The sequence below is a fragment of the Struthio camelus genome, chromosome 1 (assembly GCF_040807025.1).
Source record: "Struthio camelus isolate bStrCam1 chromosome 1, bStrCam1.hap1, whole genome shotgun sequence".
Taxonomy (NCBI): domain Eukaryota; kingdom Metazoa; phylum Chordata; class Aves; order Struthioniformes; family Struthionidae; genus Struthio; species Struthio camelus.
This window is the reverse complement of record NC_090942.1, coordinates 110,060,488-111,213,920: the sequence shown is the minus strand read 5'-3', so window position 1 is coordinate 111,213,920 and position 1,153,433 is coordinate 110,060,488. Positions and strand designations below refer to the sequence as shown.

Below are 1,153,433 nucleotides of genomic sequence, written 5' to 3'. Positions count from 1 at the left end.
ATTTTGTTAACCAAAGCAAATGAATAGTTTGTATTGTATTTGATCGCCTATTTGAATCCTGATTTCTGTCACTTTTTGAGCTAGATTAATCTACTCATGTAGTAAACTGTGTGTGTGTGCGCTTCCCTCTGCAAACTAGTGTGGGTTTTTCTATGCCCACATCTTAAAGTAGGACATTTTCAGAGTAGGCCAAGTAATAGACGGTAGACTTTGATAACATCATCACCAATGCTGTGTTTCATCATCTTTCTTATTTGTATTTCAGTAGCACCCAGAGATCCAATTTAAAGACAATACTATGGAAAACACTGTATGAACATAAGGCACAAGACAGACCTTGTCCAAAACGATCTTTTGATCTAAATAAAAGTAGCTATAAAACAGTGAATAGACTAGCCATAGGCCAAGCTCCATTTCTTTTTGGTCTCCATTTCTGTCCTCTGACTCATTGTCTTCTCTAGCCCATGCCTCATATCTGCTCTGACTAATTTCATTGGGGGGAGGGGGAGAGCATGAAACCATCTATGCATTGCATAAGTGATTGAACCATGGCATATTTCTCTGATTTCCTTCAAAAAAATTTTTAATATGATTACTCAAGCATGTAAAAAGGCTGATACGTAGAACATAGAGAATATAGTTTCTGATATAAAATTCAGTTGTTCAGTGATTATGGATAAAGCCTGATGGTGAAATAAAATTATTTAGATTTCTCTTGAGAAGGAGCCAGAGTAAAACAATTAGTAGCATTCCAGAGAATGCAAAATTTGGAACATGTGAAGAATGAGAATTAGTTGTTGATATTCCAGGAGCAATTGCTCCCAGGGACCTCGTAGCTCTTAAATCAGTGAGAAGACCATCTGCTCCAAAGGATTTACCAATTACTATACTCCTGCTTAAAGTAGTTTTAGGTATTCGATTATACCTCCCTCTGCCTCCTTTTCCCTGAAAAAGCTTCTCATGTGTCTATCACTCCATGAGAAATTGTTTTAATGAAGCTCCAGATGAAATGAAATGTGGCTTGCTGTAAATATAATCACCCAACTTAGTGCAGGCTCCATTTACAACAATTCCAGAATCTGTTGTATCTGAAACAAGAAATGTGTTTTAAAAAGAATCCTATTGTGAACTAAAAAAATGACCACATTCCTTTTGCTTTTGATCTGGTGCTAGTCAGTGGTGCAAGGTAAACAGGGCCAGAACTCCTTGATCAGGCATCTGGCTAGTTATTATTAAATGCACAGGAAAGTCTATGTTTTCAAGCATCTCCTATTATAATCATCTTGGAATTTTTTCAAAATATACCTTCCCTAAACAGTTTCAGCCCACACATATCAGATGCTACATTCTAGAAACTTAGGCTGTAGTCCTTGTTTCTTGTCAGTATTGAGTATGGTAGATTGTATAGTAGGGTTATAAGGGTCATCTTTACATCTTACTGTGATATCTCACGTAACTATGAATATTTGTCAATGACTAAAACACAGTCTTAACAAAAATTATCATGTAAACCATATATTATATATTCCTTGTTTCTGCATGGAATGTTTATATCAAAATCTTTGCTATAAACATTTCATGTTTAGGATATTCTGTACTTTCTCTTTCATCAGAGTGTTTGAACTTGATCATGGTTGTTTGCCTGTTTTAGCGGTACAGCCAAGTACATGTATCCTTCTAATACTACTTGGGTATTGGCTTACTGTGATAGATACCACTGTTCTGGATTCTACTAGGACATCCAGAGCCATCTGGGTTGGATGATTTCAGTCTAACCTTTTGTTTTCTACTAAGAAGCATTTTTCTATTTATTATGAAATGTGTGTTAGACAGTTTGACATTAGAATTTGGCATATGTCTTTGGGTTAGCTTGGCCAAAGTGATTTACAGCTGTTTGTTCATGACCAGCATCCATTAGTGAAAAATGCTATCCAAAAAAAAAAAAGAATCCCATGAGAAAGGAGCACACTGGGGGATTGTAAGTGGTTATCTATGCAGCCCGTGCCCCAGCCATGACTGAACGCGGGGACAATTATAAGATAGCTTTCCTCTGGCCATGCAACCATGCTGCTAGGGACCTTTTAAATTCCATTTCTATCCTTATTTTGCCTTCCTGAATCTTCAGGGAAGGATAGAATTCAGTCATCAGCACTGAGTAACTACTCTGCAGAAGAAGCAAGCAAAATTATGGACTGCAATCTGATGCTGTTGCAGTGATTAGCACCTGATCCTCACGTAGTCCTATTAAAACTTCCTAATGTAGTAAGCATGAGTAAGCATATCATTAGCTGATCCTGGCTGAGCATGAAGCCTTCAAATCTGATGGCATCTCTCATTTAGTGGAAATGAGTGTTTTGTCCTGTACATTAAAAATTAGATGAATGAGGAAGGAAAAGGGATGATAAATGGTCCTCTTGGTGTAGGCCAAAGATGATGGTTGGATCATAGTCTGTAGTAAAGCACTTTGTAGATAATACAGGAGCTATATTATTTTATAGGAACAAAGAGAGTTAAGAAAGAAAATTGATCATCTGAATAGAAACGCATCTTAACTACAAACTACTGACTTTGAGACAAACTAGGTCATGATTGCCTTCGTATTTTCCCTGTTTCACATCTACTGTCAAATTTCCGGAGATATGGGAATTGATTCAGGGTATATTCTCCTGAAATAGACTGATGTCTTGCCTACCTCACTGGTAAAGCTCCTGACATAATCTAACACTGTGTAGCAAGGCTTTTAAACTTGTTGGAATAGTTACCAAGCCTTTTAAATAAACAGGCAGAGGATGAACATCAGCATCACTGTTGGTTCTATACCAAGTCATTACTAGTCTGAGAACTTAACTAGTAATGAGCACCTGTGCCAAATTTGGTAACCTGTGAGGTTTGTGTGGTTATTTTTTAACTTGTTTGAAGGCTTTCTTAGCAAACAAATGATTTTGGTCCCAGCTCCTTTGACCCTCTTCCTTGTGCAGTTGCTCTGCCGATTAAGACCACGCTGGTTTCCAGTGTGCCTTCTGCAACTACACAGGTGTTTTGAAACACTAGTAACTGTTTTTTTCCTCCCCCTCAAAAGATATAAAATTTAAGATAGGTTTAACACAAGGTTTAGCAGAAATAATGTATGAAGCAAGAAACAAAAAAGCTAATCTGCTCCTCCCTCTTTCCCCTATTTAAATCTCTTATGTGAAACTAGCTGTGAAACTAGCTGGCTTTCCTTCTCTTCAGCTGTTTCTGTTAGTATGAAAACATATACACGCATAATTACATTGATATAGAAATATTTTAGTAAGGAAAACCTGTTTAGAAATGTAGTAAAAAGAATCACTTACATATCTATATTTTGATGTTTTAAGTCCTTATATGCATAAGAAAGTATGCCTACATTTGAAAAAGAAAATATTTTAATGTCTTTAGCCTTAGTTCAGATAAGCAGATATGTTCTTAATGGTAAATACCTTCCTAAGTTATAACCCATACGTCACATGTGTTCCACTATAGTAGGGAAAGCATGCATGTGTATTCTAAATAAAATTAACATGATTTTCTTCTTACTGTGGTCAAGGAAGTGCTATATGTAATATATATTTACACCATTTAGTTGTGACATCAGAAAATGGGTTAGTCTTTCTGTTCCTCCAACCTTCCAATATCTCTCTCTTCCCGCCTCCCTCCCCAAATACGAGAAAAAGCACTAACAATAATTCATTTTAGTGTTCATCTTAAAAAAGTAACTGACCCTTTTTGGCTTAATAAAGAAAGGTTTAATTAAAAGGAGGGGAAAAAAGTGTTGAAAATGCACAGTAAATACTTGGGTGTGTATAAGAAAATGGACAGAACAACTGGAATGGTTTCAAAAGGCTACTACAAGAATAAAGGTATCATCAAGAAATAGCAAATCATTTTGAGTACATTACGGGAAAACTTCACCTTTATCAGAAACATTAAGCATAGGCCATTTTCAAGAACTTCAACAGAACTTGTTGTTAATCTTAATTATCTGCTTTAACGTACGTGTCAGGAAAATGGATTTTTTAGAAATGTTTGCAACTGATGGTAATCACAAAACATGAATACTTTGTAGCCTTTCAGCATGCTAGGCCATTATACTTTCAGTGGAAGATTAGTCTTTATTTTTAAATAATCTCAAGAAAGCTATTATGTTATTGCTATTATGCACTGACACTTGGTAACTACATAGCACTGCAAAAGCTGCAAAGGAGTGTTGTGGTACGTAGTGGCAGAAAACACAATTTTAAACGAAATGGATGAACAGTGTGTGTGTATCCAGAGTGTCTATTGCTTTCGTATGTAATTAATAGAAAACCTCGTGCTGTGTGTTGATTTAGTGAGTTGTAATGCCTTCTAGTTGATAACTGGCTATCAAAACCCTCCCAAGAAGTCCTCCTAGGAGTAGGTGCAGTGGTAAATCTCACTTTCATCAATGAAACCTATTTAGGAGGAAAGATTTATGTTAAACTGCTGTGTGCTTGCAGCCCGGTTCAAAACTGTAATCGGGTTTTACTTGGTACCTACTTTCACATTAGAGTAGCTCTTGCTATCATAGCCCCCATCCCTACCCCCTTTTCCCTTTGCTTGTCTATTGTCTGTTTTCACACTCCTCCTTGCTTTAAAATCGTTCGCTTGCACTCATTTATCACTGGCTTGCTCTGTCCTGCCTACACTATCTCCCATTTTTGTCATGGTGCACTGGTACATTACAAATACAATTAAACCTTTTACGATATTGCAGCTTTTGGCTAATGCATCCCAGCTTCAAGGTTGAAAGACTTCTGATATTACCACAGATATCAGTTCTTTCCCATTTATCGGCAGTGTCCGGACTAATGCAGAAGTGTTGCATTAATTAAAGGAAGCATCCAGTAATGCTGCTGTTTTTGCCAGTCTGACACTGAATTGGAGCTTGATGCCTGCTCATGTTTTAAGAGCCATTCATCACACATGTCATCCCAAAGCAGCCAGCTGTCTGAGAAAAGCCTCATTTGCATTTCATCAACTACAGTCTCCCTCTTCTCTCTACCTTTTTGTATGCAGCTTTGGCTTTTTTAAAAGAGCATAGTCTTCAAAAGAAGCTTAGCTAAAATTAGTATTCAATTTAGAAAGATGATTTTCTTTAGTTCAGAGGTCTTAGCATTGATGTGAGTGGAAAAAAAGTGTCATACAAACATAGCCATGCAATCTGTCTATATAAAGAAATTAATGCATTATGGGAGAAGACAACGGTTGTTATGATGAATGGACTACACCTCTATTAGTTCTGTACATTAAGCTGTTAAAATTAATAAAACATTTCATTTATTTTGCAAGTTCCTTAAAGGACATGGGATTTTAAAATCCCAGCAGCTATGAATGATTCTGCATTATGGGTTTTGATTTCCTTTATTGTTAGACCTAAATTGTCTGTGTCAGGTTATATCGAAGCCATTTTAAGAAGCCAAAGAACATGAGAAACTGTCTCAGTGTGCTCAAATCACCTGGAGAAAAGAGGAAAAAGTAAAATTATAAGCTCACATTTTCATGCAGTGACTGATTTGATGAATTAATTTTTGCTTTTCTGCTCTGCTGACTAGAGTACTATCTGAAAGCAAACACATATCTACCATATTGCAAAATAACTGAAAAGCAAATCTATCTGAAGAAATCTATCTATCATTTATATATTAAATAAGAAATGTTGTAGATGTGGATATATGTATATGATAAGGTATCTACCTTAACTTTCGTTTTTGCACAGTGTCAGGATTGGTTTAGCAAAACGAAAGCAGACTGAATTTGGCTCCTACATCCCTTTATCTAAACAGCAATAATACAGAGAAGTTGTAGTTCAACATTATGTAGTTTCCAATTTTAAAATACAGAATATCCATATTTCCAAGCAGTATTAGAAGATATCTTCTGAACTTTTAATCATTAAATCAGCAGTAAAACCGGAACATGTATTCTCCCACAAAGTGAATGAGATGCATCTCATATAACTAGGGATTTAAGAAGTTATCTGTCACCAAAGGAGGCAAACAGGGCCCTGTATGTAGAATAGGTGTCTAAAGCTGAATCTAATCTGAGGGTTGGATGCTCCTGGGTCTGCTGGAGTACTTGGTATGCCCTCAGGTTTGCTGTCCTGATTGCAGAACACACCTCACGCTCTGTCCAAGGTACGTATCTAATTTTCAGTAGAGATTAGTTTGCAGAGGAGTGTGGACAGGCACCTGGATTTCACTCTGACTACCTCAGGAAATGGCTGGAGTATGCGTCTAGAAAGGTCCCACAATTTTAACATAAATGAAATAACTCAGATTAGATGCATAATTATTAGAGAACCCAAGTGAGATGAGCTCCACATCATGCATGCATTATATGCTAAGCTACTGGGCAAAACCCAATACTTAGCTGACTCTAGACAAATATTAGACAACAAATACCAAACTTCAGGCATGTATATGAAGTCCTATTCATTTCAACAAGGTTTAGGGAGTGAGTGTTTTGCTGCATAGCGTGTATGGTTGAACTGTTAAAAAGAAAATGGGTATTTGCATTTGCTGTACAAATGTTAACTTTTACTTATTCTGATTTTTTTCTTATTTTAGCTGCCACATTTAACATTGAATTTTAAATAAATGCATTTAATTTAAATGCTAACAAAAGTTATTTTAAGTCAATGTTCATAAGTAAAGGAGACGTGAGTATCTCAAAAGTCTAACAGTAAGTGTGGAGCAGAACCACAGTCCAGAGCAACTTTTTTGGTGGAATTCTGTGTGCTATTTGGACTCACTGCGTAGGTATAGGATACAGTGTCTTGCTTCTCTCTTCTCCACAAACTTGGCTTATTTAATTCTATCCCTGTGTTTGCCAGTGCAGCCTTGGGACTGCTTTAGCTTACTCTAATTTCCTTCAGGGAGCAAGAGGAGGGACTGGCAATAAAGTAATTTGTAGAGGATAGAAGGTGTGGAAATAGTCAATAGTCAATATCATGTGATATTTCCTCCTACTATCTCTGGAGTCAGAAGTTGTCTCTGACACTTCTCAATAAATTTATATTTAATATATAAATGCATATTCAGAGCTGGTGTCTCCCTTTTGGAGCTAGATTCGTGTTGCATTTGTGCAGACTACTGCAACAGGGACATGCTTTTGTATGTAGAAGATTTGCCTTTGTGCTTTACCAGCCATTGAAAGGGATGCCCACCTTAAAGTCAGGTGAGCTCTAGGTATCACCTCTGTTCCAAGCTATGACAGGTCATTGTGCTTAAATACATCTGAAATTCTTAACTGTAATTTCAGGAGTGATTTCAACAGGTTTGTTCATCAAAAGTGAGAAGTGAGCACAGATTGCCTTGATTTCTCTCCACATATGTTTATGTGCATATATAGATAGATTTATCTGTTCATATTTTGGAATGCACACAACCAGGAGAAACATAATTCCTGTATACATTTATCTTTGTTTCTCATCTCTTTAGAAAATAATTATTTTAGTCTATGGGAGGGACAAAAAGACCCACAGCGACAGCATTTCCTTTGATATATACAGTGGCCGCCACTGCCCAACCCATTCTTTTCTTCCGTACACACACTACAGCCTTTATTTGTGTGACACCATAGCTGCTCCTTCATTTTTCCTCACCACAGACCTGGAGAAACCTGCAGCAGCTGACTTAATTTTTTGCTAGTTAGAATTTAATACATTTCTATCGGCTCTCCCTAAAGCAGCAACTCCATAGAATCTTTATTATTTATGTGTTATTTAATCGTTCTTGGGGCGGCGTAGGGTAAAAGAACTTGAACATGTACTACAGTACTTTAATATTTCCTATAATTTTTTAAATGACTTGCTTTTAATAGTACAGAAATACATATTTTAAAATAAAATTGATTTCGATCTGCTAGGTTCGTTACACAATGGACTATCTCACCAATACCTTTGTAACAAGCATGACTATATCTTTATTGTAAATAACACAAAGGATCGTCTTTGTTATTTAATATCTGCTGCTACTTTTGAGCTTTTTCTGAAAGGTTTTGTTTTTAACCCAGATACCTCAGGTTAGTCACTCATCTATCTTCAAAATCATAAAATTTCTCTCATGCTCTGACATTACACATAGATAACTTGACTCACTTTACTCCTAGGTTAATTTCAGTTAATGTGATTACTGCTTCTATATAGGGATTATTACCAGAATCAGATCTCTTTTTAAATTCTTTAAAAGTTGCCATCTTTCTTTTGTCCAATTTATCAGATGCACAATAATTAAACCTTTTTCTCAATCTTGGAGTAAAATATATGTGTGTGTATATGTATATCCTTATCTCCATTTCCAGCTGGAAAGCAGGAATTATTTGTAAAAGTAATTAGAAAGGATTGACATCTAATCAAATTAAAATACTTGGAAGCCATATTCTGCGAACCTAATTGTCCTTTAAATAGCATCTGAATTGTTACCTGAATAGACTAATAGTTCTAAAGTGAAAGCAATGATTTTGGTCTTTTATAAAGCAATGACATATAGAACTGAGCAAATATGTGACAGCAACATCATCTCATATGAAGAGTTTCCAATCTATGCCCAGACAAAGTGTACAGGATTAGACTTTGTATGAGACAGGGTGGAGACAGCCTGCTGGAGTGAGGAATGAGAAAGGGAACTTAGGGCGCAGGGTGTGGAGAGCTGCTTTACATATAAAAACCTCGCAAAGCACAAGAGAGTGAGAAGAAAACATGGGGAAAGGGTGACTGGAGCACAAAGAGACCTGCATGTGGAGGGATAATGAAGCTACCTGGCCTCAGAGGAGAGGCAAACACAGGACTCTGGCCATGGGCGAAGAGGAGGGAAAACTGCTACAAAGCATAGGGAATGCGGAGGCATTGATGTGGGAGCAGTGATATATCAATACCACTATGGTATCATGAGTCTAAGTGCACACAAGAACCTGTACGTTGCAGTGGCCCTTTTTCCTGCCTTCACGCAGATTTTTTCCCCCCCACAGCTCTGTTTGTCACCCATCTCATTCGTTGCTAATGAGTAAGGGTAGCCTAGGTGCTTGAGCAGCTTACAGAGAAAGCATATGTGCAAAGTTTGAACTGAGGTCAGAGAAGGTACCTGAACTGAAATAAGCTGAATGAGAAAAATGCAGCTACAAGGAAACCTGCAAGAGGCTATGTGAAAACGTTCCTTGTGCACGACCCCTGAGGATCCTATTTGGTCAAAATCAGCAAGTTCTCTCTGTATTGCTTCATTTATTAGCTCATGTTGGATAGTTGTACCCTTCTACCCTGCTTCTGCCATCTTTCTCTCCTTGGGTCTCCGTTATCAAGTTCTTCTGGTTCTCCTTGGCATTTATTTTTCTCCAGCTCTTCAAGAAGGAAAAGATGATTTGAGGCAAAAATAAGTAAGGATAGCAATATACAGAAAAGGCTTCCTGATTTTGGCCGAGGGCAATTGCCTTTGCTTATAGCCCCTTGTAAGTTTTCTTTATAAAGAAACCCTTAGAGGTTTCATATTTGTGATAGCACAGTGGGAAAATAGGAAACAGACTGTTGACAAAGAGGATTGGGAAGCATTATTTCTCCTAAAGTGAACAGTTGTGAATTAAATTGCCTCAGAAGCTCCTATTTCTGCTTCCGTTTGAATCTCACTCAGAATAAATTTTATAAATTAAAACTTATATTAAACCATTATGAATTTAACTACAGCTCTGAATGATTGCCATGGAAATTTATTTTCCTCATAACAACATTTGTTTCAGTTGGAGAAACAAAAATAGAGATTGAGAAAAGCTCATTCATTTGACAAAACAAAACAGTTGCTGTGACTGTTACAGGATTGTGGTCCAGGCTGGGTAAGTGAGATAATTTGCAAAAGAAAATGCATATGCAAATTAGTTGATCAAATCCTTAAACTATTTTTTCTGGCGCGTTTAGTAAAGAAAGGAAAAAGCAAGACCAACAGTAAGAATGTATTGGAATATTCATTATTATTGTTAATGTAAGGTAATACTGACCATTGAGGAAAAAGTATTTTCAGTGCTCATGAGGCTATGGACAGCAATATTTTCGGTGACAATGCAGCAAAACTGAGATAGTATCTGATGCACTAGGAAACAGTTATTTATTCCATTTGACTTATGTTATCTACAATACAGTCATCCAGATGCCTGTTATAGGCAACACAGAGGAAAAAGGTCTTACAGGCCAACAATTCAGATTGCAGGAGAACTAAGGAAAACATTTCTTCTGGATCTTGCCTCGGTTGCAGGTTCTCAGTAGAATAGTGATGATTAGGATGATTTCCAACAATCTGATGAGTGTTAGATGTTTGTTACACTTTCACACCTTCACATATCGTTTATGTCTTAGAGCCTTTGCAGGATCTTACCCTGAAGAAAGCTTTAGGCCAGTGAAGTGCCTGTGTTCATACCATATTTCTTATCTGCAGTGAGCATATCACTACTAAGATTCTGTCAGTTTGAAATAAATGTTCATAGTAAGTATAAGAAAAGGCATATCTGGATTCCTAAAAGGTGTTAAAATCAGCTAGTGTTTGCAATATACTAATGAAATAAGATTTTTGTTTGTGTCTATACTAGATTGAAAACGTAGCAGGTATTGAAATAGCTTTGGCTTGACTCCTGCACATATTGAAGTATCTTATTGTGAAATTTAAAACAGTACTGGAGAGTGATCAATGGAGAACAATCAAAGTGCCCGTTTTGAGTAATGAACATGTCAACTTTTTGTCCAGCGCCTTTTTTTCTTCTCTAAAAGTGGAATCTGGCCAGGGAATTCCTGTCCTTTGTTTGAAGACTTAAACAGATAGCAGACAATAAATAAATAAATAAAAATCACACTGTATTAACACAAAAATGAGTAGACTTCCGTACCTCTACAAGTGAAAAAATGTAACTGTTTGTAGCATCTCCTAATGATAATCCTTCTGCTCTGCTGTTTATTCTTAACACGTAATGTACTCATCAGCTCTAGAGACAAAGCTCTTGGAGCTGGGCTTAAAATCTTTGTAAAGCATCGTGTCTGTGTGAGATTTCATAGGCAGAATAAGATAATTTTACATGCTGTAAACATGCCAAAAAAAATTAGCAATACTGACCAAAAAATTGTAACAGCACAAAGGGGTAAGGTTCAGCTCTATAGGTAAAACCCATAGAAGGGAAGTGGCCATCAAGCCAGACTTCATCACTGAACAACTCTCATTAATATTAAAAAATGTCTGATTTTTTGGAATAGTTGCAGCAAATGACTTATGAAATGAAAAATTCTTTCCTAACCCAGTGAGCTTTTCAATCGATGTTCTCCATGATGTACTATTTGCTAGCTGTCTCAATTCAGCAACCCTAAAAATATTTAGCAATATAAATGTACATTCTAATAGCTTGCCGTGATCTCTCTTTTGATATCTCGGCTTTCACGATCTGTCTTCACCCATCCACAATCTCTGGTGCCATCAGCTGAAAAGGCAGTCGCTCTCAAGGGTTCAACTGAAGGTGTCTGTAGTGCTCAGCCTCCTCCCTCCTCCCACATCTGCACTGTTCCATTCCCCATCAATCTCACCAAAATGTTTACTTTTTTTCCTTTTCATGAAAAATATAATAACTATTTCTTCCCATGCATACTTCATGCCCTGAGGGGAAGATTAAATTAAATTAAATTAAAACTTAAAAAGAGATTTGGCTTGGAATCCCAGTTAAACTACAGAGCTACAAATAGGTTTTAAGCAAGTTATTGTTCTTAGCAAGGACTTGTGGTAATGATACTTTTGCCAAACAAGCAGATTGATCGCTGCTGAGGGAAAGAAGACTTGTTTATTGACTGGCCATTATACCACTTCCTATCTAACTTTTCCACAGTGTGCCTTTTCTTAAAGGCAAAAGTACAGAGATCATTTTGGAAGTGGGGAGATACTATTACACCGGGGAAAGAGTGCATTTCACACCTTCACTATTAAGCTACTTTAGGCATATACTTTAGACACAGTTCACAGGAATCATCAGTGTTAGAAAACTAGGTTTCCTATGTATTTCCTCTGTGAGTTCCCTCTGCAGTCAATACAGAGAGGTACTTGCCTGCTGGCCACATGATGGAGATACCTGAAGCAGCCTGGTTTAAACCCCCCAGTGTCACCTGCAGCATCATAACTGCCACTGTTAAGGACCAGCAGAGAAAAGTGATGGACTCTGCATATGCTTTGAGCAGACATGGGCATTGCCATGCACATACTTTGCAATGAAACCAGCTGCTTCAAAGGGAGTCTCTCTGTCCCTAATGAAACTACTTCACATCCTGGCAGGGCTGCAAGTGCCTCAGAGCTCTGAAAGCTGTGCAGTAAGACAAGATTAGGTGTTGTGCTCTGGAGCGTTTATCATTTCTGCTGATGTTATATGTGTGTGTGTGTGTGTGTGTGTGTATAAAAATCAGCAAAAATATTATATATACACACACAAATACACGTGTATGTATATGTACATACTATACATATATACAATGTAATATATATACATATATTTATATGTGTGTGTGTGTATATATACAAGTAATATGTGTATATTGCTAAAGAATACTTAAGCTAATCCCCTTTTCATGATAGGAAACAATGTTTGCTGTCAGGAGTGGTATCACAGATACCCACACAGATATAGAAGATGATATAAATGACAGAGAAAGAAGTGCCTCAAGCCCAGGAGAGAGGGAGTTGCAGGCTCTGAAAACTCAGGCCAGAGTGCAGAGCTGACCTCCAAGAAGCGGGATAATCAGAAGGAAAGTGCCTGCTGATGTTGGACAACCGCGGTGCTATTTCCTGAGGGCACACCAGAGCAGAGGTAGGTACTTCAGACACAAATGGATATTAGCTAGTTACAGTTTTAAGTTTGTCTAGAGTTCTCTGTGTTTTTTTTTTAATTCATAGTCATTTTGTCCAGTTGGAGAAAGACTCTTTGGAGGACAGTCAAAGACAGTTAGAATAAACTTGTGGAGTACAGAGTAGTTGCCAATTTTAGATGTGTCTGATGAGTTAGCGCTTCAACAATGCAGATGAAGTCCTCCATGAATATCCTTGGCTCTGAATGATTTTTGAAGGCCACAGCCTGGGCCAACGCTCCTTGTCTCACTAGCTTCAAAGTTATTTCTGCACGAATAAAAAACAAAGCCAATAGGATTTTGCCAGAGTGCTATGTACCTGATGAATAATACAGATGTGTAGCATTTTTTCAAGTAATAAACATAATCTTTCCATACTAGCAAAACAAAATCTCCCAAAAATGAGTTTTGCAGTCCTTACACTCCAGGCCATAATAAAAGTTCAAGTTTCACTCTTTGAAATAACTATGATCCAGGTAACTCTGCAGCAACAGGGATTTTCAGAGAGCTTCCCCCAAAGCAAGCAAGAAACAGTGGTAAAAGTCTTTTTTTTAAATTAATCCTATTGCTTTAGTTATTTAGGGTATGAGTAATAAAATTTTCATTAATAGCTACTTGATCGCACCTGTACGTAAGACACATTTATGTAAGACCCACCAGTCTTGCAAAATTCATGAACACGTGTGCAGAGATGTTTGCACCTTTACAATTTGTTGGCATACAACCTAAGCAGAATCCTCAAAATCCACACTTTTTCATCAGTAAAAATATTCTGTTTGTAAGTACAACTTATAATTATATGGTCATTGCTAATATGTCTTGAATGATGCTTGACTGTGAAGTAAAGAGAAATGACGAGAGACAGCAGAGTTTCAGATTTCCTAGCCATGGGTCGATCAATTACCAACTCTTACTTAAGATCGCAGTACCTCTAGCAGCTTGCTGGCTACAACTCCTTTCAGCTTCCCTGTGCTGAAGCCAAGAGGAATCACCATGCCACCAGAGAATCTCACAGGGTGAGGAAAATCCCTATGCAATGAGCTACACTCAGTCTAAAATTATGTTGAAAGAAGCATGAGAGGTGGCACAAAATGATCTTAATGAATCTGGACCTTTGCTTTTTGTGTGACAACCATGGCTAGTAATTTTATTAGCTAATCCAAAAACAGCATTCCATAGACCAAGCCAATAGCTGGATATAGGCCTTGCAGAATCTTTTGAGATTAATAGATTCAATCTGCCAGTCTTTTTTTCCTTTATCTTGTATTTGAGCCCATGCAGCAGCTAAGACTAAATCCCTAAACCTTGGGCTGCAGGTATAACCTTGTAGAAAAACATGAAACTTAATCCTGCTTGCCTTTACCTTGTTTCAGAAGGGTGTTCTCTTAAATAGAACAGAACTGTAAGGTAAGGAAAAAAAAGGACACCAGGCATTTTTTGAAATGGTATCTTCACGTTTTTAAAAGAAATTTGAAGGATATCATGTGCCAGCACAAGAGATGTAAATCTCTCCCCCTGGCTTTAGATGACAGAACCCTGCCTGAGCAAAATGTCAGAGAGCGATACGCAGTCAGAGGTTGGATGTCTTCTGCCAACGATTTCTAGGCTTTCCCATCTCTTAGGCACAAAAGAATTGTGGCAGGACAAAGGTTAAAGCCTTTTTCATTCTTCCTCTGCAAATACTGTGGAGTGCAAGTGCCCTCTTGAAATAGTATTTCTTTATGTTATGTTTTTTCAGAAGTGCCCATTTTGTGTTTGCTGAGGTCTGGGGCTAGCACTTTTTGTACCTTTCCCTTCTTCCTCATGAACCCCTAAATCCCTGCTTCAGTCTTAGCAGTCTTGCATTAGGCTCATACATGTTACAGTAAACACATGCACTGCTTTCTCCAAAGTCTTCTAAATTCTTGCAGTCTCAGGAGAGGAACAAGAAGATGGCCTAAGGAAAGAAATCGTAAATAGATGCACACTTTGCACTTGTGACTGTACACTTTAATCTAATTGAGCATTCACTGAAAAAGAAATCTGCTTTATTACTTACCATAAATCCAAGATAATTCTATTTAATGTTCCTTTAACTGACAAAAAAGGATAAACATAACTAACAATAAACATGACATAAATAAAATCTAGTGTTCCTCTCATTCTCCACCCTCTCTCCCAGTTGGCCATTTTATCATATCACTAAATATAAAATTTAACAGTATGGGATACAAATGACCCTTTTTTATTCTTTCACATAATAATTGGCTGGTTTCCAGTAATAAAGAATAGTAAAGCTACAATTTATTCCAAATCATAAACATCTTTATTTTATATGTGCTTCTTTCTTTCTTTGTGGAGAAAAAACAATACAGTGGCCAATACAGAGCTACACCAGCAGATTGCAATAGTTATCTGAAAAGAACTAGAGCCACTTGAATTCAGTCTGGATTTAGCTGACTTGGTGCCTTACTTCTTAGCTCAAGAAAGTAGAGGAGGCACTAAAATGGTGACACAAATTGATGTTAATAAATTAGTACACTCATAAAAGGAGACTCCCAATTTTGGTGCTAACAGCACACCATTATATGCAGCATAATGTAGTTTAAAAGGCACACTGATAAGTGGCTGTATTCAAATCCATTTCTGTGCCCTTTTGTGTTCTTATCTACCCTGGTCCAGCAGACAATCCAGCTTTTCACTAACCTTTGGCACTCCACCATCAGCAGTAACCCGTGTTCTCCTTTATATCGCTGTAGCTTCTGTAATTAGCATCACCTGTGGTATGCTCCGTTTGGAGACGCAGCATCAGCAAAACGCACCTGCTTTGGTGCCTGCCTGTGGAAAAGGCTCAGCATCTTGGGGCCCGTGGGACCCCCACCTGCATGTCCCAGAGCTGTGCCAGAGCAATGGCTAAATGCCTATCATCTCCAATAAGCCTTAGCCTTAGCCTCTAATCCCTGTAATTGCTGCCTTAATAAAATGAAATAACCAAACAGTGTCCTGAACTCACATACGGTGCCAGTTCTAGCAAAGCTATATGCTTGCTGGCATTTGCCATAAATTCTTTATCTGAATCAAACAGATTACAGTGGTAACAGTTCAGTTTTACAGTCATTGGTTTTCTTGAAATGTTCATTTTTCATGTTTTATATAATCATATATATTTTTGAATTCACCTTGTGTTTTTTGAAGTGTATTTAAACTGAAATAGGAAGTATTTTTTCCCTTTTAGGAATGAATATATATTTTTCGATAGATATGAGTATATATTTTTGTATATTCACTTTGAATTATAGCTGCTTTTTAAGCGAGTAAATGGGTTTGTAATTATTTTAAGATAATTAGTGTAACAATTAATCATGAATAGCACTTTGAAAAGGACAGATTTTGCAGAGCTATAGGCAAAACACCAGAAATAGAAATACTTACAGAAATGTCATTCCAGTTATCTGAGCTGAGGGCTTCTCTGTCCTCTTTTTATACATGTGTATATTTCAGAAGATAAATTTAATTGAGAAGCTTATCAAATACATTTTCTTAAAGCAAAGGTTAGTTTAACATCAAGGCTGTTGCACTCTTTTGTGACCTTAGAGAGACAGCGCCAGGATTTCCAACATTATGGCATGCATTTTTCTCAAAATAGAGAAGTATCCCCAAAATAAAAGCTTTTTGTTGCTAGACTCATATGTTGGAATAAGTGCGATTCAAGTCTAGAAACTTCCAAGACTAAAGATAATGTTTTTGGAAGTAGAAGGAGATTTCCAGGGCTATAGAACAAACATTTTCTGTCTCACAATACAATTTATAATAAAACAAGTAATATTATTTTCTCTTTCAGAAATTCATTGAGACCTAGAGCAAAGAAATAATGTATTTTTGAGCTGTCAGATATGGTTACCATATTTTAGCATCTAATTTATTTATGTCTGGCATCTCATTTTGCTTTTGACTTCTATTATCCCAAAGACATATATGTATAGTTTCAAAATATTGCCTTTTAAAAAGAGAAAAACATTCAGTTATGTGATGAGTCAGCAGAAAACATAGGCAGACTCTTGATATCGAGTGACTGATAATGCTCCATGAATTCTAACCTTTACTTTCCTATTGGAGGAAGGGAATAAACTGTCATGTTACAAGTAGCGACATGAACTACTACCTTCCAATTGATTTTTTTCTTATTAGCAGCAAGATATGTATACTGAGGAAAAAAATATGCCAGAAGGTACTCTGAAATCTAAATCTTTATTACTAACTAAAGGAACGTGTTTCCTTACGACTCTGAGTCCTGGACATTACTCAGCTGAGAACATAATCACTAATACCAAGATTAATATGCTACCCACTAGTGCTGAGGATTAATATGGCAGGGGTTTGTTCCCCCACACTGGCACAGACTAATTCTGCCTAGCAGGAGAACAGACTTCTTTCAGCTAAGGTACTCATCAACAAGGCAATTTATATTGCCTCAGACTTGGCCACTGTCTTCTGAGTACCACAGTTGAGACTCCTAATTATTTTATAGACCTACCCAAAAAGGTGGGGAGGGAGTGACTTTGAATTATGTCACCCTGTTTTCCCATATTTTTGAAATACATGACACTTTTTGAAAAAGTGCAAGACGGATAGAAAAAAGTGCTCATCAGATGCATCTATATGGCATTGCAAGGCCAGTAGCACTGCAGTATTGCGGGGACATGTCCGTGTACCACATGCATCTCAAAAAACCCACAGATTGTGTAGCAAAGAAAGACAATGGCAAGGAAAATATGTAAATGAAAAACAATAATCTAATCCTGTTCTAAATTAGTCTAGCTGTGCTATGGTCAGTCATGCTATGTGACTTAACCCAGCTGAGGATCTTGTCCAAAATAAATGGAATTTTTGGATTTAACTGATCACAGAAATTTATTTGGAGGTCAATCCATTGCTACAATTTAATTGCTACAGTTTAGCTCCTTCTCTTTCAGGTAGGGACTCACTTGCATCACATCAGAGGTAATTACATGTGGGCAAATGCATCCATGTAGAAGCTACTGCAGGATGAGCATTGAAGTTAGATTCAGAACCCATGAAATTCAATTGCTTCCCTTTTCTTGGTTACAATTCAAGCTTGCAATTTTTGGAATGGATCCCCTGTTCTTCAGAAATAAGAGAATTAGATCTATTTACACATGCAGTGTAGGCAGTCATAATCAGCTGCAAAATGATTACTACTGCGCAAACATTATTTCAGCAGCAGAGCTCAGAGGAGATGTGTACCTGCTGAGATACCTGGATAAGGAGGATGTGTTGAAATGGGCCTGCGCAATTTTGACAAAAAGGGCAGGATACGGATTCATAAACTTGGGTGGGATTTGCTTCTCTTGTTGGTTATCAGAACATAAATTGGCTGCTTTCACACAGATCTACTTCCTCAGGCCTTAGTAAATCATGAGGTGCCTTTGGTGCCTCCTTCTTATGTGTAGGAATTGTTTAGCAGGAGAACAAGAGTAAAGGAACAAGAAAGTGTTATATAAGCTGGTGATGTGTGAAATTTACAGGGTTCCAGTGTTGTTGTTATTTTAATTATTCAAATAAGCAAGAGACATAAATTATCTTGACAGTGCCTGCTGGCCACCTGCCTAACCAAATGTTGGGGAAAATATGTATCATATGCAAGGAAGAAATATGGTTGAAAACAGTGTCTTACTCTTCTACTAAGTTTTGCCTGCTACTAATGTTCAACTAGTAATTGTAAACAAATTTCTTCCTAAACCACCGAGTGTGATTTTGAAATAGAGTCTATACTATCTAAGGATAGTTAAGGCAGTATTCTGACTATAATCTTGGCCTTATTAAAGGTGCTGGAAATTTTACTTCCCTTCCCTCACCTCTTACTGTTTTGAAGGAAGCAAACCAAAACTATTCTTAGGCTTAGCTTTAGCTGGTTCAATGAGGCTTCACTGGAAATAGTTCTATCCTTAAGAAGTAAAATAATTTCACTAATGCAACATCACACTTCAGTCAAAAATTAGCAATGGATTGAAAAAATAATGATTCTGAATTTATACCATATCTATTTCTTTTCATCACATCATTGCACAGGTTAGCTCACAATAATGAACAGCTTTGTTAATTCTATGGCCCCTGTCCTCCGTTCTCCTGAACTCTTCTCTTGTGCTCCAGTCAGCCTTTTAGTCTTACCAGTATCACTCCTCTAGTCTGTTTTCACTGATTTGGGAATGATTCCCTTCACAGGGTGCTGCTTCCCAGCATCTTATCCTCTGAGTAACTCCCTCTCCCAATTCCTAAGACTACCTGCTCATGTTGAAAAAAATGGGGCATTTTTACTGCACAGCTTAAAAACTGTGGCGTGCAGTAAAGCAATGGCACGACCTTCAGCCACAATAGGTTTCGACTGAGCCTGACACATAGTGAAGGTTTTCAGCCACGTAAACAGTTGTATGTCTTCTGAAAAGGAGGAAGTCCTACACTTTTGTTTATGATGAACACCAATAAAAGATGTTGACAGTTCTGGAATGAGAAGCAAAAAAAGGCAAGGATGGAGAAAAGGAAAGAAGATTTAAGGGGAAATGCTTTAAAGACTTAAATTTTCTCCACACTTAATAAAAAGCAAAGATCTATAGTATTAACTGAGAGCATGCATTTATTTGAAGATGCGTGGGAGCAAAAATGAGCTGAGGTGGTGTTAGAATAAGCTACTCTGAAGTAAACAGCTTTTGAATCTTTATTTTGAAATATTAAATCCCTCTCAGTTGTATTTCAAATGATTAATGAGAGAAAAAAATTGTAGTCCCTTCCTATCTCTGCCCTAGCTGAGCTACAAATTTGCTTACAACCTGATTGTTATCATAAAGTTAATAATCAGGGTGAGAGTAGAAAATAGTTGGAGCATGTGAGACTTTTATTTCTGCTAGATTCAAAATCTCACTAATGACTTCTATCAGCTCTTTTTTTGTGCCCTGTTCCTCTGCAGTAACATAAAATACAAACCACCTCTCAGACAGCATTAAGCATAATATGGGATTTGAGAGCATGTAGAGCGCTGCCCAGTGTCAAAGCTCTTTAGAAGAAAAGCTATTGGAACTAAACTCTTACATTAACTGTTAGTGGAACAAAACTTCTTATAAGACCTAGAAAAAGAGAGCAAGAACTTGGCTGATTTCTTCCTGCAGGTTTTACAAGCCGGTTGTCTGCATCCCCAAGTCGGGTCGGGGCTTCCAGACAGCGCGGTGGGCAGGAATCAGGGCTTCTGATTGAGGAGACTTCAAAAGACTCTCAGATCCCTCTTGGCTCCACAACCTATTTGATCAAAACTGTTTCATGCAAACCCGTATATAGAATACAAAATAAAAGAAAGAGACTGGCCTCCTCCAATCAACCAGTAAAGTATACATGTCTCATGATGAAAGAGTTTTAGTCTTTAACTCTATAGAAGTTAGCCCTTTCACATCACAAGGAAAGTGAGATTTTTGGCAACTTAAAAGAACCCATATGCTTTCATGTATGAAATGGAAATGCTGCATATTGTGAAAAAACAGTCAAGCAACCAATAAAATCAACCCATTATGTTCGTGAATATAGTAGATATTTTTCCTTCAGTTAGAGGAAATTTCGTTCTAACATTCAAGTGAATGTATTTTCTGTCTCATTCAGAAGCCAGTTTGTCTTATAACACATTAAAATTAAGGCTGTTTCCAGGATTATGCCAAAGTAAATATGGCAGCTCCAAGCATACCAAAGGTACCCACCCCAGTATCTTGCGTTGACAGTGGAAAACTATAACACTTTAGGAAAGAGTTTAAGAAATAGGGAAAATGTAAAGTAATGTTTCCCCAGTATAGTCTCCAAATTCTACGATCTGTAATTAATCTGTAAGTAGCCTGTGGTTTGGGATTTGCTGAACCAGAAGTTTTCAATCACATCTCTGTGTTGCACAGTGGTTCATGGACCTTTCCTTCATGATTTTATCTCATCTCTTCTTTACTCATTTATATTCTGAGCATATTAGAAAATGCTACTGCAATGAGTTTCATCATTTAATTATAAATAGTGGGTGAGTAGTACTTTCTCTTACGGAGTGCCTTCTAGATTTTGTATTATAATAGTGAACAATGGTTTCTCCTTTACTTGCTCCATGCCATTCCTGATCTTATAGACATTATTTGATTGTATTTTATTATTTTATTATATTCTTTTTTTATTATATTTATCTTATTATGTATTGCTCTTTCATTTCTCTCATTTCTAAGCTGTAGAGTCATCACTGATTTACTTTCTCCCATAGAAAAGAGAGCATGATGATCATTTCTTTTTGGCCCTTCCGTGTACCTTATCTCATACTAATACGTGAACTTTGAAATGAGGTGGCCAGGATTGCACACGGTAGTCAAGATGTGGACACAGTCATTGCTGGAAATGCAGTCCTACAGGATCTCCATCCATTGCAGAGAATTATTTCTCAAACTACTCTCCTAATTAGAGTACTGCAACTAGATAGTGGACACGGCAGGTGAGGCAGCAGTGGAGGCAACTCCTTCAAATTTTTGTTTTGAATGCTTGAATTTACAACCTTAGTAATATTCTTCTAACATAGTTTTTCCTACTTATCAGAGGTGGCCATGATGTTTATAAAAGAGACATGCCAGTTCACCGAAAGAGTAATGTAATATAAAGTTTTACAAATCTAGCTCATTTAAAAAGCAGTATGTCAGATCACTTCAACAAAACCAAATAGTCTGATTTGGAGATTAAACAAAACATGAAGTGTTTCCTTTTGTAGGTTCCAGCTGGAAAATAATTTCAATTCTGCAGCAGGTTAACTTCTCTAGCATTCTAAATATTCATGTTGAATATGAACATTTATCTTGAACATATCCAAAAGTACAAGTAAGAAGAATATTAATAAGCTTGTAGAATCCAGTGTTCAGAAGTTAGGAAACATCAGAATCAAGACTGTGCCTCTTTCACTCATCTATGTATTAGCAGTACACTAATCGTTAACTGCATGAACATATACAGTATGTCCATACGAAACTTTATTCAGTATACAGAATGAACAGTGCTCCCTTACTGAGACTATACTGTGTTTCATCCTTAACGGGCAATACATGATCCTAGACTTTACTTAACTACAATGTGTTAAAACTCTGCTCCGATAACAAAATTATTACTTCCTGATGGGCTTTCTGTTCTCACCATACTAGTGTTTCAGTGCTTTGGAGATGTTAATGTATCTTTCCTTTGAGATGACCTGAGAGATCTTGCCAGCTGGCACGCTAAGAAGAAAGCTTAAAGTGTACTTTCATTTTGGAGCTCAGCTTCATATCTGTGACTGGATTTTCAGAGTCCTTACCACTGTATTTAGATGTTAAAGCAAGAGAGATACCCATTCAGTTGCAACTGTAGGGTTCAGCCATTCTATCCATCAGCCTTCCCACCTCCAAGAGGAGATATCCATCTCATTCTGATAAACAGTTTGCCTACTGCACACAGGAGCAGCAAGAGCATCCCAGTCCTGGGCATGGTATTCCTCTCCACCTTAAATGCAAGACCCTCTTTCTCTTTCTATTTCTTGTTACAGATCTTGCAACTTTTGTGACAAATGAAAGAAAGGGCTTACAGAAAAGGTTTTGAGGCATTCTTAGAACATGTGCGGTCCTGAAGTCTGAGAGCTTCGTCCCTACTCTACAAGGCTTGACTTTTCAGATATTTTAGTTAACTGTAATCTAGTTTGCCTTTTCAAAAGTTTTTGACTCCTGTAAATTGGTATAGAATTGCACAGGAAAAGCAAAAGACAAATCCATAAATCCAGGAATCAGTGTTCCTTTCTTTCCAAATTTTATGGAACTGCCCTAGAAAGTGTAGGTGTCATCGCTGTTCAAGGAATGGTCATCATGTCTTTGAAGCGGGTAAAAAGCTCTCTCTTTTTTCTCGGCCTCATTTTAGAAAAGGTGGAGGTATTTTCAACTAGCATGGCAAAAGATTCAATTTCATTGTTTAAATCTCAGTAAAATTATATGCTACTGAAATACATTTTACAATGAAAAGTGAGTGAAAACTTTAATAGTAAGCAACACTAGCAAGCCTAACAATGACAAGTCATTAGAGCCTTATGTAATTATTCCTGGCTGGTGAACCCGTCTGCCTGTAAGAAGTAGAAAATGTTATATAGCAGCATTTAATTCAAAACGAAGAGCTTTAAAATTTGCTAGTCCCCTTAGGCATTAGAAAGTGCCCTTGAACTATTGTGATGTGATTTATGTAAATGTATTTGTTTGTGGTTATATTTCTCTGCTTATGTTCTGTGTAAATTATCTAAATTATAAGTTGTAATTAATACACTATTACTACATCACATGCTGGAAGCATATATAAGTAATGAATATATTTTGAGCCTCACAGTTTGTAATAAGCATTTCACTTAAACTTTCAGAAGTCCTCAGGGCATCACTCATCTTTGCCAAAGAATAGTACCTCTGCTTCATGTGGAGGAGTGTAATGTTTAATAGTGATACTTCCTTTCTTTACTATGTTTGCTGCTGCGTTGTGTGGTAAAAACTGTGATAACTTCAGCAGAGCAAGTGTAGATTTATTGGATTCAAGTTTTAAGACTGACTTACTGTAAGATATAAATGTTTTAATCGATTGTCACAGAATGATTTAGGCTTCAGTAGTTTTCATAAGTAAACTGTAGAGTCACCTAGCTTTCACAGAGGTTAACCGTAAACTGACCCTACTCTCCTTCAAACATTTATAATTGAATAACAAGTAGCTCATCAGAAATAAGGCTATGGCACAATTACTATAGCCTCTGCTCCTGTAAAAACACAAGTACTCAAGTGGAAAAGATTTTTCACCCTCTTTTATTTTGGGGAACCCCCTCATTATCAGGTTTCACGTTAGCGTGGCCACAGTGAGTGCAATAAAGACACGCTGCATTTTGCATAGCTCCAGGGTAAGGCTGTCTATTTTCTCACCAAAAGAGAATTCCCCAGGCTCTTCTGCTCACCACATTGTCCTGCTGGTTCGTTTGTTCTATTGTTTTTTCCTGCGGAGTGATACATTGCTGCATCTTCTCCTGCTGCAGCTAAAGTAGAGCCATCCATCATCCCAATCACTGGAACTAAGGACCTTATGGACTGGGAGTAAATTATGTAGCTTTGGGGGTAAGGGAGAAAAAGAGTGAGAGTCTTTGTTGCTTTCTTTTCTTTTTCCTGCTCCCTGAACCTGCTATTTTACATTACTGTTCCCCTTTACATAATATTTCTGCCTTGCCTGGGATCATGATAAGGTAAATGCAGCAGAAGTAGTTTTATTATTTCCAGAATGTAAATTTAATCAATACAAATGCAGTTAGCAAATCCATGGCTGACTCGACCGTTGCTTGGATCTGAATTTGAGTTTCATTTGTGGTTTTCCTTTCAACTTTAATGTAATGCAGATGCAGACTTCACTAAAATAAATGTCCAGTAAACCATAAAATAATGCTGTGTAGGTGTTGAGTCCAATTTACTGTTACAGGCTAGCTCCTCTTCCTATTCAGATAAAATAAAATCCAAGTGAGGCTCCTGGTTTTAATTTTAAGGACTACAAATTAATAAAACCTGAAACTTTGCCCTCAAACTTAAGTCATGTTTTGGCACCTAAAATAAAGTCTTCAAATCTAAAACAGAAACTAAGCCAGAGCCCAAAGTCTTAGCAGTGTATCCTGTCCAACTAGGATGACTGGAAACAAAGCGATGAGTCCTAATTTTCACTCCTCAGTACTGCTCAGCATCTCTTCCTTCTGGAGCCTTGTTGTGATATCTCTGTCCTATCACAATTCTAGCCACCTGTAGTGAGGTACGTAAGGACGATGGTCGGCTCTTTCACTAGGGTTGATCCCAGTCACCCCTGTGAGCAAACAAGGTGCTTAAGCATGTGCCTATCTTTTGCCTAGCCCAGGACCTGGCTAACTGCAAAGGCAGATCTCAAAGGTTAAAAATAAGTACATCCTGTATTTAAAGACTAGGGCCTAGTTTAGCAATAGTACCTCATTTTGCCTTGCCAGGCTTCAGGCACCTTCGCCTTGCTGTATCTCTGACAGCAAGCCTGAAACATCCTTTTTACCCTTCAAAATTTTTCAAGGCCTTAGAGGTATTTTTTTTCAATCTAAATTAAACTTCAAGCTTATATGAGTAAAATCGCTTATAACGATCCAAGAGCCAAATTACATAGAGTGCTGAAAGATTTGGGTATTAAAGTAGTGATTTTTACTTCTAGTAAGGCCATACTAGACTTGATATCCCAAGCTTTTCCTCTTGATGTTTGGGGCATATCTGAAATGACTGAACATTATCACTCTACTGTTTAATGACAGGAACTCCTCATTTTTCCATAGTCTTGTCATGGAAATTGTGTGTAAAAATAAATTTTTGCAAGCTTTGTTGTTAGTGAAACAACCAAAGAAGTTTGTATCATCCTTGGATAATAATTGGCAAGTTTTAATGGCACTTTTGAATTAGAGAAATATCCTTCCTAGTGTTTTAGACAAAGTATTTGCTAAGCATTTAGACATAGTGTTGCTATATTTGCTAAGCTTACTCTTATATCAGTTTCAAAATATCCTTCTACCACTATTTCTAAAGCCCATCAACTTTCAGCTGCCACTTTCCTGAAAGACATAGTAAGAGCTGCCCAGCTATCAGATGTGATTTAAATTTAGATCCATCTGGCCTAGGCTTAGCCAAAAATCACCACCTTTGTCCCTCAAAGCCTGTTTTACTGTGATCTGAAAGCTGAAGAACTGGGCACTGGTGGGCTACCAGAGCCTCTGTATAAGTGCTAGGTAAGATGCAATGTAATATATCCACCACTGAAAAGATGGCAAGTATATATAGGATAATAACATAAAATGATCTAGAATTTCACACAGTGGCCTTCAATGTATATTTGTTACACGTATGCATATAGTAGGCAAAATTACATGTCATCAATTCATTTATATCAGATGATTTTCAGTCAAAAATACTTATTCTAATCCTAATTATTGAGAACTTTGTTTTGGTACCATGAATTCATGAACATAGGTTCTGGACAGAAATCTCAAAAGCCATTACAACACCCCACTGAACAGTGATCAGAGTTTAAGGCTATTCTGGCCTGGATTTAGGTGGTGTAAGCTGCCATAAAACACAGTTTATCTCATTTGTCAGTTTCTCTAGTCGTCTCATTTCCCCTTCAGTTGTCCAAGGTAGATTTTTCCGTTTCCCATTCTCTTTCTTGGCACCAGAAGTGAAATTTGCTGTTTTAGAGATATCACTGTTCTTTATTTTCTTGCTTTACCTTATAAGGCTTCTTTTCTGAGAGAGTGTTTGTTTTGAATATTCAATTCTTTGCAGTATCTTGTAAATATACTTTGTACTGGAAATGGAATAATTATCTCTATTTCTGTTCCAACTCTGCTGTTCTTGGATTCATTCTGTTGCTGCGTTGACCTGACATGTTCTCAGCTAAGTAAGGCATGCTATTAGCAATTCTAATGTGCTTCATTTGAAATCCATATGCAGAAGAAAGAAAGTTGGTAAAGATATAAGGAAAAGTAAAATACTTATCCCTACAGGATAATCACTTTCAGAATAGAGGAACATCATCATATTCAGTCTTTTTATTCTGGAAATCATTATGCTTGGGAGAACAAAGAAGGAGGTTTGGAAGAAATAGATATATTTAGTATTACTTTATTTCCCCACTTATTTTTAATCATTCTCATCTCAATGTCCCAGTTTTATACCCAGCATTCAATTATTTTTCTTTCTGGACTGGATTTATGTTCTCTACGTTCCTCTGTTCTTTACCATACGTTGTCCTATGATGCTCATTTTCCCCTTAAACTCTCAGTTCCTGGATATTATTGTGTGAAACACTCAAAAATCCCCTGTTTTCTTTTTCCTTTTTTTTTTTTAATTTTTAAAGTAATTTTACAGCTCCCATGAATTTTGAAGAAAAAGCTTAAAAAATATGACGTTTTACACTCTCAGCACTAGAACTCAACATTGTGAATTTTTAAAATGATGCAATGTTCAAACCCAGAACATATTTTTGGAGGCTAATTCCTGACTTGATAACCCTTAAAATATATTTGGTATTTGTTGTCTTTGTTTGTGATGCTTTGAGTATCTTGACATTTTTAAAACACTTTACAAAAAATGCCTATGTGATGTTTTATATGCATGTGATGTTCTAATACACTTTAAAAACTACCAATAATACAATTCGTAAATACTACAAGTGCCCTGTTCTAGCCTGTAATGCTGCTTAATGAAAATCAGCTTTTATAAGATGTATTTCTTAGCAGGACAAGAGTACCCTTTTAACTAAGCTTCTTTACATCTGTAAAGAGCTTTAATAAACTTCATGAAGTAGTCTTCTTCATTTCTCTCTAAGGAACATAATAATATGCTGCTCATATACATAAATATATATATATTCTTCCTGCTATGCATATAAACCTTTACATAAGATGGATATGTGGACTTGGCTGTGTTTCATATGCTAGAAACTGATTCCAAAAAAAAAGAGGAAAGTTTCTCTCTGAAAGGGAGATAGCAGGAAGTGCATGTATACTGCCAGGATTCCTCACTCTACTCTCATCTTCATACTCTTGTATCTTAAAGATGCCCAAGGTCTACGTCTAAGTCTACGTGCTGCTAATAGGAAACACTGAGAAGGAAAGGCAGCTTTTCTACCCCTAGTTGTATCAGATGTCCTCCCAACGTGGCTATGTCTCCTCTTCTATATCGTTTAACTCCACTTGACATCTGTAAGGCAGGTCTCCTTCCACCCTGAAGTACTAAACCTTAGGAGCTCTCATCTTCATCATCATCATCCATACTATAAGCAAAGCAGTTGTTGCGCCTCTTCTGATTACAGGTATGACCGTAAGCACGAGGATTTGACTTGGTGACGGTAGAAGGTCCATCCCCCAAGGGCTGGTGTGCACTGAGGAAGGGTTTGAATGCCACCTTGTGCTGTCCTGGGAGACACCCTCCCACTGTGGTTTTTGGTCCCTGGAAAGACCAGAGCAGCTGACAAGCAAGCATTACTGATGGAAGAAACAGAGATGATATCTCCATTACAGCTCCTCTCACCCCATGCAATGCTCTGTGAAGCAACTCTACCCAGCCTGATATACTTAACCCACAGTTTTCATAATACTGTCATGCTTAGTGGCAGTGGGTTTTTTTTTTTCTGGTTTTCTTGGCCAGCATGATGCCATGTAAAAAGATAGTCTTGCCAATGTGCGGAAAAAGGGAAAAGAATTTTTTCCTCCTAATCTCCTAATCTTTTAAAGTATGCAAAATATTCTATTCTACCACAAATTTAGGAGATGAAATCTACCTCTGATACAAAATTTAGTTTTTTTACTTAAATGACATTCTGACAAGACTTCTTTGGGACAGGAGTGTTCAGGAACTGACTAAAAATCTCTTCTGTTTTCATCCCTTTTCTGAAGAAACCAGTTCATAAATCTGACATTTGAAGCCATATAAAATAGGAAAGCCTCATCTGATAAGATTCGGCTAGCAGAAAATGAGAGTGAGACTTTTTTTTTTTTAATGAGCAAGTGTTTAAGCAAATGAATATATTTGTGCTGCTGGGTAGTATTGAATGTCTATGCAGGGAGAATATGCTAGTATAATTTATCATGCCCTTTTTTCTCTAAAAACATATAGGTGTGGTTAGAGCATGCAAACCTTTCTTCTAATCTCTGCTGCTTACAGGAACCCCACTGATATAGCCCCTGGTGCCTCATAATCTTTAGTGTTTCCATCTTCACATGAGGCTCCTCTTCATGTCTCCTTCCCCCAGCAAGGTAGGAGCTTATTTTTCCATTTTAAACATGGGGAGCTAAGGTTAGATTTTAATATCTCTAATGCTCAGGAACAAGAAAGAACAGCCTGGAGGGAAGGATCTCAGGTTAGAGGATTTTAGCTTAAATACAAACAGAACAATGAATGATACAGACCTAGCAGTATGCCTTTGCTTTGCCTAGTCCACTCAAGGATTTAGAAATTCGTAAACTGCTCTTATTATATAGAGTACAATTTCAGTGCTAGTTCAAAGCTTTCAAAACTTCTCAACAGTGAAGGGGAAACTGATTTTTATTTCAGGTCAAAGACAGTCCCTTCAGGTGCTGGGGAAGGACACAGGAAAAACTGATCTAGGGTGAGGGAAGGAAGATGAAGGAAAGCGAGGGGCTCGGGGACAGTATCTTGCTGCTGCTGTGGGACAAAGGAGGCAGCCCTGAAGGCCATGATCCTGCTACTTAAATGGGCTGCCACCCTCTAAGCATGGCTTTTTCTCTTCTTCAGATGAGGCTCCCAGGGCTCTGCAGCATAGATGATGGGGCAGTGCCCATTTTGCTTTTCAGAGTAGTTTTACTGTCATAAGCATCTGCCTATTTTGTCTTTCCCAGAGCTGGCTTGAACAGTTTAAATGGGAAGTGGTTTTGTGGACACATCAGGATCGCATGGAATGATTTCCATATTTATTCACATAGCATCTCTGGGACAACTCCAGCCATTGTTTCAAGGCAAATTCATATTAGGAGATATTTAATACGTTTTAGCTCTTTTTAATGGGATTTGGCAGCTGGGCATAAGGACAAGAAATCAGAAAACATGCCATCAGCCAATTCACTGCATGCCAGCATTTGGAAATCTTGGCTCTGCAGCGTCTTTTGTTTCCCGTACCCACCTCATAGCTTTGGTGCACTGAGCACTGCCTGGCTTGGCCTCTCTCCCCCTCCAGACAGACCTGCAGCCTCTACCCCTTGCCTGTGAGCCCTTGCTTCCCAGGTAGAAGAGGCAAACTGGACTCCAGTGTCTTGGCCCTAACTGATGCCCCGGGACCGTGGGCTGTTGTGGCTGAGATCAGGCCATGCATTTCTGGGGTTAGAAGCCCACGTCTTGATGTTCTCCCAGAGAAGGTGTAAGTATATTGGCTCATGTAGTTAAATTCTGTGGTATAATTTACGGATAATAATTTCTATTTGTTTTTGGCTGGTATGATGTCCAGCGCAGTGTGGCTGTTGTTATCTGTACAAAGGCAGAGCTGAAGAGGACTTGAGAGCCAGGTACTCAGCAGGGACAAATCAACCTCGTTGTGTTTATGTCAGTGAAGTAATACTGTTTTACCATAGCTACGTTATATCCCTTTCTGAGACGTTTGCTATTGTTAGCACCCATATTGATGGTAACAATATAACTGTGCATTGTCATTGACAAAGTGTCCTGCTTGCATTTACTGAAGTCTTTCCCTTTCCCCTTCCTCACTCCCTACTCCCACTGTTTGGCTGTCCTTATTTATATAGCTCAATATTGTTATTCATCAGACGTATCTTCCCTTAAACGTTAGTTTGCTTTACCTGAGTTTTATGAGATTGACATGGAAATGCTGAATGGAATTCTGACTTGTGTCTCTGTCCAGACCTCTGCTAAACCTCCAGGGCATTGTGGATGACATGTGACAGCTTTTAAGACGAACCTTTTCTAAAGTAGGAGGTGTTTAATCCTCCTAAGGAAACCTTTCTGATGAAAATGAATCCAAAATGGTAATGTATTTCCTTAAACTGTTTGATCTAGAAGCTTTTCTGGGTACTTCTTCTCTGCAGGAAAGGTTTTGCCTCACACATGTTTAGCCTTTCATTTTCTGCTCACATTTTTCTGCATTATTGACAGTAACAGCTTTGAAAACTGTGAAGATAACTAGCTGCTTAGAGGTCTAACTGCATGCTCAGGGGCTAGAGTAGATGTCATTCAAAAGTTTGACTGTTCACTGAAAAAAAGTGTCTTTTTTTTCCTCTCTGACTTGATACTAAATAATAGAATTAATTCTGCAAAGAAGCAGTGCATGCAGGGCAGGAAGGCCTTTTAGGTGGCTGAACTGCAGGTTAGGGTATTCAATAATTTTGGCATGAGAAGGCACTAGGTGCACATACCCCCTCTGTTTGACTGTTCTGCATGTCACTTTACCATGAAAATGTATTCTCCCAAGTAATTTTTCTCTAAGTAATGAATATGCTATGCTGTAATATCCTGCACTCAAGATGAAAGGTACAGTGGGAGCCAGTGTCTTGCAATGCGAGAGACACTGAAAGGATGAATTCAGGCTCAACAGAAGCTGGAAGTTTCTACTTCTTATAAAAGTAAAATATGCCTTGCAGAGCCTGGAGGAATCTGGAGTTCCCTGCCTGCCTTGCTCTCACCCCGGTGTGAGGTGGTAGGTCCCCCTGTGCAGCCAGCTGCTCCCAGGAGACGCAGCAGGGTGCTCAGGTTCAAAGCAAGGCAGTGGTGGCACAGCACACTGCTGTGCAAAGGGCACCCATTTGAAAAGTGACAGGAGCTGTGCTGATTTCTGCTTGCTGGTGGATGAACCAGCTTCCCCAGGCTGCTCAGTTTTAGCCGGAATTGCTCAGCTATCTTTGAGGAAGAGGCTAGGAAAACCCAGTGCTATATTTCCACCTCCAGATAAAATGTTTAGTTTGAAAAGTTCAGGGGTCCCCATGTTTTGCAGCCCAAACTGCTATGTCCAGATCACCTCTCCCTCGTACACTTAGCAGAGACTTGCTGGGCTTAAGCTGGTAAAAATCTCTCAAGATTGCTTTTCCACACCGCATGCTGGAGACTCTCACAGCTCCTATATTTTCTAGGCAGAAATATATGCACACAAAGGTGTACAGTGCATGCACTACGAAGCTGATATGTTCAGGATGTGTCAGAACTTCTGCAGAAGGTGCATAGGTGACATCTGCATGTGTAGTAAGTCAGATACATTGTGGATGTACTGGATTTGCTGTGCATACACAAATTGTCCCCGCAGCGCATGTGAAAACTGGATGATCTGTCACAGATGAGTCATAGTCACTACACATGCACTGCGGCGTTGAGATCTGGATACATGTCAGCTCCCTCTGAGCTAGTGCTTCTGGGAACCACTGCTTGAAATAGATGGATGGAAAGTGCAGCCAGGGGAGTGGAGGCTCAGAGCGTGGGCAACATACAACAGAGCCATAGTAGGACCCAAAATAGAATCTCAGTTTCCTGAATTCTGGTTAAATTTCCTACCTAGTGCATTATACTGTCAGGATATTTAATTTCAGAATCTTTTGGCATGTATTCTAAAATATTCAGTTCAAAAGTAAATTAATATGTACTAGGGAAAATGCCACATGCTAAAGTTGTTATAAGAGAAATCAAGAGTCAGCAGCTCCTGTAATCTGTGTGATAGGTGGTGATTAACTGGGACAGATACCTTCATGAAGCCTGTGACGGACTTGTGTCATGCTAAGCATGAAGCGAAAATCCCCGGAGAATCAGGTATGTTTTAAAAGTGAAAAAAACCTCCCTACATCTTTTTCCTTGACTACTGCTGGAAAAGTCAATAAGGAATTACCAGTAGTCGTAATTTATGGTATCTATATTCTGTAATTGTAATACTGCCCACAGCAGACACCTGTCATTCAGACACTATAAGGATGAACGTCATTGTAGGACCTAGTTAGCTGGGACCCTCGGTATGTCTTGTGCACACTCAACCAGTTTATGGTGATACTGTGAAGATTCTGCAACTCTGTAAGTCTGTTTGGGTTTGTGGCCTCTGCTGCTTCTCATACAGACACCTGAAGCCAAGGGCTAACTGTTAGGGTAGATTGTTGTTTTGTTGTTGTAACGTTTAGCTTGTTTTAGTGTGCTAGTGCTGTTTCAAATCCACATTTGAAATTGCTTGGAGAAGGAAGCAAAATAGTCCCATCAACTTAACATATTTTAATGACAAATTTAATACTGTAATTATACCTTTATTCCTACACGGAAGCTGAGTGGAGGCATGTACAGTGAGGAGTGAGCTGTCCAGGGTCCACCAGTTTTCCAGAAGGGAGATTTTAAAATCTGTGTACCAGTAAGAACGAACAAAATTGATATATCAACTTTCGTTTAAATTAATTTGAAAATGTAAGAGTTGAGGAGATAAGGCATAGATCGAAATGGGCCCCTGACTCAGAAATGGCCAACCCATGAGAAGACAGAATACTGAAAAGGTCATCCTGAAATGGCATAGGACTATATTTCATAATATATAGGCATTGCATTTCTGAAAATGCATTTGTTTGACAAAAACTGTGACAAGAACAGAAGTTGGCACAAAATCAATATACTCGGGCAGGGACTGTAATAAATAATAAAAATGAGGAACAGCATAAATTTTAACCAGTTTTCATTACAAGTTAAAGTCAGTCTGATTTCCTATGTGATCTCTTGAAGCTGCATAATTTGCAAGGAAACATCAGGGAAGGTATATTTTTCATTGTGGATGAAAGGTGCTAAGACAAATATCAAAGAGAGTGGGGGGAGGTGGGAGGGTGTTCATCACCTTCATTTGTGCTCGGGTGTTACCGAGAGGGAAGGAAGCGGTAAGGAAGTGGCAGGTGGCAGCTGCTGGCATGCCATGCCCCATCGCAAGCATGCTCCTACGTGGGCCACAGTGCCTCAGCTGTTTAGTCAGTCCCAAGAAGTCTGCTTTATATAGTGCTGAGCAACTTTTCATCCACAAGCTATGCCATCTCACAAGCTCCAGTTTCCAGCACCTCTGTGCAAAGCCTGTTCAATGTCTTGTCCCAGACATTTTCATTGTCCAGTCAAATGTAACAATAATTACAATTAACAAATACAGACCTGTTGTGTGAATCTGCCCTGGCCCCTAAAATTTCAGCTGCACTGTTGCTGCAAAATGATAAATGCATTAGTTCCAATTTTATCAACCCAGATAGACACGAGCTGGACAACTGGCCTCCGCCTGTGGGGATAATTGCCTTGCTGAGACCTCCATGGGCAAGATGGGTGACTAAGCTTTCCGGATTTCCCTCCCTCGGGGAGGTAGGGGAAAGTCAGCTTCGTCCTACACAATATGTCTCCATTTAGATTGACAGCTTCCTGGGACTGTGGGGTTAACCTTGTTATGACAGCACAGCTGCACTTACCATTTCTTCCTATCGTGTATGAGCAGCACAGTCTCCACCAAGTAATAGCAGCTCTCGGAATCACAAATTACTGCGAGTGTTTCATCTCTCGTGTTGTTATTTATCCACAAATGACTCTGACATCAGCTTCTAATGGTGCAGACACATCCTTTCAGTTTTCCGCTGAACAAAAGGTTAACAGGGGACAGTTCATATTATAGTGGTTCTATTTTGTAATTTTATAGTGAAAAATATGAATCAGGGTCCACTTCCATATTCCTATTTGGTAAGCGCTTTGTTACTTGGACACCATATTCCATCAGCCCATCAAGGGTAATAGTGACTAGATGCATCCATGCTGCACTGTACATTGCATAAATTTGTCCCCGGAAAAATTGTATCTTTAATGCAAAGGCTATGTTGAAATTGTGTGTTTATTTGGGGTATAGTAATACAATTTTTTCATTAGCAGAGGATTTGGTTGTATTTTTTCTAGAAAGACTATAGTGTGGTAGAAAGACTGATGGCACCAATGGACAGTTTAGGTCTTATTACTGTTGAAAAATTTCAGGCAGAGGGCATGTTTAATTATCTCCTGATTTTTCAGATTCTCTTTAAGATTTTCCTTCTATCACATTACAACACATGCCAAACACAACTCTGCTGCAAGACTGCATCTCTGACCATTGATCAGTTTTCCTAAGCGTTAGCAAATCACTCTATTCTCTCTTTACCTTTTGGATAACTCCCCAGACAAATATGCTTTTTGGATAGACATCCCTCTACCTTCTGGATAACTATTACTGCCCCAGTTTCTATGCTACAGTTTCATAGTTCATCTTCTCTGCACAAAAATCCGATAATATCTGGGTGCTTCAGAACTACTTATTATTAGACAGAAATAAATTTTGTGAGTGGATATTTTTAGCGTTGACAAATACAGAGTATAGCATTAATAAATTTCTTTAGTTGCCCTCTGTGTCTCAGGAACGTGCCAAACCCAATACAGCTTTTAATTACTTCATTCTCTATTCAGTAATTTTCCTGCTGTTATTAGGGTGTGCTGCTCAGCAGTCGCTCAGAGCCAAGGAGTTCGTCAGAGATTTCCTTTGTGCAAGTGTTGGTGTTCTGCCTCTCAGGGCTCTGTAATGCAATTCTGAACATGAATTTCTCAGCTGCACAGTAACTAGTTCCAACTGGCACTTGCTAGAGCTTACGGAAGATGTGTTTCTTCATGAAAGAGGTCTTATAGCTATGGCTGGATAGAAACATTAGTATGGGTCATACTTCTTAGACGCCTGTGCAAAAAGAGATGGGAAGGTTTGGCAAAAATAGGCTGGAAAGGAGTGCAGAGGGAAAGAAAGGTGAATGGAGAAAAATCTGGAAGATCTGTTAACACACTGCAGAAAAATCTGGAAGATCTGTTAATACATTGCAAACCTACGTTTTCAATCATGTGGGGAGGAAGAGAAGCAGGGAGGAGAAGAATACCAGCATCAGGCATCCACAGGCTCTGCCCTGCATTTGAGAATCCTCTGTCTTGCACAGTCACTTTCCTTTTGCAGGTATCTATCTTTCCATCTATCTAGCTCGTGTAGAGAAGTAATAATTATGTGTATATGAAATGCAGAGGGATGTAAAATGCACCCAAATAAGGGCAAATAATGAATTAGAATATTTGTATAGAATATATCTTGGTTACATGAAATTTCAATTAATGTTCTTTTCTTTCTTTTTTTTTTTTTTTGGAAGTTGCAAATTTGTACACTTTGTTGACATGAAACGCAAACCATGTAGGAACGTAACAGCTAAGACTGATTTACAGCTATAGCCAAGCCTTGGATGCACAGTGATTGGACCAAATTCAAAGCTTTTTCCAAAGTTCAAAGTCAGAAAAATGGGGCCACCACTACATATGAAGGGGTACTGACTTACTCTGCTGACAGCTTGCTGTCACTGTTCTGGAAATCATATTGAATCCAGATTGTCACAGTCTTTGGGTCATGATGCAACATGATTTCAGCAAAGGGTTCACCAGCAGCTGTGGAATGGCCTGCATCTGTGAAGGCAGTCGCAAAGTAAGTGGCTTCCAAGTAAGCAGACGCACATTGAAAGCAGAAAAGTTGGGTTTCTTTCCTTTAGGTAACTGATACGAGTCAAAATGTAAATAAGAGAGCATAGGCATTGTGGAGAGGTCCTTTAGAAAAGCATACCATAACAGCATAATAGTCCTTCCCTAACTGATTATGCAGTCTGAATCTTTACTATAAGTACTTGACAAAAGTGTTACCCTCTAGCTCTCCCTACTGGTTTATTACTACATGATTCCTGTATTTAATGTGTTCAGTGTATCTCTGTATTAAACAATTACACTAAACAAATATCCAAGCATCTCTCCAGATTTTATAGCTATTTCATACTTTCTATGCAATGCGACAGATATGGCCATACTTTGTTTCTTTATTTTGCTAATTCTTCTTATTTTGTAATATTTCAGGAAAAAGTATGATATTTCTCCTACCATAATTTTCATTATGAAGAGTCAATGTAGAAAATGAGAATATTTCTTGTGGCTGAAATTTCCAAAAACACCTAAGTGATTTTTAAGAACTTAAGGTCATTTTTCACAAGTGAGTTAGGTTCTTAGAAGCCTGAACCTCACCGACTTTCAGGAAAACTTAGTTATCCATCAGAAAAATCTTTAGATACATTTAGTTACATACTGTTCTAATTGAAATGATTTTTGAAAGCTAATGGAAAGGCTAGTCTATGCAAATTTCTTGTTTCTACAATATCCATTTGAGGTCCTTTACTTTTTTTTACAAGGAAAAAAAACCAAACACAGATACTGTAGGTGAGTTAAAATATACGCAGGTTGCGTTTTGTTGGTCTCTTCCAGCATGATATCTGGCATATCAGAACTCAGCTAACAAAGGGAAAGATCCTCACTGATTAAAATTTTATTAAAATATGTTACTCACACACTGTAATGAACTAGTCCTTATTGGTGGCAAGAAGATGACCTGCTCAACTCATTGTGCCAAAGGAAAAATCTAGTTGTAGTGTTTAACCATATGATGAGCTAGTCTTAAGTTCAGAGAAGAGCTGGTAACATCTGAAAGTGTCATGTATCTTCTGAGACATGATATCTACAGAGAAAGTTTACAAAGAATATAGTCATACTCTGTGACTGTAAATGCCGTATTTTGCTTTATCAAGTAATTTAAGAAAACAAGTATATTGTTTTGTCATTAATTTCTGCTTGTCTTGGAAAAATCTATATAACAAAAGAAAACAAAATGCCTTTCATGAATCTATGGTCTATACCGAATATCACTGTAAGCACTGAAGTAATTTTATTATCTTTACAAAATATATGTGCTTGAATTTTGCCCAGGCTAAATGAGATAGATCTGTGTTGCTAAATTTAAAAAGCCCAGAGACCAATCCCTGTCCCTGAAGCCAAGAAGTTAATGATCGTCTAAATTCCTTAGGGGTATACCAGACTTGCCCTAGTCAGTTTGTTGACATGGGCAAATACAAATAGGGAACAAGGTTATGACTGAGCATGTGGAGATCAGGGATCCAGTGTTCAAATTCAGTTTTTAATCCTTTTTTTTTTTTTAAAGAAAGTAGATATTTGCTAAGATGTCCACATGAGGAGGCTAATCTTTTTAGGTTACCTTTTTTAGGAAGAACAAAGGATATCTACACCGTCAGATAACCCAGAGCCCTGATCCAGTCCTGGCATGTGGTTGCTCAACTATGCACAGTATCTGGTAGTTCACTCCTGAGCTGTACTTTGCAGCAGATCAGCTATCTCCTTAGGCAGTAGAAACACAGCGCTGCTCTGGGAACCAGTCCTAGAACCGCCCCTGTACCATACGGATGCAACTGCAGCAGGCTTAACTCCCTCAGCTCTCTGCACACCTCCCGTGCTATTCCTGACATCTCTATATGCCTACCTATCCCTTTATATCCCCATGCTGCACCATAAGCTAAGCTTTGTATAGTCTCAGCATCTTATTGTAGAAATATGTTGCAGCACTGCCTGCATTTTGAATTAAACCCCACAAAGAATAACGATCATATTCAGTGTGCACATGGAGACACCTTAGAAAGACCCCTCTTAGATAGAGACTGCCTTCCGTAGCTCAGGCATGGGTCTCTCAGTATCACTGGGCACGGGGATCAAGGATTTCTTGGTGGAGCAGATGCTTTCAGTGATACAAACTTACCAATAGGAGATGCCAAGCAGAAAACTGCTGGAGTCTACCTATAGCGCCTGTCCAGGTTTGGCCAAAGAATAAAAATATCTTTAAAAGCTAGAGAAAACAAAGTGAAACTTTAAAAATAAACCCAAGTGCGGAACAAAAAATGCCTTGTATTTTCAGAGAGACATACAGAACACAGCTTGTTTAATTTCTGGAAAGGCTGGTTGAGAGATGACTTTGATTATATTGATAATCTCTCCCAGTGGAAAAATGTTTAGGTACTAAATGCTCTGTAATATAATGGAGAAAAACCAGAGCCAGTATATGCAAGCTACAGCTGCATGTATTCACATGAGAAATAACACAAATTTTTTGATGCAAAGATGATTAACAGGAATAAACTACCTACATAAGCCGTAGATTTTCCATTTCTTGGTGTCTTCACGTTAGTCCCTAACAAAACAACCACCTGACTTAAAGATATCCACATCGGCAGAACACTGTTAATGTAGCTATACTGTTTCTGTGCTAGCTTGTTTCACATCTGTATTGGGCACTGTAGAAGTACTGTAAGGCTCCGGCCTATTAATACATTGCGTATGAGTTGCAATCAGACGTTTGAGAGAATCCAGCCTGAAGACAGAAGACATGACTGAGTACATAAAACGATCTGCCAAGGCAGGGAGCTGAAGTTTAAAGGGTTATAAGTTACTGCTGTTCCAAAATGGTAATATGTAGCACCGTTTAGCATCCTTATAATAACAAACGCACAGCAGAGTAAGTAGATATATAGGACTACTGCAAAAAAATCTTAACTAGCACTTGATGCTGAGCTCGAACCTTTTTTAGATATTTAAGTTTGTTCTAAACTATCTGTTCTTAAATTGGGCACATCTCATAGGATCCAGGAATAGTCCATCTGGTCTTTGCTCTTTCTTCTTCCCCCCTTTCCCTCTCCTTTTTTCCTTCCATCCTCAGAAACGCTTTCCACTCCGGCAGTCACATGGGAATAGGACATTTACTCTGAACCAATTAGGATAAAGAGACAGAAAGCAAGTGGGGCACGAAGGCTGTGACCTGGATAAGGGCCAGGCACTGTTCGTGAGTACGATTGGAGGGAAGGGTACAAGTTTTATTGTGGAGAGAAAAGAGATTGCCCTTTTGCTTCTTTTTTTCTAATTATAACCATGAGCTTTTAGATGAATGGGCAAAAAATAAAGCAGTATGTGGAGTTGCACCCCAACTGTATAGTAATATCAAGAACCACCTACAGAATTTATGGCTTATTGAACAGACCCCTAAGCCTATATACATCCCATCTGACATAGAATTATAGTGTTTAAAAACAAAACTGTACACCTGCAAGGAACTGATGAATGGAAGGACAGATCCATGGCACACTTCATCAACTGCCTGCCACTTTCAGTATAGCAACCAGTAAAATCTCACTCATTCTGACAAGAAAGAATCATTAAAAATATGTGTATCTGCTGGAGAAACTGAGCTAAAGATGGCCTACTAATGGCATCATATATCAGCATGTGACCTGGTGTGGAAAAAAAATCTCTGTGGAAAACACCCCTTTAAAAATATTTATAGGATCGAAGAGAACTTTATTATATCATCAGATGTGCCGTAAACATGCCTTTAAAGCATTTTAAACTGCCTATTTAAGGGAAATAATATTTTTAATTTTGTAATGTAAAAGCAAACACAGTTAACGGGGACTTAAATTAAAACAGTACTCTGTACAAAAAGCCATATAACAGCTGGATAATCATGTCGCTGTCAAAGTTTGTTGTCACACTTCTACGATGAATATATCCTGCTGTTTAGCTGAAACCACTTGTATGATGCTTATATGTATTCCACGTAAAGCCTGTTTAGTGACACTTTTTTTTGTTTTCTTCCACAAGCAAGATTTGGAAATATAATATCTGCTGCCTGCTGACTGATCTTTGATCCATGATCCTCAGTTGTTGAGCAGATTTCGACTGCAGCAAATTGAAATAGCATTCTGTGTGGGCTGTGACTAAACTCATTTCAGCACATTTGGAGAGTGCTAAACAAGTCAGCCTTCATTTGCCAAGTTACTGCTTGGAGTCAGGAAAAGTGAGACAATGAAGAGCAAGAACAAAATGTCCCTAAAACATGTGCATGAAACGATTTTTTTTCCCCCATGGCTTACTGACAGAAGTGATGTATCTAATATATATTATGATATGATTTATTAATACTGGTAACTTGGATAAGTTCAGACAATGTTCCGTTCACACAACGGAAAAACGACGGAACATATATATGTGGGTGTATATCTGTTCTGAGACCAGATACAAAATATACAATGCATATATTCATCCAAATCAGCTGTCTCCTGGAAGGAAAATGTGCTGTCAACCAAGGACCTTGTGCCTCCTAGACAGTCTTTTCACAGGAGGGCTGCTTCTAACACATCAGTACGAGAAAATTGGACGTGCAGGGCCCACTTTTCAAAGCTGTTCTTTTTTGTTGCTGTTGCTTCCCTTTTTCTCCTTTTCTCCCTTTTAGCACATTTATGATAGCTATGAGGGACAGTGTTGCCAGCACTCTCTATTTTACCATGAGTCTTGCAACAGTTTTGTTTCTCTTGAAGTTCTAGTGACTGGGAGGCCTATGATTATAAAAAAATTTCAGCAGCCTTGTGACTGCAAAAAGCACTTCAAAAGGAGATCCTTTTGTCTTTAAAATTGATCAGAATAAAGAAAATGTACTTCAGAGAATATGATGATTAAGTCAGGAATGTTACATCAGTCTGATGAACTTTGGAGATGAAGGGAGAGTAAAGGGTGATTTGATTCCTCATTTTAAAAACACCCATGGTTTGTAACTCAGGCAGGAAGATTAGAAGAAAGAAACTGGAAAAGATGCTAAAGAGGAGATTAGGATATGAAAGAAAGAATGGTGGAGAGGGACTGATAATGAACATAGGTATGGAAAGTGATTTTGTATTTTTCTCCTCAGTCCATTAAACTGATCATAGTTATAGACTTTAATATCCTTAAAATCAAAACAAAAAACAATAATTTCCCAAACCAAGCCTTGAAAGAGAAGAAATGGAGAAGTAGTATGAGGGAAAGGAAGAAATGATGGTTGAGAGGCTTTTTGTCAAGTATATGCTCTGCCACAGGAAAAAAAAAATCCGATTTGAAGTTGTTCTGGAAGAACTGCAAGGTGTCTTTATTTTATGCATTTTTTTTCTTTAATACTTAAGAAGAGGATAAACTGAAAAGGGAAGAATCGCCTTCTTATGCTAGTCAGTGTAGCGTTAGATGGAGGCAAACTTCTTGCTTTTACAGGCTTTGAAATACCTTTCCTTCTGGTATGAAATGTAAACCTGTAGGTATTCACCTAGAGCAAGATGTGCAACTCTTCCACCCCCCATCGATAAATTAAGACAAACAAGCTGTGCAATGAGACCACTTATTCTGCAGACCACTCATGTGGCTCAGTGGGTAGCGTGGAAGGGCAGATGTGGAGGTAGCTCTGAGAAATCTTCCATGTAAGGAAGGAGTGCTGACTTTCAGATACATAGTTACTGTTTTACAGCCGTACAAAAGTCAAGTCTGACCTACTGAATACTACAGGATGGGCAAAATAGATGAGAAAAAGAATTTTCTCACATTAATTTATCTTGTGTTCTTGATTCATTGCCTGATGCTAAGTTAGCTGAGCATATGTACCTCATAGATAAATTTCACTGATGTATAGATTTGAGAGAGCAGATCATATGTGTTATATTACAGTTGCAAGGGGGAGTAACATCTGTAGCAGACCATGGTCTAATCTATAAATACATTTATGAGTATGATTATTTTTAGTATAGCTGTCTATATTTTTAGTATAGCCCTTTTGTGCAGCTGGGCAAGTTGTACTACTTCTAGCTGGATCATGTGCAGCTATAAGCCTGGGATACGCTATTCCCCAGGTACTTGTTTTTCATATCATTTCTGAAGTTTCAGGTCTTCCTCAGATGGACAGAAGTCTAGCTTCTCTTTGAAGTTCACTGACCAGAATACTGCTCTGGTATTTGGCAGAAAAATAAAATTCAGTGTTCATGAATGAGGAGAGGAAATGCATGATTTTGGTGCTTATCTTTCATTATCCATTGTTTAAGGCACATTAATATTGGTCAGGTCATGAGAACTGGCCATGTCGTTAAGTCTTACAGATAAAAGAGACTTCTGGCCTTTTGCATATGAGGCAAGCAGCAAAGAGGTACAGCCTCACTGGCAGGCAAGTAAGTAGAATAGACCTGTGATTTTCCTCGTCTCTGTTGAATTCAGAGGAGGAGTGTGAAAAATTGATGGCACAGATAATGGCACTCCCTCTGAGGTACAAAAGGAGGTGTAACTTGGGCAGGGATAGTTCACTTTCTCACTTTTTAGCCTGGCCTCCTAAATAAAGGAGGCTGGTGTTCTCATGCTGCCTACCACCTGTGTCCCCTCTCTCGCTCTTTTCTTTTCATGTTTGAACCCACGAGTCAGTTTTAACTAAATGTGACAGAAGAATAGAGGTTTTCCAGAACCATGTGATTTCTATAAGTTTCATGACAACTGAGGACTGCTGGAGGACAGACACTCAAATTAGTACCTCTGGCTGAGGAAATGTATGAAGGACTTGCCCCTCTACCTGTAACTGGGTAAGGACAAGTAATCTGCAGCGAGCTTGGCCACATCGCATGCACTGCCAGGCTAAGGATGGGAGGAGAAGCTGTGGGGTGATACTGCTACGTGGCAGAGAGAGGGGAGGCAGGAAAAGCAATTTAGATGACATAGAATGCAAATCTAAGGGAAATCAGGCTTCATTACTTCTACTGTTAGCTGGTATTTTTGTTCAGTTTTGCTTTCCCTATATTATCCATACAGCAATGAATCTGCTACAAAAATTGTTTTTTTTAAAGAGGGTCTTAGAAGAAAGAGCAGCTCTCTCCTTCTGGAGCCTTAAATCTTTCCCCAGCTGATTCTGGAGAGGAGGTTTAATAAAGGCCATGTTCTAGGAGAAAGCCAAGGCTGGTGATCCTCTTCTTTATTAAAACTTCAGCAACCTTAAAAATATTGGTCTTAAATCAGTTGATAGCAGTAGAATACTTGGGGGGCTTTTCCCATCATACAGAATTTAGAGAAAAGCTAATTTATTTTTTCATGGAAGTTCTTGCTTAAACATTTATCCAGGCTCTGCAGCTGAAGTGTGTAAGGCAGGTGTACTGCTTTTCACACAAACCAGAAAACTATACTTTGGAACACAGAATTAACAGTGCTGTTGCAGCACCTTTGGCAAGGAACCAGGTGAGCAAGTTAAAGGGCATTTTCTGAAGCGCTTGACACTATTGGCTACCTTACTGAGGTTCCTAGGAGCTACAAATAGCAACATGCTGGAACATAAATTCCGTAAAAGGTCTGGATGATCTTTCTTTTGACATTGGTTATGAGACTTTCTTTCTACTGACATTGTTTACAAAACTTTGGGTATACAGGGGTCAAATCTTACTTGGCTGTGTAGTGATGTCTGTGATAAGATTAGGAATTTGAAGGGCGCTCTGCATTCGAATATTTGGTAAAGAGCAGAGGAAGGTGTCACTGTGAGTTAATAATTCTTTTCAACTTGCGATAAGGATTATAAGGATTATTAGAAACGGGGGGGAATATGGAAATACGGAGTCAGTTTAAATTGCACTATTGAGAGGGAAGGAAAAAGTGTTTACCACCTGTGGTTTAGGGTAGAGAAGCACACTCAGAGATAGCTGAGAGCATTAGATTAGTGACTGCAGTGATAGCTAGGGAATTTTAATTTGTATAATTTATTCAGTCATTAATAAGGAGGACTAGGGTTTTATGTAGAACTCAGTTTTATATCAGTATGTGTTACAGGCAACTCAGTGAGGAAAAACTTCAGACTGAATTTTATTAAGTAAAACGGATGTGGTAAGTACCACGATCATTAGGGACGAATTTTGGATACAAATACAGGTGTATTAACATGTAAATGGTCCAATTTAATACAATCAGAAACGAATTAAGTAAAATAGATTGGCAGTGTTTATGAGAGAAGAATTCTGGGGACAAAAAGACAGAATAATTTACAAAAAGATTTGGGAGGGTATACTGCAAAGTAAAACCTGAAATATAAATTATTTAAAGCCTCTGTGGATGAGTGATAAGTTGTTAAGTTAACTGCAAGCAACAACAGAGCAGCCGAAAATTATATGGAGTCAAAAACTTTGGCACAGATATAATGCCAGAGGAAGAAACAGAGGAAATGTGAAAAAGAGCATTTGAAGAAAGCAGAAAAATAAGTTGCTTTTGCCTGCCCTGGAGGCATGATTGAGGGGAAAACATCAGGGTGAAGGAGCCGCCCCCTGCAGGTGGAGGATGAGGCAAGGGTGAGTAAGCAAATAGCAAATGCAAGAGAAATTTAACCTTTTCCTTTTCAGGAACCTGAATTCCAGTTCTCAGTAATCCTTTTGTTTTAGTACTGCTTTTGACAAACTACCAAAGAGAATAGCAGGGTTTTTAAAGTATCATAGCTGCGTACTCATGCAGCAGCACACTACAGTGTCTGTCACAACATGGAGCCTTTTTGCATGGGGGTGCTTAGAGAATCAGAAAAGAAATCCCCCAAACAGTTACTCATGTGGTAAAGATAACTTAGTCCCCAAGAAAGGAGAGGAGAAGTCCATTTAATTATTGGTAATAACAAACACAAGAGACAAAATATTAGCGATATAAGCCAATGGAAGAGATTATATGTTTTTCCAATCCTTTTATTTTAAAAATGTGACTCAGCAGTTTTAATGTATCTAGGGAAATGTTGACTATCCATGTCAAATTACTGCAGAAATGTCAGACAAAATTTATTTAGCAGTAGAGAACTGCCCTTCTATTTAAAGAAGGACGTCTTCACATTTCAGTGGGTGTTAGTTTAGCATGCCTGAATTTTTTGCGCTATGATAGCACAAAAGATATTTAAACATTTATAAAATATGCAGTTTCTAGGATTCTGAGATGATAAATGTGTTGTCAAATTATTGCAGAGAACGCAGATACATCTCATTTCTTTGCTGCAGCTAAGTTGCTTTATTAGTGCTAGACATAAAGTGGAGCACTCTTGGCACATAATAGAAGGTATTTTAACCGTCAGATTCCTTTCTGCCTTTTTTTTCTTAATCGAAGCAGCACGCAGTATAATAAGATGCAATGTGCGGAGACAAAATTTAAAAGGTGGGTGAACTGGTGCAACTCACAATCATTTCCAAAACAGGGTAAAGAATTAATATCCGCTTTTCTTTGTAAGTAGAGGGATATTCCTGAGAGGACCACAGCGCTCTTCCACACTTTTCTCCAGCATCTATGGCCAAGGGTATGTTGCTTGGAAAGAGGACAAATCTGGACATCGTCTGTGTCTGGTCTTTGCCAGCTTCTTGAAAAGCACTTTCAGGTTGCTGGAAAAGAGGTGGTAGTTACTGCAGCGCTGCCTATGTTAGAAGGAGGTAGCATTCAATAATGTGTTTCATTGGGCTGACTGAAAACTACAAGGGTCTTTACAGGCAACAGTGAAGGAACTGCACTGAAAATCTTTTATGTAGCTACAGAAAAAAAAACCCTACAAACTTATTCATTTTTCAGGGCAATTAAAACCTTCAGCATTTATGAGATTGAATAGAATAGCATCATAAGCCTAATAATCAGCGGCTTAAGAGAGCTTTAGAAAAAGAAATCTTTTAGTGAACACAAAGGGGTTGTGAAAGGTCTTCACACTGAAAAAAGAACAATTTGAAAGGTCGAGAAAGTATTATCACTAGGTATATTTGCCTCTTCCATAATCAATAATAAATTAGAAGAGCATATTCTATTTTGGATAACTGTGCAAGCATCTTGGCAGAAATGCCTTGGTAAATTAAAGCATAGCTACCACTGATTTTCCTTTAGTCTTAGGAGAAGCAGATCAGCTGAAGCCTTATGAGAGAAGAGTAAGTAGGCTGTTTCTGTTTTGGCAGTAAGCATGGTCATATTCTGTATATACATATTAGGAAGAAAAAACTGATAGTTTGAGGAGGAAATAAGTAGGATATATAGCCAATGAATAAATTCTGCATGATTTGAAGTGAATGAAGGGAGAGTGGGAGAAAGGTCTCATCTGAAGGAGAGCAAGGCAGATTTGTTATGCAGAATTTATTATACTGAGTTTAATTCTGATAATCCAGAATAAAATGATGGAAACTCAGCTTGCTTTTTATAACGTAAGCTTTAGCTGTGCAATTGATCCTAGGACTGCCATGCTATGACCAAGAAACAAGAAAAAAAATTTACCTGTTTCTTGAGTATGCATTTTTAAGGTTCAATACACTGGTGCAGTGATAATGAGATGGTGATGTTCATGATTCTGAGAGGTGGGAAGAAGGCAAATAGAAGGATCACAACCTTTAGGACTTCAAGAAAGCGGACGCTGGCCTGTTCAGGAACCTATTTGGAAGAGCTGTAGAGGGTACAACCCTCAAGAGAAGAGGGGTCGAGGAAAGTGGGTTGACTTTCAAGGATTACTCTCTCCAGGCTCAAGAATGGTCCATTCCTCTGTGTGGGACAGAGGAAGAAAATGAGGCAGGAGGCCTACATGGATGAACAAAGCTCTTGACAAGACTCACATATAAAAACAAAATGTACAAGAGGTGGAAGCAGGGACAGGTGGCCTCGGAGGAATATAGAGAGACTGTCTGAGGGTTCAAGGATGGGGTTAGAAAAGCCAAAGCCCATCTGGAGTTGAATCTGATGAGGTAAAGGGCAACAAGAATGACTGCCACAGCTACATCAGAAGCAAAAAGGAAGACTACAGGAAATGTGGGCTCATGGTTGAAGGAGACATGGTGACAGCGGACACGGAGAAAGCTGAGGTACTCAGTGCCTTCTTTTCCCCTTGGTCTTTACTGGCAAGATTTGCCCTCAGGAATCCTAGGCCCCTGAGACCTGTGGGAAGGTCTGGAGCAATAAAGGCTTACGCTTGGTAGAGGAGGATCAAGTTAGGGAATATTTAAACAATCTGGACATACACAAGTCCCTGGGACTTGATGGGTACATGCAGAGAGCTGGCCAATGTCACTGCAAGGCCATTCTTGATTTTCTTTGAAAGATGGTGGTGATCTGGAGAAGTGTCTGAAGACTAGAAGAAAGCAAATGTCACCCTAAGCAAATCCTCTTGGAAGCCTTTTTCAAACATATTAAGGGCAGGAAGGTGCCTTGGAGTAGTTAGAATGGATTGATGAAGGGGAAATCATGCCTGACCAACCTCATAGCCTTCTACAATGAAACGACTAGCTCAGCGGACAATGAGGAGAGCAGTGGATATTGTTAATCTTGACGTTAGCAAGACTTTGTCAATGAATCCCATAACATCCTCATAGGCAAATTCATGAGGTATGGACCAGACAAATGGGCAGTGAGGTGGACTGAAGACTGGCTGAGCTGCTGGGCTCAGACAGTTGTGATCAGCAGAGCAAAGTCCAGGTGGAGGCCAGTCGTTAGAGGTGTCTTTTAGGGCTCAGTACTGGGGTCAATACTTTTTGGCTTCCTCATTAATGACCTGGAGCAGAGTGTCCTTTCTGAGTGGAACAGAAAGTGTGCAGGTGATACAAATCTGGAAGGAGTTATGTGTACACCATAGAGCAGTGCTGCCATTCAGAGGGACATCAATCAAGCTGGAGAAAGGGGCCAATAGAAACCTCATGGAGTTTAACGAAGGGAAGTGCAAAGCCTTACAGCTGGAAGGGAATAACCCCGTACACGAGTACGGGCTGGGGGCTGCTCAGCTGGAAAGCAGCTCTACAGAGAAGGACATGGGGTCCTAGTGGACAACAAGCAGGACATGAGCCAGCAGTGCCTCCTCATGGCAAAGGCAGCCAACAGTGTCCTGGGCTGCATTAGGCAGAGCATTGCCAGCAGGTTGAAGGAGGTGATCCTCCCAGCTCTGCTCAGCCCTGGTGAGGCCACATCTGACGTGCTGGGTCCAGGTCTGGGCTCTCCAGTACACGAGAGACAAGGACATGAAGGTGATTAAGGGACTGGAGCATCTCTCGTACGAGGAGAGTCTGAGAGAGCTGGGACTGTTCAGCCTGGAGAAGGGAAGGCTCAGGGGGATCTTATTAATGTCTATAAATGTCTGACAGGGGTGAGTAAAGGTGATGAAGCCAGACTATTCTCAGTGGTGCCTGGTGACAGGACAAGAGGCATTGGGCACAAATTGAAATGCAGGAACTACCATTTAAACATAAGAAAACCTTTTTTTTACTGTGAAAATGTTTGAACAGGTTACCCAGAGATGTTTTAGAGTCTCCATCCTTGGAGATATTCAAAACCCGACTGGACACAGCCCTGAACAACCTGCTGTAGGTGACCCTCCTTTGGGCAGGGGGTTGGGCTAGGGAATCTCCAGAGGTGCCTGCCAGTCTCAACTGCTTGGTGATTCTGTAACTTTTCATAGACATGCAATATCATTTTTTTTTCTATAGTTGGAAGGCTCATGAACTCTCAAAAGAAATATTTGAAAAATAGATTAATGGAAATTATTTAATATAAAATTATGAAAATTATCTTCATATAAATGAAATAATCTGTCTACAGTAAAAGGAAGCATCTCCGTTTTTAAGAGCTGGAATTATACCTAAGAATTCCTGGGTCTAAAAGTTTCTGTGCTGTCATTGCGATAAATTAAGTTTCTAATTAAACACACGCTCACATACACACTCTTCGATGGGAATGCTATGCTTGATCAATAGCCCTAGGCTACACGGTAGCAGGCAGAATTATAGCAAATGGAACTGGATGAATGGGTTTACTTAATAATGACCACAATATGATTTATTTCATTGGTGGGAAAAGGGGGAGGAAGACATCAAATTGCTAAAAATACCACTCGAGCAAATTAAGATATGATCTTACAGGAGATACGTTCCCAAGAGATCTCATGTGAGTGTAGCAGATCAGAGCTCAGATCACTCTTAAAGAAGCATAGATGATGAAAGTGTCTGATCAAATCTGCATTCAGCTAGTTTTCCATTTATAATTAAAAAGACTTTTTAATTATTTTTTAATGTAGATGCCTTAACCATGGACAATTACTGACTTAATCAGCACATTTACACAGTGTTACGATTTTAGCTGTTACAGGAGTCCTAGTACAATAAACAAAATTAACGCTGCTAATTCCACACTGAGGCAAGCCCAAGTGAAATATATCTTTGAATAGAGTTTCACACAATTTAATTTTTTGATCCCTAAACCATCATCGCCTGTTTCGTGGAATTTGTACCCAGAGTTAGGCAAACTGCCCCTTCGAGAGCTGTCAGTGTGGAACAGCGGTGTTGCCTGGCTGACAGAGTCTGCAACTGGGAGCCAAGGGCTAAACTCGCAGCTCTGTCACTTTGGTTTGTCAGCGATCCCTTCTGTCCAGCATCCTTCTGTCCTTGCCAGAAAAGAGAATAATGTCAACCACAGCTGAGAGAGAAAGAGCGAGAGAGAGAGAGACAAGGCAGTTTTCTGTAAAAGACGTTTGACTTCACTTTAAAGGAACATCTTGTTGTATATAGCTAAAAGAGGTCCAAGAAAGAGGGAGCGTGGAAAAAATCTTTTCCTACCCATTTACGTATGTAGGGGGAGAAGAAGGTACCTTCCCCGTCCCCATAAACACAAACATGAACACACACACACACACACACACACACACACAGAGGAATTTTGGTTCTGATTATTCAAACTGTTCCTTCAGTTTCTCTTTCCGCTGACTTACTTATCTGCGAAAAAGCAGAAACCGAATATAAATCAGGTTTTGACTTTTTCTATAATTGTGCTTTTCAAAGTAGATAATTAAATTTCTGCCTCTTTGAGAAAAGGTCAGCATGTTGGGGTAACAAATATTCGTATCTCTAGGGCATTTGCCCTTATTAGCCATGAATCACTGTTTCATAAGCTTGGAGCCTTGGCTAGAATCCATCTACCCTAAAATACTTTGAAATCCTATGAATTAACTGAGATGCACTTTAATAGTTCAACTTTATTACTAATTAACCTGTATATGCCCCTATTTGTTATGCTGTAATTCAGAAACTAACACTATCACTATTATCTAGACACAGATTTAACGTATGGTACTACTTCTCCATTATTTTAGGAATTTGTTGCTATGCTGATCACTTGTTTTGCACACAGGTTAAGGCTGTACTCCTGCTAAGGAGGTCGGCAAAGAAGCCTTTGAAAGGCTGGTGGTCAGCTTAATCTTCATCTGCATGTCAGCTAACTCAAATTCAGTGAACCAGATTGCATTAGGTTGATGCTGGAGCTTAGACACCAGTTAACTGACAAACTACACAGTACATTGCAGACAAGCCAATAGAAAAAACTGGAAGAGCCGACAGAGGGCATTTTTATTGCATTTGATGCCTACTTCTTGTGACCTAAATTCACAGGTAGGCTTTCTACTCAGATTTTCAACTGCTTTTCAGCTTTTTGGATACCAACAGTGATCAGAGTTGCCTTTTACCCCACCTTCAGTTTCAGAATGAAATAACCTTACCAATATCTGCGCTGTCATCACTTGAGCTAAACCCACGGAAGCCCTTCCTCAGGCTTTCTGGCGTTTGCTCTGGCGTAGCTGGAGTTGGCGCTGAGCTGGAAGCCATGTAGCTGTGCCATTACAGTGCAGTCAGCGTTGTGGCACCCTCAATGCAGGGCAGGGAGCCTGGGGATAGCGCTGTGCCCGGGGACTCTGGGGCATCCCACTGGCCCTACTTGGGACATGCTGGCGGAGGCGTAGCGCTAGGTGCCTGCATAGACATGCCCTTGCTCATCTAAATGCTCCTACCTCTCGTTAAGTATACCTATTTGTACAGTTTAGTATAGTTAAATGCCCCCTACTCAGCTTCATCTTTAACCTTAGAAGGTCACTAAGTCTCTTAGGCGCTTATGCTTCTGCTAATAAAGACCCTGAGTGTGTAAATGCCTGTCTATGTTGAGACTATTTAGCTTATTTAAATAAGCTCTATGTTGAGCTTATTTAAAGCTGGCCGAGATTAAGAAACTAGGCACTCCCCACTTTTCTCACCTCATCCTCAGAAGACACTCCTTGAATGTATCTGTGCAAAATTCAGTAGAAAAAAAAAATCCTCTTATTCTTAGCATTATTTCCCCTGAGGATTATCCATTAGTATATGCTTCCACAATTAAGAGATTTAAATCTTTCCCTTTTCCTTGGTGCTTTTGAGGAGATTTTTAATCCATCCCTCCATGTAATGCTATAACCACTGGGCCTTCTGATACTGAGCCTTCAGTCTTCATCCTTCCTATTGAAAGAGTTCCATATGGCACAGCCTAATTGCATGTCTTTGGGCCAGAGAAGAAGGCCCGCAAGCACATTTTTCATGCCTTATTTTGAGAATATTTGCCTAAGAAGTCTAGATTCCTTCTGCAATTCCAATAAAAGTTTAAGCATTTTATATTTAAGTATGCACTGTAGCAGAAAGGGGAGCGAAAAGTCTTTTTCTTTTCCAGGTGAGTAACCTAACAGCTAACCTATATATCGTCATGTTTCTGTTTGTTCATCCTCTCTTTTTGGTCTGCTGCCTATTGAGCGACAATATTAAATTTAATATTACAGTGGAACAGTCACAATAGGAGGGCATGAGAGCATCTGCTCTCACGTAAGTCTATAGCATAGTGATTCAAACCTTCACCTGGAAGGTGAGAGAAGTGGGTTCATAGCCCTTCAAAGAAAGGAATTGAAGCTGGACACATTAAGCTTACATGTGTGCGCACTATTTTATGCAGGGTTTCTTTATTAAATATGACACAGTAACACGTAGTTCATATAAAGGACTGAAAATTTTTGTAATAAAGAACAAACGAAATGTGAGCGTACTTAGTTATACATGGAAAACAGATGTTTGCAATGCATTAAATTGCAACTTCAACACAGGTATATTTTATGTCTTTTTTATTTGCCATCGATCTTCAGGCCACATAAAGCATAAGCTCTCTCATAGTAATTTAATATTTTTTCACATTCCGCCAAAGAGCTGACAAAATGTATTGAGACTCTGATAATAGCTAAGTGTGACTTTATCCGAACACTGTAAATGATCTTAATGTGTTACATTAACTCTGCCATGAGCATTGCCTAAAAGAATGTAGATCCACTCTAGGGAGCAGAGAGAATGGTGAGGTGCCTTTAGGAGAAAAGTTTATATGTGTAATTTGCTGACACAAACCTTGCATTAACTGGTACAGAGCAGACTAACACAGGAAAAGGAAAGTTGGTGGAAACCAGTGGTTACTGGAGCCTAATGTCGTGCATGGAAGTGTCGAGAACTCATTGCCTCAGAGAATGATTTGAGTAAACCTGCAATAAGAAGTTATATAGGAAAAGAACTAGCCATCTCTTCTAACAGTGGCACTAATTTTGCTATTTCAATTCAATTTCAATTTTGCTAGCTGTCCTTTAGTTGTGTCTAAGGAGGAAAGGTGAAAAGGAGTGCTTGATGTATACTCCATACCATTTACTATTTTGTATGTTTTTATTACTTCTCCTATAATTTGTCTCCACTGAAAGATTAATGCTCTCCAGTCATCTTTCCCAGGAGGAAAATAGAAATGGATTCTTCAATTTAAAGAGGCAAACAAAACCAAATATTCTCCTGTGAGGACAGCTTTGAAGGTATACGTAACTGACACTAGTAAATGGAGTTAAAGGAAATTATCAGTTGGGCCTCACTTCTATGGCTGGAAAGTCTTCACTACATACATGTGTGTATGTATGTATATGTATATAATATATGTATAGATATGTGCTTTTAAACACAGGATTTTTATTTGGAATATATCCTGAAGAGTCTTGATAATCCCATCAAACGTCTCGTATTTGAATATTGCATAGTAGAGTTGGGATGATAGAATTTTTCTAGGGGAAAAACCTGCTACACAAGTGAGTGGGGAAGGCTGGCAAAACAGTTATTTTCTTTTTAAAGATATCCGTAGAAATGCAGAATCAATGGTGCTAATTTAATATATAGCATGCTCTGATATGACTGTGTGATGCTTTCATTCAGAGGTCTAGCAGGTCACTGATACTGGTGTCACTAGCCATTTCCTGCGTGTTCACTTGCTATGATCTAGTATGGAAGAAACAAGGTGCCATTAGATATCCCTTGTGATCAGACTTTCTATTACACTGCTGAAAAAGAGGGGGAAGGATGGCATCTGCCATAATTTTCTTGGTGAATTTCAGCAAATGATGAAGAAGAAAAAGGGAATTGCTTGCCACCATTTGAAAGAGCTGTTTTCATATTTTCCCATGGGCTTCATATGTGTACTCAGAAATGCATTGTATTATAAGCTAATGATCTGTAAAAAAATAATGAATAGACATCAAGGGGCATAAATCCAAAGATTATTTCTAATATCTGAATGGTATGTCCTTATTTAATGAATGCCATGTTCTTTTGGCATTTAGGCACCAGAAACACTTCTAGAATAGTAATATTTTTACAACCTCATTTTTACATTATCTATTCTTTTAAAGATTCATATATATATCTTGGCTTGATTTTTATTGTTTCTGCTGTCCCCCAACCCTATTCCCGTGAACGTTACAGTAGCCAAATAATTTTATAAAGTGCTAGTCCTAATTTTCCATTTTGTTTGTCTTTTCCAGTATCCATGTGACTGATGCCTTGAAGAAATTATGGGATCTGGGGCATTTTTTCCAAAACCCTCTCTGGTTTTTGGATTATCCTTCAAGGCTCCATTGTACTAAAGTAACCAGTGTTTTTTAATGACTTTCTGCAGTACCTCTAGGGGACTGAAATGGCTTTTTCATGTCTGAGCATTCAAAGTATCAGAGAATGTTAATGTTTCCTTGTGCTATTGCCCTTACTGTGGGACAGGGCATCAACAATGCCTATCAAGGCAGCATTGTCTACAGCATCAGAAATGGCAGTGCAAAGACTGTCAGATTTTCATCCAATTGGCTATGGGCGCTTGTATTATCCTGGGGAGTTTACATTTTTTCAGTGTAGCCTTCCTCTTAATGGAGTGGGATAGTTTATGAACGCCTTCTCTCCATTCACTGCTGCTCAGATTTTTCGCCTTTGTCTTGCAATAGCATCTCTGTGACAGTAACAGAAACTGTTTAGGTAGGAAAAGAAGTGGAAAGTACTCATGAGTGTGTAGCTATCTCTTAGTGTGACTTATTCATAGAATGTAAAAATATTAGGCCTGCAGGTATAAGCATGCATAACTCCACTACCTTATAATAGGCTGGTAATTCCAGTGTGTTTGCATAATGTCATCATTTGCCTTGTATCTGGCACAGGGCTGAATCTGCAGAAAAGCTTAGGCACTGAAGTGTTCAGTAGCACGGCCCCAGCATTGAGTAATCTTGTTAATATAAGGGAATCCACAAGTTCTGACCTTTGTTCCTAGGTTTCCTGCAGCAGTCCTGACACATGTATGAGAAAAATCAGGCATCTAAGAACGTAATTCACATCAGACATCCAAAGAAGTTAGCAAATGCTAACTGCAGAAGGTTATATTCTATGCTTAATCCCTCTGTGGGCTTTTGGAGTTTTATTGCAAGATCAAGACTCTGCAGGATCAGGGCTCTGCATTTTGATCCATCTTCTGGAAGCAGGTGTCTAGTTCCAGTGCTTTTTGATAAAACACAGAGGGAAGAGATGGCTTTCTCTGTCAGTCTAGTAATAAAAGCATTTACTCTGGATGTATGAAATGCAGGAAGACATGCCTTCATGCCTTAGCATCATCAAATATGTCTCTGTCCTGTTTGGCTACAGAGTATTCCTTCAAGTGTATGGTACTCTGTTTTACATGGGAATATTGGTTTTGGCTGATTCCTCACCATTACACTACACTACACTTTTCTAATGATGTCTTATTGTGTGCTATGAAGATTCAATTATTTCATACACACTGAAACAATTTCAGCAGAGGATCTCCCTCACATACAATCTCCTGACCCAGTCCAGGTTAGGAAATAACTTCCCAACAGTGCTTGTGAAATCTGAGAGCCATGTTGCTTGAGGTAATGCAGCATATTTAGGAGGACTAGCTGCTGATGGTTGATGCTTCTCTGTTTTTCAGCTTTGGCTTTCAAAAAGATGAGGCACTGGTTCTCGCTTCTATGCTGAAATGATAGGCTAATATCCTATGTTTATAGCAAGCCAGGAAAGCTCTGCTATCATGCAGTCATTCACGTTCCTTCAGCTTGGATTGGCCAAGGATGAAGGACCATCTGTGGCTATGGATGAAGTCAAGGCAGCCATGGTAAGGAATACTGCTCCCAAACTTCAAACGGTGAGTGTCAGCTACTTGAATGAGGTGGCGATGTGTGGGTTACCAAGGACATAACTAAAGAACAGTAGTGATTGCTTCGGTCCTCTCTTCCTTTTGCAGTCCTGGCAGGAGAAGTGCTCGTCCCAGCAGGCCCATGGTGAGGATACTCTGGTGTATCCTGGATGGAATAACTGTAGTAACATCACACTGACACTTCTGTGCCAGAGTCCCCCTGCTTTTAAGTTGGACCTGTGGCAATGGGAAACAGAAACTCAAGCTTTTTTTTCAGTCCAATCAGATGATCCATCCATCCTGCCCTCCCTTTTTTTTTCCCCTACTTTCTCCCTTCTGTTTTCCAGACTAGAAGGGTAGAAAATTTATTCAAATGATAAGAGGGTGTTCAAAGAGCTTAACGGAGAAAATTGAATCCAACTGTCGTAGGCCATGGATAAATACTCTTACTGACATGCTGTTGGGTAAAAGGATGTGGATAAGGACACTAGATTTTGGAGATGGGTCTGATCTTGAAAGTGTGAATATGTTTACTGAATTTAGTTCTGCAGACAATGCAGGCAGAGAAATTCCATATTTATGGATTCTAGAAAGCCTTAGGTACCTAGCTGATCAGTGCTTCAAAATTCAGATGATTCATTAAGGTAAAAGTTATGATATTCTGCACATCTTAAGAGGAGAGCGCAGTATGTTCAAGCCCATTTGAAAGAGAGAGGCAATTTGAAGGGTAGTTCCAGTGTTCACTGCCACACACCTCCAAACTTCATTATGCTGGGATGTACACAGGCTAGGCAGTTTTGCTCATAGAAACTGAGGCGCCTTTGGACTTGCACTCCTTCAGGAATCGTCTGATCAGAGATTTTTCAGGATCCTAGCTTTGAACTTGGACAGTTTGCCTGGGGTTTTGCACCTGAAATACTATCGTGGAGTTAGATGTTAATTGCCAATAGTCATGATCAATTCAGTTCCACTGAATTAAGAGAGATATGTCTGTATTTAGAGAAATAATCACTTACTGCATATTAAGGGAACCAAATCAGTATTTTTAAACTGATCTGTTACACACTGAGAAAAAGATCAAGAATCAAAACCTGCTACTGCAGACCCATTCCGCTTCGGTGCCTTCCCTACACATTTTAATTAATATTCACAAACACTTAAAGAGAAATGAAAGAAAATGTGTGTTTCAAATAAACGAACGCATACAGTATGGGATTTTCCAATTGTCTGTGTTAAGAACAGATGGCTCACTGTAGTGTGTTGTTTTGTTATTTACAGAATAGCTAGCTACAGTATCTCTTCCATCTCCAGAATTTCTCTTCCAAGATTATGTATAGGCTCTGTCTTAGTTGTAATATTTTAATTCATCACCACATATTTAGTAAACTCTTTCTTTTATCACTTGATGACAGAAGGGATTTTTTTCTCTGACATTTATTGCTTTTTAAACTGTATTTCTGGTCGGATGCCAGATTTCTCCAAAAATATTGTAAATAAATGTGAATAATACAGATTTGGATTTATGAAGCACAATGGCTGGATGCTATAGTCGTGAAGAGATGCTTTATCATATTGTCCACCATTATGTGGTGAAAAACTTTAAGACATGCTCTCTTGCTTTAATTTACCACAGTCCTCCAAGGTTTTAAACCAAGTTGCTTTGAGACTTGAATACAGTTATATTAACCAATCTGATACTCAATGTGAATAAAAATGCTCTGTTTTATATATAGGGGCATTTTAACAGCAATATATTCTACACATATAAAATAAAAGCACCCTGAAAATAAAGCTCACATCTCACCTCACTTATCTGCTAATTACATATAAAATCACACAGTACAATAAAAGGTTCCTGAACGTATATCATTAAGGAACATAAAACAAAGGCCTGTTATCTTTTTGCATGCTTATCTCTGTAAGAAAGTCTCTGTTCTCCCAAACATATATATATTTGTATGTACAAATATATCTCCCTTCAAACTCTAGAAGATTAAAACACAGGTTGGGGAACATTTTTTGTATTCATTCTTTCTGAAATCAGAGGTTCTTTAAATGGAAGATCTTCATTCCTTATAGATACTGCTTCATGACACCGTGAAATCAATCCTACCACCCTTTTGGCTAAATTTGGATTTGAAATGAAAAAGTGCCTCTTCTCTAATATCCTTATTCCCTTTCAATCATTATTTCACAACCCTGGATCACTTCTTGTATGGTAGATTCACTGTGCTGCTAACAGTTTGAAAATATGGTGGCTAAGCAAAACCATCACTCCTTTGCATCACGCTCCTTACCTTTTTGCACAGTGATATTTATGTTTTACCTTGAAGTGCATGAACGAATTTTAGACCTGAAGAGAAAGCATGCATCTGGGAAAGAAAGGAATGATCAGTAGGAAATGAATTTCCCACCCCCAACACGTGTAGCATTTGACGATCACCCCTCTGTCCCTTGTACACACACTCATTATGTGGGGTCAGTTAACCTCTGAGCTTGATGTGCTGCACTTTAAGATAAATAGCGCCAGCTTGAACTGTGCTGGGTCCTGCTGTAATTAGAGTAGGAATCTCTATTTCCCCCACACCTCTGCAAGGGAAAAAAAAGAGGACTGCCTGTGCTCTCCCTTGTGGGAATTGGCAGTGTTTTCTCCTTGTACTGGCGTAGGGCTGACATCCCTTCATACGGTTCGAGGTTGTGCAGTGCATCTCAGAAGCCATATACAAACGCAAGTTTCCCAAGATTCTTATCTGCTTTCCATTCTGCGGCCCAGTTTTTTAATGATTTCCCAGAGAGCCCGAATATTGCGTAAGAATCCCAAAGACAGGAATGATCCGCTTCAGAGCGATACCATCGGGGACATTTCCCAAGTGCCTCTTTCATGGGGATGGAAAAGGAAGCAGATGTTTTCCATCAACAACTAATGTTGAAGAGCTACTATTACTCCCTCCCTAACCACAAGCTCTAGGCCGTAATCGTGCACTCCCTTCTTCTGCTTCCATAGACACAACGGCAGCATGTAATAATTCAAATTCTGTCTTGTTTACACAGCTTGCTTCAGCTGTTCAGAGAGCAAGTTGTTTGTTCGCTGAATCTGTGGACACATCAGCACTTTGCAGAAAGACTAAAAGGAGCTGCTGCTTTTTTTAACGGCAGTTGCAATTGCCTGCTGTCATCCGAGACTCATGGAAATCTGTGGCAATACGCTGAAGTAGCTGCACGCAGTACATTTCTATCACTGTAGCACAATTATTTTTTTAGAAGGAATCACAGATTTTCTCTCAAAAATTCCCTTGGGTAACCAATATAAAATAACTCTTTCTCCTCTGTTATTCATTAACATAATCAATTATGCCATTTTGGAAACCTGACTTCAAGGAATCAAGAGCAATCCTAGGAGCAGACATGCCAGTTAGGCCTGTCTCACTGGATGGGAAATGCTGCGTGGGTGCACACCTGGCTTGGGTGACAACAAGAAAAACAGATATTCTGTTTTGCAGCCTAACTGCAGCAAATATGAGCCACAATGGGAAATACTGGCCTTAAAATACAGGCCCAGGTGCAAGAATTTGCCATAGGGATTATTAAAGACCAAAAGGAGGGAAAAATAAGAAAACTCTGAAGTATTGACCCATCCTTCATCCACAAGGGGTTAGCTGAGGGACTAAACAGTTATTTTGTTACATAAACATGTCCGAGGTGTCTATTCTGTGAGAATGAGCACTTCTTTATGTTCTGTTTGGACAATGAGTGTGATATAACCACCGTTACGTATAGATTTCATCTTCTGGAGCACAGCTACAGATGTACTCAACTGAAACACAAAACTATTAACTCGTCTTGCTTTGTAACCTCTCAGAGACCTACTATTCCTCCCCACTTGTTTAAGCACCCTGAAACGTTTCATGGTAGGGAGCTTTTCCTTGTTGTAGCAAAGGGCTGCACAGTTTTACCTGTGGGCTAGGCTCTGCTAAAGGCCGACAAGCCAAAGCTGCTACTAATTCATATAGGAGTCCTTGTCTGCAGCATAAGGAGACAGCTCACAACACCCACAAGGCACTTGCATAGGGGAATGTTCTGCAGACCAGAGCTAGTCCTTCCACAGTAAGAGTCCTGAAAACATCAAAATCAGTAGGTGATTTACACTATGAAGAATGTGAAATTGAGGATTACCACAGGATTGTAAACCCTAAGGAAAATGAAGGATCTTATTCACCCCAACTGCATTAGTTTTCTTTGGATGCCAGTCCCTCAAAAATGAGGAAGGATCATTAGGTACTAGTTTTTTTGGTATAAATATAAAACTTGCATCATTGCTGCATGAAAATGTGAAGAAAAAGAATGAGATGACAGGCAAGATAGGAGGGAATTTTTATCATGGGCAAAAGGAGAAAGAATATGTAGGTGACCACTGAGGCAAAACAGCTGGGGCGAAAAAGGCTATGTTGCCAGCTTTCCACGATAGTTTTAGAGGCCATTTCTAAAAGGTAGGAGTCAGGTAGAGAAAACTTTTTTTCCTTGCCAAAACACACTATCAAGAAGTCTTAGAACATAGTAAGGACAGGTAATTGATGTCTATTTTTTTTATATACTTTTTTTTTATAGCACTATTCCCCAAAATTTAATGATCTGCTTTGCCAGAATAAAGCTATTCTTCTCCATTTCTAAGTTTCAACTTCAGACATAAGTATATTTGAAAAATATGCAATATTCTTTTTTTCTGGGGGTATCATTCAACTGAAGTGATGCTTTACAGGAATCCCTGGAAAAAGGACTGCTCATGGAGCAAGCTTCTCCCCAACTTGTGAAAGTCTGAGGACTGAATAAAATGCCAGGACTTAGGATAAATTTTCCCCCAGCATATGCTACCCAGTATTTTCCCTGCAAAAAGGTAGGCAGTGAGGCGGCAGCCTATGTGCAGAGTATCCTCAAATTACTCCAGCTGGTCAGTGAGAATTTCCTTTCATGGAAAATATATGACAAGCAACAAACAGGAGTGAAATGTTGTTTTATTATTCTGATTTTTTGCTGACAAGTGCAGATTAGCTGTATGTGCGAAAGAAACCTCAGACTCTGAAACAGGCGAGAGCTCAGGATATGATGTATAGACTTTTTTCTTGCTTCATGGGGCTGCTGGGATATGAACATGCCATTTTGGGGCAAGCTAATTGCCTGTTCAGCAACTAAAAGCAAGATACCTTTGTTCTGTGAGTTACAATTCCCTAAAGTACATTGCAGTAGCAAAGCAGTAATTACAATGCCGCATGTCTTAAAAGAGCACCATTATACATTTCATGAAGAAAAGGATAACTTAGGCATTGCTGTTCACTGGTTAAAGTAAAAGAGTTAAAACATCTTGAGCGTGATCATGTATGTTTTATGAATATAAATCAGTGTTCATACGGATTTCTTATGTTAAAACATAAGAATGTTGTTTGAAGCCTATGGTTTTCAAACTGCTACCAGACCAGGTTATAAGCTTTCTTGCGCTGTTGGCAACAGTCCAATCATTTAAAACAGATTTTTAATTTTTTTTTTTTAAGTTTCCGGCAAAGATATTGTCTCACTAGAAAGGAATGACTTCTGGATGAAGTAGCCAGTATAAATTAAAACAAGGTCCCTGGCTGAAGTGAAGCACAGTGAATGTTCAGGGAAGGATGGTGAAAAGCAGAAGTGTGAGGAGACAGAGGAAGCCAGGTAGTAAACGCAGAAGAAATTGGGTTTAATACATTTATGATGTCCAAAATAGAGTGAGTGTGGTTTGGCGATCTGTAAATTGTAAACACTTCAGAAATTAGATTAGGCCATTACTGGGGAATTATTTATAAATCAGACTTTAATTAAAAGGTCAAGGAAAGATGAATATATGCTTTAATAAATAGTTCATTATTACAGAGTCCAAACGTTAATAAGCGGCTTAGAATCACCTATTCATAGCTACAAGCGTGCTATAGTTATTTATTAACCTCTTGCACACCATTGGTAAATGGAACCTTTTCATGCAGCATGAAATTGTAGCAGGAAACTGGAAGGAAACAAGATATGAATTAGGATTTTGACAGAAATCAGTAAGGGAAGGTAACTTGCACAGCAATTAAGCCGTGCTGCATTCCGGGTTCAACACTCTCTCCTGATAACTATGCAGTTTTCTCATGTCTCCATGGCACATACTTTGTGACTTTTTCATTAAAAAAGCCAACACAAACCCAATAATCTTTGGCCACATCATAGTACATTATAGGAAGAATCACAACGAGGGAGGATAAAAGAGCAAGTTTAATAAATGCTGTAAATCATGCTGCTGCTCCTGAATGTTTGTGTTGGATTTCGTATGATGTATGAGAAGCTGACGTGTCCTGTGGGGGCTAGTTTACATTTTTTTATGAAAGGTTACTGTACTCTGGACCTACAGTTTATTTAGTTTTGCAAATATTTATTAAGGATTTGACTCATTAAATTTTTGCAACCCTTGCACTCCAAATCTGTGTGATTCACAGTATACTGAAAACAGAAATAATACCCCTAAATCACACCTGTCTGTGAAGAGAACATCTGTCAGCTCTTTCACTCCAACTCTTCACCTTACATTAGACAAGAGGGGAAAAAGAAAACAGCCAGAAAGAAAGCAGTCTGCTACGAGGAAATGAATTCACTGGGAAAATGTTGCTTTGTTAAGAAGTGCTTGGCTGAGGTGCCTAGGCAAATGCAGAACTGGAAAGGATCGACAAGTTCTTTTTTTTTAGGTCATGCAGCCCCTTATTTGGAGAAGAAATCGGTATCACTTCCCCCCCTTTTTTTTCCTCTAAGTCCTGCATTGTAGAACAGGTCATAAAAAAACAAACAAACGAACGAACAAACAAAACAAACAACAGTGAGGTGTTGTATTCAGATTATATATCCAGTATCTAGATATGTTATATCTCTGACTCGACTCATAGAATATTTTTGGAGTTGATCCACCCTCCCCTGAAATCTAGAGGTGCCGAATTCAGTAAAAGATGCCTCAGCATTTCATCCTGGACAGTGAAATCCAGAACCTTTTATCCCTTGCCTTAGCCCTAAACTGCATGGGAGGGGCTTACAAGAAAAATCAAAAGTCACTGAGGCAAACCAAAAGCTCTTTGCTACCATCAAAATTATAGGATTTTTTGCTCCCGTTGTTCCCAATGGCTTTTAATGTAGACCTTCCTAAGGTTACAAAAGGCACTTGAAGACTCCATGGCTTATGGTCAGTGCCTTGAGCGGATCCCTGCCAGTATGACATTTCTGCAAGCAGCTACAGACCTGGGCTGTCTCTTGTTTGTTTGCTTTCTGGACCTTGTCATCTTGAACTGTTTCCTGCACAGTGACAGGACTGCAAAAAATGCTGATGCAAATAGAGATAGCTGATAACCTGGTGGTAAGTGTGATATTTTGAGAGAGGAGTTTGAATCCCTGCATGCTAGACAGATCTAAATCATGGTCTTCCATCTGCTATTGCAGGCAGCTTTTGAGCAAGCATGTTTGCCATCTTGGTTTGTGATGAGCTTGACCCTGTTATGCTCTAAAAATGCTTCCCTGAGTCTAAAAAAACAAAGATTGTGGAGTTTAGGTAGTATTGTTAGGTAGTATTGTTATAGTTATGTATTGTTAATCAGTTTTGTGCTTCTTAATTCTACTTCTGAATTTGGCTGTAGCAGTCTTTCCATTCACTTTTGTGTTGCTTGATCATGTTTCTCGTTATTAACATTACAAGTCAGGGGGTCAAATAGCTGTATGATGAACAGACACACGTTAACACAACATGTTTCTCCTGAAATGTATGTTGATTTGCATCAATGTTTTTTGTCCAGAAAGCCATTTAAATTTGAGGTTTAAATGTCTGTGTGCGTGCGTGCGTGCGTGTGTGTGTGTGTGTGTGTGTGTGTGTATGCACACATATATAAATATCTTCATGATAAATGACAATGTTTTCTTATAGATTTGCACTGCTACCTCATATCCCCAGACAAAAACTGGAAAGCCATCTTTTCCTGAGCACAACCAAATCCATCCTGAAACTTTAATTAAAGAATAATTTGTCACTGACAAATTACCAGAGGGTAGATATGTCACTCACAGTGTTGTCATGTAATTTCAAAGAACACAGCTGAAATCACAGGAGACTAACAGATCTGTATATTTATTTGCATTTAACAGACAATGGGCACATAACTGATATGAAGCAATTTCTAGATGCAATTTATATATTAAAAGGTTAGATGGAAATTACTTCAAACTTGAAGAAAAAGCAGGCGGTAGAGTAAGTCTACATATTTTGAAAAGTTAGTGGAACTCCTACTAAAACGAGTAATCACTTGCTATGTTTAAAACCACCACCATCTCTTTAATTGCGTTCGGGTTCATAAAGTCTCCATACTGGATGAACTCCCCAGCAGCTTTTTATTTGGCTTTATGGAGACACCTGTATCAACTATTCTTTTACAAGAGTGTCTGAGAGAAAAAGCATCTGTGACAATGTGAGACGTAAGGGCCTTTTTTATCTTCCATTCTGCAATTCAAATAATTTAATTTTTACATGTGACAGCTGATCAACTGCATGTGCATTTACAAATTAATAGCTCTGTGTAAAGTTACTATTAACTGTTAGTACCATTAAGCTAAAAATTATTTGCATATCCTGTAACAGCAAATGCACATGCAAATATTGCACAACTATTTGTGACAATGTTTTTCACTTAGGTGATTTGTAAAAGCCCTTTATGAAAGGCTAATTGATTATAATTGTTCTATTCCTCTATGAAATTGGGATATTTTTCCATAAATTATTGCTCTAAGGTCTATATGAAGACAGATTTCAAATGGTAGGCACTGGCTACCACCAGAAGTAAAAAAGTATTTTCTATTGCCTTTACTTGTCCTGAATGGGAATAACCTTAGCATTAGCTATTCCTGCCTAAGAAAAAGCACTGAGATAGTAAAAGTTGTGAAGAGCAATAACTACCAGTTCTTTATGCCACCTCTGCAGAGCTTAGTTTTATCTCATCCAGGAGAACCTCATAAATCAGGTGGAACAAAAATTGTATCAGAATCATATGGAAATTTCATCTAATGTGAAAGTAACTTACTGGCAGGACAGAAACCTGTTATCCTTTCCTGTGTACAGTTCCCTGATTCAGTATTCAGGAAGGGTGCCCATACTCTACCTATAATCCTAATATGTTTGCTGGTCACCATTATTTCTTTTTACTTTTTTGCTGGCTTTATTGGCTTCTCTTTTTCATTGCCACCTACCAATTTTTTGCTCTTTTTTGGCCTCTGAAACATATCCATCATGCTCTGTCCTTGAAAGAATGTTAAGTCTGCAGTAAAAGCCTGGAAACTCACATCTAAAGGTCACAACTACAATTCTAGACTTAATTGCACTACATTTCCTTCAGGAACTACTTTGAAGTCTTAAGTCAAAGGAATCCATTTTGTGTCTATCTTTTCCTTGGCATGAGTGCAGTCATATCGCATTTCTCTCCATCTCTTCATGTTTTCTGTATGGACAAGATTTTGGAACAAAAGTCTAAACGATAAGAGATATAGTGAATTTAATTTGCTTAATTAATGACAGTGTTAAAAAGGTTGTTGGTTAGACAGTTATTGACTGGAACGTCCCAGTCAAGCAGTCAGCTGGTCGCCTAAACACAAGCACAGATTCTACAACTTGTGCACCCGTTTGGCCTCAAGCCCGTCAGAAGGTGGAAGTCATACCCTTTCTGTTAGGGTACCACCAGCCATATTGTACGTAAAATCTGATCAAAAGCAAAGAAAAAGTGCAATATTTGAGGTTGGGTAGAGTCCATGATTTCATTCTGAAGATCTCCTCCTTTCTTAGGTGTTCAGTTATGCTGCTTGGTACTTTCTGTATTGCTTTAACTGAATGATGGATAAGCACTCTGATTTTCTTTCCAACAAAGAGTGATTCTTTTGGTGGAGGAGAGGTGTACCGTAGACATTATTCTGGAACCATGGGTTCTTCAAATTCATATTCTTTGCATAATGGTGATGTGAGCATCCTTCCTTATAGTTCTGAATGTCCTCTACAACCCTTGGCCTTCAGTAAAGAGGCCATTTAACACCCTGGAAAAAATGCTTACCATGTCGCAGATACCTAAGAGGCTGCCACCTCAGTTTTGTGAATCCTGCTTTGACTGGAAATGGGATGCTTTATTTGCAACAGCTTACACTCTTCTCTTGTTGATTTGTTACTCTTCTTTTTTTCTTGATTATAGATTTCACTGGCTAAAGAGAAACATAAGACCTCCCCAGTAAGATTCTGTATTTTGAGAAAACAGCCATACCTAAGTAACTCTCAATAGAATTTATTTTTTTAGAAAACTTTGTATTTGTTATACCATCTTAAGTTATAAAATGTTAGTTTCAGAGTAAGATTTACTTTTTAATTAAATTATATTAATAATAGCCCATTTGTGCTACCCATGACACTATAAAAGGTGTTTGATAACAGTCTGATATTACTTCATTAATTAATTCTCTGGGAAAGAGCTTCCAAGTGATGGCATTTTTCCATGACATACTAAACCTACATAATAGACCATCATTCTAGCAGGCTGTGCAGCTATTAACAACAAGCTTTGCTATGCTCACTGACTTTCTGCTATTAAGAATTTTAATTTAACTATAAATAATATTGACAACACATACTGAGAAGGATCAGATTAGAATTCTACCCCAAAATAATTGCTTCAGATCAGTTATGAAATAGTATCTAGTACGATCGTTAAATAGGAGTTGAATTGGAAAGTTTATGGTTCCGTGATTAGAAATATCTGAAATGGCCTTAATTACATTTATTAAAGAGCATAGAAGCACCTTACATGTGAAAATCAAACAAAACAAATAGGCAGTACTACCATTTCTTCAATGTACACAAATGGCACACTATTATTTTCAGTTTATAGCTTTCTCACAGGTTACTACCAGTGACAGTATCAGATTTGGTTACTCTTTCCTAAATAAAATGGAGTGCCTAATTATGTCATTTATTTATTGGGCTCCAGATCAGAACTGCAAGCTTAAAGGTTTTCATAGTTCCGTTGTTTTGCGGCAGACTCTCAATTTTTAAGTTCACCTGTACATGCAGAGATGTTAGTGTTTATTTAAAAAGGTGGAGAGTAAAGAGGAAAAAAAGCCTGCAAGTACCATATTGATTTTAGTGGTGCACATTATAAGTCATTTATAGGTAGAATACAGATGGCCATCTTATTCCAGTTAGTTACCACTATATATAGCACAATCTTTGATGCAGATCCTGGGCTGGCCAGCTTTCTATTGTAAAGTGCACTTGAAGTTAGCAGAGTGAGCAATGTTAAGATGAGCTTATGCAGTTGCCGCCGTACAGCGTGAAAGCAACTTTCCCTTAAAAAAAGAATTTTTGACCCTTCTTTGGGGGACAAAGGTCTATATTTCACGGTATGTATAGACTGTTTCCTTTTCCTGGAGACTACTTCCAAACTGAACCACTTTAAACAAGTTATAGAAAAACATTAACTCTTGAGACAGCTTATTTCTTTCAGGTGAGCAACCCCATGTCCTCCTGATAAAGTTAACATTTTTAAGTCGTGTTTCATGTCTACCCATCAGCACGATCCTTGAAGAGTACAGGTCTTGGGGAAACGTAAGCTACTCTGTACTCACATGTCCAGATCTCTTCTGTCTACTTTCTGTAAGAACGTGACAGAATCTGTACAAAGTGTGTGGTCGGACAGCTTGAGCATCTGAGCAGAAGCTTCTGTGTGCGCATCCTGGCTATGTTTCTGTTTGCTTTTCAGCAGTTCATTTTTACACCTAAAATAGTCTGCCAGCAATTTTAAGGTCTTAACTTCAAATATTTATGGGTTGATTTTCAAACATACTGCAGACTTACTTTTGCCTCTAGCTGCTATGAGGGCTCAGAAACTTTTGAGAAATTAAACTCTAGATAGCCTAAGCTGAACAGAGAAACTTAATGCATTTTACTTTTTTTACCACAGCTGACTTGCCCAACGCTACAGAGGGAAATGATGTTAGAGGCAGTAAGTATTCAAACTTCATCTTAAGAAGGATGTCATAGTTTGAGATCCAAACATCTGGTCGTCATTAACTGTCACTGTTCGCACATGATTTTTTACTTAGACTGAACCAGAAGGTAGATGGTAATTTATAGGCCGTGGTCAATGGGAAAAAGTCTGGTAAAATGTGTAAGTGTTCATGAATGGACGTCTCTGGCAGGTTCAGCCTTGGGGTAAGGTCAGTGAGGAGACAGATAGATTTAAGAAAGGAAATCACACCCTGGTGATTTTCCTGGCTTACGACTGTTGGGCTGTATCTAATACGATTTTGCACTATAAATGTTAGGCTAGTTTGTTTTTGTTTGCTGTTATCCTTTTAAGGCTGTCTGTTCACCATTTTCTGAGGGAAAAAAATACTCATCAAATTATAGCAGTACTTCATTAAATTTCAAGGTGGCATTACAAAATGTTAGATTAAAAGCTGTCAAGCAGACAAATATCCCAGCATGAGTCTGACTACATATTTCCTGGATTTTGCCAAAGATTAAAATGTCATCACTACATGTTGGGAATGTCCTGAGTTACTATGCGGATTATGCTTTGAGCCTTGAAAAGTTTCAGCAGCTGAGGATATTTCAAGCATTCATCTCTTGTACTATCTCAAATCTTAATGAATTTGCTTCATGGATTCAGTTTGGAAGAACTTTAGGTATACTATTTTAGGCTTTAGTTCTATTTCTCCAAATATTTATAGAATTTCCCAGTCTTCAAGGAACTTTCTGAATTTGAACAAAGCTCAAGAACGTCTATGGTACTTTTGCATCCTAGGGTAGAAGGATGAAAAACAGAGACTGATCAAACAATCTTGTGGGATCAAAGAAGAAAAAAATATATTTTTTAAAGGACATTGAAAGTAGAAGAGTTTCAAAATTCTGGAAGGACTTAAGTGAGAGAAGGAAAGGAAAGGGAAGAGGAAGAAGGGGAAAGGGAAGAAGGGGAAGGGGAGACACCCCCCCAACTATTAAACTTTCAATATGAAGGAAACTCTAGACGCCTAAACAGAAGGAGTAGAAAACAAAAGGAACCTGAGATTTTATGTTGTTCAGTTCTAAGAAATATCAGTGCAAGGGGTAAAGCTGCTCCCCACAAAGCTGCTTCTCTGCCTGGCCCATCTCTCCGCTCCTGTCAAGGTTTGAACACCTGTACACTACTAGGTGGGCAGACTGGAGGGAGGCAGCATGCTCATATAGAGCTTTTTGCTTTTCTGCCTTTCCGGATGGGCAATCTGTGGCTCTCATTGGTTCAGCTGAACACTGAATAAAATCTTCAAAATTTGGGCCCGTGTCGAGTATAGATAGAAAAGACTCAAAGACTCGGATGCCACCATTTCTGATTAATGTATCTATGTCGATGTCTTTGTTCATAACCTTTGGCCTAATTTCATTAATACCTAGGCTTTTTGGAGAATGCTGCTTGTGCCTATTCGTATTCTTCACACAGACAAAACAGCCATTGAAATCAATGAGCCTAGTAATGGCTTTCCCACTCTTTCCCTGGGGATGCACTACAAAACAGTGTTGCACAGTTCCAGGTTTCTCCCTTCCCCTGCAAAGTACCCATGTGCCTGAGTTCACTGTTCAGCCACACTAGTGTATTTTTAAACTGAACTGAATTTAGCTTCAGATCTCCTTGTTTTCTTTGTTAGTCTGACAGTTGAATACAGTCTCACTAAGCTTGAGGACGTATAAGCTGTCCATCAGTCATGATAAACGAAGAAGGAAGTTTTTTTCGTTGGTAGCCAACAAAAAAAGGCTAACTCAATGAGTATCTGTGTGTGCACTGACACAGCAGAAACACAGCAGGGGCAGACAGCTACAAACAATGAGAAAATCCCTTGCAGAATGTACCTGAGAAAGGATAAAAGGATACTATGCTAACTAGGAAAAAAAAAAGAAAAATTAATAGAAATTCACCAGTTCTTAGATTCCTGTTGTGCTCGGGAAAGATTAGGAAAGGTTTTCAGAAAATGAGATTTGTTTAAAAGAAATGTGATTATAGTCATTAATGTTGCATTCTACAAGAAACAGAACTAAACAGAAAGGCATCAGACATTAATAGGCAGCTCATATGAAGAGAGCGAAAGGATCTTTGTATTACTTTTGTTTTGTTTCTGTGCTAGTGCCCACTTCAGTTACAACTGAGTCTATAGAAAAACAAAATAGGTCAAAAAAGTTGCACAACTTTTTTTTTTTGTCAAAGAAACTGATACACCTGAAGGCAAAAACTACATTAAGGAGTTCAGCTCAAGAGTTAACATCAGTAATCTTCCTTTGAGCACAAGGATTTTCTCCCAAATAGGAATGATTAAAGTGAGCTATTCAAAGAGAAAGTAAAATTTGATTTAAAAAAAATGATGATGGAAGTGCAGTTTATGTAGAGATGCACAAATAAGATCTCCAAACAACTTTGGTGACATACTGAGAAAAAATTGTATATGATTTTCAAAATCATTTTCTTCTAATCCAGATTCAGACTCACTACATGACTATCAAAGCTCTTCATGTGTCTTCAATCTATATTTTCATTCCTCAGCCTAGCATGAATTTTTACAAGATTAATCTTCAATATGAAGAACTTCTAAAAGTATTTTTTACAAGTAGCAGGGAAATATAGGTAAGCCTTGATACTCCATCAGATACTATTAAGTTTCAGCATCCTTAACACTGCTTAGCTTCAAGGTAATTGAGATCAGTTAATGTCTCGCTGGGACAAGACCCTTACTTTTTTCAAAGTCTATCATCAAAACTTCGATTTGCAGTGAGAACTCTCTGAACTGAATGGAATTCCAACTCATTTCCTGTAGGTTGCGGAACATTTTCTTTATAATTTTAAATTTAAATCTCTCTGGGACAGTCTTATGAAAATAGGGCATTTCATTGGCTGCCTAAGGATGTAACAAAGCAGCCCCCCAGCCCTTTTCTGGTCAATTATATTGATCGTGATTGTGACATTTTCGGATGTATTTCTCCATTTACTCCAATTATGCTAAGCATGATTGTTAAGCTGATTGTCTCAGACTTAGAAAGACATGCAATGAGCCAGCTCACTTGTAGTTGTGTCATAGTTAATTAATTTCTATAAATCTAAAATGACCAGGAATGCATTGTGCTTTCTGTTCTAAATTAAAATCACTTTTTCACTGCTGTGTTATTCCTAGTTTGTATTGATTTTAGGCTCAAAAAGTATTAACTTCGATTCTAATTTTTTTTTGTAACCTGTAGAGAACATGGAGGGTTCAGTAGGTCTGCTTAGAACTATCCCAAGGGGCTGGTCTGAAGCTTAGTAAAACACTCTCAGAGGCTTGATTTGGTTTAAGGTCACTGAATAACTTCCTTTTTTATCCTTAGAGTTTTATACAAATGCAAAATTTCCCAAAGTAGAGTAGTCTTCTTGCAACTGGAATTCTCTGATCTTTTTTTTTTTCCAAATACAAAAAAGCAAAAACAACAAAAAAGGAAAATAGATATGTAAAAGTCATTTTCAGGAAAAAAAAATTTAGCAAAATATTTAAATCAAATCTTACCTCTGGGCCAGTTTTTCAAAATTGACTTCCATTTGTTTTGTCCCTGCAATTAATTTCAGGCAATAAACTTGGTAGTGGAAATGGCATAAAGGAGCCATTATGGTCAGCATTTTAGTCTAAAACAGGAGTGTGCTTTTGAAGCACATTTATTGATCATCCTCATTTACTGTGGTTTGGTTCACATTATGGAACAGTTTCAGAATGTGCAAACTAGATTCCTCGTGGGCTAATCTAAACTGAACGATAGGCCCCCAGGGTACACCTAATGTGCACCAACCATTAGTACAGGATCAGAGCAGGGCTAGTCTGAAGTAAAACAGCTGAATTGCTTTGAGCATTGGCACGGTTGTGAGCACCAACTATTATGCTCTTCTCCTACTGTGCTGCACTTCTTGCTCATGCAGGTACAGCCTCCATGCCAGTTTATGAGGCAGAACTAAATATTTTCAAAATACTTAAACTTATTAAAAATAAATGCACTCACAAAACGTCAACACATCAGTGTGGCAGTGGGCTGAATATTTTGTCCAGGGTCTGTCTTGCGCCTCAAAGTATGGTGATCAGTATGGTACCTGTGATGTCTTTTTGCTGAACTACATAAAATGAGTTCAACAGTACCAATCCAAATCCTAATGAGACAGAAGCCATGTGACAAAAGAAAAAAAAAAACCACACAAGTAGGTTTGACACAGTAATTACCCCTATGATAGCTCTTTCCAGGTAAGGCAAATTGGTGATGACAACGTAGAGGAATTTGCCTCTCTAGCACTGTTTTCTGAATAAAATTTCCCACAGCTGTCACTCAGGACACTTTATGCTCACACTAAATTAGCACCATTTATTTTAACAGTCTTTTGTACAATGCTGAAAAGTGGACTATATTTTAATTCGACTTTGAGAATATTCTGTTGTGTTAAATGTTCCTATTTTTGTGTAATCTTTGGATTTCTTAACTACAAGTGTTAGACATGCAAGCTTCAGTTTGTCAGCATGATCCTGTTCTGTAGATGATAGCCTAAGAAGTACTTACTTTTGACTCATTTTGCTTTATAATTTATAAGTGAATGAAGTTTTAATTTGATCCTACTCATATATATTTCCCTGTCATACTGCTGTGTAGCCTTAAGGTCCTGTCTGCTTCATACAACTTTTACCTCATTTGGATATTTTATTTGTTTGATTAAATCAGCAAATGCCTTTTATAATGACTCTTGCTTCTGTTTCCTGCTTTGTCAATGAACTACTGTAAGGCTGAGTGATGTATAGAAGCTTGTGTAGGCAAAAAACAGGTAGCTTGAAATCATAGAGGATGCGATTTACAAAGAGGCTATGGCAACATAAAGCTGAGTATTTGAAAGGAAATTTTTGGGCAAATGTCTCTCCTTCTCAAAATGGGAACTGCAAAAGGCTGTGTGCAAAGTGGAAGGTACGAAGAGCTAGCCTCTGAGTCCATAGATTATTTTAATTCCCATCCATCATGAAGGTTTAAGTCTTCTCATGGAAAGAGGGAACGCTTAGATTTTCATTCCTTCCTCAAGGACTTAATTTATTCAACAAAAATCATAATTACTGCTTGAGACAAAGACTGTACCTCAGGTTTCCTCATTCAGTGCCCCAGTTCCTCAGCTGAAGATTCAAACCCTTTGAGAAGCTGTAAGAAGAGCTTTTGGAGAAGATATTTCAATAAGCAATGTTATGCTCACTCTTCTCCTGCTCTCACACATTGCATTTTCTGTATTTGATAGAAAACCATGAAAGGTGGTTTGGTTTCTGCTGAGAAGTCATGACAAGTTAGCCCTTTCAGAATTGCCTATAGCCTACCCGGAAGGGTGCTCTAAAAAGCATGGGCTTTGTGTGTGTAATCCACTCTCCATAGCTGGACATGGAACTGAGTCTTCCTGATTCTTTGAATTTAGAGACAGCTTGGGAAAAGGGACAACAGCAAGCAAGAGCTTACGCTATTAGGCATATCCCAGTTTAATAACCCTCGATGTGCATTTTCTTGTTTTTTTGTTTTTTGTTTTTATATATATCAGATATTTCAGGTTCACTCAGGTTTATTTTTTTTCTGCATTAACATCAGGTAGTCTTGTCCCATAAAACCAGCTGAACAATCACTATGAGACTTGCACACAATATAATGTTTATTTCTGTGCTTAATTCTGTCTGCCATCCAAATACATAGATTATGTTTATAAACTTGAAACTCCCTTGGTATCTGGAAACTTCATCGTCTTGGTGCACAGATGCAGACTACTTTGATGGATTGAGCTATCTGACCAGCCTGGATCTCATTGCAGAGCCAGAATCTAGCACGTCCACTTACGTTTCCTGAAGAGCCGAGGCTGGCTTTGTATATGGAGCATGCTCAGCATACTAATAAGTTAGTACTTGGCAGTGCATAACGGTGGCTGTACTTGCTTTTCAAACACTTTTCAGATTTGAGATGGTGGCGCTGTCACAAATCTACCTACCAGTGAAATCTAAGGCAGGGGACCCACAGGTCAAAACTAGTCCACAATCTGCTCCATCTGGTCCGCTGCCTTCTCTGAGATGAAATAGCTGCAGGGCTGGCCCTACACCTGCCCCAGCCTCCCCCGCCACCAGGCTGCTGCAACGCCCAGTTGCAAGCTCCACTACATGCTCCTCTCCCCTTGGCCCTACCTCACAGCCTACCACCAAGCACCAATCGTGGCCAGGGTCTGCTTCCTAGTGTCCCATGGCAGACACAGCCCCTCATGCATGCGGAGACAAGTCCCGCATCAGAGGTGGCTGGGGATGGGGGAAAGCAATGCCTGCTCACCCAAGGACTAGCAGAAGGGGAGTCATGGGTGAGGAGAAGGAGGGAAGGGGAGGTCCCTGCTTGAGGGCAGTTGTGTGGGCAGGGAAACATGTGGGTTTCTCTGCATGGAGGAGGGATGGGGCATCCTCGTCCTTGCAGGAAAGGAGGGGAAAGAGACGCTCATCGGGAGGTGGCACAGAGGCTGCCCTGGAGCTGGTGGTGGGAGGAAGGACTTCCATAGGCACATTTGGCACCAGCTGTAGCTGCATCCCCTTGGACTTATGAAATAACCTATGGGTTACTATAGTGTATAACTCCCACTCCCAGAAGTGCCGGAGCCCTTTATTAAATCTACCCTTAAGCACACTGGCCTCAGCTGAGCTTTGCATAGCTTTATGGGAGATGTGCTTGTAAGATTACCAAAATTTGGTAGAGGCTCAGAGGTACCATATAAACCTGAAACTACTTTAAACTTATAACTTGAAATGGCTCTTCTCAACACTTTTCTGATTAGAAAAAAAAAAAAAAAGTAAATGTATATGGAAAAATTCATTTTAGGGCTTTTGTGAGCACTCAGATTTCATTCTGTACTGCTTTATTCATCCTTTATTGAAGCTTTTCATCAAGTAGACAAATTGGATAATGTGAGGCCTCTCTTTAAAAAAGTAAAAATATCAGTGAGCCTTTGCTAGTGAGCAAAACTATTCAATCAGCTTCTGTATAGAAGCAGATTTTCAACATCAGCAACTGGACACCACCTATTAACATGACTTAGTGCAGCTGGGAAATGCTGCCAAACTTTTGTAATACAATCATGACGTGATGGGCATTGCATAAAATAAACCAGGGCTGCCACTGTAAATTCTCATTTACAACAATTCCTTTTTTTAAATGCTGATGAAGAACATCAGGCAATTCTGTGGTACATGGTAGATCTGCAAAAGCTCAAGGAGTCCCCTGGGAATAAATAAAAAAATTGCAGTAAGAGACCTCTTATCAAATTACAAGCCTGTCGTGTTTCTGTGTTGGTACTTGCTTTCCTAAAGAAATGCCAATACATTATTTTCTTTGCAGTTAAATAATCATGAATTCTCAATATTTGTGTGTCACAAATCAGGCTGCGGAAACTTATTGTAGTGCCTTGCTGACTATTCAGAAAAAAAAAAACCCTACAAAAATGACAATTCACAAAGGTCAACTGTAAATTCATCTCTACGGCCAGGGTTACTGTTAGTTGATTTCAATAAGAGAAATTTTCTATTAGTCTAATTCAGTAAGCAAGGAGGAAAAAAATCCAGAGGTGGTGTCTTTTAAATAATGCTTATCTTTTCTACAAATGCTGGGAGACTGTAGACAGTATATATAAACAGATGGCTCAGAAGGAACTCGTCTGATTATGACTTTAAATAAAGACCTGTGAATCCAACCAGGACACCAGAGAGGTTTCTTAAGACTCCTCAACTCTGAGTTCTCAAGATCTCCACAAGATATGTGACACCAAAATCTCAGGCAAGGGCTTGGCTATGTCATGCTAATGTTTAGATATATGTACTTATTTCCGACACACTAGTATAAAATGATGAAAAGTATATTGCTTCCTCACCTGTTAGCCCAGTAAAAGTTTTATTGTATTCTGTGGCCATATTTTGGAAGGCTTTGCTTAGGGCAGACCCCTGCTGTGGCAAACAAATCTTTATCTGTTACAGCTAAGTGGAGTTTTACCAGCTTTCTTCCCCGTCTCATTATTTTCTAACTCCTTGCAGACCTTTTCTTGGCTTTTTCATCATGCACTTTACCACCAGATTCCACATGCAAAGATGGATGAATTAATAAAAAAGCTCATTCAGTGCATTCTTTTCAGCTAAGTCATAACATTTTTTTCTTTTTCTTTTCTTCTTTTTTTTTTCTTTCCTAATAAATAGCACTGCTAAGGTAAAGTCTGAATCATGTAATACCGTGATTTCATCACTCATTAGTCTGACACTTAAAGCATTCCTCTTTCAAGACAGCATTATAGTTCATAGCATTGCTACACATGGAAACCTTTCACTTCTTCCTGAAGAAACTTTTTGCTGGGTTGATGCTTGGCCTGCCTTCATGTATTAAGAGGTAGAGATGCGAGGAAGCAATAGTCACACGCTGAAGCTTCATGTCTTGGAGCTTATGTTTTGCTATTAGCTACGTACACCGAGATTCTGTCGTGACAAAGGATGAGCAGGATCACTTTTGGCTTTTGTTAGGGCTTATAAATCCTTATTTGATCTGATTAATTTTAAGGGCAAAAAAATAGGGACCTCTAGAGGTCGAAAGTGGATGGTTTATTTGCTGGGCCAAATGTGTTTCTCTAGCTATAGAGCCCTTGGTAAAGAGACCACACAACTTTTAGCTGAAAAGCAAAGGTGCTGGCTCTGGAGCTCTCTCTGGTCAGTTTGTCAGTAAGGTTCTGAAGTCTTTGGGCGAGCTCACTCAAATTGAGCTGACCTGATCTCATGAGTTGTAGCCACCGAAAGGTGGGGTCCTCTTCTTCCTCCCCATGAGGCTGTGCATACTTACCATTTAACTTTTGCTGCTGTTGGACTACTGTGTGAAACACTTTAACCCACTAACCTACTGGAGAAAGGTGTGATAGTTCTATGCTGAATTAGGGAGCCAGATTGATTGAGCAAAGCTCCCACAAGTGGTAGAACAGTTGCAAGAAAGGAAGTAGAACTGCCTAGGGACAGGGATTATCTAATAGGATCATCTGATAAGAAAAGGAGAAAGTGGAGCTGAAGTAAACTCTTGGATTGCAAACAATCCAAGCAAGCTCAGAAACTTTCACAATTATTCGTGAAAGAATAGAGGTGCTACTTTCCTGCTCAATCTGCTCAGAAAAACCAAGGTAAGAAAAAAGCCACAAACAAATCTAGGATATTTTTCCAAAGGAAACCAGACATTTCCTAATTATATGTATTTACAGATGAAATAAGCTATATACTATTAAGCTGGATATTATTTAGAGAGTTCTCATGTACACTTGATGGACTTTTATTTTCTAAGAAATTGCAGTGGTCCGTCTCTTGGAAGCTGACTGGGAAATTCCAGCAAGTCGTGCTCAGGATTTTGTAAATAGATTCTGTGGGTTTTAATTGTGTGTGAAGACTCCTGAAACACATATTCTGGCACCTGTTTGAGCAGAATTAGAATAAAATATAGAAAAATGGTGGATTGCCATGGAGTTATGCACATTATCTCACCACATTCACCTAGTTATACTTATTTTTCCATTTGAAGTGTATAATTGTATGAATTTTATAAGGGTCAATTACTATGGCCATTTTTCTATTTTAATTAGCTACTGACAGGAGTTCAAATGCTTTGGTTTGCATATTTGTACTTTTTGTGAAATTTTAATTATTTTCTGCAGTCTGGCAACTTCTTACCACTCCAGCTGGAGTGCTGGTAGTTAATTTTGTTCATAGAGGATCCTAAATAGATATAGAGATGGTGAGACTCTGAAGATATAGAGATGTTGAGACTCCGAGCAGCTAATATTTAAAAAATTTTCAGGAAAAAGGGTATGTATCCAAGGCACCATCTTGTTCCAATGGTTGAATGGTCCCATGGGCCAAGGGCAGCCAGATACACCTTAGAATGTGACAGGAAATACTGATAGGAGCAGTTGAATTAACACCTTTGATGGCCTGAACTTCTAGGATTTGCAATAGTAGAGAAAAATCAACTGTCCTTCAGATACTCACAGACTGGACTTCTATAGCTGTAGCTGGAAATCTAATGCTACTAAACCTCAGAAGAAACAAACTGTAGAAACTCTTGCCATGAGCTCCATGTTTACTGACATAATCCTCTGAAATTACAACATATGGAAGTTTGATTATGAGATAAAGCCATTGTTATTCCTTGGTTAGGGTACTCTTTTATTTTTTTGCAACATTTGGCTCACAAGGTGTGTTTTTGGGCATGAAAATTGCCACTGTGTTTGTGCCCATCTAAATAACATGGGGGTTTATGTTGCATGCGTACCACAGCTCAAGAAAAGCCAAAACTGTAATTGAATACTGAAATGTGATGAAGGATTGATGATAATTAATGTGGTGATTGATTTTAGCTAATAATATTTCTGAACTGAATTATTTTATGACCTTTTTTAGCATTTGCAGTCAGCTTCATTTCTTTGATTTTCGTTACACTAAAGAAGGGTAAATCTAAAGCTTGGAATATCGACATTCAGAATATGGAAGCTGATTGAATGACTTGGAAGGGTTTTTTGTTTTTTTATTTTTTTCTTGTTCAAGATATGATGAAGGAAGTACATAGTAAAGGACTTGCTAGTGAGTTTTGACTGGAGGTGCTCAGGAGAATACCTATTGGACTCATTTTGGAGAAATTTTGGAGGCATAACCGGTGGGATTCAGGGACAGCTAGGAAATGGTTGAGTGTATTTGGAAGTCCTGACCATTAAAATCCACATCAAGAATCTACTCCTTCTTCCTATTAGCTGATGCCTTCACAGGGAGCCACGTTGCCCGCGCAGGTTCTGTGGACAGTTCCCCCTTCCCTCTGAGACTGTTTAAATATAAATCAGTTAAATCTTCCCCTTGAAGAGAAAGCAAAGTCTTTGCAAGTTCCCATGATTCCTGATCCTTGTCCCTCAACGGCCGAGAACTTCCTTTGCTGGACACCTGTAGTAAGGCTGGAAATGACAGGAAAAAAGTTATGAAGAGAGAAGAAGGACGAAGCATTTTTGCTTTAGAACAGTATATTACTTATCTAAGAAGAATTTGGACCTTCAGAACAACTTTGTCCTAGAATATTTGAAAAAGTAAACAGAACAAGGCCTCTATCTAGTCTACATATATTCTGTGGTCTGTAGGATTAATATTTTGTTATAAAAAATATATTAGTTTCATTATTTGCTAGTTATATTTGATGCAAAAGACCTATGCATTATGCAATAGTTAAAGCTATATTTGACTTAGATTCTATTGGGCAAAATGACACAGTAAGTGGATCAACTTGCAAACTGTTTTCTCCAAAGTGATGATTTGGGGAACATTCTTTACCCCAGCAATCTGTTTCTCCTTACCCTTGGCCACAGCCTACTACTTTCTTCAAAGCAATGGTCTACCCTACTTTTCTCATGCAATTTGCACCTTTGCATTTTTCATTTGCTCACAGGCTGTTTACTTGTGTAAGTAGACTTTAAATTTGAAAATGCTTCCTTACTGGGAGGGTGACTGAGCACTGGAATAGGTTGCCCAGAGAGGCTGTGGAGTCTCTATCCTTGGAGATATTCAAAACCCAACAAGACACAGTCCTGGGCAGCCTTCTTTAGGTGACCCTGCTTGAGCAGGGGAGTTGGACCAGACGATCTTCAGAAGTGCCTTCCAACTCCAACTATTCTGTGATTCTGTGAAATGCAATTTCCACAATTTCCTCCACTCTCCAATTGGAGAGTTCTCCAGTTTCCCTGCCTAGCATTTCTTGAATGGCAGTTTCAATGCACACTTAATACTTGGGTGACTTCTTCAACTCTGATGACTCTTAATAAGGCATAGGTGCAACCTTGAGAAACTTTATTTCAAACTACAGACCTGATCTGATGATGACAGAGGCAAATACAAATAGCTAGTAGAAATCAATAGGTCAAATTCTGTTTTCTCATTTAAATCTGCCAGCTCCGAATACACCCTCTGGAATCAATATATTTATTCTGAATTTACCTTGTGGAGGGAATAGTACTTGCCATACAATGAAGTTTAGGCATCACTTCATAATCACTTCAGAGCAAAAATGCCTATAGGTAGATCAACCCTCTAGTTATTTTAAAAGGGAGATGTAAGCAAATACAAATATAGATTAAGAGAGAAACAACTGCAAACCGCTAATTCTTTAGTAGTCATTTGCAAAACAGAATTTGGTGATAGTTAGGACAATTTAAGAGAAGCAGAAGTAAAGTTGGCAATTGAACAAAAGAAATATCATACTTGATAGCCCTTTCTTAGAGTATTATATGCTAAATTGTATGTGTAAAGATTTTCAAATGATACTGTTTAAAAACTCAAAGTAAATTAAGCAAAATAGAATCCTAGATCAATATAGGTTGCATTTGCAGAAGATATGATTAAACAGATTAGAAATGCAGTTAAACTATAGTTATAGAACAATCCAGAAGATAAAAAAACAGTCTTTATTAAATGGAGAAGTGCCACATGGTATAGATAAAGACTTGCAAATTAAAGTCATGTATCATAAACTAAACAGGCCTTGGATTGTCAATACTTGAGTAGAAGAGCTCTAAGGAAAGGCTTGTTGCTGCAGAAGTTGTTTGAATTACTGATCCTCTGAGCTAGTACTGGAACAATATTGCATCATTAGGTTAGGGAGGATGCCATGGTGCCATGATCTGTCATCCTTCAAGGAGACTATTGAAAATATCATTGATTTTTTTTGTTGTTTTTTTTTTCCCTCAGTAGCCAAGTGTGTTTATTCTGGTCCCCTGGATAATTTCAAATAGCTAGTTAAATTGAAGGCTGCACAGAGTGGATGATGGGGCTTGTTTTATTCTGAAATGTTTTTTTCCCATCTTGTTTCAAATTTGTCACTGCAAAGTCGGCTGAAATTAGGCAAACTAATTTTCTCAGACTGTTAAGAAACTTTTTCTAACCTTTACTGTATAAGGAAAAATAGTGATTTTTTAAAGCCACATTTAAAAGAACAGAAGAAAAAATTGGCAATATTTTCTTTGGAAAACTCCCACAATCTCAAGATTTGCAACTGCAACGTGAAATTATGTACATAGGATGGCCTTTGTTGTAGGTTTGTTTCTTGCCATCCCTGTAAAAAACTACTCAAACTTTTTACACCTTTGGGAAATCACTGCTACCACATGCTCAGTAGTGATATTTTTTAACAGCTATATATTCCCAAAGGGTGCCATCTGCACTGGCAATGCTCCAGCTAGGACTGAGAATGAGTTTTCCCACAATTGCATCTCTAAGATGCTGCAGGCCACGCCTGGTCCAGCGACTGCACTGAACACCGCACATCTGTCTGTCTAGCGCTCTCAGCAACACCCTACAAAGGAGTCCAGGGAGATGTAGTAGTAAACCTGCCGGAATCAGATATAGAGGAGATGAAATGCAGTACTCACACAAGGGGAAGGAACCCAGGGTAATGTGGAGAGAAAGATAGAGATGGTATGGTAGGCCCAAGTGGAAAGGATGGTGGTACTTGAGGGTGCAGTGGGAGAAGAGTGTGGGCCTGGGAGATTAATGACAGCAGGACACGAAATCTGAGCTACAAGGATACTGAGACTTGGTAAAGGTCTCAGAGAAAAAGTCTAGGACTGGAAGCTATAATGTTTGTATGGGAAGGGAAAGAGAGAGAGAGAGAGAAGCTGAATGAGGAAACAGAGATGGAAACGGAGTATGACTTATGAAAAAAGATTATTATGTGACCTCAAGGTCATGCTGCTTCCATGCACTGAATCAGTTCCTGCCTTTTTAATGAAGTCTAGACTGGAGGCGGAAGCCGTAAGCACCAAGTCTAATCTTAGCTGCTTTGTTTCTGAGGCTGGCACTGTAATCCCGTTGGGATATCTTCCCCATCAGTTAGACAATTTTGCTTTTCTTCTCCCAGGACCTCCTCTCAGATCTCAGCCTACCTCTTTCCCTACCTTGAATGATTCATTCTCCTGTGGAATTTTTCTCCTTTTTGTCCATAAATCTCCCAGAAGACCTGGCTCCAAGTCATCTGTTCCTTCTGTCTTACAATCTTTACATTCATTCTTTTTATCTCTGAAGACCTAACTAACACTGGCACAGGCAATACTTATATTCAAATCAGTAGTTTGCTGTCGATCAAAGAATCTAGTGCATGATAAAGAACCTATACAAAGGGGACCACTAGCAAATGTACCTAAACTCAGCAAATCTTTTTTATTATTATTTTTTATTTTTGTCTGTGGAGAAGAGAAAATATGCAAAGAGGAAGGAAAAAATTTCCTGGTAGCCTGTGGCTGGGATTACAGAAGTTAGGCAAGGTGTCCAAGTAGTAAGATATATGAATGGAAATCCTATTCCTCCTTTTTGAGTACGCTTATGAGCAAACCCACTGATATGCTTCTTTTCTCCCAGCAAGATTATTCTGTTTTTCTTCATTCAGCTATGTAAAAAGCAGGCATATATGGCGTGTGCATTTGGATGTGTTCATGAGAAGATACCCTGAAAAAAAGGCTGCTCCTACCCTATGGTGCCAGCCTCTTCCTGTTTATATTGCCTGGGATCTGAAAAAGCTTTTAACAGCAAACTTTGCAAACATTTCCATCAATTATCTGACAGTGAATATAAAATCACTTCTGATAAGTTTGCAGAAGAGATCAGGACTGATGGCATGGCAAAAAAAGGATGATCCTAGGAGCTACTTTATTTGGTAAATGGATACCCTTCAATCAAAATATGTTTCATTCAGTATCACCAAATGCCAGGTAGACTAAGAAATAAGGAATGCAAGTTAACGCTAGAGAATGGAGGAGGATGCCTTGGAAAGCAGTGACTCTGAAAAGAATTTAGGGGTCACAGTAGATATATAACTCTACAAAAGCCTTTATGTTGGTGTTGTGGGAAAAGGGTTAATGCTGTCCATGGATATATAAACACAGGAGTAGGGGGAGGTGAGCTTACCTCTGTGTGATTGTTATTGCAATACATTCTGCTGTTCTGGTCTCCATATTTTTAAAGATGTTAGTGAGAGTGCTAAAAAGAGCCATAAAAATGATTTAATGGCTGGAGACTTAATGACTTACAGTGAGAAATTTAAAGCACTCATTTTGTTAAGCTTATAAAAAGGAAGATTGAAAGGTGATTTGATAATGGTTTATAACCACATGCATAGGGAAAAAACACTAGGGAACAAAGGATTCTTTAATCTACTGGGAAAAAAAAGAAGTATAACAAGAATCAATGACTAAAAGCTAGAACTGGAAAATTGAAATACAACACACATTTTTACCTGGAAAGATAAAAATTGATAAAAATCAGCAGGGCAAGTGGTGGAGCTTCCATCTCTTGCTGTCTTCTAATCAAGACTGCAGTATCCTTCAGAAGTGGGCTTTAACTGAACAAAATATGTTTGATACAAGGGAAAATGAGAAAAAAAAATCGTATCTAGGATTATTTATGTCTAAATAGATGGCCTTTATCAACTTGTAATAAAAAAAAAATCAGCTCAGCATGGGCCATAGAGTGCTGTGTTTCTTGGTAGCTTGCTTGAGCCTTAGAAAAACAAGTCTCCAATGGCTGGAACAATACAGGGGCTATATGGATAGAATCCAAAGCAACTGCCTAGAGATATGAATTTAGCTCTGAAGGAAAATATGGAGGAGAAAGTGACCTGGACAGATAGGCTGAGACCTATTCAGCAAAGAGAGCGGGCATAAACTGAACGTTAGGAAGAGCTTGCTGTGAGATTTGTAGGACATGGCTAAAAGATTGACAGCAACCCAGGACTCGGGCTGAAGGAACCTGGCCCCAGCTGTTTAAAAGGTAAGAGTCTCTTGGGGTTTTGGAGGCTATTTGGGCTTAACATTTCCTTCTGAAGTTCATGGGATGAAAGAACACTGGGCTAAAATGTCAGGGAAAAATGTCTTAATAGAAACCTCCTACTTAATCTTTGAATATAATTCCAGAGGTTTTAGTATGAGTTTAGGTTTTGTTTGTTTACTTTTTTGATCATTCCCTTTTTCCTTCTTTCCCTACTTTTCTGGCATTTCACGCACAAGGAAACCAGCCTGGAACAGGGAATTCCAGTAGGAACAGTTCTTGTTACAACTCCTGTGCCCTGAACCATCTGCACTGATTGACCACATTTCACCTTATTGTTGAGACAGAGGAGGCCTTGGTCCTTGTTATTCTCCTTTAAGAGTAAGCAAATAATTCATAATGAATTGCTGATTTGGTTAATTTCACTCCCTCCTCCCTGTTTGTGAGTTATTTATGATTCTCATAAATACACTCTCTGAATAATTTCTATTAGCAATTCCGGTCTGCATCTCATTTCAGAGCACTTTACTGCATGTCTTCAATGTGTGACATTTGAGCTGTGCTATCTAGATTAAAGTAAGGACTTCCAGAGTACTCTTCCATCAGCAAACTGAATTCCTGAAATTTGCCCCTCTTAATGGCTCGGGATAGTCTGTCAAAGGAAAGCAGGACTCCTTCCTCTGTCACGCACACTGTGTGATCTCTAGCAGCTATCTTCACCTTTCTCTACCCTAAATATAAATTGGAGACAACATTTTCCTACTCACCTTTCAAGCATTTGTTTCTGTAGTAAAGTAATGCCCTGCTTGTAAGTAGTGTGTTAAATGAAGCTCACCCAGTCTGGAAGATGATACCGGCTCTTCCCCCCCAACCCTTTTTTTTCCTTTTGCCTTCTGAGTTCCTTCATATTCCTGATGCTGGCTTGCATCTTCAGGCCCTTTCTCACCTGGCACTCAGAGAAGTACTACCTCCTTACCCATTCCTTCCCTATAGTCTCCACTGTTTTCCCTTTTCTTCAGTAACATTAAGCATGGGCAAGGTCTGAACAACTTATGAGAAATCCTGGCTGCAACATATTCCTCCAGCATGAAAAATTTGGCTTTATGGTTTCTGAAGCTTGGGCCAGAATTCATTATGCAAGAGGCTCTGTGTTATGCATTTACAGTGACCACACTGTCACTAACCCTGTAGTGTCGGTATGCAGGGCAACTGTCAAGCTAGACAACTTGCATTGCAATAGATCCTCCCATGAATCTGCTAAATAGACAGTCACTGTATTTTTTTCCTGCTCTGCAGTCTGCAAGACAGAGATGCGCTTGGGGAAAAGCACAGTAGAGGGATTTCTTCTCATAGGCTTGTCTCTCAGATTCATTACAGTAATCACACAGTCCATTCTTGCCATAATTCATCCTTTGCAAGTGCTGTTTCCTCTTGATGGTTCTTCTCTTTTACAGGCATTGCCTTTCTTCTTACACATCACTTACTGAAGGAAAGACTTTGCCTTCTGAATTAGATTTTTCCTGGATTTCAGAGAGCTTAATCTGTCGTGAACTCTGTATTGTTAGTTTTGCTCTCACTAAACTGCTATGATGTACTGTACAAGGTAGTCTATTTCAGAAGATTTAGCATGCTTTTAGTAGTGGTGTGTTTATGAGTAAATATGCATTAGCACTGATGTTTTATATCCCTTTTCATGGTGTGCTCCACATGTGACATAGCTTGACCACGGAGGGTTAAGATGCTGCATGAACTACTTTGTGATTGTTACTGCAGCTTTTGGATATAATAACACATTCTAACGTGGAAGACGGAGGCAACCTCATGAGATGAAAGAAGGCCTGCATTGGAGACTGTCTGGAGCAGCTAAGCATAAAACTAACAATGCAGAAGGGACAAATATGGGTCAGACTCAAGGTGATACGCATACATTGTACAGAGGTGGAAAAGAAGAAGAAGAAGAAGAAAATCAATTGCTTATTCACTGGGGTTAGAGGTCTAGATAATAAGCAGGAAGAACTGGAAATTCCCCTCAGAGAGCGGAAATCTGGTGTAACTAGCTTTGTGGAAGGCCAAGGAGAAGAGTTGCCAGGTTAGAATATAAAAAAAAAAAATCCCTGGTCACAATGTTTTAAGAAGGACAAAGCAAGGAGAATAGCATTTCCTGTTAAACAGTGTTATCTCTCCTTCAGAGGTGGTACACCCATGAACGTATGTAAATAGGTGTACCACCTAGCAAGGTGAAAGGGGAGTCTGGTGGGAGTTTGCTACAGACCAAAATTAAACTAGCAAAGAGGATGAGTACTCATTCACCAACTGTCTATCCTCAACAAAAGCACATGATATTACAAATGACAGTGCAGCAGGGTGAATATGAATTAAATTTCAGATAAACTAAGATAGTTTCCTTACATAACGCTACTGCATTAAGATTAACTAACTTCTTGGCCATTATGATGATGGCGAAAGGTGAATTGATCTTTAAACTGAAATTGAGTAGTTACCCAAGCACTGCCACTCTTAGCCTGATGACATTCGCTAAGTGTGAATAGATGACTTATTTCTAGGCTGTCATACTTAACATCTGTGAACTGAATTTTCCAAACCTTAGGAAAATTATATGTAAAAATTAAGAAGAAAAAGAAAGAAAGAAATGTAAATGAAATTTGGGATTTCATTTAAGATGCTTTCCGATAGTCAGAAAGTCAACTCTGCCTCCAAGCACGTTCTGGTTAAATGAGGTGCCTTGAATGTGTACAGCAGTTAAACAGGGAAGTGGGAGAGTAATTCAGGGACAAACTTGCTGTCTGAAACAGCTAAGGATATAATTGCTCAGATTATCATGGAGCCCCCTTTCCAATAGTAACCATTAGAAATATGTGACACGATATTCACGTGCCCTCTGGAAACATGATCCAGACTTGGAGGTTTAGGGTATACATCCATTTCATTCAGTCAGATGAACACTGTTATTTTAAGGCGTTACACCATTGTTCTAGCAGGGGGCTTCCTACCCATGCTGCTATTGTCTGCTATCTGTGTCCATCACTGACACTCAAGATGCTTCATTACACAGGACACAAAGCAGGATTTTGATTTTAGTAGTTTCGGTGCAAGGAGAGGGACTTACCCTAACAGATATTGATATCAGAAAGACAATTTAATCATTCAACCATCTTCTCAAATTTATTAAAGGCAATATTTGCAGCATGACCTATTAGTAAGTTAGCAGGACCTTCTTCTTATGATAATGCTAAAGTTCAAATTCATACCATATTTGAATGGTAGTCTGTCATAATTATTCAGATAATATGTGTGTATTATTATATAATATATTATAATAATATTATTGCTGTTGTCTGTGGAGAATCTGCGTGTTATTAAATATTTTTGGGAAATGGTAGATGGCAGTTGGGCTGTTTCCAGCGAGGAGAAAAATCTACTGAAACAATTTACTGTTCTAAAGATACAGTTTGAACAAGCTTGGTAGAGATGTATGAGATTTTAGCCACTAAAACATCCACAGTCTGACAGAAGAGCTCCAAATTGTGTTCTAGAGGACTCCCTTGTTTGTTCTATCTCACTGCGGACTGCAGGAGGCAGCCTAATGAAAATCCCCTTGAACGAGATGTCTGAAACTAGTTGATTAGTTTTTTTACTAGGTGATATTTTGCTAGATTTGCTAAGTGGTTGTTATTTTCTTTTTCCTAAACCTTGGAAAAGTTGCACTAAAAATTGTTTTACACCATTACTAACGTTGTAGGATAAAACATTTAGAAGTTAGAAAATAATACTATTAAGGTTTCTGGTGAAAATCTATTTCAGGTATTCTAGCATAAATGATATGATACAGTCTCAACTGCATGATCACTTTCTTCTTCTTCCCCTACGGGATTCTTCTGTTTACTATAGTGCTTACATAACAGGCAACTATTCAATATCTCTTTATCATTATTGTCTACTATATATCTTAAGGAATTATTTAACATACATACTCTCTCAGTTTCTTTGAAATCAGAAATATTAATCACCTTGTGGATTTTTCTGAGTTAGTCATTACTATAGCACCTGGGTATTTCATAGACCATATTATAGTCCCCACTTACAGCTGGTGAAGTTCAGCATTCAGAGATAAATATTAAAAGTATTTGCTAGTTTTACATTCCCAAAATGATGAGGACCTTATTCTCTGGAGAATATTTGCATTACCTCCAAAATCAATTGCACCGTGTCCAGGTATTCTTTGGTCTTATAGGTACTCTCAGTGGCGCTTACCTACCTCTGCTCTGTCACCTTCCACTGTTAATCGCCCCATGTCTGATTTAGGTCAGTGTAATGCTACTGAGAAATAGTTACACTCTTACACTGTTCAGAAAATGAAATCATATGCAAATGAATGAGAATCAGATTGCAGTGAAACTCTTCAGACAAATTTTATTAGTATCTGGCACATCAATCAATGGCTGTGCATAAAAGATATGTATCAGACTAATCCTGCATCTTTTATAAAGCATAAAATTTACAGTACCTATAATATCCTTATGCATAAACTTAAATGTGAATTGCCAATGTTTGCAATTATCTAGAAAATGGCCTGCTCTTATAATTATTAAAGCAAACGTATAAACCCTGGGTGACAGAAAACACAATTTTCCTGCTATTAAGAGACAATTTAATGTATGAAATCACATTAGCATGCTCAGAAGATGGCTTTCAATCATTCAAATGAACACTACAAACCTGTTTCTATGGAACTTCAGAAAGAGGAGGGATGATTTTTTAGAGGGAAAGCTTTATGAGGAGATTATTTTCACACTGCAGGTAGAACAGAACATCTACCTGCTGTTCTGATAAATCGCCAACTACAAAAACTTTCTTGACATACCAAGGAGTGAAACTACTTATATTAATCCAGTACCAAATTTTCGCTTGGGATTAAGGCCAATATCCAGATCTCATGGCATGGTATTAATTAGATGTATCTCTCTCTCCCTTGAAGGGATGGGGCAGGGAGGAGAAGGAGGTGAAGGAGAGCCCCTTATAGGCGCTGGGACAGAAAGGGAGAGGACTCACATTCCTCCACCTGGGAGAGTTCAAACCAGTGATTACCAGGATGGTATCCTAACTTCCTGACCATCTGGAGCACGGAGTGCAGAGGGCCTGCCTGCAAATGTGTGGGTTTACACTCCCTAAGATTTTGATGTGGAGCTGGTCTTAGTTCTGATGCCTCTGCCACAACACCAGCCGTTTACCTCAGTCTTGCTCAGGAAATAGAAATGCCTCAACACTTCCTCCTCAAAGAGATGTTTAGAAAACTTCCCTGACCTCTTCTCTCTTTCTGTTTGCTCCCCTGCCATGCAGCTCCACAAATGATCTGGACTCTTCCAATTGCTACAGTAGCTATAGCTTCCGACATAACTCTAGTGCTGATGTCAGCTGTTTGGACAGAAATAATGCCAGCAGGAAAACTAACTTCCAATGGCACAGACTTCCTTCTGATTTTTGAGGGTTACCTGGATATTCTGTATTTTAACTAGAATGCTGCTTTTGCAGAAGTGTCACATTTTCTCGGTACAAGAGAAACAGCATCAAATTCGTATGAAGGTATTGAAAAGTCATAAGCAAAAAATTCAGAGAGCTTCTATCTTTTAAAAGTACTTTATAACATCTTTCATGTACCTAGTGGTTGTATAACTAGTTTACCTTTTTCATTATAGATTATTTAATGCCTACCACAATCAAGAGCCAGTTGTACTGTAGTTATATTTCTGACTACCTGATAAATATGAACTCCAGTTTAATTTACGAGAGGATGGGTAAGTGCAAGGCCTTGATATAGAAGATACATGAATGACCAAGGTCAAAAACCATAATAGACTTTTGTGTTTAGGGCTTGAATAATAACTCATAATCAGTAGAGATAGGAGAGAAAATGGAGGTCAAATGGTAGTGGAAAGATTGAAGCAGTAAGGGCAGATGTTATTCAAACTGACAAAGTAAATATTATTTCAGTGAACGGTATATTCAGATTTTTTTTTGGCTCATGTTTGTGATATGCAATAAAATGTTACCTGCCTGAACTAGAATTGCTCATCTGCTAAGAAAAGTGAGGGAAAATTTGCATCTAGGTACTCACACACACACACACACACACATTGGGAGGAAAATCGCACATGTGTAGACAGGCTACAAACTATATATATTCTTGCAATGAAGAATAGCATCCAAGCCCAATTTTCATTGTTGTGAAAACATGACTGTCTTTTAACTTTCATTTTCTACTAGACTTATCATCTGCATCCCTGCCTATAAAAAAAAAATAAAATTATTTCCAAATAATTAAAACCAGCCTCTGTCTTTCAGTGCTAGGGGCTTCCACAATTTCATACTCTCTGAGCTTTGATTAATACGTCTTTAGTTGAAAAAAATTTTTATTAGGAGTGAACTCAAGGGAATATCCTCCTCTGAAATTTTTTAGTGGTATGAGATGGTAGAGTTTAGAATTCAATTATGTGCATGAAAGAAGAGATGCATTTCTTGCCAAAGAAAATGACATTCAGAGTACTTTCTAGAATTCTTTTATCATTTGTTTCCTTGAACTATACATTAAGTATACAGATTGTGACGTATAGGAAACTTTTCTCAGTGAGGAGCTAGTGTCCATATCAGGACAGATGCTTATGAGCCAAGGCACAAGGCAAGATTACAGGAGACAGATAGAACCTCAAGCCAAAGTTTAATTGAAACAGGCAATGAAGAAAGGAGCAAGGTCTCAAATCAGAAGACAGAGTGAGCCTACATCATGTGACAGTTGCAGAGTGGATACTGTGGCTAAAAAAAAGCCTATTTTAATCAATCACTTTGGTAAAGAAGGCAAAAAAAAATGAGGCTCTTAAGAAATTAAGGGTTTGATCTTTTACCGTCAGATAGCAAAATGGGCAGAGATCCATGTGTTGCAAGTGAAGGGATACTACTGGGAATTGAATTACATAAGACTGAAAAATTCCTGACACAATGCACAGGTAAGTCTGAGATGTCCAGAATGTGATAGACCTTATATTTCTTTACCAAATAACAATGAGACAGAATGCTAGTTTAGATTCAGTTTTGGTAAGTGGTGAGGACATCGCAGATGATCCTCATACTGCCTATCCATGGTGTAAATACAGTCCCTGGGACATCAGGTCTGTGATTCCCTGAGAACTCATATGCTCTATAGCAGTGTTTCCCTGTTTAGCTCCACGCTGAGCAGAGCACTCTAAAACCTTGGCTGAGAGCATGCCACCACTCGGGGTTACTGTGGAGCCCACCTAGTAGGAGTTTGGTGTCTCTCTGGGTTTTAAATGAAGTGAGACTTAAACGATTTCATATTAATTAATTATTTAGTGAAAATGTTAATTTTCATGAAGCTCCTGCGTACATAGTGAGTCTCTGCTGCTGCATTCATGGGCCTGTTGAATACACTAAGAGCAGACAGTGTAGCAAAAGGAACACAGACACTGAATGACTGAAGAATAAACTGAATGAAATTCAGGGCAAATAAATGTAAAGTAATACACATGAAAAAACAAACACAGTGGTGGTTTCTGAGCTTTTAATAACACTGAGGGAGGAGGTCCATAGTCTAGGATTGGGAACGGTTCAGTGACAACATCAGTTAGATTACATACACAGAATAAATTTGTGAAAAAGAATCCTTTGCAATTGTTGCAGACAAAGACAATTCTTGAGCCACAAATTACTAAAGGCTAGGAAAGGAAGAGAAGCGCTCTAGGGTAGTGGCAGTTTATACTTGCTCTCGGTTACTGCTGAAGAGAAGATGTTGAGTTGGAAGTACCCTTGGTCTAACAAGGTACAGTTGTTCTTAAGGCATTTTTGTATCAGTATATTAGAAAAACTTTCCAGGGGAAATAAACCAGGCCAAAAGAACCAGCTTTGCTGGTGCGACAATTACAAGCAAGAGGAATGGGAGGGGAATTTCCATGGCTCAGGGAAAATAGCCCTTCTTCTGTTTAGGGCTCACCAGGGCTATCATGGCACAGCTTTGAAGCTGAGCTCAAAACACCTTAGACTGTAGCTGTTTCTAAAGTTCAGTGAAGTCATATCTGTTCATTTCAGCTTTAGACCTGAGACTTTCAGTAATTCACTAGAATGTTACCTTTCCCAATAAAGTTATGTTGCAGGGCCACAGATGGCATCTCAGTCCATGCCAGGGACAGGTTGAGAGGCAGGTCCATAGTTTACCAAAATTTCAAAGTTGCCAGTTTTAATTATGATAGTAGGTCTCAACCCTTGCAAAAGTTTGGTCATATAAAGAATCGCTGGCTATTAAGATTTACAGGATCTGGCTTCAGCAAATAAAGCCAACTCTGTCCTCTGAAGCTAGAAGGAATCATTTCAAGCTTTGAATCAAGTTTACTCACAGTTACCCAAACACTCCCCAGAATGATTTCTGTTTTCCTTCAGAGAATGATTCTAGGATAGAGTGATATATATATAGAGAGAGATTCTTTCTTTCTCATGTGCCAGCTGCAGAGGTTTCAGAGAAAATACCTTTTGCCACATAGACGAACTTCACTCCTGCGTCTTCCCCCTTCCTGAGCTCTTGTGCTTTGTGCTAGGATTTGGTCACAGTCCTTTCTCCTCCAAAGAATTTAGCTCTGTTTACAAGCACCAAAGTGCTTCCTCAGGATCAAATATGAAATCAGTAGATACAATTACACACATCCAAACACTTCCCTTCTATATTCCATTAGTGTATGATTGCTGTATAGATTGTAAATGCAGAATCTTCAGTATAACACACCTACTTCTTGAAAGAAGATGTTGTCTGTAATATATCCTACAGGAAGACAAAACATATCTGAATATTAGAGGAGCTTTTTATTCATTTTCACAATCTCTCTCATATTTACATGTTTAATATGGCTCTGATAGAAGAAGTGATGACTGTCACTTCAGGTGGACCAACAAAAAGCAAAATAGGTCTTCAGTCAGAAAAAAAACTTGGAAAGATAAAGGATTTCGGAAGTGCTGGCCAAGCTGCAGACAGATGCGCAAGTATGAAGTGCTGCAGCAAAGAAAATGGACACTAGGACACTGTCTCTTGAATGAAAAATTTATTTGTAAACCCATTAATTGTTGCTCAAAGCAGAGTGTTGGGCATGAGAAGAGTATGAATAAAAATAGAACTATCATACCCACCTGGCCACATTCCAACAATATTGGAGGATAATTACAAAAAAGGATGATAACTTCAAGGCAGAGTAGAGAACAGGCAATAGGGCTCACTGACCATCTCTGTCTCACATAGCTATATAATTGATATCCCCATATAAAGAATGAATGAGCTCAACGAAACATTTGCAAAGTGAGCCTGGTCATTTGTGCTATGTAAGAAGGCAAAACATTGCAGAATTAGTGCAATGTCAAATGTTAGTGCCTTTTATTGATACCTTCTGGTTGAGGTCTAGCACAAACATCAATTCCAAGTACATAAATTGTATGTAACAGGTTCCAGCAATTGAAAGAAAAGTCGTGCTGCCTTATGAATGGCAGTCTAGTCGCATCAATTCCTGGTCACATAATGCAGGAAAAATCCAGTGGATTACAAAACTAAGTTATAAAACAAGTAATTTCTTTACTGTGTAAGTCCCTCTGCATGAAGTTAACCAAAGATCACAATAAGGAAAGCAATCAAATATTGAATTCGGAGAAGTATGCGAGTTATTTTGCCTGCCCTCAGTGCTTTAAACAATCATATATGACCTCCATGCAATATTAATATCATAGGTTTCAGCACCTTTTTTCTGTATGCAGCATATTAGAAATCTGCCACAAATCTACCCCAAATTTATTACTGTTAATAAAACAATAAGCTTCTTTGAGCTTAATGTATGGAATGCACTATGGCCCAGCATGACTCCTAGGATCACCACACTATTAATGCTTTTGCAAATAAGGAAAAATGGAGAATTCTAAAACTTAGGCAAATAGCTTGGACAAGCACAGTGCACTGATCCGACAAGTTATGGTGGGACAATTGATCCCCAAAAGAATCAAGACATTAGACACTATTAGATCCTTAGCCCTCAAAGCTGTCCTAGAGCTTATGAAAAGCAGCTTGTATAATTAGTGAATATATACTGATTAGTAATGTACTAAAGTGTATGGAGATATTTAGGCCACCAAGAATACCAGTCAAAAATTGATGATAAAAAGTACAGAAGTGTGCAAAATTATTTCAGTATTGACTTACATGAAGAAAATTTTGATGATATCTGACATGCACAGGTAATCTGTTTCAAACATCATCATCCAACTTATCTAAACTATCTTCATTGTAATTATCGGGAGAAAACTATTGTATTATTTGTGATCTAACATACTTGAACAATAATTTTCTTTTCTAAATCACACAAGTATATATAAGACTTAAGTTATAATGCAAAAATATATTTTTTCACAAGTGGAGAATATTATCAAAAGAACATAAACATCTCTATTACTCAGTGAAAGCTATACGCAAACATATTTTACTAAGATAGATGTTTCAGAACACTGAAAAAACTTACCATCTTAGATGATGCCAGTAGCTGAAATTTTTGATCTTAGTTTATTAATTGGTGTAAAGGATTTCATAAAATAGAATAATTCAAGTTGGAAGGGATCTCAGAAGTTATTTGTTCTTACTCCTCCAGTTAAAGCAAGGTCAGCTTCAACAGCTAATTAATTATAGCCTTGGAAAGGAAAGCTCCCTAAGACAGCTCTATATTCAGTGGAAAGACAAAGAGAGTGAAAGAACAAGAGAGAGAGGATCTTTCTATGAATCAAAATGGGACCTACTTTATTTACTCTGACTCACGTATGGATGACCTTTTATAAATTAGAGATTTTCGCCCCTTAAAGACTAAAATTAGTCTTTGTGAATACGCCCTCACATTCGTAAATCTTTCAAGTAATTTGGAAAAAGAATAGTCCCCCAAAATATTCATTGTTCTTACCTTCTGTATGAAAAAGTTTTAGTTTTTCCCATTTGGAATAAAACATGTTTTTTATAACGATTACTGTCGTATGGCTAATTTCATGCAGCTAAGCTCAAAGGTAGAGGAATATGCTAACATTCAAGTAAATGCAGTGAAAAGAAGGCTATGGCCCTATTTTTGTAAGTCTGCACCTGGATAGTGGTGTCATGTACCAAGGATGACAGGCAAACACAAGGAGAGTTAGGTCAAGAAGGAAAAGCAAGCTGGTATGGATATTATAGGCTGGGATGTTGATGACAGGTATGGTTACAGCACTTCCAGTGGGATTTACGGTAGCTATAATCCAGAAGCTGTAAAATTCTTTAGGGATAGTAATGGAAATCACACAGCTCATTCCTCCCAAACAGAGAAACTCAGGAAACATAACCCTAAGAACAGATTCAATTACAACTTTTAAGCTGTCTCTTACGGCTGTGCATTTTTTTTGCATTTCTGGACGATGATATTAATGTCCTTCCCCTTGAGCCACACTTTGTAGTGCACCATTAAGCTTCCTGGATCCTATGAATCTGATACCTCCTGCCCTGGTGGAGTGCACACACACACACACAGCCTATTTTGAGACCGTTCTTACAACGTAGGCACAGATTAAAATTAAGTTTTAATACATGCATGCATTGTACCCAGATTGCAGTCAATAGATCTAATGCTATCATCAAGTACTCAAAGGGAATTTATAAATCTTTGGTGCTCAAATTAATTTCAGGCTGCACTGCACACTCTTGCATCTACCTGTCTTTTATGTATCTGGAATTTAATTGTTTTTCTCTTTGACATAATGAATGCCAGAAAGTAACCCTGAAGCACTTATTTTGCATCATAAATCACAATATTGTTGTAAAAAGGTAGTATAATTACAACAAAATACCAGTTCAAAACTGCTTAGAATTCATTTCTTGTCTTTGACAAATAGTGGAAAAAATCATTGCCTAAAGACGATGTACAACATTGATTTAGATGACTTGTTATGCACACATAGTGTGTTCTGCTAAAACAATCTTCTTTCCAAAAAAAAAAAATCCAAACTTGAGAACTGTGCAAGCTGCTGAAAAATTGATTTGTTCAGGGCAAAATGCTGCACATTTATAATTCCTTGTCTTTTCTTTAAATGCCTGTGTGTCACATCTCTTCTGCCCTCTGTGTGTTTGTGTGTGTGTGTGTGTGTGTGTGTGTGTGTGTGTGTGTGTGTGTGTGTTTGTGTGTGTGTGTGTGTGTGTGTGTGTACGTGCATGCACGCATGTATGTGTGTTGTAGTTTATTTTAAAGAATGCTTCATTTCATGAGGCAATTTTTTTATTATTCCACTTATTTTTCATGAGCTGTCTTTTCTTTTTCTTTCTTGCTTTTTATCTCTTAGTTTTGACGGAAATATGATAAGATGCCATGGTTATATGAATCACAGTGTAGCAAGTACTGCTCTGTCTGTTCGCTGTCTTATTTTCTTTTTGGTGCGGAATCTATCTTTACAATCCACTGTCTGCTTTTGCTGAAAGCAGCTTGAGCTAGATAAAGTTATACTAGAGGATGTGATGATATCGTATAATTGCTGTCCCAGACAAATAATTATTATCTGAATTGTATAATAGCCATCAGGTTGTACTAGCCTTTTATTATAAAAAGCCTAAAAGAGATGACTTTCTTATTTTAAAGGAATATGGGGGAAACAGAAGCAAATTTTTCAGTATTCAAGCTAGCTAGCTTAAAGCTAGTTCAGGGATGTCTATATGAATTGGTGTTAGTTTTGCAGTTACTTTTGCTGTTACTTTTACATCATAATGTAGGCGTATCATGTACGATGTAGGAGAGCTGTTTTACCTCCCTTCTTCTGTTTTCATCGCCTTGCCTTTCTCTTCCCTTTTTAGACCTCGTGGACAGTCCTGGAGAACTGCTCCACTAGACAAGCGCCTCCATTCAAATCCCCAGGGTTTGTGGCTCCAAGCAGCCTGGATAACCACTCTGCTTTGCACAGTCAGGACTGACATGGGGAAGGTATGCAGCAGCTCGTCAGGAGCTAGCAGAATATTCAGGACATTTAATCTGAAGATCTGCAGGTGCTACTGAAGTAGCAACTACGTGAAGAATGGAAAGTATATATGAAAAGCAGGTCCACCTGCTACTTCCCCAAAGATAGATACCCAAGGGATATACATATATTCAGATACTGAAGAATGACGTTGTTATATCCCATACTTTCTGTTTGCCTTCTTCTCCATCAAAAACTCCTCCTTAAGCTCATTCTTGAATACGATGCTTGGTTGCAAACAACTAGTTTCGTGAGCATATCAAGCAACGTACACTTTCTTTCTCCCGCACCCTCCCATACAGCGTTTCTTGGAAGATTCATTACACTCAGGAAGTAGTGCTCAGTCCCTAAAACAAAGAACAAACATAATGCTCTTTAGCATGCCAAGGTTTAACAAAAATACCCTCAACAGGGTGTTATTTAATTATAGTATTATATTTTTCATGGAGAATAACTGTAACACCACACTGAAATATATAGCTAAGAATTATGCTTATCTTTATGACTTAATCAATGAGTAGGTCTGCTTTATTAATTTACCATGGTTCTATACTTTTTCCTATTTTTTAAAAAACATAGAGTAACTATGAAGTTAATTTCAATCAGCAAAATTATCCCTTAAAATATACCACATTATTCCTTTGAAGCATTGTATATGATATTACAAAACTACTGTCCCCTAGAAATTAGAAGAAAGATATTTTGAATTTCTTCTTCTAAAATAAGAATTACACCTCTAATAAGAATTTATTAGAGCACCTGGAGCAAGAGAAAATCAGAAATATCAAAGTTTCAGCAAAACAGGTTGGTACTTGGAAGAAAGGCATCAAACCAGATTTGGTATCTTGGACTGAAGAGCTCAGGGGCCAGAGTGCTCGGCTGCAGGCACAAGAGAGAGAAAGGACTATTTTTTTTTCTTCAGGGTATTTTTGAACAGGAGAGAAAGAATGAAAAAAAAAAAAAGAGGGCAACCTTGGGCAATCACATAGAATTGGCTTATTTAATGCAGGTGAATGGGGCTCAGTTTGAAGCCGAATATCAACTGGAAGAGGGTGTGAATAGATGGAAGCAGAATTGATCAAACACCTATGGAGTTTGTTACACAAAAATCTTGCAAAGAGAGTGACTGAAAAGTCCATGAAGGCTAGGACCACCAAATTATTAAATCCAACTGGTAACATTTTCCACTCAGAGTTTCTTCAATTTTCTTTGATCTTATTCTCTCAAAGTAATCCTATCAACATTGTACTAGATTTAACACATAGATATCTAGCTTCTGTTATTATAAAACATAGAAATCATTCGTTGTCTGCATGCTCATTAGAGAAAAATTTTTCACTAAAAGTTAGCTGGTACTTTTCTTAATGACTTAGTAATAAAGCCTATTTTAAAGATTTTTTTTTTTTTACAAAAAACATTCAAAAGGCAGCAGTCAGAATACTAAACCCACAGTGGAAATGTGAAATTTTTAATAACATGTAGATGTTGAAAACACAGCTTATGGCTGTGGACCTATTACTACAAAACTCATCATTGCTGAAGTATCGTTTTGATGACATTTTGCAAAATAGCGTTTCATTAGCCGGACTTTTTGTTTCCTCTGCTTATTAGTTGTGAGGTTTGGTAGCAAATACTATAAAGTAGTTCTCCAGAAGAAAGTGTTTCATATTTTCTTATTTTTTAGTATTGAAAGAAAATATAAATGAGGCTCTTTCTCCTTAGCTATACAGCTAATATTCAAAATAACTAATGAACTGACCTTTAGGTCCTCTTGGACCGGTCCCCAGGGAACCCTCTGTCTAGTAGTGGTCAGTTCCTGGGAATAAGAGCTCCGTAACAGAATAACTTGCCTTAGATAAAGCTTCTTCTAATCTATACTCTATGGTTTATGCCTGGAAGCATAAAGTTTTTTATTCTTTCATAAAAAAGCAAATAAGAAAGCAAAGCAAATATACAATGCCATGGGATGCATCTGTTGCCACACTGAAAAACTCTATAAAATATCTAATCTTATCTCACAAAGTTCTCTGACCTCACTGTCACCATGACAACATATTTCAAATGATAAGCTGATCAGTATAAATATGTTAGTCAACTACTAATTTTGTATTTCTGTGGAAATAATTTATTGAACACAAGTTAAGTAGCAAATGGGAATTGAAAACTGATATGATAAGATAACCAAAAATAAACAGGCTCCAAACACTTTTGAACTGCAGCTAGAGTTTAGTTTCTTACTGGGATTCAAACTCTAATTTACTTCTGTAAAGGACTGAATAAGTCTTTAGACTGAATATACCAAAACCGTGGAGATAAGATTTGAAATTCATGCATATGGAATTTAACATACGGGTGCAAGCCCTATGAGATTATGTCAAAAACTTCATGCTGCTTTCAGGAAATCTTTGCCTTGTCGAATGCCATTACAGTGATTTCAGCAACAGCAACAAAGAGAATATTTATGAACTGCTGAAAATGTTTTACGATTTACCTGAACGAGGCAGAAGAATGGAGGAGAAGAGAAAGGTTCACATCAAACATATCTAAATCCTGACCTTCTGAGAATAGCCAGACACCCTGGGGTTATGCTTAAACGAAATTAAAAGGAATATACGGTATTAGGTCCCCTTTTTCTTATTGGAAGTACGTTGCAGGGCATTCTCTGACATTGTAGGCACAGTCTGTTAGCCTTGCAGCCTCGAGTAAGCTAGACAGTAACTTTTGATACGCTTCTAAGGGTATAGGATGTATGATTAGATTTACATAAGTAGCCAAGTTATGCACAGCACAGGCTGCACCTTGATATAGATTAGGTTAAGTAGTGCTAAAAGGACATAAAACAGTGGGAAAAACATCACAAGTGGCAGGCCAAGTACAGCTTTGCAGAAGCACAAGTAGTAAGATAAGCTGATCAGCAGGTAATAAAATAGGTATATTTGCATGTCTTATTTAGGTCTTATTCACATGAAGATTACCTGAACTACCAGGCTCCCAAGTTTCTGCTTATTCATTTCAGCTGGCATACCATCCCCATCCAAGAAGAAAGGAATTTTGCTTCTCCATACATTTGCATACCATAGCCAAAGAACTGCTGCCCAGTTCAGGTCATACGATTTCCTCCTAATTACAAATGGCTAAATAAAGTTTTCATTTCCCCTCACTCACCCATAAGCATTTCTGCTAGCCCAAATCCCAGATTTTACCAGATCAAATGATTCTCAAGAAAACCACTTTTGCTTTTCTTAATCAGCTGATCTCAAAACAAATTTCTCTATGCTTTTGCAGACAATTGGTTCCTACTCCGATTAAAGTGTTCAGTTTTGTTCACTGTTTTTAGTAGTGTTCAGTCAGTTCAGTTTGTCAGTCCTGCCCTCTCCTCACCCCTCCTCACACAACGAGTGTCTATAGCTGCCGTTTTCAAAGTAGTCCATCTCCAAAATCCTCATCTATGAAATCTTCATTCATATAAGTATGAAGTATCATTCTTACCCACATTGCAAAGCTATGCAGAAAGATAAAACTAGAATACCAGATGTCAAGAAGTAAGTGGAGCTGCAGCCGCCTGTGAAAATATATATACTATCAAATCACATAGCATCTAAGTAGTAGTTTAGAATCTTGAAAGCAGGGTAAAATTAATCAAACAGCCAGAAGAAACTGGCCTCAGTTGAAATATCAGACACAATAGAAGAATACTTTTCAGACTTTTACACCGAGATGATAGAATGGCTGGTGTCTTGGAGGAAATAAACCCACAGACAGCCTACTGTTTAAGAGCAAAGTATGACAAGCATGAGCAGCAGAGAAAATGTCATTAGAGTTCTATGTGGAAAAAGCTCTAAATGTGTATCAATCAAGATAATATCAGTGGGAAATGGCTTCAAACCATCAGTGGCTAAAACTGCTTGGTATACTTAGAAACATATGCTCACCTTAAAATGTAACACAAAAAAGAAAAGATTTAAATAGTCAGTTTGCACGCTTAGTGATTCCCAGAAAGCTTTTCAGCCCATCCTGTGTGAAGGATGTATGCTGGGGCATAGCTATGGCTCTCGCTGTCACAGTGTATTCTCATGGAAATTTCCAACTGAATCACTCACTGGGCATATTTACATGGTAAAAAGCTGGCAAAAAATCTCCAAAAGCCAGAGGAAGGTTATACTGCCAAAACTGTTAAGTCCCAAGTGGGTTTGCAAATAAAATTCAGTTGCTCTACTGGCCACCACTTGAATGAGTCAACAATAAACTAAGGCACTAGTTTAAAAAGGCCTTTTTACTACAGAAAAGTATCTTTCAGCTTCTGAAACAGGAATCCCCTTGAGAATAAACTGAAAGGTGAGATTTCTGAAAGGCTTTGTCCGGTTTCAGCCCAGTGCCTTTTATATGTTTAGGCATGCAGTCTACTGTTGCTGCATATCAAGTTTTCTGCTTTAGTGTGTTTTTCATCAGTTGCACAGAGCAAAAGAAACATTTCTTTGGATTTTAGAGAGCTTCCGAACGTTTTCCATATTGTGACTAACCTTCTAACATACAGGCCCATTCATGAGCCACTTTCACTCCCTCCCTCTTTAACCTCATCTCACGCCTTTTCCTTTAGTGGTTCAAATGCTTGAGGACATGAAAAGATCGCAGAAGGCAAGATTAAAATGAACTTCCTTTAGTGAAGGGCCGTAGTGGTTGCTAATTAATTTCATGCAGCAGTGAGTCTTCAGAGGCCTACTATTATTTCATAATAATCTTCATAATTTGTCCTCATCTACTTTTTTTTCGAAACAGTCTTGATGTCAGTGAAGTAGAAGAAGCACATTTATTCTAAAAAACAAATACCTCAGGTATATTTATTTAATGGGTGACATATTGTTCTTGGTGACTTCAGGAAACCAAAAAAATCTGTGGCACTGCAGTAATATTTCAAATATGCTAGGCTATGCTGTGTTTTGTCACGTTTCACCGAGTTAGTGAGGTCGTGCCTGGGTGGATGGCTCCTAGAAGGTACAAGACATGGCAGCAGACAAAGCCTACTCTGATGGGGATATACGCATGCTGCTCCCAAACCCCATTTTCTGAGAAGTTCCCAAATCTCTAGACTCCTATTAAATGTAAAGGTCCCTTTTCAGTGTTATATTTCTTTCCCATTTGAAAATGCATAATCAAATGCTTACACATAAACTTTTGTTTGCACATAGAACATTTTCCATCTCATATCAAAGCTTCCCATTTTAGAAGATCAGCCCCACTGTAGAGATTCAGTAGGTAAAATTATTCTCATTAATTCAGTTTTAAGTGAATGCGTCAGACTGGTGTTTAAGGGCACATTATGCTACTTGAGGCTTTGGCATTTTCATGAGACGTACAACTAAGTCCAGGTCATTGGGGTTTAGAAGAGATCTGCTGATACTTTTTGCAAAAAAATCAGTTGCAGTCCTCGTGATCTTAAATTCTGCCTAATATTACTTTCAATTATAATTCAGTTCTACATTTTTCTTTAATTTCTGCTTAGATGCTTTGTTGCTATTTAAATTTTCCCATTCGTGGGATATAAAATCTGACAAACAACAGCTAGAACTAACATGTCCTAAATATATAAAATGAGCCATATCCAGCATCCTTAAGAGCACGAATAAAATCTGCTACTACCAGATCGTATGGATTATAACAATATTTGAAAAAAATAAAGCATCTGCCATGAAAGGAATTTTCATGTTGATCCTTTTCCAGGCAAGAAAGGGTGGGTGGGTAGTAGCATTGAAAACAGAGGAAAAGGGGCTAGGATTTAAATAGAATAAATGATAGCGGCATACAGACAAGCTTGCTTAATTCAGTCAGCCAGCATTAGACAATTTCAAAAACTGGCAGTTGACAGTGTTTTTCTTAGCTTGTGGTATCTGAAGGACATTGATACATACATCAAACAGAATTTGAAGCACGCATAGTAGAAGTGCCAGTTGAGGCTTTATATGTAAGTTTAAGCTGGAATTCAATCCTTTTATTGTATGTGGAGCATACAGGCTCTCTCCTACGAAATTTTTACTCTTTTTGAGTGAAGAATTAATTTTCTGAGGATTTACAGGTAAATGTGTTCATTAAAAGTTGTCCCTAAAACAAAATTGTCACATACTCTACACCAAAGATTTAGGGTAATTCAAATTACATAGCAAGTTTGAAACGCTTCTGTGATTGTGTTATTAATAACGCTTAGCATTAAAAATAGTCTAATAATCAAATGCTAAATTTCTTAAAGGGATCCTATTGAAAACAAACAAAATCTCTTTCTTTTTTTTTCCCAGGGAGAATACAAACAAATCTTAACCTTTATTCTCATGTTATTTTACTTTCTTTCTGCTTTATCCATATTCTGCTATGAGCATGTATCAGTACAGATTAGCCCATACATCAACTTCCGTCTGCTTTCTGTGGCCACATTTCCTCATTTGCAGCTATTTCAACCCAAATTCTTCTATCTTCCTGAAGTTTAAATCTTATCAATAAAAAGCAAATGATTGTTATTTGCTAACTTTTTAACAGCTAGCAGCTTACCAATCAGCACAGGCTGGTACATAGCCTCTTCTCCAGAAGAAAAAATCACCAAGGCTATCTCCCAGACATCTAAGGAAACTAGGATATTGATGCCCTTCTAAAATAGCCTAGTGAAAGTAACTTGGTAGCTTCAGTTATATTACTGAGAGTGGAAGATGGCAATCGTTTTGAATGATATTTCTTCATATGCAGTCTGTAGAATAATATTTTTTTCCTGAAGAGAAAAATATTTGTTAGAGAATAACAGGAAAACACTTAATGTACCTGTTAAGGTGGCTTAGTTGTCCTGTTTTCACATATTTATGATGAAATAGCAATTTCTTCTTACATGGGAACTGCAGGCTGTCTTCCCCAGGGTGTCTTCCCCAAAGTATCTGTTAATGGGACACAGAGAGTCCTCCAAATAAAGAAAGGCTCCTTAGTTTAAGCAGCCACTTACCAAATCTGCCAACTGAACTTTCATCTGTTGCCTTTACAGGAAGACTGTGATATACCAAAAAATCATAAGCTAAACACAATTGCTTTACAGTTTATATATTTTACATTGTATATCATTTGAAATATAGTAAATGTCAAGAAAAAATTTTAAAATGTATATTAATGCCATCTGGCAAAGGGAGAGTGGTTAAAAGATGCAGCTCAATGCACTTCCAGCCAGGAAGATTTAAAAAATTTGGAATCAGACTTCTAATGACTGCTTTGAATATGAAAAATACTTCTAGCTAAGTTCCAAATTCTCCAGCTACCGTAAAAAGCGACAAGAAACCTCAGGCAAGGTTGATTTGGGAAGGTGTGACTGAGAGAAAGGGCTCGCATCTGGAAGCATATTTGGGATGTTGCATTGCTTTGAAGATAAGAAATCCCAACATAGCTGCAGGCAGTGGTGATCCCTTGGGGGGGCTTGTGCCAGAGGCATGCAGGGGGCTGCTTCCACCCGCATGTGAGGGGCTGGTGCCGCCAGGTGCCCGGCTTGTGGGATAATCCCCCTCTGCAGGCACAAGATGCTCCCACAAGGAGCGGACAATTGACAGCTGTCACCCAAGCAAACCAAACAAAATCCGACACAGAGACTAGCTGGCTCTTGTTAACATCCTTAATGAGTCTTCTGTGACTCTTTTAACCAGCTACAGGGTTTGGAGCAGGGCTGGAGAGCCACTTTTATGGGTACCTAAAACTCTCCTGCTTTCCCAAGATGCTGAATGCCACTGGCTCCCATTTTGGTCAACAAGAGCCACATGTTTCCTACATATGTCAGTTGTATGGACTAGATGAAGAAAAGAGAAGGAAAAAAAAGAGGATAATACCTCAGTCTTTCCTTTTTTAATTTTTGGTCGATTCTCTACTTGTATCAAAACATACCATTTTGCATTGCCTTCAGGATAAAAAACAATTAACGTGAAAATAAAAAAAAATTTCCTAGGAAATGAGGGGCTAATGATCTTCACTGATTTCCGAGTAACACTTAAGGTGTCAGGCTCAGTGCAAAGGCACACTTATTAGTTACTGTGCAGTAAGCTAGAGTGTGGATTCATGACGTGTTAGCTACTCCATTGAAATTTCTCCTGCGTTCTCAGTTTGCATGTATATCCTAGAGCAAAAGTGAGGAGTAAGTTATCTCATGTTCCTTGTGGATAGCATCAGGGACAGCTTTTTCAAAGTAACTGAATCTGCAAATTGTTTATCCTGTGGTGACTTTTTTATGTGGCTGCACCTATAACATAGTGTCCTTGGGAACAGATTTACTAGCTTCTCAAGCCAAGGTCACTCAAGAAAGCTGATCTAAAGAACTAAAGTTTACTTATTTCGGATTTGTTATATCGTAATAAACTTATTCCTGTAGAACTTAAAATATTCATTTAAACTTAAATTGGTGTTGATAAAATTGAGGTTCATTTAGTTTAGTTCACTTTCAAGATGCGACTAGGTTTAACACCGTATAAATGAGCCTTACCTAAAGTAAGACAAATATCAGCTGAAGTAGTAACTCTGCGAATAAACAGTTTACTACTCAGTCACTTTATTTCAAGACTTACCATTTAATCCTTATTTAATCTTAGAAGCTTTAAAGGCTTCTCCTAAAGTGGCTTTATCTACACTACACTACAACATTTATTTGATTATCAAATAACTAGAAGCAGCCAATAACGTTGGATAAAAGGCAGCAGGACAATAACCCATATGCTTCCTCCAGCTTTCAAAGGAACAATTTTACTTTAAAGGAGCCAAACTTTCATTCACCAGCATCTCAGTCAATACCTGAAAATTTGCCAGCCTTTTAATATCAGATTTGCTTTGGGCAATGCAGAAACATCTGAAGTCTGCAACAAAAACATCTGTAGTGGCCACTAGCCTTTAAGCCTGTTAGCTACCTCAAGTCACTTGCTGACCAATTAACTGAAGATAGAAAAATCTCATGAGGAAAACCTTCTCATGGCACATTTTGAAACTATGTGCTGCTAGACCTTTTCCTCTACAAGATATGTGGGTCTGAATCTCTTTGTAGTATAGAAAACCTTAAAAAGAACTATTCGGAAATGTAGTTAAATTGTTTTGTGGAGGACGGACCTCAAGACCTTAGCTGAAATTATCAGTACTGCAATGTAGGCGACTTTAATCTACCTCCAGTTGCTGCAGGGACAGAACTCAAGTTTTGAGAAACACTCAGATGTGCCCATGCACGCATACACACACATGCATATGCATGCACATGCAGACACACATATGTACAGACACACACACACACACACACACACACACACACACACACACACAGAAAGAGGACAATGCACACAGCCAGTCCAGGAAGGCAGCAGACTTTCTGGATGTACCACAGAAGAATCTAGAACAACAACAGCCAGTGGCCTAAAATTTCAGAACAGCACGAAACTGTGGTTCCTTTTGTCCCAGGGACAATAAAATTACAGAATAACAGTTAGACACTTCTCTTCCCATTTTTGTGCTATTTCTAATGACTGCCCTAAGAGATTCTTTTAATGACTTGTCTGTATGTGCCAGCCTGCACAGCTCCTTGCTCAAGTATCCTGAGGCATGGGCATGCCAAAAATCTTTATTTGCTTCCTCCATGGCTGTCGTTTCTCTTCTCAATGGGAAACTGAGTGTCATGTCAGCACCTACTGCCCAACACCCAGATCAATGGCCAGGACATGCTGCTGCCAGTGACACCAATGTGGAGGGGCTGGAGGAGCCCTCCCACCCTGCTAGGACCCTGCACCCGGCCCATGAGAGCCATGGTGCACCAGGAATGGGAAAGCTGTGGCAGAAATGGGAAAGCTGCAGCAGGAATAGGAAAGCCGTGGCAGGAACAGGAAGGCTGTGGTAGGATGCAAAGGTGCCACAGGAGGAGTTTGAGAGCTTGGGCAGATGTCACTGCCCCAGCAATCTCTCGTGGTCTTTCCTAGGATAAAGGCAGAGCACTAGAGGGAAGCAGCTCATGGGTTGAATCCATGGGATCACCTTGACCTAGAATGTCCAGATTTCACTGGGACAGCAGACAAGATTAGATACTAGAGGAAATTAATAAAATCCCCAGTTTAATTGGCTAATATCACTGATGTTAAATAGATCCTCTTAAAGAATAGTGCTACTGAATCACTAAGGTTCAAATGAAATTGAAAATGTTCTTATGAGAAACATTTTTCGCAAAGCCTGTGAAACTGTGAGGATTAGGTCGGAACATCCAACGTGATCAATATCTTGCAATTGCATTAAGGCCCCAGGCAACAGGGGCCCTTATTCCTCCCCATTTCCCATTTTCTGTCTTCTGTTTCTAGGCACCATCATAGGCAATCAGACATGAACAGAAAATGAATTTGCTACAAGCTAGTAGCATTGTAAGTGGCTTTGATGTAAGTGGAACAAGGGTCGGTAACTTCTAAGCTCCAGTTGCCTGATAAGAATATTAAGTCTACCATTTATCCCCAATGAGTGCTTGATTAGCCATAGAGCGCTCTGCTGACAGAGTTCACTAAAAATACATTATGCTAATAACACTCGAGGCCAGCAACACCGGGAAAGCCCAAGTCGTAACACAAAGAATGAGTCATTACAGTATTTACCTGGCTGATACAGTTACAATAAAAAATATGACTTCCTAGTTCTGTTTGCAAAGATACTGCTAGAAACAGAGGTGATTTCTCAGAGCACTAAAGGATTAGGAAAAAAAAAAAGACACATCAGCACAGTGAAGTTGTGGGGATTAAAATAATGCTCGGTGTTTCAGGCCGTGTAGCTGTTAGTGGGGTTAACTTGCTTATATGTGTTTATTTTTGTCTAAACTACTTTATACAACTATTTCACTAGTATCTTTCTCTGCCTGGATTAGCATCAAGCACATTTCCTTCCCACCGCGTACTTGGACCATAAGCAGAGATTTTCCTCGCATTGCCATGGCTTCTGCCTGCTCCCCAGCATGCTGCCAGTGCTGGTTTCAAGCTCTCTTCCCCGTCCCTGTACTTGTGCTGACTACTCCTAAGACACCTTCTCTCATCTAATGGAAGGATTTATGGGCTGCCTTTCTTTTTTACCATATGCTGGGAGTATTAAATATCCCAGCAAGAGCACAAACCATACTTCAATGTACTGAAGATAGATGGGTGAGAAGGTTCAATGCTACGTTAGATTAACTCCCTGGATCCAACAGCTTTTTCTGAACACTGAACCCCTCCCATCCTCTTCCCACTCTTCTCGTCCTCTGTCATGGCTGCTAATAGAGGAGGCAATGTGCAATCAGCAATCTGCCTAGGAGGTCTGGGTACCCTGAACAGAACTAAGATTCGGGCTGCAGCCAGCTGCTTGGTTGCCAGCCACTGCATGGGCAAATTACTGTACAGCACTTAAGCATAACTCATGGCAAGGACAAGCAATCATTTCACAGATGTACAACGGAGTTTTATGAAGCAGGAACAAGCATGGAAAAAAGGTACAACTAATCTGGCCATTAGACCTGGGCAAACCACTTTTTCAAAACTTTTGTTAGCCAAAAATACTTTTTAAGCCCAGCCAAACTGCAGTCAAATTTGTCAAAGTTTCAAAGAGCAAAGGTAACGCTTTAAAAGGAACTGGATTGTCTTCTCAGCTTTAAAAAGGTGTGACATTTCTATATTTTTTATAGGTGCTATAAAAGACAAAACCAAAACAATTGCTTTTGAGTGAGTAAAATATTTTTTTTTATACCTGAAACATATCTTTACTTTTAATGTTTTATTTTGCCCAGAAAATGGAGGAAAAGAAAAATAACTTGGGACTCTACTCCCAATTTTAAGAAACGTTGGTTCTGGCAGTGCACCAAAAACCACTGGTAATCACAATCAGCTATTACAAGCCACCAGACTGTTTAAATACAAAGATACAAAAAGAATCGAGCAATCATCTGATCTACTGATATCTGCTGCTGATATCTGGGGTAGTAATGTGAGAAAGATCCAAGTAATGGAGAGAAGCGAGTGACTTCCATGGCACAATTTATCTCACATTAACATAAATGCCTAGAACAGGTCAAAGAATTATACCTTAAAAATGCTCGTTTTTCTTCACTGACTACAGGGCGAAACATAGGCGACTAGTACTGAAGTAGCATTCTACCTTATTAATGTAATAAGTTGGGTAAGGTGAATTTCTGCATTTTAATAGTGTACAACAAATCAAAATTAGTGTGAAAGATCCAAGAATGTAGCACTAGAAGCTGGAAGAAGGATTGGCCAAAGGAGAGCACATGTGATGATGTCTACCATAACCTCAAAAAATACAGTAAGAATCACAGCAAAAATTAAAGGTAATCTATTCTTACCTGTGAAAAATCATATAGTTGACTACATCTCTGAAGAAAAAGAGCAGTGTTTGTATCTGCCCCACTCCATAAGAGCAGCTTACAGGTAAATAGTAAATAGTAAGTAATAGTAAATAGGCAGGTAAATAGTAAATATAATACTGAAGGAATGCACCATACTGCTGGATGAATAAACTGCTGATCACTTTGTCTGACTGCATGGAGAGCTAAAGCAAGCTGAAAGCTTTCAGTTTACAATGAACAGTGTACTTCAGTGGCAGAAAATTATATACTTACTGTTCCACTCCAACTGTGTGTGACGTATGAAGAACAATGAATTCCATCAAAAAAAAAAAAAAAGAAACCGTGTGGTAAGTAATCAAACTATTATCTTCATTAACCTTTGTATCTATTCTACTATTTTGCAAGGCAATAGGTAGCTTGGCACTGGTACATGCAGTGCCAGTGCCTTTTATTTTCTTCTTTCCTTTATTCTTTGCCATGTTTGTTGTTCCTTTTATCAATATTTCCCTTCCGCAGTTTCCCCTTTCTTGCTTTTTCCTCCTCCTTCTGGGATTCCAAATTTGCTTTCAGGATTAAACATTCATTGGTTTATAAAGTTAATCCTCCATCACTATAAACATGCCAATATAAGTTCTCTAACTAACTATATTAAAGTCTACTGTTATCACCTCCCTTTTCCCGATAAGTTTCAGTTTATTGCAAGAATATAGGACAGCACAGGATTTTTCCCTGACCTTCTCGGAGCCTGATTTTTGACTGTAGAAGGTGTCACTTAGATATACGCAAACTGCATTTGCGGCAGTGTAGTTATGAGCAGGTAAAATCCTGCCCCTACTTAACAGATTTCTAAGAAATTCCATCCCAGTAGGTGTGTAGAGACTGATAGATATTGAATATGAAGCAAATTAAAGACACTGTAGAAGCAGGCTTTATGAAAGCAAACTTACATTTTACTTTCAGCTAAACATGTACAATTACTTTCATGAAAACTGGAGAACTTCACCTCTTTTTAAAAATTATTTAAACTCTCTTGTAATCTAACTGTTTCATGGTTCTGTGCTGTGCTTTTGGCAGTAACAGTGAGCATGTTAGACTCAGAAACAGTGATTAGTATCTGTTCATATAAATGTTCTGGCCTGCTTTTTCTCATTACTCAAATTCCATACACAAGACACATTTACAAGCATAAATTGTTTTCCTACTGCGCTTCTAATTAACACTTCCATTAAGACCCAGGCAGAGGGTATGCAACATTCTGAAAGAAACTACTGTTTACAGAAACAGTGGTAAAATGTATACAAATATGTCCTGCAAAGTGCAATCAAGCCAGCTTGGGTGACGTATGGGTGTGTTTCTCTGGGTACATAGGTACAAACAGATGTGTACATTCACATGCAAGACTGATTTGTTCATTAACATGAAAAAAACTACAGGAATAGCAGTCCATTAATTTTTATAATTACCCCTTGCATACCTTTAGCGCTGCTCAATTTATTTTCTGAAGCCCTTGGTAGCTTCAAATTGGCTCCTTGAACCTGATCATACTTCAGTCACTTTCTACCAGTTTTGCATTCATTGGATTGGATGCGTTTGGATCTTTATAGTCCTACAGTTTTTAATGGCTTCTAACCCCTCTTTTTATTCTATGTGAAATCTGAATAAATCTTAAATTGAGATCAACTAGTAACAGGTTAGCTTAGCATTTTCTTTCAGTCTTGAAAGACAAAATAAACTGATCAAAAGGCTTGCTAAGCGTCATAAATAGTTCTCAATTTCTACCTGAGCTGATTTATGCCTTTGAATAAAAACACATAATCTTTTGGATATTGCGTATTTTCTTTTCAAAATCAAGTGTAGAAAAGCTCCAAAGAGCTAAAACTGAGTTTCACCTCCAGAAATCTCATTGTGAGACTCAGGGGAGTCAATCCATAAGGAAAGAGATTAAACAAATAGTCTTGTGACCCAAAGTGCAATCAGCTTTGCTCTGGGAGAGTAAGTTTGAAAGCCTGACAATTAACTGTAACTCTGGGTTGGTGGTGGGGGGATGCTGTTGTCTTTGTTTTTAATTACATTTTATTGAACAACTAAATGATAAGCATCAAAAGACAAGATTGTCTTGGATCATCAGAGATGGAGGAGTTTGTTTGTTCTGTGAATTCAAGCAAACTAAAAGTGCACTTCATGTGTTTACCTGAGTAATTAATGAAAGACCAAATTGCTTTTGAGCCAGTAGGCAGCAGTTAATTGGAGTTATGTGCATTCATTGAACTGAGTGATTTGGACCAAAAAGGATTTGGAATATAGGTGATAACCCTTTTCAGGAAAACAATGCCGCAAAGGCTGAATACTAAAAGGCAACTTCCAGATGGTGTCATTTACCTGGAGGACCTTCTGCTTTTGTTATAGTTTGAAAATGGATAAAGTAGTGGGTTAACTGAACAAAATGCTGAGGAAAAAGTCAGTTAAATAATGGAGTTAAAAAGTAGAACTCGGACATTCTGTCTATTGCTATTACTTTTAAATTAGTAAGGCTAGTGAATTGAGAGAAATTTGCCCGTTTACATTAAGGAAAATTGCGTTTGCAGGGGAAGAAAGGTTCTAATTTCTGACACTATTATCATGCCTATTTTTCCATAATATCTCACCAAGGACTGGAGGCTATATTTTGGTGCTCCTGCTCAGATGTAGTAGCATTTAATACTTTACTATTACTTGCAGATAACAGTTGAAGTTAAGGCAATTCACTTTTTTCTGCTTATAAAAGATCATAATTTTACTGGGACTTCCAACGAAGATTTGTTATAGAAGGTTTCAGAATTCTTTTTTCAAAGTCAGTAGTTATACTTCTGCCTCACTTCGGCCCTTCTTTCCTTGACTTCCTTGTCCTTCTTCAGTGAAAAATGTTGATGAGCTGTATTGGTGTTTCCACATGCTGTCAAACATAAAGCATAATAAAAGCAGTGTATAAAATCTTATTGACACCACTGACTTGGGGATCAGGCCTACATGCATCTGCACTGAACCCTACTACTGAAATGTCTGCAGCACTTTGTGGGAGGTAGTAAGATGTTTCTACAGTTTTATTTTTAATAGCGATCTGTTGGGACTAAAATTGTGCAGTGCATTAGAAAACTTCATTCAGCCTCAAGTGCTGAGGGTGTCTGTAGAGGCTGCAGTATAATCTGTGTTTAAGTTATTATGGGCGAGATTCCCAGTGGCTTCCTTTCTAATTTGATAAACTCGGAGATCCATTACATTTTAATATGCAGTTCATGAGTTAATAGAAAAAGCTAGCTGAAATTAGTAAGAAGGCACACATTTCCACATTGGACTTTAATCATTTCAGATGACTGGGTATTTACAAAGAACCAGAGCTCTATAGGTATTGCAAGTTGTGCTGACTGTGAGAAACAGCACAGGGCCAGTGGGTGCCGTTTCTTTTAGGCGGAGATCTCTGTTGAAGTCAATAAGGAGGTATGCTGAAAAACTGGCCCAATATTTTCTATTTAGTTCAGAGGCAGATTTTGCCACAGTTGCTGCTATTGAGTAGCACCTTATACTACGAATAACGATAATGAAACCCTGGGACTCCATGAGAAGTAGTTTCTCAGTGAGTGTAATGGCAGAAGAACCTGACCTTTTTTTCCAAGATAAAGTGCTAAAGAACTGGAGAATAGTACTGCATTCTTTACTTTCATTGGAGTTGGCCTTTATATATTATATTAACCACCTACATATTATATAAACAAGGTCATTTAATAGAGCTTCATGAATCACACCCAAACAAGCTATAAATATATGTGTATGTATGTGTACACACACACATATATGTATATGTGCGTTCTCCCTGCTAGGTATTTGAATTGTTGAATTCCACATGTCTTTTTTCCACTTCTAAAACTGTTGAATACAACCAAGGGAGCCCAAACAACTCTGAGCAATGCTGTTATGAGGTGGAAAGCAATTACATAGTGTTGACTGAGATTAAAATACTTCATTGACAAACATTTCAAAAAATATAAACAATGTTATTCTCTCTATCTTTGCAAGAGTAACAGCTTTCTTTCAGAGAGATGAGAAATTTTCATGGAAACGACGGGCTTACAAATGCAACGAATGGCTCTTCCACAGCCTTAACAATATTATTTATAAATAGTTTAATTTCCTTGTTTGATGGCAATTTTCATTATTTATTAGGATAATGTTGTAAAGTCACTAGTTATTCATTGCACAATTCTGTAAATTACATTAAATTACTGAAGAAATTGTCAGCAAAACAAAAGGAAAGATACAGGCTTCTGAGTAATATTTTTCATTTACAATGGAGCTGAGAAAAGATGGCTAAAAACAATAAAAATCAAAGTAAAAGCAAATAAAAACATTATAAGCTGGCTTCTTTTAGTCATCCTCATTTGTATTCATTTATACTTCCTTCATAAGAATCATCTAGCAAAGGAATTTTCGGACATTATCTGTGGTAATGGAAAGCGAGGATAATTGTTGAAACTCTTTTCTTAGTTCCCAGTTCAGAATAGCTATGTAAAATATTGACTAGTGATATTTCTTGAATTGGGAACCATTTTAGAAATCTGAATATTCACATCAGACATCTGACAGTAAGATCTTCTAGACAGACAAATGTTTTACATTTAGTAACCGGGCTGATACTCAAGTTTTATCAGCAATACTATCCCTATGAAGAGAAGGGGATTAAGTCTTCACAGGACTGTAACTGCCTAATTGTTTTTACCACTACGGTTATGTTAGTTGTAGTTTGTATGGTGTTATTATTTACAAAGCAGGTTTACAAATAACATTTGTTAAACCAAGGAATTTAGTAAAAGCAGTAAATGCACGGTGAATACTCAATATTTCAGCAGTCTAAAGAGTTAGATTTAGTTTGAATAGCCAAATGATTTTTGAAAGTCACAATATTCCCACAAACTGCATGCAAAGAGAATTAATTGAATAATTAAATATCACAAATTTTTATACAGAACTGATCTTTGGTATTATTCTGTGAATATATTATTTCCAGCATTGCACTTTTGCAGAACTTACTGAATGTGTGTGCCTGAGTTCTTGCAAGAAAATACATACACCCCAAAGCACTTTTCATGATCAGAAATTAATATAAAGTGTGATGTGTTTAATTGCCAGCTTCCTATGGACAAGAAATTTCGAACATTATTTATTTTTTCAATTAATTTCACAGAACACAATAGTTCCAGGAAAGGAAATTTTGTAATTTATGGAAACTAATTTATGTTGAAAATTATGGCAATACTTCTTTCATAATGATTTATAATTATTATATTCTTACCCCTGATTTAGCGTGGAAATGTACTTCCCACATCAGACATTGGACATATCTAGATAGACTAAAAGAGATAAATTCAAAGAAGTGGGTTCATAGTGTGATTTGTGGGACTCAAATCCTGATTCTGGAGTCCCAGGACAATCAAACTGCACATTTACTGATTCAATTGGTAATTGGGCTCACCACTAGCGTATCGAAAAGGTGAAATAAGACTCCTAACATTTAGGTAAAATCAATGCGCGAATTCAATTAGAAAATGAAACCCACAGTGAATTGCAAGTCCATTCCTTGGCTTCGAAATGAGGAAGCTCATCTAGAAAAGGTATCAGTGTAATTCTACTATTTAACAAGGGGTTTATGTTCTGGAAAGATAACGCCGTGCTACAAGCTTCCTTGCACACAGGGTAAGGACTTACCAGTCTGCGAATGGATTGGGTAAGACCTCCATCACAGTATATTTCATCCTCCCACCCCAGTCCATTAAAAACATCTAAACATACCTGGCTGCTGAAGCAGACCTGTCACAGGGCAGACAAGATGGGATCGTATGGGTAGGAAAATAGAAAGCAAGAAAGAATGCAACATATGGATGATTAATTCCAGGCACAGTATCCAGCTAGTGGGCTCATTTTCTTATATGGCGTGTATAGGCCTGTGTAGATAATTCAGATATCATAATGCCAAGTCACATAATAAATAAAAACCCAATTATACTCATCATCTCATACTTGGGCCAATGCAACACTTGGCCTCTTTCCATTCTATGGGATCATTTTTGTGTAAGACAAGCCAGAAAGTTTAGCAAAGGAGAAATTGTTCCTTGGAAAATGAGATATGTAGCGCCCCAGATGTGTGCCAAGCCGAAGGGTTCCTCTAAAGGCAGAACGATACGGGAAGTTACTCTTAACATGATTTGGGGATAAATTATGATTGTTGCTGTCTGATTTGTAATGCAGAAAGAAACAGAAGACATAAGTTTATTTCTCTTACATACACACCTACAGACCCCAGCACATAGCTTGGCTGCATACTTCCATAGCAAGTGAAGGATTCTCAATAGACTATGTCTACAAAGGGGAAACATGAAAAAGACCTTCTCAGTGCACCACATAGTACAAGGATAAACCTATTCTGTGTACTTTCTGAATATTAAAAAAAAAAAAAGTTAAATAAAGAAAAAGCAAATACAGCTGTTCATTCCCTTATCTTAAACAGCATGAGGCTTGACCCACAAGAATTGCATTGCACTGGCCAACTTGTAGTCAATTGCTGTCTAAGAGCATTTACAGCCTCGTATTTAGGTGCTAAGGATCTCTACCCATCATGAGGACTTTCCAAGAACAGTGCCCAGAAGTCACCATGCCCCAGGGACCAGCCTAATCCAGCCACTGCGAAATCCAGAAACATCTTGTTGAAGCTGTTTCTCTGCGCTCCAAATCATGAAGTATATGGGGGCAGAAGAAACAGATCGTGCAAGAATAACAACCAACCTACTGATAGTACTGTTTCCAGGAGAGCATTCAAGTCTCTGCTCAAAAAGATATGCAAGTATTTTATGAAAAGCAAAAAGGATTCAACAAGAGCAATGAAAAGAACTCTGAATCAGAATATGCTGTAATATGGTGATCAGCATACTCCATCAAGTGTAAAAAGCACGGGCTCAAGTACCTTCAGTATCATTTTACAGATGAGTTCTCCAATCACTGAACCATTGGATAAAAAGAAGAGACCACTCTCTCTCCAGCTGTGCCTTCTGCAGATTTGGAAGTGGTCTGACACAACTTCTTCCTGGATCAGCCCCTCAAGTGACCTAGACAAATAAATACCTGCATTTCAGACTCCTGAGCTAGTGAAGGATTAGTATTACCCTCTCTTTTCCTTTAATACCCATGTCATCATATCCTTGCCACATCAAAAGCTATTTCTAAATCCTGTATGTTAAGGATATCCAATTTTTCTTTTTAATTTTTGCCCATACAAATAAGTTTCCTGAAATCTAATGGAGTGGAAGGGGAGAAGTTGCTCAATCTCAGAAGCAAATTTGAAAATCATTTTGATGTGTTTTTATGACACTCTGTATTCAAAGTTGCAAGGAGCCAAATATTATAAATCCTGAAAGGATTTTGTACCATTAATATTTCCCATGTTACATAATATGTAAAATGAAATCAATGTATTCTAGGAAGGCTGTAAGCAGGAGGAAGCAGCCTGCAGCCTAAAGCTAGGAATCTACTAATTAAGATATGCAATAAAAATGTTAATCAAGTAAACTTAGAGAGGACGGGGGAAAGAGATTACATAATCCTCTTGGCACCATATAATGTCTCAGTGCTCTCACATAGGAAAATGATGAGTAGGTAAACAAGAAGAGAGAGAAAAAAACAGCTCCTTTGATTATGGGCCAAAGACGAAACAGTTCCAAATGGCTCCTCTAGCCAACATTAGCAGTTCAAGCAGGAAGATCTAAGAGCTCTCTAGCATGCCAGCCTGGGAGTAGCTTGGAGAAGCTAACGAGGCAGTCGCAGAAGCAATCTGGGAAACCAGAGTATTTAAGGAAGATTCTTATCAAGTACGGTCATAGCTATGCATTTTTTTAATTTTATTTCTTTATAAATCTATTCCACTGTTGCAAATCTATATTTGAAGCAAGCAGAATATTTACTTTTGTGTCCTGTATTATACAGATGCTTCAGCTCTAACCAGCAGGTAGGCACCTCATTCATCTTTTCGTGGATCCTTAAAGCCACGGGTTTGGGATTACGCTTGTAGCCTTGTCGCTCAGTAAACGTGATGTTCCTTGTAAACAGGCTTTGTACTAAGCTAATAGTACAGCCATCAGGACTTGTCAGGCTTTGTCCAGACTTGTTTTGGCCTGGCTGGAGCCATATTTTAGCTTGTTTAGCTGTAACAGCAATTATCTAAGGCCCAGGTAACTATTAGCTATTTTATTTCAGCTGTTACGCAACTGTGTGAGGTGATGGCAAGCACCTACTCTGTGTGGAATGAACTATTTATGACCCTAAAATAAAATGCAGCGTACAGGAGTATGGGCATGGGATGAAAGTAGAGGTCTTGAAACTACAGGCACAGGATGATACCAGAGGCCCCAGGGCTGTAAACAATTCGCCAGTGGTCAGTTAATGATCATTAAGGGAGAGCAACCTTGGGAGCTGGGTAAAAATAGTTTTAAGGCTAACAAAGAAAAGGAAGAACTAGCATCTAAAGTATGTAAGTGCACTATATACTGTAAAATAAGATGCAGAGCAGAACTATCAATCAGTGACAAAAAAGGAAGGTATAGAGCTTTTTAGAAAATGTGCAAACTGACCTCAGGGCATGCCCAAAAGCGAGGAGGGAGAAAGCGTTAACATCAACATCATAGCTCTCCCAATAAAAGGCGAGGGACACTGACCACTGGCTGTACTCAGTTCCCCCGGCCCCTAACCAAGGCCATCAGCCTTAGGAGTCAGAAGCAAAGTAGAAGGTTGAGAGTAATACCAGAGAAAGGTGGAGATACTAGACAGTTTACATGTATTCATGTTAACTGTATATAATTTGAATCAGAAGTGTTAATATAATTATAACTGGACTAATAACTATCCTTAAACTGTTGAGACTTAAATTAGAATAACAATAAATTCCTGGCTTCGTAAATGAGATGTGCTTATTTTCCCCATAAAAAGATTTTGCGTGTAGCAAACAGGTAGAGGTAAAAGCAGCTTACTCTATTATTTGGATGCAACAAACTGGTAACACTAGCCAGGTGCATTCTAATCCAATGTGTTTCTTTGGGGTTTCCAAAAGGTAAGAGGATACATCTCCACCAAGTTGTTGAGCTGTTTTAGGAGATAATGATATAAAGAGAAAGCATCTTCCCAAATTAACCAAGAATCGCCTTGTCCAGAAGCAGGATAATAAAGAGAGTGAAAGATGAGAATCTTTCTCAGTTCATAATAGACTCACAATTGCCATCGGTGGTATCTGCTGCAGCTCAAGGCTTTGTGCTGGATTGAGTACTGCTGAGAACTGCCCGTTCATCAGGAATTCATAAACATGAACCACAATTTCAGATTCTCTCTCCTAACCAGTTTGCTAGAGGTTTATTTTCCATGAGGACAGCTGGATTCTTTGCTCAGGCAGCCAGTTGAGTCTTTTGGGTTTTTTGGTCTTTTTTTTTTCCTCTCTTTTGGAGGAGTTCCCTTTTTAATACAAAAAAATACCATTACTTAACACCCAAAGCAATGATAATCATTTTGTTCTTTCAGTTAAGATTAAAAATGCTTATCAAATAGCATAAGCATACACTTCAGAGTACTTACTATTTTCAGCGTAATTTACTTTTTAATTAGAAAGCAAAACAGTTAATCACAGCAATAGGCTAATTTCTGGCCACAATGAACTCCTAGGCACTAATTTTGATAGAATTTTCTTGTTACATCACTAATACTATAGCTTTAAAATCCCTGCACTGAAATATTTTTTCATTATATTTATGCCAGATATTATTATATTGGTCCTTTGTCCAATACAATGAATATCATGAATTAGGCAGAAAAATATTGCTCCATGGCCATGGTCCTATTAGGCATAAGTAACCAGGTAAAGTTCAAACACTGCATTTATTTATTACTTAGGCAAAGATGTCTGCTGTTTTGAGAGTCTGTGTCTTACTATTCTGTATGTTAATTTCAGAGTCTGCCTTTCTAAATTATTTTGAACATATCTCTAAATTCTGTTACTTAAATTTGAAAACAGTAATAATGATTTGCAATGTGCAATTTTAGATTGCAATAGTAACACTTCTACAGTTACTAAACATAATTATTAGCATGCAAATTCTTATCTGGAATAGCTCCAACAGTATATACAGTTTAACTGTGAATAACAAACCTGTGTGGGACCTGGATACATTTTAGCTATATGAAAATGCTCATTTCGGTCAAGTGTGGCAATCTGCAGTGTCAAAACAATGAAGAAAGAAGGACAGGAATTGAATACAAATGTGTAATGCTTGTATGGAGATTACGTTCCACTAATGAAAATTTTTAAAGAAAATCAACACACTTTAAAGAAAGATATTTAAAGTGGGGAAATAAAAAGTATATATTTATTATTATATAAAGTATAAGAAAAGCAAGAAAAATATGATTTTTATATCTAAGTCAGTCACATATATATCTCCTCTAACATTAAAAATGATGTAGAATGGCTGAAAATAGGTTACTAAAATAAACAATAATAATATTTTGTAATTTTTTCATAGATATCAAAGTTAGCTATAATTACTGCTGTTTTACAAAGAAGATAACATATGGATAATCTGAATGATCTGGTACAGATTGGTGTGAGATCTGTTAGTGTTCAGTCATAGTGTCATCCTCCTCAATCAACCTGGTGTGCGAGAGCAGTCCATGAAGTATTTTTGAGCCACAGTACTATCTTAGTTTTGATTTTGGCAACCTGGCTTTGTTTTCAATGTTAACATATGAAGTATTTTGTGTATAATTGATGTTTTCTAGGCAGTCTTCAAATGGAAATGGATTTCAGTACATTATACAAGTATTTCCAAAGGTGAAATACAGTTTGGAAACAGACCGTGTATATCAAGAAACAGTCTGGAGAATAGGGCAATAAATACACAGGAAACAATGACAAACCTCTAACCCTTAGCTGTGTGGCACTACCACCCAATACAATAATTTACTATATCAATAAAGCTGGATAGAACATCAACAGAAATGCCTCCTCAAGAATATCACTGACAAAGGAAAGGTTAAAACTGCCATGAGCCTGCTTTTTTTTTCTTTGCACTCTGGAGTTTTAAAGAAAAGCTGAAATTTACTCTGCTCAATAGTCAGTGATGTATATAATTAAATAGAAAGGTTTTGGAGGATGTGATTTTTATGGTTACCATAGCAACTAGCACCTAGATGGTCCATATTCCCATCCTCTTCTACCATCAATAAGAAAAAAAAAATCTGTCTATCATGCACTTGAAAACAAATAGGTTTCTACTGCTCAGACTCCCATTGTTCTTAGCAGGCATCTATCATTACTCAGAATCAGGCCATGAGGATAATCTGCTCTGGAAATACGCCTGTAGTTTTAGCAAAGAGCAATATGCATTAACTTTTGAAACGTATTTATAGTGAGAGTAAGTGGAAAGTTTTTCCGCAGTCTCACCTTACAGCCATTTTAGCCTGAAATAAAGACAAACTAAAGCAGAAGCGCCGCATACACTATGACCAGAAAGAAATTTTTACAGGTTCACATTGCTAATAAAATCTCTCTCCTCACCTTTCTCATGGTGCGTCTGAAACTTTAGAGAACGGGACAGCAGAAGTGTGATGCAACTTTGAAGTGGAACAAAGTTATTATCTGTTGTTAAAACATGTCGTGCTTTGTGGACAGTACTGAAATCATTTATTCTGAGTTTTGAAGGCTCCTAATTGCAGATCTTTCTCATGTGACTTTTTTGAGGGACACAACTGTAAAAAATCAGTTCAGTAAAGTAAATAGCCATTTTAGTAAGTTTATTATCTCTTGCCTCAGAAGCTTCACAAGTGCTACCCATCATTTCTAATGTAATCCTTGGCTCCCAGTGAAATTTTTTCTACCATATGTATGCATATAAAAGAAAGAATTAGTATTAACATTAATGTTAAAAAGGCATGCAAATGCTCTTTTCAGTTTTCTCCTGAAATCTCTGATTTTCATTCCAGGCAAGTTTGAAAGCAATTTCTTAAAATCTCTCTCTCTCTCTCTCTCTCTCTTTTTTTTTTTTAAATAAGTAATTGCTTCTGGAATATTAGAAGTGGAAACAAATAAAAGGAAAACAATAACATGTAACACCTCTTTATCACATACTGGTTTTAGGTCTTCTGATAATTAGAATACAAAGTACCTCAAAATTTTATTATTTATTTATTAACTAAATATTTCTTGTTAGAATGACAGCTTCCCCTTTTACATTCCTTCACTCTTTTCCCAGTGGACCTTCCAATCCTTACTTCTAGACATCTTAACTTTAAATCATACTCATTTCCATTCTGTGTTCAGAATATAAATACCTAGTTCTGCCTGGCAGGCATATAAGAAACTACCTTTTCCTTCTCAGTCAGTGAAGCCTCTGATTCTGCCAGGCCATCCTTTTAGAACAACAACAGCAAAAGTCCAGCAATAGGACTAGAGAAAGGTTTTACACAGGCAGTATGCTGCAAGTATCCCTCTAGGCTTTTATGTACTTCAAATCTCCAGTGTACCTGCCAACTCATATGCAGGAGGCAGATGCCCTTCCTTCCACTTTGTTAACTACCTTGTCACAATACATCACCATTTATGTATTACTTCTTGGAGGTGTGGTTTACAAAGGTATGCTACAGTTCCTCTTATACTTGAATAGAACTGGGGAAGTACCTGCTAAAGCTGTGATGTTATTTCATTTTTATTTATTTATTATAAATTATTATATTTACTATTCATATTGCACAGAAATTATTTAGGCTTGTTCTGTGTTCACTGCAGGTAACAAGTTTGCAGAGCTAAAAACAGAAATCATTTCGCTGTCTGCAGGAGTTATGCAGTGACAACTTTGTATTTTCTCCTTGGTGACCAACCTGAAACGGTTTAGCTTAAAGGCTGGCAAGACAACCAAACTCCTAGCCCAATTAAGCAGTTTTTTGATCTCATTCAGGCATTGCCAGCAAGGACAGGCATGCTGCGCTATGTCTAAACTCATCCAGAATTTAAGTGAGACCACTGAATCATTTTCACATGCAATTGAAAAGAGTCACCATATATCCAAAGCTTGTGTTGCAATCAGTGTTCGGCATTTGATTCAAGGACCTTGCAGAGACATGTACAAAAACTATGTACATGGTACGAGACTGTTGACTCCTAAGCGGTGGGTGGTTATCCTGAGCGCTCCAATTGACATTGTTTGGCAGTGTGACGTATGAGTTCACACCCCGTGAATTGACATCAGATATCAATTTACTGACCTCAGATCCAAAACTTCATGTTGCTTACCTACTTTGTAAGGGTCCAAAGGGAGATTGAACCCATCAGTCTCACCATAAAATATGTTCTAGCTTTTTCACTGTGCCAAATAAAAATGCAAAAATGAGCAGCTCACAAGGTTAATAAGCAAAGGTGTATTTTCTGATGTACTCCATTATTTATCTTAAGTAAACTGCCTTATATGTTTAACATAAGTCAAAGATTATGGAAAGAGATAAGAAAAAAACATATTGAATTCTGTCCTTGGTTTCCATGTCGTCTTCTGATTTACACGGCTCTGACTGAAAGTGGAATTGGAATTATGCTAAGGGAGTTGAAGATATCTCACCCTCAGTAAAACATACCCTGCCCTTTTTTTTCTAAACATCAAATAGAACTGCAAAAATAAGGCTATTCAACACAGGGAGTGATAAAACACAGGCATAATTTGTAGGCAGACAAAGAAATGCCAGAATTACTGAAGCACATGCGCACTCCCTAAAATATTCATATTGTAGCCCAGCGCACTGTCAAACTCACTAGCAGAAATAAGGAAGGGGAAGTTGGGAGGGCTGATGTTCACACACCATCAGTCCAAATTTATTTAGCACAATTGTTTCCGTAATTGCAGCTCACTGGGAATGTTCAGTGTTCAATGGTCCTCAAAAATCAGACTTCCAATTGGCTGATGATGGGTTTTGTTAGATGCACACACTGAGCTGTGAAATACAGCCACACATGGCAAGGCTGGAGAATTCTTGACACTATAACAGGTTTTGGGGTGAAGAGTATCTTAACAGTATTTGATCTATTTTTCCTTATACAAACATTTGTCTCTCTTGCTGAAGTAATACATTATACATATATATATATATAAAAGCCAAAGCTACTGAAATTTGGTAGCTCATAGATGTTTTAAACTGCAGTGAGAGAAAAATTACAGTGACAATAGTAAGTATGTTTTCTGAGAAAAGTCTTAAGGAACTTGTGATTAACTATTTCCATACCATTGCCTTTGAAAAACAGTCAAGTCTGAGATGTTACAAAAGTTATGAAATTGAGGTTACCTAAAAACCTTTCCAGATGCCCTGTTTTATTAGCAGTATATACAGCCTCATCTCTCAACTCCTTATTAACACAAATGAGTTGCCACTCTTGTTGCTAAAAGCTGAAGGTAACAGCCTTGCCACTGGAGTAAGAGAGAAACACTGGGGCACCTTCTCCTCCTGGGAATATCAGATGACAGACCCTCTTGCTTTATGCTTTGGGGCGGGGTGGGGGGAGACAAGAGGAGGCCGTGGCTTGGGACTATAAAGGTGCGGGAGCACTTAGCTCTGCTCAGGACCACAAGCTATCTCCACATCTGGAGATTGCGGCAGAAGGACAAAAGGGCAAAGATATGGACTGGCCTGAAACTCCTGGATTCTTCTATATCCTGCTCCCCTGGCAAATCCGCACTTGGACATACGATAATAACGGCAAAACAAGGTGACCATAAAAGCTGTTTCACAGAGGCTTCCATTCTGCAGCAGGATAAAGGATGGCAGTCAGTAACTCTGCTGCCTCAGGAAATATTGTGCTGGGTAAAATCACATCCCTTAGGGGAAGAGAACTCTGTGCTTCAGTACTTGATCTTATTTTATAGATGAGACTGTTCTCCGTTAGGAGAGAAAATGATGGTCCATGGGTAGCAGCTATAAGAAAGAGTATGCTAAGAGTCTATGGGCTGGGACTGAGGAGTTAGGCTGACTGGGGCTAGCACCACGGTAGTGGCGAGCATACCCAGCTCTCCAGCCCAGGTCTGTTTGCTGGCCAGCGTACAGCTTTTTTCCATTTGCCTTGGTGACAATACCCAGCAGGCAGAAGAGGCTGAGGAACCTCCCCTTTGGATCAAGCAGTGGCAGCCGAGGAGGTTTAACTCTCCTGACTGGGAACCAGAGCTCTAGTGGTGCCAGAGCTGCAATGTGAGAGCGGCCTCTGAGCCCACACTGGGGGAGGAGGCAACCTCAGCACAGGCACAGGTGGGAAGTCACAGAAACCTCTGAGAAATGGCTACAAAACGCTCCCCAACAGCACAACTGCAAATTGGCTGTGAAAAACACACAGCATGGTTAGTGCTACCATTGCTATTATTCTTCGCAAAACACTGCGCCTAAGTTTTACAGTGATGTGCCAGAGGAAGAGACTGCCGAAAGCAGCCAGGCTCACATACCCTTCCTAACTAGCATTTACCGTTGCCACCATAGGGGACCGGCTGCTGCGGGAGATGGGCCTTTGCTCTCACCAGCTCGGGCATTTCTCACCTTATACCACCAATTAAATTGTGCAACACTAGTACAAAGCCATAGCAAACAGACCAGTGAATCAAATCCATTACTTACTGGTACATAAAGTTTAACCAAAGCAACTTTGTAAAGAAATAAACAGTGCAATCAAAGCTGCATCTTTCACCATCTCCTACAAGCTGCTTCAGTAATCTGCGTATTTAAACAAAGCTTCCTGGTATTTGTGCCTGAAAGTGCATACTGAGGGAAACTGAAGCCAGATGGTTAGTTGTCAAAGTGACTAAAAAATTGCTTTTAAAAAGGTAGGCTTCCAATAATTAATAGCCCAGATCTTGAGATAATGTAAATCACTGAAGTGAATTGCACAGTTCTGATTTACAGCGCCACATAATCTGATTGTGTGTGTCCAATCCTTATTTGCAAAAACATTTAGCACAGATTGTTTAGATAACTCATTTTGGGGGGAGGGAGGGAATCCAAACATCCATTTGCTGAAAGCCTTTAAGGATATGACTTATTCTCAAGCACTCTAAAATGTAGCTATACGCTAATTAAAACTTCATGCTTTTAAATAATAAAGCAGGAAAGAGATATGACTCCAGCTGGAATAAGCATCCTACTACAACGTACAGTCCAGGCAGAGTTTTAAAGGCACAAATGGCAATGAGGCATCTCCCATTGATAACTAGCGATGACAGGGCGGGTCATGCAACTCTGCACTCTCTCAGCATCTTAACGTAAAGATGTCAAAAAGCTTCTGAAGACAAAAATGACTGTCACTTTTTCTTTGCTGAGCAAAGAAAATTTCGTGGTTTAAGTTTCAGCATAATTCTTGCACTTGTAGAGTGGTGAAAAGATATTATACCTCTTCCCGCCTGGTAGGCTCTTGTATTACACCATGCGTGGCAGTAATGAAGACAGATTAATGCTATTTATTTACTGACATTGACAAGAGTAGCCTGTCTTTGTTTCTGTATTTCATCATTAAAGTCTTGTTTTTCAGCCTCAAATAGCCCCAAGGTAAAGCACTGCAATAATTAAATATATATTAAAAAAATAGACTAGATGAAATCAACAAAAGCCAGGAAATTGTGTGCAATCTGACAGTCTGTCCTTAGCTTATTGCTGAGGTAAGAAATAATAGAAGGAGAAGCGTCTGTTGATATGTAAAAATTTTCTTCCTTTGCATGAGAGTTAGGGAACCTAATAGTGTAGGTGAAGCATTAAAAAAAAAAGAAAAAGAAAAAGGAAAACAAAATAAAGTAGCAGCTGGGCAGATAACACAATGCTGGAGCAATGCTGGAGTGGCTGTCAAATTTGCATTATTCCAGGTTTTCACTACCATGCTAAACCAAGCTGCAGCTGACATGATCTAGCGTGAGTGAGGGTCCTGGGGTCTGAACTAAACGACCTCTAGGGGTCCCTTCCCACTGACATTTCCGTGATTTGATGATTCTGAGAAAATAGTTGCAGGATGGTGTCTGGATGGTAGTATGTGCTTGGGCAACTTAGCCCAGACAGGAAAGCAATAGAAGTACTGCCACTGTGCCAGCTTATGTGCAGGCTGAGACTTTTCCTTTCTGCCTCTAGTAGTATAACTCCTACTGAAACAAGCTGACAGACAAAACCTCTCCTAATTAAAATAGTTATACTCTTAAATAAGGATTTAATTACCATGACAGAGATCATTGATTTTCACACACATAAAGAAATTTATTCTGATGCTTTTATTTGCAAGACCTGGACCATAAATAAACATGAAATTCTTAGCTTACTTGTTCTAAGTTCTTGAGCTGGCTTCTTTGATCTGCTTTATTTTTTCTTTATTAAAAATTAATTAAAGAAAGCTATCAAGCTCATCCTTCTGACTGAAGTCAGCTGTCTCTGCTTGGATAAATACAGGTAGTGTTTACAGTTGTCAGCAGAGTAAAGTCTGTTTTTAAAAGGTTTAATATTTAAAAGGGTCACTGCCAAGGTGATTAGCACCAAATCCAAATGAGCTTTTAACCTATCTCCTTCACTCCATTGCTGATCTGGCTGAGACAGTTCTGTGAGCAATGCCAACCTTAGAAAAACACTCCTTGAAGCTGAACCCCAGCAAAAGGCTTCTTGAAGTCCAAGGAGATTATGCCTACTGCCGTACGCCTGTCAGCTGTCATTGTCACTTCCTTGGAGAAGTTAATCAGATTTGTTCGGCTTGACCTCAGCTTTAACTAGCTTTGACCTGTCTAAATCTCTACCTGTTACGTGTTGTCCAGCGCTGTCCCTTGACAGAGATCGTGGAGTCCCATTCAGTGCTGAAATTCGACTGTGGCTCCATCCCAAATGTGGGTGTCAAATTAGCTCCCCTCTCTTTATTAGCCTCTCATCTCCATTCTCTTGCTAGGAAGGATTTTAAGGTCTCTGCCACTTGTCCTTTTTTCTCCTCTTTTAGGGTTAATTTAGGGATAAGGGTATTCTGCTTTTGTGTTTGACATGGGTGTCAGGTATACATTCCCCCCAGATTCAGCTATGTCATCATTAGGCCTCTTTCAGTCTTGTTTTACACCCTTTATCGGTGGAAAAGCACTGCTAAAACAAATTCAATCAATATCTCTTACATATTCTATCAAAAGAGAAACGAGTCACTCAGTATATAAATAGGAAACCCGTAGTTTATAAACCCATAAATCTTGATCATTCTGGGTGAAATTTTGCATGCTTGGTTTCTGCCTCAAAAGGAATTGAATAATGAGCAAAGGCCCCTGCTTCCTGTTTTTCTTCCCCAAAATATTCCCTTGCTTTAATAAAGTACAGTAGGCTGGGAGCCAGGAGACTATAAATTGCGCTTTCATCATTTCTACTGCATTACACTGATAATTCTGTGTAATTCAGTCTGCAATCAAGTAAGGTGTTATGCATCTTTTGCACAAAAAGCAGAAAACTGTCAGTCCATCAGCTTTATCAGTGAAGTAAAGGGGGTTTTCAAAAGTTGTACAAGGGCTCTGATGCAAACTGAGATTAAAACTTTATGGAAGAAACCTGATGTTGTCCATCATACACAAAGCTTCTAGGCTGCTTGCTTTTGCAAAAATATTAAACAGAAGAAGCCAAGAAATGAAAAGAGCTTCTGCAGTCATCAGATTTTACACTCTGATTGTAGAGGATGCCATGCATACCACATTCATACCATATCAGGGACATGGTCACTTGAGCTGAGACTCCTAGGCTTTTCTAGCTCCCTTGGATACATGGCTGAAAGCCTAAAAGTAAATTTTCCAAGTCAGCCTGGGCAGTCTTATACATATAATTCCTAAAGGTTGAAATAAAAAGGTTTTTTTTTTTTTTAAAAAAAAGAGAGTGAGTTTCCATGCCACTGCACACAAGCATTACATGCTAAGGTGGAGTATTGCTTTTTCTTTTCTCTTTTCTTCTCTTCTCATTCTTTCTCTCTCTTTCTCTCTCCCCCCCCCCCCCCTTTCAAAATGTTTCACTTACTATGAAATGGAAATTCAAGATTTCAGAGAAATTTACACACCTTTGTCTTCTGCACTCTTGTGTCCCCTTTGTAAAGAAGACTGTCCCCAAAATGCTCCAAAGCTTTTGGGATTAGCTGCAGCAGTAGAGAATGCGTAACTGCAGAAGGAACAAGGATTTGAAAGGAAGAGGTGAAATCCAAAAGTGCTCATGCTATCAACAGCTGGGCAGATACAGTCACAAGGATGAGGCAGACACAACTGCCAGGGATCCCTAATTCCAGTGTAAGCTCTGATGTTATTGTTCACTTCTCAGAACTCCCAGTGGCAATACAGGCCAGATGGGGACATACTACAGTGAATCTTGTGAATGGCCACAAAGGTGATTAAGGGACTGGAGTATCTCTCATATGAGAAGAGGCTGAGGCAACTGGGACTGTTCAGCCTGGAGAAGAAGAGGCTCAGAAGGATCTTAACAATGTTGATAAATAGCTGATGGGAGGGGTTAAGAAGATGGATCCAGACTCTTCTCAGTGGTGCCCAGTGATAGGACAAGAGACAACGCGCACAAACTGAGACACAGGAAACTCCATCTGAATATAAGGAAGCACTTTTTCACTGTGAGTGTAGCTGAACACTGAAACAGGTTGGCCAGAGAGATTATGAAGTCTCCATCGCTGGAGATATTCAGAATTTGACTGGGCAGGGTCCTGGGCAACCTGCTGTAGGTGACCCTGCTCTGAGCAGGAGGTTGGACCAGATGATCTCCAGAGGCGCCTGCCAATTTCAACTACTCTGTTATTCTGTAATAGCAGGGCAGCCTTTCTTGCTTCTATTTACTGCTACTACCTTAATAAAATTGGCAGAAAAGCTTTCCAGCCTATATTCTTCCAACATCCACCACTTCAAAACAGGTACCTTTCACCTTTTCTCCTTCACTGTTAGGCTGCTCAGAAGCCTAATGGGGCACAAAGTGCGCAACCAAAGTAGATTTTTGTACTCCTTGGCAATGCAGAAAAGTATGCATCTGTGGTCCAATCCTGATTGCCTCAGCCATGAGAGTAGTTTCATTGAAGTTACTCTTAAAATATGCAGGTTTTACCCCTTGAGAAGAAAGCTGCCTTCACCTTTGGCACTGAATGCAAGAACACTCACTGTTCTGCTTCTGCTGCGATACTTAGGTCCAAGGGATAAGGAAGACAACCTGACTCTAACGTTCTCTAGTTCTGTGAGGTTAACCTTCACTTTAATCTTTCTACTTTTCATTTATTTTTGTGAGCTAGCTTTCTTGAATATATTGGGTCACAAGCTTCAGCAGCAGAAAGAGAAGGGGCAAAAACCATTGTTAGACAAGAATGCTAATTCTGAGAACAAGCATCGAAAGGTTGAGCTAGCCTGTGCCGCATTGTGAGAGTTCAGCAATGCTCCATTCATTTGTGTGACAAGCCTCTTTATGAGGAAGCTTTGTAAAAGCAATTCATTCTAAGGAAGCTTTGGATACAGTTCCATTAGAAGCAGAAAATAAAACCTGGGAGAACTGGGGAAAGCAAAAAGAGCAGGCAGCAGAATCAAGCACAAAAGCATATAAAAATCAGCTCTTTTGCAAGTTCATCTTTTCATTATGTTTGACATTCTTTGGGAGACAGAACTGCACTACGCGCTTGTGGCCTCAGGCATTAAATCTGGGAGAAGATATTTCAAGAACTGCAGAACACACACACAGCTGCATAACACACAAAAGATATAAAAAAAAAACGAACTGACAAGATTGTGATGCTAACTTGCACGAGAATTGCAGCAGCCAAGGTAGTCTATTTTGAAGTAGAAAATTCTACATAATCCTAATTATTGTACTACTCTTAGATGGTGATATGGGAGCTAATGTTCAGCTGAAAAATTAAAGTCAAATCTGTAACAAACAGGTTAGATAGATTTTCTAAAGAACGCAAGCAATACCTGAATTTTGCAAGTGGCTTTTTGAGCATCAGTAATAGTTCTAAGCAAACAGCTAAAAAAAAAAAAGAAACTTGATAAACTTGATAATTACCCTATGGGTTCTAATAACCTCTGGGGTTGTATTTGTCATTTTTAAGTCAACCACATCATCACTGAGAAATTAAAAGAAAACAAACAAACAATGTTTTGTGCTCCCTCTGCTGGTTCTGGAGCAGCAGGTAGCTGAAAAATATTAGACCCAGAGCACTGCTATTTGACAGAATTCAGTGATGCTGAAGTAGAAACAAAAAGCTTTAGCTTTAAATGCGTTTTTGGATGAAGCTGGCGCTGTTATTAAACAATCAAGCAAAAAATAGAAAAGCTCATTTTATCTCCCTTTTAAAGGAAAAATATATTTCACTATTTGAGAGTGATAGAAAAATCATTTATAGTGTTTACTGAATTTCAAGGCACCTTGTAACAATTACAAGCTGATGCTTGAGACAAAGCTCTGAGACTGAATGACTTAGAACAATATAGATATTGGCATACTTGGTCCAAGACCAAGTGAATTTCCGTTTATAAGTTTAGGCCTGAACTTGGTGCTATTAGGATTTTCAACTTCAGCCTAAGCTAATAGTTGATCAAACCCCAGCTATGCTTATTAGTTCAGCTGAGCTGAGGATTTAACTCACTACAGAGATGCCTAGAGAATGTAAATATGGAGGACTTTCTATTAAATGAGGTTAAAGACGTGAGATTAAACATAAATGAACAAACTAGAGTAGATACATATTAGACTCCAAATAGCTCCTTCAGATATATGTAGCTTCAGCATAACTTGTGATTTATTCATGAAAGGAAACTTGTACTCACTGGGTTTACAGGAAAATGTAAATGAGTTTGAGACGTGTTCATATTCCAGTGGTGCAAACAAGGTAGTGTGTTTCCTACCCTGCATCCACAGCTGCTGCATGGAGGATGGTTCCTTTCAGGTAACAACCCCTGCAATGGTACTTCAGCTGACAGTTCCTGAGAGAAGAGGAAGGCGAGAAGAGTGAGGATAGAGTCACCTTATGGTGATCTCATTACTTCTGAAAATGTGTCACCCTTATCTTCTAGTAAAACATGGTGGGAGAGCAGAAGTCCTATGTGACTTCTGGGATGGGGCAGATTTGATTTGTGCTGAGCAAATAACTGCTAAATCCTCAAAGGAACAGAAGCTGATATGCTGCACATAAAAATATACTTGTTGATATTTTAGGTCAGATTTAAGTTATTTTTTTGGTTACAGCGTTAACTCAGCAAAAAATATGCTTTATAAATGCAGATTGGAATGGGGAAAGTACACACACAAACATCACAGACACATATAAACCCAGCTTTCTGACTGGGAACTTGTGGTGCTCTAAAGCACCAAAATAACGGGCATGTTAGTGCTAGAATACATTGCTACAGTTCTAAAGAAGCTATAACACATTACTCCCTTCCCAGCACATGCATGTTTGGAAGCCCTAATTCTGCTAATCCTCAGTCTTCTATCTGCTGTGTTACTACTTCTGGTCTGGAATTGCATTGGTGTCATTCCTCCTATGTGGGCCACAGTTGCAGAGAGAAGGGCAGTTCTCATTTGGTGGTATAACTGTGAAAACAAGTCTGTCACAGAATCACAGAACGATTGAGGTTGGAAGGGACCTCTAATCCAACCACCCTGCTCTAGCAGGGTCACCTAGAGCGTGTTGCCCAGGATTGCATCCAGATGGCTTTTGAGTATCTCCAAGGACAGAGGCTCCGCAATCTCTTTGGGCAACCTGTTCCAGCGCTCTGTTACCCTCACAGCAAAGAAGTGTTTCCTTAGGTTCCTTACGTTTCCTTATGTTCCCTTATGTCTAGTTCCAAAGCAGATACAAGTTCCCTGAAGACTAGGGGACTGCACTAGCAGAGCACCTGTGTAAACAATTGGATGATTAGGCCACTATTTTGCACACCCCACACCTTCGACCTTGGAGAGCTCTTAATCTTTTACGGAACTGCTCTTAAAAGCAATTTTAGAGGGATATAAAATATCTTCCTTCAGCAAAGAACCTTACATAAGGCATAAGCGAAAAAGATGTGAGAAAATTCCACTAGCCCTTTGATTAACTCTAAGGAACAGAACTTGCTAACATAATGAAGCATGACACATCATCAGGAGACTGTGTCTATCTGGAGAAGTGTCAAATAGCACAGTTTTATGAAGCATGAATAGTTTGCATTATGGAAAGAGAAAAAAAAATTAATTTTATTTCAACCTCAGCTATCAGCTCACCACCGGCTCACCATCCCTAGGACGGAGATGTTTCCATATTCAGGATTGTATAGCTTAGAAAGTCATGTGAGTTATTATGGCATGAATAATAGCAAAAGCACCCAAATCAGTCTTTTTTCTGTGTCATAAATGGTAAATAAGTTTTATATTTAACTATATGACATTCTTCTTTTTTTTCTTAAAGAAATCCTAAGAAAAATAATTCTTCCTTTAAAATAAAAAAGAAAAAGAATAATATAAAAATTGAGCTATATGAATTATTTACTTGGTTCAATTTTTTTCTACAGAAAGATAGATTCAGGAAACATTTTCCTTGTGATTCTCTGCAAGCTGTATCCTTAACAGAATCTATGTGCTTAATTTTTTCTGAATAGGTTACACTGATAACACAGATTTGTGTACTATTTCCCTCTGTGACAATTAAAAGAATATCTATGAATCAGGTTTATAACATCCCCAAACTGGAGAGAGTGAGCAGATCTCGCAGGGTTAGGGTCTAATTTTAGAATGCACCCATTAGCCCGATAATCATTTACAGCAGCGACATTACTATGCTTTCTTATGAACTGCAGCTATGTTGCTAATATATTCTAGAATAAAAAAACTCCCTTTGTTCTGCAACTATTTTTGTAGGATTAAACCAGGAGAAAGAAGTCTCAGCTTCTGGAGGAAAAGTACTAACTCATACACAAATAAACTAAGATTCAGCTGTTTCTACCCTGCATGATGAGCAGTTTTCCCAGGGTCTGTAACTGCTGTGGACCGACTCTGCCCAAGTGACTGTGTAGGACAGTAGCAGTAATCTTCGCGACCATTTTTGGGCTATCCTTCCTTTTCTATAGCTGGCACTTTCAGTCTGCTCTGAAACCCTGCTCCGAACTTTCACTTCCTTCTACACAACATCATATATAAAGGATATGGTTCCATACTTCGTTCTCTTTCTCTGTCCCTTCTAGCTTTATCAAACATTATTATTTTTGCTAAGAAGGTTCTTTGGTGTCTTAAAGGCTCTATATTTGATCTTAAGACCATTGTTAAAAGATTTAATGAAATATTTTATTGAGAAAAACCTCTACAAAGAGGGTAACTGAGCTGCTAATATATCATTGTAAGCACAGTTGCAGTATTCATCAGGTCTAGGTAAAGATCAGGAATGATTATTTCAGAGAGGCATCTTTTCCGAAATTTTCAAGTGTCCTTGTTAAGCTTTGAATGAAATACTCTAGCTGCCAACATTTTATCACCTTAGAAACAGAAATTACACAATCAGAATAATAAACAAAGTTAAAAGGAAAAATATATTCATATGTAGAGCAGGCATCAAAACTCATTTCCAACAGGAATATCAGACTGATCTCCTTCCTTTCGTATCTAATTTACAATAACTGGAAAGAGAATGTAAAGTAAGCACCCTCCTGAAACACTGCACAAAAATTATGAGGTTGGTGATACCCGATCATTGTGCTCAGTAATTGTCTACATACTAATTCCTGCACAGCATAGTCTGCTTGAGAGGTGCTAAAGATCAACAGCTGTAAAAACAGACCCATAGCTACACTGAAGCTTCACACCTGCATGCAGAGTCCTTCACCAACTCAGTGAACTTTATCCTTTAATAATAATGCAAAGCAGCTTTTTAAGTGTCATGCTACTGTTTCCTTAGCAAACAATGAGAGTAATTGAAGCTATTATGTCTCCACCAAGCAAAGGGACACCAGTAATTAAGTAGGAAAAAATATGGCTTGGAATTTAATTGGCTGGATTTGTAATTCTTCTACTGTAGAAAATAAAATGTTACCAAATGAAAAAAAAGAGATAGTACATTTTTGTTATTGCACAGGAAATGGCTGCTCTAAACACAATTCAAAGTGAACTGTTATTAATAAATAGGTTTCTGATAAGAAAAGTTGATTTTAGCACAGCATAAAGTAAGTTGCATTGCATTTAGTAAGCATAGCTACCTACGGATCTGGAAATAACTATAGTTGGAGAAAATATGTTAATAAGTAGAATCAGAAGTCTCTAATATAAAAATGAACTGTTGTTCTCAAAGGAAACCTGAGAAATTAGCAGAGAGGTAGGGTAGAAAAAAAAGAAAAGAATTATAATTTGTCATCCTGTGATCATTTTACAGTAGAAAAATAGGTGGTACGATGACTGGAAGAGTTTTATTTGGTTTCTCCAAATCCATCAACTATTTAAATGATGCAGATAGCTTTGATAAATGATTAAAATGGAATGGAACAAACAACAATAGGAATGCATGCCAACAGTTGTCCAAAATGGAACATCTTAGCCTTTCATTTAGAAATATCCAGCAGGTTGACTGAGTAATTCCATGCTGCAGAATTGTGCCCTTGGGATGCACTCCTCCTGGCATTCTTGGATCACCTGCATTGGAAGTACTGTACCATGGGGTCTTAGCATTTGCACAGACTTCTGTAAAAAGAAAATGTCATCTTCCATCTAAAGTCTCCGTTCTGTTGTTACAAAAGATGAACTTGCATAAGCAGTGGCTGGGCTTGTGGATGCAAGATGCACACAGACTCTACATATTTCAGTGACACTGGAATCTACCTCTGGATTTTTCCATCCAAGCAAAGTGATTGTATGGTGAAGATTCAGTAGACTTCAAGCATGTGAAATATGACCTATTCTATACTAGCTGGTAAATGGGGAGCCCAGGAACAATGCTCCATGGACTTTAACCTTATATCGTTATGCACTTCTTATAAGAAATTTTTTTCGAGATACATTTGGTTGTTAATGTGTCTTCCTTTTTAAAATATTTCCCATGTCAGGATGGAAAAGATTTATACAATGATAGACCTTATGTTCTCCCTTATTGTTATTATAAGCCAGATTTTTACATCTCAGAGGAAGCGGTCTGCAAAAAGGTTTATTAGATTGGGGAATGACTAGAGATAAACTACCAGGAGAATAAATCTAACTGCACCCTACAGGATATAGAATAACAATAATACCAAAAATAAGTGTTAAAAATTGAACAGGCCAGCATAAGTTGCTGGTGGAACTTAACACTGTAGTTAGAAACACATGCAGAATGCTTTTGTTTTGTTTTCTATTGTTGTTCAGATTTCTTCTAAACAGGGGACTGGTGAAGTAAACAGCTTTCCATTTTATTTTGTAGATCATCTTGGATCATGCTTGATGGGAAACCAGTCTTATTTACCACAGAATCTGTTGTGATGAAGGCCATCAAAGCTGACATATATCATTGGAATAAATTCTTCTCTTAATGACACTGAACTAATTTTTCCACCACAGGACATATTTTACCTATTTAAGAGCAAACTCTGGTCTGCATACTCTTCAGTACATCTACATCACAACTTATTCAGGCTATGGTTACAAGTGTCTACCCTGTGCTACTTAGCACTGGAGCCAATTAGATTTCTATTAACAAAGAAAAGCAGCTTCTTTATCCAGTCAGTAGATGGTAACAACTGACAGTTTAAGAATCAGTATTTTAAGTCTGGAAATTTTAAAGATACCCTTTGTAACATTTCACTTTTCCAATTAATCCCAGCAGGAGCTGTACTCTTGCTGGGATATAAAGTTCCACATTCAAGGACACGAGCAGGCAATCCCACGAAAGAAATGAATGTTTGTTAAGTATGAGTAAATAAATAAATGAGCCAATAATAAAAAGGCAGGCCTGGGAGTTTCTCTAACTCCTTCAAAAAGCACGTAAATTCTTCCTAGGGAGAGATAAGCTGCCACACTAAAAGATGGCTTCCAAACCTGATACTTTATTGCAGAGAGAGCATGGGAACAGATCCATCTTGGTAACTAGTTACTTAATTTTTATGTTTCTTGCTGTTCATTGCAATGCAGTTACAGCATGTCATTTAAGCTACATACGCTTTGAAAAATTAAGCCTTGATACTGCATTTCAATCTTAAGAATTTATTTCTTTGCCAGATGTTAAAAGGATACAGGAAATAAACACTTGAAGGAAGCCAGAAGCTATGCGTGTCTGGTTACTTCACAGCTCTAAGATCTTCTTTATTCACATACCATAAACCTGTAAATTTCATGTTCCAAAGGTCTCAGAAATAATATCCAATGCACCTGAGTATTTTTTTTTTTAAGATTCCAGTTACTTCTGTGCAGCTGGCAGCTCTGGTTTGTTGCATTTAAGGAACAAACAAAGCAGTTTTAAATAACATAACTTTTAAGACAAATTACCCTTCTGAAACTCCAAAGAAGTAATCTCACTCAGACATGGGAAGATCTATTGTCCTCTCATCCCCAGGCACAACTTCCATTAAAGCAGATCAAGGATAGAATACACTTCCTACTATTTAGATTTTGAAAACTCTCTCAAATCAGACCTGTAAAGAATAATAAGGCCATCGTAGCGGACAAATCATTAAAAGAGGGGGCAAAACACATACATTTGACCGAGCAGGAGTAGCCATGTATTCTCTGCAGGTTGCTACACTAGCACAACTCTGTTTTACTAAATGCAGTATGTTACCCACCTTGACAACACCAAGGTAAATGATAAAACAAAAATCAGGATGTAGGGCTACAGTCTGCTTCAGAAGAACAGCAGTAGATCTCATTGTGGGATGTCAGTGGTTAACTAGAAAAGCTGTAGAAAGCCGTAAGAGACATAAAGAGCTCACGATTAACCTCCCATTCTCCTTGTAGATAACCCTGATTTAAGCCCACTAACCTGTTCATACCTGAAAATCTTTAACTGCACTAGCATAGAAATTTAGTTCAGTGATAGACTAAGCAAGAGTACTGCGCTAATGCTCTGCACATAAATTCTACTTCTTCCATTACAGAAGTCAGAAATGCTACTTTAAGTTTGTGTATACAGCAGCTTCAGAGTCCATGCCACACAGAAATGACTGCGCAGGTGGGGACCTCAACAACATATGACCCAACATTTACCTTGAGAAAACATTCAGTGGAAAGAAAGATACTGTTACTTTTCCTGCATTTCTATCTTTTTTATGTCCTCCTAAAACAGCTGGTAAAAAACAAAACAAAAATCTTTGTTTCTTTTAAGAGGTGAACAAAAGACCATTCAGTACTCTTAGCCTGTCAGATATTCTCAGCACCCTCGAGTAACTGCCCTCTCTGCACTCAGTTTATTTTGGTGCAGAGCCAGATAAAACACTTAAACTTTAAGTTCTTTTTTTTTTTCCAAATACTTTAGTATTCTTTTCCAGTTTCATATGGGAAAACACATTGGGCAGTGTTCTAGTAATACTATAGGTTCATTGTTCACAGAGGTATTGGAAAGCGTCTGTGAATAAATCAAAATAGAGATGTTTTACCAAGTCACTTAAACCTAAACACTTTTTATTACAACTTTACACTTGACATATGGAGCATTTATTTTATGTAATATCCCCTTATGTAATAGCCCTTTTATCCCTTTGTTTTGTTATAATGTTTGAGAAGATTGAGAAGACACCAATCCTTTTACAATGCCTTTTACATTTCAGTCGGCTTCTTCTCTGTTTATAGCATTTTGTGCTATATCTATCGAGTTTGATTATTATAGCCAGAAGAAAAATGATGGCCCATCCTATTAATACATCTGTCCTTTGGCTCAAGCAATTGCAATATAGACTTGCTATACCTTAACTGTTGCCAAGACTTATCTATAATAACAGCTGGTTATTTCTCAGGTGCAGCCTCTTTTATTCTTTTTTTAAAAGAAAAATGCACATAAAGTGTTATTTCTCTCTAAACAGTAAGAAAGAGGGAAAACACAGTTTCTTTCCTCACCTAGCCTGTTTCTGTAACAGCTGCTGTGTTTTAAAAGAGAATATTCTTTTCTCCATCCCAGGAACAGGACAGATTTCTCTTCCTGCTTTCTGACCCTCTACTTGTAAAACACATAATTGGGACTGTTATTCATTGCCCATCTCCTCTCTTTGCAGTCAGCATAGGGCAAATTGGCCTAAATGGCTTAAAGCACATTTACATGCCTTTTCCCCAAAAAACCTATACAATTCAAGACTTAGCTACCCTTGTTTGTTATTGCCCTCCCTGCCCCAAAAAACCTGAAGTGGGATAGAAAAAAGGGTACTATTATTGCCAAACAAAACTGGACATTTTATCCTACCAAGGACACGGACATTCAGCTGCTTACTTTTATGCCCTGGTGCATTTGGGAGCGCTCACAAGTCATGGCTGACCTGCTTAGAGCAGTAACCTCCAGCAAAAGAGCTGTACAGTCTTCCACCGCTCACATCAGACCTGAAATAGGTGGTCTACCATACCTCAAGCTTTGGTCCCAGCCTTTTATTGTGATCCAAGTTCTTGGACAGAGGCTTTTACGGTAGCAGCTACCAATACATAGGAATAATTGCAGCTATGCCAACAATCAAGGACAATCGTATCCTCATTTAGACACGATAAAGGATGCTTGCTTTGGTTTTCTTTGAGTTTGTCACAATGAAGGCTATAACGAGGACATAATATTTGTGTGAAATACATAACATACATGGTAAAAAATTACTTGTGTTGATCAAATTAAGCCTCGTTTTACTGAAAGACCTCCTATCTTTCTCCCAGATCAGCATAACAGCAGGGTCAGTATTTATCCAGTGAACTACTTACACATGAATAGCTAGGAGTGTGCCATAACTGCTCTATAGCAAGTGGACCTAATGGACTTAAAAGAGAGAGCGAGAGAGTGAGAGAGCGAGACAGCGAGATTTCCAGTTTGTAATGCCAATAGTGATTCCTTTTGTCCAGTCCCTCTCCCATTCAGCTGTTTGTGGGGGGGGGGGTAGGAGGGGGAGGCGTTATGCGTACAATTACTAGTATATTCTATAGTGAAAAGGATGTGTTATATCTTATCTGTACAGCACCAAATCATCTTCTCCATTGAATTAATTTAATCTTGCAGTAGTATGGTGCACAATAAAGTTATTTTGGTGAAACTCTCCACCCAGGATATTAAAACATGAACAATCATGCAGTTCGATAGAATTCCTTGGATAAATCACTCCTATTGCTATATCATAAAATATTCCCCTACTTTAATCAAGTGCCATTACTTCTACATTATTGATAAGTGGGCCCCTTTTACTTATTTTCTGCATTTTACTGGTCAATAAAAGAGTATCTAGATATGAAGTGTGAAATTAGAGTTGAGCTTTGTGTAAGGTTTCTATATTGCACCTTCTGTTTTGTTTATGCTTTCCTTTCCTTTATTCTCCTAATATATGCAGCAGTAACAGAAGATATAAGCAAGACATTGAAATGGAGAATGGATTGCAGAAAGTAAACTATTCTTTTCACATGTAATGAGGATTATTGGCTTTTCTTCAGTGCTGATACCTTTCCAGATAACAGTAGCAGAGTTTTTAATACCAAGCCTTATAGCTAGAAAGATACCATTTACTAATACGACTAAACTCCTTTGACTGTGAAAACTAGACTTGGGCCTCCTAAATGCTTTAAGGATTTTGAAAATCTATCTCAAATGATGTTGTGCAAAAGGAGAAAAGCTGATCAGTTGAAGTCTCCTTGCTTGAAGTTTAGTCTACTTTAGATATAATTTGCAGTTATAGGTATACTATCAAAATTTTGTATTGCAGTCACAGCTCCTTCTGACAACAATGAACTTGTATTAATACTACTTAGAGAAGTTTCTCAGAGTATGTCGCAGAACCTTCAAGAGGAAAGCTTTCACTGGTAGATACGTGTTGTAAAGAATCACACCTATAACCAGTCATACAACTAACAAAGATTTCTACCGTAGTTGAGATCTACAAGAAATCATTTTAGCCATCCTATGTAATATAGGCAATGATGTGGCAAGAATATAAAAATGCTGGTGATACCACAGTTGATGTCATTGCTTATTACCTTTGAAACAGGGGTTCTTTTGTTAATACGTCAAGATTTTGACATTCCTTTTTGTTATGGCAGTTGCCTAAACAACAGAACTGTCTACACAACTGTCTACAAAGCAAAATCATAGGATAAAGAACTGGCCTTGTGCCCCTTGTGATGCTCATGGGCCCAAGGTGGGAAACGTCTCACAGCCTCAGTAGTGGCCCCATTGCCAAGACGGGGAAGGCAACGCCTTTCACTGACCTTCATTGGCAGAAAGAAATTCTGCACAGTCTTCCCCAATACGTCTAATATCTCTGCTGCAAGGAGGATACCTAACATAAGTATCTAGAGGTTCAAAATTAATCATTTTAAATTTTCTAAGTACTGTATATATTTTCCTGTGCTTTATATAATACTGTGGAATAATGTTCAATTCAGCATACTGTGTCATTTCCTCTTACAGTTTATAGGCCCATTTTCTGACTAGAGTTCTCTGTCAGTTTTTTTTCTTTGTAGTAATATGGTCCTTCCTGATAAAGAGGGTTTTAGCCTTTTCTAAGGAGAGTGAAATGCTAGCTGCTTTCATAAATAGAAATACTTTGCTTGTTCTTTGATAGTTTTGCATTACTGTAACATTCTGGACCTTCTTTTACCACACTGTCTCCATATGAAAATATATTGTTTGACAAGCTTGATGCAGACTTTTCTTTTGCATTTGTAGAATGTGTAACTACTTTGCTAATGTATTTTAACCCGCACTCAACATTCTTTGCCATCATCCTTTGGTTTGCAAGCTTAAAAAAAAAAATCTCTTCAGATCTATCTCCCTGCTGTCGTATTTTCCTTTAGATATATTCTGAAGAAAGCTTCTCCCTCTGAACTGAAAAATGTCATAGTATGCTTTGTAGTGTCTAATTTTTCATCTTATTAATACCAATAATATATTTGAACACTGCTGTATTTTCATAAGATTCATTGGGGGGTCTATCCTTCTCCAGCACTACTCTAATGTTCAGATAATGAAGCGTGGGGGCTGAAATAGATAGCCTGCTGACCACCTGAACCCAGAAAGATTAAAATGTATGATTCAAAACTGTTCAGCAGATATGCTTCCTGCAAGAAAGATTCCTGTAGTGCTCTATCATTAACATCTAGACACTTCATACTGAAAAAGTCTAAGGAAAGTAGAAACTCTGTTGCTCCATATAGCCAAAAATACATGTTTAGACAAAATGCTAGGCAAAAGAAGAAGGGCCATTGAGTTGCATTTATATGATCAATTAGGCTATTTTAAAAAATGTCCTTTTCCTAGGACTCACTTCTGGGTGAGGAAAAAAATGAACAAATAACTGAAGCAGAACTACTCAGAATCTCCTTTATTTCTACCAAAGGAGGCAGAAAATGGCACTAATAAATATCAAACAAAGAGAACAAAAGCAACATGCTTGCATGATAATAAAGTTTTCTATGACATTTTAGCCTCCAGAAACAAGCTGTCAAGGAAAGCATATCACTAGTGAACTAGAATGCATGCAGTAGTAAGAATATCTGTAAAGAATATAAGCTATTATTAGAAATTATTTTTTAAACATACCAGTAATAGACAAGGGACTGAAGGTGATTTTCAAATATTTTTAATGATCTTTCAAATTTTCAAAACTCATTTTTATAAGAGCTATTAAGTAGCTAAAAAGCATGAAATATTCAGTAACATTCATTTTCATCCAAATTTTCTTTGATAATGAATGCCATCAAAACCTTAAATGCATAAAATTTTGTGGACTTCTGATTAAACTGAAATAACTGTAGTCAAGTAATAGAGAAGTAATACCTTGCCTTTGACATATTCTAGAGTTCTATGAGTTAAAGATTGCGTCTTAAATCATAGCTTAGGCACTTTCTACAGATGGTCGAAAGCAATCCCAGTCTGATTTGATGAAATCTTGGCTTAGTCAAGTGGCTCATTGACTTCACTGAGATCGGGGCTTCACTGACTTCTCTAAATAAAATTTACAGAAGGCTCAAAAACAGCTACAACTGTATTGCTTTAGAGGATATATTTAATTATCAAAACTCAATAACATCATAAATGTTATTGTATTTCAAACGTAGCTGTTCTTTGTTCAATTAAGTATGTTTTGTAGCTCCCTGCCTTCCCCAAATAAAGCACACACTGTGACTGCTCTTTTTCTGGCTTACTTCTTTAATGTTATGTCCAGATGTACTGCATAAACTCTCTGCTAAGGATCATTTGTTGTACCTGGAAGCCCTGAGACTTTGCTTCTGTATGGAGTACTGCTGCCAAATTAGAGTGGTCTGCACTTCAGAGGAATATAAAGAGGTAAAATTCATATTTAGTTCGACACCTTGATTGTGCCTTAAGGCTACAAATCTGAAGGTTTTTGATTAGTGAAAAGCATTGTGGTTGTGAGAATAGGTGGAATATGGTAATTCAAGATGTTCCTGAAGTGTAGTAAGGGATAAGTAGACTTCAATGACTTTGACAGGTGCTTCTAGAAGATAGCTATAACTGCTTCACTCTCAAAGGGTTTTTTGGCCATGAATGAGACTTTTGGTAATCCGTAGGCGTTGTGACAAATTGTCAGCTCTTCTGCATTACTTTTAGAGATCCCAAAGTTCAAGAACAACCCACCCTCTTCACTCCCCAGGCTATTGGGAGACTTCGTTGGCAGCTGCAAAGTTTGATGGATTGCTATTTATCTTGCTGTGAAGTGCAGTTTTCTCACATAGCAAATTGTCTTACAGGGTGTTAACATTTCCCGTTCCCACTCATCAAAACACTTACCACAAAACAGATGCACCAAAGATGAATCAAGTTGGGACTTGATAATGGAGCCTACTGTCTAAAGTACAAGAGATCCATATAGGTAATTCAAATAACATGACAGGTCAAGGGGCAGGTTTCAGCAAGCTGCTCTGAGGAGCTCAGGAGAAATAATCTGTTTACTCCCCTCAGTACTGAAGTTATACAGTATTTGAGCCCTGACCAATCAAAAGGAGAGGCTATGTCAGGAGTTATGAGTTAAGAGTAATTTTTATTACCTGCTCATGGCTCCAGGAGTTATTCCATCATATGACACCACTGCAGAATTGAAGCGCCCTAGCTGTAGGGTAGTTTTCTCTACTTCTGTGTCCTACCTCAGGACAGGAACTCTCCAGTATACACGGATCCTCTGAAGGAAGATCGTGCGAAAAGATAGTCTTGGAGGCAAGGTAGTAAGGAGATGGAATGGAAACAGCACAGAAGCTGAAACTCTGATCGCTCAGGAGCTTTAGGTTTCCAAGGCAAAAAATAAGCTTGTGAGTAGAAACAAACTCAAAAGCAGCATCCAGGTTTAGTACTATATTTAGCAATATTCTCCTCCTACCTGTAATGGTTCATCTTAGAAGAGGCAAAAGAGTTTGACTTGCCATAACAGTGTTTGCATTCTTTGAAGAATTTACCCTGCTAATCCTCATCACAGTCCAGACTGATCACTTATTGCCAGGTACAGCAATATTCTTACTGGTAGTAGAATCCTTTCAACTCTGAGTTCTCCAGGAATTTTAGAAAAAAAAGTTTTGCGTAGAAAAAAAATCATAAGTTAAAGCACTTGCTTTTCACTAATAAATTTGCTCGAACGCCTTAATTCATAGCACAATGAGCAGTCATGAGCTTTTATCATTATGACAGTAAAGAGAACTAATCTGACAGTTTTGCCATCAGTCTCCTTTGCACTTATATTATATCATAATAACTCCACTGACTTCCTGCTTTGTCCTGCTTCGTACCAGGTTTTGAACACAATCAGGTCCAAATTCTCTTATTTCAGCAATGTCCTCATTTTTCACAGAATCACAGAATGGTTGAGGTTGGAAGGGACCTCTGGAGATCATCTACTCCAACCTCCCTGCTCAAGCAGGGTCCTCTAGAGCACGTTGTCCAGGGTCACATCCAGACGGGTTTTGAATATCTCCAGCGAAGGAGACTCCACCACCTCTCTGGGCCACCTGTTCCAGTGCTCTGTCACCCTCACAGTCAAGAAGTTTTTCCTCCTGTTCAGATGGAACTGCCTGTGGTTCAGTTCGTGCCTGTTGCCTCTTGTCCTGTCACTGGGCACCACGGAGAAGAGTCTGGCCTCATCCTCTTGACACCCCCCCCTTCAGATACTTGTAGACACTGATGAGATCGCCTCTCAGTCTTCTCTTCTCCAGACTGAACAGGCCCAACTCTCGCAGCCTTTCTTCAGAGGGGAGATGCTCCAGTGCCCTCATGTTCTTGGTAGCCCTCCGCTGGACTCTCTCCAGTAGGGCCATGCCTCTCTTGTAGTGGGGAGCCCAGAACTGGACACAGTACTCCAGGTGAGGCCTCCCCAGGGCTGAGGAGAGGGGCAGGATCACCTCCCTCCACCTCCTGGCAACACGCTGCCTAATGCACCCCAGGATACCATTGGCCTTCTTGGCTACAAAGGGCACATTACTGGCTCATGCTCAACTTGTTGCCCCCCAGCACTCCCAGGGCCTTCTCTGCAGAGCTGCTTTCCAGCAGGTCAACCCCCAGCCTGTCCTGGTGCATGGGGTTCTTCCTCCCCAGGTGCAGGACCCTGCCCTTGCCTTTGTTGAATTTCAGGAGGTTCCTCTCCGCCCACCTCTCCAGGTCCCTCTGAATGGCAGCACAGCCTTCTGGTGTGTCAGCCTCTCCCCCCACTTTAGTATCATCAGCAAACTTGCTGAGGGTCCACTCTGTCCCTTCCTCCAGGTCACTGATGAATACGTTGAACAAGACTGGACCCAGGACTGACCCCTGGGGGACACCACTAGCTGCAGGCCTCCAACTTGACTCTGCGCCATTCACCACAACCCTCTGAGCTCGGCCATCCAGCCAGTTCTCAAGCCACCTCACTGTCCACTCATCTAGCCCACACTTCCTGAGCTTACCTAGGAGGATGTGATGGGAGACAGTGTCCAAAGCCTTGATGAAGTCCAGGTAGACAATGTCCACTGCTCTCCCTGCCTCTACCCAGCCAGTCATCCCATCAGAGAAGGCTCTCAGATTGGTCAAGCACGACTTCCCTTTGATGAATCCTCGCTGACTACTCCCAACCACCTTCTTGTCCTCCAGATGCTTAGTGAGGACCTCCAGGAGGAGCTGTTCCATCACCTTTCCAGGGATGGAGGGGAGGCTGACAGGCCTGGAGTTCCCTGGCTCCTCTTTCTTGCCCTTTGTGAAGACTGGGGTGACACTGGCTTTCTTCCAGTCCTCAGGCACCTCTCCTGATCTCCAGCACCTTTCAAAGAGGATGGAGAGTGGCCTAGCGATAACATCTGCCAGCTCCCTCAGCACTCGTGGGTGCATCCCATCGGGGCCCATGGATTTGTGGATGTCAAGTTTGGAGAAATGATCTCTTACCTGATCCTCCTCAACCAAGGGAGACTCTTCCTTTCTCCAGACTTCCTCTCTTGTCCCCAGGGTCTGGAAGTCCTGAGGACTGGCCTGAGCAGTGAAGACGGAGGCAAAGGCAGCATTCAGTAACCCCATCTCCTCTGTATCCTTTGTCACCAGGGCACCCGCCCCATTCAGCAGCGGGCCCACATTTTCCCTAATCTTCCTTTTGCTATTGAAGTATTTGAAGAAGCCCTTCTTGTTGTCCTTGACATCTCTTGCCAGATTTAATTCCAAATGGGCCTTAGCCTTCCTTGTCGCATCCCTGCACACTCTGACAACGTCCCTGTATTCCTCCCCAGGGGCCTGTCCCCTTTTCCACATTCTGTACACTTCCTTCTTCTGCTGGAGCTTTGCCAGGAGTTCCTTGCTCATCAGGCAGGTCTGGATGCCCACTTTGCTTGACTTCTTACTCAGAGGGATGCACCGATCTTGAGCCTGGAGGAAGTGATGCTTGAATATTAACCAGCTCTCTTGGACCCCTCTTCCTTCTAGGGCCCTACCCCATGAGATTCCCTTAAGTAGCTCCCTGAAGAGGCCAAAGTTAGCTCTCCTGAAGTCCAGCGTTGCAATCCTACTTATTGCCCTGCTTCCTCCTCGTAGGATCCTGAACTCCACCATCTCATGGTCACTGCAGCCAAGGCTGCCCCCAGCCTTCACATCTCCCACCAGACCTTCTTTGTTTGTTAGTACAAAGTCTAGCAGCACATCTCTCCTTGTTGGCATCTCCACCACCTGGATCAAGAAGTTATCCTCAGTGCTCTGCAGGAACCTCTTTGACTGTTTGTGCCTTGCTGTGCTGTCTTCCCAGCAGATGTCAGGGTGGTTGAAGTCCCCCATGAGAACCAGGGCCTGTGAGCATGAGGCTACTTCCAGCTGTCTGTAGAAGGCCTCATCGACTTCCTCTTCCAGATCAGGTGGCCTGTAGTAAACCCCCACAACAGTGTCACCCATGTTACCCTGCCCTTTAATCCTTACCCGTAGGCTCTCAACTTGCTGCTCTTCATCCACCCCGAGGCAGAGCTCCCTCACATTCTAGTTGCTCCCTCACATAAAGGGCAACTCCACCACCTCGCCTTCCTGGCCTGTCTTTCCTAAAAAGCACATAGCCATCCATGACAGCATCCCAGTCATGTGAACTATCCCACCATGTCTCTGTAACCGCAATGAGATCATGGTCCTGCGACCACACACAGATCTCTAACTCTTCCTGTTTATTCCCCATGCTGCGTGCATTGGTATGCAGGCATTTCAGAGAGCCAGTCAAGCATGCAGGCTTCCCAGGAGAGGTGCAAGAGGATCCTCCATAGCCACGTCCCATGCTGTCTCCCCTGGCTGCATGCACCCGCTGGAGGCATCCTGACTTCAGCAGTGTTTTACTGACTACCCTGTCACTATACCATTCCCCTCCCCTCATCTTTCCTAGTTTAAAGCCCTCCTTACCAGGCTGGCCAATCTGTTGGCAGACATGCACGCCCCACTTGGTAAGGTGGATCCCATCGCTCCCCATCAGCTGTTGATCTTCAAGCAGGGTTCCATGGTCATAGAAACCAAAATCCTGCTGCCAACACCAGCAGCGCAGCCAGTTGCTAACCTGGAAAACTCGTCTACTCCTCCTCCTCCCGTCCTTTGTCCTCACAGGCAAGATTGAGGAGAAAATGACCTGGCCTCCCAGATCCTTGACCACCATTCCCAGAGCTCTGAAATCCTGTCCTTTCTTGGACATTGCTGAAATTTTGAAGTAACCATAAATGGGACCTAATCCTGGTTTATATGTGATCCTTTGAAATGAAAAATTAAGCTGTATGCTATGCAAACTCCCTTGATGGTTTGCTTGGAAGGGGCACAGCTTAGGTCTGCTGTTTGCAAAATGCCCTTCTAACAGTTCAAAATCCTTTCCTTATTACCAAGCAGTCCTTTCATCAGTCTCACCATTTTCTTACTACTTCATATTCTCTCTTCTGTTCTCCCATAGAAGTCTACACATCCTTAAAAGCTCACCTGAGGGGCTGGTTAAAGGCATAAAAGATTAGGCTGTGCTCTCCATGCCTATATGTCTATGTAGTTTCACCGTTTGATGCTTAGTGCATATGCAGTAACGAAGTTAGGAGCACATACGCATACATGAGATGGGGCAGCCAATGTTATATCCAAAATATAGCCAGATAATTCACGCACAAGCCTAGAGACAGAAATTTTTTCAGAGTATGTTTTTACAGGGCTGCATACAAAGCTTGCTGATCAAAGTCATGCATGATTAGTACAAAGGATATGGTACTATTTGAATTGTAACACAGTTGGAGACTAACAATAACACAGTTAATTTCAATACAAAGTGAAAAGGCTGACTTATGAACTTTATATGCAAAAAGCTATGCTGAGACACAGCAGCATGCTGAGCATGCACAGACTCCATGCTCAGGAGAGCTCATGGATGCATTTATTTGTGCCCACTCAAGAACTCTATAAGGGGTCTCCCTGTGATCCCCTTGCGTATCCATGCGGGTGCCGTTGCAAACTGGGACTACAGTAACAGAAGACATGTGCTTTTTTTTTTTCTCCTTAAAGCAGGCAAATCTTCAGTTTGTCTTTTCTGATCAAATTATACCAGTCAGGTAGGACAACCACACCGTATGGATGAACTTAGGAGCACAACTTGTGTAGGATTCATGCTCATTGCTTACAATAATTGCAAGTCTAACATAACTTGAAAATTAGTTTCATTCTGTTGTTTTATGGGGAAAAAAGAAAACCCTCAAACAAAGCAGACCCGGTGAAATTTCTTGTCTACAGTCATTTCAGATAAATCAAATAAATTACATGACCAAAAGGTTACACAAATTATTTAAACATCTGAGTGAAATCTTAAGGGACCCATAAACATTTCTCAATGATGAAACATAACAATAAGAGTTTTCTTTGTGGAGGTTATACTGAGGTTCTCTTGGATTCTTTATATATAAACCATAAAAAGTGATTCCTGGGATATATATATCAAATGAGGTTCCCCCCACCCCTTACTTGTAGCTAATATTTCACTAAAATCTAATAGCATTACAGCTATAAACACAGCTAAACAATATCCTGTACACAGGGAGAGGTTGAACACTTATTGAAACACACATACAAGAAAAGTATCTAGTTATTTGACAAAAGAGAAGCAATGGAATATGAAGTGTATATATTATAATTTTTTTGAATCACTGACTGCCTTTTTTCTGTGTCTAAATAGCACATTGCAAAAAAGGATTCCCAAACACTAAAATACAACGAGAAACCCAATAACTGCAAATTAAGCTGTTTTTCATTTATATTTTTATTCCTGGTTTCGGAAGATCCAACTTGCCTCTTCTCACTGCTCTGTCGTTCTCTCCCCTCCGTTTCAGTTAAAACACAGCCCGAGCTGCAAGTCACCCACCAGCTGCACAAGGCAGGGGACAGAGACCCGGGCTGGAGCTGAAAGGGAGAGCGAGCCGTGGGGGATGTGGCAGGAGAGAGGCACCAGCGCAAGGCTAAAGTGCCAGCTGAGGAGGTCCCCGTCTGTCCTGGCGCCTTCCTAAACTCCCTGTCCAACACTCCCAAGCATGGCATCAGCTATAATAGCGGCTACCACTGAGGGCAGGAGGACTGTCATCAGCACAACAGAACTCATAACCAGATTTTAAACCACATTTTTCCTCCCATATTAATTAATTTTTGGGCTTCTGAAGAAAAATAACAGGAATAATGTTAAAAATGGTTTACAATACTTAAACATTGCAGTTGGATGTACAGTAGGTGTGCAGAAATACTAGTGGTATGTACAAATTATTTCTTTAAAGACTGTGATCTAACATTTTGAAGTGAGAAAGAATTAAATCGTTTACTTTCTTGCAGAACGTGCTTGTCTTGTAAGCCCTTTACACAGGGTTAGTTGTTTTGTTAGTGTTTATATGAGGTGATGAGATTGTGCCTGAAGCCACTATCAAAATACAGATCTCGAAGCTGTTATTCCAGAGCAAAAATTTGATTACACAACCCTTCCTCATGAAAACATTACTACAGATTTCAATATGTAAGTGTTGAAGTATCAAGAAGTATTTACAGGAGGGAAATATTGAGAATAAACAACAAAATATGAACAACCATAGAAAGATCTACAGTATTAACTATTCTGTTAGCGTTTTTCTTGTGGTCTTAGACATAAATTTCAAATAGAAATTGGTGCAGTTCCATTCTGTCACAAAATTATAGATTTAAAACCACTAAAATTCAAACCCTAGTAAATGAAAATATTTTTTCTTGTCATCCCTCAGGACCACAATGTTATTACATAAAGGAAACACAGGAATAAGACATATTGTCCCTACAACTAATTCTGAAAAACTATTAGTGTATTTTATAAAAATCACCTAGGGGTTGTTTTTCTCTGGATTGTGTTGTTAAATTTAGTCACTCCAAAAATATGTTCACAGTATTCCTGCTCTGAATAGACCTGCAACATTTCAGATAAAAATAAACAAAAAAAGGTTTGAATGTGAGCTATTTTCTGTCATCTTTTTGATTTTTTTTGCTACTTTCATTGCTACACCTCACACACACACACAAGAGTGTTTTCAGCAAAGTATGCTTTTATTCCTTCTTTATCTAAAGGGAAAGAAAATAAGCGATTGCTTGTAAAATGAGGCAAACTAAGTAATCTTTTGTTGAGATTTTCCTCCAAAGATACCAGTAACTGTGTTCTCACTAAATCTTTTGGTACTAGCATAGACCGAGGATATTTTATAAACTGAATGCATAGAGTTAAATCTTACAATAGTGTGCTTTTCTGACTATTTCACTGCCTATAAGATTTTAGAAGATTAACTATTAGCATCAATTAACTGACATACCGCTTTTTTAAAAAAAAAACAGCATTAATGTAGATCAGGCATACTACTTCACAGATGAATTTATATTGGACTTTTATAACATATATTCACCATCATCACATTTAAGACACACACCTTGAATTCTCATCCAAACAAGTCAGCTGCTGTGTAGATGCAACCATTTAATTTCATCAACTGATCATTCAACAGAGGAACCACAAGAAAAACACCTAGTGTTTCAAATATATAGGGCTTGTTAGCTAAAATCCAGAAATAATTAGAATTCAGGAATGGGTTCTTATCAAGATCTGGCTTAGTGGCATGCGAATGTGTCTTCTGGAGCTAATTTGTGCCCAGCTGCTCAATGCAGACATAAGCCTGTGTGTCTAGAATCTTAGCACTAATAATAGGGTGTATCTGATTTTTAAATATAAGTAAGTTCACATCTGCTTTCCCTGAAGTGACAGGGCAATTAAGTTTACATAGGTCACATTTCTACTATTCCTTATAAAGCAAAGCCATTTTGCTCATGATCCCACAGCTCTTATCATTCATTTAATTCTCATTTTTTGAACCAGTGGATTGACAGTCCTGGCACAAGACCCTGCACCCTGGAATCAAGGGGGTTTCAGCGAGAGAAAGCCTTATTCCCATGCATTCAGAAGACAGAGGGCCTGATTTGATTGTAACCTTAAAATACTATTACATATTTCCATCTGCGTCTTGAATACTGGCCATACCAGTATGTCACTGCAGGATAAGAACAACAGCAAGCTCCACTACCACCAACAACAAAGAAGACCCCACAGAGGCAGCCCTTACTTTGGTGAAGATACTCAAGAATAACTCCATCTGTTTGCTTATTGAAAGCCTTGGCTCTGGTAGTATTTTATCTCAAGTTAGGGTCCTCCTACATGTTCTGTAATAAACAGAGCTACTGGAAATGCAACCAAAGTTAACCTAAGGACTCCTGTAAGTTTCCCTGTGTTAGTATTGCCAATTTATATAAAGGATTTAGCTGTGAAATGATCAAGTCAGCTGGTCCCTAATCTTCTACAACATATATTTCTCTAGTCAGGGCAGATGCAAGTTCTGTGTGGATTTGCCCATTTTCCTTGTTTTTTTTACTTGGGAGGGAGTCACTCCATCTTTGCCTGTTTTGTCCTTGGCTTTCTGGCTACAATAGCAGTTTTCCTTTCATTCCTAATTTTGGGGAACAACATGACAATGAACTCCTCCAGTCATATTTGATCAATAAATATGGAAAGGATAATTTTTTGCTTTCTATCAAGCTGACTACTTTATAACAGTTGATGACAACCTCCAAAAAGCTCAGATCCAGCTGTCAATCTCAGAGGCTTATCCTTAGGTGTATTCATTAGTTGAAAAGCGACTTGTAAACGTTTATAAATTTCTATAGCTTTCATTACCAAATACAATGAAAGCATATGAATTCACAACTTTGTGAAACTGTTTTATCTTAATGAGTGGAATATTAATGTTTCACTCAGAAGAGAAATGTTATTTTTCAGTTACGGCAAAAGGACATTAGTAACTATTGAGAACGTGTACAATAACACGCAAGAATGAGGAAAGAAATCATATAGTGGCTTTACTGAACAGGTATCTTACTATAGTGTGAAGGAATCAGAAAAACCCACAAGAGCACACCTTTTATGGATTCTTGATGTACAGAACATGCATACCTTCCACAAGTAACAAAGTCGCCTGGAAAAATTAAATTGAAGACCACCAGTACAGTCAAAGGACACTTCTGAATAATGCTTTCTTTTTACTGTCAAAATGTTTATGATCATGTATCTTCTAAAGCTAAAAATACCCCTGTTGCCTGAAGAATGTACTTAGGGGATTGGCCAGATGAAAGTCAAACATGCAGCTCCTTTTGAAGAACTTGACCCAGCTATAGGATTTCTAGTCTCTTCAACATGATGTTATTTGTTTGCCAGATTTAACTTATGATCTAGCTTGCTGACTCCAGCTATACTGGGTCAGTTGCTTGGCATGCAGCACCTTGGTATAGGGCAGAGAGTGTTACACTAGTCTGCCAAATAAGGAAAGATTATAGCTCCACTTGTGTGAGACTAAAGTGTTCCAGGGCATAGTCACCACAAGGCAATGATACTGATTATCCCTCAGAATTAGGAACGCTCCTAGAGTGGCATAAAATTAAACTGGTTCAACACACAAATTGTCCTGTGGTTCACTTGGTTTCTTCATGAGGCAGCCCTGTGGTACATCAAAGTCTGCCTGCATATATGCTGCAAACCCTCCTATTATTTAGCTACAGGCAACTTATTTAGCTATGGGCAAATTTTGAATATAGTTTAAAGCCCAGATCTGGCATCCTTTGATATGAATAATCAGCACTGAGGCCAATAGCGATTTTGCTGGTAGGATTGAAAGAGTAGTACACAAGCTACCCAACACCTATGGCATCTGAAGCTTTACCTTTAAAAAAAAAAAAAAAAAGGTAGAAATCAGTAGTGACAAGCTCTCATAGGAAAGGAAAAAGGAAGGTGAATGCCTCTGCATGCCTGCTGCAGATGGACAGAGCTGGTGTGAACCAGCTCAGGCACGAGCACAAAATAAACCCTTTCTGAGAGCGCAAGAAGGTCACCTTACTAAGGTAAGGTCTATTTTAAGAGTTTGTCCTAAGTGGATAAACTGTTTGTGTAGGCACACCTCTAGGAGCCATACTTTTGTTTAAGCCGGTAGAATAAAAGCTTTGCTCTCCAGGGAAGGAAAACAAGCCAGCAAAGCTGCAGCACTACCTGCAACTGTGCTGCTAAGAGCATTCACTCCAATGAGCGATTCACGGCTCCCAGGCCAAGCAATGAAGAATGGTTAAACCTGCACTGGTCAGGGTATCCTCCTGCATAACAGACAGGACTCATTCACAGGATATAGCAGCAGTCCCAGGTACTTCCTCAGTGCTGTGTGGTTCCCACATGTTGGTAATACACAAGTATCACGTTCATGCAATTCTTTTCAGTACAGCATCCAAAATAACATCAGGATTGTGCTGCAGACCAGAGCAGGCTGTTCTTTTTTTTAAATGGCGTGTAACACAGGGTGCAGCTTCCATAAGAAAACATGGGATACTTGATCTGCTAGGATGGTGTTAGAGGACTGTGTAGAGAAAAGATGGTCAAACCTGGTGTAGCCTCATCCATACTACCTAGCAGAGGGGTCACGACAGAGAGAGATGACTCACCACCAGAACTACCCGAGGTTTGTCTAGGAGGAAACCAGTTAACCTGCTTCAGGAAGAGTCCTGGAGGGAACCAGCATCTGTGGGGAAGGAGAACTGGAGCTCCAGAACACAGGACTGGCCCCAGGAGCTATATTACTTTACTGTGTGTACTTAGGTGTCTGCGTAAAAGGCACCTGCTAGCACACCAGCAATCATCTCTCCTTACAGAAAGGAGGTCTCTCAGGCTGAATGAGCTGCGCGTGAGCTTGCTGCTCCCTGGGCGCACTACCCTCTGTACATGCTCACCCGAGACAGCAGGAGCCTCGGTGCCAGAACAAGCCTCTTGCTTGCTCTTCTGTCACCCCGGCTTTTCCTGGCTGAAATAGCTCTGCTGGCAGAATCCAGGGTAGAGCTACACTAAGTTTCTGGAAACAAAGGAACGGCACTTAAGGGAAGAGAATATTTGAATAAATTTGTAATACACCAAAGACTGAAAGACCGGATAAAATTTAGATCTGTAATTTTATTACATGGCTCAGGCATCCAAAACCTCCCTATTCTACTCGGGTTCCCAGTCCCGCACCTTGTCATTGTCATTACCCAGTGCCTACTGGCTAGGACTTGGGTTTTCAAATAAATAAAAGGGAGTTTAGTTTTCAGTGGGATTTAGACACCTAATTCTCCCATGATACCTTGATAATCCCAGCATACATAAGAAGTTTTTCCTCTGAGGGGAAAAAAAAAAAAAAAAAGAAAAAAGCAACCAAGGTTTCAACCACAGAACTCAGTCCACATGGACTGAGGAATTCATTACACCATGTTAGATCCTTTTCTAAGGTTAGTGACTGCATCAAAATCAAGAGCATATACACAATAAATTGATCTTATGAAAAGTAGAATCAATGTGGTGATAAAACGAAGTTGTATTAATCAAATGGACAGAAACAGACACTTAAAGAAATGTCTCCCTAGACCGAAATATGAGAACATCTTTGAGAAAAAATAATATTGCAGATGGCAAGGCTCAGGCTAAAGAAAATCTAGTTATACCAGAGGAGAAAAGCATATGTTCCAGATACATACTATAAATAGACTAGGAACTCTTATGGGATATATCTGCATACAGAAGAGCAGCAATAAGAACAGCCAGTATAAGCATGCAGGGCTTCCCCCTGCCCCGCATCAGTTTCCTGCGTTCATCTGATGGCATTACAGTTCCCTGCTCATCATATGTTCTAAAATGTAGTGTTTGATTCAAGATAAAGCTAATCTGCATCGTCATAGTGACTTAACTCACTGGTGTATTATTAGTGTGTAAGCAGGTGTACCAGCAACTGCAAATAAATGCTTGCTGATGGAATCCCAGCAGGGTTTCTGATGAGTTTTCATTTTGTTGAACCTTACCCAGGAAATTATTGTGTAAAAGCTTCGCTCTTAGTTCTGCCTGAAACATTACTTAGCTACACCTGGCCAAATTCATGGCAATTATACTAACTATTCAGAGAGGATATACTAAAAATCCCATCAGCCTTTTTAAATCATTGTCTCAAATCCTGCATAAGAACAGTGAAAAAATCCCCCTCAGATTAATATGCACAATGAGACTTCTGATCCAAATGCTCACTGTATAACCTACATAGAGAAAGATAAAATGAAGGCTTTAAGGTGGAATCTGTGTGACACATCACTGGAATATTTTAAGTTAAAGTATTTTACAGTAAAACATGTAATGCTAAGCAAAATATTTACTTTAATGAGGGTTTTGATAACATATTTGGTCATGTCATTAGAGCTGATTTTTATTTTAATTATTCAGGCTGAAAGCATCTCCAATTATTTTGCTATTTGGGGGCTTAATGGTTTATTCAAATCAATTCAGAACATCCAGGAAATGCTGCAATGGATGCTGCATGTCCCACATTCTACAGTCTCCTATGAAGGAATTATCTAGGTCAATCTTTCTTACCTACACTAAAGAGAAGGAAAAAAAAAGTTTTCAGTGAAAGCAGAGAATAGCTATTGATGCTTCTATATAGATCTATGAGAGTAACTGCCAAGAGCACATACAAAATCCACAGCTAATATTGCATAAAGATTTGCAAGTTATCTTCAAATATAACCAGGGCAATTACTTGAAAGTCAGCAGAAAAGATCAAAATTAATATTTAACTTTTCTACTCTAACAAGTAGGCATTTTCCAAAAAATAAAAAATAGAAAAATAAGTTTTCCTATTGATTTTCCTGTTGATTGTCACAAGTGTTTATGTATTCTCTTAACTGATGTGATGATAGTATACGTAAAATAGAGGAAAACCTATAAAGAAAACTGTGCACAGCTCTATAGAAGAACTGCCCAAGTATCTATAAAGAATACTGACGTGCTGATTATTTTTTAATTCCACTCAAAAAGTCTATACCCTCAGAGCAGTAAGAATTTTTGCAAACTTAAAGCCAGATCTAACCCAAAACCTGATTAGTTCCAAAAGGATATACTATAGCATAGATTTTACTCACTTGTGAAGTGAAAGTCATGAGGCACAGTTCCTGTAGCAAATGGAAAAGGATGACACAGGCATACCGTCTCTTAGCCACCTGGCTATTACAGTGTGACACCTGCACATAGCTGGAAAAAAACAGTATCCTAGCGTGATTTATAAGGGCACCATTTCAGGTTCCATTCTGTTGTATCAGATTACTCAAAGTATAAACCATTCATACAGGTGATACTAATTCTTTCAGAGAGAAGTTTTCACATAAACTTTTTTTTTCCCCTCCACAAGATCTCCCTAATTATATTTTGAAATAAACAGAAGTCCATGTTTATAACACTAGAAGTAGACCTACTGTAATGTGTTTATTTTAACTTGTCACAGGAATTCCTTGAGGAAATAATCATTAAAAATATAGTTAGGGCACAAAGATTTGGATTCTTCCACCTTCAAAGATTTTGACTGTACATGTATTATTTCCAAAAACACATTTTTCATGATCTCTTACCTGTTGTGCTTGCAAGAGCTTTATTCTCTTTCCAATTCTAAATAGCCATTTGTAAGAGCAACAGATCTTCACAATACCACCTTTGCAGAGTATCCACCTCATGGCTTAGCCTTTAGTTCTCATAGCTTTCACTATCACAGAGATACTTGTGGGCTCATCTTGACCTGCTGGCAATCCCTGATTTGGAAGGACTCCAGAGTGGGTCATGAGCCGAGAAGGAATCATGAGCCGGCGTGGAGAGTGGTAGCAGCACAGGTGCCAGCATCCTTCTAGGTGTGACTTCCAAATGCTTTTCAGCTGTGGGAGTGTTACTGGATAGCCAAAGGAAGAGAAGGAGGATAACATGTAGTCAAGGGAGGGTAACATGTAGTCACCTGACTACCCACACACAGGACCTAACTTATCTGAAAGCATCTATTTCAGATGCTTGGCCTACATGTATAAAAAATGTACAACTCACTTCAGAGATGTAACTCTCCCACTTCCTTCCTCTTTGTTGCATAGGTTATTGCTAACTTGCCATGGTTTTCAAGCACAGAGAACATGTGAGGCTAGGCTAGAGAGCACAACACATGCCTTGGAAGCTGTTATAAGGGCAGACTCAGTAATGAGCATGCATGCAATACTTTTATGGGAACTGGTTTCTTTTTTTTTTGGCATCACAGTGACACCACTCGTTAGAAGGATGTCCAGGTAGTCGTACTGATACAGCAGTGGGCTCTCATGGAAGCGGGCTATCACCAGGTAGCTGAAGAGCAGTACCTCGTCCCTGTAAAAAGTAGCTGCTTCTGTTTCCCAGCTCATGCTGACTTCAGCACTCAGCCAAACATGCTGCTTTGGGCAGAGGCAAGGATTCTGTTTCTGCAAGAACAGGCTCCTGCTGCCTTCTGGCTGCTGACTTGGCTCATTAGGAAGGTAGCTCCTGGCTCTCTGCTCCTGCTTGCTGCAAGCACAGCAGTGGTGGGAGCTGCTACCTCTCCTAGAAGCAGGATTTTTGTCTTTATGAGGAGCTGTGATTCACATATCATAAGAACTCCAAATTCAGCAGACCAAGTTCTAGAAAATCAGGAGTTCTGCCCCTTCTTCCTATTTGTCCTCAGACCTCAGGAGAAGCCTGAATCTGAGCAAAGGCATGAAGCCACAAACTCAGCAGGAGCCTAGTAAAGACTCAAACAACTTTCCTCTAGAAGAAAACAAATTTTTTTTAGTTCAGTTCAGATAAGAATAAGAAAGCAGGCATGCCAGCAATACAGTTCATTTAAGAAGAAACGTATAAGCAGCACTTTCATCAGGTCATCCTTGTTAAGATATGGTTGTTACCTTGACAAAAATTCCTTGTCTCCTTTACTGAGATCTGCATGATAAAATGCCTGGTAGAGTTATTAATTGATTCTTTATATTTCTCATCTCACTAAGGCCAGCAAGCATTCCTAACAGTTCCTAATTCTTCATCATGACATCAATTATATTCACCTCGGAGATGTCTAAATGTATTCCATGTATAATGGCAATGTTATGTAAAATGCAACATGACAGGAATACTTAGAATTGTTCAAAGCTGCACTGTAGAAACCAACCTGATTTTTGCTAGCCATCCAACGTGGGATTTGCATATTTTGATTTTCTACAGGCATACTGAGAGGCCTAACTAAGTAAGGGTTTAGACGTTGCAGGTGGACTAATGCTATATCCCTTGTGGCTCCACTATGAACAGAAAACCAAACACAAACAAAAATAATCTATGCAGAAAGAACAGACATGCTGACAAAGATTGTTTGGCATTAGAAAAGCACAGCTACAGCTGCCTACTCTTTGTTACAATGTCTACAGTAAATCTGGCATAATGCTCACAGAAGAGACAAAGAACTACCGCAGAGTACTCTTAAATAGGAGAATTAGACCCTGAAAGGTGCCAATTTAAATAGTTTAACTACAGCAAAGGAAAATTAAAAGAAATCTCTAAAATCTGGGCCTTTCAATTGCAGGAAACAGTTATTAAAAAACCTAGCTTTTCTTGGAAGAAGAGAAAAATAAGGCAGTTATATAATACAGGCAAGAAACTTGAAATATCTGCATTCATAAGAAGTAGTGTATTTTGCTTATCAATATAGCACAATATCAATAAAAGGCTATTATGTCTACTCTTCTTATGCCCAAACTGGGCAAGAAAATTGTGATAAGATCTCCAGCATGGCAAGGTGCCTTGGGTTCACGGAAGCAAATATGGCTTATTGGCTCATTGGTGACTAGTGCCTTGCTCTAGTGCCGTACAGTGAATACTTCATGGGTCTCACTCAGCTTGGGAAGGTAAGAGTGGCCACTTAACAGAAGAACAAACTGTACTAGCCGGTAAAATTAGGCAGGACAATGAATGACTGATACTCTTTTATGAATTGTAGGATTTGCAACTCAAAAGGTGTTCCCAGCTATACTGAAAATAAGTGCAGTTTATTCTTCTGCCACCTGAGGAGAGAAAATACAAGCTTCTTTTGGATTTCAATGTAATGTCCAGGGTCAAATGCCCCACGTGAAAAACTCAATGTGAAACGTAATGTGAGCACAAAATGAAGTATGTGTCACACAAGTTTCTCCAACATGTCTGAGAAAGACCTGAAGCCTTATTCCCATTCCAAATTCACCCACCTATAGATTAACTAATAGTGCTATAGGAAGATACAGAAATATCGCTCTATGGCTTTGCTTTAATGTGCATCATTTCCCACTTATCTATCGGCCATATCTTCTTTTTTTTGTCAGATGAACAGAACTATTATAAAAAGGTTCCTCAAGAGAAAGAATTGAGATATAGATTCATAAATATATGTTGCTTTAAGAGAAAATAAATTGTTCTTTTCTCCGTATCACCCACAAACCAATAAATTCTTTTTTGACATATATCAGAACAAGAAGCCTGTGGAGAACATCTGCAATTCAATACTGGCAAAATATAAGGTCAGAGCAGAAAAACTTATTTTTTTTTGCTTCTGTGCTCAAGCACAAGCAGAAGCATTAGGAACTGGCTCTAGAACCGTTCTCTGCAGAGGATCTAAATCAGATCAGAGGGCAAGTAGGAGAGATCGTGGGCTGAATAGTTGAAACAATGGCAACAAATGATCTAGTTCATATGGTATTCATCCAGTATTTTAATGTAATTCAGGAAATAAAATTCCTTGACAACTAATTGTGGTGGGTAACTTCTCTGCTTTCACATGTGATAACTGGTGGCCAAATATCTAACCAATTTTCTAATGCAGATCTGAGATCCATGGAACTACAAATTAGTAAACTTTTCAGGAATATGAGTAAAAGCATTAACAGAGAGCCTGTGGACTGCTGCACAAAAAAGAAAAGAAGAATTAACTCATCCTTTGAAGGGCAAGTCACAACTCCCAAATTGTTAGATTTTTTTAAAGGAATTAAAAGCACATCAATAAGAGAGACCTTGTTGATAATAACCTCCATGAATTTCAGAAAAGCTTTCAAACCTTTCCATAGATAAATACTTTGTTAAAAGAAAGGAAACAGAAAGTATTACTAAATGGGGAGTCTTCACAGCAACGAGAAGATCTGAAGGGGTCTATGCTGGGAATTTTGCTCTTCAGTATATTCTTAAGTAATCTGGAAAAGGATATGACAAAATCTGCAGATAAGACCAAGTTATTAAGGGTGATTATAAAGACTACAGCTGAGTGAAACACCATAAAAGTACCTCATGAGACAATGGTTAATGATAATGGCAGTTGAGATTCAAGATAGATAGCTGTAAACTGATGCACAGAAAACAATCCTAGCTTGACAGAGGAAATGAGGAACTCTAAGCCTGAGGAACTCTAAGCTGCCTATTCCCATTTGGGAATGAGACCTTGAAAGGATAGTAGTTCTAAGCTGAATGCTTAGTGGTGGGCGAAAAAAGCAAAAAGAAGAAAGATCAAAACTGTTATGTCCCTATATAAATCCATAACACACCCAGAGCTTAAAATTTCATACAGTGCTGTTCTCTGCAACTTAGAAAGTATAGCATAGAATTGGTAAGGGTTCTAGCAGGACAACCAGAATGAGAAAGACATTACATTGTTTCTATAATAAAACTTAGTGAACTATGATTCCTGAACTGGAAAAGGTTAAAAAAAAAAAAAAGGAGATACAATAGAGAACAATAAAATCATGAACAGCATAAATAGAAAGATGAAAAAAAAAGATTATCTCTTCCAGTGCAAAGCCTCAGAAGGTTAGCAGGTGTCAAGTTCAAAACAAAAACGAGTGATCCTTCCACAAATAAGCTGTGGAAATCCTTACAGCAGGATGATGCAAATCCTAGAAGTTCACATCCTTCCTGGGGGTGAAGTTCTTGGGTAGGAGAAGTTCATTCAGGCTTTAGATGGAAAGACAAAGCCTTTGGCCCAAGAAGGCCTTGAGCCAGAGATTATTGGACCCTGGGAGGAAATTCTGTATGTGTTGCCATTCTTATGCTCTTCCATATGCACCTGCGTTTCGCGACTGTCAGATGCTGCCTAGATGAAACTTCAGTATTATCCAGTATGACTATGCTCCTGTTCTAATACTTTCCAAGGCACATTACAAAATGAATCCGGAAAAGAACCATTCTTTCTAATGTCTTCATGGCACACTAATCAGGTGCTGCATAGCTCAAGAATAGTATTCCAGATAAATGAAAGTGAAAGAATGCTTTAGTTTACTGGACATATTTTCCAATCCATCCTTATTAGATACTTACTAATGTTTATTTTACTCCCTCACTCAATATTTCTCATCTTTCTGCAGGACAAAATCGGATCTGAAGGCAAAAATGCTAAGGAAATTCATGAAAATATCTTGAAGAGAAATAGCAAGGAAACATTTCAGAACAAAGAAGAATGAGGCTATTCTGAGCTAAAATGACAATGTAAAATGTAAGGACAGATGAGAAGAATTATGTAAATATATAGTAGAGATTTTTATAAATAGAAGGTGCGAGGGGTTGTTAAAAGTGTGTTTTTTCTTTCTCTAGAGGGGTGAATCTATGGTAAAGTCTTTTTATCTCATCTTACATAATAGAATACACACCGAAGCTGCATATCTTCCCTCTTTATGCAGGAAAGGACAGACAAACAAACCGTCTTCTTTCTTTTTCCCCTTCTCCTAAAAATCTCAAGCAATTCCTCCTCGCAAAGCACATCCTTCCAACACTAAATAAATCAACTCCTAAACTTGTAAAGGGCATTTTGCCAACCAAGTCATTTGATTGATTCAATATCTATTTTCAGAGAAACCAAATTTAAGCTTCACTCCAAATTTTATAGCATCCATAATTTTAACATTTGAGAACAAAGAACAACTAAATTTGGCTTAATAAAGAATAAAGCCTGACTTTATTCTTTCTTACAGATACATTGTTCTTTTTGTCAAGCGCTTTCTAAAAATAGAGGTCTATGAGATTCTCTGCATAATCACACCATTGAAACTCCTGCTGGGCAGCCGTGTAAAACAGTAGCTTAAACTACCCTATGAAGTAAGTATGGGCTCTGTACCCGTGGTATTATCTATGGTAAGTTATTAAACAAATACTACTCATAGTCATCAGAGTTTTCACTCATGACAGTAAGAACATTTAATTTTTCTTTAGTTAAAAAATTATCATTTCTGTCTTTCATAAAGACTAAAATCCTACATATTTCATTTGTAAATCTTAGGAGGCAGAATGAGAATGGAGGCACTGGAAATCTAAGGCTTTGACTGTAGCATTTTTTCAAAATATAAAACCCTTCAAGTAGGAAAAAAAAAGAAGAGAAACTTCTTACTTCTTACCTTGGCAAACTCCTTCTATAGAACTAAAAGAAGATAAGCCTGCAAGAGAAGAAGAAAATGGAAGAGGATTGTCATAGCGACCTGTTAAGAACATATTCAACACAGGAAACAATCTGATTAATCTTTTTTTTTTTAAGAATCATGACACATACTACACCATCCGGTTCAATAATAGGCCTTTTTTTGAAACGTAGTGTATTAAATTTCACTTCATTAAAATTCATTATTTATCTGCAGAGCTTTTGACTCATTCAATGCATATGCAGCTTACAGGGCTGTAAAAGAGAATAAAAATTCTTCTATTTGTTTAAATCAGCTAGACCACAATTAAACTCGCAGATTTTTGGTAAGAGATAAAGAAAAGGTCCTATTACTTTTAAAAATTAGGAATAAATTTTCTTGCACTGAAAACAAGAGTGTTAGCAAACTAAACCAGTTCACAGCTAGAGACCAAATAAAGTAATTCCAGCTATCCTTCTTTTCCATTTTTTTGCTAGCCAATCTACAATGCTGGAGAAACCTCAGCGGCTTCAGAACAATATCTTCAGCTCATGAGCCCACATTTTTATTTTAAAATTGACATCACTCCTTGACCTAGTCCTATTCAGTTTGAAATTAGGGCATGCAGTAATCAATATTGATTGCAATATTGTCAGATTTAAGAAAAAAATAGACACTTCTTTTTTCCCACTTGAAGATAGTCCAGATATAAGTAACACTTTATGAGATAAGTTTCTGAAGGACTTGATTTCAGCTACTGCATGAGTCCCTACAGGAGAATTCCAAGAAAGTCTCATCAGTAGAGATGAGTTAAAAACATTGGCTTTCATTAGCAGAGCTTTTACTGAAAACAAAAGATCAAGAGGCAGCAAACTGTTAAGAAAATGCTCCACTTTTTTTCAAGAAAAAAAATTAAATACAGTCAAAGCCTGCTTTTCTCATAAAAAGTTGAAAATTCTACAAGAAGCTGACAATGTCTTTTTCTACTGATAAATAACTTTGATGGAATTTCTGTTTCCTATTTCATTAAGTACAAGGGAATTTGCTGAAATAATAGGTCATTTGCTGTTCTTTAACTTTTCAGAACCAGACTGCATTTCCTATAAATCCTTTTCTCTGTGTAGCTGTTTTTGTTTAAATAAGTCAAGCAAAAATACTGTGTGAGCTAAATGTAAAGGACATTTATTATAAAATTGAAATGTGTAATTATTTTCTGGGAAGTTGAAGGTATTTATTTATTTCAGATCCTTCAAGAAAAAAACTATTCTTGCAGCTATTAAAAGCTGTATATTTCTGAATTCTAAACGTTTACCCTCAGGTCTTCCATCTGCAGACACAAGAAATCAAAATGCAGAAACTTATTCTGGTAAAAAAAATAGATAATAAATTTGATCTCACTCATTCATTTGCTTCAAAATATCTTAACTAAACATGAAGTCTAATTCTCCACTCCTGCCCTAGGAGTACTCATGACACTGATCAGTGTTTACTCAAGCGTTACACAGGTTGCATCTACTCTCTTTTGGGTAGGCCTTTGGGAAGCACCCTTTCTCTCCTTGGCCAGTCAGCGTAGCACCACTTGCAGCTGTACAGAATGGCAGAAGTGCCCCATGTAGCAAGACACATCCCTCGGCTCTGCCCATTGAAAACTCAGGCCTCCCCAACATACTCTGTCTCTGCCTTGCGCCCGGACATCACCACGCTCACTATAACAGCCTGGCACAGCTGCTTGCCCCCTTCACCATGGTCACTATGCAGCTGTGCTGCTCCTTTCTATCATGTCCCCTGCTGTCGTTGTCACGAGGGAAAAGTTCTGATCTCGGCCACTTGAAACTCTGGAGAAAGGCAGAGCTGTCCTAGCCGAAACAGTCTCCCCACAATGAAGGGTAGATTTAGTGGTGGGAGGCAAGCACGCACAACACTGGGAAAATCAGTAATAGGTGCATTTTTGCCTGATGACACCCTCCCACGGTTCCCTTGTGGACATCTGGTCCAGCAGCTGCAGCACAGCATTCTCAAATCCAGCATCCTGGCAACCTGGCTGCCATTTACCAGGGAAAGCTATCAGTGAGTGCTGAGTTGAGGACAACAGATCCACTATTGCTTTGTTCACACGTGAGCTTTGCAAGGCCACCCCAGATCCGCTCCAACATCCGTATACCTCCCACCAACAGCTCCTGTGACTAGAGGTATTATATATCTTCATTCTGTCTGAGTGATTTCCTGTTAACGTTATTTTAATTATAATAACACCAGTAAACTGCATTCAGGTTTCAAGCCATCATTGTCAGAGGAACATGAAAGGAATACTTTCCCTATCCTAAATAGACCTCTTCTTGTTTTGTCTCTCCCCTATCCTCTCTTCCACCCTCCTTCCACATTCATACACATCTTCCACATCCCTGATCTTGGCTGGCCACAGTAAGCAAATGAGGGTCGCTTTGTAGAACTATTTAAGGTTCAATTTTTAACCATTTATCAACTTATGACAAAAAGGTGTCAGTAAAGTATTAGTGAAGGTGGCAGGCGAAAAACAGCTCTTAAAATTGCAAAAAGGAGAGCTTTGACTTCCATGGATTTCTGACACACTCTTCCTCTCTTTTCTACAAACAGGCAAGATGCTGGTCTGAAAGTAACAAGGCAGATTTGGGAACCTTGGAAAGTCTGTGATGGGGGTGCCTGGGTGTGTACGCAGAAAGTGGAACGGCCATTTCAAGGTTAAAAAAGGTGCTTAGGAGATTGCTGAGAATTTTAACAAAAATACCAGTAACCACATTCCAGAAGAACACACAGAGTGGGAACAGGCTTCTGCCCTACAGGTTGTCCATCATGAGATGCAGACATAAAGACTTAAAGATTTATGCCTCATAATTTAAACTGTCGGATGCCTCAACCTCCTTCTGGTATTTTACATTGCTGACTTAACATAGTTCCTATTTGATATATTCATCCTTTCATCTTACAATAGTTAATTCATGAGTCAAACGCTCAGCTACTAGATTTCAATTTTACCATTTGCTGTTTCACATCCTCTGAGGATTTTGTTAAAATTCTTGATAAAAAGTTCCTCCTATTTTTCTCGTAATACTTGGCCGCATTTAATAAAGTCCCAGCAAAGTATGTATTGAAAGAATACGTTCTCAACTATTATTGCTTTGCGTTGTTCTTGCATTTCATGAAGAATAAAGTAGTTTTGTTTATTTTGTATATAAACAAACTGATTTACAATAGTTTTATGTTGGTCTTATACAAAACCAGGGACAGTTGAACTCATTAGAGGAATTAAGTGTAAAACACTTACAATGTGCAAATGTCAAAATTACAGGATGCTACTTAAAAGGGAAGGTTTAAAAAGACAAAATATCCTCCTCATTCTGGAAACTTATTTTATATGTTAATAGAACATTCTGAACACCTACTCTGGAAACTTACAGGAAATTAAACTTCTTTTTAAAAAAACTCATTTATTTATTTTTTACATTGTGATATAGTATACTTTTTCCTTTCTCTGTATTTAGCCTCTGGATTATTGTATGCAAAAACATCAGCAGAGATCACTCTGGAAGAGTACACATGAATTCCTTCCCCAAATCTCTAAATAGAGGCTAGAAAATGAACTGTGCTCGAATCCACACTGTTTTATCTTCAATACACTCGCAAATGAGAATGATCCACACAACAACGAAGCACACTTAAACAGCTTCCAAAAGGGGGTACAGAAAATTCTTTTGCCTAGCAAAGAAAGCTTTCTAATTAACTGTTACATAAAGCTCGACTGGAATAAGCATGGTTACTTTAAGGTGGTCAGTAATGACAAACTGCCTATTGCAGACATTTCAGTGACAACACTGGGACGTTTCAAATCCATAGTTTCAGCAATAAATAGATTAGATATTCATGCATTATCATGGTGAAGATCACTGGTAGAAATTAATCAGTGACCCTATGGCACTACCCATTGGTAAAATAATTTTTTAACAGAGTATGACTAGCAAAATGACCAGTTTGATGGAGAATTTGCTTTTATGACTAAGGAGTAATTTGCACATGTATGTCCTTTACATACAGTGCAGCAATCTCAAACTCGTACTTGACTTTTTGATGTGAACAGACACTCACGCTTCAAGAACTAGAAAAAAGATAGAATAAAAGGAATCAACAAACACAATAAAAGGTGTATCATCTTTCCCTATGAGATTTCAATGTATTCCAGTTAGATGTGATAGGATTTTTTTCCAGTGGTAACTCTATATTCTATTAACTCAGCTTTCTATAGTCAAATTTTTGAAAAAATAGTTTTCTGCACATGTACATTTTATTTGTCCTATCAGTGAATTTACAAGCTTCTCCAGCGGAGAGAAATAGGGTTTGAAACAAAATAGACATTGGAAAACTCTAACCACAAGCTTACTGTAACCGTCACTGGATATATGAGATAGTATGTAAGAATACATTATAAATACAAATGAACAGTGAAAAAATGGATATTGCTTAGAATGATGTAATTATCAATTATCTCGAGTAAACACTGATAAAATGGTATATGAAATCTTTCTGCAAACTGAACCAACATGCACTAAATGGAGACAATTTTAGTATTTACCTCAAAAATACATTACTACTTGGAGAAGTCAGTAGGAACAAGTAAGAGTATTACCACAGTGGCTCCACATATTGGATTAAAAACAACTAACTTTATACTGACCCTTCTAGTAAAAGAACTGGGGGACATCAGATGAACTGATGGTGGCAGGAGGTGGCAGGTTCAAAACAGTGAAAAGGAGAAGTTGGTTCATACAAAGTACAGTTAAGCTTTGGGGCATCCTGTTCCAAGATGCTGTGGGCGCTTAAAGTTTACTTGAATTCAACAGACAACTGAACAAATGGAAAGACGATGTATGTACTGAGGGCTATTAAATATAGAAAAAAATGTTTCTGGGTTTGGAAGTCTTTAAACCACAAACTGGGAAAATACGTTGAGGACATGTCGTTGAATGAAACTTCTGGAGGCTTTCTATGTATGGGTATCACAGCAAAGGAGAGGCAGGCCTATTCAAATATGTTGTCATTAGCAGGATTCTGGCTTCATTTTCTGATTTCTGTTTATTATCAGTTACCATCATGCAAAACTGTCCTGGGTGGTTTCAAGTGGTGTTTATCTTCCTAAGGTCCATGGACCAATAGCGACTTACAAAATAGTTAAATATAGTCTATGAAGTGTCTGCAAAAACAGGTGAAAAATGTACACTCACCTTCCTGCATTTACAAGGAAATGGGACAAAAAATAGAATTGAAACAGAAACTCATATAGAAACAGCCCAATTTTAACCTATTTCTTTTAAATGTGAAGAATACCACTGAAACACTTCCGAGCAGGATTATTCAAGGGCTTGAGAGGGGCATTGCTTTTTTCTAAAAGGTTAACTAAAAAGATTTAAAAGCAACAATCTACACATTGGCTGCCATGATACAACCATGCTGTGTCATATATTCTCCTCTTATTCTACACCTACACACACATACCAATTACATTTCAAGAAACCAGACCAAAACTACCTTGTTTAAACAAGGATACGGAAGACATAGTCCTATACCCGGGACAACATTACCTTAAATATTCATGTGTTTAGATTAGTACTGCAAACAAGTCTTATTTCATTAGCATATTCTGACATTTTAAAGCAGAAAGGTGCATTGCCCCCCATATTATTCTGTTCCGTACAACTGGAAATGAAGTCACATTTTCTTAGCTAAGTCAAAAACAAAAGAATAAGAGAAAACTTGCTTTGTTTGGGGGCTTTGGTTGTTCGGAAGCACTGGAAAGCTCGAATACTTGAGCAAATCAGACAGCACAATTCATGGTTCATTACGTCTCCTGTTTTTTTTTTTTTTTCTGATAGCATAGTCGTAAGTCTTTAAATCTGCAAATAGGAAAAATAAGTGGTTTTGTGACCAGTGAAACTTAAACAGCTCAGCCTCCTATGTCTTTAACATTCTGTTTCTGAATTTTCCCATTCTAGTCATTTCTTTTTCTTCAGTTGGGCATTCGCAGCTTCACTGTGTTTTTTTCTGGTGTCTAATAACATGGTTGAGCTTGATCTTTCTCAAGATGCATAGTTTCACAAAACTGTTTTGGAAAGAAACTACAGGATTTAAGGTGAAGGAAGCCAAGAGACTTCTCCCGCAATGACTCTGAAAATAACCCATAGCTGTGAGTGTATTCATTTTCATCTATGTTAGCTAATGCAAGATGATGAATCTAATTCACCAGGATTAGAAGCACAGTATCATGTCTTAAAATGAAAAACTACGGTACAGTTGTGTACATGTCAATTGGCAAATAATTCTGTTCTGAGAGTAGTAGAACTATGTCCCTGAGATTTATTATCAGATTTTGTAACTGAAACTTCCTTAATACTGTGCAGTATTTAGATATACTGCATAATTAATGGCTATATTCATTTTATCTTTCTAGTTTTTGAGTAAGTTTATTCATTGACCTGGGGATAATTATTATTGTTGCACTTAAGGAATAAACCATAATTCTACAAATCATAATTTCTCTGGGTTTGGTACAGCAGTGCTGCATTAACAGAGGACTCTTTAAAATTAGCCTTAGAACACTGGATAACAATTTTATGAATTATTACTCATGAAAAGGGAATACATCAATTAAAGATGTGTATATACATGTAATAGCATTCATATCAATAACTCGTGCATGAATTAATATCATAATGTATAGGTATTGTGTATATTGTGTTATATAAATGACTATAATGGATTTACGGTGCTTTAAATGGGTAGATGTGTGGCTGGGTGGATAGATAGGCAGATTTTACATTTAACAGGAAGATACAAATGATTCTGTGCAGGTATAAATTTCTTTTGCATTAGAATATTTGGGAACTTCATACCAAGATACTGGCTCATTTCTATCTCACATTATCTCCTATCCCACATTAATAAACTAACAAATACAAACAGAAGAGAAAAATAAGAATGAAGTGTGTGAGTCTGAAAATTCTGTGATATTTGGGCATGTTGGGAATACTGGGCACTGATTTGATTTCACAACAACACAAGACAAACTGACAGCAAAGAACTCATTTATCCTTAACACAAAGCACAGAGTAAATATTCAGCCTTGTTGTTTGAACGTTCTGTCTGGACGCACTATTCACATATTACATCTGACTACATTACTTTGAACAAGTTCAGCTAGAAACTACCAACAATCCTTTGTAATTTAAATCCCTAAATCATTTTTCTCTTTATATCTTCCAGATTTTATGATGTCTCATCTTGAACCAACTGCCTTGGGCTACTATTGCTCCAATAAAGCTTAGTCTAGAAGGCTGTCTAACCTAATGAAAAAGGTAAAAATCAGAAAGCAGAATCATGTGGACTCTGTTCTCTCAGGAACTCCTGCTTTTCCGGTATACTACTACTTATGCTCCTTATGTTCTCTGCAATATTTTGGTCTACTTTTCCTCTTACTTCTGTATTACAGAAATAACTTTTTCAAAAAGCTACAATATTAGAAATGCCTATGACTATCTCCAAGATTAAAAAGAGTGATTACTCAGAAACCATAACTTGGGCCACAGTAAAATAAATATGGATAAATGTCTTTAATTTACATTAATGCTGTTTTAATATGTCTTTGCAGGCCTCAAGTTTGTAGAGAAGAGCTCAGTAAGTAGTAATCATATGAAGAGAATCCTAAAAACACTATTTTTTTAACAAAAATGGTGTGATTTTTAAGGTGATGTCTCTTTTTAGTATTTGAGGCTATCAGCAAAGTTACCTTGTGCTGCAGGATTTCCAATACAGCCTCAAAAACAGAGGACCCACTATGTCTTTCATAGTTCCACTCTTTCATCAGAGGAATAGCAAAGCAGCAACAAATTCCCAGAGAATTTCGTTCTGCTTGTTCTAGGCAAAACAGAACATGCCAGCATGAACTCAACTAATGCCAACCTTCAGGGTCACTGCTGAGGTGGGTGTTACATGCAAATACGGAAAGCGAGAAAAGAAAAGGAAAGGAAAGAGAATATGTGGAGAACTGGCACTTTAAAGTACGGTCATTTGAAAAATCTTTATGATTGTCCTTCACTGTTGTCCTTCACTGTACCCAGCTCTAGCCCCAGCTTTTTTAGGAAGAAAATGCAATGATTTAACATTAGACACTCTGAGTGACAGAGTGATTGTGAAGTTAGTCTGACTGAAGAAAAGCAAAGGTACCTAGAGGAAAAAAAGGTACTCAGAAAAAAGACTGAGTTTCAAACGCATTCAAGTGATTTATTTTTAGAATATACTTACAGTATATACATATAGGCTGCTCATTAAAAAAAATGCATGTCCCAGGGGTCCAGGTCTCCATCTGAAATGTCAACAAATACACCTTTCCACAAATGCCACATAACAAGCCAAGAATAAATGCTCTAAGGAGCCAGTGTTTAGTGAAGTTTAAATGAGAAAAAGAAACGAAGAAGTAGGGAAGCAAAAGAAGGTTACAAAAGACTCAGGCAAATCTCCGCTCTGGCTTTAGTTTATAAATTAATATATTAAAAGTAATAGTGTTTGGCAATGAGTAAAGGAGTATCAAAGAGTTGGAAGATGTAAACTGATATGGACAATGAGAAACATCTGAGCTGTTCGAGCTGAACTAATGTAAGGTGTCCAAACTGCAAAATGAAATACTGGTTCAGGATGGAAAAGTACATATTAAGGGAACAGAACTATAACCACATTTTACAGGATTTAGTTTTAATTGGTAAAGGTCACTAAATACTAATTTTTTGATGTGCTTCTCTGCCTCTGAGCTGTTAGGGTACCTATTTCTTGGTTACAATTTGTAGACAATTCAGCCTCTGAAATTAAACAGATGGCTAAAATTATCAGAAAAAAAGACAGCCTCGGGTAAGGATAGGCTTTAACTGCCCACGAGCAATGACTATACAGTCCTGGAGAGAGAGTCCTGCATCTCCAACGTTGCTGCGAGGAAGAAAGGCTGAAACATGCTAGAAATTACAATCAGCAGGTAAGCATTAGCAATCAAACATAACTTTTGACAGTCAATTTTCAATAAAAATGCAAAATCAAATTCTAATAAGCCTAAATATAGTGCTAACATCAAAGGGTATGCACTAGAAAGTAAAAATGTGAAAACAAAAAGAACAGCATAACAAGTACAGACTGAATAATTAATGCTAAGCACAATTATAAGGTACAGCTATTTCAGGATATAATAGTAAACAGATTTATTCACCAAATACCTACTGAGTCAGCAAGAAACGATTTTATGCTATTTTTAGATGAGGTTTTGGTAAGCCACAAGAGTAATAAAGAAGAGCTGATTACAGAAAATGACCTTGAATAGAGTGATCATGAGTGGATTCAATTTAAACTAAGATTAATGTAACTATGGATTTCCATTTTGAAAAGACAGACTTTGAGACAGCGAAGTCATCTGGACTTCACTGACGAATTAGAATGTGGAAGAGGCTTGGAATTCCTTTTAGTCAAAAAGCAAAAGGAAAGTGGAATTTGTACCCTAAGGGGGGAATAAAAGCTTGTTGTTTTGACCTGTATCTATACAAAAATGTCTTTCTCTCATTTGCCCTGATTTGTTCCCCATGAACATCTAAGATGTAATTTATGTACTCCCAGAAGCATAACAGTTCTGTATTTGCAAAGCTATCTATTCATTTGCGTTAATTCTTCTCAGAATGGCAAGATTTGCTTGCAGAAGACCTGAGATCTGTACACTCTATAAATAGACTATTTTCTCTTAATATTAAGAAGCCTCATCTTGGCAGATGTGTTGATGAGGCAGGGTGCCAACTCTTGAAAATCACTTAATATTCATCATTAGGCTTATTATTGTGTCTTTGTGTACTCTCAAAGTAGTTGTGGCTGAAGATACTCTCATGTCTGGCCACAGAGAAAGATTTTTTTCCATCTGAGTACATGAGAAAGAAATGAAACGCCTGGAGATCATCTCTAGGCTACACAGACGCACCAGTGTTCCAGTTGTTACCATGAGACGTCTGGATTAACTGCCCACATACCAGAAAATCTCAAAATCCACTAGCAGGTTAAGGATGAACTGAAAACCTTGCTGTGAATAAATACATCCTGAGCAAATGGAACATCACAAATAAGCAGCAGAAGAGGATGATAAAATCTAAAGAAACACATTTACATTTATCAGTCTGGCCTGCACAGTCAAGCAATATGCTATTATTTAACTACTTGTTTTGTAAGAACCTCAAAATTTAAAAATGTCATTCGTATCTACATGACACAAATGTCTACACATACAGAAAGTGAAACTCTGCGGAAGAGGGGCTTCATTACTTATTTCACTTGGTTTCTTATGTAAGAGAATTAACTCAGCAAGAATCCAACAAGTCCAAACGGATGGGCAATTACTAGGCTGAATTAAAGCTGAACAGGAAGTACTTTACTATCATGTAACCCTCAGATACATAGGGAGAACATTAATTTCAAAACAGTAACAAAGTTATTTAATCTTTTTTCAAACAAAAATTTTTTTTGCTCTGAGGAAACACTGTTTCAAGTTATGACATTTTTGCCTTTTTCGAGGAAGGGGCAAGTGCATTCGGATAGATGTGGACAAACCATGTACCAAAAACATCATTCAAAATTGAGAGACTTGTTTTTTCACACAAAAATGTGTTAAATTTCAGTATGATTTAATTTTCAAATAAATTTTCAATTCCATACAAAATGATAAAAACACTCCAGGCTCAGGCAAGCTCCATAAAACAGAATCACTGTTCTCTGGATAGCTGAAAATTAAGATATAATCACCGTTATTGTCATTATATTGTACTGACATTGCATCAGTAAGACTGAGTGTGTCTTAAGCTAAATATATTTTAATATAGCTGATTCGTGTTACTGTTACTATGTCAGTAAGTGTGACTATGACCTAAAGTCAATATATTATATTGATAAAATATCAATGAGAATAACTTTGACTGTAACCATTCCCATCCTTGTAACTAGAAACCTATACTTGAGCTGACATGCCATCACGACTCGTTGACTTCTCCCAGGATTAAGAAAAAAAAAAAGAAAAAGAAGATAAACCAAGACAATTAAGCAAATAATAGTACCTTGAAAATTATGGCTTTGAGTACGTTAGAGGTACTACCGCATGCAAACACATGCCCTTATTTTATACAAAACTAACCCGGTCTCATCACTAGTCCTTTCCAAGAACCTACATGATACGGCTTTCATTTATTTCTTCTAGCGCTCAGCATCTACTGCTAAGCTTAAGATAGTCAATTAAAAAATAATATGAGAATCTCAGTTTCCTCAGGGTGCTATTCCAGTGTAGCCCCAGTATGACGGGATTGTCCTTGTAAGTACACACAGTCTTCCTTCCAAAGTGTTTATCCTCACTGCTATTTGCTCAAGAAGAACCTAGCAGCAAATATTCTTTTTCTTAAAATCATTGTAGCATAATTTTCACTGCACTATTCAGCTTTACCACAGATTCTCTTAACTGAATCTTCTGGATTTTGTTTTTGTTTTTGTTTTTTAGTGCTGATAAAATTTATTTTTGAATCAGTGTTCTTGTAAGTATTTTCCTGTTTTATGATGGTCTTTTGAACTTAAGGCACAGGAAAAAACGTTAATATGCCTTTTTTTGTTGGTGGTTTCTGGCGTGTTCTATAAACCTGTGTTCTTATGTCTAGAAAGGCACAAATCACCTATCTTACACTTCTTTTAGGAATAAGTATGCAACAGTTTTCCAAAACAAAATCAGTTTTGTCCCTGTTCCATCTTTTTGCATTTCTTGCATCTTATATTGATTCAGGGATTAGAGGCCTATGTTGACATAATGGCTATTACTGCAGTGCATTGAGGGGATTTACAGGTTCAGGAAGTTGTAGTAAACTGATTGCCTTAGTGGCTGATGAAAACAGGGAAAGCAACTTGGAAGAAATGAGGAAAAGGAAGAGTGTGAGGACATTAGGCAGCCCCCAGAATGAAGAAAACTAGATTGTGAGCTAATAAGGAGAGAAAGGATTTGTTTGCATGCACTGTGGTGATATCTTCTCTTATTTAATGCAAATCCACCGGAAGAGATGGCAAGGAGGACTTTGCTTTCACTTGGCTGTCAGAGGGAGAGGGACTGGTCTGGAAGATACACAAAGCAGCTGCTTATATGGTGATAGCCCACAAATCTCATTAATGGGTTTTAATGGTAATTAGCTTCTAGTGCAAAATACATTCTGTCCCTCTTGAGCGTGTTTTTGCACAGCTAGTAATCAGAAGGGGCCATAATAGTCACTTCTTCTTCCTCAGTTCTCATTGATAGGAAAGAGGGGGACAATGTGCCCTGAACGATACAAAGCTAGCCAAAAAAAAAATAAATAAATAAAGTGCTTTAAATGCATTAAGGCAGGGTTAGCTATGGCCTAGCCTCTCTGTCACAGTCTCTTCAGCGCTGTCCTGAGGGAGCTCATGGATGAATTCCGCCTGAGGAAAGCAGAATTTCTCACTGAGGCACCCCTTGGAGTTTGTGTGACTGACTCTAGAGAAAAATATGGAATCAATTCTTACTCATCACTGAGCCCAGCGGCTATGATTGCCCACACGGTGGAGGAAAACCCCTCCGGGCACTTTTCCCATCCTCCCACCCCCTCTGACATCTTGCCCCTAAGTAAAGTCTGAACAAAATTTTAAAATGATGCAGGATACCACTGCAGCTTCCATCTTCTCCCAGCATCAGTTCTTTGGGAAAGGATGTTGTGATACCTTGCTTATAAACTGTGTGATACAAAATTGAGTTCTCTGCCCTTTCTCGGCAAAAGAAAATGTAAAAACCACTTCTATAAATACTACATCTGTCTTTTAAAATGTATAGCTTTTAAGCCTATATCACACATGGTGAAAACAGATCAAGAAAACAGATTGAGGCTTTTTAAACCATCGGTTTTATCCTGCCAGCTGCACTTATTCCCACTGTCATTTACTATCAACATTTAAGTGTCCCAAAAAAAGTGTAAAGAATGAAACATATTCTTGAAAAACAGTATAAGCTGCATGCTAATAAAGCCACTCTTCCTGAGGGTCTGTCTCCTGCTATTTGTCAATACAGACATTTAAGTTCTTATAGTAAATAACGGCTGCTCCTTAGAACATATTGCAAAGCACCTAGAAGAATTAGAAGGAAAACAAGCACCAAGCATTGTTACTTTGCTATGAAAACAATAGTGACTTCCTCAGTCAGTCACCAGCTCCCCCCGATACACACTTCCTCAAAATTCTGTCTAATTAATTGTTTTATCATGCAAAATTTTGAATTCTAGAATTCAGCAACACAAATGCTATATAGTAGACAGATCATAAAAATAGAACGAATTTTTGTGAACTGTGAATAATGAAAGGAAGAATCAGATTTGTGCCGTCTTTACTAGCAGCATACACAGCAATTTTAAGAAGCTGAAGCTGACATCTGACTGACTTTATAGTAAAAATTACCCCTGGCTTCACTGACAGGTTTCACCATAATATCTGAGACTGAAACACTGACTGACTGCTGCCAAGCCAGGACTGAGCCTTGGTTTTTGTATGGCCTACTACTGTGTGTCTTTATATAGGGATTTTTGTTTGTTTGTTTTTTAAGAAATGATTCATTAGTGCAAGTATTTACATATCTACTTTACATTGTCTTAACACATAGTAACAACAATTAAAAAAGTATACAAATACTCTCTCCAGTGGCCTAAATAAGATTTGCATTTTCTTATCTCTTAGAATTGTTATTCAGTGCCATAAAAGCCATGAGAAACATGTAGGCATATGAAGGCAGGGATAGCCAAGAGGATGTGCAAATAATTTAGCTTTTATCCCAAATCTAAACAACAATATTCTAGTGTACATAGATAAGCACTGCTCCAGTTCCTTTAGTGGGTTCTGCTGCTGTCTACATAGCATGATATTTATCATTCATCAAATGACCTTCAACCATTCACTTTGCTATGCTACCAAGACCCCTTAATTGAAAAAAGGCCAAGTTTTTCAGAATTATGAAATATTTGTCTTTCCATGAAGCAGCGTTACATACAGCTACATGCGTCCGCACAGTAAAGCACGGCAACACGTTTGCCCTCAGGTACACCTACACAGCTCTCCCAGCAACTGAATTATTCATGAGTTATACAGGGACAGAATATTACCTTAAAAGTACCCACCGGAAATTTGTGTAACTATGGGGGATGAGACACATTTCTGATTGAAATAAAGCCTCCTCGGCTCCAGGTATTGCCTTCCCTTCCCCAGGAATGCCAGTGTTTGAGGACTAAAGTGTTGGAAAAGGCAAGTATTTCATCTATTGGTTCAAATTAGTAGAAGGACCTCATCCAAATGCCTTTAAACTCCTCCACAGAGGTTCTCTCCTGAACCTTTCCCTCTACCTTCCCACAGAGGCGTGAGCTGGCCAGCAGGACTGTCCCACCTCTCCCTGGGTGGAGGCGGGACATTTCTGGAACAGGAGAGCATCCCCCAGCAGAAGGCAGGCACAGAGGTCATCGGGACACTTCTACCCAAACCACCTGTGGTAGCTATGCTGCTATAAGAAGAAAAAAATAAAGCCCTGTTTGCGGGGATTGGAGAGGGCAGATGAGAAATGACCTTCAGAAGATTGTATTAAGGTGTTTTACTCAGATTAAAAAAGAAAAAAAATGGTGCACCAAACCATTTGAAACATATGAAGAAGAACAGCCTTTGCAGTTATACTAGGCAGGATAACAGTTATAAGGGCTATTAGCCTCCGTATTACAGATCAGCTGAGGAGGGCAGAAATATATTTCAGCCAAGGAGTATATCTCAGTGAGGCAGAAGGAATCATTTTAATCTTCTCTGGGCTATTCACTGGGCTGAACCAAGTGATATAAGCAATCATTCTAGAGTTTAGGGACCAGGTCTGACCTTACGGAAAAGTAGACAGAGACAATTAAAATACTAGCGCCTTGATTTCTCTGGCTGTTGCTGGAAGTAAATCAAAATTAGGGTGTATTCCCCATGCTAGAGAGGATTGCCTTGAGCAAGACAAAGGAATCACTGGCTTAATCTGGTTTAGTTACATAACAGTTTATTAGGCCTGCAATGGGAGTAAAAATATAAAAAAGTCTTTTAGAAAGGCGGCTGCACATCTTCCTTTTGATGGTAATGGCAAAGCACTAAAAGAGCCTTTCACGTGATTTTTTAAAAATTAATATTGAATGCAAACATAAGACTCAGAGAAAAGTTAAAAAAGAGACAATAAGGATACATAAAAGCATTATATTCCTCTAGTATTTATGTTTTTAATCTAAAATGGAAACATACAAACTAGAATAACTAGATTCAACATATTCAAATTGTAGGCAAATTTAGGTCAGAGTATGGGTACAGATTCTGCTTTTCAACCCTCTCCAGTAAACATGCCCCAAACTCCCAAACTATGGGGGGGAGGGGCAGGGGATGGGGCTTTAATATAGGCCAGCTAAAGTCTCCCATTGATTGTAGAAGTCTGGCTCATAATATCTGAGTTGCATGCATATATCTGTGTGCCAAATGTCTGGTTCACATAGAACTTAATCTGATGGTATAATACCTTAACAAAAATGTCAGGCAAATACAGAAATCAAAATTATGGTATTAAGAATAGATGTGAGTTATTATAGATTTGGAGAGAGATGATTTTATCCTACAGAAGTATAATGATAAGTATACCTGGTCCATCTGGGATATTTAAAAAGGTGTCTGTGTTTTTCTCTTCCCTTATACGTAGTCTTTGTGTGATAGGAACAGTTATTCTGTTTCACAATAAACATTTAATGCTTCTCTGTCCTGCAAGGTCAACTGCACTTATGAAAATCAAGCTGCTTTCTGTCTGCCTTACCTCGTCACTAAAAATTCCAGACAGAACAGAAACTCCAAAACTCATCAAAATACTATCAGTTAGACTGAAGAGAATTAGAGCTGAATGCTAATTTTTATAATTCTATTATGTATGCAGAAGATAACTATACTTGAGGTTGAAATAAGCAACTTGTCTTGAAGGACTCTTGTTTATTCACACTTTCCCAAAAGAAGAAAAACAACTGTTCCATCTAATGAAGTGAGAAGGTGAAGGTAGTTTTACTTCATAAGTGAGTTAGTTAATGAGGCAATATCCTCTTGAATCTTTGAGATAAGCTCTAGGTCAAAAGTAGACAAATTACCATGCCATTCATATTAATATATTTCAGAATCAGACACAGAAACAACCTGCACTCTGAAACCTGCCTAATCACAGACAGCTAATTTTCAAAGGAGGTTTGGCACTCATTATGGTGATGGATGACAGTACTAAAAACATCAAAACTTTTTTGAGCTCTGCCATGCTCCGTAGTCACTTCTCTTATGTACTCTATGAATTGCATTTTATGCGTTTCATAATTTATTTAGATACTCAGAGATGTAAAATGAGGTTCCCTGTTGAAGATATTTTGGCATGCTGCAACAGTGCATTTGCCTACTTGCAATGTAGATAATCCAACATGGTACAGCAAGGTATACTCGTACTAGAAAGCTGCAGCTCTGCTACTCTAAAACTATTGATATCACAATGAAAAATGCACACAGGCATTTGTGTAAATGCACACGTATGCAAAATGTTCTGTACATGACATACACGTTAGTATCTGTGGACTTTCATGCACGCATGCAGACACACAGAAATACCTCTGTTCTTGTAGCTGTGTATACAGACAGTAGCCACTGTCAGAATATGTATCAACCCGTATGCTATTGTATGTAAATTATTAAATTATCTTCTGTTCCTTGGAATGACAGTAAACACTGGAAACCTTGGCAGCTATGGGCTAACATTGCTGATGCTGTCTAGGAAAAAAAGCAAACAAAGCTGAGGGAACGGATGGGTGGAAGATGCTATTTCTCTCTGAAATTTTTTTGATTAATCATTTTAAAGAGAAAGGCCCCTATAACCATTTCATAAAGTCTTGAGTGGATTCAATTAATTAAGCTAATTTAGGCTAGAGATCTGTTATACATCTGAATAAGTCAACACAATGATCTTAATTCTAAAATGAAATGATTTTATGATCCCAAAATTCAGTGTTGCTGGAGAATGTTTTTATTTCACTTTGAAATGTAGTACTAATCAGGAATAAAAATGAAATGCATCCCTTTGACCTGTGAGGGCTGGATCTGAATGAAAAGGTGTTCAGGGCCCCATCTTAGAAGCGTTTTAAGCAACCTTGGAGATGATAAGTACACTCAGCTTTCACCGTCCACAGTGGAAACAAATGGGTTTTGCCTTCTGGGTTTGGGCTCAATTTGGTTACAGTAAAAAAGAACATAGAGGGTTCCAGCCTCGGGCACTGCAAATTAACCAAAAAGGCATACTGCTGAAGATAAGAAATGACTAGAGTGTGTAAGGCAATAGTAGGGAGGATGGGTATATTTCTTCTGCAAATCACTGCAATGCAAGCTGGCCACGTGCCTATGAGCAGCAGAAACTGGAGACCGAGCCAAGGGAAAGGAGCTCTTCCTATCTGACATGAGAACCAACAACATACTGGCAGCCTTGGTCACAGTGTCCCCTCTCCCTCTGCCAGGGAAGCCAAAAAGGCTCAGGCCATGCCCCCACTTGCAATAGGAGTGGGATCTGCAGGTATCTGGGTGCCAGCAGTAAGTGCTACCACAGCACTTGCTTCCATCTCATATTTCTTTATGACCTCAATATTATTTCTGCTCAATTTCAGTTCCTCTTATATCATCTTAATATTTTCTTCCTGCTTGTCTTTTGAAAAAGTTCTAAGGGAGAAAGGTGGCTATACGTAGCTATTTGGGGCTGTGAAAAGACACACCATGAGGGGCTGAATGAGCCAATCCTTATGGTCCTTTAAGCACTGTTATACTGGTGAAAACGCTGTTATTTTCTAAAGAATCTTCACCTGCTGCTATCTTTCTAAATATTCATGGCAAACACTTCGGGTCTCTTATACTATCTCGGCTGGCACAAGCTCAAAGGTAGGCAGAGAAATTGTAGGTGACATCCCTGTGTGGGGACTTATTGGCATATGTACTGCTAACAGTACAGAGCAAGCAGCTTCAGCACACTGTAAATTCACTCGGCACCCAAAGGCTTCTCTTAGTCAACTGCTAGTATTCCAGAGAGATTTTCCCATTAGCCAGGGACCAGCCATATGCATTGTGTCCTGGGCTCATATCCTTATGCTTGGCCATATTCTTTCATCTTGCAGGAGGCAGGGATCAAAAACTGTTACAATGAGACCATGAATTAAGGGACTCCTCATAAAGAGGAGCTCAATAAAATTTCCTTAAGCTTGATCTGCTGAATATGTGACTACTGAGTAGATATTAATCTCATTTATTTGTAATAAATTTTAATTCAGATTAAAAAAAAAAGGGGGTTGTCATCTCTCACCCAATGATGCAAAAAAATCAAGCCTTAAATAGACATAAAAACAAAAAATGAGTTACCATACTGGAAAAACATGATAGCTCCTTGTTTTCATCTTACTGCAAAATTTCTCTGTGGCTGTAGCATGGGAAAACTGCTTTGTGAAAAGTTTCTGTTCTCCATAGATAGCAAATTTTCACTTCTCTTAGGTACTTAGGAGTTTTCTATCTGTTATCTAGAAAGCTCATAACCATGCCTATCCATTACACCACTGATTCTCCTATACAGAGTCAAACTCCTTCCCCAGCAAGTCCGCTCCTACCTTACTGAGCATTTATTGACCAGTATTGAAAATTTAGCTCTTGTTTCCAGGCACATTATGACAGCAGCCTTTGGCTCACCAAACACCTTTGTGCTTTTTGCTATGTGGAGCCTTGCTCTTCAGAGGAGCTTTCTGCAAAATGCCACAAAGCCATCTCATACTTCTTCAGATGCCCTCTGAAAACATGCAGTTGTATAGCAGTTACATGCCAATGAAGAGCCTGGCTATATCTCAGCTGCTGCTATACCCGGTCGTCAACTTGTACGCTCCTGTCTGTTGACTACTGTCCAGCTATCACTCCGCCTATGGGAGGGACAGCCTTTTTACTCTGTCCTTGCACATTATCTGGCATAAGGTGGTTCTAGTTCAGAAGAAATAGCAAGAGACCGCTGCAGGGTGCAGCCTGAACAACTACAGACTCCTCTGAGCTCTTAATAATCGGGAGAACAGTCCTTCCCACAGCAAGTGGCTGTGAACCACAAGCTGGCTTCATCCCATCGAAGTCTGGGTGCTCACATCACATCAGGTGACTGAGTTAGTCACCTGCTCTCTGCTCCTCCTGCAATCAATGGAGACACATAGACAGACAATCCCAGAGACCAAGCCTGTGTTGCAACCATTCACTGGGAGGGATCCTCACACCAAAAAAATGCAGTATGTTGATGTTCTGTCCTTCCCTTGGAGCTTGACCCTAGGAAACAACGCTAAAATAAGCAGCTGATTATACATTTATGCTGGAGATCATAGTTGATCATACATGTATTTACATGCAATACTAATCATTAAGAAGAGTAAAACAAAACAAAAAACTTACTTCACTTTAAGGGCTGGGAGATTCTTGTTCCTCACTGTCTTTCTGACATTTAGAATTTTCTTAGATTTTTATCTTAAATTTTAGTGCCTCTAAAAAGGAGTACTGTATTTTGTTCCGTGTTTGTGCAGCACCTAATACTATGGAGTTTCAATTTATAATTATGACTCCTACTAGGCTGGTTGCAACCACAAATTAATATTAAAAAAAAAAGAAAAAAATTTTTTTGTTTTTCAGACATTCAGTCACAGGTATCGCTAAAAAAAATCATACTTACTTTTATGTAGTATGCATTTGCGTACTTGTAGTACTATTCATCAGTTACTGTTATAGAAAAAATATCTTTTATGTCTTCACACTGTGCTTCATTTTATATCTTTAGGCATTATAGATTCATGAGTATTATGCAAAACATTACAAGGATAATCGGCACAATGGGAGTTCAGTATTTAATGAAAGTAACTCTTGTTTTTAATTATAGCATTTAAGATCATCTTATTGTCAAGTGGAATACAGCCTTGCTGTTTTATGATTTGGCATCCATGATTCCGTTGGATTGAGGAAATATTCTACCACCCTCTACTTTTACAGTCAACATTATTTCCCACATTTCCAGATAACGGGGTACCAGTGATATGCTTTTTGCAGATGTGAAGGGAGCTTTCCAAAAACGGGACTGAATAACAAACAGATCAAAGGGATTTTATGAATGTGGTAGTTGAAAATATTTTATTATTGTAACATATTGCAAATGAATGAAGGTAGAAGTTCAGTTTCAGGTATATCACAACAAGGTATTTTTAACTCCTGGCATATAAAGTTCCCCTTTTTGCAGCTTCTTCCTCCTAAAAAGCAAATCCTATGATACTAAAACAGCTCAAATGCTAACCAATTTGGAGCAGACGCTTTGGCTGCAAGAGATTAGATTTCACGCTTTCTTATATTTTCAGTGATTTCATTTATATTATAATCAATGTTTTTCACAGGTAAAGACTGGACTACAACTTCCCATCTTCTTGCAATACAAACTACTAAACAAAAGAATAAAAATCATAATTAAGAAAATGTTCCGACTTCATGTTTACACACAGATATGCACTACACATCCGCTATAACAAAAAGGAGTTGTATCTAGACACATATACATTTCAGGATTGAAAATTGCATAATTGCTGTGTTTAACGTTTCTATCTTTTATGTATATTTTAAATCATATCTGCAATTTGCAAAGCTATTTACATGATGCCACTATTATAGACCTATAAAATCCATACTTTGAACAAGTGTTGCTTTAAAACACAATTGTAGCTAGGAGGTGTCTGAAGACAATAGTATATGTATAGGCATACATGTGATGACACTTAGAAGACCACAAAAGCTACATAAAACAGATAAGCCCACCAACTGCCAGGCCCTTTTCCCAGGATAACTGATAGGTATAGCTCTTCCATAATATCAAATGCCATCTTTGCAATGCTTGTAAAATAATACCCACTGGGTATAGCAATAAAGATCTCCACTGGTACCTCAGCACTATTTTTTTCCTGAAAGCTCTGTATTCCCTATGGATGGTTTGTTTCAGCAAGTAAGTGATAAACAATGTGCCATGTTATTTAGCTCTTCTGCATTTTTAGGTGAATTCTTTTTTTTGTGGAACAATTTTTTTTAATCAGTATAAAACCTAGTAAAACTTAAAATGTTTCATTACAAAAGGAGCAGTAACAGCGTTTATTTATTAGGTACTTGAGGCTATTTTTTAACATGAAAATATGCAGCAGATACAATAAAAAGCCAATATCATATTATTTGATCTGATGTATAGAAAAAGCTGACTCCAAGTGCAGAAATTCCTACAACATGTTGGCAAAGCTCAAGGAGATCAAATTTGCAATGAATGATGATAATTTGCACTGAAAGAAATTAGTGCCTATTTTGATTAGGAATTAGCCTTCTGTTCAAATTGCAGCAAAGTAATGTATTCATTCCTGGTTAGAGCATTAGCTGGGTTTAAAAGGTGAAAAGAAAAGCTACTGGACAAAGTAAAAATTAAAAAGCAGAAAAGATTAAAGGGTGATCTCACTAGTTCCATAACTATATTATAGAGCGCAAACAAAGAAATCACAAGTAGTGCATTACACTTACGTACACATTTATCTTGGTACTCAACCATTAGCTAGCTAGGGATTCGTATTCATCCATTTTTTGGGGTTCATTATTCATCCTCCCAGTTTTACACCTAATCACACCTAAATTGCACAGCTTTGGAGGCAGGCAGAATTGTTTCCATTTTATGACTTCCTGAAAAGAAAGCAGCTTTTGAGCAAATGCCATGTGACTTATACATTTGGCATGGTGTGCAGACAATGTAAGCTTTCCCTTACCAGCGCTAACTTAATACTGTGCAAAGCACTTTACTGACAACCTGGCACCACAGGGCAGACGCTTAACCGATGAAAATTGCCATCAGTCTTCTGACCTCAGTAGGCTGCACCAATACACAAGAGATGAGGATGTGGCATGTATTCCTCAATTGCATACAGCTACTGCAAAGCTGAGACTTTGCTTCCTTCATTTTAGCCCTGACCTTTCACGAATTATATTAAGGTAATTCATGTTTAAACCCACCCAGGCTGGCTTCAGAGCTACTGAAATCTTCAACTGCCCTGCTGCAGTTCCTAGCCAGGGTGTCACACTAGCCAGGGCAAGCACATTTTCAGGAAGAACCGGATAGAAATTCAGCTTTATATACTGAAAAAACCTGGCAGAGAACAAACGAATTCCCAGCAATCTCTGCTTGGAGAAAGTGAAAGGCAAAGCGTTGACGGTGATAAAGTGGAACCTGGAAGGGTCTGCCATTCAAGTGTGCAAGCTCTTTGAGGAGTTAATCTACAAGATAAGCTTAAAAAATGCCAGTATTTCTGTTGTGGTGCCAGCTGTCAGGGCTCTGACAGTTTACCTTGGCGCTGAAGCTTCAGAACAAAGGAACTAGGTCATGAAACAGAAAATGTAAGCATATTCCCTACGAAATTTACCTTAAAAGAACAACATTCAGGTTGCACAGTGAAGCACTGAAAAGTCAGAAAATGACAACTTTAGGACTGTGTGTTCAACTTTAACTCTTTCTTTATATATGTGCACTACTGAACTACTAATGATAAGACTGCAGAAATAATTTTATGTAAAGACCATACTTCAGTTGATGGCAAAAAGGAGTGCTTTTACTTAATTTTCAACAATTAATCAAAACAGGAGATTTAAAATATCTCACTGAATACAGTGCCTGCCCATCAGTGTCTTTAAGTTATTTATGATTAACTTGACAGTTAAAATAATTCTTTTTTAAATTGATATTAAAGCAACTAAAAATGCAAAAACCAGTATTACAAATATTCTAAAGGAATTAGGCTAATTATTTGCAAATAAATTATTCAGTACAATGATGATATCTCTCTGCAGGGAAAAGAAAAGGCATAAGACTATCTGGTGTCTACATTGATGACCAATTCCCCCCCCATCCCGACAAATATAACGTAAATTTAGACTACTGAATGAATCTGGGCTTATGCGTTAAGCACGCCTTAACCTAAATCCAGTGAAAGCAGACCATGATCAGATCTAGAATTAATCTGAGGAGGTAACCAGCCCGTTGAGCTGCACAGCAGCAGCCCGGGAGAAGCTGGTGGCCTTCCCAGCCAAGCTGGACATGGCACTGTGGTGACAAGGGATGAGCAGGGGTCTAACATTCCTCCACCTGCCTCAGGTTGCGCGAAAGGCAGCTTCACCAAAACCCATATGACCCCTTCAGCCCCCAGTATCACCAGATTCAGCAAAGGAGCCTAGCAACACATGCATTTTTTCACAGCAGAGACAAGTAGAAAAATCTATGAAGGCTTGTTTTAGAAGGGTAATGGGGGCAGGCAGGGAGGAAAAGGAGCTAGCAGTCTCTTATGGGACTGAATGACACCACCTACTTCTGCATCCTGTCCCCCAGCCCCAACAAGCCCCAGACTCCTTCCTTTCAATACCTACCTCCCATTCCAGAGCTTCATCTCTCACACTCCTGGCACCCCCCATCCCCGATCCCCGTTCAGCTCTACAGACATGCAGATACTCTACTCCAGCTTTCAGCGGCACTTCTACTTTTTGCATTTTATTCCCCTTCTGGGATAAGAAAGGGAAGATGCAGCAGGTGAGGAGAGGGGTCCTACCCATTGCTGCTCCCACGCACTGAGACGCAGCTCAGGAAAGCCAGGACACCTTGGTGGCAGCCTCCTTTTGCCCCAACAGAGAGATAGATACTGGAGCTTTTACATATCTGCTCCCTAATTTTTCAGAAATCAGAATCAGAATTTGCTCAGAGCCAAGGGGTTTTTGACAGAGGACTACTCATTTATGGAAGCCTTTTTCACCTGCCTTATTCCAGAAACTCTTAAGTGTACAGCTCCCAGCATAACCAAAGAGTTAAACTCGAGAGAGAGAAGATTCACAAATGATGATGCATTATAGGTGCATCATGATCATTTAAGGTTTACAAACGATGAGGTACAAATGATGCTACAAGAGCAGCACTGCTCCTACTTCCCTTCTGTCTTTCTGTTCCGGATGTCTCAAAGGCGGGGTAAGGAAACATACAGGCCTATCTCCACTTGTACCTAAAATTAATGAAGACAATGTGTTTGCCTTGTCTGCCTTTCTACCAGCCACAAAATGCATGTACTCCATAAAACACTTTCAAATTTTGCAAAGTTTTTTCCTCCTATTGGAGAAAATAATAGTATGCCATCGTAAATTAAACCTCAGTCTTTAATGAATGGAGTATTTCCTAAGGAGAGACAAAATCCTTTATAAGGCTAACTATTAGAGCTGGGAAAAAACACACAAGCTTTTGGAGATACATCCTTCAGGTCACATTTTCATCAGCTCATGCATTTATGAGTTGAGTCTCTCTGAAAACACCAGTAGCAGGAATGTATAGGACAATGTATAAGATACAGAGAAATAAGGCAGTTTATATCTAATACATATTTACAAAGCCATTGCTCATAAACTGCTCAGAAAATAAATGTTTCCTAAAGCCATTTTAAGCATACTGAAATATGTTCCCTGACAAACACATCCTTTACAACCTCTTCCAAGTCAGAAATGGTTTTCAGTTTAAAAACACCAGATTGCAGAATCACAGAATGATTTAGGTTGGAAGGGACCTCTGGAGATCATCTACTCCAACCTCCCTGCTCAAGCAGGGTCCTCTAGAGCACGTTGCCCAGGGTCACATCCAGACGGGTTTTGAATATCTCCAGCGAAGGAGACTCCACCACCTCTCTGGGCCACCTGTTCCAGTGCTCTGTCACCCTCACAGTCAAGAAGTTTTTCCTCCTGTTCAGATGGAACTGCCTGTGGTTCAGTTCGTGCCTGTTGCCTCTTGTCCTGTCACTGGGCACCACGGAGAAGAGTCTGGCCTCATCCTCTCGACACCCCCCCCTTCAGATACTTGTAGACACTGATGAGATCGCCTCTCAGTCTTCTCTTCTCCAGACTGAACAGGCCCAACTCTCGCAGCCTTTCTTCAGAGGGGAGATGCTCCAGTGCCCTCCTCATCTTTGTAGCCCTCCGCTGGACTCTCTCCAGTAGGGCCATGCCTCTCTTGTAGTGGGGAGCCCAGAACTGGACACAGGACTCCAGGTGAGGCCTCCCCAGGGCTGAGGAGAGGGGCAGGATCACCTCCCTCCACCTCCTGGCAACACGCTGCCTAATGCACCCCAGGATACCATTGGCCTTCTTGGCTACAAAGGGCACACCGCTGGCTCATGCTCAACTTGTTGCCCCCCAGCACTCCCAGGGCCTTCTCTGCAGAGCTGCTTTCCAGCAGGTCAACCCCCAGCCTGTCCTGGTGCATGGGGTTCTTCCTCCCCAGGTGCAGGACCCTGCCCTTGCCTTTGTTGAATTTCAGGAGGTTCCTCTCCGCCCACCTCTCCAGCCTCTCCAGGTCCCTCTGAATGGCAGCACAGCCTTCTGGTGTGTCAGCCACTCCCCCCACTTTAGTATCATCAGCAAACTTGCTGAGGGTCCACTCTGTCCCTTCCTCCAGGTCACTGATGAATACGTTGAACAAGACTGGACCCAGGACTGACCCCTGGGGGACACCAGATAAAGGCTTCCAACTAGACTCTGCGCCACTGACCACAACCCTCTGAACTCGGCCATCCAGCCAGTTCTCAATCCACCTCACTGTCCACTCATCTAGCCCACACTTCCTGAGCTTACCTAGGAGGATGTGATGGGAGACAGTGTCCAAAGCCTTGATGAAGTCCAGGTAGACAATGTCCACTGCTCTCCCTGCCTCTACCCAGCCAGTCATCCCATCAGAGAAGGCTCTCAGATTGGTCAAGCATGACTTCCCTTTGATGAATCCTCGCTGACTACTCCCAACCACCTTCTTGTCCTCCAGATGCTTAGTGAGGACCTCCAGGAGGAGCTGTTCCATCACCTTTCCAGGGATGGAGGGGAGGCTGACAGGCCTGGAGTTCCCTGGCTCCTCTTTCTTGCCCTTTTGGAAGACTGGGGTGACACTGGCTTTCTTCCAGTCCTCAGGCACCTCTCCTGATCTCCAGCACCTTTCCAAGAGGATGGAGAGTGGCCTAGCGATAACATCCGCCAGCTCCCTCAGCACTCGTGGGTGCATCCCATCGGGGCCCATGGATTTGTGGATGTCAAGTTTGGAGAAATGATCTCTTACCTGATCCTCCTCAACCAAGGGAGACTCTTCCTTTCTCCAGACTTCCTCTCTTGTCCCCAGGGTCTGGAATTGTTTTTCTAAATAGATACTGTTTTTCTAAAGCAGTAAAGAAGTGTATATCCTTTTGCATAAAGTGCTTGCTTAGTGAAGATAATCGAGGATGGAAAATACATTATTTTTCTGTTCTATGCACCATGGAAATTAAAAACAACAATTAATTGTGTCAAGGTGCAAAATTACACTGCCAGAGTAACATAAGAGGTCCACATGCAGGGACTGCATCCTTGATTGGGCCAGGATACTACAGAGGGAAAGACAGAAATCCTTCCCTAGAGCAATAATCTCCACCTTGTTCATGTTGATTTACTTCACAAACGACCTCACTAACTTATTTCACTAACCTCCATGGTAGCAGGTTTTTAAAACTAAAACCAAGATATTTATTCCCTTATATGGAAGCTCTATTATTTCATATTATTTTTAAATACTACCAGAGAATTATGAGCCATATACAGCAGCAGATTTTACACCCTGTTTTGTAATTTAAAATCAGTTACAAAAGTAACAGAAATAATTCTAAAAAAATGAAAGAAAGAGTTTTTCAACAGCATTCATAATACTACTCAGGGCTCAGGAAGTTCACTTTTCAACACCATTGCTGTCACACCACAGCACACTCAGAAAACACAACATCAAAAAGCCCTTCTTTTTTTAATTATCCTTGTACCTCTACCATCATTGAAATAACTTACCCTAAGGCAAAATGCGGAGAAACAGCAAATTCTTTCTTGAAAAGTTCATAAAACAAACATGATCCATATATCTAAGCTTCTATTCCCATTGTACCTGCAGGGAGAGAGGAATACTATTGAAATGATTAAGTTCATTTTACTGTCTAGCACCTTTGAATAGCATTGTTAGATAGGGAAAAGAATATCACTGAACTCTTGAAGTCAAGGTCTCTAATCCAATGCTAGAGGCACATGGAAGCATACCCAGATACTGTAGAAAATTAATATATTCAGATTTATATTAAACATTCCAAGTTGAAGAGGGCAGTTTCACAGCAATGCAATAGCCTAGCTTAAATGGCTTCGCTGAAACAAGTTTGCTTGTGGTTGCTGACCTTTTTTTGTTTAACTGTTATAAATACAGAGATCACTGTAATCCCTCTTGTTTTTATTCAGACACCTGTCCTGGTACATATTCATAAAGATCTTTCATACCCCATCATGTATCCTCCAGGTTGTTTTTATTAAAGGTCTTTGGGAAGATTTTCTTCTTATTCTCCTTTTTGCTTCTTCAGTGTAGTTAATTAAAATACTTCCACAGAAATGCACAACACGGATCCACTAAGTAGTGTCAGTCATTGTGCAAAAGGAGCCAGCGTGTAGAGTAACGGGTTATTGCAACCCTTCCTTTCACGGCAGCCCTTGTTCTTGATGCCTCAGCAGTTCTGTTGAATCGCAGTAATTGGTGTGTGGTTTCTAAAAGCTTTTATAATTTATGTTTAAAATGCCAGCTTCAACCACAAAGCACAGCAGTCCCATAATCTACAAAATAAAATTTGGGGCTCAATTTCCATTTACCTAAACTTCTTCAATAATACAAATGTGTCTGCTGAAGACATCTGTTACAACTCAGTAACATCTAATTTTAATGGCAAATAATAGAGTTCAACTCCATAAGATTAGAGGTTATGGACTAGGCCTTCTAGCTGCCTTGGCATTCCTGTTGAAATGTTCTGCCAGCCAACTTAATATATGCATTAAAATATCCCAATGACTTGATGTTTCCCTCCCCCTCCTAAGCCTCAAAATAAAGCCATTCTGTCTTCTCTTAATGCTTTGCTCTATTGCATTGTTGAGCCTATGGCAGTGTCTGTTTGATGAGACTGACAATAATATTATTTCTTTTCACTAAAAAATACAGGCTAAATGAAGAGAAAACCAGAGTTAATTATATGGTGGAAACATATGCTCTGTTGGAGAGGAGGTGGAGTTGCAAAAATCAGTCCTTTTCAGGCCAGCCCTGCTTGTGCTCCTGGATTTAAAATGCTGACTTTTTCAATGCAAAGCTTGAGACTCAGGTTTTCTCGGAACTCTCTACCGAACTCCAGCCAAATAGCGTTTTCTAGCATACGCTAGTCACAAAATGGTACACTACTACTGTAGAGGAGGCTTTTGGAAAATAAATACAACATCATCCCCATTCGCAATAGTCAAAGCTCTTGTGAGTTTTAAACTCTAAACCAGACTTCTGCATTCCTTTTTAATCCAAAACCCTGTTACAGGGTATTTATGGTTCTCCTGGGTAACGTATACTGTAGTGGAATAACCAGATTTTGAAATGCCTCTGGAAATCACGAGTAGGAAAAGGATACTGCCACCTCACCCGGCCTCTAACAGAAGCAACCCATCCAACAAATCACTAAATAGAACTACTCGCTAGGCCATGCATGAATAAAGCTGCAGAAAGCCATTCATCAGAGACTGAAATGCTACTGAATAAGTCTCTGTAAAGGAAACTTACAGAATCTAGGTACATTGTGCCGTCAAAATCAATCTGCCCCTTTTGAAAACAGAGTAACAGAAATATTGTAAACTTGGCAAGTAAAGTGAATGGACATACCACAGACTTGCTGCTGGTGTTGTAGAGGTCTAAATGTCCTGCTGGGATTTTTGAAAGAGAAAAAAGCATAGGCCTAGTCACAGTTTGGGCTTTTTGCCCCGCGGAGCCCTGCTGTCCCTCAGGGCATGCACCCTTACTCTGGCTGTCACCTTTCTCAGTTCAGCAGTTTGCACTGTTTCTCCCTCTTTTCCAGGGACTTGAGCTCACCAACTCCACACTTTACTGTGTAGTAGGGCTGACTTCAGTTTGTTGCCTTAACTCCATGGGCTCCTTCAAGTATACTGCTGCTCGATGTTCAGAACATAGTTTTACAGAGGAAAACACTTGGTGGACCGCATTTAGATATATTATCTACTGCTGGGGTGGTGAAGCCTTTTGCATGAAGTCCGGATAAGAACAAGCAAATTTATCATTTGTGCTATTTTGATTCAAGAATAAATGATTTCACATCCAACAGGCACTTTGCATTGCTGCAAGTCCCTTGTGTCACTGAACGAGACCCAACCTGTGTGTGCATCTTTCCTCGGGGGTAGGACTTGCCAGGCTGCACAGTCCAACCATGGGAGCTGCACTAGCAGTCCTACTGACTTCATTTGACTCATTCATGGATAACAAAATCACTAGGAACCTCGAAAAGAAACTCGTAGCACTTATAACGTGAGTATAACAGTGTTTAAGTATTCTATGCATCTAGAATAATATAGCCTTTAACTATTCTGCAAGCAAAGCACCTGCAGCAGTTGAGACATGTAGGGCCTGCCCCACAGTTTATTTAAATGAAAATAAAAATCTTACCATTTTCAAAGTTATAAAAGAGTGGGCAAGTAGAGGAGAGGGTTCTTACCGTGTCACTTTTTCAATCTAGAAATATATATGACTGTTGGAAAGGCATCTATTTTGAGAAATCTGTTGCTTCCCTCACACTCGGCATCACAGTGTTCAGTCTCTGCCAGACGTTGGCTTTCTACATAACCAAAAGTTATGTAGTTAAGGAGTTTTATTCAAGAATAAGGTTAGCTATCTTCACAGAGACTGAATACACTGCATCAATAGCTCCTTTGCCCAAGAAATGAAGGAAATAAATTTGAGTCTCTGCATCCAGTTGCCTAGATTGGAAGAATAAAGTGCTGTATTGATAGAAGGATGGGAATAAATTCACATTATATGACTTTGATACTAAGAAATAAATAAAAGAAAGAGTATTAACAATAGTATTTCACAAGTACATTAAACCTGAAGCTCTTAAAGGGCCTTAATTCACATGTTGCTTGAACACAATAGTTTTTTCTAGGACAGTAAGTAAAAAAGGTACTATTTCTAGTGCCTTTCCGTGTGCAGATGGTGCCTACAGAGTAGATTTATCAAATCGGCCATTTATATAACCCAAAGATAAAGAGATTGCAATTCAGGAATGGGGAGAGTGCCCTGGAATAACATCAAAGACCATCTACCCAGCTATCATCAGGCTTTCCTCAGCTGTCACTCAGGAGTAGCTTTTCAATATACTGTGGTCCTGATTCCTCACTTTATCACTTCTGGGGCAGTCATTTACAGCTATACAAATCAAGTAAAAATTAGGCATTAGGCAGCTTTATTTCATTTTGGTAGTGTTTTATGAACTACTCTATAATGTTTGGAAGTGAGCAAACAGCTTCTGAGGAGAAAAGAAAAAAAAAAAAGGACTAAAAACTAAAAACTTTGGACAAACCAGTTGCATCTTTTACTCAGTTGTAAGTAAGCTGATAAAAATATGATGCCCTTCTTCAGTCCTGACTTTTTGCTCCTTCTTGTTTCCTCCTCTGTGTTAGGGTGAGGGCTGGTCCCCAGGCCTCCGTAACTATATGCCCCTGCTACTGACTGGCTGTGTAACCACAGACACGAGGGAGGCAATATGGATGCATATAGCCCCGAGTAAAGAGACAGCAGTACCAGCATTTCAGGGGCTTTATGGGGACAGTTTCACACTTATAACTGAGACAATTTAGTGTTTGCATCCGTGAAAAGAAAACTTGCCCCCACCCTCCCTAGTACTGGCTCTGCCACTCACCTGACTACTAGGTAAGTTTTCACTAAGTATGTAAAATAAAATTTACTTTTTTCCCCAAGTATTTCCCTCCACTCTTTTTATGAGCTGTTACTGTTTAGTGGGAGCTTATCTGAGCACCCCACCGTGCTCAAGAAAAAGCTGAAGTGCAGGACTAGCAGAGGAGAGCTGAAGAGGAAGGAAGGGAAAGCCCTTTTTCAGAGATGGCAAGCAATTAAATGAGCCAAAGCCATTTCATGAAAACACACCCTCCAGGGAGTGGGGAAAGATCTTCAGACTTAGCTGAAGAATCAGGAGGAGGGTAGGCAAGACTTACCTGCTGTTCACTCTTACAAATGCCTGGCTAGGGAACAGAAGCGGAGAAAAATACAAGTGGGAAAAGCTCTAGTGCTCTTTAATTGTAAGGTAGAACAGCTGAAAATAGTATTTATCCAATGGCCTAAAGGACCTAATGCCCACCCCTGAGAAAGGGAGGTTGAGGGGACATTGTAATCACAATCACAGCTCATTCTCTCTTCTGTCCAGGGGTTAAACATTCATTCACTCACTCCTGTTTAGAAGATGTTGCAAAGCAACAGGCTGTCTAGAGGATTATTTTTGTTCATTGTGGCTTTTTTGAATGGATAAATATTAAGTAGTCCTACTAATTTTTATCTTCTCTTGGTGCTGTAACAAGAATCACTTTCATGTCTCTCTGTTGCGCTGGACATATCTGCAGAGCTCTTTAGAAACAGAAGATTGGTCATCACCCAGCAAATCTTTCCTCACCTCTCGCAACTCTATGATATACTGATTATTCAATTATCAGAAAGATGAAAGGTCATCTTTATAAAATAAACAGCTTATGGCTGCAGCAAATCATGGGTTTGAGATTTATTGGCAAAGGCTGTAAATTGTCAGTCATGGCATTGCACAAATAAATCAGATAGTTACTGCAAATTGATTAACTGATTCCAATTTTTTAGGAAAAAATTGTTGCTGCATCCTATTTTTCTTTCTTCTTGGACAAAATGATCACTCTGTAGTCCAAGTGAATGATTATCTGTGAGTCCAAGGCCACAGTTATTGCTTTAAGTTGCTTCACACACACACGCTTTGAGCGTTGTTCAACACAGTTTGCTTTCGCATGAGCACTGCTCCCTGTCTGAAAAGACTGAATGGTACAACAGTCACCTGAGATATTGCGAATAATATTTTAATAGCATAATCAGCATTATATTTATATATGAAACAAACCTACAATTAATATAGACTTTTTTCAAGCTTCACAATAAAAAGAGGAGATCAAGGCTAATTTCCTACACTGAAAGAGAAACAATTAAGACTCTCACTATACCTGACTTGATGTAAACATATTAATAACAGGGGATGAGAAGGGGAAAGGGAATTAATGGCATGTTTCAATAACAAAAAAAAAATTGGCTGGAATTCAGGACATTCAATGCTGAGACTGCAATGAATTTTCATTCTTAATGAAAATAATTATGTAGAAGTACATAAAATCAGGAGTTAAAAATGGACTGAGCATGTTTAACTTACTCTTATTCTCACTGTATTTGCACCATCTGCATGTCTCAAACATATTCCCCAGGGTCACAGCTAGTAGACACATTGGTTGAGCTTGCACTGTCAATTCAGATTACTCTCTGTTTCGTTTCAGAGTCTTATTCCTGTGACCATCCTTACCACATGCCTGGGGGATCCCTTCTGGAGAAAAGAGGCAGGTTGCTCTCACCAGCTAAAATCCAGGCATGGCTCCACGGTTAGATCAGTTCAGGCACTGCTCATATGGGTGACATAGATATGTCTGAATCAGGTTTTACTCCTGCTAGAGAGCTCTATCCTACAATGCTAACAAGTCTTGCATCCTCACACTTCTTCATGGCATGTCCTGCTGCAGGCAGGACCTTAAGCGTCATGTTATCAAAACACAAATGCAAAAGGCTGTCATCTCTAGTATACTGTAAAGAAATACAAATTATTAAAGTACCTTAAAACAGCTAAAACATCTCAGGACCAGAAAAGGCTACCCAGGGCCACTAGGCTTATGCCTCCAACTATTTCAGAACAGAGAGTATTGGGCAGGGGTGGGGAGGTGGAGGAGTTCATAGTTGCAAGAGCCTTCATGGCCACCTATGGGAAGACATACCAGCTCAGCTTGGTACTGAGAATTTTAGAATAACATGATTCAAAACTGAAAAACTAAAAGCATCCTACTTGAAAGCCCATCATGAAAATTAGCATGGATTATATGAAAAGTATGGAACAGCCAAGTTTTGTGCACAGATTTTATAATGTACCAGAGGGGCCTATGGGTGAGATGGTACAAAAAGCTGTGTAATAGGTATTAACCCAGGATCATCCCACTTGCTGTCCTCTGAAACTAGCAAAAGCTCCTTAAAAGAGCTCTCCATGAATGACCTGAAACAGCCAAGGCCAAGCGCAAGCAGTTTTGCGCAATAGCAGCAGATGAATAGGCTAATAGGTGGTGAGGCCCTTACATTTGTGCTATGCATGGTTAAGGGGGTTACTTTAGACTAGATTTAGCCTGGTCCAATGGGCCATATATCCCCACACCCATGATGTCCACAGTAAAAGCAGTCCCACAAATGTTGGTGTTCTCACATGCAGTCCCTATACTGGAAACCCTAGGAAGCTTTGTACAATCTTTTTGACTGTCTCATGTAGAGGACTGTAGCATGTCACTACTTCCTCCATGATTGCCTGTAGAAAGCCTCATATGCAGAAACAAGCCTTATTTCTGTTCCTGCTTATTCCTGGTGCCTTCCTCCCAGAATCCTTTCTTACTCTGATTATGTCCATTGTCAAAACGAAGGATCCGTAGGGGTAGATGAAATCCGGCTTCTGCTACTCTGGGACAATATTGCGCGTGAACAGACTGGGGTCCTTCTGGACTCCCTTTTGTATGAGAAACAACATAATGAGAATTACTTCTAACCACAGCAACTATTTTGCCAGTGGCAAACCCAAGGCCCTGGGTAAGTCAGTCAGCCACACTGGTGGGACTGCATTGATGTCTGGAGATTACCACCGCAGGATGTGAAACTTTCAGGTGTGATGGGACAGAGCTGAAGCCCTTAGCTGTGACTTGGCATTGCTAATTTTCATTCATTGGACAAAATTCTGGAAACCCAAATTTGCATTCAAGAGGGCAGCTATGGCCTTGTGACACCTTGTGACCCTGGTTCCTACCAGACAGCAGCAAACTAGTGTGCAGAGAGGTAATGGAGGTATTCAAGCTATTAAATTCATGACACGACGATGCCAAACTGGTGACAGTGCATCAGCTCTCTGCTCTGTGACGAATATCCTAATTCCAACAGAAGCCTTTTGTATTCCTTTTCACCCCATCTCCCCTCCCTCACACACCCTCTGCCAGCTTGACTACAAAACTAGTGCACTTGCCTGGGATGAAATCTGGAGCAGAGAGGGCTCCTCATGTAGGCCATGGTGGGGAGTTTGGACAAGCTAACCATGCCCCAGCATGGCGTTCTTGGCGTTGCCCAAGAAGGCCAACGGTATCCTGGGGTGCATTAGGCAGCGTGTTGCCAGGAGGTGGAGGGAGGTGATCCTGCCCCTCTCCTCAGCCCTGGGGAGGCCTCACCTGGAGTCCTGTGTCCAGTTCTGGGCTCCCCACTACAAGAGAGGCATGGCCCTACTGGAGAGAGTCCAGCGGAGGGCTACCAAGAACATGAGGGCACTGGAGCATCTCCCCTCTGAAGAAAGGCTGCGAGAGTTGGGCCTGTTCAGTCTGGAGAAGAGAAGACTGAGAGGCGATCTCATCAGTGTCTACAAGTATCTGAAGGGGGGGGTGTCGAGAGGATGAGGCCAGACTCTTCTCCGTGGTGCCCAGTGACAGGACAAGAGGCAACAGGCACGAACTGAACCACAGGCAGTTCCATCTGAACAGGAGGAAAAACTTCTTGACTGTGAGGGTGACAGAGCACTGGAACAGGTGGCCCAGAGAGGTGGTGGAGTCTCCTTCGCTGGAGATATTCAAAACCCGTCTGGATGTGACCCTGGGCAACGTGCTCTAGAGGACCCTGCTTGAGCAGGGAGGTTGGAGTAGATGATCTCCAGAGGTCCCTTCCAACCTCAACCATTCTGTGATTCTGTGAGTCTCTGGATGCTCCTTTGCAGTGCTCTTCTGCAGGGCTCAGGAACAGAAACTTGAAGCAGCACCAGAGATTGCTCTGCCTTTCTGGATGTCCCACACTGTGAGCCCAAGACCTGCAATGTGGGCACACGAAAGAGTTACTGCCTGAGAGCGGTGTTCTCACCTGACCATCCATGCAAAGTCTGTGTACTAGAGACACAGTTACCCTGTCACTTCCAAAGGGAGATTATTGTACCAGGTCTTCCACAATGAGGGCTTCATCTTGATTTTAATGTGTCACTCTCTGCTGGTCGGCATGTATGTGATTGTAGGAGTGAGTTTAGTGGCTTGCTGATATTGCCACAGGTAATGCCACCGTCGGAAAAACTTCTGGCCCCTCAGGGCACAGGCAGATGTCAGTGTCATTGGAGCACTTTTCCGGAGCTTGAAAGGACAATGAAGGGGAGTATGCTGCCATTTCTAAGGAGGGCAGGAAGAAAGGAGGCAAAATGCTCTTTAAAAAGGGGATAGAATAGAAAGGTTCAGCAACAGTAGATGACAACTGAAAGTAAGGCAGTTAAAGAAGGGAAAGGATCTTGAGCCAAGAGATGGCTGTTTATATGAAGAAGGAACAACAAAGTCAGCAGGAGTTGACTGCTGCTAATTGCCTGCAAAGGTGAAGGCACATATTCCATATGGAACTTAATACATCATAAAGGAGCTCTTCTTAGTATTGCAGGAGCTCTCATTGGATTGTAAACCTTCAAACCGCACCTACATACTTGGTATGCACAAGAGGCCTTTGTGCTAATGTGAACCAGTCACTGCTGCACCCCTCAGCAAGGGTTGGAGCATGTCTGGTGTGTCCTGGGAGGAACTTCCAGCTTAGTTTCCCTTGAAAGGAATCAAGTTTGCACACACTATGCTAATACTACGATCCAAACTGACAGCTGGATGATCTGTGATTCACTTCAGAATGGTACTAGATGTACTGCAAAGAAAATGTTAAGGCAGCCCAGCCACTTTTATAACACATACATAGTGGCTAGCAGAATTGTTTACACTATCATGAAGCAGCAGCTCTGGCAATGTAAACAGCGGACCTGATTAGCAAGTCTGATTCACGCTGATCCCTCATTAACATCTTATCCCTTTGTTTTTACAGTATCACAACGTCTTCTGAAATATCCACTTTGCCAACATGAATACAGCTGAAAAGAAGTTATTGTTAGGTTTCCTGTATGCAGGGATTCCTAGTCTCTTGATACTGGAATGGCCCTTGTAGCTATGGGTTGCCGGTCACAAAGCAGACTAGCTTGAGGATAAATGCTTATTGGCAAAGATTTAACTGGCACCTAGCAGCTCCTGAAAGAAGGAGCAGAAAGATAACTGAAATGTCACTTTTTCCCTTCTGAGTTTGCATAAAAGCACAGTTCAGGCAAACCAGAGAATCTGGGCCAGAAAGCTGAAACAGTGGATCACCTTACACTCAGAACAGCAGCGTACTGGGTATTCCATGTCACAAATTACTGCTAGGCCTCAGCTATTCACCTTTTTAGGAAGTATTGCTTTCAGAGAGGTACAATAGAGTACTTGGTTCTGGTTTCTTTGTAAATAGATCGATGAAATGCCAACTATCAGATTTGCTCATTATATAACAGCTCATGACTGTTAAGGGGTCTAGAAATACTATATACTTGTCAACACACTTAAAAACAAGAAAAGTGGTTGGATTATCCATTGAAAATAATACATTAATCTAGTTAGGAGCTGATCTCACAAACACTAATGATGCACAAGTCAGTATTTACTGATCTTAAAAGATCAATAATACCTAGTAATTCCATTTAGGAATTGTTTAAGCGATTTCTTCAGGTGGACTGGCTCATATGCATCGATATGCTAGATCCTTACCTGGCGCAAATCACTTTTATCCCATCAACTCAAAAAAACATGTCATTACTTGGAGCTAGGCTGATGACTCCATGATAGACTCCATCCTGCAAATGCTTGCAATACTAGACAATTCAGACAATACTGAATTCAGTGAAGCAAGGCTGATTATCACCAGCCTCATCCTTCCTGCAAGCATGACCGGTTATTTTTGGGTATTTTTCTAACTGTATCCTGAATATCTTTTAAAAGTTTATCAAAAGTTTCATGCTTTCTAAAATGGGCTCTAAAACATTAAAAATCTCTATAAACGTTTTAAAGATTTAACAAAGTCAAATAAAAAAAAATCTCTGCAGGTTCACCCATTCCTGCTCTGAAGTTCCCTGTGGGCACACTGCTTCATAGCAACTCTTTTCCAAATGTAACAGAATACCCTTTTAATGGCAAAAAGCTGTATTTTTATTCTTAACTCTTAGACCAATATTTGCTTTAGTTACATCATAATGAAACCATTTCTATATAAATCAGCTGGAAAAGCTCCCAGTGGAACTGTAACAAACAGAATCTGCCATCAAGCACGTTAATTTTAAAAGAACCCAGTTATTTCTTCTGCTAAATCTGGTTTGATCCTTATAATATACTTTCAAGTAGCACCAAGCAGAGCTGTTGAACTTCGCTTTTCAAATATCTTTTTTTCTTTTCTTTTTCCTGTTTTGCCCCGAGGTCTCTGAACTTTGGTGAGTACATAAAAGCCCTCAGAATCCCCACTATTTTCTTTCTCTTTTTTCTGTTATTAGCCATCTTCTGGGTTGCTACTAAAATGTCACACTGTTGCAAGCCAGCTATAGATATGCCACTGTCTCTTGACAGTCAGGCCCAAAGAGCTGAGCAAACACAATTCCTATTGGACTACATTGAGGGTGTCCAAACAGCAAAACATCTTTCAAATGCCCAGTAATGGAACAAGTAACATGTTGATACTTAAAGAGAGACTTCATTAACTTATCTCTCTGAACATTTTAACAATATGTAAGTAGTAAGCAAAAACATAATGTACTAGATTGCTTATATTGCTCAAGCAATTCAAAACCTACTTAATCTACAAATACTACTGACAAATCTATCCTGAAAGGGGCATGTCTGGATGCATATATCAGAACTTAGAAATGTGAACGTCGTCTTGTACAGTTGTGACATTGCATTTTGATCATCTCTACGAGAGATTTACATGTCCTAGTGAGAAACTCCCGAATACTCAAATACTGAGTTTGAAAGCCAGCAGCACAGAATAAAATCTTGTGGTTGTTGAAGTTAATGAACAGATTCCCATCTGGCACATTGCATAATCACAGAATCACAGAAAAATCGAGGCTGGAAGGGACCTTTGGAGATCATCTGGTCCAACCCCCCTGCTCAAAGGAGGGTGACCTAGAGCACATTGCCCAGACCCTGTCCAGCTAGCGTTTGAATATCTCCAAGGATGGGGACTCTCTGGGCAACATGTTCCAGTGCTCAACCACCGTCACAGTGAGGAAGTGTTTCCCTGTGTTCAAGTGGAATTTCTTATGTTACAGTTTGTGCCTGTTGCCTTTCATCCTGTCACTGGGCACCATTGAGAAGAGTCTGGCTCTATCCTATTTACACCCTCCTATCACGTATTTATACACATTGATGAGATTCCCCTGATCCTTCCGTTCTCTAGGCTGAACAGTCCCAGCTCTTGCAGCCGCTCCTCCTATTAGCGATGCTCCAGTCACTTAATGGGCACCTTGTGGCCCATTGCTGGACTCATTCCAGTAAACCCATATCTGTCTTGCCCTGGGGAGCCCAGAACTGGACCCAGCGCTGCAGAAGTGGCCTCACCACGGCCGAGTAGAGTGGGAGGATCACTTCCCTAGAGTCAGGGAGGGAAGGAGGAAGGGAGGTAATAATCTCTGCGGAGAAACAAATAATAACACAAGGTTACCAAAGGTACTCTTCATTTTGTTTCAAAACCATTAGATAAGGACCCAAAATAGTCATATTCCTTTGTCAAGCAAATGTATAGCCTATCATTTTAAACCAAGCTCCAGAACATACTTAATTCATTCCACCACCATCCAAAAAAGAGGCTGTCAGTTTAAAGAAAAATATTTTCCTTTCTTTTGTCCTATATGTTTTTAATACTGCCTTAAGCTGTTAACAAAGACATCATAGCCTTTCTTGTCTTCTTGGTGGCATTGCCATCCCTGAGTTAGTATGTAAATTACTGCAATCTGGTTAGCTCCTTCCATCTCTTTCCTTAACAAAAGGGGTCTGCAAGTGCTAATCAAAATGTTGCAATTTACATATTAATGAAGTTTTCATAATGGTAGTTGCTTCATATGCAATGTGCATGTTATGGAGACTTTTCACTCTTCTTTTGAACAGCCACTACATTTTGATTTCATGAAGTAGCTGAAGTGCATTTGAAAACAAACTGTAAGTGCATCTCAATATATATCTCTCTATATATCAATATATCTATATGTCTCTGTTATCACTGCAGTACACTCCAGTGTCTGAAGCTTAAAAATAGCTTCCCTTGTGCCTGCGGACTGTCGTTATTAACAAACATTCCCTTGAACGTGTTTGTTGCAATCATTCTGCAAAACGCTAAAGGCACATTTTTCTGCTGAGACAGCTGAACACAAATAAGTGGTTAATCATTTTCCAGTTTAAAAAAAAAAGAGAGAGAGAGAGAGAAAGAGGGAAAGTTCAAAAAATACCACAGACTTCTGCTATGAAACGTTGAAAGGTAAAAAAAATTGCCCTACCTGGATAAATGTGATGTCAAACAAACCGAATAATAAAGCACATTCAGAATACACTTTCCATTTTGCTATTATTTTAAAATACGGCAACCACACACAGCGTCTCAATACTAAGAGTTCAAAGGTTTTTAATTAAAAGATCTGTGATCATATCTACCTGTGAATGTAGCTAGGTAGACTTCCCTGTATTGATTTCTATTTTCAGTTGAATAGCTAAATGTAAGAAATGTTAAATCTCTTAAAATCTTGATTTAAAGATAGGAAGTGTTAGGGAATCCATCACAATACGTGGTATTTAGCTCCAGTGACAAATTGCCATCTGTGTTCAAAATGAATCTCCAATTGGCTTTTGTCTAGCTTCCATTCGTGCGGTCTTGTTTAGCCCTTTCCATTTAGATCAGTGTTCTGTATCAAATTTTTATTCCTCACTAAAACACTGAAAAGAGGTTCGTTGCCTAGTTGATGCACCAAATAGACTACATCACATCTCTCTAAACAATTTTCTTTAACCTTTCTCTTTACTCTTATTTGAACCTTTTCCAGTATTTAAATATGTGCTTCAAGAGTGGGCTCTAAACTTGAGCGTTCCAAAATCACATATTCTGGGTGATATAAACTCCTTACTCCTAATCATTTTCCCAGGTTTATGCTCTAAACAATTGCACTGGCCTTTTTGGCCATAATGGTCCACTGGGAGCTCATTTTCAGGGGGATAACTAACACACTTTCTGACTTCATAGCTCTGTGTGATGTTCTTTTTAACAATCTAGGCACTTCAAGGTAAAAGTAGCTTTATCGCTGCTCTCCTCCCCTGAATTATTTCTGCTGCTTCTTCCTATGTATGTTTTATGCCCACAGCTATTGCGGCATGACTATCTATGAGCCATGAACTGGACTGAGGAACTGATACTAATCACTGACTGATTGATTCAGATCAATTAGTCAATTCAGATAGACAGAGTTTTCTTTGCCAGGATGAGATTTAATATAGGATTACTTCCATGCTGGATGCAAAATATTTTGACTTTGGAACCTCTACAATGTATAGGTGGCAATCTTGTAAGATATTTGAATTTTGTAGCAAGAAAATTTAAATGTGTTACTCAGATTTATGACCTCATCAGAATACAGATTTACCTCTATTTTAATAAAACAGTTGCAGCATAATTGATAGATATTCAAGGTACTTAACTGTCTTCCTCTTGCTTATTTATGAGTTAGTGCTTTATCTGAGAACACCAATCCAGGAGCTTACAAATTATTTATCTCTAAATTTTCAGGAACCCAAAAAATGAGGAATTATATTTTTGTGCAGAATTTCACTGCTTTTTTCCATTTACCCGCTCAGCCTCTCTAAACAGGCTGCAATTTAGGCCCTAATCCAAAGCCAACAGATTCAACCTTAGCTAGGCTCTAATGGAAGATTTGCTTTGCATGGAATATGTTTTTTATCATTGAGAGAGACCTAGTGATGGATATACCTGAAGCTTCTTAACAAATGCTTGAAAAGCTGATTGAGGAAAGTAGGAGTTATAGAATGATATTAAGAAAAAGGATAATTTACATTAAATTTCAGGAAAACACTTGAGAATAAGATTGATTTGGCTATAAAGAATATTCCCAGAGGAGCTGATAAGTGTTTCATTGCTTGGAGTATTTAAAACCAGTGCTAGAGAATAAACATTTTTTATTTTTTTAGTGTAAAGTGCTGAAATTGAAGTAATGTTCCTTTTTTTCTGTAGCTTTTTTTTTGAAACTGACATATAATAGATATTTCTAATTTACTGAAATAGCTAGTTTTGAAAAAAATGATTTATTTCAGCAACTCTTGCAGTCATAATCTCAATAACCAGTTCCGAGTTAATCCAGAAAAGGCACAAAATAATCATTAAAAAGGTATTCTTAAGAAATTTACTCTATGTAAGTGTATGTTTACAACCAGAAAATGTAGCCCATATGAAAATGTAGAGCGCCTCTATTTAGAACAAAGTCAAGTAATGCTTTGGAGATCTTGCTTGCTCTTTGCTCCTCCTGTCCAGTTCTTCTCAGTATTTTATTCCCTGAAGGGCGAAGCAGCAAAGACTCATCTCTATAGGATACCAGTCATCATAATGGTGTTTTGTAGTGCTGTGCAGAGGAAAGATGGAAAATTTCTTGTGTAACTGTTCTCCTTGCCAAGGCATTTTATGACTCATCCAGACGGACAACCCTTTTAGTCTTATGAACATCTTATCAAAAATATCAAATGATTGAAAGCCACCTGGCACATCCCACATACTTCAGAGACTAAAAAGATGAGCTCTGAGAGTGGTTTAATTGAAGCACAGGAACTGAAAAAGACGTACTTGAACTGTTCATAAGCTACATTCAAGAAAAGAGTTGCAAGTTGGCCATCTTGAGCTAAGTGAAAGTCAGAATCTTAAGCATGAAATAAAATAACGAGTACACTCCAGCACACATATTGCATAGAGTGTCTAATAACAAATAAGGAAGCTTTGAAACTTAGTCTTTTACCATAAAAATAATTTTAAAATAATGTATAATTTCTATGAGGAGTTCTACCAAGACAGTAGAGCAGAACCCAACCTTATTTTACGGTCAAATCATTTATCTTTAATTTTACCTCTACCAAATTACTTTTATCAAAGGCTGAAGATTATGTTTTAGCAAGGATGATGCTGTATTATGTAAAGACATAAACTTCAGTGTTTTTATCAGCAGGTGAAGAAAAGGGATGGCTTTCTTTGTCATTTGGAACCTGAGATAACATAAATATTACAAAAACAAAGTAATGCTTGGGAACTGTGCTTTATACCATTGTATTGTTATAACAACTGGTACATTTTTGGTTTGTGCCCGCTAGCTCTCTTCCGAGCAATTCCTAGCTGGAGCTCAGAAATTAGGTCCTTCTGGAGCCATTACCACTGAGCAGCGTGTACGCAACCAGCCTTGGTTTGAGAAATAAGGCATGTTACAAGCAGTGATGCACATTATCCTCTGACACTTGGCCTCATTGCCCAAGAGCCTTTCTGTTCACTTTCAGTTTACTAGCACAGATGTAAGCCAACAGTTCTTTTGAAGATAAGGGGTTTGAATACACTGATTTATTTTCCTAAATCCTAGCTAACTTTTTTTCTAGGCTTCATGCACCTTCTGAGCAAATCAGGTACTTTTTCCTACCTGTGATCTAGTTTGGAACCTGGTATTTTGCTTCATTGTTTATATGTTTGGTGGCCTTTTAAAAGAATACATGCCAACTGCAATAAAGGCTTACATAAATGCTACAAAAGAAAAAATTAACCTTCTAACGTAGAGTTTTGCTCTGATTCCACAATAATGGTGGAAGTATTATTCTCAAAACTGAAAAGCTCAGTTTTGAGGCATACCAATAACCTTCCACAGTTGTTGTTTGTTCCAGAAGGGATAGCACGTATTTAAAATCCTGGAAAATAAATGACAAATTCACCATCTGCTATGAGTGACAGGGAAACCTCAAACATGACACTATATAGTTTACCTGGAAAAACAAAATCAAAGAGTGTTTCAGAGAGAGTTCTCAATCAAACAGTCTTAAAGAGAACAAATTTGTGGATACATACTGTCTCTGTTACTTCTCATCCCAGATCAAATGTCCCAACAGAATTCTTTGTACAGGTACTTAAAAAGACATTACAGATGAAATGATATCGAGCATAGCAAAACTGCCTTGCAGATTTTCTATTTTCGTACAGATCTGCAGTGCGTTCTGCCTCTCAGAAAACTCCAGCAGAGTTCCTTCTGTAACATCAGTTACCTATCAGATTTGATCTGCTTAGAACAGATTTAGCAAAGAAGTGGAAGCACAGCAGCAAAAGGTTTAAAAGCATTCCCTGGGAAATATACTCTACAGGACACTGGCATGAAATTACAGGGGAGGAAGGAAATGGGAGAGAAGTGTATTTCTAGGAAGGTGTTACAACTGTGACATGCCTGACTGAGGTATGGGAGGAAACAACAAAGATCAGCTAGCCACCTAAATAAAAAACAGCTAGCCAGCTGTTACCCAAGAAAGGCTCAAATAATTTAAGCACTTCATTTGTGAGTACTATAAAGATTAAAAGGTATTAGATAAAGAAGCGGCAGAGAGGGCAGGGAAGAGAATAATAGTGCGCTATTGTGTGCTAATGCTGGTGGGGAACCTGAATCTGTAGGTGCCTAGAGGAGCCTGGCCAGTGAAAGCAGAGGCCCTGGATAGGAGCTAAAGAATCTCTCCAAGCTTAGGAATTACAGAATATTACATTATGCATAGTTGCTTCCATAGAGAGCTGCAAGGGAAGATAGCATAAAGCTGGACCACCAGTGCTGACAAGTTTCCTTGCTATGCAAACTTTTTTCCCCACTAAAACATATCTAATGTCAAATTGATCCCTCATACTCAGAGTAGGAAGTTCAAAGTTCCAAATAAACGTACTGCTTACTTCCTTTATTTACCCTTTTTATCTTATAACGCTAAAGAAATGACTTTAAACTAGGTGCCATGACATCAGAAAGAGACCTAGATTGCTCTCAGCTTTTGCTTTGTAATGAATGGCAATACCACACTTCCATAAAATTAAGTTTGGACTCCAGCCAGAAGCCTTTTCTGCACTGTTATTTCATTTCCTTTTAGAGAAAGGTGCTTTTAGTAATAACATTCCAACTATGGCCAAGGACATGTGGAAGAAAACATGTCATTGCTTCACACTGAGAAACAAGTGATAGATGTCATTGTTCTAGAGAGACTAGGACACTGTATAGACACAGAGTTGAATGACAATGATAGGCTATTAATACAACCTCCCCTGTTAATCAGCAGAAGTATGCATGTTTTCACATGTTTAAAATTGGCATGTCTAATTTAAGAGCAACGAGGAAATGTGAAACAACTTTTCAGTGGAGAAAATGTGATACTTGGGATTTATGGTAAGAATTTAACAAAAGACAATCTACCTGGAACCCTGAATGCGCAGATTCACATTAAAGCATTTGTCAAGTCCCCGGTTTCATCTAGGAAATACAGCTCTTTGACTTAGCTCTACATTTTAAATATATGAGCAAGCAGAGAAGTGGTCTGGATCCATATGTCTAGAGACCAGTTACTGTCCAAAACAATCACTTCCTCCTCTTTTTCTAACACTTACTTCCCTATGCAAACAAAAAAGCCTATTCCAAGTCACCTCACACCAGATGTGAACAGAAATTTCTTGCTTTTCTATGGTATTTGTGTTGGGAACAATTGCCAAGATGTCCAGACTGTTGAATCACAGGGAAGTTAAGATTTAACCTTGGCAGAAGGCCATGTGATTGACATTTCCATTGCCAGAGTTTGTCCAAGCCATTTCGAGAGCCAGCTAGATTTCATTTTGCCTTATCTGTGAGTTATCATTCTTATGAGAATCATCTCGGTCTGGCGGGATCTTGATTTAAGGCTTTAAAACTCAGCCGGGCTCAAACTGATTTTGCAAGGTCACAAACACTGCAGTTTCGTTCCATAATACAGAATTAGAAGATTAAGTGCCAGTCCTTTCAAGGTCCTAGCAACAGTTAGATGTGCCTCCCAGTCTCATTCTCAATTAAGGCAATTTTTAAGGCTGTCAGCAGCTCACAGTTTTATCTCATGATTCTCCTATCCAATATTTCTTCCACGTGTGCAATACTGACAAAAATTTGCTTCCCTACTATTTGCAAGCTGTTTGGAGAGGCTCCCTTTGTGTTATACTTAGATAAATATAAATTCTGAGTTTTCTTCCAATCAACTAACACTTCCCTTTGCAAAAGATATCTGTTACTGTAACTGACTCTCTTAACCACAGGGGCGTATTAGATGCAATGCCTGCTTGCACCATGTTGACTTATGAAGGACAAGCCCTGCAAATGTATTATCATATTTGAATGAATTGCCAATTTTTTAATTAACTGACAACAATTAGTTATTACCAAATAAACTGCTGGTTTTTACTTTAAGCTGTTCCCAAATAAACAGTAAGCACTAAACCGCTTGGTAAACTACACTGTAAGTAACTGCAGGGCATAGCGTTACTGGCTTTACTATGGAAACGCTATGATTTAACTACTACTTTCAGACTTTACTTTACCACTTAATCTACCACTTTGGCTAGTCACTTTTTTATCCATTTGATTGAAAGAGAGTAACTAGCCCCAAATACTAGGCAAGTGGTCATCATATATGTGTCAGCTGACTCTGAGATGCAGAAGTCCTACTGTGCATGCAGATCAGAATTGATGTAGACTGCATACATGTGAACAATGTGATATGGTGTTCCAGCATGCACTCTTTGTAAGTGTCTGTGTTATGGCTGAGCCTGTCAAATCAATTGTACAGAGCAGGCATTGTAAGGCTGATGAGTCCTGGACACGTGAAACTCATTACAACTATGTTGCATGAGGATTTTTTTCTGTATTAGAGATCTGAGACCAAAATCTGGGAGCCTTTTACCTAATGGAGATTTTTTCATTTTGAATTTAAAATGCGAGTTAGTAAGTATTACCTGGATGTCTGACAGCAACATGCAGCTCTGCATACATAAGGTACGTTATCTGGGGAAATGCCATTTACTGGGAAGGAAAGCAAACATAGCTAGCTTTAGCTTTTGAGAACAATAGTAGCTAAGAAGTATTTTAAAGTAGCTTAGTTTATCCCCATCTCAGCCACTGCTAATTTTTATTGTTAAATGTATCTATCTTCCTCAAATTCTTCTACTAAGTAATTACTACATAGAGGATGCTCCTCAAGACCAAAAGAAAAGAAATCACATGCAAGCGTTTCATTAATAATGTAGCAATGACGTTCCCTGAAGGAACAAGGTAACTCTTCATAATCAAGCATAGCTAGAGGGTAGTTTTTGACCAAAGCAGCCAACAAGCTATACAGAATTGTATTTCCATAGCACTGCCAAATAGCACTATTACTTATTATTTGCATAGTAATAGTATCAACAACAGAAAGCTACAAATCTTTCCCAACAGAGCTTTGGTCCCAGTCCAACCTCGCACTTGAGCAAATATACAACTCCAAGTAAACCTACTGAATTCAAAACACAACTCACGTGCTTCAAGTTAAACAATGTGTTTAACAACTTTTCTGGGTCAGGACCTTAAAGCCTATGAATCTCTTCTTGGAAAACAGACTTAGCAGTGTTCAGCTATGGAATGCTTTATCTAATGAAGAATATAAAAGCTTCATTTATATTTTTCCTTCAGCCTCTTCCAGTAAGAACATTTTTCATTACATAGAAAATTACTTACTCCTGAAGAGCGCCCCACAAACATACATGTCACAGATTGTTCCTGGATCATAAATATAACCATTCACAATATAGACACCCAGGGATAGTCCTGTTATTTATTATATATCATAAAGAGCATCTTCTTCCCATCATTTTGAATTATCCTTGATGCTACCTTCAGCACGGCACTAGCTTTGTTTGAAAAGGTCATGAAATCAAATATGGTGAACTATCTGAAGTCTGGCCAGTAGCTTGTATAGAAAACAACAGCATTTCAATTTCAATATCCCTATGGAGATGCCTCAATAGACTGTTCATATTTTCCAGTGCCATTATATGCAGTTAGGAATTCAAGGACCATTAAACAATAAAACCCCTTTTTGTCACTCGTGTCTAGAATTTCCTACTGCTGTTAGTTTTTATTCTTCATCCTTTTCCTCTTATACATACAAGGATGCACTTTAGCCTACTTGTGACAGCCTTAGAAACTGAGGGAAGGAGGGAAAACCAAAGCCATTTTCACTATTGTGAATTTTCCTGAAGGTATGAGCATTGCAAACTTTTTGCCTGATAACGAAAAATAGCAATTTCACTGTTATAAAAAATGCGTCAGATGACATTTTCATTTCTCTGAACCAGCAGCATAGCAGCTCCTGATCCCAGAATGTAAACCATTCCTTAAAATTTGCCTTCTTTACAGATATGCTACTAGTAATAAATTGTGATACAATGATAAGTTTTAAGGCTTGCCAGTCACATGAAAGAAGAGGCAGGCAATGCTAACAAAATTTGAAGATGCTACTAAGTGGGGACAATCTGTTGGCACCACACAGGAATACAACTGGTTGAACATTGTAAGTGTTTTCAGACACTTCAGAGGTGTTCTGTACTTGCTTTTTGATTAGATAATTAAGTTCAAACCCCTTTTTGTTCAGTGTATGTCAGTCAATAATTCACATGACTGAAACATAACTACTTAAAGAGTTCAATAAGAGGCTGGACTGACACTAGGTATAACCTGAGAAGGTAAGGCGTAGTGGCTAACTAGGTCATGAAGCGTTTGTAAGGTAGCTATTTATCATCATTAAAAGCCCCTTTTTATCTTCAATGAGACATAAGCTAGAGAAAGCAGGTCTCAATGTGTGTAACTAGTGGGAGAAAGCAGAAATAGCACTAAGAGCATGGGACTGGGAAAGCAAGTGGAGCCATGAGCTGCTTAGGTGAGCAGCTGCTCAGTGTGGCCCTCTGCAGCAAAGCCAGCATCTAACACTCACAGATTACTCTTGCTAGTGCAATCACTGGCTGACACATAACCCAGAATTTCCAGAATTACTTCAAGATTTTGCCTGCATGTTCCTGGAATGTTACTTCCTCAGTCACATAGCCCAGCGCTGCATGCAAAACAGCCACAGTTAAAGAAAAAGGGAATACAGTATCAGGTAGAACAAACAAAGGGTAAGATATTTATATGAATAATGAATAACTTGGCGACAGACTATTATTAACTTGATTTTCCAGCCATTACAGTGAATGCTATAGATGAATCAGACTTCTAACCAAAACAATATTTGTGCAATAGTCACTAAACCCAGAGATGATTATTGCATGGGTAATTCCATAACCAAGAAGACTCCACACTTCCTGGAAGAAGAGAAATGGGTCATAAAGATGATTACCCCCAAAGTCCCAAGTTCTGAATTATTTTGCTCCTTCACAAGCAACCTTTTGCCTAATATGTTCTAGAAACTACCTGGAAAGGTGAAATCACCAGACAAAAAGTAGCACTACATTTAATGAAAACTAACCGATCTACAAGCTTCAGTCCCACCTGCAAAAGTGATGCACAATATGTCAAAGTCAGAAGACTGAAGTATCCGCTGACGGGAGGGGCTGAGTTGTGGTGATACAGAGCTCCACAAGAGCTAGCTAACCCTGCCTCTCTGCCACAGCTGAAACAGCGGAGGGTGCCATTTCAAACCTTACTTACAGGAGAATCGGATGAAATGGGTGGAATAGGCTCAGTTTCCAGATGAAAAGCATAGAAATAGCTTTGCCTCCTTCACTAAAATAATCCCTTCATGAAATTAATCTTTGTCAGTGGTGAAAGCACTAAAAATACATTAAAAAATAAAGTGATGCAGAAAATACCACACAGTAAAAAGTGGAAAAAAAAAAATCACAATTGAATTAAGCCATACCAGATTCCCATAAATTCATGTTACTTGTCTCTAAAGATTAAGTACCACAGCATGCTCCATCAATGACCCTACACATTTTTGTTAATATTTTTCCATAATTGATGTCACAGACCTATCTCAGACTAATGGCATTATGTTTGCAACTTTCTAGTGCTCTCATCAAGGAACTTGAAAAATAATTTCCCAAAGACTTCATCTACTTCTATCTTCATTTTATCGAAGTCTCAGGGCTATGTACTACTTCCATTCTGGTATTTTCTCTTTCCTTAAGATGCTAGAAATTTTCCTTTATAGTCATATCTACAACCAGGAAGACCATGGCACTAAATCATTACAGAACATAAACTTGTTCTTAACTTCAGGTAGAGGAGTGGTCTTTTCGAAACTAGTGGAAACATTTATAACTTTAATTCAGACATGTGCTTTGCAAGCCAGGGTCCAATTTTTCCCTTGGGCTTTATGACAGAGCGGATGGTGGATGGGCAGACAAATAGATGGAAGGATGGAAGGAAGGAAGGAATACTTGCTTGCTGCCTAGGTTTATAGGTTGGGTTCTGCATGGATACAAACATGTACATGGTCTGTCCACTCACATGAGTGGCTAGACCCTCTCTTCCTTAGATATCCCAAACTATTCCACATGTTACAGGTTCCTATAACATTCCTAGTCCCTCCTGCAAATGATTTCAGGTAGGTAGAAACCTGTGCCACTGCTGGCTTCCATGCAGCTGTGAGAGGAGCCTGTAGATATGGAAAATTTTGTAAAATAAGAGCCACAGAGAATTTAATCCAATTTAATTCAATTTAATTCTCATTCTCTTGCTTTTTTTGGTACCTCCCCCTGCCTAAAACAAGAATTTGGCACTCTTGCAAGAACAGGAAGGGAAAGGCAGGGAGCTATCAATCAAAAAGCCCTTTAATTCCTTCAGTGCTACCAGTTTGATTTGCACCAGGCTTAGCAAATCTCTGTCTTTGCTCCTCTATCTGTAATATGGAGCTGACTCCCTTATATCTCTTACCAGGCAGTACAGGCCCTGAATGTGTTAAATACAATGTAAGTGTTGATAATTGGCTTCATGAGGAAATATAATCTTTGCCCTGAGCAGCTTGCCGTCTCCCACCTCTTCTTGAAATCTGTAATTTTATTAGACTTTTTTTCAGTTCCCCAATCTCCCCTTTAAGTAGATCACTTTCCCATTTTATTCTTCATTTACTGTAAATACAGCACCAGAATCCTTTGTTAGCTGCAATACCCTTTACAACACAGTACTGCTAATTATGTTCTTGACTTACTTATGCTTATTTTTAGAGATTTCCCTATCCAGCCTTCACTACATTTTGTATATATTTTTAAAGAAGCCTTCTGTTTATAATTATTTTTACATTGACACTTAAACAAATTTACATCTGTTGCCTTTTTTCCCTTTAGGCTGAACCAGGATGGATTTTAATTGCATCACCAACTGTTTCTAAAGCACTTCCTAGAGTCTCCACTAGATTCCCTCTGCATAATAAAATCTTGACCAATAAAATACTAGCCAAAAGCAGTTAGACCATTTCATATTTCTTCAAAGTCAGCTTTCCTGCAGTCCAGAATGTTCACTTTGCTTCCACAAGCCCCCAAGAATATTTTGAACTAATGATATTGTAATGTCCTGGGTGCTTCTTTGCTTCAGTCCTATTAATCATACTTGGTATATTTTCTAGTATTTGGTCCAAAATAGCCTCTACCCATCTGAATGCCTCAATAAGCTGTGGAAGAAAGCAGTCCTGAAATACCTCTCAAAATGTGTTCCTCCTCTTCATTTTTGTATTGAGTTGCATCCAACTCAACATCTGAGTAATTAAAACTCTGCCAGGATCAAATATCCTGCCTTGTTATAGGATTCTCCAATGTATAAAAACATTTGCTGATTCTGTGTTATTTTATTTTAACTACCCTAGAGATGTAAACTCTCTCTGTAGCATCCTAGAATCAACTTACCGTTTTATGGCTCTAATTTCTGTACAGATTTCTGTGCCAGCCATAATATTTCTTTTCACAAATCAACATTCTGCCTAACCAGCTCTCTTACCCACTGCTTTAATTTACTTAACCCTTTGACAGATTCTGCATTTTTCATATTGTAAAAGATTTCTGTGTAAAATTATAAAAATATATGTATATTATTTATAAAACTATAAATATATAAAAAGTATGCAAAATATATAAAGATAATATATAGGCACAGAAAAATATTGGCAAGATGCATACTCACAGAAGAAAAGGATTCAAATCACTTCCCTTCAAAACCTAATTTATTAACCCTCCTACATTTTGCCTAGTATTCTTAGTGGAGTCACAGCATTTTGTAGTCACAGACTCATGATTGTCCCTTGCTGTCAGTAGAAATGCTGCTGGAAGGAATGGATAGCGGTTTACCCTTTCAAGTGGAAAACGGGCCTTGATAGATCACAGAAGCAGATCAGCGGAGATCAGAAAACAGGCTGATTAGATTTTTGATCCCAGAATAATTGAAAAAAATGGGGGTGCACCTTCCAGGGCAGAAGCAATGCACCAGCTCAGGAGAAGGGCATGAGGAGAGACAAACATCAGCAACGGGAAAAGGAGCCCAGTCACTGAAGTAAGGCAGGACCTGGGCGCCATCTCAGGGAGTAAACCTGTGTAAAGGGAGGAGGTGGAACAACAGGGGAGTTACATGGATAGACAGCATGAAAATCGAGGGTCTTTATGCAGGATTCAAAAGAAAATGAGACAAACAAATTTCAGAGGTAAAAGGGGAAAACCATGAATTCGGTGATGCCTGAGTGTATTCAGGATTTTTACCTAAATTAAATTTTTTTTTTGGCTCCACGTACCATCAACAAATAAGAAAAAATTATACTCCCTCTCATTTTTAAAGATTCAAGTCAAAATCTAAATTTCTAAAATATCTCCAGTTGCGTTATCTCCCATTTGATATTCATTCCAGGAATCACAACAAACTGCAGCAGGTTCATCCTCCTTATTTCTCTCTTGACTCACTAATTAACCTTCTCATTATCCTTCCTAACATTCGGTCTGCATGGAATAATCATTTTCCAATTAGCCTTATGCTTATCCTTAAATGCCTATCCAAAAGCAAATCAGTTCTCACTGTTCTAGTAGAACTTCCACTGTGTCCTCTTAGCTGATGCCACAGTCCCCTTCCTTTCTTCTGCTGTTTCATACATCCCCTTCCTCTGACATGTCTACAAATGCCAACAAAGCCTTCATTCACTTGGACAGTGAAATTTTTAATACCGTTCTTCTAACTAGTGTCTTCTCTACACTTAGTGATAGTGATGGATTTGGAAACAAAACTCCAGATGAGTTCTGAATTTCAGAGAGATATTATCAGATCATTCTGATAATAGGATCCTGATGTCTCAAAGAGATGGCATCACTTCAGTTTTTAAAATGCCACATTTTCTGTAGGAAAAGAAGAGCTTAGAAATACACTCTAATGCATCTCAGCATTGGGAACCCACTGCTTCAGAAATCCCATGCAGGGAAGGACGAGTATTCGGGTTACTGTTGCATTTTTTTTCTGTCATGGCTTAAATAAGAGTACAGGAAATCTGGGACTAGATTTAACACTGTGGCCCTTGAAGAAACAGCTCTTACCCAAACTGTATTCTCCTGAGTCTCGTGCCGAGCCATGCAGATTACATCTGAAGCACCTAGATCCCCTCAGCTATGGAGATGCCAGAGCAGGACCACCACAAGGGGAGCAGATCCAGCAACCTGTCCCCTTGCTTCTTTCAGCCATCATGTCATCCAGAACCCCAGTAAAACCTATTTGGTATCTCCATACTGAACCAAACTCTCTAAACATAGCCCAGGTGCCTAACAGTGCCTGGTGGCGAGCACCAGAGGCTAGCTGGATAAGCAGTCCTTTATTTCTCTGGTCCGGTGCTTGATTATCCGTGCTGTACTGCTGCTCCTCCATGACACCTTTTCACTTCACTGCTATATTAAAACTGGACTACTGATTTTACTCTCCAATATAAATGTCATCCATGAAGCTTAGTTTACTTCTTTCAGAAAATAAACAAATAAATGGCTTACTAAAACTCACCTTTAGTCCACCCAAGTTAAATGAAATAAATTGGCCAGGTGGTAAGAGAAATCTGAGGTGCTGGGGCAGAAGTGTTAGGGACTCCTTCCCTCTAGCACTGGCCGTTGCTCATGTGCTGATCATGCTGTGGTCCTGACCACGGAGTGCTCAGTCTGCAAATGCCCTGCAAAGAGCATCAATTGTCTATGTTATTCTTTTACAAATACAGGCAAATTATCCACTTCAGGTCAATGAATGCTTATAATGATGACACAGGGTTTAATATCTTTGAAACTGTCAGTTGCTTATTGACTTTAATTCAATATACACACTGGGGTAAATGATATGGGAGAATGGAATGTTTAGCTAGTCATTAAAATAGTAATGCATTTATTTAAATGTTAATATTCAGGCTACCTGACATTCTGGATTAAATATATGTTACTGTTTGTAAGTATAACCTTTTTTTCTTAAAAATAAATAACACTTATTTCATGTAATTTTCTAGAGGTTTTTGTGAACTTTAAACCAACAGTACTTCTCCCTTACACTCCCATGGATTTTTTTCCTAGTGAGAAAAGTAAAAACAGAGAAAGAAAGAATAAAAAAAAAAAGGAAGGAAAACAAAAAGAAAAAAAGTCACTCTGATTAAAAATTCATCTGCTTTTTTTTCAAAGTAAGCTTTCCCCCTTCCCCCATATTTAAAATCAAATACATCTTTTACTTTGATTTTTTTATACTCTAACAGGAGAAAAAAAGACCATTTTTAACCTTTTGACTAGGTTTATTCTGCAAAATGCAGACACTGGGAAAAAGTATTTCACATATTATGGCCTCCTTAATTGTTATAGCTGTATTGTAGCAGAGGACGAAAGGTGTATGTCTATCTTTGTTGACAGAGGAAAAGAAAGGAGTGAAAGAGGAAGAAAGCCAGCTGGATTACATAGTGGATTATACAGTGTCATCATTTGAAAGCCTTGCTATTTCAGCAAAGCTTATTTTATTTAATTCTCGATTTTCCTAGAACAGGACAACTCAGTCCAGAGAGGTGGCACAGATACAGGAGGTCTCTACTCATTTCCAGCACTCTGAGCGATGAGGCTTTGCAAAACCATTTCTGAGATGATTAATGGCAGATTTGACTCTGGGAGGTAATTATAGGTTTTGACAAGAAGTTTGAGACTTTGGGGATGAAAGTGACTGTGAAGGTTTCACTGAGGAAGCCAACCCCTGACAGGCACAACATGCTCATTACAGAAATTCTGAAAAAGCACAGAGATCTGTAAAATAAGCTTGGTACAGAAGAGAATATTTTTATTAACCCCATTGCTGCTGATGGCAGATGCATCCTCCTTTTTGTTTGGGGACTAATATAATTTGTAACCTCAGAAACTGCGATCTTTTTAAGATGCTGTGGTTCATTTGCTTGTGAACTCCCTCCCATCCTCCTTCCTTCACCCCTTTTTCCTTTTGAGAGTGGAGGGATGGAAGGAGTGGAGGGAAGGAATATCAGATAAATAGTGTCATGAAGAATAAATTATGACTGATCAGAAAATTATTCCCATAATGCAAGTAGTTATAGTTACTGCTATCATTTTTTTTCTGTTTGGGTTTCAGTGGTGTTATGAATAAAGAAAATACCAAAGCAGCATATGCACGCCTGAACCTCAGAATACTTATTCTGAGCTAAAGTCAGAGAACTGGAACAAAGCTTAATTAAAAGGGCTTCCTTCAAGGAAAAGATCCTTAAAGACAGCAGGGTCGCTGGTAGGAGATCTTAATGTCAGCAAGTGCATTAGGCTATTCAAAAGCAGCAGCTTTCACCTGTGCCAAGCTACAGTCAGGGATAACTATCATGTTACTCCAATTCAAAAATACGCTGGCCAGGCCCTTACTACAAAATCTCCTACTTTGCAGCTCCTCCTGGCATGGAGAATGAGCAGCCTGCATCACGCAGCAGAGAGCAGAGTCCAAATGTGAATTCAGAACAGAACTTTTCCCCAAAGAAATGTTTTTTCCCCTCAATAAGAGCATCGAACTAGAATCCTGCTCAAGGAAAAGGCCGTGAAAAGACACACTGTCATGTCTAAACGTATTTACGATTCATATACTCCTCTGCACACCTCGCCACTATCCAGATTCAGATCTAGTTTCAATAGTACCTTCTGGCTCCTTTGTGCCTTTTTGTCAACATAAACCAGTTGTAAACCTGCCTGCTTTGGCCAATTAATTTGTTTTGTATTTCTGGAGTGACACAAGGGGAACTCGCCCCTCCTTCCCAGTTTGATTTAATAAAGCAGGGATATATGAGGCACATAGGAATCACAAAAGTCAGAGTGGAACAAGAGGCATGGGCCAAATTTTTCAGCTGCAGTAATTCAGTGACAATCCAAGGGGAAAGCTGCAATTTATGCTAGCTGGGAGTCTATCTCTATGAGAGTCCATAAAAGCTGTTCTGTCAGAAAATAAAATGACATTATTACGCTACCTCTCACCAACATTCTCAGAAATATATCTTAACAAACCACTTGTGGGTATCTCCGAAAAAGGAGCATATGCCCACATTCATTTTTATTAGATCGCTTGTATTATTCCATATTAATTACGAACAAATGCCCCAGCACAGCGGGAGCTTATCAAGAAAGACTACGAATCTTTATGTATCAAGAGGATACACCCCCGAACAGCGTCAGCATGGGGCTGCTTTACTTCCCTTCACAGTCCTATTTTGAGGTTTGGAGTAAAATTTAAATCAGAAGTTTGGCCTGGACTTCAGTCCAGGAATAAATCTCACCTGCAAGGCATGATGAAAACCTTAACAAACAGAACCGAGGCAAGTAGCAGAGCTGCTCCCAGTGACGCATTAGGAGTTTCGCTACTCTAGAGAGAATTGCGTCCTTATTGTTAGACATATACGCCACCGTATTAAAAAAGTTATGATTTGGATGATTTCATTGTATTTAGGCACCTAACTTAAGCTATGATTCATTCCTCCTAAAGTCAGATATCTTAAACGTAGAAGTTTCTCCCTGAGTTAGCCACGTTAGCATTGCACTGCTTTAGAGTAAAATGAACCATTTTCTAGAAATGCCTTTCTTTGATGTCCTCTGCATGCATATTTCATTGATATCTTCTGCATTTCAGTCCAGTAAATCCAGTCTTTGACCTCTTAGTTTCCCATTGACTGGTGGTGAGACAGAGTGAGATGATCCAGACAGCAATTCAGAGTACTTGTGACCCGAACTGTCCTTGAATGGTTCCTGTCTCTCTCTGTCCGTACTGACTACAAAGGGCGCCAAAAGCGGTGGCTATAATGAAACAAACACTTTGAGAGTGAAACTCACCACATGAGCCTCACGCAGAATCCCGAGTAAAGTGCATGAAATTAGGTGGAATGCGTCTAGGTCTGCAAGTCTCTATCTAACAGGGATTCACATACTATACTTTTATGCTGACGTGTTCATTTAATGGTCTGGTCTTATACAATATACAAGATGAGTAAGAGTAGATGGCATGCTGTAGCACCTCAATAGTTTTGTGACTCCACCTCCAACGTTTAATGTCACCTTCACCGCACAGTGAAAGCAGCAGCTACTGGGAAGTTCATGGTCTCAGCATCACTGAGATGGATGGGTCCACTACAGATGGGTCTCCACTACAGAGAAGAATGAGAGAAAATGACGCAGAATGTGAAGCCTCAATGGTAAAGCTAGTTGAGGTGAGTGAATGGAAAAAATCTGCAAGGGAAAACGTTTGAAATCTGTGAGGAAGTTACTTAAATCTATATCTGCACTAGCTTTTCACAGATGACCAATGTATACACTGAAAGCAGCTTCAAAGTTGTATGCATGAGAATCAGCAGAAATTCACCTTTACTTCTGCGTATAACATACTCATGTAAGAACTGCTTGTTTTTCATACAGGCTGGGCATAGAAGTACCATAGGATTCAGGAGGTCAATCGTAGCTAATCAAGGATCAGGTAAAAAGCGTCCCATTTATTTCAAAAGAATTAGAGTACATGGCTCCCTTTTCAAATGAACCCTGTCAAGACATAAAATTAAAAAACTCAGAGAGACATCTGTCAAATAAAACTTTAATAACATATGAATCAGAATAAGTTGTTGCCTATTGCTTGAATATTCCAACAGTAGAAAGGAGGTTAAATTCAAATAAATTATTCATTGAGTATAGTTGCTCGTGTCTAGTATCTCTCTGTAAAATTTAAACAAAAATAAAGGTGTGCCACAGAATAAAATGAAGATTTTTAAAATTCTTCATTGAATCTACGTGATGCAATTCTCCATCTCATTCCAAAATAATTATTAAACACTTGGGAAAAAAATACTAATGCATAAAAAATATATTCAATTGGCAGACAACAAATATATTATTTATTGCTTCAAGTTATTGATGAGCTTCCATGCCACCTCGTCATTCTGTTTTGCTCTGTCACTCATGAGCTATAAGATCATCAGTAATTCATAATAAATAATGTATGCATAGTCAGTCCTTCAGGTAGCTACCCTTATTTATCTAGATATATGTACATGCATATGCACTTTTTCATCAAAAGAAATGGTCAGCATATTAAACAATGCTGATTTGCAGAGGTTTCAAATTATGGGGAAAAGAAAGAAAAAAAAAAGAAAAAGAAAGAAATTGAGGACTAAAATATTTTGGTAATGTATTTTTTCCATTCTAAGAGTGAATTGCTAGCACAATATGCAAATGTGGAAGAATATAATAGGATCAGTTCAAACCACTTTGTGTGTTAAACCTATAATATATTTTAGTTCCTCCCATATTTACCATAAATCAAAATCATAATGAAAGCCCATTTTAGCAGATTTATTTTAAGCAAAACAAAATTAATACAGAGATTAGTTTAACTATTTGTGGATAACCTCTATGCAGTGAATAGTTTTAAGTTTATGGAAAATATTTAGGAAAGGTTAAAATGGAAAATAAATTCAAAATGTGAGCTGTTTTTATAAAAATGACAATAGCACACAGTGTTGGACTGAATAGCTGCTTGGGATTATCAGTGAGAAAGGACAGATTCCAGTACAATAACATCACTTATAATAATAAGTAAATATCTAATATCTTTTTCTCCTGTAGCACAAATATTTCTAAATACTTGCACTGAAATGCTGATGCAGAGTGATCACTGACAAAAATTGCCTTTCTTTTGACCTGTATCATATTTCAAAGTTGTGTACAGTGCAGCTATTAAGTCTTTCTTCAACTAATGAAGTAAAAATTGTGTTTGTTCATGTCAGCTATATAATAGTATATAACCTGGTTAACATACTAACACGAGTAATGATTTGTACTTTAAAAAAGCACCAGGAAGGGACTTTTTCTATACACTTCATCTCTGGGGAAATGAATTGCTGGGGTCAATTGCTCTAATGTTATATGCTGCAAGTTGGATTATATATTTTTCTGTTGTTTTATTCACCTTGTTTGGTATTTTACTCTGCACAATCATCTGTTGTAAATGACTCAGGAGAAAATATAGTGAATTTGCTGCATAAACTAGATGGATCAATGAAATGTATAAACAGAATGAACACGAACCATTGGTGCATTTTGATTTAAGAGAGGTTAATGTGATTGCACGACAACACAAACAAAATATTTCCATAAGGCTACACAGTCTTAATTCTATTGTATAAGACCTTGATGATAATTTACGTAGAATATTATGAGGATACTACGCATAGGTCTTACCAAGCATACTCAAGGAAGATGGCTTCAAACTGGAATAGAAAGAAAGAGGGTTTTGTAAGAGAATATGAGGACAAAAAGTGCTTATGTGTTCAGTTTAGAGAAAACATGACTTTTCATGCAAGTAGGTATGTATATTTTGCATGCGTGGGTGTGTTACGTGAAGGGAGGGATAAATGCTCAAAAGAAAAGCCATTACACTAAAAGACAGTTTAGTCTTTGGCACAAGAGCATAGAGGAATAAAACGTGGCCAGGAATAAACTTGCTCAGAAAATGAGCAGATTTCCAGAGGAATGAGGTTTTGGAGCAAATTTCTAGAAGTACTAGACACAAGGAGCCTAACTGAACAGGGAATCTGATGAATAGATGAATAACATCAGGCAGAAGGCAATGGCGCTTGATGACCCTAAGCACCTTTCCTACGTTCTTATAGACTACAACGTGATTTTTCCCCAGTAAAGGCGAGTGCAATTGCACACAGAACTGCAAGGCAGTCTCAGCTCCTTCCCACCTGCAGGAGAGGGGGAAAAAAAGAGCCACAGATGCCCGTGGCACCTCTTTTGCCTGTGCTTCAGCACTATGATGTGGTAGATGGGTGGAGGTGCAGTAAGGCCCTCCTTATTCCCTGAACATAAGAGGAAATAGCAGATACTGTTGTCCCTGCCCAGACTTCAGCCCAAGGAGCTCACGCAACACAGGGCAGCTGCTCTTTATATGAGGCCACTTCCGCAACATGGATGCTCAGTGATGGCCCATACCGTGCCTAAAGCAAGTAGAAGGAAGAAGAAATAGTTAAAAGAAGCATCTAGTATGCAAAACAAAACAAAACAAACAAGACTCCCAACATGTGGGCTCTCAGCTGCTTTCGCAGTGCCCAGCTTACTGGGACCATATGGCTAATGTCTTGTCTTAGCAGGGCACAAAGGCCTACGCTTTGCCATTTTTCTTCCTTTTGCGTAGCACCTTTCTCTACAACAGAAAGGTAAGAGGCTGCTCACCAAGAAGTAACCTATACGTACTGCTTTCACTTATTAAAAGAACCCGAGGTGCTTACAGAAACAACGGTGACTCACGTCAACTAAAATCAATAGGTATAGTCGTTGAATGCATAGAAATAAATAAAGAGCTGGCATGCCAAAAATCATCAGTGCTACCCACTGAGTTCAAAGACGAGTGCTAGGAAAACATCCAAATTAATTTTGTGTGTGTTATTAAAGTTTTCTATCATGCAAGGCAGAAGTATCCTGAGGCCCAGTGCTGCAATGAGCTCTCCTGCAGCACGTGCATGCAGCTACGCTGCAGTCGGTGAGAATCAGAGCACGTCAGTCCTACCACATCCGACTGAGGCCTTTGCACAGCTGCTGCTTAAGGCTTGGATTCTGTTATATGCCAAAAATTAGAAACCAAGCTCTACCTTAGCACAGTGTAACAACCCAGTGCCTACATTTGGGCCCATTTGACACAGTGTGCATAAAGCAACCAATTACAGTAGGAGGCTAGTTAAGTGTCTATGATTTTTTTTTTTAAAGAATAAAATGAACGAGTTCAATTCCCCACACAATCTCATTCTCCTCCTTTTCAGATCTGACATCTGCTGTCATACCCAAAATTTTACACTAGAAAGCAGCAGCCTGGAATTTCTTAATTGCGTAGATTTCTTCATATTGCACTGAGATGGCAAGAGCCTTACCTAACCAACTGCATCTATTCGTCACCTGCCCAGCAGCATTCACAGTTTGTTTACAGTCAACTGCAAGGAGATATATAAACTTCCCCAGAAGAGGCAGATGTTGAATTTACACAGACAAGCAACAAATGAGCTCAGAATGAGAACGTATACATGAATAGCCTACAGTATGCCATTATATCATGACATAAACATATGACAACTAGCTCCAAACAATGCCTATGGCAAATGTACCCATGTGGTACTGCCATTAGAGTAATTTCTTACATGTTGCAGTTTTTTTCCTTCATCTCTCGTTCTAAGGTAATAATGAATAAAATGGCACCTATTAGAAGGAACAGACTGTAGTATACTGCATGGGTTTCAGGACAACAGTGTGATTATTCCAGGTTTCCTATAGTAAGTTAACACACCCCATTTCTTGTGGAGCAGCTTCTGGATGCCAGTAATATACATCACCAGAAATATACACAAATATAAATACACCCTATGATAAGTCATAAGAAGAGATAAAGTATAATCTCCCTATATCTAGCAGTATACCTAGACTTTAATTATAACAAACAGAATAACCTACCTAATGTATCTGTAGTGTAATACAAAGTGAAGCTTTTAGCACACATGAACAGCAGCCTTTCAGAAAATGAATGGACTCTGCATAACTGTTAGCATGGGATGGGAGCTTCATCCTGTCAAGCAGCATTTCCAGCTCTTTCGAAGCTTGAAAATCACCCCTGTGCAGAGAAACAAACTCAAAATCTCCTATGTACAAGTGAAATCCTCCCTAATTCCTCAAAATGAAGCTTATCTTGAAGGAGGCATTGCATAGATCTTGAGCTGATCCTCTGCAGGTGAAGGAGTATCTTTGAAAATGAGGAAAAGGTGGCATCAGCTGTGTCAGCTTCCGCAGTTTCCACATGTTGTTAGGGGAGATCAGTGCAACCAAATCCTTGTTCCAGTCTCTGATACATTTAACAAGTAACATTTCAGCTTTAGAAAGGCTACCTTTTGTAGCCAGTGAAACCTCCCATCTAACATACCCAAACTCAGGTGTTTACAATATGAGGATTACACTTTTTCAGCTTGAAGCTTTTCCCTGTCAGTTACTATTCATACCACTGCACTGTTGTAGTGACAATTTAGCTGAAGACTCTTGACAAAGCAACCCACCTTTACTCAGACAAAGCAACCCACCTTTATTCAGAATAAATACAAAAAACAAATTTATTTGGAAGAGAGAGCTGAGGCAGGAGTCGTGGCTCAAAAGTAGGCCAGCCAGTGCTGGTTAAAATCTAACCAGAGAGTTTTGACTGAATGAGAATTTTTTTAAGATGACTCTAAAATTTCCCATCAGGAAAAGAAGAAGGTAGCAAGAAAACGTCTAGACAGTGCTACAAAAGCATGAGTGGTAAAACCTGAAAAGGGAGAGCTGTAAATGAGACTCTAGCTGGAATGGGTTTGAATTGTAACCAAGGATATTGAATCCTAGATTTGATTCGTAATGTTTTCAGAAGACTGACACTTTGTCCTTTTTTTTTTTTTTTTTTTAACAAGGGAGAACACAGCAAGGAAATAGCTTGGAACTGACTCTATCAACTGTTTCTCTCTCTAATGGATATAATCCACAGGATACCAATTTTGGCTAACCACTTAATTCAAAAAAGTTAGTGCTTTCTTCTGTGTCAATAAAAATGTCATTGATTTTGACATTTCATGCAACTATTTACTAAAGGCAAAGGAGTTATATACCAGAAATTGTGAACCAAGAGCCTACCCCCAGACACCTTCTCTATGCTGGACAAGTCACCAGCTGGTCTCTGGTCTTCCTACTCTGATATTGTGGAAAAGTGATCATGGAAGGTGGCTGGGATGGAGCCACAGCATGTTCTGGCCAGGTTCTTATTCAGGATAATAGAAGGACTGGGACTTTGTATGAAACCCTGGCGCTTCCTGCCCACTCAGCATAGATGTTACTGTAGTTACAGACACACAGACTGTGCATTCAGTGCAAATACTACTTTTATTTATTATTATTATTTAATAATAATGTATGTAATACATACGTATTTATCTTACTGTTTGTTTGCAGGAAAGGGGTGCAGTATTGTTAAATCCCAAAACTCTTCCAGAATAAGCCATCCCAGTATGCACCAGTATCACTGCATCTGACACAAAATGCCAGAATGACAGGAGTTGCACTGAAGATACTCTGATGAAAAATAGGAATTGCACTGAGGAGAAAGGAGCCTCATTATACCCTTATGCAATTCAATGTGCGAAACAATTTTCATCTTCAAGAATAATATAATTTACATTCAACTTTGCATAGCCCAGAAGAGCTGTCCCAGTTGTCAGGCATATCCAGAGTAATTCAGGCACCTGAACACAGTGCTATTTTAGATGCCCTAGAGTACGGCCCCAAGCCTCTCCTACAGCTGTTTCTCTCTACAGATCTTCCCTAAGTCCCGCGCCACGTTTGCTGCCCTTGTGAGGCTGTCTCAGGTACCTAAGGGTCTAGACGCTTGTGTCTAGGCAGCTGAATCCCACCCATTATTTTTTCCCTGTTACGTTTTTTATGTTGAGGCTGTAAAGAAGATGATAGTCTGTTTCTCTGCCACCCTGGGATATGTTCTGTAGGAGAAGAATGGTTACTCTAGCTTAACAACCCCTCTGTGTAAAAAGCAGCATAAAGAGGTCATATCAGAGCTGAAAATTGGGCCAAAGAGAGTATATTTTCCTCTGGATGCACAGTTATAATTGCTATTATGTTTAGGGAATTGGGCTTGATCACTGAATGGAAAACACTTTGCAGTTAAGAGGGTTGAAAGCATAACTAGATTTGAATAATTGATGTTAATTTCCATTTGCAGAGTAGACTATCACAATCCTGAATCTAAATGCCATATACTATTCTAGCCCTTTCCCTCATTTTTTGTTGCCATAAATTGCAAGGTAATGCTAACTGGAGGGTCTTGTACAGAATTGCTGTATGGATCACATCCCATTATACTTCTGAGATCAGGAAGAATCCACTCTTGCATTACTCATGCCTGTGAAGCAAGTTCTTTCCTTATTTGGCTATACAATTAACTTGAATGAAACTGAATGTAATGCCTTGAAAACAATACTAAATTAAATGGTAATGCAGTAATCCATCAATTACAATGGGGCAACTAATGGCTTGAAATAGCTTTGCACAAGAGTTTCTAGCAGGATTAATAATATAATTAATGTTATGTACTCACCATTAAAGTAGGAAATAAAATATTGTTTTAGTTAATTTCTCCTTGTCATTGATGGGAAAGTGTAATTCCAAAATGAATATTCACTGCAGTTTCTTGTAATGTAGCGCCTAAGTATGCAAGTATCTATTAAAAAAAAAAAAAAAAGGATTTGCCAACTGTTACAACATAGTTGTTACTGACGTTTCTGTAAGTTTCAGAAATCGTAAACATATTTTTAATATCCTTATTTGTTCTAAAGGCAGTAATAGACACTTTAGCTTTATATAGGTTAGAGAGAGAGATCTTGGTAATACTGTGAGCTGGTAGCCTCAGTATTCCGCTGGTTCACAATTGTTTTAGAGATGCTATCATAAAAACAGAGACAAGAAAAAAGTTAGGTATAAATTATCTGGCCAGCTATAGCAAGAGGGAAAAGAGCAGTTTACGTTTGGAAAAATGATGCGAAGTTCACTCCTGCCCTCTTTGATGTTACAGAAGCAGATGATCAGCTAATGTCTAAATTTTCTATTGACAACAAAGCTCAAGAACTGCACGAATCTGTAGGCACGTGCGTATGCTTAGCGTCCCCGTGTGACATGCATGCAAAGGGGCGCACAGCAGGTGTTACTCTTTCTGATCTCTTCCACTAGACCCTGGATCTGAACTATGCTGACTGGCCTCTTGGTTTATTTAATCTACAAAAGCAATCTGTTCAGGTGCCTACAGTTGTAAAACAGCTACCAGCTCCATGTTTCAGAGCAAGAATATCTCAAATCTACTCAGTGGAGTCGAAAAACAGGGCTTTTCCATGCTGGTGGCCTGCTGAGGCAGCAGAAGAAAGGAAACCAAGGGAGAAGAGACCGGGAGAGCTCCTGCTCCCAGCATCTCTGCAAGAGGGATGTGCTCCTACATCTCCAGTGCAAGGGGGGGCAACTCAGCACAGCCAGCAGTATTTCCTCAGTCATGCTATGCTTTCTAATGGCCTAAAGTGGAGCTATGAAGAGGAACCCAAAGATCCGATTTCATGCGGCATGCAGGAACTCTACCCAAAGAAAACTGGTTAGCATATGACATAAGCTACAGACTGCAAGATTTAAAGCCACCATACAAACAGAATAAACAGAAATAGCAACAAATATGTGCATAGACACATCATCATCGTGATGGTATGTTTACAGTGGCCTTTGAAGCAGGTATAAAAAAATCTCCTTTGCAGGAGGGATCGCTCAGTGGGTCCCCAGGAGAAATGACTTGCTCCTATATGCCTTTGGGCCAATGAAGTAGAAAGCAAAGGTACTGCCCTTGTTCCTCCTTTCTACTTTCCCTCTCTCAGGTTTTGTCTTGTCCAGCGGCTGCATAGACACAGTTGTTTCTGAGCTGTGGAAAAGCAAGAAAATGGCAGTTCTGCTTATTTCCTAATGCTTTCCCCTAACTCCAGTAAAACACCCTGTAGGCAAAGTATACTCAAAGAGAGTGTTAGCACATAGTACAGAGGTCACTTACAGAGCCAAAAGCTATCTTGTATTATTTACAAGAAGTATTAGATAACATTTTGGCCACGAAGACACAAAGAAGCATCAAGAGATCATTAAAGCTTTAAAGTGCATGTAAAACAGAAGGGTGTCTTTTTAAGAGGTTATCAAAGGATCCCACATGTGTATCAGGTCGACTCTAGCTGAAGCAAAAAGACATATGCCAGTTAGCGTTAATGGAAACTGCAGAGTGAGTAGAAAGGCATTCAATTTGACTGCTTCTGAAAACTGGATAATACATGTTTCAGCAATACTGACATTTTAACTTGTGGTTTAAGGGAATCGATACATTTTCAATGAGAAGCATAGCCCATTAGATATCAGGTCGAATAATCTGCAAACATTTAACATCCACATAAGTAGATTTTTGTTGTCTGTTATTTAAGGGGGAAGAGAGGTAAGGAAAATCAGCTATCCACACTATATTGATTTTATTCTGCTAAGGAAGATGGAAGAAAACAACACAGGATACCAGAAGACCCTAGGGGGTGAGTCAGGCAAAAGGTTAAAATAACTATACGGGACAGGGTCACCACTGACCTTATGCATTCTGTGCTTTAAGTGGAAAGTGGGTAGAAAGCAATTGTAGAAAGCTGCCTTTCAGATTGACGTCATTTTGTATTTCCTTGGTGCTTGTGGAAGAACTATAAAAATGCAGAAAGTGTAAAATCAGGCTTCCATGAGATAACTTGAATAGGGTAAAATTAAGAGCATATCCTACCCAATTAAGGTTTTATTTTGTGTTACGGTTATGCCTAGGTATTTTCAGAAGACATTGAAGATCATGGATAGTTTGTGGCTATACGTCTGTGTCTCTCAAGAACAGGAAAAACCGTTGACGAGAAAGCTGCGGTTTAGGGGAAGGAGCAGAGGAAAGGGAGTATAACGAAACCAAAGGGGGGTGGGAGATGGAGGGGAAATTATACAGCAAGAGCAAGAGAAAGAGGAAGAGAGGAAAAATCATTTCGGAGCTAGGTTTTGCAGGGGGGATTGCTTAGGCGGGGTTTGCTGTTGTTCTTTGATAACTGTCTACAATTACCCAAGGTGTCTTAACATCTGGAACAGATTTGAATTATTAAGGGAGTGAATAACTAGGAAAAAAAATCTCATTAAATTATGAACGGATAGATTTTATAGCACCTCAGCAGGAAAACACTAGCTCAAAGAGAAATCTATTCAAGTGCAGAACACTCTCCCTCCCATAAACCACAGCTCCCTCCCACTATTTGGGATACCTGGATAGTGTGATCGGGAATGTGAAGCTGGGAACAATCCTGTATGATCACCCTTTACTATAATTTATTGACTGCTCTCATTGTATGTGGCCTGGTGCAGACGCTGCCCTAGGGTGTTTGCCCTCTGAAACAGACACAGATAATAGAACTCAGACACAAAATACCAGGGGAGAGTCGGAACCAGATGGAGACAATCCATTTTATATCACATGTGGCTTTGACTTCCTGTTGGGCTGATTACTTCTTGCTAGAAGAGCGCTTTACTCAAGGGTTTAATTGAAAAGTGGCCATCACTTCTACCAAGACAAAGAGCTCTCTTGCAGGAGGTGCAGAGTAAGTGCGGAAACTGTAAACTGAGATTAGGGAGCACCATTGGGAGACGCCCTATGACTAAAGATAGTTTAGCTGAGGTTCTGCATGCAGCAGAGCCACTTTATGTAGCGCTGCCCTTGAGTAATTACTATATTATGAAAAGGCTACTCTGCATCTGCCAAACATGGAAAGCAGGCCACACTGACCTGCCACCATGTTCAGAGCCAGCTTTTATTTCTGTCTGATCTTCCATTGCACGAGCTATATTTTACCCAAGAGGAAAGAATAAAGCTGAGCGATACTGGCAGGCTCTTTTGTCTACTTTGGCTATTTAGACTCCCAACTCTTCAGGGATCTGACTGTGTTTATGTATAAAGGCGGATGCCACAGTCTGACAAGCACTGAACCAGTCCAGACCATAAATTTTAGCAAACCTGCTGACACACCTTTAAAATCATCATGATAAATACCCCCAAATCAGAGTCCCTAGGTCCGACAGCTGCACAGCCCAGTGCACCAAACACCATGCAGAGACTGCTATACACGCAGACGAACTCATGGGCAATCCGTTAAGGACAGAAAGCCTCAGAGACTCACATGAGAATATTTCCCACAAAACAATCACTCACACCCCTGGTCTCAGGATGAATGTGCAAAACATTTCCAGACATGAGCTTCAAATAGAAAATTCATAAATCCACTGAATACCAAAAATCACATAACCTATAAAGGTACTGGTTTTAAAACTTTCTCCTTCCCATACTCACCTGCACTCCTATTAATCTCATCAAGTTCTGGAGGCTATGAATTATCATTCCCTTTTTTCTTCTGCCTTATCATCCCTTCCTACCAGTAACATCTCCTCTACTTCCAACAGACCTAATAATTTTGTTTCTTGGTCTGAGGCTTAGCTAAATAAACTCAATTTATATTTAGCTTTGAAGTTTTCTGTTTCTATTTCAGACCCAAAAATCTGTGCAGAAAAGGTTATTTCCTTTTTAAATTCTACTAAAAGACTTGGTAAAAGATGTTATCTCTGCCTAGAAACATATTGGATAGAAAATTAAGATGCTGAAAAGTTTCTAGAGGGAAATTTCAAATTCACCAGCATCTTCCATATTTACCTTGATGAAAAGCAAAACAAATACTATTTCAAATGTAAATATATTCTCCTGCTGAACTGAGCCCAGATATTAAGTTTTATTTTGTACATGAAAGACTCTGAGCTCCTGTACCATAAGATCCCATCCACTCAGCTTTTTTTTCCAAATTACGTCTTTTCTAGTATACAGTGGCCACCCGTCTTATGCAAGTGCATAGCACCGCATGGGATTCACATGGTCATACGTTTAGCTGTTACATTTAAAAGTGGAATTCACGAATACAGAATGTTTTTATTTGCTTCAATAATTGCAGCAAACTGGATTCCTTGAATCCTCATTCACGTTTTGTCTATTTTGCTCTGCAATTACTTTCACTAAAATGAATGGGACTACTCAAAATCTAATGCGTGTCTCAGTATGGGCAAGTATAGTGGAACCAAGCCACAACAATGGATAAAGTAAACACATTATTTTGTTGCCATCCTTCTATTCTTAAAAGCCCTATTTAAAATAGTCATCAGACAAAGATGATGATGAAAAGGCACAAAATGAGGCCATGAAAAACAACACAATTCAGATTAAGAATTCTCACATAAAATGGCCTTCAGAATTAATAAGCCATTCAAAGAAAAAGAATGCCCTCAATAAAAACAACTATTTATGTGAAATCCTCCCTTTGTACCTTCAATTTCGGCAGAGCTTTTTTCCTGAGCTGCTGTTTCGCATGTATTTATGTGCTTCAGTCCACACCCAGGAAGAAAGAAAACCTGTCTATGGCCCATACAAATTATACAAAATGAGTCAGAAATACTGTCACTGTTACAGGAGATCAAAACTTAGATAATATAAGTGCATGATGCAATTTGATTAGTTGCTGGATAATTTCTAAATTATCATAACATTTGGAAAGTATTGACTGATTTATTATGGAAGCCACTGGCAGCAACTGTGTGTATATACTTTGCATGAAGAAAGCATTCAAGTAGCTACAAACTGTAATATTAAAACTAATATTTAGATATAGAAATCATTTTAAATGCACTTTTTAGCCGTCTAATACAGATTAGTTATAAAGTCCATAAAATGGTAATGTAATATTATTGAATTGCATGCAATATTAGATGATTCACTCTTTGTTGCAGGGCAGCAAAAATTCATACTCCATGCTGCCACTTTCTTGAAAAAATTGCATGTGATATTGTAAGAATTTCTCAACAGCTCCTCTTAATTATATAATGACTGACATTGTCCACTACAAAGACTCCTGTATGGCTGGATATAAAATATCTTTTTAAATGATTTGTTAGGTTTTATGCTCCTGATGTCTATCATTTTCCTTTCTGAAAATCTATTCCACCCAAAAAAGTCTATACAGCCGTTGTGCTAACAGGACTTTGTTAAAGCTGTACTGGCTCTTATCTCAGAAGAGAGTGGTATTTTTTCAGTGCTACAGTGCTACCGTGAGTTTCCTGAAGCACTTGCTTTTTCTAAAAAAAAAGTTTTCTATTTAATTTGGATAAAGAGGCTAAATATGAAAATCTATTACAAAAAAAATGAAACATTCTCAGAAAGCAAAACACAAGATTCATTTTTTTCATCATGTTGTGCGCTGTTTAAAAGCACATGTGTGAATACCTGAAAAGCCATTTTGCAACTGAGAAAAAGGAAAGAGGAATAAGAAACCAGACTGAATCTGTGAACAAATCTGGGATTTTGTCCAAAGTACTCAAAAAATAGCAGAAGGTCAAACAACAACTTGACAAAGGAATTCGTTTAGACTGAATCAAGAAGCTATGAAGTGATAGAAGGTGCTCAGAAATCAAATAAGTCCTTATCCAAACGCTACAAGACACCCAGGGAAAAAAAAAAATCACAAACGTAGTACAAAACTGGAGTCTGCAAAAGCTTGCCTGTGCTGCTGCAAACAGAACACGCCAAGGCAATATCCCTCTCTTGCAGAGAAGAGAGAGCTGTAGCAGTTTTCAACGCTGTAAGAACTTGTAAGTGTACCAACTGCAGATTTCAAGACCATTAAGGCAGTGTATGAATGACATTTGTGATTAGAAATGAGAAAAGATAAAACTCGAAATAATCTCAAAGGAGAAAACATCCTTTTTGTAAGTTAAGAACATGGCAAGTCCTTGGTCTGCTAAAAATTGGCAAGGTGGGACACAAGTCACTGGAGATGTCACGCGTGGCATGGAAAAGCTCTTAACAAACTACAGAAGGAATTTGAGGAACTACCAGTGTTCAAGTCAATCGACAAGTTCTCTCCATTCTTGCAGCTCCAAGAAACACAAAGCAAAGGATCAACAGACTCACCACCCTCCACAGTCACTATAAGAAAATTATGAGGGAGGGGACACTGGTCTTATTTAAGGATACTAATAAAATATAGATATAAAAAATCGTTCACTTCTTGTAAATATAAATAGCCAAGGGCAGATAACTGAAACTTAGTTCTCTGCACCTCGAGCATCAGGACTGTCCTAGCTTGTGTGAGGATGCGCACTTGCAGAGCACACTGAATTCTGCTGCGGAGGGTAAGTTTGGTGAACTGTAAGGCACTGGAAATAAAGACGTTTAAAAGGAAATCTGAGGGCCAATAAGGACTGAGAGATACACAAGCACACACACACAAAGGAAGACTACAGGATTCTATATTCATTGCAAATATAAAGTGATATTTTACAGTAAAAACTGAGCCATGTAACATAGCTCTTTTGTTAGCAAAAAATTAGCAGGGTGGACTTTTTTACCTTGGTTGTAAGAAACTATATCCCTCTCTTAGACTGCTTGGATTCATTTTCTTTAGATAGTCTTACTACATGATACCTCAGTTCAAAAGCTATATTTGCTACCCACTATCCCTGAAATGGTGGGTATGACTATGCAATTTTCAGCAAATTACATGTTTTGACATAATCTATTGAAAATCTAAATAGAAAACACTGAAAAACACTTTAAAGTCAGACCTTAATCCATATTTAGCACTGCAAGATTATAGTTTGGAACCAGTGAAATATAGGTTGCAAGCTGATAACATTCGGTTTGCCTAAAATCAGAAAATAAGAACGTTTGCACTTCTGTGAAAGGGACTGGAGGCTTCCAGACAGACACGGCTAAACAAAACACTCAGCATGATCTGAAGGTGAGGAAACTTCCACCAATTCCTGAAAAAGGCACTGAATAGTCCTTCCTTTGGACAAAAGTCCTTCCTTGTGTCCTGCCACAGGAATTAGTGCCGGAGGTCCGCCGACTGCTGCTCCAGTCACATAGAGAAGCTTAGAAAAAGCACATTATCACTTGCCATAACGTCAGAGAGAGAGAAAGATTGGAGTCGATGCTCCTGCCATCCTGTCAGACACACAACAGACTGCGACTGCTCAGCCTCAGGACATGGAGACACCAGAAAAAATAGTACTGACAGAGTCCAAAGAGGAACACACATGTCTGTGAAGCAATGCATGGCACTTTGGAGACTTCACGAACATTATTTGCAGAGGGGAGGGAATGTGCCTGTGAAATTTCACCATTCCTCATGTTGTTACTAGTTAACATCACTGTCCTTGGCTGCAGAAGGAAGGTATGGGAAAATGAACCTTTAAAAAGCCTTTGCAGAGGACAGCTGAACCGCTCCAGCTGTTGTGCTGTTCAGAGTGTTACGTTACACAGTGGTGAGCAGCCAGACTCTACACAAAGCAGAAATCTGTCCCATTCCTTGGTTTTGAGGGATTATTGGCCATTCGTAATGTTAGCGAGTGGCTGGGGCAACTCCAGCGACAGCTTAGGAAATCGAGAGCATGTTGCCCCCCGCAGAGGTAGGGCTCATCTTGCTCTCCCTGCTCCCCCCAGCTGGACAGTCAGACCGGTTTGCGCTGGGTTTGCTTGCCACCCCTTCGGTCCATTAAAAAGCCATGTGGGGCGTCCAAGAAAACGGCAGGGCTGGTTCCCCTGACAAAGCAAGCGGCAGGAGCCCCTGGCCAGAATTGCCAAGGGGAATATGACAGGTGGGAATAGCCCCCCTTTTCGGCAGCAACAAGCTATTAATTTGCCTCAGCCACGCTTTGTGGAAGAGCCAGAAATCAATCTCTGCTCAGCATTAACTGCAGCAGCAGAGCATTTCTGACAGACTAAATGTGTGCTGTGAATGGAAAGGAAAGAAAGCAAGTGGTTTTGCTGTGCCATCCTCCCGTCCTCAACTTCTGGAAATTGAAAAAAATGTGTTGCCCCATCCTGCTTTGGGGAAAAGGTCTCACATTCCTCTGACCAATGCAAATCTACATACTAATATTTTTCCCAGGAATAGAAGCAGTAAATAGCAGTTATTAACCAGTTATTAAGTGTGCTTGTTGGCTGAATCACATCCATTCAGCAGTGTCCCTGCTATGTGGGAGGCAGACATACTGTAACGGGAATGAACCAAGTGCCAAGTAATACGGTATTTTTGTTACAGCTTCAGAACAGATGTCATTTTGTCATAGCTCCTGAAATAATTTTGAAGATAAGAAGATTTGAAGATTTAGTTCATGATGTTTTAAATCTAAACGCAGACTGGATTAAAGCTTTAAATTTAAACATAAGCTAGATACAGCCTTGCAACACAGGATTATATCAAACATATCCTAAAAAAACATTTAGAAAAACATACTATTTTTAATTTATGGTAGCTGTTGTACTAATGCTGCTTCAGCTATTATTTTACCTTCTGATATATTATTAACCACTCTTTTCGTAGAAAAATGATGCAGCCAGAAAACCTGACCCAAGATTGCTGTTCTGGACAAAAAAAAAAAAAAAAAAAAAAGAACTAATGAGGCTTGGTTTCCTTGGATTAAGGTCTATTGACTTTAATGTCTAGGATGATGTAAACTCCGGTGCAGGCTTTTCTCTGTGAGTGAGATTCTTAAATGAACATCTCCTGTGTGGGTTCTCTGGTGTCTAGTAGTGTATGAGCTCATGCTGTAGGATTTATTGCAGCTGAGGACGTTACAGAGTTTCTGTTTTCCTCCCAGTCATGTGTTTTCAAATAGCTTTGCAGGATTAATAGCTGTAAAAATGATGCACCCCCATTCAATTTTGATTGATTAGCTAAATTGTTTTGAATCTATTTGATGTGAGGAAAGAGACATCCACCCATATCTGAAGAGACAATTATCACTTAACCCTTGTTTGAGCAGAATCTTGCCTAAAACAGTATCCACATTGTAATATTTTTAGTGGGTTTGTGACTAAAAAGAGAAATATAGGACATTGTCTACACCGCAATTAGAGCTGCAGTAGGAATTTCTTTAGAAACTGCCAAGTTGATCTGAAACTACTCAGCTTGGGTATGGACATCAGATTAAGAAGTACGGAGTTTAGTACACAGTACAGATAGATAAACATAAGAAAGGCTAGCCCATATTGATCTCAGGTCTACCGCAGCTAACCTAGTGATGCTCCAACTAGATTAAGCCTAGATTAAAGGCTACGTACGCTTTTATATCCATGTAAACTGACGTCACATTGTTGACTTCAATGCAGGCTATACACCTGCAGCTGTATCCAGTTTTATTCCTGATGTGTATCAGCAAAAATATATTGAAGACCAACCATCTGAGGAAAAGGAAAAAGCACTCACTTCACAGAAATGAGTCCAATCCACGAAAGCTTAAGCTTTTATTTTGAAAAAACTATATTCTGTGGTTCTGCGACTAAGGAAAAGGAAAACTAAATGCTGTTACTTATTTGTTAAATTGTTGCTGTTGCAATATTTTTAAAATATTGTGTAAAGATTTTCTTTTACTGTCTAAATAACCTTCGTAAAAGCCTCTCATTCAGTCTATATATGTTACTATATAGTTTCATATAAACCATATAGTAGTAAAGTATTCTATATACTTTCATATAAATTTTACATGAAACCAGCATTTGTTTTCTACTGAGGTTTGGTCATGCCTACAGGTACTGTATCAAATTTCAGATACATCAAACCATATGACAGCTGAAAGATATGAAACCAAATCGAAGTCTTGCAAAGGTAGAAGAAGTACTCCTAAGACTTTTGACAGTGATTGAGCCTGGTCTTATGGGAGCTTTCAAGTCTTTTAGTAATATCCACTTAAAACTCTTCCTCTATGTATAGAATCACTATTGAAAAAATTACTGCAAATGCTTATAAGTATCTTTCACTTCTGATACATTTAATAAGACTTTCAAATAAAGACCTCACATAAACATGCTGCCAATGGCCTGAACTGGTAAACAGCAGTTCATAAAACCCACAGTAAATAGACTGAGCCCTCGGACTGGTGAAACGATTTTCCTGCCTCTTGTTAGGCATTTTAGCAACCTTTCCATGATCTTCTGACCACACAGTTGTTTGTTACTCATGTTTACTTCTAGAGTGGAAAGTTCATCCTTCCCACTGCTTTGTATCAGCACCTAAAGTTCATTGCTACTGAAGTTCAAACATTTTTGTGAGTAACATGCAACTACCAGTCTCTCACACGAACACAGAATAGGAAAAAATGTCAAACTAGCCAAGTCAGCCTGGCACTGTACAGGCAAAAGAATTGGCAGCAGGCATTGAATTATTTGCGGCTTCCACTAACAGAGCAGCATATACTGTATTTTACTCTATTTTATGCTAGCTACATGTATAAGAATTTTCTAAAACATCGTTTGGAAGTGTAAGCTGAGGAGGAAGAAGCAGAGAAAGACTGAGGAAAACTAGCTCTATGTACCATCAAATAATTCTCCCAGGAAAGAAAGAATTCCACCATTTAATACAGGACTGGTTTTATTTTTCAAATCTAAGTTAAGACAGGCAAAAGGGGACATTCTGTTCTGCCTCTATCTTGGTTCCCTGACTGGAGGGTACAGAGTCAATCATCTCTGCAGATATGTCCTAGTCTCTTTGAGCTTTTCACTTAACATTTAAAATAATCTGCAGTGGACTCCTGAACTCAGGTAAACCACCTGGAGTTAGCTAACTAGTCTCAGGAAGGATTCAACCCGCCTTCTTTGAAGTGTCATGCTCTCTTGCGACTTCATTGATTTATAGGGATTTAACGCCACATCATGTTTTCAGAGATAAAACTTACCTCATTGAACATGGTATTCATTCACCACTTTTTGCGGAGCCTCATGCAAAACGACCTCTCATTAGCTCTCAAAAGAAGTCATATCCATACAGAAAAGGCTGATTTGAGGCCTGATATGAAGGTAACTTCATCAAGTTCTATTTAGCTGAATGGAAAAATCACTAGCTAAAGTTAGTCCATCAGAGAACCATATAAGTCACTTTCCTTTTGAGGTACACTGAAATTTCCAAGGTTTAGGGGGGTTAGGGGTTTCTTTTTCTTTTCTTGTCTTGCCTTGTCTTTTCTTCTCGTCCTTTCCCCTTGAATATTTTGCCTTAACAACACTCCTACTCCAGGACTTTACTTGCTTTTGACTTCAACAGGAAAAGCAACACTTGCTCCAGAGTGCATGGCCACGTCTATGCATGGAAGATTCAAATATTTAGTAGTCTAGTACCCCATAGCTTGTTAGACCTCCTACATCAATGTGTTTTGGTTGTCAACGCCTTGTCTATCATTTTTTCCTACTGAAATATTAAGTGTACATTTTTTTAAGCTTGAAAGGCATTAGCTTTCTTTTGGGCCTTTGAGAGACTGGGGGATAGGAGGCCAATACAACATTCCTGTGAAATGCAAAGTGAAAGCAGTTATATTGTCCTTCAGCTCTATTAATTGATACAGGTGACTATCATCCCTCCTGGGTTCAATATACAAGTAAAGGCTTGTGTGTTGAATTTTAATTCATGTACTTGTTTCTCTCTATTGATTTCCTGCTATTGAATTTTCAGAAATACATGAAGCCTGTAGCTGTCATGTTATATTCAGTCAGATAAATGGTTAAAGAGCAAACTATGACACAGTCAAGTACCTTGCAATCCTAAGAAATGGTTGCGAAGTAAAATGGGTTTGGCCCTCTTTTGGTTCTCTCCAGTTCAGAATGACTGAAAATGGGAATTTGTTATCTTCTTAGGCTCTATTCTGCTTTAGTCAGAAAATTACTTTTCTGCTCAGAAAAACAGATAAAGTTCTGAAAATCAAAGCTCTACAAACTTGTTACACTGTACAGCATACAGGGTCACTATAAATAGTAGCTGCTTAGGATATTAAAAGTGTTTACCAGCATAAAAAGAACAAATTAGAATCTCAAGACTTAAAATAAATCAAAATGTTTGTGCCAACACCGTCACTATCCTGCTTTGCAGCTCTAGCGGGAGGAGCATTGGCTTTCTTCACTGCATGTAGCTCTCTGTATGGATACTTGTGTATGGCAGAAAGGCAGCGGTAGCATATAGTGCTCTGGCTCCCAGGTTGCTCCTACCCTGTTGCTCAACCCAAGTGCAGCCGTGTGCAGCTGGAAGGCTTTCCAGCTCCTCGGGAGGGCAGGCAAGGAGGAAGAAGGGAGAACCACCACCCACAGACACCTCGCAATAGGATGCAAGAAACACCTGAGAAAAAGTGACAGCACGTACACCTCTAGATCTTCAAAAGATAGAATGGAAACTCTTTTTGGAGACCCAGTGGTTAATTCATGAAGGTTTTTTATACCTAAGAAAATTAGAGAAAGTTTCTGGAGTTAGAACAAAGATGATCTTCTTTGCAAGAATGCAAAAGGCAAGAGGTCAGTCTTATCCAGCAGTTTTCCCTACGTAAAATACAAATGTTCTAGGTTGTACTCTAGAAAAATTTTGTTTTAGAGGGTCAAATTCCCCATTATTTTTACATGTTCTTCTTTGAAGGGAGATGTGTGGGCAGACCCACCTTGCATCCACCATTTACTTGGGGTCTTGTCATAGCACCAACTGAGCACCTGACCTCAAATGGCTGGCTTTTTGTTTATTTTGTTCTTTCTGGATTGTCACTCATTCATCTTTTGCTGGCTTCCCTTTTATTAAGAAATTATTATCTCTTTATTATTATTTTATCACCAGACAAGAGCCTTTTCTTTGGAATCATGAATTTTCTCATGGTATTACTTTAGACTCATTATCAGACTCCAGCCCTTTTTGACAGACTAATGTGGTACAAAAGTCTCGGAAACCATAAGGGCAAAATTCTCCATGACAGGAAATATCAGAGCAAGCTGCAGGCTATTCCCTCATACTTCTCACAGAGGACCGTCCTGGGAGGAAGGGGAGACCACTATCAGGGATAGGACTGATGCTATTGAGTGTAGCGCTGTTGCCTCCTCAGTGAACAGTGGCTACCAGCATAATCTGGTCGAGGAACTGGATTTAGCCATACTGATGTCCACAAGCTGCCTTGCATCAATCTTATTCCCTGGGACACTGAGCTTTTCCTTCTTTCACCGCAAGTAGCCCCACTGCCAGCATAGGGAAAGAAGTCGTCTTCTCAGAAAATGACATGGTATTTAAAAAATGAAGCTCGGTTTAAGAAACAATAGTTAAGATAAAAGGTTTCTGCGTACTTCAAAATTCAAAATTTTCCACGGTCCTTACAATAAAACCTATACATTTTCATCACTTGGCTTTGCTGATACCTACGTACACATATACACAGAGTGCATGGCTATGCAATACACAGTATAGCATACTCATTTTTCCCTCTCCTCCCTATTGTGCAGTAGCAAGTCTCATAAAAGCAAGCATAAAAATAACAATCAATTTTTTATTGTAAAATAATCCACACTATCAGATGTATCACCATCTGTGTTATTCCGTACTACTGCTCTCTGCCTGCTGCCACGAGCGCAGGCCCATTCTCGGAGAAATTACAAGAGGAGATGCTTGGCTTTATGAGAGAGCTTGAAACTGGTCCCAGAATCGACTCTGACACAAACCCCAAAGCTGGACTTATGTATGTATTCAAATGGTGTCTCCTGCTGTTATACAACCATGGGCATATCTGAAGCGAACGGTCTCCACTGTTTCCTTGTCAGTGACCAATGTGTTAATGTAACTTTCAAGGCCAGAAAATGCTTTGTGTAGCTGTGTGAGGAGAATTAAAGGTCTCAGTGACTCAAGCTTGCTTAAAACATTCACCTCTGCGGCTGTCTTTGCTGTGGTATTCCAGAAAAATTCTTAGCATAAAGCCTGCGCATGAATCAGACATCAAACCTGTAAGCCAACTTCCACAGAATTGCCAGAATCCAATTACTATTGGCTGAATCCTCCTGAGAAAAAACCTTTTTCACAATTTGTGGAACATTATATTTTCATTTTTCAGTTACTTCATTGCTTTAAAATCATGCCCTAATGAATGCTGGTCAACGTTAACATAAAAATGAACATGCTCTGTGTAGAATTATAAATACGAGAACATTAAGACCTTTTATGCTTGTAGTAGGGTCTTTGTCTTATTCCCTTTTCCCTCACAGCCTGAAGTGCTAATGGAGAATGCTTTCTGATACGAAGAAGTCTGTGGCGGTTTAATTTCCAGTGGGCTGGTACTCGTTTTCATTTTATTCTAGGCAGTTGGCATTTTGAGATTAAAAGGTTATGAAAGCCTCTACAAAACTAAAATATTGAAAGACTGAGGGATGTTTCTGTCACCATAACATTTTAACTAGTTAAAAGAAAAATAATAATGATAGTAATTAACCTCAGCAGAAAGCACAGGTTAGTTACAAATAGTTTGTCAGCCTTTGGCCTTTTTCTACATATGCATTCACAATTCAAACTGCTATCTATTGTATCACAAACAAAACCTGCCAGATGGACTAAAAATTGGAGGTAATGATTACAGATTAAACATGGACTAGGCAAGGTCCCAGTTGTCCCATTTTACCCATGAAGGGCCTGACAAAAATGTAGGAGGGGTTCCTATACAAATATTGCTTCAAAACTGTTCAATAGATTTTTCATAGCCATGACATTTTGCCATGCCTTTATCAGTAAAATCATAGTGAGGAAGCGCAAAATGGTTCAGAATGGCTTAGCAGTCAAGCTACCTCCTGTGATTCCTCCACAGGTTTCTACAGTTTTCATACTGCTTCCAAATAAACCTTTGGCCTTTTCAACATACTCCCCATCTGTGACAAACCTTATTCCCCTTCCTCTTAGCCAGATCTGAATCCCTGAACAATCTGAAGTTGGTTGATACCTGTCAGTCACCCACCAGCAGGTTTCCTAATGTAATATTTCACATTACACTGTAATAACACAAGTCAATAATATAATAATGCAATATAATATTATCTTTTTAATTGCTCTGAAAGAATTCATGAGTGAAGGCAAAAGTTTGTTCTGCTCCAAAGTTACGTCTTCCAAAGCTGATTTCTCTCTTTCACTGCCCCACCCAGATCTAACATGTGTCAACAGAATAAAGCGGTGTAGCTAGACAGACCTGTATGTTATAGTCACTCTTAAAAGATGTCACATTATAATTTTACAATCATGACATTCACTTCACTGACCTTTTTGCTTTTCAGAACAACTGAAGTTTTCATTCATTCAGGCTACTATTAAAAAACATTCATATATATGCTGGAATCATGGTAATGCATCAACATCTCCTAGAAGTATCAAAAGACGAAGAAAAAAAAATCCACAGAGCTCAATAAACCCTATAAACCATGTCTGAAATGACAAAAAATGTACCACCGCAGTAGATTGTAACCTTGAAAGAAGGATGACTCAACAACATAAATAAGCATAAAAAAGCATTCCAATTCTAAAAAATGGTTTAAATAGATGTAAAATTTCCATGATACTACTGAAACAATTATATTTGATGGTTTTGTCTTTCATATTCTTCTTTCCTTTTAATGCTATGAATGAGAAAGAAAGAAACAAAGATAAGAAAAAAGAAACCACAATGAGAATAAAAGAAAGGAAGAAGGCATAAAGCAGAAGATTAAATTGTACTCTTTTTAAATTTAGCCTTACACAAAATCTATTAAACTAAAAAAGGATGAAAAGCTTTGTTTTATTTTCTTGAAAAGAAAAATTATTTTTGGTTCAAAAAACGTTGGCTAGCTAAATGTAGTGAACGTAAAATCTTAAACCTAGTGTCTTTCACTGGTACATTAAAAGGAGGCTCTTGGCTTTAGAAGCTCAGAATACAATTCCTTTAACTCATATGTTATTGTCCTATATCTATTCCATTTTCTTTTATTTGTTTGCTTGTTTTTTTTTTTTTTTAAAAAGCTCTTCATCTATATTCCTATTGGTAGAAAAGCATATGCATACAGTTGCACTTTCACATGCTTTAATTATTTTAATTGAAGTGCTGGTGAATTTGGAATATGTTTTAAATAAATTTAGCTATAAGAAAGAAAAAAGCTAATGAGAACTTCACTAAGCATGAAAGTTAACTGTGATATGTTAATTGAGGTTGAATTTCAAACAGAATATGGACACTCGTAGAGCTTCAGTTACATAGATGGTACATTCAGTTCAGCATAATAATAGCGTTCATTCTACACACGCTGAAAATTTTATTGAACTAAACAGTCAAGAATTGTTAAGAAATACGGGCATCACACTACACGGTGTCTACCGAGTATGGGTGTTTCCCAAACACTGGTCAGACTAGCATATTGTGTCACTGAGAGAGGGTTCGTGTCCAAATTTAGAACAAATTTGTTTCAAGGTTACTTCTATCAGCAGTTATTTTTCAGGACTGGATTGACAGTTTGACTGAGTCCATAATTTTCACAGTCTGAGTTTCATGATTGTCATGGTGATGGGCACAGCATATTGGGAGAGTCCAGGATTCTCTAAATGCCCCAAACTTCATACTACGATTTGCCACCCATATTTTGATCAATCAACACAGTGTTCAGGTCATGAATCATTCTTTTCACTCACAGGCAGGAAAATATTCCTGATCAACAGTAAAAGGTTCTGATTTTGAAGTTTATGTTCTTCTCTTTGTGACACTAACATTTTTTGGTGTTTCTTCAGACATAGATACATAGCTTATTGTGTTGATAATGCAGACAAAGACAAGAAAATATTTAGATCTTGAGTGAAAATTTGTCCTCATATGCTTTTTGGGCTATAATCTCTGCTATTATTAAATCAAAGAGCTGTTTAGCACCTGCATCTCCACTGAGATAAATAAGAGAAAAGAGTGGTCCGCACCTGGCAGAGCTGGGATCTAAATGGTTTGTAAAAGCTCAGTAGCAGCTCCTCTGATTCAGAATAACTTGCACTGAATATGATTTTATGTGTAAAAAGGATTTACCAGGCTCATAATAAAGATATAACAGTGGACTATAATGAAGATTGTCACGAAAAGTAAGGAGAAAGAGCACAGCATAATGGAAAAGAAACTTAAATGCATGGAAGACTGAGGAGAGCAGAGGGAGAAAAATAAAGCTAGTTTCTTGTGAAAATCTCTCATTCCAGGGCTTCCTTCTGCCCATTACAATATATTGCTACAGAACCCCCAAACCTCCCTTCTAGAAATCATCTTTGAAAGTTGTTTCTAGAAACTTAATTATAGTTGAAAAGTCAACATTATCTGGTGAGGTTACCAACCTTACAACTGCTGTTTCATCCTTCCTTCTTACTCTGCCCAGTTATGCGTGCATCTTTATTTTTCTTCTGGCAGCGTATCTCCTCTAGTTTAAGTTCTTTTCAGTTCATGGACCAAGAAATCCTGCATCATCTTCTTAAGTGGGATGTAGTGTAATAGCTGAGACTCTCGATTTACTTTTTTGGCATGGATTTTCTCTCTTGCCTCGCAGCCCACAGGAGTAAACTGTAGTGTAAGCAGGGGGAGGATGAAAAGTCAGTGAAATAAATAGCCTACAAACAAGTGCAACTCAAAGGTGAAATGAGCCTGTGGGTAGCTGTTGCTCGATTAATGGAAGAAATAAAGTTAAAACACAGGCACCAAGACAGCTAGTTGTCAAAGTGTCAGAGCTTAGGTAAGCCAGTTTTTCCTGGACAGAATGTAAAATAACTTGTCGATATCTTTGTGAACTCTGTGCAAACAACCTGGCCAATGCAAGAAAGATTGGTTTTTTTAGGAGATTAAACCTGTGCTTCTGTGTCCTAAAGACAAAATTCGAAGAATGTCACTGGAGCTGCGGGGTAGGTAAAAGGGATGACAAACTCCAACACACCTTATTTTCAGTATTTTCCATCTGAGTTATTATTTAGCATCCTACTTTGCTTATCAGGGAGTGCTCCATTTTGGAGTGAAAACTTGCTAAGAGCCAAAGGTACAAGTAGCTGCTGAAAGCATTGTTCTTTCTTTCATCTCTGCTTTGCTTACTGAATATTAATGTGACTCTGACTTTCTATCACCAACAAAACTCCCCAGCCGTACACTGGCCACAGACTCGTTTCAGGATTTTTGCCTCATTTCTACTCTGACAGTTTCCTGGTACCTGTTTATTCAATATACTGCCTTACACTTTTTGTGGGGACAGGTTAACAGGTCCTCTTCCATTATACAGCCATAGCATGCTACTTCTCTTCCATAATTAAATACCTGCAAAAGAAGCAGACAGGCGCAGTGACGGATGTGTCAGAGCACAAAAGAGTGATGGGGTGGGCATGTCAGCAAGGCGGCTGGTAGCGGGGGGGCATCCTCCTAGGGAATAGCCTGAGCGAGGGGAGAGGCATAAGCACGGTGGTTTGGCAGAAATGACTGTGCAGTCATTATTCAGATGAGATGTCTCCAGCCAAACAGAGTGCTAGAAACTACATATCTGTGAAATAAGTATATGGTCATGGGTCATTAACTCTACAGTATCTCTGTTCTCTATTTGACAGGCGGAATAACATTTGACTGCAATTTTTAAGAATGTTTGTGGTCAGAGGAAGGTTAGATCTTGCATTTGCCAGATGATTTTTTTGTTTGTTTTCCATATGAAAAATTGTGTAAAATATTCCTGACTCAGTGACCGCTAAAGCAGAGCTCATATGTTTTCTTTATGGTCAAATGATATCATGTATGTATGCTTTTCCTGGGCTAATCTGAAAGAGAACAGGACAACAGAGCTGGTCCTTTTCCTGCAGGCTAATCAGGATATTATTGATCATGTCTTTTGCCCAAGTACTCTCTACCTCGGCCAACAAAGCTGTTCCTTGAGCTATAACAAAGCACGGAAGCTCATGCCTTTTGCGTGACTAAGGAACTTCTAGAGATAGCCCTAATCTTCCTAGGTAAAAATGCTTTTTTCTCCTTTTTTAGCTGTGTCTAAACATGGTGGAGTCTTGTCCATCATGACCTCCCTTTTAAGTACTACACAGCCAAATGTATGTTTTGGAGGATTAAAATTTTGATCCAAAGCACTTGGCAAGAGACAGAGAGATCTCTCTTAATGACTCTATGACTTCAGACCCACAGTGTGCATACCACACTGTATTATCCTAATTTATTAGCATTTGTACCCTCATGATGATTTAGACTTCATTAGTTAGTGCAAATATGGAAAAAAATTGAGCTACAGCTCAATTTGCACTAAGCTTCCAGTTCTTATGGAGACTTTTTTAGCTATTACAAAACACCCACTTCTCTTCGGGATAATGAGTCACACAAATATTTCCAACTCCCTTATCTCCCCTGTCCCTCAGAGGAAGGAAACATCTTTCAGCTCCAGATGCAGGGCAGTACTGCTAAAGAATTTCAGCATGGTAACAGCTCCCCAAAGCCTCTCATCAGTACGGCAATGAAACACAAACTTTCACATTATTATTAATCCAAAATAATAATCAGCATGACCATTTTTAATGTATCCTGCAGCACTGAACTGGAACTTTCCTCACCATCCATTCCTGTCAATCACTATGGCAAAGCTTTGCCTGAAAGCAGAACTGATTCAGCTCAGCATGGAAGCTGAAAGATTCAGCTACAAGGCATTTAGTGTTAATATGCTATCAGAAATGACATTAAGACAGTGAAAAGTTCTCACAAACAAGAGTAAATAAATTGAAAGCTGTGACAAAAATATGTTCATACACATATTTACAACTGACTGTTGTGTGATTTCTAGAAATAAAGGGAAAACTGCTTTGCCTTTAAAGGTTCACTGTTACACACTGATGTTTGTTTTAAAGCAAAGCCCTAAAACAAACAAACAAACAAAACTCCCTAAATCTTTCTGAAAGTCTTAGTTCAGCCAAGACTTGCAGCCTGCCAGATCCCCATTCACTTCATAATATGCATATTTTTTAGAACCAAATTACCAGGATAAAGGATCGGGTCTCTAAGCCTAGAGAGAGTCATAAGCAGGTCTTCAGCCCTGTTTCCTTGTTCATGTGCTCAGTGCACACCACTCTCCCTCAGCCCAAAGGGCTGAATAACTATTTCCACCCAGCGGCATTAGTTACGTCTTGTATCCTGCCCTCCGGTAGGATGAGCACAGCCCCAAGCACAGGTTTGCCCTACAAGAAAAGGTGCAGAAAAGGCAACGAGGAACTGACAGAAGGGCAATGCTCCATCCCAGTCCATCCTCACAGTGCTGTATTTGCTGCCGGGGGATTGCTGGGCCCTTGCCTTGCAGCAGAGGGGAGCTGCCACTGGGGAGCAGAGCCAGGGCCATGGAGGTGCACAAGGCACATTGCCCCGGTGGCAGCACGTCTGCACCCTTCTCCCAAACAAAGAATGTGCCTCTGCAATGCAAACGGACCTTGCTTCCTCAGGGACATTGGAGTGTCGTTTTCAGAATAAACAGCTAAGTTTCTTTTTCTTTCTCTCTTTCTTTCTCTTTCTTTTCTTTCTTTTCTTCTTTTTCTCTGTATTTTTTCTTTCTTTCTTCCTTCTGCTTCTTCTTTTTCTATTTTCTCTTCCTTTTTTCTTTTGCTTTCTTCTTTCTCACTGGGTAACTCTTTTGCACAGTTTTGTCTTTCTCCCTCTCTCTTCCTTCCCTTGCCTTGCCTTCCCTTTCTCCTTCTTTCCTTTTCTCTTTCCTTCTTTCTCTTTTCCATCTCTCTCTCTTTCTTCTTTTTCTCTCTTTCTTTTTTTTCTCTCTTTTTCATGTGAACCTCCTTTCATCAGGAAAGAAATTGCCTTAGTGTACACAAAAATATTCTTTAATGGTGCTGCTAAGATATTCAAAGACACATAGTTTGCAAGCTGGAATCTGTACCAGGTCTTCCCCTAGGAGTTCAAAGAAGGAACTGAATGCACAAAACTTTGTGGAGATCCCTCAAGTTCATTCAGTTTCCTGGAAATCAATTTACAGTGGCTTATTTAGCACTTGTGTCTAAGCTGCAGATTAGATGGAAGCCAGGATATAATTAAAAAAATGTACACAGATATCCAGTACTCCTCTTCTTGATCACCACCCTTCAGATCTATCTACCATGAGCTATTCAGCTAACAAAAGTGTGACCATTTTTATGCTCAACTTCTATTCAGAAAAAATAAAAATAAATAAAATTCTTTTCTGGATTATATTTTGTGCAATACACCAAATTTGAGCTTGAAGCAAATTTTTACAGCTGAGTTAAGAAGCTTGAAAGGCAGAATTCACAATGGAAATGATGACCAGACCATTATTCTGCTAATAATAGTCATTTCAACCATCTAAAATAATACTGTGGCATAAAATAAAACAGCAAACTGCCCCAGCAGACAGAGAGACTGAGTGAACAAAAGTCTGCACAACCATATCATCAGACTCAGTTGCACAGTCTAGGTTAAATATTTGAAACGATATGAAGGAGATTCAGCCACATGATGCCCAGTGACATTAATGGGACCTTACACAGCTAAATCCCCCCATATAGCTACCCCTAGATTTCTGAGATAATAATTAAGCTACAGGATGTGACAGTGTGTGAACTGTGTTGCACCAATTGACACCTACACTGCTAACCTCATCAACACAGCCAGGTTAAGATTAACAGTACACAAGTCTTGTGCCACTGCACCTTACTGAGATTAGAAAATATTAAAAATATTTATCTAGTTAATTAAGCGACGATATTCTGGAGCTGTTACTGTAACCAGCCCTATCCACCGCAAGCGAGTTCAGTGTCATGAATGGTGTTGATTAGTCATGGTTTATAAGGCTTTTTAGACAATCAGATCACACAGTAGCTCACACCTATTTTATAATTCTTTAAGAGAGCAGTAAATGGAATTTTCTCCAAAAATAAAGTAAATAATACCTTTTTAAAATTTATTCGATGTAGTTAGCCCTCTGCCAACTTCTCCAGCAAGAATCTCCTGAGTTTTACCAGGCATGGATCTGGCTCACATCCCATAGACTTAAAAAGATACCTTTAACTTTGATCTTACTTTGTGTTATCTTCTGTGATTTATTGAGCGATCACACTTCTGCAGAACAGCTAGACATATTGGTGTATTTTAAAACTCCCAAATCAGTTTCTTTTTAAACCACCTTTTTCAATTTTATTAAGTTCTATTTTAGCTCCGTAACAGTGAATAAGCTATATAAATCTGTCTGTGTTAACACAGAAAGGCCTTAATCCTAGCAAGTTAAGACATAAAGAGTCTTCAAGTATTCATGAAGGATGAAATAATGTTGTTTCTCTAATCGCTAAATAAAAGAGAGTCAACATGTCAAAATGTAACAGTTGAAATCATCACCAGTAATCCACAGGAGCTAAGCAGTCTACTGAGACTGCTTTGTTATCTACGCTAGCTGACTAAAAGAAGTGAAGAAGCCCACAGTATAACCGATCTAATTGTTTAAAACCATTTGGAAGGGGTATATTTTTCCTGAACTATGCAACAATGCTGTTAGCCCCAGTAGCTCAAACTCAGGGAGCTCAGGGTGCTCCTATGCTGCAGTAGTCAGACAACACATGAACAGAAGGGATGATGACCCCATGGGATTTCTAGATCGAGGAAAGCTAGATCTAGGCAAGATCAAAAAAATCAGGGAGCAAAGATTGGTAGAGAAGTTACGTGCTTGTTCTACTTGCATAACTTGATGAGCTTAATACGCAACATTTATTAATCTTGTCAGGTATATCTGACAAGATCTATATCACCTCTGACAAGATCTATATCACCAGGTATAAATCTGAAGGACTCTGAATAAACTTAGCAGCAAGAGATTACTTGTCATTTAGTTATATATCCAACTCAAACAGATTATTTTAATACTGATCTCAGTATTACTTTGTTTGCACAGGCTGAGTGTTTGCCCTCCTGTGACTGGAACTGAAGAGTATACCCTATTCCCTAACGCCAGTACTATGCTTTGTTTCTGCTTAATGAAAAACATCATGGTAAATGGTTGCTGTAAATGTAATTTGAAGTACTATTATGAAAGCTTGAGGGGAGTAGAGGAGGACTTGTGTGTGTTACTTGGATCCAAAAGGAGATCCAAGATCCAAAAGGAGATTCTGATCTGCTTAATCAGAATTACTCTTCCAGTAAATGTTACCCCAGATTTTCCATCAGGTTTTATGTCATGAACATAGGCAATTACTGAGATTGCTGTACACAACTAAGACAGTGGTAACCAGTTATCAAACTTGTAACAGTGATACAAGGATTACTGTATGGACTGAAAGAGCAAACGTGAGCTTTCTGCCTAGAGTAAAAAACATGAAAGCAATATTCACTGTGCATTAGAGAAACTTATAATGCTCAGTACTATTTAGATGACACATAAATAATAAATTGAATAAGCACAATGACATATAGTGACAGTATCAATAATAAAATGCAATCAACCTAGAAAAAGACATCAAAGCCAGAAAAAAATCAAAATAATGAAAAAAGAGAACAGCAGAATATTTGTGAAATAAAGGTGTAATAAGTATCTGGGTAGCACAGAAAACCTACTTAGTGCTGAACATTATTTTTGAAAATATTAAGAATGATTCAGGGAAGAATCTTTTTTGGAGTCAGCTGGGCTCTTGTGAGTGCAACTTCCAGCTGCAGATACTGTGTCAATGTGCTTTGCAGATATGCTGATGACAGGTTGTGACCTTTTCTGAAAAACAATTTAAATTCTCTGTTAAAGGGTGTAATGAGTGCCAGTAGTTCCGTAAATAGTACTGAACTTCTATTTTTTAGAGATTCCACACCCCATAACCAACAAGAATTCAAACAGAATGTCCATACAGTTCTTAAATGGATTAACAAATATTTTGCTTTCCTACTGTCATGATGTTCAAAATCAGCTTGTGTTAAAGTGCTGTGACTATTTATCAAGGACTTTTACTGAAAATTTACAGGAAAATCATCTATGTTTTAGTTTAGACAAAGCATTAACTTTTAGATTCAAGTAAAGGTCAACTGCTATAGTCAAATAAAGCTGTATTGAAAACATGTTCTGCTGAATAGTGAAATATTTCTTTCGGTATTCCGTGTCAACTGCCTCTTTAAATTAGCTATATTAAAACTGTAAAAAAAAAAAAAGCACCCACTAATCTTTCAACTGTCAGGTATGATAAAGTGTTAGAGAGATGTGAATTACAGGACTGAGACCGGAAAACAGCACCAAGAAGAAAATAAAACTTGAAAAGTCTGGATTATAATTAATGTTGTGATGGTTTAAAAAGTAGCAGGGCTACACTGATATGGATAACATACAGATACTCTAGAGGCTTATAGGATTTATAGAATTTTAGACTATGACGTTTAGAACAAAAGAGTACAATATTATGAAGGGCTTGGTCATAGTGAAGAATAAGGAGAGCTGTTCCTTGAAATTCCATAGCATTTGCATTGCACTAGGAGTGTAAGTATAGAGTCTGCTTTAATTTACACATACCTTTGATGACCTCTTTATGAACTGCTGTCATATAGGGACTTTGATGCTAAAGTGAGAACTTGGCCCAGGTTACTTCTGAGTGCGATTCCAATTTAACAACATTAAGACCTCATTTTCTAGATCTTAATGAAAATATACTCTAAGACAGCATTAAAAACATTTAAAGAATTATACTGTGCATCATACAGCACTATAAATTATTGATAAAAGTATATCTTATAATGGCCATGTTCACATTAACTTTTACCAATGCCATACTTAAATTTTCTAGGAATAAAGCTTTTATCTTAACATTTGGACTCTAACCAAACAGACTTTAAAAGCTAGTCATCATAGTACTTTTCATCAGAAATGTAACTACTGTACTTCTAAAGATTTGCCATTAGAACTATCTGCCTCTTTGTCATCCTTTTGCATTATATATATACATAGATTATGGTATTATGGTTCAATTCTGTTTTAAGGGTAGCTTGAAAGACGATGATACTGATCCAAGTAGGTGTTCACATCATTAGAGTTTGGAAGTTTTTAAGTAAACCTGGATATTGAATGAAAACTATGCTTAAAGGTCTCCAACCAAGATTAAGATCATATTTGCATTTTTATAAAGCCAGAAGGGTTTGGTGGAAATTCTAGACTTACTTATGCTGGCATTTTTAAACTTCAGTGTCTAGATAAATCCACAGCTAGACAGAATAGAGAATTGTTTCTCGTTTTTTTTTTTTATTCCCAATCAGAGCCAAAATTTTCAAAAATTTTCCAAGAAAATATTACAAAAGTAAGCTAATAATTTAGAGAACGTTGAAACCTTTCAAATCAACAGCGTTTACATTTTGCGATGTTAACATGTAATGACAAAACAGAACTGACAAATCAATAAATTGAGAAATTCAAAATTAGCCATTTTGCCATTTTCCAAGAGAAAATTGCCTGAGAAGAAATACAGCTCCGTGAAACTTTTAACTCTGAGCAAATTAATGTTTCTTTTGCCTTTTTTAGAATAATAATTCTTATTATTCTAAGAGGAATGATGGCTATGTGAGCAGCCCAGAAAAAAATGAGGCCTTCCTTAAAGGAACTACCTGAGATGCTCAAGCAGAAATGTTCTTCAGTGCAGGATGAAAGGCTAGCTCAATGGTTTAAAAGAAAAAAAGAAAAAAAGACTTAGTATCTTAATACTGTAATCTTTTTTTTAAGGAAAGATGGTGGCAAAGGAATTCATCTCACCTAAGTTTAGGCATCAGCACTGCAGATACCTGGATCTTCGCTAGTCATCCTGGGCTCCTTGCATAGTCCATCAGTGAAGAGAAATAGGCAGTGTTAGAGTATGATTTCTCTGATCTATTTTAGATATGTATCTGAGGATAAAGTGAATCACACCAAAAAGCAATATTTCCTCTCCCATTCTAGGAGCGGTCCTAGTTCAGGTATAGACATTCGGGCCAGATGCCTCCCACCCATGAGGTATCCATTACAGCAAAAACAAAACCCAGGGAGACATCAAGCTTCTACCTATAAAGCATTCATGTCATCCTGCTAATTAAAAGAAGAGAAAGGTATATGTCATCCACGTATCTATATGCCCAGTTTTTTTTTTGTAAGGTTGTTGCCTAAACACAGCAGCTGGAATGAATAACTCTTTTAGACAAGTTTGCCTTCTCTGTATTTTTCTTTCTCCTGAAGGACAACATAAGATGTAACTTTGTAATTTAATTAAATGTGACATATGTTGCTATAAGCTACATACTTACAAGTACAGTATTTATGCCAAGGATGAGCAATACTAAAGTAATCATGGTTTATGTTTTACACAGGGCATGTCACTCAGCAGACTAGTTTCCTGAAAAGACTGAGAGAAAGAAACGCCAGAAAAAGAAAAGGAAATTATGAGCCAGAGGGTTTAAAGCTCCCAGCTGAATAAAGTGTAACTGGAAAGTCTCTTAATGACAGAAGAGCACGATATGATAATCATCATCATAAAGCTAGAGTTTAAGGTCAGCTGCCAAACCAGGCAATGTGTTCAGGTTGCTGAGAGGCAATTACTCCAAGACTTGCTAGGAGAAGTACTTTTTCCAAAGATCTGCTGTGGAGCCTATGGCACGTAACTCCCTTTTAATGATCTAAGCAGTATACGAAAATAAACGTCAGTAGGTGGGTACAGAGGAGTAATGTTTACTGGGTGGGGTGCATGATTGCACTCATATGGTAGACTCCATCTTAAAGAACAAGCTACAGATCTCATGCTCCTGTGTATAACACCACTGGCAAAAGCCACGGGAGGGATCACGACAGGCAAAGAAATACACTAAGATATTTTTGTATCGGATACAATTTTCAAAAATATTTAAATGCAAACTACACATATTTGTTGACTGAGAATAGATATTCAGTTTAGATTGGTTGATTTAATCCTATATAAACTCTACAATGATTACAAGTATATTGACATTAAAGTATCACGTCACTGTAAGGTACTTTAATATCAGTAAAACCGTTATGTACTATTGTAAATGTCCTTCCCCTTTATGTGTGCGATTCAGCTATCTAGACAGCAACTTTGTTATACTGAAATATTTGGGAGGTTGTAATTCTGTCATTACACAGATACTTAAAATTGCACAACTGTCATGTGAAGTTGGCGGCAACCTATTTGAATGTAGCAAAGTTTGTTCCAGGGCTAAGTCCTAGGCCCCTAAATAATTTAGGCATACTTGAAAATTATTTCTTTCAGTTTTACTGTTAGGGGTTTGTGCGGAAAAGGTGCATGCTCAGGACACTGAATCACTCACACGTGCACATAGAAAGAAATGAAAGCAATATGTAACACTCTATAAAATAAATCAAACCCACAGGCTAACAAAATTGCTGGAGAAGCTGAGTTACCTCAATTAACTGCATTAAACTAACATGTGAAGGAGCCTGTTTTCTCATCCTACTCTTGAGTTCACGTATGAGAGTTAGTGCCTAGTGTCAGAGGATTAATCCAGGCACAGATGAGCCTTCCTTGGGCCTGGAGATGATCTGGTCCTCATTAGCATCCTAACTTCTGTGATCCCGTGGTAACTCAAACTTCCTCCTGGATGCCATGTCAGTACTGATCCTATGGCCCTCCTGCCCCTCTGTATTTCATGAAATGGACTTTCTGGCTACAAGGTATTTTATTTTCCCCAGCTTCTTCCATAATCTTATAGAGAGGTCCTGTTTCTGCCTTCTGGATCATTGCCCCTCTGTGTTTTGTTTTGTTTTGAGCTTTACTTTTGGAGGGTGCACCTTCTCCCTTCAAATGCTCATTTCCACTTCCTTACATTTTTTCTCTAAGCTATCTCAGACATTCAGATGGTTTCTTTCAGCTACCACCTTTCCAAACAAATTAAGATGCCTCTAGTTCAGATTCATGTTGGGGTAAAGCATTTAACGGGGGATCCATTCCCAAAAGAGGAGTTATTATTTTCTGTTTATCCATTTAATCATCTGAACAGTGCATCCAAGTTCACCACTACAGCTTATCTCTGACTATAGGTACTCTGCTTCCTTTGCCATTTCTCCTAACTGCTAAGATAACTGTTCAGTTTTCTCTTTCTAGCTTTAGATTGAAGTTTGGATGGAAAATCTTGACTTAAGTATTAACCTTAACACCCTGCTCTGGAAGTGACTGAGATAGATACTCAGTCTTTTTAGGCTGTTTCAGAAGCAGAGTTCCAGAAGCCACTGTCAGGGGAAAAGTTGCACCTTGCGCCTTCAGGAATTCCCTGATGAGCCCAGCTGTCAAGAGTTGCTGCTGAGGACTGGCATTTCACTCATACTTTAAGCCAATTACTCTGGGACCAGGTAGAAACGATTCTGGACTTATCACATGTAATCGCAACAAACAGCCCCTTTTCCATGTCTGCCATAGTTCCTGTTAATCAGGTATAACGTAGGCAAATAGCACATGTAGTATGCTGCAAATTACTCCATGCAGAGTGCTGGACTCTTCAGCTCTGTTAGAAAGACAGCAGTTATGGAAAGTGTACTAGAGGTAACTTTAAAATCGTTTTCAATTCTTAATAACTGCACTGTGAGTTCTGACAGATCTCTCATTCTTATGTAAAATTACTTACCGATAAAAAAGTTGCGCCATGATATGAATGAAAACGTCTTTTTACCACAAGCATATAGTTTACAAGGAGCATGACTGATTAGAAAGAGTAGATACATCCAATTTTCTATAAAATTCATCAGCTAAGCACCACAGCATCAGAATTCAACAAATTGTCACATTTGTGGTTTTACAGGTGCTGAGACAATGGTGTTCATATCTCCCTCTCTCTGCTGGAAATAACTTCTATGAGATCTCTGAGGTTTGCATTTGTTTCATCGGCAGCATCTCACTGCACACTCACAAAACATCTTGGGATCAACAAACACATTCATGCCTTTCTCTTCCCCATAGTTGTTTTCCATTGATGAATTTCCAGCATATAACAGGCATTCTTATTAATTCCTAAAAGCATGACCTTGCATACTGAATTATTTAATTTCATCCCATTTCTATTACTTCAGTCCTCAAGGTCCTCCTGTATACTAACAGTTGCTCACAACTTTTGTGCTCAGTGCATTTCATTAGCAGACTCCTTTCTTTGTGCCAAGTACTTAAATGAAAATATTAAATACAATTGTCCCAAAATTGATCCTTGAGGAGCTCCACTGGTAGTCTCAGAATATCATTAAGCCTTACATTTTAACACTAATTATATAATATAATATTATTTACACTATAGCAGCAACGCCAGACTCAACCTTCCTGTAGCATTACACATATGTATACATAGTAAGAGGCAATCCTTGTCCAGAGGAGCCAACAACCTAAACTAACAAGACAAATGGAGACAGGTTAGAAGCAGTGTTCAGAGTCTAGTACCAGATAACAAGCACAAGGTCATCCAAGCAACTCAACACAGCCCTGCTGGGTCCAAATCCAGTATCTTTGTTGTAAAGCCATTTTTCTGCTCTAAGTATTACTCTCTCTATCAATAGAAAGATATCGTTACGTGTACATAATTTTTGAAGTTATTGCTACAGTCATCCCTTCTCAAACAATAGGGTAGATGCTGTTCATATTTCAGAAGATGTTTTAATCGAAGACATTAAAAATTCTTAACTGAACATGACACAAAAGGATCTGCACTATCTACTACAGGCAATAGGCTGTCCCTTTGATACTTCTCCATTCAGGGGGCACTGGCAGTGCACCTTCAGTATCAGACAAATGAACTGCAGTGGGTGTTGGGGGAGAGGGGAAGTGGGGCAGTCACCTGCACCGGTTTCAACTGCGAGCACCAAGGTCAGACCACTAAGTTCTTGTCGCTGTTAACAGGAAGAGACAGGCTTCTGCAGAGGGCAGTGCACAACAGCTGCACCTTTGCATCTTGGTCTCCGAGTCACCCGCTGGACTACAGAGAGGCCAAGCGGGGCCCAGCTTCACGCCAATGTGTAGAACAGGTAAACATTTCACTTACTAGTTTTGCTGCTGATGATTTTAATCGTTTTTGCCACAGAGTCTGGGATCCTCAGATGGCTTAAACAAACAGGTGTTGCTTCCCTGTTTCGCTTATCTTGTCAGTGAACTAAAAAAGGCTTCAGACATTCCTTTAAAAAAAAAAAAAGTGTATCTTCATACATTTCCACCATTTTTCATTCTCCTGAATTTTGACAGGCCATAATCTCGATGTCATTAAGGTAGCTGTAATAATGAAGATTATCTGAGAATTCAACATTCTTTGAAATTTAGATTTCTGATATTTGGAGATTAAAAGAGTTCCTGCTATAACTTATTCAACTACAAGAAGGATGATCTAAGGTCAGTAGAAAATTTGCAATTTTAAGTAGCGTAAAGGAAATTGACAGTGCTACTTTGCTTTGCTACTAAATCAATTACAATGCCTCAAAAAGTATCTAGAGTTTTCCTGTTGATATTGTTCACAAATTGGATTGTTGTTACACAAAACTTCCCTGTACCTGTTGTATAAGGTTCCTAGCCATTTAATAGAATTTTTTTTTCAACATTACCTTCAGAATTTTTGTTTTTTTAAACTATTTTTCTCTGACAAAAAAATTAGTAACATAACAATAATTAGAATCAATGAAGAACTGTTTGTTTCTGATTGGTAAACTTTTACAGCTAACAAATATTTAAGGAAAGTATCCTTTTTTTTCCTTGCAGATTTTATTTGATTCTTTCTACAAATCAACAGCAACACTTGAATTAGTTTCTTTAAAATTTGATGAATTTATTGAATTATTCAATTTGTTAGGAACTGAATAAATGCATCACAGACAACTTATTAATAAAGCATTCACAATTAGCTGGACTAACATCTTCCACAGCTTGCCCTCAGCAAGCAGAGTAAAGGAACTGAATTTAGTACGTATGTGTTTTCCTGGCACTTGGAAGCTATACTTTCACCGTGCAGGCATGATGTCACAACGTAGTGAGAGTGTGCACGCACCCAAGAAAGTAAGCCTATAAGCAGTGAGCAGGAAAAAAAATTCACATAAAATCTATTTTTTGTTTTCCTTTTTTTATAATATAGATTTATTACACTTCGGAGGTCTGGTTAACTAACTAAAAGCTCTCCAAACGCTATTGAGAAACCATCTTGACTATGATCACAAAGCAAAATTGACAGAAGTACTGCTACTACTTATGGCTTATATAGAAAAGGTTCACATCCAGAGTGCCTGACAGACATTAAATTAATCCCACTGTATCTTAATTCTAATCGTCACAGGGAGTCAGCATGTTCTAAGCCGCGTCTGCCGCAGAAGTGAAGTGTCTGTAGCACCTATCTACGACAGGATATTCATAGTTATGCTTCAATTTGTCATTTTAGTTAGTGAGAATATTCTTTCAAGGATGTTTTGCTACATTTTAAAACCTGACTCATAAATATCCTGGTTTGCATCTTGTTGGCACAGCCTTATTAAGCTCAGTCCTATAAAAATGAATGTAGCTGAAGGTTCTCATTTGAAAGTTTTACAACGATTAACATGATGGTCAAAAATGACAATTTCCATAGGAAATATCACCAGTCATTTGTTTTTCTAAATCTTTCATACACAGTAAACTAGGAGTACAACAATATTTACTCATTCTTCTTTCAGTGAAGGCAAAACCAATTATTTTTAAAGCACATTTTCAAAAAACCCACCTTTTTTCCAATTCTGCATCTTTGTTCCAGGACACGTAACACTTCCGACAAACTCCTTTCCAAACATTTGTGCATTTAATCAGCTCTTCACAGATCAGAATGCAATGCCAGGAGGACCAAATACTTGGAAGACTGACACCCTGATTTCTTTTATGCTCTGAAAGCAATATTCTGGAAACAGCAGCTTCTTCATGCGTGCGTGTATGCGCGCACACACACAAACACACACAAACAGCATTACATCTAGCTTCATGTTACTGCCCTACATAACTACTTCTCTGAAAAATATCGGACATAGGCCAGCAAAAGGCAGAGGAGAAGAACATGTGGATGTGTACATAAAAAAGAACTGTATGAGGTGTTGTACAAGTTCAAAAGAAAAAAAAAAAGATCCTATTCCCAGAATGTTAGTAGGTTGAACTGGAAAACCCCTCCCTATTTTTATAGGCATTTATTAATGTGGAATGAAGGAAAACATCGTAAGACTTCAGAAACTGAACATCAGCACTGTGCCAGTCTCCCTTTGCGATTTTGATACATTTTTGGAATCACTCTGAGAATGTAAGTATTAGCTTGTATTCTGTGCAGTCGAAAAAAAAAATCGCACAGGAATGAGGATGCCTACATGAAAGGCTGTAACAGTGAGAACAGCTACCTAATACATAGGCAGGATAGTGTGTTTAGTAGTGCAGGCTTTGGATATTTCTCTTGCAACCATTAGGTTTTGGAATACAATGGAATCTTTGATTCCATTATAATTAACATTGCAGATATAAAGGTTTTTGGCCATTATTTTCATGCTATTTAAATGTTTTAGGAATATGCCATTAGTTACCATTTGCTGAAAGAGTTGGGGTTTTTTACTTCATTTTGCTTTTGTCCTTCTGTGCATCGAAGACCGTAAAGGCCTCTTTGCTGTTATCCCTTGCTGCTGATTTTGAATCGTACCTGTGCTTTAAGACTGATGGGAAGCCACAGAAGAAAAGTCGATACTAAGTAGATTTATTCTACATTTCCTGAGGTCGATCTTGCTAAAAATATCTTAGACCTGAAAAAAATTCAATAAGCACAATTTTTATCATCATGGATTTGATTGTCATGCTCCAAAAAATCTGAAAAGCAATTGGCTCCACTTTATGCCAGATAGAGAGACTAGAGCTGAGTAGGTTCCATCCTCATTATCTCATGTGACAAGGATGCTGAATGCCATGGTGAATTAAAAGCCCACTTTCCTCTTCTGGCAGCTGAAAATGAGCCCATCTAATGTATATTTAACAAGGAGATAGAACAAAACAAACATGCAGCAAGGATTTCACCCTTCTTCCAGTGTTTATCACACTGTGATGGCTATTGTCTTCCAGTTTATAATTCATTCCCAGGTCAGTTCAATTGAACAGGATCTTTGCCGTTAACTTCAACAATATCTGGATTCCTTAATTCCTCGTGTTCTTTTCACTTTATAAACCTTTTATTCCCCTTCTCCAGCAAGCCATCCTGCTTTAAGGGTTTCATAGAGACTGGATTCTGGTTTCACCAATTCCTTTCCCTCTTTCTGAATAGCGTGGAATTTTTTTCCCCATCCTCAATAATATGAAAGGGATCCTTATTTGTACGGTGTCACCTCAAATCTTTGTCAGTTTCTGAGATCTATGATTCACATTTCACTGTCATGGACAGTATAATAGTGCACTGGCTTTTGTGAAGATTGAACTTATAGACAAGGAAAAACTCATCATACTAAAATGAAGAAAATATAAAAAGTCAGACCTGGGTAAGCAGTTCATACTGAGGTCCACAGTTGTCACTTATTTTAAATATTCAACTTGTGATTTTAATTCTGAAGTTTTCATTTAGTTCAAAACAAAACAAAGATACTCAGGATAGGTTCACTGCGGATGATGTCCATGACAATGATAGGAGTTACCCATGCCAGGGTTGTATTTGTAAACTTCAAACACCAATAAATATATTCACCTTTCAGCTGAGACTCTAGAATAGACCCTCGGCTCCTGACCTTCACCTAAGCAAATACAAATGTGTATACACATGTAAATCTGCATTTGCAGATAGCAGTATCTTCATGTGCACACACTAAACAAATAATGCTTCTCTTATACATAAGTATGAGGATTTTCATTGGCAAACAAAGAGTTTTCAGCTGTAACCCTTTAGCATCAGCAAAAACAATGTACATTTTCTCCACTTTCAAGAATCTACTTTCATTAATTTGGAAGCTTCACTTAGTAACAAAATATTTTTCTCTTTTAATAGATGTATTGTAAAACTCATGTAAAAGAATCTCTCAGTAGCTGGGAATACAGAGGCTGGAGGTTAGATTTTGAGAAAAGCATATTACAGAACGTAAGCTATTCTAGGCAGACCCTATGTTTTTCGCAGGAAAATTCTTTCTTCCTTAAGATTATTCAGGGAAGTTAGTGCATTATGGGACACTAAAGTCGAAAATGTGCAAAGTTTTGTGTAAAGCAGCTACTTTAACAATAAATTAACTAGGTAGCTATTTTAACAAATTGTTGTTTCTGAAACATAGGAAGTAAGGTGGTAGACAATCCAAATGTATTTTCAGGAGTTAAAGAAAATTATGTTACTTAGATTTAATCTTCAGTTTCAGCTAACCTTATTCTATACAATTTTGGCAGATACAAATAATAACATTTTAAATTTGCATTACTCCAATATAAAATGACTTTTTCATTTATTCTTAAAAACAAGTACTCTTTGGAAAATAAACATGCTAAAATGTGTAGCAAGGCATTATAGTTCTGATTTTTACACACTTTCCATACTATCATATTGAAATATTATCTTACTTTGAGTAAAGTCAAATTTAATAGTTCCTAATATAGGATTTCACAGAGCACAGTATCAGAAAAATCCAACTTTTACATTCATTATATTAATTCAGCACACAAATATTAAAGGACTTTTCTAGAAGAATATTTGGTCTTTGTAGGCATTAACTTGGAGACATATAGCACAATTAAAAATTCTGCTGACTATTTGCTTCTATTGTGTTGATTTCCCAATCACTGAATAATTTTTTTTATGTAAAGTAGCAATGAAAAGATAACCTGGTCTGACTATATCTGAATGCTGAAGACCAAATCAAGTCTATACCAAAACTGGATCTACAACTTTAAGACCAAGCTGTTGCATTTTTTATCCTCACTGCAGTATTTCTGGTAAAATCATAATGTACTGAGGAACCAGCGTGGATGAAAGAATTCTATGACATACTGTCTTTTCATTTACTCATTTTAAGATATCATTCATCACGACTGGATGTAATCACAAAACAATCCAGAAATCATCAAACTAACTTATAATAACGGTTAATAAAAAAATTCATTGCTTAAGATTTCCTACTTACCATTATTTGAAGCTAGAACTTTAGCTCAGGTCTGACTCATGAAGCTAGGTAGATTTACATCGCCTCGCAATCTGATACTTGGCTTCCAGTATTTCACCATGCCAGTAAAGAATGCAGTGAGTACCAGTTATTTCAGCCATGTAGCACCAGACTCTGGACAAATATACCTTACAGACGTCTATACGCTACAGCTCCTGGTTTCGTGCCAAGCTGCAGACCTCTCAGGGAACATGCCTCAAGTTCCACCTCTTTCCCCACACACTGGTACAGCAATGGCTTGAGCCTAAACCATCAGGCCATTCCCAGCATCCGGAGAGACAATCAGCTATTGAAGCAGTCTGTGCCCATCACACAAGCCATTCCCACCTCCTCCAAAGGCAAGGTGGCAGGCCAGATGGAAGTCTCCTGTGGCACGGTCTGGTCTATGGGCCCCTGCCTGGATTATGATGACATCTATAACACATGGCAGTCTGAACTCGGGCGTTAGGATTGACAACAAAACTCCCCTTAAGCAGCATGTAAAGATAATATATTTAATTTACTCTACTATCTTAATACCTGCTTTAAAGATATAATAACAGAAGAAACTGTATTTGAGACACAGGCCTGATTAAAGCTGCCAAGGTTTTGGCAATCATCTTCCGTGGGGAGACACTCAGTGCTGTATCAAACACTCTGCAGCATCTTAGGCTCTGGCTCCAAATGTCTGTTCTAAGATCTTGGGAAACAAGTAGTATGACAGTCAAAAAGACAAGGAACAAAAATGCTCTGTTGAATAAAAGACTGTTGTTCTTGTTGCACCCTTTGCTGTCCTTTTATTTTTATTTTTTAAACTGAGATGAAGCTGGGAGGGTAAGGAAGGGCAGGAATAAAGTGTTCAGTAAGAGTAAAGGGCTACGAACACGCAGGAAAGGAAAAGGGATTGTTACGTACTCGGTCAAAAATCCACAGCAGGATTCTGCAGAAGACCCCAAAATGGTTAGAGTGGAGGAGGCAACAGTAGGTACTTAGAAACCTTGTATTTATGCAGGCTCATAAGACTCATGATCTTCCTTTCCTTAACTATTTGAATTTTATTTCCCTCTTAACAAGTGTCTCACCGAGGAGGTGAATGCTATTGTTGGTACAGATTTTCTTCATCAGCTCCCTCTGGAAATTAGCAGGCAAAGAGAAGTTTTAGTTATCACAGCTCATGAAGCATCCACAAATCAGATTTTTAAGATAAGCAAAAGAAAGATCAGAATTGGCCCTAAAAATAAATTTCAGGGAATACATGAAACTACACAAGAAAAATAATGTATTTGAGAACATTTTTAATAAATAATGTGACAAAAATTACTTTTCTGATTATTGGATCCTCAGTATGCAAAATTATGGCTAAAATATGAGGTTTCTTACATGAACATAATGAAAACATTAATCACATGGATTGTTCCTTTAGTACTGCACACCCTTTCTATGTAACTGTTCTTTAAAAATTAGCTAAATGAAAAATTTCAGTCTTCGGTAAACACCAAAACACTTTTTTTTCTTTTTTTTTTTTTCCATTGGGGCTAGTCCTGATAGCTGTCCATAAACAAACACACAATTTTCCATTAGCACCAATGACAAAGCAATTTTATAATTACAAAAAAGATCATAAAACCTACAGAGAGAGGCCATCATTTGGCAAATTCAATGCAACAAATGCCTCTGCTTCAGCTTTAATGAAAATCCAATGTTGAAAGAGGCCACAGCAAAATTGAAAATTTTCTGTAAGTCCAGGAAAAGTGAGAAGTGTTCTGATTATGGCCCACATTTAGGTTTGTTACTTTACCATCTGTCATCATTCAAATACTCCAAATACAAACATAGAGCATTAACAAAAAGATGAAAAATACCCCAAACAAATGCTTAACATTTTCAATAAGACAAAAAAGGTTAATAGTTACAATGGTTTACAAACAAAGTTTAGTGATTGTGCTTTTAAAACCAAAAAAAAAAAAAAGATAAGCAGTGCATTACAAAAAAAATAACCCCCAAGATCAAACAAAACTTCTTTAAGTGGCACTTCTTCAAGGTGAATTGAGACAAGTAGAGGTCTGAGATTTGGGCCAGTAACAGTTAATGATATTATCCAATAATTATTAAAAAAGTCCATTGATTTCCTTGCTCATTTTCATAGGCATTATTGAGGCTGAAAATTAGAACCAGTTTCAGATAAGCTTCCTCATGCCATGATTAGACAAACAGCATTTATATCGGCTTGCCTCCTGCCTATCCCAAAGGACATTTTTAATAAGAATGTACGTAATGATGAAAATGGGAAGACAAATTAAAGTACCACAGGGGATTTAAAATGAGTACATATTTACAGTAAGAGCCACCTCACCCCAGATTGATTCTAGTTGCATCTGTAAAACTGTTGCTTCTGCAAAAGGTCAGCAAGAGACTGGCAAACTGTATAGAAACTGCAAGATACCATTTGCACTAACTGCAGACTACAGGAAAATCGCTATAATAAGAGTGCTCTGTGTGATGTTCACTTTATGCAACTTTACACTCAATGCCATATGTAACATTATTGACTGGCTCATTGGTGTATGAACAGTGTACTGCCCACTGCTTTTTAGGGGTGAAATGTAGGGATTCCAGCTTTTGCAATCCCCTCCTGTTCTAATCCTGAAGCAGCAGCTGGCTTAAGCACCACGAAGAGCAGCTTACCTGCCTTCTTGGGCAGCGAAGGTGATGCACTTAGCGTTATGGAAGAGGCAAGGGCCGTTCCTAATAAGGAGGGTTTACAAAGAAATAGTAAAATAAAAACTAGCATTCTGATGGCAGAAAGAAAAAAGGAAAAATTGTACACTCTGATTGCACTGAAGATTATTTCTGGCGTCAAATATCATCAGACTTGAGGCATCTTAAGTGATATTTTTTTCTGATTAGATTTTAAAAGCCTGTTACAGTACTTCTCATGCAGTCTTCAGCTTTCTGTTTCCTGTAAAAAAATAAAAAAATCAATAGCTACATGTTAGATATTATCAAAGTTTGCTGCACATACTTTTTAGAGATTCATTAACTTTAAAGAACAATTACTTTTTCTAATAACGCTCAACACTATGGCAGCCTGCTGGGCACCCCTACCATAATGAGGATTTAAGTTAAATTAATATCAGAAGGAGCCAAAATAAGGAAAAAAAAAATCACATTTCTTTCCATATCTAATATAATCTAGAATTATAAACTTTCAAAAACAGTGAAAGAACAGTGTCAAGGTGTTCTGAGATACTCCAACTCTTTATTTTCACGTTTGAAAGTATCTCGATAACGTAAAGTACATATTTTAATATTTTATTTCTGAAAGTTCTGCTCCGTAACTTTTAGTATGAAGACAGTTATACTATATTAGACCTTACTTGGTTTTTATGTTTTTGATACATTCTTGAACTTTCTTTTCTTAGGATGGGGCATAATGACAATGGACAGATAAATTTACTAATTTTCCGAAGAGAAATATTTCCAGTTCTAAACTGTTTTTTATTGGTATCCCTCTAAGAACAGAAAATGGTCTTATTCCATTTATTTCTAGTAGTGCAACTGCAGTTACCTCCAGCTCTTCTTCTTCTTCTTCTTCTCCTTGTTCATACGCTCCCAGTACTTGCATTTCCGCAACATTCCTTCGCGCTATGTTTGCTTGATCTGCTCTCTGTCTACCTCCTGATCCTCTTGAAGACATAGAGCTGGAGGAGCTGGGATCTCTAGGATTATTTGATGTTGGAAATGTCGGTCTAGAATATGGCAGGATGTCCTCTGTATAATGAAATATATACACTGTTATTTCTCAGAGCAATACAAACTCTGAGACACTGTCATTCTAAAATTTCTGCATACTATTCATTTGTTTTATTTTTTATGGTCCTCAGAGGGTTTAAAGAGATGCCTGACAGGAATATGAAATAAGATTGTTTCCATAATAAAATTACAGAGGCTTTCTTGAGGAAATATATAATATTCACGTTGTAACATTCACCGCAGAAAACTAATTCACGAATAACGTCCACTTCATCTTAACTTATGATCTTTGCTTTATGTTCTACGGGAAAATGAAGAAAAAAAAAACCCATTGCAATATATTTTCAATATGACTGAGTAGGAAGAAATGACAATACATGCATGATATTTACTAGAATAAGGAGCTCATTGCATCTAAGTATTAGACCCCGTATTTTTTAAACTGTGTTTTAATAACGCGGACATTCAAAATTAGCAAGCATGTTTTAAAATATCAGCACCATCCTTGAAGGTAACCTTCCAGTAACTTTTATCTACAGCAAACCACTGCACTCAATAACAGTTTACTGTTTACTTATGTGCCCATTTAACCAACTTACTACCCAATCTCCCCTGCTTTGGACCACGGACACTTTAACTAAGAAAGGACCATGCATTTATACAAATTTCTGTTGAAAGCTTTAGTGAACACTAGGCAAATTACATTAATCATGTTCCACTTATCAATAATCTTACCAATAGCCATAAAAAAGAGATTACGTTGATCAGGCATGAGTCATATAATACCATGTTATCTATTCTTTATAACCAATGCATCACTACTGTAGCTTTTTCACTTTTACACAGGACCAGGTATCACTCTGGCACCTTTTGCCTTTACAAATATTAGATAAAACTGGGTCAAGCCACCAGTTCTTTGGTAGAAAAATATTTAATATCAGATATTTAATATCTGACTTATAGCATTTCAGTCAGCCACTTATAAATTAGATTGTAATTAGATAAGATTAGATATAATTAGATTATAAATCTATGGTAAGGACAAGGACAATGCTCCGTATGGCTCTTGAAGAGTACTTCTTCTCAAGCTTCTTCAAAATTAGCTTTCATACATGATAGGTGCATAAGGAACGTAAGATAAAGAGAATCTATGTTTTCCATAAGCTTTTGTTTCCATTTTGCCCTAAAGAGAATCAGCAACTTGACCTGTATCAGCACTGTGCATTTTCTCAGGTAAATGGTCACAATCCAGCAGATCCAACTTGACTCATGACAGCAGTGTGTGTGACCTGTAAGGAGATAGCCTCTTCCCTACGATCAACATTCAACACTTTATTTAACCCAGAACACGCAAAATTACCTTGAAGAAGATGAGTTTTTGCTGGTGTGCCTTCTCGTTTTGGTGCTTTATTTCCTCGCAGCTTCCCATCATTTTGCTGTTCCTGGGATTCTCTCCTCTCCCCTGAATTTGTCCGCACATCCGAATGCTGTCTCCCATCCACCCCTTCCCTCCCCTTGTAGCTCGCTCCTTTTCTTTCTGCCGATCTGTCTGTCCTCGGTTCTATAGAAGCAAGTTTTGGCAACATGACAGGCCGCACCTCCAGCTGTGATTTGGACTGGGAGGTTGGTGACTTTATAGCGGGAGGTGGCACGGGAGGGGGTGGCAAGTCTAAAAAAGTTAGAAAAAGAATAATAATTAAAATGACATCATACACTAATAACATTAGGAAATAACATTTGACTTCCATTGAGGAAAAAGGTGCTGTAATTAAGGCCTCCCTCTGCTCTTCTCTCTTCAACTTAAAAAGGATTATGTTACTGTTCCAACTGTAGATGGGTGTTTTTCCAAACCTCAAGTATGAAAAATGCAAGGTAAGGACCTCTCACTGCCTTTTCAAATCACAATGTTTTATTAAAAATCATTATAAAAAATCTGTTATAATCTTCAGGCACTTAGATATTGTCACTTCAGCTATTGTCTTTGCAGATATTTATCATCCTTGTTAAGCCCATCCAACACTAGAGCAGCTTTTGCTACAGTTGGCCAGGCTCTTCAGCATACTGAGTTCCAAAGCAAATTGGCTGGTGTGTAAGAATGTATATCAGACACACTGCTGATATGCCCAAGGCTAAACTGCATTAATTATTAGATTCTTCCTTCAAACTAGTAAGTAATCAGTTCGTCTAACACTCAAACCTGATGTCTGTGGGTACGTCATGGGTTAATAAAAACATACACAATGAAAAAAGCAGTATGCTCACAGGAAGAATAAAGAAAGAAAAAGACAAAACATTTCAGATTTTGTCTCCTTAATTTATCTTTTGCTGCTAGATTGCAACATAGTTCAAGGGGTTCTAACATTATCTATATTTTAAACTAGCGTTTTAAACACGTTCTTTACTTCGTTACATTCTTCTGTTTCTGTATTAAAACGTTTAAAACTAGAATGTGTAAACTGTTCATCAAGGTCCAAAAACACTCTATGGAATATAAAACATGAAGAAAAAAAATGTAAAAGTCCGAACAAGGAAACTACAATTCAAAACTGTTTCACAACAAAGCTACAGAAACAAACTGTTGCGTACAACAGGTTAAAAAATGTGAGACGTAGAAGACATTTCTGAGGCTATACTCTCAAGTGAGATTGGTAACAAAAAAAAAAAAAAAAGACAGCACTGTTAAAATGTAACTTCAGCATTTTGTAATAGTGTGCATTCATTCTTACTACTTTCACAAAAAAATCTTGGAGCAGCTATGTTTTTAAAATAGCTTTACTACGTGTTCAGCTAATTCACAGTCTATTCAAGAGGAGAACATTTGACCTGAAAACTAACTAAACTGGCCCAGGAATAAAGCTGGGATTCCTACACAAGGAAAAAACAAGAACCTAACAATACATAAATAGGGAGGTATGGTAGGTGTCAGAAATATTTGAGAGGTTTTCCTGTGACACAAAGCACAAATGAGATGATCTAGCTGTGCTGAAAGGAGTAGCCATGCAGAACTTGGTGCTCTGTGCAAGCTCACTAGGCACCATGCCCCATGTTAAACTGGTGACATAATTTGGAATTGGCCTTGGCCTGTTTTAAATTAGTCTAGGAACTGTGTCAGTTGTCAGCTGGCCTGGGATGAAGAGACAGAAAGATGGTTTAGAGCTTGTTTCCTAAGTTTGGAAATACTTCAGGTAATTCAGACAGGAAACATCATTCTTGTTGCATTAGCTCCACTATTATGTCTTGGTAACAAAAAAAAAAAAAACCTATTATTGTTTTAATGAAGAGTCCCTTGCCTTGAGGCAGGGATCAAATCCTTTTACAAGAAATACAGAAACTTCTGTCCTTCTGTTCCTCTTGGCTAACTACAAATTGGGGATCTGGCTGTACATCCCCTGTAAATTCCATGGGGTTTTTTGTTTTTTAAACCTTGGCAGTTTGGTGAACGTGAGTTTTAGAAAGTAGCCAGAAGTAAACAAGGGAACAATGACACATAATTTTAAGTAGGTACTTAACCCTCACCATTTTCAGATGTCCTTTAAGGAAAAGCATTGCCTTTTCCAAAACTTGAAAAGGCACAGTGTAAACCATCTGGAAGGATTAAATGAACGGGAAGCCTGCATATACTAAGTGGCTGATTCAAAACAATTCTACTCAGGCAGTGAGAACCATTAGACTAAAAGGTAAGAACAAAGGCAGAGCTGTGGGCAGTGGATCGGACTTGTTTGTCTGAGGGTATGACAAATGTAAAATAAAATCTTCTCTATAGGGTGGAGAGGCAACTTCTTATTGAATTAGTTAGGAATTATAATGGATTTTGGCAAAAAAAGCACAGAAGCAGTCATAAAGCATTCCTTCACTATCTGTAGCTCTTCGAAGGCAGTTTACTGAGGTATCCTCAGTCTAAAACAGATTACACAACCTTAACAATGAAAATCTGTAATTCCAAAATCAGAGCAGCATTCAGACTGCTCCTCTGTGCATCTAAAAAGGCCCTTTGTGGGCTCTAGCCACCTAAAGGCAAACCAAAATGCCTCACCTGTGCTGCTCAGCCCTGCAGATGCTTAAACTCAGGATGAGCCTGCAAGTTCGGACATCTGGACCACAAGGTCCTCTAACCACGTGAGCTTAAATGTCAATATCCGCTCCAAAAGAAGTTGGTCTGAAGTAACAAACACTTTTTACATACATCCAGTTGTAATTCAACAGCTAGCTGAGAAATGATGTGAACTCTGCTTAAGATCCCAGAACAGCAGCCTGTGATATGTTCCAAGAAGTCCAAGCACATCAGGTAGTACCAGCTCCAGCTCAAAGCTTATGAAACATAACCATTTTTCTTCAGACACATAGCTGGAGATGGTGATGGTTCCCACCTTTTGCAAAATGCTTTCAGCAATTACAGAAACTGCTCAAGATTCAGAAAGCCTCACCAAACTCTTTGACTTAGCCTAAGAAGATTCAAAAGATATTTTCTTTCACCAGGAAAATATACTCCTCACAACATGTCTGTTCTCAGAAAAGGACACACTGAATCAGAAATGGATGGAGATACTCAAACTCAGAATCTCTAACTCAAGAATTTGGGCTTCTGGAACCACAGCTGTTCAGGTAATATCTTATGTCTCTCATTCTCTACTGACTATTTCTATTAAGTTGTTAAGAGCACTGAATTGCCTTCTGTGGAGCCCACTGGTGTAAAGGGAGTCTAGGCACTCTACATCAGCATTTTTGGTCACCCTGGGAGCCAGTCTCCAGCAGTTTTGGTACAGCAGTGCACTGGCTGGGTACTTAAGCCAAGGGACCAGAATCTTTCCGGTATCCTATAAAATATAACTGAGAGCCAGCTATTCTATACAAGAATGCTATCCAGCTACACAGGACGAGGAATAAAGTGCTGTTAAGTCTTGACTATGTAAAGGAAAATGCATTGATATAGAAAGTTTCATAAAATGGCAATGGTACAGTAATAACTAAAGAAAAGTGATATTCTCTTTTGAGAGCTTTGACACAACCTGCAGGGAAACTATAAAAATCCTCATTATAACTCAGTACTCCTTGCTGAGAAGAATCCTTTACAGAGAAAAAAAGAAACTTTTCAGAGGTCAACACTATTACACCCCTGTGGTATTTATTTTAACAGCTCAGATGACAGAGAAAATCCAGATTCAATCTGCCTGCCTCTAGTATACACTGGCACACTTGTTATTAAAAGGAAAATGGAAGCTTCCACTGCAAGAAATAAAAAATAATTCACAGAGCAACATCAAACCAATATAAAGAACTCAGAAGTATTTGGTAAAGGTCAGCTGTGCTCACATTTCATTTATGTCTCTGTATTGCTGTTGTACTTCTTCCCATTTAACTACAATGATTAATGGATGCCATTTTATAACATAGTCTACAAGGGAAACCTTCCATATATGTCTTTTGAAAGGACAGATCATAATTTTCAATAAGATTCTGAATGAGAACATATATAGGAATCACTGGTAAACAAAACAACACCACGGAAAACAGCCTGCTAAGCTCTTTTTACACTGAAGTGGAGAAACCACAAATTAGTACAAAAAAGATGAATCGTAAGTAGTGACAAAGTAAGTAGGCCTTATTAGACATCTCTCTTTTGTAAGCTGAAGATTTCTACAGTCGTATGCTGAAGAAAACAGCAGACAGTTAGAGATTTGATACAAATAAGATAGAGAGTCAGATTTTCTCTACTGTGTATTTATGCATGCATGCATGCAAAACTCAAGATCGTTCCTGACTCAGTAAAACTTTAACATCATTTAAGACTTTCAGATGTGTAATAACCTCATCTAATATTACTTATGTACTGAAGTTATTTTCATGTTTTATCTTTCAAGAAACATAGCTCAAACTGTACACAAGAATCAGGTGAACAGATACAGAAAAAAACAATACGATGTGTGAAGGCAGTGGGTCATTTTTTTTTCTTTTTGCTCATATGCACATTTACATAACATTTTTATCAAAACAATTTGCACTCTACAAGAGCTCCCTCAGTAACAAAACCAACATCTGCATATATTTCACAACAGAATGAGAAGTAAAGACTGCAAAGAGATCAGATATCCAGATATTATTACCACTCAATAAGAAGCTTGTTTTTGGTAGCGGTAGCAAATATATTCCTAGAGATTTTTTTTTTTATCTTGTTGAAATGTGTGAAGAAGATTTTTTTCTACTGCACAGGTAGAGGGAGACAAAAGTACAAATGATGTTGGTATCCACAGTGGCTTACATTTCAGAATGGAAATTCACATAAATATTTGGCAAATATTCATTAACATCTGCCTTTTATGAGAAATGCAGCTGCCCTAATATCCTGTAGAAGTCAGTGGTAACACAGTCAAATAATTGTTGTAGACTCAACCAGATAGTTGTCAATATGTTGTTATTTTTTTCCTATTGTCACTCAGAGAGTTAAAAAAGGATCAGCGTTTGGTCTCCAGCAAATGGTGTCATCGGTATATTATCTATTGAAAGACCTACAGAATACAAACAACTACAAAGAACTTTTACCCAGTTTACCTAAATGCTTACAGTTCTGAGGGCTTGTAATTACTTATAAATAAATTCAAGACAACACAGGTCAGAAGAGGTTTCCACAGACACAATTTTAGAAAAGACAGGAAAATATTCTTCTAGAATTTGATTTCTTAAATTGAGTACGTAAGTAGGTCAGGCGAGGTTGGGAAAGAGCATACATCTGTTGTAGGTTCTCATAATGCACCATTAGTATTTAACTCTCTAAAAGGCTAGATGAAGAGCAATTAAAAATTCATACATTTTAATCCTTACCACCTACTGAGCAAAGATTTTTAGCAACAAAGACGGAGAACATTTCACTGCCTGGAAAATTGTCAAGGAACAAAACAACAGAGCTGAAATTCTGTTCCACATAGAGTACAAACTGATTTCAACTAATATTAGCAAAGAATACAGAATTTTTATCATTTGTGCAATGCAGAGTAAACCAGAGAGCACCCTTCTTTATTTAAAAAGGGATAGTGGCATGCCTTCTACTGCTACATTAGAAACCTACACACTTTTAGAAAATACCAGTCCCTTTTAACAAACCTTTCTGTATAAAGCAAATAAGGATAGAATTTTATAGGACAGACATACAATGCTGCTAAGAACATTCTTGGCATTTGCAGCCATTCACGCAAAGACTGAGGTTATGCATGTATCTTTTTTGTCAGCCAATTTTGTAAGTTCTTCATGACACAGATATTTCATAAAATTGCTAGCTAATATTTACTCAAGTAATTTGGGAAAACATTATTCTAGTAATTTCCTTTATTTGTGAAAGCAAATTCCATTAAAAAGGCTGAGAAAGGAATGAAGTAATGTATTTTCCTCTTTTTAATATTTATTTAATGGTTCTAGCCATCAATAAATGCTTAAATTCAGAATATCTGCTTTCCTCCTCTATAAAACTTGCATGCTCACTCACTATGGGGAAAAAAAGAATTTTCTTTGTATTAGGTGCTCCTTTATAAAAGAAATAAATTATTGTGTGACATCAAGACAATAGAAAAACCTAAGAAGTACCTGGGAAAGGTCAATTGTACTCAAATGTTTCATTCGTTTCTTTATATCACTTTTCTCCACTTAAGGAAAACAATTAGTAGACACCATTTTATAGCTAATTCTAAAGGGATAATCTTTAGTTGTGCCTATTAAAGTGAATGGTTGTAATTTTCCATAAGCTTCCAAATAAGGTTATATAAATAGATGGATGGGAAAAAAAAAGCCCCCTCCCCCTTTGAACTGGGTTTTATTGGTTCTGCAAAAATTAAAGCCATAATTTGCCATTCTCTGAATGACCACACTGTATTGCACGTTAATTATAACACACAGGTTAGCAGAAATTCATATTTAATTAAAAGTGTGCTGAAGTAAGCAGGTGCTACACAACACAAAACAAATATTGATCATGATTGTCAAATCTGTAGCAATATCTAACCACAATGCTCCATGATTTAACTTGATATAATTACTTTCACAAAAACCTGTCATCAAATGTAGGTCCACCTCTTATTTATTCCTGTGTTCGAGGGAAGAAAATGGCAACATAAAACTCCTGTCCAGATTTTTATTTCTGATGTCCTAGCTACTGTGTTCGTACCAGGGTTTGATGCTCAGCCAGTTATTCAGTTAAGAGCATTCTCCCCAAGATAATAAAAGCTGATAAAATGTCCATAAAGTCTTGCAAAATGCCATTACAAGGGTCTCATAAATGTAACATTTCTGGTACAGTTTTGGGATTTACACCTTGCGTTGTCCTTTCACAGAAGCAAACATGCACAAAACCACTGTAATAACCTCTCGAAATCAGATAATATTCCGACAGCTCAGTTTCACTGACAGAAGGGGCCTGGGCATAAGCCAAAAGGCCCAGGTGCACTGTGTCATGGCAGTATTTAATGCAGTCTAATATCAGATAGATGCTAGTGAGAGAAAATACTCAGAATAAAGTACAGATAATAGCATGGACAACCACTCATTGCTAAATTACTTCTGCTCATCGTGCTGTGAGCTTTGTATTAAATTTTTTTGTCAAGTGGCAGGAATCATAGGGGGAAGTAGCTCAAAACTCCCTTCTTGTAACCCTGGATAAGGATCTACAATATTAGGCTTTCATATGATAATGGCAAATGATGCCCCTCTTTGAAACATTTCTGACTGGTAATGAAAGTCCTAATCAGATTGTTGTTGCTGCGAAGCAGGAGGTGGAGAATGATGCCTTTTTTCCCCCCTCCCCCTGTTAGCAAATTCAGTAAACTTGACAAGATGGGTTAAGTCTTCGAGAATTTATCTTACATGAATTTCCAACAAAGCCCTTGGGTTGTTTTATAAAACTGGAAGGTAGTGGTTTAATAAAAGCTGCGCCACCTGAGGCATTTTCATTACAGGCTCTCTCTAGACAACATCACAATGTTTGCATTATCCTTCCATACTCCCAAGAGAATACAAGCACTACCTTTTCAGCAAGAGTTGATATTCTGTGTGAAGGCACGACAGAAGATGATTAGATTTTGCTTTTTGGTTCGCAAAGAAACTGCTTGCAACAATACTCTGGATAGGATTAAAATTCTTTGATTTATGCTGTCTTCCATTTGAATGGTAAATTGTTACTGTAAGAAAAAAACATATTCTGAAGGACTTAATATTTAGTCATTTCAGTGAAGATTTTTTAATCCTATCCACACATTATTCCTCAATGACTGTACTATTTATGCTATCTGGGCGCTTAAATAATGACAGTAATTAGCCGATTAGGATACTACAGAAAACAGGTGCAGGGCTGTAGAGTGGAAGCATCAATGCGCAGTATTAAGGAACTATGGCATTTAAAAGGATTAATCTGTTCAGTCTATTTAGCAACAGGAAACACAAATCACTGAATTTTGAAACATAATGTTATCTCTGTGGAAAAATTTCACACACACACACTGAATGCATTTTTTGAAAGGTTCACTGACGTTTTCACCCATTTCAGTGGACTCACCATCTGTGTAGACTTCTCTGCGCAGATGTCCTGGCTGGTGTTTTTGCTTTTTGGCAGGTCGGACCTTCTGTATTACAACAGCACTCATGTTGCTGTCAGTAGACACAGGGCTGGTGGGTCTAGGACAGTGTGATGCATGAAAATGTCTTCGGCCTGAAAATTGTTATAGAACAATCATTATTTTTCTCATACAAAATCAGACATTTCATTCTTTCTCTTTTTTTTTTAACATGAGAACTATCTGGATTTACGGAACTTAAAATTATACTGTTAGAACATTAATATAATTCTCATTCTTACTGTGATCAGTTTTAGCGCAAGACACGACTAAAGTGAAACATTTGCTATCCCAGTAATAGGCAGGCTGGCTTAGTTTCACAAAAATTATCCAGCTGGTTTGCAGCTACTAGCTTTTGCTCCAGGAATCCAAACTCTGTCTCCAGTCAAGCACAGATAGGCTTCCAGCCCAGCAGCCTCCCATAAACAACAAAATGTCTCACTTTCAAAATGGGTTTCATCTCCCCTAGCTTGGACAGTGTGTAGGTTCACCCACAGAGTAAGCAGAGCAGGTTACTAGCAGGGTTTAGTCTCAGATGCCCCCCGTATGGCTTTGAGTGAATTACTAAGAATGCATCTGGGATACATGACTGGTATTTTAGCACATCTTATTTGCAGACAAAAAGGGGCACATTCGTAGGATGTGCAGTCAGGTACAGGTAAGACCAATACAGAAAAATCACTCCACAGCATGAAATTGACTGTTTTAAAATTATTTACCTGTAATAGCAACAACATGCAAAAAGAAACCTTTCCTAAATATAACATATATAATTTTATACATATACACACACACACCCACACACATATATTTGTGTGTGTGTGTGTGTGTGTGTGTATAAAAACATATAAACATATAAAAAATGGGAAACGGGCAAAATCCTGGCCCCATGAGTATGAATGGGAGTTCTGCCACTTACTGCAATGGGCCAGGATTTCATCCAAAATTACTAAATTACCTCCCCTCTCATTCTTCATGATGAACAGCTGTGTTGAGATGAAACAAAGGGCTGTTAAATCAGAGAGGATATTAGAAATGAGAGAGGAATGCTGTAAATTTGTGGAGTCAGTGTGGACACGGTTAAAACTGAGTTCCTCTTGTCTAAGTTTGGTAGTTTCATAGGACTGGCAAAATATGCATGGATCTGCTTGAAGCTAGTATTTCATACGGTGGTATTCCTGTTTATTAGCTGAAATATAATAATATCCATCTGGTAATTAGCAGGCTTACTCAGGTTACTGATTACCTGTATACATTCAGTATTATTAATAACCAGTATGTTGTAAAACATTAAATATTTCAAATATAGTATTTCATATCTCTAGTGGTGATTCAGGAGAAAAAAATAAGTCAGAAATATACATATATTTCCTTGCTGCATATTCATAATCTATAATCTAACCTATCTCTAATGGCAGGCGTCAAATTAGGAAGCCAACACAAACCCAGTTCATCTCAATAATAAAGTAGTAAGAGCTTAAACAGTGTTCTCCAAAAGAAAATAATGAAATATAAAATGGAAAACAACTGTATTAACATTTTTCCCCCAAATCCTAGGGAAATACATGTCTGAAGGTTTAATATTTCCTCACACATTTCAATATGGAGGGATTAAATCCCTCATGAAGAGTGACTGAAAACACCGGGAGCATTATATTGGGAACAGGGTAGAGTTCTCTAATGCCCTTTTAAACAAAAACAGTCCCTGTTAGAAGAAATCTAATTGGAAACTTATTCACCTTTCTACAAGAATATAGGAATATTTAGTTAAAATGAGATGGCAAATTTTCTAAACTATGAACAAGTTCATTTTCCCGGGTTTGGCAATAATAAATAAAAGCAAATAATTAGGAACTACTTATGTCAAACTATGTACTACAGTAATTTACTTGAACTGTTTCACCAAAACTCCTTTTCTTACTGTTCTACCAGTTTAAATTGACTCATTTTCTGTATGGTTTGTTGCAAGAATGCTAATCTAGGATATGGACGCAAAACACAACTTTCTGCATGTGCTGAATTTCTAAATGTTGTCAGTGTGTGATTTATTATTAAATTATTAAAGGAATTTAGGAAGAAGTTGTGGATAAATACATGCCATAATGGTGATATTTTTTCTTCTCCTCTCAAATATAGGATGAACTCACCTGCTGCAGCATCCTGCATTTGACGTCTGGCTACTTTAAGGCCAGCATATTCTGCGGCTGCTGCAACAGCCTGTGCAAAATCTGCATCAGTAAAAAATGATCCATCTGAAGAACTAACACTGGACCGTCCACTTGAGATGTTGTCTTCTTCAGAGGCTGAACCCCAGCCGTTGATCATAGACCCTGTTACAGAGCTCTCCAAATCCCCCACACTTGAGGCAGGCGTCTGCTCAAGGCCACGCAAAAGGAGTCTTCTGTTCTGCATCTTGGCAACCTCTATATCTGCATCATCTTCTTCCTCCTCTGGTGCATCAGTATCCATATCAGAGACTAAGGGCCCTGAGATATATCCATAGGTATGTGGAGGAGAGATAGGCCTTGGAGGGGGTGGAGGACTCACAGGTTGACGTCTGCATAAAAATACAAGGGTAAGAAGAATAGAAGTTACATAACGTAATGAGATGAAAAAGCAAATTGTTGAAAATATTTCTTTCACTCTTCATCCAGCTTGATTTGCCACTTTAAATCACTAGAATTTATGTTCGAAAGCTTCAGGGTTTTTTTTTAGTTTTTATTTTTGCTTTAAATCAGAACTGATCAACGATGTAGTCTGAAATCTACCAAATGGGCTTGTTTTGCATAAACCTCTCCAGGTTTCTTCATACAGCTCACGTACAGCTAGGAAAGAGATGGTTACAGTTCCTGCGACTATTTAAAAAAATCATTTGCACACCCTTGAGAGTATGAGCAAAAGAAGTGTCTATATATTCCTTTAGAAGCTTGAAACTACCAACAGATACCTGTATCCAAATACATTCCTCCATCATCTCCCCTCTCATTGATTCAAAAAGATAGGAATGGAGATATTGCTGTTTAATGATTTTTGAAATTGGTCTAGGAGATAATGTAAAGAAAAATTATCATGTTAGTTCTAGGTTTTAAGGATTTTGAAATGCATAAAGATGCATTGATTAATATAATCTGAGCTTAAATAATCAGTAATGATGTCTCCAACTTAAGGAAGCAAAGTATTAGATGCCATTAGATCAATGTTCATTTACTTAATACTTCACTCAGAAGTCCTTGTAATTAACATTGTCAACAGTTTCTCTTCTGTGCCCATTCACACGGCCTTTCATTGCCATTTGTCCGAAAGGAAGAAATACTTGGTGTAGCAATGGCTGGACTGTTGACTTTGTTTACCTGGAAATTCCAGTGCAGCCTGGTTTGCAAAAATTTCCAAAGCAATTTTTCTTTCTCAAATTTTTCCCTGATTATCTCATTGACAGTATAGCAACTCTTATAAACTTTAAATCTTTGCTTTTTAGGGGGTGATTTCTCTTTAAAAAATGGAAATACTTACTGTTTTGAAAGGAAAAATGAACGACAAAAAACCTAATACTTTGTGGCCAGAGAAAACTGGAACCTCCCTGGACTGCATCATCTTACCAGTGCTTTCCGCTTGCTGTGTTAACTACCAAATGGCAATGAAGACAAGGTCCGTTAGAGATATATACTCAATAATCTTTTAATAAAAAAAAAATAGAAGCCATTGCTTCACGGGAAGTTCTGCCTGCCTTTGACTAGAGACCTTGCCCAATAAAGTTTTACTGCTTTAATTTAAAGCTCTTGTGACATCTGTCCTTGTAATATATTTGCCAGCCTTCCTGTTTTCTAGGTTTTGGTATTAGGAGACAGGCAACTGGTTACAAAACATGTTACGGTTCCTGAAATTATAGCTTGCCTGCCAACCCTTAAGGATAGGCTAATTGAGAGCAGCTGTTCATGGGCAGATAGATTTAACAATACTTCTTTCACTTTATCTGATGCAGTGGCTCTCGCTTTAATGGTGACATCGTCTCCTACCTCAGCTCTCACTCTAACATTGACATCATCTGCTATCTCACTAAATCTTTAGTTTCTCCTTTGCCTGCCCAATCTTCCAGAGCACAGACTTCTATTTCAGTTTACCATAATTTTAGCAAGCTGACTGGACAGAGAAATGTTACCATAGACAATCATCATCACAAGAATCATATTCTGGATGCCAGCTTTGGGTAGGGAATGGAGATAATATTCAGCAGAACTACAAAGATCAAATAGAGCTAATAAAAAGTATGATAGGCTAATAAAAACCAACATAATGTCACTTCAATATAGCATTAGGCACTATTTTCACTATACAACTACCGTTGACCAAGAAAATGAAAACAATACAGAGAGATGCACCACTCACAGTGTATTCTTAACTGGAAAGTATTGTCACACAGTATTCAAACAGAAACCACCTCCCAGAATGGGCTACAGCTGTTGAGCACGCTACATCCAACTCCTAAATAGCAATGCCATGGCTCACATCAACACCATTAAATGGAAAAGGTAGTCAGTCAAGCCTTGCTAATCAAATAGATAGAACTGTGTGAATCTTTTTTAATTGAAGAGCTAGATGCAGCACAGAGACAAGAAACAGCATTAGAAAGAGTAAATAAGAAAGACAAATTTAGTCACTAACAATTCTAAGACTTTCAAAAAAGCTAGACTTAACTATCACAGGCATAACAAAATAACAAATATATGTTTTTTTTTCCCATCTACTTAGTGATTAAGCCGTATGCCCTAAGAATATAAACCAGAATATCTTTCCAGACAAAACTCAGTCTTCTTCCACTATTTTTGACATGCTATGGTGACCAGCCATAACTCTGTGTTGAGAGAACTTTCTAATTTCCAGGCAGTTGCTGGCTTGTTCTGCATATTTTCATACATGTGCACCAATGCCTACTCCATCCTGTATCTGTCAGTATGCATCTCACACTTTCCAGAACATAGTATCTGAGGTCACTCATAACAGATTGTTCACTTAACATTTCTCTTTTCCATTAGTGTCCAGCAAGTCTGACCTCTAAATCACCCTTTAAAACTGGAAGTGCTTAGGATGAGCACTTCTGTGCCCCAGTACATCAGGGCCAATGAAAATTTCAGAAAATATTAGCAGCCACCCACTAAGAAAAAGATTGATTGCAAAGAATCAGGAAGATAAAGGAAGAGAAAGAGATATACAGTACAAGAAATGTTACCATAAAGAACAAAGAAATGCAAAACAAAACAGAAATAGTAGAAGAGGGGAGTAAAAGTAAAGGCAGACATAGGCCTTTTAGAAACAATCAGATAAGGTAACTACTGCATACTTAAAAGAGGAATATGCAAAAATAAACTAACTTTTCCCAAAAAATTCTGGAAAATAAATCCATAAATGTCCAGTAAACTATACTGATGAACTCAAATTATCTAAACTACACAGCAAAAGCTAAATTCACTAAATCATAATCAGCCTGCAGTTTTCTAAAAATAGAATGGCTGGAATATTACAGGTAAGTTGGTATATTTATGATATTAAAAATATGTAAAAACAACTGAAGGAAAAAAAATGAAAGGAATATATTTCTGGATGCAAAAGCAGTATTAGCTTAACAAAAAGCCAAGACAAATAAGGATCATACATAAAAAGTCTAATTCAGAATTCACTGTTTTATGGAACAGAAGCTGTGAGAGAGCATATGCAAAATAGTTTGCGCTAAAAGCAACTCAAGGAAGAAACAAAATTTTCCTGTAACAAATATCTGTCTCTATTAATGTTGGTCATTTCTGTAAATGAGGGTAGGTGGAAACGTTAAGAAAATTTGCAAGTAATAATTGACTGTATTGGGATTTATGAGAGGGGAAAAATCTATAGGTTATATAAATTATATATTTATATATATCCATACATATTGGTGACAAGTTAATTGCACAGTTACTGTGAAATAATGCATGCTATTTTATGGTAATAATGCAGTAAATCTATTGGAAACAATGGAACTGTAATTATATGGTAAGCTGTGTTAACGATACCACTTTAATATCCTGATGACTGTGAATTTAACTTGTGTCAGCATTGTACGTAGCATAAAGTGATATACTGCATTTCCTTCCATGGTATCATAATAAAGCAACTTAATTACGTATTTCTAAGGCTACAAATAGTTCTAGTGTCCCAGATTGTAAGTTAAATATTAACAAAATAAATATAACGGGGAAAATCTTGGCCTCACTGAATTCAGGAGGAATTCGCAGTGGGGCCAGGATGACCTTTGTCACATCTCACTCTCTACATTTGCATTGACACACCTCCGGTCGGGTTGGTGTTGTATGTGTCCCAGATCCTCCTGACAGTCCTGTAACATGGGCTGGAGTTCTTCCTGGGGAGAGGGGGTGAGGGTGGCAGTTGACTGGTGGCTATAGGAGACAGCGGCTGGAGAGGAAGCTGCTCCTCGAACAGGTGGAGTAGGACCTCGCTCATCTTCTTCCTCTTCCTCTAGCTCATCCTGCTGCAGATACATCCTTGCAGGTGGGACTGGACAAGGAATTTCTTGGTCATAGCTAAAATTAATTTTTTAAGAAAATAAGGACTTAAATTTTTACTGTGTTATTAGCATAGCTGATATATGTATAAACAGCCCAGAAAAAAACACCTTTGCTATTTGTGCTCTTGAAAACAGCTTAGTAAGGATGCACCGACTGCTACACCACTGTCACTAAGAAATCTCTCTAATGAGCAACAATACAGCTAGTTGAGGAGCACCAGAAAAGCACTGAAGGAAGGTCTCACCGCCAGCTTGTAGGGCAAATTACAGTTCAATTAGCTAACCACTAAAATAAGACATGGATGATGTATTCGTGTTTCTTACCTTTCATCCACTGAAAGACTGTAATCTTCACTATTGCTATGGGGAGGTGGATGTGCTGGAGGGGGTGGAAGAAGATCTGCCCAGTTCATGCCAGCTTGCTTGGGAGCCTTTGGAGTACGAGCACCCTTCTTGTGCCCTTGACTCCCTATGAATAAAAAGTAGTACATATTTTTCATTTTTGTAAATATCTCCTCACCGTTTACCCTCTGGAAAACAAAATGACCATAGTCCCTTCCAGATCTTCCTGAATTCTCTGGAAATTGATTGTTGTCTTAAGTGGGAATAAACTGGCATCCCTCCTTGTTACGTCAATTTGTAGCTGCTTCATAGAATTATTCCACATTTTTAAATTGTTGATTTTAATCAGAAACTTTACTACAGCAAGAAAAAAATGTATATGACACATAACTTGGAATATTAATAAACAGCCAAAATGCAACAAAATCATAAATGAATTTTACAAGCAATGTCATTAAGAGTGAGCTTCCTACTTCTATTAATTATATTATAGATTATCATCTAAAACAAATGAGCTGTAGACATATTTTCCAAAGTGCCTTTCTATTATTTAATTGCTGGAACCTAAAATACAATATGATACAGATATGATCTATTAAAGTTCCACTGTTGCATTAAGTTACTGAATATATGTAATTTGTACTTGTCCACTGAAACATTTTAGGCACAATGAAACTACTAGTTTTAGTCTAAATGGCAGGTGCAGTTGAAAATAATTGCTGGAAGAACTACAATAGCAAAAAAAAAGGAGAAAGAAAATCGATGAAGTATGGCACAAATGTTTTGAACTACTATTACTGGGAAATTATAGCTCATAATAGAACAATGCAGCTTTAACAATTCCAATAACTTTGAATCAGGCCAGTTATTCAGGTGCTCTTGAATTTTAACTTTGGACATGGCTACGATCAGAACTGACTCTACCGTTGCTCATTTGTATACACGTTAGCGTTTCTTTGTTACTGTTATTTCTTTAATTGTAGGTAAAGCCATTGTATTTTTGAGCATATTTTAAAGTTCTTATTTATCTCTTCAACTGAGACATAGTTTTATATTAGCATTGTTACGCCTATTCACATAACTAGAGATGTTGCAGTGAGACTTAAGAAGCTTGCTTTTCTCACTCCTGCTGTCTCAGATTTTCCATTCTCATGGAGAGCAGCTTTGCTTCTTATTGTCCCACATTAACTGCCAGATATCAATATGTTTTCGCTACGTACAGTTATTTCTCTGGTATCTTGGTATGTCAAGCAAGACCCTAACTATCCCAAGGAGACCATCATCTGCATTCTGTTCCCTAAGCACCATGATATCTACTAGGTTCAGCACAATTAATTTACTACTTTGGTCATCTTGCTTCACTCCTGCTGGAGTCCTTGGTATAGGACTATAAATTGTTAGCGTTACGAATAACTGTAACGGGTGTCAGCATGGAGAATACTACCTTCCCATTTTTAATTTGCATGGGTTCATACCCATGAGATGTTCTATGCTGAATTTCAGATCTGAATGCCATTGAGCTCAGCAAAATATCCTGATGCTGTAGACCTGGGAACAGGCAAAAGGCTGGCTCCCAGAAGAACACCCCCGAGCAGTTGGGAGAATCAGGTGCCTTACTTATCTGACCCCAGTAACTGAGAATTCAGGTCACCCAAAAGTACAGCAGGCTCATTTATATGTTTATACCTCTTCTATGCCCTAGTTATAATAGGTTAAGACGGACTGCAGGTTAGGATTAAGGCAAGAAGGCTATCAAAGGAGACAGCAGAACAAAAGCTGAAAAGAAAAGCCCTAGCGTAGATAGTCCAATAAGATTATGACTGTGATCCATAAATCCCCTTATAATCAGCTTCATGTAGGTAAACATGGGCTAAGCATTAAGCTTATGGTAAAGCCTCAGACCAAGCCTGAGACTTGAACACTTAGCTTTGAACATTTTGCACACCTCTATCAAAATTCAAAGCTAAAAGTTATTGCCAGGTGATGCCAATATAAGAAGCAATAACTTTTGAATTAAACCCTAGTCTGTGGTTTAAAAGTACTAAGTGCAATTTCAGTGTCCCGCTCAGATTCTCAGGCACAAAAAACTAAGTTTCATCTCAAGATTTTTACAAAAAGATTTTTAGATATTTTGCATAGGAGATGCCTACAGAAGAGAAAATTTGACTAATTATCTATTGTCTACATTTGAATGATGTACAAGAATAGTTTTGACATATAGCTACTGAATCTCTAAAAAAAAGGGAGACTTACATATGCACATATATATGCAAGTATACTCTTTTACCCAACAAAACGTAAGGGATTACATTAAAAAATGAAAAATTTCTTAAAGTAGTTCTGTTAGATATCTACAAATGTTCGGGTATCTTCCGCCCCTTACGTGAACAAGATTGTCTCAAGTGAGTAGAGCCAAAGATGGAAAAGAAGTCAATAAAGTACCAGGAAGGTAATATGCAAATTAAAACTCTATTTCTGTGACAGCTGAAAAGGAATTTCTAGGATTTGTCTATTTGGACATCATATCATTAAACAGCAGGGCACGAACATTTGGAAATCCATCTAACTTACTATTTGATTTCATGGCTTTCACAATCTTGATCAAGCAATTAATTAAATAATTGACATGCAGATGGTACTAAGCTATCATGACGATGTAAAAGTAATACAGACTATCTATTTGGCCAGTTTTTATGCTGTTTAACATCCCTGTGCTATATTGTTTTCAGCGGGTCCCTTCCCCTCATCGCTTTTGTAAGTCCAGTAACTAGTATTAACTATGGCTATAAATTCAGTCTGTGTCCAAACAAGAAGAAAACTGCAGTTTGGAAAATGTAGTATACACTCACCAGATGTACTACTGCCTCGATCCGAGCTGTTGTAGGATCCACCAGTATTCTGGTCATAGGACTGGTTGTATGGAATAGTTGGAGCAATGTTGTCATTTACCCGGTAATCTGCAAGTTTAATAGTATAGTTAATACTACTCTTCAGAAAAAGACAGACTTTTATATAGCTGCTTCATAACACAACGTAAGACAACAGTGAGGAAGAAATAAATTGACTTTTTGAAAGGAAAACCCTGCTATAATTATGTTTCACTTTTATCTTGTTTCTAACCACAAGTTTAGGGAGAATCATGGGAACTTAGTAGCTCCACCGCAAAAATAAACCTACGCAGAGGGTTGTTTCAATGCTCCTGCAATGATTGAATCTCAAAGGATGTATATGACCTGTGTGAACATTTTGCATGAGAATAGTACTGTCCACTTGATTGATTTTTTCATGGATTCTGCTTAATTTACACAGGCAGGGCAGCCAATTGGCTGTGGTAGCTACTTTTTGAATTTCAAAGGTGACAACACAATATGGGAGTGACAACACTACAAGGGCTGAGCGATCTGCTGGAGCAACAGCGCGGCTCCCCTGAACTCAGTTTACAACAGCAGAGGTCTTGATTCAGTGTCTACTCTCCCCAGAAAGACTTCTATTTATATTAGGTCACACAGGTTCTAGTTATACAGGGACTTTTTTTGCTAACAGCTATTACAGTAACTTGCCTTTCCAACTTCAAAGCACTTGATACGCGTTACTTTTAAATCTAGACTTGGCAACCAGATCTGCAAAACTTTATCAGAAGTAAAATACTCATCTGACAATACAGTACTTTCATGCCAAAAAGTATTTACAATTTACAGAGAACAGAAAGGAGCTGAGTTGCTCTTCATATAGCAGATAAAATTGAGACATAAACAGAACCACGGACATAAAGTAGTGACAGTGAATCACAGCATGCAACGCATCAAATGGTTATTTCTTACTACGAAAGCTATAGGTATAATTTTCAGCAAGATGATTTTGACTTAGGAAATGAGAAAACCAAGATCAGAATATTGACTCATAAAATAGCAAAACAAAACAAAAATAAACAAAACTAAGAATCCAGTCCCCATCTGCTGCAGCAATGTTTGTGATAATGTAAGCATGGGAAAAAGAGCAAAATGATAAATTCCACACCGCAGTATATTCCATAATAGTTTCTCAGCCTAGTTGCATTCCACAGACCATGGTGAAGCCCTACATACCACATATGTTTACACAGAGGATAAACAATAAATCAACACTCTGAAATATGTATATATGACTTGTCAGCAGACAATGCTTTAAGGGGGGCCTTTCCACACTACAGTATGCTAGAGAATATGCAGCTGTAACATAGTCAGTTTGAAAGATGCAGTGTCTTCCAGGGCATAAAAACCAAACATGCTGAAACAGATATGTAATACACAGTTCATAAAAGAAAACATAATTACAAGAAAAATAAAGCTTTCACCCTCCAGTAAGGAGCCACAAAAATTGAATTTTCTTTTGACATGTTTATGTCAAAGGAAGGAGTCACATTTTATATTGCCCTTTGAACTCCTCTGTGGGTAGACAGGTCCGGTAAAGAAATCAACATTCTTGTAATGAAATGTGTCTTTTTACTGGATAACTTATCACTATATGATCATCTGAGTTACAACAATCCATTCAAAAAGTTCAAAGTTAGAATGGGTCCAGTTCCTAGCGATACTGTTTTGCAAATCAGGTTATTAAAAGAGGTTGCATGGTAGCCTGGAGGACTAGCAAGAAATCACATACCTATTTCTTCCAACTCCCACACATTATATTAAAGAAACATGCCCCCAAGGCCACAAAAGTACATTCTGATATTTCACGTTAACACTGAAATCAATTTATTTTTAGCTTCTGGATCCACAGAATTCAGTCAGGGTAACAAAGGAATTTAGTTTCCAAAACTGTGTGCAGCAGAATTGCCTCTCAATATGTGAATCGGAGACTTGCTAGGAACATATCTAAAATGAATTGGATGGCTCCATTTCTGTCCCCAGTGTACAACATAATACAATTTTACAGAGTTTGATATGCAAAATTTCATTCGTTTACATGAACCTGTAGATTTAATTAGTCTCCATCCACGACTGGGAAGAGTGGGTTGACCTATTTAAAATTTAAGGTAGAATATAATGTGAATACCATGCATATGGCTTATGAAGAAAATATCCGGTCTCTGTCCTAACCAATCCCTCAACTACTATTAAGTTTAAATTAACCTCAACTCCATAGGAAATATATTTTACTTAATACTTTGTAAAGATACAGTTTGCTATTTGTTATAATGAATTCAATCTCGGAAGGTTACTGTGGTGCTAATTAACTCTCTGACACTGTTAGCTGTGAATTTCTAAATCAAAAGAGGGAGAAGTCTAAAAGCACCACAGAGGTCTGTACTTGCTAACCCTGAAAGCTTTGGACTCCCAGCACCAGAAGGTCACAACACCTCTGATGCCTAAAGAGGAGAAACAAGCTAAAAGCTCTTCACCTTTGTTTAATTTGTTTTGCTCCATAATGTTGTACTGTATGGGTGCAACCTCTTGCTTTTGCTGAACAGAGGGTTTCCAGTGTTTCTCATTCATATCCCCGCTGCCATTGTTAACATTATTGCTGATATTTGACTGGATGAGTTGAGTGGTGGCATAAGGAGTGGGTTGCCCGGGTTGGCTGACAAATCTTCCATCCTTTAGATTTGGACTATTGAAGGTTTTCATCTCATTGATTTTGTTGCTTAGGTCCACGTCACCATAAACAGTTGACTCAGGCAACATCAGGTTTGTTTGCTTGTTGTCCAGCTGATTGTTGTAATTTGCTATACAATCGGCTAACCACAGAGGAAAGAAAAAAGAAAAGGTCATTCTGTTCGCTTACACTATACTTTCAATGAAATACCCTTTAAAAATTTTCTAGCGCGTAACTGTATGACTCACTGAAACAGAGCTAATATAATTAACTATCTAAATTATGGAGCCTCATTTTCCTTTTAAGTCACTGCTCATACCGCTCAAGTATCCAGACCAAAAGTAGTGTTCAATGTTTCGGTCCACTGTAAATTCCGATCTACTGAACTGTATCTACAATGACTTACCTTTTTTTTTGCTTTATCTACATTGGCCATATAAATATTTACATTTAGACACTATTCTCAAAGCAGTATACGTATCTAATTAACAACTGTGGTTAAAATAATTTGCATTTAAAGGAAAAATAAACCAAAAGCTAACAGTAGGAATAACTAAACATGACAGTCATCTCATACCAATATAGAATGAAGAGCACTTAGACTTTTTGGAATTTGTGGTAAGAAACAGAAAATACAACAGATTTTTATAAAACAGATTAGAAAATAATTACACATTTACAGAATTAAAGAGAAACAGTACAGTGTAAAAGGTAACTCAGTACCCTGTAGCAAGACTTTATTCGACCATTGTTTTCTTGTACAATCTTATATGTTGGGTTGAAACAAAAAGACAGGAAAGCACCTTGGAATTTTTGCAATTTATTGGATACTGCAGAGTAAGTAATACCACTGTAATACCATTGCCCTGTATGCTAAATATAGACAGTGTGAATTCATTCTTCAAATAATTATTGTACCATGAGATCAGTACTCATTATAGTCATACGTTAATTAGGCGTGTACTGATACTCTGGCTGCTGCTGTGTGAACCAATGTGCCTGCCTTTCAGAATTTTCTCATCTTCTGTGTGAGAGCAATTCTACATATTTTTTTCCTCTCCATATCCAGTCCCCTGGAAGGATGCCGAATGTAGTAACACAGTCCACGGGTAGGCACTTAGAAGGTTTAGTGAAACCAGTGCTGAGTGATCATTAAACAAGAACTAGCATTCACCAGCTGATCAATGCAACAGTAATTACATAACAATCACCAGGTATATAGTTTCCCTCTGTAAAAATAGGCAGCATTCATGTTAAAGAGTCTGATTCAAATCTGAAGTCCATTACTCATGGAGGCTAGAATTAATTTACTAGAGAGGGTGCCAAGTAAAACTAAGTACACAATTCAGGATTTGACCATTATACTATATGAAATAACCACTACACATAGAGGGTGTTCCATTTCAAAATAGTCCCTAATACAGACATCTTTCCTAAGAAGTAACTCCTGAAAAAGGGCAATAAAATAACACTTGAGAAAGAAAATCACTCATCCACATTTCCAGTGATTAAGGAACAACATCAGAACATGACACATACAATTTATTCATTGCACCTCTTATGCCTCTGGCTTCTGTTTTTTGAAGGTTTTACCACTTGATATATTTTTCTTTCTTATGAGAGCCATTAGTTATTTATTGCTTCATAGTCTTCAACTTCTGGACTCCTACTTCTTAAATGTTTTAATTTCTGCTTTTTCTCTGACCTACTGAAGCCATCCTAGCCTTTCCCCCTTTTCATGCCTATTCTGTTGAACTGGGTATTTATCCAGCATTCCCATTCTTTCCTGATACCTCTTGCTTGGCTATAATACCCTTGTAGAGTCACCTACAGCATATATTTTACCTACTTCCATTTTCAGCTAGATATGATTTTTGTGTCGGGCAATATAATTGATACAGTATATGCAGTGGATACACTTTTTGCATAGACATATTAGAATTCTTCATACACAGTACCTAAACAAAACTGGTTTACCTATTTAACAGAAGATTTATTCTATCTGTTAGATTTTTTAATAGTATCTACTTTTAGAATAATCTGTTCCCATTCTGTAGAGGTGGAAGGCAGTACTATATTTAAAAGAGATAAAAAAAAAAAATTGCACTGTTACTTAAGCTATTCACAGGGTTAGAAGGGATATCCACCATTCTGCTCTGAAGCGTAAGCCAAGTCGACATAATTAAGAGTATCTGCAGACTCAAAAAATTTCCAGGACAGAGGAGACCACTGTAAGCACTGTCTGACCTCAGGGCTTTAAGCCTTATTTGAAAGGAAGGAATCTCTTAGCAGGACAACCAAACTTAACATAAAAGCTAAACTGAGAAAGAATCCGCTCTATCTCATGACAAGATGTTATAAATAGTTTACAGCCCTCAGAAACGTGCGTTCTCTTCCTTTTCTGAATTTGTTTTCATTTACTAGAACTTGGTATGTTTTTGCTTGCTACTAGAAAGTATCTCTATATCGGAAATCTTTTTACATAGGTATTTGTGGACATGTTATCCTTAGGCAGGGTAAGACACTAGTCTCTTATGTTAAAATCTCTCACCTTCCTCTGAAGCACCTGGCACTGGTCACTGTCAGACAGGATACTGTTAGATCAATTACCACCTTCACATTATGTCAGGGTTCACATTAATTTCACCAGAGGTGATGCTGTTTTGCACTTATGCAACTTCACTATGGATAATCATAATCTCTGCAAAATACTGGGAAATGCTACTACCAAAAAGCAGCCAGAGTTGCTGGTAGTGTACAAGCAATGGAGAAAAAAAAAAAAACACTCGTTTTCATTCCTCACCAGCAACACTAGCTGGGTTACACCGAAAGGATTGTCAGCTCTGTTTAAAACAAAACCTGTAACAAATAGCACTTCCAGATATGTTTCCCCTGTTGTGTTCCTGGGGAGCTCGTGAGGTTTTCTTCAAGAGCATACTGAATCCTGCCCAAGCTCCTGGGAACTAACGCTTAGCCTAACATTTCACAATTGCTTTTAGGTCATGAAGTCAACTTTCCTACCCACACACTCTAAGCTAGCCAGTTTTGTACAGAATGGAGCCCCACAGAAGATTTTAAATGTGCCCAAGTAGACTAAATGTCTTGCAACTGTCTGTAGCAATGAGTCATTTCTTCCTTCCCATCACCCCCAAAACAGAATGAAAATCTCACTAGTATCTTTTGGGGACTTCTGTTTCTCAATCCAAGCAACACAAAGATGTACAGAACGACCTAGAAATAAAAAGTTATCTACACTTTTTCACACGTTTGAACATGTTTTTCAGCATGACGTTTGGTTACATATAACATTGCAGGGGCTCATTCAGCTTTTAACAAAGCTTGTTACAACTGGCCATAAAAGGGAACAAAAGCACAACCACGACAAAGAGGAATGAAATTGTATTAAGTCTATACATATTGGAAAAAAAAAGGAAACCTATTCTCCGGTATTTTAAGAATATACTATGTAAGAAAGATTCCTTAGCAAGGTAGAAACATATCTAACCTGGTCGACTGTATGTTGTGAGGTTGCTATCGCTGTTTCCGTTGCCAGAGGTGCAGCAGTTGATGGAGCAGTCGTTGTGATTGTTCCCTGTGTTAGGCCAAGTATCCGCTAGCCATGGCTGAGTGGCTGGTTCACTGATGTTTAGGAGTCCTGGCCTTTAAAAACAAAGTTTGGTTGTTTAAAAAAATTAAGTCAAAGTATTTTCAGCTTGTAATTATATTATTCTGAAAAGGTTAGATATTACAAAATAGTATTCTATATTTTAAGGCTTGGACTGTAGGCAAATACAGTGTGATTCAACTATTTAATGGTTTCTGGTCTCTTACATAACTTATCTCTGAAATATGCATATATGTTTGTGTGCAACCTTTAACTGTTTGGAGCACTTTGTTTTTTGGGGTTTTTTTTGAGGAGGGGGAGGGAGGTTTTGTTTTTACTTTCCTGTCCTTTCTCCCTCCTTCTTAAAGAAAAGATGGCAAAAAGGGAAACTGGCAAGTTAAACAAATAAGCAAAAAAATCAAACATGGACAAGAGATGGAGATGCAGAAATGAACAGGAACAGGCAAACATCATGGCTGAACTAAGACCTAAGTTTGGATCTGAACAGTTCCAAATTTTTGGTGATTTATGAAGCCAGGCTCTAATCACCATCAGACCCTACTACTGTAAGGGATCAAAGGGAAGAGCAGATTACAGAAACCACAGTCACTTGGGAGTATTTGGATCCCACTAAACACACAGTGCATGTGACACATCTGTGTTAATGAGTAAGCCACTTCCTGAATCTTTAAGTTGGCGGAACAGCAGCAGCTCCTAAGCAAGTTTAAAGTAAGTGGGAATACTCAACACCTTTAAAAATACCCAGGTATCACCGCTACACATTGGCTGCATTTAGGATAAAGTGTGTTTCTGCCAGCAGCAGAAAAAATAGTATTCCTTGGTCTCCAAGTTACTGAATTTTTCTAGTCAGTATGCAAGGCACTGAGGAACGTGTTGTAGAATGCCTGGTGCCTGTTCACTTTGAACACTGACAATGCAACAGCACATTACAAAGTCCCACATAAGTGGCATCCTCTAACAACTTGACGATTACTTTTAATAACTAAGATACTTTTAAAGATAGATAAGTTTAGCCACAGTCATATTAAAATAATGGAACGTGTTCTCTTTCATCACTGGTTTTAACTGGCCAGTTTCCATTGTAAAGAAACTAGTCTCCATAATATTAGATGTGATGCTTTTAAAAAATAAAACATGCTAATACTCTTAAACTGCAAATTAAGAATACAAACTACACCAGCAGCTAGTTCTGGGGGGTATAGGCTGCCAATGCCACAGGATTAAGTCATAGTCTTAGAATAGCATTTAAAAATATATATACATACACACATACATACATACACATACACACACATATATATATGTATATACACACACACACACACACACACATATTTATTTCTGCATTGCCTATGTCACCTGACAATTTAGCACAGTGGCTGATGAGGCGTGACTTACTGTCAGGCTAACAAACCAGCCAATACATATGCATTAGACAAGGGTTCTTTGTACAACTGAAATAAATGCACAGTCCTGCAAGCAGTTCAGCTGATCTGAAACTTCCTGCATGTTTTTCCTACCACTGTGCTCACAAAATGAAAATATACCTCAAGGCATTTAGAGGAGACAAAGCCTTCCAGAATGTTTCAGCACTTTCAAGGCCTGCATATTGGATTTTTTGATAGAGAGCTAAAGGCCTCTCTCTCCGTTTCTCGAATTTACTTTGCGTTCCAACAAGCTGTCATGTCAGAACGTGTTGTACTATAAGTATATATAAGCGTATACATAAGTAGAAGAAATTTCTGCTGCAGGTATTTAGGCGGAACTATGTAGAAGTGAGGATTATGCTGAAATATCTCACTGTAGTATTTTTCATTCTGAATGATGCTTTAATGTGCTCAAATATCTGTACAGAGCAAAAATGATAAAACTCTCCAAAACATTACAAATATAATGTAAGGAAGTGAAAAAAATTAAGTTTGGAATTCAGAGTAAAGGCTTCATATTTGAAAATAAATTTTTAGATTACAGAAGTATTTTTCATATTCCACAAAACGTTGTGCAACATCAGATGTTCTGCAAATACTATATACTTAAGTGAACAAAAGAACCACGGATTTTAGCACCTTGAATCAATTGCACAGATAGATTGTGACACTGATCCTTAAAACTAGGACAGCAGAAAACAATGCTGCTACTCAGAGAACACAAAGCCTGTTAACTGTATATCTTGCTGAACAACTGCATCAGGGAAAGAGAGGTTTCATCTCCTTCCTCTCCCATTTTCTCACTGTCCTGGGCTGAAGGCAGCAATCTAGTGATTTACAGATTTATCCATTTAAAAATTACACGATAAGCGTTCTACAGGCTTTGCTCCATGGCTTTATGGCTATGACTCCGCAGCAGAATACGGACAGGGACATCTGCACTAGTTCTGACCATGCCAGGTGGAGTGCCACTAACAGCGCAGCCTCTTCTCTGCCCAGCATTCAAATGTACACCAAGTATATCTGATGGGAATGTTTAATTTTATGCCTAATCTTCATCACCACTAAGTTTTTGTACAGTTTTGCAAATTAGGAATCACAGAATACCACTGGTGAAATAGTAATTTATGACTCAGTTGTTCTCTGAGATTTAAAGGCTCACTTCAACATCATGCCGAACCTTTAACTCAAATGCTTACAGAAAGGCATCCTTGCAAGTGACCTACAAAAAAAGTGTGCTACTAAAGTCACACAGCTCTGACCTGCCTTTTTGCTAACACTGTTACTCTTTCTTCTGAAGAAACAATGATCTCTCTACAGGAAATGGAAATTACTGTTTTGCCCATTGCTATTCATTAGGTAATAAACTAAACACAGTAAACACGTTTTAGTTAAGCCCTCAGTCTGGAATAGACTAGGCTCTCAGAGCACAGAGCCTTTAATTAGAGACCTACCCATTTCCCTGTCAGTGTACCTTTTTCTCTTACAAGTGATGCTTTAACTATTTTGCATTCACAGATCTTTTCTTTAAAAGACACTTTATAAGTGGTTTGTGTCTTCAGCAAATTCCTCCAATAAATGCTTTTTGTTCTTTATAGTATTTGTGAACCAGCTACATTTCTTAATCTTCATAAATGCCATGACTTAATTACTTTTACTCCCTTAATCAGTTGCTAAGTCAGGTCTTTAATTTGAAGTTAAAGTGCTCCCTCTGCTGCTTGTTTTTTGAGATGCAGTTTTTACAGGTTAACAAAGCAACTCAGTTGAAAATACTATGACTCATTCCTTGGAGATCAATGCAAAGATGCAAATCATATATTCTCCTTCTAAACAGGAAAATATATGGCTAAAATGTGCATTAATATAATAAATTAAAAAATAACTTTGCAAGTGATTATTCTGCAGTCACTTATAAGGACAATTATACACTTAAAATCTTTGAATTTGTTAGCTCACAATTTACGCTTATAAAAATAAAGCATATAATTACCTGCCTCCACTGCTCACGGCATCTCCTCCTCTCTGATAGGTTACTGAAATATTAAAAGATATTAAAATATTAAAAAAGATTAAAAAAAGTATAAAGGACTCCTTAATAGCAGTATTAAGTCTGCCTGTTTTCATTTTAGCTAAGACAATAAGCACGGTTTATATTTTGAGTCCCACTCTGCAAGTGTTATTCCTTCATACGCAAGTTTATACACAATACTTGTGTTGCTTGATCACTGTTACTCTTAGCTCTATCACATTTTGATATTTCAGTTCTGTTATGAAAAACACAAACAAAAAGACATGTATCACTTAAGAAAGAAGGAAGCCATACATCAGACTGAACTTATCCCTAATGTAACTCTGCTGACCTCAGTGGAGTTACTCCGTGGAAGAATTTAGGTCCTATATATTTACTTCAAGAACAACTTGCTCTGGAGGTTTAAGCTTTGCTCTACCTTAATATTTCGGTAACATAAAGGAGGTATCGCGATTTTGTAACAGACCTGACTCTCGGTGTAAGCAATGGCTCACTACAGCTGAACCTACTGCAAAACCACATGCTTTTGCTGAATTCATGGACCTAGCACACTCCAAAAGTCCATGTAAGCTTACTATTTTATAACATTTTACAATTTGGATTTATTAATGATCCTTTTTATCTAAAAGTTTAAATATAAAAATCCTAGTAAAAAATGCCTTAAAGAAAGAATACATCCAAAACTAGTAGGAACAATTGTGCTAACATTTCATAAGCACACACATTAATAAAGCGCATGTCCATATGCATTTTTTTCTTGACATGAATTGCATCGACTTCAAAGTAAGCTTTTTAGGATGCATACATCCAAGAAGAAAATACTATAAATTCTCCAAGTTTCCATTGGATTAGGCAAAGGGTTGAGGAGATTAGCCTCCCTGCAAATGCTGATGGATTCTACATTTTCCAACTAGGAATGTGTTGAAAAAAAGCAGCCAAGTTCTGCTCTTTAGAAGAACTCCAAGCTGGGAGTCTGCAAGAGAGAGATAAATACTGGCAGCGATTACGATAACAGGATTAAAATGTAGGATGCATTGCTAGAGGTAAGTCTTTTACTACAGGTAATGCTAAAGAAGAGCCTCTGGTACCATCTGAAGTCCATGGAACTAACTACTGGGATCCTCGCTGAATGAAAAAGGATTTCTTTTCCTTTAAATGTTTTATATACTTTTATTTTTCCGTTTTCTTCTTTTGAACTCTCAGTGAGGTTTATTTTGCAGCTCTGACATCTCTTACAGAGTTCTGATAGTTTCTTCTAAAGTTAAGAATCCAATTGAGAAAATGTGCATTATCTAACCTACCAACCTCTGCACAATTTCAGTAGCATACTACAATTGCGATTGCACTAGAAGCCCTACGATAAGCCAATTAAAGTAACAGCAAAATAATAATAATTTGAATTAGTTTCCCCTGTTTATCTCAAAGGACTTTAGAAACATTAAGGGCCACTTTGACTCATGCTGAGCAGTAAGCAACTCCACTGAACATAATAGGATAACTTTTGAAACAAGATACTATTCAGTATGACTAAGAACGTGTGGGTAAGAGTAGCCCATTACGATTAGGTCTACATGGATGAATGCAGACAGACATGAGATTGCTTCATCTGCACTCCAAGCTGAAAGGATGCAACCCAACTGCTGCCTGGAGGCCCCATTAGCACAGTGCTGAGTTTGAGCTAATATCTCCTGCTAACATGAGTGGGCAGAGGAGTGTGGTCTTTTTTAACCTGCCTGGGAATATGCGACTTACAAGTCTCATAGTGAAAATAAGGCATGTAGACAAAGGAGGAAAATATGACCTGCCTGTTCATTCAGGTTTTAGCTGAAAGGAATGTGTGTAGCATAATGGTGGGTTGTGAATGTGTAGAATCGTATCCCGTGTTGAGGAGAGCAGCTGAACTCCCAGACTGTGGGACCGACTCAAGGTCAGGTCTACAGAATGGAAAGGCTCCCACTGACTTTGCTGGGCTATGGCTCAGGCTAAGTCATGGTCATATTTTATACATTTCTAAACAAAAAGAAATAGAAGATGTTTTTAACCACCCTGAATAGGAAATGCCACTTTGCTTGTGGCAACAGGATAACTGTTTTAACACTTCATAGCACAAATACAGTTTAAGGCAGCAAGCAAAGAAATCTAACCGATACAGTATTTTGCTTTGTGTGCCTTCCAAAGTAGGCAACTCCTAGGACACTGCTTCAGTGAAGACTCAGAGGAAAGAACAGAAGCAAACGTTTCACCAACTTTAATCCCAGTGGACCTCCTTTCAAGTCAGTATCTGGGCTCTGCTAAATCACTTCTCCTCCATCAGGAGTACCTTTGACATTACTAGGTGCAGATGGTCACACTACTGGATTGTAATGCAAGAATAGAGCCCAGGTTAGCTTGTATGAACTGACAGAATCATGCTACAAAATGATATGCTTGCGTTAATATACATCAAGCGGTATGTTACTAAACGGTACACACAAATGGAAGAAGGTCAGCCACAAAGCAACTACACACGACTTCTTAGAGAACACCAAAAATGATACCTGTAATTAATAAAATTGTTTTAAAAACTTCAGAACAGCTGGGCTGGTTATGTCAGAAAGAGAAACAGTACCACAAACATGCTAAAGTAACAAAGAAGGGGGGAAAAGTGCAAATATATACCTGTTGGTGTGAAGGTAAAAGACGGGACTGAAAAATCAAAACAAAATACAAACTGGTTATTAAGCTGAAGAGAGAAAGGGAAACATACCACATTAGTATAAATCTAGCAGACAGCTGAACATAAAACAAATGTAAATAACTAACCCAGTAGTTCATTCACATTAATATAGAAATAAAATTAAATTTGTGACTCAGAAAAAGCTTGTGTCCACAGGTAGCATTCTGAAGAAAAGCATGATTTTAAAGCGTTCCTGAGCGGAACTGAATGTGGTTTAGCCTCTCAGTAGCCCTCAGTTTGCTATCTTACGTTTTACTGAAAAGCCTAGTACAAAGAAAAACCTACACTGTTAATCATTTAAAAATGCAGAATGACAAATTCCTTAACAAAGCCTTATCAAGGTCCTATTGAATCTTATCTGCAGTTCACTAAGTAAATGCTCATTACGCTGAACTAATAGGCACGCTTAAGTATTCAGTAAGCAAATAATAATCATATAAAGGAACAAAGAGAACTGCTGTTTTACTCTCTCTGAATCAAGAATGGCACCAAATCGCAATGTAATGAAGGCACTACAATCTACTACAGCAATTCATTCTGTTTTCATAGAAGAGAAAATAAGAGACAGAGTTATTAATCTTTCTTTCTTAAATAATCACTAAAAAAGGTAAAAGGCATCCCTCGCTGCAACGCCTTCCTACCATGCCTTTAAGAGGAAAAGGTTAACAATGGAACAATAGCATTGCTTGACAATCTTCACTCGCACGCCTACTATAAATCCTCTTTGGATCAATAGGGCCTCTAATCCGCGTACAGAGCACCAGCATCTGCTCTTCCTACTAGCACATGCTCCCCCTCCTGTTGACAACAGCGTATAGTTCTTGTACTATAGGATGAGCAGAAAAAAAGCTAGTATTGCCCTTTTCAGTCTAATGAAAGTAAAGAGAAACGTAAGAGAAACAATACAATCTTCACTAAAAGAAGATGAAGTTTGATCAACAAGTCTGTCACAGAAAGAAAAGGCTGTGGCTAAGAGAACGATTACTTAAAGAGCTTAATGTAATTTTTACAATAACACTGATCTTTTGGGTGGTCTCCAGAGTGTCTTGTTGGTATAACTTCGGATATGCTCTAGTTTTTCCTCCCTCTTACCAAGCTAATTTATTTCCAGGAATATTATACTGAGCAAAAAAGAAAAACCTCTGAACATCTTGCCCATTTCAGGCTTCATTTGTAGCACGGCTTTTTATCTTGGGAATTCCATTGTATTTCCTTTGAGCTAGGCCTTTTCACACAGTCAGTGTAATTTAGCCGCCTTCAAAAATATAGGACCATACTAACAGCAGGCTTTCATCAAAAATAGAAGGTGCATTTAAACCAGAGCTATTCAAAAGAGAATGAACTGTCCTAAAATTAATTTGCAATCACAAGGACACAAAAAAAATCTTGAAATATCTGTCTCTCTACTCTCCTGTGAGCTAAGTACTAAACTTAGCTTAGATTTTAAGGAACTGAGGAACAGGAAGAACAGAGGTTGAGCTAAATGAAATCTTCCTAGCTACCACATGAAAGAACAACTTAATTCTCAGAGCTTCTATTAATAAACTCTCCTGAGTGTGTAAGAGCACTTGTACAATATGTATGTGAGGGGGTCATGAAATATTTCAACAGATGTCAGGTCTGAAGCTAAATATAAAAACAAAAAAGTAAATGCAAGACTGAAGAAAGTTTGCACTCATGGACCTGGCTTGATATATTGCGGAGGGAGACTACCTTGCAATTTCTATTTCACTAAAGATGCTTTTTTTCCTTGAAGAATACTTGTTAATGGAGATGCAAACCCTACTTTTCTGTATATTTTTATTAAAATATCCAGCAAATTATGCAAAAGACATTTTTACAGCCATTCAAAAACACAGCTGTTTTGAACAATACCTGATGTCATTAAAGTAATCATTTTTAAAGACATATTGTATGCTTTTTGCTCAATCACAGATACTGCTGAAAGCATAGTGATATTAGTTTTAAAGCACTGTAGAAAGGCAGTATGGCAGCATGCTATTAGTAAAACAAAACAGAGCAGGCCAGCGCAGCCGTACATCAGGGTCTGTGTTACCTAAGAAAGCCTAGAAGAACAAAATCAAAGGTGAAATTTATCCCTGATGTAGGCAGTTGCAATTCTAATAAACCACTGTGACTGAAGTCTAACATAAGCCTTGACACTTCAATAGTATGGGGGCCAGCTAAAGTTCTGCTACACCTCAAAATTATTTGTCTCCACTATGCAACTCACTTGCTGTTTTTGCCATTGCTTTTTTCCTCATAGCGACACACTACTACTGTTCAAAGGAATTTGTCTTATATTTGCCTATCTCTCAGGCCCATCACACTTGCATACTTGAAGTGACGAAAGAACATAATCTCATGACAGCTTTCAGAACATTAAGATTTGTGTGCCTTTTAAGCCGAGGTCTATCTTTTAATTGCTAAATACCCAAAACCCTCCCTTATTTCTTTAAGAGAAGGACTGTTCATCCTGATTCATTCCAGAATTATCAGTAATTGCTCTATGACTGTTTATGTGGTACTACGAAGCTTTGAGTTGCAAGGAATTGTTGCTTACTGAATTCAGCTTTAAATTCAGGGCTTAATCAAAACATTATTGAATCAGGAGAAATCAAGTTTTTATTCCAGAAGATCTTCCAGGCAGAGATCCTGGGGTTTTTTTTGCCACAGAGTACACTGTAAAGCATTGTTTGCCACAAACAATCTAATGTAAAAGATATCAATAACATGAAAACGAAGAATGCTTTAAGCTAGTCCGAGAGCTGCCATTCTACCTGAATGCAAATGCAAGAAATGATAGCCCCAGAATTCAGCCCGGAAGAAGGACCTCACAACAGCATTTATGAAAGGGTCTTAGAAAGTATTCCTGACTATTGTGCTTTCTTAGACAGCCACTTTATTGCATCTCCCCAGAATATAAGGCAATCCAGGTACACACACCAAAAGCACTACATTAACCGACACCACTGTTAGTACTCTCAGCAGCAGGCAAAAGACTGAATAAAAGGGACAATGAACTACTATCCAGTTGGTTCCTTTTCAGATGATACAGTGTCGGATAGCAAGGGCATAGTGGAAGCTGCCAGCCTTAAATCCATCTCATACATTTCTCATTTGTATGAGTATCTTCTATGAAAAGCTAATCTAGGTATTTTGCTGAAGGCTCTTACTTAAAAGCCAGGTATTACACATTATGTAAATATTCATGTTTCCCATACTGGGTTCTGATCCAAACTTCCTGACAGCTTTGAAATAATTTGGTAAATCCTGCATCAAGTCTTAGAAGAGTGAGAGACTAATGACAAAGAAAATAGCCTAGTAAACAGGCATGTAGCAGCTAATGGATTGAAACATGCAATATGGCACCTTTTCTGATACCAGCGTAAGTACTAGTGAGTCCATTTCGCTTCTTCCTGTGGCGATACAGCCAGATGCTGAAGACCATAAGGATAATCCAACAGGCTGCACCAATTCCCGCAATAAAGGCAGGCTGCTTTACTACATCAGAAATCTGCTGGGCTAAACTGACTTGATCTTCCGAAGACACAGGGTTTCCATGAGAATCTGAAAAAAAGGACACCCAAAATCTCCAATTAACTGGCATTAGTAAATGTCAGCAAAGAACACAGCAAGACAATAAAGCTGAAGTACAAAATAGATGCTTCACCTGTTTTTATAGTTTTGCGAAAGCATAAAAGCTACACAACCATACATTCTCACATAATTGAAAATCACAGAAGAAATACAAATTCAAAATACATTTATAAGGTGGATATTGAGTGAGGCATATTAATTTGGCAGTTCCCGAGAGAGGACTTGAATCTTATATTACACAGTCTAACATTCTCTTTGCAGTCTCTCACTTTGACCTTTTGCAGTCTCTCACTTTGACCTCAAGTCAAGAAGTCTGAAAATTTAAGAGTACATAAAGAAGTAAATGTACAAAATAACCAATTCTGCCCTCCTGACATGGATGAGCAAGCTAAAGGACGACTAAAAAGGAGGCATGAATTGGTAAAAACGGTCAAGTAGTCTCATTACTACCGGAAATGTAATCCTCTTTAAAAATTGCTTACACTTAAAGATCAGATCAAAATAAAGGATGTACTTTTTGCATACAATTTTGAATTTTTTATACAGAAAGCATCTGTAAGAATCAGTCTTTTGTTCTCTTTCCGTTCTACTTTTGCAGGAACCTTCTAGGAACAGTAGTGAGAATTTTCAATTACTGAACAACGCTTTCCAACCGTAATGAAGCAGCTGAAAGATAAAATACTGTCTTCTTGTTTTTTTTAACACCACAATGACTGTTCATTGCAAATTTCATTATTACACAGAGCGAGGGCAAGAATATGAAACCTTTACCCATAGCAGATATTGCTTTACACATTCCACAGCTTAGTCTTTGAAATATCCTTTTTTTGTTTTAGTGTAAATCCAACAGTTAGTTTTTTTCTACTACAGATAGTAATATCAGATTCCGGATCTGAGATGAGTATTTTAAGGAGAAAGGTGCTGTTTACTCACCACAGAATTATTCTCAAACAATTTTATTAATAAATATGTAAGATTAATATAATAAAACATGTAAGAAAAGAAAATCTGTCTACTTAAATAATACTTTTCCCTAAGAACTAACCGGTGAGCAGGTTAATTTTTTTTCATTATGGTGTGTCTTGTTGAAGCTTTACTAAGATACAAGTAACCACAATACAAAAGGGATATGGAATTGCAACAAACTGTACAAGTAAAATCAAAAGAACCTCCTCTGGAAAAGAATACCTTTATGAATGTGAAATGGTTAAATTAATATTAACTTTTTTCAAGTGCAAAATACAAGATTTCTGTTTGTGTGACAACAAGGCCACACACCTACTTTGCCAAGGAATTGCTGCCTTTGACTGTTAGTTTATTGGAAATTTTATTCCATATTTCAAATCCCTTTATCTTCCGTGATCCTAAGTGCACTGCCTAGTCCGAAAGTTCACTAGGCAAGCTCATTCTTTTCTTACTAATACACCTTTTGTGTCTGCTGGGTTTATAGACTTTATGCCTATTTGTGCAAGGTTAAGAAGGGTTGCTTCACATTTTATAGAGACAGCCAAGTGAAGTTCCACACAAGTGGCCAGATGGGCTTAAATGTATAAAGTATGCTGTGACTAATGAATTAAAACTGTTACTCTGTATCTCATCTTTTGTCTCTTTGCAGCTGAGGCCGTATTAAGATATGAAAAGTTGCATCATCACTCTGATTTCAAAACAAGCAAGCTTATATTTTCTGTATTTTTAAACCGCTATACTACCTTGTATCTTTTAATGGAACAGAAAAAAGATGCCTAGAGCACCAACAGTTGTGAATAAATTTAGAAGAAGGTTGATATTTTTTCTCTTGTCTTCCAAAAATATATACTTAAAGCAAAAAAAAAAAAAAAAGAAAAAAGAAAAAAAAAGAAAAAGAAAATTCCTAAAACAAACAACACAGGACAGAACTAGGGAAATTTCACAAACTGAAAAACTCCAGGCCAAATAAGAATGTTTTATAAACGTACGTCAACAATACAGCCATACATAAGGACAATACCTTTGTATATACAAACATTTTCCATTGCTCAACCAACATGTGTCCCAAGATTACAAAATATTGAAGAATCTCTTTGAATATTTATTGTTCTAATCTTTAAAGTAAGAGTCATTACATGGTATTTTGTTGTCCTTTGCAAGCATATGAACAGTATAATAATATATTTGTTTTTAAGGAACAAGATTTGTATCACACAGTATATGGGTAGACTGTTAGGGTCATTATATTAACTGGTATTTATTTACACACATGATAAGGAGAAAAATGCATGTGTGTTTGTGTATAGTCATATAAACAGCATCACAGAAAATAGCACAGAAGAGCCCTCAAGAGGCCATATTCGACCCACCTCCTGCTCCTCTTTTAATTTAAAAATAGAAGGTAAGCTAAATATAAAGCAAAGGGAATTAAATCTAGTGAACCTTATTGCTAAAAATTTCAATATACAGTATTTAGGAAGCCTTTTTTTGAGAAAGGCATTTTCATTCTTTGTAATAGTCCAGCAAAAGCTGTCAGGAAAAAAGCTCTTGCACTAAAAAAGTGCTTTTTCTTCATCCCAGGAAATTTCTGGAAGCTTTGACTGAGATATAAATGGTTCGTAATCAACATTCCTGTTCCTGCTTGCACTCCTCAGGGAAACATGCCAAAATAATAAGTGAACATAAACACTCTAAGGCAAAGCGCATCTTACTGCCAGAGCAGCAGCCACAACATATAATGTACTTGAAAATGCCTCAGAGTTGTTGGAGCAGGCTGATCACTACTCCCTGAAACCAGCATATTATCACACTGACTCATCCCGTTTTCTTCTACCCCAAGATAAGAGCCTTCTTTTTATCACAGATGCTGTTGCTGTGCCTACTGTTCCCAGGGTACTGGATCTGTCTGCAACCTCCAAGTTCACAATTTAATAACAATTTGTTAAAATTTATATTGAACAGAATGAAGTTTTCTAATCCAAAATATACATGTAAGTAATAATGTAAAGATCATCAAATGTTAGAGTCGTTAAACACAGTGTTAAAACACAATTAAGATTGGAATGGCAAAGACTTAAAAAAGACAAGAAATTCCAGGTTCACAGGTGTGCAAGCAACCTTAACTTTATCCTGTATGTGTATGCCCTACGGCATGCTATTTACTACGTGCTTGCCTGTCTCATTCAGTACACAGAATGTATGAACAGTAAGTAGGAAGATTTAGGTCTCATGCATTTCGCTAATTCTGGTGATTCAAAATGGGCAAAGCACTTGAAATTGCAACATACTGTCTGAGGTTTCCTTGAACATATGTGCATGATGCAATATGAAAATTATTTAGTAAAACACTACCAGCTTAAGATAGACTGTTTTTACTCCTTTCTAGTTATATATATTTCCATAACTGGAAAAATATAAGTTTTGCACTTCAGTTTTACGACATAAAATTTGTGAGGAGACAGTACCAAGCTGGTTTGGAAGGGTTTGCTGTGAGAAAAAACAATCTACTTAATTATTAAGTCATTGGCAGGCCACAAGACAAAGAAAAACATCAACAAAAAACCTTATAGCTATTGCACTGTAAAAGCAGTTGTGGGGCTGAAAGAATAATATCCCTAAAGGCAGGCACAAATCACAAGTTCACAGATCACATCTCCTAACGGAAGTGATAATAAAGACTCAATGAGACTTGTATTTTGTACATTTGAGACACCCACTAGTTGAATAATGCACTCAACATTTATAATTATTTTACAGACATCTCTTAAAAATAAATGCTTTCAATATACTCATACGAATTATTTGTTTATGAGTAATATTAACTGCAGAGCTATCATAAGCAGCTTCCCATCACTGCCAAAGGTAAAGCCAGAGATCAGCAAACATTACATTGTTCTGCTAATTCTCAACTTTCTGTACAGAGCATTTTTGTAACCAATGTCCTGAAGTTACATGACAAAAGTCATGTCAAATTTCTTACTACAATTTTATGTCCGCTGGATAGTATTATAAATGCAAAAACTTAAAATGAGCTGTGGCCATTTCTCATGAAAAGCGTATCTTTGCCTTAACATCAGAGCTCTTGCAGTCTTGTTGTTATGTCAAATATCAACTTTCGTCTTAAAAACAAACAAAAAATGGTTTTCTAGCCTTTTCAATTTCAGAGGAAGCTTGAAAAGGTGGGTCAAAACTAAAAATAAGGTTTAAAAGCCTCAAGTGCAGTTTTAAGAAAGACACACGATTTTGCAGTTGGTATAGCGAGTATATTGCTGGCCTGTCCCAGGTGGCCCTGGAAGCATGAGGTACTGAAGCTCAGTGAGCTGCTTCATGTCAGCTGAGATATGGCAAAAGAAAAAGGTTTGAGCTCGCAATTTGTACCTGTCTTGGTAACAGGTTAAGCGTGTGCACAAGGTCAGCTGCCACAACTCAGCTGATGCGTGGGGCAGCAATTGCATGTCTCAGCTCTCAGGGACTCCAGTTTCTCTTGTCCTCTCCTCTCAGGGGGTTGCAGCTTCCTCGTGTCACACACCCGCGGCTGAAACTTTGCCCAGGCGCGTCTCCCAGGCAGAAACCCCGGAGCATCCTGCACAGCGCACAAATGAGGTTGTGCTGTGCAACGGAGTATGTTACATCGGGGAAATAACCTCGCACCTTTGTGCATCTCTTCTTTGGATGCTCCATAGGCAACCCCAATCTAGCCTCACGTTTTTGTAATGAAATTACACTAGGAGGAGGTGTACCTTTGATTTCCATGAAAAGCTGTTCAAAAAAATAAGTCGAGGCCTAAATCACACAGTAGATCCCATTTGCGCACACAGAATTCTTAATTCAAAAATGGAAGTATTATACGAACTCAGGTATCAGGAAAAGACTTCCAGAAGGAAAAGTTGGGATCAGTGAAAAAAATGAAGGATCTTGAAATCAACTATGGCAAAAGCCAGCTCACCAAGCATGTAGATATGAGGAGTCAAGACTCTTTGAAATACTCTAAAAGTAGCATCCTTAGCCTTTTCCTCCCCCCTCCCTGGCCTCCCTCTCTTTTCTCTGCAACCATTTGATTTATTGCCTGTGAAAGGTGCCAACTGATGACATCAACAAACTAATTTTCTTTCTTCAGAAGAGCTACCAGGAAACGGCAGTGCCTGCTCCACTCCCATGCTGGGAGCACAGCCAAGAAGGCGACTCTGTGGGGGCTCTAAGAGAGCTGGTATCAGAGGGAAGAGTTAGGTAACGCAGAGGCATTCTTGTGCCTAGACTTTAAGCTGCTCCGGACTACTAAAGGGGCACCCTTCTTAACTTTAAGTACTAATTTCAGGTAGCCTCCTGCAGTCGCCTAAAGGAAAGTAGCACTGCCTAGAAACTCCTTTGCACTGCTCCTAACGGCATGGATCCATCCCCACGCATCTCCTGTCTCCAGGTCTTTGTCATGCAACTGAAGCAACCAAATTACAGAACTTTTACTACAGTGTATGTAACTCTGGCCACTTAATCAGAAGCAAGCAGTGACGAATATGAAACTACACCCAAATCATATGGGAATATCATCTGGGAATACGTGGCTACTAAAAAAGGAAGTTGAGGTGAAGAAAGCGCCTGGAGTGTTTTACCAGTCATCCCTATGCAGGAACTAAGAACAAACCAAGTTCTTGCTTTCAGGGAGCGCAATGTTTGTTTTAGGTTAGCCCCAGAACGTATGATCTCATTGCCCACTGCCACCGTCACTAGCTCATACAGCTTATAAAAGTATGGGGTTGATGCCTAGTTACAGATAGACATATGTGACACTTTGACCAACAGTCTCTTGGGGACCTAAACTTCAACAAACTTCAAAAAAACTTGAACATAGTGCTAAGGGATGATGCATTACTATACCAGCAAAGGGGTGGCAGAGGGCTGTGCATTAAAAGGATAAGACAGCCTTAATGGTCAGGTGTTTGCTATGTTTTTAACAATTTCAGATACTGTATTTATATATTGCATACTGCATACGCATATGCAATATTCAGTCGATGTTGAAAATTATAGTGTTAATTATTAACATAATCAGCTGTAACATTTTTGTCAGTACGTTAGGAACTGAACTCTTAGCACTGACACAAAGGTTACTAAACATCAGATTTTAATGAGCTAGTCCTTACAAAGATAGATAAACTGGAAAAGATAACCTGGAACAAAGATACTTTCAAAGGCAACATTGAACACCTGAATTATTTAGCACCAGTTTTTCAGCGTCCTGATATTTAAATATCCAGGTTTCAATGAGAATTCTTTCACTTGTACTGTACTAAAAAATGTATTAGGAGAAGATGTGCAAAGGCTAGGAATTTGACTTCTATTGGCTTTTACAAGGCTGTAGCTGTCCTAGTACATCTGAACACCCTCTGAGTTGTGCGATCACTTTATGCTTTTTAATATAATCTCAATAAAGGCCAGGAACCTAGGAGCAGGCAAAAGATCCTGCTCTGATAGAAAGTCTGATTCGCTCCTTTTTCTGCTTACCAAAAACCCAAACTGATTAAGTAGCATTATAAAATTCACCTGCAATTAGCATTTGTTTATCATCAGAGAAAAGACAAAAGTGTGGTTATCGAGTCTTTGGTTTTGAACATCAAGGTTTCACCGTTATTTTACACTTCACTGATTTAAGGTTTTCAAAATCTAAGCTGTATAGGAAGAACTTTAATTCCTGAGAATGGATGCTGGTTTAGGAAAAAACATTCAAACAAACACCAATGGGACTGTACATGTCTTACTGAAGTACCATGTAAGCCATGTATAACTTTGTCATAAAAACTATACTCATGTAAATGGGAATAAATGGGAATCATACACTTACATAAGTTAAATGTGTTGAAGATGACCTCCATTTTAATAGTCAAAGTAACGTACATGTAATTTCCCAGAGAATATATCATTTGCTCAGTCCTTTTTCCATATCTAATAATTATAGACTTTTAAATACTAAAAAATCAAATACTAGGAAGATATATTGATGACATAAAGATAGAAAGGGGCACAAAGTCCAAAGCAACATGCTGAGGTTGCTTTTGGCATTGATAACACAGACTATATATTGTAACGATAAGGTACTCTGATAAAGGCCTACTGGCAAAGCAAGGTATGACTGCACCTTAATCTTATTCTTATGCTAGCCAACAGAGAGATGTTTGGTGCAGATAAATTTAGGATATCAAGATTACTGTAAATCATCTGCATACCTCTTGTCCCTGTACTGCAACTGTTTACTAAGGTTCTCCCATAGCTGATATTTATTGTACATAATTGTAGCATACTCTTGGTTTTTTGCCTTAATAAAGAAAGATAAAATCTGATCAAGACAAATTACATCCCTAAGCTAAAGTCAGCCAAGACTTAAGTGATTCATACTCCTCTACATGTTTTATTACACCATTCTTAGTGTGAAAAATTAATTTTAAAATCAACAACCAAAAAGTATTGCTGAATTGGGAGATTAAAAAAAAATAGCAAGAGATACTATAATAACCCCATCTTTAGAATTCAGTTTTAAGACAAGTTTAAAGCCAGAAATGCCAAATCCTGCTATTCCAGAGATCAAGTAACACTATCTGTTCCACTGGTCTTGAAAAATATTTCTGGTTCCATAGAAGACAAAAGCAAAGAAATAAAAGTTAGTGAAACGAATAGGAAGGATTATCAGCAGACTTACCTAATTGGATAAACTGTGGATCACTTTTCACTCCAGGTCCTGCTCCAGTACTTGCTGCCACTTCCACGCTATATCGAATACCAGGAACTAGGGAGGGGATGACTACAGAAAAGGTGGAACCATCCACCGTCTTGTTTATATGGTATCGACTTTCATTGCCAAGGCACCAAACCTGCAGGGAAGTGAAGTGTATCGTTTATACAAATGTTCAAAATTAAACACTGAAAGGAAAACTGGATGGGAGGATGACATAATTCCTTACTGCTGGATAAAGAGACTTGGAATTTGTCACTGCTGAGATCTGCAGTCACGGATCACTGCTCTAGGCATCGTATGAATGCTAAGAAGATACTTCCCGTTCCAAAAAGCAGCTCCAACCATTAAAATTATTTGATGGGTTTGTCCTAACACATTTACAACAACCCATGACACGAGTGCTAATAAAAATAAAAGCATTAGTAACACTGAACAAATAAGGTAAGCTTCTTAGCCAAAAATCACTCACATAAACAACAGAGTAAGAGCAATCAGTTAAATGAATTTGCAATTCTCTTGTTCAAGAATAATCCATCCAGCAACGCTTTCTTCACTCGAGTGCAAGCCCAAGTCTTTCATCACATGGCTTCACAGGCGAATTGATATTACGCTGGAATCATAAAGTTATCTTTTTTTTTTTTTTTGGGAAACAGCAAGGGTCAAGTAATATGCCGTCTTCTATTGAAAGGCAAAAACATGCTGTTAGATCTCATCTTTTGGATGAGATCAGGACACATCTAAAGGCTTCAATTCACCATTTTACAGATGATCTCAGTGATACTAAATGATTGGGAGAAACAATCTGATGTAGTTTTTACTTGTACGGCAAATGCTTTTAAAAATATGGCTGAACTCCCAACTGCTATTAAAGGTGAAGTGGCAGCTAATCTAGACCTGACGAAAATTTGATGAAGCTCTGTTAATTTCTTTTTTACTCCCTTTCCACAAATGTATTATTACTCTACCATGGACATTTATCCAGAAAGTGAAATTAGTTAAATTCAGCACTTTCTCTGTGAAGAAATAACCTTTCCTGGGAACATCGGCATTTTTGAATCTGTGCTGATTGTAGCTAGGAGGAAACATTGTGACATACGGAGCTCCTAAAAGATTTACCACCCAGGTATCTGTTCTTAGTCCCTTGTGCAATTCTGCTGCTGAGGAGATTATCCGGTGAATGAGCTGTAGCTTCACTTTTCAGGCACAGAACAACTGGTAGGGCATTTTTTGTGGAGTCCTTTCGGCTTGGATACTGTAAACCTTCTTTATTTCACCTTCAGGACATTGTAAGACCCTTTTTCATTCTCTGCATGCTAAGGACTCAAAGAAGGCTAGTGGGACACTGTGACGATCTGAAATGTATTTTAAACTCCTTAGGAATTTAGCAAGTACATAACTGTTTTTGAAAAGCTGGTCAAAGCACACTGAGAGAACAGAAGAGAATCTCCATTTTATATTCTGATATTAAATACATATTGTTTCAGTCATTAGCAGTAGTAGTAGAGTTTTGATTATTGCTCTTAAATTCTAAAGGATGGTCTATGGAAAACTATTATTTATATGAGAAGTTCATAAAACTTAAGCAAAAAAAGATTTAAATATACATTTTGACTTAGGAAATTTTGACAGAACTGTTACTGCCACCTTTATAACAGCACATATGCAAACAATAAAATCAATGTATTACACAACGGCAAATATGCACGCCCTATCTGTGGTGAAAATATTTTGTTCTTAGGCACTCAAATACATGGAGAAATTCACAAACTGAGAATGTGAGATTAAACATCACATTGTTCAGTGTTTGTCGATACTACAATTGATTGTATACCTAAACAGGGAAGTGGAAATTAATTTTTAGAAAGTTATGAAATAAGGAGGAATTCTCACTATAGCAGACACATCAGTGAAGAAAAAGCTAGTATAGCAACTGACTTTCTAACTTCATGCTAGCAGATGACAGAATGATCTATACTGTGATTTGAATTTCTGTGTGGTTTTTTTTGAGCGGTACTGACACTTCTCTAATTAAGATAATATCCTTTTCTCAATTTGTTTTATCTTGAATTACGTAGATATATTCTTGCTCTGGATCTGAGTTGTTGAGAAAACAAAGAATTCCCCACACAGATGCATACTTTTTTTTAGGGCAAAAAAAAGGAGATAGAAAATGGAAAACAGAAAATTGTACAAGACTTGTATTTCTGTTTTACCCCCAGTTATTAGTTCTTAATCTCAACTCACTGCTTTTGCGTTTCTTTAATTTTTAGATAAAAATATATTAACTAGATACTGCTCATATAGCACCTACATATACATTCATTGTGTCTCTGTTCTGTCCAAGGCAAACACCACAGCGGAAAATAATGGCATGTCCACACTACACGTAGGAGTTGTGAAATGTGCCACTGTGCCATCTACTGCTACACAGGCACTACAAGATGTTTGCTCTTACACCTGAGAGCCTCTCCTCTCTAAATGCTGGGGGATGTGCTGGATACTATATCCACTCTCAGATGTGACTTTCTTGTCACTGTTGTTTCTCGCTCACAACCTTAACATTCCTCTAATGCAGTTTCTTGAAGGGAATAATTCTTTCCCTTCAGTTCCAAGGTCTGCCTTTTAATGAAATACCTTTGTGAATATATTTTTTTCCAGTTGCATTATATACCTGAAACTAAGCCACAAACTGATTTTGTAGCAGTCAATCCCTTTCTGAAAGGTGTTTTATTATTTTAAATTGACCATAAAGCTTTGTGATCTCTTCCCTTTCCTCTTTCTCGTGAGGGGAAAAAAAATTGCAGAATGACTTTTGATGGCTAGGAATAAATGTCTATATAGCAGTATTTTACCTCAAAAGAATAGCCAAGATCAGTAACGCCAATTTGCAAGAGACTGAAACAGACCATCCTGCCACTCAGTGGCTACAAAGCAGACTCGATACCCATGACGAGACATGTAAAACATCTGAAGCTTGCTCAGGAAAAGTCAACTTCATTTACTTTGCTACATAATTTATCTCAAAGCAATTTAAACAGAGAATAAATACAGTGTCTGTTGCTAAATTAACATCAAATAAAAAGTATTTTATGATATACTTCCAGTTTGTTAAAAAATATATAGCATAACGAGAGCTATGTTTGTGTAAAAGAACAGGAATATTTCTCTACGCTAAATACATTTAATTTTACATAAATACATTCTTTATTGGAAAGTTTTCCGTTTGTTTTAACTACCCCAGTTACATATAATTTACTCAGAGCTGTTAACAATTATCTGTTAATAATTACCCCTGAGCTTTTCAACTCATTAGGCCTGTTTATATTTATTACCTCAGCTGATATCTTTGAGTCACAAAATGGTTCTCAAACAGGTATATTTCTCTCTCAGCTTGCCTATGTGTTTCTCAATTTATAATGAAGGCAAGAAGGTAGTTATTTTAATTATGAACGTTGACCTTTCGCTTGGATTTATGCAGGCTCTTTTAATTGCTTTTTACCATTTGGACAGAATTACTAAATATGGGGTTTGATTCAAAGAAGCAATTTTCTGGCCCATGCGCTCTTACTTTAACCAGTAGATGGAGCCAAGCATCCACAAACTACTTATCCATCAATACTTTGCCGAAACTTGCCTGGGGATAAAAATGTATTACCTTATATTCTTGAACCATTCCATTCTGGTTATCCTCAGGGGGTGGCTGCCAGGTGACCACAATCGCAGTCCCATTCCCATCATTTTTAGTTACTGAAACACTTTGTGGTGGAGCACTAGGAGCTGTTTATTTGGAGGGAAAGAGCGAATGGTTAAATTTGTCAAGTGCAGCAGCCAGCTTTTTTAAGATGAAGCCAGTTTCTGAAGTACACGTGGTCTGTTCTGGGCTATGCAAATGCATTTTTTTACTCCCCACCCTTCATTAAAGGCAGTTCTTGCCCACGAGCTAAAGTGATGAACAAGGAAAGCAATGTGAACCTACAGCCAGGCTCCTGAGTTCTGCTGCAGCCTCTCCATGTAAGATTGGAAAAGTCACTCAGGTGTCAAGATTTGCCCAAACTCAGGTGCCCTTTACCTGAATGCCAGAGTTTCTGAGCACCGAATTCCTCATTGATCTCAAATCATCTCATCCAGGATCCAGACTTGTTTTGAAAAATACAGCCTATAAACTGACTCGAATGGAATGCTAAACCTCAGTTCCTCTACAGTGTAAGTAATAAATAATATAAGCTTAGTAAAATCAAGACAAAGTGCGTTATCATTAACATTTCTATTCTGCATTTTAAATCGTCTTTCTAAAACTAGATGCTTAAACAATGCTTAGGATGAATGCATTTAAGCACACTGCTCGAAACACCCACAGGAATAATTTAAGCCAGAGCTAAACAGTACGCCTCTTGGGAAGGGAGAGGTATCCCATCCCAACAGATGCACTGAAATCCCTACTCGGAGGCCCTGGCCATCTTGCATACCTATTATGCCTGAGCTACCAGAAGAGCTATGACAAAAGGAACAGCTTTATGAACCTTCCCTTTTTAGCACATGTATGAGATGGAAATACATAATTCAGTCCACTGTATCTGTTGCCCTCATTCATCTTTTCATTTTGAACTAGTGATTGATCCAGATATAAAAGCCTTTTAAAAATGTGGTTTCCATTCCCTCAGCTACAGTGCTTTGATGATTTCTGTGGTGTCTGCTATCTACTCAAGATAGTGATTAGTAAGTGTTTGAATCTGACAGAAGTCACTTGTGACCAGACCATGAACTCAGCAGGGAGGAGTGCACACAACATTGAAGATAAAAAGCGCATTTCCCATTGTGTGTTGGAGGGGGGTTTTGCACATCCCTCTCTCTCTCCATCTCTCATGCATCGTTCTGAATATTTACTTCTGTGTCACCAAACAATTCACATAATGATCGGTCTAACACAGTCTCTCCTCTGCTGCAGACTGCTGTTCTCCAGCAGCCCACACTTCAAACAGAGTCAAATAATGAACAGATCAGAGAAAAGCAGGCCAGGATACTACTTCAAAAAGGCAAGATGAAGACAGCCTTGCTCCTACTTGCCTTCTTCGAGGGTTTTGGCAAATTTCACTTCACTGTCTGCTCCTTGAAATTCATTGAAAAAAGGGCGGGCCTTGATTTCATAGTTTACACCTTTCTTCAGCTCTGGAATGATAACACTGTTTTTGGTTGGAGTCCTCACTTCAAAAATTAACCATTCTGATTCTCCATAGGACGCTGGCGTAGGCCTGTACAGGATTTTATATCCTTGAATGTACTGGGATTGCTGATCCACCTGGCAAAAAAGCAGAAATGCACATTAGGACGCTTTACAAATTATTTAATAAATATGAACTGTGAACGGTGTCTGTGATATTATGCACAGTCTCTGACTATTTTATTTCATTCCAGGTAAACACCACCACCGAACTAGATAAAAGCTCCTCGGATTACAGCAAGTTACAGGCCTGGTGCACAAGTGCGTTAATCTATTTGATGCTGGTAGAACGGCACCAGTTTCCGTGGAGTTATGAAGGCATTAAAGGGGGATAACAGAGTTGTATAATATGCCCTAGTGCTGAAGAAAAAACAACCTTTACATTTGCAGAGGGCCTGAGCAGAGTAGAAGGAGCTCTGCCCGGGTGCAGGCTTCTGCTCACCTCAACGTGCTCTGCAGACCAGCGGGCATGAGGGGAAAGGGAGGAGGGCGAGGGCAGGGGACCTCTACAGCTTGACAATCCAGGACAACGACGAATGCAGAGATCAGAGAAACCTGCCAGCTCTGCTGAGGTGCGGAAGCCTCCCAAAATCCATGAAATGAGCGCTGCTTCCTCCCTGCTTCCTTCTGGAGAAAGTGATTTAAAAGGGCAGCCAACTGGCACTATCTGCCTTGCACTGATTAGTTTTGCCTCAGGCAAAGGGTAGATTTATCCAGGCACTTCCTCCACCTCCACTGACTCAGCAGGAGGCTACTCTGCTGGAGAAAAGGGGCTGGTTTAAGAAGGCCTTGAGGAGGCCCATAAAAATCAATATAGCAATCGAAGAACTACTTGGAAGAGTGGGTAAAAATGATATTCAGTGGTCCTGACTGTTTTTTAGACTGAGGATATACCACTCGTAGGGAGAAAGAGACTGTAACGTAAATGAGGAGGGACTCAATAGATTTGGCTATAATTGAGAGAGAAAGTCACCTTACAGGAGTGGTCTCCTGTGAAAAATGCACTACCCTTTAACTGCTGGTTTCAGTTTCTGATGAATAAGAAAGTTCAACAGAAAGAAAGGCTTTTTAAAAAGATTGCCCCTGTTTTAAAAAATGTCATACAGTGATATAATAAAACCGCTTGCTTGCAGTTTTACTCCAAAGAGCAACATGCTTTATTTTTAACAATCATGTAAAGAATACATGTGTTAGCTAACACTGAGGTAATGCTTACTTTTGAAATTGCCGAGAAGCCACAGCCCACCCAAGAGACTGACAAAAACTGGCTGTCTGGAAAAGGTCGTTCTGTAAGTAAAGGTCAAACGAAATTGCGCTAGGAACCTCAGAGATGTTTTAACGTGATTAGCTAAAACACGAGGTTGCCTGCTGCAGGTGGCCTTACTGCAGGTGACGGTGTAATTACTGTGCAATACAACAGATATTATTATTTGTTTTCTTGCAGTAATAAGGAGTCCTGGTCATGGACCAGGACTCCATCGGGCTAGGGCTAGTAGTCTATGAGGTCAAAGCGCTTTGAAAAACAGTCTGCCATTGCCTGGCAGGGGCTACATCCTTTGCTCTCCTACACCTTCTCCTATTTACTTCTGCAGACAAGACGCTGAAAAGACCTCCAAGTTCCACTCCTTTGGGATTTATTGTCACACTAGTATAACTGTCCCCCGTTTTTCTTCATTCTGCATTCTGTTTTAAAGCTGGTCTTCTTTGAATTATATTTTCTCATCTCATCATTTAAATACTTTAGCTTTCCTGTGCTCTTCTTTTTTTCCTTCACTTCTTTTTATTCTAAAATGTCTTCCACTGTAAGCCATTTTTAATTCTTTCTTTCACTGAGGCATCAGCCTTGTAAGCTTTCTGGAATCTGTTTCACGTAGGTTCTCATTCCCCTCACTTCAGGACTCCTGCAGTATCTTTTCCTCACTCTCTCATTTCTTCTTCTTCTACATTCTCCATATGTCCAGCTTCCTGATTCCTTCTGTCATGAGTCAACCTCAACAGACCACCCCACCACTGTTTGCCATTTTCGTCTCTTCTCCCTGCACCACGTATATTCACTTTCAATGCACCTTGGGAAGAAGTGAAGGTTCAGATGAGGCTTTAGAGGTGTGGGTGTATTTCTCAGTACGTATGTAGGAGGGAGGTAACCCCTTCAAAGAGGGGATGCACTATATCCCTCCACCTAATGATTGACAGACTAGGAAGTGGCGATGTTATCTCAAAGGCGTTAGGGCACTGATACACTCCCTGCTTAAAGCAGTGCAAAAGCCTCAAGTGATATGACTTAAGAAGGCTTTGATCAGTCCTTTAGCCTCCAGGAGAGGACTCTGAAACTCTCACTATATTGTAAGCAGTACTACCTACAGAGACACAAAGTGGTGAAAAGTGGTTAGAATTTAATGATGTAGGCTAGCAAAGCCCAAGTAGTACTTAATTCCAAAGAAAAACATTTGCAAGCATACGAAGTCCACAGCTTCTTACAGCGTGACTCCATAGCAGCAAAACAGTGCAATCCAGCAATGTATATAACCATCTCCATGACACTGATTTATACTTACGGTCCAGTGAACTTCAATTGAGGAGGAAGAAAGGATTGTGGGGTTGTGTAGATGCAGTACCACATCCCCTAGTTCTCTCTGGACCTGCTTGTGATCCACACCTTGACTTGTTGGTGGAATATCTGTAATAATTTAAGATTCCATTCTCACAAATATATGTAATTGTTAAAATAAGTATGTGCAAATACAAACAAATATATCATAAAGTTTATGATGTTATCATCAGTAAAGTTTACCCTGAATACTTTCCAACTATGTAAGAAGGAACTACCTGAATCATTTTCTTGAGCAAAACACCAATGCTTGGTTAGTACCTAATCAATACACTGCAGTTCCTTTGACATAAAGGAACAGGAGACAAATGCTGGATAAAAAGAAAGAACCACTCTCAGGGATATCTAAGGTAAATGACTATAGCAGCATCTCTTTATTCCTTCCTGCAGGGAAGAGAAAACTTTTTCCTGCCCAGTTCAAATTCCAAGAGATCAGGAAACCTACAACAAAGGGCAAAAGCAGAAGCTGGGTCTACAAATAATACATTAGCTTGCTCATGAATGTATTTGTAATTGCAAAAGACGTGTAACAACAGAACAGAAGAAAAACCAGTCATGTGGCTGCTGCTTCGCTGATAGCAAATGACTTTTGTAAACAGAAGGCAGACCACAGTTGCTGTCTCACTCTCCTAACATTTGGGTTTGGCATCTTATAGCTAAAAGAATTGTTCATACACAAGAAGAAGAAAATCCCCTCAAAATATTCAATGGTTTGAGCTTGTACAATGGGAACGTATTTTCTACAGGCACAGTCCTTATGCAGAAAGCATACCTAACCGAAATGGAATGGCTGTCCTAGACATATATAAAATTTATGGGGCAATCACTAACAGGGTGTCTAAAACATACATGTACTATAGACAGCAGAGTAACATAGTTTCTATATTGATTTCATATGTTTCCCTTTGATCACCTCATTTTAAACAAATACCATGCTGACAACAGTTAAAATCACAGACTGAGAAATTCATGAAAAGTACTTGAAGTGATTTTTTTTTTAACAATCCCAGATACAGAATAATGCATTGCATGCATTTTGCTCTAGCCTACTGTTTTCCCCGTCTGACCTTCTCTAGTCATTAGGCAAGATCAGGAAATCTTCAATGCTTCTGTTCTCTGAAATATTCAGTAAGAGCATGGTAATTTCCATACCTGCCTGCTCACAAGGGCCAGAAAGAGAGTACACAGAAGCAGAGTAACTATTTATCTACAATTACAACTACTGTAATAAGTCATTGCAGGTGTGTAGACTATCTTGAAAGCTGAGGTCTGGAGAGTGCAACTGATGCTGATACAGAAAACGCACATATTAAATGAAAGTGCAAGAGTTGTAAAGCATACTTTATGACAAGGTGGTTATAATTTCACTTAACCAGCTTTTGTTCATGCCTAAATAATGATAAAAATGTTAGACTGTATTAAAAATACTGGCATGAAGACAAGTTTATTTTTCAGAAGTACAGCTCCAGTTTAAGAATAGGAAGCCCATGCCACTTTGCTCTCTTATCATACAGTCTCCTTCAAGGTATTCACAAGAAGATTTATTTAAAATTAAAGAAGCAAAGCGAGATTAGCACATAGCTAGTGGGTGACAAATCTGGCTTCTTAGAAATGTGCACAGAAAAAGAAGAAAAACCCCACCCCTGAGTCACTGCTGTACCCCCAAGTAATGTGTTCTGTCAAATGGTCCTCATATTAGTGCATTTTGCCCTCTCAGTTTGATAGTCTTAAAGACAGAAACTTCTGTTTGGAGAGTTGCCTATATTTCTAGCCATTCTTTCCACTTAGAATGTAACAGGAAAGCTAGTTGAATAAGTAGTGATATTTTCTCTACTAGCCACAAGAGATGAGTTGCTAACAATATGAGTAAAACCATTAAGAGGCTCAGCCATTTGCACATCTGTGTTATGCAATGCCTATTGTCTACCCAATATTTGCTTTTTTAGCTCTAAGTGTCCAGGACCAGCAGTGTCCTGTAACAACTTAAGCCTGTTGTTAATGGTGGTAAAGCCAACAGACCAAGGTAGGTTGCTAGTCTGGACATGTACAGTACATTTGGTACAAGAATGCAAAGTCCTGTGAACACAAGTTGAGTGGGAAATGTCTGACCCAACTTAGCTAGACCACAACTTCCACAAAACTGAAATGGTATTGGAAGAAGAGTGGAACTGCTTTAAAGAACTTCTCTCTTTATAATATTCTTACTATGGCTGAAAATTTTATCTATTGTTTGTTAGTTTCCTTCTCAGGCTTTGGGTGGCTCTTGATTCTTCAGCTCCACCAGCTGCCCAAAGGACAGCTGAACCTCTCCCTGCCATTCTAGCCCAAGCGATTCCGTGCAGGGGCAGGATATTCTGCCTCATTCAGCACTTATCAGAGTCAGGCCAGTGATCACTTCATCTGGGACCTTCAGACCTGATACTGCATCTCATCTCTAAGCATGAAACCACACTGTAAGAAAAACTGACTAGTACGTAACATTGCAGCCTACCTGCATAATAACACATGTTGACCACAGGCATGTGCTCTCCCAGGAATATAGAAATCACTGAAAGGCTATTAAATCTCTGCTTGGTAACCGACCCAGGAATTTGTGGGATCCCCACTTTCTATGTGGCCTTGACTCTACTGCCTATACATCCAGCGAAACTGCCACCGAGCAGGAGAAACGCATAATGGCAGAGGACTGCCGTCTGAAAACTATTCATTCCACGTCAGAGACAAGAAAGGCTTGAGTTCAAACCAACTTCAGAACAAATAAAAAGTCACTAACTGAAAAGCTTTGTTTTCGTTCAGGAACTTCCTTTCAAAAACAAACATGTACTTACTTACACAAACAAAGAAATAAACATATAACAGAGACGCTCTTTATTAGTGAATAGGTATAGTTCTCCAGTAAAGTACGAAAAGTAGAAAAAAAGAGAAAGATGATCTCTATTACTGTTACTTTCAAAAAGAGTATGTTCAATTTATTCTCTATTTGTTCGTAAGAATCCAAGTGTTCACACTGGAAAAATGGAGGTTGCGAAGTTACAAAGCATTATTCCCTGTCCACCGCCATAATTGTCATTTATTTTCTATACTGAACACAAATTTATTATGAATTTTACATAGCTGGATTCAGGAAGAGTGATGATAGCTTAGACTCCTTCCTCCATTATTATCCAGTATTTCCGTGGGAATGCAGAAGCTCAGATTCTGCTTGGCTACCTGTAGGAGTTGTCTGTCTTCCCTACTCTTCTGCTTTCAGTAGTAGTACTCCTGCAATACTTCTGAGATATTGCCAAAAAACTCTTCTTTTTTGGCTCATGATGCCCACTTCCTCCAAATTTTAAAATTCTCTCATTCCTCATGCAGCAGAAGCCAATTTAGACTATGTGCTGTTTCTCTCTCTGTCTCAATCTTAAGGATCATTTGATTCTCCAGATACAATGATAAAACTTCCATTGAATTCTGGCAGTTGTGTGATAACTTCAGAAATTAGAGACTACTTTTGTTGATAACAGAAGCTATCCTGGAAGGTGAAAATATCTTTTGGTAAGAAATGCAAGGATTCCTTTAGATAATGCAATAGGCTATCTAAGCCACTTGTAGAATCTCTGTTACAGGGAAATGCAAGTTTGAACCCTATGTTTTACTATTTAGTATACATTATAAGATGCATAGCAAGATAGTTGAAAGTTGAATCACTGCATCCGTTATTGCTCAGTGTATTTGTGACAGCCACAACAGGTACTTAAAGTGTTCAATATTAAAAGCTTACCTTGAGTTTTCACTGGATCAGATATTTGGCTAGGGTCACTAAGTCCATATGCGTTAGCTGCCCTCACAAGGAATAGATAAATTGCACTAGGTTTTAGACCTTTAACTGCAAAACTCTCTGTTTTCACATTTTCAGCTACAGTTTGCCAGCTGCTACCAGAGGCATGGCTAAGGATAAAACACAACAGCAGGTTAGCATGTGCTTTACTCTAGCAATACATTTTGTATATATAAACAGAAGTACAGCAAGATCACATGAGACTCTCATACCTGAAGGCCTCAATTACGTAAGAGGTTGGAGTTGCACCTGAATTCAAATTAGGTTGCCATGACAATGTTACTGTGTTTCTGCTGACATCTGTAACCTCAGGCTTCGATGGAGCGCTAGGAATCAAGTTTGGGTCAGTGGGTCTTGGTGGCTGCACTGGGACTCCAAATTCTAACAAAGGAGAGAGAAATGCAATGTATAGACAGGAAGCAGCTGTAAGCCGAATGCTGTACACATTCGCATCTGCACTGGCAATTTATGACAGTGTCAGATAACTACTGCATTTCAATTTCTGATTTTCTTTTATGTATTTTCTCCCTGCAGAGCAACCCTAATTGATTTACCTTGGACCTCTATGTAAGCACTCCATGTAGCTTCGCCGCTTGGGGTTGAAGCAATGCAGGTGTACCGACCAGTGTCGCCCAGCTGAGTGGGAAAAGAGAAGAATAAATATTTGACAACAATCAGGCACTCAGTGGGCTAGGAAAGTAATTACAGATCTGTATGTTCCCCCAAGAATATGGATAAACATATGAGAATGCAGAAACTTCAAACTAGAAACTTCTTAAAGTAAAGGGTATAATTTTACATGCTATAAAATGAAAAGGGATACATATTTTTGAGCATTCTTTAAAAAGCTGGGATTGCTGCAGATGCTAATTAAATATTTCTCATTCTCTAATGAACAAAATGAAGGACAAATCTTGCAGCATTTATTCCATGCTCTGCAGAGCTCTTTTCAAATAAATTGAGAAGGAATTCAGATGACAAGGCCCCATGCAACCCTCAGCCTTCTGCCTAAATGATGCCTAGGGATTTGTCTGGACTGCAGCACTGGAGAGAATGTCATCCTTCAAGAAAGCTTAAACATTGCACAGGGCTTTGTACATATTGGGTTCTCTCTGCTAGTATAAATTTCACTCTACAGGAGACCCAATAAAGGATCTCCATATGCTATTCTCATCCATTTCTGAATGCTGGATTATTTGTCCATATGTGACTTAATCACATTTCAAAAGAGATTTTTTTTTTTTTTTGCAAAGAAATGCTACTCTCCTGAGGTCTCAGTCTCCACAGATGAGCTAAAAGGAAGCACTCACAAATCAGAGGTTAAAATTCTACGACAGCGTAACTTGTAATCGGTAATAAGGCAACTCTAGGGAACACAGTGAAGTCACATATTTGGCCTAATTTTAAGAATTACTATGTCTCAAACCACAGAAACAATGGCAGAGAATAGCCAGTATGCCATAAATTAACATTTTAAAACATTTTACAGTTTGGTAGGCATGACCAGCAAAACCAATCAGGTATCTTGCTCCAGTTCCTTAAGGAAGCCATTTATTGACAGGTGCTAACCATTTTAAACTATGCTTAAACTGTCAAGTAAATAAGTTTAAAAATTTAAAAGTACTTCTAAAAAGCTGTGTACACTGCTCTATTACTGCAGTAGCAAAGGTATGCTGAAAAAAGGATGCTGAATGAAGGCATGTTTGAAATAATTAGACCATTTTTATCTATGAGTGCCAAAGTCCAAATAATTTAATGAGTCATCTTACTGAAATACAAGCTTTGCTTCCTCATTCATGTTTTAAGAACCAGACAATTCCCTTAATTAGTACTTCTTAGAAGCATTTTTCCTTATGAAACGTGAAATAATGCGCCTTAGGCTGAATAAGCCAAGGTGCTGGGCATATAGAATGAACTATCCGAAAGCATGAAGTATCAAACTGAAACATTTTAATGCAATTACTTAACATTTCATTAATTCTTAAAGTGGGATTTGCTATATTAAAAGTGCCCTAAGGGAAAAAACAAAGCGAAACAAACAGCAAGAAAACCCAGCACAAAAAGCAGAGCTTGTCAGTTCAAGTCACCTTGGCGTATCGGATCTGTAACGCTCCAGTCTCTAACTGCTTGATGCGTGAGTCTTGGGTGGACATCAGGGCCCCATCTTTCTTCCAGAGGATAGTGGGCGTTAAAGTGCCTGTGGCCACACAGTTCAGTACTAAAGTACCATCCACAGCCACAGTCTGATTCACAGGGCCCTGTCGAATGACAGGGGGAGGCCGGTCTGCAATCACTGCCAGGAGAAACAACAGGAAATAGAGTTCTGCAACTGGAAGCAATTTTCTAATCATCTAAGCAACAGCAGTTGCTCAAGGCTTTGAAACAAACTAAAGATAATTATACAACTAATTAAAGTTGGAGGCATGCATCATCCAGGGCAGGGTGCATTAATATGTTGCACAGCTACAGATTTTTTGAATGATACACAATACAACATTTTCAGAAGGGAAAGAAGCATTGCATATTTCATACTGGTATCTGCTAGACATTCTCTAAATTCCAGTGTCTTTATAAAGTGATAACGAAATACGTGATTTATAAAGTGATAAAGAAAGGACGTCCCAAATTCTTTGTAAAGGTACAGATTTCACTTTGTTCATCTTCTACCATGTACTACCTCTATATACCAGAGTCTGTACTTGTACCATTTAAAGACGGAGAAGAAGGAGGAAAGCAGGCAGGGGATAACTTGGCAAATAATGTACTTTTCAATTTTTCTTTTCCTGTGTACCACGAACTCATCCTTGTGCTGTTTCCTAATTGAGAGATGCCCAGCATTAGGGTAGAATAAGCACAAAGCTAACAAACAGGACCATATTAGATTTTTTCGACTAAGAAATACTTCTCCAGCAGTTTCTGACTTGCAGCTCGATGATGACTTAATCTGTCAATACAAGTTCAAAGTCACAAGAAGAATCTCACAATGTATTTACATCAGTTTTAATGCATCTTTCACACCATAAAATTAAGTGTATGTATGTGATGAGTTACTTAATAACTATGCACAGAAAGGTACAAAGCTATCTCAGTATTCGCAGAAACAGGAATGACTGTCTACATTCCTTTTTTCCCCTTATCAATGGATAATTAAGTAAAGTAAAAGCTATCTTATTGTATTTCGGTAGCTTTCTTACTGTATTTCAGTTTTCTCCTCTACCTGTATCATCCATCATGACATGGACTGATGATCTAAAAACAGTCACAACTTCAAATGACATACATTTGTTTAGCAGTGTCAACAGTTGTACTGATGCAACTTACAGTCTGGTTTGGCAGCTGAAATATAAAACTGAAGTTCCGATAATTTGTGAACATTAAGTATTTCTAGATCACTTTTTTAACAGGAGGGTGTTAGCGCTTCTTTTTTGGCTAGATTCCAAGTTTTGCAATTTCATTTGCATGCTTAAATGACACTGTGTTTTCAATTGCATAATTTATCTTTTACTTCTTGTCCTAACCTGCTGTAATGCACTGCAATGCACTGTTAGGCCACTAGTATCTTTCTCTTCAGAGACAGCCAAAATAAACCCACACATAGTCTGCATTTAACTTTGCCAAGTTTATAAAGAGCTTTGCAATGATAACAGGTTCTACATAAAGTTTGGATGTAATTTTACAAGCAATGTATTTCATTTGGGCTTTATAGTTATGCCTTATTTTACTATTAACTAATACTATTTAATGCTAAGTAAATTACAAGTTGGCATAATAATAAACAATTATGGTAGCATGTTGATATAATGTCAAATGTTAAAAAGCATGTAAAAAATAATGCACATAAGAAGTAATATGCATATGTTTCTATTCATTATCGACCACAGTTGATTTCATAGCATCTTTATTCCCCCCATCTGCCCCAAACAGCCACCTTGATGACTGATCTGTGCTCTACAGGTGAAACCCAATACCACCGAAAGCGGTGAACAAAGCTACACACAGTAATAGGGATAAAGAGTTAGACAGCAAGCACTCCGAAAGTAAACTAAATCTAATGAGGGAAACTAAAAAAGGACAGATACATTAACAGACTGGACAAAAATCCGTAATCTGAAGTGTACTTATTGAACACAAAGTGGCACTACTGCGTTCCACCGTATCCAAGATTTTAACCCCTTGACAGAGACAGCAGAAACAGAATTTTTAGATTCAAAGAAATAACGCATGCAACCTGCATTTATGCAAAGCAGATATCAAAATAGTTTTTAAATAAAAATAAAAACTTGAGAATGATAAAATAAAGGTATTTTTACCATCAGTAACTTCCAAGTAGGCTTTTGTTATGATACTTCCTGCAACATTCAAAGTCTGGCAGATATAGTACCCAACATCAGATCTCTGGACATTGGTGATAGTGAGGTCACCTGTCTGGGAAACTGAAAAACGGCTGGATGACTGAGGAGGCTGGTATGAGAAAAGCAGATTCTAGAAGATGCACAGGAGAGAAAGGAAAAAAATGGTTTAAATAAATTCAAACATCAGTAAGTTCAAATATCAATAATCTTAACTTTAATACGGCTAAACAAGTTTATCTTTTCACATTATACACATATATATTCTGCTATTGAAATATTTCTGCTATTCATATCTTAAGCATGTCCCTTCATACAGTAATGTGAATAGCTTTTTTAGGATGTTTTAGGATGAAGTAGGTGCAGATATGCACATATAATTGCATAAGTCTTTTCGGACTGCTCTAATGCCCTCTCTAGTCAATAATAGCTTTCAAACAAAGTTTAAGAGGCACTAGCAAAAGCCTGATATGTGTAGGCACCATAATGGTGCAAACAATTGTGGTGAACCTAAATAACTTGCTTCAACATCCTTTCTTCAGAACCTAATCCAGGGCATTCTATTTCTTCTATTTCAAGAACAAATGTTGGTTTACTTACTGGTATTTTAACTTTTGACTTCCTAAGAAGGGGACAGTTTTATAAAAAGAGATGCTATGTAAGTCTCTCTGATCATAGTGTTCACGTTCTATAACTAGCATTGTATTGTATAATTAGATCCTATGTCAGTTTCTGCTTAGATAGTTTTGGTATAAAGTGCATAGTTTGTTACCAAGAGCGGTTAAAAGTCAGAACTGAAACTATAATAGTACGAGTCTGTTATATCAAATACTGGTTTCAAATTTCTACCTCTGGCTGAACAATCTGTGAATGAGAATATCTGAAGTTCACAGAGCCTACTTTTTAATCTCTCTCCCTCTTGCCTAGCTACATTTTGCATTCCCAAAAACCATCATATGCAAATCCGAAAAGTATTCCTGAGTAAAATGAATAGAACAAAAAATCTTTACTTTAGTGTTGGTAAACCTGAATCATTGACCTGCTCCACCTCCCTCCTTCATCACAAATGGCCAACACTCAGCATAGCCAAAATTGAGCCAGAAAAACTATGTGCTAGACAAACCTTGGCAAAAAATAGGTCATACAGAAGTGTAAACATAATATACCAGTTTATTTATATCATTAAAGATTATTATCTGAATGTGTTTACTAGTCTAGGTGTACTTACGTATTTAGACAGAAATGCTGCAAGCAGAGTAAAGGAGTCAACCTCTAAAAGTTCTCAGTTTCTCTGGACTATTATTTTGTAACGCAAAGAACCCTATCATATGCTATTGCAACTATTCATTCCTTCAATCCCAGGAAAAACGGAATTCCATGCTCCTTATTTTTCTTCAATAAAGAATACTTTCTGTAAGATCACTCCTTCAAAGGAGGCCCTTGAAAGAAAACTGTGATTCCTTTGCTCTATTATATTCTGTTTTATCCACAATCTTTTGAGATTCTTCACAAAGAAGCTGAAATTTTCCCTCTCATTCAAATAACAAAGCTGAGAGAAAAAGTGACCTACTCAGATACGACCTGCCAGCCTGACTGAGTGGGAAAGTAAATCTCCTTAGTCCTAAAAGTGTGTCCTGTCCCTGCAATGACACAGATCAATATGGCACTGTTTAGTTTGCCTGAGACATATAAACATGGCAAACTGATAGCTCTACCATAAAGCCAGAGCCAGAGCCAAACTTTCAGAAAATCTGGGAGCATTTACAAAGATACAGCAGTTCAGACTACTTCAGCATTATTCATGTCTACCTCTCTTAAACATTTCTCCCTGTTAGCTGAAAAAGATTCATGGTATGTTTCTAGTTGGTTCATAAATTTATCTTTATGTTCATCAAACAGGAGTTTGAGCAAAGCATAGCTTTCCTTTTCAGTGAAGTTGACATCACCTACCAGGCACGTGACTTAAAAGTTGAGAAGAAATGTCCAGCATCTCCAAGTTCTGGAGCTATTTTTCAAATCTTAAAAATGATAATTAAAATCTTTTTCCCCTGTGAGACATCATCTCCTCAAGAAACTGCTAGGAAGAATGGTCAGAAAGTCTCTTTTACCTGACTTCCCTCTCTCCGCCAAAAGATGGCTGGCTGAGGGTTTCCAGTTGCTTCACACTGGAAAGTCACTGTTCTTCCCAGTGCAGCTACCTGATCACGAGGCTTTACAACAAACTGGGGAGGCTCTGAAAGAGGAAAATACAAAAAAAAAAAAATTACACTGCTGTTAGAAGACCAAAGTTTGGCTACTTGAAAGCCACAATTTGCCTACTGCCTTTAAATGGTGTAAAGCATAATAGTTGCATCTCTCTAGCATGGAGAGACAGCACAAAGAGACATCAATCTCTGACAGTCACCGCTTCATCTTCACTCAGATCATCTCTTCTGTTGCTGGACCTCCCCATTAAAATCCTGACTGTACATCACTTGCTTTTATTAGTGACCACTTATAGAGGAAAATAACTCCCACTGACTTAATGGGTCAACCTCCAGAGTAACATTCACCAATTTGAACAAATTTGTTACAATTTGGTTTTTAAAGAGGAGAATGGCTAAAAGTCACAATGGAGAAATCTTTGAGTGACAATTGGCTCACATGCCACACTTTGGCAAGGGCTATATTAAACACTGTTGAGTAACTATGAATTCAAGTTTACACGGATAGAGGTCGGCATCTTTGATTTAGGAAAGCTGAGGTGAGAAAAAGCCTTTAATTACTTGTATAAGAGACTTTTGATGTAGTCAGGGTCTCAAAAATTTTCAATTTAACTCAAAAGCCCCAGAAATACTATTGAACAAATTATATCCATTTAAAATCTTCAATTCAGTTACTGAACAGGGTTGAATTTAAAGCAACAGTGTAGCTGAATGTCTCCTTCATTTACATAGGCAAGGGCATGTTGAAACAAAATATATATGCAAATGAAGGCAAATTTGAAACATCTGCTCATCCTAATATTATAACTACTGCCAGCATTGTCCAAACTGTTTGATTTATATAGACTTCAACAACCATTTTATCCAGTAGTAAACAGAATGTCAAACAATTATGTCAGACATATTAAAAACAAAAAGTCAACCTAGCTGACAGCATTAGATATGCTGATGGGGCTGGCAGAGAAAACAAAATCTAGCTTGTTGCAGGCTGTTCACTCTCACTACTTGAAAGATGTGCATTAAATGAAAGTCCATTTATTGGGGTTTATGCATTTTCAATTCCTTTCTGATCATCTGTCCAAAACTAATTATTCTCTCCCTCTTGTCTGGGTTGAAGAATAAAGAGAGTGTTTTGAATCCGACTTTAATAACTTGAATGTTTTTTTGCTCCTTTAAAACAAATCTGTATTTGCAAGCATTTCTTTAAAAAGAGTGTAAATCACATCATTTAAAGATTCAGCTCAATGTGTTTTATAAAAATCAAATAATTGTAACTTTAACTAGACTGAATTCAGTAATACTCAAAGTCCTTTCTAGACAATCTGTTTTCATTGGTCATGTGGGCCATTATTTTTAGTTATCTGTTTCACTTGTCTGTGTCTCTGCCCCCTGTTGAGCTTTTAATAGAATATATTGTGTCTATTATCCTCTGCTTTGGGGGGAATTTGTAAAGGGTAACATGGTGTTATTTACTTTTGGATGTAAATGCTACTATTCCCTAGACTGTCCTTCCATAAGAAACTGTACGAAGCTAAGGTTAAACTGACCTACAGTAATTACTACACTTCAAAACATTTAACTATGAAACAGTTAATCAAGATCTTGAAAGAGGCTGGGGGAAGATTTTGACATGACAGCATGTTTAATTTAGGACGGAAGGTGAAAATGTTGGGTATTTGCCACAGGGTTGCAAGGTAGGACTGGGAGAATGGAGATGAGGAAGAAGTACCTCCATTACACTGTTGGAATTCTAATAGCAAGAATAAATTTAGTGCATTTAGGGCTGGGCTGGCTCTGTACTAGGCTGTGACACAATTACCACACAAAATGGCACTCAGAGTTTCTGAGCTCTGAAAACGGATACAGTTATCAAGAGATGACAAAAGTTGTGATCACCAGAGAAACAGCTGAATCCTTGTGATTCCTGCACCTGAAGAAGACTGTTCAGGAAGTACTGAACAGGAAAAATGAGGGGAAATTTAGTCGCTCGGGTAACTATAGTAGAATTTACAAATTGTAAATATGTATACACCCCTACATATAGTATCCTAAATATATATTATGTATGTTAATTATTCTAAATGTACATGTGTTTATGCATTATTCTAAATCTACTCCCATTACAGTAAAAAATAAAAATCCTATTAACTTTAATACTAGGAGAATTAAAATAGGATTAAGTAAAGCTTTGTTTTTTATTTCCACTCAGTGCTGCATGGAAGCATTTTCATCATTTTTTTCTTATTTCAGCCTTCTTTCACACCGAGGGTCACACATACATGCATGGTGTGTAATGAATGTAATGTAAAAGATGCTGGAATAATAATGCACTTAAGGAAAAACAAACAAAAAAAACCTTCTTCTATCCATGCGACCTTTATACTAAAAATGATTTTGCTTTCTAGAACACTTAACTTCAACTATATGCAGTCACTGAAGAGAAAAGATATCAGGATTCAACTCGTTACATCATTTAAAAAGAGAGAGAAAGTTAGCAACCCATTACCTTTGCTCTTTGCCATAAAGTTACCCATACTTCATGCAGAATCTATTCTGTGCGATGTATCTTGTCAATAACAAGGAAAAGATGGGAGCTGACTGGTTGAAGGACATGGAAGGGAATGGATGGGAAGGGGAGGAGAAGTTCTCGTCACAGTGATACGATGATTAGAAGATGGCCAATAAAATTTCAACTTACCAGACACAACTAAAAACAAAACAAAACAAAAAGAAAACATGGAATAAATAAAATCGAACAGACATGAAACAAACCAGAGTAAAGCAAAATTAAAAAAAAAAAATGTAACAGGACCCTTGGTAAGGACCTTAGAGAGCACATATATATTCTGATCTATGAAAAGTAGGTTAAAAATATTGAACCACATATTTTGCATATGATTTTTAAGCAGAACTCTCTTTTTGGTTTTGAAAGAAGGCTATACAGTAAATGGGTAACAGACTAAAATAATGGTCAGGCAATCTACTGCATTCTGCTCCAAGCCTTTCCAATGAACTGTTGTGTAACCTGGAATTAAATGTTTTCAGTAGTATTATCATAATTTTTTTCTATTAATTTCTCTGCACCAAGAGCTTTCCATAATAAAATTCACTTGAAACTTCCAGTAAATATGAATTTACATGATTGCTGAAATGGAACAATGACATTTACACCCTTTCCAAAGTATTCAAACATCTACGAATGGAAAACACTTTCCTGAGGCTAACAACTATTAAAGAGGAAGTTTGCTCAAAAGTTAATAATATGCGGAGGCATTTAGCCCACATACCAATCTTTCCAGTATAATGACTGCTGTATCGAGGTCCTAATGGTCAATATTAAATTCCAAATGCAAACTAAATTGCTATTAAAATTAATTTTAAAAGATTCCTAACCTTCTTCTTCCCCAAAAATCTCAGTTTCAATATAATATTTAAAGAAGAGATTTATTGCAAAACATTGTACTTCTCAAAAGAAGTAACGTAGTAAATTATCCTTCAAACATAGTTGAGACTTTTGATAACTGTTAAAATGGCATAGATCCTGGCAGGCTAATTTCACTTATAAAAGAAAAGCATTTTCAAAAGCGCTCCAACAACATATCTCTAATTTAAAGAACAGATTCAAAAGAAAGGTAAAAATCATGTATTTCTAAATACTCAGTTACTGACAAAGAAAGTCAATCAGAAAAAGGGTAGTTGGTATAAAATAATTACACTAAATGTCCGGAAATATATAATTTCTTAATGCATCTTACAAATACCAAGCCCTTCAACACTTTGGTCTTGTCCCTTTATGTTGAAATTAAAATAACTATTGTTCAGCAGCGGTACACTTTCAGAACGAGTTCGTAAGCACCTGCAATACGCCCTTCTTTGGTAAAATGCTCAGAGGAAACTAATAATATGCAGTCTGCCACAATTCATTAGTTAGGAAGAATACTGACTTACTGTTTAAATATATGAAACATACAGAAGACTCCAGGTGTACAATGTAAATGAAGCAGAAAGAGAATCAGCTATAATATTGGAATTTGGATCAAGTTCAAGCCAAGATGCTGCAACCGAATGTGCTCAAACCAGGTCATACATAGATTCACTTTTGATGTTAATGAAGACATTTTTAGGAAGCAATCCCAAACAGAGGAATTTGAATTTACAGTTTTTCAAAGTTTTGATTTTCAACTTTAAGGAAGGATTCTGAATGTATGGCAGCCTTCTTAAAGGGGTTGGGTTCAATGTTTCTCAAAGAAAACACCAGCATGTATTATTCTGCTCAGATTATCCTGGTGAATCTAGGATTTACAAAGGGAGCGGCCAAGAAATGATACACAAGAATTCTTGAGAGAAATAATACACTCCTCATCTCCAAGACTGAGCTCCTAGCTTCTCCCTTCATCCTATGGACGTATATTACACAGTAACCACTCCTTTTTAACTGAAAAGCTCTCTACTAAACTCGGAGTCCAGAATACTTGCAATTACAGTCTGATCTGTCCTGGAATTTGAAATGCTTCTCCACAAATAATGACTCATATTCTAGACAAAACAGTCTGATAGGAGAAATAGTGGGGTACCATAATGATTTGAAATTCTTACACAATGGAAGGAATTCTGAATTACCAATTTTCCATTGCTTAAAAACTGCCTAGAGGAGAAAAGTTAAGCCTTCTTGCTAGCTATGCAAATCTGCCTGCGAGTCCTCTGCTGAAAGTTCACTTGAAATTTCCAACAGATAGGAATCTGTCTTGGTTGCTCAATTTCATTTCCACAAATTAAATTAACTTGTAAGTGCTGAATTTCCACTTGTTTTGTTATTGTATGTCAAAAATAACCTTGTCAAGCAAATGCATTTTTGCCCACCTGTAAAAACATAGGGGATAATGATACAGGAAAATAAATCCCGATAGCAACAGAGCATCACGTTGGTTGAACGTTTGTGGTGAGGGCAAGGGGTGAAACTTAACAGAAAACTTTATTCAGGTCTTTCAGAGGGGCATCATGTGGTTTAAAAGAACTACAACAAGAAAGATAGACCATTTTCTTTGTTTGATTTACATGCTACTGATCCTTAAGGTTATTAAAACTGAGAAGTGAATAGTTTTTCCCCCATTTTGGCACATTTTATTTGACAGCACTTTGTTCACAATTATTAAGTAAATTAATTTCCCCTGTGTTTATCACAGCTTTTCATATGGCAATTAGGGGGAATAACCTGTTTCTAAAGATAAGAAAGTAGCATGTGAAACCACAGATAACAAAAGAATAATATCTTTGCCTTTTAAATAATTTCCTTGATGTGTGAGATTTATCAAGGAAGACACATGTCCAGTCACTGAACAAAAAACAAAAGAAAAGTGGTTTCCAGATTAGTGACATGATCTTCTAACACCTTATTGCTGACAGCAATCCTATCCACCTCACTGGGACTACTTGTCTCATTAAATCTACTCTCAGGAGCATGAATTTGCAATTTCAGGACCCAAACTACAGACCTGTATAGTTGCCAGATGTTAGTGGAGCAACTACTGTACTTAACAGATGTAGGATCACAGCTCATATGACAGTTCCGGTCAGAAGGGACCTCAGGAGGTCTCTAGACCAACCTCCTGTTCAAGTAGGGTCAGGTGCGAGGTCAGACCAGGTTGCTCAGGGCTTTGTTCGGTCAGCTCTTGAAAATCTCTGAAGACAGAGACAGCACAACCTCTCTGGGCCACCTGCTCCACTGCCTGGCTGTCCACGCAGCAAAGATATTTCTCCTTATATCCAGTCTGAATCTATTTTGCTTCAGCTTACACCAGTCGTCTCCTGTCCATGAACCACTGCGAAGAGCCTGGCTCTGTCTTTTTGACAACCTCCCCATTGGCACTGGGGGCAGCTGTTAGGTCCTCCAAAGCCATCTCTCCTCCAAGCTGAATAAGCCCCATTCCCTCAGCTTCTCTTCACAGGACATGCACATCCAAGATCTCCATGTACCATATGTAATGCCTGTACTTCTAAATAACACATTTTGCAATTCTTCCCACAAAGGTGAATGCAAATGTTGATCTACTGTTTCTCTATACTTGATCTGTTGGCTATTCTTTAGAATCAATATTATAGACTTGGGCCTATTTCTTAGGAATATTGGAGAAGTTACAGTCTTCACATACCTCATTCTTGAAAACTGTGATAGTAACTATCTACCTCCAAAAGAAACAGTAAAATGATAGAGGTTTTCAATCAATTATAATAATAAAGTGCTTTTATGATCCAGAGATTCAAGGCAGTATTTAATTACTAAGCAATATTTTGTCTTGTTTACTAAATAGTCATTAATTATTATTATGACTATTCCTATTCATTATTATCTTTCAGGCTCTCAGAACATATCTTGTTATTTAGCAGATATAAGCTGAACAAATTTGATTTAAGCTCTGTGTGTTTTATTTTTGTTTATTTGAACAAAAGCTTTATGTCTTCAAGGACTGCTTGACACACTTAGAGCAGATAGAGGCTGATATACAGGAATCAGTCTAACACCAGAGAAATCAAACAACGGCAATCTTCAGGCCAACATTTATACCACAACATCTTAGTTTTCCTATAAAACCTTGTGCTTATGATAAACACTGGATATGCCAGTCACAGTAAAATTTCATATTACTTTCAATTATTTTGTGTCACATTAATCCTAGTTCAAGTGGAACTTGATGAAAGGTTGGCTATGCCTGTAGAAACAAAAACTGGGAGGAGATGGGACGAGAGTCTGAGGCTACGTGCCCGTATGTGCTGGAAGAGACAGCAAAACTCTGGGAGCAGGCCTTTAAGATGTAGCTGGCCAGGTAGAGACTAGACAGAGAAGAAACTCTGGAGCTAGCAATAGAGAGAGCACAGAGATAGCTCTGCTGCTTGGAAGGAAACATTGCAGTTTTCCAGAATGACTGAAAGTTTTTGAACCCGCTGATATTTATAATCTCTATTTTAAAGGAGCAGCTGAACAAAGTAGAGAAAATCTGGATATTAGAATTATATGCAGAGGAAACTAGTCAAACTCCGACTGCTTACTCTTAAAAAAAAAAAAAAACCAAAAAAAAAGATCTCTATTTAGTCATGTTGTAACAATAACTCAGCAAATCCTCTTCTGGTCATAAACATGTTTCATTGCTCAGCCCGCTAAATTCTGAAATCTAATTAACTACTTTTTACTTTTAAAACCATATCTTAAATTCTGCCAGCATTAGTATCTGAAAAAGGACCACTGAAGGCCTTTCTGCAAAGTGACTACCAGTTTTTTGGGTTTTTTTTTGCTGTTCTGCAAATAGTTTAAGGCAATGTGCCGTCTTCCATTTCTCTTCCAATGATTTGTAGGCAATTTTGTTCTTATCAAAGCAATCTGAAACCCTCAGTATCCTCGAGATGCACATTTCTTTGCAGTCATCTGTAGAAAGTATCACTTTCTACAGAGAAATAAACAAAGGCCAAAATGCCTACTTCTGAGAAAATATAAATCCTGCCATTTCTATGTCTGCAGGCGACAGCCTGGGAAAATTATGGGAAATTAATACCAGGTACGTTATAGAAGAATTACAGTATCTTTTCTCACCCTCATTCTTTGGTCTGTATGTATTCTCAGCTGTCGCTTCTTAATATCTGGATACACATATACATAATTTATATTTTCCCAGATTTTCTGCTAAAATTCACATTCACATAAGACTATACTGGGATACCCTTCCTCACCATGGATGCTTAAATAGTACATAGAGCCTCAGGGCATCAAATACGATTTTCTGCATCAAACACGATTTTTTCCTTTCTGAGGAAAGGTCTAACACTCTGGTTCCAAGCATGCCACAAATATATAGTTCAGCCAAAATCTTTATATATGCTTTTTAATGTTTCAAATCAAAAGTGCTGACTTGTACTTCCAAACTCCAGCAAGGAAGTGACCATAATTAATTCTACTTACAACAACTGGGAAAACTCTATATCAGATTGCTGCTGAAATACCAGATAATCCATCTTACATTTATAGGAATAAGCGACCATGCTAGTTTCAAAATGATGAAAACCTGATGAAAAGGGAGAAGATAGAAATCTAAAACAATTGAAGAAGAGAAACAGATAAATCGTTTTCTATAATAGTACTAGAAGTAACAGGGTGAAATTCAGAAAGCAAGCAGTTGGCTGAACATCAGGAAAAAGTTCTGACAGGAAGAAACTGATACAAAGTTTCAGATTCACACACAGAAAAGCTAATTATGGAAAATCTCAGTATCAGTTGGCTGCTGGGTTCCTCAGCATACTTCACGCCAAGTTTATTTATTCATTTTTTCTTATCTTTTATCTATAACTGACCACATTCACTCCTGCATAAGGAGCGTGAGTAGTGAAGATCTGCCACGCGTTGGGCCCTAACGCAGAAGTGAGCTGGCGAGAGCCCGCGCTCTCCTGGAAAGAGCCACGGTTACGGTATTCATGGACTGTGCATTTCTCCTGCTGCATCTGAGCCAGCTGCCACGAGACAGCTGCAGTCTGGGAACCTGGGAGCCACATCATCCACAGGCTCCCTCTCACCGAGCAGGGCAAATTTATTCACTCTAATCCAGCACGCAGCATGTGACGGGCAGGCTGGATTTGGCCTGGTGGCTTGGTACCCAGAATAAAAAAAGGGCAGATGATCATCCGTACTCTGGAGAGTTAATGCAGGCTAAAAGAAAGTGCTCTGAGGAGGGAAAAGGCAAGTACTGCTCCTTAATGCTGACAGCGCAAATAAAGCCTTGAAAATGTAATTACATTTAGAGTTGGTACACACATCAGGAGAGAGACACATGTGAGGCTATGTCATTACAATATTTACTCGAAAATGTATGTCATAATATATACAATGTGGCAGTTTAACAACATTAATTCCAGAACCAATTTTAGAGATCAAATTAAATTGCCAAATGTTCAAAATCAACGATTTTCTCCATCGCAGCAAGCAGAAATGTATCTGTCCTCAGCTCTGCAGCGGGTGCAACAGACAATGGGTTTGTCCCTTTTATTATTGGTGTCAAAATGTCACTAAGCTGCTTAACTCTCTTCAGGGGCTTCAACCCCATCCTGCGCCCATAAACAGCACGAGATGTAGGCAGTAACCACACCCTTCCGCTGTGTGCTATTTTGTTTTCAGGAGCTATCAAACGGTATTTTAATTCCTGATGAATTTCTGGCCATTTTGAGATTTAATGAGGACCAAGAGGTTTTTTTTTAGCTTCTAATTTTAACTGAGGGGGCTGGGCAGTATATCTGACTATACCTCAGCTGTGTCTCAGTTGTGCAACTATTTTATATTAATGCCTGCTTCACAGCAGAGCAATGAATCTTCCTTTTAAACATTTCAATATTTAGGATGAAGAGGGCAACACAAGTGAGTGTGTGTGGGAGAACCTGCTGCAAAAATTTGTGGGAGGAGAACAGTGTGAAAAATGTACTCACAAGAGATTTTTTGACCTGCGTATGACTTGGCTGATGCTAACTACAAAATAATAAAGTTCATAATCTCTCCTTCTGCAGGAGCGAATTAGGAAGATGTTTACAGTTAAATCTAAAAGGTGGAAATAGACTTTGCAGCATGGTTTTAAAAGGCAGCACTTCTCAGGTCAATACACGTAGCACTCTCAGTTTAAAATGTTTATAAATCCTGTAGTCATTGCCTTGAGGTGACAGGGAGAAAGCTGAAATGGAGTGGCTGAGAGGAAGGGAGGGATTTAGGTTCTTTCATCTCCTTATCTCCCCTCCCCCTTCCTTGAAGGACTTAGTCCTCCTAAAGCACACCATAAACTAAAAAAGGTTTAGTGAGCTCACTTGGGACTGGTCTAACTTTATCTATTGAAAACCCGGAGTTATGCAGCAAACTCTAGAATTCTGGTTCCTAGGCTTCATTTGTCAGCGAAAAAATTGCCTTCCTCTCTGTTTAAAAAGAACCTAGGTGATTCTGGGCACTGCTGCAATCTAAGTAATTGTAACTACAAATATTTATACTACAGTATTTTAAAAGAGTGAAAAAGACAGACAACCTTGAAACAAGCTGGGCAAAAGTACAAGAGGCTTATGATAGCTGGATACTACTGGAACAATTATTAGGAGCTTCCTATTGCATTTTTTTGACTTACAGAAAAGATATGAGTGCTGAAAAGGCAATAGAGTTGATTTTTTCTCAGCTGCTTATAGCACAGTTTTCTAGTTGGAAAAAATATTTAAACTCCATAGCAACCTTTTTCTAATAAGTTAAAGATATTTGTGAAAAGCAACCAAAGCCCAATGGTAAATGGATACCAAACACACACGAAAAATGGAAGGACCATACATTTCTACAATGAAGTAACTTTTGATCATTATAAAATGTTATTTGTGACATGCAATCCTCAGTAAGGAACACTGTCGAGTGAAACAGATGAGATGCTGCTGGTGGAAGACTGGACCACAGCATAACTGAGGTGACTTCTTGCTCTGCACAGAGAAGCCCAAGTATCAATACGCTACCTTAACTGTGTCAAAAGAGAGAGCAGGAGAAATGCAAGGGCGAAGGGAGCTCCCTACATGCCCCTGAAGGCAAGGCGCAGAATTCCCTTCAACGTGTGTTTAGTGAGCCTGGGACTTCCATGAGAAGGCAGCACACAGAGGTGTGTGCCTGACCTCCACCCTGTCAGCTTTGCCGGTTTTTTTGTTATTTAGTCCTCCCATCCTTCGCCATCATCAAATGAAAAAACATCTAATCCCAAACTTTGGGAATTCATGTGTGGTCACAGGGATAAGAGGAGCAAGCAGATATCTGCTCTAGGAACTAACATGGACATACTTGTTATTTAGCATTTTAACCTGAAGAAGCAAGTCTTTTCTTACACTATAAGATCCTGACATTGAGCTCGCTAGGTGACACAGTTCGCATGTGAAGACTGCAAGGTGCTTTATTACCACTATCTGTTCTTGAGTGTTACTCAGCACCTAACAATAAAATGTTTTAGTGTTCAAACAAAAAATAATTCATAGTCACAAGCTGTACCTGAAACAGCTTATCAAAATAAAGTTTGAATGCAACATCTGTTATTAAAAGTCAGCCTTTTTTGTCAACAATTAATTCATAGAGATGATTGATTTGAACGATGCACGCAATCTAAGAAAAATAAGGGAGTGTATTTCTCTAGATTATGGCAAGTTTGCATTTTGTCAGGGTTGAGAGCAAAGGTTATTAACTTTCTTTTTACACTTTACAAGGAACATTAAGAACACTGCATAAGGATACTTCTAATTATCATATCAAACTAAAAAGATACATAACCTTCAGGGTATCTGCTATTTTTTAATGATAACGACTATATAGTCCATATGAAAATTACATGTAGCTTAGAAAGAAGGCAAAAAAAAAAGGCTTAGGTTATCATTTTAAGGATGTTTAGCATAATTTAATATAGCCTGAGTTTATTTCAAAATGAATATATAGAGCGCAGGCACTTTTTTAATGAATTAATCAACTAATGAAAGCTATTATTCCTTGCACTCTGTTTAATTTTATATATAAAAACAAAAATCCCCACTCAACAACTTGCAGTAAAATGCTACTCTGTCTATTCCAATGGTGAAATAATTGAAATGTTATCTTCAGAATAACAGCCACAAAATACAGTCTGCAACAGTGACGCCTGCTACTAAAGTATTTGATTTTTCTCTGGCCATAGGGCTAGGAAATTGCAGGCACTAGGAAAGAGTCTTCAAATTTTCTTCACTATTTTTTAATTGAGTGCTGAAGTATTTTATAAAATCTGTTTTCTTAAACTCTCACAGTGAGTGATTAAAAGGTATCATTTTTAAGAACTTTACAGCAAATAAATCCTTTTCAGCAGGAGAAAGCCTCTGGCTTTAACATATTTTTATAGCAGTATTTCTCCAAATTATTTGGACTTTTTCTGTTCTACTTATTGAGAAACATCTGTCTCACCTCCTTGTTTCAAAGTACTAAATTGCAGTAAGGGATCTCCAAACTTTTTAAGCGTTATTTCCCTGTAAGCAATTGCTGTTGTTGTCATGAGACGCTACATAAAAAATTGAAACTCCAGTTAAAGACCATAGAAGCAGCTATATATTAAAATATGTTACATGGATTTGAACTAACTATAAATCACTTTAATTTCTTTTTTATTTCACTGAAATATTTATTGATTCCTTCTTTTACCTGTATTTTAGCAACGCTTCAGGAATCTTAAGAGTTCATCACTCACATCAGTAGAACAAGCCCCTTCAGGGCACTAATCTCTTCTTCAGACAGTTTCCTCATATGCAGTTCCTCTGATTAACTTTTAAGATTTATATTCATTCACTAGAAATAGGTAGCAGTCAAACTTCTCAGATCACTGATAGAAATCTCACATGCTGTCATAGTTTACAGCAGTCATTAAGGGGAAAAGGGCTGTTTTCCTTCCAGCCACACAAATCACAAGAGGTGGCTTCCCTCATTTCTCCTGACACAAGTTTATTAATTAAGAACTCCTGAAGTTCACTAGACAATCACTAGTATTCTTCCTTTTTCTTTCAGGGGGACTGAAGACAGAATATGACCTAAAACCAATTCTTTCAAAAGCACACGTATTGACGTATAGGGACCCACGGAGACAAACTCAGATTTAAATCCGGATCCTAGTTTTAAAATTTGAGGGTTTAAATTCACCCATGATTCAGTGAGACCCTCACTCTAAAACATACCATATATCTGTATAATATAACCACCATATTTTAACCACCCTATATCTGAAAAGTATTTTTTTAATTTCATGAAAATCTACATTTTGTCCTTGTCATTTTAATGTATGTAGCTCAGATGCCAATAAAGTAATTATATTTACAGCCAACTACAATGTGTACCAGCAGTCTGATACAGTGGAAAAATGTATATAATATCTGACAGATAAAAGAGCAACCCCTATTTCTTTTCATTCATGGTGGTATTCTCATCCCTGACCAGAAGCCCAATCAGATAGATGATTTTTATAGCATGCCTTGAAGCTACTTGGTACCAAAAGGAGGTGGAAAGAGGAGGAAATTCCAGATCTTAAGCATGTGCCGCTTTTTTGCATTAAAATTCTTTGTTAGTTGACTAGTGCAGCAAAATCACACCCAGTAGTCATTTATTGAACATTGTGGTCACTTTCAGCCTTACAGATTAGGCTCTGCTAACCCTAAAGTTAATGACATCACAAGCCAAAAAACCTTTATCAAAGAGCACTGCTGTACAATATGAATTTGCCAGAGTCATTTCCAGAGGAATTCTTCTTTTTTCCTGCCAAAACAGTAACACAGAATGTCTTTAGTACCTTTGAACGGCAAATTTTACAATTCATAGTTCAGTTACTGCTGCTGCACGTTTAAGCAGGTATTGGGAGCACCTCCAGGGTCATTGTTAGAGGAAAAGAAATGGAAGAAGTTTAAGGATTGCTGTTTACTACCATCCTGTTGGGCACCGAAGGGCAGTCACCAGCAGCGGCAGTCTTTGCATTATTCTTGTGAAGTCCTAGTCAAGACCTACTTAACCTGTTTCTCTTTCAGTTCCTGCAGAGAAGTAACGACACTGTCATTGCTACAATGCTTCTTGGCCAACTGTTGAATAAGGCTTCTGCTAGAACCACAATTTCCAGTTGTATCAGAGAGGAAAACTTGCTTCAGCATAAATCATAAACCCAATAAAAACTTAGATGCTAAGCAAAGCTTAATTAAGTGCTGCAAATGGGAGCAATGCAAATGGAAGTAGGAGAAAATTTGCGAAACCTCTGGTTGTCAGACTTACTTAGAAGGACTTTCATGATTAAATGTGAAATTTACAGGTTTTAGAAGAAGCTCTGCTGCTATTTCCATTAACGGTAAAGCTAAGGCTTTTTAGAACTTGAGTTCTGAGGTATGTATCTTTGATAAAGTTTGTTTATGTCCTAGGACTATGGGCTTCAACTGAATTGTATATAGTACTAACATATTTGCAGCCCGGCTCCAAGATATAAAGCTAAGCAAAACACATATTAGAAATATCCAAGAAAACATGAAAAGCATCTTGCACATACATTAAATACATCCACAATAAATACATCCAACTTGCTTAGGGCTAGAGCAAGAGAGAGATGGAGTGGGCCACGAGGCACATTTTCTGCCATCATTTTCTTCTCCTGGAAGATATCAGCTATTTACTACAGATGATTGGTAAAATATTGCACCTCGGACTGTTTCTTAGCAGTGAAAGACTGAGACTGACTGAGATTGTTTTTAATAATTAGTCATCTCCTGAACGGAAACTCTTCCACATGTACTAGTAAAGCTTCTGGATGCCTTATGTATGTGCTACACGTTTACTACAAAATGAAAACAGTGGACTGTGACATTCTGATTTTAGCAAAATACAAGTAACAGCAGGAATACATTTTCATAATTTAATTTTCTAAGGAGAAAAGAAGATAACTTGCCAAACAGTTTCAAGGACAGAAATGCTTTTAAGTTGCAACAGTAAAAAATTAAGTGAAGGATTTAGATTTCTATGCATAAGTGGACATAAGTGAACATAATTGGAGTTGCAGCAAAAATCCTGCATCTGCACATCACACAGAGAGAGGAAACACTTATAATTCCCCAGGTCTGGAGCCTGAATAGAGGGAAATATTGCTTCCAATAATCAGCACAGAACAGAATCTGTGATGCTGGTGCCATGAGCAAAAAGAACATCAAAGTGAACTTGATATACCTGCCTATCATTTGTATTTTCTACAGTTAGCATCCAGTTATATAACTGTTGAAGAGGTGAATTATCTGAGTTGATGATTTTCTACTCCACAGATAAAGACAGAGTTTGTATGCAGAAGTGCCAACAGCTTAGATGTAGCATTGTGCAGTTTTCCTGAGATACGGAGCAGTGTTGGGCATGTCTTACGCACTCCGGTGCCTGCCAGATGGCGTAGGGTCAGTATCGAACTAATGCTAATACGACAGCTAGATCCAGGCTAACTCTCTGTGGAAACACTACGTTATCAGTTCACTATATTTCATCAACCTATTTTTGTATGTCGCGTGTCAGTCAGTATAGCAATTCTACTGTATAGACACTTACAAAGCATGACTACTCCTTTCCTAACACAGACGTACTTCTTCTGGGTTTACCATCAGTAACTCTCGAATTCTTTCTTTGGATGATAGTCTAGCATGAAACCACTCCTGTCTGCTCCGAGACATGGAAAAGAAAAGGCGGGATCTCTTTGTCCTTTGCTGAATTTAATGAAAGTACATGGTGGCAGACAAAACTCTGAGGCTGTGGTTTGTAACATAACCCTCTATTTACAAACATGTAGCAGAAATAACTCTGGCAAAACAGAACACACTCTTATTCATTAATCCCTACACCCAATCAAAAGCACAGAAAGACTTGTCGCTTCCAGTCCTTAAATCACCCTGAGAAAATACTATTCGTATTAAAAAGATGTTCCTCAATGTTTCATGTGTATCCATGAACACTGTCAGATTAACGTCATCTCAGCAGTGAAAAAGCAAGATCAAATCTATCTATCTCTGAAAATGTAGCATAGTCAATAAGCTCACCCTTTAGAAAAAGCCATGTGTGTTTTAAACAAGAAGGAAAAAATGCTCCCGCAAAAAGGAAGGAAGAGGGGGGAGGGAAGGAAAAGTGGGAAGGGGGAGAGGAAGAGGAGGAAAGGAAGAGGAGAGAAGAGAAGGAGAAGGAAAGGGAAAATGTGACAAAAATCTGAATGGAAAGCATTTTTTACTTTTTTTCCATAAGCCTAGGTATCCTGCATACTCTAATAAATGGATTTTAATCATAATTTAATACATCACAAACTACAAATTAGCCTCAGACATTAGAATTTCTCACATCAATCCATTCGACGAGGCCATTAGTACAGAAAAACGCCTCAGAAGGCAATCCACTCACACAGGGAGACAAATTATCCCGTAACAACATTCACAGAGCAAAGCTATTACAACGTAACTATCTACTGTGTAATACAAGAACTTACAAAAAAATAACAGAAAAGATAGCAGTATCAGTACAATAATGACTTCTAGTAAGGATTTTTTAATTGCATATTTACTATCTCAATATATTTCTCAATTTAAAAAAATAAAAACCAAAAAAAATACAAAAAAATGCCCAAAGGAACTAATCCACACCAGTGACTAATATCTTATATAAAAAACTGCTCTGAAATACACTAATCATGCTATTTATTTCTAATCTACGAAATACTAGAAAGAACAGCTCAATTTTAAAAAGCCTACTGTCTCCCCATATCCTTCTTTGCAATGAAATGTCAAATGTAATATTCTAAGAAGCAGAATTTTTCTCTGAATCAAGATATCACCAATTGTATAGGCAAGTGCTGAGATCCTGAGGTTTAACAAGACAGTACTAGGACTATTCCGAATTCATCTTTTGAGCATGATGCCTTCATTAGATGATCCTCCACTTAATGTAGTGAACATGTTCAAGCCCTGATAAGGTCTAACTCTACACCCTAATATAGGCCTATATTCCTAAGCCCACAACCCCTTCGATAATGAGCTGATGCAGTACATTTTTAAAGTTGAAAAATATCCGTTAGAAAACGTCATGAAATATACTGAAATAATTCCAGTCATCCCAGGCCTTGGACTAGATCTCCCCTCCTCCACATCGGTACTGATCTAGAGAACAACTCAAACACAGGACTAACTGTAAGCATCTCATGAATTAACTATGATTAAAGCATGGAGTTTTTCACATGCTGCGTAAAGCACAAACGAAACTAGGTACATGCTGAAGTGTTTTGCTGAACCAAGGCTTAGGTTATGAGCCTGTTCCTGAAAGTACTGTTGTTTGATAAAAATTCCGAAGTTCTTACTCTAGATCTCTAATATCTACGTACTTATTTTATATCCGAGTAGCACCATTAACCTAAACGGGATCACAAGACTCTATCTGCTTATTATGAGAATAAGACTATGAAGGATTAGGGCTACCGATACCTTAGTTGCAGAAATGTAACTGCTCAACTAGTCATAAAACAAGTTTCCTTAATATTAACATTTTAATTTGGGTTTCAAGATTAACAGCTGATATAAGAAGTGTTCTCCAGAACAAATCACTGGTTTTAAAATAGTCCACTCTTTTTCTTTTGAATAAGTTGTGTTTATTTTTCATGTGTTAACCTCTTATTTTAAAAGATAAGCATAAAAGCTGATTATTTTGCAAACATAAGGTATTAGTTTTGATGTATAAACAGCAAGATGACTAACAAAACAGAACATCTCAAAATGCTTGGTTTTATGAGGACTTCAACAAAAGAATTCCTTCCTATATTTTTCTAGCAGCTACAGATGCTAAGGACACCAAATGTTCCTTGTGTCAGGCACTGGAAAAAGCGGAGCAGATTAAGGACAAGACCTTTGCTGTTACAGTAAATGTGTCAAAATGGGGGCCTGTTACTAAATAAAATACTTTTAAACCAATACTTCTCCAGAACTCCATAATAACTAATTCCCACTGAGCAGAGAAAAGGACAGAAGGAACATCAGTGCTTAGCAGAAAAGCATCAGTATGACATCATTGCCTGTCTGCTAGCCAGGAAAGGAAGAGAGGGATTATCTGAATGGTGAACATCTGGATTGTGTATATAAAGGCAATGAAGAATTTTTATACATATTAGTTCCCTGAGTTCCACTGAATTTTTATCTTACAAAGAAACAGTAGTACTATAATATGCTTTTATAATGAAAAGGCAACAGAAATTCCAGTGGTCTGGGTCAGTGTATTAAAAGATATACATACACAGATTTATCATACACTACTACTTTACTACTTTAATTGACAAAAATCAGCAGATACTTGAACTTATAAGTCTTCGTTTTCAAGTTAAAGCAATGTGCTTTGGTAACATCAGTTTCTTCTTTCTGTTAGGGTTTCAGATATAAAAATTGTAACATGCTTCCAATCATACCCAAGTTCAAAATGTAATTAATTCCCCATTCCAGTATTGAAAAGAGCACTTACAGAAAAAGCTGAATTTGAAACTCTTAAGTTTCTTAACAATACTACTCAAACCAAAATTGTATTTCCACATGGTTTCTTTTACAATCCTGAACAAAGTTACTTATCGTTACAATAATGTCACTGCATAAAAAATCCATTTTTCTTTATTCTGGGTTAGAGTATTAGATAAAGAAACATTCTTACCTTGAACCGTTAGAGTTGCTGATGCTTCAGCTTTTCCAACCATATTTTCCGCAACACAAGTATATGAGCCCATATCTCCTGCCATGACTTTCCGGATTTTCAAGGTATGATCATCGCGGATTTCATATCTTTAAATATACAAAATAATAAATAATGACTACTATAGGAATAAGATAAAACTTTGTACAATTTCTGTAAAATGTAGGAATACTGTGTTTTTGCTTTAAAATATTTCCATTTATATGCTTCCTTGCAAAATAAAAATCTTTATAAAATACTACAAATTGAAAATGTAAAAATCAAAATTTCAAATCAAAAAATATGCAAATATTTGAAAATCTCATTCTGATTTCATTTGCAAAGTGTGAATCAGTTTCACTGACCTCAACAGAAGTTCACTGGTGTAATACAGACGTAAAGCTCTAACATAGAATTTTTTTATCATTATAACTCTTTTAACAGGTAAAATTAATAATATTTACTATTCTTCCTAAAATTTTCCATCCGAATCTATCAATTTGTTACACATGGTTGAAAAGAAACCATTGTTCTCAAGAAGATAACTCAAGAACTGCTTCAAGTCAAGATAAATCACAACTCGTGCAATCATTTTTTAAAGAAATGAGGTGGCCTTATACTATTTCCTCTCCTTTCATCACCTTTTTTCTCTTCTTTGTATAATACAGTCAATGTGTTTCTCTTCAAGGAAAGTAGATTTTCCTCTTAAAAATGCAATAGTTTTTATTAAAGCTATAGTCTAGATTAACAGGAAACTAGATTTGGATGACAGGTACCAACTGTTAGTGTTTCTTCTTTCAGCCCCTCAGACTCCCAACAGCTTTTTCACTGATGATTGGGAATTTAAACAAAATGAAGAAATAATCTATCACAGAAAGCACTTCTTATTAAAAAGGTGTTTTACTTTTTACTCTGAATTAGAGCAAGGACAGAGAAAAAGTAAACTGGAGACTTAATAACAAAAAACATATGCTCCACCAGCAGCTTTGTACATTAACATACTACATTTTACATCATTTGCAATTCTTATATATACTTCTTGATGTTGTAACCTAATTTATTATCTAATATACATTCTTTGAAAGTTTTAATAATTACAGTAGACTCTTTAAGTGAAGAATTAATCTATGCCAGCTATTACTGACTGAACTTAGAACTTTTTTTGTTGTAATTGTTCTGTATTTTCATGACAAATGCCTGAACACAAGCGCTTCCTAAGTATTAGTATAATTTATAACTGCAATAGCGCACCACGGAAATTAGAAATGTCTTATTAGATCAGCCCGGCCTCCTCCACTGAAGTGAAAGAGTTGCTAGCTGTCAGATGTCAAAATGCTACATTATATACTGAACTGGATCTTATCACAGAGATAGCTGCATTTACTGCACCTTGTTTTTGGCAATTCCCCATCATCTTTCCTCCATCTTACTGTCGGGACTGGGTCACCTCTTGCCTCACATTTAAACTCAGCACTGTCATCCACAGTTACAGCCAAATTACTTGGTCTCTTCACAAAAGATGGTCTTTCTAAAAGAAAAGAAAAGAAAAGAAAAGAAAAAGAGGGGATTAGAACTACAAATCCAGCAGTTCTGTGCCTGAATTGCTATTTTCCCAGACCTCCTGTTTCTAGGGCAATGAGAGCAGCAGCGTGAATGTGATGGAGGCATTTGTGCCAATGCTCCTTTAGCTCCTGACCCCAGGACAAGTGCTCTCGGCCTGGAGGCAGAAGGTCCACAGCCCTGCAGGTGGCTGGTGCTACGACCATCAGCACAGGGGCACACAGCCTCAGTGGCAGCTCAGGATCCACACATCAGCTTCCTAACTTCTCACATATCATCATATTAAATATCGCTAAAAGAAAATACAACTTGCACAGAAAATCTAAGCACATACCAATCCTCAAACAGAAGCAGACTTGCTGCAAGGCCCCGGAATAACGATTGCCCACCTGCTGTGCTGCTTCCAAAGACAGAAGGCACAAACTACACATTGTCTCACTGCATGTCTAAGCCCAGCACAGCACCTCTGTGAGAGTGCTTGCAGGTGTCAGTAGCAACTAGTGTATGAGGCAATCATCTCAAATGCTTTGTTACAACATTTTCTTTCACTAGCACACAGAGGGTAAAACAAGCCAAAAAACCCCACAATGTCGTCTTTGTAATTCTTGTTCCTGAAAATTGCTGTTATCCCTGAATCACATCGTAGGGCATGGATGACCCCAGCCCTGGCTCACCAGAGTCAGATTAATTACTGCATACTTTTTCGGAGGCTTTCTGAAACAATATAGGATCTCAGTACAGGCTATGTATTTCTGGCAAACCCACTGCCAGTTGGAAATTTCAGGGAAGGCATCAATACACTTTTCTACGTAGACATAATAACAGGGTCCATAGCTTTAAGATGCTAGGATATTAATAGAGTTTCACTCCAGACTGAAATGCAATGCAGTTTGCACATGCACAAGGAATAAAATGTTGTTAACAATTAGAGGGATACGCCAGGAAGGATCACCCATCTAGAAAGACAGCATCTGATGACAAAAGGATGTCCATGTTTTATAATCTATAAAAGAACAGGAAAGGTTTAACAAGGGAGTGCTGTACAGTTTCCTTTGCCTAAGGCAGATGATCTTGCTGCCTATAAAGCTGCAAAAGCTCTGAGGGAGTTGAGAAGACAGCTGCACGTTTTGACTTGCATATACTAAAGAGAGAAATATCATCTCCCTGGAACTGGAAGAGTCTCAAGCCATTGGCACAGTCAGGAACTGAATACCCCAAAACGTGCCATAAGTTTCTCTTAGGAGTACAAAACAACTGGACAGAAGGATAAAGAGACAATCCCATATTCTTTGTGTCTGCTGTCTGTCTCAGGTTTGACAAGGCTGGTTTGCAATATCACTTTGGCTTTGCAAACAGATTTAGAGATTCAGTACGAAAAAACCTTACTGAATGGTTCAGAAAGGACTGAAATGGAAGTGAGGACTAAACAAAGCCCTGTAAAAGAACTGCCTTCATTTCTGAGGATGTCTAGACCGACTGGACACTCACGTTAAAAGAAAATTTGCCTATGTCTGCAATGTTAGACAAGTAATGTCAGATAAAACAACAAGTTGACCTTTAAGCTGTCAGACCTAGGTTAGGTTCATCTTTAAGAAATGAGAAATAAAACATCAGCCTATAGAAATGAATCTAATTGTGAATTAAAAAACACATATATAAACATCTTAACCTCTCCTATTTTCTTGTAGGCGCAATAAGCATAAAATCCGTATCCAGGATGAAATATTCCAGATTAAACATCAGTGTAAGAATAGTTTTGAGAAGAATATTCAACTAAATTATGCAAGAGAAAAAGAACTGTTCTGGTAAGGCCAAGACTGCTATGCAACACCAAAAAAATGCAAGAGGCATATAGTTTTTAGATCATTTTCCTAAAAGAAGAGTAATAGTCCAACAAGAGTTTTCCTCAGCCCATTCATACTCCTCTTATTTAAACACATAAATGGATAAGGGAAATCAGCACCAATGCTAGCGTAAGTATTTATCTCTGTCACACAATTATTTGGTAAATAAAAGGGAAGCTTAGCAAGGATCACTTCGAAACTTTCTAATATTATGGTTTCTGGCATTTAATCCTCCTCCCCCCCCCCCCCAATCTAAAGTAGAGACATAAAAGCAAAAGTTCAACTTTCAAATAACCACAAACCATAAACAGAAGACTTATGTTGAATGATATTAATGTATGAAGTCAGCAAGCTTCTCAGTCTAAGACAGCCCTGAGTTGAAAGAATAAAGTGTATTAAAGACTGCTAGACATAGACTGATAAGACATTCAAAGCTTTACATTCCTGTTAAAAAAAAAAAAAAAACTTACTTGTTTCTCCAGGCTGAAAATCAGAAATACATTTGAAGAGAAAACCAGACGTAGAAAAAGAAGGCAAAGCAAGCCATCTCTTTGTAATGAATCCCTCTTACAAGTTTTCAGTAAGAGAATCAAAGTAATACTTTCCAACATGGATTACACAGCAATCCTTGTTATGATTCTTTGCTTAGGAGTAGAGTGTACTGATGGATAGTTAACCAGATCAATTAAACAAGAGCTTAGTGTCAGAACTATTGCCATGAAATGCCTTTAACTCTATATTTTGCTTGGAATTTCTAAATCAATTTGACAATAAATTTCTCCTCCAACTGCCTTGAAGTGTCTACAAATAAAAATAAAAACTAAAAGAAACAATATGGCAGATCACAGGAAGTCTTGCTTAGCTTCTAAGAAGTTACTGCACTATCTCGCTGGATGCTGGTAAGTTTTCAGCAACTTTAACATAACATATGTTCTCATCTTGCTAAGAAAAACGCTGATTCATATACAACTCTGATCAGGACTTCAAGTTGCCTGCACCTCGATTCTAAAAACACTGAAGACAGCTGAAAGTGCCAAAGACTGAGAAGTCAGGTCTTAGATCTGAATTAAAAAAAAAAAAAAATAGAGCAAGAGCCAGGATAACTGCCGTAGCACTGGAATCAAAACCAGAGAGCTCAAATTTCTCAGTTTGGAAAGTCCTATGATGATAAAACTTCTGTTCCTTCTGCAAACAGAATTAAGCTACCTCAAGCATTCCCTACTTTGAAGTAACACCAGATGCAATCTGAATGAAAACTATCAAAATTGTATCTACAGAGATCTGAAGATAGTCTGAGATTTTGTGCTGGAACTATAACTTCTTTTCTGCAATGGTAACAAAAAATATAATTTTCAACTATGTTATCTTGAATGAAAATCTATTTTTAAGGATCATTAGGATGATTTGAACAAGGAGACCTGTTGTATCTTCGTAGCACTCAGCCCATGCTACTATAACTTAAAAGATAATTGTTTAGAATAAAAATTTAGAGTAATTCTGTTTTTCTTCAATGAGAGGGAAATATTAAGGGCCTGCTTCATGATGTTAATTTTTCCTCTGTTATTTTTATTGTTCTGATGCAGTTAGTGAGCACTGGAATTATTTTCAGTTTGAAAGCCCAGTTGAAAGTGAGTTCTGATAGCAAGAACATTCCAAGGTGGGCTGCAAAGCCATGAATCATCACCCATTTGCTAGAACACAACTGTGACAAGAACACTTTCAATACAAACACCGAAAAGGAAGCAGAGGACAATGATCCTTAACAGAAAGTTTCCTAGGAACATGAAAGTTGGACATTTTCATTTTCACAGACATTATCTTTAGCAGACTCTTAAAAGTAGAGTTCTTACCCAAAACAGTGAGCTCCGCCACTTCACTTTCTCGCTCTCCAACCATGTTTGTTCCAACACAAACATACTTGCCAGCATCATTCTTTCTTGTGTATGTGATCATAAGCTTTCCTCCTCTGATCTAGGAAAATCAAGGTTATATTTATTAACTTGAAAAAGGCCTTTTTGTTACAGATAATGAAAAAAAACGAGTGAGCAGCGATTTTTCAAATCATTAAAAAAGAAAAAAAAAACCCAAACTTGCTACTAACTTAGTTTTCTTATGCAAAAAACTTGCTTATGAAAGTATTGGTTTTACAACTTGCTTTTAAGTTTCTCAGATTTGTACCCCTTTTACTCTTTTCTAATTTCTCTCTACCGTAATACTGGCTCTTCAACATTCTGTTTAATGCTCACTGGCCAGAAGCACTATACTTCTTTTATGAGCACTACTGTATTTTGATATAATTAGACAGAGTACTAAAAATTAGCACTGAATATAAATCCTATTTTCACATCAAGTGTTACAGTGACTTTTTCTTGATAAGAAATGTATGCATTATCCTACTGTGGGTCAAGTTTACTATTCTGAATGAATTTTGCTCTTGTTTTTGTTTTCATTTTCATTCCTAAAGGAAACAATGGAAATTTTTTACCTTTTAGCTCTTCACCTTTAAATAAACAGTTTCACAGGAAGATAAGCAGTTGGGCAGAAACAATTAAATCCTTATTGAGAAATGAATTAATAATGTTCTGCTCTCAACTCTTAATTCAGTTCTTTGGAAGATAATGGAATCCCAATAGCCCCAAAATTAGACCACATATTTCCCCTTTGTGATTCCAAATTTTATTACTTTATTTAAAAATATATGAAAAACATATGAAAAAAATTGATCTCCCTTTAAAAACATTTATTCTCTCCCTTGTTTTCCAAAATAGTTGAAAAGTTTCAAAGTCCACCAAAATGCAGTGAAATTGAATAGGCAACTGAATACATACCATGTTTACTGCAATTATGCTAAAATATTATTTAATTATATTAATTACATTTTTAAGTGAACTTAGACTTATGACTCCAATCACATATGATAACCACTGAAGTTCAAGACATGGGTGGAATGAAAAAATAAAGCTACATTAAAGCGTCTACTGTGGTCAGTGACAAGAAGGAGAACGTTCTCAATATGAGGCATTTTGCTCAGGTTGCCTGTAGCTAGAAATCTATCCCTGAAAATTTGACATCTTGAGCAGTGTTGGGGTCCTTATTATCATTGTAAGATGCATGCACACAAAGATGACAGTCAGTTATTGAGATAAATGAACATGCACTTGTAATGTAGATAGAGTTGCACACAAATCTCATTCTTTTGCCATAGAGTTGCACACAAATCTCATTCTTTTGCCTTCGGCACTCATTGTTTGAGAACAAAAAAGGTATGTCTTTTATCACCCAGAAATCTAGCAGTGCTGAAATTTCATGGGGATGTGAGGCATGAAGAATGGAAAAAAATAAAGGTGACCTGCAAATACATTTGCTACAAGCAGCTAAGTGCATTTTTAGATTGTTGATTGCCTCAAATGGTAAGCATGAGAAGAGAATGCAACATGTAACTAGAAATCTATTTCTATTTATTCTTGCTTTACACTTCCCTAAATCACAGAAAGTTATTTATTTTCAATTAATGTATGTAAAGGATTTTTAAAAACAATTTTATAAAAATTTCTATGTGCATTTTGTGGTACTTAAATAAATACATCTAGATATAGGTACAAAAATGTATACATGTGTATCAGTACTGGAGTGCACGGGATTTAACATAAAAGTATATTTGCAGGTCACAAGAGTTACTGAATTACCTGATGATTTCAAACCCATATAGCTGAAAGTTGCGATTTTCATACGCATCTTAAGAGCTTACGCCCCACTGGTGCTCAATAGCACTTGTGCCTCTTTGTGATTTTAGCACTTAAGAAAATCCCATCCAAAGCCTTTACAATGTGGCATAAATGCATATTTTGTACAAATCATAACCTCCAGGAAGAACTATTCTAGGAATGTCTTATAGACCTTATTAGATGTTAAGTGAAGTGCTGTCTTGTATCTACCTGCAATGTCAGATGCTTTATTCATCACAAGTTTAAATCTTCAAAGCTTAGACAGAGGAAAGAACTAAAGCAGAAACATCTGAAACACCTAAAAAATTACTGAAAGGTGCTCCTCTTCCAAGTTATTTAGAGATTTACATCAGGAAGGAGAGACAGTGGCAGTATTCTCATTCATGCCCTGCATAAACCTACAGAGTCTCTCTTCCTAGCCTCACGGCTGTCATGGTCTTTGAGACACAACTTTCAAAGACACAATACGGCTAGTGAAGGTAGTTACTGTTCCAAGGCGGAATTCAGAATGCATTCTGTTTTTTTTTTTCTGACGGTTTTTTATTTGTTGATTTTTTTTTTTCCTTAAAGCAGTAGAAGGCTTAGAACTTTAGCCAGCATGATGGCTATGGGGGTATAATAACATTTCAATTAAAATGTGTACGTAAAATGTGGAATTATATATATCTGCAACTGTGCATTCATAGATGGCTAAAAGAAAAAGTGTACTTCCTCTGTTGGTTCACTACCCAAGTTTTCCACTAATTTTTAACAATCATCTACCCACCATCTGAGTAAGAGTGATGAAGCCTTTCTATATATTAATAAGGTATTGCAAATCAAATCTGTAGCTATGACAAATCCATACGCAGTCTGCCATGTTTTCTCTCAACAGGAAATCCTACAGATACCTACGAACTACAGATAATTGTTTTAACTAACAGAAAGTACACAATGAAATACACACGTGCATTTTTGTAGGCATTTGTAAGAAATTAGCGCTACATTAAAACTCATTTCCTTGTCTTACTAAGCTGTAAGTTCATATCCAGGATTTAGAGCAGCAAAGAGCCAAATCACCTTTGGAGGTAGGATCTGAAATGATGCAAATTAAAACTATTTATAATGTGTGGACACTTAGCAGTCACCAGGAGTCTTAATTTGAGTGTTTTGGCTCTTCCTTTCATATTTGTGTCCCTGCCTGAACACATCAGCTGCACTTTATAGTAGCAAATGATAGTATTTCACACTGAAAAAGTGGCAGATTGTGTAATATTTCATCCCAAACTACCACAAGAGTTATTATCATATTAAACTCAAAGATAATTTTTTCCTAGTAAACAAGATACACCAAACTCTTCTATTACACCTCTGATAGATATCACATACCATGGGAAAAGAACTCTGCTTTGCTATTTGCCAAAGCTTTAAGTCTAATTCGGAAGTTGGTATCATGTTTCATTTACACAGAAACAATGTTAAGGCATTTTTTGACTTTTTATATCTCCTCCGGATTTTGTTCTGTTCCGCATCTACCAATAAACTTATGAGGGCTGTGTGAGCAGAGAATGAAAATAGTACTCAATGCTGATAAGAGAAACATTGTGACAAGCAGTTCACAGCAGCTGCTTGTAACACATAGGGATTGTTGCATATATGTCAATAGAACATAGGAAAGCATGGTGATTTATAAAGATTCCTTGAAAGCGATTTTCTATGACTTGGTTGGCCATATTTTGCTACTCACGAGCAAACTGTTCATTCAGGCAAGCCCAATTCATTTATTTCTTTCAACAACAGTAAGACGTGTTCCTACAGAAAACTTGAGGCAGTCAACTAGGCCTAGAATAGAAAATTATGACCACCACCAGGAAAAAATCATATACAAATAAAGGATCAAATTTCTCTTTCAATAAACGAAATCCATAAAAACTTACCTAGGGGTTCTACAACATACCACCCAGTGTTCATATAGCTGTACACACATATACTTATCCTAAGACCATATTTTTTATATTTGAGTGAGTGTTTGTAAATTTTTGTATGTACAAATCATATATTACAAATATTTTTAAATATGTGGATGATTCATGTACTTTTCACAGAAATGTGACATGGAATATGAAAAAGACAGAAGACATGAGAAAAATTTTTGTGAAGTCCAAATATAAATATCACTGGCATCTTCTCATTTAATTTATTTTAACTCCTAGCTTCACGGCAAAATAATTCTAAAGCATGCCTAAATCCATAAGGAAATGAAATTCAGACTGAGGAGTTAAACACTGACCCCTGTTCATGTAACCTCAGCTCTGTATATGCAATATCATAATATTCACATATATATAATATCACATATTATTTAGAAGGAAAATGTGATGGGCACGTGATATTAACCTGTCAGACACGGTCTGTACCTTAAAAGTGTACCACTTAATTATAAATGGCAATACAATGATTAAAGAACAGTGAATACAGGTAATTGTAATTAATGGTTTCATCAGGGGTAGATACAACTGAAGTGGCGTGCTTTTATTTCTTACCTGGGAAACACAGACTTTGCCCATTTCTCTCTGTGTGGCCAAAAACAGATGAGTATATCCATTTTATTACCTACCTTTGCATCATTGATTGTACGGAATGGCAGGTCAGCAATAGAAAACAAGTTTGAAGTTTTAAAGGAGTTTGGAAAAAGACAGAATAAACATATACCTAGCGTAAAATTTTATTTAAAAACATGCATATTGTTCCAAACTTTGTGAATCCCATGAAGCTTTTCCTACTCATTACAATTTATTTAAAGAGTAGACACTAGACATAAAAAAAAATGTTGGAATAACTCTTCAACAACGATTAAAATTTGTTCTTGTTCACTAACGTTGAGAAAGATGAGTCTTCTCCATTTTTGGTCCAATTTTATCAGACCTAATGAAGTTACGTGTTGCCTTCCTCAGCTCAAACACATACAAAATTCTATTTTAGAAAACTTTAAAAGATATTTTCAATTGGCCTTTCTTTACCATAAACCTGCCACGACAAAATGTAGGTCACTTCACTTCCCACTACCACGCAGATCAACAAAACAGTCTTACAATGATGACAGGCCTGAAAGTAGCGTTTATAGTGAATAGTGCCAAATGCATAGAAAGACAGTGCTACTTAAAAAGAAAAAGATTTAAGTAGATATATTAACAATAGATCCAAGCTGCTGCTTTTGGCACCCCTGTCAATCTGGCCAGGACATGTGAGACTCAGAATCAAATACAATTCTGCTCATGAGAAAGTCTTAGTGCTTCTTACGGCCTCTTCTTTAAAGACTGAATCTACAAGAAGATTGATATCAACAAGTGTGTTAAGGGTTTGCCGTGCCCTAAATTGTTTGGTGACTTCAGAGGAAGCTGAAGGTGATTTAGCACTTGGCATTATCACAAGACACCAAGTATCAGAATTATCAAGCATCTGATACTTCCTCCAATAAACAAGACAGTGGGAACAGCCAAGACGTAGGTAGCATGTCATAAATGATCTTCAGGAAAGAAAAATCCGTATCTTAGCATAGACAGTTTTCAAAAATTTAACATGATAACAATTCAAAACTTACTTTCTACAAACATTTGGCTTTTGTTAATCACAAAGGAAGATTCAATTCAAAATAGCCCATATTGGCTCACATTCTCACATAAATCAGAACTAATTTCTGAACAGACAGCTATGTTTATATGAAAATATTTGAACCAGGAAAATACTTTCCTGTATCATTTACACAGCTATAATACAAAATATTTATTATGTAGTACTTCCTTTGTTATTATAAAACAAGATTAAAATCCTCCTACAACAAAAGCTTTTCACGACTACCCCCATGTCCTTAAATCTGCCTTACTGAGATCTAGAAAAAAAAATAGTAGTGACCCCAGGCCTCAGAAACTGCTTTCCACAATAGTATTTACTGTGTTCAGAAAACTTAGTAACCTTAAAACTGATTAGCAACACATAAGCACATCTTTGGGTCAGTAAAAAATCTACGGAGCCAAGCAATCTTTCTGCAACACAGAACACACAACTGAGCATAACTGTCATTGACACCGAGGGGAATGATGTGCAGGTAACTGAGACTAAGATATTTCTGTAAGGCTGTAAATTTGGGCCATTGCACGAATCTATCCTGGACGCGCTGAGGCATACAGAGCTTTCATTGCAATCAGTGATTAAAATCAGAAATAAAAATGAACTTGAATTGAACTCAGTGTCTGGTATGTCTTCATTTCTCTCCCCTTAAGCAAGTCAGATGATTTGAAGTATCTGTTACACAGGATTTTTTTTCAAGCATCACCACCACTAAGTTATTTACACACCTCCAAGGATAAAATCCTAGACCAACTGGGGTTAATTATCCACACAAAATCTCTCAAGTTTTTATTATGTTACCTAAGGTATCATAGATGTAATAGGGAAAAATAAACCTAACAAATCACAAATTTTAAGACGTTTAAAAAAGAGTCTATCTACTAACCACGCAAGAAACAATATAGCCCAAATCTATAACAGCATTTAGCAGGCTATTTCCCACTGAGCATGTTTACATTGCAAAAGACAGATGAAAGGCGATCCTTTAGGGCTGTTCTGAAAAGTCCACGAGAAAGAAGCTAAGTGTGGTTTCAGCTCGGCTCGCCAGAGACCATATGGGCCTATTTACATGACGAGGGCCAGTGATGTAGCATGCTGAAGAGGATGCCTAAACTGTCCAGTGGGGGGAAATACTATTCCAGAGGACTCTGCTGCTGATTTCAAGGGGATCTCAGCTCCTAATTGCCATTGTAGGTACTGACCTGTGTCTTCTTCCTCTTCTAAATCTGGAGTTACGTTGAGTGGATAATGATGCAGATTTAATACAATTCAATATTATATGGCATACTTCCTAATTACAGCATTTGAAAAACATTACAGATTGAGACAGAGACAGAAATTTTTTTGAGACAGATTTTTAGCTTGGTGACTAAGCACTAAAGAACGTATTCAGATGCCCTAAATGCTACCGGTACGACATGCTGAATGCAGAGTTCCAGTTACGCTCTGACAGGTCCAAATGCCCATTTTATTATCCACATCAGTTTGGGGCAAGTCCGGAAGCTACAGTGATATAAAATTACTGCCTGTGAACAATTAGACCTAAAAGACACTAAGAAAAGAGAAGCTGTGCAGCATATGTGTCTCCAACAGCAGAATTTTAATTTTCAACTTCAAAGCTTAGAAGCATGGGTGGAAAAATCTTCACTAAGATCTCCAGTCTGACAAAAGACATTTCTCATAGCACAGATCTCTCACTACCATGCTGTCAAAACATGAGATTTTTCAAGGTCCTGATATAGGGTCTTCTAATGGGAACTGGTCTGACAGGGTTCAAGTTATCAAGAGCTTTGAGGTGGAAGTTCACAGGCCTGCAATGAGCTCCTAAAAGAAAATGAAATGCTTTTAAAATAAAAAACTCAGATTTTATAGGACTTAAAACAACAACCACCAAAAAATCTACATTTTTTCTCTTGCTATAAGTCTGTGCAGCAGGTCCCTATTTTCAGCCTTAGTTTCAGTTTGCTGACTTTGCAGCAAATAAATGTTGCTTAGTTACAGCAAATTTTGTGCAGATGCCCCTTGCCTTGAGGAAGGCGGACGATCCCTTCCAGGTGTGGCATGCCAATGCTGGTTCCTCACTGAAGGGAATAGGAATTACAGCCTCCCGGATCCTTCCTGTGACTGTCTCACTTCCAACACCCGATTGTGTGTGCAAGCCTTCCTCCCACAAGCTGGCTGCACAGCTGTGGAGGAATTCCTTCCTTCCTTCCTTCCTCTGGGGGTAAACCTGACCTCCTCATGGTACAGGCTACAATCTGAGAGCCAAACCGATCAAAGGAGCTTGTCAGAGATGGCAAAAATGTGGGGGTTTTTTCCCCCCAAACATTTCCAAACTGGTATTTTCATAGTTTTGAATTTTGAGAAAGATTTGACTTCTCATTTCACAGAATCGTTTAGGTTGGAAGGGACCTCTGGAGATCATCTAGTCCAACCTCCCTGCTCAAGCAGGGTCACCTAGAGCATATTGCCCAGGATCACGTCCAGACGGGTTTTGAATATCTCCAGGGAAGGAGACTCCACCACCTCTCTGGGCAACCTGTTCCAAGGCTCTGTCACCCTCACAGTGAAGAAGTTTTTTCTCAGGTTCAGATGGAACTTCCTGTGGTTCAATTTCTGCCCATTGCCTCTTGTCCTGTTGCTGGGCACCACGGAGAAGAGGCTGGCCTCATCCTCTTGACACCCTCCCTTCAGATACTTGTACACGTTGATGAGATCCCCTCTCAATCTTCTCTTCTCCAGGCTGAACAGGCCCAGCTCTTGCAGTCTTTCTTCATAGGAGAGATGCTCCAGCCCTCTAATCATCTTGGTAGCCCTCCGCTGGACTCTCTCCAGGAGTGCCATGTCTCTCTTGTACTGGGGAGCCCAGAACTGGACACAGTACTCCAGGTGAGGCCTCCCCAGGGCTGAATAGAGGGGCAGGATCACCTCCCTCGACCTGCTGGCAACACTCTGCCTAATGCACCCCAGGATCCCATTGGCCTTCTTGGCCACAAGGGCACACTGCTGGCTCATGTTTAACTTGTTGTCCACCAGCACTCCTAGGTCCTTCTCGGCAGAGCTACTTTCCAGCAGGTCAACCCCCAGCCTGTCCTGGGGCATGGGATTATTCCTGCCTAGGTGCAGGACCTTGCACTTGCCTTTGTTGAATTTCATGAGGTTCCTCTCCGCCCACCTCTCCAGCCTGTCCAGGTCCCTCTGAATGGCAGCACAGTCTTCTGGTGTGTTAGCCTCTCCCCCCACTTTAGTATCATCAGCAAACTTGCTGAGGGTGCACTCTGTCCCTTCCTCCAGGTCATTGATGAATATATTGAACAAGACTGGACCCAGGACTGACCCCTGGGGGACACCACTAGCCACAGGCCTCCAACTTGACTCTGCGCCATTCACCACAACCCTCTGAGCTCGGCCATCCAGCCAGTTCTCAAGCCACCTCACTGTCCACTCGTCTAGCCCACACTTCCTGAGCTTACCTAGGAGGATGTGATGGGAGACAGTGTCAAAAGCCTTGCTGAAGTCCAGAAAGACAACATCCACTGCTCTGCCCTCATCTACCCAGCCAGTCATTCCGTCATAGAAGGCTATCAGATTGGTCAAGCATGATTTCCCTTTGGTGAAGCCATGCTGACTACTCCTGATCACCTTCTTGTCCTCCAGATGCTTAGTGATGACCTTCAAGAGGAGCTGTTCCATCACCTTTCCAGGGATGGAGGTGAGGCTGACAGGCCTGTAGTTTCCTGGCTCCTCCTTCTTGCCCTTTTTGAAGACTGGCGTGACATTGGCTTTCTTCCAGTCCTCGGGCACCTCTCCTGATCTCCAGCACCTTTCAAAGAGGATGGAGAGTGGCCTAGCGATAACATCTGCCAGCTCCCTCAGCACTCGTGGATGCATCCCATCGGGGCCCATGGATTTGTGGATGTCAAGTTTGGACAAAAGATCTCTAACCTGATCCTCCTCCACCAAGGGAGAGTCTTCCTTTCTCCAGCCTTCCTCTCTTGTCTCCAAGGTCTGGAATTCCTCAGGACTGGCCTTAGCAGTGAAGACGGAAGCAAAGAAGGCATTCAATAACTCTGCCTTCTCTGTATCCTTTGTCACCAGGGCACCCGCCCCATTCAGCAGCGGGCCCACGTTTTCCCTAGTCTTCCTTTTGCTATTGAAGTATTTGAAGAACCCCTTCTTGTTGTCCTTGACATCCCTTGCCAGATTTAATTCCAGATGGGCCTTAGCCTTCCTTGTCGCATCCCTGCACGCTCTGACAACGTCCCTGTATTCCTCCCAAGTGGCCTGTCCCCTTTTCCACATTCTGTACACTTCCTTCTTCTGCTGGAGTTTTGCCAGCAGTTCCTTGCTCATCCATGCAGGTCTCCTGCCCGCTTTGCTCGACTTCTTCCTCAGAGGGATGCACTGATCCTGAGCCTGGAGGAAGTGACGCTTGAATATTAACCAGCTCTCTTGGACCCCTCTTCCTTCTAGGGCCCTACCCCAGGAGATTCCCCTAAGTAGGTCCCTGAAGAGGCCAAAGTCAGCTCTCCTGAAGTCCAGGGTTGCAATCCTACTCATTGCCCTGCTCCCTCCTCGCAGGATCCTGAACTCCACCATCTCATGGTCACTGCAGCCAAGGCTGCCCCCAACCTTCACATCTCCAACTAGACCTTCTTTGTTTGTTAGTACAAGGTCTAGTATTGCACCTCTCCTCGTTGGCGTCTCCACCACCTGGGTCAAGAAATTATCATCAATGCTTTGCAGGAACCTCTTTGACTGTTTGTGCCTAGCTGTGCTGTCTTCCCAACAGATGTCAGGGTGGCTGAAGTCTCCCATGAGAACCAGGGCCTGTGATCGTGAGGCTTCTTCCAGCTGTCTGTAGAAGGCCTCATCGATGACTTCCTCCTGATCAGGTGGCCTGTAGTAGCCCACAACAGTGGCCCACAACAGTGTCACCCATGTTAGCCTGCCCTTTAATCCTTACCCATAGGCTCTCAACTTGCTCTTAGTATTTAAAGTATTTTGTTTTGAAACTCTACAATCGATTTTACTTCAAAAGAAGTGTCAGAGCTACCAACCTAGCACTACAGACACAGAAATACTTTGCAAAATGTAACCTCGAAAAATATATTTTATAATATAAACACTAAAAATCTGCCGATTTTCTGACCCTTGCCAAGATCAAGGGACGTGGAGATTAGACCACAGTTCAAGAAAGCACATAATTGTTGGTTAAATTTCTATTATATTTAACTCTAAATAAGCCTAAGCCTAGCAGAGCTCAAACTTTTATTGTAAGACTATGTTGGACATACAGAGTTGTGAAAACTCAAAACTTTTTGCAGCATTTGTGTAATGTACTTTCCAAAAAAGGAACATACCCACTCTATTCTTCATTTTTCACAAACAGTTAAATACAAAAGTCATATATTTATCTGCCATATTTCACTCTCCCATCAGTAAGCAGTGCAACTCTGTCAGCTGCAGCACATGCAAGTCATAAATCACGGAATTCCATGTATTTTCTGTGGCCTGTACATGAGCTCTGTGTTATGGGACTGAGGCAGAAAACCGGAAGTGCAGTCAGCCACAAACAAATCTGATTATTATTGCCGTTTTTATTAAAGCAACACTGCAAAGCCACTGTGCTGGGCACTGCAGGTACACATAATGTCTACCCTGAAGATCTTAACATTTAAAATTACAAAGAATAAGGAGGAAAATGTATGTACAGAGAGATAAAGTTCAAATCCCCAAATCTCCCCAAGCTCACACAGAAGCCCAATGTCATTAATTTTCATTTTCACTTCATGCTCAACTTCAGATCCTCCAGACAGACTCAAAAGGCCGTAAGCGACCTGTAGAGATCTCAGTCACTTCCCAAATGTTCAGTCCTCTCCTGCCACCAGGGACTGCATGGTATATATCGATTTTCAACAGCAGTCGGTGAAACCAGGACCTACTTGGGAGTTTCTGCTACTGCTAAAATAAGCCAAGAGCAGTTACAACCAAGCAGAACGAAGCAGATGGTTCTCCCATACTCTGTACATACTGGTCATTACTCACTAGCACTCACACGTTTCCCATCACCGCCCTTTACCTGCAGTATCTCTGAGAGCTGTTGTTTGGGGGCTAGTGCTAGGCTTAGCCCTGAGAAATATGGGTCCGGTCTTAGTGATAACACGCTGCCTCCATCTGCTCTTCCCACTCAGCCCTTACCGTCAGTCAGTGCAGGAAAGGCCTTAAGGCTCCGTGTGTAAACGGAGGCGACTACCGCGTGAATAGCCGAGGAGCTGAGGGGACCCACGACACCTGAGGAGCGGTCGGTCCCCCTCCCCTCGCCTGCCCCCCGGCCGCGGCGTGCTCTTATCTGCTCCCAGTCGGGGGATGCCCGAGCTACTGAGGGGGGCTCTGGCGCCCCGCTGCAATAACTGCTTCCTTTGCAGCCGTTTCTTGCTAGTCCTCTCCAATGCCACGGTGTGTTTAAACTCTTGGGACAATTTCTGTTGTAGTTAAAAGGCTATGGTAAACTGCACTAACGGGGGGCGGCGGGAGAGGACTGGCTATAAGTAGGGAGATATTGTTTTGAACACTGGAAACCTCAGCTGCTCAACCTTTTTTCCATTTATATTTACAACACAAAGAGCAAGTTGGCCTAGTTCCGTATGGAAATTGGTGTTTCCTGTCTGCGGCAGTTTGCTGTTGGTAGAATGGCCTTGTAAAATGCCTGAGAAATTAAAATTGCTCAGCACTTTCATTTTCCCAGTCTCTCCTGGGGCTGTGTGCCAGCCTTTTTTTTTTTTTCTTAACATACATAAGAACTTGCATATCTTCTATGTGAGTGGTATGACACATATATAATGGACAGGAAGTGATATTTAGAGAAAATGAATTAAAACCTGATCAGACTTCAGTTCCTTTGGTATGAATTAACTTTTTTATTACATTGGCAGGAAGTTAAAAACTGCTATTGCACTTCCATAGCAAACCTTTCTCCCTATATATACAGAAACAGCCACACTAAGCCTCCAAAACAGATCAAAAAATAAAAGTAAAAGCATCCAGTCTGAATTAATTAATTACTTAACTTTTAAAAACATTAACTTTTTTAACCAGCTATTTAGCATGACAAACAGAAAAGAATATGCACCTTTCCATTTAAAGGACTCCTCTGCTTAAGATCCTGACCCAGTTTTTCCAACACAGGTGGCTGAAGTTAGGAGCCCTTGGCTGCTGGGTATAAATAAGGGGATACTCAACACTTGTGACTTTCAGACAAATGTATTGATCTGTCCAGGAGGTTGAGCTTGCAATCTCACTTTCAAAATCTTGTCCTAAATGCACGGCATACAAGGGCACTGCTTTGTAGCCGATGACAAGCACAGACTGAGTGTCATCCTGAACGAACTGCTACTGCTTACAAATAGGACAAATAAGAGCAGCCCTCAGCTGCAGTGCCCACCAAGGGCTGAACACAACTCCTGCGATGCTCTACAACTGCACTCTGCACCCCTAACACACACAAACATTTCCAGGAAAAAAATATTTACATGACTGGCATTTCTCTGTATTATTCCTACTACCGCAAATTTTTGCTTTGCTGACTTCTTCTCATGCTCATGCACCTCAAAGAAAAGTAACAAAAGTAATGCAAAAACATGCACTGCAGAGTGCCGGACAAAATTAATTCATGTCTGAACAGACATGAAAGATACGATTTAATGGACTGCCTTGTTGGCATCTATACAAACAAAAGACCTTATTGATAAGCTTCCTCGGTCTTCCTGTCCCCCTTTCCAACACCCTCAGTCCAAGTTCACCCTCTGATATGTTGGAGAACACATTTGTCCCAACACAGATCTGCTGGTTTTGCTTATTTATGTCCAGAACGGGTAAAGAAATTATATTTGCCACCCCTGCAAATGGATTTTTCCTGGAACACTACAGATGTATTTTCAAACCCTAAACGGAGAAAATATTCAGAAATGGAAGGAAAAACTTCTAAAAAAACCCTAAGTATGTTAACTTCAAAAATAATAGAGAGCCAACTGAGAAAAGACTTCATCAACTACGTTACGTGTAGCATTTCATGTTCTTCATATTGACTCTTTTTAAGACAGTCACATGACTGGGGAGTGTTTTGAAGAAAAGAAAGCCAAACTCCCCTGAAAATAGAAGACTGTCATGACAAAAAATCAGAACTTCAGAGAATGATGGATACATGAGACAAAAAATGAGTTCTGATGATTCCTTTCATTTTTCAAATGTTTGCATGTGCTATCATACAATTGACAAGAGTGATATAAAATCTTAAAAAGTTTCCTTCCTTAATGAGATTTAAAAAAAAAAAAACAGGGCACTTGCATGCTCAGTTTTGATTTAGTGATTTCAGTGGATGGCAATGAAATGCCACATTTCCTCCAGACCTAAAGTTTGAGCAAGAAATATTTGGTGGAATATAATACAAATACTTTTACTGTTTTTCAGAACAATGCTTAAACCATTCTTAAATGTCTGTATACTGAATTCTGAATACTGAAGTGTTAGGAGAATCTGAAAATTCAATTAGATTCAAACTTTTCCCCAAGACTTATAAGGACACTGTACTGTAGATATTATTAGTGACATTTTCAAACATCCATCTCAAGAGCAATCTGACATACAGGCCATTCTGTGCATATAGTATTAAAATACTGCATATACTGTAGTTAAAAAGTTGCCTGTATTAATGTCTCATAGGGTGATAGGCTCATTCTGTTTGCACAGCAAGCTAATTGCATTGCAGAACTGCTGGGAAACATACTGCAGAGAAAGCAGTATGAGCTTATGATCCTAAAGGTTACTTTCCAACAAACACTGAGAAGAGGTTCCCGCTGAAACTACAGCACGGCCTCCGGCTGAGCCTGACATAGTGGTAGCCTAAAGCAGCAGCTCGGTTTCTGGGATGCACTAGGAGGAGAAAACCAAAGCAGGAAGCGAGATTTAATGAGATGCATGCCTTCCCGAGGAGAGGAAGACCAGAAACTTCTTAAGTGGGAATTCGAATATATTACACATATGGATTCCAGCAGAAAGAACGTTTAGATGTTAAATTAGTCAGATACGCACGCAGATATTAAACTGGTTTAAAGTGTCACTTCCTTTACTATATGCTGTGATTATACGGTTAAGTAAAAAATATTTTTCCTTTTAAGAAAGCTCTTTTGTGTCATTATCATCTACTGTTCAAAAGCTTCCAAAGGGAAAAGCCTACGGTATCACAGCTACCTGGAGTTAACGCAGTTGTTACGCTGATTTTTATAAGCCTCTCGAGAATTCTGAGAGGAGGAAAATGACATGGCTCTAACTGAGAGGACTAAGGGACTTAAGGCTTGCTACCCAAAGTGTTGTGTTCAGAAAGACCAGAGAGAGGACAGATATTAATATTCCCATTAATATTTCAGCTCTCCCAACTCAACATAAAGGGAACACAGGGCAACTTGTACAGTCTACATGCTGCAGGTAATAACTGCTAGATGTAATATCTAGAGTCCTACTTTAAAGACTGCATTTTGTCGAGGGTAAGGAGAAAGAATACAAAGGTATAATACAGGAGGCTATGCATTGCTCGGAATTAAAAGCCATCTCTTCCATCAGTGGAAACAAAAATTGGATTGGCATTTGCTACTATATCTGAAAAAATAGATCGTATTTGCCTCATAAAATATTTCAACAATAGCTATTCTTAATTTGCTAATGAGAACCTGTGAAAGATATATGAAACAATGTAGGAGGGAGAATAAAATCAGTTTAATATCTATTCCTTTTATTATTTCATGAACACAAAACTAATGGCCCTAATAGTGTACCCAGGAGCAGACTGGGGTAATCAAATGGCATATTTGTTGTATCAGAGGATATACTCGACAAAAAGATGAAGTTTGCTTAGAGCACAGTTATAAGGCATGAAGTATTAAAGTAACGAATGTTAATACGCATCAGGAAAACCAGTGTCAACAGATGTCTCTTTTATAAGAGTTCCCTTAACTAGATATTAGTCCCATAGAAGAGAACAGTACTTGCAAATATAATTTTCTAGGTTGGCAGATCAAAACCCATTTTAGCCACAACAGGCAGAGTATCTAAGGTGTCATCTTGGTAGCAAAATTCCAAATACAGGAAGTGCCACTAACATGTCAGTAGCTAGAACTTATCCCACAAAGCCGATACGTAGCGATGTCCTTTGGTCTGTAACCACACACTATTTTGCACGGCACAGCTACGTAGTATTTTAAGAACAGTGCAGGTATGTAGCTGCCAATTTTCAAATGCAAAAGTAAAACGCTTCCTAAAATTTTAATTTTGGTTTACAGTTACATAATTATTTTAATAATGCAGGAAAAACAGGTATGAAACTGTAATTTTTTAAATTTCACACCCACTTTTACACAAATCAGAAAGAAACATAATTCAGTCTCCAAAATAAACAAAATATACTCCTACAAAACGACAGTAGGAGATCGAGGCTTCTGTTTTAAGTTGTTTGAAACTGTCCAGGCTGATACAGGATAAAACGGACAGGTCTCCAGAACACAGAAATGGACGTTGCCAGTTGTAACGATGCGTTGACCTTGGTGACAGTCAAAACAGAAGGGTCAAAGGTTCAGCTAGCGTCCCTGGGGATGATCCTCCAAGGTAAATTTGAGACGTACCCGCAGCGCAGCATGGTAAAGCTGACGCAGCAGTCTGAGATATGTATCTCTTGGAAAGATAAAGAGCTGTGTTCTTTCTTGAACTTTATATTCATAACAGTATAAGAAATGGCATATTTTTTGAGATGGTCAACGTATGGAGAGTGTGGTTCTCCACCTGTTGAAATCCTAAAGACAAATATTTTCATAGGTTATCTTCTATTTTCAGATCAGAAATAGTTAGTAAAGCAGGCCTGCGGGTTTATTTGCTGTGGTTATTCCAGCTGCTCCTAAACATTTTGTAAATGTTAAAAGTTGTTTTCCTATGTCCTACTTAAAATGTCCAGATTGCTGACATAAAGTTTTCTTCTCCCATTGCAAAACCTACATTTCTTAGCTTCAAGAATAAAAGCTTTAAATTAGATAATAATTTCTAAATACAATAGATGACCTGTTATAGCACCAAACCCCTTGGTTTTGGAAGATAAAGGCAGAGTTTTAGCTGTCACCTCCAGTTGGGCAATTCTTAATATTTGGGAATCAGAAATCCAAAAGATACCAGCTAAAAATATAACAAGGAAATTCTCTTAGCAAAAGACTCATTAGGAAAAAAAAAAAAAAAGAGAGGGAAAATGCAATATGTCCATCAAACTCCAGCTGGTAGAAGGAAACTATCTTAATGACAAACAAGCCAACAACAACAAACAGTGAAGCAGCAACAACAACAACAAGATGAAGAACTTCAACTCATTCAGCACTTCAAAAAGAGGCTTTTAAATTATACTATATGCTTTCATGGAAAGGGTGAAATATTAGTCCCAGTGAAGTCACTGGTAATACTCACGCTGACTTCAGTAATGCCAGAATTTCACACCGAGAGGACAGGATGTGCGTAAATTGTATTTGCATGAAATATCCTAATCATACAGTCTCTATGAGTACCAGCCTCCCATAGGAGTTATAATCATGCAAAGTACCTACTACAAAGTCATTCCTAGTTTATTAACAAACTGTTAAGATCCTGGACTTCAAGTGACAAAAATTTCAAAATCACTTCGACGCTTCAGCGTACAATTTGTGCAGGGAAGAAATGTTTTCCTTTAGAATAAAATAAAATCTCAAGATATTTACACACGGGCTAGATCCTGCAAGCATTTATACAGTCACAAACACCTGGAGCGGAGCATGGTCTGGGTACGTGAGCGAAGATATCACTCTACTGTTTTGTCTGCCAAAAAGAGCATATTCATGACACAGGAGGTAAGGGCACTTTGCATTGTTACTTTGTTGTAATAGTGTCAGAGTGCTTTACCTGTGTGAATGAATTCACTCTCACAACTCATGAAATGCCGAAAGAGAGAGATACTGAACAATTTCATGGCTTGCTTAAAAACACATACGAAGACTGCAGGAGCAGCCCAGCAATCCGCTTTGCTTAGCTTGTAGACTTTCTACCTCAAGGCAAGCTTTCCTTCACTATATAGTAATTTTCTCTGTCAGAAAATGTTCTGCAGTTTGCCTGTAAAACTCTGCTGCACCTAGTGGACAGTCTTGTGGGAAAAATAGTGTATCTTTAATTCTATTCAATGTACAGGCCTGATTGATAGAGAAAAGCACCATTCATTCCCGCAATTTGGAATATCTACCATGAACTACAAAATGACCCCAGTCAGATACTTGCAGCTTCTATGGTAACATTATACACCAAACACGCAACTTTTTTCCTTCTTGATTTGTGTCAGGTTTTAAAAAAGCTTGGAGACAAAAGCTCCAACTGAACACCAGGTTTAAAGTAGTCTTAAAAGCTAAACAACTGCAGGCAAATCAAAAGACCAAAATCTACAGATATTAAAATGGGAGGAAAAGGGAGCACAGGGAACAACGTTATTATGTCAACACATTTCTCTCTCAAAAACTCAGTATTCTGAATGGCATAATCAGTTGGAAAAGTCGTGATGCAAAAGTATCAAAAATTACAGTTAAAAGATCTTGAGCGCATTTTGTTCAAAGAATCAAGCTTCAAATTTTGTGAGGGAAGGTAAAATTACATAAGCGTACATCTCTATGGTTTGTTTCAAAATTAAGTATTTTCCACGTAGACTAGAAAGATTTCAATATCTACTTCAGGAGAGCATTTCACTTTCTCAAGTTTTATTTTCTAAAACTGCATTATTTTCCCTGGAAGTTTGTTTCTCTTTTAAACTTGTAGGGAAAAAAAAAATCTTTTACTTTTTTCCCCCTATAACTGAGTAATTTATTCTCCTTTATGCCTTCTCCTGCAGAACAAGGAGGCCGAGCAGGGGCAAGTAGATGACTGTCAACAACAGCGAAGACACAGGCAAAAGAAAATCTGTTGAATTAGAAGAAAATTAATATCATTAGATCCAAGTATAACTAACCACCCCCACTTCCACTTTAAAAAAATGGACAAACTTTATGTGTCCATGTGTCAAATAGATTATTGTTAGATAATGAATTCTGAGGATGAAAAAAAACCCCAATGAATTGCTAAATGCAGCAAAAATATTAGCAGCAAATGCCCTATAGCTAGATAAGGAATGAGAGTGGGTTTTTTGTTTTTTTGTTTTTGTTTGTAAGAGGGAAACCAGAAGAAGGCAGTCTTGGTCCTGCATAATATTACACGGGAGTCTGGAATAACACCCAGCAATGTGTATGTTAGTCCCACGCTATTGCACATGGTGAATATCTGAACTTGGCAGTAAGTAATTGTGAGTATATTATTACCTGGAGAGAGAGAAGTACTCTGTTGGGTTGAGGAAACCCAAGAACTGAAAAATTATTATTTTTGAAGTGCTGCGATTTGGACTAGACTTTTCACATAACCAGAAGCATCACAGGAAATTTAGTAAGGCAAAACTATCCAAACAAAGTGAAATAAGCAAAAATGAAGTTGACAGAACTTTCAAAAAGTAGACCAAAAAAATCAAAGCAAACCAAACAAGAAGCTCTAATCACTTACATCTGTGGAAGGCTCCAAAAATGGGCACTGTTCTTCTCCACTATTTTTATTCTACATTTTTCTTTTGATTATGAGACCATAATATTTGCAAACTCAGCACACAGATTGTTGAGGTTTTATTAAACATGCTTTTAGAGTTAGTGTCATTTTTACTTTACAAAGCTAATTCTTAAAAAAAAAAGCACGATAAACAATAAAGTCTCAGTTAGTAGTTATTTGATATTTAGATTTTAAGTGACAACATGTGGTTGCTGCTGTGTGCGAGTGACTAGGAATAACAAAAATGCCAAAAACAATCAAATTTATAATGTCCACTACAGACTTTCAAGAACAAAAACGTACATTTTTTCCCCAAAAGTAGAGGGTTTCAGTGTTTAGAAAACAGAACCAGTGAGGAGTTGGGTCGATTCACTTCACTAATACAGACTCGCCACAAATAATCCACCGATTTTTGTTGGATAGTTGCCTGTTAGAAGGTCTTTCACTCTATATCAGTGGAAATATTTTCTGTCTACAAATACAAAGGAACTGTTTATTTAAGCTTTTCTCTGGACTTGGACTTCTGCTTCAAAGGCTCGCAGGTCCAGGAACCCACACCTAAGAACATGGGAAGAACGGAAAATTTCTAGTGCTATTTAGCACATTTGATATTCGGGGATCCTCAACGCCACGTATGGCAGACTGAACTCTACCTTGACTGCGTTTTGTGTCTGTATACACTGTGCATGCTACACAGTGTCTGTCCTAAGCGCACCTGTGCTAGAACTAGAGTGTCAGTCTGTCGGGGCACGTTCATACGCTCAGCAGATCTGACATGTTGGGCACCAGATCTGCTGGGAACTGCCTATGCTTTCATGGTCTGGACAACATAAGAAATAATAAAGATGGAAGGAACGAGTTGTTCACACCGAGCACTGCATATTTAGCTCTTTCCAGAGACCAGAAAGTAGCACTATGCAAATAAAAAAGTGCTACGAGGTCTACGTAAGAGTATCTTTCTATAGCTCCAAAACACATATATTTTTTCCTGTGAGAAAATATCATCTGAAATGGTAAATTCTGGTAGTTGAACACGGGTGGACTCTAGAAAGAAAGGATTCAGGATTGCTTATTTTCCCCTTTTTTATTTACTTAATACAACTTGTAACACAAAGAAACGACTAGCATTCAGTGCAACAGCTCATTGTGCTTTGTGAAGGTATGTTTCCTGCACACTTGATACATTTTTTTTTCCAGGATGTGATTCAATGCTTTAGTTTCAGCTTAATGGGCTCTTAGAAGTTTCATTCTTCAAATACTGCTTTCCTCTCACTGCTTCTGCTCACGATTTGGAATCAGAGAAGGCATACTGCCCAGCAGTCCCTAAGAGGCTGGGAAGAACAGTCTCTCCAAAAATGGATTTTTCATTCAGAGAAGGATGTCCACATTCCACATTTAGGATTCCCATACAGATGATAAGGGGAGGGAGGAGAAGAAATAACTTTTTAAAACTGATCTGCATCTTTATTGTGCATAATGCAAGCAAAGTCTACTTTCCTGACTGCTTAAAAAAAAGTCAAGCAACAAAAATGTTTCTTTTTTATTAAGAGAATAAAATGAATGAAGAAACAATTTCCCTCGCATGTCTTTCTTTCATCTCCCTCACCCATCCCCCCCCCCCCCCCCAAAGCAACAACTAGAGTATCAGCTAAACAAAACAAAGGGCTTACTTTCTCAACATAATAAATCACCTTTGCTCCTGGCCATTCAAATCATAAAGTTCTGCATGCTCTGGATATCTCAAGTAACCTAGTCTGAGATAACAGCCACCTGTTTTTCCTTGTCTTTGATTTTTTTAAGGAGGAGAAGCTTCCCAGACTCCACTTCTATCATTTCAGATGGTCCCAGAGGTTCAAAACTCTCAATAAGCCATTTTAACAAGAAAATCCTCATAGTCTAACGTCTAGGCTGGTGGAAGTCTCAAAACTCAGGTATCTAACACATATCCTATTTGCTGCAGGCATTTATTTTCTTTTACTATCTAGGTCATCAGTTCATGACCAGGGACAAAAGAAATCCGTGGAGAGTTTTGACTCAGTCTAGGAGCTTTCAAATTCCTTTAAGTCAGCAGAGCATCTGCAAGAGAACTTCGTTCTTTTTTGCTTTATCTTTATATTTAAAAGTAGAAATCATTGTAAAATAAAGTTGAATATAGAAAAATGCATACCCATTGCACGCAAAGGAGTAACTTCTATTGCTGCTGGGTCAAACAATACAGAGAAACCATAATTATACACATCTTCATGCCTAACACATTTTAAATTGCAAGAATAAAAATAAAAGAGCTGAAGCAATGTGCACCACTGATGCAAAAGGAACATTTTTGAAAGTGACCAGAAAACAGAAGGGACAGATACTCTTAGCTGTAGGGAGAAAATGATTTCCTGACGCTGGGATCAGCAGTGACTTGGTTTAAAATGCCAGTAATGAAATGACCATAACTAGCCTTCTAATCTAACATTGAATTACGATGAATTTCTATTTCAGTAGTTTCAGTTTGTGTCCGTAAGTCTCATAACCACACACATGCCTTATTACAAGGCATATCTTTACAAACACAAGGAGGCCAGTCTGGCCCTAAAGGAAAAATTGAGTCTCTGTGAAACCCAGCAAAAGCCTAACTGCATCTGCCGCCCTCCCCAGTCTGCAGATGTTAGCTATTGGCCCATTTGCCAACCTGCAGCATTCCAATATATCCCATTCCAATATATCCACCCACCATCCTTGGAGATGTCTACTGAAAGGAGACATCCTCTGGTTATTCTCTACCTATATCCAGTTTCCCAGAGACTGGTTCATTAGCCTCCTTCTCTGTTCTCTTCTGTGTAGATTCTTCTACAACATGTTCTGTCAGTGTGTCCCAATGCAGGGCCTACCATGTCTTACACTTTATCCAACAACTTTGCATAGAAGGAGAATGAAGCTCAGGCAGCAAAAAAAAATCATTTAAACCATTTAGAGCACCTTCTGGCACTGAGTATGACTCACAAGTACTTTATACTGGCTGGTTAACTGGCACTTTCTTGCAGCAAACACATCACATCAACAAAGAAAGCAGCTTGTCCCCCAAAGAAGTGTTAGAGACAGTTGAGTGTAACACGCTATTGAGAAGAAAGGGAATGTCCACACGGGCATTTTCAGGCCATTTGCATTGGCTTGGAGCGTGAACGCTGCAAGCCAATGCAAGCTCCTTTTGCCTTTACGCTCAGCTCAGCAGAGGCTGTGTGGCCGTGCCGTATTAGTACAATACCGTGCCTGAGTGATCTAGCCTGTCTCTCAGCAGGGCTTATTAGCTCAGGCTCGGCGCCACATTAACCGCTGCCATATGGCTTCTGGTCGATTCAAAGAGCAAACTGAATGAGCTCACATCTGCCTGATAAAGTCTGCATAGCTATGCTCTTTAAAAGGGCAAACCTGCAAAGGGCTGCAAAGGGAGAATCTAGAAATAGGTTGGATTTTCAATCCACATTTACCTCAGTGCTTGTACAAACAAGAGCTGTCACTATTAACAGCTGTGCTCAAGGCTGGACCCAACTTGTGAACCTTGTAAGAGGAGAAAAGTTTTGTCTCAAAGAGCTGAGTGTGAAATAAGGTGTGAGTATGACAGCCTCTGCATGGAGTGGAGGAGGGGAAAGAGGACAACAAATATGAATAGAAAATTGCATGTTCAAAACTTTCTCTTATTCTTTCGTTAATAAGCCAGACATCCTTTAACGGTACTCAGGCTATTAGAATTAGTCAGATTTTTTCAGTCTTGCAAGAAGAGCAAGGTCTTCTGTAGAGGAGGTTAACGTTTTTAGAGCCCAGTTAAAAAAAAATAAAAAATTAAACAAACACCCACAACGCACAAAACTAATTGAACTACTAAAACAATGTGACTAATGCTAGCCATAAAGATTAACGTTCCACTGAAAAGGGCTCAGATATCACTGCAACAATATAAAAGTGACATGGCAAGTAACAGCGCAGCAGAAGATACCATTAGAACCCTTGGCCTAAAGGCTGGAGCCATGGCAATGCAGATGTGAAGAAACCAGAGTGGGTTTAGACACAGGAGGGAGGAAACAGGCATGCAGGGAGGATTGAGGAGGAAGACAAGAAATTTGACCTGAGGATAACGCAGGAGACAACAGAAGGACATGCCATGATCGGAAAGCCAACAGGGAAGACTGATCAGTAGATATATTTTGAATGATCTGTGTGTTAAAGAATCTGAAGAGTAAAGGGAATCCAGCAAGCAAGAGGGACCCTGAAATAGAGCTTTAAGTGTAAACACAGAAAAACAATGTCACATTTTGGAAAAATTCAGAGCAAGAAGCAGCAGGACTTAGAAACGTTCTCATCGTCCTCTGGGATAGCTATGGCGTTTCAAACTCTTTTTGACAATCATCTTTTACATTTTTTCCCCTTTGGGTGCAAAGTTAACACACAGCAGCTCCAATTGTGTTGCCAGAGGAAGTAATATTAATAATAGAAGAAATATAAATCATTAACAAAACCTGCTCTTGATCCTTGCGAAAGCTAGCAATGGAGGGATCAGCAAAAGGAGGAAAGAGAAAGGTAGACCAGGGAGCCAAACCTCTCAGGAAGTGAGAAAAAGAGAGACAGAATGGAGAAAAAGGACTGGGAAGAAAGGAAATTGCTGGGGGGACCAAACACATATTGGGAATCAGATGAAAAAATATACTTCTCTTTCTAACTCTCCTGAGGCATATAGGAAATTGCTGCCTGCCCTTTAATCTGCTCCAAAAAAGAAAAACCATTAAAATGAAATAAAACACTTAACTGTAGTTACTTGGCCCCCTACCTTACTGCTTTCTGTGGTGTGTACCCAGCCTGTGGTCTTGTATGCCGTTCTGCATAGGATAGACTATGCTATCCCAGGAGCAAGCATTACTTTTTCTACTAGAATATACGTTCCTTTGATATGTAACTAAAATATGTATTTTGGGGAGCTGTAGAATAAAGATTAAGAAATTAATAAAAAAAAGAAAATGCCAGGAAAAAGAAGTGAGAAATAGAGGAGAAAGAAATCAGGATAAGCATCTTGAATGAATTGACAGCTGCAGCACAACAGTACTACCGGAACACAGCTTTATGAGAGCGTGATCTGTGGCAGGAACATGGCTGTTATAAAGAGCTGAGAGCACTATTCTTGACCAAAAACAAACTCTACTCCATTAGTTTCTCCTTCCTCTTTCTTGATTCATCTCCCCTCTGCAATTTTTCCCACAGTAATTTATCTTTTGAAGGAAAGGGTCATTCAGTAGATAGGGAATTAATTTCTTCTTTTTCCACTGTTCCCCCCTAATCAAAACAATCCTTTTGTCTTTTAACTGATATGCATAGTAATTTCTTTGATTCCTTTTTTCTTTCTTGTTATGCCTGAGATGATGTTGGGATCACATATGTAGTTTTAAACTTGTCAAAGTGAAGTGAGGCTGTGAATAGCCTCTGCTGATACGAATGAACCAAGTTCTTTTTGGTAATTCATCAACAAAAAATTGGGGACAAGCAAATAAAATGTTTTCCTGTGGATGATACCTCTAAGGTGGTGCTCCTGTCACAGAGGAAGATCAGAGGCTTTATTTTTGCATATTGTTAAAAAACATTTTCATCACTCTGTTGCATAAAAATAGCACTATGCAAGACACAACTACTGCTTCATATTTTTGACGTGCTATTTAAGGGCCAGGATAAGAAACAGGAATCAGGAATTCAAGTTACAACTTACCTAAAATGAGAGTGGAAGTCATTCAGAACTGTTGATATCACAAGACAGCCACACAAAAAGGAATGAAAACCTGTATGCATTATTCATCTTGTAACTTTGATCTTAAAAGCTAAGAATCTTGAACAAGGAAAGATAAATGGCTTCTCAAGGTTTTTCTTTTAAAAATCAAATGAGGATGGTTCAGGATAAATGATAGATAAGTCTTAATATGAAAGGGGGAAAATTGCAATCGCAGTACTGCACCAAAGTTCCAATGCAAGAGCTTTGCTTTTTGTATTCAATTACAAAGGGCTTCTTTTTTTGGTACCACCATCCCTTTTCATGTATATGTAAACGATTTTACCCATTAAAAATTCATGTTCAGTATGCATAGCTCCTTTCTTCCACCACCCACACCATTACTTCATATGAACAATTAAGCTGCATCCAGAAGCACAGGCTATGGTTGGGCAAGGGGAAGGAACAGAAGCTGTGAAATTCTGACTTCTAATCCTGGCTCAGAAACGGAGTTGCTGTGGAGCTTTTGCAAGATATGTATACATTCTCCCACAGGGCAAGTATTGATAATCATAGGCGCTCTGATCTTTTTGAGTTTTAGTTTATTAAGCAAGCATTGCCCCTAAAACATGAGACAAATTGAGAGAGAGCCAAAAGCGCATGGAAGTTCCTCTGTCTAGATGAGAGATCCAGTCTCCTCTTTGAACCCTTTGAGCTCCTAAGACTCTGTAATTTTTGCCAGTTTTTGCCTGAAGATACGCCCAGAGGCGCCACCATCTCGGTAAGTTACTGATGTCAGCATCTCCTGCACAAGCATTCACAAAGAAGGAGAAGCAGCAACCAAGTTCCTTAAGGGAACTCTCACGCAGACAAACAGCACTGTCTGCATTACAGAACACAGCACAGCAGCCAGTCACATTAAAATACCACCAAAGGAAGAGTGCCTTTACCCTACAGCATGGAGCAGCACATTTTGCTTAGCTGAGCTTCCAAATTATTACCTCCACACAAGCAGTTAGCATCAATTAGATGATGGAGTGGGGCTAGACAGGTGGGAGAGAAAGGTTATGTGGATGGAGGGAAAGGTTGTGAGGCAGAGATGGACAATGAGGTAGACGTTTCATTATAGTGATGTGTGGTAGGAAAGCAGCAGGGACAACATTTGGAAAGCAGCGGGAGGTTTTGAAGTACTACAGGAAGATGGCAGAAAAGAAAACGGAGACACACTTTCTGAAGGTGTTCATGGGCTTACAAGAGACCCCTTACAAGGGGCAGCCCTGCTGCAATTGCTGTCAGGACTCGAGCAAGTCATTGCTAATGGTACCATAGCTACTGATGCTCCTGCCAACTGTATCTAGACAAAATAAGTCTGGAAAGACCTGACCCAGAGATTAGAGCAGTCAGCAGAAACTAGAAGATTGACTCCACTTCCTCCTTAACCTAAGGGAATTCAAACCCATAGCTTTTTTTTAAGTACCTTAAACATTCGGCCATATACTAATAAAACTGGGCTGCCATGCAAAGAGGACAGCCAGACTGATGGGGTTGGTAGCATGCCCATTTCAGGTGAGGATATCTAGAACCCAGGAGTCCTGGCCTAGATCCTCGCTCCAAGGAATTTATGGGACTATGAATTTGATCCGGGTAAGGCAACAATTGCAAATGCATGAACAGCACGGAGCTCTGGACCAGGACGATGAAATTCCCCACCCCAGTGCATTCCTGACTCTTTTATTCATAGTCAAGATCTTATATTGCCTTTCACCACAGTGGCTCAGCTTCAAGAGGAGAGTTGCACAGACACTCTTATAGCAGATTTTTTTCAGAAAATTGGAAAATATATTTTATTTTTAAATGAAAGAATGAGAAATTAAAGCTATTCACTGAACTGCACTGAAGCACTCAATTTCAGATACATACACATGAAAAATAGGAGGGATTCTTGATTCCAAAATGATCCCAGGAGAAAAATTAACTAGATGTGCACAGAATCTTACCAGTTCTGCTCTGGCCTCATGGTAACTTCTTTGCAGTTCAATAAAATTAGATTAAGGTAAGCATCTGCCTCACATGCAAGACACTCATTCCTGCTTCATTTGCAATAGATGGAGAGGGAATAAGCCCGTCTACAAGCATATGTTTTCATACCATGGTGCAAAGAATAGACATAAGGAAAACCACGTTTTCTTCCAATGCATTGAGAAAACTATTTACAGACAACACATTCAAGAGCAAGGAGAAAAAAATGTTTTGACACTGATTCTTCATCAGATGCACCCAGTGGAAACACAGGGAACAGCCTATACTCAGCCTGACTTGTGCTAAAACTGAGGAGTACTGGGAGAGCTACACTCAAAAGAGAACGTCTGTTTCTGTAATCCATCACAGATAGCTAGGTGCCTGTATCCCTACTTTCATTTCATATTTCTTCCATTCACTGCTGTTTATAACCTGAAAGACATAAAAACTTCTTTCTCTTCAAAGCACATTTATTTGCCCTACAAATGGACCAAAACTATGCAAAGGTTACTTTGATTTTTATTATCTCACCTACATAAACATATCAATTTCCTTAACCCTACCAGTACAAAATAATATTTGCTTTTTATTGCATTCCAGAGGAAGTTGTGCCTTAACTTGGATCTTATTTAACTGCCATTTATCTCAATCTCTTGGTTCAAACTTTGTGTCAGGAACCAAGCTACCACCTCTGTTTCTCAGGCACCCTTAACGCTCAGTCTGTGAAACCCAGTTCCGTTGACTTGAAGACTGACATTCTTATTGCCCAGGAGAAAAAAACTTTCAAATATTTACAAGAAGGTTCCTTCACGGACAAACCTTCTTTTTGCAGGAGATATAGGTATGTATCAGAAAAGAAGCATCATCCCGTATTCCAGAACAAGTACAGTCTTAATGCTTATTTGAAACCTCTTGTCAGAAGAAAAAATGCATTAATATTAAACGTTTCAGATAGCCTTTGATGCTTACAGATCTCTTAAAATGGGAATGAGTCAAAGATGAACAAGTCTTTAATAATAAAAAAAAGAGGAAATGCTTTAAAAGAGGAGCCACTATAAGTATTTCCATTGACAGTATGTCCACTGGTATTGCACATATATGACACACCAGGACATGTATTTTGCCATTTCCTTATCTGGTAATTTCATGTCCTAAAAAGAGGAAGCTAACTCTTACAAATTATACTACCTGAAATTTAGCCCTACTGATCTGAATGAGCATTTTGCCATCCGTTTCAATGGCTCTAGGCATTCACTTCAAATATATGCACAAACGAAAAACATTCTGAAAAAAAGGGTTGATTTCATGTAAAAAAGAAGTGTCTGGCACTTAAAAAATGTTCATTCTTATTTCAGTTATTGTAGTGATTTAATTCTTATGTTCCTATTGCTAAACTGAAAAGAAGATATGTAAATAGAAATGGAATAATTCTAAGTCAGTTTTCCACATTAATATTTTTTTGCCCATCTGTCCCGTAGTGCCTTGCCCATTCCAGGTTCCAGTCTCCCCTTGTCTCCCAGCCACTAGCAAGAAAATACAGATGGTTACTGCGAAGCTGCTAAGACACACATCTGAATGCATATTTATCTGCTTGGCAAGATCCTGCTACAGCTGTAAGTCAATGCAAATCTGCATTACAATGTAGCTTTAGTCTCTTGTCTGTGTGAGAAAGAGGCCGGCCATGATATTAATAGCGCTTTTTAAGACAATGCCAGGCAAACAGGACGCAAATTAATGCAGTGGAGCTAGCTATCTCAGCACTGTTAATTTACACCTCTGAACACAAACACCCATCTCCCAAACGTGAAACAAGTGTATCTCTACACCTACATCAAAACTCATTTTCATTTGTTTGTTTTTGGAAGCAGAAACTGATAACACTAAATAACTCCAGCAGATGTCGTGCTGAAAGAATACTAGGTGGGTATTTTATATAATCACCAGAAAACAAAACCAAAATGGGGGGCTTTATTCCGTCATTAGCACAGTTTTAATAAAGTACAGGTTGTGATGCCAATCGGCAATAGTTGCTTTTGTTCTGGCTATGTCTTTGTTCTGACAGCTGGGAGAGGGGCAGTTTTAACGCACAATAAAGAAAAGGTTCTGCACTAGAGAACACCTGAAATTCCTTCAAGTGAATAAGCTATAGCAGTAGAAAATGCAAGTTTAGAATGCATTTCCTGAAGAAAAAGTAGTGCTGGATTCTTCTGTTTATCAGGTCAATGGACTTGTAACATTAGAAAGGAGATCTGAAAAGGAAATTGCAAGGGTTTTTTCTGTATGCTTGGAGGTATTTTGTTAACAGCCAGCAATCAGTACAAGGTTCTATAGGATACTTAAAAGTTTAAATGTACATGTACACCACAAGTGTGGGATGCCTCAGCTTTGTCCCATTTGTAAGAAACAAATGACACAAGAGGCAATTTAAATCTCCCACAGAAGTTGTACTTTTTAAATTATGTTGCTGGGTTTTAAGTGTTCTTCCATTACAAATTTCCCCATTTCAGCGTCTGATTAAGGTATAAAGTGTATATGCCTCTGATCTTCTTTTATGCTAGTACATTACCCAAAGGATCCTATATGGCATGTACTTTCAGATGATATAGTTTCCCACCATATGGAAAGAGGTTTTGGATCACCATGTTGGCAGCATAAAAATGATTTTGGAACTCCTTATTTGCTTCCATTTCTACAAGTCATTTAGGCTCGATAGCTTATTGTTTTATATGTCAAAAACTAAAAAAAGCTGCTTCTTCCATACACTCTTGAATAACTGTGCACTTGAATAATCGTACTCAGCAAGCTACAGATACAAATGAATATGACAACGCATCTAATGAGAAAACACCTCATTTTGAGAGACTAGGATAAGCCATTTTCTCTCTAAAGAAATGCAGCTATATCCCCAAAGCCCTACTATCCTTTCTAACATTGCACAGTTTTACTGCACTGATTCTTTTCAAAGGAATTACAGAAAAATCTCACCTAGACTACTGGTGGGTTCCTCTTTCCAACTAAAGAAGGCAGATTATGTAGCCTGCAGAAATTTGTAAGTTGATAAAATGGAAGAAAATTACAAGACAGTGAATGAATCTCATTTTCAAAAAGCTTCTAATTCCTTTAAGGAAGAGAAGAATATAGGTTTTGCACAGTTCACGTTAATAAACAGAAATGCATAGCTTGCAATGAGATAGTGTAAGACTGAAGGACACGCTACTAGCCAAATGCAAATTAGGTTTGCCTCCAAGGCAAAGAAAGGACAGAGCGCAGAAAGTACAGCCTGGCTTGAGGCTTGCACGCTCAAGAAACTAATAATTTTAGATTAGCCCATTTTGCCACTAAACTTTTTTCAAACAATGCCTTTTTATACTTACTGTAATTCTCTCATCTTTGTCATCTAGAGGGGTCCCATCTTTTTTCCATGATATTGTGGGTTCCGGGTGACCTCTTGGGGGCTGACATTCCATCACAGCAGGCTCCCCCACGGCTACCATTACATCTGATGGATTTTGTCTGAAGTCATCCCGCAGAACTGAAAGAGTGAAGAAAATGAAGTCAGAAATTACCCAGCAGTACACCAACTGGACAGCAGTGTTTTGGCCTTTAACAGCTCCTTTTATCATGTTTTTACTCATATTCATGAACAATTCAATGAATTAATTTCACAATATTTCCACAGAATAACAGAGAAAACCCATTTATCCTATCATTAGTATTTAACATCCAAGATATGAGCAAAGTGACTTTAACAATGACAGAGATGGAAGGCTGACAGAGAGGAGTGTTTGCACTGAATAACTGCCTCAATACGTGTATCTGGCATAACTTCTGCCTAGAGCGTAAGTACAGGACTCCAATCACAGCTGAAGGATATGAAATGCCATCTGTAATGCGGAAAGTCACTCGAGGAGAAGCATCATGCAGATTGCTTTCTGACCCTCTTTTTCCAAGGCACAAGGTCAGCCTGCCAGCAACTCAGAGGTTTACGGTTAAGGCCACTGGCCATAGGAATTGCATTTATCCCTGTATTTAGGGCAAAGATGTCTTCTCAGCTCTGAGAAGACATTATAAGGAGGACAAACACCAGTGCAGTCTAAGCCAAACAGGTTTTTCCAATTTGTCTTTTGTGTCTTTTCCAGGAAAAAGAAAAAACCTTTCCTGATCCCTATGAGTCACCCTTTTATCAGATCCAGGACCACCTCCTTCATTAGGTTGAAGTCAATTTCATGAGCTTTTCAAAGCAGGAAATATTTTTATTGTGGTATCATTACAATATTTTTTTCTCATCATTTGGCCAAACCTAGGCTTAGGAAACTCTATTTTCATCCACTCAGTCCTTTCACGAATTTCATCAATAGCTGTGTGATTATTTTTCTTTTTTGTGGGGAGCAGAGACATCATACTGTGCTCAGCAGACCACTACACAGGGCAACAGTTTAACAGAATAATGGCATTTCTGAGTCTTGCCAAGTAAGTGGCACTAGGTTTAATGTAAAAATAAATAACTCAAATGATAGAAAATATAAAATTTTAGACCTCTCCACTGCTGTTACTTCATCTACACTGAATAAAGCATATAATTATGGACAAGTACACTACAACCAAAGAACTCTTAAGGTTTTGACAAAGCTATGGGTCATTCTTGCTACCTGCACCAATCTTGTGTCAATAGTAAATAGTGCCAAGAATATGCAGCAAAAAATACGTCCCAAGAGCCATGGATCTCAGATACATGGCCATTCATTACCGAACAGTGGTGTGGTTGTTAATGCTTTTTCAAAGCTAGGTGTGATTTATTGTTAGACATTAAGGAATGTAGGTGCACCTACAGATTGACATGTGGGGCACTCAGGCTGCTAAGACCTCTCAAAATGGTCTGAGGGCAAATAGGGCATCTGCCTTGGGACAAAGAGGGAGTATCTTCCTTGTACCTACTTTCTGCTATGCTGTATAATCTCAAATGAAAAGGGGAGTAAAAAAGGACTTTTAGTTCTTTGACCGTTTTTCTATTCTTTCTTCTCAAATATGTCTGCTTTACGTTCTACTACCCTATGATGCAGGGTTACAACCACAGGCATATGTGTCCAGCTATGTCCATTATAATATACAATAGGAAAATTTCAAGATTAAAGTATAAAAGTGTAAATTGGAATCAAAAGCAATAAATATAGAATATTTTACCACTGTTACAGAAACAGGATATAACTTCTGTAAGTACTAAAGAATATTTGAGTACCAGGGCTATTGAAGTATATTCCAGATGTTACCAAGCATCTTCTGAAAACATCAACCCCCTACCATACTGAAGCACTGACATTTCAAGTACTTTAACTTAAGCATCAGACTTTCTGAATGTGCTGGAATCAGTAGATGCTGATGCACTGAAAGAGGATAATCAGGGGTAAAACTGCTCTAACACTTTAAGGAAGAAGAAATCATAGAATAATTTAGGTTGGAAGGGACCTCTGGAGATCGTCTAGTCTATAAAAATGTTGCTGGATGAACACGGTCTCTTGCCTCAAACAGACCTTGTCTAGAAAGTTTATTTCAAAAAAAAACATTGGTGCACCTATTGTCTGGTGTAGAAAGACTTGAGAAAACATGCTCCATCTAAGAGCAAAGAATTTACCTCTATAAAGTGCAAATAACATGAGTATTTTCCTTCTACGGACTAGGGAAAGCTGAGAGTTTTCAACAATAAAACTCATCCAGGTTACATCTAGGTGATACATGTTTTCAGAAAGGAGGACCATGTCATTTGTAGTTATCCAGAAAGGCAAACCAAAAGAAAGATCAATCCCTTAGCTTCCCTTCTTTTTTCAACGAAACTGTAGTAAGTTCATCTTACTTACTCTAAGATCAGTCCCTTAGCTTCCCTTCTTTTTTCAACGAAACTGTAGTAAGTTCATCTTACTTACTCTTACAGCTTCCTTATTGCATTATCCTAACTATTGATGAAACAGAACTGAAAACACCAAAATACTCTGGTTATGGAAGCATTAAAACGGCTACTTACACACACTGACGGTTGAATGCTTATATTCAATATGGTATTAATAACAGGATGTGAATTGTTGTGTTTCTAAGTAACCCCCAAGCCATCCAGATACAATAAAATGTGTAGTATAAGGCACTGGGCTGACACTGCTTCTGTTCAAGTCAAAGAATTTTTTCTATTTACTTTTAATAGAGACTGGATCTGGCCTGGAGCCACTGGTCATATTATTACTTCTTTTTTTTTCCACTTCTCCAAACTACAGAACATAAAAGAAACAGCAACAAAAGTTGCACCAAGTTACTAAAAAAGCCCCATACATCCAGTTCCCAGTACCAATAACACATGAAAGTGTAGAAGAGTTTATTTGCTACACCAAAGTTCTATTACAACATAATAAAAGGGCTGTTTAGACCATAAGAAGCCTGGAGATTATATCACTTGGATAAAGCTAAGAGATATATAAAAAGAAGTGCCATAAAGTTTAAAAAAAATCAAGTGAAATGATCTTAACAAAGTATAAGTGCTTTTCAAGTCTGTAAGACCTCATAAATCTAAGAAGAAAACCTATCAGATAGCGCCTTGGATGGCTTTTAGCACCTTTGAAGCAACAAAGAAGTCCAGTACTTGCCTAATAAAAGCAAATTACTTGAGTAATTTCTACACTTGTTAGTCTTCCATTAGCTTTACAAGCTTAGTACCTTGTCTGTAAACCAAGACCTTTCACAAATTAACTGATTCATAATAAAATGCCTTAGGAGGACATCAAAGCTCCAGGCCATAGATACATCAAAATATGTATATTTTCCATTTTCTATGAATTATTTTGGCTCTAACATTACATAATGAAAAGCTAACAAAATGTAATCCATTAGAGATTACTCCACAGATAGTGGCTGTGTAATTATTTTTGCAGCTGTAAAGTAGATACATGCTCTGGATTTTGCCTTAGGCCCTGGAAATCTTGCATAAAGTTACAAATTTAAAATTTTCTTCACTTAATGAAAAAAGTAACTTTTCTTTTCTGTCCTTCAGAGCCAAAGTTCACTGTAAATTGAGAATATATTTTCTTTTGAAGATAGATTAGAAATATACTTTGAAATTCAGTACACTGCACTTTCAGTTACTAAAGGGTCAAATTTCACCACGTGCATCTCATTTCCAACATATGCACAGTTGGTATAAAAATGGACAAAGTAAGAAGATGTGTGGTTTCAGAAAGCCAGTGGACAATCTTCATATACATAAAAAAACACTGCATTTCTGAAACACTCTGGGCAGGTTTTCTAATATTTTACTCTAACATTTTGTAAAACACAACAAATAATGATCATAATTATTGTCATTGCACAGTTAGAACAATAATGATGTCCCTTGCACAGCTGAGCAACTCCTTCGTGATCTCGCTGTGTGAAGTTCAAACTCCTATGCTCGTGCAGAATACATTTTCATGCTATGCTTGCTAAATTAATCAAGCTCAAGAGCAACTTCGGTAAGTCTGCTTACCAAAAGTCAACTACTCACACAACCATTTAAAATCTTGTACTTTCCAATCAATGAAGCAATTACACCTCCCCCAGAATCTTTCCCAGAGCAAAAAGGAATTAGTAATTGCTTGAGGATAAATTTTTTATTGACAAGCAACAAGTAACAAGCAGAGATAGCGTTTTTGTGTAAATCCTAAACTTTGCTTTCCAATATGCAGCACCCCAGTGGGTTTTTTTTTTTCCTGCAGTTCTTCACTGGCTACCATGAAATAGAGTAGGGAGTCATTACTGGGTGAAATGACAACTACATTTAAAGATTCAGACATAAGAAGCTGTACAAAGGTGTCATCAGAAGGAATGAAAACAGCGTTCAGACAATGAAAGAAGAGCACAGCTTTTTTAAAATTTTATACAGCCAAATGTCACTACTACTAGCTAATACAGCTATGCTACTGGTAATTCGATAGTCCAAAATGATACCCTAAATCCCCAAATGGTCTTTATTCTCCTAGAGGCAGCTATTTGATTCACACGTCACCTGACACTCATGGGTAACGCAAGAGCAAGTGGTGTTTACTGGCGGGTTTACCACATGTTCAGCAGCATGTTCAAGCTTTGTCTTGTAACAGACCACAGTGAGAAGCATTACTCTTATGTTTAATACCTAACTTTGACTTAGTCGCCTCAGAAAAACAATCTGTAACTATGTGTAAAGGTAGCTGCCAGGTAGGCAGTTTTTGCACATACACATTGAAGACATTTAAGAAAGCTTACTGCTGAAGGTTATCATTGTATAACCGTGCTCTAGTTTAAAGAAAGTAAAGATAGATAAAGCAGGACACAAGAACAACATACCAGCCAGAAAGCTCTAGTCACTAAGCCAAAAGAGTGAATCTGTAAGGAATATGTTAATTACCACGATACATTGTATATAGCGGATATCATGCCTTACCAGGTGGTATCATTTCAAAAATGGAAATTAGAAAATCTCCAGAAAATTTTGATTATAGGTTTTACATTCTACTCAGACTGGTTAGACACCTCACACTAAATCAATTCAAAACAGTGCACCAAAATACACTCAGGTTCCCTAATCAACAAAGATATTACCCCCACGGTCACCTGATAATACAGAATACCTTTGGAATAGGCTGTAAGGGAAACAAGGATGTTGAGGGTGCAGTTTCATGATCAGATTAAGGTAATCTTAATCTATTCCAATTCTTCTAAAAGAGACTGTCCAGGCTTGCTTCTTCTAACCCTCTTGCACTGCCATTGACAAATCTTGCTATTTTGCAAGGCTAGTTGCTAGTCAAGTGAGCAGAGATTAGCGAGAAAAAGTATCTCACAATCAGAAAACAAAAGAGATCCCCACAATCTCCGCTCTTTCAAGATGAAGATAATTTAAAAGTTTCTTTGCTTTGTAGGACATGCCTCAATCTTCTTTTGAATTCTGACCCTATGCATCATAATATTATGTTCCTGATTGCCACGTTCTTCATTCTGATTATTTGGGAATCCTAAGGACACTTAATGTGGAGAGTTTTTCTTCAATGTAAAAAACACAAGAAATGATCATTCCTTACAGAGCTTTAAAAAAAAAAAAAAACAGATCTCAGCTAATGAGCAAGCGTTCTCATATCAAACAAAAATGTGCTAATAATAGATTATGTGCTAAGCCCATTCCTTAAAAAAACATGTAACAGACTAATTTTTTTAATATTCACCAATTCTATTATTTTAATTCCTGTAACATTATAGCAAGTGTATTAGTGCTTCCATTTCTGTTCCCAACAAAGAAATAATGACTAACAAAATACAAGGAATAAAACAACAGAAACAAATGCTTCATAGGAAAATGCTGTAAAATTTGGAAAATTTATTGGATCCAGGAAGTTAAATGAATATTCTAGGCTCAAAATCCCATGAACACATAACCAAATAGACACTAATTATTTTTAGTCAGGATTGAGCTATTACTCAACAACAAATCAGTTCCTGTAATTTAGGACCAGCAATGATCCCTTTCCCCCTTACCTACTGAACTTGTTCCACTTCTAGCTTACTGAGACACAGCAGACATTTTTGACATTGAAATATACTGTGAAACCGTTATGTCAGTTGAAATAGTGCTTCAAACCAGGTGCTGAATTTTAATTACAGCTCACTTAAGCATTAGCCAAAACTATGTTACACTGTTTAAAGATTTTTCTGGGATAAAATTTATGCAGAAGTCAGAATATAATTTTTTGAATACATGCATGTCACTAATAAGTAAGTGTTATGATCCTTAATTAAGTTCAAAAAGAACAAAAAATGCGGACATGGTCAGATTTAAGACCATGTACGTCTTGCCAAAATGTATTCTGGACTATATTAAACTCTAAGACTGTTACCTGGTTTGACCAAAAACTCGATCACTTCAAAATTAGGAATACTCTGTTCTGAAGATAACCCCCAAGAAGTTTCCATCCAGCTGTATAGAGCTAAAGGAAAAACTAGTTACCTGAAAAAACTGATTTATTTTCCTTTCTGAAGACATTAAAAATTGGGAATAATCTATTGACGATAACTACACTGCACAGTTATTAAAATGGAACAGAAGGAAGATGGCTATAAATAAAGAGAAATTTTAAGGACAATTATGATCACCTAACAAGATCACTCACATAATACAAGCGATAATTTTATGCAGTGACTGAGCCCAGCAATATACAATTGAATGTTTCAAAGAATGTCTACTCTTTTATAAAGCCTCCAACAAAACAGGGAGTCATTGCATTTTTAGCAACCTGTCTGGTGGCTCACTACTTTCATCATTTTCTTTTCGCATCTTTTCCCTCATTTGAAGCTTTTTGACCTCAGCTACTGGATCCTGTTACTCCTTTGTCAGCTGAACTAAAGAGCCTTCTAAGGCAGGCAGATACCAATCAGTTCAGTATCTAGATCTCACATCTTCTTTGAGTCTTCTCTGAACTTCAAAACTACCGAAATACCGGGTACGTGACCTGATAGTTTAACCTCTCTTACATGGTCAGCCCTTCTCAGGATTTCCCTGGTAATACAGTCTGGAAGTCACACTGAATAGGCTGCCAGATGCGCGAGACTGCTTGTTGTAAAGAGACTGACCCTAAGCGATCACCATCGCTTAACATCATCGCAGTATAGATCAACTGCAAATGTTCAGCTGTACTTTTACAGTGATAGATTCAAGGTAATGTAGTGTTGACTTCTTCTGCTTTAAACTCTGCCCTTTAGTAAGCATCACTACCTCAAAGCCTTAAGAAATCAAATTATTTTAAAAATAAGTGATATTATTTGCTTCGTATTCAAATGTATTAATATAAATTCATGTTGACAACCCTGTCCTGAATCTTTACAGCCATGATCGGAGCATCATATATATTTGTATTTCAGAATCTCCTTTCAAGCTTAAAAAAGCAAAGTTAAAATAAACCACCACAAAAAAAAATCTGTATTTTTTGTACTCTACTATGACTGAGACTAACTAATTTAGTTTAAATAGCTGGTCCAAAAAAAAATTCCTCTACTATGTCACCATGGAAGAAATAGTACGGTTAATGAATGCAGGAAGAGATTGTAAAAGTCCTTTTATTTTCTTTCTGAATTGACGTGGAACAAGCTTAAGATCTGTCTTTTATTATTATGATGTTCTTTCTCTTCCTAGCCTTTCATATAACACGCAGTGCTTGATTTTTAAACTTTAATTTACAACCTTTTTAAGATTTTATTAGACACTGTAATAGGCAACAAAGATAACTCATTTTCTTAAATACCAGTAGCTTTTGAAGTCTCTTCAATATTCTATGGTGCATTTCCACGTACTGTACTATTTAGGCTCATTTATCTATTATTTCTCTGTGCATGTGTTAGCAAAAGAATGGTTTTGGATCTTGTATTGCTACGCACTTCAGAAATGTACCTACAAAAGAATTACTGTTCAAAACAGCCTACACATGAAATAGCAACAACTCATGGCCTAACATACTGAAGTCCTTGCTCTAATTAGTTCTTAACTCTAATTAGTTCCTAGCTCTAAGTTTGTTAATACTGCATTGAAGCAAAAGAATCACAGTTGGCTGCTCTGCTTGAATCTGAGGTCAACTGTACTTCACACAGAAACCCTCTTATTGCAATCTATAATATGGACAAACCACAGTCAGCTTTTTCAGTATCTAGTAGAATCACAAGATTTACAAATCTAAGCTAGATTTTTAGAGTAATTGCAAACTTTGGGTATCTCAAAAAGCACATTAAATAGGATCAATTTGCCAAAGAATAGCTTCATTTTTTTTTAAATCAAAATCCTTTAACGTGATTCAGAAAAATTCTAAATGGAGGTATCCAAAATCACTAGCCTTTAGACGTTTACTTGTACTAATGTGTTGGCACTAAAATACAGAAGTCCAACACAGTTCAACTGGTTTTTATCCAACAAAAATATACCAAATGTGAGAAAATATTTGGTTAGTTTTCTATTTAAAAACTAACAGTTATATTTCAGCTCTCAGTGAAGTAGGAAACAGAACCTTGTAACTCAGGGCTAGATTATGCAGTACAATGATAAATCGGACAAATGGGTACTACCAGTAATTTCAATTTCTTCTGCATGCATTATTAGTGAGAAACAAGAGTATTATTTAACCTGAATGAATGCGAATGAAATGCATGAATTAAAGAGTGAATGCTACACATCGAATCCTTTAAGTACTTCTGAGAAGAGAAGTTCCAAAAACTTGTATTCCCTACCATAGGCAAACAGAGTTTCAAGCAATGGAAAACTACCTATTTTCATTCAATGTGCAGAGCCAATAAATATTTTACTGAATCTGGTACCGTATGCTTCTGTAAGAATGCTAATAGATCAAAGATGTCAAAGGTTGGTATTAAGTTGACGAAAGTACACTTTACAAAGTTATCTAACTTCGTATTAACATTATTCGTACTGCCTAGCTGATAACACTAGCAAAGAGAATTGGCAGACAAAGCAGCTAGGAAACACAGCTTTGTTACAGTGCTCATTAACAGAGATACAATCCAGAACCAGTTGAAACAGGAGTTAAATACAGGCATTAGAAGAATGAAATAGCAGCAGCCTCCTTGGCTTATGAAATTAGATCACACTTTTAAGACATTAACAAAATGTACTGCCTCAATTGCTGTAACCTTTAAGTTGTTTAAAAATGTGTTTTCTCCAAAGAGTGATGTTTTTGATAGATTGTTTTTTATACAGCACCACTAAATTGGTATATTAATGTCTACTGAAGGTTAATAGTTACCTCCTCTGGAAAAAGTGTCATTCCCTATTACATTTAGCAATACATGTTAGTGAATATAACATCTGCATGCTTCTATGCTATTAATGCTGAAAAAAATGAAGGAGTGTGGCACCTGCTGGATCACATCGCTTTTAAAAGGCGCTGATGACAAATAAAATACTAAATCAAGCAATATGCTACATTGCAAAAGCAATTAAATGTTGAGGCATTTGGCAATAAACATATTGAATGCACATACAGATGTTACAAAAAGTATGTTTATTCAGTCTTTTGTTGTTTGTAAGTGTTCTTAAGACACAATTGTTAATAGAAAGAAATATGCTTAAGAAGCAGGCTCCAAAAAAGATTTCTGTAAAAACCATTGGCTGAAAGTTCTACATGCTAATTACAGAAGATTTATAGAAACCAGTCACAATCAGTCTGACTTTATTTCATCAGTTGCTGACCTAGACTTTTAGGGGCAAGCATTTCTGGGGCAAGATAGATGTCATCCCATAACAATATCTCCATGCATGAAAAGGAAAGTGTAAATGAACCAGATGACGAATTGGGAATCAATTAAATGACCAAATCTGTGAAGCCATATAAAAAGCAATATTGGCTCCTGTGAGAAGGATAAGTGACAGGCCTAAGAGAACACACTGGAGCACTGGGAACCCTAATTAAACCCTGAAGTATCTGCGATGCCTCAGGCATGTGACTGAGAATATCACTTAGGTTGATTCAAAATTGAAAATAGGTAAGGAAAATGCACCTAATTATTAACTTGATTGACTGTGTACAAAATAGGACGCTCCCCAAGATCTTCCACATATTATGACCCAGGACAAGGCACTTGCTACCCATAACTCAGAATCGGGCTCCTGCAAGACTAAATTCATCAGTATAGATCTGAAGAAACAGTTTCCCTTCACTTTTTTTAAACAACTACAGTTACTTTCTTTCCTTTTTTTTTATTGTACCTTTCATTTTAAAGTTCTTGGGTTATCTGAATCATGTCTCACTAGAAACAATACTTTTAGTGTCACTGAACTCAGCAGATTTCAAAAAATGTGGACACAAATCAATGGGTTTTAGACAGTTCAGAGAAGAGCTGTGTCTCTGGGAGATTCACCCATCAGTCTTCTCTAGACAAAGAAGTGCCTTCATTTTCAAAACCGTGGATTTGGGTGTGTTCTAAAAACAAAGCACTTTTTTCACACATTGCAAAGTCCAGGTCCCAATGCCCAGTTTGAAGTGAACCGTTGGCTGCACTAGCCTTCCCTCAAAGCAGAAGGAAACGGAGAAGAATAATCAGTTTAAGACGTTGGAGCAAAATCTTGTCTTGGCCCTCCAAACTCAAGGATAAAGAGATAACTGGAAAGACAAAAGAGATATAGGAGACCGAAAGAGGAGAGAGAATAGGTGAGAAGACAAATCACCAAAATACTAGCTCCTTCCTTAACTACTTCACAAACCTTGTTCCAAAAGCGGGATGTTTTCCCCTTTAAAGAAAGAGAGCGTGACCCCACCCAGAAATGCCAGTGTCCTGGCTGCTTTTGTCACTTAGCATTCAAGGGAGAAAAAGAATGAAAGGAATTCGGCTACAAGGACAGAAGCAAAGACTTAGCCAATTTTTAATGAAAGCTTAAAACTCTGATAGATGGCACTGGCAAATTGAGTCCGACTGGAATTGATTGAAAAGGTGTTGCTGTCATAGCTATGTTGGCTTGAGATTTGACAAATTGACTCTCTTCCCACAGTTGCTGAGCTGGAAAATCCCCCACTGTAGGTGAGACCTGAAGGAACCTTATTTGTCTTAATTTACTATGTTAAAAGAGGAGATATAACTATCGCACAGCCTTGCCAATGAAACTATAGCAGCAGTGTTTCTGAAGGATAGGCAAGACTTAAATGGCCTGTGCTTGTACAATTGCTTTTACTCAGCCCTTCAGTCTGAGGACACCAAAAATGTATCACAGGAGACATTCTGAAAGAAGTAAATAAGCATGTGACAATCCCATGGCTAAGCATTCACATACTTAGGAATGACAAGGTTTATGCACTGTGCACAACCCTAAATCTGCAGATGCACTATCCGACTGTTTGGCTAAGCTCCTGCCTCAAGGTAGTCGTTTTAGCCATGACCCCTCCGCTTAGCATTCAAATTTTAGGGTGTTAAAACTGTACCACTACACTCAAAAGTTTTCTAAAAGGACCCTATTTCCATGAAAAAATCCCTGCTACGCTGTTAAACTGGTTGAAAAATGGGACATTTTAATATCAGAGAATATACGCTACCATTACCACAGTCAAACAGCTAAGCCACTTCTGCTTCAATATTCCGGACAACGTCTTTCCACCGTTACATCTGAGGTCAAGTCTGAAACATCGTCAGTCAGCAGGTGTAAGACGTGGACACCTCATATGGTTAAGTGGCTAATTCAGAACAATAACAGAACTGCAAAGAGAATGCAGGATTTGTTGGCACTACACGCTAATGGCAAAACCACACAGCTCAAAAATGTTGCTGCACTGTTACATTCTTCGTATGCAATTTTATTCTACTGAAGGAAACTATTAACTGCACAGCTCCAAAGTCTTCTTTCACCTCTCTGGACTGTTACACAGGAGGAGTATACTTTAGTGAGACAGTAGACTTTTAGTTCATTATACTCTGTAAATCCAGCTGCATGAATATGTAATATATCATTCTTGTGGTAACACTATCCTGTTTCTCTACCTTCTAAATCATGTAAGATGTAAATTGGCAGACTGTCACAGTAAGAAAACGCAAACTTGTTCAAAATTACATTCATGCCAAATATCATACACTCTTCAATTTACTATTTCCTGAATTTTGCTAGTTTTAGAAAACATTCTAGGAAATTGCCTCAGAGAAAAATGGCAGACGGCCTTCTATAGGGGTCAACAAAGAGCAGAATAACTGACCTAGGGACAAGCTTCATTTAATTCAATAGACCGTTCTGAGATTGATCCCCCCGCAGTGCAGACAACTGTTTGCTCTATTTTGGACATACTCTAATCATTTCTTAATGTAAAGGAACATGGCTCAATATGATATATTCAATTTTTATTGTTCAAAATTTGAAAAATTTCTAGACAGATGTAATTCTGAGGTACAACGTTAGCTCTTTGTTTAGCCTTAATTTTCTGAAGGCTTCAACTACTGAAAAATCTATTCAGCGCATTACAGGAAATGGCAAACCTAATAGCTAAAAAAATGAAAAATGGTGTTGTAAAAGAACAGACATTACCAAATTCATGTAGCCTGAATTCTGAATGGCAACTCAGAGATATATATACTATAGTAAATGGCAAAATACAATAAAACCATGCAGAAAAATACTTCTGCACTTGGGCTCTTATTCTGGCTTTAATCTCAATGAGATATTCAAAGGCAATATGTCGACTGATCAACACGTTAGTATTTAATGCACAATAACTGCTACTGAGTAAAAATCAGAGAGAGATTGCCTGAGAGCAGAGTATGCCTTATTGCTGGCAGGAGAGAGTGCATCAAGTTCGGGATTGCCCCATGTGGTAAAACAGCAGCCAGAAGTCTGAATCAGAATTAACAAAAGGAAACGGAGGGGGATGCTCAGCGTGAATACAACTGCACATAAAGACAGCAAGATTTCATTACTGAAGATTTAATTTTGATTAAATGCTTCCTTTTATATTGGGTCACTTTCATTGTTTTCAACTCTGTGTTTTCATTAATATTTTAATACATACAGAACATTAAGTTGAGTAACTTCAGTGCTGTGGCTAAAGATAACATCTTTAATAACAGTTACAAAAGAATAGAGGCAGGCATGCCTTGACGTCCAACTTAATAATGCCGTGAGGCACAACGGACTGCTATGGACTTTGTGGCCTGCAACACAAAATGCTACACCTGCACTCACCAACAAATCAAAGTGGATGATTTTAACATTTGTTTAGTCCGTTTGAATAAGAAATTAGACATGCATTCAAGACGAACCAAAACAACATAACGGAAATGGCTGCCGAAGTCTGAAAAAAGCAAAGCAGAGCCCTAGGTAGAAGTTTTGGGTTAACCTTTATTTTGTGTCCTCTAAGAAACTGCGATAGAGTGTGACTCCTTAAAAACTTCCCAGGAAACAACTGTAGTAAACAAATCATAGTATGTATTTTTAGCTACTGATTGTTAGCTTTTTTCCTTGTTTTTCCTATTTCTAACCCCTACTGAGGAAATTTAGATTTGCACAAAATTCAAGAGCTGACACCTTCTCTTGATAAAGTGTGAACTGGGATACAATTAGCAGAAGTGTTTAAGTTTGATTTCCCTTGTCATTACAAACCTGAGGTGCCCGGTGCAATGCTACAACGCCCTCTCAGCCCTGTAATTCACTTCCTATCAGTCCTAATAAGCAGCCCATATAGGTTAATTTCCTGGTAAACCACAAGAGTCTTATGTTTCCATTCAGAATTGATATGGAGGGAAAAAAAAAAAGGAAAGCGACTACAATGTGGTGTGAGACACTGAACGAGATTCTTCCATTCATGCTTACTTATGAGCTCCGAATATGATTAAATTTTCAAGTCAGTCAGTGTAGTGGACTGGTTCTTTTGGTATATTTAAGCACAAAAATACTGCAAAGCAATCTTGAAAAGCATAATGAGGCTCAATCTAGATTAGCAATAGATGCACAACAATAAAAGTCATAGATACACACATTTTTAGGATAGCTTTAACAAGCAAATACACTGGGATTGATTTTGGTAAACAGGATGATGAAGTTAGTAAATTTTTAAGATAAAAGCTATGGTTATCTTCTAATAAATCACACAGAAAACAGAGTTGAGGAAAAAAAAAAAAAACAAAAAACATTCTCTGGGTTACCAAATTCCTTACACTTGCTTTTCTGGCATACTGTGAAAATACTATTTTGCTATCATAACATTTTCTAGTAATCAAAAATTCCAGTTGCTTCAGTGATGCTTACTTCCACTGGTAGGCACACTGAAACTTACTTTTGAATGGCACTGTGGAAGCTATGTCCCTATTTCTCATTATGATTACTGCTGGCTAATAACAACATGGCTTCAGCAGTCTGCAATTAATAAGAATTCCAGCTTCTGGTTGTCAAACCTGTCTCATTTGTTTCTTCACAGAAACTGTATCAAACAGGTCAGAATTTCTGTTTACTTATTAAGTGCCTTGCCTACACAGCTATGGGGGCTGACCTCTAGTGAATATACAAGATATAATAAAAGCAATGGAGCCTTAACTTCAACTTCTTTCCCATTTGCTCCCAAAACTGAGCAAAAATAAAATGCAAAAGAAAAACCGAAGTCCCCCTATGGAAGTGCTTATATCAGTACTTTTGTTTGGATTAGGAACGTACTTCTGAAGCCTTTCTCCAGATCTTCTCAATTCACTTTGCTTTGATTCATATCAGGGAGTAGGCATGGAATGCAAAAATTTGATTTTTTTTCTTTTTCTGGATGAAGCTAGACCAGAAGACGAACACCAGTTGCCAAGGGATGTGCAGCTGACAGACCAAATTAGAGTCCAAAGTCACCCTCCATGAAACATGCACAATGTAGACACTCTCAGCCCCAGCTGTTTCACTCTATAATACACCTCAGCTGGGCTGCGCTACTTGCAACTACGCTATCAATATAGCATATCTATAGTAGAACTAATAAAGCCTGCTATCATGAAGATTTTTGTCCTATATCCCCTTTTTCATATCCATCATAACGGTGTCGGTCCTTCCTTCTCCCACTTCTTTCAGCCGCCCCTCTGTGGCCTGTCCATCACTCCCTTCAGCAACACCTCCTCTGGGACCACTACATTACTAGCGGGTCAGAGGAACCGCAGGCCTCTTGTCAATATTTATGTGCTGTTTGCCCAGCCAGGCGGCCAAACAGGACAGACAAGTTTGCAGTTCATATTACAGCTTTTCTTTCAGTGGATGTACTCATTTGATAGATTTTGGCCCAGTTTGCTCAAAACCAACTGGGAGGACAAGGGCTACCAGACAGATGACACAAGCCTTCTTTTGTCAGGAAAGACAGCTAAATACAAGAAAGCAAATAAAAAGCTTGGAAGTCCTAATGTTCCTTTACATAAGAGAATCTAAAATAAAAGGAGACATTCTCTTTGCTACAGAAAGTGCTTGTTGTTGTTTGTGTGCTTGAATGATGTTGATTGGTGTCTTTCAGTGCCTTACAATGACTAGTGATTACTCAGAATATTTTCTGAACTTTCAGGCTGAAGCCCTACCCTTACTTCATGGAGAAACGTTTCTAAGTAGATAGTCCTAATGTTTATACAGACCGTAAGGAGCATATATTTACTCAGTTTTCTTTAACATGCTTCCTTTTCCTTTCATAATGATGAGATACTTCTCTGAGAACTGAAAACTGTAGAGCGTACTATGTAGTAGAGGAAATTCAGAACATGTGGATATGTTCAAATATTTTTGCACATTTTTTTTCTGGCTTATTTGTTCTGTTCTCACTAAAAACATAGAAACCACATTATTATATATTCACAAATCAGGTGAATAAACCCACCTGGTCTAAAACTGGAATGCTTAAGAATACAATACTAAGCCAAAAAAAAAGAAGAAAGGATGTATGTAAGTGTATAAGTGCTTCTACCAATAAACAGCAGTAAGCAGGTCTATTAGCATTTATTCCATTACTTTTTGTCAACCTTTTGCTTTCACTATAACTATGAATAATACCCAGGTATCCTTTATTATTTTAAAATGCAAAACTGCATAATGGACAAAACTATATGATCTTCTTCAGAGGAAAAATTTTTAGACAGTAAAGTGGTAATTCTATAAGCATTCATCTTAAAACCAACAGCAAAAACCTAAATTCTATCAACATTCACAGAAGCAATTGGGATTTATACATACATCGTTTGGATACAGGCCATTATCAAACTATCTAGAGAGTTAATCAACAGAGGACACTTGCAGCAAAACAAGACTGATGCTACATAATCAGAAACACCAGAGCTGTAAACAATGGAAATGCACATTGTTCCCAAACAGCATAAATAATTTAAGACTTCCAGAACTGAAATTAATCTACGTAACATTTGAAGCATACACAATCACCAATTCAGAGAGAATAATGAAAGGTAAGGAAAAAACATACATACAGTAATTAAAAAGATACTCTCTAAGTGGGAATACACCTAGCTTGGCAATGTTAATAACAAGTAAAGAAATAAATATTAAGGAAATCCTATTACGTACATGTATATTTTATAGGATTTTTTTTTTTTTCCAGAGGGGAGTGGGATATTTTCACTGCTGTGATTGGATGCTGAATCTGCTAGATCCATCAACACCTATCTGATTAGCTCTTCAGCTCTTTGAAGCTTCAATGTTTGATAGCACATTATTTGCACAGAAGTTGAAACAACCTGCATTGCCAGTATTTGAGATAGGCATTCTTCTTTCAGTCCCCATTGCCGCAGAAGCCCATACCCTTTCTTCCCTGGATGAAGTCTCAACAGCTTACTTCAAAGGAAAAAGACATTCATGGTGTCTTAACCTTTACTTTGAAACTGAATCTCTATATCCAGTATCATCTAGCAAGGCTAATTGCATAGTATGCAAGGGAATTACTATTATTTCAGTATAACCCACTATAGAGAAATGATGAAAGCTGAGGCACTGTTGTAACAAGCTTTCCACAGAGAGCAATGCAAACACACTATCCAAGGTATCATCTTGCACAGGTGAAACAGGAAGCTCTCACAAATTATCTTCATAACCTTAACATTCACATTCAAGTATTAGCCTTCCTATCCTGAGAAGAAAATCTTAGGGGAAACAAGAAATAATCAGTGAATAGAAATATGAAGAAGATGTCTGATTTCACTGTTAGATGTGACTATATAGCTTTCACCATGTTAAGTCACTGTACTTGCTATTTATTTTACATTTCAAATCTCTTTACCCTCTACATATTTTACATTTTGCTGTACTGCAAGTTCAAGTTACTCTATAACTCAGTTTCAGATGAAGTAGAAAGAATATGGAAATGCAACTAAGAAATTCGTAAGAAAATTTCATTGAAAAAGAAAAAAGGTACCAATGTCATTTTCTTCATTAAACATTCATATTTAAGATTGTTTACCCACTTAGAAACCTAGGCCAAATATTCTAAACATCTTTTACAAGTTCTTGACAAAAAGGAGGTTGCTACTTGATTATCTTACATTAAATATTCATATTTCACACTGTCTATCCACCTAGAAATTTAGGGTATATGTTTCAAAAATTTAGTGACAATATTTTTGAAAGTCAAAACCTTAAGAATAAAAAAGCCTCTTCCTGTTAGATTACTTAAACTTCTAAAGATCTCTGGCTTCTAGGAAATTATTTTCCATACCACAGGAATTTGCTGTAGTAACTTATTCCTCTTCCACTGATAGATTTTCAAAGAAGTTTCTTTGTTTTTGTGGACCTCTTTTTTAGCGGTAACACATGCATATGTAGTCAAATACACTAAAACTATTGTTATACTTGGATTCTCTAAAAAAGTGGTATTTGCATATTGCAATTATATTGCTTGTGCAACAAGCCAGTGGTAAGAAACTGAGGAGAGTTCTATGTGCACAAGCAAAAGATCTGATCTAATCAGCAATTTGGCAAATTCTTATTATATGGAACAGCTCATATTGCAAGAATGAAACAAAAGGTAACTAATTTGGGGACAACTAGACATTTTAAAGAAAAAAGAGGAACTTCCTACTCTTCACCATAAAAATTCATATCTTAAATCAGTTCCATGAACATGAACTTTGCAGAGCAACAACGCGTTTAGAATATACTCCAAAGTTTTTCTGAATCAGTGAGAGACCTGACCGTTTTCACTACAAATGCTGAAAGCAAGAAAATGGACTTCAGCCTTGTTCAAATACAAACACAAAATGGTGTTCAGGTCAAAAACAGCACCCTGAATAACACGGATAACCACAATGTTCACAAAATGGGAGCTGTATTCTCATATTCCTTTCTTTCTTACAGAAGTGTAGGGAGGTATGATTACCTTAGTTACATGTAGGCCTGTTTTATGCTACCTGTAATTACACATCAGGGTCCAAGTATAATCTTATGCAGAGTGCAACAATTCAACCTCAAGTCTTAAAGGCCTGGTATGCAACAAGAAGATCCAGCTCCACGGGAGACACCAGGGGTTCAGAACAGCTTGGTCCACTTATGAAATATGTTCAAGGAATTTTTTATGATCAGCATGTTAAAAAGTTACAAATTTTTAAAATTATAACAGAATAAATGCTTTTGCACAGATACAGATATTTCCATACCGTCCAGATACTTGATCAAAATATCTTTTGTCTCTTTTGCTTCAGAAGCAATATAGCTTACTTGCAGGTATTACCTATCATACAGTAAAACATATCTAGAATTTATACATACCTTTATTTTAGGCAACACACTCAATCCATAACAAGTCATATATTTAAAGGCAGTCAAACCCTTCAGAAATGGACTGGATGTACTTAGTAACTTTAATTATTTTTCCATGTGAGTGGCTACTAGTAGCACCCATGTCAGCAAATGTTAAAAGAATCACTCAGTATTTTTAAGGACATTTTATGTCAGATGTAAAAGCTAGACCTGAAATCTCTGATTAAAATGTTTTTTGAAGAAAGAGTCATGCAAAAGAGCAAATAAAATAAGGTTATTTTTAATTGAACTCAATAATTAATGTACAGCACAAAGTAACACATTAATGTGGTAAATGGAAATATCGTATTCTGAAAGATAAATACATGAGAAAGATAGAAGGATCTGGCCCTATTTTATTATGTATTTTAATAGAGGGCAAACCTAGTTAAACAGATGGCAATCAGGATTTCTCAATGAATTCAGCATCTGTGAATACATGTTGCATAAATGCCAATTAAAACGTGTCCGAGTAAATTTAAATCCCTTGCTGATAGAATGTAAGCCAATCTAGCTGGCTTAAGATCAAGGTTAAACTTAATCGTCTGCTGAACTTGCAGCAAGTTGCTCTCAAATTGTACAGAAATTCCCAGTGAAGTAATAAAAACAGAGCTCCTATTGATTTGTATTTATTTACATTCATAACTCTTAAGCTTTGGGCTGAAACACAAAGGGAAAAGAGTACTATGTGAATTGTCTGGCAAAGCTAAACTGAAAAAATACTTCTTTGATTAAAAATGTTTCTGCAGAAATGTTCTGCAGAACTTCCCCTTGGGGTAGTTTTATGAAACAATTACTTTAAAAGTGCCTTGATAATTTTTTATTAACCACACGAGCCACTTTTTACTTTCCTTTTTTTACTCCATTAGTGACACATTACCAATATTTTACATTAGGCTGTCATCTAAATTTTTCACATAATGCAAAGTAAATGTTGAATACTTAATTCAGGCAGGATATATACTTTTAATTCAAAATGTAAAAATGTACCATGTAATAAAATTTTTACAGAAAATTTAAGGCAATGCCATTATGCAAGCCTGCAGAAAATCTGTTTCAATCTGACACTGTACTATCTTGTAATAAAAAATGCACAGAGATGCACAGAGAAAATAGTACCTTTGTTTTTTGTATTAAAAAAAAAAAGCTCTCAAAGTGTGGCATATGTTTGAAGAACTAAAATGTGAAGTCTAACAAACAGGTCTGTACCCAGGAAGTTTGAGGATTCACCCACATGAAAAAAGAGAAGGCGGTTTTGCAATGTGCTGAGCCATCCATAAAGATTCGGTGTCATTGACTGAACTGGGACAAACCTACACCAAGCAAAGGTTGGCTGCTTTGCAAAGCTAATCAGTGAAGTCCCTTTACACCATAACCCATCCACACAGTCTTTTCCCACTCCAATTATTTCCTGCTGGCAACGCGGTGAGTGGAGGGAAAAGCCATTTAGAACCTATAAAACTCATACAACACATCAGCAAATGAAATTAAATGCCTAGTATGCAAATTAATATCTAGGAAAGAAATTCTTAACTATTCATGCACATATACGTACTGGTAATAAATTAAAAGCTGGTGGTCAGGAAAACAATCTAAGTGTGATTAGGAAGAGCGCAAGGAAAACATTAGTGCAATACTTATCAGCCATAAATTGAGAGAGTTCCTTGAAAGTGGGGAAAGCAAATGGTTTATCACTGTTCTTTATATAGTAGGAATAAACTGACCCAGCAAAAAATCACACATCCCTATGCATCTTTAAAATACAGAAATCATACTGGGTTTTGAATAGCTGCTTATTACTTCATCAAAATCTGTTGCTTAAGCAATTCTGGAAGACTGGATACAGAAGACATGAAAAAGTCTTTTACAGAAGCTCAACAGAACTGCCCATAAGCAGCCTGATTTTCAGACCTATTCATCAATGACCTGTTGAAGCTTTGGTTGGGGAGTGTCATTGAAAACTAGGCCCATAAACATTTTAATAACAACAGACAATGGTATTGGGAAAGAAAACAAAAAAAAAGCCAAAAAGTCAGGGTCACCAATGGATGTGCTTCCTAAATTAAATTATTAATTTGGTAACGTCAGCAGAATTTTCAGACACGAATTTAACTGAATATGGAAGGCATGCTGTTCTCAACTGCCTTGCGACTTGTGGCTTTTTATTATAGCACAGAGTGACTGCAGTAGGAATAGTAAAATATTGAAACGTTGAGGTACTTGAAGGTCATATAGTACAACGTGACTGACTACACAATTTACAGGGAAAAGAAGCACCTGGTTGAAAATACAGTCAGAAAATTTGTCATTTGAAATATCATTGCCAAGAGAAACAAAACAAGAAACATTCTGTGTGAATTTCTGAGAAGAGGTAGCACTAAATACAGAGGGGAGGCTGGGGGAAGCAAAAGCTGAGGGGCAGAGGAGTAGGGGAGGGCCAGGGAAGAGAAAAAAAAAAAAAAGGTCTACGTGGTGTGTTCTCCTTTGGTACTTCTTTTGCTTTCCAGTTGTTATTCCTGATTGCAGCTGTGCTTGTTTTCATCTACTGGCTAATATTTGTAGCCTCCTCAGTGATTTTGGATCCTTGTACAGAAAATTTTCATGTAAGACAGGATAGGCCCATTCCCCCCACACTTTCAGTGTGCAATGGCTGAATGTCACACATGCCACTGCAGACGACAGCATTTTTGAAAGTGGTTTCAGACATTTGAATGGTGGAGGCATCCCTAGCTTTACGAATAACAAAGTCTGCAACTGATATTTCAGACATTTGATTTGGAACAGACATCTTGGAAAATGAAAGGCAGAGCAACTAATAGGACGGATCAAGCCCTCCCCAAACCTTTCCAAGTAGCAATCCGTACAATGACTGCAATGATACTTGGACTAGATTCTTTACTATAGCTTGCAATGCACAAAATTAGGCTAGTAATGCTATTCAGCAATTGCTATAATTCACTGCAGTTGCACAAAGAATAAACACTTAAAGATAAAGGTTCAATAGAGCAGCTTGCATTGTTTTCCAACGTAAATGCTGCTTTATTTATTCAAAAGAGGCGACCTTCCAGTAACCTTGTTTTGTGGCTATGAATGAATGGAAATTTGAGATTGACCTCAGTTTATAACCTCTATAAAAAGAATTACACTACAATGATCTTGCATCTTTATGTCAACATGCCAGATAAATATTTTATTCAATTGCTAACTGGATAATGCATTTTGAAAAATCCCACAATACTGAATGTATTTGGAAAATATATTGCTAAATGAAGCAAAAATGGAGCTAATTCTGTAATATTTAAATATATTTGACATTTGTGAAATATAGGACTCATTTGCCCTGGAGAGAATGCATTATGCATTAAAAAAAGTTTTAGCTTCCATTAAAAAAAACTATCTATGAATAATATATCTCTTTCTAATGTCTTCTAATGTCTTCTTCTGCACATGAAAATGTCCATTTGTACCTAGCCTAAAAGAAAGCTAAATTACAGGTAAACCATCTAATGTGTCCCTTACTACCCTCTGGCAAGCTTAGTCTAATCGGAGTTTTTCCACTAAATTACCCAGATCAACAGAAACCCTGCACAATTATACCCTGCTTTCTAAAACAGCACATGATCTTTGCTCATATGGGTAATTGCTAGGGTGGAAAATTGCAGTGAGGATGATGGTACAGATGTTCTTTTTCAGTTGACCAAACAAAGCGAAAGAAAACAAAGAATTCCTGTTCCATATTAACTGCTACTTAAAATGTGCTGTTTTATACACACACACACACACACACACACACACACACAAATAATGTGGATTTTCTGTATTTTTTTCTAATGGGAGATCTCATTTTTCTATCGAGGGTGCAAGAAAAGATTGGATTTTAAGGTAGAGAAAGTATTAATAAAGCATCAGCATGTGAAAAACTTTCAACATCTGCAAACTATAAAAATGTTCTCTATAATATTTACTAAGTTAAAGTTGTTGAAGAGTTTTGAAGGCAAGATAGACAGACTGATTAAAATCTTTTAAACTTGCATGTGAAGACAAAAGACAACCAATCTCAGCACAGACAGGATAAAAAAGTTCTGCCTGTAATCATTATTACTCTTACATCTATTGGACCTCATCAGTGACCAGCTGGAACCATTGCTTGCACTTTAAGGGGACAAAGGTAAGGCATCAAGAGCAGTGTCCTAGGTACTCATTAGCGACTCCCTCAGATCGTGCCCACAGAAGGGGCATTGCAGGACATCCATTCTCCAAATCACCCAGCCCCAACCCAGCCCCTGCCCCGGGTTTTCTCACTCAGCTGCTATGCCTTCCTCCAGATACCTTTGTCCACGAATTGTTCTCCCTTACATGTCTAGTCAGTGAGATTCTACCAAGTTATGGGGTTTTTGTTCTTATAATTACTTCACATCATACTCTAAAAAAATCATTGAGCTGTTAGCTGAGGTTTCTTAACATTTAGGTTACTCCCAAAGGGTCCTGCTTATTCTTAAATACAAAGCAAAAAAAAAAAAAAAACAGCTCCAGCTATTACTTTGAATTGATATATACTGGCATTTGTCTTCAGCTATGGCATTGAGTTCACTACAGTAAGATCAAGACTGGGAGACCTGACAGGGAAAGAGGGAGATAGAATTAAGGACAAAGGTTGGAGAGCTTAGAAGAGAAGCTCTCTAAAGGCAGAAGACCACAGAATCCTCTCGTGTAAGTGACAGCAGTGATTTCCATCAAAACTAGTAGCTTAAAATAGGGAAGAGGAAGGTGAGGAACAGAACTTGTATCTATTTGCCAGAATATACTAAGAGCAGTAATGAAAAATCAACTACCTTTACCTCTATTGAGAAATATCTAGGCTAGCTTCCATCAGGTACCCAGAAGCCAGGAGATGCAGATAGCACTATGCGCTATCTGCCTGTCAGTCCCTCATCACCATAGGCTTTTGTATACGAGAAGCAGAAGGACAGAAGTTAACAGGTGTCTTACGTGCATTCAATTTTGCGCTCGTGAGGAGTGCCAGAATCTGCACCTCAACAACAGCTGCATAACAAATCCTAGCAAGGTGGGCACAGGCCAGAGACAATTATTGCCCATCTTCCACAGTCTAAGCAACAGTGCTTTCCTGTTTTCTATCTAAAAGTAGACTTCTGTCCCTAGTTTTGGATTGCTTGGGTACATAGAATACTCATTTTCTTCTTATTCAGTATGGATATAAAAAAGATTGAGAGGCATCTTTGTCACATCTGGACAGCATGCTGGTATCACCTTATCTCTAAGGCTCCACTACATCTAATCTTAGCAGTAGAGAAGAAAGAACAACTCAAAGTCAACATGAGACTGGGGACTAGATACGGATTAGCTACCCCGAGCCTCATTACTCACAAAATTCAGATGGTGATGCTTCTAGGTTAAGGGAAGCTACTGGCAACAATCAGTTAAAGTTAGCAGCACTTTTTAAAGAAATACAGTATCCATTTGATGCTTTACAGCTGAAGATCTTGCAAGGTGTGTAGTGGCTGCACAACAGCCTGCTGGCACCCACTGTGACCTGTCCTTCCAGCACCTGGTCCTGACAGCATTACTGATCGTTTTTTACAGATGATTCCATAACTTCTGCCTAGGACCACTGCTTTGCTCTGCATTGTAAAGATCAGATATATGTCAGAAAGGGAATAAACATCAATATAGGATGTAAACTGCAACTGAAATCAATCATATTTTCTCAGATGTCTCTTTACAAGTCATGCTGCAAGTCATCTGCTCTGTGTTAAGCTAGATAGAAGAAGCAATAGAGGAAGTGCCTTGCCCATGTAAACACAAGAGAAGACAATCTTAGAGGGTAATAACTGAGTCTTAAACTCTAAGTCTATTACTGATTTTCCACTTAAATAAGAGAAATAAAAAGGACTGCTTTATATAATAGTTATAAAATTTCCTCTTGTGATTTGCTACAAGATCATAGAACAAGGCACGGAAACAAATTTTGAACAGTAAGTTACATCATTTTAAAAGCATGAAAAACTAATGACTTAAGGAAAAAGTTGCAGAACATTAAATAGAATAATTCCTTTCATTCAGAATTGTAAAATGCGTAACATTATCAGGAAATGACTGACTTCAGTCACTGGTATTTCTTCACCGAACAACTCATCCTTCAGCTGCAACTGCTGCGATAATGTGTTTGTTTTTTAATATTTATGAAAATATAAATTTAGGCTAATATGTTCATCATAGAGAACAGAATATGCAATTATTTTAAGATACTGTATGCACTGTTATGGAAGCATATTCCTGTATTATCTCCAACCATGAAGAGAGATGGAACTGTTCTTCCTGCCAACCTCAAGTTTGTGCATTCTGTTTATCCTCATTTACGAATACAGTAATCAAAAACATCTGACATACTTAACAATATAAAAATATAACTACTAAGAGTTATAGACAGGCAAAGCAAATCCACTATTTACTGCAATCAGCAATTGATAGTGTTACTTTTTCTTAAGACACTAGAGGAGGAGGTTCAGTCCGCATGTGCTCCTCTGCAGAGCGTATATCCGCAACTACAGGCCAGGATCATGCTCTCTTTGCAGTTCAGCTTTATTGATAACTGAGACAAAAATTTAACATGCATTGGGCTACATTCCTCCCTAAACCAGCCTGCCAAGGATCACTCGTAAAAGGTGGGTTCCTGAGATGCCAGCCTCCTCTCCTCCACACAAGTGCCTCTGTCTCAATGAATCAGAAGACCCATTTCACCTCCACGTAATGACCTAACGCCTGCAGACTTAGCTGATGGCTAAAAAATCTGTCATCCTCTTACACTTTCTGATACTTGCTCTAAGAGAGTGGAGGGCAGAAGGATAAAACAGAAAAATTTACTTTATCTTTATAATGAAAGTAAGTCTGAAGCATAACCTCCCCATTTCTCCCCCCGAACCCAAAAACAAGTTTGTGTTGCAGGGCTTTAGCTACTTATCTCTGGTTAAGCTAAGCATAGATTTAGCGGTTTCTTCTTCACCTGGCCTTTGCCATAGTTCTGGCTGATTTATCTGCTTCTTTTTGAGAATAGTTGAAAATAGTTTTATTCTGCAGAAACTACCAATTTCAGAAACTTTGTGAATTGTTTCTGGATTTAGCTTGAATCACTGAATAACTTCAACTTCTCCATTTTAATTTAGGGAATGTCACGTTAACTATACTTAAATCACCTCACAAATCAAAATGTGTCCCTAACAAAAAAAAAAAAAAAAAGAAGTATCAGCATCTGACACTAACAGCATATATGTACAGTGGCTCATACAAGTTGCCTCTCACCTGAGAGGTCAGCAATCAAATTCCAATGTCCATTTTGGATTCATGAAGAAACTTCTACTGCGTCTTTCAGAACAATGTCTCAAACAATAAGCTTTCAGATTTTCTAAATAATCAAAAAGAAGATTGGCAGTTCATCCTATTCTTATTTATGAGCTTTGTTCTGTACAAGAATTACTACCTGTGTAATTTAGCATGAAACAGTTTTAGGTTTTAGGCTTCAAGCCGCTCTAAGTGTTTGGTGCTGAAAATTCTCTTTTACAGTGATATTCTCAAAATTATTTCCTTTAGCAAATGTATTATCATTTAATATATTAAAGTGGTACTTGCAGGTTATATTAAAACATATTATGACATAGGCTGTATTTTTGATGTTGCATTCACAGAAAAAGCTGGATGTGTGTGCAGTGGGATTTACCAGTATTCACATGGTGCTTCAGCAACACAAAGATGGATTAATCTCTTGGCGCTTCTAAGAAATGGTAAATTCCTTGAAACTGTTTTAATGGATAAGTATTTCCCTATCAGTATCAGGATTCAATTGGTCAGGTAATTTTTTTTGTTTCATGACTAAGTTTGACTCCGTCTGTGGAAAGCTTCCAAAAAATCAGTAGTTTTAGAGATGGATCACATTGGGTTGTCCACTGAGTATAGCACTGCCCTGGGGCACCTGATTTCGCTCCTGTGCCACTGAACATTTCCGGTGTCACTTGGCCTGACCTGCTTAGGGTGGCTCTGCTTCTCACAGACTCCCAAGCTGGCTCCCACCAAACTGGTCCATCCACCCTGCACGGTGCCAGTGACGTGGGGATTACACTGCAGGTCTGAAATCAGTGCAGCCACATCATTTCAGTAGGACACCTGGGTTAACAAACCTGAGCTTGTAAGTCTGGACACAGACCCAGGCTGATTACCTCTGCAGTGCAAATATGCCTTTAGTTTCTCCAGTCCCAGTTTCTTGCCTGTGAAAAAGCACAGCTTACCACAAAATTGAAGCGCGGAAAACATTAGAAAGATGCAGGCCATACAAATACCTCAAACAGATGCAGAACATGACCTAAATCTAAACATGGATAGATGCCAAGAGGATTTAGGTCACTTTGAGCCCATCAAAAACTAAAATGGCTTTATGTTCATGAAAATCCTTCCACCCTCTCCATACCACAAAGTCCATGCACATATGTTAGCAAATTCAACTTGCTCATAGCTTTCTTTGCATAAGGTCATATTTTTGCCACTAAGAAAGACACACTGTCCTTGACCAAACTAGCAACGTCTTGACCAGAGAAGATACCAACAAGATGCGTCACTGTACTTGTTAATACTCACATTAAATTCTAGAATGAAAGCCTACTAACTGGTCATTCAATAGATTTTTAAATCATATTGAAACTGTGTGAGATTTTTCTATTGTCCATTTTTAACACAAAAAGCATTAAAATATGAATGGATCTGATAATTTCCATTCACCTGTTCTAATGAGAGCATGACATTAGTAACAGACACAGATTTCAATGAAAAGTAACATAATCAGAGCATCTTTTCAGTTGCTCTCATATTGCCAAATCCTACAGAGTAAATGGCTTTCTGATTTCTGGGGTAAAACACATGAGGACTTTACATCACTGATTTTTATAGGATAATGAGGCTGTCAGCACTTTTGAGTCCATGCTACAGGTTTATGTACGCTCTAATTAAAATTACATTTCCAAAAAACTTATTGTAGCTCTGCTGATATTGTGTGTTCTCTAATTACTGCACTACTTTAAAGTTACAATTAATTATGTTAATTTGAATTAAAGTCAGCTTTAGAATTCAGGAACAGCTGCAGGAAGTCACAGGAAAAAAAGAGCGTAGTTTAATATATTCATGGATTTGGACTACACGCAAGCATTGTGTCCTTCCATAGGCCGTACCATGTTTTCATAATGCCTAAATAATGACAATTTTGGGTGACAGGACAATAATTCATAATCTGCTCAGAAACTGCACCTTGAATGATCTGAATCAATTCAGACTGTGAATGATGACCTTGAGCAATCTTTCTTACTGCCTGCTAGCCGGTTTTCACAAGCAAAATCTCCAGACTGTGATTCAAGAGTTCCACCTCTCTACATGCTTAAAACTCAACGAACATATTTATATATACCCACACAAACATACACATACCCACGGTCATTGTTTGTCTTCCTGTTGCCTGAGCTATCTGCGCTGTCTCCCTGTTTTCTAGCCTCTCTTCTCAACCACATCGGATACTAAATTACAAAAACAAAGCCAATGAAACCCCATAAGGTTTTCCAGAAATTCTCATGCAACCTCTTTAAGAGCTAGACCTTTAAGAAAAATACTACCTATCAAGAAACTCGATCAAACTGCAGGAACTGGCAACAGTTTAGGTGCACAGAGAGGATGGGCACTGGGCAAAAGAGTGCAGGAAATTGTCCAAATAATCATTCAACCCACAACGTTTCTTTCAGGACTACTCTATCTTAAGCAGCAGTTCCAAAAGAGCAGGCAATCGATTAAAAATACTTATACTTCCCCATTTCCCAACAGTAGCTTTTTGTCCTTCCAATTTCTGCGGAGGCCTTGGGCTCATAACAGTTATCCTGGCACTAACACATGAACCTGTTTCCAGCCTTACCTGTTTCCAAGCATACTATCATTTTATTTCAAACATTTTAAGAGACTCAAGCACAGGCCAGCTCTTACGCAGTTTATGTGAAAACTTTTTTCAGCTAATGCTAGGAGAGCTGTGGCTCTGAATCTGTAACAGTGTAACAGCTCTTTGATCACAAGACATTGCTGAACTTTTTTCAAAAAAAAAGTATGGTAAGAAAATAAAAAATGTTACAGCACAGCCAATCACCAAGCTTAAATCAACACAGCAAATTCAAAATTTTGGATGAAATTTCATTCCTCATTTACTGCTTTGGATAACTATTTATGATTTTTTATTTGAATACACTGATGGATGGTACAAGATTTCCAAGCATTATTTGCTAAAAAAAAAAAAAAAAAAAAGGCTGCTCTCCTTTTGGTTTTCTTCGGATTTAGCTTGTTATGATTTTGAAAAGGTTAAAACCTGCTTCGTGAAACAAACTTGTAGCTCAAGTACAAAGGCATTCATATGTTTAATGAGTGCCATGTGCATTTAACATAGTCCATAGAGTTTTCTGTTCAAGTACTTTTCCATCGTTAATGGATCGTATACGGTTCTACAAATTAATTTGTTTTATTAATTCCAGTGTGGAAGGATCAATAAAACTTCAGATTCTAGTCTGCATTTAGGTTTGTATTACACAGCTGTGATCATGTGACTAACAGTTTTGTGAACTTACACCTAGATCAGATGAGTGAATCGTGGGTCTGTAAGAGCAGACTCTCAGGGGAAGAAGAGCCAAACCAGTAATTTATAAAACTGAAATCCATTTCAGTGACACTAAAATAATAAAAGGGTTTACAAATAGTTTCTCTCTTTGTTACACTCAGATTACTGTGTCATCTGGGTGAGACTGTAGACTTAAGAGTATATCACCCAAACAAACAAACCTATTTACTGAATCTGAACTAAGTGCTGAAGTTTACCTCTAATGATTGTTGACTGATCTTGGCAAATAAAGTGAATTAGACCACACATAGTTGAGCTCGACAAGTCATCACTAGTCAGTGTGTTCTGAGGGGATAGAATGAATAAAAGTTGCCTCTCGGCTTAATTTTTTTTTTTAAAGGAGCACCACAGTCATGTTGAGAGTAACACTATCTTGACATCCTTTCAGAGCTGTTGTTAGCACTGGGAATATCTTGTCTTTCTGAGATTCTTTTTTTTTTAAGATGTTAAAAAATGGAGCCATTCTAACAGTTTACCCAATTTTTATCTATCCAAACACTTATAATACACTCATCGCCCTAGTATTTGTAAGCCTGATACTTGAGTGTTGTCATACAAAGGATTAGTGTTCAAATCCCACGGGGCTCGGAGCGCTCCACATCAAACAGAAGATTTCATCCCCAGTTTCTGTGTCGCAGCTCTGGGGTGGCAACCAGGTCTACTCAAAGAGCACTGCACTGCGAGGCTGAAGAGCTGCCTGTTTTGACTCAGCTTTTTTCACATCCTGAACACCTCTGTGCCTCAGTTTCCAAGCAAAAGAGAAACAATGATACTTCTAAAAAGCCTTCAGTTCTATACCTGAAAAGCCAAAATACAAATTCGCTCTATTATTATTCGCTATGAAAAAAAAAAAATCACATGAAATACCAGCGAAAGGTTCAAGATATTAGCCACATCTAATTCCTTCCACCAAAAGAAAAGTTGCAATGACACACATTCTGTCACTCGCATGAAATTAAAATAGGATAAATAATCCTGACCTAATAAAAACATACGCATAAAACCCTGTGCACTTAAAAGTCATGTTGCATTTATTCATTTGAGAAGAAGAAGAAAATTTTTTCCATTTCTCTAATTTCATGGACGTTCAGTTATGACTCAGATCTTGATTTCAACTTTCATGAACAAAAGGTAGCATGTGTCCTGTGCATTCGCGCTGCTCTCTTGGCCTGATTATGATCAGAAGAACAGAAAAGCCAACCTTTTTGGATGTACTTTTCATCACAAAAAAGTACCTTTGCTAAATTACTAACCTATCGCTCCCGGGACATCTTTCTTCTAGGTATTACCGTTGCTTCATTCACAGAGGGCGGCAGGACAGGGATGGGGACAGGGCGGCAACGCCCTGCCCTGCAGCCACGGGGAGCACCCACCGCCCCAGCAGCCCCCGCTGCAACACACCAGGGAATAGAAATGCTGAGGGCCACTGCTTTAAAGGGAGTAAGGAAGGTCACCTGTGCTTTGTTGTGTCAGTAAGACTCGGAAAGAATACACACAATTCAACCTTTCCACATAAGTAAATATATAACTGCATTCCTTAAGTTCAGCTTCTGTAACTAGTCGTAAATTGATTTGTTTTTCATGGATGCTTACATTTTGTGCTACTTTTTACTTGGTTTAGGTAAAAAGTTGTATTGCTTCTGGCTTCCCACTATTTCCTCCATAGCTGAGTTGTCTTTAAAATAAGAAAATTCACACACCGGGCTACACAGAAGTGCCATAATTGCCAAATAAATCAAGCCTACCATAAAACTTAAGTGTGAAAACAAAATGAAGGCAAGATAAACTCTTCCAAAACAATCGACAAAGATTCAGTCTTATTTCTCATTTGCAGAAACTGCAACCTCCGATGACATTAGGTTTCCATCGCCCATCTCCCCATCACCAAAAAAAAAAAAAAAAAAGGAACGTTTTTACTTTTTTGGCAAGCTGCAGTATTCGTGGCAGATGATTTTGAGCATGCAACTGCATGGAACACACAGCGCTGCCGACCATATCACCGCACAGGAAGCTGGAGCTCTTCAAAGGTTATTTTAGAGACATCAAAACCATCTGCAGTCTAATACAACACTAACATCTTTTTAAAAGTATCTATGAATCCTCTCTGTCCAAAGGACACTGAGCTCATTTGCTCCCTGGAGATTTTCAGCTGTGCTGTATATTAGCTTGTGTGATCATCAAAAAGCAAACACTACATGCTCTAAATTCTTTTGCAAGTGCATTAGAAGCTATTTCTTAAGTTCTTTTTAGCTACATCTTTTGTCACCTATGTTTTTCAGATATCTAGTAACTGAGGCAAAAAAATGTTGTTTTAAAAAAAAAGAACTCAATCTCAGTGTAGTGTAGGAGGAATAAATTAGCATGCTTTTTGCATACAAGCTTCAGTTGACCTGGAAAAAGTAGAGGGAAGTGATGCTTCCTCTAATTGAAACCTAGTACACAGATAAACTTGCACACATCTAACCTTTGTTCTCTCCCTACAAAGCTGCTCAATTACACATGAAAAAATGGAGCACAATAAACACTATGGCATCCATTTGCACCACAGGAATCCAGTTTAATTATTCCCACTAGGAGATATGAAGTATTTCCTAATGCAAATACTGGACTTCCAGAACATCAGCATCGAAGATCTGCACTATATTTTCCCCCACAGGGAGGGAGAGTAAAAAGTGTTGCATTTTTCACTCAGTTTAGGCACAATTTTTTCTGCTGGTTCTACTACAGAATTACAAAGACAAATGCTAGAGCTTTCAGAGCAGATCTTATAATATGAAATACAAATTCACATAGCAAATTATTGTCAAATATAGCTATTTTTGTAAATATTGACAGAAATGTAACAGAGTAAGCTCTGCATTTATTCATGGAGTGACTACATTTTAGTAAGTAACTCTCTGTAAGCAGCAAGTGTTTTAGTGCTGTTTCAGCATTAGCTATGTGGCTATAAATTACCACCAGTTATAACCCAAACAGGTAATCAATTTGTAGAACATATAAAAATCTGGTATTCTTCATTTCAAAACAAATGGCTGGTGAGCAGCAATAATAATCTCTTTAAAGCAGGCTGACTGATTTGTTAATGATTTAATCAACAATTCAAAAGGTTTTTATGACACAAAATTCAAAACTGAAGCTTCAGCCTAAACTAAACAAATATATACTGCCAAACACTGAATCCAACCTCTAAGTAGGGGAGTTTCATCCCTACTCCTTGCCAGTACTGCTCTGCCTCTGACCTTGCCCGTGACCACCTCTCTGAGTCCCTTTCCATGCACTGTTTTTGCGGGCTTCCTTTTTTGCTTCTGATTTTTAACTTGACACGCCATTTCAAGAAAAACAATGCTGGACAAACGACATGTTTCAGGCAAATGTGGTAGATTCAGCAGTTTAACTTGTGTACAGAGACACATACGCATCTTTGCCATACATATAGCTTTAAAATTGTTACCATGTGCCAAGTAAACTTTTACAGATGTCCAGCAACAGAGTTCAAAGAAACTGCACTGTGTCTTCCTGGATATATACCAGTCAAATATATAAAAACAAAGAAATGTCAAGATATCAAATGAACTGGCCATTGGGTGCAGCTCAGATAAATGGGAGATCCAGGACTTCTGCTTTTTCTTCTAATATTCTTTCTTTATCATTACCTGAACTGTATTTACAATAAGAGTCTGCAGTTATTCTGAACTTAAATCATGATGCATTCCAGCCAAATTAAATTACTTTTTCCTTCAGTTTTCAAAAGAGTATTTCTACAAAACAGAACATGCGTGAATTCTCCTTGTGAGAAAGTTTTGTGTGCACACACATAGCCATTCTCTCACTTTCCTTCTGTAAATCCATTATACATGTTATTCTGAGACAAATATTTCTGTTGGTTTGGGGTTATATACATAAATTTAATCACAAAAAATATTTAAGCACTTTGCCTGGTAGAACCAATAATGTTCTACATAAGGTATGTCTGAAGAAGGCATCTGCTCTGCCCCAAAGAATCTGCATTTATTTTTTATCGCTTTAAAGACAAATATATTGCTAAGTCATGTAATAAATCTAAAACCTTGTAATGAAGCCGGTAACTATTTAGAAGTTTAATTCATTGCGTACCATTGACCACTCACCTGTTCTCCAGATCTGTGTTCACTAATCTATTTTCCCTAAGGCTATTTCTAACATTCCTAACATTTAAATGTTTGAACAGTTTCAATCACTTCTTAAAAAAAAAAAACAAAAAAACCTGCCCCCTACCAACAAGGAACGATTTCCTTTTCTCTCTCTCCATTGTGGAATTTCCATCTACCCCTTATCCCCAAAATATCCACCCACCACTCCAAATGACACTTCCCTAAGGCACAGGACAAGCAATATTCAGTCCTGGAACAGTGACAGGTTTAAAGTATAATATTTCACAGCCCATTAGGGCTGGAAAGAGAGTCTGTTTATCATTTAGTGAGCTACAAGTTCCCTTTCCAATAAGAGAAATCTTGCTTCTACTCTGAGTTACTCTCCATATATACATATATATACACGAGTGTGTGTGTGTGCGCGCGCGTGTGTGTATGCATGTGTGCATGTATAAATATAATGTATATATATGTATACACAGTGGCCCTCCAAATATACATCTCTTTATATACATCAATCACAGTTTAACAAAAAAGAATTTGTGGAAATTATAAGGCAATTTTTAAAGTTTCTACAATTTATTACTTACAATTTTGCCTTCTTTTCTAGTTCCACACAGGTGGATTTGTTCTATGAGGGGAAGTCAGTCAGGCAAAGAAAGAGATGAGGGATAGCATCAATACAACTGAGAAATAATTCAAGAGAGTTTTACAAAACTACCTTTTTCTTCCATGTGAGTTATGTGATATATGGAGAATTCATGGTGTTTTGGTATAACATAAAGGCTTTATTTGCCTTTGCTTAGGATGAACTGCACAAGTAACTTACAGCTCCCATACACAATACCATCAAAAGCTCATGCCAATAAAAAGTACTACGCTATTACGCTTTCTTCCTCTCTTAAATCTAAAGCTTCCTCTCATATAAAAGTTCTTCCCGCATTTGCTGCAACAAGCTCAACATGACAATGAAGCTAGGGCTCTAATCACATCCAAACAAGACATCAACATTTCATATGCAATAATCTATTCCAAATGCTAGTTATACGTGTCTTGATAATGCTGGTTTCCAGCAGGTCACAGGAGCTATATTTTCTCCTCAGTGCTCCTCCAGGAAAGCTTCCCACGTGCTGCAGTCTGTCATTCAATATGGGAATTGCACAGTTTGAGTGTTTAAACCAAGGAGAGCAAGGGTTGCCACTTTCATACCAATTCCAGGGGTAAAAAAGGTAATCTTGACACCTTCTACAGAAAATGCAACCAAAGACTCAAAAATGCAGTTACATTTTGAAATAATCCGGCTCAATTTTGCAGTGTGCTGACCATATTGCTAGACCTTCATGAACTACTCATAAAAGAAAAACTCTCAACAGAAATTTTGGATCTAGAAATAATGACAATCAAAAAAAAAAAAAGCCTACAATCCTAACCGTAACAATTTTACAGCCCTGTCTCACACACAAGCTGCTTTCCTTTGCTTTCCCAAATCTAGCGGTCATTCTCTTTCTCGTGTGGAGTAAGATTCAAGTAAAATTCACTTAATCATCTCTGCTAGAGAGATTTGGGTAACAACTAAAGGAAACGAAGAGCTATATACATCCAATGCTGAGGGTGCAGCCAGGTACCTGTCCTCAGGCTATATGCTGATAATAAAGAATATCAGAATGTACAGTAGAGCAAAGAAATGTTATATTCTCAGTATGTTCATATGTGTGAAATAATTTGCATATTACAACTTCTCAGTGTTCAGAAAACAAATAACATGGAAGCACGGTACAAACTTTGTGAACATCGACATAGGCGTGATAATCTGGATTAGTTATTTCAGCTGAAATATGTTTTCTGCTCACTCCTCTAAAGTTTGCTTAGCTCTTTTCAAAAGAAAAATGAGCCATGCAGTTTTGCTGTGCAATTTATTTTTGGTACAATAGGCAGTTTTTTTCCCCATTTCAACGAATCAGTAAAACAGTTGTTGAGACAGGGCCTCTTAAGCAGAGCACAACTGTGCGTCTGCGTATATGCACATTTGAAAGACCATTCTCAGTTTTACCACTTTTTGTTTTTTTATTTCAGATGTCATGTTAGATCTTTCTCAAATGCTAGGGACGTAATGATCTTATTTAAGAGTTTGCAAAGTACATGTTTCGTACAATGCACGAAATATAAAGCACTCCAGTTGAGATGACAATGCAAGAAGGGCTTTGACTGGTAAAAGGAACACCTCCTAGGTAAGCACTGCATATTCCACTTACTTAGCAAGGGCAGGCAGAGGCAAGCATCAAGAGAAACCAGAAAATGAAGATATGAAATGTAAATGTCAAAATTAACTCTGTCCAGGATGACTCTACGAACATTTCAATTGCATTTTCAACAACACAGTGAACTCATATTTAATGATATCACTACATCTGAAGACAGACTGGACTAATTTTGAAGGCTCATTCGCTGTCAGTGGTTATCCGGTGCATCAGGAATATAATCAGAGGCCAAGAATCAAGGAAGGAGGTTGACCTGAGAAGTTGGTCTCTAGTGTGTGTGCTTGAACAATGTTATCAATGCTCCCTATTGACAAAGATTACCAGTACCGTTTTATGTTTAAACCCTGTTCAGTGTTCAGGATTAGAACTGTGTCCTAATTACGTCTTGTTAACATACTCCTTTTGCAGATTCCACTCCAATATTGTTCTCATATGCCTATTCTTTTACTTTGCCAGAATAAATGTGACTTACTTGTATCTATAAACTTGTCTTAAAATAAGAATAACTTAAGATAATTTGACAGACACCAAGGATGTTATCTCTAAGAAAGATTTTTTCTTTCTTTCTCCGTTTTGTTTTTGTTTAAGAAATATGTAAAACTATCTGGCTGCATTTTCCCTCCAAGATGCGTTTTGGACTCTTCAGAATCAGGATGCAATTTTTAGTTTGAGGCTGATGTCAGATCAATGACAAATAATCTCCATTGCAATGTGCAAACTGATATATAATGGCACGTTACAGGGAACACGGAGCTCGAACTGATTCCAGGAATATCCCAACAGCTTTACAAAACAGTTATCCAGCATTTTGAAATCTGTAGCTTCACTGCTACTACTATGTTTTATAAAAGAAGAGTAAAAATGTTTGTCTCCAATATTTTTATTTTGTTTCATTTTTGCCTGCTCATATATATCAAAAGTATTAGGAATTTTCATACTATGCATTTCTTTGCAGCAAAACTCATGCATGGATGTTTTTATGCATCGAAATGTTAATTCAGCCCCTCTCTAAATAAGAAGTAATGACTGTATATTTTTCAGTTTAAAAAAGCAAAAGCGAAAGAAGGTCTAAAATGAAAGAAAAGTTCTGTTTTCTCAGTGAATTCCTAATAAATAAAGTAAAATACAACTGATTTTCATTTTGCAACTGCCTCAGGATCTGGTACATCCTGGATCAGCTTGCCAGCACTTGGCTTCTGTTTAGTTCACTGGAAAAAAATCTTTTTGGCTTCTGGCAAAATCCTGTTCCCTCCTGGAAGCCTGCCCAATAGTTGTGGTTCCTGATCCTTTTTTCTGCGGACAGCTCAGACATCTCTGGGCTAGCTTGCCTTCTGCAGTCCTCTAGATTTCTTTGCTGTGCTTTTTGGACCAAGTTCCAAAGAGCTTGCACTCATAAGCATTCTCACAGCTCCCGCCTTTGGCATGCTGTTCTGGCTTCTGAGCTGACTCTGGCATCGTTTTCCAATAGTTCCTTTCCAGCAATGAGTCAATCTGTGGTGCAAGTCGCAGCACAGCCGCTCTCTTCGTCTTTCTCTTATTTAGCTAGCAGTACTCCTCTTAACATCTTGTTTAAGTCTAAGCTTTAAAACGATTTGTAGGGGTCAGTAGCAGCTTTGTTCCCTTTTGTCTGGAATATATAACTCCTTAAAGGCTATTTCCTTCTCTTGAATAAAGCTTGAATATGAACAGATTCTATTCACTTTTCTAGCAAGTTTTCAGACATAGATGCCTTCTTAGATAGTGCAGGCAATACTACCAGCTGAGAAAATGGTTGTAGTTCAATAAAAAAAATATAGCACCATCTCCTATAAGACTTGGCATGGGGATTGCTTTAGATTTCATCTATTCATCTTTAATGAGAATGATCGCTTGCTGGCGCTCTCTCTCTCTCTCTTTTTTTTTAATCCAAAAGCCAGTGCAGCTACAGAGCACTGAACCAGATCTGACTCTGGATCCTAATGAGCACAGTAAAATAGCCTAGTCTCAGTCCCCATCTTCTGCCTTGCATCTGTGCAACCATAATGAAATGTAAGGAAGTTAGGAACTCCTCTATGAAACCTACACTGCCAATGATGATAAAGGAAAAATATCATTAAGTATTAAGGAGTCATCAAGGACTTGCTTCTTGTAAAGACAGGGTCTCTGACCTATAAATCCAGTAGTATTTACATACAGTAACTTTGCTTGCTGCTGTTGCAGAAAGACCTCTAAAGCAGAACCACATTTCTAAAAACAGTTCATCCTTATTATTTTGAACAAAAAGCATGCTCCCTTATCATTCTCCTGTGGCAGCAAATACCTGGTGGCTTTGGGATTTAATGGCAGGCCTCTGTGTAGCTCTTAAAGTCACTACTGAAGCCGCAAGGTAGTTAGGAACTCCAGCATGCATCTAACTGCAAAACCGTAAAGGGTCCATTCTTCTTAACACAGAGCATAGGCTGCATTGGCACATCAATTCCACTTGCTTTTTTATGCTTTTAAATAATAAAGACATTAGTACCATCAAGAAGATTTAAACAAGGACTTCTGTACAGTACCTTGCTCAGCTTTGTCCTTCTTTGTGCATTATAGCATAGCACTTCATAGTCTCTCATTCCTACCTTCACGCATTCCTTGTTAAAGTGGTGTAGCTACTTCCGAATAAAGTAGTTTTAATTAGTCAGTCTCCTCTGTTATCTTGAATTGTCATATCATAGAAAGATATATATGAGTTTAGGAGTTGAAGTGCAAATCGAAAATAGGATTCTGGCATTTGAAGGTTATTTGTCAGACTGAGGTTCATGCCATATCAGCCACTTTATATATGACTACAAGGGAAACATCTGCAAGGTCTAACAGCTGATAAGGAGTAACCTACACTGCTACTAAAAAAAAGGAAGACTATATTCTATTCAAAGGCTGCAGATAAGACTAAATGAACTGAGATTTCATAATGGAGAAGTGATGGATAACATAGACCTAATATACCCCATATAAACAAGGCACTAAAAATTTGTTAAAAAAGAGATTCTTAAGCTGAATTTTTCAGGTGTTTGCAACCCTGCATAAAATAAAAAAAAATCACAGTTTTAAATAACTCTCTCTTTCCATACCATCTTTTCCAAAGATACTATTTCTAAATTAGGATCATGTGATTCTCCTCTGTCTCTCCAACCCATGTTTTGGCAAGCATTACTAAAACACATTATTTTAACCAGGATAGAACATGCAGGCACAGAAAGAGCCTTGGGATATTTGCTTTGCTGGCCATTTTCACAGGGAAGGGACCGAGCCACATAAATTTTAACAGTACTCTTGCTGGTCAATTCAGAGAGAAGCAAAGCTGGTTGTGGCATGGAAAAGAAGGATGGAATTAGAAGTTTAAAAAAAAATCTTTTCACTGACAATAAACCAGCCTGACCTTTTGAAGGAGGCTACTCTTTCCCAATACTAAAGCTTAAATGAGCTGAAAAGGGGATCTCAGCACCACAGAATGATCTATAAATGGAGGATCGTATAGCAGAGGAAAAGAGGGATGGCAATGGTCTGAGGAATTAATCCACAAGACTGAAAGCGGTGTACTGCATTTAGCTAAGTCTCAAACCAAAGCTATTTGCATGTGCATACTGATTTAACTCCTCTGTTTAAAAAAGGCCTAACACTACAATAGGAAGATAGCTTCACATCTCTGCTGAAATGAAATCAAGTCCATCTCGTGTTAAGTAAATCTAGGACAATACATCTGGCTAAAGATAGTACTATATGCTGGTTTTAGTTTCTCAGGTATTAAGATACCTTAGTTGCAAAATGGAAAGAAATCTCAGAGCTTAACAGACCTTCCAGTCAAGATCAATTCTATCGCACCCTAACCCTTCAAAATATTTGTAGCCTTGTCAACAGTTTTTCTTTAAAAATACATTGCTGAATCCAAACTTTAATCTAAAACATTTTATTTGGCCAGGAGCTGCTACTTCTCAACCAACCGCTAAAAATGTTGTGCCAACATTTTTTTTTCTTGTCTCGTAACTCAGAGTTGTACTCTCGAAAAGATTGTTAAATATGTTACAAGATATGTCGTTCACAGCAGTGATATCACACTCGTAAGTACAGAGGCTTTCATCATACAATAACTATTAGCTGCCAGCTTTCTTTACTGTGTATGAATGAATAAAATGGGATAACCATGTGTCATATGAGCATAACTGGCTGAAGTGATCAATTTGATTGGCTTCCAGTCATGCGGTTTTCATAGCTACACAAATCACTATGTATTTGCCTAATTGCTCAGTAGGTGTTAAATAACAGAATGTGTGTTTTAGGAATGGCATTTAAAAAAACATTAAAACCATTTAAGGTCAGTAACTGCTCCAGGAAAGCCAAAGGTGAAGTATCATGCCAGGATTTCCACATTGTTTAAAAACAAAGGAAAAATCCATGCAGGCAAACGCATCTGGTGAAAAAATTATTCTGTAGAATGCATTGGAAAAGTAACTTCATTCTGTAACTACTTTCATAATTCAACTCTTATGTTACTTGTAATGCTCCCAGGTCTAGGAGGGACAAAGGGAAGTTTGCATCCAAAAAAGTAATACACATGGTTTTAATTGCTTTTTTCAGGGTCCAATGTAAAGAAAAACTATTCCAAACTCCAGCTTGCAAACTAGGTTTTCATGTGAAATTTTCCAATAAAAAAGGCAGCAACAGATGTGGCTGAGGCTATTAACTTGCTTGGGACATTTCTTTCAATCTGTCCACCTCCAGTCAACTGCCATCTACTTCTTTCTAATCAACACTGTTTTAACTTAGAGCAGTCAAAAGACTTCCTTCACAAAATCGCTTGCCACAGGCAATCAGCTGTACATACAACAATGAGCATTACTTCCCTTATGTCCTCTTTTTTTCAGAATCTATTCCTGATTTTTTCCTTTTATTCCTGATTTGATAGATTTCATAGAGAATATCAATTTATTTTAAATAAAGTAATGAAATACGGTATCAAGCTACTGCACAACAATGTTGCTGGCTGTTTTAATGCTAACCAAAGCAAAAGAACTCACAACACTGAACTTTTATACGCTACAAGCAACATTTTCCTAATTTGATTCCTTGGCCTTGGCTACAGTCATTTAGGCTGCTAGGCAGAGTAAGCCTTCACTTCCAGAAGTTATATCCAATGTCACAGTACTATTCTAATGCCCTCAGAATAAGGGCTATCTTTCCTTAAGCAAATTCATTGAGAATTTCCATAGCTGAAAAGTATCAGCTTTTACATACCCTAGGCTCTCAATTTCCCATGAATGTAAGTAAGTGTTTAATTCTGCAAAAGAGCCATTCCTCTTTTTGTGGAAAACTTCAGTGCCATAATCAAGTGACTTTAAGTAAACCAGCAGTTCAGGAATAATTTGTTTTTCTGTGTTTTCCATGTAACATTTTTCAAGGTCAGGGACAGAAGAGGAACCACCAGTGTGGAAAGAGAGGAGACAAGAGAGACAGAGAGGAGGAGGAAGTTTCCCAAACCTGCTCTAAACACTGTATGGTGTAATGCAGCATTAGCTGATACAATGTATAAATACACAGATAATTCCACCATGTGAGACTTTCACAATTCCTCCAACAGAGCGGGAGTCCAGCAAATACTAGAATTTTGTTATAAAGAGCTTCTTCTTTTCCTCAGCAAAGAACGTCTGCATTTTCTGTCTGGCATGTATGTACAGAAATTACGCTAATCTGCAAGAACAGAATTTTGATACTCAGTCACTCTCTTTTAAGACCCTTAAAATCCTGATCAAGGAAGAAACAAAGTCCCAGGAATTAAAGGATAATTAGGTTTTTGTTTGGCTTGATTTCATTCTCCGATTGTTACGTTCTTGCAGCTCAGATCATGTCTTTTACATCCTTTATTTCTATTTTTCCCATATAACATTGCATCTCTCCATGATGGGCTTCCAAAGCAATATTCCAGTTGTAATGGAGACATGAAAAAAAATCAGATAGAAATGAAAATACTGTACATGCTGATATAATATACAATTCTATAAAAATTTATAAAACTACAAAATTTAGGGGAAGTATAGGTAATAATAACTGTTGGATTACAACGAAAATTCTTCACTGAGGGCCTCTCTTCTTCTACCATTTTTTACTTCACAATGAATTTGTGTCAGGAGGAGGTGGATATCAGAAAGGGATTCATGGATAAATAAACAGCTTCCCAAAATTGACAAGGTCCCCCCTGGAAAACAATTTATAGATCAATAAGTAACAATAATGTTTTCCTACCACTCATTTTTTGCTCCCCAATGGAGGGGGAAAAAAAAAAGATTGAACGGTGAATCGTATCTGCCGTGTCTGTATTTCTCACTAGGCTCCACGCTGATGTGTCATTGTCTCTGAGAAAAGCATCATGCACACTAATTTCAAAAAAAATTATAATCTCAACTTAATGTAAGGATTGAACTACACCCAAATGTTAGAACCTCATTTTAATCCATAGCTTACCTTAATTTAATGAAATTTAGGTATCTTGCATTTTGCCTGCAAGAACATTTGCCTGCAAGTTGCCAGTGAACACAAAGATAGGGAATGCTCTGAGAAGCAGAGTGAGGCTGTCTTTTTATATATGTTCTTACCATGCCATGACACCAGGTAGGTACCACATTTGGTGAGAGAGAGAACCCCTGACTATACCGAGCATAACCTTTAGTTCAACAATACCTTTTCTGCGATGAATGTTTTCATAAAGAAATTAATCCCGTTAATAAAAAATTGAGTTTCTCAATTTGAATGAACTCAGAGACTAATGGGAAAAGGCAGTCCAAAAATGAATTTGCCAATTGTGCAGCACAGCAGGCAGAACCAATGAGATTAGTATTTCAAGACAACCTGAGAAATGTTTTTTGCTCTCCTTCTTGTCTGAAATTTGCACTCTGCTCTCTTAAGCCTTAGAATAAAAAGGAGGAGAAGAAATGAATAGACAAAATTCCAAAGGTTTTCAAACACATTTCATGTTGTCCTTTCTAGTTCTTTCATGGCCATTCACAGGGCTTAAAAAGTCTGAATCCTATCTATGATGACATCTTCAAACACCACCTGAGGAGGGGGAAAAAAAGGCTGGATGTTCTCAATAATTATGTTTGTTCTTAATAATTATGTTGTCAACTGTGTATTTTCAGGTAGAACTAATCAAATTAATATGCTTTGGCATATGTTAAGCCAATACCCAGCATAGACTTCTTTCAGGAAGCATTCCTAATAACTTTAACATACTTTTAAAAGGAAGTTCCTGGATGTAACTGGCTGATGTTTAGCTCTTTAGAGATTGCAGACACATACATCCTCTTGAGCGTTAATTTGGCTGGAAGTTTGGAAATATCAACAGTTTACGGACTAAAGAACAGTTGCCAACAACTGATCCTGGAAGAACAAGAAAAAAAATCCTGTTTATAAGAACACAGCAGCCATTGGACATTTGTCAAAGTATTACAAAGGGCTCACAAGGTCCATTAAAAATTATATAAACCTAACTTCCTCATTCTTGAGAAAAGGCATACTGCCTCTATATGTAATGACAAGGACGTACTGGACACGGATTTTTGCATCTAAAAATTCTTTCATCAAGAACAGAAAAACACGGAGCACTACCTATGTAATTCCTCTTCTCAGACTAAGGTTACAAATTACTTGATCACTGGAATTTGCTTAACAAAAGATACAATTCAAAAACTTTTGCAGTTTATCCTTGCTGTTCCTTGTACTCTCTCTGTTTCTTCCTCGTTTCTCCTCTGTAACTCCTTCTCTGCAGCAACATTCAAATCTTCATTCCTGACTGGTCTCATATCTCCATTCTGCTAAACAGATCAATAGTAGGAAAACGTCATACCGAAGCGACTTTCAGGTCTGAAAACGGAATAAGTGTATGGGCAAAGACAGCTCATACTTGTGCTTCACTGCACTTTCAGGCAACCACCAAGGCTGCCAACATAAAACTAACTACATAAAAGATGCTATTTCATACAAGCTCCATTAATGCACTATGTTATACAAACAGCTGTTGGGTTAAATGCTTACATGCTCACCTACAGGATTTCTTGGAGCAAACAGCAGCACAAGCCAGAAAAAATATGGAGTTTGAGAATAAGAAGCTTTGCAGGGTCTAACTGCAGGGAAGAGAACCAGGCTCTTCAATGTCCGGAGCAATCTCTATTGCCTGTTAGGGAAAACAAGCAAACAGCAAATCTGGCTCCCATACATGTCTACATACCTGCGTGTGCTTATGTTTAGGCAATTAAGTCTGCATTTCAGATTTTACCTGAAACATGGGTATTTTCTTTAATCGGGGATGGAAATAAGTAGCTGAAAAGAAGAAAAGAAAGTCCTACGGTATAGAAAGAGTCACCTGAGTGAAAAGATTAAGTTAAGTTAAATGACTAAGCAATAAGTCAAACATCCATATATATTCTTCTTTCAGTTCTTCCTCTTACACAAATCAAATTTCTAGACATCTAAAACATGTGTCTAACCTGAGCATGTGAGAACTCCCACTGATGCTAAAGCATTTAAAGTCCGCATCGTGCTTGAGAACTTCTCTGAACCATACTGTTAATACAAGCCATGAACTGAAGTATATCAAGCAAGAGTGCTTAGTTTTCTCTCGTTTTGAGATTGTAGTAATTTTGGCTTGATAGAAATGGCTCAAAACAATATGCAACATTAAATAGTTCAATAAGCACAAAAAATGAAAGAAATAGTTCAGATGATCACCACTGAAATAATAATGAAATTCTGGTGTTAGCATGTAGCACTGACAGAGTGGCGGAAAAGGTGACTAGTTTGCACTTCTATTGCTAAAATTTAAGATTTGGAGGGCCTGATGCTGCAACTGCCTGCATGTCGGTTCTAGGATCCACTCATTCTCCAGAAGTAAGCTTCAGGATCAGGCCATCTGTTAGGCCTGTAGGTGCTTCATTTCCCCATTTCTGGCTTTCTGCTAAAACTGATTTTTTTTTAATGCCTATTTATTCACAATTATTTTATATTTCTATGATTTAATATTGATCCATTTGGGATTAGCAGATGGGGAGTTTATTCTCATTACTAAAGCATGATTTTGTTTTTTTTTACCTTTCTAATTCATGGCCCCTATCACCCTGTGAACATCCTCATTAAAGAATGCCCTCTGTTTTTTAATTGAAAAACCATTTTTACAATTTTGTTTTTGTTGGTTTTGTTGCTTTCTGTCTATTTAGTTAACACTCTCAGGATTTTATCGTCTCTCTTTTGTTCCCTCATGCTCTTTTATATCTGAAAGACTTAGACCATACTATTTCCCTTGTGGCTCTAACAAAATACCGTGGGAAATCTTTAATTTTACAACTTTATAATTAAGATAAGTGAAGCTAAATAGAAAACTGCTCTTATAGAACTAAAGAAATTCAAAGAAAGATTTGTAATTAGTAAAGTCTCAAAAGGATTCTACATAAAAAATGTGCAAATTTGTACATCACAAAAGAGACTCTCTTTTAAGGCCAATGAGAATTAATATTTACAAATTGTTCTGAATCCTTTTCTCTAAGTATACAATAGTTCACTTGTTAACACTGACATATTTATCTGGCCTTTCCCAGTCGTAGGAAAAAATTATGTCAATTTTCCCTCAGACTGCTTTCCTATTCTGTCACACACATTATTTCATGAAACATGAATCCAAATGTTCTGTTTCTTTTCAATTTCCTTTCACCACAAATTCCAGAGCCCCCCATTCCATGGCTTTTAGTAACAATTCAGTCTTTCTAGTCTAATGGCAAAAACGGAATACTGTTGTCTTTAATCAAGCCACTTTTGACATGTCTTCAATACTGAAGATTCAATCCTTTGTTAGAACTACTTCTCTCCAGGTCACAAGTTATGCCTATGGTTCTACATTAACTATCTATTCTCATAAGATACAGCAAAGTTTGACAAGATGACTGAAAAACACAGAACACTCACATAACAGAAGAAAATAAAACCCTAATGGATATGAAGAAAGAACATTTTTTTTTACAAGTCCTAATAAGAGGACACTTCTAAGTGACTCAGGTGACTGTAGTTAATGTGAAGGCAACCCATATTACTTGGAAAAGAAAAAAACCAAAGTGACAATTTGTAAATAATTAAAGGGAAGATCTTTGTCACTTTCTTTTCCAAACTGAAAAACTATTCCTTAGCTGGTTCATACCACCTATGAACCCGAGTCTGGGTCAGAGGTGATAGCTGAACAGCTGAAGGTCCAAAGCAGCTGAGTTCAAATTAAGACTACAAAAATTATGTAATCCTGACACTTTCTACCCTAAAGAGCTCACAAATACAAGATATGTGGCAGACAGTACAAATAACGGGACACAATTTACTGATGCATTCAGTAAATCAGGGAAAAAAACATCATTAGTGAGTGGACTTTCTTCACTAGCTGCAGTTTTTGAATGGTTTATCCTGTTGACAACATAATGACAACTACAACCTTGCTGCAACAAAAGGATCCACAAATACACAGGGGAATCCCTGTAAAAGTAAAGAACGGCATATCATTTGATTGGAAGAAATAGATGTCTTTCACATAGTGCAGAAAGGCAAATCCGCATTACAGCCTTTGACATAAGGTCTGAATGGGAAAGTTTTCTATGTTATCATAGATTTACCTCATCTGAGACTGTTCTTGCTTCTGATTAACAACCATCCTTGATTAGCCCTGTCTCTTTCTCCAAAAGGAATGGAACACTCCAAAGGAATTCCATATATCACTAGAAACTACACATGTGAATTGAACTTAATAGCAACTAAGAGACATGAGAAAAACAGAATCTACATGTCACTCACATCTCTCTTTGTATGCAGGTCTCATTCCTACCTGGATCCATGGTCCAGCTGATACTACGGAGACTGATGCTCTAAGGAGCCTTTACGATTGATTTTTTGTTATTCAACCAACCATATATACAATAACGAAATAATGCCACATAAGCGGTGAGACCATGAGATGCTGGGATTAAGCATTCTGAATTTTATGTTTATAGGACAGATTTAGATCTTACTTCTCACTGAAGTCTAAAGAAGGGAAAATACTATGTGTAGACTTCGTACTCATCTACAGAGACCTGCTGCTGGCTGCAGACTCTATATATGCAATATATATGTATGCAATAATATGCATTTTAGAAATTTGTTTAGATCTTTTTTTTACTGCAGGTGGGGAATATGTTGTGAATGTATCTGCAGGTGGGGAATATATTCTATGGATAGCCTACACTACAAATTGAAAATAGCATAGGAAGTGGATCTCAGGATAACTCAACATAAAAAAAAAACAAGGACGTAAGTCTGTACCATTGGATTGTGTACAGTTTAGGATTCCATTCAAAAAACCAGATGTTTGGTTTTAAAATGTATACATCAAGCTCAAAATTGGTTACTGAAACGAACAGCAGTTCTGATTCAGATGTGTTTATAAACATAGAGGATATACTGCAAGATATACAGGCACTTAAAAATGTTATGTATATTTGTGTGTGACTATCTGTATGTAAACTGGCCTCAAGCGTTATGTTTTGGTTAATGCCTAAAAGGCAAGCTTTCAAAAATAAGGAAATTTAGAGTAACAGTGACCACAGAAATGATATAGAGCACAGGTTTACCTATGAGAAAACAATTACTTCTTGAAGATTGCAGTTTTAGCTCACACATCCTTCCTTTTGCTATACCACTGCTTTTTAAGGTGACAGATGGACACAGATGGTGGACACAGATTTGCTTCAACAGCGTCAGCACCCATGGAAGAAATAAGCAAGCCACAGATTGGGAAAACCACGAGAAAGACAGCTCTTTAGCTTTGGAAAGATTTAGCAACTCACAGAAACAGCAGAAAACAAAACCACAGGTTGTCTCTTAAACGGGTTGGGCTACGTACTGATTTGAAATTACCTAAATTGTTTTAAGTTTTATCTAACTAGGTCATCTGGAAATCTGTTCATGTCAAAGCATTCTTTCACTGGATGTCATCAAGGAAATGCTAAAAAGTGGGTTTTTTTAATTGCAGCAGCTTAGATAACACAAATATTCAGATATACTCATCCTGTCAAGGGGAAGTCAACCAAAACAGAACACAGCTAAAAAAATTTTAAGATAACTCATCATGGTGAACTGCATACCACAGAGGATCCCTAACGGCATACATGAATTTTACCTCTTAATCATTGGTGTGCATATAAACTGGATTACAAGTGGCTGAAAATTCTTGCCCTATGATGGTAATTAGTTGCTTTAGCACTGAGTTATAAAATCAGATATTTGATCCTAATGAATAAACATAGCTTTTTTATGTATTGATATTTATTTGCCTATTTAATAGATGATCTCTATATTGCTGCAGTTTGCAATAGCAAAAACTATCGGTTCCATTTTCCTCTCTGAGCCAGCACTAGTAAATGGTTCACCTTAAGATATAGCTGTTGGAACACTAAATGTTAAATTTCACCACAGAATAGAGCACCCAAAGAAGAAGAAAACAATTTTCAGAGTGTGGAACTTCATATCAAGAATGACTAGTATTGTAGAATGCCATTTGCTTTCTAAGAACATCTTCATTCACATCTCACAAGCTGAAAAAGAAAGAAAAAATGTAAATATGAAAGCATGTAGAAGCTGTCTTAGGCTGAAAAGTACTTCTGAGGTTAGATCTTTAGAAGAAAGATGGTTCTAAAGAGTGAAAGAATTAAGGCAAATAAAGTGAGGTACTGCAATCAGGTTATTGTCCTAAGGTCTAATTCTAAGAAGGCAGAAGAAAGAAACTTTTGAAGTGCCTTTCAAGAGAGTTATTAGAAAGGTGCAGCACTTGTACAAAACTCTTCAGAGAAAGCTGTAACTGAATATACCAGAATTCACTACATTCTTATAAAAGCGGAAGGAGATATTTTGGAAAGACCAAACTCCTTTTGTTCGGCTGTTAAACTGAGATTCTCCTGTTTCCAATTCCCTGACAGAAATTAAAGCTCCCAAGATCCAGGTAAATGTTAATAAAGGGTAAAGAACTGAATTCACCTGAAGGCAAACAGAAGGAAGGGAATGCCTCATAGGAAAGCTACTCCAAGAGAGCTATTCAGGCCTTAGAGAAAGAGTTTCCCAGAAGGCTGATGCCTGAAATGTAGTTAGAGCCAAGTAGGATTTTCACAACATACATCTAGGGGATGCACAAATCATTACGTCCGATCAAGCAACTGCGTTGCTATGATCTTGCCTGTATCTGAGGGCTTCAGAATAACACTGTGAAGTAGGAAAATACTGTTATGCATATCCTACAGAAGGAGAACTGAAGCACAGATGAGCCAACATCTCCAAGTTGTTGATGACTGCTGAAGTCAGGACAAGGGAGTATCAGAGAAGCCTGCTAACTTTTTCGCCCCTCTAGCTGGGGACCACAGAGGATGACTTCAGCGTTTCATAGAGAAGCCAGCCTGCGTCATAACCACTGTGCCGCTTTAATTCCTCTCTGTGTAAACAGGTACTTTGTACTATCTTAATCTGGAACTGGTCTGACAAAGAAACAGAAACTATAATCTACATGTAAAACCAGTTACTGCAAAAATGATCTGTTAGTCCATTAAAGATTTGCTTAAACAAAAATTTGGAGAAAGACGGAGCAGAGTCCTCCGTACGGGAAAATTCCAACATCGGTCGGTACTACAAAACCCGAAATGCCTGGGATTACATCTAGAGTTTTTTAGCATACTTGACTGTGACAATATTCTGTTTAACAGATTCCGTTTTTTCATCATATGTATGTACCACACATCTCTGTGCATTGTAACCTGTGTATGACTAGAGAATGTACTTGAAAATGTACACTATTTAGCCTAGCAGGTATAGACAGAGATAGTGATTTCATATTTATCTTGACATAAAATCTGACCTTTTTTATGTACACACAGCTTAACTGAAATCAGTGAAGCTCCTTCTATTTGCTTATCCTAAGTATCAGGGCCAAATTATACAGGTATGATAAACCTCTAAGTACCTCATCTCAACCATGCAACAACACTTTTATTGGACACACTGATCATTCATTTCTTTTTAAATTATTAGACTCTATTTAAATAAATTATCTCATTTTGTTTCCTTGCTTTTACTCAGATTTTGTTACTAGCAACCAAAAACTTTCTCACCGTCTCTTGGTACCAGGAACCCCAGAGCCAGTCTATAAAAATTGATACATGTCCAAAAGGCTATGTTAAGTGCTTTGACATGGCATTGAGCCAGTAATATTATTTTGCAGGAAACAGACCAAACTGGGACGTATTTTCTATTTACACTGATAAAGTCAGTCAGTTGGAATATATTAAAAAATTGCTGGCACTAAATTAAATTTTATAGTAACTGCATCACCTGACAAAGAAGTAAAAGAACTTCTCAACTTTAATGGATTCATTTGAAGACCTGTTAATTTCAGATTTTAGGTCCAAAACCATGACACATGAAACAACTTCAACTCTGCTTGAAGCTGTACAGCTCAAGATCAAGTCCATACCTTTCTGTGGTTGGAAATAAAAGTGCACTCAATTTTATATTATCTTTAATAAGCAACATATGTGATTATACTTGTTGTTAACATTACTCTGTTTATAGCAACAGTGGAAAGAAATATTTTTCAGTAATCAACCCACATTTACAGATACTAAGTTTTAATTGATATACATCGGTATTTCGAAACAAAGTTGTGAAATACGATGCACTTTATAGAAAATTTGATCTTCTGAGGAGTGAACGAGGTTCCATAAAAAAGAAGTGGAGGCCATAAGACACAATCTGGTGACTTATTTTAAGGTTTTTTTTTTGACATATGTTACCACCCAAAGATTTTAACTTTTTCTAGCTTAATTTCTAACCCTTTATATGGAAAAATGAAAAATTTAAATTAGCAGTAGAAATATGGTAGTAAAAAAAATTAAATAAATAGACAGATAGATAAAAGCTAAGGAAATGTTTTTAAATAGAAAACCCCAACAATGGCCAAACCTTGGAAACTATAACTAAGGAAAGTAAATTCAATGTCCTAGCAACAAATGCTTAGGATCTACAAATATCAATAGTGCTAACCAGTAGGACGAGCAAACAAACTTTTTATCTTTTTTTGATGGTATTAGCCCTCTTTGTTATGTTGATAATCTAGATTTGTATTTCCAGTTTTACAGCAGAATTTGTTTTTATTAAGAGCCTGTATTATATGTTTTCTCTTAAATGACTTATTGGCTCAAAATGAATGAGCAGAACTGCTCTAAGGTCCCCAGAGACCTGTTCTTAGTCCACTGCTATTTCCATTTTTTTTTTTTTAAACAATGATCTAAACATAAAATCTTTTTTGGAAGCATGCAGATGGCAGAGAGATTAGTGGGTTAGTAAATAATGAAAGAGATCAGGCTACTGCTACAGAATAATCTACCTGCTCAAGCAACCGCAAATCCACAAAATATATTTTATATTGCCAAATTCAAGATAACACATTTGGAAGTTAAAATATAGCTTAGAATGATGAAAGAATAAAATCAAAAGTTTGGAAGGTCATCATACAGCAGAACTACACTGATAAGAGATCGCAATCCCCCACGCAAGCTACTCTTGGACCTGGAAGAAGTATAGCTGCAGCAGTAGGGCGCCGCGCCAGAGCCACGGTAACCTTGGCACAATACTGCACCGAGACAATATGGTCACAAGCAAGTGAAACCAATCTAAGATTATGCTACCACTGGAACAGGGTTGCAATTCCCCCCACCTCTGGCCAGAACGCAGCTGCAGCGCTCATATTGCCTCACAGGGAGCTGGATCAGCTTGCTGATCCAAATGGCGACAAGGGTTTTCTTCCATGGTAGATTTAGTCTGATGAGGAAACCAATTCACCATGCTACAGCTTAGGCACTGCAGCCCACGCAGGGGAAGGGATGGGAATATATGGCCAGGGCTGAGAAGTAAAAACAGACTGTTTCTTTCAGCAGTAGTGCAGCTCTTGACCAACTTAAGCCAGCAAATTGCTATACCACTTCCAAAAACCCACCAAGAAAAACATGCCCTATATAAATACTGGCAGTTAACTACCAGAATATGAGTTTCTAGTGTAATACCACAGCAGAAAAGCAACACAGCAATCAGTGTATGTATACAAAGAGAAACATCCACGCAAGTGGAGTATTGGCTCCACTTTAACACAGTGGGAAAATATAGCCTACCAGTTTTGGCACCCAAAGTTCAAGCTACATGTAGGGCCATAACAAAAAAGATCCATAGCCGAAGCAGGCTAAGATGTCAGGCTCAACTCATTCAGCTAATCAAAGACCGAGAGACATTTGATCGTTGTATACTCAGACATAATGGAGATATGTAATGAAGAGCAGCAGACAACCTTACTGGCGAGGGACTAACACGATCAAGCAACTGAAAGTTGAATTTAGATTAGTTCTACCTTGAAGTGAAATATGGTTTTGTAGAAGATAAAAGTAACCTAGCACTGGAAGAGTTTATAAGGAGAGAGAGCTACCATTTCCAAGTCTTGAGAAAGTATCTATTCTTCCAGGCTAAACTCAGCACTGTAGGTAAAACCCTTTCTCTATTTGAACTCCAGTGAGTCTCGATCACTGTGTAAAACGATCAAACGCATTCTAGTTTGTTTGACTGCTTTCACCTTTTTTTGCAGGGTAGAGGGAAGAGGTTGTTCAGTTCTAGGAGACATGAAACAAAAATACAACGGAAATTCCTAATTCCTTTGAAATTTTATGTATTGCTCAGACTACTGAAGTGCTATTTTTCCTAGATACCAGCTCATGTGTGCCGTTTGCCTACAAAAAGCCGTAGTGATTATGTAGTGCAGTCAGACAGGATGCATACTGCCCGTCTTACTGACGGGAAGGGAGGGAGGAAACAAATCATCTTTCTTTTCAGCAGGTGATATGACACACCTGCTGAGATCATCTTAGCAAACTAATCATTTTGCATAGACATCAATAATTGATAGTGCTTTTGCCTCTGCTGTTCTCAGCTGTTCTAAAAAATAATTTCATTTATATAAAGTTGCCAGTCTTAGCGTGTAGATAGCTGGGTGAAATTTAACGGATGCGACATACATGGTCCCAATGAGACTAAATGGTTTATTGATTCTTCCTGGCCTTAAACATTATGAAAGCCAGAACTGAAGCGCATAGGCAGACAGATCCGAATTATGATGAATCCCCAGGTGAGAACAACAACCGGGGCTAATGACAATTTTAGGGGAAGAAAAAGCAAGGTAGTATGAAATAATTTCCACTTGAAATAATTCCTTTTGACTAAGCATGCATCTGACTGCATCACGTATGGTTTGGAGAAGTTGTTTATTGCACGTATGCTTAGGTGAGCTTAGGCAGATGTGCGTACCATCAGCTGGAATGCACAAACCACTGACTGTCCCATGCTTGGTCTAATGACACTTATCAAGGCAAAAGATCTGAGTCACAGCCAGAGGCACAGGGAACAGTAAAAGTCTTCTTACATTAAGCTGAATACATGCAAATCTGTTTTGGTTCAACATTCACAAATTAGAAAAACAAGACAACTCTTTACCTAGACATTTTTCTTGCTCCTATTTTGATAAACTTTCCAGGTTACGCATTGCTCTTACTGCATTTGTACAGTATCAAGCACAATGTCCCGGTCATACTGAAAATCCCTAGGGCCTACTGTAATATATTTAATAAGTAATAATGCAGTCTCCTGCTGTTTCCTGTGTCTCTAGCCACTATGCTGACCTTCTTCTCTTGATAAGGCACATGACAGCAGGCTCCATTTGCTTTTGGAATTAGCATTAAAATGGCAGTCCTTAGAGATTATGTTACAGCCAGAGTGATGATAACGGAGATTTTGAAATAATTTCGGAGATGGGGGGAGGAGGGGAAGAGGGAGAATTTAATTGCATATTTTAAAATACAGCATGATTTACTTTTCCTACAATAATATAAAACAAAGCTAAAACTTACCATGAGTTTTCCTTAAAAAAAAAAAAATAAAATGTAACTTTCAGAAGTTTTTGATGGGAAAAATATTTCTCTGTCATTTGTGGCCAAGTCAACCACTGGGTGCCTTTGTCTGAGCAATGCCATCAATGAGATTTAAACATCAGTTTATCCTAATGGAAATAATTATTTTTTTTTTCCCTTCTAGAGTAACTACTACAGTCATAAGAATTCTTGTAGTCCTTGACCAGATTTAAAAATGAAATATAAGCTAGACTAAGTTTGAAAATCTTGATCAATGATTCTAAGGTATGTAGAGGAAACATAATAATAAATAATAATTTCTAGATGTATCTAAAGTGATTGGTTAATGAATTTTGCATGGGTGTTGCATCTTAGACGATTCTTATCATGCTATATATCATATCAAAGTTGTTATACAGTAAATCTAAGTCATAATTCTTTCTGTTGAACTAAATTGCATTTGCATTGCCTGCCCTTTACCTGAAGCTCACTAGGAAGACACTGTCACAATAGATTTGCAAGATCATAAGAAAGTTCAAGGAGAAATAAAATTGAGAAATAGCACACAAGATCACCTTTAAAAAGCCTTTTTGTTCTATGATGATTCTTATTGTTTAAGGTTCTGAAACTGAGTTTATACTGTACGTTTATAGTATTTCTGGTGAACACAATATATTTGAATTCTTTCTGATGTATTTATGATGCATGCAAAATATATAAGGAAATACAATGATTTTGCACTACAAGCTATTAAAAATGTACAAAAAAGTACAGTTAAGTAGTTCACTTTATTAATGATTATTTTTTATGTCTTGATAATGTTTGCAGTATGTCAAAATTAAAATATTACTGCCTGGTTCAGTATCTAAAAGGAGGAACGCTTCTAGTAGAAAAAAAGTATTCTTTACTTTGGGAAACAAAAATATAAGATTCAATTGCTGGAAGTTGTAATTAAGACAAATTGAGTCTAGAAAATACAGTGAACACTTAACAGTCAAGGAATGTGGTAGATTCTCTCTCATTTTAAATCTTTTAATCAAGACAGAATGTCTGTCTTAAAGACATGTTCTAGTTAACCACAAATTGCAGGTTGGATGTAGAAATTACTGAGTGAATCTCTAAGGCCTGCGTTATGCAGGAGGTCCAGCCAGATGATCATAAGGGCCATTTCTGGTCTTAAAATCTATACATTTGTACAGAGATAAAAAGCACTTTTCAAGTAAGTAACACATAATTAGATTTCTGTGAATTTTGAAGTCAATTCATATTCTTGGCAGTCAGAAAGGAAGGATGGAGGCACATACATTGCATTCTCCTTCTAAATGAAGAGTGTAATTTACTTTTCTCACATGGCAGCACTTTTCTACATATGAGTAATACCCATGCTCTAGAAAATATGGCAATGCATTAGAATACCTCAAATATTTAGAGTATTCTTTTTAATAGGAATAAATGTTACTCACTTAACTGATTTGTCATTGTGTCATTCAGACACCATCTCAACTTACTGCTCTACAGATCTGCAGAAGAGATCAGAGGAATAGTACCACCATTAAAGATAAAGCGATTTTTATTACTTTAAATACTTAGAAGCAAGTGTGCACTTTCATTCCTATTAACATGAAATAGAATTATACTGGATCTCAATTACATGCATGTGAAAAAATACCTGTGACATGATATAAGGATTTTATAATCTCTTTCTATATAGAGCTGGGTGTACTACGCACAGAACCCACCACACAGTAACTCAAAAACCTCTCAACAAACTGATGAGAATTCAAGATGAGCAATAAAAAAACCTCATTGAAATATTTTGAGGAATAGTTCATGCAGAAGTGTGCAGACAGCCGTATTAGCTTTTCATTTCAGTAAGACATGAAATAGAACTGGCATGAAAACGCGCTACAGGCAACAAGGACGGCAAAGACTGCACAGCTTTGCTGCCCTTATTTACATCAATAGTTAAACTGAGCATTGAACTCCAGGTTTAAACCCAAAGCGCACAACTTGCATGTGTTTTTTAAACTCAGGGATGGCGCTGTGAGCCTCCCAGCCGGGGCCAGGCCAGGCCAGGCCGAGTGAGGCCGGGGAGGTGTGGGGTGAAGGGCTGCCCTGAGCTCCCCAGGGTTACCTGCCCTGCCGGTCCTCCGCCTGCTCATAGTGCACTGGCAACGGGCTGGCAGCCGGGGGCCCCTTGTCCTGCCGCAGTCATCGGAGGGATCTGGAGCCAGGACAAGTGAGATGAGCCTTGCAGGGAAAGGTGGGGTGCTTGAGATGAGCCCTGCAAACCCTGGAAGCAATTACCCTCACGAAACCTGCTCTCCCAGGTTAGCTTCCTAGGCTGCGCACAGCTGCAGGAGGAAGGCTGGGGCTCGCCTGTGCCGCAGGGGCATCGCAGTACGCCGCAGCCCTCGGCTCGGGCACAGCCAGCGCGGACAAGCCGTCACGAAAGCCTGGTCGTGCTGGGCATTTCAGCTGAGCAACAGGTCGCGCGCTGAACACTGCGCGCTGTCAGCACGTCACAGGCACGCGTCCAACGCCTCGCTCCTGCTGACATGATTACTTCTTGCCGCTCACAAGTGTTATGTTGGAAAACAGCTCTCCTCCAGACCGGCTAAGTTGGATAATCTCAACTGGATTTACCTCTGCAGTAAACAGAACATGAGCAGGAGAACGCAAGAAACTAAATAAAAGGAAAAAAAAGAAAAAAAGGAGTAGTGAAACTATCAAATAGCTTGTGCCAGACTGCACCAGTGATGTGAAAGATGCACCACTGATTGCTTAAATACTTTAAACATGAATTTAACTGCTCTCCTTCAGGGAGTAATTGGGCATTGCTGATGGGATGATCTAACAAGTTTCTCTCCTCTATGAGTCTTTGGCAGGAAAAGCACTTAATTTTAAAATACTTACTTGCCAGCACTACGACGTTAGCACCTCTGACCATTCTTACAATACCAGTGTTATTTCCCTGTTCCCACTGAACTCAAAAATAACTGAGATGGCAAAGCTGTAATTTTCATCAACAAATAAAAAAAAAGAAAACATTTTTATTGACAGAATTACTCATTAACTCCACAGCCGCCCTTATCTGCTACCGAATGAGGATCCCCGAGCTGTCTAGCTGAGCTGGCCTTAGGGAGTTGCTCTGCTATCAGCTGCAGTAGCAGAAGGCTTTGAAGTCATTCTCTTGTAACATCAAGTTAAAAGGAAAACACGGCCTCCAAAGAATTCTAATTAAAGTATTTCATTTCCAGGAACATAGTTTTATACTGACCCAATGGCTCAAGGAATATACACTTTTGTCTTTCCACTATGATAAATTAATGAAGTAGAAGACGTTTTTAAATGATGTTTCCCATGCCTATGGGATTTTTTTTAATATGTAGTAAAAAAAAAAAAAAAAAATCAAGGTCAGAAACTATCTCCAATAAAACATATTAAACTATAATGCGGATTAAAAAACAGGTCATTCATCCGCCTTACAGTTCTATTTACAGTGTGTCTATGTGGATTATTTACTAAATTGTCTATATGAACAGCTTAATGGGAATCCAAAAGAATACTACAAAATCAATAACGTGGAGAATGTAGACAGTTCAGTTTACTGACAGCTTTTGCTGCTACAACTAAATACAAAACAGCTAGGTAGGCTGTATAGTTTTATTTCTTTATGAAAGGCTACTTTACCCGTATTTTTATCGTGGCTAGAGAATGTATGTGTGACTTACACTAAAAGCTATGTAGCCTAATTTGGCAGTTTTAAAACATTTTAGCATTTTGCTTTTCTGAAGATATCCAGGAAATCCTTACATCAACAGAACATCATCAGGATATTCTTACATCAACAGAAAGGTAATCACAAAGCAATGTCTTAGTGTGGACAGGTTCTGGTGAGCAGGTAGAAAGAAAAGATCACTGAAGTAACATCGCTAACATTTAGAAAATCTCGTCCATAGACTTTAAAGAAAGTGAATCATTGTTAGATGTTTTATACTTTAGTTTTATAAATATGGTTATAATACAAGGAAGACTGAAGTAAGCCTACGCAAGAGTAATCTACATTGTTTACATTACAAGACCCTGTTCTAATTTTCTACAGGGAGCACTTAGTGTTAAATTACAAAGCAATAATTTTTTGCATAAAAATCCTACTGGGAAATGATATGACCTGAGTGTTATAGAGGCAATATGTCTAACTGATTAATTATACCAACTTAAGAATTCCAAGTTGTCTATATTTAACCAACTGGGAAATGTACATTTCATTGTATTTTTAATGCTATATTAATCTCCAATATTTCAACTTACCAAGACAGTCGAATTAAACATTTTGGAACAGCGTAGTGATACATCTTAGCTTTGTGCTAGAGACATTCCCCACTATGAGGACTTACATATGCATTAGGAATTCAGGTGAAACAGAAAGGACTGATTAATTTAAAGACAAAGGATATTTTGTTTTACTTGTCTTTGAATACCATTAAAGAAAATGATAGAAGGCAATGGAATGAGTTTAGCTATAGTTTACAATGTATAAATGCAGCGTTTTACTGATCAAATCAAGCTCTCCTTGGGAAAGCTGGACATAAATTTTGTATCTGCCACAGATGGTAGGTGGTGAATAAAGAATTCTGCCTTCCACAGCTCTTCTAGTGTTAGAACTTGCATCACCCTAGGCATAACTAGAAGTCATTTCATTTTATTTCTGCCGCTTTAGGAACAAGGTTCTCTTATTGTCCCACCAGGTAAAATGGGCTTGGGCATCAGCAAGTGTCCTTTTCTAATGATGTCATATCTGGAAGAACTATGAGACAGCACTGCAGAATCTATGGCACCTATATCGCTGAGAGGGAGCAACATGCAAAACAGGCACTGGAGGACACAAAATAGTGAGAAAAGTTTTGCACTCAAATTTTGGAATCTATATCTCTAAAGTTATTTTCCTATATACATGTTCATGCACCCAGGTGTAAATGGCCCACTAGTCATAATACTCCACCAAGTCTTACATCAGTAAGCTGTACTATTTAGAAACTATCGTGTTATTTAGAGATGTTAATATGTAGTTAGGAACCTATTAATCACAGAACATGCACTTATTCTTTGTAAAAGAATACAACAAGGAAGAAACAATACAAACAGGAAATTTCTACTGCATATACAGAAACTACAGTCCCTTTTCTCTCTCTCTCCCAAGTCCCTCCCCCATAATACTGTCTCTTAACTGAACAATTCATTAATTATGTCCACATATAATCTCTATTCTTTGTCATGTATTTAAAAGCCATGAGATTCTCTCCTGAAAATCCTTGAACATTTTAATTAATGGCTCTGGCAAGGCTTTAGCTAGAGATTGAGCTTTGGCATCACACTTCAGAAAAGATGTCAACTAACTAACTGTAGAGAAGTAGAAGACCAGCAAAGCATGCCCAGAAAGTCTAGTCATGCTTTCTATTACAAAGCATGCTTCCCCTGACTCGCATGCAAAGTATGAAAGGGAATCAAGAGCAAAATTATTGTACAATTAAAATTATGCAGCATGGTATTCTCAGGTGTCCAAATCTCTGCTTTCGATTGGCTTAATTTTAATGCTTCAAGTTTTCTGCAAGAATTTCTGTCAAGAAGACAACAGAATGATCTCCTAAGGCTTTTGAAAGCATGGATTAGAAGAATGATCTAACAAATTTCAATCCAGTTAAACCCTGGTACTATACAATGCATGAACAGAGATTTCTGTGGTATTTTCTATAACTATCCTTCTTATCTTTACTTTCAATCATAAACCGAGAAAGATATAAAACCATATTTTTGACTAACAACTCACTGATAAAAGGTAACCTCAAAGATTCAGTTAATTTCCAGAAACTGCATCCCACAGTTCCATGCAATGATACTTAAGCAATCTTGGTTTTGTCTGTCACGACAGTACGGGAAGACAGGAGGCTAATTTTTTTTTGTTTGTTTGTTTAAATTCAGTTACATTAATTTATTCTGGATGAAAGCAGTGGTACGTTAGCAAGTTAACAGATGTTAAATGCTAATTTCAAAAGTTTCACAGTAGTAAGCAAACTGGCTATACTGAAAGATTTGACATGTTTTATGTAGCAAGATATCTAACACAGCAGACTGGCAGGGATAAGAATTCCAAAGACTTTCTTAGTATTTCTAGTCAGTATCTCAAGGTGAATAAATCTTTCAATTTCAGATTTTTGTGCATGACTGTGTAATTACAAAGCCCCAAAATGTTACCGTAACGATAATGAAAAAACACAAGACTAGACAAACGTGCCTAAATGTACAGTGTTCACCTGAATGGTAGAGTCAAAGTTACCTTAAGAAGCCAACTCTTGGTAAGTATAACTCTGTACTCAGAATCTGAGGGCTATCGCAGTGAGGTCCTTCTATCCAAACAGAACGTGTTTTCATCGCGCACTTTCTTCTTTACTGCTGATGTGATAACATGGACTTCATAAAAATAACCCAACCAAACATGAGATTTGGTACACAATTCTTTCCCTAAAGAGGGATAAGACAGACATTGGCTGTCTGACTGCCTAATGCACAACTCAAAGACATTTCAATAGTGAAGGTGCTATAAAAATGTATACAAGAGAGAACTATTCAATGCTGAAGTCTTAAAATATTACCATTGCTGCAGGGGATATTTCCACCCTACAGGATGATGTCTGTAAGAACAAGTTTCTACATAGTTCCTAGCATTATACCCGCAGGATATATGAGATTTGAAAGACTGAGTGTTATGTGAGTGATGCTTTTAAACAGAAGCAGCTTTTTAGACTGATTTCCTAAAGTAATAAGGCTCATATGAATTCACTGTCTATCTGCCTGCTTGCCTGCCTCTCTCTAATAACTTTGTAACATATCGGCCAGTTTCAACCAAATTTGACGTAGGGCTAAGGTTTCCAAGACAGTCACGCTCCTACACGTTCTGTGAAAATTAGTAGCTAGAGATAAAAGAAAAAGTCTAAATCAGTGTTTCCAGGGAGAAAAATGCAATCAGAGCTTTTAGGCAGCAGTTGGCTCACAAATAAGCATATACGTGGTTAGCCACAACACTCCTGTGATTACCGAGCAACACAGACGACAGAAATTTGGTGGGGTTATATGTATACCCATGCATATGGTGACAAAGAATCAAGTACCAGCCGTCAGAATTTGTGATACTTTCCCCTTTGGCTGCCTGTGGCTTTTGCACTTTAACAGAAGGAACTTCAGGTACCAGGACAGGGAGCACTAATGTGGAAACTTAAATGTTACCGAAGCTTTCCATAGTGCTTCTGTACATCTGCCAGGGAGAGGCAGAAAACGCTGCTGACCGACTTCCCCTCCAAGCCCTTGCCCTTCTGCTGTTAAAAGCTCAGCTCTGTGCCTAGTGACTAGGCCTGTTGCTAATGGAGGGTATTACCATATAAACATAAGACATTCTTGACCTTCTAATAACATCATCAAATCAATACAGCAGTAAAAACACTTTGGTTTTAATGATATAACCATTTTGTGTTATTCATGTGCTGTAACTGATATGGAGTTTCATAGAGCAAATGAAATGAGAATGAGAAAAGGACTGGACGATAAAGAAAATTCCTGTCCCTTTCAACACAATTGTGCGTAAGGCAGCGCATGTCTGCGTAGCCCAGTTTTCCATTTCTCCTAATTAAAAGCAATAAATCTTGACAGTTTATTGCCATGGTTTATATTTTTTTTTATGTAAAGATGAATATTTGACTTATTAGTTTGACATCTTCAGCATCTATTAACAACTGGGCCTCAAAAGGGCATCTTCTGCTGCAAAGTTTAATTTCAGATCCATTCCAGAGCATACTAACAAAAGTCTTTGGACTGAGAACTCCCTTACATTTACAAAGTATCGCCACAGGACCAATAGAGGTCACAGGATAGGGATGGCAACATTTTGTCATCAAAGGACAGAATCGTGATGAAATTTCAGATTTGAGTAAAAACATTATTTGCTTTTTCTGCATATTAGGCTCTTTCTAAAAAATGATGTAGGAGATTCCCATAAACTAGCCTTCGACCAACCCGCCCTCTCATGCCCTCATACTATACAGCATAGCACACTGTAGAAACACCGGTTTGGGTCTTCAAAGCAAGAGTATACTTCCTTATTGTAGTATGGTGCCCACACTAATAATTCTTTTATTTCCATGAGAATACAGATTATACTAAGGCCATATGACACAATCATTGCTACCTGTGCCCCACCGCTTAAAACATATCAAATGCTATTCAAGATCTTTTTCTTAAACTATATTTCATTTTGACCATAATTAAACAATTAACATTAATAGTATAAAATAATAATTAAAAAGTAAAATTTGAGTGAGAGGTTGACAGAATTGCTGAACTAAAACAGTGCTTTACAGTTCACAAAAAACTGTCAGTTCAAAAGTCTCCTTCTGGTAGCATGACAACTTTTTGCGCTATATGCAACAAATCGTACCAGGAACTTGTGCTATATTTTCATAACTTGTAAAAATTATTTTTAAAATGTGCAGAATCTCTACCATAGCAATGATCTGGAAATTTATATTATTTAAAAATAGAGTAGATTAAAGTGGTAAAATTCTTTTATCTCTTAGTACCACATCCTTTGAAAATTCCTGTAGCAAGAACTTCCTTTTTTTTTTTTTTTTTTACCATTACATTGCACTGTTTGTGGAAGAAATTAAGAGAAAAACAGGAGTACAATAGCTAGCCAAAAGAAGTGAATTTGCTCAAGGTGCAAAAAAAATCTGTTTTCCACTTGAGCAATCACAGAGCTCTTTTTCTAAGTCCATTAACGGGTAAGTATTTAAGGAGATGAAGCAATTTTAGTCATATGACTCCTGTTAAAGTCAAGCAGAGTCCTGTTGCTAAAATCCCAATTACCACTTCAAGAACTTAAGTGTTGATAGAGGCTTCGACAATGCCATGTGTCTTCTGAAGGCAGTCGACAGCAAGATACTTTTTTTCTTTATGGAACAAATAACTTGGGTCCAAACGGCAGCAGAATGATGACCATAATACTTTTGATAAACCTGTTGGTGGTGGTTTTCTTAGCTACTCCAGTCAAAGCTAAGTATCTCAAGGCAAATTCTGATCAAGGATACACAAAGTAAAAGCCATGCTGACTTGATGAAAAGGCTCCCAAGTTTCTAAGCAGGAGCATTATTTTTGGTATTTGTTTATATTCCTCTTGCAAATCTGAAGTAAATGTTTTAGGAGGGGTAACCTGAAAATATGTGGAAAGCGTCCCTTGCTAAATTTAATACTGAATATTTGTGAGTTGAAAAAATAAATATGCATTTTACAATCCCACAAAGTAATTCAGTGCAAAGCGTGAAATGGGCAATATAGCTACAGTGCTTGTCTACAGATAAATTTATCAAATACTTCTACAACTGTGCAATGAAATTAGGTATTTCATCCCTTTATTTTAGTCTGCAAATGAAGAAATGAGAATGATTCCAAAGAAGAAAATTACTTTCGCACAATTTCTTCTTGCATAACAGCTATCCTTCAGCTACTGCTATAGAGTTCATTGTATAATAATGGTTTTCCATAGGATTCCCTTATTTAGGCTTTGTAGGGTGATACAGAATATTAAATGGATAAGGATAACTGAGATATCTAACAGCTATATATATAGTATATACACGTGTACACTAAAAAAATATGCATATACATGTATACACAAAGAAAGCAAAGTTAGTTTTATGTGGTTGTGTGATACCACTTACTGCTGAAATAATAAAAAAGTAGCAAAATATCATGCCTGTTCTGACAGAGACAAATTTTGCTGTTTTTCCCCTCACTCTTCAAAAAGAACAAGTGCACAAGCATACACCATGAAAAACAAACATCTATTCATTCTGTATCTGGCTCCACAGACCTGTTTGTAAACCCTTCTGTGACTTCAGACTCTCTATGACTGGATACAAGATAACACTAGCACAAAAAAAAAAAAAAAAAAAGGTGCAAAAACTATATCATGGGGAAGAAAAGATACCACAAAGGAGAATGGGAAGCTCATATCGACGCTTTGGAAGTACTGGACATATTTATATATTCTTAACTATCCTTTAACATCTATTGTTTCTATAGTCAGAGCATTTAGTGGCAAATTAAGGTGGGGTTTTCAAAAGCATGCAATGTTGCTTAAATCTGGTAATGGGGGCCAGATTCACAGATGGTGTAAATCAGCTTAATCCTATCAAATCCAGCTTTAAGAGTTTTATCACTAACTTTACTGGGTATAGATTAGGCCGCTGCTGAGTCCTTTGAAAATCCCACTCTCTAATTCTTCTGCACACAGTAAATTTAAAGTACAGTAATTAAAAAAGGAGAAAATAAAATTCGAGGCAAAATGAGGCTGCTAGCTCCAGGGGATTCAGTTTTTCCTATCAATAATCATCCCAGCTAAGGCCTGTAATCAGAGTTTACAAACACAGACAACTTATACATTATATCATTAAAAGAATCCCTGCCCTCACTTTACAGAAAGTAGTAATACACTTACTAATGCACAACCACCTACTCACTTGCAAACAAAATATTCGCAAAGTTTTGCCCAGATAATTATGATGTGTTCATCTCAAGATGCAACTGTACAACTGTAAATATTGGTTTTGTTAAATTTGCCACCAATCTTAAGAAGTAATTTCCTATGTAAATGGCACGCTAAAAGCAAAGAAAGCAGCTTTTTGCCATAAGAGCATGAGGGATTACTTACTTTGCAAGGCTATAAAATTACCGGACTGTAAATTTCAAAAATAAAGTGATCATTGCCTGTGTACTATTAATTTTTGTCTATGTAGTCCAATAACAAATTCAATGGCTTCAGCTATATCAAAGCATTTTCATTCCTTAGAAACAGTTTTGTACCACAAAGAACTAGAAAGACTGATGTAATAATATGTCAGGGAATCAACTAGGCGCATATGATCAGGATACGAATATCATATAGTTCCTATTTCATACAGTTTGGAAAAGCAAACTCCTCCACAAAGTCCCTTCCTTCCTGATGTGCAAACCCTAACTCTGGATGTGGCAATCACTTTCAACTTAAGCATCAAGGCAGATCCCACCAACAAGACTTCTTAGAGAGGGTATGTTTAGTACCATTTCATTTAGCACGCAGTGTCTCTCTGTGACGATATTTTGCTGTTACAAAGCCAAACAGGGAAAAGAAAGAAAGAGAATAAAACGCACTTCATCAGTTGTACATCAGGGAATGGTATAAATTCCTAGCTGCCTATGCAGGTCACCAGACGAAATAGTCATTTTCTTAATGATGAGGGTTGTGAGTGTGCTGAGGGCAGCACAAGAAATTGTATTCTGCCCAGAGCCCAGGAAAGAAGTGCAAGGTATTCCCTGGGCCATCTCTCTCAGGAAAAGCTTAAAACTCTAAGCATCACAAATTGATAAATTTTCTTGCAGTTAGAAGAACATTATACCCACTCCACACACCTTTCTTACAGTGCCATGACTTTTTCCCATGCCAAATGTCTTTAAACCAAGCAAAAAAGTTATGCACGTGACTTGGATTTCCATGCTATCATGACATAGAACTTGTAAGAAAATGGTTTCTAAAGTTCTTATACTCATTTGATTAACCATTGTCAAAAGCAATCAGTGGCACATCACCATGTCTCTGGCACAGAAAAATAAAATTACTTCTCAAGTGAGACCAAGAATATGAACTAACAATTTAATTCTCAGTATTCTTTGAGACAGAAATTCACAAATGGAAACAGATATTTAGAAAGACATTATCCTCTTTATCCCCTTGAGAGTTCACTCACACAACTGAAGAGTATGCATTTATAGAACGCTTTTACAGTTTTATTTTGGTAACACATTTCTAGTGGTATTCTCTATGTTAATTTTCACTTTCAAGGCCCCTTAACGTCTTAACTCTCCATCTAGCTGTCCACTGTATAATCAACATTGTCCTTCACTTCATTTTTCGCACAGACAACTAGGTCTGTGATATCTAAATAGCACCCTTCTGTAACAGTAATGTGTCCCACAAAAATTTCAAGTCACAAAGTAGTTTGACCAAAACTGTACTATTGCAATATTTATATAGAACTCAAAAAGTGCCAGGTACTAATGGGCTTCCATCACCATTTACCATTTATTTCTCTCATTATTACATTTCCTCTGGCTGTTTTTGCTTTATTCGTCTACCTTCTCATACCATAAACTCACCCTATGCACTGTATCTTATACTGTATACATGGCATACAGTTTCTGCTGCTCCCATTTTCCTTTTTTGTTTAACAACAGAAATGACTGAACAGCCACTGCTTATTGCAGTGTCAGAAAATGATAGAGGGACGAAAACCAACAAATAACAAAACCCCCAAAACAAGAACCACCTTTGACACCCAGATTCAAAATGCATTGCCTAACTTTCCAGTTAAAAGTTGCAAAGTTGAAACTTTCCACACAAAACTAGAGCAGAAGTGCTGAGCTTTTATTTGCAAGTGCACCCTTTGCATTCAGTTCCAGAAAGTAATGGATTCCTTAAAATGGTGCTGCCAGTTCTCAGGTTCTTTAGCAATATATTGCATCGTTCCTTCAGTTTCTTTCTTTTTTCTTTCTCTGGAAATAGAGAGAGTGACAAATCCAATTCCAAGGACCCAAATAAGAACTCCTGCATGGTGCATCCCTTGATAAGTACATGTGTTCTGCCAAAGTTGCTTACGAAAGGTAGGATTTCAGGAGAAGATTGTTGAAGGTTGCTCTCCATAAGAGAATGTAACTACAATAAACGTGGCATTCAAAAGGATTTACGTACAAAATCCAGGACAGAAATTAAAAAAAAAAATCCCTCTCAGGCGTTAAATCTTTAATCCTTGATTATTTGTCCAGCAAGGTGACAGATGGCAAATCTACTGCTTTTATTAAAACTCTGCCTCTGCATTGGCATCTGTTTTCCCTAGGGTAAGTAGAACTAGGGAGTTTGCCTGCCTAACCAAATCAACTAAGTCTAGATATGACTCCTTTCAGTGTTTTAATATTGCACATAACTACGTATCCTCACATTGTCTACTAGCATCATGACTGCTAGCTATATATTGGGTTGTCATGATATCCTGTTCCAGTCTTTGCATAAAGGAGAATCTAAGAAGATATTAATTTACACCTACCCACATATTTCAAGTACATGAATTACTAGCATAAATAAAGAGCAAATATTACCAATCTCTGGTATCTCAGAGAACTGCAACTGTAGTCAAGGAAACAATATCCAGGCACCAACTTCTCCTCTTAATTTTCTCTTCAGGATGAATGATCATTAGAAGGAAGTTAGTATTGACAAATTCTTTATACAGTCGTGTGTTCCTGCAAGAGTATCTGATCCCCTATCTGACCTAGACAAAGTCCTAGACAAAAAGGAAGCTGGAAGGCTATCTGCATCTATGGAAATGAATGGGGAATCTATGTGCTCGGATGTACAGAATGCTGGATTAATAACACAGCCATTCTACTTTACAAATATTCTTCTTTGCTTCAGAGATCTGGAGGTACTAGCAGTTACCTGTGATATTTAACAAGAGTTTGCCACCCAGCTCAAAGGAAACAAAATAACATTTTATTTCATGTAAACTATGTAAAATAGGCAGGGTAACAAAAGGATAACTTGCTGAGCTTTTCCTCAAAAATAGTCAATCCTTTTGCTTTTGTTTGGAGTAAACGCAAATTCCAAGTGGTGCGTGGCAGGGAAGCAGGGCAGCTCTATTTTCTCTTCTTTCAGAAAGAGAAGCAGGAACTAGTTCTGAATCCTCCCAGTAAAGGACTCGGTTCTCTCTAAAACCAAGTTAGAGTCTTCCCTTGTAAATATAAAAGTAGAATTTTGCTCTAAATAATATTTAGCAACATTCTGGATTCCTAGGAAATTTTATTTATGTTTTAATGGAAATGCTAAGCATGAGATGTTAGATTACAATCATAAAATAAAAGATAATAAGCTTTGAGATTGAGATGTTTATTATATGCATAATGCTATACATCTATATCTTGCAATGCTATACTACAACCTACTTTGCAGAAATAAACATTGGGTATTTACTGCACACTACTTCTTTGCAAAGCTACTTCTTTGCAGGGGGGAGAGGAGGCTCAGGGTTTCAATGACCATAATTCATTCAGTTTCGTGCCCCTTAACTGCTTTTTACAAACCTTTTTAGATAAACCAAATAAAGACAAACCAAAGAGAAGAAGCCATCTGTACAGTTAAATGGTCAGTCAGCCCATTTAACTTACATAAGCCACATTACTAAACAATGTAAACACCATCTCCCCAAGTGGACATCCTAGCAAAAGGAAAAAAACATGCATCTTCCATGTGGCTGAGGTTGCTGTGAAGTGGGTATGCTTTGCACTAGAGAAGAGGGCAGGCATATCACGTTTTCCCTATAGTGAACATGTGGGAAGAGAACGGACAGTCTCAGTGGTGGTTAGTTTGGTCTTTGACAGACTGAGCAAGTGAAAAAATAAGAAGCTTAACAAAACGGAAAAAGAGAGATCAGGATCTCGTCTACCACTTTTTTTTTTAGTCAATACCGATTTGAGTAAAGGGATACGCGAGAAGGAAGAAAAATGCATGGAATAATGGAAGGAAGCTCTCTGTTGTGAAGCACGCACATTTACTGCCTCCTGAACACACTCATTTTTTAATTCAGATATACTTTTTTTGCCTTATTCAGGTTTTCTGAACTTCTTAATTATGGACAATTTGCTTTCTCCTGCCACCTAGGTTATTAAGCTGGTTGATTTATTTAAAACGAGCCTTTTGGCCTTTTGAATACGAAAAGCCTATTAAACAGCATGACTCAGGCATGTGCCATAATTTTTGCAGCAACAAACAAAAGGTCAAAGGCTGAGCTTCAAACTGACAGGCTAGCTGAGCTGTAAATCAATACTAGCCTTTGTTGACCACGGTGATAGCTTTATGGATAAAGGTCAAATCATTTAGAAGGTTCAAAGAAAAGTAATGAAACCTTGTGCTTAAATCCTTCCATTTTGTTACACCCCCAAAATACACTTCTCCTATGTTAGTCTTTTACTGAATAGAAAGATGAAACTATAAACAACAAATCATTCAATTACTAATCATAAATTGAGGAGAGACAGAAATCATCATCCATAAACTCTCAAAGTTCCCCTGACACCCGAAATTAAGAGGATGCTGCCCTTCCCTGCTGGCCTAAGAGACTGAGTGCCAGCGCTGTAAAATACCACTTAATTTGGAATTCGCCATAAGATTACTAATTGGGTCAATAGCCAGAAAGTGAAAGTCGGCAGTGACAGTCTGTCACTCAAGCATGCTTTAGCTATCTGCTTAGAGAAATAGTATGCATCTGAAAGGAGCCCTTAGCAGTAGGATGCAGCTGCAATTACCCAGGAAGAAGTGATGACTGGAGCAATATTAAATGGACCTGGGTGGAAGGTCGCCGGGTCCTCACACTGCAACCCATCTGTACCCAGCTAATGTTTCCTGTAGCACTGCTTCACTGACCATCCCATCGCAAAGCAGCACTCTGAGCCAGGCCAAACAACAGGAACAAGTTCAGGGCTAAGCTAGGAGACAACATTTATGTTGAAAACAGAAGTGCCTTGATGAATCCAGAGTAGTTCTGACTATCCTTTGCAAGTCAAAAACATGTTTGTTGTCTACAGGGGAAAGTTACAGCTAATTCATGCAAATCTTCTGTTGGAATAGACACATCTCATCGGATTGTTGAAATCCATAACAATTAGATAAAATCAGACCATAAGAGTAAAGCATTTAATTTCATAACTTGCAGAGAATTAACATTGGCACTTTTCTTGGTACAAACGCTGAAACTGTTGCTTCCAGTGGCTGCTGTGTGAACGCATTCAGAAAGCAAGTGCCTTGCCTGATCATTTCTATCGACCCACTAAAGTGCTATTCGTTTCAACAGTTTCCTGCTTCTGACTTTGCATGCTGATCAGGCAGCGCTTGGATTCCTGCCTATTGACAGCTTTCCGCTTAGCAATTGATGTAAAAGGCTGTAAGCCACTTTGTCACTGCTCTGCAGGAGAGCGAGGCTTTCTCCTCTATTTCATCACCTTGACAATCACAGTTTTGGGATCCTGAAAAAAAGTCAAATTCTTTCCTCTCAGTTTTGATGAATGTCAGCAGCAGGGATTTCTCCCTCACTGGTACCACGGATTATTACTGAGGCCACTATTATTATTCTACACTTTGCCAGAGACGGTCAGAAAAGGTTAAAAAGTCTGAGGTTCTCTCTGAGGTCAGAAACATCAAAAAAGGAGTAACCTATGGAAGCACATGGGCTTACCTCACCCTCAAATTTTCTCCTCCCACTGCACTGCTATTATTTCATGCATTTCTGCCCACCCTGCCAACTTAACTTATAAACAATTTGCAGGTCCTTCAGGGACTTTTATCTTCCTTGTAGAGCAAAATACTGCCTGAAACATAGTTCAGTGTGCAATCTGATTCAGACATCACACCCTTCACGCAAACATCAAAAAGATTCAAAGAAACCTCTTAAAGTCATAGCTGCTTCTTTATGTGCAATGGGGCCTGCTGGTATCACTGCCTTTTTTTCTTATTGTTTAAAAAACAGCAATGAAATTCCTAGCCTGTCTGGAGGACAGGTCCATCAGTTCACAACTGGCATCACATATAGACTACTTAAAAATGGAAACATTAATTTAAAATGGACAGGCTTTATTTAAAGAAAAATATATATATACCTTCCTGTGGTTTTCCAAAAGCATTCCAAAGAGGTTACTTGCATTGCTTTGAAATTGGTTTGAGTTATGGGAAGGCTATTGCCCGAGACCAGCAGCTGAGACAGCAACAGAGATGAAAGTTTTTTAGCTTTCAGATTCAAGGAGGACCACAGCTGCTACAGCTGGTCCTCTCAGATCTCAACACTTACTGTAGTGATCGAGAAGGCGATAATGTGCAGTGTCTCAGTTTGAAGAATGAATTAAAAACAACAGTCCTTAAATAGACAAAAAAAAAAAAAACCCTCACCCAATTAATCAAACACTAGACTTTTAGCTCTGGAAATTGAACTGGGCTGATTTTAGAGAAACCGGGTTCTGTTACATACTGACTTGTTATCTCTACATGAAATTGCCAGTGGTATTAAGCCGACATACTTTATTTAAAAGATAGAAGCTTGTTTAGTCTAATTCCACAAATTTTAGTTTACAGTTTTCATTGATGTATGGGAGAATTTGAAATAGGAAAGCAGCATATATATGAATTAATTACAAAAGTTTCTTGTAGGATGTGAGAAAAGACAATTAACACAATTAAACGTGGATATATAATTTCAACCACATTGCGAATGTCAGATCTTTTTACAAACAAGAACTGGTTTTAAAACAAAATGGTAGAAGAGCTGCAGTCAGTGTTAAAGTATCCAACGTGAAGAGATTCATACTGTTTTAACTTAAATTATTCAGAGCCTGGAGCACAACATAACGTTATAAGCACAGAGGAAAGCATCAAACTAGAAACTCAAGTCTGAAATTTTTCAAAAAGCCCGGTTTCCCACTGAAAACAGTAAGAACTGCTGAACATAAAATAATAACGCCAACGCTACTTCAATTTAGGTGTCTAAACGTGAACTGAACAATTTTGCTAATTTGCCTTCTGCAGTGCTGTATTCGCGGCCAGCAACCAGTGCCTGCAACCAGGCCAGTGACGACTTCTTCAAAAAACGCCTTCAGAAGTATTTTGCACTGTGACTTATGTAGCTTTATAAAGGGGAATGTATCTCAAATTTGGCATGTTTTTTAAATACAAAAAGTCTCCTTTCAAAGGAGATTGGTAATTATTTTGGTAGTGGAAATACTTCTAGAAAAAGTGACAAAAGTATCTAGATAAAATTACAGAACAACTTGAGAGCTAAAGCTAAACAGCTGCATCTGAAAGATGATATAATAATACTGTATCAGACCAGTTCAGCAGCATATAAAAACTTAGCATAAGAGAATAAAGAAAAGTTTATTCCCTGCCCCCCGTTCAGTCATCTAAAGCATAGTGTACAAAGCCGATGATTTCACTGCCACCAGTCAAAGAAATAACAAAATATTCTTGTATCTTAAATTACCTCTAATGAGTTTTAAAGCATTTTATATGTTTTTATGTACTCTTCATTGGTTACGGTAAAAGGTACCCTTCAAGACTTGGATCACAAATACTTTTTCCTTATAGAGAAAAAGCTGAAAACAAATACTTGCTTGTAGCAAAGCATCTTAATTCTATTCACTTAGCTAAATCACCCAGGCAGTTGTAAGTCTACATGAACTAAAAGCTGCAAGTCGCTATGAATGAAAATGCCCAAGATCCAGAACTGTTTACTCAAAATTTGCTTTTCAACTATAATATGAGCAGTGATGTTTTACGTCACAGAATGCATAAGGGAATTTTGCAAAACTGTCCTTCTTATTTCATTGTGATTAATTAAAACTGTAAATAAACCAAACAACGCTCTCCACAATAAACCTCATTTAAGCACAACTAGGCAACAGGTTTGGTATAAGAACTATTGTTATAACATGAAGAAACTTCATATGTTCAATTACGAGCCATACACATAAATTGTAAGTTATATTGCAATTAAATAACCGAAGAAATGTCTTGTCTGAAATGAATCCATCCAGTTTTTATTTTTCAAGTATTAAACAGAAACCAAATGTTTTTCTTATTTTATTTTACTAAATTATGTACAATTTAAAAATAAATGGTGGAAGCTTTGTATCTGTAAAAAGGATCAGATAATTTTTCATTGTACATGCTCAAGAAATAAACTTCACAGGAGTTTGTACTATGAAATTATTATTTGCTTCCCAATGGCAGGTGCAAACGTTTGAAGCTTTAGTTTCTGTGCTGTGGGAAGTGATTCATTTTAATGTTGTTGTTTTTAATTACCCTATCCTTGGAGCACAGCTTTCAGACTCATTATTTCCCTGTGCAACAAGACAAACGCTCCAATTTTAAGTTGAAAGAGTGCGTCAGGAAAAATAAAGCTCAACCTTCCTGAGAAACGCAGGCGTAAGAGGAAAATGTTAATTTCTTTCAGGTATGACTCTGCACCTAATTAAGTCAATAGCTGACTATTGTGGGCTGAGAACGTCAAAACAGTCCTTTCTAAGCTAGTGACAGGCCACCATGTTTTGGACTCACTCGCTTCCTGCTTCAGAAGCTTCCTATACCAGTACGAGCGGCACTGCTGAAACTTCAGCAAAGATACACAAGTAAGTCTCCACTCAGGTGGATTCCTCACATCCAGGAGCCTGAAAAGACAGTACCACACTACCTGTTTCAGTAGTTACACAGGGCAAATGGTGCCAATATCTAAGCTGGGGTCACGAAGTGTAAGCTAGAAGCCAGAATGCAGCAGGTCCTTATGACACAGGAGCAAACACAGGCACCTGGCAGGGACAGGAAGAAAGCTCATGCTGTAATCCCCTGGACTCAGACTAGTCTTCACAAGAAAACTAGCAAAACACTATGACACAAAGGGCAAAGTGATCACAGAGCAGATCACACCCAACAGCCTCTTCTGTCTTCTTCCGTTAGAGCATTATTTTGCTCCAGTTTGGTTAGTATTCAGTTAAAACCTTAGTTTTCAGTAGTCGCCACACTTGGTTCTTTCCATTCACAGCCCTGGCCAGGCAGGGATCCCATCACACAACATTACTACGGTGCACAAATATGCATAAAAGTTTAAAAAGAGCAGTCATTTCAAATTTCATATATCGCTTTGTAAATCCAATCACAGCTGCACATCTCAGATGAGGAATAAATACCAAAACTAAGTATTTCAGTTCACAGGCCTAGACTACCAAAATGTCATGACCTCAGTAATTCCTTTGAACATTTAGCGTTAAAATGCTAGCCCTTGGATGTCCCTCAGCAGCGATGCAGGTTTGAAAAAAATTACCATTGAGACTATTCTGCCTTACCAGAATAGTCTTGAGTTGCTTGAGTTATATCATCAGGTAATTGCACTTGATTAATGAACATGAAGTGCATTACTTTCACTTAGGAATGCTTTAAGACAATTACATTGCGTTTGGGATCTAGCAGATAAAACTTCAGAAAGAATACTTAGCATTTAAAACAAAATGAAATCTCTATGGCTTTTCAATAGAAGCACTGGTATATAAAGAAAAATAGTATACTCTTAATTTTCTCAGTTCTTATTTCTATCTAATGTCATTAATCTATTCAATTGTTCTTAGACCATTATTTTTCAGTGAAAGTTTAAGTTTCCTAAATAAAGCATCTAGCCTTCCTAAACTTAAAGTAACTGTAATCAGTGAGGTTAGAGGGTACGACAGTGAATTCACTCTTGCGTGTAACAAATGTGTTAGAAAAATCACAACCTTCAGAGAATTTGGGAAAACCGTCTGTGAAACATTACGTGAAATAAAGGCAAAAGGTAGTCTAAAATGGTGCTACTTAATTTAATAAATTGTCAGCTGGCACTCACAAAATAATATCAGCTAATTTTAAGAAAAAGATTGCGTTAATTACATATTCATTGGAATGTTGGTTTGAATTGCACATCTGAGTGATGCACAACCAGCAAGAGAGATGAGTGGAGTTTAAGAACAAAAGCACAGCTCTGTGGGAACATGAAGGTTGTTCATGTTTGTGGAATGTATTTAGGCTTTTTTAGCTAAAATATATAGCTATTTCTCACTTTATTAGATAAGGCCTGTGCAAACAGACTCTCAGTCAGAAGTGGAAGACTAACTTTCAATAGCCCTATGAGTCAAAAGAGATTCAAATTCACCTCTCCTGCATCTTACAGCGGTGGTTCCCAAGCAAGCACTCTGACTAACAGGCTGCTGTATAAAACAGAACAGTGCAATGAAAATTAGCTCTTACAGCTGTTTTCTCCTTAAAGGGAAGGTCACTACAGGTAAAGCTGCCATGCTTTCTATCAAACCCACATAAATGGGGTAACCCTCGGTTTCGAACCTTTCAGGTGGCTTTGTAGCATTCAGTTTGTAAGTCTCGAAGAGCGTTAGAAGCGAACTCTCTAAAGAGATGTTCACCTTAGGTGGAATAGCATTAATTCTGAGCCTCACAATCATAAAAATGTAAATGCTTGACAAAAGCATCAGCTAGAAGCAACCTGCCACAGCTTTTTGAAGTCTGTATTTGGATTAAGATCCCAAATTCTGCTGAAATTTTGTAGATCTGGGTCTCAGCCATCACCTTTGGCAGAATGTAAGCCATTCCTTTAAAACACATATATTTCTTTCCTATTGGGAACCATAAACAAGATATTAATCAAGTGACACCTTCCTCTGTCTGCTACAGCACACGATTTGTAAGCATACTCACTATGAAGTTAAGAAAACCTTTGAGCTTTGCTATTGCTTTTACAGAATCTTGTGGGGAGCAGCAAAACTGTAAATAATCACACCAGTGCCACACTACTGCTGAGTCAAATGCTTGAAAATACATCCAAGCATCATGAAAGTCAGGAAATAGCATTATTTGTGGGGAAATATGACCCAAAAGCTGTTTTTATTGTGGGGAAATATGACCAAAAACTTGAAACTGGGGGAACAAAAAGTCATGGAGTGGGAGGTGGGGGTGAATAGCAGAGATAAAACTTTGTCTTCCTTCTCTATTTCCCAAGAATCTTCGCCATGGGAAAGCAGCTGAAAACTCTTTCTCGTCTTGCCCTCAGTGCTAAAAGAGAAGTACTGGCTAAAGACAAATTCGTGAAATTCTAAACAAGGACCTGATCAACACCAGAAGCTAAACTGAACAGTTGGTTTCACACGAATATTGGGCTCTGCACGAGGTCACTGCCTCTAGACTTTGTTCACGATGTTTTGAAGATCTATGTATAAAATTATTCTTTTTATTCAAACAAGGCAGATTCTTCTCAGATTGGGTGATCTAAATGTTTCTTTTCTAAGAGAATTCATGAAAATAACAATCTCTGTAATATACTGCTGTAAATTAAAGTTGAATACACTAATGGAGAGGTACTTGAATGAAACTCAAGGCTACAGGTGATACAGGTATTGACTTCATTGTACGATTCTTTATTTTCATACAAAATCTACTAACCCTAAAAGATTACAAAAGTAAGTGAATAGGATAAGTCAATTTTTCAAAGACATCATTACTGCTCTTCAAAGACATGCATTAGTAGCAGAAAAGTTAAAAGCTTCAAATTAGATGTCAGAAGAAAGGCAGCATTATAATAATTACACATCAGACAGACTTCTTCATTAAGTGCTTTCTTAAAAAAAAAAAAAAAGCCTATGAAAGCCTACAATTTTGAGATGTCATAAGCATGTGGAGCCTCGACTCTATTCTTACGCCTTGAATCCTGAAAATAATACCAAGAACTTTTGGACACCACACATAGAGTAACATGTTAACTAAAAAAAGTCTGAGAGTTGCACAGAACTCAGCTGAAACACCAGACAGTTTAAAATTTCATGTCTGAAAGAAAGTTATATAAAGAACTAACTACAAGATATCTTACTGGTTAACATCTGGTATCCGTAACTACTTTTTTCAAGTAAGCTCTATATCAAAAATTATAACATTAAACGAGCATACTTCTTTTATAAGTAAGCATTTCTTATAAATGTTATACAAGCTACAATTAACTCACAAATGTGATGCATTAAAATATAACACAGAGTCCAAAGCTTATTTCTCTCGTTCAAAAGGCCTTGCTGCAATCCAGTGATCCAGTTTAACTTGGTGCAAAAAGCTGGCAAATGAAACACCACTTCTGGTAGGCAGTCAAACTTGTTAATGCTTTCTATCAACCTGTAGCCAACCTTGAAGCCACTTAAGGATCTTATTTAGAACTATGCCACATTTAAGATACATGTTTTAGTATGTTCTAGGTGAAGCTGAAAAGATTATTTATGAAAACATTCTTTTCCATTCAAGATTCGTTTGGCTGACTCCATAATTTACAATTAAATCATATTAATTAACGCTCCGAATGCTCCCTTTTGTTTTTAGCTGTCATTTTTACTTTTGTTCTATAAAGAATATTTAAAAATATCACTAAGGCTGTAAATTACACAGTGACTATTTAATTATACTAGCAACAGTATATGCCATGTACGTTTTCAAAGAAAATTGATTCTATGCGAAGTGTGTTTCTAAAAGTCACCAAAATGAATGGCAATACTATGGCTCAAGTCTCTGATTTGACTTCAACCCTGAAAAATGCCAATGTTATAGAGTCTGATATCTCATTTACTTGCCTTCCTTTCAACAATCCTCAGACAGTGATTGCAGCTATTAAATGAAAGCCTGACAAGCGAGCATTTTCTATTCAGTCATTCACAGGCAAAAGTTTCTTTATCATCATCTAAATAAATAAACTGCGTGCTTTCAGTAGAGATAATGAACTCTCATTAATTTCATTCAACAATGACTTTTAATCACTTAGACCCACACTTATTTCATAACTTCCCTGCAATTAAAAAAACATTTATCACTATGTCATTATTTGTATACATTTTTAGACCTCAGTCTTGTAAGGATTTATATACTAAAAATATGCTCCTGTGTTGCTTTGCATTTCCTTCAGAAAGAAGCCATGGTTTGTACTTATTTTTAAGTTTGTAAAGTGCATGAAAAATTTTGCAGCAGAATTAAGTTATAATGGAATGCATTCCAAATTTTTACAGCAAGTTAAAGTGAATATTAAAGATTTTTCTTCTCTTCTGGGTTTCAGAGAGTAATGACATGGAGACTATGGCTGCTTTTGGCTACGTGCAGATCTGATGGTCGATAGTTTAATGCGGACTCTGAAATTTACAGGATGGCCTGCAAATTTTTGCAAGTTTAAGCATGAAAAACCGTTAAAGAATCACATACGCATTGTCAGTTTTCAGCCCGGAAAAACAGGCACGGGTTTAACAATATATCGGAGCAATGTCAGCAGCTGGCCAGCAATCCTATGGCAGCTAACTCACAGCCAGCTCTTGAAAAACAAAGGTTATCACTTTGTGATTTAAAGACAGGTCCTTTTGCCTAGACAGACCTTTCCCATCCAAATAATCTCTAGCAACAGACAATTATCTTGGATCTCATGCATCCATAAGACAAGTCTGTGTGTTGTCTTTAACAAGGAAAACACAGTAATTTATTATGCACATCTAACAGATTGTACAAGTAGTCCCAATTACTCATTAAAGCATTCCTAAAAAGACAGTATTTTTGTGTTATTAGCTTAAATGTTCAGTTTAAATACATTTTAGCATTTATACAGAACTACGCATATTTGAAAGGATGATAGCTGAACTCTGACAACACTCCTCTGAAGTACATAATTACTATTTTCTTGTTTTGCTAATAGGTAAAAAGAAACAGTAAGAAATTACTAGAAGAGGCAAAGCTACGAGTTGGGACATGCTGTACGATTTCTTCTAAACTATTCTAAATCCCAGCTGAAATTCACCTTTGTGAAATGCTATGGTGCATTTGGGTGAATTTCACCATACAGGAACAGCCACTTAAATCAAACACTCAAAAGTCAAAAGAAATATTAAGTGAATATTTCAGTAAAACAGTTTAACTGTCTCTCATAATTATCTCTTCAACTCAGCCATATAAGGTGGAGCCTGCAATGTTTACAGATGCTATACCCTTTGCTTTAGACTTGTAAAATAACCCAACCGGTACACTTCAAATTCACAAAAAAGACGTGTACATAGCATTAAGCTAAGGTATTGTTATACCTTAAAGATTTTTTGAATACCTATAAAATCCTAAAATTATCTAATTTATAATTATAGACCATTGATACAAAATCATATAGCAGAATCATATTCAGAAGAAGACATCGGGAATGATATTGTGACGGCATCAAGGGACAGAGAAGGCAAAACAGAGAATAAAAAAATTAAGAGTGTTCATAGACCGTGGAGCAAATAGGTGCAGATTTAAAGAGTGAAAATGGGGATGGAGAAGGACATGGCAAAATGCAGAGCAGAGCAGTTCAATGGAACACAAAGAGAAGGTGAGGGAAAGTAAATCTTGCTCAGAAAATGTGACGGGGACTAAGCAGAAATAGACTAAAATACAGGACATACGCTTAGAAATCAGTCAACGGGTATGGAAAAAACATGGAGATAGCATGTAATCGGGATGTCTATCTGTTTTCTCAGTGGAGAATGGACGTAGACAGTCAGTGGAAAGTAGCAGAGTTATCTGTTTGTGATAAAAGATCGATCTCTAAGTTTCTTTTTGTCTATAAGACAATCACAATATATATAAGAAGTAATGTTTTTTTTTTCCTCCTAGAGGTAATGCTTATTACAAGGCAGTGTATTAACGAGATTAATTTGTAAGATAAAACCAATCCAAACCAACCGAAATATATTTAAGAGTAACCCAAATATTCGAGTACTCTCCTATATGAGAGTAAAAGATTTTAATTTTTTAGAATTTGCAGTATGGAGCAATAGCAATTCAGATATATGACTTACATTTTTGTACGTAGAGCAGAGTGTGGTGGTACTGATTGGAAAAAGTACTACGTGAAAGACTTTAAAACATATGCCATGGCTATTGTCCAAAAGGATGCCAGCATTTCTCTCATATCTAATTAAAATATAACATTTGATTTTCTGTATCTGCTCTTGTACAAAGAATATGACTTCTGAAGCATCAAAGCACGCTGCAACTAGAAAATATATTGTAGTTCAGAACAGTAACACCTGTCAAAGAACTATCCTGCATTTTATCTTCTCATAGTTAATGTGTTGTCACTCTAACGGCAGCATACAGTGAAAGTTAATTCTTGCAAGAAATGAATAAGGCAAGAAACATTTCAGCAAAAAAATGAAGATATAATACATTAGTAAAACTAGAGGATTTTTTTACAGGCAAAGTCTCTCAAAGGTACCTTCTAATTACTAATGTTTTTGTGACAGTTCAGCTATTTCATCACAGACCAAATCAAACTGCATTTATTTCTTACGCATTAGGTGAAACCGGAAAACTGTAGTGATTGTATAGAATACAATACAGAGAAATAAAAAGATGAAGAAAGTAGGAAAGTAGTTATTCTGAAATTTGCAGTAGCACACTCTCAGGCTACCATGATTCTGTTTTAATACAAAATTGGCAGAGTTTTTAAAGATTTCTTATTTTAATATACACTAGAGAGAATACAACCTAGCTGTAAAAAGTGCTTCCCTGCTTAGGAGCATGATGTGATAGCTTAGCCCCAGAGAGAAGTCAATAGTCATAAAATGGAATTTAGCTTAGATTTTTGGCCATCTTTAACTAATTCAATCAAAATTAATTTAAATGTACAAGAAAAAGAAGAGAGGAGACTTGGCAACTCTTTAATAATTAACATAGTCAATTATTTGGGCTTTTAGTTATATAGATTTGCACTGGCAGTGTTTGAATAACAAAGAGTTAAAAGTAGTCCCCTCAAGACCATATGTAAGGATTTATATTTTCAAAAATACTGATTGACAGATTCTTTACTCTGCCTTTACTGAAAACTGAGGGAGCATGGAAAAAAACTCCACATCGCTTAGTGAGATCCCTAAAATATGAATTTTAATGTCTGATTTAAGGCATTAGATAATGTGAAGTTTTGACTGACTAGCTAGCCTTTCTCTGAGTTCCAGATACATATATCTGTTAGCTTTTCTATGGCACGTTTTTCTTTTATATGCATATATGAGAGAGAAAGAGAAAGATGGAAAGCCACAACACAGTAAACTTCCTAAGAAGGCTGGGGGAGGGCAGGGGGAAGCACACAAACATTCTGCTGGACATTAAAGATATTTTTTCCTATATGGCAATCTCAGTCATATAATTAACTTGTGGAGTTTTGCCAAGGACTTTAACGAGGCAAAAGTTTCATCCTCTGGGAGAAACTTCTGCTTGGGTTAAAAAGAAAGAGTGAACCAGAAAGTGGTCAAAAAACTGCTCAGACAATGAACCTTCAGCGACATCTCCACTGAAGGACACATCATTGTGGACTTTGCCATGACAGGTAAAAACAATTTGTACACAAAGCACTTTGCGTGCCTACAAAGTAGTAGGCTGTATCTTGAACTGCCAGGAATAATTTTCCATAAAAACATGTTTTATAAAATTGTAAGGTTTCACAGAATCTTTTATCATGGTGTAATTATAACAATCTGAAGCTACCTTTACACTGTTTAAAAAGTATAATGGAAATACTGTAAATATAAACTGGCCTGTCAGAATGAAACGGCCTTCTAAAACACCCAGGCAGGCAAGATCTAAAGTCCGTAAGGTTAAAAACTGGAATAGGCCATTTGTCCCACCATTAGAAGGTTCTGCTCATTCACAGATCAGTGACTTTACAGAAAATACTGTAAGTCAACTTACCTCTCATCACAGACGTGCAAAGAAGTTTCAGGACTAACTCTATGTTTGCCTGGAGGACTCCTCTCACACCCAGGAACTGCTTAGAAAGACTGTTGCAATATTTATATTTTTGGAGATGATGAAAGAGCAGTGAGGGATGATGGAGTATATGACTTTGGAATTTAGACTATGATTTAGTGGATTTTGCATGAACAACGCATTCTGAAATCAGCAGCTGCCACATGAATCACGGGTAATTCAGAAAATATTTCAGCGGAAAAGATACACACAGGCCCTTGTTAGCATTTTGGCAAGGCATCATGGCAGTTTTTCTGCCAGACGTGCAGAAGTCGAACTGGCACAACATCATGCTACACGCGGTACATCCTGCACGTATCTTTCAGCTGCGATTGCTCTTGTGTAACAAATGGCATCTGAGAAGCCATAAATATCAGTAAACAGTCTACTAATAGCTGGCCTTTTTTTTTGAAATGGCATTTCATACAAACAACAGGCCATTTCAACTGTTCTGAATACACAGTATTTCCTTTCGGGAAAGGGAAAAAGAGAGAAAGACAGACAGAAAGACAGACAAGATAGTTCAAAAACAGAAAGATGCCCAAATTGCTTTTTCTACAAACACCGAATATATATATAGAATTCATCTAGCATGAAATAACTTTACACAGGTAACTCATTGACTGAGTGCCACTAGAATAAAACTGTTGTTTGACTTTTTGCCACCGCTTCCAGGCAGGAAACATTAGCAATTACATATTCTCAGTAGGTTGTTAGCAAAGCCTAGGTGAGACCTGTGGGTGAATGTTGTTCCTGAAGACACTTTCATTTTTACCAGCGTTGCTGTTGCAAGCCCAGTAGCACGCACATGAGAAATCTAAATCTTCTTGCATCCAAATCACTGCTTGTGGAACACAAGCCTACCTACGACAAGGTGAAAGGATTTTTCTATAATAGAAGTATTGTCTTGCGAGCTGATGTTGGAATCGAGCAAAAAACTGTATGTTAATTACTGCTGACACTTAGATGAAATGAAGCTCATTAAATGTCACTAAATGTTTCCAAATAGAAAAAGCAAGAGGCTAAGGTACATAATAGGATTTGCAGCACAAAACGTCCCTTTCATTCACTATAACTCAGGAGCACATTTATATGAAAAGGAAAAATCCTAAACAAGCAGTGGAAGAAGTTCAGTCATCTGACTGCCCTAAAAGCTGTTAAACAAAAACTATAAAGTTAACCTATTAATCCACTAAAAGGACTACTGTAGAAATAATAATTTATGCAACCTCCCTGGTTACTCTGACGTTTCTATCTGTAGAAGTGCACCGACCCCTAACCATCTTTGACCTACTAAAGTGCTAACAGATCAAATGCTCAACAGCTTTTAATATTTTCAGTTTTAAGAGTTCTTCTAATGCCATGCTGACCCTTAAGTTCTCCAGCAATTAATATTTTGTAACATTCAGCCAAATACTATTACAGTCAGAAATTATCAATCCCTGTGTTTTATATGCAATATAATCTCTGCATACAATTCTAATGACTTTTTCCCTAAATTCTTATCATTTGGCAATATCAAGGAATTAGAGGGAATAATATCAAGCATGGTAATAATACTTAAATAATAAATCAATCTAAGTAATATGAAGACATTTTTAATCTATAACATTACATATACTTACTTCCTAAGCAATATTTCCATATATCTGACAGGTGCATTTGATATATTATATTCACAACTTTATACTGACAGGGAGCAAGAAGTGAAATGTTAAACTTGTTTTTACTGAATCTCTATCTCTGCACGTTTATCACATTGGCGTGGAAAAAAAAGCTACTCTTAACATAGCACCAGATGCAGCAACATTTTATAAAAATGAACACACTGAATTATAAATTGATCTACTCTACTGCATTAAAAAGAGAAAAGACTTAATGATGCAATCAAACAAAATCAAAGTGAAATAAATGGTAAACACGATCTCCTAATACAAAATACTAATTTCTGTAGAAAGAAACTCTTTCCTTAGATATTTGTCCTCAATTATTAAAGCAAAGGTAGCAGAATCAATCTAACAATGTATAATAATCAGTTTAAGTTTTGTAAAATATATGTATATATATTATATTATTATTATATCAATATCCAGTTCTGTCGGTTTCCTTTATACGATGACTTGGGGTTCATAAGGGCTTTATAAGGAAAGATAAAGAAAAGATTAAGATAAAAGTTGACTGGAAGCTACTAAAGTCTGACATAGAGAGAAAGACTGGCATTCCCGCGAGTAACCTTTTCTGCACAAAACCTCAGAAATCATAACCTAACCTCCCTTGGGTCACTTCTACAGCATGCAAAACTTTATTGCAAGCTTGTCTCTATCCGGCACAAAAGAAATGGATATTATTAACATTTAATATACTACCTGAATGCAAAAATAACATGCTAAATAAAACCCTTCCAAACATACAGAGTTAATAAATCCACGCTATTCAAAAGAGGGACTGAAGAGGCAAACGTAATTTGCAATGTGTGCCAGTAAGTAGCTTACCTACTCGTGAACTCAAATGTGATGATTTTGCTGGCTCTTCAAGCCAAAAATTGCTTGCACCTTAGCAGTTTGCCAGACGGAAAACAAACTCTAAAGCACCTTAAAAAGCCTAACTACTGAAGAACAAGCAAGTGCATATTTGAACAAAATAATTATACAATGTGACAAAGCTGTGGTAAACTACAAATAATTGAGCTCATTAAAATAAATTACTGCTCTTTCATTTTTACAATGGAAAATATAATACCTTTTGAACATAGTTTTATTAAAATACTTCTTTGTCCAAGTAAATTTTAATAATACAGCTTAAAATGGGAAAATTACAAATAAATTCACAACCTGATTTATCCTGATCATCTCATCTTGCTAAAATGAAACTAACTGGCCACCTTCACTCATGACATTGTATAAGAGGGAAGTTGTTTCCAAAGAAAGCCCTCAGCCTGTGATGTGCTAGTAGCTCATATTGTGAATTGAATAGAATAGGCTGGAAGCATGTACTGCACCTCCTTCATGGTAAGTGTAGAAATAGGGTTGCAGAAGAACGCAAAGGGACAGCAGAGCCTTACCCACCTCTCTCTAGTGTACAGAATAAGCACTGCCTGGAAGCCAGCAGGGGAACTTGCGTTGTGATCTTATTTCTCTGACGTATCCTCTCTCTGGCATCTGGATATTTGAGTATTTTCAAATGAATAAAGTTGCCCCAACTTAAGTTAGAGGCAGTGATAGTCTCTACTTTCTTTGAAGGCTTCACCTTCAGCATTTCTGGGGTTTATATGGAAAGAGAAACCAGCAGGAAGCACAAGTAGCCTCTAAGAGCCCTATCTGAACCACGGTTTAATATACTTAGCAATTAAATGATTATATTCACTGTCAGTATTATAAAATCAGCAATGTGAAAAGAAACCTTTAAAGGTGATCATCATTTTCACAGCTATCTATTCAACATTTTATATTTTTTTGTATTCAAAATCTGAACTTATTTTTACTTATTAGTGTTCAGTTAAACCACAAAGCTTTCGAAGGCTTCCAACTACATGTAGCCAAATGCATGGCAAGATTTTCTAAGGCAAAAGGAGAACTCCTATGGAAACCAGTAGGACAGTGAGAGAAACCTCCATTTTACAATTCAGGTTGTATACCTCCTCTTTTCCGTGGACCTCATCCCATCTCGTCTTACCTTCCTTATGTCTCCAGCCCCTCTGCTCCCGTCTTCTCCCTTTTCCCCTTTTTATGCTCAGCTGAGCTCTATGAGCTCCATAGGGACCTTATGATGTCATTGTGATGTAAGCCCTCGCTGCCCTTGTTATCTCACATGCTTGTTCTGACATACCAGGATTTATGATAACTGAGTAGCAGCCACGTCTTGACCTACAAAGCCCTGTCTGCTGGGAGTCCTTCAAATACTCTAAGGCAGCACTCCTATTATTACACTTCTAGTTTAGAAACTGCTCTTGAACACAAGAAAGTCAATGTTCAAACATTTTTGTATTCAAAATCTGAACTTATTTTTACCTGTTAATATTAAAACCACAGAAGTCTGATGGCTTCAAACCAACTGTAGCCAAATGCGTGGGAAGATTTTCTAAGGCAAAAGGAGAAATTCTGCTGAAAGCAGCAAGAGGAGAAGTGAAACTTCCATTCATCCATTTAAAAGTATTACTCCAGAAAAACCTTGAACGTGGGGCAAGATTGCTGCAGAGCTGCACACCGAGAAGCTTCTCACTCGTGAGGTGGGAGAGAGCAAAGTCTAGAATTGCTCAACATTTTGGATTTGTGGAAATACAGATGGAGGAATGAAAACTAAACACAGAAAAATAGCATACAAGGAAATCCTACGAACCATTATTAAATCTTATTAAACATTAACCAGCAAATGGCCTAGGCTCTTGTTTTATCAGCTATGTTCTTAGCAACACGCAAAGAAAGAAGAAAATAGCAATTCATCCCGTATGGTATTATTCTAGTTATTACAGACATTGAATCAGTTTTAGATTTACTGTATGGGAGGCAGTAAAAAATTCCCTTTTATAGACTGCCTTCTCAGGAGGTATGTATGTCAAGAACTACAAAGCAGATGAAGAAAGGAAAAGCATCCCAAAGGAGGAGAAAGCAAGATGGTTTTAGCAAACAAAGGACAAAGGGAAGGGTGTCAAGTGAGTTAAAAATTAAAATATATTTGTGTGAAAACTCAAGACAGTGTCTTGAGATATTATATCCTGGTAATGTTCCCATGCAGAAACAAGGCTGTTTTCTTACAGGAAAAAATTGATATTTTCCAGTTCAAAAAGGAGCTTAAACTTGTTTCTTCTAGCTCATTCAAAATGGGTAGATGGCGGGAGAAAAAAATGATGTCTCTTCAATTTTTTTATTTTAATTTTGAAAATATTTTTAGAATAGAAAGAATGTACATTTCAAATCCTGGAAAATGACTTTTCCTCTAGAGGTAATGGGCAAAACTTGGAACAGAGTAAGAAAGAAATTGAAAGATTTGGCTGTTGCTTTGCATTTCAGTCTAATAAGCAGACATCTTTTAAAATTTTTTTTCTAAAAGACAGCCTACTGAGTGCTGGCATCACAAGCGAGTGGTTGAATCTGTATTCTTAACTAGACATCCTATGCTTGAGTCCCAGAAGGCAGTAACACAGAATACAAGGGCACAATACAAAAACCTTCAGCTTTTCCTAAGTCTCTCCCAATATCAAAACAATTTTTATATCTCAGACAAAACACAGAATATTTATTGTTAGTAGTCATTTGTATTACCTCTACTCACCAAAGAATATTTACTCTCCTATCCTAACATCAGCAATGACATTTTAATAAGACACAATCACAAAAAAATTAGATGCTATAGGAAATAACATCTCCCATTCAAAATTATAAAACATCATTGGTGATATCCACACAATAATCATATTTTTTATTTACCATAATGTAGAAATCACAACATGAGTGCTTAGTGCTTACACACAAGTATTAGTTTCTTCAAAATATATCAAGATATTATTGATGCAAATATTTAACCTTTAGGTCACATACTTGGACCTTTATCTATAGCATGTGGTATTAATTCACTAATAATCACATTTGCATTAGCTGTAACTGCACTTAATAAGAGAGATAGAAAGTAAATATGACTTATATCAGTCTCCAAGTTAATGCACTTTTGAAATAGGCTTTAAAAAATTTAAGTGCAATAGAAAATAGAAAACAATAAACAACAAAATAGGAAAAAAATTAGCTGTGACTTTAAAAAAGTTGAATTTTTAGTAAATGAAAATCGTTCAATGTTATTAAATGAAAATACAAATATCTAATTCAACATTTTAGAGATATATTTCATAAAAGGCCTGTAACTAAATGGTATAGATACAGATAGCTCGATTGTCCTCCTATTTCTCCCAATTTTGCGGTGAAGACAATAGAAATATTCTGGGGTTTTTTTTTTTGTTTTTTTTTTCAGTAAAGAATAACAATTACATATGTTTCAGGATAATTAATAGGACCTGAAAAAATGATCTAAATTGTTATGTGCTTTATCTTGCGTATTATTTTCATATTTTAAAATCATACTGTATTTTTCTCTCCCACTACAAAATAAACATGAAATGCCTTCCTCTGACATTTAGCATAAGTGAAACCCCTCAGATATGAATGAGTACTGCTGAGATTTTCCTCTTCATTTCAGTAGGTGATAACAAGTCAGACAGAAAACAACTGCAGTAAGTTGTACACATGCTGGAATTGCAACCAAGCTCAGCTTTACTGTACTTCAGGGCTTGCAGGTTTTACATCATACCATCAATTTTCTATGATTATAATATCATTACCAAAATACAAAACGCAATCTTGAGATTCTTCAGAAATGAATGCTACTCAACTTAAACTTTTATACTTTGTAGTAAACTGTATTTTTATAACAAATCTAAGCAGTAAAGACATAATAATGACTTGAGGTAACTTTTTTACTCTTCAGAAGACAAGAAATCAAGGTCTCATCCAAGAGAGAAATATCTAGCAAGTACAGAAAGAACAAGCCGAGTCAAATGAAAAACTGGCAAGGGAGTTTAAAGGACATCATTCTAGCAGAAGTAAAGAACACTTATTCTCAGATCAAGAGGGTATGCATAGGTGCCTGTGCATACACATCCACAGAGAAAAAAAATCTTTTCTTCATTAAACTCATGCTTTATTCTCCAGCCACAAATAGCGCACCTTGCTAACTGAGAGAGTGACAAGCTATCACATCAAGATACAATGTCTCTAGCTGCCCAACCAAATAGGGTGCACACTCTGAATTGCCAGCAAATGGTTTCTGCAAGATGAAACTGCATCTGAAATTGCTAGTTGAAAATTCTATCTCACGCTCAGTGAGCAGACAAAAAATACTGGGCGTGATGGAAAATGAGCACATTCAGCTGTATCTTTCCTGCATTATTTTACATAAATATTGGATTTGAGGTTTTGACAGTGCTTATTTGTGCTTTTAGACAACAATGGTCATTAAGTTAGTTAAAGAAAATGCAAGAGACATGGAGATGGACAAAAACATACATTTGTTCAGATAAACCAGAATCCACTGTCTGAATATAAAGCATTAGCCAGGAGAAGGAGACATTAGATTCTCCTGAGATTATTTCCTACCATAGCATCTTCCACACTTTCAAAAATTCCTTGCCAGGTAAGGTTTTACAGTTCAATAATGAGAAATACACTATTTACTCTGCCCAAGATAAATGCCAGTCGGGTGCCAAGAGCCCTATAAACAGAGCTACAAGTACAACAAAATTCATATAGGTGTGAATGCTGATTGGCTGACTAACATGCTTTCAAAACTATGTTTATCAAGCTTAGTTAATTAGTGGCTTAACTCAGTAAAGCATTTCTGAAGTCCTACAAAATAACCACCCCTGTGCAGCAAAAGACTCCTAAGCGTCTTTAAAAATATTTGGGTCCTGACTTTGGACCCGAAAAGCTCATCTTAATTTGTAAAAGCATCTGCAAGTTACCATGATTACTCTTTCAAAAATGTGCCTATCAAAAACGCTCCCTTTACAAGAAAAGAAAAATTAAATATCAGAGTTACAAAATCAAACTAGAATGAAGCACTCAAGTTATAAATTATCCATCTTGTATACAGCAATAAACAGTCTTACAAGTCACCTTTTTTTTTTTTCTCAGTGACAACTGTGTAACTATATCATTCATAAAAGCTTGCCCTTGCAATGCTGGGACTAATCCATTTGGTGTTGGTAGAGTTAACTAATTAAAATGCATTTTAGTCTTGGTGGCTTTAAAAAGATTACAGACTTGAAAGAAAGGAAACCCTTTTCATTCCTGTTATATCAGTAAATGTAATCTGTTAGTAAGACTATAACCAAAGTAAGTTCTGTCTGTATTCGTATTTCTCTTATTCTGCAAATTCTTACTTCTTTTAATAAACAATCACATATTCTGAGAACAAAAAACAATTATGACCCACTTTATACCTCTTATAAAAACCCTGGAATTCTGTAGTGAAGACAAGATTTTTTTTCCTCTAATTCGCAACACTGTAAGAAAAAATATCATCGAAAACTTCTTTACTTAAACACTTTCTGTCTTAAGGCATCTCATCTTATTCTGGCTGAAAAATTGCTTGTATTTTCTTCCCATGCCTTGAACAACAACAACAACAAAAAAAACCAACAACTAAAAACCTAAAAAGAAAAGAATAATAAAAAAGCAATTACTAAGCAAGAGTTCAGGAATTTGCAGTCTTATCACCTGGAGGGAAAGAAGAAAGTTTGGGCTTTTTCATCTTTCCTCCTGTTTTGAATAATTGAGCTATGAAGAATGTAGCCACATGCGACTACATATATGATATTTGTACATATCTACAAGTGCACACCTAGATGCCTAGGTCCCCATTTAACTTTTCCAGGTGTTCTCCATTGGAGTAATCACTCAAAAATAATTCCCACTGATCTTAATGTACATATAACTAGCCTTAACAAAAGGCCTGTTTTATCCTTGCACTGCTGGATCACATGTTTTTTTTTTCTTTTTTTTTTTCTTTTAATCCTCACTGCATAGTAGTGAATGGCAATGAGCTATTCAACAAAACTGTTCTCTCTCCCTTTAAAAAGATACCAGTTAGGAAGCTAGATATTTCATCAGGCAGCTCCTAAACCAGACCACCCCCTTTGCTACCACATTAGATATTGCTCCTCTGGAAGTTGCTACTAAAACGCTAAAAGCCAAGTCTGCTAAAAATTGGTTCCAGCAGACAAGAATGGAAACACATGACTTATTCTTGCTGTGGTGCACACAATCGAGATTCTCCTGTTGTCTCATACGAGGCCATGCTGTGTAGCCAGACAAAATGACTTTTCTAAGAATGACCCTGTTAAGCTTTATAATCAAACTACTGACTGAAAAGCGTATTTGTTTATGGAAAAGTCTCAATATTACGTATTTTTTCGATCAGATTGAAGTATCCCGCAGACAATTTTCCTCTCTAATTCCATGTACTAAATTTTCTATTTCCAGAAGGCTTTCCAAAAGCTCCAGTTAACATGATCAAAACATAGCGCTTCATTTTTTTTGTCCTTAAGTTCTACCACTCTCACTGTTTTGTTATGTAGCTGACAAAGTCAGCTTACGGTACTGGGTTCAGCTTTGACTTTGCCTTCCTCACATGTCCAAGACAAAACCAAACAACTGAGCTGCTTTTTCAGCTTGGTTTAAGCACGTCACTATGCTACTATACAATGCAACAGTTCTGAGATGATGTTTCATTATGTTCCTTTATATCATTTCATTAACAATTTAATTCTCAATGGTTTTGTCCATCAGCTGGCCTCCTCATATCTGTGTATGTGTTTTCTTTTTTTTTTCATATTAATCCCAAGAAGCAAGCTCACAGTGCTCCAGTGCATCAGGCCAACTGTCTTTGTTCATTTAATGCCTTACTAAAACAAACAACTCTTTCGTGGCATTCACCAAAGCTACATCCCAGAAACACACTCTAATCTCATAGGAGAGAAAAAGAGCAAATATTAAAGATCAAACCTAAGTTAATTCTTTTCTATAGGTCACCCTACAACATTTGTCTATTCAGACTTTCATCTCTACAAGTCAAAGATATTCTCAGGGAGGTGTGTCTCTCTTCAGAAATGAAGAGCTATTACAAAGGAGTCTGGCTTTGCATAAGATAGTCTTCATCATCTTTTCTTTTTACGCTAATAAGTAAGGCATGATGAAAAAACGGAAGACAAAGCATTAAGATACAGGCAGGAGAACCTCAGGCCAGTGACACCGAGTATTGCACCACATCAACAGGTAAAATCTCTAGGACAAGATAAAGGAGTTGAATCAGACATGAAAAAAGAGGTTTAACGGTTTAATTTGAATTAAACAATCGGATTACAAATTCCCACTTACATTTTGGAAATAACTCAGTAGAATAGGATTGACGTTCAAGGGACAGACCTCTGAAGAGAGTTCTCTGCTCAGAGGCGTTTCCCATCACCCATCTTTGCAGCTCGAGTTTCAATTTTGACATTTCATTAATGAAGAAAAGGGCTATAGCACATACCACATTTGAGTCACTGGCACTTGTGAGAGGAAACGTGGAAATGCAAACACATGGTGAGAGCAGTAAAGAATACTGCAATAAGGCTATATTTCTCTGCCGCGAGTTGGACAGTCTCAGCACAAAGTGGTGTTATTTACTGCTACTAGTGTTGCCTGATGGGCTATCTGGATACTCAGATAAAGTAGAAACCAAGTTATCATCCCTATAATTAACCCATCGTTTTAGCTGAAGCTGTGAAAAGGGGATCTTTTAAAGTGTTTAATGCAGATAAATCTGTCTGATTAGGTAAGTTTTCCTTGGAAGACAGCAAAACAAAACCCTAGTACCAAGTCTACTCCTGTCTAAAATTTAGTCATTTTTTCTCTTCATTGCAGCAAATGGTTATCTTTTCCTTCTAGCAACAATAAGATTATTGTTACTCCTGAACCAAATTTTATGACAAACAGCTTAGGGCAAATACGAATTTAGCAGCTGGACTTCCCTCATTTCAGAAGGAACAGATTACGAATGCCTGTATTCAGAGTACATTTTTCTATTTAGCTTGTTGGGTAGTAAGTAAAAGCTTTGAAAAGACTTTGAAAAACTAGCTTAAGAGTGACATCTACTCACTTAGAAAATGCTGCATTAGGAAAGTAATCAGTATGCAACCAGTTGCAGATCTTAGAACATACATTCTAGCCATCATTTCACAATAAGTATAAAATAAATATAAAATATTATGTAGGGGCATGCATTACACTTACAGGCAAAACATTGTAACTCCTCTCAAAAGAGAATAAAGAAAAAGTCCAGTCAAGTGACTCACAGAGAAGGAACCTTTTAAACTGAACTATATAAAATGGTGATTGAAAAGAAACTAGGCCACCATACTAAAGTAAACTAATTACGCTTAATATTCAGAGATGGGTAGGGATAATCAACTCTAATTTTACTTCTATATAATAATTTTATTTGAAGCTTTAATATCTAAAATATGTTTACATTGGATTGTATTCTTCTTAGTAAGACCTCTTCCACCACAGGCTCTATTAACTTTATCTATTAACTAAATCTCTGTACAGTAGGGTATAATTGTGATATATTCATGGTAAGTAAGTTTGGTAAGTAAGTATTAATGACTATTCTGATTAATGGCTCATTTTCTTTATAATTGTGATATATTTGTGGTAAGTAAGTTTGGTAAGGAAGTATTAATGACTATTTTGATTAATGGCTCATTTTCTTTTTACAAATACACAGAAAATTAAAAACACCTGGAATCTGCAGGATGGCTTTGTACATAAGGTGTTTTTAGTACAAGTTCCATCAATTCCAAAGAATTTATATTGCACTTTATTTGACAGAGGTGACTAAACTTTCTGACTGAGGTGACCAGGTTACTCAAACAGTAATCCAGACTTCCATTAGCATGGAACAAAAGAAACGTCTGGCCCCTGAAATCTCAATTTTTTTTTCAAAAGGAGGGACACCAAGGATCGATAGGACATATATATTAGCACACAGAAAATTAAAAGCAGCAGAAGAAAAATAAGAAAAAAAGTTCAGGCTTAAGCTCTAAACGATTTTTATTTTAAGAAATCCATAAGCGACTAAATTCAGATATTTACAACAGAATTTGACTTGGAACGTTAACTATAGCTTTCACAGCCAGGGACGTTATCCATTCACCCAAAAGATAAAAGGGAAAAAAAGTATGCTTGGTACATCACAGCTGTCTTCCATTACCTGCAATTATCCATTTTCAGACCAAGCAAGGAACAAAAGATACACTAGGAACAACAGTTAACTGCGTGTTATAAGGCAGCAGCGTGCTACTCTCAAGTATGTCACGTTCATGTTGCAATAAAAAAACAACAATCATCCTACTCCCAGGATACAAGGTTTTGCTTTACACTGTGGAAGTTTTAATTAAATGTAAGTTAAAATGGGTATATTTTTAAAAGGTCTATTCTTCTGGAAATCCATTCTATAGTAAATTTTATTCAAAGATGCATACTAACAAAGCTGAAATAACTCCATATGCTTTATAGCAGCAGATGATTAGTACAGACTTTCTGGATTAGTGAGGCTAGTCCTCAATTCCAACACAAACTACATAAACTTTTCTTTTGTGGATATCTGTTTTAAAAAGTTACACTTTTGCCCCCAGTATTCCAACAGAAAACTGCTTCAAAACCTCACACTGTTATTTAACAATCCTTTGTAAAGTTCTAGCTGTATTTTATTTAAGATCTTTTTTATCCATTTCATCTTAGGTAAAAATTAGTCTTTAACGAAAGGAAAATATCTTCTCTCCCTCCCGAGTTTATATAGTACCAAATTTTTAGTTCCCATTTCACTAAGATAAGTAAAGCTCTTACAGTCTCTTCTTACAGCCCTGATTCATCATTCTCTCAGTCACTCTTGTAGCTCGCCTTAGCATAGCTTCTAGTTTCAATTCATCTCTCTTGAATATGTAAGATAAAAGCTTTTATAGTATTTCAGGTGAGGTCTCCCTTGCGCTTTCTACAATGGCATAAATGCTTCCCTATCTACTTCACAATAGATGCAACATTTTTAAGCTGAATCACACCACAGTGTTAGTCATCTTCTGATACAATCAAACATCTTCTCATTTTCAGTCATTTCCATTTCGTAAAATCGTTACTTACATTTGACATTTCTTCTATTCTGCTCAACTACAGGACCTTGTGTTCATCATCCTAGAACTGGACTACTAGCTTTAGCTAGAATTGAATCTTAAATTACGTCATCTTTTTTCACTTGGTGAAGTCCCTATACAAATATTTGTAGACTCATGTTATCACAAAAGATCAAGTAATACAATGTTTTAAAGTTTAAACTAGAAAAAAATGTCATTTAGTGACAGACTAACATGTCTTTCTCTTAAATATACTGTCATTAAAAGGGGGAAGGAGAGAAGTATGATCAAATTCTCACCTATTAAATTAAAACAAATGTCTGAAACGGAATACAAATCACTCGATACATTCCCTTTTCTCTCCACTTCTCTTCTATGCTATTCAATGGTCAACCTCTCATATCCAGTACTGAAACAAAATCCTGAAATGAAGGATTTAGAAAGTCAGGCATTGCAATGCTGGGTTAATCTCTTTTCCCTAACAGCAAAAAGCAGCAGTTTCCATCAGACGGTACTGACAGGGGAGTAACAGATTCAGAATGGGATGCAGAAGAGTCAGCTTACAGAATAAAAAGGTCTAAGTCAGTATATTTAGTACACAGTTCCCTGTCATTAGGTAACAGAAATTTTAAGAAAATGATCTGAAACCCCACCACTGAAGCAGGCACCTTGGATTCTCCCTTCGTAAGGAAGACCCTAGCCCGTACCTTACAGAGACACAAATTCATAATAATAGATCATTACCATAAACCACAGACTAATTTGAAGACAGATTGGTCTTTTGGGGCTTGCTTGGCTCTCTAGAACATAAAACTCTCATTTCAAATGCTATCACTGCTGTAGAGCACTGGAAGATTTTTATGTAACATCACCTTTTTATAAGATACAATCCCAAGACATGTGGTGCTTTTCATAAAATTCTGACTAGTTAGTGGTTTCATAGGAGTTGGCCTTTCCACTTCTTGAATTATGTCCCAACTTCTGTTGCGACTTAAATATTTTTAAAGTCAAGAATATTGGGGGGGGGGGGGGGCACGTAAGATTTCAGAAGCATTTAAGGTACACTGTTTCTTCTCCCATGTAAAGTCAATGTTAAGCTTTCCCACAAGAACGCAAGAGAGATTTCCACCAACAATATATACTTTTCAAACTCTCCTTTCTAATACAAGCTTTTTTGTAGTTTTCCTTGCTATTGTGTAAGTCTGAAAATACTCTTCTCTTCTAGCTATTTCAGTACTGAACAACAGGCAATATGATTTCCTTTTTGTTTCCCTTTGATAATTTAGCCATCTAATTTTACTTTGAAATTTTAATTTTTCCCCAACACCTTTTGGTACTAGGGAAAAAAAATACAGAACCAAGGAAAAAAGTATTTAGTTATGGTCTTTTTCCTCACTTCCTTTATCTTCAAAAACTCTTTAAACATTTAATTACTCATATAACCATTGAATTCTCATACTCAATTAAAAAAAAAAAAACTTTCTTCTTCTCATTTTCTTCAGTTTAAGAGTTCTTCTTTCTTTTCAAAGGAAAAGCTGCCTGACAAAGAAGAGGAGCGTTATTCTTATATATCTGATTTATTTTATTCACCTTTTCAAGAGAACTGAGGTAACTGTGTTACTTTCAGAAGGATTTATTGTTTCGTTTGCACTAGTATCTCCCTCTGGAGATATCAGATTTTGCTGCCTCTCTTCCTCCAAAATAGAAATAGATGGGCTAGCTAAACTGTTAGATCTTATTTCTGGATTGTCTATATTCCTTTGTCTATCAACCAAAGCTCTGTCTGCAGTAGGAGGATCTCCTTTTTTTTCCCAGGCTGCTATATAAACACTTCAATACCCCTGGGATTACTCAACAATTGCTTGAGAAGTTAATCAGTTTCAATGTTCCTTTCATGCTTATAAATCCAGTCCTGATAGTTCATTATTTAGATTAAAAATCAGACACCTAAATAGGTGGAGCCTTGCCAACAGGCTGCTGAATCAGCAAAATCTGATCTCTAAAACACTGCCAAGATCTTCCTCTTGGCCAGGGTGACTAAATCCAAAGGAATTAATTCATCTTTGTGCAATGTGCCTGGTATACAAAATAGATAGCTGTCCCCTTAATAAGTGAGTCCAAGATGGTGGAATATTCACATCATTTTTTCTGTGATAGAGATGTTGCTACTTTGTCATTTACGCTGACTGAAAACACTGTTCTGTCTTCTGAAAGTGAATTAGGAAAATCTCAGGAGTTCCATTCATCAATTCACTATATCAAAAATACATTTTTAACAAAATTGTTTTCTCTGATAAATTTTACACAGGAAGAATATTCTAGAGGGATATTGAATAGTTTTAAGTGAAAGATTGACCTACATTAAATACCTGTGTCAGGGCAAAACAATATCGCCATTCACTGTCATTCAGTATCAACATAAGGAGAACACTTGTGTTCATGTTTTAATTAAGTACTGCCTCAAATCTCTCTTTGCAATGCCATCTGATATCTGATTCATCTTTTCATTCTTTTGCCCTTCTCCCACTCTAGCATTCCTATTTCAGGCATAAATACATCAGGCCTAGCTCTGTGGGCCCACTTTACATGCAGCATGTACTGTGAAGAAGCATCATGAGATAATCACTCTTTTTCCTCAGTGAGATGGACTAAGAGAGTTACAAAGCTGGATCAACGGGCAGGACAAATAACAAAGACCCTGCTTGCAAAAGGCACTTTGTGGAGCCATAATATCATTTTTTACCTCACTAAAAGTTCATTCTGCTTCTCTCACCTTGCCAGATAACGCTGATTACAGAGTACTTCTTTCAAAAACAAATTTATTTTAAGTATGTGAAAATGTGTTCTTACTTTTGCTATTGTAACCACTGCACAGAACTCAATGAAAATAAGATTTATGCAAATGGCACTTATCTCACAAACCCCATACCTTTAGCTGGGAGAAAACTGATACGGGGGTATGATAATAGTCTTCAAATATGCAAAAGCTTGCTGCAAAGAGGAAGAGAGAAATTCTCTGTGTCCCTGGGGGACTAGACATGGAGTAATGGATTTAAATTGCTGCAAGAATAATTCAGGTTAGGGAAAGAGATCATGAAACAGTGGAATAGATTACACTAGGGAAGCAGTGGAGTCTCCAACACTGCAAGTCTTTAAAAATAGATTACACAGACATTTACCAGGGTTGATGCTGGGGACTGCTTCAAGAGATCTCTTTTATGATTCTTGTCGAACAGTTCTGGTGAAAGCCTCCCACTGGCACTTTGTGCCAGGCTTATCCTTTAACTAGTAGGAAAATATGGCACTGGTACATACTCACAATGAATGCATAACCTTCAAATAGCCTGTCCATTCTCATTTCCTTGGGAAACAAGATAATTTGAAGGACAGGTTTTGGACAAGGATTGTTGCATGCTAAGAGAAAGACTATGATAGTATGCAGTAAGGCTAACCAAAGCCAGTCAGTGCCAACAGCTTTGCAATTGCAATTTTTTTTACACTATAAAGTAGTCACCGAAGGTACCTTTTAAATATCCATGTTAAACAACATCATGTTCTACACCTATGCTTCAGTAGTATGTAAACCATCAACTCTTCCTTAGATATTCTGGGAAAAAAATGCATGAAATGATAGGCATCGTATGTTTGAGCTGGTAACACAGAAAAAAAATAGCTTTCTTCAGCTTCCTCTTTTGCTTTTTTTGTTTTTTTTTGACAGCCGTGATGCTAAATAATAAAACATCTTTATAAATCTCACATAAGAAGCTTACAGAGTCTCTACTTTAAAAACTTCACTGTTCTCAATAAGAAACTAATGTTAGCCTTTGTCTTCTCCTACTGGAGAGCAAGTAACTTGAAAACAAAAGCTAATATTCTGAAGTGGGGTAGAACACACATATCACGACTTGAAATTAAAATGTATTTTATGCAAGTCACCATCTTCTTGATGGAAACCATCAGCTACCTCTTTCTAGTAACAAATGGGATGTCCGTCTCCTCTGGATGACACAGAACGAGTCACTGAGTTCCTCCTGTGCATAAAAATTTTCAAATACAGGACAATATATGTTGGCCGTTTTTTGCTGCCTTTCTCCTAAAATACATTCCTAGAATTATAAAGAACTTAAGGGCACCCACAAAAACATCATCTGTTAATTTGGTCATTCCAATAACCTTTTAGTATTTTTTTAAAATACATTTCTTAATTGCTCCAATGGTTAAAATCCTAATTTACCCATCATTTTTCTGTCTGAGATGACATAGCCAACTTTTTCTCACTGCTAATTTCCCAGTTCAACATAGAATTTAAAAAATTTAGAATAACACTGTATTTCACATTGTGATCAGGTCCCTTCCTGGTCTTCATCTTTTTAAGTAGTTTTAGCACAGTATCTAAACTTTAACTTTAGAAAAAAATTATTTGATATATAGTTATCTACACTCCTTCTCCTGCACTCCAGTCCCCTGCACTGTCACTGTTCCTCCTGCCTCACCATTATGTTAAATGATTCTCCTCTTTTTCACTTGGAACAGTAAATCTCTTCCTGTTGTTCTTTTCCTTTAGCTGCCATCTCTGCTTCCGTCTTCACCTAAAATTTCTGCTCTCTACTGTTTAAAAACACTGGAATTTACATCATTCTCTCAGCTTATGTCAGCACTGGAGTCACAATATTTTGTTATAACTGTTATTTCTTTACATCTCCTTACTTCTATTTTTGCATTTTGGATTTTAGTCACATGTTTCTTTTCTTTCATTTGTTTTGTTTCTTTTGAGAATCTCCTCAATGCTTCAAAGATGCTCAGTAGCAGTAACGAAACTGTGTTGATCAGTGTTTTATCAAAACAATATGGAGAAATTCTATTTCATTTATGCAAAGTTCACCTTGGACAGTTTAAAAGCTGCAATTTGATTCCAATTGCACCATTGTACATGCCAGACAAAACGTGAAACTGTTACTGTGATTGGCCAGTTCAATATAAGATTTAAACAAGGCAAGGCTCAGCTTTCGTGATGGTTCATCTGTGTGTTATTTATCAGTTCCATGGACAACGCAAAAGAAAATGCAAAACTATCAGCATGACAGACATCTTTTAAAGTGAGTGTGTACTTCTCTCATATATAATATTAAGGATATTTATGTTATAGATAAAAAATTGGCTAGAAATGACTTCATAGTGCAAGTTTAACATACCTCCCACTGATATCAACATTTTATCATCAATTTGTCCACAATGTTTAATTCAGTTTATGGAAAAGTAACTTACTATATTCTTTAAATCAGACTACTTGGTACGTCTTTGTCAGTGTTCATTCTTCAAAAAAATTAAAGCACAGACCTGTATACTACTGGATATAATAGTGGAACGACTGAAATCATGCAAAGCTTACTGAATTTTACATTTGGGAATCAACTACCAAGAAGATAAAAAAAAAAAATTATTCCTTTGTCAGAAATACCACTAGTGTGGCGCAACACACGTATTTGTTGTATGCTGTAAAGTGATTCTGTAGGAATTTCATTGTCTATTTAGGTTCAATTTTACATTTGTTTCCACCCAGTGGTCTGGCCCAAACACAAGGTTAAGAAATATGCAAGCAAAACCTAAGTAGAATGCTTGAGCTTATAAAAATTCATGAATATTGTTACCACATGCTTCCTTCACACAAAAAAAGAATCTAAATACCATCTGTGCAAGATAGTCTAATTAGGAGATTAGGACCACAGAAGTTCTGTTAGCTCACATGTTCAAGCGCCTGCCCCTTGACGACTTAAGAAAAAACATAAATGAGGAAGAACAGAGAATGGACAGCAGCACCCTACTGGATCCAGCGTAGACAGGAGTTAACTAACTTCACAGAATTTAGCTGTCCAACTCCCCTTGGGAGAGCTGCATTTTTTTTGCTTGATGTATGATGCTTGGCCCAGCACACGGCTTGTGAATAAACTTGGCACCAGATGAATCACATTTTAATAAGTTCAAATGATATTCTGCAACAGACTGGTATTTAATGGTTGCCGCATACTACAGGGACCAATTTTTCAGGATTTGGCACCAACAATAGAAAACCAAATGATAAAAGTATATAAGTAGTTCTTAAACAAAATAAATGAGGTATAAACATAAGTAAAGACTCTACTGAATATATAAAAAGAGCCTGACTACACATAAAACCCCAGATCCATTTGGAATCAACTAATTTTAGAAACAGAAGTGATAAATGTACAAAGCAACCCTCTGTTAAAACAGAGTCACTAACTAACAAGCTTCACTATCAATTTAAAGCTGTTCTTGTTTGCCACATCATTTTTCTTAATCACACGATAATTTATGAATGCTAGTAACAACATGCAACCAAAACCCTTAAAGGAAAATCAGGACTTTGTATTTTGAACACTAATTCTGACAAGTTTCAATAGCTTATTTCGTATTCAACAATATGACAGAAATTTGTAGAGCTAAGCAGCAAACTCAGAAAAATGTATTCAAAACATTTTTTTTTCTTTTTGGCTCACACAACGCTCACAAGCAGATGGGTTCTATTTGTTTAACTGATTTATCAAATTCATTTTTTCATCTCGTCATTCCTGTACTGTCCGCTAACAGTTCACTTAGACTACAGAATAAGCAAAATGTGAGACTTATGTCATGAATAACTAGTCTGTTCCTTGACTGAATACATGCGCATATCTCATCTATCAGCCACTTAAAAATGTGCTTTCTGAAAACATTTTCCAAGTTGAAACACAGTCAGAATCCCTTTATGGGAGCAGTTCACTATATACTTCCATACTATCCAGATATTAAATGTAAGTGCCTATTGTTATCCAATTTTACAGCTGGGAGAACACCACACAAAAAGTCAAAGTGGCCTGCCAACACCTTGCAGGCTAACGGAGCAGGAAGGTAACCTCAGGTCTCCAGGACCCTGCACAAACATTCCTGACACTGGATTATCATGGTGCTCAGCCGTGTGCAAATACAGCTCTGACAACAGTCCCTGCCCCTAGATGTGCTTTAAAAGCCAACACAGCACAGTTTCCATTAATACACTCTAAACGGAGAGGCACATCATGTTGTATTTGCAGCATTGATTAAGATGTAAGTGTATTTTCTCCATGTATTTTTCTCCTTTTTTTAATTTGTAAGATAAGGACCTCTAGTCAAGATTAAACGTGAAAGAAAATATTACTAGAAAGGGGAACAAAATTAAGGTAAAGTGCAAGTACATTTTAAAGGCACTTTTTAGCAATAAAGATGGTCATTGCTGTCATACTATCATTACAGCCGGAGGAGGAAATGACCGTGAAGTCAGTAAGTGTTGAGATATCCAATGTGACTGTCACTGAACATAATTTTGATTTTCAGTGCTAACTCCTGTCTACAATTGTTTACAATTTATGTTGAGGACCAAAGGCTAATTACACAGAATAAAGTTTAAGTGATTTGGTAAAGTACAGCTGGCCATCCAGAAGAAAAGCACATTCCCAAGCATACTTTATTTAATTACTTATGCCAGATTGTAAAGTATCCCTGAAAAAAAAAAAAAAAATGGCTCTACTAGCCTTCCCGAAAAGGTTTGCTTTGATTAAAATTTAAGTAAGTTCATTAAAATTAAAGCTGTGATTTTAATAATGTGAATATTCAGTAACTGGCCAACCGACAACCAGTAAGCTTCTCACAGCATAATGATCTTTGGTCTTCCAGCTGGACTATAGAAATATGGGAGAAACAGAAGGTGGCAACAGTATATACATGCACCACCATGTGAATAGTTGACTCAGAGTGCTCAAATTCACAGTCCATCCACAACTGTTAAAGACTAATAATCACTTTCCAGCCCTGGACACTCCAGTGTCTTCTCAGATACCGGTTTCTGCAACAAGCTCACATTGTCAACAGATGCGAGGATGCTGCTTACTCAGCTTATGAGTGGCTGCCAGAAGAGATTTGTTGCTTCAGGCTGCAGTAAATTAATCCCAGTAGAGGCCAGTTTTCTTCGCTTCTCCAGTAGTAGGAAGGAAATTCTGAAGGCATAACTCTGAGCGAGGCTAAGAACAACGGAGCACCAGAGATGGCCTTGGAAAAGTCAGAGCTGTGCTGCAATGTTACTCACACCTTTCAAGTCCACACTACCTGTAGGGTATTCACCTCAAACTCCACATCCCCTTTTCAACATACTGCTGTTTGTTCGTCAAATGTTTGCACAGAGAAAATTGACGGTAACATTGTATACATACGTTTAAATTCAAGGACACAAAGCTTCCCACTGAGGGTAATGAAAATAAAATAAAAATAAAATAAAAATAAAATAAAAATAAAATAAAAATAAAATAAAAATAAAATAAAAATAAAATAAAAATAAAAATGCATGCTATAGAACCCCTCCCTTTTCAGAAACTGTTAGAAATACAACATTTGTTTTTTCAGCAAAAATTCTTTTAAGATAAATGATTTTGTTAGAAATTCAGCTTCGGTATGGTTGCCTTTTTAAAAAAGTTTTGATGATTCTAAAAATATAAAATTGAATAACCTAAGGTAGATCAACAATTTTGCTTCCCTTTTCAATGTCTCACCTTATAAGAAATTCTTGCTCTATATAGCAAGTCTATATAGGGACTGCCGAGCTTTCCTGACTGTTCTGAAAGTCAGCTCAATGCTACGGATCCAAAGTGGCATTAAACTGCAATCTTTCCTATATGCCTGTTGAGCCAAAGAACTACCGCAAAATGGGCATTTGCTGCACACAGTGCTAATGTAAATACCTTCTCTCTCTGTCTTTTGTCTTTTTAACATTATGTATGTTACAAATACTAACTTACCTAAACCACAACAAAAGTCTAAGAATGACTGAAAAAGCCAGCAGAGAAATACAGGTTTCTTTAATTAATACAATTTATTCATTTTAACTCTCGTTTGAGCTGGATAGTCAAAGTCAGTAACACTAGGAAGAAATACCATGAAGTCATTAGGATTTCTTTGTATCCAATTGCAAACACTCAAAAAGAACAGAATTATTAAGGAAATTGCAAACTGCTCTTTCAGATGGTAGGTACTGCATGTGAAAAGGAACTTTGCAGCAAGATTCTTCCCTACTCTGCTGAGCAGGGAAATCATCCCCTGCCAGCGGTGGTATTCGAGTGCTAGACTGAAAGCTAGGCAACATATAAAAAGACAGCCTGCCTTGCGTTCAGCATAGTAACAAAGAAATATGGAAAGTTCCATACTCAGACATGAAGTTTATTTTAAATGAAGTTTATTATAAATACATTTTATAATGTATTTTTCCAATATTTAACAGTGTAATATTGAACTTATACAATGTTTGTACAATATTTGGGTCCCATAAATTTTTCTATCTTATAAGCATTTTTTTATTTTGTCCAGTTTTAGCACGAATTTTCAGCTGTTTCATGGATATTTATCAAAATCAGAATTATTGAGTAAAACTCTCTCTCTCTGAAGGACACACTGATAGTCTGCATTTGGGGGGAAAAAGAAATCCGTAAGTTCTGTTCGCAGCTTAATTTGAAGGCAACCATTAATATTGAGTGCTGCAGGTGGAAAAAAAAAAAAAAAAGCTGTTCTTTCCAGTAAATAAAATATTGCTAGTTAAAAGACAGTGTTTCTGGACTTTATGTAAAACAAGCAAACAAACAAACTTAGCTGGCCTTAAAGTAGCAATTTACTCAAAATCAGCAGAAGACTGAAAGTTAACTCCTTACACTTCAGAGAAAAATATTCCAAAAGTGAACTGGAACCTAATCATTTCTTTTTCCTGGTTATGCCAAGCATACTTTTCAACTGGCACTTTTGACTTTGCACTCATCCTAATTAAACTGCTAATTACAATCTCCACCTCTTTAGTGCTTCCTGATTTTTACTACTGAATATTATTACGTTCTCAGAATAACAGAATTAAACATACCCTCAGGCTAGATAAAAGAACTATTTACAACTGTAATGAATCTGCTAGATTGCATTTCCTTCACAAACCTTGCTTGTTGCAGTCCCACATTCATGACTCCGTCACAGTGGGCTGAGGAGCTAGGGGCAGTGTCTGCAGCTGGTACTCAAGCCTTGTCCTTAGGGGCAGCAGGACAGCAGGAGCAAGCGAGATTGGCTTCAAAAAGTTACCAAGACAAGACCCCTCAGAAGATCCAGACAGGAGAAGAAGGCTACAGAACAGTAAATGCCCATCTTGCCCAGTATTTTGTCCCCGTTAGTGGCGAACAGCAGATTCTTAAGTAGTATGTCTCATGGAATGACTGTTTTCCTAGTATACCCTGCTCAGCTTCTCGCAGCCAGAAAGTGGATTTGAAAGAGTTTGCATCTGAACTTGCATATTTAGTAGCCATTGGCACATCTACCTTTCACAGGTACGCATTTCCTTTTTGAAATCATTAGTACTAGCACATCTTAATGAATGAAGCCATTTCATCAGGCTAGGAGGGAAAAAAAAAATAAGCTGAGATTTTCCAATTCAGTAAATTGGTAATTTTCTTCAGAGCTTCTCCAGAATAATTCCTCAATTAAGCAAAATGATGCATTATTCTCTGTTTAGTCTAAAAGAGAGAACAGATACAAAAATCAGTTTCTGACAGTTACCTCAGGTACTGTGTAATAGTTAAAAATGTTGCATTCTAATTAGAAAGAATAGCTAAAAAGGAGCAATGGAATTTTTCTGGATTGTCACATTTAGATTGTCAACACACGAGCAGAGCTTATAAAATGTATTTTCTACATCCATACTGGATCATTAAGCCTTTTCCTCCTGAAAATAACTGCGTAGTCTGGACAAATGAACAAAGTCTTCCTTTCCTACACTTTTTGGGGGTGAGGACTGAAGACTCCATCATCTCATCCGATACCCGAGCTCCTCCTTGAATACAACTTTTTGAAATGTTATCGTGGTTGTTATTCCAAGAAAAAAATATTGTATTGATTTACATGAAAGTAGTCAGTTAATAAAGCATTCCTCACAGGCCTTTGCAAAAACTATTTCATACACTAATATTTTAAATTTTATGAGGCAATCACTACAGTAAGAAAGAACAGGTAGACAACAAAGACGAGAAAGGTTCTTCACCATACTTGTATGGACGTCCTTTCCCACCTTCTTTAAAAACAAAGTTTTTTAATTTTTTAATACCCACAGACAAACAAAATAGATAAATAATCAAATGAAACTAGCTGGCCTAACAATGGCAATGATAAAATGCATCACACAGCAGAATCATTCAAGATATTCCTAGTGGTCTTTTAGAAGAAACAAAAGAATTAAATTTAACCCAAAGCTACCGTCCACCATAGCAAAGTTAAAATGGAATAACTGACAGGAATGTGAATTTTAATCAGAGATGTGTCATTTAAGCGTGTCAACACTTGTTGACTGCCTTAACTGCAAGCATGGTTGGAAGGCCTGAGTGCTGTCAATAAACCTCTGACATCTCCCGGTAGCCTAAAATGTTGACTATTTGAGCCGACAGAATTACTACAACTAAAAAACCTCTATAAAATCTCCTCAGCCCAAGAATTGATTCGGAACACTGATCATGACTATTCTGTCAACGGCAGAACCTTCTCTCCTGCTACCTTCTAGTAAGTTGCACTCATTTTCTATTTATTTTTCCATGAACAAGACTACTGTTTCTACCCTCAGCTACTTTATGATATAAATGAATACAGAGCTCTAAAACAACTGAATGTGGTACATAAGTATTTCCTTAAAACAGGTGTAACTAACTTTAAAACTTTACTTGTTAGAAATTCTGTACAAATTCTGAAGTCGCTGCCTGAAGAAGCAGTAACTAAACTGAAACAACCAAAGAAACAACTTCCTCCCCTCCAGACTTTTCCAGGTTTTGTCTTCCTAGAATCTTGCTTTTGCTTTTCAAACTCATTGCAAATAGCAGAAGGATGACAGTTCTTCAGCTGTATTCCTGGACTCGTGAAGCGTTATTTAAATTCCTTATCGACATTTTGGAAAAAAAATCTCTCTTTCAAAACCAAGTTATTACCACTTTGTTTGTGGTTCCATTCAAACAGTGGGCAATAGTATTAATTAAAACCAGTCAGCCAGATTTTTAGTGTGTGCTCTGTTTGTTGTTTTAAATTGTTGAATATCAATTACCTTATTATTTTGTGATTAGCATGAAACATATGCATCTATGTCTTGTGGCTTTTGGCAGTGATTTCAAAAAAATCAGCAACTTTGCATAGGGCTGTAAAACAGCATGTTTCCAGGCATTTTTAGCGCTGACTAGAGCCATTCTCAATCTGCTCACCAGCATGAAGTTAATTAGGAGAGGCATGAAGCTTATGGCTGGGTGCAGAAATCAGCAATGGAGCAAAATTATCCTTTTTTTGGCTTCAGCCAGTAACTGCCACTGAGTCTACATGATTTTTCTAAAATACTTTCACTGTTAAGTATCAGTTAAAGCTTTAACTTTGTATCTTATGCAGTTTTCTAAATCTTTGAATGAATGCAAATTGATGAACTTATGAAAACGGAAAGAACTAATTACATAAAGCTCAGGGAGGTAGTATAATGTATTAATTTACAGAAATTCCAGTTTCAGACACAGGATTCCTTAAACTACCGTCCATTTCTGACCAGAGTGAAACTAGCTGTTTTATTCACAGAACACCAGAACAAGCTTGTGTTGCAATATATAAACTTCTTAACAATATCCACTTAAGAGGGAATCTCCTTGAATGCTTGACAAGACTCCTGCTTGATTACAGCCCACATAGAAAAAAGAATAATACCTGGGATAAGTGGATTTCATCAAGGCTCTGCCCATTTTTCTTATGTAACAAAAATCACAGTGAAAGAGGAGGGACATAAAAAAAGAGAAGTGAACAGGAACATCCTCCTCCCAGGCCCTCTAGGAATGTATCATTCCTCTTTTGGTATTAGAGCTAGGATTTGTTAGGGGAAAGGACACGTTAAGCAAAAAAAGGTAGTCCATGAATAGATGAAATTTAAAAGCCCTAGCTTCTTCGTTTGGCAAACTAAGGATGAACTTCCTTGTCTAGGTCACATTCCTCTATAAAAGACCTCTCAGGTACATAGTAAGCTGTCACTCGCGCTATGCCCCAGGTTCATGCTGCTCATACGTTACTGTCCCAGTTTCAATCAAAAGTCTGTTTTCGAAATGACTCCCAAACACCCCCTCACTGTATTTCAGTTTGCATCATGTAGCAACCCCGCAGTGTGTGGACTGGATTCCTTTCAGGTATAACTAAGCAGAAAATAGACTCCTGGAGAGTCACAGAATCACAGAATCGTTTAGGTTGGAAGGGACCTCTGGAGATCATCTAGTCCAACCTCCCTGCTCAAGCAGGGTCACCTAGAGCATATTGCCCAGGATCACGTCCAGACGGCTTTTGAATATCTCCAGCGAAGGAGACTCCACCACCTCTCTGGGCAACCTGTTCCAATGCTCTGTCACCCTCACAGTGAAGAAGTTTTTTCTCAGGTTCAGATGGAACTTCCTGTGGTTCAGTTTCTGCCCGTTGCCTCTTGTCCTGTTGCTGGGCACCACGGAGAAGAGGCTGGCCTCATCCTCTTGACACTCCCCCTTCAGAGACTTGTACACGTTGATGAGATCCCCTCTCAATCTTCTCTTCTCCAGGCTGAACAGGCCCAGCTCTTGCAATCTTTCTTCATAGGAGAGATGCTCCAGCCCTCTAATCATCTTGGTAGCCCATCAGGTCAGAGGACCTGATGTCATTCAGGTTGAGCATCTAGGCTACAACTAGTTTACAGTAAAAGCCTTGAAACTCATAAACGGTTGATACTGGGCCCATATCACAAACTCTTTTACCCTTAGCATCCTACTCCCGCTGCACTGCATTATTTGTCATCATCAATACAACCACAGTCTTGCTGTGGTCTTTTGGCTTAGGTTGATGCAGTTCAACTAAACGAGGCTGAATATCATATACCATAAAGTTTTCAAACAACAAGGAGAAAATATTAGCCAGGAGCAAGGGGATTAGAGTATGGCAGGACGGACTAACAGTGGTTGAGATGATAATGACAGTAGGAATTTTGGGTTATTCCATGTCAGCACCTGTTGTCTTCTTCTTAAGTGATAAGTAAAGAAATATTATAAATGATCCTTTGTAACTGCTATTGTCTCTTTTGACACACACTTAAGTTCCTATTCAAAGTACTTCCATTAAGTGAACCTTTTCCTGATCCATTATCCCCTCTAAATAATTTTCTAAGAAAGCAAGGATGTCTCCAAAATATTGAAATTGAGGAAATCTGAGCTGTAATATCAAGCTTTTGAAGCAAAATCTATTTAGCATATGGCTGCTTCTTCCATCAAAGAACACCAGAGCATTTGTAAGTATAAAACACTGAGGACATACAGTTCGAAACCAGATACAAGTTGAGACAAAAGCAAAGAGTATTTCAAAACGTCATACACTATACTTCATGATACTATACTATCATCTCAAATTCACATTAGAATATAACAGGACATTAACATTTTGACAGATGTATATATAAGATCAACTTTTTATTTTGGTAGATATATATAAAATATCAACTTTTCATAATGGGCACACCAATCCAATATTAGTATTTCTGACCTTCCTAACTTTGTTTTCTAGTTTGAAGAAGATCCAAAAACACAGTCAGCATATCACAAGCAAAAAAAGCACTGAGGGAAACTCACAAAGCCCTATAAGCTAGGTAGGCTTCCAGAGGAAAAAAAAAGTCACCAACACAGCAGATGAATGCTGAGAACACTACAAAAGGCAAAAGGAGTCAGAGTTGAGAGTTACGAGCTGTATTAAAACCCATTACTTTTACTCTTGATTGATTGTGGTATGAAACACTTTTCCCTGACAAAATTTCTGTGAAATACAACTATTTCTTTCTTGTACCGAATAATCAAACAACAGATCATCGAAGACTCCTGAATCTGGGGACAAGATGAACAGAGGGAAGCAATTTTGTGGTTTTTATATCCTAATTAATTTAAGAAGAATCTAAAGAAAGGAAAAACCAATTAAAGAGCTAAAGCCCATCCCTGAAGTGATTAAAAAAAATGGGTTCTAATTAAAAGAAAACATCTTGGTATTTGTTAGTTCTTCTGGAGATAGAGACAAAAACGTTAGTATGTATTCTTCTCAAGACAACAATAAAAAATGCGATGCATCAGTCACTAAACAACAAAAAATGCCTACTATTTACATTAATAACTACCTATCGACTACTAACAACAGTATTTTTATCTGTAATTTTGGTAAGAATGCAAGAATAAACATAATTTGAATTCTTCACAAACACAGCAAAAAGCACTTTACAAGTACATATAAAGTAGAGAGAAGCAACATGCACTTCATTGATTATACAAAAGCAGTATTTCAGTGCAGTTACTGCTAATTAGCATACGATCTTTTTAGAAGGTACTTTTTCTTATTCCCTCTCCTCTCATATGACACAATTATTTCATGATGGACAAGTTAAAAAAAAGGAAGGACTTAAGCTGCTAACTGGTAAAGTAAAGGTGAAAAGTTTTATATTACTTTCTCAGTACTCTCAGTTTTCTATATTCCAATTAAACAGGCACGTACAAAGTTAGAGGATAGTTCATTTTACTAAGTAGTCACTAGCTTGTAGCAATCATTTTACACTCAGTACGGAGCTGGCATTGTACCATTTCTATATTTATAGGTATATATTCACACACACACACATATATATATAGTATGCATGTATAAATTGTATTTATAAACTGTATAAACTTTGTTAATAAACTGTGTATATACATAAATTATATAAATATATATAAAGACAATTCAAAAATATGGTAGCAGAAATCATGGAAAAGTTTAAAAAGATTGACAATACTCTTCTGTGCTGTGTTGGCTTTGCTCCACTAATTTGTTGAATCGTATAAGATTGTTCAGACCATTAATTGAGGGTAACAAACTGATGTGCCTTCCAAGAGCAAAAGAGGTAATGCTCTCAAAGGGTGGTCACAGGGATTTGTTTTAAAGAAGCAGAAGTAAACGAGCAAGCACAAGGTAGGAACAGTAATTTGTCAGGAGACAAGAGAACTCCTGAACTCCTGCATCCCCAGTCCTCACCTCTATGCCCCTTTCTGAGCCTTGAAATAAAAACTGACAAAAACCCGAAGCAAAACCAAGCATCTCGCTCTAAATTTAGCCTCCCATTTGCGCACTCAAGCTCAAGATCCGCTTTGGCAAAAAAAGTCCTTAAAGCGTGTATTAAGTGCAGTCAGCTGCTGCGGGCAGTAAGCGGCCTTGCTGCCCAGAGCATACGCGCCTGCTGGAATCTCCCGAGCCAAGACAGAGGCGGCTCAAAGGCTCTCATTACCCCAGCAGGTTCAGGCCAAATACAGCCTGCCTAAAATCCTGGTAATCAATTAGCTGAGGTCCCCACTAGCCCAGGAAGGGAATAATTTAAAGGGAAAGTGGAGGGAAGGGTGGGGGAGGGGGGGAGGAAAACGCAGCATGTAGGACAAAGCTATCTCTTATAGCACGGCAAGAGCTTTTCATGTGCATATGTGCATTGACCATTGTTCTGCTGCTGAAGAGCAGCATTAATCAATGTTTAGGGCTGCTTTAAATACAGAAGTACAGAGTTGACCATTCATTGGTGATTTATAACAGGGCCCAACGTGCAGCCAACATGAAACAAGTTGGTACTTTGGAGGCTGCCACCAAAAGACAGAAGGACAGGGATGTGACAGTGGGGGTACGAACGCGCGGTCAGACCAATTCTATTGAACTGCCTCAGGAGGGAAATGCAATGCTGGCAATCACCTCAGCAAATATCCACAGAATGCCCCGAGAGACTGAAAGCCTCATTTTGATTAGCAGAATTATGGAACTGCTGAGACTCCAGAAAATTAATGCTCACACAGTCATGAATACTTCCATTATATGTACATTAGATCCTAACAGTCATTTAGAAGTGCCTGGAACTGAGGATATAAATTAAGATATCTGCACTTCCCTCAGAAGGCCATGGAAGTTTAAAAGCTGTATGTGCCCTTGCTGCCATGTGTCCTTAAATGGAGGGAAAAAGGAAAAAAGAAAAAAAAAATAAAAAAGGAAGGACTTTTCCATGTTCCTGTGGTTCTAGAATCCTTGAAAGAGTCCCTTTAGCTTAACCCAGGGATGAAAGTCTCAAAAGTATTTTTAATTTTTAACGAAAATGGAAGTTCCATTTAAAACTTTAACCACAATATCTCCAAAGTCATCTTTCCTCTTACAGGCTTAGGTCCAGGAGTAAATATGGCAACTTAGAATCTACCCAACAAGTCCAGTCCTCTTAAATATCACTCAAGAAGAGACAAAGGCCCAAAAGCTCTGACCAAAAAAAGTCTTACTCTGCTTTATGACTAATGCTAGAAAGAACAATTACAGTTTTATTATAGGATAGCTCTTATTTAAATTTTATCTTAAGATGTATAAATTATTCTTTAAATCAAAAATACTACTATATCATACCTCACATTTACATTTCTGCATGAGAGAGCAATTGCTGTAACGTGAACAAAAAGAAGAAAAGTTGCATGGCAGATAAACCAGGAAAAATTCATAAGACAAAAAAAAAGAAACGATAAGAAATTTTTTCAGACAGAAAAAGGAAATCACTGTAATTCGAAACACGAAGGCCACAATAATAGCCAGAGGTCACAAGTGTAAAAGTGTACCCAACAAGCACATATGTTGCAAAGTGCCATCTGCGCAATGTATGTAAATGTGAATGCTTTTCAGGCTGAAAACTCAGAGGAAATATAACCACAATTCATGGACTGCCATACTGTGTTTACTATTCCTAGGAAACTTAGGTGCATGTTCTATATTCAAATGAGTAAAAGCCTTCAAGTTTGCTTGAATAATCTATTATTTTGCTTTAACGATACAATCCCTTTGATAACTCTATTTTCTATACAACTCAAAAGGTGTCACTAAGTGACAAAACACACACACACACACACAAACACACACACACACACACACACACAGATCTTCAGTGCCTTGCTTGGCTGCTGAAAGAACACTACAAAACCAGATGTGGCATTTGGCTGTAGAGTGCTAAACCTATTAATATTACATTAAACTGGACTTGCCTTTGTGTCTACTGGGTATCCTTAAAATAAAATTAAAATTTAAAAAAGTATTCTTCTTCCCAAATTCTACAACATCTGAGCCAACACTTTCATCCAAGTAAAGCTGCCTGAGTTTCAGGGTTTGGTCTTCACAATACTTTTATTTTCATAAAGCTTTATGGAAGCACTTTAGTATAAAGGCTAAACAAATATGTGTTAAAAAAAATCTTTAAATTTATCCTCAAGAAACAGATTTAAATTTTCAGAGTCTAAGAAAACATTTATAATCCACATGTTCTCATCTAAATATTGTCTTAAAAACTACAAGTATTTTACAAAATACATGCAGAGCTATTCTCTATGCCTTTTACTTCTAAGTTTCACTTGCAAAAATACTGCAAGTTTACACATAAAACACAGAATATATATTTTTTCATTGCACTGGAAGTCTATTAAGTGAGACTGGTAAAATTACAACATTCATCTGAGCATTAGGTTTCAGTGCAATGGCTGGCTTGTATAATATTGTACCTCAATTGACCTGAAGGTTTAAAATATTCCCAAGAGCAGGGAAATCACTCAGAATTACTATGACAAAAGTAATTTAAAATTTATGGCATTCTCTAAAATTACCTAAATTAAAAAAGGGCAAAGCAAAAGTGTATTCACAGAATTTGGCTATGAATAGTTATATTACACATTTATTAATAAATCTTAATATATACAGATGCATACAAATATATTTTTGACTACTTTAGCCCACTCAACCAGGGAAATATAAAACATAATATAGCAATTAAAAAAATAATAATAAACATGAGTTACAGAAACAAGGCAAATTTACCTCCCTGAGGAACAGCAAGTTTAGGTCTTATAAACATTGGAAGAAAACAGGATTGTGATCATTATATTTGCAAATGATATGGAATCAAGGAGAGTAAGAGTGCTGAAGAACAGAAGCACAGAAAGGCATCGTGTCTGAAGAAACATGAACAAAATCAGGAACGTGGGTAGAACGCTTTCTGCATTAAAGAGCAAAAATCTATTCACTTTAACAATGAACTAAAAGGAAAAAATTGAAACGAGCCTTGAAAACATTCAACATATTTACAACAGAAACTTGCATAAAAAAAAAAAAAGTAATGGTGATCCAGGAGGATTACAGGCTTCAGGTAGCCATTAGCAAAATTATAAAGTACTACAGATGAGAATTCATTAACTACTATAGTACTTAATGGGTTCAAAGAAAAATGGAAAAGGATATAAGTGCAAAATTCTCTAATATAATGTGATATACAAATTGGAATTATACGAGACAGAACGCAGATAGTATTATTCAGGCCAATTTGCAGCTGATGTGAATCAGGATAGAATTATTCACTATGGTATTTGTTTAAATACTTTTCTGAACGATAGTAACACAAATAAAAAGGGAAGAAAAACAGCAAAATTGAGGCACATCACGTATAAAGTACACATACTTTGAATTTAGCCATAAGCAATTTATTAATAACTCCAATGACAGCAGTCTCAGTAAAAAGACTAGAATAAAGAGGGCTGTAAAGAACCAAGAATCTAATATTTAGGTAGCTATGGAAAAATTTAAATACAGTATTCTTTTCAAAAGTAGATTACAGGCTAAAATAAGTCATCAGAGCTTACCCATCCGACACATAGGAATCAAAGTCCTAGTCACAGAAAATCAAGTTAAATCTGTCTAAGTTCTTCAAACAAAAAGACATTTACCTCACTCAACTGTGTAAGCTAGTCTGCTAGTCTTTACTGGTTGTGGAGCTTCCTGTGGAAATTAAGGGTTCAGGGCAGGCACCCCAAGCCTAAAGCCTTGGGAGCATATGTTGTTTACCCATTTACCATGCAAAGAGCCTAGATTCTAGTCACTAGGCACCATTTAGGTGGCTGCAGTTTAGACGATACATAACTCCTACTAAACCTACAGAGGTTTAGTGTGTTTTTTTTTTTTCCCCAATTAAATCATTAATATTTTCAGGTAAATTAATTTATCTAACCAATAGGCCATAACCTAGAATGCAGCAGGTAAACATTGTCTACCCAGGCAAGTACTGCCTATGCTTGTTTGCCCATAGAAGTAAACCCAAAACTTAAGGGACCGCAATTACAATTGAAGAGGTAGCACAGTCTTAGGTGATCTTTGGCCTCCGCTGAGCCTATTAAGAAAATCACCTCTTATAATGACAGTTTTGTAATACAAATTAGGAAGTGTCCTAAATCAAAGAACTTTAGTCACACAAGCAGGAAGGTTTGGGCATTATCACTGTGCCTACAATTCAAAAAGCTAACCCAGAAGTTAAAGGTCTAAGATCCTCTAAGCAGTATTTTACATAGAGGGAACAATTTCGATTTTGGTACATACTGCCTCTGAAAAGCACTTTTCTAAACCTGAGAGGTACAACGTACTAATGGCATCGCTTACATGTTCCACTGGAACAGATATATCATGTCAGCGAGAAAAGAAAACAAGAGAGTGGTTGACCCAATACTAAGAACCTTTTTCAAAAGAAAATAGTTAAAATATAATCTGTCACCTGGAGAGGTCACATATTGTAATGTTACTTATTTTTATCCCATCTAGAGCTAAATGTAAATCAATGTTTTAGAGCTATTTGGTAGGTGATAAAATACGTGTTAATAAAACTCTGAAACGTCCTTCCTTTGAGAAGTGTTTAAGAAGTAATTTAAATTAAAATGCCAATATGTTATGAGTCAAACAGTATCTTTCCATCTCCAGCTGTCTCTTAATTACACAATTCTCTCCTCAGAATATTTCTCTGGAATAACTTTATTGCAGTGCCTAAAGAACCTTCTTAGATATGACATTTTCTAAGTATTTTTTTTTTAACATGAAATTGAACTTTTTACCTTAATACTTGAGATCAATAATTTATTTATTACTGTTTCAAAGAAAAAAATCTCAGTATAAATTAGCTATAATTCCTAAATAGGATTAAGTTTACATTTCAATTTAAACGCCTTTAATTTCATTCTATCTCTTGATACTACAAACCCCATTCATTCAGAGAGTTATCTGGTTAACAGGGTTGATGCCCCAGAGAAATCTTTGAAAATATATGATCTGTAGCTACTGAATGATACAAAAAGACCTCTTCCAAACCTTATAAATCTCCAGGCACGCTTTGCTTTAAAAACGAATTTGAACCAGCATACAACTAAGACCATACTTGACAAGATGCTTCATAGCTCAACTAATGTTCTCAAAAAATATTTTAATTGAAGGAATTTGTCTTAATCGCAATTAATCAAATCAATGGCCTTCTCAATATTATCCAAATTTTATTAAAGCTACATGAACCTAGATGTAGAATATTTCTATTCAAGTTAATGAGAACTCAAGAGAATAAATTTACATACAAAGAAAAATATAATTAACTTCTTGAGACAAAGGAAGAAACCTCCACAAAGTACGTACACATTAGCTCAAGTGTGAGTGCTCACATTTTTAGAGATTATACAGCAAGGATAAATGTTGGAGGATTGAGAATTTTAGTATGTAAGTGATGACAAATATACTATTACCTCAGTGGAGCACAAGTCTAGGCTCAAAAGCATGCCATAAAACCTTTACAGTCAAACATGATGCTTTTGTGTTTACGCCACTATATAACGCATTGATTAATTTTAAGCTAATTTATTTTGCCCAAAGATAAATGAAAAAAAACTTTCTTCTTGTTTTAAGGGCTTCATTTGGTGCCGTAAAGCCTGGTTTAGCTGAATTTCAGATCAAATAGGACATTCCCACTGAATGGAACTGAAACAGGAATGATATAGTGGGGAGGTTCCCAAACTATATAGTCCATCAGGCGAAGCTTGCAGCTGGGCCACTGCATGTTTAATCACGTTTTTAATTAAAAGCTTAAATGATAAGTGTGCCCAATGGTCCTTCTGAAATTATGATGGTTCATTATTGGCTGTCATTCTCAATGTTTAATTTATTGATACTGAGGTTAAAGGTGACACAAAAAAGCCAGTCAACATAACCTTCTCTAAAGTAACTTGCAACTGCATAGCCTTTTCTAATCATATAATCATTGTCTCAGGTATTTATATGGCTACAAGTATATGCTGTTCTTTCCAGTGCTATGAAGCCTTACTCTGAAATGGGGAGGGAGACAACAACTTTTAATCAAATACTGATCTTGCTTATCTTAGTACTTTGGGCTGATGTAAATTTGTAGAAGAAATACAACATTCGGAGAGAAAACACATTTATCTGTCAGTTTCTTCAAGTTATTCAGGATTACCGAATATTTATATAAGACCTGATGAGATACTTCAGCAAGCAGAAGGCAGGTGAGGCATTCAAATAGGCATGAAATTCTTTTTTCACATGCTGTAATGGTTCATCACATGACTGTCAACTCAGTGTCAAAAACACAGCTACTCAGAGCACATATACCTTGTACATATAGTTATGTTTCTATCTCACTGACGGACAAAGAAATCTGCCATTTCAAATTTTTTCTACAGTGGGAATCTGATTACCATGCTCAAACTTCAAAGAGTTGTGATACAGATTCTAAATTTCAGAATCGTTATTATTTCTTGAATCAATGTCAGTAGTATACAGTAGTTTTGACTTAGTCTTTATTACCATATCTGTCATTGGAGAACCATCACCAAAAGCATTCACCACAGAAATAAACACTTCAGTCACAGAAAAGTTGGATGATTTCCCTGATACTGCTCAGAGAAGAGTAATAGGAAAACTAGAACCCGGCCTATAAATCAAGGCTACTGTAACATTTCTATGTATGAGAAACACGGAAATAAATTAAGTAATAAAAAATAATCTTTTAAAAACAGAACAAAAGTAGCTACTGGCCTTTCCTCATATCCTGCCAGTGCAAAGAACTCCCGCTTATAAGAAAAACAGTCAATGTTGAAAGCAAGCAGAAAGACCTGTGGGAATTTGAAAGCATAAGGCTATTATTTCTGTGCTTTCATAGACAGAAATGTGATCAGAGCTCCAGGAAAACACAGAAACCAGAAGACATGGCAATTTAAATTTTAACCACAGGAACTCTAAAAGTGTAGCTATGCATAACTGTGGCTATTGAAATTATATCAGTATTACCACACAAGCCTTCATGTAACAGTTCAATTAATATTTAATTTTACTCCAAGCAAGGTCTGTAGGACAAGCTAAGACTTTTCCAATATGAACAAAATAAATTCAGATATGTACCCGGAAAAATCAATTTAATTACCAAGTGATTACCGAATTTTAGAACAAAAATATTTTGACAGATATGTATTTGAATTCAGGCTCAGTTCTGGAACTACCAATGTAGAATTTCAGGGAGGGGGAAGGTTGCTTGCAGAACATCTTTAAGGAAACTGAAAGTTTAATAAATCAGTTCAACATCACATGTTGACACACTTAACTGGCTTGCATATTTTAATGGGTGCCAGTAAATATACAGAACTAAGCCAGGCTGACATAAGAAGTTTGAAACCAGTACAAAGGTTCACTTGGAACAAACTTATTTAGCTAAGCCAGCTTCAAAACCTACTTACACAAGTAATCCAAGTGTAGCATATGCGTATGTCTGTGTGGATAAGACTCCCCACTCCCCACTGGCATGCGTCCTAGCTGTGCCAGGAGTCTAGCTAGGGTGCACCTTTTACAAAAGTGAGTGAGTTTTTTCCCCTGAGTGCTTCAGATGAAATTAAACAGAAAGACAAAATGTAAATATGTGCAGTCCTTGTTCCTCTAATTTGCTGATGGAAGGCTTCAAAAATGAGGCCAATGAACAGCAATTTCAAGCTTATCTTCAGAACCTTTAAGTCATTACAGGAACTAAAATCTAATGAGTTTCTGTAACAAGCCGTTGGCAATGTATCATTCTTAAAATATAAGTTCCACTGTCAAAATTAAAAAAGTGCTGTTAGCAATTAGGCTTCTGCATCTCCTGGATGCTGCTGTTCTGCTTTATTGAATATTCCCTCAACAATCCATTTATCTGTAAGTACTTATCACTGTTTCCTTGGCTTTACATATAATCTTTTTTGGACTGGGAATTAGGACAAAATTTCTTCCTCTTATCAACTTTTTTTTTTTTTTAAATTACAAAAAGGTTGAGAGAAGAAGAAACTAATTACTCAGATTTTCTTGTTTTAGATAGAAGGTTCCAGAGTTTGCGGATGTGACTTGCAAGGCTAATCAAAACCAAAATCGAGGATTGATTGGTCAAAGGAGAATATCTAGTCACAAAATGAAGCAACAAAGAGAACAACTGTTTAATTATCATTCAGCTTTCACATTTGCAAAGAATTTTTTAATTAAGCAAGCCTATGAAAAATGATTTTTAAATTAATATATAAAGATTAATTCAAAACAACTGTTATCTGAAAACTGATAAGAAATAGGTTTGCATTGCCTATGTAATCCAACAAAAAAAGATTAAAACAAAAACAAATGAGAAGTCTTCAAAAATATGCACTTTCTTGCCTTACATCTTCTCTTTCTCTGGTAATATTCTTCCTGCCGACTATTGTTACATAACTAAGTGGAAATTGCTCAATATATAAATCAATATTTAATATACTGTAATTTTACATAGATACCTTGGGTTTATTCCAGTTAGCAAAACCTAATATGCAGCGTGTATTGGAGCAAATCTCCAGGACCTAGAAGTCATTGCCTCTGCAGGTGTGAGAATAGAAACTCAAAAATTCATTCGTACAATAGGTCATTTTCAGAGTTGCATTATGACATGATGGCCATGAAAAGCGACCATCACCACAGTGAGTCACAGAAAGTTAATCTGTCAGTGAAATTTCATTAAAGTATATTACTCCAGTGCCATACATTATATGACTATAAAATAAGTCCAGAGTCTTGTCAAACACAGTACTTCACCAATGAAGAAATTTTGGAAAAAAAAAAAAACATAGGAAAAACTAAAATACTTATGTTGAAGCTGTGCTGTTTGAAAAGACATTTTCAAAACTGTGAAACAATAAAAGCTATGAACTGATCAAAATATTGCAGGGAAGTCAAGAGTTGTGATTTTAAACCAATAATATTTACTGTAAAGAAAAAAGCCATTTCCAATGAACAGAAAGTTGCTGTTGTTGTTTTAAAGTGTTTGTGCAGTGGGGACTACTGTAGAGCTGACAGTGGGGGAAAAAAAACTTTCTAAGGTAGAGGAAAATAATCTTCTCTCGTAGAAGTGATTTAAATTTGTAAAATGTTAGGCGTGACAGACATGAATTGGCTCCTGTTTTCTGTTATACAGAAGATACATTAGCTATCATTTCTTGACACCCTCACCTTTGGTAAATTAGACCCCATCAAGCATCTACTCTAATAACTTCTGTGATCACCCAATTTTTACTTAACAATTACCATTTTCCTGCTTGTTTTCTTTCTCTCATTAAGTCAATTTTTCCCTTTTGTGCCTCCTTCCTCCCCAAATTGGTTTAATGAAACTAAACAAAAACATGCATTGCTTGATGGTCATGTCCAAGGGAAGGTGAATACGCTGTTCAGTTTCTGCAGTCATGATTTAAAGTAGACCTCAGCATAATTTGCCTTTTTTTTCCTAGACACACTATAGTCCAGCCTTTACAGACTAAATAATTTTCCTGTTAATGAAAGGGAGTAACTACAGTCTTTCATTTAAAGGTCTTCTGTGATATTTTCACCAAGCTCGAAACGAAAAAGTAAGTCTGGCATTCAGAAAAAAATATAAAACATCAAAAGTCAGCAGCAGCAATTAAACACACGAATAACTGTATCATGCTGTAACTATTAAATTGGTCCAAAGGAAACATATTCATTGACAAGAATTTTTAAATCTTGTTAAGTTAAACTTCATTAGTTTTTTAGATCTAGTTAAGAGTGCATGTAGGAACAGAACATACTTAGAATTAAGCAGCCCTATTTCAGATCAAAAAAAGGACTTTAGAGCCGTTTCTAGTCAGAGAATGACATTATTTATACTACTGTCTCCACAGAGGATAAATCCATTACTTGTTTGAAAAGGTTAGGCAATAAAGAGAGATTTATAAAACTAGTACAAATAATTAGTTTTATTTGCCTTATCCTCTGTTTTCTTTAGTACACATTGGATAACCTTAAACCTCCACCCAGTCGGGAGAAATATACTTTTACTACCATTTTACATTACTGTTTTTTTAAGAGATCTGCATAATTGTAATTAGCTTTGTGCTAAATCAAAGCCATAACTTGAGCTAGGTCTATCTGGACATAAAACATTTCCTCATACTGTCTTAAAATTCAAATTATGAAAGGCTAATTTTTCACAAAATCAGTTCTCATATTCTAGTTACCTACAGATAATAATCATTACAAGTACGCAGAAGACAAAAGATGGGAAGAAATTTATAAACACTGATGTCAAGAATTTATTTGAGAGACAGAAAATACACTAAAGGAAAAAAATAAGAAGATAAGCAAAAGTTAGCCTTAATTATCTCTGCAATTTATAGAGTGAAATTAGGTTTATTTATTATCATTTATTTTATAATTCTGGTCTTGATTAATACCAACATTTAGTTGCTATCTCTATCAGTCACTTTGTATCTTGCAAATATTGTTTGATTACTCCTTAAAAACAGAACAAGTAAAAACCCAAGCAAAAAACCCAAACATTCTTTTATTATTAGTTACCAAGATGTAGCCCTTCTGAAATATTTCCTATTCTACTTAAAAAGCATACTTTATTTTTTAATGTTAAGCCACTGTTTCACATTTTGATAAGCTATGACAGTCATTGAGATAATTTCAATAATAACATTTTCAAATCAAGTTGTTCAAGGTTTTATTGCATTTCATATAATGCAATCAATAATAATTGCTAACAATCATGATCTATTTTCAAAAGCAGGTCAGAGTTGCTGATGAAAATGACTGGGTGAATAAAATCACTGAAAATAATCTTTAGCTAAATATTGAGAAAAGTTTACTCTGATTTCTTATACACCTGCTTAGATAAAAGTTTTGTTTACCCACAATACAGGCACAACAATGCCAGTAAAGTACCATGATCTCTTTCACTGTGTAACTAAAAATGAAATTGTTCTAAACCATGGCTGTAAAGGATGGATCTGTCAGCAAAATGGTTCAGTGCTAGTCTTTTATGCTCCAATTTACCAGTTTGATCCTGTTAAGCAAAACACTTGGATACACACTTAGTAGTAAGCTTTACATACTTAAAACTCTTTGATTTCAAAGTGACATACACATGTGCTTAAATATTTTCCTAAATTATTGCTTAAATATTTGGCATTTCTTTGAAGACAGCTTGCCAATTAATGCAAATTACTGTAGCACTTAATATAACTTCAGCACCTGGGCACCAGAAATTAGGGCATATTCACTTAGTCATTTCACAGAGGCCACTGAGCAATAAATTAGGCCTAATGGCCAGAATGAAGCCTCTTACCTAAAATGGACAAATTGAATAGAACAAAAGAATATTAAACTTGCCTATAAATAAATGCAGATTTAAGTAAGCTTTACTATAAATTGAAACTAGACAGTGAGTATTCAGTCAAAAGAAATCTGTAACATCACAGAAGGAGTTATAGGGAGAGGGCTCATCTTACTCTTCTCTACTAAAACAATAACTAAATAGCCAATTAGACTCTATTACCTTAAAAACTAGTTTTCATCATATACAAGTCCAAACACTACCTGCAAATTGAGAATTTACTTTAAGTGTTATTTATTTCCTTGTGGTCCCTTTGATCAGAGCTTTGTAGGCCACGTGTTAACTCCAGCAAAATTAAGCATGGCTCAGTGTATCAGATAATATTTTTAAGGTTGCGTTTTCAATAATTAGGCTGACACTTTTATCCTGCCTCCCAACACAAACTCCATCACAAAAAAAAAAACTACACATTTTCCAGGAAGGATGAATTAATATGCGGTTATTAATTATTAGATTTATGGGTACTCTACTGGTAATATTCCCAAACTTAGCTTCCTTGGCTAACTACAGCAGCACTAACATAAGCTACAAGTACAAGCTCATGCCCAGCCACGTGCAGTGAACGCACAGGAAAAATGAAGATAAATTTGGAAACCACTGTTCTGCTATAATAATCACATAGTATAGGTACATTTAGCTTTTTGATTGAACAGATTCAACAGAGCAAACTAGTTTGAACAGGGACTCATTCAAACACTGCTAATTTCCTGCAATCAAAACTTCTTGTATAGTCCTTACCTACTGACACGTATCAACAAGCAGGACTGGCATGCGCATGAGCCCACAGACTAGAACAGATCTCTTCTGTACAATTACAGATCTAGGACTGATACAGATCCACTTCCCTCCTCCCTTCCAGTGTCCCGACTCTTCCTATAATCTGGAATCTTAAAGAGTCTGGATCTGTAGGGGGTAAGAGCATGAGTGAGTAATACAGTGCTGTTGTGAGAATATACAGATGAGACCATAGACTGGAAGATACAGTAAGGCAAATCCTTCTGTGTACTGTCCATCAGTAAGGCTTCAGCTACAATACTACATCCAGTTTTGGTTATCGCTCTCCAAGAAAAAAAAATAAAGTTAAATATAAAAAATAGTCCACAATATTTGCACAGGATATTAGAAATGTGGAGCTAATTGCTCAAAATAATGTGAAGGGCCAAAATGCAAATGCACTCAAAAGATGGACAAATTGTAGGCACAAGTTTCTGCTCACTACCAGAAGCTGGGAAAGTGTTCCAAGCATCCTGTGGTTTCTTACACTTTCCCTCCAAACATTTAATAGAGGCTGGTTGGACTTTTAGCCTGAGTCATCAGGGCCCTTTCACATTCAGTGGGTTATCATAAAAGGTGTGGTAAAGGAGAAGCAGAGGAAGTTAAAAAAAGAAAAATATGTTCTCTCGACAAGTACTCATTTCATATTCTGTCCTCTTTATTATCAATATACCCATGGTAAGAAATACCTCCAGTCCTAGTCTAACCTGAACTATCCCAGCTTTCACACACACACAGTGATAACCTTCCAACCTGATCTACTTTCCAATGATACTATCCCAGAGCTCTTAAGCATTAATTCCTATCAGTCCTACCATTTGTCCGAGTTATCGAAGTCTCTTCTCACTCATTCAGCTGTTAAACTCTCAAAAATTTCTACAAAGGCTCTAAACTTCACTAAAGTAATATCTAGTCATCCAGTCTGAGCAAAAGCTCTGAAACTGTAACCATGGACAACATATTACTTGGTGTTGCCAATATGTTACACATGGGACCAAATTCTGGTATTACATTTTACTTAACTCTGTAGTGTAGATGAAAATATGCAATACCGTCTCTAGATGTACGCTTATTTTTCCTCAAATATAAATTAAGGAAATTGTTATTTCTTAATTTTGACGTTGTTGACAAGAACTTATGGTAAAGGATACTTTGTGATAGATTACTGAGCAAAAAATCAATTTTATTTCTTTTCTAATCTCATTTTAATTATCTTTTTAAGCCCACAGCTAATGAAAGCCTGCTCTAAATGCTATTTTATTCTATTGTGCTTTCCCTCAGTTATACTGAGGTTCTCATATTGACTATTATACATCTGCAAATCAGCTAGGCTGGCTGTCTTTCCCAGTATCTACTGGCCAGAAGGCATAGACCAAAAGCTAATGAGCTGCTAAACATTGCTGCCATTGAAGAGAGATGTACTGTGAATTTGCAATTTTGCAAAACACCATCCACATAACTGATGATTCCTGTCAGTAGCTGCAGTGTCAAATTGCGATTGACTCTAAGACAACAATTAAAATGGAATACATTAAATAACCGGTTATTGATAGGAGAATCATAAAGCTTGTCACTGGCTGTGGCTTCATTTCCCCAACACAGACACTTCATGACAGTCTTAATGATTTGTCAGGTATCATAGATCATGAATCCACACATAAAACTTATTTGGAATAGTTTATAGCTTTGCTCTACTTCAGCAAATCACAAATATTTTTTATTCTGAAATATAAACCTCTTTGGTCAGGATGCCCAGACAGAAGAAATGTTAAATGATTCAGAAGAAAAGTATTACAATGCAATTATTTCGCTCAATATTGCACTCATGCAAAACTAAAGATGTGAGCCCAAAAGGATAGTTTTTTGTTTTTTTTTTTTTTTTTAAGTATTCGTTCCAAAATGGATTTCTTTGCCCTAAGCTTTACACCTCACTTCCCATTCCACCACATAAGAGAAAAAAACAGCTCAGAATGGGATTCATGCAAAAGGGTTTTTGGGGAACTGTACCCTTGGACTTCAAATTTAAAATCTGCTTATGAATTTTTAAGCATTGAGGCCCCTTTGTGAATCTGGACTACCTATTTGCTAAAACTTTCAGGGACGAAGAATTTTGCTGAAAATAGTAAATGTTGAACAGTGAGTAGGTGAAACCTCATCCTTTTAGAGGGTTATGCGTATGATACGCCACTGAATTCATAACTATAATCTTCTAGATTTGGGTGATGAAGATTTCTCTTCAAAAAAAGAAAATGGGGATTCTTCCCAAATATAGCAACATTTGGAAACGTAGCTTCTTCACAATCAGTAATTCAGCGGTCAAAGTTCTTGCCCATGCATCATCACATCCTCAGGGACCATCTCCCTAGCCATCTGGACAGTTTTCAGGTGGGTAGAAGTGGGTTCAGTGATGAGTTATCTTGTATATTTATTATAAAATCCAGTTAACTCTTAACTGGTGACCAACTGAAAAAGACATCTCAGAGTTACTTTGTTCCCTTTCACTGCATCTGCTTTTATCACCTTTGAACTCTCCTCCACTTTCCTGACTATATCATTCCTAGGATAAAATTGTTTATATTTTAGGTTTGTGAAATTAAACTTAGCTATTTCTGTGACTCCTTGAACACATGTGACTGTCATTCTTGTTACAGTCATGTTCCTTTGTGAATAATAATGGAGGAAATTTTCACTGACTGTGCTTTAAGTGGATACATATTTGTGCATACTGACCAATTGAAATACATGAATTCAAATGAAAATAGCAGTGACCTTGCACATGCACGAGATCTCCTTTTAACTAAAATATAATATTCATACTGTTCTGCAAAGCCAAAATATTCTTTTAACTAATATTCTTTAACCAATTTAAAGAATGAATTATTCCTCAAGTTTGCATTTCCAGCAGCGCATGTTAAGCAGTCCTATAAGCAAAATTGCAATGAGAAAAAACTGGAACTACTTTAATCTTGTCATATCAGACTATAGATTTCAATGTTCTACTCTAGTTACAACCTTCCATCTCTGTGAATTCTGAGGCACAGTCAATTGTTGTATAATGAAAATAAAGCTACATTAGTCCAAGGCTGAGACTCCTCTGGAACAACCTCAAGCAAGGCTGCTAATCTAAAGGACAAATGAAAGCAAAAGCAAGGTAGCATTAAAATTGGACACATTTTAAATCAGAGGTAGAAAATAAGCAATACACCAGAAACTCTAGAAATTTTAGATTTTGGTTGTCTTGTTATATTCCTTATAATGGAATGGATAGGACTGGAGGCCTTAAAATTGTATCATTTTTATTACTAGTCCGCTGTGATTCATCAGATAAATTCCAACCTTGATTTTTGCAACTAGCAAAGCATAAAGGACTAAATCTATCAACTACTGCTTTCACTTTATTCTCTCTTTTAAGGCCAAACCCCAGCTTTCAAGCAGCACTGAACATTATTAGCATCTAAGTGCAGTGGCTCATGAAATACTGGATGTTAAAATCAATCAGAATTTATCTCGGGAACCTAGACACAAAAGGAGATGTTTCTAATATTACTTTTAAAAATAAAGAAGGATAAGAATTTTTGTCATAATAGCTCATCCTATATGGGAGAAAAACACATGTACAGAACAGTACAGATATTTTCACACCTAGGAAAAAAGCTGCTAAATGTGGATCTGGGAGCAATAATGAAGCAGGAAAAAAAAAAAAAAAAAAAGGCAGTAACTGCCCTGAAAGTTCTCCAAGGAAACATATGATTAACAAGCTGGAACCAATTAAAGTAAAGCAAAATCCATTAGACCAGAAGATTCTCAAAGTCCTGCTCATGCCTCTGTGGGTAGCTAGGTGCTGCCTAACAAAGCATCTGAAGCACAATATAGGACAATCAGAATTAAAAAGTCATTTTTACACTGTGAACATTAGAGAAGGGATTGTGTAGCATTATTTATTTTCGAAAGCTTTAATAGAAAGCTTTCAATACAATGTATCACTAAAATATATTTACTCATCAAGCTGAAAATATTTCTTCTACCATTGAATCTACTTGGGTTCCAAACAATTTGTCATTTGAAAAATAACGATACCATAAAACAACCCACAATCATATCGTAACTATTTATGCAGGTATGTTTTAATTTAAGCATGTTTAAAAAACAAAAATCTCTCTTGTGTGATATGAAACAAGGCTATATTTCTATTTATTTAATCAAATCAAAATTATTGTTTTTATTACAGGCAGATTCATGTTAAAGATGAAAAAATCCTTCTTTGATAATATTTTTCAAAGTTTTACTTGAAAAATTTGGAATTCATTCCTGAACTTGAAAATTATGTTGACATTTTCTATTTCAGTTTAACCTGAAACCCATTTAGGAGAAAATCATATGCACAATGGTTTTCTAGAATGAAGGTTAGTTTCAGTAGGTTTTTTTTACACTTAGGTTTCTTCTAACCCTAATTTAAAAGAAAATACCTTCCCAATTGGCAATTAACCAGGGAAAATGTTGGCAAAACTGTTAATTTTGCTGAGTGATTTAATTTTATCTCTTCCATTACAGACTCCCTAGGTAATCATTTTATTCCAAGTGAGGCCATTAAAGCACATATTTCAATTCTTTTATAAGATATTACATTTGGCTGTTATTGAGGACTTCCAAAGCTGATGCCACATTCTTGATTAATATGAAAGTTTCTAGTTCTCAAGTCAATTCATCAGAATTTCTGAAGAATTTCTGCTTTTACCCTTCTAATCTTTATTAGAAATTTCAGTCTTGACAAGCACTATGCTTTGACTGACTGTGCTATAATTTCACAAAGTTCATGCTCCTGTTCTGTACAGAAGTCTATTTTAGGTTCAGATCTAGTTTTTGATATTCATTTATTACACTTTATATTCATTTGTTTTTGTTACTAAGGAAAAAAAAAAATTCCAAGCATAAACATGGCCTTCTTAAAATGACTTTTAATAGGTGAAGATTCTCAGCTGTCCCCAACCACGGAATGTAATCTTGAGGACGTGGTAGAACTTAGGATGAATTTGTGCATAAAATCTCAGAACATTGGCCAACCTTTGGCTCTGCGGTCCTTGCAGCCCTCTCACCCCAATCTGTCTTGTCCTTCAATAGATTCTCCTGTAGTTGATTTTACTGATATGGCTTTAACTACCACTTCTCTGATGATAATTCCTAAAAAGTGCTCCCCATTCCTGACCCGTCTACATTATGTCCTACAATACTGGTAACCCTTGAAGTAGCGCGAACATTATGGACCTGAGTTTGGGACGGCAGTGCAGGCACTGTATTTATAGCCAAGTCACTTCAGCCACTACTGGCACTGCTTTCCATTGCAAAGTATACGATAAATGCGATATATATTTTGCAGGGTTTCTCTCAACTTTCACAGAAGGGTACTGCGCTGGCCAGTTTCAGAAAAAGACCACTAGGCTGGATAATTTGTCTGCTCTAAATAAGAAATTCAAGTAAAGCAAACACCTACTAAAAATTTTGTTGCACTACTGCTTCTCTGTAATCTCCCTCTAAACTGAGGTAATGGAGCTGACGCAATTACAGCTGTCGGCTAGTTGTTCTGACAGGCCTTTCAGCTCTGGTCTGCGCTCCTTCCCACATCGTCAGGTGGGATGGAGTATTCTGACTGCTGATTAATCTTATCAATTAACGCAACGTAGTTACATTAGGAGACAGGTAAATTTGGCTCCTATTTGTCAGGGCAAAGCAGCAGGATACTCAATCCCTCAGAAACATTCAATATTTCTTTTCTTAGATTTAAGTATCTAGATCCCAGACAGCCTAGGCAATCAATAAGAAAAAAAAAAGTCAACTGTGAGTAATACAGTAGCTGCTCTTAATTTCTCCTTAAAAGGAAAAAAAGAAACTAACCCATCATAGCCAGTCTGAGAACCAAGTTAACATGTTAAAATCGAAAAGTTACACACACATAAATATCCAGCTACATGGCTGAATATAAGTAAAGTTTAAAAATACTTTTATTTCCTTTTGTGCATGAACTTTGATAGTCCTAAATTAAATGGATGGAGAGAATTCTCCACCTTCCCTTAATCTCGAATTTCATCAGGCATTAAAAAAAGAAAATCCTAAATAATCAATAATCTGTAAGATTTTATCTAATATCTGCTGCTAAATATCATCACACTAATTAATGTAATGAAGTCATTAAGACAAGATGCATGCAGTCTTATATTACCAGAAACACTCTAAGCATAAATCACCTTGCTTATGGACAAGCAGTCTGATACTTTCCCCTCTGGACATTGCACAGGAATAGAAAAAAGGGTTAAAATAAACTTTGCATTGTCCTAACAAGCAAGATATCAGCTGGTAGGTGAGACCATATAGAAAAGCACCACTGAAGCCCAAGGAAAATACCAGCTGTCTCCACTCAGGGAAGACAGATTACCACCTGTCCAGTTATCTTCCATACACAATACAAGGCACGTTGGTCATTTTAACAGGGATAACTGTACCCATATGCTGTTTAATTTTGTGCTGCACTCTGCCTACTTGTAAATATTCGTGATGGATCATTGTAAATCGTAGATTAGCTCAGTGGTGATGTTTAGCTAGAGGCTAAGCTTCACGCTTACTTTAGCTCCCTGAAGCCTTAATCTACAGTATGTTATGCCAGCACCGCTACTTTAGGCAAACAACGGAAAGCAAACAGGCACATGCATGCACACACTAAAAGGGAGAAAAAGCATTTAAGATTTTAAGGAAGAATTGTTTTATGTCACCATCTGGCAAAGGAACACATATAAGCTTTGCTTTATATATTGTGCAAAGTCCTGCTGACATTTTAGCAATACTGGTGTTCAAGACCATGCCTACTGCTGTAGCTTTAAAAATAAACAGATACAAAAAAAAAAAAATCTTTCTGCATCCTATACAGCCAGCAAAAAAACCATTCTGTTGAGGTAAGTTTCACAATGTTAGCAGAGTACATCGTTTATGATGCAAATATGTGATAAGCACAGTTTTTAAAAAAAAAAACCAACAGCATGTAATTAGAAATTCAGCAACAACTTTCTGTTGGTTTAGACACAGTGATTCTTACAAGTTAATTGAGGTTTTTTTTATGTTTGGAATGTGGCTCTAAATATCTAGCTTTATAATAGAGTCTGACATTTATTAAGAAATATGCAAAATAATTATTTACAGTGTAACTCTGCCATCTTCACAACCACAGCTTAGCCAAGAAAGCAGACTTGAGCTGAATCTTGGCAGCCTGGAAGACGTGCAAATTTTATTAGAATATGTTTGCTCTTCACATTATTTTTTTCTGTCATTCTGTGTGTTGAAGATCAAAAAAAGAAAAAAAGGCACTTGAGCATCGTTGGCGTGGAATACAGCTGTCTGTTGTCTGTCAGCCAGATGTTAGTGGCTAAAAGCTGCCTCATTTGCAGGGAATATCAAGGATGTCTGAATAGAAGGCAGAAATACATAAATGAGGAGTGGAATGAAGGATCCCGAATTTTGAGTTCTTCTGAAACTTCACTTATTTGGGGTAACGCCTAGCCTTACTCAATCCCATCAAATACTTTGTCCTACCAGCTGTTCAAATATTCGTTTGAATAAACATTTTGAAAAATGTTGAAATAATTATTTTATAAGAAACTGCTGCATTATGGCCAGAACTGCTTGTTATTGCAAGGCTCCGAGACAATGTACTGTGGTTTTGACCCACAATCAAGTATTCACATACGTTGCTTTTAGTTTAAGGAACAATGAAAGAATCAGAGAACCAGAGCCTTGAAAGATTCATGCTGTAAGAAAGGACTGGACATTTTCTGTGAACGCTCTGGTCACTCACTCACACAACTCCTTCTATTAGTTCAGGTGTGAATTTTGTGACAGCTGAGCAGAAACATAATACAGCATCCATCCCTAAATGTAGGCTAAAATAATGACATAAATCACAAATTTACCACCTAGCCTTTTCCATATTTCAGTATTTTGAAAACTGCAAACAACAACATGTCAGCATATCTTTACTCTTAATATGTATTAACTCTTTCATTCTCTGCAGTCACTTGGCCTTAAGTTGCCAAGCTGGCAGATGAAAAAGAAAAAAAAAAACCCATACCACCCAAAAAACTAAATCCATAAACAACAGGATTTTCAACATGTGACATCATATTTCTTATTAGGAAACCCAAGAACCTATAAATTTTGTCTACATGGTAGAAATCAAAATCCTCATAAAATTAAACCGAGGAAACTCTTCATTGTTTACAAAGTTCAGGGAATGTAGTTTAACATGCAAGAGATGCACAATTTATTGACTAATCACCTCAAAATTATCTAGTCATTTAATTAGCTGCTGTTTTATTGAAATGGCTAAAATTTCTTCTAAGAAATTAGCTTAGCTTGACTTAGCTAAGGCAAGTCAAAGCTTTTCTTGTATTGATCTGCACAGTAACAGTGATTCGCATGTTGCTTTTAAGTCTCAAATGCTCAGAAGATTCTTTAAATATAAATGAACTATACCTTCTAAAAATTATTTCCTTTTTTTTTGTAAAGGAAACAGATTTCTCAAACTAGGTTTTAGATCTATAACAAAACTTGTAACCTGTTGAAATACAAGTACAATTTCTGTATATAATCTTCAGATTAATTTTTTACTCATATTTTATTTTCATGTAGAATTATGCAATCTAATTCTGACATGTTTGCTTTGAATATATTCAACCTCACATGCAAGGGATCACATGCATATAAGCTAATTATATAGCCAGCACTGCTCTGAGTCTGACTAGCTGTGTAGCTAACTTGGCCCCCAGCGGTACAACGGGGTTGACACAACTTTAACTCTCGCAAAGACTTGGAGTATACACGTGAATTTAACACCTCTACATTCTTGCATTCCTCTATTTCTGTTAAAAAATAAAACAAAACCCTAAATTTTATGCAATTTTTTAAAAATCCTGGATTCCAACAGGGAGCAGCTCCATGAATAAACTGATATAAAATTATAACTATAAATAGAAAAAATAAAAGCATTCCCTATCAATATAGCCTAATATAGAACAAGAAGACTCTACATAAATTAATCATGAGATTAGTTTGCAAATTGACATTAAAGTCAGTAATTTTTTAATTTCACTCAATCATAGACATGCCATCTATCAGTGGAAATAGCTGAGATATACGAAAGTAGTTCAGGTCAAGAGAGATTCTGGATGTCAGTCAAGATTACCAACTAATACTACAACAGCAAAACATAAACTTTTTTTTTTTTTTTAAATGGTCACATATAATTTGTCCTGTCTGTTTCAAAAAATATACCATTTATCTTGACAGCCATTTGCAGTAATGAGTTGAGTTTCATCAACTGGATGAAGTATTTTTAAAATTATTTTTCTTTTCCCTCATTTTAAATACCTGTAGTTAATGTTTGGTTTTGTCTACTTCAGGAGCTATCTAACAAGATTTCAGGCTGTTGCGTGTTTCAGGCTTTTGACAGAAAAAAAATCAACAGACGTTCCTCTTTGTCTAGTTTTGCTCTGTGCAATTCTTCACCCTCTTGGCATCTCCACCCTTAAATAAGAGTGAGCTAAGATCTAACTGCCAGTATCAGGCCTAGCAAAGATACTGTAAATGGAACACTGTAAACTTTTCTAGGTTGTTTTTCTTCCAGACATTCTAAAAGAAAAGTGTCTAACTTAGTCAATAAAATATAGCTTTGAGTTTTTTTAACAGGAGTGTTTTAATTTACCAATGCATCTTGCTAAATCTTTTCAAAATCTTACATAAAAGGTAAGCGCTGATAGGTTTCTCTGGGTAACAGAATCATACTTAAAGCCTGTAAATTAGCCAATTAATTTAAACATTAGAATAATTTATTTTCCATTAGCCTCATCAGAACAAACTTTTTACATTTCCTAGGGCCTTTTATCTAATCCTCCTGAGGAAAATATAGAAAATTAAAAGAAGGAAATTGGTGAAAGAAGTAAAACCATTGTGAACCCAAACCGTCTACCTTCTCCAGTTCATTTCATGTAATTCCTGGTATTTCATGCAGTTTGTCACCCTGTCCATGCCCCCAGCCACCTGTTTCAGAGTTAACACTTGGAAGTCAAAGATTCAACTGTGTTGCAACCTCAAAAGGTCAGCTTTTGCAACTCCAACCCCGTTGAACCACAACGGCCCATTAACCAGTACTTACAATACTTAACTGCACTCAGCAATCACAAAGAACACAGATAACAAAAGTAAGTAGGACTTTTTATAGCATTTTTTTCCAAAATCAAGGAATACATCGTGGTCTTTTACACATGTGAATTCTTTTCAAGAATAAAAAGATTAGGTGACCTTTAAAAGTGTTATATTATTTGATAAGTCTCATATGCAGTAAGAGCTTATCCTTTAAAAACGGGCTAATATCTTACCTAAAACCCTGCAGTAGGATGATATTTTGTTGTATTAAGCTCCCAATAAAGTAAACACAAATTTATTGGGTTAGATACTACATTAAATGTGTAAGTTTTCTTAACACAGTCAGTTCAAACAAACTTTCTTCCTGGCAAATCTCCTTATAAATAAGCAAATTATTTTTAGTTTAGAAACTCTGACAGAATAAAGCTTCCATGCTGTTAGAAAGGCATTGCTTAAATTTGACTAGGCCTTTCATTCAAGTAACTGGACACAGCTGCATAAACCAGGTAAGAAACAGAGATTCCTACCAAATGTGTCTTTACTTAAGCTAACAGATCAGGTGAAAATAAGAAAGCAGCCAGAATTTTAAAAGTTCAGTTGATCATTAGGTTAAAGAAAGTCAAATAAAGAGAAAAAAAAAAGGCACAAATATGCTACATGAATATGGAAGTAAGGAAAAGATTACAGCATCTTTCATATCTTTACCAAATACATAATTATACCCTGGCATCAACATGACATAGCCATGCATGCCATCCTGGGGAGAGATTACCACCCTCAAACGCTTCTTCTCCCTCTCTTCCCAAAAGCTATCGCCACTTTAGATCTGCTAGCCAAAATACAGGCTAAGTAACAGCAGTAAGTATAGCTGTTACCTAACTTAGTTCCATCAGAATAATTCTGTATAGTTTAAATAGCGTAGTTTTGGGGGAGTGTTTCTCAACATAGATCATTTTGGCAGAAGGGTTAGACCGCAGTTACACATGCAGTTACGCTGCATTTCTGAAGGAGGCTGCAATAGCTGTAGGGGAGGGCAGAAACAAACAGCTGGGGCTGAAACCTCTCAGCTTGGATTAACTGTTGCTAGAAGAGCACATCTGACCTAATTTGACAGAGAAACAGTTAGCTTAACACTCAGACAGCTCCCAGCCTCTTTGGGGTCGTGTTTATGGAGGAAAGGGGAGAGATTCTCTCTCCATCCCTGCTTTCTGAACCACACAGCGACATCATCAGTTGTCCACCCACGAGAAGAGTGTCACGGACTTCAGCAGCTGGGATCTGGAGAATTGCATTCCACAGTACTGGAACGTATTTCCCCAAGCATCCATAACAGCCTGCGCTTGCTGGCTCTTCCGGGTTCCCAATTGTAAACCATCTCTTTTCAGAAGACTTTATTCAAAGAAGGAGTAAGCATTTGAAAGGAATTTTTTGTCGTGTTGGTTTTTCCCAATTGTACATAATACACCAAATATCTAATTATCTATTACATTGTGCAACTATTTTGTGGATTACACTGTTCTGGGATTCCTGCGCTGTTGAGACTGAGAGGTAGCAAACCAGAGCTGTAGGACGCTAGAGCCACTCCTCTGTTAAAGGTAGGTTCTCTCAGCAGCGTTAACCCAGTGAAGAAAGAGTCAAGTTGAGCTGTCGCAGATATAATCGATCAGATTATTCAGGTTATTGGAAACAAACTCATTCATATAAACGTCTAGGTTGTCATCTTCTCATTTGTAAAAGCGTTGGCTAGATGTTCTTAGTAAAGCAGCAAACTACATGGCCACATGGCTCTATTTCTCCTGTGAAACTATGCGAACACTTGCTTATCCACGTGTGCACAAAAGCAGTTGTGGTGTAACATCTGCAACAGTGGAGTGGTTTAGTCTGCATCTGTCCTGGTTTGGGAGTCAGACTCCCAAACCAAGCTGTAAACAGCTCTGGAGCATAACTGTGACTCAGTTTCCACTGTTAGCTCAGGCGTAAAGACCGCTCGCGGCAAACTAGCGGGAAGCAGTTTAAGGTTAACTATCCAGGTACCTAACGCCTAAGGTAACTATCCGATGGAGATAAGTCCAAAGAGACTCAGTGCCTGGAACTTGCTCCCTCAGTGTGGGGGGAAAGCCTACAGCAGAGCTTTGGAGGGGTCCTGTCGGCCCTACGCTTCCTATGCATTTACTCTTAGGCGGGGGTATAAGCACTTTTGCTCCTCTGAACTCTGGATTTGATTCTGAGGTTAGTACAGAAAAGAGGGTGAAAATAAAGCAAGTTTTCTTACTGCCTTCCTGATTTGGTCAGTATCTACACCTATAAATTCTGATTTGTGGTCTGATTTTAGAAGAGTATTACGTAATGTTAATATAATACTATTCTAAAAGAAAAAAAAAAAAGACAATATACATTGGAAGAAAGTTAGCCACAATGTTTTATATTTTCCACTGAAGAATTTCCTTACTAAGGAAAGAATAAGAATAACAGTTATTTCAGAAATCATTATATGAAAATAATGAAGTACATAAAAATAAGCCAACAACCTTGTAAGTACCACCTGCACTGAGATGTCATGACACAGATAAAGCAGACTTTTTTTCCTCTGATATTTTTTTAAACTCCCAGAAATAAGACTACAAAATTGGCTGAAGTTTTTAGCCAGACTTCATTGGAAAATGACTTAAGGATGTTTACTGGAAAAAATAACACATCATTTTGATTTGCGGTCCTTTAATTAAGAACTTTCCATGCTGCTTGGATTTGCATAGGCAGAACAGAAATATGTTTATAAATGGTTTGTACTTTGCTCTGGTTTATTTCTTTGAAACACTCATAACCCCTTGCTTGGGAATAGTATATTTACAAAGACTTTTACTCAATTAAAAGAAACAATAAAGTAAGCTCACAGTGCATTTACTGGATTCTTCATTCTCTTCCACACAACTGTATTCATAAAGAATCCACTAATAAAAGCCTGACAGAGCACAACTTTAAAAACACCTGCACTGGATGGACATGGATTTTTCTCAGTGCATCATCTCTTGCATTCTCTGCCATGTAGTAAAGTGCTGAGTAAGCACTTTATGAACAGTTAAAAGCAATTGTATAAACAATTAAAAGAGATGCTGTATATTTCCACTCTACAGCAACCTAAAATCTATTACTTTCCCTTATAAACTCAGATACGGTTAGCCTGGCATTGACGCGGTTTTGAACTCCTTGCGTGTCACAGAAAGATGACGACCCCTCCCCACACCCCCGTTTTGAGCAGAGGGGTTAGACTAGACAATCTCCAGATCTCCCTTCCAGTCTCCATGATTCTAATTGTATTTTAGATATAAGACAGTTTGCTAAATTTACATCTTTAAATTGTATTATAAAAGTATTTCTAAATTTCTAGATTTAAACTTTAGCAGTTCAACTACTAACCCTACGAAATGAAACCTGCAGCAGCAGAACTTTATACACACTAAATAACAGAATATCCATCAATATTCAGAAAAGGAATAAACGTGTAAGGCCAATTCACACAGAAGGTAACAATTCACCTTCCTTCTCTAGCACATTGTACAACTAACTTCTGTAAAAGCCTCAGTGAGGCCACTTGCTTATTTCAGGTATATTAAAAAAAACCCTCCGAAATACTATTTCCTCTTTAAGTACCATTTATGATGCACTTCATTATCATTTTAAGTTCTGTGTGTGTGTGTTTTTTTTTTAAAGGCCTAACATGTTCCTGACTGTATAAACAAACTGATATATTTCCAAGGAATATATTTGAATTCTCACACTCAGGAATGACATAAGCAAGGCAGACCACCTTTCACCAGAGACCCTGTTTTCCTCCTTACGATGACAGACATCTCAAAAACAATGAAAAATTTAGACCTTGGGTTTCTGTTTCCTTAAAGTCCATCTCTAACAAAAACAAAAAGGGAAATGAATGGTTGCAAATGAAGAGAAAAGAGAAACATCAGCAACGTTTTTCATGTTTCTATACTTCAAGCCCTACTCATACGCATAAGCCCTAATTACAGTGTGTTCAAGAAATCAACATGAAACTTTACTAGATCTTTAAATTTTAGGTACCTAACATCTCTTATCATCATAAATTCTCTTGTAAGAAATCTTGTATATTTTAATGCCATTCAGTGGCTTCCAGGTGAGGAAATAAGGCAATGAAGGCAATGTTTCTCTCTGCAGTCCAAAAGACTTACTCCTTTACCTTCCAAACTGCAAGCATCCAGATCATATGAAAGCAAAAATATTAAAATACTCCATTTCTAGAAATTCACTACATTAACATTCTATTGACAGAGGGAATAACTCACAGTGTTACAATTCGGACCTGAATCTTACAGAGCTTTAACATATAAGGAATATTATAATATTTGCAAATAGAGATTTTTTTTAAAAAAAATTATGAATCAAACAAAGCTTTAGTCTTTTTTCCTACAGAAAATGTTGGGAATAAGCTTGAAAAAAATTATTCTCAGGAAAATAGTGCATTACTTCATTTTTAACTAATTTCTGTAGCTTTGCAAGTTGACCAGAGTGGCTGTACTTTTGCAGATGAAGAACAAATTGTTCACATTATTTTTTACAATCTCTCCCTCCAAATATTTCCAAATAAAATTTGATCCTCATTTCAACCTCATTTTCTGTATTACTGCTTCACAGTTATTGGAACTACAAAACAACTTTTGAGCTAACAGGCACCATTAAAGAGTAAGTGATAGAGGAAAGTGTTCAGAACATGAATGTTAACTGAAACTACAGCAAGATTATCTAAAGTTGTTTTTGAACTTTGAGTTACCCGGGTTTCTGCACAGTTCATCTAAAACTGGAACCACACCACTCTGGAAATTCTTTCCTACATTCTACAGTTGTTACCAATTCCAGTCTGAAAAATTTAGTAAATCTCTAAATAACACAAACTTATACATATGACTCTCAAAGATTTTTCATTGTGTAATTCTGAATCTTAGTCCTTATTTTTACCAAATTTTAAGATTTTATTTGGAATGAAATCGGAAAAGCCACTGCAAATATTTTACTTAAATCCTGAAAACTAAGCAACAATATGATGTTAGCATATACCCTGCAAATCCAAGAGAAGCTGCTCTACTAGAATGACTGATCTGTCTCAAAATACTTGCAATAATACTTGCAGAATTCCGATACAAATATACTTCTGTGTGACCAATAAGAGCTGTTTAGATAAATATTCTACTGAGAAAGAGACCAGGATAGAGAAGTTAATTCAATTTACTTTGTGGCCCTGAACAACTAAGTCTGGAATACACTGTGGTTTCCTGGCCTTAGTACTCTCTGACAGGAGTCCTTTAAAAGCCTGCTTATTTTTTAAAGCTAGATCCCCTCTCATAGTACTATTATAAAACCTAAAGATACAATAAAGACTTCACTGATATAGATCGATCTAAAGAATTATTTTTTCTTACTTTTTAAATACATAATATACTCTACTGTATACTTCATATTATAAAGCCTAAAGATAGAATAAAACTTCATTGATATTGATGGATCTAAAGAATTAAAAGTTGTCTTACTTTTTAAATTGATAATACACTCTATATTTCATATTGTTTTTAAATACTAATGAGTTCGTAACTTTTTAGACAGCAGAGACAAGTTAGAGGTGTTTTGTGGTATTATTATTATTTTTATTTATTTATTTATTTTTACAGAAAGAACCTTAACGGAAGGTCTCTGAGGTTTTTTAAATGCCATAACTTCTACTATATGTTCATACATGCAAGTGTTTGGCATACTGAATCTTAAGCCTGTACATACACATGTATGTCTTCTAAAATGAAGAACATGTCAGAGATATTCAATAGCTAGTGCAAAATTATATTGGAGATATGAACTTATTTATACTGATTCACGTTTGTGCCAGCTCTTCACAACTCAAAGGCTAGACAAGCACTGACCACTTTGACAATACAGAATGATACTAGCCCGAAGGATGTTTTTCCTAACAATCTAAAATAAAAGATTCCGTCATTTCTTAGCTTGTTCAAAACTCAATGATGTTATCAAAAAATTGCATTGAACTTGACAAAGTCAACTAAGCCAACAAAATAATCTAGCAATGCACTGCTAGCAGTTGCAATCTGTTGATTAATGAAACAGTTTGTCATTATGCCACATGATAGATATGGTTATGGCCCACCCAGCGTAACAAACAACCCACAGATTTGATCCAGTACCACTGTAGTAGTTAATATTATCCAAATGTTGTATTCTATGAAAAAACTTGCCGCAGTTTGATGGAACTTTGGTGTGGACACAGCACTCAGTTTTAGCTTGTGTATTTTGACTATCTTTAGAGATATTCCAGATTAAACTAAACTGACAGTCTGTACCCTTTCTACCAGTCTACTTATATAGACTAAGTTTAGTTTAGTTTAGTTAATGCAGATAAACCCTAGTTTGGGAAAAAAAATCTGTAAAGAAAGAAGAACAGCAAGTAAAAGTGGCTTCAGGGACACACAAATTTCTTGAGATAACTAGGCCTTCAGAGGATGAATGAAAAATAGAAAGTATTTTAATAGCTCTTTTACTTGAAGCATGCCCAAGGCTGAAGGAAAAGCTGTACAAGAATTCCCTGGAAGAAAGACAAATGTTCTCCTCATCATTAAGATAAATGACAATCTTTCACATTGGTATTTCCCATCCTTAACTAAAGAGGGAAAAAATGAGTGTATTTCCGTTCCTGCCTACCAGAAAGTAAACAAATAATTGAAAAGTTACTGGATTTCCCAATTAAAAATAACTTTCTGCCTAATCACTAACAGAGGAGTCTTGACAGCATCACTAAAATACTGCACACAAATCATTTTTGTCCTCAATTATCTCCTCTTCCCACTTCATTTTGAACTCAAATTAAGACATGTCAAACAACAAAATTCCCTAGTTCCTTAACATTTTCATAACTTGATACGGTTAAATGATAGCCAAAGGAGACTCTTTATATGACACTTCCTCCAAAATCCTTCTGTGCATAATAAACACATCTGCGAACTGTAGGAAGACAGATTCTGTTCCACAAATGAAAAAGTCTAGGTGCCTACAAAAGATTCCTCCCCCCCCCCCCCCCCCCAAAAAAAAATTTTCCTAGGACACACACAGAGACACTGACTGAGATGTAAACAGCTAGAGAGACAATGAAGTGATGATTCACTGATAGGTACAGAACTGAATATTTCCAAAAGATTCCATAAAACCTAGAAAAGGGAACAGAAGTTTCAAAAAGATGTCCCATTCAAAGGACAACAAAAATTCCTAATTGGAAAAAAAAAAAAGAAAAAGAATCCCAAAGTCTAAAAGTAAACAAAGTCTATTTAACCTTCAAGCAATGAAAAACCCCTATGTTCTCCACATGGTACCATTACAAGAAGATAGTCATCTATTTTGACCATCTCAACAATTATCATCAAAATAAGATGCTGAATATTCATAAAACAGTTCATTATGTTGCCAGAAGGAATCATCCTACCTTTCATTTTCTTTTTACCATAAAGAAACAATTGCCTCCCATCGGTATGAAGCCTAGTTCTCCCCACTGAACAAAATGCAGCATGTGCCAGCATCAACTTTATTTCTTTCCATAAAAAGGGTGAGGACCTTTGGGTAGCATTTTCTAAATTATTTTGGATAAAATCATCATACCTAAATGCTAGTCCTCTTTCCTCCTAATTAGCCCTAGTATAGCACCACTCCCTTTCTGACCCTTGCTGTAGATACTCTCTACCTTTCCAAGCACATCCTGAACCTCCTCAAGAAGGTAAATACAGCTGCAAAACTGGCCATAACCTTTTATGGTAGCAATACTCCCTTTATAGATGATAAAGTAAATCTAAGATGAAGAAATTTAAAATGTGCAGACTCATGAAAGATCCTTACTGCATGAAATAATTTAAAATATATTGTGTATTATATTTTTGTAGGCGGGCTTTCTCCATGTATTAAATTAATAAGAGTTTAAATAAGATGCCTGAAGAAATTTTTCCAGAATTTTTATTTCGAGATATAAATGAAACCCATATACTACACGCATATACATTTAATTAAACAAATATGTTTTTAAACAAGAGAGAATACATTTAGAAAATCAGTATAAGAGATGTAGGACTCGTTAAGTTACAATGTGTATTACTTAAAAATTGCATCTATGTGAACACTGACATGCCTTAAGGTTCCACTCACTTGTTCTGTTTCTGCCTGCAATAAAAAAGTAACATAACTGTATTTCTGAAGTTTGACACTCCTCTACATTTATAAATTGACCTGAAGAACCTATCTGTGATTTACTCGCACTACAAATACACATTTCAAATGTGCTTTCTACTCATCAGTCCGAAGAGTTTCCAATGTATCTACAGTAGGAACAATCAGATAAAAATAAGCATCAGGCATTAAACACTAAGCCATATGTCTCAACAAATCATCTTAACCAAAGTAATAGTGTTCAAGGGAAGTAATTTTCATCTCTCTAAATCATTGGAAGAGAAGGACAAAACCTTAAATAATTAAGCACAGGAATAAAGAGATCACTACTCTTAATTTATCTTCCCATGCTTCAAGTCTCCTCCACAATATAGCACTGAACTTACGATCAACAACATTCGCCAGCAGGAGCAATTCTCTGCTTTCACATAGGAAGTAGTCACTGAATTTCAGAAAGGCCTTCAACACAGTTCAAAAAAAAAATCTTCGGAAATAATGGATGAGCAAAATTTTACCTAGTTTTGATAGATCTATAAATAATAGCTTTCCTGGTTTGTTGTTGGTAAATGATCCTATTTCTGGTCCAGGACTGCACCTGCCTTTCCAAGAGAGCTCTCAGAGAGGGGCTCCCTTGCTGGACCTTCCTCTGAGGAGCCCCGTGTATAAGGCTCATTTGTAGCCGTGCAAGAGTATCCCAGGCCTGCAACTCCACTGTAGGAAGGAGACAAAGCATCACTCATAAAGAAGAGCTAAGACTTCAGATACAAGAAGTAATATTATCAGAATAGAAAATAAATACCATTATATAGAGTCAGAGAAAAGAAACCCATGAGAAACAGGGCATAAGGGGCGGAAAGGCAGGAGGCACTGAGCCCTGAGGGCTTGGAAGCTTCTGCTGCTGGGCAAAAAGAGCTTAATTCTCCTACAAAAGTCCAGCTGGCACATCTGATGCAGCTGAGTGCCCACAGGCAGAGGTGGCTGAGGAAGAAAAGATTTCTGTTTAATATGCATGCATCAAAGCACAAGAGCTTTTAAGTGAAATCTGCTATGTAAGACTGTGGTGTGTAACCAACTACTTTTGACCGTTTCCTGCTCTTTTGGTGGTCTACGGATTCACAGCATGCCATTGAAATGAGTTACAGGCAAAGTGACAGTAACTGAAGTCTGGTGAATAGTTAATGTTGTCCAACGTAACCACAGATCAATTTGCACTTTCTACTCTCCTCTTAATCTGCCAGTACAAAGACACTGCACAGAACCTTGTCCAGTCTCACATATCACCAGTTTACTTCCAGTGTAGGAATATTTCACGTAAATGGAAAAAAAAAAAAAAAAATCAGCTAAAAATGCTCATCTCCTCATTTGATTGAAAAGTGACCGAAGGAATCTACATTTCTTAGGGAAGAAAAGTATATTAAAAACTATTACTGGTTTCTGACAAGTTGCACACCTGAAGTTTCAGCAACAATTTTCTTCTGCCCCTTCCCCTACTTCTATTGGATTCACTAATTTGTGCACTACGTGAATAAATATGTATTTCCTCAAAACTGAAATGTTACTTAGGAAGCAAAATCAGCGTGAACAGCAAATTGCATTCTCACTTTCTCCTCCTGTGACATGCTTTACTGAGCTCTTAATTGAAGAATAAATGACAGCAATAAAACAAACTCTGGTGACGATTTAAGCCCCCAGAGTACTATGAAAGTTAAAGTGCAGCAAAATTAGCAAGATATTTTACCTACTGATTTACTTCGTAGGCCCAAAACTGTTTAGACATTCTTCAGTGCTGTAACTGTGGCTAACACACACACATATATACATACACACCTTGCTTCTGAGAGATAACAAACTAGTTTTAAAAAAATGCATCTTACATTGTAGCTTTACACTGGTACTTTCATGTAAACACTACTAATCAGAAAATCTTTATACTATAAGTAACTTGCAATATTTGATCAGGTTACCTCTTTACATTTGCTTTGATAAAACTGTATTAGGTTTAGCTGAAGTCTCTCATCTATATCGAGTTTTTCAGAGTTGGAATCATTTGTGCAATTGTTTTCAGAACCCACTCTGACTCTTTAACGTCTTTTTCTGTGTGTGTAGTCTCCATGTTCCCACAACGGTCTCACTGACAATCCACCTTTACTTCACCTCCCTACTCCTATTTCCCACTGTAGCATGTAAAAACCTTGTTTGACTGATTGTCTAACATGATTCCACATCCTTTTCAGCATCATTCCCTTACAGAATATGTTCCCATTACGCTAAACTTTCAACATACATCTTTTGGCTTTAGCCATATGATGTTGCATTTGAGTGCTATAAAATACACTTACAGAGCCATTCAGTTCAAATATGCAACACAGACTTACTCTCACCACTACTTATCTGTCAACCTTTGTGTTGTTACCTACACATCTGGACAGTTGACAACAATGATTATCAAGTAAATCCAGTTTGAGCTACGTCCTTCTACTTTAGTAGCTATTTTTACATACTTTTTTTTTTTTTTTTAAATGTGTTAAGAAGCAAATGGCCACTGCTTGATTCTACGAGCTACAGTGAGAGAATCTGAAGAAAAGTGAACCGGTTGTTCGCCATTAGTTTATGTTGGTCTGTGGACGAGCTTTCCTCATGCTCATCTAATCTCCTATGTTAAAAACTGGCTTAAATCAGATTTCTTTTTTGCCATAACTGAAGTCAGGAAAAAAATTAAACTCTTTTCTTCCCAGTAACAAAATATTTCATTGACGACAGCGCACCGCAGAAGAAAATCGAAGGGCTGTGACTCCTAATTACTTCTCCCATTTTCTTTCTTCCTAACTTTTAAGCTCAGCATCTCTTCTGTGAGATGGAGCAGAAATATGCGTGAGTTGTGATTCTCCCTCTAGAACAGGGAAAACTAATTGGCAGCCTGAAGACTGAATCCAGCTCTGCAAGACAGTCGTACTTGGCTCCAACAGTGACCTGGAGCAAGACTGAACAATGTGCTTAGCCCACAGGAGAGCAGGAAAGAAAGAAAAAGGAACAAGGAGGAGGAGGGTGGCGGCAAAGAAAAAAAGAGAGCATGTGATAACTGACTGTCTAAAAGTGGAAGCCCAACAGTTTCAGCACTTCCCCACCTTTCCCAGTTGGCTAGCTGGAACAGCAGCTAGCATGGGGCTGAGCTGAGCTGAGGGCAGGAGGGGTCCATAATTCTAGGGTCTCCCCCAAACTGGACTAAACTACAGAAAGGACAGTTTTCTGCTACAGGGAGTTAGAGAACTATCCCAGGCTCTAAAAATCAACATGCCTTTGAAAATGAGCTTTTAAGAGGTCGCTTTGTTAGCTCGAGTAGATAATATGTGTAGACACTCATGAACCCATACGAAACGGCGGAGAAAAAGACAGCATTATTCCTGCATGGGACCTACAGTCTTTCCTAGTGGACTTCACACTCCTGGAGAATAGAGTTACTTGGGGTACTCTGGGCACAAAGGCCCCTTCTTCAGATCCTCTGTATGTTAAATTTAGCAAGGGGGCTGCATTTGACCTAATAGGCTTTCCTTGAACGTGGCTAAAATTAAAAACAGTGATGCTCACCTGGTTCTGCAGGGGTAGCCTTGAGTTCAGCAGGAACACGCTAAAACGATGAAACGATGATTTAAAAAAAAAAAAAAAAAAAAAAAAAAAAAAAGAGCTAACTTTGTGGTCAAGTGTCCCTGTACCAGGCTGTCTAGTGCATCCTATGGCAGCTATATACTATCAAGGTTTACCTTTTGTAGCCTCCTCTCTCTAGACAATGAGGGGTTAAGCATACAATCATCTTGATATATTCATCTAAACGATGAGCAGCTGGCGGAGGAGGAGATAAAGGAGAGGGAGAAAAAAAAAGTTGCTCATAACCAGAGGCAATCCAGGGTCTAGAGAAACAAATCCATACAAGGAAAACCTAAAATTACACATTCAAGCACTAAATTTATACCCCAGCACCACCCAAAAGGGATAATTTTGGAACATTTCAAAGGATTTTGAAAGTTATTTGCAATTAGTGCTAAAAATAGCTATGAAACATTTCAAATGGTCCTTAAAGCATAGTGATGAAGAGCAACCTTGTGAGTAACAAACGTTAACTGTCAGTGAGCTCCGAGGTCTTGCCATGGCCCTGACAAACGTCTCTGTGTCCCTCCCAGCGCAATATTTAATTTCTTTCTGCTTCAGTTTTGCTGTCTACAGAATTGCAATACTTACAACTCCTTCTTACCCAAGTGCAAGTACATTTAAACACTTGTAAAATGCCTTAGTAATCTTGAATTGAAATAAACATACACAGAAAACAGAAACAAACGGACATTTCAGGGTATCTTTTAAAAGAAAATATCATAAAGAAACACTAAGAAAGTGGAACTTTTTTCTGTATAGGGAGAATACTTACTAAAATTAGCTGGCTTTTTTTTTTTTTTAAGAAAATATGGTGATTATTTTTTTTTGTTTAAAAAATAGAGGCTCTGAGTTGGTATTTCAAATGGTGCAATTTGCAATGCACACCATTCCACCTTTAGTAGTGAAAAAATACACGTATTGAGGATAATATTTTACAACACATGTTACTATCTAATTCTATCATGGCAGTTTAGATAGTCTATTGTCTGCTTCTTTAATTATTATTTATCTACTTAATATATATCTAACAACTAAATTTGCCAGCGCATTGAGTTCTCTTGCCAAAATTTGTGCTTGGTGCCTACTTATCAAAGGACAGTCCACCGTATTTCCACTGTATTTTAATTTAATGGTTACTCAGAAAGGGGTACATAGACAAGTTTTCATATATTTTGAAGAAAATTCAATCTGTTAATTAACAATGAAGTTATTGGAAAGAGCAGTCCAAAAGACACAGTTTTATAAAATATCTTAGAAAAGTCACATTATCAGTGGAGCCTTTCCTCTTTTAAAACTTTGCCACAGACGATACCAAAGAACTCATTCCACTAATAAAACTGGAGCCAAACAAATTATCTTCAGATAAAGATGTCTATGAGAGAGACTCACTAGTGTCTGATGAAAAATTTAAGAGCAGCATGGTATTCAAGGAATCTGCTTAATTATTGCCATCTTGCTCTTGTGGCATTTTTGGTCTACATACTCTGTAAACTTTAGGGAGAAAAGATTGTTCATTTTTAACATCAGAGACAAATGTCCAAGGTTTAGAAAGTTTCTATACATTCCATCTGTAGGATAATCATCGAGAAAAGATAAGCTATTGAGCTAAATAACAGACTTTTCACACTTTCTTTCACAGTTTCTTCCAGTAAAGCATTCGCTATTAGGAACTGAAGAACAAAAGTAACCAAGAATGCTTTTGCATCTGGAAATGATTATAGAAACTAAAATGGTAACTGTGTATAAAATAGCACATTCACATATCTGTAGAACTTGACTTTATTGAGAAATATGGGTTAGAAAAAGTATTTAACACTTTTGCCATTGCTTTTTTTTGTTAAACGGAATATTCTTAAGCTGTAAATTAATAAAATAGTTCACTTCCCACATTTTTCAGCTTATTATGAACTTTTAAACTCGAAGTATATATATATGTAAAATATTAAATTTCAGTCAAGACAGATCTAGCGTACAGCTCCCCACCAATCAGTTTCGATAGAAGCACAAAGCAGCTCAGTTTAGAGAGTCCACATGTGTTTAATCTTTGATAAATTGAACAAAACTAAGAGCCTCCAGACGTATTTCTTTTAATCACAGGAAAGATATCTTTTCAGTTGCTTTGTTAGTAAGAGAGAGTCAGCAGATGTGTGTCTGGTCTGAAGGGAATTTCTCTTTCTCAGGAGAAAACAGTTTAAATAGGAGAAGAACAGCCATATGCTGACTATGCACTGCTTAACAGATGACGTAGAGAAGCATCTACTACCACAGGGAGAGGAACAGGGCAGTTTTCAAATTAAATTCCTTTCAAATTCAAAGCAATCAGCTGAAATTAATTTACATACAGGATCCAAGCTGGATCAACAGTTCTCATCAAAACAGTTTGCAGACAAAAAAAAATGTAAATCTATCTGTGCTAGAAGTGTACAGATAACAGTGTACTTAAAACACTAAGAAGTGTTTTAACATGATGATAGAAAAATAAATTTATTTACAATTTTAAATACAGCAAATATCACCACACCCAGGGAATGGTGATTTAAAATAATAAAATATCTCACCCATATAAGCTATTTGCTAAAATGCTTTATGTTCATAAACAAAAGGATATTGGCACAATGCAAATTTGTCCCTAAATTTAGCTCACAAGCAGGTGCTCCAGTACTTCTGGGAAATGTGTTTTAGAATGCAGGATTAAGAAAAGAGCATAAGAACAACCAATGCATGCAGATTGTTACTCAGCATTCTACTGCTCCAACTTTGCATTATTCTTTTGCCTATACTCCATTTTTTTCCCCTATATTTTCATAACGGAAATGTAAACACTAGTTAAAGAAGATGTATTATCTCTCTCATTTCATCTAGCTCTACCAAGACTTCTTTCGGTGGGGGCATTAAAAAAAAAAAAAGTTTCAGATTCTAAAGCAGAAATCGAAAACAAAAGAAAAACTAGACTTAGTTGAAAAATGCATATAAAAATTCCTTTAGATTAGGAGAGAGCTCACTAACCAGAAGCAAGAGAAGACAGACTTTCTGCTCCTCTCTATCCGTTCTAATAACTCCCTCTGGCCTCTGCTCCAGGCTCCATTTTTCCCAGCCTGCTGGGGCAGACAGGTTTGAGGCCTACCAAGCAGCACGTTGCCCACCACGGCGGGAAGGCAAGGAGTGCAACTGCATCAGACACTTAAAGACTGTGGCAGTAAGACCTCTGTTTCCTTCTTCATGCCATTCCTGCCATTATCGATATTTCTAGCCCATGTTAACACAGTCTGAGTTGTTTTCCACAGGCTTCTGCACAGCAACAGCAGAAATAATAAGCGTCTGGGTAGCAATTCACTGTGTTAGTCTGATTCAGGAAAAAGACTTAAATCTTGCTCACGTTTGGAAGGCTAGATCCCTCTAAATCTCAGTAATTTTAATCTAATTAATTTGTTGCAGAAACTAATGACTGATGAGTCTACATCTACAAGGCATAGCTTCCACCTCGTTTTAAGAGCTGACCTTTCACTTTTGATTTGAGATTTCAAATAGTCTTTTTATCCAGCAGTTTTTACCCACAGAAAAACTGCTACCACATGCTTTCATTTATGAATGTGCTCAGATGCATTTCAATTCCTTGCAAGACTACAAAACATACAACTTATCTGATCACCCATCCTAACATGCTCACCGTAAAAATCTTAAGTTATTCATCAGCTTAAGAATAGTCACAGTATCGTAACCTAGCAAGAGCTTTCTAGACTAGGGGTAAGTTAAATTCTTCTGTTTAACATAATTCCTAACAAGACACAAAGACATAAGATGAGGTTTCATGGATCAGATGAAGGGTTCATTTGCCCTATTATTTTGCCTCAACTTTGGCAGAAGTAGATAACAGCAGACAGTACATTGAACGGGATGAGCACAGAGTAGTACAAGTATACAGTAATACAAAGAAGTCCTGTATAACTTAAATGTAGTCAATGTATTCTGACTGACAATCTTAGCTACATGCACTTCCATGGGATTTTTTTAATACGATTTTATGTAATTATTTCTTGAATCTACTGAAACATTTGGGCCACGTTATATGGCCCTGGATTCTACAGGTCAATAACACACTTCATTTTTGCTTGAACTTTTGCCTGCTAATTTTATTAAATACAGTTACTGCCTGTTACACGCAATAGTGGATTCTCCTGTGCATCTTCCAAATGCCATATATATAATTACAAATAAGGCACTACACAGACTAAAACCTATTACATCCATCTTGAATTGATACACTGCTCCTATTCCAATAAATCAAAGTAAGACTATTCAAACAGTATTTACTTAGAAATATGTAGGAGGAAAAAGAGCTACAATATTCAGTCCTGCGTCTCAGACTGGGCAACTTACTTTATTTTTGCTATTAAGAAGATACAGGTGACAAACATGCCCAGTAACCTATCCCATTTTCATCTGCCCTGTTCTCCACGTAATTTCTATTATCCCAACAAATTCAATTTTAACTCATACTAGTAAAGAACTAAGTGCACGGACATCATCTAAGCCAACCATATCTTCTAGCCTGAATACTGCCTGCATTTTTGTCAGGAATAGTGGGAATTTTATCCATTTTAATCTCCTCAGTGACAAATCAGTATGTGCATCTAATTCCTGGAATGAATAGGAATCTTTCATTTACATGCTCTGTTTTCAAAGAGCATGAAAAAGTTTTCATTTCTTGCATCTGTATCATTGCTATCCACTAATGATACCACTAACCTGTGAACTGTCATAGCTATGGAATTAGTTATATTGTTCAAACCTTACACTGATACACAGCCCCCAAAAAACATCCTCTTACTCTATTGCCAAAATACATTGAATCTTAGCATTTCAAATCTAACAAGACAGATATAATACAGGCTTCGACTCATCTCCATGGACCAACAAAAATCATAAAACACTGATTTTAAGTATGCAGACTATATAACCTTCAGATGTTTAAAAATTTCTCTTATGTATTCCCAAATATATAAACGTTGCATTTTGGATAATACAAACAGAGATTTTCCCTTAAGAATAGATTTACACATAACTTCTAACTGATGTTCCATCATACCAATCAATTTTTTTTTAATCTGTACACCAATTTATCCCTCAGTGCAAATATTAACTTTGTAATGTTCTGCACAGCATGAGCATCCAATGACTCTGATAAAGCATCTCCCTTATTGAAATCATTCATTTCATGATTACGGGCAAGACTAACTCAATCAAACCGTCACTAAAAAACAATAAAAAGAATAAAAAGAACATAACTGTTGGTTCTGTTCTCCCCCACACACTCTCCAAGTGTGGACCTTGGGCTGAAGAAACCTAGTCTCTAAACAAAATGTGAAAACAAAAAGGTCAAAAACACTCCAAACCTCTCGGGATATCTTAAACCTATACTGAACTGCACATTTGAAACAAAAATCATCCACTCAACTTCTATGCAAGGCTTTGCCTCATAAATGTTTGCCGTGCACGGGCTTTCACTATATTTGACTGCAAAGCAACGAGCACAGCACTGGCGTAGGGCAGCTCTCCCTAGCAGGGCCCAGATAACTCTGGGGAGGAGCCTGTGGCAGAGCACTCTGAAACCTATCAGACTGGGGGAGACTCTCCTCCCAAGAACACTACACTGGGTTTTGCCTGTGGCTTGTTCAGTGCTATTGAAAAAAGTTCACAAATCAACTCTAGAATCTACGGTGGAAGAAGAAACAAAAAGTGACTGGTGCTTGGCTTGGCAGGAGTACATATTCCTCCAGAGAAGTCCCCAAGGGACTAGCTAAATCTAAGCTACCTTCACTGTGGGACTGTTTGCTTCAGATCCTATGGAATGGAATTGACCTCGAACAATCTTCATGGAGGCAACACCTTTAAAGCCAGAAGGAGTCTTAATTTATGTGCACTTCATCCACAGAAATTATTTCTTTCCTCACTAGAACGCAATTATAATTTTAAATTTTTTTTTAACATTCCTAAAAGAATTGTAGCTTTAGTCACTATTTAGTCACATATTTATAACAAAATACAATTTCTTCTCCTACGTTTATCATGCACTAAATAGAAGCTGTAATATGCACCAGAGGAAGTATCTTTTGGCTAGCTGCAAGAGGATGCAGCAGAGACAAAATGACCATAAGCTAAAACTCAGTTTGTAACTATTCTAGTGAGTCTGCGGTACAGATCATGGATCTGACAGCAACATTCCTTCATCAAGTTAAAGGGAGGCCCTATCCTCTTCAGGATGAGAGAAAAGACTTTGCATAGATCATTCTAAAGATAGCAGCAAATACCATAAGAAATGCTGAAATGTAGTCCACACAAGTTTCAGCTTTTTTCTTCCTCAATTTGGCAAGCTATGAATTGTAAAACAGCATGCAAAGGAAGCAAGTCATTAAAATCACTTTAGCATAACTTCTAAGAACAAAACTCTTAAAAAAAAATTGTTATTAAGAAATGTGAAAATACAGTACTCTAGGTAGCTGTTGGAAGCGCAGAAAGTATACCAGTATTACCCATATGCATCAATGTTAAGCCAAGTCACTTATATAGAAGTCAACTATAGCAGCAAATAAGCAGTGCTGTTTTTCTAAGGTTCATCTAACACTAAAATGATACTGTCTAGCAGGACAAAAGCTTTGCTTATTGCCGGCAATATATTCAGTTCCTCTGTTCAAGGAGGAAAAGAATTGATGGCTTGGTTAAAAATGAGGCATAATTTTCTGAGGCCATGGGTGTCTCAAATCATGGAAATTCCAAAATGTTTCCAAAACATTTTCGTCATTGTCCTGCAACTGAAAAGGGAATAACCCATTTTTCTGTTTGACTCTGTTCAAAATGGCAGTGGCTGCACATTAGGGATCATTTAAAACATAAAACATTTACAAAAAGTAAATGGTCTGAATTTTGACAGTGTTGTACCACTTGCAGCTGTTCATGCTAATATTTACTCAGAGAGATCCTATCTTGTCTAAAATTAATGGAGAATAAGAATGAATTTTCCAGCTAATTGAACAGCTCATATTCTGCATAACATAGGAAAATGAACTACAGATACGTCATCGCTGATCTTTAAGATTCTGTAGCAACCTTTTCTTCATCTGCCAAAAGAATTGCAGAACAACAGGGGATATTTCATTTTATCAACATTAATTAATGGCAATGCTGATGAAACCATCCTCTCCACAGGGATGGTTATCTCTATTCCTTGAGATTCAAAGGAACTTGAAGTGTTTTTCATGATAAGGTGGCATCTGCATTGACTGTATGCTATTTTTATTCCTTTTAAATCATATTAAAAGCTTTTGATAATGCATTTTTAAAACTATAACAATGAATCTAATACATACTGAAGATTATTTTACAATGAAGACTAAGCTACACAAAAGAATCGTGACAAATTATCTGGTCATAAATACATCTCTTTAAAAATTCGTTATTACATGGCTTGAGAGGAAAAAATAAAATAGGTAAGGGTATAATTTACCAGGAAACATCAGTTTCATATCTTGATTTAATCTAATAAAATCATCTTAAATTGATTCAGACACCTTCTCTGAAACTTGACATAGGCCATATGTGGATTGCTTGCATGAGAATCAGTTCTATTCACAGACAACCTGAACCACAGAGTTTCAATACATTGCCTTCTCATGCCAGGACTCATCCACTTAAAAGTGGTTAAAAACTTTACTGTCCATCCATTAAAGGAAATCACCCTAGCAATTCTTGTTCTCATTTGGAATTTGCTGAAATATTTTTTCCATTTGCACCATGCTATGAGTTCAAACAAACACTTTAAATGTGTCACTATTTTATTTTTAAACCATGTTACATTACAGCCATGAAGGCTCATGGAAGGTCAATTTTTCTAACCCTGAACTAGGATTATCATTGTAATAATAATATGATTACATCTAAGTACCATAATAGCCATAATAATTAAGCATTTCCCTTTGCCGTATTATCAGATTTCTGTGCATACACATTTCCTTACTGCCTTTCTTTTTTTGTTTCACATTAGAAATTTAAAGGAGCTGTACACATTAAAACCATAAAATAGGAACATAAGACCATTATTTTGTTAGAGAGGTTGAATCAGACAAAAAAGTTTCTTGTCTTTCACCTACATTTTACAAGCAAAAGTAAATACAGCTGGGTAAGCATTTTGTAAATATGGGAGGTTTGTAATCATCTACTATTTTCATTAGACCTGAATATGTGACAACACCATTTTTCTTTGATAATAAAATAGAAATATTAAAATCCAATTTTTGGGTTTTTTTTTTTTATTTAAGGTAGAGTAAAATACGCATGCAAGACCGAGGACAGCAGCTCTTTAAAACCTCTTCCCTTCCAGAAATTTTTAACATAGCAAAGAATGAGGTTCAATTCTCAAACTTTGAGGGATGCAATATCATTGCATCTTATCTGTGCATCTACTGTACTACACAGTACAGAGACAGACAGAGAAAGAAACAGACACAAATACACACACACTAGTGTCTCACAATATGGCATTAAGTTTCAAATAATTTATTTTCTCATTTCTCCACATTTTTTTTCATTCATCCTTGGGTCTTATTTGGCCAACTGGGTTTCACAGCAGTGACATTTAAGCAGGAGCTCCTAGTGGTGCTAATAAATGCCTTTGGTTCTGCAGTTGTCAGGAGGTTTGTAAAGGAAGCAGTATAACTCCAGAGAAAAAACAAGGCTCTATTTTTAAGAATTAGGCAGGTGCCTTAAAGGGCTACCTTGACATTCAAACTCTCAATGTTCTTCACCTGTCTATAATGGCAGGGGAAACTGATACACCTAAACTTCTACAAAGTAGCTAGAATAACTGCTTTTACTTTCCCAATATACATATAACTACATTACAAAAAGTAGCATAGTTACAAGCAACTTTGATAGCATAGTTGCAGAGAAATTTCTCCTAAACGATGTTACATTGTTTTTCAAAACATGCTTCAGCGGTCATTTTTAGTAAGCCAGGCTTTCAATTGTTGTTACAGCTGCATATTAAAAGTTAGTTTCAAGGTAAACCTACCATTGATAAATGTTTTAATAAGCATTACCATCAACACTACTATGAAACATTTATTGACTCAAGCAACTTCTGTTAATACCATTACTTGTGGGTATAGCTTCACCATTTTTTTTTAAATGTATTTTTTCCTTTGAAACTTCAGGAGGAAAGCAAGCAAACAACTAAACCTTTCTATTTAAATGTCTGCCTTTCATTTGAAAGGAAGATGAAAATTTCAGCAGCATGCTTTGAGAAGTTAGCAGTGATACAGCAGTGACAAATATTTGCTTTTTAATTTAGGATGAAAGATTAGATAAACATTTTTGAAGGTTCAATTTGATGAATCACTGTCCTACAGAACGATATGTTACATACTACACTACAGCACAGCAGCACTGTAAAAAAGAACAAAAGAGCTTAACAAGATTCTCCTAAAAGCGAGAGTGGCCTTCATTGTAAAATAAAAAACGAACAAGCACTAACCATCAGTGAAAGGTAACAGCTCAGGAAAGAAAATCTGCAATTTATTCATTAATTTCAGCTTGGTTTAAGCAACGATGGTACACAATGGCATTCAGGAGGGCATGTTCACTAATTTAACATAACGCAGTACATTCAGAACATATCATGACTCTTTGAAAAAAACATCCAAAGAAATATGCCTTCTCATTGTGAGAAGGATATTAATGCTGTAGAACCACTGAAGAGATGGAGCTGTTAATCCCATGCTATGAAAGTTTTCCAATGTCACTGCATAGTAAGTCTGCATACTAGCAAAAACCGGGACTCACATGGGAACTCAGGTAGAAAGTACTTGGAGTACTGTTCATTGTAAATTAGAAACAAATGTATCAGTAAACTTTTATACCCAACAGCTTGCTTAGTGCAAGATCTTAAGTATCCTGTTATTTGAGGATAGAGGTAACGTACATATGTACTTACTTCACAAATATTTTGCAAAACCAAGCCTCTTGAAAAGCAATCCACACATCAATGGAAAATAAAGCTGTTCTTACAAAAGTTACCCTAGAACTTTCATAGCAAAACTGAAAGCTATCCTCTCAGAGAAACAGAATCTGAAATAAAGATTCACGAAGTCAGTGACCAGTACACATGACCAATTTCATTTTCACTTGATTTTTCTTTAGATCCTCAAAATCCTTTGAGTGGAGAAAGAATGATGAATACAAGCCTGTAACTATTCTTGCCACTCTTGATTACTAATAAATTCTACATAATGCTACATAACAGATACCTGCAAGATCAAGAGATATCACTTTCCTCAAAAGAGTACTTGTGGGAAAATATAAGAAGAAAATTTAAATGGTGAAGCAATCTATGACATGGCAGTAACTGAATTTGATCTTGATCAGGTGCATCTGTTCATCAGACAATCTTCAGCAACTCAGGCACATGAAGCAGCTGCAGTCACTTTCCAGTCTGCTAATGGGTAACACCTCTGCTTTTCCAAAACTGCTTTTACTTCTCCCCTGTGAAAAATGACTTTTGTTTCCCAGTTGTTTATGTGATAGCCAGAACTCTGTCTCAGGCACTTACTCAGAGAAGCACGAATAGTTCCGGTTTCGGCTCCCACCTGTAAAAGCTGACATTTACAGCAAGAATTACCCAGTTTCGTTTTGACAGGGACATGCCCTTTATCAAGTTCTTTAGGACCTTTCACCACCGGAGAATGTGTCACTCGTAGGTAGTAATCTGAAACCAGTTACATTCCTCAAAAACAAAATACGGAGCTAACTTAAGTAGGTCTCCAATGATCAAAAGGTTGAGTTCAGGAAGTCAAGAAGAGGGAGGCAAACAGACTTGCAGTGCTATAAGGCAGTGAAGGATGATTAGAGTCTTATCTGATGATCCCATCACGCACTGGTTTTGGACTACCATATTGAGGTTTCATTCTACTGCAAATTAAATTTGAAGATTCGTCGTGAGATTCCATTTCAGAAATTCAGTGGGAATAACATTTCAAATAAAGATGAAACCAGCTGGACAAAAAGAAAAAAAAAATGCCCCAAATTAAGCAGGAGTTGCATCTCTTTATTTAATTGTCTGGTAATTCAGCTTTCTGCTGGGTTCTTATTTATGCAAATTTATATCCTTCCCATTTACAAGGATCTTACAGATCTCAATTATACAGAAAATGTCATGCAATATTAAATTATCCAGCTACATTTCACAAGGCTGTGTAGCTCAGTATAGTTTTACTAGTCTCTAAAGTGTCTGAGAGATTTTAATTCTTGAAATATCAAGTGGCTAGCTATTTGATTAGGGAAAGTTACAAACCCAGTAACACAATTAAACAGAATGTAGTCCGTGTGTGTCCAACTAATGCTCTGGCAGATCTGAGAGAGATACCACTGTGCCAGCCAGAAGGATCATCTTGCCTTTTTGGGTAAGGGGGAGGGAGGGGGATGGGGCATGGTTTCAAGGAAATAACCATGGAAACTGCAGGAAATACATCTGGAAAAATATTTATGAGGAGAAAAAAAAAGCATCATGGAGAGGATATAACAAATCCACAGTATCCAAAGTGGGCACACGAGATCTTCCCACTTTTTGGAACAGATAAAAGAGGCAGATACTGGGTAAGAAAAAAGTATCTCTAATTCAGTTTGCTGAAAATAAATGGCATTTTGATCTTGATCTTGTTCCATGTTATTCAGCGAGGACTACACTATCATGATAGAGATACACATCAACGGAAGAAAACGCAGCTGGACTGGATTAGATGACATGCACACCATAGCCCTTCCACCAAAGAAAGGGCAATGAATAGAAAAAGAGGAAGCAGAAGGAACATTTTTTTCCTCCCATTGTGTTCTACAACTACTGAGGATTGTAGTACTCCCCAGTTACAGACATCACATCTAAAGCTGGTTCTAAAGCTCTTAAAATACACACATATTTTACAAGGCAAAAAACACCTTTTAATATTTTTGCACTTTGGACATTTTCATACATTTCTGAAATTTTTCTTCATTCCTGTTTGCAGCTGGAAAATCTATGCACAGTATACTTAAAAGAATATGTTCAGCTTATTATAAATTCAAAGTATTTTGGTTTTGTGGTTAAACTTAACAGCATCAAAGGATAATCGAAGGAGTACTCTAAATTATCTTTTTTATTTCCTGAGTGGATATCAAATAAAAGGCAATTTTAGTGGGTAAATGTACAAAAATTCAACTTGAACATTGGATTTCTATAATAGCAATTGCATATGACAACACTGTGGCATTCAAAAAAGAATGGGCTGAGAAGCCAATCAAAATGGTTTGTTGATTTGTTGTAAATCACTAGGAACATAGCGACAGCTTATAAAGATGATAGTATGTTCCACAGACTTTGAATTTAATGTAAATTCATTCCACTAGCCTTCAATTATTTCCTTGTTCCTCATCTCTTCTCTGCTATTTAAAATATTTTGGTGCTTTTGCACTGCCACATCATTACCTTTTCTATTAAAATTCTTTGACTATAATCTGCTGGGATACAATTAAAACTGTATAATATTATACTTACAGACCTAGAAACCTCATTTCCAAACACAGACAATGATTCTTTTCCCCTACAACAACGTAGGCGTTTATTTTTAAAAAGCTTGCAAATCTTGACTGCATTTCAAACTCCTGAGACTACCCTTCAATATGAGAGTAATTTTGAACTGGACTAGCAGTTTACTGCTAAACTATTGTCAAGTGGCAGAGACACTCAAAAAACCTTCTGATGATACTAGTATTTCACATACACATCCAGATCCTGCCAGTAAGGCTCTTACTGTAATCGCATCAAGTTGACTTAAAACAGGGGTCACAAACAGATTTAGAAACTAACAGATAAATTGACACTGGCAATGCTGTACCAGCAGCTGTGGTCCACCTCACGTTTCTGGGTTTTCACAAAAAACCGTGGAGGATACAGAAACACTACATGCATTTCAAAGGTGACTTTGAGGTACCTCACAAACCAAGAACATGAAATAAGCATGGACAGAACTTTAAAACTCATTTTAAGGATGGATGACGAGGGCTAAAAGGAAATAACAGCAGTAAGGTTAAAATCAGATTCTCTTCGCCATCAAGGTCCACTCAAAATCACATCTATAGGACAAGGTATACACAACATTTATGACTAACTGATCAACAAACGTCCTCAAAAAATTTGGATTAAACAGGGTATGTATTTGCTGGATAAGTATATTTTCAATTAGTCATGCACTGATTATTTTTATCAATAAAAAACAAGAAAACTATGTGGCCACTGGTCTTAATGGTGTGTATTTACTATGCTACATGCAATGTTTGAGATCTTTCTGGTATGTGCATTAAGAACGCACTCGGGATCTTCTGTAAACGTAAGTAAGGCCAGGCAAAGGGCTCAAGTAAACGTACAGCTTTCCAGGCTGTTTCCTTGGCCTCTCGTGAGAGTTATGAAAATCCAGCCCCTTGGACAAATTTTTTTCTAAAGTTAGATGAAATAAATTTCACTACTGGTGTCTAACATTACTTGTCTAAAGTTAGGAGTCTAGTCAGAGCTAGCTGCCAATACGCATTGTTTAGTCATTGCGGAGAGACTAGTATTTTCAAAGGACAATTCATCCAGTTCTGAGTGAGCTCTTCAAGAGAGCACCAGATGAATTACTATAGAGCAGAGAGGGAATCTATAAAATTAACTTAAAATAGACACCTAACTTTTGGATAGGAAGAATTCCTCTCATATTTAACTACTGAAAACTGATTTTTCTTAACCTAGTCATAGCCTATGAATGCTCCAAACCCTCTCATGTACACTTTTTCCCTCTAAAATGAGTAAAGTTTAAAGAGTACACAGGAAGAGATAAGCATAACAAAGCGACGTGACAACATACTTGACTGTTCCTTCCTTTGGCCACATACTTCCAACTAGACAGATAATTTGTAGGCCACTTCTTTCAGAGTAAAAAAAGGCCATTTTGTGTTTGTACACCCGCCATTATTTTTTCTAGTACTTACTCATGCTGCAACAATTCCAAATCTACCCTGGCAGATCAAATCCTAGCTTTCCTGCCTCCTGCTATGCATTGCTTTTTGCATGGATATTTGGCGAGGACAAAACATCAGTAAATTTAAGTATACAATATCTAACAAACACAAAGTAATCATAACTGCATGGAATCATAAAAGATGTATGTGAGAAAGCACAGAAACAACTTCTATTTTCCTATTTTCTTTACTGCTTCCTTATTAGTAGATAAGTAATGAATCTATGTATATAGTTCATTCACTGCTTCTAACTCAGTATCTCATATAAGAGGCAGTCCACGCTTTATTTTTAATCTTCAAATAACATCAAGGCAAGGTTGCTACTAAAGAGTGAAAAAAAGCCCTGTACTTACTTGCAACTTCCAGCGATGCATTATGACTTACAGCTTCTCCAAGGTAATTCCTTGCCACACAGACATAGACCCCTTCATCTGGCCTACTCTTCCGCCCATGCACTATGCGTAAGAAAAATAAAGATCCGCTGGGCAGCAACATCCGGTGGGAGCGTGGATCATCTTTGTCCGTTTCTACTCTTTCACCCCCTTTATACCATTCAATCGTAGGGGTCGGCCTTCCTTCAGCTTTACAGTTTAAAGTTGCTGGCTCTCCTTTTGAAACAATTAAGTCAGAAGGGTGCTCGACGATTCGAGGTGGGAAATCTTCTTGCCGAAGGCGGGAGCCTACAATATAAAAATGCAGTTTTATTAGAAACAATGTAGCCACGTACAGCCATAAAGTTTTGTAACATAACAGCTTAACCTATCCTACATTCCATATTTTAATAAGAACGGCTATTAGCATCTTTTTAAAGTAAAAAAGTCCCAAAACATCTTTATGTATTTCATTGCGTGCAAGGTTCTCCCAAGTCACTGTGTGCAAGGTTCTCCCTACTGAATAAATTCAAAAGCATTTCTCAAAAGGTAACCTGTACTAGTGAACTAAATCGCCATGTTCCTAAACCGCATCAGTTTTTATACTGATTTATTCACATACATGACCATATACATACATGTATTCTGCATATGCAGAATTATGAAAAAATTCTACAGATATCATGCCATATTTGGCAAAACTACTAAGTATCTAATGTACAAAGTCATGGCTAACTTTATCTGACCTTTTGGCAAGTCCATTAATTCATGCAATGCTTATTTCACATCTACTGTCAACTCCCTTTACTGACTTGTTAAGCAGTATTAAAGAGGTCGAAATACATGGAATGCTGGAGTGCTTCTTACAGCTGTTGTGTCGGGAAAGCTACAGTAAATTCTTACATTATAAAATTTGTACTCTCTCCTGCTATTTTTTATCCAACCTGGATTTGTGATGCAACCTGAGAGGAAAGTACGAGGGACAAAAGAAAAGTTACAGGCAACCAAGCTGCTCATCTAGAAAAGCATTCAAATTTAACCTAATTCAAACTGTAAGCTGCTGATGGCAGGGAAAAACTCTAATGATAGCCTGGACAGCTGCATAGCACAGAAGAATATGGCAACAAACTGGGTGCCCAAGAATTCTGAATTACACGTAAGCAACTACTGAGGCTTTTAAGCTTTTAAATCATTTTGAAACATTTAAATCGTTCCATTTACTATTTTCCTTATTTCTCTCTTTCTTGAAATACAATTTTACCATGGAGAAACTTAGTCTCTTGGGTCAATAATTCCTGATTATTAAAATTAAATGCCAAAATTTTTTATTATTATTAATAATATGGTTTTTGAACAGCTGTGAAGCAGTATGAAGAAATATGAGATCTATTCACTACAGGTTGGAAGCCCATAAATTGGTACAGAAAAAGGGAGGAGACAAGGAGAAGAGGGTCCCAGAGAGAGTTCTGTTTTCAATATATATGCTGAAAACATTGTGAAATGTAGAACTTATGTGTAAAGTTTATTTCGCGTTTCCTTCACCTCAAGATAATCAGTGCAAATTAAACTTCACACTAATCAACTAGCATTAACTGCACAATCCCAGATCTCCAGTAGTATGGCTTGACTACATTAAAATACGTTGGTATTCTTTATGCAGTACAGCAAGATAGCTTGATATGAATGTTAGTGTTTATTAAGTACATAACAACTCAGCCAGCAACAAAGCTTACTCTTCAGTCCTCTGAGACAATGTAAGTACTACTGTATTTAGGACTGCATTCCTAAACAATAGGAAATATTTTATCACTTGCCTATCTAATTTGTTGATTTCTGCTTGGATACCCACAACATTGCAAGACTCCGTAGTAACTAAAGCAAACAAGTAGTTATATTTCACATTCTCTTTTACCTACAACAACTACCTGAGACATGAAAATTAAAGTACGGGCAAGTAGAACAGAAACCAGGAAACTCCCAAATACTTTTGCTAGCTACACATCATTACACAGCTCTGGACAAGACTCTGTAGGGGAGATGCTCAGCTGCACCTCCTAGGAGCAGGGGACAGACCAAATCATGGGAGAGGAGAGCTTGGAGTACAAGGAAATTGGGCTAACCAGCTTTGGTATTTTTGCAGCAGCTGCAGAAGCCTCCACCACACTTCTGGTCACCCTGAGAACACATTTCAGTCATTACAAACTCTGCAGTTGTGTTTACTCATCCTGAGCTTTAAATGAGTGTTGTGAAAAACCCTTCATACAATAACTTTTTCTTCAAAATTGGAATGAACAATTTCGGATCTCTTTTTCAAGCAAGAAATGCCTCAACAAGAAGAAAAATCTAATTTTGTTTGCAAAATAAGAATACTACTACTTATTTATAGTGCACCCCACAAGGAAAGGCATAGAAATAAAGGATTAGAATGATAAAAACCATTATTATGCATCATTCCGGAGAAATAAAAATTTGACAAGTAAAATGCTTAAAGATAGTTAAGAATTCTTTTAAAAGTCCAAGTCTGCATCTGTGTTAGGTCTAGTACATGTTCATGGATTATGCTAACTAAAATAAGTAAGCAAAAAAAAAAAAAGAAATATAAATGAAAACAAATGAAATATTTTCAGATATATTATATGTTCATTTTCTTTTCTGACATTCAAGTCACTGTACACTAACTTCAAGTACTGTACAAAGTGAGAATTTAAATGATGAACTGTGAGCTTTCTTGAAAACTGAGACTCCAAATTCTTGAGGGAGAAAAAGTCCGTGTACAAGGTGAAGTTCTCAGGAAACTTCAGGAATGCTCATATACTTTTTAAATTTCTTTGGCGGGTAACATTGGATGAATTAAAATGTCAGAACTGTCCATTAACAGATTTTTATCCTAGCATTTTATAAAGTAACCTTTCTCTAGAAAATTTCATTAAATTGCTTGAAGCCGAAGGGGACAAAAGTTATATGAGTAGTTGACTGGCACCCAGAAGCATTAACAGCAAATTTAGAGACAACTGCCTGCAGGGATATAATGGCCTTGACAACTGAGTTATAATCTTTCTCCATATCTACATCTTATTTTTTTTTAAATTTCTTTCCTTTTAGCCTAGTTATTTAAGTCCATTTATGTTTTATTGAGAAGAAGCAGCTTCAATTATCAACACAAAACTTATACTGGGCACCAATCCTGTAATTTTCTTGTCAAAAAATCCATCCCACAGGGGATATTTGATTTAAAAAAAAAAAAAAAAAAAAAAAAAGCAGCAAAGCACCTATTATGCACTGGATCTGCCATTAAATACACAACTGAGCTACATTTTTCCCCTCACAAAAGATGACAGCACTTACCTTATAGGAACTAACCAACTTGTGTTCCCTGCTTTTACTATAATTCAAGTCTTTCATAAGAAATCAACAGGATGCCACCAATTAAAGTATGCTATACTAATTATTTCATGCTGCTCCTTAAAAGAACAATTATACAAAATGATGTTTCCCGTTTCTTGGATGGTGCCATAGCTATTTTTACAAGAATTCTAACACTGAAAGGAACAGAAGCGAAGATTCAAAGAAAGCTCCTACTTTTAGATGAAGGACAAATTTTTAAATGCAAGAATTGCCTTATTCTCTCCTTAAAGCTTCATGTTGGTATGATAAACAAATATAAAGTACTGAAAAACAGAACAGCAGGGAATATATGCTTAAATGGGAGAACAGCTGGTATCAGGGCTACGAACACTATGCTATTCTCTAATCCTCTAACAACAACAAAAAACATGAGGTAGCTTGAGGCAGTTATAAGTTGAGACCATATTTTGATAAAATGTTGACACTTCAGCTGAGACGGTAAGAAAAACCTGTGGTTTCCCAAGATCTGTATGAGGTAAATAATGATTCACCCTATATCCAATAAAAATTCTGCATGATATACTAAGTCACCAGCCAAGTGGGGAAAAAAAATTAAAAAAAAAAAAAATAAAAGTGTTGGCCCCATTTATTTCTATTTCATAAATACAGCATTTAACGTAGTTAATGCTGATTTTGAGAGCTCAAGATCTCAGTCCCTTTCTTTTATTAGAACTCTTTATGTTGTAACATAAGATCTGAATAACTAGCTTGCTTTCAAAGATATTAGTAAAATGCTAATAAAAAAACAGTTGCAAATAGCAAAGCTAGGGATCCTTGCAAACAGTTACATCATAAGAACATAAGGCTCTTCCCAGTTTCCCAGTACTTCAGTTACGTACCACCATCTCTTTCAGAAACTTTTCAAGAAGTGGTGGGGTATTTTTGTGGCTTTGTTGGATACTGGAATGATGTTCCATTACCTTGTCGCTGCAGTGGCTAGATATCCTTTCCAAATTCTCAGGGTAAACATATACATGAGTAGTAAATACCGAACCACAAGCAATAAATACCTAATCCTGCTTTTGTGTCATGGCCTTTAAGCTTAGCTGCAGGTATCCACAAAACATTTCTCCCCATTACGAAAATAACCCTGAAGCATTTAATGCTCCTAAGACACCATGAATTATCATTACATTTCTGTCCTGGCTATTATACTATCAAAAGATGTCAAAAATCAATAATTTACTGTATACTTAAGGCTAAAAAAAATCTGAAGAGTAACCACAAACAGCCAGGAGTTTTAAGCTACGTTCATCTCTTTCCCCAAAGCAAAAGATTAAGTGGGAGCTGTACTGAAAATGCCTCAAATTCAGACTGATCCTGTGCCTGGCAGTTGTACTAAGAAAAGATATAACCCAAATATTTGTAGCAATAGAAATTCAGTTTACACAATATTCTAATAATGTGTTAGTCAACTGAATAGGAGTTAAAGTACTACAGCAATAGGGTAAATAAATAGGGGAAAGAAAAATGAAAACCATTAATACATTATGTCGGTTTGCATGACTTTCTTCTGTTCCATGTTGTGTATTCTGCAGTAGTTTTGGACATATCTGATTTGGTGAAAGAAAGGTGCAAGTTTTTAGGCAAAAAAAAGCCTTCTGAAAAGAGGTATGGCATCTTACAGCTACCTAAATGCTCTGCCTGGTGTCAATGAAAGAAAAAAAAAGAAAGCAAGCAAGCAGGTACTGTACTGCAGGGATGCTAACACTGAGTCCTTGCTTTAATAAAGAAAGATGTATTTCCCAGGATAGGCTAAAACAGACTAGCTCTCTGAAATGATCACATTTAAAGAAGCTGAAAGTGGCAACCTTAAGAGTCATGCTTCAGTGTCTTAATCCCAAATTAAATACCACTCTATAAAATTGGTTCTGAACAGACTATTTAATTTCAAGAGATGTATCTTTACAGTGAATCCTTGTTACGCTAACATGTGCTACTGTCCAGCAGTTAGTGTGAGTCAGCCATGACCTGGTTATTCATTAAACACAGTTGGAATATAAATTTAAAATAATAAAAATTATATTGGGCTACATAAGAGGCTGACACATGCATAAAACTTCAAGCAGTAGGTGGTGATCTCAGCATAAGAAAGTGTTTCACTATTTTTCTTTGCTCCCCTTCTGCTCTCTCTTGCAAGTTATCTATCTCATCTGACTTCAGTGGATGCTGGAGTAGTCTGAGATAGCAGTATCTACAGCAGTGACTTTTGAAACCAAACCTCATTCAATAAAAATTACAATAGTCGACACCAAACTGGTAAATTGGCAATAGTATTTTCTCTGAAAGCAAAGATCTATGAAATTACATGAGTATTTTTCGACCGCACTATATTACAAAATCAAATACCAAGTTAATAAGGCCTACTTTACTAATTACTTTGCCTTTGAAATGGCTGGGGTAATGCTGCAGGATGTTCCCTGCATTGGAAAGATATCGAGAATAAGAGTACTCCAGCTAGAGTGACAATGACTCAGGGGAACCCAAGGTAAGCTCTTTTGTCTTTGGGGATTTGGATGCGACGCCTTGGGAACGCCAAACTGCTTGGAGACGACCACAGTAAAGAGGCAGCAGGGGCAGGAAGGCAAGAGGGGCACTGAGAAGACTGTGGCATTGCTAGAGCTGACAGGAGTCTGGAACAGCAGTCAAGAGCTGAAAAGGGTTGCTTTGGGGAGGGGGCCGACAACGACGCAAAGGATTATGGAAAGACTGTAAGTATCAGGTATACTGAAGTAGAGAGTGATCAGAAGACCACTAGGGAAACTTGGCTTACATTAAAGTGATGGAATCTGAGGATAATCGGGGTAATTTGGTAGATAAATTGAAAAGACATTGGAAATGAACACAGGTTGAACAGAGAAGCTGGGACATCATAGGAAGATATGGGACAACTCAGAGCAATCACTGCTGCAGTCACGGGCAAAGAGACGTTGGAAAAAAGCAATGAAAGTGCAACAAAACCAAAGGAGAACCCTTGGCTGCAATGAAGGAACCAAATGAACTGCTAACTTAGTGAAAATGCCTAGGACTTCAAATTATATAGCTACTGAAATACCTCTGCGTTGTTAGTTCAGATGTCAGAAGAGCTGATGAAGAAAACCAACTTCGACTTGAGGTTTGCTTGGAGTCAGTGTCTGTGGCCTGCTTATAGCACACTAGGCTATTTTACTCCAAAGTTTTATCTATTTGAACAAATAAATAAAATTTAAAATATCCTATTGATTATCATATTTCTCATTCGGAAACAAACACAACTACAGATAACTGCCTTTTGCGTTATTCTTTTTTCAAATCATTTACTCATGAAAACAAACGCGTACAAACACATCCTATTTCTATTATTTCAGATGGGTTGCCTACACACTATTTCAAGGCTTTAGAAGCTTCAAACCCATCTCCTACCATGCTTACAAATACTATCTTCTAATTCTTTTCCAGTTCCAGATTTAGTGAGAGATTGATTCTGATAGTGATGACCTGCACGTTCAAATGTCTATGAGCTGCTGAGAGAAGGGAAAAGGGATCTTCGCACCCTCAGGACTACAAGAAAGCCAAAGAGACAGCAATTTTTAAAAGGGCTAAGGGTTTTCTCTACTCAGCTCTATCAGGCAACAATCTTCAACTCTGAGACAAGAGAAGCATCGTATTATAACATTATTACTATTATAACAGCATAATTAATGGCATTTCTAAGTCTCTACCTGTGCCGGCTTTGATGCATCTCATACAACTGGTATTGCCATTTATTTCGCGTTTTCAAAATAAAAAGAAATTTGAGGAGTCAAAATATTTATCAGAACTCCTATTCTTTAAGACAATTATTAATTTGTTTATCTGTGAGGGTGAATGAAATATCAGAATTGCCCTCATGAACCCACATTTTTGCTATTAACAAGAAGGTTATGTCAGCTACAGAATAAGTTTAAATACTCATAGTACTTGTCATTCACAAAGAGTTAACAATGCAATAAAAAGAAGCACTACTAAGTTTTTTTTTTTTTTTTTTTACTTTTATCCTTAATATTTTAATGTGTTAAAAGTTTGGATTAAAACTAATTTCTTTCATTCCATTTAAACTAATTTGACTTTTTGTATAAGTTGTATAAGTTAACAATTACAAAAAAGTCAGATATTATTACTCACAGGTTGATATTGCAGTAACACACTTTTGCCATGTTTTAGTGGCAAATGTAAGAATGGTAATTCAAATCGAAAGGAAAAATTATTTTCAATAAATTAATTAAAATGACATAAGATGCATATATATCTATATCAATTAAAAAATCTTTATTTTTATGTACAAGTGGAATAATCACTTTCCACATCAAACTAAATAACTACATATTTAAGAATGGTCTGTTTGTATCCTCTTTCCTAAATGTATTTTTATTCAAATAAGAAGCTAAGTAAATTAGCATAAAGCATGAAAGATAACATGCTCTTAGTGGAAAGCAATAAATTTCTCTTTTCGAGCGGAGGGGAAAAAGGATCTACAATCCCTCAGGTTTAGAAATGAAACATCTGTTGAACTCATAAGAATACTGCCATTCAAGTCAGAATATACTGCTGGACAATGACATTTCAAAGAGAGATGATTCTGTTTATACTAATACAGAACTTTCAGAAAACTTCCAGAATACTTTAACTTCCCCTATACATGTGAGTTAATCACATACCCTCAAAATATCGTTTAGGTTGCTTACATGTTAAAAAGCCACAAGTTATTTGGCATAACAACGAACGTGATACCACTACACGATGACTGAAGATCTCAATCTTTCTATTGCTATTTTTCATTATTTTAAAGCTATGTCAAAACAGCAAACATGAACTTTCATCATAAATGAAATTCCATCCATCATTGCCATCGTCACTTTCTAAGTGACTACGTGACTATCTTTTCCCATTGACCACAAGGAGTCTGAATTTCTCATTTCTCAGTAAGCCAGAAAATCCAGGGTTTTTTAAAAGCTTCTTTACTTCCAAAATTCAAATTGAAAATCAGAATTCTTATCCATTCTTTTTACAGTTGTTTCTACTTCCTTCTTAGCGTAATGTATAACTTTACAACTCTAGCACTGCATCCTACTGCAGATGATCAATATTACATGAAGAAAGTCATATTCTAAGACTTCCTGAAACATACAGTAGCATGGGCACAGAAGTGTCAATGAGTTTTCTATACTGATGGATGAAGAACTAATGCTACCAATAATATCTCTGTCTCGAGTTCCCATTCCAGAGTGAGGCTGCTGAAAACCTAGCGCAAAATGACCACCAATTTCAATCGTCACCTCTGTCACTGCCATACCCTCCCCAACTGGGTTTCAGTTCTGGTTATAGCAAAAAACAGTACAACATAAACAACTTGAAAATAACCACACTGAATACTTCAGCATCTTTCAATGGCTACCCCAAAGCTGCCTAAAAACAGGGCATGGAGAAATTCCATTAGTCAGCTTTGCATATTTATTCTCGCATAACCCTTAAAGTCATTTTGATCACCTCAACCTTAGCATCCAGAGTTCTCATACTTCAATCTCTGAATCATCTTATGAATAAAACTCTCCGGAAGAGACCAAGCAACCAAGCCACAGAGGAAATTGCTCAACTCTGGATGGTCCTTCTCTACCAATGCACACTGCAAAATTTTTCAATTAGCCAAAGACTGAACTAAGATCTGCATAGAAGAAAAAGTGGTACACTGTAAATAAGACCTATGCTGAAGTGATCATGGTAGAAAACATGACCCTTTTACCTTGGGAGGAGGAGAAACACACACACACAGGTGTTACCCTAGCTGGGAAGGGGAGGGACCCCAGCTAACACGCCGAACCTTACCAGTGTGAAGGAGGAAGGGACAGGCGAGATCACAGCATCTCCAACGAAAGACCCCCTTCCCTCCCCCAGCCAGCAATTTCCTATTCTGTACTGGTGCAATTGGAACTAAAAAAAGGACAAAAGGACTTTCATTTTTATTTTACAATCCTTAAAATGCACTTAAATCTGGTGATATAATTCAGTACCAAAGCAGATGTAACTTTTTTTAGGAGCACTCTCAGGTTTTGACCCAATCACATACTGAGATTTTTCCAAATATCTTGCATGATTGCTGAAGTCCCCTCTCTATTTTCCATCATAGCTGCATAGCTTCTTTACAGAATCAGATTCTGCAGTACATTCACAGCTAGATATACATAAAATGCAGCTAGAAATTTGACTTTTTTGGGTCTTGCTTTATTCATAGATTCTGTTGTAGTATAAAGAAAGAAACCTCAAAAGGAAATAGCATTGGATCAAATCTAAGTTTCAAAGCACTCTCTGTAGTGACAGTAACTTCAGTCTTCAAGTATGCAAATGATATTTAACATCTGTCTGTACAAAATTAAGAGGAGAAAAACAAAATGAAAAGCACATCAACAAGTGAAGTTCCTACTCATAAGAGAGACTGTAAAAAGAAATGTTTCCAGACTGGTTTCCTGCATATTCATAGTGTATTTTTCAGAAAATCTGTAGCTAATAGTCTAAGTGTTCAGCAGTCTGAAGTCTATTTAAAGATTTAACACAAAGCTTTTGAGATGTCCTATATGACAGGCACACTCAAGGAAGATATTTAAATAGCACTGGTTTTAGGTGAGTTATTAACTTCTTCAAGAAAAAGTACTGAACCACAATTTCAAGGATAACTGTCTAGAGTCATTTATACTTTCAGAAAACAAAATATTTGAAATGGCCTTTTAAAGGATTAGTAACAAATCCCTAGAGGAATGCAGCCCACCTCAGTCAATTCTCAACCTTAAAAGCAAATTCTGACATATCCAGAACGTTAATGAAGGCAATGTTTATAGCTTACATAGCATGTTAAATGTGAGAATTTTACAGATAAATAAAACGCCATTGACTCTGCCTACTAAAGCTTATAATGGAATGAAAAAAGATAATAAAAGGGTGGTAGGTTATGGTTGTTGAGGAAGAGTTAGGAACATTATTAAAAGTACAAGGTAAAAAATATATATAATTATGTGACTAAAAGCAAAAACTCTGGAATGTGCTTTTATGCTGAATATTTTTTATAACTGTTCAATCATTATTCCTTTAATAGTATTCCCTTTCTTCCTCTTTATTGTTTAACAATCAGCTTATGAGCTGCTATTATAAACGGTTCCGGTGAAGGGATTAGAGTACTGATGGAGAAACAGAGATGAAGCTTAGGCATCCAAAACAGCAAAAGGAATGAGACAGGAGAGGTATGTAATCATGAGGCTTTGAAACAAAAGTAGCAGAGATGAATGTAAGCAGCAAACGAGGGCAGAGAAATAGAGCTCAGAAGAGTTCTGCAGCGCTGCACAACAGAGGTACTAGAAGCTCAAACATTCGCATCATTTTGTGATTAAAACAGAGCTATATAATTTGAGAAGATTATAATGCATAATGCAACAACACCATGGGCAGGCCAGAGGTTTGTATGGTTTACGTATATAAATGCGAATTTGGAAGCAGCCTCAAAGTGATTATGGAGAATAGCTGTTTGGGGCGGAGTGGGGGAGGGAGATCATATTATTATTATTTCTAATAGCATCTACTATGTCACAGGGGGGTTCAAATGGTAAAGAAAAATAGGTTATGTCAGGAATTAATAAACTGCAGAGGAGCTTGTGTACCCCAAAAAACAGTCTGTGTTTTTGCAACTATATCAATTGATCTAAAAAAGGAGATTACTTCTCTTCACAAGCCTTGTTTCACAATGTAATGACAGACAAGTATAGAGAGGCAAGCAGAAAAAAAGCAGCAGCCACCTACAAAAATAGGCACCTAGATTTCAAGAATCTCCTGCTAAACTAAGTATGCTGCTTTGGCAAGGAAAAGCTATTTTCTCCAGTGTCTGTAAGACTCTAAAATAGAATTGTATTATTAGAGTTTTCCTTCCTAAAAATTAAACTGCATTTTACAAGGATGTAGAAATGCTTAGAGGAAAAAAAAAAAAAAGCTACCTATAACAAATTCAGATTTCATCTCAAGTACAAATATCTCATCATCTACTACTTGAGATTCCAGTAATACTTCACATCCTATACTGTCCTGAGGCCAAATTTGCGTGTTCCCCTCAAGTTTATTACAAAGTAGACTCGTTTTAACTACCCTCCTGCCATGACTAGACCATGCAGAACTAGCCCAGTCCCTCCAGAAAGATAGAAGTAGACTGGAATCTTTACTGCCAATACATGGCATTAATCTCACTAGAAACTTACGCTTTTGAAGTAGCTACATCCATCTCTGCAACGGTAGGCTATCAGCTATGGCTTGAGCGGCAGATACAATCTACTATAGGCTTTGTCTGTCTTCCTCCTTGCAAAGGACTATCCAACATTTTAAGCAGACTTTTTTTTGCAATAGGGTTTTCAAGGCTAAACTACTTTTCTGCATAAGGAACATAAGCAAGGCATATTTTCTAAACTCTAAAAGGCAATCAATACATGGACTTCTTCCACTTCATGTAAACAGCTATTTGAAACAAAACCCTTCAGCCTAAAGTAAGCTTTCCTGAATAGGCTGAAAGCCTTCAGTGGGACTAATTAGATAGAACCACTAGGCCTTGAGGCTCACAGCTGCTCACTGGGGCCCTGTGCAAATGCTGAGAATTAAATGCATGGTTAGGGGGTTTAAATTGATTAACGGCTATCAGTTGTCCCTTCTCTACAGGTAGACCCCTAATCTCATTCTTTCCACTTATCTAATATACCATTATATGACTAATAGTAAGCTTTATAGCACACATCAATTTGAAGGCATTTTCTAAATGACAATTTATCTGTCCTTATTTCAAATTCTTATTTTTAATGAACAGGAAATTCTACTTCAGTGTTGTGATCAAAGGCAAAAACCAAGTAGTGCTAAAAATCTATTAAAATGAACGGATCTTCTGTTGAGAGATGGCAGTGCAAATTGTCAGCTCTCTATGCTTTATGTAAGAATTCTACTCTTAATTTGTTCTATAATTTTGTGGTTGCTGCAAGTATTTATAAGCTGACATATCTGCATTAGGACCACCATACTGTCATAGCTACAGGACCTTATACAGAGAAGTGGATTATAAATAGTTCAGTTTCGCAGGACAGATTTAATGCTTTATCTGATTGTCCATAAGGACAGTAGCAAACAGCTAATTTTCAAGATTGTTAGGGAGGAATCACTGGAGAAAGACTGGGAGGTCTCTAGTTGTATCAGCTGCTTAAATCTTTTAACATAACATATCATCGTCACTGGAAAACACTACCATTAAAAAGGCAAATGAGTTCATTCATCAACTTTAAGAATAATAATCTAACGATAAATAATTGAAAAAGAGACTGGGACCTAAGATTTAGAAGCAGAAGAGAAGAAAAAGGTCTCTAAAATACTTCACCCAAGATCTCATGACTTCTTAGTCAGGGGCAGGGGGATGGGGCATGGGTTTTCATGGAGAGTTCAGAGCTCTCAGCAAATACAGCATATCACTAAACCATATATTCTTCTTTCAGCCTTAACAGTGGTGTGTAGAAGCCACTTAAGATTCTCTCTGGATTTACCCTTAAGGGAAACCACTATATGTTCACAGCAAACGCTTGGCCAACGCAGTAAAAGCCAGATTTTCTATTAGGTACACATGACCTCTACCGAGTGCAGAGGAAAGATGAAATGATTCAGAAGAGAATGTTAAAAAAATGCTATGTTGAGCAGAAAATGACCTAGAATTAGCTGCTTGGTGTGGGACTGCCTAAACCAAGCCAAAGCCAAATCCCTCCTTTCTTCATGCCATTACTAGAGTGGTACCTCCTTCCACCTGGAACGAACAGTCCGCAGACTTGTGCTCAAGCCAGATGTCTTCAAGATGCTTGTGTCCTTTCTTTCAAAAGGACATACAGGAATATTTTTTCTGATAAAAGGCTGATGAAGGTGATAAGGGGCCCCATGTGTAACAATAACTAGAGAAGTAAGAAAGGATAGGACACCTGGGATCAAGTCTCTGCTCCAAGCACTGTTTCTCACTTACATGAGGCAGTTAAAACCCCAGTATTCCAATTTTAGAAGAAAGTTATTGTGACATTGTTTGTGAAACCCAGCCTGGTAGGCCTGAGATAGACTATTACTGTGCTAGTGGACTGAATCCCTTAATGGACACAGGAAGAATTTCCCTATGATTCAGAAATTGATGAAGGAGGCTTCAGAATGGCAATTTCAGATATAGTTCCTCTTTTAGGTATCTAAGTGCCTTTGGGATCTTGTTCTTAACCTGTGTGCTTATTTCAACTTGTAAAAGACAAGCGGATATTCATCCACTTATTTATACATGGGAAGTGCTAGCAGACTCCTCTATGTACACATGTGTAGCACTATCTAAATAGTGATATAAATAGTGGAGAAGAGAACCACCTCTTCCATGAAGACCCTGAGAGCAGAATCTTAGGTGCTAAATCTAATCAAAATGATCAAAACACCTTTTTTTCCTATCTCAAATGGAGGTTTTGAGGCACGAAAGATCCTGAGAAGCACTTTTTAAAATAACGAGAAATCTCAAGTCCTAGCTGTAAACACTTAAGCTGACAACATAGATTCACAGAGCCGTAAACATGATTTTTTTTGTTTTTACTATTGCCATTAACTTATCAGTAAAAATCAAACAACATAGCTTTAATCTGGGCAATTAAACAACTGTTCTTATAAGCCAGCATTACAATTTCACAATTGCTTCATTAGTTAGCTTTATTTCCTGTGCAAAAAAAAAAAAAAAAAAAGTACTTAAACAGGCTTTCCTAAAATAATATGATCCCATACTACTTTTAAAAACAAGAGTGAGATGTTCAGTTTTGCTATTTGATTAAAAAAGAAACCCTGATGAGTTAGCAACAATGTTTTACCAGTCTACTCAAAACAGATTTCTATGTAAAAGCACTGAAGAACCCGAACCAAAAGTTGAAAATTTCTTATATTCAAGTTAGGATACATAGCTATAAGAATGGAAATAAAATCTCTGCTTCTTTCCCATTTAAAGAACATTTTTCATCTAGCTGCTCTATTTGTTCTTAATTGACCATACAACATTATCAGCAAGATATCAAAGCTTGATGTTTGTACACGTAATTCTCTTGAAAGTTTCCTGTTAACAGATTAAGAAAGGCCTGAGGGATTGGGTTAGAGTCTAGCTACTGAAGCTCTGACACTGTGTCAATTACATCAGTGGAGACCAACTTTTGTGCAAATGCCTAGCTACTAAGAACCTACATGTTGAAGAAGTTGTTACTTGGGGATAAATTGATATCATAAAATAAAATCTTGCAGGTGACTAAGGAGATCCTAAGTTATTCAGGTACTTAGGAAAAACGTGTTTCATGTATTATACTGCCTCTTCTACAGGTCTCGAAATGCACATAACGGTAAAAATGCAGCAGATTCAACATGTCTGTTCTTAACAACTACTTTTTTCACTGTCTGAGCCTTTGTAATCACATTAAAAATACAATTTTCTGGAAGTAATGTTAAAGGTGCTCACAGACCAATTCTGAAATTGTCAATTTATGATTTTAGGCTAGAAAAAGGCTCTAAGGAATACTAAGTCCCAGTGAATTTCAATGTGATTTGAGTGCCGATTCTTTAAAGCCGATTTGAAAGCTGACAAATTTAAATACAATTGAGAAGAATATGGAGGCTTCTTGTTTGTTTGTTTTTACTTTAGATCCCCGACTGCAAAACTTCGCTCCTATCACAACATGCTTACGTACATGACAAATTAAACAGGTCAGCTCAGCAAGCATTTACCAACATTCATACAGGTTTCACTGGTGAATTCTTAGAAAGTATATCATGAACACTAAGCAATAAAAAGAAACAATTAAACAGAAAGCTGTACAAGGAATATACTTTACGCATACTTAATTATATACCGTATTTCAATTACAGAAGAAGAGGACACATTATAGTTTCACGTGTCACGTGAATTTTCATGCTGATATGATCCTTCGAATAGCCTAATAGTGTCAATCTTTTTACAAGGCTAGCTAAAAGAAACCACAATACGAAGTATATAGTTTTCTATTCTTTTTTTAATTGGAAGAATTCTTTTTCCTTGAGCTTTATCGAATACCAGCCTGTAACTCTTTGAAACTACACTTTTTTTTAAATATGCAAAAAAACCACTAAAAGTATAGAATTGTACTTTTTTTAGCATCATTAAATTTTCTTCCTTAATTAAATTATTTTCTTCCATAACAAGCCACAGGAACCTGATGGGCTAACATAGACTATGTTCTCTTTTACATCCCCACACACATAATTCTGAAACAAAACAGAAATTTAACCTCTATTCTTAAGTAAAACAAAAGACCTCTAAAATGTGCTTCATCCTTATTTAAGTAAATATCCTCACTCATTAACTGCAAAAGCAATACTCATATAAACAAGCAGGATCAAGCCAAAGTAGCGATCACCTCTGATGTTGAAAAAAGCCTTTCTTCATATACTTCAGCAGGAAAAATCCCCATTTTCCTGTTAATGCTGTCTGTCATAAAGCCCAGAATGAATTAATGAAAAATCTTTACTTTTATGTTAAAAGCTCTCACAATGACAAGAATACATTAACAGAAGAGAGAGTAAAAAGATAAATAATGCTAAGGAAGCCATCTCTGCAAAACACTGCTGTGAATGCAAGTGCCTAGAGCCTTGCATGGTTAGCAGTATTGCTCATTATAGTCCCCTCTCCCTCTCTCTTTCCCTGGAACAATTTACCTGCTCTCCTTCACTAACGTACGATCATCTTTTTTTTTTTCCCCCTTCTTAAAGGACTTCCTTCCTTTATGAATATCTATCACTCTACCAGTATGTTGGCTCTACACTGAAACTGAGCACTAGTTAATAACTATTGGTCAAAAAAACTGCAGGGGTAGACAAAGTTGTAGTGGTAGACAGTGCACTGCTTCCAAAATAAATACAGAGTACACTATTAGAGATAATTACACAAAGGCACCGAGGTTCAAATACTGGAGAAAGGAATCTAATCCTAGGGATTATGTGCTTTCATTGACATGCAAAGAAGAAAAGGCAAATTCTAGCATCAGAAGATAGGAACCATTAAAACATTTAAAGTAAATTTACCTCCCTTTCAAACTGAATGGTTTGCAAAGAAACTTTCTTAAGAAATACCACAGACAACATGACCATACACGTTAAACAGAAACTGTTTTAAATCAAATGTTAATTTATGTAGCTTATCAATTCTATAAACCATTAAATACTGACTATACCATAACATGACCGAGTTAAAAGAGTAAAGTAGCTTGCCCATTTCCTGCAAGCAAAAATGCTTTTAAGTTAAGCTTTCAAAAAAATATGATAGGATGGAATTACGGTTTTACAAAATATGGTACCATTCTGAAGACACAAGAAGATGTCTCTATACTGCCAGAAAGAACAGAAATATAACCACATCGGGAAATCCTTAAAAACACAGGGGCAGACAGGCAGACCCACAAGAAAAAACACTGTTTGTAACTGGTCCTTCTATATATAAGGTCAGCAAACTGTTACATACAGATGACAGATACTTTTGGTTCTGTGTGTGAAGAAAGTATGTTGAATACATGATTCACAAAGCAGAAAGAGGTGAAGGTAAGAAGTATGAAAGGAAAATGTGGCTGAACTTGACAGATTACTGTACAAACTTTATAAAATCTATATATTATTGATACAAGTCTGTTTAAAGTAGTTATATTTTCAACAGTAAATTTTGAAGTTCAAAGCTGTTCATCTACACTGCATTCAATGTAATATAGCATGAGACTGAGGTTAATGTAGTTTATTATATACTTCTCATTTAATTTCTTAAATTGGCATACGTTCCTTTACTCCTTTTTGGTTTCGATTTGAGGTTGTGGGGTTTTTTTTTTTTTTTTTTTAATATCTTTGATCCAGCTACTGTTGGATCACTTTTGCTTGTGATCAGGTCTCAATGGAAGCAATGACTGACTACCACAAAACCATTTTGGAAAAGCAGGAATAGTCCTGAAACAACTTCTAAACGAATGAATATGAGAATAATAATAAAAAAACCCCACCCTTCTATATATTAAAATCACATTTTTCCTCACAACATATCAGCTCTTTTATCTTAGATATTTGTAAGCTATATGAGAAGCGGATTTCTTCTCATTACACGCAATCTGTATGTTTTAAGAAATGCAAATTTTATCTTCTCCCCAGAAATGCTGCCAAATAACTGCTGTAGGAAGGTCTGTCCAGGTCTGCAGAACTAAAAAGTGACTGAGGGCATGATCCATATGTTTTTCACATCAGGTATCAAAAAAAGAGTCAGTGCTTCCATTGTTCATATAAACATACAGAAAAGAAGAAAGACTAAATTATGAGGATGTATACCATGTCTTGATATTACTCACATCACTGTGAGCAACAGTTCATTTTAGTGCCATAACTAAGCAAATTTAGCAGAGTATGGCTACTTTCCTCCCGCCCTTCAAATCAAGCAGGAAGAAGAAATCCCAAGAACCCTTACAGAAATCAGCCAGTCATACAATTCCCTGGGACAGCAGAGTAAGAATCTAGGGATATTTGAGTCTCAATTTGAGGAAGAGCAACACAGGAAACCTAGAAAGGATATATAATTTGGCTCTTTCTCAGTGGGCTCTGAAGAAATTCAAGGAACACATATAGTACATATTTTTAACATTTACACAATTCACTGCAAATGACATTCATGGGTAGAAGGTACTTGTTGAGTAGAGCTCAGCATACTACTAAGTAATATTTTGCTAAACTTTGATTTCATGTTCAAAGTATAGTATTGCAGAAAGTATAAGACAATGGAATTAGATGTCTAAATACCACTAAATTACATGCAAGGTTTTTTTTTTTTCCTCATCACCTCTCATTCGATAAAACAGGAAACATAAGTCATATATGAATATTTATATTATTATTTAAATGCATCCTATAATGCTGTAGTAAATACTTTTAAACATAAATGGCCCAAGTGAAAAACAAATACGGAAATATCATGCTTATGTAATTATATTTATGGAAATATTTCATTGATAACCCAGTAGCTTTTAGATAACAGCTTACTTAAATCTTTCAATTATATTTTAAATCTATAGTGTTAAAAGGTTGTTTTATTATGTCTAAGAGAGGTGTTTTTGTTCAAACAGTGAGGCAAATGCATACAATTTTTTCCCTATCTCAGATGGCTTGGTTTAAATGTGAAAATCACTACAGCATTAGTACATCTTTAGAACTTAAAGACTCAAAGTTGCTTAATATTAACTGAAATCAAACATAAAAATAGTTAGAAAAGAAACATACACCAGCTGAACAGAGAATCTTTTTCATCATAAACAACTGATTTCGTAAAAGAACAAGTCAACCCTGCTTTTCAAAGTCTCTAAAACTTGTAATGTCAGTGGCAACTCACTGACATTGCTCACAGCTGGCCCAGTCTGAATCATTATGTTGGTTCGAACCCCTCCCCCTCTCCTTTTTTAAATGAAATTCCTCAGATTAACTCATTGTAAAACTGTTCTCTGCTCTCTTGACTAGACCTCCATTTACAAACTACAGATTTTGCTTTGAGTTGGTAGGTCTTTCAGCAATCACTTGGAAGTTGGACTTACTAATTTTACTTGATGGAGATTGCTGAAAGGTTCAGTGAGACACAAGCCAAAGCTTCACTAGTCTTCAGAATGTCTTTTTTATATGTACATACTTTTAATACATATCATTGTCCCTCCAAGTTACCTGCTGCAACAAAATTTGCCTAGAGCATCATGCCACTTCTTTCAACCAACCATGAATGGCCAGACTGTGCAGCATTACTTACTACTGTAACACTGCGTCTCAATCTAGGCATTTTTTCCCCTCTCTCCCAGACATTCTAGTATCACTTGACTAGAACTATTTTTAAAGAAACTATATATTCTAAGTATTAAATACAATTTGACTTCACTTAATAGGTAGTTCTCTCACCAAATAGAAGCACTTTAGAAGACACGCTATTAAATCTGGTTAACGCACTACCATTTCTAAAAATATACCTGTATACCTCAAACAAGAGAATCATCTGTAAAATGAGCTCCTGATGTTTTATTTCTGTCTAGACTGCCCTAAGGTTTCTACACTGCAATACAACATGCCAACATGCCATGCACTCCTGCAGAACCAGCACAGCACATGTAGCTATCATCACACTACACAACTTACTGGACATGCAAAGGAAAGTGGCAGGGGAAGGAGGGAGTTGTAGGAAATTCCAGTACGAATCACCACTGAGGATCCTTGTGAGTGGAAGGGGGGAAGGGAGAAAGGGAAGGAAAGAGAAACACAGAGAAGTAATTCCTCCTACAAAGGATGCTTTTCTATTGAAAAATCAAAGCAGACTTTTTAGAACGGCTGTGGATTCCTTAGACAGATGGTGTCAATAGACCAGTCTATTAGTCAGTTTGACAGCAGAAGAATGAAGATGGGGTTTGTAAAATGCCACCAAACTCAAAATAAACACAAGAAAAATACATTAGGAAGTTAATTCTACTTTCTGACACATGACACTTTCCCACCAATCTTGTAAAACTATTGTTAATGTCAAGGAGAGTTTACAGTTTCCTCTATAGACTGCAGTAGAAAGGGACTTAAACCAAAAGAAAAATCCCACCAGGGACAGCTGGGCTTAACAGGTGAAAAGATCACATCTAATGGTTTTCCTATCAAAGTCCTTCCGCTTGTTTGCTTTTGCCTTCTTGTAGGAACTGACACCGTGTACTGCTGTTTTTTCATTGACATACCATTTAAGATGAAGTCACAACTGATTACAAAAAGTCTCTGCTTTCTAGCCGCATGATGTCAAATCAACTCTTAATTTTTAAATAACTCAATTTTTAATACATCTTTTTTAATACCTTAAATTTCCTTTCCAGAATTTTTTGATGCTAATGGATATAAACGAAGCCTTCTTAAATGAAAACATATGAATTTTAGAATCCTTTATATCCCTGAAACCAACTTGATTAGCTTCTACTGAGAGGAAGCCTTGCAGAACAAACCAGACTTTGGAATTCAAATACCACTACACATTGTATTTTCACAGGCACATTTATTTTCATAGGATTTAATTAGATTAAAATTTGATAGAACAGTTAAATACACTATGAGCCGAGCAAAGTCAACTTCATATTTATACAGAACTGTGAAAGAGTTATGCAATGACATGCACTCAGCTACATTCAACAGGTATATGTAAAATAATTCTATTCTATTAAAATAATGGTATATGTAAAATAATTCTATTCTATTAAAAATTCAATTTTTATATATATGAAAAAACAAATGATTTCTAGGACTATTCCTTCTTCACTCATTGTTGGTTCACTTAAGGCAATATGCTGCAGCAATAACAAACAGCACTTTTGCTAGCAAGGAGCTCAAAAATTCACTTTTAAATTTCAGAAATATTTACAATGTTTCGAGAAAGTCAGGGTATATCCACCCACTCTACTTTATTCCTCTAATAAGAAATTTAACTGAAAGAAGCAATAGGTGAATCCTTTTGTTTTAATGTGGAGGTAGGTGCTTAATACAAAACACCTACCCTGGGTGAAGATGAATATGTAGTTCTAATCATCTTGGTCATTACTCATGTGAAAAGGAAAGCATAATGCAATCAAAGAAAAGGTTGGTCTTATCACAGGAAATGCATGCAGTCGGAAAAACTGTTGGAAAATAGTCACAATCTAAGAGTAGAAGAATCATAATTTAAATGCCCACAACAAAGCATTCCATCTGTCTCGCACAAAATCTGTCATACAGTTGATGTTTTAATTATAAAAGATTCACTGGATAAAAGGATGCTTGCCATGGCATGGTGAATGTATCTTAAAGAACTTTTTCCCTTTCTTTATTACTGTGTAAGAAGTGAAAGCGTTTCTGAAATACTAAGCAGCATGCATCTGAAGACAGGCTCCTGGAATCAAGTATATGGTCATGTTCAGATCAAGGAAGCCAGTGAGACTGCCTGCTTATAAAATTTAAGTCTAATCAGAAAATATATTTGGAGGACAGACAATACATACAATATTGGTGATGTAATCTTTAAGCTCTAGAAGTCATTTTCACAGCTAACAGTAGAAACAAAGCTCAACATCTGTCTTTCCTTGAAGCTGGATCCTAAACCAGAGGCTGCAAACCACTAGCAGCCTATGTGGTGTCCTAAGAGGATCACAGCTTAATACAACCAAACTGTGTGGATTATGTGGAACCATTATCACCTTTACAGTATTTTCAATTACTGTTCATTTGAATAAGGTATATACACATAACGTATGAGAATTTTTTAGGTTTTATATAGTATCTTAATTCCCAAAAGGTGGAAACCACTTATCATACTCTATTCAAGATTAGTACTATAAAACAGTTTGTAAAATAGTACACTGTAACTTTCACTGTTCATCTTACGATAATACTTTTGGACCTTTTTTGGAGCCAACTACCTTTTCCTTGAAAAGGTTAAGATATGCAGTGAGGGATGAGGAGGGTAGTGGTCTTCCTAAAGGAACTGTAACATCACCACAATGATGTTCCAGCTAGTTTCTCAAGCAGCTGTAGAAGGAACCAAAAAAACATTCTCATAAATGTAGGTGTGAGAGACAATGAATTGCTTGCCATTTTATATATATATATATATATATATAAAAGGCATTTCAATCTACCAGAAGTAAGATATTTAATAAACAACCTTTCATTCCTCAAAGTTTCACATAGAACTACAATAGCAAGCCATTTAAATACACATAGGGGAGATTATATGTATTTTTCTAATTAAATGTAAGCTTCCTTATTTTAGTAACATTCTAGGACACTTCATTTTTTGTTTAAGGATGGATATTTTCTTAGAGAAAAACATCCCCCCTCCTCCTCTATTTCTCTGGCATGCCTAAACTTGTATTTATAATGATGGAAATAAGCAGTAGTAGAGGATTTAAGGCCTGTCTAAAATGAGTTGTTAAAACTGCTGTCCACGCATGCGATGAATGAATGAGCTGCAAAAACAAAATAAAAAAAGCCAATGATGCTCTAATATCAGCACGTTATATGAGAATGAATCTACTTCAAACTCAGTAAGTAGGAATACTAAAGATTAAAAAAATGCAAGTTAATCCTTTCACCTATGTCAGCAAAGGAATTTGGACTATGACAAAGATTTTGGAGGGAAGAGATAGACGCTTTTGCCTCTTACTTAGGATAGTGAATTGTCTTCAAGTTTGGCATTTAATGATCTAATAAATAATAAACCAGTGCTCCACAGTAAAATTATGGGCAGAGTCACACCAATGTAGTAAACAAAATTAATACAGAATGTTACTTAAAATAAAAAATTATATAGTACATTCTGCTAATTAAATGCATTACATCTGTTTACATTCAGTATACACTATGATAATTCGGTAGGAGTTCCTCTTCACACAAGCCTTTGGAGAAAAGGTAATACAAAAAGTTATCCAAGACCCAATCATGACTGTCTATATTCAAATATCAACATTAATGATTAAAAGGAATTCAGTACAGAGAAAGCTAAAAACAGTTAAAGATTTAAAATCAACAATCAGCCAATAATTGACTATTCTTGTACTTGCTCACAAATACTAAAAAAATTCAGCAATTTACCTTGAATTTTGTTGGAACTGAAAACTCTTAGTACACTAGATTTTTCATGTTACCTCTCCCCAAATCCAGTTCTCTCTCAATTCTGATATTTACTGAAATATGACAGAGCCCAAACTATTTCTATATTTTCTGCCATATGGAGTCTCTGACTCAATTGTTCTAGCAAGTATTTAATGACTTTTTTGCATAATTTTATTTATCACTTTTACTGACTTAACTTTGAAGTCTATTCCTACGACAAATCGCTTTCATTTCCTAGAAAGCAAGGAAGGAGAAACAGCTTATTCTAGAAAAACAGTATAATTCTGTTTACAAGGTTTATTCTTTAAGATTGCTTAAAATGAAAAATTAAGATAAAAATATAATGAAAGTTGTTCAGATTTTATCAACGTAGTCAGAAAATTTTCATCCAGTGAGAACAAAAATATTAAATACAGTCTAGAGCATTCTTCTTTTCCTGCTGCTCCTGAAATTCAAAAAGAATGCATGATTTCTTCAAATTATCTTGCGAAAATACCCACTATTCCAAACTTCACAAAAATGTGATATTAAAATATGTTAATATTAAATATATAACTTCTAAGCAGGAGGGACACTTTCTGAGCTATTTTTTCCCGAAATATTGAAGTCGAAACATGAATTGATGCATAAGAAACCAAACAGTGATTTCTGTCATTAGTCATAGTTCTCCCCATTGTAAATCTAACAGCAAGCTGGTATTTCTACGACAGACAGGCAAATTCAACTCATATTACCAAGTACACTTTGCCATAACTGAACCTTACCACGAGAAGGAAACCTGCAACATTTTAGCAACTGAATGTTATTAGATTAGTGAAGCAAATATCCAATACAGCTCAATACTCCGTGACGGTAGCTAAACGCACTGAAGATAGATCAAGAATTCAAAACAACTGTTTTCCACTCAAGAGTCACTGATTCAAATGTACATACATGCACAAACCAATGAACAAAACCATAGCTTCGTGTTAAAGCACATATACAACATGAATTCCTAACAGGATATTCCTACAACTGTAGGATTACATGCACTTTCTTATGAAGGCAAGAAAACAACAGCAGATACATTTTGAAAGTTTTCCTTCATTTGTTGAACGTAGTCTTATCCCAAGACAAGACGAAAAAAAATTTCTCAAAGAGGAAAATTTTAAGTGATTTCAAAATCAACTCTGTAGCTAATTAGAAGTATCCTATTGTTTAGATTCTCTACCAATTTTCTTCATGCTAGAGGCGTTTCTTTAGACAATATATACAGGTTGAGTAGCATCTACTTTTTATTGACTGTATATAATTAAAGTTGGCCAAAGCATGAAAAGCCTAAAGCACAGAGGCATTAATTAGTCCAACTGGTGAATAGTTGCCCAGACTGCTATTGTTTCCAGTGGCTGGGTACTGTGATCTATCTATCCTCTGCCACGGCTTTCATCGCTTCCTAATTAGTATTTTCTTAATCCCCTTCAGAAAACCTGAAGCTAAACTGTGCAGTTCCATAAGCAGCTGGTCACTTACACCAGGCAAACCAAATCAGCCCATAAAAGCATCTGTAATCAGTCAAGGTGAAAAAAAGGTAAGAAAAATTCTACTTTTTAAAATCTTTCTGGATTTCAGCTAAATAAAACATATAGAATCCTCACATTACAGCCCTGACAAGCTAACAAAAGGTGGTGAAAGTAATGAACCGAATAACTGCTGAAATTTAAAGTTTGTAGAAGAAAGTGTTTAAAGATTTTGATTCCCTAGTCAGCTTCCAATTCAGAAAGAAAGTACAATTTACTTCACATATTTTTCCTGATAATTTTTGCTTATTTAATATTTTAAGTTTGTATGTTTGCAAGCCAGACTTATTGATTTCAAGAACTGAGGCATATCCAGGAAAATTTAGATATTGTATAGATAATCTTGTGTGTGTGCACGCATGCGCAGAAACTTTTACTGAGTCATAGGGCGGTTGAGGCCAAAAGGCACCTCTGGAAAACATGTGGTCCAACACCTCTGCTCAAGCAGGGTCACCTGGAGTATGCTGTCCAGGACCGTGTCCAGACTTTCTGACACTCTTCACAACAAAATTGTCAAAATATTATTTCCTTTAGTTGAATTCAACCTCCAGATACAAACCCCTACTATTCTCATTTGGTCTGTAATTACTGTGGTACACTGGTATGATACATAGAAAGCTTAAGGTTCAGGAGGACAGTGTGTCTCACAGCTGTCCCCAAATTTGTTTTTAGCCCTCAAGGACACCAAATCATTTCACTAGGTATAAATATTAGCATAATTACAATACCAAAACTGACAGTATTTAAACTAAGTTATCAAATTAGAAGCCTTCTCAATAAGCTTTTGATCCTACTTTATCTCCAAGTGCATTGTTTCACATTAAAAAAAAAAAATTGGTTTGTAACTTAAAGAGTAAAATAATAATTTCCTATACTTCAATATGTGTAAAGACATATACTTTTGCTTAATAGTTACCAGGGAACCATGTGCATTCCAAAACATATGAGATATTATACAAAATCTGACTTTAAAAATACTTGGAGACATAACTTAACATGTTCAAAGAAAAATTAACTCAAATTGTTATTAAAAGAAAAATAAATCCCTACAAGCAGGGCAGGGCAGGGCAGATGTCTGGATACACTGCTAAAAAATGCAAGTGAAGCACTAAGTGACAGAGCAAGCAGACAAGCAAAGAGTCAAGTCAAGAAATTTTCTATCGTACTCTCCTGTGACACTATCGATGCTAAGGAATTTCAAATCAGGAAGGAAGGAACTGCTAGGGAAGTCTTGCATATCAGGTTATTTTCTGAATAACTAGCAGAGATCACAGGGTGCTGCAAATCTATAGCTCTCTAGCCCTCCGTTCCCATCACCCTTACTATCATGTTTGCTATTTTAAATCTTGGTTCCCAAGCTACTGACATACAAGTGCCTTCAAATCCTACCCACCTGGAGAACCTGAACCTAGAAAATGATTTCTTTGTCAGCAGGTACACAGCTCAACGTAGACCTTCAAACTATTGCTGCTCTGCTATTGACATACATGATAACCCAATTCCCATTCTGTGAAGGTGGTACCTAAGAGGTCCGTGTATAGGCATGCACAGAGATAAATGCGATAAATGCCTGACCTACCCTTCTTTGAAATCCTTCAGAATTTAAGGATTAAGAGAAACAAAGATTAGCTTGCCCTACACACAAAGCCACATGTGATCTTTAGTTTTCTTCTACATACAAAGCACATTACCATTCCAGTTAAAAAAAAGAAAAAAGAAAAAAGGAGGAATCTTTCTTTATATTTGCCTGTCTTTCTTTACATCCTTAGAAGTTTTATACGGAGAGGTGAAACATCTGATGATTCAGAGATCCTCTTGCAAGTCCCAGCTATAAACACTACCTAGTTTTACACACAATCAACCAAGATGCAACCACACCCTCAGCTTAAGATTATCAACTACTCACAAAAAACACAATGTGATCATACTTGATATTATTTGGAAACATCCTGACTACATTCCAGGTTGAACACTTAATTTGAAATGAGTGTGGTGGGGAAAAGGAACAAAGCTCCAAATAATCTCGGTGTGAGATAAGGGGTAGCACTCTGCATACAGTAATTCCTTGGCTTACTGCACTTGTTCTTTCCAAAATAAAATCACTGGCTTATGAATGTTTAAAAATAAAATATTACCTTGTTCCCAGAGCCATTTGATCCCAAAAATAGGAAATACAAACTAAACAGTAAACATTTTACATGGCTGCACCTTGTAGAAAAGCAGAGCAATGGGTATGCACAGCACGTCATGCAAAAAGCTTCAACACATCTGCTTACAGGAGGAACCAAAGCACTGGGCAAGAAAAAGTAGCAATTCAAACTTGCAGTGAAAAAAAAGTACTTGCAGGAATGAAGAAAGTTTTTACGATAACATTAAATCTGGGCAACCAAATCATCCTACCAGTTGAGAGCATCTTCTCTTCAAGTCTCTGGTTAGTGCTCGAATCTTAAGGACAAAAAACACAATCGGCTTCCCCCCCCCCCCTCCTCGTTTACTGCACACTCTTCCAATAGATGATGTATAGTATGCTTTAATTGTTTTTTCTTACCTGGAAGTCCCTTTTAAGCAACGCACAGGTCAGCAGTAAAACTCTCCTCTCTGAGACTGCTAACTCAATAGCCTTCATGATTTTATTGTCAGCATTAGTTGGTAACATTAAATTAGGAACCTCTGATGTTACTCTGGCATAGTTTTTGAAGTCACCAGCTTTGTCATCTAGCTTGGTAAAAGAGACAGCAATTTTCAGTTGACCCATAAGGCTACTATTTTTTAAACCACAACAAATTGTAAGTGTTGCCACTTATGCAGTCCTTGGTACTACATAGTCATGTCCATAGGGACTAGGCTGATCAAAGCCTGTCTTTGATGAGGTAGTCCTGAATGGGCAGAACATACATCATCATGAATATCATCAAGGACATAACTAACATACTCTGTACCTTGTCTTCCTTAAGAGGATCTTGTAAATACCAAATATTACACAGCAAAGCTAAGGAAAAAGTCGTATCAGTTCTTTCAGGGGAACACATGGTACATATTTCATTTTCACTAGACTTATCAAAACGCCTGGGATATGTGTAAATGGGATGGGGTGAGAGGAGAGTTAGTCTCCATTAAAAGGATTCCATGGTCTCCACGGACTAGAAGCTGCTAATTATGTCGGTCATGCTGAACAATGAGTGATAGTTTTGGGATCTCAACTATTGTTAAACTGAGCTGAGATTAGCCACTCATTTCACTAGTAAGAGAGGATCTGAAATGAAAAGCTAAAATACTTGTTATCCCTTTATTTTCCAAGCAGCAACAGTTAAGGAACAAACTTTTTAAAAATTAACAAACCTTTCACTTGTGAGTAAAATTTCACTTGCAATAATCACAGTCAGGATGTAGGAATGTTTACTTCTTCCACAGAAGAGGAAGAAGAGACAAATACAGAACACCAAACTGATATGAACTTTTCTTGTGGGATAAGTGTTTGCTTTTGAATTTGCCAGCTGCTCATCTATTTGCACAGATTCTCAAGTGAAGTAAATCAACACTGGTTCAGTGACTTGAGCAGAACTACACCCATTTACAACATTTAAACTGACCTATATCAAAGTGGCATTTCACACCAAGGAAAATCTGCATAAAGAACACTGGAGACACTAACTGCCATGTGTTTCTTCTGCATACTTGCTTATTACGCTGAATATCTATCTTCCTCTTCTCTGAGGGCCTGTATTCTCTGCAGGCGGCAACAACGAAAAGGTGACTACTTAGACAACCAGAAAATTTTAACTTCAGATCTAACTGGACACCCCATCCCTGTTCACGGCTTTCAGATGACTAGACAAGGCATGTGAAGGCCTGAACAATTGCCCTTGAAACTTCTCATAGGGAGTGGTGTCTGCGGCTGACAGACTTTAAGTTACAGAACTCCATTTCCATTGAATTATTATGGATTTTGCCAGCCATCCTTCTTTTAACTGTTAGAGGCGTGTTCTGTCTGGAGCTAGTGGTTCCTTCTGACTGCCAATGCACCATAATGAAAGGAGGCCTGACACAAAAAGAGTTGGAAAAGAGGCAGGGATAAAAGGAGAAAATCTGTGTAATTCAGAAGGGAAGACTGTTAGGATATCTCCACACCTTTGAATTTGTTTTCTACCAAGCATAAATGTAGGTCTGAATACATAATCCAAACCACTAATGAAAGTAGAAAACCACTAGGACTAAACGAAGATTAACACACTTAGGAGAAACATAGCGCTATTCAATAGGGCAAGAAGAGTAAGCTCATGAGCTCAGCAGCAAAAGAATAATATTTAATAGACAAAACTAGAAAAAACGTTCTCTAAAAAACAAGTCTCATTTTAAACTGGAAGTAAAAAATGAATAACTGTCTAGAAAAACATTTGCTGTTTCCACCTGTAGATTATACGGGTGAAAATGACAGAAATGACATTGTACAAAGTCTGACACCATGGAATCGTTCTGTATCTACAGGCATCCACAAGCAAACAAGAAATAAAAGCTTGTACTTCTGATCTTTCTTTCTTTTGCGTCTCTCTTCACATTTCCCTGTTAACTGAGGACATTGTGGCTACACTCCAGTTTTGATAGCAAGTAAGCATACTTTTTAAAATTAGCTTAACCTTGTTAAATCAATTCTTATACTTGCCAGGGCATGACATTGTTTACACAAGACTAAGTGCAAAACCCTGACCTCTGTATTTGCATCATGACCTTAGAGAATGGAGCCCACTCACCCAACCCCAGTCCTTACAACTTTAATTATGTCCAACAAGGCTGCTGTGCTTCAATAGTATCATTTACCAAGACTAAAAATTGTTTATTTTTATTTGCTTAAAATCATTCCTATTTTGTTTTATTCCATTTATATGCCCTGGCATTTGTAATCAGAATTGCTATTAGACTGGGTCACTTCAGACGCAGCCGAACACTCTTTCCTGCTTCTTACATTAGTATATGGTCCTACAAAAATACATATGGAATAGATCACAGAAATTAAACTTCCACATCGTTTGGCTCTTTAAGAAATTTTTATGGGGAGGGGGGGAAGGGGAGGGAAGGGGAAGCAGACTATTGAACAGGGTTCTACCTGTCTCATTACTCCCAATTTCAACATGGTTAATCAGGCTGGTATCTTAGATAGAAAGCCTACAATTTCTTTTAAACTTCCCTGTCACTCAAACACCCATACACCCATACATGCTTAAACCCATTCCCTTCCCATACAACATTTTCCCATATATATAAGTTCAACATCAAGTCAGAAAATTGAGTGAAGAGTCAAATTACCAATGCAGTTTTAGAACTGTCTAGAAGGAAAGCTTAAACACATTGAGGGAGTTTTATTGGGCCTTTATCTCCATAGGTTCTTCAAATTATTTAATGGCATACGAGGAAATCTAAAATGCCTTCAAGTCTAAAAGTTAAGCTATAATAGACACCACTTAGTTTAAAGCCATTATCATTTCACTTCACATTTAGAAGATGAACAGTCTAAATCAAAGTTGTATTAGACTTATTTAATGGAATTTCTACACTGAAATAAGAAGTATGTAGTTGGAACTTTCTGGCAAACTGCACAATTGTCACATTTTCTTTTCTGTACCACATTATGCTCACTAGACATATAACGGGTAAAAAACAAGAGTTTCTTTGTTTGCATATATTAACGTAAAGCTGTAAAACTCATTCAGCCACACTTTCACCTTTAAACCTTAACCTGACTTGTAACAACATTTGTAGCCTCTAAAATTACACTGCATGCACCCAGACGGAGTTAATCACCCTTCACTTTTGATACGTAGAATAATGATCTACCACTTAAGCTTGAGCCTTTAAAAGCCTAAAGAAAAACATGTGCATATCTGTGTCTTAAATCAGTAGTGAAACAGCAAAACTCTACCCAGCATTACTATTTAGAAAACCAGGTCTATATGAAACAGAAACATAATTTTATTTATTAAACCTCCCTCACAACCCTGGCTAAACGCCACAGGAAAAAAAAAAAAAAAAAAGGATGTTATACAACATAACAAAATTCAAACCCCAAAAAACTCTGAAAAAGTCATTAGACAAGCAAATAAACAAAAATAAACAAGCAGATAAAAATGAGAAGCTAATATAAAAACAGTACGTGTGGTAAGGAAGCAGAGGAATGAAAAAGCACTGCAGGAAAGACACCCAAAGCAACAACACAACATGCAATAAAACCACCCTTGCAATGAACGACAAAAAAGGGTCCTAAATTGCCGAGTTTGATTAAAATCTTGAAATTTTCTTCACTTGTTGAAGTTTAAAGTGAAATTATTAATCTTTTCTCCTTTATTAAACATTTCTATGCAATTTTTATGTAATACTATTCTCCCAAGTGGCAAAGTGACATATAGCTTGAGCCTTTGAAATACAAGTAAAAAAAGAAACCAATAGTGAAGCTTCTATTGACTTCAAGCAGCTGAGAATTCATCTAGATTTTTTGTTTTTTCTTCAGTCCACAAAAGGAGTAAATTGCTCTTTCTCTTTCATTTATGGTAATACAAACAGTGAGCTATTTTTATTTTGTCTTTATTACAGTTTTTCTTTAAAAAGGAATCCTTATTTTAAAACAAGTTTTAACAAGTACGTTACATTCTGCACACATAATGTGCTGGGTGGAGTAAGAGCCCTCAGAAGCACAGTGCACAGAGCCAATAAAGAACTTGTCGTCAACACCCTCTGATTTCAGGACTACTAGAACAAAAACAAACACCATGTTTAGTTCATTGCAAAGAAAAGGATTCATTAAATTCATGTGGCTTCTTATTTCGCTAGCATCAAGTGCATAAAAAAAAAAAGTTTTATGAGATTCAAAATCATCATCTGCAAGCCTAAAGAAAGTGTGATGAAATGATCAAGTTAAATGACTAACTTGGTTTAATTCTAATTATTGCTGGTCTGTAGTTCAGCATGACTTTTTACCTGTGGGGTTGTTGCTTTCCTTCCTGCGATAAGGTAACAGGCAAATAAAATGTAAATGTCTTTCTATAAATGTATGTAAAATAAAATGTAAATTTATGTCAAAGACAAAAAAAAAAATCAATCTTGATGAGATGATAATCTGAGCGTAGACATTAAGCTAGTCTTTTCAGAGTAATAACAATTGACTTCATTCACATCTAAATACTGATTTTCCCAAATTCATAGCTATCAGTCAAAATTAAAAGTCTGCACTATCAATAATCCTTATAGTTAGGAAGGAAAAAAAAAAAAGCTGCTTGTATAAATAGCATTCACTACTACTGGTCACATCGTTAAGGCACTGGGTCAATCTAAGCCTGTCAAACACGCTAACTTGGTTCTCCCAACAAATTTGCAGGGAAAACAGTCCCCATCTGATATGGAGTGTGTGCGTGTGCACGAGAGAGAGCGAGTGAGCGAGAGAGAGGAGAGGCCGGAATTAAATGTTCCCATTTCACATTATGCTAATAGATTCTAAATAAATGTGTAGATAGGAAAAAGCAATCATTTAGCTTTAAAAAAAATCTTATCAGTTTGGTTTCTCCTTGGGAGGGATGGAGAGGGAAAAAAGAAAGAAAAAAAAAACAAACAGAATTTGAAAGACAACCAAGACAGACATCAAATAAATGGGACAACTGGCAATCCAGAAGCCAACAAACGTTGTGAGCAGAGATTTTTCAGCAGTACAACTAGGGAACCTCAGCCCCTAGCTGGTAGAGACTAAAGTTGAATATTATTTTAGTATTTGTGGAAAAATGCCGCAAAGGGATAATGGCTTACTCGAGAAGGGCCCAGCTCACTTGTCTTTTCTGTCACTGTGTACTTGCTGCATAAAGCCCACTCATTTTAGGCACTAATATCATAAGTCATGCCCTCGTTTCTTTGTACAGTTCTAAAAAACTAACACTCAAACACACGCTACACTGTTTTCTCTATTTCCTCCACTAAAAAATGGGAAGTAAACAGAAGTGTATTTATTTCGGTGCTATAATCCTCCTATGGAATAAAAGCCATATGAGCAGTTGGAATATTATTCCTGATATGATACCAAGCTACATTACTGTTCAGCTCAGTAAACTGGCAGAATCAAACCGTAATGGAGAAAAGTTAAATTAAGTACGCTGTATGTCTCTAATCTTGTTTCACTTTACCTTTTTAAATATTTTGCTCTCCCTACATGTAATAGATACTCACACTCACAATTAAGTTACAAAATTGAAATAATTATTTTCTGAAGTTTTTTTAAAAAACGAAGTATTCACGAGAAAAAAAAAAAAAAAACATTCTGTATGTTATTTCTCATTTCAAGGTTCCAATTACTGCATACACATTTCAGAAGTCACAAAATGTTACTGAGATTGTTAAAAAAACACCCCTAGTTTCTAAACGTAACAGTAGTGTCTAGATTTCTCCTTATATCAAAATACAGGGAAGACTTTCCTCCTCCTTCTATATTCAAGAGGTAAACAGAAGTAATGGTTCTTCCTTTCTTTTCGTCTAGTTTTAAATTATTGCCTTTAATTTTTAAAGGTTATATAACCTAAGCAATCAGTCTCATTAATCACTATTGAATGACTTAAATCAGCCATTCAGTTCCAGATGCCCCTCAGTGTCAGTGATATGCTAATTCCTTCCAAGCTTTACCTTCTTTTGCAGTTGAAGCCACAATTTTCCACACTGGTGGAGCCAGGATTTCATTCCTTGCACATGGCCTCCTGCCAATTGCTTTTATGCCTGTGCATTAGTATAGTGCAATTTCCATTTTACGGTTGCATAAGATATGCTACAGCTAAACAAATTTGTTATGCTATTCCATCACCCGATATGTCCTCTCACTACTACGTTCTGGTGCTGCAGTTCCCATAGTCCCAAACCCTATCTTCTCCAGTGGCAATGCCTACTTGGGGTAGTAAAAGGTAAGATAAGCTATTATTCACCTAACCTTGTTTTCATCTCCCCTTGTTTCCTCACAGCGATTTCATTTCTTTCACTTTATCACTTCCTACATTAAACACTGTCCTAGTGAGGAATTTGCCAACTGCTGTACCTAGGCCATCAGCTATATTCAAAAAGAGAGAGTGGCACTGACAGAGTTGTTTTATGAGTGGGAGGTGAGGGGGAAACGATGAGAATATGTTCAAATTTGCAAATCCCAGCTCTGAGCCTGCCTAGCATTCAACAGCTCTCCCAGCTTTAAAGCTAGAGCAAGTGCTGAGGCTAATACCAGCTGCCAGGAGGTTCTCGTAGAAGAAGCAGCAGTGACACTGCTGAGCATGTTATCTAAAAATCCATATTTTATGACCCATTTACAGCATTAATTAAATATAGCCTATTTTGGATTTTGGGGCTGCTATACTTATCTCGGGCTTACATGTTTGGGCTTATGTGGACAAGGTAAGATGTCTAGCAGGAAAAGTACTACTACTGACCAATGATAGTATAATGCATTATGACAAGCCAAGAAGACGCTAAAAAATAAATACTTGAATGACTTCGCACTATACGTAGAGCCATAGATGTGTATGCAAATTCATCAGATGTAGACAGATCTTTCAGCTAATTAACTCTTATGGAAATGTTCACCACAATCTCATTTTTGGATGTTCTGAGAGAACTCACAATGATCCATAAACACTCATAACTGAGGTTAAAGTCAAACACTTTACATAAAATCAGAAACTCTTGATTCTAATATTTAGATTAAACTAAGTGACTCAATTTGGGTGTAGGTTCCCAAGTTCAACCATTCAAAAATGGCCTGGATTACAAAAATCTGAGTTCTAGCATTTACTGAAAATCAAGTCCCTCTTTAAAGCACATCCATCTGGTCACTGACCAAAACCCATTTCTTTCTGCTTCTACTTACTTTCAAAAGAAAGAACCTTTCACCCTGTACACATCTTTAGACCTAGGGTACACAGATACACTAACTTCTAAGATAAGACACTTGATATTTATGATGCTACCGTAGAAGGTAATCGCAAAATTAAAATCTTCTGTATATGAATTTGAAAGAGTGAACTGCTTTCTATGTCTAATCTTCAATGTAAAGGCAGTTAAGTAATTAGATAAAAAGCAATATAACTAACCAAGAATGCAAAAAAAAAAAAAAAACTTGCCTGGGGATATGCAAATTTCAGAATGCATAAAAATGCTAACCAAGCAAGTTTTAATGCAATGCTACCATGCTCGCTCATGACACAGTTTAACAATACTTAAAAAAAAAAAAAAAAAAATCACAGTTCTGATTTATATATAAGACAGAGGAACAGAAAACAAAGACTACAGAATTGAATTATACCAAAAACAAGTATGTTTATTATGCAGTTCACTCAGACAGCTGTTAAGGAGGACTGTTCAGATTTCATTGGTTGGAAACCTACCCAAAGTATACTCTGCACTTCATGTCTGAGAAGACATGTCATTCCAAAATTGAGCTTATTCGACTACCGATTCACTATGCAGGACAAAGAACATAAAATATTAAGACTTTAAATCCACAGGTTAGTACCAATCAAGGTTTTTCAATTTTACAAATCTTTACTCTACAGTAAGGGGTGTTCACATTAATAATTTACTATATTAGTGCATGACTTAAGGTAATATAACAAAATATTGAACAAATACTTGCTAACAGAAAAGGTTAGCAAGTAACAAATACTTGCTAACTGAACAATTTTGAAGAAATGTATGGTCAGATATGCAAAGAAAGTATGTATTTGAGGAAGGCATGTACTTGGCTGCAGCAGTCCAGAAAACAATAATATTTTCAGATAAAAAAGTATAATTTTAATAATATTATATACCTAGTTATTTTGGTCTATACTATTTATTTAAATTATAGTGATTTACTTAAATGTAATTAAATATAACCAATGTTACACAGAAAGTCCTATGCCCCTCTGGAGGTTTGAAATCTGGCAGCAGAAAATGAGAGGTGAATGGGAGTACATTTGGCATTTACCTCTACCATCAGTCAGCAAATCAATACAGGAACTCTCCCATTATTCAGATACAGAATCCTGTGGTTTACATAATTTATTTGAAAAATCAAGCAAGAGAGAAATCTCACCAATATATTTAGTATTTTAAGAAAGTATATGCGCCAATAAAAGCATTCCATTTACGTCAGAATTCTGAGAAGCCAAATACATAAGACAACTTTATTTTAAAAACCTGATGTTTTTTGATGCACTGTGTGGCATTTACGTACAAAAAGTAATAGAATAAATACTCAATGTGTTAGAGATGAAGCTGAAGACAGAGAAAGATGCTATTACTATTATCAAAATCCATATATTGAACATTTATGTCAGAAAATGAAGTACATGCCCAAGTCATACCCTCAGGTGCTATGCTCCTCCTGTAGCAATTAGTTGACAACATTTCATTAAAAGCTAGGTAGACAAGTCACCAAGTTCTTTGTAGTGCTTCAGACAGTGGTGACGACAGTAACCGCAAATAAGTTTGAGGACCTAAAATACAGCCTTCACAGAGGTATAAAACTGCTTTTAAAATTTGTCTTTTAAAACAAGCTTATCCTTTGTTTAGATCTACAAGTGTATTCTCTGCTGATTAGTGGTAAATCCTCCTTTCTAAGTTTCCAAGTTTCTGTTTCTGGAAATGGCATTAACAGTATTTCCCACTGAGAAAGCGAAGCCAAAAGGTTTTCTGTTCACCTTGTCAGCAGAGTATGTTCAACTCCTTTAGGGTAAGGAGAGCTGAAAAATGTGCAGTCCAGAAGACTGTCCTGTCTTCCCACTAACAACCTTTGCAAGGGAGAGATGACTTCTCTGTTCATGGGTGTTGGTGAGACAGAACATTCTGCCTCTTTCCCTCACCTGAGGCTGCTCAGCCTATGGCCTAGGCTATAAAGTAGAAAACTGGCCTGCTGCAATTGCCAAATACCTATTATTTCCAATGTATCTAGCTTGTCATAACCAATTATGCAGAGACATATATATGTGCACGCTTCAGTCTAGTTCATTTTCACTGTTCTGAAACTTATGACAATCTCTGGGCAAAACAGGCAACAAAAAACTCCACAACTCTGAGTCAGAGACCTACAACAGTTCTCAGTATTTCAGAACACTTAACTTCATTAGTTGCTTATATATGCCTCCACTTTCCTAATAAAATTAGTTTCCTCATCGTATTTTCAATAGACATGGAAAGAGTTAGAATATACTTTCTTTACCTTCCACTCATTGTTTTGTCACAGTGTAGGACGTTTCCCCTCCTATTTATATCTGAAGTGGATATTGACAGTACCGACTGAGAATAAATACATGCCTACCTCTTCCTCTGGCTAACTTTATGTTGCTGTTTTAACACATAAATTAAAATATACACATTCCTGATCTGAAAAGTCTATCCTCTCACCTCTTAATAAGTCTTCTAGAACCAAATGTTATATTTTTGGTGAGTAAATACATGGCATTGCTAATGATTCCCAAATCTTAAGGCTAACTGAGTATCTGAGGTTAACTCTCAGAGAAGTTCTGGCAGCCAGATTAAATTCACCACCTCGTATTTCAAGGAAGCTTACAGTCATTTTCAGGAAAAGGTAACTTACAGAACCTGTCTTAATTCTGTCAACGTCTTGATTATTAACTTAGATTCTTAAAAAAGAAAAGAAGAAACAAATATGGTACATCTGGCTAAAAACTGCATTTCAGTATCAGCCTGCTGATACTTTCTGTACCTGTTCAGATTTCCCACAGTACCAAGTCTCTACAGCAAGAGTTCAACATAGCAGGCTGCCATCTGTGGCCCATGCCTCTACTTCAAAATATTTGGCCTTGTAAGACATTTCCTTCCTTCGTGGAAAATGCCCCTCTACTTATGCCAATTAAGTGTGGATTTAAAGCTGATGCAGCAAGCAGCCAAGAGGCATCAACGTACACGTGATACATGGTATTACACTTGAATATTCAAATACCAGTATTAAATTCTATGTAAGTTATCCTAAAGAAGCTAGAACGGAAGGTATGACCTAGTAAGTTATCTGTCCCTTAACAGCACCTCTTTACCTTTCAAGATCCTGAAGAAGCTCACCTCTTGGTCAAGATTCTAGTCACTAACATGAGAATATTCTTATTTAGCCTGTTCACACAGTTTATTGGACTTAAAATACACCTCAGTCACAACTTCAGTTATTTCACTGTTTACTTTACAATTTTATGAAGAGGTACTCAGGTGAAAAGTTAAGGAAGGTTATCACCACCAAACGAGGCTATATAGCAGAATACACAAATAAAATGTGTCAGCATATAAAATTTTTAAGTGCCCTTTAGTATGCTTGGAAAGAGCAAGGTTCCTACTAACTTCCTGACCGCAAAATAACCTCAAAATATTCACAGCTATTAACAAAAAAAAAGCCTCATTCCTAGCCATTCAAGTACACAAAAAATTCTCATCAATAGTAACTTACATGAACGCACACTGACAATGTTGATTTTCACTATGAAATAGAAATATTTTGAAAAAGGACCTAAAATAGCTACTGCAACAACAAGTCAGGTGACTGTTATTCACAGAATGCATTTAATGATGACAAAAATAATAAACTGCAGAAGCTGAGCAAGTGATTGGACCTGCTAGCTCCAGCATATTTTTACATGAATTAGGCAAAACTATCCTCTAATGAAACCTAATATCATGTTTGTTTTGGATCGCAGAACAAAAGTTATTTCAGTTATTTAGGCAAATAAGGCACCAAACTAAAAACAATGCTGGATTTGTGAGAGAGGGGATGCGTTCTTATATTCTTAAGTACAGCATCAGATTTCCCTGCGTTGAGCACCTAAAAAGAATTCTATTTTCCCTATCTCTAACATAAGATTGAATTGTGAAAATCAGATTGGCTTTGATCCCCCATATGACCTCTTTGGCAACCACTTCCAAAATGTTCTATTTTAAAACACCATTTGGTATGGATACTACACCTGAATATTAGACATTAAACAAGGTTGTTACCTAGTTGTGACTAGTTTCTGTCAATATTCATAATACCCTCTACTAAATGGGCAGTAGTTTTAAGTGCATCCTTCACATGAATTTATGTTTTCTAATAAAATCTTATGGACGGTACACAGTAGCCATCCAAAGTTCAGAACCCTGAACTTTGCAGATGATCCCTTCACAGAGATAAAAACTAACAGAGCTTCTAATGAAAATACTAGATAACTTCAGGGGCAACGGTGAGGAATTACACAATACAGAAGTAAGGAAGTCTTCAGCAAACAACAGTGACTGCAGGAAGTAAAAAATTCTGTCTGAATGTTCTTTTATTTTAAATAGGTATCTAAATTCATTTCAAAGCTGTATCAAAAATTATCTCTTTCTTGCTAATTGAAAGGTAACAAAAAATACACTCATGCAAGCTGGGGAAAAAAGAGGGGAGGGGGCTGATCTCCACAGACAGCATCAGTACTCACACGGATAAGTGGTATCCAGTCAAACATCTGGATACTTGTACAGTATTCCATCATCAATAAGGAATTATGAACTTAATAGCACATGGTTGTTTCTTCTAAGTTTCAATACAAGCGTGGCCAGCTTCTTCAATCGTAAGCAACTATCTTTCTTAAACATTCTTCCAGTAAAATTACTTAGGACACAATGCATATGGGGTAGGTGCTTTTCATATTTTCTTAGATAACTTATTTACTTTACAAAGATGCACTTAAGACATTAAAAATATTGCACAGCAATTCAAAGTATTATGAAAGCTCTTCTTTATTTTATTATCATCGGACAGAGAACACAGAAAAGGAACAGAAGCACGTCCTGAAGTACTACTACGGGATTTCATGAAACCTCAGTTTCTTCCTAACTGCATAAGGGAAACTTTCTTCTCTAAGTACAAACCAATGAAACAAAACAAGCAAAAAAGTATATCAAAGAAATTGCTGATGTATTTAATCCAATAGGTAGGTTAACCAGGTGGAATGGACTCGGGGACTCTCAGTGGACATACCCTAAAGTATTAATCCCTAGAAGATGACTTTCCTATAACAAAATATAATAGCCAATTTTGCCCTCCACTGGCTAGAACTATCACTGGAAACCACGCCTGCATAGATTCTGTCATTCAAAGTTGCCTATTTCATACAACATAAAACTCCCTCTTTATCAAATTTACCAATCCAATTTGAAGTTACAAGGATGTATTATCATGAACTGGAAACAAGAGAAAACACGTTGACCACGTGGGAATCAATTAAAAAGTTATGCAATGAAACACCCGGTAGAAATACAAAGATTTCTGGTGTGGGACCAGAAAAATCAACAAGTTATATACTTAGCCTTGGAGATTGCGAGAGCACTGACATGTACATTAAAAACAAACAAAGAAAAACTCAGAGCTTAGAGCTTTTTTACCGGGAATGGGAGCTTCAATCTTCCACATAGCTACAAATTTTTATTTTCCAACCATATCAATTTGATGCTGCTGTTCTTTCTTGGGGGAGAAATGAGAACTCTAGGAAAGACAGCCTCTTAATGGAGGAAAAAGGGTAGAGTGCAGGCAAATACTCAAAAACACATGGATACCAGAGAAGAGGCACCCCGTAAAGCAATTTTTCCTCTTTATCTTTATGCAAAGAAGTATTGAGATGACAAGGGAGGAAAGCTGCTATATTCCAACATTCAATATGATTCAAAATTTAAATTTATTCAACATCTATTAGCCATAGGCTTAGATGAAAGAAGGTACTTCAGAGAACAGCACAGAGGTAATGCCAGGGTAAAAATTAGGGTTTTTAAATTCTAAGTGGTTTACCAATTACTGTTTTCACAAACACTAACTAATTTACCTTTTGATTATCATTAAAAATTTTCCTCCTCCCCATCCCCTAGTTCCTTCCCATCTCTCAATAGAAGTTTCTAATATCTTTAATTTAGAGTGTGGCCACAGAAACCATGGATTCAGTATTTGGCATAAGCAAGGGAAGTGAAAACCTTCAGTGGACAAGAGGAGAAAGGGCTAACCAACTGCAAGCAGATTTGTTGACAGTGACAGAGAAATTATTTCAGTGTGGAAACCGCTTTAGATGATTCCTGTCTTTCCTTCTGCTCTAAAGCCATTTGTCCTCATACTTCATCATGTCTAAGGTTTTTGGCCTCTCCACTGTGCCAGACACGAGATCAACTATTTGATCACATTCTCACTGAAGGACAAAGAAACCTCTCTGGCAAGGGAGATAGGGAAGCAAACACCAGAGATGAACCTTGTTCCATCTTTGATACTTGCCTTGTGAGCAAAGCCAAATTAACAACTTCCATTAAAAAATCATGTCTTTTTTTTTTTGGCCCAACACCTCAGCTGGAGCCAACATTATTAGCGAGAATGTTTTCATTCTGGGGGAGGGGACATGACTTAGGTCCATCTTCTGCTATTGCTCCCACAAACAGCAAAAGATGGAGTAAGTCTGGAGTGTTTATGTGAGAAATGTATTAGAGAATAAAAAATAATTATGAAAATGTTGCTTAACTTGAATTAAAGATCTCCCACTACAGACCCGAGTAATAGAGTACATTGTGTATGAAGTCAGCTTTTCTATGGTCAGGAAGACTGGTGGACAAGATTTACAAAGAGCAAGTTGTTGAAAAGCCTTTCCTATCACCCCATTCCAATTGTTTCTTCCGCTAGATAAAGAAGGCAATACTGAAGAAAGCAAACTAGACATGCCATGACTGACACTGTTAAAAGGTTAAGAGTGAACAAGGTTACAGTTACTCTTTTTTAAAAGCAAATGCAAAACTTTCCACGTTTGAAGCCACAGAAGTAAACCTAACAGCAAAAATGTAATAGTTAAATTTATGATCTAATCTAGAAACAGACGTAAGTTATTGCATTCAGTGACATAATTAAGACTTAAAGCTTCAGGCAGTGTACTTAACTTAGTCTTTCAAAAACTTCATTCATTCATTCACTGACCAGGTGTCTCATACTACCATAAGTTTAATTACTCATAGGGGTCCTTAGAAATCTTATAAAAATCAATTAAGGTAGAAGCTAGTGCCCAAACTAAACTATAAGACAAAGTTTTACCGGATTCTCTGCATTTAAACGTACACTTTCATAGCATACTTCAATGGATGATTAAAGGAGTTACTGAGAAGGGGAAGGAATACGGCCAACAGATAAATCTGGACTCCTAAAAATAATAGGAAGCTTATGCAGGGGGAAAAGAAAAAAAAAAACAGCCAAAACACCAAATACCATCACCACCACTCCATTTCAAATTAAATATACACATACACAAAGTCCCAAACCATAGGACAAGCACCAAGCACAGAGATGAGCACGGCACTGCAAAGCCCAGGCAAGCATACCCATTTTTAAGTCGTTATGCACAGTACTTTATCCCATTCCTCGACACCACAATTTGATAGGGTACTTAAACACGGGAGAATTTGCAGGCTAACAAAAATCTGCTATCAACAGTACCCTATTAGTACGCCCCTATCTTTAATCTACAGGCATGATAAGATGCCCCAACACACAAAACCCAGCTCAAACAGTGACTAATGACCATTAATCCCCCTGTCTCTTCAGGGATCTCGCCTTCTTCCATTTATCACGCTGACACTTCACTTTACGCACGTGGATAAACTTTAACCGAGAAGCTGCATCGAATACACCCTCCAAGCCACCCGCGGCAGCCAACGAGAGCTGCGGCCGAGGGCGGCCCGCGGCGGTTGGCGGCGGGCCCCCCGCCCGCCCGCTTCCCCGGGGGCTCTGCCCGCAGCGCAGGGCCGCGCCGCCCTCGGGCCACCGCCGCAGCCGGCCGGGCCCCGCGACATTTCAGCCTTTCTGCCGCCCGCCTCGACGGCTCCGACACGTGCGCGGCGGGAGCAGGGCGCGGAGCAGAGCACGGCTCCAGCCGTCGACACGCCCAGTCCCTGCGCGCAGCGCAGCGCAGCGCAGCGCCCCGCCGCGGCCGCCTGGTGCCCCCCCCCCCGCCCGCCATGTAACGGCCGCGGCGCGGCGGGAGCGCGGAGCTCCGCACCCGCGCGTGCCCCCGGCGGCCGTTACCCCGGGCGGCGAGGGGGGAGGGGGAACGAGGCGCGAGCCGTTAACGGTTCACTGGGGGGAGGGGGGGAGGGAGTCAGCGAGGCGGTGTAATACCTGTGTCCCCCCCCCGCCGCTTGCTTGTTATCGGCACCGACCTCCAGCCGAGTGGAACAAACGGCTCGCAGCCGAGGGGAAGGAAGGAGTTACTTCCTGCGGCCCCTTCGCCATCACTCCGCATGACGAGCCCCGCTGGCACCGGGCAAGCCCGCCGCCCCCGCCGGCCGGGCCGGGGGAAGGAGGCGGCGGCCGCCCGCCCGCAGCCGCCGGGCTGCTCCCCGGCCGCGGCCCCCGCCCGCCTGCCCGTGCCTGCGCCCGGGCACACGGCCCGCAACCCGCTGCGGGTCGCAGTCCAACTTCATTTGGGAGGGAGGGAGGGAGGGAGAGGAGAGGGCAGCGCAGCGCGTCTTCCCCACGCGGCCCAGAGCCGGGCGGCGGGAGCGCTGCCACCGCCAGGATCCCCGCACGCACGGCATTTGTTTACGGGTGGTGGTTACCTGAGCTGAGGCATATTAATCCAAAGAGGTAAAAGTGAGCAAACTCCGCGATCATTGTCCTCAGGTGGCGCCTGCAGGCAGTCTCATGCCAGGAGAGAGGGGGGAGAAATAAAAGCGAGAAGCCCCCAACTGTAATTCCACAGCAGCTTAATATAAGCAAGGTTTCTTAATCCTCCAGGACTTCAGCGGTGAGCGCTCTCCGGAGAGGTTGTGGTCAGATCCAAGGGACCGCGGGTGCACGGCGACACTGCGCTCGCCTCTCTCCGCCCGGATTTTCCGAAAAGGCGCTCTGACACTTCCCAGGACCATCCAAAGCAATAGGAGAAAACAAAAGATCCTCAATTTCCCGGGGCTGAGATCCACTGCCTCCCGCTCACAAGTTGCTCCTCCAGCCTGAGACTTTTGTTTTCAGTACCCAGGGACGAGCAAGTAACAAAACAGAACAAAGAATATTAAATACCGGCGTCTATGTACCAGCTACTGCTGCGCTCCGCGAAGTAGAGAGAGGAAGGGGGGGGGGGAGAGAGAAAAAAAAAAAAAAAGAAAGAAAAGTGCTTTCTGCCAAGTGAGACACAAAGTCACTGGGCATCCGAGGCAGCAGAAGGGGCGGCGGCGGCGCCGGGCGAGAGGCTCGTTCCGGTGGCTGTGGGAGACCGCGGGGAGCAGCGAGGTGGTGGCGGCGCGGCGGCGGCGGCGGCGGCAGCTCTCGCTCCCATCACGGGGGGAAGGAAGGAGGCAGGAGCGTCGGCAGCCGCGGCAGGGCAGAGCCGAGCCGCAGTCACGCAGGGCGGCAGGCAGGGCAGCCCCGGCGGCAACTCCTCGCCCTGCCCAGCATCGCCGCCGCCGCCGCCCCCCTGCACGCGGGAATCCCAAACTCGCCCCCACCCCGCACGTCCCTCCCCCCCCCCCCCGGCACCGGAGGAGGACACAAAAGAGGGGCAAAGCAAGCAAGCAAGAAAGCAAAACTTCCAAGGGCCAACGCCCCCACCCACCCACCCCTCCGTGCAGCAGCAGCAGCAGGAGGAGGAGCAGCAGCGGCGGCGGCGGCTCCTCTCCTTCCCCCTCGGCAGGGGCAGGGGTGCACGAGCCGGGCGGGGCCCAGCCCGCCGCGCACTGAAGTTTCTGGTGTCACGCAGCGCCGCTCGTGGGGTCCCCCCCCCCCACCTCCTCCTCCTCCTCGCTGCTGCTGCAGGTCCGATGCCGCCTCGGGACACCGCAAGGGCGCCGCACCTACACGGCCCCCGCGCGCCCGCGGCTCCTCCCGCGGCCGCAGCCACGCGGGGGGGCCGCGCTGCTCCGCGCCGCTCCGCGCCACGCCGCGGTGTGGGGGGGGGGGGCAGCAGTCACCGAAAAACTACACCACCACCGCCGCCACCCAAAACGCCAACCATCCAACCAAAAAAAAAACCCCAAACCTGCTCCACCAGGTCTCCAGAACCCCACAGCCCACAATGGAAAATGATACTAAGCTTGCTGAGGCCTCCTTCACGGTGACCGGGCGCTTGGTTCATGCTCATGGGCAGTTCTGCAATGCACCCTCTTACCAACCCGGCATTACCGGGGTGACCAGACACGCCACGGTGCAGACAGCCTTAGCCCTGCTTCCCTGTCACAGTGCACCTCGTTATTTTCCTTTCCTCTGCTATAATTATCAATTGCACTAGAAAGCAGCACAGTAAATAAAGGGTTTTGCAGGCAGTTACAAAGTAGTCTGGTATTCCTGGTGGAGCAATGAGGCTGTGGTTTGCTGGAAGATCCCTAGTGACTAATGTTACATGTTACAGGCAGAGGCCCAATCTACAGGAATAAGCTGTGTTAAATATGTGCTTCTGCAGCTGGGGGCATGGATAAATACTAGGCAGAGGTGCATAAGTGGCTTTAACAGTCAACTTCACGTAGTCACGGCAGCTTCATCTCAGGCCAAAAGAGGTAATGTAGTGGTGGGAAAGAAGACGTAACGCTCTAGGCAAAAAGGGGAAACGAACCGGGGAGAAATTTAATTTCTAAGAAGCATATTAAATAAATGAACCCCATTCACAAATGAGCCTTTTCTTGCACTGGGGCAAATACTCGAAAGAACCTTACTTCACTTCCTGGCATAGGAGCTGTATGCACCCTCCATTGCCATCAGCCAAACAGGTTTATATGTTCTCAGTCTCCATCAGTCAAATCACACTCTTGCAGGCATACCAAAATCCACTGTGCCTCACTTTGCCTCCCTCAGTGTGGCGTAGGGCAAACTTAGGCTAAAAATCCAACAGCAGAAAGGTCCTGTGAATTGCATCCAGTCTATTTTAGTCCTCCTGTATGTAAGATGTGTAAAGCTAATTTTCAACAACGTAAAGCAAAACAGTCTCACATTCAAAAAGGAAGTTCCTGATTTGCAAGTGTATACATCAGCAGGAGCCAAACTTGAAAGATTTTCCACTAAAACTGATGAGAATAAATCAAGCATTAAAACAATCAAAAGTTAGAAAAATAATATGGCGTTTCGCACCGATCAGACATTCATTTTCAAAGTGGAAAAGGAATTAGTGTCCTATTTTGAACACATTTAGAAAACAATCCTAACTATGGAATCAATAATAGGCATTTCCACAGTTAATAAATCTACATATGGCCAGAGCTGTTAAAGCTGTACCTAGCCAACAACAATTTCTCTTTCTGTTCAAACAGTGATCTCATGCCATCGTTCGGCACTTAATGAAAGAAAACTGTATTAGCACCTCCAGAATTAAAACACACAGCTAAGCCAGTGAAAGGGTCCTTGATACTCCTTGAACCTTAGCGAGAAGTATGAAATTTCAATAAATTAGTTAAAAATTTTAAATAAACGGAGTCACATGTAGGGCAGAAAATGAGGTCAAGAGTTCATGTAATGCAGCTCAGTATTCTGAGATACTGTCAAGTGTATACAGATCATCACCAGCAAGTATTTTTTAATCCTATTATTAAAAATATCTGAACACTGGGATTTCATATCCTCTTTAGGTAACCTGTTCCAGTTACTATATAGTTAGATTTTCATAATGCCTAGACTAAATAGTCTTCAGGAAGAAAACAAAACACACCACCACTACAGATAAAATTTTCAAGGCATGGTTTTTAATTCCTTCTGTAGTATTAATACTTGACAGACTCACTTACATTGTGCTGGAGTACATATTTTAGTTGATTGCTTTTGTTAAAAAGGCAAGCCCACTAATCTACAAATAAGGTCACTGTATTGGATATAAATGGGTTTACGTGTTGCATGAATGTACATATATGTATTTTACATATGCGCATATGTGCGTGTGTTTACTTGTAAAATGTCATTTTTATGTATCCCTGTTTTTTTAATGAAACTATCAATACCCCATGTAATCTTAAATTGCAAAAATATCATTTTAAATCTATTTCTATGATGTATGTATTATTTATCAACATAAATTAATTCGTTTACTTTGTAACTGTCAACAAGTATATGCAAAATAGAAAGAAGGTAAATAAAGGATTTGCCTAATTCCCAGAGTGTTTTCTTTACTCAAGATAAATCTGTTTCCCATACTTCAGTGGAATAGTAAGTTTCTAGATTCATGCAGTCTTTTGCTTAGGTCACTTTAAAAAAAAGTGCCAGTAAAAACTTTATGTTGTGTTGAAGTCTTATGCGTGCTGGATGTTAGTTTTCTCATTTCACATTTCAGATACAAATATATTCTATATTCAGCAAAGGATTAAGGGTCTGAAACTTGAATTTAATTACCATATGATCATGAGGTGAGTGTAAGCAAAGCACGGTAAAGCCTTTGTGCCTCAGTTACCCCATCTTTAACAGGAATCTAAGACTGTTCCTATGACTAAAGATATCTTTATTCTTTGAGAAGTATGGATACATTCTACATTCTACCTCTAGTAAAAGTACTCTAAAACTTCAAAGATTTATTCAATGTGTACTATCGTAAATACTTCATAGCATACCATTTAGCATACCGTCACTGTTTTCCTACTCCTAAAAAATTACTAGGAGTGGATATATACAGCTCAAATTATCTTTTTAATTCATTTAAATTGTAATAATATATAACAGCTGCACAGCCGAGTGGTTCTCTGCAAATTGTAGAGCCTATAGAAATTCATCAGAATATCTTATAAGTAATTGACATCATTGTTAATTCCGCAGATGTTCTTACAAAATGTGTGCTATTCAAGTATCCTTATTCTCCTTGATACTAAATATATATACATTTCAGATAACACTTCTAGGATAAGATATATGGCTTTATCTTCTTCAGGTTTTGGGGACTCTTTTTTCACAAGCATTAAAATGCAGATCTGCTTGCTGTGTTAGTTCTGTAATATGCAAAACATGAATGCAATAAAAACAATCAGACAAGTTAAAGTAAATTTGATGACATCTGAAAACGAGAAGACAAAAACGTCATAATGCTATATTCCATTCCAAATCATATCAATGGATAAATCTGACACCAAAAAGCATAGGAAAAATTACCCCATTTCCACTGACATAAAGTCATGTTTTTCAGGTGAATTTTAAAACCACAGGCCAATTCTGAGTCTTTAGAAAATACAATAATGCATGCATCTGACTGTACAATAACATATATCTATTGCATTCAGCCAAGTGAAATACTGGTTCTACCTGCCAGCATTTATCTTTCTGTATAAGTTTCATACAGTACTGGATGCACAACAGTTGAAAGACTGAATTTTTGATTTGGTATTTCTTTTCTTCTACCTCCTACCCAATTTTTCAGACTTATATAAACATGTAATTTGTGAGAGAATAAGACTACTCACATGTGTGAACTCAGGCATGCTGCCTGTGTTTGAGAAACTGGGCTCTGGTTGGGAAACCTCCAAGAAAAGAAGGTTCTACAGAAATGCTACTTGTCATTCAGCAGATGGCACTCTTCCCTCAAAGTGACTGTAAGCAGTGCTGCCTGTGATACCTGTGAGAATGTGCTTTTAGAGATGATTTATTTATTTCACATTACCTGAAAGAACCTGAATTTTTGTAACTACTAAAGATCCCAGGGTACTTTTCTCCAAAGGCACCTGATGCCTTGGATGTGTTATGGAGGGCAACCGTACTCTCAATACACAAACCTTCAAATGACTTTTTACTTCCTGGTCTTAACACTGCTGTGTAGCCTTCCAGTTATCTCCGTGAAGTGGCTGCCAAAAAAACATATGTGTGTGCCTGTGTATATTGTATGATCACACATACACACACACGTATGCATACCACCCTTATGCGCACAGTATTTATAATTCTGAGCATTGTGAGGCTGGCAACAAGCATGACTCAGTCAGTAATGTTATCTTATACAGTACCATTAAGCTTCCACTGACATTAGTGCGAACTAGTTCAGACAAGAGTACATTGTTATTGTTACCAATCAGACTATTATAAATATGTCTGGATAAATTATTCCAACCAGAACTATTTTCACAGCTTTTTGTCAAGATTTGCATGACATCTGTTCCAGGCTTGAGGTGCTTTCACATAGTCAACCATGTAGATTCAAGTATCCCACAAAATGAGCTAAGGCACTTGCTAGTAATTAATACAATTCCATGTACCCTGTCCTTTGGGGTTTTTTTTTTTTTTCAGTTAACCTCTTAATCATTTTCATGTAAACCACTGCTAATATATCACTATAGTATAAAATAAGTTTAAAATATGGTATTCAGTTGTGTTACCCTCAGAATGCAATATTCACTAAAAAAGGGAGCCACCCTGAAAGTTTCCCAGATTTCCTCCCTTTGTTCTATCAGAGATAACTAAGTTTCCAGAACTGTTTCTTCCCAGGCTGTTTAGGACACCAGAGAAGCAATCACACTTGGATTATTTAGTAAGCTATCTTAAAAAAAAAACTGCTGAAAATCTTTCTTCTGTAGTCTAACCATTAATACCCTGAAATGAAAAGGAAAAATACAAGGAATTATGTCTCTCCCTTTATATATCTGTCTCTAAGTGCATTACGGGTCTAACTCGGGTTAGGAGTCCTACCTAAAGCCAATAAACATTATCCATGAATGTAGAACAATCTGTAATTTCCATAGTTTTTCATAGGTTTCAGTAAGAAGAAAAAAAAGGTATTTTTCTACATTAGAACTAAGCAGTCAGTGAAATTGTTTGAAGCAGCAGCCTGAATCACAGAATGGTTGAGATTGGAAGGGACATTTAAAGACATCTAATCCACCCTGCCTGCTCAAGCAGGGTCACCTGCAGCAGGTTGCCCAGGACCCTGTCCAGACGGCTTTTGAATATGTACACGGATGGAGACTCCACAGCCTCCCTGGGCAACCTGTTCCAGGGCTCAGTCACCCTCCCAGGAAAGAAGTTTTTGCTTAGACTTAGATGGAACTTCCTGTTTTTCCAGTTTGTGCCCGTTGCCTCTTGTCCTGTCACTGGGCACCACGGAGAAGAGTCTGGTCCCATCTTCTTGACACCCTCCCTTCAGATACTTATATGCACTGACAAGATCCCCCCTCAATCTTCTCTTTTCCAGGCTGAAGAGTTCCAGCTCCCTCAGCCTCTCTTCATAAGAGAGACGCTCCAGTCCCTTCATCATCTTAGTAGCCCTCTGCTGAACTTGCTCCAATAGCTTCATGTTCGTCTTGCCCTGGGGAGCCCAGAACTGGACACAACACTCCAGGTGAGGCCTCCCCGGGGCTGAGGAGAGGGGCAGGATCACCTCCCTCCACCTGCTGGCAACACTCTGCCTCATGCAGCCCAGGATACCGTTGGCCTCCTTGGCCACGAGGGCACATTGCCTGCTTCTGTACAGTGTAGCTGCATAACAAAAGTAAATGGATTTTAAAAGTATGAAAGCCTACAGTTTCAGGCTGTCAATTATTATCAATCTGGATAATTACTAAGAGTAAATGAAAAAAAAAAAGTTCTTTCCATGTCTATGTAAGTCATTTTCTGTCTCTTTTTCAACCTAGATTATTAACTGTGTAAACACACTATTCAAAGAAATCTTTTTTCTTGTGTTTGATTGTTTGGTCCTCAAAATGATTTGCTTTTTATTTACTCTAATTTTAGGATGTAACTCTTGTTTTCTTGATGTTACACTTAATTACATCACTAACGAAGTCAGACTTCCGATATCTTTTCACTACCTTCTTGTACAACATTTAGAATAGTATGCATAGTCATTGCAGAGTAAGGAATAGTAGCAATCAGATGTTAGATTTTATTTGTTATGTTGAATTAGTAGATAGAGACCCTAAACAAGATCAAGCCTCATTATTCAAGGTGTAAAAAAACAATGTGACAAAAGATCTGTTCTTCAAAGGATTTATAAAACGTTGTTATCAGCATAAAGGCACACAAGAAAAATTCACCACTGGCATAGAATTCCATTGATGCTTATGCTGTAATACTCCTTTGTATTAGGGGCAAATGTAGCTTTTCACTTCTGTTTCAAAGACACTATAGCACATCCCTACTGAGGAGGAAAAAAAATCACTGAAGCTATATTCCTTCTGTTCCTCCAGTAAAAAATGCTAGGGGCATATTTTCTATTCAGTCTACTCAGCAGACCAGCTCAAATGCCTTTTAAAAATTATTACTATTATAGGAAATACTGTGTAAAACTTCTGCTCAGTGGTTTTATTCTTGTTAATGACAAAATGCTAATCTACTTAATATGTAATTTATATACAAACAACATGGTATTTGTTGCAAAACCAGTGTTATCTCTGATATTGTTAAACAAAGAGAGACCTGTCCCTGAAATCTCAGTATTTGATTTAAATGTGTAACAAACGAGCCATTCAGGACTCACTAGCTCCTTGCTCCTATTCAGAGCATAGGGAAGAGTATGAGGGTGTCACCTAGTGGATTGTTCAGACTGTATATCAGAAAAGCAAGCTAAGAAGTATCAAAACATCCAAATTGCATTAAATGAACTAACAGAATGAAAGGGAAAGAATTCTTTTTTCTTTATTTAATTACTCCAGGAATTGTGAAGGCTTCAACAGAGCATTATTGTTCTCTAATATCTGCCTGTGGCTTCCCATTCATGTCACAGACTCTATCGGCACTGAAAAGGGTGGTTAGAAAGATGCATCCAAATTTTTGGAAAGCAAATTACCTATATTCCTGCCTCAGAGGAAAGGTCTAATGTTACCAAAGACAATCATTTCAAATAAGTTGCACAAAATTTTTGTCTGAGATTATAAATAAGTGTAATAAATGATATACAGCGCCTGTAGGTTCCATCAATTGTATTTTAAAAGCAGGAAATATTCCATGGTTTTCAACAGGCCATCAAAAAAAGGTTTTTTACATGTATCAGTTGTAGATTGCTGCATGCATTTATAATTCGTGAGTAGTTAAGGTTAACCTTAGCAATCTGGAAATGAAAAGGATTACATAAACTATCCATCTTATTTCTTTGATTGAATTACTGCACATATTTAAAGCAGACGCCACTTAAGAGCTGAATACCTGCAGCGAATTAACTCAGTCAAATGCAAAGCAGATACCCAAGCCAGCTCACCCAGTACAATTTAAATTGCATGCTGAAATTTAAAATAATCAGCATACAATTTATAATTGTATGATGAAAGCCTATCTGATCCCATATATTTAACCTCCTTTAATTAAAAAAAATGCTTACTATACTTTTACCCTTGAGTGGAGGAAGGGAAAAAGTAAGGATGGAACTAGAAATGACAGAGACATCCTGCCTTAGTGCCTAGGGCATATTTTATTACACCCTCTGAAATGCTTTCGTGTATGCTGTGTGACCAGCATGGGAAGAGGAGAAACAGTCTTTGGCCCATAATGGTATGCTTATTTGTTGGTGTCAGAAGTATGTACAACTTGTCAGTAGACACAGTGTGCTGCTGGAAGCGGCAGCAAAAAAACTTAAATGCTAGCAGTATGTTTTGCTGGCCTAGCTGTTGGTACCCTGCTTGAAGTAGTAAGATGTCTCTTTTCACAAATAAATGGAACTGCCTTCCTCCGTGTATAAGGATTAGCTCAGTTTTGGCCTTTTCTGCCCATATAGAATACATACAGACAATCTAAAATTCTTTGCAAAAACCCCTTGGCGATATATTGGAGAAAAGATAGAAAGACGCCATCAATCAAAACTATCCTTCGAGAGAACTGTGAAAATATATGTTATTTAATGACCAAACTAAAAATGCATATGTTTAAAATGCTTGGGTAAAACCCAAACGACTCCTATGTTGTGAGGTAGGAAAAAAAAAAAAGAAGGAACAAAAAATATTTAACTATCCTCCCCCAAAAGAAGAGTACATTTTTTTCTGTTGATCAGAAGCATCTTATTGTGCAAGATGTAATTCTTTCCTGGTCTTTAGAAGCATTTATTTCTGCTTTGGGACATGGAGTTATTTTCCTTTACTCTTTTTTTATTTTTTTGCTCTCCAAACAGTTAGTCTCTATGTTCTAATGGATTTTGGTGAGAAGTACCCAGGTAATATATATTATCAAGTTCAGTAGTAGACACTGATAACATGTATCAAATCTGCAGGCCAAGTAAGAATTGCCGCTGAGGGACAGGATGCTGTCGATGAATCTTATATACTCATTCATACAGCAGGCTATTTTCTTTTAAGGTAGATCCTTCCCATTTTGTGCAGCAAGCAGCAGAACCAGACTCCCCTAGTGCATACATCTCCCTTCTCCAGAAGGTTAAGCTGCCTTCAGAATAGAAAAAAAACAAGAAACAACCTACAGGGAAGGCCTTGGGCCCCAGCTAAATATTTCATTAAAAAGAAAACTTAGTCTTGCATGCGTTCTCTTTAAAACCTTCCAGAGGACAAATCTGTCAGGGTACGTCTACGTAGTTAGGAGCATCCAGTAACACAACTATTCCTCCCGCTCTCTGAGATGACCTGACATGGGCCAGCTCCAGTCCAGAAGCTGAGTAAATATGCTAGCATAGTGCCAAGCCTGAGCTAACACAGGTTGTGTCTCAACAGGCCTCATTAGCTCAGGCTCATTACTGTAATAACCTGGCTACAGGGCTGCTGCATTGCAGCTGGCTCTATGCGCCTGGCTTGCAGTGTGCAAGGAGTAGGCACAGAAGTATCTCCTCCTGACCGTGTAGACATGCCGTCAGCCTGTTCCTCCTCTTCTTCCCGGAGATTTTGTCATTTAACTTGAAAGCCAGCAGCTGCTTCTCTCAAATTATTGTACTGGCATAAATGAAGAACATTTTTGAAAAACGGTATGTTTGTGAAAGACTGTGGAAGGCTAACTGCCTGTGGCAGGTCAGAGGATCATTTCTGTTATACCTTGATGGAGTTTTCCCTAGTAGAACGCATAACCTTAAGCAAGGATCACATAGATATAAAACTTCCAGTTTCCTCTCCTCTCACTTCTTACCAACATATAAGATGCAGGAGTAAAATACACAGTGAGCACTGCAGCAGGGGTGAAAAAAATGCAGCAATCTGCTTTCAAATAAAAAGTGGAAAAACTCACCCTTCTCTTTTATAGAAGTGGACAGGTTTTGTATTTCCCAAGTTGTAACTGAGTAGACACATTTTTTCTGCACTTACCCTCAACTATACTGCTGGATAAACATCCTACTTTTAGCTCAAGGGCACAGTCAGAGCTGCACAGACTCATAGCTAACGTCAAAGAATGCAACAAGAACAGAAAAATAACTCTTTGACTTTTAATGCTGTAAGGGGACAGCACCAGAGTGGCAGTTCAGATAGTAATATCAGACTAAAATAAATACTCAGACCAAAGAACGTCTCAGGCAAAATTCTCATAGATCACAACAGGGGAGGATACTGTCTGTGATCTACCCCTTCCACTTACTATCCCCACGGCTGTAATTCTTAGGTGAGGAAGTAGAAGAGCAATAGCAAGACACAAACATCATGTACCAAAAACCTAATTCTAAGCCTACACCTACACACACACATAGCATTATTCCCAAACACTCTGTGCTATTTATTTAATACGCTATTTTTGCTTTTAGCTTTAACTTACATCTTCAAACTTTGCTTACGAGTGATGGAGATGGAAACTTTTACTTTTGTATATTCAGAATCGATATTTTCACACAGAGACAGCAATCTCAGGCCGGAGGGTTCTGCCTTGTGACAGCACTGCAAGAGTTTGCAATACTGAAACTTTGCATATTGCTATGAGAATGTTGCATTACTGAGGGTCCTCTTCTTAACTGGTAAGTGAAACTATTCACCCGAGTGGGTTTACCAGGTTACGTTCAAATATACTCATTTAGTTCTCTTTACTAGCAACTCCATTTCTAATTGTAAAATCTTACATGTTCTTCCCAACTTTTAAGAAAACAGACATGCTTACTTTTTTTGTCACATTTTGGTGTGTAACACTACTAGTATTGCAACATTTGCTGTTTGATTTAAAGAGGCAAATAAGGTTTCAATAACTTATTTTTTATTTTTCTAATGGAGAAATCCTATCAGTTCAATAAGATAATTTTGGAGTCTCCTTGTCTTTCAATAAAGGCCTCATCAAACCCCCAACAAACTTTGTTCTTAAATTGGTTTGTTTTCAAAAAGTAATGGTGTTTTTAGTGAACTATGTTGTAATGCCCTCTGCTGGTATTAAGTTGGTAAAATCTCTTCAGATCTGTTCAGATTCCTTTAAGAGGTGTAAGAATGGTTCAAATACTGAGGCATCAAACCACCACCAACTACTACTAGTATCCTAAGCTGGTGAGAATCTGTAAGAGACTTTTAAGTAAAAACAACTAACTTCATTTTAAACAATATCAAATTTGATATAAACTTCTTGCAAAGTTTTCAAGACCTTTCAACGTTTCTCAGACAAAAATTTTTGCCAACTTCCCAAATTCTATGAAAAAAATCCTAGGCTAAAGAAAGAAAGTAAGAATATCAACTGATATATCCATTACTTCAAAAAAAGTCCTTCTGCATCAGCAAAACAAGACTATGAATGGTTAGGTTAGATTTCAGTACTTCAAGTGGAATTTCAAAGCTCTGAGAAGGTTTACATTTTACCCAGCCAATGCATGACAATAACCACTTACAATAGACAGTATCTATTGCGCTTGTCTGAAGCCACTGTTAAAGCAATGAACTGAAGGTAGGCACTAGGGCTTTTTTGATACTCTTGATCAATATTTTGAATAGCTTTTAAGAAAATGGGAATGATAAATCAGACAAGTGTATATCTATTACAGAATCCAGCTTCGACATATGGCATGAGTACATAAAAAAAAGAAATTTTGAAAATCAGCCTAATTTTTTTACTTCCCAACTTTCTGCTGTCTACTGAAAGCTCAGTGAGATGAAACCCATTCCCAGGCAGTTAATTAATACTTTCTATGAGTAAATTTAAAACGTATAAAGATCTTCTCTGCAGCAAGATTAATCAAGTAACAGTTTTTAAAGTGCCATCTCATTTGGAGTATATATTTTACAGCTGCTCTATAAAAAATGCCGTAAGTATATAGTGAACTGACAAAATTAGAGTCTGGAATGTTCTTGTCATTTTTGTCTTTCAGTTATCTCTGAGTACAGAGTGAAAATTATAAACCTGGCCCAAATTTGGCATCTTGGAAACCTGAGTGAGAGTTTCAAAAGTGTTTTGCAGAGGGGGATGTTCAACTGTCACTGAAAGAAATCCCATTAGTGTTCCTGAAAATCCCACCCTTAAACCTTTATTAAGAATCCCTTGAAAGAGATTTTTGCTCCAAGCCATAAATCTTCCCATCAGATATGCAGGACAGATCACCAATTAACACTAGACATGAAGGATTTTCTTGATTACAATATGGACACACTTTTCTCTGGAGAGCTGCTTTGTTCAAAACCAGCTTCTTGACACCTCACAGTATTTTTCATAGTCAAAGTGGATGACTTTAGCACTTCAGAAATATGGGTTTGATGTTCTAAACTGTTTTCATGAGACAAATTGTTATACAATAGATGGCATCTTAGTGTTCTGACACAAGGTCATTTCATATGGCAAAAACATTCTGCTCCTTCTGTGACACAATGAAATTGGATCCAAATGAGAAATATATGTAGATGTGGTAATAAACATGTTACAAGGCACACATTAGCACTTAAGACTATTGTGTAGATTTAAGCTAATCCTTAGAGGGTTTTAGTTCCTTGGATCTGCCATGTCCTAAGCCAGTAGTAGCTTGGGGTGACAACCCACCGCCTGAGAGCAGGTGTGGGAGACAGCCTGTCACTTTTCAGCTACGGATGAAAAGCTGGAGTCCATCTGTTTTCCTCTCTAACATTTTACTGATTTGCCACATCTCTGATTATCCCTGTCATTCAAGCCGTACCTAAAAGATGAAGACACCAGTGGAGACAGATTTTAAATAGCACAATGTAGTTTTCTCCAAACTCTACTTTGTTCTGATAAGGACTATATTTGCTTTTGTTTGGTTTGGTTCAGTTGGTTTTTAAATGTGAGCTATTAGTTACAGGAAAGAGTTTGATCAGTGATCAGAGCTCCTATCAGTGAAATAATGTGATGCATGGCCCTGGTGAAATTTACTTTATTGCTTTGCTGAGAGACATTGCCCAATACAGTCTACCAAAGCAGCATTCCTGAGTTGTCTCTTATCTCTTCCCTACAAAACAATGTATTACAGGTAATGTTAGTCCCAATGGTATATTGCTCATACTTACTAAAAAGGCTATTATAGCATCTAGCGGCTAAAATAGGACATCTTCAACAAATACCATATTCTTTTATTACCCACTGGATTCAGAATAACCTATTGATTTGACACTGATTACTTACTTGACTAGTGGAGAGATGGAAACAAAAACACAGTGCAAAACCCATTTTACCGAGAGGAGAGGATTTATTTCCAGCATCTTGTTGCACAAATGTGTGTAGATTGTTGCAGCTCTCTAACAACGTAACTCTGAAGCGTAGCAGTCATGTAATATTCTTGCCCAAATGTCCCCGTACTTGCTATGCTCATTTACATGGCATGAACAGTTCCGAGGACAGAGATGGCCATATCCTATTAGAAGACGAATTCAGTGTTTTCCTTTTTCTTGACAGAATGGCAGTCTTCCCTGATTCTCACAACTAAGCATATATTAACAGGAACAGATAGAAAGGAAACTGTTTGAAGGGGCTTTGTCTCTTCAATGCTATACTAATGCACAGGTGAGAATCATTTAAATCTGACTGAGGTTCCATAACCATAAAGTCTGATCTAAACCCATATAAAAACAGCAATAAGGTATTTATGTGCTAAGGTATTTATGTGCTATCTATTCATTCTTCAAACATTTGCAGTCTGAAACACTGTCATGTGCAAGTAAGAGCCCAACAACTCAACCCCAGGAGGTTTAGGGTCATGACCTCTGAAGTACTATGAAGTATTATTTCTGTCATATCCTGAAAAAACTAAAGAACATTGTAGTATTTCCACCCACAGAGGAAAACACAAACAAACAAAAACCAAAAACAGATATATAGCTTTTGGAGTTCATTTATGCCAAACTGTGGACAAGTTCAGTAAAACATTTGAACTAGATCTCAACTCTGAAATCAAATACCAGCTTCTGGAGCTGACAGTTGCAAATGAATTATTGTTATTACAAACAAACTATATGGCAATATACCCTATCAGGTCCTCTTACTTTATTTAGCAATAAAGTATTTGACAGCAACATGGTACCAAATAATCAAGGGAAGAGGTGGAGTCTTCATTTCTTCATCCCGGTAAATCAAGATCGGACGCTTTTCTGGAAGCCTTAAGCAAACACAAGTGTGTTGTATGGAGCCCAATACACGGTTTAAATGGGTGAAATTTAAACAGCTTTGTATAAGGTTATACTTGTTGATCTAATGGTCTTTTCTGATCTCAAATGCTACAAATCACACAGCTGACACTAAGCAGTATTTTATCTTGGGGATGATCATCAGTATTTAAAAGACTTTTATACATCACATATAATTTAAAAGATTTTCTTTGTGTCTGCATTTATAACCATGCCACAGCTTGCAAGGGATTCTTTTTTATTCTATTGGCAAAAATAAACACAGATCCAAAACATGATAATCCATATTTACAAAATGGGAAAGAGTTGCTGTTTTCACACCTCTTAACTTGTGGTTTATAGACTACAACAAAAGTAGATTATGCTCATGTTCCTAATTATAACGGTTACGTAAATTTTCATATCTTTCAAAACAGTAATGTCTTCAACTGATTACAAGTAAGATTGGAAAACAAATCCTTTAATGAAATATCTACCACAATTGTACTAAATGCAATTGCACATTGCTCAGCAAGGCTGCCAATAAAGTGAAATGAATACAACTCATGAAATGTTTCCATGAACTAAGTAATTAAAGGTTTTCTAGTATGCAGCTTCATGGAGTACAAAGAATAAATCACATAAAATAAAGGCAAGACACTAACAACCCAATTTCATGCAGAATTCCAACTCCCGAAAGGTTTCAAGCCTCAGGCACTTAGAATTTACTGTTCTTATTCAAAGAAATGATTTGCAGACCTAAATGAATATTTTAGAGTTTTTTCTTTGAGTCAAATGATCCATCTGTTTACTAAAACAATTCACTGCAAAGCCAAAGAGGTCATTTCAGGGTAAAACCTCCATCTTAGCAAAGGGTAACCCAAACAGGGTGTCAAGTTGAACTATTTGAAGTATAAAGTGACAACAGATAATGTCTGATGATGTTCAGATTTTATGATCTTTGTGCTACAGTATTTTTAAGACCAGGATAAAAGAATCTTTTTCTTGGAAAGTATAACATATTAACAAATGTTTATATCTCTACATTGTTATCCTAGCTTTATGCTGTCAAATTGTACTGATAACAAACATTGTATGCAAAAATGTATATACTAACCAACTTACTAAACCACGTATAGTCACATCATCAGACAAAGAAGATGTTTACCAGTAGGTTGTGAGCTGATAAGTTAAATCAAGTTAATAGGCATAGCCCAGAGAATATTTTTCATCTTCTCCCATTTTAGAATGACAGATTCAGCTTATTGCAAATTGCTAATTTGCAGTAAGGTTGGAATGCATTCATGTGTGACTTGGTGGCAGGGAGAAAGAGCGAAACCAGGACAGCGTATGTTCTTATAGTATCAGCACATCAGTTAGGAAAATGCTTGTCTGAAAACAAACTACCTCACATAACCTAAATTTAATATTAATAGAACTTTCAGCGATGTTAGTTACAATACTGCTTCTACTAAAATCAAGGAAGAACTCCATTTAAAAGGATTGTGTTCTAGAAAGTAGAACATAGTTTTGCTTCCTAAAGCGGAAACATAATACAGAAGTTGTCATTATTCTTCTAATGCTATCACTGCACCCAAGAATTAGCAGAATGTATAGAAATATAGAATAGTCCTGTTCTCAGTGAGGTGATCCCCTTCTCTTTTTCTGTTCAATGCATTGGTAACTGGCAGGTGGAAATGCTTTACTAATCACCCTGCAGATAGCACTTTCTCATGGTGGAAACTAACTTAAGCAAAAAAAATCTGTAGAGTATTGAACATACTCTGCCAACACACAAACTTACCAGGTGGGTAAAAGTGCAGCGCTGGGTCCCAACCAGAGTTGAATATGGAACTGATATATTTGTAACATCACCTACTACACAGATCTGTGGAGCCCAAGGCTCAAAAGAGACCCTGTTCTGTTGAACCCAGATTTCCTTCCCTTGAATGTAAGAACAGAGGTAATCTCTATCAGAAAATTTCCAGATCATTTGTTTTATTCATATTTTTCAAAAGCTTTTCTTAAAGCTGAAGTGGAAATCTATTCTCTTCTGCACTAGCAACTTCCATGCACCTTCTTTGCAATACTATCTCACAGAACTCCAGGTGTCTAAAAGTCGGGTCTGTCCCTATTTCATCTACAGTTAGTACAGAAAAATGGGCAGCTCCAGAAGTGATTTAATGCATGCACTTAAACATCCTGGAACTGGAGGATCATCTTCTAGAACTGCCTGTTTCTGTCCACTGCCTTCATCCATGATTAGTCTAGACTTGGCCTATCAACTTTCTATAGAGCTGACATTAGGCAAGATAAAGCCAATCTTGATAGGTCATCCTAGAGCCCCATTTGTGTGAAGGACCTCGTTCTGCTTGGCAAAGCCATTAACGTAAAGAAGGCATCTTTGATATCCAGCTTTAGATACTTAACAGAGGTCTTCGAGTTAGGAGTCTCAGCTGTAGGCAAAGTCAGTGAAGAAGTGAAACTCCTAACTAAGAGCTCTGAATGATCTGGTCAAATCATCAATCGTCTGCTGGAACCATCATCTGAATCATCATCTGAATCAAACAGTTTGCTTGACTATTTTCACAGAAAATTCTAAATCAGCTTGTTGCATATATAAATTAATATAAAACTGAAGTGGCTATGAGAATAGGATAGAACAACTACTGTGCACTTTCTGGTTACATTGTTACATTTCTTCCACTACTATCCAGAACAAGTTAACAAACACGACTCAATATTTCCCTGGCCATCCAGCAGTTTTGCAGTACAAGAGGAAACTGCTCAAGCCATGGTAATGGACTTCTACTGAGTCTCGTGTGTACATAATGTTTGTGCTTCTCTCTTTGTCAGCTTTGTCTTTTACCCTTTCTTGTATGTGTCAGAAAGAAATCATAAAGAACTCTCTGTGCAATTAAGATCTTGTCCTAATGCCCATATTACAGTTCTTGACTCCCTCCTAATTTGCCTTTGAAGAAAATGTTTAATTAAACTTGCTTGAAAGAGGCTGGCTCCTGGATGCTGAATATCAAAATAACCTATCAACATAAAATATCTTTTCATGTTTTTCAATGAACCCGCATCACTTCTTGCCTTAAAGAAATTACATTATTAAGATGCAAAACTTGACAAAATTTAAGATTTTCTAGATGATTACTTAAAAGACATTATAGTGAACATACCTAAAATATTAGCATCAAAATAAAGCTTTATTCTCCAAATATGTTACATATAGACATTAAGCAGGTGGCGAAGAGAATAAATTAGACCATTCTCAATGGAAGCTAAAAGAGTTTCCCCTGTTCTGTGACACTATGAGAACCAGTATTTACAAACGTTCTGTAGAGTACTTATGAAGTGCAATAATCAAGATGATTAATGACAAAAAATGTTTCCTCCTGCCTTACTCTGTTTTCACATCTCTTTTGAGGGGTGACATCCAGGCAAGTGTTTAACCCTTGCCATTTGTTTTCAAAGCTGTGGATAAATTCTTCCAAAGTACTTTAGACAAAGTTCTTCAGGCAAAAATCTTGTTATGAAAATATATGTGTTGCTATCCTTCCATTTCTTCTTTTAATCCATCCTTTTTGTACACCTCCTTTATACTACTTTTCAGATCATAAGACACACAGGCTAGAGGTAAAATACTGATATTACATCAACTATAGATGTAATCTTGTAAGAAAACAGATGGCATCTTTAAAATGATTTAAAGAGCACAGGTGCTTTGTATTAATCAACTTATATTTTGCTTTGAGTATAACTGTGTCAATTGACATGCTTATCTGTTCATGTTCTCTTCAGATAAATTACTCTTAATCATGTTTGAGGACATGTTTAAGAGTTTTTAGACTAGTTATAGATACTATACCATTTCAGAACTATAATAAATATAACACTCTAACAGCTATAGTGCATCTGGATAACATTTGATCTGATTCATAATCATTGCCACCTACTGTGCTACAGTAACGAAGCATAAAGGCACGTTGTATTAGTCTGTACAAGCTACACTCAAGTTGTATAATGAATATTTTTGAGGTGGCTATCTCACCCTCACCTGCTTGACTATCGCTATATATTTATAGCTTATGATTATTAAGAATTTATTGCAAGATTGGAACCCATGCAACATATTCAAACTTACTCCACTTTCCTACGGGACTTTGCTGTTAGCAGAAGAACCAAAGGTATTGTTTTCATTTTTCACTGGGAAAGATTAGTCTCCTAGTTTTAAACTGGGGGAGGAGAACAGGAACCAAATTGATTCAGATAACAAAATCAAACCTTTTTTTGACTCAAAAACAGAGATTCAGAAGAGGTGCACTTACAATGAAGCAAGCCTGTTATTTTGCCATATTATCCACAAAATGTAATTGCAGAATAAAAAGTCTGATAATCTGGTTAAGTCTATTAAAAAGCTTTGTCATTAGCAAAGGACTCTTTGAAGGAGATGGAGTGTGGCTTGGCTGACATTGCAAGGCGTAGCCATGCAAAGTACTCACTGATAGAAGGGAGTAGAACTGGGCAAAGGGAATCGGAAAACTTGGCCATGAATTTCCCATAATGATATTATGTTACCAGAAGGAGATAAGGACAAAAGTGTGGGAGGGGAAATGAAGGAAGCAATACAGAAGACAGATCAAATGTAATATATTGAAGGCAACAAGGGAACAGGCAGATGCAGAAGCTGAGAAAAAGTGACAGCAATGCTCTAATGAGAAGAGGAAAGCTATAACAAGTCTTAGTAGCATAGCAACAATCCTGAGAAACCTAGTGACATTTGGGAACTTAAACAAGGCCTCATATCTAGTCTGGATGCTATCAAGGTAAATGAAAATCTTTAGTAAGAGCACCACTTCAGTTCTCATTCCAGTGTTATGACAGTTATTTGCTGCTTGTCAAACTGCTGCACTGCTGAGAGTAGAACTGGGTTATGCATTAAGTATCTGATTAAAAAAAAAAATCCTCTGAATATACAGGACTTCGTATCCCTTTCTGAAGGATACCTCACTCCTCATTTTCTCTGACAGGAGTCAAAATGTTCAGTGCTTGACAGGGACTGGGCCTTAAGAATCATCTCCAGTCATCACTGTCTTTATATTTTCCCCTCTGCTGCCTATCCTGCAAAATGTGATTTCCCAAACCCAGGGCCAGCCACCACTATTCTTCAGTCATATTCTTCCTAGAGACTCACAAGTGTCACATCAACTCATTCAGCACCTCATTACAAAACAGTGGGTGAAACACGGGGGGGGGGGGAAGAAAGCTAACACAAAAGAAAAATGTAAATAGCATCACTTACTGGTTACCAGGTGCATTTTATCTTATCTCTCTCTGTGTCCCAGGCTGTAAATTCCTTAGGGGAAAGGGGCTGCCTTAACAAGTGCTTCGTAGAGTGTTTATCACAGCATTATGCATGTGTTCCAGCGCAGCGACAAATATGCCACATAGCTACGCTTCAGCTATTGTATGTTAGGTTATGCAATGCTATTTCTGGATGAATATATGCCACATGATTTGTATTGTGCAACAGCAAAACAAAAATCAACATATTAGGACTTCATTGTCAGCTTTCTAGGACAAAAAGGCATAAATTAGTGTCAAAATTGACTTCTAGATTGGTCAGACTGCAACATGAGAAGATGCATGAGCAAAATGAGTATTTAATGTGTTCACACCCAATTTCTTTATGCTGAGATTTGCTGCTTTGTTGAATTTCAAAGCACTGCTCAGATTACTTGGCACACAGAACTGTCTTTGTCCCAAATTGCAAAACAGATCTCTAAAAACTGTCCTAAAGTCATGAATTGCCCTAGATTCCTCTGTTCTAAGCACTACTACAGACACCAGGCACTCAAAGCATTTGTACTTTTACAATTCCTATATGGCTGTATTCCTGCATATTCTCTTCACTAGAATTGTGCTGATTCCAGTTAATGTCAATTCAGTCTAGTCTCAAATTCCTGACACATTGGCCCTTTCTAACCTAACCCTTTCAAAGCCTCCCCCTTGAAGCACAGGGATGTGGGTGAGCACTTTGTTTGCACTAACTCTAACATAATTTTGCATTTTTCCCCCCATCTAACAAGAGATGATATTGGGACAGTGATCAGTAATTTTTCTCTCTTCTGTTACACCGGTTTTCTACACTTTCTGTTCACCTTCCACAGTTACGACGGTAATACTTCTCATTTACACAATACTTAGCTGCAGTTTCCTGATTTGCTTTTCCAACCATTTCAGTGAGGCAGGTAGGTTGTATAACTAGAGAGATTTTTGCAAAGTGGCTAAATACTTTGGGTCAGACAACAAAAAGAGGATCATTTCACAGCTGGGATTAGACCCAAGAGATCACAGTTTGCAGCTCTAAACTCTGATCAAACCTTATAACATCATCTACATATACAAAGTTGAACTGTAATTTGCATACAGGCCGAGCAGTCCACTTACAAAGCTACATGGTTACGGCATTTATTTTATTCCTTCCGATAAACCAAGTCGTGTTTGTGTTAGGACCACGTGACAACAGTTCGTACGGCTTATATTCCAACAATAATGAGAGCAGTATTTCACATTGGGGCTAACAAGACACAAGAGAGCTGTTGAACAACGCTAGGCCTCTCATTTCTCGCGTATACACACTGCGGTCATCACAGAATTAATAGGCGCTAATACTAGAAACAGAGCTAAAACCAAAGGACTTTTTTTTCAACAAGCAAACAAGCAGCTTCACTCTAATTTCTAGTAAAAGAAACGGGTTCGTATTTGCATAATGTCTTTTCCACACGGAATGGAGTTATCCTCATTTGTTATTTAAATAATAAATGTTATTTGTGCCACCATTTTGTGGTTGGTCCTAGAAAGAAGCACACACTCTTTTCCTAGTGACAGAAAACATCAATATCCTTTAAACTGAAGTAGTAAAAACCAGCAGGGAACTGGGAGCGTTACAGCCACATACATTTCGCTTCCTAAACCACGGGTTTTAGTGAATTAGTTCTTCTAAAGCTCCTTTAAATGAAAAGTGCCACCACTAAGCAGAACCACGAAGTACTGCTGCTAGCCAGAAAGAGGAGATGAGAAATCACCCGTTGCTCAAATGAGCTCCTTTGACAGCAACTACGGGCTAGCGAGAAATAGCGCGTATGCACCAAATGACTTATTCGGTGATAGCTTGGAAGGCGATATTTTCTTAGATGCTGTGTATGGAAGAAGTGAGCAGCTGTAAGGAGGGAGCTCTACAGACGAGATGACATCTCATCTGCAGGGGGAAACCCAGTCAGTGAGCTAGTGTGGGGCAAAACAGACTCTCCAGTCAGATTTTCTCTGGTAATTGCTGAGGGGAGGTAAGGACTCACTAGACTGTACATTTTGCTGTACATCCCCAGCACGGGCAGGGGGCAGGGAGGGATATGGCAAAGGCAATGCTTATTTAATGAGGATCCAGTTCCATAGATAATATTTTCAGCCTGAATTCCAAGTCTCAAAGCACGTGACTGAAATATAGGCATTTACTACAAGATGAAACATTACATCTAACCTATAATCACTGGAAGTTTTCTTTTCTTTTTAGTGCTGTATTCAATATTGAAACAAAGGCTTTTTTTCTCTTTAAAATGAAAGAAGAGTGAAGACATCATGCTGAGGAAATTATGCAAATTAAACAGCGTCCGTACAAACCAATTAGTTTCAAGATCAGAGGTGGCATATTTTCTAACTAGTACCAGTTTAAGCTTTTATTTATGACCCTATAAATAAATATTCCCTCACAGGGGCATGTACAAAAGAAGACAGAGTATCTGCAGAGGAGGACCAGGCTAATTTTCCGTGACACTAATACATTAAATTAATAAACAATAACCCCGCAAAGAAGAGCCTGTTTAGAAATTACTGACCTCCTAATACTGTCCTGTAGCCGTGAGTTTATGCAGGATTTAAAGACTACAAATTTGCTAAAACCAGATGCATAGTGGCTAGCTGCCTGGGAAGCCTTATAAGAGGCCCTTTGATTCAGAAAATCCTGGTGGGAGCATTCATTTGGTGGTTTGCCTAGTGTCCACAATACCACCACCTGCCTTAAACTGGCTGCTTTGAGCCACCTCCTCGCGAGAGCAGACAGGCAGCTAGCGCTCTCCAGCGCATTGCACGCTGCTAATAGCGATATACTGTTTTTTCCCAAATACCACAGCATCTATTCATTTGAGAATCTGTGGTGAGCTGGAGCGGAGCCAGAGAGGAGTTGCTCTGCTCTGACCGCTCCTGGCAGAAATCTCCATCAGCAAACCCGCTGTCCCAAGCAGCATTGCCTGGAGGTGTATGGGAATTGTGCTCAGGGCTTCATAAGGGACCTCGCAACTACGTAGATTTTCCCATTCAAGAAGAGAATAAAAAGGAGCTTATGAAACCTGAAGCATCTAGTTGATGACAAACACTTCTCTAATTTTGACTTTGCTATTGAAGTACATAAAAAGTGCTATGACAAGCATTAACAATGGAAAATCTGAATGCCTCACTTGATTTCTATCCTTATCTTATCAAAGCACTTTTTTGTTTATTTTCTCTTTCGACTGATTTTTCTTCATTCATCTGAAATGTTTTGATTTTGATAAATTACCATTTCAGAGGAAACATTGTTTTGCTAAACATTAGCTCCCATTTCACACGTTCATTTTCCTGCATAGCTAGACTGTGATCATGACATACCTTGTTTGATGCAAAAGAAGTCAAAACCCGAAGGGTGCAGAAGAATAGTCCCTTCAGTTCACTAGGGTTTCAATTTCCTAATTTTTTCCCATGATAACACTTTCAGGTTACATGGAACACTTAGTATAACTTTTTAAAAAGAAAATAATATTAATGCTCATCTTTCCAGAAGTGCTGGTGAAATAGAATATTCCTCTTTTAGTTTTAGGAAAATTCTTCCTAGTAAGTGCAGCAACTGCTGAGCGTGTCCAAATTGGTCCTAGCAGCCATAAAGAATCCTGTTTCAAACACAGACCCATCTGCTTTGTAACATCCTCCAACTTTTACATCTCTCTAAAATGGAATTTCTAGATTACAACAGGACAAACAGATTTGGAAGGAGACTAGGCTTCCTCCTGGTTCAGTGCCATGCTACTGCACAAAACATAGCACATTAACCTGTGCAGGAATTTCATCTTATGGGTGAATTTGTTCCAACTGTTCTTATCGGAAGGCTATTTCAGAATTTCACTCCTCTGATACAAAGACACATTTTTCTAAATCATAATCTAAGTTTATTTATAGCCACTTTTTGCTTTTTTAGTTTTGTGCCAATATCATCTTTATGTTCGATTAGTCCTCTTTCCTTATTGAATAATTACTAATGAATGCTTTTGGGACCATACCTTCTCCCTCAACTTTGTTTTCGCATTACTGTTTACCAGTCGTCATTCTGTGATTTATGTGTACACTCAGGTGTTTTTCCTTTATCTTTTCCCCATCATGAATTCTCAAGTTTGTAGTAGATAATCTAAGTCTCCAAGCGTATGACCTTGTTCTTCATATAGTGCGTGCAATCTCATTTATGTTTCTCTAGTCCCTACAGTCAATACAGCTTTTCCTAAGTGATATTCTAATCTTCTTCTGTACATCTTGCTCTCATACAAGGATGGATAAGAAAAAAAGGAAAGTAGGACAGAGCAAAGAGAAATATTTGAAAGACTGCTGTAACTTTTCTTCAGCCTCAGTATCTCTAAAAATAAGTCTCCCTTCAGCAGCACCCTTTGATTTGCTCTCTCAGTTCACTGATCTTATACTAATTTCAATCTTCTACAACATGCACTTCAATAATTTGCTTATGTGGAATAGAAAAAATATTTACTTGAGTCCAGGTATCAAGTAAACTGCTTTCCCTCATCAAGGGGAATCAGTTGTCAAAGAAAATTATGAGAGCTCATCAATTGTCTTCTGAAGTCATGAAATATAGAAAATCTCATTCCCATTTCCTTTTTTTTCCCTCCCTTTCTCGGTCATAAATATGAACTTCAATTAACGCTACTGTGATCAGTGTTTTCCACAGTAAAAATCAACACGACAGTCAGCATGCGGTCTTCTTTCCATCCACCATGCTCTAAGCACAAACCACGCAAAAGCACATTTTTTCTTGAGTTTAGACCTAGTGCTACCAAGTGTGGCATGACAAATGTGGATAACGGAAGAGCAGGACACTCTTCCACCTGGGGACTGTAACGCTAACTTCCTAGAACAACTCCTACCCAACCCTTCCACTAGCACCGGTGTCCCTGCTCTCCTAGGACCATGTTTCAACTGTCTTCTACCTCCCGAAGAGGGAACTCCAATTGCATGGCCATTCCTCCCTGTTCCATCAGCACTTCTACAACACACCTCTACCGCACAAAAACCAGGCTCCACACCTTCCTGCCATACTCTGCCTTGGCTCCTCTTTCCGTAGCCTCAGCTATGACTGGTGCTCCTCAGACTGGCTGAGAGGCAAACAGTAAAGTAGTTGTGGGAATGGGAAGCTCTTCCCTCTCACCAGAAGTTTCTTTCTTTCTAAACATGCTTTTGCCCAGAACGAGCCTCTTCCATTTTCCAGACACCAATCCTAACGTCTGACAGTCTGGGGAAAAGAAAATCTGGCAAGCCTATTGGAATATAAATATATTGGAATATAAATATAAATATACTGGAATACAAAACAAGATCAAAATGAAATATAAAATTCAGCTGACGCATTCTTTCCAAATTTGGTATTTCCTGTGAAGGCTGCTTCTCGCATACTAAGTCCTCTCAAAGTCTCTAGTAAAACACAGCATATCAGAAGGAATGGGTCTTAGGATCAGATGGGAGATTACATCATTTTACTACTGTTTCTTCATATGAATTAAAAATCTTTTTGAAAAACTTTAGGACAAAATGTGAATTTTTCAAAAGCAGATGGAAATAAATAGGCTAGACAATGAATCTATTTCATGTCTGCTCTCCCTAAAACAGTAGCACTTTAATAAACACTTCAGCCTTGGATCTGGAGTTTGCGCTAAGATTTGTGGCAAATTTTGTTATATATTTTTTTCCATCATAGAGTAAGCAACTTGTTCTAGAGGGAGGGAATCCTGAAATCTGAATTGCTGACCACAGAAATCAAATTAATTTTTCATTTTCCCATAAGGTGTATATATATGAAATCTGTGGTCAGGTACATACTTGCACTGATCTTTTCAATTAGTTTGTTTTGAATACCTCAAAAAACCTAGATTTATTCCAAGGCAACTTGTGTTCTTTGTGACGGTAGTTTCTGTAGCACAGCGCAATAGATAACAACTCTAAAAAAGCCTGATCCTTTGGGAACAAATAATCCATGTTTGCTTTGCCTGCCTGAATTTGTGTTCTTGTGAAAGATGAGACTCCAAGAAAAATCCAAAGCGACTTCCCCCCCTCAAGCTAAAAAACTGCCCCTGGCGTCTGCTTAAGGGCTGATATAATAGGCCCATCATTTGGGGGGCATCACGTCCTTTAAGAAAGTTCCCACACTCAGATGCCTGTCAATGGTGGTGCCAGTGAACCGTTACGCAAAGTCCCCCAAACACTTTGTAAACTAGAATCTGGGCGGACAATAGTAAAGTTCAGTGCGAGAAAGAGATAGTGTACTGAATGCACAATACCCAGCTTTGTCTGCGGGGGCTTCTGTTGAGGGAGAAGGCTACTTAATCTCCCCATTTGCCCTGGGGACTCTAACTGTTTTAATGTGTCCTTTTTGAGAGCCTGTGAACTGTGGAATATAGGCTGGTAACAACTTTCTTTAGGTCTGCCTCAGCCGAACCAAAAGCTGCCAACACAGAATACCAGCACAGTGGTGCTAATGAGCACAAAGAAGACCTTTAACTGTTTTTACAGCTACCGTGGCTAGGGTTTCATGTCATTCCTTGATGAAGGAACTAATTCTTTAGCTTGTTTTATATGAGCCTCGCTTCTATCACACTGCAGAGGATGGCCTCTTTACCCATTTTTTTTGGAATAATAATAAAGCCTGATGCATCTTTAATGAACTGTGGGACTTCCTGGATTTTTTCCTCCCCTTTTTACTACAAAGTGCACTATACAGTGCAGATTCACAGTGCGTACGTTCTGAATGACACAAAAAATTATTAAATGATATGCTACTGATTTATCTAAGGGTGAGCAGCAAAAGCGTATGAAAATTGTTGACATTTATTTTAATACTTGAGGATAAATTCCTGGAGTCAGTGAAATTCCTGAAGTGGCAGTACAATGAACTGATAATCTTTACTTCAAGACTGTTCTAGTTTTTGTATTTTTGGAAAGGAATACGTGTAATCTGGGCTTTTGGCTGTTTTTTATATATCAGGCATGAAACTGTGTTATGTGTGAAAAATACACAATGGCAAAAATTATGCTATATACTCAAATAGATGCACAGCGCAAACACAAAGACATAGCCCCTACAACTATAGAACAACATTTGAGACACCTTTCAGAGGAATAAACGACTTGAAGCAGTTAAAGCCGCATGTGTGAATGGATGAACTCAAGGGCTTTCCACTGTCCAATCAAAAACATTTTATTTATTACCTAAGGATATGCGGACATAAAAATTGTAAATCATTTTTTTGTTTAAGATTTGTCATAGTTTGTCTCTGCATCAATCTAATGACTGTACATGTCAGGGTGCTTATGACAGGCTATACAAACATTTGTATGTGAGTGTATCTCCTTCTCTCTAGGTACCTAGATACCATATAAAATCTGCATGTGCATATATCCATATAGGTATCTGAATATCCTTTTGTTTTCTTTGTTATTCCCCTTCACTTTTCTTTTTCCTTCTACTTCACTCTGAAGTTTTCCACTAAAAATGAAAGGATACAATGCAATTGAGGTTGAAGTCTTAATGAGATATGCAGGGCAAAGAGCATATTCAAAAGCTGCATTTAGTTGCTTTTTGCTGCAGTAGCATAGGACAAGCAGTACAGTTGTTTTTATAAATACATATTACTACTTCCTATCAAATAATAAATGAACCATAAGTAACAGACACCAGCCCATAATGCGGCTGCATGTTTCAAAGCACACTAATATGCGGTTGTCTCTTTGTGAATGAATGTGCTTTATGGTCTCATGAGAAATCAGATATTTACTCATATAATCAAATTAAAAACAGGCTGATCAGATTAAATCCATGAGAAATATACATGGTCGCTAATCTGGAAGCATTAAATTAACTCTACTTTTACTACTTTGGGGCTTTCTCTAGCTAGAATCTTTTGTGCACCATTAACTTTTTATGTAGAAAGCTCTGCTATGAAGCCAGCCTGCTTTAATATATACTGATGCCTCCTGAGACCGGCGAGCCAAGTGAGGGTTCATGCTGAAATACTAGATTTACACTTATACATCATGAGCCAGATTCATGACCCATTTTAGTAAACTATTGCTCACATTGCACATGATACGAAGAGACAGTCAATAAAGTCAAAAAAAAACATGGTTTAAGGAGAGAAGAAAAAGGATTGGGAATAAATAGCTGTAGTAAGTTTCATTCTAAGCTTTACTGGAATCACAGGAGATGGAGTTAGGTATTTGGCAAAAGGATACACTATGCCTGGCATTTTACAGGCAATTGAGTTTTGCTTGGCAACTAGCATTCACTGAGAACCAAAAGTTTGTGCAAAACCATAAACTCACTCCTACTCTAGAAAAACAAACAAAGAATTGTACCCTAGAATTGCTAGGGAATTAAACCATATTCTTCACTGTTAGGGGTCAATATTCACAGATTTCTCTGCATGACCAAGTAAATGGAATAGATTTTCCCTGGGATTTGTGTCATCAATTCAAACCCAAGCCAATTGCTCTCACTTACTTTTTCCCTATGGCATTTTAAGCCAAATTGGTCCTTATGGAATGTAACTGACATTCAAGGATGACTCTAAAATGTATAGAAAAGATAGCAACGCTCTTAGTGATGCCAGCATGTAATTAACCGCCCCCTCAAACAGAACAGAACTGAACAGAACAGAACAAAACAAAGCAGACATCTGGAGCCTGCTAGTTTTTGGAGAAAAGAGGAAACATACATGACCTGATGCCATAAAATACTAATGAAAAATATGAAATCTGGCCTAAAATTTTGCAGGTAAGTGTAGGTTAGCAACCTGCAAAAGCTGCAGGATAAACCTAGACAATGGGAGGAAACACCTATCCTTTAGCCATCATGAATTCTGTAATGGGATGATAAGAAGCCCTAAGAAACTCCAAACCCAGTCAGGTTTGCTTTAAGTGCTCTTATGGCACCTGGCTGGTTTATATCTGGAGCAAACAAATACCAAAAGATGTGATCAGTGTAGAAATCCTCAAACAGCATGAAGTTTCTAAAGTCAGGCTTATGTCACTTGTACTTACAGGCCCTGATACAGCGCAGCAGAAGTAAGTATTTGGTGAAAGGAGAAAGAACGTGGCTGGTGCGAGGTCATGTTCATTGGCTGCCATAACACTCCCCCGGAGACATTACAACTTGGCATAAATTAGAGTAATCTTGGGATTCTTCTAGGTTGTGCTGGAATATAGACGCAGCCCCACTACACAAGGGAATAGATAGATTTTGTGCCACATGGATCATTGGTCAGAAAGCTGGTGGCCCGATATAGAGTGTAATGTTTGCTTACCTCATGGAGGAAAGACCATTTGTGTAGGAAAGGGTAAGGGAAAAACCTATTTTCCTGATTTGAAAAGGAAAAAAATTAATCTTTTTTTTTTAGCAGTATAGTTCTGATCTAATAAAAGAAAGCTGGGTGGCTACCTGAGATTGGTTTTGGATTCTCATGAATCAAGCAAGAAAGGGAAGAGGCGGAGAAAGGGAGATTAATTATATGAAGTCCACATCCACATTTTGCTCTCTGAAGCTGAAATCAGAACAGAAGAGGTTCCATAGCTTGGCTGGGTGCGGAGCTAATGTCTATGGATCACCGTGGATACAGGGAGTCCCTAACTGACTACAAATTACAGATCCCTGCACTAATGCGAATACAGCTACATTCACACATCTGCGTTTTATTAGGTCAACATTAGTTGCCAAAATAAGTCATTTCCACTAATAAATAAACAATATCCTTAGGACTAGTCAGAAGGAAACCTGATTTTATTGACGTAGGCAACCTCGTTTCTATTGAAAACGCAAAGGCCCTGTACTTGACACACATTATTTTTGTGTACAGAGCATGAGTTACTTGATAGTGGAGTAATACAATTTCCAGAAATTATCTTGTATAGCTGCAACAGAATCCCACCAAGTTGATCCTAATGAACAACAGCCTCCCATGTAAGTTAGAACTTGTCTATATGAGGAAATGAATGCACTGTGAGCTAGCATGTGAATTAAAAGTATACTTGCTACTCAGCACTAATTCCATGTATGGATGTGCTAAGATCTAGACCCATACACCTAATTTGAGGCATATAATTGGAGAATCTAAGTTAGGAGTGTACACATCCTACAGATTTTCTATTGTCAGTGAAGAAACTACCTGAAATTTCACTTATATTGTAGAAGAATCTCTCCTTAGCTATCACTTGTATAGGGTAATAAACAGAGTGCCTCAAATTAATTGCCAAAAATTTGGTGAGATGCATCTTGGTGTAAGTATGCTTTCAAATTGTGAGCCGAATGTTAATACATGCAAGGATGCATCTTGCATAGATGTTGGCCTGGCTCTGTAATGCTTCCCTTTGTCCCCAGATCAGCAGTGAATAAGGATTTGGTACTATGACTGCTTATATTGTACCAGCTGTGTAGTTAAAAAGAAGAGGTCTATCTTTAGAGCTATCAAATCGATACTTTTTTACAAGCTTTAAAAGTTTACAGTTTTCTAACGGAAAGGAAGGAGTACAAATAATGAAAATATAATGCTGAGGCACTTTTCCTGTCCCACTGCAAAGGATATAAGTATGTTCTGTCTGATATCCTTCAGCTTTAACGCTTCCTGCTTCACTCAGTGAAATTTAAACAAAATCACGTTTGCAAACACTTAAATGAAAAAGTACAGAGTTTTGTCATTTCCCTCCTTATGTAGCACTAATTAACAAAGCCTCTTTGTGAAAGCAAAAAGCTTTCCTTTTTTAGAGCTGGCATGCTCCTCCTGACTGATCCCAACTGTGGTGGCACAATCCAGTATTTCTGAACAATGATGAGAACAGAAATAGATGGAACTCAATGGAAGCACGAATAATGGCAACCAGAAACAGAGTGGTGACATAATCTGTCTTTCAAAATGCCTTGAGACCTATTCAAGAAAACATCACATGTATGTTGCAATCTCCTATGATAGGTATCACCAAATAACTTTTAAGATAGATTTATCCACTCTGATTAGCTACTGAAACGTTTTTTAAAGGAAGCTTACAAACTTATGTTATATATGGCTTCAACTCCCACATCCTAATGATTATCAGCTGGTTAGTTTCTTTCTCATGCTTGAAAAAGTGGAGATTTCACAGCATTTTGGCAGCAATGGTTTTTGAAAACACATGCAGGTAGGATACACCATGTGAAGAACACTTTGAACAAACACATTCACAGCGGCAAAACAGATGTAACACTCTATAAACATAGCGATGCAGCAATATCCAGAGAAATAATGGGAAAAAACCTCAATGTGGTGTGAGGCTGTTAGAATTCAAAGCTGAAAGAGGTGGACATATTCATATTCAATACAACAAGCCCTATTTCCAGCTTACGCTTTGTTTTGTTTCCAAAGCTGCATGCATGTTTTTCAATACTATATTAGGATATCAGAAAGAGGCATAAATTTAAACAAAGAATATATTTTTCCATTTTTTTAAAAATCAAAAACCTTACAATTCATTAATAGCAAAACAATCTAACACAGTGAAGATGCTAAATATTCATACATACACTAAATTTACAGTCCTCAGAGGGATATGACCTGTTACAATTTGCTTATTATTATAGCTTTTGGGGGAACAAGAGATGCATGGGAGTTACAGCCGTGCCATGATTTATCACAGTCTTCATTTGTTTGTGACTTTCTGAAAGAGTCTTTTTTTGGGCTGAGACCTCTATAATTGGTCTCAGCACAATGGAGCTCCTCCTCACTCATCCCTCTTCTCTTCCCATCCCCCTGCATTCAATCTGTTCAACATTTCTAGGTTAGTGGTAAGTGGAAAAAATGGCACTTATTAGAGACTCTTTTTTAGCTTCACCATGACTCAAAAGCTGTCTACAAAGAAGCTAAGAGAATTTTTATTTGGCATAGTGAACAGCACAAGTTACCCAGTTTAAAGGTGCAGTCAAAGTGCTGCTTTTGAAGGTGGCTGGCAAAATGCCCTAGGCAGCATTTTAGTTATCTTTGCCACAGGCAGGTAAAATTCCTCTGATTGCTTCCTGCTAGCTGACATAGCACCATACCCACAACTCTCTAGAACATTTCCCATTGCAAATGCCAAAAAGTGGTTACCGAAAGCACACGGAAGTCAATACAGCAGCAAGAATAAACAGAGCCCAGTGGTAGGAGAGGTCATTTTGGGGCTACTGCAGAGTTTTATCATCTCTTTAAGTAAAGACCTCTCCTTGCCTTTTCAGATAGCTCTGTGCATGATTTTCATCTCCATTTCCTTCACATGCAAGAATGAGCCCTGCAGTTTACCTTTTTTCCTCTCTTTTCCCTCTTTCCATCTTTTCTCTCTGATCTCATTCTTTTCCCTTTTCCCCAACCTTTTGAGGTATTTGCTGGTTGCAGGTTAGCCTTTTTAGCTTGCAAAACCATTGCATTTGTTTTTGTTCTGCTGCTAGTGCCAGTTCATTAGGGGTTACAGGCAGCTAGTAGTAGTAACACACCCTCGGAGAATTGTGAGGCTCCATTGTATTGTCAAAAAAGGCAATTGTGAAAGAGAGCTCAAAACGCTGCCAAAGCTGGAGCTACAGGCCAACCATGCAGCTCTAGCATAGGATGTGTATCAGAGGTCAGCGAAATCTGTCTTTTAGAAGTCTGTGTCCGTATCTACCAGTAACTTTTTTTGTACCTGTAAACATTTCCTAACCTTCGTCTACAAAAAATGGAAATTATTTGGAGCAGTTTCTCAGTATATTCACAGCGTTTATGGCAAAAAGATGCAGCTCTTTGTTGCGACCTGTAGATACAATTTCATTGCCTCTAATTAATCACTGTAATTTCTGATGTGAGTTCGAACATTCAGAGTTGCCCCTCATTTTCTTTCTCCTGAGTTTTGAGAAGTCATCTGCACAAAGACGGGCACTGGCTTCTGCTTGCGTGCCCGTTTCACATCAGTGGGACATCCCTGATTTCACTATGTTACTCCTCAGCTAGATGAGGTCAAGGAGAGAAATAATCACAAACCACCAGTGTGGTGTTGCTTGCACTTGATTAAATATACTGACACTACCATTAATCAAAGTTATGTTTTAATGGCACATGCAGTGTGAAATATATGATTAATGCTATTGGTATCAGAAGAACAACCTTCTGTTATCTTGCAACTACTTTGTCTTCTTTAAAATGATTGGCAATTTGCATTTGAGCGTACACATGAGTGAATGGCCGCACATGTGCATTTTTTCCTGGCACTTAGGTATTTATCCACAGCATATGTAATGCAAATTTGCTTTTCTGTGTATAAGGATGCCATATGTCATAGGTGCACAAGTAATTTTATTATTTACACGTGTGAATTACCAGTGCATACTTTCAGAGCAGTTTGTCGTACTGTTAGCTGCCACCCGAGGAAAGACCGGGGCAGCTGAATAGCCACACTCTGCTGCAGGAACTGGAAGACAGGCTGCAATCAGAGAGCTCCACTTGTCTGAACGCACAAAACATGGGTGTGAGGGAAAGAGCATGTTTGGCGTGACAATGATTTATGGGGTGCAGCATACTGCTGCTGCATACCAAACACAGCACACAGGCTGGTGGGGAGATTAGGCGGGGTGAGGCCACACTTTATTTCCTGCCCCCTTGAGAGCCTGTTCAGCCCACAAGGATAAGGCATAAAGAAGGCTCTGTAAACACCTGTTTCTCTATTTTTCCTTCTTCCCCCTGCACTGCTGTCATCTCCAGGCAGAGTCTAGGCCATAGATAAAATCAATTTATTTAAAAAATTAAAATTCCAACATAATGTTTCCCATTGCAATACGTAAGGAATGGCTTTAGCAAACAAATTACATTCCTAGCTATTCTCTGATGGGCCTTTGAGTTTTAAGGCTTTGTAATTCCAATCTTTTCTCTGTGTATACCACATACGCTACTTTCCCCTAAAGGACCTGACAGAATTTGTCTTGATTACTGAAAACAGATGCTCGTAGCATACGCATCACGTATTATAGCTATGTTGCACGAAAAATTGTGCAGAGAAACGCATTTCACTGCCTGCAGACGCATAGGTCTCCGCTAGAGGGAGAGCAGTAGAAAGCAGAAAAAACACTCTGTATCCAAAAAGGACGTCAACAGCATGATCCTATTTCTCCTTAAATGGGTGTTTTTATGTACCTCCCTATTTAAGCATTCTTAAATAACTAGAATCCACCTATATCTGATTTTCAAGCTGTCTTCACATCTACGCAAACAAAATTCCTAGCATTTATTAAATAATAATGGATTTCAGTTATTTCAATGCTACCTTCCATATGGAATAAGAAATTAGATTACCTCTAATCTGGAATTGGTGAATGTATTAAAATCTTATGTTTACCTTCTTATTTTGTAATTTTAGTTTATACATATCTTCTAATTGAAAAATTTACATAAATATTTAAGAAATGCAGCAATTGGATCACAGTGACATTTTGCTTTTGTCTGACTTCTCTAACTTTTATTGCATATACTAGAATTTGATAGCTCAGGAAATATTTAAACATATATAAAATGCTCTGTATTTATACATTTTAGTGGGTCCAGATTATTTCACTCAAGAAAAGAAATAGATAATTCTCTGAAGGAGAAGAGAGTAGTTCAATCATTTTAGTATTTAGAACATAAAATCAGCAGTAAGAATTTCAAATTATAAATGTCTTTCTAAGTTAGTATTTCACAAATAATAAAAAGAAAGCCACACAGTGTAGACACAGTGTGAGAAACCAGAGAATGCCATGCCATGTCATGTCTGAGAATTTATGACTTTCACTGATTGGTACCATTCAGTTATAACCATATTGTTGGTACACTGCCTTTTAAGAGCAGAATGTTTCCTTAGACTTTGCATGTCTTTACATGTTTTTCTAATACTCATACAAGACTAACCCTTACTCCAAACAGCAGTGGTGCTGGACTCCCTATAATGACTCACGGGGTTAAAGGGTGTTATCATAACTCTGGTTACTCTATGTTCGGGAACTGCAAACTGAGAGAAAATACTAACAGTATAGAACTGGTATATCTAGCCAGCCTAGACAAAATGGGCAAGAATACTGAATATATACCACACAGTCTATACCTATATACAGACAAATGCACAGATGCTTTTTATTGTTGAGACACACATATGAGTCAAATGGATTCCATGCTGACATGAATGTAGCATATAAGATTTTCTACAACTCTGTGGATGTTTCTTTTGCAAATGCCCCACATGGGTCATCACAAAAGCACTTCACTCAGCGATAGCCTACAAAACACTATGAGTTCTTTCTATATCATAGGTGTTACAAATATTATTTTAAAAACATGAAGGGACTTTTTAAAAGTTAATTTTCCATAACCTTTTGCTGGTTACATCTGAATAATTTAAGTAATAGTTTGAATCTTGCCCAACCTGGACCCAGAGCAGCTATAATTTTAAGATAAATTCCATTACTGGAAAAAGGAAGAAGTCTCTCTTGGTCATTTTCAAGCTAGTCACTTTGCTCACAAACAGCAAATAATTTCTAACATGTAATAAGTTTCTCTATTATATCCAACAATCTAACTAGTCCAGGCTCTGGCCTTTGGGATTGGTCAGTAACAAAGACCTACAAATAAAACAAAATAATAACTTTGTGTTAGGCAAATCTACTTGTTACGCTAAACCTAATCTGAAACTATAATTAAAGTTTGGATTAGACTTCAAATACAAGGTTTACTATTTATTCCAGAATTTGTTGGCATTACCTATCACAACTTGGGATACCTGTATGACTTCAAGACTATATGTCTATTTTTGAGTCTTCACATCCACTGTGAATAAGGATGAATGAGAAATAAAACTTTTTTTTGAATATTCTATTTCCTGTTATTAAATATCACAGAAGAAAATACAGACATATATTCCAGTTTAGGAGCCACAGTCTAATATTTTCAAGCAATTGTTGTTTCTGTGATTCTCTAAAGATATTTCTCTGTGTATCTTTATATCTTATTTTGGACTGTTCTGTGGTTTTTGTTTTTCCTAAATTTTCTGCTATTTGAAACAAGCAACTGTTATATAGTCTCAGATTTGTTTAATCTCTGTTTCATCCAACCTGGGATGTTTGAAATTATGTAATGTTTTTCACTATCAAATTCTGATATCTTTATAATAATGTCCATTTGATTCGAAATATGTTGCAATATGTATTTTATCCCACAAATCGAATTAATTCTTCTATCTAGCAGTTCTCTGCAGTGTTACTCGACATCCTGTAACTGTTCTGTTCCTCACACTTTTACAAGTTCCAGTAAAGATTATGGCTACACTTTCCCAAACTGTGGACTAATCCTCTCCGAACATCTCCAAATCCTTTTTAGCCTCCTTCCAAGATGCATACCACCTGCATTATTGAGAAAAAGACGGTACTTTATGTAGAGATGTAAACCCCAAATTTGGCAGGCATACTGCCTCAAAATATTGCCAATCAGGTAATTAATGGCACCTTGTTTCCATGGAGATACCAGCACGAAGGACAATGCACTTTATTGTAATTTCTTCATAAGGGCATAGTGTCCAAGTTACCTAGAGAAAACCCACAATATACATTGAAGTATATTAGAATTTTGTCACCACGGATAACATATTACGGAAGGCAAATAGGTAAAGTTTTGCTGAACAAGGCCATGTAGTGGTAGTATCAACTGAGTTCACTTACTGGTAAACAAATGCATTTTTCAAAAGCTGCCCCCTCTGTTTAGATATCTTTCCTTGTCTCCATCAAATAGTAACATAAGTTGGGCTAGCAATAGATTTGGTTAATATTTATACTCCTTGCATATGAGAAAGTCGGTATTCAAGTGGTATAAACAGACTCTTGTTAATCAACAGATTTCTAAAAGTAAAAGCTCTTATTTCTTCTTAGCTCCTATTTCAAAATATCTATTTTGAAATTAATATCTTTTGATTTGTAGTTGTGAATTCTATTTCATTATTTAAGAATTGGAAGCTTCTTAGAATTTCCCTTAAAATTTGGAAATGTAAAACATGCTGTGAATCAAAAGAAAAAATATTTTCTAATTACAAATTGTTATAGTATTTAAAATTCCATTTTCTAATGAAAGGGTTATCAGGGTATGAAAGATAAGCTTTAAAAAATACAAAAATGTCAAGGAGATAAATTAAATCATTAATCCATCTAAAGGGTGACAGCTGTAGCCTAGAAAATTTAGCATGCATATATACAATGCAGATTCATTTTTGCATCTATTTACATTCATATGTATTTACATTTACATTCATATAGATGATTCCTCAAGCATTTTCATTCTGCCAAGTAGGCTGGGAAAGAAAGGACGAAAATAACCAAAGTATAGCTGAAAACAGGTATATTTTTTCCGCTATCTGGCTGTGATGTTGCACAGACTTTTTCTGCCTTGGGGGAACTGCTGTCTTTAGAATCACGAAATGGACATGTTTTCCACTCAGTTGAGTCCTGAACATATTTATGCATAAATATGATGTGGTGAAAAGTTACTTTACACTCAAATAGGTGTCTCACTATTCCGGATTATCGCATGCAGTTATATGTTGTAGCTTTACATGTTCCAGAGTGCAAAAAACTTATAAAATAGGTCATTACAAGATAAAGGATAGAGTAAAGAGATCCAATAATTTACTTTAAGAGGGGTAGTTAGTTTGCCTTACATAGTAGTTTTCACCTAGCTTGTGCTAGGGGCTTATTCAAGCATCCTCTTTCAGCTGAAACAGTGTCAGCCAAAGAGGATTTATTCACTTGTCACTGCCTGCCACCTCCCTGCTGGAAGTTTGCCCTCTCCACAGGTGCCCTCTAACCTGTTTCAGGGAAAATGAATTATGTGAGCTTAAACAGTGACTAGTGTGTCTCTATTGCTCTGATTGACATAGGAGCATTCCTGCGAGCAGCCAAGCCTGCTGCTTGCCAGGGACCACCATACCCTCCTGCAATGTGAAGCGGTGATCTGAGAGGGAAGACCAAAGGTGTTGACTTCTTCAGCAAGCACAGCCCCAAGAAGATGTACGAACAAGTCCTACTAATTCAGTTACACTCGGTTCTCCCCCCCCCAGCAGACTATGAAGATTTAGGAAGACCTACCTCGGCAAATAGCTCTTCCCCTTTAGCAGTGGCCAACGTAGGCAGATGCTATCCTGGGAAAAAATGGGCTCAGAGCTGTGCCATGCTCCCCTGGAGCCAGGGCCATGCTCTCTTGCTAGTGGTACATTGCTTCATGAACAGGGCTGTGCCACGTCTGTCCTCAGACAAACATCCTGACACAGCCCAAGTCAGTTAGACTTAACAAGAGCACTGCAACGCTAACTGGATTTTAAGCCCGAGGACCATGAAGTCATCTAATTTACTTCGGACATGACGGTGGCCATATCGTTTTAAGCCAACTTGTGCTTAGATAAATTGCATCGTTGCATCAACTGCACTGCCACGACCTCTTGTTTCAGGAGTCTGAAGACATTGAGAGACGAGGACTTCAGTGCTTCCTGGGGCAGTGTGCTAAAACGTGCACCTTCTGTCTCAGCCAAATGGCTAATTTTAAATGCCATTTAGCAGCTCTTCTTTCTAGAGCAAGGGCCATTTAGTAGTGCATATTTTTACTTGTTTGGATGCCATTATGCTGTGATCAAATTTCTCCCCGATCTCATTTTTAGAAATTAAGCTAAATTAACTGAGATTATTATTAGTCTTTCAATGAGAGGCACAAAGCAGCTTGTTTGGCAATTCTATGCACCCATTTTTCCAATACTGTCCAATACACCGAGTAGTAAAAAAGCTAAAATATAGGACTCCCTCTGTGCTGTAGTTTTACATATAAAATCCTGATCTACGGAAAATACGTCACAGCCAGAGGGAAAGGCCATATACAAGGACAGTTTATTAGGCCTATCTATTTCAGATTCTGAAATAAGCTTTTAACTTGAAGACTTGTTTTCTATCCCTTTACCTTCCAGAGCTGTGGTATGATTGTGAGACCAGGTCATATATAAACTACAGAGAAAAACATTTTATGGACATATAATTATAATGTTAATATGAAATTATAATAATCAAGTGTATGGGGTTGATCATTCTGCAGTTTGAACTTTCCCTGCACAGAAGGGCCATTCAGAGGAAAGACAGGAAGCCCAGACTCATTGAAATCAATGGAAAAATCCTGTTGACTTCAGTGGAGCGAATGCTTAACATTTCTAATTTTCCAGAAAGGGGCTAAGAATAAAATAAGTATCATTTTTGTGTTCTCCAAGGTTCATTTTTTTCTTTTTATGCTACGTAAGTATGTAAGAATGCTCACATATTTGTCAAAAATATGGCAGACATCATTGAATAGGGATGAATGAAACTCACCATGCACATACAAAACCCTATCATCTAATCTGCAAAATGTTAGTATACAGTCGGAATTGACAAGCATTAGTAACGTAGGATCCTATTTTTGCCACAGAGGTGCTAGATAGGCTGCAGCACTGGGAATCTTGTGTAGTTCATCCCATTATTACCTGCACTATTATTTACGGCACAATTAATTCAGCATAGCATTTTTCTTCTTAATTCTTCTAAACAGCGACTATGATTTCTAAAACAAATTAGCTGAGGTATAAAGACTTTTCATAATTAAATTGTTACCATTTGATTCTGAACAAAGCTCTAGATGTACAACCGAATTTTTATCCAGTCAGCCAGTTGGCCTTTTAAGCCAACAAGACTTTTAAGCTACAGCGCTGAATCATTTGGCAAAAGACCAAAAAAGACAGCACTTTTTCAGATTGCTCTCTACTTAGGTGTTGCCGAAACTCATTATATTGCTGTTAAAAAACATCATGCTGATTAGTGCTTCCAAAGAAGATTGTATTTCTACAGGTGATAAGTTCTACTTCGTAGTCTTTCTCAAAAATTAACACTTGCAGTGTTAATATTATCTCACATAGGATCTGAAACACATAAAGGAGCTGATAAAGTCTGTCAAAAACATAACTAACATAATTTAAGTGGTAATCAGTGTTGGTATAAGTTCAAGTAAGCATAACCCAATCAGCACCAAGCTAGGTGTTTTTCACATAATTTTCTAGTTTTCCAAAAGATTTTAGGTCTGAGAGAAAAATCACTGATCAGTGGATTTTCAATCAAGCCCAGAAATCTCTTTCCAAATGAGCATGATACTTTTGCATGTAAACCGATCCATTTTATTTGTATGATTAAAATTGTACATATGAATTAGTCTTTTGATAAATTGGGTCTTCAGAGGTCTGAAAAGACTCATCAAATTTTCAGAATTTAGTGCAAAATCCACTTACCTAAACATAAATTAAGATTGTTCACACATTCATAGCTACGCACCTATAATATTTGCAATTAGAATATGCCTATGTTTTTTATGGACTTATTAGGGTAGAATCTGCCCATCACCCTCCCAAATTACAGAGCATCTGCCTCTTGACTAAAGGCTTAATAAGCTATTATGTTGAGAAGTGTCAGCTGAATAAAATTAAAATACAGTATTTCAACACTAATTTATACGTTGTAGCTGTAAGTTATTCTCATGACTAGAGTTAAGTGAATCTTGTCAGAAAGCAGGTGTAGATTTCAGGGCTAGATTATGTCTTTTGGGTCAAACCTAAGTATATGTCAGTGCACATATTGCTATGACAGACAGAGCATCAGGAAGGAATTATGATGAAGAATCAAATAATTTTAGAAACAGAAAGAGAAATAGAAAAACTCATGAAACCATTCCCTAACTGAGGTTTACCACCTGAAAGCACTTTACGTGAAATAGGCAACGTTCTGAAACATGGACTCATCTTTTCAAAATTGACCTTCTTTTGTTTACCTTTAATTAAAAAAACACATAAGAGTGCATCACTCTCATGGACCTACTGAAGCTGTTTCTGAATGCATGTTTCACAGTATGAGACAGAAGAGAAGAACTGGGCAGTTTGTCAGTAGTCCGACATTGTCCAAGGTTCCTTGCATGACTTTCGAAGCTTGAAAAGGACATTATAAACGGTGCCTATGTTGTCACAGGCATTTTATGAAGTAGACAAAGTTATGGATCTTGCCCTACAGAATTTCTAATCTTATTCTTAAAAATGAGACAAATAAGCATGAACAGCAGTTGAGGAAGAGGAGAAAAAAGGAAGAGGAAATGAAGATTACAAAGGGAATTACCATGTGGTGTCTCTGCAACAGTACATTTCCAGCTATCTGAACCATTTTGTTGTCATTTATGAACATCGCTAATGCAGGTCTATGCTTAGATTTTTTTTGAGAGGGTTTTTAATAAGGGCGAAAATTTGTATGTTCATCACAAGAAGCAGGTAAACTGAAACAATTTAGCAGAGATTGCCCATACTGAAGTAATCTCATCTTTTTTCTTCTGCTACAATTAGGTGGATCTTGCATTTTGACAGAATCTCCCTGCCATTTGTATATGAACTGAGAAGTCAGAACATATACAGAGACAAACAAAAACCATACCAAAACATGTGCTAAAGAAAGTCCTGCAAATGCAGACTATGGAATCTTGTACAGTTGTACTGAAGTAGAAACAAGTCTGTCATTTGAGTTGTTTTTATGTGAAGAGCTGGTTCTTATACATAGATATCATCCATGGGAGTGGCCTTCAGTAAGCAGAATTGAGCCTCCAGTTGCTGAAAAATTGAAAAAATAAAGCAAAGCATAAAAAGAAAGCAAGTCTTTGCATTTGCCTGTGCATGTATTTCTTCATGTTCCTGCAACCTGCCATTGCACTTGAATTCCAACTCGTGTTTCAGGATCCCTGATCCTGACAATATGCAAAAGTGAAAAAGTAATTTCAGATAACAGCCATCTTTAAGAAATGTAGTATACATTCAACCTCAGGTTTTTGTGATTACTTTAATTAGTCTGCAGTTCTCCTGCAGAAGACCTTAGTTACTACTCATCACTTAGGTAAACAGCTTAAGTCAAACCAAGGAATGCAATAAAGTATTCCTCTTTATGATTTTTATTGGTCAATTTGTATAATTCTTAGAATCATTCTTCGCTTAGAATTATTTATTGACTTATAGGCTTGTAACAAATTGCTACCGATAATAGAATAGCTGCACGGTAATGTGCCGTCCTGACTAAAAGTAAGGGCAACTTTAGCCACTTAATTTTATTCCAAGTATTTGTACTGGATATGCAGTTAATGTAACATGCTTTTATCTTTCTATTGTATTAGTGTAATTCTAAGATTCATCCTCTTAATAAATAAATCTATGAAAACAAATGTCCTTTCCTGTACGTAGTTACACTGCACGCTCAAACCTGATTTCCTCCTAATTTTCTCATTCCAGAACAGATAAAAGTAAAAATACTTATACCAGAGTATCACTGAAAATTAGCTTAAACACAGTCCAAATACATTTTTAGGCTACAATTTTCATACGTTTTCAATAAGAAATCAAAGATTTCTTTTGGAGATGGATACTTTCAATTAAAAATAGCTCAAAACCCAATCTTGTTTGAGATAATATTGCAATAAAATTTCATCTGGACAGAGAAATGGCATAGCTAGACTCATCAGAAATGGGTATGTATAAATGAAAGCAGAATATGTCCATGTCTGATTTTTGAGCAACTAAAGTTTAACAATTTTTTTCAGAAATATCAGCCTATCTACTACATTCTACAGCAAGCTCATTTACACTGAAATGCTCAGCTTAATATAGCTAGAACAATTTATTGCACACATTTAATGAATGGCTTTTGGGAAACTACTTTTTATTAACTATTATAAGCCAAAATTAGGATCATAATCTCAGTATGGGGGTTCAGATCTCATTTCCCAATAACATAGTGTGCAACTATATAAATTCATCAGAAACATTAAATGTCATAGACTGCCCTAAGGATTTTGCTTCTGGGACCTGTCCAAATGTGGATGCAGCCACTTTTCCTGGCCTATTTTGGCCAGCTGTTTTCACAGAGCTTCAAATGAAGATAAAAGAAAACTCAGAGGAACAGATGACCTCATGAGATTTCCACTCCTTAGGGTAGAAGTCTACTAAGAGCAGTTCATGATACTTCCCAGCTGTCAAAGTCATAATGAAATCCTTGCATTGACTAATTTAATATAATATAAACACCTACCTTCAGACACCATTGGCTTGGCCAGCATCAAGTTTATATTTAAAGATCTTCCAAAAAAATAAAATATGAGTTTATTTTCCACAAATCTAAGTGTGCAATGATTCTACAAAATATATGCTTTACAGAAAATGTTTCACATTTCTTTCCAGAATGCATCTGTTTTAATTAACTGAATGTGATAATGGAACTGTGTCAGTTTTCATGTTTCTTACATTCAAACCAAATATTTTAGTTCCCAAGGATAGGAGCTGCTGTGTGGGATATTTCTGTAGCAGGTGGCAGCCTGCTTTCTTTCAACGCACGCCACACATGCATTCATTAAAAAAAGAAGAGAAAGCATTGAATAATTTCCAGTTTGGCACGATTATGTGATATGTGGCCTTGTGTGTATGGAAACTCTCACCTATTGGCACTTGTAATTTTAGTATCATGTAATTACATTGATTTTTTTGTCAAGTCAGTTTTAAACTACGTCTTTGAGGTAAAAGGCCAGTCTATTAATCCACTATGCTATTTATTATTTAAATACTAATCAAGAGGTCAATTAATGTTTTCATTGCTTTTGTAAATGAGTAATGGAGTACTGCTCAGAGCTCTTGGGAGAGTCTACTGTCAAATAGGAGTCTGATTTCACTCCTTCTTTTCAAATGGCTTTAAATGTATTTATTATGCAGCTCTTACCTCCTAGGCATTTTGTAGTTCACGTGAGCGGGGCAAGCATTTCACTTGAATCCACATACTGCCCATCCAAAAGTCTGAGCTTCTCAAATATGCTAGGATTCTAGTTCTGCTCTTCAAGTATACATCTATTTTGCAGTGGAAGGGCTTGGCAAATACACAGCTGATTTGACTGTAATAATGAAAGTCTCTCCATGTGCCTGAGATGAACTGGGACGTTTCTATTTGACTTCATATTATCTGCAGTATTGAAAGGAAGGGGAATCAATTTGGTAGGGAATAATTAGCCACTTTACTAAAATTGATTCTGTTGTATGAAAAAAAATAGAGTCTGATATATATGTTCCTGAGTCTATTAAACATCTATATAAGCTCTATTTTCCTCACTTATTGTGGCTAACGTTTTATAATGCATTTTATGTTACAGCCAGATTTTGAGTTGCTTTATGCCATGGGAGTCAAACTTAAACAGCTATTTCATCCTCTAATGAAGCTCCAAACTGCTACAAAGCGATCATGGTGTATCATATTGGTATCCTTTGCCTCACCGTTATCTGTGTTTCATTATTAACTCAAAAATTCTCCTGGCCTGAAAGCATGCTGGCTATCTCAGCTGGGAGCAGAGATGCCAGATGGCAGCACAGGAAAGGGCTGGTTCAAGATCTTCATCCCAGTATAATTTTGCTCACTCTCTCTCTTGCAACTGTTAGTTTTCACTGTATTATTTCCTTTACTCTTGTACAAAGTGCAAAGATGAGATAGATAGCAAGGTATGCATTGTCTAGGAACATCTTAAATTTATCATACATGTTTTTGACAAGAACATAGATAGCTGTTTTAAGAAGTCATATCTAATTTCCTATTGCTTCTGCATTTGGGAACATGGTTGTTTCACCTGCTAACACCCAATCTCCTTACTGTCGCTTGTTACTCTTGCTTGTGCAATGACAGAGCAGAAGAGCTATAGACATGGCCTAGAACCTCTTATGTGGTTCAGACGAATTCTTCAAATTAGGTCTGTAGCATTACATGGACTAAGTGGGCAGTATAGTATGGATTTTTTTTATCTAAATGAATCATAATGAATAATAGCAAGCAAAATAGCTTTCACTGTGGCATTTTAGTGATCAAAAACAATTTTAAAAAGTGTCAGAATACTTTGGGGAAGCTGTCACTATTGTACTGCTGAATAACATGAATAGAAGTACCCATGGGCAACTGAGAGGCTGTGAAGAATTTTAAGAATTTCAGATCCTCAGAATATAAGCTTTATCTTGAGAGAGAAGAGAGTTAAAACCAAGTATGAACACTAAAAAAGATGGCAAAAGCCAAAGAAACTAAAGAGCAGGGACCATGATTGAGCTCTGCATTTATATGGAAAGAAGACAGAAAATGTCCTTCACGTACTTTGCATAAAACAAACCCTTTTCCTAAAGTCAAGTTCATCTGCCTCTTCTTTCACCTTGCTCTTCTGCTCCTCACCTCTGATGTATAAAGTGGAAAGCAAGGTGCTGAAATGCAAATAGGACTGCGAATGAGGAATGATCATGTCATGTATGGGCATGCGATGCTGGTACCTTCAAAAAGGCTCTGAAAGCAAATCTACCACAGAAGTCCAGCACTCCTGCTACTCATCAAGATATACATGCATCCAAAATTATCAGTTCAGTTGTCTATCCCTTAGCAGAGGTAATTAATTGACAATTCTCAACTTCTATTTGAAAAAGGATGCTTAATAATAGGATTTTTTGTCTTCATATAAGGGGTGCTCTTTCTTCACTGTGCAAGTGACTTTTTGCATCAGAATGTTCTCTGGAACTGAAGCTTTGAGGACTAGGTCCTGCTGTAGGGACCCATTTCCTTTATTGGCCCCTATTGTCCCTTTTCAGACTAAGGCAAAAAAAAATGACAATTTTTTACTATTAATATTATTTTCATAGCTTTTCAAACTTCTTATTAAAATTAAAATTCCTTTTTACAGGAGAAGGAAATCATGTATTTAGTTTATATTATAGTAACAACCAAAAGCTCACACTAAGCCAACTGCAATATGATGCTGTTAAAAGGACAATTTCTGCTCCAAAGGCCTCACAATTTTATATTACTCTTAACAGTTCTATTTCCAGGCACGTTGAATGCCTAGCTAAGATGCAATCTGAAGAATGAGATTCAGAATATGAGTACTGCTAATCACCAGCTGTTAACAACTCTAAAGAAGCATGTGGTACCAATACTTCAATGCCAAGAGAGAGAAGGGCTTTCTACATGATGAGAGGCTATTCACAGTGCTGCACTGGTTCCCTAAATCAGTGTATTGTTGTTGGCACCCAGACTGGAGGGACAAAGATCTGATCAGTTGTGTGCAGGCACTAAGCCATCTCAACAGATGGTTTCTGTTGTGGGTAGAGCATGTGTGTTGTATGCAATATGTTAGGGTAATGATTCCCTCTCAGGACAAGTGAAGTGTCTGCTTACCTTGATTTTCCACACTTTGCCATTCCTGATTAAGTTCTGAACTCCATGCATTTCAGAAACCTATTCATACAGAGGGTTTCAGTATTCCTGGACTTATCACAGGGCTTCAGTGGTAAGCAGGCTAACAATAATGACAATCATGTCACCACCTTTCATCCTTCCGCTAGAAGAATCCAGTGGAATGAGCCAAAATTTTCTTGGTAGGCAAGCCAAGGTTTACAAATATGTCAACAAGGTGAGGAAACTCTGAGATAGCCCATGAGCCTGAATGAAAAGCACATGTGTGGACAACTGATTCTCTAGTGCGTTTGAGTGAGAGAGCTTTCTACTTTACTACTGCTGTACTGTGGCAAGGCCGTTTTATTTACTGGGGATACGTCAAGTAGATATGCTTATTACACAGCAAGAAACAGCCCTTTATTGAGAGCATTTCTCAGATGACAGCAAATCAACTCTTTTATTAATATGAGGCCAATTCTTGACATTTTTTCTCTCTACCTGCTTTGCAAGATGAATTCCACAGAGTAACATAATGCTCCTGAAAATAATTTTTTAAGTCCTTAAAACTAAGAATGGCAAAGTTATGCTCCTTAGAATGACGACAATTTTAGCTTTCCCTCAAACTATGCAGTGTCATCAGGGATGAATAATACACGGGTAGTACAGCACCTGGTGTGAAAATAAATGGTTTCCTGAGCGAGCAAATCAAGGAAGCCTGGTTTCCTAAGGATTTGTTTCCTGCCTCCTCTCCCAGCACTCACATTGCTACAATCCTGTGTTCTTCCTTCTCATGTTCGCTATGTTGTGCGCAGTGCAAGGCAGTCATCAGTTCTCCCCCAGTCTCCCTTGCACACACAAGGTCCCAGCTCCCTCCCACGTCTTCTACTTATCTTTTTGGAGATGTCGGCTGGGCAGGAGCCTGCCCATCCTATAGCTAGTCAAGAGCTAAGCATGTGTTGATATGCCAACTGGTCTAAACAGAATAGGCGTGTGATGATCTCTCCCTGCCTTTTGGAGAACTAATGGGTTCTTTCTCTTCTACTTAGTTTATATAAAGCTTGTATGTATCTTCAGACTTTTATCTCTATATCAAATTTAGTTAACATGCAAATATTAATAGGAGGGCTATGAGCACGAACAGTTTTGTTCCTGTAGAAGTGCAGATGAATAAAGACTGCTTTTGCCCTTAAAACTAAAATCATTCATACTGTGTTTGTAAGGTTTCAACATATCATCCAATCTTTGAAGCAAGTACTGAATTCACTTTTTTTCTTTGCTACATAACATGCCGTGTTAACATTTTATTGACTCTAGAATGTCTGATTATTATGGTTTATGTTCCATATAAAAGAACCTTCTGGCCCTCTTCCCTTGCTCTTCAACAGAGATTTAATAGTAAAGGCTGAAGTGCATAACTATGTTAGGGAGGCCTCATAATTTTCAGTACATCATGCATTTATTCGGTTTGCAGTACTTACTGTGCTTTGTACAAGAACTGTTTGTAATTTTCAAAATATAATGTACCTTCAACAAATATAATCCTTTCATTTTGATAATATTTATTCTCCAATATACAATATTTGCAACATTCATTCATTTAAAATAGGATTTTCCTTCATGAGAGACTGACTCCCTTCTACTCAGTTGGAATTATGTATATCATTAATTCAAGAAAAAATGGAAACAACTATGATGAATTCAATCATGAAACACAACCTTCTTATGAACCCCCGTAGTTGATTGCTTGTGGAGCTCTTATTTAATTAGAATCCAAGATACTGTACTGTAGAGACAGAATGAAAAGCTTCTTACTGTATACCCTGCCATGGAACTTGATTTCGTTAAAATGTATAATGTCATTTCATTGCTGGTAGCCTGTTGAAGTCAATAAGGAGAAAAGATGTTTTCTAATGTTTGTTTCACTGGAGAAACTTATTCTTGGTTTGTATTGATTCCTTCTGATTTATGGTAGCAATATCATGAAATTTTCTGGTCTCTGAGTTCCAGACAAAGGTTATTTGGGACATTTGGTATATTTGTCTTATGAATTTATGTGATTATCTATGAAAAGCATATCTCATATTTTTAATATAGATAGCTAGGCCCTTTCCGTCCCTATAACAGTTTCAGTACTGAACTAGAATGTAAATCCATTCATCCTGATATATGACGAAACAATATTTGTTTCATCATTGATTTCTGTTTATGTTTGCAGCTGATCAATGGAGAGGTATTTCTGTAATGCAATCATCTGTAAAATTCACCATGTTTTAACCACAACTCCACTCATTTAGTGCTTTGGACCAATAATGTGTGTACCTGTCTTGTAATAAAGAGGATGTGTGAGTAATAGCTACTCTAAAATATTTTATAAAGTATTTATCTTATACGTAAATTATTTATCTCTTTTAATTTTCCTTCCATATTTTTATTCTTTTCCATAACAAAAACATGTATTTTAGGAGTGACACATCTTATTTAATCTAATATAATAATGTTACAGAGTTTACTATATCAGTTAAGCAGATTGCTAGGCATTCAAAATTTTCACACCTCTCTACTATTAGAGGTTGCTAGAGGTGTAGATAACTATTGCTGCTAGCTGCAGAGTGAATGAGATGTTCGTTTTTTGAATCAGACAAGTGGTTAGTCTCATATTAATGCATGTATTTCAGCAGAGTTCCCAGTAGTTTAAATCCAAATAGACCTATTTCCACTATTTCCCCTACAGAACATATTTGAAGAAGAGGGGTGGAATCAGGTAGAAGTCAGATCTACATAACTACAGATCTTCACAACTACATGAAATTCTAGTCATGGATCCACAGAAATCTTTACAAGGCTTAATCCTTGCTCTGAGCAGTACTGACTGAAAAATTCATAATCAAAAGCAATACCTCCTGAATTGCTGGACACAGTGAACTGAACCACAACTTCATAAATAATTGTGAATTGTTTTGTAACTCTTTAGGTCAAAATCATCAACTGAAATGGGACTATGACATTTAGTAATAGTGTGTGTAATGTATTAGTATGGAATAATTCAAGAGTGCACTTGGCAAAAATCAACTGGCTTGATCCAACTAAATTTACCAGCACTAAAGGGGGCCTTTAAAGAGATTTGGATTCTGTGTAATTAACTTTCACCACAATAATGCTTCATTTATTGGCATTTCAAAAATACCATAATCTTTTTCCCAAACATGCTAAAAATTACATCTCAGTCTACAGTGTTCTAGGTTGTCAAGTGCTTGAAATAGAAAAGAAAGCCTCAGTAATTTTCTTGAAAAATCTCTGCCTTCTTATTTTTAAGTGGTAGCTAATTACACAATCCCTTTCAATACTCCACTCACTTGAATACAATGAAAATCTCTAAGGAGATTTTTAAGAAAACGAATGATATGGAGCTACTACACAAAATTCAGAATATCCTGAATGGGTTTTTTGAAAGACCTTTTTGATATATATCAGGTGCTACAGTAAAATCTCTTCAGCGAATTAGAATTTTCCATCATATCACACTGAGAGCTATACAATATGGAACAAAAAGGTACTGTGCTTGATCTAGTAGTTAAGAGGTATTTATACCTATAAATCAGAAATGGACTGCATACAACATCGGTATCAGGTACCTTTGGGAAACATAAAGCTGTGAAATGTAGATAGAGTCTAGCGCTACAGTTAATTTTTACTATTTTAGTGGTATGTTTCCAGGCTTTCATTAGATGATCATTCTTTTAAGGCAAGTTAATTGTTTCAAATCCCTTCTGTTTCTGCCTATACATAAAAAGGACACATTGCAAATAAAAACAAGTTTAGAATGACACAAAGACTGTGCAGGAAACTACTGGTTACTGCTTGCATTCTCTGGTGTTTTTATAAGCTTCTTATTTGAATACTGTGGATTTAACTGTTTGTTGTTTCCAGCATTTCTTTTTGAGCCACATGAGGTTGAATTAAAGGACACTGAAAGTTAGTACTTATATTGAACATAGATCCTTTAAAAAGAAAGAATATAGAGAGGAAATGGGTTAAGATCATTCTTTGATTATACAGGTATTGAAGGCATGCTGACCTAAGGTTTTTTTGCATCCTTAGGTTTTGCATAGTGCAGAAGGGCCCACTTTAGCGAGGCTATTTTAAAGATCATTAACAGTAACAGTGCCACATTATGATCTCAAATATATACATTCACACAAACACACACACACACATATATGTATATATACACACGTTACATATAAACGTTTTATATATTAATATTTTATTTACTAAATAATATCAACTTGATACATGCTTAATGTTATTCTATGTATATTTTGATATTTTGATATGTAGCACTGTTTAGTCCTTTCAAGTAACATCTTCGATGCTATAAAATGTATAAAATATCATCATGTTATTATCCAGATAATATATTTCAGTCTTTACTCAGACTATTTGCTGAATGATATTAATCAAGGAATTCATTATTCAAAAAGAAAATAAGTTTTTTTTAGTGAGTCAATTGTTTAGCAGCTAGTATTAATACGATATAGCAACAGACTCCATTTTAAAGAAAAAGCATCAGCTGAGGAGAACTTTTTTCATTAATGTCCCAGGAAAATAGTGTTTGCTGTGCTAATGGCAGCATGTTTCAGAGAAATCTAGTTTCCTTGCCAGAATGAAGAAGAAAATATGTAAGGAAAATAAAATAGAGGAAAGCCTCTACTGCAAGATGTATGACAAAAACATTAGAATAAGTTTTCATTTCCCAGAAGTCATTTTTTTCTTCTTCTCTGAAAACTATTTAAATGAGGTCTCATTAGTATCAGTGGTTGGTGCTCAAGATGTGCTGGGTTTGCTAACCTTTTGATCAAATCCCTAGACTGTGACCTAGTTCTTCTGTGCTGACCGTCTAAAGTACGTTCCGACGCATACTGTTGTAAAGGTAGTCCCAGAACCAGGATAATTAGGGAGCCTAGAGCTATTTAGACCTTGCAAACGCAAGCAGCCATGAATATGGAATCTCACATGACTAGGTGTGACTTTCTCAGCTGGAATCAGCCATCATCACTTCATCACTGGGACCCTAATGTCTTCTAAGACTGCTTCTCTATATAACCCACCTGCAGGTTTGCTTAAACAACAATGAATTTTACTGAAAAAAGAAATAATCTGTCAAGAGAAGAATAAGAGCAGGGTTGGATGTTGATAGTAATGTTGCAAAGGAAGGACACAAGAAGCTGTACTTGTTAGTGATTTTTCACAAGTAATTGTTATTTAGTTAACACTGTTGGGAATATAAGATGCTTGTAAGCTAGCTACTATTAAAAATATTTGAGTTCTGGTAGGTTTTCTGTATATTGCAAAGGAGTAGGCATTTCTGACTAAATAAAAGGAAAGCTTCCTTGAGTTTTGTTTTGAGCTGTGTGCCCTGAACCTTACAAATCACGTAAGCCAAACTGTGGCTTGACCATCAGTTCGACTGATAGGGCAGTGTGCCCTGAACACTGACCTAAGAGCCCAGGAGATGGGTGTTGCCTCAGTGGCAGCTCATGTCTAGGAGCTCTTACTTCAGATAAGTCCAGCTATGTCCCTTTCCTATGCTGCAGTGTGTTCTAACTTTTGTATGTCCCCCTCGATTATCTCTGCTACCAACAGAGCTGCTTCTGAATGTGTGCTGGGTGACTACAGCCTGGAAGACTCTGGAACGGAAAAGAGAGGAAGAAGGGATGAGAGCTGGCAGAGACTTTAGGGGAAGACCAGGAGCAGTGGGTGCCAAACAGCCCAGAGGCAGGAAAAGCAGAGGATGGGCCTGCCCTGTGCTGTATCTGCCCTTCTCCTTCCTTACACTAAAGAGATCCTTGTGGGAGAGCACAAACCCATGCACAGGACTTCTCCTGCTGCAGCATCTTTTGGGCTCTACCCCAACATGTTATTTCTAAGCTTAGAGGCTCTGCTGTGGTGGTGCCTAGGTACAATCTGGTGCTTGAAGAGGAGAAGGAAACAAGGATAGTGCTTTATCAGATCCTCACTCCTTCTTACCTCTTGTAGGTAGAGGTAAGCTACAGAGCTTGTAGCTAGAGTAGGCTCTACTCTCATGGGGACAGGTAGAGAAGACCTTTCCAAAGCCTACACATGGAAGGGGGCCATAGGAGAATATGAACATTGATTATGCCCCTTTATGCCTCATAGTGAAAGATGAGGGTAGGTAGCCTACTGGTTATGTAATTTTTTAATTAAGAATTTGTCAGGATTATTTTTAAAGAAACAGATCTATATCTGTAAATCAGAAGACTGCCTACAATAGGTCATGACCCTCAGAAGCATAAAGCCAACTTTCTAACTGATCTTCTATTTGGATTCAAAAGTACAGGAAACAAACTGCTCCAGATTTTCTCCTTTTCATTCCAGGGCTCTCATTTACCGTCTTTCTTGCCTGTTGGTACTGGCACTGAGAAGCCAGGCTGGCTGACCTGGCAGGAAATACAGACTAAATCTTTTATAAGGAGCCCTCTTGCAAGGAAAAGGCAGGCTAAACATTTAGGTGCTCATAACTCTCCACTATTGTCCCATTACAGTAGAAGATAACAAGTGGTCAGTGGCTCGCTGGGTAAGAACAGCACCGGTATCTGCAGTGCTTTTCCTGCTCACTCCTGTGGGACAATTACCTAAAAATACCCTGCTTGGCCATACAGGTTTTTTTGCAGGACAGACTCATTATAATCCAACTTCCAGATCTGACTGCGTACCCTGTGTACATATGTTGGAACAGAGCTGTTTCAGAAGAACCCAGAATTGATTTTTATTCAATGGATCTCTATTTGGGAGAGAGTGAACAAACCCCATTAATTCTAAGATACTGAAAAGCAGATTAAAAGGAGTGTTTATTTATTTATTTATTTAGTAAGACTTTCTCATAAGAGAAGTACTTTAAATTTTACTTCAAGCATACTGACAAATGACAGGTTTAAAATCCATTTTTTCCATTATTTGAGTGTTCTAATGCAGTGCTCTTTATCCCTACTGGAAAAGACAAACAAATAAGCAAACAAAAAATAAAATTAAGAAATGCTCCATAATATCTTGGCAGAAAAAAACCCCAGGGGGAACTATGTTTCAAAACCAGCTAGAGGACTTAGAATCTGTGTTTTTTGAGTTGGACTTGCACCCTTAACTCACTTTTTAATCATTTTTTGAAATCTTCCCATGAATACTATTTATTGGATTCGTTGCTTGCTGAAATAAATTGACTGTAGTTAGATGGGCACTGGTTCAGTCTCGCTAAGAACAGATGTGTAATGGCTAGAGGGAAATTAATATAGTAGGCAGCAAAAGATTGCATTGAATCATAATTTCTCACTATACTGAATTCAAGCTGTGTCTTGATGGATGTACTACACCTTCTAACACCAGGCTGGTCTGCCAGCGCCACTGTAGAGCTTATCAAAGGACACAGTTTTAGGAATGCTAACCCAGCCATTTCAACCTGCAACACTTTGATACACGTCTGACTAAATACAGCCATGCGTCTTTTGATCAGGCCGCCAAAATAAATGTATCATGACTCTTTCTCCTTATCTCAGTTCAGCTTCTGAACTGCAAGTTTTAAGAGCGCTTGCAGCTACAAAAAGGACCTTAACCTTAATACAAGGACATTTTCCAATAAGATAAGTGGAAAATTCATAGAGAAGATACATGGATATTACAAGAGAATTAATGATTCAGATTTTAAAAGTGTAGCTGAAACCATTCTTCAGAGATCTTTTATACAAATATTAAGGAAAAGATTGCACCATGCATTCTTTCCAGGTATTATATCTACACATTCATGTGGATTAAAAAGAAAAAAAACCACTTATCCCCTCTCTTATCTACTCTGTTCTGTTCTCCTCTGAATCTCTGCTCTCTTGATAATATTTGCAGCTGTCTTAGTTTGGATCAGTGTTCGGCATCTTGGCAAGCACAAAAATATAGAAACAAGCTAGTCTAGTGTGTACGTGTGTGCCTACCCACATAAGCTTAGAATTAATTTACATTAAATTTATATCTAAATTAATTAGATTATGAAGCTCTTAAATAACACATTCACAAGTCAAAAGCACATTCCTCTGGAGAATAATGGGGTTCCATTGCAATGCTTTTGTTTTTTTGGTTTTTTTTGTTTTTTTGAAAGATGAAACCACTGCATTCTGGAAATTAAGGGCATCTAGTAATCTTGCTGTTCTAAAAACATCTTATTATGTTTTTCAAGGAGCGTTTCTGGCCAAGAAGAAAGTTAGCTTGAGATTAGTTAAGATCAGCAAAGCTTTGTTTGTTTTAAGCCTTTATGCTGGAAACTTGAGCAAACTTCTAGCCCAATATTGTCTGCTCTTGACATACTAAAAAATGGCTCATTATGCTGATGTATTGAAGTGAAACTTGCATTGTGACTGCCCAGATGTTAGAAACGCGTTAAGGATAATCCTGCTTGTAAAGAAGAATGCACACCCGTATTCCAACAAACGTTTCCTCTGCAAGTTCTTCACTGCATGATAAAACCTTCCCTTTGGGATGATTATGGCATTCACCTGGCTTGTATGCCCTTAGGATGTCTTGAATTTTGAAGAATTTTTATCAGGGCTGTCTAGAATCAAAGCACTGCGATTACAGACAATTTTATTTTTTCCTCCACACACGTTCCTGCAAAGGACCTGAGATGTAAAAAGCAATTCAAACGGTGAATGCGATATCTGTACCAACTACATCTTAAAACGATTTTTCATCAGTGAAGGTGTGCTTCATTTCTCATTGCATACCATCTGATTGAGTATGTTATAAATATAACTTTATTGATAAATAATTCTTAATAAACCCAGAGAAATCATTAAATTAGTATTTATGCATATCTGAACTTCAAACAATAATATAAATGGTAAATGTGGCATAAAAATCCAGTTATACCATGGGTGCTATTGTACGCTGAACAACTGAAAACTGCATTGACAATGATTTCTGTGTGTACTGTGCACAACGGTCACATTATTCCCACAAGTGCCTATAGTGTCTTTTCCTAAGATTTTGTTTCTCTTTTATACAGCTGATAATGGCCTAGAAGGTGTTTCTATACTGAAACAATTACAATTTTGGAGGAAGAAACCCAACCACTTTCAACCTTCTGTGGTGCACTTACTGTTCATGGCACATTAAAAAAAGGTCCCTCAACTCTATATAATATCTGAATGTTGCATGGTAGTTTTTTACAGAGAAATCAGCATCTTTCTCCCCCACTAGATTTTTATGTGGAATTCGCCATTTGCAGTTTTATTAGAAATCTGGAATACTAAGTTCATAATCCCTTGATTACTAAGTTCATCACCCTTTCACCTTCCTTTTCGTCATGCTTCCTGTCAAAGTTTACCATTTCCTTTAATCTGAAGAGCGCGTGATTATCCATTTGTTTTTCACGTAAAAACTAAGAGAAGTGATACACATATAAAAAGACAAATGGGCTAATTAAACATCAGAGTATAAGGAAAAATTCCTCCTGAAAATGAAGTAAGGGATACTTTGCTATCCAAAAATTTAAATCTACTGAAAATAAATTGAATTTCCTTAGATAACTATAGGGATATTTATTCCTAACAGAAAGAGAAAAGACTTTTGCCTAACTTTGCAGCAATCCAGAAACAAGACCAGAAACATGTTATATCAAAAATTAGAGAGAAAAAAAATACAGAAAATAGTTGTGAAAACAGCACAGAACGATTTGGAGTAGGTCAGTTATTCCATCCTAAGTTTAGCCAAACTGTAACCCTTCTTCTTCTATTGAGTATTCAGAAATGCCTCATGAAATTAGGAAAATATAATAAAACAGGAAGCTGAAGCTGCTGGAGTTTATTACCTTACAAGAACCATCTGATGGGAATAAAAGGTGTCTAAAAATAGGCAGAAATTCTAGACAAAAAGCTAGCTAAGATATGGAGGAGATTATTTCACCAAATTCATAGTATGAAAAGAAACAGAGAGTCCTATTTTGGACTCTATCCAAAATAATTTTGGATTTTCCTGCAGTAAAGAAATAAATAGTATACTAGTTTTTTGAGTAATTTTCACTGCCTTTTAGGAAGTATCAGACAGAGACCTCATAAATAACATATTGTCCACTAAATTGCAAATTTAGTACCACAGAAAAAAGAAATCTGCTTTCACATACAAAGGTCACCAAAAAAATCAACAGAGTTCCTTCTAAAAAGGTCTCTAAGATGTTTTAACACTTGCAGGTGATGCTTCAACTTGTTATTGCTTATGGACAAATAATGTACAAGATCACACGCACACAAAGTACTGGAATAAATAAATAAAAGTTTGGTAATCCTTTTAAAAAATCTGATCTAATAGAAACAAGTTATGTTTTTCTGGATCTTCTGATAGAAACTGATTTTTATTCTTTTACTCAGTGCTGACCTGTGAAGCTATGATTCTGAGACAAGACATGCAATTCTTGACAGTGATAAAAGGAGAGACCAGTTTTGATGGGAAATCTTAATTTGATATATTCTTTGTTTTCTAGGCTTCCATGTTTTAGGTTCAATACTGTCTCCCACAATATTCCTCTATCCAACCTAGGACATTACAATCTGGATAACTGAACAAACAGATGGGCAAAAAACTGGATGAATGATCAGGCTCAGGAGATAGTGGCTAATGGTTTGTAGTCTACCTGGAGGCTAGGAACAAATAGAGTACTACAGGGGTCAACACTGGGACCTGTCCTGCTTAACATTTTTATCAACGACCTGGAGAGGTGACAGAGTGCATGCTAAGTAAGTTTTCAGACAAAACCAAACTAGAGGAACCAGTCCATGTGCTCAAGGGCCACCTGGAGGGTCCTAGACGGGCTGGAGGAACAGGCCAGCAGGAACCTTATGAAATTCAAATAGGGCAAATGCAAAGCCCCGCTACTGGGGAGAAAGAGCAACACAGCAGGCTGGGAACTGACTGGGTGGGGAGCAGCTCTGCTGGAAAGGTCTGGCAGGTCTGTGCTGACAGGAAGCTGAGCATGAGCCAGTAGTCTGCCCTGGCAGCAAAGAGGACCAACAGAGGCCTGGGCCATATCAACAGGGGCGCAGCCAGTAGATCGAGGGAAGGGATTATCCCCGTCTATTCAGCACTCCTCTGGAATATTGCATCCAGTTTCACAGACTCACATAATCACAGACTGGCCAAGGTTGGAAGAGACTCTGGAGATCATCTAGTCCAACCTCCCTGCTCAAGCAGGGTCCTCTAGAGCACGTTGCCCAGGGTCACATCCAGATGGGTTTTGAATATCTCCAGCAAAGAAGACTCCACTACCTCTCTGGGCAGCCTGTGGCAGTGCTCTGTCACCCTCACAGTCAAGAAGTTTTTCCTCAGGTTCAGATGGAACTGCCTGTGTTTCAGTTTGTGCCCGTTGCCTCTTGTCGTCACTGGGCACCATGGAGAAGAGTCTGGCCCCATCCTCTCGACACCCCCCCCCTTCAGATACTTGTACACATTGATGAGATCGCCTCTCAGTCTTCTCTTCTCCAGGCTGAACAGGCCCAGCTCTCGCAGCCTTTCTTCAGAGGAGAGATGCTCCAGTGCCCTCCTCATCTTCGTAGCCCTCCGCTGGACTCTCTCCAGTAGGGCCATGCCTCTCTTGTAGTGGGGAGCCCAGAACTGTACACAGTACTCCAGGAGAGGCCTCACCAGGGCTGAGTAGAGGGAGAGGATCACCTCCCTCGTCCTGCTGGCAATACTCTGCCTAATGCACCCCAGGATACCATTGGCCCTCTTGGCTACAAAGGGCACACTGCTGGCTCAGGGACAACTTGCTGTCCCTCAGGACTCCCAGGTCCTTCTCTGCAGAGCTACTTTCCAGCAGGTCAGTCCCCAGCCTGTGCTGGTGCCTGGGGTTATTCCTCCCCAGGTGCAGGACCCTGCACTTGCCAAACTTGCCAATTTGAGCCTCACAATACAATAAAGACATTGATAAATTGGTGCAAGTTCAGCAAAGGGCCACAAGGAGGGCCAGGGCTGGAACACTGTGGTGGAGTGTGTTCTCTCCTCTTCCCTCCTCTCGGGATAGGTAACTGCCATGTTAGCATCTTTGTCACTGCAAAAGCCTGTGAAAGTTTCACAGACATTCAGCTGAAGCCTTCCCTGGAGATAATGACTGGACTGGCTGGAGCCACAGCACTAAGACCGCGTGGAGCTGAAACCCTACCTGCCCATCAACATCGAGGGTCCTGGAACAGCCCGGAAGAGGCCAGAAACTTCCTGGCCTTTACCACATAAGGGGTGTATGACCCCAGTCCCACGCATGCTCTCTTGCTCTATTTAAGGAGGCTCTGCCAGAACTTCTTTGGCACGATGGTGAAGTCCAGGGAATGGAGCATGAGTGAAGGTGAGGACCTGATTTGCAGCTGGCATGAGATCCCCGACTGGACTCCTCGCTGACAGGGATGCCTGCTCAGGGTTAGGTGAGAGGCCAGGCGACCTGGTCTCACCCAGGTGAGTGGGGTGCTTGGGCACACTCCGTCCCACAAACATCACTGCTGGTGTAGTGGAGATGTGGGTTTCCTGTCCTTCCTGTCCCCTTCCCCCCTTATCTTTCACTCAAGCTTCTATCTCTTCTCTTTAATTTAGTGTTCTCTTCCTGGGAAATAAGGATTTGCACAGAGTTGTCTTGGTGGGTTACTCTGGGATTTGTATTTTGTGTATATTTAGGACATAAGGTTGTTGAATTATAGTTGTTGTAACTGTTTACTTGTTAAAATATTACATGGCTATAATCTTGTTATAATGTATATTAGCCTTTCGCAACTACTAGAGTCTGCTCAGTAAGCACCCAAACGAACCTAATCCGTGAGGGGGATCAAAAGGATTAGGTCCATTTTGGTTGTCTTGTTGTATAATAATAAATTTGTTTTGTTTAATACAATGGCAAGGTTTCTGTTCTGTGGCCGCCACTCCTCTGCTGCGAGAAGCACTTGCCTGGTGAGGGGAGGCTGAGGGACTGGACCTTGTTCCATCTGAAGAAGACATGGCCTCAGGGGACCTATCAGATCCCGAGCCTATAGGAAGGTCTTTGAAGGGATGGAGTCAGCCTCTTCACAGCAGTGCATGGCAGGAGCACAGGAGACAACAGGCAGAAACTGAAACAAGAGAGGTTCAGACTGGATATAAGGAGGAACTTCCTCCTGATAAGGACAAAAAGGCAGTGAAATAAGTTGCCCAGGGAGGTTGTGTGGCCTTCATCCTTGGAGAGTTTAAAAACCGAACTGGATAAACCTCTGAGCAACCTGATCTGACCTCAGAGCTAACCATGCTTTGAGTAGAGGGTTGGACTGGAGACCTCCTGATGTCCCTTCCAACCTGAATAATCCTGTATGCCTATAATCTTATATAATAGTTAATACGAAAAAAAAAATTACCAAGAACAATGCTAATATCTGAATTCTGAGAAACAACTTTTCAACATTTTTCTCTCCTCTAATACTCAAGATAGGCCATTTTAGGCATAATAAATAAAGGTTATCTTTTTACACATGACATTTCACTTCTGGGCACTTAATGAGACCATGTGTGTGTTTCTAACTTCCTATTCCTTAACATAAAACAAATCGCATAGGTAAAACAAATGACTAACTGATGTAACATACCCTGGTGAGGATAAGGAGTGATCTTCTTACCCTTCTCATCTTGTGATAATTCATACTCATTTGACCTACTGCCATAAATTTGCACTTCTAAACATCTTCATAATTTTTGTACACTTAGTTCACTGAACTGAAGGCTGTATGGGAGGCTAATTTGCTCTGCCTTTAGTCTAGAGGCAGATGCTATGAGGCCCTTAACAGAAAGCTTCTCGTCAGCTTCAGGGGCTTCCACCCTGCTACGTTCCAAATGGAAAAGAGAAAGTATAAAATTCTGAGAACTCCTTTTGTTTTTTTTGTTTTTTTTTTTTTTAATGATTAATTAGAAATACAAGAACACAAGACTAAAATGCTTATCCTAGGGATTCAAGTCTAGCTGCCATATAGAGTGCCTATCATAAATTTAGATCTCTTTTGTAAAGGAGATCTTTAAAACTCCTATTTGAAAATAGTTCTAGAATCTCACTTTTCTGCTGTTGCAAAACATCCTATATTTCTATCTTAAACTAATTAGGGCCCAATTTATGCTTTTATCTTTATTTGTCAAGTAAGTAGCCACATATGGGTAAAAGCTTAGAATCATCTTGTATGATGATATGAGCATGCACTTTCAATATTTCTTGAACATAGGCTATTTACCAATACAGGGATTTCATCGAGATGTACAGCCAGCATGTCCTTTAGCTAAAATATTTTTTCTTTCTATGTATCCTCTAAAAACATGAGGCTAGCAACAAATGTCAATCAAATCCCTTTCCATTGAGGTATCTGTCAAAATAAGTTTTCTATCCCCTGATCATTTTAATAGTCTTTTCCTGCATCCTCTCTATTTCAAATTCTTTTTCCTTAGGTATGATTGTTCAGAACAATTCCTAGTATCTCAGCTACATAGGAACATATACTACCTAGTTAGTCAAATTTTTCACACAGTGTATTGCTATCATAATTTTCTTTGTCATTTTAAATTGGTTTGATGGCTACCAGAAAACTCAGTAACTGATCGAGAAACATGGGACTCTGACATTTCTTCCTGTTCTAATCAAAGGTCTGCCTTGAAGTATAGCACAATAACTGGAAGATAATATTTTCTAGAAACTTTTAATGAAAACCAGCAGTGCAAGATTTACGTAAGTGGAAGTATCTATGCTCCAATATTGCTACTGTATGTTTTTGTTAAATGATTATTGTCTGAATATTGCTATTGTTAACAAGCAATTCTATTGATTCCTTTAGTGCTTTATTTACATCTATATTTTAATGCATATTAAAAAAAAAATTCCTCAGTATTTGTGTCATAGGAAGAATGCTTGCAAAGAGGAGCACAAAACTGAAAACACCTTTCTGGCAGATGTAAACGGACATCATGGGCAGAGAGATTGCTGATAAACAAGAGCAGGAGATTTTTTTTTTTTTTTAATAAGCATAACAGTATCCACCTGTTCCTAGATTCAGAATGCAGATGTACTCTAAGAGGTAACTTTGTAAAACTGGTATCACAAGGCTTCTCTTTTCACTCTCCCAGTGATTTCCGGGGACGTTTGCTCAGTTGCCAAGTCTTAAAAAAAAAAGAAAGACTGTGGAAAAAGTCCTAACTGCCAGCTTTACAAATGTATGCTGAAATGTAAAAGCCAAGCAGAAGTCTTCTGTGTATTACTTCTAGTGATAAGGATTCCGGAACTGCAGTGAAACTAAAAACATTGTTGCTGTCTAAGCCAGCAATTCATTCAGCTCTGTCTGTTACATGTATATTGGTTCTGCAGTACCAACAAGTATTAGCTTTTCTCTTTAGGTTGCTGGATGTGACAAACTCAGTGCAATTTCAGATATGCTGATGGCTTACTTGGAGTACCTTTAAGGAAACAATGTATGGAAACAGCTTGTGTGGAGACATTGTCACCTACTTCCTCCACATCTGAACTTCTCTGTCTTCTGCAGCCCCCATTCCGCTCTGCCCATAGAAATATCCAAATTCTGCAACTTCTTCCTTCACTCATCACTTTGCATTTCATTAGCCATCATACTCTACTTTTGCTTCACGCATTTTTCCCTTTACAAGTTTCATGATCACTCATTCTTTACAACTAATCTTTCTATCCTTAACCTAAAGATAATAATAATTTAGTATGAATGTCCAATAGAGCGGCAATTATTTCTTTGTAGCATAATCTTGTTTTCCTACCACAAATCATAATTTTTTCTCCTCTTACCTCTAATCTTCTTTTCAGCCACAAAATCTGTACGTGCATTTACTATCTCTACTGATGTGCTACCAAAGAAAAGATAGAAAAGTATTCTCTTTCTCATAGGATAAGTACTACTGCTAATTTCCACGTTTGGTGTCAAAGAAGCTTTAGAAATGTTTTATTAAATTTTTTTTTAGGAATGCCATTTTTCAAAATAAGTAGATCCTATATATATAAGACAACCAACACAAAATTACTGGAGAAGAAGAAGAAATATCTCCAAAATGACCAGGCAATTCAGAGAGCTTTCCCGTCACTTCCTGAAATGCTCGCCAAGAACATCTATCCTGTTTGACATGGGGCAAGTGGTGGTACACTAAGAACAATTCCCTTGATCACATGATAACATAGTGGTAAACAGGAAAGGAAATGTGTGAAGAAAAACGGGGTCCCATGAGATACAAAAGAGCAGTGGCAAAATGTGATCTCAATCAACAACAACAAAGCAAAGGCTGGCTTTAGGTCACAGGTGGAAACTACAGTGTTTTTGGTTTTTTTTTTGTTTTTGTTTTTTTTGCATTTTGGAAGTCTTTTGAGAAAGCTATGAATAAAAATGTTTATTTGGACAGATTCCTTTAAAATCAATGCATCTACTTAATGAGGAGTGGTGATCCTTGTCTGCAAATATTTGACCATATAGTGTTAATTTTACAAGTCATCATTCTGGTCTCAGTAACACAAGCAATACCCTGTGATCTGTTAAATGATCCCCGATATTTATGTCACAGTTGATTTAACAGGAAATGTGCTACTTCCTGGAATATAATGCATAAGCACACTTCAATAACAGAGTACAATGCAATCTTAGAGACTGCTTTGCAGCCATTGATTATGTGGAAAATACCTGAGGCTCACACTCTATGCTAACTGCCCTCACACTATTTTGGGGATGAAAAAAAAAAAAAAAAGCCCAAAAGCTAATAGTGAGCAGTTACTTTATTAATCAGGTTGACAAACCATATGTCAAATTTAATGTGGAAGTACTAATTACCTTATTCTTTTCTTGAAAATCATTTCTTACAAAAGCATTAGTAAGCTATTAAACTGAAAAATAAATTTATCAGCTTTAGTCAAAACTTTTTTATCCTAAGCTCTTCTTCAGATTTCCACACTCCGGCTGCAGGGTTGTGAGTTTGTAAGCTTCTCCAGCACTATGGGACATCATTCAACACATCATCTGCTCCTTTTGGCCACTAACCATAAGCATTTCTTTCTGAAATCCTGACATTACCTAAGGCCCTCCTCCTATGAGCCTCTTTCAAAATTCTCCGTTCTCCTTCCTATATGAAGTTCCTCCAGTGTCTTACTTGGATGATTTTCCATGTATTGCATCTAATATCGGGAATCCTTCTAGATGTTTTTCCTTGCTTCCCCCTTTTTTTTTTTTTTTTTAACTTTTGTCTCTGTACTTCATCTCCAGGATTTTACTGAAAAAATGAGGAGTTCTTTCCACTCTAAACATAACAACTGACCAAACAGTAGTCGTAGTCTGTGTGACATCTCCTCAGCTTAAACTTGACAGAGAACTAAGTGTTACTTCTGTCTTCCAGTCTCTCTGGCTTTCCTATGTCATGGGTAATGATTTCGTTATACTCCCAGGTGCATAGTCCTATCACCTGGTTCTCCTTTCAAAACCTAGATATGAACTGATGGAGTGGGTGGAATTAACTGCAACCAGCTTTAGACATCTACATCACTGCTAGTCACCTAATGTTCCCTTAAAATCGGTTAAAAGGCATATTTATAGAGCATTTCAGAAAACTATTTTAGATTTCTTCTTCAGCATAAATTAAATACAACACAATGTATCCAAATTATATGCTATCATCCTATCGAATGCCACTGTGATCTGGCCTATTCTTTACGAACAATTAAAATAGTCATCTACATTTTTAGTACTACTGCTCTTAACTATGCAATTTTCCATTCTGGCCTTGATAAAGTAGCATTGGCCTTTTGTGAAGATGCAGACAAGGTAATCTTCCTGGCTCATTTATTTAAACTTGCATAGATGCATCTAAACTTTTTTGTTTTTTAACCTCAAATCCTTTGCTGGATTAATCCAGACATGTCTAGTATCTTTTATATGATATCCAGGTGGTCACACAAGCTTTGAAATGTTTTTTATTCTTAGTATTGCTCTCGTATCAAACATGTGGGAGAAAAACTTCCTATAAGCTGCTGCAGCCTAACATCAGAGTGTCATATAAAATGATCATCAGTGACTGAACAGGTCTAGTTACACCTTTTTCTTTTTTTTTTCTTCACTCCCTATTTCTTTATATTATAAATACTTTTCAACAGAGTTTATAACATATGCATATATAGCCCCTTCATTTGGATGTATAGTTAATAACTAATTATAAATGACTTTCTAATAAAAAATTGATGTTATATAAAAATGTAACAATCTACTAGATACAAGGTTACCATATTGGACTGGGATACAACAAATCTAGAGTTTGCTCCTGCAACATACTAAGAATCACTAAAAATCAGATGCAAACTCATCCTTTCCCCATAATAACTGCCCTGAAATTTATAAATGACTTCCATCTTTATTTGAAACAACTTAGATTAGCAGCTCCTCTCTTTCCCATTAAATTGATGTGTTTCCTATTTATCATGTGATTACTTTTCAAGAAAAGTATTCAAATACACAGTAGAAGCAATAGTATCTAATGAGATAGATAAAGAATTCCTGATTTAAAGTGCATTTTAACAGAACATACTCAAAAACGTTGTAAGAATCATGTACATCCGCTTAACAAAAATATGAAACAGCTCTCAATATTGATTGTGAAAAACATGTATGGAAAGAAGAATGTGTAGAAAAAAATGTTTTTGAGATTACTTGACCCTGAAACTTCCCAAACAAGCAAGTGGTTTGCTTATCTACCTCACAGCTAAACTTGTATGGAACTGGAAGGAAGATATGTCCCACAAAGGAATCCTTTTCATATGCATATAAAAATATTATCCTACTGTTTGTTTACAGTCATTAGCTTCTGCTAGGTTTGTGTGCATTCAGATGCACCTGAAGATGAATAAGGAATTAAAAAGCAAACTGGTGCCTTTTTTCCCAATGGATCGAGATATCCTGGACTTTCTCTGAATGGTTTTTGAAATGAGTCAGAGAGTTTTCACTACAAACAAGATGCTGGAATGATTTTCCTTTGGGAGAATGACATTCTATAGGTAAAAGAGAATAAAAAAATGACTTAATAATACTTCTGTAAAATCAGGAACCCTGTTTTACTACATAGATGGCATCCAGAAATTAGAGATGAATGACTTTACCTATAAAATTTTATTACAGCTAATGTTATTTTTATAAATCCCTACTGATTGCTATAGAAACATGTGGGACTAATTTTAATAAATAAGCCATGGCTTTTCCATACAAGCCAACGTATACACAGAGAGTGCTACTGATCATTGTCACACATAGGAGGAAAAACAATGAATCATTAAATCTTCAGACATGAATAACTTGGTCATCCCTTCATCTACTGCTTATGCAAACAGAGGCACAAAAAGTCCAACCAAACAAAATTCACTACCCTCTCTGTTTTCATCTTTGTTCAACTTTTATCTGCTTCTCACTTGATCCTAAACTCTTTATTTTCATGGAAAATACCTAGTAAAATACAGCTGCTCATTTGTGGAAAATACCTAGTAAAACACAGCTTCTTGGCTAACACCCTGACACTCCAGAGATCTAGTAGACCAACACTTGATTTTGTCAGTCCTTCTGACCGACCTTCCTCAGTCTTTTGGAGCCCAGCTGAATACCTGCAGGTCTCCCCAGAAGCCTGTGCTCTGACGTTGAGCTTTGCTGCGGGTACTAGCACCTGCGAAGGCTTCCTATGAAAGGATGCGGCAGAGTCAGCACTCTCCGCCGGAAATCGTCTCACATCTGTGTGCTCAGAGGGTAGCTACGCAGAGGTAGTCTTAAGCACTGCCCTAAATGTCTTACAGACTATCCTATGTGGTGGGACCCGGTGCTCAGCCCTGCATCCAGCCCTCACCCCATGCCCTGGACCTGCTCTCTTGGGGTGGGAGGTCCCGCGTCAAAGAACCAGGCAGGCGTCGAACCTCACTCCGAGAAACTTAGAAAAGACAATGGTAACTTTCCTTTACATCTTACCCCTTCTTGTCTTGTATTGCACACATGGGTGTATTTAGGCCCATGTCTGCCACCACGTCTCTCCTCTCTTGGAGAGGGGCCATCTCTCTTGCAGGCCAGGGAGTGAGACAAGAAAGCTGGAGCGTAACTATCTGTTCTCCTCTACACAAAATTAAGGGACTTTATTAAGATGCTGACTCATGGTCTCAAAATAAGTTACTGGCTGTTTAAACACAGAACCTAGGAATTACCATACCCAGTCCTGTCTCCTGAAAAAAAATCTAACTCATAGTAAGTTAAAAAAGCATTATTTTAGCTATATTAATTTTCAGTTTCTGACTATGATGGCCCCATCTACTTCAGTGAGGGTAGATGTTCTGAACTCAGTGAGAGAGGGCAAATTTAGAAGAAAGAGAAAATAGCAGGAATATTTAGAGTGTAGAAAATTCCTACTACTCCACATGTACCAGGGTTCATGCTATATTTTCTAAAAACACATCTATTTCCTTGACTCAGGGGAAATTTGTGGTTATTTGTATTCCTTTGCTTTTTTAACCTTTTTTTAGTAAAAAGTATTTCAAACTGGAAAAAATATGATTTTATATGGTTAGTCTTAAAGCTAATATTATGTGTCAAGGCTTGAAACCGCATGCAGAGATGATTGCAAGGGGTAGGTGATGAAAGCTGTAATCATTGTAAGTGGTGTATAACAGACCAGAAGTTTTATGAATGGATAAGAAATTTCTCTCTCTCTCTCTCTTATATCTGCCCATTCTCTTCTTCTATCCTGTAACACTGTCTTATTTACGAACACCTGATTCAGATACTTTAGTTAGTAACTTGACTACATGGAAATTTTAGTGTGACCGGTAGCAGCCCTAGTAACGCATTGCTAAAATAGTTAGAGAATATCTTTCAGTTAAATATCTAACTCATCCTCCCGTTTTCATTCTCTTCTTTCCCTTTCCAAAAGTTGCTGCTAGCAGAAGAATTAATGCTTACTTTCCCAACCTAAAAGTTATTTAGATAACTAGGCTAGTCAGTTAGTCTAGACTCTGCTCTTGTTCTGGACCAGGAGTATTTCATGAAAACTCTAGATTCAGGGATGCTGCAGCTGAGCCTGAGGTGTGGTCCGTGGTGCGTGTCCTGGAGTCAGGTAGCATTTCAGTATATGTAAGAGTTGCCGAATTGGGTCCTTCAGTGATCACTGCTGCAACACACTGAATGATGTCGCTTATCTGTGGCTTTCCTTATTTGGCCTAGAGACACATTTCTCTAATTTATGCAAAACAGAAGTAAATGAAACAGATTCTTCTGCAATCACATCTTAGTTTCATTTGGATTTTTTTTTTTTTTTCCTGCTGCAGTATATTTTGGTTCTGGCTACAACAGCAACTAAAAAACCTGAAATGAACATATGGGAAAACCCCTGCCTTTGGTCAGCAGAAAAATTGTTCTGAGATGATGTATTGCCTCATGCAGTAACAGATACAGTTTGAAGGAAAACAATATATACATTGCTTTAACAATAGAAAAGGAATTCAAGCATTTGAATAACTGAAATGTGCTGAAACACACACTAAAGACAGTCATCTTGGTTAGTTAAAAAGCACAACAGTGTTTCCAAACTCTACTAACAATGTTGAAGTTCTAGGGTGATGGTGAAGACAGCCAGCTAGCAGAGATGGTTAAAAATCGTGTACAGGTGGTAATGGCAGATGTAGGTGGAAACTGTCAGCAGTACACAGCCAGGAAAATTTTGGAAAGATGCACTCTACCTGTGTAGCCCAGCGAATTGTCACCATTATCAGAGGTGGGGAGTGGTGTCCCGCTGTCGTTCCCCCTCTCTGCGTCGTCGGAGTCTGTCGGAAACAACACCAGAGCTGCTGATGGGGTCACAGGAGTAACAGCAGTTGCCATTACGATCAAAACATGTCGAGACACAATTAAATCCACGTATGACAGCAAGAGCCACAGTGCCAGCGCGCGGCATACTTCGTCCTTCCCCCGCCTGTGCGGCAGCGCCCGGCGAGACGCCGCCGGGAGCATCGCCCAGGGTCCCTACGCGCTGCCCGGCGTCTCCGCGTGCCCACCCCAACTCTGCCCCGGCACCTTCCCTGTCACTTGGCAGCCGGCGGCAGCGAGTGGGGGCCACCCTGCCGAGCAGCCAGCGCAGGCTGCGGTGAGCATATGGGGCCGGGCAGGCAGGGGAGCTGAATGCTAGCATTGCTAATTTTCCACCTTATTGTTAATCAAAGCTATTGACTGTGATCACTCCCCATCACCGCTTCATCTCCTGGCAATTACGGACTCGGGGGACTTCACCTCTTTGTGGCGCGGAGGAGGGGGGAGCCGGGCGAGGGGGAGGGCTGCCCTACCTCTGCTGGGAGATGGGGCAGGAGAGAGGGTACAGCCCCGCTGCCACAAGGCAACAGTTTAGCACCATCAGCAACAAGATGCATTTTCTGAACCAAAAGGTGCTGGCAAAGAAACACTCAATTTTAATATCACATTAAAAAAGACGGGGGTAGGGGAGAGGCAGCTGGTCAGCTAAACACCGGGACAAACACGTGCTGTAAAGCTACAAGATAGATTGCTAATCAAAACATCACAAAGCACCGTGAAGATAACTCGTAATAATGAACTAAATAATTCAAAGGAAAAAAATAAAATAAAAATCCCAGTGGTTCTGAAAACAAAATGGCACAGCCCAGAGGAATTTGTTGCCGACATCATGAGATCTCTTTTTACCCTCATCTCTGTGGCTTACTGTAAAACTGGAAATTAAATTTAAATTCTGTTTTTAATTTACTCTTGATAACGTGATGGCAAACGGACAATGGTTAAAAGGAAACATTCAAATTTTGATTTAAAAAAACTGCGAAGAGTATATCTGCTTGCAAGAATATCAATAACACGACAATAGATATTTCTAGCTGCTTGTACCATTTTTCTAACTAAGAATACTTGTTGACAGGTATCCGGTAATTTATTAATTGTTTTAAAGACCCTGACTGAGAAAGGTATTTTTTACTCACTTCCATAATGATTGAAAATGACTGTTTCTTTTTAATAAAATGTACATGCTACTGAAATCATTCTGAAATTTCACAAAACTCCTCAAATAACTTTGAATGAAATTAAATTAGAAAATACATTAGTGGATTTTTCCTGGATGCTTAATTTTACTACCTCAGTCAATCTAGTTTTTTAAAAATATGATGCCAAACAATCATTTCTTCCATTTCTTTAAAAATGATCTTAGAAAAATAGCATCCTCACAAATTTATACCTCTTTAAGGAATTACTTTAACAAAAAAGCAACCCTGAAGACTAATCTAGACAAGGGGACTCACTAGAAAAAATATTTCTTAAAAAAAAAGTCAATTGAAAGAATTGATTGCACCCCTTCCAAATTTCTGTTGTGCAAATTAAAAACAAAAAAACACCCCCACCCTCAAGATAGTGTCCCTGGCAGGTGAAAAAAGTGAAATACGTTCATTTACTGGTCCATTCATCTTTGCTGGCTCTCTAATGGCCAATGTCACGTACATTTCGAAAATCTGCTCTGGAAATGGCTGCAGAGCGAGTGGCTCCACATTTGGCTTCTCCAGATTATTCACTTATTTGCATTCGAGGGTTGATTGGGTCAGAGTTCTAAATTATAGCGGTAAAGGACAGAAGGATGGGACTTTTCATTAAATTCAGGGGCAGAGCCTCTGCCTACCTTCTTTCTGGCAAATGTTTATGACCAACAGAAAAAAGCGCAGACTGAAATTTCAAACGAACCCGCTGATCATCATTTCGAGAGATTAATTGCCTTCTAGGAGACTTACCCACGCACTACTCAAAAATGATTAAGAACAAGGACGATGTAGGGGAAACTACTCAAGTGTTCCACGTGCCAGTTACATATCTGCAAAATATTATAATATAATGGATATTTACCTTTTTACCCAAGATAGTCCCTGGGACACGGCATTCTCAGCAATAGGCCAACCCTTCTAACAGCAGACATCTTGCACAAAAACACCAATGCTGATGCTCTTCAGTGAGGCTCCCTTTGATTTTTAAACAAGGGCAGCCTTCGTTCCAGGAATTCCGTGCACTGACTACAGCCAACAAGACAGGAGAGTAACGGCTTTAAAAATTAGGCTGCAACTAGTGGCAGCCATTCAGCCACAGAAATCTTGGCTTCACGTTGGTGGAAATGAGGCGATCTGCTTCTTTTTAACAGCACTGGTATTTACATGGTATTCGTAAACGACAACACACTTACCACTTACAATCCAAAAGCACACAGACATCATTCACTCTCACGCTCTCTGAGAAATGCTAGTTTCTCACTGGTCATAAAGAACGTGACATTCAAATGAAATTGTGGCGTTATGGTTGATCTTTGTTTGGAAATTACTTTCACTAGTATCAATCAATGAAGCTCCGTTCTCATTACGGTTAAATTTTACCTATTTCACAGAAAGATAGTTCTGTGCTCAGGTCCTACATTTAGGGCTTTGGCCCTCTGCACTGGGCTTAATTTCAGCTGTGTCACAAGATGAAGCTTTGCCTTTCTGAGAGTCCCTGATAAAACTTAAAAACAGCAAGTACTATTGACCTGAATGGCACATCTCACCATTAGACTGGTCAACGCTAAGGCGTTATGTTGAATGTGTGGTAAAGAGCCTAAATGGCAAGATGCAATGCACTTCTCAGTACTTTCTTGCTACAGGAGCAGGCAGTTTTTCATTTGGTTTTGCTAAAAACAATGAATAATTTTAGATTGTTACACTTTTTGAACCGGTTGCCATGCACCAAAATCAAAAAAATTAATTATATGACCTGGAACAATTTATCTGATATATAAAAAATTTACTGCTCAGTCTGAGCCTAAGCAATGCCTGAATTCAGTGGCTCATCCCTCAGGTAAGCATCCAAACCCTCTACAACAGGGCACTCTCACACTTTCTTAATGAACATCTAATTCACAATAACATAACGTGGTAGAGGATTCAGAGAACAGACCAAGAGAATCATCCCTCAAAACAGCTCTGCGGTCAAGGCACTCTCCAGAAAAGTTACGCTTCTTGGTTGAAGTCCTGTATCAGAAAGAGAAGGAATTTGCGCCAGGGTCTCTGATATCCTAAGAGACTAAATAAGGCTAAATAAGACTTATACTTTGTTTAAAAAATGCTTAAGCAGTAACTGATTGATTCATTTTAGGTCAAAAATATTTCATGCAACTATTTCATGATTTTTATTTTAAAATACGTAAAACTTCAAGAAGAAGGAAAAAGGAAAGATACAAGTTTGTCCCAGAAGGGTTTACTTTGGAAGAGGAAGATGTGAACGGAAGCCTTGAACACCAAAGAGAAAAAAAGGGGGGAGGAAAGTCCTCAAATCCCAGTCATCTGTTGCCGCTACACTTCTCTTTTACAGGAGCATTTGAGATAGGCCTCTTTCCCTTCGCAACATAAGGAAAAAAAAACTCATTCCCCCTCTCCTCAGACGTTTCCAGTCAAATGAGGGAGACTCACAGACAACAGAAGAACCACCGCTTATTAAGTAAGGCAAAGTACCTTACTGCTTTATAAAAAACAAACAAACAAACTCACTCATATATTTCACTTAACAGGAGTGGCTAAGTTTACCAGCAGCACTGAGTGGCCTAGATTTTTGGTGGAACAGTTTCTGGCTTAGGCAGTGCAGCTCAAGCACAGGCAGCACACCCAGAAGAGCACGACAACTGGGTTTTATCACAGAGTTCTGAACACCTTTAGGCTGTCCTGTTGCACTGGCATAACCTCAAAGATTTAGGTGAATGTGGGGAACCTTTTCCGCTGAAATTTCCATTAAAATCTGTAAATTCTCACACTTTATTGGGCTAGAGCAAGAGCCATTAAGCACCTTCTATTATGCTTCTGTTTACATATCTTTAAAATATGGCATTCTAAAAATAAGGACTAGAGAACTGTGGAATAAAAATACTTATCATTTAATATGAAACTTAATTTCACGATAATATCTATTTTGCAGGAACTCTAAACAAATAACACATGTTGTGGAGAAAATCTTGGCTCTTTGAAGCTGAACTGCATTTGGTTAATATAAAGAGTAAGACTACAGTTTCACTCAGTCTGCTTTCAGACACTACACAGTTGTCTAAAAAACTGATTCAAGAAGTCTAAAATACGATCAGAAGACACAAATACTAAATATTTAGTACTGATACTCACCACTTCAGCTCCCACAATATCTCGAACTGAACATTCACATTTATTTTGACAACTAGGTACATCCAAACACTTGGCGCAATCCTAACCTCGAAAAGTATACTAAACATTCTTTTAACTATGGTTCAATTATTCATACTGAGATGGCTATTGATATTTTTGAGGTACTTTCACACATAACAGATGGCAATGCCATCAGTTACTGCTTGTTTTGTACCACAGAGGTATGCCTGTATGACACATCTTACTGAAGATGTGTCCTTAGAAGTGCCCAAATGATTCAGTATTGATGCTCCAGCCCATCCTCCTGGAGGACATACATAAAAACTAAAAAGACCTAAAAAGGAACAACTTCTTACTACCGTAGGAATCTCATGTATCTGAGATTTTACAGGGATTATAGTTTATCAGAAATCAAAGTCATCTGCTGAAAAATATCTGACTCCAAAAATAACTGTTGCTTTATTTAATTTCAAAATATAAAACGTATAATATGTAACCTTATTATTTCTTTGAAGCACCTTGTTATTTTTTAATCAAAATTTCATTATCATCATCAGCTCGAGGGTATAAAGTTTGGAGGAAACAGCATGAACAGCATTTTGAAGATGACCATTAATAAAAGATTAGGCAAAGCAAATGAATATAAACTACTGTCAATATTAGAACTGTGTTCTACAAATTGGATCAATTCCCATTGATTCCTTTCTAGGGATCTAGAGGAATTCAGGAAGAGACATCACAAAAACAAAACAACTTTGATTACATCAAACCACAGGCTAAACTGAGGAAGTAAATTAGTAGCCTGTTCTTTTCCTGATGTACACTGTTAAGGTTGTGGCACCAAAGAAAAAGTTCCCTCAAAACCCAGACTCAACTGCTATTAGAAGAGCAGTCAATTTTGTCCTATATTCATTATAGACACTACCCAAGACGACACGATTTATTAGATTTGCAATGCCAACGTTATGTGGAGTATTTTGATTTATTCTAGGTTTTCACTGGAGTTATAGTAGAAATACACTATTATATGTCTTAAGGGATATTTGATATAATTCTATTCCTTCATTTCATTATTTATACGGATGAGACATTTTATACTATCAGAGTATAGTTAAGTAAAGACAGTATATAAGCAAGAACTATTGTTTAAGTTGAACCATGTATCTAAAACCTACGGGAACTAACTTTTCTAGATAGATGCACTATGTAAGATCATATGCTTATTTAGAAACACACACAGATAAACTTCCAAGAATGAAGACCTTTTCTCTGGATCTGGACCAGAAGGGAAAAAACTTCAAGCTATGTGCAGAGCTGGGAATAATTAAGCCATCTTTAGGCCATCACAGCTTCATAAACGCTCACAGATCTGTTTCAGAAACCTGTGTTGCACACAGTTGGTTGGATAAGGACAGTGAGGATATTGTCCAGATTAATGTTTCATATTAGCCAAAAGAAAATATGTTATTATTTTTAAGAAGACTTAATACAACAACTTTCCAGACAGGTCAGATCTGCATATTCAGCCAGATCTGCAGCTTGTTTACATTGGATAGTATTATGGATATTTGAGATTTACAGCAGCTGAGGATCTCCACAGGTAATTAAAAAGTTCTTCATTAAAAGTTTACACTGGTCAGCTGGCTCAGCTAACTGATAAAGTTAAGAAAGGTTTAAAATAAGGAGAAAAGGAAACAATTTGTTCGCACATAATGACTCTAATCTGAGGATTTCGCACAGGTGAATTATCAAAAAATCTGTAAGGATGCATTTTATTAACAGCTATTACAAGGACTGCCAACTCAATACATATTTCTAAAAAGAAAATATACACTTATGCATATAAGAACGGGTACAAAAATGTTCTTCATTATGCACAAGAGACAGTTTTCTGGCGAGAACAGATTTACTCAGTGACGTAAAAAACTTAGGAAGAGTTTATTCTAAAACACGGCACAATAGAGCTTATTTAACAGATTGAGTACCTTCACAGGTTGTCTTCAAAGAACTCTGTGCATGACTGAAATATTGACAAAAGCTCGGGATGCTATTTAAACACTTTCATTTTCAGTATGCATTCAGTATCAGCCTTTAACTCAGTGAAGAGTAAACGAGGACTTCTAATATTCAAAAGCTTGCTGCCAGCAAACTATTTTATGCATCTTTAAAAAAAAATGATGGAAATAGAGAGTAAATGTAGGTGTTAGCAACTTCAACAAAGGCCTAACAAGTACATTTTACAGAGTAGGATAACTACATTTTGTTAAAAAAAAATCCTGCATCACTTCTCTCCTTTGATCTTCCCCACCCCTTGACTTCTCGTAGCTGTTCTGTACACTCCTCTGGCACTCCTGCATCTCCTAATGCTCTGCATCTGCTACCATTGCTTTCCCTTCCAGCCACAACTGAAGGTAACAGCCACTCAGGCTAATTAAGTGGTGCTTGAAGTGAGTTAACAGGTGGTGGCCCCAGCTGCTTTAGTTGTATGGGTAGATAGAGAACCATCACTAGCCTCTATAAGGCATGATGATTAATTAGGACAAGAAGCCATGTGCTCGGGAGGAACAACCAGAATTATAACAGAATTGTTTTCTCCAAGACAACAAGCAAGCTTTTTCCAGAAGATACAGAAATAAATGATACATTTTGAAGTGTTCACCAGTCATCTTGACCTGCCTCAATACAGCATGCACATGAAAGATATGTAGCATAGGTTTCTTAAAGTAACTTGTTTTAATATCAATGTTTTGTATGTTCTTTTTATTGTAAACTCTCAATCTGACCTTAGTGTAGGAATTATAGAGGCTCCCATATTTTGCTTTCTTCCACGTGAACCTATATATTCTTGCAGTAAGCTCTGCTTACCGTGGGAACTACTATCATGACTTTTAAATAATACCAATTAGCACCGTGTACAGTTGAGGAACAAGTAATACAAGCTTCCTAGACTATCTTTCAATTCCAATCACTCACTGGACTTTTCCTTGCAATATTTGCCTAAGCACTATGCTGAAGTTCACTGAGACTACGCCCAGGTCTGCAGTCGTTAACCCAAGGATCTCCCACTTCTACTACTTTAGTCATGCAAGGTTGTTTCAAGGTTGATTTATGCAGCTGCTTTATGAGCAGGCACCCCCAGAACTGGGTTCATTTTATTTGAATCAAGATTGCAAAGCAGGTCTACCTCTGTGAACTGGAACTAAACCACCAAGAAACCCACAATGCTTAATTATCCCTAGTTTTATGCAGATAAGTGATATACTTAAGAAAGCTTATGAATTTCCCTTGCTAATCACAGACAAACAATGAAAATAGAGGAACTAGTTCAACACTCCAACTGCCTTGCAATCACATGATTTGAAAATAAAATTGCTGTAAAAATGAATATTGAATGAGATACATACAATTCAAGAGCTGAGAAAGCCCTTTCTCATGCCCTTGTTTTTTGTATACCCAAAGTCATCATCTGAGTTGTCAAATATATATCTGAAACATGTCTATCTATCTCATTTATATTTTACTAGGCTATCTGCAGAAATCAGCATGGAAAATAATGTTAAATCAAGGTAGGCCAGTGCTTGTTTTTGGAAAGAATAGGCATACTTATACTAATACACTGTCCTGAAAGAGAATACTTTGGCACACTAGGTAACCCTATTAAATCTGATATATAAGCTAGAAAGTTTCTTTAATACCACAAGAATCCCAGGCCCTTCAGTCAGGACACATTTCTTGCTGCATTCCAGGCTGTCCTGATTTTGTTTTGCCTTTTTTTTTTTGTTAGTTTTAACAGGAGAGCATTTTGAGCCATGTAGCTTTTATCTCCGGCATCAGTGCTGACACATGTTCTCTACCTCCCAACAGTGACCTCCACCACAGTGTGATTACTGATACCTATAGCACGTGGATTTCTCATAGGAAATGTGTCCTGTTGTTGCTCTTCCATGCTCTCCCTTCCTTTTTGGCTTATACAGTCCCAGCCCCTTGGCTTTGATGCAGAAGCCAGCATATATGACAGGCTATGAAGGGCCTCTTCCTCCTTCATTTAAAGCCACTCGCGTTCCATTTTAGTCTCTATTTTGCACAAAGCAGAGAGGCCTGAAAATGCTCTATCTTAATAGGATGATCTGATGATTAAAAAAAAAACTGTCATAGCTTACAATTAGAATCTCTGTGGCCTAACCAGGGGCCTAAAAGAAAAGGAGCACACAGTGATGATTTTGAAGTGAACATTGCAAACTAAAAGGCAAATTACTATGCAAACAAATTCACATTGACTTTGTAAAAAAGACATCGAGTTAAAAAACCTACTATATGAATCAGTACAGCTCTGCAAGAGTAAATTTATAGCAAGCTACACATGTCATCAGATCACAAGGACATACCCAGGCAAAGTAGTAGTATATTGAGTCTGTCCAGTACTCTCTGTCTTATTAACTTTACAAGAGAGTGAATTACTCGTAAATATCAAATAATTCTCACAGTACAAGTCTTTTTTTTTTTTTTTTAATCCAAAGATAAAAAAGATGTTTCACTCATACGAAATAGAGGCAAGCACTTCTAGGAAATTTTTGTCTTTTGTTATTAGATCACAAGGGTTCTTTCTGCAAAGCTCTTCCAAAGAGCTACTGCTTTTATGCAGTGCAACAGAACGTGAACTACAAAGAAGGATTTTTAAGTTCATTCCCTGGAGAGAAGAGAACCCATACAACAGGTGTTCCTCCTTTCTTTATTTACCTGAACTGACTATTCACTAGTAAAAGTCATATCCTTAAGAAAACAAATGATTGAGCTTGCAAGCATTTGTCTGGAAAATTTGATATTACACTGAAGTCCTTTCTTGTTAAAGCAGCAAAATGCTCCCATTGACTGTATTCAGAGTTCTGTTAGCACAGCTGTGAATACTTCAGGGAAATGGGAGAAAGAGCCACAAATAAAGAATTAGCAATTATTATCTAGGTCATAATGAAACATACACATATGTCCCAATCAACTTAAAAATCCTGAGTTTAAACTGGAAAAGATTCATAAGATGGTAGGAAGTTAATTTAGTATTTTATAGTAGTTCTTTTAGCATCTTCCAGCTGGGAATCTCATTTCTCAGTGTGATTAATGTGAGCCTCAACAGAAAGCACAGGGTCAAAAATTACTCCAAGTTTATGAACTCATACTGCAGATGAAATAGAACTACAATGAAATGAAATACCCGAGGAAGATAACAATCAATAACTCTTCTATCTTGTCAGAATTCAGCTCTGCAAAATTAATACCAGATAAGAAATCATACAACACAGCAAGGGGTACTCGGGATTTACAAGGATCTACAGATACCTCTAGATATTGTCAATTTGTAATATTGTGTACTTTGAGCATAGGAATTGCTAGCTAGAGGCAGTAATTTTGAAACAAAATAGGACCTTCAATAGATCCATGGGAACTCCTGAAATAATTAGAGCTTTAACTGAAAGCACAGAGCCCAAAGCAATAAAGTATGAACACTGAAAAATAGTATGTTTTAAAGTGCACAAATATGATGAGAATGATGCCAGTGTAAATAACAAAAGCAGTCACATCAAAATTTTAATGGATAAGAGTCTCAAGATAATAAAGACGAACAAGAAAATATCAAATCACATATCTGTGTTCAAAAACCAACCGGACCTTTCAGATAAAGTGGCCAATAACACATAACACTATTTTTCTCTAATAAGAAACTTTGCATGTTGGTAGATACAGAACGATACCTATAGAGCAAATATCAGAGAACAGTTATGGTACCCTTAAAAAACACAACCAGAAAGCCCGTGGTGCTAGAGATGAGGAAATTAGGCTTCAAACGGTAAAGGACCCATTTATCATCATAGCACTGAATTGAAAATGGCAGCACAGATGACTAAGAATATGTTGTGTCAGACTGACTTGCATGAAGTTTTCAAAGTATATCATTGCTAGCTATGTCACAGCTTTAATATCTCTGAACTAAAGTATAAAGCTGCATAGGTAATAAGAACGACAGCTTAAATAAAGAAAAATTTCTTTAGCAAACCTCCACTGTCTGTTTGTCCTAACTTCATTTAATGTGTTGGTGCAGCTGCTTTGAACAGGAAACAAAAAATACTACTGAAGTAACATTATACATATCATATGTTTCTAATGCGATTGGTTCCATATTGTTGGGGCCCTCAAGTGCCTCTAGCAAAGTTCATGACGAAATTTTAATGCGTCAAACTAGATAAAAGTCAAAAGTAGATGCCTTATGCCTACAGGCTAGGATGACTGCTGTCTGGCACTGGCACTCCAACACAGAATATGACGTCCTGGCTTCAGTTTGAGAACTAGGTCCTCCCCTGGGCTACAAGTAAGCAGATGTGGCCTTAAATGTTCATATCTGGTAGGTTTCAGGTGGTCACCATCAGTCTTTAAGCTGCCACGAGCTCTCATGCCCTCAGGTTCTCCCTCCTGCTTTGAATGGTTGAGAATTCAACCCTGTGCTATTTAAATACTGTTGTCTACCTTCCAACACACAGAATAAAGTTTCTTATAAGGTTATGCATCATTGGGCAGTTTATCTGAAAGATCTGGTGGGTTTTGCAACATGGAAGTAGGAATGAAGGGATTGGTTTTGGCAGCTCTCACAGTCATCTGCTGACCGCTTCCTGGGTGCTATGCATGGGCTACTGGGTCTAAAAGTGTAACAGTTTGGTCAACTCTCTGTCCTTTGACAACATTTTTACTACCTAGTCACTGGGTAACCTATAATTAGATTAGATCTCACGTTGAAAACTTCAGTTCATCGGAGTGAACTTTCAATAGTTACCTTTAAAACTAAATATATGGAACAGAATATAATGTATAGTAGGCCACATCAGAAGATGAAGTCATGAATAAATACGGAAGGAAATGCAGAGCCAGGCCTTTACACTTAAGTTGCCGATTGCAAGCAATTGGTAGATCACAAGCCAGTGACGTCTCATTAACTTCTAAAGTTAAAAGTCAATGTGCAGTGTCTCAAGTTAACAGGCTTCTTAGTTTGGAATTTTATCATATTATGATATTAAATATTTCTAGATGTGTCTGAAATGTAACAACATTTAAGAGTTTTACAAACTTCAAGTTTATTTTATTGAATTTGCTAGGAGTATAGGTATGAAAGATTATTGAAAAAGGAGATTTAAGAAAACAAAACAGAAACACAAGAATCTAAAGAAAGAAATTATTTTTAGGATATTAAAGGCAATTAATCATCTTTCCTTTTCCTTTTTAGCAGGACACACTACAGAAAATTCCTAGAGAAACACTGTAATTTCAGAAGGTGCTACATATGAAAAAACTAGACTAATACATGCGACCAAATAACAAAACCAGCTAGAGACTGATCTGACATGCAACACTAGTTAGAAACTAAAACAACACAGAGTAGACTGGTATTGCTTTATTATCCAAATTTAATATCTCACAAAAATGATGAGGAAATTTAAACTTTAAAACAAAAGAAACAGCGCTGAGTTTACCACATCATTCCCATTACTCAAGTTTTATAATTTATCTAACTCTACTGAAACTTGTGTTGCTGTTCTTCTATGACTGGAGAGAGTCAGAAGAGATAACAATATAATCTTGGATGTATAACACCAGAGATAACAGGAACATTTGTCAGTGGAAACAGTGTATTTTTTGTGATCACTCTAAAGACTAACAAAAATCCCAGATGTGTTCCCTGTAATTTTTATTTTGCTAAACGGCTATGACAAATAGATATATTTTTGAAAATGCTTTTAGTCTCAGAAAAGAATGCACTGTCACATACAACACAAAGGAAATTAAAGGTAAACTGGGCAAAATATTGAGATGAACAAAATTTGCCTGTCACCACTGATTTAATGTTGACTAGTTTTCTGTTGATTGACACTCATGCCTAAGAACGCTCCTGGGTAAGCTCCTGAAGCTTTTCTCATCAGTTTTCATGGAACTTGAACAAAATCATATTTAGCTAGATTCAGACTAAGTGTGTCTCAGGGTCCTGGTCTCCCAGTCATCCAAACCAAACTCCTAGACAAAACCGTCCCTGGGGTCCTTTCAGCCACCAGCTATGGGTATGTTTCTCAAGAAAATCAAAAGACTGAAGAGAAGCTGATGTGTGGCTAGATCTTGTCCTAATATGGAGAGAAAATGTAACTACATCTCAGGTCCATGAATTCAGACACAGCTTTGAGACTCATTCAATCTTTATTTAACATTTTTTGGTAAGATTAGCAAGTGAGTTCAGAAGATATTAGAGGAGGATACCCAACAGATGCAGATGATGTGATGAAAGAAATATTGTTCCGTAGAAAATCAGATTAACCTAAAACACTTCCAAGCCCTCCTCCATCCCAAATCAGCTGAATTTATCAACACTATTTAAAATTTCAGCCATGGAATTACATTCCTAAATCTGAATGACCGACATAATTTGAACAATTATAAAGATTCTTAAATTTAAAAAAGGCAAAGGGCAAGAAGTAAAAAATTTCACTTGATGAAAAATGCTATGGGCATATGGGGGTTTTTCTGACAGTGTAGTATCAAAGAAAATTTATTTGAATTTAAGCTGACCCCTCATTTATCATATCCAATGGGTGAGTCAGTTAATGACTATATTGATTCTCTTTTGTGTTCATTTTTATATACATCATTCAACCAAGGTGCAAGTTACCATAAGACAATAATTCCAGAGTAAAAAATTTCAATGATAAATATTTGAAGTTTCAATTAAAATGATTATTATACAGTAGATTTGACAAACTGAAGTTACAGGGCATACTAGTATAATTACAGTGGGAAATATCACACCATATGGACTAAAGAATTTCTGGAAATGCTGTATTGATAGTAACTGAAATAGACTTCAACAGAATTAAAACCATCTGAGGATCTGATCCATTTTAAGTATATCTATTACTTCTACTCTACATCTAAGAGTACTGAATTGCTTGGAAAGGTTTAATTATTCAGAGATTAATGATGAATAGATATCAGACACTAAGGCTACTCCATCCTACCACTATCTGAAGATGAGGAGAGAGAAAAGATAGGAATAATAATTTCTATGCATATCTGATTTCACAGAAACTTCATGGAATTTGGCCTTTTACTCTTACTGAATTGCAGAGAGTACAACATATGCCTCCAAACCTAATATTTGTCCCTTCTGGAAAAAAGGCTGGTCAATGACAGAAAAGGAAATGATCTTTCTTCCACAGGGAGAAAGGATGCTCTGCGCTTTGCACAACTGCCTTCAGTCTGTGAAGAGACATGTAGAGCAAAGTGGACTAGTACATGATTATAAAGGCACTATAAAGTATCTAACACTAAACTATCAACACAATAGGTCTTTCACAAATAGCGGCAGCAGTGTCAGTTTTCTCTTTGACTTTCTTTTTATAAAATGTAACTGCTATATTACCTTCCTTGTACAATTAGTTTTGGTTTTCCAACTTAACAGTGCCACCCGACAATCCATCCTTGATTCCCAGAGCAATTCAATCAGTTACTATTTCATTATTCACAGGTTTAGACAGTTTAATCATGGTAAGGCTCTTTTTAGGGATTCTCTCCACTTATAAACCTCTTACTCAATAGTAAATTTTTTCTCCTGGCATTTTTTCAAAAGCAAACTATCTAGTTTAGTTAGCAGAAAATAAAACAAAGCTGAAGATGCATTTTTGTGAAAACTATGTTCACTATAAGCTTCTGTTAGATGCAGAAAGGACAGCATAGAAGGGAAGCTGCGAGGTGACAAACAAACTATGATTTCTTTAAGCTCTTTAGAGAAAAAAGAAGAGGGGGAGAGGGAGAGGGAGAGGGAGAGGGAGAGGGAGAGGGAGAGGGAGAGAGCAAGCGAGCGAGCACATTTGCTTTGGTATGTGGCTCCTTTTAAGGAAACAATTGATTTCTTTTGTATTTTTATTACCAGATAAACTGAAAACAGATATCTGAGGAAAACAGAACCAGATTTCCCATTACAAGGATACTCAGTAAAATCCGGCTGGTTTCTCCTGTAGTGTTTGACCACAGGGAAAAACTGGGCTTGACACCAGCCCCCTGACCTGACTTGTGCAGCTGGAGCCGAGAGCCCCACAGAGGCCAGAGCTGCCATGTACCAGCGCCTTGGGGGAGAGCTCCGCAGTGGCCAGCACTGGGCTGAGTTACAGCTGTTGCTGCAAGGGCAGAGATGAAACTATAATTTGCGTGTGTGAGAGTGTGCGCATGTGCATGTGCATAGAAAAAAAACAGGGTATTTGAGGGGAGGAAGACGCCATAATTTCACTTTCATCCTTCTAATATCATCAGAACTCTCTTTGGGGAGATGAGAGATGACACTTGAAAGTCTTAATTCCCCCATCGTTATGCTTTGCAGGCATGAACTGAGAAAGAAAACAATACTGAACAAACACTGAAAACATAGTATAAAGTATTGGCTAAATCCCAATGAAGGTAATGCAGCCAGGTATATATTCCTTCAACAAACACTTTGGAGGTTATTTTAGCCAACAGCGTTATGACAAAAGGCAGTTATAGCACGACCTCCCCACCCTCAAAACAACAAAAATCCTTATAAATAAGAAGACTCTTAAAGAGTCTTGAAACTTAGGAAACTGTAGTTTCCTACATACTGTGGATGAAACATAATATGGATGAAACTGTAGTTTCATCCATATTAAGATCATAATATGGATGAGGAGATCTTAATATGGATGAGGAGAGGTACTCCTCGTGAGCTGAGGAGGTACTATTAGCTTCTCTATTTTAAAGATGGAGGTCTGAAATACTGTTGTGATTAGATTTCTTCTTTGAAGAGAGTTATTCCTATTCAGACTTTCAACATCCAGACTTCTAACACCACAGCAAAAGCTTGTAATACCAGAATTAATATAACGACCATCATTAGGGAAAGGAGGGCATCAGTGATGTTCCACTACCCTGCTGATCTCCGGGTTTTAGAGCCCTTAGTCTGCTTGCTGTCTGATAGCACAAGGTTGACTAGTTTCAACATTTAAGCCTAACTGGCCCTGGGGACAGGAAAAGCGCTTCTGACCCAAGTGGGGCCAGAAGCTTTACATCACCTCTCGCCTTCATGAACATTACTTGACCAATAAATAATTAATTGATTAACCCACAAAAGAGCATTTCTCTTTCTTAGGAAAGAATTAATAGATATGAAATACTTTTGTTGCTCTCACTAACAGAATTTAACCAATGTAACAGTTAATCTGTAATACTCTGAATAAGACTCATATGTAATGTCTTTTTTGCAAATGCATTTAAATGATGTTATATTCAATCCTATAGAATATGGATTCATGTTTGTATGGCTAATATGAAATCAAGCATAAAATCCACACTTTGATTGCTCTCTTCTTCTATCTTCTATTTTTCTTTCTTTCTTCTCCCCAAGCCATCTTCCCACAAAGCAAAAATTTAAGTCCTACTGCCATTTGTAAGTAAGCATGTGGAAGAAAATTGATTGCTGAGGCACAGTTCTGCATGTGCTGCAAAAAATAAGGTCATGCTGACAAAGGTTCATTTTGTATGAAGGAAACAGTTTGTGACTGATTGCTTTGGGAGGAAAACAAAGGAAAAGTTATTTTACAGAATGCTTTGGCTCTTGGAATCAAGATAGCTGAAAGGAAAGGAAGTCTTAAGGACAGATAGACATTTTGAAGGAAAGATTGCTAACCTGGAAACCATCTCAACTGGTAACTTCTGAAATTAACTCTCTTCCTCTGTCACTTTCTTGCTGGGTGACCACAATGAAATCAACAGTACTTGAATCCAGATGTGTATTCAGATGCCAGACAGCTTTGTGGATCTACGCCTGAGCCTTCCTTTATCCAGTTTATAAAACAGGAATAAAAGACTCTTAAACTATAAAATATAAATGTCCAATTCAACTTGAAATATGTATTAATGGCTTTGTTATTAATATAAACTACAACATCAAAAATGTTTCTGAAACAACCTCAAAGCATCTTTTGACAAGGGCATAAATGATGGGCATAAATTTACCTAAGACATCTCTTAACCACTTAGTCTACTTAACCCACTGAAAGTTTAACAATTGTGTAGGTACAACTCTTACCATACTAATCCTCCACTTTGAAGAGAACGTCGTATTTGCATTGTAATTACATCTTTAGAAACATCAACTGCTGCGCTCTGTAAATGCTATAATTCTCTTACGCCTAAATTCACCACCACTCTTGAAAGTAGGCAATTTGGTGAGAGTGTATAGGTACTTAGCTTGGGTAAATGCATGCAAAAGTATAATTTACCTCACATTACATTCTTCATGTTTTAGACCTGATGATGGAGATGTTCTTCTACATGAAGAGAAATATTAATATATAACTATTAATAATGTTCTAACTGCAAGTCTCTTCAGTGGTCATGTGCCTACTTATTCTTACAAACTCAGTTTTCTTTGTATGAGACTCCTAAATTACAAAATCTACTATGCCTACCAACATGAATAGCACAATTTAATGGTTTAGTTTTTTGGCATTACCATAAACTAGTGTCAGAACTGTTTCTGGCACTTCTGCGGAACTGCACATTATATACTAGCGACACCCTTGAGTAACATTTGAACATGACATTTTGCAATACTATTCCATGCAATCCTGAAATAATTTACTCTTTCCCATAGTCTCACTGAATGCAAACCCTACTTTCTCAAAAATCTATTCAGCAGCTACCTAAGATTGTTGACTCAGGTTCTGCTAGAATTTGTATTATGAAATGGACTGCAAAATGGGTTCATTTATTTGTTCTCCAACTACTGCACAGAAGAACGCACTGTTACCAAGCTGACTTCCATGTGTATCCTAGGTGAAGGAGTCACAACAGGTTCCTATTTTCTAGTTGAAAGAGTTTGTAAGCTTTTAAATATATCAACAAGACTAACTTAGAAAGAGCGTACAATGATGTGGTCTAAATATCTTTTCTTCATGAAGCTGGGCTTGCTGCACTTCTCCCAAGCTACTCTCCAGACAGTGTCCATATAAAACATCTTGGTATCAACAAACACCACAATGGGGTTTGCACATATCATTACTGCATGACGAAATCATCTCTCAGACATATTTTCAAAGTTATTAATAATATGTTGGCACTTCTGCATGTCCTTTTTCTTTTAAATCTGCTAAGAGGGGAATTAAGTTATTTTTGAGTCCAGAAGACAGAGAAAAATAATTAGGTTAAAAAACTCCAGCTATGGTCTGAAATGGCCTTTCCAGGCATTAAACTGCACATTATTAAGGCCTAGTGTCATGGGACCTTCCATGGCTTGAGGCAAATGCTCTCCCAAGCGAAGCTGAGGAGCCATCCTTTCTCATAGTTTAAAGCTCCTGTTTCTAACCCTCATGGTTTGTTAGCCAGGTGACCTTCAACCTTTGATCCTGGAACGACTATTAGCAGTGACTCCGGGAGATTTGCCTTAATGGCATGGCTGTAGGGGACCTTTCCCAGGTGTATTATAAATGCAGCTAATCACACACTGTTCTACAATTGATCAATGGGATATTATGATGCACTCAGAATGTGTGTATATAAATATATATTATATATATGTATATAAACAAAAATGGACATTTAGCAGAGATAAGTCAAGGTGCATCCTTTAGGCTCCTATGACCTGTTTTTGTATATATATTGTCCACTTACCCCGATCCAAAATAGGATTTTATAGTAATTTCAAGCACTAACTTAGTGCCATGACTGGGGAGGGTTCTTTGAGCAAGACTATGCTAATCAATGACACTAACTTCTAGAGAATCAGCCCTGCATTTCAGCAACTTTTTGGCCATTTGGGGCTTAATCCTAACTCTTTAAACTATGTACAAACATTTCAAAGCTCAGGGCAGTTTTGGCTACACGTCAGGTAGCCAAATTCAACACCTGCCATGGTTGGGGCACTACTATAAAACCAAAAATAAATAACATTTCAGAGCTAGGAATCGTTTAGAAGAATTGCCAGTGAGATAGAAAAGTATTTTCTCCCTCTTTATCTCTGTTTCTCTCACCACTTGCATTTTTACTTTCTCTTCAGGATTCTCTGTTGTGTTGCTCATTGATGTTCTCTCTGAAATATTTCCTTCAGGTTAAAAGGTAATAAGGAAGCTTTCTGTAGTGAGAACATTGTATTGCTAGTTAATTTCTGCTCTTTGATACAGTTGTGAAATGATAGCATACGTGGTATACTAATGTTGTATCTAGCTATAATACCTGTAAACACTCCTTAAATCATTCTTTTTTCCCTTTAAATAATAATTACAATGAAAGCATACACCTAAGATAGAAAGAATAGGGGACTGGGCAATGGGCCAGAGAAGATGCCAGGAGAATGTGGTCCTTAAAGCAAGCAGGACAGAGCCACCTTGTTTTACTGAGATTAGGAAGCTGGAATATACATGGTTCATGTAAACAAACAAAACATTTTTCAGAACAGTTGACCTTTCCTTACAAAGACATGAGAAATTATTTACCTTAGTGACAATTATAACTTAAAATGGCTCAATTCACATAACTCTAACATGAACCGAAAGCCTCATCTTGCAAAGACTTTTGTACTTTCTTGTACATGCTGTGAGAAGTCCCACTGACCTCCTGGCCCTTAAGGTTAAGTGGGCAATGGTGTCTTCGCCTCTTAATAGTTCAGTTGACTTGTGGTTTAGCAAATCAAGAACTGACAAACTTAAAACTAAGCGTTTTTATTCTGGGGCCAATACTTATATGGACTCAAAGGAAGAGAAGGACAGAGAACAAGACCAAATGACAAGGATAGAAGAGGAAAGAAGAAGGTTTTGTTAAGAAATGAGCTCTAGCTGCTGCTGACATATAGAACCTTTTCTCAATAAAGTTCATGAGGATATTCAGGATATGGATTCAGTATGCATGTGTGACTGTTGAATAGTCCATGAATTAAGAGCCATAGAAACAATTAACTTCCCTCCTGAGCTTTTAAATTCTAATGACTATCAAGTCTGGAAGTTTCTCCTTTTTTTCTACAATAGAGTTTATGGGTTGTATAATATACATTTAAAGACTCTAGACAGTTCCCTTGCCTATTTTGATTGTAAGGTACCCTCTGGTGATATTACTACATAATCAATCATAAAGAGAGGCAAAAAATAATCTTTTAGACTATGTGAACTCTTTATACAAAGATCTTTCCTAAATTTAGGTAGCTGAAAAATATTTAGTTTTTATAATAAATATATTCATTAGTAGTGAGGGAAAGATATAAACCTTAAACAAGCATAAAACTTGCCTCCAACTTTCTACTTGTCTCATTCCAGTTTCCATTTTAAGACAGTAAAACAGATAAAACCTCTCTCTAAATTTCTCCATCATCATTACTAATGGAGCTGCATCATTAACAGCACCACCACAACTTAAAGCATCAAGACAGTGAATGCACTCCTGTGTTATGAGGTTCCCAAATACTTGGCAATATGTATAAAATGTTCAGCAGAACATTAAACATATATTTAGACTTCTTCCTTAATAGCAGTTAAGCATACATTCCATTTAAGCATGTTTCAGCTAAAAGAGGACTTAAATACGTGGTTAATAGCATAGGTATCTGCCTTGCCGAACAAGGATAAAAGTGCTATGAACTGAATATTGGTTTTTCATTCGAATTTTCCTGTGTCTTTTTAAGATGGGCTTTGAAAGCAGTCTGTAAATATGTTCATTTATTATTGCTTATTCAGTAATAGACTTGTGCTAAGGAGCCCTATAATATTACAGTGCAGATTCCTCATATTATAAAAAAAAATCAAAATACCTATTACATGTAATGTCTTCCCTATGAAATGATATGCCAACTTCCATAATCATTTGCTATTCTCGCTTTAGAAAAATTTGATATCTTTTAAACCTCCTAATTACAATAACAAATAAAAAGTCATTTTTAGTAATAAGGAAGGAAACTGGCATAGAACCATAATAAAGAAAAGCCAGCTGAGGAGCCTGCTACAAAACAATACTATGTATAATTGGTGTTTAATTATGCAGAATTAACAAATGGCAGCAGCACTGGTTGTATTACTTGACCAGGGCTCTTTGCCAAGTCAACAAGCTGGTTTTAATGTAGGAAGTAACCCATTCAGTTATCTGGCGCCTTTGAGCAAGGCCCTGACTGCTGTGTTCTCCATCTGTGTTGCCAAAAACATTTAGCAGAAGAAAGAAATCTGTTGATTTGCTAAAGCAAGATAAATTTCTGTCATTGATATGGGTGAATGCACCAATAAGATCATAAAAAAGTTTTCTAATCATTTTATTCATCTGGTGCCAAAGATTCAGTAACACCATGAAAGCTCAAAACACTAATTAGTGTGAATTTGCAGGGCTGATATGTTATACAATAGAAAATCGAACATGTTTATTTGAATATATTCCCTTCACTAAACCCTGCCCTCTCCAAACACACATATTTGAATGTATTTAAAAACATGTTCAAATATTTATGTTCTCTGGAACCTCATTACCTAATTTCTCCTCCAGTAATTGATTAACTTGCATCTTCAGTGAACACAACGTGTAGCAAGGATGAATCGTCCATCTCCCCAGTAGTGACTTGCACAGGTTTGCCCTCTATTTCACAGTGCCCTAGCGGATGAGGAGATCCTGGAGCGTGTATTAGCTGAGGTACCCAAACCCACAGCTAACCATGGTGACAACACTGAGCACTGCCCTTTCCATTAACTCCCCCTGTTCCCCGTCACTGCAGATTGTCGGAGTCAGAAGTGGGGCCATCAGCTTGACGTGATGTTCTGTTTCAGCTTTTTGGGTTGGAAAATGCGGAATTCAAATTCAATTTCAAAAAACCCTTTTTGCATTAGATAAAATAACGGGGACTTTGTGGGGAAGGAGAAGGCAACCAAAACTCTTGAAGGCCCCTAAAAGCTTGTGGCAGTCTACCCCTTCTCCTTCTGAATTTCTCTTCTATGTATATGTTTCTTTGAGGGTTTTCACCATAAGAATGATAACAGTAACAGACATTGTCAAATCAATGAGAGCCTTCAGAATATACAGAATATATAGATATTTTATATAGTTCTTTGCAGGAAGGCAGAAGACCTATTGAAAGCCATAGAGAGAGAGGCTGGAGCTAACTTTAGGCTTTGATAGAACTGGGAATACATATTGAAAGTAAACAAATGGGCAAATCTCTGTTAACTGACTTTCTCTAGAAATTTGCATAGATTCGTTTCAATTTAATAACTGGAGATGCTGACTAGCTTTCACTTCAGTCAAGTCAGGATTTAGATTAGGCAAGAGGCAGTGAGCTAGTCCCATCAGAATTCCTGAGAGAATGGCTATTTTTACACAATCTTTCTCAAGAAAAGTGTCAGGAGAAGCCGGTTGTAGCTGAAGAGAAACTAAGAATACACAGATTGCTTTATCCGCTTTCAGAGCTTCCTTAAAAGACAGGGCACATTCAGATCAAGTTCACCAACCTGTAAAGCACAGAGTGTGACACAGAATTAAATACGGGACTTCTCTGGATTCTATAAATTGTCCCTTCTTCAGAATAATGGGTTTTAGAATTCAAATGCTCATTTTAGCCCATCTTTACTGGAAAAGAACAGCAGTCTTTTCATTCCTTTTTGCTATACTTTTTCAATGACATTCAGCATTGTACAAACTGATTCTAAAATCCATAGTATGTTATGTTTGGAAATAGGAAGGAAAATAAAAAAGCCTCTCTGTGTATGTGTGTATCAGTATGCAACTTTACAAAGTTGAGCTATTTCCAACGTAAACACAAGTAAATCTGGACATCCTCATATATTCTATATTTTATAGGCCCAGTAAAACTTGATCAAAATCCACTTATACTTGTTGGTTGTGTGACTTAACCTTTAGGGTAGATTAATTAGATTAACAGACCGCATACTGTAGATTCCAGTACTTCCTCAATGCCTATTAAATTACACAGCAGGAATTATGTTTTAGAGTCCTACTTCCTTAAATCAAATTCCAGCCCTGTCACCTTGCTTTCATTTATTAGCCTGCAAAGCTCTTGTTCCTTTCGTAATAAAAACCGAACCGCCACTAAATTCCATCTTTCGTACTTGAACTTATTTGCGATTACTGTGCGTAGGATCAGGTAACAACAAAACTGGAATCTAAACCGGGAAAACACAGTTCATAATAGGTGTGCTACTAAAGGAATGAAAAAGGGCCACATAATGCATAAAAAAGCAGGGGGGAGCAGAGTATTCTGACTTTAGAAAGGTCAGCTGGTGGCAGTGCTTCGTGGGAATGACAACGACAGGAGCACAGTAACACGTGGAGAGCACACGCTCCCATGGCAGAGGGGTGTACGCAAGCCGGAAGATGGGTGCCGTTTGCAAGGCACCACCTTCAGCCCGCCCCATCATGACGAATAGCACAAATATGCAGAATGGCTTCTGCTTATGGCACTGAGTTGGGTAAACAGGCCTAAAGAAATACCTCTGGGGCTTCCCCAGCATGTTCACTTTTTTTCCTCAAAATGTCATTCACATAGATGGTGAAGGTTTTGAACATTTGCCCTGGGAGCCTGGACACGTCCATTAACATGAGCAGAATGCCCAGTATTTCCCTGAAAGCATCAGAGAAACCATGTGCGCACAACACAATGCAACTAGTAAGCTGAAGGAGAGAGACAAGTTTTGGGGCATAAACACCGTTGCATCTAGCTACTAAGTCTTCCCAAGATACTACAAACAGTATAACGACTGAAAACATGAGCAAATATGGCAAGCTGAAAAGACTAAGGAGATGCGAGTTCTCTGTTCTGAAAAGGCTGTAAGTAACACATGGTGCCAGGGAAAGGCCTGTGTGGTGTTCTTCACTGATGCACCAAAGGCAAAAGGAGACGGAACCTAAAATCTGTGACACAAGAACGTGACTGCAGCTAAATAACCTACGGCACTGTTGCTGAGGCACACTTTTCCACTCCAATGCCGGCACGTTAACTGCAGTTAAAATTGCTAGAAATATTGAAAGAGTGAGCACAGAGAAGCCAATGACAATATATTTTTTTAAAAGCACCAGGATGTCTAGACTAGTTTTGAGTAGTGCTACACAATCTGGTGCTAAACACACCAACGTGGCCAGCTTTGGTCTCCACTAGCACTGCAGGCACTGCAAACAGCATTTGGAGTTGTGCCATTCAGCTAGCTGTAGGAAAGGCTCGTCATCATTGAGACTTCAGTCTCATTCCTCTCTCTCCGCAAGTCATTTCTGGCCTGTGATATTACTTATTTCTACACTACATGCCTAGATTGCTCCTTGCATTTAACTGCTGACATGGCTCTTTCTTAGCTTTTAGGATGGAGATACTGCTGTAAGTACATGCTCACAACTCCCATTACAGTTTGTATATGCTGCTTTAGTAGCTAGGGCAATACATGGTGATAGTGACAGGCTAATTATCCTTGAGGATAGCAACCTACCCATAACTGTATTTCTCCAAAGCTCCATGATTAAAACCATATGGTTTAAGTAAATAACAAAGCAATCTTGGAAAAAAAAACTTGATGAATAAAGACAAAAGAATTCCCCACCTTTATTTATGATGTGCTAAAAGCCACCTATTTATATACATATTTAAGACAGAAATTTCATTTTAATCCTAGTGGGCAGGCAGACTCTCTAAGCAGTCTGAGACAAAGCAAGCTGGGAACAATGGCTGAAATAGCAAATCACAACAACGCATGGTGGATTAGGTAGCAGGAACCAGGAGTGGAGCCAGATAAGGCAATTAGGTGAAGGTGATGTTTGTCAAGACCTGAGTCTTTATGCAATATGTGCTAAAGGGACTTCTACGGAGCCTACAGAGGAATGCAAAGCTGCCCTAATGCTCAGATCTTCTTCAGAACATGAAGCAAGTGCCACATCTGTTGCAAAGTAGGACAGCTTGCAAAGATTTCTTACTGCAATCGTGGCAGTGAGTTGATTTTTTTTTTTTTTTAGTATTGCACGACTTTTATGCCCTGCTGATGCTAACATCTCCTGGCGTTGCGCAGTGGGATGAGGAATAGTGTGCATATTTACACTATCCATTTTTGGCGTCTTCATTTGGGTGCTGCCTACGCCTGAGGATCTTTCCATGGTGGCAAGCTCCTCCACAGTGATTTAAAGCACCTAAACTACATCTACTGGCTGCAAAAGTCGGTCCTCACTCTTAAAGTATAGACATGGATCTATCAAGCTAGAGATAAGCATTTAAAATTGTATGCCTAAAATACGTGATCTGATACCGCACTGCAAATAATGTTAAAGAGTTTCTGCCCCAAATTGCTAATAACACTAAATGAGAAAAGGAGGAAAAAGGACAGAGGCTTAGTTTACTATAAGTATACAAACTGCAGTTAAAATCAGAGGCAAACTGTACTCAAGATTTCAAGGCCTGCTCCCTGTTCAGTGGACTTCATTTGCACAGTCACAGAGCTATGCATAACCACATTTAGAAGATAAACAAAAATTCTTCCATTAAAGAAAAGCTTATCATAAATGTTAGGAAAAAAAGTAAAAATGTCCCTCTCTCTTCCTTGAATCCTGAAAAAATAAAATTCTTTTGAGCCCTTATCTTCTCCCTTAAGATAAAAATTTGCATTCTGAACTCTATTTTTCTCTCATTTGATTACCATGCTCAATCTGGGGGAAAAAAGCACACGGTGAACGATACATTCTTTGAACTGAAAAAAGGAAAAATTCTTAGTGTCACAGATGGCTGTCAGAATGAAATGAAGCTTGTGTCTGCTGAGGGAATCAGACATTAGTGTGAAATCTGAATAGAAAGGAACATAGCAGAAGGCAACATTTCAAAAGAAGTTTAGTCCCAACTGGCATTGTGAGGGTTAATTTACTGCCAGGAACTGCTGGGCTTTTCATTCTCAGTAGATGCATAATAGACAGATCCCAAAAGTACCCATCATAATCACAGATGCTGGGGATTAATGCTAAAATGAAAGCTTCATGAATATTAAAAATATCAAAACTGCTAATGATGTAGCACCGTTTGGAATAACATCCAATCTGAAAATCTAAGAGTGTGCCATGCAGACATAGTAAGACACTGTCTTTTTTAAAACTGATTAAACCTACTCAATTTGTAACAGAAAGAGGCTTATGCATATTAGGAGCTGAATTGACTGCCAAACTTTACAAATTGCACAGGCTAATTACCATAATTAAGCCTTGGATTGAAGAAGAAAATTCCATTTATCTCCAAATGAGTCAGTGGAACTTCAACAAAGAAAGCAAAGTACATCAGATGTTTTGGCCTTTTTTTTTTTTTTTGTCCCTAAGTCGTGTTTCAAAAGCAGTGGTGAAAAAACAATCAGAGTGACAGCACAGAAATAGTTTTGCTTGAAAATCAGAAAAAATGCCTAATTTAAGGCTCTGGTTTTGGAATCTATTGCAAATCCACCCTTACAATCCAGTACAGCCATATATAAACATTGCCTTTTTCAAATATAAAATCTGATTTAGGAGAGAGGGGAAGACTGCATAGCCATGCGTATTTTATAACCTGAACTCTCACGTAATTCCTTTAACTACGCTCCACCAGTTTCCTGGGAGAGGCCGCTGACAAGGGCTTCTTCATCCACCGCGACTCTCCTGCTGCTGGTTGCCACCTCATATCAGTGCAGAGAAGTTATCTTGAAGGCGGAGACAACAATTACCACATTTTAAGATAAAGACTACATATTACTTTATGACTTTGAGCTGGATACAAAGACTTCCTTCCACTAACCTCACTGGGATTTGGATCATGTCCTTAGGGAATACTTTGTCTACTAGCAATAAAAGCACAGCTATGAAAACACTATTATGGGATTCTGAAAAATCTCTTACTGTATTTTCTTTCCTGTCCATGTTTGGGAAGCTAACATAACGTGAATGTCTTCTGTAACCTTACCTAGGCTTTTAAGCTACGTATTTATGAGACATAGATCTGTACAAACATCATACATACGAGAATGACGAGATATCAGGGAAGTAGGAGACTGCACACAGAAGGACAAATGGAATCGATTAAAAATGGACCTGTTTCTTTTTTCAGGTATTTGAAGCATTTTCTTCTTGCCCTGTGTAACTCCATACAAAAGGTTGTTTTCTTTGCATGCATCCTCCCATGCATAATGTGATTCTGACTTTTTGCCCATCAGTTACTTCAGTTTTGTTTGCAAATATGTATTTATCTAACTTTTACTCCTAGCATGATGTTGGTGCCTATACATTGTCAGGTCTCTTTCCTGCATGTCTTGAACAAAATGGTCCTGAAAACATAGATATACAATTACATTTTTAGAAAATAAAGAAAGCTCAAAACATACAGAAAAACAAAGGAAATTAAATTGAGCTCTATTTTATTCACTGTAGAACTCAAGCCAGTTATAACAGAACTTCTGTTAGGGGCATGCTGTAAATTCTCATAAAAATAAATGTGAATTAAAAGCCTTCGTAAGCACAAGACAGAAAAATAGGCAAAAATAGAAAGATCTTCCTGTTTAAACATTATTTTATTCAGCTACAACATTTGGAGAACCATGGGAGCCACCAGGACAGAACTCTGCAAAGAGAAAACAGGAACATTTTCAATATGCAGGTGAGTAGAAGTAGGATGTGGTACGCAAAAGAAGAGGGAGAAGAATATGCTGATATTTTTCCGTCAGCATCAATGCTCTTAGGAAACATTTGAATTGTCTGGAGCACTTCTTCATTAAAGATTCCCTGTTATTATAGAAGAACATATCCTATATGTGCATTTTTAGTGTAAGAGATATGAAACTACTAGTTAATTCTAATCCAGTATTTGCATCCAACAAGCATGATTCATGCTTTTAATTTGGTATCACTCATCTCATTTACCCAAATCATACATATCTGCATCTATGAAGTTCTAATGCCATATAGTGACAAGGAGATGTAAAGTATCACTGCATTTACTCCTGAAGACATCTACAGAAATTACAACATAAAAAGATCAGACCACAGGTACTTCTACACAAATCTTCAATTTTTAGATGTCATTCCTGCTACTATATGACTGCTAATACAACCAGCCTAAAGACTGCCATCAAGCTGAAAATCTAAGACTGCAAACTAACCTTCCTGTCAGAAAACACTACTCTGTATTCTGAATAATCAGAAAGTATTCACTTCACACGCTCAAAATTAAGCTTATGTTATTTTGTGTGGGGACAGAATGAAGAAATATGCGTTGTGGAGACCCTGTGGTCATGCTATATTTATAGGACTGGGATATATAAGTGATTATGTTAGAGATGTATGCATTTGAATAATTTTGTCTGTTATTAATTCTGTATATGGAAATATATCAGTCTCCCTTCAAAAACTGGAAATAAGTCCATCAGACACAGTAGAGATACAAGCAGCAAAGGAAGAGGAGAATCTCAGATTTACGTCACTTTCACTCTTCCATAGGCTCATCATTAAAAAAGGCAAACATTTGCATTATTAACAAATATAATAAAGAAGATTCTCTTCTTTTTAGCTCTTTTTTAAGGCTCTTTTCTTGTCCTTCTGTGGAGCTATTCTGGAAACACTTGCAGCTGTTACCAGTAGAAATAGGCAATAGAATGAGCTGCATTATAAACCATCCTAATGCGATTATGTCAGATTCTTTTTATATCACTCTCTTATCAGAGACAACATTTTCTCTTTTTTTCTCAGCAGTTCTGTGACCAACGGAAAGCTCTGTGGCCAGAAAGTACACAGGCAGCTTGTGGCAGGCAAACCACTGAAATGTCAAAGCACTGCTTTTAAGTGTTCAACTGTCATGACAGTTTTATCCACAGTGGATTAAAGAGGTAAGTGACATCTAAAGACAAAAAAATGTATGTGTTATTTCATTATCCCTCCAGTAAGAGACTGGTTGACTGGACTCAAAATAGCCATTCACAGCTCAACACCTTGAGTGAAAAATGCCAGCACTTAAGATGAACATGCTTCACTTGATCTTTGGTTTGATGTACCATGTCCTGAGTATTTGTGCTAGAATGAACTTCATATATATAACATGCAAAGAAAATAACAACCTATGCACTTTCTCAGAAGATTTCTACTGACTTTAAGGACAATGGAAAAATCTTTCTATTCATAGGCTTGTAAGGAAGGTCTTTAAACATATATTACTTGATGTTTGCAACCCTTCCAGCAAGAAAACCCACAAGCTAAAACAGGGAAAGGAGGATTGTTTGAGGTGCCCGTGCAGTTGGAGACATCCTGCTGCTGGTAATTCTTATTATTATCTCCTAGATAAGAACAGGACAGATGAGTTCTAAATATGTAAGTTTTGAATTTTTTGCTTTGTGGTCTCCGTGCACGTTCAGTTCATGATTTAGGACTTCAAGCAGTTTGTTCCCTATTGTTTGCCTGTTTGTTTTAGGTTTCATGCTTAAAAAAACTAGCAAAACCACTTTAAATACCTCAGTCCAATCTAAAATCTTGGGGAAGAGGGAGAGGAAAGAAAAGCTACAGTTCTATTGTTTACTACATGCAGAAAACAAATGTCACCAAAATATTTAAAATTAGTAAGAAGTGCTAGGGCTGTGTATATTGATACTATAAAATAATTTAATCCTATATCTGTTCCTTATTTTGCATTTCTAGAAAGAAAATAATGGTTTTCTATTTGCAGAAATCTATATGTAAACATTTTTTTAGAGTAAAAGGTACAAGAAAAGCTAGAGTTCTAAACCATTCATGTTGCACCAGCTTAACGAAACTTTGAGGAACGTTAGAAATCATTATGCTATTACTCTAGAATAATTTTTATTACAGTTTCTACAATATGTCTGGTACAGCTAAAATCACTCAGTATTTTATTAAGCTTTATTTACCTGTACTCCTGCTCTAAGACAGTGTAATAAAATCTTCCAGCCTTACCCTGGTGTTAAGAATACAGAAGCTGAAAAAGTAACTCCCAAACTTTAAGGGCTATAAGAGAGGCCTTCCTTAAAAATTCCTATTCTTGAGCTGGTGTAGAAGGGACTCTCTAATTATATCGGCTGGTGCTGATGAGGCTCTAGAAGTCTTCTGAGAAGCATCCTACGGAATCTCACACTTGCACATTAATCTGTTAACATAGTAGGGCACAGAAAGACAGATTTTTAGAAGCTTTCTTCTTTTTAAAGTATCTCCAGACACAGAACAGAAGAAAAATGTGTCAAACTCATTCTAGCCTTCTTAAGCCTGTAGTTAGGAAATGTGTAGGCATGATCTAAAAGATATCTGCAATGACCTACAGAGAGGAGAAATTTTGAAAATACCTCCAGGCCGACTTGCAGTTTAGAGAAGAACATTTCTTTATATTCAACTATGGGCTATAAAATATGCCGAAATTTAATTTATCCTAAATCTTGAAATATGGACAAAACTGTGGCAGGATACAAAAATCTCAAAGAATTAAGGAATATATTGCCTATCACCTGTAGGTTACTGGTTCAAATTCTGTCAGATGAATAGTGACAGAAAGTCAATACAAGCCAATTGCTGCTTCATGAACTACATGTGAATCAGACAAGTAGTCCAAGAGCAGATCCCAGTACAGTATAATTCCTGACAAGGAACAGCTGGTGGCTATAGCCAAAAAGTCATACTGAGCTTTCAGAGCAAACTCTTCGGTACTACTAATAAAGGTGCAAACCCATATTATGAAAGTATGCATTTAAAGCACTGGCTGGGCATCATTTGTACTGTGGATTAAAAAGATCCTTTGTCTTTGCATGTTCTTAATGTGGCATGAGCATATACTCCAAATCAATGTCACTATGCATCATACTCCAAAACTCTGGACAAACATCTCTGCAGAGATCACTTCTGCTGCCCAGGGACATACATTCATTTCATAAAAATATGCACTTTAATATATGGTGTTCTCTGATGTGTATTCTTGCAAAGCTGCAAGTGAAGACGATCAGAAAGACTATATCGGGATTAGATGACTGCATATCATAGCATTTCTTAATTAATATAAAGATACAATTACATGATAAGGTGTTTTAATACCTTTTTTAGAAAAAAGAGAGAAGAAAAGGTTGCTAGTGGATATTCTGATTCTTTTTTTAAGAACAACTGTTTGTTACCTGGCGGCATTTTTCCTATTTTCATTTTAGATTTGTCATTCTAGCATACATTGCCTGTATATTTCAATAAATGGTAATGTACAACTTACTTTAATTCCCAGGAACCCCAAAGCACAACTTTTCAGTGCCAGTGTAGCCAGAGCAGCAGGGATTACGGCCAGGAAACAAATTCACTGCTGCAAATCATGTTGCTTTCTAAATTCAATTTCTCACACTGGTTAGAGTTTTTGAGAAAACAGAAAAGTGAGCTCTTTACCACCTACACTGTAAATAATCTGAAGGATCCTGCTAATATCATCCCACAGCACAGTTAAAAAGTTAAATCTATTCCAAAAACATGTAATTTAAGTTCTGATAACTTAAATAATTTAAGTAGCTATGAAATAAAATTGACAGGTTACAGAACAAAAAAAAATTCAAAAAATAAAGTGATATTATCAATGTGTTTAGGCATACTGTATGTATCATAGTCCTCTTCATGTCATATTTACATGTTTAAAAGTTCTCACATTTTTGTAGATGGCCATCTACTCTAAAGCATCTATCATATCACGGCTAATATAATACAACTTTTCAGAACCTTTATTTAAGGCAATAACCTTCATTCTGTGCATTTTAAAGGAAACTTAGTTATTCACCCAGTGAAAAAATTTGAATTTTTTCTTTCACATTGTCATTCAATTCATTTTCAGTAGATCTAGCTTCTTCTAGTTAAATTAACTAGCTGTTCTGCAGTCTTTGCTTGAAGACTAAATCTAAAAACAAATCTATGCTTTACTTTTTGTCACATATAACAGATTCCACCCTGTCTAAGCTGCAGTTTTACGTACAGACTTTTCCATAGGCTGCTTAGTCTTTCCTTATAGTAATCCATCTCATTGGTAGCATAAGAATAATGCTTTCTAAGAGCTGAGGCATATTTGAAATGCATTTAAAATAATAACACAAGATACTTGAAACATGCAAGAAATCCTCCCAAAACCACCACTGCACCAAACGCTTTTTTTGTGGAAAAGAACAACATAATTTGTAATACCCCTGTGAATTCAAAGTGCACATACTCAGGAAAATATCTTTTCAAACCACTCAAAATGGTGCACATGTATATAAAAGCTAGCCTCCTCTCCAATATCAGTCAATAATATTAAACATCTGCTGTTACAGCCTATTGGATGAATACAGCTCCTTTTGACACACAAATACTGGAACAAATCATCAAATTAGAAAGTGAGTTAATCGAGGAAGGGATGAAAGAGAAGGCAAGAATAAAAAAAATACAATGTCTGATCATGTGGAAGCAAATGATAAATCATGGAGCAGAACGCTATTTCCTGGTATCTTTTTATAATGTGGCTAGAGACTGATGAAATACAGGACCAGCCCCAGTAAATCTGAGAACTGGTTCTATCAAGCCCAGATTTCTGTCCATGCTGGATTTTCATAGGGCTAACAGATTCCTAACTTTCTGGACAGTGTGAACGATGGAAGAAAATAATTTATAACCCATGTATGTTTAGAGCAATGAATTAGTTTATTTTTAAGGAGAAAAGAATAACAAAAAAAAACAAGTTATATAGAAATGAAATTTACTCCAAGTTTGAGACATATGCAGAACATCTCAGTAACTGTTGCTAACTGCCACGACTACAACAGCCCCAAACAACATACTTGCAGTGGAAATCACTGCCACATGTTAAATGTATTTAGTATGTGGTGCAGAAGGGCAAGATTAGTACAAAAATTTCAAATATGTGCAGGGAAGGAGATAACCCCCAAAGAATTCCAGTTGCACACAATAAAGGTGAAACTGCTCTGCTCAGGTTTCTCCGCACTAACTGTAGCTACGTCTGCGTTGCTATTCCCATCACCAGTTTCACATGCAGCTGCACCGAGACCTAAATGCGAGGGGAATCAGAGTATCCATCTGTGTTCAGCATAATATCGCCACAGGCACCGGAGTGGCAAACATGCAAATGGGCTGATTAATCAGGAGGTAATTACGCTTGGGTTACTCTTTCTGCTGCAAGAATGCTTTGATAGCAAGACTAGGTATTATGTATGGGAGCAGCTCATAGGAGAAAATGTTACAACACCCTGTGAGACAGTTTAAAGTCTTTTACAAGCACATCTCCTGTAATATTCAGATGATTGCTTCACTTATGAGAATAGGTTTGTATGTCATTTAACTAAGTGATTCTTGACAGAGAGAATCAAGTATATAAAGTAATGATTTCCAGGATAAAACATTTACATGGCACTTTCCAACTGAAGGAGTTCCCCAGCACTGGATACAATCTATTTACTAATTTCCTTCAAGAACTACTTTTTCAGATAAACTAATTTTCACATTGTTCCATCTCTTGGGACTGTGCTGCTGCAAAATGAAGCAGGAATCAGTAAAGGAAGGTAATCTTAAAAAAAATAGGTTGAGCACCTTCATTGACTATACAAAAATTATTGGTTGTGAATTCAGGCGGGGTGGGAGAAAAAGCAAAAAATCTGTAGCAGTCACACTGCAAAGGAACAAACCTCTTGTACTCAAGAGTGCAAGCGTAAGGCAGTAGTGAATTCATATTTCCAACTTCAAGAGGTTCTTCTAGAGGATGTGCAATCACAGGAATTGAGCAAAGCTATCCCAGTCTGCATTTCATAGGTCAGCAGGTTCAGGTTTACTGATTTTCACACCTTCTCAGCAGCTCCCTGTCAAAGCCCCTGCTCTGCAAGCAGTAGGAATTGCTGGAACTGGCGGCTGTATCTTATTCCACAACTGTACTGCATATTCTCAAACTGCATGTTCTTAGATTACTCTCAGTGTCCAGAATACAGCAGACATTTTTATATTCATTTCTGCAGTCAATCTAATTCTCTATATGCTTACATGTGCATATTTCTTACTTTCATACTTCTGTACGATCCAGTCATTAATTCCCAGAAGCAACAGAACAACATGCCTACCTGCGCTAATTCTTGATACAAGGACTTCAATGTTCAGCCTACCGATAATAATAAATCTCTATGTACTCAAGGTTGTGTTATCTCCATCAACTAAGGTTACTTTCCCTGCTGAGATGATTTAGTATACCTCACCGAGAGGGCAGTATGCCCAAGTAGGAAGCAGACTTTCACAGATGTCAAATACAATAGTCTGTTCATAGGTGAGAGTTACATGACGATTAGGATCACAATAGCGGAGGTTCGTGTTTCTGCAGGGAGCACTAAATGCCCTGGGATCCATTATTTATACTAAAAGTATTTACGCATGCCAGCTTTGGCCCTCTGAAGGGCCTAGCTCGGTACAACAGACTGAGCTGAGATGCAGGGACATGCCCATGTTGTTCTCCTTCCTCACTACCATGGCTCCCACAACTCTCCATGCGCTCAGCAGTTGTCGAAAATAAGATTTGCACCTAATATTGAATCCTGTGGTTAATTGCAGATGAGATGTGGACGCCTAGAATGCTCTCCTCTCCCATAGAAAACTCACATCTGAACCGAGATGTCTATGAAATGTGTTTAGGAAGTTATGTGTGATTACTGCACTCCAGTACTACTCATACAAATAAATCCACTGTGCTGTTTTGTAGAGTGGATGCTGGCTCCAAAAATCAGCTAGTTTTGAACCTAGTATTCATCTTGGATTGGGCTTATTTTAAAAAATGAGCTGAAATACAGCAGCAGCGACTGGTCATGATTGGCTGCCTTGAGGGCAGTTTCCAGGCAGCTACCCGGCTTTGGAGATGCTCAGTGTCTGGAAGAGCCGACTGTAGATCTGCCCCTGCTCTTCCTGTAGGAAGGCTGATGATCCTCTGGATCCTTGCCTCATAAATGAGGTCTTTCCTATTCAGAAATTCTTCAGTCATTTCACCTGAGCTCCTAAACCTTAGCTTGTTTCCCACAGCATCTTACATCAGTTTGAGAGCTGATGCAGCACTGAAATCCTCTGTCAAATATGGAGCCTTTTTGCTACAGAAGAGACTTCCACTGCTCACAGTTGCTGTTACGAATCTCTACCACCTTCATCTCCCTTGGCACAATACTAACATCTCTCTGTTTCAACTAGCAGAAAAATAAGAGTAGCAAACAAAGCTAAGCATATTTCTTTCAAAATATCATTCAGTATTGTCTATAGTTTCAGCTGAGAAATTCTAAGGTCATTGAACAGTCCTATAATTCACTGGAATTCCACAATTCCCTAACAAGCTGAACCAACCTAAAAAAAAAATAAAAAAAATGTAAGTCGCTTCTGTATGTAAAACAAGCTGCACTGGACAACTCCTTTAATATCCCTGCTGAATAGACATGCCAAACTGTGTTAGAGAAAGTCAAACAACTTAATTTTGTGGAATGAAATAAACCAATAGACTTGAAGTCATGGGAGGGGTTTTTTTGTACTTCTTATGTGGTAAGATGGGACCTTGAATTGAATGTGCCAAAGCTTTAAGGTGAATCTGCCTGAAGCTTTCTTTCACGTTGAGTACCCAAAGTGAACCCTAAGATCAAAAAGTTAGGTTTCACTTAAATAAAACCTTCAATACTGAACTTCTAAAAGAGAAAATACTCCATGCACAGAAAAATCAGAAAAGTAACGTAAAAATTTACGCACAATTCCCACTGCCCGCTTGGTCTTTGTGTATTTGCCTTGGCCTTGCTTTCACTCACGTAGGAACTTTTTGAGGGAAGCAATTCTGCCTGATCCACTGTAATCCCTGGGAATTTCCTTCTATCCCCATGATTGGTAGTAACTGATTTTTTTTTAATATGCGCTCCGTGACTGATCCTTTTTTCCCTGCCACTCACCCTCATTTGACAAACCTTGTTTTTTCTTAAAAGAATGTAACAACATGTGGACTAAAGCAACTAAAATATATATTATTCATCATATCCAGATTCCTGAAATAATAAATATTCACCGTGAAAATACTTTTATAGTTTGAAATCTTAGCAGAGGTTTCACATTAGGTGTGTTAAAAAGCACTAGAAAACAAGATACCAAAAGAATGAAAGACATTTGAAGATAGACAAGTGATCACGCTTAGTAAGACTTCAGAAGCGCAAGTTTTGCCATGAGTGGATTATGGATAACACATATTTGCAGTATAATTTACCTTGCACACTTATTTTGTACTGTAATTTCTTGATTTAGTTTTATAGAACACAAGAACTGCACAATATTCAAAATCTAAAAAACAGATCACTGTATTAGAGCTTTAGAGAGGTGAAGCCAGGATTTTGGGTTTTTTCATTGACAAAAGTCAGTGGGACATTTAAAAGAGATTTAGCTCTATATGTGCGCCAAGGTTCAGAGAAGAATGGGCTCTTATCTTTTCAAAGTGCCAAGTTAGCCAAATGGATGAAAGGCATTACAGTCGCAAGGCATTCCAGATACATAAAATAGAAAATAGATATAGATAAACCTTTCTCTTTACTGCATGTATAAATCATGCTACTTTTAAAGTATGATTACATGTATTCTTCTTCATCCAGTTTCCTTTAGATTAATTCTGAATATAATTCTTAGTACATACCAAACTTAGCTTTTCAGCACTCCTAAAGAATAAGAATGATGTGATTAAAATGACTATAAAATAATATAGTTAAATCTTTTTATGCCACCTTCAGAAGCTTCACTAAAGCATTTTGAAAGCACCCAAGCCATGAGCGTGTTGCTGAAAAACATACCAGAGTATATTATTTTGTTTGGCCATTAAAGAAAACCTGTAAATGAATATTTTTTTTCTGTTTTGAGCTCAACAAATGTAGCTTTCATCACATATATGTGCAGCTGATGAAAATACAAAGCTGATTTAAAATATGAAGCACTTGGGAATGGCTGTTCATGTTTTTCCTTTAAGAGGGCAGTTAGAACAAATTCTGGGTAGAGTTTTAATGAAGACAGTAAAATTTGTGAATTAGTAACCTAAACAGAGAAAGAGTGGCCAGACTGGAAAAAGTTGTAAAGAAAGTTGTAATGAGCAGACTCTAGGAACAACTGGATTCTATAGTAATTGCTACTATTCACTCTTAACAGATATGGATATGGACCTGAAACCATATCAGCATAATAGCCAAGGGAAGGCTGTTCTCAAGTGATTTTATTAGCATTATAAGCAGCTTCTGGTACCATGACCAAACAGTGCTGTTGCTTTTCCTGCACATTTTAGCAGACCAGACAGGCTGCTCTTTCAGGTTATTCGTGTCAGAGGTCCCAACGGAAAATTTGACATTTATTCACCTTCTTACATGGATTAGAGTTTAGCTTCGCCCAGGGTAACCTGTTATGTGCTGTTTACAATGTGCAAATATGCTGGTGGAAATACGTGAACCATGTTGGTCTGTATGATTTGCAGCTCATGTAGCATCTGATGCTCGGCTGTGTCATTCGTTCAGCTTCAGTCAACCCAGCTGAACTTCACCCACGCAGCATTTACTGGCTACGCAGCAGACTGCATACAAAATATCTAATATGATATATCAGTGATTGTGGGTTTGTTTTCTCTCTTATAACTACATTTTAATAATGAAAAACTGGAAGAAAATTCTTAGGTCATCCAGTACAGTCCTTTGGTATTACAGGCAACAACATCTTGTAATCCCTTATGTAAACTGATCAAGCTTCCTCAAATCCATAATATTTTTACGACCTTCAGAGATGATGGCAAGGCATAATTATTTTGTTATGCTCTGGATGAACTCTTCCTAGCTTATGTTTTGCTGTGTCCCAGCAACAAGTACGATAGAATTTGAGAAAATAACATATATTACTGAAATGTCCCATGTATTATAAAAGAGCTGTCTCAATGAGCTAGCTAAACAGTTGTGTGTGACAGAAAAATCGAATATTGTGCTATTCTAAAATTTCATTTAGATTATACAAAAAACACACTCGTATTCACAAAATCTGAAATATTAATTTATTTGATGCTAAACAACTGTGCCATACCAAGCTGTAGTTACCACTGCAGCTAGGGATGGTACTGATCATCCAAGTTTAATTCAAAGCATTTGTAAAGCTGAACCTGATCAAAGAATATAAGCTTTGCCACAAATCCAGCTTAATTTGATTTTATCCAATTTGTGGAATCATCCCTACTGCAACCAGAAGAAAAGTATGAACAACACATTGCATAACAGAGCAATTCAACATCAGAAAAAAAGCCTAACGAAACAGTATGACTTACATCTGGATAATCCATCCCTACATGTCGAATTTAAACTAGAGCATATTGATGCCATCTTTCTAGCCAAATCTATAAATCTGTTTAAGACCTGGGAATAGGAGTGGCAGAAGATATTTCTGATCTGAGGCTAAATAAGAGCATTAAAAAAAGACAACTGGAATAAGTTGTATACTTTTTTTTCATGGAGCATGAAAATTATTGGCAGCAGCACACAAGACATTCTTTAAATACAGAATGTTGAACAGAGCATTTGGTTATATTTTCAGATTACATTTTGTGTTGCTCAGAAAGCTGTCTTAAGGAAAGCAAACACTTGCTGTACTTGCATTTGCAGAACAACAGCTTTATTTGTGGCCTCATGAAATACCTCATATCTTGCTGATGACAGACAAGTGCCTGTGCTTCTTGTTCAAAGGCAAGCTGGAAATTAGGATTTTAGACCAGAAAACAAGCAGTAAAATAGTCAGCGTTCAAATTATGACTGCAGCAAGCACATTCTCAGTTTTCAATAAGTAGGATCTGCTAAGGTTTTCTTTGTTGTAAACTAATTATGTATATATATATTGTAGCCTTCTCCAAACAGGCTGACTTGGAAGAATGAAACGAGCTCAGACCTAGCACCAGTTTGCTGAGGGAAGGGGAGCGTAAGCTGTGACATCTGTGCTGGGCTCAGTTAGCAAACCTAACTTCAGAAACAAGCTCAGCGCATCAAGCTCAACTTTTTGCAAAGATTTGGATCCTCTTTGGCCTGGTGGCTGTTACTCTCAGTCTCTGGACTTGGCAAAATTTGGCAGCAGTATTTACAGTATCTCTGCCTGTGCTCAGGTTTTCACTGTCCTTCATCTAGGACCATCACTTCCATATCTGGCAAGTGAGGGTAAGATGATACTGTAATGTTTGCAGCTATCTTTTCCTCAGACCCCTAATATCCAAAAGCAATATTAAGAGTGCAAAGGAACATGCTGAATGCAAATTCCATTCAGATCGCTGTTACCAAGTACGCCACAGACGGACTAAATAGTTATGCTGCAATAGTCCTATTTCTATACTTTTAAAGTTGCAAAGTCCACTTCAAAAAAAAAAATCATTTGAAAACAAGGACCAACAGTCAAAAATCAAGCCACTGCAGCCCTTGAAATACCAGCTCAAACTTTTCTTGAGAAACATAGATATCTCACCCAGAAATCAGGCTGTATTTGTTTTGCAATTTGAGTGAGTCAGACACATAAATATTTAAGTTTTAATTCAATTGCCTCTCCTGCGGTCGATGAGTCACTACTACTCTGATATCTGAGGAGTCTCACTAGGGGAGGTCCTGCAAATGTGTTATGACTCCCAAGAGGGTTCCAGCCGGAAAGTCTGAGCACTGCACGTTTAAAATGTATAAACTTATTTTGCTTTCATACACTCAAAATATATGTAACGAACTAGAATATGTTTGCTTCCTGGACAGCAAACAATCTTGCAGCCAGAAAAAATGTTTACTTTGTAAACAGTATTTTCTTTTCCGAATACTGCTACAGTAATACATTCCATGATGAAAAACAGTTTAGGTCATAAAAGACCTAAAATAAAAAGAATCTGTAACACTTTTGCCTCTCTACAGTCCTGAAACTAACTTATAAGAAGTTGCAGTCACTCCAACATGCTAAAATTACAGAGAACATACTTTATACAAATGGATGATGCAAGAAAATTTCAAAGCCTTTGATCAAACAGTGTGTTATGAATTTTTCCATACATAACCTTAATGAATAAAAAGCTACAAAAAGAGTCTAATTAAAATAAAATAAAATTTACACTTTCCATTGGCAGACACACTGCAAATTAAGAGGGGAAGACAGTTGTGAGTGGAACATAAAAATAATTGATGTGATGGTGTAAGGGAGGCACTCCCTTTCCTATGTGACAGTCTATAATATTCCTATTACCATCCTCAGTCATCTTTCCACTGCTTAGTGTGAAATGTGCCACTTCTGACAGTTCTGATTTTGATTCATGGTGGGTAAAACACGGCGTCAGTACCGAAGAGGCAGGTGGACACTAAACTCAGCCCTGCTCTGAATTCATGAGAAGTGTGTTTCACCCATGGAGCTACAGCTGAGAGAAGGAGAAGAATAACCCCACTGGAGCTCTGCAGGTCCAAACCAGTGACCGCGGCAAAGCAAAAGCCATCTCACAGCCTTCCTGGCCTGGGGAGCCTCACAGCCCCTGGGAAGCTCCTGCCCTGGCTGTAAAGCAGGCCAGCTACTTTGCAGACGAAAAGTAAACCTGCTGCAGATGTCCTGACACACAGTGAAATCCCTCGGTCTCCAGCTACAAGTTATGGAGCTTGTGCAAATGAGTTCCCCATTGTCCACGTTCAGCAACTTCCAGTCCTCAGAAAGGATATCTCTGCACCTCTCAGGGGGATGGAGCCCAAAGCAGTACAACTTTGCTGCGCAGCTGTTAGTGAGGAAATATTAGGTGTGACCACAATATTGTTACTTCTTCCCCCCAGTAACCACCTGCACTTATACCCTCAGGCCATATTGAGTACTTGCATGTGAAATACAAGGGGCATACATATGCACTATGGACTTTCCTGCAAAACAGAGACTAAAACTCTTTCGTTTTAGTTCCACTAACTTTTTGAAGCTAGTATTGCTATTTACATGAAGTCCAGGCTTCCGTGGGTTGGTTGGTAGCTCTTATGGCAGCTCAGAGTTGTGCCATTAGATTGTGACACCCATTAAGAAAAACAACACTTCACTTGATGATCAGTGAAACAGGACAGATAACACAGAATGAGCACCAAATGAAATCTAATTTTTATAGCATGCTAAGGCCCCTTAATATATGTTGCAAGCCTTACTCATACTTTTTTTTCCCTGTTGCCAGCCTGTATTAATGAGGTGGTAGATAGGGAGGGAAATGACATAGTGCGTACATATCGTTTTGTAGAATGAGGACTCCAAAAAGAACTCAGAATGAAACATCCCCCCCACACACTGAAGTGTTTAAACCCATCAGCTCTCTTCTCTATCGGTTGCTTTACTGGCTTCTCTTTTTCCACTTTGTTATGAAGCATATAAGTTTTCTGGATGCTACACTTGTCCTACGTGGCATTTTCTTCTTATCTGTTACATCCACTTTCAATCCATTTCATGTTTCTGAGATGCTTATATGGGGCCACTTTTCTGCAGGTACCCTGAACACAAGGATTTTTACATAGATGGATATATCCCATGGGCAATTTCACTGGACACAGAACAACGACATGCCACTGGCGCCTGAAATTTAGCAGCTAACTGTGGGTGCTGTAGGGCTGCTTTTTATCACTGGGATCAAATTTACAAGAAAATCACCACAGAATTCCTCTAATGTTGGCTATAGTTTTCAGTTCTGGAAAGTGTCAGAGGGATGCAAGGCGATGTATCCCTTCCCATGCACAGGGATTTGTCTGCCAGAGTTGCAGCTATTACAGATGACAGTTTGCAAACAATTCGTGTGAAATCAAGATGATGCCACTGAACTACAAAACATTTTTCTTTGCATGTCACAAAAGTAAAATAAAATTGAATTTCAAAGGAAATAATCAGTTTAACTTTTTTGCTTTTCTGTTACTAACTTCATTTTTAGGTGTCCATGGTGACTGGTGACTCCGCAGCTTAAAGAAATGAATTGAAATCATGGCATCACTTGGGACCTATACAGTCGCAGGTAACTGCTTATTCACAATATCCATGCAAAACGAAATACTTTGATTTCAGAAAGCCATATAGTGGTCTGCTATTTCCTCTAAATAACATGCTTTTATTCACCAAAATTACAGGTCTAGAGTATCATCACAGGTAAATTAGCATTACTGCATTAGTAATTGCAGGTATTGTCCAGTTTACAATAGCAAAATTCCTAGTTTATTAACTATATATTCATATTAAAATACTAAAAAGAAAGTATAGAGTATGACTTACTACCACTGTAGCAAGACTAGAAATTTTAAATGCAGCAATTTGGCAAGATTTGACATACAGTAGTTAAATTTTCCCAAAGGGGGAGCCAAAATCTGGCCAGATCTGTCATGCTTTGGTAAGTGTGCCAGATATGACACAGAATAGATGTGATTAATTATCTGAAGAATTATATGTACACGTATTTTCATGAAATATTCACAATCTCCCTGTACAAATTATTCCAACAACAGCTGTCCTGCTGAGCAGTCTGAGAGGAGGGAACATAGAAATCTCACAGAGGCCATGAGGTTCCACCGAGAACCATAAAAAAACCTTAATAGCATTTATTTCTCATTCCAGATAAGTTATTTTTAAACCACTTCCTTTTCCAGTTTCTCCTTACTTTGTCCATGGCATAAAACTATAGAAAAAGATTCAAGCTTTACAAAAGCAAATGGCCAGTGGCTTGAATACTGAACAACAAAACTTACACTTCGGAAATAACAATTAGGTATCTGAGAAAAGGTATGAACGCTAAAACTGTTAAGTAACAATGTCTGTTTGAAAGATTTATTAAGAATTCTTAATTCTAACTGGCAGGACTCATCTAAGATCCTTCTAATCGTTCCTTACCCACTACAAACACAGAACAAATACCATTTTTTAAATTCTTGTTATTTCCTGACAAGTAGTGGCTTATCAAAATGAACTGCAGGAACTGCTACCAAACAACTGTTGTAGTAAATCATATAAATTACGAGAAAAATGAAATAATTTTGAAAATCATGTTTTAAGTACCTTGAGCACCAAAATATAACACACTGTACCTTCAGATGATAATTTCAAACTAAGCTTGAATTACAGGAAAGCAGTATTTTAGATATATTAGAGTATGCCCTACTATTTCTGACACTATAGAGCATTTCCGGATTTTCTGGAACACTGATTTGTGTGCCTTGGGGAAGACACAAAACAATCGCTTTATGGTTAATCATGGAAGTCTTTAGAAGGCCTTGCTAGGGAAACTGCTACTGCCATCTGCGGTCAAAATGTATAGGCATAACTAACATGGAGCACAAGATAGTCTTCCCTTATAAACTTAGACCTGCTGGAGTAATTCCTGCGAACAGCCACCTGCTCCTGTAAGCCACTTGTTCCATTTGTAAAATGGATTTTAGCTTCTAATGAACTTCTGAATGAGAAATTTGCTAACTAGCCAACCATTCACGCATCCATTCTATCGTGCAAATTACACATGTTTCTATACTTCATAATAATAAGTGATAGCTGTCTGATGCCATACCTGTTAGATGGTATTACATGTTAGAAATGAAAATTTGTAAAGAATGTTTTCCCCCCAAAAAGTGCACTTAAGCCAACAGAAAGAAAGAAGAACAGCAGATGATTACAGGATTAATAACACATAAGTTAAATTTGCAACTGAAAAACTGTTTCCCTTCTAGTACTATTTATCTTAGTAGAATAAACTCCTCAACTTCTGCTTACCATAGGCTTCTGTAAGTCACACTGGATTTAATGTTTTTCTGCTGCTGACCTTCTTGTAGAAGGTTAGTGACGACAAACGCAACCAAACAAAAAAAGTCCTTTTCAAAGTCAAAGAAGCTTTTCTGAATCAGCTGGAAAGTAGAATTTAGCCAATTCAAATGTTCAAACTGCAAGACAGAAGTATGCGGGACAAGAGTACTATAAGATAGCTTTTCTAATTGTTCACAATTTTTCAAACTACATGTTATACAGTCACCCATATCCAACATACATGGTCCTCTCATGGCCTCTGAAGCGTGAAAATATCCAGCAGTCACAACGGTTTCTTGCTATCTACTAGACTGATCTACACCTCCAAGAAAAAGCTTAGCATTTTTCCCCAGGGAGTGACACAATCAACCTCCTTTGCACACCACCAGTTGTTTCCTCTTGACACTGTGACACGACGGTGCAGCTGGGCTCCGACTGCTTGCGCAGTGAACTTCGCAGCTCGGCCTCCCAGCGCCGTGCTCCATGTGCGCATACTTCAAAGCGGAGACTCAAAGCACTTTTGAAAGAGGTTAACTGCAGAAGCTACACCCTGAATGTTGTCCCCTTCGCTAAACGCAATGAAGAAGTCAGATGATTACAAATGAAAATAAGCTGGTTAGATGGGAATTTTCTGACCACATGCTACAATTAGACATCATGTGGTACACCTCTGCATTTTGTCAGGGGTCACCTCTGCAGTTTGTCCCTTTGTAGAGAGGACAAACTTGCAGGACAAGGTGTAGTCCATACCATGGCAATCCTTGTCTGCTGTGGGCTCCTTCTAGGATCATGGTGTAAAAGTGAACTCTAGGACTTCCTGCTACTCCCTTGTGCACCACAGGAGTGGCACGAGCTCTCAGCAGGGTGCATGTGCCAGCAGCGCTCTGGCACCAGCGCCTGAAGACAGATCTTGTTTTTATTTGTCACAGCAAAGAAAAGTGATGACATGATCTCCAAAACCAGTAAAATAGAATCTTAACCCTGTCCCAACTGTAAATGCAAAGCTGTTTTCCTCACATCATCTAGCCTCTCAAAGATAAGAATTTCCTTTTTCTTATAATTCCCACACATATATACACATTTAGAACTCCTACAATGCCCTTCTATTAACACTCTCTGTAAAATCTCTGGTCATCTTGCAGTATGTACACAGGCGTCAATTCCAAACAAAAGGAAAGCAAGACAGTAAAAATTTCTTCATGAGCAATGCTTCAGATATTTTATGTGCATATGGTATCGTTTTCTAAGTGGCAAAATGAGAAAAGAAAAAGAGAAAAGGAAAAGAGGAGAAAAGTAAAAAATAACTTCACAGATTTTCTTAAGCAAAATACATTGTTAATAAATCAAAGCTAAGAATTCAATAGTACATCTCTGAAAATGTGATCTGATGAAATGAGTCGATTTGATGCTAAAAATATATCACATGTTTGATGTCCATGATGCGGAATAGGCATTTTCAACCCTGCTGACTGTAGCCTTTCTGTCACCTAATCAGGAAAAGAACATCAAAAAACCTTTTTCCGTTTTTGTTATATTTATTGTGTGCTCTCACTAAGGAGGTGAACATTCAGTCCCAGCTGGCTACCAAATCTCATTCATCAGATTATTTTTTAAGTAGTAACAATGTTACTTTTTTATTAAACAGTAGACAGTTTATGTCTTGAGTATTAACTTTTTAAACCCTAAAATGTTGTTCTTGTTTCAGTGCCTAGATGTCTCAGCTTACTTCTAGACACTAGCTTCAATAACTGAACAAGAAAGGGAAGTGAGTTGGCAGATCGTATTTAGCCGACTTAAGAAACGCCTTCTACAAAGGTCTTGCTGTTTTGAATCTACTTGTAGTAGAAAGCGTTATATCCCTATTGTAAGAAGACATAGGATCACACAGTTCTGGGGTCCAGTTCATTTGCTGTTGTAACAAACATCAAACGCTGTCTTCAGTGCAGTGGCATGTCTGGGAGAAACAGCCATGGCTATAGCGCCTGGCTGCCGTTAGCAGAGCATTTGCTGCACTGCTTTTTACTGGAGTTGAGTAGTTATAAATGCCAAGACTGTAAGGAGGCTTTTAAAGCTTTTCTATTTTCTCTCTCCATGTCTCTGTTTTTCTCTGTTCAAATACTCTGCAAATGAAGAAAACAGATTATTAGGTCACCTAATTAGCTATATGAGTGGTTTTGGACACTGCCTGTACTTTTAAATTTAGGACATCATCCAAGTGAACTGATACCTTCCTACACACATCCTGTGACTACTAATTTTCCATTTAAAGTTATTAGGAATTTTTTTTTTTTTTCAGTAGGAACAGCAAGTATTTGAATGATGCATGATGCAGTTCATTCAGGAAAACCTGCATCACTGTTGTGCAGGATGTCACACTGACCTCCCAAGAAAACAAGTTTGCATTTTATGGAGACCCATCCATAGCCCTGCTCAGCAGGCATGAGATACAAAGCGAGATGGCAGGAAGGTGAGGTTTGGGAAACACTGGCAACAGGCTTCTAATTTGTTTTGTCACTCCAATAAGAGCTATGACCACAGGAAGGGAGGAGACCTGCAGATTTGCCAGAATTAGTTTGGATAAAAGTCAATAAGCACTTCCAGCATCTTTAGGATGAAAGTAGAAAAAGTGCTGTGTCTTCTCCTCTCCGTTTTAATAAGCAGCACCACTCTACACTTCTTTTCATGTGGCATGAACTGCCAACCCTGTTCTAATATACTTTAGCCTGTCACAAAACGCAAACCTAAAGTTTCCAAATTATTTTGTTAATAATTATTTTTTCATTAAGCACTTTTATACTGCTGGGATAAATTAGGGATGGAATGTGGAAAGAATCAGCTACCCTGAAAAAAAATGCTAAGGCCTTTTTTTAAGCCCAGGGCATCTACTCTTAAGTCAAAACAGGCTATGCTTCCACAATGTTCTTAGTTTTTAGATGTAGGGTGCTAACGAATGTTACTTTGCGGTGAATATCTGAACTAGATCCCACACAGAATTTGGTAATTTACCTTGGTTTCTATGTAAGAACAAAAGAGAGATGGAGTAATGCACCAGTCCTCACAGAGATGCAACTGCTGCCTGACAGTCTTGTAACCACCTAGAGCTAAGTTTGCAAAATTCTTTACTAACGTTAATCAATTCTCGCAAGCAGAAAAGAGAGAGAACAGCATGATTAAGGTCTCAGCCTGATAAAATTAAGAGTCAGGACATAGACTTTCCATTTGACCTTGAACAAATGATTTTGCTTCTGAATCAGATCTCACAGTGGAAGTATTGACACATTCTCCATCATCAGTAAGACACGTGAGCTTGTCAGATACTTGAGGAAGAGAAAGCACATAAGTGCAGAGGTGCAACTGTTTTCTGAGAAAGATGACTTGAAATGTATTCCCACTTTACACACTGAGGGTTTACTTTTAGATAAATACACACACACACCTGTTTCTAAAGTATTTTCACAATAATTTATAAAGCATTTTCCTCAGGTCTATGTGTTTGGCTTCTGTTTGAGAACAATGGAAGCAAAATATTTCCACCAATACATGCAATCATTTCCTCTGTATTCTCTCTGACATGTATTGTTGCAAGTGAAAGTATGGATTCATTCTATCCTGTATCTTTTTCTTTCTACCTTGCTTTCTTCTGAGAGGTTGCATTAACTGTCACTTATATACACAATTCTAGTTATGCTTTGTTTATGACTTTTCAGCAGCTCTGTAATCCTCGCGGATGAAAATATTTTCCATTTGCCACAGTGACACGTGCTGTGGAGAGAAAATACGAACAGCTGCAGGCTTCCCTAATAATGGTATCAGATAACACATTGTTCAAGATTTCAGTTTATCATTTTTCCTTAAAGGAAAAGGCAGGTCCTCCGTTCACATATCTCAAGTGAGACTCCATAAGGACCGTGACACTCCAGATCAGAAGTAAGCACTTCAAAATGAAAAGTCTCTACAATGTCTTGCTCAGGGACTTTCAACAATACAGAACCAACTTATTTTAACCATCCCCTTCTCACCCAAATTTGCTGGCTTTAAATTAGCCATATGTGCTGTGTGTGAGTATTCAGAGTTCAGCCCTTTGCAACTAAACAAACCCTTCGGAAGAAAAGCAGTCTGCAGGTCAATGAAACTGAGGTGCTGAGTTGCCATTCCCTTACTGGGGAACTTACAATATTTGTCAGTGATATATTAGGTCCATAAAAAATAAAATATCATTATTTAGGATGTTTACTTTAGCTTCGCTCTGAGAGGCATTTGTGACCTTACAGAAGTACTTCACTAGAGGTCATAATTTATTCTAAATTCCAGATACAGAAAACAAAGAGCTCTATTCATAACAACTAAGACAGCAAAGTATTCACAAGAGAAATGAGCAAGAATTTCAAAACATAGGACTGTGATTCAATAGAGGTCCCAATCCAGGAAAGCACCCCTGGAAAGCTAACTCCTAAGCACATGCTTATTTTCATTTTAAGTAGCAGTGAATTCAACAAAACTTCATAAATACTTTTAAATGCTTTCTTGACTTGTAGCCTGGGATCCCTCTCTTCCACTTACATAAAAATTCCTTGATTATGGATAGGACAGACCTTACAGAGAGCAAAAAGACCCACTGTAGCTGTGGTGGTGACTAACATCATCAGGCACAATTTCTTCATGGTCCAGACTCGCATTTGTTCTTATCAAATGGCCAGAAGCTCACAGCTCCAAAAGGGAAGAAGCTCAAAGAGAGGTAAGCTGAGCCACTGAATCAAAAATAAATGAGCAAGCCAAAAGAGGGAACTTTGTATTCCCAGGATATGTTGTAGATAGCCTGCAATACCTTGTGATCTCAATGAGTAAATCGTTTTTTACTGAATACTTCATCTTCTATCTTCTCAGCAATCAAGCTACTGAAAAAGCTGAATGCAAAGAACGTAAATATTGCTGCAAGGACAGTGCTCTGTTCTGTCATGAAGGATACATGAGCGTGTTCTGAGGAATACATATGTATCACTTACAGTAAAAATATTAGCTAATCTCGACAATGTTTATGTATTTCAAGCTACAAACTAATACTCTCCTATATAACATAGAGACGGATGGAACAATTGCAAAAGGCCAGGAACAGTAGAAACTATACTGATCTTTCGACTACATTCAAGTCCATTTACAGAAGCTGTGAAAAATGGGTCACTGGGTGGAGAGGTCCTGAAGATCATCATGTCAGTGAGTATCCAGTCTAAAAAGACTCCCATACAGGATCTTCCCTGACACTCACCTGGAGTAAATCACAGAATCACAGAATGGTTGAGGTTGGAAGGGACCTCTGGAGATCATCTAGTGCAACCTCCCTGCTCAAGCAGGGTCCTCTAGAGCATATTTCCCAGGATCACATCCAGGCGGGTTTTGAATATCTCCAGCAAAGGAGACTCCACCACCTCCCTGGGCAACCTGTTCCAGTGCTCTGTCACCCTCACAGGAAAGAAGTTTTTCCTCAGGTTCAGATGGAACTGCCTGTGTTTCAGTTTGTGCCCGTTGCCTCTTGTCCTGTCGCTGGGCACTACAGAAAAGAGACTGGCCTCGTCCTCTCGACACGTCCCTTTCAGATACTTGTAGACATTGATGAGATCCCCTCTCAGTCTGATTGAGCTTCATTAGCTTCCTCTTATTTAAAATAGTGAAAACTATTAGGGCTGTATTGTCTTGTCCAAAATGAGCTTTCCGTGAAAAAATGAAACTGCAAATTTTAAGTTTTCTTCTTGAAGATATGAAGGAATAGTGGAAGCTTTTACTGACAAATTAAGCCAAGTTAACTTTGAAATGAATAAACTTTGTCATTGGAATATTACCATGGAAGATTGTCAGCTAATGACATTATTAGTAGATGTCAGTGATTTTCAAGTGGAATTCTCTGGCCTCTTCTTAAGGTGCTTTATTTTCCATCCCTTCCATTTCTTTTACATATTTATATTGTGAAAGCTTTGCATAGGAATGGTTGCTACATGTATAGCCTGTACCACAGGGCCTACTAAGGCCTGGAGATCTTGCAGTATTATAGTAATAATTAGTGAGCCATAATGTCAGGGAACAATGATATACTGAAAAATATCTTTGGGACCTCAATCTGATTTCCCAGTCTGTTGATGTGGAGGTTGAAAAACATTACCAAGACAGAGAAAATACTTTTTACTTTTTACAGAGATGGTGAGATAACCACCGTGCAATTACCTACGCAAGAGACATTTCCAAATATAAATGTAAATGGTGTGTAGTCTTAAAAATAATAAAGAACATTATTTTAACAATATGACCTATTCCCCATTCCAGACTGAAGAACAAAGCTGACTCTATTTAAATGAGGTTAATTTTGTTTCAAGGCAAGGAAAGATCTTCTCTAACTGCAGGCTTAAAAGGGAAAACAAGCCTTCTATTCTCCTACAGATTTGATGTTTACGTTATATTATTATATTATATTGTATTATTTGAAGTCATTATAGCAGATCTCCTGACCCACTGGATCGTTGTGTATGATAATAGTCTCTGAAAAGACGTGGATCCTGTAAAGCAGGAAAGATCTCAGTTTCTAGAAAGAATGCTAACAGGAAATTGAAAAATGTATTTTTCTTGCTTTGAAGGGAGAGAGGAAAAATTTTTGCAACAGTAGCCAGGATGTAGCCAAGAACATACTCCGCCTTGTACATTCTTCATCTAATACAGAGTTGTGGTGGTGTTGTTTTTACAGGCACAAGTCCATTTGCCATTCATTGTTTTGGGACTCTTAATGGTTCACTTACTTACCAATTGGCTTACTCACCAATGAGGAAACTCTGACATCATTTATAAACATTTAAAATCTATACATTTTAATTTTCTCAGAAATTATCTCAGGAAGTGTATTTCTTTATAAGCCCCACCTTCTGATATAGTACTTGTATACAATGGATTTTGAAAAGACTGTGGTTTTGTTTAGTAGCAATGTTTAACAATGTTTTGCAATTGTGTGTGTCAACTAACTTTAAGTTCTTCAGGAAAAAGTACATATAGCACATATGCTGCACATATGCTGTGGAGCATGCTTGGAGTGCAGTATGCTAGAATATAAGTAATAAGCAATATTAATACATTTGCAATAGAGTACTTGCATTACAATTCCATTTGAATCTTTCTGAACAATCACTACAACAATGAACTTCTCCAAAATGAATCCTATGACTCAACCGGACCTGATCTTTACGCTACACCACCACCACTGGTGATGATCAATATTTACTCAGATTGGGCTTGTCTTTAGACCTTCTGTATCTGAAGGAAGAAACAAATCCTACAAAGGATTTGCTGCCATTCACTACAAACTGCTTTTCCATTGTCTGGAAATTTCCTGGAGAAGAGAGGCATTCAGTAACCTAAGGAACTACTTCTCACCTTTTAAAACACAGAAAAAATTCAAAACAATCCTTATTAGCGATGCCATTCTGATAGATGTTTGTAAGAAAATATCAAACCCAAGCAGAAAATTGCACTGGAAAAGTAGACTCCTATGCATATAGCCCTCCTGTGCCTGGGGGCTGACAAGGATGTAGATCAGTCGAACAAAATTTCACTCTACACCCAAAGTGTATAAAGAATTTGAAAAGTCAGAACTCCTAACTTGCATTTATTTCTCTGCCCTGTAAGGTATGATGCATCAGAGCACATGATACTAATTTTAACAATGAATCAAATTTTGCTCTCATGTTGAGGAAGACACAAAGGTTTCAATTTCTCCTCAACTGATGTGCAGACCTTCTGAATGTAAATTCAGATTTCCAGATATCACTGTATCTATTATACATGCTAACAGGATTAGCTAGCATTAGACTGGCACGCACAAGAAGCGTGATATGCAGTACGACCTGAGGAATTCTCTTGGGAGGCAAAAGGTCTAAGCTGAGGCATGCATGATTTCAAAGCAATTCTTGGTACAATTAACTGCTTGACCTGCAAGATGAACAAGCATATCATTTAATTAATTGCCCAGCTCTTTTCAGCAGCGCAGCTCATTTTTCTCATAAGTGTATGATAGTATACTGCCACTGTTTTTTATGGAGATGATCAAAGAAATTATACGTGAAATGGATGAATCAGGACTGCATTTCATGATGCCAGTAATCTCTACTATCAACTTTCTGATATGATTTTTAAGTATATACATATGTATGCATATGTGTATGTATACATGCATATATATTATATATATATTACTTAATATCACTGTAAAGATGAAACAGTTGTAATCCTACTAACAATAGTTCTAGTTCTTATGGAGATTATCTTTTGCATTTTTTTTTGTCTCCTGGATAATATGGTTAGAAAAATTAACACAAAATAAAGAGATTTTAAACTTATTAATAGAGCAAGATGTGAAATATCCAATTAACCATAATATAAAAATACTTCCCATTACTTCTGGGTTAAATCAAATATTGTCTGTCTGTATAGTCTAAAACACGCAAGTCAGAGCAAGAACCAATTTTCCTTCCCACTGTACAAGCAGATAGATAGATTTTTTTCCTTTTCTTTCTATAGATATACACACAAATGCTTAACTATTCTTTGAGGTTGGCATCTGTTTGGAAGTACAAACATGCCTTCTTCAGATTAGTGAGGAAAACACATTTGAACATCTATTCCTTAATGTGCAGTGTACTCAGGGAAGAACAAACGCCATGGTAGTTGTAAATGCTGCATAGTAACTTTTAAAAATAATGGCCATGGCACATAATAAAAACCTGTTTTCCCCATGTTTTGATGTTTCAATTGCTTATGCAAAATGACAGAGTTTCTTGTCCATAACTGTTCCCTCATGGAATGTGTTCACAAACAGAAGATCTGCTATACTGAGCTTTCATGATTTTTGTATTGGCAGCTAGACTGATGTACACTTTACCTGTGTATTGTAGATTTCCCTAAGGATTTAAGGAGATTCATCCTGAAAATCTGATTTTTCTTATATGGTCAACTTTATGTATAGTCAGGAAGATCTATGGAAATGGTTCTGTGCTATTAAAAAGCTAAAATGTGTATTGAAATTTTATCTTAGGGTCTTTATAATTATGTCAAAAGTTCTAGCCATCCATATAGTATACATATTACCTATATGCCAGAATTCATACTCATTTTGTGCGATTTTCAGTTAACTTGATCCACTTCATTGAATACAGAGAATGGATTCACCAATGACTATTTTTTCATCTTTAGGTTTCTTTTCTTTTTGATTATACTGTTGTATTGTTGTTCTTTCCTCCCTCTCCCCATCAGCAAACTTACAAAATTATTAGTAATAATACCAGCTATGTGAAGCCCAATATAAAATAACTGAAATAGTATTTAAAGAACAAAGAAACCTAGTGTCTTTACATGATTGAGCTAAACAAACCAAAAAGTATGGCTACTTGACGTTCTCTTCCCTGATTCTCCCAAAAGGAAAAGCCAAGACCAATCTGTTTTTTGTTCGACTTTAGAACAGGCTACACTTTTTCTAGGGTGCCTTAATTTTAATTTACCACATCTTTATATAATTTGGATGCTAACTGATGAAACAGTTTTCTTTTCTTTGTAAAAATATGCCTATTTATAAAACCTCTGTACCCTGTCTTTGAAATTGTTGCTAGCAGGTACAGATGCCAATGTTTGACATATATTGTTCACTACCAAATCTGTACATTTACTTCATATATGTACAGATGATATATGAATTTTATTATTTAGAAATTCTGTGTGCACCTGAAATACCATACGACTATTCCTGCAGGCCTTTTACCTTCCTAAGGCAGATAATCATAATATCAGCTGCAAAATTCACAGCAAAGTTGATCACAGTCCCCATTCCAAGTATCCTTAAAATACAGTCCAAGAAAAGCCACAGGTCTTTGAATGATGCATTCCATGTTGAAACAAGTAGAAAAGTATTTGCTTCTTTCAAAGGAAAGAAAATAATGGAAAAATGTTTCATCTGCCACACACTAGCTGTCTTTTGATGTAAAAATACCATTTTCACATTACTTTTAGAAAGAAAAATGATTGGTACATTAGTTGGTTCAGGCAGAAAAATTCCCAAAACTTATCTGTTTGCTATGTTATGTTCACTACATTTTCATGGGGTTGGTAATAAACATTCATACTCTCATCTCTGAAAAATCTGGAGGAAAGCAAACATGACCTTTTACGCAATTTTTTATGACTTAAATTTTTCTTTGGAAGTACGATCATTTCCTCCAGATGTTGCTCCCACGAACAACTTATCTGTCCAGACCCCAGATCTTGTATGGCCATGAACATTATAGTATTTCGGTTGCAAATATAGTAAAATATTAATATCCTTTGAGATAAGAACTATCTTGTCAGCCCTAATGTCTTTATAGTTAATAGGTGCTCAGAGATTGTTTGACTCCCCTAACACCACAGGGATGACTTTTGCAACAAAACTTGAACCTACACATTGATAATCACTTCTGAGCTACAGGAAGTAAAACTGAAACGATACACGTCTCATACTTCTTACTGCCCGCTATTATACAAGCTACAATCACAATCTTGTTTAACTTAAGTAGCAGCTACTGTTGACAACTTTCTAGCAGCTACTTTATTACTGCATAATAACGGCATCTTACCAACATCAATGAGTTTAATTTCAGTAAAGATATTAAAATAATTTTACAATCACTGTCAAGTCCACATCGTTCTTACTGGTGTCACCCAAATAAAACCTTTAAGTGAACAGTAATACTACCAAACTGCTTTCATCACATACAGACTGTGAAGGAAGCATGAGTACATTCGCCACAGAAAAACACCAACAGCATTGGAGGATTACAGCAGATTGGGTAGGGTTAGATTGGGTAACTTAGTGCTGATTTCTATTATCAAAATGGTCTCCCAGCTATAGTCTGTGCTACAGCAGAATTCTTCTGCGGAAAAATGTGCCTCTCCCTTTCCAGTGCTCCTAGTGGCTGTTCTTTGTAAACATTAACACCAGGATTTACATCAAAATGAAATGAAACCCTAATGGATCTGCAGCATAAAGGAATCAGTTCACCTGGGTATATATTTATTTCACAGGGGAAAAGATTCCTGAAAGGGCACCAAAACTTACACAAGCAGAAAGGGCAAAATGATATAATTAAGAAAAAAGTCAGCGGTGGTGGTGGGGGCAGTGGTGATGACTGAAAAACATACCAAGTCTTTGCTTTTAGGGTAAATTTTCTTGAGAAGTTTGAGTCTAAAGACAATACTGATGCTTTCAACAGATACTAGGTTGGGAACCAAAGTGGAGAGAAGGAAGGGTTGGATTACGCCTGTGGTGGTCTACTCTGCCCTTAGATAGACCCCCAGCTGCTTGTAAAATTGCATCCTCAATCCTCACAGAAAAATGATGAGTACAATTTTGAAAAGGTACGAAGGAACGTAAATCTTGTGAATCTGTGTGTGCAGCTCCCAGGCAGAACTGTTCATCTTTTGTCACCTTAATTCGATACACAATACTTGGGGAGAGCTAGGGTCCTCACAATAAAATTTACAACAACAGGTAGGATGAACAGAGTGTATTTTATCTAAGTAACTGGAAATGCTGAAGAAGGTGTCTCCATCACTGGAGATATTCAAAACCTGACAGGATATGGCTGTGGTCAATTTGCTCTAGGTGACCCTGCCTTGAGCAGGGGGTTGGACCAGAGGTGCCTTCCAGCCTCAAATATTTAGCAACTGTCTGTTAAATTCATGCCATTGAGAGGTCTTTGGAAGGCTGTACAGTGGTTGGAGACCCACATCCCACAACGAAAGGAATTTGCTTTTTCCTCTCATTTACACCTTTAAAAATTTCTTCTGCCTCACATAAGGTAAATGCTTTAAAAAATGTTCTCTGGAATTATACATTCTGTTTTCTGACAGTAAATGTATCACTGCATTTTAGTATTAACATTTTGACCTTACATTTTTTGGATACAACTACATCATATAAATGATAGATTCAGAATCAAAATCCACATCTATGCAAATAAAGTAATCCCAGTCTTTTGTCATTAAGACTTGTTTGTTATGCATTCTTTCTCAGAAAGGTGCTATAACTTAATGTTTTCACGAGCTTTTCATGAAAGAAATTTCATGAAATTCCTAATTTCAAAATATGTTCTTTTATATTCAGTCCTTCTTCTGGCAGTCATTTAAACTACCCTTTTTTCTTTTTCTTTTGACTTACAGAGCTATAAGTCACTGTTTAAAAAACCTCAACAAATGAGATTGACTGCCCTGAAAGCCATCAATCATATTGGCTAGTACTAAGAAAGGCCAATGCCATATTAATTGCATGCAAAATTACTGGGATTTTGCGGATGATTTTCTCTAGCAAAATCCCTCCCTGTGCTTTCTGCGTGTTGAATTATCAAGTATTCTTACTATAAAAATAGCTCAGGAAATCACTTAATATTATCAAAACATAGGAAAATCAGTAGGAGACGAAGAAGTTTTTCTTTCAAAACCTGGGTTGCCTCAAATGATGGTCAACGCACCCCTCGGAGGGTTTGAGGGCTGTGCTGTTCAAACACATGCATGTTCAAACATCATAACAGCTGCTGCAGTTCTCAGATATAGGAGTCTCTGAAAGTCTTAGCCAACTGTCAGTGTTACTAATGCAAGAACTAGTAGTATAACACACCTAAGCAAGGACAATACATTCAAATTCACTTAACCAAAAGCCACCATCGATATACTTTTAAATTCTAAAATGTGCACTCTGGTAATCAGGTGATTCCTTTTGCAGAAATTGTAGCATAACTCCTTTAAAAGAGTATTAATATTGTACGCACAGCTGTATTCATTTTAGTTTGATAAGTCTTTGTTCTTAGTTTCAACCCTCTACTTTTTCACTTTATAACTTGGGGGGATAATCTCATATTGATGAGTTCAATGTTTCTTAGGTAACTCACTGTGCAGGAAAAGATGATCATCCCCTGAGCAAGGTCTGACACCTTTCTCCCTCTCCCCCCCCTCCCTTTTTTTTTTTGAAATTGTAAGAAGGGTAGATGAAAGCATACTTTTTGAATTTTATATTGTATGTAAAATAATCATACCTCTTTCCCATTTGATCTATATAATCTCTATCTATCATCAGTCACATAAGCTTCAAAAACAACATGAGCAGATCACATGAAAGCATTCTATAGGGGCAGATGTGGAGATTAACAATTATGAGAAGGATATATTTTCACCAGCCTTCCTGACAGATCATAATATCTTTTAAGACAATTTTTTAATCCTATAAGTAACAGACTGATGACCGAAAACATTCTCCAAGTGTAGTATTATGTATGACATCTACATACGTTTGGGGAGTTGAAATCCAAAAACATACAAAAACAAGTGGGAATTCTGAACGGTTTGGGCTTTTGTTTGTTTTAAAATCAGCCTGTCAGCACTTCATGGTCCATTAAGAGAGTCATCTTGCATTCTCCTTCAAATACTATTCCTTCTGGGAGACTTTTCTCAAGAATATGAAAGGCCATATTGTGGGTTACACTCTATCTACTTTGCATACCTGCATTGGCATAGAAAAACTATAAAATCCACGGCAATGGCAGGCAAGACAATTTGGCTGACCTAGGGGCCTACAGAATGGGGTGGTCCCCATGTCCCTTCCCCATCCCCTCATTCTGCTTCCTTTCTCTTTCGCTCCCAGATGCATGCTCCTGCCCCTCTCCTGCACTGCCTGTGGCAACAGTCTGGATTATCAGTGACCTGATGTGGCTCACTAAGATAGCAGAAATCTACTTTTCTATTCCTTATTACTTATCTGTCCCCTCCTGAGCTGCTTTGGTTTCCCAAGGGGTCAACAAAGCACCAGGACAACACACAGTGCAGAGGCAGGGGACAATGGGACCATCGCTTTGGGTGACAGTGAATCAACTGATCAGCTGGGTCCTTGTTGTCCAGTTACATCCTAATTTAACCAAATATCTGAGAATTCCCTCAGTAAATGGAGTATGCTGGTAATAGGAACTTGCGTACTGCTCTGCAATCAAGAACATGCGGCTGGGTGTAGTCAGAGCATTACTGTGCTCTGAAGATGCTTTATTTTTCACTTATTCTCAGAAAAAGTAACTGAGAACAGCATACAAAACTTCAAAATTTAGTCTGAAACTAGGCCTTGACACCTAGGGAGCAAGGGATGATAGAGCTGCTTCTTTCTGTAGCCTCTTAGCTCAGCTTGTCTGAATCCAAAGGTGTGGAATTATGCATCCAGATGTGGCACTGATTATATCAATAAAAGGTGCATTCATTAACCAGACTTGGGAGCTTGTTGGGGACGGGGAAAGGAAAGGAATCAGAATTCTCAATGGTGAGGGAGGGAGTGAGGCAGGATAAATGTCTGGAAAAATTCGGTCTTTGAAAGATGGAGCCAAAATGGTGGTCTGTTCAAAAATTCAATTAGGGAAAAACAAGAATACATCCAGGAGGCCTTAAATCTTGGGACCATATTTGTTACAAATTGAGTAAGAAGCAGGTCTCATGAGAAGTTCCACATAATTTGAACATTTCTCCTCTACAAAGTTACATGAATTGTGAAGTTTACTGCAGTACTGGCTCTCCCAGGGAACAGAGTGGGAACAGCTGGATGCACAGATAATATCAGAGTATTGATTTCCTGGTTTAAACAAACCCGCTACCCTACAACAGCTTTTGTGCAGCAGTTGCACAAGTAGGAACTCTCCCTGGTCACTAAGTTTAAACTGCAGTTTGTCAAGCAGCAGCAGCACCTCTCCACCCAGCTCCTCCCAGCGCCGTGCATCCTTGGTTGGGCCAGGGCAGCAGTGCCTGAGACCAGTGCTGGAAAATGGGCCCACTATAAAATAACCTGTTTGGGGTTTTTGTACCTGTCTTTTTTCTGCTTTTGCTTTTTTTTTTTTTGGATCAATTTTCTTAATAAATTACTTGATCCAAACAAACACATTAGCTATCTTTTAATACAGTTGAACTAAGCCAGATTTTCTGAAATGAATAAAAAGCAGCTCGTTCAATCTTATCCTGCTCCCAACCTCCTCTCTCAGCCAATTTAGAGAAAAATCCAACAATTGACTTTCATTATAGCATTACTAACTACATGTGCCCTACACCAAGGGCTCAGATAAGCAAGCCAAATTTTAATTAAGGATATGATTAAGGGTCTTCTTTAACTTATTACACGTGTATTTTAGACACAGCACTGTCTACATAAGACTGACGCATTTCCAGCAAGACTGGACACTCCTTGAAAATACTGACACCTTCAGTGAAGTCTGGGAAATTAAATGAATACAGTACACTACACAGAGCCTTTTTCTGCTTTAATCCATAAATGCCTGAAATAGATTAAGCACAGATTCAGAACAACAAAGCCTACAGTTTTTAGATAACTGAAAGATAAAAAGCTGATGAGAAAACAGGATAAAGGCCAAAGCTCAAATCAAAGCAAAAATGAATGGAGGAAGGTGTTGGGCAATCACAGTGGTTAAAAAGATGCTAGGCCCTTTGAATGTCAGACTAAATACAATTTAGCAGAATATTCAATACAAACATGCACTTTTGAATTAAAGTTAAAAAACTGAGCAGTAAAGACATGCTCATATCAAGGTGCATGCTTAATTATTTACCAGGCAAATCTCTAGAAAGTGAAACTGAGTTACAGAAATCAAAGCATTTACCCTGAGCATTTGAGAACCTGAGTAAGGAAAGACAGATTAACTTGCAGAAATGCAGTGAAATACTCCTTTCAAGCCATTTTTCATTGAAAAAATAATTTAGTTAAAATTTATTTTTTTCTCTGATACTACTCATCCACTTTCTGTCAGAAATTTAGGGCATTTATTCCTCCTCAAAAGAACTACACTTTCCAGGAGAAAAAAATACATCTTGAAGGCAAGCTCGTAACTTTTAAGCCAAAATCCCATCTTTTTCTCTTTTTAAGAATTTTGATTTCTTGATGAAAAATTTTCATACAGGCATAGGCAATATGCAAACCAGTTTTAAAAGGAACACTTTGGGTCAGAAGAGTATCATGCTCTTGAAAAAGTTAGACATAACTTTAACTTTGTGAAAGAATACCTTATTTTTACCATGATCAGTTTAGCTATAAATTGGGTCAAGTACCTCAGAACAAGGGTCAGCTCAACAAAGTGTTGCATCTAAGTGGAGTAAACAAAACATATGTGGATAAAGCATGCTTTGTTAAGCTAAAACACTGCTGCAAGGTCTCAGATCCTTCTCATTAAATTATTATTCATATTATTTCCTTTCATAAAATTAAGAAAAATCCCACAATAGCCACTGAGGCGCTAAACGTCTGAGCCCTCTTCATGTGAGCAGCTTTACTGCAGCCATGCGTGCAACAACCCAGTGTGCTGGATCAGACCTGCTCTACCCTCAGCCTCTGTTGCCGTAAGTGTGCCTGTCACTCTTCAGCATCCAGGCTGAAGGGGCACCTTCTGCTACAGACGTTGTGCTATTGCATGTCAGGAAAGGGAAGAAATTAAGGTCTGCCGCAGGATCCAGCTCAGAGCAGGCAGGGGAGCTGAATCTGGTGGGTTACCTGTGCAAGAGTGCTCGAGTAAAGGAGACAACTCTTTCTACCACCTCTGCTGTGATGGAATTCAGAGAAAAATGCACTGGGTAACTTACTGAAGTTTTCCTCTTTTAGGATAACACCCTGAAGCTTGCCTTTGCAATAGCGAGAAACTTGAGCCTGCTGAAGGGCAGAGCTGGTTACAGCTAAATGGAATCCACATGCTTATACAACATGAAAAGGCAGAATAATGGAGAGAAGTTCCTGCATGTCACAACTGTAGAGTTTCCAGCCCAACTTCCTTCCATTTTCCTTACTGGCTGTCTCATTCTCATTCACATCACAACTCCACAAAAAATAAATAAAACCAGCTGGGTTTCTTTTTGTAGTATTATATCCAGGAAAGTATAGCTAAGCCCAGTGTATGAGTTACACAAATTTAGATCAGCTCAGGATGAGGTCCATAAAACTTCTGAAGTAACTCACCAGTATCATAAAAGCTCAAAATCACTGGACAAGCCAAAAGGTCTAAAAACACTGGGAAGCAGTTGAAGCAGGCAAAATTATAAGCAATTGAAAACAGACTTAGTAATAGAAAGTGTTAAGAAACTTTAGCTATAAGCATTGCTGCCAAATCTAACTATAAATCAGACAAGTAAAATGGGAGGCGAACCTTCAGCAGTCTGTTCAGAGCTTTTTAGAATAAAAGCTTGTCTGTTTATATACTTTTGTACAGTATTAGAACAGCATGGCAACTAGAATGGAAATACTACATTTTGTGTTCACTAAGAACAGGTTAAAAAAGGGATCTTCAGTAGCTACAGAAAAAGTACAAAATCACGTAACTGAAGGTTTTCTTTTAATTTTTCAATGTCCTCTAAGGTTTTGTAAAAGTATCAACATTTAAAACAAATTGCATTTCCCAACTAGCTCTGTTGAAAATGTCAGCAGCATAGTGCACACCTGGATCAGAGAGAATAAACATAATTCTTAATGAATTTAACCTCATTTATCAGCTGAACTACCTCAACAACAGGGAAAAATTGTATTGAGCACTTTCTGAATATCATGGCATTAAGATGGTGGTGAATGAGTGAGACCCCTCTTAATTTGGGATCCATAGCTAACCTTCTTCAGCCCTGTTTCAGAAGGTCCTTCCTTCCATCTGAAACCCCCAGACAAGACAATGTTGCTTGCTTCTTTTACAGTGTTTTCCATCTGGGATACATTTCACTCATCCCAGAAATATTCCACACCTTGCAGATGAGGAACAGAAGCGCTTTACCTTGGTCCTATAGCGACTCAAGAACAGACAAAATAATCCAAGCAAAGGAGCTAGAAAGTCCTTGTGCTCTCCACCGAGCTCTGGAATGCCTTACATTGAAGCTCCCCATATATCGGGTCTGGGTGCCTCCACCTCTGCTCCATTCCCAAAGCATCATGGCCTTTCCACTGTTGCCCTTTTATCTTTCCTACTGTCGCAACTGGCTCTATGGGAACATTTTTGACTTTGGATAACGCTGCTACTTTCCCAGGACCAGATAACCTCACAAGCAGCCTGACACCACAGCACTGACAGAATTTTTCTCTTACACACGCACAAGTCTTTGGCTTCTCCAACAAGCCAGAAGCAGGCAAAGAAAACCAGTGACGGGGAGAGCAAGAGGGAGTGGGGGGGAGAATGAAAAAGGAGGGCAAGAGACTTGCAGTTCATTTTTAAGTATGGTGATCCACTGACGACAAACGATCTGCTAAAACTCTCATTCACAGAAATAAGAACTACTTCTAAAATGCAAATTTTCCTGGATCAGGACTTGTGCTACTAAGACCTCTTTTGGAAATATATAAGGAAAGGAGTGGTATAAAAATATATACAGTTAAGTTGCTATTAATTGTTTTACTCATTATCATCGACAAACTTACACTAATATTTATTCTGTCCTAGATAGCTTGCTAATACCACGCAGTGTTAATTTTTGAATAATTCCAGATCACCTAAGCATTGCACATGTAAAAGCTAAAAGTATAACTGTTACTGATCTCGATAGGAGAAGAAATAAGCCAACTAACCAGCTCTATATTTTTCACAATCTTGCCTTATTTCTTCTCAGTCATATCTCTAGTTCACCTGAACAGCTAAATAAAAAGTAAAATTCATATGGTCTGCCAATTGAGTTCAGCTGCCACATCTGACAGACCTGTGACTCTTATACACAGTTTTAAGGATCCAGTATTTTACTTCTTGCTTTAAAATCCACTAGGAAAACACAACTGGAATTACAAAACTGTTGTTTACTGTAGAACAGAGCCAGGAAAATAAATAGGACAATGGATCAATGCTTATTAGACATGTTTGAGTTTCTGTTGGATGTATTTCAGTATCACTTCAAGAATACATTTACCAATACCTATAAACACCAATTGAGGGTTTGCTCAACTAAGACAACCCCCAGAATTCTTTCACACAAAACATATTATTATAGGGAAAAGTTTCACTTAATTTAATCACTTGTTGAGTCTGAGTTTTGTTTTTCTTCTTAAGCACTGAGGAAATTGAAATCTAAGAATTTTAGGAAAATGTAGACCTGAAAAGCCTAAAATAAATGAATCTCATTCATTTTGAAATAACTGAGCTGTCGACATTGCAATATAGAGCCCTTTTACCCAAGAGACTAGTTAAAAGAGTAAATCGGAAAATAAAGATATAGTGCTAGTCCTAAATTTGAATATATAAGTATATATTAGAACATATGGAGTTATCTACAATAGGTATGGTTAGTAATGAAATGCAAGGTTAAATTACAATATGAACAAGAGAAATATGGCAGGAACTGCCTGTGGTCTTTTGATAAAACTAATTCTGTATCCAGAAATTGTTTAAAAGCAGTTTCTATTTTATAAATGTATAAAATAGGAAAATAAGGTGTGAAAAGCTTGTTTAAAAAGTTATTTAAGGATGGCTAGCCATTCTTGAGCTGTTTTTTTGGACCATAGAATGCCTGGCTTCTCACAGGCCTAGCTAACATTAACCAGAAATACAACTATTTGGTTTTGAATAATAAAGACTGTTGACTTCCATTTCTAGATTTTTCCTTATATAAACCTTTAGTTTGCTGTAAAAATCCCAGTCTGATTCTTTACATGTGAATCTACATCTACTTTAAAGAGATGATCACAGCTTTACAGGTATTCTTGCAAAAATTTTCAGGAATCAGTCTGGACCACAACTTTCCAAGCCTTGATTCAATACAAAAAGACTTGACGCGCTTTGTGAAGTCAGGTCTTTGCTAGCAAGAAAATACAGAGTAAAAGTGTTAGGAATGTGTATTTTCTGCCAATGATAAAAATAAAGCAGTTGGGGTGAGGCACACAACAATGAAATGACTTACTGTATTGTTTTTCTTTATCTTTAATTTTGAGCGTTGGAATCTCTCTAAATCAACAGGAAAGGAGAACCACTGGACCAGCACATATTTAAACAATTGGCTGGATCAAGGTCAGCGTGCTCAACATTTTCCAAGAGTGAAAGGAATTCATATATTAAACAAAGTGTCTATTTTCTTTCTTAAATTATTACTCTTCAAAAGTTTCTTCTGAAAATCTACAGCCACAGTGGTGGAAGTACACAAGGTAAGGGAAGGCTGACCAAGAATAAATATAAAATAGCATGATCATTTACCTTTTATTATAGATTTGAGGGACAGTTGCTTCTTAACTACCCATTAGTGATTTACATTTTTGTTAGGTAACTGCACCATTGCTTTAAAGGCTCCCATGATGGCCCCATGTCATCCATATTCGGCCCATGTGCCACTGTGCATGAGGCCAGCTCCGGCACCGAAGCAGGCAGTGTTCCCGCAATAAAAAGCCGAGCTCGTATGGCAGAGCGGTGATGGCGAATGTCTGGCACTGCGCTCCCATCCTGCCCCAGTGCAAGGAGCCGGGCGAGCATTGTGCCACCCTGAATAAACTGGGCACGATGAGGAGTGCAGTCCAGAAAAAACCAAGTGCCTTTGTAAGGGACAGCTCATGGCTAGCTAATTAATTTTCCCTGTCAGACCTGAAATAACTCTCTTTAGGGGCAACTAGGCTTCTGTCCAGCACTACACACCACATGCCATAGTATTCTGTTATCCTGAATAACGAGACAGCACATCAACGACATTATCCTCCACTCTCTTCTAAAGTTTAGGAAATATTCTTTTTTCTATTTTTTTTTGGTTTTTTGTTTTTTTTTAAGTGGAGAGTTTTCTATCATTCAAGGTAATGGGAAGGACGAATAGAAAAATGTGGTCTGAAAACTATCCACCTATCTTTTTTTGTGTCACTAACCAGCTGCTTACTCTTCTCCATGCTGTATTATCAAATGTGTTTTTGACTTGGTCAAATATTCCCCATCTATGCTAGCATGATTAGGCTAATGGAATCATATTATATTTACTATTTACAGAGTACATGGGAATGACTTTGCAAAAGTTCAGGTTGATCAAAGCTCAAAAGATGACTTTATTTTTGGCACTTGCCATGTTTGCAGAAGAAACAATATCTAAGGAAGGGCAGTTAATGAAAGGAGTCTGTTTAATCGGCATAAAATAAACAGTTACAAGCAGGTTGCACAGGGAAAAGCTATAAAGAAACAAGTAACTCACTATGCTATTGTTTTCTTTTCAAGCTCTGCTCACAACAGAAGCTTTTCAACAACTGTACTTAAATGCTTCAGTTTCAACACTGAATTCCACAAGGAAGGAAAAAAAGCTTTCAATCCTTTGTCCTACCGTGCTCACAAGCCACCCTGGATCTTGTGTAAGCCTTGTGAAACACTCCTCAAATAAAAGGTGAAAGCACAAACTAGGTTAAAAACCAAAAACAAAAAACAAAAAAAATTGTACATCAGATGCAAGTAAAAACAGTAGTGGAGCTTAAGGACTGCATTTTAACTGGAAAAATAAGCGTCACTGAATAAATAAGCGTCTCTTAAAACATATATGTAGACTCAAGAGTACATGCTGAATTTGAGAATGCACTGCCCTGCTGGAAATCTTTACACGATGAGATTCTTTATTCAAGTGGGATTTACAAAATGAAACCCTGGATTTTCTTCCAATAGTAAACATTTATGATGCTGTTTTGATCTTAAGCTCCGAGTAGAATCAGATGCTAATAATGCCTATACTCCCTTTGGAATAATAAAATAAAAAGAAAGAAAATATACTTTATCTTTCAGTGGCATTTCATTCTAAAAGAGATTCAAAATTTGAAGTCACCAGAACTAGAGAATTTCAAAATGCCAGTTTTGAACAAAACTCTCTTTGGCAAATTGATTTTTTAAGATAACATGGCTTCAAACACTTCTCTTAGGAAATGAGATGAAGTTACAGTTCTACTACTGGAAGAAAGGAGTGCTATATAGAAACCACTCTCTTCACCTGCTGCCTTCTCTTCAAAGTTGTCACACAGAAGAGTCACTGCTTTGAATGGAAAGAGAAGCTGGAGTGTGAAACTGAGTTACAGATGTGGTGTATGTGAGTTTGTTCTCCTAGTGCTATAAACTAGATAGATAGTAATCTTTTGCACTATAAAAGCATCTCATTTGTGATTTGGAACAACAGTTTTATGCTGGAAGCCATATCCTTATGTACTGTATATATTTATTTTTTCAACTGTAGTTGCAGATTTTATGTGAAGGGAAACTGATTTAACTGGCAACATTTCAAACAGGTACGTATAAAAGTATTAAAAGGTTTTCTTTAAAAACTGCCCAGCAAAGAGATTAGAGTAAAAAGCAGGGGCAAGGATGAGGAGGGCACTTGTCTTTAAAATAAATGAATAAAAGGAGCCATAAAGCATAACAACGAAAAATTGCACAGACAAAAAAAAAGAATAAGCTTTTCAGGTCATGGTATCTCACAATACAGGAACAAGAGAACATTCAAAGTGCTTAAAAAGTCGCAAGCTGAGAACAGCTGAAAGAGCAAAACTTATTCACCAGGCAAACAGAGCATGGAATTCACTGCCAGAAGGCGCAGCGGAGACTTTGCTTTTAGGAGAATCAGAGAGGATTTTTTTTCTTTTAATTGTTGGTGATGATGGTCATCCCTGTTGCTGATGTTGTCAAGACACTTTCTCTGAGGCCCAGGTTGCAATTGCTTATACTTTTCATTTTTCAGGCAAAAGACCTTCATTCTGCAGCAATATCCAGTAATGGAAGCTTTGCAGTTTCATAATTGCCTCAGAGAGTGTCAGCGTGATTTCTGCACCAGGGAGTTTGAGATTTCTGGACTTTTGTTTTTAATTTCTTTCCTTAAAAACTAAAAAGCAACTGTCCTTGAAGTAACACAGATGAAACACTGATTACTGGTGGCATTCTATGCTCTCAGGAAAAACCAGGAAAATACAGGAAGGAAGCTTCCACCAGCTTACTTTTCACAAAAATTAAAAGCTGTGTGCTGAATGATTCTAGAAATGTTTTCGCATAACTTTTATTCCAAAATAGATGTTTTGAAAATAGGAATTAAACTTGAAATTTTCCACAGAATTTTCTCCCTCCAGATGTGATGCTACTTTGCCTACAAGTCTACCTTGGTCCTTTTCAACATCTGATATTGGCCACTGCTCTCATCCTGTTTTGCCTTGAAGGCAGATGAAAGGCAGCTTACTCCCTTCATTCAAGGTAGTATATATTTTCTTCAGTTAGATATCCCACCCCAGAATAACACTTTGTTCATATGAGTAAGGATTCTAGAAAAAAATCTAGAATTAGTCTAAGGAGTCTAGAAGGTAGAAAAAAAGTACATCCCTGAAGCTGCAAACACAATGGCATCGAAATACAAAAGACAGGAGAAATTTGCAGTGTGGATAAAAGAACAACTGCATCAAAAGGCACATGTTTTCTGAGGAAGCTAGGAAGGGCGGGACATCAAGGCTTTTAGCGAGAAACTAAATACAGGAGAAATAAAATTGATGGTAATTGTAGTGCTCTCTAAGATACAAAACAGCTGCAGTGCCCCAAGAACAGGGGGATGATGGTAGCAAGATGCACAACAGCACAACAATTCATAGCACAGTCGTTATGATGTGCAACATCTGAGAACTCTGAAATTTAGATAGAAATTGAAATAAAGCTATATCACAGGTTAGCTATATTCAGCATTTTTGTCTGATTCAGAGTAGGCACGATATCTGTTATACCACAATGTATAATACCATAGCAGCTTGCTGATGCAGTTTCACCGTGGACTTCTCATTAGGAATGGGGTCTGTAATTACCATCTGAGGCCTTTGATTTAGAGGTACTTTTATGTGCAGAGCTACTAGTAAGCTTTTCACTGTTGTGGGAGGTGAAGGGAGAACGATAGAGGAAGGAAGGAAGGAAGGAAGGAAGGAAGGAAGAAAGAAAGAAAGAAAGAAAGAAAGAGGGAATTGTTTTGTTTAAAGTAAGGCTTGAATGAAACCTGCTTTTTAAGAAAATTCCCATGGGGAAAAAAGTCTCAATTCTAAGCTTTTGGTTAAGGAAATTGAGGAGTTCACAATTTTATACTGAATTTTAGCTTTTTTGCACAGCTAAGTTGTATCATCTTAAATTTATTTCTGATCATGCTAGGTATGCTTGCAGAGGAAATATATACATATGTATCTATATAAGAAAGTTCTATCAAGCTGTTTTCATGATCAAGAGACATGTTGGAGCAGAAAGAAGACAAGATATTTTATTTAGCTACACCTGTCCTTAATGTTTTAAAAATCATACTAAATTAAAAATAGAAGAGAACATTTCATAGTACTCTGATATGATAGCAGTAAGAACATAGCTTTACTGCTACTGCCATGTAATGATATGTAAAGAAACAAAACATGACATGTATAGAGTAAAATGGTATTTCAAAATTCTGAAAGATTTTCTCAGTAGCCTTTTAAAACTCTTTTCCATGATTTCAGCTTTATGGAAAATATAATTCCTTTAATTCTAAAAGGAAATTAAAATACATTAAAAAATTAAAGACAGATACAGGACTTCTCTCAGCTGTTACTTCATTAACTGTCATTATCTTAATCTTAAAGTTTATGCATGTGAGGTTGTATATTAATAGAGGCTTACAAAAATCATATCCTATTTTATTACTTTAAAAATAAAATATTGACATGCATCTTAACAATCTAGAACTTATTGATAAGATAGTTACTTATTGATAAGTAACACTTACCAATTTAGTAAGTCCCCAGAAGAGAGTTTATATAAAACAAGTCTTTGAGTTCTGTCAATAATTTATTCTTTTTGTGGATTTTATATTAAATAGTGTAAGAGAGAAAGGAGAAGCCTACTCTTGAATGTGCGTGATGGAATTATATCCATGCCTAATCTATGACAAGCGCTACTGCCTTGAAAGAGGCTCTTGAGGCTGTCTCTGCTGTCACAGTCCTACACCATGGATACATGGAGCTAACTGTTGAGCTAGAAAGGTCTCTTCCATGCCTACAATTTGCGTTACCAGCTTAAAACTGTTCTTGAAACTGAGAAGCAGCCCTACTCCCAAGGTTTGCTTGCATTTTGTGCTGCTAATACTACAATACAGAAATTGTCCAGGTCTCTGATTTTAAGGTTTGCCATAATATGCCTCTAGTTTGTCTGCTAACCTGAAACCAATCCTGACCCCAAATACATATTAAGGTAGAAGTAATGAAATTAAAATATCAAGACTTAGTAGGTCTGAAAAAAGGCATGCAGAAATAAAAAAACTATCCTTAGAGCTACTTGTACTGCAGTTCACCTCCAGGAAGGTTCATTCTTCCTTTAACCACCTGCTGTGACAGATGGACAAAGACTCACAGCTGGGTCCAGGCCTACACAAAACCTTCATCCCAAGTTTCTTTTACTAGAGCATATCTTTGTTAGGATACACGCAACTTCCTGTATTTAAACTCTCCCCATGACGCTTCTCAGACTCAGACTTTCACCCATGATTAGTTCACAACTCATAACTTAATCAGGTCAGTTTTAACACTTTTCTGACAAGACTACTAATTGTCTTGGCCTAACTTCAGAAATATAGATGTCCCCTGGAAATGACAAGATGGAGCTATTTACTTCATGGAGTTTAAACCAAACCTGTAAATGATTTCCCTTATTTTACTAAGCTATAAAAATAGTTTGCAATCAATTATGAGGCAGGTGTAACTTCTTTTTCAATTGAAATCAGTATCTTATGATAACATATATTAACATAATATATTATACAGTCATATGAAAAAAACTACATACACTTCACTTTCAATTCTTTTTTGGAGTTAAAGGTATTAATGAATTTAAGGTGAACATTCTGTTAGTAAAATTGTATTTATACTACTGTCATAGCATCCTTCGAGGTAAAATTAAACCTGTAACATTTTGTTTCTTGTCAATATTGGAACTAACATTCTGGCTATATAAAAATATTTGCTTTACATAAGAAATACTCCTATCATGAATTTTGTAGGCTGATAACATGACAAAATTTTATCATGTTTCAGATTTCACTGCATAATTCTTGGTTATTTTTTCAATAATAGAAGTTGTTAAAGAAAGAATCTATAAAGGGAACTGAGAGGTTCAAAATCTCAGACCGTCATTCACATTCTAGTTGGCTACCATGAATTCATAAAAAAGAAACATAAACTTCATACTCTTTTGTAAAAAGAATAAGCAAGGAAAGGAAGTGCTTAAAAAATTTAATAGAAATAGAGGGGTATCTTTGACTTGTAGCCACGCTTAATCAAGGTATTAAATTTCCCTTTTCTGAGGCTGTCAGCTTACCTTGCTGAGATTCACAAATTCTCTCTTAAGCGACCTTTGTATTGGGTCTGTATCTATATTTTATTCAGAAAACAAGCTGAAAGATGGATATGAAGAGAGTGTCCTAGCAATAGAACACGAGGAGCAGAACACAACACTAGGTTTGCCTGATGCACGTTGTTTTCTTTCCTTGTTTTGGTAAGATACCACCATTGTTCTTACACAGACATGGAAGAAAAGACGCGCAGATGAACGTTAGGAAATATCGATTTAGGAAATTTGATGGGACAGCAAAAATATGTACCCTGAATATGAGCAAAAGTCAGCAAAAAGTGAAGGATAATGATACAAGTACCTGAGAATAACAGAATGGATAAAGAAAAAGGATTCCATATCGGAAATAAGTAGAGACACAAACAAATAAAAGGGCCACAGAAAAAGGAAAGAATAAGTAGTAAAGAGAAAAACAGAAAGAGAGATAGAGAAAGAACCATATACTATTGGGGAAAATTAAAAAAAAAATTAGAACTAAGAAGAGCGTTGAGAAGAAATTAAAAGGAAAAGGCAAAATTTTCAAGATTACAAAAGTGAGTTTTCAATATATTTCTAGTATTTGAAAGTGATTAATTTAATAATTAGTTCAATGATTCTAAAAGAAAAAAGTTTTATAAGTAATTATTTCTCTTCTGAATATGGGACTTGAGCTACTTTGAAAATTTTATTCAAGGGCAGAAATTCTCTTGAGCAAAGGAAAGGGATTTTGGAGAGAACAGCTTTAGACAACATGTACAGTTACAGAAAGGTTAATACAGAAAAAGGAACTGAAAAAATGGATAAAAGAGAAATTAAGATAAGAAAGTCAGTGAGAATAAGGGACTCTTCCAGCTTTTACCCAAATACAGAATGAAGAAAGGAAACAGGAAATGAATACAAATCAGGGACTTCCTTGACAGAACAAAGCTGAGCGTTAAAGGCAAACCTGTCATTTCAAACCTGAGTGTTTGCACTCAGTTTGGTACCTCACTCTTCAGACATGACATTGAAATAGAGAATTCTCATTCAATTAGTAACTTTGAGCAAAATACTCCTCTTAGGTCATCATGTTACAAGAGCAAAACCATGTTTTAAATTAACCTAATTCATAGGATAGCATGTAATTGCACTGCTTCAAAACCAGTTAAAGAACAGGAGCATGGCTCTGTGTCATAACTCCTCCTTATTTTCTCCCTCTTTCCCAGGGCAAGGTATTACTATTGGCTACTTAAAAAAAGAATTTATTTCAATACATTTTATTTTGTAGGGAAATGTAGTTTTGGGTGGCCTTAGCCTGAAATGGAGCAGAAGAAATATGTTGCTTTTTCTCCCCAGTTCTCTTCATTGGTTTCCCGAGCAAAATTAAGGAAGAAGTATCAGCCAGCGAAAGGCTACTCCCACTCCTTTCTTAAGGGATACTACAAAAGGGGCCACAGAAAGGTACCTTTGTGAACTCTATGACCCTTTTACTTTCTTAAAGGAGATAACCTTTAAGGTGATCAGTCAAAAGCAGAGCCGTGTATTAGAAGATATAAGATAGCCAGAAGGAGTAAAACTCCCTGGTATTTGGCATCTTTTTCTTCTTTTGTCCTTCCCTAGGCTGGTCCAATAAAGGCACTTAAGACTGGAGAAGGGCAGCAGGAGCACTGGAGAAGCTGGGGAAGGACAGAGTCTGCTCATCCTTCCCTCTTTTCTCCCTGCTCTTACCATGGCAGGTCTCACTCTAGCTACAAGTTAAGGTAACGACAATGGGTTCTGGCATTATAGAATTTATAAAATACTCTTTAGGTCTCTATGGTATATGCCCACTCCTTTCCTAGTCCCATCATGAAATGCTTATGATGACTTCTGGTCCCTACCTTCTGCGTATAGCTGGCACCAATCGTGGATTGATATGCAGGGCATGAGACTAATTCATTGGCCCCTGGAGATCATACTTAACCCTCAGCTCTCATAGCCTGAACCTATTTGCTCCAATGAATATATGCTCATCTAAATATAAATATAATTTTCTTTTGTATTATTATACATTTCTCAGTACTGGAGAGTTAGCAAGAGAGGATCCCATCTCTGAATATAGGCAGTTAAGACAAAGAAATTTTAGGGAAAGATACAGAAAAGTAAGAAATTCTATTGATAATAGATGTGGAGATAAATCTTGTGTTTTGACTGCCAGTAGAGTTTTTTTTTTTTTATTCCCCCTTCATCTTTTTGGACTACTGTATCTTTGTCAACCTTACAAGTTTATTTTGCCCCTACTGTCATAGCTTTAATTGGAAATATTTTAATAGCAGTCTTGGTCCTTGAACTGGCTGTGGATCACTAATTGTGAGGTTTTACAGTCAATCATAAGGCTGAAAGAGCCCTATGGCTCTTTTGGGGAAAGAAGAAATCAAAATAGTTCTTTGTTCATATGCTAAGAATGCAAAGGCACTCTAAAGAAATTCTTTAGGTTTACGATGCTAATTTCAACTTTCACTCAGGATGATGTATTTTAAGGAGCACATTTCTATTTAATTTTTTGACATCCTTGCAAATAAAAAAAAAACCTTTCTTATTCACAGAATTTAATAATGAGCAGAAGCTGTAAAAAAAAAAAAAAGTGGTAAGATGTAAGTCTGGAAAGTATTTGCTTGAGTGCCTATCTAGTATTGTAAAATGATTAGCCAAACAGATCCTGGTATGGATCCCAGTAAAGATGGTTTATACCAGTAAAAGCTTCAAATTATTTATTTCAAATGACAACTCTGTCTTCAAAAGAGATCAGTCTATATTGCAAAAGGATCTTTTGTCCACTTACATTAAGGTAAAGGATCCTAAATTTATTTTGGTTTGGGGCCACCGTCAGTATTGGGAGCATTAGTAACAATTGTGGGGAAATGGACCAGGGCTAATGAATAAAAAAAAAAAAAAGATAGGCACATGTAGTTTCAAGAAGAGATAAATAGGAGAAACTATGATCTGTGGAGGCAAAAGCAACTTGCAGCTTCCCTGTTCTGCATAACATTTTCCTCTCTCCTGAAAGCAAGGACCTAAAGGGTGCACACCATCATACCTGTGGCACATGGAGGCAATCCACATACGTGCACCATGGTCAGAGAACCCATCGGGAGGGCAGCTGCCAGCATGTCTGCCAGGACTAGGAACTGATATAACAGTGTAGTCAAGCCTTTCATGTACAATAAAGCTTCAATCTTTTTTTTAAATCCAGATTGCATGAATTTGATAATCATTTCCACCTGCCTGACCACTGTTTGAAACATAATGTCACTTACCAAAGCATATCTAGAATCAGCTAGAATCCTGCATCTGCAATTACATTACATTTTCAGCTTATCTGAAACCAAAAGCAAAATCTTGATGACAGAATTCACACAGAGTGAAATCTGAGTTTGACCTTGGGAAGACGAAAATTCTTTAACTGAACATTCATTGGCCCATCCTCTTAGTTTTGATCAATATTAATGTCTAATCTTAGTAAATCTTTATACTATGCCAAGGGCAGGAGAATCAATGATTGCTTATTATGACAATAAGTGAAAATATAATCCTATATTTTATTTATATATAGACACACACACACACACACACGTATACGTATTTTTTTTTTAAAGAAAGCAATTATCGGCCAAAATTAAAGTTTATAAAACCATCTGTCTCAGGGTCCACCAGCTAAAAATAACAAAACTTTCTAGGCAGCCACGCCTGATTTGAAGACCACAGAATATCTGAGTTTTTTTCCTCAGTGAACCAGTAAGCCTCACCTCATTTAATACATGTTATGTTGCAAGGAGATTATTCTATACGGAGATCCTCCATTTTTTAGACAATCAATAGACATTCAGAACTTGTATTCAGAACTCAAAACTGAACACCATTCTCTTTTTGGTCTAAAGAGCTCTTTTCAAGACTTCATTCCCCTACATTCAGGCATCAACAAAGAGTTCCTGGCTATACTGAAAGCAGTATCCAAATTTCCATTGATTTCAACATAAATTTCAGGGTCTCTCCCTAGGGAAATGAAGAGTGTCAGTAATCTTGGGAAACCAGCCAAAAGGCTAAAACAGCCAATATTTATTAACCATATTTAATTTCAAAGTGTCCTAGATTTGTTTCTAAAAACTCTGCCTAGTCTACCAACATTAGTAAACAGAACGTGCTTTAATGGGATGGTAGTGTCACTATGAAAGGTTATGTAGATGAGATGGAAGTATATAAGAAGTTGGCATATTAATGGTTTAGTTCCTCTAATTCCAGATCTAAAAGGAATTTTTAAGCCCATACGTAGGCTGTACACAAAACTTACTGCACAATTAATTTTAATTAAGATTTTTTGAGTTAGATTCCATATACATTAGTGACTTTTGACTTTGCTGATTAAGCATTCTAATGGGATACCACATGTTCACAGGGGCAAACAATCAATCAGTGCAATATTCAAATCTCTTCATCAATGACTGTAGCAATCCATCCTTATCGCACAGTCAGCAATCCCCCGCTTTTAGCTACCAGCCACACAAAAGCTGCTGTAGCCAACCTCCATTTGTGCCTCTTTGTCACAAGATAGAATACCATTTATAAAGACAGTTAAAAAAGGCAGTCATATGTTACTAAGTTTTCTAACACTTGTCTTTTGATACAGCCTTTGTCTTTTGGCTAAGAAATGAAACCGTCAGCTGATTTTACTGAAATCTAATTTATACCTACTTAATTATGCAGCCAACGAGCCTCAAGGGATTATGTGGGAAGCCAATGGTACATTCTTTGTCATCATAAATATTGTATTACTTCAAATGTACTTTGGAAATTCTATTCTCAGCATTTCTTAATGATATTCAGAATTCCAGAAGAGAATAGACCCTTATCATCCAATGTTAGAATAAGTTCTACTGCTTGTGCATTATTTTTCAATTAGTGCAATATCAATCTTCCTTTATACTTCACTAATCCAGCAAAAGATAATATTATTATGGTAGTCAAAGGGCTACTGAAGCTTCTATTAAAACACTTTTGATCAAACATTTGTAACATTGTTGCAAAACCTTTACTATAATAAGGAAACGCCTTCATACAATATGTTAGCCCATTAAAAATACGGCATACTTTCAGATATGTACACTAATCTATTTTTTTTCTTAATACAGTAAAATGTTACTAGGTTTGCACATGTCTTAAAACAAACCCACAAGTTGTGGAGGAGTATTTTATTTCACGTCTGCAAAATAAGCAAACAAATTATTTTCCCTCTTGATTTTTTTATTATTTTTGAAAAGAAATTTTAAAAGGCAATTAAAATAGATACACGCACTGAAATAAAATATACTGCAAGAAAGTTATGCGCAGTAATTATTTCCAACTATTCAAAAATCTTTCTTTATAGACACCTATTCATAATCACCTTAAGGACTTTTCTCTAGCTTACTTGCCAAGGCTCCTTCATTTTGAAGGATGTCACCACGCTCGATCCAAAACTGGTGTGCTTTGTAGCTACTTAAATGCTTCCTTCACTCTTAATTGCTGACTAATAACATTAAAAACAACCCCCAATGCAAACAACTGATGTGCATTCCCTTCCTTTCTTGCCCTCACTCTGTGCAGGTGCAAACAGAACGTGCACGGGCTGGTTTTCAGTAGGAACAAGTGCTCCAAAAGGCAACGGATGTACAAACCACCCAAAAAGCCATGCAGAAATCACGTTTAAACTGTTTCTTCTGGTTAAACATACAGCTGCTCACTAATGATGATTTACAAGATACAACATGAGCTGAAAACATAATGAAAAGGATCTTGTGGGTGCATTACATAGAATATTATCTACGTGTGTGGGGCAATGGCTTTACCCAGAGAACATATAAAGAAGGGTCATGGTTGAAAGGTCACAAACTGCTGCTGCGATTGCTTTGACTTGAATGATTTAATACCTCTCCTTCCACAGCTACAAAACAACCGATTTTCCTTCCAGTAAACACCAGTATCACTCTTGATGGAGGGCTGTAGCTTCTTTCCCAATACCTCAGAGCACAAGGAGAGCGGTGGGATGGGACTCTGCCTTCACAACTACTCCCCCCCCTCAACGGCAAATGTGTTTTCCTCTAAGCTGCACACACTTCTGATAAGCAGAGCTAGTGGGACTAATCATACCCCAAAAGCCAGGTGGACATACAGTGCTTAAAGCTTCTTAACATCAGTAGTAGCTCCCTTTTCCCCCAAAATGAGTCCAAAACACGAGAAGATCGATGTACAAAGATGACTTCTTTTATGGGTTAAAAGGAGGTGCCCAGCTCATGCAGAGTCAGTGGTCAATGGAATACCCTGCTTCCCCAAACCAGTGCGGTACAAGACAATTATCCCAAGTTCAACACTGTGTCATAGCGACAGTTTCCAGAGATCTTTATGAATGAAGCATGCACAGTTGCTGAAATTGAAGATAAAGTTCCAAATGAAGTTCCCAGATACCATTTTACTTATAAATTATTCCCACTCTATTTGTATCACTGCTTTTGAAGCTTTAATGAGAACTTCAGATGAAACATAGTTAAGTGTGACAGCTACTATTACTCAGATATAACTCAAAGTGTATGTTTTAGGTCTAGACATGCAATAGGAGAGAGCAAACAAGTCATAAGAAAAGGAAAGCGTAATGCTAAATGCAAGTAGTTTATACAAACATAGCACAGATTTTTTTTTTTCAAATTAAAGAAATAATTTCTTTTCATTAGTTTCAGACAGGTTTTTTTACTAGGACATTTCTTGAGAAATGTTTACAATGAAGTAATTGAATTTTTTTTTTCTCCTCTCTCCTTCAAAGACAGGCATTATTAATCGAAGTTTAGAAGTTGACCACAGTGGACCTCTTAAAAGAAGCTTTTATTTCTGTGGAAAAACAGAAAAGTACTTTTCCTTGTACTGTTGGATATGGGATATTTCTTTACAGATTTTCACTGATCATAGTAGAACCACACTTGGTATTAATTGAGACTTCTATGACTGAGTTTGAGAGACCTCGCTGTAAAGAAGTGAAAAGTCTTTTCTCATTTTAAGCAAGAAAAAAACTCTTAATAAATTTCACATATAAGTTATATGGTGATTAATCAACAGATAAATGTGTTATTGTCAGCCTAAGCTTATTAGTACTTTACACCCAAGATGTTGTCACTTTCAGAAGCTTCTTATACCCTATCCCTTTTTGAGTGGGAATCCCATATATATTTCATTTTGCTCATCTCAGGAAAGCCTAGACCAGTTCATCTGAGGACACCGTTTTACAAAAACTATCCACATGTCATCCCATACGTTCATGATCTAGAGCATTTTTAAAATAATGTATTATTTCTTCTTTGTTATATGTGCTCCTCTGAATCAGTATGATGTTGGTGAGATGGCTATTCTGGCAGGGAAAGCTGCAACTAAGGAATTCTCCGGGGGGTTATGTGGTGGGTTAACTGGAAAGCTCTAGAAATGGCAGAGGAAAAAGAAACATCAGCCAGACAGCTGAAAGTGACAGAACAAGCAATATTTAAGAGCTAGAGATAGTCTGGGAAACGTTCATTACTTTTAGAAATCTTTATCATGTTTTTGCATTTTACTGATATTGGCCTGTTACTTGACATGTTACTTAAAACATGCATTTATCTGCGAGAAGGGAGAGGGGAGCTTTCCAGTTAAGATAACTGCTGTAACACAAGCTCCTTTCCTGCCTCTCCCCACACATCAAACCAAGCCCCAAGTCCACAATCTATGTACTGAAATTACCTGTTTACATAGCACCAATACTCTGAGTACCTAATAAAAATAAGTGTGTGCTCTCAGGGAGCTTGGTTAAAGTCAGAGTTCAACCAAGAGGTGGTAATGGGCTGATCACAATAATTCTTCTGTTTTTTATTTCAGGTTCTACATATGGTGCCTGGTGGCCACATCACCCCAAGCTAACAGAAAAGGTATTATCCCTTCGGATCCTGACATCAACCACTGGGAAATCAGAGAGGTTTCAGTGCTAGCAGGATGCAAACTCTGTCAGCTGAGGAAACCTGAAGTGTCCCAGATACTGCTTTATACTTCCCAAGTCCTTTCTAGGTCTTGTCATACAGCGTACTCACATTCAAACCAAGCCTTTGGCGGAGGGGGAAAATTAGACATCGGCTTGTTTTGACTTCTTGTCGGCTCTCATGTCACAATGTGTCTCCTGGCTCACACCTGACTAGTTTCTGTGAAAAATGTGGCTAATAATGTTTCTGTCACCCTTCTAGGTCTCATCAGCATATGCAAGTCAGGAGCTCCATCTGCAATCAGAAATAACAATAACCTTATTCACAGCTAACCTAATGTGAGTTTTCCTGAAAGGAAAACAAAGCTTAAATTCAATGATGGAGTAAGAAGGAATTTCTGTTGACCCATTCCACATTCTATTAGAACATACTAATAAAATACCATAGGTTTACATAGTGCTTTACAAACATAAGTCTTTTCAATGCCTTATAAGAGTTGTATGACCATGGTTTGAGCAACTTATCTGTCACAGAATTGCTGATTCCACATACTAAAGCTATCTATAAGTTTTCTCCCATCTTTCTTGATTTGTGCTGACGTTGTACTTTCCATATTACATCCTCTTCCTTTATTATATATTGATTTTTATTCCTAATAACTGTACAATTGTTTTCATCTTTTTTATTTTCCATTTTAATGTACTTATGTCACACGAATTTATCTGCCACAGCTGGAGGTGCAGTCTAATTGAATAAATTATACTCACCTGATAATATATTAAAACAACAGCAAGCTCATTCAGGTTATATGAAACAACAGCCTAACTGAAACAAATTTTAAGTGCCTTTATACAAACTTAGGTACTTTCAAACTGTATTCTGCTTTACTGTCTAAATAGTCCATTGAGTAAACTAAAAACACAACCAAATAAGTCATATAAATACAAATATTTTTAAAATTGTAGCTCGATAAAATTGTAGCTCGATTGTAGCTCGATCCCCAGAGAAAACCAGCTTACACAGCTAAAAGAGAAATACATCTTTTTCAAGGTTTTCCTCAACAACCTACGTTGTCTTCTAATAAAAGAGACATCCTTATGGCCTGGGCAGCGGGTTTTTGCAAAATACGTCTTGTGTACAAATGCAGCTTTTGACTGTCTCAAGATCTGGGGAACATCTGCTTACCTTCGGTGTCCTTCTACACCACACTGGGTGACCAAGCACATCACAGTGAAACACCACCACAGTGAAACACCAAACACCAGAGAATGCAAAGCTCAAGTCCTACTACCTAGGGACAGCAAGACACAAGGACACAAAACTCTACCATCAATGCTACTACTGTATTGCAGTGAGCACACGATATAGCAATATTTTTGAAAAGGCATAAATCACTGAGATATTTATATCACATCCAAAAAAGTTTAGTGTATTCGGGCATTAGCTCCTACCGAAAATTACTGGATGCTAAGCTCTTAAAACACCTTAAAAATTAATGCTGAAGAGCTGTCTTTATCAGGCAGAAATTCAGAGTGATTTGGGATGGGAATTTTCAAAAACATACTATTTTTACACTAATTCTATCTTGTGAGCATTTTCAGAATGCAGCAAGGTAAGGAAGATTTTCCAGAATGAATGAAATCGGCTAGTTCATCTCAATTGCAATGTGAACACTTACAGCTTTGAACTTTGGGCTCTCAGCACAGACAATCTGTACCTCTTTTAAAAATTGGACTTGGGAACCTAGACACTCTCATGAATGAGAGAGTAGAACCGTCCTCAGCCTGAACAAAATACTCTGCTTTGTCATCTGCTACATGGTATGAAGGGACTAGTTCATAAATTACCTTCAGTGTCTCCAGTCTGATTTGATTTTGGGAGAACACAGAATACGGTCCTTGCACGCCTGTAATTGTCATCTCCCTCCCCTCCACCTCACGCGGCACCTGAACTCCTGAGGGAAATGTCCTAGTGGCCAGGAGAGCAGGTCTTCCCTGTTCCTCTCTTCTGACACATGCACTCAGGTAGTGCCACCTCTCTTAAGAAGTCAGGCTTGGGCCCCACTTCTCTAGATGCCTGAAGATTAATCTTGTGTCTGGAAACAGAAGTGTGAATGCTATGCCTTTTGTATTTCATCACATGTTTCTATAGTTTAAGAAACTGTAAAAACATCCAGACTAACTCATTTTAGTTAATAATTTCGCAGGAAATTAATCTGGGGCACACCATAGTCCACAAGAGAAGTTTTTTTGAATAGAAAACCCTCTTAGAAATCTGGTTTGGGAAGTAAGCTTTACCATATGATTTCTACTCTCTAAGAACATTCTTATTACAAATGCAATCTTAACAGAAAGATATGCTAACAGTTCTCTTAACATCAGCGGCTTTGAGGACACTACATGAAGTGAATGAAAAGCTGGGGAAGGCAAAAGTCTACTATCATCCAGCCTACTAGTCAGAGACTGAAACAAAGTTATGACTCCTTTCTGCTAGTATAGCTATTTGATACCAAGAAATAAAAACTCAAAACTGACTATTTTCAAGTTTGGTGTCAGGAAAAAGAAGTTTCCAGAACAGAAAGGGAAGGGGACATTTTCCAGCATCATGGTTTGTTTTTCTGTTTCTCTTTCTTCCCTCAGCAGATACCTAGCTCATTCAGAAACCTTGCTTGCTTTCATTGAAGGAGAAAGAGAACCAGGCTGGAGCCAGACTAAAGCACTGATCCGCTACTGCAGCTCTTTGAAGTTACATATGTACATGTCCCACGCATGCATGCACACAGATATATCTACAAAGTGTTTGTGTGTATATAATATGTGTGTGTGTGCGTGTGCACATATATGTATTTCCTTGTGTGTGTGTACACATTTGCATTCAAATAGATATATGCACACTTATATCTAAAAAGTATATATATTTGCAGGCATTTTTATGTATGCATATGTAAAATATATATAATGTACACATATCTAGTTATGTATATATACTGACACACACACACATTTTATATTTTATATTTAAAACTGGGTTGTATTTTCTTTTGAAGTACAAAATACTACCTATGATATTCTATGGAAATATTCTATGGATATCTCCAGTCTGATCAGACCACATTTAGAAAGTTTAAGGTTAAGACTATGTTTGCTGGAAGACCATCAGCTTGCTTATTACCTGGGATCAAGAGCTCAAATCTTACCACTTTGGTTTTGTCTTGGGAGTTTGGATACTATCACGTGAATACTTGCATGTAGTCATGCAATATAGCCCCAATTTCACCCACTAATTACATTCCAGATGTACATTCCACACTGATACTTACCACTAATTGAAGACATTTAAAATAATTGCTTTAATGAATGCACCATTAAGAAATTCATCTAATAATTCTACTCTAGATTGTTTCCAACAAAACCTCTGGAGATATAACCGATGATTGAATCTACATCAAAACCACTGTTTAATCTTTAATGTTTGGTATTTGAGAAGTATCCTAAACCCACTACAACAAAAAAGTAAATGAGTCAAATCTAACATTGATCTATTTCTAAGTACATCAGTAAGATATTAACAGGAAAGAATTTGGTTCTATTTCTTTTAAGAGCTTGATTGTTAAGCTTGTAATGTCCTCGTTTTGGAGGTCTTTTTTTTGCTGTTTTTCCTCTGCTGAATGAAAGACAGCTCCAGTCGAGGACACTGGTTTACTGTCGCTGGATTTTATTCTCCTTTTCATTTTCAGTAATTGCAGTAAAATAGCTGCTCTTCAGGGGCATATTAGGAAAAGAATAGTAATTAAGCTTAGCGAGGTATAATCTGTATAAAAAATGAATTTGAACCAACTCAGTGTAAAACTAATGTATTATAGATTCAAATGAAAACCTAGCTGAACCCTGTGAATAGTTTATTCAAAAACACTTTCACATTTCGACATGTCAGCTCTGTCATTTTAGGCACATTTATTATCCTCCTCAAAATCTGCAACCCCTCAATGAAGCCAGTTTTCACACTGAAGAGTCAACACTCTCTTCCCTAAGGAGACACACTTGGAAATCCAAATGGAAATCCTAAAACCAGATAAAAATAAAATATATGAATGAGTCTGCACAGCTTATAACACAATCATTTAAATTGTGCATTTTATTTTTTGCACAACACTTTTAGCCATACTCTATTCTTAAAGCCACTCTCACCAGAAGTCAGTTATACGCTTTTAAAATCTAGCTTTTCAGTATAGCTTTTTCTTGCTTGATTGATGCAGTTTACTAAAAATAACTATATAAGTTGTTAATAATTCATATACTTTGTTTCCCGCACGTAAGCAAACTGAAAAATGAGGACAAACAGGCTACAAACAATTGCTTTTTAGATGTTGGGTTTGATATCAAGTACTGCATTGAAATCTGGACTGAGATATATCTTATGTACTGTCTCTCAAAGTCCAGATAAACTAGACTGAGAAAAATGTGTGGACTACTGGAACATACATTATTCACTGTATCTTCATGAAATGCCACAGATGTCAGTGAGAGACTTCAAAACCAGTCCAGTTCCAGCTTCCATGTGGCACTGATCCTCTTCTCTCCCAGCCATTCACCCCAGAGTTAGGCCTTCTCTTATTGAAGCAGTTAGAAATACACAGCTTATTGTGTTAAGTCTAAATAATAGATTTATTGTTAAAATTAGTCAACATTTGCACAGAGGAAAATAAAAGGGCTTTAACCAGACCTCTTAGATTTCTTCACTGTAAATTACAAAAACAGAAATTAAACAGGAAGCAAAATACAACATGGCCCTCCCTATTCACTAAATCATCTGTGGCAACCTGCACAAATGGATGCATTTTGGCATGTTCCCAAAGTTAAGCTACTGAAGCTAGCTTTAAAGCACAATGTGAATTAGCCTGCCATGCTCCATCCTCGACCTAACCAACAACGGTACGGACAAAGATTGGCAGAGAAGAAGATGGAGAAGGCAGTGCAGGAGCACTGAGAAAAAAAAAAAACCCATACATACAATTTCTTTCCTTTAATTTTGCAAAGCACCATGCATTGCATAGAAAAACATAAGAAATGTGCCAGATAGACGCTCTCCTATCCCAAAATAACCTGCTGTGTGCTAGTAATATTACTCTATTTCTTATTTTTTTATTGAAAATTGTATTTTAATGGTTACCATATTACATAGCATTTCTGAACATTGCTCAATATTTTAAGCTTCCATCTTCCAATGGCATACAAAAAGTTTATATATAATAAAAATAATTTGTAAAATTGTAAACAAAACAGGTAAGAATAGCTTCTAGGATTCAGCTGCAGGACTTCGAAAGTACATGAAAGTTGTGTACAAAATTTATGTAAATAAGGAGGGCTCATAAAGCTTTTCTATCAGACTACAAATACCAGGTTTAATTACTTGGGAACATTTGCGACAGAATTGTATAAAAGCAAGCAGATTAGAAATATGATGCAATAACATTTTGCTCTATAGATGCACACAGCCAATGCCCAACAGAGCAGCTCCTTGTCATACTCTAATACTGATGGATAAGACACTGGCTCAGCTCCAGTCTGACATGCACGGGGGCATGCATTACCGCATGTCCTCAAAAATACAGTTGCCTGTGAGTATGCATGACCTAGAGAAAAAACACTTTCTGTAGCATGCCAGACACCAAAAGGGTTTAAAATCTAACAAAATAAGGAGTTCTGCTGTTGCAGAAAACAGTAGTTGGCAAAGCAGTACTCATCTGACTTCTGAAACACTTGAGAGTGCAGTTCAAATGCTGGAGAATATCACAAAATGATTCATATCTACGTCATTTATTTTGTAGTGCAATACAAGAATAGAAACATGTCCCAGCTCCTTATATTGCATGTTAATATTAAATCATTACATATGGCAGCTGTTTTGCGTTCTGTGTGGTTTTCAGTTTCTTGCTGACAGGTGTCCAAATCATAGAAACTATCACCACATGTAGTGGGCAGCTGGCAACACTGTCATCTCAGGGATACCAGAAATGGAAAAAAAGAAAAACACTTCCCCCTCCCCAGAATCAAGATAAGCTCCTCAGGGAAATGCAAAGAAATTCTAAACAAAGGTTGCACCTTTTCTGTGAGTAAGGTAGAGAATTTATTTATTAGGATGATCAACACAATAATTACATAGCTCTCTGTTTGATTTGAAAATCAAACATTTTAAAATATTCTATTTTGAAACATTTCAAGAAAAAAATATTTCTAAAATCATAAACAGGATTTTTATATTTTTGTACGGGAAAACCGGTTAATTGCTAGAGATGTTCAAATGCTCGAGACTGAAATCTCATTTGCAGAGTTTTAGCTTAGCTTTCCGTAATATTGTCCTGCTCAGGTTAAGTACTCTTAGCACTGTAAGAATTTAGTAAGATGCACAAATAGAGCATATCACTGCTCCATATCTAAATTTAAATTGTTGCATCCTTTTGGAATGCTGTAGTCATATTTCTAGTAGTAAGTCAGAAGAGTTAAAAGACGACAGATGTTTGACCTAATGTTATCTTGTAAAATAAATGTATATTGTCAGGTTTTTACTTTCTTTACATCAGGAACACAAATCTACAATACTATTTTCAGCTGTCTGTTAGAGTGACAGTCCACCTAACAGTACAACATACCCACTTCTTGCTATTGCTATTATAAAGGTAACCAAATTCAGTTGCAGAAACAGACTGAAAGTCATCCCCCAAAAAACATGTCCAGGGTTTTCCTGACCCCTGCTCAATGTTCTATGTTGTTGCAATCACTTGTATTTTTAATGCTTTTTACAGTTTAAAAGAATTGGAAAACATAGAAGATCATTCTAGAGTAGCAGCTGTTGATCTGCAGCTATACCCGTGGGCAAAAGAGGAAAAAATTGTAACCTTCTTTGGCTTAGTTGCCAATTTCTTGTTTCATTCTCCATTTCACTGATTTTATTGAATAGGTGACAGATTGAAATGGCTGACTATTTTCAAGACCCTTTCCATCAGACTTCCTTTAACTCATTCAGCCTTTGAAGGGGTAGAAAAGTATATATTTTAGTTGCTTAAAAAATTATAACACATAAATATGTATTTAATAATATTCCTTCCTCAAATGATATTAATTTTCATGTGCATGTTTTTGTACTACTTTTCTTTCACTGAAAGATTTCCAAATCGTGGGGCACCATCTTACAGTGTTTGTTATACAGAGATGAGCAAAAAGGAGCATCGACCCTCTGCATGTACCTATAACAATGCAGCGGAAAGGGATTGTTAGCATATAGACGGGTAACAGAAACTACACTGGGGGAAAAGAAAAAAGTCTACACCTCTGCTGATGCAAGCCCTTTGCATGCTGCCGTCCTTGCAACAGAATGCTGAAATGCCACTGCGGTGACTGCGGGACGGAAGTGACCTCGGCTCACCATCTACAGTCCTGGGTAATTTAAAGACCAGCGGCTGAAGTGCAAACATCAGAACACTCCCTTGAGCAGCCTCTCCCAAACACTGAGTCTGCCTAACACAGTGAGATCCAAGTTTTTCCAAATTTTCTGATTAGAATAGGTAAGTCTGTGGCAGAATTGGCCTCATCTCACATCGCTATTCATTTCTTCCTGTTAACTTCCAGGCTTTAAAGGGTTTAGCTAACTGTTAACCATCTTGGTTGCAAGCCTCATTCCCTTAAGAAATTCTAAACCTGATATTGCAGAAAGGCTTGGATATTTCATCCTCACACCTGCTAACCCTGGGGGGAAATATCTTCTGGGAATGCTTAAAAAAAAAAATCCTTAGAGCACATTCCCCAGAAATTTTAGAAATCAAGAAGCACTGTACCTTTGAAAAGAAAAGGAAGCAAAACCCCCTCAGCAGCAAACCAAGTTAATTCAAAGCATATTTTCAAACATCAGATGTGCCTACTGTAGTCACTTTTTCCACCAAATCAAGTTACAGCTGAGCAATGCCATTGAATTGTATTCTACTTAAAAAAATCACAATGGAAAAAAATGGTTGCTTTTTGCTTTTATATGGTTGAAAAAAATAGAAGCTATTTTTTTAACAAATCTAATCTCACTAATAAATGTGTAGATATGCATTGATAGATTCTGATTATCTGCATTACACTGTGAATACGGTTCTTTCTTTCTGTTTATTATTGCTTTTAAAAACACACAATAATTTCTACAACTCATGCTTGACAAGATATTTTACCTTTCCCAATCAATCTAACATTACATTTAGAAATTATACATATTTATTATTCTTGGCAGTTTTTTTAAATTAAAACATACCTACATGTATATTTAGCAATAGGGAACTTTCTAAACATTCCGGGAGCCCCCAAACCGCATAGAAATGCCTCTGAATTATGCACTGTTTGTGTTAATAAGATAAGCAAGAGAAGCTTAAAGGAAAGAAAAGGCAGGTCTTCCTTTTCTCTTACTAGCTGCTGGGGCAGATGGACAACACATGCAGGAAGCTTCTTAGAGGCATTAGCTTGTTTTCTTCTGTCGAGCTTCAGCTGCAGCTACATCGTTAGGTTATTCTGCAATATACTACTGGCGGCTTAGCACAGACATCAACATTTGTGTATGAAACGAATGTTATCCAGGCTGAAGAAACCTCGGTGCTTTGCGGGTCTGTGCTTTATGAAAAGCTCAGTTAGCGACTTGCATAGGATAGAACAAAACAGGCACAGACGGGAATCATGTCTTGATAGTGTAAGTCATGTCCCATAAACAATCCAAACTTTGGATTTGGGATACATATGAAATCGGAGAAACCAGATGCAGATCCACTAATCCGGTAATAAATCTCCCCTGCCCCCAGCATCGGGTTTTTCTTTATTGAACCGACTCCTTTAGAAGTTCACAGCTGCCCTCCGAGCCCGACCTTCAACCTTTTGCCTTACTTGGTGCTGCAAGCGTTATTAACATTATATCTTTTACAGCATGTGAGCACTTTATTGTCTTTTTTAAAGTTACTATTTTCTCTATGAGACAAGAACACATCCCTTGAATGCATCAATAAACTTAAAGTGAGATACTTTTATAACTGTTCAACAAATTATTGCCCCATCAGTAATGCATATGTCATGAGAAGCAATACTCATGTAAGATACCAGGTGCTTTTCTATGCTGTTTCTCAGGCTAAATTAGAGAGAACGGCCTTTCTCGTTATTTCAGGAAACCTATTGCTATGGCTATCCAGAGTAAGATCCACAGAAACAACTCATGACAAAATAAAAATAAACCTTCCAACTCCACAAAAAGAAACAGATCATTTTCCTTATTTGAGGTGAACATTTTTTCATTTTTTATTTTAATTTTAAATTATGTAGTCCCAAGTAGTCTGGCTACGTTTCAAGATCTATCTGGCCTGATCTTGGACGTAATCATGTTTCAATTAAGATATTTTCTGTGATACTGTGAATTTCTTTTACCCGACAAGGCTGGAGTGGCTCACCACACTACCTAATCATGAGAGACTCCATTTTTTGCTATTATGGAGTCGCATAAGTAGCAGAACTAAATATATGTTAAATATCATTAGTAACCATATAAGCGTACTCAAGAGAAAGATGTGTAAATAACCTTTCTGCTCTAGCATATATTATCTATGGTTTTGTTTATGATCGTTAAAATGATGGTAACCTAGTCTAATTACGAACTATGAATATCCTTTGGCTTTCTAAGCATGACAGTCTAATTTTGTTTACAATATCATAATGATCTCAGTGTGTTCCAGTATATGGTCTAGTGTTCCAGTATATGGTCTAAAGGATATGTTTTCCTGTACAAAAACAACTACTTAAATTTCCTTTTTCAATGAATCCATAATTCAAGTCTGTTTACTAAATATTTTAAACTGGTGCTCTGTGACCAGGAGAAAGAAGAGATTTAAGCAACAGTATAAGGAAATTAATCTTTAGACTCAACCTGCCATTTTAAAATATACCAATATATCTCTATTAGTCCAAAGTCAAAAGTCAACAGAAGCGCAGTCTGCCTAACCTCCTTATCCCTACATCAATCAATCTCATCCTGTTTCATTTTACATTTGGAATAGGAAATAAAAGAACTAAGACAGAAGAAGAAAGATGATTACACAAACATACATTTCAATAGGATAGATCCACTGCAGGAGACTGTTGAAAAATATTCAACAAAATAAGGTAAAATAATGCTTTCTTTCTGTAAAAGAAAAATCAGTCATATTAATGAAATAGCCAAATGGAACCTGCAGGCCTAATGTAGTAAATCTCCAGTAAATTCCAATTAGTATTGAAGTAATAAGTCTGGAAATGATTTTATCCCTATAAGTAGTACGCGTGCTTAAAGAAAAAAAATGCTAATAACTTGGATGCCTTCAAGGACCAAGCCATTAGATAGCTAAATTCATCATTTATACATACTACATAATTAACTGATACACAATTTTCAAGATACATGTCTTTTTTATAAATAAAATTGTAAATCAGAACTATGTTGCTGTCCCTCAATAGAGCGGTGCCATTTGACGGCTACTCTCAAGCTGGCACTCCCTTCCTCTGACATAGGGCCATGAAACACTGTGTATCTGAGAACAGAAATCTCACAGTTGCAAATGAAAGATGAAAAAAACCATCAACTTCTCTAACAATTTAGTTTTTTATATAGGCTAGATTGAAAAGAACATGTTGTATTCACTTATCTGCCTCTACATACATGCCTATTACTTTAAAAAAGTGTTTCGAGCTCCTGTTGCTCAATGACTCATGTTTATACCAGTTCACAACTACATACCTCCAAAGAACTTGTCACTAATGGATTGCATTTCTACGCCACTAGGATTTCCAGAGTGTGAGGGGGGACAATTACATAACTGTTTACTTAAACTCGTAATTTCTCGGAAGCACTACACAATCTTTTTGTTATCATAATCTCTAATGGGCATATATAGTATGAATATATCATGGCATGAAACTGGATATGGCTGACTTTGCCTGTCTGACTTGTGACTTACTGAGTCCCGCATGTCTAGCGGCTGAACAGCTGCTGGTCCCACACTGAAATTAGAACATTTGAGCTCTTCTGATTTATGTTAATTCTCGTGGGAACAATGACATGAAAAATGAACACCACTTGTAAATAAAGTACCAGTTCTCTCAGCTGTGTGTGTGTGTGTGTGTGTGTGTGTGTGTGTGTGTGTGTGTTAGGGGGGTAAATCTATTTCAGAGTATGCTGATCTATTTACCACCTTGTTACACTGAGATATATACAGTGTAATGTATTGTAGAAAATGGAGCATGGAGTATCCAACTATTTAAAGAAATCTTCTCCTACCCTCTCTTGCCATTATTTGAAGAATTATTTTGTTTTTGGTTGAAGAAATATCGAAATATTATGATACCATGTGGCATGAGGGAGGCAAGTAAAAATGTAGTTTATGTAGAGAATGACATGACTGAAGGAAAGGGAGCAACAGAGCAAATCTGTCCAAAGGATTCAATTGTCAAGGAGTTTAACACTGCGCAAAATTAAGAAACCATTACAGTTTATTTAGTCCTGATTACTCAGCCTGACATGTCAAACAGGTGAAACCTGCTTTTTTAGTCTATTGGACCCTCATGGGAGGCTGCACACAACATTACACCTTCCACCGTTAAGGGTTGGGATTCATGAGACCAGAAGGCTGGCAATATCTCCCTCAAAGATTTCATACTTTTTCTGCAGATTGAAAGAATAACACCCTTCCTAATATTTAGCGTGGTCACAAAAATCGGTATAAGCAAAAGCATAACTGTGACCAGAATATGACTGCATCATCCAGTTGCATAGCTGGAATACTACTCAGGTATGCATAGGTAACAATTGTTATGGCTTTCATCTGATGACCTTTTATCATGCAGGATTTATTATAGTCTGAAAGCTCTGGGAAAAATTCTCATCTATTGGCAGAATCTCTGCAGTTGTCCCTTATGAGCACAGGGAGCCTTTAAGCCTAAAACAGACTCTGGTGATTCTGCTGCTTGAGTTATGTTAGGTAGCAGAGCACAGGGAGGGATACTTAACAAAAAGCTACATCTTTTAAAGGAACGTCTCTTCATGACATTAAGTCCTATTCAAGGCTGGCTTGGAAAGGTGCAGTAACAGGAGGTCAGAAGAGCAAACGGGCATGGTCAGCATGTTTGTGATGGCAGAGGACAATCAGCTAGAGGCTTGAGAATATGCTGTTCCAGAGGACAAGAGCACTAATGTACTTTTCCCCATCAATTCCTTATGAATTTTACATGCTGAGCTCAACTCAGGTGTTTGTTGTCAAGATTTCATTTATCAGCTTCCTGTTTAAAAAGGCATAAGATGATATGAAAACCTTTCATGAATACATTTAAGAAAAATTACAGATTTTTTACTGAAGGACAGGACTCAAAGAGGTCTTAATTTTTACCTCTAAAATTGCACAGTGACAGACAACAGCATGACTGTAATGTATAAATGCTGATATGCAAACGAACACTGCAGGCAAAAAAAAGGAATCTTCATACAACATGCTGATAAAGTACTGCTGATAATGCGTTGCTTTAAAGAGTGACAAAATAATATGTACCTATAAGATGACTGACTGAAAAACTCCACATTCTGCAGCTCTTCAGATAATCTCATTTCAGACACAAGCTGGTCTGATTTTAAGTTTGATGTGTTCTTGAATAATTTGAAAACATAGTTGACTAATGTGCAGTAGTTATTTTGCAAAAAGCTCTAAAAAGGAAAGGAGAAAGGGATGATTTTGCCAGGAAAATAAGAAAAAGTACAAATATCAAAGGACTGTAGCAAGGGCAGGGGAACAAGATACAGCATTTTATACAGATGTTTCATTAATGACTGCCAATCTAATTGTCCCTCCTCAACACGCTAAAGGAGATTAAAGACTTTAATTTACCTCTGAACCCTAAAACCTAATGCAGAATGTGACTCACTGGAAGTGGGATTTGGACTAGAGCAAAATATAAGTAAATGAAAACAGCTATCAGCAGCAGCTATTAATAAAAAGCTGAGATTAAAAAAAAAACTACTGAAGGGACTGCACTGACTGAAGGGGATGATCTTTTCATGAGGAACAGAACATACGTGCAAGAAAGAAAGCTAAATTAAGAGGACGGAGAGTCTGTAGTCACTTAATGTCCTAGTCTCCCAAATTTTTTCAAAAACATAGGAGTGACAAGATTTTTCCAGCACAACTGCTTGGTGATCCAAAGATGGACAACTTGGAGATACAGTTGGGGTACATTATTGTATTATTTTGAATTTTAATATAAGTAATAGCAATTTGTTATTACTTGAGTGATACTTTAGTAAAGTAATACTTTAAGGTAACTACTTTAATGCTCACATGTTCTCCTTCAGAATTTCTAGAAAAAGAAAGAGTGGGGAGTGAAAGGGAAAGGGGGGGGAAAAATTCGATTCTGCTTCACTCATCAGATTCCACTTTTTCTAGTTTTCTTGGAATTAGCTTTCAAATTCCATGAAGTATGCTTCCTGACCTCCAAAACTTATATGAAAGGGCGTTGCTTTCAACATTTTAAATCTCTGGAAGGAATATTACTCAAGTCATGGGCATTAGCTATTCTGATTCTTATTTCTAGCTGTATTGATTTAAAAAAAATCAATTTATGTATAGAATGCGTAAACGATAAAACACCTCATGGCTTTCATAATGCTGTTCCCAGGCAGAGAAGGCTCCCTTCCCTTTTATCCAGAGAGGAATTCCACAGGGACTCCCTGAAATAAAACTCTCAAGAAGCTTCATATTGACCTCTTACGTTATGTTATCCCTGATTTTGTGGGAAAGCGTTCTGCATTTAGCTGTTCCATGGCATCCCTTCGTTGCCTCCGCTTTCCAGTCAGCAGCAAAGGAAAACAGACACTTGGTAACATATATTACCTGTTAAGCTGATCGACTTGACCGGTAAGTAGTATAATAATTCTCCCTTCAGCAACTAGTCCTCTGAAAGTATAGCAGTTATGGCTTATACTAGAGGTCTGTACTAAGCAGTTCAAGCTTCACAGTTCATCAAGGATACAATAGCTTCAAATCTGAGGAGTAAAGACTAGATTTCTTTTTCTGTTTTCTAATGCTTTGTTTTCTGTCAGAGGCAATGCTCAAAAAGCAGGTTATATGCTGAATATACCACCACTGCACCAACTGCTGGACGGCGCACAATAGAAACAGTCGTGTTGCAGAATCCTGTTGGTGAGCACTTATTTTTGTTGTCTCCAGAACTGATAGTTGAGAGAAACAGTTATTTTTTAAGGAGAGGACAGTGAAGCATTGCACTTTTAAAGCGACAGTTTGATAACGTTCATGTAAAACCCAGATCAGAAATGCAAGTATCAAATTGGATCTATCTCCAGGCCACTGACTCAGAGGCCAATGGGTTCAGTAAAAACCACTTAAGATGTATTCATGCAGACAAATCCTATTGCTTGGATGTGCTAGGGTAAAGTCCAGAAGACCATCAGCATGTTTTTCTAGCTTTACTTGAGTAGTAGACTAGCTAAATAGAAGAAAGAATTACCAAAATGAAATGGAGGAAACAAATCTTGGGCTAGCAGACAATGCCAGGGTAAGACATTCATGCTCAGACACTGCTTACAGATTTTTGCGTTGCAAGCTAATAGAATGAAATGCACCTTTGCAACGATCAAGATGCTGAATTAACTATGCAATCAGAGAAGAAAAAAACAATCATTCTGTATTAAAGAAATAACCTGCTTAAATATTCCTTCTTGTACAGCAGGAATTGTGACATCTTTGTCTGGTTAATACTACACACTGACATTATAAAGTGTTCCTCTCTCTCTTTTTCCTGCATTTGTACTGTGTAGGAGATATTTTGCATAACACTACTGAAAAGTAAGTGAATATAAAAGCAAACATACTAGCAGGTAGTCAGGTAAAATTCTAAGATCAAAATATTGATAAAACAATTCAAAACATTTATACAAGCATTAGCGATTAGACTAATGAAACTTTTTTTTAATTGTAAATTTACAGGTATCTATGCTTCCACTAGGCTTGCTCTGAGACATTTTTACCCTAGGGAGTTAAGCATTGTATATATTCTCCTTTAAACTGTGAGTAGTTTCAACCTGTGGTTAAGAATGTTAGTCACTGAACATGGCTGGATATCTTTGTTTTCTTACAATATATCTTGAAATTATGGTTTTTTTTAAGTAATTAAGGCTGTGGCTAATATTGAGAAGGTAAATTATTTTTTCCAACTGATTTACAAATAATTTCTTTAGTTTCTTCAACTTATTCAATGACATTTTAAGCCTTCAGTATACTACTTTTACACAAATCCCTTTTGTTTGCCGGTTGTGGTGGGGTGCCCAGGCCTGCTTGACACACTATCCTCCTTTCCCTCTTCTCTGCTTGGAGGGCAGTTGCTTCCCCAAGACACTCCTTCCCCAAGCTGCTGGGAAGTCACACTGGCAACTAATACTGCAACCAAAGTCTGATGTCTCCGTCTCCTTCAAGGAGAGGGGAAACCCCTTCCTTAATCTTTTTGTTTTTTCCCCCGCTTTCTTATTTCGCAAGTCCACGACTGTCTTCACTGGGGAGTCGATAAAGGCTTGCAAGGAAATATGGTTAACCACACTTTTTTTCCTGTATTTTTCCTATCTTTAAAAGTGTTTCATGGAGCAAAAACATACAGAAAGATGCACGTATACCTAGCTTGTAAGTACTTCTACTTTGTCCTGACCTATCAACCCAGTGTGGCCACTATAGTTCATGATTTCATGAACTTGTTGTAATCCAGTTGCTCCCAGGGCAGTAGAATTATTCTTGTTTCTACAGTGCCCCCCATAAACAGGCCATTTGGAACAATCTAAAGGTAACCTGGAAGTTTCAGAGAGAGGGGAGGGTGACCCTCTGAAAAAGGAATACTGTAATTTCCACAGAAACCAACTGCTAGTGAAAGAAACTTTTCTTTTAAGGTGGAACGCGTTAGCTTCTTGGGGCCCTGCATTTTGACCAAAACCAGCACGCTTTTCGTATGGATTAAGGACACTGAAGAATTTAATTGCTTGCAAAACTAACAACATTCCAGGTATTGGCCTATAAGGGAAATAATACAGTATTTCCTTAACCTTATTCCTAATTCTCGCATACAGTACTGGTCAGTCATTCCCCAGACGCTTTCCATTTACAATAGCTATTAACCTCATAGCCACATAACTAGCACTGAGTATTTTGCACACGCTCTTACTTTCAAAGGGGTGCCTTTTGGCATGGGAACCCCCAATACAGAGAAAATGCTCAGAATTTATCAGGATACAGTCCTAATTTAAAAAAGACGAACACCACCATAGAAACAACATTCAAAAGTCTGCTGTACCAGCTCAGGTCCTCCACACGTATTTAACATTTTTCTACCCGAGCCCACAGAGGCAAAACAAAACGCAGTGGAAAGAAACTGGAAAAGCAAATGTTATGTCCTATCAGCCCACATGAAACATTGATGGTAACTCATGTGGAAAAAAAAAATTAATGTTGAAGTTTATCAGCACTTGACACATGCACATTCTGAATAATTAGGAATTACTGCAGACGATGGATAGACTAGACTTTTGTGTCAGTAAGAAGGGTCAGTTTCATAGCAGCTTAATCTGCGAAGGCATATTCACAAAGAAATAGGTTACTACTATGAATTTCTAAAATAAATAATAATTAAAAAAACATTCAAAAGAAATTCTTGCATTTTTTTTCTCCAGGTGAACAATGAAGCTTGACTCACATATGATCCCAACAAGAAAAAAGGAAAGCCTACAGGACAGTAAATGCCTTTACACAGGTCACAGTTCCAGCAGTTGCAGCTCAAAATTAATGAGAGTGAATTCTAAGAAAAATATATGCTTATATGCCAGCAGACTGGCAAATAAATCTCTTCAGCTGAGGAATCAAGCATTATCTTTTGATTTCTACCTTTAGCTAACCTCTTTACAAACTTCTGTCTTTATGGGAGAGGTTAGGAAACAGTAGCAGTTCACATACTGCTAACTAAGAAATTCAGAGTTGCAAGTTCAGTAGAAAATAAGAGAAAATATGGTTTTAAATTGTGTTAAACGGGTAATTCTGAAACTGTCACAAACTAGACTTAGAATATTTTGGAAGTTGGAGAGGGAGAAAGAAGAAAAGAACTTCATTTTTGTAATTCTGAAGATGAAGAATATTGTCTGAACAAACAGATTTTATAAGAAATTTAAATGTTTATTATGATACTAAGTCAAGTAAGCAGTTAAGCAAATCTCGGTATGAGACTGTTTAAATAGAACACAGAAACAGCAGCCTGTGCCTTTTTCTGTGGGCTTTCAAAAGAAATTTTGAGTCTACAAATAGCTTCATCTGAAAAGCTCAGAAGTGTTCACAATTAAAAACCATTATTTTCTACCAGTTACTACACATCACTTTGAATTCCATCATTATCTGTCCCCTTTCTCCCTATACTGCCCCAGAGAACAGGTAAATCACTGAAATATATCCGATCGCTGCATGGTAATGATTGTCAACTAATTCTGGGATAGGAGAGGGAAAGAAAAAAAAAACAATTCTCTTCTACGAATAAAAATAATTGAACGTATTGTGCCAGTGATGGAGAAGTAAGGCTGCACCCTTCATTTTAAATATGATGATATACAGCGTTTCTTGAGCCGCTAGCCGAAAGGGTTACCAAAAGAATAACAATTGGACATCAGTGATCCTTTTAAGATCTGCTGAAAAAAGTTAGACTTTATTAAAGAAGAGTTAGCTTGTAGTCCACTTACTGAAACAGCAAACAAAAGGACATAGGTAGGGCTGGCACAAAGACCTAGCGGGGCGTTCAGCAGACAAAAGCAAGCTCGTGTCCTGCAGGCTTAGACGCAGCTCCTGCTCGGAAGGAGGCTGGGGAAGAGGCGCCTCCTGGCAGCCTGCTGCCGGCCAGCTTCCCTGTGCCCGAGTTACCTTTGCTTTGCTGGCCTCCTGCAGTCACTGTGTTGCTGACAAAAGCCCCACACACGGACTAGGCAACAAGAGAAATCAGAGCAAAGGGGTGATGTACTAAACCTCGGCAACTGCTGTTTCTCACAAAACTCCCTCCTGTTTTCAGCTCGCTCCAGCCTGTGCTGTACAGTGTGGCCTGGGGACAGCTGTACCACTGATGGACAGCCAAAACGACACATAAGCCCCCGCTCTCATTCTCCCGCCACACATGAAAATCTCCTCAGGTATTCAAGATGTTGAAACTCAAACCAAAGCCTCGAGAAAACTGGATGTGATCAATGAGGTTGTGTGCAATGCTTTTTTTTCAAGCAGCCATGGCTATTGCTAAATCAGCGCAAGAGTGGCTCTACATAATTATTTTCTGTCTCCCAGGTTGACTAATCCCCCGAGTGAGTACGAAAGCCTGCTTCTGCCACCTTAAGAAGATAGGGAAAAGCAGAGCCTTCTGGCAGCAGATCAAAGAGTTATCATGTTAGCTTGAAATATGTAGAAGGCAGAAGCAGCCTAAGCTTTTATTACGGAAGTGAATGCTTTTTTTGTTTCATCACTTAGCTAGCCATTTAGTAGACTATGCTAATTATTTGAGGGAGGTACAAGTCAGCAGACAGATGTATGGTATGCACAAAGGAAACTGTAAAATCCTTTCCATTAACCTGAGAAAAACATTTCCAGCTCAAGATGGTTTCACGAGCCAGCTGCTAATTGACACAAAATACGAAACACAAAAATCCGCATTTATTTGGCTGCTGCTAGGAGAGCAAATCAGAACGTTTTGTGTTTTGTTCTTTAAATGTTATAACCATACTGCTCTGCAGAATGAAGAGGCTTCACAGAGATTATGTAGGCTTCTCAAAACTAATTTTAGCGAGAAGGGGAAGAAGGGAACTTCTTAAGATCATTCTGAAAAGATCTAGAACAAAAATACTTTTTGTTATATTCGAGTTTCCTGTAGGCTGCAAAACAGCCAGTGATGCATGCTAAGTGGCGCAGATTAAGGCTTGGTGCCTTTCTTATTCACGTATATATGTGCATGCTGGATACAAGAACACGGTGGTTCAAAGCAGAGCTCCACGCTTGACAACAGTAGCAATTTTCTATGCACTTAGTGCATGTCTGATTCTTCCAAAGTGGAACGAGAAGTCCTGCTTCCTAACAAAGCTCTTCGTTGCAGAGAGCACCTTATAAAAAGAAATGAATGAATTCAAAACTATAAATTCTACATCAGAAAAAGGTTAAATTGGAACTGTGTACGACACACAACCTGTGATATGGTATGATAATTTGTAAGACCATATGTCAGTCACACTTACAACAGAAATGAAGGGATCACAGCCTTCAGAATGAAGCAGCCATTCCACCGCCCTTTGATATTTTGATAGCGACAGATCAGAGCTGCGAAATGTGGCCTCCAAACTTCGTATATCATGCTGCAGATTTTAAAGCGCAGTATGTGTGTGCATCAAAAACCTCTATTGTATTTTTGAGTCATAGTAGAATAATCTAAGAGCCCTTTTCCCTACTGTATGTCAGGATAAACTTTGAGCAGAAAAGGAAGCATCAAACAACACCCCCTCCTCTTATTTCCGTGTATTTAGCGTATCTTCATGAATCAAATCTAAACCAATGTTGGAATATTCATACAGGTTTTATTTGAACAATGTTTAAATGTCACACAGTTCTGTTTTGTTTTGTTTTTTTAAATACACAGCTGTCCAATTGAGCATTAACAATCTAATAAGGTATACAACAAGGCCTGAAGAGCAACTTTTCTTTTAGGCCCTGCAGTGCACACGTTCTCTATCTCTTCCTGCTTTTCAATTAGATCATAATTATAACATGCCTCATTTGGAGCTACAGGAACCCTGACCCTGTCAGCACTACCGGACCATAACGTGTCTGTCTTAATTAGACCTGATTAGTTCTGGACCCAGATTTCATTGTGAGTCCTAGCGTTGTTAAAAACTGCTCATCTGTTGGGCAGCTGCGGGTATTGCTGAGCCTTATTCATCCTACTGCATGCGTGTGCTTTGCTCCTCCTAACCCTCCCGGGACATTAGGTCTCATAGTGTAGTATCGTTGCTCAGTCCTCAGAATATGGCAGATTGCTAAAATAATTACAACAAGTATAGGGAGGACGTGAAAGAGAAGCCTGCTTTATTGACAACTTTGCACTGTACCAAACTGATCAATTATGGTTTAATAAGCCTTAAAATTTGTGGCAGCAGGTTATACTTTGTGAACGACAAAGGATTTTAGCAAAGAAAAAGACCTCATAAATATGTTGAAATTGAAGACGCATGACAATGGAAGACCACATCTGTTGTCAATGATTGACAAAGTTACACAAATAAGTGTGTTTTTCACATCAAAGGTAGTAAAAGTTGTCAGCATTACAGTTTGGGTATATATCTCCTCTTCAGAATTTTGAACATATTTTAATAATCTTAAAATACATCAAGTCCTTTTACCTATAATGTTTTTGTTTTATCTCAAGTTTTTGCAATACACAACTGATATTTGCCAAGAAAAGAATTCACATCTGGTTTTAATACCTTTGCCCTCTTCTAATTTACAAAAAATTATTTTTCTTCTGTATCACGCTTTTTGGGGATATTTGAAGACTAACGTGATTTTGTCTCCTTATTGATATCTTTGTAATAGCCACTTCTAGAGAATTAGTTAGCATTCTCTACTACAAGCTCTATTTGCCTAGCTAGGTTCCACAACTACTTGTATCACTTGAAAAAACAAACTTAGATTAAAAAAAATAGTCCATTTAGGGCTACAATTGTACTGCTAGAATTTCCTCTGCATCCAAATTAAAACACTTGGCTACAAAAATCCCTTCTTTACAAACTCAGTGATTCGCTCATGTAGTCCTTACAATTGCAGCAGATGAAATTGAAACATACTCAGGTTTATAAATAGAGTTACAAGCTCTCACTGTACACAGCGTGCCTACAAACGCACTGGTAAGAAAAGGCATTTGCCATCAGATTCTACCACTCTCAAAATATGCAAATTAATTTAAATAATGGGACAACCCAGCTCACTCAAAGAAGGTTTTCCTTACAAAGCTATCACTTTCTGAATCCCCACTCTTTCAGAGCGAGTCTGCAATTCTTAGCAAATGAAAGGAGAAATCCTCTGTGCTAATAAAATGTTTTAAAATATATTCCGAGTTATAGGAATACTAACTCCAATCTAACCAGGTATAGTTTAGAATGAGTAAGGCAAATCCCCAAGGATTACAGAAATTAAGAGGATCAGAAAGCATTAGTTGTAAAAGCACAAAACCAGAAAACTTACTATTCAAATCAAATTTTAAGAACTCCTGAACCTTATTTTGGAAAGAAGGTAGAGCTAATCGATACCTACCTCCAAGTTAACGTAGAAGACTATGTCAGAGTAAAACTATTCTGTTCAAAAGCAAATACTAGCGCACACTTCATTATTAACATTCCTTAAACAGTGTGTGAATTCCAAAATTTAGCTCTGTGAAGAACATTGAATAAATGCACAAATTTAAAGTTTCATCTTCTTCATAACACAATAAATGCTGCAGCAAGTAAAAAAACTTTTAATTAAAGTTTTCATTGCTGTCATCTCCTAGAAATCTACTTATTCTGGAGCACGAAAATCTTGAGAAGAGGTATATTTAACTGCTATTACAGCATCTGTGTAGTGGAAAGAAGCAAGATAAAGCAAGTAACAACCCTACTCAAAACGATAACCTGAAAACTACTATTGTTGCTTCCTGCTTCTAAAGTTGTATTAGAGCTACGCTAAATGCACATCATATAGAAAGCCTTGTAAAAACAGAGACTCCCTAAAATGAAATTTTGTTAATGAACAGAAGGTTAAAATGTTCTTAATACAAGTGTCATAGCAGATGGTATCTCAGGTACACTGAAGTATAAGAGATAAAGTTAACTAATAAAACTATCGCATACTCCTCTCATGAAATTTCATTCTGCAACTTCTTTTGAGTAAGCAATGTATTGTTGAAAAACGTTTTCTGTTTCTAGGAGCATCATTCAGCTTTACATAATTATTTCCTAACTTCTCTGTTGTCCAAATGTTTCTCACCAAGATGTGCAGTGCTGTGTGAATCCAAGATGTGAAGAAGTGTTCACATTTTCTTTTCAGTAATAGTCTGATTTCACATTCTGCTAACAGAGAAAGCATCTTCTGAGGTATATACTACACCATGAGACACAGATTACTTTTCTAGTCCCCTGAAGCCTCAATAAATCACTTCTGAGTGATTTTGTCAAAGGGCTAATTAAGGATCTCTGAGTTCTGCAGTAAATGAAAATTTCACATAAAAAAACCTTACTTTATCTCATACTCTCTAATGTGCTCATACACTTCCAATTTCTCTGCAAAAATAAAACTATTGTAAATATTTCTAAGACTTCATAACTTTGAAGAAGGTCTGAAGTAACAGTAGTACTACATAAAGTTTTAAGAACCAAGAGTATATTACCCAGAAAAGAAATTAAGTATTTGCTGAAAGGTAAGGGAGAATAACTCTAAGTGTATATATAATCCTTATAAAATTCAAGCATTTGCAAATCAAGGAAGAGGTCAAGACCTCCACACCTCCTTCTTTGTTATTTACACAGAGACCAGCCTTTCCACCCATGATCCCATGTACAGGACTTGCAAGACCTAGGAAAAAACAGCATGCTAAATCAGAACTAAACAAATGTAGTGGGAACATTTTGGACAACTATCCAAATAGCACAAGAAATACAAACATCTGTGTTCTTTTCCGTTTTCTGAGAGCACCCTGGAGAAGATGATGGTCCTCATCTAGGGAAAACTTTCCACTGAAAGACACCTGACTGAATCTCGTTGTCCACTCCCACAGATTTCATTGGTAAGGGAGATACTGCCTGGTCAAAAGCCAGATGGAAACAATATTGTAGGCAGTCTTGGACTTTGTACGTCAGCCCTACTGAAAGTGCATTATCAGTACTAATTAGTAACTATATGAATGTATGCATTAGAGCATAGTTGACAGGAGGGTTACACATGACCTTCTTATATATCATGTTTCAAGGTGTTGTTGTAAAGGTCCAGTATAAAGCAGTCAAGACTCCACTTTTGATATTGTTGGCCATGCACGTATACATGCACTTTTATGTGTACATCCATAGGCTTATAGGATAATTCAGGTTGTCCTCAGGAGGTCTCTAGTCTATCCTCCTGTTCAAGCAAGGTCAGCTCAGGGTTCTACTCAGTCAAGTCTTGAAAATCCCTAAGGCAGAGATTGCACAGGCTCTCTGGGTAACCTGCTTCACTACCTGACTGTCCCCATCCTGAAAAAAGTTTCTTCTTATATCCAACCTGAACCTCCCTTGTTTCAGCTTGTACCAGCTGATGTTTGTCCTCCTACCACACACCACAGAAGGGCTCTGTCTCCTTGATGATCTCCTTGTAGGCAATGGGGGCTGCTGTCAGTCTGGAGAAGGAATGGCCTTTGGGTGACCTGAAAAGCCCTAGGCCCTCAGCAGGCAAGTGCTCCAGCCTTGAGCATCCTGGTGGCCCTCCGCTGAACTCACACCAGTTTATGCATGTCTGTCTAGCACTGGGGGCCAAAACTGGATGCAGTGTCTAAATGTGGTCTAATGCATACACAGTAGAGGGGGAGATATCCTTTCACCCTATGTAGGAGCTATACTTCTTTTAATACAGCTGAGGATGTTGCTGGCCATTTCTGCTGCCAGGCACAGCACAGCAGCTGGCTCCTGCTCAGCATGCTATCGTCAAAACCCCCAGCCCCCTTCCACAGAACTGCTCCCAGCCTGTTGTGTTGCCAGGTGCAAGACTTTGTGTTGGTCCTTGCTGAATTTCCTAAAGTTCTTGTTGGTCCATTCCTCTGGCCTAAGTCCAGGGAACCAGTATTTTACCCATCTAGTTGCCCTGTAATGGCTTGATTTGGACACAGGAACATCTGGGAGACACCGGTAAAAGCCCTGCTAAAGCTGAGGTAAGTGACATCCATTGCTTTTTACTCATCCACAAATCCAGTTATTTTAGCATAGAAGTTGATTAGGTTTGTCAGGCATAATTTGCCCATGGTAAATCTATCTGTTCCCAGTCACCTTTGTGTGCCCAGAGAGTCTAAGAGGACTTGCTCAGTCTCTGGGAAAATTGCTGAAGTGAGGTATGTAGGTCCCAGATTGCCTTTTTGGCCTTTTCTGAAGGCGCTGGGTGCACCGTAGTTGCTCTCTGTACGCTCCAGGTCTCCCCTGGCAGTATTAGCAGCATCCAGGTGGGAGAGCCACAGGGCACCCTACTGCAGCCCCAGGGAGATGCACCAAGACCCCCATAGCCCTGGGACAGCTGCCCCCAGAGCTCCTGCTGCGTCCAGGCCCTTGCTGGCCAGGGCAATTACCCCAGCGGGTGCTGGGGACAGGGCCCTGCGGCTGCACCACCACAGCAGCCCTTCCACACAAAGCACTGCCCCACTGGCCCTTTGCAAACGAGAAAGATAGGTTATCTAGTTGCAGTATGCTTGAGGCTAGACGTACCTAACCTAAATCTCCGGTTCGATTTTATCTCCTTTACAAAACATCGGAGCCGACAAGGATCCTTCTTTAAAGATTGGAGTAATTTAATACTTCCCTGATAGTCTTAACAACGGATAACTTTAAGCAAAAATGGATTTTCGTTTGCCACAAGTAGTGCTTCTTCTAACAGAATGCAAAACTAAGTTGCCACTTAAGCAAGCCAGATTTGGCTTCCACATATAACACAAGCAGCTCCATTATCTTCAATGGAGTCTTTATAACATAAGAACAAAGCAAGCTGCCAAGCTTTACAGGGCAGAGACCTTGTTTTCCGGTATGTCTGCAAAGGAGCACACAAACTACGGGGGGTGTAGACACATTAAATTGTAATTACAGTTTGGCCACTGACCCAAGTGAGTTGTAAGTGCCAATTTAGGACAAAATTTAATCCCCTTTGCATTCAAGTGATTATCATTACACTCTTTATAAATTCCTTCACAAGTAATTACGCTACCATAATATTTATTAGGGATCAAACATACAAAATGCCATAGTCTTTGCAGCTTTATCCTGGTGAATAAATATGAATCATTGTACGAATGTGCAGATTTTTGCCTGATCTCTGCTCTCTAATAAGCATATGTCATAATGTTTTCAGAACGTGAACATTTATTATAAAATTCCATGCACGCAAATTATAAGTTAACACCAATATATTTTGAATGAGATCACTGATTTTGCAAAACATTTCAGTAAGTGTAAAAAGTTAAGTAACTCACTATTTTAAAACATTGTGACCTCACTACATGAAATTTTATAAAGGAAATAAGAGCTATTTTCTAAGTTTTTATTTATTATCATTAATCATAGAAAAATATTTGCATAAAGAGACTAAAGTGCTTCACATAATGAACAGTGTAAATAAAAATGCTTCTTACAAATAAATGAGAGTGATTTTACTGAATTTATATCAACTAGCAAAATACAGCACAAGTTTATATTCATGCAATAAAAACAGAACTCATGCTGTATTTTGCTAATTGATATATTTACATTCTTTTGGATCCTGTTTAAATTTCAACAGTGTAATGTTTTTAGATTCATTCCTAATTTCACTGCATTAATTGATATGGCAATGCTAAAGCACTTAATGTTCTACTGGTACTGAAAGGACATCAACTCATATAAGTTAGCCCATCACTAATTTTCAATTAGTATGAAAAATTAACCATACCTTCATTTTACTAGGTACATTTCCACAGATTAGTAATTCCTAACAATTATCCACCTGTGTGCTAACTCAGAAGAATCACCTGTTCAGAAGCACATAGAAAACGGAACTAATGCCTCAGGAGTTCCCAGACTTGCCTAATTTTAGACTAAGAGATGGTGTTCTCAATTACACACAACTGATTACTAACATCATTTAATGATCTGTGTAGGTGGGAATTATGAGAGCCTAGTAAAATGTATGAAGAGAGCAAGGAAATAAAAGTCTTTTAATCCACTGTCACTTATTAAAAAAACAAAACAAAACATCTCTAACACTAAAATATTGATTTTCTTTCAAGTGGCACTATCCTCCTTTTATTGCACGTATGCTTTTTCCACCTAGGATAGTTACAATGGTGCAATGGTGTTTTGCGGAAGAACATATCCCTAATTAGGCTAATTTTTTTGATTCACTATTGTGGGCTTATTAGGGCTTGGGTTTTTTTTGGGGGGGGGGGGGTGGAAATGGGAGTTACTTATAGCTAGTTAGATTTTTGGGTAACTCTTGCAATTACTTCAAGGACTTGTAATGTGCTGAGCAACACATCCGGTTAAACCTGTTTGCTTTACCTGTAACTCATGTATTATTTAAAATAGAAGTAGCACTAGCAACCTGGCTTTGCTGGAACATCTGCACAGCCAGATGTGCAGGCAGCCAAGACAGATGCTCATCTCCAGCAGATACCTCAAGACCACTGATTCTGGTGGCTGGGCAAACTACTCTGGTTGAAAATAAGTTCATCCTCCCTTTTGTCTCGCTCTGTTCCCCTCCACCCCCCAATTTACTTGGTTTGCTTTTTCTTTTAAATCATTAAGGCTCCTGATAGGAACTGGTAGGTTTTCCCTCCGTTTCAAAAGCCTCCTGATCCTACTGGGAGTGCAGAAAATTATGACAAGAATAATGTGGATATGCCTGATCCGTAACATACTAGTTTCTGCCTTCTTGTCCCAGAAAGCCTGGAAGACCTGAAAGCAGCTTATAATGATAAAGAACTAAAATCTGCCAGAGGCAGGAGCACTGGATCTTTTCCAGTAAGAACTTTCAAAACTATCTTCAAAGGTAGCATCCTGGGCTCGAGCACAGTGAATGCAACAGAAAAGGTGCATTTAGAACTACAAACTTCTTATGGGTAAATGAGCGCGTGAGACTTGCTGAGGACATAATCCAGTTATAGTGCTGCATGAAATTCAGCAATCAAGTCCTCACTTGTTCCTAGAGTAGCTGTCCTGCAGGTTTGGCACTGCTGGAGGTCAGAAGCTGGGACAGTGGCAAGGAGTAGCTTAGCTGTCATCACTATTCAAAGTGTAGCAAACATTTCACTTGGATCAAGGCTTCACTCAACGGTGGAAAATACTTACTGTAAAAAGGGGTTTCCCCACCAAGTGAGACAAAGCTTTAGCATTTTGGAGGGCAGGGTAGAAGAAATACAAGAATCAAATATATGGAAATTCTCTCCTTTTTTTTTCACTTAAAAGTAAATCAAGACCACAGCGTTTAAGTCAGTAAGTTACTAAAAGTGACTATAGACTAGTGAAGCAAGAAAACACCTTGATGGTAAAATAAATTAGAATATTTTTATCAATTTCTCTCCACTGTTAGCTCAAAGCATTCTGAGCGCAACCTACGGTAAACTCCAAGCTTCTTTCCATTAAGAAACAAAAACCTACATCCAACCAAACCTCCAAGAAACCTAGCAGCTAAATCTAAATACATTTGCAAATGGAAAAAAAGAGCTATTTGTTTTTCCTCCCCCAACCTACAAGCTGATTGCAGAAAATGCATTTTAACACGTAACATACTGGATGAAATACATTCAGACATGCTTTTAAAGCTTAATAAGCTGTTAGACTTACATATTGCCACTCTCAATATCATACAAAAACCCCAAAACAATCCAAAAATAACCCAAGGACCATCTATGTAAATAAACAGTCAAAATAAGAGTGATCTCCCCCAAAATAAGTTTTCCCTAAAAGACAAGGAATTCTGGAAATTAGGAAGAGAGAGTCCTGACGGTCAGATAGATTAATAGTGTGATAATAAATTAAACATAAACCACCAATCCTAGCTGCCTGAGATCTAATGGTCACTCAGGGACGTTACAGAGCTTTAACATCTGGTGAAAAGAGGGCAACATTACTACAGCCTGGCCTTTCACCTTCTAAAGGCACTGGGATTGCAGATGGCACAGTTGCATGTGTACCAGATGCTCACTTAAAACATGCAACAATCTCTTCCTAGTAAACCCAAACAGTTTAAGTGATTTTAGTCCAAGTTAAATCACAATGAGTTTAACAGAAAAATCAATACAAAACATTTATTTTTCTATATAAGATTCCTGCTTAGGAGACTATATTTAGATGAGGGATACAGTTGTTTCACTCATGCATTTCCTCCAGGTCAAATGAAGGACTGGCCATTAAATCCTGGGAAAAAGCTTTGGAAAGCATTGTATAACAGTTGGCTTTCTTCTACACATTATCAGTATATCCCCTTTCAAATGAAAATGGCTATGCTTGAAAGCACAAAGTTGCAATTTAGAGAACTGATGCCACAGCATACACAAATAATGACCTCCAAACCAATAAAAATGTAAATCCAAATTTAATGGGAGATTAAATACACAGAGAAATTAACATTAGATTGACAATTTGATCTTGCACGTAGTACCATTTATTTCACTAGTCCATAATATTTGGGAAAAGACGTGTGTCTAAAAGATTGTCTGACCAGATTAAATACAATTGTGCCCAGCAGTATTTCAATATTTAATCCTTATAAAAAGGTTTATCTCGATCCATCACGAAAAGTTTTGTTTAGTTATATCTTGCATCAATACAACAGTATTAAATCAGATTGGAAATATCTGCATTAAGTAAGTCTGACCTTCATCAGTAAGAAAAGAAGTATTTATGGATTTTGTGTTTTTTTGGTTTTGTTAAACCGGTACAGTTTTCTGCTTTTCTTGCTCATCAAGAAGCAACTAACAATTGTATTTCTAGCTACTATTACTGAAAGCTTATTCCAGTCAGGAAGAGAAGTAGAAATGAGTTGGACAAACTTCTAGTAAAGTCCTAATCGTGCCATCCTGAGGTGGACAAACAGATGCCATCCCCACAGGCACAGGGCAGCTTCATCCCACATGGCAACTTGCCTTTACTTCAAATGTGCATCTGGGGCAAGACCTCTTTAAGAAGCTTATGCACAAGTGACTTTATGAACAAGCTGGATTAAGGCCGTTTAAATCTTTCTTGAAGTTGTATTAAGGCTTAATATTATGCATTCTCTTCTCTCAGTCCCCAGTTTTCTTCTAGTTATTCACTGAAGTATTTGCACAGCTCAGTACATAACGAAAATACATTGTACATACTTAACCATTTGTAACTTAAAGTCATAGGAAAAAAAAGTTTTCCTCCTGCATGAAGAGCTGCAAATGAGCGTGGGAATGTTTGCTTCTGTGCATCAATTAGGGACTGGCAGCTGGCACTGAGATGGGCACAATACTGATAACGTCAGCTATCGCAATCCTTAGTTGACTCCTTCAAAGGGGAGATGAACAGCTTAGTTTTTATTTATTTAATTGGGGGGCTGTGGGTGTCAGCAAGGCTGTGTCATTACATGCAGAAAACATTTAGTAATATAGTACCCTGAAGTACTTTTCAAAACAAATGAACAAACAAAAAACAACCTTCAAAACTTCCCCCTCCAAAAGGCATAGCATAGCACAGAACAGATGAAAAGTTGCTCTTATCTTTGACTTAGTAAATGCGAGTTGAAATCAATTTGTTTTATTTACTGTAAGTAGGCCCCATTAGAGATTATGTAATCCATCTGCAAATACAGTACTTTTCTGCATCACCATCAAAAACTAATAAAAGGAATTAATGGGGTACAACTCCCCTAGGCTTGGTTGACTCAGATGCTTATCATTATCACTGCATTGTTGTACTATCGAGTTCTAGATGGCTGTAGCCTTCAGTGACAAGAATTTATACTATGCTACCTGAAACTTGGGATAAGAATCTACTGTAATGCTAGTCCTAAAGAGATAACTGTTTGTTTTTATACTCGACCTGCAATTTACAACTCAAAGACATTTTTTGAACTTCTGCTTTCTCTATTTGTTCCTTTATATTAAATAATAGCCAGTGTTATAATTTTTTTAGGTTTTAAAGACACATGTAAATGCTTTGTAGATGTATGCATCCCAAATATAAAATCATGAAGGGTTTTGGGAAGAGGAAACATTCACCTATGCCAAACCTCCAAGCCCAAAACAAATGCTAAGCCCTCAACTGTTTCCATTAAATAGAAGATGAGACTCTACCAGTTACAAGATGCAAATGATCACTGATCAGACCATGATTTTACAACAATTATCACGCAAGATCATGTAGCACTTTCTAAAGTATACTCTGCATTTAACATATGGATGTCCAAATCACAAAGGTATTATACAACTGAAAGTAAAATTTGGTGATGTAAAATTTGAAAGAAAAAAATTGGTGATGCATTTGTTGAACTGGATGACAAAGTTAAGCAGATTCCCAAATCAACTCTTCGTTACTTGAGATCATTTAATTACAGGACCATCGTATCAGTTGTGTTTCTAAAGCAAGAAGAGACTCTGACCTGAACTGCAAAAGGAAAGAAATTTGAATTAACCCTTTGAATTAATAATGGTGGGGAAGGGGGATAACCTCTTAGAAATTAAAACAAACAAACCAACCAACCCACCCCACAACAACAAATAATCAGAGTCTTTCCAATTCTTGATAAGTTATTTTACCGTTTCTTGTGGTACCATATTACTAACAGAATGCTTCGCCTATGAGTTAAACTCATGAGACAGCATCTGCATTCCATCTAATGACATTAGACCTAAATGTAGATTATCAGGATGAACCCCTCTCTCTCATGGAGTGAATGGCTCCATTTTATTACTCTGTTTAGTACTAGACTCATGTATATAAACACCTTGGTGAACAGCAGGAACAAATCAGTTAGGGGATGTATGAGTTAGTATTTTTTTTTAAATTCTACATAGTTGAATTATATTGGAAAAAATCTGTATCATATTTAATGTATTACAATGCATTAACAAGATGAATCTCAATACAGTATCAAGCTCACAGGTGGGAACAAGTGTTAGAGAAGCTTTGAGAGCAAGCGTTTTCACTTTTGCATAGTATTTTGACTTTCACGAGCCTCACTGGCTCTCTAGAGCATCAGAAATTTGAAAGTGTCTAGGTTGTACCTGCTGGCAGCAAACCTAACCCATCAAAACAGGATGGCCAAGATAGCAAAAGAGAAGCTGCTAAGTCACTTACACTTTTCCACTCTGCTGACTGCTGCCAACATAGGACTCATTTTTATGCCACTGTGTTTGTGCCACCAGCAAACAGAGTCAATTTTGATTTTCTCAGAAGTAGTTACCCCTTGTGTAACTGAACTTTCATGGACACAAGTCATTTCCATAACTATTCACACCACACTTCATAATCTCATTTTAAAGATATTTCAACAGGAATACCTGTTGAAATCCAAGTAAAATCCTTTAACAGCATACAAATATTTTTAATACAATCTGCTTTTTTATTTATTGAGTTTACTTCAATCTCAACATGTAGAAGTTCCCGTGACAAAAACACAGATATCTGGATTTACTGAGAAGCAATTCAAGAAGCAGCAAGTGTAACAGTCAGGGGAACAGCCTCCTTTAGTATACAGAAAACAAGCCTCACTCTCCTCATTACGTGGGAGGGAAAAAAGTGAATATTTTCTTATAGTTTTTAGCTAGTAGTCACACTTTGACTGCGAAAATCTTCCACGTTTTGTTTCTTCTTCCTAATTTACAGATCTTTGAGAGAGATATCCACCTAACAACAAAATTAAAACAAACACACAAAAAACCCAACCAGAGACCCCAAGAACCTATTTAAAATTGGGTTTTGTGGCTTTTTATAGGAGAGGAGCACATCTTTGTCTTATGCAGTTCCCTTATACATTATGGGGGCAGAGGAGAATGTAATGTCCAAGTACTGTGCCTATAAGACTGATTACTGAGTTCCTGGGGGGGGCGCAAGACTTCTTCAGGAAGAGACATGTACCCCACGTGCCCGTAACGACCCGCTCTCTGTGAGATTTAATAGCTTTCACCATAGGTTCTATATTCATTAGTCTCCACGCTGCAGACATCCACAGGGGCAGGTTCAGAGGAGCCTCCACTGGCCGATTAATTCTTAATGGTGAGCGGTGTCACTGGCGCTGGCAAATGGCCCGAGTACCTGAGCCCAGCGCTGCTCCCAGGGCAGGCACCTTTCAGGGCTCTCGGATTTGTCTCCATATATTGAGAAAGGTCTCTGACTAAATTCGTTTCCAGTCCATAAATGCAGTTTTATCTCTGGAATCACTAACAGCCCCTCTGTTTACTCAATGAATGAATATGCAAGGCAGGATCAGGGCAATGAAAAAACAGATCTGTAGTGAACAGAAATGAAGTTTTGAACTTTTATGAGGTATGGATACACTTCCTGGGTTCTTGCCTTGGGGAATAAAAGAAGAAAATATGGTGACAGAAACAGTCTGGTAGGTGACATTGGATACATGCTAAAACTCTGATGTTTTTATAACTGAAATGGAGAGGGGCTGGATTAGTTTCAGATGCGGCAAAGTACTGCGTGCAAACAGAGCTAGGCAAGAAGCACACACAAGATGACAAATGCAGGGAAAACAGAAATAACGTAATTTCAAATTTGACAGAAGTTTCCTGCTTTCCTGACCTATGAGGCAATTTTTTATTTTGATGCTACTGTTGGAACATACGTGACTGCCCAGCACTTTTTCAGCCACAGCCCAAGAGAGAGAGAGAAAAAAAGAAAAGGGTGGGGAGGGGAAGAAAAGACGCTCAAAGTCACAGTGGATTACAAAATCATTTCCATCAGGGGGATTGTTTTGCAAATAATTGAAATAGAGAGGTTAAGACGACATATGTTAACTTAGTTATATGTCTATGTGTCCTGATATTTAGATACAACATGATTTGCCAAGTTGAGCACTGCCCCAACTTTTTTTGTTGTTTCTTAAACTATTGTTTTTATGGTCACTGGGCATTCAAATAATTTTTGCAAAATTCAACATGTCGCACTTGGGTGGAACAAGTTAGCGTTCGTCAAAGCTTTAAAAAAGAAAAAAAAAGATAACTGCACTAGTTGAGATGCATGTAAGAACCTGCACAAGAATTTTAGTCACCTGCATGAACGGGGACTGCTATACTTCAGGTACAAATAGGTGATCACAAAAGAGTTACTGTGGCTTAATGAATTATTGTGTGTTAGCTGAGCAATAGTACCTGAGCATACACATGCTCCCAGTCTCCAAGTATGGCATTTCCACCGTAAAACATGCACCAACAGGCCTGTACTCAACCTGACACAAATCTCCCTCCTGACCTCTCACATATCAGCATCATATCATGAATGTGCAAATACCGTGTTGGACGGTGTTTAGAGAAGCACTCTTCAGTTTAGATGCCCAATCCTTAGGGCACTTAACTGACTTCTGGAAGACACCCCTCCCTCATCCCCCAAAACCAAAACAAACAAGAACACACACACACGAATCAAATCAGAAGTGTCTCAACAGAAGATACCGTTTACCACAAGCAGAGAAGCTTTCTGAGTAGGTAAACCTGTCCCGAATGCAGTCTACAGATTTACTTCTCCCCTCCTCATCTACCTCAAAAAAGGGGGAGGAGAGAACCCACAACTACTCCCTCGTGTAAAGATGAATTATAAGGTCGAACAGAACCGTTGAAAGTAAGATTTTTACTTTGGGTGCCCTCGACTTCTCATTAATCATGAGAAAGTTAGATATTCCGACCTCACCTTTACATTCTCAGACCCTCCCATCCCCCTTTCTCTGTTAATCCCCTAACGCAGGTAGTTTACTTCTGTGTGATCCTGCTATTTGTATACTCCAACAACAGTTTGCAATGGGAGAATGGAGAGGAGTAATGCCATAATTATTCCTATTTGACTAGATGAATCAGTCATTTGCCGTTAGCTTATATCAAAACATTTTACAAAAAAAAAATTTCAGGATGAGCTTTACAATAATCCAGACGGTCAGCTTCTGCACTACCCACCTGCCATCATGTTAGTGTGCCTTTTCCAATTATTTCTTAAGAGTAGTTACTAATATAGGAACCAATCTGGCTGACGTTTCAAAATGAAAAACACTGCATGGGAGAAAGATGCTTTTTATTTCAATAAATAAGACAGTGAAAGGGTATCTTACCACCCTTAAGTATATGCAGATTAACCATTGGAATATAATTGCAAACCCTGTACATGAAGTTCACAACTTCTACCATAAATTAAGTCATTTCTTTAAAGAAATGGAGAAGCATTGAGAAAACGTACTTAGGCATTCTTCTCACATATGGTAATGTCATTAATAGTATACCTGCAGTGACCTTTGAGGTTATATTTTACACATTATGAGTAATTAGCTCTTGTAATTTTATTGTAATCAAGATATTCCAGAACAGAAACTTTGACATCATTGATAACAAAGCTATGAAAAGTTAAAGTTTTCATCTTTTGGAGGGAGAAGCCAACATGGCACAAGGCAACCACTTCAAAGAGAAATTAAGGAAAGTTTTCATTACTGTAAGACAGTAGCCAAATCCCTGTCAGATCAGACTACTGTGAATCCAATCTGCATGAAAAAAACACAGCCAGACTTGGAAGTATGAAAACTGCTATAAGAAAGGAAGGAAAGAGGAAGGGCTGCACAAGTTCCCTGTGATTTGGGCTGCAGAAAGGCAACAGAGCTTGGCTGCCCTGCACCTAGCAAGGGATGCCGGGGCTGGAGGCATCGTGGAAGAAAGCCCAGTGGGCAGGTCAAGAGAGACCGTTGAGTAAAGCCAGCTGAAATAAGCTCAGTGAGTGAGCATAAACAAACAGGTTAGCTGTAAGCACTGGATGCTTAGATTTTGCATTACAATGCATAGTCTTCCTCACAAGGTTTTTCTGCCTTACGATTTATCTGGTCCTTTTCAGGATGCTCAGCTTTTGCGGGTACAGACCCTTCCCGGTTCCAGTCGACTCTCCCCCAAACTGAAGCATTGGGGAAACTTGGCTTAAACTTTGTCCCCTCAAGCTAAAAACATTAATAACCTCCCAGCTTTCCCAGGGGCAGCAGTGCTACATGGAGCCCGGTGCCGCTGAGCCACACAGCACCTTGGGATGGTACAGACACGCTCTGGCCAGAGCCTCAGCACAGGTTCTGGGCTCCTGGAGACCCCCGCGGCTTTGTCACACAACTAACACAGCAGGGAGATATTTCCCCCCTTGACAAACAAAAAAGGCAGTTGCCAGCATACATCAGGAATATATACATACAATTGAACTGCAAATCTGTACAGCATACATACTTCTAGGATTGCAACTCTCACACACTCCTCTTTATCACCATGAAGGGGGGAAAAAAAAGTTATACTGGATTCTAGGTTTGGCCTCAGAAGTTCAGCATGCCTCATTACAACCATACTGCTTCATTTGAATTTCAAATTCCATGTATTTTATGTTGTCAATTAGCATATGGATTTATTTAGAGTGCTTTATTAAAAGCAGCTTTTAATAAAGGTATTTCAGTGAGCTTTCCTAGCTATCAATATATAGACTCTCTATTGTCAATTCTTCAGATGTTAGTCACAAAATTTTGCATTTCTAGATCTCTTAATTCCAGGATATCTGCAAAGAGTTTGAAGCAAGCCAAGAATCTCAAGGTTTCAAGATGTTTTGCCTGTGGACAGATGCCTAGAGTACCTACTGCTAGCTCACAGGCCATAATATATATTTAAAGCATTCACAAATAACGCTTCAGAATCTTTTAACTATCATTTGGGATTCTCACTATTTGCTGACTTCCTGGTACCTCCTTCCAACCTCCTTCCTGCAAAGCATCATTTCTTCCAGACTAAATACTTACTCTCACCAGGACAAACTTTTACCATTAAATATTAGAAGGTTCAGAGTACTTTATATGAGCAAATTTCACATGAGGAAATGAACAAGCCATCACTTCCAGCTGACCCCCTTTGCCCCCCCCCCAAAAAAAAAAAACCCAAAACACTTTGAAGGTGCCACATAGTTACAGTATACATCCACATACACAAGACAATCACTGTATATCGCAAAGTTTCTATTCACACAGGTTACTTTGTGGTAGGCAAATGAGTTAAGAAAGAAAACTGTATTCTATTCATCACTTTTCACAAAAATGAAATGAAGGAATTCCCTCAGTATTTGCAGAAGGGGTAGGGTGAGGGGAAACAGAAAAAAAAAAAAAAAACAATAGTAATACCAGATCAGCCTCAATATGGAGTCAGGAAGTAGGGACGAGGAAAGTTTTAAGTGTTCAGTAACTAAGCAGTAAGCATAGCAAGTCTTCATCTTTAAATCATTCACAAAAAAAATCAGGAATGAAATAATTTGGATTAATTGTTCTCACAAGTACTTAACATTAGTTTCATGGGAAAACCAAACCACAAGTGTGCACTGTAGATAGTATTTCCAGTGTCAGTAATAATTTAATCTAAGAAACGGCTCACAATTATTTAGAGCTGCCTTTTAATCTCAAGAGTAAAATTAGGTAAAAGTTTCCCTCCCCTCCCCGTGTATATTCTGGACTGTTTTTCTCATGCAAAAAAAAAAAAAAAACACACCAAAACAAAACACAAACCCCTATTCTTATAACACTCTAAGATTTTTTGTCTAATAACATCTACATTCTTTAGTCTGGATGTTACAATTTTTTTCTTTTTGGGTAACAGTTATTAACATTTCTAGCGATGCTCTTATTCGTTCAAAAACTTTACACGGGCTTTTTGGAGGAGGAGTTGTCAGCTGAAATGTGTTTTTGCCTTCAAAAGTTATTTGACAAGAAGTCGTGCAATCATTTGGCATTGTATTAGAAATCTGTGCGCTTTCTTTCATATGCACAGGCATGCGCATATTGATTAGGTGTTGGCGCAATGTTTATCCTGAAGGAAAGTTTTGCTGTAGATATACAGGGCCATTTTAAAGATATTTTTAAGTTCTAATTTCTTGTATAACTCCCCCAGCCCCCATATACCATCAATGTTCCTAAACGCTCATTGTTTTCTCAACTTTAAAACACTTTCCATCAGATAACTCCCAGGAGAAGACTTGAGAGAGATGGATGGAGCTTGCCTAAGTTTAGCAGGCAGGGGCAATGTTCATCCTCTAGCCTTTTTACAAGTACTCTCCAAACTTCGTGGGGAGAAGGTGAAAGGCAGCACAAAACAAAAAAGAAAAACAAGACACTGCATAGATGCTAACATCACTGTTTCTTTTCTACATATTAGGAAGAGACTGCACAGACATTGCTCTGCTTAGATCTTAGTGGATACTTGTAAGTGTTTTGAGGAATAATTCTACAGAACGTTAGAGCTCTCAGGGCCTGGCTCTACAAGACACTCGAACTGGAGGTTTCTCCTCCGCTGGGGGAAGTTGAAAGACCATGATCTCTCCTGAAGCTCTAGATAACAGCTTAAAAACATAGAGGGAGAGTTAAATCTAGCACCTCTTTCTTCCTGAGTAAGAACAACTACGGCCAGCTAAGACATTAACCAATTCACAAGCACAGAAAGGCTACATACCTAAAAAACAATCTTTATTTTTTTCCTTAACAGACACTCCTTCCTGGACACTACAGGGATGTCTTCCAAGGTTTGGCCTCAGTTGCAGCCCGCCCCCCCCCCCCCCCCCCCCCCAGTGTTCCCCTCCTCAGAAGCCTCTTTTAGTGACACTGGGATCACTTCTTCACAGGAAAATAGGACTTCTCCACTGGCCAACTGCATGCACACACATACATACGTTAAGTGAAACCAACGGAGCTATTCTGCATGCTATCAGATCTGTAATAGATCTTCACATCAAGGCATGAGCTGGCCTCAGGACTACCTTTATTTTTTCAAATCAAGTTAAAACCCACTTTCTGCAGACCCATGCCATGTCATTTGCCATCAGCCTGTAGCTAAGAAATTCTCTTAATCCTTACCTGTAAAGCAAGGATTTTAATGGCTTAATATCTCTTCATATCCAAGGAAGACTACAAGAAACTGCCTCTTCTTGGCTAAAAGCCTACTCTTCATGCTTGAAAACATGGCTTCAATAAGTACACTCCAGCATTGTTTTAACTTTCTGCCTTGTTTCTCTATGAAATTTCGAAGAAAAGAAACGTAGGTGAAGAAATACAATGATGTGCAAATTAAACTTACACAAATACAAATATTTCCATCTGTACAGGGCTCATAGCAGTAGCCCTTACACAGGCATTGCTTTCAACTGATTGCAAATTCAGATGTTTACCCTAGTAAAGGCTAGCAGATCAGATAAAAGAGCAACTAGTTCTACATGTGATAGATATGTGCAGGAATCAGCTGTTTTGTTTCAAATGAGTACATTCAGCCAAGTTACTTAAAATACTATAAACATGTTTCTAACAGAAAGCCCAAGGGTAATCTTAGCTTAGCTTAAGCTCTTCCCTCTTCTGCAGTCAGCTGTAGTTAGTAATCACTAATAGGAAGTGCAGAACTCACTGCTTTCCGCAGTTGTTACAGTCCTTTTACTTCCATTTCCAGAGAGGGGAAAACAAAACATTCCCATAATGGACACAGATAACATTGTCTATAAAGCAGAAAGCCAGCTACAGGCAATAGGCATGGAGTTGTTAGGTAAATACCATTAAATATCAAGGCCAATGCCAAAGACCACTCAAGTATAAGTGCATGCTACAACCAGTTAAAGCATAAAATTTTGAAGAACTTTCTATTAATACAGTACAGGAAAAATCATGTTTCACTGATAGCACATGTTCTGTAATAAAGTATAGGAAAAAAGCCTAATTTCCTTGAGATTTGTAAGCTGAGAAGATTTTTTTTGGTGGACATGAGCCTCAGTTACTCGCAAAAAACTTAGGGAGATGGTTTTCCTAGGTTTCCTCTGCAATCAGAGGAGGAAAGTCTCAACCATCTCCCAGACAGCTCATCTCTAAGGCCTCCTAAGACTTGGACGAATACTGTCCTGAGTGCCCCTTAAATGAGAGGGCTTTCTTCATCTAGTGGAACAGCCTCCTGAACTGTGAGGTACCTTTGTCTCCCCCTGTGAGCTAAGGGCCTACACCACTGCTAGCTGTAAAAAATATACCAAATATGCAAGTTTAATCTAGAAATAAAGGTGAGTCTAGAGTTAAAGATTAAAGCTAAGGGTGATGTGCGTTATAGGAGGGTAATTTAGAACACTTCAGCTCTGTTAATGGCTAATGAAATTTGCATTAAAATATAGCAATGTGCAATATATACTACAGCAGTTTTGTATATCATATACTGTGCTAGGAAAAAGGAATCCAAGCCCATTAAAGCGTGCTTTGTAGTCTAGTAATTAACGTCCTAACTGCCATATGAATTTCAATGAAAAAGTAGTATCATAAAGCAAGAAAAAAAAACACACACAATTCCCAATTTATTGTCCTGCCAGGGCATACAAAATCCCCACTGCTTGCTCCTCACAGAAGACCACCAGATCCATTCCTCATAATCCTTTTTCCATCTTGTACATCACCAGGGACATTGGCCAGATGAGGTCTCTACAGCAGGTTCCCAAATCTCAGTCTAACTCACTTTGCTGCTGGAATTACTGCTATGATGGATGATGGCAGCACTAAGTACATTTTACCATCTTTTGTAGTATGTGTTCATGGACTACTTATCATAAACTGGAAATAGAAATTAGAGTATAAATGTCATTAACTAATGTGCGGCCAGGTGACTGAACAAGACTTCAGTGGTTGAAAGCATCAGAGTCTGCCACTGGTAAACGTGTTTTGACACAATGACAAAAGAGGCCTTGCTTTTCAGGTATGTTCAGTTTTCAGATCGGAGTTTCTCCTCTTTCTCAGAGCATTGATTTCTTTTTTTTTTTTTTAAATCAAAGAATATCACTGAACAGCAGCATTCTTCAACTGATATCAATGGGATGATACTAGAACAGTAAGCATAAGATGATCATTACCCTTGGAAAAGAATAGCATCAATGAAAAAAGTACAGTATTAAAGATGCTGCTTGACAGTAACACAAAGTTTTGCCTAGTTATACTGCAGGCAGTTGCCTAAACACAGTCACCTAGTGCTGTTTGGATGACTCACGGTATTCCTCCTTGTCTCCAACTTACCATTTTACTTGCCCTAGGGTATCCAAGGCCACTTGCACGTAGCTGGCATATATGGGGCAGGACCTATGAGACACCCACAACAACCCAGAGAAGCAGTGGAAACTTATGAAAACCCTTCAACTTCCACATCAGTGGTTGTTCTTATAGTGCTTTTAGCTATCAAGAACTGACTGAAAATATCTTCTGTTATCCTTAAAACTCTCTACTTTGGTGGGGGTAGGAGGGAGCACAAAGACAAGAAAAAACAACCCAAGTCACCAGATCAGTTCCTCTGCTAATTGCCAGAGCTATAAAGTAAGTTAGCAGACAACCTCTTTGCCTCATTTTTATTCTTTTTGACATTCCAGGTCCTGAGAAAGTTAAGATAACTAGGACATGCTTACAGGTATCCACACAACTTTTTGATTCCTTCTCTTTAATAAAGTGTCAGGCACCAATACATTCTTGTGCTGGTCCTGCTAGAGCATCCCCCACTGCATCACAAGTAGTGAGACCTATTTAAGAAAGTCGGACCTTACTGCAAACACACTGAATTAAAAGTTATCACTCTTGAACTCTGGCAAATACATAGCAGGATATTTTATCATGATGTTTCCTTACTTTCCACTATTCTAGTAAAGTCCTCAATGTACTGCCTTGAATAAGAAAATAAATGAACTCCCTCCTCCAACCTGTTGTATATAAAAAACAGCAACAAAACGTTATGAGGGTACTCAAGAGCAAGCAAGTTGCTTGATTTAGACATTCAAGCATGCATGATAAAACTCTGCAGCTATTCCCGATAGACTGAATTACAGCCACCTTGAATAGCTGCAGAGGAAAACCAAAGCCAAGCAAACATCCTAAAAAGACAGTTTAAAAAAAGAAAAGTGCTTATTACTGCAACTGCCACAGTAATCCTTTGGATGATCTTTGATTCTGCTATTACATACCAGGAAGGGTTTACTCAGATGAGGATCAATATGCAGTTATGGAAAAAGGCATATTTAAATTCTTAGCCTCTTCTGTATAAACCTGCCTATCAGGTTGTATCCTCAGTTTAGAGCGAGACCAGCTTATAGGTCCTGCTCATACAGTGCTAAAATTACTTGACAGCAAGGCAGTAATTTGTTTGCCTCTTCAGCATTTTGAGAGATTAATCTGCTAGCAACATTTAATGGAAATTAAATCACAAGCATATTATAGCATAATTATGAAACATGAAAGGGGTTGCTTAACTATATTCATGCACATCCTGTTCTTAGAAATTACAGTACCAATAAGAAATGTCAGAGTTTCTTTTAGTTTCTCTGTAAGAATAATGCACTGGAATTTAGTACCAAAATAATAATAGAAAGAGACTAATGAGATTGTGATCACCCACAAAAACAAAAAAACCAAGCACAACACACACACCACAAATATGCCAAAAGCCTCTGCTGGCAAATCCAAATCCTAGCCTCCAAACCTTCTTTTATGCCCAACTCCAGCAGAAAGAGACAGTGACTAAATCATCTGGATTTACTGAGTATTGTTTATTTTACTTTCCATTATTTTGATGTTCCTTTTTGGACAGTATTCACTTTTTCTTCACAGTTCTATTACCTTCTTTACAAAGGAAGTGACTTGGCTCCAAATTAGCCCCTTGGAAGTCAAAGGTGGCTCCTTAGAAGCAACTGCCAGGGTCTAGGAGGAGAAAGTCCAAAGAACGGAACAAGGAAGAGAAACGCAGAGCAGAGCCAGGAGCCTGATGCTGTACCTTCATATGAGCAGAAAGGCTGCCAAGAGAAGTGGGAAGTCGAGCTCCCAGCCTCGCACCAACACGGGGACCAGAAGGGACCACGTGGCTGGCTTGCACCAGGGCTGAGACCAAGGCTGGACACATGCTGCAAGGACACGGTGGAAAGGCAGAGAGTCCTGGGTTAAGCCCTTTGCATGTTTGTTCTGTCTTATCTAGGAGATTTGAGAGTTTTAGTATTTAAACACTTAAATGATCTAGTTTATGTTCTAATAAGACTTGACTTTAGTGTTTCAAAGCATTTTGGTCAGCTCAGCTAAAGAATTTATCACAGCCTTCCCTCAAAAGCATGCCTCTGCATGGCAAAATAATATTATACAATATTGCTCTTTGAAACTTCTTTGTATCTTAAAATGGGCAGTCTCTTCTGAATTTTCACTTAGAGACAGATGGAATTATGTATTTAATTACCCACCTACCGATAATTATTTATACAGTCTTCTCAAAACACAAAAAATGTGAAACAGCCCTTTTGATACCATTGACTATTAACAGAGAACAGTGTTTAGTCCTGATGAAATAGTGAAACAAATTTGAGACAAACCTTAGAGAAACCTGAGAACATAATGAAACTCAGTTACAGGAAAACTGCAAAAGAACATGAAACACTTTCCAACAGTGAGTTTGGTCCCACGTTTCATTGCATGTCATTGTTTTAATACCTGTACATACAAAATAAATTAATATGAAATAGAGCTAATTACATCAGTCAAGATAGAATGATGATAGCTAAAGGCAGAATGAGGGGAAGCTACAGGCAAGAAAGAATATTACAAATCTTTTTGAGGTTAGCTTGATACATGAGAAAAACGGGTGCAGCTGGAGGCATGACTCTTCCTGTGCACGTGTGAGGCCTGGCTCAGGGCTAGGAGCAGCTGCTGTTTGGATACAAGTCTCCTCTTTTGATGGCGATACCTAAGAAAACCAGACTTGTGACTCTTGGCTAGGATAGATAAGCATTTGAGTTCACGCAGCCAGGTAAGAACAGGTGGATTTGGTGCTGCTTTTGCATTTTCTTGCAAGGTAGCAGTGCCCGTTTCCCCCCTCAGGATTCAAAGGGATCACTATCTCTACTTGTTATCTTGCTGCAAACAATAGCTCATCCCCAAAACCTCACTCCCAGGCAAAAACCTTAAACAACAGTAACAACGACCATCACTGCATTTCACTTTAATGAGAAAAATGAATGAAGTTTGGAGGCTACATTCAATTCATTTGCCTTCTAGCCTTAAAATACTGATTACAAAACTGGAGCTAGCACAGGAAAATTTGTTTTGCTCTTACCTCAACACAAGCACCACAGTTCTGGGCAGTCATCAGTTGAACACCATATGTACAAGGAGGGTAGTTACAGCTCAGGAATGCTGTGCATTGGCAAGATTGTGTGGGAAAATGCATATAGCACCTGCTGACACCCTACAGGCACTTTCCAATGCCTTACTCCTTCAAGAACACTAAACAAACAAGCTAAATTCCTGATCCTGAGATTTACAACTTATGGGTGGGCAGATTGCTGTGCCTACATGGTGCCTTATTGAAGTCAGTGGGACTCCATGCAGGTGCAGCTGTCCATATGCACATAGTAAACTGCCAGCTTGGAACTTATACTTACTACTGTAAAAATTAAAAACAGACAAAGGAGAACCAAAAAACTAGGCAGACTTTCTTTGAATTTTAAGTAAATTAATATTTCAGAGAAAGAAGGAAACTGAATCCAGGTCAATTTCTCTTTCTCCCTGTACAGATACTTAGGGAAGTGAGTAGCTTTCCTAGAGTAGCTTGCAAAAAGCAGTAGCACATATTTTCACTTGTGAGATGGGGATGTCAGTCATGGCCACCTTGGCAGACCGAACTATAAGGCAGTAGGATTCCTGTGATTCACTCATCTCGAGTTCATTTTGACTTCTTCACATAGATAGTAACCCTAAAAAAGAAACAATATTGACTGCAATATGCCTTGCTTTGTCAGGTCCTCAGTTTGGCTTCTGGAATGTGTAGGAGTGGCATAAGGCAGACAGCTGGTCCTCTAATCTTCCCTAACCTCCTGTTTTGTAACTGCTAGGTCATATTATAGGGAAAGCATGCTGTAATTTTGCCCCGTATTACCTTTCAAAGTAACTCAGACTATACAGTTGTTGCTACAAGGATTCTATGTGCTAGCATATGAGAGAATAAGCCGAGTTTCTAAAGCATGAAGAAAGAAAAAGGTGAGAACCACTGTCTCTTCTAAAATTTGATAAATAGTATGAGAAAATACAAGTCACATTTTAATTATAATCTCAAAACCAGAAATTCAGATAAGTCCCACACCACAGATCCATTAAATCATATTTTTTTCCAGTATGCTGTTCACTTTGTATCACACTAGAGCACTTTAGCACTGATTCAGAAACCCTTTCAAATGAGCCAGCAGAAACACTTCCAGAACTTGTCTGATCAATTCTTGCATTTAATTACTTATTCACATTTGCTTCTTGGTGTTGAGAAACTGCAGGAGACACAGTAAAGCTTAGTGTCATGATAACCATCATCTTCACAGCAAAATTGTTCTTCATTTCAGTCTTACTAAATATAGTTCCTGGTTTTAAAAAGAAGGAAAAAAGCAAACAAAACCCCACGCAATCATGTGTTAGGTTAAAGTTCAATTCTTAAAACCAAGGATGCATTATCATTCTCACCTTCTCCCCTCCCCTTCTCAGGGCTACTATTTAGACTTCTGAGGAAGGTAGATCTTCAGAACAGCTTTCATCTGATAACATCTACCTTATTACAGAGAGAGCAAGACTCTTATATTCACACATAAGAAACTTATGAGGCCATCTTTGCAACCTCTTGAACATTTTCATAACACATATGTAATCAGACACTTCCACGTGCCATCTTTAAATCAACATACTGGGAGATTTATTTCTCCAATAAATGAATGCCAGATAACATAGATCACGACTACTCTCTGTATGGCATCACTGCACAACAGTGGCACAGGGAGACTGTATACATTGACTATACAAGGTGGCAGAAGAGTTGTATGTGGTCCAAAAAAACTAGGTTGAGGAGTTTTTGGGTCACTAGGCTTCTAAATCTAAAAGTATTATTCAGGCTGTTAAAACAGCTGCAACACTGTGGCAGAAAGCACAGACCACAAGCCTGCATACTGCTTAAACCAGCATTCATCTTTCTTGCCTAAAGAATAAGCTGTCATGACATGTTTGATTTACATCATATAGAACACTTCAAAAATATGGTGGAATATTTTCCAGTCAGCTGGAAGAAACCAAGTATTTCCTAGTTTAAAAAAAAAAAAAAAAAGAGTTGTTGAAGCATTTTGCATCTGTCTAAGCCCATTGTTTGGAGACCACATTTAAGCCCTTGCTCTTCATTTTCCATAGTGCCATATGCAGCAGGTTGCAATCACTTTTATCCTTTCCAATGTTTTAAAGTATGACTAGATAAAAATAGGCACCACAAAAAAAAACACACACCACACACACTGAAAAGAGATTTCAAAATTTAAAATTAGTTTGTGTTTCTAGCAATTTAAAAAATAAAAAAATGCTGCATCTCCAATCTCTTATATCACGTAAAAAATAAAAATACTTCAGAGAGCATGGAATTTTAAATGCTTTTTCAGTTAGATATTCACCAAATTATAAAGTGGGGAAAACCCACATTATCTTTTTCCAGTAATTTCTTTTTCTTTAAGTGAAGCAAAAGGCCTTTTTTTTTCTGGCTTCTGCAGTTCCTGCTTTTTTGACGTAATGATGCAGAAGAGCATTAAAATGCTGTTTTTCCTTAAAATAAAGGCTGAATGCTTCTCAAAGAATTTTTGCTTTTTGTTAAATGACCAAAAAAGAAATCCATAGATTTGCCCCAATAGTGTTTTCCATGGGTTGAAAAATCCTCCTGTAATTATGCAAAGAGAAGTAGCATGTCAGTGGAAACGTGCAATATTCATGCTAAAAAAATGCAGTAATTCACAGGTATATGCTAGACAGAAATGAATCTATGCATGCTACTGCACATGCCCATCTTGGAAAATTCAGCCTAGATTACCAACATCTATAGGCAAAATCAAACAATACTTGTGCAATTTCCAGCTCAGAACTCATGGATTTAGTTTTGAACATAACTGGTAGCACAAACCAAAAGATTTTGAAAAAATTTTGAAGAGTGAAAAACCACAGGGAGTGCTTAACTTTACCATGGCCCAGTTAGCACCTTTCTCTCCATGAAAACCTTCATAAATAGGGTGTATTATGTTTCCAATTAAAAAAAAAAACACATACACACACTTTAAGCACACTGTTCATCTGTTATATTGGTCTGCCATCTGTAGGTCACTCAGAAAATTCTTTATTCCTTATATTTCAGAACACTTTGTTCATTACTGTGTGTTTTTGGTTAGGTAGTAATGAAAAGTATTACCACATACACTTCACACACAGTTGATTTGCAACTCATTCCAGATAGGGGATCATCATAGGAAACAAACAAACAAAAAAAAACACCACACACCCTAAAAACACATACCCAGATTTGATCCACTATCCTCAGCTCTAGGAGGATGTCAGGATTAATTAGGTGCAAAGACAGCATTGTGCAGGTATAAGTGAGCATTCCCAAGGTTACAACTTCTCACCCCTACGTTTTCAGGTCTCTTATCTCCGTTATGTCATACAGTAACTATGTTTTCTCTCTCCTTCTCTACATACACACACAAACCCTATATATTTACATAGGCACCCCTATATACATACACACATGCTTGCATCTCATGAGACTTCTCTGCAAGTTTCTTCTACTTAAGGACACATAATTGTTTTTCTTCATGTGGCACCCTTGAAAACCATCTGACAACTTAAAAGATGTAAGATACAGTCTTTCCAGTCAAGTGTCCTCAGCCAACCTCTGCTGCAGCTTGCTGTGTGCATCTCAATTCTGCAGCGAACAGAAGTGCTGCATCCGCACTCCATGCTCACAGATGTCACTCAGACTGCTCAGTTGGAACAAGTGTTCCTTCAGAGATTACTTCCTTTGTATCTACTACAATAGGAGAAAACAAAATAACTCAGAAGTAGTTGAGACAACATACAGATAGGGGCTTGACTCCAGTATCTCCCAGATTGGGGCAGGTTGTCTCGCACATTTCAGGGTGCAAATTAAGCTATGGTCTATTGGGATTGTTTTGTATCACACCAGCACAGATGCACACAAATTCTCCTTAGACCCACGTGTTCCACATTATGGTGATGAGCCCTTTATAAAGGATAAATTGCTTGGAAACACAAGCAAGCTTGGAACAACAGCCTTCCCTATTTTCAAGCTATGAGTCACTCAGTCCTTTCCAGAACTAAAGGGGAGGATTCTTAGGGAATCTTTACACTTAAGGACTGTGAATAGATTCACAGATTATGGAGTTTTGTTGTTCATCAGTGATATTAAGCATTTGTAGCTATCACAGTTCATACACTGAAATATGTTTCTAGGTATAGGCACGTGCATACAGTTTCTATCTGAAATCAGAGATTCATAACCAGCTCTGACATTGCTGAAGTGACAAAGGTGCTCTTTTTGTTCAAAAAGCTTCAGAGCAAGGAAGTTTATTTGCTGTATGAAACTTGGCAAGACTGTATGGAATAAACATCTGCAGTGCACCATATCTTATTGATCTGTGCACAGAAATATCTTTCCTAGTTCTGCGCAAATAACTGGAGACCTAGAAGCAGTGAGAGGCCCCTGCTTAGACCAGCTGCAGTAGGACTCCGGTGCTTTCAGCACTCTTGGCTACTACTGCTGCATGAAACCATGTTGCAAAGCATTGACCTATCCACATTCACCTGGAACAGCTGATATGTTTAACATGCAGCTGTTTTGCACACTGTAAGCATGCACAAAGTGACTTTAAAAGCACAGTTAGCCTATGTGCTCAGCCCCACCAGAATTTGTGTCCAAGTCTGAAAGAAACTGTAGACCAAGAATAATCACAAGGGAGTAAACTCAAAAGCAGGCAAAGCAGCAAGGAGGAAAACCAAATCACACCCTCCCAGATGGATTAAATACAGTAAGCACACACATGTATCAGTTCTTTTCACACAACATATTTCTGAATTATTTCATCCGCATACTGCTGTGAATATGGACCCCAGCTCAGTTATGCCATCCTTTTTTCCTCCATCATTTAAAGGTGAAATATCTAGCACAATTCACTTAATAGAAGGCACATAATCTTTTCTTTCTGAAAACTGTATTGAACACCTAATCCAGAAAGGAATTCTTAAAACACTGCTTAGAAAGCATAGACCATACTTCTTATTTATGCTGAAATTCAAAAAACAAAAACAAAACCACCCAACACAACCTTCTAAAGTTTATTTTACTGAAATGAACTTAACTGATCAGTTCTGCCCTGGATGGCAGCAAAGCTAGAGCTCTCTCTCATTTGTAAGTTAACACAACAGGCTGCTTCCTGCGCTTCCAGAAAATCAGAGCAGTGCCTTAGAGGAGGGGAAAATGGGGTCAGCTATTCCCACAGCACATCCTGAACTGAAACTTGGTAAGGGATTATGACTTTTGTTAGCAAAATAAGCAACTGCAGACAACCCACATCTATCCAATAGACCTCCTCACTTCTTTAAAACCACCTAGGTTTGTTTGTCACAAGCCTCTTTCATGTAAAGCAGTATCTATGACCTCCTCATCCTACATGAGGATCTCAACTGTGAGATAGACTATTAACTCCAAATTTAGAAAAAAAATTTTCGTGTATAGTCAGTTTCAACAAACAGAGTAAATATCATCATCAGACAAGTAACCAGTAGATCATAAGTCAGACCAGAGGTACCACACTAACCAATGTTTCAGTGTCCCATAGCAGATGTCCAAGAAAGCGTTTGTGCTTAAACACAGAACTGATACTTCCCCTGAATATTCTTCCAGTCCATGGGTGATATGCTGTATAAGCATTTCCTTAGCTAGAGATTCCCCCTCATCCCCCATTAAATAATTCTCAAAAAAGTTTTTCCTGTCTTATAGATAGTTTTACAGAACCTTTTTAGGCCCTTGCAGATTTCCAGCCTCCACTTTTTCCTCCAGAGGACAATGCAACTGCATGTAGTATTAAATGTACCTTCTTTCATATACTTGAAAGCGGGGGGGGGGGGGGGGGGGGCGCAAGAAGTCTTCTGATATCTGCTAAACCTCAAACTGAACAATCACACAGTTGCACAGGCAACTGATCCAGTGACGCCCAGATATACACACCAGTTTTTTTTTTTTAAAACTCTAATCTTAAATTATCGCAGGAATAAAGACTATAGTACATCACCCTGTTTCAAAAATACAGATATGGCTGTCACCAAAATACAAATTTAGCCTTTATGGTGAGAAATGCTAAATCCAGAGGTAGATTTCCTACTGCGGAGCCTGACGCTGTGGGCACAAGTATTCCACAGAGGGAAGCAGCATGTGTTCAGTCTGCAGCTCTCACAGCAACTTCACTCATGTACGGGCCAGTGAAGAAATTCCTGGCTATCCTGTAACCACCATATGATCATAACTGTCACAAATAGTGAGACTCACAGGAGAAAAATCTGTGGCTGGAAACTTGAACTATTGTTCTTGACTTGAGACAGAGAGGTATGTTTCAAATTAGTTTGCTTTTCAAATGACTTTTTTAAACGTAAAAGCCTGTCTATGGCAAATAAATTGGAAACAAATCTGAGAAGTTATACCATTGCACATCTGTGAGGTAAATGATCCACTTGGAGCCTATTCTCACAGCTTGAAAACTGAGAGCACACATAAAACTAGTATGATCTCAGGTGAGATGAAGTGATCTCAGATGAAGGACCAATTAGATTATTATAAACAACTTGCAGTTAAGACTAAACCTTTTCTTGAATAGCCGCTATAAATAAAAGTTACTAGGTTCAGTGCTGGGATAACTCTATGGTTTCCATCATAGAAGTCAGGCTATGTTACCTAATTACTCATTTGAAATAAAAGCCTTTCTATAATTACAGCTGTAGTTAAAAAAATATTCTTCCTGATCCAAACAGGTGTCTTGTGGCCTAAATAAAAACACTTCATGATGAGAAGGAAGATAATAGCTGTATTAATTTTATGAAGAGGGCAAAAAAAAATTTGAATTCTCATAATTTCTCTGGCCACAAAAGTGACAGACTGTAACATATTCAGATACTTGACTGTTCCAGCTGTGAAAACAAACTTTTCAAAGTTCCCAACCAGCAGGCTTTCACATTTCTGGGAAATGAAACACTACTAGTTGTTTTATTTATGGTATCATTGCTTTATGACAGTTAATGAGCTGTAATTTTATAAAAGAGAACAAAAACAATGCTTTGTGCCATCACAAATAGCCATCAGCATTATTTATTGCAGATGTTTTAATCTATTGTGTTAATAATGAAACATTCATTGTTTTGCTACCCTGAACAATCTGCGAGAAATTTAAAATTACAAAAGCTCCCCCCATTTCTCCCCTGAAGCTTTTGCTCCTTTCCAGAAGGCTCTGTTGTGGAAGAGATAATGACGTGCATGGCAAAAACGTAGCTGAGGAGACAGCAAACGTACAGAAATAGTTTTTCGATTAAGTTTAATCAATGCCTTCTGCTGAAGGAAACTGGTTTGTAGACAAAGACATTATAGGAGTGATTAAGTGTCAATTATTACATTCTTGACTTGGTATATTCATATGAAGAGTTTCACAGTACTCAGACTGTTTTTAGTATTGGAACTTGAAGACTTACAAGAAAAAACTAAAGGCTGCCGACTCAGATCCACTGACCACTGTTTTGATCGCAAACCACCATGGCAGTTAGCGACCTTGCCAAAGCCAAGCAACAGGAGCTCCTGCATGCAAGGAAATAAAACGTGGCCACTACTGACAGGTATGAAAAACAGCATATTGACAGAGTCTCCCCAAACTTAGCCAACCACTTGGCACTAAGACCCATCCTTCAGAGAAGCATCATGCTGGAATCTGCAGGGCAATTCTTTTAAGCCAGTAATTTGGTTCCTCATTTATTTAGCTCACCTACTTAGCAAACAGGGATGGAGAGAAATCTGGGGCAACTTTAGCCACTAAAGGTCCTGGTTACTGCTCCACTTAATATTTCATATTCCTTCTCCTGTTCTCCTCCCTTTCCTTTAACTTAACTATGGATTAACACAGCCTGCTCACCTGCTGAAAGAAAAAGACAGCTCGACTTGTAACCAGTTTAGCATCTGCCAGGCAAGCCACAAGACTGTTGTTCGCAAGGTTCTGTACTAAAAGAATGGACAATTATTCACTAGTCTGGAAAACACAAAAAAGCTGGAAAATTTGTAGTGTGGTGATCTCATGTTCCAGTGGTTGACTTTCTGTAATAACACTAAGGAGGGAGTCCAAGTCCCACAGTTCTCCATCGGTGTTTGCCAGTACTGTAAGTTCACTTACTTTAAACTCAAGTTTAATTACAGAGGAAATAAGTTTCCTTCCTCAAAACACCCCTATTTGCTCCACTTCAGTGTCTATAACTTAGCTGAAATTAAACTCTTCGCTTCTTTCCTTTTTAAAAACCAGAGCAGAAGAATATGGGGGCAGGGAAAACAAACAAAGAACAAAGCAGAACACCCACTGTGGGCAAGTGGTAAGGGCTCCTTAGTTACGTGCCACCAGACTGGGGCCAGTCTTGTATCCGTTTACCTTAAGCCAGAAGGACTGCCAGAGCTGGACAAGGTGCAAGCCTCTGCGCCTACACTCCTATCATAACCCTTACTCTCCTCATAGCAGCCAGCCAGGGCAGGGGGCACAAACGACCAGGGATCTTGCCCTTCATCACAGCTTATGATAAAAGATCTCTATTTAATACCTAAAGAATCCACTTGCTGAAGAAAGAAAAAAAATAAAGTCAGGAAGAAGGCTTGTGCAAGAAGGCTGCAGTTACCAAAGATCATACCTTATCTTAAGAACTGCTCGCTATATTCTCTTAATTGCTTCTGTATCAACTCAAGATAGACTAACTGTGAACACTGGTCATAAGTAAAGTGAAAAGACAGTTAAAAACCAGCATTAATATAGTTGAACTGCATTGCCTTCCTTAAAATATTTTCAGGGCTATCAAGTACTATTCCATGTAATTTCTTTCACACTAGCCATTAGCACATGTAGTGTCTGATGATAGGCTAGCTTATTAATTTCCCTCTAAGTGCATTAAGGGTCATAAAAAGCAGGTCATCTAGCAACTTTCATTGCTGCAGTTCCTTGATCAAGTCAAGTCCCTTGTAAGCCCTCAAACTCTTTCTGTACTTATCTAACTCCACAATAGCCTTATCTTCATAACTTCACTGAGCTAATTACAAGTGAAAACTGAGAGCGCTCTGCTTCAGAAAGATATAGTCTCTCTAGTTAAACATTTCATAAAACTAAGATAAAAAGCATAGCAGAGGTTTAGGCCTTGATGTTTGATTTACAGCTTCCTACAGTTTCTTCACCAAAGTTAAGAAGTTTGCCTCAGTTTTAAACACATCATCTGCACAGCAGTTTTTCCACTGACCATTTTCAATGGGTATCCTTTCAAACACAAAAATGTATGAAAGAGCATGCTGACAGTTCCCTGCAATGGGGAGAGAGAAAAACTAAAAACCAAAACCTTCCCTTCCCAGTCACCCAACCACTAAATGAAGCTCTGAGGACTCCAAGACAGTTAATTACATTGTTAATGGTATCATAAGGCAAAGTGGTATTCAGAAATGACCTTAAAATGACTATGATGATACAGAGTATATAAGCAGCCCTCATCATCCATTGCATCTGTGGCAAATTGGTAAGTAGGCCTAACGATATGACCTACATATTTATTTATTTTTAAGATTAAGGAAGCTATGCTCCTACAAGTGAGCTAATCCCACAGAGCAAGACGACTAAATACTTAGCTGTAACAGATTTCTTACATGTAAATAATTTACAGAGAAAGCTGATTTTATTAAAGCTAATAGAACCAGGATATATGTTATGTATAAAGCTAACAGATAGCTGGAATAAGATACCCATAGCATTAAATATTTCAGAATTAAACGACATTGTACCCTAGAGATACCAGCCCTCAAAAACAAATTGTAGCGTAGGAGCAAAACATGCGTTCTGAACTGTAATTTTGAACTTCAGTGCCCAAACCCTTAGATGCCACATGCACTGCTGAGCACCACAGTGCAAGAGCACTACAGAACAAACCCCTCCACGTGACAAGTGCAACACACACCACAGAAGACACCCAGTGATTTTAAATGTAAAAATGAAGTGAAAACTCAGTATCATCACGGTCATTTTCATTACAATTGTTATTCATTGGTCACTGAAGGGCAATCTTGTACTTCACAAGACTCTGATGATCATTTATAGAGATACCAGAAAGCTTTCAGATATTTTTGGCATTAAAAAGCAACACAAAACACCAACGAGTCATCCCAAGTTGCTGCTAGGGAAGAAAATTGCTAGAGATATTTGATCTTCTTTACATAGGATCTTCATACATTCTATCTAGAAAAGGGATGCTGGCAAGTAATCAGTTGATGTAACAGACTTGAAGAAACAGATGTTTTGTGACCTTATTTCCTTGAACTTCTTTTAAGACTGTTTTTAAAGGAAGAGAAAAAAATGCAGGATTTTTCTGTACAATAAGGACTGTTATTCACACAACTTCAAAAATATTAGCAACCTAACATACCATGCACTAACCTTGAAAAACTATTTACAATTAATAGGGGATGGTTCTTAAAAAAAAAAAAAAACACTAATTAAAAAAGACCTAGCAATGCATTACATTAGACATTGCCTGCTAAGTTATATGCAATTACCACTTACTCACCTTTCAGGCAATACCAAGATACAACTGTGACTGCTCTTCACTAGCCTCTGTGTGTGTGTCTTACTCAGGTGGCAGGACCAAAATTTTACTTTTCAGAGAGTAAAATCCTACAGCACAGTTCAACCCTTTGTGATCAAAAGGGATTTCTCTGCTTTTAAGCAACACCTTACTTCAGTAAGAGCAGTAAGAGTCAAACACTGCTAGACACCACTTTCCTGGAGTCCAGTGGGGAAAGCACTAGGGAAAGGTGACCCAAGTTCAACATTCTGGACTTGCTACCAAGAAACACTTTGACCCTAGATGGCTAAAGTCAGAACAAGATATGTTCCACTTACTGTGTTAAAGCATCAGCCTCACCACAGCCAGGACCCTCCAATCAATATGACATTGCAGCAACAGGAAAAAAGTCCAAGAAGTAAACATTTTCTTCATGACATTCAAATTTATGTAGTTAAAGACTTGAACAGTGATACAGAAAAATCTTACTTCAACTAGCACAGGAAGACAAAGCTTAAGTTATCCAATTCAAGACCAGAGCCCACCATACTACTGCTGCTCAAAAATAGCTACTTAGGCAACCCAGTTCCTGTCTGATTGGATTCTTCACTCTGCCTCTGTAAGGGGGCACATGTAAAGGCTCACTCCCTCTCAAAACATTTTTATCAGGTTCAATAGTAAGCTTTCCCAAATGAATATCACCGGAATATCACCACTGGGGCTACAAAACTTACCAAAGACCTACATGAGACCAAGCAAAGCTTAGAGAGAAAGCCACAGAGTCAAAAAAGAAACACACAGGGTCTTTATAAAGTGAATAAGATATCACTATAGTTCACAAAAACACTCTGCAGCACATACCTGCAGCTCCCACATAACTCCAAATTCTTGAGTTCAGCAAGACTAGATAGCTAATGGGCTGCTGTCTTTGATCCTACTTTTCTCTAATAGTGGGCCAGATCCACAGCTGGCATGAATCAATCTCATCACTAAATTCATTTCTGCCAGCTGAGAAAGGGGCCTCTTGTTACTCTACTGCTTAGAGTATACTCCATTTATTCTATCATTTGTCATCTCATATACAGAAGAACTAGGAGAGGTATGGTTTATGTTTCTGAGAGAAAGCTATCCTCCTTGCTTTAAATGGCACTTGACTTTGCAGATGTGCCTATTAAATTCTTGATAACAAAAACAGTTTAAATATCTGTAGCAATATATTAAACAGTTGGTGAAATCTAACGTAAGCTTAGAGTATTACAGCTATAGGGTTATTGTTTCAGTATAAGGGTATTTTTACACTTGTTTTTCACAATAGATGGACTCAGCAGTAGCTCACAGTGGTGAATCAAAACACTCAAGTCAGGTGAGTGGCAGTCTTTTTTCTCCTTCATAAATAGGTTTGCACAAACTCTCTAGTTGTTTAAGCCTTAGAACTCTCACAGCTAACTACCAGAAAGTATGCAAATTCCTAAACCATTCCTTTCACCATCACCTCCCTTTGGGGCTTCATGATCATGTGAATCCTGTTGCATGTAAAATTCATTTAAAAAGTACAAGTATGGTTTTAAGCTCAGTACTTACAATATTCATCTCACTAAATGTACTGCTTGCATTTCCCATGACATGAAAACACAGTGAGGTGTTTCGTACAACAGGATTCTGGAAGTCCTTTTGTTTCAGATGTTTAAACTGAACTGTCTAAATAAACATCCTGAATGAAATGAGATTTATAGTGCATATGAATAATTGCACTAAAAGAATTAATTGCACTAAAAGAATTAATGCATGAACTGAGCTTATCTACATAATTTTGATCATCCCTCTGAAATTCACACTCAAATATCCTATGCATGCAAATTAAACAAAATTTATTGTCACCTGTGAAGCATGAAGAGTTGATATCAAATCACAAGAATAACAATTGTAGCTGACACATATGTAGCTTGCATGGTGCAGGTCCATGCTGAAATTTTTTCTCACTTAAAAATTCAGTATTAGGAACTTTTTTGACTTTTGCACATGCATTTTACTCTAAAGTAAGTGAAACATTAAGGCTGAGGGCAAAGTTAAAAACAAACTTTCTCACAGTAATGAAAGTAACTTATTGAAATAAATTCCACAGTACATTATTTCAAGAATCTTAAAGTTCTTAGCAAATACTCTTTAAATATTTCACAATACATCTTTCAGTCTCATCTTTGTACTTTCTAACTCTCAAGTAATTTGCTAGTTGTCAAAAATATGTGAATTCCACTGATGACGAAAAAAAAGTGATTGAGAAGCAAAATTGCACCACTGTTTCCTTTTAGTGCCTTATTTTCAACAAGAAATAACTTTCTGAAACTTTCACTGAGATCCTGACACTCTTCCATGATGCTGTCCTACATGAAAGTGATTGTTTTTAATTAAGAGAAAATGGCTCTATTTGCTTTGAGTGAAAGAATTATTTTTCTGTGTTAGTAAGCACACATGTACATTTCCTATGAATAGCTATACAACTGGAATAGGTATGGTCTGGAAGATGAAATCCTTTATCGCTCAGTAAATAGTTCTGCCCACCTTGCTCTGCAAGGTATTGTTCTACTCTTGTATGAATCCATGGACATTGGACATTAAATACAGAAAATATACTTCTTTCCCCAAATTTAGAAGTTAGAACTTCCTAAGAACATGCTAAGAACCTCCAAGTGTACAGAGCTAATTGGACTGCACAGTGAAACATCAGGCTAGATATTTGCACATTATTCTGAATTAGTAAAAACACTCAGGTTACCATAGGCCTGCTGTAGATAATGTAGCAAGGTGTGAAAAGGCTGGGGAAGTGCAAAAGGCTTGTAAAAGCTTTAGAAAATACAGATGTGGAATATGAGCCACAAAGATTTTGCCAAGACTGAGACTGACGCGACCAACTGAGAAGAGAACATTTAAAAATAATAATCTAATGAGGATTTATTCTATGCATGCTTAAGGATTCCTCAGGCAGCTCTTCTTTAGGGTTGCTCTCCCATTTCAGCACTGGAGCCTGGGTCTATAACTCCTGCACTAAAGGATGGTATTAATGACACATGAACACATCTTTATGAGTATGAAGAAAGCAGAAAAAGTATTGTATGATCAAAGGTAGTTGGATAATGCAAATGGAAACAAAATACTAGATTTTCAATCTGAATTCTAACATTTTCTTAGAGTACTCACCAATGATTATATTTGGTAGCATTTTGAGTATTTCAGCATGAAACCACATTCAATGTAGCTGGCAGCTTTAAGTTATTATTTGATGATTTCTAATTTTGTTTCAAATGTTTGCCTTTTGAAATAGATGTATCTCAGCTGCAAGGTACTGACATTTTTATTTGAAATATCATACCTATATGAATACTACATATCTTCCAAGAGCTCTAGAAATAATCAGCAGCACACTCTTGGGCTGAACACAGCTGGTATTGTTTATGTTCCCCGCCTCTGTGTATATGTACGGGAGACTTGAGCCTCTGGGCTCTATTTTGCTTGTTCTATGTAAGATCAAAACTTGGAGGTGAGTACCTGTAACAGTTCGACTTCATGGGAAAAGTAGAATTACAGTGTCAAATCAGGAAACCTTGAGGTCAGATCAAACCGGGGAGGTTAAGGAGAAGGAGTTTTTTGTTAAACAGAACAAATAGTATTGTTAGAATGTATTGCTTAAAGCAGCTGCAACACTTCTCTGCTGAATGAGACATTTCTATCCTGCCTGTTTTAGCCTTCCACTGAGGCCAGCTAATCCTATGAGTGATATAGAACATGTCGCATAAGAACCTGGAATCTGAGTTTTTTTTGGTAACAGTGACACTGACCTTGCCGACTCCTAACAAAACAATTTTCTATTGCCCTGATATAACGGTGAAAACTGAGCTGTTATGCCTGCTTCCCGTTTGTAAAACTCAGTTCACATAAAATGGAACTAGTTTATCAGAAATTTTCCCTCATAATTGAAAATCGAATAATCAAGTATACCTTGAAAGCTGTTGAGGAAAACAGACGGTAGCAGAAGCTGATGCCACAACTCTGCACCATGCAGATGTATTGCTATTTTATTTATTTATTTTTGCCTAATTCTTGCTAAATTGCATGAATTTAGTCCCAACATTTAACATAGCATGTTTTGAAATACGTGTATTCAGGTCTTCTGTAATAAACTGGTGAGAAGTTTCTTCTTTTAAATCCAAATCCTCAGTTCATCGTGTTAAAGGAAGCTAATTTACAGCTCATTACTACTTTTATCTAGAGAAAATGCGAGTTTTCCAAGTGTCAAGTAAACGCTTTTGGCATATGTGAGGGGCATGTACAATGCTGTATTGCTCTTCATAAGGACTACAAGTTTGTAGTCAAGCTCTGTCACAGTAGAGCACTTACCTCTTGGTAATTACCCCTCACTATGCAGGAGGTTCTACCTGCAGACTACGTATCATCAGATTCTACTTTTTTTTACACTTCCTTGTCTGTGTAAGTAAAAGGGATAGCAATGAGTAATCTCAAGTCTAACTTACATATTGCTTACATCAGTGACAACCAGGTTGGCTTGTGGATTTCATTATTGCATGGCAAGGTGAAGGCAACGCATTATTTTACTTAGTATGCAAATATATCAATTAAATATTAAACAGCTTTAGTCACAGGGATTTTTTTTTAAAGCACAGAGACTCAAATTTTCTAAGATGTTCTCAATACACTATTGGGCAACTGGAATCTCCAGCTTCCCATGTCAATGAGATTGACCTGATTGTAACCATTCAGTTCATTAAGAAATGTGCATTATTACATATTTTCTCTGTGGCTGAGACTCCTCTTGCTGGTTGCTTTGAGATTATGTATCCCTGGATATGTTCTTGGCCTCTAAGCCATGTTCTGTTTTATTGAGGAGCCCAAGCCCACAGTTGAGACGTGTTGTCCAAAAAAATGCTGTTACACTTTGAGTGGTCCAAAGGCAAACTCTAGCCTAATGAGGCTATTTCCCTAGGTTTCCCTTATGAGTTCCTTCAAAGCAGTATCTCTCTCCACTGAGAAGCTTTTAGATAGCTAGGCTAAATTCAGTCATTAAAGAAATACCACTCTTATTTAGTTACTGTCTTAATTGACTGATGCACCTGGTCTCTTGGACTCTGAACAAAAATATTAAATCATTTTCATTAAATCATGCAATAGTCTAGAGAAAACACATTTTCCTCCCTCTGTTTGGCCTTACCACGAAAAAGCTGCTGTAGACTTTTCAGAGCAGCTTAAGCCCGGAAACTATAACTCAATTTTTTGTTCTGTTCTTATCTGCGTTGTCATGAACTACTAGCTTTGTGAGAAGAGCCAAGTATCGAAAAGCCCTGCAGCAGAAAATGCTGCTACAGACGTGCACTAGATCTATGTCGATTTTTTTACTGGAATCTGCCCCTAAACAGTCTTATTAATAGAGAAATGCTCAAGCTAATCCAGAAGTACATTTGTTTTGAACCTCTGCTGCAATATCCACAAAAGACTAGGAATGCCCACATATTTCTGAATTCACCTTTCTATGTTACGAGCAGCTTTCACTAGTTGTTCATAACATATGGCACCATTGTCACTAATTATAAAAAATGTCTACAGCCAAAACATGTACAAGAGACAACCTGTATATAGACACTGCATTACATGCAGACACAGAAACATATTTTCTTCTAGCAATCCCATTTTCTCATGAGCTCGGAACTCCAAGATAGCAATCTACAAAACTACTAATTTTCTGTGTGACTTTTGCAAATTGTTGTACATGCTTTGTCTATCATGACTTTATCCATAAAGTAAGGATAGCAAATACAGTACTATTTATAGAAGTTGGTATTGAAGAAAATGGATCAATTAATGTCTTACTTAAATATTACAATTGCAGCAAGGTTGTTGGATTATATTTCTTGTGCTGGGGCCTCTCAGGACATGAAATGCCCTTTATAAAATATCACCCCAAAGGACTGAACCCAAGGGTGAACTAACTCTTCAAATTGCATTTTGATGCAGTACTGTTAGTGACCATTGATGATTTCTCTAGTAAATTAAGGAATGAGAAAGAGTCAGAATGGGAAAACCATTTTATTCTGATCATACACAAAACAGGAGATGCTGCAACTGTGAAAGAGAAGGGAGAGAATATTTTATGCCTCAAAGATTCCATCAGAAAACAAATCAATAGTATTTATTGCTCTCTAGCTACAGCATGTATCCCAAAAAGTAAGATTTAGTATAGACTGAAGTACCTACAGCAGCAGAAGAATGGACAGTACTTGTAACATGATCAGAGAAAAAAACGCAACAAAGTCAGATGTAACCTTACTAGACTCATAGTTTAAGATTTTAATACTTAAGATGGAGGGAAAAAAAGTGTCAATCTTATAATCTGGATGGGATAAAATGCCTGTCAAAGATTTGCTTTGGCACCTTCCTCATCATTTTCATATTTCTCTAACACTTCATATCAAAAGAGTTTCTAAAATACAGCAGACACTCCTGGGGGACAATCTGACAAACAGGCTAACGTCTGCATCCACCAGCACAATAACATCATTGCTTCTTAGTCCACAATTTCCACATTATCTGGTAGGTGGCTATATACACAGACTATCAGATGTCCAATTAAAGCTTAAAGGTGCTGCATATAAAAGGCAAACTAAAATGTTTACAGTCAGTAGAAAGAAGACATTAATGTCATAGTGTTATATGAAACTAAGCAGGCTTTGCTAAAGAAAACAAACACTGCCATTCAGGCTATGTGATTTTTAAATCAAATATTGGATATAAAACCATTAGCAGCTGACATGCAAAACTACAATATTCCCACTGGTCTTTAAGAAAAATGAAAAAAAAAAGAAAAGCCAAGTCAGTGAGACTTTGTTTTCAAGGGAACATGCAGTTAGATTCTTTTTATGTTGCTGAACATGAAAAAAGTAAGAAAGTATCTTTAATTGCTACCTCAATGTTAATAAATCACATCAACAGATGTTAAAGCAATCAGAAACGGATTGTGAGAAAAATATTATCTTTAGACATTGTTGTACGGGGAGATCTAGTGTCTTACAAGAGTGTATCCGTAAAATGGTATTGGAAGAACTAAAATCAAAGACTTGGAATAGTTTGTTTATTAGCTTCTGCGACTTTTTATAAAGATATACACATAGACTCTACCTTAGACTGTTTAAAAGACATATTATTTCAAGCAGTACCTAAAACACTGACTGTAAAACTACTTGCAATGTCCTGTAATCTACTCTGGTTTTGTTCCTAATGTTTATGTTGACTTCTCTTTATGAAACACAGTAGTCTTTCTCCATTAACAATACTCAGGCTTCATCTGTTTCTCATTAAGTACCTTACTCTTTCTGTGGTGCACTGTGTTTCTGTCAGAGAAATTTCTCTGAGAAAAATGGGTTCCATAACTACAGATTTATGTAAATTCTCTAAGCCTCCTTAACTCTGATTCAGCGCAGCTAATAAGAAGTGTCAGTAACTGGCAGACATTTCTTCCTCACTGACGCTGCCTGCTTAGAGAGTCCACAGGTCTCGTCATCACGTGCTAGGCAGCCCCCAAAACATGTAGAGGCTTTCTCTGCTCCTTGTGTGGCAACCAAGAATTGTTTCAGCAGAGCAAGCACAAAGGGATCAAAAAGAGTAAGACCACCAAAAGGTAACTTCTCTTAGCAAGGTCTGTTGAAAGGAAAATGCAAATAAAAATGCAGGGAACACAGAACATTTTCCTTAGCTGCAATATCTCAGAGGAAACATTCCACAGGGGTAATTTCCTATTGGGTCCATTGGGTAGGCAGACTCTATAAAAAAGCTTGATGAAAGGCAGTGTAACTGAGAGCAGAGAACTGGTTGATTCTGAACATATGTAAAGGAATAATAAACAAACACATTTTTCTGTAGTGGTTGTATCCCAGAGATTCATTAGAGACTGAGATTTTTCACACTCATTTACTACATGGTATAGCCAGGTTTTCATTTTTGTAGATTTTTCTAATCCGTGCAATTTTCACATTAATTACTCCATTACAAATTTTGTAGTGTGTTTTAAGTCGTCCGTGGCTTTCTCCACTCAAGTATGTGGTTTGTGAATGAAAAATCATATTTTGTAAAAATCTGTGTTCTGTGTTGCCAAAATTCCTGTCTAGTCCTGCAGGCCAGCAATATGGAATATCTCAAAGATACTAAAATCTTACATGTATCATGAAAATAGGAAGTTATGTAGGAGAGAGACACCCTTTGAGCATCGTTACTGCAAGAAAGGTTGGTATCTAAGACAGAAGCTGGTGCTACAGATACGAAGAGGGAGAGGAAGAGGCTAAAAATATGCCACAGCCCTTGTCTTCAAAGATGCTAAAAACATCAAATGTGAGACACATTTAAAAGCTTCATTATTTCTGCTCTTTTTGACATTACTAGGGTTTTTTGTTTTTGTTTCATATCATGCTCAATCTTGAGTAAAACCAGCTTGATACACTAAACACTCTGCCACACACAAATCATGTTTCATGGCATTTTGCCTTAGTGTTTCTGTGTCACAGAAAAACATGTAATGATCTTATATCACAGTACCAAATAAAACTAATTATGGCAAATAAATGATCTCATGCATTCTTTCATTGTTTAAGAAGTAATCCTGATTTTTATAAATGTGTTCCTTGCAAGTACAGGCAATACACTTTGGATGAACAAATTTGGCTTATGCATTGTTAAATCTATGTTCTTTTATATTTGTATGAAGTTCTTTTATGTAGTATATGATTCGTCCCTGAACCAACCTGCTATTGCTTTTTTTACCTAATCGGATGACAAACTTTTAAAAAGAAAGGGAATAACTGAAATATCTCTGTTTTTATGGAGTTACGGGTAATTCTACAAAGAACAGCTGATCCCAAACATTTGTGAACAAATCCAGTTTAAAAAAGTGTTTGCAAAAAGCAAGCAAACCACGAGTGATGCGTCCACTTGAACAAACAGCCATTTAGAAAATAAACTCATGCTCTCAAGCTCTTCTTGAGAATTTGCACAAATTGCTGTCATGAGTTTGCTCTCCTTGTAGTTTTGGCTTAACTAAAGAAAGAAATGCAACACTGCCAGCCACCTTCCCTTTATGAAGAGTCTTTTCTGATTTGGTGTTTTGCACCCATACTCCAGTTTGAAATTCCAATTAAAAAATCCAAAGGAAGATTGAGAAACATAAAGTGCATGTTATCCTTGAGGTACTCTCTATATAGCAAGTTCAATGTTTACAATTTTGTTTCACTTTTTTCTTTTCATGCGTTATTTTAGGATATTTTTATCTCCTGGGTGACAAAAGATTCACAGCTCCTTTGCTAAAAATCTATGAATTAATCTCGATTCTGGTATCTTCATTCATTAATCCCTTGCAAAGAAATAACTATTTCTATGAGTATTCATTGCCATAATGATTTTTTCATCTGTGACAAGAGGGTCAGATTTATCCCTTCAGTGGTCCAGCGCTGTGTCATTATAAAGCAATAATTTCATTGGAGGGCAGACCTGAAGCAGGACAGTGACGAACCAAGCAATTTTAATGATGTACAAATAACTAAGTCAAAAAATAGCAGATCTTAAAAATGTTTACTATTATGTTACCGTAAATAAAAATAAGATGATTGCCAACTACATTTATACTTACTTTCTGGAAAAAATAAGTCAAAAAAAAGAGATAAGCCTTCTTTATAAGCAAAGACAAAAGACTCAGAAGACTAGAATATTGAGCACGGCAGTAACAGGTCTCTCATTTCCACAGGAAAGTAGGTTACCCACAGCTCACTGCTACATAGGCTGACAACTCTCACACAAGATCCATTCTTGGGCAGCTGTGATGGACATGTAGCTGAAGAATCACAATGGGACCACAGAGGTATGGGATAAGGAAGCAGGTATCAAGATAGGGCGGAAATGCAATGAACACGTGAGATTAAGTGACAGAAACACTCCCAAATACATGTGCAGGCACAGCTGTGTGTAATTGCACACATGGCACAGAATGCTGTATTCCCAGTCACTCTTTCCTGGAGGGGAGGAAGGAACTGGGAGTCCCTATCTGCCTTCCCCTCACTGACTGAGGGAAGGGAAGCTGGCAGCAGGATTTCGCATTCACAACAAGAGGAGAAAGATCAACAAACACTCCCCTGGGGACAAAAAGGGACTCCATAAGGCACTGTGACAGAGAGACGTTCTCCCCTATTAGGCAGCAATGCACCGGTGTCTGATGCAGCCGGCCACGTGTTGCAGTTTCATTAGCAGTGGGACACAAGACGGTGTCCCAGATAAAGCTCCAGGCCCTGGAGATAAGTGATGGCTATTTGAATCTTCCTTACATTGGGAAACAGCCTGAAAATGGGAGTTGCAAGAATGCAAGAGGAAGCCTTAGACGCTGTAAGATGAACGGCAGAGTTCTTTACTGTTCTCTTCTAAATCCTCTGATGTTTTAATCATGGTTTTAGATGTTTGGAGTTAATAACACTGCTCTTGGCAGGAAAGCAGACTTGGAGCACCAGAAACTACTTATCTAGGTACTGGGTGGTCCTCATGTTCCTACTTAAGATACTTCTGCCTAATGATTCCCTGTACCACTAAGTGAAGAGTAGAGGGAAATGAATTTTCAGGGAGCCTGAACTATCTAAGATAAGGAGAGAAAAAAAGGAAGGGATGCATTCACAGAGGACTTTAGTAGAGTTCACAGAGAGAATGGGGTTAACTCTTGCATAGTCCTTATATTTTTGTTCTGAAAAAATACATAAGAAGTACAGTTGCTAAAAATTTATAATCAAATGATTTCAGATAAAAATAGAGTAGGTGCACAGAAACTATTTTTTCTCTTTTCTTCATGAAAGTACTTCAAAATAATTTAAGGGTTTTATTTGTAATTGCAGAGTGTCTTACAGAAATGTAATCTCACATCAGCTTCACTCACTGTCATACAGTACCCTGTACATTGCAATTCAGTTCAATTCCATTCAAATGTATTGAAGGTCAAAAGTTTCAGGGCACCAAACATTCTAAATTTTAATTACTCTGAATGCTTTTATAAGTCAGTGTCAACTCACTTCGGTTTCTACTATAAGATCCTAATGAAGCAATTTTAAACTAAAACTGTTCAGGTTATCCTCATAACCTGGACAAATTAAAGATATAAGTAAATTTATTTCAAGACATAAGAGGGCATTTCCTAGATCCTACAGATAGTTGTGATGAAAGTGGAGCACTAATATTACAGAGTAAGTGGTTTGCATGAGGAATTGTAAAGTAGTAAAACAATAACAGCAGTAGTTTGCTTTCCACCCTTCTACATTTTCCTTTCCTTCTACTTCCTTCCTTTCTTCTTCCTGTCTCTAGTGCATTTTCTTAATTCTTCCTTCAGTCTTCAGCTATACAACCCTCACTTTTTTATTTGTTTCCAGTTTTCTCCTCTTCTCCATTTTTTTCTCTCTCTCCATCTTTTATCTCTTTTTTCATCATTCTTCTAAGTTTCTTACCTGTCCCATCTCTTCTAGGAGAAAAAGTGTCCAGCATTTAAAGGCAACTATTCTTTCTGTTCATAGTTCTTTTCAGATGTGACAAGATGCTATCCTTTAAAACAGTATCGTGTGAAATAAGCTTTCCTGTAATGAAATACAACTACCTGAAAGCAGAACAAAGTACTCTGAGACTGGCCTCAAGGGTAGGGGAGGCACTGTTAAACTTTTCTGTTTACATTTTGACACCAAACAGCACTAAATGGTTTTGCTTTGGGATTTTTTTTAAAAGCTTGCAGTGAAGCATGTAGTGCAAAATGATAGTACGAGCAGACAAACTTGGGCATTAAAACTATTAGATACATGATAGGGTTAAACACTGTAAGAAAAGACCAAATTTGAACATCAAAGAATACTTCAAGGGCAACAGTTCAAAAGGAATGCTTTTTTTTAATTCTTCACTGAAAGATAAGTAACTTGTGATTTTTTTTAAAAAAGTAATACTTATTTTTAGTGATCTAAAGCAGGTGTACTCAACCTATAGTTTTTTCCATCACATCAAGAGAGTTCATCTAGGCAGCTAAATTAATTTCTCATCGGTGGCCTGCTCCCAGTTGTTGTTTGTCTGGGGAGCCCAGTGGCCGCTCCCACATCAGAAGACGGGCGCACAGCCAATGTTACGTTCGGCCTGTGTTGTGTTAGGGCTAATGGCTCCCAGGTAAAATGGTGCGTGCCAACAACCTGCCGCTCCCAGAGCAATCCATCTGGCCCAAGCCTATTGCCTGTCTTGCTCTAAATATCCCCTCCGAGAAAACGCGGCTGGGACCGCTGCGGTACACGACGCCACTGGATCACGTTCGTGGCTCTGGCAGCAGCAAGCTGCCCATAGCTGCCCCCTGCCCTGCCACCTCCTGCCCTCCAGGCTGCAGGAGCCGCGTGTCTGCTGGGCTGGGTGCACACATTTGGTCCGGGCGCATACCACACTGCTGCCGGCAGCAGCACAGCTCCTGCGCAGGCAGAGCAAAAGCGTCCTTTGTGGCTGGCGAGGCCGGGCCGGGCCGACGCGCTGTGCCCGGGCAGGCTGCCCCGCGGGGCCGGGCCGTAGCTCGGCCATTTCGTCTCGTCAGGCTCACGATCCCACGAACGTGCTGGGCTTGTAGTGCCGACCTGTGGACCTGTGTCTGGTTTGACAGTGAAGCCGGAGATGAGTTTTTCAAGGAAACAGCAAGGAGACTTGTTATTAACACTGCACAAAAGGGGGTTTTGAAAGAGTTTTAGCCATAAGGTGCTGTTTGTAACTTATTTCAGAACTGGCCTTGATCCTTTTCTATTCAAGTCTATTGGCAGCAACATCACAGCTAAATACTGAAAGAGGTTTTGTCAGGGAGAGCTGCGTCCACAGAGATAAAGCCACACGCTGCATTTCTTTTCCTTCTTACAAAAAACTATTTGAAGGATATATTAATTTGATAGTCAAATATAAACCATGTAGTAACTTGCAATATTTAGTCCCAGTGCAGTCTCCAACCTGCCTGAAATCAGGACGAGTCTGAGGAAATGTGAAAAGAAATGGCTACGTTTTCAATGAACAGAATTAGGACAGTGTCTCTTCATCAGTGGAAGACATAAAAAATAGGAAATATCACAATAAATTCACAACCAATCAATCAATCAACGGGCAGCAGCAAAAAATTTTTAACATTAGCTGAAAAATGAATAACATCTTGCTGATATGCTTTTAGCATCAGAACAGCTGAGTGTCCTAAAGCTTTTAACAGGGTAGAGTGGTTCTGGATGCAGCTACATTGAAAGTTAGACTGTTTGACTGGGGCATTAGCTGAGTCATACTCAAATACCAAATAGGCTCCAGGTATCAATATGGACCCGGAACAAAGCAAAATATTGTTAGATCAAAAACTAAATTATGATTACCAACATCATTTTAAAGTCAATGGCTCCTTCAGTCTAAGCTTATGAGAATACGGAAAGTAACTAGAAGAAATTATTTCTATTACTTTTTACCATGTTACAGGAATTTTAAAGCTTTCTGTCCCTATAAATCTCTCAGTAGATTGAAAGTTTTAGTTATTGCCAACTTCTGAATAAATCTGAAGCACGAAATACATTCACTGTCTTAATGATGACCGCTGACTTCTCGTCCAGAGGAAAAAGGTGATGGCTTTTGTTGCCCTTGTTTTTAAGGGGACTACATTAAAAAAAATCACCATTATTTCCTGACATTTTTCCCTACTTTTTTTACATTTATGTGTGCGTGCATATATATATATGTATACACATTTATTTTTAAAAAATAATTCTTATCGACATCAGAAATAAATTATTTTCTTCTATTCGGTAGTTTACGTATGAATAGATTAGATTAGCAAATACATCAAACTTTTTCTGCCCTTTCTTAATGCAATATATTCTATGAATAGTTTTCTAATCTAGAAAAATATCATAACTATATGCTTACTTTGGGGGGGGGTTGGTAGTTTTTTAAAGATTTATTGCTAAAAACTTGATAACCTGATTACATTTCTTCTCCTGAAATTCATATTCTATGTTTATGTCATACGTATAATTCAGGGAGAAAATTCAGAAGGTGTTCTTTTGAACAAGATATGAAGAATATAATAATTAAAACACTAAGATAAGGATAAAAATGCTTTAGGTCAGCATGATTATTATGCCAAATATTTATAAATATTTATAATATTTATCAGGTTGATATTAGCTCTATCTTCTATTCAGGGACTTGTTTTGTTCAATGAATACTTTATTTTTTTCCTCTTTTTTCTATCAGTTTGAGTTGTAAAATGTTTTGGACATTAAATTCTATATTCACAAGTATGCAATACTTTCTCCTCTAAAGTGATACTCCGAGTCCTCTGTGTGGTTTCCCTGCCTGCTCAAACTTTTGCCTATGTATAATTCCTACAAAGTAACTGAACATGCACACACGCACGTTATCAGACCACAAGATGCATGCACACTTTTATATTCTCAGCTTTACTAGTAAAAGTTTGCAGTAAAAGTCAGCCCTTCCTCAAGAGCCATTCCCACTGCAACTCCTTCTGAGAAACTAGTCAGCAAAGGGTAATGGCAGAGACACAGATGTGCAGCCCTCTTTCTGATATGTTTCCCTAGCGCACAATTACTGTTTAAAGCGAACATCAGCTCACATTCATGAAAACCAAACTAAATTACAAGAAATTTCTAAAGACTCTCAAGTTCAGCATATTTTGTCCCAAGGTGCTCAAGTGAGAAAGTTATGAAACTTTCACAAAGTATTGAAATTCCTTGTAGTCTTCCTAGTCTTTTAAACCCTTCCTTCACTGAAGTAAAGACTTTGGATCACCATAGAATTTTATGTTTCTTGCCTTTCTACATAGCAGCTCTCACCTTCTCTTTGCTCATGAATACCTACATACATACACACATATATATAGTATGTGTATATATATATGTCCCTGCAGTAAAAAAATCAGCAAGAACTAGTATGACTCTTTTTTACTAGTGATATATTAGTGACGTTCCTAATAATAACTACGGTTAAAAGAAGACCATGGTATTTGACATTCTTAATGATAACTATGGGAAATAAGATGATGATGTTATTGGGTAGGTAACTGATCCTTGTCTAAAATGCAGAAAGAATTGTGCAATGAAAGAATACTTTTAATGTCTTGCAAAACATTAAAGCTTAAAAATTACTTTTTCAACCAAAGACGTAAAAAGCACACTTTTGGTCTGGCAGTGCTCTCTCTCTCTCACAACTGTAACATTTCTGGTGTTTAAATGTGATATTCAAAACCTCTCCAATATATTACAATTTTATTCTCTGTGATATGAGACAATATATTTTATTCACAAAGTAGGAAAACTTCTTTGATTACAATCTCCTAACAGAGAAAATTATATACAGCAGTAAACATACAAAGTTACAAATGTCTCAAAATATCCTCATACAAAGTTAACGCTTGTACTAACTTAAATGTAGGCATTATATAAAATATAAGAATTAATCATAAAAACGGTATTATTTTGCACTATGTTTTCCTGAGGAGCAATAAGACATTCTGTACTTGCCATTTCAGTATAAAAATAACGATGAGATTATATATTATTTCCTATGACTACAACCAGGTAAACTATAAAATACAGGCATTCAAACAACCATCATTGGCTTTCTTAAAAATAAAATGCATGGAAAAGGGTAATAACATATGCCAGAAGAAGACATCATAGCATAAATATGTAAAAATGTTAATTTCTCTGTTTTAAAATACTTCTTCCAAGATCCTCCTCCTCATAACGCTCTTACAAAGAAAAGTACAGATGCATATGGGAATAAATCCCCTTGCTTTCTTGCATACTATTTTTTGTTGCTGTTGCTGTATTTGTCATAAATGATGATTTCTCTGTATTCTCCCAAAATGTGATTTCACTCATTTCAGTCGTGGAGGATCAGAAACTAGTCTATGAAATTCCCTGCTCCTAGATCCTTATATGAGAAAGAGATTAAAGCTTCTTCTAAGGAGGAGTAAGCTGAGGTGAAGTAAAACCCACTGATAGAAATGAGAGTTTTATTGTGGTCCTTGCTCTCCTGCCCTTGAGATGCACTGCTAGAATTTGGATCACTACAATTTTTCTAGGCAACTGATTATGCCTTTAAATATATTATGATCTCTGTAAACAGGGAGGCTGGAGAAGCATCATACACAGTCTAAAGAAATGTGAAGTCATTTGTTTTAGCCACCTGGAGCAGAAGCATTTTGAAATCTATATATGTTGTAAATTTAGAAGACTTTTAAAGCACTGCTTGACTGTTAAACCTGAATGTTTTAGTGAAAATTCCTGTTAAGAGCTGTGTTTTAAAGTAATTTTTGGCTTGGGTTACACAATTAAAGCAATGAAACGAACATGTATAGTACATAATGACACAATTTTTTGGAGTGTTTTTTATTAGTATTTTTGTTTAGATGAGCAAAAATAAGCAAGAGTACATCCTCAAGTCCTATGTAAACTGACAGGCAAATATACAATCTTAATAGCAACTGACTAGCAAACCAGCTATGGTAAATACTTAACATTTTGGCTTTCTCCTTCCTCAGAAAGAAGGAGGTGTTTCCTTCTCATGGCCTCCAGCTCTGTCAAGATATATGCACATTCTGCTACTAGAGAAATTTTGGCATTTTGGATAGCAAAGCCAAATGGCATACATTGCAAATAACATTCCTGTAAAATCTCTCTCTTGCCAAACAGTTGTTCTTAGTGAAAATATTGTTAATATTTTTAGGGTCTGATTCAAACATCTTCTCTTAATTTCAAGGAGACCTGAATCAGACCCATAACTCTTACTCATCCCACGGCTGATCTCTCCAAGTAACTAAGGATCATAGTATGAATATGATATAAAAATCAATTTATATCCTTGTTTTTCTTTCAACTAAATACTAGCAATTTCCTATAATGTGCTGGATTGGGAGTCCTCTGTCCTGAGAGTAGAAAGAAAAGACTTTGAATCTAGAAAATCTAATTCCCAATTACCAATGACATTAAATGACCTACTGTAGTTATATTACATATTCTAAAAGGTGTGGTGTTTCTAAGCTCTTGAATCTCTGCGTAATTTACTCATCTGGCTAAATGCCATCCCAAACTGGCTAACTTTTGTTCAGTAATGTTTTTGTGAGAATCTAATATCTGTATCTGCATCTATTTCAGTTCTTCATGTAAAAAATATCAATCTAAATACCCAGCATCACAAGCTTTTAAAGATCTGAAAACTAACATCTCAGAAGAACACAGTATTTTTACTCTACGAAACCACTTTTTTCAACATAGGCAGTACTTGAGAAGATATACAGATATATATATATATATATATACACACGTATATACACACACATATTTTAGAAGATCTTTTTATTTAGCAAGAAACATGCCTTGGAAAAATGTAAATCAAAGTATTTCAGGCCTTACCAGATTTGTGCCTCAGTTTCCACATCCATTAAATTAAAGGGTTCTTTTAGGCAGAATTAGTTAATGTGCTTAAATATTTATAAGCCATAGGATGCTATTTATGTGCAGCACTTATGCACATATTAACAGCCCACTAATGCAGTTTGGGCAGTGTATTATTTAGATGTAAATTGCTTGTGAACAGATGATTCAGTGTTCAGTTCCATTCAGTCCTCCTTCTTTAAGGGGGATGATTTGGGGGGACCAAGTGAAGCAGCAGATTTATTGGTATATATGTTCATACTTCAGGAAATTCTCAAGCTGCAGACCAACTTTCAGATAGCAGGACTGTTAAGATAATATCCATCCTGAGGATATCAGCAGCCACCCCTCCAAGTTCTGATTATCTTACAGACTTCTATCACATCTGTTTTCTAATCAGTCATATTATATTCAACTGAATTAAACTGAAAACCTTATTTCCAGTTTCAATGCTCCTTGTTTTTTTTTCCTAGATATCTCTAAAAATATAGCAAAAATTCACATGCATAATGACAACGGTATATTGTCCATAATAGGCATGCTTATTTATATTGCTAGACAGGAATAAAGAATTATCTCAGTAAGAACTGAGTTGCTCTTTAAATGAAAAAAATCATTTGGATATTTCAGTCAAATAGCTGTGTATGCAGTAAGAAATCCTGCAGGTCTCACTCCCAAGTATTATCATGACTCATCTACTTTCCTTTTTAATAGCAATGTTCTTTTCTCTTTTTAAGTGCAACATTGATAAATACTGCACAATCTGCAGTGCTATATTAAATCTGCTTTTCTAAATCTATAGATTTTAGACTGTAGTTATACCATTTATATCAATACAGTTACCTAGCATAATCACAGTGGTTACACAGTGCCTTTACATAAACAGCACACTTTAAAAAATTTGCTGCCTTTTCCAATGTCAATATTTGTAGCAGTGTACGAAGCAGTAAGATTATAAACAGAAAAAGCACAGCTGACTGCAGCCTGGAACAGGTCTTACAACTATCTGGAAATACAGGAGTTAATCAGCACAGACTGTTAAGAAACCTTGCAGTGAAATACAGGACTGTACTGCAGATGTGTGGAGCGTACAGAAGGTGTGGCCCATGCTTTCTACATGCATATTTAAATATCTAATTTTATATGGCCTTAAGGTTATTATTAAAGAATGACCTCCTGGAGAGGAAGAATTATGCAGCTCAATGAGGCCTAACACATTTCTTCAAATAAAGACCAGAGAAGAAGAGAAGAAAAAGCCCAGGTTACTCACGATTCTTTTCACCTCTCCACCTTGACCCCGCTTTTATTCTAGGCGAGATGTCCACAGCAGCAGTTATTTCTACTAGCCAAAGCAGCAGCAGCAATGACAGCACAGCCATACCAGGTAAAAAACAAAATAAATAACCTCTACCTGGAGTACTGATAAAGATGGATTAGAAGATTTTCTTTAGGAATGAATAATTGGAGGAAACAGCATCTACTCAGCAGAGGCAGAGGAGACGTAAAGTATTATTTCTACTAGAAATGTTTATTAAAAATCATATTTCCATTGCATTGTTTATATCCCCTATCCAGGGAATATAAAAACAGAACAAATGTAAAGGCTTCCTTCTAAAGAGGAGAATCTGGGATTCAGATGCCGAAAGAGATGAACTGACAGCTTTCTTTGGTCTGTCAGAAGCCACTAGTTCCTAACCTGCCTCTGCCACCTCTCAGCTCTTCCAAATGTTTAGCAACATTCCCCACTGCAGGGTAACACAGGACACTGCCAGGCTGAAACCGGAGGGGATTTTTCTCCTTGACTTGCATATTTCACTGCAGTTTCAAAGAGCTGATGACACAGAACACTTAATGTTGGCACTTAAAACTCATTACATTTATCACCAAGAGCAAAAGTACAGTTTGTAGAGCTTCCTCTCCTACTCACAGACAAAGGGTGGCAAGGGGAGGGGAAGTGGAGGGAAAAGGAAGTATCTAGGAGGAGATAGAAAGGCTTAAAACAGAAACATATTTAAGCTGCTCAGTAACTCTCTCTTGTATTCAGCATAAACGTCTTCTATTCCTTGGAAAAATAATATAAACAATGCTACCTCTCATCCAAGTTTCTATCAGCAGACCTTGAACGAATGGAACAGTACGCTAACAGGGAAATACACAGCAAGGAAAGCTTTGAGAACGTATATTGCTCTCATCTGTATATAATGTTATGTTATGTAACAAAGGTCTACCTTGCAAGCCAAACAGCCTCTGAGCAACCAGCCTTCTAAGCAGACTTGAGTTTTTTCAGAATTAACTCTCTTATTGTTTAAGCTATTTAACACAGTATCTAAGAATCCCATGGAGCTAGATCACAGCATTCTCCATGATGATCTAAACAGTCTCAAAGTAGAATTGCAGCAATAATTATCTACTAACCCTTTCACCACAGTAATGAAATCATTCCTGACTTGTGGAGGCCTCCTAAGGCTGATCCTGTGAGCTGAAAATCCTTATAATAAGATCAGAGCGCTTTTCACTCACTACTGTGACTGAAGGTTTTAGTCTAAATGTCTTACCTCAGTGCCCAGTACCCTGGGTGGATCAAATATACATTTATATTCAGTAAAATAAATTACTGCAAAATATTTGGTTCTTTAGCATCACACACATCAGCCTCAGGAATGCTTATAACTGTATTTATACAATGGTAATATTCATTTTCTTAATAGAACACTAATGAGTTAGCTTTCTACAAGCTGATCCTCTGCATCACACATTGCATATTACGTGCTGGGCAGATGCTATGGCTCTAACTGACTCTCGAAATTAAGGAGGTTTTTGAATAAAGCACTGGACTGAATTTCTAGATACAATTTTAAATTATAGAGAAGGAAAGCCAAAGTAAACTATCTGAGTCTCAATAATACACTTACCTATGCATTTATAGTGTTCACAGATGCTGCTCTTTACGAATTTGAACTCAGAATGATTAGCGCTGCTGAAATACTACACAGCAACCACTTAAAAGTGCAAACACCTGAAGCTATTCATTTCTAGACCTTGCTGTGTTAGTGATGATAACTTTTTGAAAGAGGTAAGAAAAATTTTTTTTATCTGGATTGGTAGACCTCAGATGACAGCAGAGATGATACCGTATCAGAATGTTCTCCATGATTATTAAAGAAGTTGTCCACAAGTCCTTCAAAAGAAGAAAATGAACATGACGCAGGGAACTGGGAAAAGAACGTTCTGCAATTTCATTCTGACCAGTTGGAGAAATCAGAAAAGGAGAACCACAGTTATTTCAGTTTGGGCTAGCTATGCTCGGCACAAAAACTGAAGACGTTTACAGAACAGAATGTAAGGAACCTAGCGACCTGTCCAATCTTAAGCCTGTCACACATTACAAGCAGCTTTTAGTTTCCCTGTGACCCCGGCAGCCTCCTTATGGCTGTTCCCCAGGTGCAGATGACCAGAATGCAGGGGTGCTCCACATAGGGACCCTGCCCAGGGCCAGGCCATTGAGAGAGTCCTTGCCTCAGTGGAATTTCCTGATGAAGAGATTTCTTTGTGATCATTTTATGCTACAGAAGTCACATTTATCGGCAAAAGAAAATGAGGAACCTGTGCTAGCGCCTGCCGTTAGGCCTCTGTTCCACACTGAAAATAGCTCCTATGTATGGTAACATATAGAGTTAAAAGAAACTCTTTGGAATTGCCAGATTGTCAGATTGCCTTTTTTTTTAGCACATTCTAATTCCACTTTCTTTGTCATCTTATCTCATGCCAGGGAAGCATGTCGATAGTCACACACTACAGATGACTCATGATACTGCTAGTTATGTAAGACACCTAAGCATACCAAATCGTTTACTGCACCAGAACACTGTACAGAAAAAAAAATATATATAGTTAATACAAGCTGGTCCTTTAGGAGTACACTAGCAGTAATGTGAAGTGGTTTAGTTTACTATGAATGGAGAAATATTGCCTTTTTAAATGACAGCTGCAGTTCTGAGCACCAAAAACAAAAGGCTTTGCAGTTTTGCAGTTTGCAGTGCACTGTTTGAAGGACAGAAGATACAGATTTTCAAGTAAAATAGCCAGCGTGTGGAATTCCTAAATGAGTCAGACCCATATCCAAGCCAAAAACTTGAGCTGCCTCATAGATGAAAAGCCTACCTTATAGTTAATGATTGTTATCCTTAATTAGGTCCCAGATCCAAATCTCTTTGAGCCCAGTGCTGTGCAAAAGCAAAATGGTGCGTCAACATGGTATTTTAATAGGTCTGCTGGGTTCTCAAACCGCACGACTGTTTTGCCCAGTATGCAGACTTACACAGACTGAACAGAAAGTTTCAGAACTGTGGGCACGATTGCTTTTTACCTTACAAGAATAATGAAAGTGTACCTTTAAGGACATAAAAACTGTACACAGATTTTTGCACAGGTCACATCCATTTATTCTGTCAAAGGAGAAGGAGACGCAGAAAAGCCACTCTATAGCCTGACAGATGTGAAGGGATGCCCAAAAGAGCAGCATCTCATAAATGACCATTCACCTGTTCATTGACACCAAAAATGCAATCAGAAGAATAGATCACCAAAAAGGATTTTATATCACCCTTTCTGACTAAGTGCATCATGCACTCAGGACAGTGGGCAATTACTGCCACAGAAACAATGTCAATCCACTGTCTTCCCCACTGGAATAATATCAGGTAAAACTGATGAAGTATTCAGAGCTGTGGAGTCCAATGAAAGGGGACCTGCTCCTATGTGATGCAGTGTTTTATAGCTCATGTAACTAGCTTCAGTTTCTGCAGTATAACTTCTGCTCATGAGAGCTCCTTAGCAATTTCGATGCTTACTCAAAAGCAAGGTAACTAAGCCTGGAATTAGCCATGGAGACATTTTCAGAGATGCAGTGGACCACCTAAAGGTGTTAACATCAAGACTGGATGTCTTTCTAACTTATATGTTGCAGCTCAGTCAGAAGTTAAGGACTGAAAGATAAAATAATCAAAACAATTTATGGTCTGTGCTACGCAGTGGGTCAGACCAGATAGTTCTGTCTAGCTTCAATATAGATGATTCTCTAAATTTGATCTTCAGGCATAGTTTCTTTTCTCCTCAGCTTTGATTCTGCCACAGAGTTGATTTTTTTTTGCACTGTGTCATAGATTAGAAGTCACTAGCAATTTATTTTACAGTTTTCTCCTTGGATCAGATATTTTTCAATTTTTTTTTTTTATCTAGGAAGGGCATAACTTTTTCTAAAGTTCTCTCTTCATTAGAGACTTCACCTTTCCTTTCTTCTAAGGATAGAAGAGATCTCTGTAGCATCTTGGCAAAACATTTAAGGAAGGGCTTAAAACAGCTTTGTTCTCTTCTGTGCAAGGATACCTCATTCACTGAGACATCATAGAAGCTACTGCCCCTCTCATCCTGGAAGTCTATACAGTGGTGAGGACAGCCCTCATGGGCAGAGAAGACTTCCTTCACTCTTCTCAAAGCCAAAGCCACTTCCTTACATAGGGACCTCTCTGTTGCCTCTTCTAAGGAACACGCCACTGATTGTGTTAGAAACTGATAGTTTAGCAAAGCTTTTTCAAGAGGCTCACATGCAGATTTATTGGTGAGAGAGGACAGAACAAGGAAGACTGTGTCCACTCTTAACTAAAGCTGTTGATTGCTCTCTGCTTGTCTTATCATGGAGGGCAATGAGATGTCCATTTTAGGGTCCCAGAATCCTTGACTTTAAAGTGTCTTTATCAGGTGTGCAAAATAAGGCAGGTCTCTACTTCTGCAGTATAAGCAGATCTTAAACTACTGTCACATAGGACAACAGTTCTTATGTTGTCTTTGATGCACTTCTGCGACAGTCTCACATTTTAAAAGAGAGCCAAAATCTGGTGACTACTAGATAGCCTCCATGAGGCAGTCATACAGAGCCTTCAGGCGTGAAAGGACAACAGTTAACAGAACTCAGTAAAGCTAAAAATGTCCTGAGTTTTATTTTGCAGCCCCCATGACTCTAATAACTCTGGGGAGATCAACTCGTATGCAGCAGTATTTGCTATGAAAAAAGTGCAATTCTGTGAAGCAAATGCCACATTCACGTAATTCAGCAGTGCGCAAGGAACAGATTCTGTTGTTTTACTCCTACAAGTCTGGGGAAATGGTAAAGCTCCCAGATCAGTTTGGTATGGGTTTTTTGTTTGCTTGTAATACAGAACTATTAAACAAGACCACCAGACAAATGATCTTGAGTCCTTCCATAGCTAAAGAAGAGTGCAAAATACTGCTTCCAAACTTTAATCATCAAACTTATCATTTATTTACTCTTTTTTTTATGGTCAAGGCAACAAAGTATGGGTACATTAAAATCCAAATGCTTAAAAGTAAATAAATATGCAAAATTTACTATCCGACTAACATAACCTTTACAGTTACTGTTTACTTACTGAACTCCAACAGTGCACTCAGCACTGTATAAACATATAAAATAACATTACCTCTCCTCTAAAAAGTTTATGATGTAGCACAACTGTGTCTTAAAACTCAACATTTCTGTGAGGGAGTATGTTTTATTATTTTGTTAATTTCATCATTTTTGAGCATTTGAATTTTGAACTATAACATTATATATTTTGTTGTCACCTTTGAGTTCTTGAATTCTTGGTGGTAGAGGAAAACAAATGTGTTCTGCATAAAGAGACAGGCATTTAAAATTTAACTGCATATATATGTAGGTATGTATACATGCACCTCCTAATAAGCTCACAAACACATAAACACAGTCAGAGTTGCACTGTTAAAAAAATAGTTTTGGAACATACTATTTCATCTTGACTGAAATAATATTTGATTAAACAAATTTTGCTTTGGGTCAACCAGCTTTGCATATATACCCACTTATTTTATAAAATTAACACCGAATAAAGTTCTTCCCAATAAAAATCTTAAAAGATATGGTCTGTTTTAGGGAAAAAAAAAAACCCTGTGTTATCTAGAGGGCATAAGGGTAGATGGCAAACTGATAAGGCACATGGGTAAGGAAAATTAGTGCAAGGGTCTGAGGCCGTGAACTATAAGAGAGACGTGAAAACATGTGTAAAGATCAAAGACTATTACCTCTTTTTTTTTCCTTGTCTGGCTGTAGAAGAGTGGCATAAGACAACATCTGTAAAGCTAGGATAGCGGCTACTGAGACTTTTTAGAGAAATTCCACGTTGTTGGCCCAACCAGTATGAGAAAGTAAGAGTTATGACTGAATTTCTTTCTTATTATACATAACTTTTACTTCCTCTGCTTGCAAAGGCCCCCCTTTAAATCCATCAGGATGCAAATAAAAGAAACATTGATGTGTAAACAGGTAGTAGATGATGCTTGTTTGTTTGCTGTTGTTAAGAATGCAAAATAAGTTTCTATTTGATAACTCCAAAATTGCATGCAGAAAAAGAATGAGTCTTCCTAACTGGCCTAGATATTTGAACATCGTAACTGGCTAAAGCCTATACGGTAAAATGTTTCTTATGGGCTGCTATTTGAGCTAAGCTGCTAAGCGATACACAATAAAAAAACTAGTTATTTAAAAGCAAAAAGTACCTGCAGACTCTGAATACCAACACGCTATTAGTAAAAAAGCAAACACTACTTTCACAAAAGCATCACATCTCACTATCTCTTTTTAGTTCTGGCACTAAATCCTTATTTCAGCAAAAAAAACTGAGTATATCTCAAGAGCTCTTAGGACCTTTACACCAGCTTGTATGGCAAGTCAGTATTTTTAAAGGCACTCACTCTCTTATTGTTTTAACCCCAAACTAGCAGTCATAGTGTGTCTTTCTGTGACAATTTAAGATTTTTTTGCATGACTACACAACTAACACATCTATGCAGTTCTATGTGAACTGATATCCCAGCATAACCAGTGTTTTATGTTGGCATAAATGACAAGTTGTATAAGACTACTGCAAGAATGCTTCTTGGATCATGCTGACCGCAAGGTTTTACAATATAATATTGGTGCATATCACACCAAATTTATGGATTAAATATGTCCCAAACACATGTAATCTAGGCAAGTCATTATCATTATCTGTTCTAACAAATCAGTAATCTTTATTTTAGTAATTCAGCCAAAGGTAGGAGTGTATACTGAGCTTTGGAGAATTACAAGGATGTATTCAGAGAAAAAGAAACAAAAGAAACAAATAATATTGTTTAATGTAGAAACATTCTATCCTTGTTGGCTCTAAAAATAAAATAGCAGACTGTTCTTGTCCTGTTTTTGAAAAAAAAGATCATTAGGCTAATCTAACAATCCTAATTTGCATTTCTGTATTTACTTTTTCTCCCATACTCTTTACTGAAATCTTACTTCCACTTAGGTCTGACTTCTTCACTTTTTATCTCATTGTACTACTCTCTTTTTTTCCAGTATATCCTCCACTTACCATTCCTCACCTCCTTCTTCTGTGTCTTCTGCTTCCAGTAGAACCAATACCTACTGAGTGCTGATCTACCATACAGAAAAGGTGAAAACGAAAAGTTGAGATGAGAACTAGAACTGTGCCAACATGAGCGAATAACAGATGATGAGTAATCCAGATAGAGGTGGTGCTATCTCAGTAGCTGATTCCGAGCAGATCATGTGAAATTACAGTATGATACACCTTGCCCAGCAACCATCTTCTACATTTCTACTTAAAGACCTAGAAACCAGAGCTGGCCTATTAAGTTTAAAAAACCCTGAAACTTATCCCTGAAAGTGAGGATATTCCTCGTATTCATGGATATAAGATCATTCTGTTCATTTAAGAAAAGGAAATTGCTTTCTACACATGCATATGTGGGCAATGGGGCATGATGCTGGAACACCAAATTATCTCATTTTGCTGGGGTGGGTGGCACTAGAAACTGCCAAATGAGGGGTAACTCATTTGACAGATAGGGAGAGAAAAAGAACGATGACAAAATGTGTGCAACCAGGTATAAAGGTCTGGATGCATCTGCCAACCTTATTCCAGTATAAATTGCAATGTAGTAACAACATTACAGTACTATCTTTATCCAACCGAATGAGGGTATTTCCCCTACAGTGCTTCCATACGGATCAGAACAAGAATGAAGGTCAAGCTCTTAATCTAATAAAAAGGAATTCGTGTTCAAGAATGACTTTAACAGGCCACTGTATTGTTGTTAATGATTGGATTTTTTCAAAAATGCTTTTTCTTTTTCCATTATAGCTGAGAAAACTTAATTCTTCAAAGTTGAATTTTATTACTAGGAGACTAAGTAACTTATAATCATTTTAGTAATGATATGGTTTGTGTCCCAAATGATGAAAATAACTGACTGACCACAGTGGAGCTAGAGCGAACTATGAGCATCTGGCCTCCTCTGCTTTGATGAACATTTTCAAAGCTTTGTTGAGGAAGATGGATACTCATTAAGATAACAATGGGAATTGGGTTTCCTTATATCCAGACAGAAGGCAGTAATAGAATTTTCAGTAGTCAATGGAGTTAGTTGTCTGACTTCTATTTGTGCCTTTGAAAATCTCCCCAGTGAGGTTCTTTGGGTGAATTAGGGCTATGCAGTAATCTCCTGAACTGGAACAGATTCAATAAGCTAAATGAAAATATTTACCTTTTAAACTCTAATTTAAGTCATGAGCTGAGGGAACCATCCTAAAAAAGCTGTACCCCTTAATAGCTGTACTGAAATTTAAAAAAAGTCTCACCACAAGCTGATATGTCATACAGAGCATGGGGCTAAAATTACCATCAGAAAAACTCATGCTAATTATATGTTCTAGTGAAATATAATGTAAATACTTTTTAATATGGGTTTGGATATATTCAGAACACAGACCACAGCGACCAAGTTTTATTTATATATCAAAAAATAAAAGAAAAAAACTTTCTTAGCTGATTCAGGGCAGCATTTCACCTGAAGTTTCATGTACTATTACCTTATACACATGTGTTAATGGAAGTCAGCTCAATGGTAAAAGTATGTGTTTTTAATGAGTTCCACATTTTCTAATATAGAAAGTCATCAGTATACTATACTGATGTTTAGAATGATACATAATAACAAGACACAGGATAATAAACATTCCTAAGTATATGAGCTCCTTGTTATAAAATTCTATTTTCTCCCAGTATTTAATAACTATTTCCAATATAAGCTCTGACTCAAGTAATGTATTAGAGGCTTTTACTATCTGTTATGAACAGAAGCATTATTTTGGGAAATAATCAAAAATATGCACATGAAAATAACCATGTAACACCCAAATGACTAATTTAAAGATTCTGAAATCTAATTTTGGAGCCATTTAAACCTTTTTCCTTAAAAAAAAAGAAATGTTTATATAAATGCAAATGCACATTTTACTTATTGGTAAGAGTTTGTTATGGGAACAAAAAATGAAATTTAATGAAAGATTAGCTGTAACAAAAACATTACTGATATAATAATCAAATTCTCTTTTTTAATAGTGGGATGAAACATTATTAAATTGTGCTATGAAAAAGATGATTTTGTGAGGGATGGAGCTCTGTATTAAATAACCTGCCAGCAAGCTTTTTACAGATAAGATAGATTTACTCTGGATAACATAAAAATAACCAATAATTATCTAAGTAAAATGAAAATAAAAAAGAAGTAACCTTAAGAAGGGAAGGGTAACACATGGCATGTTCAGAACTCTCTAACCGTTACAAGATGAGAGAACGATTATTATACTTTCTCGTAAGAAGGAGCTGATAACTATCATCTTTTGGAGATGTCAATATAAATCCCTGTATATGAAAGTGAAAGTACCCTGAAGGCTGCAAATTTGTTTCAGTGCTTGCAGGTGCTGCTTCCCACAGAAAATCTGTTTTTTTTCTAGTGCTAGTTATTAATTTTTTTTTTTTGATTCTCTAGTTTCCCATGTTAGCTAAGTAACACGTTTGTTTCTCACGTATGGACTTGTTGTCTGATATATTTTGCAGATTTCTGCTCTATTGACAGCTATTCTGGGTACATTCAGAGCTATTTTAAAGGATGAAAGTTGCTGACATGAATTTCCCAGGCCATTCAAGACCACGATTTCAAATTTACAAGGCTGTAAAAAAAATTGTTCTTTTATTCTTTTATTCACTCTCTTTGCATTTTAATCAGATCTCAAAAATTTGATCTAAAAAATTTTAGCAGTCACACAAATGTTGGTAGCTTACCAGATAAAAGACTATATCCTTAAATATACCGATTATATTATTATTAAGGATTAGCATCAAATCTAAGTATATTTGCATATGTTATAGTACAATGTGGAAAGTTTTGGAAAGAAGGAGTAACAATAAAACCTCTAAAACATACTGCTTTTGTATATGGTTTATTTGCATTGAAGAGTTAATGTGAAAATTGCAGTTTCTACAAATGAAGCCTGTGGACAGAAGTATGCAGTATGACAGCCTGCCAGTGCCTTGCAAATAAACTTATATAGTTTTCTTAAATTGAAGACATAACACTAGCAAAAATATAGACCAGCAGTGCCATGAAGGAGGTGAGTTAAGTGCAAAGTATGAGTGGCAGTCCTTGGGACTGGCAGGCAGCTGTGCAGGCTCCAGGCTGACACGGGGTCAGCGCATGTTCACGCTACAAAAAGCCTGAATGTGCTTTTTTTTTTTTTAACGAGTCCCTGACAGTAAGCGACAGAGTTCTTTGCAGACTCCCGTTTTGCGCTTCCTTCTCTCAATTGTACAGAACAGGCCGGAGAGCAGCTTTCCAGAGAAGACCCTGGGGATCCCAGTGGGCAACAAGAGGACACGAGCCAGCAACGTTTCCTCATGGCAAAGGCTGCCAGTAGTATCCTGGGCTACATTAGGCAGAGCCTTGCCAGCATGTTGAGGGAGCTGATCCTTCCTCTCTGCTCAGCACTGGTGAGTCCACAGCTGGTGTGCTGGTTCCAGTGCTGGGCTCCCCAATACAAGACAGACATGGATTTACTAGAGGAAGTCCAATGAAGGACCATGAAGGTCATTAAGGGGTTGGAGCATCTCATACAAGGAGAGGCTGAGAGAGCTGGGACTGTGCAGGCTGCAAAAGGGTTAGGGGAATCTTATCAATATTAATAAATATCCGAAGGGAGAATGTAAAGAAGGCAGGGCCAGACTCTCTTCAGTGGTGCCCAATGGCAGGATGAGAGGTGATGGGCACAAATTCAAATACATGAAACTGAACATAAGAGAACTCTTTTTCACTGGGAGGGTGGTCAAACACTGGAACAGGTTGTTCAGAGAGGCTGTAGAGTCTCCATCCTTGGGGATATTCAAAACTTGACTGGATATAGTCCTGAGAAACCTCCTCTAGGTGACCCTGCTTAAGCAGGGGGGATGGATCAGATGATCTCCAGAGGTGCCTTCCAACCTCTGCTATTCTGTGACTGTGGACTGCTGCAATGTGGCTCAAAATATCTAATACAAGCCTTGACAGTCAGCTCAAAGATATTTTTTTTGATTTTAGATGCACTCAACATACATTGTACAAATGAATCTTAACCTTGCTGTGCAGGAACACTTTTAATATGCACATTGGTTTTGGAGTGAACCTGTCTCTTAAAAGTGTTTTTTTCTCCCATCATCTTCCAAGACCCATCATTAGCTTTTGCCATTCAGTGGACTTTCACTTCCTGGACAGGAGGTATTGGCCTCTACTCCCTCACTGCAGTTTCTCATACCTCAGGACCTCATTCTGACATGCAGTGTCAGTTACTTCCCCTAAATTCTGTTAAAGCGAACGTGTTTAACTATAAGCATCTCTTTACCTCCTATTTGCTCTTTGACTCTAGGGTAATTCAGTTACTCCCCCGATTCTCAGATTTTTAGAATCAGAAAGTGTGCCCCCTTGGCATTCATGGACAGTTATTTTTCAGTTATTTAGAGGCCTAACAGATAAAGGCAGATGCTTTTCCAAAGAATCAAAATGTCTAAATCATGCATTCCTTCAGGAAATCGTCTCTGAAACACCTTTTTTTGCCATGGAGGAGAGAAATACACCAAGATCCAAAACTAATTACAAAAATTGGTCTCAGGGAAGCCAGTCAATTTTGATGGAAATAATGAACTCCAGTGGAACCAGAAACACTACATCCATAGACTTTAGGGCAGATTTTGGTCCCACATAAATCTCTATGACATCTGAAAAGTAGGAGAACCAAGTCAAAACAGCATAATGCTCTCCCCTTTGCTAAAGCTTGCTTTCATTTCCTCATCTTCATCTTCCTCTCATTTTCTCCTCTTCCTCTCCATCCCCTACACACAAATAACAGAACAGTGTGGAAAAATCACATGATATAGATTGTTTCCCAATCAGGTTTACTTAAAGTAGCTTATTCATTTAACATGAAGGTGATTGGTTTATCAAAGTAAATATTTGGAAGATCTTTTTACAGACAAGGTAGTCCACAACTGAATTAACAAATTTGTTCTAACTTTCTAGAGATTCTTTAACAACTTGGTTTTCTCCTCTCTTAATATGATTCACGCAACATTGTTTTTTCTTATTAAGCAAATATACAGATAATAAAATGAAGAAAACGTCATTATTCTGTAAGGCGATAGCTTCTCCTCTAAGAAGCTGCTACACTTTGTAATGGGCACTGTAAGCTACGTGCGGATTCATTAGCATTTATCTGTAATTTAAGGTATTAGCTTTAATACTGCATGACATAATTCCCTGTTTACATCATGTGTTGGCAGTTTCACTGTGAGGTCCACCTACTGAATCTAAAGCATTAGTATATAACAAAACAGTGCGGTGCATATACATATATGTCCCTAAACTACTTTATATTTGCAGTTTGATTCTGAGATGGATGTAATATGTCAACTGCTTCATATATTACAATGTTTATTTTGTTCTTTATGTAACACAATGTAGATCAGAAATTAGGAACTGTAACTCACTCTGTGATAAATTAGAAAATGATAAAGAGAGGGAGAAAAGCCCTGGAAGCAGAAGTAGGAAGAAGCCACTCCATTTTTCTCAAAATTAACTGGAGATAATAACCAAAGAATATGTTGCCCAATGCTGAACAGAGTAATGAAGTAGTCTGTTAGGTTTGCAGCTACTGGAAAACATCTAAACTTTATTTCATGAGCAACTCCGGCTCATCTTACTGCCTTTTAAAGTCAATTCTTAAGTCTGGAAAGCAATCATTTTAAAAACTTATTTTTAAAACTTTTTTTTAAGAAATTATTAGTTTTTTATGCTTTGTTTAAAAACTAAGACTACATGTATCACTGTATCAAACCTTGTAAATTCAAACAGTAGTGATTATAAAGGACACAATATAGCCAGATGAATTTTAAATAAGAGAATTTTAACATGACTAGTAAATACTTTTCATTACTATTTTAATAATCAAATGAATCTAATAACATTTGGATCTAAAGTATGTAGCCAGCTGAGATGAATGCTATAACAATTGACTATAGATGCCACGGAGATCGTATTTCATATCTAACATGAAACATTTTTTCACACTAAAGTGCTGAGATGTGAAAGGCTTAGGGTACACATTCTAAATTCTTTGTTATGAAATATAGACTTGGCTATACAAGTTTGAATTCCAAAGGCAAAGATTCACCAGATCTACAAATAATCCTTTGATATATGGGAACATTTTGTTCTTATGCAGCACAGAAAAATTCATAATTATTATTTGCAAAAGTATTTATTTATACCTTTGGATAAAATTTGTTCCAGTACAGAAGTATGTGCATTTGAACTTGAACCACCATACGTTGTTGAATAAATATTTGGCCTTGAATTAACTTGTGAAGTTCTGCATCAGCATTTTATAATTGTAACACATATTTCATTTTTATTGGCAGTCTACAACTCACTTTGTTGTAAGAATAAAGGTCTAATTTAGACATTGCCAAATGATACAATTTGTCAAACAGGAACATATACACACGGTAACAGTCAACCATTTCCCGTAATGAAATAGAAGAGTATTTTTCACTATTCTTGAAAGGGAGAGGTAATGTTTTTTAACTTTTCTAGATGCTTTTCTGTGCCAGCAGAAAGTTCCCTCAAAACCACCCTCCTAGTCTTTATTCCTAAAACACACAAGATTTCTGATTCTGGCAGCAGACCATCAAGAATCCCTTTTAGTCTTCTTTGAATCTTAAGAATTCCTCCAACAACTTGTGAAGAAACGCAGAAGAACATGTCGTTCCCTCTAGCACAGAGAAGGGAGCTTGCTTTAGCACTTTTTTTAATAGAGATTCTTTTAAATATAATTGTTAGACTATTTCAGAAGGATGTTGCAGTGTAGTATGTCTGTACGTTCCACCTATAACTAAAGACACTATAAAATTGAGGTAATTCACAATAACGCACCTAATGCCTTTAGCTTTGTTTACCAAGAAATTTTTTAAAAGCAGTATTATTTATTCAAACTAGAATAGAACAGTTTTGTCATAGGTTTTGACAAATAAACCTGAATGCATAAATGAAAATACTTTGCTCAATAGACGGAAGTAAGATTATGTTAAATTTACTACAGCCTGTAAAATATCTCAATTGCATGTTGTATGAAAAGGCGTTCCAAAAGTTTCAACTAAGTTTAATAAGGTTTTTCATCACTATGTCCGCATTATACATTTTGTTCTGAAAAAGACATATGGTATTTGCTTGCTCGTTTGTTCTTTAAAAAACTGAATGCGTTCATTTATTTTTATTCTAGAGCAATGGTTCTGGCACTGGAGTCATTTTTATTCAGGAGCACAGTTAAACAATGCCTGCTTAACTATGATATAGGATATCAGCAACTATGAAGTTTGCAAAGCTTACACATTTCCCATTTGTACTAGTGTAAAAGTACTAGGAACTAACATCTAAGTATGTATTGAACAAGATACGTTATTGCAGCTAACACTAACCCCAGTGTATGCTCTACAAGACATTTCTCCAGCTTTAATTTTATTAGAATACTGTATATGCTGAATAATGTTGATTTAGACTAGTTCTATTTACTTCTGCTCCAGCCACACAGTGGAGGTTGGGTGATCAACCTTTTTCTGGAGAATGGGTAGATAGCAGCAAGTCTTGAGCTAGCCCATGGGGGCTGCTGCTAGGCCCATAAACACAAAAATAAAACCAGATGTTAGAGATCTGCAGAGTAGATTTGATGATATCTTATGGCTCTCAGGCACATAATAAAACTCTAACAAAATTTTTAGATGAGACAGTGGGATTTAAGTATCACAAAATTCTCACATGCAGTATTTTAAGTTGTTTGTACCTTATATAATGCCAAAAATAATTCAACCAGCTTATGAATTAATACTCGTCAGGTTTTTCTTCTCTCTCTCTCTCTCTCTAAATTAAAGACATTGTAGAGTTATGAAGTCATAATAAAATCTGAACTTTAAAGACAATGATCTATAATAAGATATGTCAAACTTCCAACACTATAGAACCAGATGCAAGTTATTTTTCTGTTGAATGAAATCTTATTTTGTTTCAGGTACCCTTCTCCTGTTTAAAAGTTGTTAGACAAGTGTTTTGAAAGCAAAGGATGTACAAAGCTGTGAAGCCCCATACATATCAACTAATTATGTAGCTCACAGTCACAAAAATACCCTTACAAAATATTACACCCTTAGAGCTAATATAGCTTTGCTGAGGTCAGTGGCAACTTTTCCATTGGCTTTTAAAGAACTTAGACAAAGCCCTTGAGAAAAAACGTGTCAGTGACTTAAAAAGACCTTTTACATCAGATGACTGGGGAAAGAAGCGAAACATAGCTCTACTCAAAAATGATAAATTCCAGAAAATAAGCATGCAATAGTAGTCCCAGCTCTTGTTGAAATGTTAATAGGAAAATATTATATAGCGCTACGAGACTCCTAAAATATTTCTTCCTCAAGAAAAAAAAAACGTAAGCTGAAGTGGTAAACTTACACAATGTATAAAAATGTCCTCTATTTTCATTCTTCCAGTCTAAATGAAGACAGCTAGAACTTTATGTCATCTCTACTCATTTTGGAGAGATCCAATAATGAATCTCAAGGATTTGAAATTTGCTTCTTGTAATTTATTACTTGTTTAACAATTTAATGTTTTTAGATTAATTCATTTTCTGTACTTTGTAAAGAATCATAAAAAGCACCATAATTACAGAAAGGATTGCAAAATATTATTAAATGTGCTGGAATTAGCTTTCTCTTGCTTTAAATAGGATAGTTCTACAATACTTTTTTTCTCATTAGTATGCACGCTAAGTTGCAGCTTTTGTAAATAAAATTTGGTTAGATGTATTACATGAGAACATCCTTCTGAAATATTCTGTATGTCCAATCTACAAATAAAGGAAATTTATTATTTAAGTAATTTACAACAATGCATCTGATACTTTTAGCTTTATTTACCAAGAAACTTTTAAAAGTAATATTATTTACTCAAACTACAAACTAATTTACTATTTGCGCAGAATGATTTTTCTAGCAGGAATTTCATCAACTTTTCTCGTTAATGATAACTCTCTCCTCCAACTAGTTTCATACAGGAGAATGTGTTACAATCCTCATTTTACCTAAAGCAAATGTCAATTCTAATTTAGTGAAGTGTACAATGAACAATTGTATATAAACAAAACATACTCCTATTACAATTATATTAACTATCCCCTTTGGAGTTTGAGTTCTGTTTCATTTAGAATTCTCTTACAGATAAAATTTAAGCCTTATACATGATGCCATTAAGATGTGAGAATTAAGTGGGCTAATTCTTACAGCAAAACTAGCAAATACATAAATAACAACATGTGTGTTCTACACCAAACCATTAAAAATAACTATCTAGAAACAAAATGGAAGACCAACACACATACATCTGTCTTCAGAAAGTCCTAAATCGATTATAAATAGAAACTTTGGGTGAATTGAAAAAGGCAGCTGTTAAAAAATCTCAAATCTCACAAAATATCTACTGTATATTTGACTTAATGTTCAATAAAATACGAAATAAAACTCTTGGAAACAATCCTATATCCCATAGAAGAAAATTTCTGTTTTCAGTATAACTTACAGAGCAGAATAGATAAGATGGTAAAGAGGACAGTAAAGTTATAAAAGTATAGTTTATAAACAGAGATCATCTCTCTCAAACTACCACATACCATAAATATAGTCAAGACAAATGAGTTCTTGGATTGATACATTACAGAAGTCATATATGCCAAAACTGTGCCTTTAAGAGTTCATTATGAAATGTAACTGGTACTGAAATTAATCTTTGTGCTCTACAGAAATTACATTACAATGCATAGCTCAGGGATATAGTGAACTAGTTAATATCTGTCCATTGAACGCGGAAGTGCCTTTATCTAGTCATCAGTCAAACCTGGACAAGAAAAAGCCCAAGAATTCTATCTATGAGGGAAGATGGCTTACCATAAGGCACCTTATCAGTTTATTTCCCATTAACTTCATCCATTTCTTCTGCCTGACATCTAAACTGAAAACAAGTCAGATCCCAGATATCACAGCTTATGGTCCCATATAAAACTGTGATGCGAGCAGTTCAGTAGCTGCTTAATATATGGCTTATTCAGCTTCACGAAGGTACACAGCTGACGGTAGCAACTACGCTGTCATCTAATTGTAGTGTTTTTATATTTATGTCAACAAAGAGGGAACACTCTTGGCCACTTCGGCTAGTCAGCTTCAGTCAGCCACTTCCATCAGCTAAATCCTGTCTGAGCCCATGTTATCCTACCACCCCCATACTCACTTGCACACTTGTGAAGGAAGACGAACCTCTGGAGGAGGAATTACAGCTCTTTAACACCTTAGAAGGTATTCTCATCTTCCCAGCCTGGGTAAATCCAGCCTGGGAAGACATCACCATGAGCTATCCCGTACTTCATCTTTCCCAATTACCTCGTGAAGGCTTTGGGCCAAAGCAAACACGCAACAAAGCTGAGAGTTTACACCTGGTTTCTAAGTCCACGCTTAGCCGTGCTGCACAAAAAGACCTTGACATTTACAAGGTTCCTGTCATGGCTATCCCCACCTTACTCTTCCCTCCCTTCATCTCTATAGAAAGGGTAGGAATTCCTAATAATTAAAAAAACAGGTCTTTGCCTGCAAGTTACTCAGGCCCAGCTACATGACACATAATGTAAATTCTCAAAGGTCCTGATGCAAGTAGTAGGATAAACAGAAATAAATTGAAAAATTTTCTAATGCTCACATTCACAGTTTTGAAAGTTGTGAATATGTCATATCATAGCAAACAGAAACATAACTCAATGTTATATTCACTCAAACGGTAACACATACATCAGAGAGCTACTGCCTGTCAGTATAACCTACTAGGAGCACGGTGCTTAAGCTCCATCCTTCTGGGCACGTGGGAAAAAGAAGTCATTACTGCAGTGGGGAGGGACTATATTATTTTCTAAGGTCAGAAAGGCAACCCCGATTTACTGGCAAATGGACTCCTTAAAGCATGATGTGATCAAAGAAGCAGCAATCCAGAATAAAGCCACAGTATGATTGCCTGGTTTACTAATGTCACATTCACTTCAGGAAATATTAAAGGAATATAGTATTAGGCAGTACAATACCTACCAATTTTGTAAAATAGTAGGTAAAATACTTTGTAATGAATACTAAAATATTATTGCTGTTGTTCTGGTGATATGTACTACTAGAAGTGTAAAGTATGATTATGAAGAGGAGTGCATGGACAGGGTCTTGTATACTTTACATAAAACACATTAAAAATGGAATCCAACAACTGCTGACAGGACAGCGAAAAGAGAAGAGGGAAAAGGACAGTGAGAGGGAAAAAAGAAAAGAGAAAAAAGGAGTGAGGGAAATGCAGAACCCCCAGGCACACAGCAATAATTTATTCAACCTGCCTGCTAGCTGTCAGGCTACTTCAAGCTCACTGGAATATGTTCCAGTGCTGATAAAAATTGTGTCACGCAGTGGTGGAGGAAAAGCAGAAAGGTGTGCTGAAATTTGTGGTCAGAATCCATAATCCCTATTCAGCAATGCCCAGCAAATGAAAAAAGAGTAAGATGAAAAAAGAATAAGCAGCAGTAAATATTTTTTTACCTGACCTTCAGCTAAGGTTTTTTATTTTTGTAGAGACTGGTTGAGAGACTGGTAGAGATGCACCTTTATTTAACATTTGCACCTCTTTTCCTCTGTGTGTGTGTGTCCGTCATGTTTTGCCTAATGATTTCTCCTATTTTCAGTTAATTTTCTGTAAACTGACAATGTTTATATAAAACAGTTACTGTACAAGTGCTGTTCTTCTTTGCTTTATGAATTGTTGTTATCCACAAAATATTTTTAGGTACTTAGTATCCAAATTTCAGCTGTGTTTTCAAACACTGTTTTTGCTTAGTATTGGTTCTATGCCTCAGGCGAACACGTAAATAGAAGAAGGGAAACTGAAAAAATTTCAGGAGTAACACACAAACACTCCTGGCCCAGATCTTCAAAGTGACAAATGTTTGCACAATCATTCATGAATTTTTCATTTCTTAAAATAATTTTCTGGAAAAAAAAAGTTATCTATAGGAACTCTAGAAATGTAAGAATTCAGCACACTGAGATTTGTCACTGCCTGAAACCATAAAACTTTTCTGTTAGATAGATCTTGCCACACAGGTGCTCATGACCTTGCTACCTGAGCATTTGATTACTATAAAGCCCATACTAGGTGAAGTGACACTCTGAAATCAGGGGAAACAAACTATTCTGCTAAGGAATTCTGGGACCTTCTCCCTATGTGGGATATAACACCTGGAGGATGTTAAATCAGCACTCTGGGCAGATCTACACTGGTGCCAGAGGTTTTGGGTTTAGTTTTAAAAGCTCTAAATGGTTTAATATATGTTTAAATGAGAAATCGCCTTTCTCTCTGTAATATATACCTGCAGTTACTTCAAAATAAATAGAAGAGGTCTGTTGGTTTTCATTCACTGAGGAGAATTCCACATCAGAAACCAACCACGGATGGTGTGGACCTTTGATCATGCCTGTATCTCTACTTTCCAAGCATATGGGAGAAAAGGCAGCTGACAGTCAGAGAGATTAACATAGAGTTTTGATCTAATTTTAGTGTGATCATGATTTTCTTTTTTGGGCTTTGTTTTGCACTTGTAGTTGTGGACTACTGCATTAGGACTTCTTTGCTTAAATCGAGTTATGTTGGTCATCCAGAATTTGGAATATGCATGTCTTCATTCTCCTTACTTTCATCATTACAACAATGAAATGACTCTATAAACATAGTAAACAATCAAAGTTAAAGCACTGCATAAAAGATTTCTACATGAGGCAAGAACATTCTCCTACAGAAAATTCATTTTTTTTCTTTTTTGGATCACCTATAGTTACATAATTTCAGCATAAATCTCTCTTACTTGTACTGAAATCTCTGAGGCTAAGGGCATCTCACTGAGTTGGATTTTATTTCTCACTTTACTGAACATGCTAATGTATGACCAGAAAGGTTTTTATTTTTAAGAGGGAAGCGATTTAACTTGCACTGATGCATCTTTAGCAGAATAAATACGTTCTGAAGATCTACCCTTAGGTTTAACAAAACTCTTGATGAATCAGGTAGCATGTAACATTTAACATTTGTCTTTTTTTCTTCCATAAAATTAATGCAATTAATGTAGATTAGATGACCTAGCTGCATTGCCTTTTCTAATTTTTATGAGACCAGTCTGTCAAAAAAAAATCAAGGTAAAATTTCAAAGATGAAAAAGAAAGCAGACCTGCCAAAATGTCTCACTAATTAGAAATAATTTTAAATGGAGGTTATTAAATACAATTTGTTCTGTGTTTCATGTCAATGAAGTATATTTCAACATTTAAAGCCTTTTCCCACCTTTTTTTTTAATCACAACTTCCTAAATTGTCACAGCTTGAGAATCGGAATGAATAGTTTTTCACAGTGCACACATCTACATGAAAAAGTGACTATTCAATTTATATTATCATTGCAATGCCCTATCATTGTTCCCACTACTGAAAAAAATGTTCTGTCAACATGATGATAGATGGCCTGGAATCAGAACAGTGCAATTAACCTTTCTTAGGTTTATTCTCTTTTAAGTGGTAAAATGGCATCTGATTTTCCTTTCAGGGAGTTTCAGGTTTTCAGAATTATTTTACAGCGTGCAGAAGCTAAACACTTTCTACACTAATGAAAAAAAAATTGCAATTCTTAGATTAAAGTTTTGTCCGTCTTTCAACAGAAACATAAATCTAATGATAATTGGTCCATAATGTACAACACTAAATAACCAGACCTCTCAAATGACAAGGTTTTAAAATACAGTTCAGATGTGTTCTAGTTTGTTTTCTGGCTTATATGCCTTTAAAATGCATTCTCCTGAAGTTTTTAGGCTTTCCTCTACAAACAAGAGAGCTGAAAACTTATTTTTAAAAGAAAAAGGAAAAAAGGCTTAACATTGTGATATTAATACAGCCTTGGAGCTGATGGGAATTTTAAGACTTGAAACAAAAGCGCAAGAGGCGGAAACCCTGATTAACACACACACCTCTTTTTCTGCAGATAACAAAGGAGAATCAGCATAGCTGAGTCCAGTTGTGACAGCTACTATTTAAAAAGGTTAAGTGACTTTTCAAAGTCACACAAGGATGACTTTGTCTTCTGATTTTTGCTCCCTGGCTCCATTAGATCTCATGCCGACAGTATGATGTGCATGGGCTGGTCATTACTGAGTTTGCTGTACTGTCATCACTATATCAGAAACATTAAAAGAAAGAGACTACAGACTATAAAGCAGGCTAAATATAACCTTGAAATATTACTTCCCAACAGTGTAACTACCTTCACAAGATCATTGAAAGGTATTATTTTTAGGGCGGGAAAGGGATCATCTCTGTTTCATCTTTAGCCTTCCATCCTTTGTCATACTGGGAAGAAAGGTTGTTTTGTTTTGTTTTGTTTTTTACTTTAAGTAATCCTTCTGATATCACATGTCACAGTGTATCTAGTAACTTCTCCAGATGAATCCTTGAAACGGCATATATTGGTCAGAGCATTTGCTCTGTGTTGTGTTGCTTAGCCCGCCTTAGTTCACCAGAAAGCAATGATGTGCTGTATCCCTGGAGAGATGCTATTTGTGATACATTATCCCATTCTCAGTATTATCTACCTGTAAAAGACCCAGGAAGTCACTAAATAGCTGTAGAAGCTACCACTATGAGTAAGGGAGGATCTCGTGATTCAGGTTCTCAGTAATGAAGCTGAGTCCTTTGCAAGATCTGACTTTTACTTTCAAAGAAAATGTCTACTGATTGAGATTTAGGGCAGTCTGCACAGAGAAAATAACTGATAATCTTTCTACAAGAACCTAATAGGATATGAGAGCAAAACAGCTTAGCACCTGATCCAGCAATGCTAACGTGAGCTTCCCTCCAGATTCACACTGAAGGACACTGCTGGCTGCTGGAGCTGCAGATGTGCACTTCCCCCAGAGCAGAACAGGGCAGGGGGACCACTGCACTTAAACTGACAGGGCTGCCCCTCCTCATCAGGGTACGAAGAGGAACCACTGACCGCACAAAGGGACTGAAGAGTAGAAGAGTATAAAATGGATCCTGAAGAAATGAGTATTAGGCCTCATACCTCTACCCAGTTAAATAAATAAATAAATAAATAAATAATGAATAAGTCATCATTTACTGCTGTGATCCATCCATTTGCATCTGGTGGGTGAAAGTGTTACAGAAAGTGTTCCAATAACATGTTTCTATCAGGCTACTTTTTGCAGGAGTAATGTGAATGACTCTTTTATCAATTTTTTCCTCATAAAAAGCTTGCATTAGCACTTACTTGCAGTGTCTGAGCATGAATGTATGATAACTTCATATAAGTTTGTGTCCAGTAACAACAAAAACACATACCAAACTTTTCTTGCCTTAAATAAATGCTGGTTTTCACATTCAGGATCTGAGTTTTATCTTATGATCCCTCTCCTAATTTTATACTTGTTTTTCCTTGCATTGCTGAAATGGTCAATTAACGAATCATTGTGGTCCATCTAAACACATGTATAGAAAAACATAAAATGCATTATCTGATTTTTCTTCCCTTGAAGAAGTGAAAATAAAAGCATGCTTAACATGCTTTTTATCTTCAAAGAGCTCCCTTTGTATTAGGCCCCCTTTCTACAGTTTGATAGTTGAGGTAGAGTTGAAAAAACTTCACGTATTGCAGCTTCCTACACAATTTAATTAATCCTTCACACTGCTGTGAGTAAAGTAATGCATAATCCAACAGGACTTCATTTGTAATTTATCATCAATTATTGTCCCTCATTGTAGTGTTAAGTAATACCAACCTCATTTAATGTGTGAAATGAGGCCCATTGATTTCTTTGTCTTTGTAATTGAAAGGGACAGCCCCATCAGTTTCATTAGAGGTTATTTGTCCTCTAATATATCAAACAAGATTTACAGCTTAAATATTAAAAAAAATCCATTACAAAACACAAATAAACGCAAAGGTAAAAACATGTAAGGCCAGTGAAATGCTAATATCAGGCTCAGCTATCCAAAGCATCTTGGAGACAGATAGCATATTAACAGCTAGCACATGATTTCCCTGTGAAAATTGTAATAAAAGAAATGACTGTCACTTAAAATCGATCTTAATACAGAGAAGTACAACAATGAACCTTGCAGGCCAGTGTGCATTTCTCAAAAATGTATTTTCTTAACTGCTGCATCAGTACCCATGCCAGTCACACTCATATCACGCTCTGCTTTAGGTCCTAGAGAATGCTGGGGCAGCAGAAGCTTCACTATGCAATTGTATTATGTCTAGCTTAGGAGGAGAATGTGTATTTTAAGCAAGCAATCCAAGCCACAGATAAAAATTGGTCTTCCCTAGTAAGTACTGGAATTGCCAAAGGAGCTTACAAAAATGAAGGAACACATTCAAGAGCAGTTAACCTGTTTTATGCTGGAAGAGGCGTGAAAGTGTAGTGCAATATCAAGATCTAGGTCGATGCTAAAGAGCGTATCAGATTGTAAATATTTGAGCAGTTATTCCTTTTACAGTCAGAAGGCTGGTCCGTTGTTATCTGTTGTTTTTAGAATATTTTAGTCATGCATTTTTCAACAATGTGGGGTACTATCTTGACCATGAATCACAAAGCAGAAAAACAATAGCACTAGGCTGCCTCACAGAAACCAATCACCTGAGTATTTGTTGAGCTCAATATTATTATTCATGCATGAAAGTGCTACTTGTGAAGAGCGGTTATGGATTAGAATTGATTGTTCATGTTAGGCTTTCAGATGAACCTTTGCCTTTAACGTGTTACATATTTCCCTAGTGTGAGAGTTCAGCTTCCCTCTCTCTTCTTATGAAGAGAACCAAGACGGAACTGTATCTGCCCCGTTCTGTTAGCTTGGGACTCTAGTCCACATGGCAGCTCTAACCCTCAGACCATCTTCACTCTTCACATGCTGCTTTACATCCTGGCTTTCTTGGCAAGAGAATTCAGATACAGGGAAGGGACTGGCTGACACCTGAGCTTTGTCATTATGGTGAGTAAAGTTCAAATGGTCCAAGGCCTCCTATTTCAGGCGGTGCTGATATTTTGTCTTTAATTTGACAACGGTAAAAAAGAAAGTCAAAAAAATTAAGCAAATAGCACCTCAGAAACAAGAAGTAAGCTGAAATTTCACAAGTTTATCAGCAACTTAACAAAATAAATAAGCTAGTATAGCTTATGTTACAAAAGTAAGATTTTCTGCTTTCCACTAGAAAGTATATTTTAGTTACTGCCTCCCAAGGGGATCAGCCTAGTAGCATGGCCTCTATAGTTAACTAGAGCTCTTCCTCTCGTGTAACCTGCTCTGTCTTGAAAATCCTTCACTGAAAGATCAATATGTAGTTAACATTTATATGACCTAAGGCTTAGCTTGAGAACTTTGTACTTGAATACCAATTTCACCCTACTTGTGTTTTATTTTCTCCATAAACATGTCAAGCACATGTTTCCATAAGTACCGGTTCTCCTTTGCCTAAATGTTCTTTCACATCTTCAGAATGGACCTTTTTTTTCAAAATGTCAATTGGGAAGTTTTCCTAATCTATTTAATACACAAAACTCATGTCTAAGAGTTAACTTATCTTTACAAAGTGAAAATTTGGCTTCATTCACAAACTTGAGCAAAATCAGCAACGGTTGTGAGCCTTTATATAAAGAATAACTCAACAAATATGCCTACTTGTTTCCATAGCTTTATCTGAAAAAACAAAGGTCCTCTATTTCACGTTCTAGGCCCTCTTGCCAAAATTTTAAAAGAATATAAACAGAAGCACATCTCCAAAAGAAGTGAAAGACCAATAGCAAGAAAGTGTCTCAGACCGAAGATTTTCCTACCCTTTGAATTTTGAAGGAAAAACAGAGAATAAACTCTTCTTCTACACATACACAACAAAATCTCAGGTTTCCCTGTCCTCTATGAATGCTGCATCAAGAGAATGGGTTTTGTAACAGTATAGAAAGGTCAATGGTCTTAGGCTACTTCAGGAAGAATTTCAAATAGAAGAGTTTTTATGCAATCCAAGCACTCTGGCACTAACCTCCCCCCGACAGATCACCTCTCTTGTCATAACTCCAGTGTCATATTGACAGGATGCAATCAGTTGCTTTAGTTTCCCCTGTGGGGTTGTAAGGAGAGAGGAAATCTCAGGTAAAGGTCTTTAGGTTTTCACAAAAAAGCAGCTGCTGTAATTTCCATCTGGAATATGGTATGTTTACCAAAAAGCTCTCTCCAAAATTCAACGCGTAATCTACAAACCAAATCACAGATACAACGATAACAAAAAAGTAAAAGGCAACAGAAGATTGAGGATATTTAAAAAAAAACAAGCTAATAAACAATGGCAGAAGAGCAAAAAAGAAGAACAAAAAAGGTGAGAAGTGGGATGAGTAAGGGAACTGCTGAATGGAAAGTATGACCAAATTAGAGAATCTGTTATGTTCTGCATGTCAATCTCCTCTTTGTTATTTTTGATACTTATTACAAAAGTGTTTAAAATGTTCCTATCACACTTTCTCAGTGTGCGCTTTGTGATTTCCTAGTCTTTAAACATTCTTCTAAATACCAGCGCTATTTTCATTTTGGTGTCAGTGTGATGTTGAAGGCACTCTCTGATTTTGTGCTACAATACACTTGTACCAACTGGAATAAGACTCTTTTGGTTTTGCATCAGTCAGAAATGAGTCTTAGAAAAGCTTCAGAGAAATTTTTTAGTCACAGGACCTGTCTTTATAGAATAGACTTACACTAATCTCAAAATAAACACATCCTGCTATCTTCATTAGCTTAAAATGGTTACTGTCTTGCATTGACTAATATTAGATGTTTTGTTTTCCTACTTAGTTTGCTACCTTGGAAAATTACTGAGTCTGTGCAAGAACTTCCCACACAGTAAATGAAATTATGAATTTACAGTACACTACATATTTTTCAATAGTTCCTTTTGTGGACAATCTGGCTGGCATAGGTCAAGGTATTATCAAGTAAACTATCTTGTCCAAAGGTATTCTTAGTGTGTACTAGAATTAGATAGCCTGCTATAAATTCGCATCTTACATTATTGAATAATATTTTCCCTGTGTTCCTTGGGAATAGAAAAAAAAAGAGAGAGAGGGGTGTGTTGTAATTGGAATCTGGATGAGGCTTTGTGTTTATGCTTGCTATTTCTCATTTTAATGTTCTAGTACGGTTTGTCTGTGAAATCGGGTCAGCATTCTGAATTTCATAACTCTACTGGAATATACTGTGAAATATAAAACTATATAAGCCAAAAAAAAAAAAAGCTTAGCTTCTTTCTGATCCATTCCTTTCTATTTCAAAAGACAAAATACATTATTGCAAACTTGGCAGTAATATTTTATATATAACCTCTACATTACGTATCTATCATGCATGTTTTACTGCATTATAAGGGCAACCTGTATATCACAAAGGATTAATTACTGGGAAGACTTTCAGCTGTGTCCAGGCCAAAGTCTGTAATGATATACCAGAGAACAGAATTAAAGGACCATCCCAGCTCAAGCATTATATTGCCTTTGATGTTTCACTCCGAAGTATCAAAATCCATACCAATTTTGATCTTTTTTTCTTTGAAAACATAGTATATACTTTGCAAGGTAATAGAAATACAATGGTCAGAATTATCATACTCAGCCATGCTCTCTCTGATGAGAGAACAATAATAATAATACAATATAGAACAATAATAATAATAAAATAATAACAGAAAAGGTCTTGGGAGAAATAAATAAAATTTCTGCTTTGGCTATAGAATTTGGCCCTTTTGGCAGCTCTTTGAAAAACACTCACCTTCCTTAATATTCTTTTAATTTATGTCCAGAACCTTATGATTAACTAAAATTAAATAATGTCATTCTAAATAGAACTGTGTGAATACTTTTTCAACTTTGCTGGTAAGGTTGAAAGAATGAGATGGCATGAACATTTTCATGTGACCCAACGAGGATTTTTTATATTAAAGAATTTTAAAGTATTCTTTAATTCTTTTATTTAAACATAATGGGACTAAATTGTTAAATAAGTTCATTTTATAAAAGGAAAATTAAATTATTTTGATTAAAAAAGTCAAAACACTTTTGAAGTGGATTTAAACTTGTTTTTAACCAAAGTAAATAATTTAGCACATTCATTTTTATCATAATTCTTTCTTCTAGAAATGGAATGTATATCGAACTTCAAAATTGTATGAGTAATATTCAAAGTAACTTCTGGTTCCATGGACGCAGTGGTTTCAGCCCAGTCACAGACTTTGTTATTATACACTTAAATACTCAGTAACTGCCAGCTTTAATGGAGCTCCACTAACTCATACCATCTAACGTTTTGCTCAATATTTCTATGCATGCTTTTATGTATTTTAAGCTCTACACTGTTTCCGAGGTCTATTTTCATTATTTACATTACAGAAATGTCTACCCATTCTAGCTAAGACTGAGCATACACAGTAAAGCCATACATACGAAAGAAATAGAAGTATGAAAAGAAAACTAACTTGGCTTGCTAGAATAAAAGTTAGCAAATGTCCCAGAAAAAAGCTGAACTCTCCTAGAACAGGACTCTAAAACTGTAGCACATAGTTACCACACACCTAGGGTAAACTAGTGCTGCTCCAGGTATTCTCCAAAATAAACTAGATCCAGGACTAGAAGCTATCACTGCTGACAGATTTGCCTTCATTACTGCTGCTGAAGGCCTAAATTAGAGCCATGGAACAGGTCCTCCAATTTTTAAATTTGTGCAAATAAAGTATGTAAAAATGTTTTACTGAACTTCAACATTTCTACAGCATTCAGAATTTCAAATTACTCTTGCTCTTTTAACTTACTAAGTAATATCTCAGTTACAGAGAATATTCTTTGAGGTAAATACTTTATACAATGCCAAGATTTATCTACTTTAAATTAAGCTAGCCCAAGAAGCTTAACATTTAAATCAGGATTACCTCCTAACTAAATCAGCACAGACTGCACCTGAATATTCCAATCAATATATGACTAACAGGATTTTTCCTACCACAGACTAGCTAAATTCAAATATAATCTTAGCCACTGCTTCCTTTCTCCTGATTTTAACCAAGGATGCAACAACCTTTGCTGCTTGGGTGAACTCTTTTTGATATCTTAATGCGATTTACAGTACACTCTGGGATAACCCTTTGTTCAATATTGCTGAAGTGGCTTTTTCACCGATCAGTGGTTTTGAGAAAAGCTCAAAAGACATTATCAGTTGGTAACTGTTAATTAATTTTTTTATTTTAAAACTTATTCTAATACATATAACTGAACAAGAGGCTTTAAATGTTTCATGCTGGGAATATTATTATTTTTTTTAATTTCTTAAAATATTTTATTGCATCCAGACTTAGTTAAATGCCATTACCTTATACAAACGATGGAAATACAATCAACTATGTAAGCATATGGGCACGATATTTGGTAATTTCAAATAAAATATCAGCATTTGATATCTCTTTCTGATATCAATAGAAATATCCTTCAGCTTTGTCATCAGATGAAAGACTTAATCATAGTGCAAGTGATAATTTGGGAGAAGACGCACTTATGAAGCATCTCTACCTTCCGATGGCTCTTCCATTCCCCTGGTCAGCGGCCAAGGAGAGCCAGCTTTCCCTAAAATGTAGATATTAGCTCTGATATTTTGACTGCAACAAAAGTGCCATTCCTCAACACTGAAGTGTAAGACCAACATTTGCAGGATGCTTCGGGTTTTATTGATGGACTCTTTTAAGGGAGCCACGACTGCTTCACAGCGAGTCAACACTGACAAAAGATTTGGCTAACTTTTTCATCTTTCTTAGAACAAGTACCACAGATAGGTAACAAATCACACTTTGAATAATTAAGGTGAATGTTCAGTGGGAATGTTTTGTGGGATATCAAAACAGACAAAAGAAAAACAGGCTGGCTAGTTGTGCAGTTTCACTAGAGGATATTTTGTTATTTAAAGAAGGGGAAAGCCTAACAATTTCATATACCATTTGTCCCTCTCATACTGAACTGAATTCCTCTGGGAAGGTGAATAATGGTTATTATCTCATAACCCCAGCTTTAGATAGCTGAAGTAAATTAAATTAAAGCTTATTCCCTTTGTCTATTTTCAGTCATCTGTGCACCTTGACCAAACAGAACGTTCTTTCACACCAAGATATAGTGTTATGCATGTGCATTCATACTTTCTTGCTGGGTTTAGGGACAATTCCTATTTATGAGAATGCTCTGACAGCCCATTCCATCCTGGATAGGACTGAGTATCCAGGTCTGGTAAGCTGCATCTACTGCTGCTTTGCTGTGTAAGAGCAGCACAAAGCAGTTAGAGAATATGCACGAGATTATTCATTTATCTTTTCCTCTACCTAGAATTCTAGTTACCTAGTCTCCCTACTTTCTCAGGTGCCCTTACCACAGTTTCTAAGCACTACATCACTTTTTCAATGTACTTGCAACACATCTGTGAGACTTCTGCTCTCTTTGCATTGACCTGCACTTGAAGTATGGGGAGGCTAAATGGAGGAAAACCGACTGGGAATTCCCCAGTACTTGGCCAATTCTGTAAATGCTTCAATGCACTAAAAACTGATGAGGAACTGTAATTATCTGTTGCATCTCACTGCCTTTTCCAGAACAAATCACAAGTAGTACACCTGAGAGGTAATACCAAACTGCTTTCAGAGTAGGAGCATTAGCTGCTATTAAACTCTGTGTTTCCACCTCATTAAAGTCAATATAAGAGACAAGGTTTCAGGCAGAAGAAGATTGGCTTCAAAAACTCAAAACTGAATAGATATTATTATAATCTGAAATGCTTCAACTAGCTATGCCGGTAAGCACAGAAAAATCCTCTTTTGTGTTCTAGGCAAAAAAACTACATTTTAGTGATCTAGGTGACTCATTTGATGACATGCTGGAGTGGAAACAGCACAATAAAATGGTCAGGAGAGTTGTTATCGCATTTTCCAAAGTAATTTAGGGCAAAGTCATGCTCCAACTTTTTATTTTCTGTTTTATGAGTGGAAGTTTCCTTCCCATTTTCTTGCAACATAGCTGAAGAAGGTCACAAGTTCCCGGGTGACCATCTTTTGAAGTTGTCTTGTTCCTCAGAGCTCCTTTATATCAGCACACACCAATGTCAAATATAATTGCTGAACATTTAAAATTTCCTAATAGGATGAGAAAGCCAAAAAATGAATTAAATTGGTGGGAGTACAGCATTAACTGAATATTGCTCAGTATAGGAAATGTTCTAGAAAATATGCCACAAGACAGATTGACTTGAGATACTTACAAGGAGAAAATCCAAGTTCCTTTCTGCCAGACTGTAATTTAATCTGTCCCAAAGCAGAAAAATTAGACAGAGCAGAGATTACCCAGTACAGTGAAATCTTAAGCTAGTTTTAAGAGGCTTCTGTGTTTCTTCCTGTGGTGGACATTTTTGTATATGAATTCATAACTTTAAAGTAGATCAACCTAAGGTTATTACATATCCAACAGTGGTACATATCCAAAAGTGGGTAGACCTCTTCTCACAGCGCAAAGATTTTACACAGAAGAAAGACACTGAAACTTCATTTTAATTCTTATTCATTACTAAGATTGAAATAGTGGAATATGTTTTTAATCAAGTAATGATACAGTTAACCTACAGGTGGAAATAGGCAGGGAGAGCTCAGCAGCTGTGAGCAATGAATGAACTTAACTACATTGCAGTGACCTAATTGCAAATACAGAAATAATCTACAAAAACCCACTTTAACCAGAGACTCCACCCAGGTGATAGGTTTTGTGTCATGTGAAAGACATCCTAGTTCTAATAATCAGGATAGAAGTTTTTTTTTACTTTACTAAACTGACATTTAGTAAAGCCAGAAGTAGATCAATCCTTTGTTTAGTCAGTAAAATTAAAGGTGAGTTAGGTAAGCTGGAAAAGAATACTTTCATTTTTTCAGGTGTTTTTGTAGGCAATTCCTGTGTCCATAAGTACAGCAAACTACACAGTCTGTATTTGCAGGGATTAAACTTACAGTTGATCAACTTGCATTCTGTATAACGTGCGACTAAAGCAACCAAAAGTAGCTGCTACCAAGTTAAGGATAAAAAATTTACTATGAAGGGGCTTAACTACCAGCAGATTATAAGAAACTTACTGTAATACAAGCTCAAATTTAATCTTTATCTGTTCAACAGTTTGTTGTGGAAATTACGTTGAAAAGTATGCCATATGTTATATTAAGGACTGATGGCATTGTCATTACAGGCAAAAGTGATGATAAACATCGGTCAGCAACTAAGAGGGAATGGACTGAATACAGGTGATGGGAATTTGCTTAAAATAAATTATTTATTTTTATTTATTTAACTCAGAACACGTAGGCAACTGGAGAGATAAGAAGGGAGAATTACTCCTATGGCACTCAAGGTCAAACTGACCATCCCATTGAAAAACACAGGTACGATCATGTGTTATTAGGTTTTCCTAAATGTTTCAAGCCTTTTAAAACACTAAAGAAATAGACTCCCTGAGGCAAGAGCCAAGACAGCTTTCCAGACAAAATCCATTTGAGCGTTCTCTGCATTCTGATGTACACAAAGAATTAGCATCGTCACCCATATTCAGGGGTAAGGAAGGTCCTGCCACAGAACATGAGGTATATTAATAACCATTTAGGTATGCCTCAGGGTTACTGACTGATGTTGGATAAGGTTTTTCCCAACTGCAGGAAGAAAAGTTAATAAAATATAATCAGTAAACGTAAATGTTCACTACTCAGACAGATAACAAACCACTTGTAGAACCTTTTGATGAAATGCAAGAGGGTGTTAGCCATGGCATCTGTTCAGCTGGGGCCTTGGTTTTGAATGTAGCTGTGTGAATCTAGGATAATCAATTAGGCAGGGTGTCAGTGTGCCAGCACAGATGTCCTCAGTCAATTGCAGATAATCATCTAGTTCTTTGAAATTTCCAGAGGAGATTGTATTACTCCTGGGACACCCTTGACCTGCCATCAGGAAAGGTTTCTGAGATAAGAAAAATAAAAGATCATATCCTTTCCTAGTGCAGCAATATATTATTGCCGGCTATCCATAACCTTGAAAGGGGTTGTAACACACTAAGAGCTGGATGTGTTCTGCATGACACAGGAGCAGTTACTCCCCCTCCAGTATGAAATTAAGGCTTTACAGCATGATATGAAACACATTCAGGCACTTCTTACAAGATGGATTTCCCCATGAACTACATATCCTTATAGTCTATCAATGAGAATAAATAGTAAGGGATCAATGGCATCAGTGATATAAGCAGATGCTTCCTTTCACCCTCTTTGCCTAGGAGGATCAGCAGCTTCACAGATATGTAGCTTTTGCAAGGCCAAAGGAAGAGAGTTTTTAATTTCATTGCATGCTCACTCAAGATGACACTCTGAATATACAGAACCATGTGTGAAAAAGTGAGACTGAACTTTGTCATATATGGACTACAATAAGCACTTTCCCTAGCAATGGATCGAATTTTATTAGCATTGGCTTTAAAAACTTCTTAAGTAAGAATAAAACAAACTTAATACAATTTCTCCATTTCACCATATCATCCACCTTCACATATGTTGTTAGAGATTTTATAGACTTGGTAAAAATATTACTGGTGACAGTTTGGAAACAGAGCTATCTTGATTTCCTTAGCAGCACAAGACAACTGTTGAAACTGGAAGAAAATCTTATTGAGAAAAGACAAATGAAACCCCTTTTGACTTATATCTGTCACAGCAGAATGGATATTTATCACAGAAGTCAAAGTCAAAACTGACTATGGTGCCAAAGGAAGGAAGCTGGATCCAGAGGACTGTTTAGATCTATGCTCACCCACATTCTGATTCTTAGTAATATTATTAAGATAGACTATATATTCGGGGTCTTTTATTTTTTAGGGATCATTGATATGAAATGATGAGACAAGCAATGTCATCAAAAACCTGTTCACATGGGAAAGGACGTGCAGATAGTGGAGTCTTATACTCAGCCAAGGTGCGTGTGGAAGACCTAAGGACAGAAGAATTCCCACTTTTGCTAGAATCCCAGTTTGGAACATCTAGGCAATTGCTGGCTGGGCCAACAGATTGCAAAAGCAAGTATTTGCCACTTGAGACAATCCCTAATACCACAGATTCATACTACTCCAGGAGAAAGCAAAGGAAAAGGAAGATTAAAAAAGGGAAAAAAGATTGCATCAAGACTTTCAGTTACCAAAGATAAATAGAGTAAAACAGGTATGCTAGAGTTAATCATGTCTGCATTGTAGTCACTGCTGTGTAACAGGGAAAGAAGCAGGCAATCTTTATCTAGTTTAGTAGCCAATCAGTTGTGACACTACAGAGCTCACCACAGCCTAATACATATATATGAATAAATTTTGTGACTGCTGTTTAAATATATATTGGTTTATTCACTGCCTCTTCTGTTTTGTGAGGGTTTTCACTCTCCTCTTCCTTCTTCTGTTTTATGACACAGCTAATCAAAGCAGTGAGTTCCTAGCATATTGAACAGTGTAGAATTTATTAATGTGATGTTTGTTCTATTAAGCATCATTAAAAAACAAAAACAAAAACAAAAACAAAACAGTATTCTTTGTCTGGTGTTCTGAAAACTTTGGATAGGGAGCTTTGCATTTTTCCAAAAGAAGTTTGCCCCTTTCATTGACACTACTATAAAGAATTAAGAAGTCAGTTTGAGTGCCTTGCAGCTGCAGCGCAAAAGGCAGTGACTGGTAATTCTGAAGAATTGACTTAAAGTATCAGACACTAAGTCACAGAAAATTGTTCATTACATGCTCAGACTGAAGAGATAAATGTGTGAAAAAGGAATTATCTCACATTTATTTGAGAAAAGTTTTTCTGTAGTTTTACTATTCTGCTGCATTGGTTGGTTTTTATGATGATACTATATAACTTCATTTCGACACTGAAATATTGATGCATCAATTTCTCTAAAATAAAAACACTTCAAAGATCATATAGAAATGTTCTTTTATGTTCTCTGCAGCATGCATAGATATTTGAGATGTTTAACTTCCTCATTCATTGAAATTAAAGAAATATAAATGCTCATCCCTTAGATCTGAGCTCTGCAAGTCTCAGGAAACTGATGAGACTGAGTGTTTTATGCCAATGCCATTGATCAGATGTCACTGTCTGGCAGGACTAATTTAATTATTTTGGGCCAGGTTGGACCACCCTTATTCCATTAGGAGTCTAATTGATTTCACTGTGATTACCTGCAGAACAAAGTCCTGTCCAGCATGCTTAAGAAATGCAGGCTCCTGCCTTGTTGATGGAAGATGACTATTCAGATTAAAGTTATACTTTTGCCTTTAAAATTATTTTTCTACATATTCTGCAAAAATGAAATCCTTCACTCGTGTAACAAGGTGGGTGTTTTTTTTTCAGTCAAGAAAAATTTCAACATTGTTATTAATCTATTCTCCAACATGACTATTTGCATATACTTTGTTAAGGTATGACCTTCTAAGAGACACTGTGAGTTTGCATTAGCCATGAAGGCATTTTCAATAAAAGAATCCTTCTGTTAAGACAGTCCAAGTGATAAATGAAATACATATTAAGCCTTAATTGTAATTAATTAGAAGTATACATAACAACGCCCATGTTCAGTACCGCATAAAACAGGATTGGTTTCTATTAACACTTATCAATGTGCAAGGTTGAGATAACAGTACAAATTAATACTGAAGAATGCTAAATACAAAATCAATGAACTTCATCCAAGTCTGTTAAATAATGAAGGGATTTTAATAATACTCTTGCAGTTAAATGCCTGGTACATGTTGCCCTCTTGTGGAATCCATGATAAAGTACAATTTATCTTTATTTTATGATTTTGCTGTGGTATTTTAATGGCTGGAATGTAATGATTTATTAAATTTACCATGTGAATAATTTATCAAGAGGAGCACTGAATATATTTTGTATATGGCTAGATTTTGAAAAGAAACCTAGGTATTTGACTGTAGTTAATTAGGCCCAAGCACTGCAAATGGTAAGGAGCTCTAGAATATTAGTCAATGTTTTAATGTCCATGTCGGGGGCAGGGAGGAGAGAGAGAAGAACTATTATATGTAATTTTCCTGATTTTTGAATCCTTGTCACAGCTAAAAAATTTTGCTAACCCTGCACAAATATTATTTTAGAATGCCTATTTTCACACACCAAAAATAAGTAAAATAACTTTTTTAGTATCTTGAAAAAATACATAATTAAAGTCAAAAGACAAATCAGAAAAGACTGCATTTATACATAAGCATACTGCATTAACAACATTTCAAAGTGAGATTTTGTTTATAGTTTATGCATGGTTTAATTTAGTGCAAAGTTTGCCGTTGTTTATTCTACTCAGTTGTTCATCACTATATTAGATCTCAAATTTGTCAAATTGAAAGCACTCCTTCGAATGTTTGTTCACACTGTATTTTACCTTAGTCAATCAAAATGAAACCACTGATAAGTTAAAATTTTAGACTCTCCTATCTTGACCATTACTTCTCTAAACCCTTTAGGTCTATTTGTTTAGAAGAAACAATTTTGAAAATGCTAACATTTTAAAATTCCATTAAAATATTACTTTCAAAATATGAAAATTGCAATATGAAGTGCAGTTAGAACATTCCTTAATTAAGGCTGCACTTCTACTTCACAACAGTTTTAAGAGAGAAATATTTTCTTCAAGCATGAAGAATAAAACCAGGAAGTCTGTATTAAATCAGATATTATAGAACCAAAAAATAGATTTTAATAACACTAAGGAGGAGAATCAAGGACGTCAAAGACTGTTTAATACACTATTAAGATATTTTAAGAAGAGTTAAATCTGAACTGTGCTTGAATTTTCCATGGGAAGATCTGATCATATAAAAGTATAAATCTTTTAATTCCTTTAAAATTTCTTCTAACAAAAGGTAAGCTATATTTAACATGCTTACACTGTATTTTCAGGGAAACTTTAGATTCCTCTGACTTTATCTTTGCAGTTTGATTTCAGACATGAGTCAGTTTAGTACAACACTTGTACCCTTGATCAAAGACTCCCACCAGCTGTGGACAAAGGTCAGGTGTCCATGCTAATGTTATCAATAGCCTCCGATACTGCTGACAGTTGAGTGTCACTGATATGTCTGCAGGATCTGATAGATTTGGTGTGATTGCTTTATTCTTCACTCACTCAGGCTTTATTTAGTTTAGAAAAAGAGGCTGAAGGGAGGTTGCGATTAGCTAACGCGTTTTAGTTCACCCTGTCCTGTGACCTTTTTCCTAAGACTGGCACAAACTATCACATTTTACCTCAATTTGCCTGGATGAAATCAACCCAAGGGACAGGCAGTTCAAAGTTTAGCTAGTTGGTATCCCTGGATAATCTTACAAAAATGTAAATGTACAGGATATTCAAATTCTTTCAATATATTGGACTATTTATGGAGACTATGAACTATTTGGGGCAACAATGTCATTGCTAAATACTTGGATGAATGAAGTTGTCAAGCTTTGTTTTGTTTCTAGCAGCTCCCGCCCTCTCCACCACCTGCGGTTTTTGGCTGCAGCTTCTGCCTGCACTCGGGAAAACAATTATTAATGATCACCCTATAAGCTGAGGTTATGCTGGCTGACAAGGTCCAAAAGAACTGACCAGTATCCTCAGATATATATCCTATTTTTCTTCTAGCCCAGTTTTCTTAGAAGAGTTTAGTATTTATTGAACTTTTTTTTTTACTTTAGTATTTTACCTATGACATCCCCTAAATCTGGTTCTGTGCTTTTACAGTATTCAATGTGTATGTTTGTGCATGCACTTGCATTTAAAAATATATATGTATTCTAATCTTTACCCATATATACATACATGCTTCTTGGACTTAAATTTCTTGAGTTACCTCAGCTTCAGAAAGTGCATTAAATGCATACAACATCTGCAAATTTTAATAGATTATGACTTTTCCATCATCAAATATATAACAAAATACTATCTCAATGGTTTTAAAGTAGGAATAAAAGTACTGTGTAAAGCTTATGCCTGTATGAGATAACGCTGGTCTGACTGAAAGATTTTTTTGTTTTTGAGGGTTTTTTTTTTTGTAGGATTTGTTTGCAGGCTGCTCTGATCAATTCTTTGAGCTGGCTGACCATGTAGCTTCACAAATATTAGTGCTGGCTCAAGGGAAGCAGAAGGGATGCCTGGCAGAGAGCACTGAAAACAGAACCATCTCTTTTGACAACGGTGTCAACTTACGTTGACTTGATTGAGATGTGAAGCAATACCACAGTTAGATGACCTGGGTGAAATGCAGCTTTAGTGGTTTGAGGTCAATAATGCCCAGACTTTAAACCCCAAACCACCTACATATATCACAAAGCATTAGGCTCATGTGTTCACAAAGAACAGCAGTATTGAAATAGCCCCTGCCCTTTTGACTAGCTTCTCTAAGTTTATTCATGAAGGAGCATCATGTAGCAGAACTAATCTCCAGGCAAGTAAGGTATGGATCATGAAACTTTAGGAGCAATTATCGTAACATCCAAACTCAGGATAAATGAAAACATATATTAAGGTGACTGCTTTTTTATTGTTGCTTAAAAGCAAGACATAGATATATAGCAGCAGTAACTCTAGCATGAGGGGGTCCAATAATATCTAAGGCAACTGAAAACTGGAATTGAGGCAACTGGAAATGAGGCAATTGCTCTCATTTCAAATGGTGTAATCTATTTTCCTCTTCTTTCTCACTTAGCCATGTATACCTTCTTGTTAGAGATCTGGTAAATTATGTAGGGAAGCACCATTTACAGTCCAGAGCCATGAAAGACCAGCCACGATACCTGATATTTCTGATTCAGATAGATGATTCATACAGAGCTGAAAATCATCAGTGCACCAAAAACATTTTGTCCCTGAAAAAACTGCGGAAATATGAAAAAAATGTGCAACCTAGTCCTTCCTACACAGCATCTCAACCTGGAGATCAGAGAGAAAGAAGCACTATGTGAAATCTCTGCAATTGTCTGAAATAACTTTTTGGGTCTTCTGGAAGCCTGGAATATAAACAGATCTGAATGAGAGGACTAACACTGATTAACCACATTAGCAGTTTGGGTCCTAACCAGCCTGACAGCTTGCTCAATCAAAATGTTGTGTGGCTCCAGCACTATTAGAATTTCCTGGAGTGGACACCAGGTGTTTGGGTTACTTCTGCAGAGGAGGAGTAGAGAGTTATTTCTTCAGAAAATGAAGGTTGAAGAAGCCTGGTCTTCTAGCACAGCTGCGTGGAATGCTCAAAGGAAAATGCAGACATTATTCAATACTGCAGTCAGTGTTGGGAGAGGATTCTAACCTCCAACATCACTGCAATCTCCTTCATTTTCCCACAGCTTTTGGTGAAAACCGTTTAAGATTGCCACATCAGTTTCTTGAATTCATTACAGTTATATGAGAACAAAAGTGTAAATCTTGGAAAACCTGTCTTGCACTTGAATGAAAAATAAAGGAAAAAAGATGGGATTCAATTCTGTAGCTCACATTTAGAAAGTAAATAGTCAGGATTAAGCCTCTTGCACCCGGGAATGAAGACAGAACTCATACTAGATCTGAATTAAACCACTGCAATTCAGTAGCTCTAGTGTGGCTTGTGAAATCTTCCTTTGATTTTCACTGATGACTGTGTAAGTAACTGATGAAGTGCTGAAGTGATGGCTGAGTGATGACTGAGTGAAAGAGATAAAAACATTTCCTGCTTTGCTCTTATAACACGTCCTTAGCACCTTACATCTTAAAAAAACAGGTTTTCAAATATACCAGGCAAAAATGCTTTCTGTTTTTTGTGTCACTTCAGAGTAACATAGTAACACAAGCTGTTATTTACTTGCAAGCCCCTTTTACAAGCACAATGATCAGCCCCCTGGACTATGAGGAAAGACTGCAAACAATCCCTTTGAGGAACAAATAAAAGCCATTCTGTGTACACGTAGTACTTTCAGTTGGATGAAACACTTTATGGGTCATGATCAATGTTTCATATCCTGGTAAATTTATATTAGCAGCTATACTCCTTTACAAAGGCGGGTTGAAAAAGCTCCTAATTCAGTACAGCTTCTGAAGGTTGGATGTCTTAAAAAGCCTTTAAAATACCTTTTTTGCAGAAATCAATATGCTTTAAAACATTTGGACTTCAATGCAGTACTGTCCCCCAAAATATTTTAATCTACCTTTCAAAAATACAATGATATTATACCCAAACATATTATACTAAAACATCTAATGTTCAAAACATACAGTTTTATCTCATGGATTCATTTTTATTTTTGTCATGCAGAACTCAAAGAAAATACTGTTACTTAATATGCTTCATGGGAGGTATGAAGGGGAAAGAGGCCACAACATCAGCCCTATTGACATTCTTTGTGCCTTTCCAGCTAGTGAAAGATTTATATGGTACTTATGCTGACTTTGCTTCATGATGAATGTGAATGCATAGCAACTTTACAACTGAAATCAACGTAAAACTTTCAGATCTCTTTTTTTGTTGTTGTTTTTGTTCATTGATCTATTAAAGCAAAACTCTTTGCAGGAACATCTTGTAGAGCAGCACCTAATATCCCATTGAACAAAAATGTCATGTTTTGTTATACTGAATGCTATTTTACACACGAGGCATGTATGAAGAAGGCATTACTAGAACATACTAAAGCAGTTCATCCAATCTCCATTCTAAACATGAATCATGAACAAAATTTCCATGCAAATCTGACTCCTGAACACAATAAGGAATATTAGGGTTTCGTCTAAAATCTTCACAAACTCAGTAAAATCAGTGGGCTCTGAACTAATGCATTAGTCTTCAGCAATAGCTAAGAATTAAAATGACCCCAACGGTAAAGCCTAGTAACAAAAAGAGGTTACATCTCTTGAAACAAAGGATTTACAGCTTTGTCATTTCTTCTGCCTATTTGTAGTTTCTGCATCTTCTACTTTTCACTCATGTCCCATTAACTCTTACACATCCACTGAACATGATGGGTGACAGAAGCTATCATCACAGCTTGTGGTATCCCATACAAGGCCACGTCAGCAATATGATAACTAAGGGGTTTGGGGCAAAACACAAAGGGATTTGATATGAATCAACATTTACTTACATAGGTCTCAGAATGTAAATGCTAAAATAATTGTGTAAGATGTGATTTGTTTTATTTAGTCATATCAAGAAATAGTTGAAAGAGACAGAAAAAGTTTATCCAGTTTATCCCTTCCTCTCCCTAGCAAGAATAGTTGTGGCCCTGTTGATTTATTAGCCTATGATACACTTCCAGGAAATGAGACTAGGTGCTAGTCAACGGAAGAGGCTAGGGCAAGTACTGGTAGTGGATACTGCTGGCAGGATGCCACAAATTTCTCCATGCTCTTTAGCCAGCACTCTGTCAAAACTCTACTCCTCAGCAGCTGGGACAGCAAAATTTTAAGGGACTGGAGTGTCTGTTATACAAGGAAAAATTGAGAGAGCTGTGATTGTTCAGCCTGGAGAAGAGTCGGGGGCGGGGAGGGGGGATCTTATCAATGGGTCAAGAATCTGACAGGAAGGTGTACAGAAGACAGGGCCAGAATCATTTCAGTGGTGCCTATCGACAGGACAAGAGGCAACAGGCACAACCTGAAACACAGGAAGCTCCGTCTGAACATAACGAAAAACTTCTTTTCTGTAAGGAACTGAGCACTGGAATAAATTGCCCAGAGAGGTTGTGCAGCCTCCGTCCTTGAAGATGTTCAAAAGCCATCTGGACACAATCCTGGGCAATGTACTTTAGGTGACCCTGCTTGTGCAGGGGGGTTGGACTAGATGATCTCCAGAGGTCATTTCCAACCCCAACCATTCTGTGATTCTGTGATTTATTTTTGCCTACATTGTTGAGAAGGTCCGAGTCAGCTCTGCTAGAATGATCTCTCCTGATGAAAAATTTACATCTTTTGCACTGCCTCCCTGTACCCCTCCTTTCCTTCCTCCCTTTTCATGTTCCCTGTTCAGCATAGAGTTCTTCCTAACTGGATTTGGTAACCTTCTCAAATCCTGTCCAATGTTTTCTGTCAGTGTTCTCAGAAGAAATGCATTTATTTCTAGACCTCTAATCAATATTTTTAGACCACTGGTTTTTAAAGTATGAGCCAAATCACTGAAAGGCTCAAATCAAGTGTTCCTTAAGAGCTGCTTTAATCACTTACAGGAGACACCTATGCAATTTCTCGGAGTGAGGTCACAGCAAGGAGGGAGTTATACACGATACTGCCATCAGCTGAGAAGTGCTGTGAACATCTAGAGATGTTGGAATGTGCACAATCAGGTAAAAAAATTAACAAAGCATAGAAATAGTCTCTGAAATAAGAAAGGAAATCAAGTAATACCCCTCTTCCCAGCTGCCAGAAAATTATCATTGTCTCCACTACAGAGCTCCAGCAAACTGTAGCTGATGATAATATGACAGCCGTATGGACTGGAGAACAGAGCTTTGCATCAGCGCTGTCTTTATAAGAGCTCTACAGGGGAGGGGAAGAGAAGGGTCAGCCAACCAACATACTTCCTGGCACGTAAAACCATTCCTAATGAAGTCAGTGACAAAATTTCCAATAGATTCACTTGAGAATTTTGTGGGCTTAATCTACAAGGAAATACTCCGCTCTGGTAGAATTAAATAAATGTTTTAAAAAATTTTTTGTTCCAGCACAATATTTTAGAAACATCTTCATAAAAACAGATATAAATATTTTCTTCAGTTTGCCTGGAGATTTCTCTGGATTTCATTTTGATCTCTGCACTTTTTCCTTGCAGGAAGCTTTATGAAAAAAATGCTTTGTCTGTGTTCCTAATAGTGCTTCAATCACAGCAACAAGCAAAATAAAAGAAAAAAAGACCTAAATACTAACATACTTCTAAATCTTATTATCTATTTTTGTTTAAGTACGTTACTTGTTTAAGAGTGGCACGAAGAATATAGAAAGTAATTATGCTATTCACTTTCCACCTCTCTTTGCCTTTAGAATGTGGGAATTCTAAATAAGTGCCCTGATGATGCCAGATTGCTCTCTGGACTTGCCTGGATTCAGGCAGCACAGAGTCCTCTGGGATGACGTAGTAGCTGGTAGGAGTAAGGACAGTCCTTTAGATTTATGCTTTTTTGCTAAAACTCTACTAGCCGTAGTCAAGATACAGCAGTATACCAGAATTATCCTAAATTATATGTAGATATTGAAGGCCAGGGGAATACAGATTCCAAAGGAATATGTCAAATCCCAGTAGTCTCTTGTGAAATTTCTAATTTCTCTTATCTCCTATTAGGAGATTACCGCTGCTAACAATAATATAGCAAATTTAGGTTTACTCTCTCCTTTCTCCTAAAATGTATATAAAAATCTTTAATGAAGAAATAGTTTCATTTCAAGGTCAGAACTTCAAATAAGTCATAAAAATTGAATAATTTCCCTCCCCAAACCCACCCCTACCACTGTGACATTTGTTTTATTGCGAGTTCTCAGTGTCGCATTGCGTATGTGACTCACTTGGATGGAAACCCCTGCAATAAAGTGGGGAAGAAGGATATAGCAGGTGAGAAAGACACGCTGGGAAGCTGGCCTGCAGTATTTGCAAGCCTGCAGCTTTTGCAAGTGGACAGCGAACTTACAGCGAGAAGAGCTGGGAGCTGTCTGCTCACCACCTGGGCAGTGGGGAATAGCTTTTCCAGGGGACCGTCGAGATAGCTCCAAGTCAGAGCTGTCAAGGTAACTGGAACCAAGATTGGTGCAAGTACCCACCTGCAAGAATATTTCAGGCTGAAAAGAATTTTTACAGAACCTTTCTATTTTTATTCTGCATGACCAAGCCACTTTGAATTTTACCTATAAAATGTTCATTAGTCTAGTTTATATTCTAGTAGAACTTGGCTCTTTGGAAGGTTGAAAAGTGATTTGATTTTCTTTGCGGAGTCACTATAAGAAACAGTCTAGACATATTCCCCTCAAGCCTCTAGCTGACTTGGAGTTACATTACAGCAAGAAAAATAACCCTTGCAGGAAGCTAAAAACGTCTCATAAAATTCTATTCTTGCACATCTTCAGTACTTCACTTGATCTAAAAGATCCTGAAAAGTTCTGGAAGCTTTGTCTATTGTCTATTCCTCTCACTTAGAACCTTGTATAATTGGGCTCAAAATAAGAGGCCTTAATTTATTTATGAGAAAATGTGCCTTCATGAACTGAAAGAATGTTAAGTCTTACCCTCCCCTTCTCCCTCTTCATATCCTTAATATATTTCTAAACATATAAACTGGGACTGTAGGCAATCATACTGCAGGACTTTATCTCCACATATACAGAGCTCAAGTATTTCCAGAGAAGCATCTTTAAATACAGTAAGTCCAAATACAGCAACAAGAAAACTAGCTCTTTATGCAGTTACAACCAGGTGAGAGGAGCAGGGGTGGAGACAATCCTCAAACTAGAAGAAATGGAAATACTCTGTACATCCAAGTAGATACTATGAATCAACTTTAACCTGACCTTCACATAGAATACTTAATGTCTAGCAGTGGAGCTAAAGTTGCACATCAAAATCTCATTTCCGATTACTGATCTGTGAAATTCTTGTAGACAGTAGAAGAGTTTCAGAGAAGATAAAAAATAACACCTAAAGAAATATCAGCAAACAAACTGATATTTAATGAAGCATAAAATGTATTTTTTATCTTTACTGACTGATCCACGCATCTGCAAACTTAGGATTTCAGAAAACACTATGAACAACGGGTGAACACTTGTTTATAAATACTAGCAGCACATTTTGTCTTTGTGAACTTATTAAATAAAGCAGTAGCGCAAGTCATAAAAATTTTCTTATATTAAGCTAATTTCATGCTTTCAGAAGAGATTACATATCTTCAAACAAATATTTTGACTGTAAGCTGAATATTTTGTCAAAACAATTCTTTGCTTAATTAACATTACAAATGTTTCTGACAACTGAAAAAATGCCAATATTATTAATGTTATAAATTATGAAATTTCAGCTGTTTAGAGTAGCAGAGATTGAATACTGAGCAGATGCATTGCTGACGCCCTTGTGAATCAGCTATAAAAAAGCATTAGTTTCATACTGAAAATAAAATTGATCTCATTGGTCTTCATTGTCCACATCTGGAAAAATACAAAATAGAATCCAATCATGAACAATTGGTTTTAAAATTTTTTTTTTTCCCCCAACAATCAAATAATACAGTAAGAAGTATGTTTATTTACAGTATTCAATTTTGTAAATGTAACTTGGAATCAATAAAACATTTAGGTGGCTTGAATCAGCCAAAGAATGACCTCAGTCTGTGAAGCTCCGAACAGAAACTCCTCAATAGTTGTAGCCAAAGTTTGTAACAGAAAACGTACAGTATAGAAGGTAAGATTGTACGCTTTGATTACAATTGGAATATGAAGCTGAAAGGGTTCCAAGGACTGAAAAATCAAAAAAACAATTTACACTTGGAATCTACAGTCTTTTAACACTAACCTGCAAAGAGGGAAATAAGGCTGCTTAATTACTACTGACGAGAATAGGGCAAGCTACTTAGCAGTCTCTTTTTGTATCCTCAATGCCCTGCCTTCCCCCTTCTTGTAAGAAACACTTCTAACGAAATTTTTTTTTTTAACTTTTCACATCTGATGTCTTTTTTTTTCCCTTCTCATTTTTCCTTCCTACCACCTGTTGTGGTGTGTTTTTCATTGCCTCTCTTTGGGTGGTTACCCCCAGCCCTGATTCAGGTTCATTTGCTTGCTGAGTGAATATGGGCAATTTTTGGCTGTTCTGTGGTTTAGGCTGCTGCTCTTCCCTCCCCACAAGATTATCGGCAGAATTTGAGGTGTAAACATTTAAGAAATTACATATGTATATATATGCACACACAAATATATATATATGTTACTAGAGCTAAGAGCATAACTCTAGTAGGTCATAGCAATAAATAAGTTAATAAGCTAATATAAGCTGATGACAGCACCCTTTTCATATCCTTCTTTAAATGTACTGAGTATTATGGGAAGAAAGGCCAGCGAAGCATAGAAAATATATATATGAATGTCTGCAAATGTCAGCTGTGCCAGGAGCCACTAGAGGGACAACAAAGATGGAGAAAATACGCAAAAAGCCCAATGTGCTTCTTTACTTGCAGTCACTGGAAAACATGTATGTTGGGTGAGGAGGGAGAAAGAAATCCGAGTCCAGTAGCTTTACCTGTTGGAACTGCTCCTTTTCTGTGTGCTGCTTCACATTAAATCAGTCTGTTGCTCTGAACTTAGGGCAAAATATTCGCTCTTTTCTTTATTCTTCCACTCATTTAGAGTTAAATAATGTTTGTTTAAAGTTTACTGGAAAATACACCCTGTATCTCTAGTTACAGAGTGTTTACTAAAGCGCTGAAGAAAGGTTGGAATTCTGCTCTTACCTTTCCACTTATTCAGGACATTTGGTCTGTCTCATAGGCAGAACGCGTACAAAAGATGAAAGCCTATTATTTTAGCATTATTAAAATGGTTATCAAAACATTTTTAAGCCTATTATAACATGGAAATTGAAAACTACTTTTCAGGGTCTTTTTTCTCCTCTCCATTAGTGATTATTATACAAACATTTTTATTTCTTTTTTTATGAACGTGGACAATTATCAAGATGAATACATTAAAAGCCTTGATTCAAAATGACAAAACAACTGGAAATTCACAAATGCAACCAGAAAAATTTTGCCAGTATTGAATAGCGAACATAAAATCTCCTGGTTCTGAGAAGCAAATTTCCACGTGAAATGTGTAAGTTATGTCTGCAGTTGACGAGAAGAATAACAGAGCTATGTTGTGCCATTACAACACACAATTGAAGATATTTATTCGAGTTTTTACCACTGCTTGAATAATGTGCACATACTTGACAACTCCGAATAAGTATGTTGATTTTGAGTTAAAATAAAAGAATCCTGCCTATCTTTGAGGAATATAGATATGACCGGGTGCTAAGAAGTTATTATGAAAGAAATAAAGACAAGGCTGGGAGCTTGGTGTCTTAAGAATCAGATTGTACAAGATATTCTTGGATGGCTGAACCCTGATAAAATCAATTGACTTTAAAGGCTGCAATAATAGAGTTACACAGGCTGGCTTACAGGATGAGGACCTACTCTACTAGCAGTAGGCATTTTTCCAGATACCTCACTGAAAATGTAATGAACTTTGTAACCAAAACTGAAAACAAAATGAACTTTCTGTTCTTGATTTTTATGTAGTTAGTTTGTTTTTGGCACCAAAGCATATTAAGTTCTTTCATAGCAGGGGAGAAAAATCTAGAATATTTAAAAAAATAAGTAAATGCCATGATTGATAGAGCAAACAGGAGCAAACATCCTATTTTACAAACATAAAGTTAGATTTTAAAGTTATGGGGAGCATCTGACACAGAAAACAAAACAAAAAGAAAGTTTCTTACTTCATGCGTATAGAAAAGCTATAAAGAGCAGCAAATAGGATCATTTTTTCTAGAAAATAAAAACACCACTGGAAGTCTGCAGATTACACGTTCAAGGATAAACTACTGAAAAACATTGAAATGCTTTTTGGCTTGCAGTTTTAAAAACTTCTTTGAAGACTGGCAATTCATGCATTGAAGGAGAGGAAAGATAGTAACTTGTGGCACACTTGGATAAAGCATGAGTTTGAAAAATGAAATTACCATCAGTATAGTCCAAACTGTTAAAATATTAAAATAAAAAAAAGAAAAGGTACAAAAAGAGAATTTACTTGCCTCAAAACAGGAAAGAAAAAAACAAGTAACACTATCAACATTTTTTAAAGTGCTGAGAAAAGGTAAAATAAATTCTTAGGGATTACACTGTCTTTTCAATGATCTTACTTTCTGATATCTATACCAGCTGATATTTTTAGAAAGTAAGGGGGCATTCAGTGTTACTGTCAGCATCTCCAGGTTTCTTTGCTTCCTACATAGACACTGGAGAGAGAGTGACTTTTAAAGAGCTAGTCAGAGCTAGTCTTGGGGTGCTCTCCTGAAATTGCTCCCTTGTCTGTCTTATATTGCCCATTGCAAGGAAGGTGGGTTAAAATGGTGACATTTCATTCATTTTGTGTCTCAAGATCAAAAGGTAGAGAAGTAGACCAAATGTCAGATTTAATTTCAACATTTTTAGTGCCTGGAAGTCATCAGATGAAGCTGTAAAAAGTAGTAGAAGGCTTTAGGTCATTTCCTAGTGTTGATTTATTTGTTGTTGGTTTTTTTGTCAGTAGAATTGGATAGTTTCCTGATCTTCATCTACTGCTGGATTTGCAAATGAGCAAGTGAATACAAATGAAGCCAGGGTTAAAAGAAATTTTATATTTCTTGTTTTTGCATGTGAATTTAGTTCTGCTTTCCCATTGTTTCTTTCAGATTTTATTAGGGCTGTGAACTGTATGAGGAAAACTGTATCCCTGTGCGGTTAAAGCTGCATTGCCTATGGTGCATTTATGTGAACAAGAAGTGATCAATACGCTCCACTCTGAGAATGCCAGTGAAGAGAAAGTTCTGGCCCGAATTAATAGCAATTCCAAGTACAAAAGGAGTAAATGGGGGCTGGGAAATCAAAGACATAAAGAAAGAAGAACAAAGTGAGAGAAAGATTCTAACTAAAAGGTCAGGGAAGATCAGAGGACTGAGAAGAGAAAAAGCCTGAGGAACCTGGAATAAAAAAATGACTTCTAGACAAGTCCTCCTTTAACTTTACAATACTTCTACTAATATAATATTATTTTCTCATTGAATGCTATATGCAACAGGCAAGCAGAAGGACATGAGGAGAAGGGAACAGCTGAATGAAGAAGAATAAATGAAAGAAAGAAAAGTAGTATGAAATGATGGAGTTAAAGATGAGATGAAGTTGGAGCAAAGGTGAGCACTGAGAAAAGGAAACGGTAAAAGTGAAAAATAGGGAAAAATATCAAACGTTATAATTTCTATAGAAAAGTTACAGAAATTATCATATTTGCTGTAAGAGCAGACAGGAACTATGTTTGAACTACCGAAATGAGTGTAATAACTAGGTGCATTTATAATAGCAGAATTTACTATGGCAAAAATTTAGATGTGAAAAAATACAGATTTTTTTTTTTTGAATCTTTTGCAAGAGAAGAAAAGTTTTTGTTTATGGCCCTACTTGTTTTAGTTACCAGTAGAGACTGAACAGATCTAAATCTGAAGGAAATATTAAAGTGTGGCATCACCTAAGAGATGCAATGTACAATCTCCTGATCCATCTTCCTTTTGGAGATCTGTGCTACATTACACTGCTCAACATGCCACTGAGCTATTTTCAGTTTAATTCCATCCTTTCAGCTCTTATCATGGAAAATAACCAGAAAACTGCAGTACGGGTTCCCCAGAACAGAAGACACTAAAAGCTTCTGAGCTAAAGTACAACTGACCTAAAACTTATGATATATATTTTTAAATATTCTATGATGTATCTTCAAAACAAGGGTATTTCACAGGCTTCACTTGCATGAGCCCAAACTGTAAGATTTTCTAAACAAAACAGAATTCTCTGTATGCCTTCATGACAGGTAGTTCGGTGAATTTTACACGAATTTGGAAAACTGGTTTTATTATTTTTAGAATCTCTCCTAACTCTTTGTGTCACTTTGCATACATAAGAAATAATTGAAACCACTACCATAATTCATATCACAAGATTCTCCATGAATCAGAATTTCTATTCCATTAAATTGACAATTTATATGAAAATGCATTAGACACCATACTGACTCATTTGTTCAGACCCACAGCCAAATAGTATCAGTGTAGTAGAAAGTATCAATATAATGGTTTATCCCCAAGGATCTTGAACAGTCTCATATTCCAGGGGCATAGAGCAACGACTGAGTATTATTTAACTCTGTAGGAATATTGTTTTAAACACTTGAAAGCAAGAAGTAAAAATGAACATTGTAATTTAACATCACACTATTTCTACCAATACAAAACTATTTTCTTGTTAGATGCTATTTGCAATGGGCAAGCAGAAGGACATGAGAAGGGAAAAGCAGTAAACAGCTGAATGAAGGAAGAAGAAAAAATGAAAGAAAGATAAGCAGTATGAAAAGATAGAATTAAACATGACATGAAGATGGAGTAAAGGCAAGCACCATGAAAACCATGAAAATCTGGGCAGGGCTAAATCTTATACTTGTCAGAGGTATCAATAAATCTCTAATAATGGTAAGTTTTCTTCGTCATATCTGAGCTTTTTATATAAGACAATGCTTTTAGAGGACAAATGCCCAGGGATGAATCAGATGTTACATCAAAATTGGATAAGGAAGTTTGGGGCACAAAGGAAAATCCATATATCAAACATTGCAGGTTTTAGGCATTTTATGGAATTTTTTTATGCACTTGTACTTTATCTGTAAGTTTTGATAAGTTTGTAATATAGGAAAAGATAATTTCAGATTTTGAAAAGGGGAATACTTAAGTCTAATGAAAAAATCCAAAGAAAAGGGAAAGGGTATGGAATAGATTTTACCGGTTATGGATCTGACCCTTATTCAGCATAAGATGATACTTTCTTTTAACAGCTTCCTATTTCTTATACTACTTTCCCCTTGTATATCCACCTTGTATGTCTTTTAATCCTCTTTAGTCTCCTGTCATTTTCTCTGTCTGTCAGCAAAGCACGGATTCTTGGAGCAGGATTCCGGGACAATTTCAGTTCCTGCGGTCTCATTTTCATCAACAGTCTGACCCTGATTTCTCGCATGTGATGTAATGCTTCCAATCTGCAAGTGGTCTTCCGTCCAAGAACTGGACAGGCATGGCACAGCGTAGTTTCCAAGATAAAATGCATTCAGGTCCCAATATGGCCAATGCTGTTCCTTCAGTTTGTTACACCGGAATATATTATTGTTGTAAAACTGAAGGCTCCCTTCTTCTTCCCATCTTCTCCCTTTATCCCTAGACAAATATTAAGAAGATACACGCTCACTCTTGAAGAGCTCACCGTCATATTTCAGTTATGTGAAAACCGAAATGCTAGTTTTTCATTTTATAAAAAATAAAACAGTTGTCACTGCTTCTCAGTCATGCCACTACTGGTTATAATTTAGACTCAAATTTGGAAAAAGAAAAAAAAAAAAGCAAAACAGCCAATTAAATAGAATTTGGTGGTAGAGAAGAGTGAGCATGCAGTATTTGCAGAAATCATTAAGACTCACTTTCTTAACCAGAAGGTGAAATTAGCTATGGGTAAGCAATAACAAATACAACAACCATCGTATTTAACTGATGCCGTTTTTTCTCCACAGTTTAACAGGGGTCCCATTTTCACAAAAGATTGCGCTGTACTTTAATTTCTGATAAAATAACCTTCCACATCATTCTAAGGCAAAAGTATTCTGCCTGTTAAAGATGACCCCAGCTTGTAAGATTTGAAAAACCACCAGTTATTTTCTAGTTTCAAAAGCCCCTAAGCAAATAATTATTCAGAAATACAGGAACACATGAAGTCGAACATGGCACAGAAACAAGTATCAAATACTCAAAAGTAAACAGTCTGAAAAATAAAAAGCTTTGAGAGGTGATCAGCCAAAGCGCTCAATGACTATTTATGGTAACAGAGGCATTCTACAGAACATCTGGATTCCTTCTTGAGCAAACTTGCTCTTAACTAAACAAAGGAGAGTCTAAAATCATGGGACTGCAATAAAAATTTTACAACTCTACTAGTGAAAAATGTTAGCCTCAACGAAGACCAGATGATTTACTGTCTACAACAGCAGTTCTATTCAAGAATGCAAAAATTGTTATTTGTACTCTGAGAAATTTTTGTTACATTTGTTTCATACTAGTAAATGTTATCCTCCATCTCATTCTTATTTTTAAAAGTTTTTGTCCTAAAAATATACTTGAATCATTTTGGTGAAGTTGACGTTTGATACCTTAAACACTAGATGGCAGAAAAAGGCTGAAGCTAAGGATCTGAGAAAGTCTGTACCTAAACTAGCCTATGTTTCATGTATAGCATTTCAAAATTACTAGTCCAGGTGTATTTTACCTGTCTTTTCTATGAAAGATGTCAGAAATTATGTAAAAAATTATCTTCATATGTTACAATCTTTGCACATGCGTGTTTTTTTTCTTCCCTGGAACACTCTCATTCACAGCGTCTATTCTCATCCCACTCTTGGCACTCACAGCAGAAGCGGAAACCCCAGAGATGACAACGAGGATTCAGTGTACACAGGATGACTGCAGAACATGAACTGTTAAGCCATAAGGTCATCTCCTGAAGCCAAATTATATTGACTTCAAAGGACTGCATGATTAAATAAAAAATGAGTAAGAACTCAATGTAGAATTTAGGATTTAGCCTGTAGTACAGATCAAAGAAAGGGATTTATCTTTCGTACTTGTGAAGGAAATTAACAGTAAGATACACATAAACAATATTAAGACGCTAAGCACTCTAATATAGAAACAAACAGACAGGGTAAAAAGACTTCATTTAGTCCCCCTTCTGAAATTTTAAATTGGTCTTTATGAAAGAAGGACTAGCTGAAGTAAGAGATTAACAGACATACTGGCTCACCTGACCAGCTTCATGTATAATAAAATACAGCTAACAAGATGCCTTTAAACAAATTAATAGAAGTAGGATGTGATTTAGCTGTATTGCCACTGAAGGCAATTAAGATACCATTCTGATCATTATCAGGCTTATAGACTTCAGTATCCTACCATGTCTTTGATGGATCCCACTGCATCACAGCAGTGGAACAACTCACATTTTGCCTAACATATACTGGCTATCAGAAAAGTTAGGTATGGCTGAACTTGAGCAGCGTTGCAAATCTAATTTGCTGATACCAGTACTATCAATATGTTGTAGATGACATGGCAAATTTCACTGAGGCTGCACTTCAACTCTGCCTTTAATTCATGCATAGCAAACATCGTCTCAGGCAGCCAATGAATTTGCATAAGAGCAGCAATGTATCCATCGCAGCCTAGACATGTCATGTAGTATCACAAGAAAAGGAACATGTACAGACATTATCTCCTAGTCTAAGCCTTGTCCTAGCCATGCTGTATTTCTTCATATGCCTAGAGTTAAACATTGGAAGTTTCAGTCTTTCTGGTTTTGTCAGTTCTCCAAAGCATCCCCTTAGGAGGTCTACAAGTATACATTACATTACAGTAAAAAGTAGATACGTCACAAACTAAGCTTAACAAAGTATAGAGAGGAGGCTACCGAGCTTCAGCTTCCCAGCGGCTGCTCAGAGCTCTCCCCCCTCAGGGCTGTTCTTGGGACTGCCAAGGAAGGAAGGTGCTTCTAGGCAGTAACATGACTGACTCAAATGCATTTTAAAATCAACGGGAATGGCTTGGGCAGCAACGTATCCACTATTTCTAATCACATACTCTATCTTCTCAATATAACACGCAGTATTTCAAACTTCGTGCTGTGTGACACGCTGGAGATTGCTGCTTTGGGAAGATGAAATTCTAGGGTTTCCTAAGAATCAACATACATGGGTGTGAATTACCACTAAAGAGAAAAAGTTAAGAGACAGAAAATATGGAAAAAGAAAAACCCAATTTATATATTATCACTGGCTGTTCTATTGGTCTGGTTTGGCCTCATTTTTAAAATGATGCACTTAACCAGAATTAAGCAGTAACTTCAGGCCAAACTAGCAGAAATGGCAAGAGTATCGTTGGCCTTTCAACTCCACTTTCTCTTGGGCTGCTAATTTGACCGCTCTGAGGTGAAGTTCTCTTTGAGCAGATAAACGACGTTTTAATTTTTCATGTAGTTTCTGCATCGCCTAGCACAGAGATACTAGCACATAAGTAATGTACACTATAGCTGAGTGATTTGACTGAGCACAACACCCTCTTCTGTAGTTGGAAATACTATCTCTCTAGCATGTTGATTGGATTAATAACAAGTAAGAAGAGATTACTCAAGAATAAGAAGAATTATTTTCTGTCAGTTTTAATACAAGAACTAGGGACCAGCAAAAGTAGGTCACAGTGGGTGGCATATTTAGAACCAGCCAGTGTAGATTCTTCTTCACAAAACAGTTAATGAAATCATTGAACTCATAGCAACAAGAGGGAGAAGCAGCTAAAAGTTTACAATATTTCAAAAAATGTTTAGACAAATCAGCAGTTAACTCCCCACACTAAGGAGGAAAAGATACTACTCTGGGCTCAGAAAATCCCTGGGAGTGTTTTGGGGAGGTGGGCTTTCCTTCTTTTATATTCTTTCCTATGTGTTTGCTATTGGCCACTGTTGCATTTAGCATATCAAGATAGATCACTGGTGTGTCCTGCCATGGCTTTTTCTATATTCTTCTTAAGGTACAGCGCAATTTCATGACTGATATGCTAACCTAGATTGACTATTTCAAGGAATGCTATAGAATTTAGTTAAAGAAATATAACTTTACATTTGCTTATTTGAAAGGAAAGATTTCATTAATAATTTCTGAGTATAATTCTACCTCTGGTTAATCAGAAATTCTAGCAAAAACACTAGTTTTTCCTAGCTTTCCTGCTTTTTTGTGCATTTTCGTTCAGGTTAGGGCTTGCTCCTAAATACTGCTGAGCATAGTGAATACTCTAATTGTGCGTAAAAATGTCAGCCTCACTAATAATGAGTATGAACAGAAAAATCTTTTTTCCTCCATTAAACTTAAGTTAGACTTCTTTGAGAATATTATTTAACCAGATTAAATATAACAGAATCATTCAGTGTACAAGTTAGCTCATGCTATTTTATTTTGCCTTTCTGAATACGTAGAGAGCAACTCAGCTGTAATTCAATACTGGATGCAACCAGCTTCTGACTTGAAAATAAGAGATAATTTTGCTAGATACTTACAAAAGTTTTACTGTTTACTCTTCTCACTGGTAGTTACAGAAAATGCCTGCAGCCTTTAGCTTTGTAAAAAAATTTGGGTCTGAGCAAACTTCTAAAACAGCCTCTATAAATAAATGCAATAAAAACACAAAGGCCTTGGAAAATCCTATATAATTCTCTTCTGACAGGGGAATTCAAATGCTCAGATTCTCCAGAGCTGTTCATGATAAACAATAGTTTAACCTCATGAATAACGCTGCAGCTAGTATAGGCATGAAGCACCAGAATTCAAGGAGTGGTAAAAATAAAAGGTTTCTAACCAAAAATAATTGATCAGCAATAAAATACTGAATCTTGCTGAGGTGCTTACATGAGCATCAGTAGTTTATATTAGTATGCTCTACTGAAATGGCTGGAGTACAGTGATATGACCTTCTCTGCTGTCCCTACTTCTGGGGACACAATTTCTTGCAGAATAGCTGAGACTTCTTTCATGTTAAGCCATACCTTCACCACTCCAGCAACATTTGCCAGAGAATGTCTGTTGAAATCATCAGCACAGTTACGTTAAATATTAATAAAGTTCCATTTGGGAGAGGAAAATTCTTGGGCCACTGCCTAAAATTACTCAGTACAGAACCAAACTAGTTTCAGGACTTCTGTAGGCGTTGGAAAATAACTAGAATTCACAAGAATACATAGGCTATCAGTTATTTTGAACCCTGACAGCCAAAGGTCTAAAATATGACACACTCTAGGCTGAATTAATTTTCTATAATGAAATTCTAAACACTGTTTAACACTGCTTCTGGATAGATCTCTGTTTAAATACAAAGGGATCAATTTTCATTGAAATGCACAGGGGAGTCATATACATAACCACCATTAACAGCAGTTGGAATTACACAGAAAATATTCTACGTACTAAGAATAGATCCTAATCATTTTTGTTTGACACAGCACTGTATTTTAGCAGTTGTCATACTACAGTCAACAAACAAATAAGCATATCTAACTTGCAAATATGATCTGTGAACAACAAATACTCACGAATTCAGCCTTTCTTACGTATAGATGTAAGAAAGGGTCAGAGATATTCTGAGAGGTACTAGCATTTTTCTTTCTCAGCACCTGAATTGAGATATTGCAATGTAGTAATTAGATCAGCTCATAAGCTAGTTTATGAGCTACAGAGTCTTTGGAAGAAAAACTGCTCAAACTGGAAAGCAATTTTAGAATCTGAACTACATTAAAATATATAAAATTGTGGATTATGCTAAAGTTTCTATCTTCTTTGATTCTAGGTGGATTTCGGATTCTATGTGAATATTTAAATCACATAATGAAAGAAAATTATGCATCTTCCATGAACATGAAGAAAAATTGCTACTGTTAGACTTAGAATTGCATTCCCAGGGATAGGCATATGTTTCAACAGACACTGAGACCTCAGTTTCTGGATGTTCTTTAAATAGAAAACATACTGGTGTCCTGAAGTGCTGACACGCCATAATCTCTCACTGAGTAGCATCTCATCACATCAATAATCTCACTAAAATTGTTGGGAATGCTTATATGATAGCTGAACATAAATAGTTGCACCATGTCTAGCCTTAGGCAAACAAAAGGAGGGACAGAGAAATTTAATAATGCCATACTGCAAGAGCTGAACTTTGGTAGTGAGTGGTACATCCCCAAATTTTTGCAAGAAACTGATGGCAGAATGAACCGTTGTACGCGGATCTTTTAGTTTCAGTTCAACATCCTAAATATCATTTTAATATTGATTTGTTGAAGGTACTCGCATCTTTCTTCTCCAGGAGAGGTCAGTGTACAGTGTCAGTGCTTTTCCAAGGAATGCTTCAAAAAGCATTCATCTCTCATTTACAAACATTTCTCTCTGTCAAATTGTTTTTAATGAATCTCCACACATTCTTTGTTTGTTGAATTACTTACATTTTCTCTCTCTCCCCAGAAAATACCTTCTTTTTAGAAGCGTATGCTGCCCTCCAATATGGGTAAGTCACAACCAAGACAGAGAAAAGAATGTTATGCCTCCCCATTTCCAGGGGGGATTACAGCTGCTAGCCTAGTCTAATTATTTTCTTGGATAACATACAGTACGCTGCAGCCTTGAGAGTTAAGATCCCTTATAAAACACTGTGGCAGTCTACCATTACGATTATACTCTCTTACTCATACTGCTGTCAGCTATGAAAAATTCACTGAAGTCAGTTTACTCTGATATAAAATTATTCAAGACAAAGTTGAAAAGCTCTAAATACTCTGACATTGCATTTTTAACTCCTAACACGTTTTTAAATGACTGTAATTATTAGAGAACTTCTCAAAAATATCTTTTTTTAATTTAGCTCAGGCAAGGTTGGATAGTAACAAAATATCCTAACCATCTTAAATGCTCCTGGGGAGTTGTACAATATTGCAGGTCAAAGTCTGGTATTTCCTGGCAAATCAGTGGTGAGACTAGCTAAATTCACGGTAAGTCACAGTGCTATTTCAGCTAAAAGCATGAGTATGCTACAAATAAACATAGTATCTGTGCACTGGCTGTTTGCAATGCTGTACATTAATAAATGTCTATAAGCAGTGCTAAATCAAGGCGCAGACCAATCCTATGAAGAGGCAGAATTTGCTATTTTCTCCAAGTTACCTTTGTCCCTTAGACATAATGCATGAAGAATATAGCATGATAGCAAAATATAGGGAAACGTACGTTTTTGTTGCCAGTCATTTTGCAAACATTGAAATTCACTTTTAAGAACGGCCATGGCACCCTGTAACCGGAAACTTCTTTCCAGTCCCCTGCCATTCTCTTGTGCCTGATTTGAACATGAAGTTTTGGTAATTTATTTTCTTTCAGTGGGATTTACACAAAGTGGTAAACTAACAGCTTTAACAGCTTTACCCAAATCTGAAGAACAAGAATCTATGCAGGCATGATCACAAAGTTTCAAAACATGTACATTTTACCAAATGAGAATAAGATATTCTTTCATTCACCACTAGGAAGCAGTAGAACCATGTTTTTAATAATTACAAAAGAACAACTATTCATATGACAGACTTCTGGAACATTTAAAGAGTGGACTTCAAGGCAAAAAAGAAAAAAAAAAAACGTCATTTCTGTCTGATGACTGTATAAACTACCAGTGACATTGAATGTCCCTGGCAAGAAAGTAAAACCAGAGAGAATTCTCAACTTGATGGAAAAGCTTCATGCAAGAGACTTTTCTCCTGATTAAATGAGGCAAACCTTTGTAAACCCTATTAGTCACACAAGTCAATGGATCCATACTCTTCCCAACCCTTAAGCCCTAAACATGTCCTAATTACTTCAACAGTAGAAGTGTTATATTCTTCATTGTAATGTCACTAAGAAGAAAAGACTGAAGGCTTAGATTCTCCTGCAATTCAAATATCGCAACAACACTAAGACTACTCAGTGTGGTAATAACACTTAACATTTACACTCCGTGTTCATCTGCTACTTCACAAATATCAGTTAATAAGGCAGATTTAGAGGTGTATGTTTTCTTTGCTTTCTGGATTGGAAAATCAACTCACGAAAGTGATTCATTTGTCAAGAGTAACAAAATAAATCAGTGTTAAATGTTACTTTTCCTAGCTTTTCTTTCTACCTGAAACCATCATATGACACTTTTCAATATATATTCTATTTCAGGAGATGGACAAAGTACATACAATGATTTAAGTTCTGAGATGTTTATTACTTTCCAGAGTTTTAAATACAATTATTTTATGTCTTAACCTTCATATTAAAGGGCTGAAAGTTTATAATAGTATTGAGATATTTCCAAAGAAAGATATTGGGTTGATAGAATAATGTCATTTGCAACACTGGCAAATGTATGTTACTGTTTTTATATTTGTATACATATTATACTTCTTTATATATCTTCTTTACTTATGCATATTCCTATTATATCTCTTCTGGGGAAAAATTTCAAAGATATATGTTTCAAAGATGTCCTTTTTTTTCTCTCCTGATTTATACTCTTGAAATACCTGTAGTCCAAGTGATTCTCGGCTCTTCTGAACCTTTATGGTTTTTTCTTGCACACTAAGGCATTTTATATATCCTTTCTAATTTAATTTTCTGTACTTGTGAAGAATGCTGACTAAGCCCTTGGCAAAACATCCTGTTGGTATTTATTCTAGTCTTGATGTAAAATGTCATTGAAATTCACATGCACATAAAGGTTCAGTATCTACATTGCCTAAGAGAGTATACATGACCTGCTAGACAGAAGGGTCAACTCTAGAAGGTGGATTAGGTTGAGCTGGGTAAACAGACTCATCCACCTCCATGTCATGCCTGTCTCTGCTCTCACATGATATATATGTATTGCCAAATTAGTAGCACTTCTATAAATTTTCTTATGAAAATGATTGCAGGAAAATACACATTCTTGAATGAACATAAGAGCTTTAATGTTGACTAGGTCAATGCTGAAGATTTTGTAAGTAAATCTCTTAAGTGAGGGAAGAGCGAGGAACTAAACAGGACAAACTAATGAAAGAGAAAGAGACTGAGGATAATCTGGGAGTTTTTGCTCCTGGCCTCAGTGAAGGCAGGAGCAAAAATTGCTAAGACTGCAGAGTGAGGGCTTCCCTCAGACTTCAGACATTAAAGCTCTTCTCAGTCCTTTTGGTGAGCTCGATGTGAAGGAAGGGACCAGTCCTTTATAAATGAATGCATTTTTAAATTATTGCTTTATAGTTATAGTAAAATATATATCTTTTTTTAGTATTCTCTAAAGCAGTGCTACTGTGATTTTTAACCCTCCAGAATGCACTCTTTTAAATATAGGAAAGAAGATCAGAATATAGCATCATGTACAACAATAAGCAGAAATAAAATATAACATGGTTGGCAATATTCCAGCCGTCTTGGCTACTGGTCAGCTCTCAGATGTGACGATATGCTGTACGAGACTTGCCTCAGTATCCTCTACACACAAGCCTTACTTGACTGGGACCTAAGAATCTATAATAATACCTCTATAATAATGCAATTTGTCACTGTCAGGCAGCACTTGTGGTATACTTTCATAAATACTGGAATGAAAATACAATCAATGTAATTATTCTAAACTGTAAGCTATCTGAATTACAGGATATTTACTACATAGGAAAGCTTACTATTTATTTCTTTATAAAGTTGGGACTATACTCCAAGAAACTCAGTCACATCATTTACTTGCATAAAGAACTTTACTTCCTTGCACTTGTCAATTTATGTCTAGCTACAAAACTTTTTAAATCCTCAAGGAGCCTATTATGGTATTTCCTGCAGATCATTTGCCATATCTTGGAGTCACTGAAATCAGTGGTGAGCCTCTTGTTGATCTGATGAGGAACAGAAGTCACATGGCTTCTGTTTCTGAAGTTTGGAAAGTTTGTCTATCTGTACTTCTTACTATTTTTAGATCTCACTTGATTCATAGATCACAATGAACTTCACAAGATAAGCCAAAGACAAATGATTATCCAATATATTTTGTATCTAATATATAATATACAGACCTAAAGCATCAATAATTAAACCAACAGCAAACAGTACATTCTCAGGTATATATACTGAAATTTAAGTATTGTGTGCTAGATTTCTCAATGCAGAAAGTTCACAGCGGCTCTGCCTAAGTGATATTAAAAAAAAAAAAAGATATTTAAAACATTTCAGAACTGATAATTATTACTTTTCCCCAGCTGAATTCTCTTGCTCTGAAATTAAACTGATAACATTAAATCTGCTCATCAGAAAGAAGGATGAGGTGGAACTTTCCATTGAATAATCCTGTTATAATCTCCAAAGACATTGACTGATACACTATTTTATGTGAAGGATACTAGTATCATGTGCTAGATAGAAAGCATTTACTAAAAATCAAAAATTTCATATGCAAAAAAATGCTACAAAGAAACTTAAAACATTTAAGTTTACAAAGGAAGTAATTTTGCTGACCACCATGCTATTAAGCAGTGCTCCCTAAAATCAAGGCAGTTTCACCCACCGTACAAAAGAAAGAAAACAAATGAAGGTATAAATTCTCAACATATGTTTACAAAGACAGTTTTAAAAATCATAGCTTTCATTTTTCTGACTTCACCCAATCTATGATTGCATGTCAGTGCAAGTTGACTTCCAAATTTCATTTTGTAAAAATAAGTAACAGTTGCAAGAGGAATTTTTTTTGAAATGCTGATTAATACAATCCATAGATTCATTTTGCCGAAGAGTATGACCATAGCTAAATTCCCCCTAAGCATGAATGTTTTTGAAGCTATTTTAACAAAAACATCTTTGCAGTAGAACTCATAGCACAGTTATTCATAATAGGGGAAGTTTCAGGCCACAGTAATTGCAACATGTTACTAGTAATCTCAACATGTTTCAAGCTCACAAACATACCTGCATTGATTGAAAATGATTCCGAACTTGCATTTGCACACTCGAGAGTTATAGTTTAAAAGATTACACTCCTGTGCATTGGTGAACATGAGTGTATTCCAAACTCAAAGTCGGTGTAAGCCTTTGTCTTAATTTTTCTTTGCAGAAGGTTTGCACTCAGAAGCAGTTTCAGCTAAAGTTCTGGGTAAGCTTTTGCTGAGTTTTTACTGTTAGCCCAAAATGCTGCACATATTTTATAGACATAACATTTCGCATTCTGTTACAACAGAGAGTCTAAAACGAACTAAAACTGAAGAGTGCGATACTGACTCTCCTAACACTTTTTAGGAGCGCATGCCACTTTTCTGATTTTCCACAAGTTTCTGCTCCTAACATGTAGTTCAGGTAGCATGTGTGTGGAGAAAAAGGGGAGAAGGTAAGTAAGTGTGTTGAGGCAGTTACAACAACTAGAAAAGACCTAGCAAAGCAACAAGAATGGAGCAAGCAGAACAAGCCAAGGCAAATTTGGAGCTCAGCCAACCATCACTGGATTCCTGCAGCATGCATGCAGCTACGTCTCTCATATGACAGCAAGAAAGAGTAGGACCTTATGAAATCACTAAAGAAGCTAAAGCAAGTGATTAGCAGAGTCCAACAGCTCTGTTAGCCTTCTCAACATTTTCAGACACTGCATTGCCTGCACACCCTGCATCAGCCTCCAGAGCCCATTTTCCATCTCTCTCCCACGTCTCATTTAATTAGAGAGCTCACGCTATCCTGAAATCCTGTAAGAATATCCCTTGGTGTCCAGCAGCAGAATTCAAGAATCATTTCATGGCTCAGAGCAGAGTTCTTGCTCTGAGAGCCCACAGTCACCCTGGCTTCTCACTGGTAATTTTACACCTCTGCTCTGCTATATAAATATTTAAATATCTTGCATACACATTTCTTGACCATCGAGAAGATATTGAACAAGTTTTGTCCAAGAAAAGATTAACCAGCCATGACCTTCTTAGATTAGAAAAAAGACAAGTAATTGAGGTTACAACAAATGTATATAAACTCAAGATTACTTGGAGAAGGTTTTTACTGATATCTAGGCAGACAGGTTTTTAATGTTATTTTTTTGTACTACTTTTTTATTTACTGGTAGCAATAAAGGCCTCCAGTTTACCTCCTTTCTTCAGTATTTCTAGTGAACTAAAGTTTTAGGGTACTAAGTGGTCTGGCCTGCAAGGGCGAAGGTGGTTTTACAGGAAAATGGAAATAAAAGCCTAAGGTCTTGGTTAGGCTACGAGATGGTGTACATAAGCATCAGAAAGCAGAATGAGGAACTGAAGACGTGCGCCAATCCGTGTGCACAGATGTGCACCAGGACAGCTTACTGTTTTTATAGCATAACAAGGATCAGCCAGGGACACTGCACAGAACAGTTTGCAGAGTTTACCCCTCTTGAGTTTTCTTTCACCATTCTCACTGGCAGTGGAACAAATTACATCAGGTAGCTGTGGCTCCCTTTGGGTACAGCGATGAGCACTGTTACTCCACAGTATAAAACCAGAGTAAGCCCATGTCTTCCACACTATCTATCAGCAAAGGCAGTAAATGGCAGAAGTAGAAATAATATAGGAAAGAATAACATAAATGATGGAAAATAGGTAACAGAGTTTGCATGAGTAGAGAATAGGCAGCCTAGGACTCTTCAGGCTAGTTTAAATCTGAGGCTTGATCATTTCATTTGATGCTGTTATTGTGAAATAATCTTCTCCATACTGTTTAGGACTTTTACAACTCTCAATATCTCTTTCCTAACAACCAACATAAATAAATTCTTCTTCATATAATGCATGCTTAAATTATGGCCCTCCTCACCACAAAATCTTGTGGATATCAAAAAGCAGAAATTGTGACTTATCAGTGAACACCTACAGTGGAAGGAGGTTATGACGAGATAGGCAAGGGCGATGTGCTCACGAAGTTCAGCAAAGAACATAGGGAGTGAATGACTGCAGCTAATGCAAAGAAAGTTGAACTTATCTGAACACAAAGGGGAGCAGAGGATGGCCTTTGGTCTAAAGAAATGCCTGCATCAGCTGAGCGCATCAACTAGCTGCATACTTATCCATCCCTGAGTTCATCAAAATAGTGCATATGTCTTCCTGACTTAGCCAGATCAGCATGCAGGTAGGGGAGTATACATAGTTCAGCCCAACCCAGAGCATTAAAAATGAACAATCAATAAAAAACACTTTGAAGAAAGGAATGGTCTTGAGCTAGTTTCAACCCACATCCTCCTTCCTGGTGACTAGGGGTGCCCAACATCATGACAGTGAGCATATTACAGAGACCAGTAATGAGAATTACATTTGCATTATGATTTAGTTGTATACTGCAATTGCTATATTCAGCTAAATTTATACTGTGATTTAAGTGCATTGCTGCATCACTATGTTAAACCAAAATCCCTTGTAACATCAAACAACTTCAAATCTGGTATTAGATATGAAACCTTCCACATGTGGAATACCTAAAAGAACTTGGTCAGAGAGTACTGGGTTCTTGATATTAATGCAGTTAGAAGAAGTCAGGTTAGTTAATGGAAGAAAAAACCTCTAAGGGTTATTAAATGACAGTCTTCCATTTAAGATTCCGTAACCCGCATGTAAGGGGAAGTACCATCTTATATCAGTTCTTCTCCCCTCAGCTACTGTGCAGTAGCAGACCAGATGACCCTTTGGTCTGACCTAGTACAATTGTTCTTACATAAAGATGTAGAGAAACTGAGAAGCTCTAAGGTGCATATTTCACTTGGGTTTGTTTGTTGGGCTTTTTTTTCCCCCTGTACTGAAACCTAGTCATTTATGCTCAATTTTTATTTTCTGTATCTAAGTTATTTTTTGATACAATACAACACTTCAGCTCCCATCCTGTGACTATTTAGGGTATTTGGTAAATGTTTTAAGAGATGTCCTCAAAGTCTCAGTAAAATCTAAACAAAATGTCAGTTATGATCTTCTCAGTATACTCATTTATTAGCATGTGAGTAGAATGTCAAGAGATCAGGAATGAACAGTTTTTCACTCAGGCTTTGCTGTTCAGTTTTGTCATGTCATGGTCTCACAGGTCTTGCCTTGCACTAACATACCAGGTTCAAGTATATGGCTTATAGGTTAGGAATTCCCTGGTTCAAAAATAGACATTTTTTTAAATATAGAAGTGATATTTGCCACTCTCCAGACCCCAGCATGGGAAGAAACTGCACATTTTTCTATTCTCATTCTTTTTATACTCCAGTTCTCTTAGCAGACTTGAATATGCCCTATTTGAATATAATGATTTTTTTAAATTATGGACAGTCTCAGAACTTTTGCTTCCAGTATCTCAGTCTTTATTGCCAAAAGGGGGAGGTATATTTCTTCACAATCTTCAGTGCCGAAGAGTCTTGTACACAGTTCATTTAGCTGCTCATCACTCTCTATAACTCCTTGGATTTCCCATGTTTATATAATTGATGTGTTCCTTATTTAAATATTAAAGAAAGGTTTTGATATGAATTCTGTTCATACAACAATAGGTCTTCCAATCCAGAGTTTAAATGAATCTCACAAAATAAAGCCTAAATGACAACACTAGGAATCTATATCCTACCATCTCCCTTACCAATTACTTCTGGTGCACACATTTATACCAAAACAACAACTAAAAAGGAGTTTATCTGGTTTTTGTTTCAGAGAATATTTATTCTATCACTGCTGAAGAAAGAAAAATGTCAAACACTATCTGCCATTAGAATGACTATACCCTTGATTAAAAAATGAATTAAAAATGACTAAAAATAAACCAACTGAAAATTAAACTAGGTGAGACAGAAAACATGAAATTCTACCTTATTTTCTGACTGTTAATAAATCAATTTTAAGTAAGTGTGTATTCACAGAACAACCCTGTTTTAAAAATATTCTTCTGAGTTCAACGGGAAGTGAACAAACTTAACAAAGTATTTCCTGCATATGTCTATAGATTTACAATCCCGAGCTAAAACCTGCCATAATCAACAAGCAGAACATTTGACAAATTCCATTTGCTATTTCTTTTTTTTTAGTCTCTTGTCGCTCTGCAATTCATCATGCTAAAAGCTTTGATCCCTAGCGTTGAATAGACACGAATTTCCTAAATGGCTAAAACTTATGGGCAAGTGTTTCCTTTTAGAGCTGTATGTAAATGCAATGTTAAATTTTATTTTTGTAATCTCTTTAATCAGGAACAAGGGAATTAGCCAGCTGTTTGGAACTCATGTTAAGAAGTAATTAAGCATCTGATTGAATTTTTGTGCATATCAAACAGCAAAGGCTAGTATTTGCACACAAGACAGATCGCTTTCACTAAAAAAAAAATCTCCTTACCAAATGACAATAGAAAGAGTTTACTCCAATGGTTTGTCTCTGAGATATCCCTCCTCAAGAAAGCACACATCACAATGGCAAAAAATTTTGCTTTATGTGTCAATCATACCAACAGGATTCCTTACTGAGTGACACTAGCTTTCCCTTACATCTGTACTGTGTGTTATTGCAATACACTAAGGAATTGCCTGTCTTGCAGTCTTTACACACACACACACACACACACACACACACACACACACACACAAAAAAATCACAAATTATCAATTATTCCTGTGTGGAAAGAGACTTCACCGCCACCTGTGTTTTTACATTTTTTTTCCCCCCAGTGGGTGTAGGTAGAGGGGCAGTGAAGCAGGTTCATTTTTCAATTGCTAGTGAAAGATCTATTACAAATTATTATTGCTGAGGTTTATGTATATTATGTATAGCCAGGATTATTATACCTGACAAAGTAAAAGCCAATTTTTCTCCTTTTCATATGCGATTGTCTAGTATACGACGAATTTAAGAAAGATGGAACGTATTTTAGTTTTTAAACACTAACAGTCAATAGTCAAACAGAAAAAATAATTTTAAGATGTAAGATGATGAGGGAAAGCAAATCATTAGAGAAAACTGCTTTAGGTAATTTCATCTCAAGAGAAGTAGGAACAGCTCCTTGATTATTCCAATCTGCTCTGATTTGGGTCAAAGCATCCACACTCCCTTTGTGCTACCTGTGAACAAAGCAGATGCAGGAATGAGTATCATTAAGATAGGACAGCGAACTCTCTTTGTCTCCTCAGAGATTCCAAGGGTTTGGACTCAGCATGGGAGAGGGATTAATCATGCAGTTGTCCTCTTCCCACAGCACTTCTATCCTCTCTCATTGCTAAAGGGATGTCAAAATAAAGTAACATTGACTCCTCTAGAAATAATACGTAAGTGCCTCACTGCAGTCCCCTCACCCAAAGCCTTTCACTTTACTCTAGAGAGACCACAGAAAGCAATTGACAGGAATGCAACATCCCATGAGCATTAAGCGCCAAAGCTCAGAGGCACATGATAGCAGTATTCTTAGGACACCAAACTGGCACACCCAGTATGAATGCTGGCCCAGGCCTTCAAACCCCTTGTGGAGGTGAGGCTGATGGGTTGAACCTATTAGTCTGGTTTCACAGAAATTCTTGATGTATTCACAGAGCATGACCCCAAGGTATCCTAATCTGGTCTACTGGGACAGAGAGGGAGGGGGACTAGCAGGGATCCAGGAAACTAGAATACCTTAGGCCTGTCCCAGTAAAGATATTTAAGGAGTTCCTGGCATTTGGGTCTGCACACTTGCTAGACATAAGTACACAACACATACTCGTGGAACTGTCCTGCTCCTATCTTCTTCCACATGCTATAAAGAACGAATACATTGCCTATTTACTACAAAAAGATTTACAACAAAAAATCAGTCCTGCTGTGGCCAGTATCTGGGAATTCAGGGGAAAGGAATATCACAGTGCAACAAACTACCTGTGTAATTCAGATGTATTACTTAGTCTTCTTGTGATCACAACAGTTTAAAAAACAATAAAGTCCATGTCTATGCTTGTTTTGCTATCCCTCTGCTAATGAACAGGTATGGTAAGATTTACAGATCAGCTAAAAATCACAGGTGTTCAGAGATATATTTGACCATGAATTTTAAAGACAGTAAAGTATATCTTCACACTTTGGTTACTTTCTGCAGAGTCAGCTCATTCAGCCTACTGGAATGAGTTTTTGTAAGTTAAGTAAATTTTCACTTAAGGGATTTTCTAGGAACTGTTTGGTAAAAAGTTGTCGGGTGTTGAGAAAAAGACCATTTTAAAAATACAGAGGATTGTGCAGTCTTCCAAAGAATAGCCAAAGTGGTTCCCAGTAGAAAAACAGCAATTTTTAAATTCTGGTTATGCTTATTAATATATAGAAGATATATATTTCTAAGAAAGAAAAGGCTAATATTAGCATACTAGCACAATGTTGAAGGCAACCAGCTTAAAATTTCTGAGCAAATACATATTATTTATATCAAGTATCTACATGACCACTGGAAGATGTCATGGGATGGAAGAAAGAGTTTGTTTTACAAAGAAAAAAAAAGTCAAAACACACAAGCACCAATAGAGAATTTTTGTCCACTCCAACATCATGGAGCATTTTCCACAGAGTAGTAGCTAAAGCAGCAGCTGCAAACAACATTCTTCAAGGCAACAAAGTGTTAGGGTAGAATATTTGGCTGTGTTCCTAGGTTCCCCAAGCAAACACCATCTCCCTTAGAATAAAAATACTGAAATGGGATATACGCACATAGAAACTATATGAACCTACGTATATAAACGTGTCTACACAAGTAAGTACAGAAGATACACACACACATTTGCTCATACTGCAAGAACATTTTAAAGGTTGCTTTTGTTCAAAACTCAAAGCATAACATTGACATAAATACCTATAAATATGTTACTCTAGATCAAGACTCTGCCCCTCTCAGCGCATCCAGCCATGTCAATTTGAATTCTACTCCTAACATGGCTCTGACTGCAGAGAATCAATGGCTTAACCTTTGAATATTAGTCTACACATGCCTCCTAAGAAAAAGGATAATCCTTCTGATCTATTTACTCTCAGTTTTCCCCATTTAAGTTCCCTTTTCCCGCACTACAGAGTTTTTACTGAAGGGTTTAGAAACCAGTTTTGTAGATGCTAGGAAATGGTGACTGAATAGTTTTTTCATGGTAAAATGAATTACAAATTGATTATGGTTGTTACTCCATCGCAATAGGATAGATGCTTGTCTAACAGCACCTTGTGTTACTTTTTCAGACTCTTTTCTTTCTTCTCTAGAACAAGAATTCGAGAAATTGTTCTCTTACCCAAAGTAATCTATCCACAAAATTGAAGTTACACTCTCTCATATACTTTGTAGTACAAAGAAGGAAGCAAACGTAGCTTTTTAAATTAAATAGATTGTAGTAGATAAGACTAGCATTCTCCGGATCCTTCTCCCCTTTACAGCATTCAAGTGTTATTCTGTATTAGCAATTAATATCAGAGCAGAGACAGAACTTGGACAAAATGGAGAAAGAATTATTCAAAAAGTACTTTTTGAAGTTGTTTGTAACTTTGACTAAAACACTTAAGATTCTTGTGAAAAGACCTTCTTTCCCGTTATTGAAGAAAGAAATGTTATTCAAAAAAGCTACATGTATGTAGTTCGGTATCATGCTTGTAATTTGATAAAAGTAGATTAAAAATTTAGAGAATTTTATTTTCATACTTTTGTTAAAGTTCTTCTGAGGTGTGGTAACAGCCACAGTCAGTCTAGATTTTTATAATAGATCCTTATAATATAAATCAGGTGTTTTCTATAACACTAATAATCTAGATCTCTTTACTGGACAAGTTCCAGTCAAGAACAGCCTCTGTGAACAGCAAGAAGACAGGCTCATTGTTATCAAGTCTAGTTAGTTGCTTGTTAGTGCACACCATTTTATCTTTTCCTTAAACCATCAGGTCCTAGAGTCACATGATTCTGTGAAGTTCACAACTTCTATTTATTGAATTGAATGGAGAGGCTGAAAAAATGTGAAGCTCAAATACAAAGAAGCTAAACCACTGAAAATCAAAATAAATACCAGTTTTCTCAGCCTATCTCATAATTTTTTAAAGCATAGACACTGTTGCATCAATATATTATTTTCAGCTTTAATTACTTATATTAGTTATTAATTTTTCCTTTATTATAGTTTCCAAGTGATGAGCAAGAAAACGAATCAAAGATCAACTCTGGTACAACCACACTTCAAGTTAGATAGGAAAGCTCCTTGCAGTCTATTTTCATTTTGATGATGATTCCAGGTAGCATTGCTGAAGCTCAAGGCATGTATGGATTTTCTGAATTCCCGCTTTCTTCTTCCCAATTTATGTCAGTGTTTGTCCTTAAATAAACTCAAATCCAAAGAAAACAAAGGAACTTCCCACTGCTCCTGCTTTAGAAGACCTTAAAATTGAATTAAAGTATTGGTCCACAGATGAGCATGTAAGTACAATATTTGCCTATATATCTGAAATGTATCATATTTTCTGTGGTACTTGCAGCTGGAAACTTAACTGTCTTAATTGTTACAGCTACAAAAAATAGAGCTTTTGACTAATCTTCCTTTTTCAGCGTATTAGAACACGTGATCCTATGCAATGGTACCACATGCATTTCAGCCACGCTTCACCTGGGTGGGTTCAAGTACTTGTTGCCTTGGCAACACCATGCTTAAATGTTTTTCATTTTGCCTCCTTTCTCCTTTTAAAGTATGAACTATAAAAAAAAAGAAAGAAAGAAAAGAGGAGAAAGTAATATATCACATCTTTCTCTAACCAAAATTCACAACATTCCATGAAAGCAAATGTTAATAATTAAACCATCATAAGAGTGACCATTTTCCCGACAAAGAGTGCAAACAATATATATTATAGAAAAAAGTCAACCTGTTGTGTGACCTCAGATGTTCAATATTTTTAGTTTATTGAGAGCAGCAGATATAGCATCCTTGATTGTCTAATCTTTTTTCCATTGTTTAAAAAATGTTAATTCTATAGTATTTAAATAACTCATACTGTACATTTTACAAGTATTTAAAGAAATGCTTAAATAATTTCTTTAAATTAGTCATTTTATATTTTACAGATCAGTTAGTATCTTCTGTGAGATACTGCCCGTCCTTCAGAAAGCAGGGTCTTTGTAGCTGTGACAATACCTTTTAGTAATCAACGGGGTCAATGGTACCATCTGTCTGCACCAATAAATATACATACACTTAGTTTTATATATGTGTATACAAACATACACACACACACACACACGCACAAAAAACCTTAAAATGAGGTGGAGAGCACAACTATTATTAGTAAGAGCTTAATATAGCACGTAGGTAGTAACTAAGGTTGGCATGTAACTTGTTGCTCACTGGCCTGGCTTGTTTTATTATTATTTTATCAGTTACTGGCAAGGTAAGTGAATCTTTCAGCTTTAGGAGCAAAAACTGTTACACAAGAAGTTTTGGGACTGTGCATATGTGTGTGGCAATGGCTATGAGCATGGGCAGCTCACTCCAATCAATCAAAAATACTGAGAATACACTGCAAATCATCTTACTTCCTGAAACGACTACGGCGTTTTGGGCATCCATGTGATAAGCATAATGCTAAGTCTATGACCTGATACTGAGTACATCCTCAAGGTAGGAAGATTAACAAGGGACTTTTTGGTTCTTTGCCAGTGAATAGAGTGTAAAACATAACCATTCCATTTGGTAACACTTAAAAATCATCTTGCAGTGGTGTAGATGGCCCTAAAAGAATGCATTAAGAAGAATAAGCCTTTTCACCATAAAAGTGAATGGCATGTTTTATGTATGGTGAATATGCTAAAGAAAAACTAGGATTTTTTTTTTAAATAGTGTTTTAAAAAGACTGAGGGCTGACTTTGTACTGACCACTGTTAAGATAAGGAAACATATTAAGCTATGGAGGCACTCTCATTAAAATTTCTGTAGATAAAAAGATGATAGTGTCATTTAGAATCTTGTGGCACTACAAAGACATAATTTTCTCCTTTTTCATTAGGAAAGTTCCTGACTGAGCTCTTCTTAATCAAGGAATCAGATTCAGCCCTCCTTCATTTTTTAAAAGTTTGCTAAAGCTTTATTTTTTACGTCTAGAAAATACAAACAAATACCACTCCGCACAGCTGAGCCTCAAAACTAGAGAAATACCAGAATTTACAGAGGGCCTTTGTACCTGTAATTAAGCACATGAGCTGCAAATAAACTTTATTATTACAGTCATTACTTACAAGACAGTGATTTTTTCACAGACTTGAGTCATTTGCTGCAAAGACTGAATCCACTGTGCAAATAAATCTGAATCATTATGAACTCAGACAACTAGTTTTCTGTTGAGCATGTGCTTCCATTGATATAGGAGTTAGAAAGCATAAATAAGGTGGAGAGGTAAGAGCAGATGGAACAGTTCTGTGGTTAAACTTGTAAAGAGAAACGGATTCTAACCCCTTTTTGCATCATAACAGCAGTCATTTAAAACAGTTCCCAACAATGATCTCTGTCTGTTAGTTGTATTTGGGTCCACACCACTTAATTTCCAAAAGTGCCAAGGGCTCACAGTGCTCACAGCTGCAAATGAAGAAAATGAGATCTGTGCTTTGAATGCTTCAACTGTTATAAAAACCATGTCCAAGGTGTCTCCAGTGGAGAGATATATGAAATAGCTACTTCTGATCTAAATCTCTCCACGTTTCAAAGCTGCATCTACAAAATAGGACAGTAAGATCCTGTTACCTTGCTGGAGTTCTGTGATTATAAATTCAATAGGATTTCTAAATCACTCACATATTTTTGGAATAAGTAAACTGGAAAAGATCATTAGAACATTAATACCTCTGTCTTTCAAGCTAAGCAGTAAATTCAGCCTACATCCATACAGTCAAGATCATTAAATGAGCACTACCTGTTGTTTTGATAGCTCTTCAATTTTTCATGTTTCTACCCTTTATAACAGGTATTGGACATTTATATGTATACATCAGAAAGAATAGTTGATGGCATGGTTTGGAACAGGGATTTTGTGAGTGTGCATCTAGGATTGTCACTTACTCATGGGCAGCAAAGTCAAAAACAATTTATACAGATGAGTCTGAACAAGGGACAACAAAACATTTCTGTTACATTGTGTGTTTTATGTACAATGAACAAAGACCAATAAAATTACGTGAGAAGTACTTCAGAGGTTTTACACTTCATTTTTACAACTATAATTATCTTGCTATATACAATATAGTTTAGTGCTCCAATATACATGCAATATTTACCTGAATCTAACTGACTAAACCTACATGGAACAAAAATATCTAACTGATAAATTTTGCAGGTTTTCTTCCTCTATTTAAAATATAGAAGGTTATGATCATACCTTTACATAAAATCAATATTTTATGTCAAGGCCTTCCACGCTGCAGCATTTCCCAGCTACGGTGAATGCTATGCGTGCTCTTGTTTGGAATTAAAACCTACTTTTAACATGCAGAGCATCACTACATTCACACAATCCTTATTATAAATTCCTCTCCCTGTAACAAAACATTTTTTCCCTATTCCTGTTTTTTTACATTATAATTACAAAAGCAGTTATGACTTAACAAAGCCATAGCTGTAGCTATCACTCCTGCTTCTGTGCGTTTCACTCTCATATAGGCACCTCTATTCCTCTTTGAAAGGCATCCTAACAGTTAAAGACACTGCTAGCCACCATGCACACAGGCATATGCACACGTGCACACACAAAGGTGGAAAACTTCTAGAAGCAAGCAAAAGGATTGTAATTTTTTTTTGTAAGGAGCACTGTATTTTAGTTCTGCATAGATACATTTTCAAACAGTTGGACCTAAATCTAAGTTCTTGTAATTAATATTATCCCACAGAAATTAACACAACAGGGCTGATCTTTAACTGAAAATGTGATCATTCATTTATGCTTTCACCATAAAACTGACACAAAATGAGGTTTTTGTGCATTATTGGCTATGTACAGTTTACTGATAGTTTCTGGCCACACAACCTACAGCAACAGCTTTCTTCCCTCAGCAAATTCTCCGGCAGTAAACAAGATATATAATGTCCTTAATGTTGACTTATGAGGACTGATAGTTAAATATCCTATTACTTGGGGTTGACCATATACCCTTAAATGCATAAAATGAAAGATAGATAGAAGATACAGAACAGCATATTTTCCAGAAAGCATCACACTAAAGCATTTGATTTGTGCTATTAAAGACATGATACAAGTGTCACATAAAAGTTGCTCATATGTTTAAGCTGTCACTAAATTGATTAATGATTAAGAAGAGGTGAACAGTTCAGCAGAGTAAGTCTCAATCTAATACATACCAAGACATTAGCATCTGCTGAGAAGAAACTATCTTCTTTTTTATTAGCTAGGTTCAGATTTGATGGGATGAACCATTCACCCAGACATGGTCATAATTCAAGAGAAGTATAAGCAGTACAAAATGTCTTTTTTACTTTGGTATTTTATACACAAGGGAACAAACAACATAATCTGGGTCATATCATACCCTTTGTATTTAGAATTAAAATGCCCGAAAATAGTATTACAAAAAATATATATATAAAATGAATAAACTTTGATCAGAATATCTAATCTACTGTAATTCTGCACATCTCCCCCACTAACTCACCCTAGGAAACAACTCATATCAGGAATCTTTGAGGAGATTACTGGTGAAATGCAGAATATTCAGAACTGCCAGGACCATCCTAGCTGTATGCTTAATTTCCCAACGCCCTTGGCCTTCTTTTCCTAGGGAGCACAGGGCAGTCCACAGTTTCCCTTCTGGCCTGCTTTTGGATATGAAGAAAAATACAGCTTAGAGAGAGAATTTGCCCACCCCTTCCTCAGTCTAACTGAAGCACCTGAAATATGCAAGATCTAATGAAATGAATGTTTAAAGGGCATTGAAAGGTGAAATTAGAGGTATATTTGCAATTTCTAGAAAGATTTCTTAATCACTCATCATTAACTGCAGTTATCACACTAATCTCTAATAGTGTGAACCAGTAAGGATATGGACCAAGGCCAAGCAAATAGGTAGATTCAAAAAGCAAAGACTCATTAAAATTAAGAAGTAATATGTTAAGCAGTAAGCAACAAAACTATACTATATGATAAAAAGCAACAGAAGTCAAATCTGACAACTAAAGATTCTCAAAGTAAATTCTGAACTTTTTGAAAATGTATGAAAAAAGTAAGCATGAAATAATGAAAGTATCTTTCAAAGTATATTATTTCAAAACTTGTTAATAAATTTAAAGTTATTATCAATTTCATGGGCTAAGTTGTATAATAATTAATTAGCTTCATAGAGAAGGATCAGTGCCTATTAAGATGTACCTGAAGCAGCAGCAGTATTCATGACATTCTTGTCTCCTAAGACTGGTAAAGTGTATGCCTTTTTTATGTGATTAAAATTATTGGTTTAAAGGCAGGAGTCATAGACGTTAATTGGAATTATTATGATAGATACTGTACAAGCATATATAAATTTTATATGATCTATGTCTGAAAGCATTCACACTCTAAATGAAAGGAAAAACAAAGTGATTGTAAAATAAACAAGGGAAAAATGAGAAAGACAAAGAGTCCAATAATAAACCTGTATGCTTATAAAATAGTGATTATACATGTAAATAATATATTCTGTATCCCTTAATATGCATACTGGTATTTACTAAAGTCAGCTGCTTATGTTATTGTTGAAATGCAAATTGATGTTCACAGTAAAAAGTGAACAGTCTCTATCTGCTGTTACTTAGGACGCTCTCAGAACTGCAGGTTTCAGTAAACCTGCGTTATGTTGGAAGGGAATGCACTACAGGGTACAATGTTAAAAAAATGGCTAAAAGTAACTCTCTAATCATTATAGATAAGCTTATACAGATACAAGTATACATAAAATTATAGAATCAGATCAGGCTATTAACTAGGACACATATACACGAGATAAGGTATTTAAGTACATTAAGCAGATTCAAATACCCAAGTTAAATTAACATGCAGAAATTATGCACCAATATTTGAAAGTGTTTTAAATGTTATTAATGAAGCCTGGAAGATAATTATGTTAGGAAACCAGTAGCATTAAATGAAAATAATTCTGGGTAAAAGAACAAAATTCATCAAAAAATTTAATAAATGAATGAAAGAGTATAGATAAGAATCCAACTCAATTAGAGTCCATGGCCCCAAACCAGCAAACCATTTAGAGTGTAAGTTTAGTTGTATCAAAGTTAACAGACTGCATATGTCTGAAGATAAGCATCTGCCTAAGGAGTTTTCTACATAAGGGCCTATGGATTTTGAGCAACTACACTAAGAAACAACAGATTTGCATTGCAATAACTATATATAAAACTATATATAATAAAAATACTATCTTTCAAAAGAAAGTGTACTCTATAGTGAAATACAGACACTTATGTTTCTATCACTGTTTCATGTAGTGTGATCTGGAAAATTTTCTAGGAAGGTAAATAAGAGAGAACTGATTTCTAATCTGAAAAAGAAAAAAGATGATGAATTTTGCAATCTTTTTTCACAATTTATGTCTGTTAGTAACAGATACAGCCATTGAAACAAATCTTTCCATGAGCGTTGAATTAAATCTAAACATCACGAATGTGACAGCATTTGATTTTTGCTTCAGTTTTTTAGAATAGAAGAAAAATCCTAAACAAAAAAGTGATTAAATAAGTCTTTTGGAATAGCTGAAAGACCACTAGCATCAGATCTGGATATCAGTAGTGATCTCCACTGAGAATCAGAGATATGTTATATTGGTAATTATGTTTTACATTCAAGACACAGAGAACGAATAATGTCTTTAGGAGTAGATGTATCTGTATGTGATAGCTGACATTCCCTCACTCCAGAATCAGCAATTGGTGACTGATTCTTCTTTAGACTTGGCTTTAATAAGAAGAAAAACTTTACAGAAAAAGGTTTTGTAAAAATAACCTTGAATAATTATAACTACATAATATAAAATACTCCTGCAAACAAAATACTCCTCAACAGTCATACCTGAGAAGAGAGAATTTAGTATTGAAAAAAGTGCAATTAAAAACCCAAAGACTAGACTGTGCTGTTGCTCTGGAATTTTAAGTCAAAGATGAAATAAAAAACCCAGAAACTGTCTTCCAGCTAAGAGGAAACCCTATTAGAGAGTGGTTGCGGGCAGGACTAGATGAATGGTAACAGATAGGTATATGTACATATACAGCCTTTTGGGAGCATAAGAACTGAAAATCTGAATGCATTAGACAAACTACATTTTTTGTGTTTTCTAGTACTACTTAGGAATATAATTTAATGTTATATTGCAAATTTCAATTCAACTTAATTATTTTTTTCTTTTAGCAATGCAAGAAAAGCAAACAAATGAAATGCTAAATACACCTAGCAGCTTGGTGGCTGTTGTGGGTGGAGTCAGGATTTGATCCATAAAGGAGAAGGCCGTTGTGGTGGATGTCTTCTCTTTTTATAAAGGCCCAGTATCTAGACCAGAAACGTACCTACAAGCATTCCAGTCTCTTCTCATTCTGAGGAGTTTCAAACCATGAGGTTTTAGCTCTCGGGAAGTGCTCCAAACATTAAATTTTGATGGTAGCAACAGATAACATTTAGATATGTTCTCAATTCAGCCACTTTCTAAAGAAGCAGAGCTAAAGTCCCAAGATTGCAAAGATGGCCCAATCATGGGATTAGATAACTAAGCTTCCTCTTTTGCTCTTTTTTTTTTTCCATATCTGAATAAGTAGTTCTTACATCAGGCAATTTATGACATATGAGGACATCTACATGGGAGAAAGAAGCAGGGAACATGTAGCTTTCCCATTATATCATGAAAGTGCCTTCTAAAACATGGATACTATTGGCTTAACTCCAGTATAGACTACTTTACTCTAATACACACTGAAAGAGATTCCAGGAGCTAATATAGATTTTTCTGATTTGCATGGTATCAGACTTAGCTTTTCCACAGCCATGATTTGAAAGTATACCAAAACGTTTATTACTTTGTTATGTTTTTCATTTCATTAAAAGTATATGAACGGAACTCATTCACAGAAAATGTACACAGCAGATGACTCCCCGGAAAGAACTATCTCCACACGGAAGAAAGCTGTACATATGATTTAGGTTATTTGTGGGACACAGTTTAGGTAGCTAACTGTTATACCTTTAAAGGAATATGCATCCTATTAAACATGATTCTATTCAGTTACATTTTTGATAATCTAGCCTCGTTGCATATTAGCTTAGCATACTTGCAAAAATGATGGACAGATAGGCTTAGGCAATGATGTTCTCTGTATACCCACATGTATGTATCAGAGACAGCATGGAAATGTTAGTTCAAATATTCAGCTCATGTGCAGTTAAGAATGCCTCCAGGAAGGACACCACAAGGAAAGGTCCTTTCTTTCCTTCCTTCTATGACAAAGGATAACATGAGAGATGACAGTGAATTAACACAAGTGACAAAGTGCACTTTCAGATAAAGTTTTTGCTGCATATCTGTGAAATAACAGCTAGATCAGTCACCCGGGTAATGTTGTCAGTGAGAATCCAGTTAAGGTGTTAATTTTTCTCATGGTGATCTATGTGGTTAGGGGACTGGATGCGGTTCTTGGATGTGGCAGCTCTTTTTTTTTTTTTTTTTCTTTTTTTTTTTACAGATGGTGGTCGAGATAAGGAAATACACTGTCATGATGTAATTCCAGAGGATGTATGTAATCAGAAGTGCCAGTTCATGCCTCACAAAAGTAACTTAGTAACTTTCTAACAGGTAATTCTACTGAGATTCTCTCCTGCGAAAGTACTGTTTGTCTACACAGCCGATACTCAATTGATGACTTTGCAAAGTGCTTGGGACAGGGTATGACTGGCACCGTATCAGTCTTTAATTAGAAATTATTCCGTTCTACTCTAAGAATGTTCCTCTGCAGCAAGATGAATCAAGAAATAAGTATGCGGACACTCATATGAAATCAAGTATATATCTACTATTCTCAGTTTTAATAACCCTATTAGTTCATGTATCAAATACATTGTGCTAAACTTTTTTTTGCTTAAGAACAAGAACACTTTTGCTGTTACAGTAAGTTCTTATTTATGCAGCATCTAAGAAGACTATCATATTTATCTCAACAATGGAAAATGTTTTTAAAATAGAGTGAATATAGCTTTCAAGTAAAACCGACCACAGTCCTTTTGTCCCAGGTTTCCATAACCAGGTTTTAAGATTAGTTTTAGCTTCTTTAATTGTAATTGAGGAAGAAGAAATCATTTCAGAAAAACAAACGGAAACATAGCTTCGTAAAACGTTTATTTCCTGGGTATTGTAACTCAAACAGACCGCTAGTTCAGCAGGTGTGAAATTCCAGTTTAAGTAGAAGCTACTCTAATTTCACAGTCGAATTGCGGAGTTGCCACAGAGTCCCCATTGAGTAAATTTCACATTTGCATGCATTCAAGGTCATTACTGAAGGTGATCAAAATGAGACTCGACACCTCCATTTATTTATTGCCAGGAAGTGGGTCTGAAATTTGCACCGACTCTAATCACGCTGATTCCACGTCTAAGTCAAGGTTATTGCAGCCTTGTCGTGCCTTGTCAAAGAATTCCCAATTCTAAAACACTATTTTTCAATCATTCTCATCTTTGATCAGATTTCAAGCTCAGTAATTCTGACAGAGATACTACACAATCTGCTTGTACATCGCTTCACCAATTAACATTTTTTTCTCTCATCAGAATAAAATATCTTTTTCTTTCCTTTATTATATTCCTGAACATTTCCTTCAATGATGCATTTCACCATCTTGACCCAGTGAAAGACTTAAAAAAAGACTTAAGACTTAAAATATATACATACATGTGTCTGTGTGTATACAAATCTATACCTATATACATATACTTGCACACATATACAGTTGTGCATATATATATATTCATAAAACACATACATGCATATATGCACACAGAAATAAGGGAGAATTTAAATTCTGTATCCAGATAGTTAGTGTGACAACTAACAGAAATTTCAATAACCATTACAGTAAACACCACACAACAAGAATGAAAACTATCCAAATACTGACATGTACTGAAAATATTATTGATTCATTACGTTTAAAACATTGAATGAAATGAAAGAAAGGGAAAAATAATTCTGCTCAGTTTTTAAAGTAATATCTTGAATTTTTTTAAAAAAAAATCTTCTTAGAAAAAAACGTTATGTTTAATCTCATTTTGATTAGCATAAAAAATAAGAAAACCTCACAGGTCTATTGACAGTTCATATGAAAGGGAATGTTTTATCTCCATTACACAGATGAGAAAATTTATGCACCTAAGTATTACGACACTTATTTAAAATGACACACAGACTGAGAAGTGCTGAGAAACCCCCAAGGACTTATTTGTCCAATATCCTTACTTTTAGTATTATGTGAGCATATCTATTGTTTCTTTCAAAGCTTGGTCAAGCCCCACAACTCATTCATTTTATTTCTTCTCTAGTATCCTGATACAGCACTATCGCAGTCTATGCATTTTTTTACTCTAATTGTGCATTTCTGGAGACTTGAGTTTGAACTTGTGGAATGCGCTTAACTTATTCCATTATCACATGTATCTATTAGGAAACAAATTAATGAAGTTAGACTAAATCATGAAGTCAAATACCTTTATTTTTAAGAACCAGCTGTATATTCTTGGATTAGCTTCTATGGTTTGATAATTTTAAAATAGACTAGAGAGGCAACAACTATCAACTGATTTCCTATCACTCATTAAAAAGTTTTCTTTTGAGCTGAAAAATAAGCAGTAAATCGGTAAGTGTGAAATCAATTCCCTTTTACTGTTAGCAATTCTAAGATAAACACTTGTAATACACTTGGAAGGTACAGTACATTGCTAACTTTTGATCCTTGTACTCTCCGTACTGCATTATATGTCAAAGTTATCAATCAGAGTTTACCTAATTCACTGACCTATTTTTCTCCTGAAGAAAATTAAGTTTAAATGTCACTATAAGGAAGTATAATGAAGAACATCAATGACTAGCCATTTGGTCACTGCATTTTTACAAATTGGTCTTTCACCAAGCTTTTTGCTGAACTTAATATACTGTATTATGTTCTTCGTGTTATGCATTTAACATCAACAAGATCTTTACTAGGTATGCAGAAATATATAATCACTGCAGTATCTGACTTTTAAAGATCTGAAGTTTATTCTCACATATACCTATAAGTCAAAGAAGTATTACCATCCAACTTTACCAAATAACTGAAAAGAGAAAAGTAGTACTGCATGAACTGAAATAAGCTGGCCGCACAAGCACTGCATATACAAGCCAAGAATATTCACCACTGAATGCTTTACCCACAATCATTTACTAACGCTTCCTTCCGGGAGTGACTACCCATGCATCAAGATAGAAGCATTCTGTAATACTTCCAGTAATAGGGGAAACGTTTCTTCAGTGTAATGTACTTTTTACACTTGTTTTAAATAAACTTTTTTATTGTTACTTAAAACTAATAAATCATTTTCACCTCAAAACATTTTGAAATAGTGTCTTAATAATTAAAACCATTGGACAAAAATTCACAATCCCTTCTGGTTTCAGTCATTTCAGAAGAACACTCCAAAGACCTGTTACCTTGGCCTTCGTTTTAACCATTTTAACATAACCTACTTCTCCTGACTGTAGAACAGCACACCTATTTTGCAGAAGGGGATTTCCAGCTATAAAGCACAGAGGAGCATCCCAATCACTCTCTGTTCCCTTTCTAGTCTCCCCGCAGTAATGCTCGTTTAAAAAAATGGTTCAGAAACTGTTCTTCATGTTGTCCCTTTCTTGAGGGCCTCTATGAAAATATTTATCAGATGCATCATCATATGCTAACTCTGAAATATTTTTTCATTACTGTCGTCTTGCTCTAATATGAAGAGATTAAATACAATAAAATAGAACACAAGCAGGAAATCATTCATGCTATTGACATGTCAGAATGAATCATACTGAAACCTCTGTAAAATTTACTTAAAATTTACACTATTTACATGAAAGGTTTTTTAATCAGAAAACTACTCAGTTGCATTTTTGCCTTCTTTTTTCAGCAATACTAAAAGAAAAAGAAACAATGGCTTTTTAAGCATTAGTTTATGATGTTGCTATCTCAAGTTATTATGGGACTAATTTGCTCAGAAGACAATGGAGCTTTTTCTCGTGTAATGCTGCCTTTCCATGGCTATACCAATGTTGACAGCATGACAGATGACACAGATGCACAGAAATCTGCTAAATCCCACCTTTAATACAAGATCTAAGGTGTTAGCATTTTGAACCCATAGAGATTAGCAGATGTGAGTGAACCACCATGTAACTGGCTCACTCACACGTCCAACCAGTGCTTGATTTACTGATGTTCACCTATTGGTATGGTAATGAATTTAAACAGAAAACCCTGTCAGAAATCTACAGTGCTTCTACTCATGTGAGCCAAGAGCTCATATATGCTGGTATCAGCTTTTAGAGACTGTAGAGCTTTTAGAGACTGATTTGAGGGTGTTATTCTAGATAGTTTTTCTTTTACTTTTGAAAAATGTAGAAGTTGCAATGGTAGTTCTATGTTCATACCAGATCTGTGCAGTAGTGGTTCATATGTTAGAACAAATCAGAGCTGTATCAGCTGTGATCATGTATTTGTGTATTTGCTCTCAGCATACAATACAATACAATAATAGTCTTGGCTTTATGCCCACTGCTGCAGCTAAAAATCTACTGGAATGAATTTGTCTGTCAGGTTAAGTTTACCCGGTTATTGCTTTGCTTCATCTGGCAATGCCATTCTGATCCGGTGACCAGTAACCTACAGACAGAATCACCCTCATGCAGCTGTTTTCTGACTTATGCTGGGAGCTAACATTAACATTGATCTCTAAATGGTATTATTTAGGCTTTTGATGAATATTAGATGTTTCTAAAGTTTAAATGTCTTCTTTTAGGAATCAGATATGATTAAATAATGATATGAAGTCATTTATACAATCTTTGCAAGATTCATGATTCTTCTGTGGCTGTAACAGTGAATTAAACAGGCCACTGAGGTCATTTAGCATGACACAATCCATGTCTATGCTGGTAGACTTCAAAAGAAGGAGCTGCATTGAAACTGCTGGGAATGTTCTCTGGCCTATGTTAACTCCTGAATCATGTCTGGGAATTGCTTGGGATGCTGGCTGACCCATGCTAAAACCCCATGTTAGGGACTGTTCCACTTACTTATCAGCGTAGGCTGCCAAGTTTCAGTGGCCAGGAATGTTCCCTTTCTAACTCTTAATTTAGTAGCACAGGCATAACCTTACAAATATACTTTACGGTACTACCATTAAGTGAAGCGAAAATTTTCAGATATGACAAGTTTTTGTACTTCCATTTCAGGGTATCTAGTTTGTAAAACCCTAAACTGAGCTTTGACTTTCAGAAAGAACATTCTCCCCTACAAACATCATGTACTTAATGATTTCTCAGGGTAGCACTCTCCCATCAGTCCTGAAAATCATTCTGGAAATTGTCATGCAGCTAGTACATATGTTTTAAATGGTAAGCCTTTCGAGGGGTGTCTTCGCTTTAACTTTAGAGTGCAATCAGGCTCTTAAATTCTTATCTTTAAGGGACGGTCAACTTTTCATAATTACTAAGCACTCTTCAGTTTGCAATAACTCCAGAATGCTTTTGATTATGATCCCAATTCAATTATTGCACTGTACAAATAACATATCCTTAGAATATATTAGCATCTTTTAGCATTCCAACTAGTAAGTATTTATTGTGATATTTTGGAAGTCTTCTCCTATTACACAAAACCCCCCAAAAGCAAAGGAAAGAACTAAATCGAACACCAGTCGAAAAATACAAAAGCTTTAAATGCCTAGATGTTATAAAATTGCCTTTTACAAAACTCCGTATGAGAACTTGGTCCTGAATTATATGTGCTATTCTGAATTACCACTATATCCCTGCTTAAAAGTATAAGACATAAAATTGTGAATACATTGTCCTCCTTTGTAGAATATATTGTGGATAATTATAAACTGACTTCTGAAGTCCTAACAACTTACTTATTTTCTCAGACTGAAACAGATTTGTGTTGCATTAATTTTATGACAGAAAGATGATAAATATACTTAGGATGTATTAACATTTAATGATTAGACAGTAAATATACCTTTCTAATGCAAACAACAGTTTTACCTTGTGATTTTATCTACCTGTTACTCTGAGATGTTTTTGTGCAGGGAGTAATTTTAACTTGCATTCTAGGCTACAAAATGCAATATACAGAAGTGTATCAAGGAAACTACTTGTTAAAAAATACACAAAAATAAACTTAATCTGTCACAGCTAGCGAGTGAGCAAATGGCAGCTGTGTAATGGATTTATAGAATTCTGTCTTGTTTAAAAACTCATTGTTATGAAAGTCTAATGCAAATGTCCACCTGCATGAGCCTATTTTTATCTTGTCTGAAACAACTGTTGGTTTCTAAAAATTCTTTTTTATTGCTTTGTTTTGTAGTTTGTGTTTTTTTCTGCTGGTGAACATGAATTTGTTTCTAGAGAACTTCTCTTTCCTCATTTTCATTGAGGAATAAGCTACCATACCTTTTTGAAGAACCTGCCTCAAGGTAACTAGTGCAGCCATAGCACAGGATAACCACAGTACCCCAAGTTCCTCACTACTTTTTTATCTTCATAGCATTCCTGTCAGGAAGTACAGTATTAGCCCTGCTTTTCAGATGTGAAAGTCAAACACAGATATCTACCCAATAAAAGAGTTCAGGACCTATATCAAGATGGTTGGATAGAACTAAGGTGAGTGAAATTTGATCTTCTTTTCTTCTAAGACTGGAAGAAATAAAGTTCCTTCTGTATTTGTCTTTAAAGTTCTCCTGGGTGTTCAGAATTATGCTCTGAAAAAGCTCTGAACTGGTTAGATTGGCAAGTCAATGGAATTCAGTTTAACTCACAAGGACACCTCAGTCAGGTTCAAGATATGAGCTTGTTTTATGCAAGAATATTTGCTAGAGACAAACACATACCAACCGGTGCTAGTAATCCTGCTGTCTGTCCTGCTTCTATGAAGGACACTATTGCTTGTAGCAGGAATGTCTCACCTGGTCACAAATTAGTTTCAGAACCAATGTTGTTTCAGTCCCGCCCCATGATGATTCATTATAAAAATATCTTCCAAAATCAAAACTATAGAGTATTATTAAACTATGCATATTCATACCTTCTTTAAAATAATAAAATAGAACTATAAGATAATATATGCCATATTACATAATATTGTGGGAAATTCTACATTCTGTAAATGACTATTTAGATACATCATAAACAGCTACAGAGATTAGACACCACAGGTGACTTATATTGTTGCTGAGCTATGCTATGCAGTCGAGAAAAACTGTCTAGTCTTCTATGGGTAGAATGAATACCATCCATGTGAAAAGGGCCCTTACTACATGATATTAATTCAGGTTATCAGTCATATCTTTTTTTTTTCACTTCGTACAATGTGAAGAAAAAAAAAGTTATTTTTGTGCTATTTTAAGTGATCTCATGAACAACTTTTTATCCCACCCACTCCAACCTCACTTTTTTTGTTCCGTAAACAAGGACTACACGACATTAACATATATATTTACATGTAAGCTGGTTATATACACTTTAAATCTGCTAAGAACATTCCTGGCATATCTGAAAAGTGTGTCACATGAACAACTCAAATAAAATCAAGAAACTAAGCTTTGCTTAAAACAGGTGTGTAACTGCACACTTAACTAGAAATAGCGGTGGAAGAGAAGAGACATTTAGGGTAACTAGAGACATTTCCATTTTTTTAATTTTGTAATAGGGAGAAGGAGAAATGCGAAATAAATGTATTGCCTTTATAATTCTATTCTTGGCAGTTTGCACTAGCTCAGAAGACTTTTCAGACTACCAAGTTGCAAACTACAGACCTGCAATTCCCACCTTAATAATTACAGCCTATGTAGTAGATAAAGGAAACAGTCAGTTCCCATACTGAGAAGCAGATGTTATATTCTTTGCTTGTGGCTCATTTCTGCTTCGACTGAAGTCGAAAGTGAAATATCTATTGACTTCAGTTGTGCAGGATCAAATGCAAAGTGCATGGGTTAATATAAATGCAAACTAGAATTAGTATAGAAATGGGAGACATAAACGCAATGAAGAGAGAACTCAAAGGAATCTGCAGGGTGAGGCCCAGAAAGGTTAACCTTATATAACTTCTCAAGGAAGCCTGAGTTCTCAGAACCACTGAGGGAGGCTGTGCTTCTGAAAAGCACAGAAATTATTTTGGTGCCTGGTAATGATAAGAGTTCACATTTGAGCATGTTGTTTTTAATCTTTGCTTTAATGAATTTTGATTTTTGAAGCATTCCATTTGGTAGAGAAGAAAGGGGGGAAAAATTAGGTAATATGTTGGCCAAACATCACCAGCCAAGGTAGACTTAGCAATTTCGAGAACCTGTGTTATAGAGATATCACTATAAACACACACCCTCTGACAAATATTACATATATTATTTCATAGCATGAGAAAAAAAAACAATACTATCATAAAACTGCATTATTTTTAAGTCTAAACCGAGATCTTTGTATTTACCTGAGCAGATGAAAGAAAAAAGCCATACTGTAAATAAACAGGGAGGTTGTTTAATATGTATCTTGCCTAAAATCCTATCTTTAAATATAAACAAGTCTATCAAGGTCTACCTAGTTCCTGTCTCTAACAGAGGCTAATGCGAGTAAAAGAGTGCATTATCATGGCAAGAGTATAATGAAGAGTATAACGCTATTTCCTTAATATGCTTTCCTTATATCTAGCAATTATGAAGTCACAGGCTTCAAGATACAGATGCTCTGCTTTGTAGGTAATAGCCCTTTGACTTCCATTAATTTGTCCAATCAACTTTTGAAATGAGCCCTTGTGATAAGGTATTCTACAGTCTGACTAAATGTTATACAAAAAAAAGTACAAGTTCATTTGTTTTTTTTTTTTTTGTTTTGGCTGAATGTTTTTTTTTGGCACACCTGTCTCCTGTGAAGCTTACTGGATGTTCCCTAGTTCTTAAATCCGGAAAGCCAGCGGACAGTCTTCCCAAACTCAGTTTCTCCATGCCATTCATGGTTTTGTAAATCTCCATCTACTTTTAGCCATCTCTTTTCAGGCCTGAAGACTCCTAATCTGGGTTAGTCTACCGTGCAATCATATCTACTGTTTTCCTCCAGACTTCTTCCAGTCCCGCTACATGCTTTTATGATGACAGGACTGAACTTCAGACAGTATTAAAAATGTTACTACGCTAGAGAGCTTTATATATATATATATATATATATATATATATATAAAATAATGTTCTTTCTTTGTCTTGTTCTATATGCCTTTCCTAATGATTTCTAAAATTTGATTTGCCTTTTTTTCCTACTGCAATTGAGCATTGAACTGACACTTTCATAGAACTATCTATCATAGCTCCAAGAGCTCATTTCCATGTGATGAGACTTAGCTAGGAATCCATCATTACATATGTAAAGTTAAGACTGTTTATTTCCCACGTGCATCACTTCACGTTTATCTAAACTGCACTTCATCTGCTATTTTATTGCAGTCACCTAACATGGTAATATCTTTTTTCAGTTAATCATAGTCAGCCTTTATCCTTACTCCTTGAAATCTTTGTATCATCAGTAAATTCTGTCTACTCATACACACGCCCTTTTTTCAAAGTATTAACGAAAACGTTTAACAACCCAGACTCGTGTAACTCTGCTTGTGACCTCCTTCCTCTCTCAGAAAGGACTATTAATTCCTATCTTCTGCTTTCTGACTGACTTGTGTCTGCTCGGAGGCAAAAATTCTGTCTGTCTTTTTCAGCTCTTCCTCTTCCCCTTCCTTCTTTCCTTTGCACAAATCCTCAACATCATCATATGATATGCTACACTGTTGTCCAGATGCACTTCTACAGTTAAACACAAACCAAATCTACAGCTGAAATGAGTGACTTCTGGGTAGAAGGAGTGTTCTGCTGATACTGCTCACACAGAAATATATTAAAAACCTCTAACTCTCTGAATGCAAATGAACAGATTCCACTAAATACAGTTTCTCAAAACTCTTATAAAAATATATATTTTATGTCCGTCAGTTGAATACATAGAAAGGAAATCCCTATGTCAGAATTAGCGAGCCTGAAAAAGATTGGCAGCAGGTGCAATCCATTATTATGTTAAAGATTTGGGATATTTATTCCATGAAGAGCTGAAGTGTCGTCAATGCAAATTACACTTTTTTCCCCTCCCTCAATGCCTTGCCAATTCCTTAAAAAGAGTTACAATTAATGTCAAGCATATTCTATCTCTATATTTTTTGAAAGTGACCAACTCCAGCTTCAATAAATGTTTATTAAAACTACTTTGAATAGTTTCAGAACAGAATTCAAGTGTATGCAAATAGACATAAATAATATGATTGACCGTTTCATCATAGTATGCTGACAATATTAATCTACTAAAAAACTGATTTTCCCTCTTTGGCTTTTACTTGGATAGTCACAAGTCCTTCCATTTACAGTAAGTGCTATGGAGAAAAAATTCTATTCCCCTGCCCAGACACCGACTCGAACAATAGAATGCAGATACCTGGGGCTTCTCAGCCAGTAATTGCTATCTGCAAGTGAGTAGGGAGTAAGCAGAAAGACAGTTTGCTTCCTCGCTAAGTAGCCAATTTAATTAGCTTAAATGTACTGCAAGAATTAAACTGCTTCATGAGAATATGCAAAGTATTACACTGCTACTCCCATCTTTTTTCCTTTCTTCTCCTCTCAGTTGCCTCCTTCTCACCTCTCTAGGAACTAGAATCAGGAGAAAGGGTACAACCGAGCTGCGGTGCTCTTCTCTTTTTCACTATCGGATCAGTAAAGCTCTACACTTGTACAATCCAGCTGTTTCCAGATGTTAACTCTAATACCAATGCACATCCACATGCATGTACCAGTTTGTTGACATAAATAAGCTTTGGACTAGGCTGACACATATCCATCCTGCTCTGTAAGGTGAATTAAAAAGAAAAAAAATTTCACTTTGAATGTTAAAATATTCATTTTTGACTTATCTGAGCACACCCTTTATTTCTGGTAAATGTAACATATACTTCCAAAATTCATTAAACCTATTTTTATTGCTTTTCACAAATATTTCTCCATATGTATGAATAGGTTTTGGATGCCATTTTGTAAATACTTTATTGAAGTATCATCCTTATACTTTCCCCAGCTTGCTATGCAGAAGTCATGGAAAACAGGAAGTGCTGAACTGACATTTAACACTTCATTTCAAACAATCTGCTGTGACATCTTATATATGTGTCTTACATTTGTAGAAAGAAAGAGGAATTAAGCATCCCAGCAATTTTAAGAATTTTCTGCATGTTCTGTCCACAGTGATTTTGAAAATCTCACTACACTCTCAAAAAAATACTTAAAACCTTTTTGGTTATCAGCTGTTTTCTTGCTACTCTCTTAATTACATTTTGTTAGCAATCTTTCATGGCTCCCTAACTCTACAGCTATATAGTAGCAGTCTGGATCACCGAAGTTACATAAACCGAGTAAGAACACAGAGAATGCAAGAGTCTAAGTGCAAATATTCTTATGATGATCAAACTTTCTCCTCTGTGCATAAACTATCAATGGAAATAGAACAAGCAGCAACATAAATATATATTAAACACAGCTATGTGAAATCTGAAATAGTGATACAAAGATTAACTTTAAAAATTATAATAAAATCTGCAACACAATGTACATATATCTGACAACATGACCGAAAAGCAGTAAAAGAAACTTCTTCCCATTCACAGACACGTCCTGAGTCTTGTAAGGGAGTATATGCATCTTTCACTCGAGATCTCCTTTTAAGTTATAGAATTAAAAGGAAAAGATGAAAAAGCCTATCTCATCAGCCTTTCCGCACCCTGTATGTTAAAGTGGGCACAGTAGGTAAACTGAAAGATGCAGAATTTCATCCAATTAATTTCACAGCTTGAATAAAAGAAAGTGGGTCAGGGTGGCAGAGTAGTAAGTCTGTAGTCTTTCTATTTATGTTAATGAACAAATAAGATGGACTGAGATAATTCAGTACTTCACAATACAACCAGCTCCCCAACCTCTTGTACATGTTTCCTTTTATTAAATATATGGATTAACCACCAGTGAGATATCATTATCTTTATGATAAATTACAGTCCTGTTTTGAAAAGATTGTATGGGACAAATGATTGTATTTTCATAGACAACCTAATCAGTTGCTATTTTAACATTATACATATATATATCAGTACAGGTTTTTGTTTTTGTTTTTTTTTACTATCATAAATACTATAGAAATTTTTTCTGACACTACAAACTACATTATCATGCTGGTTCACAAAAAAGTCATGATCCATTAAGGTGGAGCCAGTCTGACCCTCTTTACATTGGTACATAGAGAATGTGAATGGAAATAAGATTGAAAAGAGAGGGTCAGGCTGGATATATGGAGACTTTCAACCATGGGGACAGTCAAGCAATGAAACAGGCTGCACAGCCAGAGAGGTTGTGCAATCTCAGTCCTTGGAAGTTTTCAGAACTGGACTGGATAAAGCCCTGAATAACCTGGTTTGACCTCATAGCTGACCATGCTACAAGGTTGGACTAGGGACCTCCTGACGTCCCTTCCAGTCTGAACCATCCTATAAGCCTATGACATTCCATACTGTCTACAAGTTGGTTACAGGAGCGTGCTCACATCTGGAGCAAAACCTTCATTTCATTTCACAAGATAGCTGAGGTTTTAGGTGGCAAGTTGTGCACATGCATGTGCGCGCGCACACACAGCGTACTTTCATAGTTCCTGGTGCAACCGGTGCATTCCAAGGACGCCCTTCAGCCTCTCAAGGTGCACATGGCTCTTTGACCACGAGCATGAGCGCAGGTTTGAACAGTGCTACCAAAGACCGCATAGATGTAGTCTACATGCACTGAACTGGAATTGTGGAATACAGTTTTTCAGATTTAGTCCAGTTTGCAGCCTGTATGCATGATTCAACTTGTCAAGGATAAGGAAGGATCATGCCAACCTTGACAACAAATAATGGCATGAATGAAAGAAAATGTGAGCATTTCAGATCAGTGTCATCTAATCCATTTGAAATAAAACAGCATGAAATAAAACAGCAGAGCAAGCACCTCCTTGCTCTGGGTCAGATCATTACATCCCTGATACTGCGGCTCCATGACATCTCTAAGAAATGAATGTAAACACTGCAATGACAGTAGCTTCATCTGATTTCTTGTACTCTACTATATGAATTCCTTTTTCACTTACACTTTTGTAAAGACTATCATAACACGTTTAAGCTTTAGTGTTTGCAAATACATTATAATTTGCTTAGAAGTATACAATGGGTGCGATGTTCTGATTGATGTTACACATGTATTGAAATATAAAGGACTTAACCTGAACAGAAACACCATCTTTAAAAACCCTGTCATTTCACTATGTTTGGATACCTTCTGGGGAACAAATGTGAATATTAAGATAACATGAATAATGTATTAATATCTTGTGGAAGGAGATTTCCTTCTACATGCTGACTTCACACTGAGTCATCAGACTAAGAGAATACAAGCATAATAATAGTACATAATATTGTACCATGGATAACACTTATAAACATGCCAATTCTCTCCCAACTTTAGCCAGATAATGAGGAGTTTTATGGACTGGAATCAGTTATCTGACAATATGAGAAACATGCAGCATGATAGTATTAACAGGGATCATAATGGAACACATTCTGGATCCTCAGATTGGTGATAAAACATATTTTTTAAATGACTGTAGAGATTGTACCTCAGTAAACATTTTGAAAATGGACATACGAAAGAAATCAATGGTATTTCCTCACATTGTTAGGGATCTCTTTTCCATATCCAACTCTTTCTTCTTTTAGCCCGAGTGATTAATGTCGTTACTACGGTTCACTGCTGCCTTGTGTGAACCAACTTCCCGGTATCTTTCCATTTTATGCTGCTTCATCCACAACTGGAAAGTGCCAGGCTAAAAGACTGCTCTTCACTCTTTCTTGCCTCTTCCTTATCCCTTGCTGCATTTATGGGAAAGTAGGTGTAGAGAGTACTTTCTCCAGGATATACATAATTACACCTAGCAGCTCCTCAATTTGAACTTAGTTCATTTCACTGCTGCGTTCTACAGGCAGGAACAGGGTTCATCTCATAGCTCTGGTATCTTTTAGATTGAATTCTTTTCTGAGGTTTCCTCTCCTTTGAGTTTCAGAGTCTATTAAGAAATTTCAACTTATATAATTGCTATTTATGTGAAAAGTTCAGGAAATAGAGTTCCCAAACTCTGTCCCACAGCCACGTCCTGCTGAGTCACGCTCTGAAACCTGAAGCTATTTGTAGTTTCACCCTGATGACCTGACAGAAACTTAGCTGGTAGAAGTGGAATCCCACATTTAGTGAGGCTCTTCACAGCAGACGACTATTTCAACAACAGGCTTCACATGCATAATATTTTATACCTTTTTAAAGACATGCACTTATGCTCGGTTCTTATTTTACTCACTTTCTGGCCCATTCGTGGTCTTCATGTCTGTTGCTGTTCTTTCAAAAATACTACCCATATGAGAGCTAGAACAATATTTATTTGTGATTCAGAATAGATTTTTGAAAGGTTTGCTTGGCTATGAACTCCAAACATCTCCTTAACATGCACCTCCTTCTTGCATAGTTCTCTGAATGTAAAATAGTTGCCTGAGTTACTGATGCCTTTTGATGTAAAAGTATTAAAAGTATACAGTGACCTGTGAGAAAAACCTCAATGGCTGTCTGACATGTTTGAATTGTACTTTGTTAGCTAAAAAATCTCCCCGAGAGGCACGTTGGAGGTTAATTCATGTCACCATATATGTCACCGTTCAGTGCTGAATCCTTTAGTTAATGTTTTTTTTGCTTCATTTTTCTCTTAGAAAGTAAATGTATTATTCCTGGGGCTCCATATTTCTTTTCATTTTCTCTTGCCTTTGGGCTACAGTTCTAATTCTCATATTGGATCTATTCACTGGCCTCTAAATTTCCTTTTTGACAGCTTGTGAGCATGTGCCACAAATACTGCTATAAGGATACAAACTCCATCATTTCTTCATTCCTTACTTTCATCCTTTCTTCTCTGTCTTCTCTGGTATACCTCCATGCTCCCTTCCGCATTTTTGTAAAGTAATTTCACAAATGTATTTAGTAAACACCTCTCAGCTATTTATGTAGCTACTTCTCTCTCCTAAATAGTCATCCCCATAATACATTTATTTTGTGTTCTGTTTGTCCCTCCTAAGTTCAGAGAGCAGGACTTCACAATACAATTAATTTATTGTTCCTTTCAACGAATGTTACACTGAAAACAAGGACATGGTAATTTCACAGAATACAGGACACACCAACAACAGATGTTCTGCTCTTCAAAATCTACTCAGCCCATCATAAAACTTGATGTTACTTAATGGACCTTCTGCAGCTAGGCAAATTTCAGTCATACACAGCTCCATTAACAACAATCAGCAGAAGCACCATTCAGTACCCCAAAAGCAAAACTCAAAAAAATCAAAACCTTTACCAAAAAAAAATACCACTGAGAGATGATGGAATCGGCAGGTTGTCTGTAATGAAAAATAATCCATCTCCTTCCTTTCATGGCCAGCAGATTAACTGGGATCTTTGTTTCCTTACTGAAATATCTGAGTTTGAAATCTGATGACTCAGTTGTGCAATATAATTTTCAGAAATCAGTAATTTAAATTTTTTTTATTCTTAGGTATGGAAGCTTATTGTTATAGCAAGCATTTATACTTTATTACAGCCCTAACACTTAAGAGATTATATCTGAACTGTATTGTGGCAAAGAATCTTATATCTGTAAATTAGAGAGACTAACAACAGAGAAATAAAATCACTGTTGCAGATGTTTCTGTAATAAACGGTATCAGAGGCACCACAGTAATAGTATGTATATTTTTACTATGCCTGCACTGTCCGATAATAACAACTATTTCTGTAACTCACAGAGTGCGTGAAAGTGCAACAGCAATAAAATACTGAACTTACCAGGTTGAATCATTAATCATAAGATCAATTTATGGCAGTAACTTGTAAAGGATTGTGGCCTTCCTTGGTGCCATAATTCCAGAGATAAGCCACTGAATATTTGTAGACTCCACAGAAAAATAAATATTTTTAAACACTAATATGGAAAAAATTTCTAAAGTCCAGCTCATTTTAACAAGCCATTCTGGGTTTTACAAAGCATCACAAGCCTTTGATACTGCATGTAAGGAATCAAGAACAATTATGAGAATATATTCTAAAACTTTCCAAGTTAGGTTGGGAGTGTAGGATAAGAAAAAGAAAAAAAAAAAGGAAGGTTATCAATAAATTAAACAATATTGTGAGACTAAAATACCAATATGCAAAATTATGCAAATGTTATCTGTTGGTCCTATAAATTACGAGAACTAGGAGATGTTTGTAATGTTGGAATATGAAGGTTTACTTTCACTTTTATGAAACTAATAGAACGCCATTTGAATTTCAAGTAGCATTCAAAATGAAGTACTTCCCTGTGTATTTTCTCAATTTAAATTTAAATTAGTTCAATTAAACAGTTTTAAATTAGTTATTCTTTCCAATTACAATAAAAAAAAAAACCAAACATTTTTTCCCATACTTTATTTTTTGAAGTCCTTCCCTGGAGCAGCAGTCTTGACATGACTGAGCATACTCTGTACCTAATTTTGTCTGGTTTTTTTAATAATTTTAAAACAGCTTATATTTTGAGCTGTAATTTCATTTATCAATTCTAATTGCCATTTGAAAGCAAAAGATTCTCATTATCTCCTCCAACTACCTTGGAGAAAAAAAATTACATTGGCAATGGCAGAAATTTTAACAGCAAAGGTCACTTCCGCAGCGTTCTGTTCTTCTGTCCTCTGTCCATGAAACACTAAAAATCATGATCTCATATACATCACATTCAAATCATACCAACATTACTTCTGAGAAAAAGCTATCATACCTGACTCTCCAGTCTGCTCTTCCAAATCCCTATGCCACTTCCTTAGTTATAAGGACGTAATTAGTAGTTGTGGTGCTGTATCGTGAACAAATCATATTACTAATCTGGCTTATTCCATAACACCTCAAATAACTTATGCTGGAAAAACTGAAGCTCATGCAGGGACAAGTACGTAGGGCAAAAAATTCTTAAAATATAAATGCCACAGAGAAAAAAATACATGGAATCCTATCCTCAGGAAGGGTTGAATTGTTTTGGCAGAAGCAATCAAAGTACATTAACCTGAAGAAGGTTGAGTTTTCATACAGGCATCTGCATAGAGAATAAAGGATTTTACAACAGAAAGTACCAAGCAACTTTCAAAATAGACAGTGATTTTAACCTCAAAACTAAATTGAATCTAGGATGTTAAACATATATATATGGTGTGTGTGTGTGTGCATGTTTATAATTTAAACAGCAAATGATTCGAGTCAAAAAGTGAAACTCCCAGCATTTTGGAAATGACAAGACTATAGTTCCTTATAAAATTGTCATTTCTTTGTAATATTTTCCTCTGTGTATGCATTGCTGCAATCTTTATTCACATGGTAGAAAATCTCTTTCAATGCACAGGCTGAAAACTGCTCACTGAATATCTAAGCTGCAATGTTTCATTTTGTTGTCATTTTAAAAAACGTGAACCAATGCTTTATTTATAATCCAATGCAAAGTTTGGTAATAAATAATTTCCTCTGGTCGTTCCTACATCATTCCCTTAAACTACATTCTTAGGTTTTGGTTTTTTTTTTTTAATCCCAAGAAGAGGAGAAGAGTAGTCATAAAGAGAAATAGTTTGCAATTTAATCACCCTCTTTATACATAAATTCTGTGACAAAAATAGAATAAGGCAAATTAGTATTATACTCAGAGAGCCTGATAGCTGCAGAAGCTGGGGGAATCTGAGGTGTGTTAAAAAATTGTTTGATCCATATTGGAGCAAGCGATGTCAAGGCTGCTTCACAATTTTGGTATTACTTCTTATACAGCATAAATATCTCCTATCTCAATAGGAAATGAGAATGTAGTTATTAGCTTGGAGACTGTAGTTGGATTATTTGCTAAGAAGATTCTGCAGTATCTAGATGAGAAAAAAGGACTTGCCATATCTGATCTAATATTAGGTACTCACCAGGTATCATTATTGGCTCCTTATTTAGTCAACAGGAAGACACAGGTAGTCAAGGAATAATTCAACCCATTTTAACCTTGACTGCAGAGAGACCCTACCCTCAGGTGTCTCAGCTTAACATGTAAGTTGGCATGAATTCAGACCCTTAGGGTCTAGAAAAGGCAAGTTACAACATTCACATCTCCTAATTTATTTCCTTAGGCTTTATATATTGAGCTTTTATGTTTCCTGAGACTGGTTCACTGTCAGGTTCTGTGTCTGGATTTAAAACTCTAGGATTAATTTCAAGAAGCGGATTCTATACCTTTTTCCCCCTTCTGAGACCTGAGAGGCTCTGGCCCAGCTGCTGAGGCTTGTGACTCATGCTTCAAGCTTTTTTTTTTTTTTTTTTTTTTTTTTTAAATCAGTCTCTTTTGAGTCCTTACCCAGAACACACGAATATAATAAAGACCTCACAAAGAGTTTTGAAATTCCTCCTTATTTTTGACAGCGCAAGGTCAAAACAGTGCAGTGAAATATATTATGCAATCCCACAGCCTCACTTACTTTTGAAAATATGAAGTTGTTCTAATGGGTCTCAAATACTTTCCTTCTCTGTACTAGAGCTACAAGCCTTCTGTATAATTTGGAGTTGCTATCCACAATAGGTAGGGAAAGACACTTTTTCCTGTAATAAAGCATCCTGTAATAGTCATCTCATCAACTTGACAATGGAAAAGGCTTCACATTTAAAATCTGATGAAATCTTCTTTGCTACATATAAATTAGTGGATCTAGCATTTCTTCACTCTGATCCATACTTCAGTCAAGCACCAAGGGTCTTTACTCTAGGCTTTAGTTTTCCTAGAAAGAAAGCAGGAAACACAGATTCATGAAGACAGGCACAGTATACTTTGTTTCTATCATTGATTTGGATAATTTCAGGACCAACACGTGCAAGATAAGCCAAAGTATACGCAATGCTTAGAGTGGAGGCAGCTCAGTTGTCAAAGAGAATTCACAGACACCAAGGATGGGATTTATCTGACAGAAGGTAAATCCAGACTCCTTTAGTGAAGGGAGAAAAACTGGCCACTGCAGAGAACAATCTCAAACACGCATACAGGACACATCAACTATGTCCTAAATTGCCTCTCCTTGCTGACTATAAAGCAATTAGAGCCTAAGTGATCAGCTCATATGCTCTCATTTACCGTACAGCATTAAGTTATCTGCATCCATGATGTTAGTTGGAAGGATGAAGAACACTAAGCCTCAGCACAGAACAAAAAAACCTACTTATCTGGTGGGAATTCAACAGGTCTGGTCAGCGTGTTGGAACCTTGCCGTAAGCTACAGAATAGAGCATAAAAAAGTTTGTATAAAGAAAATCAGCAGTTCTTAGCTTTTAGAAGGTGTTCACAAACTATCTTTACTCCTTTTGTAAATATTTGGGTATTTTAAAAGTTTGTTGACAAAAGTTACAGTGCTGTTAGGCTGCCATTTCTGAACAGTTACATTCAGAGTTTTGCGCAGAATAGCACCAAAGCTTAATCATGGGGAAATCCTATTTTTTCTCCAAAATACTGAAACTCAAGATTCAGGCCTGTGAAGCAACAGATATAGCAGGATATTAAAAAGTTTAAAAGGTCTCTATTTTATTAATATTGTCACAGCATGCTATACTCTCAAAGCATATGAACTTCAAAACTACTAAATACAGCTTTACCCCATTTAAGTAAGGTATTATTTCTTGCATCATAGAGTTGGAAAAAAATTGGGGCCTACCATCCAAAACCATCTAGAACATCCACCAGTTTTGTATAGATAAACTGAGAGATGTTAAGTCTTATTTTTCAGTCTTACTTAACATTCCAATTTTTTTGTGATGAAAATTTCAATTACATTTGATTCTAACAGCGAATGCTCAGAGCTGCTGGAAAATCCACCCTTGGGAGTAGAATTAGGCAGCCCATGAAACAAAGCGTGGACTACTAACGGCACCCTGTTAGTATTTTGTTTGAAGCCTCTTTTGCAGCAGCACTTTGGAAACCTATGGCAGACGCATGCATAGATTCCAGTTCTCTATGACAGCACAGTAAACAAGACAGACACTATAAAAATGGCAGTTTACGATGCTACCCTGACATGGTCTGGAAGCATTATGCACTGAAGGAAACAGGGAGACTATAGAAAAAGAAATCGCTCCATAAGCATTAAATCCAAAAGATTTAAGATTTATCTATCAGAATAAAGATTCTATATACTAGGCCCAGAATGGAGCAGTTTTACTCTAGATCTTCCTTCCATTTCAAAAAGTGTGGGAACATATATCCTTTTATCAATTATAACAATATACATGCAGTTACCATTTGTAAATGGTAGGCAAATACAGGCATTTGGTCCTTCCTGAAAACAGGACAGACTATTCAGTGTTTACTTCTAGTATCAATATTCTCTCCATCTCTCTGAATTAGCAAAATGGACTGTTCTGCAAATGCTGACCAAGGGATTTCACTTATTTTTTACAAGGTGACTGTAACTCCGACTGACTGGAGTTTCTGCAGTAACAGAAAGGCTAAATATTTTGAATCAGAACTCAAAGCCAGACTTGACACTGACTGAATATCTTCATAAGCTATAACTGACCTCAAAAATCCTTTTCTCACTGTACTCAGTTCCTTTGAAATACTAGATGATTCAGACTTCCCTGCTAAAGCACATATAACCTTTTCTTGTAATGTTTCCTGTTAAAAAAAAACCCTCTACACAGTTTTTAAAAAAACACGGGAAAGAAAACCCTTAATAATGGAATACTTCTGGGAAATAGGAATTAGAATCCAGCTTCATTTACAAGTTTATATTATAACTTCATAAATGTCTACAGTAGGATAAAATGCCACGAAGTCTCGCAAGAAAAGCAACATAATCAAATAAAGACAGCAGACAGTGACAGCACAGCAGCCTGCAATGTAAAGCCAAGGAGCCAGGCTAGCCTTAAATAAGCTAGCTCAGGTACCAGAAGTAATCCAGCCATGACAGCAGGGAGCTCAATTCAGGCAAACTGTGTGAATGCTGGAAAGAAATGAACTTACGGTAACATTTGGCCTATGCAGTAGGGTCCTTCCAAGGACACAGTAGTTTTGAAAAGATACATTATGAGAGTACAGAAAATAAACCAGAAAGGTAGATATTAGTCAAATGTCTTGTTCTCATTCCTCAATTTTGTGCATTTTAATTCAAATTCAGAATTGTCTGTATGTTTGGATAGCATAGCGTACCAAATTCCAAATATCGTTTTTAATCTGTGCATTAAATTGCACTGATTAACTTACAAGACCAATCTAAACTACCCTGTTCAATCCAAATGCTGAAGCAAAGCTATTGTACAAAACTTCTTCCCCTGCAACAGCTCCAATTTAAGACTAGAAACAAAACAGTCCACAAGTGCTACATCAGAAGCAGGCCGCCAAAGGGGGTAACTATGTGTAAAGCTGGTTGGAAGTAAACCTGAAGTTTATAGTAAAGCAAGTCACAGGTATTTCAGATTGCATATCAATTAAGAATTGAAGGACATAAGGCTGAGATGTTACAAATCTCTGACAAAAGCAAATGAAATAATAAAATACAGGAAATAAACCCCTGGGAACTGGAGAACAATGAATTCGCATGCAGTTTATCAAAGAACAGATTAAAGAGGCAACTGAACACATGCAGCCAACAGGTGATTTAGCTCCTACTTAACCACGTATAAACTTTCGATGAACTCCAAGTTTCCTACTTCCTCAGTGGAAGATGCAGTCATGAGCACACATAGGCTACATGCTCTCTGTTATCTCCAACTCTGAACTAGTCCTCATTTCATACCCAGATAAAATGCACTTTCATCAGTTACCATTCACAAGCAAACATGCACTTGGAAATGTGCCAAAAGGACAGAGCAGAACCTGATGAATAGAATTAGTTGTGGGTACTGTATTTTAAAAATCCTAACGTTTATTTAAGAATTATAGGCCAAATCAGCTAAGCAGCTTAAGGCTGTGCCAAATTTTAAGCATTGAACTATCCTAGAAATCTTAGCGTAACATAAAATTAAAGCTAGGTACGTGCTTAGAGGTATTAAGTTATTTCAAAAGATCAAGTGACCAGTTCCGTGTTAGCTTGCTGCCATGTTTTTATATTAGTGTTAGTGGATATAATATGTTTTCTGAAATAGTATTGCACATAAACACAATCCTTTATTTTACATACATATATAATTCCACCAAATGGATGTAAAGCAAACTGGAAATACTTAGTGTGAGTAGGGAGTACTGTAACTAAGTAAAATCCTGATAGGAATAACTTAAGCATTTTGCAAAAAAAAAAAAAAAAAAAAAAAGAGAGAGAGAGAGAGAGAAAGGAAGAATCCTTTTGTTGGTAACCATTAGCTACCTTTTTATTTTCATATATTAGAAGTGTGACCTTAGAGGTCCCATCAGCTGCATATCAAAAAGAAGTAGGCATAAACCTCACTCATCTATGATCTGGTTTTAAAAACAAGTTATAAATAATATCATTAAATTTTACCCTCAGGGTAATGTTGGAGACAAAAAAAAAAAAGACAAAGAAAAAACCTACCCACCGTATAATTAAAGAAACGTCTAAGCATGGAAGCTTAACAGTAAATGGCTAACTAGATGTGCTTCAAAGCACTGTTAAGGTGTCTTATCTTCATGATAGCCTGTAAAAATGCCTTAAGCAAAAATCATTTTTAAAGGATAGGTGTTTCTTTGTTTTCATACAACAGAGGAAGCACAGCAGACTAATTTAGTATTGCAGACACAGAACATTTGACTTGTAATTTTGACAATTAATGTACAATAATTAATGTAAGAAAAATATTTAAGCTATTATTAACAAAACTATAGGCTTACTATCACATGACTTAAAGTCATGGTGATATCCACATCCTTTTATTGTTTAATCTAATTTATAAAATATTTACCAAATATAAAATTTTACTCTTCTGAATATGGATTATAAGTTTCTCCCTGGATCCAGATAATAGGTGGATCCTATATTTGATATTATATATTTGATATAATATATTTGATAAACACGTATCAAATAATATTAAAAATACAATAAATAACATACGGTAACTCATCAGATATACATTCCTGTGTGATAATGGATATTGTGTAATACTTGCAATAGATGTAACTCAATACTTAAGGTTGAGAAAAAGCTTAAATACAGGATTATACAGAACGTTTGCTTATATTAAAAAATTAACCTTTTTTGTTTTCACCACTTCCACTGGGATTTAAAGTTCAGATTAGACAAAAGGTAGAAATTTCCTGTGAACTTTGTGCAAGACTAAGGTGACAGTCTCTTACCAAAGGACATTTTTCTACACATGCAGATATAGGTGTATATAAATCAACTGTTGTCAAGGTAGTAGTTGTGCAAATACTGTATTAGACACTTATTAAAATATTTAATAAAGAATCTCTAGACACCCTACTTCACAGCATTAAAAATAAATTAGCAAGTGCAGATGGGCCTACAGTAACCACTTGAGCAGTCATATAGGTGAAAACACACTTGTAAATTGTTACATTCTTTCACAGATATGACTGAAATTAGTTTTATAATTGATGTTAAAAAGATTAAATTGCTTTGACGCTCTAATGTATTCATCATCTAAGATTACTGAATCATTATTTAGACTACTGAATCTCTATGACTCTATGTCATTTTGTGCTGTACCTTTGTAAGTGAAAACGGTTCTCAGAACAACTGACAAATTATGTGAAGAAAAATTTGTTAGTTTTAACATGTGTAGAATAACTTCAGGTCAATATTCTATTCTATTCTATTCAGATTATCTGTAAATATATAGTTTAGCATGCATACACATTTCATCATTAACCATATGAAAAGAAGTAAACTATATTGAAGAATTCAAGTAAATGCATTCTTAGATTGTTATGAGCAAATGCCTTTACAGCAACCTTATTATGAACATTAGAGTGTCAGTGTTATGTAAGTTAGGAGAGTTTTTCACCATAAGTTTGTAAGTTTATAATGCCTATGGATAAATTTTAAGGCCTGATTATGCCGTTTCATAACTAGTGTAATTTTCTCTTTAAAAAGCTTCTGAATCAGGTCCACATATTTAAAAAAAAAAAAAACAAACTTACACTATACCTAATCTAGCCCATACTGAAAAAACTGATTTCCTCATTACCAGTTTTTTTCATATATATATAAAAGCATATGTGCATATATATACACACTTTTTTTTAGTGCTTGGTAGTCATTGTTGCCATTTTTACTTCTTTACTTTTGTAGGCAGCCTTCCCAAAACTTTACTTCCAAGATCACTTTTAGAGATTCGACGAATGCTCTGTCAGAGCATTCAAAACATGTGCAATATTTTGAAGACAACAGCAGGTTGAGGCTATGAGGGAAGAAAAATGGAAGAAACCCCTCCGGGTTCTTCTACAAGAAATAGAGAAAAAAAAGGGAAACAAAGCAAAGTGCCCTTTCTTTTACACTTACACTTACTTACACACACACACAGAGTTTATAAAGGGGTCTACCTGCAGGCTCAATAAATAGCAGCTGTAGCATCTAACCTTTATCAGTCATCATCTAGAACAGTGTCACTTTCTATTAACCAAGAGATGGACGAACTAAAATTACTTATACCGGTCTACGCAAGTCACTCAGCTTGCTTCAGTGCATTTTGATGACTTAATTAGGAGGAGAGTGCAGCACATGTGGTTTTCCAGTCAGGTTCATCACAAAGGCCACATCTTCAAAGCAGAATAGTTGTATGATCTACAGCTAGATTAAAAATCTGGATTTCTTCATTAAGTGTCTCGCAGCTGACTGTGCCTCTTAGTTTGTCTCCATCTAGTCAGGCTATTAAATAAAGCATCATGCTTTATTTATTTCTTTTTAAAGGCTAATAAAGAAATGGTGAATTGAAGTACAGCTGGCAATCTTCTCATTTATTAAGATCTCAGTGTACACAGTGACAATCTCTAGAAGGCAAGGCATGTGCTGGGTCCCTCCACCCTTTAATATTTGTCTTCTTTCAAAGCACAGAATTTCTACTGACAGGATTTCCAAACCTTTGTCATCTTCACATCTTCACAAAAAAAGGGGCGGGGGGAAAGGGGAGGTGACTAAGATCATGCTATAAAGCCAAGAAATGTGAAACAATCTGAGAGCTTTGAAAATGTGCTGGTGTCAATCAAAATCAAAAAGTAAGATATATGACAAAACTGTAAAAATCAGCTAGCATGTATCGGATAGAGTCAGAAATAATTTAGTCATATACTACATTTCAAGAGTAACAGTTATGCATTTTTATCAGCAGGGATGACTAGGAAAATTATGTTACTATTATGTAGTTAGATTAACTCAAATTAGTATACAAGATTTACTACACAGTTTCTATTTTCTGATAGCAAGAAACAATTCTCTCTTGTGCTATAATCTGGTTTACAGCCTCATAATGGAAATTATACATGGTAACATACGATTTTTCCTTGATAACAAATATATTGTATCATAACATAAGGTGACCTAGCATTAATTCATAAATACTAGGATACAAGAATACAAATGAATGTAAAATATTTTCTAAACAGCATATTACCCTGCACTTCAAAGACAACTGAATACTCCATGAGGTAAGATGGTTTTTCAGTTTTAAGAGTTACCAGTTGAAAATTCTATGTAGCTATGCATCTTCACAAAACTGCATACACCTGCATACAAATATACACTCATCAAACTGGATGTTTCAAAATACTGGTATGCTCTGGGTTTCTACTGCTTCTCCTCTACAAAAGGTTATAGGATGTCCTATGTTTATTACAGGGATAGGCAAGAAGGAAAAGGCAGACACACATACACACAGAGTCTTTACAAGAGAACAGATACCATTTTTGTCTTTTAATTTTCATTTTATCTAGTCTATCTTCTACAATCTTTTTGCTGTGAAATTCTTCTTTGTAGGGGTTAGCCAAAAGGTGAGCGTATTTTTGAAATTTGAGTTGAAAAGTCTTTTCTGCCTTTTTTGAGTCAATTGGAGATGTTCTGCTACGGAACTAAACTGGATTGACTTTAGCAAAGCCAAAATTGCCTGACTAGTTTCTCTAAATTTAACCTTGAATCCATAATCTACAAACTTGGGGGCACTTACAACTGGAAAGAACACACTGAATCATCAGCCGTTACTAAACATCACCTACACATGCCATTCATCTGAGTTATATTAAATAAGAATTGCAAAGATGCAACTTATGGCCATAACTGACATTTCGCAAAGCTTGTGAAAACAAAATGACAGGAAAACATGTACCAAAACATGGTATTATTTCTTGCCACTTCAGTTTTTGTCAACAGAAGCGTTCCTCCAAGGTGATCCCTTCTATGGCAAAAGGCAAAAGGTGTATGACGGAAAGTTACAAACCTGACAGAGAAGCATCTGGGGTCCTGGTGGACAAGCTGAACTTGAGTCAGCAGTGCACCCTTGCCCCAGGGGAAGCTACCAGCATGGTAGGATGCATTAGTGAGAGTGTAACCACCAGCAGATCAAGGGGAGCGGTTATTTCCCTCCTCTTGGCATTTGTGAGACTGCGTATGGAATAGCGTGTCCAGTTTTTGGGCCACTCATTCCAAGAGAGGTATTGAAAAATAGAAGAGAGTCTATATACAGAGTTAGACACTAAGAATAATTCCAGTCCGTTATCTATATATAAGCCTTTAATCAAAATTAGTTAAAGGTTACTTTCATCTGGGCTCTGATCCAACTAAGAACATAAATGGAATTTACATGTAATTTAAAAATTTGACCCCATTAAGTCACAGATTCCTCTATTTTTAGAATTTATATACTTCCTCTGTTTTTAGAATGTATACACCCTTGGGACATAAACTGCTATTCCTGAGAAGGCTTGGCTTTACACCAGGTTTGAGGTTTTTGGCATCTATCCTTCACCTTATTTCCTCTGTGACCTACAAAACTCTCTGTCCTGTTCAGGTGCTCTGAAGTGCTCACTGGCTCATCACAAAACAAAAATAAAATCAATAAAATCACCATCTTTTAGATATCAGCTTAGCAGTTGGATCACTTGCTCAGAATATATGAAATCTAAGCTGAAGTACCTCTCAACTGAAGGGATTCAAACCCTATACTCTATTCCTTGAAACATATCAATAGAGTACTAGTCACTCTTAGTCTCCTTGGCTCAATGAATCTTCATGGTTCCTTTACAGGAATTCATAATTAGTGAGTTCTATAGAATTTGAGCATTCAATTCTCTGGTTAACCTATGGTTTGGGCTGGGCTGAACATTTTATCCTTGTTCTCAGAAAAAAAACATGAAAACAACCAACTTGCTTAACTGAACTATCCAATGTCTTATTCAGAGGATTGAGAGATTTATTTTGGATATTTCACTGAAAATTTGTTCAGGTATTTTACAAGCAAAGAAAAATGAGTGAGCATACATTACATTACAAAAGACGGTCATCATCTTCATGAAGCAACAAAGGAAGATCTTTCAGTGCTGGGAAATGTTTTTCAAGGTAGCTTCATAGGTTGCAGGGTAACAGGGAATACAAAATTTATTGTCAAAATGTAACAATCATGCATATAAACCTGCAGTAACATATTCATCTAACAAATTCAATAGTTTGATAAGCCGGTGAAAAAGGAAATCTGCAAATCTGTAAGCCATTTTCACTAGCCAGATTCTTGAAGACTGAAAAGTTAAGAGTGATTTTAAAAATCAAAACAAATAACTTGATAGAAAAGGCAGAACTTAATAGTTAATGATGTTACTGAATTATGAATCACTTGACGAAAACTCTGATGGAAGTTTCCAGATTCCAACTACGATTGTTTACAGCTTGATGCAGCCTCTAAGGTAGGTACAGTGGGAAGGTGACTACTCTAGTTAAAAGCTAGGATAAAAAAGAATATTTGCATTTATGAAAGCTTCATTATGAATAATGACTCCTGTTGAAAGAGGAAAATAAGCTAGGGTAGTGAATCTATTTTATCTAGTAACGAGCCAAGAAGTATTAGGAAAAAGGAAATTTAAAATATCCTTGTTTACTCTGGAAGAGGTCAGTCCTGGGCTGGCTCTCTTCAAGACTTCAGTAAACTTCTATGATTATCAGAAAAGATTATTATTATTTTCTTTTAACTTACATTACTAGTGAAAAATATTTCTCACATTTATATTTTGTTTGACTGGTATCTCCTAAAAGAAATCAATTTCCTGGACAAACACTGCAGTTTACGTATTTAAAAATACAAAAAAGTATCAGAAAAAGAATCATTTTTTCTGAAAAATGATGAAAAGATGACAGACATCATAGTACAGCATTAGTATTTGCTCAGTTATTCATGACCACAGCGGTCTACAAGCTTCTGTCAAAACCTCTCAAAAAACTGCATGCAAAAGAGGTTTTTTACTCATCCTCTTTTCCTAAAATCTACAAAGAATTCTGTTACAAAAATCTATTAGTCTACCAGAAGCACTAGAAATTTGTCATTCCATGCTTTTACAAGGCTTTCTTGGTCCAGCTATCTCTATAGAGCTCAAGAATTGACTGAATTCCACAAATCTGGAATCTGTTCCAGTTCAGTACAGCATTTTCACCTTCCACAATACCCCCTGCTAAAGAACCTGATCACAAGCCCAATAAAGTCCATGAGAAATGTTTCTACTGCCCTAACTCTGAAAGCTTGCACTCACTTCTACTGATGTAAACTGAAAAAAAAAGTAAGTGTCCCAGCTTAAGTTATTGAAATCGTTTGCTGTATGTAGGATTTGTATTTCTTTTATTGTATTTTAACATTTTCCTGACAATGTGGTAACCGATAACTTAAAAAAACATTCAATGACTTAACTAAAAATATGGAGCTCAACATATGCATCTATATATATACAGAATTAGCTCCTGTCATGTTTTCTTAGATCAGTGATTTAAAATCAACTATCAAGTTATCCAGCTTTTAAATATGCAGAGCAACCGGAAAGAAAAATCACATCTTTCTCAGATAATGTTCAACCCTGATTAAATAAAGATGTGCCAAGGCAGAGATAGTCTATGTCTCAGGAGACAGCCATAGTGGAACTGAGAGTGTATTTTATATGTGAATTAGAGGTAAGATGTAATGACACAGATGAAAGGTTCAGCTGTGATTTTAATAAAGGGGGGAGACAGTACTTCCCTGCGGACTCCATATGCAAAGGAGCGAGACTCAACAAGAATATATGAAAAGATTCGGTAAAAACTGCAATAAATGATTCAAAGTTGTAAGATCATCATTAATATTCATCACATTTCACTGAAGTCGAAAATTCCAGTTCTGAGGTTAGGCTTTAACATATTTCTGCTAATTTATCATATGAAATTACAGCTATATCATCAATAAGTTGGAATAATTTTAGAATTTTAGGTAAGATAGAACTAAAGAGTTCGAAACTAATTTCATTTTGTAAAGGTTTCACAGGGCAGATGGTATAGAAATAATTTTACTGCATCCATTATTTGGAAAAGCATGGTCAGATTTTTATTGAAATAAAATAATAGTTACATTAGTAATATTTTGTTCATGGGTTTTTAGCTGCTATCTTACGTGCTTTTAGCAATCCTCCGTAAAAGCTGTTATCTACTACCTAATGATATTTTTTAAAGGATATAGCAGAGCTCCAAAGAAGCATTATTGCTTTTTTCCCCACTAAATGGTGGAAAAAATTTGAGATTTTGCACAGATCTCTTTCTATGCATTAAATAAATTAAAGAGAAAAGACATGCCTTTGTAAGTAGAAGACATGAAAAGAGCAAAATGAATGGGATGAACTGCTTAAAGAAAAAAAAAAATTCCTGCTTTATTTGATCTTTTGTGATAATCACACTTCTGGCACCCTGCCAGCTAAGCTGTGCACACTGATGTCTGGCCAAGGAGAGTAATCTTTTGGTTCGAGTCTAAGGTCTGTGATGAAAATTACAAAGCAGGGACAAAATAAAAATGTCACCTGTGATTTTATTCTGAAACTAATTCGATGGAGAAAGTAATACAATGCAAACAGCCTTTTTAGTAGAGTCCACAAAATTATGATTAAATTGAAACCAATGCAAGTGGATGGAGGAAGCTATCATGAAAATACATTGGTATCTGCAGGCATTCCTTTTAAAAAAGAACCTTGGATGTCTTTCTGGCAGGTAAATTGCTTTGAAATGTTGTTTGAAGTTTGAGGTCACACTTTTAGATGATAATTTTAACTTACACCTTCTTTTATTCTTTAGGCTTTTCAGTTCTCCTACATAATGCATTTGAAACAACAAAACCAAAAAAAATATGAATTCATTTCCTCAATTTACTTTCTGTGGACCGCCATTCATTACAGGTCAACATATCCTTGAGAGAAAAACCTTCTCTTTTCTCTTTTCATTGAGTAGCCTATATTGGAGCTAGTTGCCGACTGATATATTCACAAGAATTGTATAGGCAGAGAATTCTCCACACATAGTATATTCAGGTTATAAATCTAGCCAGTAGAGTCTTCTACATTGTTAATCAGATCCAAAACAGTAAACAAACCAAAAACCAGTATGTCACTTTCTTTTTTGTATGTCTATTGAAGCTTCTTACATTTTACTGAATGAATGAGCATTACTAACAGTACTGCTGAATATTTGTTTGGGTATTTAAATAATAAATATTAAAGATGATTCAGAACGACTCAGAAGCTGTTCTCATCAATTTACTCTAAAAAATAAAGATTTTGTTTCTTGTATTTAAAAATCTACTGCTCATTGAAGTGGAACGGTATAGGTATTTTCTTATTACCTTTCTTTTTATATCTGGATAGTAGTTTGACATTCCTATACATATTTATTATTCTTCTCTGCCCTAATAAGACTTGCCATACGCAGACACCAGGAATGATAACTGATCTCTAAAATTTCCCTGAAAACACTGCATTTCAGCTATTTCACATTTTCAGTGGCCTGCTATTTTCCTTCTTCTTCTTTAGGAATGCTCTCTATAGGTTTCCTATTCTGTTTGATCTTCAAGTCTGTTTCTGCACTCTGTATTTCTTCCCTTCACCAACACTGTTAATCAAAGGAATGTTTTCATAGGCACCTTAACCTTCTCGTACTTACATTTTCAGGCCACTCTTTTTAAGCATTGTCCTTTGTAATCAAAATGCAATTCATTGCTGTGTAGACTCTACGGTGCTTATTAAATTCTGTCTTTTAAATATACATATATACACACACATATCTCCATCCACACATGCACATATACACACGTAAATCTATGGAGAGAGTACTTTACGTATGTACATGGATATAGTCACACTGACATCACGTTAATTCATACAAACATGAGCATTCGTTTTTAAATAAAAGGCACCTACCTGGAATAAGTTGACCTGGAATAAGTTGACCCAGTAACTGATGGCATCTGGAAAGGCTGAATACAGCTACTATGACCAAAAAAGGATGATGTTTCCATTTCATGATGTGTCCTTCCTTGCATTACACCAGCTCAGCAGCACTAACATAAATGTTATCTGCAATAGAAATGGAAGTAAGAATAGAAGGATCAATGACAATTTTAAGATTCTTTCAAATCATTCTTTCCAGTATATCTTCTGTCAAGTTTGCTGGTTTCAATACAGTTAACTATTAAATTGACATTAAATTTTCTAACGTATAGGAAGCTATAAACTACAACCAGAAATATATTAACTATCCTTCCAGAGCAGACTGCTCTAAAAAGGATGCTTTAACGGAAGGTATGAGAAACCTCATAGTACACGTGTATGATTCGTCAGTGCTGCGTATTCTTTGGGTTGTCATGTAACGTAAGTTATCAAAGCAACTGCTCAGTTCTGCAAGACAATTCAGCGTAGATTTAATCCATCCCCATTCAAGGAAATATTTAAACACTTGTCAAAGTTGACGAACACATTTCAGCGCTGCTTAACCCTACATAAGCATGGCTCAAACTTCACACTTATACAGAAGTCTTCTTGTGACGTGGTGTTTTGCTGAATGAGAACTATGGATAATTTTACCCAGTAAGACTTTCAATAACTAAAGCAACTTTCTAGTGAGTTTCTGCATTCACAAGGGCAGAAAATTTCCATGCTGTTGGCAGAAAAATTGAATGCTAGGAAGGGAGCAAATCTTTTGAATTAAAATGTGACGTGTACACTCATTTTTCTGACCACCACAACTCTGTGTTGAAAAATATTCACAACTCTGCCACTGTTTAAAAATAATTTCTCCTCATCCTACTCACTTCTTACGTTCCAGCTACATTAGCACCTTAGTACCGACTTAGCCAGAACTCTCAAAGTCTTGTTCATACTATACGTAGCTGTTAAAAATTACTTTCCCTTACAGATGCTCAGTAACACCTTATGTTTTTTTAAAAAATCGCTTTAAATTAAATGCAGACAATCTTTAAATTTATAGAAGTTTCTGTTGTTGGTTTTTCAGGTAAGGGTCTTTATCTCAAAATAAAAACAAATGTGACTGAAATGTTCCACTTACTGTATAATTTCTGAGGCTCGTGACAAGTTGTTGATGCCAAAAGATATAATATTTTAAGTGTTTGTCAAGTTACCAGATGCCCACAATTGTCTAACCCTAACCAACACTAAACACTGTACCTAGTCTTCAGTCCTAAACATGAAGTAGACTCATAAAGAAAGCTATGTTCCAACAATAAATATGTTATAACTTGATAAGCTTACAAATACACTTCTCATTTCTCTCTTATCATACTCTTTACCCTCTTAATTCTAAACATGTGATCTCTGAGATGAGCAGTATTGCAACCTGTATATCACCCAAATGGCATCAGACATAACCATAACAGTGAAAAAATTATGGTGTTGTCAGTCACTTGTTCAGTCTGCTGGGACAGACAAATTTAGTTACACCATTATTGGGAATATTCAGTGTCATCTGATACTTCTGGATGTTCAAAAATGCATAAATAAGTTAAATATGAATAGGTTCAATCAGCTTCTCATCCCTATTCCACATTTGCTGCTTGTGTACACCTGTTTCTCTTATTTTAGCAACCAGAAATAATACTCCATTTTATTTTACTGCTATTGCCTGAACCCTACAATATATTTATCCTTCCTTTTTTATCTTTTCATCTACAATAGATATAGAAAGTTTCTTCCATTTCTGTTCTTTAAAATGCCCCTACCACTTGTCTTACTGCTCTTCTCTCGCAAACAACTCAACAGCTGTTAAAAAAATTTAAAAAAATTTAGCTTCAAATTCCTGTAGTTTCTACATGTGTACTTTCCACTCGCAAACATCAAACTGAATGGTGTTGCTAATCCAAAGTCAGTGAGACAGCCCACTGAATTCAGTTCACCAAAAAAAGGAAGGTTTTACGTTGACATTCCTATGCAAGGTGCTCACACTATGTATGAAACAGTCATTTCATTAATATACACCGCAAAATCATTCAAGGCCTCAAGAGATTTAATGAGTCTTCCCATCCACTGGCAGGACACAACTCCTAACCCTGTCAATGAGGGAAGAATTTGACTTGTGAGCCGTAAAGTTGGCATGTTAAAAAAAAAAATCTTAGTAACATATGTTATAGGACTTGCCCTACATGTAGAGGCATCCTATACATGAATCCAAAGCATTGTATTTCCCATGCTTGTCTTCTCTTTATACTTAATCAGTAGACTATGCCTTCTTTTTAATTGCTTTCCACATGACAGAGCTCTTCAAGAAACTCAGATTTTGAATGGCCAACTTTTTTGGTAAAACTTTTCTCTCCTCTCTGATTCTGCTTGTCACATGTTTGAATATAAAATATAGCATTTCATGTTAAAAGCTGAAATTATTCCAATGTTGTTAAAATATTGATTAATCTTAAGGAAATTTTCAGTGAACACTACTCTAATGAAGCAAAATAGTTTTAATATGAAAACAAAGCCTTTTAATCTAAAGTTTACAAACGATTCCAGTAGACAGTAACTTGAAAACAATCCCGACTAGGAGGCTAATTCTCTATATTGAGAGAACAGTTCTTTCTTCTGAAATAGTAATCCTGACCATGAGGAAAATAAACTGAAAAAAGATCATTTATATAATCAGAATGGAAAATAGTTTTCAGATACAAATTGAGGTCAGCAGAAGACAAAGACAGAAAAAAACTCCTTCTCATCATATTCTACTGCCACAGTCTAGCGATTTATCATGTACAACACTATAGTGAAAGAAACCCACAGAAGCGTATCACAACCAAGTGATTTCAGGTGGGAATTTAAAACGCTGCTTCCCTTAATTTATACTAAATGCCCATGAAGTATCTGCAAAACATATTTAGAACTTCATATAAGAACATCTCTATGTTATAACATTTAACTTACTGATCATATAAACTGAGCTAAGTATGCCTGTGTTTGGTCCTTCTCTTCAATTAGTCTTTTACTGTCTGATATGCAAAACTACTATTACAGAATGAGGACTGGCACTAATTAGATGTTGCCAGTGACAGAAGAATGATAGACTAGCTACATAAACTTGCTGGCCACAGACCTTGCTTAACAACATATTAAACAACTGCAGATCTACACCAGAATGTGCAAGAAAAGATTCAGGTGCAATGGGTTGTCCATAGCACATGATGAAGATAAAACACTGGTTCCTCTATGACATTATAATCATTAAAGAATCAATGGCAAATTAAACTGCACAAACCCAAAGGGGAGAGAAGCACTGAAGTAAAGGCAGAAAAAGGGGTCTAATCAATTATTTTCTTCCACTTTCCAAGTATAGTGCTATTTATCACTACAGCCAGTGCAGCATGCAGCAGCAGAAATAAAGATATTGAGACAAGACCAAAAATCAATGCTAGTTTTATCTTCATTTCTTTTCCCTTATTTTACAATTACATTATTATTGCTGTTTGTCTCAGAAATAGTAACCAGCTTTGTAGGATCGGATTTTCACAGCACATTGAATAGAAAAAAAGAACAGAATGGTCAAGCAATTGAGCTCCTGACTCATCAAAGTAACCTCCTTCTATAAGGGCTGTGATTTTTGGTAAGTAGTATGCTAAAGATCATTCATATACAGAACGTGATAGAATTTTGAATTATGGTGTACCTGAATGAAAACAGAAAAAAAAAAAATCTTAATTTTGAAGCAATACTAACTCTTTTTGAATGCAGGCAGTCTTCAAAGCTTTTCGTGCGCTGTTAGGCCTGCTAACATCAGAGGGAACTTCCTGGATTTTCAATCCTTTCACTGTAACATCCTAATGTCTATTAGATGGACCCCCGATATCTGGTCATCTCTGTTTAGACTGACACTTCTTCTGAACTTACTCCTCCTGTGCATTATCATCTCTGAAGTTACATATCACAGAAATGAAGAACTGCTTTAAACATCCTGTCTCAGTTAAGCTAAATTTATTTGGAGTTCTAGGAGGGTAAGAAGAAAGAACTGCCATATATTGTCTCAACTGTTTCCATTTAGGAGCAAGAATGACAGAGGGCTGAGAAACTGGGGGAAAAAAGTCTAGCCAGATCCTTTTTTGTTATGAAGTAGACCAGTTCTACTAAGATCAAAGCAGCTGCAACAATATAAAACTATTTAAACCAGAGTAGCTATCAGTGCAGAGCAACTAAGGATCTGGACTGTGACTCCTTCAAGCAATAGTTTCAGCAGACAGCTCAAGGAGCTGACATGTGGCACCTATTCATGGAGCTCAACTTATTTAATCTTCTACTACACCAAACTATTTTCCTTGTTTTAGAATCAGATGCTAGGCCAGTTCTTAAAATCATGACACGAGATTTGTACCTTACTTACTGTAAACTGTGTGTTATTTTAAACTGTAGTGAGAAAACAATCAAACAAAAAAATAGATTGAATGTGCTCAGTTTACATTTCCAGGCTGCCAGGTGACAGTGTCAAATACACATTCCTATGTAAACAGTCTTGCCTAGATTTTAAGTGGCTTGATTCTTTGTATGGTATACGTATTACCTAAGCAGTAACATAGTAATAGCACACCTAGGATCAGTCAAAGACCCCTTCCTCTTCCCGCCCCCCACAAAAAACACATTGTCCATATCTCCTTATTTATCTACTACCACTGAAAGACTGAAGCAGAAACCCAGGCATCAGTATCAGCATGACAGATTGTGGTACATGACATACGATGTAGTCTAAATCCTAAATACCCTCTAATACACTGCATACACATGAACGTTTAGTCTGAAGAGACAAACTTATGGTGAAAGGAATGTCTTTTCTCCCCCCAGTCCCAGCCTCACAAACAATCTCTATCAGAAGCTCTGCTAATCTTTAACATTTCCTTGTCTTGTCTGGCTATAATAGCTGAGACTAATTTTGAATAAGGGACAATCTTAACAGTTTTCCTCAGGGAGGAGTCCATAAATGAGAGAGCAAGCAGCAGAACATGATTTCTGCGTAAGGAAGCAATGTATTTATAAGGCAAAAAATGTGTAATGCAAGGTACAAAGCATGAATCTCTTCTAAATAGTAAGAATTCAGAGCTCCATATGTTTCTGCTCAAATCTAAACTGATGACAAATTCAGTAACAGTGGAATCAGCCCTGCATTTTTCAATGAACAACTCATACGAGCAGGCTGAATAGAAAGCTTTTTGAAAATACAGCCAAGGAAGATCTAAATAAATAATAACTTTCTACTATCTTATATTGCTGATTTCTTACCTCTTTTCTGCCCTAATGGCACATTAAATTAACAATCTTGATCTTTCTGTTCACATTCTATGAATTATACGTGACTGTCAAGACTTTCAAAGGAGTGTTTGGAAAGCCCGAGTACTGCATCTGTTGCAAAATCCCCAATTTTAAACATTGTATTATCAAATTGCTTTTCTGGAACTAAATACTCATGGCTTTTTGAACATCAGGCCCCTTTACAACTTCTGAAGTCATGGGTACAAAAACTCAGACAAAAAATATCATTATGTACTTTCAATGTATCCATAGTCATATCTTTTCTTTACACAGGAAATTAAAACCGGGACAAAATCCTTTATATATTCTTAATTAATAAATAACCTCTAGCAGGGAGCATGCATTTTAAAAATTATTCCTAAGAAATATTGTCAGTGTTCAAGCATGATTAAGCTGTGGTCATGTGAAGAAGTAAAGTGGTAGCTGTTAAAAGTACTTCCAAACAGAGTCACATGGATAGGAAACAACATTTGATCACTACAGGATTATAGAAAGAAAACTTGATGTCTGAAAGGTTAAAAAAAAAAATTCCTTTGACTGCATTTCAACTCCTCTGTTATATCTGACCTAAAAAAGCAAGGGTTTTCAAAGGCATTTAGCTTTAAACATTCACAGTACCTTTGAATGTCCTCAGCAGGACCAGAAAAGAGGGATTCAATTTTCAAAGATAATTGTGTCAGATAACTGTCTCATCCCTTTTCAGAAACAATCTGATAAATACCTAATTACCAGCCAAGTGATTTCAGAGCCACACAGCGGGACCTGAGCAAAGGCTAAAGGGAATGACAAGGTTCCCTAGAGCCATCAGAGCAAGAGGCAGTTGTTTTGTGAATTACTTCACTTTTTCAGCTGATAAAATGCATAGGGAGTCCTGAGAAGAAAAAAAAAAAAATCATAAAATGTTGAAACAGTAAACACAGAATCAGTATTTAACCACTGAAGTTAAATATTCTTTTTTAAAGGAAGTAAGACCAAGTATACAAAATAATTACACTCCAAAATCCATTATGGTAAGTACTTAAGTCCTTAAAATTATCCATTTTCTCCAAAAAAAACCTGTATACCTCAAAAACATCACACTTTACCTAGTATTGATATATAATACTGCATTCAAAAAAAATAGTTTTACTGTAATTTATATTGCAATTTTGTTGCACATTTAAAAAGCATTCTGATCTTACACAGCTATAGTTAAAAATTCAAAAACCTCCCTGGAAGCAGTGTTAACTGTTAAACTAGAAAGAGCTTCTGAAACGCAGCCAATGTTCAAGAACTCTCTCATGTTTCTTGAAAAAATAACTGAAAATTTGAGAAGTAATCCCTTTTAAAAATACTCGGTAACTTTATCATTGAAGTATGTTCTTCAGTTAAAAATCCCGCAGGTATATATAGCATCTCAGGTTCCAGTGAATTCTTTGAATATTTACACTGTAAAAGGCAATTCTGTAATCTTGCTGAATTCCTTGTCCTTGGAGAAATGTTGGCCCTCACTACATAACCTAAATGTTAACAGAGTGAAGAGCATGAAATATCAACATAATGTTGTGGAGTTTAGAATCACAGACGGGAAGCAGAAGACTACTGATAATGTTTCAACAGTATTAAACTGACCAAGTTATATATTCTTCAGGCGTTACGAAATATGTGTTTGCCTTGTGAAAAATGCAACAGGTCTGAGATGGTAATCTCAAAAGTATACTTTGCTGACCTAACTCCGCCCCTAGATTGGAGTAAACTGATTGGAATTTTGCAAATGAAATGAAGTAGGATGGATCCAGACATTTCTGTAAATCCCACTCATAAAACTTAAAAACAAGGACACACAAATGTTACATATACACAGCAGAGGTGAGTCAACGCGGCTCAGCACAATGTGGGGACAAAGATTTAAATTAAGCCAGTTGACTGTCCTCTGGAGAGGAACAGTAGTGATTACAGTCAAGAATAAACAGAAGGGTAGTTTTAAAACCTGTTTCAACTATTAAATAACAGTATTTCTGCATGGATCACTATGCATCCTATACATAAAAAGAAGCTAAAGTTTGCCTGGAAGAGCTGACACTCTGCCAGCATTTAGGCTCCAGCAGTCAGACTAGCATATTCAGCGGGGTAGGCAGAAAAAAGTGCTGGAATTTTGCTCATCTGCAAATTAAGGCTTGACCTCAGGTCACAACTTTGGCCTAACCAGTGTTGTGAAAGGGTTTTTAAATATGGAAATAAAATTTTCAGAATTATCTCTCCAGCTACAATTACTTTAGCATAGTAAATAAATACTCTGAGCATGGGATTACTGCATCGAGTGATATTTCAATTTATTAGGTGTAAAAGGGAAAGGTATATTTAAACTTCTTTCTTGGGGAGAAGCACAGGTCTACTTGTTTACATGCCTAGTCTACTTGTCTTTGGTTCAAACTCCACAATATTAAATATGAAACAAAAAGAAGCAGCTTCTACCCAGCAGTAGCAAGCACGAGTCCTGGATGTTATTGCAGAGTACAGTGACTGAAACTGTCCTGAAGTGAACACATGGGTGGAGACCTTGTGGAAGGTCTAATGTTCAGTAAAGTGCAACAGAATGCAAAAAACCTGCAAAAAAACTATTGAGTGGTAGTCACTCAATGCAAAGACCAAGCTGCACTTCAGCACATGGGGAAAGGTTTGTGTTCTGCTGGCTCTATGCTTCTCAGGCTTAAATCTATCACGACAGAAAGAGGCGGGAACTGGCCCTTCATAAATTCAAAATTGTATGAAATAAAAAGGGGAAAAAATGAACAAAAGTCTCAGTGCTGAAAGCAGAACAGGGATGCTCTCCACTCAGAAGCTATGAACCAATAAGCACTTGGGGATTGTGAACTGCAGTCTCTGGAGGCAGAGAAGCCTGACAGATTTATTTTTTCTTCTGGAGATTTAGCTTTGAGGAGAAGAAAAATAGCTTGGCTTTTCTGTCCTTAATAAGAACTGGGGAATGAGAAAGGGTTTGCAAATCTTGCCCTATCAACAAGCACACTCAACCACAAAAACTTCCAGAGTTTTCAAAGAAAATTTAGCTCTCCCCTAGAGTGCATTCCTCCCTCAGGGTTCACCAGTAAGGGTGAAATTTAAGTACTTAACAATTTAAGTACTTTCAACATTGTCTGCTTCTTGGTTAAATAGACTTGTGTGAAATGCTTACTCCTTGAGGGAAAGGAGTCCACCTTTCGTGAAGATACTGGAAGAGTGGCAGAATCCCTTTGAAACTGAGACTGGTCTGATAAAGTCATTACAGTTGTTAATAGCCACCCTTTCAGCTGCTTCCTCTGACTACTCCATGGCACTTAGCTGCAGCTCTGCACAGCTAGCAGTAGCAGGGCTGTCATTCCAGGAGGACGCTGCCGACTAGCTGTGCTTTAGGAAAGCCCTGTCTCATCCATACCCTAGGGAGCATAAGAGCTTCTCTCTCTAAGCGAGAGGAATACTATTGCCTCCTAGCCTGAGACCAAAACCTAGTAGCTTTTGCTGTGCTTTGTAAGCATAAGAGACTTTGCCATCTCACCATCTGTCTGTTCCTGATAGCTTTTAAACCAGGAGCCTGGTTTGAAGTAAAGAGAAACAAAAAGATATAAAGTCACTGCCATTCTACAACTCCTGAGAATGTAGTCTTTGAGTCAAAGGAAAAACAGTAATACATTCCTTGTTCCCACCCTGTCCCCAGAGAAACAAAGGGATGATATAAACATTATCCCTTCTGCCTGGGTCATCAGTCCTCGCACAACCAACTCTGTACCAGCTAAATGCGAGCGGGATGTGGGACATTGCAACAGTAGCCCTTAAAGGGCATGGGAGAGAACTAAAAATGAGATCTGAGATTACTGCAGAGTAATTCCAGCGACAGGACAAGAGGCAATGGGCAGAAACTGAAACACAGGAAGTTCCGTCTGAATATAAGGAGAATTTTTTTTTCCTATGTAGGTAACAGAACACTGGAACAAACTGCCCAGAGGGGTTGTGGAGTCTCCATCCTTGGAGATATTCAAAAGCTGTCTGGACATGATCCTGGACAACGTGCTCTAGGTGACCCTGCTTGAGCAGGGACATTGGACTAGGATGATCTCCAGAGGTCCCTTCCAAACTCAGCCATTCTGTGATTCTGTGAAAGTCCAGTGGATGTAGGACATAAATCTTTCAGAACGCAGGTCCTTATGGTCCAGCTTTGGCCTCCTATGAGGAAAATAACCAAAGATGGGTGCTGAGGAAGGGAGGGGAACCTACATGCAAGTGCCATTCTGTTACCCTGATAATCTCTCTCCATTATGCTTTATGAAAGGAATTTAGTTTTTCTGTGAGGTCTCAATAACCTAGGAAAAATTAAGATATCACTAGCAAGTTTCTCCCAGACAGTGATTGGCTCCCTGTTCCTACAGCAAGTATGAGAGAAGAGATAATCTGAGTTAACACTTGAAATCCCACTTTTAATATTTCTCTAGAATTTAAATTTCAGATAAAATCTATTTGAAAACCCCAAACCTCATCAAGAGCAGGATATGTAAAAAAGTTTCCTTCATCATGTAAAGATAAATTTGAAAATGCAGATAACTACTTAAAAGAAAATCATCCCTCCTTCCCTTCTCTTCCATGTTTTCTCCTTTTAGGATAAAATCCCTTACAGTACAGTTTAAATCATTTAATCAGTTATAGATCATAAATTAATGTCTGAAGGTATCTGTTAAAGAGCTAACACAGCAAAGAACTCAAGTTGATAGATTGAATAACCTGGAAATTCTGCCTCGTAACAGTGATCCCAGACCATTATTTCCATCTTTTAGAAACAGAGAAGGTATTAGCATACACTGGTATAGAAAGTAATTTAGAGCATGTATTTTATGTTTTGTTTCTAAATATTATTGTAGGAAAAGGAAGAAATAAGGTGGTTCTTATTAAGGTCTGAAAAATGTCCTAACCAGGAGTACGGAACACATATGGGAAAGCCAATCTATCCAATGGAAGGTGCATGTCTTGGAAAGGACATCTAATCTGAGAAACTGAATTCTTATGGAAAACCTGAAAATAACATTTACATGTAAACAACAACAAAACAAGCACATCTTGCAATAACAAATTCTGGCATTTCAGCTCCCTAGACAGCCTGGCAAACTGAAGCCCAGAAAATAGTTCTCATTCACAATTTTTCCCATCAATACAAAGAACATTTCTAAATGAAAATATACAGCTCCACAAAAAAAAAAAAAAAAAATCTGTCAGAATATCTAATATACTAAAAAGTCAGATTAACTGGCTAGTGTTTTGACAGGTCCCAAATTTCTAGCGTGGATCCTCACTCATTTTTTTATCTGTCAGATGCATAATCAGATGCTCACACATGCGCTGCGCTTCCTGTAACTACCATGGACACTAGCTATAAACATATTTTAAAAGTTATGGATGTGCCTGCCATAACTGGTGTGACCTTTCCTAATAGAGGAACTGCTGTATAATCACTCTCAGGTGAGCAGGAAAATAAAACATCTTGAATCACCGGATTCAGTCACATCAGCAGAAATTTGAAGACGTGGACCAAATAACTAAACTGCTAGCTCTTAAACCTTGAAAGACTAAAGCTTAAATATTATTAAGATGGCCTGAAATTGACAGTTGAAGCTTTATAGAAGTAAACAATTGATTTACTAGTAGTAAACCACGATGAACAAACTAACATGAAACTGATGAATAATTAGGAATGGGTAGAAAAAGCTAAATCCACAGGAATCATATATTTATAGCTTATCAACCATTTCAATTTTAGCCTTTTATTTAAACATTTATCTCAGAGGAGTGACTAGCATGTAGGACTTGTGACTGTTTGATTTTAAAAGGCTAAAATCAATTTCTGAGAAGTATTTCTGTCTTTGATTTTAGAGAAGTTCCTATTTCTTTCTATTGACACAGCTATCTCTACGGAAATACCTGAAATAAAGAGGCATTCATTTTCTGATAAGCCTTATGCTTATTAGAAAATTATGCTTATGCAGAAATCAGATGACATCAGTGCAGGAAGACAACCAATAGCTGAAGTGATGCTACTACGAGAAACTGTTTAAGGGTCCCCCAAGATATCTCCTGGATCCACAAAGAAACTGCTTATGCAGAGCACTGAGGTAGACGAAGAGCCATGAACTGAAGCACTGGCAAATGCAAATCAAAATTTCATTTTCAGAAAACAAATATTTCCTCTCCTAGCTTTTTTAATTCTTGTCTGAAATTGGCGCTGATGAAACAGGAAAAGTTAAACTGAAGTCAGGGAGAAAGAGTATGTCAAAATACGCTACTGTGCTCTGCAGTGGTACCAAAGAAGATATACATTGGGACACACTCTCAAATATGTTTTCAAATACAGTACCTTTATCCATATACTGGGAAAAAAATCTCAAGTATGCCTATTGAACACAGATCTTTTCTCCCCTTCTCCAGTATAATCAGCTTAAAAATATTTTCACAGATAAAACTTAAGCAAATACAAAACAATTGATGACTGACAAGTTGCTGACATTCTCCAAAGCAGCAGATGTTGCACTACATTGCAGGGAAGGAAGACATAGACAAATAATAATAAAGAACATGAATAAAAATTATAGCGGGTTTGATTATTGTGAAAATTAAAACAATCCAAAGCTCCTGATAAATAATTTGAAGACTGATAGTCCCTATTTTCCAAATGGGTAAATTTGGCATTCAAGAAATCAAATTCCCTGCAAAATTTTTCCCTTTTTAAATATTCAGACTCCAGTCTTCAAAAGTTGGTGTTTATGAGACTCCACTTTTAGCAATTTGCTGTACTAATCTAAAAAAGCATTGCTCACATTTACATATAAGCCAACTACATCATTTACATTCTTTAAGCAGTTTATTTACTTTGTACTTGGCAAAGCATCTGTTTCAGTTTTCCATAATACAGAATATATTATACAGAAAATATAGGTCTTCTCTGAACATCTGGAATAGGATAAACTAAATCTTACGCTAAATGCGACACAGTAGATTCACAATACAATATGAGACGAGGGGAAGTGACAAAATGGAATGACATAATACAGTTTCACTGCTCTTCCGTTTAATGCAACCTATCAGTATAACTCTAAGTCTGAAATACTTAATTTCACATATGAAAGTCAATCTGATCTCCTGGGCAAACATACAGGCAATTTATTTTAATAAATCACTGTCTCCATTCAAACATAAATCAAACTCTCTGCTACAGTAATAGAAGATAATGAGAAGAACCACTTTTCGCAGCAGGAGCAGGTCTATCGTCAAGTCGTGAAACCTGCAATAAATGCACCTCCTTATTAAAAATATCTAGTTACCTTCAATGGTCTTTGCTTTTATTTTGTGGTTCTAACACATACTTAGGTAAAAGTGTTTACTAAAGAAAATACATAAGCAGCTTTATTGACAAATCATAGTTTAACCCCTCCAATCCTGCTCTTCCCTCCTCTGCCTAATCTCTTATCTCAGGTGTCTCACTGATACCTCACAAAACTGGCATGTCATTGGCTTAACATGGCTAAAATGAACTCTCAGTCCTCCCACCCAAGCACTGCATTACCAGCATTCTGTCACTCGGCCTTTAATAAAATGTCATTTTTGTTTCACCTTTCTGTAGCCTTCCTAATCCAGACCACACATAAATCTTCGTGCTGGTTCTCCACACATTAGAGATAATTTTCTTCCTTTTTGCCTGCCCAGCTAAATGCTCACTTAAGCTCTTGGTTCTCATTTTGATTCATTTATTCTCAAGCTCCATTGCATCATATCAACCATTCCCTTTCAATCCTTTCTAAACGCAGTTTTTAGTTTTATCTCCATTTAGGTTTGATCACAATGGGTAAAAATTCCGAAAGCATAAAACAGCCTGAGAAATAAAGATCCCTGAATCCATTCGGGATTCTAAATGGATATGGCCCATTTTTGTAAGCACTCATGCAGCTAAGATGCAGATTATTATTAGACACATGAACACCTACAGAAGCTCATCTCTTTGACAATGGCACATCAATTCCTAAGTATCTCGGAAATTGGACAATTTTACACATTCACCCACTCTTGAAATCCTCTAACAGTTTCCTTTGTTTCATGCACCAATTTCTTCAGGTTTTTTCTTAACTTTGTCCTTTTTTGTCTACTCTTCTCTCTTAGCATTTTAAATTCTACTTCTCTTCTGCTGCTATGCATCTTATCGACAGCTTTGTCAGTTTCTCCCACAAATGTCTAATATTTCATTTCACTTCATGCCTTTTGCATAAACTATCCTCAGTGAACTTCCTCCTTAGCAGTACATCTAGCTCTAAGCCAGAACTAGCAAAGTGTGAGACAGTTAATGCTAAAAGAGTAACAAAGTACATATTCATATAAAGCATGCGTGTGTGTGTATCTAAACAATATATATCTGACCGCATATTGACACTCTTCTTCCATTGCAATGAATTTACATTCAAATCTATGTCAATGTTATGTGTCTGACAACAACATTAAGCTTTCACTGGGAACAATAAATCTTTTATCGATATAGATATTAAAATCACAACTTCTAATAGTTCATACACAGACACTATGTAGAAAATTATTAGACACCCAATACCAAGATTCTAAAGCCTACAATACATAAATATAAACACAGATATCTATGTTTCATTCTTCTCTGATTGTTTCTGCCTAGGATTCTTCTTTCTCATGTATTACAGTATAGCGTTGCTAAATTAACTGTTAGAAATCTAAGTTTTCCAGGAGTAAAGAAATAAAAAATAAAATACTAAACCAGAAAAAATATTTGCATGTTGTTAGTCAGAGACAATGCACACGGAAATTTAGTGTACTCTGTTGTGGCAGTAAATTAACAACTGGCATTCACAATTGACTCAGAGAACAAAATGAACTACCAGTTGATACTCGATCGATTGGTTCTGAACTTACCAGGTGGATAATGTTGCAGAGAAAATGGACTTTCATGGCCTAGGAAAAGCACCTGGCCCTGTGCCGTAAACCTATCAATGGAGGATGATCCTCAGCCAGTGTGCTTCGACTTCCAAGTCAAAGAACATGGAAGAAAGAGATGAATGCGTCCCTATGAGCAGTGTGTTTTAGAAGACAGAAGTTTTGTTAGGTAGAAGGCTTTGCCCTTGGACTCCAAGTTAACCCTAAACCACCTGTGGCAATTTCTCTTCCGTTCAGTGGGCTGGGTCACACTACTCCCCTGCCCTATTCCCTGTGCCCTAACTAGCAGCATAATTAGGTTTCATCTTCAATGCATCAAAGCTTCTGTAAAAGAGGCAATCTGCCTAGCTGTTTGCTCAGTTCTGGTGACATTCTCACTCATGAGGGCACCCACCAAGCTAGCTATTTTCTTTTTATTGGTTAAGTTTTTCACCCAGACCAGCTGTGTGATTCAACTTATGTGTTAGCTGCAGTGAGCATAAAGGAGAGGGCAAGAGGAAACAGCTATGAATATGGAAGAGGAAGGGTGAAACTGCCCCTGTTGGAAGCAGCTTACACTTATGCTAGATTAAGTGACCACACGACCATGGCTTTAAACCATGATCAAATCATGACTCTAAGCTTTCAGAGATTCCTAATAATAAACTCCTACCTTCTGGATGCATTTTTAAGAGGTGTGGGTGTGTGAGAGAAGGAGAACAGAATGGAGGAAAACAAAAACAAAAACCAAAGAGACATTTTGGCAAGTGAGAAGAAGAACAGTCTTCACAGAAAAGCTTTACACATAACGAAATTACCTAAGAGAAATTGCATGTGTCTTTCAATAAACGCTGTCCACACTAGAAAATATTTACATTCTTTCATTTACATATTAGTTGCATACCTATAAAGTAAAGCCATATTTAATTATTCTCATCAAAGCCTGTTATTTAGTAAAACCTTCTGCAGCTATTTGCTTTTAGAATATTTTTTGCTAAACACTAAATGTGACAGCAAAAACTAATCATATCTAATTTATAAAAAGAACCATACATTAGAATCTATACAAATGCATCTAATAAAATACTTGGAATTTTTCTTAAAAGAGGTACTAACACTTCCCCCTTTAATTCATTAGCTTTGATTCAACTTTGATTGCTGCTACAAAATACTATTTCTTTTTTACGATACCATGATCAGCTTTTTTGGCTTACCATAAAGGAGTGAACATCAATCATTTGTATTATTCTACCATGATCAGTGCTCAGAAGGGAATGCTCAAGTAACATTATTAAATCATGCATTACCTACAGCCCACAGTTAAAGAAAAACAAACTGCTGAATCCAAAGCTCTACTTATCAGAGAAATATGAATTGCCCTTTTCAATATATATTACTAAGAATTCTGTATGAGAAACTCTAGTAGCGAAGCCAAAGAGGATTCACATGAGATACACTTAGGGCTGAAGCACTTAGAAATTTTTGGCAGAAGTGATAATTCAGCACATTTTCAATGAGGGAATAAAATGGCCAGCACATGTATTAATCATCTGATATTATCTTTTGTATATCAGTGTGTACTCCTCTCCCTTTAATTGTTGCTAGCTGAAATGGCATTTGAGCTGAGTAGAGACTTGAGGATTAAGCTCATAACAACATACAACAAGGATTGCTTTGCCAGGTCTTCTACTGCATATATCTTGGCCACCACTCTCAAGACTCCATTTCTGTTAAAAGGTGTAATCAAGAGAATCAGGCAACAAAGGATGTAATGACTCACACTCTAAGAGGCATTTCCTAGCTTCTCATGAAAGAGTATTTGTGACCAACAAAACGTATTTTCCTCATGTCCCTTGGCAGAAGTGGTAAACAGGAGTGTGAAGCACTTTTTCAGGGGAGTGTCAGTATCACTCTCAACAACTGATTGATAAAGAAGGTTCTTCATGCTAGACTTTATATTTTTTATATGTGTCCAGAAATTTGGAATGTGGAGGACTTCCTCCCTTCGTGTTTCAGTGAACAACGTGCTAACAAATGCTGTTAGATACACAGCCCCAGATATCCCACGCGTACTTCATATTGTATCATAATGAATAGTACCATGCATACCGCCAGTAACAATGACAACTTATTTCCACTGGGTCCCAAACTTTTGCTGGAAACCTGTGGGAGAAATAGTATGGGCTTTTCTGTTCATTTCTTCAATGTGCATTTCTGTTTATTTTCTAAATGCCAGAATTAAAATGGAGACACCTGAGTATGCTTCATTATCCAGACCATATGTTAATGAAGAGACAGTAGGGGTTAAAAACAGGGAAAAGAAATGTTCTGGGCTAAATCTCTAGACGAGCCGAAACAATATAATTAAATGCATTTATCTTCTTGCCTGCAAAGAGATGCTGTGCTAACAAATTTATGATAATGCAGTAACCTTCTGAGTAGAGTAAAATGGCCAATCAGTTGCTTACATATTTAAAAGTCTGTTAGAGGATGGAGGAAACAACCTAACTTCAACCTCCTGAAGAGATAAAAAAGAATCTCTATATTTAAAAGTATATGGTTGCCTGAGGATAAGGGCTGAGAAAGAGCCGGTTATGTCAGATAAGTGGAGAAATACAGCCCAAAGTCACATTAGAGCAGAATGCTGCCTCCGAGAAGTATCTTCTAACGGGAAAGCTGCGGCGATGTTCAGTTTCTGTGCTATTTAGTTTGGTGTTACAGTACTATTTACAATAGTACACACTTCTGAATTTCTCATGGGCTAGATGTATACTGTCTTTCTGATCTGCTTTAGATTAATCCCTATTTCCCATCCCAGTTGGCTTGGACTATCTCGCATCCTGCTCTTTCCTAGCTTGGCTTGGAGTTGCCTGATTGAGTTCATACCACATGGCATCTGGGGTCATCTTTGGCTTAGTATTTATTCCACGGATATTCACCCACAATTATCTATTATAATTATATATACCACATTTGTAACTACTTAACCACAACTAGGCTTTGCCTAGGGAGGCATTTCTTTGTTCCACATCACATGGGGGCCTGGAGTGATACAGCAGCCATGGCATGAAGATGATCACAGTTACCAGATCCCTCGAATGAAACAGAGTGATACAATTTGAGCCACAAAGGCAATAGCAAAATAGTTGGAGCATACAAAATACATGAGATCTGTATAGACTGGTAATAAAAACTACAGTAACAGTCCAATGTGATTGACACATGCTGTCCCATCTTAAAATTTTTATGTTTTCTAAAAGAATTCCCAAACGCTTAGCCCACCTTTAAAACACATATTGTTCTACTCATCCTGAACTGAGGAGGAAAAAAGGAAGATTTGGGGGGGTTTATTTGTTTTTAGCACGGGTGATCTGGCAACAAATTAAAGGACTACAAGCCACAGTTACAATCTGAGAGGATTTTAAATGCTTGCCACATGAATTGGGGCAAAATTCAAGCCACAAGTGTACCTGCCCAGATCATTCCAAGCCAGTTCAGCTTCCTGAAAAATCAATGACTTGCAGAGAGGGCTTGCAGGCTCAGCAGGAGCTGCCATGAGCCCTGAGGTGTTAAGAGCGGAAGTGAGAAGTGAGAATCTGGCCCCTACAGAATGAAGTTAAACCAAGACTGAAGTTTCCAGGTGCTTTTGGATTTTTTCCTTTTTTAAGGAAAAAATTTCTCCCAACCGACTCTCAGAAAATATGAAAAAAAAATTCTCTAAAAAAAGACTAATTTCCATTTATGACTGGCACTGATAAGACAGAATTATTTGCAAATGGTCACTTTCCTCTTTTTTTTTTAATCCTCTCACCTAGTCCATATACTTCTCTCTTTTCCCCTACAAAAGGAGTGGAATGGTTAATCTTTACTGAGTAGGACAACTGTCTGGTGCTGAAGGTAGCAAAAGAAAAACAAATTACTGAAATATCTGGAGATTTTTTAGAAGATCCTATGACTAGCCAGAGTGAGCAAAGCAACATTTTGAATATGTAACTCTAAAGGTAGCATTGAAAAGAATTTCTCTTATTTAGTTGCACATTTATATTTTAATGCAACACAATTCAATTAAAAGGGCAAGAAAAAGAAATACAAGAAGATCCTAACTGGAAATTAAATACTTAATATTCTGTAATGTGCACCTACCAGACATTAGCAGGCAAAGGTTCCAAGGTACACCTTGCATCACCACTGGTCCCCCCACTTAAGTTCATACATAGAAAAAGCTGCTGTTCTCCCATGCCTGTGTAACAGTTCCCTCTCTCTTCTACTCATTTGTTCAAAGTTTACCGTGTCTAGTGAAAAGATTTCCAGGTAGCTGAGTCCTGAGATGGCTATGGGACAAAAGTTTGTATCTGCCACCACCCGCATGCAACACTTTTCGAGATGATGACAGTGCCTGAAGGCTCCAGCACAGTCCCAGTACCCTTCCTCTGCTGAGGGGCTCCTGTCATTCCCCGCAGGCTGCTGCATAAGTGACACTGTGCTTATTGCAGGAGGAAAATAAAACCCAAAGGAATTAAGAATTATGAAGGTCTGGACTTCACTGGCCCCAGTGTAACACTTGCCCCATCCACAACTCCTGGAGACATCCCTCTTATGTCTTGCTGAAGGAGAAGTTTGAGACAGATGGTATATTTATTTCTCTCTCTCCTCTTCCCTGAGTTTTAGTACATGGGTATGGCATAGTTTAGTACAACAGGTAGACCCTTGTTAGCGTAGTACTGCGTAGCAAGAAAAAAAAAGTCTTTCTCTCTTGCCTACTGAATTTTGAAAATTTGCCTCAGGATTCAGTCAAAATCTTTAATTTAGTATTCATGAAATAGAATAAAACTATCAAGAGTGTGAACTCTGCAGTTAGCCCTGCTTTCCGCAGGAGGCTGGACTAACTGCCAAAGATCTAAGTTTGAATATACTTTATCTTTCATGCTTACATTCCAATTACAAAGATGTGGGAAAACAATCTCCCTTTTCCCTACTGTTTCAGTTCATTAATCCTAATCCTCTGCCTGTCACCTGACAGACACACACACGCACACACGCACACACACACACGCACACGCACACACGCACACGCACACGCAGAGGAAAAACTAAGGGGAATTTGGTAGCTTTCATATATTTCGAGTTTTAGTGTCCAGGAAACAAAAGACAATATCCATACACTATTCGCAATAAAGAAGATTGCCTTTCTCAATAGGCATTTCAGCAATAGTAAATATAAATCTGCTGAAGCCATTTATATTATTTGATGTTGCTTTATCTGAGTTTGCCTAAAGATCTGACACCATACATTTAATTCTCAAGTGAGCTTATATATACACACCCTATCATATAAATGCCAACATTTTAACAGGGGAAGGTTTAGTTGGAATTCGTAATAACATACTATTAACCTGGAAAATGCAAAGATAAACTTGTTGAAATGCTTTCAGGAAATGCAGCAATCTTATTTTGGATTTCCTTATTTTGACTTCATTTATATATGCAGCGGTAACTTCGTATTCTAGAGCTAGGTTTATATCCCATATGTGTGTAGAGTTAATGTCACTTGGCTCATGGGAAAATAGCTGAAGAGTATAAAGATTGTTTCACGTTTGCTTCTGAAAGCTTAAGAATACTAATGAATTGAAAGCTGAATGTCTTACGTACAGGAAAGGGACAGTCTCCACAAAAAAAGTCTGAGATGCTAGAAAACAGTTGCCAGATTAAGTGCAGTTTCATCACCTGTCATTTTTCTAAAAATAACTGTCAAATAGAAATTAGTTATTCTTACTGTAACACCAGTGACATCTTGCATTATAGTACTATTCTCTCACTGTGTTGTCGTTAAGTCATACACATCTGGGAAAGTCCTTTCATCCATTCAGAATAACTGTACATAAAGCTCATTTATCATGCCTTTTTATGAGGCCTAAATATTGTCTTCCAGCCTGCTCTTATTTCTCCTTTCAATTATGTCCAAAAAACTGGATCATGGACTAAATACAAATCTATACAAAATCTTCGCAAAGAAAATCTCCCTCTTTGATTATCAGTCTGCATATAGACTGCTAGCTATGCTTTCATTTGCATATCCCCAATAGTAACTTCAACACTTCAGCACTAGAGAGTTTTCTATTAAAGGCAAGCAATCCTGACTGATGTTTTATGGCTTTCTCCACCTCTCTCAATTCCAAGCCATTCACAATGGGCTCACTGCTTCCTTCCATCACCTTAGCTGGAATGCCTGAGGCAATGTACTCATATCTAAACTTCAGATCAGATTTTCAAGGAGCAAAGGACCTAATTAAATCAACTGGAAAAAGAGTTTAATCAATAGCAAGCTATAAACTCCCATCTTGGTTTTATCTGTAAGTACGTAAATTAAAAAAGAAAAGTTCAATGCAGGAAAAGAGACTGAGAGAAGCACTAGCTGCACATTATCCTTTGTTTTCCGTAAATTAAGCCTCAAACCATTAAAAAGAATAGTCTGAGTTTTAATCAGGAAGTGCAATACTCATTATATATTTTAATTTAGGTAGGTGAAAAATCTCATTCTTTTCCTGTTCTCATCTTTTCTTTTCAGTCTGTAATTTCTATTCCTTTATAAACCCTTCCTTCAACAATTGAAGGTACAAAATTCTTTTAAACTTCCAGTATGTGGTAGATGGTAGTTTTTACTGCAATCTCTGCTTTTGCCCATTCAGTTTTGAAAGCAACATAATAAGACATACATTCTTCTCAAATATGCCTTTATTATTCACTGTTTTCACTGCAACTCTAAATACTGTTTATGCCCTGTTATCTCAATGTGCTTCACAGCATATGGGCTTCTTTGTACTTTTGAAAAGGGCTTTGCCAATCCAAACGGCACTGATAACCAGAAGTACCACTTTCATTTACCTTTAGCATGAAAGTTGTCAGTTTTTCCTCCTCCACTGACATTGTTCTTCCTATCTAAGCATTTATAAGCCATACGCTGCACTACTATTTTGCATAATGCTGTCTCTGCAGGCTACCATCCTAGACTGCACAAGACTGAACTGGTAAGCACATATTACAATACCACATCTTAACCACACATATGTTCAATGCTATTTGCCATACTGCAACTTAGACAGATGTGTTTGGTCGTAAGCTTTTAAAAAATGTCCATTTTGCTCATGAATTTATATCAAGAAGTATAACACAATATTGAATTTCCAGTCCATTCTGCATACTGCTGGGCCTGCTTTGCTCATTCTAATTTGATTGCAATACACTAGATACACGTCCTTCTCAAACTTGCCTTTATCTGCAGGCTGATACTTTCATAACGCAAAATAAAATGACAAGACTCCATATTTCCACAACTACACAGAGCATTTATTAAAAGAACTCTTTATGCTGTATTACCAGCTGGCTTTCCATACACTTTTATGCAGACTAATTTTGTGGTATCTCTGTCTTTCTTTGTGTAACCAGTACTCCCTCCAACTTCTATGAAGGCAACAACATCTAAATTTAGTTATTGTTTTTGTTGAAACAATGATTAAACTGGCATAGACACACCAACAGAATTATGTCTTAATAGCTGGCTGCTGGGTACACATAATAGAAACAAATATTTCCAGTAATAGTTGCATAAACAAAAATGAATAAACATGAACTTTTTTTCCTGGTTTTGCTTTGAAAATAAGATTCATGCCATCATACCACCACTCTAAACAAAAGCCCATAGTAAGTGTTGAATCTATTCATAAATTGTAACCAAATTTGAAAGAAGTACTCTCAGAGATGAACTCTCTTTGTGTACTTTGTGGAAATGGGCAACTGGACAGAGGTCTAAACAAGTGCTCTCACTGAAGGGCAGATGGCAGCAGGAGTACACCCAGTCAGTCAATCCACTTGCATGGGCCATCCAGTTAACACATCTGGAGGTTAGGATAAGGCACTAGTCACTTACTGTCAAAAATACAGTTAGGGAAGGATGGACTTGGTACTTGTCAGAAGCCACAGTAAGACACATCTCAAGATCTCCCCCACTCCCCATACCATCTATAATTACAGTAATGCTTACAATAAAAACTTGAAGAAATCTTAGATATGTAGTGGATGACAAATACAGTTTTGTAAAAAAGCAGACTATTAATTTCAAAACAAATTTCTGCACAGCCTTGAAATAGTATTTTTCATGTTATTCATCTTCAAAACCTTGGAACCCTATTGCTCTGTTTGCCCTACAAATCACAGCTGCATGTTAACTATTCTGCCTTAGTATTTTATCCTATTCCCACATTGTGCTACTCATTTTATGATTGACTACATTTAAAAATGATACAGGGAAACATAAGTTACATTTTAAGCTTTGCTTACTTAAATTAAAAATAAAGGACTCTACATGTCCCCACACCAACTACATTTTATTCATGGTTACATTCACACCATTTGGATATACACTTTCAGAAAGAGAATACACAAGAGACCCTTAGTTTCTAGCTATTTTTAATGTGAGGAGAAAAGTTTTGGTTCAGAAAACAATGAAAAGAAAGTGAATAATTCTAGTAATACAGTTGTTTAAAAATGTATTCAAAAGTCAGATTTACTTAATATCATGAACAAATATTTTAATGTCACCTGCTTTGACTTCAGAGAGACTGTATGCTACATTATGTTAATGCTAGATAATTAAAATCTGCAGTATGTGTCAATTAATGTCTCTTTCCAAAACTTACGGAACATAAGAGAATATACATATATATGCAATCCAACATATCAGATGATGGTGAATAATATAAAACCTTTATTAATGTTTTTCAAACAAAATATAGCAGTAAAGTACAAAATTATGTCAGGTTGTTATTAATAAGTGATGAAGAGATTATTCATTGAAACTTTATTGTCTTAAGCATAACACTCACAAGTTCTGAAACCTTAAACCATTAGACCCATGCCAAAAAATTTTCTCAGAGGAAACCACCGAGAAACAAATCAGAAAGTAGCACAACTGAAACATCACCCTCAAACTGGGAGTTATTAAAAATTAATTAAATGTACCTGCAAGTCACTTCACTTTGCAAGTACAGGGCTGGAATTAATTCTTTTGCTGTTTTCTTTCTTTTGCAAGTTTAAGTGTAAAAGAAAAGTCTCACTGGCAAGAAAAATGGAAAAAATGAATACATTTAAAATTATAGAATTCTATGCATATACAGTATGTTATGCCGTTCTCAAGTTGCAGTGAACAATAATTCAGTAATTCATCCATTCACTATGTGGTCATATTAGAAAGAACTGAGCTTGCATCTTGAAAATTTAATAAAAGGTAAAAACCAAGAGCCACTTCTTTACACAATCAGTTACGATTTTTTTTTTTAAAGTTCTGTCTGTTGTTCTTAGACAGAAATGGCTGTGGAATGAGGACTATCTATCTTATTCATTATGCACCACATGCATCCTGTTTGCAACTAAAGCCTTGAGGCACTAACAAATTATAAGCAAACAATTCCTATATACCTATACTGAAAATGTAACATGCATATTCCGATTGTAACCTGCAATCCTTTTTAAGGGAAGTCATTATCTGGTCTTTTGATCCCAAGACAGTAATAGGAACTACCTTCCAATTCTGTGTCTGTAAGAAAAGTTTTGTAAATAAAAGAAATCTTAAATCCAGAAAAAAGGTCTTTGAGAAGCAGAGAGTCTAAAGCCCTCAGGAAAATCAAATTGTACTTAGAAAAACATACTGCTTTTAAATTAATATTTCATGATAGTAGTACACAAAATGCCAAAATGGACTGTAACTGTTTACATTTATATAAATGTAGATGTTAATTTAGAAATACGGTCAATGAAAAGCTAAATACTAAATCAAATTTGGTTTACACTCCCTCATTTCCACGTTCTGTTAACTTGTTGGCTGTAATTTTTATTTTATAAAGTAAATTTTTAAATGTCAGTTGTTAACTACTGTTAAATGACCAGCTTCCCACCACATCTGGCTTCTCATTACGTATAAAGAGCAGCTGCTCTACCGCTTGAGAAGGAAGATGTTCTCTTCCCTTACAAATATTTCAGCACTATGCATCTTTTATGTTTCATAACAGCCAAGAACTCTTCAAAACAATATTTCTGTATTCCTAGCAGCTGCGTTGGTTTGCATTAAGCTGATGAGCCTTTACAAGATGCACCAAAGGGCAAAATTAATCTATGCTGATGAAAATGAAACTTCTGGAGTACAAGTCTGAACCTGACAAGTATTGAACACTCACAGTGCTTGCTGAAATCAAAAAAACATACAGATGCTCAGCAGTGCTAATGATAAGGCCTGAGCCTTTGGGTGATTAAGAAACTGATAAAGTAGATTAATTTGAAAGAAATTTACTCTTAAAATAAATCTTAAGCCATTAAATATCTATAAAAATCTATGAAAAATCTTAAGCTGTTAAATATCTATACCATGGTTTGAAGAGTGAAACAAAGACATTGAAATCCCCAAATCCTTCAAGTAGACGGACAGATGACAAAGAAGATGAATGCAGATGACACTATTTTTCACTCTGTTTTTTAAAATGAACCCTTTATGTAGGTATTTTACCATTATATTTCTAAATCAAAGACCAGAACATGGTAATATTTGACTCTGCTATTTATGTAGTATTTTGTTGGCAGGGGGAAGAGGGAGGGGAAATCTACAAAATATGCTAGTGTTTTCTCACTAGGAGCCCAGACTCCTTTCCCTCTTTTTTTAAATCTTCCAGAACCAAGTCCTAAGAATTTTGCTGCTTTCAAATAAAAGTATTGAAATTTTCTGCCTATTAACATCTTATCCTGTGAATCCTAATGCCATTATTCTTCTGTGTTTAACTGATACATAGGCACACGTTTATTTTATTATTTCCACTATTGTAAATAAAAAATGCAATAGTTTGTTACGATGTTCACTGTATTTATATAAGTACTAAAGCAATTTAAGTATGTTCTGGTTAACTTTAATTAGTACACAACTGTGTAACATTAGAACTTTATAAGCTGCAAGCTGGAGTAGCTACCATCATCCCAGTGAACTGAATTCAAAGGAAAACACTAACGCTAGTGACAAACATTTTTCCACTTTTTAAAATCAACGTGTAATTATTCCTCTGCCAAACCTCATTCAAAACTTCCAGTAAATCTTGTTTATTTAAAGAAAGGCTCTGTGCTACCTGATGCTGACCATCTATATTACCTTCAACTGACCAGTCAAGGAACTCCATATTGTAAAAGACAGAGGGTAGGTGGTATCTCTCCTTTTCTCACAGTGGTTTCAAATATTCTTCAGCCTTGACCCATGTGAGCAATATTTTAAGAATGGAAATATATACATGATCATTCAATTCAGTTTGGTATTATTACAGCTTGATTTCCGTGAGGGTAAAACAAACCGTTAACATCCCTGTACAAATTATGACTGTTTGTCGAATGTTGACACCTAGAGATCTAAGCGCCAAAGAAACTAGTATGTGACTATTTTTTCCATTCCTCATGGATAATGAAATAGCTGTCAGATGGTAACAACTTACACTAAATACTAAGCTAGTCTACATTTGAACGTGTGAAGTAGGAGTGAAATTCTCTCATTAACAAGAACCCTGAGCTTTTAGCTTCCCACTGAACATATCTAGTTTTTTTTTTTTGGTGCAAGTTAAAAGCATGTGTTTTCTTGATTATATAGTATGATAGCTCTGGTAGGTGCATCTGTTATAGATACCCTTAACCAGTGACAAAGCAGTTGCTGGCTGACTAGAGGCTTAATTGCAACATGGCAAATATAACCAGAAATAGAAAAGTACTATTATTCTACCATGCTGCTGAGATTCAGATTTTAAGTAATCTGAACACTAAAAGTCAAAGTGAAGACCAGAGTATAAACCCTAAGGCTACCCTTCTTGTAGGTGTGTACACACACACAAACACACATGCTTACACACGTACACGGAGTTTGCTGAAGGCTGAACAGCAAAAAGCATAGACCTCATCCTGGCAGAAAAGCAATAAGTTCAGAGTAACTATATATCAATAAATCTGCCAAAATGCCACGGTGAATAAACTCCTCTTACTAAAAACAGCACAACTTTACTTGCTTTCCAAGTCCTGTAACATTATTAACAAACTGATACATCTTAAAGACTCAACAAATTCCTGCAGGATTCTACTGAACTCACCCTGAGGCAACGGATGTTGAAGAACTACGAAAATCACAGAAGTACATAGTAGCAAATGAAGTAAAACATGACAAGTTTGAAAATCGTGGAAGGGTCTGTATATTTATACACCAGAGTTGCAGAAAACTAGAAACAAAATAAGAGTAACAGGTAGCAACCACTAAATCCTTGACTTAATCCTCAAAGCAATGAAAAGTGGATGGGAGCCACGTGGCTGGAAGGATGAAACACAAATATAAAAAAACATTCATTAAGGAAAGTATTTAACAGCATTTAACACCAAGTATTCAACAGCCCCAAATCCAAACTGATTTTTCATGTCTTTCTTCTTAACATAATGAACAGCTAGAGGAGTGGAAAGGTTAAAAGGGGAAAATAAATTCATATCAGTTATATTTACCACAGTTAGTATGCCTAATTCCATGGATATGCAAGGTAAATAGGAGTCAGCAGTTAGAAGTAGCATAGCAGCAGAACAGTAAGCTAAACTTCTATAACATAAAACACACTTCCTCAAAATTTTTGACAAATACAAGAATTGGAAGAAAGACCCAGTTTGCAGCCTTATTTTTACAAACAATTTTTTCTTCTAAAGATCTAAAAAAGTTTAAAAATAGCATATAACAATCAACCTGTAACAGCAACTACATACACGTATTACACATATAAATATATACATATGTGACCCAGCAGAGGGTTAAGGCTGAGTGGTACAGATAAGTCATGTTCTTCAGTCAACTAGGCAATTAAAAATAAGTATTTCCCCCTACAAGTGAAGGTGCTGCCTCATAAAATGTTTTCATGTTTAACTTAAAATGGAATTGCAAGTGTTTTGGATGTTTCTGTAAGCAAGGGGTTAAATACTTCTCCTCTGTTTGAACCATAACCCAGAAGCATTTTATGAGTGCAGTAATGCACTTCAATAAATGGAATTCACAATGGATACTCAATTTTCTTTGGGGAATGAAGAATTTCTATTCCCTTTCCACCTCACAATGCATTGGCAGGTGTAAGGTAATCTTTGTAGTCACAGAGTTTGTCATATAATATTGGATACATTTCATTTACATACATGCAGGAAGCAGTTAAGCATTAGAATACTGTCCCTCACCTAAGGTACAGCTACTTTAGTCTCTCAAACTGTTACCCTCCTTACTCATACAGAAACCAAGTTACACTCTTTCTTAACCCCATGAGAGCCTCCATTTCAATTTTTGGGGGGAAAAAAGTAAAGTAATCATAAAAAAGAGCATAAAGGTACACCTCATATATTTAAATTCTCATATTGATACTACAAGAGCGATCTCATTACCATAACAATATGTATATGAATATAAATAAATGCTTCACTTCATTTGTGTCAGCATTTGCAGAAAATAATATGACAGAGAGCAGGGCTCCAGGGATTCATTTGACATTACTGAACAACCTCTTAGCTTAGGATATGCCTTTAGCTGCCCTGCTGCAGACAGTTTACACAAAGAAAGATCTAATTTTGGCTTTGGAAAGTCTCAGACACTGATTTGTGCAACACAAAAAATTCACTAATGGGAATGCAAATAGTGTCATCTTTAGAAAAACAAAAAACGAAAAATAAAGAAACACCAACAGTTTACCGCCCTAAATATTAAATATAAATATTTTCTTAAGAATGTTTCTCTGAAAGGGCCCTTACGAGGACTGCTGCATGCTCCTCATTGCTCCTTGAGCAATGGCTGAGATTTAATACAAGATTTAGATTCCACAAGATTCCAACAATGAAGTATACCCTTAAATGTATAAAAGATCATTATTAAGTACTAGATTACTAGACACAACTCTCAGAACCCACTTCCAAAAACTTAGTAATAGCTTATATGTGGTAAGACTACCAAGATAATTTTTAATAGTTATTGTTAATGACAGAGCACTGCATATTAGAGACTCAGTTTAAAACTTGAAGTAATTCTGAGGATTCTGTTGCAATAGTGTTTTCCGTATTCCAGCTGGGGAACAGTCTACAGTGGCATGAGAAACAATGCTTCAAAAGGAGCTTTTTACTGCTTTAAAATTCAGAAAGAAGAGAAGGGAGGAACAAAACTAAACCATCTCATTACGGCTCCTTTGAGGATAGGTTCCTGCTGGTTCTGCACATATTGCATAGTACCTAATACAACCAGAAAAGTCAGGAAGGTCAGAGCAATCGCTGATAGTTGGAGACTACTAAAGTAAAGATTTAGAAGGGCTTTAACGATCGTTTAAACAATAACCCTTAGTTTATTCAGCAGTGTTCATAATGTCACACAGGAGAAGAAAAAAAAAAACCCTTTTTTACCCACATTATCAACATCTTGGCTGACAAATTTTTGGTAAAGTGGACATATGGGGAGCCATCTCCGGTAACCTACAGATTGCGTGGTATGACAGTGGCATTCTAACTGAAACTATGACACACAATTTTCTGTGCAAACTTTGCCTGAATCAGTGAAGTTTAAGTAGAATCAGAGCTCTGAAAGGGTTACTTTTGATTTTTTTCTAATAACGAAGAATTCATTCAAAGCCATAATACTACGACTGAGCATTCATATTGTTCCATAGCTTATCTTTAATAGATTTTTAGATGTGCGTCAATTGAAGAAGAATTTGGAATGGAATACAAAGCAGACTGGAAAGTTATATGGCTGTATAAAATAGAAAAGCCATTTGTGAATATACTAGACCTAACCTTAAAAGGCTAGAGATCTGCAGTGCTTCACTTTACACCAGCTGAAAATCTGACCTATTGAATTTAAGATGAAATTTTCCTATGTTTTATTTCACATTTTTTGCCAGTTTCCTATCTATTTTAGAAACCAATGTGGACTATTTCTATTAACAGTTGTATTCTAGAGTCAGCATGATGAAATTAAAACTAAAAAGGATAAGGTTCTACTCTTTCTTCTTTTCCTTCTTTTTGTACGATTCTCAGTTATCTTTCAGAACTTTGTAATCCTTTTTCCTGGCATCATTCAGGCCACCCTATCTTATTTCTGTAAATAGAACAATCTGAAAATTTTAGTGGCGAACGAAAAAGAAAATAAAGATAAGTGATTAAGGCTAAACTGGAGATGGTGTAAAATGGTGAAAAGAAACTTATTTGTATTGCAGTGAAACCACTTATAACAGGTTCAGTAATCTTGTATCATATGACACAAGCATGACATATTAAAGGGGAGAAAGCGTGCCTTGCATGGCCATTTCTCACCTTAGGTCCATCTCCTGCACAAGTGGTTGGGGAATGGTAGGAGACCTGGCTCCTTCCTGCAGCATTACTTCTGCAGTCAGGCAGGTATAGAGTTAATATTCCCTTGGCAGCAAAAGAAAAGCAGGAATTGAACTGTGGTTAGTTTTGTAGAGATACTGCCTTTTATTCAGGGTAAGTAATAAGGTGACAATTTGTGAGGTTACAGTGAAAGACAGATGTATGAAAAGAAGAAAGTAAAAAAAAGAACACAGAATAAGAAAATTAAAGGGAATTGTTGATGAAGAAGGATAAAATTAACACAGCAGTAAGAGAAACAGCCATCTTCTGTTATGAGTATAAGCAGTACCCATTGATTCTGAAAAAAGTCCAACCTAAAACGATCAGATAGCATGTGGATGGTGCAGCAGTCTAGTGTTGCATATTGGGAATTCTAAAGCAGTCCTAGTGCTCCTTCTGAAATGGAAAGTATTTTTACTAAATATGAAGTGGACCAAAAGAATTAGTAAAATAATCCTTGTGTTATGCCACTGGATATTATTACATGCAGTTAATTTTACAGTGTACCTACTTTTCAGACGCATTCTAAGCTGCAGAACATTGTATTTTGAAAACATCACACAACATGGTATGGGAAAGCAGGAAATTCTGGCAGCTGTAGAAACAGTTTAGATTTGGCATTTGGGAGGGAGTAGGAAATAATACTAAGTACGCGACTGATAGCTGAAAATGCATAGCAATACAAAGAGAAGTCTTGGCTAATAAACAAAGTTGATCAGAGTATAAAAAACATTTTGTTTTGCTATAGCTCTTGGACTTTCAACATTTATTCCAAACAAATCATCCTGACTTTTTGATATTTATTTTTGTCCTTAATCACATTCAAAGAACAGTCATGGGATATTGAAAAATAAGATGCAAGTTCTTGCATCTTCCACATCCCAGCCCCAATCTGTGAGTTCCAGCCACAACTGTTCAGATGTGTGATATTATAAACTTGTTATCACAATTCCATCTTTACGTACCTTCAGTAAACATTTTAATTTTAATAAAACAGCATGTTTATTGCAGAAGTACTTTTGTCAAAGCAGATTCCTCTTCCTAAAAGCATTAATCAATTGAAGTTCACAGCTGTACTTACCCACTTTTGAAAAGGCTATTTTCTCACTACAAAAACAATCTAACAAAAATAATTTTAAAAACCCCAAGAAGTGCATTAGTTCCTGCATCTAGGAAGAATAGTTCCACAGGTATGAACTTTTCAGATAAGGATATAGAGCTTGAAATCTTATCCCCATTTTTTATCTCTCTGAGCTCCGACTTTAATATTGGTATTTATAACCACTGAAGAAATATGGGTACCTTCAGATAGATACTTAACATGAGTCACCTATTTTAGGAGGAAGTCACCTTCTGGATATGCTCTCCACTGACTATCAGATCAAGCTGCCGGGGTTTATAAGCCTAGCTTTAAATGACCAACTTAAGATGGCAGAATCCTTCCTACTGTAGACACTTGATTAACATTTTAGTATGATTAAGATCTGGAGGGAAATAAAACCATTCTTCTCGACACTTCTAGAAAACCATTTCTGTTGCACAGCGTGCAAGACAGTCCATCAGAAAACTGCTAATTCAGACTGTTTTCTCCTCCTTCTTTGCGTATCTAAGGCTTTGCTCATTCCCAGTCTTTTCCTCGTTGTCACTCATCTGTGACTGCACTCTCCATCTGTACTGCCTTATGCTGAGTGATAAGGTCATACCAAAAATCCTATCCATAAATTAAAAAAACTGAAATACAGAAGCTTAGGAAAAAGAGCTGTTATTTAATAGCAGTACAAATAAAAAATCCCCTACAAAAATCAAAAATAAATACATAACCATTCTTCAAGTATAAGTGTTATGTGCAATTTCTCTTTCTTTCCAAGCTTTTGGTTCTCACACATCCTGATGCTGTATGGTTTTAAGATGTTTTTGTTGCATCCAATGCAGACTCTTTTCTCTTTAAATATTATACAGTACTATAAAAAGGAATAATAGGTTACAATGTATTTTTTATAACAGCCAAATCTAGATGTGCACACACATACAGACACATACAAAGTGGCTGAAGTAAACCACTCCACTGCAAAAGGCTTTTCTCTCTAGCTCATGTTATTGCCTCACTTAACCAAGCATCCTAAACTATCCAACAAAATGTTGGCAAAATTTATGTTAATACTAAGACCTCTAATGCCCTTAAAATTGCTGAGTCAATATTCTTTGGTCAGGATGCTACTTCTCATGGGTGATGGAAGCAAAGAACACCTTAATCTGCACATGGCCAGATAGGTAAAATTCGTTTCAGCCCTTGCAAAATAAAACTGCTGGTGCAGAAGGTCACTAAATACTTTAGGCCAAATCCTGAACTACGGACTGGATTCTCCAAATCGTCCTTGGCTACGTTAAGTCAATGGACAATATTCTGAACGTAGGCCAACAAATAACGCTTGGCCCTTGCTCAGGATGATTTGCCTGAATAGAGAGTATTATTCCGCAATTTACTGTTGTTCTGGAATTCTGAAATTGGATCATATATTAAAAAGTGTTAGTTATTACTCTAATAATCCAGGAAGAACTGTGCCTATATAAACAGCTGGCTCCCAGTTCAGCAAAGCATTTAATCTTGTCCTCAAAAACCATTTCTACTTAGCAGACTTCTTTACCTTACATTAAAATTTTAAATCCTTTAGATTCAAACTTAGCTTCACTGTTGCAATGAACAGCAATAGAGAAAGCCACCAGATATAGCAATGATGAGCTCAACTGGATGGTTTGGGTGCGTATACAAATTAACGCTAACACTTTAAATTACATTGGCCTGTATATTCAGAAGTCATATAACTGTAAAACAGGAGGGGAGGAAAAGCTGGAGGTAAAATATTTGTTTCTGTATATAAAACAGCTATGAGTCAAACCAGTGGTTACTCTAGTTCATTATCCTCTCTAAGAATATCAGTCGAAGGGACAAGAACAGTGCAAGCGCACAGAGCCTCTTCTCCAGGATGACTTCCCAGCTTTAGTACGGTTTGTTTAAGAGTTCACCAAGCTGGAGGTCATACCTGCATCTTTAATCTTTATTTTTAATACAGATTTTTTCTGTTGTGAATGTATTTGATTCATTTTTTAACCCATTTTGGCCATTAGAGCCAAAAGGTCTATGCACTACGAGAAGCAATTCCATTGTATTTTGCAAATCCAGTACTCAAGTAGAAATATCAGATTGTATGAGTTAAAACATTTTTAGTTATTTTGGTGCTACTTACAAACATAAAAGTCTTTATGTACTGTCTCCTGATACCTGAATGTTCATATGGATGGTAAAGGAGCTGTCGGTATGTCAGTGTGGGAAGCATGGTGTGCCGTTCGGAGGATTGGTGGAATTAGAATGCTGTTCATGACTTTTTGTAAAGCTTCAAGGGAGAAGCACGACTGTTTACATTTTGGATCTTTTCAAACGCTTTGTTCATCCACTTCTAACCCAAGACTAAACTCTATTCCCCTAGCAGGTGGATCTAAAGGATGGTATGGTCAGTTTTTGTTAATCACCCCCCTGCTGCGTTCCATGTAAAAGAAAGGCTGAAGCATTTTATATTGCTGCCGCCTTTACATCTATAAATGGAGATAAAGCAGGTGTTTTTGCTCCACTCACTCCACAGCTGCAGACTAGGAAGCAAGAAAGCACTAATATTGATTACAATATTTTGTTTTTCCCACAAGAAACACTTCTTCAAGAAAATATTTTGTATTCTGTTTGGTATCACAAGCTATACCACTCTAGATAGATGAAATATTCTGGAAATTAAAAAAAAAAAAAAAAAAGAAGCAATTTTGCCTTCAATCTATGTTCCCTTTCAATATCTCTTTGGAGCTGCAGTTTAGCCACAATAAAAAGTATAAAGAAACAATGCCAAACGACAGCAAAATTGGACAAAAACAATTTAAGGCAAAGAAAGTTATTTTTCAAGTCTAACATCAAGAAATGAAAAGATCACCAAAAAAAAGAAATTAAAGTTGCAAATGCAAATTTAAAATTAAGAAGCTGCTTTTAAATCTCCAGCTGCAGGAATCTAATAATCACCAGACAGCTGCTTATGGAAAGACATAAAATGGATGCATTTCCTGGTTTTTCTACAGCAGAGTTTTCACTTTCTTTTTACATGATTTTGAGCATCAACATCCAGGATGCCTAATACAAACAAATAAACAAAACAAAACAACAAGCGTAGCTCAAGCCAACAGGTTGTGGAGTTTTGTAACTAAAAAATGGCAAACAACATTGTTAACAAAGTGTTTATGTACATATAATTGGGATTAACCCAATTTGGAAAGAAAAAACCCCAAAAGCTACTCTCGAGAATAATACTTAAACTGAGCAATTTTTATTGAAAGCAGTCTTTTAAATTAGTGTGAAGCACACTATTATACTTCAGTTCTGATTTCAAAATTTTTAGAAATGGTAAGTAAGAATTTGTGAATGACAGTTTGAAGCCTTAAAAATTTAGCTTTGAGAACAATAGCGAGCAACAAGCAAGATCATGTCATAAGACTTGCTTCACAGAAGTTAGTTTCTTTACTTAGCGTATCGATACAACTTGCAATTTTAGGACAACCAAGTAGAACTCCAAATTGAGATTTTCACTGAATTGTATCTTTTGTTCAAAGAAATACATATTTATATGGACACAGGACAAATTTCAAAGATGGTGTAAGTAGGTAAGATTCCATTTGTATCACAGGAATTTTCAGAAACACTTGGGCTAAATTTGCTCCAAAAGTCCTTGGTATGCAATATATCATTCTTTTAATTTGGGTACAGATATCTCACATAAAGAAACCTCAGATCTCACAGTCATCATGCAGGGTAGCTACTTTGGAATATATATACCTCTGATTACACTCTAAAGTAATATTTGTGCTAGGCTTCCAATCAATGTGAAAGAGTATTTTGTCAAAAGGCGAACTGTTGGCAACTCTTGAGCATATTCATGAGGGCTTAGCAATGATTATGGTGCTAACATATACACAACAGCAGAGCTTCCATCACCATTGTTTTGTGTGTACTGCCCTGTGCATCTTTACTGGAGATTTTCCATAGATTCTAATAGCTCCCTGTAGGCCTCTCCACAGCAGACCTCTGCGCAGCTTGTAAGCTGACGTTGCTATGGAGCACCACCACCATTACTGAATAAAGGTGCAAAACAGTGCATTACAGCTGACGTGCAGCTCCGGAAGGCATTAAGTGTCTTTACTGAGCTGTCACTTACAGCCCTGTGGGAGATCAGAAGCAAGTCATGGGTCCAGGAAAATAATATAGTGCATTAGCAATAACTGTGACAGAAAACTGAAGGAGTTACACAGAATTAGTTATACCACATATGGTTGTACTTGGCAAAGAATGACTGAACTAATATTAACTATGTTAACGCACAGAATTCTGCTCTGATGTTTCAAAAACTTAAGGCATTGCTAGACTTGCAGTCTGACACAGAACTACTACCTCTATCAGAATAAATAAATTAACTATTTATCATGGCTACTAACTTTTGGGTTTACTTATGTATTTTGGTGTTGAGCCAAATTCTCTTTTCAGGCTTACACATGTCAGTCTTGTTCACTGCACTAGGAATTATGAATGCATATCCTTATAAGTGCATATAGCAGGCTAATAGCGCTCTTAATTATTTCGTATTTGTGACATTCACTTTTATAAACTTAGAAAGACTTCCACATAGTCAGATGCAATAAATTAGATATCATTATAATCCCTCAAGTATCCCTGACGCGGTCAGCATCTTGAGTTCTGGGAGGCACTCATTATAAAAGAAGCTTATTCACGCATATTTCTAACAGCGGGTTTACATGAGTAAACACAAGACTCCATTCTCTCTCCTCCAGATTTTTCAAAGGAACCTTCTATATCAACAGGCAGGTGGCGATACAGTATCTGTCAGTTTCTGTTTGGTATAAAAGCAAAGTCTGTTCTTGTCTTAAAATATAATTTACCAGCTTAGTGCAACTCTATTCAGTAAAGCGTTCACACGTAATTCTGACCTAAATTTGGAACTCTGTTACTGAATACAATGCTCCATTGGGATGCAAGGTAATACACATCCATGCATACACATACACGAAATACATATATTCATAAAATATTCTGTGAATTTACTAATTAAAAATGGCTTAGGGTCAAAGAATAAGCAAGTTTTGCATTTCAATTACAGTTTCAGTACAGGTTACCTTTCCTTTACATATCAGATCTAGAGTTTTATAAGGCATGAGTGCAACTGACAAGTGATAATTATTACAGTGGATAATATACGCCTTCAGGTACACTGCTTCCGATCAAGTCAAGATAATGGCAATTTCCTATCATTTCAGACAGAGGTATTATCCATATCAACTCGGTAATGATTATCATTACAGATTACAATTCAGTATAATATTCATTAATGATTTACTTTTATCATGGTAATTTTTAGATGTTTCATGCTGGATCAGGACCTTTTTTACTGTGCACACATCCAGTGGAAACAACAGTCCCCACCTCCCATAAACTCCCAAGAGCTGTTTTTGTGGGTTTTTTTTTTTTTTTGATGTTTCCTGTTTGTTGTCATTATGGTTCAATATTATTTTCATTATCATCCCAGAGTTCATAGCAATTCTTCATTTGCTACAGTTTTTGACTAGAATCAAGGAGCTGAGTGGCTTATTTTAAATCTCAGTAAAGTGGATAGATTTGTCTTTAAAACAAATGGCCTCTATTTTACAGACCAGCTATGGAAATGTAGCCCAAGCTACATCCTGTCTTAATCATACTATATGGAGTTAAATTGTATCATCTCCACTAAAAAAAAACAAGTAAGTTAAATCAGACCAATTTAAAGCTGTAATTAGCTTAATTTGGCCTTCAACTAAATTACTTTAAGAATGAGTACATATGGAAGTTTTAAAGTAGTGCTAAGTAAACAAATTGATGTACACAATTTATCCTCATGTTGAAAATCAGTAAAGCCTGGTCCTGCTGTAGACAATGGTAGAATTCTTAATGGTTCCCAAGATTAAAGAAGAAGGTTGTAAAGGAGAAAACAAAGTATTGCATACTGGACAGAGAACGAAGTAAGAAAGCTCTTCCTTTCTCCAAAGGAATACGCAGTTCCCCTCAGTGAACATACCAGAAAGGCATAGGTATTACTTCACATATAAAGCTGCCTGGGTATTAAAAGATACCTTGATGCATTCTGGCCAAATAAATATTGCCCATTGATTGACTCCATCCTCCTCCATGAAAAGCTCTGTTAATGTAATTCTATGCATGTAATTTATGGAGCATTCTGCTACCAAACAATAATAAATAAGTAAATATGAACTGTATGGGTGCTGCACCACTGTATTAATTTTGAGCTATAATTTATAAGTTTGCATCAGAGAAATAACACTACAGTATTGGTGTAGTGAATAGGAATACTATTTCCTTAAAGAATTTTTGGTAATTCAGTAATTTCAACTCACATTTTGAAGCTGATATATATTTCACTATGAATATCCTATACTCATCTTTAAAGGACTTTTTAATGCTGTATGGCTTTGGGCTGAAACAATAATAACACATTTTTGAGAATTTTATCCTGAGACTGTTTAAAATAAATGCCAGTATAGAGAAAGGGAGCAAGGGTTACACAGTTGTGAACTTTTGTCTTAAACTAATGTTTTCTTTCAGTTAACGAAATAGCTTAAGTCCATTGCCACTGGCTAAATGCAGATTATTTTTAATTTTGTTTTTAATGGCTACATACCTTTATATTTTAAATTTCCCTAAATGATTCAAATAAACACTGGTGAAAAAAAATAACAGATGCCCATTAGCATAGCTGCTCAAAAATAACATTAATGCCTTATTACTTATAACATATTCATCCAAATGTTTCATTAAATTCATAATGTAATATTAATGAGAAAAATAACTAAAATTTTCTGGACCCAGCAACCACAAACTGCCAGCTAATCATTAAATCCCAGTACTCCTTTCACTTAGTTTCATCTGCACAGGTTCCTCACAAATTCCCATTCACAGATCACAAAAGAACAATTTGGGTTTCTTCAAGAATTAATTAGACATTTGTATGAAAGACACTAGAACAACTGCTCCTCCTGCGAGTTCATAAAGCTGTTTAATTTGCTCTTGTATTTTCATTCAGAGAAGTTGGCAACACCACAATAAAACACAGCATGCACAGATAGCAAGCCAAATTTCTTACTTAATTGTTCACTTTCATTTACTATGCTCATTTAAAAGATGCAAGCACTAACACCTTTTAACCTCACCAATGACACAGCTGGGGCACTCTTCACACATTAATACAGAGTGACTTAGAATAATGCACCCCTTGTTAATCTGTAAAGAGTATTCAGGTTTAGATTTAAAGTCTGTACTTGCATTAGGAAAAGGATGAAAACCTCTCTCTTGTATAGTTAAACTTTTATTATATTTATATCTTAACAGCTAATTGCCTGAAGAAAGGAAAAAAAATACTGAACAGGAAGTATTGAAATGTATGTTAAATGCTGCAGAATAACAAGGCAGCATATTTACTGATTTCTTTTCTTGTTCTTTTTATTAACATTTTAGCTTCTTCACTGAGGAGCTAAATAGCTAATGGAATGATGCTCTTTGGCCAAAGTTGCTCTGTAAAGGTTCTATTGAGCAGAAATAATACATAGACTTCTGTAATAGATGCAAAACAGATCAGATTTCTGTATTCAGCAGAGGTATTCCACAAGAAACTTGGCTCAGCCACAGAAATAATTTTACTGAGAAGCCAGGGTGTGCCCTGTGGAGAGCTATTCGAGGGTGGAGACGATTATAATCCTTGCTCTGAACAGCAGCCCAGGTTCACAAGAGCTGAACAGCTGTTTTATACTGCTACAATATTTTTTCCTACTTCTGCAACTGTGGAGCTGGAATGCACTGGTGCATCTTTTTCAACTTAAGCATTAAAGACCTTTAAGATTTTCAAATTCACTATCTGCAAACGAAGATCTAGATATTCACTCTAATACGCGATGCAAATATTGGCTCACTATCATACCAGCACTAATGTCCATCTGTTAGCATGGCATTTAGCCCACACACAAGGTGGGATGCCAGTTTCAATAGGGCATAGGTGCCAATTAAATACAGATTTAGAGTGATAGCATGCAGAAGGCAGAAAATAATATATATTCTGTGAAAAGGCATTTCTAATGGTAAATACTGCCAAATGTTTTATTATAAGAGATCACTTGTTTTTATGATAGTGCATATTATGAGACAGATCTAAATCCCATGAAGTTCAAAGTATCCTTCTACACCATGCAGAAGAGGGTATGCGTAGGTGGGTGTAGGTATACATACATAAAAAAAAAGTGTCAAATCCTGCTCTTAACCAACTTAAATGGCAAGACTATTCAATTCATTAGGAGAACTGAGGGCTTCAAGAAAGTGCCTTTTTCCAGTCAATGTACATGACAGTGAAAACTCTCTGTGCACAGAAAGTACTAATTACGTTTGATTGACAAGGCAAAGAAACACTGCAGTGTTTGTCCTCAAGAAAAAAGAAAAGAAAAAAAAGCAAGCTTTGGCTAATCACAATTCTGTCTTCCTCCTCCTCAATGGCAAATAGGTTTTCATTAAATAATATTCATGCCAGCTATCTCCTAGGGTTTTTTTTCCCCGAAAGAAATGCATTACTGTAAGAAAAAAAATCTAGAAATTGAGATTTATTTAGTCTTCAGAGAAAAGGGTGTTCAACAAATACTAAAAAAAAAAACCTGATTAAGACATTATTGTTTACTGACAAGAAAGATCTCTCAAATTTTCTTCTCATTTTCCTCCTCCTCCTCCTCTCCTACCTCCTTTGCAACCTCTATTATTCCACAGTCTTTCAAGACACTTTCCTCCTACAGAACACATTTTCTGTGATGGACAAGATGGAAAAAACCACAATACAAAACCAGATGATTTCTGTTAATTATATGAGGTGAGAAGGGAAGAACTACAAACATGGGAGAAAGATGGATAGAACATAGGGCAGAATCACAGGATCAGCTAAAAAAGGGACAGATCTCACAGGTGTGAAATACAAAGTAAACACCACTGGAATTCACTGAATATGGTGAAAAGCAGAAGAGAGATGACAACGGTATAGAAAGGTGCAAAAAGCCAACAAGAGGGAACCAACAAGCGACTGAAGAAGAAGAGGCAGAAACTACTCCCCTAACACCGTCTCCTATTTGAGCCCACAAAATTTGCATACATTCTTACCCTAGCAGCGTTCAGGACAAGGGAAGAGGAAGTGAACAGATGCAGTAACAACAGAACAGTAAGCTCACCAAGTGCAAACAACCGACAGTCTAATGACCCTTGGCTCTCCTACCAAGTTTAATGACACAAAGCCTTACCTCCTACAGACTCCTCCTCAAACATACCTACATGGAGTAGAAGAATTTCAGTGCTGTCAAGGTTAATAGTTTGATTATCAAATTCACATGGGATGCTTCCAACTTTATTACTAACAGCTATTGAACATTTATAGGGAGAAAAAAAGAGACTCTTGGCGTTTTACCAATTTCAGACTTCTGACTGGGTTCAATTTCACTACCAGTGTTACAGTGTGCTACAAGTGTTATGAATTGTAATGCTTTATAACGTTTGGCTTCTGCTGAGTTTTTAGAGAAGTTCCTCAGCTCTAAGGAGCCACAGACGGAAGTGAAACAGATGGAGCATTTAACAGGGTTTCTCCTTGCCAGGAATGTGGACAACATCACACTAGGCTTTCAGAAAGAGAAAGACTGAGAGAATGAGCTCTACAAATGCAATTAGTTCTTTCTCACTGTTGTTTTTGTTTACTTAAAGTCTCATGCCTAATACAATGCACTACTGATATGTCTGTCATTCTTAAATATTTACAAATGCTGCTGAAAGTTTGTGTCAGAGAATAGCGTGCTTTATGTAGCACACAAACAGATTCTGCCACTTTAATTGGTAATATTTTAAGTAGATATTCTGTTACAGTATGGGAGTTGAACATCTTCATATTAATATACTTAACGCTTGTTTCTGTGAGGTATCAGACTGCCCTAACTTGGCTGCCTTGAAAAGGGACAGAGACACGTCTCTCAAGGCATAAAGTTTGGGAAAAATAAAAACAAATACATAAGCAACTACAATAAAAACCCACCTGTTTAGTTCCCATTACCTACAAAAGCAACGCACCTCTTTTTTTCGTAGATGAATAAACTAAGATTTCTAAAAGAAGAACTAATCAATCAGAAAACTGTATATATACTGATATGATCACCAGAGAGAGTTTCATATCTCACTGCTCTCAAACTAAAACAGAAACTGCAACCCGAAAGGCTATAACCAGAGAAAGACATTGTTGGAGGAACAGACAAATACACGGGCAGGTTAAACACAAGACAAATTTGATAAGTCTTTCTGGAAGCATGATTCCTAGAGGAAGGTTGTTCCAGAAATTGATTGCAGGTAATCTTACTCCAAAATCTTGTCCCTAGCTTTATAGAGTATGCCTGATCATTCTCTTGCTGTCTTCATCTCTGAGTGCAGAGCAGCCTGACAGTCTCACATCCATCAATATGGTCTGAAGAAGTGTCAAAGAGCTACAAAATGAATGTGTTAACACAGGCATAATGAATTGCGTGCACCTGTGTACCACAAGTAGAAGAATACCATGCTAGGAATTTGGAAGGAGTTGCTGAGCACTGCCAGGTCATCTCTAAATGCCAGCTGGCAGGCTAGCCTTTAAGTCCAAGTCCCACATGGGCAAAAATACGTGAAGTTTTAGACTTCTTACACCTCCTCCTTTTAAAACACTGTATATTTGCTCAGAATTTCCTAAAAGCAGCATAATCTTTCCAAAATTCTAGCCTAGTCGCTACCTATTGTGGCTTCTACTATAAAGCCACGAGATTAATTAATTAATACAGGACTTTCATTTATATGAAATCTCAGTAATACTGAACTATCACCTGAACAGTCTTATTTTCTGCCTGTTCAGCAATGCCTTTGAGAAAAGTTCTTAAGTGAGAGACTTTTCCTGACCAGGAAAGGGCTAGTACAAAGGGTTCCTATTTCTTCTGCTTCTTGCCCTGCTCTGGGCAGAAGGAGCTGTACCAAAGTGCACTGAGCTATGGCTGTCTTCTGCATCCTACCTGTTATTTGTTGTGCCAGACATAAACGCTCCCCTTCATAGCTCTAGAGAACAAGTAACTTATACCATGCTTGTGTTCGCTGCCCTCACCCTATGCTCTTGAGCTAAGCGCAAGAATGGACTGACTGAGGGTTAGGCTTTTTATCTTTTGAAGGAATCACAGAATCACAGGATGATTTAGGTTGGAAGGGACCTCTGGAGATCATCTAGTCCAACCTCCTCCCTGCTCCAGCAGGGTCCTCTAGAGCATATTGCCCAGGATCACATCCAGACGGGTTTTGAATATGTCCAGGGAAGGAGACTCCACTACCTCCCTGGGCAACCTGTTCCAGTGCTCTGTCACCCTCACAGGAAAGAAGTTTTTCCTCAGGTTCAGATGGAACTGCCTGTGTTTCAGTTTCTGCCCATTGCCTCTTGTCGTCACTGGGCACCACGGAGAAGACACTGGCCGCATCCTCTTGACACCCCCCCTTCAGATACTTGTACACGTTGATCAGATCACCTCTGCAGTCTTCTCTTCTCCAGACTGAACAGGCCCAGCTCTCACAGCCTTTCTTCATAGGAGAAGTACATAGGAGGAAAGTAGATACCCTTCAAATTCTGATGAAAACTTTAACTCCAGAAACTAATTCTTGGTATCAGGTACCAGGAAAGGAAAAATTACTCAGATTTTCCTACTTTGGGAGACGTTGCATCATTTTAGAAGCATACAATAGGAACTAGTCAGAATGAAGATGGTAGCCTAGCTGTATTGGACCCAAACTGTGCCATGGGAATTGCCATGTCTCTTTAGGTTACAAAGAAGAAAACATTCACCGTCAGTGAATTCCAGTTATTCATGGCACTGAACAGAAAAAAAATATTATGTTTTGCAATTAAAAGGAAGAAAATTTTACCAGTAGGCCACATAACGGATCATTAACCAAAATATCCATACTCAGAAGCCCAGCAGATTTAGTGAGCCACCGAATACAGATCATTAGCACTAGGAATAATAGCCATTGATTAAAAACTGACACATTGATCATTTGTTCTGGCTTTAGATTTGCCTATGGCTTCTATCCAGTTTGTCACAGTCCCATACAACATTGTATTCCCTAGATCATGAAAACTGTGGTTTCAGCTCCATGAACACACATCCTTAGTCCATTTATTTACAGTATTTATGCAGTATGTCCGTTGATTGGTTCCTGCCCATATAATTTAGTCATAAAGTCTTGCCAGGCCCATGATATGATTTGCTTCAAATTATTAAAACACTTTGTTTATTATTTATTATTGCAATATTGTTTGCCTTGTAACAGCTAAGGTTATGTTATCATTTCCATTACAAACACAGGCACATCAAGGGAATTAAAACTGGACTGCAACAATGTCGTTTTTAGGCTGGGACTCCACAGACAAGGTTTCAGCAGACAACAGATTTTTTTTTTAAACACTTTGTACTGAGAATAAAAACAAAATCCATCTCCCACCTGTGTGGGTACAGCAATATGCAAGAAAATAATTACCATTTTCTATCAAATCACTTTCATATACACATTTGCCTGCCTAAATTAAGATTTTTATAGCACGTCCTGGGTCATTCAGTTGTATTTCAAAATTATGAGGTAATTCAATTCTGTAAAGTCAGCCACTATATTTTCATAATAGTTTCATATTTTATGTATAGAATTCAGTATTTGTACGAAAGCATTACTCCCTGTACATGTAAATGTAACTAATTACCATTTAAAGACACATAATGGGCATTTCTCAACCTTAATACCCACACACAAGGTTTGAATATAACCTAACTACCAAGCTGAAAAACCCAAATTAATATAAACATTATTCTTTATTGAATAATGAATCTTCGTCATAAATGGCTGATCCAACATTATTCTTTATTGAATAATGAATCTTCGTCATAAATGGCTGATCCTATTGTCTACATCCATCACATCAGTGTTTATGTGATCAGCACACATTTTTAAAGAGTGTAATTACGTATTGTTTTATAGGAGAGGTGTGTGTGTGTATGTGTGTGCGCATGTGTGTGCGCGCACATGTGTGTATAGATGTAAAACCCCAGTACAAACATAAAATGATAATTCTTACTAGCATTAGGATTTAAAATATTACTTTTGCAAATAAAGATTTAACTTTGACAGCGCTTCTGCTAATAATTCAGATGCACAGCACGTCCCATTCTGAAGGTTTAAACGGACAGACAACCTACTTTCAAAGAAAGTTTAAGTAATCTTTGCTTCGGGTACAGTACATTCCCATACAGTTCACTTTCTCTATTAACATATAAGCACATCTACGATAGGCACTTACATGGATTAATAATAAGGTTAAATGGATTCCTGTACAAAATCATTTCAGAAATCTTAGGTAACATCTTTCTATTCTTTGCTTGGCTACAAAGGCCTATACCTTCAGGCTCATGGGCCACCTCAATTTAATATTATTGTATGTCAAGCATTTTTAGTTGTAATGGGTTAAAGGCCCCAACCCTGACATGGGAAATTTGAAAGCTAAGTAACTGTTTGTTTTACAGTTCCACATACCGCTGTTTTATAATCCAAAGGATTCTGTATTGCCCCGATTGCAGTTTGTGGAGTGCAGTTTGTGATTATGAGATTCAAATGAAGAAACAGGAACAGGTTGGGTGCCACATTCAGTGACACTCCAGTGCTGAATTTCGTTTCTGTGACAGCTATTTGATGCAAATGGAAGACTAATGTTTTTCCTTGTGGAAAAATTACAGCTAAATTATAAGTAAAGTTTTAGAAATTTATGGTCTGTACATTCTGTGAAATTTATACTCACTGTTGCAAAAATTTCCAGAACAACGTAATATTTCATCTTGCAAGAGCAGAAGAAACTTGAAGTTTCTACATATTTCAGAAAAAAACATTTCTGAAGGTTTTTTTTTTCTGAAAAAATGTTCTGAATGTTTTTACATATCTCAGAATTCATGGTTACCTCAAGGTATAATTTGTAAATACTGATATGATGTAATGTATTATATATTTTTATTATATACAGCCAACTCTGATTATGTGTGGAAAGCTTCCTCTACAGTTTGAATTAACTGTTTTTACAGTTAAACATAGACATTTTGCCGTTACTGCACACACGCTTGTGAACCTATACATTCTCTGCTCTCTACGGAACCTTAATCTAAACTGATAACCTCAAATGAAATTGCTACCTTTTGTCTCTGATGCACTTTAAGAATCTTTTGTGCGCCACTTCCCCTCTGACCTTCCTTTAGTGTTTAGAAAGTAAACAGAAAGAAAACAGTGGGTAAGACGCTGAGAAGTGAGTCAGGATATCGCTCCGCACAAACGTTGCATCAAATATACCTCATTACATTCCTGACTGATGCTTTACCAAACTACTATTGAAGCCATCATATAATGGAAATCCCACAACTTCCCCATCATATCCACTGAATTGCTTTGCCATCTCTATTCTCAGATTTCCTGATGTTGAAAAAAATCTGCTATGTTGCCTTGGAGAAGAGTTTATTGACATCTACCTACATATTCAAAGACAGATGGCATGCATCCCAAGTTTTCTCATCTCAGGAATAAATAGACTAGTTACCTCAATCTTTACCTTGAAAATCTGTTTCTGAAAACATCTTACATTCTTCTTGAACTACTGTACTCCAAACTGGCTGCCGTGGTCCAGTGACAGCCGTTTTAATATCAAGTAGAGCGAAAGATATGTTTAATGTGTCTTACATCATTATCTTTCAGAATGATTATTGCCCTTCTCAACAGGATAACTCACACTCCTGTTGTGTAAGGCCCTGCTTACACAAGATCCACTGCTACTCCACCATGTTGAGCCTGAGATCTACTGTACAGAGGTGGAACATGATCCTACCGCAGAGGAAGACAACAGTCAGTTTTCTTCCTGGAGAAGAACTAAGAAGAAGAAGAACTAAGTCTGTTCTTAGTTGCTGGTGTTCCCACAGATTTCTCTGTTTGGCCTGCCACCTCTTCTGTAGAAATGTACTTTCATACGCATCTACCCAGCAGATTCTCAGACTCATTCCAAAGAGGCTAATTTGATCCTTAAACCTTCCCACAAAGCTCTTTCCCCCTTCCCCTCTAAGGCATCCCAAAACTAGGTAAGTCCCAAAGAAGACCTCTTCTTGGCTGTCACCTGCCTGGAGCTGTTGACCAGAGTTTCTGCAGATCCAATTCAAAGTCTGGGTCGAGGCTCCAAGGGCCAGAATCCAAGCCACTTGAGACCCTCAAAAGTACAAGAGGCAGAAACAGCAGCCAGCTTGACTCTGACAACACAGTGCTTTATCACTATTGCAGACCTCTGTGTTGCTGTTCCTGTATAAGTACGTTAAGTTTCCTGCTAATCTTCTCCTTGTTAAGCAGGTTATAAACATGACAGGGTGTCTATTCAGCTTTTAGAAGATGCCCCAAAAAATAAATGTCTGTGTTTCTACTTCACAATGTATGGTTTAGTTCTAAAGGCTTTTAAAAATATCTAACTTAGTTAAAAATAAATGCTTTGCCAAACCATGTAGGGCAATGAAAGACATTTACCTAAATGATTAACTTGCTTCATGGTCCAGCAGAGTCGTATGACGTCAATCTATGAACAGAAGGCAGTGATCCAGGCAAGGCTGGACTATAATGTGCTAAAAGCACATTATGACTGGGGGCATTAAGCATGTATTTTCAAATAATGTCAAATTGATTTGCAGGTCACGTTTAAGTAGCCAATATACTCTATCCCTGGCCTCCTCCCTCCCTTTCTTAGTGAACTTCCTCTCCCTAACACTTATCCCCAGTCAGTGGGCAGACATAATGAAAAATTTTAAGATCCTCAGTTCATATGAATCAATGTAGCTGCATAAAAACTAACTAACAGTGTCTGTTAATACTAGATGAAAATTAGGTGTTTGCATTCTGCAGAAAAGACCTACAGTTTGCCAGGCTTTCCAATTTTACCTTTGTCTTTTTTCACAATTGCTTCTAATTGGCTTAAGCATATACTACCCTTGAACTGTTAGGGTTGCATACATTGACCTGCAAGAGCATAAATCACAAATGTGTTTAAGAAATAGACTCCAGCCAAAATAGGTAAAGCTCACTAAATTCTACAACGAAAAATTTCTTTCCTCTTGTGCCCTGCTCTTCCCTTCTGCCACTACTTCCCACGTTTCAGAGCCAGCATCACACCGCCTGTCCTCTGCTGCTTCGTTAAGGACAGAACACTCCAGGAGCACATCTTCCTTTGAAAGGGAAGAAGGATAAACTGGTGCTCAGGGCACTTGCTTGCAGCTCTAGAAAGTACCACATTCATTCTCTGATGCTGTCCTTTGTAAACTGCTTGTGTCTCTTTGGAGAAACCTGTACAAAGATACACACTGGGGGGGGGAAGGGGATTTTCCAAGTTCTATTGTAACTTTCAAGTATGTAAGTCAGGTTCACTAATTCACTAACCAAGTGCTCGAAAATGTCCTATTAAGCATCTTTAAGCATCTTCAAGCATCTTCAAGTATCTTCAAGTAACTAAATATTTGAAAATGTATCCCTCTTTCCGTTTCAACCATATTTCCTATCACAAAGTGGAGGTGATAGACATACTATAACAGCTATTGGATCTGGGGAATTTAGCTTCCATTCCTTCTCTGTGCTTACCTGTTTGACTTTTTTTAGAGAAATATATCTCTACTATCTGTTTCTTGTCAACATGTTTATGTTATTAAAGAAGTGGTTCAAAGCATGGCATGGACAACATGGGCATCTTCGTAAATTGTGCATAGAGAAGTAGCCACAGTTTTAAAATCACTCTGTGAATGTATTTCAAGTTAGATATCAAAAAAAAATAGTGTCTGGAATCACTAGTTAGATTCAAAATTAAGACTCTGAAAAGTTCTTTACCACTGACAAAAATCCAGTTCATACTAGTTTGAGGGTTTTTTTTCCTAGTGCTGTTTTAAGTTGGTTTTAATGTGTTGTTTGTGTCCGTTAGCTAGGCTAAGAAGAAACTGCTTAGAGACCTTGGGAGTAAAATTCAAACTCCTTTTGTGAGGCAGCATCTATTTCCTTGTCAAAAGGAACTACCAGGGGACCTCCTTCATGCCTCTCCGCATAGCCATGAGATTAAAGTTTTCTCTACAATGCCCAGGGGAACACTCCAGAAAGCACTTTAAAATTTAAACAGACAGTTCAAAAGGAAGCTATACTGCAATGGCAGGTTCCACCCATATGTTGATGGGGAAGTAGGTTAACCAGGGGCTAGAAAATTACCCCTTCAGAGTACAGCCCTTTGGATGGACCTTTCTGTGCTATTCTAGAGATATAAAAGTGATTCAGGGAAGATGTTAATTGATCCCAGAGCTGGATGGCCCCTTGGCCCAGAGGGGATAAGAATTGTGACTACAGGAGAGAGGGACAGATAGGCAGAGCATTAAAAAACATTAGGTTTTAAGTATGACAAAGGTGGGATCACTCACTGATATTGATTACCTATAAAGCTAGAGGCAGCTATGAAAATGAGGAATTTTCCTTCTTTCAAAACTGCTTTGGAAAGATAATTCTTCTGAAAGAAGTTTTATTTAACTTCTTAGTCTGGAACACAGCAACTTGACAAATAATTGTGCTGGCAGGACTCACAGTGGGCAAGGAGGTGAGAACTCCCTAGCTTCTATTATCACTGGAATTTGTCTCTCATCGAACCACAGCTTGGCAAGTCACTCCTGATGCTACATAAATGCTGATACAATCAAGTTCAAGCACTGTATTTTGGATAGTAAAAGTTAACTCCAAAATTAATTATTATACTTTTTTCCTGACAAGCTTTGTTTCAGGTCTGAGCATGACTGGCAACAAGGGTCCAGTGTATACAAGTTACAGCAGAGTAGCTACAAGAGTATAGGTAAACCAACATAAGTCTCTAGGCTTGATTTCATTCAGACGAAGGTCATATTGATTTACCTTGTACTGGTAAATTGACAGTCACAGGCTATAACCACTCAAAATCTGACTGCTTAGTCATTTAACTGAACTGGTATTTAAATCAGTTTTAAGTAAATTGGTAAAAATTATGTTTTTAGACAAACCACAGATTCCTGGTGTGAAACAAAAACAATTGCTATATTCATGCCAGAATCATAGCTGTCCTTGAAACCCATTTGTCTGTCCTTGATTTCCTTTCTATCTTTTCATTTATTATATAATACTGTTTTACACATTCCTCCCTAAAGAATATGGACTTATCATATGCCATGTGTGAACTTACAAACCGTTCTGAGATATAAACATAGTAAATTCTGAACAGTATAATAACTAGAAGAAACAGACATACTACTTGCAGTCTAAAACTTGTGTTTCCCTAATACAGGCCTATTCACTCATAATAACAACTAAATGGTTACTGTTTAAATTTATATTAATATAGTGTTATAGTAGTCACCATGGGATAAGGGCAACCACAAGGTAACATTTGCAGAGGGATGCAATGCTCATTAGACTAACAGCTACAACTCAAAAACCAACAGGCTTACAGCAAAACAAGTCTAATTCTTTCTCTCTCAGTTTTATCCTTAAATCCAAGAACAGTACTTATAAAAACTAAAATTACTTCCACTGAAGATAAGCATTGCTTCTCAATTACACACTGATGAGATGAGAAACAATTTCAGTTTGATTACTTTGATGTTTGATGCAGGCAGAAATGCATATTCAAACACCTTAGTAAAAGATGGAAAGCTAGACAATACTTATAAAGAACTTAAAGAGACTAATTTATAATTCATGGCTTATTGAAATGTCATATAACAATCTTACAAAGAAGCATTTTCAAAACTAAGATACTTTATCATCTTTTATATCATCCACGGATATCCTGCACAGCTATTATTTTGGTTGGTGAATAATTACACCAATAATTCCCATTAGTTTCATTCCTATTTGTAAAGATCGGATAGTAGTACCTTTACAGCTCATTAACTTCTAGATGTTTATTCAACTAATTATAATCATCCTTTAAGTAGATGTAATTCATCATATAAATAAGCCAGACTCTCTTTTTTCTCCTGCTCTGCAAACAAGTTGGATGAAACAGATTCAGTTCTAATTTCATGCAGAGATCTTTAAGATAAATGCAATAATAGAAGCAGCATTTGTCTATACATATTTATTAGCTGGCAACCACTGTGGTTTGTCTGTCTGAACATGCATTGTGACTACTTTGGTTCCATATGCCTTGACAGACTTTAAAACGGCGTAAACTCGGTTGGTTGACTCGAGTCTGCGATCGTAACCTTTCAGGAGAACTGAGAAGCTGCTTTTTCTCCTCATTTGCTTTGATTAGGTATCTTTCCTGGTTTCATGTGATAACATTTGCCACAAAAATAACATCAGCAAGAAATGCTTCTGTCTAACGATAACTCCAATTTTGTCAAGACTTGGTCGTGATTACCCATACTCAAAACTGGAAACTAAGAGAAAGGGAGTAATACTAAAATTTACCAGCTAGGCAGAGGTGGAGATGGAAAAAAAAGTCTCCAAACTCTGCTTCTACACGGCAACCAGCCACCCCTGGCAGGGGGTGCAGCTGAGGCAGCAGCCAGCACCACCCCGGCAGGGCACGAGCTGCCCCGGGCCGGTCCCAGCCGGTTCCAACCGGCCCTGGTGCCCCCCCAAACCTTTGGCCAATCAGGGGAGCCCCCGGCACCGCGAGGAGCGGCTGCGAGGGGAGGGGTTTGGAGCACGTGGGGCAGGGGAACCGTTGGGCGGAGGAGCCTGCGTAGCCTGCGCCGGCTTCGCTTCACTGAAGGAGAACCAGGAAAGAAGGGGGCACTGAAGTGTCTAATTATGCCCTTTTTCCCCTCGAATCAACAATTTGTGTTGGCCATAACTTAAATAAAATTTCCCTATATGAGGAAAGAATAAGAATTAAACACTGCAGGAGGGATCCATGTCACGGAAGATTCCTCTTTTAGGCTTCAGTTTGTTATTGCGGGCCCTGTTCTTAGCCCCATAATCTAATAAGATAAGTCAATCACAGTCCAATTACTGACACCTTTCCCCAAAATTTGCAGTAAAATGGATAGAAACTACAAAGAGTAACTAAACGTATTCCCACAAAACATAACAATCAAATCCCTCAGTTCATCTCTGCAAAATTTATTTGGGAATTTGCTCTGACAAGAGTTGAAGAATCAAAGATGATAAAAGCAAATAGCATATGGAAAGATTTGAGCAGGAATGTGACTAGGAACAAAGACAAAATCGATTCTAGAAGTATTTATTTCTGTTTTGTTTGATTATGTTTCCAGTGCCCAGCTAAGATCTGTGTTCTGCTGAAAACAGTATTATTACAATCAGAACCTCAGAAAAGTATTTCCTTTCTGTTTATTCACATAAATTAACAGGAGCTCAAGAAGTGCTTTTCTAATTCCAGATGCCTGACAAGTTGATTAAAGCCACAAATTGTGCAATTTATGCTAAAAGAAAAAAATATCAAAAACCAACATAAAACCCTAGCATCTTCTGAGAAACGTGAAAATGTTAAATGAATCATGGTTCCAAAGCATCAGAAAGAAAGATGCTTTCTGCATTGAATGATAGCTATTCACATACCTTTAACAGAGATTATGTAGCCAGAACATAATTTTTGTTGGTTATTTTTAACAAGAATCAAGTTACATGTCCACCAGTAAGCTCATTTGAACTTTCAAAGATCCTAAAGTAGCATAAAAATAAGGACTCAAAGATTTGTAATTCTTATGGAATAAGAAAGGACAAAGTTAACGTAATATGAATCTCACTAAATATGTTTATGCACCCTTAGTATTTCATTAAGTCACAGAGGATCATAAAATACAACATACAATTCACAAATCCCACTGGAAATTGACTACCCTGTAAATAGTTTACGTTCTTACTACACTTTATTGTATAATTTTCAGATCTCATTAGCCCTACCGAGATCAACAGGATAACTCCAATGCTCTGAAGCCAAGGCCTTGCATAACTGTTGCAATACAAGTCTTTGCGTGTACCAATTTGAATTGTTAAAATGAATACCATAATCATCACAGATATGATCAAATAGTTTTGCTGCTGAAATTTCAGCTGCTATTCTTGGCTTTTTTTTTTTTTGTGGTCGCTCCTCAGCATTTCCAGAGAGTTTGGGAAACTGTATATGAATACACTCAACCTATTTTTCAAGTTTTATTATGTATAGAACAAAATTTCCAGGTGTGGGCAGATGTAATGATTAAGCAACACAAAGTATTATCAGCTATTCCCACTTTAGTCAAAAAACACAAGTAGGAAGTTAGTGCCAAAAATCACACCAGTGCACATGGGAAAACCGAGTGTAGTTAATCTATCAAAAGACTTAAGTCTTCATCAGAAAGATTCCTGAAACAGCAGCACGGCTAACTCTTGACGTCTCTTGTCCATTGACACTTGAGCTTTTGATATTAACATTCTCCAGGTACCTAAAATTTGAGGTTTTAGAGTGCTCAGCTTACCACCTACACTAATTCAGGATTCACAGATGAGATGGTCTAGCACAGGTTTGTCCAAGGTGCTCACTCCAAAGTGCTCATCTCAAACCAAGCCTTCAGGACAGGGTTTCATGTACAAACAAAATTTGCCACTATTTCCTTGCAAGGTTCTAGCAGAGGTAGGGGCAGTTGTGCTCTACGCTTTGCATCTAACGGCTCCTTGGGAACAAACAGGACTCTTGACAACAGTTTCCTTTTCTCTTCTTGAAGGAATTAGCCCCTCTTTCAGGAGCATGGTTTGCAACAGGATGATTTGCCATAAGGACACTCACAGTCTCATCAGCTGAAATAATTCCAATGTACATTTCTGTGGGAGCAGCGAAAGGAAATGCAAAGAGGGAAGGAGAGAGACAGAACAGGCCCCTGTACCTTACTATGCAAGCACTCGTTCCAGAATAGGAAGAGGACTGTGAAACACCTCTCTAACGGCTGTTTCCTACAGCTGCGTGTTACCAAGTACCTGGACCACTCGAGAGAAAGGTGTCTGCCTGTCACTCTCTTGGCTCATCTACTGTGGAAACTTCTTGTGCAAAACAGAACAACTGCAACAGGCAACACTACAGCTGAACTCCCTGCTACTGACAAAACCCATCAGGGAAGCCAGCTACACAGTCTTACAACTATCCCAGGGTGACTTCCATGCTGCTGCAGCAATAATGGAGCCCAAACCACAGGTCTGAAAGGTAATTTGCACCTCTCTTAACTAGCTACACATTCATTTCTTCCTAAAATATATTGCACTCCCCCCAAAAAATCAATGAAGACAAATTCTATCAACGCTGCTGCTGAAAAGTTTTAGATATGAATCATTAAGAAGAAGAAATCATGGCAGGCTGCTTGTTTTGGGTTATTCCAGTCTTTAACCATGCTTTTGGCAAAGTGAATAGGCCTGATACAGAGCTTACTGAAATAAATGGAAAAGTCTCCCAAGTCCCAAATGTCACAGCAATTTAAATCAATCTGTTGAATGAGAAGGAGGATTTGGTAGGGTTTGTCTATGATTCTGCCTTTCATACAGTAAATAAAATTTACAATACTTTCATATAGTAAATGAAAACAAAAAAAGAACCACTCTAAATTTGTTGTATGTGCAAGATTAATATGCATTACATAGTAAGACAAGCTCCTCCACCAATCTGTAATATTAAAACTAGAAGGGTAAGCACAGTGTTTAAATCATTTGTTTAAATGTCAATATCTTGCCTGCTTCTGTAGCTGTGCAGTTTTTTGTGTCACGTCTTGTGCCTGCTATTGATTAAACAATCACAATTGCTAATGAGAAAGCAAAAGGTGCTATCTTTTGATCCACACCGAATTTTTAAGTCTGTTACTTCAAACCTTAAATTAATTTTGCTATAAAAAAATAGTATGCTCTCTGCTATACACTCTGAAAGTTGTAAGTATGTACATTACATCACTTCTCAGTAATCCATATTCACGTCAAAAGAAGTTTTTTTCCTCCCTTCAGAATTCAATTAACCTTAATGAATTGCCCTACCACAAACTGTCAGTCAAGCAGAACATGATCATTGTGAATTAAGTTCTCAGAAAGAATGGAGCCTAAATATTCAAGTGAAGTCTGTTCAGCTTCACATATATAGAGGTAAGGAAATGAATAAGTAGTTGAAGCCCATAGAAACATTGTTCGGGAGGCACTGGCTAAGGGCAAATGTCTGCGCGCAAAGCGCTTACCGCATGTTTATGTAGAAGAGTTGTATTCATCCTTTAATCCAGATAACAGAGACATTTAATCATCTTGTCCTGCAACAAATATGAGATACATGAAGAGATGATACCAAACTAATGCCTGTGGCATATGTAAGGACAGCAACTTGTCTTTATGTTCAAGCACTACCTGTCTACCCCAACAGTATCTGGATTCTAGTTAACATTGGCAAATAAATCCAAGGTATGACTCCTGTTGGGGATTAATTTTGTAAGTCAATGCTTTCTAGAAACTTCTCAGAAATAAACAAGGTGGGCATATAACATTTAAAACATTTCCCTTTATTTAAAATATGGAGGTTGGGTTTGTTGGGATTTATTATTTTGGCAAATTCAAGTCTCAGTGATCTTCAAACAAATGTGACTACTGCAAAGGATTTTGGTTAGGGGCAGTTATTTTCTAGACTTGCTGCAGGATCTTATCTCTTGATCCTCTCCTCCTTTTGGGAACTCACTTCACAATGATTCACAGAGGCTTTTACGGAGGAATATCTCAAATGGTTAGATTTATCGTGTCAGGAGGATGATCTCTTAATGGTTTTTCTCAAGCGTGGGTGTTAATACATTCACATTTAGGTCCTAGATGCCTTAAACAGCCTTGTAGTACTGGAAAAGTGTATTTGGTAGAGAGAATTGACATGGGTGCTGACTAAAGTCAGCCAGACAAGGATTGTTTGTCATAAAGCACACATGCTGTGGACTACAAAGAATAAATAAATGCAGTTCAGCTTTCTGCCAGGTTTCTGACAGCAAGAGGTTCCAACCTCAAGAAAGAGGTTGGAAGAGGAGCAGTTGAAAAGTATACCAAAAACTTCAGTCTTTATCCACTCATATTATCTATAAAAACATTAAAGACCAGAAAAGTCAGGCCTATTCATGCTGAGCAGTACTAACCTGTTCATTTACAGAAAAATAAGACTATCAGGTAAGGAAGTGATTCCTCAAACCATAAACAGCTGTCTCTTGTACAAAAGCTCTGAAGATGGCATTGGTAATTCAAAGGCGACACCTTCTGTGGACTAAAAGTCCATTTAGACGGGCTAAATGCTTATTGTGAAGCCAGGTCTAGTCTCTTGATACTTCTTTCTGTCAAAGTCTGCTCCAAGCCATAGGCATAAAAATGAATTCTTAGAGGTATATAATACAAGGCATAGTGTGATGGTTGCTGATGTGTTTTATAGCACACCACTTACCTTTATCCACTATCACCTTTATTTTCTAGTATCTTGAACACTGCATGATCACTAACAGTGAGCATCAGGCCTGTAAGGTGTTATTTCTACCTTTGATATGTGGCATTGATGACCAAAGCAGAGGAGGTGTTTCCTGCAAACGGGGTAAGACAGCACAGTGCTGAAGAGCCACTGGAAGGAGATTAAGAGATTGTTGCCAGTGCAAGGAGAGCACCATGGAGCAACTGCAAAAAGCTTGCTGGTGCAGCAGAAAGCAGGACTAGAAGGAGCTATGCTTCTGTTCATCAATTTCCTACCACGATGCCTGTCTCCCAGTCTGTGGGACACGGTGGACTGGCTCCTGGCATTCATAGGCTCCCTCTGCTAGACATAATTTCCATGCAGAGCCATCTCTTTATTGTTCTATTTCCTAAATCTCTTCCTGCTGCAGTAGAGGATTCTACCACTACCTGCAACTCCCTGGCCCCTCATAGGATACCTGCTGAAGAGTATAGCTCCCAAACTGGTTGAATATAGTACATGGTAAACACTGAAAGCTGTGAATGGAATGGCTTCATGCTATGAAAATATTCCTCTTTAAGCAAAAATCTTAACACGATATAGTAAAAGAAAATATGAACACCAAAGAAACAGCTGAAAGACTGTGCAGAAATACACAATTCTTTTTTCCAGTTTTACTCTCTTCCCTAAACTCTTTCCTGGAAAAAAAATTCAGTCATCAGCAAGGAGGCTTCTCTGTTACCATCCCTAGAGCTTTGGCAGGAAACAAGTAAAGCAAAGATGCTTAAATATGCATCAATCAATCAGACTGCTTACATTTCACTGAGGGCCAGAACCTTTTAGTTTTTCAGCTAGTGAAGCTTGGTCAGTTTTCTGATCTGTCATAACCTGCGCTTTGTGAAATTTCATACTGTTACAGCTTTAGGTTCAGAAAACAAATAATTTATGAAATCAATTTTCTCAGAACTGTTTGAGAGAAAACAATGCAAAAAGTCTTCACTAGTGTTTCATGAGTTACTCTAACAATTTTAAGGGTTTAAAGCAAATCCGCTTTTCTAAAGCTTCCCCATAGAGTTAGACTGGCTTATCTATTAAACTCTGAATCATTCTATTTCTCTCAGAGATACACGCCTTTGCATCATATTTGTGATGAATAAATCTAACTTTGCACTGTGCTGGATTCATTTACCTATTGTTCGTGCTGATAATACATTTTACAACGTTATCCTGTTCGATAATAATTTAATGATGGTCACTGCATCACTTGTGTTTATTTGTGCTATGGCATTGAATTTGTGGTATATAACAGCTTCAAAAATACATTTCCACATTTCTAGATTTTTAAACAGGTATTATGAAAAAAATCTGCTATAGTTACAATTACTGAAAGCTTTTATGGGCTCAGGGCTTGATACCACATTCAGGTGTTTCAGCAATAGATATGAAGATAAAAATATGTAGAAAAGGGAAGAAAAAACATGTTTTCTGATAATTCCACATTCTGATAATCCCTTCACATACAGTAGGTTCCACTACACTGAAGGTGCTCATCTGCAGATCTTGTCTAATGACAGACTATTGTTTGTGTAGCAACTTTGAACACAGTATTTGTGTATCATTTTATCTGTAGCTGCAAAAGGAAAAGGCAGAGGCAGGATATGAATCAAAAAGCCCAAAACAAAATTTAGAATACATCTCTCCAGCAAACAGAAGGCAGGGTAGTGCATATGCTATCATACCCGTCTAGCTTGATCTGGTTAGCAGTGCTAGATACGACAGCATGGGCTTTAAACCAAACTAGGCTTTCAACCAAACTAGCAATCGAATATAAACTCATGAGGACCCTGGGTTCATAGCTTATATCGAAGTCCAGGCTACTACACTGTTGCCATTATCTATGTTATCTACAGCAGCTTGCAAGTAGCACAGATGTTATAATCACAAGTATTTTTACTATGTCAGTTATTTTGCTCGACATTTCTTTTAAAGTTTTTAAACATAGCAGTGAAAAAAGCTAATAAAACTTTAAAGTTTTCTTAAAAATCCAAAAAAGCCAATGAAACATGCTGTTCAAAGTCCTTCTATTACATCCTGCCCTTTTTCCCTTGTTTAAAAAAAAATGAGTGTTTGTATTTTTCTCTTTAAATTATCTGTCCTAGTAGTTAGTCTTGCAGACCCATCTTGCTATTAAGACTTAGACAAACTGTGACCAGATGGCAATTCTCCTTTACTCACAGAAGTTAGGACTTTCCAATTGTTTCATAAAGTACTTGTCTAAACAAGGTGTCTTTTCTGGATTTAAATACCAACTTCACCTCACTACTGTCGAGTTCAGGGTGAAATGTCTCATTACTGTTATTCTGAGGATGATTATTAAATATTGATTGTAACTCTTACTGGAAAGTACTATTGTTCGGTTCAGTGTTATTTTTACAGTCAATCCTTGAAATATACTAAAATACAGCTTTAAAGGCTCTACTTTAGTATTCTGATGCAAGGGGATAATTAACTTACTAAGTTAAGTAGTAAGTTATATTACTAAGTACTGCTGTTACTACTGCTTCTCTTGATGAGTTCCCATGAATCATTTCATTGTCTTCAGTATTAGTATCATCTTTCTCACTCCAGTTTCTGCTTACCTGAAGCATACTGCAGGTCCTCTCAGATCTTGCCAATTCTTAATTTATCCAGTTGCAGGGACAAGCGTAACCATCAAGTAGTCAGAATGTAAGGATTAGTCAGTTCACTTCACCTTTCCCAGATGTCCAGGTAGTTCCCAGATTTTCTTCCTGGTAGGCATTAATGCCAAAAAAAATCCTATAGAGCTCCAGAATGAGGCTAGAACTCAGTGATGCTCCAAAGAAGCATAAAGAACTCTCAGGATCCTAGGGATTTCAATACTTCCTTGCATTTCATCTACATTTCATATATTAAAAGGACTTGGAATCAGCTAGGTATTTTGTAGTTATACTACCGCATTAATTAAAGAGCCCCTGAAATCCTGAAGGGTGTCAACTTGGGGGGGGGGGGAAGGGGACACCTATATATGTATTCGATTACACAGTAATTGGCTACAAGGTACTCTGATTCAAACAAGGAACAATGCCAATCCTCAGTTTGTGTTTCAACCTTCAGTAAGCAAGGAGCAACAGGATAATCAATACCTAAAAATTTAGAAGATTTCCTGATTGTTTATAATTCAGATTCTAAGCTTAATGATTTCAGTTGATGTAAAGTTGCCTCAAATTGAAATTCTGAATCAAGTTATATGAAGATTTTAGGGAATTTTCTCAAGATCCAAAATTGCTCGCAGATGTCTAGCTTCACATTCACAATAAGCTACAGTGGAGGTATTAGATACAGTCACTAGTTCTAAACTTGTATTCTTCACTCATGAAATTTCAAAGATAGGTGATTCTTCTACCTTTGTCATGCTGAATAATTAAAATTTACTGTAGGAGTGGGTGCATGTAGGCAACAGCTCCAGTGAGAACCCAGTGCAGCTGAATACCAAGCACTGACTAGAATCTGCTTATGCAGTTAACGGGAATTTAGTTTGAAGAAGAGACATCAGCCATATCAGCCATTTATTGCGGGGGGTAGGGAGGAAGGGGGTGGATCCTAACTGAAGCTCCCCAGTCTTGATAAATTTTATTGAATAAAAATATAGAATTGGTCTATTAGCAGTGCATGCAAGCTAGAGCTGCTATTTAGGAGTGCTGCCTTGTGCCTTAAGTACATTAAAATGCATTATCCATACTGACCAAAGTACCTTTTTCCCTCCCTTTAAGCCTTTTTGTAAGCTATAATTACAATTAGGCAAAGACATGTTTATTGTCACAAAATGTATGCCAATGGCTTACACTAATGCAATCCAAACAATAGCATGAAACATTTTTTCAGTTACTGCACAGACTCCCTATAGTGTTCCAAGCTGCTTTATGACATTTTAAACTTTGTATATAACGCAGTCCTTTAGAAAGCTGCAAAATCTGTCTGTTTCTTTCTTATGACCCTAGAAAACCTAAATCTATTAAAAGCACATTTTCATACCAGCAGGATAAAAATGCTTTTGCTACATTTATCTTCAAAATTGGTGGTGTTAAATAGTGCCAGGGGATAAATAACCATAAAATATAACACTAGTGTACAGTTTACTTTTCTTTTTGTTTCTGTTTGTCCCATTACAGCTATGCAATCATTCCTCAGTCACTGTGGCATGTACTGTTATTGTGGCAAGCAGTGTTGCTCCACCCCTATTGGTGGTGCCTGTCATGAGATGTAAGAAGGAAGCCATAGAGAGAAAATGTTCTGCAGCAGTACAGCCTGTATGTGCACACCTGTATTCCTGACTGATTTTCTAGCAACAGGGTTTTAAACAGCTTTTTAAATACCTTCATATATGATTTTTTGAAGTTGTATTATAGAAACATTCATTTAGCACATAAAAAGGAGCTAGCAATAGAAGTCTGAATAATGAATAACCGTAACAAAAAGCCAAGTGGCAGCTTGGATTTAAAAATTCAGATGTTACAATCAACTTCACTAATTTAACTCAGCTTCAGCTTCCTTGCACTTGCAGCAAACCCATGCTTGCTTAGTATACATGACCTGTTAAACTATTTGAGCTTTAAGCAGATGCTATTTTTCCAATCAAAATAGTTGATCAAAAATATTAGCATTGAAGCAACCTTAAAATAAACTTAATTCAAGAGAAATATGGTAAGAATATAATACCTAACCATGGTAAAGCCACATTTTTTACTAAGATAATTGAGAAGAATTAATATGGCTTGTGGAGAAGACTAAATATGGCTTCTTGACATAGCTTACAGTAGTTCCTCCTCTATCATGCAGGATCGATGTCCAGCCATAGTATAGTTCAAATATTGTCCTTTCTTTTTCAAAGGATAACATCTATCCTTTAAAGAACATTAAAATACTGAAATTGAGGATCAGAAAGTTAAGCTACTTCAGGAAATCTGGCACTGAATTTTCTGGAAGGACTGGAAATGGCATCTTGATATTTTGCATTCCATCCAGCATTCACTGAGCACATTCTCATTACTTTCTTTATGCAAGGATGTTCTCTCACTGACATCTTACAACTCTTTAAAGTGTTAAATAATAAAGCTAAACTGTGAAACTCTGGAAAAAATGTAATAAAAACTGGAAAAGTGTGGATGCTTCCTTTTCAGGGGATAAATAATTTCTTGAACTTGTGGCTACTGAACACTCTGAAACCTCTGGATTTTGTTAATCTAAATTATGAATAAATTCAAGGAAAAGAAATATCACACTTCAGATGATGATGTATGACATATCCAGTTTGGTAGACATACCTTTCTAAATCACTCTGGCAGGTTGTGAGCTGCTTACTCATATAATTAATATTTCACCTCACTGAAATAAATAGGAGTGATCTCAAGTAAATTCCCACCAATATAAGCTACTGCTTACATGTAGGTGATGTTCTCCACTTTTGTAATTAAGCCAGAACTCAACATATATGTAGCTTTAGTGACTTCAGTGGAAACAGTATATGCTTTACATTTTCTATGTTAAACACTTCTGAATCAAAGCCTAAATCCACAAACGTAATGAGCCTAAAAATGTCAGGAATTAATTTTAATTTTGAACTGATTTTTTAACTAGGATGGGGCAGGAATCTTACCTTATAATCAAGAAAAGTGCCCACAGTGGATTAATCAGACTGGGAACTCTCAAAAATTCAGATTAATGAAGAAAGAGGTAAGGGAAATTCAAAAACAAAGTGGAAAGGACACTCTAATCTGAGGCATCATTAGTATCCACAAATTCATATGGGCATCTTGTGTTGACATGCATTTGTTGCTGCAGTGGTTCTTATGAAATGTCTCAAAGCAATTTGGAGGAAGCCCTTTCTCCACAGCAAGTTCCAGAATAACCTAAAAGGGCTGAAATTATGGCTCATTACTTTGCAGTATCATAATTTTCTCTCCAAACCTAACACCAGTGCTTCACTCAAATTTCTAACTATGCAACTGTAAGATTTTATGGCATTCCATGGTTTAAATGTTTGGATAGGAAAGAAAAGCAAAAATATACACTATAGGTAGAATTGTTTAAAAGAGCAAGGAGCTCTCTAGGAAGATAAGAAGTTTATGGTGTGTCAAACATGTGGAATGTATTGTACTACAACTTTTGAGAACTCCTCCCCAAACTAAATGATAAAACAAAAACAAAAGTTCATGTCAGCCTTACAGAAGGAACATTTCATTTATATCATCAGGAGGCAAAGACTATTTCACAAACTTATTTTGAGAGCAGTTATGCCAAAATCATGGTATCAAATGCAGTCATAAAAAAACAAAAAACCTGTAGGCATTTGATACCATTGTCCAAAACAACAACCCCCTGCTCCCACCCAGAACATAGCCAATTCATTGATTTTGAACATGTATTTTGAACACTTGCAGCAGCAATGTTAAATAAGAAGCATCAACAGACCTACGTTTTCCACCTTTATCCCTCAATTCATTAATAAATAACCAAGTGAAAGACTTTCATGTTTGGCATGCTTGAACATGGAGATATCATATAAGCCACAGCAGCATGGGAAGGCAACCCGTTGGGAACATCTGAGAAGTGCCTGAGCTGCATGTATTTGAAAAGTTTGTTTTAAAATTACAGTAACATAATATGTTTAATATAAACGAATGCTTAGGGAAAAAATTTCAGCAGTAATTGTTCTCGATGACTGTAGTCAGTAAACTCATTAGAACTGCCTTCACTGTATACTTTATATTCTGTAGGTTTAAGTTCTATATGGCTCAAAGAAAAATTTCCGCTATAGTCAAATTTTTGGCTTATCTCTGAAAGATCTGCTGGTTTAGGGTCTCTGCTTCCTGATTTTAATCATGCTTCAGAAATTACTGTTAGCATTCTAAATACTCTGTGCTGGCAGGAAAAATGTCAGGACGCTTCTCAGAAAATTATTCCAAAGTTTTCATAGACAAAATAACATCTCTGCTATTAACTTATTCAATAGAAAATTGATTTTTATGAATGATAGTAAGGACATAAGTGTCTTTATACAAACATTCGGTATGGAATTTTGACCAGCTGAACTAAGACACAGCAAGTGCTTACATTTATTCCTTAACCAGGGCTGCACAATAATTGTAAGCTTTCATCTTGGGCAAACTCACTGAACTACAAACTCTCCACTGAGATGACAAATCCTTTGACTTTAACTTCAGTAAGAGTATAGTGATGAGGCCAATGGATTTAAGACAACATGCTAGTACCAGATTTTCTGTGGGGTGCGGTGGGGGTGGAGGGAGTGGGCCATAGGTATTTTTGTTTGTTTTTAGAAAAGTAAATGAAATGTCAAACTGAAAACTGCAGAACCTTTTGAACCTTAAAAGACCCCAACTTTTAAAAAGATTTGTACCTGACATGACAGCACTTGAGTAAAGGTAAGACCCAGACAATTTGTACACAAAAGTTGAAATAGTATAAATTGGCCTGCATTTACGACCCTAGCCCATAGCAAGTTCTCCAAATAGAGCAGTAAATGAAATCTTCACCTACATTTAGGAAAAACCTGAAAAGGTGCCAAAGCACAGATCTTACTATAAGAGATCCAAAGGAAATTCTTAGCATGTTTTTTCATAGGGGTTGAGCTTATGGAGAGACTATGATTCCAGTGATATGTGTACAAGTCATGGTGTGTCACAGGAGTCATGTGATTTTAGTTGCAGAATAAGAAATATGATCTAATTTGAAGGGTGAAAGATGGCATCACAAGGACATGACTTAAAACCCCTATGAGTCAAGGCAGATGACTTCATATTGTAGTAAAACAAAAAGTAGCTTTAATTTTTAGATTGATCGGATTGTACAGATTTAGGATGAAAAACAGTAGAAATTCCTCTATTTGAACTTCACTATAATCAGCATCTCTTCTGCCCTCATTTAACCTGCAACAACTCCTGGTTATATGAATACATCCAAAAAAAAAATTAGGTCTAGCTACCAAATATTTAGATCAGGATTAGAGGTCACTGTCAGATGCTGCCATGTGTTTTCAAACAGTATATAATAGAGTTATAAAATGATGGCTTTTACTTCAGATAGCTTATTTGTGATCAGGAAGAACAGTATCACAGCCTTACTACTGCTCTCCAGATAGATCAGTTACATGCTGAATGTAAAAGAAATCAGTTCTGTAAACAAATAACATAACTGCTTTAAAAGTTTCTTAACATTTATTATCTCAGTCAACAGTAATTTGTATTTGTGTAGTCTCAAAATTAAGATTCTTTTTCTTCTTACATAGATGACTCCTCTGCAAACATAGAGCTCATCTTAAAAAAAAAGAAGTTTAAAAAAGAAAAAAGAGCAGTATTTAGTTATTTTTCTATAACTTATAACCAGTAAACCAAAGATCAAAGTGAGTCTCTCAGGAGAAATAACTTTATTCTGTATAAGTTTTGTACACATACAGAAGTTCTACATACAGAGAGATGTTAGAAAACAAAATATGAATTTTCTCTATTTCATTCATTTTGCTACGTTCATCTCTGTTCCTCCCTCTTTAACATGGTTGTGAAACTGTCAGTGTGTTTCTGTTTGACAATCTGGGTGCCTTAAGTTAAGAGAGAACTGATTTACTCATAAATTAGCTCTGGCTTATGCTGGCCAGAAACAGCATCTGCAGTAACTGAAGTCATACAGATGTGAATTATCCAGACTATCCAGGCTCCAATGGAGAGCTACAGAAAATGATCACAATAAAATTCTCTTTGCCAAAATTGAGGGAAAAAATTGTAAAAAAAAATTCAAGTCCTCTTAAAGCCTTTTTTTTTTTTTTAAATCTTAACCAGATTCTGGTTTAGAATGATAGTTCTGTAGCTTAGGTGATTGAGGAGAGCTTCAGCTCTCCTCAGTAAATCAGGTTCCCTATCTAGGATATATTTTTCATTCTGGAAGTTTTACTTCCGTAGAAGAATATCATAGTACTGACTGGAAAAAACAACATATAGCCAGATTGACCTTGCTACATTAGACTTGTTTCCTTGTTACTGTCCTATAATTCTAGTATCTCAATCATCCAAAATTTAATGCATATACATGAGAATTTCACAAATCATGATCTGAATTAGTGTGCTATTTTATTAAGAAAACTTAAAAAAAACCCGCCAACGATAACAAGCCTAGTGACTAGCTATTGGGAGATATAATGACATGAATGTGATAGAAACTCCAGAAACTTCTCTGAAAAAATGTGCATGTTTTTATCTTTAATTACAATTATTTTACATCCTGATTAAATATGAAATATACAGCACACATGTCCTTAATACACATACTCCAGAGACATTGCTGAGACGCTGTTATATAAGCCAGCCTTCACCAGAGATGTATCCATTTAGGTCATGTGTAGACAGAGATTATCTGCGGATTATTTTGAGATAAATTTGTTCAGTAGAATCTCCAAGATATTCAGCTTTATGATTCTGGATTACTCTGCAGCCAAAGTTTTCCTTTATAAGTAGCCTTATACAGGGCTAAGAGTCAAAAATTGTCCTGGTTCCATTCCAACAATTCAAAGTAACAAAATGAAGTTTGTAAACACAATATATATTTGAAGGCTGCTCTGAAGAAAAGTGACTTCTTTGAAAGCAAAGATCTATCATTTGGACAAGACCTCAGGAGAGAGAGGAAAAAAACCAGACACAGGAAAGATTTCTTTCCTGCTATTGTATCAGAGCAGTTTTTGCTAACTATCAAGTTAGGCTGCCTCAGGCCACGATTCTGGCTGCCCGTACAGTGCTATTTTATCCCATATTCCTTTTAACAGCAGCTTCACCTTCCTTTGTCTGGATCTCAGTTTCTCCCCATTTACAGGAGCAGAAGAAGAAAAACAAACAAACAAACAACCTCAAACAAGAATATCTATACATTGGCCTGGGAGTATATAAAATCAATGTAGGAACTTGTAACATTAGAAACCGAAAATCCTGATTAGAATAGGAAGAAAAAAAAAATGGCTAACAGGAGTTGCCAAAGTTAAATGTATTTATCAACCCTGGGAAAGCAGAGCTGGGTAGCAAGCAATCTCTTGGAATTTCTAATTATTTGAAAATTTACTGATATTTCCATTTTAAATAGCTGCCTTGTCCTGAACTGGACAGCTAAAACTAGAAAAGCACAAGCTCCTACAACTTAAGTTAGAAAACCAGATGAAGTCATAAGAAACCATTTTTCCTTTTGCTGTGGCCCAGTAAGTTCCCTTTGTATAGATGAAGTTAAGCATGCGATCAGGTTTTTCAGAATTTGGGAGTAGCTGAATAATTTTATTTTAAGCAATAGTGTGTGTATTCTACACTTCTGTAAAGCTCAGGTTTCAATGCTCTTGTGTTAAGTATTTGAACGTGTGATGGTTGAGCAGATGGAATGTTTTATGGCAGAGCTTTCATTCGGAATCCAAAAGGCATCGTGTTTGCTTGTGGTCAAAGGTGAATTTATTCCCTATGCTAGCTCTGTCCTGAGGCTCTCCCTAAGCAGGTTCTGTCAACTGTGCTATGCTTCTGCCAAATTATGTGATGATTTTGTCATGCGGGTTAATATTCCCCCGTGATTCAGCTTTAATCAAATGCCTAAAAGCAAAGCATTGCTGAACAGCACAGTAACAAAAACGTGTTTTAAAGAGTTATGAATGAAGTATATTTGGGTATTAAAACTTGTGCACACAAATGTAAAATGCTTGTCATAACTCAAAGACATTTTTTTCTTTTTTCTGCAAAACAGTTACTGCAAACAGTTACTCACATGTCTAACCAACTTTAAATCCTTAACATTTCTTGTTGCCAAAAGGTAATGAAAGGATATACTCTTCCTGTTGGAATTTATACTTCGAAGTGAAGGACTGAGTTCAGTAAGGGTGAATTTCAAGGCTGTCAGCTCATACATACTCTCCAGCCATGTTCCACTACCCTAGCAGAATTGTATAGTAACTGGAATAATAACGTATATAATTCCAGGATAAACTGTTAAAAGTGAATGACAGTGGCAAGAGATGGGTCAACGCACAGACATAAACCTCTGCTAGGGATCCAACTCTTGCAGGTTTTGCAGTCTATTGGGATTATAGAGTGATGAAAATGTTACAACTGGCTGTCTCACTGAACACAGGCATATGCGTATGTATTGTGTTGTATCTATACAAGTGCCTGCTGTAGTTGTATAGGAATAGTGTCTTGTATGAACAATCAATAAATAAAAATATTAGTAACGTACTAAAATTCTGAGATTTCGTCTAGATTAGCAAGAAATACGGATGGATAGAGGCAATCCTTTTGAGGGAAATAGCTGATTCTGATGACACGTGTCCACAATATATACTTTTCATGGCTTTTTACTTCAGATGAGCTCGAGTCTGTCCTATGGACTGAATGCCTGTTTGTAGCTAGAATGCATTAGTTGCACTCCTGGAGTGTGCTAAATCTTCTAAATCTAAATCCTGGTTTCATCTGAAAGGAATCGAGTTCAGGCACCCCGAAAGCTCCCCATGGTGTGAACCAAAGCACAGTAAATGAGAAAGAAAAATATGCACTTCAAAAGCATGCTCTTGCTTCAAACTAGCACACTAAGAAGATGCACCCTGACAATGATATGCATCCTGGGATTCATATCTCATCCCCCATACGCATGCACATATAATATATATAAACAAGAAAGTGTTTCTGGCACAAACTGGTGGATATTGTTTAATCTGCTTTCTTTATGAGTTCACTTTCCCTGTATACTGCAACTCAACATAATTCTGTCAGGATTAATTTACCCACTGTTTTTCTAAAATTTCAGTCTAGCTAAATTTCTGGTTCTTTTTATGAGCCTTAGCATCCATTTGTTTCCTCCATAAAAATTTGACCCCAGAAAAAAGATCTGTAATTTGGAAATAATTCATTAGCTTGGAATTCTGAATACTGAATCAAATGCTGCACATATTAATTCAAAAAAAGGCTGAACATTAAACAAGCTAATGTTCTGTATTAGCAGGCGTAGGTTATAAGGGAAACCCTGTACATTTAGCTTGTAAACTTAGCAAATACACCAGTTAATTTGCCTTGACAATAATTTATCCATGGAAATAACAAATATTTTCTATTCCTCATCAACAATGGCAAAATCAACTTTAAATCATATTTCTTTAATGCCATATGAATAATCTCAAAGATGAATGTGTGAAAATAACTAGTTTTCAAATAAGTACCTACTCCCGTATGAAAGATTTTAGTTTGACTGAAAATACAATTTTTAAGAGAAAAATAGAAAAACAATGAGCTAGTATATTTACTTATTCATAATCACAGCAGTGGAGTTAAAGGATAGGCTATAGGGAGATTAAATATTCAGTATTCCAGACTTTAACTTGTATTTAGAAGGTCCTACGCTTAATTCCAGCCAACAGATATTTGGAAATCATTTTATTTTATTTTTAATTCAGGCTTATTGCTCATTTCCCAAAAGGCAGATTAGTATATTCATCTACAGCACTTACTAACTAGTAAGTATTGTGTTAGAAAGTGTGCACTGTTTGAGTTTCACATAGCACAACTCAATGAGGTGCAAAGATGCACTTGTAAACACATCTTCACATTTGGTCACCTTTGCTTATATTTGCTTTATAATTATGCACACTGAGCAAAATTATTGCTCAAACTTTTAACATTTTTCTTAAGACAATAACAGTTTTGAACAATAGATCTTTTGGACAAACAGTGTAATGGCACAGTGTCATAGCAGATGCTCCAGGAAATATTTTATACCTGAATATTGCACAATGTAACCACTTCTTACGAAAAACAACACAGTTTATCCCTAAGGGGTTCAGTTGGCTGGTGGGGAGGAAGGCCATGACCTCTTAGGATGTCTTCATTGTTTAATTATCCATGGAAAATCATTACCTGGCTTTAAACTTCTAGCTCTGCTACTGAAAACAAACTCATCTTTTTGTCTGTATGTATACACTGTGTCCATCACCGCAGTATTCATATACGTGTGCCATTTATATTGAAGTGCAGTAGTTGAATATTAGATAGTTGTGCTGAGAATCCTCTGATGATTACCGACAATTAATTACATGAGGGAGACAGTGATATGGTGAGCATTATCATTGAAAAATTCCAGTCCATAGTACAAATCCACAAGTCTTTTCAGCTAACAGCATTGCCGGAAATGAAGACAGTTGATTTTAAGGTGGAAAATGTTTTCCATGGAGGTTTTAATAAAGAAATAGAATGAAAATGCATTTTTAACGTGTATCAAAGAAGTATAAGAATGACAAAAGCTAGCATTTAAAATGCAAATCAGCTAGTGTTGTGTGACACAGTGTGAGATATATCTCAAAGTCTTAAGGTTGACTAATTGAATTGCCATTGATAAGATGTCACTTAAAGAGACATCTCTGCAGTGAAACATGGGTTTGCTGTAAATGACCTGTCATTACAGCCATGGGTAATGTCCGTGTCCAGACTGAAAAATATTGTAGCTCCCAGCAATATGCGCAGTAGGAGCTAAAACAGCAAGAATGGTAAGAAGTCAGCATACATGAACCACGAGAGAATTATGCCTCAGGTGCTATGTTAATTTACTTGTTGGCATACATTAATTGAAATCAATCAATAAAGCTCGTGGTACAACAGAGGAAATGCAAAAAAAGTAATTGAGTGCCACATTTATTCATTTTAAATTTGGAAAACAGAATAAGATTTTTCATTTGTGTCAATATAGATAATGTAATTAATTTTTTATCTTATATTCTTCCAAAGCTAATTAAAATAACTATGATGTCTATCAACAGCTCCTCTGTAAAGCCCAGACTGCTAATTCTGATTAGCAGTTAACTTGCAAATAATAGGGGTGAGTTCTATCAACTGAAAAATGATAAATTTTTGCTACTACCAGTAGTGCTAATCATTTTAGCATATTGAAGTCAGTTATACATTTTAGTTACTAAAGATTTGCAAAAATAGATTTTTTTTATTTACAGTATAACAACTTTTAAAAAACTCACTTCCAAATGTAAAAAAGGTCGAGATAATCTAAGGGAATCTAAGAAGCTCATAAAAAGCTCCTACTGTTTTTCTGCACTTTTGTCATTAAAATGGCTCAACGTATTCATTCTGTGTGTCCAGTGTTGACTGTCATTGCTTTTAATTTTTATTCTAGATTTTCTAAAGTTGTGGCTTTACCTCTACCAGAAGCCTTTTACATCATCATTATCTTATTTACTGCAATTATTTCTCTGAGCTCCACCAGCTAGTTCTCTGGACCACTGCCTAAAAACAGGGCCACTTCTTCACAGGCATGGAGAAATGCAATTAAAATTACAACTATCATTTCATGATCTAGTTCAAGAGTGCTCATCCTTACTCATTTTCCATTCCTAGAGAGATCAGGGGAAATCAGAGCACTCTTATTTATGACTGCTTTTCACAAGGAATGGTCACTTGCATCATGGCAAACATAGTGCCATCATTACGTCTTTGGTGGCATTAAGTTTTCTCAAACTTCATGCAGAAATGAATGAGATCTGAAAATGTAGCCTCTGTGGTATAAGGAGCGCTTCCTTCTACACTGGTAGCAGTGTTACTGATCTGTTTCTTTCCTTCTGATCGTGCTCAAAGGCATATCCACTCACACTTAGCTTTTTCTATCTCTGTTAAACTCCATGTAATAATACTAAACTCAACCTTCAGACAAAAAACTAGATCTGCAACTGTTGTCCTTTGGCATACATTTATTCAAATCATAGAGCTGTATATCAGCTGTGATTCTGGCAAACTGACTTTGTAGTATTTTCCTATTCTTGGTGGGGGGAAAGGTGGGGGGAGAGGAGATATAAAAAATACTGTACAAAATGACAAACGTGCAGATTATCTGGGAAATCAAATAAGTTTAATAGACACCTCTTGATTCCTAATGTGGCAGAGAGAATTTGTGAAACTCCAAGCAACAATATCAAACTTGCTTAGGCCCTTTTACACGACAATGCTGCATGATAGTATAGAATTATGGATTATACATTTTTCAGTAGGACTTCTCTAGCCAAAGATTAATCCAATTCCCAGAAAGGAGAGAGTCCTAAATGCCAGTTATTATGTAATATGTGAGACTGAATCACAGGTAACTGCTACAACAATTAGACCAGAGTCTGTTTGAAACTTGTTTTATCTCTCTCATGTTCTCTAATTCTTATTCACAATTAACAACTTGAAAGGTTTGAAGTAGTTTGAGCCTCTCAGGTTGAAGCTCAGAAGGAACAATACTGAAATTTTCAGTCATAAAATAGTTAAAATGGAAATGTACCTACAGAATATAAAAATTGAAGTTTATACTCCGACCCCAAATTTTAACAATGCATTTATTTTTTTAAACACTGGTAAAAGAAAAAGTTCTATGGCAGGCAAAAGACTTATCATAGTCTACAGCAGACTGCTTAAAGTTTCTACCATTTATTTGCAGTTACATACTAAGATTGAGAGCCAGCTATTAAATATGCCTATTAAAGTTAAAAATCACCTTCAAGCATTTTGCACTACTCATTTAAGATACTAACAAGGAATGATAACAGCTAAAGACATTCCAGCTCTCCTTTCTTGCAGTGATAAAGGCTAAGTACTTCACATTTTATTCAGTCCCACATACTTGGCCAACTTTTGAAGACTGTATATCTTGATTGGAATAGAAGGGTTGAATAGCTGCATTTCCCAGGAGACAGCAAGGGCCAATTTATGGATTTGATTTATGGATCCATGGCAGTAAATCGAGGGAAAGTTCTAGCTTTTTCAGGAACTGCTATGGATAGAGATTAGGCCCTCCTTTTTCTTCTCTTTCCAAAACTGTGCAGCTCAACTTCTTATGCAAAATGCACTACATGGAACCTGTAGATGACTGCAATGAACAACTTGTTCCATGAAGCTTTGCTTGATACAGAGATTCAGGTCCTAAATCCCTTCTCCAGTTCTACTGCAATAATTCCAATCCCAATTTGTTCCTTCTTCCTGCCATGGTGGAGAACTGTGCCCATCATCAGGTCCATGCCACATCTCCAAATCTTCCCCCAACACATGCCAAAGTCACTTGAAGGGACAGGCTAGACAAGGAGCAAATCAGTCAGCCTGGATGGATTTGAAGCAGCTTGGTACTCATTAGCCAGCAACTAAGTACATAACAATTAGTCATTCCACAAGACAATAGATAACTCTTGTATTTATGTGGATATTAATTTGGGTCTCTCTTTTCCTCTGCTACTTTTCACGAAATTTGTAGGAGGTTAGATATCTTTATGATCTCTCTATTAAATTTAACTGAAATTGGATAGTAGGTTCCAAGATTAGTTGTAAAGACAGGAAAACTATCCTTGCAATTTACTCTGGCTTTGTTTCTTTACCTGTTCAATGCATGTGAGAAGAGGACGATATTGAATTGCCCAAATTAAAAGACAGTAAACTCCGTGTACCTTGGATTACACCATTGTGAAACCTAGTATAAGTAACAGTGTGATTGAGAGGCATAGGTCATGTATTCCCCTCCTTTCCAACAAGTTTTTTTTTTTTTAAATCAACCATGGTTTATTGAATATGTGGAAGCAAGCAAAATGTACCCTGCCCTGAGCTATTAAGTGTCTTAAGATAAACAACCAACAAAAGAACAAACAGATCTCTTACCAAAATGATACTGAGTGGACAATGGACTAATGGATAACAGTATTAAAGACTTACTACAGCAGCACTTCTTCAAGCAAACCTTGCTAAAAAACATAAGCAGCTTTGTAGAGAGATGGAAAAAGCCAAAATGGATCCAGTGGTTTTTTAGCTGCATTTTGTGTTTGTCTTTTAATAGAAAATTATGTATTGAATTCTCACTTGGGAAGAAAATATGAAATCTATAAGCAAATATGCTGCTTCTATAGGACATACAATACTTGAACATACTTAATATTTGAAGTTTACATTCAAAGAATTATTTTTAAAACATTCTATAAATGGGTTCACGATTTATTTAAAAGTTCATGAGCTGTAGTGTATGAACTCTTCAGCATTTTTTGTTTACCAGCTTGTGACTACAAAGATATTTAGGAAACAGTAACCTCAATCTTTGATTTGAATCAAAACTTACAATTTTTAACTCTTTAAGGTAAGTTAATTTATCTTCCATGTAAAATTACAAACAAAAAGTAGATTTCAAACACAATGTAAAATAACTGCCTATCAATCTTCCCGACCAGACCTTCCACATTCATACTATCTTAGCCTGCATATCCAATTATCCTCCAACATTTGCTGCTCAACCATGCTGAGATTATTCACCGGCCCTCCAGTTAGACTGTAATAAAAGGTCTATAAGCGCATTTACACTCAGAGAAATAAGCTATAAATGCTAGCATTGCAATCATCTCTTTTGGAGTTACATGCACAATGATGAACAGTGCACTGACAAATCAGACTATTTCCAGCTACCTTATCAGTTCATTTGCATGATATTTGGACTTACTAATTCTCAAGAAGTCTTAAGTGCAACATACATTCAAGATGATACAATCCTTGACCAAAAGACCTTACAAGTAAAAGTAGAAGGTGTTTTCTTTTATGCACAGAGACCTAAAGCGTGGCTTCAACATGGATTTGTGATTAACTTCTGTAAAGGCAATCTCAGCTCCCCCCCACTGGGTTTTTTTCTTTGAAGAAATTTTAAAAAAAGTAATCATACGCTGAAACAGCATTACCCTCTTAAGATTGTGTTCTGCACAAAATTTGGCAGACTCTTTCTACTTCTCAGCAAAAAATTAACAGCAGATTAAAGGATAAAATGATTTCTGATATTCCAGTCTTCATAGTCTTTGCTCATTGTTGTACATCCAAAAAAAAAAATGCAACCCTTTGCCACAGGACATTTATATATGTTGCCAGAAATGTCAGAATGACAGTTCTCAGCCCAAAGCTGCTGCTGCTCAAACTGCAGGAGTCATTTCATTAGCTGGCAACTACAATTGGATATTTTTCCTCTTTGTGAAGAAGCTTCTTGTGGGAGGTGCAACTCACACTCGCATTCTCCATAAACCAAGTACTATTTTAAAGAAAAATATACTTAAGAAAACATTTACAAAGCACTGTGTGATATCCTTCTTATTTATTATCCTTACTTTCTTGCTGCATACATGATTTAACATTTTACAATTCAGGAGCTCACAATAGACTTTAAAGACATGGGACAAATTTAGGAAAATTCAGCTTTTCATTCCCATTTGTACTACTGCTGTGATTTAGAGAATCTAGATATTGGGTGTCCCTTGATAATCTATTCCATTGACAAAATGAGGTTCTTCAGTTATAGGTTAAAGTCATTCCGATGCTGTTCATTTCCTGTGTTACTGCTCTATAAGATAATATAAAACTGTAACCTGATATGCAACTAGCTGAGAAGGACGCTAATATCTTCCAAAATCATAAGCCATTAGTAAAATACATTGTATTAGTGAACTGAATTCACATACATGGACTCTTCTGAGCAGTTAGTGCTGTGATAACCTGTGGTCTCCTAAATGTCTTAATGAAATGGACTGACACTAGTGATGAAAATGGAAGGAGGAGATTTCAGTGGAAGGAGATTTCAGTGTGGCAAACCTGAGTTTTCTGGCCATCGCTGAACCAGGCAGGTAGCAGGTCTTCAGATTTACCTTTTGCAGTTGCTATTATGTAAACAATTTTCATGGAAACCAGTGAAAATTGCTAGCTGGTAATAATGTAGCCATATACCTAGATTGTTTTTTTATATACCCGCCACATTTTATACATGAACCCATGACAAATACATGTCTGTTCTCACAGCAGACCTCTTCTGTTCTTCAGCGATGATCTATTACTAAGCAAACAGATGCTATGTTTGTGAACAGAAATTTACATTAATGGTGACTTGTATATGTTTGATACTGCATTTCCTGGGTTATTTTGAATTCGATATTTTTGAATTGCCCCGCATTTTCTCCTTACTAGTAATCACTAGCTGTCCTTTTTATTTTATTTTATTTTTTAAGCTGGAACACAACACACTGAAGAGGATTTATACAGATTTGTATGGGTGTTCACTTCTGAATTACAGTCATTTTACCTTAGAAGCTCAGTACAAAGCAATTAAAATAAAAAATGCTACTGTAACTCATTTGAAGCTGTTCTACCCCTGATTTTGAGAAGGACGCCACATCTCTGCTACAGACATAGAATTACCTGAGTCACAGCCAGAGTATTGCCTAGCAGAGAGGATTCTCAAAAGCAAAGCAGGGCAGAACAAGCACTTCAGCCCTGCACTCTAATAGTGCTCTAGCCTTTAGGCAATCAAGATAGAGTAGCATTTAAGTTGTTTTAAATGCTTGTAAAGGCAGTCCTTTTCTATTCAGTTTTGTGAGCCATCTTAGGAAATTATGGAGAAGAAAAAACATATGTTTTCAAGCTTATATACTTCCATTAGTTTTCTCCAAAATTATTGACAAAAACAGTATCTGTTCCACTAGAGGGAGGAGCAGGCTCAGTAACTGAATTTCCAACTAATATTCCAGTACCACCTACAATAATAGCCTTATTTCTATGTGAAGTAGAACTTCTGTTGTCACAAAGAGCTGAAAGGGCAAAACTAGAACTTGAAGGTACATTCATGCCGAGAAGTAAATGTTATAACATTAAAAAAAAAACAACTTTTTTCATATGTCAGAGGTTTAAAAGACAAATAATCCTACCTAAGGGCCTTTTGACTTCTGCATACATTATTAGAAAAGAAGTGGGGTACATTTTTTAATTACAAATCGTGCCTTTCATACACTACTTAAATTTCTAGATCATGCTGTCCTTTGATACTTGGATAAAACTACCTGGAACAGAGCAGCAGTCTGTAGCTTACTTCACCTCTGGTCAAGGGCTTTACACAGATTCTTCATCTATTCTGCTGTCCCTCTTACTGTCCTTTTTTCTATCCCTCTCCTACTGTTAAGGTTTGGTAACAAGATACTATCTTCCTCTGAAAACAAAAAGAAAGAGAAGTCTGAAAGGCCTGTTGATATTTTCAAAGATGTCTGAAACTTCCATTTTGAAAAACTGCTCACAGTTACTCCATTTCAATAAACAACGTATCACTTTTTTCCAAGTTTTGAAATGGCTTAATTTATTAAGTACACTAATGCCCTGCTCTGCATTTGATAACACAAAATACAGTTTTTAGTAAAACAAATGTATTTAGGAACTTGTAGATTATGAATACCTTATAATATAACAAAGATACTAACACTTCCAATGTCCAATTCCAGATATTTTTCCTCAAAACATATTTGAGATGGAAGAGAACTAGATATTGCAAAGGTTCCATTTTCTCCAAGAAATCTCATGAACTATGAAGCCCTTTATCAGTTTCTGTATATGCACTTGCATATAATTATATGGCAAATTACTGTACTGAAAAGATTCAAATCATTCACTGATATAACTATTTTTAGCAACTTTGGCTAGGACAAGTCCCATGCACAGTTAGTGCAGCATAGAGGAAACAGGCTCCTTATAACTGCTGTATCTTATGCAGACAAGCAAGGGTACAAGTGGATATGGCTTTAGTCCAAGTTGTCCAGTCTCACCTGCCAGAGAAGAGCTGTACCAGAAAATGAGGATGTTTATGGAGAGCTGGAATCCAGCATACATTCCTGTTTTCCTCACGCTCTGAAACAGTGGCTAGGCTGATATGGAAACCAATGTACAATCTCCCCTTTAGGGAACTATGTGGCAGCATCCACCCAAATTACTTTTATACCATGCTTTTATACCATAGTAGCACATTATTACCTTCTAGCTGGGTATGACTAACAGCTATCATATGTTTGAATCTTCTCTGTGATTACTGAGATACAGTATTAAAACAATACTGTGTGTTATTTAATCCATATAGACAAGACCACAGCACAGAGGAGTACTGTATTTAGAGTGGAAGATGAGTTAAGCATTGGTTCCTAATTCCTTAGACAGTCAGTTTCATAGTGCTTTAGCATAAGACCTCATCCCTTCCCGTCTGCTGAAAGTTTTGTCTCTTAGGGAAGTTGAACTCTGCATGTTCCATCAGGCCCGAAAGACAGAGTTATTTTATACAGAGCTTGAAAATTTTTTAGCTATCCTGAGCCAAAGATATTAAGCTCCTTGGATATTAAGACAGAAACCTTGAACTTGATGGGATGCAGACAGTAGGGCTGATAAGCTTTTGGTAGTCCCAGGAGGAGATGTTCATGTGCTGTATGATTTTATACTGGCCAGCGCTGCCTAAATAAACTAGGCCTTCCTACTTCTCATTACTGTAGTTCAGCCAAGAATCAATGAAACTGAGTAACTGAGGTCAGCTAAAATTTTCCTGCCTTCCCAGAAGTGACAGTGCGTGCATGTAGCTGCTACTTTGTGAATGGTTGCACCATTCTCCCCAATGTGTTATATTAGAGTAAGATAAATCAGAAAAGGTTTTAGAGTTGTCTGTGATCATCTTAGCAGACTAGGGCAATAATTTCTTTTACCAAACTGCAAGGAATGTTTGGTGGTCGGTTTTATTGTAGGTTAATCCTGACATCAAGATAGGAAGCCATGTGTGGTTTGTGAGTAGAGATGAGCTGTAGAGTCATATAAAGGTCAGTGAGAAGAGTAAGAAGCCTGGATTATTTCACTGTTCCTAAAGTTCACTGACTCCCTTTCTGAATCTTTTGATCTGTGATGGTAAGCAAACGAGCTGTAGGGCTTAGATTTCACTTCTATTGTCAAAAATAAATAAACAAATAAACAAATAATTCTGAATTATGCTCCCTCATCTGTTTGTTTGTTTGTTTGTTTTTGATGGATGAAAAATTAACTCCATTTTCTCTTTAAATCTGTGTTGATTAGCCCAGAACTCACCGTCTCAGTCAGAGTTGGGGAATTTATGCATTTTGTTTTACAGTATTTAGCATGCCTTGATACAGGAAGATCAAAAATCAGTTTTGTTTGGTTTAATCTTTCAGAGTGCTACCTTGTTGCTACCAGCTACATGAAGTGAAATAATTTCATTGTTATGAAATAAAAGGGAATAGGTACAAAAGAATTATCATCTTTGTACGTAAAGCTATTTATCAAGTGAGACAAATATATACCCATTATGCCTTGTCCTAAAATAACCCAAGAAAGGCTGTACAGATTTTTCATCAGAGAATGATTTAGGAACTGCTTAGAACCTACAGCCAAATTAAGCATTTTTCACATACAAATATGTATCTATGACCATAGGTAATAAACAAGAAATTCACTGTAATGACATTGGAAACCTACTCTGGCAGATTTAGGATAACCATCCCTGAGAAAGAGGTTACAGTACTTAATTTAACAACATTTTAAGTACAACCTTTAGACAACTATTGTCGTGAACCGTGTATTAACAGGATGACTGGATATTAAAATAGCAGCACGTTGGACCTCTCACATGTCACACTAAGCAATGGTAGTAGAGGGAGGAGTTACAGCCCAGAGAGAAGTATCATTCAAACCACGTACTTCAGCCTGCTGCTGCTGAAGATTTTGGGAGAACTGCTATTCACTGGAAAGAGTTCACTATCAGGATGGTTCCTTATATTTTCGACATTACGTGAGAATGTAAGCATGAAACTACATGCTGGCAATTTAAAAGCAAATACAATCAAAGAATATTGTAATTAAACAAAATATTGATAGACTTCCTCCTGCCAAAGTTAAGTGAGACTGAATGTAGATGATGTTTAAGTATGGCAAAACACGAAAATGTTCATCCTTCTCTTTTATGCTTAGCATACTTTACCAATTAGCATACCAATTATGCTTAGCATACTTTAGCATTTGTTACCAGGACTTTTAAGAGAAATAAGTACCACTATCTCAAAACATGTCCCATAGCTATACTTTGTGTATACCTTATGTGTACATTTCAGAATTGAAAAGTCTGTATTTTCTTATAAGCTAAGATGTTAAGGGCAGGGCTTTGTTCATTTGATCAAAATATATTTGCTGAGCATTTTCAGCAGAGATAATACTTCACAGTACTGAAGTATCATTTCTACTTATAGTGCTAGGTTATGAAAATCCTGTTTTAGGTAACGCATTGAAGATGACTTGAATGATCTAACACTCCCTTCCAACATACATTCTTTCTGCAGTAGAGGAGAGGAATGCTTCTTGTTCTTTTCTTCTCATCTAGTTGTTAAGAATTATTTAAATAAAGATTTTTCTTATGTTGATGCTCTCCTTACTGTGACTGCTTTCTGTAATGAGATTTGCTAGTGCACAACAGTCAATAAGCTTTAGATTACTCCAAAATATTTTTTAGTGAACAAAGATAAAGTTATCATGCAGCTTCCAATCTCCGTGTAAGATGAAATGCATCTGAGCCCTGTAATTCTTTCTGCCATTCTTTCCATTCTCTCATTCCTCTCCCGTTACTTTCAGAGGAATTGTTCCTATCTATTCATAACATAGCCTAGATAATTCCAAAGTATGCCTTGCTTCCTTGCGTGTTCAGCACACCCAGTCTAACAGAAACAGTTGGAAACAGTTATTTCAGTGTTTCATTTCAATGCTAAGGGAGGTCAAACTTGATTTCAGTACTGTGTTACAAGAAGTAGAAATGTGTTTTAATTTTCTATATACCTTGTGCACACAATTTTTTTCAGTAGCTTCCCCCCCCCCCCCCCCAATTTTAAAAGCATTCAAAAGGGCTATAAGGCAGAAGTACATAACTGCACCAAGGGCTTGTCTGGGAACTGAATTTGGTTTTATTTTATTCAAAAATTTTGCTTAAAATTGTTTGCAGTTCTACAGATAATTTAATTTTCCTATGCAAAAACGATTTTATTTCAGCTGTCAGCTATGAAAACTCAAATGTGGGCTCAAAGAGTCAAGTCATATCCTTATAATCCATTTATCATTAATAAAATTCTTGACACAACTGGGGTGCATTTGAGGCATAAACTTGCAGAAGAATTTTTCCAAGTCACAGCTACCAGTGACAATAAATGAGAGTGAAAGGACAGAGTTTGATTTTCAGATTAAGTTGGGCTTGTGGGATTGGCAGTTTGAAACGGTTTATTTAGTGAATTGACAATTTTATAAGGAATCAGAATGGTTATACAACTCTATTGTCCAGCTGCTCCAGTAAAATCCTACTTTATAAGTATTTGTGTTCTTGGAGTAAAAGCAAGTTACAAAACGCAACTGCCACTCTTATTTGGATTTCCATATTTGTAAAAGGCAGCATCATGCCGTGGATCTCATCCTGTAGTTTGGTGATCTGTTTCTGGATGTATATAGTGTTGGAGGATTACCATTTTCAGTTTTTGGTGTTTTTTAACACTAAGTTATGGATATGAATTTCTCTTAGAGACTGTAATGAAGTTCCTAAAGTCCTATTTTTCCTATGAAATACCATAGGATCATAAAAAAACAATTGTGGCAACTTTGTACATGTATGCTTGCAGACAGTGTATCTTGTATTAAATTTTTCTGTTATTTTTCTATGTTTCCTCTCTTGCTTCTTAGAAAGAGGAGAACTAGAACAACAAAAAAAGAATATTTAATTGACTACCAAATCTGAGGTCACAAGCTACACAAAAAATACTAGAAATATCTGAAAGTGTGCTATATTAGATCACACACTCAAATATGGTTCTTTTTGAATATGTATTCATCACTGTAGTGACCTTGATACTGTGAAGAGCCACTTTGAAACTGTTGTTGGCAACTGAATTCTAGTTTACCAGATCAGTCCAATTCTTTCTTATGCTATTTTTAGGGATGGAGGAGACTTCTTATTATGGGAAGTAACAGAAAAATACATCAAATTCACTCATGTCCCCCATGCAACTGTTTATTCTCCTAGTCAGGGCACTGAGAGTGAAATCCAGAGCGTACAAGGGAAATCTGTTCACCTAAATTGAAGAAAGTGACACAGAAAATCCACATACTAATTGCCACTTTTGTGCTTCTCTGTTCAGCCTGAACATTTCTCCTAGAAGATGGAGATGATGCAGAAGTTCCTCAGCTAGGAAACAGAGAAACTCCGCTGCAGTATGGAAAAAAGAGAAAAGGGCTTTTGAACTCAGTGCTGTTCCTTGGACAGAACAAAATCCTGGGCTCTGAGCAAGGTTAAGATCCAGGCAGCAAGGACTACAATACAAAACATGGCTGGTACAGATACTTTACTTAAAAATACTGAGGGAAAAAAAGAGAAGTAATTGGATTTTGCTCAGGAATTGTTTCGTAAGCAAGTACAAGACCTCAACTTTAGCTACACTTTTCCCAAAGGTTAAGGTCTCATGGCTTGTTTTCCCAGTAGAGATGCCTAATCAGCTCTATCTTAAGCTGCCCTGTGTAATGTTCAAGGTTTGAAGTCAAGAAGCAAGCAAACGGCACCTTCTCCCCCTACTGTGCCAGGTTGCAAAGAGAACAGACACCACTCGAGGCCAAAAGAACACACAAGAAAAGTCAGCAGCTGGAGCGCTCAGGAGCAGGTAAGAAGTCCCAGGCTCTGGATACTGCTCCCAAGCCTGATTTTGAATACTATATTACAGAGTGTTTGCTAAAGCCAGAAGTAATGTGGAGACATTAGACTAGAATTAGCAATATCTCCTCCATGTTGGGGGACAACTAGTAAAGTACTAAGTCATACAGCTGTTTCCTTCTGATTCATGCTGCACTCATTTTGTTGATTTAAGGATCAGCTTACATGGATTCTGAGGAGCAAAAAGTGAGTTAAGTAGGGAAAAAAGATAAATACTTTCAATGTGTTCCCTACTGACAGAGGAGAAAGCAAAAGGGCATCTGGGGAAATAAATTTGCCAGAGGAAAATGTGAGAAATTCTCATGAATTGGCAAACCTGGAGCAGAAGCCTGAGAATGGTTAAGGAAAGGCAGACAACACGGGACTAGAAACTAAAAAAAATATATATATATATATATACCCTTACAGAAGTTATACTGAGATGACCAGGAAAGGCAGGAAGAAGGTACACACTTGGAGCTAAAGATGGACAGGACAGATAAATGATTGGAGAAGGCTGGAGGACAGAGAGTTAATTGAGACAAAGGATTGATGTATTTGGCAGACAATAAATTGATGGTGCAGAGAGAGAACTGATGGGACTCATGATTAGAAGATGGATAGGGAATGAAAGATTTATGGACTGAGCAGTTTAGACAGGTAAAGTATTACAGGTGAAACACAAGATATCTGGTAAGTCTCGTGCAAACTGAAGGAAATATTTTATTATGTCCTTCTGTGTGCTGAATAAGAAGGACATGAGTTGCTGCATGTTTAACTTACATGCTGAAGGTATGTAAGCTTGCTTTACAATTCTTTAAAGGCTTATTCAGTTTCCTTCTCCCTTCTACTTATTTTTTTTTTTTCTTTTTAATAAAGGATATCATGTTATAATTGCAGAAGAGATCACATAATTAGGGATGTTTCTCTTCATATACCTATTGCATGATATATCATCCTGATGACCCTGGGATAAAATTGAAATTGCCTAAGTTATGCTTGAGGAGGTCCTTTTCTTTTCTCTACGATACAAGCAAATCTATGTGCAAATCCATTCAAATTGGTTGAGCTATAAAGTTAGGAAACAAGGAAAGAGATGCAAAAATTACTAAACCACAATCTGCTCCTGAACCTAGAACCAAGTGCTAAACCTGTAATTCTACAGGGCTTGACATAGACTTGTAAAAATAAAAGAGTGTACAAAGAATGCTACCCGCAAACTTCAGTTTTGATCTGCAATGATTCTTGTATTGTCCTCAACAGAAGAGGCCAACATATTTAAAGTTCTCAACCTTCTATCTGAACAAAGGTGAAGTTAGGAAAGCAATGAGGTTATATGGAAATATATGAGTAACAAGGAGACATGCTATGTGTGTTAAGAAACTGGAATATTTTATATTTCTTTTTTGTGTTTTAAGCCATGGAAGAGGCTTTCTGAAGAAAATACACAATCAGAGAAAATAAAATTTACATCTACATTATTTAATTCTTCACCTCTTCCCTCTAAAGACAGGTTTATTGCCTCTACAGATGAACAGATATACTCATCTGCATCTGTACAGCCACCCTATTAGTTGTAACTTCTATCCCTTGCTACCTGGGAGTGCAGGTCTGGCTCTAAGCAACATAAGGTTGCTAGCTGTCTGTTAGGACAGAGATCACACTTAGAAAGGCAAGTGAAAAATGTGGACAAACACAAATCACAGCTCCCCAAGCAGATTCAGTTCTTCATCAAGGGGTTTCTTTGCTTGACAGCTGACTCCAGCCCTGCAAGATGAGAGACCAGAACTCCTTTCATGTAAGAGTTCAAGAGAAGCTAAATTCCTTAGCTTGTAATTTTTTTTCACTTACCTGTTGAACTAATTAACTCTCCTAATTTTATACATAGCCTTATGCTCCAACAAACAAGTCACAAAACCCAAATGTAAAAAAAATTTATTTACTCACTGTTCTACTTAATACGTTACCACATGTAGAAAATCTGTTGTAGCTGCCCACCTACACACACTAAAGTTTCCTGCAGTTTCCTCTACAAATCTGAATGTCCTCTGGCTAACATAGCTGCCTCTATTGCTTAGGCTAAGGTTCAGATAGGCTGAGGCCTGCAACAGACCTTGAGAAGAGTCGTAGTTTCTTTAAAAAATCCACACAAACATTATATATGTTAGCACTTAGTGTGGTCTAAATCCACTTAAAGCAAAAAACAACATAAAGAAAAGTCCCCAAAATAAAAACTGAAGATAAAATGCAGTAATAAAGGAAATAAATAATATTAGCAAAGAAAAGCTGCAGAACTCACATAGGGTTGCCTTTTGCTAAGAAATACATTTCGTTCCTTTTAAAGACACATTGGGAGACCATGTCTAATAAACTATTTGCCTTAGGGAAGATGCTTGCAGACACCTCACTGCAGAATCGGTCCAGCCCTTCTCGGGCTCCAAGATCCAATATCCAAATGTTGAAGATTCAATATGAACAAGAAAAGCAAAAGGTAAAGTTGAGATTTCCTCTCAGACTAAAAAGTCAAACAACTACCAAGCTGTTTCATGTTACCACAGTGCTGTCCTTTGTTTTTTTTTTTTTTTTTTAATGAGAATTCTTATGGAAATTAGTGCAGTTTCTGTTCAAGTGTCAGTCTTGGTATCCAGAAGTGTATATAAGTATTTGTTATTGTCTGAGCTTGGGACACAGCCGCCATACAATTTTGCAGAAGTTGGGCTGCATTTGCTGGAAGACTTTTAGTGGAAAGCAATGGACTACTCGGTCTGAAAAACACTAGAATCGTTTCATTAGCTTTCTGCCTTCTTTCCTTGTCCTTAATCACAAAATACGTGCCTCTTTCCACACTAACGTGTACCTGTATATGCCAGCATGATGTCACTGTAATTTATATCAATGTGTAATGTAAATAGAAAACATGTGTAGACAAATGTAAAATATTTATAGAAAAGAACAGAAAAAGAATCAGACCTGAGGTTAGGACATAAGCCTGATTACTTCATAATATATCAGGAAATTCTTAATCTGTTTTGTCTACAAACTGAGTCCAAGAAGGGCTTGTTTTTCAGTACAAGCTTCAGTTTAGTGAGAAACCTTCTCAAACGCCACATCTTGCCTTGCCTATCAGTTAAGCCTAAACAAATCTATGACATGATGGTCAAGAACTAGAGAAATGCCCCTTCTAGCCACTAGTCTGAGAAACACAGGTTTGTCACAACACATTTTTTCCTTAAAGATGCTCCCCAAACATGTGCAAAGTTCTTCAGTGTATTCACAATAATCAGCAATTTTAAAGTTTTCCTTTTTATAACTAAAAAGTGAAGAATGAGAAAAATGAAATAAAGATGAAAGTTAACTTAAGTCCATTTTCTAGTCATAAACCATTAACCTTAACAGATCCCAGTGAACAGGAAGAAAAAATAACATACAGTACTGTATAAAATATATAGCTAATTATGTTAAAAATCGACTTAATATACATCCTAATTCTAGCACATATTCTTATTTTGCATTTCTTCATTCAGTGTTTTGTTCCCTCATAGTTTTCACACTCAGGTGTTGCAACACTGTTACCAACAACAGCACAGAAAGAGGCATTTTTTATTAACCCTTCCACATGGATAAAAACAGGCAGAACCAGTAAAGCAGTGCAGAAAAATCTTATGCTCACGCAACTGGGCAATACTGGGTCCAGCACTGACCCCAGTAGGATCACTGTAATACTCTGGACTTCCTCAGGAGGCTCAGGCCTCAGTGGACACAGGTGACTCAAACCACTTTGGCTGTGCTTTGATACAGCTGTCGGAGGCGACGAAGCGCTAAAGCCACCCAAGCCAGCCGCCGCCTTGGGGCTGCAGGGGGGCGAGCGCCTTCTGCTTTCCCCCTTTGCGCCAAGACTCAGCGCCCAGCCCCGGGGGCCGCTGCTTTCCAGTCCCCAGCACCCACTGCCGGCAGGCTCAGGCGGGTTTCCCAAAGAGAGCCGCCGCCTGCGCAGCGCCGAGCACCCTCCCCCGGCGCCCCGGGGACGCTGCCCCGCGGGGCGGCGGCGCTGAGGGCTTGCGGCACTGCAGCTGCTGCTGCAGCGGGGCCGGAGGGCGGCCGGCCGGCCGGCCTGCTTCCCTCCTCCTGCCGCCTCGGGGGGGGCCTCCATTGTGTGGGGCGGCGGCTGCGCGCCCCATTGCGCGCCTCGCCCCCCACGGACAGGGGCCGCCACCCCCGCTACGCGCCGCCAAGCGGGTTATCGCAGCCACGCTCCCGCGCTACCCCTTTCCGTTTGTTTAAATACAAATAATTTTTTCTTTTCTTCTTTTTTCCGCTCCGCATTGATTTTCGGTCCCCGCCCGCTGGCTAAGCGGGGAATTGGGCGCAGGGAGCGCAGCGGGCGCGCTTCCCGCGGCGGAGCCGCCCCCGGAGCCGGCGTCCCGCGGGGAAGGGAGCAGCCACCGCCAAGAGCGCGGAAGCGCGGAGCGGACAAAGCGCGCTTCCCCCGCCCCGGCCCCAGGCAAACTCCGCGGCGGGCGGTGCGCGGAGCTCAGCCCCGCTCCCTGCGCGGCGCGCAGCCAGGGCGCGCGGCTGCGCCGCTGCCCAACTTCTTTGTGAGTAGCAAACGGACCACGGCGCCCCGCGGAAACCCCGCAACTTCACCGGCAGCACCGCGCCCCGCGCAGAAACTTGCGGGAGCGCAGGTCCTGCGGGGCGGCGCCGCCGCCGTCCCCCCGCCGGGCCGCCCGCGCCCCGCCGCGGCCCCAGCCCGCGGCCCGCTCCCGGGCCAGCCCTTCGCGCCGGGCGCTGCTCCGGCACTTGGGGACTTACCCGGAGGCAGCAGGGCGCTCAGAAAACTGGCACTTCCATGAAGCAGGCAGCCCTCTGCAACTTTCCTTGCATAGGGAGAGAACGTGTGTATATATATATATATATATATATGCTTTTATATATATATAGTTATAGGTGGAGAGACAGCTTAAGAAGACAAGCGCCTTAGGAGACTTTTAAACACGAATGGGAAGGATCTCGGATTTCTTCCCAGTCTCAGGACCCTGGCAAACCAAATCCTTCTTCAGAGGAGAATTCTCTCAGCCCCGTTATCTGTATTACTATTAATGCGCCGCGCAGAAGGCATCGCATACAAATAGAGGCGAGTGCGAGCGGCTATTGGCGGCTGCCGGGGGCCACCGGGTCCTACTGCTCCGGCGCCGGGAAACTACAAAGCAGCGAGAAGCGGGCGGCTGCGGAGAGGGGCTGGTTTGGGGCAATGGGAGAGCGAGGAAGGGAGAGCGGGAGGGAGGGAGGGAGGGAAGGAGAGGGAGAGAGGGAGGGCTGGAGGGACTGAGTCCTGTTTAATTGATTCGTTACCTCCGGTATTGTAATACATGTTGCAATGTTTAACCGAGAGAAAGCTGCATTATAAACGGATGTCATGCAATCTCTCCTTACATAGCTGCTCTTTCAGTGCTATTGTGCAGTCTGCTGTGAGAAATGGATCTGATTCTTTTAAACGGGGTTTTATCTGTCTACAGCTTTTTCCTTCACTGTTGAAACTATCTATTGTGTTCCCTAATAATTATGTATTTACTTCAGCAATCAATTATTCATTCAGTTTTCACTTACCTATGTCTTTTCTTTCACAGGTTATGGCTTTCCAAGGCATATCTGTTTCCCTGTGCAAAAAGGAAAAACAAGCACATTCCTAAAAATTAAGCAAATTATTCCTAGCTAGAAGAGAAAAAGTAAGATTAAAAAGAATTGTCAGGACATGTTTTCTCCAATATAAAATAAGAAGACTGCCAGTTAATATTTATAATCATGGTCCTTATTAGATATAAGAGATCGATAGACTGAAAGAAAATACCCTATTTAAAAATTAAGGCAGTGAAAAGAGAACAAAAACCGAAAACAGACACAGTGTTTATGTATGGAGTGATAAATGGCAGAGAGTAAGTATTGAGACAATAATGCCATGGATCAACATAATTAAAACTGACAACAATATACATGTAATATATGCAACATTATCACACTAAGTTAAATTTCTAGTATTATTTTGTAAATAATATACACTATATATGTAATATACATCAACATAATGTGCATTAGTAGGCTTAAAATTTGCATATTTAATAGTCTTTTAAATAATGTATGAAGATTATCTAGAAATAAATGCTGCAATATATGGCAATATATGATACAGTTAAAGATCTAAACATGCCCATTTGCGCTACAGAGAAGAATGGAAGTCAGTGACAAGAGGACAATATCCACAAGGTCTAGTGCAGGGTATTGATAATAGAGCAAGGTTCTCTAGTTATGAGCTACCCACATAAATACGGATATTATTACAAATATATTTTTACGAATGTTGATGAAAGGTCACATACAGCACAAGGCTACCTGCCATTGGCCCATGATTTCACTAGGTATATAGACAGAAAAAGATGAACAAAAAGAAATTTAAAACAAAATGTGGAGGAAAATGCAGTGTTTATGCAGCTCTTGAACTCTGAGGATCAACAATAGTAGTTGAAACATTCTTTGAACAAACTACACGATACACTTTGGAAGAAAGTGGCAGAGAAGGAAAAAGAGATTCATCATTTTTGTTCATCAGCAGCCCCTGACATCAGAAGTATTACAGTATTACTTCAGAGTCAGGTCTCTAGTGCTGCATTTCAGAGCTCCCTTACTACTTGCATCTTTAAGATCTTGCGTCTTGCTGGAAGAAGAGTTTAACTCTTTGTTCTTTGAATCTGTTGTTGCTTTGATTTGGATGTTTTTTTCACATTAGATGCCAAGTTTATCCCAATATGATAGCATTACTATTATCAGAATAGATATACTAGTATAATTAATAGGCTTCTATGACTATTCAGTTTTTACTGTAGTTACAGTTAAAAAATAACTTTCAGTTATGTTACCCTGAAAACAGTTGAGTATTGCACTGGTGAATACAAACCGCAAAGGGAGAGAGAGAGAGATTGTATTTGTTTGTGGTTTACACCAAATTTTGTTTTATTGTTTTTTCTCAAAAGTTCTACTTATGCCTAAAATTCTGCTTATAGTTATTCATGCAGAAACAGAACATCAGTGTTAACCAAGAGTTCAGGATACGCCTCTGTTCTTGTCTTTCTTCCAATGCCCTTAGACCTGCCATGATATCCTTGAAGAGATGCCTGATTAATATTAATTAAAGAGACAGCAAGCTCAGACCTACTGTATTTAACACAATAATGTCAAATCATTACCAATTTCTATGTTCCGTAAATTTAACAAAAATAGCAGATTAGTATAAGCGCAAATTAAGCAGGCAATAACTAACACCATCACAATTAAGAAATTAGTGGGTGAAGGAGAGAAATTGCCATGCCCATTGTAGAGCCTACAAAGATTAATGAAATATAGCTGTGAAACTGTTTTAATAGATAAATTGGGTGGGTGGTTAAACATCTGAGCTAAGATGATTACTTTGTAGTGAAACAAAACAAAGAGGAATAAATCACAAGCTGCTCTATTACCACAATTAAAATGCAATTGCTTGATCAATTATCACTCTGTAGCTAATAGCTTGATGGAGGACAAGCAAATAAATAAAATATTACACTACCCAAAGTTCTTGAAGTATAATAATATCTGTATACATCTACATTCCTTATTTACATGTATTTATGCCTAATACATATATAATGTATTGCATAACATAAGTGAGGCTGTATATAATGTTTTTCCTGTATATTACAAATAAATGGCTGAATAAAGATGATGCATAATCAAAATAATGCATATAGTGGTTAAAATAGATAACATGTTTAGAATACTGATATAATACCTTTATGTTTTCAAGATCTCCAAGAATCCCCTTGTTTTACGCAAACATGTTTTGGCAAAGTTTCCTCTAGGAATAGTTTGCAACGTCAGTATATGTGACGACATGCCTGCTTCGAAGTTGCCCTTGGAAAATGATGACCACTTACAGTACTTCATGTAGACATGAAACATTCTAGGGAAGTAGTAAAGCAAACAGTGACTGTCATATATCAGCATTACATTTTTCTGTCTCTAGTAGTCAGCAAAGCGTGCATTCCTATGTAGGAAGGCAAGCGGTTACATATATATTTGTATGAAATAAATTTTGGTTTATAAAGACAAATACCTTACTTCTCTATAGTATGAGCACCCTGTGATAACTTGATCTATAGGCAGTGGCAGTCGGCAGACTTGTCCCCTTGATCCAAAGTCCTGGTCAAGCATAACATTTGTTTCATCTATGGAATTACTCCAACAGTATAGTTTTGTAAAAGTGCCAAATACAAATTACTTTGTCATGATTATTCAGTATGACAAAATTATATGAATTTATGTTACTTTATGTTGTGGGAAAGCAACACAGATCGTGTTAAAAGTTGCATAAAATTTGAGAAGAAACATAGGGTTGCAGTGAGCTTCGGTGAGCTTTTCAGGTATCAAAATGGACATAAAAGACAGGTGGTGAATACATCCAATTGCAGAGAGGTCTGTTTAGGATTTCTTTTTAGTATTTTAATGCTTTGTCTGCTGCAAAAAGATTACATGTGTTTGACAAAACTATTTAGCCTTTTCCTAGACGGAGTATTTTGAAAATGTATGAGTATGTACGAATTTAAAGTGCGCAGTTGGTATGCTGTCAATGTGTATGCATTGCTGAAGAGTACTAATAGCTTTCTCACTCTTCTGTGAAGGAAGCAGAGTTTGTGCTCTTGAAAAAGTAGTATGAAGTCTAGTTAGCTGTTTGTTACCCTGTGATTTCCTCAGCTGCAAGTAGCATCCGTATTAAATCCCTGCACTTACATACTTGGAGTTAATATTTTATCTATGTTTGGTAGTGTATTTGAAGAGTAATGTAACAGACCACTGCCATTTCATCACTTCTGGATCAGAATGGATTTAAAAAAATGTGGATTCCTTTCTTTCCACCTTTCCCATTTATAAAAGCAGAAGATGCCTTCTGAATATCGGAGAAAACATACCGATGAAGAGAATAATTGAGTGTAGAGAAACTGTGCAAGGAAAACAGTAGGAGAATGGTCTCTGAAAAACACCACAGTGTGAAACTGGATTTTAAAGTTCTGTTAGAATACTGTTTTGGGCTTCTTCTGAAGTACCCTGTATTACCCAACCACCAGTAACTCTAGTAATGAGTTGTCAGAAAATGTAGGAAGGAAAGAAAGGGAATGGAGAAAGGAAAAGTAAGAAAGACTAAAATGAAAATTGAAAAAGGACCTGAAGAGAAACAGCACAACAGTACATGTATGTAAAACTTACACTATATTGAACAAAAATACTGGTCTATAACTAAAAGCGGAAAATAATTAAGAATAAGCTTTCTTACAATAGAGGTATAAGACAGAGGTAGAATTAAATAATGATTTAATGTAACTCCTAAACTGTCAGCTATTTTTTTTGCAGTGCATGAAGGGGTACCATTACAGAGTAATCATTCTGCATGCCAGTTCCTTTTGCCATCGTGTGCCTAGCCCTCTGTGCAATCATTTTATTCCAAAGTGTAAAATGCTTCCAGTCTGATTGACAGCTATTGTCAACAAATAGGAACAGTTGCAGGTCTCAACACCGTTGGCTCTCAGCTTGCACCAGTTTTTTCAGATGCTTGTATCAGGCTTGTTAGTAAAGAGCTAAGAGGTGAGGTACTGTGAGTACATTGGTAATATTGCTTTATCCATCCGTCCATTCAATACAGTCCAATTCATGTCCAAGAAGTTCTGGGGCACAACTGAGGGAGAGACAGGAAAGTGTTCTGGCTGAAACTCAGTTGTGAGGAACCTGAGGAAATGGTGTTAATCAGAGGGGAATATTTAGCTCTGTAACTACCTTTTGTAACCAAAGCAGTGGCATCTGAAGAGAATTTGAGCCCCTGGGTAATATTGATAGCTGGTCTCACTGCATAGGTAATACAAAGTCACTTGATATACGCATACAAATCTGACTCCTCAAACTAACTGTGCATTCAGACGTACATGGCAGGTCCCATGTATCTGCCAGTGTGGCCTCTGAGCTTATGCTTTAAGATGGCCATGGACCAAAGCTCACAACTTCATCTGTGCCTTTCTTGTTAGTCTCTGGATTAACAAATTGCAGCAGGGCCGGAGACTGCAATCTCATTTATACCTAAATAGGAGGGTGGTGGTATTCCCTTCAGTGCATGTCAGTGTAATTCATGCTTTTGCCACCTCTTTGCTGGATCACGTCGCTGCACTCCGCACTTTACGTCCATTTGAAATCTGGTGCTGGTGCAGACTGAGGCAGCAATGCCTGACACGCAGATTTCCTGCTGTAGGGGCATTAGAAACATGTGCGGGGACCGGCACTGAATCTGTCAATGCTTATTGGCTACCTATGGGAGATGAATGAGTTGGTTTTAGGAGAAAAGGGAAAAGAAAAAGAAGTGAGACACACCAGCCTTGAAACCTTCTAAATACTGGCTATCCCTCCCTGTTACAAGACTGGTTGAGGTCAGCGAGGGATGCCAAGCTGGAAGAGGTTTTAAATCTGAGAAAGGCTGAATGTTCTTTAGACTAAAGGAGATTTTTATTTGAAATGTTCAGATCCTGCAAAACCTTTTTTCATATGTAAAGACATGGAGAGTTGAAGCACTGGAAAATGGGATTTCTATATTTTGGGAGGGCATGGGTCTTCAGAGGGTGAGGACTTTCTGTTCTCGCTTTTTGAATGTGAAAGAGAAATATCACTGATACGATGTTTTCTAAGGTAAATCTCTAAGATTACATTTGTAAATGTGTTGTGGAATTGGAAATCTCTATCAAGATCCTTTGTCTAAAAGATAAAATTTCACCCATTGGATGGTTGTGTATATTGTGCACTTCGATTTTTTCAGACCTTAATAATAAATAAATATATAAACAAGGACTAACCAATGCACATGCACAAAGATGGAAGGTTAAAATGAGTTTGAAGAAAGTGTGAAAAATGGGAAAGCATCATATATCCACTTAGTGAAGGCTGCAGGGAAAAGATGAAGTCAGGAAAAGCCAAATGAGTTGGTGCACAGGAGTGTAGGAGAGAATAAGAAGAACTTTAAAAATATTTAGCAGAGGATAGTGCAATGCCAGAGAGGAACTTCTTAGAAAATTAAGAGGAAAATGAAGACTGAAGAAAATTGATTCACCCACTAAACCCTCCGATTTTATATTTTCCTTTTCCTTTTATTGTTAAAGAAAACTAGAGGATCATTGTGAAACTATTTTTGTTAGAGCTTCTGCCAAAAAGTGAAAAAGTATGCTTATAAAAATTGAATCTATAGAAGGTATCTGTTCCAGACTATAAACCATTTTGTTTTAAGTGAGGCAACATGGGAAGATATAATATCTTTAACAAGACACATTGCTATAGCTGGGGAGAGAGAACCCATGGATGTTGGCCGTGCAAGCTCTCCTTTAAGGCAGTTTGTCTCACTTCCATCCTTAGACTGTAATAGCTGCAGCAACATGACAACTGGCATTTTAGTTTGAAACATAAGCTTGGAAAGGTGCTTCCTGGGTCATCAAGTTGAGCCTCCAATATTAGAAGAAACCCAGACAGTTGTTCTCCAATTTAAAACACACTAAAGGAGGTTGAAATATGAAACCAGAACTGTGCAATTCTTTGTTACGTTATATGGAAAATGCTGCTTTTAATATGAACTGCAGCAACAGAAAAGAAAACATGCATAATATTCACTATAATAATACAGGGCTTCAGGTATGCATCAGCATTTGAATGGTGGCTGACTTCTGCAGCTCAGGGTTTCGTTCCCTGAGGACGGGGAGTGCGAACGCAACCCCGTGCAGAGTGGCTGCCAGCTCCATCCAGTTGCCAGCTCCTGTGCGGGAGAGAGTGTGCAAAGCTGCTGCTGCAGCGTTTCTGCAGCCTTGAGGCAACCTGAACTGACAGTGAGCAGGCTGTTGTTTGCATTTGTATACCCTATTCCTTGATGGTTTGCAAAGGATGACTCATCTCAGCCACACTGAATTGTGTTATTTGGGTGGCTTCTAAGCGCATATGGCAGAAGAGTGTTTGTAAGGAACTCAGTACAGTACTTCAGAAAGTTGTTGAAGTGAATATTGGGTATACTGACTAAGAGGCTGTAATACAAAGTAATTATTTTGGCAAGTTTACTGCTGCATATAAAACAAGGTCCTATTTTGTTTGGTTTCTTTGTTGTTTACAAGGAGAAAAAAATAGGTTTTTCAATAAAGCTTTACTAAAGCTAGAAGTCAATCCTGTTCTCCCTCATTGTGTTTATTTAGCTGTTGGTCAACAGTGTTTTGTTAAGACAAAATTTTAGGGAGGGATTGGATATTTAACCTAAAAAAATAAACTGCGCTTTTTTGAGGAAAATTCTAACTTCCCATTGAACAGTTGAACTCTAGAAAAGCAAAATATTTTAACTGAAGACTTACATTCAGAAGCACTAACTTTGTATCTCACTAGTACAGCTGCAATACATCTGCTTCATGCCTCCATTTTGGTCTTGGCTTCCCAGCTGTGCCTCATTATGGCTTGTATATTTCTTATGTACTGAAACATTTTTTGAAGAGAAAGTAATTTTTGATTAGCTCCAGGGTCCGTACACATCAGTGGGGAGAAGTTTGTTTTGAAGACCTAAATACTCCCTTATGCTTTAACAGGTAGGAGGAAACTGTCATAGGCAATAGAGGCACAGAAGGGAGGTTGGTTGAGGAGAGTGAGCTTTAAGGTACAGTATATCTTTCTTTCAAAATCTGGGATTTATTTTCCGTTGTACCATGTGATGATGTACAGGAAAAATGAAGTCAGGGCTGAAACAAAGCAGAGCATTTGCCTTTGCTTATCCGAACTCCTGAGATGAATCATTGCAAGGAAATGCTGATTAAGGCACCACAAACCTGTGCAGGTGTTTCCTTTTTATTTGTGAAGCCCCAAGTGAGATTCAGGGGAGAGCAGAGGTATGAGGGATGTGTTGAGGGTCTGGAGGAGAGACTTGCAGAGAAGCATTGTAGTTGAGCATACATGTGGGTGACTCTCTGGATAATGTAGGTTATTTATTATTTTTTTTTCTTTACTATTACTCAGCTACAGGACAGCTTGCTGAATCCAAAATTTTGAGGTGTGAGTCTTTTGCTACTTTGCATAGGAAGGGAAAAGTTTGCTTAGATCAGAAGGCTAAGCTAATTTGACTAAGCCAGTTCAACTTGATTTGTATTGAAAGACTTAATCTGAACTAATCTAAGGTATTTCTGAGGAGTATAAACCCTGTGTAAACAGTGGGAGGTGAAGATGTAAATAGGAAATAAAAAGGATGAGGAATGTAATTTGTTTTAAGATGTTTGACTGGACTATGACTGTGTTAAGAGATTGAAAATGAGCAATGGACTATCAGGAAGAAATTTCCAGTAACCAGGTTTCTTAAGTGATGTAATAGGTTGTAGAAGGAAGTGGAAGAGGTTTATGTGAAGTATTTGTGGCTATTCTGCAAAAGTCATTTAGCAAATATTTCATAGACTGCAATTCTGAATTTGTGGAGAGCTTGAGCAAACTGACTACTTGTAACTTAATACATGTGTGAGTCTAAGAATTTTTCCCTTCTCTTTTGATATACCTGTTTTTCTCTATGTTACTGGTGGGTTATGTTATACCTACCACACAAGAAAAAAAGCAGTGTAAGGGTTGTTCTTGCTAAAAATTTGTTGCTTTTATCAAAGAACTTTTATTCTGTCTTTGCCTATTTATGTATGCTATCTTATTGAATTTAGTGGATGTATTAGCTGGGCTATAATGATAGATCACTGAGAAAATGCTTGAAGGAAGAGGCCACAAATTACTTAATATCCTTATTCATTTTTTTTCTAGTAAAAACTATTGGTGTCTTCATTAACTCTCTTACCATATATAGTGCAGACCAGCAACTTAACCGTTATGGGTGAAATTTTATCTTTTAGACAAAGGATCTTGATAGAGATTTAGGGAAGAAAAAACAGAATTTGCTGAAAACTGAATCTAACCAGTCCTTTAAAAAAAAATCTAATGGATCTAATTCTTTATGACAATAAGCATCACATCATTGACACTCTTGGGACGAGGGGGTTCAGATACAGGTACTATAAGAGACAACCAAGGAACAGCATAGGCCTGGTCAGTGTGTGTTCTTCCACCTAACAGAAAGTTGGTGGTGCTCAGAGAACATATTCTCCTACAGCTGCAGGCAAAGGCTGGTCCTGTGGATCAGCAGACCAAATTTTGTTGTTACTAGAAGATTATTTTTCTAGTATAATTCTTAAAATAGTTTATTAATAATTATTTCTTAGCACTTAAACCTTCAGACAGTAAAGCATAATTCTTCTGTTCATTTCATTACATAGAACTGCACCAATCTTTGTTGGCTTCGGAGGAGATGCACTGAAATTAAGGAGACTGAGTTTCATTTTAGCTGGCTCTATATTCAGTTTGGGCTCTATATTCAGCTGGTTGAGATTTTAATTTGACTTCTATGTTTTTATATCTGTTTATATATATTTAAATTTTGCTTTTTTTGTGAAGAAAAGGTGTGTTTAGGGGGGCATTTTGTTTTTATAGCACTTCCTGAATTTTTGTACCTGATTGGTGAAGAAAAAGACAGGAAAAGTAGAAAGAAAAGGGAAAACAACAGCATGGTTTTTAACCTGTTTTGAGAACATAATAACTTAGAGAATTATTTTGAAACATTTGAAACAATGAACTGTTTTACCTGATTGAGCCTCTATATTTATAACTTCAAAAGTAGTTTAAGAGCAGAAAGGTCAAATGTTCTCTACAGATATAAAACAAGTGAATTCCTCTTCACAGGGTACCAACAAGCACTCCTGGGAACATACTCTTTAACACCTGTGCTAAAATAAACTCTTTCAAAACCTCCTTTACCTGTGAAGAGCCTTGGAGAAGTCAATGTTTCCTAGAACGCATTAAATTCACTCTACAGTAAATTGATGAGGAAACTTGAGAGTCAAGAACCACAAAGCTTTACTTTTAAAGGGTTGTGAGGTGGGATTCTGATGATCATGATCTGAAGTGCTGTATTGGGGCAAAAAAAACCCTCTGTCTCAAAAGATCTCCCTGAAAAACCTTTAAAGCAAATTGTTGTGGTTAGGACACCAGCCAAACAATTCCTAAACAATAACCTTAATTTTTTTTTTCCTTAAAATGTAAAAGCAAACCACTGCAATACATTTTTTCTTTTCTTTTCTTTTCTTCTTTCCCCCTGCACAGCACTGTAATACATTACAATGCTGTGGTTACAAAGTCCTCTGGGGAGTATCACAAACTTGTATGATGTTTCTTTAAAGCTCAGCTCTATATTTTGTTTTCTACATTAGCCAAATTATTCTAAAATCTCCTCTGGCAGGAGAGCTCCATACTGGAGGAGTCTCAAGAATATAAATTATTTCAGTTAAGGTTAGCAGACCTGAAATCAGTAAAAAGTGTATATCTGTTTCAGCGGACTTCATCAGGAGTTATGCTTTGCTTTCCATATTTGTTCCCCTCTTTTCATACTGGTCATTTCAATATGAATGAACATTTGGACAAGTGTTGCTTCATGAGTGCTGCTGAAATATTAATATTATTATGGGATATTGGATTGGGTAATAGTTAATAAGTTTGGAAAACCAGTCCAGGCTTCATTTGGACTACAAAGAAAAGTAAATATTCACCTGTATGATTGTTATCAACTGTGTTCCCAAAGAATTCCCCACTTCTAGGGAAAAGCCTAAGAGTAGGAGAGAGATGGTTTTTTTGTGTATCATTTTCTAAAATTTTTTGGGCATACCTTTTGGGATGCATAGTGAAAGACATTTATTTCTGCATCAGACTAAGTAGAAAAAAGTCAAATGTTATAAGTATCATTTAAGATTACTTCAAAAAAAAAAAAATCTGTCCTAGTAAATATTTGTAAGATGAAAGCTACAAAAGAGGAAAAGTTTTTTGTTGACACAGAAGGAAAGAAGTATGAATGACAGAAACCAAAGGGAGGCCTGAAACATGTTTAATTTGTGTTTTATGTTTTTTCAAATTTTTCCTACAATGAAAGCACTCTTACTTTTTTTTTTTTTCATGCAAAATGTAATCTTATCTGGGCCCAACAACTATGTTTAAGTAGTATAGTTAGTTCTAAATAATTAGAGGCAGTGATGTACAGACCTGTGGCATGTACAGACTGAGAAAGAGTACTGAAAGGACTGTTTAATATGTGTTTTTGCAATTGGAAGACTTGTGCATATACTATTGATAAAGAACACGAGCTTTTGGCAGAGTTGCGGTCATTTACCAGAGCAAATAGTGGAGCAAGAACATTTAATAGTAGCAGCTAGTGAAGCAAGGAGAACTGCATGGAGGGACATGAGAGTTTGTTCAGAGCATACCTGGTACATCATCAGCTGTTTGGGTATGGCTGAACTCAACAGAATAGATTTGTGTTGTGTTGTTTTGTTTTTTTTTTTAAATCCCAAAATCTGAGGAAAGTGTTCATGTAGGAGGAGGGGATCAGTCTGATGCCTTTTCTGTTCTGATTTTTTTTTATGATACAACTGGTCTTTACAATAGTTAGAGCTGCCATTTGGAAAAGAAACTTTTAATCATTCTACATTATTCTGTTTATCCTGTTATTGCTGTTTTCCTTTTTTCCTCCAATCAAATACTTCTTGGTAAGCCTTCCAATTCTCAGGTATGGAGGGGATATTAGCTTATTGAGTCCAGAAGGTTTAGTTTACTTTGATCGACTTTCTAAAATTTGAAGTTGTTGCTACCAATCAATGTTTGATAAAAGGAGTATGAGTTTTCACTAATTCTCCTTATAATTAGTCTTTTTTCCTTTCTTTTTTTCTTCTTTTTTTTTTTGGAGGATGGGCAGAATATGATTAACAAGCCTCTTTTTCTCACTTCAAAAAAATTGTCCTTTGCACAGAGTATTAAATCAGATTTTTTTCCATTATTAGCAACATAAATTTTATACTATCTGCAAATTTTATACTATCTGCAAAAAATGTACATAATCAGATGTTAGTCATTCATTTTGACATCTTTTTTTCCTTCATCTCATGGTAGATTCTAGAAAATGAATATCATCATTTCTACTTTGTATTCCATTTTGCTTAGTTTGATCCTGACACTTTTTTTTTCTATCTAGTGGGAATAGAAGATAAATAGTATGAAGATGAGATATGATTGAATTGGTGATTAATTTTCTCTTGCCATTCATTTACTAGTGCTCCTATTCTTTTGGAAATTAAGTTGGTTAGAAGGTAAAGGGGCAAATTACCTAGAAGGCTGCAAGAAAACCTATATAAGCTAAGCTTGTCTGAAATTAAGAACCAGGCAGACTTCATACCTGTGAAAGTATCTTCAATTCTATGCTTCTATAAAGTGCATATGTCCTATGCAGAATTGCCTTTCAATATTAAGGATGCAGTGTGGTCCATCTGTTCATGAGCCAGATAAGTACATAGTTCTTTCTGCAGTGAATAGATACAAGAAAACTATTTATCTTTGTCCTGAAACTGTTGAAAATTGATGCCCGTTCTTCCCAATGAACAGCCTAATACTGCTGATAGGTACTCTTTGTTAGAAGAGGCACTTGAAAACTTGGAAAAATAAGCTCAATAACCTGAAACCCTTACTTAAATACAGGAAGATTTTAAAGGTGCTTTTGAATGTGACTAAAAGCAGCACCTGATTTTTCAGAGGAGAAATTGAGGTTTCCCAGATAGTGAGTAGTAGTCATATCTCTGCAGTGCAGGAAAAAGAAGACAAACATCAGACTGAGGTGAGAGCACTGTGGCAGGCAGGCCTTTGAACTGACTGCTCTCAGAGGTTAAACTACAGTAGAGAAAAGCATGGAGAAAATAGGAGGGAAAATTGGCAATGAAGCGCAAGGACTAAAAAAAGAGATGAATAATGTCTGCTGAGTGAAGCCAAACATGATCTCTGTGGGCCTCAGCAGGAAAACCTAGCAGTGAGGAACAAGGAAAAGCTGAAAACCAGAGACTGAGACAACATGAAGTGATAATTTCTGGACCAAGGAAGAAAATGGACCATGGTATGAGCCCGTGGTAACACTTGACATACCGAAAAGATTCCTTTTAAAATTACAGACACCTAACAAATGATGAAAATGCTAATACTAATGACAGCTTCTTCAGTCAATATTTTGTTTTTTAAAAAACAAGTGGCAATTTGCTGTGTCTTGAGACAGCACTTCAAGTTCATTCACAGAGAATAAGCACAGTGCTGCAGTCCCTGAGAAACTGGTTGTTTTCAAGAACTGTGCACTACAGAATGACTGGCTGAAGGCTGGAATTAGCAGACTCATCTCAGAAATATTTCAATAGAAATATTTTGTTCAGTAAGACTTTTTTTTTTTTTTTTAAGTGATGCAAATATCCTTACTCACTGAATTTGTTAGGGTTTATCTCCCTGTAAATATGTCCATAGAAGACTCTGCTATTTCCTTGTTTGGCACTCTGGTAAAAGTTGCTTTTAGCTCGTTTCCCTCCCTCTTGCACGCAACCAGGGAAATCAATGATACAAACAAAGTATATACAACTAATACAGTTGCTGATAATACTTATGCTTGAAGTTAAGTAATTACTGGCAGCTAAACTAAACTGCTCTCTTTAAGAAAAGAAAATAATTTTGACATTGAATGACTGACATATCCATTATTACTTCAGAGCACTATAAATATTGCAAATTATAACACTTTAATTAGCAATATTTTTCATGAATTTTTAATTCAAATTGCAACAAAGCTTTATATATTGAAGTAGTTATGCTGATATGGAAACCATATCTGCCTGTTTTACAAGCTTCAGATTGATCCAATCTGTTTATATTGCAGGAGGTGATGAAATAACTGATGAATAAAGCAACTGGCAAATCCTTGAATTGAATTTTTGAGATAAGGCCCAAAAGAAAACTTTGGGTCTTGAAACTACCTCAGTGGACTTCAAAGCCCCATGTGAATAGAATGATTGGTAGAAGAGGGAAAACCCTTGTGGAAAGTCATTCATTCAGAATTTGAGTGAATTTTTAAAAAGGAGATGTCCCATTTTAATGCATAACCTGAAACCATTGTGGCTGCTGCTGAGACTTCCATTGCCTGGTGGAACTACTCTAAAACCCGTTTGGCTTTGTTCATGTTAGTTCTCAAATTCTTGGAAGGAATATTTTTCTTTGGGCTGTTATCTGAAACTTCAGTTTTAATCTATAAAAGAGATGTTTAATGGACCTAGAAAATATTTTTTCAAGTTTAATTTTCAGAGAGGAGGTGAATATTGTTCCCCACATCACACAGTGACATTTGCTCTAGGATACAATAGTGTGTTCCACATGAAGTCGTTGCTGTGATAGAGCTACTGTGAAGTGAGCTGGATCATAGCTAAGGTATTTTATTCTCTAGACTCACCATCCCATGAGAGTTCCCCTGAGAGCTCTATGGCTATTTTTAATGCAGATTATAGGTGGCATTATTTTTGTAGCATTGTACAGTATCTGGCTGTGGATAAAAGTGTCTCTTGAAAAGCCAGACACTTTGAAAAGCTAGATTCACAAACAAGATACAGAAGCATATTTGGTGAAATGACTTTACACTTAATCTTGACTAAAACGGATTAATTTGTCACTCACAGGTTTCAGTTGAGCTTACAGACGGTGGAAATAAACTTGCTAAGGCTGCTACTTATACAAAGCTTTAATGTTAGTTGTGTGAGAGTTAAGTATATAAGCAGAACCTTTTTTGACTGTAGTTTTTGTTCATAAAAAATGTACGCCAGCTGATTCAATTCAAACTGAAGTTCAATGTAAAACAGTATTCTACGTAGTATTGCTCACTTCAGTGAGTTTAACTTTCTTATAACTATTTATTGAAAATGTTATCTGAAATGTACCTGTGAGCTATCTGAGAGCTGCAAGCTTTGGGACTCAAGCCTGCAGCGTTAAACGTTTTGGTTAAATCCATCAAAATACTTAATCACATAGTTTACTTGAAACATTGTTTCAGTGACTAGAAGTTAATGGACTCTTCACATACCTTAACAACTTATGTGGCTCATGAGCACATAGCATGTACTGAACTCTAATCGCCTACCAGTTTCTAGAACATAAAAGAAGAACTGAAACAAAGCAACAGAATGAATTGGATTTTGTTTTCTTCAGTTCTCTAACATTACCATACTTACTGGATTTTCATGTAGATTGCCTCAGCCTGTATTTGCATTACAAATTTTTATTCCTATTATTGTTAAATGGATATATAATATTCACATAACTGTAACAATGAGCCTCTAGGCTCACTTATTTGGTTTTATAATTCAGTATTGTAGTGGGATGCGAAGCAAATATTTTGCTATAATGGTTATGATAATCGACTTCTAATGTTGTTTTATTTTCTAGTTACTCACCAGCAGTCTCCAAAGTTTAATAAAACTCAAAACATTTAATTTTATTGCCTTGTACTATTGATTATCTGCTTAACACCAAGAACAATGTGATCTGCTATTTTTGTCTTGCTGATCGCCTGAATTATCTTAAAGAAATGAGAGGAGTATGAGAAGAATCCCATGCAATGAAAAGTTGCTTGTCAGGATTACTCATGGCTGTTGTACAAAAAACACAAGCCTTTAATCTCAGGCTTGCAAAGCAAAGAAACTTTTATTGTTTCACCACTGAACTTGATATCCCTTTGGGCATTACACCATTTAGGTTTCTCCTTCTTGATTTTATTGCCAACATAAGCTTGTTTAAAGGAATGAAGAACATGCTGTCTACTTTGAGATGAGAAATTTTAAAATAATACTTCAGAAAAACTACTGCATTTCTTAGAGGTTTTTTTGTATCTTAGAAGCTACACTATGAAGGAAAATGAAGTCTGTTATAAATAACAAAAAGAAGACAAAGATGAGAACAACGTAAAGTTATATCCATTCTGCTACTGGGAAATATTTTTCACTTATTATGATGGTATAATGTGGTTTTGAAAACTTGGAGAATGTGAAAGCTGAACAAGCGATTTGCAGAAAGTAATAAGTGTTTTGTTTTTTTCTAGAAAGAATTTATCAAAGCCAATACATATTTTGCAAAAAAAAAAAAATTGAAGCACAGCATTACAAATTTCTAAAGCTATTTCGTTTTGATAATCAAAACTTTTTTTTGTACAGCAGTATAGTTTCACTATCTGCTCATCACAAGGTTATAAAAAAAGTAGGAGCTTCTATCAAATGTATGGAGCTCTCTTCTTACTGTACAATTCATTATTTTGAAAATTTCCATGTTGTCTTTTATATCAGTTTTCCATTTTGTGAAGTAGAGCTAATTCCTGGTAGTTTCTATGAGCTCATTGATCTTGTAACAGCAGATGTTTTACTATCATTCTAGTGAATCAATAACAGTAATCTTGTATTTAGTGAGCTGGAACAAATCGTATGTCTTTAATATTAAACTTCATACTTAAGTATACCATGTCTTCAAATTTTTGAAGAAGTGTGCAACATGTTTAACCAGGGCACCTCATTTTACTGGCAAGTGTCTACATATTTGTACCTTCAATGCTTGTATTGGGTGTATCAATTGCATTTGTCTCAGGTGGGGGTGAGGGGATAACAAACCATTCAGGACTACCATTTCTAAGGAATTAAACAGAGATAGCAGCAGCAACATTCTATACAAATCTATGATTATTATTAGGTTCTCTATCATTCTAAGGAAATTTTTGGTTTTTTTCTTCCCATTTACACTGAAGTACCAGTATATTTGTTTTGATTCATCAATATATGCTGCTTAACCTGAAGAAAGTTGTGTCAGTTTTAGCAATTATAGAGTTTCAATGTTAAGAAATTGGAAGTGTTGGCAAATTCCTTTTAATTTTTCATTTTTTTTCCAAGTGCTAAGTTTTACCTTTAGAATGATACTGTCAGGAAAACCAGAAGTATAACATTTTACACGATAGGTAACAATGTGCTTAGGATTCAGGCTAACTTTAGCCCAGCTAACATTTTTCCACATGAAGAAATTTTTTTTTTAAAAAAGTAAATCTCAAAGAAAAGCCTTAAAATAGATCATAGTATTTTTTCAGGTACCTAATAGGTCATATGTATTTTACTTTATGATAGCCTTCAGACTAGTTCTAATGAAGGCTTTCTGTTTCTGAACTTCATAGGTTTAAAACTCAGTTCTAAGACCCTCTTTGGAATTAATTTTGCATAAATTTTGTCTCTTATAGTTGTGAAGAAATTGCAAAAAGACGTATCACTGCATTTCTTAGTGTTTAAATTCAAGGGGATTGAACTACCCTTCTTCCTCAGTAAAGCCTATCTGCTGGCTCTATCTCTCTAGCTCTAGCTAGGCTTAAGCTAGGCAGACTATCTCTCCTTTGCTTGTTTTTATGTTTGTGTAGCCATTCCTAGCTCTGGATCACCATTCAACTACACTAGTGTCAGTGTCAGCACAGGGGACCTAGTAGAAATGAACAATGAAACAGAGAAATGAAACATCCTGAACTCACACTTGAATTAAATGTTACTGTGGTATAAAATCCCTCAGCTAAGCACTTTTCTTTGAGATAAACTGCTTTGGGGCTGACAAATTAGCCCCAGAGAATAGAGTTTCTGGCCAGTGCGGCTCTAAAGCATCACATAATCCATTGCGGACACGCTGTCGGCTTGTGTGCTGGATAGGGCTTGAATAATGTTACCTCCATAAACTCCCTCAAGAAATCATTCTTACTAAATTTTCAGCAAGCCAGTGTTGTGAGGTTTGGATGGTATGTCATGCAATTGTTAAAAAGGGACTTTGACCTGCATGTAAATATTTGCAATACTGTTTAGCTTCCTCCAATTTAAAATAAAATTTTAATCTAGTAGACTGATCAGCAAGTCTCTGCAGTATTACAGTTTAATATAAACTTTAAATGTAGACACTACACTTTTCTCATTGTGATATTCTGGAGAAAGCTGTTCTATCAGCTCTTATCAAGGATTTACCTTTGTTCCATAGAAGTGTGAAACCACTTTTAATGGACTTTTTTTTTAATTGAGAACCTATTTGTAACATTAATTGCCGATAGATGTCTTTTTGCATTTTTGTAAATCCTGTTGTTCTGTGTAAAACTTATTAAAATTTTTTAGGGGAGGCTGTTTTCAAAATATATAAAACATATAGATTCAGTAGTAGCCAAAAATAATTAAGGTCCTTCTTTGGATCACATGCAAATCGGTGTCCAGCTTTAGTTATCGTCTATATTTTTACTGTGTTACTTTATTGTAACGCTTTTTAGTATCTGTACTGTCTAAATACACAAAGGAAAATTGCAGATTTCAATGAGGTACAATTGTTTTTTGCAGCAGTAGTAGTTCAGAAACATTAATGAAAATGTATGTTGATCATTAAATATTTAGAATTGAATGAGAATTTTAACATACATTTTGTTGTAGCCCAACATCTTACCTATTGATTAGCATTTTCTTGGCCTTAAAATATGATTATTGCTGTATATTTTTATGCTTATGTAGCTTTCAGATGTACTGATTATTATCCAATTGTGATTAGTACACAAAGAATAAAAGATAATATATGCCCTGGGGGGGGGGGGGGAAGCCCCAAATCTCCCCTCCAAGGTTTTTATTTATTCTGTTCCATGTGACTATGTAGGAAGAATGTGGGAAGGAAAGAAGAAAAAAAGATATCATTTCAAAAGTACTTAGACTGCTTTAAAATCTTAAGTTTATTTTAAATTCTAATGGAGTACCTAACGGATCACCAAATATACCTATGGCAACTGCAATAATAACCTAGAATTTTCTAACTAGTATGTAAAAAAATTATTTTAATGAAGCTCGTAGGATTGATACAGAAAAAGATATAGCACTATGTGGCAAACTATCCAAAAGACACCTGCAAAACCAGGAGGTTTAGATTTAAACAATTTGCATTTTTTACCCTGTGAGATTTGGATAGGGATAATTATCTCTTGGTGGCTCTGCCTCCCTGTTTGTAAAACAGTGGAAATTATGCTTTTCGGAAAGCATTCTGCCTGCCTGCTATATTAGCTTCAACAGCAATGTGAACGTGTGTTATTCCTATAACATACCTATTGCTGTGGTAGCTGCTCTCTAACTTTTGCTCGATGCTTGGAGGTATGTCAAATGTCATGTTTTGTGGTGTATGTGTATATGTCTCCCAGCATGCACCCACACAGGGATGTTACATGTGATGTTTGGTTTCCTGATTTGTTCGAAATGGACACTGCGAGGAGGTGAGCAGTGGAGGTGAGGGTAAGGGGAGGAGGCGTGTGGTCTCTTCTCCTTGGTGCACCAGCCCAGAGGGGTGGAAAACATGTGGCCTTGATGTGAATGTGCTTAGATGTAAAAACTTGGGTTGATGGCTGGCAAGGGTCTCTCTGAACTAATTTTCAGTGAGCTCTTATGGAGGCTGGGAGGTCTGGGCACTGGGCTGCTGGCACTGGGTGACATCTGGTGGCTCGCTGTGAGCCTTTGAGGTGAGCTGGCCTTTGTGGGCTCCTGGGGACCTTAAGACTCATCCTGCAGCCATGTGGACTGCTTGACCTGGGAGTCCATGAAATAGCTATGCTGAGTCCACACTGTAAGACAGCATCTACATTACTTCCTTGCTTGGGTTCATCAGTGTTTTAGAGTATTTCTGAGACTCCTAGGTCTGCCATGGCTTCTGCTTATGGGTGTTCTGTTGACTGTGTGCTTCGAGGAGCTCAGAAATAAAAGTGGCTCTGCCTGTTGAATTGGGAATAGTAAGGAGTAGTGAGTACAAGGAAGTTGAAAAGATGAAAAATTATACTTGTCCAGTTCATTTAATAAAGCTATTGTTGTTTCTGTGTGTGTAATACAAATTAATAATAACCAGCTTTCATCAGTAGTCTCAAAAACATTATAAAATGGTTATTATTTTCAGCCACTGGGAAACTAAAGTGGAGGGTGATTAGATGATTTTTCTGAGTTCGTCAACAGCAGAGCCAGGGTTAACCTTACATTTATGAGACCCTGACCTCTATTCAGTAGCTCACAGCGCTATTAAAAATACAATACAATTCTGAGATACAGTTGCCATTACAATAATAATTCTAACATTACTATGAACAGTATTGTCTTTTACAGGTGCATTATGAAAAGGATGTTAATAAGAGAAATATAGTGTTCTCTAACATATGTGTCTCCCACAGGTGCTTTGCGCCTTCTTTTGACAATAAAACTATTGTTTTACCATCAATGAAAAAAACAATTGTCATAGGGACTGCTTAACACAGTGAACTTTATTTATCTGTTGGTAGTATCTTTCATTAAACCCACTACAAAATTAAGTTTTAAATTGTAAATCGTATCTAAACAGGTCAACATCAAATGTTCAACAGGTTTGACTTGCTCTACTTGAGCTGATTCACAGGTAAAATTCAAGGTTTCTTTTCTTCTCTCCTGCTCTCTCTCTCTCCCATATGCTCTTGCTCTCTTCTTTGTGTTACTCTTAGGTCTGAAAGAACAAACGTGATTGCTTTCCAAATCCAGTCTGAAAATCAGTTAGCTCATGAAATAAATAGACAACCAAGCTTGGCTTTTTATTCTTGGAAGGATGACATTTAAATTGCTATTGATCAGAAGAAAGTTCAGTTTGAGCAGAAGAATAAGGATAAACTCAAACTTATTTGCTGAGTCTGTGCAAACAACTTTAGATACATAACAGAATCTTAACAGAAAAATCTATCCTACGTCTGCTGAAATTCGTAAAGTTTTGTTAACTCTGCAAAGCTCTCTCAACTTTTGTAATGTCTCTTGTTAAAGGATAATTTAAAATCCTGCTTACTTAAAAGTTAAACTAATAGAAGAGAGAAAACTAGGGCCTTCAAGTTAAATTTGGAAATAATAGCTATCAAAGTTAAGATTACTCAATTACTTTTTTTTTGTTTTTAATGAAAATAATAAGCCCTGAAGACATTTGGGATATGTATGCTCATCCTGGAAGGTGAATGGTTCTGCCTTGTTCTGTAGGATAGCTGGGTTTATTTCTGCTTTGGAGTCTCTTCTTGCCTTGCCAAACAGCAGGAAAGCTCTTGAAGCATGTGCTAACACCTTCCAGAGATGTTAATGCCCTTTTCTGCTAAGCCATGACATGTTAGTGACACTTACAGACAGTTAAAGAGTAGTTCTTAAAATATATTTGTCCTGTTGGCTAATCACAGTTGTAAAGCTGACCTTGCTTTATGCAAAAAAAAAAAAAAACAAACAAAAACCAAACAAAAAAACCCAAACCAAATCCCCCCACCCCCCAAAAAAAAAACTCTCTAAAGTGATCCTAAAGGTCTAACGTTTGCATAGCACCCTTTTTTATTCAAAAAACCCATTTCATTATTTTCTACATCTAGAATGTTTTCCTCATGAGAACTACAGTTTTCCATTTTAATCTATCTAGTTTATTTACATAGGATCTGAATACCTTTCAATAATTTCAAAACAGAAACATCAGTAATAGTCCTATTTTATTTCTAGGCTGTATAAAAAGCAACCTTAAAAGTTTCTCGTTGCCGCTGGAGTTCATGATTCTGTGGTTAGTTGTGTTTCTGAAGGACTTGTGCATAAGTATGGAAAAAACTTCCAGAAATGACCTTTTAGTTCCAAAACGGATGGGGATTTCAATGTACTTACCTTCACTTTAAAAGTTGCTGCATCTCCATTTTTATGTTCTTTTTTATTTTAACTTTTCTCTGCGTGGCTCCTCTTACTGTTTATTTTTTCATTCCACCTCTACTTTACCTTTCCCATAGTGCTACTAATCCACTGTGCATATGTGTTATGACTCCCTTGTTCCTTCCTCTGAAGCATCTGGAGTAGATTAGTGCTAAGGTCAGGCTGTTAGAATGGATGAATTTGTGCTCTGCCTAAATTGCAGGGAGAGAACTCATGTACATTGGTGGCTCTCTCTGATATACAGAAAACTCAGCCCTTTTCAACATGTCATTGTTCAGCTAGAGTATAAATCATTAGACACATACACCTACATAAAAAGGAAAAGCACTCAAGGTCTTATGGAGAGATATCGTATGATCTTTGAAGTAGAACTCTCGGCTGGAAAACATAAGATTTTCCTCAAATAGAGAAAAATGAGGAGGGGAAGGAGAAATAAAAATATGCTAGGTATATTTGTGAATTGTAAGGGTCTGGGGGCTTAGGTCTGTCCTTTAAGACTACATATTTATATTTGGTATTACAAAGGGATCAGGACTGGGCCCTCTTTATACATAGACAGATCGTAGCGATAGATTGCTGAGGTTTAAAGAGACATTTTGCTCCTGTCCTCTGGTTTCCTTGGATACAGATAGCTATCCAAAAGGGGCCTAAAGTGTTATATAATCCTGTTTGATAGACACCAAAGTTAAAATTTCAAACCAAGATGACCTTGTTGTAATGGAGTTCTCAACAATGTGCCCAGTAAAGGATGAGCTGTTATTCTTCATCAGAGGGTGCGAGGTATACTATTGCAAAGATATGTTGATACAAATGGATGGTTATGAGAATTTTATGACCCTCTTATTTCTTTAATATCTTAAGTAGGATGAGGCAATTGGCTGACTAATGAGATCTTAATGGGAGTGGTGGTCTGAGTGAGGGGAGTATAACTGTCTTCATTTAGTCTCAATCTGTCCTGCTTAGAAATATATTGCCCTGAGAATTTTTCTTCTAACACTACAGACCTGGCACTGACAACGTTACTGATATATATAACAATTTGGAAAAAGCAGTAACTACAATAATGAAAGTAACCTTAGCAAGTGGAAATATTTTTGGTGAATGTTTTGAGTAGACCTGCTTATTTCTAGGAAACAACAGTCCTAGAATTTTCTTGTATCACAAAATAAGACTTTAAATCTCTGTGATCCCAGAGGAAAATTTCATTAATGACTTCCAGTAGCTAGGGTGCATAGTTTTCATTTGAATTTTCTACCAAAGATATACAATATAACATAGGAGTGTGGGTAAGTAAAAATTAGTTCTATGTTCATGTACTTTTTTTAGTTCTTCTGTTCTCTAATTTTATCTTCTAATCCCTGCTTTTTTTTCTATCATCTGTTTTTCTTCCATTCAGACAATAAGATTTTTTTTTCTTTTTTTCTCTTCATTTGATTATTTTATTCTGGTTGATGTGTCTTTTCTAAAGTAAAAATGTTCATTTTTCTCCCTTTATCCCTCTCAACCTTTTCTATCTGGTTCCTTCTTATTTGTTTTGAGCCGTATCAGTTATGAGTCTTCCAGCTTATATTTAATCTTCTCCCTTTTGATCTAAAGTTGCTTTCGCTAGTGTCTCTTACTGCCCTGTATGTTTTGAAGTTTAACGTCTTCAGGTCGTTTAGGTATATTAAATTTATGCAGTCCTTTGTTATAGTAGGGTATTATTGTAACTATCATGATCTACAAATATAAGCAAGACAAGTTTTGTGGCCAAAGGCAGCGTCTTTACTTAGATCAGCTAATATAGTTTGAAAGAAAATAGACAGCTGTTAGGGATATAAGCTGCTCTTGTCTGAAAGAAAGCCAGTAATCTTTAAAAACTAAATACCAGTTGAAAGTAATTATTCTAACCTAATTAGCTGGTTTACTCAGACCATTGGATAAAAGATAATTGGTATCTGTGTCTGTATGGAGGTGTTAACCATAGCTCTACCTTTTTTCCTAATTTCCAAGAAAGAGAGAAAGTACATTTATCAACTGTGGAGCGCTGCAGGTTAACTGAGGGAAAGAAAGAAATTATAATATTCCATAAAACTGGTACCTCTACTGAGGTACATAATTGTTAGTATCCCCTAGTGTTATGAATTTCAGTTTCTAGTTCATATGGGAATTAGTTCATCTTTTAAAGGTGTTTTGGAAGCCTCACTTAGAGATAAGGATAGAGAGGTCAAAGGGGACTTGTCTGTTCTGTGAGAAATGTTCTTCCCCTCGTGTCTGTCTCCTTCATTGACTGTCCCTAGGAGGTCATTACAAAGCTACCTTTCACCCAAGCGGTTTCTGCAGCACTAGTGCTCGGGGTGAAGCACAATATACAATATGTTTTGGAAAGTGCAGGTTGCATCTGGGGAGTTTGATTGCTCTGCTACAGGAGATGTCTCATTGGAAGGGGGGTACGGGTGGGTTGGCCAGATCTTGGCCACGTTTTCCCTAGCTATGGGCTGGTTATATTTGATACCTGTTATGTATCAGGGATTAATGGTATTTCATGTCTGAAAAGTGGGAGTTTCTGGGGAATGTCTTTCAAGATAGAAACCTCTAGCACAGGACATAACTTTTCAAATATGTATGTTAGGGTGATATTTCAGAGCCAGGAATGCCAGTCTGGTTTTGTTTTCTTTTTGTAATAATTCTGTGCATAGCAGATATTTTCCTAGAACAGTATTCCGGTCAACTAAAAATCCTCTTTAGGTGGCTAAATGTTATCACAAGTGTTGTCTTCAGAAGAAAATATGGTATTTGAAGAGATGGCTCATATTATTTATATTGTCGAATGTTGAGAAATGAATTCATAACGATTAATTATTACTATGACTACTATGACTATGATAATAGTGTCAATAAGTCATAATTCTTTGTTTGTTAGACAGTTATTGCACTTTTTTTGTGGTTGGAAAGATTACTGGATAGGTGGAGGTAGAAGTTAGTCTAGGCAAGGTCTTGATTGTTTTCTGTTATAATTTATCATCTAGGCTCTGTCCCACAGGAGTCTCAAGGCTCCTCAGCTTGAATTGATTTTTTTTTTTTTTGGTGCATGTCTTTTAGAATGAGAGTTCGAGTATAGATCACTACTACCTAGCAGGGAAAGAGATTTAACCCCTTTAAGTTTGTTACAGTGGGTAATTCAGAGTTACCTGTCAGCCTCACTGATGTTGTCTTTCTGTTTCAGGATTATCATCTCACTTCTTTTGTCTGCTACTATAATTACTATGTGATGGTTATGGATGGTATGGATTTTCTCTCAGAAAGATAACTTTTTTTGTCTTTTTACCACACTTTCTTCTCTGTAGTTAGAAAAAAACCTTTCTTGCAGGTGGTCTAATATATGCAGTTCAACTTGGAGTAATTGTTTGCAACTCGTATGCAGCTTTGAAGATTTCCTCTATTTCAAACATGAGGAGAGGCTTGTGTACCTAAGAGTCTATTTGTTTTTCTTCTAAAGGAAAATCTTGTCTTGGCATGGGTGGGAATCTCTTTTCAATCTGGATCCTTATTCTAAATAAAATATTAAAATGTATTTGAAATTGACTTCAGGTACAGCCTGGCCACCATCAATTTGCTACATTCTTTGGCGCAGCATTCAGGCCCAGCCCATTCTGAATAAAATGAGAAAAAGACAGTACACCTTGCCTATATAGCTTGGCTCTAAAAATAACGTATTTAGGAAGTCACTTTATTAAAATATTAGGGAATAGGATATTTAGTTTATAAACTTACAACTCTGCATAGACAGACAAAATTCTTAACCTCATCTTTTAATAAGTTTAGTCAGATGAAGGCAATGAAACTCAAAATGCTCATCCAAATTTAGAAAATACAAATCTAAGAAACATCACACAGCTGCAAAAGCTGCACAGAGGCAAAATGCAGGGGTTTAATTTCAGTACTGTAATTTTTAGAATCCCTACTTAATCTCTTTAGGTCCTGAAATTCTGAAGCACATGACTTTTGTTAAGTGAATATCCCTAAGAATCTAATATTTTTCTTTCTGTGCTTGCCTAAACCCGTGCTGCTTTAGCAGGACTGAGTAGTTCAGCACCTTTCCCACGGGTGCAGAGCTCAGCTGCCTGAGTAGCATCACAGCAATGTTCTTAGCAGGGTACACTATATTGAATTTTTTTGCCTTAGGAGAAAGGCCTGAAGGCAGAGCACCTCTGCATGAGAAGCAAAAAATGGAGGAGAAACATGGGCAGAGAGCGCCACTATGATAACCTTTAGGCTTGCTGTTGCTGTGGCCCTGGGTTGCAAGGAGGTTAAAGGTGGCAATGGCTCCAACCCAGTTCCCACTGTAGCAGCTGTCTTGCTCACCCAAACTTTCGGGGCTCCCCAGGGCTCTGGCACAGTGAGAATGGGCTGTGGGGCCTGGGCATGCTCAGCCCCAGGGGAAATCTCGTGCTACGGGCAAGCGCGCGCTTCACCTCCGCACAGAATTGCCTCAGCACAGCACAAATAGCACCTTTCAGCCAATGGCAGAACTAGAGGGGAAGGAGCTGATGGTAGTGTGCTTTCTGTTGATTAGATGTTAGCTAAAGCATGTAAAACAGTTCTTGGAATAGGGTTGCAATGGAGGTCTTCCTCTCCTAATAAAATAAATATCCTAATCGTCACTGAGTTCAAGAGCTATGGACTGTCCCCTCAACACATAGGCGAGGACATTACATTGCCAATGGAGCATAATGACTATAAATGAGCAGAAGTCCAGGAGATACAAAGCAGGAGGGTAAAGACCACAAAGTCTACTGAGGTGCAGCACAGCTATATGTTGTACTGAATTTTTTCTATGCTAAATTAACAAAGTTCACATAAAGTGCAACATAGGTAAACAAAACACCTCCGACCTGCTAGAACTATCATTATCCTGGAGGTTATTAGGATATTATTGATGACAGTATTTTGCAGCAGAAATAACATGTGCTTCCCCATTATTGGCACTGGAAAAAAACAGCAAGATCAACAAAAACAAAATGGAAACAGATTTACTATAGTTGCTAATCAGGCAAGAATAGAGGAGTTTGACAACAGCATGCATTCATATGGTCTGAAAGCCATTAAAGTGCAAACCCAGCAGTTATCGACAGGTGTCTGCTACAAGACAGAATAATCCTCTTATTTGTCAGGAAGTTTAGGCCATTTACAATGACCTTTTCTGCTTGTGTGATATTTTATTTGCCTTCAACCTTCCCTTCCCACTCAAAACAACCTGTAACAGCAACCAATGGAGTAAATTTTAAAGGCACATAATTCTTAGGTTTTCCACCACTGTCAAGTGATTGAATCAAGGGAACAAAAACTAGTTACGACAGAGCTTCCTTGGGTAATGCTTTAGATTCTTGTTCTTGACAATTATGTTCAAAGCTATAAGACGTTTGCTCATTTTTCTCTGAAACGATAGATTAAGACCTAGAAAGTATTTTAAAATAAATTATTGAGGTTTATGTTCTTTATAAACTAAGATTCATTTCAAACAAGTAATTAGTAGCTACAGTTATGTAATGTATCTCTAGACTATATGACTGGTCTGGTCCCACTCCTGTCGGCTGGATTGCTGTAATCTTCCAATCCCTTTTGACTTTGGCACTCTGACAGATTTAATAGAGCTATGAACAGACCCTTTGACAGCCAACTCAAAGCATTTGCCAAGTTGGCTATCTTTAATTTCAGGAAGGAGACACAGATAGAGGTGATTTTTCTCCATAAGTGTTGATGGTTTTCTTTAAAAGGACATGTTGCAGACAATGACTCATGCCGTGTCTCTGGGAAGCAGTTTATATATTATAATAATGGATGGGAGTTTCTCCTTCATCAAGAGCAGAATTCCTATTCAAATGTACTGCTACAAAACACTGTTTCTAGACACTTTTACTCAAGTGAGTAACAGTGTTATAATTGTATGCAATGACATACATTACAAAAATTCGTCATATTGCTACCTTGTGCTGGGTATGTTCTTTTCATGTTACTGTATTCTTAGCTGATGTAAACTAGTTTTGTTTCGAAGGAGCTGATTCATATTGGTTAAGGATCTGGTCAATTATATTATAGTCATCTTGAAAAAGGAAAATAGCAAGGAGTAAATTCATAACCTTATGGTGCACTTAATGAGACATGAAATATAAAAGAAAGTTCATTAAATAATCATTCTATATAACTAAGCAAGTTTGGCTGTCACTGAAAATATAGGTAAAATACATGCCTAATTGACAAGATAGGAAAATAAATTACAAAAGGGCAAATTCAACACGGCCTCAAGAATCTATTGAAATAATCATACTCAAACTCACCTTTGGGAGCTGTGTAGGAGTGTCTTTATTTTATCTCAGTAACAAATATAGTCTGAAGAAAATTTGAGTACAATATGACAAGATAACTAAGCTAATATTAAAGTCCTTACACTAACAAATGGGCCCTCAAATGACAGTTGGCACCAAGTCATATGCAATAACTTCCACAAACGTTTGCTTGATGTGATTCCACGTCATACTAAATATTTACTTACTGATAAATTGTTAATATCTGATAATAATTGGTAATATCTGATAAGAGGAACAATTAACTAGAAGTGTATTCTTTAACCAAAGATGCTGACAAAGTAATGTTTTATTGGAGAGGCACCAACGTATATGTACCTACGATCTTAAATACCTAAAATGATCACAAGTTTAAATGTTTTTGTAAGTACGAGTAGTATAAAGTAGGTGCTTAAACTTGAGCATATTCTCAGCCTTTGCTGAACAGCTGTTGTGACCTTGAAAAATATATAGCTATTCTTATCTGTACTTCGTATAAGGATACAATTTTTATTCTTGGGTCTTTGCTTAGTAGTTGAAACATTTTACTATGTATTGTTACTTTAACAAAAATTTTAATCGGAGAAAATTATTGGAAATTCATGAAAACAAATTCATGGAAATTTAGAAATGTGATCTAGCAATCTTAATATTCTCTCTTTTAGATATGAATTATACTTTATTTCCCATTGTAAAGTCTGACTTTTGTTATTTACTATATTATTTCTTTAGTATTCTATTCACTGTGCTGCCATAGATGGAGCTTTGTCCGGATAGATCCGCTCTAATTCAAGCTGTGTTATTCTGAACTTTGCCTTTTGCATACTTGATTATATATGCAAGAAATGAAATGGTAAAGAATTATTTCTTTCTAAAGCCATTTAAAAAAATGGAATCTGGCCTAATAAAATGTCTAAAGTTTTGAAGAAATATTTTCTTGCACCACAGAAGCATCTATATTCTATATCTGTCACAAAGGACTCTGTAGTCTGTTTGCTAATGAAATAGCTAATTAACTTGTATTTCATTGAAGTGGCTAATCTTTTCATCTGAATAAATACAAGGGCAGATATAGTGGCCTGAGGCAACCTCTTCCAGAGGTGGAGTCCAAGTTCTCTTTACCTGCTGCCGCTCTAGTAATGGCAGGCTTGCTTATTCCTTCCACAGAAGGCTGGTCTTGGAATGGAAACAAGTCTTGACCTACCTTCCTCACCAGTATGTCTCATTCTTTATCTTTTTTTCTTCTCCCTTCTTTCTTAATTAAATGGAAACTTTATACCACTACAGATGAAATTATCCTTTAATATCTGGCTGAAGTGATCAAAATAATGAGTAAATGTTATTTTTAATACAAATGATTAAAATCTCAGGAGTAAAATTAAATTAAGTGGAGAATTAAATTAAATAATGATTGAATTAAGGGGAAAGCATCGTACCAGCTTGGTTTTAAAACGACTTTTAATAGTATATTTCTAGTAGGACCTTCTAAAGGAGGTCTAACATTCTTCAGTTATGTTAGCATTCTTCTGAATAATATAAACCTTCCTGAGAAAGAGGCTAGCTATGGAAAATGTGAGAAGGCTTTCAGACATACAGAGAATGCAGATCTTGGGCACTGGGGACAGAGCACAATAAGGAATTCTGATAGTAAAAAGACATGTAAAGGGTTAATAAGATATTAATAAGGTTAACAGAGGTTTGCTGGAGCATAGGAGGAGGATGGGATTAAAGCAGGTGAGACCACTTAAGTTCATCTGGTATCAGATCTCCCGAACTCTAAATACAGCTGTTAGTATTGTTAATAAAATAAAATGCCAGTAATCAGATCCCTGAACATTTAAGCAGGTAAATCCCCAGAATGTAAAAGTGAACAAAGTCCTTCTAAATTAAAGGGAGGGGATTTTGTGTCATATTAGTCCTTTAAGAATGAGACATGTTACTTTTACCCTGACTTGCAGGGCACAGTGGAGAGAGATTAGCGGTAAGCAGCAAAGGCTACAGGAAAAAAATGACCAATGTCACCTTTCAAGCTACAAAAGCTACAGCAACTGAATTTTTATGCTGCTTCCTAGCTCCCTACTATGACTTACAGTTAACATTCTCGGCACTGCACCACAAAGGACTAATGCCTTACTCAGCAGAAGTAACCTAAGGTGAACAGGCACTGCTCGTTCGTATGGGGTCAGCGTGAGCTGAAAGTGCTTCATACTATACTATCATCAATATTGCTAGATAGGGAAGGCAACCAAATGATAACAGGGCTAGCTATGACCTTGGTGTAAGTGACAAACACCTTACATTATAGCAGTTCACAAGTGACAGTAAGTAATAGGGCTCGCAGAGGTGGCCATCAAGTATAAGTAATTAACTGAAGCAATGCAGAGAGGATACATGAGCCTGGGAAATGGTCCAAGAAAGCAGCAGAGAGGAGAAAAAAAAAAAAGATAGAAACTAGAAAAAGACATTTTTTGTTTAAGACAGGAGACTTATGAAGGATGCTGATAGCATCCTGGGCTGACTGGGGAGTGGAGATAAAGTAGATCAATTCTGTATAAAAAATGAATATCTTGCCTGGCTTGGATAACATCACATTAGTAGAACCAGTATTTTCTTTCCTGTTCCCAAATAAAGCATATAACAAACTAATATCTCTCTCATCGGAGGAAGGAGAGAAGGGCACATCCAGAGTTAGGTTTAGAATATACATACATATATACACACACACACACACACACACATATATCCAGGGCCAACATCCTGCACCTGCATTTAGATATAATCATGTCCTTAGATTTTATTTTTAGATTTCTATTTTAATAGTTTTTTTTCCTCATTCTCACCACTGTGGAGGGAAAGGGGATGAGGCCTGAAAATCTCTCCAGTTTGTAATTGAAGTAGTGATGTCCTCCTGAGTCAGCAGTCTGGAGAAGGGAGAAAAAAAAATTGACAAGAAAGACTATTCCAGTGAAGAGGTGTGTCAGAACTTCAGGTCAGGCAGAAAGCATCACTCCTGCAGAGGTATTTCTGGCAATGGAGTGTGTCTGGTAGACTTTACAAGCACGTACACCCTTATTAAGAGTATAAATTCAGAAGAAACTCATTTCTGCTACCTTTGTCTTTAACCATCCATTACTTTCAAAAGCTGTGAAATCTGTGCTATGACAGAATCTCAGCCTCCAAACTGCTTCAGTCTATCCCTGTGAGAGGAAAGTGCTACCTTGTGAACACCAAAAGCCTATATTTTTTCCTAGCAGGTTGAACTTACATTGTCTGTCTTCACCACAATCTGTTCCACCCCTTTTCTGAAAACTAGGTGTTACAGAGTGAACAAAGAACATCTGCAATCTTTTGGCACAAACCCAATAGCTGTACAGCTGTTAAACCCAGGACCTGATACCTCCCTTCTATGTAGCCTCTGGACCAAGGTTATGCTGAAATATGGAAGGATAATCAAGCATGAAAGTCTTTTTTTTTTTCTCTTTATGTGCTTTCTAGGTTGGTTGCAAAATGGAATACATCAGTCCTTCGGGAACTCAGGATCTGGAGCAGAAGATCAGAAAGCTGTAGGTGGGGCATTCATTTGCACTCCCCTCCCCCTCCCCCCCCCACCCCCCGCCCAGTATTTCTTCTGTGGTTCCTCCATCTGGACACAGTCCTGGGTAATGTGCTCTAGGTGACCCTGCTTGAGCAGGGGTTTGGACTAAATGATCTCCAGAGGTCCCTTCCAACCAGAACCATTCTGTGACTCTCATTTTTATAGAGGAGAAAAACAATAAAGTAAGCACTTCTTTATGCACAAGGAAAGTTCACTGATATCGTACTCTCTTCTTCTGGGAATCCCGTAACTAGACAAGGATGTAAGCAATGAAATAGTATTCCCTCTTTCTTATGTGTTTTTCCTGCAATTTAGTAAGTAGGGACAGGATCCAGCAGGTGCTATGGGGAAAAAATCCCCAACGATTGCTTAAGAATGTCTCATGGCTCATATCAAAGGTGCTTCTGAAACTACATGACAAGCAGGGAGAGTTGAGGGGGAGACAGAAATAGAACTTTCTCAGACATTACCGTTTTGAGAAAGGGCGACCCAGGGAGCACGTTACGTGATCATACAAAACCTGTTTTCCTTAACTCTAGCTGCAAACTGCTTAATCTATACAGGGAAATAGGATTTTCTTTTTAAACTGCATATGCAGATTTGCAAGGCCTCAATGTCTGCAAGTTGGCCAGAATTTTGTAAGTGATCAAGATTCAATGTACCAAGCTTATTTGTAAGTAGCCGCTTTTCCTGAAGCCAAAATAGAAGTTGAGCCCTCTTGAAAATGAAGCCAGATGCTTTCAAAAAGTAAAGACAGAATTTTGGTGTATTTGTGCCAGCAACACAGTGACTTTATATCCTATAGACAAGTGGAGTTTGATGGTCTTCAACCTGGAGATTTCTGGTATATGTCTTGAAGGAAGTTGTGAACAATACTGAGGAAACTGCTGGTAAACTTGAGTCAAAGCGGGAAGGTATTCAAATACTTTGTTTGCTCGTGAGTAGATCTTAAAAAATGTTTGTGAATAAGTAAAATTAATTGTATTATTATCTCCTAAAATGTTCAGCTTAGATAATATATACTATTTTTTCAGCAGTTCATCAGTGCATACAATTATATGCTTATAATTGTAAAGATGAATACGCACTAGCGAATAACTTTGAACACTGATTGTTCAAAGATGCTTTATCAACCAGTCAGGCGTTTCTGATGAAGTCTGAATCCTGCAATGAAGGACAAATATTCAACATCACTGAAGGATTTAAATAATACACTTCCCATTAACTCTAAAAAATGAGATATTTATAGACATTTCTATGCTTTTGAAAATCTGCTCCTGAATGCATGTCTAATTGCCACTATTTAACAATATATAGAGAAATAGAAATAAAATATATATATGGTCAGTATACCACGTGTAATTTTAAGGTAACACCCAAAAACAATTCTTGAGTGCTATCGACTTGAATAATTATAAATAATCAAATAATTATTGCTGTATATCTTCCCTTTTACTGAGCATGCTTCACTACTTGCAAACTCCTCTTCCTTTGTTTCTTTGGGAATGTACCATGCTTGAAATCTGTAAATAATCTTTTTCCTTGAATGTACTCCTAATTAGAAACCATGTTGAAAACAGTATGCCTTGTTCATATCGTACATTAAATCATCCCTCTTTGTTTAGATTTAGAAATTGGCATGTCATGTTGAATATTATTCTGGTAAAAATCTGTAGGAAACTTCTGAAACTCCCTGGAAACCTTCTGAATAAGAGCTGATGCATTTGCGGTTTTAATTGACAGCCTGTCTTTTTCTGTATGCATGACGCTTTCTTCATTTTAGCTAACTTCCCCAAAATGTGAGTTTCCCTAAAATGGATAGTTTTTTGTGGATGCATACATATGCTTCTTCCCAAGATAGGCATCTCTTTAGACAAGAGAAGAAACTGTATGATGGAAGGTCTCTGTCACCGTGAAATGACCAGGAACAGTTGTTAGAACGTATTTCCAAGTACAGTATATATCCAGCTGGCAACGTCTCCTAGTTGACTGCAAATGCTTGCCAGAATACAGTGTGGTTTTGTTCTCCCTGTCTTCCAATTATGCTCTATCTATTTTCATATTTTCTTTGCTTCTACTATTTCAGAATAGTTTACCATTTATCCTCAAGTTATTTTCCATTCACTTTTCTCTTTAGCTTCTACCAGTGATCCATTAAATGGTAAAAATTACCCTACCAGAGCATTTCCTCTGTGTTTGCATGTGATTTATTCCTTCAAAGACGACATGTCTTCAGTGACTGACCTTTTGTAAAACAGCTGTAAGGTCACTCCATGCTTGTCTTTAAGATGTGAAATACTTCTTCATCTTTAACAATGCAACTAGACTGGAGTTGCTGAGATCAAAATTTAATGCATTATATTGCACTTTATATTCACTTCTGACACATTCCAGGAAGAAATATTCATTGAAATGCGTATCAACTTTTCTAATAACTAATAACATCCTGTTTATCCTGATAATTTTATTCAGAATATATTAGTTTTTTTTTTTTTTTTTTTTTTACCAATGTCTTGATGCATATCATGTACGTAACTTCTAGAAATCATTGTATTTCTCAGGATGTGGGACATTCTCACTAGCCATTAGATAGAGCAAGAGGCATGAAAGAGTTTATGGATAATTAAAACTAGATATTTTTTTTCCATGAAACATACCAGGAGGCTAGCTACTTGTTGAAGCTACAGTTCTAAATCCTTATGACTTGTAGGGAAGTAGGCATTGACATATTCTGGCATTAGCATAGCTTTGAGTGCTTGCTTTGTTGAGGAGTATTTTACCTTTAAAAAAAAAAAAGTATATATTTTACACTTAGTATAGTAGAGCTGTTATTCTGTGTAATGCAAACACATGAAATTGTTCTCCATACATGTAATATGGTTTTATATTAGAAATAAAAAGTAGCTAATTATACAAGTTATTTTGGTAATCTATAGGGGTTTGGTTTTCCAGTGAGCTATTTTAAGAAAATTTGAGTAAAAATGATTCTAATATTAACTGATAACATTTTTTATCAACTCAAGTTAGCATTACGCTTTTTTTAAAACAATTGCCAAAGTATTGTAAGTCACTTAAGAAAGAAAAGAACACTTCTAATAAACATATCTAAAACTTACCATGTATTTCCTGTATTAGAGAGCTGGAATCTGACAGCTACTCTGCATTTAGATTTTTCACTTGATTCATCTCTACCTTTCCTGTGCCCTTTAAGGTGCATTCAGTTGAAAAACTGAACACATCAAGAAGCAGAAAATTGGAAAACTGCTTTTATTAAAAATTCTCCTGTAGTTTCTATAATGCCATTTCCTGTGGGCTAAAAAATGATTCCACTACGTCATGGACAATACAAGTAAGTGTTTACTTTACAGTTCACCTGATGTTTACATGCCAGGAATTGTTTCTGTTTAGTTTTCTGCTAATGTTCAATTCGATTTTAAAATTGCTATACTCCTACCATCCTTCATGGTATTCTCTAAGGAAAGATGTGTGAATTAGAACCTTCTTTTAATTTTCCCTCCTCTGCTTTCTTGTATTTTAGTGCTTAAAAAAAAAAAAAAGGGAGGAGGGGAAACTTATATACAGATACTATCAAGAAGTAAAAAAGAGTGCAGCATGTTTAACTTTGAAGCATGTTTCTTTTTTTTTAAATCATGAGAAAAATCTTATTTAAGATTAATGTGCTGAAATTTAATGAAAAAAAACCCAAGAGAAAATGACAATAAAGAAGTAGAGAGTATATCACATGCATACTAGCACTAGGAAAATTGTACTCTAAAAAAGGTTTTTATTTACATATTAATATCTTGGAATTAATCATAAAATCAAGGCAGAACAAGTTTTGGGAATTGCCGTGACTGCTCACAGTTTATTTTTGAAACATCATCACTTTAAATGACATTTTCTTCTAAGGGCACAGAGTGCCTAAATCCCTTTCAACATGTTCTAATCCTTTACCTACATCAAATGTTATCCAGTTTGTTGAAGATATTGGGCATGGTTTGATTTACTTTGAGTAACATTCACTGTCTCAATGTAAACCTGGATAACAATTTTATAACAGATCTTAGAAATTTAAAAGAAAACACTTTTTGTTTGCATGTGATTAAGTCTGAGCTGTTTAAAAAGAAATGAAATTTTAGAGCTTGTCATATTTCAAATAAGCATTAGTGTTTCTCTGGGTAAGTTTTGAGATTTTACATGTACAAACAGAGAAACCAAAAGGTCACTGACCATTTTTGACTGCTGAGGCAAAAATAGAGACAAAAAAGAATTTTGAATTTGAACTTAGTATTTGTGAAGCTATGCAATGGGATTTTTTGGAAGGAAGCAGGGCAGGGTGGTAATACTATTACAAGTTTGCTCTTTACATGAAGAAGGAGATAAAAAAGCAACAATGATGAGAGGAAAAAGGAGAAGAAAGGTCAAGGTTATTACAGAAACTAATCACAGGTGAGCAGTGAAGACATAATAATATGCAACAAAAAGAGAAAATAGCACAGTATGTCTGATGGTGAAGGAAGATTGTTAATGTAAACCTAACATAACCCAGCCTACAAACAAGACAGACAAAAATAACATGGGTATATCCATATTTTCCACAGAGTTCATCTTACCTGTTTTTAAACATTGATAGTTTTTGCCCAAGGGCATATTTTTTCATGTGTTTGGGTTGCCTACAACCCAATCTGATCAGTAGGTATGAGTGCCTGTTCTTATGGTTTGAGGTTAGGCGTCTCAAGAAACAAGTAGAACAAATTCTTGCTTAGTAACTTGACCATCAACCCTGTGTGCTTACTCAGCCAAACACCTCTGTTGCGTGACCCATGAACACACACCAAGTTCAGCACTGACCATGCTGTCTGGCAGTTGAACCAGGAATAGGCAAGGCTCCCCACCCTCCGACCGTGTGGGTCTCATGAGCATGGCCTCCTTTCTGTCCCCTGCAAATGTATTGGGAAGCGCCACCTTCCCTGGAGAGGATCATGTGTCTTGTGCTGGAGGCTGCAGCTGTAGCTCCCTTCCATCCCCACTTTAAGGGCATGTGCCCCTTTGCCCCACATGTGCAAAGGTCTGGCGCTGTGAGGCATAACAGAAGCCCACGCTGCCAGATCACACCATTGGTAACCATCAGGCTGACATCTTTATTCTCTGGATAGGTTGATTTAATCTGTTCAAAATAAAGTGGCTATGCAATATCAAGCTACCATGTCATTTGCTTATAAGACCAGCTTGAAAACTGATCCAAGACAAATTATTTTTGAGCCATGGCTGTCTTGTTGGAGATCTTGATTCCCCAGGACAGTAGCCTTCAGCAATTTTGTTGCTGATTTTGTAAATAACACACATTTTGAATAGTGAGAAGGCTGCTTTACAACCCTACAGAGTTATCCTGAACACACCGAATATGTCATTTATGCATAGGGATGTGGAGAGGATTACATGGAGAATACGGACAGTTGGAGAGGGAACCAAACTTGGTATGGTCAGCATCTATGCAGTTTGAAAGGAGCAGACTGGAGCAAAACAGGAACTAAATCAATTGGTTTTGTAAGCACATATGTGATTTTAAGATATTCACCCCTAGCTTCCTTTTTAGTCTGACTTAGTAGACTAAAGCCTTGGTAGACTTTATTCCAGGCTTGCAAAACTTCAGTGCCCGTCCATGAGGGCATGGTGCAGATACACTCTTGGAAATAGTAGGAAAAAAATATAAAAAATCTGTAGTCCAGTCACAAAAAATGAATGACGAGGAAAAGATGTTCACTGCAAAGACTTCATACGGTGTTATTAAAATTAAAGCTAAGCTTTACCCAGCAGTCATCCATTACGTTTGGTTTTTTATTGAGATGTGACAATTCTATGACATTGATACATGGACTAATAGTATAATAGATTTTTAATTGAACTGAGGAAAATACTTGCGGGGTCAAAGTTTTTAATAAATGAACGGATTAAATGTCCCATGAAAGGTACCATATGGTTTTTAAAAATCTGAAAATTAGTTGCAAAGTCACAGTTAATTTAATTATATAGTCTCCCTGTCTTGGGATAATAAACCAAACTGAGAATTGTAATAGAGAATGAAACCTTTGCTGCTGAGAGACGTTTTGAAAATGAAATATTTGGCTAACTACTTCTAAATGATTCTACTCGTATTCATAAGGATATTATTTTAAAGATAACATATTTCAGTCATAACACAGACATGACTGGTGGTGTATCATCTATTGAGCTGTACCTTCTTGTTATGCTGGCTTTCTCAGCACATTTTGCTCTCAGTAAAGCTAAAATATGGTTGGAAACATCTGGGAAGCAAATATGTCTAGACTACTGATAGGATTTTCCTTTTATAAGTGCAGCCTTATAAGTACCAACCTTTAAAACCAGTCCTGCAAGTTTGACTATTACAGGACACCTTGTTAGCAGCCAGCTTCCAATGCACCTACAGGTGTCCTCAAAACGTATGCAACAGAGCAGAATTTGCCTTGTGCTCTTCTTAATATATTATAAGAATACCTCTGCTTCTCTTGTATGTAATTTTTGCACTTGTAATTTTTGAGATTTTCAGTTGTCTGTTCTTTCCTACGCAGTGCTGTTTACCAGATGTGACCACCACCAGTGCATCTCTTCTATCCTATTTCTGTGCAAATACTATACCTGCGTCGACTTACTCCTTTCCAGGTAAGTGGTAAGTAAGGAGTAAAGTCTTTAATTCATTAACTTGGGTGCCTCTGAACATCATGGAGAAAAGTTAACCTTACAGTTAACATACTAGATAGACTTTATATAGGGAATTAGAAGTAGAACAAGATTATTCAGATAAGAAAATGCTCTCTAAATCACAGTGAACGTTCTACATTCAGGATGCGATGAAATCAGAAGTCTATTCAGTCTGTTAGATTTTATATTATGAACAAAGTCAATATGAAAACCAGAGCAATGATAAGAAATAACTCTGGTAATTTTTTTTTCAGAAGTAAAAAAAAAAAAACAAAACCCACTGATTCTGAAGGAATTTTTTTTTACCTTTCTGGTCAAGCAACTTTCTTACAGACATCTCTTTCTGAGATGTTTTTGTTCTCCTCCACATGATTTATATATTTATCCTGTCGAGAGTAAAGTAACTTTAGAAATATAAAAATACAAAAATAAAATAGAAAGTGAACTAATTAGAAATATTTAATGAACCAATATAATACAAATGCGTTTCATAAAGACCAGATGGAGAAAATGTGAACTAAAAAAAAACCTCATCAAGCAGTAAAATCTAAGATCTCATTGCTCATTCTTTTTCATTATTAACAGCTTGATGAATTTGATATCTTTGCAAATAGAAAGACAATCAGCGTCTTTAATAAGTATCCACTCTGACTTATTATAACAAAATAAAGTAATAGGGTTGTTCTAGAAATTGTGTCTTGCTTCAGCACTTAATATAAAATTGCTTGTATGAAATTATATGGTGAAAACCCATAGGAAAGTGTTCTAGATGACGTGAATCATTAAGCAACATCGAGCCAGATTTTTATTTTCTTTTATCTCCTCCTATTTTCAGGGGCAAAGGTGTTTGTAGACTTGTGATACTGTATCTTGTACTAAGTAATTTCCACCTCAAACGCATTACCCTGTCTTTTCAAATGAACAGTCCTGAATACTTTCAAACATAACTCTACAAGGTAGGTTCATGTAGTTATTTCATTGGTTTAATTGAGATGAAATATTTTGTATTTCTTGTCATAATTTTAAGTTATATAACATATTTCCCTGTATGCCATGAAAGTTTATATATATGCAAACAGTTCTTGCTGTTCCAAATAACTGTATGACTGAGGATCAAGGAAAAGTGTTGTACAGGAGGTAAAGGAATTGGAACATTCCTCAGTAGAAAGAGATTTTGTTATATGACATTGATCTCACTTCCTCCTCCTCTTTCCTCCAAAAATTCTTTAATGGAAAGAAAGTCTGTGTACAGATTGATTAGTAGAGGAAAATGTTTTGGATTTTACTTCTGCTTTCTAGACTATAGATTAATCTCACATTTCCCTTGCTTGAATTTCAGTTCACTGAAAAATGTAATCTTAAACACACAAAAATCAGAAGATAAGATTAAAATTTTCAAAACCTTTTAGTTTGCAGCTGGTTTGATAGAAGCCTAGGGAGAAGACTTTAAAAGATAATACTTTTAAAAGACAAATTTGACATAAATGAGTGAGCATTGTGTTTAGAGTTAAGGGGAAAAGCATAATAGTGGACTTCTGTCCTAATGCTCTGAAATTTAGGTGTATCCACCTCAGTTATGTTATATGGGTGACCAGATCTGTAAAGATCAGAGAGTATCAACATTTACAGTATGGATTCACATTAGTGTACTGGCATCAGTGATCTGATCTCATTTAGTGAGCTAACTAACTGAGTATAGGCTTGTTTTGGGTGATCTGACTTCATGACTAAAATACTTGGTCTCACTCAGATAGTGCAGTGTATATTGTATATGTTGATGTTTTGTGAACACTTAAAACTCTAAGACCGTAAAACTGAAATAAAAGTACTTTTTAGATAATGTCTCTTCACTTCTGCATATTTCTTAATGTTTTGAGTAATGACTGGACCATTCTTATGTTACATTAAATACCACCTCTAGTTTGATGCATGCCATTTACAGTAGCTCAAAAAGTAGAAAGTAGATTTGCACTGACCAAAAATAGCTAACTAAGACGTTCCCTGTGAGATACTAAATTCATATTAGCTGAAAGCAGAGGGAAGTGTGAGTACTCGTTTCTACCCCTGGGTGGCCCCTGACTTGCAGTAAGAAGTTAAGGGAAGAACATCCATATTCTTTATAGAAGCTGATAAATATGTGATGAAAAATGAGACAGTTAGTGAATGAGAAGTAGAAAAATATTATTTAAGATTTAATGTGTCAATAATGTCAAAATGTTTGCTATATCATTGAGATAAACAAAATGTTGGTTTGGGCTACTATAATACTATAATGATTTTATAGTAAATCTAATGTAAAACATAAATCTATTTACAATTTAACAAAATGAAACTACACTCAAAATGTAGCACTTGAGTATTATCAAAAAGAGGGAAAACTTCTTATTTTATTCAATTTTATCCTACTTGTTTTATCTGACCTTCACTATTGATGACAGTAAAGGGAGATCACCCTTTCCTATACTACGTTATTATAGTCATTGTTTCTTTATAGTCTTGTTTTTTGCTTTGTTTAAATCATTCTTGTGGTGATTCAGATTACAGATCTCCATGCAACTGAACAGTTCTAACTGACTCTGTGGGGTTCATATGTGTTTCTAAATAAACAATGTATGCTAGCAAGCGCTCTGCCTGTCACACGACACCATCTACTCAGAACAAGCTGCCAAACCGAAAAAGCTAACAACAAAAAAGAGGCAATGAACATTATAAATGACTGTTCAAGAAATAAAGCATGCTTAGGGAAGTTATCAGGGCTGGGACAGTTCAGTTTTCTCCTTTTTCCTCACTATTTGTGATAAGTTTTTTGAAGCAGATGTTTCTCTTCTGAAGAATAAAATATATGTTTGGTTGATGAGGGAGGAAAAAAGGCGGCAAGGCTTCACAAGAAAACACATGATTTTCACTGAAGAACAAGTAACGGTGAAAGAAACTTACCATAAAAGTCAGAGATTCTGATTTCTGGATTTCTCCACGCACAGAAAATGAAGGATCTGATCTCTGACCACTATCATGCATGAAATATAAAGGGGAATGAGTGGCTGACAGGTATGGTTCTGTTTTTGTCTGCAGTTTTGTGCTCTCAAAGCTATAGAGAGACTTTGTTAGACATTGCAGGCAGTAGATTTAACTACTGTTTGCTAGCTTTAACTGTTCTATTATTCTTAGAGAATTTGTTCAGAAGTGCTTGCTTTTTTAGTGCCTGGTTCTGAAAATATTATTTGAGAGTAACTTTTTGCATAAAAGCTGTCCCATTAAAGTAGTGTGCATGAAGTTAAGTACATGCCTGGAATTATTCATGTGAAAAAGTATCTGGGAGAAAAAGAGGTATTACTTCCCTGTAATTCCAAGATGAAACCCCATCAATCTTAGTAAGGTAACAATTGCACCATTCCCTTAGTGCACATATGTGGATGTTTTTGCCCTCCAACCACAAATGTCCTAGTTCTAAGAAAGCTTGAAAAATGTCTCTCTATTTATCTCACTTTCTCTCTCTTCTGGTCCTCTCAGTTCAAATATAGGGAGGGAGGGAGAGAATTAGAGACTCTCAGCCAAAAGCTATCTAAAATATATAAACACATTGCATACAAATGCTTACAAAAAAAAAAGTTTTGATTAGTTGATCACTCAAGATTAAGGCATGATTAAGCGGGCTGTTTCATGATTTTCTGTAGTTTGTGTTATACCTTCTCTTTCCTTTTAAAATCTCCCATATTCTCCATTCATTGTCTGTTCCTCGTTGGCGGACAGTCATGATGAGTAAATACTTAATATATTAAGCATAAAGTATACTTAATGTTTAGTATATGCTATTCACATAGTCCTTTAAATGTAAAATAAATGAGATCTTCATGCAGATTTTTGTGATATTTCAAAATATTTTAATTTTGGTCTTAGAGGTATAGTGGTTTTATTAGGCATATGATTAGCTGGGAATCTAGTATTTCTTTCTTTCTTTCTTTTTTTTTTGCTTTACAGCTAAATATTATGAAGAAGGTTCAGTTTAATAGATTTATTTAAAGAACAAATAAAACAATAGAAATGACATCTACATAGGTCACCTATATGGCTGGTACCTCCTAAAATCATTGTACAGATGATTGTTACCTGATCTAACAGAGGAACTGATAACAGTAGCAGATTGCCATTTTCTGCAAACCTTTGCTGGTGCATTTGTACATACTCTGCTGGTGCATTTCATAAATATTTACTGACAGCTGAAAAATATATATGGCTTTAAGCAAATACTACAGCAAGTATCATATTTAAGCATTTTAAGCATATGTTCTATTAGTGCTACATTTCAAGTCTTGTAACAAAGCTAAAATGTGTTGCACAGAAAATTGCATACCGTGTTAAGTGTTTTCCTGATTTTTACATTCCTCTTCCCTTTTATGTAAATTTTTTTTGATGAACACTCCACCCTGATTTTGCACAGGATCCTATATTTACTTAAAGCTCTCCCTGGCTGTGAGGTAGGACTGCTGCTCCCCTTGGTGCATCCTGCAGTCGTGGTCCCTCCATTGTCCGGAACTGACAGGGCATTGCATGCACTTGAGCTTCGTCTGTATCTATACATACAGGTTTTCCTCCCCTGTGTGGCTAGGATGCATCCACATTACACATATGAACCCAGGAGCCAGAAACTGATCCTGTGTCTAGGAAGTTAGACATATCTAGGAAGTTCACTATTTCATTCCAATTACTTTAAATAGACTATGCTGTTTTGATCACCTATTTTTATTGTCCTCTCTAAATGAGACTTTCTGCCTATTCCAGCTTCTTCTGTTTCTACTACCTCCTGGCTGGTTTCAAAACACAGTCAACTCTTCTTCATTACCACTTCTTCCAAGATACTGTGTTCACAGGTAGTAAATCAAAAGGCCCTTTTTATGCTCTTCAGTTTGCGTTCTTCCTTCTAAGGTTGTCTCAGTCCTTTATTCAAAATTTTTGCCTCTAGTCTGCTTGCCTTGCTGATCTGCGATTTTTTTTCCCCCTTTTTTCCTGCCTAGGTCATTGTTCAGGTATTGTCTGAATGTCCTTCATAGATGAACCCAATCCACATATGCTTTCTCAATCACTATGTTTTTAATAGTTTTCTGTATTTCCCAAAATCCATGTATTTTTGCTGAGTTAGCTCCCATTTCTTCAACCCAGCTCCAAATCCTATTTGTCTTCCAATGTTTCTTGTCCTAATGCCATTTTTGTTTGCTTGCTTATAGACGGTTTTTCTCTTCTTACCCAGGAGACTGCTGAACATTTTGCTAGAACTTCCCCAGAAATGCAACTTTTGCAGATGAGACTATTAATTTCTTGGATGCCTTGAATATGCAAATAATTCAAGAAAACCCCCATAAATATCAAGTTCTGTTTCCTTTTAATCATATATATATATATATAAAACTGTATATAAAATCACAATTATGTAAGACAGTATTACTTGTAAAGGAAAATTCTTTACAACTGCACAAGTTTAAAGGAATTGGTATAAATATATTGCTTATTTCTGCTAATTCTCTTCCATATCTTGATATGCAACCATCCAAAGTCTATCCCTTTTTTTTTCTGTGAGGTGTGGAGGATTGACTCAAGCACCTCCAGATTTGCTAGCATTAGAAAGACAGCCTCAGCAGTGTTCTTAGGCTGAGGCAGCTTTCCTGTGCATTTCCAATTAATCTCAGCAGGTTGTCTCTTTGTGGCAGGATAACATATAAAGTGCACTGTAAGATTGTGGCACTTTCTCTTCTACAGATTGAAAAGAAAATACTTGTGTGTACATTTCAAAAACACAGCTTACCTACAGACAGATCTTACCTACAGTCTTTTATGCATATTACGCATTTTAAATATCTTGAAGTGTACAAACACTATGAAGCAAGTGGTCTTTCTCAGCTGAAGATCACTGCTTATTTTGAAAATCAAAAAGAAAACATATGCCTGTTTCAGCAAAATAGTGAAATCTTTGGAGTAAATGCAGGTTAAATAATTAATCTGTGAGTAGAAAAAAGTTCCACAGCAGTTGCCTTTTTTGTTTGACACATCTGTTACTGAAAGGATTATTGTACTTGTCATGTGGGACATTCATACATCCATACAGATATATGAATGAATTATACCAGGGCACTGGAATTGCTAGTACGTGTCCAACCCCTGAAAAAGAATAAATGAAAATGTGAATTCCTGTTACCCCTGAAGAAGGGTTAGAAGGTATGCTCACATCAGTACGCACACGTGTGCATGCACACATACATATATACGTATATATCTCCTAGAGTTCCTATAAAAGACTAATTATCAAAATTTGGGGTTTTTATAGACGTAAGGATTCCTTAATCAACAATCCTAAACTATCAAAGTCATTATTGAATGGATAGTTTATTATAGTAGATTATATTTCATAGAGTGATACTACTGTGCAGATGTTTAGGATTGCAAATGAATAGCTGCACATCTTTTGGATCTGTTAATGCACGCCAGATCAGAGCCAGATAGCCATTAGCTACTTAGATACAGTGTGACATTTCTGAATTCGCCTGCTTTTTTCTAAGATCATATTTGTAACAGTGGAAGCAGTTAAAATGCTGAGCCTCTTTCTTAACAATTGTCAGTTGTACTAAAACTCTTTTCACAAAAAGGTATAAATATTTTCCTTAGTTTTTTATATGATATTTACAAAAAATATACATCCCACCTGGTTATTGATCCAAAACTAATCTGTCCTTCTGATTTTTTTCATACATAATTCACACTCCCTTAGCCGTTACCTACTTCTGATTTAGCTAAAAATGCGTTATTCCCCCAAATCTACCTATTTATATAAAATGCACATTTATTTTCTGGAATAAATACATAACCACTTAATGTTTTTTTTTTTAAAGGTCCAATTTAAGATCAATTTAAACCTTTCTTTGCTATTAACAAATATGTACTCACTGCACCTGGTTAGAAAAAACTGTTTTCTACAAATTACTGCATATTCATTAGTGAAAGATGAGCTTAAATCTTGTTTTGCAGTGGAAAGTGTATAGTAGGTGATTAAGCATTGAAAGTGAAAACGAAATATTCCATTCAGAAGGTGAACTCCAGGCTCCAGTCCTGTAGTAAGATAGATACTTACTGGTAAGAGCAGGAAATGTTCTTTGATGTATTCTCTGGCAGTTCAGTACAAATGGTCCTTACATGAATGCTGACAGAACTGAAAACTAGCTAGAGGAGTCAGCCTCAAAAATATATTTCATTACAATACTATTTTGGCAATTGAAGTATAATATTTTAGAGCAAAATAAGTCAAAGCAGCCTGTTTTATATTGTTAGTGGATGTATAAAATAAATACTTCTTCAGAAAATATTGTTAAGATCTTTTTGGAAGAAGTACTTATACTTCAAAAATAATGATGAGCTTGAATAATGAAATTAAAATCTGTGTAGAAACTAATTTTTCAAAAAACTTGTTTTTGATTAGAACAAAAAGTTGAGATTCACATTTTTCGCAGAATCTAAGAATTTCTTAAAACGCTATTTAAAATATTTCATTTATGTATTTCTAGTAAAAATAGCACTTCAAATAAGCACAAATCCAAAATTTTGGTGTCAGCTTACTGAAGTGAACTGAAAGATTTGATTTTTCTCTAGCATAACGTTAAGCTGTGTCTCCACGTCGCCCCATGATATTTCATGAGAACAGACTGACCACCTCTTGTGCATATCATTCCCTGTACGTGATGCTCAATTCAAGCAGATTTCCCAATATATACTGTGGTCAAATTTCTCCCCTCATATAGTCCAAGGAAAAGTCTCTCAGGTATTATGGTATATGAATGTCAGCCTAGGAGCTCATCCCATGGAAACCAAACTATACTTTCTAAAAATCACTACAGCAAATTAGTGAAAAAGTAGGTAACTGGCTGTAGCTGAATTTTTTTTTCACCTACAAAATATTTGGTTTGACTTTTCTAATAGAAAAGCGGTAAATGAGACATGCTTGCTTTAGGACCCAATTTCCTGACCTCGAGAAGCTGATTGAAAGTTTCTGGCTGAGAAGTGGGACTTGGGAATGGATTGAAGAAGGGCCAGGAGGGAGATTGGTCCCCTGGCATCCACAGACCTCAGCTGCACCGCATCAGTAAACTTTGGGGCCCTGCAGAGCCTTGGTCCATACAGTGCTTCTGGGTCCAGGCAAGCCACTGTGTCAGCGGTGGTGCTTCTTCTGGCAGTGGGTGGAGGTGATGTTGGTTGAAAGAGTGAGATAGCGGGACGCTCTAGTCTGCAGCTGGCAAAGCCAGAGAAGCTAACAGCTGCACGGAGCTCGGGATCACCAACAAGAGCAATAAATAGCAAAACGAGAGGGGAAGCATCCCTATTGGCAGGAGGCAAGGACAGATAAAGGGCTCCCCAAAGGAGATGGGATTGTGAGGCTGTAGTAGTTTAATCTACCACTATGAAACTTGACTAATGCAGGGGTGCAACCAGCTCTCTCTCTCTTTCCATTTAAATACAAATGAAAGCCTGAGTGGGGGTGATACACTTTATGTCCCATCTATAATAAATTATTCTTATTTATGCATTTTCCTAGTTATATAGCCATACTTTAGAATAATTTATCTGAAAGATAACATACATGCGCTATTCCTAATTTATAAATGATTACATTGTTTGGATAGCAAAAAGAGGGCAGGCAAAAATCCTATCCTAGCTGCTTGGAATGAAAATTGAACCTGTAAATAAAATACATATGGACTCAGTCCTCAGGGAGAGATTTGGATCCCATGAATGCTGTAGTGCTTGAGAAGAATAGAAATTATCCTCTATATAAAAATTCCACAAGATTCTAGTTTTCCATTTTATGAAATCTGTCCTTTACTCCATTTTAAAGGAAGAGAACAAGAAAATGCTGATGTAAATTTTGCTAATTCTTGAAATAACCGTTGCATTTAAATTGAAGGGTCTCAAAGAAGCAGAAGACTCTTCTCCTGCTTGCTAGAGGTGAGGTGTTCTCTGTTATCTCCAGTGCTAGTGACCTACAAAGCAATAAGAGTGAGCCTCGGTTTTGATAACCGCTTGGAAATGAGGTTTATCACAGATAATGAGTGATCCTGGCTTTGAAGTTTGCAGATACTGAAGATACTTTGCCTCCATAAGATGGATGAATAACATATTGGTGATTCCACCTCCTTCACCCCTCCCCCTGCCATGGTTATATGGATCATGCTTGGATTATAATGGCAGGGAGGATAATGGTTTCTAGAAAACAGAATCTGTTCTTTTGTTCAACCACATTTTTTTGTGTTTTGGCTCTGAAGTGATTGAGGCTATTAAATTAAATGCAGCATATGATATCTATTCTAAAGAAAATTACTGAAATATGGGAAACAGTGATAGTAGAGAGGAAGAGATTTAGCTATTCTTTTAACCTGAATGAGAATTTGACTACTAGTTATTAAATTTGTTCATGAAATGAATAATTCTGTGAAATAGCTAGTGGGCAGAATGAGCAAATAGAATAAGCAGCTAAAAGTTTGGAAGCTTATCTAATAGCAAAATCATGAGTCAGCTCTTCTGAATGACGAAACATTTTTACATCTAGATATTTTAATGTAGCACTATTAATAGAGCTAATGTTCTCCTTATTGTGGAGAAGCCAGAGCATAAAGCTTTCCTCTGTTAATTTCTTGCCATGCTTTGTCAGCAGGAATCTACTTAATTATATTTTAATTTGTGATTTTAATGAATGCCATGAACTTTTTTTAATGTAGTACACAATTTTTAAGGATATGCAGTTATATATGATATGAAGTTAAGAAATTATAGTATGTTGATAAATTATAAAATATTATAGAATGTTACTTGACAAATAATATGCAATCATAAGACCATTTTAAACATCTGCTCAAAAGAAATAAAAATTAAGATTAGACTTCATATACAGATGAAATTTTGGTTCTATTAAAGCTGAAAATGAAATTCAGATTTTCTTCAGGAAATAACACTAAATAAAAACTTGTACAGTTACACTGAAAAGAAAATTAGTGCACTTTGAATACTTCACATCATTGTAGTGTTATATAGGTATATGATCATACACCTTTGTAAAACAGCTTTAGAATAAGTTGATAAGTAATCATGCATCTGCTGTGGTTTTATAAAACATAAGTTGTTTTATCAATCCAAAATGCTTTTACATCTACCAATTCCTCCCCCCCCCTTCCCAAAACAAATAAATACCATCTCTTTTATTGTTTCTCTTCTACTTTCTTTGGGGGGAGGTGGAGAGAGAATGGCAATAACATGGCTATATATGCCCAGTCAGATGTACTTACCTCTCTGATTAATGTTGCTGAAATTAGCGGAGGATAAGAAGTTTCTCAGTATAAGAAAAATAGGCAGCATAAACAAGACTAACCTCAACCCAGATCTTGTTTTTCATCTGGCAGTATGTACTCCAGAAAAAGCATCAAGACAACAGAATTCAGTTATAAGGAAACTGAAAGTATTATTTCGCTTGATGTTTTCTTTTTCCTGTAACTCTCTAAGAAAATATAGTTCCTTACTATGCAAAATCTGTAATATTCATTCACAGTGTAAATGGCTCCCAAATGATTATTTAAGCCAAACAAGATTTCATTGTCACTGGGGAGTGTCAAGCAAGAAGATCTTGGGATTTGCATAATAATTGCTTTGAGGCAAGTGATATTCCATACAGTACTATGTATACAGAGAGTAATGAATATGGTAGCCACAGTCTGTTAGATCAATATCAGGAATATAATGAAAGCTGAATTTTTTTCAGCCTTTGGAGGTTTTCAAACATCCATACAAGCTAATGAGCTAATTTAGATAAGCCTTAAACATGAATTTAATCACATTACTGGTAATTATTAGCAGACACACAATATGAAGGCCTTTTAGTTTCCTTCAAAAGTTGTAATTAACCATAAAAAAGTAAATTATTTGACCTCCTGAACTGTTTGTAAAAGACTCAACTGAAGAAACAAGATTTAATAGAATGCTTAGCTTAGAGTAATTTTCCCTTATATGTTATTTAGCTGAAAGTAAAAGTGTGTCCCCTTTCACATGTTAACTTAAAAGAAAAACTAGACTGTATTTCTGAAAATGTTATTCAGTGAAATGACCCTGAAAACCAAACCCGTCCACTAAGTGTGCAGCGTATATTTGTCTGATACGTGGCCACATTCCCTCACCATCTCTTACATTTGTCTTGAATTAGTGCTTAAGCGTGTATATCTAGAAACCTCCCTAGCTCTTCTAAAATATTTAAGGTTAAGCATATGAATGAGCATCTCACTAGATTAGAATAACAAGTGTTCACTGAATAAGACTTGGTATTTTATTCAGCAAATGTTAGGCTGGCAGTCATGTCTGGCTCATAAGACTGAATGCAAGAAGAGCTCCTCTGTGACTGCCTACAGCAGAGGAGCTACGCTCTCCATGCGTTTCTGTGACGAGAAATCATGGTGGAGTATAAGTAGTAGTACATAAAAAAATTGTGTGAAAAGATTTTCAGATAAGGTTTTAAGTCCTAGAAATAGTTGATTTTTATCTCATAGACTTAAATTGGTGACTAATCATATTTTTAGTTTTTTTTTTTTTTTAAAGCCAAAGTAGCTGTTATGTAAAGTCTTGTAGCTGATGTGTATAGAGATTGGTCCCTTAAGTTATTATTCTGGAAAAAAACACTTAATAATTTAATTTTAAATAATGAAAATGAACTGTTTTTTGAAAGTTGGCAAATGGCTATAACTGTTCAATTTCTCACAGGCAGTGAAGGAGAGCGCTTTCTTATTTAACAGAGTAGTGAGCTCATCTACTTTTTCATTTATCAGTGTGCTCAAGAGCACATCTTACATGCTCTTACTCATGTTACTCAGAAGTTACTTGCCTTCAGCAGTATTGAAAAATGAAGATTTATGTGAAAACAGTTAAAATGCTTTTTTTTTCTGAGTGATTATAGTTGGTATAAAAGGTATTATCTTGAAAGAGGGTTGTTACAAGTAACTTTTTCTCAAAAGTTGGGGGAAATTATTTTTAACTAGAAACTACTTCTAAGGCATTATTTTGGGTTAAAATATGTATCTGAAAAGTAACAGCTCAGAATATTTTATTTTTCATCAGAGAACAGGAGAAATTTGTCCACACTTGAAATTTTCCATACCACTTTCATTTTTTGCTGAGAAATCCTTTTCTGTGTAATTCATTTTTCAACAAAAGGCTGACCAGCTTGAGGGGATCAGCTACTTTATCAGTGTCTGTGATTTGGCAATTTTGTAATATATTTTGCGTATAAACACTTTTTGCTTGCAGATTTAGTCGCTTCAGTTCATAGATGCTGGAGTTGCCCCTGTCTTGGCACCCTGGCTGTCAAGCTAAGCTAGAAGGTGCTGCTGCACACCAGAGAGGGATTAAAGTGGAATCAAGCCAAAGCTATGCTTTTCCTTTCTTGCAAGGGGCTAACAAGACTGGCCATGTCAGATCTTCCCTTCAGTGTCATTTGATCTCATGTGGTGTTTCTATGAAAGTTGCCTTCCAACCCCCCAAATACAGGATAATGTGGATAGAAACAAGTGGGAAGCCATCAGACAGAAGTGTCACTAATCAGCTATAGGAAGATAAGAGTGCACAACAATTTTGTGCTCTCTTTTTCTGCCGTATAAAATTGTTCTGCTTCTTGCAATGGTTTCTTCTTCCTGTCTTTTACCCGATTTTTTTTCTTTTATTGTGCTTTAAAACGCTTTGGTCTACTCCCTCCAGCTCCCGCTCTAACGTAGTCATCCTTTTTCCATTTGTTGGTTTTTCAGCTGGCCAATCCTTGTTAAATAAGACATTCCTGAAATATTGTGGAACTAATATGATGGTTCCTGCAATTGCCTTCGTCAGTTTATTTACGTTTTATATCTTTCTCTTATGCTGTATTTATATAAGCAGTTACAACAGTGGTGCACACTATCTAGAGACTAATTACTATTTACCATAACAAACACAAATATTAATCATGACTTTCATTATTTTTTTGCCTTCATAAACATGTGATATAATCCAGGACAATGGCAAGAGAGTGATCCTTAATAACAAAATTAGTACCTACTAATTAATTTAACCTACCCATTAATTTATTTGAAGGGTAAAGATTAATTTACTGTAAATGAAGAATAGAAGTATCTTCCCTTGGAATGGAAGTTTTCCTTAAACTTCACGGAGAGTGATAAGGACCTTTTGAGTGGAAGGTTATACCTCTGCTTAGTGAATGAAGTTCGTAGTTCAATTCTCAGTCGAACGCAAACTGGTGTGTGAGTGAATTTATAACATTAGGTAAGTAAGAGAAAGTATTCTCCTGTTTTCTATTTTGCATATGTTGATGGCATAAAAAGAGCATGTGTTACTTGATTTTCTGTGCTCTGTCTACCGCAAATGGGGTTGTGACCTTATCTGGGTGTCTCATCTAGCTGTCTCTTTGTTCTGTTGTGTTTAAGTAATTTAATACTAAAATATGAACATTATCATCTTGCAAGAATACAAAAATCAATTAAGGAAGGAAATTTAAACTTTGTTGTTGCTGTCTGAGGCACATTGTCCCTAATTAAGTTATACCTTCCTCTACCAAGCAAATTTTTCCATCATACCTGCTGGACATGTTTTACACAACAATATAATAACTTCTTTTGTTTATGTATTTCATAGTCTATTTTTAAAATACTCCAGTTGTAGCTGTACATACTCTTGTTTTTTGACTAAAATATCAAATTTGAGTATGAAAATCTTCTAGCTGTTAAACATTCAACTTTGCTTTACAAGCTGATCATACATATGTTTTTGACTGATTGCTTTTGTTATTTTCTGTGTTGATAACCAAAAATTTCCACTAGTTTTGCTGTTGAGTAATAATATTCAAAAAGCATGAAATAAAATGAGGAATCAGAGCACATGGTGACAACTCAAGAAAGAGAAAAGCTATTAGCAAAAACTACATATAATAAGATACCTACAGCCTTTCCTATTTTTAACCGTGATCATCTTTCACAGTGCTGAAGGGCTGCTTGTTCCTGGGGTTGATGAGGAGGCTGTTAAAATATACAGCTACTTTCCAGCTCAATACTGGGGCAGTACTAACTCAGCCACCTTAGCTCTGCTGCTTGGTGTATGGAAATTCCTGTCTGGGCCGTTGAATCACAAAAACTAATTTAACTGAGGTGATACACTGAATATCTTCCATAAAGTTTAATAAAGGGAATATTCTTTAGAAAATTTCAGGAATATTGCCCTAAACTATAAAGACCATTCTTGAAACTGAAACAAAGCAAAACATGAAATAAATCTAGTGGGTGTCAATTTTCTTTTATTTTATTTTAATGTTTCATGCCTACTCGCTCCTATGCTTCCAGATTTCCTGAGTGAAGAGTTTTATTTCTGTGGAGTGTGCTCAGGAACTGATTTTTATTTGGTTTCTCTGAACTCAGAAGGTATCTTTTCAAGTTGTCCCATTTGGGTGTGAACTTATTCAAATAGTAGGATATATGGTAAAACTTTTAAAACTACATTACAAAGATATTCTTGAAGTTATTTACGTTAGGATGAGATCATTCTCCTAGATCATGGCAGAAACATTGCATTTTCAACAGTGTTTGAGATTTGTTGTGGAAATTACTTGCTTGATTTTGTGGCTTATATTTGACGTTTTGAAGATTTGCTTTTTATAAGCATGCTGGGACAGGTACTTTGTGACAACCAGTGCTGGAGCGACATTGATTTACACAAAATAATGATCCTGTTCATTTCTTCTGTAATAGTGCAAAATGCCTCAGGCAGCTTTTTTGTGGGAAAGGCACTATGCAACTGTTAGTAATTTTTCTTAGCTCCATGAATCAACATGGCTGTAAAAGATGGAAGAAATATTCATACGCCGTGCTGGCCATCCTCCTCATTTTTACATGATCACAAAAAAAAAAAAAATCTATTTAGCAATTTTTGACCCATGCAGCTACTTCAGTCAGTCAAACTTACAAAAAATCTGCTTGATTGGGTAGGAAAACAAGCAGTCTGTATGTCCATGGAAGCAGACAGTTCCAGTGGGATCTTGTTCGTTCTGTGAGTTTTTGTGACCTCTGGATGAACAGAAAGTTGCACATGAATATGTAGGCAAGCACCAGCAAGGCAGATGTTACACTTGCTGACCTTCACTCACTGAAACTGATAATCAGTTTGGCTGTCATTCATTGTCCTTTTGAGGCTTTCACACAGCAAATGAATGCCAAGGAGACATATTTGGTCCTGCAGGTCCTGCCAGAAATTAGGTTTGGACTTGGATTTTTTGGAACGCATCCGAGCCTAGTTTGACAACAAAGGGAATGCTGCTGCAGTAACACGTGCAGATGATAACGCTTCTCAATCTGTTTGCATATTCTGGAGCAGGGATACATTGGAAGCCTTTGCTGCTTTCATGCAGTAATCTTTATGAAGGCAAAATATGCAGTAATGTCAAATAATATTCTTTATTTATACAGGCAAAACAGCCACTGAATTGATACCTATGTAACCTAACAACTGGGGCAGTTGCGGGGAGTGTTTCAGTTAAGAACAGGTAAATCATTAATGGCAGCAGCAGGAATCTGCTTCCACTGTATATGCCATTTGGATGAAAATAGGCAGATGAAATATAAAGATAAGTATTTTCTCATGCATTTAGTGCACTTTAATCACCCAGCAGCTAAAATAAGTTGGATTTAAAAAAAGAAGTTTTCTGTAGTGCTTTTTTGGGTTTCTTTGAAAACTTCATTAATGGTTTTCAGAGATGCTGTGATGGTACATGAGGATGAACAACACTGCAGCTGTATATACTAGATAGAAGGAATGTTACAAGAGAAGCATAATAGTGTTCGAGGACCAGAGCATATAAGAGTTTTTAACTCTTTAGAAGCTGCCGTGGGATTGCTATTTCCCTATAAGGATAGTATTTCCTGCTTATATCAAGCATTTGCAGTCTTACTTCCAGCATTTGGCTCAGTCAGTCAACTTAACAGTAGCTAAAGCAGGAGAAATAATGAAGCCCGATTTATTAGTAGCCTAGTTTCTATATCCTTTCAGCCTTTCTCCTCATATGTTCTCTGCTCCATCCTATATCTACAAAGTCTCTAAACAAACAAACAAACAAAAACTTTATATCTCTGATATTTGCAGTCTTTTTCTCGCTTTTAATCAAATTTATGAGAGTACAAAAATTGTTGGTAATGACAAACAGTATGAATCTTTACAGAAACAGGAAAAAAATAAGGTTAATAAGACGGCAGAGGAAGAATCCACTGTGAATCCTATAATGTTCACAAGCACGTTTGATCACCAGTTATATAATGTAAACTGTCTTTAGCATATACTGTTCAAAACACTGGTCATACTAACATCAGTGTTCCCTATTCATTTAGCTAATATTTCACCTAACTATGTACATATATGCAAGTACAAATTGCATCTTTGCATTTCTTTTTGTATGTTGCAGTAGAATTTATTAGAGAGAGATAAGAAGGTAGAAAAATGGTTCCCTGTTCCTCTTTCCTTTTTATTCTCTTTTTAACATAAATCATTTATTCTGTTTCTATTTTCTTATATGTATCCTTAAGTATAACAATAAATATATTTCTGTGGATATCTACCTTCTGAGAAGCTGTTCTACAGTCTGCATCCGCTTCTAGTACAAAGTCCTTTCCTCTGCTTTCCGCATAAGAGCAAGAGATCATCTTTTGTTTGCTGTTGGTGCTTTTTATGAAGCACCTTGGATGTAGGTGGAGTTACAGTCAACATTCTTCTATTAATTAAAAAAAAAAAAAGAGAGAGAGAAAATAAGAAACTGTTAGGGCTACCACAGCCAGGTTCCTTTAGAGTTTAAAAATGAGTGAGTAGTGGCCTCAAGGTTCATGTAAGTAAAGCCTGCAATCTGGTACCGCTCAGTGATTGAGCTCTCTGAAGTCCTCTCTGAGCATCTCTGGTGCTTGGCGTTAGGTAGACATGTGCCTCACAGCCACCCAGAAACGCAGCAAAGGGAAATACACTAAGAGCATAATTGAAAGTGGAGTGAAAGAACTTGTGAATAAAAAGACAGGGAGACTTTATTAGCGTACAGCAGAGAAAACATCGCTAACTATTGGAATTTAGATTAAAAGGCTGTAATTGCAGCTTTCACCTGAGGAGCGTACAGGACAGCTCATCTGGAAAGTTAGCTTTGCCCTTTTTCAGTCTGTGGCTTTGTATATGCTGATCCATTCTCCCACTGTAAGTTTATGTAGCCAGAAAGGCTATAATATGCTGTGCAAACAGTAATTCCTCTATTAGGGCTATCTTAGATAGTAAGTTTGGCAAAGAAAGCCCTGGGCAGCTCCTGTCACCCCAACATGTCCTCCCCATCTATATTTGCCTTGAGGGAGAGGATACAGAAATAGTTTATGTTGTCTTGTGAATATTAGGGTGATCTGGTGATGGTTTGGGCTTTCAAGTGTCTGAGCGTTACCTGAAGTGGTTCCAGTAAACTAAGGGGCTGAAGAAAAGGAAATCCTGTTTCCAAAATGTTGCTCTATATTTTTAACTTGCTAGATGTCCTTTGCTGAGGTGTTGTCTACTTGACCTCTCAGTGTTACAAAGCCTTCAGAGTGTTGTTTTTGTCGCCCTGTGAGGTTCGTGCCTTAGAGCAGAGACACATCATTGGTGTAGGCTGCTAATGGGACAGTGCAATGTTGATGCAGTAGCTGGAGTTTGGCAGCAATTTCTAGCCACATCGGTTTCTGTGCTACTGGCTAATCTGGGCTGTTTCTCACTCCAGAGCTTCCAGCCTCTCTGTCCCATGTCACTGCTGAATGCAGATGTGATCCATGGCAGTTAAAAAAGTATTAAAAAAAAATGAAAGGAGAAAGCTTTTATGTAGGGGTGAAATGCTATCTCACTTAATAGTATCCATGAACACTTCTCTGACTTTGAGATTTATGCAAGGATTTTTTTGGAAACAAATCTCCTTCCAATGACTTTTAATTTTTTTCAAACTGAGCCTTATCAGCATATTTAATACAATATAAGCAAATATGCTTACATTATAGATACGTTAATACATAATTTCATTATAGGTGTAACCATGTCAATTTTCTTTTTAACCTAGCAACCATGTTTAGGAAGTTCAATACTCTTTCCCCATTCTCTTTTCTCTTTTTCAGGCTATGTGTTCTGACTAGAAAAATCTGCTGTCTTCATGGCAACTAAAATTCTATTAGTAGCACAAATATAGCCTAGGCAATCACTGAATCCTCTGAATTCTGCCCTACCTAAGACCTTAATCTTGGTGTTAAAATGAACACTGTTTTTTAAATGTGAAAGACAATTCAGTCTCTGAAAAACCTTGATCCTGGGACTTCCTTCAATGCACACTCACAGTTCTGAAGGCAAAAGGAAAAACCAACAAAACACTTCTGACTGTGTGAAATTGAAAACCAGAAACTAGGCAGAGCAATATCAGAAGACTATGAGAGTGTAACTTAGAGAATTCATGAAAAATAGGCCTACGTTACTTTTCAAGGTGCTTTGGCTCATGAAAATTAATGTTTTAATGTTTGTTTAATGTTTATATTATGGTTTTTAGAGTGTTATTTATTATTGGCCATACATGTGGGTTTCTTTTTTTGCTTTCTTTTATTTTTTTCTGGGGAAAAGCATTAGTAAGTTGTACTTTACACAGAAAATTGTTTTTATTGGGCTTATGCAAGCAATTCAAAGAATTCAATTAAGAGTAGTTTATTACTTCCAGTATTAAGTATAACAGTAATAAGTAAGGTATACAGTGGTATAATAGTATCTATCAGCCAACTCCACTTTATTTATTGAACCAAATTTCATTAGTCGCTGTGAATAGATCTCATTCCACTGATTTCAATGATGTTGTACTTAGTCCTGTGGGCTTAAAAGCGATTGGTTATGGCTGAGACAAACACTAAATAATGGGACTTAAAACACTACTCTATGGACTGGCAAGGCACTGGAAGTGAATATTTGTTTTACTTTAGGAAGAAAAAGAAAAAGAAGATGGCAGAGACACCACAACCATTCTCAAAACTGAGTGTGCAAGGTTGGTTGTGCCACTGTGATCCGTTGAGCGAATCCTATGGTGATGTGCGATGTGCTACTTCCAAATTCATGCTGGTAGATCTTCTATGAACTTGTGTTTTTAATATGCTCAACCATCCTCTAATCCAAGTATCTTCATTATTTGTGCTTCCCCATTGCACAGGCCATATATACCTTTAGGTATGTCAAAAGTGGCTTGGGTAAAATTCAGCATAGGACCTCCCAGGTCAGTGAGGGGAATTATTACTAAATAGATAGTATATAGGCCATAGAAATCACCCTCTGATAAAACCACTAATTGATCAAATGGCCACTGACACGTTAGGCTCTTACACGGTGAGGAAAAGGAGGAATCGAATCACTCGAGTTGCCATAGACTAGATCTTGTAAGTGTGAGTCATTTGTTCTATCTAAGCAGAAAGTGATCTTGGTCTTGGGGCTGTCATCCATTGTTTGGCGTTTTTGTGACCTGGTTCTTCTTTCAGGGTAGAACAAGGGAACAGAAGGAATTGTGAGTCCGTAATTTTCTTGCTGAGCACTGCAAATGCAGACAACGAACAACTGCATTGCAGTCTGAAGTGATCACCTGGTAGAGACAGCTGCTCTCTGGAGTGCATCTTTTTCTCTTTATAAGGCTAAAGAAAGTCAGCAGGACATATATGCTTCTTTGTTATTGATGATATGCTGTTTATGCTTAAGCTAATTATGGTGCACTGCAATAACAAACTGGGTTTTTCATTGCTACCACTGCTCCTTTGAGGAAGCAACGGACCCTAGAGGGATATCACTTAGAAAGTGCAAGAGGAAGCCTACAGGAGGAAATGCAAACAGGCCTGGGATGACAGGAGTTACTGAATGCTTCACCTGCTGATACTACCCAAAATTTCAATACACTGGGAGTGGTAATATGGTATATTTGTATAGGAAACAAGCATCTTTTATTTCTGCACAGGTTGTGACCTGCATGCAGCAGAAAGAGATGGGAAGGTGAAAATGCTCATATTTCCTGGCAGTTTTGAGATCTGACAGAAAACAGCTTAGAGGGTAGTACAGGATCATAGTTACCACAACAGACCAATATCAAACCCAAAGAAGGCTAATCTTGCTCTGTGTAGCAAAGCCTACTGGAAAAAAAAAAAAAAAAAAAAGACAGCACTGCTTAAAAAGAAGATTGGAGTCATGTGAACTCAAAGGGACCAATTATTTTTTTCAGCTGTGCCACTCTTTCAGCCTGAAGACACCTGCTGAACTGTTCCTACTCTCTTTCCAACCCGGAAAATTCACAGGTGGTTCATGTTAGATTATGGGGACCTTCGTAGCCATCAGTATGATGTTACTACTTCTCTGCTCACTGAATTTCAATGCTTTGATCGAGGAACTGGTTTTCCTTACAGTCACAGATGGTTGCTGTCTGACAGGCTGACAGGCAGGCAAAGTAAATAGGCATTAAAATAAAGTATTCCTTTGTTTTGATGAGTCAGGCCAATGTCACCAGTTGTCATGTGGGTAGACACTGCAATATAATGCTTCTAGCTGCATTAGGATGGAGAGGTGTTGTATATAACTAGAATTTTACATCATTCTTTCAGAAAGCCCTTAACTGTTCTGTGGAGGTTTTAACTAACACATCTGAGCTCACAGGGCAATTTCACTATTCCTTTTTTGATTAAGGTGGAAAGTGATATCGTTATGTAGCATTGTGAAATTTCAAGGGGTGAGTCTGGAAAAATCCCATCTGCCAAAGATATGCCTGATTCTGCATAACAATGGGATTTCTGAGCACAGATCAATAGTAGGATCAAATGCTACATAATTATTATGTGTCTGGGCCAATATCTATCTCCCTGCCTCCAAAAGGCAAGAAAGATTTTTATGAAAAAAATAAGAACAGACTCTTGGGGTCATCAAAAGGTACAGATACTAATAAAGCATATAAACTGAGAACTAGGCACTATAAATCCGTTCTAATGATAGATTTCTTTTATTATCAAAAGAGAAATCCAATAAATAAACAGTGATTTTGAAACTGCTGAAATATTTTGGATTAAAAAGGGCAGTTCTATGCCATCTGTGGCAACTTCTGAAGAAATGTGACATCTGGTTGATGAACTCTCCTGGGGTAAATTTGTGGGACTGGAAATCCAGCTTTCCACGAAGGAATTGCTACTGATCTGTCCATGTGATACGACAGTGTTTCTATTCCGGCAAGTTAGTCATTGGTAGAGAAAGGTAGCCCACTGCCCTTTGGATTGATCTTTTTACCAGTTATATGGGAAAGGAATCAAATAAATCACTGGCAGAGTGGCTACAGAAAAGGGTAAGTGTGATAAATTCCTCATGTTTGGCATTTATCAAGTGAGATGAGCTTAAAATTGTGTTTTTGGTCATTACCTACATTTTAATTGCAAATAATGGAGTTATCAAGAAAACAGGTTTTGTATTATTGATGTGTTACCTGCCTAAAGACAGACTCTCTCTTTTATACCATTCAGTACTTGAAATAAATGACTTGTTTAATTTAAGTAGTTGAAAAGAAACTCCATTACCTTGGAGCTTTCATAAACAGTTCTCTTTTCCACTTGTTTCCTGGATGGTTTTATTAGATTGTGGTTAGCTGCTCAATGAAGCTAAATAACATTTTATAAGGTACTTCTGTTGAGAAGGAGAATCAAGGCTATTATCCTTAAGAGCACTGGCAAAATGTGTTTATTTAGCATTTAATTAAAAGTGTTAATTTTTATGTAGTATTTAAACTTTTTGGAACCTAATGGGTCTCTGTGCATAATTTCCTATCATGCTAAGGCCACAACTCCAGATTAGAGCCTCTGAGTGAGCGTGATCTCACCGCAAAGAGCGTATCTATCATCAGTCCATAATTAATAGAATAAAATGTACTTCTAGGGTAATTTCAAGTATTAATCTTTCTCCCAAGAAGTCTTGCAGTGAATTAGAAGGCTGGGGCTTCGTCTTCTGAAAGAGGGTTTATTAGCGTATGGGAAACGTAAACATGGCAAGAGCATGAGGCAGTCCCCTGCACAGTTTGCAGGGGATTAGGTATTACCCACTGGTAGCGACTGCCCCTGTGTGGTAGAATATCGCACCTGCTTGGACGTGTGCTTTTGCCATATGTCAGGCGCTGGAGGGAGAAGGACAGCTAGTCACAGTTAACAAAAGTCTACCCAACAGGCTATGGCATGTTATCAAATATTTTGGGTGGATTTTTATTCAGGAGCGTCATGGGACCAGCAGCCTTGTATCATGCCAGGCAGAACTGTGTGCTATAAAATACGTGCTTACCCTTTTTAGAGTGAAAACAAGCCAACAGAGAGCGACAGAGCTGAAAATCTGTTGCTAAAGTTAATCTTGCAAGCTTTTGGGGAGCATCCAAACATTTCCAAATATCAGGTCACTTACAAGGAATCCTAGAGAAGCCTGGAATTCTGCCACTGGTTTTGGGAATGTTTGTCTCTAGGTTTTGACTTGGTTTAATATTTCTGATTTGCTGATCCTGATTTCCAAAGACGTTTTACAGTAATGGTGGGTTTTCAAGCTACTGAAAAAAAAAAATGGATTTATTTCTAAGGAAAGATTATGAGCAAATCTATTCCTTAAAAATCTTGGAAACTGTAATTTTTAAATAGAAGTGGTTCTGTTTGTAAAGTCTAAAAATTCAACATGCTATATTCATTAAAAAAAAAGGTAAGAATTGCAAACTATTATATTCCAGTATTTTTGCTAATGTCAGTTTAATCTAGAAATTAACACTGTAAATTTTTACCTATAATTTGCCTTCAGGTGGATAAATGCAGGCATCTGAGTTAGTAAAATTATGTGCCTATCAGTGGTTGTGGAAAAAATAAACATAAATGCAAAAAGAAAAGAGTGTTTTCACAAAAGAAATTCCGTGGTAGTCATTTGAAAAGACCTTCCAAGATTGAGATAAATTAAGGTCAGGGAAGATTTGTATATTAAAAAGAGGCCAGAAGAGAAAATAGAAGATTTTATAAAGTAATCATTAGCATTTAGGTGGTGAAAGCATATAAAAATATACATGAAATACATATGCTGAGATTTATGGATTATTTACTAGATATTTGAAGTAGATGTCCATGCTCAAATTCTTTTTGATCCAAGGTGTTAAAAAAGATTAAAGATGTCTATGCGTAGTAATGAGTGTCTGAAATGAGGACTGACCTTGATTAAATCATTCTGCATCAGAACAGTTTTGTTTTCATTTGTACCTGTATTAAATCCTGCCATCCTTTCCACCAAGTTCTGTTACTTCTCTCAGAATCCGTAAGAGGCTGTTTTTCTCATTTTTCCATCCATATTTTATGAACAAAATGGCGTATTAGATTATATTTGAAAATGTTCATAGTTTTGTTACTGAATCATGTTATAAAACCTGGGCTTGAGGCTTTTCTGTGAGATGCATTAAGGTGGAAACAGCTATAATCATTCATGTAGGCTCAGGCTTTGCTTCTTAGTAAAGCTTTAATCGTTTGCCCCTGCATAATTGTCATCTTTTTCTTTTTTCAGTGAATTAGCCTCTCAGTCTGCCTATCAAAGAATCCTACTGTCCTTCTACCATGCAGATCTCACTTAGATCTGTGACATAAACATGGTGATAAGAAGTATCTGAGAGATGTGTCCCTGGTATCACTATTCACTGCTTTTGGTACTGTCAGAACTACTTCAGTTTCTAGATTTAATTCCATCTCCCTCACCTTCCATAGAAGTTAGATCTTGTTGGTTCTGTCTGTCTGTCTGTCTGTCTTTTCTGGATAACTAAAGGGCTTTTACTATTTAAGTCCAAGTATTATGACTAAGCTGATAACTTTGATTACCACTGACAAGACTAAGTGCAAATGATGAAAAATAAAACACCGTCCAAAACTCCACATTTCCTCTGTATTGACTTAATCATCTTAGTTGATATTTTCACCTTTCTTCACGTGTCTATCACTTCAGGAGAATTCATGTGTCAACATTGTCCCTCATTTTAGAGAACTGAAAATGAGAAAAATCGTTCAGCATGTTCATCTTGTGTCTTTACGTTAAATCAATCTTGAAATAATTTATCCTTCCCATGAGCCTTTCAAATACACAAATCTCATTCAGGCAGCTTCTGTGTAACTGGCACTGCTTCAGCTGAGTTGCTTATCCATGTGCTTCTGCATGCTCACATCAGATCCCTGTTTTAAAAGGATACAAGGCATGTTTTCATGCTTCTGATATTGTGGGTAAATCAGATCATTAAAGTCAAAGTTAACCTAATGAATCACAATGGAGTATTTAAAAAAATCTCTTTTTATATCTAAATGGATGAAATTGTTTTATTTATCAACTTCCACATCACTAGAAAGTAATTGTTAAGGTTTATGTAGAAAAACAGTGTGAAACACTATGCTTGAATTATTGTTAAGCTCAGTTTTGACTCCTCTGTCCACGTTTGCCTTTGGGATTATCTGGGGAGGGGCCATCTTTTTATATTTTCTTTGGATAGTTCTCTGCATAATGGCCTGATGCATAGATGGGGCTCCTTGTTGCTATTGCCGCAGAAATACATTTATTTCGGTAGCTAATACGATTTGTAGTCAGAAACATTATTTTTCAAAAAATTATTTAAGTATTGCAGTCAAGTCATGCTTGCATATGCTAAGATCTTCATCGTGCATCTAAATCTAAAAAACCCCAAAACCAAGAAACTGAAAAAAATACATATAAAAAATAAACAAATAGCACAGTTAAATATACTTAGGTTATCTCAGAGGTGAAATTGTCTTATAAATCTTTTGAGCCGAGATTGCAGTTGTTGCAGCACGTCTCTGAGTTGGAGATGCTGTGGAACTGCTCCGACCCAAGATGCGGAGCCTCTCGGGACCCCTGTCTCCTCATGGGGAGCTCTCTTTAGACATACAACCTACTTCCTTCATGTGACTGATGACATCTCTTTCCAGGAAGCTGGTATGTAAGAATTGCTTTTCCAAAAGAAAGGCAAAACAAAGTTTCCTTATTTCCCCTGGAAGAAGGCACTGCAGCTAAGCCTCTGCCCATGTTGCCCATGGGAGGGTGGGCTGTGAGTTAGGCTCCCAGCAGGCTGAAGCCCACTGGAGGTGCTGGAGCTTGCTTGGGCGTGTTTTAGGGTACCAGTTCCTGATTATCTGGACCGAGCTCTAGGCTCCCATTCAGCCTGTGCCTATTTTACTTATTTATTTACCTATTTCATTTTATAGGAACCAGGCTGTACGTGGAGTGACTGGGGCAGACTTGGCTCTTCCCCTGGCAGGACACTGGGATGCAGCAGGGGCAGGTCTCCAAACCTGTGAATGAAGAAGCTCTCCCAGATCAAATAAATAGATGTGAACAGGGAGACTTGATCCAAGGACTGGCTGGTAAGGTACAGGTAAGAAAGCGCTCTGCCAGCTTTTCATCACCTCAGAGATATTACCTTATAATTCCAGGACCAAACGTCATCATGATGGGATTGGGACACGGGCAGGCTGTTAAAGTGTGTTTCAGGCCTGAAATGAATGAATCCTTCCAAAGACCTTAGAAATTAATTCAATTTAATATCAGCACTGACCTACTGGTTTACAAACTTGTTCTGTTGCCATTTGCCAGTTGATGCGCTTCATATCTCACCTTGCTCTGTTGCTGCATTTGGTTGATCGGTGGACAGAGTTTAATCCGCTAATAGCAAACTGAAATTGTATCAGCTCTCAGATGCTGCTGTGTTCTGTTGCTACTTTATCAATGCAAACAATGTCTTGCTCCTTGACCCTTGGGCTGGTTCGTGGAGATGTACTACCTCGATGCACGTGCACCGTCTACATGTGGTTCATATAGAATAGCAAGCACTAGACTGTACCCTCAGGATTACCAGCAGGGCAAATAGAAATGTTCATATGCAAAAATAAAGATTACAGCTGCTTCTCTACAGGCTCTAGCTCTGGTACTTCTGGTTTAAAGATTAAAATAATCACTTATCCCATACGTACAAAATGGCTGTGCAAACCCAGTATTGAGATGAAGTTTAGTTCAAAAGGCAAGAGCAGGTAAAAAAAAAAAAAAAAAAAAAACAAATAGAAAACTATTTTCTGTTTGTCATATTTTGCAAAGGGGAGAAGGTCAGTTTTGAAATATTTCCCATCTGTTGGTGTAATGCCAAAGCTAGTTTTAGTGGATCTTAGACTTTGTACACCTATACAAAACATGATAAAAAGGCCAAATAGATTCCCTTCTGAAATAATATTTCCAGGAAAAATTTCATGACGCTATCCATTAGCCTTTCTGTAGCTGCAAAACTATTCACAAAAACAGCTCACTGGGTTCATGTGCATTGAACGGTTCAAGTGAAAAGCCATCAGTGGAACTGAATTAAAACCACAGAGCCAAGGTCTCTCCGGGTATAAATCATGTGCATTGCTATAATAGAACAACACATAACAGAAACAATTCTTCACACCATTGAATTTTTGGCATGGGAGTTGGTCTGAGTCCAAATCTCACTCTTGTGGCTTTCATATTTCTTAGCACGTAGGAAAACCTAAACTACAAAATTTTGTAATCACATTGTGACATTTGAGAATAGAATATATATCTTAGGTTCTAAAAAATAACACAGATTGGAATTTATCTTTTTTCCTTTTTTGACTGTCTTGGTCATGCCAGTAAATGCCAGTTTCTTACCTGTAAGATGTATTGGAGGTATAGCACCATGTCCTCATTTTACTATTAGAAGTCTCTTTTGTTTTTCATAGTGATAAAATATATGTCAAACACTATGTGCAACTCCTTTATGCCTTGCTTGCAGTGCTGCAATTAGGATCATACTGTGTCATATTCGAAGCTCAGTGACTGTTAAATGTGCTGTGCCTGCATCACACTAATTACTGTATCCGCCATTTTAGATGACCCCCTTGAAAACTGCTGCCAAAACTTTATATCTCAGAAATCACTTTCAGAATGCTTATGAAGTGAAGAATTTTCACAGCTCTTTACCTACTCAGATACTAAAAACTGTCAATCAACAAAATCAGGCTTGACAGTTTATATTCTAAGACCACTATTCAAAGATTTGCTTGAGCAATTATTCCTATTATCTATCAGCAATTGGGTTCTATGTTTAGCCAGTTGTTCACCTTTATATTGTAATAACGACTGGAAGTTGCTACAAGGGATCTGCCAAAACCCTTAGTATTATTTTTAAATGGAATGAGTCAGACATTCACATCGGCGTTATTGTACTCGGATGTTGCCTGTGCTGTGAGCTGCAAATTCAGTCCTGTTGCCCAGGTGTGTGGTTGTTTTCATTCAGAGCTCTGTACTGTTTCATCAATGTTTTTTCTCCCACGTGATTCAAAAAAATATAACTTGGATACTGAACACAGGAGACTTATTTACAAATCAGTTAAAATCTGGTTATATTTTTTTGGACAAGAGATAGAATTGTTTCCTCTTTATTTTACATACTCTTTCTGGGACCTGAGCGCTATACTTGAACCAACTTTTCAAGCTTATCTTTACAGCTAGATTTCTATGCAGTGTCTTGATTCCAGTAGGTGTAGGAAAAAAACACAGTAAAGAAAAATCACAGAATGTGATGAAACCTGTGATAGGATTATAAGAGTTTTAACCCTGTGAACTTATTGTATAGTTGCTGCACCAAGGGTGAGATTTGATTTATATGAAAAACTTAACTTTTTCTCTTTAATTTTCTAAAAATTATACTAGTCTGATCAGCAATAGGCTGGAATTTAGTAATGTGTTTTTGACCTAGATAAAAGTCTAGAGACTCTATAAGCTAGAGATTCTGACAGAAAATATTACTTCTTGCTAATATTTCAGTGTTTATTTGATTATTTTATTTTCTCTATTCCTGTATTCCTGCCAACATAGGAGTAAGAGTCAATATCTTCAAAGAGCTGTTATTAATTAGAATTGAATTGCTCTCTTATTCATAATATCAGGACTGGATCAGCATCCTATTAAAATAAAGGGCGAAACTCCAGTAGCCTTCAGGGGTCTTCAGACAGTGTACTGCTTAAAAGACAAAAACTGAGGTAGGCATACACATCATCTATTTTATTGTATTTCAGAGCAAGTACGTCATCCAAAAATAAAAAGGGGTGGGGGAAGAATGGTATGCCTAAAATAGGTTTTAGCTGGACTTCATTTGCCCAAATTGCCCTATAATCCAGTGAATCCTAAGAATCCTTTCCAGTTCATCATTCCATCATACTTATAAGGTGCATCTCAGTTTTAGTGAAAAGTGCCATCAGGTTAAGTCTGAGCTGGTAGGTATCTTCTTGGGATCCAGAAAGTGAGCTTATCAGAGTCTAGGGCTGTCGACAGGCCCGACTCCACAGACATGCTCAGAGCATAGTATATGTGTGCCCCTGTGACTGAGTCATTCACAAAGCAAAATTATAGAATAACGCTATTGTAATCAACTATCTTTCTTATAGAAAGATTTTTTCTGTGGTAAGTTCAGCGCTCTGCTCATTCTCGGAGGATTTAATTTCATTTTATTGGCTTTCCAGGAGATCACCAAAGCTCTAGGCCAAGGCCAGGACCTTGGCCTAGGAGGAAGAAAATTCATATAGAAAAGGCAGAGACCTATATTCTTGTTACTTGCACATTTTACATTAAACAGTCATTGGATTAATAAAAAATAATGCTGGGACCAGATCACGACTGCAACCTCACCACTATGTGTTGTCCAAGGAGATTTTTACAGCTCTCACAAGAGTGATGCCTAATTGTCCTACTAGGCCAACTCTCACTGAAATAGAATTAAAGGAATTTTTTCCTCAGTTAAAGCTGTTCTTCCTTCCTTTGAAACAACCTCTATAGCCTCAGGAGAGGTAATCTCCAGGCGCCTCAGAGCAGATATGCTGTCCCCAGTGCAGGCAGGAAATGCAGCTTCCAGAGTTCAGCCTGCAAAAGAGCCCTATCACAATCTCATCTATACATGTAAGGGATAAGCTCTATCAGTATACGAGAGCTTCCTGTCAGTATAGTATTTCTGTATAGCAGTTACGAGCTTATGTATATACTTCTAAATATATTTACACTTATAAATATTTATAAATATATGTTAGGATAAAGAAGAACCCTAACTGATATTAAATCAATGCATAAATTGTGCATGGGAGAATCAGTGGGAATTTCTTTATTGACTTTCCTGGGCTTTTGAGCAGGCCCTCTGCAGAAAAAGAGCTTTTGAGATTCTCCAGTGGGTACACAGAATTCTGGGAAGCAAATTGCCCTTGGATGAGAGGAGAGACAAAAGCATTTCAGAGCAGTCTGCTCTTGTTTTTCTGTAGGCTGATGAGAAGCCTTTTTGCTGTCTGGCCTAGCCATTTTAAACACCAAACCTTTGGATGAGATTTCTTTAACTTTGGCCTACTTTCCCTGGCTTGTCACAGTGCGTTAACTATGAGAATTATTCTGAAATACAGGCATCCGGCACAGTAATTTCTGCAAGAATGGAGCCAGTATATTTTTTAATTACATGATATGAAAATATAATGTATCTAATGTTCAATTTGGATTCTTCTAGCTTGGCATCATAAATGCATATGACCTTTTATTACAGACAAGAGAAACATAATTTAGGCTAAAATAAATATATTGCATGGGAGGGGCTGCTTTCAAATGTCAAGCGTGTTACCTATGTGAAAACAATACCACAAATTTGAGGCTCTGGAGGAGACGAAAGTAGAACTTCTTATTGGTCAATAGTGAGAAATGTGCCTGGGATTTGGTTAACTGTACTGCTGAATACAATACGTTAGTTTGATTTTCCATGATCTTTTTTCGCCAAAGAATGCTAGAAACAGCCACATGAGGCCTGCAACTATGCTATTTACTGCAGAGCCTTCAAGATTCCTGACTGAATCTACTACAGTGGCCTGTCAAGAAAATAACGTGGGTCAGATTAGGAGATGAGATCCAAATAAAACTGCAGTCCCTGAGCTACTTGTTTTGTTATCTGCTGTTGCTGGAGTGATAAAGTAACTTGAGATCCTGTGAGTCAGTTACCACTTTTTAGATGCTTTTCAGAGTTTTATATGCCAGGTGCATAATGCAAATATGTGGTACTGTGGGTATTCATTCCCCCAAAGTAGACAAAGCAGTGATAACTCCGGTATTAAGATCAGTCTTGCTCGAGAACTTGTCTCACTAGGATGACAAAAGAAAGTCAGTGGTGTTGACGAGGAATTTTATCGTGAGTAGTGCAGGCTGTTCTGAGCAGCTAATTTTTACTGGCTAGACTTATATAAGGTAAAAAATACAAGCCTTAAATGAATAGGGCTAATTTAAGAACAGGATCTGTAGAATTTATTCAGAAAGGTGGTCCTTCAGGAAGAAGTACGTATCAAAATTGCATTTACTGCATTTGGAGTTCTCTTTACAAGGCTACTTTTATTTCTGTTGCCTTTTTGATCATATCCCAGCGGGGATCAAGCTAATGTTGTAACTGTTCCTGAAGTAGATTGTAATTCCGCTTCTTGTAATTCCCATAGCAATTCTGTATGGCTAGTCCCCCATTCAGTTCAAACACTTATTGCTGTTTCTGAAGCCCGTAACCAGTGACAAAAATGGTGACCAGAAAGTATTGTTTAATAGTGGGACACGAATACACAAACAGAAGTTTGTTGCACCAACCAAAACATCTACATTCGGGATCATTTTACTTGAGTCCTTCCCCTTGTCTTGGAACCGAGGAATCTATGCTTCTTTATAAACTGTAGGAGTCGTCTTTATCTGAGTGCAGTTTCGTATGAGGAACTGCTTTCGTTCCCTGAAGAAAGATCTGCTTTTAAAACTAGCTTGAAATCCTTTGCCTGCTTGTCTCCGTGACTTGCTTCTTTGATAACCTGGTCTGGTGAGTTCAGCAAGAGGTCAGCCCTTGCATTGCCTTTCAAGTGTTGTTAGGATGGCAGTTATCTGAAGGTGTTACATTCTTTTGTGCTCAAGGGAACTAGCCCTTTGTTAAATTAACCCTGTAGATTCAGACTAACTTAAAGCATATATAATATTCTTGTGTTATTACAAAACAGCTCTTGAGCCAATACATTTGTTTGCTGTTATCTGCAAGCTCTGGCAAATCGTGATCCTGTAGTTTAGGTTTTTAAACCCCTGTTTTCCATTCTGTCCCAAGAGCTTACTGCGCCTCAGCAATGTTAGCAAGAGGAAACATGTATATCGTTTTGGCCCAAACTCTGTCCCTGATAGCTTCTTCTGACTCTCTTGTGATAGTGGTAAGCTCTGGGGAAGAACAAGGCAAAGGTGTTAATTTCTGCAGCAAGATTTGCTAGAATTTATCTGTTAAACCCAGAACATTAGAAGTCTTGTAAAGGATAAAAGAAATATTTCCGTGTTCTGTTTCAAATCCAACAGTCAGGCAGCGGGTGTCTCTGCTGAGACTGTTGCATTTTTCTTTCTGTTAAGAGCCCAGGGCACTATCTAAAAATAAATCCCTCTAAAGTTTACCAATCTGTATTTTATTTAGGATCCTCCTCCCCTGCAACCCCACTAGATCCTGTAACTGAGGTAACAGTCAGGATCTCTGCTGGTGGGAAAACAAGCCCTTTTTAAAACAAAGATATAGGACATGAAACAATTGTTTTTTCCTTGAAATAACTAACTGAAGAGCTTCAGATAAAAACAGCTGTTGGCAAAACTGCGTACAAGAATGATTCTATCCAGGGAAGAAGGAGACTGTGATTAAGTAAATGTATATATGATCCTTTAATAGCATAAGTATTACAACATATAGTTGCTCAAGCACAGTAACATCACATGCAGTTACGATGGATATGTTTGCCAGCGTATCATTATGGTAAACTTTAGCAGCATAGCACATAACTATGACAAACACTCCCATAACTAACAAGCACTCCCAAATCCCTGCCTTGCAGAGGTCTGTAAGAGCCCTTTGTTGGCCTTGCAAGCCCACGCTCACTGTAGGGGGCTTGCCAGAGTATGCTGGCTGGCATGCCAAGGTGGCCTGGAAAATGGTGGTAGCCTGGAAAATGGTGGTAGCCCTCCTAGTAGTCAGGTACTGGGATCTTCACTACTGATCCTCTTCAGCTGGTCCCGCTTCTTAGTACTTGAGTTACCTTTTTGTCCCTCAGATCTTCGTGACCTTTTGTGCTTCCTTGTTCTGTGCAGATGGATTGTTCATCATCTCTGTGATGGCCAGCTGAACTGGCCAGAGAGGTTGTGGAGTCTCCTTCGCTGGAGATATTCAAAACCCGCCTGGATGTGATCCTGGGAAATATGCTCTAGAGGACCCTGCTGGAGCAGGGAGATTGGACTAGATGATCTCCAGAGGTTCCTGCCAACCTCAACCATTCTGTGATTCTGTGAACTGGCCTAGGGACAGCCCATCACCCTGTCCTTGCTCTGCAGCTGTTTGCCCTATGGTCTGTTATATGTTAAATGAGAAATTTGCTAAATATCTTTAAACTAAATCAGCAAATAAGTTCCTGCCTTATAGTTATACTAATTCAGGGATTTAGTTAGTTCCTGCTTTGCTGTAAGAAATGTTAAATGTATTTATACTGGGCTTGAAATTTGGTTGCTGACCCATTTTGGCATAACACTTTCCTTTATCATGGGTTTGTGAATCCTTGATGTCTCAAGGAGAGGAAATGCGGTATTCTTTTTTTTTTTTTTTTTCTTGCTCTACAGCTTGAAGGATTTTTTTGATTTCACTAAAAAAAAAGATAAAATGTTCTCAACTGCCAGAGAAAACCACTTTGTACTTAATCTGCCTCTGCAACAGACAGAGCAGTTTCTGAAGCTCTTTTTGGAGGATAGTTAATCTCCAGCCATAGCAGATTAACCATACTCTATACTTCTACTGTACATGGTCCTCTGTGTGCTTCCTGGAGAAACTAGCTATGTGCTGGGTCCACTCTCTTCTGTCTTGACAGAGGGATTTCTGGAGACGGATGAGCAAGCAGTGAAGCAAACGTCCTCCTACTTTGCACCTTCTGTGCCCTTTCTAAATTACCCATTGGTTTTCATTTGCAGGCAAAACGAAAGGAGATAAGCTTTGTGGCCCAAGGAAATCAGGCTATTTTGCTTGCTAAAGTAACTGTGTGCTGAAATAATCAGTAGCTGAGAGTCAGCTGGAAACACATAAAGCAGGCAAATGGTATGAATAACAGGAAAGTAGTTCATAAGGTAATTTTGAACCTTTCAATAAGTGGAATGTTAGAGAAAATATTTAAATTGGTCATAAGACTGAGAAAGTTGGAGTTTTACTCAGTGCTTCGGCAGCTCAGCTGTTGCTTATGATACCTTCTTTGTTCTGTATCTCAAATTTCATTAGAAGCTGCTTCTCCTTCAACTTAAATAATCCTTTACAAACCCTGTAAAAATGAAAGGCACACATGCTTGAACTGTTTTTATTTTATTAAAGCACACAGTGCACAAAAAGTGACTCTCAAATTATGATTTGCACAGTACTGTATAATATAGTTGTATGTGAAATTTATAGTGCACCACAAACTGTTTAATACTCAGCACTTAAACTGCTGTGCTACCACAGCAAGCTGTAATAAATGGAGATTTAATACAGAACACGGTATCTGGACAGTTATTAACATTGTTTTTGCAGTATTTTACTGCCTGCTTGTAAACACTAGTTTATTGAAATGTAATAGTATGTTCATGGTCATATAAACTGTGAAAGAGAACAGGTTGTTTTCTTTACCAGAGGTACTGCAGAAAGAAAATGAAAAAGTCTAGACCTTGAACTTAAACATTCTAATTCTATATACAGAAAAACTAAATCCCTTTCCACTGCAATCCTTTGACCTTGTGTACCTGTTCAAGCTTTTTAACAAAAAACTGGGGGAGGTTGCTACTTTGGAGATTTTTTTTTTTTTTTGCTTGGTTTTTAAGTTCTGCTATTCTCTTCAAAGAGGTAGGGTTTGGTTTTTTTCCCCCGCTCTATTTTCATAATAGGGAAAGGAGGAAGGACACTTCAGTATATAGTGATATTTTTACAACTGGGTCTTGTGCCTACAGGAATGAGGGATTTAATTCTATTATATTGCACAGATTACCAAGGAGTTTCAGTAAATGATTATAACTTGATCTATTTATGTTCCAAAGTAAATATCTTCTGTGGTCTTATTTAATTTATGTGTATTTTATGATTTCTCCTTCCACTCTGTCACCTTTCGTAAGTATTTTAGGGCTAGTCCTTAGCAACTGCATTGAAAATGAAACAAAACAAAAGATTTGGACCTTCATGTATAGGTGGGAAAACTCTTGCCCAACCACTGAAGCCAGTGAAGTGCAGTACTAACTGATAATAGAAACTACAGGTTGTTCAATACATTTGAAAACTAAACTGCTTGTCTAGCAGCATTAAAGTAGAAATTTAGGGACATAACTTCATTCACCTAACTGAGAAAATGTCAGCCTAACTCAACGATTGCCCATAGCTAGCGATCTTCATAAATCTATTGTGCAGAGAATCTCTCCTGGTCAGCAGGAAGGGAAGAAACAAAGAATTAGAGGGTCTTTTGTCAAGAAGGGTGTCACACCTTAATCTGCCTTCTCAGCAGGATTGAGGTCTAGAATCTGTATAAATGAAACTGGCTTTCACATGCTTTTGCCCATACCATCACTTTCTAAGGTGGGTCTTCCCTTCTGAGACTTAAGAAGGTGTCTTCAGATGCTTCCTCTTACCCCATGACATGGAATTTCCTGCTCTGTATGTGCTATTCTGTTGCTAGATCCTCTGTGTCAGAGCCCTTTTACAGATGCTTTTCTTGCTTTGTCCACAAAGATAAGCAGCTGAGAAGATGAGCAAGGCTCTAATTGATGGACGATCCTTCCCAGTTGCTTGTCTGTATCAATTTTGATCTAAAAAGAGATATCTCTAATTAAATTTGGTGCACAGCTAACATCAAACATTGCACAGCTGCTTCACATATATAGTTATGCTTGAATTTTAGACACCTGACTAATACGATTTACTTGATGGGGCTTTAGATCTAGAGATTAGCATATCACAAATGGGTTCATGAACATATGCATCTCTGATACCTTCTGAAAAGTTAGGTAGGCACATACAGAAGCACTACTAATACTTTGAATGTCTCAAGCCAGGAGAAAATTGTGAATAAAAAAGTAGAATATTAGCTTCGTAAGTCATAAACTAAGAAGATCTGTTACTCTAGTCACTACTTTCACAGAATTCCCAGACTAACAGTGAAACAATGTCTTGCACCTAGAAAAGAAATGTCAGAGAATTCCTACTGCTCCTTTATTATATTTTTTGTCCACAGTACCAAGAAATAGACAGATCAGTATTAAGAAGAAAATCAAAAAATGACAATGTTGTGCAAAAATATTTTGTGCAAAAATAACAGACAGAACATGTGCAAAAACAGTGACTTATTTTTAATTTTATATGTCTAGAATTCCCTATAAAATGGCAACCATTTTTACAATGTGAGGAGGTATTTTCTACATTTAAAGGTAATGTAGACAAAAACCAGAATGAATATATATGATATTTGTCTACCTTATCGCTAGGTTTTGGAAGCATTCACTTATTTACCAAAAAAAAAAACAAAAAAAAAGGAAAAAAAAAGTTATCTGATTCAGGCTATATCTATTTTAGCTACAATGCGTTATCTATCACATATTATGAATTTATACTGAATGGAGATGCTAGAGGAAATGTAACTAAAAGCTTATGCAACAAATATACACAATATGATATTCACTAGTCAAAAAGACTGCTACCATTTTACTCTATAGAATGACATTTTAAAAATCCTAGCAAGATCTGAAAGGGCTGTAGTAATTATGTTATTTTTTTCCAGTAAAGAATAGAATTATCTGTTCTATCTATCTATCTATCTAATAGACTAACAAAGTCTAAAAGAAATATGAAACAGCAGGGTGAGATTTTTTTTTAATGAAGTTTTCTCCTTTAAAGTTTTCCTTCCTTCCATCTTACCTAAATAAATCAGCTGATATATATATTTTATTAATATGATGGGAGATCATGTTTTGCAAACAGATGTTTATTCACCATATGCTAGCATGTTATAGGATCTCTTTTGCACGTAGAATGTATAAAAGAATGTAGAGGGGTTTTGAGAAGAATCCAAGCATTTTTGTACTACTCAGTCACTCTCCAGCGCTCAGGCTGCTATTCATTTCCTTTTGCTCTCAGATTCCTACCCTGTCAAGGTACAGCCAACACTGTGTTTTTTTCCCCAAAGAATACTTGTGCTCCCATAGAACTGCAAGACCAGTGGCCAAAGGTCTGATAGCTGCAAAAAATCTTTTTAACATTGGGATGATTTTTGCGAACCTTTGTTTTGCTAGCTCTAGGCATTATGAAATTGCAATCCCAAGCATATCATGATGTCCTTAATTAAGAAATCTTTTTCTTCCTTCTTTTTCTTCTTTATTGACATTCTTAATTACTTAACTGATGGAAATAGAACTTTAACAGATATACCCTGAACTGCAGAATATGACTTCTGATATCCCAGACTTACGGTAAATAAAACCTCTACTTCTAGTGGGCTAGCTTGGTGTCATCATCTGGCTCAAATGGATTAATCTGTATCATTAAGTTAAAATCGAAGGTATTTTTGTGGTTTCCTCAGCATATATAGTTAGGGCAGAAAAGTGGAGGAGGAGAGTTCATTAGCATGCATGACAACGGCACATGAAAAATTAGGACCTGGAGTCCAGGTAAGGACAATACTACAGACAGAAATCTCTTTTGAATCTGTCTGTATGGGATTAAAGCTTAAAAACCTCTCATAATTACCTTCAATGTGAACTCATTTTTCATATCAGTATCTTATATTAAAATATATGGGCATGCATAAGAAATAAATCTAAAGAAGGGAAGCAAAATATGCATTATTATGGCTCATTAGTGCCTGATACACATTCCAAGTATAGAAGTTACCCTCATCCTGTTTCTGTGGGAGTTCAATCAAAAAGTGAGACAGATTTATAATATAGGAACAGAGTAGTCTGTGGCAGAGCCGGCATCTCCTGGTCCACTGCCATGTACCATCATTTATACTTGGAATCTGAAAGTGTATGTCTTATTAAACAAGAAAAGCTGTTTTTCACACTGCTTTTCCACAAGTGTAATTTTTGCACAAACTGCAGGACAGTAGGGATTATCTTGCACCATTTATTCCTATGCAATCAATATAAAATACTCTCATCCTGATATGGTAACTCTATATACCAACTCTCTGCAGTATAAATGATTACTCAGGATGAGAAGCAATGGAAAACTGGGCCCAGTAGATACCCCTTTCTTCACAATCCAACCCTTGAATTTTTTTCCATCGCTAACGGGAGACCCTTATGTCCTGTCACCAAATATAAGCAACAGGCATGTATTTTTGGCTGACAAACTCATTTGTGCTTATGTTTGAGAATGAAACCGCTATAACCAGCAAAAGACGAGGTTTAACATTACAATAGCATGTATTCTGATATAAAAAAGTTACTTGCTTTAGAGGTTATGTGCCAATTTTCCATTTCCAGCTTGAATATTATTTTGAAAAATGGCTTTTACTTATGAAAAAGGTACTTGTCCTCTAACAGTAAGCTACGTTTTATGTTTTAGGGATAGGAGTTCTCTTGAACTTCATTTCTTTCTGCTATTCTGAGAACTCAAAGTCTAGAAAGCAGCTAGAGCTTGCTAAATGATGATTCCTTTAATGTCAAGAGAGTCTGATACGACAGTGAACAGGTTAAACTTAGCCCAGATGTATGCATATCAAAGTTGGGAGAGGGAATAAAAACCTTGCATACAGTGTGCCACAGGAATTATGAGTGAATGTACAGTCTTCCAAGGAACAAATGCCATAGACAGGCAGGCCCAGAAAATCCAATGTCTTTAATCACTTATGCTAGCACAGATTACTGAGTTATCTTGAAAGCATAAAACAGAATTAGGTTCTTAAAGTCCAGTTCTATTTGAATTGAGCATCACCATGTAAGTTGATGTGTTGAAGTGCAAAGCGTCCGCTAGTCAAGCTTAAAGTCCTAAATAGTAGGCCTGATCTTTATCCATCTGTATTGCTAATTTTTATCTTCCATGTTGCTATTTTTGAGCTGGCGTTCAGTTGTATAACTTCAGCATAAAATTAATTATCCCCTTATAATGCAATAGCAGTCATGATGAGGTTGGTCAGAATATAAATATAACAACTTAGCAAGACACAGCCATGTGTTTGGTCTACATATTTTTCTATCCAACAAGCTACAAAATCATGCAGTAAGCTCAGTAGTACAAAACATCTGAATAACTCTAATATACTCATTTTAGTATACATGTTTTTCAAACTCTTTTCATTGTCTTCCTACCTAATATTTTCTCTCTAGAAGACTGAAAGAACGAGAGAAAGCGCACTGTAAATCAATTGGCTCTTCCTTGATAGATTGTGTGTGTGTGTGTATACATACATACATACATACATATATATATAAACTTCTGATCTTTTGATCTTGAAACAACATAACTTAAAAGCTTTTTCGTTTTGGCTCAAGTCCCAGACTCCAAATGTCATTTAAAGGATATATTTACATGATATACTGTTTGATACTCTACATCCTTGTATAAATTTGTATTCTTTTGTTTTGTTTTTTTAATAAATTGGTACTTCCCATGAGCTTTCTTGTATTGAGCTTTGACTATTTTATTAGAAGAATAAAATATTGTATTTATATAAAAATAGTGCTTCCTGAGGAAGTCTTTCAGTGCAGAAATATCAAACCCTGCAGAAGCAATAATTAAAAATGGAGCAAAGATCATCTTTCTCCACTGCTAAGTGAAACCAAAGAATTTTATAGTAAGCAAAGCAGTACTGTAGTATCAGAAATTAGTATTAGAAAAACTTCCTAATTAGAAAAATCTTTTCATGTTTACATGAGTAGAACTGTCTAACCAAGAAACTTAGATTTTCATTTTCTTTTATCTTCACAGCTTATCATTATCATGGCTTATATGTTTTCTAAAACATGGCTTGTGGGTGAAGGCAAATTTCTTGGGCAATAGGGAAATATATGCTGTGGTATATGTTAAAAGAATAGAAAATTCTTGTGATGCAGAATTTCAGTAAATGCAAGTCATGAAAATGATTAGCTTCAACAAACTGCAATCTAATGAGAAGAGCAAAAAATTGATTTACTGCAAATTGTTCTAATGTTTCTGCATAATATAGCCTTGCAAAATTGTCATGAAAATTTACCAGTCCAGATGCAAATGTCTGCTAGTCTGCCTTTTTTTCACTCTAATCAATCATTATGGTGAATTAACTAATAATTTTTACTCACTGCATCATGAAATGTTTTTCATTGGACAAAGTTGCACACACAAAGCTTCCCTGAACTGCTATACTCTAAATATGTATTTCTGCATACCTGTCATTGTACAGAATAGAGGAATGCATACATTATATTAGGTAGTTCTACAGCCTGCCTGTGTGTTGGGGATGTAATAAACATTAGTGAAAATAAAATGCATAAGGATTTCATGCATACAAAAGACAGTTGTACTGTAAACAGCTTTTTTTTTTTTTTAATTTTAGGAACATGACAAGCCTGAAGATTAATAATGTCAGTTGCACCAAATTCAGGCATCAAGGTAATGATTTGAGTATGGTGAAGGAGCAATGATATTTTGTGGAAAATTTTGATTTCAGTACTGAATTCAGTCTGGTATGAAGAATGTTTCTGGTTATGAAGTCCAAGCCTCCATCACAGGCTTCTGTGCTCTTGGATGGTTAAACTTTCTGGTGTCCTGAAAGTGAGGTGGCACATGCCTGGTAAGACTGAGATATCAGCTGTGCTATGATTTCAAGACTCTTTTATACCTAGAAAATTAGGGCTCTACCCATAATATCTTTTTCTTTATTTTGTAGTGATGATACTAGCTCTGGCAAAAGAAAGAGAGTTTCTAACAAAAGTCTTACCAAGAGCCAGTGTTCCCCTGGAACCTTCCTTGGATCTAGAAAAGCTTTTGTGAAGGTGAGCTGTGTTCATTAAAGGCTATAGCTATAAAGGAATTAAAAAATTTCAGAGGAAAAAACTCTCACATTTTTTCCCACCTAGGTCTAATAGCTATGCATATGCCATCAGATTGGTATTTGGACATTTATTTGGCTGAATGAAGAAAATCTGTTTCAATCACACTATTATGACTATAGTCCATGTTTTTAAGTGTTCTGTATAAAATTGAAACTGGAATAAGAAAAATCTGTTTTGATACAAAATGAAAATCTTTGGTGAATTTGTCATTTGATGGTATAGACCTGGCTGACGTGCTGGAGAGGGACTGTGTTGCAGGAAGGTCTCTGTCAGTGATGGGGCAATAAGATGGGTAAGATACGTTAGCTTTTAGAGGAGATAGGAGGCTGATAGTAAGAAAACTGAGTTAGAAGCAGCAGAAGGGCAAGGTCCAACAAACACCCAGTGGTCCCAGGGTTCAAGAAAAGTTTCAAAGTCCTTTAAATTAATCATGAAAATCAAATTAATGTAAGTAATTCACTATGCCGATAGACAGGTACAAGCTAGTACAAGCTAGTTTTGCCAATAGAAAGGAGAAAAAAATGCTTATTTAACAAAAAGAGAAGCATTTTTGTTACACAGTGTTTTTGTTTTGAATTTGCTGAAATTCAGCGATTGAGAAGATGATGACGGCATCTAGATGAGCATTTATGACAGCAGCTGCATCTGCTTGAGAAGGGAGCATTTTTCCGCCTTCAAGTAGGTGTTGCTGGAAATGAAGATTCACTTTAGATTTGAGGGTTGTATTGTATCAGTTTATTTTCAGCATCACTAACTTAAATATAGGCATTGAGATATGCAACAGTGCAAAGCAGATAAACTGTATTATTAACATAATTCTAGTAACACCAGCTGCAGTGAATACCGAACGCATTTATACTTAGCAGGGGAAAGTAAAAATGTAACCTGTACTGAGATTTGAATGTCTATTAACAGCTTGTCCAATGGCTGAAATTCAACTGGCCTCTTGTCAGTTCATAAGTTTCACTCATAGAGTGTTCTGCTTAATATTAAGTTAATCATTGTTTAGGAAAATAAAGAAAATCATAAATATCTATAATAAATCAAACTGACCTATAGTATACTAACTAGAGCCATGCCTGATCATAGATACAATTTATTATTTCCTTCCTCTTGTATCAACACACAAGATGAACTGTCAACGGTTCTGACATTTAAACCTAAAATTTAATATTTGCTTTTGTTCTAGGCTTTTCTATGTTTTTTTAATATAAATCTGTAGTTTGTCTGCATTTTTGTAGCAAAGCAGCTGCCAAATGGTCTTTTGCTGCTGTAGGAAACATTGCAGTTCATGCTATAAAGTATTTATCCTCTTCTGAATTTCCTGGAAAAAAAAAATGCATTTTTCAGATTTTTGAGCCGGATAAATCACCTACATATTTCTCAGCACAAATCAATGCTCAGCAGCAGAGGAGTTAATAATGTAATTTCATCCACACTACTACCCTTTTGTGTTGCATCTTGAAGCTATCTGTATTAATTTCTTTTGGATTTTAGTCACTACTTGTCATTGCCTTTAAAAATCAATGGTAACAAAGAAAATCTCTCTGCTTAGTTAGGGTATGCCAGAAATACTACTTTGGGCTCTAGTGGTTAAGATTCAAGGTATTCTTTCTCTGTTCTACTGCTAAAATGTAACTTGTGGCTACAGGACAGTGTCACTGTCCATTCACTATGATGAATTTTTGTTAGAGCAGAGTGTGGTCTGTTTCTTATCCCAGTTTTATGAGTGTAAATCCCTTTGGCCTAGAATAGAGGTGACTGCCACTGATTAGGAACCATGTTAAGCAGGGCAAAACTGTGTGGCATTCTTACAAGTCCTGAACCACCTAAATTCTGAAGTCACGACACGCAGAAGTGAAGCCTTCACAGGAGTCTGGAGAGCATATGCTTAAATTCAACTGATTCCATTGTGATTTAAGTTAAGCACATGCTTAATGTGCTTTCTTCAATATGGGCTTTGAGTTGCACTGAGACAGAAAGAAGCTGAGAGTGTTAATTGCCTTGCAGGCTTTTGCCAATAGTTTAATAATTATAGTATTTGAGAATTTATGGAGATTTTCTCACAGGAAAGCAAAAAAAAAAAAAAATCTGGTAGATGTTTATTCAAATGCAAACTTAATAGACTAAACATGAGCATTTTAGGTACAGTGATAAAACTGCCATTGACTTGTGTGCTCCAGGGTCTAGTAGTTATAAAGGAATATATCTGATTAAAAAAGGTAGCTACAGCTTTGACTGGATGGTTAGTGAAATTAGAAGTGAGATATGGTTGTAGTGATAAACAAATACAAGTAACTGTCTTACAAAATTTGTGTAGATATTAGCCAATGCATGGTGATACATTAGAAGTCTGCTCTAAGAAATACATTCTAAACTTTTTTTTACAGGGATCAGATGCAATGATACTGCAGAATGCTACTTCAAGTAAGTTTGTTTTAAAAATGACAATCATCTAATGAAATAGATTTTAGGCACATAACAGAGACTGACTTAAAGAGAATGTTCATCTCAATTACTTTATCAGTTTAGGATAATGCAGACTGATTTTAAGCATATTTATTTCAATAAAGAAAACAATTGGGTGCTATTATCACCCTAACCTTAGTAACATTCCTTACCTTAATAACAATGTGTTTTTCTTATTTGATTGACTGTTATTAGAACTTCTTGCCAACTACGTCATGTAGTATTTTTCTACTTTTCTTTTCAAGGAGTTTATAGAAATTTAAATCTTAAAAATTATCTAGGATAGAAATGCTCCAAAATAAAATCTTTAAAAGCAAGTCTTCCCTTTATATGTGTTCTGGATTTTCTCTGAAGGGATGCTATGTAATCCAAAGAAGGTGGGCAAGTTACACATTGAGAAGGCAGAGCAGTTCAGACTAAACTGATTGGGCTTCCTGTGTACATTATATAAATTAAATGGGAGAAGAACTTTCCATCTTTCCTTTTTCCATTTCAGAATATAAGTCAAGTTGCTTATCCCATGGCTTCTCTGAATCTGAAGGGACTACAAACTAAGCTTTAGAAAAACTCTGTCACTTCCCCCAGTAGATATATTTCATCACATACACATCCGGGGTGGCAGGATATTTTTGCTAAAAGTTTGTGCTTTATGGCAGATGTTATGAAAATATCAAATCTTTGGGTCACGAAAAAATATTTCCTCTTAAACAGATGGAGCAGGAAATTTTCATGGAAAGAAAACGTTATACTTAAAATAACAGTAGTTGGAATCATTCTTGTATCTCTGAGAAGTCTACAAGATTGCCTTCTTGAAGCCTTATGCTCTTTATTAGTAGAGCTGTAGTAATAAGAAACATCCACAATAATGTATGCATTTTGTATTTCTTGTCAGGTCATATGTTTCCTACCCTTCCAGGAAAACCTGGTATGGAGGAATGACAAGAGATAAAAAAAATCGAAGTGCTATATAAAATCTCTGATAGAGATGTGAATTTAGGTCTTCTGTAGTTGTAAGGAAAACATGGGGAGCTACTTGTTCTCCAGCGTTAAATTTAGTATTGCAAACACACTGCAAACTAGTGCAGTGTGCATCATGCCTTGAAAATGACTCAAGTTTATCTTACTTCAAGTAGTTTTTTTTATCTGTTTCAGAGACCAGTTCATTTGTGTTGGGACATAGGATGAAGACAGGAATATGAAAGTAAAACTATTGTTCTGATCATTCTTCAGCTCCTTTCTTCATTATCTCCCATTTTGAGAGTAATGATAGAGCACTTCCTAGAGGTATATCAAAAATAGCAATGAGAGTTATCTCCCTTAAATAAGCAGTGGAGCCTGGAGAGCTAAGGCAATGAAATGGCATTTAGTGATTTCCCTTATGCAGAGTGTTAGAGGCAGCCGAACCTAATGGGCTTTGGGATCTGGGGACTCCTCCTGCCCTGATGGATGTAAAGCTGCTGATGCTCTGTGTCCCTGAGTCCAGCCAGGAGCAAGGCTCAGCACATATTCCTGCGCACACATGTGTGCACACCCACCTGCAGGCAGACCTATGAGCCCCTCCAGTTTGCAGCCCCTCACTCTAGTAGCTGGCTCCCAGACCTCTTGTCCATTGGTTAGTCTGACTTGAAGTTTGCTAGCATTCACGTACAGAGGCACTAAGAAAATAGGCTGCACACTCAGAGAAAATAGTTAAAAATATAAGATTTAATAAGAATGTAGGACTGACTGCAGGGATTTAGTGCTGGGGTCAATCAAACAGATGTACTCACCAGCCACCTGTTTACACTCAGCTGGCTCCTTTCAGCCCCTTTTCCCTCATTTTTTCCGGTGCTTGTTCATCCCTGATCCACCTGGATCCCTCCCTTTCCCTGTCTATGATCATTTTCTTAAACATCCCAGAATAAGCTTCTCATATTCCCACAATCTTCTTAAAGCTTCGCATAATAAATGTTACACGCTCCCATAGTTTCTTTCCTCCTGCATCCAGGTACCTGGGTGTTTGCAGTCTCACAAAATTCAGTAAACTCCAAAATGTCTGAAGTTTTCTTTTCGTTTGTGGCTAGGGCACCTCAGTATCTTTCCTTTGTTAAATCTTCCAGTACTCCAGTAGGCTCATCACTGCTCCTCGTTGTTGCTGTGTGTGGCTCCCAGTTGTAAGGTATTTGATAGAGGTACACATAACTGACCGCTTCAAGGCTGTGAGGTGGAAAGCATTCCTGGTACGGTCTAGGCTTGTTGAGGGGAAACTTCTTCCGCATGGTTCCTCTAGGAATAACACCTCCTGCAACCCTTTCTCAGACTAGTGGCAGTATCAGATGTTACTCGTTTAACTTGACTTGACTTTGGTGCCAATACAGTGAGGACCACTAGGAAGAAGGTAGTCTCTCAGGTATTGCAACCTTGGGCCCACTTTCCAGGCAATAGTAAGCTGTTCCTCATTTTCTCTACAGCTTCACAGGAACTATTCCATATTACCTCTGATCAGTGACCTTCTTCAGGTACTTTTGCAATTGTTATGTAAAGTAATGTTATCTTATGCTACCCTAAAAACATTCATGGTGTTTTTGCTGAAGGAGCTTGGGGGCAGTCATGTGGAGGGAGACAAGCAGAAATAGTGGGTAGGTTTGCTTTGAAAAAAACCCTTGAAGGCCTGAGCTCTCTCAGATACCCATGGCAATCTAAAAAGGAGATACTTCACTGACCATAATAGACTTATCATCTAATAGGCATCTAATGGCCGTCTGGGTTGGAGGAGTTGTACTGCAACTGTAAATACCTACGTAATTTAGAGAACCATTTATCTGTGCTTTACCGAGTTAATTTGGGGAAAATAAATTTGGCATTAGGTATTAGCTTATGTGAGTCTTGATAACAGGACCCAATACTTTTAACTACTGAATGCGCAGAAGGACAGCGAGCAAAATCCTGTGGAAAGAGTTGTTCCAGAACTGACCTTTATCGTTTCAGAAAGTTACAGACTTCCCCCACAGGACAGCCTTAGAGTAGTCCCTTGTCAGGATCACCTGTATAGATGCAAAAACATTAGCATTTAGGAAGAGAGATCTAGTGAATTTGACCTTGATCAGATGATTGTCTACATTGTTAATTACTTTATATCTGCATCTGAAGACTTTCTGAGGTGTAATTTATAGTTGCAGAGGCTTATATTATAAAAACATAGTAGAACAACTCTATTAAAGATTGTCCGTTGCAAAGAAAACTCCCTCTGAAATGATGTGCTGCCTATAAAAAAAAAAAAGCTATTGAAAATAGTAAATTACATGATATAAAATCCAAGCCATTTCTCCATTAAAAAAGATGAACGATTGCCTGGAAAGGTCTGACAGGCAAAGTGAGAGCATTGCAATGTAGGCTTTCTTCATTAAAAACAAAAACAACAAAAAAAAAGAAACCAAAACACATAGCATAAATTATTTCTGGTGACTATTTTCTGTGCTGGCAGATGACAGTGATAATACTAATTACAGTTATATTTTCTGCAAAAGTTTATGGAAAATGTATGAAATTAAAATATTGCTTCAGATTTTACTTGTCAGATGTTAAAATTACTTTCTGTGAGTAAGAGAATAACTTTGTGTGAACTTTTTGAGAGCAGTAATCTCAGGAAACAGGCAATCCAAGTTTAGCATTGTTTTTGGCATTATGTTCTCTTTGCAGTAAAATGCTGAACAGATGTATCTGATAGCAGTTGTAACCTATTCAGAAGGAAGAGTGCCAGTGCCAACCTACCAGTGGCAGAAAGCAATAGAGTGTGTCTGGGACCTGTTCACCACATATGATTTGCCTGAGGTTACTGATTTGCCTCTCTTACAATGTTACGCAATAAATCACGGAAAACATGGATTCATTTTGAGCTTAAATGAAATAAGACAAAAAAATATAAAAAAACATATTATAAGGACTGCTGAATATTTTGTTTTCATACATGAAATAAAACATTTATAAGGCTAAATTATTTTAAACAGTAAACTAAAATAAAAACCCTAAAATATCTCTCTCGTTGCCTAATTTACTCATTTTCTTTTCAGAAAGAAATGCTATTACAGCCAAGACTTGCACAACATCTGCTGTGTTAATTATCAATATATTACTAAGCCCTCAATTTCCTTACTCAAACATATTTCTTTAAAACCTTATGAGGAACAATGGATTTAGGAGTGTATCACTTGGGATTTGATGTACTATTCGACTTAGATTCTTTCAGTCTGGCCAGATGGAGTTCATAAGAAAACATGGAGGAGGAAGTCTCTAAACTGTTGCCAAACTATCTTAACTCCATATGCAGGATTTGTAAAAATGGTAAAGGAACAGGTTATTCAACAGTGGCCTATAGGGAGAGAAAGTATAATTTATATATATAATCAGTTATGTCCTTAACGTAAAGTCAAAGGTAATTGTTCTTCAGACAACAGAAAGTATGTTTCACATACACTGCAGTTTCTATTTCAGACGAACCATTTGCTTAATCCATTTCAATATCACCTTCTGCAATGGCCATAGTTCATAAAATTCTTTGCAGGAAAATGTCAAGAAATAGATTTTCCTATGATATATATCAAAAACTAGGACTTTGGAAGACAAAAGAGAGGGACAAGATAAACGGTCAAAACAGTCTGCAGATTTTATTTTAAATTACTTTCATTTGAAAAGGTGTGTAGGTGCAGTCACCTAAGGTAGGAGTCATATCATCTACATCTGAGCTTGGCATCTTATGCTGCTTTTAAGTTAGCAGAGAAAGGCCACACTTTTAGTAAGCCATCTAAACTGTTTTAGATGATGCTGATGTTTTTTTGTCTTCTGATTGACACTAAAAGCAGCCTAGAGTGACAAATTAGAATTTTCGTCTTTACGGTGGTCATGTAAATCCTACCCCCATGACCACTAGCTACTGACCTTATGCTATGAACACAAGTGAGCTTAGAGACAGGATAAAATGTAACTGTTTTCTCAATTTATTTCTTCCTTTACTAGACACATGACCCTCCTCGGAGGGTATAAAAAGTTGTCCTTCTACTGACTTCAGCGGAATTCAACTGCCAGGAGTCAAGCCCCGCCTGAATGACATGTACGTGCATTTAGGTAATGGGACATGATGCAGAGATACATCTTTGGGTCTACATGTGCTCTGGGTGGACCATCTTGTTAGACTAACCTGCTCATTAGGCACACTGCATGTGAATGAATCCTCTGGGCTATGCAGAGTCTTAATGCAATGAATGAATTTGCTTTGCGGTCGAAAAGATTTTCTTCTCCCCAGGAAATGTATTATCTTATAATGCTATATTAAATTTAACAGTCTATGTTTTAAAATATATATAATATACTTTAGGAATTTAAAAAATATGCCTAAAAAAAAGAACTTAATATATAAATTAATTAAGGTAAAATAGGTATTTATGAAGAGCCACAGTGATCACTATTTTACTTTTCACCTTGACAATTCTTCTTGAGGTACAAAAATTTTATTCTTTAGGCACAGTGGGCCTCATTCCTAGCTCTTGTAAATCAAGTCAGGATAGCTCTGAGGATTTATGCCAGAAGAGGATCTTCAATACTGCGTAAAATTATTCCCAAATGAAAATTTTGATATAATTCCAATGAATTCCCTGAATAGACGTGTTACCTAAGCACAGTGTCACTTCTAAAATAATCTAGTTTCCTCATATGCTATATTATTGGCTTGAAGAAAGAGATTTTTAATACGCTATTTCCTATCCAGTAACTGCTGAAGGCGTTAATATGATGCCTTAAGTTGACTTTCTTCTGTAACATGCAATATTACTTGATGCTACTTTCAGAACTTGATTTGCCAGTAAATAAAGATTCTGTTGTCTCTGTAAACTTAAAGTTTACAGTTTTTATTAGAAAACTTAAAATTTTAATAAAAATTTAAAGAGTTCTTGTTAGAAAATACATAGATATGTTCCAAGTAGTTATAAATATGGTCTGAAGCACAATTTAGTAAAGCTCTATTCTGTATCTTTTAAATTATCTTCTCTCTATGTTAACCTAATATTTACAAAGAGATGGGAAACGGCAAGCTTCTGGAATAAAGCAGTAAATTACTTGTAGGAAGATATATTCTGGAAATTAATTTGGCCTTGCTTTTTCTCCTCTGAATAAAACAGAACGTATTATAAATATTCTTGAGTGTTTTGTAGTGCTTTGAAACTGCTGATGTTGCTTACAAGCACATTTTATCTACTTTTGTAACTTTGAAATGATGTAACATTAATATTTCTTGCCCAAACATTAGTATCTTAATTATGCAGGAAATCTGAGTTCGATATAGTATTTATAGTCATATATTGAACTCCATGGAGACAGTTACTATCATCTTTGTATCATACTCCACAAAATAACATCATTAATATGAGATGGATCTACAGATACAATAAATTATAATTATGACCAAGAAAAATAGTTTCTCCACTGAACATAGATTTTGTCATTTTCTTCTACAGATTTCTTTTAATCTAGTGCGGTTTATAAATGGAGCAGTTGTGTTTGACACCAGAAAATGATTATTTTTGCAATTTAATAGAAAATTAAGATTTTCTGCTTTCATTTGAAGAAAATATGTAGTGAAGGTCAAATACAATACTTAGACAATTTCAAACAAAAACAGTTCTTTCTCAAGACTGTTTTTAAAAGATTCTGATTTATTGAAATGTGAATCAGCACTAAAAAGTGTAAAGTACAATTAAATGCACAAAATTTATGTTTAAATAACATGAAGGTTGTGACACAAACTGACAAAAGACAGGAAATTTAAAGTTAAGGTTGAAACTAGTTTTAAGTCATGTCATGGAAAAACAGAGAGCATTATAGAGCATATAGTGTGTCAGTCTTAGCTTTCAATTTCCTGGCTTTTGTCAGTTTTTGTCATAATGTTAATTCTGTTTAACATAACTGTTGGCTTTAATATCCTTGCCTATTTTCTGTAGTTTTTTGTTGTTATAAGGGGAAATAAACTTCATTACAGTTAAGAAGGTACATATTATCTAGTGGAAAGTTTCTTTTTTTTTTATTCAATGTGTCATATATCTCTCAAAGCCATAATACATAACTTAGAAAACCTCTAAATATCCCGTTATTTGTCAATTAAAAATGACTTTCAGTGAGTGTCTTTGACCTATGCACTGAAGAACGGAGTCTATGTATTCTCAAAAAAAACATTTTGCCTTAAGATACTATTTTCAGGTGTCACAATTTTAAGGCCAGAATAGATATCCCAGGTAAAGCAAAACTATCATTCATTATGTGTTATGACGTTTTACAATCAGGGAGTCATGTTCCACAAGTTAGAATTTAGCAATTCCAGCCAACACATTCACATGGCACAAGGAGAAAACCTCGACCAAGACAGAAGGAGCTTGACCTCACCGTTCCTGCCACAAACTCTGTTGAAGTTGGCGGGGATTCTGGGCATGCAGCAGCTCTGTGTGACAACTGCAAGACCAAAGCCGAAATCTGAATAGTTTAATCTGCATGCAAATGGCTGTGGTGTAAGCGCATCAAAAATATTGCTATGGTTGCCACTGTGAAATATTACCTGGACTGGTCATCATTTTTAATAGACCTAAGTGTGCATAGGATGGTTCACTTATACCTCCTTAAAGTACACAGTTCTTCACATCAAAGGCGTTTGGGGCATTGCCTTATTACCAGAGATACTGTTATATGGCCTCTAAGACCATAATTAGCAGATGTTTATGAAGGCAGTAGTGAAGGGCAGGGATCTGTATCTGTTGTATGACAAAATAAGTCCTTGTATGGGTTACTTGCTTTTTGAAACTTTAGGCTGCCCAGAGTAAGAGAAGTTAAAATAATTTCATGACATTGCAGCTGCTTCCCCGGAAGCTTTGGATCTCCACAGGCACTGATGACCAAGTTATTTCCTTGTGAGTTGGTACTAGTAGGAGGAAGTACTTTCATGCTCTGCCTTCTACTCTTACGTTTAATTCCGTATTAGCTCTCCTGTTTCTGGGAACATAGAACCATTAATTTTAGACTACTTTTCAGTACCAAAAAATATATGCAATTTATACAGGACGTAAGGATGTTTGTGTTTGGAATAATTACTTCCTGCCTAAAGTAGGAGCCTCTAGGCACTGGCCATAAATCTGATCTCATTTGGTGTGCTCTTTTAAGTATTGTATCTACCTTGGAGTTGGAGTTTTATAATTTGCTTAGAAACCTGAATGCAAAATACTGACTATCCAACTCTTTGTTCTCCAGTTTGTTATCTCCTCAGGACCTAATGATCAATGTGGCTGACTAGAAGCTTTTAAATCTAAATCTGAACTGTGGATTTTGAATAGGAATCTTTTTGGGGCAGAAATAAATACATTTCAGAACTAGAATGATAACAGATTTTTGTCTTTTCTAATTTAATATTTCATTACAATCAAATAGATCAACTTTTCTATTTCACTTATGGGAAGTGGATAGATCAAATTAGCACTTCTTAAGGAACATCAGATCTTGAATCCTTAGTTTTGATCTGAGATTTTTGCCCCCTGATGATTGCTCATCCCTAATTTTGCTCCCTTGGTTCAGCAGGGAAATCTCACAAGCCTCAGTGGCTTGCAGGTATGTCAAACTTATACAGCCAGATTTCCAGCTGACTAATATTTTAAAATAAAATATAAGCTTCAGCTTTAACTTGTATGTACTTTAAAACTGTATTTTTATAGCTTAGAATTTCTGAAACAGGCAAAAGCCCCAACTGTGAACATGGGTTTTGTTGCAAAAAAGAATAAATGTGCAAAAATGATAAGAGTAAATGATTAAATAACTTGAAATGGTCCAAGTTGGAATTTTTATCCTCTTTCACAAACGGCAAAAATTCATGGAATAGACTGTACTTGCAGATACCAGAAAAAAACTATCCTCTAAAAAAGGTCAGGAAGTTTAATTGATTTCTTCATTGTTAATTACTTTGTGCTGGGATTTTTTAATAGCTAAAATATTTGAGAGTTTAAGAAAAAAGTTTTGTCTCTCTTACGTATAATATATTTTTTTTTCTGAATAATGCCCTGTGATTTAATTCATTTACAATCTAGTTAAGTAATTCTGAATAATATACTCAGAATAATATTTCAACTTAATTCATTAGCAGGCATCTGAGCAAATGACCACTGAAGTCAAAGGAAGTCTTTCTACAGATTTTAATGTTCTTTGGACTAGGTCCCAAATATGTTTTTTGTCTGCTGTTTGTTTCACTGCTTTTAGCGCATGCTAAATTAATTTGATGTCATTGTTTTGACTTCTTTTTTTCTTAATAGACTGCCACTTGGATTAATGCCTCTAGCATTTGTGCTTCTGATTGGCATTTAAATGTTCCCAGCAATCTAAGATATTCATAAGAGAAGGGATGACTTTTACGAGGAATAGAAATTTGACTAGTAAGCTTATGTGAATGTACCATTCTATAAAAAATTAGATTTTTTATAACGGATAATAGTAATGATCTCTTATGAGCTGTAAAGTACTGCTATGTAAAGCTACTTCTTATTCATCACTGTATATTGTTTCCTAGAGAGCCATTGGCTGAAATGGTCATTTTTATTCCTTATCTGTTATTTTTGCCTTCTGTGTGTTGCAATAATTTTCTTTTTTTAGTAACCTAAGACCTACATGTTTAAAAATTAAACATTTCTCTGTAAATCCTTTCGAACTACAATCTCACATGTTCTAGATTGTAATTCTTCTTGTTCTTTTCTTGTGGTTTCTTGCTATTAAGCCAAGACTCAAGAGAAGCTGTGTTGATAAACTGTTCTTTTTTTCATTTGAGCAGCTTTTCTGCTCCTTATTAGTCTTTCTTTTAAAATTCCATATTTACCACGTTCAGCAGGACTGTGAACTGCTGCAATAAAAGCTACAGCTGTTTCTCCTTTTGTTTCTTTCACCTCTTGCTACATATGTCCCAAATATGGTCAACAATGTTCTGCCTACCTAGGAAATGAGCATCAGAAGTCTCTTTTGTTTTGTTGCATTCCTCCTTTGCTGCTCCGAGAGAAGCAGGTTTTATAGCACGTTAGCAGCAGTAGCAGTTACAATAAATATTACTGGATAGTAATCTCCTGTTTTCTGTTCTAACCAGAAACTCTCTGGACTTGTTCCAGCCTCCAGAGCAAGCCGTACCAGCTGCCCGAGAAGGCACTTGGGCAGGCATCTGTCCTTTTTCCATTCGTGTTAGGGAGCGGCTGCTGTGCTAAGAGGTCCTGGTGTGCTGACAAGCTGCCTTGATATGCTGCTCCCACTGTGCAGAAGAGGGACTGATGCTTGCACAGTATCTGATGGTGCAGACCCTAGCAGCAGCTGATGGCAGGGGGTACTGTCTCCAAAATGTCATTTGACGGTGGGGACACACCGGCCATGTAAGTCCGCTTGCAAATGTGCTTTTGTTCATCTGGGTATTGTCTAGTGCAATCCTAGCTGCTTTCTGACATAAACAAGAAGAAAGCACTGTTTCAGTAGTCATGATTTTAGTCCAAAATTTATCATTCTAGCTCTGAGACATTTCTCATTTTCTTCTGATAACACTGAAGGAAAAGCAACTTTGAAAACATTGCTTCTCTCTGAGCACCCAAGGATTAATTTTTTACATAACTCCTTGTGCACTATACGTTGTTTCCCATCTATATTGGCCCAAGATGATCAGCCTATCTGTATGGTGACACAAGAGGAAAAAAGCTGCTTTGATCCTAGGTGAAATGCAAGCTGCCTAATTGACGGGAATGCAGTCTTCGTTCTGTAGACAGCAGTTCAAAGATACAAATGAGTCTTTTTTCTGCTTGTGCAGCCTGAATGTGACCCATACAATGTTTTGTCATTCACTCCCTTCCAAAGAGCCTGGTGGCAGAGATCTGTTTCAATGGGTGTCTGAGACTGAAGTCTCATGCCTACTTTTAACAGGCCAAAGTGCGTGCTGTAATTGAAAGGCAGCTACACGTTTCTGCTGTTTTTGCTTGTGCTTATGCATGATGAACTCGAGCAAAGAACTAATGTGGCTAAAAACCTGACTTATTTTAAAGAGTTTTCATCCAGATTAACCTCCTGTTTTAGGTGCCAACACATTACTGAAGAAGCTCAGGAGGCACATAGCTAAGGTGAAACGGAGAACGCAAGGAAAAGTAGAAACTCCCATTTTAGGGGTAGCTTTTTTCACTTAATCTAATCTTGGACTTCTGTTTTCAATTTCATTTGACCAGAATATGATGTGAGATAAGCCATGGTTTAACATACCAAGTCTTCTAAGCATGTCCTATGCTGGAACCTTTTAAAGGTAAGTCACTACCCTGGCACTTGGAAAGCAGGCATCACTGTGCATTTTTTGCATAAATTAAAGGTTATTAAGGCTTAAATTTTATTTACGTGTTCTGATATATGTGTACTTAGAAGCAGTAGAGGTCAGCATGGTTTGAAAATCATCACGCATCATCCTGTGTGCCTGAAATGGCACAATAACAAGAGAAGGCAATGGAGAATGTATAGCAGGACATGGTTTAAAAAAGAAAAGCTGAATCAGTGGAGTGCCTTTTAACTCATACGGATTTTTGTGTGATTGTCGACCAGAGATGCCTAGACTACCATTTCCTAGCTTGCTTCTTGTTACTAGTCCTTGTGCAAAGAGAAGTGAAGGTATTCTCTGTGTGTGCTGTTAGGATGAGTGGTCAGGTAGTATGGTTACCACTGTCACTCAGTATCTATTGAAATACAATCCTGTTTACCACAGTGGGAGTTTTCTGAGACTCCCAGGTAAGACTAGAGAATGTGAGCTGCAAATCAGAGCGCTTGTTTCAAGATGCAATTACCATCTATGTCTTCTGCACTGGAAACATCTTTTGATATTACAAAATGATTAGCATCTTTCAAGATAAGCCCATCTGATGACATAACAAAATATACTTAATTTACTGTAATACCCAACTCTAAGAAGGTAACTGATAAACTGAGGAAACATTTCATTTCTGGTCAGGGTAGAAAACAAATGAAATCGAATTACTATTGACTTCAGAAAGATGACCTGTTTCCTACTGTGACAATTCACAATTAAAATACACTGTCTTGGCTACTCTTTAACATAATGACCCCATCCAGACTGAATTTTTAAATGTATAATTAAACAGGCAGCTATTAAATAAAATAAAATAAAATAAAAAATAACTTTCGTGAGATAAAATGAAGAAAGCAGTTTGCATGCTGTTCATTTGATTTCTTACTTTGTGATTATTTTAGTAAGAAAATAAAGTGAAATGAATCTGCTTTAACAGGTACGTTATATATATCACTTGCTTCAGTTTCATTGTTCTTCCAGTAGAAGACACTAAGTACTTACCTTCAGCAGAAAGTTCCGTGTTATATTACTATTTTTATTAAGACAACCTTGAATGTAGTAGCAATAGAGCAGTTAGGATATGTTTGGTTATTCCAGGTTTCAGAATTTGCCAGTGTCTCCAAGGCATTTGCTATCTCATAGTAACATATCTCTTATCTGTTTTACTGGTTAATTGTATCTCTACCTGCTGTTTAACTTTGATCCGTTTTAAAATATTATTTGTGAGACTTCCCATATTCCTGATGAAGAGGGTTCTATGCCCCTAAAAATCAACAGATTTCTTGCTGCTGTCTTTTTTTATTTTGCAGTCTTCATCAGAAGTTTTATACTTAGTTACCAATTGCATAAACACAGAACAGTTATTAAGAGGGTAAATTACTTAAATCTATAGCTATTATTAAATACAATATTGTATGTACAGCACATGCAATAAATTTTATATTTAAATGTAAGTGTGAATCAATGCAGAAAGAAGCTAGAATTTATGTACCATTTTCAGTTGTTCATGGCGTTCTTTATAAAACAGATCATTTCTCTGGAGGTATTCTTAGATAAATGTGTATGTAATTTTAGGATGAGGAATGTAATTGATTAACTTATTGTTTACTAACAAAAACAGAAGAATGTGGGTGATCTTCAGTTATAAAGAGGTATTTTGCTTTGCGAGCTGCTGTGGTAATTTTATGACTCAGCTGGAAAAAAAGATCTAAAACCTTTGCCAAATAAAAGTAGTCTTCAATTTATCTGAATCTGTGCCATTTCAGAGTGCTTAGACTCAGTGTAGGGAGGGCAGCACTATTTGTAGGAGTAAAGCATCACAAAAACTCATGTTCACCACCTACTCTTGTGCTGTGATAAGATTATAAGTAGCTGATAATTTTGCCTGCTAATTTTTAACACTCATCAGATGTAACATGGTGAGTCAAATTCTAGATAAACTAAAGAACTGGATTAGTTATCTGTGATTAATTCCTTACTGGTGAGCGACTTAATCATTACAAACAAATCGAAAAGCAGCTTTTTCCTGAAAGCTTTTGCTTTCAATAAAGCTGTTTTAACAGCTTTGCTCTTCTTTTTCTTTGTTTACAAAACAGGTGTCACTGTAGTTAATCTTTCAATAAATTTTTCATAAATCTTCATGTCTTTCCCTAAGACAAAGGATTCACAGTAAGGGCCTAGTTTTTATTAAAAAAAAAAAAAAAAGAAAGAAAAATCAAAACCAAAGAACTTTAAAAGGTCATATTATTAAAGTTGTGCAATAATGCTTCCTTATATTTTTAAAAAAGTTACCTTCAGCCCCTGCTATTTTGTTTCTTTTCCTTATGCACTAATAGGACTTTTGTTCTGTATGAGCTGATACAGAAGAATTCCTCTTTTAAACTTCTAAGCAGAGATGACAATTGACATTTGCAAAATGAAAGAGAGAGTAGTATAGTACATTAGTAAATTGTAGTAAACAGCCCTACTGCGTAAAATTTAAAAGTGGGTGTGGAACTCAGAATGTTGTTATGAGCAAAGAGAACATACTTTATATGAGGAGATAAGAATTTATTATAAGTCCGATTAAAATCTTAGCAATCGGATCAAAAACATTGTTATTTTCAGTGCAGTTGCAATGGTACTAATGCCTGCAGCCCAAATTAGCTAAAATACAGAAAAATCTCTTTGCTAATGGAGTTTAAATTTTTAAATACTAGTACCTAGTCCTATTTCTTTGATGTTAAGGTCCCCCTTGCACTCTTTCCTGGGGCCCTAAGATCAATGAGTCAGCCTTCTCCAAGCAGAACGGTGACAGGGGTTGTTCCAAGAAGGCATCAGAACCCCAAATCCTTTGCTGGAGGTTGTGTAGTGTTCGTGCTGGTTGATTCCTCCTCCTCTTGCACTTGGATTATTTTATAGATTTCCTTAGCAAAGTCTGTGTTGTCTTCACTGGGTCCCAGCTCAACGTTGCATCTGCTTTTCTGTTTCCTTTGTTATTCCTAAAATTAGTTTTACCTAACTCACAGGGTTGTAGTCCTTTAGTGACCTACTGCTGTGCTCCATGTTTACAGTCTGGGAACTCAATATCATCCTGAGTCCTCCCATTTTCATGCCATGTTTTCTTTTAGAGCCTTAGACAGTTTGCTGTGCCCAAAATAGCTACATGTTATTGCTATAAACGCATGTTGACGCAACCTGACAGCGACACAATGGCCACCACAGCTCAAACAAGCCAAGGCCAGTCTGACCAAGACAGGCCCACACAAGTCCTGAGGCCCTGCACTGTCAGATCAATAAAAGGTCTGGGGCCTTTTATTAGTAAGCATAAAAAACTGTATTTATTGGGCTACAAGAAGCCTATAAATCTCCAGCCTTTGCCTTAGTATCTAGATGTTTTAGTATTGACAGATAGGGTGGAGGTCAAATGGCAGGGGCCTTTGGTGTGCCATTTGTAGAAGGGTTTCAATTTAGAGGGAAAGGGGATTGTAATGATTTTTTGCTGATCTCTAGCTAATATCCTTTCCCTCTTCTGAAAGGTCCCATTTCATTCATGCATTTGGCACAAAAATCAATCTAGTATGAGATGCAGCAAGACTTTGTAATCAGCCATTACAAAATAGAAAGATTGAGCTTGGTATTAGAGAAAAAGAGGGATTTCACTGTTGTCTTCAACTTAAATGGACACTCCAGAATGCTTCTTATATATTACTTGTCCTGTTATGGTGTGCATTTACTTCTAGCCATCCTATATAACACTCTAGAATTCAATATAAGGTTGCACAATGGAAAAATTATGAAACAAAGTGTTATTTAACTGTCTTGCCTTCTTCTATTTTTGCATAATAAAAAACCCTAGTCTGATAAAAACTCACAATAATAAGATGTAAAAAATTTGGGCTCAGTGAAATTCAGCAATTTAGATTCATAGTAAAAAACCTTTCCTCTACCTATAATGAACTTTTTTTCAGTCTAAGGGCCTGATCTGTATTTTACTGAAGTCAGTATCCAGTAGTTTGAGTAAACCTTGTGTGAAACTGAAACTTAACCCAGACTGTCATTTGTTTTCCAGATTTTGGTTGAAACAATACATAATCTAACGAAGATGCAGGTGCCATCCATGTTTGCTTTCTCCCTCCCCCATATTAAAAATCTGTTTATGCTTCAAATTTCATTAGCAGTGAGTAGGTTTCATCTGTAATCTGATAAAAAGTTTTAGTTACCCCAAGGTGAATACAAAATCTGTGTTTTGCACTAAATGGTGGCTGTGTGAGTGACAGTGTCCAGAGCACTTACAGTCTGCCTACTATACCTGGAATTTCATAGTAAGTAAAAAACTTCCGCGCAGCAAAGACTACCAACAAAAATCTTTGATGGAAGTTGTTTCTGTTTATTAGTTCTTAATGTTAAGATATAAAGCTGGGAACTAATGACCAGATTATGACAGTATGTGTTTATGAAACTCAGATAGAATTTTGTATAACTTAACAGACTTTTGTATAATTGAGGCCAGCATTTAAGCTAAAGAGTAATGTTTAAATATTCTCTCATTCTCACATTCTCATCTAAGTCATCAGTTGATGATCATACCTGGAAAAAATCTGCTCTAGCCTTTTTGTTAGAAGGCAAATTCACAGACAATGTGCAACACTGAATACTAGAAAATCTGATAATTGTTGGAAAGACCAAAACCTTTCAGGTGCATAAGCTATTTTAGGGTGTAAGTGCAAGCTGAGAACAATGACATGGATCTAACCTGAATATGTTAATAAAGCACTATAAGAAAACGGGCCTACAGAATAAACTGTGACAGTAGCAAGGGGGTAGATGATGGGGCAGACAAGGAGATACAGGCAATTAATGCACACATACCACTGAGGAGTTAGCAAGGTTGGCATGTTATAATGTTATAATGTATTAAAAAAAAGTCATGTTATGATATTTGTGATTTTCAGTATGCCACAGTTATGACACTTGCTTCCTGAGGTTATCTTCTGAAGATGTTTGGAAGGTTTTTACTGATGTTCAAGGCTCCAAAATGTCCACAATGACGTAATTGCTGGATTGCTTTGATGACTGGTGAATGCAAAGTGAGACTGGTGTCAATCTGATCTTGAAATATTTTGTATCAGAAACATATTTGGAGGAGACAGCTGGGGTGAAAATGATTATTTTATCCCTCATTTTGGTTCGTTTGCTACAAGAGAAAATTCTGAAGCGTGAGGAAACTTAATGATTTACAAGCTTTGTGTCGTACACATGTGTTTTCAGAACCACTGCGTCTTCCTACTTTTTTGAGGGAGTCATCATTGACTCTTGAAGTATTTCATTCAGAACAGCCTTTGAGTTGGAAAGACCGGTGTCGCTTGCAGAACACTGCTCATTTCAGTGACAGCAAGAATCGACATATGTATGAGGGACTAAATGTCGACAGCATGGTAACTTTCCGCAATTGTAGTCAACAGTCAAAGGCTTTCAAGTCACATAGGAAAAAATAATAACACAAAATGAACCTTTGTAAAGAATCCATATGCTTTGAGCTCTCTCGCTCTCTCTCTCAAAAAAAAAAAAAAAGAAAGAAAAAAGGAAAAAGATAAATGGCTTTTTCAGTGACCGTTTTGGCACTATTACCTCTTCTCTTCACCCCTTATGAGAGCTTTTACCTCTAATATTGGTGCATCCTGCTGTGGCTATGCTATTACTTAGCTATGACAAGAGTTTTAAAATTACAAACATGGGGGGCTAGGGTTGCTGCATTTTGCTTTAGCCTTTAAAAGTGGCTTGTTGATGCTAATGTACAGCACCCCTACTGTGCTTTTTTTTCTCATTTTGACTTTCTTTTTTGTTACATTTTGCATGTGGAGCCTGAGTGATTAATATTTCATCAGTTCTTCAGTGCAGCATGACAGAGGGATGTGTTGCATTTGGCTCTTCCAGAGCTCTGTTGCCACTGAATTGTGACTAATAGCTGGAGTTGGACCTCTAACGGTTTCATGGGATTGCCATGAAATAGAAGTAAACAACTGTTTGCCACATCATTAATCTATAAGAAGTTAATTAAATACTTTCCTCTGCATTTGAAATATATTGCCTTCTCCACAGTAAATCTGAAATTAGTAAATACTAATCATCTGATCAAACATACCACTGACTTTTCTTAATTTGACATTTAATGTAATATTTGATATAAGATGGTTTCATTAGTATAAAAGTTTGTCCCATCGATGGAAGTGTTACAATTTTTCTGAAAAAAAAGCTTTCATCTGTGTCCTTTGACTGGAAATAATATAATCAAATGCACTTGAAAGCTTCCATAACATCAGTTTATACATTATATATGTGTGTATATATACATATGGCTGTATACACACACGTGTGTGTGTGAGTGTGTGTATATATATATGTATATATATATATATATATGTATATATAAATATCATATAGCAGTAACACTACCACTTTGTAAATTCAGTTACTGCTATAATATTTTCAGAAATTAAGTCCTGTTTTTTAAGTTTAGTATTAAATCACCTTATATTTGTAGTAAGAAATATCAAGAATAGTATGTTGTAGAAGCTTGTGTACATAATCAGAGCAATTGTGATTTCAAAATTTTTTCTTAAGATGCTACATGTTTTATGGCTGTATTTATATATGCTTTATTGATGTGTGATTATTAAAACCAAAATTTTCAAGTCTGCACATTGGATTGGATTGGAGGCAGTGTATATATTTAGGTTAGCCTTGCAATCTAGTGACAAAGATGATGGCGGGTGGAATTCTGGAGAGAGAGCAGAATTCTAACATTGATAAAAAATTAGATTTAAAAGTGTGAAAAAAATCAGTTTAGCTAAATCTGCAAGAAACTTAGGCTGTGCTGCTCTTTGATTTTATTTCTATTAGATAGCCTATTTGAGCTACTATATAATGGATAGTCCACACAAACGCTCTTATCTTTAGCTCACGGTAGTGATGTCGGTAGGTTAAAATTCTCAGTATGTTACAACACCATATCCCCAAGATCATATTAATCATAGCAAAACCACAAGGTATTGTTGATTTATTAAGTGATATGTACAAATATTCTATTTTCTCTGGACAGTTTGCCACCATTGCCTTTGTAATTACTTGTGTGGATCTTTTGGCTGATTATTTTCAAAAACTAGAGAGTGTTTCACAGCAAGCTTGTGCCTAGATTTAGCTGTGGAAGATAGATTTAAAGAAATAAAACAAAATGACCTCATATAAAATGTAAAGCACAAATATTTGAAAATGATATGCTGTATATTCATCTTTCAGGAAATAAAGAAAAATGGAAAATGAAGAGTAAAATATGAAAGGAGTCTCACCTCAGGACTCTAAAGAGACCAAAAACTGAAACAATGGACTATCTCAAAGGGTCGTTTTATTTTATTAATGCCCTGTGATCTGTCAAAGCAGAATGAGAAAGATCCTTTTGACTGTTATTCCACTGAAGCCATTTTTCTTATTCCCTTTAAAAAATTAATGAAGGAAAACATATTGTACTAAATGAATGAAAAGATCAATTTGTATTCCCAATTTATTGGATCTCAATAGAACCAAAGCCTAGATGATTTGGATGTTCTCTAATTTTGACTGCGTGGTCATGCATTGGTGAGATCACGTCTGCTTTGTACTGCCTTCCTCAGTTGAATATGTAACCGATATTGGAGGAGAAAGATTATATAGGTCATAGATTTTTTATATGATCTATAGTATTTGGTTTTTTTTAAAGTCTATTCATGAAAATCAAAGAATTGCTTGACAGCTTCAGCTGACAGATGAAGAAATTTCCAGAACTTCCACTCTTCATGGTGGTTGTGAAAACTTTGAACATGTAACCTTAAAAATCTAGAAACCAGAAAAGCATGAGAACTAACAGGAGAACTGCCAGGAAGTGTAGGGAGAAGGGAACAGCTCATTACTTTTGAACAGTTAGAGGCTGTAGTACTATGGGTTATAATAGGGAGCGGGTGGGTGGTTGTTTCCAAGCTATCACGCTGCATTGACTGTCGAGAACAAACTGCTGAAATATAACAGTAACTTAAAACAGTCTGCGGCAGTCTGGGGGTGCAGCTAGTCATCAGGCCTTTGGCTGTTCATTAATATAGAGGTCTCGGTCTGTCCCACAGGGATCATCCCATAATGTTTCAGCACTGACTTCAGCCTTGGTCTCTTATGCATTGCTGTGTTACTGGGCTACAGAGTCATAATGATGAGTAATGACTTAGCGAACAGCTCCAGAAGGAAGTCTCAGAAATGTTCATGCTGGAATAAACAACTCCTATTGGCTAGGAGGTGCGTCTGAGAGGTAGAAGATTAAGGTTTAACTCCTTTCTCTGAGTTATATACAGAGCCATAATTGTTACGGAACGCAATTATTTTCTTATATTCCTTTTCAATAGTCGTAGTTTCCTTCAGTGTGGAAAAAAAGATTACATGAATTCTTAAAACTTTTAGTGGGAAGGGAAAAAAAAGGCTAGGAAGAGATGACAAAGACGTCTCTTTCCTAGAAATGTTTCTATTCTTGAAAAAGTGAGTCTTTAGGAAGCTGATGAAACCTAGCCAGGTTATATCCCCTCCTGGCGATGAGGTTTGCTGTGAATAGATGGATAATTTTCCTGTGGAACTCTTTACCTGATAACTCTGCCCTCAAGCCAGGATTTGAGAATGCTGGAATTGCCTCTGGCTCTTGGCAATACTGTTTTGTGTAAAGGAATTCAGTGCTGATGAAACAGAAATTGGGACTGATATGCAACAATACCGCAACGGCAGTTGCAAGCTTCCTGTTACTGTTTCAGCGGCTTGTCTTACCCGTTCCTGGCACAGCCACAGTCATAAAAACCTTACTCAGTCTCCATTTCCATTCAATATTTGGCCTGCTGAAAGCATCAATTAAACTCGATTGCAGTGAGATTTTTAGTTTGTGGAGCTATATACAAGACATATATTGAAACAGCTAATACATTTTATTAGAACAAGAAAAATCTAATCTCATATAGTGTACTCAGTCACCACTTCATTGTGCTATGACTGCTGGATGAAATTTCAGATCTGTCTTGGTCCTGACCTGGGCTTGATATGAATATTCACTCTAAATGTGTGTAAAGCTCCATATCTCATTACTAGTCTCCTGGGTTTTCCCTAAACAAATACAGTGGATTAAAATGTAAGTTCATTAGGTTAAAGTGCTTAATTATCTTAAAACTCTTAGTGTTAGAGTCAGATGTCAGGGTTTGATTAGCACTGCAGGGAGGCTCTGTAAGGAGTGAAATGGAAATAGCCATTGTCCTAGAATAGTTAAAATGCTATAAGTATGTAAATAAGGACACAAATATGAATCTAGATACATATTCAATATTTCTTAGCTCTAAAATGAAATAATTAGCATAAGTTATTTTCATGGATCCCTATCTCTGATCCTTAATTATATCAATGCTACATTATTTAATATTCCATGACAAGTTTTGCCCTAATCATGTTAATTTCAGTTCTGTGTATTGCCTTCACTACATATTAAAGCATCTTTTATTTGTGTGAAGTGTAGAGAAGAAATTATTGTCATTTTTTATTGACTTAAAATGCATCAAGTTCTAGAGTTCTGGGTGTCTCATGCAAGGTGTGATATAACAGCGAATTTTAACTTACAAAGCTTATCCTAAAAAGAGTAATGAACTACAACTCAGGAAAGAACTAGAAAAACTGTGCCTTCCCATAGGATGGGACAATTCTGTTAATGCAGTCAAAGAAGCTTTATTTTCAGCTTCCTCATTTCAGTGGATTTCTTTATTGCTTGAGAATTTCATAGAATTACAGAATGGTTGAGGTTGGAAGAGACTTCTGGAAATCGTCTAGTCCAAGCCCCCTGCTCAAGCAGGGTCACCTACAGCAGGTTGCCTAGCATTCTGTCCAGATGGCTTTTGAATATCTCCAAAGATGGAGACTCCACAACTTCTCTGGGCTACCTGTCCTAGTCACCCTCACAGGAAAAAAGGTTGTCCTTATGCCCAGATAGAACTTCCTGTGTTTCAGTTTCTGCCCATTGCCTCTCGTCCTATCACTGGGTAGCATGAGCCTAGCCCCATCCTCTTTATATCCTCCCTTCAGATATTTAAATGCATTAATAAGATTCTCCCTCAGTCTTCTCTTCTCCAGGGAAAACAGGCCCAGCTCCCTCAGCCTTTCCTCATAGGAGAGATGTTCCAATCCCTCAATCATTTTAGTAGCCCTTTACTGGACTTGCTGTAGTAGCCCCACATCTCTCTTGTGCTGGGAAGCCTGGAACAAGAAAGAGTACTCCAGATGAGGCCTCACCAGGACTGAGTAGAGGCAGGGGATCACATCCCTCAACCTGCTGGCAACGTTCTGCCTTATGCACCCCAGGATACCATTGGCCTTCTTGGCCACAAGGGCACATTGCTGGCTCAGGGACAACTTGTCTTCCGCCAGGACTCCCAGGTCCTTCTCTGCAGAGCTACTTTCCAGCAGGTCAACCCCCAGCCTGTCCTGGTGCATGGGGTTATTCCTCCCCAGTTGCAGGACCCTGCACTTTGCTTTGTTGAACTTCAGGAGGTTCCTCTCTGCCCATTTCTGCAGCCTGTCCAGGTCCCTCAGAATGGCAGCGCAGCCCTCTGGTGTATCAGCCACTCCTCCCAGTTTTGTATCATCTGCAAACTTGCTGAGGGTAAACTCTGTCCCATTATCTAGGTCATTAATGAATAAGGTCATTAATGAATATGTTGACCAAGACTGGACCCAGTACTGACCGCTGGGGGACACCACTTGCTACAGGCCTCCAAGTAGACTTTGCATCACTAATCACAACCCTCTGAGCTCTGCCATTCAGCTAGTTCTCAATCTACCTCACTGCTCATCCAGCCTGTATTTCATCAACTTGCCTGTGAGGGTGTGGTGGGAAATGTCAAAGGTCTTACTGAAGTCAAGGTAAACAGCATCCACTGCTGTCCTCTCCTCTCCCTGACTAGTTATTCCAGCAAAGAAGGCTATCAATCAGGTTGGTTGAGCATGATTTCTCCTTTGTGAATCTATGCTGACTACTCCTGATCCACCTTCTTGTCCTTTGTGTGCTTGCAAATGGTCTCCAGGATGAGCTGTTCCATCACCTTTCCAGGGATGGAGGTGAGGCTGACTGGCCTATAGTTCCCTGGGTCCTCCTTCTTGCCCTTTTTGAAGACTGGAGTGACGCTGGCTTTCTTCCAGCTCTCAGGCACCTCTCCTGATCACCATGACCTTCCAAAGATGATGGAGAGTGGCCTTGCAATGACATCAGCCAGATCCCTCAGCACTTGTGGATATATCCTATCTGGGCCCTATATGCCCAGTTTGCTTAAGTGATCCCTAACTAATCCTCCTCCACCAAGGGAAAGTCTTCCTTTCTCCAGCCTTCCTCTCTTGTTTCCAGGGTCTGGGATTGCTGAGGGCCAGTCTTACCACTAAAGACTGAGGTGAAGAAGCATTCAATATCTCTGCCTTTTCTGTATGCTTTGTCAGGAGGGACCCTGCCCCATTCAGCAAAGGACCCACATTACCCCTAGCCTACCATCTGATACTGATGTGTTTATAGAAGCCTTTCCTGTTGTCCTTGACATCGCTCACCAGATTAAGTGCCAGAAGGGCCTCAGCCTTCCTAGCCCTAACCCTGCATACTATGACAACATCTCTGCATTGCCCTCAGGTTGTCTGTCCCTGCTTCCACCTTCTGTACACTTTCTTATTTTGTCTGAGTTTTGCCAGGAGCTCCTTGTTCGTCCATGTAGGTCTCCTGCTCCCTTCGCTTAACTTCTTACTCATAGGGATGGACTGTTATTGAGCTTAAAGGAGGTGATCTCTGAATATCAACCAGTTTTCTTGGACTTCTCTTCCTTCAGGGGCCCTATCCCATGGCATTCTTCCAAGCATCTCACTAAAGACGCCAAAGTCTGCTCTCCTGAAGTCTAGGGATGTGATCCTAATTTTTTGCCCTGCTCTCTTCTCTCAAGATCCTGAGCTCTACCATCTCACGGTCACTGCAGCCAAGCTTGCCCCCAACTTTCACATCTCCATCAGACTGTCCTGGTTTGTAAGTTTGAACTCCAGCAGAGCATCTGTCCTTGCTGGCTCCTCTGTCCCTAGTGCCAGGAAGTTTTCATTGATGCTTTCCGAGAACCTCCTGGATTGCTTATGCCTTGCTGTGTTGTTTCTCCAGCAGATATTGGGGTGGTTAAAGTCCCCCATGATGACCAGGGCCCGTGAATGTGAGGCTACTTCCAGCTGTCTGTAGGAGGCCTTTTCTACTTCTTCCTGATCAAGTGGCCTGTAGCAAACACCCACAGCAGTGTGACCTGTGTTAGTCTGCCCCTTAATCCTTACCTACAAACTCAGCCAGCCTGTCATCCACCTCTATGCAGAGCTCAGTACATTCCGGCTGCTCTGTTGCATAAAGAGCAACTCCCTCTCCTCACCTTTCTGGTCTGTCCTTCCTAAAGAGCTTATATCCATTTATTGCAGCATTCCAGTCATGTGAGCTATCCCACCATATCTCTGTAATCATAATGAGATCATATTGCTGCAACTGCACACAGATCTCTAACCTCACCTGTTTATTCCCCATGCTGCATGCGTTTGTGTACAGGCACTTCTGAGAGATGTCTGAGCATGCTGATTTCCCAGGAAGGGTGCAAGAGGTTTCCCCATAGTCTTCCCTCACTTCCTTGACTGCCTGCAAGTGCTTCAGGTATCCCCACTTAAGCCCTGTTTTGTTTTGTTGATTGGACGTATGGGAAAGAGATCAGGAGCTGATTTCCAGATGAGCTATACCAATGATCACTATACTGTAAAAGTTTCTTTGCCATGTGGGAATATGGAACGTGTTGATTTTTAGGGTAGCGTTTGGAATTCAAGCTCTGCAGTAACCAGAAAGGGCCATGCAAACTACCAAAATCCTCATTCAGTTTCATTTTTCTCTGCATATTCACTGAAAAAGATCAAAATTCAAACTGCTTATTACCAGCAAACAAGAAATGAAATTGAAAAAGATAATTAGATTAATCCTGAGCTTGAACTTCCATGAAGTCTTTTGCCAGGCTCTTCTCAAGCTGCCTTAAAGTCAACCTCTAGCTATTTATTCTACATTAGAATTGGGTGTTTTTTTGTTGTTTTCTTTATTTGTTTTTACTTAAGGATTCTGTTCTTAATGTGTGGTATTATTCTCTCAAGAGTTTGAGGTAATCTTTATTCTAACTCATGATTAAATCTACCATGTGGTACTGCACTGACAGTTTCCTAACGTGTGCATTGCCAGGTCTGTAAGCGGCCATGGTTAGAAAGACCGAGGGAATGGGAACTGAAATAGCATGCCTTTGGTGGAAGCGACAGTGCCTATGGCAAACATTAAATTGTGACAGGCAGTGCAGCAGAAGGATTCTGTGTGGTTTTAGACAGTGTGTCTCATCTCTTCCCTTTGGATACCCATTGTGTTGCAGAATATTCATGATGGAGACTGCTCCACTGAGTCTAAGTTACTTAATCTGCAACTTGCTGCAGGGTTTCAAGACTTGCTAACAGCGTGAGGCATAGGGAGCATCCTTCCAGCCTGTTTCAGTCCCATGTGTGATAGCTTTGCTGTAGGAAAATTTCACTTTCATGTCTCTCCCTATTAAATGACACTGTAATTAGATTTTTTTTTACATGGTATCAAAATGATTCTGTAAATAGCTAGAGCAAAGTCCTACTCTAAGGTATCAAATAGCAACGCCACTGGAATGAACAGTAGCCAAATGCAAATATTCAACCCGATAGTCTACAAGGAGAGAGTTCAGAATGCGGAGCTGAACCTGATAATGCCCCCTTATACAAGTCATCTTGAGGGACGCAAATATTCCTGCTGAAATGAGAAAGATTCCTCAGCTGAACAATGGTTGTAGCAGTGGTCCGCTAATCTTTTGGGCAGTAACGACTCTGTATTGAAATATAATAAAATTAAAAATTATTACTGATAGAAAGACCTCTTTTTCTTCTATGATATAGGTGTTTCTATATCTAGAAAAAACGATAAAACTTTTTCTCGCATAATCTGTTTTTGGAAGAAAATCTAACTGAGGGAAGAGAATGCAAGTAAAATTCTGTCATCAACAGTTAATGCTTCCTAGTAAGCATTTAATACTGACTAAAGCCATAATGTTTGAAATATTTTGAAGAGATCATGTAATAAAGACATGGAATAATAATCCCTATTGTTCTTTTCTGTTTTATCTCCAGCCTTTTGATTTCTTCTTACTTTATTAAGGCCTCTGTTTCAGTTTTGAAACAGTGCATCCTCAAGTTCTGTCTTGCACTGGTTCAAGATGAATTTTCTACCACTGACTCCAAAGTGTGTTCATGTGGTACAGGTGTACTTCTGTAAATCTATTAACTTCTGGGTTTCTGTGGATGTTTATAGCTTTGCTCTCCTTCTCTTAGGGGAGGAAAGGACAAAAAAGGAAAGTACAAGCAGTGAGATGGTTAACTGGTTCCAGGATAAATGTTCATGTTGCTCTAATTTTGACGAAAGTACATTGGCTTCCTGTGAAGCAAAGGATTGATTTTTAAACACAGGAGCTGCAGACCAAGCACTACGTGGCTCAAGTCCAGCTTTCTTGAAAGACTGATTAACAGTCCCTCACATTCTCTTTGTTCTCTTGAAAATCATCAACTGCTTCAGACACCTACTGTAGCTTCCTGTGGTTCATATTCTGCTATTCTTTTAATGGTCTCTAATGTATTGAATATTTATGCTTTAATTTTAGGTTATGTTCTTCATTAGCTAATTTCAGAAAGCCACCTTATTTTTCCTATAAAAAAGAATTTGCCTGCAATTTCTTGAATTATGCTTTTTTATTATATCATCTTTAGATTTTATCCTATTGACTTTAGTCATCTTTGCCAGATCAGAATTTTAAAAAGCTTATGAATACTATTATTAATTCTATTCTACAACATTGTTGTTTATTATTGCTAGTTTATTTATGAAGAAATTTATATAATTATCAGATATTTTAAGTACCAGTATTTCCCAACTTGTTCCGATATATACCATAGCTTGAAGAGTTGTCTGTGAAATGATTTAAATTATTTTATTAATCCTCACTGACTTGGGAAGGCTGATCAGCAGTAAGATAGCTATAGGAGGCTGGCACAGAAAAGTGGTGCTGCTTTCTCTGTCACCCTTGTAGGAAACTCATCTGGCTCTGCAGTAGGAAAGTCTTGGAGATGAGACAGAACAAGCCAAGGATGAAGATATTCTCACAGTAACATAGCTTAGATATAGCTCCTATTAACTTTTAAATATTTTTTTAATTTTTTTTTAATTTAACAATAAAGGAAAAAGATTAGAGATAGATTTTAATGGATTAATTGCAGACCATTGCAAAGTAAGACCTTGGACCAGCCTTCTAGTTCAGAGAGTGGCTGACACTTCTTCCTGGTCCCAGACATTCACATTTATATGTTAAAAAAAAAAAAAAATCTTCTCTTAATGTAGATGTATACCAAACAAGATTATTATCAATTACAATAGTACAAGTACAAAATAGTCCATTTGTTTTTGTATTTCTCTTTCCAAAATATGCATATTCTTTCAATAAATATTTCACTGAATATTTTCTAAAACTAAACCAGTAATTAAGTAAATATGTATTCTAAAGGGTGTTCTGTCTCAGATAAAATTTGAGGTAAAATTATTAGCAAAACTTCATTCAGCTTTATAACACTTAACAGATGAATTTCCTGACTTTATTTTCTTGTAAAAAGAAGCTAACGTTCCAGTTGCATTCTCTGTTTATTCTCTCCCATTTACAAGGTTCCTTATGGTATCATTTGTTACATGTGTTTAAGGCAAATTAATTGTGGTTTACAGCCACTGAGAATCATTCTTGAGGAAGGGCTCATCTAAAGAAAAGCATAAAGAGCCTTATGTTACCATTTGCTTTCAAATCCAGTGTTACTAGCAAGTGTCTTATTAAAATATGGCACAAAACACAATGAAATTTGCACACATTATTAAAAAAAAAACCAACATTTTTATCCTGAAGAGGGAAGCAATGGCAAAATTTTAGGATAATTTACCATTTTTTTCTAGGTAGTTTTGCTAGGCTACCTATGGCTTTGCAAGATTGCCATCTCGTTTCTTTTCTTTTTGTTTTATCCTTTGATTTCCACCCAGAGCATTGTAGAACACAAAACAAAAGTGTCCATGGCACCAAAAACTGCCCTGGACTATCCTTTAGATTAAACTGGTAGTCCTTATTCAAGATTCAAATACTGTTTTCTGAGTTCAAAAAGAAACTAACTCTTGGGGTGTTTTCTTCTTTTTTTTTCATTTTTGTTTCAGGAGGTAACTTTTCTTCTTCATATCCAGTGAAATTAATTCCATTTATATCATGATTTAGATCCTGTAATTCCCTGCAGCAGACTCAATCTGCAGTGTGTTATGTTTGACATACTTGAGTCAGATCTTAAATTCAAACTTTCCTCCCTGTTTAAGAAGGCAGAAAAATCTACTGGCATAAATTAAATGAACCTTACTGCCTGGATAAAACTGTCACTCCTTTAAAACTCAATAACATCGATGTGCAAAATACTACCATGATGAACTGTAATAGGGTTACAGCTGGAACAAAATATTCCAAGGGTTCCTAGCTTTCTTATCATTTTTATTACTCTTTATCTCTTACTGAACCATAAAATACTGCATGTGATTCAGATTATATATTCAGGATGCTGTGCGAATGGCCTTTCAAAGCATGGTTTACTGTATTTAATTCTACTATTTTACATTAAATGTAAAGGGCTTGAAAATAAACACTAGAAGAAGCATGGACAAATGTCACAACTGTCTTACAAATCAAAACTATTATGCTTACACTTATGTTGAAATGGGAATACAGAAGGGAAAGGCGAGTTACAATTCGGCTTACAAACATTTTTTGTGGTAACTAATCATTAAGATAGATAGGCATAATTCTGATACCAGTGCTATTAACCATCCTTCTCTCAGGGAAAATTACAAAGGAAACCTAAATCTCCTTTGCAATATGGTGAGATGAATGGCACCCATTTTTCTACTCGCAGATCAAGATACCTTGAAAGAGCATAATGCTAGAGAAATTTAGAGGTATAAATAAGTATATTTAAACATATATCTACAGTTAGGGAAAAAGAAAACAAAACAGATTTTCACCCACATGCATGGGTAAAAGCATGAGCATGGGCTAGGGAGTTATTTCCAGGGCAGTGGCTCCAACTCTGCCAAAAATTATCACCTGCAGAATCACCTGCAGAAAATTATCACCTGCAGAATCACCTGCAACACTTTGTAGATTCTCATAAAAGTAGAACATTTTTTGCCCTGCAGCTTTTTTTCTTTCATGAAGGAGAGGCTGTTTCATGAAGCATAGATCATTTTTGTACATAAAGACTCATTAAGGGTGAAATATACCCTATCATTTACATCCTGGGTCTAGAGACAATTAAAGATTCAGGCATCTACAAGCTGCAAAATCTAACTTTAAGGCACTTGGCCTTATCTGTGCCTGATGTTCAGGATTAAGTGCCTAAGCAGTGTAGCCCAGGACAATGGCTGGACAGAGGCATGGCAGATAGGTTGATCACCAGGTCTGGGACACTGCGATCAGATGACTCCTTCAGGAACATCTGCACCTCAGTGCTGGCCGCAGGACACAGAGAAGGCAGATCCTCAGCCAGAGCTGGTAAGCGCTGTTGTTTTGTTTGTATGACCTAGCCTTGCCACTGCAAGATGAGAAAGGCAAAAAATTACTCTAAGTGTACTTACCCATCTCTCACGGGCTCCTCAGCCAAGACTGATTCCCAGCTCTCTCCATCTGATATCCACAGCTGTCAGGTGATATCTTATTTTCCTTTAAAATGAGACCCCTGCTAAGGAAGCTGGTGGGAGTGATCACACACACACACATATTTTATCTGTGTAAAGTTCTCTTTATCTAATTTTGTTGTGGTTTGAGCGCCTGCCCAGGAATTGAAAGGTTTTTTTTTTGTTTTTTTGGTTTTTTTTAATCTGGAGAGTTTCCTTGCCCCTATCTCTAATTCTAAAGTCACCATTCCAGTGAGTGGGTGTCAGACAAGGCTGGAGGAGGGGGTGGCGTCCCCATTCAGGCCCCATCATGGCAGCAAGCAAATCTATCTACTGCAGCACGATTTGCAGCCAGCGCTTAGGCTACTTGGGAGGACCAAGTTTTGGGTAGCAGTGGCTAAAACATTGCTGCTTTGCACTGACTGCCTACCAACCACCTCCAACTCATGAAACGTCATGTTATTCTACAGGCATCAAAGCTCAATCACAAACACAGATGTTGCAAGTTGATTTATCGAGGGAAGGATGACTCCTCCTAATAAATATTTACTAAAGAGTGATTAACTATAGTGGGTTCTGATGAGCTGTATAAGCTTTAGGTTTTATTTTTAATTTTATTTTCAGTAACTAGACTGATACAGATATGAATCCCGTAGCCAACTAAAAACTTATTCCTTTCTGATGTGTCGTGATGAGAATTTCAGCTTTCAAAATAAGAGCTTTTTTAAACAGATGAGTGTGAGGAAATAGCAAATCTACATTTCTGCGTTAAGTTAGAGAGTCATATATATAAAATGCTTGGAATATGTGTATACATAGGTATACACACATATACCTATATGCATATAAATGGAAAAGAATGTGGATTCTTTTGCTCCAGGACTTTCAGAAAATTCCGAAGTTTGTTTTTACTTTATTTAGTTGTAAGTTTATGACTTACAGCCCAGGCAGTCATATGTTATGTTACCTCATGTGAATTACTGCGGCCAAGTCTGCTAACCTCAGAATTCTTCAATAACACTTTGTTCAAGTGGCAGTAGAAGCATTTGAAAAAAAAACTTTTAAATGTAATTGTTTAAGAACAGAGGTCTTGTGTGCAACTTTGTCTTCTCACATGTAAAAGAATAAAGCTTACAAGATGAACAGATGTTCCAAAAATGACTCCAAACTAGAAGATAATAAAATGCAGACAAATGTCCCATGAAATTTTCTGTCTTTATACTAAAGTCGGAACACTTGGTGTAGCATCAGAGAACAGAAACAAATGAAGCATAAGGAAATAAGGTAAACACAACATTTAGCTAACTTTTGGAAAACAAATTTTAATCTGAATATCTTGAGAACTGAATACCTAGTAAGTCAGTCACATATAATCATAGGAATTAGCATGATATGAGAAATATAGAATGAAAGAAGCACAGAATTAGCAGCCAGACATTTTCCAAAGATAGGGAAGCTACACAAGCAGCAGAGTATTGAGCTGTGGTAGTAAAATCCTGTACACAGAAGAATGAGATGCATGCTTGATGGGCCAATTTCAAGCAGACGGAAGTGATGCCGACAGAAGGAAAAGATCTGCAGTTAGAGCACAGGGTTCGAGGGCTGGTACCAAAACCTGAGGGCATTGGGATTGTTTTGCTCGATGGTTTGAGACCTTCAGCAGAGATCTCTCTCTCTGAATTGAAGCTGCTGGCAGCATGGGGAGGTTGTTTTCCTCTCATAGGACTGACGTTACAGGAGACATACTGAGTGAGCTATTTCCAGCACAAATAGGACATTCTTCCTCCTTCATCCAGGAGACAGAAGAGATATCATTTGCAGTGGTGTGCGCAATTCTTGTTGCCTGTTTTCAGGAAGATTAAGGAAAAGTGGAAGAGAATGACTGAGGAAGTAGGGAGCCTTGCTTAAAAGGGTAATGAAAGGGCCTAGCAAAATAAAGCCATGTTTAAATGTGTAAAAAGCAAGTGTGGGGAAGGGAGAAATTCTGCTTACCCTTTGGTAACACTTGTCTAAGGGGACACATAGAGGTAACTACAACATATATGAATTTATGCTGGAAATTAAAAGGAGGTTTCAAACCCTACGAGCACAGAAACAGGAAAAAATAAGTGCAGGGAGCTTAACTGGCTCAGATATGAATCCTGTTGCAGGACTGTGAAAGAGAGCGTTTGATGCAGCTGCCTAAAGCAGCAGAAGGTTCCTTCCAGCATGTTTCCCCTGTTCTTGAAAGTCTGAATCTGCAGCAGAATATTCCTGCTGAACTCTGTGGAAATCAATGTTTCGTCTTTTAGCAAGGGCATCATTGTGACTAACTTCCCTAAGTGTTGAAATGTATAAGTTTGTATCTACACGTGCTAGCTTTAGCTACTTTTATGTAAATAAACCAATAAATTAGATGTAGCTTATATAGCACTAAATAACATAATTTTCTTTGCATAAATTACAAGGTGTGCTCTGTAAACAGCCATTTATAATATTATACAGATATATAAAAGTTTAAAGGCTGCTTTCAGTAGAATATGTAAATTTATCTTTAAAATAACTTGTTTTTCGAATGTATATTTTGAGTAAATTGTATTTTTATAGGTTGTTAATAGTAAAAATTAAGACAATTAAGGGCTCTTAAAATAATTTTACATAGAGTAAATATTCACATAATTTCTTTCTACTGACATTTTAATTGAATAACAAGGCTGCTCACATAATTGCTATATGTTCCAGAGTTGTTAATTCTACGCAGTATATTTGTGATTTCATTGGAAAGTTGTTGATTGCTATGGTTACAAATTAATTTATGCATTGCAATGAATTTTATTCATGGGGAACTGCAGTAACAATTGTATTACTGGTGCACTGTCTTTTCATAAGGCTCTTCATCCACCATTTAATAATGTAATCACGCCCTTTAAATAAACAAATGTATTTCCGATTATAAACATTAAAATAATAGGTATGAAAAAAAAGAATATTGCTATTACGTATTTAGTTATACAAGCAGAAGGTCAGACCTTCACTACCAGTGTATTCTCCTGGGGAATTAGAGAGGCTATATTACTGGTAGGATAATTAACATTACAAAAAGATTTATGTATTTGCAGACTGATTTTTTTTTTTTATGATGTGCTTTATTTTCATATTTGACACTATGGAAAATTACTTGCCACTTATGCTTAGTATTTTGTCACCTTTTTACTATATATACTTGTTTTTTCATAACAAGACTGTAATAAGATTAAAAATGGAACAATAGTCAATTCACACTTTTGAGTATTAAGATTGGACTGCAAGTGAACTGAATTTTCTGAAAAGCGTATCTATATTTTAAAAAGAAGCCATAGTTGAAACTTTATTTTTGAAAGTCTTAAGAACATAGTGGAAACACAAAATTGATTTCTCTCTACAGCAGCCTTAATTCTGTTGACTTACGGACTTCACCAGGTGTTGTTTTTCTTTCATAGCCTTTATGCCTTTGTTTACTCTGCATTTTTATTCTGTATTTACATAGCCTTTGCTATTTAACTGCTCAAGTTACAAACACCTAGCAGCTGTATAGTAGGTATTCGAACCCCCTTCAGTGCCCAGAACATATTGTTTAGTGCACATCCATCAAATTGACACTTGAAGAACCCTAGGAAGGATACTATGTCTTAATGAAACTTTGACAACAGTGGAAGCACCTTTAGAGATTTGTCCCTGAGTGGAACATGGGAAAAGTTAATAGATTGGTTCCCTGTTTAACTTATCATTTATCAAGCCTTCAGGTACATCAATTTTAATCCTGAATTTTTCAGTGTCTAATGTTCTAGACCTGCTAGTTCCATACTGTATTATATCAAAACAAGGATAAATCATGACGAGGCAGCAGAAATATCTTATTGTCAAAATAGTACAAAGGAGTGAGGAATCATCAATATTTTTTTGCACCTAGGCAGGCATTTAATTTCATATTTTCTTCCTTTTCTAAGTAAATAGAGTGGATTAAGTAAAATAACAGAAATTGCTGATTGCTAATTTTATTCTTGCAACTATTTAAAAAGTATTTGTAAATTTATGCAGCAGCCTACAATTTCAGATCAGTTTCATTATTTAAAAATGTCTTATGTTACTGTATTTCTTCATAATACACCTTTAAAAGGTAAAAACAGTATGGAAAGGACTGAAAAATCTTCAGTGTAAAAGAAAAACCCCTCAAAAACTCAGACTCTCATCAAACTTAAAAGCAAACTAATAAAATTTTTTTTTTCCCTGCAAAACTATAGGCAATTTATAAAAATAAATTAAAAAAAATTCTCATTATCACATCATTTTCTAGTTGTAAAAGTAGATTACATTGTTTAAGATATAAGTTGTCAAAAGACTAAGATTTAATAATAAGATTTAAAAGGCTAGATTGTTTTATTTATTTATTTATGTATAGTCATTTATGTTTTTTTATCCTCACTCAGAACTATCCATGTTATCTTTAGGGCTGAACATTAGAGAGAAAAAAAAAAGGAGGGAGAGAGAGAGACCCCACCCTTCATATTTAGACCAGTAAATAAACAATACAAAAAAAAAATATGCTGTTCTTGCTTTCAGTTTGTCCTTAGAACATCTGAAAAGCCCGCCTGGTACCTAGCACCTTAATGTGGATTTAGAATTTTAATTTTAAGTCTCCCATTTTTACAATATAATGGAATTAAAGGGCATGGATGAATATTATGTAAAACATGGATGCTCATTTTCCAGTCATAAAGAGGTTAACTAAATTTCAAAAACTCTGGCTACTGCAGTTTTAATATCAGTGAACTTTGAAAAATGATACAATTATCATTATTTGTTAGCAACACTAAGAAAAAATAAATATACCTATGTCTTATGCCTTCAAAGAAGGAGGTATGTAACTTCTTTAAGTCTCTGCTACAAGTCTTTTAAGCCCTGCCTTTTCCCCTTCCTTTTTTTTTTTTTTTCACTTACCTCTTTTTTCCTAAGGATTTTCTATTTATTTTTCTGAACTCTACTTTTCCTCTTTCTGTTCACTTTCCTACACCTCCCCCCCGCCATCATTCTTCTGTTTCCCATTCTAATCTATTTTATCTACCTTTTCCGTTGACCTTGGTTTTGTTATGCTCCACTCTGCCTTCAGTTCTTGTTTGTGTTCTCTTTCACTTCACTCATACAGTCCTTCAGTTCTTCATTCTCTTAATTTTTCTGGTTTTTCTTCCATTGTTGTCATTTTTTATATTTACATATATTATTTTTTCCTATTTTCCTGTTTTACCCATACTTATCCCCTGTATGGAATCTCGTTAAAGGTTTTCTTACGTTTCCCCTTTGTAGTCCGCTTTGGAAGCAGTCACTGTAAACACTGGAGATATCATGAACAGCAATTTCAGTTGCAATGCCATCAAAATTATAGGAAGTAATCCCAGCATGCTGGTCTCTCATGCATAGTTATGTGTGTCTTTGTTCAAGATACACACATGATTATATGGTGCTCTCTGTGGCACTATTCCATTTCTTTGGAAATATTGCATATATGCCATTTGTGTGTGAAGAAGATTCTGGCAAGTGGCCCCCTTATGTGATCAAAGTATCTATAATATACAGAATACTTTGAAGAAACTTAACAGCAATGAATCCTCCTTTTAGTCCACACACTGTGGGAACAGCATTATATTTTGTTTGTTTGTTTGACAATTTATTTGAATGTGGCCAAAGAATAGAACAAAATCATTATATATTTTTTTCTTTCTAACTCTAAATAATAATTTTGTCCTCAGGAAAGTTCCTTAATGACAGCAGTTCTGTTCTGTGATTGTCAGTGAAATCTTTTCTAATGTCTAACGTTAGTAATGCAAGACTTCCACCCGGAAGGGAGACTGTGGCCTTGCAGGTAAGACCAGAACTCCAGAGCTCTGGTCTGTGTTCCAGATTCTCTTTCAGATTTTAAAAGTTCAGCCATAAATACTAATAAATACATCAGAATACCACAATGAGGAGAGGGTGAAATGTGTTGGGTTTCTGGCTTGGGAAGAAATGTTTTTTATACACTCCTTCAGCAATGCATGTAAGAAAAAAAGACTGATCATTTCAAATTACTGAGGCTGGATGCAACTTGCTGCAAAAATCACCAAAGTCAAGTCATGAATAACCTGGCAAGTTAACTAGCAAAAGCTGAGGAAAACTTTGCACCAGCAGCAATGTGGGAATTCTGTCCAGGTACACAGTAAATGTGAGGGCTCTTAGAAAACTAGATTTCCCTGAGAAAATTAGGGATATAGTAGGGGCAGGTTTGGGTGACAAACTTTTCCTGGTACAGATATGGTGATTAATATCATTTTACTCATAAAAAGCTTGAGCATCTACCATGTAACCAGATATGTGTTATTTTACTCTGCAGGAGCAGAATATATTAGACTAGCAGAAGCTTATCCTTGCTGTTACATTTTATAGGTGCTTTTTACTTAAAATATATTATCACAGCAAGACACTCATGACTTAGAGCAATCTCAAGTTGGATAGAAGATAGGCTTTATATATCCAGTGCGGGAACTAAGGAAGAACTTAGGTATATGACTCTTGAGTGCAGTGCTGGAGAAACTTCCATTGGGGGAGAAGTCTTTCTCTCTCTTTCTGTCTCTCCTCTCTCTCTCTCTCTCTCATAATGTATGTATTATCAAAAGACACTCTACTGCTAAATGCATAGGGCAGCCCAGGGGACTAGTGTCTCCTAGGTCATACAGAAGTGTAATGCCTGTCTTTGGCCTGGTTAACCTTCCTCTTTTCACATCTTTAAAAAGAGCTTTAATTGGGAAGGAGGAAAGTCCTTCTTTCTAGACTGTGCTCTAAGATGTTGCCTGCGGGAGCTGGTGAGTTCGTGTCTTGCAGTCTGAGTGGTGTTATGTAATATGCAATGAATGTGGGCTTTCCATTTTCTGGAAAAAAAAATTACCTAATCCATGAAGTTGTGCTTTTAGTAGCTGAATTTTTAAGCCTGGTTCTTGTGATGCATTTGATAATGTTTTTGATACATGTGAAGTGCTCTGAGTTCACTGAGAGGTGGCTTACTGAGAAAAGTTAGCTTCTGAGGAGCTGCCTCATTTCTGGATCTTTGCTACTAGAAAAAGACACTTGAATATTCAAGCTGAGTTAGTGCAGGCAATATCAACCCACATGAGGAAGGCTTGTTAAGTTTCAGATAGTTTCCATATTAGTGAGGCACTGACCTAAATGGTTAATGTGGTACCTCACATATCTTTTGGGTTCTAGTGTTGTTTCAGATCTGATTCTGGGACTCCTTCAGAGGGGACAGCTCATTCACTGTCATGAAAAAACAGTGAAATCACAAAAATACTTAAAAAGTACAATACAAAGTTCAGCACTTAATTCCCTCTAGCAAAAACAATAGTGGTAATAATCAGGCATTTACTTTAATTTTCAGTATGTAATAAATAGATGTCATGAAGTTATAATGTCTTTGACTATTCTTTCCTTTCACATTCATCTTCATTAAGATCATTAGAAATATTTTAACGGATGGTTTGCATTTAATAACTAAAAATCACAGGTACTTCTCTAAGACTGAATCATAAAATTGGCCATCTTTCTCTGGGCTAGGAAAGGACCTAAACAAAATATGCCAGATTATAAGTTCAAAGGCTTCTCATTGCAGGTTTTCATATAATAACGCTTTAAAACTTTACAACCTGAGGTAACTGTTCTCAATACCATGCCTGCAGCTTCTAGCCAGAAATTACTTTCTTCAGTAATAAGAAATGTTTCTATCTGTCCCTTCTCTTATCTGGACTAGGTTCTGGTTACTTCTGAATGTAAACCTTATCATGGGATTCAGGGAGGCAATCAAGAATATAAAATCCTATATTTTAAAAAGTCATTGTTAGGAAAACAGACACCCAATCTGCAGCTATCATTATCTCTGATTTTTTTTGTGTGTCAAATGAAAGAAAGAGAGCTAGTACTAGTACTGTATTTTGTACCCTAACTAGACAGAAAACCAGAAAAAAAGAACTAACATTGTCTTTTATTCTTCGTGTTACTAGTTATTACTACTATCATATTTCCTGCTATCATTTTGTAAACTGTAAGAGCTTTTCAAATAAAAAGATTTTTAGAAAAATCTTTCGTCTACCTCACAAAGTAGTACTTATATTAAATATTGTGAGAAACAGTAAAATTTACTTCTATTCCTTCTTTTATTAACATACCATTTCTCCATATTATCTTTCTTTTTCTCCCCTTCTCCCTCTCTTTTTTAAAATGCTGCTCAGAAATTCAGTGTCATTTGAACCATACAGTTTTATGGAATTTAACACCCTGGTTCTTATCTCTTCTCCATTTTTTAAGCTACTTTCCTTTCTTGAACCATCTCCACCTTACATTTTCTTTATAAATTTATTTTATCTCTACCTATTATGATCTTCCCAATCTATAATGTTTATGTGTTTTAAAGGCAAGCTTATCTTCCTGATGTGACAGGAAGAAATGTTTTTTTTTGTTTTGTTTAGTTTTGTTTTTCCCACTGTGTGGAATGCTTTTGTGTAATCCCACTTAAAATCAGGAATGGAGTCGGCCTGAGTGTAATATAATATGCGTTTAGATGGCCAGTCTTTCTGACCAAAGAAATAGCTGTGCTATATCTTTCCAGATGTCCTCCTTATGGGGCAGTTCTGCCAACAATTAAGAGGTTCCTCCAAGTCAAAGCTAAGTGAAGGTATGTCTTTCACACATGCCCAAACTATCCTACAGGTAACGGATATTGTATTGTGTCAGACACCAGTCTCCTAAGAAACATAGGTGAAAAGTCAAACAATTCAGTGGAGTGTACCAGAATACTCATGAGAGTCTATTCAATATCCACAGAGATATCAAGTAGAGCAATGGTAATGAAAATGGAGATATGTATGGGATCTTTGACAATGGAATTAATGATTAACTCAGATTTACTGTCTCCTGTTGGATTGCGTTCAGGTTAATATAGAAGAACTACTGAAACAGTATTGATTTTTGAAAAAAGGTTTATCATTGCAATTAATGTATTTGTTACCATATCCAAATTCCCTGTGTATTACTTGTTCTGACATTGTGCAGAAAGTAGAATAATTGCAAAGAGCAGAGGAGCGTATTTCAGCTCAAACAGCAGTGCAATCAGGTGGCTGAACTAGAACTGTATTTCCAGTTAAGGTGAGTCAAAACCAAAAGGAATAGGTAGCTTCCTCAAAGTCTTGTGCCGTCCTTACAGCAGCCCAGTTTGGACCTATTTCGACCAACAGATCATCCTGTCTGTCAGTAACTATCCTTTTATTCAGGATGGCTAACATGGGTTAAAATAGCAATGAACACAACAAAAGCTCAGCTTAAACTCTGGTAAGCATGGTAAATGGCTTTCTTTGAAAATGAGAGCATCAATCTCAACAAGAAGCTGACGATTCTACACAAACCTACTGGTCAAAGGCAAGGAATTAATCTCAACCCATGTTATGATTTTAATCAGAGCAAGCTCTTGCTAGACGTATGCCAAGCAGTTGAAATTTGAACAATTATAGATGCCTTGTCTCATCCATCAGACCTGCTGGGAAGGATTCCATAAATCTTCTTTTGCTGCTTGTCCATTGATGTGATAAATTGGCATTTTTCTAAGTAGTACTATTTCATTGCCTATATGTTTTGATATGCCCCAACAACTGGGTTTACCCAGTTTCCCTCTTGCTAAGGTAAACCTAGTGCATCAAGTTACATTTTAATCTGGTGTTCTGTCTAGTAGATTTTATGTTGTAATAACAACATTATCAGAGGAACATTACAAAGGAATAAGTCCAGGGCTTAACAGTATGAAGCTAGAAGATAGCCACAATATCTTAATACCATTTTAATATAAGCATGGTATGTTTATAACATAGATTTGAACAGCTGAAATAATGCCCCCCCATTTTCTGTAGTGGACTGAATTATGTTGTGCTTTGCCTTCAAGCATCAGTTAGAAGTTCCTTCACAAGATCAATATTTATTACCAACTAAACATTAAGAACATCCCTTCTGAAAGTAGAATTTTCAGAACAAATTCTTTTCCATGTAAATTTGTTCTGTTTTAATTGCCTATCTAGTTTTTACACAGTTCTACTTACACAATAACGGTGGTACTAGAGAGAAGTTCTTTTTGAGTGCGTTAGCAAATATTTTCTCAATTTACTTCTATAGAGTATTCTGTATCACTGAATGCAAAGAAATGATTAATTAATGAATTGTATAGTAAATAAATTAGACAGTGATATTCTGGCTGTTAAGCCACAGGCATTGTTGCACACAAAGAGAAGGATCCTTCTTCCAGAAGGAATATAGAATTATACAAGCTCATCTCCATTCAGCCCCAGGCACCCACACTCCCCACTGGCAGCTGAGTATTTAATTTCTTGGTGCATTTCTATTATTAATTTGTCTAACAGAAACAATTATCATCAAATTATTAGGCCTACTCTCATAATCAGCATTGCATTACTGAAATCTATAAAATCAATCAAATCTGCACGGATTTAGGCCAAATTAGAATCTCACTTCACCAGTACACAGAATAAAGGAAATATGTTTCTCTCAGGGCATGCATATGACGTTTATCTCCACTTAGAGGTGCGCATTGGAATCAGATGATAGTCTTCAGTGTAGCCTGCTGTATCTTTGTGCAACAGACCTTGTTGTGAGCTTAGGAGTGTGCTGTAGAAAAGACATATTCCGTTATGCAAGGCTGAAAAACTTGTTGCTGCAGTCAGCTATAAAATGAAGGAATTTTTTTAATGGTAAGAAAACAAGGATTAAGATCTCTGGGGATACACAGCAGAATCTACAATAGCAGTCTCCCCCTAAGCCAGATAAGAAAGCCTATTAGGCAGATGGTATCACACATGAAAAAAGTGATCAAGCTGTGAGAAAGAGAGCCAGATCTACTTAGTGTGATAATTAGAAAAGAAAGAGCCCCAAAGGAAGTGCAGGAGAGTAAAAGACAACATCACAGCTGAAAAAAGTGGTGGAGATCGTCATTTGGTCCAGGAATAGGTCAGATTAAGCTAGGAAGAATGAAGGCCTGTGAAATTAGTGGGCTGAATTTAAGGAGAGTTTGCATATCACATTATGGGATTACAGTTTGTTATCACATTGAAAATAGTATTGATCTGATTCCTGTCTGGTTCCAAAAGGAGTTCAGGAATTTGAACGGCAAAAACCTACTTGCTTTTTTTTTCCTGTGCTCTCCCCAGGAAGCCAAATTCTGTATTTGCTTGCCGATGCATATGTATAAACAGCTGCAGAATATGAGTTTTAGAGTCTGCTCTCACGCAACTTGATGAGAAGACATTTAGCACAATGGACTTCAACTTAATTTAAAATCACTGTGCAGAGGAAGTTATGTAGATACCAACTGACATGTCTCAGTACCCAAAACGAAGCCAATAAATTAGATCCATGCAGTTATCTCATAGAATAGTTGTATTTCAAAGTATCAAATCTTAAAAAAGACTTCCCATGTTTAAAAGTTGCTTAATAATAAATCTAAAAAATATGAAACATGAGGGTTGTTCCCCTCTTTCCAATGCCTCAAAGTCTCTTTTCAAGTGTTAAGAAGGAATTTCCTTCCTGATATTCTCTTTTTCCTCCCTACCATAAAGATTTTTAAGTGCCTAAATATTCAAACAAATACTTCAGTACTTAACAGGTATCTATCAAAAGCAAGTGCTACAGTGCAGTGTACAAGGCAACTTTAGCAACATGGATGCTGTGTTTAGGTCACTTAGAACCTGAGGCATACTGACCTGTACAGGTATTTTATTCCCTTGAATTTTTCTGTAGACATCAGATTTAGAGAACAAGCAAACTGCTGCTAGCAGATTTTAATAAGTTTTTTTTTGTTTTAATAATTAAAAATATTATTTCAAAACTCTACAGACTTTAATTTAAAAAATTGTCACAGTTTGTGACCTTCATCAAGGCTGGTATTAAGATTAATCTTATTTCAAAGTCACACTTCAAAGTGATCCTAGTTTCAGCCTTTAAAACAATTAAGTTACCCTGCTATCTTGACTTCACAACATAAAAATAATGTAGCTCAAGGAGTAAACTTTCATAGTCATGAAAAAAAATTCTTATTTAACCATCTATTTCCAAAAAAAGTTAATGGGAATATTTCTATTGGTTTTGGGAGGGAAGAAAGTTCAAACAGTTTTTCAATGATAGAGTTTTGAATGGAGGCATTTTTGTACCTACTCACACCAGTTTAGGCCTGTATTTTCCTGGGTAATGAGCAGCTTCACTAGTTTCCAAGGTTACACAGAAGAACTCATAGCTGACAATGATGGTTCTTCCCCATGGGAACTCCTTTCAGTCACCATTAGTTTCTTTTCGCTAACAGATGAGAATTATGTTCATTCATAAAAGACATTGTACAGTCTCAGCCTATTTGTTTGCGTGGTTTGACCTTATTTACTGTTTTTATGTAAAAAGATAGAACTAGGTATAATGAATGAAGGCTAATTAAATATTGTATAAATGGACTATCACTATCACTTTTGCATTCTTCCTTTCAGTTAAATTTACTGTCCTTTATGTGGCTATCAGCAGAAAAGGTAAATAGCCTCTTGGCACCGCATACTTTTATGAGTACTTCTGGCATCATTTCTAATTCATCCCTACCTATACCAAGCATCTTTTATTATTTTGCAAGGCTTTTTAAAATTCGCTTTTGTTTCCCTTATTTTTGAATGTCCTGTGTTTCTACTTCATCTCATTTTTGGTCTCCTTGCAAGGAAAAAAAAAAAAGAAGTATTAAAGGTAAGGGGTACCAGAATGCTGTTGCTTATTGTCTCTTTTTTATTTTTGTTTTGGCTGGTTATTTTAAAAGGAGGGTGAGTTTGTGAAATTTCTAATAGAATTATTCCTTTGGTGTGTTTTATTTTGTTTTGTTTTTAAAACAAATTTCTACTTGCTCCAGGTAGAATGTTGCACAGATTCATATTCCAGAATAGAGGAGAGCTTTGAAGTGCCTTCTTTCCGGGTGCTGGAAATTTGAAGAAAAAACTGACAACAAACTCTGAATGTGCATCCACATCTCGTATAAAGATCTGTAGTGCTTATCACAACCAGGTATTGAAATTTTTGTAATCTCAATGTTAAAATTTGAAGGATAATATTAATTCATACTTGTGAAGTCCTCTGAGTTCTAGAGGGAGAGATAAAAAAGGAGGGGACTTATCAGTACTTCTAATCATATCTTCCAGGCACTGCTATTGATCCAAAGACTAATGCTTACACTTTAATTTTTGTATTTATTTGGTCATTTTGCTTAAAGTCTTCATAGCTATTGGATTTTGTAAGCCTTTGACGCACAGAACTCTTGCTTATTTCAGTAGAATTTAGACAACGATATAGGTTTTAAAAACATTATTCTGTGTTCACAAGTCAATTCAAATGCTTTTTGCTTTTAACTTCAAGTCCAAAATATAGATTCTCAAAAAACTGCTCAGTGAAGCGTCACAAGAAGGGTGTCTAAATTCACAGACACAGAACAGCATTGGTTCACCCAAAGCCTGACAGCCCCCACTTTCTTCTATCCTCAGTGCACTGAGGTTCAGAGTTGGACCTCACCTCTGTCTCTCTTGCCCCTAGCAATCCATCATTGGTCCTTCCACCCTGGGCCACAGTGAAGCACAGCAGAGAGGGGAGGTCATGCCAGCAGGCCCTTGTCACAAAAACAGTGACTAGAATATTCCTAGCACTCGGACAACCCAGGTTCAGGTTCTCTCCAGGCTGAATGAAAGCAAAGGAACAAACTGTGGTACTCTGACGCCATTCTGTAAGTCCTCTTCACAAAAATTATCAGAATATTTACCAGTCCACTCTGAAATATAGCTGCTCAGCTCTGTAGTGGTTACAGCTTTTACATGGAAAACCTGAAATAGGTAAATTGTGCGTAAGACTTATCTTTGATTCCTTGCATTTTTTTTCTTGTATATATCTACATCCAAAAGTCATGAGTCATAAGACAACTAGAGCCTAGTGGTGGCGTTGGTTGATGCTGTTTCTTCTATTTCTTTCGGAGTACGTGAACCTTGTTTGGTGGTCTTACTGTCTATGCAAACTGTAGGAACAGTATACATTACACTTGCAGGAAGTAATCGTTTAGAATATAGCAATCTGAAAAAGAATATGATGAAGTATTAAAGGCTGCTCGTCTGCTGTAAAAATGATATTAAGTAATAACGTAATATGCTCAGCTAAATTACATAATTTTTGAGTTATTGGAGGTTGTAAAAGCACTTAAAAGGTTATTGACATTAGTTTTGGGTGAAGAAGTCACATATTGCAGTAATAATGACAACTCCTTAACAATTAAGTAAAATATGCATTTTAATTGTTACCCCATTCAAAGGTTCTGCTTTTTCCTGATGCATTAACAAATGGAATAATTTGTCTTTGCATTATTTAATTTTCAAAATAGAGAAATCTCAAAAAATTCTGTTGCGTTCTTCTTGCAGCAAATAATACTTGATTCTGATTTGGGTTTTTTTTTTTTTTCTTTTGAATTTAATATGATGAAGATAGAAAATCAGCATAAAAATCAATATCTTGCAACCTTTGTTTGTATTAAAATAGTTACAGTTATGCTTAATGCTATTTACAGATGGCAGATACACATTTCTGAAGCTGAGTAGGTGGTTTCTTTGAACGCTGTGGCGTGAGTAATCTGTACTATTTTCTATGCACATGTAGTGCTTTGCATCACAGAGCAATTATTTTTCAAATAATAATTGAAATAATTATTTAGTAATAACTAGCAATAATAAAAACAGGAATAATTTAGGAATAAGACTAGCAGGGAAAAAAACAGAAGTCTGCATGTCTCATTCTTTATGAGTTAAGTAAATGAATTATTTAGGTCTGAAACACACGGTCTTTATTGTCCTTTGGTCATACGTCATACAGTAAATCTACTGTAAAAATAAATGACTCAACTGTTATTAATTACATTAAACTAGAATTTTGTTTGGTTTTTGATTGTTGACAAAAGAGTTTTAAAGCCTACAGAAAATCCAGAGAAAATTACCCTTTTATATGCAGTGAGACCATACCTTTGTTTGCTCACATGATAGCTGTAGGGTGCTGAAGGCGAAGGGAGAAGCAAACGGGGGACGGCTCGGTATCAGCTGCGGGAAAGGAGGGTGCCTCTCAGGGGTTATCATATACGTTGTACCAGTTCTTGCTGCTAAGTTGTGCTGTCCCTAAGTGTAAAAGATTTTATATTACAAATAAATTCCCTTAGTGTGACCTACAATACATAAAATAATTCTTTCCTTTTCAGAATCCTCCCACAGTGGAAAAAGATAATATATCTTAACCATCTGAGGGTGCTAAGCTGAGCTACAGACAGCAAGGCTATGTCATATTAGCTTTAGTCAAAATATCATTTATATGCTTCTAATAGAGATAATATGGAGTTGATCTTTCTCCTCTTGCTAGTATCTTATGCAGTAATGGTAACTTTATCTTCTTTGTCATTCTATTTTAACTCTGTGCATTTTTCTTGGTTCACCTAGCTGACTGATGATTTTTTCTGGAAGTTCTGATTTTCTCAATTTGCGATGCTTTGACCCCTTGTCTTACCCTTTTCATTTACTCTATATTATTTTTGGTGACAGTACTGTCCATTAAAGGCTTGGCAAAGTTGTCTTGCTAAGTTAAGATACCTGCTTTTTGTCTTTTCATTAGGAGTCACCCACTACTGCCACTTAGATCCTCATGTTTATGATGACAGAATTACACATATGTACATACCCTTGCTTCATTCTGCTCTTTTTTGTTCTCATTTCTCATACTGCAAGCTGTGTGAAAACTTGTGATAAAGGCTCATCAAAGTCTTCAGAATTCTCCATTTCTCTGCCTAAATTGCTTTTGTCATTCATTAGTCCCCAAGAGGTTCATTTTTCAAAACACTCCATAAAATTATTTGTTAATGTCATAGATATGCTTACCACACACAAGTTTTGGTGCTGCTTTGAAAATATAAACTTATATATTCTGTCTATTTCTAGATATAGATGTAGCACTGAACCTCAACTTCTTAAATTCATTAGAGTTCTATTGATTTTTTTTCTGTGATTTACTAGCCCCTATTCTACTACGTATAGTATTTCAGCAGATAGTTTCTCTGGGCCACTGTCACCTCAACAGGAAAACATTACCAATCCTCTAATAGGCAGAATTAATTCATGTCCGGTTTTCTTTAGTTGCTCATACTTTTAGCGAAGAAAAAAATAAAGTAATAGCTCCCTGCCCTCCCTTCACTGGAAACTATTTTTTTCAAGTCAGTCAAATTTAGCCTCTGGCATATTCTACTGATAGGAAACACAAGTATTTATGCTCCTCACTGCTAAGTTTCAGACTTGGTGTCAGCTTGCCAAATGTTTTTAATGCTTTTTTAACCTTCAATGGATTCCACATTTAGTAACATCCACACATGCACACCACTACAACAGGATCTGAACTCTATGTTTTGCTGGTGACTTTTCATCATCTGTGCTGATCAAGCCACCTTTGTCATGTTCCAATTTACTTTGTGAAGTGGCTAAATCTTTATTTATGGTCTGGCTGGACGTTCTCCCTGGTGGGTTGCTTCTACAAGGCACTGGTCTCCATCTCGGCAGTGGTCTAAGTCTGAAAAGTTCAGAGCACTTGCAACTTTATGGAAATATACGGCACCTTTCAGTATTGATTTCCAGATTAAACCACAGCAAGTGTAGTGCTTTCCTATCACAATATTCTGGTTAGGATGATTTCCCTCTTTTTATTGAATTTGTAGTAAGGTAGGTTTTTCCTCAGTTTATTTTTCTCTACTCCACAAGTCCTAGTAAATTTGGATGTACAGCAGTGTCAAAATATCAATGGAAGTAGTTTTTCTATATTAGATAATTTAAACTGAGTGATACTAAAATCTATTCACTTCTCCCTTGTGTATCTTTTTATATGTGCCTGTGTCTGTCTGTCCTTTCTATCATCCTGTTTATCCATAAGGGGTCAAACAAACTAAGAACTGTAAGTTTATGTGCCTACAGTGCATAACCAGTTCTCACAAAATGTTGTCTTAGGCTTTCAGGATTGGTGATCCCAAAGGTAAGATCTGTGATGAGTTCTTCGGGCTCATGTCAACTTCTATCTACAGCAGGATAAATGCAGACCAGCTCCTGGCCAGTTAAATAAATGTCAGTACTGCGAAAGTGCTGTGAGATCAGACTTAAGCCTCCTTTCCTTTTCCAGATCCTTTGTCTACTTAGTATCCATATCCAGAATTATGTGTTCATATTATTGCATATCTGGTAGAAAATTAGGCTAGTTATTATTTGCTAACTTTAAAACAATCAGAAGCCCAGGCACACACAGGCACGACTGCTCTTCTTGCTGTTCTCAATGATCTTGCTGCACAGAGCCAGACAAGAGCTGACATAAGGATTACTGCAGCTGGTTTACACTAAGAACTCTCTGCCCTTGAGAAATTCCCTGAGTACCCTTTTAGCATTTCTGAGAGTTTCCTTTGTCCTTAATCTTGTTCTATGCATATTTCCGTGGGCAACATGCAATGGCTTTTGAATTCAGTCCTCAGAGCTCTCCATATATGAGAGAAAAAGAAGTCCTGTGTTCACTTATACTCCTTCATTTACTGAGAATGCATGAAGCTTTATATCTTAATCTTGCCTGCTGTTATATCTACTGAATATTTTTTCCATATTCTGATTTGACCAACTTGAAGAGTAATTTCTTTTATTTGGTGTGGGCTATAATGGAAAACAAAAGAAATGTATGTGTAAAGCAATTCACCAGTACATTTGGACACAAATTCCACTGCTCAGACAGGTTGCTTTTGTGGATTTGGTGAAGTAATGCAACTTTTCTTTTTTTTTTTTTTTTTTTGGTCCCCTATTGTTTCTGACTTGGTGGTAAGATCGTGTATTATGGTCCAAATCTTGTAAATGCCTTCTTCTGAGTGTAGAATTTAGTGCTATGACTAAAGCCACTGAAGACGGTAAATATGTAATATTTCTTTCCAAATAATAGATAAAGAGCAAAGTGTTCTGCTTTCAGTAAGTAAAGCCATTTTAGCTAAGCAAGTTTTATTCTATTACAAAACATTAACTACAGATTTGCAAGCCAGTTTTTTTTTTTTTAAGTCCTTAAAATAAACCAGATCAACTGCCTTGCATTAACATTGTCTTGTTAAAATAGTTGAATCACAGAGTCTAAAATTTCAGTGAATGTCAGTCTTACCTGGAATAATGATGTGTGGATATTAAAACACTCTCCATCTGTTCCTACTTTCTTTTGTTATAAAAAAATAAATCATTCAAGTAGGTAACTTAACCCCCAAACTAACTAAAATGATATTTGCATCAGAAATTTGACCATTAAATTAATTTCATAAAATGTTCATAATATCAAGAACGGAGGAAGGAGGGTATGGAAAGAAACAGAAGGCCTACTCCCACCCTTCCATGCCCACTAAACCTTACATTTCACCTCTGAAAGGGTTCTGCTGTGCACATACTCCACAGACATAATGGGCAAAAACTCTCCACCGCATTAATCTAGGTTTATGACGGTGCAAATTTGGAGGATTTTTCACTGGTTATAACTCCATGGAAATTCATGAATATAATCCTGCAGTGATGAAATGAGGAATTAGGCCCTTTATTTTTAATAAAACTGGTAATATTATCAAAGTACTTTCCTCTCTTGAAATCTAATATAAAGTTCGATCCTGAAAACCTTTGCAAACACATATCCACTGCAAGGACTAGATCTTCTGAAGTTATTGATTTTATTTAGGGTAGCTGGAACCATACCTTTTTATATGACGGGCCAGTAAGCACTAGGGAAATCAGGCTTTACCTTCTTTGCTGGGGGAAAGGCGAGATGATGAAGGCTCAGTAAAGGGGCAAGGGACGGTCGCTGGTGTGAGTAGCACCTCCGAAATCATTTGCCGGTTGCTGTGGTCCTGGACTGAATCAAATCTGTTTAGGTCTGATGGCTTTGCTGACTGCTGTAGTGGAACATTTACATTTTGCCCTTCCGCTGCTGTTCAGAGATAAATATGACATTTTGTCAACTCACTAATAGGAACTGATGCCAAACTCAGCCTGCTTCAAGGTCATGTGATTTGCTCATAATTCAGGGGTACAAAATTGCTTCTTTGGTATGTGAATCTTAGCATGTTTCAAGGAGAAATGCATTCTCCCTTTCTCCTCCTACAACTAATTGTGTGGACACAGAGAAACAGCACAGAAAGAAGGCCCTTCAGATTTCCACAATGCTGCCCTTGAAAATGTGAATTTACTACTCATAAACAAGTGTGGTATTATATTTAGTTACAGAATCCAAAGTAACAAAAGTGTAACACACAGCCTGACACATAGCATCCTTTGTTAGCAGTTGACTGAGTTATTTTATATAAATAGTTTTATTTACTATGTGTGTTTTACATTTTTCTTCTAATACTATTAAGGAAGACAACTTTGGATCAATTTACTTGGAAGCCATTTACTCAACCAAGGTGAAATGTATAAAGCACTCAGTATCGCAGATCTATTTGGCCTGTTTCCATCTGTTTGTGCATTTTGCCCTTCAGGCAATTTTTATTAGTTCTCTATTTGTATTTTTTCAGTGTGTCCTTTCCCTATAAACAATAAGTTGTTAATAAATGAGAAAAAGACCATGAAATATAAATAATGACAGGAGTAGAATGTTTGAAGAACCAAGAATATCACTTCAGGAGGTTCATTTACTATTTCTTCATAACTTTGTCACCTATTTGCTCCTTCAGTCTTTTGCCTTTTAAATTCTCATATGTTGCTTATAAGCAGACTCAGACCAGCCTCTGCAATTTTTTGATGCTATTGTGAGAAATGCAAACGAATGATGACCTGCAAAGATTGATTTTTCTTTCTTCTTTTCTAAGTCTGCTTCATTTTCGTGTCGAGTTGAAGACCTTATATTCTGGGATGGCCTGTAACACAGAAGGGCCATTAACTGCTACCTGTGCTGCAGGCAGAAAAACTTACAAGATATTAAAGACCTTTCTCATGCTGTACATTATTGGAAAAAAAGAGCTTTTAAATCAGCAGCGTGTGCATGCAGCCCTTCTTATTTTTTTGGCTATGTTTTATGAGGATCAAATAGGTAATTTCAAAGTTAAAAGATCTGCAAGTTTATGTAATCTACAGCTTTTCAGAACACTTTCCTGAATACATCATACACTGCAGATTACTTTCATAACTCATGTTTACATGAACAAATATTACATGATGCAACGTTGCACAGTAGTATAAATGGAACTGTAAACGTGTATTCTTCATGCACTTCTTGAAACATTATGTGAACACAGAGCTGAAGAAAGAACTCTATTTTCCTTGAGAAAGGAAGGAAGAATAGGTGATATAATATCTACTTCTATATTAGCTCAAATCTTATGCAAGCTCTATCCAAGAAAATAGCTCTGTCCAATAAAATCCCATCTCCTATCCCAGTTTCGCACAGGTAAAATGGGGAACACAGTACTGCTAAAAATCAGATATACTTCCAAGTCACTGAAAACAAAGTAGAATACGAAATCAAATTACTTTGGTCATCTGGAACTATTTCAATAGCTATTTTAGACACTATAGCATCCCACTATGTTGGATCAAAGCAGGCATCCAAATTGTAAGTGAACAAGTCTTTTTAATTTCTGAATGCAGAAAACGGTTGCAGGCTGAAGGACGAAACAACAAATATCAGCTTTGGACAATCTTTTTAGCTACACTGTTCGAATGTAAAGTTTGCCAAAAAGCAACACTTTTCAGACAAAGGGAATCCCAACATTCATTGACTATTTTTTCAACAACAAAAATATACTTGCTTTGAAAAAATGCATTTTTTCTGATAAGAAGTAACCATTTGCTTTGAACTGACAATTTGACTTTTTTTCCCCTGTTCGTTTGATACAAAGTTGCATCAGAAACACAAGGTTGATTTTTAAAATGTTACTTCAGATAATTAAAAAATTCCATGAAAATTGACATTTTCTTCTGCAGAAATATATAATAAATATATAATATTATGATAATATATCTTCTAATGTTACAGCCATCCAACTCTAGTGATCAAAACCTGATTCCACCTCTTCCTTTATTAAAGTGAGTCAACTCACTGATACGCATAGTCTCACTCTCATGATTCAAGTCCCCATGTATAGCATTGTTTCTGAATGGAGGGAGTAATGAGAAATTTGAAAAATATTTTGCATATGGCCACATAAACAGCCTAGAAAGCTGTAATTCACATCAGACTCTTTTTCTTGGAGCAGGGAGAGGCTCAGCTCTTCTTTCATGTTTTTCCAAACTCATCATGGTCTCTGCTCAGCGCAAAGCAGAAAAGATCACACCACAAAAAGATCACAAGTTTGTCCGCTTGTCCAATATAACTGTTTCTGTGGATTAACTGAAACTGGCAAGCTGCATTATCTGTCAATTATTGTGGCTGCACCCCCTGCAATGCAAATCAGCATCAGTTATAAACTAGAATATTTCATTTGGTTTAAGGCAACCACAAATATCTTCATTAGTATCTCACCGGAGTGTATGATTATTTGAAGTAGCTCAAAACTGCAGAGAGATTGCTAAAGGGCAAGATTGGTAGTAGGAATACCATTTTCACACATCCGTCAATTAGGATCTCACTTTAAGGTTGGGAACAAATAAAGATGAAAAAACTCACACATAATGACCTTCATATTTGTTACAGAATTCCTCTTATTTGTAGTATTTTGTGCAATAATACAGAAAAGTTCTCCTTTATATGAGTGCTTCCTTTCATGCAACACCGAATTAAGACCTTTTTCTGTATAACCTGAAGCGATTTACTAGAATTCTCATTTTGAACACGCAAACATAAATATGCAAGACAATTTAACTTTATAACATGTCATCAACACAAATATCTCACAATTCCCAGCCGCTGCCACCATGACTGCTGTTTGAAATGTCGCATTCCAAATTTCAAAGTAACAGGCACGATTATTTCAGGGGCTGCATTCTGCCACCTACATTTTATTGGACTGATATTTTATCTGCACTATGATTAGCTGAGCCAATTTTTGAGCAAAGCACTTAAATGATTAAAATGTGAAATGTTTCAGAGAGTGTTATAAGGTTGGTCACCTGGAATGTGCTAGTAGGGGGTGTTAATATAGTTGCCAAATTATTTTGGGCAATGAACAGAAATTAAATTAGACTGGAGAGCCACTTAGGAAAGCCAGGCAAATTCTGTCAGCTATAGGTAAAGAGAAACTGAAAAGGACTGAAAAAGGGAATGGTGAAGGGCTGGAAGAGGAAGGGACAAACCTCAGAGGATCGGCAATATGGGATACTCGCACTGGAATATGAGCTCCAGTTCAACAGGAGGGGAGTTTTATGTCAATGGTGCTAAAATGGCTGCAGTTTGGATCAAAATGAGGGGATGAGAAGCAGTGGTACAGGTAATTGCCCCAGCTGGGATAACATTCTGCCCGTTTTGATCCTGAGCGACTCGCCTAAGGAGAGCTAAGCATCTGGTGTATGAGAGCTGTAATACTGAGGCAGTAGTATGAAGATTTGCAGACTATTAGCAACATTAAAAATGAGGTAGCTTCCAGCCCCCCCCCACCCCCCAATTTTGTAAAAGGGTATTTTCTATGTAGTATTAACCAATGTTTCCCTCTAGTTTGCTAATATCTGTCTTTACATCTCTGAGCTTCCTGCTGCAATAACATAACTGTGGTTGCTTTCTTACTGTTTTGTGCTCATACTTTCCTTTCCAAACTCAGATTTTCTGCTTCCGTATTCACCCATGATATCAGAAATCATTTCTTTTTTTTAAGACCAACCATTCATCCTTTGTATAAATAATATGGCAGCCTAGCTGATATTGGCACATTGCTGTCTTGCATGCTTTCTTAAGTAAGTAAGTTACTAGGGTCTGATTCTGCATTTCAGAATAGTTAGTGACATGCAGTAAAAACAAAATTCAGGAATGTGACAGAATATCAACAGTAATTTTAGAAAACCCTCCAAACAACAAATGTCACCTGGCAAGGTAATAAGAGTGCAAGGATGAATTATTCCATTTGTTAATGCATCGTATTAGTTCGTTTGAGTAAGAAAAAGGTCACTCATGTTTTCAGGGAGGGTAGCAAACAATTTGGAAAGATTTAGTTAATTAGCGGAAACAAAAGTGAAAATCCAACCTATTAACTGTAGAAGCTATTAAAAGGAGACAGATGGATAAACAAAGCTGTTTTTCCCTTTGGCTTTGGGTTCAGTTATTAAGGCTGGAAAAATCAGAATGCAGGAAATATTCCTTTCATTTACTCTAAATTCTAGGTAAAAGCTAGAATTCGATATTCAAAGCTGTGTGTGGGCAGTGCAAGAGTTTTGAAAATTTAGCTTCTGCTTTGAATACTTTCACCATCTGGATACTTGTTTATAGCTGTACACACAGGCGACAGGACAGCTGCCAGAAGAGGTAGCGGGCTGTGCCTATTTGTACAGTGCCCCTCCCTTTGCAGTGTCTCCTCCCATCTCTTCCACATCCCACACTCTTTACTCTAGTGCAGAAGCAGTAAAAGCATATAACAACTAGAGGTGACCTGATAATCAGCCAGTGATCATCAAGCGATCACCGTTAACCCTTACCTAACCAGGTTACCATTCATTTATACAACCTCTTTGGAAGGAAGGAGATATGTCTGCTATGTGAGGCTGAGATCATCTGGGTCTCATTTTCCCTTCCTTTACCCAGTTTGTCTCAGCACATGCTTGGACGCAATCAGGTCTTGTGCTGTTTTTCTGTTGTTTCTTGCATCACTGTCCAGAAATGCATCTCTGTTCCTTACACTCCTCTCGGACCCCACTTCTTTGGAAATGCTTTTGTATTCCAAGGACACACTAATGTCCAGACAACAAACTTCTATTTTGCGTGTTTTTAGAAAAGGTGCGTGTGTAATATTTTGGAGCAGTAGCTGGAAAAGGACATTTCAAGCTTAGTTGTTTATCTGAATAGAAGAACATACTCTCTACATTGCAGTGTTTCCTAACCTTACTTGCAAAGCTGAAAGGTTGGAAGAATTAATAGTTCTATTGCTTTGGCAGTGCTGTGGAAAAGCTCTTTACATTTTTTAAATTAAATTAATCCCAAAGCAGCAACTAAATGCAGTACACGGTAAAAATGTCAAAAACGCTCTCTATGCCTCATGCACAGATTTTAGATTGGTATATGTACACATGAAATACTCAGCTTTGGTATTACTAGTACATTTTATGTACTGCTCAATATTTTCTTAAATTCCTTGAAAATTTGCATGAAATATTAATATATGGATTGGGAGTTAGCTCATTAACTATAAATTAAAAGTTGGCTTTCATTATTTAATGGTTAAATTCAGGCTGCTGGTTGTGGTAGTTTTTTCTATGCTAATTATTATTTTCTTAATGGAAATAACAATGCAGTGGTACAACTCCAGATCAAAAAAATCTTCATAATAATTAAAAAAGAAGTTTAAGTGTCTTTACTTAGAAATTAGAAGGTGATCCCAGTGTACAATGGTTGCTTAGCCCCAGGGGAAAAAAGCAAACAATATATATATACTAAATTCTACGTCTTTACTTTTCTAACTTTTAATTAGGGCAGATTTTCATGGTGATAATGGCTAATAAAATTAATATATACCTGTAGTATTAAGTTCACCTGACTGAAGAATGTAAACAAGTCATTTCCTTAATTAAAACCCAGTCTTGCTATTCTTGCTCACATTGTAAAGTCACCTATTTCTAGAGTAATTCTTCTGAAGCTTGTAGGAGTATTTATGGATGAATTTTGTTCTTAATAGTCTACATAAATTATTACAGTTCCAGTGAATTCAAGAGAATCACAGGGAGAAATTTAGTTCCATTGATACAAAATAAGACCTTTTCAAAACAAAACAAATGTTCAGGATGAAGGAGCCATCATAAGAGAAATGTTTCTTTTTCTTTAAAAAGAAAATTTAGATATTTACAATGAAGCATCTACATCTTAGCAAGTCATGTCAGACTTTATTTATACCCAAGGGAGAGGTAAGAAGTTTTAGAGCATCCTTCTCATCTTATGATCGACACCTACTTAAAAGTGAAATGAATCAGACCTTAAAAGGAGCTTTTTTTTTTTCTGCTGAGGGAAACTGAAGTGATTAACTCAGGTACACATATCTACATTAGGGAATCTTAATCCTCTTGGTTTGTTGGATCCCGTCCTAGCTCCTTAAATTCCACCGTACAAAAGAAGATACCAATCAAAATAAAAAAATAAATACATGAAAACCCTGAATACACCAAGCTATGTTACCTAGCTATTATTACCTATGCAATACAAACAAGGAATGCTTGTGAAAGTAGCTGAAACAAAAGTGAAATAGCTACCTGAACACTTGTTCAAACAGATATCTCAACAATCTTTTTTTAATTTTTTTTCACTGCAAGCCTGCTCTGGGAACCTAAACTGTGACGGAGACTTAATAGAAGGTTTCTTAAGTACTGATTTGGAAATTCCTACAGAAAAAAGCATTTATTTTTCTTTCCTGTACAATCCAGTTTATATTATCATCTGTATCTGTTCTGCTACTCATTAAACTGGCATAGCCTTCTAGAAGTGAGTGGATCTCCAGTAGTTTCCACTCTTTGGAGTCTGGCTGATAATTTAGTTACGAGATAAGGCAGATGCAGAGTGAGATTTTTTGACTCCTAACTCCTCTCACTACCTTGCCAGTCCTCCCTGTCTAAAAGAATTCATTTTTCAGATATAGGCTTTTGTTCCAAGAGGACTCTTCTTTGGGTGCAATTTATTATTCAAAATGCTCCTCCTCGTTTCTCATTCTGTGAACATAGTGATGAAATGCAAGGGAATGTACTGATAGTCAGAAACACAAAAGATGAGATTTTTTTCATTCATACTCCTTGTTAGCATCTTCACTAACACAGTATTCTTGGTATGCTCCCAAAGAGGAAAAAAAGGAACAAATAAAATACTTGCATTAAAGAGAAGAAAGGAGGAAAATAAGGAAGGTTGATGGCGGCCGTTCTTCCAGAAATTGAAAAGGGAGCTCAGAGGACGAAGCAGACACTGCAGAAAGTTCTTGAGGAAGAATCACGCTGCTTCGGATCAGCTAAATGTCTCCTTTATTAGATACTAACAACACTATAGTATGGTCAACTGCATAATAGAAATCCCTTCAGTAGAAGCATAGTTACTCATGCACGACTGACTAATTCCTCCAGTGTCAACAGAAAGAGTTTGAAATACCCCGTGGCACAAAAGGTTACTTCTGCTGTCACTTTATCAGTGGGAAGAAGTGTGTCATCTTTCCTGAGTCACTATGATCCTGCACCTGATTACTCGTATAAATCATAAGCTGCAGATGAGTTATTATGTCAGTGATAGATAGTATGAAAATCTGTCAGTTTTCAACAGGCTACTTGCTAACTCTGATCTCTTCACAAAAATGAACAGGAATATTAAACTCCGTCTTGTGTTTATTAAAGCAATATCCTACCACTTAAAGCTTATTACTGAATTAGCTGCTATTTCACAAAACTCAACATGCAACACGCTATTCAAACTCTCATGCAGCTATGCAGTTGTGTGAGAATCACCATCAGGATTTTGGTGCACGACAAAACAGAAAAGTACTTCAGTTAAATCCCAGCCATTCAGCTTTTTTTTATACTTTAAGTGTCTCATTTAAAATAATTATGAATTCACAACTTTTTATTATTTGAAAGAGGATGATGGTAGTGATATGCCTTTCAATCATGCCTTTATGACCGTGGCAAGTGGACTGTGTGATTCACATCTACAGCTATTAAGGTGCCTTTGTCACAACCTCAGGCCTTTATCTTACCCGAGATGGACTTCATAAACTGATGGTTCCCACCTTTGGGATTTATTAAGCAGATATGTTGTCCTTCACAGTTCCGACAAAGGTCAACTTCACAATGTTCCTGTTCCTTACAAGCAATTACCAGAAAATACTAGTATTGGAAATACTTGATATCTTGAACCTCAAAATAATGATGTGGGGAGTTTTCAGCTCCAGAGTGGGCTGAATATGAATTCTATACAGTTGACTCTAGACACGTGTTGAGCAAGTGCCACCTCTTTTAATAAAGCCAAAGTGTTCTATTTTTAACAGTGGGTTTAATTTAATCAAGACAATTGAAACGTTGGCTATGGTAAGGGAAAGGATTGTCATTATCTCATTTATTTAAGTTGCATCATTTTTCCAACATGAATACAGCTGCTGAGTAGAAAAAAGACCTCCAAAAAATTGTCAAATCTTGTTACTGTTTTGGGTGTAGTAAAATATTTGCTGCATAGCACAGCATTTGGAATATAAACAATAAAGGGCAATGCACTCTAGTGTTATAAAAATAGCAACTTCAGAATAATTGGATTGCAACATACCAAATGCCATCCTGCGACCTTGGGTTCTGTGAATAGCTGCATCAAGATGTGTGGGAGTGAAGAGGAATAACAGCACTAGTTCGAAAGATGAAGAAAGGAAGATACAAATCCGCAAAAATACTGATACCAGAGCTATGTAGCTTGTTAATAAATTCTGATGAATATTATAGGCCTAGGGGACATATCACACATGCTAAATCCTGGCTTATTTGAGTTGCTGGAGTTGGTACTTAAGGATACGCACACAAGAAATTGGAGGAATCCTCTATCCTGCAAAGTCAGCTCACGGAGCTCCTTATTCCAAGGAGCAGCAGATTGAAGGGACAGTAGCACTGGTATCACTGAAGATCTATATGCCTGTTTAACAGAAACTTGTCAGTGCCAATATATGATGACTTTACTTTTGAACTAATTAAAAAAAAACTTTATGATTTTCTGTTCCATTTTTCAATTATTTCTACCTAGAATGAATGGTCTTACTTAAATCAAGGTAGCATTGCCAAGTCCATATATTTCTTTTGAGGATGAGGCTAACTGGAGGATATCAGATCCTCTTGCTCTGTCTCTCACAGCTCAGTCCAACCATAATCTTTTCTCTTGCACGCCAGATACAATAGGTTTAGCAAGCTCACGTGGAATAGACCTGAGTGCTGATCAAAAGGATGAAGGAAAAACAGCAGATATGGGAATTTGATTCCTCATTCTACTATATTCTCCAGCAGAACTTTGAGACCTGCAGTATACACATAACAGCCATTCACCAAAGTACTAAATTTAAGCCTTTATATATACTATCTGTTGTAAAGACACTAACATGGAATTGAAAACAGAAATTAAATTTCGTTAGCCTCTGAATTAAGAACAAAATTGAAATATTGCCACTGAAGCAACGGCAGTGAGGCCGAAGCAAAACTGATATGCCAGTTGTAAGACATTTAGAGGCATAATTTGAAAATATTAGTGCAGTATGTGCTGTATGGATGGGCAGGAGCTTGGTGCAGTATGAAGTATATACAATTTTGTCTTTGTCTTTCATGTAGAACTTTCTGTGTGCGTTTATAACACGAGTTATTTCTCTCCATTAATGACATTTTGAAACTGTAGTGCTTTAGAAATCTGATGAGCATCAATTCCAAATTGCTTCTAGGGTGTGGTATGAGTCAATTAATGTGTTCTGTTCTGACATAAATTAAAAGGCTACAGTTGTCAGAGGCATATACTGGCATAATTGCGGAATATGCAGTATGTATTGATGAGTATTCTAAGAGGAATATAGAGATAATTATGCTCAACTGTACTTATCATGAAACAAAATCAATGTTATTTTCTACTGATCTTCACAGAGGCATACAAATAGCTTCAGTGCTAATAGTTCTGCTAATTGCACGTGTCCTTGTGCATATTTATGAATGCAAAATAACCAGACTATCTTGCAGACTATCTTGCAGAATAAAGCAAGCATGGCTTTTCTTAGTAGGACATTTCAGAGCTAAATACATTAGACAGGTAAAAGTTAGTTTATAAAGAAACTAAGAAAAGATCACTACAGAAATCTGCAAGTGAAAAAACTGTGGCCTGAATTTAAAGAATAGATTCTTTTGATCATTCGAATGCTTTTTAAAAATGGGCCTAAAATACATATTATCCTGATTTATTTTGAATGCTTTAAGAAGAAAAGGCAATGTTAAACTATTTTATTTATTTATTTATTTTATCTTCAACTGCACTAGTTCTATGTTTCATGTAGCAGATCTTTATAAACTGCAGAATTCCATGGTAGCCAAATACGATTTGAACTGCATTAGAAATAGTGGACATTTTCTGAATTCCAAAGCTGACTAAAGTTTTACTTGGAAACTTCCATTAAAAACAATTATTTTAAATTAAATATTTATTTGTTTCTTCTACTCCTATTTCCCATAGCCATTATAACCTTTTCATGCTCCAGGATGCGCACTGAGTGCAAGACTCCCCCTATCTGCAGATAGATTATTCCCTTCAATACTTGCCTCAGGGCCTGCAGCTCTATTTCCTCTCCTGACAAGAAGCAACAGCCCGTGCTGTGCTTTTACTGTAGCAGGGTGGGAGTGGGAGGTTAATCGGGCATCTGCTCTCACTCCTGCTGGGACGAAGTGGTACCCCAGCCATAGCTACTCTGGTGTTTGTATCAGAGACAGCAGCCACCAAATCTGCAGGCCAAGCTCTCCAAATTCATGATATATGCAAATTAGTAGTACTGTAACCATCCATTATAGGGACTGACAAATCATGTCGTTCTGCTGTCATTCATACATCTAGTTTTTACTTATTTATACTTGAAGTCAACCCTAGGGCAAGCACAGCTCCCAAGTCAGAACTATTTCATACTTCATTCCATTACTGGTGCCAGGTAATAGCCCTCGCTTTATTACCTTGTATCTATAGCTCCCCTTAGGGTCCCCATCCTCATTGCTATGAGCTTGTGTAGAGGTCCTGGCAGCTCCTGAACACAAGATTTCGTCCTGTCACCCACACAAAGCATCAGTATCAGTAACAAGTTTCATCTTCTCCTACTATATGATATAAAATATTATTGTTATTACTGCTTCAAATACAAAGCTGTTTTTTTACGTTATTTTGCCCTGCATTATAAAGGCGAAGTGAACATCTCCTGGATGAATGCTACATAGCCAAACTGGAGGGCCCTTGTTGTCAATGTTGGGAGGATAAATGGCAGTGAGCTGATCCATCAGGGGCACTCTGCTTGTAGCAGCCTCAGCAGAAAAGCAATAACGGAAACTCTTTTTTTAAGGGAAAGCCATTTTAGAATGAGCACGTCTGTGAACTGAAACAACCAGAAGAAGGTAGGTAGGATGAAAACGAGATGTTGTAGAGGGGCTTATTAGTAGAGACTCAAGGTGAGTCGCTACTGCTTTATAGTGCCAGGTGAGACTTTGAGAAGAAAACGAGGATAATAAGGGTGGAAAATATTGTTTAAGAGTTGGCATACTTCTGTAAAGGGAAGCGGTGACTCATAAATCTATCAGAGTTCTTTGAAGGAGTCAGTTAGCGCTAGGATCACATATCAGCAGTCAATATAGTGCCTTTGAATTTTCAAGAAGCATTTGATGATGCTTTTTATGTTTAATAAAACATTCTGTCATGGAGCAGTGGCTTATTCTTGTCTTTGATTAATAAATGGTCAAAAGAAAAACAGGAACCTCATTACGAATACTGAGCGGAATGAGAGAAAATCCAGCTGAGTATTTGTGTCACTGAAAATTATTGAGTAAAAGCTAAAAATTGCTGTAGCTACTTTGGGAATTCTTCTTTTACTCATGACTGCCTCAGTGTTTAGAGAAAATGGATAGCAGTTGGCAGAGTGGCTGAAGAGGAAACTCAAAGCTATATGGAAAAATGGCTTATCTTTGGCACGGGAGAGTGCACTTAAACCGATTAATGTAGACATTATATCATATAGCTACAAAGTGCCAATGTTTATGGATAGTCTGAGTAGCCAAGTTTTGGGTCACTTGGAAAGTATTCTCAAAGTAAGATTACACTTTTTGTCTCTATTGAATTAGGCAAGTCTTTGTTTCATAAATTCTCTCTTGAGTTCTTTCAGTGAGATAAATATCACTGATTTCCTCATAATTTAGAAGTTTCTACACGTTTGCTCTGGTGAACTGCATATCCTTGGGATTCCTCTTGATTCCTTTGTGTTTTGTCATATGTCTTCTGCATTGCAGGAGAGTCTTAGATAGAAGGTAGCTGGGGAAAGAAAACAAAGCAATGAGCATCATAGCTGAAAGGAAGCATGAAAAGACGTTGAAGTGGAGATATTCTGGTTAGAACTACGTGAAATTTTGCCTTGGAGGAATCCGGTAGTGAATTCTCCTCGCTGAGAGCTCAATATATGTGCCTAATGAAAGTTGCTGCCAACTGTACCTGAAGCTTCCAGGAATCTGAGGCCTCAAAGCTTTATTCTGATATTTGCTGAATATTTCCTGAATGCTGCTTCCTTCTTCCATTCTTGCCTCTTTTGCTTGGGATGGGGATAGGATCAGCACTTTAGGGGATTTGGCTTTGTTCCGCTTTAAAAGTACAGCAGACGTAGTTTAAAAGCTTTTGATTTTATACCTTACATTTCTGGCTCCAGCAACCTAGCACTATGAGGCATTTCCTTAATTACTTCCTTAATGCACACTATTGGGAACAGCCTGCACCTTTAGAATATATGGCTGATGTTGTCAGGCTTCATTCTGACTGCTTGGAGTTAAAATTTATATCCCATCCAATTTGGTATTACCACGATTGGAGTACATGATGCACATCTGTTAAGGTACTGACAATTTTCAGTATGATATTTCAGCAGATTTCCAGCACTCATGATTTGTGTAGCTAACTTTATAAACTGCAGTTTCATAGAAGAAGTGTTAAATTAAGTCATCATCACATAAATTGGTGGCTTTCCTTCTGCCTTTATACATGAAAAATTTGAATCCAATACTGCTACTAAACGAAATGGTCATTTTATTAAATCTAGCTTATGATTCAATAATTCTGTCAAACTTCTCTTCATGTTCAGACATCAATCTTCTGGGTGTCTTTTAAGAAGTGTACAAAGTTCCAGACAATGGAAATGAGAAGGAAAATCAGGCTTATAAACCTCCAACTTGTGTACAGCCAGGACAGTGATTTAATCTCACGAAAGATATAATCAAAGCCTCCAGAAATAGCCATCTCCTATCTTAGAAATTAGTCACGTACTAAAGCTAGCCCACAATACTGATGTCCATACATCAGCTAGAGGATACACCACTTGAGGATAATAATGGATTCTCCTAGAGCTGAAAAGAAGATGAAAAGAAGAAAAGGGAAAGTTTATCAGATCCATCCAAAAGAGAACAAATTATCTTTAGAGTGGTAAGAGTGTTGATGTTGTCTTCTTTTTTTAAAATTCAGCATCATTTTTATTTATTAATAACTAGCTTTCTGTTGATCGAAGGAGACATATTCACCACCTGCTTTCTCCCTAATCAATTACTTTTTGTTTTATCACCTCAGTGCATATTGCTTCTGCAAAGTCATTTAAATAACTTAAGCCCTGGATCTTGCAGCTGTATCTGAGCAGTGCTAAACCATATTGCTTGACCCTCACTGTGAATCTCTGACCACACAAGTCTGACAGAGTAGACCTATAAACCCCGTTTCAAGTACGGCATCTGTATGTACAAAAGGGCAATATAAAAATAGGAAAACAGCTGTATCCCGTGTGCTGAGGAACATTTTCTCTCGGTTATATTCAAAGCATACATTTACACTTTTGTTTCATTGGTGCCCCTTTACCCCCTTAGAGAGTCTAAGGAGGACTACCTAGCAGGTTAAGGCCAGCACTTAAAAAAATAACAAATTTCAACTTTTCTTTGTATTCAGTAGAATTGTAAGATTGGATAGATAAGAACTGTATGAAAAAGCAACATATGTTATTAGAAAAAGTGATTCATTTGGAAAAATGGACGTGATTCAGGGACTGATGCTCTTTTTCACTTCATTGATTTTCACAAGGGGCATTTGACCTTGGGGACTAGGCAAAGTTTTCAGTTTCTCAGAAATAACCAAATCTAACTCTTCCATACCCTAATTGTTCTGTTCATGCTCTTCTGGTATATGAGATATCTCTTTGGACTAGTGTAAGGGACAAAATGAGGTCTTTTCTTGATGCTATGATTAATTTATGTTGAGATGAGTCTGATGACAGTTTTCAGTGGCATTCCTCCTCTGCTGATTTTTCTCATACCTATGAATATTTTGCAGCTATATTTTTTTCTAGGGAACACATAAGGGAATAAACTATTCAGGTGGATACCTAAGTAAAAGCCTTACAATCTTGGATCTCCATAATGAGCTTTTTCACCATTACTACTATGATCAACCACTCACCTAAGGAAATAGGAGTTCATTTTTATAGAACTGCAAAATCATAACGCAAAATGGCTGCTTAAGCACCTTTTTGCTATACCTGAGAAAATACATTGTATACAAGTAAAATTTTTTGATAGCTTTAGGAATACGGGTATTTTAATTTCCAGTCAATTTAAATCATTTTGATTTCTTGAAGTAGTGAGTTTGAAGTACATATACTGAGAAAAATACCAAAGGTGGGCTCATCAGGGCAAGTCCTATTAGCTCCTTATCAGAACTACCTGTGATAACCAGTGATCCCAATATGCAATGTGAAACAGTCATGTCCTTTTACCTTTCCCATTCACTTTCTCTCTTCTTCCTGCCCTAACTGAAACTCCAGTGAGGATGTATAAACTCAAAGAAAACATAGTGCTCCCTTACAAAGGAGGTTACAGGAGAGAAAGCCAGTCTGGGTTGATGCTGAAGTCTTTATTGCTAAGTCTCATCCTCTCCAGTTGTGTTGTAAGAGTTCTTAAAAAAATTCTTACGTGCTAATTTTGTGAGTACTTGACTTTTTTTTATTTTATTTTTAGGGCTGTAGAAATTCACAAGCAGGTTAAGCATGTGTGTTTGTAAGACTACGTCTCAATGCTTAAAAATATAGATAGAAAAGAAAACAGTCTTCTATGGCTCCCTTTCACTGAAGTCAGTAGTTTAATGCAATCTGGTTAATGCCTATGAGTTAGCAGCACTGTCTGGTATTTTCCATGTTATGCTAAACACAATAGTGTTTAATGGCTTGATAATGTTTAGGTTCATGTGATAAAACTTTTCAGTGGTTTGCTAATAAACACTGAAAGAGGCCTTCTCTCAAAGTAGTTTTGTTGATATGGACAGCAAAGGGTGGGGAAAAGGGAAGAGGCTTTCAACCAGGAGAATTGCTTCTCCCTGAGCAAAAACAAAACACATGCATCACCCTCAAAGAAAAGAACAATAACAGATCATGATTACAAGTCTTACAAAAATAAAATAAAGGAAAAAAAAAAGAGCAGATGGGGAAAAATCAGCAAAATCAACTATTATAAAGAAACAAACCCCTTCCTAATAATCCTTATGAGAGGAAGATCACTCCCTATTTATGTGATCAAACCCCTGGAGGAAAAATGTAATGGTAAAGCTGTCACCTGATGATATCTCACTCATCTCCTCCTAATCCATGAGCAGACTAGTTAATGTATTATACAAACTGCATATGCATAAGCAGTTCAACATCAAGCCTTACAAACCTTATTCCCTGAAGGTACAATAGCTAAATTGAGGCTCTGTTTGCTTGCATAGGAGTAGAAGTCCAGGAACAAAAAAGACATATATAGTATCCTACAGGTAATCCAGCATTCAGATAGCTTTTTCTTCAAAGGCAAATGGATATTTGTATCATACAGGAAACAAAAGGACCTAATTCTGTAGTGTATATGAAGGTGAATTTCCATTGCAGTAAATTCAGTTGACTGCTTATTGTATCGCTCACATTTTACAAGACTACTTAAAATCTTCAATAGTCCAATTTTGGGGTGTTTCAACAAATTGACAGAACTAATTCTAAAGGAAAAACATGACTATATTAGAAAGCAAAAATACGATTGATTTAGAGGGGAGTTTTGCTTAAATAAGAATTTCAGCACTTGTTCCTTTGTTTGTGTTGAAAGTATACAATCCATATCACCAGAGTAAATTAAGAGAAGTCAGCAGTCAATTAGACTAACTCAAATAGATCTATATAGAAGCCCCAAAGCAATTGTTCTGGTGACTTAAGTTATTAATTTCATAAATTTATTGGTGGTTAGTGACCACAGCTAGTTTTTGAAACTATGCAATCAAATAGACTATTAGAACCGCTACCTTAAAAAAAAAATATCTGTTGTGCATATGATTTTGGATTTCTTAGGTATGTAGCTAAAAACTAAAGTATTTATGTATTTTTAAAATTTATTTTTTAACTTTCAATTTCTGCTTGAAAATGATTCTTATTTTCTTTTGTCAGTTTTAAGAAGCCTCAATGTTTAATTCTGGTGTCCCAGCTAATATCCAGTTATTACCCATCTAAATACTCCACGTCATTTTGATTGGAAGATAATTTTGTTCCCTCTGCTGAAAGTGTTTCGGAGCCGTGCTGTCCAGAGCTAAACAGTTACTGTCCTCCTTTATAGAAATGACTGCATTCACACGCAGTTGAAGTGATTCCTGTATATGCATCACTTACAATGTAAAGTGTTTTGAAGATGCATAAGCCAACACTCAGTCAGTGACTGAATAAGCAGCTGGTGTCTCTTATTTCTTTACAGAATCTGAATGTTAGTGGTTTGAGCTATTTCAGGATTTTGGCCCACTTTTAGCAGCAGTTCTATTAAGGATAAGGTTGGGGAGTGAAGCTGGGGCCGTACAGTGTTAGTGTTATCGCAAACCCATTGCAGTTCAGAGTGATCCTCATTAGCAATTAGCCAAGATATGCAAGTCCCTATCTCTTTCATATCTTCCCCAAAAGTCTTGAATCTTTGCTTCTAATGCAGTTATTGTATGCCAATTTTCAGCTGGTGCTTATCTATGTGGTTATATCAGGATCTATCTATTTGTACTGCTAGATTATTTGGTATTTTACCCTTCAAAATGAGCATCTAAAAAAATAAACACTATTCAGTACATATTAATCACATTTTTAAAGCTTGATCTCTTCTTTTAAAGCTTGGACTTCAGTTTTACTTCAGCATTTGTGATGCTGGATTTGTTATAGGAATTCTATGAAAGGAGGAGGAGTAGTTATATTTTAGGACGCAATTCTTATCAATAGAGGCATCTGAGCTGTTTCTAAAATGATTATACTTAGGTGATTTTGATTTTGTAGATGCTTACCACTGATGTTTTTAGCACAAAATTACTTATGCTGGGAGGTATGAAAATCATGCTGTTCCACTGACAATACATAGAGAAATAGGCAGCAGAGGCAAAGAAGTGTATTATGACAGCCTGTTAAGCTGTAGGGTGTAGGGTAAAACAGGGAATTGAGAATCAGAAAAAAACAAAGAAAAGCACAGATAGGTGGGTGGAAAACTGCTAGAGGGAACAGAAACTGCTGCAAGCAAGATTTAGCATAATCATTCATGGAAGGTTTACAAAAGGATATTACAGCTACCTGGGAGACCAGAGCCCAGGGCCATTTTGGCACACAATCTAGAGAGAAACTATAATGCAGTCATACAGTGTTTCAGGATCCAGTCATAGTAGAAGTGTGTTCGGAAGGCAGAAGGCGGCCAAAACGGTTGAAACTTGAAAGTCAACTAATTTTCTTTCTTAAGTACATGATATTGAGGCTTCCATGGAGAGTGTGGGGGCTGCCACAGGCACCCAAAAAAGTAAGTATCCTGCAAGGCTGAGGGTGAGAATTCGTTGTTACTTTAGTTCTGGAGAGTCTCACTGACTGAAAGAATGCAAGCACTGACCTTAGGAACAATTCCTTTCATAGTAAGGAGGTCCCACTCTATTGGCTATGACAATAAAACACCTCCGCGTAGATAAATCCTTCGGATTTTAACATCTCTTCACAACTCTAGGATAATAATTCATTAAATATCCTTACATTTGCTACTTCCAAAACAACACATCTTCTCACCCGTTAATGGTAACTCCACCATGTGTAGCTACTGGAATATCTTATAAGTTTATGTGACTTCACTCATGACATTTGCAGCATGATTTCTCCTTTCCTTTTCAATTCTTTTTTTATTGGGAAGAACTGAGGAAATATGCTTTAAGAGCAACATTTTTTAAGGATAATGTTTTTTTTAACTAGCCTTGGTGATGAGAACCTGTACGACAAGAAAGAGTGCAGAAGTGCTTGCCGTTCTGCCAGCTGAACTGAAATTATTTGAAAGGGCTTTCAACAGCTGTTGTGGCAGAGCTGCAATTGCAAGCACTTGAGAGTTAGGCACTTCAGCACCTAAAGGTAAAAGGTTTCCTCGCTAGAGACACAGCTTTGTGATCTGTTTAAGCTAATAGTGGGCTGCTATAAAAAGGGGTGGACCTGCGTGCCTGCTCTTTCCCTCCCTATGATATGTTCCAGCTTTGTACCTGGGTCACTGTTAGCTGTCCAAAGGATCAGATCACTGTGCCAACTTGATCTAAAGTATTTGTTTTTTTTAGTGGGCAGCTGTCTACCAGATCAGTTCCTTGAACCAGTTTATGTGCAGCTGGGTGATGCAAGGAAAGGGGTCAGCAACATGCCTCCTTCCAGATGACAGGGAGGCAGTCTGCATTAAAATCAGTTTATAGTGTCCTGGAGCCACAGCTCAGGTGAAGGGGGTGGTCATCTGCATAACCCTGACTATAGCGTATGACTGAGGAGCAAGTTATAAGCTGTCTTCTAATAGTGCGAATGTGAATTATGAATTCCTTAGGCGACCTGTGAAATCTGTGCCTGAAAGCACCTGGTTCCCGGTCTCCCAGGTCTCTTGGCCTCAGTTCCCTCTCTATAAGCTGAGAAGGACAGTACTTTCCTTTTCTCACACTCTATGTGGGTTATGCATTTCTACAGTCAGGTTTTCAGGCCATATACTGTCCTTCTGCAGGTCTGTGTGCAGTGCCTGGTGCAACAGCACCATGATCTCAAAGGAGGAGTGGCGAGGAAAGACCTGAGAGCATCTCTCACTATTACAGTGATACCAATAAGAGACAGTAATGTGTTTATTGACACAGAAATGTGTAACCTTGGGCCAACTGTAACTATATTTCATTCTGATATCTAGTGGCCATCTATAAATCAAGCGTGGATCCTGGTTGTTGTGGTCAATTAGCACTTTCATTTGATTGAGTGGCCCTATAAAATTTATATAAAAACTATGTAAATAATCAAAAATGTGTTATAATTGCCTTGAAAATTATTCTATATCTCAGTAGGTATGGTGGAAAATGAAACCTGTTCCTAGAGCATCTCTAGTTGCTAAGATACAGTTGCTTCAATCATAGAAATTGTCTCTCGCACCAGACACATTATTCTGGTAAATTGGACTTTCTGACTGAGTACCAAGGGAAAGGGGAACAATCAGAAACAGAGACAATTGCTATTACAGAGCTGCATGAGGTCTAGTATACATACGCTGCAGATTCTGTTTTTATATCTGCCTATGTTTCTATTTTCATGAACATTTTTTTTCTTCCCTTTTTTTTTTTAAATTTTTTTCATCTTTCAAGAAATCTTCCAGTGAGGCAGCATGCTACACAACGTGGTTACCTCAAAGCAGAGGTGGGTGTAAAGATGATGGTCACCAGTTCCCTGTTCCCTCATCTTTCCAAACAAACAGAACCCCCAATTTTTGATTTAAGACTGAGGTTTCAGTAAAAGCCTGTGACGCATGGGGCTCTGCCTTGTACAATATGTGAAGCAGATAGGAAAAGCAATATGGTCTCCTCTGTATCTGCTGCTCTGTTAGGGCATGTAGCCCTGCGAGGCCCTGCCAGTCTGGGCCGCCGGCTCTGAAACATGTGGACACCCCCTTCCCTAGGTTGGGTCAGTGTGGCATGATTTCCTACATGTGTATGAGTAAGATGCTTGTGTGGCAGCCAGGATTTGAGCCTAGATTTTTCATAAATTTGTTGAGTGGTGAGAAATGATACCCGTAACATGAGAATGAAAGCGCAGACAAGCTTCTCTAAAGAGGCAGTGTATCAAGAAATCACTGGGTTCATTCATTAGATCTGAGAGCGATGTGTGTGTGCTTATAGCTCATTTACTTTTTACATTAATTATAAATTGGCCTCAGTCCTCTTCTGCTTGATCACTGTTTAATTCTCCTGTGTTACAACTTCATGTTTTGTTGACTTTAGAGATGTTGGGTTTTTTTTTTTGAACACTGCAATTATACCTTGTTCCCATTGAATAAAGTACGGAAGCAACAAAAACCCAGCTAGCTTTCCATCAAATGCAATGAAAGCAAAAGACCAATCTTTGCAGAACTCCATGTTATAAGTTTGAAGCTGTTACAAATTCTGAACATGTTACTATATTCTATGCTGAAACGTCTTGGCTAATTAAGTTTCTGGCTGAGTTTCTTCTGTAGCTTGCTCAAAGATTTATAACGCTAAAGATCAGAAGGCTGAATCAAGGATTTAATAAAATGTGTAGTACAAAGGAAGAAGTTGTGCAGCTGCACAGAATAGTAAGTGTTCATTTTAGCGCTACTGATGTGAACGTAACGGTAATTACCACACTTCTATTGAAATTGATTTAAGTTTCAACCTTATTTGGATCTTTAAGCATGTCATTAATTAATTACTTTATCTAAGCAGACTTGAGGTATTGCTGAAAATCTTGTAGAAAAACATGTTGCTGTTTTTCTGTTTAGCTTTTCCTATTACATTTCTGCATATTTGTGTGGCAGCATGCTCATGAAGGTATACAGACATAGTGATGCGTTGCACTCATTCGTAGGTTTTACCAGAAAAATACTTTGTATTATTCTACTGTACACTACTCAAATCACATTATAGTTAATGGACTTCTATTTTTTGTCTTTGAGATAGCAAAATTTCAAGAAATGTTTCCTAGGATTTATTTCTCTGAGTGAAGGGATGACACTTGTAAGCATTATCTGTCTACTCTTATAGCATACAAATAAGACAGCTTAGAAAACAGATAAGGTAAAAATGTATCCAAGTTCAAAATATATTGTTGGGTCTCTAAATCTTTTCTAGTACAGTAAAATGTTCAAAAGTTGTTCCTGCCCAATACCAGCCAAAGATATTTTTAAACTATGTTTTTATGAAGTGCATTTTGAGATACTGTGCTGCCCTGAACTGTTTGAAAATCATGGATATAAGCTAATCTTTTAGGGAAACTAGAGTTTAGCTCTTTTATGATTCAAGGTTCAGAAGGTGTACATTGGATTACACCCAAGATTTTGCATTTAAAGCCGAACAGACACTCTGAAGAGTAACACAAATAGTGGTAAAATTAGCTTTCTAGACTCTTGATTTCCTTTGCATCAGAAAATAACTGAAATGTAACCATATCATCTTTAAATAATCTTTTTTGAGCAAGCATCTTTCTCAAGGGAAGAATCAACCCACGTTTTCATAAATTCATACACAAAACTGTTATCAGGCACACCACTGAAAAATAAGGGATTCTTGCAGCATTTATTTAAAAAAAAAATAGTACAGCTGTGCTGACTGCTACGCTTATATTCAGACTGTGGGACACTCTGCATGGCTGCTGTTTTTATGTAATCTGGTAAGTTTACTTACAATGGCACATAGATGAGCCTTTTAAGAAGGCCTAACAGAGTTCTCTTAAGACATCTTAAATATTTTATGCCTGCTTTCTTTATAAAGTAGTGAAATTCCTTCTTTGAAATGTGTAGTGGGCCTGATTTCAGGGGCCCTAGGCACTCCTTTTGAAGATGGCAGGATGCTAAAAGAGCAGCTATACATCCAAGCTGTGCTGCATGGAGGCATTAATCTGAAACTCCCTAATATCCATTGCAAGAACGCGACTTTGGATCTGAGCCTGGGGTGACTCTTTGGAGCTCTATCTTACGGCTGGTGCATCAAAGCCAGGGAGAATCCATGCTACAATACACAAATGTCTTTGTGATGCGAGGCCACCACTTAACATCCTCTGCTGCCTCCTCACCTCTGGGGAAGGTGGATGAGGGTGCTGGGCTGGGCTGGTGCTGCTGAGCAGGGCAATAGCATGAAGTTCAAATGTCCAGGGGCAAACACTGGTGGCATGCAATTACTTCTCTCTGCTCAGACTCTAATGCTGAAATAGGTGCTGAAGCACCATTAATGCTGAAATAGGTGCTGAATCCATTAATAATGGCAGGTGCCATTGCTGCCCAACGAATGGCACGTATTGATTAAAATCTCATGAGTGAGGGAAATGAGCTGATGACAGTTCTAAAATTGTTTTTTTTCAGTGGAGTAAATATGGCTTAAGGCCGTCCAAGGAAGAGCAGAAAGGTAAGATTGATCTGAAGGAGAAAAAGGAGTTATGATATCATCTATTTGCTTAGATGGATAAAGCAAAATCCTTTCTCCCTTCCCCCAACTATTCAAAATAAACTTCACTAATGCATTTTGAAACTAGAAATGTGAAACAGTAAAACTCAGTTTCATAGAGTACAATTTTTTGGGTATGCAGAAGGAATATCATTGTCCATTTCTTTTAGCCATTCATGTTTTTTACAGAGATTTAATTAATATAATAATAATAGAAGAAAAATAGACATCTCTCCAGCTGATAGCTGCATTATTTTTGAAATAATTACTTGAAATATGATTGTGTATTCCCTTAAACGTAATTTTCCCCCCTCTTTTTTCCTTTTTCAATACTGTCATTTTTTCATCTAGTGAAAATTCAGGAAATGTAATAATACTTGCAGTGACTTGATAAATTACCTGTCTATTATCAGGAGAAGTAAACCTTTCCTTATTCAGAGAAGGCTAATAGAACAGAAGACAATATGCCCTATTGCAAACTACTACACAAATCAATATAATCATGCTAACATGAAGCATTTTAAGTTAAATAGTATCCTTGTTCCATTTAGATTCTATTTAGATAGCATGTAACCTAAGAAGTCGCAATGTATATCCTTTCTATATGACAGAAAGTTTCTGTAACAGAAAGCTTCTATCCTTTCTATATAAGAAGACAGTATATATCCTTTCCATAGCTATACATGAGCTGATTCCTTACGAGGTCTTGAACTGAAAGCACCTTGGTAAGGCACTATACAGTGTAAATAGTTCTATTCTGACATAAACAATTATTGTGGTATGGTATAAGTACTTTCCTGTGTTAAAGATATTTGCTGTAAGTAGGAATAAAACAATGCAATCAATACCTCTTTTTTAACATATAGATAGCACCTTGGAAACTTCTATAAATGTATTAGATTTTAAAAATTTCTGAAGTTTTGTTAAGATCAATGCATCAAGTATATAGCAATACTAAACAAATCAATTTAACCATGTTGTCATAGTGGAACTTTAATAATAAATCAAATTATAAAATAATTACACAAAGATAACACCAAACAACATCTTAATTTCATATCTTTCCAATAAAATTAGAGTAGACAGCAGAAACTCAAATAAACAATCAGCAGTAATCATAGTTCAGATAATGATGATGGAAAGCAAGCCCTGTCTTGAATAGAAATGCTAAATGACATCAAAAGCTAAGTTTGAAAAGCTAGCATTTTGCTGCAAAATGCTAGATTATCACGTGTGCAAAACTGGAACAGATATTAAAATCCTAACCTGGATCCAGATTTCATATTTGCCTTCTTGAAGAAGAAGGTAAATTAAGTTCTTTGTATAGCAATATTCCTATTATTGAAATCTGGAAGCTGATGGTTGGAAGCAGATCATCTGAAACTACAGAATCCTCACTACAAATGAACAGTGAAATATTAACAATAATGTGCAGCCAAGACTAAAACTGCCAATGCTAATTACAAAGAAGGATTCAGATCTGAGCTTATTTCATCCAGTGAGGGCTATGGAATTGACATCTGGCTTACATTTATATATTTCATTTGTTTTCATTAAAGTTTCTTCTATGCAATGGAATTGGACACTCTGCCTGTTACAAAGTGACACTTTCTTATGGAGGTACTTTTCATGTTTCACTTCCGATAAAGCCAAACTACTGAGATTTGTATATGAGAGGTTTTTTTCCACTCTCTGCAGCATTATTCTTTTGATTGTAAAATTATACCTGAAGTATTTTTCCTTTAGACTTGTGAGCAAAATTAACAATTCCAGTTCAATTGAAGGGCAAGCAAGAGTGGGGAAATGATCCAGCATAGTGGAACAAAAGTTAAAAAAGGCTCTGTAAAGTTTCTTAATATAGGACTTTCTTCTCAGGAGAAGGCTTGGCAGGTTGGGGAGGAGGAAAAAAGCAAGGTTTTATACAGAAGGAAAGATGTCATAAACACTAACTGAGGCTGGAAAGATACCATCACAGATCTTGCAACCTCAGAAGCATAAATTGTCTTTTTGACTGTGCTATGCTCCTTTTAAATTCATTTCCTACAGACACCAAAGTAAATTTCAGTTGTTTGTGTATTAGTTTTTCAGGTATTTGCAGAGATAAAATTCTTGGTGGCATTCTCAGAGAAAATATTGTATTTTATATGGAATAAGACATTGTTTCACGAAGAGAGAGATCAAGGGGACAAAGTAAGAGAAACTAGCTATTTCTCCAGGAGGATGATAACATAACATCACTACCTCAAGTTCTTTTCAAAATGAACAATAATGAATACATGATATGTCACCTATGTGACCTGGAATATCACATATTATTTTCAAAAGAAACTTGAGCACTTAAATCCTATGTTTAAAAGTCAACAGCCTTTAAGATTCAAAGCGCCTCAGATATTGAAAATTGGACTTAAGATTTTTTTCAGTTGTTTGCATTTCAGTTTTTATTAGGCTATATTGTGGTGAGGAGATTTATTTTATTTTACTTTTTTAATACAAGCCAGGAATAAAGTTTAGTCATTAAAATGTAGTCATCTTTATTATGAAGAAAAGACAAGGCTTTAAGGTGAAAAATTGGTTTGTATGTATGTGAACTGTCTACTGTGCCATCAGCAAGATCATTACAGTCTATCTGGAGTGCCATGGACATGCCACTGAACAAATATTAGATTACTTTATGCCTATAAACCTCAGGCATCGTGCACTTTTCTAAATTATTCACACATAATCACTCCAGGGGATTACACTTTAGGATGATGGGAGGATGCCTTAAAGCAGACAGCCATGAAGTACCTTTATTCTTCTTCAGTGTGTTCTTGGAATACATTAGTCTTGAAGCTTAAAATGTACAGTGATGAGTTTACCTATTTGAAAAAGATGATGAAGACTGCATATCTGCCTGATAAGCTGATTGCTATATTTAATTTAGTTATTGGGAATGAAAAGCAAGCTTTTTTATTTATTAATTTTATTTATTCATTTATTTTTAAGGACGCTTCTAAAGATAGGTTTTTTCATGTGTTAGTTATTTTCAGTGGTTAGGGTTACTTCTCAAAAGTCTTGCTGTTCAGAAATAATAAGTGCATTAAATCGAATCTCTTGAACTAGTAGCAGATTACTGTTATTAATAAAACTGTATTTGCTTTGTGAAAAATGTAGTATGCCTAGGGAACCTTGAAAGTGTAAAACTAGCAAAAGTCATGATGTGGCTGTTTTTCCTGCTAGACTTTTTTTTTTTTTTTTTAAACAGTGGATACAAAATTCAATAATACTGGCTACAGAGAGGAGTTCTGGAAATTCATGGCATCCAATAAAATATCCTTGCATGGCCATTCATGCCTCATATGACCTTTTCAATAAATTAGCCTCTGTGAATGATGCATAGGATAGAAGTAGCAATACACTGATATTCTTTCCTTCCTATTTCTAAAGCAGAGCAGAGCATCTTAGTAGAAAGCTTCCAGTGTAATGAACTCTTGGGCAATAGCATCAGAGGACACTCTTCAATTTCAAAGATGAAGTGGAGTTTATTTTGACATAGCTGACCTAAATATATACATCTCTTGCAGAATCTCTCTTTTAAAGGCAGAAAAAAAAGTCCTACAGAAACTATTGCAATAGCATGTAAAGTTGAGATAAAAATGGCAATGTTTTCAAGAATATGTGTTAATGCTTCAAAGAGACTTTTGAATCTCTGCCTTCTTTTGATAAACTATCTTGTTTCTCCTTCACTTTGTAGTAATTCATTAGTATATTTTTCACTTTCCTCAGTTTGTATATTTGATAGACTTTTGCACATAGGCATGTTCAGGAAGGCAAGCAAAGTAAATATGTAGCTAATGGAGAATGCAAAAATTGACGTTGAAATATGACTTTCTTTAAAGTGAGGGCATCCAAAACTTACATGTAAGTAGATTTCAAACTGGTGTTGGTGCTTTTGCATTTAAATATTTTTCTTATATATTTGGTGCAAAATATATTTATTTTTCCTATGGGAAATGTACCTTCATTAGGGCAAAAATCTAACAAAGCTCCTGAGCTACTCACATACAGAATTTTAGCTGCAGTTAATGATTCCTGGAGTAAGCAATGTTAGTTTTATGGGTCTTATTTGCTTGCAGATAACTTTCAAATATAAAAAGGAAGGGAAATCTAATATGTGCAACATTAGCTAATTTTTTTAGTAAAAATGAGAAATGTTCCTCATTACAGGTGATGCCTGAGAAGTCTGAGGGCTGCTATTGGGAATGTTTTGAAGTTTGGGTGTGTATTGAGTTCGTCTTCTTTCAACGAGCTTTCTCTTTCTTCCCAGGGAAGTAATTCTTGACACCTATTAACTTCTGTCGACTGCCATCCTGCTCACATTTCATTTTGAGCAGACCTATGACATTCAGAACAGCTATTCAAATGAACAAACAAGCTGAAACCAGAGCAGCTACTCGGGTCAGAATGAGTGTTGGACAGTGGAGAATGGACCTTCCAAAAAAGCCCAATAAGCAATGTCAAAGAGTTTAAAAATGGTACTATTTTACAAGAGATCGTGTTAGAAGACTGAGAGAAACTAATGCAGAATTTTTAGGAAGCGAGGATTAACTATTTTTTTCAAGTAATGATACACAGATAAAGGCCTGAGCATGACATTTTTCTTGTAAGTATGCGTGCCTATAGCTCAAAAAAATTTGAGCCTGAGATATTTATAGCCAGTGTTGAAATGAGTTTTGCATATATTATAGCAAAACTGGCACAGAACCCCGCTTTCCTGGTGTGTGCCAAGAACTCTCAAATGGTGTACCGGTGCTCAAAAAATACGGAAAAAGTTCCTCTGTGCTTTTCACTCAATTGTTCAAACATGCCAATTTGAATAGAAAATGTTATTATTAAAGTCAAAGTAATGAATTTGTTCCAAGTAGTTAAAAATAACTCATGATAAAATCTCCAGTAAAAAGCAGATTTAGGATTTAAGGAAATTGTTAATTACATTAAACCTTTTCATCCTGATGTGGTTCGTGAGTGCAATCAATCTCACTCTAAGGTTGATATAACAGTACCTCATATCTGGAAGAACCATTCAAATTACCCAGGAAGTTACTGAGAAAGCTTATATACACGTTTTTATTCCTGAACTAGTACTTTAGTGATAAGTGTGACTCTGGATGTTAAGACTCTCAGAAAGAAGGAAAACAAACAGACCGTTCAGGTCTTTAACCCTGGGTGATGCATCCCTACAAATATTTTGTTACTGTTTCATACAGCTGTGTTTTATCGTGAAGTTTCACCACTTCCCTGGGAAAATGTGAACATGTAAAAGAAGGAAACCTGACTTATGTTCTTTGAAGTCATAATTTGAGAGAAAAAATTGAGATGGAACAGAATTTTGCAAAATGGTCTACAAGACGCACTACAAACTATAGATTGCTTGCAGGATGTTCATAAAAACCTACTTCAGTTTGTGTTAAATAAGCTTTTTTGCCACTGACCTTCAAGAGGGTTGGATTCATAGTGCAGCATAAAATAAGTCTGTTATGTAGATGAGAATTGATATTACATGGTAAATTACTAATGCGTCGTCTTATGATACTTGCTAACTATATAGGATTTTCACAAATAAGCATTTCTTTTTTGATTAATTTCTGTGTCAGTCTTCTTTCTCCTTGTACCATTGCAGTCCAGTCTAATTTTTTGCTCTTTT

The 1,153,433-nt window shown here is 37.2% G+C and overlaps 1 protein-coding gene and 2 long non-coding RNA genes across 15 annotated transcripts; all 3 read right to left on the bottom strand.

The window, feature by feature from the left end:
• Positions 1–91,001: 91,001 nt before the first annotated feature.
• On the bottom strand, positions 91,002–143,224 carry LOC138065797 (uncharacterized). The gene is made up of 4 exons (XR_011138866.1): positions 143,021–143,224; positions 130,687–130,842; positions 103,273–103,382; positions 91,002–92,245 (listed from the first exon to the last, which is right to left on the bottom strand). It is a non-coding gene; the product is annotated as an uncharacterized lncRNA (long non-coding RNA).
• Positions 143,225–262,989: 119,765 nt separating this feature from the next.
• On the bottom strand, positions 262,990–996,066 carry ROBO1 (roundabout guidance receptor 1). Of its 12 annotated transcripts, none has more exons than XM_068910680.1 (31): positions 995,776–996,066; positions 909,956–910,111; positions 651,167–651,250; positions 539,677–540,003; positions 380,591–380,748; positions 350,315–350,435; positions 346,450–346,588; positions 345,043–345,170; positions 326,730–326,854; positions 324,583–324,754; positions 322,360–322,565; positions 320,827–320,908; positions 320,485–320,653; positions 320,216–320,382; positions 316,400–316,521; positions 313,691–313,922; positions 312,282–312,403; positions 308,591–308,762; positions 300,709–300,906; positions 297,279–297,305; positions 294,582–294,624; positions 291,045–291,199; positions 287,346–287,681; positions 284,812–284,919; positions 281,945–282,089; positions 281,385–281,636; positions 277,218–277,627; positions 275,013–275,165; positions 266,841–267,149; positions 265,296–265,498; positions 262,990–264,686 (listed from the first exon to the last, which is right to left on the bottom strand). In XM_068910680.1, exons 2-31 carry the CDS (start codon positions 910,056–910,058, stop codon positions 264,672–264,674), a joined length of 4,983 nt encoding a protein of 1,660 aa, XP_068766781.1. In that variant the 5' UTR covers positions 910,059–910,111; positions 995,776–996,066; the 3' UTR covers positions 262,990–264,671. The 12 variants fall into 12 exon arrangements, with proteins under 12 accessions (XP_068766781.1, XP_068766821.1, XP_009666210.1 ...); XM_068910720.1 differs by lacking the exons at positions 909,956–910,111; positions 995,776–996,066 and adding exons at positions 582,951–583,349; positions 801,403–801,837; XM_009667915.2 differs by lacking the exons at positions 909,956–910,111; positions 995,776–996,066 and adding an exon at positions 801,262–801,839.
• A 119,241-nt stretch (positions 996,067–1,115,307) lies between these two features.
• Positions 1,115,308–1,125,375, bottom strand: LOC138061357 (uncharacterized). 2 transcript variants are annotated; one of them, XR_011134992.1, is made up of 3 exons: positions 1,125,151–1,125,375; positions 1,121,389–1,121,538; positions 1,115,308–1,120,453 (listed from the first exon to the last, which is right to left on the bottom strand). It is a non-coding gene; the product is annotated as an uncharacterized lncRNA (long non-coding RNA). The 2 variants fall into 2 exon arrangements; XR_011134993.1 differs by having other exon boundaries at positions 1,125,197–1,125,375.
• Between the last annotated feature and the right edge of the window lie 28,058 nt (positions 1,125,376–1,153,433).

What these genes read in the sequence shown, in the direction of transcription:
- ROBO1 (XM_068910659.1), bottom strand. Translation starts at nt 651,437, where the DNA reads ATGCTCCCGGCGGCGTCTCGCCGGGCGCTGCCGCACAGGCGGGGGAAG. An exon ending in TACAGATCCGATACGCCAAG is followed by an intron (nt 320,909 to 322,359) that starts GTGACTTGAACT and finishes TTTCCCACTCAG; the next exon opens with CTGGGCGACACTGGTCGGTA. An exon ending in GAATGGTTCAAGAATATAAG is followed by an intron (nt 308,763 to 312,281) that starts GTAATACATTTT and finishes ACTTCCCTGCAG; the next exon opens with GTTTGGTGCCTTGGCAATGA.